Genomic DNA, 1,153,433 nt, shown 5'->3' with positions numbered 1-1,153,433 from the left:
GCTCGTCAATAAGCAAAACTGGCGCACCTGGGAGACTGAGAATCCGCATTTCACGATGTAAAAGACACTTCACCCTCAACCGGCGATTGTGTGATGTGCAATGTCCAGTCACAAAATAATAGGTGCGATATTCCTTGATAGCACGATGACTACCGAGCGGTACGTGAAGGTTTTGTAAGATGATTTCACCCCCATTATCCAAAGTGACCCTTACTTGGACAAGATGTTGTTCATGTAAAAGGAAGCTCGTCCACGTCCGGGGAGTGTTTGATATCCCGGAGGAACCCTTCGGGGACTGCAGTCTGGCCGGGGGCTACCCGGAGGCCACTAGCATTACCTCGATTGACCACCATATTCTCAGAAGTTTAACACTTACGACTCATTTTTGTGTGGCTATATCAAAGACGAGGTGCACAGCATTAACCCGAAAACCGTTGCTGAACTGAAAATAGCCACTCAGGAGGTCGTCGGCAGCAACAATGTTCCCTTCAGGACGTCATACAAAATTTCGCTATTTGTCTGAGCCACATCATCACCACTGATGGCATGCATATCGAATATGCCATAACCTAAATACGAATATCTGTGGTGACGTCTGTATGTTGAATAACGTGTGTGAACGTTGTAGTTTGTAACTAATTTACGTAATTTTCATATGGTTTAATAACTGTCACCCTGTAAATTCTGTTGGACTGTTACAAGTCGTTTCAGGCGTATGGACTGTGACCTACTAACGATAACCAATAAATGGGAAAGTAAAAGTCCGCTTTCTATGCAACCCTCGTACATTAATCAGGCAAGCAAGCAGGCAGTTACAGTAGCCTCGTTCGACGGCGTTCGATAAATGGTTGCCCCTACGGACGAATAAAGTGTAGTGTCATCACATAATCTAGCCTGAGGACATGCTGAGACGGAAGCCTTCGCAGAGACAGTTCTGGAAAAATGCATTGAAACGAGGCGCTTTTCGATTACGTCTCTTTCTCTGACTTGGCTACGTTTCACGCTTAGGGCGTATACGGGCAACTGAAGCCTCCCACCTCCCTCAGGTATTGGTACGATGCGAATGTGACCCTCCGAAAGTGAATGTGTGGTGTGAATTGTTGGAGAGCGGGGATGCAGTCCCATTCTTCTCCGTGGAGCCTCCAGTCAATGCAACAATGTACGTGGACACGTTGGCGCTGTATTCTGCGCTATAACTTCCCCGTGATTTGAACTCTTGACAAGATTGCGCAACATGTCATTTTGCTAACACTGTGGAGAATATCTTGAATCATGACTTTCCACACCGCTGGTGTGGGGGAGGTAGTCTATCGATGGCTTCACCCCCTAGAAACCCAGACTTACGCCACGTGATCTTTTTCTTTGGGGTTTATCAAGAATCGAGCCTACCAGCACTGTTTCGTGGAGAGAAGTAGGTAACGCCACTAACTGTGCGCATGTCGAAGTGTGTTTGGCGTACGTCCGGCCGTTGTGGTCGAGCGGTTCTAGGCGCTTCAGTCTACGGTCGCAGGTTTGAACCCTGCCTCGGGCATGGCTGTGTGTGATGTCCTTAGGTTAGTTAGTTTTAAGTACTTCTAAGCCAAGGGGACTGATGACCTCAGATGTTAAGTCCTATAGTGTTCAGAAGGAAGGAGGATGTTCCATCAGAGATGCTGGCAGACAGTATGGCGTACCACATACCACTGCAACGAGATGGTGGAGGATCTGCCTTGAAAGAGGCACCACCAACAGTGCTCCTGGCTCAGGCAGGAAGAGAGTGAGCTCACAGCAGGAAGACAGGGACCTAGTGTCTAGGAGCAGAGAAAATCCCTTTTTGAACGCGAAGCAGTTGAGGCGGGAGACCAACTTCTCCGGCTCCAGTAACACGATTCGCCGAAGGCTGAGGGACGCTGGACTGCATGCACGACGATCCGCTGTGAAACAGGAGCTCGACGAAGACAATGCTTTATACCGGCTAGCATTTGCGGAGCTCAATCTGAGGGCGTCGTGGGACAAAGTCATTTTCATTGATGAGTAGGTGTTTCCCACCAATAATCGTTTACAGGCTGCAAGGGACTCGCCATCGACGCGAATATGTAACCACGACGAGAAGATGTGGCCAGCTACCTGTTACCTGCTGGGGTTGGAATTCTGCGAGAGGGGCGGGAATTCTTCGTAGGACAGAAGGAACGCTGGACAGCTCGTAGTATGCCCACATATTGGAAAATGTGATGCTTCCGTCAGTGCGAATGCCGTACGCAGAAGGGGACGTCACATTGCAAAAGGCCTATTCTCCCATTCAGAAGCGGCTCTCCACGATTGGCGTCAAAGTCATGGACTGGGCACACGGGCGGCTGATATGAACCCCATGGAAAACATGTGGGCTGAGGTCGCCAGAACATTAACTGAGAACTGGTCACGAAACCAACCAACTACTGTGGACACTCTTTGAGACTGCGTCCTGGAAGCCTGGGAGGAAGTTGCTTCTTCAGGCTGTTACGTCCGACGGCTTATACATTCTCTGCGAAGACGCGTGATAGAAGTACAAAATAATGAAGGATTTTGGATAATATATTAGAGTTCTTAAAATGTTTTGTAATGTCTTGTTTTTCGTCATTTTTCCTCATTGGGAAAAATGACGGAAGATCACGTGGCTTCAGAAAACATACAATATATGGGTTAGCTGTCCTTTGAGTTGCCCTCTTAATTCAAGTGGGTTTCTTTTGAATATACAGTTTGTTAAGTATTCTATTTTGATTTAATTTATACCCTGTCGACATACTTACAAACTAATCAGCGTAGATGGAATCTGTCATAGTAGCTTTAGTTATTTCAAATACGTCTCTCTCTTCCCCTCCATCCATGAAAACACCCTCAGTCCTCCACACAATACGACAACGATTTCATATTATGTATACTCGCCGCGCGGAACTAGCCGAGCGGTCTTGGGCGCTGCAGTCATGGACTGTGAGGCTGGTCCCGGTGGAGGTTCGAAACCTCACTCGGGCATGGGTGTGTATGTTTGTCCTTAGGATAATTTAGGTTAAGTAGTGTCTAAGATTCGGGACTGATGACCTTAGCAGTTAAGTCCCATAAGATTTCACACACATTTGAACATTTATGTTTACTCGTTGTTAATATCTCTCCTATTCTCTCTCACACACTCTCTCTCTGACACTATCGCCGCAAGTGCCCTTCTATTACACCCCCCAATAATTTGTAAACAAATCTAGCGGTTTCCAATGACGCTTCATTTTCTCTTTTAATTGCTGCTGTCTTTACTCTCTATCATTCTTCTCATCACATATGAAACCGTATTCTTTGATCTCCCCTTCTCTATAAACCATTCTTCGTTCTGAGAACAGTCCTTCCTTATCTCTCGGACCTAAGGTAAAACGAACTGTGGCACACATCTAAGTATGAAGTATTTTGCAAGCATTTCACGCTTATATTTTTCACTTCTGCACTTCTATCCATTCCCAGATCCCGCCCTCCTTCCTGTTACGCGTCCCTTGACATCTGCATCTACATCTAAATGAATACTCTGCAATTCATAATTATGTGCTTGGCAGGGGGTTCTGTGGTCTGGTGGACTAATCTTGTACTGCTGTGTAAAACGTGTAGGTTCACGTCTCATGTCAGGCATAGATTTTTAACACACTCAAGTAGCTCTCCTTCACCCCTAGTAACGCCAAGTGCAGAACGCCAGTAAGCTCCGTAGTTCCATATTCGCAGTAAAGATAACATTCCTTCGCTGCCGACTAAGCATTCGTTTGAGCTGTGACAGATGGAGAAACTCCGTAAGGCAGAGACTGTCACCAGCAAGCCGTCTTAAACTAGAAAACATATTTCATTTAATGAACCAATGGTCTTGTAAATTCACAAGGCTCTTACTTTATTTGAAACTGAGACGTTGAAAATTGTGGTGCTGGACTGGGATTAGAATTCGATTTCACTGTGTTCCCGAAGATTGCAAACTCTTCTAGGCGTCCTCGAACGCCACCTGTCTGGTTTCGAATCCTGATCAGCACAAAATATTCATTATTTCATTTCAAGGCCTAGCATGTGCACTCCGAACTACTGGTGAAAAATAGTTTTCAACGTCTCTTCGTGCATTGTCAGCTGTAACGTGTTCGTTTCAACTCACAGCAACATGATGAGCTTTTTATCACAACATTGCAAGATCAAACGTTTCCTTACATCTTTTCAAGTTCAAACATTCCTCTCCATCCTACTGATGAAAATGGATTTGGGTTTGACGTTGTGTTCGTTGTAATCACCAACGACGACATACTGTGGATCCAACTTCTAGCCAGCAGAGTATTTTCCATCACACCATTGAAAACACGAACATGCCATTCCAAGCTATTATTGGAACAGAATTTGATAGTTAAAGTTTCTCCATGACCACGTGTGGGGGTTTGAATTCCATCCAGCACAGAACTTTTCGTCGCCTGATGTCTAGCCCATCTCGCTACTGGTTAACCAACAATAGCTATTTATCGTCTGTTTCTGGATAGAAAACGACGGTGCTAGATGCTGGGTTCGAATCCCAGTCAGGCAAAGACAATTCTATCGTCAATTAAGGTTCCAGCATTTCGCTATTGGTGAAACATTTGATATTTAACTTTTGATTTTATGTGCAGTCGTGCTCAAAAGTATCCGATCGACCTGAATTGCATTTCACCTGAAAATCACCACTAGAAACACTGGTCTGTGTCGCAATAACTCAAGATGTACAGTAATAATACGATACTAAAAATATCAGGGGACACCTCATCACAAATAAGACTATCCGTAAGGCTTGTAAGCGCTCATTTATTGCAATAAATGACATACCTGAAATGTTAGCAATCTCATTATTACGTCAGATAGGTAATGCAAGTAGTAAGTTCGTCGTATTCATGATTTCCTTTTCAAAGTAATATACCATACTTGTTATTTAACACAAAATGTCGTTAAAATTTTACGTTATTCACGAGCAGCTAGTTGAGAATATGTGTGAACTTCAAATGACAAGACGAACCGCAACGTTGTGCATATGGATTCAAACCCAGGTCATGCAGGCTAGGCCGCGGAGGCCGTGCAGTTCTAGGCACTTCACTCCGGAACCGCGTGACTGCTACGGTCGCAGGTTCACATCCTGCCTCGGACATGGATGTGTGTCATGTCTTTAGGTTAGTTAGATTTAAGTACTTCTAGGTTCTAGAGGACTGATGACCTCAGATGTTGAGTCCCATAGTGCTGAGAGCCATTTGAACCAATCATGCAGGCTAAGATTTAATGGCGGACGGAAATTAAGTCGTTCAGGACTAGGTATCAAGAGAGTGATATATCTCATTTTTGGACAGTATCAGTTAGCAAATATCAGCTTTAAATTACAAACGTAACATTTTTAATGGACGCGAATTCCTACCCAGCATCTACTGTCCCTGTTAACGAGCTACGAGAGATGTTAAATATTGCTACTTCACAAGTAACTTACTTGAAATGCAATGAGGTAAAGCTTTATGTTCGTCAGGGATTCGAACCCAGAACCTAATCGGATTGTTATCGAAGCACAATCAAATTTGACACATCGGATTTTCTCGGCAGTAGCTAGATGTATTAAATGAAATGACGTGAAGAAACATTAATTTATCCTTCCCAGGACTCGAACATGGCACGTATCGCTGTTATATTCTAGAGAAAAGGAACGTTAAGTATAGGTTTGTTGCACCAGCAGTGACATGTGAGTTAGTTTCAACTAGAAATAATATGACAAAGAGTTCAGTGCTGACTAGGAATAGAACCCAACACATATCATTGTTGACTACACACAAAGAGACGTCAGCTAACGAATATTTCTCCACCACCAGCTCTGAATAACTTACTTGAACCTACAGTGATCTCGCAAATAGTTCTGTGTCTCACTGGGAGTCAAAAACGTCAGATATCGTTAGTGTTGACAATGAATGAAAAGCATTAAAAACAAAAATCATTACCCACAAGCAAATAGGTGTTCTCATGCTACAGCTTGATAATAGATAGTGAAACGTTTAGTGCTGGGAAAGGATTCCAACCCAATCATGCGCAATATGTGGAGATGTTGAGGAATCTGCAGCTTTGAACAAACAACAAGTTGTAGTCGAGTTGTATTGTCACGAAGGGATCACATTCCGCGTTAAGGGCGGTGTGAGTTGCATTCCACTTCAGTACCAATTTTCTCGACATTCAGAAGTTTAAGTAAAAGATGGAATCAGTGTCCTGTGACTGTACACAGGGTTTATTTCGTCACTAGAAATAAATAACTAGTATAAGAAACGTTGCGCCACTTCTTGCTTTACTGTGCCCTAACGTGTACTTGGTAGAGAAGGAATATCATGTTTAATGTGATTTTTAGACCACAATGCCATTATACCTTCTTCACTTGGCGTAGGCAGAAGAGAATATAATCTGCCTCTCCCTATCAAATAACATCGGCAGAAGTTGGAATCGAACCGAGACGAACATCATATGAAACTATCATCAGTCCAACAGACCACCAAACCCTCTTCTCTACGACTCATTTCTCTATCATAACACCGTTGCGGCACACAAGATGAGAATTTTGACACACAGGCTCCCTGTAATTGTTTGCAGGATGTTCAGTACATTCATTTACTTGGTTGACCGAATCGCCATGAACTCGCTGCCTTGGATACCCAGTGCATACATTCGACTCTATTTTGTAATCACCTACACAAAACTGCCAACAGTGTAGGATGCAGATATTTAAATAGGAAGTGTTCCTGACCATTTGAGCTACTCTATTGCGCTATCTGTTTGTTGAAACCATCGTGCAGTGCAAAAGAAATGCTGTAACTGTCTGCCTCTCAGAAGTCTATATCCGGCCATATGCATTATCTCACAGCACTGTGGAATGCCGAAGTTCTGGAGGAACTTTTTTTCACTTCCAGAGGTGCTGCCGCTACGTCATAGCTAGTAGTGTAACGGTAAGCGTCGCGCACTGTTGATAAAACGTCGCGTTTTCCATTACACTCGCTACTACATTTTTTTTAAAGCGCATTTCTGCTGCCTGCTGAAGTTATCAATTTAGTGGAACTATGAACATAATTCTCCTCACTTCTGAGCCCAAAATAGTCGCATGTGGAAAAAAGGCTAACTTCTGCGTCATTTTGTTCTTTTCAGGTTTAATAGACGGCCCGGCAGCAGATGACTCTCGATGCTTGTGTAGTATGTATGGGTAGAGTGCATTGTGCCAAAATAGTCACAAAAGTATTTTCTACATTAGTTGTCGTCTGGTAGTGGCATTTTATTCTTCTTCAAAACTTGTTTGACAGTTTTAACTCAGCACAAGTTTTCTACATGCATGTAATCAGTAAAATGCATGTGTATTGTCAGACTGTTATAGATAACATTAGAGAATTCGGATGTGTCGTTGATGATTAATTACTGACTCGTGTTTAGCATTGCTTTACAAAACTAAAAGAAACCTTACGAAAACTGTGTAGTGTATTGTAAGAAATGAAATAAAACTACCCACGACAACCTTACGACGAAAATAAGTCTGTTTTAACGAAACTTAGTATCTGTACAAAAGCGTGCCTCTATCTGCACGAATTAGTAAAATACTACTCACTTAGATTTCGATTGGTTCTGCGTTTAAATGGTATGCTCTGTCATACTCAACAAGTATGCAAATGTGGCATTTCATAAATAAAGTTACGTATTCTTAGAGACCCAAAATTTGCTTGTCAGCAGCGGAAAGAGGCGTTACCTGTTGTGCACCATTGCAAGTTTTTCACCATTGCACTTTGAGCTGAAACTATTTTCTTGCGATTTGCTAATCAATATATTTCCTTCATACTTATCACACTGGCATGGGAGTCTTAAGTGAAGAACATTATTGAAATCGTATCGTTGACGGTCAAATCGAATATCTTCAGAGACGCTTGTATTGTATAGCAGCTTGGAAGTCATAAAACCGAGATCTACGACAATTAACACAACTTACTGAGTCGAGCTGCCAAGAGTATTGATGTGTAAAGGTTTTCTTCTGATGCTGTAACAGAATTTTTTCTTGGGAATTCGCAGCTCCATGAAATAATACACAAAAGAAGCTCGCACGCGCTGCCACTACCACGGTTAGAACTGACGAATTTCCTAACCGTTTGAACACGAGACACGGACGGTACCACGGGGCTACGGACACACTGCTGCCAGCACGCCACTCTCGTCATGGTATTGGTCGCTCAGCCTCATAACGCATCGTGAAAGATGTTAAAAGTTGTCACTTATTTGAAGAATAGCATTTCTTTAGCCAAAAAATTGAAATTTCTGTCTCAGTATTTTAGTTTACGTGAGGATTATATACCCCCAGTCATTGAATTGGAAAGGGAATATCAAGTGAATTTAGCGAGTCAATTAAGTACCATACGCGGAAGTGATTGGACTGTCACAGTGTTGCCAAATGTTTGTGACGATGTTGCCAATTCTCAGCTGTGATAGGAACAGCACTGTCGCGTTATAGGAGGAAAAACCTGTGCTCGTGTCATAGGAGGATACGGTGAGAAGCAACGGGATTTGGTTAATATGCAGCGTTTTCTCCCACCAGCTGTGTCAAACATTCAGGTGTGTAATCTTCCATCATGATTACAGTTTCCCACAAAACGTATACGAATCAAACACTTACCTTGTTACTTTGCTACAAAAGATTATTTCAGTACAATAAAAAGTCTTTGGAAATCAACTTTGTCAACCTGTCACGAAAAGTAAGATAACAAACACTTTGCACCTCTTCTGATCATACAAGTAGAATTTCATGAATTGCACAAAAATGTAGAAAAATGTTGGTTCGAATGGAAGCTGTAAGAAACACAGTTACCTAATTATTCTGTATCACGTAATAATGAATTTATTTGATAATTCAGAAGAGAAGAAACTAAAAATTATGCCAATTAGAAAGAAACTAAAGTGCAGATGCGGTCACTGTGCAGATTTGCGCTTTTTCATCTTCAGATCTATACAAGTAATGTATACTAACCAGCGTATTCATTGCTTTTGTAATGTTTCCCTCTTGTTTAGTCTTCTTATGATGAACTGTATCCACACACATGAGTCTGATTTTTTCTTTGTATCCTTACATCTATTATCTTAGTGTGTTATTGTTCGGTGTTGAAAAAGCAAAATATTACGCCTGCTCCCACGAGGAATTAAAATGAGGTCGCACAAAGGCTAACGAATTATAATCGAAATAGAGTGAGACGCCAATTTGTCTGTAGTCACGGTGTTAAGTGGACAGATATAGTTGGGTATTATTGTCGTCTTTTCTTATTGAGACTTTCATATTACCCTGACACAAGACGCCGATATAAATGTGTATATTCTCCGTGACGAAACATCCCACATTCCATTCATCCTGATCCATTCGTTGCGTGCATCGGTGGAAATGAGTGATAGGAAAGCTGTTGTGGGGTGACGAATAACAATACCAATGGTAGTAATTACAAATCAATACTGCATTACAGACTATTAACAAAATAACCAAGAATGGCTGAGTGTTTAATTGGCGCAATGAGTAGGTGTTCTTACCACTTTGTTATTGAATTCTGTTCTAGTTGTTTGCACAGAGAAAACAAAGAACCTCGTAGCCATACATATCGCTAGTACAACGAGATATTACCTATCAACTATCGTTGCTCTACATCACGAGACGAACATTGCGTCACTGAGCTGATATTCGAAATACATTTCTGTTTTCTCTCTCTGTCTGTCTCTCTCTCTCTCTCTTTTTATTTTTATTTTAATTTTTTGAGGAAAGTATCGAGAAGCGCGATAATAAGCAAGTAGGCACGTAACCTGTTTAGAGTTATTTTCAACGGGATACATAATGCAAAAATATAACTTTTAAGTATGTTATTGCGTAATTCCAGTTATTGACAGTCTATTCGTGAGCTTGTTCGCATTCAGTGGGGTGAAACCTATCACAGAAGCAAGCAAAACACAAATATTTCTTGCACCTTGCGAAACACACAAACTAAATCTCGCTGCACTGACGTGTTGTCCGATATATTCACCCGAAAACATATCTGATTCGTGTTGCTAAATACAGCTCTACCAGATATCAATTTGGAAGCGTACCAATTGTGTAAAAGTATATCTTGAAATACGCAGAAAGGCCCATAGAGGTATTCGACTGAAACATAGCCATGACCAAAATTGTAACTGGGGTCGACAGCATCGTCATCTACTACAATGTTACTTAAAATCCGTCTTGATTGCTAATTTTTTATTCATATGAGCGGTTTCGGTTCATTCAGAACCATCTTCAGATCTGAATGAACCGAAACCGGTCATATGAATAAAAAAATTTGCAATCAAGGCGGATTTTAAGTAACATTATAGAATCACTGATTGCTGTTATCCCATAAGACATTATGTCTGTTTTTGGAAAACGTCGTCTACTACCTTGACAACTCGATCGGTGGCAGTGCTCGGCCGGTTACTTACGTTTACTGAAATCAAAGCTACAGCATGAAAACACAAAATGTTAATCACCCGAAGATCATTAGTTTTGGAACCCATAGAAAGTAAAGCAGTCATCAGTCGCAAGAGTGATTTAAATACCACAGTGCTTTAATAGGCACGGTCTTGTTGGAGGTGGTATGCTGTTGCTTTCATCCGACCTTTGAGTTGACTTACCTAGCCAGTTAATAGGGGAACCTATAGTTTTACGTGGCTTTCGAACCACAGTGAAACTCCGCATTTTTCACATCAACAAACACTGCCCCAGGGAAATATGTGTAAACCGACACATAAAAATCGTGGGACTGGTGAGGGATCGAACCTGAGACCTTCATATCCATAGTCTTGCTCTTTTTCACCTTGCCACCATGCAGCCAACACTGTGGTTTCTGCTTGCCATTAAAATTAATGATCTCTCGTTTGTGCCTGTGTTGGCACTTGCGTGTCCCTTAGGAGACCTCACCTTTGGGATTACCCTCGTATACGTGTGTGTAAACGCCTTCCAATGCCCACTCAAGGAAGACAAGGATATCTAGTCTAGATTCAATATCACAAATACGCCTCTGTGTGTGGATGAACGCAGACTTAGGTTGATAATCATTTTGAATATTTATCAGTACTGTACCCATTGGTGTGAAACTCGTTTTCTACCAATGATTCCCACAGGTACAGGAACACTACTTTAATAGCTCTTACAAAAAACACTTACGCAGTGCTATCAGACGAAAAGATCAACCTGACACAAAATGTGGGAAGTTTGTTTTACAACCCTCGTACCTGGATAAAGAGCTTTTCCTATTTGAGACACCTGTAAACGTTGCTGCATAAGACGACTTAAGAAGAAACTAAATTCCTTCAGCTACGCCAATGTTTAAAGAAATGGTGTTAACGGCACTAAATCGTGGTTTGTAAATCGTTTACCAGCCGTACTATGCCGCGTTTCGCTGGTTCGAAGGCAAAAAGCTTACTGACAAATTTCACAGAAGGAAAAGGGGACGAAATGTCTCCCACTCGAAGGTCATGTTGGTTTACTTAAATGATTACAAAATCGGGTAAAACGAACAATGAGGTTGTCAGTATAAGCACATTGCTGTTGTCAGTGTGATGTTGCACCGCCCAGGGCCTGTAATGATAAAGGGCCCGTTTAGGTCAGGCATGTTGTACACAGAAGTGGAAGAGAGAGCACCAGTAAATTCTATAATCCGCATGCATTCCATACACACAGAAACTACTGTTACAGTGTACTTACGGAGCCCAATGAGTGAACTGAGCTAGAATTTATGGCCAGCGACTAAGTGTAAGGACGGTGAGTCGGATGCTGGTTTTGCAACTGTGAAATACTTTCCTTACGTTATTGAAGCGATTATTAAATTTGAAGTAATATTGCGAAAATTTTGGACTTGTATAGCTTAGAATGAAAATCTTTCTGTTTATTGCAAAGGAAAACAATTGATTTTCTAAAAAATTCTGTGTCATACACAACTTGAAACAGGTCACGTCGACCAAATCATATGGAAGAACCGACAGGGACGTATATTGGAAGGCAGTAAGATCCCTTGGCTGTTGGTTTGGCAGTATTTGACAGCCATTTCTAGGCGCAAGTAAATCAAGAAAGGCAGCGCGTCTTCGTTATCAAGTAACGTCTTCATCAGTTACTTTAGTTTTAATGTCATCTACGAGTAATTGCTGATGTTTCACATTAACATGAAAAGGATTCTGTAGACAGGGAAATAACTTGTTCTTGGGCAACCACTTCTATAATGACCAAAAGGACTTAAATGACCTTCAAGCTCATGTGTTCCAGCAGCGATATGAAGAAAATGATAGTAATAATGATGGTGATAATCGAATTATTCGGTAACTTCACACTTCCCAGTGAATTTTCTGGAACTAAGAAATTTCCTGAATTAGTGAAAATTTCAAAATGGCTTCAAATCAAGGATATGACGCACAGAAGAGTCTTTACATCCTGGTGACATGAGAATAGCATAATCGCCACGTCAGAAGCTTGCTTCTACATAACCATTTAACAGACTCGCATTTTTTTCCACCGTGACTAGTTTAGTAAGCTAAGCACATCATCCATTACAGCACACTCCTGGGGCTGGGAAATGTTGCCACAATGTTCTGGTGGAACGAACTATCAAAAGTGCAATGCGTGGGTTCAGGCATTCACTTTTAAGAGGCATTAACGTATTTTTTGTACCTCTGGTAACTTCAAGAGAAAGCTGTTATAATGCAGAATTCGCATTAACCATCACTTTCCTTCATTCCAAACTGTTCAGAGCCGGTTTACGTTGGAAAATGACATAGGTGGAGGTCAGGATAGACAGAAATACTGTCACCAGTAAACTTACTTACATTAGAAAATTTTATTTTATTTGATGAACTGATAACCGTTTAAAGGAACAGGGCTCTTATTTTACTTGTACTTGATTGAACTAGAGACGATGAAAAATTTGGTGCTCAACTGTGATTCGAATTCGTATCTCCTCTTTCGAGGATCTGAATCTCTCAGAACAATATAGTTCAATCATTGCATTCCTTTTCCAAAGACTGCAGTCTTCTCTAGGTCTCCTCCAAAGGTAAATATGAGAGTCTGAATCCTGATCCAGTACAAAAACATTCATAATTTCATTTAAAGCCCTATCACGTGCACACCGGCATGCTAGTGAAAATTACTGTGCATTTTAATGTTTGTTCATGTTGCCAACAATTTCTGGATAAACACGCACACATCTTACTGTTTGTGAGTAAGCAATTGATAACTAAGCAATATTCATGGACAATAAAGAAGAACGATAGAAGTGCCGTTCGATTGTCGCTCAGGCACAAAAATATGTGTCCTTATTTCAGATTAAAGATCCAGAAGCCGGCAAGAAAAACCAATACGTAACATTGGATTTTACTTAGTTAACAATCCGATTACGTCTTGGGTTCGCATCTCCGTCGCAGATCTCCACATCATGCGCTTCATCTTAAAATTCATACACAGTTCGTTACTTATGAATTTAGATATATCAGACATCTTTCATGGTTAGTTAACAGGGATGATGTGGTTGGCAGGAGAGCCAACACAGGGTTACTAAAGGAGGCCGAAGTGCACGCGTTTTAGCTCACGCAGGCTGGCGTGAGGTCTGGAACATGACAAGGCAATTGGAATTGAGAAAAACGGACGTATCTGGTGGAATACTTAACTTTAATCCATTAATGACGAACGTCGCTCAGGACGCTACATGATGCACAGTATCAATAATAACATAATGGCGCCTTGCTAGGTCGTAGCAAATGACGTAGCTGAAGGCTATGCTAACTATCGTCTCGGCAAATGAGAGCGTAGAAGTCAGTGCACCATCGCTAGCAAAGTCGGCTGTAAAATTGGGGCGAGTGCTAGGAAGACTCTCTAGACTTGCCGTGTGGCGGAGCTCGATCTGCAATCATTGATATTGGTGACACGAGGGTCCGACGTATACTACCGGACCGCGGCCGATTTAAAGGCTACCACCTAGCAAGTGTCGTGTCTGGCGGTGACACCACAGATGAAAGGGTCTCGATAGAAGCCCCGGTTTATTAGAAAAGCTGTCGTCTTTTATTTTCAAGTTTAGATTTGGTTACTGATATAGGCGAAAATTTCTTCATGGATACTCAGCAATATGATATGATTAGATTACATTAGATTAATACTTGTCCCACAGATCATGAATACGATATTTCGTAATGATGTGGAACGAGTCATTTTAATAAAAGATTTCTTTACATACCACTATTAAATTTCTTTACAACAATTTTCTACCCTATCTCTCTCCCTTTGCCTCTTTCTCAACCCCCCCCCCCTCTCTCACTCTCTCTCTCTCTCTCTCTCTCTCTCTCTCTCTCTCTCTCTCTCTCTCTCTCTCTCTCTCTCTCTCTCTCTCACACACACATTCTCTTTTCATTTTTATTTGTTTATTGTGCTCGACTATCGGCGAGGCACGAAATCGTCCGTGATTGAGTTTCTCAGTTTTGAGCACAGTTACGAAAGAAATATAAAAACAACTATGAGAGTTACTGATTTATGATGCTTACTAGCAGTCAGTTCTGAGTATTATTAGAAACTAAGCTCCAGTCCCTAAATCTAGTTACAGAAATGTGAATCAGACGCATTACGTATTTCACGCCGTAGCAGCCACGTCTTTGAGGCGCCAGCTATAGTCACTTCCCAGCCCGCTGTAGGATCACATCGGTTCGTCTTCTTGCTGCTGGCAATGTAACTGAGATTTGGCAACAACGCGAGGTATGTTTGGCAGCTCTGTGATCGAAGAGTTACTTCCTGGTGTGCACGGAATTAAGCCTCAAAGTTCACTTGATTTCTCGTGTTATTTCCATTGAATCACCTAAGTTGTTATCGATTAAGGTATAGCAGAAGTTTGTAAATTTACGGTTTTTGGCCCAGGAAAGTCATTGAACGTGGCAATCGCAATTAATCTCTTCCTATAAATAGCGGTTTATGAGTTCAAGCCACTATTGGCCTCGTAAGAGGAAGGCGTAAACCGTATCTGTCCGCTAGCTCTGTGTCGACGCGCTGACCTGTAGAAACGCGACTATTATGCTTCGCGGTTCCAGCCTCGCTGAATGAAACGTTTTTATCCCCTGTGTTTAAGAGCTGCAAGCAGTGAGATACAAACATCGATAAGCAAATCGTAAGAAAATACTTTCAGCTCGTAGTGCAATGGTGAAAAACTTACAATGGTGCACAACAGGTAGCGCCTCTTTCCGCTGCTGACAAGCAAAGTTTGGATTTCTAGAAATACGTAACTTTACTTATGAAATGCCACGTTTGAATACCTGTTGAGTATGACACAGCATACCATTTAAACACAGAACCAATCGAAATCTAAGTGAGTAGTATTTTACTAATTCGTGCAGATAGAGGCACGCTTGTGTACAGATACTCAGTTTTGTTGAAACAGACTTATTTTCGTCGTAAGGTAATCGTGGGTAGTTTTATTTCATATCTTACAATACAGTGCACAGTTTTCGTAAGGTTTCTTCTAGTTTTGTAAAACAATACTAAACATGAGAGAGAAATTAATCATCAACGATATATGCGAATTCTCTAACTTTATCTATAACAGTCTGACAACGCACATGCAGTTTATTGATTACATGCATGTAGAAAACTTGTGCTGAGTTAAAACTGTCAAACAAGGTTTGAAGAAGAATAAAATGCCACTACCAAACGACAGCTAATGCAGAAAATACTTTTGTGACTATTTTGGCACCATGCACTCTACCCGTACATAATACAAAAGCTTCGAGACGCATCTGCTGCCTGGCCGTCTATTAAAACTGAAAAGAACAAAATGACGCAGAAGTTGGCCTTTTTTCCACATGCGACTATTTTGGGTTGAGAAGTGAAGATCATTATGTTCACAGTTCCATTAATTTGATAACTTCAGCAGACAACAGAATTGCGCTTTAAAAAAATGTAGTAGCGAATGTAATAGAACAGGCGACGTTTCATCAACAGTGCGCGACGCTTACCGTTACGCTACTAGCAATGACGTAGCAACAGCACCTCTGGAAGTGAACAAAAGTTCCTCCAGAACTTCGGCATTCCACAGTGCTGTGAGATAACGCATATGGCCGGATATAGACTTCTGTGAGACAGACAGTTACAGCATTTCTTTTGCACTGCACTATGGTTTCAACAAACAGATAGCGCAATAGAGTAGCTCAAATGGAAAGGAACACTTCCTATTTAAATTTCTGCATCCTACATTGTTGGCAGTTCTGTGTAGGTGGCAGTTACGTTATTTTATTTCGGTGATTACAAAATAGAGTCGAATGTATGCACTGGGTAACCAAGGCAGCTAGTTCATGGCGATTCGGTCAACCAAGTAAATGAATGTACTGAACATCCTGCACACCACTACAGTGACCCTGAATGTCAGAATTCTCATCTTGTGTGCCGCAACGGTGTTATGATAGAGAAATGAGTGGTAGAGAAGAGGGTCTGGTGGTCTGTTGGACTAATGATAGTTTGATATGATGTTCATCTCGGTTCTATTCCAACTTCTGCCGATGTTTTTTGATAGGGCGACGCAGATTATATTCTCTTCTGCCTACACCAAGAGAAGAAGGTATAATGGCTTTGTGGTCTGAAATTCACATTAAACATGATATTCCTTCACTACCAAGTACACATTAGGGCACAGTAAAGTAAGAAGTGGCGACATGTAGTAAGTCTATCACCCGTAATGTTTGTTATACTAGGTATTTATTTCTAGTAACGAAACAAAGCCTGTGTACAGTCACAGGACACTGATTCCATCTTTTACTTAAACTTCTGTATGTCGACAAAACTGGTTCTGAACTGGGAATGCAACTCAGACCCCCCTTAACGCGGAATTTGATCCCTTCGTGACAATTCAACTCGATTACAACTTGTTGTTTGTTCAAAACTGCAGATACCTCAATATCTCCACATATTGCGCATGAATGGGTTGGAATCCTTTCCCAGCACTAATATCTCCCTATGTATATCAAGTTCTAGCATGATGACACCTATTTGCTTGTGGGTAATAATTTTTATTTTTAATGCATTTTCATTTGCTGTCAACACTGACGATATGTGACGTGTTTGTTCTCCCAGAGAGACACAGAACTATTTGCGAGATCACTGTAAGTTGAAGGATGTTATTCCGAGCTGCTTATGGAGAAAAATTCGGTAAGTGTCGTCTCATTGTGTGTAGTCAACGACGATATGTATGGGGTTCGATTCCGTCAACACTGAACTCTTTGTCATATTGTTTCTAGTTCAAACATGCTCACATGTCGCAGCTGGTGTAACAAACCCATACTTAACGGTCCTTTTCTCTAGAATATAACAGCGATATGTGCAGGGTTGGAGTCCAGGGAAGGAAAAAATTAATGTTTCGTCTCGTCATTTCAGTTAATACATCTAGCTACTGCCGAGAATACCCGATATTTCCAAGCTGATTTTGCTTCGATAACAATCCGATTAAGTTCTGGGTTCGAATCCCTCTCCAACACAAAGCTTCACCTCACTGCATTTGAAGTAAGTTACTTTTGAAGAAGCAGTATTAAACATCTATCGTAGTTCGTTAACAGGAACGATAGATGCTGGGTAGGAATTCGCGACCGTTAAAAATGTTTACGTTATTTAATTTAAAGTTGATATTTTTTAACTGATACTGTCTAAAATCGAGGTATATCTCTCTCTTGTTGCCTATTTAGGAATGACTATTTAATCCCGTCAGTCACGCAGAACGACTCGGTTCGTCGCGTCATTTGAAGTTCATACATATTCTCAACTAGCTGCTCGTGGATAACGTAAATTTTTAATGACATTTTGTGTTAAATAACAAATATGGTATGTTACTTTGAAGAGGAAATCATGAATACGACGAACTTACAACGTACATTACCTATCTGACGTGATAATAAGAGTGCTAACATTTCAGGTATGTCAGTTATTGCAATAAATGCGAGCTTACAAGCCTTAAAGACTGTCTTTTCTCTGATGATGTATTCCCTGATATTTTTAGTATCGTGGTATTACTTTTCATCCTGAGTTATGGCGATACAGAGCTGTGTTTTCTAGTAGTGACTTGTTGGAACCATTTTCAATAGTCAAACGACTGTATCAAGGAGCGATTAGAGGACCTGCTAGACAGCTGCTTTATGTGGGTTGCATGGCAATCAGGCGAAATGCAATCCAGGTGGTTCGGATACGTTTGAGCACGACTGTTCTTCGTTAACAATCCTATTAGGTTCTGGATTCGCGTCCCTGTCACATGCTTTATATGGTGGCATTCCAATTTTAAAAATGAGCACACCTTGTTCCTTGTGGATGACACCATATTAAACGGCGTTGGGGATAGTTCACTGGACGCTAACTGTTACGATACGATCGCCAGTTCAGTACAAACATTTTCGTCATTTATTTTCAGGATCTGAATTTACAACTGATACTGGTGCAAACGTCTATACTTCACGTATCTTTATGCCTAGTGATCCGGTCCCCATAAGGCACAAAGCTTAGCATAGTTAGCAATGGCTATAGGTGCTGGGTGTGAATCCAGATCCAGAACGACGGCGTTGGTCATGTCATTTAAAGTTCAAATTCGTGTACACATAGCTTTTTTCCAATTTCCGTACAGCTTTGTAGCTCCATATATTGTCTCAAGTATTTAATTTTGACTAAGGATTACTGTACGATATGTGTAAAATAATCCGTTTTCTCAGAACTTTTGGAATGTCACTTGTTGTAATTAAGGTTATTTTATGAGTTTATGGGGTGTCTCATCGCTAAGAACGTTTTTTCTAATATGTTTTGTATGACGATATTTGTTGACGCTTAGACTGCCTGCCATAAAGACCTTTGGTCTCTTAGTAGTCTCTTGCGGTACCGATTGTGTATAGTCAAACGACTGTACCCCACGGGGTTTTGCAACACAGTTATGTTATGTTGGTTGTATTCGGCAGTGACCCACTTTTTTTGCTGTCAAGTGTACATATCTATCTGAACTACCATTGGTGGCGTTAGTTTGCTGTAGAATCTGGCGAGAAGAAAGCTGGCACTGAAATTTTCAATGTATGTCACGGTCTGCTCTACCTTCCTATTCGTAACGATTCCTGCTCCTGTTGCACCATGTTCTGCTCGTGTTGATATTACGTTATTGTCCAGAAATCATCAACTTTTTTTCCATTTCCTTTCACTAATATCCATTACATCTACATTCAGAATTAGCATTTACCTTTTCATATATTCTACCTTTCATTCTATGTGCAAACGTCTGATATTTCATGCTCCGAGTATGAGAATGTTATCCTTTCTTTGGTTACTTCTTCTTGTTCTCATGGTTGCAGCACCTATGGAAGTATACTCCAGAATACCCGAATGGAGGTCTTATCCGGAAATACATGTCCAAAAGAACACACACACACAATACATATATAATTTGTGAGCCCGTCGGCATATCGATGTCTCAGTGCACATCCATAATTTTGTCCGGCCTCTGGCGGGAATACAGTGGAATTGTGAGTGAACAGGAATACGAACATTTGTTGTTTGAAGATATGGGTCCCAAAGGTGATGTCCTCAAACAGTCATAGTGATTATAGCGACTCTTCACATAATGTGGGAAATCTGTTTAGAATTCCGGTCCGCGAGTGAGTTATTTCAGTGTCCCAATGTAGTAGAACACGGAAATTTCTTTTCTCAAGTATATACAGGCTGTTACGGGTATAAGTATAGATCAAGTGCACCCTTAAGTGTACTACAACTGTCGCTATAGACCAACCGTTTTGCATCCACGTGTCAACACATTAACAACTGACCTGCTGTCCAGGAGAAAATATGCGTTAACGGCTTGTTCTTGCCACATGTTCTTGGAGCTATCAACCAGCCTAAAACCTTACTACTCCCAATAGCTATAATTATTTATTTTCCAAGTGATGTAAATACTGATATAATGTTGTTCAATACAACATGTTTTATTCCACCAGTAACCGTTGTGCACAGTGGCTGTTGACTATAAAGGAGAAGCCCATAGCAGTCAGTCGCAATACCACTAGGTCCCTTTACGTCCTACTGCTTACACATCTGTAAGAGCATATGATGACATGAACTGTCGCGAGGCTCTTGAATTGCAACGAAAATGCACTGAAGATAGCTATTTGTAGCCGAAATCAAGATTTGCAAGAGCAATAAAGGCTGATGAGATAGCGACTGACTGCTGCGTGCCTCTGCTTCCTATGTTCAGAATATTGCTCTCACTCGCTAAGCTACACCTTCACACATGTCCGAAAGAGCAGACACCTTATCTGCATAAAACCATCTTTCTGTTTGGCAAGAGTCGACAAAATGCACATATCAGATTACGTGGCAGATCATCGCTAAAATTTAATTTCCCGCACTAATTATGTTTAGCATCAATGGACGAAGCTTACGAGCATCCTACAACACGCTCTAAACAAGCACCTGCCAAGCAAAATTATGAGGCATAGAAAAGACGCACCGTGGCTAGAAAACCGTGTTCGAAAGCGGCTACGAAAGCAAAGAAAGCCTCACTGTTAGTTTAATCGTAGCCAAAGCTACACAAACAAACAAAAACGAAGGCTACATTAGCGTAAGAAGGTCTATGCACGAAGGATTCAACGAATTCTAAACGAAAATGTTTTCCTCCGACTTGATAGAAAATTCTAAGAAGTTTCGGTCATACTTTAAATCAGTAAAAGGGTAGAAGTCATCTACCAAGACACTCTATGACTACAGTGGCACTGAAACAGAGGATGACACAGTAAAGTAGAAACAATAAACAAACTTTGGAATAACTATTTCATGTAGGAAGATTGAACTGTAGTCCCTCCATTAAATCATTGCACGAACAATGACAAGACACACACCGAAATAAGTGACGAAGATGTGGTATATGACAAGACACACACAGAAATAAGTGACGAAGATGTGGTATATCCTCAAATACTTTCGAGTGCTCGATGAGGCAGAGATAAAGATGATATCATCGTCCGCCGATTGGACGTAAAAAGGAAAGTTGTCATGCCGTTACAGATTTGAAGCCGATGACCGTCATGTTAGTCACCCAAAATTTAGCTTCTTGTTCAAGGGTTTACATCAAATATGCGAGCATGCTTTATCTGTGGGCATATTAATAATTCTGATGAAGTACAAAGTGTAAAGGAATTACAGTTGATTTTTTAGTGGACTCGTCCAATCGATACTTTCTTTTATGTACACTAATTTTTGTTACTCTCTTTAAATTTGCTATAGAGGTTTGTTTACGTCATTTGATTTTAGAATTCCATCAGTCTAACTCAAATAGTTCACTGGGTGAATGCAAGTAAGAAGGAGGGACTGGAAACCGACCAAGCATAGCGAAGTATATTCCGAACATTTTCCGGAAGAGGACATAGGTTGCACAAGAGTTTCGTCAGTGCGTTTTTAGGAAAATGTTGGTTCACGAAAGCTGGCTTTCTACATCACATACATCACTTCTTGGTTATTGGAAACGTTGGACAAAGGGAAAGTTATATTAACGAGGTAAAATGGGACATATTACTAGATCAAAGACACATTTAAGACCAGAACAACGTCTGAAGAAGCCTTTCTGACCCAGTGTTATTCACGAAAACACTCTAATATTAATAACAAGAAACAATCGTAAATAGTACTCTGCTAAACTTCTGGAGCTTTAAGATGGCGGCGCCGTCCTTAAAGCGATGTACAAAGTATGTCTGTAGCGCCATCACCTCTTAGTATACTCAATGGTCTGCTGTCTGCGAGCGCGCCCTGTGTTAGAAGTTCTGTACTGTGCGCAATTTTATGATGCGATGACTTTTAGAATGAAAAAAAAATGATCGGGGCCATTCGACTTACTAATCAGGAAAACATTAACTGCTTTAACACGAAAGAATGGTTAGATGTCAACTGTATCTAGTAGTTATACTGAATACATAATTATAATATTTTCAATTTGAAGACATTTATTCAAATGTAATGACCTAAAATGTATTATGACGAATTTCGACTGTTATCTCGCTACATTTGTCAATTGTTTTTAATTCTGAAGAACAAAATTTATATATGCTAGAAGCCAATAATTCATATATTTAAAACTAACTCTATGGTTAGCGATCTTCTATAACAAGTGTTCTATAACTGCTTGCTTGTTAAGCCGATAACATGGGTTGAACTTGTATAAAAGGTGTCAGAATTATGGACCAGACTAGATTCCTTCGTGAAAGATACAAGGCTGGGGAACGTGGTGTATTTTGTCCTTAATAAATGTGAGTTGAGGATATAATTCTGTCGAGTTCTTTCCTACAATTTTTCTTACCCATGTTAACGAGCAACGCAGCTTATGGGTCGGAGTACTTATTGGGAAGTGTCTAGCGACCAGAGCCTGTAGTTCTGATCGAACCATGTTAGTGGAAAATTTTGTTTCACTTCTACCATACGACGGATGCTGGCCATTAGCCGATAATATTACAGTGCTTTGCACTGCGTGCAGTCTTCCTCCCATCCGCAATTCTGTACGATCTGAGCTAACGGACGAACCTAATGTTCCTAACAAACTTCAAGCGATTTTCACTTGGAGAGGGGCAACAGAGTCGCCCAGTGCGTCGCGTAAGAATAAAAATTATATACATCATTATTGCAAAACCGCAGATTTAGGAATTTGTAATTGGGTTCTCTTATCATAAAGGACGAGATTTTTTAGTAGTCATTATTTCATTGGTATTTCGTAACATCAGTAAGACAGCTGTGTCGTTGAAGTTTCACAATTGAAACTCGGAAAATGAGTACAGACGTTCATTAAAACATTAATATTACATTTATCCAGTATTTTAACAAAATGATCATAACAAAGTCTTCATACATAAGATAAAGTGGTTAGGTTCAGGTGCAGGAACAGTTTATGTGCGATAATCCGTTACAGAAACACAAAGCCTATGGGGGCTTCAACTTCAGCTAAATTCGAAAGGAACGCCACACACGTTCTCTAACATTTATTTCCCGACATATATGTTATCTCACATTTCACAATGATAACAACCCCGTAATATTAATAGGACATATACGGTTCCAGAACGAGGGCACCTCAGAATTATTCAACACAACTTTTGGTGTGAAAGTGTCACTGACTTCCAGGAGTTCTACTGTATATTAACACATTATAAGGTATGTGACTGGTCAGTATGATGGCGGTTGGGCGTGAGGATCTTAGGGCGAGCCGGTGATCAGCATTTGAACACGGTCGAATAATTTACTTAAAATTTTATTGAAAACTCGTTACATACATACTCAGAAGCGGTCAGTGTCCTCACAGCCTACGGACCCGAACACGGCGCGGAAGCCCGGCCTGACGACGCAGCAGGATGTCTGATGACAACAGCCGCCCGGCCGACAGAAAGACCCTCATAAAAGAGGGTTGCTAGCTGACTCGCGCGGGCAGCGACCCGGCAATGCGGAATCAGCGGTGACGGAAATACGTCTACCACGCTGGAGGGTGAACGATCGCTTGCCTATTTCACCGTTCCCTTACAATATCTCTATAATACAATCATTTACAGAGAGTTCCTGCATTCTTATTTGAAAATTTCCTCTTAATATGAGCAACAGCATCACTAAAATCGAAAGCTACCATATAATTCATTCATTAATAAATTTATGAAGACGTTTATATGGGACACAAAGACCATCAAGACACAAAACAAACATTTACGAAACTGTCAAAAATCGACGTAATGGCTCTTGCAGCAGCGTCTTTTGTCACAGCGCGGTAAGTTTGCAACCATATAAACGTCGTCACTTATTCGGGCTTTTCTGTTTACTGCTGACACAAATAACAGGTTACCATGCCTAGGTTCATCTGATACAGATACACAATACGATACAGGTCCTACACCCCAGCCAGATACAGAAAAATCCATGTCAGGTCTGTCGACGTAGTTAGCACTCCACAGTTAGGCAAAATTGACTTGATACCAAAAATACATTAAACCCAGTTTCCTCCTCATCAAACAGTAGACTTTATACTCGCACGGCATATTACGCACGAAACTGTTCCGTTATGTGAGTTCAGTAAAGCTTAGGGTGCCACTAGAGAAAACCAACTACAACGCTCATGAACGTGCGACTTGATACAGTGACAACAAGGAACGAATGAATTCAGGTCACAGCAGCAAATTTCCTTTCATACGAAATTACTAGGAAGGTGTGACACATGACAGTCCCATTACTCGGCCCATACTAACAACAGAACAGTACATCCATCACGCTCCATGAAAAGAAGCATTCTATCATTTTCGTACTATACAGGCGTCGTTACTCTGTGTAGGTAGTGAGTCGAAGTGTCCACAGACTTAAACACAGTAATCACTGCAAATTTCTGCATTATTCACAGAATACCGACTGCTGTAACCCCACTTGTTACACTCACGTTCTATTACGTCCTGCCCCACATACAGCACATACTTGTAATATCTTTTTATATTCGATGAATTATTCTGATACAATTCTACCCTTGAATGACGTTTACGAATTTTCTATCTTCATACTCGTAGATTCCATGCAAAAAGTGGTTTCATACAATAGCTATGCCATGAGCGCATAGTTATTCTTTGTAGTACTCTCTCTGGTGGTTGTTGGAAAAAAAGCTTCCGAGATTGTCTTCGTGACGATTAGCCTGAGCTTGGTTTTAAGAACTGTAATCTGATTATTGAGATTTATGACAGAAGATAACTGATACCAACTGTAAGATTAAAACGGAAATATATATATATATATATATATATATATATATATATATATATATTGCTCCTTCATACAAAAGGTGTGTATTTGACATTTGAGCATTAATGATATTCATTGATATATTGCGTAGTTGTTAATCAGAAGGGAACTTCCGAAAGACTGGATACGAACCTGTATTTAATAATCCAAGAGCTCCATTACTTCTTAGGAAGGTTAAACTTCATCAAAGCCAAATATCCGCTTGGTATCCGCTTGGTCTGAGGTTTCCCGAATGATTATACAACGCTCCCAAAATTACTAGGCATTTTATTTGTACAAATTAACAGACGGCCGCAAAGCGAGAGCCTGCAGAGAAGAAGAATCATCGCCCGATTTAATTCTAACAAGTAAAATTTCTGAATCATTTTGAGTGACTGAACTATGACTGTGTTTCCTATTATGAATTGCTCGAACGAATTGAGAGCTACATAATTACGTAGATAGGAGGAAAAACTACGCACTTCCTAGTTATCGTACCACTGTCCTCCATTTAACAACCGTCCAATTCAGCCGCCGCCGTCCTCCCGACACGCAGCCCATCGATAGGCAACGCCGTGCCAACCGGCACAGAATATGTAATTACCTTTTGATGAAATATATTATCCTTCAATATATATTAGAAAGGAACAGAAAAGCGACTCACATTGTCCTACAGAATAAATGCCACGGGAGCTCACTGGATATTATTTCAATTCTACACAGAAGATGTGAAAGAATTTGCCCCTTTTCTAGATGCAGTGTACCGTAGGTGTTTGGAGGAGCGAAGTGTTTGGATTGGAAAAAAGCACTCATTCCCGTTTTCAAGAGGTGTGGTCGAGCGGACGCTGAATATCGTAGGCCTATAACTCCGACGTCTTTCAGTGATAGAATTGTGGAACATGTTTTATGCTCACATACTATGCTTTTGCTGGAGGCTGAAAATCTCTCCTGTAAGAACCAATATGAGTGCCGAAAACAATGATCATGTGAAATCCACCTATCTCTCTTCGTCCATGTGGCGCAGAAAGTGTAGATACAGGCGCGCTGGTAGATACTGTGTTCCTTGGCTTTCGGAAGGTGTCCAATGAACAAAATACGAGCGTACGAGATATCAGAGCAACTGTTTGACTGGAATGAAGAGTCTCTAACGAATAGAAAACAGCGTATCATTCTTCATAGAATTAACTTCAGGCATGGCAAAGTGTAATGTTGCATATTGTTTTCATAATATACGTATAAATGAACGGTGTAACGACGGACGATCCATGAGGCTTTTCGCGGATGATACTGTTGTATGCAGAAAGGCGGACACTAGAAAATTGTAGTGAAATAAAGTAAGACCTTCAGAGGAATGATGCTTCGTGCAGGGGACTCTTGTTCCCTGCCATAAACAAATAAATGTATCGCGAATACACAAAGACCCTTTACTGTATTAAGACACAATTGGAGGTAGTTACGTTCACAAAATACGAGACGTATTCCGAAAGTAAGGTCCGATCGGTTTCGAAATGGAAACCAATGTTAAAATCTGATAAAGCTTTGCATAGGTGTGTTGTACAGTGTCTTTGGTATACCCACTGATCGCATCTCGTCTGCCTTTTCAGTTCTGAGTGAACAGTGAGCTCGTAAAGCTGCCTAGAAAACAGTGTCTTCTGCCAAGTATGGGTGCCTGTGAGAGATTTCGCCTGATTCGATGCAGCCCACAAAGCATAAGTGTCATGCAATTCCTTCTCCATGACAGTTCTCAGCCCACTTGGCAGGGGCAATGAAGACGCCTCTGCAGCGTTTTCGATGGGAAGTATTTGATCGACCTCAGTATAGCCCGGACTTTGCTCCCTTTGATTTTCATCTCTGCTGACATCAACCGCTGGCTATGAAGCCAACGTTTTTAAACAGACAACGAACTGAAGATCAGCGTAGAGAGTCGGAGAAAAGTGCCTTCTATGGCGAGGGTATTGGAAATGTCTCAAACGGAGCTGCTACTACCTAGAGACGTTGCTGGAAGGAGTGGCTAACTATTTCAAACAAAACACTTTTGGTGTTCGCTGTGGTTTCCATTTCGCTATCGACTTTCGGAATACGCCTCGCATCTAGGAGTATGCGTACGGAGCGACATGAAGTGCTACGTGCACCTAAAATTAATCGTGGGTAGGGCAATATCACACTAAGATTCAGTGGAAGTATCCTCGGAAAATGTGGTCTATCACCAAAGGAGGCAACTTACAAAACCGTTCGACCACAATATTGCTTTTCAGTCTGGCGTCAGCGACAGATAGTGCTGGTAGATGAAATGGAGAAGATCCAAAAAAGAGCAACACGTCTCATTGTAGTTTCGTGCACTAAGCGCTTCAGAGTCACGGAGATGCTCAGTCAACTGCGTCGAGTGGCAGACGCTGCAAGAGAGGCGACCTGTATCGGTGTGGTCTACTGTTAAGATTCCGGTATGGTCGCGTTCCTACAATAGTAAACCAATATACTGCTTTCTCTTACGTTTATCCCGCGAAAGATCCCTGAAGATAAAGAGAGATTCGACCCCACATACAGGATTACCAGCAGTTGCTCATCCCGCGAGCCATACGCCATTGGAACATGACAATGACAGTGGCACACGGAATATTTCCCACCACCCAACGTAAGGTCGCTTATGGAATATAAATGAAGATGTAGAAACAAGACTCAGAATGTTCAATGTGAGGGTCTTACATATTTCGTTCTTGACTATGCGAAACAGTGTGAAAGTAATTAAGTAAATTGATGTTAAATACAGGGAATTCGGGAGAACGACGGTTCAATCCCGTCTGCGGCCATCCTGATTTAGGTTTCCCGTGATTTCCCTAAATCGCTTCAGGAAAATGCCGGGATGGATCCTTTGAAAGGGCACGGCCGATTTCCTTCCCCATCATTCCCTAACCCGAGCTTGCGCTCCGTCTCTAATGACGTCGTTGTCGACGGGACGTTAAACACTATATCTCCTCCTCCTCCTCCAAAATACAGGGACTGTATGTGGCTGAGTATTTCAACTACGGTGGAAACAATGAAACCATATCGGCATAAATATTATGGGACCACATCTGTAGGAAAGGAACCAAAAAGAAATAGAAAATGAAACGATAATACAGGACTGTGTAAAGAGAGGAAAACAGTGTTACGTGACTGCTGTCAGCGATGTTGATAATGACGTATCATACGATACAGCATTGGGTCCACTGCCCAACATGATTGTCCTCACTGCTGAGTGTCAATACCAGGTGGGCTCAGTCGGCACAAAAAACGATCTCTGCCGCTGTTTGCTAGTGATACGATGCGTCATATCGGAAAATGCTGCAGGCGCTGCGCTCGCTGGCTACCGACTGAATTCGGGTTGTTCTGTGGTCTTTATCGACACGACCTTTCAGCATATGCATTGGGGACCAGCAGCGGGAGAAAATATAGCTCGCTATAGTATCCCTGTTTCAGGTGTATGAGATATTAAGCGTCACAGTGCCGGAGGCTGTGACTACATGTCAAGCAAATAAATTTTAATCAAAATGCAGCAGTACGAATTACGCAAGTCATTGTCTGTAACTATAAGAAGTCATTCGCATTTGTCAGATCGAATGAATCACAGTCTCTCTTCGGTAAGAGGTTATGTTTTAAATGCTAGCTTTCACCAATACAACTGTAGTGTTGTCTCACTGTAGACATATATTCATCAGACCGTTCAGGACTCCGACAGGCAGTCTTAGACTACGCGTGTTACTTCCTGGAGTAACTGACAATATGGAAAATATGAGTTCTAAGCCATCACACAAATACATGCACTGTTTTCAATGGTTCCGAAAAATAGGTATACACAAGTCACTGACTTCAGTGAGATAGCAAATCGAATTCACAACTGCAGTGTGGCTCATTCTTTAAAAATCATCGAGTTGTGATATTCTTACTCCTGTTATATTAACTACATTTACGTGCATTGCATGTTAAAAATAGTGCAGAACGGAGAATAGGAGGATAAAACTATATTAAACTTCACGAACTAAGAAGGAATGTAATGTTGCTTCGGTGATTTCTTCAGTATTGGCCACCATCCTGTTCGGCGCACTTCGAAATACGCGCCAGTCAGGTCACCACGTGTCCTACAGCCACGAGGGCACTGCCACGAACGCTTCCATTGACTGAATCGTAAATATTTGTACCTGTATGTGCGCTGCAGAGACACTGGTGCCCCTGCCCAATATCGAGTAGAGCCTCCTGAGCAACCAGAAGTGCCACACCACGACGTGTCATGGACTCAACTATTGTCAAAAGTAGTTCTGAAGGCATATGACACCATGAATCCTGAAGGGTTGTCAAAAAATCCGTTAGAGTACGAGGAGTGTAGATCTCTTCTGAACAGCATGTTGCAGGGCATCCCAGGTACGCTTAATAACGTTCATGTCTATGGAGTTTGGTAACTAACGGAAGTATTTACTGGGAAAAGTGGTCCTGGAGCCACATTGTACATGTTCTGGACGTGTGGAGTGTCGCGTTGGCCTGCTAGAGCTGCCCGTCTGAATGCACATGGATGCAGGTGATCAGACATAATGCTTACGTACCTGTCACCTGCTACAGTCATATCTAGACGTATCAGGGATCCCATGTCACTCCAAATGCACACTCCCCACTCTATTACAGAGCCTCCGCTAGCTTGAACAGTGTCCTCCTGACATACAGGGTCCATGGATCCATGAGGTTGTCTCCATACCCGTGCACGTCCATGTGCTCGATACAATTCGAAACGAGACTCTCCGACCAGGCAACATGTTTCCAGTTATCAACAGTCATATATCAGTGTTGACGGGTCCAGGCAAGGCGTAAAACCTTGTGCCGTGCAGTCATCAAGGGTACACGTGTGTGCTCTCGGCTCCGAAAGTCCATATCGGTGATGTTTCCTTGAAGAGTTCGCATGCTGACACTTATTGATGGCCCAGAACTAAAATCTGAAGCAGTTTGCGGGAGGGTAGCACTTCTGTTGCGTTGATGCATTCTCGTCAGTCGTCGTTGGTCCAGTTCTTGCACGATCTTTTTCCGGTCGCAGTAATGTCGAATACTTGATGTTTTACCGGACTCCTGATATTCACAGTACACTCGTGAAATGGTCGCACGGGAAATCCCCACTTCATCGCTACCTCGGAGATGCTGGGCCCCACCGCTCATGTGCTAATTATAACGTCTCGTTCAAACTCAAACGTTGATAACCTGCCGTTGTAGCAGTAGTAACTGCGCCAGACATTGTCTTATATAGGCGTTGCCGACCGCAAGGCCACATTTACATATCTATGTATTTGAATAAGCATGCCTATACTAGTTTCTCTGGCCCTTCAGCGTATTTCAACATTCAAGTCTGTTTTCAGCAATTGACGCTGTAATTACAGCAAACAAAGATACGTTTTACTTTTACTGCTTGATACTGGATGTAGAATGAACTAATATCTGAATTCGCTGGACACAAACCGCATCTGTTCCTCGCTCCTGTATCGGCTAAAGAACTACAAAGCCTACAAAGAATGTTACAACAATTACAAAATGGAACCAAATTCCCCTCTGAACTTGTTTGCTTGCACTGAATTGATTGTGAAGTAGAGCCATTGTATCCTCTCCTGAAGCAGTATGGACCAGAACTATTGTAACTGGCCCTTGATATACCTGGTACTGGCACTGAGATAGAGTTGACGTCGTAGCTGGTGCCACACAAATTCTGTTATCGAGAGATCTTGTAGGTCACATGAATTTTGTAGACACACGGGTCCTGGGCCGTGGAAGAACACGGAAACTTTGAAAGTGGCATCACGATGCTGTGACCTAAGAGAAAACAAATGAGGTCACGCCATTGACCAGAAGTACCAGGCCGTTCCCTACGCCATGACACCAGGAGTAACAACAATGTGTCTCTCCAAAACATTCGAAGAACGGAATCCTGGCTAAAGTCGTCGCCATACTAGCTGACGATGAACACCTGGGTCAGTTCGGAGCCGCGATTCATCGTTGAACACAATGCATCCCTCACTTGAGCAATCCATACCTCCCGGTCCCACCAACATTCCAAGATCTGTTTGCGTGGTGGTGTTAACGACAGCTACGCATGGGTCGGTAATTGCCTAGTCTGGATGCTGCTAGTCTTCGACCAATGGTGAGGGATGACACAGAATACTGAAGGGAGTCCTTTACTTGTTCTCGCATGGCAGGCTGAAAAGTAATGGGGCTACGCACAATGCGGTGGTCCTCCCGTGTGGTAATTAGCCGTGGTTGACAGGAATCTTGACGACGTACCTGCTGCCCTCACGTTCCCAATCAATCCGCTGTCGGGCCACTGTCACACCAGAAAACCCCACAAAAGTGGATGTTGAACGATTCGTCCAGCTGGTTAAACGGAGACTCACACTGAGGTCCCTTTCAAACTCTGTCACGTACTGGGCTCTCTCACACGAGTACGCGGCACAGCCGTGTCCTTCACAGTAACCTCTCACTATCTGGTGATACCCACGCCCTCTTATATACCGAACAGACCTGCTATCAGCACTAAACACGAACAATGGCTCTGAGCACTATGGGACTTAACATCTATGGTCATCAGTCCCCTAGAACTTAGAACTACTTAAACCTAACTAACCTAAGAACATCACACAACACCCAGTGATCATGAGGCAGCGAAAATCTCTCACCCCAGCGGGAATCGAACCCGGGAATCCGGGCGTTGGAAGCAAGAACGCTACCGCACGACCACGAGATGCGAAACGCGAACAAAAAACTGCACCATGGTTGCCGTTCTACCTGCCACAACGAACTGAAACCATAATGAACTAAATAAATTTTTAGTTGCATTGAATGGCACCTTTTTCTTTTATATTTCTTGATGGTGGCTAGTTTCGGACACCTGTGACCATCGTAAGTGTGACAAATACGGGCGATACTCCATCTATTAGTCCTGCAGTGATCAGAGCGGTGCCATGACTTACTCAACAACAGTAAAATTCACCACATAGGACGGGAATTAGCGTTCTTCAAAGTCCGTCCTGTTCGGTATGTTTTACTGTTGTTGAGTCGGCTATAGTATCGCTTTAATCGCTGGGGGTCAGTAGATGGGCTGCCGCATGTGTTTGTCGCACTTAAGAATGGTTTGAATATGGACACACATGTCCTAAGCTAGTAGCCATCAAGAAATATAATAAAGTGCTTCTCAATGCTACTTACGACGAAGCTAAATCCATTTTGATCAATAATGAGAGAAATTTAGGACCTATTTTACATCTGGTGCATGCTGAAAAGTTCCTCTAACGATTTACACATCTTCCAGTAGTGTGAAACTGTACTAAGGTTGCAGTGACATCCGACCACATCTTTTGGATGCTTCACTTATTTGGTCAGACTGTATATATTCTATGCTCAACCAGTAAGTTCTACTAATGTCATGGTACACTACATGTGTGATGCCTTCCTCTACTTTCTACCTCAGGATCAAAACCAATTGTAAAATGTTTCCGACTGGATGTCTGTCTCGTGCGAAAAGTGGCAATTAACCCTACATAGTAAAAATGCGAGGTTATCCACACAGTAGGCTTTGTGACCGAGCGGTTCTAGGCGCTTCAGTCCGGAACTACGCTGCTGCTACGGTCGCAGATTCCAATCCTGCGTTGGGCATGGCTGTGTGTGTAAAAGTAGTTCGTTAAATATCGGTTACACGATAAAGTAAACAAATCTAAAGACTGACAGTTCAGCTAAATACCTAGGGACTACAATTACGAACAACTTAAAACGAAACGATAACACTGGTAATGGAGTGGGGAAGGCGAACCAAATGCTGCGTTTTAACACCTATAAGATGCAACAGGTCTGCAAAAGGGACTGCAGACACTTCTGTTATCCACTAATGCGAGAAACTTATTTTTTGTTAAGTAGGGCAGATCGTTTCAAACTATAGCGAAATAGGGGAGAAAGTATCACCGGTATGATATCCGAGTTTTCGGGGCAGGGGCAATCATTAAAACAAAAGCTTTCTTCGTGGCAGGGAGGTCTTTTCAAGTAGTTTCAATGACCAGCTTCCGCTTCCGAATGCGAAAACTTTCTGCTGACGCCCACCTAAATAAAAAGAAATGATCACTGCATGAAGGTGAGAGACATCAGAGCTCCCGTGCCACACGCGAACTATAACTAATTACAGCTACTTGCTCTCAAGAATGGAAAACGGGAAACTACGTGCAGGAAGAGGGCTGCACTAATAATCACGGTTATTCTAGATGCATCATGAAAATGCTTAGAAGGCTCAACTCATAGACGTTGGAAGACATGCATCAAATGCTCCGCGAAATCCTGTTTCAGAATTTCAAAATCAGTATGTAAGCGTATTGTCATATTGCTGGATGAGTATCTTTGAGGGCGGCGGGTTTGCAGACTAGAGCACGGGACAGGAAACTATTATGTTTTGTTGTGGGTAGCTCTGCATGAGAAAGGCATTGTTGTCATCGAAGTTGAATTGGTGCTGTAAGTGCTATTACAGTAAAGTGGTGAAATATGGAAGTGATTAAGAGGAAAGTGTGTAATGATGTAACTAAAAAGCAGTGCCTTCGATAACGTATTTGAGTACCCCTCATAGCGTGTCGCACCGTGCATCAGTCACCCGTTCCGTGTTCGGCCTCTCAGAATGAAATAATATCGATTAGCAATATAGTTGACCACGAAAGAGAGCATTCAAGTGCCAGCGTCTTATAGTGAGCGTGAGAACGTGCGTTCCGTCATCGCATTTCCGCAATCAGCAACGCCGCGACAGTTACGCGTACGCTCGCACAATTGCGAACTGTGAACTGTAATTTAACTTTATGAGCAGTGTCAAGAAGGACTGGTACCAAAAGAAATCTGTGTATGCGTGACTAGTCGAAGAACTTTCGTTCGATCATTCGGATTCAGCATCATTAACAATCATCCGCTCCGTAAAGGGTTACGCGTACGCTCGAAAAAAATGGCTCTGAGGACTATGGGACTTAACATCTCAGGCCATCAGTCCCCTAGAACTTAGAACTACTTAAACTTAACTAACCTAAGGACATCACACACATCCATGCCCGAGGCAGGATTCGAACCTGCGACCTTAGCGGTTGCGCGGTTCCAGACTGAAGCGCCTAGAACCGCTCGGTCACCAGTGGCCGGCACGCGTACGCTCGTCCAAGTGATAATTTGAACAGATAATTATCTAGAAGTTGGCATAAACTCTCGTGACCAGAGTTTAAACAGTGCCGCCTGTGTTTTCACATCGCCTAAGAATATAGATGTTCATACCAGGCATAGGGCAGTGTTGTGTTTCACATTGAATGGCTCCCCTGACCTGTTTGCATATTTACACACACAATTTCAGGCAAGTCAGCAGCAGTGCGGAGCGGAATAGTACGACCGCCGGTCGGCCATAGTGGCCGAGCGGTTCTAGGCGCCTCAGTCTGCATCCGCGCGACCGCTGCAGTTGCTGGTTCGACTCGTACCTCAAGCATGGATGTGTGTGATGTCATTAGGTTAGCTAGGTTTAAGTAGTTCTAAGTTCTAGGGACTAATGACCACAAATGTTAAGTCCCATAGTGCTCAGAGCCATTTGAACCATTTGAACAGCGATGTAACGTAGGTACAGAAGAGACATAAACATGTTCTAAGGGACTGATGAGGGACTGATGACCGATGTTAAGTCCCATAGTGCTCAGACCCATTTGAACCATTTAGTACGACCGCCGCGCGATTATCAGGTACGTGGTGTGGACAGGGCGCACGGTCAAGAAGCGGCAAGCGAAAACTATTAAAGGGTCCACTGCCATTTGTTCCCCTGGGATTGTTACAAGTACAATGTGAGATATCTAGAAATAATACACCGTCCTGCGTATGGCTCCCGTAGGGACAGCGAAGACAGGTTTAGGTCGTTACAGTGTGCACAAAGGCAATGAAGTAATCATGCTTCCAGCATAGGATAACCGAATAGAACGGGTCACTAAATTCTGTCACGTACTTCACAAGTTTTTGCAGTCTATGAGTGTAAATTTTATGTAGACAGCGATTCAAATGTATATGGAAGGATGCACTGAAACTGACATGTGTGTTAAGTTAGAAGATCGCGACCACTTCTTTTGATCCTAATCTGTTGGGGGCCTTCAGTTTCCTCGATCTGAACTGGAAGATGTTGGAGTATGAGAGTTTACGGTGATTTCATTATGGAATATGAGGAACATTTAAGAACATCTTAACTGAATGTATCGCTTTTAACTTCATAGACGGTTACGAATCACAATCCATCATGAATAGGCTGGGCGTGGTCATAAGATGTATTTGACGATTGAAGGTGAAACTTGTACGTCTACAGTCCTCTTTTTGGGGACTGACTTAAAGCTACGCGGAGAATTCGTCGTTCAGTTCCGGTACTCATCTCTATAATGTGTAAATACAAGTACTTTCACGAAACAAATTACACTAACAGCAAAGTAGATTTGGCCAGATATCCAAATGTGTACCCAAATTTATACATTGCTCGAAGTTTCCATCCAGCAGAGAAAACGTGATTTATTGAAAGCAAAAGATATTGTAACATTTTACTGTAACAAATATCCGTAATGGGATTGCAGTGTTATTTCAAATTACTCAAAGCAGTGAAATTACAATTTACAAATTTCACCTATGAAGTTCACTGTTGGTTGTAAGGTATCACCTGAGGAAGCAGAATGCCCATGACTGTCGTTGTGTCGTCAGAGGCCCCTCTGACATTGCCAGCTGTGATCTGAAGTCATAGCAGATGGCTCCCCATGCCACGACGCCTGGAGAAAATCCGTTGTATCTCTCCAAAATGTTGGAAATGGCACCTATCCCTAGGTCACCGTCATACTCACGTCGATTGTCAACGCAGGTGGTGTAGAACCGCTGTTATTAGCTGAGCACAATGCGATGCCAATAATCAGCAAACCATGCGTCCTGGTCACGCCACCTATCCGAACGGAGTCGTTTGTGTTGTGGTACTAACGGCAGCCAACGCGAGGGATGGTAAACTCCTAGTCCGCCTGCTGCTGGTCTCTGTCCATCGGTGTGGCGTAATGTAGACGGTTGGAGGATTCCATTACTTGTTCCCGTATTGCGACCAGTTGTGGAGTGGTTACGATGTACGTGATGCACAGAACATGTACTGTGGCTTGCGGTGGCCAAATGTGGTGGGTCGAAACCTTAACAACGACTACGCCTGACATCAGAATCCATGCCGTTAGACACTGTGCCATTGTTGCATGCAAATGGTCCACCAAAGTGGTTATTGCACGATTTGGCCATCAGACTAAACGGATGCTCGCTATGAAATTTTTTTCAAACTCCTTTAGGTGCTTATAACGCTATCACACACGAGTATCAGAAATCTCCGTGTCGTCCACAGTGATCATCAAAATCTAGCGCTTTAAACGCCCCTTATACAGAGTGAATCACTTCAAAATTGAACCGTAAATATTGTGAAAATGACAAGTGTTATTAATGTGGGATTACCACATTTTTCCTCCCCCCATGAACCATGGACATTGCCGTTGGTGGGAAGGCTTGCGTGCCTCAGCTATACAGATAGCCGTACTGTAGGTGCAACCACAACGGAGGGGTATCTGTTGAGAGGCGAGACAAACGTGTGGTTCCTGAAGAGGGGCAGCAGCCTTTTCAGTAGTTGCAGGGGCAACAGTCTGAATGATTCACTGATCTGGCCTTGTAACAATAACCAAAACGGCCTTGCTGTGCTGGTACTGCGAACGGCTGAAAGCAAGGGGAAACTACGGCCGTAATTTTTCCCGAGGGCATGCAGCTTCACTGTATGATTAAATGATGATTGCGTCCTCTTGGGTAAAATATTCCGAAGGTAAAACAGTCCCCCATTCGGATCTCCGGGCGGGGACTACTCAAGAGGATGTCGTTATCAGGAGAAAGAAAACTGGCGTTCTACGGATCGGAGCGTGGAATGTCAGATCCCTTAATCCGGCCGGTAGGTTAGAAAATTTAAAAAGGGAAATGGATAGGTTAAAGTTAGATGTAGTCGGAATTAGATAAGTTCGGTGGCAGGAGGAACAAGACTTCTGGTCAGGTGACTACAGGGTTATAAACACAAAATCAAATAGGTGTAATGCAGGATTAGGTTTAATAACGAATAGGAAAATAGGAATGCGGGTAAGCTACTGCAAACAGCATAGTTAACGCATTATTGTGGCCAAGATAGATACGAAGTCCACACCTAATACAGTAGTATAAGTTTATATGCCAACTAGCTCTGCAGATGACGAAGAAATTGAAGAAATGTTTGATGAAATAAAAGAAATTATTCAGATAGTGGAGGGAGATGAAAATTTAATAGTCATGGGTAACTGGAATTCGGTGGTAGCAAAAGGGATAGAAGGAAACGTAGTAGGTGAATATGGACTGGGGCAAAGAAATGAAAGAGGAAGCCGCCTGGTAGAATTTTGCACAGAGCACAACTTAATCATAGCTAACACGTGGTTCAAGAATCATAAAAGAAGGCTGTATACATGGAAGAAGCCTGGAGATACTAAAAGGTATCAGATAGATTATATAATGGTAAGACAGAGATTTAGGAACAAGGTTTTAAATTGTAAGACGTTTCCAGGGGCAGATGTGGACTCAGACCACAATCTGTTGGTTATGACCTGTGGATTAAAACTGAAGAAACTGCAAAAGGGTGGGAATTTAAGGAGATGGGACCTGGATAAACTGAAAGAACCAGAGGTTGTACACAGTTTCAGGGAGGGCATAAGGGAACAGTTGACAGGAATGGGGGAAAGAAATACAGTAGAAGAAGAATGGGTAGCTTTGAGGGATAGAGTAGTGAAGGCAGCAGAGGATCAAGTAGGTAAAAAGACGAGGGCTAGTAGAACTCCTTGGGTAACAGAAGAAATTTTGAACTCAATTGATGAAAGGAGAAAATATAAAAATGCAGTAAATGAAGCAGGCAAAAAGGAATACAGATATCTCAAAAATGAGATCCACACGAAGTGCAAAATGGCTAAGCAGGGATGGCTAGAGGACAAATGTAAGGATGTAGAGGCTTATCTCACTAGGGGTACGATAGATACTGCCTAGAGGAAAATTAAAGAGACGGTTGGAGATAAGAGAACCACTTGAATGATCATCAAGAGCTCAGATGAAAACCAAGTTCTAAGCAAAGAAGAGAAAGCAGGAAGTTGGAAGGAGTATATAGAAGGGTCTATACAAGGGCGAAGTACTTGAGGTCAATATTATGGAATTGGAAGAGGGTGTAGATGAAGATGAATATGGGAGATACGATACTGCGTGTAGAGTTTGACAGAGCACTGAAAGATCTGAGTCGGAACAAGGCCCTCGGAGTAGACAAAATTCCATTGGAACTACTGACGGCCTTGGGAGAGCCACTCCTGACAAAACTCTCCCATCTGGTGAGCAAGATGTATGAGACAGGCGAAATACCCTCAGACTTCAAGAAGGACATAATAATTCCAATCCCAAAGAAAGCAGGTGTTGACAGATGTGAAAATTACCGAACTATCAGTGTACTAAGTCACAGCTGCAAAATAGTAACGCGAATTCTTTACAGACGGATGGAAAAACTAGTAGAAGCCGATCTCGGGGAAGATCAGTTTGGATTCTGTAGAGATGTTGGAAGACGTGAGGCAATACTGACCCTACGACTTATCTTAGAAGCTAGATTAAGGAAGGGCAAACCTACGTTTCTAGCATTTGTAGACTTAGAGAAAGCTTTTGACAATGTTGACTGGAATACTCTCTTTCAAATTCTGAAGGTGGCCGGGGGTTAAATTCCGGGAGCGAAAGGCTATTTACAATCTGTACAGAAACCAGAAGGCAGTTATAAGAGTCGAGGGACATGAAAGGGAAGCAGTGGTTGGGAAGGGAGTGAGACAGTGTTGTAGTCTGTCCCCGATGTTATTCAGTCTGTGTATTGAGCAAGCAGTAAAGGAAACAAAAGAAAAATTTTGGAGTAGATATTAAAATCCATGGAGAAAAACAAAAACTCTGAGGTTCGCCGATGACATCGTAATTTTGTCAGAGATAGCAAAGGACTTGGGAAGGCAGTTGAACGGAATGGATAGTGTCTTGAAAGGAGGATATAAAAAGAACATCAACAAAAGCAAAACGAGGATAAAGGAATATAGTCGAATTAAGTCGGGTGATGCTGAAGGAATTAGATTGGGAAATCAGACACTTAAAGTAGTAAAGGAGGTTTGCTATTTGGGGAGAAAAATAACTGATGATGGTCGAAGTAGAGAGGATATAAAATGTAGACTGGCAACGGCAAGGAAAGCGTTTCTGAAGAAGAAAAATCTGTTAACATCGAGTATAGATTTAAGTGTCAGGAAGTCATTTCTGAAAATATTTGTATGGAGTGTTTCCATGTATGGAAGTGAAACATGGACGATAAATAGTTTGGACAAGAAGAGAATAGAAGCTTTTGAAATGTGGTGCTACAGAAGAATGCTGAAGATTAGATGGGTAGATCACATAACAAATGAGGGAGTATTGAATAGGATTGGGGAGAAGAGAAGTTTGTGACACAACTTGACCAGAAGAAGGGATCGGTTGGTAGGATATGTTCTGAGGCATCAAGGGATCACCAATTTAGTATTGGAGGGCAGCGTAGAGGATAAAAATCGTAGAGGGAGACCAAGAGATGACTACACTAATCAGATTCAGAAGGATGTGGGTTGCAGTGGGTACTGGGAGATGAAGAAGCTTGCACAGGATAGAGTAGCATGGAGAGCTGCATCAAACCAGTCTCAGGACTGAAGACCAGAACAACCACAACAACAGCTTGGAATTCGAGGGCTCGTACTGTCAGCCAGTCAACATATTGTTATAAAGCGTAGAAAGTGTATTTTTGGTGCAAACATACACTATTTAAATGTAACAGCGATTATTGTCATTAAAAAACTACACTAGTGTCCATTACAACAGCTACAACAAAAAGAAATGCAGATGATAAACGGGTATTCATTGGACAAATATATTATACTAGAACTGACATGTGATTACATTTTCACGCACTTTGGGTGCATAGATCCTGAGAAATCAGTACCCAGAACAACCACCTCTGGTCGTAATAACGGCCTTGATACGCCTTGGCGTTGAGTCAAACATTGCTTGGATGGCGTGTACAGGTACAGTTGCCCATGCAGCATCACCACGATACTACAGTTCATCAAGAGTAGTAACTGGCGTATTGTGACGAGAGAGTAGCTCGGCCACCACTGAACAGAAGTTTTCAGTTGGTGAGATATCTGTAGAATGTGCTGGCCAAAGCAGCAGTCGAACATTTTCTGTATCCAGAAAGGCCGCACAGGACCTGCAACATGCGGTCGTGCTTTATCCTGCTAAAATGTAGTGTTTCGCAGAGATCGAATGAAGGGTAGAGCCACGGATGGTAACACGTCTGAAATGTAACGTCCACTGTTCAAAGTTGACCGAGACGTGTAACCAATGGCAACCCATATCATCACGCCTGATGATACGCCAGTATGGCGATTGAGAATACACGTTTCCAATGTGCGTTCACCGCGAAGTCGCCAAACACGGATGCGACCATCATGGTGCTGTAATCAGAACCTGGATTCATCCGAAAATCATGATGTTTTGCGTTCGTGCACCCAGGTTCGTCGTTGAGTACATTATCGCAGGCGCTACTGTCTGTGATGAAGCATCGTGGGTAACCGCAGCAATGGTCTCCGAGCTGATAGTCCATGCTGCTGCAAACGTCGTCGAACTGATCGTGCAGATGGTTGTTGTGTTGCAAACGTCCCCATATGTTGATTGAGGGATCGAAACGTGGCTGAACGATCAGTTACAGCCATGCGGATAAGATGCCTGTCATCTCGACTGCTAGTAATACGAGGCCGTTGGGATCAAGCTATTACCCTCCTGAACCCACCGATTCCATATTCTGCTAACGGTCATTGGATCTTGAGCAAAGCGAGCAGCAATGTCGCGATACGATAAACCGCAATTTCGATAGGCTGCAATCCGACCTTTATCAAAGTCGGAAACGTGATGGTACATATTTCTCCTCCTTACACGAGGTATCACAACAACTTTTCGCCAGGCAACGCCGGTCAGCTGCTGTTTGCGTGTGAGAAATCGGTTGGAATCTTCCCTGATGTCTGCACGTTGTACGAGTCGCCACCGGCGCCAACCTTGTGTGAATGGTCCGAAAAGCTAATCATTAGCAAATCACAGAATCATCTTCCTGTCTGTTAAATCTTGCGTATGTAGCACGTCATCTTCGTGGTGTAGCAATTTTAATGGCCAGTAGTGTAAAAGCAGGGTATATTAAAATGTCAGTGGTTATTGTTGCAGGACTGCCGTCTGCTTCACTTTCTGCTCGCAGCCAGCTACGTTAATTTAAGTATTAATTGTATTTTTCGTACGTGTCAGTACTTCGTCCGTGTGTTTTTGCTATTAGGAAGCTTTAATTTTCGAGTGCTGGTAATAGTGTTCCATAGATTTCGTGTTTGTTTTGAATACAGTCCAGACACAGGTAGTGCTATTTTCATTGTTTTCAACAAGAAGTGTCTAGTAACCACAGTTTAATCAGGTATCAGATGCCTTCAGTGAATTAGCTGTCTAGTTAAAAGTTGATTAATTCTCTACAGTAAATTGATATCTTAGGATGGATAGGATGTGTGACTGCTTTGTATGGACGCAGGAGGAGCTGACCACTGGTAGCGAACAGCTGAACGTGTCGATGGGCACGGTCAGCCGTCATCGGGCTGCAGCCTCGGAGTGTAGCGGCAGTGGGGAGTCTGGTGCGTCGCATGGTACACCCCAGGTGTACCCACGCTACCTACTGTCGAGACATCTTCGCGGGTACCAGGCGCGGTTGGGCCACCCTCTTCCCAAGGGTAGTGTCGGGTTCAGTGGCGTTCGCGGCGTATGAGGCGGAGGGTCAATGTGGAGGCTGGCCGTGTGGCATCGCCCGCTCTGCCTGTGTGTGGACATGTGGCTGCTCCTTCAGCAAGGTCCGAGCAAGCACACGGGTGGAGGGGTTTATTAGTGATTGCGAGCTTCAACGCTAGGCGGGTGTTGGAGACCCTTAGGGAAATAGGGGAAAGGTCGGGGAAGAAGGCCAGTGTTCATTGTGTCTGCTTGACGGGGGGTTTCATCTGAGATGTGGAGGAGGCCCTGCCGACGGCGATAGAGAGCACTGGGTGCACCCGACTGCAGATTGTTGCTCATGTCGGCACCAATGACTCCTGCCGTCTGGATGCAGAGGTCGTCAGTTCATACAGGTGGTTGGCGGGGTTGCTGAAGGCGAAAAGCCTCGCTCGCGGGGTGGGATCTGAGCTAACTATCTGTAGTATCGTTCCCAGAACCGATCGCGGTCCGCTGTTGTGGATCCGAGTGGAAGGCTTAAACCAGAGGCTCAGACGATTCTGTGGAGATCTGGGGTGCAAATTTCTAGACTTCCGCTGTTGGGTGGAGAAATGTAGGGTCCCTTTGAAAAGGCCAGACGTATACTACCAACACCGACTCAAAGGAAGGCCTCGTCGCTTGTTGGTGACGTCAAGTCAGCTAGGCATGGCGAACGCCAGGTCTGTTGAGGCAGAAACGCCTGGACGTGCTTATCCACTATAAATCCCTTATTTTTGGACAACATGTTTGCTATTGTTTTGGATTCTGCAGTTTTATTTAGACGAAAGGTTTTCTTGCTATCAGTAAAGCTACAAATGAAGATCATAGTTCTGTATTACTGAATCCTGTCGAAACAAACGTAGGTCAGTATGAGAAGACTCTTTGCCCCGTTGCAAGCTTCGGAAATTTTATATTCAAGTAACTATATTTACTTGATCCATTTTGTTATCGAAACTTACCCCAAGCCCCTTACAATGATTTCGTTTCTTTTATTTACTTATTTATTTTCGTTTGACATCGTCACTGGAAATTTACATGTGTAAATGTGCAACTGTTGCCATTCATTAGATTACAGTCGCTTACAACGAAAGGAATTCTAAACAGGAAGCAAAATAGCTCTATACATCGGAAATACTGCTGAGCTTAAACGTTTTTAAACATGCACACTAGAAAATATAAATATTCCTCTCTAGCAACTGAAAGGAGAAACTTTATACGATAAAAAATTTTATTTTATAAAACAAGTATCTCTCTTTTGCCTCTTCTTCTGTCCCCCACCCCCTCCCCCAACGTGTACAATCGTAAGATATTTGGTTAAAATTCAGTGCTCCTCACCCCATAATAAACCAAGATACCTAAAGAAGAGCACTAATATGTTCACAGTTTCTTGTAAAAGCAACCCAGTACAAACTGAACTTCCTCAGATTTTCAAATAACGTAAAGAAGCACGAATTCTGTTGCTGCTGGACCATGAAGTTATTTTTGTATGTCAATCCTTAAAATAGGTGGAAATTTAAGTTCAGGAGTACACTTTTTCTTAAGAAGTGTAATGAATTGCACAATTAATTGATTGCAGAAATCTCTCAGAACAACGTGTGTCGGTCAACTACCGCCAATAGTTTCACATTTTCCTGTCTCAGGGAGGGAGACACCACCCTTATGAGTATGCCTGCAACAGACCTGGCGTTCGTCGTGCCTAGCTGACGTGACGTCACGAACAACCACCGAGGCCTTGCTTGAGTCGGTGTTGGTACTACACGCAGGAAGCGGCTACGAGGGTAGCAGAGTACGTGTGGAGTGCACATGGGGGTTTTATAGGTTAGAGGATTCCCTCTCTAGGTCCGACAAGACGCCTCCTGAGATGCGGCAAGGTAGTAGTAGGCAAAATACAACAGGGAATAACAATATTAATGTGCTAATAGTATAAACTGCAGGAGCATCTATAGAAATGTCCCAGAACTGCTCTCATTAATAAACGGTCACAATGTCCACATAGTACTAGGGACAGAAAGTTGGCTGAAACCAGACGTAAACAGTAATGAAATCCTAAACTCAGATTGGAATTTATACCGCAGAGACAGGCTGGACAGTGAAGGGGGAAGCGTGTTTATAGCGATAAGAAGTGCAATAGTATCGAAGGAAATTGACGGAGATCCGAATTGTGAAATAATTTGGGTGAAGGTCACGGTTAAAGCAGGCTCAAATATGGTAATTCGATGTCTCTATAGGCCCCCAGCCCAGTAGCTGTTATGGCAGAGCACCTGAAGGAAAATACGGAAAACATTTCGAGTAGATTTCCCCATAATGAGATTTTCACTCTGCAGCGGAGTGTGCGCTGATATGAAATTTCCTGGCAGATTAAAACTGTGTGCCCGACCGAGACTCGAACTCGGGACCTTTGCCTTTCGCGGGCAAGTGCTCTACCATTTTTTTTTTTTTTTGCACACGAATTGTACATATGTATATATACACAAAGCAACAGTTCTTCAAGGTACCAGTTAAACATATACAAATGAGTGTCAGGTAAACAAATTATTAGAATAACATTAAATACAACAAAATATAACATCCTTTTTTTGTTTCTTTTTTTTATAATAATTTGTATTGAAGAAACTAAAAGTACATATATATTCACTATGCAAGAGTTCTTCAAGCTACGATTCCATTTAAACATATACAAATGACTGTTAGTTAAGCAAATAAATAAATAAATACATTAAAAAGAAAAAAAAATTAAATACAACAAAGTATAACATATTCTGTCTTCTTGATTTTTTTAAATTTTTTTGTTTTTTTTTTTTCGATGCATGGGAACGTGGATAAGGGTGTTGCATCATGTGACAGGTATGCATGGTACACCCCAGCTTTGAGGGGGGTCAAGGAAGACGCTGCGGAGATAACCGGCAAAAGTTTGTCGGTAAGATGGTTTTCGGGTGAGGGTGCTATGCGAGGTCACAACTTTGTACCAGAAGTCAAGGACTGTATGCAGACCATTTTGAAAGAGGTATTCTAAAGCCAGTCCTCGAAACCAGATGAGAGTATGGTGCTTAGCAAGAGGGTAGTGAAATGTCTGGGGCAACAACAGGAAATCCGCGGTTACCGTCGTTGGCGGGGCACGGAGGTAAAAGCCCACGATTCGTTGGATGAGGAGCCATACGTTTTGTTTCAGGGGGCACATAAGACGGTGCTCGTCGGTGTCTTCGAGCTGACAGTCAGGGCAGAGTGGGGAGGTGGCCAGTCCTATGCGATAAAGTCGACTGTTAGTCGGGAACTTTCCATAAACTAAAACATACCAGAGTGAAGACACAGACAACGGTAAAAAGGGTGCATGCACACACCCCCAAACCGTGCGCCAGTTAATGTCAGGATGCTGTAGCACCATGGGGTCGCAAGGGTTGGACAGCATAAACAAACGATAATAATCTTTTGTACGGGGAGGACGGGCGACTGGAAGATCGGCCCGAACGTAGCTGAGTTCTATGAAACAATTGGCGACGTGGTACAATAATGGAGAAATAGGTGCCACATTGATCGGTGGATCGAGACAAGCTGGTCGGAGGATATCTAAGAGACTACGTGTTAAGGACGGAACCGTCCCCTGCCAGTGCCGCAACAGAGTGTGGACAAAGTGTGCAGAAGATCGTGCCCGCACGTTGACGAGTCCGAGGCCACCTTTTGCAGGAGGCAATGTTAAAGTGCTGTAGCGGACTTTGAAAAGTGCACCTTTAACACGAAATATCCAAAGGCTGATTGGATGCGGCGGCCAAGGAGTAACGGCATTGGGAGGATCTGGGCGACGTGTACCAGTTTAGGGGCTATATACATGTTGACATAGGACACACGTTGGAGTTGGTTTAAGTTACGGTGCACTTGACCGCGGACATGGTGCCGAATCGACTGCAAAAGTCGCCGGTATGCCAGGGCCACTGTGCGGTGTGTGGAGCTCGTAAATTCGATACCCAAGTAACGAAGGGTGGTACTGACTGGGAGTGGGTTCGGCACCATAGCCGGGAGGCCGCGCCCAATGTGCATCATAGTCGATTTGCGGACATTAAGAATGCTACCAGAAAGACGTCCATACTGGTGGATCCATTGGATGGCGTCATTGAGTTCCGTGGAGGAGCAGGTGAGAAAGAGGAGATCGTCCGCATAAGCCCTACAGTGAAAGGTGTAGTCACGCAAAGTGAGGCCCTGCAGTCTAGAGGTAAGTCCAGTGATGAGGGGCTCAAGTGCAATGGCATATAGTAAAGTAGACATAGGGCATCCTTGACGTACAGAGCGGCGTATAGGAATCGGTCCTACAAGCCTCCCATTGACTTGTACCATCGAGACGGCGGGAAGTAGTAACCGGCGAATGGCATCGACAAAAAGTAATGGGAACCCCATACGTGTCGCCACCATGAGGAGGAATGGGTGTCGAACGCGATCAAAGGCACTCGTGAAATCGACGGATACCAGTGCTGCACGAAGGCGACAAACCGACGCCAGTGCAATGAGGTCACGGCATTCTCCTAGGGCTGTTTGTAAGGTGGCCCCACAACCACGTGCAGTCTGCTCAGGTGAAAGGACCGTAGGTAAGACGGTGCGCATGCGCGCTGCTAAGAGGCGTGCATAGATTTTATAGTCTGCATTCAGTAGTGTAAGGGGGCGATATGCAGAGACATGAGGCCCTCCCTTCGGTTTAGGCACAGGTAGAAGAATGCCAGTGACGAATTCAGGTGGAATTGGGAAGGATGGAGTAAAGAGTTCCTGAATCATTTCCGTCCAGCGAGGAAGCATCAACGTGGTGAACGCCCGGTAAAACTCCACTGGGAGACCATCTGGTCCTGGTGATTTGTTCTTGGCCCCTCTGTTGATCGCATCTACTACCTCTTCTGCGGTGATTGCAGACATCATGGACGTTGACTCCGCTACGGTGAGGGTCCGGTCAGGGGAAGGACGGAGATCATCAGGAATGGGCGTCGCCATCTGTTCATCATCACAAAATTGGCGATAATGTTCAGCAAAGGCAGACACCACCTCCGCCTGTGTTGTGTGGTGAACACCATCGGAGGTCTTGATGTGGGAGACGAAGAGTCGACGTCGACGACTATGGTCGGATGCGGCATGGATTGTGGATGGAGTTTCGTCGTGGAGGAGGTCTTGTCGCCGGGAACGCACCACAACACCATGCAGTCGTGCACGTTGAAGAGAGAGGAGACGAGCTTTGGTACGTTGTCGTTCCCTATGGGTGTCAGGTGATGGAGGGAGCTCATCGAGCTCACGGAGGACGGTGTAGTAAAAATTTGTGGTGTCTCGATGCCATGCTGCTGCTTCCTTGCCACATTGTATGAAGGCCTTTCTGATCGCAGGTTTGGCACATTTGAGCCACCAATGGAACGTGGATGTGTACTGCGGAAGGCGTCGTTCGCAAGACGCCCACGTAGTGGCAATACATTGTCGGCAGTGTGGATCATTAAGGAGGGAGGTATTAAGCTTCCAGTAACCTCTGCTGCGCCACACTGACTGAGGTGGCAGAGCCAGGGAGCAAATGACGGCGCAGTGGTCCGAAAATGCAAGGGGCCACCGTTCAGCTTGGGCGACGTCATTGCCAAGGTGGGCAGAGACATATAACCGGTCCAGTCTGCTCGCAGAATATGCTGTATAATGGGTGAAACCGGGGGTATTGCCATGAATTTTCTCCCAAACGTCCACTAGGTGAAAATCTTCGATTAAGGTGAGAAGCGCCGGGCATGGCGAATAACCAGGCATTTGGTCCTGAGGATGGAGGACACAGTTGAAATCGCCTCCCATGATAAGGCGATCATAGCGTCCAGAAAACAGGGGCGCCACGTCATGTCCGAAGAAAGTGGACCGCTGCCGACGGTTCGAGGAGCCAGACGGAGCGTAGATATTGATGACGCGCGTGTCGAAGATGGTAACAGCCATGCCTCTTCCACAGGCAAGGATTGTCGTGTCCTGGAGTGGGATTCCTTCGCGTATGTAGAAAGCCACTCCACGCCCTGATTGATCACATGTGGACGTGTATGAGTCGTAGCCGTAGACTGGTGGTAGTGTGGCAACGCGTACTTCCTGATGAAGGGCGACGTCGACGTCAGATGCCCGAAGCATGTCACATAGGAGTTTCAGCTTGGGTACAGTGCCGATCATGTTGATGTTCATCGTGGCAAACCGATACGTTTGTTTCAGTGGTGGTGGACGCGCATCTACCATCACCAAGGGAAGTAAGAGGAGGAGACAGGAAGTCCCGTCCCATCAGCTGCAGGGCCTCGCTTTTGATGTTAACAGGCAGCCTTGTCCGGCAGAGGCAACTCATCCGGAGGAGGGGGCGTATCTTCCTCAATCTCGTCGGCCCATGCTCCTGTGCCATGGGTCCGTCCAATGTCCATGGGAATTGCATCGTGGTGAGAGAGATCTGGAGTTGTCGGCGGGGAGACAGGCGTCTCAACCGGCGCACCGATCGTTACATTGTGCGTGGCGACCTCCATAGTGGTCCCGTCCTGCGAAATGTCTTGATCATCGTGAAAGTTGTCTGCCGACCTCTGCATGGAAATGTCGGTTGGTTGGGTGTCATCTTCGTCGTCGCGGGTGGCGACGCTTTGAGAGCCCGTGGGTGAACGGCGACGGCGTTTGCGCCTACGTGGCGAGCGTTGTTTGCGCACGTGTTCCTCAGTGTCGGACGACGGCAAGGAAGAGCGTCGACCTGGTTCGAATGCGTCGGTGGGTACAATGAAATTGTCAAACAGGTGTTGTGAAGAAGTACTGTTCTCCTCAGCGTCCGGTGCGGGAGCCTGTTCGGCGACAAGGTTGTCAGGTGGGACGTCCGCACCGTCCATAGGTGACTGGGACGGTGGGACGTGCCGATCGGAAGGACCGGGCGACGGACTGGACGAAACTGTAGACGTGGCAAGAGCCGCTGCGTAAGTGACCGGTAGGGTGGTCATCGTGGGTGTGACGGACGCTTCCGACAACGGAAGCTGCGCGACACGTCGTTGAATGCATTCAGACCGTAGGTGACCTTCTTTCCCGCAACCGGAACAGGTTCGAGGTTGGCCGTCGTACATTATAATGGCACGGCAGCCTCCGATACGTAGATAGGAAGGCACGTGTTTCTGCAACTCGATGCGGACCTGTCTAACACCGTTTAAAACGGGATAGATCTGAAATTGTACCCATCGTTCGGCAACATGTTCCAGAACGTTGCCATAGGGACGGAGCGCCTCGATGACGACGTCTGCAGGTAGTTCCAACGGCAGTTCGAAGATCCTTATCGTCCGTGTGCCGAGACCTGCGTGATCGACGGTAACGGGTCCGACGTTGCCGTCGGAATGGCAGAAGCGCAGTCCACGTTTTGCCTCTTGAAGCACCTTGTCGCACGCCGCATCGTTGATCATTTTGACGTAGACGGTACTGCTAACTATCGACAAGTGGATACCAATTAGAAACGTTGGTGGTATCTTAACTTCATCGCGAATAAATCGTTCTACCTCCAGGGCCTTGGGTCGGGCGAAGTCGGAACAAAAGTTGAAACGTAATGTCTTCTTCCGATAGTTGTGCGCCATGGTGGTCTAGAAGGGAAAACGGCACTTACAGCGGCCGAAGTAAACACAAACACACCGCGCGCGCCTCGCCCGCAGCGCTCTGGCGCGTGACCGCCTCACAGCACTGCCGGCGGCAGACTGCCATCTGAGCTACCGAAGCACGACTCACGCCCGGTACTCACAGCTTTACTTCTACCAGTATCTCGCCTCCTACCTTCCAAACTTTACAAATGCTCGGATTAAAAAGGGTGTAAAACAGGGTGTAGTCTTCGGCCTCTACTTTTCAATCTGTACATCGAAGAAGCAATGATGAAAATAAAATACAGGTCCAGGAGTGAAATTATAATTCAAGATGAAAGGTTATCATAGATACGATCCGCTGATGACATTGCTGTTCTGATTGAAAGTGAAGAATAATTACATGATCTGCTGAATGGAATGGACTGTGTAATATGTACAGAGCATGGATTGAGAGTAAATCGAAGAAAGACGGAAATAAGGTAAAATGGCAGAAATGAAAACAGTGAGAAACTTAATATCAGGACTGATGGTCACGAAGTACGTGAAGTTAAGGAATTCTGCTACTTAGAGAGCAAAATAACCAATGGCGGACGGGGGAAGGATGACATGAAAAGCAGACTAGCACTGGAAAAAAGGGCATTCCTGGCCAAGAGAAGTCTACGAGTATCAAACATGGACATTACTTTGAGGAAGAAATTTCTGAGAATATACTTTTGGAGCACTGTGTTATAAGGTAGTGGAACATGGACTTTGGGAAACCAGGAACAGAAGAGAATTGAAGCATTTAAGATATGGTGCTAGAGACGAATATAGATATGACTAATATGGTAAGGAATGCGGTGGTTCTTCCCAGAATAGGAAATTTTTATGTGGAATACACTTACAAGGAGAAGGGACAGGATGATAGGACATCTGTTGCGACACCAGGGACTGACGCCCATGGTACTAGAAGGAGCTGTAGAGAGTAAAAACTGTAGGGCAAGGGAGAGACAGGAATACATCCAGCAGATAACTGAGAACGTAAGTCGCAAATGCTACCCTAAGACGAAGAGGTTGGCACAGAGGAGAAATTCGTGGCGGGCCGCATCAAACCTGTCAGGAGAATGACGACTTACAAAGAAAAAAAAAAATAAATCACATCGTCCTCTCATGACCTACTGCTTCGACTGTCACACGATACCTGACTAGTAAGTCGAAATCCACTCAAGGAACACGCAATCACGCTATAAGCAAACATAACAACATCGTACCTAGGAACTATGCAGGGCAGCACGGTTTGGCCGCTGTGTTTGAGGCGTCATGTGACGGATTGCTAGGCCCCTCCAGGAGGAGGTTCGGATTGTCCATCGGGCATGGGTGTATGTGTTGTTCTTACCATAAGTTAGTTTAAGTAGTACGTAAGTTCTGGAACCGATTTCCTCAGTAGTTTGGTAGCTTAGGAATTCACACACATTTGAACTACGCAGATTGAATGGCGCAAACAAATTTCGATGTTCCAACTTTTCAAAACACTGTAACTCGTAAACGACTCACACTAGACTCTTGTAAGAAACACCACTGACGTTCTCCAATTTATGCTACTTGCAGTCTGTTAATGTTAATTGCAATGGTTCCATTTAAAAAAAAAGTGTAAGTTTCCACAACAGATACAATGTCTAAGTGTTATTTGCAATGTCTTGATTGGCTAATAATACATGCCCATGACTGCCAATCCATTCTGTAAAAACCGCACGTCAATAGCCTACAGCCCTTACGGAAAATACAGCAATCTATAATCCTTACAGAAATTAGTAGAGTCTACCTGATAATGAAAATGAAAACACTTCTAGGATGTGTCACAATATATATTTTCGCTTGACTACAAACGAAAAATCCACATGACCTGTGAAACAAGTAGGGGATGACATAATGAATTTCAGACTACGTATAATCCAAGGTAAGTGAGAAGATTCTTTGAAACCTGTTATGAAAATTTTACTATTCTCTTCAGAGCGAAATGAGAAGATACCAACTGTACGTTAAATATATTTTTGGAAACAATGAACATGAACGAACAATACAGTCTGCGCTTTTGACATAGTCTGCAGTGACCACAGTCGCGCATGTTGGCTATACCCAGTGCGCTACCACGCAACTTAACAGTCATTAACGTAAAACAAAAGGCGCGTCGTCCAAACAATGAAAATAGCAAAATAAGAGTAACTTGTGCAAAGGAAATACTATGAATAAACCGCATTTGATAAAGGGCTGGCCAATTCTTAAGTCCAATTTACAGGAAATTGACCACGTTAAGTAGCCTCGAGTATTCTTACCGCAGCCTTTGTGTTTTCTACATAGATCTTTTCTGGTAAGAAATATTTTAGCTAATGGCAAGTCCATTTTGCCATGTCACTATGCGACAAACTTCAAAACCAATCTAACAATTACGACCGTTTGTAGATTATGTACAAGTTGAAAGATATATCAGAGTAAGAAGCTATATATAGAACCAATTATTTACATGGAAACAGCTATGGTCATGCGCGAGAAAAGAACTATTTACAGATAGTTTACGATTATACTAAAGTAATAAACAAAACAAATGTTAACTAATTGGCTAATGAATATAGTGACGGTACTAAGAGTCACCTAGCATTACCACTGAAAACACCTCCCAAACCACAAAAAACATTGAATACCAATTCCACAGACCGAAAGTGAGGAGAGGTGCTGGTGGAATTGGTTAACACAATCCAATGAGAAATGCACGGATATGCTATTTTCAACACATACTCATGTGTTTTTAAATGGAAAGCTGTTATTATTTTTAGCACAACTGAAAGTAGAAACAAACACTTAGTAAATGCCGTACGTTACATTGTAAAATGTTAAACACATCCGGACTAATTTGTAACGTGAAGTTGACGTTCAGACGGTCAGTCGCGTTTACGAGTTTGGCTGTCTCAGTGTCTGCATGTACCGCTTGCTGAATTAGTCCTTATTCTCAGAATAAATGTAGTACGCTGTGTTACCGGACGTCTGCGACAGTGTACTGTACACAAATAAGAAGTACGCACAGTAGGAACGTGACGAGGTCGCAAGTACAACAGTGTGTACAGTGTTATATGAACTGTGAAAATGGTTTATGCTAACTATGAAAAAGCAGAGATGATACTCATCTATGGCGAGTGTAGACAAAACTCAGCTGCAGCCTGAAGGTTCTATGCAGAAATGTACCCAGACAGAGATCATCCAACGGGCCACACTTTTGAAAACATCTACAAATAATTGTAAGCAACTGGTATGGTCGTAACATACTCATCACTGCAGAAGCATGTGCAGTTGGTCAGTTGGTGTGTTAGCTGCTGTTGCCACGAACCCACACATAAGTTCACGTGACATCGAAAGAGGCAATGCAATGAGTCGAAGTAGCGTAAGGCGCATACTTCATCGTCACAAATTTCACCAGTATCACGTGTCGCTGCATCAGCAATTACAAGGAGATGAGGTTAATAATAGAATGAATTTCTGTCAATGGGCATTAAGAGAGAATGTGTTGCCGTTCTACCTGTTTACCGATGAAGTAGGTCCACTGAATTTACGAAACATGCATTACTGGTCCGTGGACAATCCTCGCTGGTTTCGACAGGTAGAGCGACAGTGACCCTGGAATGTGAATGTACGGTGCGGAGTAATTGGCGACAGTCTCATCTGTCCTCACTTCATTGAAGGTCCCCAGACAGCGGCAAAATACACTCCTGGAAATTGAAATAAGAACACCGTGAATTCATTGTCCCAGGAAGGGGAAACTTTATTGACACATTCCTGGGGTCAGATACATCACATGATCACACTGACAGAACCACAGGCACATAGACACAGGCAACAGAGCATGCACAATGTCGGATCTAGTACAGTGTATATCCACCTTTCGCAGCAATGCAGGCTGCTATTCTCCTATGGAGACGATCGTAGAGATGCTGGATGTAGTGCTGTGGAACGACTTGCCATGCCATTTCCACCTGGCGCCTCAGTTGGACCAGCGTTCATGCTGGACGTGCAGACCGCGTGAGACGACGCTTCATCCAGTCCCAAACCTGCTCAATGGGGGACAGATCCGGAGATCTTGCTGGCCAGGGTAGTTGACTTACACCTTCTAGAGCACGTTGGATGGCACGGCATACATGCGGTCGTGCATTGTCTTGTTGGAACAGCAAGTTCCTGTGCCGGTCTAGGAATGGTAGAACGATGGGTTCGATGACGGTTTGTATGTACCGTGCACTATTCAGTGTCCCCTCGACGATCACCAGAGGTGTACGGCCAGTGTAGGAGATCGCTCCCCACACCATGATGCCGGGTGTTGGCCCTGTGTGCCTCGGTTGTATGCAGTCCTGATTGTGGCGCTCACCTGCACGGCGCCAAACACGCATACGACCATCATTGGCACCAAGGCAGAAGCTACTCTCATCGCTGAAGACGAAACATCTCCATTCGTCCCTCCATTCACGCCTGTCGCGACACCACTAGAGGCGGGCTGCACGATGTTGGGGCGTGAGCGGAAGACGGCCTAACGGTGTGCGGGACCGTAGCCCATCTTCATGGAGACGGTTGCGAATGGTCCTCGCCGATACCCCAGGAGCAACAGTGTCCCTAATTTGCTGGGAAGTGGCGGTGCGGTCCCATACGGCACTGCGTAGGATCCTACGGTCTTGGCGTGCATCCGTGTGTCGCTGCGGTGCGGTCCCAGGTCGACGGGCACGTGCACCTTCCGCCGACCACTGGCGGCAACATCGATGTACTGTGGAGACCTCACGCCCCACGTGTTGAGCAATTCGGCGGTACGTCCACCCGGCCTCCCGCATACCCACTATACGCCCTTGCTCAAAGTTCGTCACCTGCACATACGGTTCACGTCCTCGCTGTCGCGGCATGCTACCAGTGTTAAAGACTGCGATGGAGCTCCGTATGCCACGGCAAACTGGCTGACACTGACGGCGGCGGTGCACAAATGCTGCACAGCTAGCGCCATTCGACGGCCAACACCACGGTTTCTGGTGTGTCCGCTGTGCCGTGCGTGTGATCATTGCTTGTGCAGCCCTCTCGCAGTGTCCGGAGCAAGTATGGTGGGTCTGACACACCGGTGTCAATGTGTTCTTTTTTCCATTTCCAGAAGTGTACATCGAGTTTCTACAAAATGATATGCCAACACTGCTAGAAAATGTTCAGCTGGAAATGAGGGGACGTATGTGGTATCAGCATGATGGTGCTCCTGCACATTCACCAAAGAACACTAGGCTGACCCTTGACAGAATGGTCTACAGGCGTTTCGTAGTACGGGCCGGACGCATAAATTGACCACCTCGTACTCCTGATCTTACATCTTTAGACTTCCTTCTGTGAGGTACGTTAAAGGAGAGCGTGTACCGTGATGTGCCTGCCAGGGAATATGAAACATCGTACTGAGGCAGCCTCTTGCAAGTGTGTACCAGATGTACGGCGTCGTGTAAGCCATTGAATACGTGGTAGATAGAAAATGTATGGAGCAAATGATGGACACCGCTTTGAACGTTTATTGGCCTGAAATGTCAGGGGACACTATTTTACATTCTGTAATTGAAAACAAAATACAAAATTGTAAGTTTAACTACATTCTCATTCTAATGTAAATTTTCTTCTAGCAGATCAGTGCCGCACAGTATACTTCAGAGAAAAAGACTAACAAAAATGTTAGCATGTGAACGTAATGTGCTGTTTATGTCTCTCCTGTACCGACGTTACATCGCTGTTCAAATGGTTCAAAGGCTCTGAGCACTATGGGACGTAACATTTGTGGTCATCAGTCCCCTAGAACTTAGAACTACTTAAACCTAACTAACCTAAGGACATCACACACATCCATGCCTGAGGCAGGATTCGAACCTGCGACCGTAGCGGTCACGCGGTTCCAGACTGAAGCGCCTAGAGCCGCACGGCCACACCGGCCGGCTACATCGGCCGGCTACATCGCTGTTGCCGGCCAGCGTGGCCGAGCAGTTCTAGACGCTACAGTCTGGAAACGCGCGATCGCTACGGTCGCAGGTTCGAATCCTGCCTCATGCATGGATGTGTGTGATGTCCTTAGGTTAGTTAGGTTTAAGTAGTTCTAAGTTCTAGGGGACTGAAGACCTCTGACGTTAGGTCCCATAGGGCTCAGAGGCATTTGAACCGTCACTGTTCTTTTTGTATCCCTAATTAATTCGGTTCTCTTCTAACACAGGATTGAGGAGTTACTCAAGCGTCAACTTTACGTTACAAATTACTATGGATGTAATTAACGTTTTATAGTGTAAGAAACAACAGTGATTAAGTTTTTTTCTCCAATTCGAGTTGTGCTAAAAATAATAACAGCTTTCCATTTAAAAACGCATGAGTATGTGTTGAAAATCATACTTCCATGCATTTCTCAGTGGTTTGTATTAATCAATTCCACCGGCCCCTTTCCTCACTGCGGAATTAGTTATTCAGTGCTTGTTGTGGTTTGGGAGGTGCTTCCAATGGTAATGTTAGGTGACTCAGCCTGTAATATGCTATCTAAAGCTACGGTGGTTACACAGAAAGTAATGCACCGCTTTTATGTTCCTCAGCGGAAGACAATGTTACGAATGGGAATTGTTACGCATGTATTATCTGAAGTTTCCTGAATTTGTGCGCCAAGCTCCAGTCACTTCCGACGGATGGCGTAGCTGTAGGACAGTTTCAAAATGGCGTCTGTAGATGACGTACGTTACAACCAATGTGCCATTATTGAATTTATCACTGCAGATAAATAAACTGTGGGGAATATTCACAAATGCTTGTGCAAAGCCCATGGATCATCTGCTGTCTACATAAGTAGAGTTAGTCGCTGGGAACGGAGGGTGAGGTCGGTTCAGCGGAACTCCATGGTTTGCAGAGGTCGCGGAGACCATTTATGGCTGTCACAGCTGACATGCTGCAGCGAGCTGATGTTGCAATTCGCGAGGCTTGTGGAGCTGCATCTGTCAGTCAGCAAAGGAAGTTCGCAGAGTGAAGCACTGGTTCAGCACTAGGACAGGGATTGATTGGTACCGGCAGGGCATACACGCCCTTGTTCCGTGCTGGAGGAAGGACATAGAACGTGATGGGGTGGAAAAATAGAGTGTGTAGTTAAAAAACCATTCTTTCGTTTATGTAGTTCTCATTATTTTGAATAAAAAATTAATGAAGAAAGAAACGCGGTGTTTTACTTTCTGGGCTATCCTCGTGCATGCAATTGTAAGGAACTATGCTATTTATATAATATTACAACAGATTAAGATATGACGATTATACAATACTTTACTTTATTATTTTTAAAACTAAATCTACATTAAAGCGAACACGGAAAGCTAATGTAGGGTATAGAAGAAAATTAAGAAGAAAATGAAATTGGGCACACATTATTGAAATGGCGGGCCTTTGCATAGCTAGCAACTACAAGCCTGAAGTTAAATTAAATTTCATTACGTTAAATAAACGTTATTTGCTCGAACACCGTGCTACAGGCAATGTCAAAGAGTGCATAATGAAGTATGAAATATTGATAAACATATATTCTAAGAGTGTGAAGACGAAACGTTGTTAGCGAAAATATTAAATGTACAGAGCTGTAGTTTATGTGTGTATGCATGCGTGAATGAGCACGTTGACTGGCATACGGTCCGTTATGCATGATTAAAAAGTCGTGTAATAATAAGAATGTTGTAGAGAATGATGCAAAGTAGGATGCCCCGTTTGGCGGAAGGATTGAAATGGAGGTGAAAAGTACCCAAAAATAGAACCCCCTCATATTAGTTTATAAGTTGTATATAATTGAGATAGTGCGTGAATGTATGCATAAGTAGGTAAGTTTATGTTCAGTATATTTAAACAGCTAAACACGAGTGTAGCTTCGCCAACTGAAAAGAAATAACAAATACAGTGGATCTTATATTATGTTAGCCCGCCTGTTAAGTCACTATGTAAACCATTGAGTGCTATGTGCAACAAAAAGCATACATGGTTGTGCCAGGGTAAATTAACACTTATGCTCAAGTTATTCAAGTCATGCAAGGAGTAACAGAACACTGGCCTTCTAGAAACACTTGAACACTATATTCAAACGCAGAGTTAACAGTGAAGCTGAGCATAAAATACAGCTGTAGCATAAAAAGACAATTTCAACAGTGAGTAGCTGAGTCAAAAATACAAATATTAAACAATGGACACTGAGACGTAGATAGGGTTATAAAAAACTATGCTTTGACCAGATAATGGACTTACAACCCGTATTTCACCTGTCCTCGTAGCACGTAGCATAAATTGTTTGTAAAAACAAATACTAATGCAAGACGTTGCATGATGTTTATGTTAAACGGAGGTTGATGAAATTCCTATGCTCTCACACTCCTCGTGTAGTAATGAAATTACTCTTGATTTTGTTGAAGATAATACCAGTTTTTAGGTTGTTACTGGAGGTGTAATAGTTTTGAGAAGTAAGGTCTTGACTCGCTGGAAAAAATAAAAAAGAGAAAATTTTCTTGGAGCTAAAAATAAAGGTATCAGCTATAATTAATTACGAGAAACTTCTAACTGCAATATAGATAACATTTTCTTGTAAGTGCGCTTGTATGACTTTTATCTATTTCATGTCCTTGGAAATACATTGATGCATATTTTGTAAACCTGTGAAAACCAATCTTACACTCGATCAGACCTAGTAGCATACGTGTGAAAGTGTGCTACGTGAGTTGTGCAACGTACCTCAGATATGTGGGGTTGCCACCTAATGGTTAAAAAACAGTGCTGTGCGATGATTCGATTTCGTAATCTCCAAGTAATCCATTATCCACAATGCAGAACGTTTGATGAATGTACAGTTCCGCGTTGAATAAACAGAATAGTGACACCTATGTGCTAATGGAAAGGTGAATACTCATCAAAATGTCGACAAAGACTTCATCCGGACGGAGATAGTCCAGCACAGTCCTTCGGCCTGATTATGCAGTGGAGACCGTCGTAGATTACGGAATCCGTAGGCAGCTGTAAACAGTTAACCTGAATAGACGCTACGAAATCTTCACACTCCATCACGCGTGCGAATAATGCTCTACGTAGTGCGGAAAACAATAGCGAGGAACTTCAAACAATGGATCCAGTGACGCAAACTACGATAATAGAAAAACAGAGGGCAGGTAAGACGCAAATTTTTGTTGCAAAGTAAAGGAGAGAGACGCCGTTGTCACACTAGTAAATAGAAAAAAGATAAAAATAATTTTTTTTATATTTTCTTCGTATGTGTAAAGTAATTGAGTCATTTGTAATTTTAATATAGTGTAACAAAATTTTGGTAAAATATAGGACATATAAAAAACGAGATTCCCACATAGATGACACACGATAGTCAAGCAGTGTATTAAAGAATAATAAACAAATATGACAATAGTTGAATGGCCGAAATAAAGGTTTCTGACCCTTCGGTCATGAAAATACTCCTCGGGGTAAAAAACGTCAGCTATATAAATATGTATAAATTAATAAGAAAAAGAAATTTTTTGCTTTGCTATGTGCATGAATCCACAGACCACAGAGACCACAGTGTGTGTGTGAGGGGGGGGGGGGGGGGAGGGGGAGTGAGGCAGGTGTAAAGGCATTTGGTAAATGTTTCCAAAGTCGTATCTGTAAGTTAAAAAGGAAGCGATGAGCTGCAGCAGAGGTGCTATTAGATCAGAGAGATATGACTGTAATTGTTTTTAAGTAGGCAGAGAGAGAGAGGAATTTTTTGTGTGTCTTGATGGAGAAACGTGAGCATTTTTCCGCTCTTCCAGTTGTAAGATTGTATTTTTGGGGTAATATATAAGAGAAGTATAACACAGCACCGGCCTGTTTACTTGATAAACAGTTCAACTCACCGCATCGCAATAGTTATTTCATTACGCGACACGGTCAATAATCAGTAACTTCTACGGTGGATGTACTCGAGACGACCATCGCAGAAAAAAAAAAAAACGGTAAAGTTTTCCTGTGAGAAGAAAATACAACTTGGAACATTAGCTTATTTCAGATTTGTTTGACGGTGGCTGTTCGGCAGCCGGCCGTAAAACCATTTCATTAACTTCAATTCATAACTTCACGGTTAAAACACATAAAATATTTCCAGTTCAAAAACTCTGATTCACTTTCTAGCCAGTAAGCAGTAAAGTAGTATGGTATAGAATACTGTGTCAAGCACTGTGTGCATCAGGTGAGACGTATTGAATAGAGTAATAGTCAAGATCTGTAGATCTTCACTTGGCAGACTAGCCCTGGATGCAAATGTAGAATAAAAAAGGCTGCCAGACGAGTGTAGACGTCATTTTGTCCAAACTCTGTAGGCTGACAGTGGTTACGGAGGTCAGAGAGACGACGGTCCTCCGAGGCCCTCAGTGTTTGCAACGCGGCCAGGCTGGCAGGCGCCGTTGACGTCCGCGAGGCCGATTAGGCGCTGCGCCACGTCGAGCCGAATGCCGGCGTTACGTCGTTACGCTGGTAATTGCCGGCGAGATCATTAAGATAAGTGGCAGTTAACGTCGCTGCTGTAATTAAACGAAGCGAGTCCTCGAATGACGGCTGCAGGCGAGTGTCATTAACAGTTTAGCCGTGTTGTCGCTCACTATTGCAAGGTTAAAACTGCTGGACAACAAGAGATGCCAAAGACCACCGAGGATGCGCAGATTCATGAAACGAAATAGTTGTCGTGAGGACACAGTTTTTCAGTCTTAGCTAAGCTTAAACAGTTAAAAATGCGACAGACGCACAAATGTGTTTCTCAGGATAAGTAGTGAGCGATGTGCATGATTTTGGTGGACTGGCCTTTGGGTTAGGAGTTATGTAGGCGTGCTTCATTGTAGCATAAAAATATTTATCAAACACAGAAAAGTTCTTCAACTGTTTACAAAATTGACAATAGCGAACTCAAGTACCTTGCCCAGATATAGTCTTTGACAAAATGCGCATCATACGAGCGTAAATAAATTACAAGTTCTTTCAGATATCGAAATCAGTCTACCATAAAACCACTGCAATTACATTCTTTAGAAATACGTTCACTCATAATCTTAATGACTCTCGCTGCATGCCAGTTTCAACAAAATTTACAGAGCTCTTCTGACGTGAGATATTTAGGACATCCATTCGGTGCAAGAAAAATAGAAGAAGCCAAATATAGGATACTGTGATGAAGCCCCACTGTGTTAACCACAACTGCCAATATCCGTTACAAGCAAAGCGCAAAGCTTGCTTTGTTCACAGTATCCTGTACTCAGCTCACACAACTCAGAATTCCATCAGGTGACCAAAACTGCGCCGGCAACCAAAACACATTCGATGTGTGATTATCTCCTAGAGAACCCTCTAGACGTTAGTGGGAAAGACATCGAATATCGTCCAGACTTGATGTACCCGCACCACGCTTACATGCCCTGCATCGACCATTACTGATTTCCCATGTTCCGGTATCACGACCCCTCTATCTGGCTCTCGTGCCACGATGTTGTTCCTCTTGGTCGTCACACCTCCGCGCCGGTGGCACGATGCATGTAAAATTTGCCAATCTTGCGTCAGAAAAGTGATGAGTTGCCCACACACAACCCGTGCAGATCAATGCGCTCTCCAAGACGAGCATCAACTTCTCTGGGCAGAACGATCTTCGAACTTGTCTCCAGTTGAGCACGTGTGGGGTATGATTTGATAAGAAGTGACTCGCGCAACTTGTCAACGAACATCTCCTACCGAACTTCATGAACAGGTCGAACACTCATGGAATAACGTATCCCAGGACAGTATTCGCCATCTGTACGATCGACTCGATACCAGAGTGAGTGCCCGCATTGCCGCCCTTGGAGGCACATTTTCACCTATTCCACAGCTCTCTAGGACATCCCCTTTCACGATTGACTGGAGTAAAACTGGCTTCAGTGAGAGTCCCACTTCAAAATGATCTCCGCTGGCGAGCGAAGACGTGTCTGGAGACGCCCTGGACAGCAGTAGGATACCGTGTAACCTGCCATGTGGCCCGACAACCAAGAGTGATATCCCGGGGTGCCATTTCACGTATTGATATGGGTGGTCGAGTTTTGTCGATACCTGATACCACAGAAACGATTGTACTACTGATTTGCAAATGCTATCTTTTCATGTAATCCACTAGCACTTTTGCAACAATAATTCTTGAGTAAAATGAAAACCTCTAAACGAGTAAACTATTCTTTCGGTGGTGTATAAAAAACATGTGCAAACTTAACCAAGCCACATAATGTTTCACATAGCACAAAGGCTGAGATTTAAGAGCGGCCTACCTTCCTAAAGACCGAGTACTCGGATATCTTTGGAATTATATAGCGAGAAGGTAAGAAACTGCAATGTGGGTAGCAAAGGTGTTAGAGATGCGGTATAGTAGATTTTACTACTGATGTCTCAAACTTATTGCACAGTGCATAGTAAGTAGTAGACATAATAAATAGGAAAGTATAATTAAATAACGACGTGAAAATATATGACAATCAAACTTGTATGAGGCTGTGAATCATAAACAGAGCCATACTGAATGTTTCATACCCCTGCCCTGGTGTTTCCTCCGTTCTATATAATCTAAAAGATTCAAAAGCCATATCAGTTAAAAATGTGGTGGATTGCGAGCTACAATTACTGAATATGTGCTGAGAGAGATGTGACTCGTTTTCTAGATGGATAAATTCAGTTTTAAGTCATCGATACAGCGCGTACGAAAACGTGCAACCACTGAGGTATCTATACTCTAAAGAAGAAAATCAGAGGGCCGCGAAGGAACTGTCGGAATGGGACGTAAATCGGTAGATCTGATGAACATGCGCCGGCAAACAAATGATTACAATTTCAGAAGAAAATGGATGATTTATTCAAGAGAAAGAGATTCACAAACTGAGAAAGTCAATAATGCGTTGGTCCCGTTCTGGTTCTTATGGAAGCCGTTATTCGGCTTGGTATTGAGGAAAAAGGTTGTGGGATGTCGTGAGCGATATCGTGCCAAAAGATAGTGTCCAAATGGTGCCTCAGACCCTCATAGTCCCGAGCTGGTTGCAAGACCCTGCCCATAATCCTCCAGATTTTCTCATTTGAGAAAAGATACGAAGTGGAGGTTGGCAAGCAAGAAGGCACGCAGTAGAAACGCCATTTACGTGCGGCCATTATCTTTCCGAAATGAGAGCCCAGGATGGTTTACCTTGAAGGAAATCAAAATTGGGCGTAGAATATCGTCGATGTACCGCTTTATTGTAAGGATGCCACGGATGACAACTGAATGGCTCCTGCGATGAAACTAAATGCCACCCCAGATCATGACACCTAGCTGTCGGGACGTATGGCGGGCGACAACCTATTCCACAGTTCCCTTGGACGTCCTCATACACGATTGACTGGAGTAAAACTGGCTTCATTGAGAGTCCCACTTCAAAATGATCCCCGATGACTAGCGAAGACGTGTGTGGAGACGCCTTGGACAAGAGTAGGATACCGTGTAACCTGTCATGTGGCCCGAAACCAGGAGTGATATCCTGGGGTGCCATTTCTTTTAATAGCAGGATTCATCCTGGGCTTACAGTTCAGCAAAATAATACCCACCTACGCACGGCGAGCCCTTCTACAGTTTGTCTTCTTGTTTACCAAACCCTACCAGCAACATCACCGCATCTCTTCACTGCTGAGAATGTTAGGAGCATTGTGGGCAAAGCACTCCAACCAGCTCGGTATTATGATGATCTAAAACGACATTTACACAGAATTTAGCACGATATTGCTCAGGAGAACATCCAACATCCATCAGTGCCAAGTCGTATAACATCTTGCCTGACGTGGTCAATTTGTGGCACTGCTTTTCTTGGATGCATCATCCAAGCTTTCTCAAAATGCAATAATGTGTTTGTCTGTACACGTGCATCACGTCAACTGCTTTCCGCCCCATTCGGATAAGTCCTTTGTGGTGCGGTTTGTACTTGAGTAATTTTGAAGGTATAGTAAATCTCTATATTTTTGAAGGTGTTGGAATTTTTTTGCAGATGGGTGTTATGTAATTGAATGTTACTGTATTGACATCACTGTTCTACACATGACCTGATGTCACATATAACATTTTATATAGGCTGAAATAGATCGTACTTTACACCTCCTAAATACTTTTAACGGCACACTTAAAACATCCAGTAATAGAGAATGTGGCACAATGCACTTCAGCCCGAGTCAGTAAATGAAGATGTTTCGAAAAAGTGCATCCGATCTCAAAAGAATCTGCTAGAAGAATAAATTTAGAAAATTGGAAATGTGTGGTAAGCCCTTATGGGACCAAACTGCTCCCTAGGCTTACACACAAATAAATCTAATTAAAACTAACTTACACTAACGACAACACACACACCAATGCCCCAGGGAGGACTCCAAACTCCGACGGGGGAGCCGCGCGAACCGTGGCAAGGCAAGTGATTGTAGTTTCTGCGCACGTTGTAGGCCTAGTGAGAGCCATCTCGTATGTACGTTCATTCAAGACACATTGGCCCCAAACCCAGCTCTTTTGGTTTTTGATGTGATAAGCTGCTGGTCTTGCACAGCTTTGGTGTTTCTGGAGGGGACGCTAACCAGCGCTCGGTAGGTACACAATATTGTTAGACTTGCCATTTTGGGATTCTTGTACCATGAAGGGGATGTGTTGTTTCGACAAGGTAATGATCGCCCACACACTGTCTGCGTAACTCATCGTGCTCTGTAAGACGTTCAGCAAATTCTCTGGCACCACGATGTTCAAACTTTCCTCCAATCGACCGGCATTGAGATATGATAGGACGAGAAGTGACTTGTGCTTACAGAAATACGTAACTAAACAGGTTGAGCAGGCGTTACATAATGAGTCCCAGTTACGTATTTGCTCCCTTTATGATAGACTCGAATTCAGAGTCAGCGCCTGCATTGCCGCTCGTGGAGGCTACCAGACATAGAGATGTGGATGTGGCAGTATAGATTGGTACCTGGTATCTCAAAACCGCTGATTCTATTGATCAGCAAATGTAATCACTTAATGTACTCCATATTCACTGTTACAAAAATAAATCTTCAGTGGATTGGTGACCTCTAAAAGGTGACGTGATGTTACAAAACTAAATCTTGTTTGAATTGGTCACCTCTAAAAGAGTGTTCTAATTTTTTCAGGCAGTGTACTTCATTATGTCTTTCATATTTCGATTCCGAACGAGTTTAAGTACACTATTGGTTGGTAAAGTAGGAGGCTGCGTTACCCCATAATTTCATGTAAATCCTGCTTCTCTAATTTAATATTGACGATGGTTTTGACAAACGAAGGGATCTCATATTGATCACTATTCAACATTCGCTGCATGTTTCCTCACCTGACCGTATTTTTGATACGGTCCGTAGCACACTTCATAGTATAGTCTAATGCAGTATAATCTCTCGCTTCGTTTGGTGTGTTTTATGCTCCCTGACACGAAAGAGCGGGACTTGTGAACGACACGTGAACATGGGAAAATTAAAGTAACCTAGTAAGAGCAGCGCCTCATATGCTAAGTACATTTAAATGTAATTAGTGCTTTTTAGGGGAATTGACTAACAACGATGTGCAAATTGATGGTACAGTGAGTATGGGCAACTTTCGCTTTCGTTCATTACACTTGTTGCTGAAGAAAAGCCCCTGCATCCAGCGGTTGTTTCGTTCAGCTTATATGCAGAGTACGATATTTGAAGAGTTTCCTAAAAGCCGCTCTGCTTAATGCCTCGTGCTTTTGGGCAGTCAGGAAGGCGATAACTGGCTCCCAGACCCCGCCGCCACCGCCGCCGCCACCACCGCTGCAGAACTCTCGGCCGTTCCCCGCCTCCAGATATAAACGTCGTTACAGCGTCCTTTCGGAGTCGTTAGAACTTTACGATTCCCTGCGGAGACCCAGCAGAGCCGGCTCCCAGTACAAAGCACTTGTAAAGTTTATTGCCGCCCATAGGAATCCTATTCTTGCGAAATTACTTATATTTTACGAGTTCTCTCACCAACAAGTAATAACGGAAACTGGAGATGGAAGCGAGTCTTGCAAGAGAAGCGACACATCTGTCAGCATTCCTTCCAAGTTTTGTTGTTGTTATACTAATGCCCGGCTCAATTTCTCTCATGTGTGTAATGCTCCAATTGTATCTCTTTTAAGGGGTGACTGCACATTTTGCAGCGTTCTCTAAAATTTGAATACATAATGTGTGCAGATTTAAAATCTAAATTCCGTAAAAAGAATCCTCATTCTTAACATATTTTCACATTAGCAAAACGTCTTGTTCATGTGATGTAAGTCTATGTAATCTGCTATATTTTTCATTACAATATTGTTCCAAAAATCGATTTTTTTTGCAGATGGATGCTTACCCCCTATACATATATTAGCGTTTCATTTACCCTGCAATTGTGTTGACGTTTTGGTAACAATTCAGTGTAGGTGCACTTTCTATCAAAATACTTGAAGAACTACCAAAGTTGGGCTTCAGACAGTGAATACTGGTGCGTGTGTATGACACGTGTAATGTACATTATATATTATCTTGCTGAGTATTTAAGTGTTAAGCATTTTGTATTATATTGTATTGTATGGAACTGGGTACCTAGAAACGACGGAGAGCTTCGTCCCCGCCGTAGCCCTCACAACCCCACAACAGGCTACAGCAGTCCACTCACCCCACCGCCGCCCCACGCCGAACCCAGGGTTATTGTTCTGTGAGGCCCCAAGTGGAAACCCAGTGAACGTTTCACAACAGACGAGTGTAGCCCCAATGTTTGCGTGGTACAGTAATTATGGTGTACGCTGACGTGGAGACTGTGCTTGCAGAGCAATCGCCGACATAGTGTAACTGCGGTGGAATAAGGGGAACCAGTGCGCATTCGCCGAGGCAGATGGAAAACTGCCGTAAAAACCATCCACCAACTGGAGGCACACTGGACCTCCACACTAATCCCTCCCGGAAAGCGGTGTGCTAGACCGCACGGCTAACCGGGCGGGCCGTTGAGCATTTTACATTTTTGTTCAGGTATTTGTGTGTGCTCTTTTCATACCATAATTATTCACGTTCAAACCAAACTACCCCAGACTGTTGACGTGACCAAAAATTTAATGCATTCTCTCGCTTTTAACGTGAAATATTATTTTGCTAGAGATTTTCTTTTTTAAATTTTGGATGACTATATGGTTCATTTTATAGGTATCTCTAAAGATGACCTAAACCGCCTCCCGAAAAAACTGACACATCTAGACGATGCTGTTGGACGTCAACGCAAGTCTGTACACATACACACCAACGGCATGTACGTGAATGACTGCAACTGTAATTCCGTGTGACAGAAGGCCGTCAGATTGCATTAGCACTTTTCTATACAGTGCTGTTAGAAGTCCTTCCCGGTAGGGTATATTTGGATCATGAACAACATGAGATGGTGAGCGAACAATACAAAGGCCACGAAGATTTGGAGTACTTGTCTGAGAAAGTGTTATCAGCACATTATTGAGAATGAAATGGGCTTCATAGCAGGCCGCCATTCGGCTGGTTGGTCGAACCATGCAACATTCAGATTAATTGCACATTCGGATGTTAAAGTGGCCGGGTGTTGACCTTCGCGGGAAAGCAAGGACAGGCCTCGGCTCCACCATGTGAAACCACGACAAGAGAGGCCCGCCATATTGTGCACCAAGCACATAGTACCCCTTCACGTCTGCGCTTGCTATCCGAGAATAGGTAATGGCCTCCCGGAAACCACAGCTGTCTTGCTGCACAATTTATCGGAGACTAACACCAGCCGGACTGGAGAATTACTATCCGGATGCGTTTAAACGGGTGCACTGGCTAGAAATGATGCTGTTGATGAATAGCGCACATTCTGTTCAGTGATAAATCTTGGTTCTACACTCCCCTAGATGACCACCATAGGAGAGTATGGAAAGTCTTGCTAGAGGTCTTATCTTACAATGACTTGGAAAGGCATGGCGATTTATTCCTGGCTTCGTATTATAGGGAGCCTTCGAGAAATTAAACGGGTGCACTGGCTACAAATGATGCTGTTGATGAATAGCGCACATTATGTTCAGTGATAAATCATGGTTCTACACTGCCCCAGATGACCACCATAGGAGAGTATGGAAAGTCTTGCTGGAGGTCTCATTCTTACAATGACTCGGAAAGGCATGGAGATTTATTCCTGGCTTCGTATTATAGGGAGCCTTCGAGAAATTGAACGGGTGCACTGGCTAGAAATGATGCTGTTGATGAATAGCGCACATTCTGTTCAGTGATAAATCATGGTTCTACACTGCCCCAGATGACCACCATAGGAGAGTATGGAAAGTCTTGCTAGAGGTCTCATTCTTACAATGACTCGGAAAGGCATGGCGATTTATTCCTGGCTTCGTATTATAGGGAGCCTTCGAGAATTACGCTTCACTGCTGGTACTGTTTGAGAGAACTTTGATGGCACAACGATACGTCAAGAGCATTTTCCGTCCTCATGTGTTACCTCAAAAAGGAAGTATTCTGATCTCAGTTTTCAAACAGATAATTCTCGTCTGAACACTGCACTCTTCTCTATGGCCAGTCTGTATGACGTTGAGGTACTTCAATAACCAGCAAGATTGATAACAGTTCTCTTCGTGATAGAACATTTGGTGATTCAAGCCAGATGTCAGCTCTGTAACCGATTCATTTTAATCACAAGGGAATTGATGATACTAGTCATCTTACAGTTTGGAAATTTGTGGTAAGGTCTTAGGGTACCAAACTGCTGAGGTCATCAGTCCCTAACCTTACACACTACTTAATCTAACTTAAACTAACTTACGCTAAGGACAACACACTACACACTCCCATGCCTTAGGGAGGACCCGAACCTCCAACGGTGGGAGGGGAAGGGTGGGGCGAACCTTGCAAGACGCCCTAGACCATGCGGCTACCCCGTGCAGCCACACCTTTTAGTATTTGTGGACTGGATGACAGATTTACTCAAATATAACTGATTAAAAGCATTACTATCAGTGTTTCGCATTCCTTCTTCCATTATGGTGTCATTCACAAGGAGACACAGTACCACGCCAGTACACCGCACCACTAGACATTGATTTCTGGCCACCCACTGACAGCACCCTCCCCCTAATACTACAATAGCCACTCCAGAAGCTTCCCCTTTTGCGTTAAAAGAAGATGGAATCGACGTTGAGCAGTATACATTCGCTAGTTTCACTTACAACGGAATTTTGAGCCTCCATTTTCTGTCATAGCTTCCTGCATAGGACTGATTTTAAACTTCATATTATTCTTAGTCTGTGAAGTCTCCCTGTGGATATTACGTTTTTCAGTCGATGTGGTGTTGTTGTCTGTGTGCTATTCTTGAACCATTTCACAATTGGGACTAAACCTTTCGTACTGAGAAGACAGATATACTCGTAATAGTTACGTAATTCAACTGCAGTTTTTGATACACTTAAATTATTGTGATGAAATATACCCTTCAAAGATTCTGAGCAGTTTTCTCAAAAGAAGTTGGCACTTCAGTAACTTGGCCATCACTACGTTGAATTTTTATCGTACATACATTAGAAACTATTAAGTTCTCACTCTCTCCCAAACACTGTACCTCCAAAATAAGCAGATCTGATATGACTTACCAGAACACCTACTGTGTTACTTCCAGTTAGCTTACGTTCTTCGTAACTCCGTTCATTGAATTCAAAGTGAAATGGATTGTCTGCATTTCCGACGTAAACGCACTAGGCATTTTTCACTCAGTATATCATTTCTTTTTCATAGAAAATGTGTGACGTCTTAAACCATGCCATACTGTTTCGTAAGAACAGTATTTCTGATTCGTTGAATGGCGCAGTGGTTAATGTGGTCAATGTCTAACCAGGGAGAGCGGCTTTCAAATCTAGCCACTTCCATTAATTATAATTCGTGGTAAAAGTTATTAGTTCTAGAGGAGAACGAGAATTATTAAATATCATGATTTTAGAGTATTCATAAGTATATAACTGAGGATGTAGTAGATACAAACGATCGACTTTACGTCTACATTACCGGATTTGCTCCATTTTTCCCCTTATGTTTTCTGATTTCTATTCGCCCTTAAAAGAAAATGAGATCTCCTTCGTCTTTAGTGGAGTCACCTGGCATGTAAATGAAGAGAACATGAAATAATATCATGCTTTTTATCGACGTTAAAAACCAAAGACTTTTCCTTTGATCAGCATTAACATCATATGCCAAGTGACAAAAAAGTTGATATTATGTTTGTCTCTGTCTTTTTGATCAGTGATCGTAAAATATTTAAAGCAGAGAGAGTATCGAACAACTCAAACCTGTGAAATAGACGGAATATTAGGTATGTATAATCTTCTGGAAATTTATGATAATGACTATGGGACCAAACTGCTGAGGTCGTCGGTCTCTGGGCTCACGCACTAATTAATCTAACATAAACTAGATTACACTAAGGACAATACACACACTCATGCCCGAGAGAGGACTCGAACGTCCCACGGGATGAGCCGCGCGAACCGTGAGAAGATCCCCAAGATCGCAAGGCTACCCCGAGCGGCCGTATAATCTTCTTTTCTTATTTTTTTTAAGTAAAGGTAAGGCAAACGAAATTTCCTCTTCTTCGAGGGAAAACCAAATTTTCATTTGTCGTAAAGTTTCCTCACTAAGGATACAACAACTGAGTATTCTGTTTAGTTTCATTTCTCCTCTTCATCATTGCAGTGGAGATTCGCCGTGGTAGTCCGTGGACGTTCAGGGCGGCGATGACGGCTGTGTGGCCTTCTTCTGCCATCCTCTTCACTCAGACATGTATCGTAGATTTGCTGTATCATAAGCGTCAGATATGGTGCTGATACAGTATCCGTTTTCATAAAGCACAAGTGTGCGACCTTTATCAAACTGCTAGAGCTGTGAAATTTCGCAAGTAAGAACCTGGTGACAACACATTAGGAAACGAGGAGCAATACAAGGTGCAGAGTACTTCCTTCTCCTCACAAGCCAAATTCATTCCAGCCTAAATGCTTTGATAAGGTATTTAATAAATTAGTTCCTGATGAGTATTATTTGGAGTACCTTGCCTCTGAACATCTTCCGTAGTAATAATAATGTCACCTTTTCCAAAGGTTGGAGGTCAAATTGAGATTCACGTTGTGATGCAGGTCATGTTACACCGGCTGTCAACTGCGTTTCCTCTCATATTACACCAGAGCAGTCTACAACAGCGCTTATTGTTGCAGGTTACCGTTATTGTGTACCGGCAGAAGTGTTGAGTGGCCCAGTTTGATTTTACTGTGGAGGATGCTGTCTTGAGATGGAACTAACATTAACAGATACATACAGTTGTTAAAGAAAAAAGGCACAAATGGTAGAGTAGTGGAATAGGGTTAAGCGATGAGTTTGTAATCTCTTGTTATCGGATTAGAATCCTGCCGCTTCTGCAAATTTTAATTCATCATTAATTTAGGAGGACTGCTTCAATTGTGACGTCCTACGTACTGGTAGTTTGTAAAAAATTGTGTATATGGCTTCCAATGATCGTTTGAGGAAGGCAAGGACAAAAAATCTCCCCTTCTTTCGTTGTTATGAATATATCTCAGTTTGAAGGTGAACTCAGCCTTAGTTTGTTAATCGTTTTGTATTTGTAGCAGTACCATACCTTTAGATGTTCAACTTTGTTTCAGCTAATGATTTCCACAGGTATAGGAACACAACGTGTGATACCTCTTAGGAAAACTATAACGCAGTCTGTCAGACGAAAAGATCGTCCTGTTGCAAACTGTGCCGGGTTTTCCTACTTGCACGGTAAGTATTTATTACATGGTTAATATGTGAACGTTTCTGCTTAAGATTTTTTAAGATTAAACTACATTCCTTCACCCATGACAACGTTAAGAGAAGCCTTCTTAACACTACTAAATAGCGGTTTATGAAGCGATCATTAGATACATTCAGCTGGTTACCAGTGAAAAAAACTTTCTCTCCAGGGAATTCATGTCCCACAAAGAAAACAGGAACGAAAGCAAGCCTCTCATTTTTGGGAGGTCATGTGACACTTATTTCAATGATAACAAAATGAAATGAAGCGAACAAAGAATTCGACAGTACCAGCACGCTGGTGTCAGTATTATGTGGCAGTACCGGGCGCCAGAAATGGTGCAGCGACAGTTTATGTCAGGAATATACAGAATTGGAGGCCACGGCACTATTAAATTCTGCAACTCGTATGTATTGCTTGCACACGAAATTAATGTTGCGGCATGAAGCCTAATAAGCCAACTGCGTATTTTCCGGTGAGAAAGAGCAGAGTCAAAGAGTCCGCTAAATCAGCTTTCTGAAACTGGTGTTCCACAGAGTTAGAATTTCTTGTTTAGGACTATTTGTAAGCCCTTTGAGTCGGTTGTCAGTTTGGCAACGTTGAAATATTTTAGTACATTGTTGTGTATATTACAGTTAGAGTACTTTCCCATACGAGTAATAGGAGATGTCTGTTATTAACTTAAATGGATCTAAGAAATTTCTGAAAATAGTGTAAATTTCAGAATAGCTTCGAATCGAGGTTATGAGGGATAAAATCGTCTTCACATACCGCTGAACGAACACAATTTCCGTTTCAGAAGTATGCTGATAATTAAACAGTTAACAGGGAACTGATTTTTTATCACCGTGTGCAGTTTTTAAACTAAGCGTGATTTACATTACATCACAATCATGAATGTGGGAAAATAAGAGCTTCATTGGCCAGGTAGATTGACCCTAGTTTCTTAGTTGCGAGGTATGAGTTTGATTCCAACTTTCGACATGTATTTTATGCAGAGAAGAACAGACCTCCTTCACCTCCAGTATTGCAAAGTGAATAACGTCAATTGCACCGTAGTTCTAAATCAGCTTTATGAGCATTATATACCTTCACTGGGGGGGAGGGAGTGGGGGGGGGGGGGGGGGAGAGCCGATTTAGTTTGGACCATAGTGGAAGCGGAAGTCTCGACAAACAGAAATTCCGTCGCCATCGTGATTCTCTAAATTAGAAACTTTATTTTATTTAAGGGGCCGAAGGCCGTTTAATGTCACAAGGCTCTTATTGTATTTGGACCGGCGAAGTTGAAAAATTTGGTGCTGGTCTGGGATTATAATTCGGATCTCTTCTTTAATGGTTTCTGACCCGTACGCAACGCTAGAATCTTATCATTTCATTTTTTTTTGCCATTGATTGCAAATTCCTCTATGTCTCCCCAAAAGGCACATTTGTGGGTTCGAATCCTGGTTTAGCTCGAATATATTTATGGTTCCATTTCAAGCCCTACTAGTGATAAATATTTTTCTTTTTTTAATGTCTACCCATGTATTGTCAACAGTAACGGTAGGTCGCATAATTTCCCGTCAAACAAGCATTTAATTACTAGTCTGCAAACAAGTGGTCGATAGAAAACGACGGCGGTAGATGCTGAGTACGATTACCGGTCATTAAGAAAAAAAATTACCCTCATTCCAAATTCAAACATCTTACTGCTAGTGAAAAAATCGATATGGAACATTTGATTACCCTCATTCCAAATTCAAACATCTTACTGCTGGTGAAAAAATCGATATGGAACATTTGATTTCCAACATGCTTAGCTGCTGGGTTAGAGACCCCGTCAACAAACTTTATATCACGGAACTTCGTTTTAAACACTTGCAAAATTTGTTACTTGAAATTATGTTAAACATGTTTCGTGGTTAGTCAACAGCGAGTATTCAAGTCCAGATTTAATAACTGACGCTGGTGAAAACTTCCATATTTCACGACTCATTACTTCTAGTCAACAATGGTGAACGATGCTCTGATCAATGCTCGGTCAGGCACGACACATCGAGGTGGGGCAGTGATTAGCACACTATACTCGCATTTGGGAGGACGTCGGTTCAAACCAGCGTCCGGCCATCCTGATTTAGGTTTTCCTCGATTTCTCTAAATTGCTTCAGGCAAATGCCGCGATGTTTCCTTTGATGGGGCATAGCCGATTTCCTTCCCCAACCTTCCTTCATCCGATGGGACCGATACCTCTGTGTTTGATCCCCTCTTCCAAAACAACCAATTTGTCAGGCACTCAAGCTTTGATTAGTTACAGTGGCTTCAGGTGATTCGGTCAATCCAGAACAAAAATGTTGTCATGTTGTTTAAAGTTCAAATATGTGCACAAACATTTGCTCAGCTACAAGTGCTGTAAAATTAGTGATTATATTGCAACACCTCACCCGTCACTTATATGGTATGGTGTTTGATCACCCCTGGTAACTGCGTAACAGATCAACAGAGAGTGCAAAACTGCCGAAACGTCGGATAACCATAAGAAAGTAATAAAGATCTGTGTCCCTGACTGAAATGCAGTGGCAGTGTCTTCTAATTAAAAAGGGGTGCTCATTGATGTTATAATCAGCTATTGAACACCAGATGCAAATGTTGAACATTAAAATAATTAAGAAAGCGTTTTGTGAATTGAACTACCTGACTGAAAACAGATGCAGTCGATTAGCACAGATTTATTTTAATTCACGACTTTCAATCATCACATTACATGACTCTCCTAACGGACAGTGGTAATTAATTGCGTTTGCGTGGTGTAAAACGTGACAACTCAAAAGTAATTCCTATCGACTGACCCAGACGTAATGCGAAGTGCGAGAAGAATTCTACAATACACGGCCCATGAAATCCTCGGGGAAACTTTGCCGATGTGATCCAAGAAATTAATCAGTGGCTGGAGTGGGCGCAATATCACCGAATACAGCGTGAAGCAGCGGCGTCGTTGTGTGGACGTAGGCCGACCTCGTGGTGCTGCAAAGCTGCGCTCGTCTATTCACTCCTAGCTTTCTTGGTCAGTACATAACTGAACCAAAACTTACTATCTCCAAGCTCAATCTTTCTATTTGCTAAGTCCTAAACTGCAGAGATGCTCACTCTTTCTCAGGCAAGCTGAGTAAAGAATGCCATGTCCGCACTCTAGGCAAGCTGGGAACGGAAGACCTCTATGGGGAATTCTCCCGGTCAGCTCTTCGCCACGGTTTCCTCTCCAGCAAAATCACTTACGCCAGTTGCAGCGCTAGTCGCGTTAATTATGCGTCGCTTCCCAGCGCCGACCAATGCCTGCTCTTGGAAGTGAACAAATTCCCACAAAATTTCTCTTCCTCTTAACTTCCTCTGTTTTGCTTCTCCCACGACAGCATCTGCACATACACCAATTTTTCCAGAATTCTGACTCCGAGGAGAATACTTCAAATTCCTCGGTCCTATGTTCCCATCGGAGGCTGGCGTATTTCATTCTGTCGCTGTTCACCTGACTTACTTCTGACTTTGTGGACCGTAAATTTAGCATGAAGTTGCTATATTCACGAGCATGCATACTTTGACCTCTGTTGACAGCTCCACCGTAGCTTTGGACGACTTTCTCGCATGTTTCCCAGAAAACGTGATGACGGACATTTAATCAACAGGAGTACAAGATCTCCGTCTGCTTCCCGGTACACCAGCATGGGGTCGGGGTCAACCACCGATGCTGTCACTCATCTTAAGGCGGCTGGAGGCAGCGTTGCGTTACCGCTTTCCCAGAGCTTGAGCCACCCTAATCTGCCTATTGCCGCTTCCCTTCGCCGTTCCCCAGCCAACCACGTTCAACTCTAAATACTTCCCTGGGGTAAACTAGCGACCAGTAAATCGACTCGTTTCCACAAAGTTTTCATTTCATGTGAATTATTTGAAAACCATCATCCGACATTAATTATTCCAATACATCCATACTATACCCTCTACAAGATGCATTGTGCCTTGTCAGTCATTTTGTTCAGCCCGACTGTTCGCCCAACGTGAGTTAGGTGATCTTTAATGACTTCATGTAAGAGGCATAGTTCTTGCCATCTTACATAGCCCCTCTCTTCAAATCAATATTGTAGTAGAGGTGATGAGTCCTATGTTTTTAGCACCATCGGTTCAAAATGAATATCTCCATAACTGGTATTTTTAATCCTTTCACATGAGTAGTTACGGGCGATTGGTTACCACTGCCTCCTCCCTTATTCACAATCCCACTCATTCCTAGGGTATCTGCCTTCAGTGACTGGATTTACTGTTAAAGATGTGGTCATTATTTAGTCTAAATTTATTTTAATCTCTGATGATTATTGAGACAATTATTGATCAGAGTACTCAAAAGAAAACTACAATATACATACGTCGCAAAGGGCAAATACACATGTTTATGCACCTCTGTGCTCGTCATTTGAATGACAAGACCCGCAATTATAACTTAAAATCCATTCACTCTCAGTTATCTATCCCTACTCGACTAAAAATTACTAAAAACATACATGAACAATATTCGTGTAACATTTTGTGAAGTTGATAGTAGTTGCTCTCATTAAATTATATGTGAACCCCCCCCCCTTTGACATGTTATAAATAAAGGTTTTTTTGTGTCTTTCTCTGGACGTTTATATTGTGCATGGTGTAAGTGTCATCTTTACACAATTCAACAAGGTCTGGCCCAGTCCAGTGTCTGGATTGTGTACACACATGTACCTATATATAAAACACACACAGCCAAAATGACAAGAATCATTGAGTATTGAGCAACCACTGTTGTGTATTTGTAGCAAGCTATAAGTATGAAATCTTATTCTAACACAGAAAGACGTGGCATGACAAATATATGACGTTTTAACAAATGGCACATTTATAAAATCGTAACCTTCTTATATCATATTCATAAACAGAACAAATGAGTACATCCGTTGAGGTGCATGTTACTCATTTGAATCCACACTCACACACGCGGCACAAGTTTCTTGCAGGAACGGAAGTGACATTAGTTCTGACTAGCAAGTTGAGGATTGGCTGACGGCTGAGAAGAGAGCAACGTCGATTACGGAGATGGCACCACAGGCGCCCGCATCTTCTTGAGGCAGGATGGCTCTCACCTAAGAGCTCGTTGTTGACATCTTGTCCGACAGGCACAAGACCCCATCGGTGCATTTATGATCGGTGACCTCTCGCGGCTCAGCCACAGTTCATTGCTCCTTCTATAGACGTTTTAGGGCAAGGGAGAGACCGTGATAAGACAAGAGTCTATTTTTTGCTCAGGCCCTCAAAGTTGGTGTCAGCTGGGCTTTCGCTCCACCTGACGTGGCGAGCAACAAATATAGAAACCTTCTTGGACCTCTTCGTTGCTGCCCCCTATCCGCAAAGTGTACAGAGACCAGGATCGACCTCTTTGTCGTACGCAGAGGTGCTGGATGTCACCTCACCTTGGCTGCTGAGTTGAACACCGTCCCAGCCGATTCAGGGCGTGGTCTGCATGACATCACTATCGTCAGCTGTGTGCTCCCCTCATTGCTGTCGTCCTCATTCCTTGTCAGCTCGTGTGTGGTGTGCCAGGTGTCGTAGGTTCGACTCCCTCTTGCTCAGTTACGCCACCTTAACACACTAAGACAACTAAGTTTAGTACAGGGAAAGTGCTCATGTTTTACCATCACTACCATCCTTTTTTTGCTTTAAGATAATGAACTTGTTTCCTTACAAAAGGAATAATTTATGTGTTTGTAAATCAAGTGCAGGATCAATTAAAATAGAAATGTAACAGAACTTTTTTTTTATATGTAAACATAAAAATTGTACAACTTGCTTCACAGTCGTTCACACACATACGCAATCAAGGGATAGGGAATCAAGATTATCTGGACAGGATTCCATCACCATTTCTAACTACCCATTCCTACGACTAACGCGGTGTTGGCCAACCCGACTACATATTTACTATTTACTACTTTTTATCTCTAATCTTGTATTTTCTTCTGAGTTCCCTATGTGGCAGACGTTCCTCTTATTGTGCCTGCGAACATGTATAAAACACAACAAACTTAGACATGTGTCAGTCTTACCAAGAGTTTTGTTGGAAGTTTGGATAGCGTCCTTTATCGTGTGCGACACTTCTTCTCTCCTCTATTTTCTTCCCGTTCTCTCCTATTGCCACGAATGGTTTCATAAGGCTTGTGAACATGTTTCGGAATAGCAATGTCACAATGGCACAACACAAATATAGCTAACTGCTCACACTCGCAGTTGTTACACTATCATGGTATCAAGAATTATTTCTGGCGTATCAACGCTGCTGTTCACTGCATCAGGTTCTTTTTAACATGCACTGGGTGCGCTAATTCACGCAACTACGCATAGCTGTCCAGCTCCTACGTATTCAGGGGCATACGAGATGCGTCGGTGCGTCCTCGTAACGACCTACGGGACTGGCCAACTTAAATATGTTCTCCAATGACGGAGATACTACTGCGGAGAACTTTTCTGTAATTTACAAAGTTCCTAATCTATCTTTTTTTAGGGGTACGCCCCGAAATACTTGTTTTCCATTCTTTAATCAAGTGCTTTTACAAAATACTCTAGTGCACTTTACTTTCACAACATCGAGAGGCGAGATATCATTATTAATAAAGAAAACGCAAAACATCGGCACATTTAAACGAGACTTCTACCACTAAGATCAGTATATACACAAACAAACAAGACACTTCAAAAAAATCCTTATTCTAAGCCTATATTTACTACAATTCCATTTACAAAGTCGGCAGTTCATCATTCCACAAATGCCTTTACATATGCTATCGGATGCACTCCCAGCCATTTTCCTGTTTTTTGTGGATTCTACTTCCAATGCGTTGGCATGCGCTATTCTCCGCACGCGCACAGGCCAACTATATGCGGCGAAGAATCTGTGGCACAGCTTCCTTTGCTTGTTTGACAGCCGGTGTGCCTTAACGAGTACCTTTTCCCCAACCACAAGTTGTCGTACTCGCGCCCTTTTATCCGCTCGTGCTTTGCGTTTGTCGCCTGCAAGTCGGACATTTGGTAGGGCTTTCTCCACGACGGTCCCATGTCGCTGCCGTGTTCTTAAACTCTACTAACTGACGGAGCTTGTCCGGCGGGTGCCGGTTCTTTAGTACCGTGATTGAAGCTAACAGTGTGGTGTCGTGCGGTATCTCATTAATTACTTCCTGGAAATCTTTGATAAAGATGTCTCATGTAGCGTGCTTTTTACTGTGGTACCATCTGCAAAGGTTTCATAAATCCATCATTGTTCTTTCAGAGGGATTAGAAATGGAGTGGAAGCGGGATATAAAAACTGGTTTAATTCCATGACTTTCAAGTGTTCTATTCCATACCTCCGACCTGTACTGTGGCCCATTGTCTGACAAAATATACTTTAACGGCCCTACCTGTGCCAGGAAATCTCTACGGAGCGCCCTGCTCACCGTTGTCCCGGTTGATCTTTTCAATGGTGTCAGGGTGACATACTTAGACGTTAATTCTAAGACCACTATAATGTATCTATAACCCCTTTGTGTGGTTGGTAACGGACCCATCAAGTCCGTCGCCACTGTTTGTCTTAATTTCTCCGGAATAATGGGGTACAGAGGCGGCTTCATGGCTACAGTACTTGTTTTCGCCTTCTGACACTTCTTACATACCGCGAGAAACCTGCGTATTCATCTCTCCATGTTTTTGAAATGACAGATTTAGTTTCAAGAAGCACTTCCTGGGTCCGAAGTGAGCATAAATGAGATGTGTGTACCAGATGAGTTTGTTTATTACTTCCTCTGGCGCACACACACGACCCACAACGTCTCACCCGGATTTATTCTGTAAAACAGGACCCCCTTTCTAAACAGATAATCCTGCCTAAGCCAGGCTTGCGTTCTATCTTTCCACTTTTCTTTTATTCCTCTCAGCACAGTATATTTGTATTGTTCTCGCCCAATATCACGCATTGTTACTTTGATATAATTTTCAAATGCCACTTTTCGTAGATAGAACAAGGAGTAAAGTTCTTGTTCCAGTTCTTGAGCCTGATAATCGCTTATCTCCAGAGGGTAACGGGATAGCGCATCCACAATTACATTTGTGGGTCACGGTACGTAGACTATTATGAAATTGAATTCCTGGAGGACAGCAAGCCATCTCGCAAGCCTCCTATGCGTTAACTTGGCCGTAAGTAAGAACTCCAGAGCTGTATGATCGGTATAGACATGTGTCTTACGTCCGAATAAAAAGTACTTGAACTTCTGGAAACCCCACACCATCGCGAGGGCCTCCAGTTCGGTTATTAAGTAGTTCCTTTCACTTTTACTCAGCACCCGACTCCCGAACGCGATCGTTTTGTGTATCTTTACTCCATCTTCTTCACATTCTTGGTAGACCATTACGCCTAGGTCGGTTTTCGCGCTATCCGTGGCCATATAGAAGTCATGCGCCAGATCAGGATGTAACAGATTCGGAGCCTTTACCAGAGCTGATTGTAGCATACTGAATTCGCTTTCTGCCTCATTGTCCCACACCCACGTCGCATTCATTCCGTTCGATTGACACAGTCGTGGTGTCGCCAATGCCTCTATATGTATGAATATTCTGTAAAAATTCACGACACTGAGAAAGCCTCTCAGCTATTTTCTTGTGGTAGGTGTTGCAAATTCTGAGATTGCTTTCATCTGCTCTGGGTCTGGCATAATTCTTTCCTCTGAGATGACATGACCCAAAAACTGTACTTGTCTTCCTCCAAAACAGGACTTTTTTTATATTTACCGTCACCCCATGTTTTCTTAATTAGGAGGTCACTTCTCCTAGAAGATTGTTGTGAGATTCCCATGTCTTTTCGGAATGAGGATATCATCAACGTAACATGGTATTCTGTCCCTTAACCCGTCATCCAAAATTGTTCCTAATCCTCTTATAAATGCTGCAGACGAAATATTCAGGCCAAAGGGAATCTCTTAAATTGATAGCATCTACAAAATGCAATGAACGCCGTGTATCTTCTACATTCTGGATCCAACTGGATTTGCCAGAAGCTGGATTTCAAATCCAGAGTCGGAAACACCGAAGCTCCATGGAATTTCTGCAGCAACTCATAGAGCCTCTCGGGTCTGTCGGTTTGCGTAACTATGATCGTATTGATCTGCCGGGAATCTAACACGAGTCGAATTTGCCCCTTTCTTTTGTCTACGATCCTGAGGGGGCTGTGGTATTGTGACTTTGCTGGCTCTATCACATCCTCCCTCTGCATCCGCTGGAGTACGATAAAAATTTATATTGATAGCCCTTTATGGAGCTCGTATTGGGGAGAAAAACTTCAATATTCCATCTTAGGACGTTGCCTAACCGTTCTTTGTCTGCGTCTTTTATGACCTTTATGCCCTGCAATTTCTCGCGTATTTCCTTATGCATTTCTACTAACTGTGCTTGTGTCGAAGTACTAGCTCGACTGTCGTGTACTCCGTCGGCCTTACCTCTTGACTCCTCCTGGTTTGGAAACTGTAGTCTGAGACAGCTCTTTTGTACCTGCCTGGGATTGCCTGTTCATCGAAATGAAGATGGGTTTTGTCACCCTCTCCTAATGTGACTTCTCCTTGACTCAAATCGATTATGGCTTTGTTTGTTGATAGGAAATCCATACCAGTGATAATATCGTTGAACAGTTTAGGAATGACAAAAAGATTAGCAGTCAACTCATGTCCCTGACATTCGAATTCTAAACGTGTCTGTTGAGATATTTCTATACTCTTTCCTAGTAATGCACCTCTGACCTCCGTCTTTTGTGTGGCAAGAGTCTGTGTCTTAAATACGTCTTCTGAGTTCGCTGAAAGCTCGCTTCCACTATCATTTATAGTGGCCACCGTTAAGTCACCTATTTTGATTTTGACTATTTCTTTATTTTGTTGCCCTTCCTTTTCTTCGAGTAGTAACTCGGTGACATCCTCGTATTCGATAATGTTTATGTTACTGACTAGTTCCGAGGTTACGGACGTTTTGCAACTCCTGTCCGCGCTCTGGTCCAGTCATTCGTAATCCTGCCCGTTAAGGTGGGATGGATCAGGCTTCGGAGGGCAAACTTCGACCTCTTCTTGATTGTTATTTAGGTAACAATTTTTCCTGTTGCTTCCCGACTGCTGATTATCGCCCCGAGTCCTTTGTAATTTATTATGTTACACCGGAGAGTGTCGCTCATCTTCTGTGTACCTTCTTTTCGAGTTGCCATTACTCTTATCTTGATTGTGACAGTTGTAGTTCGGCACTGGCCAACTACCCCACTGAGGTCCTTTATTGCGACGGTTGTTAGTTTGTTCACGCTGTCGGCTTTTCTCCACCGCCTGTTCCTATTGAAATGCGAATTTCAGTCCGCGCAAAATGCCCTTCAATCCCTCAGTATCGCTACCCAAACGACCGACAAGTGATTGTTGATACGAAATGGGAAGTTTCATGTAGCATTATCTGATGATTTCCGCACGGCTACATGGGTTGTCTAGGTACTGGTTCCTTTTTGTCATATTTTCAAAAAATTTGACCGGCCTCCGGTACCCTGCCCCTTAAACATCTCTGGGCATCATAATTTTTTGTTTGATCCTTTCTTGGGTTTCTTTAGACCAATAATTGCCCAAGAAGGCATTTTTGAATTCTTTGAACGAGACGCTCGTCTTCGCTACATTTCTCATGTACTCAGCGGTCGCGCCCTCCATATGGGAGCACACAAAATCCAGCTGGTACATCAATGGCCATTGTAGGGGCAAAGATAACTCGAATTGTCCCATAAAAGTTTTTGGATGCAAGCTATTACCTTCGTCCTTGTAGTGATGGAACTTTCGGACTGATACAAAATGCATGTAGTCAAACCGATCATCATTCCAGTTATCATTTAGACCGTTCTCACGATTCGTATGAACTTCGGGACGTGGACTAATTCGTTCCGACACGCTATCGTCATCTCTCCCCCTATGTATTTTCGACAGTTGTTCAGTACAGCTGACAGAAATTGTGCTCACTTTGCTGCTGCGCGCAGTCCGTGTTTACCTCGGTCGTTGCCTCAGAGCTGTGAATGAAGGCGTGGCTCCCGTTGCTTATAGTGTCAACTTTGTCATCCCGTGAAGCGGTTATCTGTGTTCCGGCAAGTGACGGTTCAGTCGACACAGTAATTACACCCTTCTCCTTTCCTGATGTCTCTGTAATGAGACGTTTTACCTCGTCCTCTAAATTTCTTTTTAATATAACCACTTCCTCTTTCAACATCTCGTTAGGCCCTATGTCCGGATTCTCTTGTTGCTTTTCTTCAACACGTTTTATCCGGTTTTGTAGCATTGATAACATGACCTTTCCTACTTTTGCCGTGCTTTGCGTGGAGTCCCGAGTTTCTCTCGCTATTTTCCTTGCACCTTTCGCAATTAATGTGGCTTCAATTGCGGTTCGTTTGATGATGGCAATCTCTTTCTCTATTTTGATGCCGAGATTCCTTACCTCCTCTTTTACTTCTCTATGAACTTCTGTGAGCCTATAGTTCAGCTCCGAATTCGCCTATATAATTTCTGCATTAAGGTCGTCTTTCAGCTCCGAACTCGCCTTTTTAATTTCGGCATTAAGATTGGCGCTCTGCTCTTAGTTCACCGTTTGCAGAAGTTGCAACAGGTCGGTAATGATTTTAAGTGTAGCCGCATTTTGATCCTCGTCCTTTTGTGGTTCAAAATGCTACTCTTCTCCTCTGTTCTGAGGAACCCTTCTATATCTGTAGAAGTACCGTCTCCGCGCACCCATCGGATCACTTGTGAATGAATCGTCTAATAATCGTCGGACATCGTTTCGTTCCAACATACTCTGGCTTCTTAGGCTGGATGTTCCATACCTATGGATTAAACCCGTGCTCCCTGCGTCCCCCGAACGCTCAGTATCACTGCCTGAATCAACGTCCTAGCTATTCAGCGGACGAAACCAGTCATGAGACGCAGTTTCAGGAAGTTGCAACTTGCGTTCGTCACGCTCATCGGTAGTGCTTTCCATACTATCACCCATGTTCTCCCGAGTACCAGTCTGATTATATTTTGCCGTTGTCTTGGCTTTCGCCTCGTTATCATTTGCACTTTTATGTTACACGATAACTCAAAACCCAGGTACCCCTTACACTCATAATTAGATAACAAAAAACATATATCTGGACACAAATTGATACACTGGGTGTGAGCAATGACCAAACAGAAAGTTCATAAAGAATTCCCCCATACAGGCTAGTACCAATGATTGTGTTCTGTGTGCTCAGCATCGGCTGATTACGGCACTGCACATCATAAGTACTCCAAAAACTCACAAATACAATGCAGAGGCACATATAAATGTCAATTGGAAAGGACAGCACATGAAGAAGAAAATGTAACTTATTGTAACTAAGGCCACCCGTTTTACCTTTTTCAAGACTACTTCCTAGCAAATCCCGAAATATCGTATCCTGACATGTGTGAGCCATATGTAACACCCCACAAGTCACTTATCTGGTTTTGGTGTGTGTTCACCTCAGGTAACTGAGTAACAGATCAACAGAGAGTGCAAAACTGCCGCAATGTCGGATAACGCAAAGAAAGTAATAAAGATCTGTGTCCCTGATTGAACTCCAGTGGCAGTGTCTTTTAATTAAAAAGGGGTGCTCATTGATGTTATATTCTGCTACTGAACACCAGATGCAAATGTTGAACCTAAAAGTAATTAAGAAAGTGTCTTGGTAATTGAACTACTTGATTGAAATCAGATGCAGTCGATTAGCACAGATTTATTTTAACTCACGACCTTCAATCATCACATTACATGACTCTCCTAACGGGCAGTGGTAATAAATTGTGTTTGCGTGGAGTAAAACGTGACAGCTCAAAATTAATTCCTATCGACTGACCCAGGCGTAATGTGAAGTGCGAGAAGAATTCTACAATACACGGCCCATGAAATCCTCAGGGAAACATTGCCGACGTGATCCAAGAAATTAATCAGTGGCTGGAATGGGCGCAATATCACCGAATACAGCGTGAAGGAGCGGAGTCGCTGTGTGGACGTCGGCCGACCTCGTGGCGCTGCAAGGCTGCGCTCGTCTATTCGCTCCTAGCTATCTTGCTCAGTACATAGCTGAACCAAAACTTTCTATCTCCAAGCTCAATCGTTCCGTTTACTAAGTCCTAAATTGCAGAGATGCTCACTCTTTCTAAGGCAAGCTGACTAAAGAACGGCACGTCCGCATTCTAGGCAAGCTGGGAACGGAAGACCTCTACGTAACTTCTCCCAGTCCGCTCTTCGCCTCGGTTTCTCCTCCAGCAAAATCACTTACGCCAATTGCAGCGCAAGTCGCGTTAATTATGCGTCACTTCACAGCGCTGACCAATGTCTGCTCTGGGTAGTAAACAAAATCCCACAAAATTTCCCTTCCTCTCAACTTCTTCTATTTAGCTACTCCCAGGCCACCCATCAAGATTAGCGTCTGCACAAACACCAATTTTTCTCAAATTCTGACTCCCAGGAGATTACTTCAAATTCCTTGTCCTACCTTCCCATAGGAGACTGGCGTATTTCACTCTGTCGCTCTTCTCTTGATTTACTTCAGACTCTGTGGACCCTGAATTCAGTGTGAAGTTGCTATAGTCATGAACACACATATTTTGATCTCTGTTGACCGATCCACTGTAGCTTTTCTTGGCTTTCTCGCATGATTCCCTGCAAAAGTGGCGACGGACATTTGTCAACAGGTGTACAAGTTTTCCGTCTGTTTCCCGGGACACCAAATGGGGTCGGGGTCAAGCACCAATGCTGTCACTCTCTTAAGGCGGATGGAGGCCGCACCACGCTACCGCTTTCTCAGAGCTTGAGCAAAGACACAGAGTAACATATCTTTGTCTGTTGCTTGAGCCACCCTAATCTGCCTATTGTCGCTTCCCTTAGCCGTTTCCCAGCCAGCCACGGTCAACTCTAAATACTTCCTCGGGGTAAACCAACGTCCAGTAAATCGACTCGTTTCCACAAAATTTTCATGTCGTGTGAATCACTTTAAAACCATCACCCAGCATTAACCATTCCAATACGTCCAAACTATACCCTCTACAAAATGCATTGTGCCTTGTCAGTCAATTTGTTCAGCCCTACTGTTCACTAAACGTGAGTTACGTGATCCTTAATGAATTCATGTAAGAGGCATACTTCTTGCCATCTTACAATATGGTGTTAATTGTTGACTTTCCCATACATCGCTTGGAGCTGTTTATCACACTGATTTGAATTGGTTATCTCAACGTCCAGTTTACGACGAACCACTTACATGAAGAATGACGTTTCACAGGTGTGGAAAACGTTTTAAGTATACTTCAAATAGTCATGGAATTTTAGGAATCCAGATATTATCGCTAAATAAAGATATTTCATTTCGCCTAAAGATCGGTGGAATGAATTACGTGACGGAGTTAGGTAACCGGAATTCTAATGTGTGCGGTAGTGACGTTGTAATACCTCTCACTGCAGTAAAATTTGGTTTACAAGCCTTGAGGACTGTGTCATTTCTAATGATGCGTACTATTTAAAATATTACCAGTGTAGTGATTACTTTAAAGAACAGTGTTCTCTTGTGATGTCTTGTGTTACACGTTTAGTGCAGTCACATGACTCAACTGAAAAGTGATTAGAGAACCTGCATCACAGCTACGTTATGTGCGCTCCATGTAAATAAGGCAAAATTAAATTCAGATCTTTTGGATACTTTTTGGTACAATAGTACATTTCAGTACCGGTGTACTACGTTAGATGGTTCATTACTTGCCTTTCGCAGACATGAATTACACAGTTTATTCATTGAAACAACAGTTTGAATAAAATACCATATTCTAGCGTTTTGTAATAGATTTGATATGCTGCCCTTGTATTGAAAGCATGTTTCTAAACTCGTAACCGTCCATGGTGATGAAAAAATAAACAGTAATCGATGTCTCTTTTACAGAACTGTGTTAGAGATTAAAAATTGTTTCACGGATAATCACATCACACATTTTGCTATTAGCATATTTATTCCTTTTACGAAACAACAGTATTTGCGTAATTGTGGAACAACGTGTTGCATTTTATTGGCAACCAAATAGTTTTATAGCACGAAATACACGTTTTCTCTTTGGGAAGTTTCATGTGTCAGTAGACGACCACTACAAGTTAAGTGACATTACACTTTAGTGGAAGACAAAAATGGTGGAACACCTGCTCAGCCCAAAAGAGACCGTGGAAGTGGTTAACGGAAATATCTAAGGACTCAGACGGCTGTTACAGGACGTAACTGACCCTAAGCTCTCCGGAATAATATTACTCACACCATCAAACCTCCTACTTGTTGATCTCGAGCGCTATTGGCAAGAACTTCGCAGTTAATGAATAAAGGTCCATCTCAACCACTTTCCGAACAGGTATTTCGAGGGAAAGTGCGAGCAGTGCTTTCCAGGAAATCACGTATGTAGCAAAAACACTTAGCTGCAAAGGCTCATAAGTGCGCACATTTTAAAAGGATAGGAAAAAGGTAACAGCTTTCTAGGAGAGTGCAATTTTGTGCAACAAGTCCTATGTTTCCTCTTTTGATATAAACGCAAAGCTTCAATGGTATGGATGCAACAGTGAGACATTTAACATGCAGTGTGTGTAGGGTATGGTTAAAAGGATAAGGGGGTATGTGCTCTTTTGGGGCTGCTTCCCGTATCATGACTGGCCCTAGTAAGAACGAAGGTGTTTGCAGAGTGAGATTATCACTCAGCAGCGGAGTTTGCGCTGATGTGAAACTTCCTGGCAGATCAAAATTGTGTGCCGGGCCGAGACTCGGCCTGCCACACAGTTTTGATCTTCCAGGAAATTTCATATCAGCGCACACTCCGTTGCAGAGTGAAAATCTCATTCTGGAAACATCCCCCAGGCTGTGGCTAAGCATGTTTCCGCAATATCTTTTCTTTGAGGAGTGCTAGATCTTCAGGGTTCGCAAGAGAACTTCTGTAAAGTTTGGAAGGTAGGAGACGAGATACTGGCAGAAGTAAGGCTGTGAGGACCGGGCGTGAGTCGTGCTTGGGTAGCTCGTTGATAGAGCACTTGCCCCCGAAAAGCAAAGGTCCGGAGTTCGACTTTCGGCCGGGCGCTCAGTTTTGATCATCCAGGAAGTTTCACAAGGTGTTTACTTTCACAATATCGGTGAGCAAGCATGTCCGTATACCATACTTCGTGTCTGCTACACTGCGGACTTTCACTTCTTTCAAAATGACAACAACCGTTTTAATGGGGCAGCACGCTAAATGCTTCTGATTTGAGAATACTCAAATATTAAACTCCTTAAATTAACCCTTCATCATCCCATGGAGACTGTATGAGATCATTTGGCATGGTGAACGTAACATTCAGCCCAGTGTGGTAGTCTTGTGAGATCTAATCATCAATGATTGACCTGAGCAAAATACGGCACACTTGGAAAAAATTGTTGACTGTCTGCACCACCGAATTTGAGTGATTATCGCGCGTAGATGCGGTTGCTACATTGCACTGGAAAGATATTTTCTGGATTACTTAATTATTTTTCTGTGGTTACTAGTTGACAGCTACAGATATTATCGCACAGAAGCAGACACTCAAAGCCCCCATCGAGCATTTGGGCGCTGTGATGTCATTGTATCGTGGATTGTTTAATCAATATAGAGTAGCTCTTCGGGAATGTGAACTGATGGCTATTGACATCGGTGTGGTGTAAAAATTGGAAACCATTGCGTGTAGTCTGCATGACTTTTCCTAACAGTTTGACTGGAGGTATTTAATTCTGTCAATTACAAATGCTCACAGTGTAAAATAGACTGTGTCCCAAAACTTTAGAATCAGAAATGTTGTGCCAGTACAGAGCCTTAAACTGAGTAGTTTAAAACCCTTTTATTAGAAAATATATCTAGCGCAATGAGATTCCAAATCTCCAAGACTCTCGGGCAGTGTTGTTTCATTAAAAAATTACTTGTAGTTTGACGTTAGTGATAAAATTCGATAATAATACCCAAGCCGGCCGTGGTGGTCTTGCGGTTCTAGGCACTGCAGTCCGGAACCACGGGACTGCTATGGTCGCTGGTTCGAATCCTGCCTCGGGCATGGATGTGTGTGATGTCATTAGGTTAGTTTGGTTTAAGTAGTTCTAAGTTCTAGGGGACTAATGAGCCAAGATGTTAAGTCCCATAGTGCTCAGAGCCATTTGAGCCACTTTGAATAATACACAAGGGTTTAAGAAGTTTCCGCTCTGGGTCTCACTACTATTCACTACTCATGAATATTGGCTGCTGTTACAGGAACTAGCAAAATGTTCAAATGTGTGTGAAATCTTATGAGACTTAACTACTAATGTCATCAGTCCGTAAGCTTACACTCTACTTTACCTAAATTATCCTAAGGACAAACACACACACCCATGCCCGAGGGAGGACTCGAACCTCCGCCGGGATCAGCCGCATTGTCCATGACCGCAGCGCCTTAAACCGCTCAGCTAATCCCGCGTGGAGGAACTATCAGGCAGGCGTTTTATGTATGGCGCAGCAAGAAGTGACGGAAACTTGAACGGATTCACTGATGGATGTATTGCAAATGGGATCATATTAACTGGAAAAAATATGTCCCATAGGCGTAGAAATTACAAGAAAACTTCCTCCATAATACATGAAGCATGTCAACGCTTTCGATATTGAATAGTTCGAACTGCGCAGTGTGCGTTGGTGGTGTTGGATCGTTTACAGAAGATATACATGTGTAGGCAGCCATTCACTTGTCTCGAAATTAACACTTTGAAGAAAGTAGTGTAGCTGCAATTACACCGCTTTCAAAAGCGTTCACTCAAAGTGGAGTCTAATTCGGCTAATGGATTATACAGCGCACCGCGAACAGTGCCCTGCTTCCTTTTGTGCTGTTCACAAAGATAGTCTCTTTCAACCGTGACTGTGTTTTCAATTGATGCAGTATCCAGGTCTGAACTGATGAAAACCGATATGTCCGGCTCCTCTCCCATGACAACGGGGAAACCTAATTAGATCATACATAATTTACTGTCAATAATCTATTTGTAAACGATAAACCTTCATGAAATTTTGAGTCATCAGATGTCATGAGAATTTGGGCTAACAACACATCTCTGTTTCTACGATATTTTCAAGTAGTGTAACTATGTGACGGTAAATTTAAATGAATTACGTAAATGGATAGTATCCACTAAGTACAATCTCCTTGGTGAAAAGTTCTGGAGTATTTTACTTGTTATTTCTGTAAACTATAATTAATAGTAGCAACAGCTAGTTAGTTATGTGTTCCATTGATAAATATCACGGTAACCATTATGATGTGGAACGTGTAAAGTGTATAAGTTTTTTTTAACTTAAAATTTTTAGTTCCTACCCCATCCCCTTTTATGGCACGAAATGCATGTATTATGCCTATAGATTTATTTATTCCTTTTCAAGAATTCATCTGAGGTATAGAAGGAGTTATCAATGAGATATAATTTCAGTTTATTTTTAAAAATGTTACTTCTGTCTGTCTGAGATTTCATTTCATATGATAATTTATCGAAAAGTTTTACAGCAGCTTATTTTATCCTTTTCTGCGACAAAGCAATGTTAAGTAGAGGATAGTGTAAGTCTTTATTTCTACTAATATTATAATCATGAACGTCACTGTTTTTTTTTAACTGGTCCATGTTGTTGAGAACATATTTCATTGGTGTGTAAATGTACTGTTATGAAATTTTAAGAATTTCTCATCTTTTAATAAGATGCCTACACAATGTGCGACTATGAGCCCCACACATTATTCTAACCACTTTGTTTTGAGCACTTAATACTTTTTGTCTAAATGTTGAGTTTGCTTCACCCTGGGTACTGACTTTTCTTGATGTTTTATATTTATTGAAGAAATGTAGTCCTTGCAGTTGAAAATTTGATGTACTGTGTTTTTTAAAGTTTAGAGCAAGCTCATTCGCAGAAAACGAGTCAGCAACTTTTCCGAAGACTTTATTTGTATAATTTTCTAATGGAATTTCTTTTACTGGATTAATAATGATGCTTGAGTGATCAGCAAACAGTGTCAGTCTAGCTTCTTGTTTCAGATAAGGAGGGGTGTCATTCACACATATCAGGAACAGAGGGTGACCTATGATCTATGATCTAATCCTAAGGAATGCAATGTCGCCCCAGTTAGATGAGGTGGGAAACATATTGCTTTCTTTTCTGTAGGTTTGACTTAAACCACTCATGTGCTGTTTCATTGATACCACAGATTTGTATTTTCTGTAACGTTATGTCGTGGTTGACACAGTCAAATGCTCTGTTTAAGTCACAGAAATTTCCTATTGGTGACATCTTACTATTTAAAAACTATTACATGCCAGTGAAATTGTACACTCCTGGAAATGGAAAAAAGAACACATTGACACCGGTGTGTCAGACCCACCATACTTGCTCCGGACACTGCGAGAGGGCTGCACAAGCAATGATCACACGCACGGCACAGCGGACACACCAGGAACCACGGTGTGGACGTGAACCGTATGTGCAGTTGACGGACTTTGAGCGAGGGCGTATAGTGGGCATGCGGGAGGCCGGGTGGACGTACCGCCGAATTGCTCAACACGTGGGGCGTGAGGTCTCCACAGTACATCGATGTTGTCGCCAGTGGTCGGCGGAAGGTGCACGTGCTCGTCGACCTGGGACCCGACCGCAGCGACGCACGGATGCACGCCAAGACCGTAGGATCCTACGCAGTGCCGTAGGGGACCGCACCGCCACTTCCCAGCAAATTAGGGACACTGTTGCTCCTGGGGTATCGGCGAGGACCATTCGCGACTGTCTCCATGAAGCTAGGCTACGGTCCCGCACACCGTTAGACCGTCTTCCGCTCACGCCCCAACATCGTGCAGCCCGCCTCCAGTGGTGTCGCGACAGGCGTGAATGGAGGGACGAATGGAGACGTGTCGTCTTCAGCGATGAGAGTCGCTTCTGCCTTGGTGCCAATGATGGTCGTATGCGTGTTTGGCGCCGTGCAGGTGAGCGCCACAATCAGGACTGCATACGACCGAGGCACACAGGGAAAACACCCGGCATCATGGTTTGGGGAGCGATCTTCTACACTGGCCGTACACCTATGGTGATCGTCGAGGGGACACTGAATAGTGAACGGTACATCCAAACCGTCATCGAACCCATCGTTCTACCATTCCTAGACCGGCAAGGAAACTTGCTGTTCCAACAGGACAATGCACGTCCGCATGTATCCCGTGCCACCCAACGTGCTCTAGAAGGTGTAAGTCAACTACCCTGGCCAGCAATATCTCCGGATCTGTCCCCCATTGAGCATGTTTGGGACTGGATGAAGCGTCGTCTCACGCGGTCTGCACGTCCAGCACGAACGCTAGTCCAACTGAGCCGCCAGGTGAAAATGGCATGGCAAGCCGTTGCACAGGACTACATCCAGCATCTCCACGATCGTCTCCATGGGAGAATAGCAGCCTGCATAGCTGCGAAAGGTGGATATACACTGTACTAGTGCCGACATTGTGCATGCTCTGTTGCCTGTGTCTATGTGCCTGTGGTTGCCTGTGGTTCTGTCAGTGTGATCATGTGATGTATCTGACCCCAGGAATGTGTCAATAAAGTTTCCCCTTCCTGGGACAATGAATTCACTGTGTTCTTATTTCAATTTCCAGGAGTGTATATTGCTCTCTCGGTGGAAAAGCATTTTAGAATTCCAAACTGTGGTTTACTATGCATCCCATTATTGTTGAGATAGCTAAACTCTCTTGAGTAAATTACCTTCTCTACAATTTTTGAAAATTCTGTGAGCAAGGGTACTGGCCAGTAATTATTGATGCGTGTTGTGTCCCCTCTTTTGTAGTGTGGTTTGACAATGGCATTTTTAACCGCTTTCCTCTTTTTCCCTGTATTTTCTTCCGACCGAGCCGTGGAAGGCCTAACGGTACTGACCGGCCGCCGTGTCATCCTCAGCCGACAGGCGTCACAGGATGCGGATATGGGGGGGCATGTGGTCAGCACACCGCTCTCCTGGCCGTATGAGACTTTACGATACCGGAGCCGCTACTTCTCAGTCAAGTAGCTCCTCAGTTGGCCTCACAAGGGCTGAGTGCACCCCGCCTGCCCACAGCACAGACCGGATGGTCACCCATCCAAACGCTAGCCCAGCCCCACGGCGCTTAACTTCGGTGATCTGACGGGAACCAGTGGTACTACTGCAGCAAGGCCGTTGGCCATATTTTAACTTGTCTGGTAAAATACCTTGAGATAGTGATGCATTACAGATGTGGCACAGAACATCAGCTGTAACATCTCCACATTGTTTTAAAATCTTCCTAGAGAAGTGTCTACTCCAATAGAACATATATTTTTCTAAGATTTAATAATTTTCCTTATTTTACAAGAGGTTGTTAGACAAACATTCATCTGACTAGGATTTCTCAAACTTCACTCTTCCATGTACTGCTTGGCTTCTGTCTCTTTACTTGTTCTTGCTGCCTCATAAGATTTTCTTTTCCTTTCTGAAGACATTTTATTGCCTGTAGTTATCCTAAATTTCTTTGAAAACTGTTTGGTGTTACATTTAATAATTTTTTGGGTTCAACAGTGTTCGAAAAGGGATATAATTATGATGCATTTATCATTGGCATTTGGCTCATTATATTCATCTTCCCAATTAACATTTCTTAAACTTTCTCTGAAGTACTTTATAGATTCCAACTCGACCAGCCTTACACTTTTACTTAATGGTTTCTGAACCTACACACTGTTTCCAATATCCACACTACAGTATCTAGCTGTAATTCACATGCACAATCTTCAAAGTGATTACCGACACAAAATTTGCTTACTTCTACAGTTTTGTACTTATACTCTTGTTTTGTGTAGATGGCAACTCCTCCTTTGTCCATGGTAGATCTGCAAGTGTTAAGGTGCTACATTATACCCGTTTATACTGACACATTCCATCCCCACAATCAAGACTGACAAAGTATATAAAGCTCATACTTATTTTTGATATCTTCTGAACACACTAACAGCTCATCTACTTTAGTTTTTATTTCCCTGATATTTTGACAAAGTAATTTGATACTACCCTTGGCTTTATCCCTATTTGCTGTACATGAAGCTTCTTTCATTCTATTTTTCTTGATTATTGGCTATCTGGAGACTGGCTTTAATCTAAAAAACCTGTCTGCCTGGTACCATTAACCACACGGATCGTCCCTTGTGTGACTGTGGCGTCCATTACAGTATCTGCTAATAGGGAAGCTCACTTACCTTTCGCCTTCATATTTATGTGCAGACCATGAATAGTGTATCCCACCTACGAATAGTCCGCAGCTCGTGGTCGTGCGGTAGCTTTCTCGCGTCCCGCATCCAGGTTCCCGGGTTCGATTCCCGGCGGGGTCAGGGATATTCTCTGCCTCGTGATGACTGGGTGTTGTGTGACGTCCTTAGGTTAGTTAGGTTTAAGTAATTCTAAGTTCTAGGGGACTGATGACCATAGCTGTTGAGTCCCATAGTGCTCAGAGCCACCTACGAATAGCTTCAACTGGAACAACACTAAAGTGAGATTTTGCTGTTATCTGGAGTGCTCATATGCCATACAGCAGTGTTTACCCACTGCCGATCTTGGCGCTGAAAGACCTTCACATAATCCAGATTTGTGTGTCTAGTTCTGTTCCTGTTTGACCCAGGTCACTCCTTGTACTAGATCTTGGATTTATAGCCAGGCTGCTTCCTTCTCGCCCAAAAATAATTACCTGATGTTCCTTCTACAAGTCCCTGTATATCTGACCTATGTTTTCTGTCACCTGGCTAAGGCTAGCGTTGCTTTCACAAAACTTGTGACCTAATACCATTCCCATTTCTCTTCGAGCTGCTGCCCTACACCCCTCCCATGACTGACACCTAGAAGCAGTCTCTTTCTATTCTGATTTGATCCTGACCTGTCTTTTCTGCTTAACATAACGAAATCTGTAAAGTTTTATCAACGGAGTCCATTTTTAGCCGTTTGCTTGCTACCTTTTCCCAGCATCCCATGTTTTTTTCCGCCCTAAGCCTACACAATTCCAATTCGCGTTTTCTAATTCAACTTTAAGGGCTCAAATCTTTGACTCCTGTTTATTCGAGTTACATCTATAATAAGGGAAAACAAAAAATTGCTAGTTCTCAGAACAAAACGTTTCTATTTTACGAGAAAATCTGGTAAGGCATAGAGAAGTACTGAAAATGAAACTTCAGAAATCAAGCGGCCGACTCTACCACCTACTGTTCTGTTACCTGAATGCGTGTTAATTCACCGTAGCAGCCGAAAAAATTACAATCTTTATGTGGACATGCATTTCAGTGACTCACGTGCATGGAGGGGTCTGATGCGATGCACCCCTTTGTACCGGTACCATTAAGCTGAAGCAACATTGTCTTCTACAGGCCGTTGAACACGGCGAGCCTGAACACTCACAGTTGATTAGTGAAGGACAAAATGTCAAGATCTGATGGAAACTGTGAAAAACGGCAACGGTGACCCATGTTCGAGGACGTGAATGGAACATGTTTTCAACTGACAGTCATTTCTACCCTTCCGGAGATTCGAGTGAGGGGAAGTCTTAATTCCAGAGTCTTTTAGGTGGAGAGGCATGCTGAGTGCTGATAGGGAAATTAATGTGGTAGTATCGTGTTACTTTCCACAAAGGTAGTAAGTTGCCCAGCATAAAATCAGCTGACACTGTCTGTAGCCGTCACTCCAGGGGCAGGCGTTATTTATACTCTGTATGCTCCCATAGAGAAAAAGTTTGGCAAGTGCGATTAGGACTCGCACACTGAGGGTTCTGTAAGAAGTGAATTATGAATATGCGCAATTCGTTCATCCAGGAAATCAAGAATCTCAACGAGGGCTGGCTGTAATCGATATCGATATTGACGTGGTATTTGTCCCAGGAATTCCAAGTCTGTATCAAAATCTCTACAGTAGTTCCTGAGATTGCAGACTAACAGAAAGAACGGAGCCGATGGCTTCAGTTTATATGTATGGAGATAGAGTATTTAATAAAATATCTTTTTATTTACTTGATAAAACGTGACTACAACTTACATTTTATGTTTGCATGCGGTAACGTTCGTCTATTATGCAGACACGTGAAGTATGGAATCTGTGCTCTAATGGCAAAAAGATGTTTTTTACTTCATACAATTACAACTAAACAGTTTTCTGGCTTTTTCCTTTACCTGTGTTGTGAATCCTGGCTTCTTGTTAAATTTTATGATTCCAGATCAACGGGATGTACCATATAGGTCTTGATGAATGGGGTTTCCAGTATCAAGACGTGTGACATAAATGACACTATCTTGTGCCAGCCTTAACTTAGAAGCTTAAAATTTGTACACCACCAAGGGGCTATAGATCTCAGTAGATAATATAAATTTCATTTTGATACTTCCAGCTGTTTCTCAGAAAAAGTATTCTTAACAGTCCGAGAGACCGACACACAGACAGACAGACAGACAGACGAAAAAGTGATGATATAAAAATTCCGTTTTCACAGATCAAGAAACGGAATCAACGAAATCCTAAAAAGAGTTCCCTCCGCCACCAACTTTATCGTTCCCGAAGACTTTCTACGCTGTCGCTGTCGTTACCCTGGTCACAAACTCGGTGCTATCAACCTGAGTGAGTTGAATTTTTTTAACGAGGTATTACTCCTCCGACTTCACCTTCCACAATAATTTTGAAACAGGGCCCTGGACTTGCCATCAACTTAGCGGAGTGAAAACGAGAGACAACGTTACGTCATGTTCACGTCTACAGTCACAAATGAAGAAAAAACAACAACAATTTGCAGTTATCTTCATTTTGTTCTGTTTTCCTTAGTTCCTTATTTGCTTCAAAAATTAAATGAAAGACAATTTGTTTATTGCCATACGCGTGTCGCTTTTTTTATTTGTGAAGCATCTTTAGTGGCCTTGAATACATGTTTCTTTTCATACATACAACAACTGTAATGTGTAGTAGTTACAATATGTTACTAAGTTACATTTTGTCATGTGTTTCTCTTGTTTTCCAGATTAGAATGGACTTTAGCACCACAAATTTCGTGATGTGAAATTATCGTCCAGTGTTACGATTTCCAGAGCTGTTAGCCCATGTGTGTGGTGCCGGAGATGTGTTCATTAGCCTCATGCTCGAGCTGTCCGATTTCCGGAGTCTCTTCACACCCATTTCTTACATCACTTGCACTTGCCATTTTCAGATCAACATGTGGCTGTTTACAGTGTGTAGTGTTGCCAACTGTCTCTGAGTGTCTTTCGTCTTTTGTTTGAATTGTGTGTATAGTTGTGAGATTTTTCATTTGGTTTGTGTGGGTGTGATGTGTGTGTGTTTGTGTGTTGTGTGTGTGTGTGTGTGTGTGTGTGTGTGTGTGTGTGTGTGTGTGTGAGAGAGAGAGAGAGACAGAGAGAGAGAGAGAGAGAGAGAGAGAGAGAGAGAGAGAGAGAGAGAGAGAGAAGGGGAGAGAGAGGGAGAGAGAGAAGGGGGAGGGAGGGGAAAATTAATTATTATTTATTCTGGTTATCTTTCAGGTCTCCGTTATTGTTTTGGTGGGTAACATGATCAGAGAGTTATTGCTTGGATTTGCTCATTAATTACTTTATTTTCCAATGCAATGGCACTTTGTATCTGTTTTCTTGTAATGTCAGGAGCTTTTTGTTGTGATTATTCACTCTAAACTTTCAAGTGTTGTTCCACGTTGGATGTTTCATGTTCATTTTTTATCAGGTATCCAGCGAAACTAGAATGGCAATTTTGAATAGTTCCAGCTTCTTGTAACTTCTTTATACTTACTTTTGAAGTTCCTACCTTTCATTCCCAGATATAGGGATTCACAGTGCTGGTACTCTAACTGGTGTATACCTGCCCCTTGACATTTTATGCTTGTTTGTTTGTAAATGTTACTGGATTGGGTTGCTTGTTCTGTAGACAGTGTGCTACAAAAGTTGATTCAAATCCGAAAACCAAGAGAAAAGCACGACAAAATATACCATAGTAATATATTTTAACTACTAGATAATACAATCAATATATGCGTAAAAAGAAACACGTATTACAGGCCACTGAAGATGATTCATAAATACAAGAGGCGAAAAGCGTATGGAAATAAACAAACTGCATTTCATTTAGTTGCATAGTTGGAACATAGCTCCATGAATATTGCAGTTGTCTTAGCGCTGGAAAGACTGAGACAGAAAGAACTGAGGAAGAACTTAAGCCGTGTTCGAGCAACAGTCGAAACCTATTGTCGCAGAACGTATTGACTAACTAGCGGAAGTCAATATGAACGGTAACTGCTGAATTTTAATTTACTTGTGTGAGCTGAATCAGTTATTTGTGCAAATAATTATTTGAAGCATGCTAGTTTAAGAAATTCGATACAGAGTAAGCCAAATAATCGTCACTGGACAAGGCACTCTGCAACATATTTGAAGAAGAATTAAAGTACGTTCGACATCAGTTTCGATAACTTCCAGAAGATAACGCTTATAATAGCTCCCAGGTGCCCTACAAACGTTATCAGAATTATAAGTTAAACAATTTGGCTACGTCGACGGGCAGTAAAGGTACTTCGTTGGTCTCTGATATTTCCCTTGTGGCGATTTAAAATTCATTGCTTGCTCCAGCTCCGATTTCCGCATAGGTAAAGCTCTGTTAATCATAAGGTGGGATGAGTGTCATGTTCTTCCCTGTCTCAATACACTTGTTCTGAAGTAGCGTGAGACGTGTTGTTCGCTTTGTATCCAGGTGCACGACACGGTGGCGCTGGCGTGCGTGTCATCCCCTTTAAGCGGCGCACCACCGCCACGTTCGGATGCAGCCTTCAGGGTCCGATAGCATCGCCGGCTGGCGGAGTCATGGAGCCGGCGCCGTCCCCCCGTAATCCTCTTACATGCGACACAGGCCGCTTCCTTCTGAGGTAATTGCCCACAGGGGTCAAACTGCGGGGGCTGGTCCGAGTTGAGCAGCGGTGGGAATTGCTGCGTAATACGCAGCTTACTCTGCAATGAACTGAGGGCGTCGTCACTCATATCGTAGAATACTCAGAACTCAAACGACATCCTTTCTTCTTGTTTTATGTACGAAATCTAACAAATTTTGTTCTCCCGTTTCGCATTCTCGACAGAGAGGCTTCTTTAAGGACCCTATGGGGAACTTAATGCCGAAGCGTCCTTCCTTTCGTGGGCGTGAAGCAATTTTCTACGGAAGTTATCGGTGTACATTCTTTGCTGTGAAGCTTATTTGTCACGTGATAGAACAGCAGTTCTGACAGTTTGAATGTCCTGAATTTAGTGAGAACTGTTTTTGAACAGAATCGTATAAAACCCAGCGCGACTGAGAAGAATCGGCTCATGTCTCGTAAACTGACACACGGCGGAGAGTGGTGTGCTGACCCTTGTCTCTCCATACCTGCATCCAGAGACGCCTGTGGGATGAGGATGACAGGGCGGCCGGTCGGTACCACTGAGCCGTCATGGCCTGTTCGGGCGAAATTCAGCTTTTTTAGCAGAGGTTCAAACTGCACAGAGTTCGTACTCGAGCGAACAACCTGCGGCAGGTCACATCAGTAATAAAAGTATATTCTGCGGGCATATTTCCATTTCTGGCTACGAGTAATTCCGATCCGTACTCTGCTTCTATTTCTGAAGTACGAAATTTAGTGCAAAGCAGGTCAGATTCTCTCTCTATCTCTCTCTCTCTCTCTCTCTCTCTCTCTCTCTCTGTCTTTAACACACACACACACACACACCACACCGCGCGCGCGCTAATACACACAACTCAAAAAAAAAAAAAAAAAAAAGGATTCACCTTTCAGTGATAGACGTTTCCGCATAGAGACAGACCACAAATATTATCGCAGTTACAGGTTATTCGGGTTATTAACATATTAAGATTCTCATAGAGATTTAATACACCAGATTTGACGGTACAGCGTTCAATTTCTTGAAACTTCGTACTTGAACATTACCTTCGGACAAAAACAAAGAAACATCAAAACCAAAATACGTTATAAACACAGGAAACTGCAAACAGTCACTTTTTCGAAACTTTTCAGGCTCATTTTCTTTTGGTCCACAGTAGGTTACATGCCTATTTCAAACCATAATGGTGGGTGCTGGCTCTGTGACAACGGAACATTGTGCTTACTGTGACAATGTGGGCTGCTTTGTTGTTAAGGCTCACCTGTCAGAGCCCATTGTGGTGGACAGTTGGTAACACTTCACTAATTTTTCACACGATATGTATCCATAAACACCGTAGTTACGTAACTTGGTCATTATCCAGCATACGGTGTACAATTGTAACTTGTTACAAAGACACAATTCGGTGTACGAAAGAGGTTGGCATTCGAAGCACCATCCTGTCCTCATGCAACGGACATGTATGGGTTTCAACAGAAATTCATACTATTCTTCCTGCAAAATGTACCAAGTTCATATAACGACATTGGAGGAAGATGGTGATCACGCGCCCTTCTCTTCGAAGTATTTACAAAGCATCGGTAATATTGAGATCTGGTGACTGTCGAAGAGAGATGAGTCAATTCATTCTCGTGCTCATAACAAGTTAAATTTTTGTCATGTATACTCGGCTAGAAGGTTGAACCATTGTGAAACAAAGCTCATCCGACCAGCTGACTTTCTTCCACTGCTCAGTAGTCCAGGTTTTTCTGGCTCCGTCGCCACGTTCTGCTCTTACGTGCGTTTACTTCACTGATGTGTGGTTTTGGCATTCCATGTCGCGCTACAGTTCCCAGCTTGTTGTTTTGATGGTGACAGGGTTCTTGAGAGTGATGTTCAGCTGTGCAGAAACTTTTGCAGGTGTCGTCCTCTTTATTCGTCACAGTCCGCTTCAATGACTGTCCGTCACGATTACTCAACTCATAGTTTCGTCCGCGTTTTGACTCAGCGGATGATGTTTACTTCCTTTTTCCTGTACGCGTAATAAATCTTCGATACGGTGCCACTTGAAATACGAAACAGTTCAGCTTCCTTTGGTACGGAAACACCCACCATACCAGAGTGAACAAACTGCCGATGTTTGAATTGAATTAGCTGAGACGTAAAGCACGCACAGGTAAACGGAATACTGTTCTGGCCCCGACAGAGACTTGCAACGTTTTGAGGACTTTCAAACTTTCTTGGTCAAATGATGCAGCCCAAGCTGCGGACTTAACAAACATCTTAATTTACGTTCAGACGTCCATTTATCTCGTTGTTTCCATGTTTATGTCTAACCTCTGAATGCCATGCAGGTTCCACTGTGGTCTGGAAACTGCGACGGTTTTGACATAGGAGATAAATTAAAGCCATAATTGCATAATAAAGAATTCACTTCAGTTGTCTGAAATTTTTTATTCATTAGACGACCGGTTTCGAGCCGAAAGCTTTATCTGCAAGTGCCTCCAAGTAATTATGGAAACGTAAAAGTTTGTTGGTGGAGCTACTCAGATGGGGGTGTCATACGCACATCAAACCAGCTCATGGGAGCGTGGGACCAGTAGCCACAGCTCACACCTGGACAACAGGCTAATACCACATTAGCTGCATTTTTACCTGAACATATCCATTTTGAGAATTTCGTAAGTGGCATGCATAAGGAAAAAGAAATTAGCATTACATATCTAAACAAAATGAATAATCTTCGTTTTACTCTTCATTTCGTAGATCATTTCTGAAGCAATCTCAAAGAGGCTAAATAAATCAAAATGTAAAATTATATTTTCAACTGAAGATTAATATAATATGAATTTACAGTTTGATATAGTACTTATTCCCACACTGAACTGTATAGATAAACAGTTGGTAAGTTACAGTAGTCAACTATGTTGAAAAAAAATACGGTGTTCGCTTTTAGTAACTGTAGCTTGTCTTGTTGACATGTACTATGTACCATATGACATTAAATGACAGAGAATTTTGGTGATATAACTAACAGTTTGTAAATCAATTATTTCACTAATAGAACCGAAGGAATTCACCAGCAGTAAGTTCAAATGGCGCTGAGCACTATGGGACTTAACATCTTAGGTCACCAGTCCCCTAGAATTTAGAACTACTTAAACCTAACTAACCTAATGACATCACACAACACCCAGCAATCACGAGGCAGAGAAAATCCCTGACCCCGCCGGGAATCGAACCCGGAAACCGGGGTGTGGGAAGCGAGAACGCTACCGCACGACCACGAGATTTGGGTACACCACTAAGTTCTTACAATCCTCATGACTTATAAGTATACAACTGGATCGTATTACATCGGGGAACTAGATAATAGAGCATTATATACACTCCTGGAAATGGAAAAAAGAACACATTGACACCGGTGTGTCAGACCCACCATACTTTCTCCGGACACTGCGAGAGGGCTGTACAAGCAATGATCACACGCACGGCACAGAGGACACACCAGGAACCGCGGTGTTGGCCGTCGAATGGCGCTAGCTGCGCAGCATTTGTGCACCGCCGCCGTCAGTGTCAGCCAGTTTGCCGTGGCATACGGAGCTCCATCGCCGTCTTTAACACTGGTAGCATGGCACGACAGCGTGGACGTGAACCGTATGTGCAGTTGACGGACTTTGAGCGAGGGCATATAGTGGGCATGCGGGAGGCCGGGTGGACGTACCGCCGAATTGCTCAACACGTGGGGCGTGATGTCTCCACAGTACATCGATGTTGTCGCCAGTGGTCGGCGAAAGGTGCACGTGCCCGTCGACCTGGGACCGGACCGCAGCGACGCACGGATGCTCGTCAAGACCGTAGGATCCTACGCAGAGCCGTAGGGGATCGCACCGCCACTTCCCAGCAAATTAGGGACACTTTTGCTCCTGGGGTATCGGCGAGGACCATTCGCAACCGTCTCCATGAAGCTGGGCTACGGTCCCGCACACCGTTAGGCCGTCTTCGGCTCACGCCCCAACATCGTGCAGCCCGCCTCCAGTGGTGTCGCGACAGGCAAGAATGGAGGGACGAATGGAGACGTGTCGTCTTCAGCGATGAGAGTCGCTTCTTCCTTGGTACCAATGATGGTCGTATGCGTGTTTGGCGCCGTGTAGGTGAGCGCCACAATCAGGACTGCATACTACCGAGGCACACAGGGCCAACACCCGGCATCATAGTGTGGGGAGCGATCTCCTACACTGGTGATCGTCGAGGGGACACTGAATAGTTCACGGTACATCCAAACCGTCATCGAACCCATCGTTCTACCATTCCTAGACCGGCAAGGGAACTTGCTGTTCTAACAGGACAATGCACGTCCGCATGTATCCCGTGCCACCCAACGTGCTCTAGAAGGTGTAAGTCAACTACCCTGGCCAGCAAGATCTCCGGATCTGTCCCCCATTGAGCATGTTTGGGACTGGATGAAGCGTCGTCTCACGCGGTCTGCTCGTCCAGCACGAACGCTGGTCCAACTGAGGCGCCAGGTGGAAAAGGCATGGCAAGCCGTTCCACAGGACTACATCCAGCATCTCTACGATCGTCTCCATGGGAGAATAGCAGCCTGCATTGCTGCGAAAGGTGGATATACACTGTACTAGTGCCGACATTGTGTATGCTCTGTTGCCTGTGTCTATGTGCCTGTGGTTCTGTCAGTGTGATCATGTGATGTATCTGACCCCAGGAATGTGTCAATAATGTTTCCCCTTCCTGGGACAATGAATTCACGGTGTTCTTATTTTATTTTCCAGGAGTGTATGATGAATTTTGCGTGTACATCATCAAGCCAAGCTTAAATTTTCTGACTCTAAAGTCATATAATACGAATCGTCCTTGGTATGAAATTAAGAATGTCACGCAACACTAGTACACAAATATATTTCATTGCAAGCACATTTGCCTGGGCCGGCAGGTGTGACCGAGGGGTTCTAGGTGCTTCAGTCTGGAACTGAGCGACCGCTACGGCCTCAGGTTCTAATCCTGCCTCGGGCATGGATGTGTGTGATGTCCTTAGGTTAGTTAGGTTTAAGTAGTTCTACGTTCTAGGGGACTTATGATTTCAGATGTTAAGTCCCATAGTGCTCAGAGCCATTTGACCCATTTGAACCTTTGGCTAGAAGATATTTCCCATTTTCCTTACATTTGGGTGGTGAGGTGATCTTCAGAATTGATGTCACAATTACGAAGTTGTGATCGCTGTAATCTCTGTTGCCTTGCCTTTTCACTATAAATGTTCTGTATTTCTTTGTGAAATTTTTACATTGTGCCTTTACATCCTTTACTTCCTGACCGAAACTACATTTTTTTCGTCGCGAACAACGGCTTGATATTCTGATTGTTGCTCCTCACATGTCTCTAACTACTGTAGAATATGAAGATCAGACATTTCTCACTAACAGTAAATTAAAATTATTTGACAAGCTGAAGTCAGTATGGTCCGAATGAAATTGACTCTATAGTGTGTCAACATGGTTCTGCAGGATGGTTCACCAGACAGCAGGTACGAGGAACTAGTTCTCCTGCCGTCGTGGAGCCATAAAATCAGGGTTTTTACCACTGTTTTTATACGAGGGCTATTTGGGAAGTAAGGTCCTATCGCAGGCGAAATGGGAACCCACATTGAAAATCCAATGAAACTTTTCCCAGATGTGTCTATAGTGTGCCCATCGATTACGACACGTCGCTCTCTTCAATTCTGAGGCGTGAGCATTTAAAGATGCCTATAAAATAGTGTCTCCGCCAAGATTGAAGGCCTCTTGAGATATTTCTTCTGATGCAGCCCACATAACATAAATTTCATGTCAGTATTGTCGGCTGCACTTTGCAGGGGCAGTGACGATGCTCCTTCGGCGTTTTGGATTGAATGTGTTTGATCACCCACAACACAGCCCGCAATTGGCTTGCCGTAAGTTTCATCGCTCTCACATGAATTGCAGTCTATGAAGACAACATTTTCGTATAGACAATGAACTGCAGACCAGCGCAGAGAATTGGTAGAAAGCAAAGGAACTGCATTCTGTGAGGAGTGTACTGGAAAGTTGGTACAACGCTGTGACAAATGCCTAAGTCGGATCGGCGACTATAGAGAGAAGTAGCTGGAAGGTGCGGCTAAATATTGCAAACACTTTCTTTTTCAATTTCACAGTGGTTTCCATTTATCGACTGTTCGGACCTTCCGAATTGCTCTTTTCAGTGACAGTGCCAGAACAGAGCCACTGGGACAGCAAGATAAGCTATACAGCTCCTGTTGTCTTATTGACGAATATGTGGGCCATAGTGAATAACAGGTTTATTTAGCAAAATTCGTACAGTCAACAAAATATAGTATACAGCAGCACAGTGGCGTGTGCTGACTTGGATGGCAACGTAGACCGCACCAAAACAAAGCGGTGTGTGGCTGGAGGGGGGGTGGGGGGGGGGGGGGTAGGTACTTCGCTCAGAATGGCACGGTAGAAGGCACCCCTGTATTCTAACCTTGACCACATGGCAGTGCAGGTACAGCACAATCGAACAGCAGTGGTCGCACAACTAGCAGAGTCCATCACTAACAGACACGGACCGTGGTACCTTGTAGCAGCATGGGCACATGGAAAGCTGTGCTGGGCCGGAGAACCCGGCAGAAATAGCACCGTCATCAGCCTGCAAACGTGCAGGGAGGGTAGAGGCACGGCATTAAGTCTGGTGCAGGTGGCACCAGAGTGCGGACTGCCAACCAATAACCCCCGCAAGGGGTGCTGGGGACGGTTGATGTCAAGAGCGGAAGACCCCAGCTGGAAAGCACCCAACCAGTTCCTGGCGGCATCAGTGTTAGGTGCGGCTCACGGAGCAGCACTTAATGAAGGCAGCGATTAGGTGCAGTTGACTCTGGATAACGTGAATGAGATTTTCGCTCTGCAGCGAAGAGGACGCCGGTATGAAACTCCAGTCAGATTAAAACTGTGTCGCGGACCAAGCCTCGAAATTGGGACCTTTGCCTTTCGCGAACAATTGGCTGTACCAACTGAGCTACCCAAGAACGACTCACGACCAACCCTCACAGCTACAATTCTGTCAGTATCTGGTCTCCTACCCTCCAAACTTCACATAAGCTCTTCTACTAACGTTGCAGAACTAGCACTCTTGGAAAAAAGGATATTGCGGAGACATGGCTTAGCCACTGTTTGAAAGGTAGGTACTGGCAGAATTTAAGGTGTTAGGGCGTGTCGTGAGTCGTGCTTGGGTAGCTCTGTTGGTAGCGCACTTGCGGGCAAAAGGCTAAGGTCCCGAGTTCGAGTCTCGGCCCGGGATGATCACTGGATAACCCGATAAGTACGTCGTGTCGAAGGCTGGCGTGAAGTACTTCTCGGTGCAAGCAGTGGTAGTCCAAAGATACTGTTGGGTCTAGACATCCAGTAACACTTCAGACCTCCGATTTATTATGAGAAAGGAGTCGCTTCCCAGCGGGTCTGAGGCCAAGGCAACGTTTGCTGGTGCGGATAGGAGGCTTTCGTCAGGCCCCCTTGGCACCTTTCCAGCTCTGCAGTGGCATCTGGCAGAAAGTCCGCCTACTTACTGGCTACAGGCAGTGGAGCGGGTTGGGACGGTCGTGATGTAACACTTGGATTTAGGAAATGTGCTTCACTGGACTGAAGACTGGCATTACCTCCGTAAACACTCGAATATCGATCCATAAAATTTCGGGCGCACAGCTTCTTCTAATATTTCGGCCGAATTCCGTCCAGTCATCATCAGAGTGCGCCGAGTTGACTGACGCTCCAGCACTTACTCCGTCGTTTTAAACCCGCGGACCGAACCACTGCGCTAGCGGCCGCTGATACACTAGGCGCCAGAGACGATGATCGGCGGCAAAGGTGTATGACATATGCATGGAATTAGATCTATGGCTGCGCAGTCGACCCACACTGTGATTTCGATGTATCAGTGCGAGCTGCACCGTCGCGACGTGTTTGTCTTTTAATTACAGAAATTGTCGGATTCCATGTTTTGTACAAGCTGAAGCCGCTATCTCTGTTAATTAAATTAGTCGCTAAACGAATTTCAATGCTTCTTTCACTACTGAGTCCCCCAAAGATGAAGTAGAAGCAAAAATTTCGACGTAAGCGTAGACCATAGAGTGTGCAGTGTCTATACAGTGCTCCGACACTGCAGATTTATTTGGTAGTAAGAGGCGGGTGTAATTGCGGTGCTCGGCGCATCTCTCCTGGACTACACGTGTCTTCTGTCCGATCTATGAACGGCTGCACTCACAGGGGATATTGTAAACCCCAGGCATCTGAAGGACTAAATCATCTCTAACGGAACCCTGGAGTGCTGCTGTCTTTGTTGGAGGGCGAAAAATCACTTTAACGTTTTGTTTACTGAGGATACGTCGTATTTTTGACGAAAGACTTCCCACGTATGGTAGGAAAGCAATGGATTTAAAACTTTCCGTGTCTTCTTCCGCTTTTCTTGTGCCACTGTTGATTTTGCTTGTAATGCCTTACGTATCTGCTGTGGAGAGTACCCGTTGGCTTCAAAAACTCTTCTTAGGTGTAGAAGCTCGTTCTACAGACCGCCTTTGTCAGCAATGACGTGTGCTCTGTGTACCAGAGTTCTTAGTACACTCATCGTCAGCAAAGGATTGTGGCAGATATTTACACGGAAATATAAATCCATATGGGTCCGTTTTCGATACACTGAATGTCGCAAATAGCCATCATCTTTGCGCCGCACCAACACACCCAAAAAACGAAGGCATCCATCTTCCTCGATTTCCATCGTGAACTGAATTTGACTGTGGACAGAATTCAGATGATTTAAATATTCTTTCAGCCTGTTCCACCATGAGGAACACTACAAACGTGTCATCAACATACCTTCAAAACGCTGTGGGCTTTGCTAACTTGAACAATAAAGAATAATAAAGACATGTTCGTAGGATTTGTCGACCTGGAAAACGCTTTCGACAGTTGTAAAATGGTGCAAGATGTACGAAATTCTGAGAAAAAGCTTTCGACAGTGTAAAATGGAGCAAGATGTTCAAAATTTAGACAAAAATAAGGTCAGGCTACAGGGAGAGACGGTTAACATACAATATGTACAAGAACCGAGCAGAATAATAAGAGTGGATGACAGAAAATCAAGAGCACAGATTGAGGAAGGTATAAGACAGGGATGTAGTCTTTCACCCCTACTGTTCAACCTGTACATTTTAGAAGCAGTGTTGGAAATAAAAGAAAGGTACAAGAGTGGACTTAAAATTCAGTGGCAAAGGATATCAATGATATGATTCGCTGATGACATTGCTGTCCTGAGTGAAAGCGAAGAATGATCTACATGTAATGAACAGTCTAATGAGTACAGAATATGGATTAAGAGTAAAACGAAGAAAGACGAACGTGATGAGAAGTAGAAGAAATGAGATCAGGGAGGAACTTAACATCAGGACTGATGTTCACGATGTAGATGATGTTAAGGAATTCTACTAGCTAGGTAGCAAAATGACCAAGGATGGAGCAAGGAAGACATCAAAGATAGCATATCACTGGCAGAATTGTACTCCTCGCAAAGAGACGTCTACTAGTATCAAACATAGGCCAATATTTGAGAAAGAAATTTCTGAGACTGTGGGTTTGAAGCACAGAATTGTATGGATGTGAAGCATGGACTGTAGGGAAATGGGAAATGAAGAGCATAGAAGTATAGGAGATATGGTGCTACAGACAAATGTTGAAAATTAGGTATCCAGCAAATAACTGAGGTGGTTGCAGGTGTTGCTCAGTGATGAAGAGGTTGTTACAGGTGAGGAATTCGTGGTGGGTATAATCAAAAGAGTCAGAAGCACGATGAATTAAAAAAAAAAGTGTCAGCTCGTCAATAGAGATAAAGAATTTGTGATCCAAGGTATTGTTCAGAATCCTCAGGCTTTGGGCAGGTGGGTCACCAGCGGTTGTGCTGGAAAGTACAAGAGTGCTCACGTCATATTCTTAACCGCGGGCCCTGTTGTGGCTGCTGAAAGCCGAAAACTTTTGCACCGAAATGTTACAAATTGTATCGTTTATAAATGTACACCTGCTGTGCAGCTCGAACCATTCTGTATAAAAATGTCTTATTCTATTGCGTTGTGTGAGTGTTCTTTTATTGTGATTAGAGTGATGAAGGAGAGATTTTGATAACAACATTACCCACTCGAGTGACAACGTAACTGGTATAGGCATGCGTATTCACATACAGAGATATGTGAGCAGACAGAATACGGCGCTGCGCTCGGCAACGTCTATGTAAGACAAGTGTTACGTCGGTTACTGCTGCTACAGTGGCAGGTTATCAAGGTCTGAGTGAGTTTTAACGTGGTATTATATCCGGCGCACGAGCGATGGGCCAGAGCATCTCCGATATACCGATGAAGTGGGAATTACCACGTACGACCATTTCACGAGTGTAGCGTGAATATCAGGAGTCCTGTAAAACATCTTTTCCCCGACATCGCTGCGGTCGGAGAATGATCCTGCAAGAACTGGAGCTTTCGGAGTCGAAGACTCACTCGTGTACCGTTGATGACTGCATAACACAAAGCTTTACGCCTCGCCCGAGTTCGACAACCCCACACTGGACTGTTGGTGACTAGAAACATGTTGTCTGGTCTGACGAGTCACGCTACAAATTGTGTCGAGCGGATGGACGTGTACGCGTATGGAGACAACCTCATGAATCCATTGAACCTGCTATCACCAGCGGACTATGGAAAGAGGTGGAGGCTCTGTAGTTGCGTGTTCAGTTGGAGTGGTATGGGACCCCTGATACTGAAACATCCCTTTAGAAAAATTATAAATGACTGTGCTTAAACCTCGTATATTATTTGATTTTCAAACAGCTGAGCGGAACTGAACGTACTCAGGCGTTTCGCGCTTTACTTATTCTGATCAACACCAAACTGACACACAATATTTTTAGCGCAACGCAATCTGACTTTCAAAAATCCCTACAAAAGAATGGCCCTGACTAGCATCAACCGTGGTATGGACCCGTGGTCTAGGGGTAGCGTCTTTGATTTATAATCAAAAAGTCTTCGGTTCCGGGTTCGATACCCGCCAATGCCTAAATTTTGATAAATAATCACCAATGGCGGCCGAAGACTTCCGGCATAAGAAGTCAGCCTCATTCTGCCAACGGTCTTATCAAAGAGGGCGGAGGAGCCGATAGAGGTTCAGGGCACTCTCTTGTCCTAGGGGTGGGAAATTGCCCCTAAAGGCGGAAGAATCAGCAATGATCAACGACATGAGGATGCAGAAGGCAATGGAAACCACTGCAATAAAGACACGCAACATGTATCCACGGGACATGTGGCCTGTAGTTGAAGAAGTGTCATGATGATCTCTCCATTGTCAAAAGATTCCGGAATAGTCCCCCATTCGGATCTCCGGGAGGGGACTGCCAAGGGGGAGGTTACCGTGAGAAAAAGATTGAATAATCAACGAAAGGATAATGTTCTACGCGTCGGGGCGTGGAATGTCAGAGGCTTGAACGTGGTAGAGAAACTAGAAAATCTGAAAAGGGAAATGCAAAGGTTCAATATAGATATAGTTGGGGTCAGTAAAGTGAAGTGGAAGGAAGACAAGGATTTCTGGTCAAATGAGTATCGGGTAATATCAACAGCAGCAGAAAATGGTATAACAGGTGTAGGATTCGTTATGAATAGGAAGGTAGGACAGAGGGTGTGTTACTGTGAACAGTTCAGTGACCAGGTTGTTATAATCAGAATCGACAGCCGACCAACGCCGACAACGGTAGTTCAGGTATACATGCCGAAGTCGCAAGCTGAAGATGAACAGATAGAGAAAGTGTATGAGGATATTGAAAGGGTAATGCAGTATGTAAAGGGAGACGAAAATCTAATAGTCATGGGCGACTGGAATGCAGTTGTAGGGGAAGGTGTAGTAGAAAAGTTTACAGAAGAATATGTGCTTGGGACAAGGAATGAAAGAGGAGAAAGGCTAATTGAGTTCTATAACAAGTTTCAGATAGTAATAGCGAATACCCTGTTCAAGAATCACAAGAGGAAGAGGTATACTTGGAAAAGGCCGGGAGATACGGCAAGATTTCAATTAGATTGCATCATGGTCATACAGAGATTCCGAAATCAGATACTGGATTGTAAGGCGTACCCAGGAGCAGACATAGACTCAGATCACAATATAGTAGTGATGAAGAGTAGGCTGAAGTTCAAGACATTAGTCAGGAAGAATGAATACGCTAAGAAGTTGGATACGGAAGTTCTAAGGAATGACGAGATAGGTTTGAAGTTCTGTAACGCTATAGATACAGCAATAAAGAATAGCGCAGAAGGCAACACAGTTGAAGACGAATGGACGTCTCTAAAAAGGGCCATCACTGAAGTTGGGAAGGCAAACATAGGTACAAAGAAGGTAGCTGCGAAGAAACCATGGGTAACAGAAGAAATACTTCAGTTGATTGATGAAAGGAGGAAGTACAAATATGTTCCGAGAAAATCAGGAAACAGAAATACAAGTCGCTGAGGAATGAAATAAATAGGAAGTGCCGGGAAGCTAAGACGAAATGGCTGCAGGAAAAATGTGAAGACATCGAAAAAGGTATGATTGTCGGAAGGACAGACTCAGCATACAGGAAAGTCAAAACAACCTTTGGTTACATTAAAAGCAACGGTGGTAACATTAAGACTGCAACGGGAATTCCACTGTTAAATGCAGAGGAGAGAGCAGATAGGTGGAAAGAATACATTGAAAGCCTCTATGAGGGTGAAGATTAGTCTGATGTGATAGAAGAAGAAACAGGAGTGATTTAGAAGAGATAGGGGATCCAGTATTAGAATCGGAATTTAAAAGAGCTTTGCAGGACTTACGGTCAAATAAGGCAGAAGGGATAGATAACATTGCATCAGAATTTCTAAAATCATTAGGGGAAGTGGCAACAAAACGACTATTCACGTTGGTGTGTAGATTACATGAGTCTGGCGACATACCATATGACTTTCGGAAAAGCATTATCCACACAATTCCAAAGACGGAAAGAGCTGACAAGTGCGAGAATTATCGCACAGTCAGCTTAACAGCTCATGCATCGAAGCTGCTTACAAGAATAATATACAGAAGAATGGAAAAGAAACTTGATAATGCGCTAGGTGACGATCAGTTTGGCTTTGGGAAAAGTAAAGGCACGAGAGAGGCAATTCCGACGTTATGTCTAATAATGGAAGCAAGGCTAAAGAAAAATCAAGACACTTTCATAGGATTTGTCGACCTAGAAAAAGCGTTCGACAATATAAAATGGTGCAAGCTGTTCGAGATTCTGAAAAAAGTAAGGGTAAGCTATAGAGAGAGACTTGTCATATACAGTATGTAGAACAAACAAGCGGGAATAATAAGAGTGGACGATCAAGAACGAAGTGATCGTATTAAGAAGGGTGTAAGACAAGGTTGTAGCCTTTCGACCCTACTCTTCAATCTGTACATCGAGGAAGCAATGATGGAAATAAAAGAAAGGTTAAGGAGTGGAATTAAAATACAAGGTGAAAGGATAACAATGATACGATTCGCTGATGACATTGCTATCCTGAGTGAAAGTGAAGAAGAATTAAATGATCTGCTGAACGGAATGACCAGTCTAATGAGTACACATTATTGTTTAACAGTAAATAGGAGAAAGACGAAGGTAATGAGAAGTAGTGGAAATGAGAACGGCGAGAAACTTAACATCAGGATTGATGGTCACGAAGTCAGTGAAGTTAAGGAATTGTGGTACCTAGGCAGTAAAATAACTAATGACGGACGGAGCAAGGAGGATATCAAAAGCAGAGTCGCTATGGAAAAAAAGCCATTTATGGCCAAGAGAAATATACTAACATCAAATACCGGCCTTAATTTGACGAAGAAATTTCTGAGGATGTAAGTCTGGATTACAGCATTGTATGGTAGTGAAACATGGACTGTGGGAAAACCGGAACAGAAGAGAATCTAAGCATTTGAGATGTGGTGCTATAGACGAATGTTGAAAATTAGGTGGACTGATAAGGTAAGGAATGAGGTGGTTCTACGCAGAATCGGAGAGGAAAGGAATATGTGGAAAACACTGATAAGGAGAAGGGACAGGATGGTAGGACATCTGTTGAGACATGAGGGAATGAGTTCCATGGTACTAGAGGGAGCTGTAGAGGGCAAAAGCTGTAGAGGAAGACAGAGATTGGAATACGTCAAGCAAATAATTGAGGACGTAGGTTGCAAATGCTACTCTGAGATGATGAGGTTAGCACAGGAATGGAATTCGTGGCGTTCCGCATCAAATCAGTCAGTAGACTGATTACCAAAAAAAACATTAACCTATACCTTTCGCAAATCACTTACCTCACAAAAATCTTCGTTACTCGAACTACTGCAATACAGCGAGCGCCACTACTGCCAGCTAAATAAAGATTCAAACTACTGAAGACACTAACTACTGATGGCCATAGTTATGAAATGAAAGGTTTTGATGGAGAACAAGCAATGTATTTGCCTTGATAGTGTTCAAAAGTCATAATATATGTAGCAGTTCATGACATCCATTCTTACAAATAAACTGTTTCTGATGGACACACGTCCAGATCATCTGCTCTCAAAAATCCGCCATCTCACTTCCCCACATCCACCACTGCTGGCGGCTCACCTCCAACTGCGCAATGCTACATGCTGTTAACAGCCAACAACGAAACACTACAATGACAGACAACAATGCAAGCTAGCCACAGACTGCGCACAGCACAGCCAGTGATTTTCATACAGAGCGCTACATGTCGTTACCAATATAAAAACCTAAACAGCCTACTTACATAGCCCCCATGCCCCCCACAAAAAAAATGTACAAATTGTTTTGGGCAGTGGGCAATACAGACTTGACAAAATCCAATAAACATCATTACAAAGAAAATATCAGATTATTATTGCAAATTATATTTGAGGATAATAGTATTCCTCCTCATAGTGAATGTAACTGAGTATTAGAAAAATTCTACAACATAATTATTATCAGATAAACATATAAAGACAGGAAGAACATAAATACACAAGGGTAGACAAACTCATAGCTGAATGATACAAAAGGACAGGACAGGGTTTGTTTTCAGTGTGACATTTATTACTGCAGTCCCACCCAAAACTTCATTCCATGGATCAATCCTCTTATTTCTACATTTGTTTCCACCAAAAAAATCCTATCCAAGCATGCTTTCTGAATTTATAAGTTCATATTTTTCTTACCTCATTACTTATTATCCGTTATCGTACATCATCATGTATTTCCAAGAAAATGCTACCTAAACCTGTTGGCAAACAGCAGCAGCAAATACTTTAACTTATACCTAAACATGAGAAAGCTCAAGCAGAAAAAATATCAAAGTAAAGGTAGGAAATGTCTAATAACTATATCAGATCTTAACACTAGAGTGATGTATCACCTTAACTTACACTACTAAAAAGTTACCAGTCATTGACGAAATTATGTATGCAATTCGTTTGAGGGGAAATGTCTTTTTGGGCTCCCTCGGTTTTTTCTTAATTAGATTGTAAAGTTATTATTTACTGGATCTGTAGGCATAAAATATCTGTATTAGTACATCTATAAAATTTTATTTTAACCAATGGTGCAGTGCAGCTAGAAACTAGATATTAAACTAAATGAGCAAATGTATACAAAGCAATGTGTGAAACGTCATTCAGTAGGAAAATAGCGTCTCCAAAAGTTGTAAAAAATCTTTTAACTAGAAAGCCAATGCATGTATATATGTTTCTCATAATTTCATTATGCAATTTAGTAAATATCATAAATTAAGAGCTTCACAGTGTAATCATATGTTTTCAAGTTTGGGCGGGGCATATTTGCGATGCTTTCTAAAAAGAAAAGTCAATAATGAGGATGTTGTTGTTGTTGTGGTCTTCAGTCCTGAGACTGGTTTGATGCCGCTCTCCATGCTACTCTATCTTGTACAAGCCTTTTCATCTCCAAGTACGTACTGCAACCTACATCCTTCTGAATCTGCTTAGTGTATTCATCTCTTGGTCTCCCTCTACGACTTTTACCATCCACGCTGCCCTCCAATGCTAAATTGGTGATCCCTTGATGCCTCAAAACATGTCCTACCAACCGATCCCTTCTTCTAGTCAACTTGTGCCTCAAACTTCTTTTCTCCCCAATCCTATTCAATACTTCCTCATTAGTTATGTGATCTTTAGCATTCTTTTGTAGCACCACATTTCGAAAGCTTCTATTCTCTTCTTGTCCAAACTAGTTATTGCCCATGTTTCACTTCCATACATGGCTACACTCCATACCAATACTTTCAGAAATGACTTCCTGACACTTAAATCTATACTTTATGTTAACAAATTCCTCTTCTTCAGAAACGCTTTCCTTGCCATTGCCAGTCTACATTTTATATCCTCTCTACTTCGACCATGATCAGTTATTTTGCCCCCCAAATAGCAAAACTCCTTTACTACCTTAAGTGTCTCATTCCCTAATCTAATTTCCTCAGCATCAGCTGACTTAATTCGACTACATTCCATTATCGTCGTTTTGCTTTGGTTGATTTTCATATCATATCCTCCTTTCAAGACACTGTCCATTCCGTTCAACTGCTCTTCCAAGTCCTTTGCCGTCTCTGACAGAATTACAATGTCATCGGCGAACCTCAAAGTTTTTACTTCGTCTCCATGAATTTTAATACCTACTCCAAATTTTTCTTTTGTTTCCTTTACTGCTTGCTCAATATACAGATTGAATAACATCGGGGAGAGGCTACAACCCAGTCTCACTCCTTTCCCAACCACTGCTTCCCTTTCATGCCCCTCGACTCTTATAACTGCCAACTGGTTTCTCTACTAATTGTAAATAGCTTTTCGCTCCCTATATTTTGCCCCTGCCACCCTCGGAATTTGAAAGAGAGTATTCCAGTCAATATTGTCAAAAGCTTTATCTAACTCTGCAATTGCTAGAAACGTAGGTTTTCCCTTCCTTAATCTAGCTTCTAAGATGAGTCGTAGGGTCAGTATTGCCTCACGTGTTCCAACATTTCTACGGAACCCAAACTGATCTTCTCTGAGGTCGGCTTCTACTAGTTTCTCCAATCGTTATGAAGGAATTCGTGTTAGTATTTTGCAGCTGTGACATATTAAACTAATAGTTCGGTAATTTTAACATCTGTCAACACCTGCTTTCTTTGGGATGGGAATTACTATATTCTTCTTGAAGTCTGAGGGTATTTCTTCTGTTTCATACATCTTGCTCACCAGATGGTAGAGTTTTGTCAGGACTGGCTCTCCCAAGGCCGTCAGTGGTTCCAAAGGAGTGTTGTCTACTCCGGGGGCCTTGTTTCGACACAGGTCTTTCAGTGCTCTGTCAAACTCTTCACGCATTATCGTATCTCCCATTCCATCTTCATCTACACCCTTTTCCATTTCCATAATATTGTCCTCAAGTACATCGCCCTTGTATAGACCCTATATATACTCCGTCCAGCTTTCTGCTTTCTCTTCTTTGCTTAGAACTAGGTTTCCATTTGAGCTCTTGATGTTCATGCAAGTGGTCCTCTTATCTCCTCAGGTCTCTTTAATTTTCCTGTAGGCAGTATCTATCTTACCCCTACTTATATTAGCCTCTACGTCCTTACATTTGTCCTCTAGCCATCCCTGCTTAGCCATTCTGCTCTTCCTGTCGACCTCATTTTTGAGACGTTTGTATTCCTTTTTGCCTGCTTCATTTACTGCATTTTTATATTTTCTCCTTTCATCAATTAAATTCAATATACTGTTACCCAAGGATTTCTACTAGCCCTCGTCTCTTCACCAAGTTTACCCACTGCTGCCTTCACTATTTCATCCCTCAAAGATACCCATTCTTCTTCTACTTTATTTCCTTCCCCCATTCATGTCAGTTGCTCCCTTATGCTCTCCCTGAATCTCTGTACAACCTCTGGTTTAGTCTGATTATCCAGGGCCCATCTTCTTGAATTTCCACCTTTTTGGCGTTTCTTCAGTTTTAATCTACAGTTCATAACCAATAGATTGTTGTCAGAGTCCACATCTGCCCCTGGAAATGTCTTACAATTTAAAACCTGGTTCCTAAATCTCTGTCTTACCATTATCTATCTGAAACCTGTCAGTATCTCCAGGCTGCTTCCATGTAAACAGCCTTCTTTTTTTGATTCTTGAACCAAATGTTAGCTATGATTAAGTTGTGCCCTGTGCAAAATTCTACCAGGCGGGTTCCTCTTTCATTTCTTCCTCCCAATCCATATTCACCTACTACCGTTCCTTCTCTCCATTCTGCTACTACCGAATTCCAGTCACCTATGACTATTAAATTTTCGTCACCCTTCAATATCTGAATAATTTCTCTTATTGCATCATACATTTCTTCAATTTCTTCGTCAACTGCAGAGCTAGTCGGCATATAAACTTGTACTACTGTAGTAGGCATGGACTTCGTATCTATCTTGGCCACAATAATGCGTTCACTATGCTGTTTGTAGTAGCTTACCCGCATTCCAATTTTCCTATTCATTATTAAACCTTTTCCTGCATTACCCCAATTGGATTTTGTGTTTATAATCCTGTAGTCCCCTGACCAGAAGTCTTGTTTCTCCTGACGCCGAACTTCACTAATTCCCACTATATCTAACTTTAACCTATCCATTTCCCTTTTTAGATTTTCTAACCTACCTGCCCAATTAAGGGATCTGACATTCCACACTCCGATCTGTAGCACGCCAGTTATCTTTCTCCTGATAACGACGTCCTCCTGAGTAGTCTCCGCCCAAAGATCCGAATGGGAGAGTATTTTACCTCCGGAATATTTTACCCAAGAGGACGCCATCATCATTTTACCATACAGGAAAGCTGTATGCCCACAGGAAAAATTACGGCCATAGTTTCCCCTTGCTTTCAGCCGTTTGCAGTACCAGCACAACAAGGCCGTTTTGGTTAATGTTACAAGGCCAGATCAGTCAATCATCCAGACCATAGCTCTTGCAACAGCTGGAAAGGCTGCAGCCCCTCATCAGGAATCACACATTTGTCTGGCCTCTCAACAGATACCCCTCTGTTTTGGTTGCACCTACGATACGGCTATCTGTACCGCTGAGGCACGCAAGCCTCCCCACCAACGGCAAGGTGCATGGTTGATTGGGGGGGGGGGGGGGGGGGGGGCGATAGCAAGGATATCGAGGATAATGGCCTCTTCTTTCTCCAGCTGTGCCTCAGAAAGGGACACACTAATGGCTTTTTTCCAGGAGACTATCGCGCAGCTGGGTGCTTACAGTGACCTACCTTCCTTACCAAAATATGTGCGACGTCACTTTCCGCTACAGTGAGAGTTTGGTACAAATAAAATTTCACAGGTCGAAATATTTGCGTTATAAATCTGTAGAAACAAAATCCTATAAAAATAACAGTGTACAAAAAGTTTCGTCAGCATTGTCATACATTCACAAATTTACACACATTTCATAAGTCTTAAAGTACGAATCTTGGTTTCCAACATCCTTTTTCACAAGTCTGAGTCCCTAACCACTACTCATTATTCAATACCTTATTACACATATACATATTCTTGGACACTTCTTCAATATTTCATAATAATAAATACATAGCATAATCAAATTCCTCATATAGCATCAACTTATTGTTCGTAAACATAACTCAACAGCATAACACACATTGTCATCGTAATAATAACATCATAAAAGCTGAGCCAAATCTCAAAAACGTCGTAGCTTTCTGCATTAATTTCAAAACCTAAAAAAATTCTCTACTCATTTCAATAGTGCCATGTACCTTAAACATACTTTAAAATCATGATCCTATACCAAATACATCATTCAGAGCTCTCATAGTATCACAATGGTTCCGAGAAAATATGAACAGTTCAGAAAGTACAGACGAAATACAATTTTATAAGTGTGAAGTTATCCAACTGTGTGATTGCGTAAATATCGGTCACTGACGTAGTTAAAAAAAAAAAAAAAAATCTTTCTCTATTAAATAATCAGATATCTGTGTAATTCTGTGTTAGAGGAATATAGTACCGATGTGTAAAGTTGTATAAGCAAATACGATATTAGCTAGGGCTCCTTTTGCTTGCCAAACACAGGGTACACAAAGTAAGCGTGTACCCCCTGAGCATTAATGCAATTATATCCTCATGCGTTACAAATTTCAGCAATGGAATTAAATGTATCACTGAAAACCTTTGTATCATTGTAATTCAAAAATCTTTAAAAATGAATGTTTTATGTACAAAATTAATCGCTTAAATACGCGTCCTTCAGCGCTAAATGTGCGTCTTGCTGTGGAAGTGTCATAGTTATCCTCCTCCGAAAGCTAAGTTCTGCAGAAGTCAATGTACTTACCTCATGATAAACAAAAGTGAAATGCAATGCGTATAGATACCGTAGTTTCTATGTACATTACCGTGATCAAGAAAGTACTATACTGTAACGTATTGTTGCGCTACGAAAAAGGCTGTCACATTTTAGCTATACTACAAAATTTACTACTAAAACGTGTTTTACTTGCCAGAAGAATTCAGAAAAACAGATACACTGCAAAAGCAATAATGTAAATAGTGTCACACATTAGTAGCGTCGTGATATATTCGTGTAGCTGTCAAAGAAACCAAATGCTAAATCATCTTCAATCCCACAGAAAGTACTTCCAATAAAGAATGTAGCTTCAAGTAAACCAAAATGTTGCATTAAAATCTCATTAGCAGTACCTGTATATGTTTTAAGTATGTAAGTCTTATAGTCGTTACGTAATCGTGCAACTAACAAGCAAGAAAGTACACACACAATAACACTGTGTCGTCTGTTCACTATAACAATGCATTCGTAATTATTGTCTAAATATGCTCCCTAGGTTCTAGACTAGATAGTTACATTTAAAATATTGTTGCACGTTGATCATACAATGTAAGCTTTACGGCCGGTATTGTCTTCACTTAAAACTTCCGGGCTGATAGGCCCTGGTCGAAGTATAAAACTCTCTCCTGACGTTTCGTCTCCGACTGCGGGAGACATCCTCGGAGGTAAAGCGGCGAACTGCGAAGAGAACTCGAGGAAGCGCTGATTATATAGGCAGTACAGAGGGCGCCACTGTTGATCACGTGGCGTCGGCTATGAGATTGTCTCTGGTAACGCCAACGTTCTCCATTGAAAGTAATCGATCGTCACTCTTGCGGTGCAACGCTGACATCCAAATTTTATCCAGTTTAACACCTTCGTCTTGCCTGTTAAAATTATTACGATGTTTATCAATCTCGATAGCCTCTCTATACAAGCGTCCATAATAATGCGAGGTTTTTGGTATGACGCTCGTCTCGCTGAATTTTATTTCATATCACCTTCCTGGTAAACATGTTCCGCTACGGCCGATATATCCGTGTGACCCAGGCGGCAATTCCTCTTATGTTCAACATAACGTATGTTCACTCTTCTCTTTGTGGTACCGATGTAAACCTGTCCACAACTACAAGGAATTTTATATACCCCCGGTGTAGCCAAAGGGTGTCGTGCATCTTTTGCTGATCTTAAAAATTCTTTTATTTTCCTCGTGGGTCTGAAAATAGTTTCCACCCCATACTTGCCTAAAACTTTCCCAATGCGGTCTGTGACCTTACTAATGAACGGAAGGAAAACTTTGCCCTTGGACCACTGTTGTTCGTCGTTACTCCTTATTCTCTGCCTAGAGCGCAGTGCTCGATTTATATCCTTGTTAGAATAGCCATTCGTCACGAAAGTTGAGCGTAGATGTTCAATCTCATCTTTTAAATAAACAGGTTCACAAAGTTTGTACGCGCTGTTTACCAAAGTTTTCATTACACCTCTTTTTTATCTAGGGTGGTGGTTTGATTCTTTGTGTAGATAACGATCAGTATGTGAGGACTTTCTATGCACCTTATGGCCCAACGTTCCGTCCCGTCGTTTAACCACAGACACATCCAGGAAGTTCAATTGCCCATTCTTTTCCGTCTCCATGGTGAATTGGATTTTCGGATTAATGCTGTTTAAATGTGTCAGGATGGCATTCAACTCCTCTGCTCCGTGTGTCCATACTACGAACGTATCATCGACATAGCGATACCATCTGGCTGGTCTCTTACTGGCAGTCTGCAACGCCAGTTGTTCAAAAGTCTCCATAAATAAGTTAGTCACAGCAGGACTGAGAGGCTGAGCAATGAGTCCCACGCTGGCGCGCTGCCAAGATTGCGTAAGATGTTCGGCGGGTTGCATTGATAGCCTTTCTAGGCGTAACATGCTGTTGAATTCTTGAGCCCCCGGTTCTAGATGAACCCTTGTATGGTTCTCAGCTACGCTACAAATCAGTTTGACAATAAAAGAATTTATCTATGAAAATATACAATTCAGTCACCAACAAACTTTACATATTAACATACACCTTTACCTTCTGTACAGAAGACACCGTCGCCGTTCTAAACAGACAGTGTATAAAACCATCGAGAACATCGAATTTGCTACAACAGCTGGAGACAAGAAGAACCGTATACCAGTCAAGTCTGTTGCTGCGCAAACTTTGCTGGACTGACCTTCTGTTTTCTGTGGGTGTCGTCTTAATTTTAGTTTAGATATTAATGATTCTTTTAGTCTTGGTAACGGATGGTTTACTGTAGCCATTGTACGAGGAGGTACAGGAGTACCAAATGTTCCAGAACTTGAAAGTTTTGTTGACGGAGACATTATTTCATTTCGCACCTACCATATGGCCGAACTAGCTAATAAAGACTTTGGTAAATCAGTATATATGTCTACTTCAGCTTTGTCGTTGTATACTCGCAATAGGAGGCAAATATCTGTCAATGAGTCCGTGTTCATTTGGGTAAAAGGTAAAGGTGTATGTGAATATATAAAGTTTGTTGGTGACTGTACTGTATATTTTCATAAAGAAATCGACTTATTTTCAAACTAATCTGTAGCGTAGCTGAGAACCGCACAAGGGTACATCTAGAACCGGGGGCTCAAGGATGCAACAGCATGTTACGCCTACATAGGCGGCCAATGCAACCCGCCGAACATCTTACGCAATCTTGGCAGCGCGCCAACGGTTGTACACGTGAAATGACGTGCGATCCTTTACTCTTTCTACTACGCAGCGTTACAACTTCAACGCATTTATCATGTTGTATACGTCGGTAAGGAATGCTAAAATTTTTCTCAAGGTTATCATCTATGTTATTTTCGCTGAGCCAGCCGGTGCACGTGGCTGCCTGCGGTGCGAGTCATTGCCTGTCTCTTTGTTGGCGCGCATAGTTATTTGGATTAGGAGACCAAACTTCTACAAATTCAATTTGTCGAGAGGGCCCTGCCCTGTTTGAACCCCGCCAGTTCTGATGCAATTCAGGTCTGTCGTTATGATTATATCATCTGTCGTCTTGTCGGTAGCTCCTGTAGTATCTTTCTTGTCGGTTATGTGGTGGAGAACTTCTCCCTGAATTATCACTGCACGGTGGACCGTTGCGTCTGAAGTTATTCTGTCTCCCGTGATAATAATAGTTCTGTTGCCATTTTGTCTGTTTCTATGATTGTCTCTGTCATGTTCATTACTACGGAAATACGATCTTTCTCTGTAACAATTACTCTGCCAGTGGTTGTCATACGGGTAGTGCCTGTCTTGGTCACGATTTACGTTGTAAGAATAGCCTTGTCGTGTCCATTTATTATTTCTGTCATCGCGGAATTGTGACGGATGTGACCTGTAATTGTTGTGCTCCAGTTTTCACGTTCTGCGATTGTCAGTGTCAATTTCCAATTCTTGTAACAGTCTCTGAAAAGCTTCAATGTCGTCTTTACAACGTCCTGCCAAAATAATGTGTCGTAAATATGCAGGCAATTTGATTAAGCAAGTACGGATGAGTTCTGAGGGGCTATACGGGTTTGACAGGTACTGATTCTTGTGCAACATGTCTTCAAAATATTTCACAAGACTGGAAAATTCAGGTTGTTCGAAATATTTCATCATTATAATGCTACGTTTTACTCGGTATTGTGTAGCTTGACACCAATATGCTGAGAAGAAGGCATGATAAAATTCTCCTTCACTGTGGCAATCGTGAATTACCGATCGCATTCTTACTGCTGGTTCATTTTCTAAATAGCCACACATAAATTCTAATCTGTGCTCTAATGACCAGTTGGGAGGAAAACAATGAGAGAATTGATGAAGCCATGCTTGTGGATGAATGTCGTTGTCAGAATTCTTAAATGTTTGGAATTTACGTGTAGTAATGAACAGCTTATAGTCAAAATCATCATTTCGGCGAGTCGCATGTCGGTCATTGTTACGTCGTTGCGGCGGTTCCATATCCAAATTCGCTGTACCTTGCCAATTTCTTTCATAATTTCCGAAATGCCCTGTGTTATTATTTTGTGGCTTTTCCGCATTTCTAAGTTCCACTTCCCATGTTGGAGCGCGAGTGTCCTCTGAAATATGTAATTTTTGTATTACCTGCGTCAACAGATCTTGTACTTCCCGGATTTCTCTTTTGTATTGCGTATTAATTTGATTCTGATTTTGTTTGAATTTCCTAATTTGTTCATACTCTTCAGTGTCAGTGAAGGGTACAGGTTTTGTGTCATTCAGATCATCATCTACCTTTGTAGATAAGTTAGTGAACTGATCCGAAAGTTCGGCTACTTTCTCCGATAGTGAAATTATTTCCTCAGTGTGTTTTTCTGAACCAAGTTCCAGAGTGACCATTTGTGTTGAAATCGTATCTACTGTGTCCTTTAAGTTTTCCTGAGTTTTTGCAAGTTGCGTAACCGAATCGGTAGATGCAACTGAGTCAATTTTAGCTTGCAAGGTGGCGTGATTTTCATGAACTATAGCTTGCAGTTCCATTATCGCTGCTTCGTGAGTCTGTAATGCATTTTTATGACGCGAAAAAATAGTTAGGAAATGCTCACAAACTTGTGTTTTTTCGTCATTACAGACTTTTTGACTTTTCGATTCGATTTTATATAACTCAGTAGTTAAATCTTCACTTGTTTGTGCAAGTGTGGTGACTAAATTTTGAAAATTTTGTTCCATTGCGTATGACTGTTGCTGTTTTTGTCTCTGATTTTGTTTCATTTGTTGCATTAATTGCAATAATAATGTATTAGTGTCAAGAATCTGTTCCTCTATGCTTTACGGCAGTGCATTTGCACCAGCAACATTCACATTTTGACGAGCAGAAAATGTGTGTTGACTTATTTGAGAAAACGATGAAGACGCAAAACCTGAATCTACAGTATTTGCAAGATTGTGTCCTGTCATTTCGGATTCCTGAGGCGAACTGTCACCGACCAATGGATCGATAATGTTTCCCTGTTCACTACTTGTTTCACTGTCTACGCCATTATTTGCAGCCCGCTCCATTTCCACATGCACAATTACCAAATTACTAGTTTGAACATTAGTTACTTCATTACACGGTGGCGCTAATTCACTGCTTTCGTCTTCACTGTCATTTCATAGTTTACTTTGGAGCCTAGTATTACGTCTTTCACATGCCATTATTATCACAATATTTCACACGACAACACAGAAAAGCACAATTTGAAGAGCAAAATAAGAAAACACATTAACACAGCACTGAAAATAATATGTAGGTAATTGCAAGCGCAGCTGCGAAATAGTTGGTGCAAATCTACATGCATGTCACAACTGTTTTACTGTACAATAATGAAAAACTACAACTACAAAGGAAATTCTCCCTATAATTACATGCTAGCAATAAACAATAGCTACATTAATTACACAAACTACAAGAAAAGTATCAGAAGATTCCAGGTTCGAATCCTGGCAGGTCGCCATATGAAACGTACCCTTCGAAACATTTGTGAATTACTGTGCTGGTAAACCCCTTACGTTCTTTGATTTTCAAACAGCTGAGCAGAACTGAACGTATTTAGACATTTCGCTCTTTACTTATTGTGATCAACACTAAACCGACACAATATTTTTAGCGCAACGCAATCTGACTTTCAAAAATCTCTACAAAAGAATGGCCCTCACTAACATTAACCTATACATTTCACAAATCACTTACCTCACAAAACTCTTCGTTAGTCACACTACTGCAATTCAGCGAGCGCCACAACTGCCAGCTAAATAAAGATTAAAACTACTGAAGACACTAACTACTGATAGGCTTAGTTAGCAAATGAATGATTTTGATGGAGAACAAGCAATGTATTTACCTTAATAGTACTAAAAAGTCATAATATATACAGCAGTTCATGACATCCTTTCTTACAAATGTACTGTTTCAGATGGACACACGTCCAGATCATCCGCTCTCAAAAATCCGCCATCTCACTTCCCCACATCCACCACTGCTGGCGGCTGACCACCAATTGCGCAAGGCTACGCGCTGTTAACAGCCAACAGCGAAACACTACAATGGCAGACAACAATGCAAACTAGCACTAAACTGCGCATAGCACAGCCAGTGTTTTTCACACAGAGCGCTACGTGGCGTTACCAATATAAAAACCTAAACAGCCTACTTACAATACGTCTAGATACGCCTCTGACAGGTGACACGTACTAAAGCATCCTATCTGATCACCTGTATCCACTGATGACCATCGTGCATTCGGATGGACTTGGGAAACTCCATCAGAACAATGTGGCATCCCGACGTCCATAATTGGTCCAGGGCGGTTTCAGGAGCCCTTCCGCTGGCTACCAAACTCCCCAGACATTAACGTTATTGAGCATATCTGATATGCCTTACAACGTTCTATTCAGAAGAGATCTCCACCCCTCGTACTCTTGTGGATTTATGGACAGCCCTGAATGATTCTTGGTGTAAGTTCCCTCCAGCACTACCTCAGATATTAGTCGAGACCATGCCACCTCGTGTCACGGGAGCGCTGCATGATACAAGGCAGATGTAATTGTATATTGTAAATGTAACAAACTGTAACTGATTGACCAGTCACCACAAATTATTGAGCCTTGGCATTGCAGAAGAAATATGCCTACTGATTGTATACTGAAATATTGTCTGTCCGACGTTTTCATACTCCAATGGTACAAGCAGCAACAGACATTCATGAGAAACTCTTCGATCCCACAAGATGGCTTTGGTATTATTAATGAATCTACAGTCTACTTCAAGTAGACACTACGGCATTTTAAGGTTTATGCGTGTGTGGGTTTATCAGCTGAGAACTGTGCGTAGTCACACTGAGTCTGCTTCTAAATAACATCCCACAACAGTGACATTACTGCAACAGGACGTTTGTGGCAAGGACACTCATCTACCTACTGCAGTCATGTACCTAATTTCATTGTTCAAATTACTGTTGCCAATATGTGATTGTGCTTGAGAAGTATAGGCCTGTGTGTTATAGACACTCTAACCTACGTCCTTGGTGCTAAAAAAGTAAAAAAAAAAAGATTTCACCAATACTACTTCAAAACAAAACGCGACATCTAAACTTTCGAAACCGCAGTACGGGAACGTCTCATAGAAATCATAAAAAAATTGATAACCTACCAGAGGTGAATTCTATTGATTAATTATTCAAGTGTTTTGTAAGTGATTTTACTTATAGTTCTTTAACTCATATTCTTCTAAGGATATTTTACTCTTTGTATTTGTAAAAGGTTTGTTTATTCCTAAGCATATGTTCAGATTTGTGTCCTTGTACCGTACCTACCCTAAATGATCCTCTTACTAAGTTGGACTGTCGGTAGGCTAGGAAATGTAAGTTGGCCACGTCATTTTTGTTTTTGTATGTGATCGATATGCACGCCAGAGAGAGAGACAGAGAACAATTTACGTTACTGTTAAGGAATCTTTGTTCTTGTCAAGGCATGGTCTTTGCTTTTGCTCTGATACATTCTTAGTTGAAGTGTGGTAGGTGATAAACATATTCTGTACTGGTGCTTAGGCTTGTGATTATATCTGTTAGATGAAGGAAGATAGTTTTTAAAGGACAGCAAAGATGAACAAGAGAAGTTTGGGGTACGACTGCGGCACTGTCTGAATAATTATTGTCAGCTAGTTACTTGTTCAGAACTGAGAGAAAGACCAGTCCACTTCCCTGAGCCATGCCTTAACATATTTACTGATTAACCTGTTTGATTTAAGAGAAATTCTTTATCACTGTACGTCTTTAAACCATTGTTCGTAGCATTGTTGAGATGTATGTTGTGTGTGAAGGTTACCCCAAAGTTTTTTACTGTGTCCTTTTGATTGTATATTTCATCATAGAACCATTGTCTAGGAATATCATTTCATAGGAATAGTTAGTCACCCAATTCCACTGTTTAACACTATTGATAGTCACATCTCACAGTTTGAACGTAGATGCTGCTGTGTTTCCGAGGAACCCGCAACAATGTTGTAAGCAGAAAGTTTTGTTTGGGGCCAGATAAGAGTTTTACCAGTACTTCCGTTGCCCATTTAATACGAAAACAAGTTGCATCGGATCAGTAGCAGCTCCGTTCAAATTATGTTTTCTTTCGTCAAATGTCAGCATACGAGTTGAAGCTGGATAACAATTTGTGAGGACATAGTTTTGGTAATACGCAGTCTTTTATAAAGTGGGAAGTAAAGTTCTGCTAAATTTCAAACAGGAACAAATACAGTGTGGATGATACAACATCCTGTGCGAGGCATTTACTTGGTTAACCATTTCTTGCTTTTTTTTTCCCTTGTGCCCTGGTCCCGTAGCAGTGTAGAGCCGGAATGGTTATTAATGGATTTGACATTGTTAATTTAAGGTGTGGTAAGCAGTCCCCTTTGTCGCTGCCCATTTATCCCTGCCGCGACGTAATATGTGTAAGAGAATCCCCTAGGTGCCGTATTATTCATGTGAAAGTGAGTGAATGTTTACGAATAGTATATCTGAGGCAGGACTTGAGCATACCCGTGGGAAACCGGCTAAAACCCATACCCAGATTGCCCGGCACACCGACCCTCGTAGTTAATACGCCGTGCGATTGGATAGTGCGGCACCGGTAAATCCACATACCGGAAGCGGCTCCTAAACACGCATTCCTATCTTGGCTGGTTTGGTATGTATCGCTTACGACTGAAATATAATTCGTACGGTTACAAGCGGTATCTAACAGTTTCATATCAGCGCACACTCCGCTGCAGAGTGAAAATCTTATTCTGGAAACATCCCGCAGGCTGTCGCTAAGCCATGTCTCCGCTATATCCTTTCTTTCAGGAGTGCTAGTTCTGCAAGGTTCGCAGGAGAGCTTCTGAAAAGTTTGGAAGGTAGGAGACGATATACTAGCAGAAGTAAGGCTGTGAGGACCGGACGTGTGCTTCGGTAGCTCAGATGGTAGAGCACTTGTCCGTGAAAGACAAAGGTCCCGAGTTCGAGTCTCGGTCGGGCACACAGTTTTAGTCTGCCAGGAAGTTTCATATCAGCGCACACTCCGCTGCAGATTGAAAATGTCATTGTAGATATTGAGTATTTCATAATAACATTGTCCATACGTAGAATGTTACTTGAAAACCCCAGTAATTAGGTTTCACTGTATTATTAAAACTGATTTCGCAAATTTCCCATTGGTATGTAGTTTGCGTGCTTGCTTCTCTGCTCTTGGGAACATCTAATCGATTCCAGTTTTTTCTGTAACTGAAAACCTAGTATACTGTAAAGTCTTGTTCATTTAAAACAGCATCGGGTAAATAATCTAAGACGTGGTAAGCTCACTATTGAGCAGACAATAGTGTTATTCCTCAACTAATTTCCATAACTTACAAAACTAGTCACTGATGCATCTCTAAGCGTAATTACCTCTCCCTTAATTACTCACTGGCTCCAACAAGGCTGAACATTATTATTTAGTGTTAGATACGTTATAATCCCGTTCTTCATTAACTCTGCCTCCTGATTTTGTAATTCGTTCTTTCGTCTCTCGCTTTTAAGACTCAGTATTGTCTTGTAATCATTAAAATAGAAATATTACAATCACGACGTTATAAATCGTTGTTACGCGCCTCTATACCGCCTTCAACATTTACGCAAAATAAATGTCACAAGTGAACAAGCTTCCAGATCCGGCTGACTGTTAACGTAAAAAAGTGAAAAGGTGAGCTTATCTGGTCTGTCATGCCTGCATGTGGACAGCTTCCACTGCGCCGCCGTATCAAGTCGCTGTGTACACCTCGGTGAGCGCTTATCGAACCGGAACGAGCTGCCACAGGACAGTACACCGAATGGTCCGCAGTTTCAGTGATGTCTCTAGCCGTTCATTTCACACTGTCAAATTCACAGCTACAAATTCAGCGAAGCGCTGACTCATGTCTACAGCCTACCGTTGCCAACACAGATGTTCAGAAATACAACACTTTGCCTTATTGACAGTTGCTATTCTCTAGAATCAAAATTCGGAGAAATAACACACGTTTACAGAGTACTTCTTGTTGTTGTTGTTGTTGAAGTTGTGGTCTTTAGTCCTGAGACTGATTTGATGCAGCTCTCCATGCTGCTCTATCCTGTGCAAGCTTCTTCACCTCCCAATACTCACTGCAACCTACATCCTTCTGAATCTGATTAGTGTATTCATCCTCGTCTCCCCAATTCTATTCAATACCTCCTCATTAGTTATGTGATCTACCCATCTAATCTTCAGCATTGTTCTGTACCACCACTACTATTTATCGTCCATGTTACACCTCCATACATGGGTACACTCCATACAAATACTTTTAGAAACGACTTCCTGACACTTAAATCTATACTCGAGGTTAACAAATTTCTCTTCTTCAGAAATGCTTTCCTTGCCATTGCCAGTCTACATTTTATATCCTCTCTATTTCGACCATCATCAGTTATTTTTCTCCCCAAGTAGCAAAACTCCTTTTCTACTTGAAGTGTCTCATTTCCTAATCTAGTTCCCTCAGCATCACTAGACTTCATTCGACTACATTCTATTATTCTCGTTTAGCTTTTGTTGATGTTCACCATATATCCTCCTTTCAAGACACTGTCCATTCCCTTCTACTGCTCTTCCAAGTCCTTTGCTGTCTCTGGCAAAATTAAAATGTCATCGGCAAACCTCAAAGTTTCTATTTCTTCTCCATGGATTTTATCACGAACACCAAATTTTCGTTGCTAAATTAAAAAGCATATTATCATGACATTCACTATTACGAAAATGACTATGGCTGCAGTAAATCGGAGGAACAGAAATGGTTCAAAAGGCCATGAGCCATTGCGACTTAACGTCTGAGGTCATCAGTTCCCCAGAACGTAGAACTACTTCAACCTAACTAACCTAAGGACATCACACACATCCATGCCCGAGGCAGGATTCGAACCTGCGTCCGTAGTGGTCGCACGTTTCCAGACTGGAGCGCCTAGAACCGCTCGGCCACACCGGCCGTCTCGAAGGAACAGACTTAGAGATTCCATACCACAGCTCTCAGTCTGAAAATAGACATTCGTGACCCGGAACTATTATGTTTTGTTGTTAAAGATTCTAAAATAATCGAAAAAAATCTCATGTATCTGGTCATTTTTTTAAAGCACTTCCATAAACACTGTAAAACAAGTTACATAGTGAGAGAATGTGTGTGTGTGTGTGTGTGTGTGTGTGTGTGTGTGTGTGTGTGTGTGTGTGATATTTTATGGGACTTAACTTCTAAGGTCATCAGTCCCTAAGCTTACACACATCCTAAATTATCCTAAGAACAAACACACACACCCATGCCCGAGGGAGGATTTTAATCTCCGCCGGGACCGGCCGCACAGTCCACGACTGTAGCGCCTAGTGAGGGAATGTTGTTTAAAAAAGAACACATCCCTATACACTGTAAAAGTATTCGAGTCAAAGACGTTACATACTGCGGGAAAGAGAATGGAGGACTAGATGCAGGAATCCTATATCAACATTCTAGGGAACGTCGTAGTGAAGGAGGTTGGCCTCTTGCCATAGGCTTCTTCCGACAAATTATGAGGTCCCATGTACGTATCGTGTCGAGTGGATGACTGTGATAAGTTACAGATGAAAGAAAACGAGACGGTGAATCAAGTGCCGGCATATAGCCTACTCTTCTCGAATGCCACCATCATATGCTATAATTTGATGGGACTCTGTGGAGACGTTTGGAACATAATCCATGACGTAGTCGCAAAGTCTGCTGATTATGAGCTTTATAGAGCGGAGCGACAGCAAACAACAGAACATTGCTTACACAGGCGGTTGCCCTTCCAAATGTTGGCCACGCCTTATGTTGTTTAACAAACTTAATCTCACGAGAAGTAGAATGTTCTACGAGACAATATTATTAGCTAACAGCTGGTGAGAATGTTTTCGGAATGGAGCTTCCGTATCTAACAAAACAATAGTCGGGACATTAAGTGAGCTATCTGAAGACACATATAGCTAACATAAATACAGAAGACCGCATTCATTTTCTGCCACCTAAATTTGTTTTTATGGGTGCACCGGTGATAATGACAAGTTGCATTATTCATTGACACGCAAAAGTTCTAAACACATTAACCTGCCTCTGCAGGATCGCATACCGTCACAGTGTAATTACACCTGTCAATTCCGCTCCATATCAATGCCACAGGTGCTGTTCAAATCAGTGACTTCCATTCTGTGGAGTGGTGACTGTATTTCAGTTTCCAGAAGCTTGTAAGCGGGTAGCTGTGTTTCTCCAATGACAGTAAAATCGGAGCAGCTGTGCAACACACGCAACAACATTTAATTATGTAATCGAAGTTTTCGGTCTTGGACAGGCAGTTAGATATAAAAAAAACGAGAGGAAAATCGGGTCAGTCACTTAAAATCTAGTCATTTAAAGACATGCAACCATCAAAAAATTTTCGTTTCATAATACCTTTGGTTACAAATGGTTTAAGATTTAATGAAATTTTAGGTTAGTATCAATCCCGTTGTGCAATGGCAACAATTCATGACAGATGTCGCCTTTTGGCCCACATATATTGGAACTGTCAACGAAAAGTGTGACAATAGTTTCGAGAGTAGTAACTAAATTTAACCTTTTCTGTGTTGTACTTTCCTTATGCATATAATACTCGAACATAAAAAATTAATATTTGTTAATAAATCGTTCACAGTGATAACAATACGGTTTCGAATAACCGTGCATGTAGCATAAAGATAATTACACGTCTTGTTATATTATCCAAAGGCGAACGTCTATGCGTACATATTAGGCAGAAGCAAGGGATTGGAGAAACAAGGACAATATCACGCTTCCGTGCTGCGGCAGAAAAAAAAGTGTACGTTGTCATTCGACTGTGTCTTGTAGAAACTGATGTCACCCACATTTACCAATACTATTTGTGGCTCTGCGAATTTTACTAAGGTATACGCTTTCACTAACTTCTCAGTAACAGTAAGTATAAGTGTCTTTGGAAAAGTGTAAGGTCTCAGAGACTAGGTCAAGATTAAACATTTCAACGACGAAAGGGCCTTAAATTCCTTTCAGGGTATTTTTATGGTATACGCATTTCTATTTTCCTGCCCCGTCGCTGTGTAAAGAGAGCTAATGTGTCCGTCTAATGAGCTCGTCCCCGATATGACTGAACGCTACAATCTTATATTCTGTGACATCCAGGAACCAGCGTTCTGTTTGCCTACTGCAAGTATATTAGATTAGATTATATTAGATTAGATTAGATTAATACTTGTTCCATAGATCATGACTACGACACTTCGTAATGATGTGGAACGTGTCAGGTTAATGAAAGATGTCTGTACAAGATATTACATTACACAAAATATTGCATGACACTAATGCTTAAGTTAGTTTTTTTCCCTCCCTTAATTTATATCTAAAAATTCAGCCATTGAGTAGAAGGTGTTGTCATCTAGAAATTCTTTTAATTTATATTTAAATATTGGTTGACTATCTGTCAGGCTTTCGATGCTGTTTGGTAGGTGACCAAAGACTTTTGTGGCAGCATAATTTACATCCTTCTGTGCCAAAGTCAGATTTAACCCTGCATAGTGAAGATCATCCTTTCTCCTAGTGTTATAGCTATGCACACTGCTATTACTTTTGAACTGGGCTGGATTATTAACAACAAATTTCATAAGTGAATATATATACTATGAGGTTACTGTGAGGATCCTTAGATACTTAAATAGATGTCTGCAAGATGACCGTGGGTAGGCTCCAGCAATTATTCTGATTACACGTTTTTGAGCAATGAATACTTTTCTACTCAACGATGAATTACCCCAGAATATGATACCATACGAAAGCAGTGAATGAAAGTAAGCATAGTAATCTAATTTACTGAGATGCTTATCAACAAAATTTGTAATAACCCTAATAGCATACGTAGCCGAACTCAGCCGTTTCAGAAGACCATCAATGTGTTGCTTCCAGTTTAACCTCTCATCAATGGACACATCTAAAAATTTTGAAAATTCTGCCTTAGCTACAGACTTCTATTCAAAGTCTATATTTATTACTAGAGTTATGCCATTTACTGTACGGAACTGTATATACTGTGTTTTATCAAAATTTAAAGATAGTCCGTTTGCTGAGAACCACTTAACAATTTTGTGAAAAACATCATTTACAATTACATCACTTAGTTCTTGGTTTATGGATGTTATTACTATACTTGTACCATCAGCAAAAAGAACTAACTTTGCATCTTCATAAATATGGAATGGTAAGTCATTAATGTATATAAAGAACAGTAAAGGACCTAATAATTTTGTAGCGAGAACTCTTTTTTACAACGCTGTCAATGATATTCCATTAAAATAGCGCCACTCGTCACGTAATGTCGGTTCTTCAAGATCACTTCCAATGTCATAAAATACAAGGAGGGTGTCACCAGCTGAGCATTAGATGTCTGCAAATTGAAAAACTGTACCATGATAAACGCTTATACCCAACGACGATTAAGTGTAGCTTGTACTGTGGAACAGACTATAAGCTTGTATAGTATCTTCGTTTATCAACTACAACTCTAAATTATTGAAAAGGTATACAAGTAGTTCACCAGTCTGACCCCTTCTGAGCTGACCTTATAGCCTCATGGTTAACTGCACTAGGAGGAAGGGCGGTTGTGGTTTTCCGTCCTGTCGGGGACGAGGTAATTACAAATAGAACTGAATTAGCTGTAGCTACGTAGTTGTGCTTAGCACTATGTCTTCTGGTAATGAAGGCGACCAATTGTTAAGGTCATCTGGAACCAAGGCCAGTCAATCGACAACCACTACTCCCAGACATAATGCTGCATGGCATCTCAATTGTACTCATACTGAGAGCTTGAAAGCAGGTGACCTCGAATGTTGCAAACGAATTCTCTCCATGGAGTATTTTAAATTTATTGTATCTATATTCTGCAGAGATGACGTATCCATTGGCTTGTTAAAATACTAGTATCCTTACGGACGCTTAAGAAAACAAGAGCCTGCAAACTGCAGAACACTCTGCTCAGTAACGGACGCCAGAAAAACCTATATTCGATATATAGGAGGCTGCCCTATTCCTAACCATGAGAAGTTGTGGAATACTCTGTCGCCCCCTCCTCTTTTTCCACGGCAGTACACCCAGCAACTGACTGAACAACGCGCTGTTGGATAGCGGTATGTAATCCGCGTTTTCTACGACCCACATAGAGACGTCTGCAGCTATCAAGTAGACTGTACAGATGGTCCATGCTTCGAGTACACACTATTATACACTGAAAAAAAAAGTTCGGAACACCAGATAATTATTACTATAGAGAATAGAGTCTGATGATGTCCCCTATGTACTCAATTTTGGGTCAATCTGGTGGTTAAGCAGGCCAAGGTTACATGTCGCCACTCTGTAGAGTCTGTCGGTTTAGAACAATGGTATTTGTGCGAGCGTTATTCTGTTGGAAAACACCGTGTGGAATGCGGTAAACGGATGGCAGAACAACAGGTTAACTTATCAGATTAACATACAACTGCGCACAAGTTTAAGTGAACCCACCAAGACATGTGGCTGGTAAGCGAATTTAGAATGATGATCTCTATGATCTCTGGTAGGGGACTGCGAAAGGGGAGACAGTCATAAAAAAAAGATTAAGTAACCAGTGAATGGGTAACTGCCAATGACTCGAACTTAGATTATCATAAGCTTAATCGTGGCAGGGAAGCTGTAAAATCTCAGAAAGGAAATGCAAAGTCCCAATCTAGGTACAGGGAGACAGATGAAGTGAAATGGAAGAAAAACAAGGTCAGACGAATGTAGCTTGATATCAACAGCAGTGTAAAACAACAAAATGGGAGAAGAATTTGTTATGAGTAGGAAAGTAAGACAGAGAGAGAGGCAGAGAGAGAATTAAACTGAAGAGTTCAATGACAGAGCATTTCTCATCTGTGTAGACAGCACAAAAATGTCCACAATAATAGTTCATCTACACAAGCCGACGTCACAATCAGAAAACAATGAGATAGTATATGAGGATACTGAACAGGTTATGCAGCATGTAAGGGCAGATGGATTTCTTGTAATTATAGACGACTGAAACACAGTAGTAGAGAACGGAACAGAATATAGACTTACTAGAGAATATGAAGGAAGGGAGATTAGAGTGTAGCGTTGCACGGAAATCGTGACAGATGGAGCTCAAGGATGGGGAAGAAAAATGGTCATACCCTTTCAAGAATTCCTCGCAAAACATGTCTGGAGTTATTTTGGTAAGTCATGTAAAATCTAAATATGGATGGCCAGATTCGGATTTGAACTACCGTCCTCGGCAGTGTGGAGTACTGCGTGCTAATAAGTACACCATCTCACTAGTAGCGGACTGTGGCTAGTCCAAGCACAGCTGACATTCTTGCCTGATCGTCCACAGCCACCTCCCACTGGCATTATCGTTTATGCCATTTACCATTGCCATGTTCCCTTGCCTATATCCCCTATGATAACATTACCAACCCACCTACGTATAAAATGGTGGCTATTGAAAATAGTACAACGTGCTACAGAAATTTTCTCCACACCAATAACGTCACAGCTCAGAGCCCAACTCTCTTATGTTTGAACTGAAAGCAAATCCGAATTTAGAAATTATTCTTTTGTTGGTTATCAAAATTATTGGCCTGTAAATAAGAGCACATGCTCTGACCCCACAGACCAAGACGACTGACTTGAAAATACAAGTATGACTATGACACATATTAATCCAAGATCGGAATCGAAGATGGTAGATGTGGGAATATGAGTAGAGCACTATGACTTCACAATTCAAAATAGCTGAGATCAGAGTACGAGCACAACCTCAATGACGTCACCTGGAAAAAGGAACAGAGCCTGTGTGGTTGTTAGGTTACTTGTACTATGTGAAAAATCAATGTGGTAATTCTGAACATGCTCATACGAGCACACTCTGCTTTACTGCTAGATTAGATTGGTTTGAAGTTTAGAACCTGGCCATTAGAATCTGTTCCTAAGTTTAAAATGACAGGAAATTCAAACACGCGGGTTTATATGATATGTACATCCAGACTCTTTATACCACGACATGCCACGTCGAGGAGCTTACATATCTAAAGCTTAAGTCAGGAGGTAAAATAGTCCCCCATTCGGATCTCCGGGCGGGGACTACTCAGGAGGATGTCGTTATCAGGAGAAAGAAAACTGGCGTTCTACGGATCGGAGCGTGGAATGTCAGATCCCTTAATCGGGCAGGTAGGTTAGAAAATTTAAAAAGAGAAATGGATAGATTAAAGTTAGATATAGTGGGAATTAGTGAAGTTCGGTGGCAGGAGGAACAAGACTTCTGGTCAGGTGACTACAGGGTTATAAACACAAAATGAAATAGGGGTAATGCAGGAGTAGGTTTAATAATGAATAGGAAAATAGGAATGCGGGCAAGCTACTACAAACAGCATAGTGAACGCATTGTTGTGGCCAAGATAGAAACGAAGCCCACACCTACCACAGTAGTACAAGTTTATATGCCAACTAGCTCTGCAGATGATGAAGAAATTGAAGAAATGTACGATGAAATAAAAGAAATTATTCAGATAGTGAAGGGAGACGAAAATTTGATAGTAATGGGTGACTGGAATTCGAGTGTAGGAAAAGGGAGAGAAGGAAACATAGTAGGTTAATATGGATTGGGGCTAAGAAATGAAAGAGGAAGCCGCCTAGTAGAATTTTGCACAGAGCACAACTTAATCATAGCTCACACTTGGTTTAAGAATCATGAAAGAAGGTTGTATACGTGGAAGAACCCTGGAGATACTAAAAGGTATCAGATAGATTATATAATGGTAAGAAAGAGATTTAGGAACCAGGTTTTAAGTTGTAAGACATTTCCATGGGCAGATGTGGACTCTGACCACAATCTATTGGTTATGACCTGTAGATTAAAACTGAAGAAACTGCAAAAATGTGGGAAATTAAGGAGATGGGACCTGGATAAACTGAAAGAACCAGAGGTTGTACAGAGTTTCAGGGAGAGCATAAGGGAACAATTGCCAGGAATAGGGGAAAGAAATACAGTAGAAGAAGAATGGGTAGCTCTGAGGGATGTAGTAGTGAAGGCAGCAGAGGATAAAGTAGGTACAAAGACGAGGGCTGCTAGAAATCCTTGGGTAACAGAAGAAATATTGAATTTAATTGATGAAAGGAGAAAATATAAAAATGCAGTAAATGAAGCAGGCAAGAAGGAATACAAACGTCTCAAAAATGAGATCGACAGGAAGTGCAAAATGGCTAAACAGGGATGGCTAGAGGACAAATGTAAGGATGTAGAAGCTTATCTCACTAGGGGTAAGATAGATACTGCCTACAGGAAAATTAAAGAGACCTTTGGAGAGAAGATAACCACGTGTATGAATATCAAGAGCTCAGATGGCAGCCCAGTTCTAAGTAAAGAAGGGAAGGCAGAAAGGTGGAAGGAGTATATAGAAGGTTTATACAAGGGCGATGTACTTGAGGACAATATTATGGAAATGGAAGAGGATGTAGATGAAGACGAAATGGGAGATACGATACTGCGTGAAGAGTTTGACAGAGCACTGAAAGACCTGAGTCGAAACAAGGCCCCCGGAGTAGACAACATTCCATTAGAACTACTGACGGTCTTGGGACAACCAGTCCTGACAAAACTCTACCAGCTGGTGAGCAAGATGTATGAGACAGGCGAAATACCCTCAGACTTCAAGAATAATATAATAATTCCAATCCCAAAGAAAGCAGGTGCTGACAGATGTGAAAATTACCGAACTATCAGTTTAATAAGCCACTGCTGCAAAATACTAACGCGAATTCTTTACAGACGAATGGAAAAACTGGTAGATGCAGACCTCGGGGAGGATCAGTTTGGATTCCGTCGAAATGTTGGAACACGTGAGGCAATACTGACCTTACGACTTATCTTAGAAGAAAGATTAAGAAAAGGCAAACCTAGGTTTCTAGCATTTGTAGACTTAGAGAAAGATTTTGACAATGTTGACTGGAATACTCTTTTTCAAATTCTAAAGGTGGCAGGGGTAAAATACAGGGAGCGAAAGGCTATTTATAATTTGTACAGAAACCAGATGGCAGTCATAAGAGTCGAGGGGCATGAAAGGGAAGCAGTGGTTGGGAAAGGAGTGAGACTGGGTTGTAGCCTCTCCCCGATGTTATTCAATCTGTATATTGAGCAAGCAGTAAAGGAAACAAAAGAAAAATTTGGAGTAGGTATTAAAATTCATGGAGACGAAGTAAAAACTTTGAGGTTCGCCGATGACATTGTAATTCTGTCAGAGACGGCAAAGGACTTGGAAGAGCAGTTGAACGGAATGGACAGTGTCTTGAAAGGAGGATATAAGATGAACATTAACAATAGCAAAACGAGGATAATGGAATGTAGTCAAATTAAATCGGGTGATGCTGAGGGAATTAGATTAGGAAATGAGACACTTAAAGTAGTAAAGGAGTTTTGCTATTTAGGAAGTAAAATAACTGATGATGGTCGAAGTAGAGAGGATATAAAATGTAGACTGGCAATGGCAAGGAAAGAGTTTCTGAAGAAGAGAAATTTGTTAACATCGAATATAGATTTATGTATCAGGAAGTCGTTTCTGAAAGTATTTGTTTGGAGTGTAGCCATGTATGAAAGTGAAACATGGACGATAACTAGTTTGGACAAGAAGAGAATAGAAGCTTTCGAAATGTGGTGCTACAGAAGAATACTGAAGATAAGGTGGATAGAGCACGTAACTAATGAGGAGGTATTGAATAGGATTGGGGAGAAGAGAAGTCTGTGGCACAACTTGACTAGAAGAAGGGATCGGTTGGTAGGACATGTTTTGAGGCATCAAGGGATCACAAATTTAGCATTGGAGGGCAGCGTGGAGGGTAAAAATCGTAGAGGGAGATCGAGAGATGAGTACACTAAGCAGATTCAGAAGGATGTAGGTTGCAGTAGGTACTGGGAGATGAAGCAGCTTGCACAGGATAGAGTAGCATGGAGAGCTGCATCAAACCAGTCTCAGGACTGAAGACAACAACAACAACAACAAGTCCACTTACACTATATCCATATTTCACGCTTAAACACTCATAGTAGGATGGAGACAATTGTGTATTTACGTCAACAATAAAGAAGTGTGAGGAAAGTGTCTTCTGTTGTCCACATGCCAAATGCTCTCTAGTGACGTATTTGTATGTGCGAGTGCCATTCAGTCAGTAGCCCCATTGTACCAATTCACTGGATCACAATGTGCCATGCTGGGATGGGCCAGGTCAGGTAGTTGCCACTAATGCAGCCTGGTTCACATACAGTATTTATGGTGATACAATGTACGTTCCAGAGCCTGCACAGCTTGACATACTCTCCCTGTGCTGTGTCGCAAACTTCCAGTATAAATGCACCTGTCTTGTAGAATACACACATGCAGTGCAGATGCAATTCAACGTTGTGAACAAGTATATATGGTAGCATTGAGGTAGAAGCAAACGAGACATGATACTTTAAAAAAGTATAATTATTTGTAACAGCTTTTTACATTTCTTTCAAATAGATTTTTTTTTCATTACAAATCATCTGTCTCGCATTCAGTAGCTCATATATTTTCCTAAGTAGAACGAGGTACAAAAACTGTGTACACAGTAATTACAAAAATACTTAAGAGAGTAATGAAAATAAGAAACGTACAAAATAAATCTCACAGTTAGGCTCCTTTAAACAAGTTTTGGGAATACACTTCATTGTCGACACTGATATGCTAATATGGTTTCCATCAGCTTGGAATAGCCACAGCACAGTTTACGATGTTATATGTTTCAATCAAACGATACACTTCATCCATCTCCAAGACATAAATAAATCTCACTCAGTAATGAATTTTAAGGGTAGAAGCAGTGAAACTTAACCTAGAGTGCAGACAGTATATACAATCCAATTTTCATTCGAAGTGTGCAAACTATAGACACAACCTTACTCACAAACGTAATATGCTCTCTTATAAGACACATAAAATGTAACTTACATTCGTAGTGCGAACAATGTGCACTCTTTCTCTCATTTCCTCTCATATGCACACTCACACACACACACACACACACACACACACACACACACACACACACACGCACACACACACACGTGGGCCCACATGTATCCAGACACATATGCATTTATACACCTATACACACATTATTATCAGCAGGCCATGCTATTTCACCTGCATTTCTAATATACGTAAAACACAAACCTATATACGATTTATCACTCATCTGCATATTGTTTTTAGGGAAGAGTTCTGAAGTTCTGATACCTTTATAACAAATGGCATTACTTACTATCATGTCACGACAGACTGATTCTCAGTTGTGTTCAGTATGATCTCATGTCTTGGCAAAGAATACTGATCTGGAGAAACTTACACAGGGCGGGAGCAACGGTTGCTCTTCCTGGGAAGTTGGTTTTTTTTGCATTGATGTCTTTCTTCAAACATGAACACTAAGTCAGCGTCCCTTATGCTGTACTGGAGATGGCGGTGGTGTCAAGTAGTCTTCCCAGAGAGGGGAGGTACAGCGCTTGATTTGCATATAGTGACACGCTAAGCCATCCATCGATTTTTTTTTTAAATTTGTGGTAAGGTCTTATGGGGCCAAACTGCTGAGGTCATCGGTCCCTAAGCTTACGCACTACGTAATCTAACTTAAACTAAGTTATGCTAAGGACGACACACACACATCCACGCTAGAGGGAGGACTCGAACCTCCGACGGGCGAGTGGTGTGGACCGTGACAAGACCACCAGAACGCGAGGCTACCCCGCATGACGCCACCCCTCAGGATCTGCAGATGCTAACATTTGCACTGGCAGGCTTTTTATCTTACAATGACCCTGCACGTTGTCTGAACGTAACTGTCCAGGTGACCCTACCCAGCATGAACCACAACGTGAGAGGTTGGCAGAGATTTCGATAAAGTTTGATATCCTCGTTTTCCCTGCAGCTCTGTCAACAGCTTGTGGTAGGACATAACGGTTAGCCATTGTGATTGTCATGAACACTATTAGGATACATTAAACCTACATCCAAATCGTACCCCATTTTAGAGTGTGCTGCCATTGGCGATATCATCATGAGGCAGTCACTGAAACCCTCCAACATGCAGAGATTGTTGCGTAGCATGCCTGTTAAGTTGATTACAGCCACGTACAAGTTGTAACTTGAATATGTTTTAATAATACGTTGATGCATTCGCTTGTTATCAGTCTTGGCACTCCTATGGACACACATACAAACTCCCCCACGAATCCCTCACTCAAAAACCAGTAAGCTTTTCGTAGAGGACATGAAGACCTAATGGATGCCGATCGGCTTCCGTGTCATCGTCCCATGCAGCATTATGCTCCTGCACTGTCAAGCCCCGTGGTCAGCGCACGGCTCTCCTGGCCGTGGCCGTTTTGCCGACTTCCCAGACCATGGAGGTACCACTCCGCAGTTGTTGTGATGCTGAATAAACACCATGCCAGTCCACCCACCAAAGAAAAGTCATTGGCAGCACCAGGAATGGAACCTCGACCCTCTGCACAGCAGCCATTCTCAGTGTTCTCAAAAAAACACGGAACAGCAATATTGGTCAGGAGTTCAAGGTGACCTTCTATTTAAATACGTACTAGATCACCTACGTTCTGTGGCGGTCAACGACGTTAACGCAACAGTATACAGTATTTAACTGCTGTTTATTGTGAGCATCAATTGGTTTAATTTTTATGGTCTGGCGCATTGCCTTGTTATTAAACTCAGTGATTCTTGGGCAAACATCAGTCCATTTATTATGAGAACAATCAAGGTTATTCGGTATCCACAATTCTGCTTTTACCATTTGGTTCAATGATTGCACAAAACTTGTCTGCATCTGAGTCAAGTAGAGGTGTATTCCATAATGATATGTTATTCTCTTAAATTATATAAAAAATCGCTGCCACGACCCATTTGAAGAAGCAATTCTTTACTTTCTACGACGATTATTCACACACCTTTGCAACTGCCTTTCCCATCTCTGTTTTCACAGGTAACATCTAGGCAAATTTTGTGTTTCATCAATGACCACTAAAATATATTTGAAACTTTGTCATCTATTGAGTAACTGTTCAATAATATGTCTTTCTTGAAGCTCTGAAATTACTGAAATGATTTAATTCGTAGGAGGTCTGGTCAATGTTGCAAGCAGTCATAACTCTTCAACTATTTGGTTGGGATTGTCGTAGTAAATGCTTTGTGGATAACTGTTGCTTATTGTCTTATTGAGATGGTCTATAATTCCACTCTTTTGCACCTATGTAAACATTTTTTTCTATTTCTAACTTTTACATTTTTGTTCTTACTCCATTGGCTACCTTATATATTTCGTTTACGTATAAGAATTCACCATATATTTTTTTACCTATCAGTGAGCAGTTGTCTCGTTTTGTAGTTTTAAAAATGTTTGTGTCAGTAAATCAAGTGTATTTCAAAGTCTGTCACCAACATGTTTTCATGTATTGCATTAATCGTTAAACTTACGTGCAGTGTACCCAGCATATGTGGTTTCTCGTGTTTAGTCTGTACTTCTTATCTATCTGACAATCATCGTAATGTTTAAAGGAATGGCGAATATAGTGTCCTTCTTCCTCTTCTTCTTCTTCTTCTTCTTCCTCTTTGTCCTTAAAGAGGCGTTTTAAAGATTCACTAACAGGCCCAAACACTTCTCAGCGTGAGTGGTCTTTTCCAAGTGCCGTAGCAATCGCATTTTTTCTTGGATAGCGCTGTGAGATTGAACAAATTTTACGTTTTATTATATTACTCAATGCTCTCATTTTTCAGTAACCACAGTATGTTAAATTACATGAATGCTTGGTGTCTGTTTCTTCAGACATGTCCACATGTGTGGATGCACAATTACGTTGAACCGAATCTCAAAGTAATGAGCATCGAGGACACGGATCCGGACTGCAGATAGGTGATGCTAGGTAGGAATGTGGGGCGTCTTAGAGGCGTCCCGAGGTAGTCCACCCAACTGTGATAAACACTGTATCCAAACAGCGAAGTGATTAAAACAATTTCCTATTAAGCAGGAGATCTGGGGCTCGAATCCTGTTCCTGCACACATTTCCACTCACCTCCACAGATTCCATATGAAGTCCTGAAACAGTTGACATCAGTAGTTCCTTTCCTTCCGTATTCTTTGTCCCCCAGAACCTTCAATTTACATACATGTAGTATATAGTTCAAAACAAAATTGAGTCGTCAGCTGTAAATATGTTTTCATCATACTTTATCAGTTTCGACAAATTGTCTTCTGAAGCCTACAAAACTATGCACATTTTAAATCTCTATACTTTAGCTACACATTTATCTTAAGTATTAGAAGTGTATTACAGGAACTTATTTTATATTGTTTTGGTAGATGTCAGTATTTTTTTACAGATACTTAATGACATATGTTCAAAAATGTACATGTTGAGATTATTGAAAACACCTACTGGCAGACTGATAATTTACAGCCACTGAAGCACATCGACCTACATGTCAAGCTGTAGTACCAGACAAGGTATAACATTTACGACATTCCTATTATTGTAGGCCTCTGAAGACGACAAATCAATTTGCCGAAACCGAAGAAAAATATATTTGCACCTGGTGAATGAGTTTTATTCCGAATTTTCTGTTGTGTCGACATGATGATAAACGCTAAGCAGGCTTTTAGACAGCTGTATACACTCTCATTTGCTTTATTTAACTTGTTGATTAACATCAAAATGACCTAAAAATAACCTAATGGTTTTGATGAGGTCCTCAATGCTTGTAGTATGACATTCAGTACTATCATTAAGCGTCCGACTTTTTGCGTCAAAATAAAGCGAGATATGATATATCAGTCCTTATGTTGCTCAGAAATACTGTGCGAAGTTCCTTCAGACATTCATTCATATCCGAGGGAACAAGAACTGTAGCGACTACAGCCATTATGAAACACATGAAATGTATTTGCAGTTGCGAATGTAGACAACTCACATCTGTGTAATGGAATGACGGCAGTGAATGTTTGTACCGAACTGGGCCTCGAAACCGGATTTCCGGCTTATCGCGAGCGACGACGGCCTTACTATTTCTTTTTTGTTTTTTTTTGTTTTACTATTGTCTGATTGATTTGTACTTACATGAACATTGAGATGACCATAGTCAAAATCACCGTGTATATCAGCTACAAACTGAGAAAACAAAGAATTAACAAAACAAGATAAAAAAATCTGAGTAAGCAGAAAATTAACTCACAACCTATCTCCCTTTTCATTGTATTCATTTAAATTATTTGTATTTTTTCTAATTATATTTTATGCGTAGAGGGAAGAAAAGTGACCAGATCACGACTTCGCTTGACTGGGCAGCAGAAGCAGGGAGAAATCAGAGACCAAAACAAGAAAATGCATATTTGCAAAAACCGCTTGATAACATGGGAGCCGCTGCGACTCATAATGTACAGTCTCTAGATAGTAGTGAAAGACGGTGACGCAGACGTAGTGACCGAAAAGACAAACGATTGTACTCGTTTTCGTAGGGGAAAAAAAGGATACGTCCGGACGAATAAGATATTCATCCGAAAAAACGGATTAAAACCCTCGGGAAACATAAGCCAAATGTCGACGAATCCGGAGTCAATGATCCAGTCCACAAGAGACCAGCCTATGAAGTAAGATAACAGAGTGACGACATTCGTCACACTGATCAGACGGGAGAATGCCTCTGCGTCAAAGATGGTCGCCAGCCGGTATAAAACGCTGAACGACCCTATTCCACGACGATGTAATCTCTTTCAACAATACAGAAGGACTTATACGAGACCAGAAAGTTTTCTACGACGTTGACGGGGTAGTTACTTCATAGGGAAGAGAAAATATGCTTGATCCCAACAGGATAATATCTCCAGTGGGGAAGTGCGCCTCTGAAAAATATTAGTAACTAAGAAAACGACCAAAATAAAATACTCCTAGACATGCTGGAATTTAGGGTTAATGCGTCTGACAGCAACGCAAGGAATCAGACTGACCTGCTGGAGACTGGGAAACAAACGAGAGCCAATGGAATATGGAACCTGTGTCCTTGTTAAGACATTACGTCTTAGAATCAAGAAGGCCACGTTCACGTTAATATCGGAGTACCTGACCGTCAGAGCTCACGGGGCCTCTCCACCACATCGTACTGAAGTCGAAGGAAGTGTCTTGGCCACCAGAATCGAGCCGATAGTTGTTTCACTCTGCAGCCATCATCGCTGCAAAGAGAAATGTCTTTGCAATGTAATATATTTTACTAGAAATATAAATTTCTTAGCTCCGCACTTAGTGAAGAAGGCTAAGAAAGCGGCGTTCTATTCAAGAATTGCTCCCTGAACATGAATTGTAACATCTCACCACTTAAGTGCCGCCATATTGGTCGGGTTGCGCGATTTGCGTTGGGAGGGGGTGGTGTAGGCTACGCACCACACCATGTGGCAATTCTGAGTCCTGACAGAGTGATGGTGACGCATGGTGCAAAAGTTGTTTTTCAGTTTTTTTCATGGCAGAAACCACGATAAACTGAGCGTTTGCTGGAAAAGAGCTAAGCGATTAACTTTTGCCTTCACCTCTTCAGACTTCCTCCAAGACTCTTGCTTCGTTTAAGGAGGCCAACAGAGATGACATCCAGTCAACGGCCAAGGTTTCCAGTTGTTCAGTGAGTTTAAGAACTGATGGGAGATCACGGAAGACATGGAGTGAGCTGGGCACACTTCAACGAGTGGTTTGAACGAAAATGTGACCAAAGTGAAAAATTCCCGGGACTCTGACCGTAGTTTAAGTGTGAGATAAATCGTCAAATATTTCTGCATCTGCAAATAAAGATTCACAAAATTTGTACGTTCAGAGGGCTGGCGGTGCTTACCAGTTCCCAGTTCAGAAAACCCTTGGTCGCCAAGTCCATACTCAGCAAAAGAATGCTGAGCCCCTGAGGGGACCTTGAATTGGAATGTGATGTACTGTAGCTGTCCCAATATTTCCTGATCTGCCTTCATGAACTGGGAAATCATTGGGCTCGCTTGTATTCCCAGTTCCACCTTTTTGGATTTTCAACCAGTGGAGTAATTGCTCATCTTGGATTATCCTCCTACTGGGTTATGAGCTGCGATGGCATACGACTGAGGAAAAACCCACAAGCACAATTCGACTGTTTTGAATTTTCCAACATTCTTTGAATTTCCTTCCATTTTAAACATAGTGCAATGGGCTGTGACATTCTGGGAGTGAAGGGAAACTCTGAATCACTACTGAAATATTTTAAATTTCCCAGCATTTATTAAAAGTCCCGCCATTTTATACCTAGTGCAATTGGTCTTCAACATGAGGGGGTTGGGGAAGAAGTTAAAAGGGAAAGCGAAATCTGGCATCAGTGCTGGCTGTGCTCAACCCAGCCCAGCCTCACTGCTCACTCGCTCAGTGGGAGTGTGGAGTCTTGGTATTAGAGAGAAAAGAACAGGAAGAAGACTAATTGAGTTCTGCAATAAATTTCACTTAGTAACACGGTGTTAACACATAACATGAAGAGGATTTATACTTGCTAAATACTGTGTGCTAATGCAAGACTCAAACTGAATTATACCAAGGTCAGAGATTTCAAATCAGAAATTGAATTCAAATCAGAAATTGAATTTCAACCGTCTCTGGAAGCAGATGTAAACCCTGATCACAGTTTAGTAGTGTTCAAGAGTACAGAGAAATTCAAGATACAATTGAAAAGGAAATAAGTCTTACACCGAAGAGCTGAGGAATGATGTGATGGGACAGAAGATATGTAAAGCTGTAGATACTGCAACAATGAATACCACAATCGTCAGTTCACTGAAGAGGAATAGAAACCGTTCAAAGGGGGAATCGCTGAAACTGGACAGCCGAATAGATGTACATGAAGAGTATCTTTGCTGAAACCTTGGGTAACAGAAGACATACTTCAGCCGACCGTCCAAAGTCAGAAATGCAAAAACCTTCAGTGAAAGACAGTAATACATCAATATGTATGATACATCAGAACGAAATACATAGGAAGAGAAGGCGTTACAGAATGATTCCAAGAAAAATAGAAAGAATTCTAAAAATAACTGGCAGATTCATCGTGCAGAAAAATCAAAACGGCGTTTAGCGAAAGTAAAATTGACGGCGTCAACATTAATAAAAATGCAGCGAGAATTTCGCTATCGAACGCAGTGCATAAAGAAGTTCGGAGGAAATTTTAGAATGAAGGCCTACACGAGCGAGAGGACTTGACTGAGGACATTATAGAAAAGGAAATGAAAATTTGTCTTGAAGACATAAATAAACCAGTATTCCGGTATTAGTGTCAGACTTTAACAGAGTTTTGGAAGTCTTGAGATCAAATACGGCAGAACGGATGGATAATAATTGGGGGAATGGGAAATTAGACCAATATTCAAGTTTTTATGGAGAATCCATAAGAATGGAGACGTAGCAACGAACATTAGAAAAAAATTCACCTACACAGTGTCGACGATAGCAAGTGCAGACAGATGAGAGACCTATAATACCGTCAGGTTAACAGCTCACGCATAAAAGTTGAATAATGGGAAAAAATTTGATGATTTTTTATATGACGATCAATTTAGGTTTTAGAAGAGCAAAGGTACCTGAGTGGAATTCCTGATATTGTGATTGACAGTGAAAGCAATACTTAAGGCGAAACACGTTCATAGGATTTGTTAACCTGGAAAAAGAGTACCACGGCGTAAAGTGGGGTAAGGTGTTCGAAATTATGGAGAAATAGGAGTAAACTATAAGGATGACGGGTATTATGCAGCGTGTACAAGAGACAAGAGGAACGAGTAAGGATGGAAATCCAAGGACAAAGTAATCGAACAAACAAACATCTGGGACAGGGTTGGAGTCCTTCGCCTCTACTATTCAATACATATTTCAATGAGGGAAATAAAAGAAAGTGTAAGGTCTCGCATTAAAAGGATGCAAACATTTCAATGATAATAATCGATGATGAAATCGCTATCCTCAGCGAAATTATGGAAATTTTACAGAACCCATTGAATGGAATGAACAGCGTAAAGAATACAGAATGCGGATTAAAGGCAAACCAAGGCAGTCGAAAGTAATGGCGTATAGCAGCAATGGGATTAACAAAGAACACAATAAACATCACACTGATGACCACGAAATAGACTAAAAAAATTCTGCTAGTGTCAAGCCGTGGTGCTACAGAAATGAAAGGAATAACTCTCCGCAAAAGCAGTGAAAACAGAAGCACATGGAAAACACCGACGAGAAGAAGGAACAGGATGATAGGACTTTAGGACAAAAAAAAGTCGTGGTTGCACGTTCACATGTGACGTGTTTCACCTGTTCTAGGCAACATCAGATAATCTGATGAAATTACGAAATGGTATAAATACAAACTGCTATTAAAAGCAATAATAAATAAATTAAAAAGAACAGTAGAAAGATATAAACCGTTCTGACTATGGAACAAAGGACCACATTTGAGTTTCAGGGGGTGATGAGGGGTTTAAATCTCAACTCATAAAATATTGCACCACAAATGAACTTACCGATAAAAATACTTGCTGAAGATAACCTAGAGGTCGAAAGTAAATAAGAGCTCAACGGAAATGGGAGGTAACAGACAAATAACCACTATTAGTGCTTCATTACGTCACCTAGAATAATGAGCAAAGGTAATGACATTAGGAAAAAGAAAGCTACTAAAGCGTGCAAGGGTTACCTAACTTAGGCAATACGCATGTTAAGTGAGCAGAAGAAACTCACGAGTTATCAAAAAATGTTTTATCTTTTTAAAAGACTTGTCCATCGTTAGATTCGGAAATTTGGAAAAGACGCTTAGAAAAATCAAACTCTTCCAATACATTCATGCTTTGCCTTTGTTGAACACGTGAAGGATTTTAAGGTTTTCTAAATCTGGGGGCCGACTGACAGAAAATTTGAGGTGCTCGCGATAGGAGGAAGATTTTTTCTGACCTCGCTAATCCTAGCCGCGGAAGATCCCCCTGTTTGACCGATATGCTCGGTGGAACATTCTGTACACCTAATTTTGCAGACACGTGACTGAAAGAGTAAATTCCAATAAGTTGCTAGTTACAGGGAAGCGTGTATTGCATGGGAGATCCCCTTTTTTTTAAAAAAAAAACCAACTTCAACATTAGTATGCCGAAATACCTTAGCCAGATTGTATCAAAACGATCCAAGAAATAGGATAGAAAGACGTGTGCTTTCGCAGACGGCGTTCGTAATCGAAGAATTAATAGTGGGGACTTCATCGTTTTTCCATTCATCATATAACTGTTCCGAGGTTTTTGTGTGATGTAAAACGCAGATTAACTAATTCCTTATTGAAATCCGCTTCAGAGGGAGGGAGATCACACATTCGGGTTATAGCAACTTTAAAGTAGTGGAGTTTATAGCTCCTCTGATGATTAAAAGAGGCGTGTTCTGTTGAAACAATGGTAGAGGGCTTTTTAAAAATATCAAAGGTAAATTTATCGTCATTCATGTGTTGAGAGAGGTCAAGATAATTTAAGATTCCATCTTGGTCCAATATCGCACGATTGAGGATTAGCTTCTGGTGCAACTAATTAAACTTCTCAATTAGTTACTCAATCTCTTCGAGAAAACATTTTTAAATGATCAAAATATCATCCGCATATCTCTTGTACAGGATGACGTTTCCAGTAAGGGGTGATTTTCGTAGAAAATATTCAGATTCGTCGTCACTGACAAACGTATCTGCCAATAAAACGAAGAGGCAGCCGCCCATCCCGAGGCCGTCGTGGTATTTGTAAACGAAATTGTTAAAAGAAAAGTAATTATTTGAAATAAATGTTTCCGAAAGGAGAGTGGTCCCGTTGACTTCCTCTATTAAGAAGGAGTCTTTTGCAATCAAGGATTTATATGTATAATACAATGATTTCGGCCATAGGTACGTTTGTGTAAGGGTTTGTGATATCTATGGAGATCTCAAAAAATGCTCTAAGCACTATAGGACTTAACATCTGAGGTCGTCAATCCCATAGACTTAGAACTACTTAGACCTAACTAACCTAAGGACAGCACACACATCCATGCCCGAGGCAGGTTTCGAAGTTGCTACCGGAGCAGCAGCGCGGTTCCGGACTGAAGCACCTAGAACCGCTCGGGCACAGCAGCCGGATAGGGAGAGTAGATTACAGTTTTCGGGTAGAGAAGTGCCTTGTAGGCGGGTAACTAACTGTTTCCTATTGCGTATTGAATAATCAACCTCAAAGGTGTGTAATATTATTTGGATTTCCGCCGTATGAAAGCTGTGAGTACCCTTGGAAAGGCATTCACCTAGACGAATATTAAATGGTCAATTATGAGATGAGACCTATTCTTTTAAAAACATTTGTTTTATATAATTTACGTAACTGTAAATATGAACATCTAGCGCGGTCGCTAATACATCGATTTCGCAGTCAAAGAAACATTTTAACAGAAGCTGAACTGAAAGTTCTGCTTCGATCCAAGTAAAAGATGACAGCAAAAACCGTTGTAGATCTTCAGATTTTATCGTACTTCATCTTGTAATGTGAAAGCGTAAGAAGGTCGTCTTTAAGCCACATAAGTGAGCGGTTTTGCCAGCGTGCAGATAACAGTTATTAGTTAATAAAATTCAAGTAATTTATGTTCGATACTGTAAACCGGCAAGTTATTGTTATGAAGGTGTTGAACGGTGCAAGAACTGTCTCGAAGGAAGGAGAAAAGTAATGACTGTAATTTGCGACAAAAACTTGAACCAAGAAGCTAGCACCGGATTGGCTGAAATCTGATCGCACCACACAATCAGAAAATTGCTTATGTAAATACACTGTCTATAAATAAGCCCTAATTGCCAACCAAACAACTCGCGCACGCGCGCTCTGACCGTGACATCGCTGGACACAGTTCCTGTCGCGGCCGTCGGCGTCTCAGGGCGTTACCGCCGACGGAAGAGGCCGCGCCATGGCTGAGCTCGGGTCCGCAGCGCCCTTTGCCTTTTGTATTTGAGGAGGAGCGCTTGCCCCAAGACGGACAGTCTATTGTCGATTGTCTATTGCTAGCCTTTCGTGGAGTTTATAGCAGAGCCATTGCAGTGTGATATTTGCTATTGTATTCGACTAGTCTTGTCAAAGAGGGCGGAGGAGAGGATAGAGGTTCAGCGCACACTCTTGTCCTAGGGGTGGGAAATTGCCCCTAAGGGCGGAAGAATCAGGAATGATCAACGACATGAGGATGCAGAAGGCAATGGAAACCACTGCATTAAAGACACGTAACGTCTATCCACAGGACAAGTGGCCTGTAGTTGAAAAAGTGTCATGATGATCTCTCCATTGGCAAAAGATTCCGGAATAGTCCCCCATTCGGATCTCCGGGAGGGGACTGCCAAGGGGGAGGTTACAATGAGAAAAAGATTGAATAATCAACGAGAGGATAATGTTCTACGAGTCGGGGCGTGAAATGTCAGAAGCTTGAACGTGGTAGAGAAACTAGAAAATCTGAAAAGGGAAATGCTATGGCTCAATCTAAATATACTAGGGGTAAGTGAAGTGAAGTGGAAGGAAGACAAGGATTTCTGGTCAGATGTGTATCGGGTAATATCAACAGCAGCAGAAAATGGTATAACAGGTGTAGGATTCGTTATGAATAGGAAGGTAGGGCAGAGGGTGTGTTACTGTGAACAGTTCAGTGACCGGGTTGTTCTAATCAGAATCGACAGCAGACCAACACCGACAACGATAGTTCAGGTATACATGCCGACGTCGCAAGCAGAAGATGTACAGATAGAGAAAGTGTGTGAGGATTTTGAAAGGGGGACGAAAATCTAATAGCCATGGGCAACTGGAATGCAGTTGTAGGGGAAGGTGTAGAAGAAAAGGTTACAGGAGAATATGGGCTTGGTGCAAGGAATGAAAGAGGAGAAAGACTATTTGGGTTCTGTAACAAGTTTCAGCGAGTAATAGCGAATACCCTGTTCAAGAATCACAAGAGAAGGAGGTATACTTGGACAAGGCCGGGAGATACGGGAAGATTTCAATTAGACATGGTCAGACAGAGATTCCGAAATCAGATACTGGATTGTAAGGCGTACCCAGGAGCAGATATAGACGCAGATCCCAATATAGTAGTGATGAAGAGTAGGCTGAAGTTCAAGACATTAGTCAGGAAGAATCAATACGCTAATTGTGGGATACGGAAGCTCTAAGGAATGACGAGAGGGGTTTGAAGTTCTCTAACGCTATAGATACAGCAATAAAGAATAGCGCAGTAGGCTACACAGTTGAAGAGGAATGGACGTCTCTAAAAAGGGCCATCACAGAAGTTGGGAAGGAAAATATAGGTACAATGAAGGTAGCTGCGAAGAAACCATGGGTAACAGAAGAAATATTTCAGTTGATTGATGAAAGGAGGAAGTACAAACATTTTCCGAGAAAATCAGGAATACAGAAATACAAGTCGTTGAGGAATGAAATAAATAGGAAGTGCAGGGAAGCTAAGACGAAATGGAAAAATGTGAAGACATCGAAACTGATATGATTGTCGGAAGGACAGACTCAGCATACAGGAAAGTCAGAACAACCTTTGGTGACATTAAAAGCAACGGTGGTAACATTAACAGTGCTACGGGAATTTCACTGTTAAATGCAGGTGAGAGAGCAGATAGGTGGAAAGAATACATTGAAAGCCTCTATGAGGGTGAAGATTTGTCTGATATGATAGAAGAAAAAACAGGAGTCGATTTAGAAGACATAGGGGTTCCAGTATTGGAATCGGAATTTAAAAGAGCTTTGCAGGACTTACGGTCAAATAAGGCAGAAGAGATAGATAACATTCCATCAGAATTTCTAAAATCATTAGGGGAAGTGGCAACAAAACGACTATTCACGTTGGTGTGTAGAATATATGAGTCTGCCGACATACCATCTGACTTTCGGAAAAGCATCATCCACACAATTCCGAAGAAGGCAACAGCTGACAAGTGCAAGAATTATCGCACAATCTGCTTAACAGCTCATGCATCGAAGCTGCAGAAGAATGGAAAAGAAAATTGAGAATGCGCTAGGTAACGGTCAGTTTGGCTTTAGGAAAAGTAAAGGCACGAGAGAGCCAATTCTGACGTTACGGCTAATAATGGAAGCAAGGCTAAAGAAAAATCAAGACACGTTTATAGGATTTGTCGACCTGGAAAAAGCGTTCGACAATATAAAATGGTTCAAGCTGTTCGAGATACTGAAAAAAGTTGGGGTAAGCTATATGGAGAGACGGGTCATATACAATATGTAGAACAACCGAGAGGGAATAATAAGAGTGGACGATCAAGAACGAAGTGCTCGTATTAAGAAGGGTGTAAGACAAGGCTGTAGCCTTTCGCCCCTACTCTTGAATCTGTACATCGAGGAAGCAATGATGGAAATAAAAGAAAGGTTCAGGAGTGGAATTAAAATACAAGGTGAAAGGATATCAATGATACGATTCGCTGATGACATTGCTATCCTGAGTGAAAGTGAAGAAGAATTAAATGATCTGCTGAACGGAATGAACCGTTTAATGAGTACACAGTATGGTTTGAGAGTAAATCGGAGAAAGATGAAGGTGATGAGAAGTAGTAGAAATGAGAACAGCGAGAAACTTAACATCAGGATTGATGGTCATGAAGTCAATGAAGTTAAGGAATTCTGCTACCTAGGCAGTAAAACAACCAATGACGGACGGAGCAAGGAGGACATCAAAAGCAGACTCGCTATGGCAAAAAAGGCATTTATGGACAAGAGAAGTCTACTAATATCAAATATCGGCCTTAATTTGAGGAAGAAATTTCTGAGGATGTACGTCTGGAGTACAGCATTGTATGGTAGTGAAACATGGACTGTGGGAAAACCGGAACAGAAGAGAATCGAAGCATTTGAGATGTGGTGCTATAGACGAATGTTGAAAATTAGGTGGACTGATAAGGTAAGGAATGAGGAGGTTCTACGCAGAAACGGAGAGGAAAGGAATATGTGGAAAACACTGATAAGGAGAAGGGACAGGATGATAGGACATCTGCTAAGACATGAGGGAATGACTTCCATGGTACTAGAGGGAGCTGTAGATGGCAAAAACTGTAGAGGAAGACAGAGATTGGAATACGTCAAGCAAATAATTGAGGACGTAGGTTGCAAGTGCTACTCTGAGATGAAGAGGTTGGCACAGGAAAGGAATTCGTGGCGGGCCGCATCAAACCAGTCAGTAGACTGATAAAAAAAAAAAAAAAAAAAAAAAAAAAAAAGGCTCAGTACACGGATTATTCTTGGATATTACTTGGACTTGTATTGCTGGTGCACGTTTCGTCAGAAATAAATATAGTTATCTCTTGATCCTGCCTGGCGCAGTTTTTGTCATTAATTATTTTTCGGCCGACAGACATAGCTGTATCCTGGTCACTACCCACGCTATATACAATTTGTGGTGGCTGCCCCAAATGTACCACCGAGGACCTCGGGTTAGTGAGCCGTCACAAAACTAGCCTCCTTATGGCAACGACCAGGAGCCGACCACAAGACGGACGTCTTCGACAGCTTTCGTCTTTGCTGTGGCAAAGGTGTGCCAGAATGGGAACACGATATTCTAGTATGAAACACTAAATATTAGGGGTGATACTGTCTTTGAAAACCTGAAGATCATATTTAGAGGCCATTTGGGAAAGGATATCTATACAATTGACATTTATCTCCACGGATGGTCAATTTTGTGAGTTTTTATTTGCACACTTTGCGTAGAGGCGCGATGGTTTCTGATTTCCTAACTGTTCAGTTTCTGCGGCGGAATTTTGAACAAAGAACTGTCAAGATAATTTCTTGAAAGGCCTCTGTTGGATCCGAAACAATACGGTAAAGATCACTTCCAGCAAAAAGATTTTCGACGTTACTATTGTAATCATACAAGTAAATAATTTTCACGTAGGTACCTTTATCAGCCCTAATTAGAACAGAATCGTCAACTGGGAAAATTACAAACTGGCATAAGTATAAAATCCTGTTCATGGCAACAGTAACTAAATAAATAAAAATCAACGAGAGGATGACATACACCGATTGGACTACGGAGCACAGGGGCACTTTTGTCTTTCACGCAGTGGTGAGGAGTGTTGTCAGAAATGTTTTCCTCTCCAGAGCGACTATTTTTAGAAATAAATGTGTCGAAGAATAAAGGTGTAGAATGTTAATTAAGTTTGTGTTATTTAAAAAGCCGTAATAGTGCTTCCACTAAATACATCTGTGGCATAATTTTTCAGCAGACCTCCGTAAATAATAATTTTCAGTAACGCTTGGTTTTCATTAAACCCACCTAATAAATTTCAGCACTCAGTTTTCTCTGGTGGGGTGGGGCTGGGTGCGGATGGAGCACTGCAGTGAACAGCTCCGTCCGCGGCACAGCATCAGCATCGGGCAGCCCTGTAGAGGACTGCAGAGTGAGCGGCGAGTGCGTGAACACTGCCGTGTGCTGCTCCACGGTTGGCAGCTGTATATTAATGACGTTGCTGATCCAGTTTCGTCCAACGAATTGCGGTCTGCGAGTGTTCGTGTGGGTTTGGTTCTGCTGACCTGAGCCCATGGCTTAGGACTGCGAGGGAGGCGTCGCGAACCACTGCCGGCCACGCGCATGCGCAGACGATGCGCCGAGACGGTTTCCGGGTCCCCGGCCTGTGGCGGGACCAGATGCGCTGCCTTTGTTGGCCGGCGGGCAAACCGTGTAAGCCCGGCCCCGCCGTCCGCCCCCTAAGAGGCTTAGGGCGGCCATGTCCGGCGCCTCCCTCCACCCCCACCCCCACCACCCTCCCCTAACCCCTTGCCAACTGCGTCTTCTCCGCAGACCGCTCGCCGTTGTGGGTCTCATGCCCTCCTAACCTTCCGTGGACTCCGGCTCGTAACGGAACGCTCTACCGTAAACACGGGTTTATTCATTCGCCGGGCAGAAAATGGAAAGCAACGACTTTTTTTTTTGGAACTAAATGTAGATGGTGAAGTTCTTTCTCTCATTCACTCCAGCGCTCACCGTTTGTAGGGATTAATGTAGTAATTACCAAAAGTGTAAAATGTTACAGTAACACAACAACAAATTCTCATCGTCTTTTACTTAACTTTACAATGTTATCACGGGTGTAACTCGTTTCAGCATAGTGTTTCAAGATGCATGGTATCGGTCTTATTATCGTAAAGAGATACTGGTTGCATCCATAATGATTTACGGCACGTGGAGTATCAGCCCGTTCGTTAGTCATTTTCGAGATGGTACGTACTGCATAATACATAAGCGAATATAGTCACATCATTGCAGGGCAGTTCGGTAATAACGTTTTATTTCAATGAAATATTAATTGTTGTACACCGACAGAGGAAATTTCTGGGACGCACTTGTTTAGGTAACATATTTAAGTGCTTAAAGTGTGAAATGAGAACGGTTGTGGGCGCTACAGTGTGGAACCGCGCGACCGTTACGGTCGCAGGTTCGAATCCTGCTTCGGGCATAGATGTGTGTGATGTCCTTAAGTTACTTAGGTTTAAGTAGTTCTAAGTTCTAGAGGACTGATGACCTCAGAAGTTAAGTTCCAAAGTGCTCAGAGCCATTTGAAACATTTTTTTTTTTTTTTTTTTTTTTTTTTTTTTTTTTTTTTTTTTTGTAAAATGACAGGTTAATGAGAGCGCGAAACTGCAAATGTGAAATACTGATACATTCAGTAACCGGTGTAACCGCCAAAATTTTAAATGAAAGCATGCAAATAGCCGTGCTGTAAGACAGTTTGAGGAATAGAGTTCTATGCCTACAGTGCTTGGTCATTCAAGAAAGGATGGTTCATGCTGTTTGAGGATGGCACTGCAATTGTCGTCCTTTGATGTCCCAGATGTGCTCGATTGGAGACAGATATGACTATCTATCATGCCAAAGCAACATGTCGACACTTTATAGAGCAAACTGGGTGACAAGAGCGGTATGTGGGGCGGCGTCATCCTGTTGGAAAATGCTCGTGAAATGCTGTTCATGAATGAAAGCACAACAGGTTGAAACACCAGAGTGACGTAAAAATTTGCAGTGAGAATGCACGAGATAACCACGTGAGTATGCTAGTTGTCATACGAAAGCGAACAATAGACCATAACACCATGTGTAGGTCCAGCGCGTCTAGCACGCAGACAGGTTGGTTGCGAGCCCTCAGCTTCATTTCTTCTAATCGACACACGGCCGTTACTGGCACAGTGGCAAAAACAGCGTTCAACAGAAAACACAATATCACCCCTGACCTCCAATGAGCTCTCGCTTAACGTAAGTCACAAGTAGCGGTGGTCTGGGGCCATTATTATATAGGATGGGTCCCCTACACGCCCGCACCAACGTGGTGACCAAACCAAAAGTTCTACTGTCACCTCCGTAAGCATGTTAGTTTTGAATCAGGTGTCACAGGATGCCGGCTGTGATGTTGTCCATGCGTCTGGGTAAGACTACTCATTAACATGGTCCATCAGGAGATAGAAGTGGTCGAAAGCGATCGAAGGGTAGCGGTTGTAAGGGCAGAGGGAAAAAAGTGCCAAGGCCAGCGCCAAGGGGAATAAACCTCTGCGACAGTACGACGGGTAGTAAGGTCAGTAGAGGCTTGCTAGCTGCGATAGAGCATGCAAGGTGAGGTCGGTTAGCGTGAGGTATCGTGCATCGTTACCTATGTGTTGCGTGTCCGTTAGCTGGGTCAGTCCGGGTGCTGCGGCTGGGCTCGCTTGTAGACTCCTGGCCGCAGTGGCCGCAGTGGCTTCCTCCCTGTAATATGAGAGTTCGGCGCGGCAACTCATGCGTCTCTGTTAGGCCCTCTGCTGCGCCTTGTCGTCGTCGTCGGTGACTTGGTGCAGCTTCATCAGACTGGTGCAGAACGGCGGCGATCGGCTACCGTTCAGCGTCCTCCTCTATTGCACGCCGGCGCCCTTCCGCAATGTAGCTTCCACGAGCTCCGTTTGTTCGAAGAGCTGCGTCAGTTCAGCGTCCGAGGAAGTTCTGCCGTTCGCTCGCTATTGGGCGATAAAGACTGCCCTTTTGGCTTCTCGATCCCTTGCGGGACCCGCTCCCGTAGCGGGCGGCGTTGCCACCGGTTCAGCTGGGGCGGCGGTTTTCTTCTTAGCACCTTCCACCTGCGGTGCTGCTGGGGCAACCGCTGGCTCAGGCGCGCGGACGTCCTTCTGCGAGGTCGCAGGAGTGTTCGCAGGTACTACTGCTCTGGGGCCTCTGGCGAAGACTGCTCGCAGCTGCCTCAAGGCCTCTTCTTTCTCTGCAGCCACGGCGGCTGCGAAGGCAGCCCTCTCTGCCGCAATGACGGCTTTGAGGGCTGCAGTGGCCTCCTTCACGGCGGTGCCGAGTTCGAGGTCACGTATCTTCTCGGGAGCGCGGGCTGCGTCTGGGCCGCCCGTTTCCAAGCAGTCTTCCCTGCTCCTGGCAGGTGGAGCTGCTGCTGCGCCGTCCCTCTGCTGCGCCGGGCTGTTCTGCGCCGGGCTGTTCTGCGCCCTACGCCGTTTCCGACGGCGCCTTCGCTTCTGCCGCTGCGTCGGTGCGGCCGCGGCCGCCTCGCCGCCACCGGCACAGCTGCTGCTTGCGAAAGCCGCACAACCGCGCCAACTGGCGACGTGCGGGCCGCCACACCGGACACAGGTCGGCAGAACGTTGCTGGCGCGGTCGCAGGCGCGGCTGTCGTGCTCGCCTGAGCACTTGACGTACCGCACCGCGTTGCGGCAATACTTCGCAACATGGCCCTCGCCCTGGCATCTGGAGGTCCATGGCGGTCGGGAGAGCCTCTGACGTCACCGGGAAGCCCAGCAGCTTCCGCAAGTCGAAGATGTCGCTCCCGCCGTCGACCGTTTGCACGGTCACGGCATAGAGCGGCGCCCTCTTCTAGTTGGTCCGGACCGCTGCCTCGTCACAGCACCAAGGTAGCCCCCTGAGGAGTGCCTTGGTCGTCTTCATCCTTCCTGCGGAAGGTGCCTTCTCACGCGCCGGCGGCGCGTCGACGATGTGGTCGGCCACTGCGACCTTGATCGCCCTGTGGTCGGCCACGTTTGCTGCTCGAACGCAGATCAGCGAGTCTGTATCGACAGACTCGTAGACCACTTCGTTCCGAGCGCAGTTCGTCATGGTGTCGAACAGCGCTGTCCACCCGCCTTTACACTTGATGTACAAAGGGGGGACAGGCCGCGACTCGTCTTCTCGGGAGTTTCTTGCATGGTCGGCAGACTCAGTGAGTTGCACAACCGAAGGACCCTTCGTAGCGGCAGGTTTCCTCTGCGCACCCTTCTTTCCCATTCTGCGAGGCGCGGAACACGACAATCTGCACGCGTTGTGAAAACAACGCACGACAATTTGCTCTCCGCGGCTCCCACAGCAGAGAAACCTCTTCACGAGCTCTCAACGGCGGAGTTAGCGTAGCGCGCAACGGCAGCGATGCGCTCGCCTCGCCAGCTCAGGCCGCTCTGGTCGCGGTCTGGGGTCAGTGGAATGCGCACTACAGGAGGTCTGGCTCGGAGGTCTGCTTGAGGTAACCGATTTGTTGTTAGTTGTTTCACTTTGGTGTCAAGTACTGCTTACATTGCTGCTGCAGATTCAGTACGGTGAGCCACAAAAATTCGCCGATCACCCTCGTTGTCTTCCCTCTCGGCATGACACGTGCCTGTCCGGAGCCCGGTCTTTTTGTGACCGTACATTCTCGTGACCACCGCTGCCAACAGTCATTTACTGCTTGCTACATTTCTGCCAAGTCTTTATGCAGATGGATCTTCTAGCTTCTTGTAGTCCTATTACACGACCTCAATGCGGTGTTTATAATGGCGTTAAAGGTAATCTTGCCTATCATCAACACACCGATCTTAAAGCTAACTAACGCTCATGACCCTTACACCGTATATTTAACTCAAAGCTGATTTTCATCGTCGTAGTGGCGCCACTAGCACCACGCTTATGTACTGGCGCGAAGTTTGCATAGAGATATGTTTCAGATGTAGAAACAAGTCTGTCAATTTTCGTTCATGTCACACAATTCCTTGTTGGTGATTTGGATTTATATTATTTACGTTTGTGTATTTGTTTCATAAATACTGTGTACTGGATAAACTTTTTAGTTTTCTCGTATCAGCTACCTATTATGAATTCTTGTACTTACTGCTGTAATGTTGTTGCATTAATTTGAGGTGTAAGCGGTGCTGCTATTCAAGACCATAAAAGTGTGTTAAAAGCTGTGAGCTGTCTGGGGAAGTTAACGTTGCATTACTGAGCAACTGTTTCACCAGGTATCCAGTCTAGCTTACCAAATTCCCAACCAGACTAACGTTAATTATAATCTTTTAATAGTCGTACGACAACCGGTGATATATAAAAGAGAATTTAAATAAAAAGAAATAAATCAGTTTATACACTCCTGGAAATGGAAAAAAGAACACATTGACACCGGTGTGTCACACCCACCATACTTGCTCCGGACACTGCGAGAGGGCTGTACAAGCAATGATCACACGCACGGCACAGCGGACACACCAGGAACCGCGGTGTTGGCAGTCGAATGGCGCTAGCTGCGCAGCATTTGTGCACCGCCGCCGTCAGTGTCAGCCATTTTGCCGTGGCATACGGAGCTCCATCGCAGTCTTTAACACTGGTAGCATGCCGCGACAGCGTGGACGTGAACCGTATGTGCAGTTGACGGACTTTGGGCGAGGGCATATAGTGGGCATGCGGGAGGCCGGGTGGACGTACCGCCGAATTGCTCAACACGTGGGGCGTGAGGTCTCCACGGTACATAGACGTTGTTGCCAGTGGTCGGCGGAAGGTGCACGTGCCCGTCGACATGGAACCGGACCGCAGCGACGCACGGATGCACGCCAAGACCGTAGGATCCTACGCAGTGCCATAGGGGACCGCACCGCCACTTCCAAGCAAATTAGGGACACTGTTGCTCCTGGGGTATCGGCGAGGACCATTCGCAACCGTCTCCACGAAGCTGGGCTACGGTCCCGCACACTGTTAGGCCGTCTTCCGCTCACGCCCCAACATCGTGCAGCCCGCCTCCAGTGGTGTCACGACAGGCGTGAATGGAGGGACGAATGGAGAAGTGTCGTCTTCAGCGATGAGAGTCGCTTCTGCCTTGGTGCCAATGATGGTCGTATGCGTGTTTGGCGCCGTACAGGTGAGCGCCACAAACAGGACTGCATACGACCGAGGCACACAGGGCCAACACCCGGCATCATGGTGTGGGGAGCGATCTCCTACACTGGCCGTACACCTCTGGTGATCGTCGAGGGGACACTGAATATTGCACAGTACATCCAAACCTTCATCGAACCCATCGTTCTGCCATTCCTTGACCGGCAAGGGAACTTGCTGTTCCAACAGGACAATGCACGTCCGCATGTATCCCGATCCACCCAACGTACTCTAGGAGGTGTACGTCAACTACCCTGGCCAGCAAGATCTCCGGATCTGTTCCCCATTGAGCATGTTAGGGACTGGATGAAGCGTCGTCTCACGCGGTCTGCACGTCCAGCACGAACGCTGGTCCAATTGAGGCGCCAGGTGGAAATGGCATGGCAAGCCGTTCCACAGGACTACATCCAGCATCTCTACGATAGTTTCCATGGGAGAATAGCAGCCTGCATTGCTGCGAAAGGTGGATATACACTGTACTAGTGCCGACATTGTGCAAGCTCTGTTGCCTGTGTCGATGTGCCTGTGGTTCTGTCAGTGTGATCATGTGATGTATCTGACCCCAGGAATGTGTCAATAAAGTTTCCCCTTCCTGGGACAATGAATTCACGGTGTTCTTATTTCAATTTCCAGGAGTGTATTTGGAAATTTATTTTAACATTGATCATTGAAATTTCAGCATATGAAACTTGAGTCATAACTAAGCTGGTGCCTTATTTAGGACTGTGAAAATCTGGAGCCAAGATTGGGAGACTGCCTACAACATTGCATTCATAAAATAACACACGAATAAAGTTGAAACATATGCAAGAGGAAATTAACCACAACTAACCGATTCAATTTTCACCCAAAGAAGTTAATTTCGAAGCGCAATCCTGACCGTCCTGTAATTACCACACACTTTTATGCTAAATTCATACTAACTCTCTATGAAATCTTTCCGAAAAGAATAGCTGAGGGCTACTTTGATGATTACACCACATGCTTCACGTGGTCAACTTGGTTTACACAAAGAGTGTAACTCCACAATAATTTTGATAATTAAAGTAAATTAGATCGAAAAGCAATTTACAAAAGAAGAACCTCGAACTGGTTACTATCGTCTTTCTATTAACGTGATGGGTCAAACAATTGTATAAGCATGTGGTACTGGTCTGACAAATTGCACCCCACGTGGGTTGAACATAAAGAAAAGTTGCTATATTGAAAATATTGTTAAGACGAGACGTTATAATCTCACGCACATTCGCATTGAAGATTGATGATCTTAGTTAGAGTTACTGATAAACACGTGGTTCCACTTCACTCACATAGTAGTGACAAAGCAACAACCGGAATATATTCTGAACTTCACACTCGAATTACACTGCGATTCAATTTTAGATAACATTAGATATTTTAGAGCTAAACCTGAAATAAAGGTAATTAAATTTTCAGTTAGGCTGAACTTAAGAAATCCATTGTCCTACGGACTTAGCAGACACGCGCTTAGCCGGAGATCTTACCACTTCAGACGCTCGCCGCGGACCGACTGACCTGCGCTCCTACCGAGCGTGCTTCCCGATACAAAACGGAAGTGACCAGAGGGGCAGCTTCCTATACCAACATGACAAAGGACGGACAGAACCATACTAAGGATAGAAACCTCTTTGCTTTTATAAAGCATAGCTACCTGTTCCGACGTTGGTCCTACTGTTCTCTAGCAGGCAGGCCTGTCTGCTACCCTCAAGCATGCAACTAGAAATACATTTGCTCATTCATCCTCTCACACAGAAGGGAAGGGGGATGACAGTATCTTATCATAAACAGTTTATAAAATAAAGCGGATGTAGGTTCCGTATGAGACTGTGTGACATGAATTACATATAAACTGTGTTTTAAAGTGTAGTAGTGTGACAGATAGTTCTTGTTTATGTGTAAAAGTAACACGTTTCACTGTCAGTCTACTCCCAGATAGTCAGAAACACCACAGTAAATGTAGAAGAGGAATTTATGCCGTAAATGACAACAGATTTCAGAAATTAACGTGAAAGAAATCCAACAGGGACCTTTCACTGCTTAAATATTGACAATTACAATGTACTTTCTAAGTCATCTGTGTCGTTACATTAGATTAATAATTGTTTCATCTATTATGAATACGACACTTTGTAATTATGTGGAACGTGTCACTTTAACATACTTTTAATTTACGCCTTCTTTCTTTCTCTCTCTCTCTCTTTTTTTTCAGTTACTGCTTCGTATCTAAAAATTCATCTATTGAGTACATCTACATCTACATCTACATCTACATCTATCTACATGACCACTCTGCAATTCACATTTAAGTGTTTGGCAGAGGGTTCATCGAACCACAATCATACTATCTCTCTACAATTCCACTCCCGAACAGCGAGCGGGAAAAACGAACACCTAAACCTTTCTGTTCGAGCTCTGATTTCTCTTATTTTATTTTGATGATCATTCCTACCTATGTAGGTTGGGCTCAACAAAATATTTTCGCATTCGGAAGAGAAAGTTGGTGACTGAAATTTCGTAAAAAGGTCTCACCGCGACGAAAAACGTCTATGCTGTAATGACTTCCATCCCAACTCGTGTATCATATCTGCCACACTCTCTCCCCTATAACGCGATAATACAAAACGAGCTGCCCTTTTTTGCACCCTTTCGATGTCTTCCGTCAATCCCACCTGGTAAGGATCCCACACCGCGCAGCAATATTCTAACAGAGGACGAACGAGTGTAGTGTAAGCTGTCTCTTTAGTGGACTTGTTGCATCTTCTAAGTGTCCTGCCAATGAAACGCAACCTTTGGCTCGCCTTCCCGACAATATTATCTATGTGGTCCTTCCAACTGAAGTTGTTCGTAATTTTAACACCCAGGTACTTAGTTGAATTGACAGCCTTGAGAATTGTACTATTTATCGAGTAATCGAATTCCAACGGATTTCTTTTGGAACTCATGTGGATCATCTCACACTTTTCGTTATTTAGCGTCAACTGCCACCTGACACACCATACAGCAATCTTTTCTGAATCGCTTTGCCGCTTCGGATGACCTTACTAGACGGTAAATTACAGCATCATCTGCGAACAGTCTAAGAGAACTTTTCAGATTGGCACCCAGGTCATTTATATAGATCAGGAACAGTAGAGGTCTCAGGACGCTTCCCTGGGGAACACCTGATATCACTTCAGTTTTACTCGATGATTTGCCGTCTATTACTACGAACTGCGACCTTCCTGACAGGAAATCACGAATCCAGTCGCACAACTGAGACGATACCCCATAGCTCCGCGGCTTGATTAGAAGTCGCTTGTGAGGAACGGTGTCAAAAGCTTTCCGGAAATCTAGAAATACGGAATCAACTTGAGATCCCCTGTCGATAGCGGCCATTACTTCGTGCGAATAAAGAGCTAGCTGCGTTGCACAAGAGCGATGTTTTCTGAAGCCATGCTGATTACGTGTCAATAGATCGTTCCCTTCGAGGTGATTCATAATGTTTGAATACAGTATATGCTCAAAAACCCTACTGCAAACCGACGTCAATGATATAGGTCTGTAGTTAAATGGATTACTCCTACTACCCTTCTTGAACACTGGTGCGACCTGCGCAATTTTCCAATCTGTAGGTACAGATCTATCGGTGAGCGAGCGGTTGTATATGAGTGCTAAGTAGGGAGCTATTGTATCAGCGTAATCTGAAAGGAACCTAATCGGTATACAATCTGGACCTGAAGACTTGCCCGCATCAAGCGATTTGAGTTGCTTCGCAACCCCTAAGGTATCTACTTCTAAGAAACTCATGCTAGCAGATGTTCGTGTTTCAAATTCTGGAATATTCCATTCGTCTTCCCTGGTGAAGGAATTTCGGAAAACTGCGTTCAATAACTCCGCTTTAGCGGCACAGTCGTCGATAACAGTACCATCGGCACTGCGCAGCGAAGGTATTGACTGCGTCTTGCCGCTTGTGTACTTTTCATACGACCAGAATTTCTTCGGATTTTCTACCAAATTTCGAGACAATGTTTCGTTGTGGAACCTATTAAAGGCATCTCGCATCGAAGTACGTGCCAAACTTCGCGCGTCTGTAAATTTTAGCCCATCTTCGGGATTTCGCGTTCTTCTGAACTTTCAGAAATTCTTTTAATTCATTTTTAAATGTTGGCTGACTATGTGTCAGACTTGTAATGCTGTTCGTCAAATGACAAAACATTTTTGTCACAGCATAATTCGCCCCAAAAGTCAGATTTAATCCAAAGTAGTGATTACCATACTTTCTTCCATTGTTGAGGCCATGCACTTCGCTATTATTTTTGAAATGGAATGGGTTATTCATAAAAAAGTTTCATAAGTGTATATATGTACTGCGAAGGTACTGTGCGTATTCTGGGTTCCTCAAATAAATGCCTGAAAGGTAATCTTGTGTGGGTTCCAGCTATTATTCTGATTACATGCTTTTACGTAATGAATATCTCTTAATGATGAATTACCCCATTATATGATGCCATGTGAAAGCCATGAATGAAAATAAGCATAGCAGGCTAATTTACCAATATGTTCATCACCTAAATTAGCAATACCCCTAATAGTATAAGTAGCTGAACTTAACGGTTTCAGTAGATCATCAATGTGTTCCTTCCAATTAAATTTCTGATCGATGCACACACCCAGAAATTTGAATATGCTGCCTTAGCAGACGACTTCTGTTCAAAGCTACATTTATCAATAGTGTTATGCCGTTTACCGTACAGAATTGTATGTACTATGTTTTCTAAAAAAATTGTGAGAGCCCATTTGAAGAGAACCACTTAATTTTCTGAAAGAAATATTTTACGATTTCTTCAGCTGAAGCTGGTTTGTTGGGTGTCATTACTGTCACCATTCTTGTATCATCAGGAAAAAGAACAAGGTTTGCATCTTTATGAATATAAAGTGGCAAGGTATTAATATGTATTAAGAGCAATTACGGACTTTTGACTGATCCCTATGAATAACATTCTTCATACCTCCCCCATTAGTGGGCTCTGATGATTTTTGCAGTCTGTCTGTGTTGCTAATTTCAACCTTCTGCTTTCATCCATTTAAATGTGAATTGAATCATTTGCGCACTGTGCCACTCAACCACAATACGCGAGCTTATATAGTAGATTTTCGTGATTCATACCGTGAAAGTCCTATGAGAAATCACAAAATGTCTCAATGGGTAATATTGAGTTATTCAGAACATTAAATATTTGGTCAGTGAAAGCACATACGGTATTTTCTGTTGGAAAGCCTTTCTCAAAAGAAAACCTGACTATTTTGTTAGTACCTCATTTTTACAAATATATGATGCTATTCTAGAACAAATTTCTTTTTCAAGAATTTTGGATAAAGCTGTCAAAAATGAGATTGGGCAGTAGTTGTTAGCATCAGACCTGTCCCCTATTTTATGCAATGGTTAAAAATGAACATATTACAGTTTATTTCGAATAATGCCCTTTTTCTGTAAGCCATTACATAGGTGGGTGAGATTCCTACTTATGTATTGGGAATAAGCTTTTAGTATTCCGTTGGAAATGTCATCAGTTCCATGTGAGCTTTAACTTTTGAGTGAATTAAATACTTTCCTAATTTCAGTAGGAGATGTAAGTTGAATTTCAATTTTTGTCAAATTGCATAGGTACTGCCTCTTCCATATACTTCCCTGCATTATCTAATGCAATAGTTGGATCCTATTTTCTCTACAACACTTGAAAATGATTATTAAAATTACCTCTACTTCTGATTTTTGGTAACAAACGTTTCATTTTGTTTCTTCCCATGCTCTTGACTACTCTGCCTCCTTTTTAACAGTATTATAAATTGTTTTCATTTGATAGTCAGAAGTGCCAATCTCAGGCGTAATTTCATACTTCTGGACTTTTAATAACTTCTATTAATACAATGGTTTAGTTTTTATAATGTTTCACCTTTTCTGTATCATTATGCCTTCTAGCTACAAGATATTTTTCCATTTTAAATTAGCATCAGGTTCCCTGCACACCTCTTCACAGTCTATCGGTTGCAAGCTTTCCCTAAAGCTTGTAGCTGTTACATCGTCAATTGAATGCACTCTTTTGGATGAGTGTTTTGCACTAAAGTATGGAGCTATATCATATACTGTAACTAGCTGTGCAACATGATCATACAGACCATGCTTAACAGGAAACGTTTTTATTTGATTAAATTTATGTAGATGTATAAAAACATTATCTAAGAGTGCGCTGCTTTCCTGTGCCACCCGAGTAGGAAAATCAATAAATGACGTCAGATTGAAAGAACCAAGTAAGATTCGTTTTTTCAGAGAATCTACATTAAAATCCACAAAAACAGTAATTTATTTCCCTCTGACTGACAGATAGCACAACAATTTTTTTCAAAAATAGCAGAAAATTTCCCAGTGTGAACCTATACACAGATACAGTTATGAAAGTACCATTATTTAGTTTAAGCACACATGCACATGCTTCTATATGTAGCGCTACACAAAATTTTTAGTTTCTAAATTTTACACACTATGATAATTTTTTACATATGTGGCAACCCTTCCTCTCTCCATAGTGTCTCTACTTATATGGGCTGAAAGCTTATACCCACCTACATTTACGTTTTCAATATCTGTGATTGTATGATGTTCAGACAGGCATGGTTCATCTATTCCACCCTCAGTTCCTAAATCTTCTAAGCAAACAAAGATGTCATCTATTTTATTTGATCCCCTGAAATTCTGTAGCAATATACTAACACCATTTTTCAATGTGCTTTTATGAGAATCTTGTGACATAACAACATTACTTTTCGCTGTACTTCTATGAGAATCTAGTGATATTTTAATATCTCCACTGCCTGAAACCTTCAATAGATAATATGAAATGGGCTGTAATTAACTTCCTTACTGCGTAATATTAACTTCATTGTCAGTTATTATGGAATAAACTACTTATCTTCACGAGCTCAACATTCAAGCGCGTGCGGTCTGCACTATGGCTGCCAATTCATACTATGGTAGGATGCAGCGTTATATTAGGCAGGCGAATGACTTGCACAGACCTCAGTTACGTTTTAAAAGTTCATAGGTGGGACATATACAAAGAATCGCGTGCACGTGTATCGTGCTCTGAGGACAAAGTTTTTACAGCAGTATCAGTAGACTGATTAAAATTACTTGAGACTTGATGTGTTGTCACTTTCCGGTAAAGCGTTTCCACATTCGCTGCCTGCAGTTAGTTCGGTATAGGTGACAGCGAAACACGGTGGATAACTTCATAAATTCCGTAATGTGCAATGCAGACCGATGTAGAAAGAGGCCGCCGCGAGGTATAACAAAGTGGGAGATACTCTGTTGACATCTGATTTCTCGAGTGACCGACAGCCGAATTGCTGCAGAAAGCGGTTATTATGGCGCTAAATCTAAACTCTCGTCCTAACCTAACTTTACGAGCAAACCCAAGACAGAAAAATTTCCTGACATTTTTTTTTTTGCATGACCCTCTTTCACAGCGAAATGCCGGCCGGTGGCGCCGAGCGGTTGTAGGCGCTTCAGTCTGGAACCACGCGACAGCTACGGTCGCAGGTTCAAAGCCTGTCTAGGGGAATGATGTGTGTGATGTCCTTAGGTTAGTTAGGCTTGAGTAGTTCTAAGTTATAGGGGATTGATGACCTCAGATGTTGAGTCCCATAGTGCTCAGAGCCATTTGAACCATTTGAACCAAAGCGAAATGTCAGTTTTATTGGTTCAAGCAAACTGCAATTTCTCGGTGTCATTGGTTACCTGAAAACATCCTCACACTAGCTATATGCAATGCCGAATTAAGAACCGATGAGCAGTGCTGGCTGGTCCTCGGCAGCATATTGTAGGCGACACAAGCAGATTCCAAATGAAACAACGATGATAGCAGGTAAAATAAGTGCAAATAAGAAGGTCAATACGATGTTTGAAAAGATGAGCCAAAGGATAAGAAGATAAGAAAATTACATTTAAACCAGTTAACTGATTAAAAATGATATTCAAATTATTGATTACACAAGATGTTTGCGCTTCTATATTTCTGAAACTAATAAAGATATACAACGAAATTTTTTTTGATAAACAGGAAACTCAATGAGCTTTCATCATACCTGTTTCATGGGTGTTGATTATGCCCCCCTCGAAACGCATGGAATATGCCAATATGGTATTCAAATTCTTCCCACGCTGCAGAGAGCATATCTTGAGTTACAGCTTCCACAACTGCTGTTATGCGATGTCTCAGGTCATTCATCGTTGTTGGTAACCATTTGATAAAACTCCAAATAAATAATCACATACTACCGGGCCCATTGACCTTGGAGACCAGTAATATAAGGTTGAATCATTTGGTTCAGTGCGACCGGTTCATAGTTCAGTAATCCTTCGATTTAAAAAGTCCCCCACTTCCAGATACCATCGTGGCGGTGCCCCATCCTGTTAGTAAATGATGTCATTCAAATCAGCCTCCAACTGTGGGAAAAGAAAGTTTTCAAGCTTATCGGGATAGTGGCTTGCTGGAACAGTGTTCTAGGCAAAGAAAAGTAGACCAGGTACCTTTTTCTGTGAAACTGCACAAAACACATTTAATTTCTGAGAATCCCTCTCATGTTGTACTACCTCATGTGGTTATTTGCTATCCCATATTCTGACATTAAGGTGGTTCACCTCTCCATTTAAATGGAATGTTACCTCGTCGCTAAGTAATTACTGTCATCGCCCTCCATGCCAAGAACGAAATTATAGTTTCCCACATGTTGTTGTTTGTCAACTTCACAATTGCAGTAGCTGAATTTTGTATGGTTTCGTGCGTAAACGTCGACGCAGTACACGCCAGACCGACATTGGGGGCACGTTGAGCTGTTGAGTTGCACAGCGACTGGATGTCTGCAGACTCCTTGGGAAACGATGGCGGATGCGTTCGGCGCCTGTGTCAGACACTCGGGGACGATCCGGCGATTTGCCTGTACACAAAGAACCTGATTCTCTGAATTGTTTATGCCATCATCTAATGCTCTGTACTGTAGCAGGTTCAACACCATACCTAGTACGAAAGTCACACTGAACAGTTATTACTGACCTGCACTGCGCAAAACGTAGAACAGAAAACGTTTTTATTCTCCCGACACCACATTTACTAGGACTGAAGTGGGCGCGCAGTGCTCCTACCTAGCGGGAAACGTGTAAAACTCGAGATTTTGTCTTTCACGCACATACCACAAATAACATAACAGTCACGATTCTTTGAAATCGGATGATTGTTTTTGTTTTTAAAAATTTCTCTGCATTGTAACCTACAGGTGAAGATTATACGCTAGCCACTATTCTATGCCAATAAAATGCTACAAGCAGTTCAATTTAGGAATCTAAAGTCCTAGTCGCAAAGATTAATTGACTGCCTTCCGTAATTCAGCTTCATGCAGTACAAGCTGATCTAGTAATTGTGTAAATGACGCTGGATCGATTCTTGTGCGGAAGGATCCAGTAGTGTTTGGTTAGTGTTGTATATGAAACGTGTGCATTTCGTTTGGATTGTTGTTGTTGTTGTGTATGTGTGTGTGTGTGATGAAACACGAAATAGAAGGGCCAGACAAAAGATTCTGGATTCACATACATTAAGAGGGCAAGCCGGACTAAGCATCGGAAGTGAACCAATTTTTGGGGCAGTTTGGCAAAGGTAAACGGTCCGGGCGTGATGCTGAGTGCTCTTATTGGAGGAAACCGCAGCTACAACGCGTGACGTGTTAACTATCGAGTAATTTCCACCAGCCTGCCCTAGCTGTACTTTAGTCTCCAAGCAGAGTGAGTAATGTTCAGCTGCCTCTGGGTGTGGTCTATTGCAGGACACCAGTGCAGCCTAGAGTGCAGTCGATAGGCTGCATTGAGCAAAATTGCTCACATTCCAGTGAAGAGATTATTTGAGAGGGTTCTGTAGCCATGGGAATAGCGGACGGATTTACCTCGACAGGGGTGTGCCTCGGAAGGAGCCGCTGCGAGTACAGTTGCATTCGGTCACGCTATCGTTCCTCGTAGGGTGTATCACCAGCTTACTTCGAGCACATTACGCTGGTGTCAGAATTGTGGGCATCTGTCATACTCCGTACCTTTCTAGAAGTTATCCGTTTTGTACTAGAAAGCCTGCCAATCTGTTTCATACCGGTTTCCAATCTGTTACATTGTGGTTTACTAAGGGTGCAGCGCAGTGCAAGCCGTATTTACAATACTGAGTAATATTAAATAATACGTGTTCGACTGCCCTACAGGTAAGAAATTGTCATCATTCATCAAGACGTGCTACTAATGTTAAAACATTCACTTATAATAACAGTTAATCATTTCTCCTTGTCTGTGTACAGTAAATTTCCTGCACCATTGGAAATTTATTTGGAGCAAAGTACTTTAAAACGTGTGGTATATTGAGTTGTTTATGTCATGAAGTAGGTCCTCCTCCAGTTAAAGGTTGTCTCAAGTACCATCGGCTGTTGAATTCAGGTAAGGTAATTGTACGTAGGTGTGTGTTAACCATATTTGTGCTTGGATTTAATTCAAGTGCCCCTGACGATGTCGTTCTTCGCTACCCGCAACGCCTAACCACATGTGACACGCTACTGTCCTGGGGCCATGGTTGTATTACAAACAGATAAGTACATACTCCGTCGACTCGGGGTTAGTATATTATTTACCTCTGTTACCTATTTTTAAAAATTCATTTCACTGTTTCTTATACCCGGTCACTTGTCACGTCATGGTTACAGAGCTAAGTGGTAGACGATCAAGGGTAAGTGATTTACAGGATTTTAGTTTTGCGAAGGGGCAATACCGTATCATTTGCAAGATGAGTTTACTGGACATCAGTACCATAAGTAAGCGGCAGGGCAGTATCCTCCATATCATTACTTCATACTCGTACGTCTGTTTGGCCGCACCAGACAATTTCAGTGGGGGCAGCTGAGTCACACTGTATAAATGAGAATCAAGGAGTTACAAGTTACAGTCTACAAGTACGGGCTTATAGCTGTGATGTAGACGTAAACATATAGGCTGAATTAGTTGTACTTACAGAAATCGTTTGATGCAGCCCAAAACATGTGCGAAACTGTTCAATAAACTCATGTTCCAAACGATTCAGGACACACCTATCTGGTAATATAGTGCGTTTACTCAATATCAAACCTTTAAATCATTCAATCTTCTTCTGCCTACCCTTAACTACGTTAATATGTTTTACCAAGTAACTGGGTATAAGAAAGAGCGAAATTAATACTTAGAAATGGTAACATTCAAGTACATAATGCACAAAACAATGAATTGATGGAGTGTCTACTCCAGTCTATTTATAATACAAGCGAGTTCTTTGAAGTATAGCGTTGCATATGTACTTACGGGTTGCGGATTACATATAACATCAGTAGAGGCAGCTGAATCACTCTGTATATACTCATATCTTTGATGTGTTACAGGAAGCTTGTTGACTGTAATGTAAAAAAAAAAAAAATTGGTTCAAATGGTTCTGAGCACTATGGGACTTAACATCTGAGGTCATCAGTCCCCTAGAACTTAGAACTACTTATACCTAACTAACCTAAGGACATCACACACATCCATGTCCGAAGCAGGATTCGAACCTGCGACCGTAGGAGTCGCGCGGTTCCGGACTGAGCGCCTTAAGATTGTATTGTAAAGACCTTGAAAATAGAAGCAGTTACATGGAAGCTGTGCTGTGTAAGCTATAGAAAACGAAAGTGATTTGTTGTGACCATATTCCGTCTGGGTATGGTCATGGCTTCTGGAAATTACAGCAATAAATTGTAATTCTTTTTTTTTTAATTAATAACATCTTTTAAACATTGAAGATTTTTTTAAAGTTCCTGCGCCAAAATTTCTAGGAGAACGTGTTTAAATAGATTAAAGTCTTTCTAGAGATTTTAATAAATGCTTTCAATTAGAGTTTCTTTAATTAAATTATTCTGGTCAAGATTAATGTTTTCTACTCTCCACAGCAGACGTGTTTTATTATGAAACGAAAGATGATATGTTTTACTACCCTTTGGTTTCTTTCAACTAGTTTAAATAAATTTGTTAAAAGCATTGCGGTTTTTACCAGTGTCCAGCACCTTATCACTTCACCACCTAGATCCCTACCATTTTAGAAGTTGTGTGTGAGGGGTGAAAGATAGCAAATGTAAGGCTATACTGTTAAATATTCTCAAATGAAATGAAGTCAGTCATGCGAAGTATCTTTCTTCTTCTTCTTTTTCTTCTTCTTTCGCTTTGCTCACCAGACGTTATTCCTTTTGTCCGTCTAGTAGCCTTGGTTACTCCATTCGAAAGCTGTTAACTGTTTCTCATCCACCGCTTGGTGAATATTCCCATGAGAAAGGTGGCAGTCCCTTTTTAGTTCTTCTCGGAACCCACATTAATACTTTCTTCATCCTACGTGCCACAGCTCATTGTCTTAACATGCCTAAGCCATTGAAGACTTTTATTCGTTATGGACTTTGCCACTTCCATTTTCCATACCGCAATCGGTAAAAACCTAACCATTGTAGGGTCACTTTGTTGTCCTTCCGTCTGTCTGTCCAGCTCTTAAGCCTCTCAGGGACAGAATAAGTAAAGGAAAAATCAGAAAATCGTCAATTATTAACGATTTAAAAAAAAAAATGGTTTCTTTTGTCACTTCTTATCCGCCTGTCTTCTGTCTGTGCGTTAAGACCCTTTTTCTCAAGAACGGGTAGTGGCACCAACTTGAAATTCATGTCAAATACCAAGGTCTACTGTTCCTTGGCAGTATAAGAATAGGGAGGCACAAGTCGCTGAAGTCGCGTCCGGTAAAGACTTGCACCAGACCATTAAGCGGCACGAAATTATTATTATCTACGCACATAATTAAGCTTACTGAGAATCCTCAGAGTGCGAGCTCTACTCCCAATTGTCCGTTTTTTTAACCATATTTCAAATGTTTTAATCAAACTAAAAGTTTGTTTTAAGGGAGGAAATTTACTGAAATTCCATTGAGCACTGATTAAACGGAAAAGTGTATATTACTGGTCCGGCACTACGTTTTATAATGTGTATCTAACAATGGATGTTGCACTGATTGCCTACACACAATAAATAAACAAATATATTGCAGCACTTCCTCTTTACTTAGTTAATTTGTCCTCTACAGCATGCTAAACTCCAGGGCACATGTTAAAAGTCGGCCGGTGTGGCCATGCAGTTCTGGGCGCGACCGCTACGGTCGCAGGTTCGAATCCTGCCTCGGACTTGGATGTGTGTGATGTCCTTAGGTGAGTTAGGTTTAAGTAGTTTTAAGTTCTAGGGGGCTGATGACCAAAGAAGTTAAGTCCAATAGTGCTCAGAGCCATTTGAACCATTTTTTTGAACAGATAAAAATCTCAATACCGAGCTCTTAATTGAAAATTTGGATGTTAAAAGGCTTTGTAAATGCAACCGAATTCCTTTCAGTCCCTAATAAACTTCTATCTAAATCCCCTTCCCATCGTTTTTTTTTTTCTTTTCTTCATTTCAATATCCTGTTAATTATCTCTTATCGCCACCTACTTCTGGGATTTGTCAACCAGCCCTTCATGAAGGAAGCTGTGTAACTGAAACAGAAAAACTAACTCACTTAGAAAGAGATGGACCTAACAGCTCTTTAACAATCATGATATTTTATAAATGATTCCCTTTAAGACATCTAAGAAGAAATTCAGCTCTCGCACTGTGTCTTCACTTTATCATCAACAGAGCGAGGTGGACAAGAAACTGGAATCTATTTGGAATGACCAGTGTTCAAATTCACGACAAGAAATCAAGATTTGCGTTTTCTTCAGTTACTACTTATTATTTGAAATGGTATTGGAATTTAAATTATCTTTCTTCGTCCTCTTCCTCTTGTTTTGAAAATAGGAAAAGGCGGCGACCTGTTTCGGTATAATCCTTCAAGAACGCTCTTTTTTCTAATGAGTGGGATGTCAACAAAACATTATTTTGTCATATGTCATACTGAAGGGAGAAACAAAACTTTACTCGAACCGTTACTCACCTTTTGGCAAAAGCAAGAACAACAACAAGGTTTTTGTATTGGTGAGCCTGGAAGTTAGGGAAAACATGTATAGTAAGAACACACGTCTTTTACCAATGGAAACAGATACTGTGGGCATGTAATTCTACGTGAAATGCGTATAAGTAACGGGATAAGAAGAATTTATTGAGCAAACTAGGAGTCTATCTTTCAAAAGGACACAAATACTCGATGAATGTTAGCACAATTTTATCACTGTTAAAAGTGCTGAAACGGAGGCTTGTAAATGAATAAGGCATGGGGGTCAAATGCAAGCCTCCAACCCTGCGTCACCCTGCAACGCTGAAGCGGTTGCAATTTTTATAGTAAATTACACATCAGTATAGTACTGACACAGCACTTTGGAGCAGACTATTAATAACACCTAGTTGCAAATAAAATTTATTCACTGCCCTCTGAAAATCCAGTGACATTATCAGTTAATATATAAAGAGCACAGAAGCAGCAGGGTATAGTACCCAAGGAGGTAAGCTGAGGGTACCCATAGCAGGGGGCAAGAAAGGGGTCGCCACACCTTCCACCCTAACCGACCCCCACCCCTCCCCCTTACCTCACAGGTAAACAAAAAATTGTATGGCAGTTGGGTGTTTTCCTTCAAAAAAATGCAGGCATTTAAAATGTGTGAACTTGACCTTTTAAACGGCTACTTGCAAGTCTCCATTCGTCTTCCAAAATATTACAAATACTCCATGCTCAAGGTCTTCCTCCCTCGACCGCCGCAAACTAACGTAGGCTAAACACGTTGCAGGACGCATGCCGCCAGAAAAAATACCAGCAGGTAGTAGCCCTGAGCCCTTTGTGTCTCCTGGGAGGGAAAGTTTGTAGGCTCAGATTTGAGTCCACATAATACCGCTTCATAGCGAAGGTGTCCTCCGACGCTGATGCCGTTACTATGATTAGAGCGGGAAACCAAAAGCAATTTGAATAAAAGTTGCCCTTTCGGGTTCCAAAAGGTACTAAAACCTGGCGTAGTGAAATGGACGTTTTACATCAGCAATTGCAGAAGTTTTATTTAAACTGTCTCCATTGAATGCACATGTGCACTTGAGAGTCATGACGCCCATAACTGCCCTTAAATAGCGGAGGCAGAAAATAGTTTGTGATCTGTAGAGCATAACTACATAATAAATAAGTGAGAGGCCATAAAAACATACACATTGTCACTGAAAGGGAGACACACAGAAGAGATAACCATTACAGATGTCGCAACATTCTTAAATCCATGTACAAGGCTAGGCGAAAAATTTTACCTGAATTATCTACAAATATGCAGGGCATTCATATTGTTCTGAAACATTAAAAAAATGATAATTATTATTTACTATTCTTTCGGTCAACTGTGGGATTTTGTTTAAAATTCAGAAAATTTCCTTTTTATCAAATTTTTTATTAGTCTTGTATATTAAGCAGATCTCATTTTGTTTAGTTTGTGCCCAGTTAATTATTCGATGTTGTAGTAAGTTCAGAAAGTCTGTTGAAGATCTCACAACGTTCTACGTAATGGCTGCTCTGGTTTCCGAAGATCTCGTCGGTCATCTGCAACTCCGTTAAGTGATATTCTGTAGCCCTAAAAATTGATCTCGTGTTTACATTTAAAAAAATGTCTCGGAGCACTATAGGACTTAGCTGCTGAGGTCATCAGTCCCCTAGAACTTAGAACTACTTAAACCTAACTAACCTAAGGACATCACACACAACCATGTTCGAGAAAGGATTCGAACCTGCAACCGTACCGGCAGCGCGGTTCCAGATAGCAGCGCCTAGAACCGCTCGACAACTCCGGCCGGCGTTTACATTCACACATAGAATCATTTCAGTCTGTCCAAATTGAATTACGTCACTGAGCTCAGTCGTGGATGTCCTTTCCGTATACGTAGATTTTCACAAAGATAACAACGGATTAATTAATCTCTCGAGGAACTAACCGTGATAGGAGATTCACCAGGCAACATCCAGAAATCAATGTCTGAAAACCCTGGCAATATCCAACAAGCATAAAATCTGATCAGTGACCTTTGGATAAATAAAAATTTTATCTATTTTGATATTCAAAAATTCTGCTCTGATGAAGTCACAACACGCAAAAGAAATCCAATAACATGATCTTACACAGTAGTATGTATTGCGGAAATGACTTTAAATTACTACAGGCCCTGATAGCAAAGGTATTTAAGAAAACTGATACTAATTCCTGTATCTCCAAATAAAAGCAAACTTTAATCGCTGGATTATTTTGTCGAGATTCGACTCAAAGGAGAATACCTACAGTCATAGAGCATCTAGAAGGCTCTCAGAGTTAACAAATACTTTTCACACTATATTTAATAAAGTTCCTTATACTGTTGGAAAATTTCGTACACCACGCGCATTTGTTATGCAGGAATATTGAACCTTGTCTCAGAATCAAGAGTGTACACAACGAAACACAATATTATACTATTGTCCTGAACACATTAAGTCTGAACCAGTGTGACACAATTTATATTTAGGTAACTTTCAAGTATCGTATAAAAGATATTTGTCAGGTACTTGCGAACCATGAGATTGTTAATCTATATTATATTTCAATGAATTTTTGTTTGTATAACGTTAAGAAAACCATCTTATCAAAATGGTTTTTGAATAGTTGTTGATAAATGTGTAATCTAGGTCTAAAATTAACCCCATCAACAATGTTTTCAGACACTGAACAAAGCATTATAAATGCTGAACCATTAGAACAGAATAAGTTTATAAATTATATTAGAACGCAGAGCTATTTGGGAAATATATAAACGTTGAGATCTGGAAATGACTATTATTCCAAAAACGAAATCAGGAAGTTTCTTGCATCTACATTTGGTTTGCCAGTGCTAGAGCATGGTTGGTAACTGGCTTAGAACTTAATGACAGCAATTTCTGTGTTTGGGGAACTACAGACATTCTGCGGCTACTTAGTTAATACAATACTTACACAGAGTGTTAAAAAAATGTAGATTAATTTGAGACGTGGTGGAACTCACAAATTGTTCAAATGGCTCTGAGCACTATGGGACTTAGGTGCTGTGGTCATCAGTCCCCTAGAACTTAGAACTATTTAAACCTAACTAACCTAAGGACATCACAAACATCCATGCCTGAGGGTAGTACTCACAGAAACAAGAAAAATAAGTCCAATAAAGATGGGTTAGGAAATTCATACTTTCTGCATTAAACACATGATTACAGCAGGTGTTCAACGTGGCAACCATTCATTACAAGGCACCCCTCAGCACTCCGGGGTAAGTAGTGATGTATCCTTTGAATGCAACCGATTGGTGCTGTACCTGCTGGAGCGATTCTGTACATCGTACATTGTTGATTGGCGTCCCTTCAACCAGTTCCTTCAGTGTTCCCCAGAAGTTCAGGGGATTGAGGTCTAGGGAACGAGGAGGCCAATGTGTGCACGCAACCCCCCCCCCCCCCGGCCACCTCTAGGCCACGCTCCTCCGCTTAGCGTATCGTTTCGGCAGGGGTATAAAACTGAACAAGCTCAGCTAGCTTCTTTCATTTCGAAAAGAAATTAAATAAGTCTCTGTAGCCTTTGATGAAGATTAAAATATGAAACAGAAAAATGCCTTAGACCACACCCTAGTGCCATATAACGCAAGTCGACGCAAATACTAACTCAGATTCTCCTGATTTTATGGGCTGACATTGCCGTAGCAGTTTTGAGTGTTTCCCGATGCAAATATTTATTACGTGTATATTCGTACTCTGCAAGCCACCACACTATGCTTGGCCGAGGGATACTTGCACCACTACCGTCATTACGTTTTCTTTTCCACTCGCAAACTGAGCGAGGGAAAAGTGACTGCCTGTACGTTTTCGAGTATGCCCTAAGTTCTCTTATCTAGTCGTCGTGGTCCTTTCGCGAAATCTACGCATCAGATGCGTTCTGCAGACAGTTCCAAATGGCGGTTTCTGAAGTTTCTCAATTATATTCCGTAAAAACAACATCTAATCATTTGACATCACGGAACATTTTCGTACCACTTGTGTGTTTGTCTTAATACACACATAAAAAGAAACATGCATCAGCCCGGTTCCCAGAACTCCTGAAGATAGACATTGACTGTGGACATTGTATCACAGACACAGTATGATTGTTCAGAGATGTCACTAAACCAGTCCAAAGACGTAAAAAAACGTGCATGAGCAGCATCTATCTGACGGAGGGGGTCCGACAGCCGATCAGTTCCAGTCATTCCACCAGGAAAAAGACACACGGCTCGTCTGTAGTTCAATTGTGCCTAGACGTTCAATACCGCGGTTCGATCGCATCGGCATTGTTACTTTGTGCCAGGAAGGGCTCTCAGCAAGGGAAGTGTCCAGGCGCCTCGGAGTGAACCAAAGCGATGTTTCTCTGACATGGAGGAGATACAGGGAGACAGGAACTGTCGATGATATGCCTCGCTCAGGCCGCCCAAGCGCTATCACTGCAGTGGATGACTGCTGCCTACGGATTTTGGCCCGGAGGTACCGTGACAGCAACGCCACCATGTTGAATAATGTTTTTTGTGCAGCCAGAGGACGTCATGTTACGACTCAAACTGTGCGCAATAGGCTACATGATGACGTCCATTGCGAGGTCAACTTTTGCAACCACGGCACATGCAGCGCAGTACAGATGGGTCCAACTGCATGCCGAATGGACCGCACAGGATTGGCATCACGTTCTCTTCACCGATGAGAGTCGCATGTGCCTTCAACCAGACAATCGTCGGAGACGTGTTTGAAAGCAACTCATTCAGGCTGAATGCCTTAGACACACTGTACAGCGAGTGCAGCAAGGAGGAGGTTCCCCGATTTATTGGGGTGGCCGACGGACGCCGCTGGTGGTCACGGGAGGCGCCGTATCGGTTGTACGATGCGTGAATGCCACCCTCCGACCGATAGTGCAAATCATATCGGCAGGATATCGGCGAGGCATTTGTCTTCATGGACGACAATTCGCGCTCCCATCGTGCACATCTTGTGAATAACTTCCTTCAGGATGACGACATCTCTGGACTACAGTGGCCAACATGTTCTTCTGACATGAACCCTATAGAACCTGCATAGTATAGATGGGAAAAGGCTGTTTGTGGACGACGTGACCCACCAACCACTCTGAGGGATCAACGCCGAATCGTAGTTGAGGAATGGGACAATCTTGTTCAATTGTGTCTTGATGAACTTGTGGATAGTATGCCACGACGATACAGGCATGCATCAACGGAAGAGGACGTGCTACTTGGTACTGGAGATAACGGTGAGTACAGAATGTGGACCATCACCTCTGAAGGTCTCGCTGTATCGTGATGCAACATTCAATATATGGTTTTCATGCACAATAAAAGGGTGCTTATGTTGATCTGTATTCCAATTTTCTGTAGAGGTTCCGAAACTCTTTCAACCGACGTGATGCAAAACTTTTCTGCAGTGTGTAGTATCAGTGCTGAACGAGTTAGAAATAGAGAAAAACAGAACCGAGTCTACCTTTGTGTAAACTTACACCTATAAAGACACAGAATGAAGGCAAAATGAAATAAAACAGTATTACCACTACCTGATGATCACTACAAGAAACTAAAGAGTTTCCATGGATATAGAGCCTAAACACTGTAATCATGGTGAAGAGAAAGAGAGAAAGGAGACAGGAATTTATATTCACTACGTCAGAAAGCAAGTAAGCACCGCCGTTCAGGCCACAGACAGGCCAATCGCGATCGAAGGAAAGCCGTTTCGTCATCTGTCAATATTCTCATTTAGACGCAATGGAGAAAGGTGGGGGTAAGCACATCCCTCTCCAGGCCGTAGCCATTTTAGCTTCCTGACCAGTAAGTCAAGAAGCTCGTTGACTGGTATCACAAAACCACGTGCTCTCCAATCGGGTCTTCTCATCAAGAAGGGATCCCTGGAAACACCGCGAGTAGAAGACAGGTCCATTGTATAGCAGACACCCTGACCACCAAGCTAAAGAGACGGACCATAACTAAAGCAATTACATCTAACATATATTATGGCAGACACTTACTAAATGCTAATGCCTCGCACGGTACGAATACAAAAGTAAAACTTTATTTTTCACTTGGGATGGGGAAAAAACATGAGTGACGAGTTAAGTCGCACAGTGCCCACAGTATCTTGCATTTCTAAAATCCATATCCGTTGTTTCATCGATATCTGCGTAAGTATCCTGAAATTTGCAATTAAGTTGCCTGTAAAAGACTTAATGGAAGCATTTACCGGTTATTCTGCTATCTTTCCAATCTCTAACAGCGCGTGAGTAAGACAAGCACTTACATCTTTCCATTCGAGCTCTGAATTCTCTTATTTTATAACGATAATCATTTCTCCCTCAGTAGCTGAGAGTTAACAAAGTACACTCCTGGAAATGGAAAAAAGAACACATTGACACCGGTGTGTCAGACCTACCATACTTGCTCCGGACACTGCGAGAGGGCTGTACAAGCAATGATCACACGCACGGCGCAGTGGACACACCAGGAACCGCGGTGTTGGCCGTCGAATGGCGCTAGCTGCGCAGCATTTGTGCACCGCCGCCGTCAGTGTCAGCCAGTTTGCCGTGGCATACGGAGCTCCGTCGCAGTCTTTAACACTGGTAGCATGCCGCGACAGCGTGGACGTGAACCGTATGTGCAGTTGACGGACTTTGAGCGAGGGCGTATAGTGGGCATACGGGAGGACGGGTGGACGTACCGCGGAATTGCTCAACACGTGGGGCGTGATGTCTCCACAGTACATCGATGTTGTCGCCAGTGGTTGGCGGAAGGTGCACGTGCCCGTCGACCTGGGACCGGACCGCAGCGACGCACGGATGCACGCCAATACCGTAGGATCCTACGCAGTGCCGTAGGGGACCGCACCGCCACTTCCCAGTAAATTAGGGACACTGTTGCTCCTGGGGTATCGGCGAGGACCATTCGCAACCGTCTCCATGAAGCTAGGCTACGGTCCCGCACACCGTTAGGCCGTCTTCCGCTCACGCCCCAACATCGTGCAGCCCGCCTCCAGTGGTGTCGCGACAGGCGTGAATGGAGGGACGAATGGAGACGTGTCATCTTCAGCGATGAGAGTCGCTTCTGCCTTGGTGCCAATGATGGTCGTATGCGTGTTTGGCGCCGTGCAGGTGAGCGCCACAATCAGGACTGCATACGACCGAGCCACACAGGGCCAATACCCGGCATCATGGTGTGGGGAGCGATCTCCTACACTGGCCGTACACCTCTGGTGATCGTCGAGGGGACACTGAATAGTGCACGGTACATCCAAACCGTCATCGAACCCATCGTTCTACCATTCCTAGACCGGAAAGGGAAGTTGCTGTTCCAACAGCACGTCCGCATGTATCCCGTGCCACCCAACGTTCTCTAGAAGGTGTAAGTCAACTACCCTGGCCAGCAAGATCTCCGGATCTGTCCCCCATTGAACATGTTTGGGACTGGATGAAGCGTCGTCTCACGCGGTCTGCACGTCCAGCACGAACGCTGGTCCAACTGAAGCGCCAGGTGGAAATGGCGTGGCAAGCCGTTCCACAGGACTACATCCAGCATCCCTACGATCGTCTCCATGGGAGAATAGCAGCCTGCATTGCTGCGAAAGGTGGATATATACTGTACTAGTGCCGACATTGTGCATGCTCTGTTGCCTGTGTCTATGTGCCTGTGGTTCTGTCAGTGTGATCATGTGATGTATCGGACCCCAGGAATGTGTCAATAAAGTTTCCCCTTCCTGGGACAATGAATTCACGGTGTTCTTATTTCAATTTCCAGGAGTGTACTTTCTCATGCGGATGAGTTGGTGACTAAAATTTCGTGAAAAGATCATGCCGCCAATGAATGCCACCCAAACTCCCGTATCATACCCGTGGCACACTTTTCTCTATGTCGGATGATGCGAAAAGAGCTGTCTTTCTTTGAATTTTTTTGATGTTCTTCGTTAATCCCGTCTGCTGCAGATCCACACCGCGCAGCTGTATTCCGGAAGAAGACGGACGAGCTTGGTGTAGACACACCCTTTAGCAATCCTGTTGCATCTTCTAAGTATTCCGGTAATCAATTGTAGTCTTTGGTTAGCTTTCTCTGCAACATTATCTGTGTAACGGTTTTGGTTTAAGTTTATTGGTAACTGTAACCACGGAGTAAATAGCTGAATACACAGCTTCAGATTTGTGTGATTTATCGTGTAACAGAAATTTACCTGATCTTTTAAGCAAACATCTGAATGACCTAGAGCATTTCATTGTCTAGAGAAAGAACACTTCAATGCAAATCAATGCATTGAATTAATATCCATATCTGTTCCAGAGAACTTCCGTCAGGTGAGGTTTGTTTGATATCGTTGTGAAGCCTCGAAGGCAGTCTTCAAGAGAGAGTAAATCAAGTTAAGATAGAACGAGGGTTTATTGTCTGGCATGATATACATTATTTCACAAAATGCAGAACCAGTACGTTGTGCTTCCTAATGGAAAAGCCTGTTAGAGGGATCCTGTTAAAAGTTCATAGCATTCAGTTACAATCCTTGAAAAACGGTCTGGTTTGCAGAAATTTGTTGCAGAGCTCCCACGAAATTTGAATTTGCTGAAAATTAGTTTAGTTCAGTGCAACTTTAGAAATTCCATTCGACTGAAATTAATGTATGTTTCTCAAACTAACCGTGCGTTACGCACTTCGAAACTGTGGCTGGGAAGCGCCTCTCTCTCTCCCTCTCTCTCTCTCTCTCTCTCCCTCTCTCTTTGCTCTCTCTCTCTCTCTGTGTGTGTGTGTGTGTGTGTGTGTGTGTGTGTGTGTCTGTGTGTCTGCCCACGCACAGGTGTGTGTATGTGAGAGAGATAGAAAGGGAGAGGGAGAGAGAGGGGGGAATGGAGGTGTGGAAAGAGAGAGGGAGAGAGAGGGGGGGATGGAGGTGTGGAAAGAGAGAGGGAGAGAGAGGGAGTGCTTCGAGCAAATAGGGAACGTGGACGGCGGAGCGTGAACACGAAAGCACTGTTAACAGTGAAGTACATTTAATTTCTCTCGTGCAGTGCCAGTAGAACTGCTGAAACAATAGGGGCTACTTCCACGGGCAATTGCGTCATTCTCTTTGTGTGCCTACCGTCAAGTCATAAAGGTAGCAAGAATTTTATGTTAATGTCTACTTTCCTTTTGCGTAATGCGATCCTATCAGCCCCTGTGTTCGATATCTTGAGAGGAACTGAAGATAAATACTCCTTATTTTCTACATTTTACGTGCAACGATCTCCTATTTCTGAGTTTACAATAAGAGATCTACATTAGTATTTGCGACGATAGTTAGAATAATGAAAATGGAGAGGGGTAATAATTACACTGATCCCGATTACAACATCAGCATCAACTACAGTGCTTGTTGGTTGTTGCTAAAGTTACGTGCAATAAAGATATATCTAAATACGCCGACGGAAAGCAATTACGCAGAAGGGGATGTTGAGTCATCAATTAAATGAGAGCTAAAGGAAAAAAAAAGATTTTCTGCTTGTGATCCTTATGAAAAGACAGAGGAGGGGGGGGGGGGGGGGGAGAGGGTGGAAGTGGTGGTGTATCAACTCCATTCTTGCTTTAGCTGTTAACATGAATGTAAAGGCAGGTAATTGATGTAGCACACACTAGAGTAAATTATCACCCTAAACAACAACTTCTTAAAAATTGAAATATATTAATATATTGACAAAGATAAAACTATTATAAGACTCAGAAAGTGGAGAGGTAGGCTATAACGTATATTTCTTACAACATAGCAGTGAAAGTTCACTGTATCTAGCTTGTCTCAATTTACTAGCGGAAGGAAAAGAGACACATTCAGATATTAATACAAAATAGGACAGGGCATACTGCAGCGGAAATGGCAGTCTTTGCGACCACCGAGAAATGAAGGTCTGTAGGGAAAGGAATAGGCAGTATGGACAGAAGCAATTGCTGAGGCACTTCATTCTCAGAAGTAGACATTATCTGAATGGGTCAGCGGGGGAACTAAAACACGTACATAAAGAAGTGACTATCTTCTCCGAAAGAAAGAAGAAAAATGTAGTGAACTGTTCCAACATACGTCGTGGTTTGATGTACCAGATAGCTAAAGTGAAGTTAATCGTCATATGATAATTAGTTGTTACCTCTCCACCAGAAGCGGGCATACAACCATAAAAGGGTTACATGGTTCGTTTATTAAATAGGCCTTCCGACGTGCAATGTGCTCTGTTGAAAGCTTTGAAATAACGAAAGCTCAGCCTAATGAACCATTAGCGAACTAATTGTAAATCACAAATAAGCGTTATTAAATAAAGAAGATCTGAGAAAAGTTTCTTAGTACAAAACTGAACATGATAACGATATTAAAATTCACCCTAATTTGTATTTAGCTCAAGGAAAATAGTAAAATTTATGATTGCATTACACATGCCAATATTATATACAGACAAGATTTGGCGTAGTAGGCCAAGCACAGCGTATTCAGGCAACGTGTAATGTATGCCAAAGGTATTTAGTATTGCACTAAAGCGTTAATCTGAACAATTTACTAACATTTACTCAATTCTCTCAAGTCTGTTTGTAAGAAATAGTTCCTTGAAGCACAGTTCGGTAACCAATGCCGAAACTGGAACTCAGTTCGCATTCTCAAAGATGCGAATTGCTGTACTGAAAAAATTCTAATCCATACTAACTGGGCACCATACTATCACTTAAACACATGTATCACTGGCCGCACAAGAATTTACCAACGTTACCCCACCAGATTCGAAATCTAAACGCATCTACCACAGGCCTGCTAACTTATTTGAAATATCTATCAGATGACCGACTACCATGGTCAAGTGAGTATCGGCACGTCTGACCGCAATTTCCCTGAAAACGATTCTCTGCAAGTTAAATTAGCTTAACCATGAGCCCTATACAAATTTGATCAATTATAAATATTTATGATTTAATTTTACTTAGACATTAGTACATAACTAACATTAAGTAATGCATTTATTATTTGCTTGAATCGGAACGGCTTTAGCTAGTGAAATGAGCAACTCCATTCCTGTCATCGGTTCCTAACTGCAATACCAAAGGGATACTTTATAAACAAGGATTCGATAGCTCCTTACTAATTAAATATAGGCAATTTCAGACGGTAATAAAAATCTTTGTTACATGTCTTTACATGTAGCTGTGGGAAACTCTACTTCGGCACATACAAGGGGAGATCTGAAACACTGCCAAGCTATTCGACTCATCTTTTGCAGTCTGATGGTGTTTGATATAAAATATTTTATGTGAATGTGTGGTGTCTTTTCTTTCGGAGTCGTTATTAAGAACTGACACCACACGGAGTCCGCAACTGTCATAAATATTATGTAAATTCAAAATAGAGAGGGAACAATGAAATGAAAGAGGAGGATCTATTGATCTCAGCTTTATCGGAACTTTACTCAGAATCAATATGTGCGCTCGACCGATATTCGAATTCACGATCGTTTTCTCATAAGGCACTTGTGTCAACCACAACGTCATAAGAACACAGTGTTTATAGCGAATGCGGGGACTACCTCCGTAGGCTCCTCGGCTGCCCTCCTCCCCCCCCCCCCCCCCCCCCCCACAGTGGCACATATCCGTAGTTCGATACATGTTTTCCATGCTCGCTGCTTTGAGATTTGCATGAAGTCAAACGTAATTGTGTTTCCGCACTAAGGATGTTGGATTCATTGCTCACCGAGGTGGATCAGTTATATGAGTGCGTGGTATCTGTTCATTCGGACATAGCTGCAAAATTACCGATCATGGAGGACATCGATGGGGTCGGCGGACAGGTGGCGCTATGTGGGAATGTGGGTAGGCCGACAGATGTGTTGAGATAGGCCGCACAGACACGACAAATCGTATGTTCGGAAGGCTCACTGGTTAACGCAACTGACTGGTAAGCAAGAGATCACTGGTTCGAATCACAGTCCGGCACACATTTCGACTCGTCGCTGCTTATTCTGCATAAAGTGCCGATGCAGCTGACTCGAGGAACTTAAGCAAAGGGAGTTCCGGGGGAGGGGGGGGGGGGTAGGGTCCAGACCCACCCCTTTCACTTAGGTGAAATTACACAAGACCCAATTTCAGTGTACTGAAATTGGACGAAATTTTGATTTTCAATCGTAAGGGAAAAACGAATTAGCACTGTCGATAGTCAACAACGCCTATAGATTTAACTTATCGATAGCACTATCGGCTACCGGCCATACTTACTTTAACCAAGACCAACATTGTACATTGTTGACCTTACTTGAGTTGTTCTGTTAATCATTTTAATTCTTAATTGCAACTGAAGTTAACGTAAGTGCTGCCGTTTATTGTTTTTGTGCTGTGTGCTGACGTGATACGAGGAGAATTCGGAAAGTAAGGTCCGATCGGCCGCGCATTCGAAACCACTGCGAAAATCAAATAAGTTTTATTTGCAGCAGTTAGCTACACCCTCCCAGCTACTTCTTTGAGTAATCCCCGCTCCGAATTAAGACATATGTGTTCGTATCGTACCAAATTTACAAAACACTGGTCATAGAAAACAGCCACCTGTGTTTACCACTCGATGTCTGCGCCAGAATGATGTCCTCATAGTCAGCGGTTCATGTGAGCAGAGATGAAACTCTGGGGGGGGTCTCAATTATGGGCTCCATGGTGCATAATCAGACAGTTCCCACCGAAAACGCTGCAGGGGTATCTTCACTGTTCCTGTAGAGTGTGGCAGAGAATTGTCATGTAGAAGGGAAAGCATGACGCTACACGGGTTGCATGCAGTCAAGCAAATCTCATTTAGCGGGAGACACTATATTCAGTGTTTAACGTGCTCACTGTGCACTGTGAACTGAAAAGTGCGAGGTGAAACAAACGACGGGTATACTAGAGACACAGTGGTTTCGGTTTCGCGCTCGATCGGGTCTAACTTTCCGAAGAGCTCTCAAAGGTTGTAGCTATGGATAAGTCTGTAACAAGAAGGATAAGGTAATCCGGTTTTGATTCTTCCACCAGCGTACGTTAAAAATACACCCAAAGAAAACACGAGATGGACACATCACGAAGGGATTATCCGAACGAGACTGAGATCGGTGGATATGATGTATGTAACGCGCAAGTACAGACGAACAAATCATTACGATTTCAGAAAATTTGCATGATTTCTTCCAGAGAAAGAGGTTCACAAATTGAGCAAGTCAGTTTACGTGTTGATGCACCTCTGGCCCTTTTCCGGCGTGGCATTGTTGATAGGCATTTTGGTTCTTCTCCTGATCGTGCTAAATTCTCTCCAATTGGAGTGTTAGAGCGTCAATATCCCGAGATGGTTGGTGATCTTTCCAGTGGTCTAAACGTTCTCAATTGCGAGGAGCTCTGGCGACCTTTCTAGCCAAGGTAGTGTTTGGCAAGCAATAAGATAAGCAGTAGAATTCCTCTCTGTGTGTTTGTGTGTGTGTGGGGGGGGAGGGGGGGTGGGGGGAGGGGGAGGGGGGGTGGGGGGAGGGGGAGGGGGGGGTGGGGGGAGGGTGAGGGGGGGGGGGGGGAAGACCCGAAGACTCGACATCACAATACTACCAAAATCACCATCCAACGGACCTCCGGAAACTAAGAACCTATCCGAGACATCTATTAGAATTTAAATATTATACGAGGTCGCATGTAAGGATTGATTGCCATCAACATCACTCATCGGAGGAAAATTCCCCATCCCAAAACCAAAAACCGACCATCTTCGGAATGGAAGATATCTGAGCAGAAGACAGACAGGGACGATAGATCATCTAGAACAAAATTTTGTAAACCCAAGCAATTTGACTAAACTGAGCTTAACATTCCTTTTCACGATAAATTTAAACAATGCAGATATAAACACTTGTAACCTCCCTTATTCTTTCCAGCACGACCATTTCGCTTTTTGCCTTCCATTCTTACTTTTCCCTCATTACTGTTGTTACATGCATTTCCCTCTAAGTTACCCCTGTTATTCTCATGATTTGAAAAAAAAAATCCAAAGGTTTTGATCTGTCGGAAAATACTATGACTATTCTTTCATATATCTTAAGCCTAGCATTTATTATCGCATCGTCAGAGCTGCCTCTATGGTGTCTTGGCTTTGTCTTCCCTGAAAACAATCTATTCGTTATCTGACGAGTCCTATCGTTTACATTTTTCTGCGAATTATTCTCGTAAGAATTTGGCTAAATGAGCTGTTATGCTGATTCTACGCTAGTTGTCGCAATTCTCTGTCCTTCAGGATTTCGGAATTGTGTGAATGATGTGTTTCCGATGTTGTCTTCTAGCTTATGAATTCCACAAACCAATTACAGCAAATTTGGGGTCACTTCCCACAGGGGTTTTTAAAATTCCGAGGTAATGTTATAAACGTCTTCCACCTTATTTGATTTGAAGCCTTCCACAAGTCTATTGAACTCCGACTAATGCTGAATACCCAATGCCTTCCATAGCAACTGCCAGTTTTCTTTCTATCATGTCATTAGACAATGCCTCCCTCTCGCAGAAGGACGCTTTTGCTTTTAATTTCACCGAAGGTGTTTGACGTTTCTGTATGCATATGCCTTTTTTACGAACATACCATTTTCGACTGATTCACATTTTTCCTGCGTATGTTTCGTCTTTTCTTTCCTGCATTATTTCACTCATAAGTTACTTGTGCTGCTGTAGTCGTGTGACACTCTAAACTTCGCAGTTTCCTTGAACACACTAAACGAGATATACATTTCGTACCGAATTCAACTAGAAAAACAACTGTAGTACTTTGAGTCCGTTGTAGAGCCTGTGAGAATTATCTTGGATTAACTCCGTGAGACGAACTCACTGCAGATGACACTCGTAGGCTGAATACGGTCGGAATGCGGGGAAATTCAATGCATCATGTGCATAGTACAAGTTGTTAGGAGCTAATGATCAGCATCTCAGTACATTATCATGAACACCTTCAGTACATCAAGAGTTAGATAATTCATAACTGAAATGACTCCTCTTCCACAATCGAGATGGAAATATGGAGAGTAAGGAGAGCGAATGAAGAAAATAATTTTTTTTCATGTTTCATGGAACTGAGGTACTATTTCACTTTGACAGAAAGAGAAAGTAGTAAAAAACTACCTATCACTTTAGAAGTTTCCTTATTCTTCCTTATATCTCTAGAATTAAACGTTCTTCTCAGTGTTACAGAATACAGAAAAAAGGTGAAACTGCGAAATACGATTCACTGAACGTCGAGCCTACGGGAACATACATGGTAACTCAGGTTGGAATACCCCTCCAGTACCCCCCCCCCCCCCCCCCCAGTTCGATGATGCAAGTGTCTGAGTGTCGTCAGCGAGCAATCACCCAGTGTCTTCCCAGCGCTGGTTTCCAGCTCAAACCTGCAGCTGTCTAACACCGGACTCGCTAGGTCACTAGCTCGTCAACACCGATGGAGCCATATGCGACTGTTTTGATACTCGGTGCTCGCTCTGAGTAAGTGAAAAAGCACTTCTAACCCAGCGAGCGAAATTACTCCACAGTCTACTTGACCTAAAAACGTTGGTACTACTCATAGGGAGATACCTGAAAAAATGAACTCGTGAAACTTTCGTAATGATTTACAGCCACGAATTGGCCATGACGAGCTTCCCTGTCAGTTGTTATGACCTCCGCCGAGAGTTTGGAAAGTTCTTATAACAAACGTAGAGTGTATGTATGTTCGGACAATCCACTTTAAACTATATTTTCTTTTTTTCGAGGGAGAGGAAAACCATGGGTACTTTCTCCCCCCCCCCCCCCCCCCCCCACCCCTCCTCTCCCATTCACAGTTGGTAAGGGACTATCACAATTGGATTCTGTGAATTTCCTTAATTTCACTGTCAAGCCTAGTGTGTTGGATATCTGAAGATATCTTGTGTTTCTTGTTCCGTATGTGAAAATGCTCTCTGTGGATTTTCCGTGTAAGGCTGTCCATGTTCATCATTTTCATACAGCATTTCTCGGAGTTTGTTAAGATTTTCTGTGAAGCTCTCTCGCTGACTGGAAAGTGACTAACCATCTGGGTCTACTCTGAAAAAGGTCGCAGGCTAACAAGAGCTGTGCAAGGGGTGATACAATATGGACTTTTTCATAGAACTCTTGTGTTGCTCGCTTTAACTTGTTTATAAACCTTCAGATAAATACTAGTCGGTACACGTCCTTTTACATTTTCATTTGCTGAGAACTATAAATTCACAGTATGAAATATTTCGGCCATTATTGTTTCCAGCACAAGTAGTAGGTATTCCTCGTAATGAACTGCGTAAGATAGAGTTAAAGAACTTTCTTGTCGTAAACTCGAAATGGTTCTTTTATGAGACGGTATTTGCTTTATTATTAATGAATATTTTTTAAATCCGTCGATAATACTACAGATTACAAACACCGATTTAAAATACCTCCAGTAGAACACGAAATGGTATAAAGTTCCATGGATTATAAAATACTCGACTACGTGTCTGTTATGTAATTATTAATGACGTTTTAAGCTGTAAACTGGTTTTAAATGAGACGACTGGAAAGAACTATTTGCAAATATTATTTTCCAGACTGTTATCCTTGCTCCTTCTGAACAAAAATGTTGGGAAGTGTTTCTTGTCGTGGCACATTGTAGAATGTTTTCAGTTTTGTTTAGGAGTAGGATTAACTAGTTTCCTAAATTACACTTTAGATTTCTGAGTATTCTTTGATTATATGTGTGACATTAACTTTAAGCTCCTAGAGCTATTGCGGTCCCGTAAAAGTCACTATCGAATTAAAATGATTGAAGTTAAAGCACCATTAAAATGAAATATCTCGCACCCCTACCGATCAATACTAGTCATAGATTTTGCGCTAGGAAGCACAAATCAGTTGCATATGTATTCATTACTTATAATAGTAGATTTTTGATAGACCTTTCGGAGTTTCCTACACGAATGAAACTGATGTGGCAAAAATTTCTGAATTGTTAAAACATGCTAGTTAACTCATTTAACGCTCCTTAACACTAAACGATATATTTACTGATGGAACATCACACTCTTGTCCGTGGTCCATACGCTCCCCAACACCGTTGGTTTGGTATCCCAGGCAAATTAAGCCCATAGCTTGCTTGCACGGGCGAGCAAAGCCCCGACTGTAGGTACGCTGGTGGGGACATGATCTCCGTAATGGAAGCTCTGCGCCATGTATAATCAATGAGCTCGGTGCGGTCTCCCATGTCCGAGCCAGCCTGTCTGTTGCTGCATCAGCGGAAATCGAAGCCAGATTCCTGGCGCCCAGCGGTCCTGAAATTCAAGCGCTGGGCGACATTTTTGTGGTACGCTCCTACATACCACAATAATTTTCATGACGACAAAAAATGTAACATGTGGCACTGTGTATACAGGGTGTCTCAGGAGTAATAGTCACTACTCAGGGATATGACAGGACCGACCATTCAAAGCAAAGAAGTCTCTTAACCATGGGATCTAAACTGCATTTCTTAACAGCTATGAGCAAAAAAATCTTTTTTATGCAAGCGCTTTTCTTTCCATGTTTCACAGCTAGCCGTATAGACCAAAACACAACAAAGGGTCAGTATAGATGGCCTCGAAATTACATATGATAAGAGCGGTGAGCAATTGTTCATCTTCGCTACTTTTAAGCAAACGTTTTCCCCTGAACTAATGCTCATAAATGTTCAAGAAATTTCTTCTGGTTAAAGCTCTTTGCTATCCATATTTTGAGACGTAGTAGTACGTACCAAAATACGAAGAAGGTTCAGTACAAATTGACAGTTAAGTGCCTATCTTCGCTTTGTGTCATTAAAACAGCGTCATCAGTTTATATTCTCAGGCACCTTCCCTTTTCTCGTACCTTCGTTTGAAGTTGTAAAACCATTGCTTAGACATTACATACTTTTTTAACTCATTTACCTTTCTTTTTTGTTCAACATCCCATCGTTGGATTTCTGTAATTAGTGTACGATTAATTCGATTCTGTAATGAAGTATGATTTCTGTAATGATCTTTTGTCATCCTCATATTATCTCTTTGGTTATCTTTAAAGTTAAATAATTGTTTAAATATTTTTTATAGAAATTTTTATGTGTGCAAAGGTTCTGTTTTGTTTAAAATATTTGTTTGCTGTTACGTAAACTGCTGACCTTCACTTAGGGTTCTTAGGTATTTTGTATGTAAAAGGTGTTGTGGTGCCCCTCGGGAACGAAAGTGTGTGAAAAGGCGGAACAAAGAGTCAGTCGGCGACGAGCTACCAAACTGTGAACTGCCCATGTAAAAGCTGTATATTGTGCTGGTTCCGAGAGACGCTTTTCCAGACGCTTTCCAATGCCTCGGATGGATGGGTAAAGAGCTGGAACTATTCTGAAATTGGTATCTATCTTCGCCACCAAGAAAGAGTCCAGCAATTCTACCTGAAAATCAACCTACCAACATGCAATCGCCACCATATTGGGCAATCACTGTAATGCAACACTAAAATAATGTACAGTGAAGGATCACCTTATTGGACTTGTTACTGTGGTCAAATATAAGGTAATTTATAACTGAATTTATGTATCTACCTTGATTTTTTTTCCTTATCATAATTCCTCTCAGGTTCCTCTCCATTTGAACCAATGTGATTACCGAGTGTCCTTACCGAAAGAACATTAAAGCTCAGTGTTTTATTAATTAAAACCTCTTGAACATAGTAAAAAGAAAGTTAAAGTTAATGTGGCAAGAGAGTGAGTCAAAGTAAATGATGCTTGCAGAAAATAATTTTCCTACTAAAACTGCTTATTAATATGTTGTTGCCAACTTCAAAATTAAAAGTTCTTATGAGTGAGGGTGATAAAGTTTGCCTAGTAGATGATCACATTGCTGCCTTTTGTAAATCACAGATGGTGAGTCATTAGCTTATAAATATGTTAATTTTGTGTCTCACTGTAGTAAAAGTGGAAGACTGCAGTTGTGGAGAGTTATATACTCATGCTTGCTAAGCACTTGTTTCTTTTGGGTATTGAAAGTATATATGAATAGTGTAATAGAATCCACAGGTTATCACTTATGCTCATGATAAATAACATTTAATAAAAAGACCACTATTTATGAAAACAATAATTTCTTTATTCAAAAAAGTACAGTGAGAAGTAACCTGTTAGTAAATTCTATTTATCTTTCATTCTAAATAGAAAAGTATTTAGCTGAGAGAGACTAAACCTGTGACCAGTTCATAATTTCGCAATGAACTACATTTACAATTTTATGTCAGCTAGTAAAATGTTTGAAAAGTAATACTGAACCTATGTCGAGTTTATGATTCTACAGTGAATATTAATAGTAATTTTAGAAAAAGACAATTCAGTTTGAATAATCCATGAAAGTAATAGTGTGTATAGTTATCTGTTATATTTATGCCAGTAGTTTGTTCTGACTTGTTAACTCCAACCTCAACCTGAACACACTGTATTCAGGTGCCAGAGTTCATTGCACTTGCCTGTGTGTTTGTCCGTTGAAGTTACTCATACCTATTTTCTTAAACAAGAATGTTAATCATTCTCTTGTTAATTAGACTGGCGACCGTTATCATTAATCTTTAAACAGTGTACCTAGTTAAAATATTATTTGTTACTGTTTGAATATTTACGTAATTCTGACTTTCACTTTTGATAAGCCACTTCCGTGAGGTACAACACGGTCAATATAACAATATTCCTCTCAGAGGGTAACACTGGTCTGCTTCTTCATAATATAATTATTTGAATAAGAATAATTTCATTATACGAACTGCCTTCAGCTTTGAAGTTATGGTATTATAGTGGCAGACGGTAGTGTTATAAAGTAGCTTATGCTGTGATTTCGCTCCCCGGTTCAAGTCCTCTCCTCCCGGCAGGTGGTACACAGGTTGTAAATGCTTTCTCGCCATGGCATACCGTAACTGCTGTGAGCAATTTTACGTCTTCGCTACTGTTACACACATCTCTTCCGTTGAAGAAGGGCTCTTATCTCTTAAGGTATGTATTTTTGATCCCATGTTCATTAGATAATTTTCTAGTCTTTTGGTCCATACTACCTCAATATGGCAAACAAAGAACCTTCAGAAGAAGAGAGTTGTCCCACAGTGTCGAATATGAAGAAGTCGTCACACTCGCTTTCGTATGAACACGTGGTGTCTATTCTTCTGGACTTGTCCGAAAGAACAAACACCACACATTCATATTATTGGTTAGCCTAGAATGGCAAAGGATGCACCTTCTGCAGATGCCCAAATTCGTCCGGCCTGCTGCGGTAGTATAAGAGCAGCGAGCATGAAGGAAATGGACAGGGACGGCAGATACACCCCCAAAATCATACATTTTTCATATTAGGTTCGTTGTGCTGCCACACACTGCCAGGTACGTGGTATCAGCGACCTCAGTAGCTATTAGATATCGTGAGAGTGCAGAATGGAGCGCTCCGTGAAACTCACGGACTTCGAACGTGGGCTGGTGATTGGGTGTCACTTGTGTCATACGTCTGTACGCGACATTTTCACAATCCTAAACATCCCCAGGTCCACTGTTTCTGATGTGATAGTGAAGTGGAAACGTGAAAGGACATGTACAGCACAAAAGCTTATAGGCTGACCTTGTCTGTTGACTGGTAGAGGCCGCCGCCATTTGAAGCGGGCCGTAATGTGTAATAGGCAGACACATATCCAGACCATCACTGCATCAGGATCCACTGCAAGTACTATGGCGGTTAGGCGGGAGGAGAGAAAACTTCGATTTCATGATTTCATGGCCGAGTGGTTGTTCACAAGCCATACATCACGCCGTAAAGGCCAAATGACGCCTCGATTTATGTAAGGAGCTGAAACATTGGACTATTGAACAGTGGAAAAACGTTGTGTGAAGTGACGAAACACGGTACACAGTGTGCCGATCCGATGACAGGGTGGGGGTATGGCCAATGCCGGTGAACGTCATCTAACAGCGTTAGTAGTACCTACAGTAAAATTCGGATGCGTTAGTGTTAACGGTGTGATCGTGTATTTCATGGAGGGGGCTATACCCCTTGTCGTTTTGATTGGCACTATCACGGCAAAGGCCTACGATGATGTTTTAAGTACCTTATTGCTTTCCACTGCTGAAGAGCATTTCGGGGATATCGATTGCATCTTTCAATACGATCGAGCATCTGTTCATAACACATGACATGTGGCGGAGTGGTTACACGACAATAACAATCCTTTTAGTGGACTGGCCTGCACGGAGTCCTCACCTGAATCCCATAGGACACCTTTGGGATGGTTTGGAATGCCGACTTCGTGCCAAGCCTCACCGACCGACATTGATACCTCTCCTCAGTTCAGCACTCCGTGAAGAATGGGCTGCCATTCCCGAAGAAATCCTCCAGCACCTGATTGAATGTATGCCTGCGAGAGCGGAAATCGTCATCAGGGCTAGGGGTGGGGCTAGCACCATACTGAATTCTAGCATTACCGATGGAGGGCGCCACGAACTTGTAATTGATTTTCGGCCAGGTGTCCGGATACTTCTCATCACTTAGTGTGGGTGGCTCTCGCTAGGAATGTGAGACGGCCGTGAGGCGTGCCGAGATAACGTGAGCATTTGCGATAACACTGTTTCCCGGATGGTGCAGTGTCCATCGCACCTGTCTGTTAAGCAGGAGATCCTGGCTTCTAATCCAGTTCCGGTTCACATTTTCACACTTCGCCGCTAATTTCGCGTAATGTCCCGATGGGTCTAACATCAGCAATCGCTTTCCTTTCCTTTCTCCCCTTTTGCCACTTAATTTTGCAATAAATGCTCTTAAGCGTGCTAGCTGTCTGGAGATTACGCAAGCTGTAAGGCAGATGAGCAGTACGCCATTAGCGGTACGCCGATATCACGACCGCGGTAGCTTTCCTTGCGTTTTCTTGATCGCTAAACGTGCATGACTTACACCTCTTCCACTCTAACAGATCAAATAACTACTGATGCTAAAATGAATGCTGGATCAGATGTCTGGCTGAAGTTAGTGTACCCGATACCTTCTGTTGTAAATGTGATAATCACTACGTTCCCTTGTTTCCCAACACATCAGCCATCTAGTTGAGTACGTTTCTAGAACAGTGAACCTATCTTTTACTTCGTACTAAATTTATGTTGCGATTAATGTGAAATTGGAATGATTGTTTCGAAACAAAATGTGGAAAGTGGCACACATTGTGAAATTCCTTGTAGGGTACAGATGTAGCTGTTGATGTAGCTATACATGTTGTGTGAATTATGGTCCTACATGTGTCACATATACATATCATCTTGGTGCATAGATTGATTACGAAAAAGATTTATCTGTGTAACTTGAGAACCTAATATTCAGATCTTGTTAAAGTCCGTATAGGAAAGCTGTATAGTTCGACTAGCATCTATACTGCTGGCTTCCTGACTGTTTGTCTTAAGCCACGTTCTTGGTCATCGTTGCTTCTGATCAAAAACTGCATTTTCGTAAATCTAGTAGAAGGGAATTCCTGTCATACTCTAATGAACCAATGTTTCGACAGAGGCCTAGTTAAGTCATCAAGCAGGCGATTATTTTACGTGTGTCCAGACGTTCATAGCAGAGCCATAAACACGTAGCTCCTTTATGTTCATAGTGACTGTTATGCTTAAGTCAAACAGTCCAACTTCTTCAAAATTTTAATGGTGTAAAAGTGTTGTCTTCCATTGATCTCAGATCCAGCTTTTATCAGATCTAACTTCATCCAGAATGTAGAAAATACACAGCTTTCCTTTGTTTCGGCGTTTGTTATCAGTTTCGGAAACTTCCTTTTGGCTTGAACATTTCTTCGGCAGCATTCATTCGCGGGCTAAATTCCATATTACCTGAGTTCTTAAAACGTCACATCACCTGATATGTGGACGATATTCTGATAGCAGAAGCGTCATGGGAACAACATAATCGCATCCTCAACAGCGTGTTACGTATTTTTGCAGAATCTGGAATTACAGTTAACTTGGAAAAGTCTGAATTCGGTAGGACAAAGGTGAAGTTTTTGGGACATATTATTTCTTCTGAAGGCATTCAGCCGGATCCTGAAAAGTTAGAAGCAATCAGAGCCATTCCAGTTCCATCCACAAAATAACAAGTCCGCAGTTTTCTAGGTCTCGTAAACTTTTACCATCGTTTTCTGAATATGCAAATTCTAGTTACACCAAAACTTTGTTCTCTCACTGGAAAAAATACTATTTGGAACTAGGACGAACAAGCACAGTTGGAATTCAATTCTTTGAAAGAATCGCTACTTAACGCGTCAATACTAGCACATCCAGATCTCTCACAAGATTTCTGCCTTAGCACGGATTCTTCTAAAGTCAGTCTTGGTGCCCATTTATTTCAAGAAGCCATAGAAAATGACACTACCATTCAGAAAACCGTTGCTTTTGCTAGCCGAGTGCTAACAAAATCGGAAAAAAAATTATTCCGTTACTGAATTAGAAGCTTTAGCTACCGTTTGCGCATTTAACAAACTCCATTTCTTTCTTTATGGTAAGCACGTAAAAGTATACAGTGATCATCGTGCATTACAATTTCTTATGTCTTCAAAATTATATCATGACAGTTTAAAACGTTGGGCATTGCTTCTGCAAGAATTCCACTTCACAATAGTCTATATTCCCGGCAAGGAGAACATTGTTGCGGACGCACTGTCCCGTGCACCGGCTGGGCTTGAGAAAAGTACACAGAAAGCAACCTCGAGAAAATTTCAGTATTCTTTACATTCAGGAAGTGGCCTTTGAAAACTTCATCAGCACATCTTTAAAGGACATTGCTCATGAACAAGATAAAGATCCGATTTGGAAAGACATCAAAAGTAAATGGCATGAAAAGACACACACACAGATTCGGCATTATTATCTGGTTAGAAACAACATACTGTTCAAACGCTGCACTGTTGATGACAAGCTATGGGTACTTTGCATTCCAGACGATTTCGTAAATAAGCTCATTCGGTACATTCATTTCAGCTATGCACATTTTGGTCCACGAAAATGTTCTCATATTCTTCGAACGACTTGTTATTATAACAATATGGAAAAGAGAATTCGAAGAGTTTTGCCTATTTGTAAACTTTGTCAAAAGGCGAAACCATCTACTGTCTCGCATCGTGCTCCATTGTTTCCTATCATTCCTTCTAAATTAAAAGAATTTGCTGCTGTTGATCTCTTGGGACCGCTTGTCAGAACATCTAATGGATTTTCGTACGTTCTAGTCGCTGTTGAACTTACTTCAAAATTTGTTTCTTTCACTCCGTTACGTAAAGCCACTGGACGGTCTGTATCCGACGCCTTTGTTAAAAATTTCTTACGTGAAGTTGGACACGTTAGTAAAGTCATTTCAGTTAACGGACCGCAATTCAGATCTGCTGTTTGGTCTCGCATGCTTCGTAACCATAAAATCAAATATGTTTTTATTTCATTGTACTCACCACATTGTAACCCATCTGAACGGATTATGAAAGAAATCAATAAGCTTTGCAGACTTTATTGTCACAAAAAGCATCAGCATTGGGACAGATATTTACACTTATTTCAAAACATGCTGAATGAAATGCCTCATGACTCCACTGCTTTACCACCTGTTCTTGTACTGAAGAATAAAGAACCACCAAACAGAACCAGAGAGCTTGTACCTTTTCCGAATACATGTAAACTTCGACACAAAGACTTAATTGATTTGGCTATTAAAAATATCAATTCTGCTGCAGACAAAAGGAGAAAATTACACGGCAAAGCAAATGCAAAGAAATTATATACTGGTCAGAAAGTTCTCATTAAAGCTCATTCATTGTCACATAAGAAGAAACACTTGAGTCACAAATTCTTCCTAGTTTACAATGGACCTTACAGATTCCGACGTATGCCACATGATAATTGCGTTGAAGTTGAAACTCTTCATACTAGGAAGAGTAAAGGTTTACACCACATTTCTCATGTAAAACCATTTATTTAAAAATAATCTGCTTTTTAACTTTGTCTTTGCATAAAACTGTTCACATCACGTCACCAGTATACTTTGTCAGACTAAGAATCTGTTAACATGCAACATTGTTATGAAGTTAACTATCCAGTGTAGAGCTTAGAGAACTTATTTAGGCAGTATTTACGAGTGCATTGTTATAGTGAACAGACGTCACAGTGTTATTGTGTGTGTACATTCTTCCTTGTTAGTTGTACGATTACGTAACGACTATAAGGCTTATATATTTAGAACATTTACCGGTACAGCTAATGAGATTTTAATGCAACATTTTGGTTTACTTGAAAATACATTCTTTATTTGAAGTACATTCGGCGAGATTAAAGATGACTTAGCATTTGGTTTCTCTAATAGCTACACGATTATATCACGATGCTACTAATATGTGACACGATTTACATTGTAGCTTTTGCGGTGTATCTGTTTTATATCTGCAAAGATTTTCTGTATTATTCTGGAAAGTAAAATATGTTTTGCCGGCCGCGGTGGTCTCGCGGTTCTAGGCGCGCAGTCCGGAACCGTGCGACTGCTACGGTCGCAGGTTCGAATCCTGCCTCGGGCATGGATGTGTGTGATGTCCTTAGGTTAGTTAGGTTTAAGTAGTTCTAAGTTCTAGGGGACTAATGACCACAGCAGTTGAGTCCCATAGTGCTCAGAGCCATTTGAACCATTTTTTTTGTAAAATATGTTTTAGTAGTAACTTTTGTGGTATAGCTGCAATGAGACAGCCTTTATCGCAGCACAACAATACGTTACATTATAGTACTTTCTAATCACGGTAAGGTACATAATAACTATGATATCTATACGGAAAGCATTTCACCTTCGTTTATGATGAGGTAAGTACATTGACTTCAGCACAACTTTGCTTACAGAGGACGATAACTACGACAGTTCCACAGAACTATCTTACAGCAAAACGCACATTTCGCACAACAGGGCACACATTTGAGTGATTAATTTGGTACTTAAACCATTTATTTATCAAGATTGTTGAATTAAAAAGAAAGTTTTTCGTGATACATTTCATTCCATTGCTGTAATCTGTAACACCTGAGTGTATAATTACATTAATCCTCAGGGGGGTACACGCCTACTTTGTGTACCATGTGTCTGGAAAGCACAAGGAGCCCTAGCTAATATGGTATTTGCTTATACAACTTTACACATCGGTACCATATTTCTCTAACACATAAATTACACAGCTATCTGATCATTTAACTGAGAGAAACAAACATTTATTATACTACATCAGTGACAGATGTTTACGTAATTACACAGTTGGATAACTTCACACTTACGAAATTGTATTTTGTCTGTACTTTGTGAACTGTTCATACTTTTTCGGAACCGTTGTGATACTATGAGAGCTTTGAATGACATCTTTGGTATGAGATCATGATTTTGAAAGTACGTTTGAGGTAGATGACACTTCTGACATGAGCAGAGAATTTTTTTAGCTTATGAAATTATTGGAGGAAGCTACGACGATTTTGAGATTTGGCTGAGGTTTTATGATGTTATGATGACGATGTGTATTACGCTGTTGCGGTATGTTTATGATCAATAAGCTGATGCTATATGAGTTATTTGATTATGCTATGTATCTGTTATGATGAAATATTGAAGAAGTGTCTATGATTATGTATATGTATAATAAGGTAAGGAATAATGAGTAGTGGTTAGGGACTCTGGTTTGTGACAAAGGTTGTTGGAAACCGAGAATCGTACTTTAAGAGTTATGAAATATGTGTATATGTGTGAATGTATCACAATGTCGGCGAAAATTTTTTGGACACTATTATATTTAAAGGATTTTGTTTCTACACATTTGTAACGCAAATTCTCAACCTGTGAAATTTTTTTATATGAGACTGTCACTGTTGCGGAAACTGCTGTCGTAAATATTTCAGTAAGAAAGGTAAGTGACCTTGACGTAATGCGTTGTGGGCACCCAGCTGGGTGACAGCCACCTGGAAACAAGCTATTGGTGTGTGGCTTTCAGAGGCACAGGTGGAGAAAAAAAAGGAGGCCATCATTCTCGCTATTGACATTCCTTTGTAGAAAGCACCGCAAATACGACACACTCATTACTTGGAAACATTCTTACATCTGCACACCTGATAATGCAAGTGTCTTTCTACAGGTGTTGAGAGAACTTCTACTGACTTATGAAATGCCACATAGCTATTGAATGATGTTTTTATTCTTTACTTTGCATAATTGCTTATTTCATTTGATATGTGTTTTGCAGCTGTATTACAGCATTGGTTTTATAAAATAAAATTAAATGCATTTGCTAATGTGAAAACTTTCTGTCAACAGATCTGTTAAATAATAATTTTATGATCCACATTCTTAAAAAAAGGAGCACTTGGAAAGGAAAGAACAAGAAGAAGGGACTAGTAACAGTAACTGCACACATAATTTTCTTTTCAAGTACTTTGTAATTTCTTTTGTAGCATAAGTTGTGGTGCACCACTTTAATTATATAGACATTAAGATGTGAATATACATTTCCCTTATCTGCATTGTTGTCTTTAGTAAACTATTTTTTTCTGCTTGTGGGTTTGTCATGTTTAGATATAAGTTATTACATTTACTGCTGCTTGCTTTGCAAATGTGCACTTTTTTGGGTCATTGATGTTTGTGTTAATTTGTTTTGTGCTGCTGCATTGCCTCGTCCCTTAGTTTAGCATCTGAGCTCAGTAGGTTTAAGTTAGCTTAAGATAGGGTAGAATATATAAGAAACTAACTATGATGACTTGGAAGAAATGGATTGAGAAGCTATAAGAAAATGGTTTGGCCAAAAAAAAGTAATGTACAGTGAAGAAAAACTATTTTTGAAAGAGGATGTGAACAGCATACAGAAAGCAGGTTTAGATAGGACTTTTTGGGAATAATGATGAACTAAAGGAGATCTCTATGCAAAATACTGCAGTAAAACAACCCCTGTCCTTTCCCTTTTGTGTTATCCCACTAAGTGTTTGTGTACCCTTGTGTAATTATTTTCTTCCTGTCTCTGTGTACTGTTTCATAGAATTTTTTCTCTTATAATACTAAGCTACATTCACTATGATGAGAAATACTGTTATCCCCAAATATAATTTGCATTAATAACATGTTATTTACTTCATAAAGATGTTTACACATTATTTATTCTGTTTTGTTCTAACGCTCATCTGTGAAGTTGAAGTTTCAAAAGTAATTCTGATCTTTTATGTATGTACTTATGTCATAATTTTTGTAACACTGATGTATTTGTTATTTCGATTCTTTTGTAAAGCCTGTATTACTGCAAATGTTATCTGTACTATTATGTTCTTTAATGATATATTTTGTGCCTTTGTTACTGTATTCTCATGTTATAAAAATGTAATTGACACCAGTCCATCAAATTAAGTAACTTGCAAATTACATTTCACTGCACACATTTCTGTTGGTCATAGTATATGGACAATATGTGAGAAGTAGGGACTGATAGTGTTTGCACGTATGTTAATAATTCAGCAAGGGACTGGATAACAGCATTGCTGGTTCTAAGGCATTTCAAACAAATTCTTTGTGATTGGACAGGTGGTGGTTTATGGACTTGCTATATTCTCCGCAAGACTCTTCGAGGGTGATTGTGCACCTGCACAGTCGCAACAGATGGCTGTTGGCCATCTCTACAAGGACTACAGTGGGTCTACACCTTTGATGACCCAGCAATACCATTATTTCTACAAGGACTGCAGTGAGTCTGCACCTCTGGTGGCCCACCAGTAGTAATCTCTACCAGGACTACAGTTGGTCTGCTCTGTGATGACCTACCTACCGATAGTCTTCAACGTCGACTGACTCTGCTGTGGCCCATTACGCGTCTGCATGTCAAGAGTCAGCACTGTCTTTCGTTGGAAGGACAACACTACTTCCTCAAGACTGCTTAGAAATCTGCTACTTCCAAGTGCAATTTCTTTTATTGCTCAGACTTTGAAAAAAAAACATGCAATTTTACTGTGATGAACGATAAGGACTGTCTTTATGGACTGTGAGAAAATTTTAGCTTCTGACCAACATTGTGTCAATAATTGTGTGCATTTGATATCTTTGTTATAGTAATTATGAAAAATTTTGTCAATTCATTATTGGCCACTGCCCAAAACTATTTGTAAATTTTTTTTGTGGGGAGCATGGGGGATATGTATGCAGGCTGTTTAGGTTTTCTTGTTGGTAACGCCACATAGCGCTCTCTATGAAAAATCACTGGCTGTGCTGTGCGCAGTCTGTTGCTAATTTGCATTGTTGTCTGCCATTGTAGTGTTGGCAGCGGCAGCTGGATGCTAACACCGCGTAGCGTTGCACAGTTGGACTTAAGCTGCCAGCAGTGGTGGACGTGGGGAGAGAGATGGAGGAGTTTTGAAATTTGTAAGACCGGATATCATAAACTGCTACATATATTATGACTATTAAGGTAAATACAGTGTTTGTTCTGTATTAAAATCTTTCATTTGCTAACTATGCCTATCAGTAGTTAGTGCCTTCAGTAGTTTGAATCTTTTATTCAGCTGGCAGTAGTGGCGCTCGCTATATTGCAGTAGCTTGAGTAACGAAGTTTTTCGTTAGGTAAGTGATTTGTGAAACGTATAGGTTAATGTTAGTTAGGGCCATTCTTTTGTAGGCATTTTTGGAATCAGATTGAGTTGCGCTAAAAAATATTGTGTTTCAGTTTAAGCACAGTCTTGTATAATTGTTCAAAGGGGACGTTTCAATTTTATATATATATATATATATATATATATATATATATATATATATATATATACTCTTGGAAATTGAAATAAGAACACCGTGAATTCATTGTCCCAGGAAGGGGAAACTTTATTGACACATTCCTGGGGTCAGATACATCACATGATCACACTGACAGAACCACAGGCACATAGACACAGGCAACAGAGCATGCACAATGTCGGCACTAGTACAGTATATATCCACCTTTCGCAGCAATGCAGGCTGCTATTCTCCCATGGAGACGATCGTAGAGATGCTGGATGTAGTCCTGTGGAACGGCTTGCCACGCCATTTCCACGTGGCGCTTCAGTTGGACCAGCGTTCGTGCTGGACGTGCAGACCGCGTGAGACGACGCTTCATCCAGTCCCAAACATGCTCAATGGGGGACAGATCCGGAGATCTTGCTGGCCAGGGTAGTTGACTTACACCTTCTAGAGCACGTTGGGTGGCTCGGGATACATGCGGACGTGCATTGTCCTGTTGGAACAGCAAGTTCCGTTGCCGGTCTAGGAATGGTAGAACGATGGGTTCGATGACGCTTTGGATGTACCGTGCACTATTCAGTGTCCCCTCGACGATCACCAGAGGTGTACGGCCAGTGTAGGAGATCGCTCCCCACACCATGATGCCGAGTGTTGGCCCTGTGTGCCTTGGTCGTATGCAGTCCTGATTGTGGCGCTCACCTGCACGGCGCCAAACACGCATACGACCATCATTGGCACCAAGGCAGAAATGACTCTAATCGCTGAGGACGACATGTCTCCATTCGTCCCTCCATTCACGCCTGTCGCGACACCACTGGAGGTGGCTTGCACGATGTTGGGGCGTGAGCGGAAGACGGCCTAACGGTGTGCGGGATCGTAGCCGAGCTTCATGGAGACGGTTGCGAATGGTCCTCGCCGATACCCCAGGAGCAACAGTGTCCCTAATTTGCTGAGAAGTGGCGGTGCGGTCCCCTACGGCACTGCGTAGGATCCTACGGTCTTGGCGTGCATCCGTGCGTCGCTGCGGTCCGGTCCCAGGTCGGCGGGCACGTGCACCTTCCGCCGACCACTGGCGACAACATCGATGTATTGTGGAGACCTCACGCCTCACGTGTTGAGCAATTCGGCGGTACGTCCACCCGGCCTCCCGCATGCCCACTATACGCCCTCGCTCAAAATCCGTCAACTGCACATACGGTTCACGTCCACGCTGTAGCGGCATGCTACCAGTGTTAAAGACTGCGATGGAGCTCCGTATGCCACGGCAAACTGGCTGACACTGACGGCGGCGGTGCACAAATGCTGCGCAGCTAGCGCCATTCGACGCCAACACCGCGGTTCCTGGTGTGTCCGCTGTGCCGTGCGTGTGATCATTGCTTGTACAGCCCTCTCGCAGTGTCCGGAGCAAGTATGGTGGGTCTGACACAGCGGTGTCAATGTGTTCTTTTTTCCATTTCCAGGAGTGTATATATATGCGGTTCTAGGCGCTACAGTCAGGAACCGTGCGACCGCTACGGCCGCAGGTTCGAACCCTGCCTCGGGCATGGATGTGTGTGATGTCCTTAGGTTAGTTGGGTTCAATTAGTTCTAAGTTCTAGACGACTGATGACCTCAGAAGCTAAGTCGCATAGTGCTCAGAGCAATTTGAACCATTTTGCTAGTGAATATCTGGAGTTAAAGTACTTAAATGAAAGCTGTTGACATTGCAAGAGATGATGTAGGTAAAGTGTTAGTTTAGTATGCTCAGAGGTAATATTGTTAATAAAAGCTAATAGTTGCAATTTTGTAATTTTCCTACGCACTGTCACGTACCAAACTCCTGACCTTTGACGTCCTAAACAATGCAGAAGCTTGTTCAGTTTGCTTCATTCTGGTCGCGGTGATACCTCTCTATGGTGTTCCATCTCTTTAATGCGTGCTACAGTCACACTGGAGAATGGGGCATCTGAAAGCTACAAAAAATCGTGTCGAGTAGGACTGGACATCGGAGAGGAAAACAAAAGTCGCGATGTCGAGCGCCACTCGCCGTTGGAGTGAAAAGGGTTAAGCTGCTCTGATCGTCACTTGTAAAGCTGCGAGTACACAAGGATGCGGCCGTAAAAGCCGCCTACCGTCAGTGAGCGATCGCGTGACGCAGCGCCAGGGCACCTGCGGGTCGACATGTTGCGCCGAACCCACATCGACCCTACATACGTCTTCATGCTCCAAGTGGCGAGATTATTTTGAGTCCTCTGTATTCCGATTGGATGGATGTCAACCACCTCGGACTCCTCTCCTGTGCCAGTATATTTATTTCAGAGTATCGTTTGCTTCGTCTGTCATCGTTTGTGTTACTTCACATTACTGTACTCTCCGATTTACTCTCAACTACAGTGTGTGCTCATTAGACTACTCATTCAATTAAATAGAGAGACGGTAGAGAGCTGGTATGGGTGGGGAAAGGTCCTGGGGTCACAAAATACAGTGTGCTATAACAGGAATTTACTAACGAAAACACAAAACAATGAGAAATTGCGCAGTTAAATACAGTCCTTGAAAACTGTGACCATGAGAGAAAAGGAAAAAAAAAACCATATGTGAGTAGCACTGAGGGTTCAGCACGAACTTGGATATGTAGAAAGTTCATCCAGTTGTGGACGAGCGGTTCTAGCTCTTCAGTCCGAAACCGCGTTGCTGCTACGGTCGCAGGTTCGAATCCTGCTTCGGGCATGGATGTGTGTGATGTCCTTAGGTTAGTTAGGTGTAAGTAGATTCTACAGATGTTAAGTCTGTATGCCTAGGGGACTGATTACCTCAGATGTTAAGTCTCATCGTGCTGAGAGCCATTTGAACCCAAGTTCATCCATCTAGCGAATTGGAATCTCGACTATTTTTGCCCGTTGTCAACATTAATATTCGGTATCGGAAATTCAAAGGCTTTCACGAATGTTTTAATTTAAATTTTTAAGTCGAGTGAGAAATGATAAAATAAATATTTTATCGATGTGTAGTTACAAATGAACCATTTTCAGATATTTTTCCTTAATTTGTGCTGTGGATCTTTCTTTTTGCCAAATGTCATGATTCCAGGGCAGCGGAAAGTACGCTATAGGTTTTGATGAGTAGCTTTGCGAGTATCAAAATATGTGACATAAATAGCCGTGTCTCTTGACAGAATTGACTAACAAGCTCACATTTATCACACTAATATATGGCGTTTCAGTCTTCGATCGCTGAAACGCCATATTTTATTTGCTGAACGATCGCGGAATTCCCATTGAGACAATCATGTCTAGTTTTGATAAATTTAATACACTGCCAGGAGACAACAGATATTAGTATGCGACACAAATTTCAACTTGATACGTCTACTCGTTGCTGAGAAATAGGTTTTTAACAATCGGACTAACAGACGGACAGCAAAGTCATCTTAACAGGTTTCAATTTTTACCGACTGAGATAAAGAACCTACAAAAAACAAAGATCGAGCACACGTTTGAGGGCCGAAACGAAATCATAAAGTAATTCAAGTCCTAAGCAGTTGCAACCTAATGTTTAATCGGCCACGGCGTTGCTGTTTAACAGACAACTCAAGAGCATGAATTAACTATACTTAGCATAAATGCACAAGCAGCGTTAGGTATCTTCCATAGAGAGGTCAAAAATAATTTGAAATTTTAAATAACTGCAGTGCAACTGGTAAACAAAGAGAAGACCAATGAAATAATTAATTTTAGCTACGGCGAAAACGGGCCCAATGTGTCTTGCACGACGAATTTAAAATAATTTAAAATTTTCAGCAGTTGCAGTACAAGTGGTTAACGAAAAGTTAAACGTCTAGACAAGGCAAATAATTATTATAAGCAACTGCAGAACAGCTTTAAGGCGTAATGATAACAGTCTTTCTCCGTGAAATCAAAAATCATTTAAAGTTTGTTTTAAGCACTTCCAGTACAAATTGTCAACAAAGAGATACAGGTAAAGACTAATCTAACAATTTCTTTTACAACTACACGAACGGCTTAGGGCTCAATGGTAAATACTAGACACCTCAAGTACTAAAATTTTCAATACAGTTTTCGTTTAGCAACGCGCTACCTCTTACATAAGGGATAGTCTACAGGTAAGAATTACTTAACTTCAGAGGACAGAATTTCGCTAAAGGGATCTTAGTAGCATTTACAACAGACATACGGTACCAGAATTACCTTTTGGCACCAGTGCAAATGTTTTACAGTTCGTGGAGGTGCTTCAGAATTAATAGAAATTAGTAACTATTTTAGAGAATCTTAAGCTGAAACATACATAACCTTACACAGCAATAGAGGACCAAAACATGAGGTTACTCTTACGCTAAAGGCCATCTCTAGATGGCGTCACTAAGATATACTGGAACGGGATTTAGAAGAAATCAGTTGCATAAAATCATACACATCGGACTTATAAAACACCAAAGCAAGGCAACCGCTTGATTTCACAGATTTCATTCTGTTTGTATACTACTGTTAGGAACGTGATTATTGTTTGTAAAATTTTGAAGCGACGGCAAACTTTAATCCTGACAGATGACGAGAAAATAGTGGTTCCTTGTGTGAAGAAAGCTGGTGCCTTCAGAATGTACGAATATTATGACAAAGTATTACACCACCAAGGTCAGATAGAAACCATAGAACAAGAGGAATTACACGTGACAGTAGAAGAAATTCTCGAGCCGAGATCAGGTGAGACACAAATCATTATGGAGAGTCTTAAAAACAATAAGGTTCCAGGCTGTAGTGGCATCAATGCGGAGCTGTTTCGCTACGGTTGCGAACTCTAACAGGAGATCTGAGACAAATTACGGAAGAAATATGGTCAGCTGAGGAGGTCTTCGCGAAATGGCGAATGGTAATTGTGTGCCTGACTTTTGAAAAGGGCGATTTCATGAAAGTATGAAAGTTAAAGGGTTTTTACAAAGGCGATGTACTTGAGGACAATATAATGGAAATGGAAGAGGATGTAGATGAAAATGAAATGGAAGATACGATACTGAGTGAAGAGTTTGACAGAGCACTGAAAAATCTGAGTCGAAACAAGGCCCCCGGAGTAGACAACATTCCATTGGAACTACTGACGGCCTTGGGAGAGCCAGTCCTGACAAAACTCTACCATCTGGTGAGCAAGATGTATGAGACAGGCGAAATAACCTCAGACTTCAAGAAGAATATAATAATTCCAATCCCAAAGAAAGCAGGCGTTGACAGATGTGAAAATTACCGAACTATCAGTTTAATAAGTCAGAGCTGCAAAATATTAACGCCAATTCTGTACAGACGAATGGAAAAACTAGTAGAGGCCGACCTCGGGGAAGATCAGTTTGGATTCCACAGAAATGTTGGAACACGTGAGGCAATACTGACCCTAAGGCTTATCTTAGAAGCTAGATTAAAGAAGGGCTAATCTACGTTTCTAGTATTTCTAGACTTAGAGAAAGCTTTTGACAATGTTGACTGGAATACTGTCTTTCAAATTCTGAAGATGGCAGGGGTAAAATACAGGGAGCGACAGGCTATTTACAATTTGTACAGAAACCAGATGGCAGTTATTAGAGTCGAGGGACATGAAAGGGAGGCAGTGGTTGGGAAGCGAGTGAGACAGGGTTGTAGTCTCTCCCCGATGTTATTCAATCTGTATACTGAGCAAGCAGTGAAGGTGACAAAAGAAAAATTCGGAGTAGGTATTAAAATCCATGGAGAAGAAATAAAAACCTTGAGGTTCGCAAATGACATCGTAATTCTGTCAGAGACAGCAAAGGACTTGGGAGAGCAGTTAAACGGAATGGATAGTGTCTTGAAAGGAGGATATATGATGAACATCAACGAAAGCAAAACTAGGATAATGGAATGTAGTAGAATTAAGTCTGGTGATGCTGAGAGAATTAGTTTAGGAAATGAGACACTTAAAGTAGTAAAGGAGTTTTGCTATTTGGGGAGCAAAATAACTGATGATGGTCAAAGTAGAGAGGATATGGAATGTAGACTGGCAATGGCAAGGAAAGTGTTTCTGAAGAAGAGAAATTTGTTAACATTTAGTATAGATTTAAGTGTCACGAAGTCATTTCTGAAAGTATTTGTATAGAGTGTAGCCATGTATGGAAGTGAATCATGGACGGTAGATAGTTTGGACAAGAAGAGAACAGAAGATTTCGAGATGTGGTGCTACAGAAGAATGCTGAAGATTAGACGCGTAGACCACATAACTAATGAGGAAGTATTTAATCGGATTGGGGAGAAGAGAAGTTTGTGACACAACTTGACCAGAAGAAGGGATCGGATGGTAGGACATGTTCTGAGGCATCAAGGGATCACGAATTTACTATTGGAGGGCAGCGTGGAGGGTAAAAATCTTAGAGAGAGACCAAGAGATGACTACACTAAGCAGATTCAGAAGGATGTAGGTTGCAGTAGGAGGTACTGGGAGATGAAGAAGCTTTCACAGGATAGAGTAGTATGGAGAGCTGCATCAAGCCAGCCTCAGGACTGAAGACCACAACAACAACAACATAATTATCGAGGGCTCTTCTCGAGATAGGATATAAACTTTACACCACTTTGATACTAAGTCGACAGAAACCATTGTTCTGGAGGAGCGAAGACAACAACGATAGCATTAACTGTCCAGATCTCTGTAAGTAACCTGAGGAGTTTAGCATACCAATGAAGTCAGTTTAGCATACCAATGAAGTACTTTAGCACGATTGCTTCTGGTTACAACGGACCAAGTTGCCAAGCTGTCTTTGTAAATCAGTTGTCCAAAGCGAAGTTTCGTTGAGATAAGGCAGGCCTCAGTCGCCAGTTCTGTTCAACATTGCGGTGGGAAAGGTAATGCGTGCAGTTGGTTCTGCAGATCATGTGGTAACTGTGGGCGGGACTCTGAAATGGTGATAGCATTTACATCTCTATGTATGCTAGAAGCGAACAAATTAGAGCTACTGGTCAGCAAAGTATATACTAGTATCTCGTCGACGAAATGATATGGACGGCATCAGTATAGACGGTCACAATTTCGAAAGAGTCGAAACTCTCAAGTACCAGGGGTCAGTAATGTCGAACAAAAGTGAAATAAAATGGAGACAGAGAAGTAAGTTCGACAAAGAATAATAAACGCGGACGGGTGCGCTATAGTTTATACCACCTATGGATATCACGCATTGTCTCTCGGGAAAGCAAGGTACTGCTACACATGTAACTAGTCTGACCAGTTGTATTGTGTGGTAGCGAGACATGTGCTAGTACACAGACAATGGAAGACCGCTTCCGAGCATTTAACAAAAAGATTTTTAAAGTTATGGTCCGGTATAAAATATAGGAGCTAAAAGATGGGAAAGAAGGAACAATTAAAATACCCTCCTGGAAATTGAAATAAGAACACCGTGAATTCATTGTCCCAGGAGAGGGAAACTTTATTGACACATTCCTGGGGTCAGATACATGACATGATCACACTGACAGAACCACAGGCACATAGACACAGGCAACAGAGCATGCACAATGTCGGCACTAGTACAGTGTATATCCACCTTTCGCAGCAATGCAGGCCGCTATTCTCCCATGGAGACGGTCGTAAAGATGCTGGACGTAGTCCTGTGGAACGGCTTGCCGTGTCATTTCCACCTGGCGCCTCAGTTGGACCAGCGTTCGTGCTGGACGTGCAGACCGCGTGAGACGACGCTTCATCCAGTCCCAAACATGCTCAATGGGGGACAGATCCGGAGATCTTGCTGGCCAGGGTACTTGACTTACACCTTCTAGAGAACGTTGGGTGCCCCGGGATACATGCGGACGTGCATTGTCCTGTTGGAACAGCAAGTTCCCTTTCCGGTCTAGGAATGGTAGAACGATGGGTTCGATGACGGTTTGGATGTACCGTGCACTATTCAGTGTCCCCTCGACGATCACCAGAGGTGTACGGCCAGTGTAGGAGATCGCTCCCCACACCATGATGCCGGGTATTGGCCCTGTGTGCCTCGGTCGTATGCAGTCCTGATTGTGGCGCTCACCTGCACGGCGCCAAACACGCATACGACCATCATTGGCACCAAGGCAGAAGCGACTCTCATCGCTGAAGATGACACGTCTCCATTCGTCCCTCCATTCACGCCTGTCGCGACACCACTGGAGGCGGGCTGCACGATGTTGGGGCGTGAGCGGAAGACAGCCTAACGGTGTGCGGGACCGTAGCCTAGCTTCATGGAGACGGTTGCGAATGGTCCTCGCCGATACCCCAGGAGCAACAGTGTCCCTAATTTGCTGGGAAGTGGCGGTGCGGTCCCCTACGGCACTGCGTAGGATCCTACGGTCTTGGCGTGCATCCGTGCGTCGCTGCGGTCCGGTCCCAGGTCGACGGGCACTTGCACCTTCCGCCGACCACTAGCGACAACATCGATGTACTGTGGAGACCTCACGCCCCACGTGTTGAGCAATTCGGCGGTACGTCCACCCGGCCTCCCGCATGCCCACTATACGGCCCCGCTCAAAGTCCGTCAACTGCACATACGGTTCACGTCCACGCTGTCGCGGCATGCTACCAGTGTTAAAGACTGCGACGGAGCTCCGTATGCCACGGCAAACTGGCTGACACTGACGGCGGCGGTGCACAAATGCTGCGCAGCTAGCGCCATTCGACGGCCAACACCGCGGTTCCTGGTGTGTCCACTGTGCCGTGCGTGTGATCATTGCTTGTACAGCCCTCTCGCAGTGTCCGGAGCAAGTATGGTGGGTCTGACACACCGGTGTCAATGTGTTCTTTTTTCCATTTCCAGGAGTGTATTTACCAGCGGCTTCAAGAAGGGTGATACTGGGAGAATGATAACACTACAATATCTCTTTGTCAAATCATACTAACAAGAGATACCTTTGACCTTCAAAGCTCGAATTCACGCGAAACTATGCTCAAAGCAACAATTGATAATAAAGTCTTTGGTGTGACGTTATAAATGCATGACTGCGTGTGAGATCGCTCTCTAAGATTTTATATATACTACATATTTTAACGGTTTTTGTGATAATAATTACTATATAAGTGACTTATTAGTGGTTTCTTCATTCACCTCTGCCTTTCTTGTGTTGTGACCTGATATTTGCGAGTGTTTCGTATCGAGCAACTTAAACACATAGCTGTGTTTACATTCCGCTCTGACCAGTTACAGAAGTAGCGGCGCATCGAAAGCTATTTACTAATTAATTGATGTATATAGTGGTTAATTTAGGAACGTTATTAGTCTTCAACCGGTGTTCTTTGTGTTTTCTGGTGAAACAATATCAGAAGAACTTCTCGGGAACTGCTTTCAGTTTCGATACTGTGTCATTAGACGTTTCATTTTCTTTCTGTGTTAGTCTTTTGTTATATTCTCATTTGTTGTTCATTAATACTGTTAATAACAGTAGTTACTTCCCTTGTAGAGTACGTTTGTGATTATTGTAGTCAGTTTCTTAACATATTCTTATTGTAGTAGGGGAACATCGATAAAGTAGTTTTCGTGTTTCAATTAATGTAAAATTTTACCATGAGTGAGAAGTGTGGTCTTTGCCGTAGGTTCGGGAATAGTGGATTGCGGTATGAGACTTGTTCGAAGTATTTTCACTAGGGGGAATGCAATGGGGAAGCCAGTGGGCATTCTGGTGAGATCCTCTCCTGGAATTGCCGGTTATGTAGCAAGAGTAAGTTGATAGAGGAGCAGGAGCGTAAGATCAGGGCCCTTCAGGTGCAGTTGAAAAACGCACAGAAGAAGCTAGATAGGATGAGGATGGAGAAGTGGGTTGGGGAATGGGAGATGGCTGTTGGCAAGAGATGTGCTAGGAGGAGGAGATTTTCAGACAGTTTTACTATTGGTGTTTGCAAAAGATATGACCAACTGTCAGAGTCTAGTGGAGAAGAATCTCTAGTAGCTGTAGATGTAGGAAGTGTGCAGCAATACCTCAGTAGTTACGGTGGCTAGGACAGTTGCAAAGTCGAAGAGAAAGAAGAAGGTTCTGCTGTTAGGTAGTTCTCATGGCAGAGGTGTAGGCCAGGACTTGCAGGAAGTGTTGGAGAGTGAGTGCCAGGACACCAGCATTGTAAAGCCTAATGCAGGATTGGCTCAGGTGACTGTTAACATAGGGGGTTACGTAGGGATTTTAGTAAAGAGGATCAGGTAGTGATTGTGGGTGGGGCTGTTCAAAATGGCTCTGAGCACTATGGGACTTAACTTTAGTCCCCTAGAACTTAGAACTACTTAAACCTAACTAACATTATGACGTCACATACATCGATGCCCGAAGCAGGATTCGATCCAGCGACCGTAGCGGTCGCGTGGTTCCAGACTGTAGCGCCTAGAACCGCTCGGCTACTCCGGCCGGCTGTGGGGCTGTTAATAGTATTGATAGGGATGGGGAGTATGAGAAAGATGGTGACCTGGAAAAGATAGCCACTCAGACTGGCAACACGAAAGAGCATTTCGTGGGACTGTTTCAGCGTCACGATCGGCCTCATCTTAATGCAGCCGTCCGGCGTAATGACATGAGACTTGGGGGTATGCTAATGACAGGAGGCATGGGTCACATTTCTGTGGTGTCGGTGGAGTCCATCAACAGGACGGGTTTCACTAGACATGGCCTCCATCTCAAGAGGTATGGGAAAGGGAAGTTGGTAAAGCTTATAGGTGACAGCACAGGTCGGGATGGTGGGATTTCAGGTGGGATAATTCCGCTAGTAGTGGGTGTTAGAGCTGCACCTTTTTTAGATTGAAGTCAGCTGATAGGTATATCTGCTTAAGGGAAGTCTAACAAAGGAACCACTTTCGACTAAACTTAGGTATTCGAGTAATGAGGGAATTAGTATATTTCATCAAAATATGCAAGGTACTAGAGATAAAGTTAGTGAACTGCTTATAGATGTTGACTCTGAAATTACTGGTATGTCTGAACACTTCTTAAATAAGGAGATAATTCAGAGGATTCCTTCACCAGGATACCAGTTGGCTGGCAACTTTTCTAGGAGCTCTTTGCGGTATGTGGGAGTAGCCATATATGTGAAAAACAGCATCCCAAATGAGTCAATTGATGTTTCAAACTACTGAAGTGAAAAGGTGTTTGAATTTTGTGCAGGTGTGGTTAAATTTAGTGGAGCTAAAGTTCTAACTATTGTTATTTATAGATCCCCAGATCCCGATTTCACAACATTTTTGCTAAAGCTAGATGAGGTTCTTGGTTCACTTTATAGGAAATACAAAAAGTTAGTTATATGGGGTGACTTCAATATTAATTGTATAAGTGATTGTGCAACGAAAAGGATGCTAGTAGAACTCCTTAATTCATATTATCTTACGCAAACCGTATTCTTTCCAACGAGAGTGCAAGGGAACAGTAGAACAACCATAGACAACATTTTTGTTCATACCTCATTACTAGAAGGGCATTCTGTTAGCAAAAAGGTGAATAGCCTTTCAGATCATGATGCACAAAATTTAACTCTAAAGGATTTTTTTGCTGCAACACATGTTAAATATAATATCAACTTTTTGGTAAATCTGATCCAGTTGCTATAGAGACCTTTGTAAGTCTTATCAAGGAACAATGGCAAGATATTTATAGTGCTGATACAGTAGACGATAAATGTAATGCTTTCCTCAAGACTTTTCTCGTGCTCTTTGAAAGTTGCTTTCCGTTAGAACGTTCAAAACAAGGTACTTGCACAAACAGGCAGCCTGGGTGGCTGACTAGAGGGAGAAGAATATCTTTTAGAACAAAGCGGCAATTACATCAAAACGTGAGACGGTGGTGGTGGTTAGTGTTTAACGTCCCGTCGACAACGAGGTCGTTAGAGACCGAGCGCAAGCTCGGGTTAAGGAAGGATTGGGAAGGAAAGCGGCCGTGACCTGTCAAAGCAACCATCCCGACATTTGCCTGAAACGATTTAGGGAAATCACGAGAAACCTAAATCAGGATGGCCGGAGACGGGATTGAACCGTCGTCCTCCCGAATGCGAGTCCAGTGTGCTAACCACTGCGCCACCTCGCTTGGTCAAAATGTTAGAAACAGTCAAAATGTAAATGCAGCAGCCCATTACAAACAGTATTGTAAGGTTCTTAAAAATGTTATTAGGAAGGCAAAAAGTATGTGGTATGCAGATAGAATAGCTAATTATCAGGATAAAATTAAAACCATTTGGTCAATCGTAAAGGAAGGGGCTGGTCTGCAGAGACAGGTCGAGGATATAGAATCAGTGCGTAGCGGGAATGTCTGTGTTACTGATAAGTCGCATATATATACAGTATTTAATAATCAATTTCTGAATATGGCAGGTGAACTAAATAGAAACCTAGACCCAAAAGGGAATCATACAGCGCTTTTAGCAAAAATGTTCCGGGACTGTTACCTGAAATGCTCCTCAATGATACTGACAAGACGGAGATTGAGTTAATAATGAAATCACTAAAGACCAAGAATTCTTTTGGATATGACGGGGTATCTAGTAGAATACTGTAGTGTGGTTCTATGTATGTTAGCCCAGTACTTAGCCATATCTGTAACTTTTCCTTTAGGAGGGTTCGGTTTCCTGAGCCATTAAAGTAGTCAGTAGTGAAGACACTCTATAAAAAGGGAGTCAGGGATAATGTTGACAATCTTAGACCTATTTCTACGCCATCGGTATTCGCTAAAGTTATCGAGAAGGTTGTATACAGAGTGTTACAAAAATGTGCGGCCAAACTTTCAGGAAACATTTCTCACACACAAAGAAAGAATATATGTTATGTGGACATGTTTCCGGAACGCTTACTTTCCATGTTAGAGCTCATTTTATTACTTCTCTTCAAATCACATTAATCATCTAATGGAAACACACACCAACAGAACGTACCAGCGTGACTTCAAACACTTTGTTACAGGAAATGTTCTAAATGTACTCCTTTAGCGAGGATAGATGCATCCACCCTCCGTCGCATGGAATCCCTGATGCGCTGATGCAGCCCTGGAGAATGGCTTATGGTATCACAGCCGTCTACAATACGAGTACGATGAGTCTCTACATTTGGTACCAGGGTTGCGTACACAAGAGCTTTCAAATTGCCCTCATAAATGAAAGTCAAGAGGGTTGAGGTCAGGAGAGCGTGGAGGCCATGGAATTGGTCCGCTTCTACCAATCCATCGGTCACCGAATCTGTTGTTGAGAAGCGTACGAACACTTCGACTGAAATGTGCAGGAGCTCCATCGTGCATGAACCATACGTTGTGTCGTACTTGTAAAAGCACATGTTCTAGAAGCACAGGTAGAGTATCCCGTATGAAATCGTGATAACGTGCTCCATTGAGCGTAGGTGGAATAACATGGGACCCAATTAAGACATCACGAACAATGCCTGCCAATGAGTCGCATGTCAACACAAGCACGGAAGTCAACATTACCTTCCTTCAATTGGGCCAACTGGCGCTGAATCGAGGAAGTACAGTACAAACTGACGAAACTAAAATGAGTAACATGGAAATTAAGCGTTTCCGGACACATGTCCACATGACATATTATCTTTATTTGTGTGTGAGGAATGTTTCCTGAAAGTTGGGCCGTAGCTTTTTGTAACACCCTGTATACAAGGTTACTTGAGCATTTAAATTCACATAATGTGCTGTCAAATGTACAGTTTGGTTTTAGAAATGGTTTAACAACTGAAAATGATATATTCTCTTTTCTCTGTGAGGTTTTGGACGGACTAAATAAAAGGTTGCTAACGCTAGGTGTTTTATTTGATTTAATGAAGGCTTTTGACTGTGTTGACCACAAAATATTACTGCAGAAGTTGGACAATTATGGAGTACGGTGAGTTGCTTATTTTAAGAACAGAAAGCAGAAGATAATTCTCCGCAATATTGAGAGTGGTAGTGATGTTCAGTCTCAATGAAGCACTGTTAAGTGGGGCATTCCCAAAGGGTCGGTGCTGGGGCCACTGCTGTTTCTTATTTATATAAATGATATGCTTTCTAGTATTACAAGTGATTAAAAAATATTTCTTTTTTGCTGATGACACCACCTAGGTAATGAAGTATCTTGTGTGTAATATTGAAACAGTGTCAAATAATGTAGTTCATGAAATAAGTGTGTGCCTTGTGGAAATTAATTTGATGCTAAATCACAGTAAGACTCAGTTTTTACAATTTCTAACTCACAATTCAACAATAACCGATATTTTGATGAGACAGAATGGGCATATTATAAGCCAGAAGGAACAATTCAAGTTCCTATGCGTTTGGAGAGATAGTAAGCTGTTGTGGAAAGACCATGTTTATGACCTTGTTCAGAAACTAAATGCTGCTTTATTTACCATTAGATCAGTATCAGAAATAAGTGACAGTTCAACACGAAAAGTAGTCTCCTTCGCATATTTTTATACGCTTATGTCGTATGGTATTATTTTCGGGAGTAATTGTTCTGATTCAAAAAGGGTATTTTTGGCTCAAAGAGGGGCTGTTCGAGCTACATGTGATGTATGTTCGAGAACCTCTTGTCGACCTGTATCCAATAGTCTGGGAATTCTGACATTGCCCTCACAGTATATATTTTCTTTAACGTCGTTTCTTGTTAGCAATGTTAGCTTATTCCCAAAGGTTAGCAGCTTTCACTCAGTTAATACTAGGCACAAATCAGATCTGCATGTGGAATGCACATCCTTGACTCTTGTGCAGAAACTAGTGCAGTATTCTGCAGCATCCATTTTCAATAAGCTGCCATAAGAACTCAAAAATCTTAGCAGTAGCCTAAACACTTTTAAGCCTAAACTGAAGAGTTTCCTCATGGCTCACTCCTATTCTGTCGAGGAGCTCCTGGAAGAGCTGAAAAATTAAGCAGATTCCAGTGTTACATTGCTGATTTTCCTTATTTAAACTTACGACTTGTCACCTGAATATGTTTCTTATATGAGGTGCTATATGAACATTGAAAGTAATACAGGTTGCAAATTAATCGTAAATTAGGCGTCTAGAAAAACGCTAGCAGGGGCTCGTTTCAAGGGAAACAGAACGACGCAATTACAATCTATTAAAGAGCAAATAAAGAAAAATTTGACAGAGAAAGGATCTATAGATCTACAGTTCGCAACTGGCTTCTGCAAATGTGGGCACTAGAAGCATCTAAAATGGCAAAAGAGCCTGTAATATCAAAATTAGATAGAGCAAAATCGTGTGGATCTACAGTTAAATATATTCACATCCGCAAGTGTGGGCACTAGAAGCTTCTAGAAAGGTTAACTGGGAGAATTTTAAAGCGTCGATTTCTTTTACCGACAATCTTAAGGTTAATATGGCAATTCATCCAGGCACATTATTACATTTGTCATATGTAAAGCCACAGAATACGATAATAGTATCCGTCAGTCTACACAACAGTTTGTGAAGGCAGTGGATATGTTTAAGACAGAGCGGGGTGTGGCGAAAGGAAATGTTTGGTACAGTGACCAGAGTGAATTCCACTATGAAATATCTTTATCATCAACACTGTCTCACAGACGAGAGAAAACTACAGCTAGTGTGTATTAGTCTGTACATCGCTCTGACCACAACTACACAAGTGATGTAGCTTTGTCAATGACAGAAAGACAGAAAGTTTTTAATAAATATAAGACACTTCCGACCCAAATATTTCAAAGGAACTTGAAACAACCTGCCTAATATACATTCATGTGGAGACAAGGAAAACTGTAAAACTGACTAAATAATAGATGCCACATCCACTGGCCAATATGTAAAAAGTGGAAATGATGAATGATTCGTGGTCAAGTCATACAGGTCGTAGCCTTCTATATGCGTTTCCCAAACGTGGATATTGAGGTGGCCATATTGTATTGAAAACAAGAAAATATTGTCAATCCCTTGATGCTACTGCTTTCGACTCTATAAGCTCTTTATCAGAAAGATCGCTATTTTCAAGACTACAGTGCGTCAAACCTCTACATCTACATGTATACCTTCGTGATTATTCTGATATTCACAATAAAGTGCATAGCAGAGGGTTCAACGAACCACCTTCAAGCTGTCTCTCTACCGTTCTCTAACGGCGCGAGGGAAAAATGATTTCTCTTATTTTATTGTGATGATTATTTCTCCATATGTAGGTGGGTGCCAAGAGAATGTTTTCGCAATCGGAGGAGAAAACTCGTGATTGAAATTTCATGAGAAAATCCCGTCTCAACGAAAACCGCTTTTGTTTTAATGATTGCCACTCTACGTATCTTGTCAGTGGTGCTATCTCCCACATTTGGCGATAATACAAAACGAGCTGCCCTTCTTTGTACTTTTTCGATGTCATCCGTCAGTCCCACTTGATGCGGATCCCACACTGCAGAGCAGTACTTCAGAACACGGCGGACAAGCGTGGTATAAGCAGTCTGTTTTGTAGACCAGTTGCATGTCCTAAGTGTTCTTCCAATGAATCACAGTCTTTGGTTTGCTCTACGCACAACACTGTGAGATCGTTCTAGTTTAGTTTATTTGTAAATGTAATCCCTAAGTATTTAGTTGAATTGACAGCCTTCAGATTTGTGTGACTTATCGTGTAATCGAAATTTAGCGGATTTCGTTCAGTACTCATGTGAAAAACTTCGCACTTTTCTTTATTCAGGGTCAATAACCACTTTTCGTACCATACAGATATCTTATCTATATCATTTTTCAAATATTTTTGGTCATCTGATGACTCTTCAAGGCGTGAAAGACAACATCATCTGCAAACAATCTTAGACGGTTAGAACAGGTACAATAGAGGGCGGCCGACCGGAGTAGCCTAGCGGCTCTAGGAACTACAGTCTGGAACCGCGCGACGGCTATGGTCGTAGGTTCGAATCCTGCCTCGGGCATGGATCTGTGTCATGTCCTTAGGTTAGTTAGGTTTAAGTAGTTGTAAGTTTTAGGGGACTGATGACCTCAGAAGTTAAGTCCCATAGTGCTCAGAGCCATTTGTAGCATTTGAACCAATAGAGGGCCTACAACACTTACTTGGGGAACGCCGGATATTACTTCTGTTTTATTCTATGACTTTCCGTCTGTTACTGCGGTGACCTTTCCGACAGGAAATCACGAATCCATTCGCACCACTGAGGCGCAGTTTAGTTAGAAGACGCTTGTGAGGAACGGTGTCGAAAGCCTTTTGGAAATCTAAAAACATGGAATCAATTTGACATCCCCCCACATGAAGATATGCGATCTTTATTTGAGAATCAAACATCATTTTGTGATTTACAGTCAATTTTCTGACATATTGCTTTTAAACTGCGATACACAGGTACGCTGCGCCGCCAGCGACGACGCCATGCACGTCGCAGAGGCATTGCTGTGGCACGTTAACACAAGTGAACGTAGCAAGCCAACGCCCAGCGGGACACCCAGAGCTATGCGTCCGCACTCATCGATGTTCGCAGAGCGAATAACGCTCCGTGCTGCGGCGCAGCTGGACCCCAGTAGAACTCTTTCCTCTGTTCCTCAACGTGCCACAGCAATGCCTCTGCGACGTGCGTGGCGTCGTCGCTGGCGGCGCAGCGTACCTGTGTATCGCAGTTTCAAAGCGATTGATATTGACTTGGCTGGCCAATTTAATAAGCAGCAATTGATTGGAGGTCCAAATGTTTTTCGTGGACTCCATCTGAAGTTTGCCTGTGACGTACAAGCATTGTTTGGAGGTAGTACTTGGCTCACACTTGCTGTTGTATGGGGGAATCAAGCAGATTATGGTGGCCTTGAAGCATTTCCAGGTGCAAATATTTTAGCTTGGAAGACTTGGAGTATTGCTGAGACTACGGGGATCAAAGGTTACGTATATCTTGCAATATGTTTCGCGGTAGACAGGTTATGACACTGAGATAACAATAACTACATTTGAAAATGTAATTAGTGCGGCGTTTGATTTTGAACTCGTTGAAGGCGAAAGTGATTTTTAATGTTAAAACGTTTCTTTAGTGAGGTGTGGACATTATTCCCTTTTATTTTGTTTTACCTTCTTCAAAATTCCACACCTGCACTACGAGGACTAATGTAAGCTCTATTGGATGTGCAGGATATAAACGTTTTGCGCTGTTATAATTATTTCAAACAGACGGTTTTCGACGCTGTTGATTGAAGGTAATAAATAATACATTGACGTCACTGAACTACTTACGCTATTGACAGTGTCTTTTTTTTTTAAGATCAAATATTTTTAAGAGTGGATGCATGCGACTGCGAGCATTCGAGATCGAAGGTGTAACTTGTTTGGTTAAATATATCTGTATTACATGCCTAAACAAGGCAGTGGTAGAACCAACAAAACTTTGGAAACACTAGAAAGTAACGACAGCACGATGTGCACCTTGGTCGAGTTTTCTCATTTTGAGAAGACAGAAGGAGCAAATTTATGTACTAGCCAAAAACTTTGTAAAGCCAAAATCGCGTAAGTACTTCTTTATCCAAAACCACCATTTTAGACAGACTTTGCTTTCATCTTTAGGTCATGAAAGATCTTTTCGCAATGAAAAGTGTTGTAGTGAGGTCCAGCTTAAAATGAACACGTTTCATAACGGAACGATTTCTTAAGACTTGAAGACAACAGCAAAGTCTGTCGACACCGTCGAAGGTGTCCATAAACAAAAGACATATATATCAGTATTACATACAAGTACACGTAAACAATGCACCGCTAGAAGCAACAAAGCCTTGGAAAAACTACGAAGTAACTACCACGCAGTGTCCACGTTGGTCGAACTTTCACATTTTGGGAAGACGGATGGAGATACCTGTTTATCTTCCTAAAATCTTCGTAAAGCCAAGATCGCATGAACATTTCTTTATTTAGAACAGACGCTTTCGACAGACTTTGGTGTCATCTTCAGGTCTTTATGTTTTAAATATCTGTTGCAGTGAGGTCCAACTTATAACGAACACGTTTCATAACAAAGAGGTTTTTTAAGACCTGAAGATGGCAGCAAAGTCTGTTGAAACCGGTTGTTTTAAATATACGATTATTTATGCGATCTTGAATTTAGAATAGTTGCAGAAGGCCTCGCTACATGGGCGGTTGCTCTCGGTAGTGGCCACGAGGCGCCCTCATCTGGTAATTGCACGCAGGCGCCGGCGGGGTGGGCTCTGCCTACACCTGCCTGCGGGCAGCCCACTGCTTCTGCGACCGCGGAAATTGCTGTGCAACTGAATCACGGCAGCGGCCGGAGCCGGGTCAGCCGACGCCACACTAATCTCACTCCGCCAAGCGTATGCCTGGTCACTCGTTCTGTTCCCATTCCCGCACTCGCGTTTCTTCCACCACTTTGGCCGACTTTTTGTGTTAACCAGCCTTCAACGACCAGATGGAAGAATTTATTTACTTTTTTGTTTCAATTATACGCGTAATCTACTTGTAATACCAGACATTATTAGCGGAATTTTGAGAGTCGTGGAAATACTTTCCTCCAATGTAACCGGGCGCAGACGAAACTTGGCCAGACAACATGGAAGTACGAGACGTATATGAAGTATCACCGCAAGACGAAAACACCTGTTGATGTCTTCAGTCCGAAAATGGTTTTCATGCAGTTCTCCACGGTAGTGTATCTAGAGCATACCTGCATAAATAATGCAATCTATATCGATTTGAAACTTCTCGCTTTCCTCAAGTCTTCCTCTTTAATTGCACCCCTCCGCTCTTCCATCACGCACAAACACATTAGTTGAATAATGGTGACTTCGGTCCAAGGAAGGGAATGTGTAAATTGCGAATTTGCGTCGTGGGAGGAGGACAGTAGCGCCTTTCGGTCAAATTTAACCTTTGACCATCGGTTTGTCTACCAGTTTTCTCAACGACGATATCGTTCGCGTCACTTGAATGATGCTATATATGTTTAATAGACAACTTCTCAGAGAAGTAAAGAATTGCTGACATCTTCGACTTGCTTAGGTCTTACTTCTCGTATTACAAAGATGTAAGCTCCACACTTAAGTTTAAGGAATCGAATTATCTCGTAGTTTTTTTCATTGATAAGTTTTCATGACCGTCCACATGAAATAATCTTCGTGGAAAGCAACTATTCTCTTTCTTTTGTTTTTATGCCATAAAATTTCCATGGTTAGTTCATTTGATTAAATGATCTGCATAATATATTGAATGGGTAAATTCACTCTTTAATTCCCTTACATGTTTTTTAGGTGACATTACAATTAACTGCAATCATCTCAATACATTTAGAAATGCTGTTATACAGTGTACTTCATATACTATTCCCTACCATCAAAGTGATGTGGTTGTGGTATGTTATAATGTATCGACATGTCTTTGTGTTGAGGGTAGGTTTTCTGGTGTGAGTACGCATTGTATTCTGCAGTTGTGCCCTAGTGCATCTGGATTCTTGTTATATTTCCTATCTTTTATGACTATCTTATTTTTATAGCGTTGTGTAGCTGGTGTATACCTAGTTGTATCCATCCTTTTGTGCTGTGTACACGATCTTAATTGGCTCCACTTATTTACTCTTGGATATGTCCTGTGCTGTCTATATACTGTATGTCAGATAGCAACTATAAACAGTGAATGGGTGGTTCGTTTTCTTGAGTACTAAACTTTATGTAGCTGCTTCTTTTCGGAAAACAATGAAGCTGAGTGTGCAGTTGCATTTTGTAATTTTGAGGTAAGGTAGTCTGTTGCCTGTTTACTGCTGTTTGCATTATAAACTGGAAGATGTGGTGTAAGTCACATATCTGAAACTGTGAACTGTTCATACATTGTTGTCATTGGTCTGTAAATGCACAGCCAGCCGGGGAGGCCGAGCGGTTCTAGGCACTACAGTCTGGAACCGCGCGACCGCTACGGTCGTACGTTCGAATCTTGCCTTGGGCATGGTTGAGTGTGATGTCCTTATGTTAGTTGGGTTTAAGTAGTTCTAAGTTCTGGGTGACTTATGACATCAGAACTTAAGTCCCATAGTGCTCAGAGCCATTTGAACCATTTTTTTTTTTTTTTGTAAATGAACATGATATAATTCATACCCATGTCCAGCATAAGACTGTTGTTGTTTATCTTACTACCGTAAAAACTGTTTTTCAGTACTGATTAATAGAGATATCTTCTAGTACATACGACGGTTGTTCCCTTTTGTGAAGCCTTTCTTTCTCAATACAATTAATAGTGTTTAGTCTCGTGAATGATTTGTATCAGTTCTCCTAAGTGGAAGTTGGGAGAATTACTGGGTCTCCTATCAGCTGTTGTTTAATGACGCTGCTTGTGTCAGTGAGTGGGACTGAAATGTATATGTCTTTGGCATCAGGGAAATCAGAGTTTTATTTGATGGGATGCATGTAGTTCTTTTTAATTTTATTAATTCTAAGGACGTATATCCATCTGTTGTTCTCTACTTCGAATCAGTTTTACACTTTAAACTTTCCAATGTTGTATGTAGCAGCTCTTTGAAATTGATAACTGATCTATTGTAGAGATTGTTTTTATGAATTCTGGTTTATCTTCTCAGGGTTTGTACTGCATATATTTTTGTTCTTTTTTTTATTTCTCCCTTTCTGTGAGAAACATTTTGACATACATAATGCGTTTTTCAGTTAAATTTAGAATGTAATTGATGCACCAGATACTTAGTTTTCAACATTTTTTTTTAAATAGGTTTTCGTTTTGTGGATACATTCCTCTTCATACATGAAATTACTCTTTTTTTTCGTAGTTATTGTCCCTTCCGCACTTAATAGTTAATGCTTCTTTATTATCCTCCTGTTTGCTTTCATGAGTTTTCGTGTTTCTGACGAAGTAACTGACTTTTTGTTGCTGTAAACTGCCTGATTAGTCCTGCTTTTATGACAATGTTTCATTTTTTCAAATTGTTCTACAAAATATTTTGTTGTGTTATTATGTTACTTATTTTGTACTTGTCAATTTAAAGTCTTTCTCTCACTGTTACGTTACCACTTCACGCAGTTGTTTGATAGTGAGATTCGTTACTCTTGGGTAAAATTTGTGCGTTCGAAATCTTAACTCTTTGTTTGTGTGTGTGATTGTAGGTTGTCCTGGAGCTTTCATTCATTATTTTTCGTTTTTCTGCTTTTCTGTCATGTTTTATTAGCTATATATCCTACTTCATCAACCACGTGCAATAGGCTCGTAGGAGTGTTCAGGTGAGTTACAATCTACTTGATTAAACTGTGTACATTTTGTTTATCACAATTGCCTATTTTATTAATTTAAACACAGTATTTGTGCTCCTAACAGCCTTCTGTGTGTTTCAAAGTCACTACATATCTCAATATAAATTCAATTAGGATTCAAGGGATGTTGATTACACTGTTTGTAGAATTTCAAATTTGTTGCGCGATGCTCTTGTTCGGCGACTGAACTGTCTGGCGACAATAAAACAAAAGAATGTCAGAGCTAGAGAGGGGCTGTCAGTTTGGTGACAAGGTGCTCTGAAGTAAAGTATACAGAGTCCAAAAGCACTCGTTGAAGAAGCTGGTGAAGTGGGGAAGTGGGGACGAGTGAAATGGGGCAGTATTAGAGTACCAGATAGGTTCCTTCAGGAGCTGACTAAGCAAGAAGAAACTCAACTGCTTTCGCCCATTTTGTTTTTCAGAATGTGGATAATGCCGTTGCAGAGGTAATGGTCAGTAGATACTCGTAAATATCTGTCCATTTCATATCCTTATTCTAAGTTGTGTTCAGATGCTTAGGAACATACCATATTGACTAGACCATATAGGAGTGTGTACGTGATATCAACCGCTGCTGTCCCCATTAGCTGCTGGCTTTGAGGTGGAGAAAACTGCACAGCCACATGAAGTATGTAGTCACTTAACAAGAACTTAGTCACCAGTAGTCAGTGCTGGGGACTGTATGCAAGCAGCTTATCACCTTCGTGCTGCTGTGTGTCTCCTTGGGTGTCTACATACATCTTGTGGCCACTTCCCTAGTGCGACATCTGTTCAAGCATGAGATAGTGTGAACCCAATCTCTATGAGCACTGATTCCCAATTGTTTCTATTGATACTGACCATTGTCCAGGACGGTCACATGCCTATGACATCGATCATACTGGGGGCTGTGGTTTATGTACCATCCTTCTGTGGGCCAAAGCTGGCCAGCAGCTTGGAAGGGGCTGTCATCCATCGGCCATGGCGCCAGCTATGGGTGCATTGGTGATTCAGAGACGCCTTAATAATGGTCCGCCAGTCGCTTCCAATCACCATCGCTACTTTCAACCCGTGTCCCGGGGAAGGACGTGACTTTATTTCCTGGCCATCTCAGAGCCGTTCCCTCCACCATAGTACTGGTCTCTGTATATGGTAACAGTACTACGTACTGCAAAATCAGCTGCCATTCTTCGAGTGGACACTCTGTGACATCATTCGCCTAATACTTGTCTCTATCTGGTAACAGTAGTACCCACTGTAGAATCACCTGCTGTTATTCTTCGATTGGACGCTCTAACTCTGACATCATCGACGCTAGCATTAGTGCAGATATAAATGGGTCAGAGCCTGTTGTCTTTGATATGTAACCAAAACATCCTTTGGGTTCGAAAAAGGTGACCGCTTAAATTTTGAATAAAAATCATCAGCAACGTCGACCGAACAATTTTGCATATGAAGTCTCAATCATACAGCCAACACCCGTGTCAACAAAGGGTCCCTAAAGGCGGAAAAATCAGCTTTGACTACCGGCATTAGTATACAGATGACAATGGGAACCACAGCAATAAAGACATTTAATATGTGTGCACAGGACATGTAACCTGTAATTAAAAGCAAATGTCATGAGGAGGACATCGGTTTCACCTATGATATTCATATGGAAAATAATACGTCTGACTGGTTGACAGATAGGCGTTAAAGAACTGTTATACACTCCTGGAAATTGAAATAAGAACACCGTGAATTCATTGTCCCAGGAAGGGGAAACTTTATTGACACATTCCTGGGGTCAGATACATCACATGATCACACTGACAGAACCACAGGCACATGGACACAGGCAACAGAGCATGCACAATGTCGGCACTAGTACAGTGTATATCCACCTTTCGCAGCAATGCAGGCTGCTATTCTCCCATGGAGACGATCGTAGAGGTGCTGGATGTAGTCCTGTGGAACGGCTTGCGATGCCATTTCCACCTGGCGCCTCAGTTGGACCAACGTTCGTGCTGGACGTGCAGACCGCATGAGACGATGCTTCATCCAGTCCCAAACATGCTCAATGGGGGACAGATCCGGAGATCTTGCTGGCCAGGGTAGTTGACTTACACCTTCTAGAGCACGTTGGGTGGCACGGGATACATGCGGACGTGCATTGTCCTGTTGGAACAGCAAGTTCCCTTGCCGGTCTAGGAATGGTAGAACGATGGGTTCGATGACGGTTTGGATGTACCATGCACTATTCAGTGTCCCCTCGACGATCATCAGAGGTGTACGGCCAGTGTAGGAGATCGCTCCCCACACCATGATGCCGGATGTTGGCCCTGTGTGCCTCGGTCGTATGCAGTCCTGATTGTGGCGCTCACCTGCACGGCGCCAAACACGCATATGACCATCATTGGCACCAAGGCAGAAGCGACTCTCATCGCTGAAGACGACACGTCTCCATTCGTACCTCCATTCACGCCTGTCGCGACACCACGGCACTGCGTAGGATCCTACTGTCTTGGCGTGTATCCGTGCGTCGCTGCGGTCCGGTCCCATGTCGACGGGCACGTGCACCTTCCGCCGACCACTGGCGACAACATCGAGTACTGTGGAGACCTCACGCCCCACGTGTTGAGCAATTCGGTGGTACGTCCACCCGGCCTACCGCATGCCCACTATACGCCCTCGCTCAAAGTCCGTCAACTGCACATACGGTTCACGTCCACGCTGTCGCGGCATGCTACCAGTGTTAAAGACTGCGACGGAGCTCCGTATGCCACGGCAAATTGGCTGACACTGACGGCGGCGGTGCACAAATGCTGCGCAACTGGCGCCATTCGACGGCCAACACCGCGGTTCCTGGTGTGTCCGCTGTGCCATGCGTGTGATCATTGCTTGTACAGCCCTCTCGCAGTGTCCGGAGCAAGTATGGTGGGTCTGGCACACCGGTGTCAATGTGTTCTTTTTTCCATTTCCAGGAGTGTATTTGTGTTCGGGTTTATTCAATAACGCCATTTTGTTCCCTTAAAAACATTTATATATACATAAGAATCAACGAATTTTGGTAATATTGTACGAGAGCGAGATTTCATTAACCTACGGATAGGTTGCAGTGTAACTGAAAAGTGGTGTCACCAGCTGTTGATGATGGGGAATTGTTTGTAGCAGTTGATTTATAGACTTTTTCGGAATGTAGTATGGACTGTGAACAAAATGGAGATTTGTATGAAAGGCATTCTTATTATAAACTATCATCTAAAAAAATACCTGAAAGTTACGGCATTGAACACATAGAGAGACAGGTTTACTACGTGATTTCCCTCCAATCATGGCACAGATTGAGGTTTTAAAGTTTAAAGGTATTGAAGTAATTCCTGCCTCAAATGAATACCAACGAAAGTCGTATTAGAACACCAACGCTCTAACAGTAATGATAAATGTTCATTAAGCACTCTTGTGTCGCTAAGAGAATTTCGATGTTGAGCAGATTTATTCCATGTTGCTGAGTACAGTTAGCTCGATCCACGAAAAGGCTGCTGATACCAAGTTCTGTTCACCAGCAGCGGCAGTTCTTAATAAAGGCCGGCAGGGGAGGCCGCGCGGTTCTAGGCGCTACAGTTTGGAACCGCAGGACCGCTACGGTCGCAGGTTTGAATCCTGCCTCGGGCATGGACGTGTGTGATGTCCTTAGGTTAGTTAGGTTTAAGTAGTTCTAAGTTCTAGGGGACTGATGACCTCAGAAGTTAAGTCACATAGTGCTCAGAGGCATTTGAACCATCTTAATAAAGATTGGACTGTTGTGCCTGCATGGGGTCACGACACGCCATTTATCGCAGCTAAGTGTTCCTGCATCGCATATTTTTGCTGTTCTGAATGTGTCCTCTCTTAATTCCGTTGTGAACAAATGTAATATTTTTCCAAGTTTCCTAGATTATTCTTTTACGAAAAACCGAAGATTTAACTTAAACTAAATTTTTGGTTAAATGCTACTCTACTGTATTGTAAGTTCATGGGTGTTCAAATTCTCTGGCATAACTTAAATTCTTTTAGAATATCTGTGTCTCGTATAGTTGAAATTTTTGCAATGAAACCAAATTTACCATTTTTATTTTATGTTTCTCTCTCTCTCTCTATGTGTGTGTGTGTGTGTGTGTGTGTGTGTGTGTGTGTGTCTGTTGTTTTATTACAATATCTATAAACACTTTTTAAGATCGTATATACATCGTTTTCAAACAACAGAATGACTATGTATTACACATTGTAATTTTAGGTGCAATTTTGATTTTGATGTAATGCTAATGGTAATATAGCTGTTTCCACTTTTAGGCCCCTATGATGTCTAGGTCTATCGTCTAAACCGGTTGCTAAGAAATTGATAATGATATTACAGCCGATGGTAGGGTTGAAAATTTAAAGCACTTGTGTTTAGCCAGGAGATTACATCCTTACGAGACCTTCAGTTCTTTTAAAAACTGTAGGATAAGGCTGCGTCATTTAGCAGTCATTACGAAGCTCATGTCTTACATTCACTACTGTGAAAGATATGGTTCCTTTCGCATAAATTGATTAATTTTTCAGATTATTACCTATCACAATATCTGAAACTGAAGGATTCACTCCAAAAGCGATAGAGAAGGGGAGTAGAACTTCTCGCATTTGTAATTGGAATTATTATGAATGGTATTTATTCTTATTTCAAAGGAAGTCACATTCATTGATTTTTAATGCACAAAAGGAAATTAGCTTCATGCGAAAAAGTCTTTTATAGTTTACGGCGCTATTGGTGAGGAATGACTGTGTAAGCAGTTACTGTCCAAACAAAAGAAATTATTTTTAAAGTTAATCGGAGTTGGAATTAAGGCGTAGGCTTGGCCTCCTAATAATGAAATAAGTAATAATATAGCGCTTAAGGCAATACATTCGTTGTATCATCATACAATCAGCTTCCTGTTTAAATTAAATGGCCAGAGATTGTGTCTTTAATTAAAACCGGGGAACAGTGTGTTTTGAGGTTTCACAAAATAAAACAAGCTCCAAAACAACATTTTATCGTTGATAAAATACAGATCCAGTCCAACGTGTCGACGCCAGAACAAGAAGAAAAGGCAATCCAGTACTGCATATTACTCAGATAGATAAACTACCAGAGAACAAAGATTGGTATAGCATTAGTATGTTATCGATTATACCCGTACCATATTTCTATGCACCAGGAAATGCGATGAAGCGTCATTCACCTACAGCGGTAACGTAAACCGGCATAATATACACTATTGGGAAACGGAAAATCCACGATGGCAGAAACAAGTGGAACATCAACGACCTTGGCACGTTAATGTATGGTGCGGCATTATAGGGGGAAGGATAATTTGCCCCCATTTTATCGATGGCAAACCAAATGGTGCAAATATATGCTGATTTCCTACGTAATGTTCAATCTATGTAACTACAAGATGTTTCACTGCATGACAGAATGGCGATGTACTTCCAACATGATCAATGTTAGGCACATAGCTCGCGTGCGGTTGAAGCGGTATTGTATAGCATATTTCATTACAGGTGGATTGGTAGTCGAAGCACCATACCATAGCCCACACGTTCATGGGATCAGATGTCCCCGTATTTCTTTCTGTGAGGAAGTTGAAGGATATTTGCTATCGTGATCCACCGAAAATGCCTGACAACACGCGTCAACGCATTGTCAATGCATCTGCGAACATAACGGAAAGCGAACCACGTGCTGTTGAAAGGAATCTCCTTACATGTATTGCCAAATGCATTGAGGTTGACGGACATCGTTTTGAGCATTTATTTCATTAATGTGGTAGTTACAGGTAATCACGCTGTAACAGCATACGTTCTCAGAATGATAAGTTCACAATGGTACATATGTCACATTGGAACAACCGAAATAAAATGTTCAAACGTACCTATGTTCTGTAATTTAATTTAGGAAACCTACCTATTACCAACTGTTCGTCTAAAATTGTGAGCCATGTGTTTGTGACTACTACAGCGCTATCCGTGACAAAGCGAGAAAAGTGGTCCAACTAAAACATTCATATTTCATCACGTACTACACGAATATGCCATAAAAATGGTGGACGCTATTTAAAAAAACGCAGTTGACATCTGTTTTGACTTGTGGCAACGCCAGCTAGTGGGCCAACCATAGCACCTTCTGGTTCCCCCGCCCCCCGCCCCCCCCAACTGGTCCCCCCCCCCCCCCGCCCCCCCCCCCTCCAAGCTAGACAAGTTTTCGCGTTCTTGACGCTTGACGCTTATTTCGTGAGATATTTGGCCCGGGCACGATCAATGGACCACTCTGTATAGTGGTAACAAAAGTTACGTTCAGGAACGGCTCTCTTACGAATACCGGAGACCTAAAGTTAAATTTCCTCCCCAAAATTCCCGAAATGACGTCCTAGACCAGACCCGCTTGGCTGGTAGTGCCGTGTCAGAAGAGCGGCGGTGAACGGGGGAATGGGCGGCGACAGTTGCAGTGGCTGCGGCTCCAGCGATAACCATTAATCCCGGGCAAGCCATGTCACTGTTTTCTGCTGCTCCAGTGAGAACTGAAATCCTCGCTTCGTGGAGGAATACTCACTTCTCCACAGAACATAGTGCCGATATGCGCACTCAGATTCTAGCTGCTCGCAACGACTGCGGTGTCAGCGTTACCGCCGGCGTCGCCCTCTGCTGGCTTCCCTGCTGACTCACTCTCTTCGCCGCGCTATGAGCAGAGCCGTGGCCGTTTGAATATTTTGTCCAGTAGACAATCGGCCGCTGGCGCTCCTTGGTAGATGCGCAGAGCACCATGATGGTAAAAATTTATCCTAGTCATTGTAAGCATTTTACCTATTATTTGATACATATGTTCAGTTCTTTCATTAGTCAGGGGATGTAATGAGCCTATTCTCAGTCCTAAAATAAGTAACAACTAGCATAACTGCTTGTTCTATTCTGGCACAAACGAGCAATGAAAAACCCGATATGGAATTCAATAATGTCATGAAAAGTGTAATAGATTTTCACAATGTAGCGAAGACGATGAGTCACATATAGGCACAACAAAATGACTCACTCATATTGTTCTTTGGGTCAACCAGTCTTTGCCGAGAAAAGATAAAACACACACACACACACACACACACACACACACACACACACAAAAAAAAAAAATTTCACACATTCAAGATCACACAGTCTCTGACAGCTAAAGCTGGAGTACGATCAGCAGCGTATGATAATGTGCCTCAAGTAACACTACCTTTTACACACGGTTTCGCCTGTGGACGCAAACAGTCCATACATTTACCACATATTTTGTTGCCCCTGCCCCGTAGCCCATCTCCATCCCTCTTTTTCCTTTTCCACCCGCCCACTACCCTCTACATCTTCCAGGAGCCTCCTACCCCTCCTCCTTGTCCCCCTCTCACAGACACTGTCCTATATCCCCTCTCAATTCCTCCTACAACCTGTTTCTTCCCCTATCCTATTCCATCATCTCCCTGTCCATCTCTCCCTCCTCACCTCTTTCTACCCATTTCATCTTCCACCCTCTCTGTTCATCTCCTCCTCCCCCATTTCTCTCTCCATCCAATCCTCCCCTTCCTCACTGGGCACCTTCTTCTCCGCTATCTCTTTGTTCAATGATGTCCATCCCCGCATATGTTTCCTAGAACACATTTCGCAACTATAAACATAATGCGTCTCTCAGGGAACCTTGGATGTAAAAGACAACCAACAATTTTCGCTCCCACATCCACCCCTACGACAGCTACGTGGTTCTTACCTACGTGGTTTTTACCTCTGTAGTACTTCAAATAGTTCAAATGACTCTAAGCACTATGGGACATAATATCTGAGGTCATCAGTCTCCTAGCCTTAGAACTACTTAAACCTAGCTAACCTAAGAGCACCACACATATCCGTGCCCGAGGCAGGATTCTAACTTGCGACCGTAACAGCAGCGCGGTTCCGGACTCTGTAATACTTCCTCCAGTACTATGTACACGAAATTTGTTTGATATCGATCCAATGTATTAGGAGGAGACTTGCAGCCTACAATGACACATACATACATTCCTTTCTACATACGTATAGAATAAGTGCGGGAGAGTTGGACCACTGGGTGAGATGGACCAGTGACGTATTTCACAAATATTCCACTGTGTGTTATTTGTGAAAAAAAAATCACAGTCTACGTTCTGGTATGCCGAAAAGTTTAATCGAGTAGTTACATAACTTCAGTATTTAGCCTTAGTGTGCACAATATTGATGCAGTTTTTGTATTGCGAGTTCACAAATTTGTAACCATGAAACAAAAATAAAATATCGAGCGAGTTTGCTACTTACAGATAGATATCAGGATCGCCCGAGACGGACCAGCGCTATTTCGGGCACATTAACAATTTGTTTTAATGTGAGAGAGATGTAGCACAATTACATTTACCTTCAACGCAGAAGATATGTGTCAACAAATGGAAGATCATAAACTATCACACGCGCATACACACACACACACACACACACACACACACACACACACACACACACACACAAAGTCTTGTTCAAATGTATGTCAATTTCTAATGGACCAAACTGCTGACGTCATCGGTCCCTAGTCTTACATACTACCGAAACTAACTTATGCTAAGAACAACACACACACCCATGCCCGTGTTCCTTTTATCGATGAAACCATGAATTTTTGCTGGAAATATGGAAACGGCAAAGATAAAGAGGAACAAGAAACCAAAGGAAACATAAAAAAGCACGACAGTTCACCTAAGGGAAAAACTAGTGAAGAGAAAAAACGTGAACATTGAAACATACTGGCATATTCTTCAATAGAAGGACAGACTGAAGAAGCTGGGAAAAGTACGGCAAATAGTTCGCCATTTTCATCAGATGCAGGCGTTACAGAGTATTACGAAAATAAGTTTGATGAATGGAATGAAGCTGAATGTGTCAGTGTCGTGAAAGCTATTACGTTCCACTTCACGAATGTTGTTCAACAGGTAGTGGTAAGTGAAATTGCTGTGGTAAGAGAAATAGCGATCAATTTATTACAAAAGCCAAAGTTCATTCAAGATTTATAATAAACTGATAAATACTGTATTGGACTAATTCAGTATTAATTACACCATATTCCAAAGAATAATATGAAATTTTAAAAGATTCCTTTACTTGTCTATAGCCATTTTAATACGGTTCATCTCTCTCAGTACACTGGTCTACTGGTCCATTTGACCCATACACCTTTGGGTAAGATGGGCCACTTGTGTACATTTTCATTTTACTGCGTACCTTGAAATTTAAGCGGCAGCGCGTCAATGACATACTGCTGCTAATTTTATATGATATCGTGTGATCAAAAAGTCAGTATAAAAATGAAAACTTAATACACCACGGAATAATGTAGATAGAGAGGTAAAAATTGACATACATTCTTGGAATGACATGGGGTTTTATTAGAACAAAAAAAAAAATCGAATTTCACAAAATATCCGACACATGGCACAGGAATAGAAAACGCCAGTGACTGCGCATGGCAATCGTGTATAAAAGGAGCTGTAATGAGAGAATGAATCAGATGCGCCAGCACTTGCAGCTTGCACTTTACCTGAAAAGGCGCTTTTAGTGAAGCTGTATTATCAGAATGTGGAATGTGCTAGTTCAGCGTTACGATCCTATAGCCATAGGAAGGGGATTCGAACAGGTAAAGGTCCGTTGACAAATGCAGTTGTGTCGAGAATGATTTCGAAGTTCGAAGCCACGGGTTGTTTAGACGATGGACCCCGTAGTGACCGACCGAGCACAAGGTGTAATGCTGCTGAGACAGTTCAGGAATAAATGGAGACTGTAGCGGATTCGTCTATTCACGGGGGCGTCAGTGCTCATACAGTCGCACGTCGCACCGGCTTTCCATACACCACTGTTTGGTTGGCACTTAGGCGTACCCTCCGATGCTATCCGTACAAAATCCATCGGCGTCACCAACTGTTACCTGCCAATTTAGTGAAGCGGAGGGCATTTTCGGTGTGGGAATTCCAAAAGATGGCGGAAGATGACGATTGCTTGAGTAACGTGCTGTGGACCGACGAACCTCATTTCACGCGCCGAGGGTCTGTCAACGCCCACAACTGCAGAATTTGAGCTACCGGAAATCCTAGGACAGTCGTGGAAACTCCATTTCACGACGAGAAAGTCACGGTATGGGTTGGATTTACCACATCTACCGTTATGGGGCCTTTTTTCTTCGAGGAAATGCGTGATTCTGGTTTTGTAACTGCTACCGTGACGGGTGAGAGGTACGCCGATATGTTACAGAATCGTATCATCTCCAGCCTGGCTGATAAACACCTGCTGTAACGTACGACGTTTATGCAGGATGGCGCTCCATCCCATATTGCTAGACGCGTGAAAGATCTCTTGCGCGCGTCGCTTGGTGATGATCGTGTGCTCAACCGCCACTTTCGGCATGTTTGGCGTCCCAGATCCCCAGACCTCAGACCGTGCGATTATTGGCTTTGGGGTTACCTGAAGTCGCAAGTGTATCGTGATCGACCGACATCTCTAGGGATGCTTTACAGTGCTGCTCCCAACATTATTCCACGACTATAGCTATTGTTGAGGAATGATGGTGGACATATTGAGCTTTTCCAATAACGAACATCATCTTTGCTTTGTCTTACTTTGTTATGCTAATTATTGCAATTCTGAACAGATGAAGCTCCATCTGTCGTAAAATTTTTGAACTTTTTTTTTTTTTTTGGTTCTAATTCCAAGCGTGTGTGTCAATTTTTACCTCCCTATCTACAGTATTTCATGATTTATTCAGTTTTCAAATTTAGACTGACTTTTTGATCAACCGGTACTTTACAATAGCATGTTGCCAGAAATAAAGAAGTTAAAAAACACAAATTTTGTGCTGGAAAAAAGTAGTCCAACTCTCCCTGAATTATTCTATGATAACACCATTGCTGGCACACTGAAGGCCACACACCGAAATAGGAGATCCGCCTTTGGTTCATGCTGGAAACACCACTCCCATCCATTCACATCTTACAGCACTGACAAAAAATACAATATGCGTTGTGATATGAGTGCGTAAGCAGACGAAACTAGCGATCAAAGTCAGAAACAATTTATCGGGCAGAGCAATTAACCAAAACAAATTCTCCATGTATAACACCAACACAAAACAGTGATCTGTCTTCGAATCACAATTACATACAAGAATAAGGTAGAAAACAACTGAAAGAATTTCCTACTAGTCTCAGCCAGAGACTTCTCCGATATACCAAGCGTAATCCAGAGATCAGCTAGAAAATCCATGCCGGGCTGTCGCGTCGGCAGCTATCCAAGTCTGCTGGCGGTCGATGAACTGCCGATATTCGGCCGAGCGAGGGCCTTTATAGCGCTTTGGCGGATGAGTACCTCGAAACTATTTTCCATCACGTGGTCGGCGTGTGAAAATAGTTCTGGGATCTGCAGCGACCTCTTCCTTATGTTTATGTGGGCCGATAGTGGCCCCTGTTGGCCGCTGGTGTCTTTGCTGTGTTGTTGTTGTTGGGGTTGTTGCTGTTGCCGTTCATCAATATTGACTGTCGGTTGTGTAGTGCTTCGGTGTGAATGCGAATGTGGGCAACCCGCGGATGCAGGCTGTCAGTTTGGTTGCTGATAATGTAGGCGCCGTGATGTCTGGTGGAGAAGGACACAGCACGTTGATCAAACAATAAATAGCCATTAGAATTACGTCTCACTGTGTAAGATTACAGACATAGCGTTACTCCTTCCTAAGGTAATTATAAGTATTTCATCATATTCAGGGACTGTCGCCGCTAGCGGTTCAACTATAGCTGCGTAGTTGAATTTTAGCAATTAGCAACGAAATGGAATGTACCGCTGTTGCTGGCGTCATGCTGCGGCAGTGGACGGTGGGGTCAGGGAAACACAAATAGCGGAAAGCAATTAAACGGAGGCAGGAGTTGGTGCTCGCAGCGGCAGCGAGGTGGGCAAGCAGTGCAGCGCGGCGTCCCCGGCGATTGCCCTCGCGGCCACTTGCCGGCGCGCCTGCGGTCTGCGCTTCAGATGCGCGCCGCGCCCTGCTGGGCCTGGCTCAGTGAATGAGCGGCCGGCGCCCGGTTTAATCTCGCGGCCAACGCCACGCAGAATTCCGGGCGCGCCTCCAGCACACAGACCGGCGGCGGTCAGCGCTGAAAGCTCCGTACCCCGTCCTCCACCTCTGCCCTCGTCTCCTAACGTCGCGTTCACTGCCTACAACAATCCCACACATGGCCTCGCAGATCAGGTCATACGTTATTTGAGCGCTGTTAATGGGGGTAGGACGTCAAACGGGTCGACTTGGAGCAGGAGAGGCACCACTGAACATTTTAATTTGCACTGTCTACACTTCTACAAATAAATTCATAAAACTTTGTTAGCAGGACCAGGAAGGATTCAGAATTTCCACTCTTAGCAGTGGAAGATCGAAAACATACGAAATAATTTTTTTTACATGTGAAATTTCTTCATTTTTTTCACTTACAAATGGCAGCATTTGTTGCTGTAGGTACACTTTTCTTCATAAGTAAGAGAGATTATTCGATGAATTTTGCACAATATACAAACCAAACTTAAAGGTGTATGAAACTCTAGAATGTTCCAAATCTATTACAAACTGTGGTAAAAATTGAGGTACTTAACTATAAAATTTGTGTTTTTTCTAAACATGAAGTTTAAAATATAGCAGTTCATTCGTTTTTTTCATAAATTAAATAAATTCTAGAGTTACATACACCTGTCAGTGTGGTATGTATGCTGTGCAAAATTCATCGAAGAATCTCTCTAACTTATGAAGAAAAGTATACCTGTAGCAACAAATGCAGCCATTACTAAGTGAAAAAATGATGAAATTTCGCATGGAAAAAATTATTTTGTCATATTTTCGAACTTGCACTGCAATGGGTGTGAATCCTGAATCCTTCCTGGTGATGCTGACAAACTTTGATAAAATTATTTGTAAAAGTATGGACACTGTAAATTAAAATGTCCTGTGATGCCTCTCCTGCCCCAAATAAGCCAGTTTGACGTCCTAACTCCTTAATCGTATCTCAGTAGAGTTTGGGAGTGGTTACAGTGTGATATTGCTCTGGCGTGGCAGTCACCCTTTGATACCGGCTGCCACATGTCCCATCACCCCATTCAACGCATCACATTAATCCCTAACACACTAAGAAAGTCTAATAGCTCAATAACAAAAATTGAAGTTATAGATAAATAATTTATTTTACTGCAATAGTGTTAATTTGCTTAACTGAATGCGCAATTCATTGACTCAATATAATTTCCAAAACCTGCAATCCAGAGAAGTATATAACTTCAAAATCGCTCATTAGAATAACTTACGAAACGTCGTGCAACTGATGTAAGAGGTACATTAGCAACAAAAGCTCATGAGCTTTTTGCTGTTTTTAAGAGTGCGCCGCAGGGCGTTTTGTGAAGCAGACCTCCTCCGTTTCTGACGGTGGCGCCGCTGTGGCAATCGCAACTTTGGTGTCTCCCTTTGGTGGGAAAGCGGAAACATTGCCTCTTCACGTGCATCTAAGGGGCGCTATCAGCTCGGCAGCTGGTCATTCGGGGAGAGGCTTTGTAAGTATCGCGTCACCAGTTGTTGGTCTGTCTCTTGTTCGCATTTGTGCGGCAGCTAGCGTCTGTCTCTCGTCGGGGTGCGAGTATGTATGTCATTTGGATCAAACTTTAAGACAGAATATGAGAGTCTTGCCACTCCGCCAGTAACAGAATTCAGCTAGTGATTGCCCGGTCGGGGCGGAGTTCTGCGTGTTAGGCCGCCAGTCTGCTCGAGTTGCTCGGGCAACGGTCATTGGTCATTGGGGGTTGGATCGGTCGGTTGGTCGGTCGCGCACGGAGACACGAGATGACTTGTTCGCCTTGAGCGTCGGCGCAGTGAGGTCCCCACGTGAGTCCAGTGGGCCGTGCCGTATAGAAAGGGGTAGTGGCCTCGCGGTTGACACGACAGCAACAGCAGTGAAACCACGACATCGGGCTGGCCGGGGCGAGCGACACCGTGTGAGACGGGAGATCGGCGCGCCCTTCTGCGTCCGTTGAATCGGCTGGCAGCGGACGGTTCGAAAGAGCGTTTTGGGGGTGCCAGGTCTTCGCTAGAAATCGCAGTTTATTAGATGTTAAGTGATTGGAGATATGTTGTTTCATTTAATTGTTAAATTCTACTCGTTTTCTTGGTGAGGTCACCAGCCGCGTTGTTTTTGGGTCGTCCCACCATTCTTCTCCGTTTGTCCACCCGCGGGAAGGTGGTTATTTGTGAATTGGGTGGTCCATTTTTCCCTTGTGGAGTTGGGGAGGGTTAAAACAGTCTGCGTTCCGGGTTGTTCAGTAATCCCCCTGTCAATCTGCCATACGTTAATAGCTGCCTCTGTCATGTTTGTCGGATTCGGTGTTAACGAATTTATTGAATTAAGGTGTAAAGGCCGAATTCCTGAAATATGTTTTTATCTTGCCTATCATCTTGCGTCTCGGTATATGTGCAATGTAGAGCAAGTTATACATTTTATGTAAGTCTGAATTTCATGGGTTTTATTTAAATAGACATTTTTATAAAGTTGCCACCCTTCCACTGTAAAAGTCATTTTAAAAACAAATTGCACTTTCTGTAGCAAATTTTTTCTCAGTGTGAGTGTTTGTACCATTTCCATCCCTCTTACGAAGTGCATAGTTAATGTGTTTCCGTGAGTTGTTAAAATTTTTAGTTTAAAGTAATCTGGTGTGTTGCAGATTTGCACCAGTGTAGTCTTTTAGAGATTGTTGTCAGCGATCGTGACTACGGCGGTGTTGAAAGGGAGCGGCAAGCTCCTCAGCCCGAAGGCTCATACTCCAATATTGCTCTTTCTGCCTCTACATAAAATTGTAACTTGATATTTCGAGGGTTCTTTTCTGCTTATAAATTTTTAATCTGTTTTTGAAAAGGCTTTTCGGGCATGGATGTGTGTGCTGTCCTTAGGTTAGTTAGGTTTAAGTAGTTCTGGATCTAGGGGACTTACGACCTAAGATGTTAATTCCTATGGTGCTCAGAGCCTTTAGAAAAGGCTTTTATGAATAAAATTCCCATTTCTTAAATGTAATTCCATTTTCATCAGTTATTCCTTGGCATATACTTCTACGCTCACCTAGTGTGATTAAATGTGTTAATGTTCTTGATTAATCACTAGTAAATAGAGTAATTTATTTAAGAAAAGATTTTGAAAGTAAATCCACGGTTCAGCTCAAAATTTTGCCAACGTCGTAATGATTCTAGACAAAACTGAGCTTAAGTACAGCCAGAAGCTCCTCCAAAACCACTGGATCGATTTCGGCCAAATTTGGTACACATACTTCTTGCTATCCGGGAATCAGCGTAGTAGGGGTGCTCCTCTAGTTTCTGAAATATGGACGAGATGGGTTTCTTTTTCACCCTTGATATGTAGGCTGTATTGTGCAGGTAATATTTTTTGGTATGCCTTCAGGGACTACACGTGTGGATGTGCACAGTTGTGCAGGGGGAGTGGTAAGGAGGACTGGGGTTGTGAGATATGACGGAGGATATGGTGTGCAAGGAAATTGAGGAGGAGGAGACGACAGAGAGGGGAAAGACATAATGTACAGACAGAGGGGGAAGAGGGGATGGACATGGCGACAGGGACAGGATCACCTGGACATGGATAGAGGGGAAAGGAGGAGGTTGATGGATACAAAAGGGATAGGGAGAAATGAACTGGGATAGGTGAGAGAAGAAGTAGAGTTTGGGGAAGGGTAGTTTTCCTAAGAGACGAGGGAGGAGGAAATTGGCTGACAGAGGGGGAGAGGGGACGCTCAGAGATAGTGGGAGATGGAGACAGAGAGATAGGAAAATGGGTAAGGAGGCTTTGGAGAAGGTTGGAGCAGTTCGTATGGGGTTGGAGCAGTTCGTATAGACATGGAGGAGAGGAATAAGATGGACAGAGATAGGATGCAGAAGAGGTGGACAGGTAGACAGATGGGTCGAGTGTGTATATGGCCGAAGGTGAGGAGAAAAAGGCAAATTAATAGATAAAAGATAAGCACCACTTGCCGAGGATGCCTTTTCTCATTTTCTGCCTTGTTGGCAGCACCACGACTGAGCTGTGATCGCGCCATACATAATTAGCGTGCCACCTTTTTCTCCAGCTGTTACATTCAGTTTGTGGAACTAGATGATGCTGACTTGCCGAGGATGCCTTTTCTCATTTTCTGCCTTGTTGGCAGCACCACGACTGAGCTGTGATCGCGCCATACATAATTAGCGTGCCACCTTTTTCTCCAGCTGTTACATTCAGTTTGTGGAACTAGATGATGCTGCTGGTTCTTTATTCAGGCAGCACCTCCACTGGTCTCACGAGTTTGATGGGACCTCATTCTTTAACCCCCCAACTCATACGTACGAGGGGGCATTTGCAATTAAACCCAGGTCCTTCTGCACAGAAGGCAGTGACGCTAACCTTTCGGCATATAGAACCGGAATGTGCTTTCACCTTTACCGGTATTTCACTAAGCCCTATACTAGTGGACATAGGTCTCCAGACTATGGCTAAGCGAGCATGAAATAACGGAAACGCAGCATTAGAAGGCCCTCAGTTAACCAAATGGAAAATATTTTTCGGGGACGGGGGCAAAAACTTCAGGCTCCCTAACTACTTTGATACACCCTTCGTGGAAAGGTCCTTTCAGTCGTTATACAGCATTCTTTAATTGTTGTAATAAGCAGACATACTTATTCTTAATTTTTTTTTCCTTCATGTCTTAATACCTATTTCTCAGCATTCTCATCGTGGCGATGAACAAATTTCTCCCAACGAGAAACCAGTTTGTTGAGGGCGTCACTGTATTGATAGTGATAAAATCCCGCAGATCTCGGCAGAGATCTCCTCGGCCATTGTGAGGTTGTGACTGTCGAATGGCTGCTGCTGCCGTCCTTATATAGCCGCTCTGTCTTCAGTGACATCCTTGGTGCTCGCTCCTGCGCCATTTATGGTAGTGTTTTCATTGCGCCCTTGTCGCTGCCGCTTCAATTTTCTGATGGCCGGGTTTCAAGCTTTGCTTAGCTGCAGGCCACCATCTTTACTGTGAGGGTTGTCAAAAATTTTTAACTCGATCGCTTCTTTTATAGCACTGTCCCAAAAGTATTAGTCCATGTCATAATAGATGTCTCGGTATCCGTTTTCTAAAGCATGTTCCGCCACCGCTGATTTCTCACAATACCGTAGGCGAAAACATCTCCATGTTCTATAGTACGTGCAGGCTGTCCGGTATAGAACTTCCACACCCACACGGTATTTTATATACTACTTGCTTTCATTACCTTTCACCGGCCTCATTACCTGTCGAACTTTAGCCGGTGTCCCAAAAACCATATCGAGTTAATGCTTCTTCAGAAGCAGGGTAATCCTCCATCTTATTGAGCCACAGAGCTGCAAGAACTCCAGCTTCTTCGTGCCTTCCTAGGAGGTCTTCTGCTTATATTTCTTGACAAGATGGCTTGCGAAATCCGGCGGTTGTCGTTGCCGGTTACTTTGAAGACTTTGCGTAAGTAGCTCAGTTCCTTCGGAAGGGTTTCAGTGTCTGAACCGGTTTTCCGCTCTTTGAACCAATGCCCTCAGAACAGAATTTTTTGTGAAGGGTGATGATAGCTGGTAGCAAGCAGATGTCGCTCCATGAGGCTGAGAGACCCATTTTCTTTCCGGCGGACAAGGACGTTGAGAAAAGGCAAAGCACCATCTTTCTCTACTTCCATCGTGAATCTCATGTTACCATGGTTGCTGCTGATGCGTTTGAAAAATTGTCACAGCTTTTCACCCCCATGAGACCGGACGACGAATGTCATCGACATAGCGATAAAAGCAGATAGGCTTCGCAGGAGCCGTGTCCAGGGCAATGTTATCTAAGTATTCCATGGAAATAAACTCCATCATATAAAAAGTACTATGACATCAGAGTGTGCTTAAATAAATACACATGAGTATCGTCAAATAACTGGAAGAGTAAATCTAATGAGTCTTTGATGGGAACCCGCGTGAACAGTGACACCACATCAAAACTAACCATCATTTCTCCTACTCCGAGAGGCAAGCATTTAATTAGAGTGATGAAGTCAGTGGCATTCTTGATGTGGTGCTCACAATGGACAACGTGCGGAGTAAGGAGGCTGGCCAGATGTTTAGTTAGTCAGTACGTTGGTGATCCAAAGACGCCTATGATTGGGCGTAGAGGAGTATGCTCCTTATGAACCTTGGAGTGCCTGAGGGATGAGCTTTTTAACGGCGTTCTCTTCCAGTGAAGACGCTTCAGAAGCTCCGGCGTCTTCCTCCTCATTATTCTAGGTGCTGGGTCCCTTGAAAGTTTTTGATACGTCTCCTCCTCCAGCATCAACCGGATCTTTGCATCATAGTCAGATCGCTACACAATGATCGTTGCATTTCCCTTACCTACTCATAAAATTACGGCAAGGGGATCGTTGTGGAGCTTGTGAAGACCACTACGCTCTGCTCTTCTCAAGTTCGAGGTAGGTGGCTTAGATTTTGAAAGAATGCAGTTCGTTTCCTGACGGACTTCTTCTTTAGTTTCACTGTTACATCTACATCTACCTGACTACACTGCAATTCACATTTAAGTGCTTGGCAGAGGGTTCATCGAACCACAATCATACTATCTCTCTACCATTCCACTCCCGAACAGCGCGCGGGAAAAACGAACGCCTAAACCTTTCTGTTCGAGCGCTGATATCTCTTATTTTATTTTGATGATCATTCCTACCTATGTAGGTTGGGCTCAACAAAATATTTTCGCATTCGGAAGAGAAAGTTGGTGACTGAAATTTCGTAAATAGATCTCGCCGCGACGAAAAACGTCTTTGCTTTAATGACTTCCATCCCAATTTGCGTATCATATCTGCCACGCTCTCTCCCCTATTACGTGATAATACTAAACGAGCTGCCCTTTTTTGCATCTTTTCGGTGTCCTCAGTCAATCCCACCTGATAAGCATGCCACACCGCGCAGCAATATTCTAACAGAATACGAACGAATGTAGTGTAAGCTGTCTCTTTAGTGGACTTGTTGCTTCTTCTAAGTGTCTTCCCAATGAAACGCAACCTTTGGCTCGCCTTCCCCACAATATCTTCTCTGTGGTCTTTCCAAATGAAGTTGTTCGTAATTTTAACACCCAGGTACTTAGTTGAATTGACAGCCTTGAGAATTGTACTATTTATCGAGTAATCGAATTCCAACGGATTTCTTTTGGAACTCATGTGGATCATCTCACACTTTTCGTTATTTAGCGTCAACTGCCACCTGACACACCATACAGCAATCTTTTCTGAATCGCTTTGCAACTGATACTGGTCTTCGGATGACCTTACTAGACGGTAAATTACAGCATCATCTGCGAATAATCTAATAGAACTGCTCAGATTGTCACCCAGGTCATTTATATAGATCAGGAACATCAGAGGTCCCAGGATGCTTCCCTGGGGAACACCTGATATCACTTCAGTTTTACTCGATGATTTGCCGTGTATTACTACGAACTGCGACCTTCCTGACAGGAAATCACGAATCCAGTCGCACAACTGAGACGATACCCCATAGCTTGTGAGGAACGGTGTCAAAAGCTTTCCGGAAATCTAGAAATACGGAATCAACTTGAGATCCCCTGTCGATAGCGGCCATTACTTCGTGCGAATAAAGAGCTAGCTGCGTTGCACATGAGCGATGTTTTCAGAAGCCATGCTGATTACGTGTCAATAGATCGTTGCCTTGGAGGTGATTCATAAGGTTTGAATACAGTATATGCTCCAAAACCCTACTGCAAACCGACGTCAATGATATAGGTCTGTAGTTAAATGGATTACTCCTACTACCCTTCTTGAACACTGGTGCGACCTGCGCAATTTTCCAATCTGTAGGTACAGATCTATCCGTGAGCGAGCGGTTGTATATGAGTGCTAAGTAGGGAGCTATTGTATCAGCGTAATCTGAAGGGAACCTAATCGGTATACAATCTGGACCTGAAGACTAGCCTGTAACAAGCGATTTGAGTTGCTTCGCAACCCCTAAGGTATCTACTTCTAAGAAACTCATGCTAGTGTTTCAAATTCTGGAATATTCCATTCGTCTTCCCTGGTGAAGGAATTTCGAAAAACTTTGTTCAATAACTCCGCTTTAGCGGCTCAGTCGTCGGTAACACTACCATCGGCACTACGCAGCGAAGGTATTGGCTGCGTCTTGCCGCTTGTGTTCTTTATATACGACCATAATTTCTTGGGATTTTCTACCAAATTTCGAGACAATGTTTCGTTGTGGAACCTATTAAAGGCATCTCGCACTGAAGTCGGTGCCAAATTTCGCGCGTCTGTAAATTTTAGCCAATCTTCGGGGTTTTGCGTTCTTCTGAACTTCGCATGCTTTTTCCGTTGCCTCTGCAACAGCATTCGGACTTGTTTTGTGTACCACGGGTGATCAGTTCCATCTCTTACCAATTTATGAGGTATGAATCTCACAATTGCTGTTGCTACCATATCTTTGAATTTGAGTCACATCTCGTCTAAATTTGCATAGTCAGTTCGGAAGGAATGGAAATTGTCTTTTAGGAAGGCTTCTAGTGACACTTTATCCGCTTTTTTAAATGAAATTATTTTGCGTTTGTTTCTGGTGGATTTGGAGGAAACGGTATTTAGCCTAGCTACAACGACCTTGTGATCAGTAATCCCTGTATCAGTCATGATGCTCTCTATCAGCTCTGGATTGTTTCTTCATAGCCGACATGGTACCCCCGTCGATGTTTCTCGTCGTCATGTTTATAACGGTACATTCTGCTCCAGGTTGTTCCTGTGAAAGCCGACTGAACTTCACTTTCTACCTTCCTGTTCCGCTAGCTCGAGAAAATTTGATCACTATGTATCGCCGCGAAACTATGCATTATTATACTGTCACTGTATAGTATCTGACTTCGTTGACTGAGCCATTATCTCATCTCTGCTAGCACCGCTTCATCACTGTCAAAGTCATGACCTCGAAAGTCTTCAAGTTTTGGAAATAGATGAAACTCGGAGGGGCCAAGTTGAATCTGTATGGAGGATGATCGATGACAGTAAAAACAAGGCGCCGGATTGTTGCAGATGTCGCAACTCTCCACTGTGGTTGGCTCTGCATTTCTGTAGGAGAGGTTGCTCCACGTGTGTACGAACTCTTAGAATTCGAAACTCGATTACAGTAGGCTGTTTCTCACACACCGATGTAGTTACACTGCTTCCCGATATGTTAAACGCTACAGTTCTGAGCACTCTGGCGGCAAAAGGGCAGAGAATACATAGAAGTGTTGAGTAATTTTTTATTTCTTTAAAAGCTTTAAAAGTTTTCGGTTAATTAGTTAAGAGCAATTACTTTTTAACACACCCCCGTATGATATGCAATCAATAAGTTGCACGAATACATCAATTACTATTTTTTAGGATACAATCCCGATAAAAGATTTTTGTTCGTTTTCTGTGATTGAAAGGAAACGGTAATGGAGTCGATAATCGTTGCTACCGTCATTTCGAAATGTGTGCTGAAACTTGAGTGTTATGCGTAAAGAGATTATTACGGCTTTATTTTTCCTTACTAAGATATAATAAATCAGCCCTCGTCAGGGACTGTGGCCTTACCGTTGACGAGGAGGTTTGTCCGCTCTGCTGTGACCCTGAGAGCCTTGCTGGCGGGAGCTTAAGCTCCTGGGTGGCCCACTCAAGCCAGACAGATCTCTTGGACAGGAGCCAGACGAAGAGGAGGAGAGGAGGAGAGGGGAGGTTCCTAAGCGTAGGAAGCTAGTTCTCGTAAGGAAAACAACTCCAATGAAAGGCAGGGATGAACACTCAACCAAACATGGAGAGATGGATTCATAGTTGCAGTGAGAGCAACAATCTAAAGGAGACAATCCCAAAAGGAAAACTACCCAATTACCCTCCCTGCAGGCCGGTATGAGGTAACAAAGCAATCATAATATTAGTCAGAATCTCCAGAGGAAAGCTAGCCCGACAGATAAATATACTTACATTGTCAGTAGGATAAAAAATAAAAAGAACCAGAAAATAAACTAAATTCAAAATATACTGACATGGCCGTCGTAAAACAAACCAAAAGAAATCAAGAAGCTCAACAGTAATTAACACGTATGATTCAACAACTGCGACATAATCGCGTATACTAATAGTGATCCAATACTGTAAAATGTTTTTTTTTTTTATTCCAGTCTCTGATCACAATATCAATTCTTTAGACGATGACCGGTTTCAGTCCATAATGACCATCCACAGATCTTTTTTTACACCATGTCCTAAAGTGATAAGGCCATAATGGCATTGTCAAAACATATAAATAAAATCAGCACAACATCGTCACATAGATCTAAAATAAGGTGTAGAATATGCCACATCGTCCACATAGTGATTTGAGTAGCCAATTGCAATAATTACTATGTGGACGATGTGGTCTATTGTACGCCTTAGTTTAGATCTATGTGACGATGTTGTGCTGATTATATATATGTATGTTTTGACGATGCCATTATGGCCGTATCACTTTAGAAAACGGTGTAAAAAAGATCTGAGGAAGGTAATTACGGACTGAAATCGGTCATCGTCTAAAGAATTGATATTATGATCAGAGACTGGAATAAAAAAGCATTAAACAGTTATGACATGATCTACAGTGGAGACTCTCAAAAGGAAAGAGACGCCGCTGAAGTTGCTGCCCTGCTGCAGAAGACTTTAACAAACAAAATATACTGTTACACCTTCATCAGAATAAAGGTAACGAGACGTCAGTAACAGGAGTACATGCCCCAGAAGAGGGCATCATGGAAGGAATCTTATATACACATATCAAAAACTTTTGCATCGCCTCGGTTCCGAGAGTTCCGGAACCCGTAGAGATAATTGAAATAGATACCAACATTATCACTTCCTCCCTTTATATTACACATCAAAATCACACATTTCATGTTGTACCACCATACCGCGAGGCCTTCAGAGGTGCTGGTCCAGATTACTGTACACGCCGGCACCTCTAATATCCAGTAGCATGTCCTCTAGCATTGCACGCCTGCATTCGTTGTGGCATACTATCGACAAGTTCATCAAAGCACTGTTGGTCCAGGTGCCCCCCCTCCCAATCGGCGATTCGACGTAGAGCCCTCAGAGTAGTTGGTGGATCACGTCGTCCATAAACAACTCTTTTCAATCTATCCAAGGCATGTTCGATAGGGTTCATGTATGGAGAACATGCTGCTCACACTAGTCGAGCGATGTTATTATCCTGAGGGAAGTCATTGAGAAGATGTACACGATAGGAGAGCTAATTGACGTCCATGAAGACAAATGTCTCACCAATATGCTGCCGATATGGTTGCACTATCGGTCGGACGATGGCATTCACGTATCGTACAACCGTTACGGCGCCTTCCATGACGACCAGCGGCGTACGTCGGCCCTACATAATGCCACCCCGAAACTGCAGGATATCACCACCTTGCTGCACACTCTGAACAGTGTCTCTAAGGCGTTCAGCCTGACTGGGCTGCCTCCAAACACCCCTCCGCCGATTTTCTGGTTGAAGGCATATGCGGCACTCATCGGTGAAGATAAAGTGATGGTAATCCTGAGGAGTCCATTCGGCATGTTGTTGGACCCATCTCCACCACGCTGCATGGTGTAGTGGTTGCAAAGATGGACCTCGCCAAGAACGTCGGGAGTAAACTTGCGCATCATAAGGCCTATTGCGCTCTGTTTGAGTCGTAACACGACGTCCTGTGGCTGCACGAAAAGCATTATTCAATATGGTGGCGTTTCTGTCAGTGTTCCTCCGAGCCATAATCCGTAGGTAGTGGTCATACACTGCAGTAGTAGCACGTGAGGGGCCTGAGCGAGGCATGTCATCGACAGTTCCTGTCTCTCTGTGTCTCCTCAATGTCCAAATAACATTGCATTATTGGCTGGCGACTCCATGGAGTGTTCTGCGCACCACGACCAAATAGTGGATAGCATTGGAAGAGAATCAGCGTTGGTCGTATTTTTTTGTTTTATTATCCGCAAAATCGATTTCAGGCCACTTAGTGACCATCCTCAGTGCTGTAATATACAATTAAAATTGGTAGGCACTGGTAGCAACAAGCTTAGACCGATCACATAAACTCTATTTATGTGATCGCTCTAAGCTTGTTGATACCAGTCCCTACCAATATTAATTGTATATTACAGCACTGAGTATGGTCACTAAATGACCGAAAATCGATTTTGCGGATAATAAAACAAAGGCAAAATACGACCAATGCTGATTTTCCTTCCAACATTGCTTTAATTCACTCCGAGACGTCTGGACACTTCCCCTGTTGAGAGCCCTTCCTGGCACATAGTAAAATGCGGACGTGTTAGAACCGCGGTACTGACCGTCTAGGCATGGTTGAACTACAGACGACACGAATTGTGTATGTCTTTCCTGGATGAATGTCTGTAACTAATCGGCTGCCGGACCACCTCCGTCTAATAGGCGCTGCTCGTGCATGGTTGTCTATATCTTTGAGCGGATGCAGTGACATCTCGCTGCAGTCAAAGGGACTGTGTCTGTAATACAATATCCGAAGTTAACATCTATCTTCAGGAAATCTGGGAACAGGGGTGATACAAACCTTTTTTGGGTGTGTGTAAGATAAACGAAAATGACTATCCGATAATAGGACAATGTAATGCAAAGGTGAGTAACACCACCTGGCTAATGTTATTGGTTCGGAAGGAGAAAATGTAATAAATAATAATGGATATAGATTCAAGACGTTATCATTACACAAAATAATCTGTTAATTGTATCACTCATGTTTTTCGGGCATAAACAGATCCACAAACATATCTGGTCAGCTAAAGGGTATCCCACAATTTAAGACTAAATAAATGCAAATAAAAAAAAACTTGGTCTCTAGTGCAGAACAGAATGGTCTCCAGAAGTCCATATGTCTCTTCAGCTCATTTCTTACTAGTCTCAAAAATAAAACTTCTTAAAAGAGGGGAGACATCTCCCAAACAGGAAAAAAAGTAATGCTGATACAGCATTTCAAGTAAATTTAATTCCAGAAGGCCATAACCTCTTACTATGTCAGAAAAGGCTTGAAGAATACATAAGTTTAAATGTAAAAGTGCTTAACATGAACTCGGAATGCAGTAACATAATGAAACACTAACTGAAGCATCAACAGAAGCAGTTGGCACAAGGATGAAAAGTTTTTTTTTCCTAAAGGTCCTCCGATATTGGAATGATTAAATGCATAGTCTAATTGGAAATAAGAGACATACCTACGTAAAAACGTTGAATTTTCCACACGATCAATATCTGAGATAAATTATGAAAGGAAATCAGCTCCAGTCAAAAGAATAGTCTGGCAAATTACAAACCTTAGCTTTGAAATATATATTGCAAATATTGAATATGATACAAGAGGAAGCCAAGACGAACCGTAAAAAAAAAAAAATAAAAAAAAAAATGCTGAAACATTTGAACAAAAGAGATAAGGACAATCTGCAACTAATCACAATATCTGAACCTAATTGGTTACGCTATAATGCACATCTGAATGAGAAAGGAGCATAGACGTAAAACCGTACGAGGAGCTACAGTAACATCCATCAAAAACAGGAAGACCTCAGTATGCGTTAAAATCAATATAGAACTGGTAAAATATGCCAAAAATATTGAAATAAGAACATTCGATTTTATGAATATATGCAAGCAAAGTGGCCATATAGCTGAGGAATGGAATGTATCACGGATATGCCAAACTTGAAAGAAAGGGAACAGACAATACCAGAACTACAGATGTATTTCTCTTCTGGATTCATGTTAAAATTGTATGTTTGTGTTTTATAACAAAACGACGATCTGCAATCGCTGAAACTGTATCAAGTAATGCCCATCATGGTTTTCGCAAACGCACATCATGCTCGGACTGTGTCTTCATCATGAAACAGCTAATAGAAAAATAACGTTAATTAAATTGACCATCGCCGACTACGAAAAGCCGTTTGATAAAGTAAATCGAAAGAAATTATGTTAAAGTTAAGAAACTGAGGGTTTCCACCTCATCTATAACAGCTGTACAGGGTTTGTATAAGAATAACAAAATTCAGATAAAAATAGCAGATAGAAGACATGTTGTTGTTGTTGTTGTTGTCTTCAGTCCTGAGACTGGTTTGACGCAGCTCTCCATGCTACTCTATCCTGTGCAAGCTGCTTCATCTCCCAGTACCTACTGCAACCTACATCCTTCTGAATCTGCTTAGTGTACTCATCTCTCGGTCTCCCTCTACGATTTTTACCCTCCACGCTGCCCTCCAATGCTAAATTTGTGATCCCTTGATGCCTCAAAACATGTCCTACCAACCGATCCCTTCTCCTAGTCAAGTTGTGCCACAAACTTCTCTTCTCCCCAATCCTATTCAATACCTCCTCATTAGATATGTGATCTATCCACCTTATCTTCAGTATTCTTCTGTAGCACCACATTTCGAAAGCTTCTATTCTCTTCTTGTCCAAACTAGTTATCGTCCATGTTTCACTTCCATACATGGCTACACTCCAAACAAATACTTCCAGAAACGACTTCCTGATACATAAATCTATATTCGATGTTAACAAATTTCTCTTCTTCAGAAACGCTTTCCTTGCCATTGCCAGTCTACATTTTATATCCTCTCTACTTCGACCATCATCAGTTATTTTACTTCCTAAATAGCAAAACTCCTTTACTACTTTAAGTGTCTCATTTCCTAATCTAATTCCCTCAGCATCACCCGATTTAATTTGACTACATTCCATTATCCTCGTTTTGCTTTTGTTTAAGTTCATCTTATATCCTCCTTTCAAGACACTGTCCATCCCGTTCAACTTCTCTTCTAAGTCCTTTGCCGTCTCTGACAGAATTACAATGTCATCGGCGAACCTCAAAGTTTTTACTTCGTCTCCATGAATTTTAATACCTACTCCAAATTTTTCTTTTGTTTCCTTTACTGCTTGCTCAATATACAGATTGAATAACATCGGGGAGAGGCTACAACCCTGTCTCACTCCTTTCCCAACCACTGCTTCCCTTTCATGCCCCTCGACTCTTATGACTGCCATCTGGTTTCTGTACAAATAGTAAATAGCCTTTCGCTCCCTGTATTTTACCCCTGCCACCTTTAGAATTTAAAAAAGAGTATTCCAGTCAACATTGTCAAAAGCTTTCTCTAAGTCTACAAATGCTAGAAACGTAGGTTTGCCTTTTCTTAATCTTTCTTGTAAGATAAGTCGTAAGGTAAGTATTGCCTCACGTGTTCCATCATTTCGACGGAATCCAAACTGATCCTCCCCGACGTCCGCATCTACCAGTTTTTGCGTTAGTATTTTGCAGCTGTGACTTATTAAACTGATAGTTCGGCAATTTTCACATTTGTTAGCACCTGCTTTCTTTGCGATTGGAATTATTATATTCTTCTTGAAGTCTGAGGGTATTTCGCCTGTCTCATACATCTTGCTCACCAGCTGGTAGAGTTTTGTCATGACTGGCTCTCCCCAGGCCGTCAGTAGTTCTAATGGAATGTTGTCTACTCCGGGGGCCTTGTTTCGACTCAGGTCTTTCTGTGCTCTGTCAAACTCTTCACGCAGTATCGTATCTCCCATTTCGTCTTCATCTACAACCTCTTCCATTTCCATAATATTGTCCTCAAGTACATCGCCCTTGTATAAACCTTCTATATACTCCTTCCACCTTTCTGCCTTCCCTTCTTTGCTTAGAACTGGGTTGCCACCTGAGCTCTTGATATTCATACACGTGGTTCTCTTCTCTCCAAGGGTCTCCTTAATTTTCCTGTAGGCAGTATCTATCTTACCCCTAGTGAGATAAGCTTCTACATCCTTACATTTGTCCTCTTGCCATCCCTGTTTAGCCATTTTGCACTTCCTGTCGATCTCATTTTTGAGACGTTTGTATTCCTTTTTGCCTGCTTCATTTACTGCATTTATATATTTTCTCCTTTCATCAATTAAATTCAATATTTCTTCTGTTACCCAAGGATTTCTAGCAGCCCTCGTCTTTTTACCTACTTTATCTTCTGCTGCCTTTACTACTTCATCTCTCAGAGCTACCCATTCTTCTTCTACCGTATTTCTTTCCCCTATTCCTGTCAATTGTTCCCTTATGCTCTCCCTGAAACTCTGTACAACCTCTGGTTCTTTCAGTTTATCCAGGTCCCATCTCCTTAATTTCCCACATTTTTGCATTTCTTCAGTTTTAATCTACAGGTCATAACCAATAGATTGTGGTCAGAGTCCACATCTACCCCTGGAAATGTCTTACAACTTAAAACCTGGTTCCTAAATCTCTGTCTTACCATTATATAATCTATCTGATACCTTTTAGAATCTCCAGGGTTCTTCCACGTATACAACCTTCTTTCATGATTCTTAAACCAAGTGTTAGCTAGAAGACATAATATTGTTAAAATCAACCAAGGAGTTAGGCAAGAGTATCCCCCCTCACGACGATGTAACCAAATTTGGGTACAGACACTAAAACAATTTAAAATTAAGGATGTGGATGTTAGTACACCACGTTTTCTGAAGAACAAGTAGTTGTTAGAATAAGAATGACATACAAGGTGCTGCTTCTAATTTAAATAAAATAGTTGGAGATGACAGTCTGAATGTGTCTGTCACAATGACAAAATAAGTGCAATTATAGGATATCAGCCGATGCGAGTTAAGATTGAAATTGACAAGAGGTTCACACAGAAATTTAGCACATTGAAATATTTAGTGAGCAGTATTACATACAGTGTAAACAATGAAATACAAAATCAGTTAGACCTATTCAACTATATCTGTGAACCTTTTCGCATAACATTTGGAAAGAAAGTCCACAGAGATATTCTACTTAGGTTCTACAAGCTTATGACTATACCAGCACTGTTCTAAGGATGCGAAAACTGGGCACTTTAGGAAAGATGAAAAGAGAATAGAAGCAAGTGAGGCGAATTTTCTTAGATACGTGGCTGGATATTCTGAGATGGATAACAAAAGGAAAGATTATATCTCAGATGAACTGAATATGCGAAACAACTGACAGAATAAACCAACATCAGTTAAGATGGGAGACACAATAATCACCAAAGTCAAACAATAATATAAACAAAGACGTGAAACGTATTTAGAAAGACCATTGACGAGATGGCATGACACATTTCGAATTAAACGGAACGGATGAAAAGGTTCTATTCTATTCTTGATGTCGATCAAGATGACGATACAAATCACCCTTGGTGTAGGGTAGAGTTTTTGGGTAGTAAGTGAAACGTCCTCTGTCACGGGTTCCAACCAGAGTCACTGCTTAAATTTTGAATAATAGTAGTCAGCAATGGCGGCCGAAGACTTCCGCCATAAGAAGTCACCTTCATTCTTCCAATGGCCTTGTCAAAGAGGGCGGAGGAACGGACAGTGTTTCAGGGCACTTTCATGCCCTTGGGTTGAGAAACTGCCCCTAAAAGGAGGAAGAATCACAAGCGATCAGCGGAATAATAATGCACAAGGCAATGGAGATCACTACATTAAAGACACGTTATGTGTACCGACAGGACACGTCGCCTGTAACTGAAGTAGTGTCATGAAGATCGCTCCACTGGCAAAATATTTCGGACTAATTCTCTGCTCGGATCTCCGTGAGTGGACTACGAAGGGGGAGGTGCCCATGAGACAAAAGGTCGAATAACCAACGAAAAAGTCAGAGCTTTCAATGTCAAAAGTTTTAACGTGGTAGGAAATTTCGAATCCTTGAAAGGTGAAGTCCTAAGGCTCAATCTAACGGGTGTCAATGAAGTGAAATGGAAAGAAGACAAGATAAAGATATGGTTACATCAACGGCAGCAGAAAATGGCATAACGGGGATAGGATTCGTTATGAAGATGAACTTGGAGCAGAGAGTTACTGTGAACTGCTCTGTGGCAGCGTTATTCTCGTCAGAATCGACAGCAAACTAACACCGACAACATGTCAGGTATGCACCCCGACGTCACAAGCAGATAAAGAGAGAGGGAAAGTATATGAGCATACTGAACGGGTAATTCTGTTCATTAAATGAGATGAAAATCTAACAGTAATGGGGGACAGGAATGCAGCTGTAGGGGAAGAAGAACGGTTATGGGAGAATGCGGGCTTGGTGCTAGGAATGAGAGAGGAGAAAGACTCATTGAGCCCTGCAATAAATTTCAATTAGTAATGGTGAATAATTTGTTAATGGATAACAAGAGGAGGTGGTACACTAGGAAAAGGCTGGGAGATAGGGGAATGTTTCAGTTAGATTAGGTCACGGTGAGGCAGGGATGCTGAAATCAGAAATTGTGTTGTAAGAGGAGTGGATATGGACTCAGATCATAATGAAGCAATGAGGAAGCGTAGTCTGAAACTCAAGAAGCTTATCGGTAAGAAACAATGTACAAAGAAGATGGATACGAAACGCTAAGGAATAAAGAGATACGCTTGAAGTTCTCCGAAGCTATAGATTCTCCGATAATCAATAACCAATTAGACAGTTCTGTTGAAGAAGAATCGATTTATTTAACAGTTACAATGTAGGTACAATGAGGATAATTGCTAGGAGACCATGAGTAACGGAAGAAGTACTTCAGCCACTCGACGAAAGAAGGAAGTACAAAAATGTCCAGCGTATTTCACAAGTTCAGAAATATGAGTCGCTTGGGAATGAAATGAATAGGAAGTGCAGGGATGCTAAGCCGAAATGGCTGTATGGGAAGTGTGGAGACACCAAAAAATAATTGATTATTGGAAGGTCTAAGCATAAAGTAAAAGCAACCTTCGGTGAAATTAAAAGCAAATGTGGTAATTAAGATGGCAAGGGGAACTCCACTGTTAATTAGAGAGGAAAGAGTAGATAAGTGCTAAAAGTGTATTGAAGAGGGAAGACTTGTCTGATGAAAAGAAGAAACAGGAGCCGATATAGAAGAGATAGGGAATCCAACATTAGAATCAGAACGTAAAAGGGCTGTGGAAGACTTAAGATCAAATGAGGGCGAAGGGATGGACAACATTCCATTAGAAGTTCTAAAATCATTTAGAGAAATGGCTTTTTATTTTTTTTATGTTGTACTAGATTAGGTGTTTATACTGTTATAATAACTTTGCATACTGGTGAAAAGAATGAATGAGACTAGCCATATACGATCAGACGTCCGGAAAAACAGTCCTGAAGATAGCAATGCCTTACAAGTGTGAGAATCATCGCACAATCAACTTATGAGCTCATGCATTCAACTTGTTGACAAGAACGGAAGAAATAAAACTAAGGTTGCTTTAGATGACGATCAGATGGACTTTAGGAAAGGTAACGGCACAAGGCAGGCAGTTCTGGTGTTGCGCTTGATAATGGAAGCAAGACTGAAGGACAATCAAGATACGTTCGTACGATTTATGGACCTGACAAAAGCGTAAATGGTGGAATATGTTTGAAATTATGAGAAAAGTAGGTGTAAGTATAGGGAAAAACGGGTAATATGTAAAACAACCAAGAGGGAAAAATAAGAGTAGGGGCCAAGAACAAAGTGCTCGGAATAAAAATGGTATGAAATTGGGACGTAGTCTTTCGTCCGAACTGCTCAGTCTGTTCATCTAAGAAGCAGTGACAGAATTAAAAGAGAGATTCAACTGCGGGGCTGAAATTCATGGTGAATGATATCAATGATAAGATTCGCTGATGACATGGCTATCCTCAGTGAAAATGAAGAAGAATTACTGGATCTTTGGAATGGAATCTACAGTTTTGTGGATATAGAATATGGACTGAGAGTAAATCGAAGACAGATGAAAGTGATTAGAAGTAAAGAAATGAGAACAGCGTGAAACCTTACACCAGACTCGGGGATCGCGAAGGAATTCATTGAATTCTGCTATCTAGGCAGCAAAATAACTTACAACGGACGGAGCAAGAAGAATATAAGAGGCACCCCAACACTTCCAAAAGGGCCATTCCTGGTCAAGAGAAGGCTGTTAGTATCAAACGTAGACCTCTAATTGTGAAAGAAATTTCTGGGTATGTGTGGTATGAGCATTGCACTGTTTGATAGTAAAACATGGGGTCTGGGAAAACCAGAACAGGAGAGAATCCAAGTGTTGAGATGTGGTGCTACGGTATAATGTTGAAAATTCGGCGAACTGATAAGGTAAGAAAAGGGGAAGGCGGTGCGCAGAATCAGTGAGGACACGAATATATGGAAAATTCCGGCAAGAAGAAGGACATGTCTTAAGACATCAGGGAAGAACTTTTATGGTACTACATGGAGCGGTAGAGGTTGAAAACTGCAGGGGAAGTGACTCACTGGAATACTTCCGGCAAATAACTAAGGATGAAGATTGCAATAACTGATTTGAGGAGAAGAGACTAACACATAAGAAGAACTCATGGTGTGCTACTCGTAAGACCAATCAGAAGACTGATAAAAAAAAACACCCGTAAGGGAACGACGTGAAAGAAGTAGATACAACTGGAACATTCCGGGAAATAATAATGGCACGTCATAAATTTTTCACTGTTACGGAATGTTTCATGCTCTTCAAGTGATTACAATTAGGAGTGTGATTAAAGAGTTAATAAGGTTGTCAACTGCACTGGAAACGTCTAACTGTAGTACATATCCAACAGAGGTACATACGTTTTCTGAGAGTTTATTTGATAGTAACTGTCAGCCGGAAAAAAATTCAACCCTTTAACGAAAGTTTGTGTTATTGACAAATGATACGACAGGTAGTTCGTCATTTTAAGGGTACCTCATAACAAGTTTAGAAATAATTAAACAGGCCTGATACACCGAAGGCTGCCCTAACTGTCTCTTCAATACACAATGTATCCCCTCACCTCCTCCCCTCTTACTGTGGCTGCCACGTGGGCATGTATTCTCGCATACAAGTAGTCATTAAGGTGCCGAATGGCACGCTACGACAGATTTCCCAAACACGCTGCACATTATGTTACAATTGGGTAAAAATATTTGAAGGGCCTGGAGAACCTCTTACCCCATACGTCTTCAATTGGCCGAAGATGTTGGCCAGGAATAAAGCTGTATACCACAAAGAGCACTTTGCGTCGCTTTAACCCGTATGTGTATCCGCAGGGTGAATTAGAACTCCACCAAAACCCTTTAAGCCATTGTTCAGGGGTACTGTCTATTTTGGTACGAGGGACCCATGGTCCCCGGCCGCTCGATATAGCGTTTCGTTTGGATTCTTGCCTCAGTTAGATATTTATAGTGCAGAACAGACCGTATGTGAGTGTTTCTAGTTTGTAAACAAACTCTTTCCATTCACTCACTGTAACTGCTAACGACAACAGTAACGCCCTTTTATTTATACCCTCGAGCCTGCATCCACTACTGTTGGCTTCTGCGTCGGGCTTGATTTTTGGTCGTGTTAGTTGTCCGTTAACGGTAATATACAGCAGCAGTACTATGGATAGATTTACTGATGCGGAGTTGACCGATATGTAAATCGTGTAAAGGTTCAATGAATGCATTGAAAGAGCGGTACAGCGACGCAATGCTAAGCAGCTCCCGCAGTGGCGGCAACAACATTATATAAATTTGGCGTATATCTGCGTGTTGTAGCATTACCCTCTGTATTTGTTGTACATTTTGGTGATTGTCTATTACAGGATTTTCTCTGTGCAGGGGATATCTTCAAAGAAACAGGCACGGTTACGTCAGCAACATAAATAACTCGTCATTACATTATTACTCTGTAAAGAGCCGCCAGAGACTGTCGGTCATTCTTAGACGAGAATAGTAAGACGATGTCCCTGTACAACCTTGGGAAGTTTTCCATTGGAGTTCTGGTTCACAGGTGGTCAGAAACAGTCTGAAAAGCTTGTAAAGACATTTCAGGGTAGACTGTGCTCAGAAAAAATCGTTATGAAATTAATTCTGAAATTTTCGCCCCTTCCGAGTTCATTAGGGATTAGGCCATAGCTTACGTAAAATCAAGTCTTCCAGCTGGATTCACCAAGTTTAAGGGGTCCCGTTGCATTCCTCCTTCCAATGGAAAGTTCTGGCGGTGATCGAAACTGAATCGGGGTCCAGCATGTGTCAGTCAGGCTGACCGATGAGTGGACATTCCGGGAGAGGAAGAAAACTGGGGAAACATTTGTTCGACATGTTTGAGCAAGTCATTTTAGAGTAGCTAGAACGGTGAAAGAAACGATTTCCAATATATAGGTCGAGCGTCATTTCCAAATGAACGTCTTGTAACTATGCAACTACAGTGTTCATTGCTCAATATTCTCTGTAGAGCATTTGCTGCATGCTGCAGAATAGTAGTGTTGGTGTACAGAACATAATTTCGTCGGCTACTTTTGTTGTGTTCGACAGTTTTCATGTGTGTTATAAGACACCTTTCTAGAAAAAATTCGCATCAGGATTAACTACGATCAACATGAAGATTTCGAAATAGAATTGAGTGTCATGTAAATTAACTCATACAGCTGCCTTTAGGGGTCACACTCAGTAGGTGCCTAGTGAAAGTAACGCAGTTTCGTTGTAAATAATTATTTGCACTCTCTGATTAATAGAAAAATAATTGCACTTATTTCTCAGAGTTCCAGTTTTGTAGTTAGCACTACTTTCAAATTACAGATAGCGGCAAGCGCTCGTGAACATGCATCAGTGTCTAAGAGATCCACGAATAAGGAATTTATTGCCAGCCCACTCGAGCAGATGTAATTTCGATGGGTTGCTCACGCGCTGCGTGCGATATGTAAGCTACAATAGAATCGCAGACCAGAGAGTAGTAGTAGTTGTAGCTCCAGCAGTAGGAGTGAGTTGTAGCTAGCAGTCGTATGTATGGAGTTGGCGGGTCGGTCGTTAGGAGTGATGGCGGTGCCTGAGCGATGTAGTATAAGGTAAAACCAGCCGCGCGCATATTTAGTTTGTTACAACTAAATTTGTACTATTGTTATATCAAGTCACTTGTAAATGTTTCCACAAATCTTTTAATTATAATCTTTTTTATAAAATTAACTTTTTGACAATCATTCATCTGAATTTAAAGAATTTACTAATTTCTGCAATCCATGGTCATCCCGATTATCGTAAAGAAAAATCAGTTGTTTCTTTCTGGCCATGACAAGTCTAGCGGCCAGCATTGCACTAGGCTGTGCCGGAAAAATTTCTTATAGGAGCAGACATTTACGCGTTATCCGGCGAATTCACTGATGTAAGAATTTTTAATTTATTCAGTATGTGGTGTCACCCCCAGACACCACACTTGCAAGGTTGTAGCCTTTAAACCGGCCGCGGTCCGTTAGTATACGTCGGACCCGCGTGTCGCCACTATCAGTGATTGCAGACCGAGAGCCGCCACACGGCAGGTCTAGTCTAGAAAGACTCCCTAGCACTCGCGCCAGTTGTACAGCCGGCTTTGCTAGCGATGGTTCACTGTCTACATACGCTCTCATTTGCAGAGACGACAGTTTAGCATAGCCTTCAGCTACGTCATTTGCTAAGACCTAGCAGGGCGCCATATTAAGTTACTATAAGTGCGTCAAGAATGTATTCTGAAGAGATATTATTGGGAATCCCGTACCATTAAGAGCGTCGTTGATCATTAATGGATTAAAGTTAAGTATCAAACTAATTATGTCCTCTTTCTGAATTCTCATTCCTTGTCATGTCAGTATAATTCTTCCCTCCTCACGCCAGCCTGCGTGAGCTAAAACGCGTGCATTTCGGCCTCCATTAGTAACACGGTGTTGGCTCTTCTGCTAACACAAAGCAGTATGATCTTTCAGGACTACGACGCAGCACTGTTGACGTCCAAAATTAACAGTTTAGATTCACAGTCAGTTAATTATTGAGGCTACATATGAGTCACATTTTTAATTGGGAGGTTAGTCACGTTATTATTGCGAGGTTACGGAATAATAAACTGTTGGGAGGTTGCACTGAATGTGAATGTTATACATATTTTTACTGTTGGGAGGTTACAAGTGGTGCGAGCTGCTTCACATTGACACCCCGTTAGCTACTGTCAGTGACACTCTCAGATGCAGAGCCACGTTGAGCTGCTTGAGCTTGATAGCGTGCCTCCGACGGAACCACGGCGCGAGAGTTTCCTGCGGGGTGGCGACGCGGTCACGTGGGCGCGGCAGCGCAGCCACAAATCGTGGGTAGCGGCCAGGAGACCACCGGGCGGAAATTATACTCTCACGCCTGGTGGCGCTGCTGCGACCAGTGTCGAACCCCCATGCCGGTAGCCTACTTCAGGTCACCGATGCTCGTAAAGCTCCTCCCGGCATGTCACTGTGTGGCACTCTCTCAACACTTCAGTCCTTGGACGTCACAAGGAAGACAGGCTAACACACATACGTCATTAATTTGCAAGGAGCTTTACTGTGCCTTGTTGAGAGAACGTAGTGCTAATGTTGACCAGTGACTGATTTCGTTTATTCACGTATGGTGTGGTTAGGTTAGGTTAGTGTTGTTTAACGTCCCGTCGACAACGAGGTCATTAGAGATGGAGCGCAAGCTCGGGTTAGGGAAGGATGGGGAAGGGAATCGGCCGTGCCCTTTCAAAGGAACCATCCCGGCATTTGCCTGAAACGGAAAACCTAAATCAAGATGGCTGGAGACGGGATTGAACCGTCGTCCTCCCGAATGCGAGTCCAGTGTGCTAACCTCTGCGCCACCTCGCTCGGTCGCGTATGGTGTGAGGGAAGATGTAAGGGTCGGCATCCCTTCATACACTATGTAATGAAAAATATCCGAACAGCCCCAAAAACGTACTATTTTCATATTGGGTGCACTGAGTTGCCACCTACTGCCAGGTACTCGGTATCAGCGACCTCAGTAGTCATTAGACATCGTGAGAGAGCAGAATGGGACGCTTCGTAGAACTCACGGACTTCGAATGTGGACAGGTATTTGAGTGTCACTTGTGTCATACGTCTGTAAGCGAGATTACCTCACTCCTAAATATCCCTATTTTCTTTGTTTCCGATGTGACAGTGAAGAGGAAACGAGAAGGGGCATGTACAGCACAAAATCGTACAGGCCGACCTCGTCTGTTGACTGACAGAGGCCGCAGACATTTGAAGAGGGTCGTTATGTGTAAGAGGGAGACATTTATCAATACCATCACACAGGAATTACATACTGCATCAAGATCCACTGCAAGTACTATGTGGGTGTCTCTTGTGTCATACGTCTGTACGCGAGACTTACTCAGCCCTAAACATCTCTAGGTTCACTGTTTCCGGTGTAATACTGACGTAAAAACGAGAAGGAACATGTACAGCACAAAAGCGTACTGTTGAGACAATGACCGCCGACAGTTGACGAAGGTAGTAATGTGTAATATGCAGACATCTATACAGACCACCACACAGGAGTTCCAAACTGCATCAGTATCAACTGCAAGTACTATGACAGATAAGCGAGAAGTGAGAAAACTTTCATTTCATGGTCGAGCGGCTGCTCATAAGCCCCACATCACCCAGTTAAATGCCAGGCGACGCCTCACTTGGTGTAAGGAGGTAAATCTTGGACGACTGAACAGTGGAAAAACGTCGTGTGAAGTGACGAATCACGGTACACAATGTGGCGTTCCGATGTCAGTGTGTGGGTGCGATGAATGCCAGGTGAACGTCATCTGCGAGAGTGTGTAGTGCCAACAGTAAAATCCGCTGGCCGTGGTGTTATAGTGTGGTCGTGTTTTTCATGGAGGAGGCTTGCACTCCTTGTTGTTTTGCATGAAACTATTCTAGCACAACCATACCTTGATGTTTTAAACTCCCTCTTGCTTCCCGCTGATGAAGAGCTACTCGGGGATGGCGATTAGATCTTTCAATACGATCGAGCTCCTATTCATAATGCACGGTCTGTGGCGGAGTGGTTACTCGACAATAACATCCCTGTAATAGACTGGCCTGCATAGAGTCCTTACTTGAATCCCATAGATCACCTTTGGGATGTTTTGGAACGCCGACTTCGAGCCAGGCCTCACTGACCGACATCGATACCTCTCCTCAGTGCAGCACTCTACATCTACATCTACATCTACATCCACATCTACATCTACATCCATACTCCGCAAGCCACCTGACAGTGTGTGTCGGAGGGTACCCTCAGTACCTCTACCGATTCTCCCTTCTATTCCAGTCTCGTATTGTTCGTGGAAAGAAGGATTGTCGGTATGCCTCTGTGTGGGCTCTAATCTCTCTCATTTTATCCTCATGGTCTCTTCGCGAGATGTACGTAGGAGGGCGCAATATACTTCTTGACACTTCGGTGAAGGTAGGTTCTAAAAATTTTAACAAAAGGCCGTACCGAGATACTGAGCGTCTCTCCTGCAGAGTCTTCCACTGGAGTTTATCTATCATCTCCGTAACGCTTTCGCGATTATTAAATGATCCTGTAACTAAGCGCGCTGCTCTCCGTTGGATCTTCTCTATCTCTTCTATCAACCCTATCTGGTACGGATCCCACACTGCTGAGCAGTATTCAAGCAGTGGGCGAACAAGCGTACTGTAACCTACTTTCTTTGTTTAAGGATTGCATTTCCTTAGGATTCTTCAAATGAATCTCTGTCTGGTATCTGCTTTACCGACGATCAACTTTATATGATCATTCCATTTTAAATCACTCCTAATGCGTACTCCCAGACAATTTATTCAATTAACTTCTTGCAGTTGCTGAGCTGCTATTTTGTAGCTAAATGACAAGGGATCTATCTTTCTATGTATTTGCAGCACATTACACTTGTCTACATTGAGATTAAATTGCCATTCCCTGCACCATGCGTCAATTCGCTGCAGATCCTCCTGTGTTTCAGTACACTTTTCCATTGTTACAACCTCTTGATACACCACAGCATCATCTGCAAAAGCCTCAGTGAACATCCGATCTCATCCACCAGATCATTTATGTATATTGTGAATAGCAACGGTCCTATGACGCTCCCCTGAGGCACACCTGAAATCACTCTTACTTCGGAAGACTTCTCTCCATTGAGAATGACATGCTGCGTTCTGTTATCTAGGAACTCCTAAATCCAATCATACAATTGGTCTGATAGTCCATATGCTCTTACTTTGTTCATTAAACGACTGTGGGGAACTGTATCGAACGCTTTGCGGAAGTCAAGAAACACGGCATCTCTCTGTGAACCCGTGTCTATAGCCCTCTGAGTCACGTGGACGAATAGCGCTAGCTGGGTTTCACACGACCGTCATTATGCTCGAACATAATACGTGTTCCAAAGTTCTAAAACTGATCGACGTTAGAGATGTAAGTCTATAGTTCTGCACATCTGTTCGACGTTCCTTCTTGAAAACGGGGATGACCTGTGCCCTTTTCCAATCCTTTGGAACGCTACGCTCTTCTACAGACCTACGGTACACCGCTACTAGAAGAGGGGCAAGTTCCTTCCCGTACTCTATGTAAAATCGAACTGGTATCCCATCAGGTCCAGCGGCCTTTCCTCTTTTGAGTGATTTTAATTGTTTCTCTATATCTCTGTCGTCTATTTAGACATCTACAATTTTGTCATCTGTGCGACAATCTGGAGAAGGAAGTACAGTGCAGTCTTCGTCTGTGAAACAGCTTTGGAAAAAGACATTTATTATTTCAGCCGTTAGTCTGTCATCCTCTGTTTCAGTACCATTTTGGTCACAGAGTGTCAGAACATTTTGTTTTGATCCAGCTACCGCTTTGACATAAGGCCAAAATTTCTTAGGATTTTCTGCCAAGTCAGTACATAGAACTTTACTTTCGAATTCATTGAAGGCCTCTCGCATCGCCCTCCTCACACTACATTTCGCTTCGCGTAATTTTTGTTTGTCTGCAAGGCTTTGGCTACGTTTATGTTTGCTGTGAAGTTCCCTTTGCTTCCGCAGAAGTTTTCTAACTCTGTTGTTTTACCACGGTGGCTCTTTTCCATCTCTTACGATCTTGCTTGGCACATACTCATCTAACCCATATTGTACGATGGTTTTGAACTTTGTCCACTGATCCTCAACACTATCTGTACTTGAGACAAAACTTTTGTGTTGAGCCGTCATTCACTCTGTAATCTGCTTTTTGTCACTTTTGCTAAACAGAAAAATCTTCCTACCTTTTTTTAATATTTCTATTTACGGCTGAAATCATCAGTGCCGTAACTGGTTTATGATAGCTGACTCCCTGTTCTGCGTTAACTGTTTCAAATAGTTCTGGTCTGTTTGTGACCAGAAGTTCTAATATGTTATCGCCACGAGTCGGTTCTCTGTTTAACTGCTCAAAGTAGGTTTCAGATAAAGCACTTAAAAAAAATTCACTGGGTGTTCTGTCCCTGCCACCCGTTATGAACTTTTGAGTCTCCCAGTCTATATCCGGCAAATTAAAATCTCCACCCAGAACTATAACATGGTGAGGTTAATCTACTCGAAATATTTTCCAAATTATCCTCCAGGTGCTCAGCCACAATAGCTGCTGAGCCCTGTGGCCTTTAGAGACATCCGATTACCATGTCTGAGCCTGCTTTAACCGTCACCTTCACTCAAATAATTTCACATTTCGGATGTCCCTCAATTTCCTTCGATACTACTGCACTTCTTATCGCGATAAACACGCCTCCCCCTTCACTGTCCAGCCTGTCTCTGCGGTATACATTTGATTCTGAGTTTAGGACTTCATTACTGTTTACGTCTGGTTTCAGCCAACTTTCTGGCCCTAGTACTATATGGGCGTTGTGGCCGTTTATTAATGAGATCGGTTCTGCGACCTTTCTATAGACGCTCCTGCAATTTACTATTAGCACATTAATATTGTTCCCTGCTGCATTTTGCCTACTCCTGCCTTGCCGCATATCAGGAGGCGTCTTGTCGGGCCTAGGGGGTGGGGGGGGTGGGGGGAATTCTCTAACCTAAAAGAAGAATGGGCTGCCATTTCCTAAGAAACCTTCCAATACCTGATTGAGTTTATGCCTGCGAGAGTGAAAGCTGTCATCAAGGCTAAGGGTGGGCCAAAACCATACTGAATTTCAGCATTACCGAAGGAGGGCACCACGAACATGGTGAGGGTAATTTTCACCCAGGTGTCCTGATACTTTTGATCACATAGTGTATGTTCCATAGATTCTATAGTTCTCCAGACAATGACGCTGTAGATTTATTGCATGCTCAACCACTGTGTGTCTACATCCACGTAAATACTCTGCAAACCGTTGTGTGATATACTGTGGAAGATACATCTTACTAATACCGTCATTCTTCGATTCCATTCCAGTATCGATCGAGGGAAATGTCTACATGACACCGCTCGCCCCCTGGTACCTCAACTTTGTGTTATTGTCTCTTACAATGTATCTTTTCCGGCGTAAAAGTGAAGCGCCCGCAAGACGGCCAAGGACATTAGAAAAGAGAGGGCTGTGACACGACAGTACGCTGACCGACCCCTCTCTTGGACGACATAGAGAGAGTAGCGGCATCTACACGAATAGTACATAAGTGCCTCTCCGCCTGGCGGTAGCCAGTTGAAGTATAGCCGTTCTACGAACGCTAAACCAGCGACTTAGGAAATATTTTGTTTTCTCTTGTATTAGGAATTGTATATACCGAAGAGACTTCTTAATTATCTGTCACCATTTGCTAGCGACACTTCTGTAAACTCAAAAAAATGAATATTGTTAATTATCGTACTGTAATAAAAATACATTAATACAATTTGCTTGAATTGTTCTCTAGCGATCCTAGAAAGCATGTTTCCTAAGCACCCAATATTAGACCAATGAAAGAGAGACAACAATATCGTTGTTCTCCATTTGTAATTTTGAAATGCGAGGAACGATGTTAGCAACCTCTGCTTAGAATTCACTAACAAATTTATCTCACACAGTGGGAAACAAAGTCAAAAAGAAACGCGTGTGAATAAGCTTGACGTTCTTAGGCTCGCAGTACTATAATGTAAAACTACACGCAGGAATGCAGGGTTCTCATGGATTCTACTTGTTAAAGAAAGCAATCGCTCTATGACAGGAAGAATCTTTGTCAATGTGTCTTACTGTTAAGAGACATCATTACGAAAATTTGGATGTAGCTTAAGTTTAATTCATTTAATACTCAGCAATTAACATTAATGATGGTTGAGAGTTTGTAGAGAAAGTATTACTCGCGAAATACAATCATAACGTACGTGTTGGTGCTTAGCTTTTGGTAAAAACTGGCCTAGGTATTATGAACCATTACCCCATTACAACGCCATGTAGACCGTTCCGATTTATACTGAGAGGATATCTGGGAGGACCCTGTACACACACACACACACACACACACACACACACACACGGTGAAGTTCATTTGAAGGAAGCTTATTACTTTTTTAAAAAGTATTTTATGAAATCCTTCTTACGGACCTGGACCTAGCACCTATTTAGAATATTGTCATAGAACATCGACGGATTCCAGCAAATCTGTAGCGCGAATAATTATCTGGTGTCAGAGTTCATATTTCGTCGAGAATTTACAGCTTCATCGGCAGGCAGCCAATGATATTCTCCAGCGAGCTGCAACTCCACTGCATCACTCAAAGGAAATATAAATTCTTGTCAGACAAATTCAGTTACCGCGCTACATTGTTACGCCCTTAAATATCACTAGATATTTCAAAATGAATAACATTGTGTAAGGTCAGAAGCCACGAATAATTAAGTTAACTAACACGATTAATTAACTGTCTGTGGATGATAGCTTACCTTAGACGGGATGTGTGTTGGTGGAAACATAAGGGTCGACCTATAAATACGGGCGCTCTAAATTTACCTAACAGAATTTCTGAAGTGCTATGTTGTCCTTTCTCTAAGGATTTCCGTTTACTTTTACCAAGCTATTTTGTTACACTTTCATATTGGTTATACAGACATCTCACGATCCTGCCAGTGTGTCTCTGAATTAGTTTGACGTCTGTTGTTCAGCCTAATTTTCAACGACTTAAAACATTGGAACATTACTCTGGAGTTAATCGCACTGGCTTTTTTAAGTGATTTATTTACATATGCTTAGTATGTGAGCAGAATTCTACCAACAAACCTGCCTTCCATTCGCTTTCCTTAATATTGATTTTAAGTGATCGTGCCATCTCTTATCTCGTCATAGTGTTACTCATGTATAGTTCCATGGTGTGGTCAAGCTGTTCACCACGAGATAAATTTTAAGACATAGAAGTTTATTCGGCAGTAGGGCACTGGTATGAACTAGAAATAGGCGGTCCTGTCACATCAATTTGACCGCTGTCTAAGTTAGACGTGAACGTACCCACCAACCCCCCCCCCCCCCCCCCCAATCTCGGCGGGGATTAGAATAGGCCCGCGGTATTCCTGCCTGTCTTAAGAGGCGACTAGGAGGAACCCGTGGTCTAGGGGTTGCGTCTTTGATTCGTAATTAAAGCATTTTGGGACCCGGGTTCGATCCCCGCCACTGCATATATTTTAATAAATAATCAGCATTGGCGGCCGAAGACTTCCGGGATAAGAAGTCAGCCTCATTCTGCCAACGGCCTTGTCAAAGAGGGCGGAGGAGCCGATAGAGGTTCAGGGCACTCTCTTGTCCTACGGGTGGGAAATTGCCCCTAAAGGCGGAAGAATCAGCAATGATCAACGACATGAGGATGCAGAAGGCAATGGAAACCACTGCATTAAAGACACCTAACGTGTATCCACAGGACATGTGGCTTGTAGTTGAAGAAGTGTCATGATGATCTCTCCATTGGCAAAAGAATCCCGAATAGTCCCCCATTCGGATCTCCGGGAGGGGACTGCCAAGGGGGAGGTTACTATGAGAAAAAGATTGAATAATCAACGAAAGGATAACGTTCTACGAGTCGGGGCGTGGAATGTCACAAGCTTGAACGTGGTAGGGAAACTAGAAAATCTGAAAAGGGAAATGCAAAGGCTCAATCTAGATATAGTAGGGGTCAGTGAAGTGAGGTGGAAGGAGTACAAGGATTTCTGGTCAGATGAGTATCGGGTAATATCCACAGCAGCAGAAAATGGTATAAAAGGTGTAGGATTCGTTATGAATAGGAAGGTAGGGCAGAGGGTGTGTTACTGTGAACAGTTCAGTGACCGGGTTGTTCTAATCAGAATCGACAGCAGACCAACACCGACAACGATAGTTCAGATATACGTGCCGAGGTCGCAAGCTCAAGATGAACAGATAGAGAAAGTGTATGAGGATATTGAAAGGGTAATGCAGTATGTAAAGGGGGACGAAAATCTAATATTCATCGGTGACTTGAATGCAGTTGTAGGGGAAGGAGTAGAAGAAAAGGTTACAGGAGAATTTGGGCTTGGGACAAGGAATGACAGAGCAGAAAGACTAATTGAGTTCTGTAACAAGTTTCAGCTAGTAATATCGAATACGCTGTTCAAGAATCACAAGAGGAGGAGGTATACTTGGAGAAGGCAGAGAGATACGGGAAGATTTCAATTAGATTACATCATGGTCAGACAGAGATTCTGAAATCAGATACTGGATTATAAGGTGTACCCAGGAGCAGATATAGACTCAGATCACAATACTGATGAAGAGTAGGCTGAAGTTCAAGACATTAGTCAGGAAGAATCAATACGCAAGGAAGTGGGATATGGAAGTTCTAAGGAATGACGAGATACGTTTGAAGTTCTCTAACTCTATAGATACAGCAATAATTAATAGCGCAGTAGGCAGTACAGTGAAGAGGAATGGACATCTCTAAAAAGGGCCATCACAGAAGTTGGGAAGGAAAACATAGGTACAAAGAAGGTAGCTCCGAAGAAACCATGGGTAACAGAAGAAATAGTTCAGTTGATTGATGAAAGGAGGAAGTACAAACATGTTCCGAGAAAATCAGGAATACAGAAATACAAGTCGCTGAGGAACGAAATAAATAGGAAGTGCAGGGAAGCTAAGACAAAATGGCTGCAGGAAAAATGTGAAGACATCGAAAAAGATATGATTGTAGAAAGGACAGACTCAGCATACAGGAAAGTCATAATAACATTAGGTGACATTAAAAGTAACGGTGGTAACATTAAGAGTGCAACGGGAATTGCACTGTTAAATGCAGAGGAGAGAGCGGATAGGTGGAAAGAATACATTGAAAGCCTCTATGAGGGTGAAGATTCGTCTGATGTGATAGAAGAAGAAACAGGAGTCCATTTAGAAGAGATAGGGGATCCAGTATTAAAATCGGAATTTAAAAGAGCTTTGGAGGACTTACGGTCAAATAAGGCGGAAGGGATACATAACATTCCATCAGAATTTCTAAAATCATTAGGGGAAGTGGCAACAAAATGACTATTCACGTTGGTGTGTAGAATATATTTGTCTGGCAAAATATCATCTGACTTTCGGAAATACATCATCCACACAATTCCGAAGACGGCAAGAGCCGACAAGTGTGAGAATTATCGCACAATCAGTTTAACAGCTCATGCATCGAAGCTGCTTACAAGAATAATATACGGAAGAATGGAAAAGAAAATTGAGAATTCGCTAGGTGACGATCAGTTTGGCTTTAGGAAAAGTAAAGGCACGAGAGAGGCAATTCTGACGTTACGGCTAATAATGGAAGCAAGGCTAAAGAAAAATCAAGACACGTTCATAGGATTTGTCGACCTGGAAAAAGCGTTCGACAATATAAAATGGTGCAAGCTTTTCGAGATACTGAAAAAAGTAGGGGTAAGTTATAGGGAGAGACGGGTCATATACAATATGTACAACAACCAAGAGGGAATAATAGGAGTGGACGATCAAGAACGAAGTGATCGTATTAAGAAGGGTGTAAGACAAGATTGTAGCCTTTCGCCCCTACTCTTCAATCTGTACATCGAGGAAGCAATGATGGAAATAAAAGAAAGGTTAAGAAGTGGAATTAAGATACAAGGTGAAAGGATAAGAATGATACGATTCGCTGATGCCATTGCTATCCTGAGTGAAAGTGAAGAAGAATTAAATGATCTGCTGAACGGAATGAACAGCCTAATGAGTACACATTATGATTTGAGAGTAAATCGGAGAAAGACGAAGGTAATGAGAAGTAGTAGAAATGAGAACAGCGAGAAACTTAACATCAGGATTGATGGTCCCTAAGTCAATGAAGTTAAGGAATTCTCCTACCTAGGCAGTAAAATAACCAATGACGGAAGGAGCAAGGAGGACATCAAAAGCAGACTCGCTATGGCAAAAAGGCATTTCTGGCCAAGAGAAGTCTACTAATACCAAATACCCGCCTTAATTTGAGGAAGAAATTTCTGAATATGTACGTGTGGAGCAGAGCTTTGTATGGTAGTGAAACATGGACTGTGGGAAAACCGGAACAGAAGAGAATCGAAGCATTTGAGATGTGGTGCTATAGACGAATGCTGAAAATTAGGTGGACTGATAAGGTAAGGAATGAGGAGGTTCTACGCAGAGTCAGAGAGGAAAGGAATATGTGGAAAACACTGATAACGAGAAGGAACAGGATGATAGGACATCTGCTAAGACACGAGGGAATGATTTCAATGGTACTAGAGGGAGCTGTAGAGGGCAAAAACTGTAGAGGAAGACAGAGATTGGAACACGTGAAGCAAATAATTGAGGACATAGGTTGCAAGTGCTACTCTCAGATGAAGAGGTTATCACAGGAAAGGAATTCGTGGCCGGCCACATCAAACCATTCAGTAGACTGATGACCAAAAAAAAAAAGAAAAAGAAATCAGAACTGTTTAGGCCTTACATGTGTTGGGCCCCATTAGCGTGTAACCGCCATTCTTCCAAATTCAACAGAATTATAAGCCTTTTGGGGAAGGACACCTTATGTGGTGCACCATCAGTCCTCTGTGCCCTGGGACCTTGGCACTCTTCTTCGTCTTGGCATCGTAACTGCACCCTCCATCCCTCATTTTGGGCCTACACACCTGATGGGTTGCGTAAGTTACACCCTTACTGTGTCACCATCTGCACCCATGATAACTATGGACTTCCCACAGCACCCAAAATCCAGCATGGTAGCCAGCCCATTGTGGTGGGGTCGTCATGTACCCTCTAGGGATCGTACTGCCGATGCCTGAGCTGACACCTCCTCACGTAAGCCAAGGAATAGATCCCCATCTCTCTGGGGCATCGAGATTCCTGGCAATGGCCCTACCAGGTGGCCTTTCCTGCCTCTGGGTGGCGCCCATGGGGAGAGCCCCTGGTCAGAGTTGGTGGCATCGGGGCGGATGCCCCGCAATGAAGCAGGTGAAATCTCAATCCGGTGGTCGCACGACCGCCAACGTCTCTAAGCGTGGTAAGGTGGAATTTAACGCTGTGACATATAACCCCAAATCGTTCCCTTCAGTAGCCACACCATGGAAGGGACGTAGGTCTGCGGACAGTTAGGAGCCATATTCAACGCAATACCTTGTGTGCAGCAGAACTGTTGGGGATTCGGTTTTGGGGACTAAGCCTCTCTTCTTCGTGAACAATCTCGAAGATAAGTTTGGGGAAGTGGCGTCTCTTTCCATAATGAGTGAGGCCATCCTGATAAAAGCAGCTTCGTCTGCACAGTTATGGGCATTACTCACCTGTGAGAAGCTTGGTGACATCTCCGTTAACGTCACTCCCCATAAGACCTTAAATTTGGTCCAGGGGATTATCTTTCATAAAGACCTTCTGCTACAGTCTGATGACGAGCTACGGGAGAACCTGGCTCTACGGGGTGTATACTTTGTCCATAGTGTCTTTAGGGGGCTCAAGGTTAATATGGTCTCTACCGGTGTTTTCATCCTGGCTTTTGAGGGCGACTGCTTGCCTGAGAAGGTCAAGGTCATGGTCTAATCGGTTCGATGTCAAGCCCTATGTCCCACCCCCTATGTGATGCTTACAGTGCTGGAAATTCGGACACATGTCCTCCAGGTGCACTGCCAGCCTAACGTGTCGAAATTGTGGACGACTTTCGCATCCCAATGCTCCATGTGCTCCGCCTCCCACCTGCGTTAACTGTGGGGAGCATCATTCTCTCTGCTCACCAGACTGTGCAGTCTACCAACGAGAGCGGAAGATAAAATAAATTAAGAATCTGGACCGTTTAACTAACCACGAGGCAAAGAAAAAGGTAAAACGACTCAACCCCACACCTATGTTGAGGAGTTATGCTACCATAACACGGCCACCACAAGTTTCTGCGAGGACTCCCTTCTCAGTTGGCCCACAGAGCAATAAAATTACGCCTGTTAAGGGCCACTCTCTCTTCCACTATTAGTCCCCCTTAAACATCCCAACAACCACCACCACCATCTCTTCCACTACTCCCGAAACACCCAATTTGGGAGCAGTCCGCCCTGAACAACCGGGGACGTCAGTCCCCACCTCTCAGCCGGAGAAGTGACAGCCTTCTCCAGCTACTCAGCCAGCAAAGCGACAGCCCTCTTTGGCTACTCAGCCGGAGAAGCAACAGCCTCCTCCGGCCTCACTTGTTCAGAAGGGGTGCCATGCGGGAGTCCCTTCCAAGGACTTTACCAACGTCTCACAAGCCACTAGCTAGTGGCTGAAGAAGCCACCACCTGCTGGTCGAAGGGCTTCACGCTCTTCTTCTGTCCCTGACAATGCATCAGGAAAGGCCCTCCCAGCATGCGGACCCTCCTCCCAAAGTCAAGAGAGAGAAAAGGAATCTCTCTAAGAAGAATAAGTACCCAGTGGTTTCCGCACCACCGCTTCCTGTCAGCTCAGCCTCTGCGGATGAGGTCGAGCTCTTTGTGTCTCCTGATGACCTGGATCTCGCCGTCTCCTCAGAAGCTATGGAAGTTGCGACTTTATTCACTCAATCGGTGGCAGCAAGTGACCGTGTGAAGTAATTTGCCTTTTCAGTGCCTTCATGCCCCAACAGGACACGCTTGTACAATCGTTCAGTGGAATTGTGGCGGTTATTTTAGCCATCTACCTGAGCTACACCAGCTTGTAAGCAAGACACCTGCTTTTTACATTGGCTTCCAGGATACCTGGTTATGGGCAATGTGGAGTCCTGTCTGTCGTGGATACAGGGGCTATTACTGTAACCACAGCACTTACAATAGCGCGTCAGGTGGAGCCAGCGTGTATGTCCTTACCTATGTATACAGTGCTCCTGTGCCCCCTCAAACATCATTGGAAGCTGTGGCTGTCCGCATAAGGACTACCCAGGACATAACCGTCTGCAGTGTTTATCTCCTTCCAGGTGGTAAGGGCCCATTGACCGAACTGGCTGCACTTGTCACCCAACTCCCCACGTCTTTTCTTCTCCTGGGGATTTTAACGCCCACAGTCCCCTGTGGAATGGAACGAAGATTCCTAGCCAAGGCAGAGATGTCGTGAATCTCATCTCCAACTCGACCTCTGCTTCTTAAAACCCGTGCGGCCACACATTTCAGTTGGCGCATGGCACGTTCTCGGGCATAGATCTGTCGTTGAGCAGCCCAGGGCTTGTAACATCGGTCTACTGGAGATTCCATGACGACTTGTAGTGACCATTTTCCCATCTTCCTTTCACCACCCCAGCGTCGCTCCCCTGAAAGCTTGCCCACGTGAGTATCTGGCAAGGCAAACTGGGAAGTGTTCTCATCTGCTGCCACTGTTGAATCTCTCCCCCACGGTACCATCGATGTGGCGGTTGAGACACTGACTGCAGCGATTGTTTCCGCTGCAGAACGTACCATTCCTCCTTCGTTAGGGTGCCTCCGGCACCGGTAAGTGCATTGTTGGTGGCCAGAGATCGCTGAAGCGTCGGCGGGCTCTTCAGCGACATAAACGGCACCCGTCTTTGGAGAACCTCATTTTCTTAAAACGTCTCCGTGCTCATGTCCGGATGCTCGTCAAATGGCGGAAACAGGAGTGCTGAGAGATGTACGTTTCCACCACTGGTTCCCGTACTTCACGCTCCCAGGTGTGGATGAAGATTCGGCGCGTCTTTGGATTGCAGCACTCCACAGGTGTCCCAGGACTTCCCAGCAACGGGGCGCTATGCACCGATGCCGACGCAATCGCCGAGCATTTCGCTCAGCACTATGTTCGGCCTTGGCGCGGTGGGAATTACCCGCCCGCGTTTCGTGCGCTAAAACGCTGGGAGGAACGCAAACGACCTTCTTTTGCTTCTCGTCACCCTGAGGCGTATAACGCCCCATTTAGTTCATGGGAACTCCAAAGCGCCCTGGCTCAGTGCCCCAACACAGCCTCTGGGCCAGATGGCATCCACAATCAGCTGCTCAAACACCTGTCCCCGGACTGTCCGCGATGTGTTCTTGCCATCTTCAACCGCATATTGGGCGAAGATGTTTTTCAGTCGTAGTGGGAGAAAGTACAATCGTTCCAGGGCTGAAGCCTGATAAGGACCCACTTCATGTGGATAGCTATCGGCCCATCAGCTTAACCAACGCTGTGTGCAAGCTGCCCGAACGTGTGGTGAGTCGACAGCTGAATTGGCTGCTCAAGTCTTGGGGTCTCCTGGCTCCATGCCAGAGAGGCTTTCGTCAGGGCCGTTCCACCACCAATACTCTGGTTTTCCTTGAGTCTGCAGTGCGCACTGCTTTTTGCAGGCGCCAACACCTCGTCTCCGTCTTTTTCGACCTCTCCAGAGCATATGACACGACGTGGCGGCACCATATTCTCGCCACGTTGCACTAGTGGGGTCTCTGGGGCTGTCTCCCCATTTTTATTCAGAATTTTATATCTGTTCGGTCATTCTGCGTTTTATTTGGCACATACCATAATTCACTTCATGTCCAGGAAAACGGCATACCACAGGGCTCTGTACTGAGCGTGCCACTTTTCCTTGTGGCCATTAATGGACTTCCAGCAGCAGTGGCTCGTCTGTCTCACCCACGTTATATGCTGACGATTTCTGCATCTTTTTCAGCTCCTCCACCATTAGTGTAGCAGAACGTAGGTTGCAGGGAGCCATACACAAGGCGCCGGCGTGGGCCCTCGCTCATGGGTTTCACTTTTCTCCTGCGAAGACTTGTGTTATGCACTTCTGTCGGCGTCGAACTGTCCATTCCCACACTGAGCTCTATGTTCAGGATGCCATGCTCAGGGTTGTTCACACTTACTGTTTTCTGGGACTGCTGTTCGATGCCCAGCTTACATGGCTTCCACATATTCGTAAGCTCAAGCGTCACTGTTGGCAGCATATGAATGTCTTCCGCGGCCTGAGCAACATAACTTGGGGTGCTGATTGTAATACGCTGCTGAGGCTCTACAAAGCCCTCGTGCTCTCCTGACCCGATAACGGGAGAGTATGGCTCAGCGTCGCCCTCAGCGTTGCAACTACTGGACCCCGTTCAACACTGCGGGGTTCGACAGGCGACAGGAGCATTCCGCACCAGCCCTGTTAATAGCCTCCTTGCTGAGGCTGGGTTTCCTCCCTTCGCGTCCGGCATCAACAGCTCTTAGCTCACTATGCTGCACATGTCCGTTGTTTCCCCCGTCACCCTATTTACCGTCTACTTGTAGCTAATGCGGCAGTCCGTATCCCACACTGGCGGCCGGGATCAGGCCATACAATGGGGATCCGTGTTTGGTCACTCCTTAGTGATTCTCTGCTTTCCAGGTCCACCCACATACACCACCTTGGTGTATTCGTCGGCCGCAGCTTCGGCTGGAACTTTCACTATGGCAAAAAGATTCAGTTCCTCCTGCATTCTGGCGCCGCCAATTTCTGGCTCTCCTAGGCGCATACCATGACTCGGAGGTTATCTATACCGATGGCTCGATGGTTGATGGCTTATGCTGATGCGGACTACGTCGAGCAGCGCTCCTTGGTGGAAGGCTGCAATGTTTACACTGCAGAGCTCACAGCCATTTATCGTGCCCTTGAGCGTATTCGTACCAGCACTGGAGAGGTCGTCATTTGCAGTGACTCTCTCAGTAGTCTGCAAGGCTTGACCCGTGCTACCCACACCATCCCTTCCTTGTTGCCATCCAGGAGTCCGTACACGCTCTTGAACAGCGAGGATTTTCGGTGGTGTTCATATGGACCCCGGGACACGTTGGGATAACGGGAAACGAACTCGCCAACAAGTTAGCCAAAGAGGCTACCCGCAAACTGACGCTGGAGATCGGCCTCCCGGGAACTGATCTCCGATCGGTGTTGCGCCGTCGGGTCTTTGGGACATAGGGCGACGAATGGCGCATTCTGTCTGCACCCAACAAACTGCGGTGAGGAAAGGGGACACGACTGTGTGGGGTTCCTCCATGCGGGCTCTTGCAGGGATTCTGTTGTTCTCTGTAGGCTCCGCATAGGTCACTCTTGGCTGACGCATAGTCATCTGCTGCGTCGAGAGGACCCCCCCCCCCTCCCCCTAATTGTCGCTGTGGTGCAGCCCTGACGGTGGCCAATATGTTGTTGGAATGTCCTTTTTTAACCTCCCTCAGGCGAACTTTTAATCTCCTAGGTGATCTATCATCTGGTTTAGGTGACAATGTCTCTATGGCAGATCGGGTGTTAAGTTTTATTTGTACAACCGGCTTTTATGGATCCATCTAATTTTATTGCGTCGCCCTCTTTTGTGGTGTATATTTTACTTACTTTTGTGTTGTAATTCGACTCCACCCTAATCTTTTAGGCTGGAGGTTTTAACGTGTTGCAGAGTGGCTGGCTCATCCTTCTATTTTCGTCATCAGCCAACCACGGTTCTCTGCTGTACAGTACTCCCTCTCTTCTATACGTTGTTTTTGTCGCTGTGCTCCATTTTCCATGTTGCCTTACCGTTGACCTTGGGGCTTTTCTTCCCCGGAATCTTTTTTAGTGCTCAGCCTGACTGGTGGACGGTTGAAATATGCTCTGTGTGTTTATGCAACAAGGGACAGATGACCTTAGTAGTTTGGTCACTTTAATCGTTAAACTAACCGACCAACCAACGTACACCACCACTCATCAGACTGTAGGTGGCAGCACTAGCTTTTCGTGGTTACCAGGATTACATTGTTGTCGTTGTCGTAATGTGATTTGTCTGACGTCCATAATGGCATCATGATTGGCTTTTTGGCCAAGGCTGCAATCATTTCCGAAACGACTAAGACGTTAATTGTTCATATGCCTCCGTTGTTCAGGTATACCGTTCATTACAAAACGGCGCTGTCCGAAACAAGTGACAACTGTGGCGGACAAAGAGCCATAAATGACCGGCGTGAACGACGACTACGAAGATTTGTACAGGCGAATACACCTGAAACTTCTGAGCATTTGACCGGCCAGATGAACCAAGAGTCTACGAACAGTGTCGCCCCAATGACCGGTATGATAACTTTGCTGCGCATCGACCACGGTAGCACGTGCTTGATGCACACCTCCTCGCTGCCTGATGTTCACCGGCAACGAAGTTGGAATTCCCATGGCAGTACCGCAGACGGACGTCCACTGAACGCCAACAGATGGCTTTCCAGATCAATCACGCTTTAAGCTGCATCGGACAGATGACCGTTGGCGTGTACGGCGTGAAAGCGGACTGTGGAAATTCTCTTGGCACTCCCTAGGAGAGCTCGCCTTTCTGGACGTCGCAATGGATCATCACAAGTATGCACATATCCTTGAAAACAGTGCCCACCACGACATGCAGTTTATAATTTCTTCGGCACAGTGGCATCTACCGACACGGCAATGCAATGTGTCACACCTTGCAGAGTGCCTGCTTTGCTGGATGAGCACCAGGAAGAGTTCACATTAGTCCTGTGGCCACCGAACTCACGTGATCCAAACACAACCGAGAATCCCAGGGACTTCTACGGTCGAGCCCTTGGTCAGCTGTCCGCGGCACTGGAGTCAACATGGCTCCACATCCCCGTCGAAATCTTCCAGGACCTCACTGACGGTCTTCCTGCACATCTCCCTGAGGTTTGCGCTGAAAACGGTGATCATTCAGTCTTTTGCCTGATGGTCACATTAATGCGACTGGACTGTGAAATAACAAACTGCTTATTTATCTACCTTATAATTAATAGGCACTCAAAAGGAAACGAGGCAGGTGGAGAAAAGGTAATTAAACTACTTATTATTTCAAAGGTAATCACCATAACTGTTAATACATTAATCTCCATGTAAGACAATAAAATACATTTCTTCATGGCATGACTGTAGCCAGGAATGCATGTCTGACAAGCAAACCTGTGGCTACAACTGTCTTGCTGCAAGGCTCTAAAAATGTGGAAATCACATGGGGGAGATGTCGGGACCGTATGTTCGATTTCTAAAGACTTCCAGCGAAACGATTGTAGCATATCCGAAACAACCTCGAAAACATGTGGGCCGGCACTATCCTGCAACAGAACTGAGCGGTCGATAAACGTGGCTGAGCTTTTGGATTTTATGGCGTGCTTCGGTTTTGCAGAGTGTCCAACTACCTCTGTGAGCTAATTTCCCTTATGTATGTTAATAAGCTGTGAACCCTCGCAGTGAAAAATAAAATTTAATAAAAAGGGCACTACGGCTTTCCCGGAGCTCGCGTGCAGGGCTTTGGATTATTCAAGAGGGGATGACTCCGCGTGTTTCTATTATTGGGTCTGACGCTTGCTATTCGGTTTAAAACGATGATACGGTGTCAATACGAGACAGGAAATGATATTCTCCATCGCGATACTGTAGTGTACTTCATCGCACTGCAGTGACGTCGATATTCTGTTCGACTTCTGATCCTCCGTTACGTTGCGGCCTAACCACTGCGCAGAGGTTTTCTGGAACTTCAGATGCTTTGTCATAATAGCGCGACCGGTCCCGTGACTGATGCTCACCATGAGCCGAATGTCTTCCACCGTTCGTTGGTGGTCATTTCTGACGACAGCATCCACCGCCTGCCCTGGCCGACTGATGTCTGTCAGTGATACCTGACATTCTCAAAATCGTTTAGTCCTCGCAAATAGACGTGCGTATGACATACTGTGTTCTTCATACACTACAGACGTTCGGGCATGAACTTTACTTTCTGACACTCCTTCCAAAGTCAGAAACGTACAACACGTCGCTGTTCGTATTTTCCCGGCCTCCACAGTCACCTCAGGTCGACCAGAGAACGTCTAACACACAAACTGCACAGTCGTGAAATGTTCACGCTCTTCGCTGCTGATTCCCAATAGAAGTCACTCCTATACACACACGTAGCAGCGTTACATACGTTCGCGCCATGATCGTTATATAGTCTGTTAATTTTCTTTTGAGTCCCTGTTAAAAGTCTAGATCGTCTCTCTGACTCTCTGATCGTTTCTTGGTACGGAAACAGCAGTCAGAGGAAAATACAGACCTGTTGCCGCTCTGTATCTCATCCAAGAGGTAGAGTATCGGCAAGAGGTTAACTGCTAACGCAAATGCTGGAGCAAGGACTTGGGTCAGAGATACAATGTCTCTGTCATGTCCTGGAACAGTATGCAGATAAAATAGGTCGTTAATTAAGCAAATGTAGTATTTCAATAAAAATTCCATGAACTTAAATCAAAACTAAAATAGATACTACACTGTCTGGAAAGGCGACAGGAATCATCCAAAGGATTATTACTGAAATCATTTCATACTTGTCGTATAATCCTGCGTTATTGCAGGATTCGTAGATAAATGTCTGTGTGGTAAACTTCATCACATTTACCTATTTTTAAAATTTGTATAGCCATTCAAAATATACATTTGTTTAAGTCGTATCCTGGTAGGAAGGTGCTTGACAAAGTACAGAGTCCAACTTAAAACCAATTTTACATCACCAGTATAATAGCATTTACGTAATACCTATCTGATGGAAAGAAATTAACATCAATCACAGTGAAGGATTCGTTTCGCATTGCACTAAATGCCCTACAGGCAACTCTATGGCATTACACAAGGCGTAAATAATGTTGTAGTCAAGTATGCAGTTCTAATATGCAGTTATACTGAGCTTAACTGAATAAACAGTTCAAAAAGAGTTTATTATCTACGTTAGGTTCACAGGAACACAATAGCTTATACAAGTTTACTCCAAATCTCCAAACACTGTTTCTTGGCAACATTTAAAAAAAGCCAAACGTTCGGGGAGAACCTCCCGTGGAAAAAGAGGTCATTATGACATCATAAAAAGACGGAGAAGTTAACCGGCTGTGCCTTTCAAAGGAGCGATATGGAAAGATCTCGGAAAACTTAAATCGGTATGGTCGGACGCGAATTTGAACAGTCATCCTCCCGAATGCGAATCCAATGTGGTAACCACATAACAGCCTTATACCTACAAGGTTTCATTAGACACGTAACATTGCAGCTTCCTATTAGCAGTACTACCACCCTCTCTGAAGGTAGACATTTTGAGGGACGAGAGGCTTCTTCTGAAACAGGCAAGCCACTGTCTCTGCTTCTGGATGCTAGACAATGCCTTAAAGCTATTTGACGGACAATCTGCGGAATCCAATTAAAAGACGAGTCCTGATGGAACTGAGAATTACAAGTCAAGAATTCGAACATAATTTTCTGGTCATTCCAGATTTGAACGACGAAGTAATTTGGGAGATCGACTGGTGGGATAAAAAAGTGATTATTGGCTGTGGCAATTAAGTGGTCAAAATTGCGTTTGAAGTAACTTAAATTACTTAGAACACTAATTTCGAGTCACTGCAATCAGAAATTGGCAATGAGAATTATATTTTGCTAGTATTTTCGAAAGTTGTCATGATAAAAGCTTGAAACTCTAAGGGATAAAGTCAGAATATTCCGGAATACCCCACAGCAAATTACACATTCTATAACCGAAACTGGTCGAAGAGAAATATGTTTTATTACTTATTGAACCCTACTCGTATACGCTGTAATACAATATTTTTTGAAGGAATGTATAGTTTTCTGTCTACCAAGTCGACCGATTATCAGCAGTATTGTAATTTCTCTTTCAATTGCGTTTGAGCAGGTCCGTTGGATTTAATTCTGCTGCCATGCGAGGATATGTATACATACAATACTTCTACCACGGTAACAGCGGTCGCCCGTAAACTATTATCTCGACAGCACAAGAGACATTTTAATGCATATGAATGAGACACGTTAATGAACTCCAAACTATCAGTATATCTTCTTCACATTATACATATAGTCACCGGATGTTCTGAATTCCATGCATATGAGTATATTTCAGTGTCACGTCGTGAGTCGAGAATCCAAACATTTCGCCATACAATTATAGCAATCACTGGATTAGCCGGAATTCGTACTTCTCTCTAGATTATATACCTAAGAAGGAAATGAAAATAGGTATAATAACTCCGAAAACAGACTCAGGGATATGGATTCGCGTCAGCGATATTATGTCTTGGTCGAAATGAACAATAACAGTCTATACATAAATAAAAATTGATGATAAAGAAGAAAGGTGATTTCACAATTAAAATATCATAGACTTAAGCAAAGCTGGTATGGATACTACATTTTCCGACTACCATTTTTTCTACTCCTTCGCTTATTCTGCAGCCATATTGATTTACCGTTGCTGTAATTACCATTTATTTCATTTCTATTAGACTTATGCCATCGCCTTCCTCACTTTTCATCATTGTTATTGGACTTCCCTTCTTTCTTCCTCAGCTATTTCTTATGTTATCCAAAGATTCTCTGCAGTTACCTCATCTGATCCTGTGTTTGTCCCATATCTATGACGGCCCTTTTTAGAAACGTCTATCTCTCTTCAGCTGAAGTGTATACTGTAATATTCATTACCGTTGTATCTACAGCCTCAGGAAACTTTAAACATCATCGTTCCCCTAGTACTTCCATATCCCACTAGTTTCCGCATTGAATCTTACTCACAGTTTTCTTAAAGTTCAACATAACCTTCATCAATACTAAATTGTGGTCTGAATCCATATCCCGATACTCTCTCGATACTCCTTATAATACAGCCCTATATTTGAATCTCTGACCATCAAGTAATACAACTGATATGTTCCCGTGTCTCCAAGGTTTTCCCGTGTACATCGCCTCCTCCTGTGATTTATGAACACCATGATAGCTATTACTATCTGAAATTCACTGAAGAACTTATTGTTCATTCTCTCTGATTCTCACTACCGCGCCTATATTTTCCCTGAACACCATCTTCAGCTCTTTCCTCTACAACTCTTAACCAATGTCTTTTGAAAATTGCTATCGGGTTCTTGTACATATGTGGGATTATTTTCCTGTCTCGGTGATATAATATTTACGTCATTTTATGCCTGTCTATATTGTCGATGATCAGTTTTAAATCAATGAAGCCTCCAAACAGTGGTGTATTAATTCTACACAGTGTTCCTTGTTACTGTTTCTCCAGCTCTTGTATTTTTACTAAGTTTAATTGAATTTCAGTGAGAATTTGGTTAAGTTTGTTTAATGTTCTTTTCCTTATAATCTTTGTCTGTATCTTGGACGACTGAGTCTGCAAGATAAGTGTTGATAGTCTGGATATTTGTCTGATGATGTGATATTCTTAGATATTGGTAAAAGGACTTTTCTTTGGAAACGTCCAAAGTTTTCTCCTTCCTCACAAATCTCATTCATGAATTCATGTAGAACCTTTAAGTCTGGGTGTATATTTCATGAGGCATTTCTCCTGATGTTGCACCGTACCCCAGGCAAATTGCTGGCTTTAGGGGAGAATGCTACACTAATCAGCCCTTAGCCACGAACCCTGTAATAGAATATTAATGTATTTTTTGTGTCATTGTTAAATGACCGTAGTCACTTTATATGTGCTGCTGTTTTTTCTAAAGTTACATAAATTATTCCGCAAAATTACAGTATTTACAAACGCGGAAACGTGTTCTAAGGTACAACATGATAATCTACCTGTGAACGAATATTGGACTGAAATTTAAAAGTGTCGCAATCGAGACTGACCTTGTCAGTATTGTATTTAATAGGCTATGTGTTACATTATTATTCCACCAAAGAACGTTAATCAGTAAGTAAAATCAATTTAAGCGGAACTATTATTAAAATTCAGTTACAAGTGATACTCAATTTGAAACAGAAGCTATTGTAAACTAACACAAAATTCCACTATCGACGCATGCAAAATTTATTATGTTTTAGAGAAACTCACTTCATTTTCCAAGTACTAGGTGTTCAAAGGTAAAAGGCCTTCTGCTTCATGGTACAAGATGGTGGACGACTGACAAGATATGATTTAACCGTCCACATAATATGTAAATAGCTCTAAAAGTTATAGAATTTACTCATCAGAAAATTCCGTACCTGAATAATTGACAATATATTCCCAATACTTAAATACATTATAGAACACTTAAACGTGTAGAAGGTGAAAGATTTACAAATGCTAAAAAAAGACAATCTCATGGCTGAGAACAACAAAAGTTGTAGAAAATGGCGGAATCTGCTTATGGGGTTCTCTAGAGTGCATTACATAATGTGATTCTAAGATCAGTCACTAGACCAAAGTACCGAACACACTATACTACACAATCATCTAGGTGCAACACTCTTCTGTACTTCTTTAAGGGTTTTAACCAATGTTGCAGTGATAATTGTTTACCATAGCTCATTCTGTAATAGCTCTATTCCATTATATCATAAACTCATCATTCATCCTGACTCTGTCACGTATGTTCTCTATGGATTCCTTCCATCTTTTCGCTATATCTTTGCTCTCCGTGATAAAACTCCATTCTAATTTTCGACTGCTGCTGCTTGTGATTTCTGCTCCACAAATTGTTCGTTGAGTGATTGGTAGGTTTATATTATACATTCCTTCTCTTCAAGCTTTCTATAATTTTAGTACATTCTTACTCAACAATAGCTCTTCAGCTCTCTTTGATTCTCAGATTACAAATTTGTTTAGTCTTTTATAATTTGCTTTACATACTTCACTTCCATAATTATTTATTGCCCTCCTTCCTCGAACAGACTACTTACTGCCGAGAATTCTTGGTGGTGATAGCTGTAAATATTAGTTGTTTCTCTTGTATATCTGTAAATGTATTTTTAAGTACCTCCACTTGGCGTTTGCTATGGTGATTGCCTCTGATACAAACCTCCTTGTGCAGGGTTCTGTACGAAAATTTCATACGCTTATCAGATTTAGAAGAAAAAAATCACATAAAAGTTTAATTACAATGTATTCAATCGTGAAATATTCACAGTCATGTACATGAGTTACTTCGTAGAATGTAGAGTGACTTAAAATAAACGTGTATCCACCAGAAAATATGTTCGCTCTATTACGACTATGGACCTGTTAAAGCTTTTGTGGCCACGTGTTGAGAAACGTCCCTGATGGCTTCTGTCTCGAGTTCTTCGGCCGAAGAACCGAGACAGAAGCCAACAGGCGGTTTGTGTATCACGACCGTCCTATAATTGTCATTCACACTGATTGCACTTTGAGTTATGCCGTTGAAATTTTGAATACAGACAGGTGGGAGCCAAAGTAAAGTACAAGTTCAGTGCACTAGTAGAGTTGCATGGTCCTCCCCTTGGCTCAAACGTAGAAGTATCTCTCTTATCACACCATTACCAGAAAGTCAATAGCGACTTCCACCAAAGGGCAATTTTATAACTTATTCAGTGGAATTTGAGGTTAAACAGACATACCTCTGACGCCCGTTTGAGGTATGGACTGTTAAATGAAGGGTAGAACTTTGTGAAACCATGTAAGTAGGCCTCGTTACAATTGTATTATCCGTACAAGCAGAAATGCAGAAATGCAAAATGTTGATAAGAAAAGTCTTGTTTGAAAAGAAAGTATTCTATAAAAGTATCTATCACGTTAGTGTCTGAGATGAGTGATAAGGTCTATATAAATTTAGAGAAGAATAAATTACAGAAATTAGAAGCATAGGGCAGAAATATCAACAAAGTAGCGATGAAAATCGTCTATTACGTGACGAAAAGAAACGAAAATCTACGTCGGGGCAAAGGTACAGTGAAATGTGGAGAGCCCACAACATAGTCAAGTTTTCCATTATTTGGCGGAGGGACACGATAAATTTAGCGGAAACACGCATATAACACAGAGTGAAGTAGCAACTCTGTTCTCTTCGGGTATGACAATAAAACCTGCTTGCTGTTGGTATTACTCTCTCCTGTCCCACTTGCATGAATTATACTTGCTGTCCGTGTCCTGCGCTGCACTGTTTATTCGGTGCAATAACGTCCGAAAGTGATGGGACCAAATAATGCGTAGCTGGATTAATTCATTATCGTGACGAGCAACTGTTATTTCATTAATGACACCAGGTATGTAACATGGTACGAAATTACATTCACCTATTGGAGGTGTAAATGTCGTAAATGTATATTCACTACGTGGCCTAAAATTTGGCACAGAGATAAATTGATATAAAGAGTAGTTGATGTGAATGGCTTTACAATTGTCCTATATATGAGTGTTTCGGAGAGGAAGGCTTAACACCTGCACAGAAAGCCCGTACACATTTGACATCAAATATCGGAAAAGACACTGTGTGAGTAACAAAGGGTACTTATAAATATATAATACAGACGTTATGTTCCAAAACTATTCGCGGATGGTGCATTGCTATAATAATATTTTATTTACTTTTATTTGAATATATCACACTCAATATGACCGGAAAAATCCCTTCAAGTCATTACAATTCGTGACAACAGTACAAACAGAGTCGCTTAGCATCCAAAGCCAGAATCCGACAGCCTACGATTTTCCTTGAAGTAGAACACAGGTAAATGGGAAAAACTTCTTGAATCAACTAAAACTAGCAGAAAGGAATGTTGATCACGGTCCCATATGGCTCTTAGGATATAAGATTTTAAACTTATTACATGGGTGTTTGACTACGGTAGGTCGAGGACTCCGTCTCAAAGGAGATTATTGTGCCGTAATGAAACATGATATGTAGGACGAATATTTCTGATAAAGACTAAAATCGTGAAGATAGAGCTTGTAGAATACGAGCCTCTTAAAATGCTTAGCGCTTTCAGGAGCCATGAACAATACCTTATGAAAGCTGCGTCCATGGTCTGAGAGTAATCATTGTTCTGTTACTACTACCAATGCTGAACAGTGTTGCTTTCTTCGTCAATAGCACATTATATTGTTTCATCAAACGTTTCTCTTTCTCAGCCCTCGTCACATTGTTTGTTTTAAGATTTCGATTAAACCAAAGAAGATGTGGAAAAACCCGACTCTCCAACATGTCCATAGTTGCCTCTCTGTCCACAAATACTGGCTGCAGCTAACTGCATTTTACCAAGCTATTTCCTGTGCCCATCGAATATCGGTGGCATTCTCCAACGGCAAATGAGGCACCTATTGTCTATGAATGCATTTCAGAAGAAGGAAATTCTTCGAAATTTTCTGAGAACAACTGTTATATGTCTTCTTTGCATCCAGACATTCGGCAACATGCTACTGCTAGTTCAAAATTTTATTTGCGGTTGTGTTCGATACTCGCCACCTTGTTTAGTCTCCATTCCACAGATAAAATAAAATCAAGAAAAAAATGTCTCGATTGCACAGTCATTAATTGAAATATGAGCAGCTTCGACCTCTATCCCACAAAGTACATAAAGTCTATTTTTTTAAACAGTGCTTGACAGAATGATTAAGCTTCCTTTATGCGACGCTCAAATACAGAAGGAATTATGAACTTTAAAACAAATTACGTCTGTCAATGACTCATCCAGGAATTATTCATGATACGCTCAAAGCAACAGCAAATACGAGTAAAACAGGTCTTTTCTAAAATGATATGTATGGGAGCTGTATACGATAGAAAAAATAGACCTTTTATAGATTCTGGTATAACCGTTGCTTTTTCAACCACCAGTAAGCTTCCCAATAAATTTAAGCATATTATTATCAAAAGTACTAAAAGTTACTCTAGATCAGGAGTATATTAATTAACTTGCCATGCCTGTAAGAAAATATGTATTGGCCACACTGGTCGATATTTCAAAACACGCTTCAAGAAACATGTCTCAGGTGTGTAACGCAATAAATAAGTTTTCGGAGAAGACCTTACTAATAGCAAACATTCAGAAGGTGATATGAAGAAGAAATTTGAGATTTTGCCGGCCGGAGTGGCCGAGCGGTTGTAGGCGCTACAGTCTGGAGCCATACGGCCGCTACGGTCGCATGTTCGAATCCTGCCTCGGGCATGGATGTGTGATGTCCCTACGTTAGTTAGGTTTAAATAGTTCTAAGTTCTAAGGGACTAAGGACCTCACCAGTTAAGTCCCATTGTTCTCAGAGCCATTTTGTTTTCCTTGTGATTTTGCACGTGACATTTTAAGGTTAACATTTCAGTTCCTTAGAAGAATTTAACATTCTTAGCGTTACAAGAATAATCGGTCACTTTTCTTGGATGAACTGTTAGATTTCCGCCAAAAGACTTTTTTGACTTATTCGAAGATGTTATTTTAGCAAAAGGACAGCTGCTTTTATACTTGTACTTCGTCTCACGTTCTTAGTTTGTCCTTTATGGAATTTCTGTATCATAGCTAGTTTCCAATTTTTAACCGTAATGTGACAACGAGTGTTAGAAAAGTAACTGGTTATTTTAAAGGTAATTATCTCTTCTGTGTAAAAGACGCAGATTTCATAAAATTTATCACCATCTCAGTGATTTTAGCCTTTCATTCAATTTGTGTAATTTATAGACCTTTTTCAATGAAATTTCATTTGCCGACTTTACTCCTCGAGATAAAAGAATTTTCTGACTTCCAGTTGAGGTTTAAGGTTATTTTTAATCAATTGGTTTTGTTGTTGCAAACATTGACCAACGTCTTACTGTTGATTATAAAATTTAAGGCCACTGATTCCACTTCCGTTAGCGTCGCTTTTCTCTTTCATCTTTGGCGGTGAGTATCAACCGTTGTTATCAAGGGAGCACACGGCATCCGTCGAATACATCTCTGACAACCGACAGCCATTTTATCGACAATATCTCTGCGGATATAGCGTCCTTAGGTATTCCAATTGATACCACACGACGGCGCTCATGTACCATGAAGATTCTAATTTTCTGTACTACGCTCAATTATTGTTAACAAACCAATTATACTAATAAAAAAGTTGGTGTGTTTAATCGTTACTTAGATGCTGTTATACCTTATTTTACTACGAATATGTAACTCATGACTTAATAGCTGTTGCTATGGAAAGAGCGTGTTCGTAATGTTAGCCATTGCCTACAGACGGTGTCCTGGGATACAGTTTAACCTATCACTTTGGCTGCATATTTAAAGTTTATAAAACTAGTTTTAACGTGTATGGTGTCCATACGGTTTTGAAATACGTATTTTTAGCGGTTTTCAGTTAAATCTAAGTATATCTTCCAAAACAGATGTTGAAATCTTAACGTACGACACGTAAGTCGCTTCCCATTGGCTGGCATGGACGTCATGTGGCTCTTGCGTGACCTGTGTGGCTCTATTTAACCCGTGGCTGTTCAGCCATCAGCAGCAGTTTGGCGACTGAGATCAGCAGATCTGTCTCAAGTGTCATAATTGTCAGCCAGATGGGTAACGACACGTAATTTTAATCTATACTCATTTGAATGTTGTCTGACTTTTGTATGTCAATCAGATTTTTTTTATCTTTACAGTGCATTATCTAAAGATGTCCCATTACTAGTGGCTGAAATCGGACATATTTTTATTGGATTATTGTGCAATAGAGGCTGTTTTCTACTACTTTTACTTAACTGAAAGACTGCTGTTAAATAAGGTCTAAAATTATATACTGCGTTGGCCGACTAGCTAACCCTCCCTAACTGGTACTGTCAACGAAGGCGAAGAACTGTCTACTTGGAAAAAAAGTACTCTAGTCAAAAATTTCTGTAGAGTGGTAAGCTGGAGTGCTACGATCAACATAGTAAAGATCGTGACCGATGGGATGTAAGTGTGGTGTGGCGGAGGGGGGTGGGGGGGGGGGGGTAGAGGGGGGCGACTGGAGATAACTTACGTTTCTCTTGAATGTCTTGAAAATCGCGTCTTCTGACGATAGTGTCTCCCTGTGCAAAATTAAACTACATTAAATTTGACACGAAAACTATCATATTCGGTTATTTTTCATACGACTAAGACTTCCTGTGTTGGAAGGGATAGAAAAATTGTAGATTATGGAAAGCACTGTTTTAATGGTATAAAATTGGTGTTTACTGTCAAATGAAGTGGATTACGAACAAATATTAAATGTGTGTACCACATCTAAGCGCAGCAGGACAGTAATAACGCATAAATTTGTGTTCTGAGCATATAACAGGGTGAAATGGCGGAAGTAGACGTAATAAATTTGGGGGAAAGTAGTCTACCCAATTGTGAGCATGCACTTACACTATGTGATCAGAAGCACCCGGACAGCTGGCTTAAAATGACTTACCTCGTAAAGTAATACGGATGAAGTTATACTTACGTTCTGCAGCTCACAATGAGCTGACACTTCCGGGATGGTGAGTATGGCGGGGGGAGAAAGGGGGGATGAGTGTTAACACTATACTGAATACAAATATGAGTTCTTAGAAACACAAACGCAAGAAAAAGCAGCTAGTCAGATTCTACGTAAAGGCATTCCTAGTTATTCTATGCGACACATGAGGAAATCTTCCGGGAAAGGTGGACTGCTCGCTTTTCAGGTTACAGGCTAACAGACTATATCTTCCCAGCTTTTCCCGTCCCATTCTCTTATGTAAGTAGACAAATAACTTCACTGACGTCATGTGCATAGGGGGTTATTTTCGGTTTATCAAGTGAGTACTTATTTTCAGATGTTATGTCAGCTATTTTGTAAAATACTATATAACCAAAGGCTCAAAAGTGCTTAGCTTGTGTGATATTGTAAGATACCGATTTATTGCGGAGAAATGGTTAGACTGGTAAATGTGGATTTTTGCTGCTGCCTGACGTTGACAGGATATTGTAACGCTACGTAACCCTGTTGCTGCTGGTCAGTCACGAATGAGCAGGAAGATACTTGAGTTCTTTCACCACCAACTGTGTTACTGGTAGAATCTATAAATTTATTCTATTAGGGATTGTCTGGCACTTGCCGGATGTGCTGCTCCTATCTTGCAAGGCGGGTGTCAAGACGACCGTTAGAATTTGGCTGATCATGTTTCAAACCAACAACAGTTATCTGCTGTAATGCAATGCTTGACTTGTCTTGAAGTATCTGAAGTTCTACATCACGTAGGTGACAAGCTTCTGTTACAGTGGGAGCTAATTTAAGCCTCAGGGTCTCGTCGGATTTTTGTGGGAGGTGACGCTGGGGTGACAAGTTGGTTACCCTCAAACAGGCAACAGTATTCCAGAGAGTGAGAGCAGAAACAACATTGTCGAAAACGTCATAACAGCATCTTACACCTGGTGCAGACTGTTCCGTGTGACAGATAGTTGATATGTCGTGCTGTGGAGATTTCAAACAGTCATTGAAAAGTTAACTGATTTAACAATTGCAAATAAGTGTTCATTTACTGAACTGAAAGTAAATCCACTATATAGATACGAACTCACTGAAGTTATTATGTCTAGTAACATGAGGGAACTGGACTGCTGCGGGCTATACAGTGAGATACCAAAAGTGGTGCAACAGCCATATGCACATGCACAGATAGCAGTAGTTCCGTGTACAGAAGGAATACAAGGGCAGTGAACGGGCGGGACAGTCACTTGCAGTCAGGTGATTCATGTGAAAAGGTTTCCGATGTGATTATGACTGCACGAAGCGAATTAACAGAATCTGAACGTGGAATGGTAGTAGGGTCTAGGCACACTCCTAAAATAATTAGGGAATTTAATATTCAGCAGTCTACAGTGTAAAAGTGTGCCGAGAGTAACACATTTCAGTTCACTTAACTTTTTACATTTACATCGACATGAATACTCTTCAGATCATATACAAGTACCTGGAAGAGGGTTCATCGAAGCACCTTCAAAATTCTCTATTGTTCCAATCTCGTATAGCGCTCGGGAAAAACCAATTTTCCGTACGAGTTCTGGTTTCCCCATATTTTATCATTGTGACCGTTTCGCCCTGTGTAGATCGGTGGCAACGAAATACACTCCTGGAAATTGAAATAAGAACACCGTGAATTCATTGTCCCAGGAAGGGGAAACTATTGACACATTCCTGGAGTCAGATACATCACATGATCACACTGACAGAACCACAGGCACATAGACACAGGCAACAGAGCATGCACAATGTCGGCACTAGTACAGTGTATATCCACCTTTCGCTCCCCACACCAAGATGCCGGGTGTTGGCCCTGTGTGCCTCGGTCGTATGCAGTCCTGATTGTGGCGCTCACCTGCACGCGCCAAACAGGCATACGACCATCATTGGCACCAAGGCAGAAGCGACTCTCATCGCTGAAGACGACACGTCTCCATTCGTCCCTCCATTCACGCCTGTCGCGACACCACTGGAGGCGGGCTGCACGATGTTGGGGCGTGAGTGGAAGACGGCCTAATGGTGTGCGGGACCGTAGCCCAGCTTCATGGAGACGGTTGCGAATGGTCCTCGCCGATACCCCAGGAGCAACAGTGACCCTAATTTGCTGTGAAGTGGCGGTGCGGTCCCCTACGGCACCGCGTAGGATCCTACGGTCTTGGCGTGCATCCGTGCGTCGCTGCGGTCCGGTCCCAGGTCGACGGGCACGTGCACCTTCCGCCGACCACTGGCGACAACATCAATGTACTGTGGAGACCTCACGCCCCACGTGTTGAGAACATCGGCGGTACGTCCACCCGGCCTCCCACATGCCCACTATACGCCCTCGCTCAAAGTCCGTCAACTGCACATACGGTTCACGTCCACGCTGTCGCGGCATGCTACCAGTGTTAAAGACTGCGATGGAGCTCCGTATGCCACGGCAAACTGGCTGACACTGACGGCGGCGGTGCACAAATGCTGCGCAGCTGGCGCCATTCGACGGCCAACACCGCGGTTCCTGGTGTGTCCGCTGTGCCGTGCGTGTGATCATTGCTTGTACAGCCCTCTCGCAGTTTCGGGAGCAAGTATGGTGGTTCTGACACACCGGTCTCAATGTGTTCTTTTTTCTATTTCCAGGAGTTTATTTTCGCATTCGGAGGAGAAAGTTGGTGATTGGAATTTCGTGAGAAGATTCGGCCACACCGAAGAACGTGTTCGTTTTAACTATATGCACCCCAAATCCTGTATCATCTCATTGGCACCCTTTCCCCTATTTCGCGATAATACAAGACGTGCTCCCCATCCCTGAACTTTTTCGACTTACTCCGTCAATTCTATCTGGTAAGGATTCCACACCGCGCAGTGATATTCTAAAAGGAGAAGGACAAGATTAGTGCAGGCAGCCTCCTTAGTTGGCCTCTTACGTTTTCCAAGTGAACTGCCAATTACAACGCAGTCTTTGGTTAGCCTTCCCCACAATATTTTCTGTGTTCCTTCCACTTTAAGTTGTTCGCATTTGTAATTCCTAGGTATTCAGTTGAATTTACGGCCTTTAGAGTTTACTGATTTATTGTGTAACCGTAGTTTTACGGATTCCTTTTAGCAGTCATGTGGATGACCTCACACTTTTCGTTATTGTGAATCAACTGCTAATTTTCGCACCCTAAAGATATCTTTTCTAAATCGTTTTGCTATTTTTTTTATCTCCTGATGACTTTATTAGTCGATAAACGACAGCGCCATCTGCGAACAACCTAAGAGAGCTCGTCGGGTTCTCCCAAATCGTTTATACAAATAAGGAACAGCAAAGGGTCTACAACACTACCTTGCGGAACTCCAAAAGTCACTTCTGCTTTACTCAATGACTTTCCGTCGGTTACTACGAACTGTGACCTCTCTCACAGGCAATCACGAATCGAGTCACATAACTGAGACCACATTCCATAAGCACAGAATTTCTCTACAAGCCGCTTGTGTGGTACAGTGTCAAAAGCCTTCCGGAAATCCAGAAATAAGGAATCAATCTGAAATCTCTTGTCAATATCACTCATCACTTCACGCGAATAAAGAGCTAGTTGCGTTTCACAAGAAGGATGTTTTCTAAACCCATGTTGACTGTGTGTCACTAGACCGTTTTCTTCGAGGTAATTCATGTTCGAACACAATTCCAGAATCCTGCTGCGTATTGACGTTAATCATATGGCCCTGTAATTTAGTAGATTCGTCCTACTACGTTTCTTGAATATTGGTGTGACCTGTGCGACCTTCCAGTCTTTGGGTACGGATCTCTCGTGGAGCGAACGGTTGTACATGAGTGTTAAGTATGGAGCTACTGCACCAGCAAGCTCTGAAAGGAACCAAACTTATATACAGTCTGGACCAGAAGACTTACTTTTATTAAGTTGCTTCACTACTTCGAGGGTATTTACTTCTACGTCACTGATGTTGGTAGCTCTTCTTGATGCAAATTCTGGAATATTTATTTGTCTTCTTTTTTGACAGTAGTGGTGTTTGTGTAGAGCTGTCAGTGATAACAGATAAGCAACACTACGTGAAATAACCACAGAAATCAATTTGGAACGTGCAAGAAACTTATATGTTAGCATAATGTGGCGGAATCTGGCGTTAATAGGCTATGGCAGCGGTTGGCCGATGCGAGTGCCACTGCTAACTTCACTGCACTGCCTCTCCTGGGCTCTAGACTACATCGGTTAAACCCCAGACGACTGGATTAACCACGGCGTGTCACGACTTTAGTTGGTAAGACCTGATCGTAGGGTGTTGGTGTGGCGCAGACCCCGCGGAGCCATAGACCAAAGTTCTCAACAAGGCACTGTGCAAACTGATGGTGGCAATGGGTCTTCTGATAAAAGTGTTGAGCCACTTGGACATCATTTGAAGCCGTTCACGATGTCCCCAAACAACGACGGTATTTATAATGGATCACGTTACACAATGTTATCGGGCCACAATTATGCGCCACCGGTTTGAAGAATATTCAGGACAATTCGAGCGAATGATTTGGCCATTCTGGTCGCATGACGTGTATGCCATCGCACAATTATGGGACATAATCGAGAAGTCAGTTCTTGCACAAAATGCTGCACCGGCAACACTGTCGCAATTATTGACTGTTATAGAGGCAGCGTGGTTCATAATTTCTCCAGAGGACTTCTGAAACGTCCCCTTAGAAAAATTTAAAGAAGACTGAATGGCCCTGACTAACATTAAACTATACCTTTCACATATCACTTACCTCACCTAAAATCTTCGTTACTCGAACTACTGCAATACAGCGAGCGCCACTACTGCCACCTAAATAAAAGATTCAAACTACGGAAGTCACTAACTACTGATTGGCACAGTTAGCAAATGAAAGATTTTAATAGAGAACAAACAATGTATTTACCTTTATAGTCATAATATATATATATCAGTTCATGACACCAATTCTTACAAATTTCAAAACTCCGCCATCTCTCTCCTCACGTCCACCACTGCTGGCGGCTCACCTCCAACTGTGCAACGCTATGCGCTGTTAGCATCCAGCTGCCGCTGCCCAACACTACAATGGCAGACAATAATGCAAACCAGGCACAGACTGCACACGGCACAGCCAGTGATTTTCATACAGAGCGCTACGTGGCGGCGGCGTTAGCAATAAAAAAACCTAAACAGCCTACTTACACTTCCAACGAGATACTGAGTCCATGCCACGTCGAGTTGCTGAACTCTACCTGGAAAAAGGAGGTACTGAAGCAAAGCAAGCGCTGTATCATGTATAAGATACAGAGGCGAGCGAGTGCACGGGACTTACCCTAGTTCACTGCTAGTAGCGTCACGTCATCGTAACGCGCCTGCATATAGTATTGCACCACATTTAACATAGAAGTAAAAATTAAGATTTGTGTGTAAAACTTTGTTAAAGTATAGTTCTATGTAATAATGTTTCAGGTAACAAATCTTAATGTTATAAAATTAGTAGTTTACGTAAAATTCACGTTTTGAAAGAAAAATAGGAGGCGCTAAATAATGACGCTAGGACGCCAAAATTTGGTGAGAAGGTGCGGTAAGAAGTCATTAATGAGTGGTGCTGGTTTCCAAAACCATAAAACTAAAATTGATTCCAGAATCCGCGTTTTTCGGAAAAATCAGAGGCGCGAAATAATAGAGCTACAATATTGAAAATTGGTAGGATGCTTCAGTTCACCCTAATAATAATAATGGAAATACCACAATCAGTTACCTCTTCTAGTTTTTTAGTAATTTAGTAAAAACTACTTTTGTGAGTAAAATGTACATAAGCATTATAGATTAAGTACTTTAACTTTTAATGATATAACAAATTCTTTAAGACCAATGATCAGATAGGACAATTAACAAAGCTACACCAAGTTTTAGTCTTGTAGCATAATTAACAGCTGATACAAGTCTTGATAAAGCTATGGTTCAGAGGTAACAATCTACCGTTAGTTCCATTGTAAAAATTCTAGAGAGTAAAGTTTTAATTTTAGCGGGCTGAGATTTTCTACGTGCTTCTGTACTGCTCAGATGTATGTATACAAAAATTGAGAAGTTTGTAAAGCTATTATTAAATGTGATATTTAAGATTATGTGCCTGAGATAGCGGTCATTTGGAGGCCGCAGGCATCTGCATATGAACGGAAAGAACAGATGCTCTCTTGGCGGTACGCGCCGGAGCTATATAAAAAGAGCGGCAGAGGCAGTAGTAAGCTCACTCCGCATTAGACCAACGCCTAGTCCACGCGAGCTTAACGTCCGATCGCGCCTCGCCTCGGGTGACGTCATAGCGGGCTGTGACATGCGCGTACTTAGCAATGTAAACGGACATTGAAAATCGCGAGGACTGTACACCGTCCTGGATCGTTTAGACTTCGGTAACAAACTGTTATTGTGCCGTCCGTGTGAAGTATAATTCCGCGTGGCAAGTGGTGACTAACTCCACTTTTAAGGCGAGCATTAATCTTTTTTTTTTTTAACATTATTGCGAACTATTAATAGAGCACCGTTAGTTAGAGTAATGAACTATTCGGGAGGAACTTGCTGTAGAAGTCGCCTCTGAACTATTAAACGATTGGCTGAATTAACAATATTTAATGTCTTTAGCATTTTCAGAAGTTTCGAGTAATTTCTGTGAGCCTTTAAGATAATAAAATCTTGTTTGGAACTTTAAATTTTATTGAAGCAGCCCTAATCCCGTGAAGAACTATGGATATTTTTCGTTTAGCTGGGCTGTACAGGAATGTGGCCGTGCAGACTGGGAACTAAGGTCAGTAAGTTTCCCTTCGCTTTCTGACTGGCCACCAAATTAGTTGCCAGGCTCGCGTGATTTAAGGTGGCAATGTTCAACTTTCATTCAACATTAAACAACGACTTCTTCGCCGTCCCACATATGTTGCATCGGCAATAGTCTGTTACGTGAAATGAACATTCAAACAACTCATTCGACAACTTCTTCGCCGCCCCACATATGGTGCTTATCGGCCGGGAAAACTGAATTAAAAGCAAATAAAAGTGCTCGATGTGTGAAAGCGATTGGTATAAATTAACGAACTCGGTAGGCAATAACAGGACACTGAATTGAACTAGTGTGGGAACAGTGTTACCAGTAAAGGCAGGTGTAGTGTATAAACAATAAGTGTCTACCGCTGTACGTTGGTTAGTGACGATGGTGAGGAAGGCGACGATGCTGGATCGCGGCTGCCGACGGCGCTGAGACTAAAGGAAGACGGTGCGTCATCGCGGAGCTGCGCTGATCTGCGAGACAGCTGCCGGCTGCGCCGAGCGGTCAACGGTGCCTTGCTGCCCCCCCCCTGGAGCTATTGCAGTAGACGATTCCTGTGGCGGTACTCGACGCTACGGCTGCTGCTGCTGCCTTCAATACGTCGCGACGCGTCGCATCACGATTGCTGGTACACCGCGACGACATCATTCGTCGAAATCAAGCATTTAAGTTAAGTCAAAGACTTTTAAAATATTTATTAACTGCTGCTAACAAACTAAAAGATATGGAAAGTAGTGTACATTTCAGAAGGGAACCGGTCTCTGACCAAGAATCCTCACGACCAGGAATTGAGTTTAATGAGGATGGTTCCATTAATCCCTCAAATATTGAACTAGAACGTAATTTGTCACCAGTAAATTATGACTTTAATTTAAATGAGAGTGCAGGGATGCAATCAATAAGTGAAATAGAAGTCAAAAGGGAGCCAGTAGAGTTGCTAACTTTGTCAGGTAGTGAAACTGAGCTCAATATATCTCCAGCTCAGTCAAGTCAAGAGATACAAAGTATCAAGGTAGAAGCTCCGGATTGGATGCAAATACTGTTTGCCAAACTCGAATCAAACCAAAATAAAATTGAGGCTAAAATTGAAAATAGTAATAAAGAGTTGGAGAATAAAATTGAGGTTAGTAATAAAGGGTTGGAAAATAAAATTGAGGATAGTAATAAAGAACTAAAAGAAGAACTGCAATCAAAATGGAATAGTTTGAATTATAAGATAGATGCTATTCATCATGACATTCAAGTAAAAGTAGGGCAACAGTTAACTAAAATGCATAGTACTATCAAATGTGAAATAGATCAAATTCAAAAAAATTATCAAGAGGCAGATGAACTTTTGGAAGTGAGGTTGTCCGAAAGATTGAGCAACGAGTCCAAACTTTGCTCTGACAAAGTTAAAGAGGTACAAATTAAAGTAGATACTTGTCAGAAAAACATTGAGAAAGTAAAAGAAACCTGTACCGAAATTCGTGGTGCAGTGGAACAAAGATGTTCTGCCAGGATAGGAGCAGTAGAGTCACAAGTAGAGGAATTAAATACTAACATTGCTAACCCAGAAAATAGAGTAACCTCTGTTAATTCTAGTCATTCTACTGTACAGCATGTGACTTCAGTTGACGCCGCTTTTATAGGGTGTCGACAGTTTTTGCGCTTTGATCCTGATAAGTACATTCACCCTCTTGAATTTTGGAATGACTTTGAGGATGTTCTCCCCAACACTTGGTCAGAAAGAGAAAAAATTTCATTTATAAGAAGTCATTTGTCAGGTGATGCTTTGCGATGGTCAGCGGATGTAATGATCAAATGTAAAACTTTATCTGAATTCAAGTCTGCATTTCTCAACGAATACTGGTCACATAACAAACAAAATGATGTGTTAAGGGAATTCTGGAGTGGTAAGAAGTTTTTCCCAGGGCGTGAATCAGTAAAGGATTTCGCTAGGAAGTGGGTTTCAAGACTGTCACATTTGACAGAAAAGATGAAGCCAGATATGATCATTATGGGTTTAGAAGGTAAGCTGCCGTGGTACTGGCAGAAGAGGATCATTTCCGCCCCTAGAGATAATATAGACAAATTTATTGAATATCTGGAAAGAGTGGAAAGAGTAGCTGCTGCTGAGGAGCAGGTGCAGCAGAATAACAAATCTTCTAACAATCACGTACAAAATAATGGAAACGTGAACGTTAGAAATATGGAAGTTAGGCACACCAAAACAAACTATCGAAACCAAAGCCGTGGCAGAGGAAGAGGGGGTAGATACTCACCACGCTTTCGTAACAACTACTATGACGAAAGTGGAGAAGTAAATCCTATGCCATTAAGACAAGAAGGGAGTCATGATGCTACTATATCTAGTGGTGTCACAGATGAACACAACAGGCCGCGTGTGGGAAACTAAATCCCGTCTATGAGGAAACTGGCGCTCACCAGGCGGTAACAGTAACACAGCCAGTAACGGAAACACAGACAATCAGCCAACATACACAGACAGACAACATGGATGACGAAATAAATACAGATAATACCAGTGATGTGTTAAGCCACTCTCACAAAATAGTGGATAGTATTTTGGATACACTAGAAAAATGGGTCAAGGAAGAACAGGAACTCAAGGTAGATAATGGGGAAGAAATAGATAATGGGTTTGAGTCTGATGGGAATAATGATGAAGTAAAAGCTTACATCTTCGATGAAAATGGCAATCTAAAAGCTGAAGTAGAAGTAGCAGAAGTAGAATCAGTACTGCAAAACTTTAGAGAGGAGGAAATGATGAATGAAGGGGGTAGAAATAGTAACGAGGTGAAAGAATCTAGTAGCTGTGTAAACGTGCCACAAATGGTTGAAGGTGACGACATTCTTATGAACAGCAATATTGCGCAGGGACGCAGTTGCTCAGAGGTAGAGGATAGTTTGGCTGATGTGCAGCAAACAAAAGTAGAAAAAGTCGTCAGATGCTTCGATTTAAAGTTAGTGGACAGATTAGAGAAAGCAGCTAAGATTATAGAGCATGATGAGCCCCAGGATGTAAATGTAAATGTAATTGCAACTGATCAGAATTACTTTAGCTGGAAGAACATAGAACGAGATTTATTAGACGAGGTGTGTGAGCAACCTGTTCAATGTAAAATAACTCACCCTGTTATCAAAGTAAACATATCAGGAGTCACTGTGCGTTGTCTGCTTGACAGTGGCAGTGAAGCAAGTGCTTTATCACAAACATTTTTTGACACCATACCCAATAAAGAGAAGTTAACAGTTATGAAAGTAAGTGGCTTAAAGATTATAGGTGCTACTGGAAAAGTCTCTAGACCAGTTCAACACGAAGCTTTGATACCCATTGGTATAAATGACGTAGTAATAGATCATCCTTGTTTGATTGTGCTAGGCTTAAGTATTGATATGTTGATTGGTACTGATTTCTTATCAAAGTACCAGGGAAAGATCAATTTTGATCAGAACAACTTAATTTTAACTTTACCTGACTCTAAAGTGATAAGAGAGTCTTTTATAGGAAGTCATATAGGCGGTAGTAATGAAACTTGGGAACTGCCTATTAGAGTAATAAAGAATAAAGAATACTTGCAGGAAAATTTGGTTTTCAGTGAGAATGAGGAAAGTGCTAAGGTTGAAGAGAGACACATCCTAAAGGAAATAGAGGAAAAGGTACAATCAACAAAGCAAATTGCTGACGAACAAAGATCAGAGTTAAAGAGTGTGTTAACTAAGCATAGTAATGTATTCTCAAACGCACCTGGTGAAGTTAAAGGTTATGAATGCCATTTGAATATCAAGCCTGGGAAGGTATTTTTTAAGAAGCCTTATCCAATACATGTTGCAAGAAAACAAGCAGTGCGAAATGAAATTAAACGTATGTTGGCATGGGGTGTCATAGAGCAAGCAATTAGTGAATACAATAGTCCTCTTGTTGTAGTGCCTAAGCGTGATGGAAGTGTTAGATTAGTATTGGATGCACGCTGGTTAAATGAAATTGTCATCAGAGAAAGTGATCGTCCTCAAAATATGGATGAGTTAATTCAAAAGTTCCGAGGGGTTAAGTACTTTACTTCCATGGACATAACATGTGGTTACTGGAATTTGCCGCTGGCTAAGGAATCACGTAAGTATACAGCATTTTTGTATGAAGGAGTATGCTACCAGTCTAAAGTAGTTCCGTTCGGATTGAATATTTCAGTGTGTGCCTTTGTAAGAGTTATGGCTCATGTATTAGGACAGGAATTATTAGATCAAGTAACCATTTACGTAGACGATATTCTGTTGGCAACTCCCACATGGGAAGAACATATCAGTCTGTTGGACAGGGTACTAGAAGCTCTTGAAAATGGAGGTATGAAATTAAAGTTAGAAAAGACTGAATGTGTAAAGGACAGAATAAAATTCCTGGGCCATGAAATTAGCAGAGAGGGTATATTACCTGATCCATCCAAATTATCATGTATTGAAAAGTTTGAAGCGCCCCGAAATAAAAAGCAACTCAGGTCAATGTTCGGTTTGTTTGGATTCTACCGACGTTTTGTTAAAGATCATTTATTTAATGATCCATGTTTACTCAACCTGCTAAAAAAGAATACCCCATGGGTTTGGACTCCAGAATGCCAGTCTGCTTTTGAGGGATTAAAAGATTGTTTGATTAATAGTCCGCTCTTGCACCATCCCGATTTTACAAGACCCTTTTGCATGTCAGTGGATGCAAGTGGTTATGGGATTGCTGTAGAATTGTTTCAGCTAGAAACAGAAGGCGACCAGGAGGTTCATAAAACTATTGCTTTTGCAAGTCGTTCATTACAATCTGCTGAGCGAAATTATGCTATCTCAGAATTAGAGGCACTAGCCATAGTATTTGGTATGCAGAAGTTTGAGCACTATTTGTTAGGACAGAAGGTAATTATCTATAGTGATCACAAAGCACTCACATTTTTGAAGACTTGTAAACTAAGGCATCCAAGGTTGACAAGGTGGGCCATGTACCTTCAGCAGTTTGATCTTGAAATTAATTATATACAGGGAAAGAGCAATTTGGTAGCAGATGGGCTATCAAGAAGTGCTGAATTATGGAATGAATCAGAACTTCCTTTGGCAGAAAGGAATGAGGTAAGTATGTTGACAGTACATGAGCTCAGAGAGGAGAGTGCCTTAAAGAAAGTATTTAAGAATTTAAGACGAGAACAGAATGAGGATGATCAATTGAAGCTAGTTAAAAGCTATTTAGGGGACCCTAATTATCCAAAGGTAGCACAATATTACTGTCTACACAAAGGAATTTTGTTCCGTAGGAGGAAGGTAACTTTAGCAGAATGGAAAGTGTGTTTTCCTTCACAACACGTAGATCTGCTAATAGATTATGTACATCTAAGGTATGGTCATTATGGTACAAAAAAGTGCATTGCTAAACTAAATGAGAAAGTCATCTTTGATAACATGCATCGTAGAGTTGCAGAAAGGTTAGCATCCTATGTTATTTGTCAAAAGGTAAGAGCAGTAAATAAAATAGTGCAAGGGGATATGCATCACGTAGACCCAAGTGAACCCTTAGAGTTATGTGCAGTTGATCTTTTTGGACCTCTCCCGACATCTAAAGGAGGATGTACGCATGTTTTTGTGGTGATTGATGGGTTTAGTAAATATGTTAAACTGTATCCGATTAAGAGAGCCAATGCCAAAACACTTGTAGATAAATTGGAGAAAGATTATTTTGTGAAAATTGGCAAGCCAAAGAACATATTGTCAGATAATGGTCCTCAATTTGTATCAGAAAAATTTAAGTTGTGTCTTGAAAGGAGCGGAACTCGGCATATAAGGATTTCAGCATACTTTCCGCAAGGAAATATGAGTGAAAGGGTTATGCGAGAACTGAATAGACTATGTAGAACCTACTGTGCTAGGAAGCATTCAACATGGGCTGATCATATTAAGTATTTTGAAGAGATAATTAATAATCTGAAACATGATGCCACAGGTTTTGCTCCATGTGAGCTGATGTTCAATCAGGAACCACATAATATCATTCCGAGTATGATTGACTTTCCAGTTCTAAGTCAGAGTACATTGGATGAGAAGAAAGCACAGGCCAGGGCAAATATACGCAAAAGAGCTTTAGATAGGAAAAAGAGGCATGATGCAAGGGCTTCCCCCACTAGTTTTAAAATTGGTGAGCTAGTGCTGGTCAAAACAAAAGAAAAATCAAAGAAAATTTCTGCAGAAACTAAAAAGTTTATGCATGTATATCATGGACCATTTAGAATAGTAAGTAAACCTCATGCAAATGCCTATCGTTTGGAATATCCAAAGAGTAAGAGAGAACTAGGTCTAAGAAATATTGTGGATCTAAAGGAATTTAAAATTAACAGTAATTAATTACTGTAGGGAGTCTGCCACTCTTTGGCGGATACACGGTTTGGCGTACCGTGCAGTCCCAGCTGGGTGAAACTTTATTTCCTTTTCAAGTTTCATTCCCTTCTTCTGGTCTATCATAACAGGTAAGAATCACATATGTCTTCATGTTGTATATATGCTATTAGGTTTTAAGTATTCTTAGTAAGGATCTACCTAGTGAATGGCAAAACAAAAGTCTGAGTACCAATAAGAGGCAAACATGGCTAAAATAAATAAATTAAAATATTTCATGTAATTGTAAAGGGTTAGAAACTACAACTAAGAGAGACACTTTGCAGTATACGAAGTACGGTATGAATATGAATAATCCATGAGATTATGCAGAAGGTAGTATGTTGCTAGAAATAAGGTTGTCTGAAGGAAAACAGCGTAAGAAGGTAATGCTCATAGAGGCAAGCAATGGCGTTTTAGAATTAAATAAATGGAGATGTGTGGAAGTGGTGTGAGGATCGCACCAAATATATAGAAACAGGACGTCAATAGGCTGACAAAAGGAAAAGGGAGAAAGAAGTGGAGAAATGAAGTATTTTGAATCTGGAAGAAAAGGGAGAAAATGAATAAGGTGAAGAAGTGAAGTAAGTAAATTGAAGTAAATGATGTAGGATTAAAGAATAATTCCCTCACGTCTCGTGAAATGGTGAAAAACGCTAAATCTTGCTTGAGGCAAATAAATAGTTAAACAGACAACAGAAACACGCAAATATTGGAAAATGCAGAAATTTGGAATCGGTATACTGAAAATAACTAATTTCTTTAGTAATTCATACAATAAAGCAAAGTGCTGGTCAGCAAATGACTTCTTTGATGAACTAATCCATACGATAATTAAGCCAGAGTACATTAAAACTAAAAGGTTACTCAATTTTCTAAGTTGAAGCAAGATCTTAATATATTAATTTGCTAAAAGAATTTTCACTATTTAGGAACCTAAAAGATTATTTATGAAAGAAGAAAGTAGGAGCTATTGTATCAGATACGACTTAGTGCTAAATGTCTTTCTGACAACTTCACAATTAGTAAAATAGTGCCAGAATATAAACTATAAAATGTACTTTGTCCTACCTTAGGTATAAGTTGAAAACAGAAACTTAGACTGTATTGTCTGTTTCTCAGGGACATGCAGGCTGCATGAATGACTGACAACAAGCGGTAGGGAGATTGGAAGTAGAGACGCAAACCACAGTGAATACAATTTCCTCCCACAATTTTGTCAATCAGTGAAATTAAATGAGTGTTACAATAGGACACCCACCACAGTGCCAAGTATTATAGTAAAAGAAAAATGTGAGTGCGTTGCAGTGATAAAAGTCGTGTGTATTTTCTTTTTCAGGAAGAGACTGATTTTAAAGAAAAAAAATAACTATTTTGTAACCATTGAAAAATTTATATTTCCATGTAAATGTATGTAAATAATTTGTGAATGTCTTCTGTACTAGGTTTTCTATGTGTATATGAGTATGGTTATTTTGTGTATGTAGTAATAAGGAATTTCCTAAGAAGAAGCAACTTAAGTTGAAAGAGGTATAATAAAGTAATCCATCGCTTGTTTGTTCTTTTAGAAATTTAATTTTGTTCAAAAATAGATTTTCACGAAAATTAAAAAGGGGGTGATGAAGCAAAGCAAGCGCTGTATCATGTATAAGATACAGAGGCGAGCGAGTGCACGGGACTTACCCTAGTTCACTGCTAGTAGCGTCACGTCATCGTAACGCGCCTGCATATAGTATTGCACCACATTTAACATAGAAGTAAAAATTAAGATTAGTGTGTAAAACTTTGTTAAAGTATAGTTCTATGTAATAATGTTTCAGGTAACAAATCTTAATGTTATAAAATTAGTAGTTTACGTAAAATTCACGTTTTGAAAGAAAAATAGGAGGCGCTAAATAATGACGCTAGGAAGCCAAAATTTGGTGAGAAGGTGCGGTAAGAAGTCATTAATGAGTGGTGCTGGTTTCCAAAACCATAAAACTAAAATTGATTCCAGAATCCGCGTTTTTCGGAAAAATCAGAGGCGCGAAATAATAGAGCTACAATATTGAAAATTGGTAGGATGCTTCAGTTCACCCTAATAATAATAATGGAAATACCACAATCAGTTACCTCTTCTAGTTTTTTAGTAATTTAGTAAAAACTACTTTTGTGAGTAAAATGTACATAAGCATTATAGATTAAGTACTTTAAATTTTAATGATATAACAAATTCTTTAAGACCAATGATCAGATAGGACAATTAACAAAGCTACACCAAGTTTTAGTCTTGTAGCATAATTAACAGCTGATACAAGTCTTGATAAAGCTATGGTTCAGAGGTAACAATCTACCGTTAGTTCCATTGTAAAAATTCTAGAGAGTAAAGTTTTAATTTTAGCGGGCTGAGATTTTCTACGTGCTTCTGTACTGCTCAGATGTATGTATACAAAAATTGAGAAGTTTGTAAAGCTATTATTAAATGTGATATTTAAGATTATGTGCCTGAGATAGCGGTCATTTGGAGGCCGCAGGCATCTGCATATGAACGGAAAGAACAGATGCTCTCTTGGCGGTACGCGCCGGAGCTATATAAAAAGAGCGGCAGAGGCAGTAGTAAGCTCACTCCGCATTAGACCAACGCCTAGTCCACGCGAGCTTAACGTCCGATCGCGCCTCGCCTCGGGTGACGTCATAGCGGGCTGTGACATGCGCGTACTTAGCAATGTAAACGGACATTGAAAATCGCGAGGACTGTACACCGTCCTGGATCGTTTAGACTTCGGTAACAAACTGTTATTGTGCCGTCCGTGTGAAGTATAATTCCGCGTGGCAAGTGGTGACTAACTCCACTTTTAAGGCGAGCATTAATCTTTTTTTTTTTTTAACATTATTGCGAACTATTAATAGAGCACCGTTAGTTAGAGTAATGAACTATTCGGGAGGAACTTGCTGTAGAAGTCGCCTCTGAACTATTAAACGATTGGCTGAATTAACAATATTTAATGTCTTTAGCATTTTCAGAAGTTTCGAGTAATTTCTGTGAGACTTTAAGATAATAAAATCTTGTTTGGAACTTTAAATTTTATTGAAGCAGCCCTAATCCCGTGAAGAACTATGGATATTTTTCGTTTAGCTGGGCTGTACAGGAATGTGGCCGTGCAGACTGGGAACTAAGGTCAGTAAGTTTCCCTTCGCTTTCTGACTGGCCACCAAATTAGTTGCCAGGCTCGCGTGATTTAAGGTGGCAATGTTCAACTTTCATTCAACATTAAACAACGACTTCTTCGCCGTCCCACATATGTTGCATCGGCAATAGTCTGTTACGTGAAATGAACATTCAAACAACTCATTCGACAACTTCTTCGCCGCCCCACAGTACGACGCGATGTTGAGAGGTATCTCATCACTTTTGTCACTTCAGAGTAAACTGAGAGCTGCACTCTTTGCGGATGAATTTGCCTTTCCCACAGGAGTCCTACAGACACTGGTAAACTGCAGCAGCATCCAAGCGAGGGTCCCAGACTCGTGAGGGGCGTTCCATAAGTAATGCAAACATTTTTCTGGGCTAGTTTCGGTTAAAAAGATGAGGGGTTTGCTGTAGAACATCGTAAATATTCCATCTTCAGTCCCTATAGTTTCATGAAGCTGCAATATATCTGTACGCAGCCTTCAGAATGGCGTCTGTAACGGGGATGCCTTTCAACCAGTGAGCTGGCATTGAGTATCTTTTGGCGAAAAACCAAAGCATCGCAGACATTCATAGGTGCCTCAGAATGTCTACGGAGACCTGGCACTGGCCAAAAGAGTGGTAAGTTGTTGGGGGAGGCGTCTGTCATCATTGCAAACAGGTCGCTCGAACCTCTCTGATCTCACGCTTACCGGCCGGCGGTACACATCTTTGACTCCTGCAATGTTGGAAACACTCGTCCGTGCTCAGAGGTGCGCGCTGCCGGAGTCCACATCCATCCTACAGAACGAATTTCGAACCTTCCGACTTCAATCTGTCTGCCTCAAAGAAGGATGCATTTCGTGGGACGCAGTACGTGGTTAACGGGGAGGTTACTGGTGCTGCAATGCGTTGGCTCCGTCGCCGACTAGTACTGTGGTATCACTGGGTCACACATGCCTTCCCAATTAGAAGGCCTGAGGTCTTCGCACTGGGCAGAAATTAAGCTGAAAAATAGGATTATATAGTCAAAGGAATAGAGAACAATCTGTTGTATTGGAAACCTTTATAAAACCAACCAGCACTAAAAAAAAAGGTTATAATGATGAGATAGAGCTAGGAACAGAAAGCTCGTTGAAACCTGAATTGAATATCAACGAAATTGTTACTTCAGACTCAAATACACTCCTGGAAATTGAAATAAGAGCACCGTGAATTCATTGTCCCTGGAAGGGGAAACTTTATTGACACATTCCTGGGGTCAGATACATCACATGATCACACTGACAGAACCACAGGCACATAGACACAGGCAACAGAGCAGGCACAATGTCGGCACTAGTACAGTGTATATCCACCGTTCGCAGCAATGCAGACTGCTATTCTCTCATCGAGACGATCTTAGAGATGCTCGATGTAGTCCTGTGGAACGGCTTGAAATGCCATTTCCACCTGGCGCCTCAGTTGGACCAGCGTTCGTGCTGGACGTGCAGACCACGTGAGACGACGCTTCATCCAGTCCCAAACATGCCCAATGGGGGACAGATCCGGAGATCTTGCTGGCCAGGGTAGTTGACTTACATCTTCTAGAGCACGTTGGGTGGCACGCGATACATGCGGACGTGCATTGTCCTGTTGGAACAGCAAGTTCCCTTGCCGGTCTAGGAATGGTAGAACGATGGGTTCGATGACGGTTTGGATGTACCGTGCACTATTCAGTGTCCCCTCGACGATCACCAGAGGTGTACAGCCAGTGTAGGAGATCGCTCCCCACACCATGATGCCGGGTGTTGGCCCTGTGTGCCCCGGTCGTATGCAGTCCTGATTGTGGCGCTCACCTGCACGGCGCCAAACACGCATACGACCATCATTGGCACCAAGGCAGAAGCCACTCTCATCGCTGAAGACGACACGTCTCCATTCGTCCCTCCATTCACGCCTGTCGCGACAACACTGGAGGCGGGCTGTACGATGATGGGGCGTGAGCGGAAGACGGCCTAACGGTGTGCGGGACCGTAGCCCAGCTTCATGGAGACGGTTGCGAATGGTCCTCGCCGATACCCCAGGAGCAACAGTGTCCCTAATATGCTGGGAAGTGGCGGTGCGGTCCCCTACGGCACTGCGTAGGATCCTACGGTCTTGGCGTGCATCCGTGCGTCGCTGCGGTCCGGTCCGGTCCCAGGTCGACGGGCACTTGCACCTTCCGCCGACTACTGGCGACAACATCCATGTAGTGTGGAGACCTCACGCCCCACGTGTTGAGCAATTCGGTGGTACGTCCACCCGGCCTCCCGCATGCCCACTATACGCCCTCGCTCAAAGTCCGTCAACTGCACATACGGTTCACGTACACGCTGTCGCGGCATGCTACCATTGTTAAAGACTGCGATGGAGCTCCGTATGCCATGGCAAACTGGCTGACACTGACGGCGGCGGTGCACAAATGCTGCGCAGCTAGCGCCATTCGACGGCCAACACCGCGGTTCCTGGTGTGTCCGCTGTGCCGTGCGTGTGATCATTGCTTGTACAGCCCTCTCGCAGTGTCCGGAGCAAGTATGGTGGGTCTGACACACCGGTGTCAATGTGTTCTTTTTTCCATTTCCAGGAGTGTATTTAAATAGGGGACAGGTTGGTCGCCAGTGTTAAAAAATGGCTCCAAGCACAATGGGACTTAACATCTGAGGTTATCAGACCCCTACACTTGGTACTTAAACCTAACTAACCTAAGGACATCTCACATATCCATACCCGAAGCAACATTCGAAACTACGACCGTAGCAGCAGCGCGGTTTTGGACCGAAGCGCCTAGAACCGCTCTGCCACAGGGGCCGGCAGCAATGTTTGCGGCGAATGATTTGCCGTAAAGAATACGGTAATATCTAGCTAGATTATCATGGATTCAGAATGCGAATTAGTCTGGGTGATGGTAAGCAACAAATGTCGGTTAAAAATGGGTTCAAATGGTTCAAATATCTCTGAGCACTATGGGATTTAACATCTATGGTCATCAGTCCCCTAGAACTTAGAACTACTTGAACTGAACTAACTTAAGGACAGCACACAACACCCAGTCATCACGAGACAGAGAAAATCTCTGTTTGCGGCGTATGTATTGCCGTAAAGAATACGATAATATCTAGCTAGATTATCATGGATTCAGAATGCGAATTAGTCTGGGTGATGGTAAGCAACAAATGTCGGTTAAAGATGGGTTCAAATGGTTCAAATGGCTCTGAGCACTATGGGACTTAACATCTATGGTCATCAGTCCCCTAGAACTTAGAACTACTTAAACTGAACTAACTTAAGGACAGCACACAACACCCAGGCTTTACGAGACAGAGAAAATCTCTGATCCTTAAAAATCCGAATGAAATATTTTTGATAGGTATTCACGAGCTATAGTGGTAGAACGCTTCAGAGAGAACTTGCAGAATATCATCAATAATTTCCCTGATGATCCTGTTGTAACGAACTGTGACTTCAACTTCCAAGGAACAGTTTGGGAAAGTCATACATCCGAAACTGGTACCGGAGACAGGGTTTCGCATGGCGTTATTTAGAACTCCTTGTCCGCAAAATGCTTCGAGCGGACTTAGAGAACCAACACCAGTAGCTAACATTGTAGACCTCCTACCAACAGACGGACGACAAGTTACCGAACAGTTAACGCAAGGGAAACCCATAAGGCTGTGACAGCTGATTTGACTACGAGTTTCAAAGAAATTTTAAAAGAGGAGGAAGAAGGTTTTGCTCAGAATGAGTGACAGGATACAGGTCGAAAAATATGTAAGTAAACAGCACAACGTATTGAGTGATTAGGACGAAGATTTGGAGCACAAATGGAAAAAATTCTGAAGCGTCGTTCGATACGCCACACTCAAGTAAATTCCGAGAAAGGTCTTTCTACCCTGTTATAAAACTGCTATGTACATAAGGAGAGCCCCATCACAGATCCAAGAGAAGACGAAATGTAGCTACATACAAAAGCCAAACGAAGCGGAAACGAGCATAAAGGAGAATAGTGAGAGAAGCATTCAAAGGAAGTTCGTTCTTAAGCAGAATGAATAACTGATTCGAAACCCACTATTCATACCCTTAGTGAAAATCCTGGAACGAAACGGAAGATAACAGAAAGAAGGCCGAAATAATTCGGTCTCACGAAATTGATTCACAGTGGAAGATCGTAACTCAGTACCTCCTTTCAATAGTCGTGCGAACGCCGAAACGGCAGATATTGAGATAATAGACGGAGGAGCAGAAAAACAACCACAATCGCTTGGTATTGGAAAGGAATCAGGACCAGATGAGATACATGTAAGGTTCTACAAACAGTATGCGAAAGCTCCTTCTAGAAACGCTTTATCGTAGGTCGTTTGAGCAAAGATGGGTATGTAGCGATTGGAAAATATGGCAGGTTAATCTCGTTTTCAGGATGTGCTGTAGGACAAATGCACATAACAATACCCATATGCCGTTGACGTCAGTCTGTTGTAGATTTATGGAACTTGTTTTATCCGAAACTCAACATGCTGTGTTCCTCATTGAGACCTACAGTGCTGTAGACAGCGGTGCTCAGACTGATGCCGAGTTTCTTGACTTTAGGAAGGCTTTTGTCACCATCCTCCACTGTCCGTTAGTGAAAAAAATAAATACGGGCATATCGAGTACCAGGAATTGCGAATGGGTTCAAAACTTCGTTGCAGATAGAACTCCACACGTCGCTATTAACGGAATTAAGTGAACAGTTGTACAGATAATTACCGGCGTACACCAAGAAAGTGTGATAGGACAGTTACTGTTTAAAATGTATACAGGGTGTTAAAAAAAGGTACGGCCAAACTTTCAGGAGACATTCCTCACACAAAAGAAAGAAAATATATAGACATGTGTCCTGAAACGCTTACTTTCCATGTTAGAGCTCATTTCATTACTTCTCTTCAAATCACATTAATCATGGAATGGAAACACACAGCAACAGAACGTACCAGCGTGACTTCAAACACTTTGTTACAGGAAATGTTCAAAATGTAGTCCATTAGGGAGGATACATGCATCCACCCTCCGTCCCATGGAAACCCTGATGCGCTGATGCAGCCCTGGAGAATGACGTTTTGCATCACAGCCGTCCACAATACTAGCACAGAAGAGTCTCTACATTTGGTACCAGGGTTGCTTGAACAAGGGCCTCCAAATGCCCCCATAAATTAAAGCCAAGAGCGTTGAGGTCAGGAGATCGCGGAGGCAATGGAATTGGTCCGCCTGTACCAATCCATCGGTCACCTAATCTGTTGTTGAGAAGCGTACGAACACTTCGACTGAAATGTGCAGGAGCTCCATCGTGCATGAACTACATGTTGTGTCGTACTTGTAAAGGCACATGTTCTAGCAGCACAGGTAGAGTATCCCGTATGAAATCATGATAACGTGCTCCATTGAGCGTAGGTGGTAGAACATGGGACCCAATTAAGACATCACCAACAATGCCTGCCCAAACGTTCACAGAAAATCTGTGGTGAAGACGTGATTGCACAATTGCGTGCGGATTCTCGTCAACCAACACAGGTTGATTGAGCATATTTACAATCTGATCATCCGTAAAGAGAACATTTGCACTGAAATGAGGATTGACACATTGTTGGATGAACCATTCGCAGAAGTGTACCCGTGGAGGCCACTCAGCTCCTGATAGTGCCTGCACACGCTGTACATGGTACGGAAACAACTGGTTCTCCCGCAGCAGTCTCCATACAGTGCCATGGTCAACGTTACCTTGTACAGCAGCAACTTTTCTGACGCTGACATTAGGGTTACGTCAACTGCACGAAGAATTGCCTCGTCCATTGCAGGTGTCCTCGTCGTTCTAGGTCTTCCCCAGTCGCGAGTCATAGGCTGGAATGTTCCGTGCTCCCTATGACGCCGATCAATTGTTTCGAATGTCTTCCTGTCCGGACACCTTCGTTCTGGAAATCTGTCTCGATACAAACGTACCGCGCCACGGCTAATCCATACATCAAATGGGTATCTGCCAACTCCGCTTTTGTAAACATTGCTCTGATTGCAAAACCACGTTCGTGATGAACACCAACCTGTTGATGCTACGTACTGATGTGCTTGATGCTAGTACTGTAGAGCAATGAGTCGCATGTCAACACAAGCACCGAAGTCAACATTACCTTCCTTAAATTGGGCCAACTAGCCGTGAATCGAGGAAGTACAGTACATACTGATGAAACTAAAATGAGCTCTAACATGGAAATTAAGCGTTCCCGGACACATGTCCACATAACATCTTTTCTTTATTTGTGTATGAGGAATGTTTTCTTAAAGTTTGGCCGTACCTTTTTGTGACACCCTGTATAGACGCTACAGTAGAAAACGTCGGAAGCTCTTCGAAACTTTATAGATGATGGAGTTGCAGGCCGTTGTGGACGAGCGGTTCTAGGCGCTTCAGTCCGGAACAACGCTGTTGCTACGGTCGCAGGTTGGAATCCTGCCTCGGGCATGGATGTGTGTGATGTCCTTAGGTTAGTTAGGTTTACGTAGATCTAAGTTCTAGGGGACTGATGACCTCAGATGTTTAGTTCCAGTGTGCTCAGGGCCATTTGAACCCTATGATGATGGAGTTGTCTATAGGAAAGTAACAATGCCAGAAGATCGATTTGAAGAAAGACCTGCACAGGACTGATGAATCTTGCAGGCTCTAGTAGTTGACCTTGAGCGTGACTAAATGTAATATATTGCGCATAAATAGGAAAAGAAATCCACTACTGCCCATCTACACAATTTATGAAAAACTGATGGGAGCAGTATCTGCCTTGAATTATCTAGGATCAGCTGTCCAAAGCGGCCTTAAGAGGAATGATCACTTAAAACAAATAGTAGGAAACGTAGATGCCAAACTGATACTCATGGGAGAAAGCTTCAGGAAATTTAGCGTATCTACGAAGGAAGTAGCATATAAAGCGATTTTGGACGGTTTCTTGAATAATGTTCATCAATATGGGATCCTTACTAGTCAAGTGTGATATAGAAGAGTCAGTGAACAGCGACGCATTCCCTCACGTTATCGTTTAGTCGGCGCGAAAGCGTAACTCGAGTGACAGACGTTACAAGAGGCGTGTTGCGCATCACAGAGAGGTGTACTATTGACGTTTCTAGAGATCTCTTTCCCGGAAGAGTCTAAAAACGTATCACTTCCTCCCACGTAGGTCTCACGTAATGACGTTGGAGAGAAAATTCGAGACGGTGGAACTAATTCCAAATCTTACAGACATTCTTCTCAAGCTCAATTCGCTAGTGGAACAGGGAACGGGGGATCAGTGTTAGCAGTAGCACCCTCCGCCGCAAACCGTTAGGTGACTTGTGCAGTGTGACGTAGATACTGATGCAGACAGCTGTAGTACAGGATGACTAGCAATCGATTTACCTCTAGCATTCTAGAAAACTGTGCAGGCGTTGGCACTGGTGTTATTATAAATGGTATCTGTGTGCCATACAGTGTTAACGCAAAATTGACATCCCAGGATATGTTAAACACTTCGCTCCACTGATACATCAAGCGAGCTGCGAAAGAGTCCGCATAAATTAGTGAATTTGCAGTTGGTTTTTGTGACATTGTGCGGAGGAGAGAATGTGGAGATGCCTGCTCCATCTTCATTTTGCAGACCTGTCAAAGCAGGAAGTGAATGACCATAATTCGACCATCAACTTTCCCTTATGTTTCTGACCTCCATCCCGTCTTTTCACCCTGTTACTACTACCAGAACACAATTTATTGCTTACTACGGCTCTACTGTACAAAGATATGGAGGGTATAGTTAATATTTCTTGATGCAATAATTTACCAAGAGCGGTATGTACTGCAGAAATTGATTTTACTTTATGAACTTCTATGTGCTACCGGTTTCGGAATCACACTGATACCATCTTCAGGCCCCTGTACAATGAGTAGCAGAAATGTACTGTTATAAAAAATATAGAACATACGTTAACAATTGACAGGTATCATGTTAACTATGTAAGTGGCTCAAAGAGATATATTGTATATTATTCAAACTATATGTAACATTAGGACACATATTTGTTCTTAATCAACTTCAATTGACGATAAATATCAACTTCATACTATAAAACTCTATTTTAATAATCTCTGATTTTTTTCATCCGGTGTTTCACTTAGTCCTAGTAGAAAAACGTTATGATCTTTTCATTAGGAAATTTGATTTAGTTCAGTTTCATATCAGGAAATTACTTCACCCAAAGCAGGCTTTCTCGAGCTGGTCAAGAAAAATGAGTAACCGTAAGTTTCAAACTCCACCCACCTCACACTCACATACCACCGGTCAGGATTTTTAGTACGTTATTTATTACACCGTACATTTTGCAATTACACGAACCTATTCCGCTAATTTTCTTTCTTTGACTTCACTAATCGTTTTGTAAGTAACCAGATCATTACCTATATTCTTTTCTTACATGTTATTAGGCAAATCCAGATGTCGGCTAGTGGCTAGCCATTCTCAATACACTGTTTTCTATTCTCAATGCATGTAAGTCCCTGTTGTTCGGGAGTCAGTCTCAGGGAATTTCATGTATCGATAATAGAAAACAGTGAGAATAGCTAGCCATCGGCCGAAATCTGGATTTGCGTAATAAAATCTAAAAAAATGACGACTGATTGCTGCACTTCATAATTTATAAGCCACATAGCATTCGCTGAGTGCACTCACTTTCTGAATGGAAGGTAACCTGATATATTCTTTTCATTAGTCAACGTCCCAGTTTGATTTACGTTCACTCGGTTGTAGTTCATAGCCTACGAAAAACTGATAATGAGGCAAGTGTGAGTTTAGTAATCGTGGATTAGGTGTATGGTTAATAAGTTTTCTCACATTTTTCCTTTTTGCAAAACGCCATTCTTTACTTGTCTATACATCAGAACTTCTCACTAAATTTTTTGTGTATTACTCATATTATTTCAAGATCTAATTTGATCACAGCTAATATGCAATGGCATAATAAATCCTGTAAGTATACACAAGCATTAAAATATTTCCAAATGACATTTCCTCTTGTTCCATAAAACCACGGGAGAACTGCCGTAAGTCAGTAACATCTTGCCACCATATTTCGGCACAAAGTCTTTTGGCCACCTTCAGGTGAGTACAGCTGGAAAAGTACTGGCGAATACGCGCTGAGCTCTGCTATGTAAAGCCAAAGGGGGCTGCATTGCGCATGCGCTGCGCATGTACTGTTAGGCTTGCTGGTCATCCCGGACGTGGTTTCTCTCTTTACCAAGGGGCCTCTTGTAGATTCATTACACCTGATCGGTAATATGTTTGATGCAGATATTACAACGTTGTTCGAACATACTCTCTCTTCCACATATTTTACATTCAACAATGAATTTTATGAATAATCTGACGGTGTCGCCATGGGGAGTCCTTTGTCTCCCCTGGTGGAAAATATTTCTATGGAAGATTTTGAAGAGAGAGCTCTCAACTCTGTCACTTTTAAACCGACAGTGTTTTGGCGTTACGTGGATGACATGTTTATAGTATGGCCTCATGGCGTCGACCGTCTCCAGGAATTTTTACATCATATGAATTCCATACCTGAAAATATAAAGTTCACAATGGAAACTGAAAAAGATGGTTGTTTGACATTTTTAGATGTTTTGGTACGGCACAAGAATGATGGCACACTTGGTCACTCGGTGTATAGGAACCCGATCCATACAGATTTGTACCTGCAAGCTACCAGTTGCCACCATCCGGCATAAACAATGGGTGTCCTTAAAACTTAAATCTACTGTGCCCATACTATTTCTGACGTCGACAGTCTTCAATCGGAACTGAAACACCTGCGAAAAGTATTCCTGATGAATGGCTTTTCAGTTAAGCAAGTGAATAGAGCTATGCAGTCCTACAAACGACGCAACAGGGAAGAAGAAGAGGTCTTCAGGTTAACGGCTTATCTACCTTTTATTGGGAACATCTCGTCACAGATAGGTAGAATATTGAGGAAGCATCAAGTTAGAGTTATCTTTCGCCCTCCTCCTAAAACATTATCACTGGAGGGATCCGTTAAGGATGACCTGGGCCTACGTAAATCAGGTGTCTACAAGATTCCGTGTGATAGCGGCAAGTCATATATAGGGCAGACAACAAGAACGGTGCAGGAACGTATTGTGGAACACCTGCGGCAGACTCGCCTTCTACAACCCACCAAGTCCACAATCGCTGAACATTGCATTTCTACTGGCCATTCAATGAATTACAATGATACAAAAATTATGGCTCAGACATCAAATTTCTGGAGTTCAATTATAAATCAATCCATAGAAATAAAATTGTCAGACAGCGAGACTCTTATCAATCGAGATAGCGGTTACCAGTTAAATTCCGCTTGGAATCCCGTTGTAGAGAAACTTCGAGGTCAACGTAGTTATCGGTATAAAGATGAAAATCGATCTGATATCGAAATGCCAAGTTTTTACCGCGGTGGGCGCCAGGCGCAGCGCACGGAGTTGTGAACGCGCACGCCTAACATTACATGCGCAGCGCATGCGCAGTGCAGCCCCCTTTGGCTTTAAATAGCAGAGCTCAGCGCGTATACGCCAGCGAACGCCGTCCCAGCAGACTGAAAGGACATAAACACAACGAAAGGACAACCCACACACACCGCCAGCTTGGAGGAATAGCCAACCAGCTTAGACTCCACCGAACAACAGAGACCAATCTGTCTCTGTCAGGCTGAAGCAAGTATACGCCAGTACTTCTTCAGCTGTGCTCAGTGGAAGATGGCCAAAAGACTTTGTGCCGAAATATCGTGGCAAGATGATACTGACTTACGGCAGTTCTCCCGTGTTTTTATGGAACAAACAGTACGCCGGGAAAATTTATAACGTGACACATTTTCTCTTTTCACTTAATTATGATTTGTTGTTGTTGTTGTCTTCAGTCCTGAGACTGGTTTGATTTAGTGTGTCCATATTCCCACTTTAAATTTACTTGATTAGGTTTATTAGGGCATACTATGGCACTTTGGTTTGTTGACGTTTGTACAAGACTTGACGGAACGATATCAAACGCAGTAAGTTTGATCACGATGTACATACGAAAATCTGTGCGCTACATGTTTGACATGTGCTGAGGGATGATGTACTCGGATCCGATACGGAAACGGCAAGAGAAGACATAATACACAAAACTGCAGACAAATAACGAGAATACAGTCATTTGGAAATATCTTCGTAAGTTTCTTCATGATAGCTAACACAGTTTTCCAAGTCACTGTTATATACTTCTATGTAGATACATCTATCGCTAAATATATCATACAAAATTTGTTTCCAGTGGTTAGTTGTGGTTATGGATAAATACCCTTGGTTAATTTGGTATCATACGTGAAGAGCAAGAATGGTGCTATATACAGACGATAGTGGTGCTGACTACCAGGGATGATTTAGTGTTCCAGGTTGGCCACGAATAATTTCTAGAACCCGTTTCTGTTGAAACTAATATACTGTAGCTCTGAAGAACTCTTTTTCTGTATTTCTGTCATGTGCCTATAACCTAGGATCTCTTCTAATACCTTAAGGCAGTTTGATACTCAGATTAAGTTGCCGTTACGAGTAGAACTTAGTCCCAAGTCGATTCCGCATTATACCAAACGACGAAACGTCGCACGCTGCTGATCTTGAAGGATTCAGAGAGATAATTGGTGTTCGAATACACGTAGTTCTCATCTTTTCATTGGCGTGACAGTTTAATGGTGACTGCACTTATGCTCTTATGACGGAACATTTCATGAGAGAAAGTATATCTTGGTTTCAGTCTCAGATTCGTATGTAAGCCGTTGATACGAGAAGGAAAGTAAGAAAATTGATACATGTTTTCCCTAGAAAGTCATCTGTATATCAGCTCTGATATTTTGGGAATGTTTTGGGTAGTCGTTACAATTTAATGAACTTTCCAAAGATAAATATGAATGCGACACTCTGTAAAGGATCGCGTTAAGTACTTTAAATGTCTGTCGTTCTCACCGACGGAATGTTACCACGTAATTTGGGACTCAAGGAATTAGACTGGCTTTGTTGGAGACGTGCGATGATTCAAGGGAATTCAGTCGCGAAATTAATTGTAATAGACTATTGCTGGAATACATTTTTGGTCTCACCCCATCAAGAGGCCACGGGCAGAATATGAAAATGTATAAATCGTCGTTGTTGTTGTTGTGGTGGTCTTCAGTCCAGGGACTGGTTAGATGCAGCTCTCCTTCCTACTCTATCCTGTGCAAGCTTCTTCATTTCACAGTACTTACAGCAACCTACATCCTTCTGAATCTGTTTAGTGTATTCACCTCTTGGTCTCCCACTACGATTTTTACCCTCCACGCTGCCCTCCAATACTAAACTGGTGATCCCTTGATGCCTCAGAATATGCCCTAGGAACCGATCCCTTCTTCTAGTCAAGTTGTGCCACAAATTTCTCTTCTCTCCAATTCTACTCTATAACTCCTCATTAGTTATGTGAACTACCTATCTGATCTTCAGCATTCTTCTGTAGCACCACATTTCGAAGGCTTCTATTCTCTTCTTGTGAAAACTATTTATTGTCCACGTTTCACTTCCATACAAGGCTTCACTCCATAAAATCTTTCAGAAACGACTTTCTGACACATAAATCTATACTTGAAGTTAACAAATTTTTCTTCTTCAGAAACGCTTTCCTTGCCATTGCACGTCTGCATTTTATATTCTCACTACTTCGACCATCATCAGTTATTTTGCTCCCCAAATAGCAAAACTCATTTACTACGTTAAACCTCTGATTTCGTAATGTAATTCCCTCAGCATCACCCGATTTCATTCGACTACATTCCATTATCCTCGTTTTGATTCTGTTGATGTTCATCATATACCCTCCTTTCAAGGCACTCTTGATTCCTTTCAGCTGCTCTTCCAGGCCCTTTACTGTCTCTGACAATTACGATGTCATCGGCGAATCTCAAAGTTTTAAGTCCTTCTCCATGGACCTTAATTCCTAATCCGAATTTTTCTTCTGTTTCCTTTACTGCTTGCTCAATATACAGATTACGTAACATGGGGGATAGGGTACAACCCTGTCTCACTCCCCTCCCAACCACTGCTTCCCTTTCATGCCCCTCGACTCATAACTGCCATCTGGTTTCTATACAAATTGTAAATAGCCTTTCGCTCCCTGTATTTTACCCCTGCCACCTTCACAATTTGAAAGAGAGTATTCCAGTCAATATTATCAAAAGCTCACTATAAGTCTACAAACGCTAGAAACTTAGGTTTGCCTTTCCTTATTCTATTTGCTAAAATAAGTCGTAAGGTCATTATTGCCCCACGTGTTCCAACATTTCTACGGAATCCAAACTGATCTTCCCTGAGGTCGGCTTCTACCAGTGTTTCCATTCGTCTGTAAAGAATTTGCTTTAGTATTTAGCACCCGTGGCTTAATAAACTGATACTTCGGTAATTTTCACACCTGTCAACACTTGCTTTCTTTGGGATTCGAATTATTATATTCTTCTTCAAGTCTGAGGGTATTTCGCCTGTCTCATACATCTTGCTCACAAGATGGTAGAGTTTTGTCAGGACTGGCTCTCCCAAGGCCGTCAGTAGTTCTAATGGAATGTTGTCTACTCTCGGGACCTTGTTTCGGCTCAGGTCTTTCAGTGCTCTGTCAAACTCTTCACGCAGTATCCTATCTCCTATTTCATCTTCATCTACATCCTCTTCCATTTCCATAATATTGTCCTCAAGTACATCGCCCTTGTATAGACCCTCTATATGTTCCTTCCACCTTTCTGCTTTCCCTTCTTTGCGTATTACTGCATTTCCATCTGAGCTCTTGATATTCATGCAAGTTGTTCTCTTTTCTCCATAGATCTCTTTACTTTTCCTGTAGGCAGTATCTATCTTACCCCTAGTGATATGCGCCCCTATATCTTTACATTTGTCCTCTAGCCATCCCTGCTTAGCCATTTTACACTTCCTGTGTATCTCATTGTCGCAACGTTTGTAGCCTATACTTTTTTTTCCTGCTTCATTTACTGCATTTTTGTGTTTTCCCCTTTCATCAATTAAATTCAATGTCTCTTCTGTTTCCCAAGGATTTCTATTAGCCCTCGTCTTTTTACCTACTTGCTCCTCTGCTACCTTCACTATTTCGTCTGCGAAAGCTACCTAATCTTCTTCTACTGTATTTCATTCTCCCATTCTTGTCAATCGTTCCGTAATGCTCTCCCTGAAGCTCTCTACAACCTGTGGTTCTTTAAGTTTATCCAGGTCCCAACTCCTTAAATTTCCACCTTTTTGCAGTTTCCTCAGTTTTAATCTACAGTTCATAACCAATAGAATGTGGTCAGAGTCCATATCTGCCCCTGGAAATGTCTTGCAATTTAAAACCTGGTTCCTGAATCTCTGCGGGCCGGAGTGGCCGAGCGGTTTTATGCGCTTCGGTCTGGAACCGTGCGACCGCTCCGGCGTAGGTTCGAATCCTACTTCGGGCATGTATGTGTGTGATGTCCTTAGGTTAGTTCGGTTTAAGTAGTTCTAAGTTCTAGCGGACTGATGACCTCAGATAATAAGTCCTATAGTGCTCAGGGCCAGTTTTCCCTGAATCTCTGTCTTACAATTATATAATCTACCTGACACCTTCCAGTATCTGCAGGCTTCTTCCATGTGTACAACCTCCTTTCATGATTCTTGAAACAAGTGTTAGCTATGATTCAGTTATGCTCTGTACAAAATTCTACCAGGCGGCTTCCTCTTTCGGTCCTTACTCCCATTCCATATTACCCTACTACGTTCCCTTCTCTTCCTTTTCCTACTGTCGAGTTCCAGTCACCCATGACTATTAAATTTTCGTCTCCCTTCACTATCTGAATAATTTCTTTTATTTCATCATACATTTCATCAATCTCTTCGTCATTTGCGGAGCTTGTTGGTATATAAATTTGTACTACTGTCATAGGCGTGGGCTTCGTATCTATCTTGGCCACAATAATGCGTTCACTATGCTGTTTGTAGTACCTTATCCGCATTCCTATTTTTTTATTCATTATTAAACCTATTCCTGCATTACCCCTATTTGATTTTGTATTTATAACCCTGTATTCACCTGACCAGTAGTCTTGTTCCTCCTGCCACCGAACTTCACTAATCCCCACTATATCTAACTTTAACCTATCCATTTCCCTTTTTAAATTATCTAGCCTACCTTCCCGATTAAAGGACCTGACATTCCACGCTCCGATTCGTAGAACGCCAGTTTTCTCTCCTGATAACAACGTCCTCCTGAGTTGTCCCCGCCCGGAGATCCGAATGGGGGGACTATTTTACCTCCGGAATATTTTATCCAAGAGGACGCCATCATCATTTATCCATACAGTAAAGCTCCATGCCCTCGGGAAAAATTACGGCTGTAGTTTCCCTCCTTGCTTTCAGCCGTTCGCAGTACCAGCACAGCTAGGCCGTTTTGGTTAATGTTGCAAGGCCAGATCTGTCAATCAACCAGAGTGTTGCCCCTGCAACTTCTGAAAAGGCTGCTGCCCCTTTTCAGGAACCACACGTTTGTCTGGCCTCTCATCAGATACCCCTCCGTTGTGGTTGCACCTACGGTACGGCTATCTGTATCGCTGAGGCACGCAAGCCTCCCCGCAAACGGCAAGGTCCATGGTTAATGTTATTATAATGTTACAGCAGCGATACGCCTGTTAACTTGTTTTACTAACGAGTTAGCTAATTAGAAGATGTTCATATTGTTTTACATGTTAACGTCCAATGTTATCTGTTTCAACAGCAGAACTGTACAGCCAGATAACATGTATCTATAGTTCATGGAAGAGTTTATCAATATTTCTAGTATCACCGAAAGCGAAACTAGTTTAGTATATCTTCCCTTCTACAAACGTATATTTAGAACAAATTGAAGATAACGTCCTTCAGGAAAATGAAACGAAGCTAACTTCACCAATTCAACCAACTGCATATATAGGGCTGTGATCTTCGATTAAATCGCTTCAACACACCTCAGTGGCGACTCAGAGCCTCAATGTCTCGCTAGCTTCAAATGGTTCAAATGGCTCTGAGCACAATGGGACCTAACTTCTGAGGTCATCAGTCCCCTAGAACTCAGAACTACTTAAACCTAACTAACCTAAGGACATCACACACACCCTTGCCCGAGGCAGGATTCGAAACTGCGACCGTAGCGGTCGTGCGGCTCCAGACTGTAGTGCCTAGAACTGCTCGGTCACCCCGGTCGGCTTCTCGCTAGCTCCTCTCTTGTTCTCCACTTCCACTAAGTCCCTCCCAGCATAGCGTAAAGGGTGTCTACTGTTGATTTCCTATGCGGACATCACGGCGTTTAAGCGATATTCATTGTAGCTCAGTCCTGATGGAGTAACCGTTATGGTAATCATTAGGTCATGTTCAACAGAGAGCAGTAGCAAATTTCTACGGCGACATTTAGTAGCGAAAGACACCCCTAGAGGATTTATAAAAGGTTTTTGTGAAGATTTAATGTGTATACGTGTGTGAGTGTATGCGTGTGTGTGTGTGTGTAGCGGACGTACGCGTTTGTGTGTGTGTATTTTTGTGTACTATATCGGCAGAATTGCAAGGAAAATTTCCGATTTATAGGGGGCTTTTTTATGTTGAAGTTGTGTATAAAGCGAATAAAAGTTTATGAAAAAAGTTACAAAATTTCGCTGAAGTATTTGGACAGAAACATTTTCTCTTACTACAGAGTGAATGTGCCTATATTGGAAATTGATACAAAAATAACACTGGAATCCAACGAAATTTCAGTAGCAAGTTTCTGTTTTTAGATGACGGAGGGGGTAATCATGTAAGAAGCAGATGTAACTGAATTAGAACCTGCTTCTTCCCTGCCACTTGGTCTCATAACCCAAACGAAAAGAAAGAGAGGATTTATGTAGCAGCTGGCAGCGGATGACCGCTTGTTGTGGCAGCTCTTGGCTCTGTACGTTCGGCGGCCGATGAAAAATGTTACTTCTGAAGACTAATGGTCACGCTGTGGGAGCGAAGCTGTTACGCAGCGCCTACCGAGGTCATTTCGGTAATTACGCGCCTGCGAAACAAGAAATCGCAATAAAGGCGAGCGTAGCGGCGCTGCCTCGAACAGCTGCCCGGCCATTTTGGCTCCGCTGTGACCATCAGGCGTACCGAGGCGCTACGCAGTAGGGAGCTAGCGTACTGACGCGAGAGGAATGGCCTCAACTCTGGGGAGCTGTATAAGGCACCACGTAGCCCTGCAGGCGTAGCTATACAGACCCTTATCCATTTGATAACCCCACAATGCTTCAGTCGTAGGAAATGCTGAATACAGGGACTGTGTTCTAATAAATAATATATATCGATGATTCTTCTGTAAATAGACGACTTAGTAAGAATTTATTGCCAGCAACATTGAAAATAGATATATGAGGGGTTGTCATGGAGCATCAATGAATTATTGTCTCAAAGAAATCTAACAACTACCATGGAACTTCTTATCCACCCTTCTATGCGACACAAGTATCTTACGTTGTGTTATGACAGATGGCCACTTGTTACCACTTCTGCACCGCTATTTATGGCCATTTGCTACTTGTTAGCTGCAGACACAGTGGCTGCGCCAAAGACTGAAACGGCGTGGAGTTTTACCATTATTTTTGACTTTTCTTTACAATTTCTCCCTCGTCGTCACTGTCCAGCCCTGTGGATCCCTCCGCCTGGCTGCTGCTGTGTGGATTCTCCGAAGATGCGCGCAACGCACGCCGCTGATCGCAGTCGGTAGCCTCAGGTCATTAGTGCTCCGCTGAAGTCGGGATGCCCTGTGGTTGAGATGAACTCGTCGCCGCTCGGTAGCCACGTGTCTGTGAGGTCAGCTGCCGCGAGGTCCCGTCATGGACGGACCACGTGGGGTGGCCGGGTTGCCGTGAAGTCTGGGCGTCAGTCCCCGGCGGCGCCTGTCACCAAGACCGCGCTATGGCCGGTCCTGCTGGAAACTCTCGCTGTAGTTAGTCAGCTATGGTGCCGAACGAACTCGAGCCGACCCCCAGAGCAGCAGTTGACATCTGGCATACTGGTACAAGCCATCGGCCCGAGACTGTACGTCGCACCACATTGAGACTCTGGTGCTTTACCACGGGCGTCATTAACACACATATGACCAAGGTATCAACGGCAAAACTTTAACAAGACTCTAAAATGTCGCAGGGAGCCGATCTCGGTATGTCTCCAACGCCAAAAAATGGTATCCTGGCAAATGCTAAGAGAACCAGCGGCCAGGTTCTGCTTACTGGGATATAGAACATCACACCTCTATAATTCTGTATTCTGCCTAGCGTCAGCCAACAAAATGCAGGGTGATTTACGAATAAATTTGCTCCCTTGAATACGGAGGGAGTCTAAGCCCTCTAATGTTGGCCGTATCTACGAGGGCGTGACGGAAAGTAATACCTCCGAATTTTTTTATGAGAAAACTCTACTTGTTTATAGAACAAAAAAGTATTATCAATATTCCATATATTTACTCTTCACGTCTAATATTTGCAGTGGTATGCCACTAAAGGGCTGCGAATTGTAGTGTCCTACATCGCGGTCAGTAACGTAACTATGTTAGTCCGAGAGATACGAAATGGTTCGAATGGCCCTAAGCACTAAGGGATTTAAGATCTGAGGTCATCAGTCCCCTAGACTTAGGACTACTTAAACCTAACTAACCTAAGGACATCACACACATCCATGCACGAGGCAGGATTCGAACCTGAATATTGACTTTTCAGACTCTAACGCCTAGAACCGCTCGGCCACTCCGGCCGGCTACATCTGCAACAATCCGACACCTTGGATTCACTGTCATCGATCATGCTCACCACAGTATCAAGTTTTTACCAACCGAGTTTCATCTGCTTCCAAAACTTAAAAAAACACCTATTACTTCACTTTCACAGTGACGAAGCGGTGCAAGCAAAAGTGAGGTTGTAGCCCCGTCAACACAGGCAAACTGTGCGGATGGTCCCGGCGGAGGTTCGAGTCTTCCCTCGGGCATGGGTGTGTGTGTGTGTGTGTGTGTGTGTGTGTGTGTGTGTGTGTTTGTCTTGAGAATAATTTAGGTTGAGTAGTGTGTAAGCTTAGGAACTGATGACCGTATCAGTTAAGTCCCATAAGATTTCACACACATTTGAGCATTTTTTTTAACAGTGGCTAACATTTTTTAGTGGCAGTATCAACAAACCTGTCTTTGGCGGAGTGAAATGTTTTCGTTGCCAAGGAGATTAAGTTGAAAAATAAATAGAAACCTGAAGAATAAAGAAGCAGAATGTTAAATATCTTTGTTTATTTTAAAAAGCCTTAAGAGGTTTCACGTAAAAAAATCATATGCACTTACTTTCACTTCTCACAACATTGACTAGTTTCTAGGATACTACATTTACATCTACATATATACTCCGTTAGCCAGCAAGCAGTGTGTGGCGGAGGGCACAATTCGCGCCAAAGTCATATTTCACCCCCTCTGTTCGACTCACGGATTGCGCGATGGAAAAACGACTGTCTGAACGTACGAGCTCTAATTTCCCTTATCTTTGAATGGTGATCATTGCGCGATTTGAAAGTCGGTGGTAACATTATAAGCTCTATATCCTCGGTGAAGATCGGTTTATAGAATTCAGTGTTCAGTGAGTAGACCATCCCGTTAAGCGCGCCGTCTATCTGCAAGTGTGTCCCACTTCAAACGTTCAATGAAATTTGTAACGCTCTCGCGATGGCTAAATGAACCAGTCATTCTTGCCACTATTCTTTGGACCTTCTCAATCTCTTGAATCAGACCCAACTGGTAAGGTTCCCATACAGACGAGCATAACTCTGAGACTGGACAACTAACGCATTGTAAGCTATTTCCTTTGTTGAAGGTCTGCTTCGCTTCAGGATTCTACCAATCTAGAGTTTGCCTTACCCATTACTTGTGTAATCTGATCATTCCATTTGAAATCATTTCGAACAGTCACACCCAGATACTTGACGGATTTTGCCACTTCCAAAGACTGGGCATTTATTTTGTACTCGCACATTAATGGGAATTTTCGCTTTGTTATGAGCAGTAGGTTACATTCAGTAATATTGATAGATAACTAACAGTCATTACACCACGCATTTATTTTCTGTAAATCCTCGTTGATTTGCTCACAACTTTTCTGTGATACTACTTTGCTGTAGACTACAGCTCTATCGGCAAAATGTCTAAAGCAGCTGTCAATACCATAGACCAGATCGTTTATGTAAATCGTAAAAAGCAGAGGACCTATTACGCTGTCCTGGGGCACACCTGAAGTTACGCTTGTTTCTGTTGAAATTACCTCGTTCAGCACGACATAATGCTCCCTGTCTGTTAGAAAACTTTCTATTCAACCGCATATGTCATCGGATAGGCCGTAATCGCGCACTTTTTGGAGCAAACGACAGTAATGAACTGAGTCGAACACCTTTCGAAAGTCGAGAAATATGGTATCAGTCTGGGAGCCGGTATCTAGAGCCTATTGCATATCATGCACAAAGAGAGCCAGCTACTCTGAGACCTGTAAGCTATAATGCCTGTGTGGAGGCAGAGAGGGCGAGGATTTCTGCATACAGCGTTATGTAAACATCCTAATAAAATTAATATTAGAAAATTAAACACATAAGAATATTATGAGGGCTGAATGAAAAGTAATGCCTCTGAATCCTTTATGTAAAAACTATTAAGGGTTTTTGAATAAGAGAAAGCTTTGAACATTGTAGATCATTACGTTTCGCGTCTACACATTAATTTATCTACATATTCATTCAAATCAGAGATCAGTTTGTTGATACCATCACCGTAGAACATTTGATTTTGTTGGCTGTGCCAAGACCTAACCTATACTTGCACCGCTTCATCACTATAAAAGTGATGTCCTCGAAGGTGTTCTTTCAATTGCGTAAACAGACGAAAGTCGGGTAGAACCAATTTGGGACGGTATGGAGGATGGTCGATGACAGAGGACTTAAGGCATTGATTTGTTGCAGATGTCGCAGCGCTCGTTCGTATGGTGACGTTGTCACGCTAAAAAAGAGGTTACTCCACCAGTGGACGAAGATTTCTGTGGTGGGAAACTCAATTGCAGCGTCCTGTTTCTTAGGCACCCACAAATTTACGTTACGCACTGGCACGTTGCGCGCCATAGCTGCTGAGGACTGAGGAAAAATATTAATAAAGCTGGTTTTTGTCAATATCTTTAAAAGTTTTTATGTATCAGATTCGGAGGTTTTATTTCTCAAACTATTCTCGTAGTTTGATGAAGTGAATCAACGTTCTGTGTGAATATAAATCAGATTTAAATTCATTGGGGCTCTTCCTTTGTTATGTGACCTCGCCTGAGCTCTCTTGTACACGTCTTGGCGCGTGGCTAAGCGGGTGCGAGCTGTGCTGGAGTCAAGACATTCTTTAATGAATCACCACGTCGGCATTCTGTAAATGCTCGTCCAAATGGTTCAAATGACTCTCAGCAGTGTGGGACTTAACATCTGAGGTCATTAGTCTTGTTGACTTATAACCACTTTAATCTAATTAAGCTAAGCACATGTCAAACATCCATGCCCGAGGCAGGACTCGAACCTGCGACCGCATCAGTACCTCGGTTCCGGACTGAAGCGCCTAGAACCGCTCGGTCACAGCGGCCTACCAAATGCTGGTCACGCAGTATTTACCTCACTGAGGAAAGAGATATTCGTAATGTGGTTTAACTTTAATAGAATGTATGTGTGAGGCAAAATTAGTTACCCAAAGGAGCAGCATTCATAATTGGGTGCTGTGCAGCACTCGTCATATAAATCTCTAATGGTTTGTCCCTTATAAGCACAGTTTGCTGGCTACATAGCCTGGCAGTCACTAAGTACTCATAATCAGCTTTCCCGGTTATGGTTAAGTTTTAGTCTTTGTCGTCGGAAGTCATTCAACATACTGCTTTTCTGGAAGTTTTCCCGGTTAAAGAGTATTGCATATAACTTCGGGATTGCAGCGGGATAATGCCGACATCGCGCCACAATAAATCGGTTGACAACCATTCAACCATCTTCTGGTGAGTGGTTGTCAGTCGACGTACTGTGGTAGGAGGTCGACGCTATTTGGCTGTAATCCCGAAACTTCATGGAGTATTCTACATATTCCTACTGGTTGTTTTGTCCCTCGGCTTCGTAGCCACATTGATAAGCCCAGCATTCGCCATGGTTATCAGGTGGCAAAAGAAATTAAAGCGTGTCTCCTATAAACTGTACGATAAAAATATTGATGCCTTATCCAAAAGAAGGGGCTTCACAAATTGAGCAAGTCAATGACGTGTTGGTACACCACTGATTGATAGATTTACTGGATACTCTCCTGAGGGAATCGTGCCAAATTCTGCCCATTTGAATCGTTAGATCACGAAAACACCGAGCTGCTTGGGGGGTCCTGCCCATAATACGTCAGTCATTCTGAATTGGGAAGTGATCCGGAGATCCTGTTGCCGAGGTAGGGTTTGGCAAGCACGAAGACAAGAAGTAAAAATTATCGTCGTGCACGGACAGGCATCATCTTGCTGAAATGTAAGCCCAGGATGCTTGCCATGACGTTAAATGGGGCGTAGAATATCGTCGACGTACTGTTTCACGCGGTAGCCGAGTGGTTCTAGGCGCTTCAGCCTGGAACCGCGCTACTGCTACGGTCGCAGGTTCGAATCCTGCCTCGGGTATGGGTGTGTGTGTTGTCCTTAGCTTAGTTAAGTTTAAGTAGTTCTAAGTCCAGGGGACTGATGATCTCAGACGTGAAATCCCAACGGGCTCAGATCCATTTGAACCATACTGCTGTACTGTGAGTGGGCCGCGGATGACCACCAAAGAGATCCTGCGTGGAAGACCATCAATCCTGACTGTTGTACCGCATGATCGATGACAGTCGGGTTGGCATCCCAGTGCTGTACGAGGCGTCTCCAGTCACTTGTTCGCTGACCATCGGAGCTTAGTTCGAATGAGGACTCATCACTGAAGACGATTCTACTCTGGCAATGCCACGGACAGCGGTGAAATACCGCCCTGACTGTTGTACGCCTTGCATGGCGACAACCATGAGTGGTGGTCTTGGATGGCGTTGATATTTCATAGCAGGACCGCTTTGGTTGACTTTCGCGACACTCCTAGCACAGCACACTTTGACGATAGTCTGCGCCCGTTTCGTTGTTCTTGATGAGTAAGCTTCCTGGCGTTACATTTCAGAAAAAAATATGGTCTGCCCACGCACGGCGAGACTTCCTACTGCTTGTCGTCGTGCTTGCCACTTCCTACATCACGGAAAATTCGCCATTTCTCTTACCAGTTGAAAATATTTCGAACAACCATGTTAGAACCCTCCAGCCAGGTCGATATTATGACTATCTAACGCGCTAGTTGGATAGAATTTAGCACGACACCCCTCAGGACATCCGACACTTCTACTAATCAAAGCGAACACGTTGTTGACTTATCAAATTTGTGAAGCTTCTTCTATTGAGTAAATCGTTCAACTTTTCTGATACTGTAATTAGTTTGTGTGTACTTGTACGTCACATATACCAATTTCAGTTCACTTCGGAAATTCTTTTGTGGTGTGCCGTTTCTCTTTTTTTTAAAGTGTAGTTGGACAAAATATTTCTTTCTGAATATTCAATTTATTTAGTTTACTGTAATTTTATTATGCCCATAGCCTATCGACTGCTTTTACCGCATTGGCGGGTAGCCTTACCCGGAGGTACACATATCCCAGTAACTTAGTTCTGAACCATTCGTCTACTAAATTACGTCTTTCAAACTCGTATTCTCGGTACACGTCACAACCAGTTGCAGTCCATACACATTAAAAATTCGCGACGAAGCTTTCTTCAAATCACAAACGATTTTTATTAGACACTGAATACAGAGAAAAATATTCCTACGATTCCTAACGGTGATCCACATCACGTTCACAATCACACAGTGTCGGAGTTCCACATAAGTTCGTGACAGCCTCTCAGTTTCACCACGTTTGCGGTAAAATATTACCTGTTCTCTGATGTCATACTAAAAGCCACCCTAACCGCCAACTTTCCATACGCATGCTTCGGCGCGCGGATATGCCACAACGCGCTCTTTCGCGACCAGTGCATTAGGTACCCAGAGACCACACTGACTCATTTACGCGTGTTCCTTTGGCAGGCGTCGCAAGCACACTTCTGTACGAATCTGTCCGTCGAAATGAGTAACAGCAGAATCGATACGTGGGAACAGGATCGATATTTGTACCCTTACACACTGACGCCGCTTCAAGTTTACCGCTGTTGCGTCGGTTAGACGTACTTTTCGAATCCATTTGACCATTTGCAAACTCCCACAGCTGCGAACATTGTCAAGTTCACAACGTCACTCACAATGTAGGAAACTGACCAATGGTAGATTTTCACTTTTTTCACAATCGTATAAACTGTAATGCGCCTGCATTGCAGCTTCTAGGCCTGTAATTCGCTTGCGATTAGATGAAATACGTCATAAAGAGTGTTTCGAGGACATCAGAAGTGTCGGCCACATGTGAGCACTACTTCACATAATCGTAAATCGCTGGCTCACGTTTCCAACATTCCATTATACTCTTAGTGCTGTGGGAGATCATAACGTATTAAATCGCGTGCCTGTCTCGCTCCACTGGAAGAGAGCTCAGTGGGTAGTGAAAAGAAATTCTCCAACAAATAGGCGTCTGCAAAACTTTTTCCAGAGTGGTAGGAGGGAGACATTCAAAACTTTCTACATTATTACATAACTGACCCAATGAGTTTGGAAACATGTTGTGCCCCAGGGACTAAATTTCACAAGAAGTACACAATAATAAAGAATATGGCAGCCGGATGTTCGATTCAACGATCTGAAAACGAATGGCTCAGAATCTATTATATGAGCACTCTTATAGATTTTTAAATGGTTCAAATGGCTATGAGCACTATGGGACATAACTTCCGCGGTCCACTATAACGTAGAACTACTTAAACCTAACTAACCTAAGGACATCACACACACACCCATCCCCGAGGCAGGATTCGGACCTGCGACAGTAGCGGTGGCTCGGTTCCAGACTGTAGCGCTTAGAAGCGCTTGGCCACTCCGGCCGGCTAGCTTTTTAAATAAAACAAACTTTACTAAAACTTTACATCTTTATTTATAATATCCATATAATTGTTTCTAGAATTTTAATCGTACCGACGAACACATTTCTCCCAACGGGTGACCAGTTTTCTGATTCTGTTACTGCAAAGTGTCTGAATTCGTTAACGGTGACACAACCTTCCCTGTGCTAGCACTGCTACACGTCTATCAAAGTGAAGACTTCGAAGATGTTCTTTAAGTTCCGGAAAAAGACGAAAATTAGATCAGGTCAGATTGGTACTGTGTGGAGGATGACCGATGATCGTAGGATTTCTGCACATGTCACTGCCCTCGTGTTTGGTCTGGAATTGAGAATCTTCCGTGTGTGGAGGAACATTTCGAATTCGAAATTTGAGTACAGCACGCTGTTTCTCACGCATCTAGATACTTAGGTTACACTTCGGTATAGCACACGTTACAGCTCAGAGCCCTCCAGCGGCAAAGGCCTGCAGGTATGTAGACATGAAAAATCAATGTGCTGGCTATTAGTAATGTTTGTTTTATTTAGAAAGCGCAAAGAGTTTTTCACGTCAGAAATTCGGAGGCAATACGTTTCAGCCTTTCCAGCACCCACAGGTATTCAGATTATCCAATGAGCTATGAAATAAAGCAAGTAAGTATTCAAAAAACGTTTTTTCATACAACCTTAATGTTCTGTAGAAACTGAAAATTAAAAATCTATAAACAAAAAAAATCAGAATGACTGAGAAAATGGTGCTGGTTGTCAACGAAACTGTGATATTAATACTCCTTTAAGTGGAAAAACAGGAAATAAAGACTGAAAAGTCTTATTCCACTAGTATGCTGTCTCTAACACACTGTTCTCTTATGAAACTTCGTACCTCTTTCTATTAATGGATCTTTTTCGCTGCTTTCTAGAATTATATTATTTAATGTAGGCGGAAATGGAGTTGAAGAAAATGTGTTCTGAAAGCCGCATTTCGGTTTAGGTTGGTTAGGTAAATATTAGCTCAGGGACACTACACAGACAAAGAGTTAAATGAATGTGGGAAACCTATCAAAACCATCCTCAAATTGGCTCGTAGATTCGTCTTTTAGAAGCCTGGGTCTGTACCAAGATAATCCTCGTCTTTGCCGTTTGTCGAATTATTTTTCAGCCATGCTAACTTGGAATGCTGAATCCGAAGGTCTGTGAGTGAATGTGGTGTTTTGTTGCACCTACAGGCTTTGAGAAGTTATCAGTCCTGGAGAGTACACTTCTTCGACCTCTAAACACCACACTGTTTTCCCTCTCTCTAAAGCAGAAAATGGTATTTTCTTTTTTTCTACCGATGTGTCTGGGATTAAGTATAGGTGCAAAAAATGGTTCAAATGGCTCTGAGCACTATGGGACTCAACTACTGTGGTCATTAGTCCCCTAGAACTTAGAACTACTTAAACCTAACTAACCTAAGGACATGACACACATCCATGCCCGAGGCAGGATTCGAACCTGCGACCGTAGCAGTCGCACGGTTCCGGACTGCGCGCCTAGAACCGCGAGACCACCGCGGCCGGCAAGTATAGGTGCACTCAGACACAATACGGCATCACTGTGTTCTCCCGAATGTAGTACAACAGCTCTGTCGCGTGAAACTAAATGTACAATTGAAAAACCATCATGGATATTCTTTTTCCAAGAGAACTAGTAAACTACTGTAGTGGTTCCCTTACGTGTAAAGGGGAAAAGGCGTCCATATGAGAATTGGAAACGAATATTTGACACATGTACTGCTTCAGGTTTTATAGTGTTTGGAATCGACAACGGAACAAGGGATGGACGAGAAAGTGTCAGGGAACAGAGCGAGAACAGTACTTCGACCGTGTTTTGTAAAGGATCATATCCATCTTGACCGCAACCACAGCAAGGAATTGACATGATTTCGCTGAATAGAGTGACAACTAATAACGGAATGGTCTAATCCGATATGTCGAAACAGATCATGATATCTTTTGTATAGGGAGAATGCGTGGCAGAATGATCGTGAAAAAATTCTTGCCTGCTAAGATGCATTGCAAGTATCTTTTTTAAAAAATGTTGAACATTGCTAAATCGGCATCTCGCCAGGGTGAGGTGGGGGAGGTGGAGGTGGAGTAATATAGGTCACTACTGGATCTCTAGCTTCCTGCGCACGGGCAACGTGGATGTTGGTTGACAGTGCATTGGTAAACAGATAAAACGATTCGGCGCGATCGTAATTTGTAAGGCTCATTTCAGCTTTTGTTAATAATTTCTCTGAAACAGTTGTCTGCAGTTATTCTTCACTTTAATTTACAACTCATTTAATGTAATGAACACCAGTTGCTTTTGCAGTAGTGTGTTAACAACTGATATAATACTGAATTAAATTTTTTTGTGTTTAATGCTTAATGTTAAGTACTGGCCAAACCCGGTTTTGCTTCGTAAAATCTATCGTAAACGGTATACATGGAAGTAACAGTAACACGATGTAATAAATACGCTCCAAAATGAAATTCACATAGCTATCAAAGGAAAACTATACCAAAGGTTTTCTGTACAGGGTGGCTACAATGTCCCATTACCATCATAGATAACCAACATAAACGTCCTAAGGCTGAATAAATAAAATGAACTACAGTTATTTTGAAGAGTGGTCTTGAGATGTGAACCATGCAGGGCTGCTTTTAAAAGGCAGTGCACCGTTACCGACGGAGATCTACCACAGTGACGCTGCCAATCGCAGTTGAGATGAACATTGTTGACTTCAAGTCTTCTTCGACTTACTTAAGCAGATTCAAGAAATCGTACAGTACGGGAAGTCGCACAGGAACGAAGTTTACTTCAAGTAAAGAGTGTAGAAGATATGCCATTTATCCGTACCTCATGTTAAGATGAAGTTTGCGGTTATCCCAGCATCTACTTTATCTAACGCCGATCAATGAGGTTTCGTGAAAGAACAGTGAGACAACTGGTGTTTAAAATTTGAGTTGTTAAACGACAGACTGTTGTGCAGTCGATTAATGCTGTGACACATCCACACACAACAACGTCAGTGCTTCGTAGCAGTATGAGCGGCTTACTGTTTCCAGAAATTTATAAATATCTCTGGCGCTCTTAAGACGTTTTAGGGACAAAAATAAGAAATTCATTCGGTATTATGTCTAACCAGTTGCAAAATTAATTCATTACCTTCGTCGGACTCTTGGCCTGGACATAACTATACCTCTCTCTTTCAGGGGTACGACGAAAAGACTAAACGATGTAATTTACATTCCACCTGGAACAATGAATGTCACTCTGAATAAATAATTTTCGACTGCGGAAGGTATTTTTAAGAACTTTGTCGGACAATACTATTTCCGATATCTCAGTCACTTGTGTATAATCAGTTTACCTCGGCACATTTTACGAATTCCTACAAATATTCCAGGTATGCAGCACAAGAAGCAGAGCAGTGGCCAAGACCATCTCTATCTCCTTCGCGATTCTGTCTAAATACAGATGGTAATTACTGTGATGCGGCTGACAGTCAAGTGTGCCTGGGTAGAGGAAAATATTCGTTTTCGGTATCGAAATGCCACTTTGTGACGACTGTGCAGAATAAACAAAGAACGATATCGTTGTTAATAAAATCTACATTATTCAAAAATTTTCATAAGAACTCTGCTACGGGAATTGTTATAAAATTATATATGTGTAAGAAATATTTCATTTCCATGTACACTCCTGGAAATTGAAATAAGAACACCGTGAATTCATTGTCCCAGGAAGGGGAAACTTTATTGACACATTCCTGGGGTCAGATACATCACATGATTACACTGACAGAACCACAGGCACATAGACACAGGCAACAGAGCATGCACAATGTCGGCACTAGTACAGTGTATATCCACCTTTCGCAGCAATGCAGGCTGCTATTCTCCCATGGAGACGATCGTAGAGATGCTGGATGTAGTCCTGTGGAACGGCTTGCCACGCCATTTCCACCTGGCGCTTCAGTTGGACCAGCGTTCGTGCTGGACGTGCAGACCGCGTGAGACGACGCTTCATCCAGTCCCAAACATGCTCAATGGGGGACAGATCCGGAGATCTTGTTGGCCAGGGTAGTTGACTTACACCTTCTAGAGCACGTTGGGTGGCACGGGATAAATGCGGACGTGCATTGTCCTGTTGGAACAGCAAGTTCCCTTTCTGGTCTAGGAATGGTAGAACGATGGGTTCGATGACGGTTTGGATGTACCGTGCACTATTCAGTGTCCCCTCGACGATCACCAGAGGTGTACGGCCAGTGTAGGAGATCGCTCCCCACACCATGATGCCGGGTGTTGGCTCTGTGTGCCTCGGTCGTATGCAGTCCTGATTGTGGCGCTCACCTGCACGGCGCCAAACACGCATACGACTATCATTGACAACAAGGCAGAAGCGACTCTCATCGCTGAAGACGACACGTCTCCATTCGTCCCTCCATTCACGCCTGTCGCGACACCACTGGAGGCGGGCTGCACGATGTTGGGGCGTGAGCGGAAGACGGCTAACGGTGTGCGGGACCGTAGCCCAGATTAAATGGAGACGGTTGCGAATGGTCCTCGCCGATACCCCAGGAGCAACAGTGTCCCTTATTTGCTGGGAAGTGGCGGTGCGGTCCCCTACGGCACTGCGTAGGATCCTACGGTCGTGGCGTGCATCCGTGCGTCGCTGCGGTCCGGTCCTAGGTCGACGGGCACGTGCACCTTCCGGTGACCACTGGCGACAACATCCATGTACTGTGGAGACCTCACGCCCCACGTGTTGAGCAATTCGGCGGTACGTCCACCCGGCCTCCCGCATGCCCACTATACGCCCTCGCTCAAAGTCCGTCAACTGCACATACGGTTCACGTCCACGCTGTCGCGGCATGCTACCAGTGTTAAAGACGGCGATGGAGCTCCGTATGCCGCGGCAAACTGGCTGACACTGACGGTGGCGGTGCACAAATGCTGCGCAGCTAGCGCCATTCGACGGCCAACACCGCGGTTCCTGGTGTGTCCGCTGTGCCGTGCGTGTGATCATTGCTTGTACAGCCCTCTCGCAGTGTCCGGAGCAAGTATGGTGGGTCTGACACACCGGTGTCAATGTGTTCTTTTTTCCATTTCCAGGAGTGTATTAATGTCACGACTGAATCCTTCATTCATTTTCCTCTGCTAGTTACCTATGTATGAATTACATATGCATCGGTTTAGCTGTCGATACGAACTGCCTCTTACTCATAACATTAACAATACGTGACTTTTATGCATGATTGGTTTTTTTATTTCGTATGTTAGCACTACTCGGCGTTACGTTCTCTTGCGACAACCGATCGCGCACTAGACAGTAAGGGCTGTACAAACCACAGTAATAACGGGTTCTTCGTGCAATAAGAACGAGTAACTTCAACAATTTTTAAAAAATACTTACAGGTAAAATTTCGACAGTGGTTTCCTTTGTTTGTTCGTGCATAAAAAGTTTCAGGATGGGTTAAACACGTCGAATTTGAACATTATATGTAGTGACTGTTATAGTTCCAGTATTTCCCCTGAGGATTAGCAACGGTTTACATATACTTAAGAGGATATACAGACAACTCACTGCTAGAAATTCGAGAGAATAATCTAACGAATAAAAGGCCGTCCTCAGATTTCAGGCACCCTTCTTAGACCCCCCCTCCCCCCCCCCCCCCAATAGGATGTGGACACGTAAGACGTCATTACGGATAATCATACAAATGATGTATGATACTTGGAACTAACTAAAAACTTGGGTAACTCTACGTCTTCGGCATTCTGACGGGTCAGCGAAATAATTGTGAGATAGAGGGTCCAAGATGATTTGTCATTCAAAATGGCGAATATTCATAGACAGAAATTATTACACCGCCTTGACCTAATAGTGCCAAATGGAAATGTATAACAACTCGTGAAATTCCCAGTTACTTTAGGTATGTAGCTCCTACTAACCGAGCATGAGCCAAAGGGAAGAATAATACTTTTAATCAGTGACATTAAGCAACATTGAAGTTGGTAAATGAAGAAGATACGCAGAACATACCATAATTATTTTGACATACCGAGCGTGTGTCAGTATAGAAATTGTGATTTGGCTGTGCTGATCAGAAGGACTCTGAAACTTCCTGGCGGATTAAAACTGTGTGCCAAACCGAGATTCGAACTCGGGACCTCTGTCTTTCGCGAGGAAGTTCTCTCTGACGGAAAATATCTTCTTCTAAGGTTTTGTGATAGATTCATAAATATTTTCTAGATATTTAGAAATGAGGAAACAGTAAGTGGAAGAAATTAGAGCAAAGTTAACATGAAATATCTCTCACGCAGAAGTAGAAATTAATCCGCTATGAACAAAATACTGTGAAGATTAATAATAGCTAAAAAAAGAAGAAATAAGTGTTTAGGAGGATTAGAGGAATACGCTAACCAGGAGAAGATAAAAATATAATAAATAAAAAGACGAGAGGAACAAAATAAAGCACCATGGAAGGAAAGTAGTTTAAAGAAGAAGAGAAATGTTTGAAGACGGGAAAAATTAAGACGAGAAATAAGGAGGAACACAGAACAAGGCTTGAAATAGTGAAAAAGAGGAAGAGAAATAAAGTCAGCTACTCAGTAGTTCTGTTACTAACATATCGGGGAATTCTATTAGACCACCAGTGGCTATTATTTCAAAAGACAGTGTTTTCAATGTGTGCGAAAAAACGAGCCACATATAAATGAAGGTGAAATCGGCTGAGAAGTTACGCACCGTTTCTCATGTAATTGAGTATGTACAGAGCTGTGGCCCCAAATCTCAGTTTGTTTTTAGCTCTGCAGACGAATTTTTCTACGGAATGAAAAATCTTTCCATTTTTTTAACAGTCTTGAGTGCATTTCTTAAGATGAACATGCATATTCATAGACAGCAATTGTTACACCTTGACGTAATACTACCAAACTGATACTCTAGTGTAATCTATACCTGTAAGATATAGATGTAAATGTTCTAATACGAATCATCTTTTTATTATTTTCATTGCAGGAACAACACATTCCCACATATAATCTAGTTCTTGTTTGTGTGTGACGTTACTAGGACTTTTCAGGTGTAAATCTCAAACATTATGTCCAGAACAGGTGCACTTTGAACATGGTCGAACGATTGGAACGAGCTACTTGGCGGCATCACACTGTCAGATCGCACAGAGAGTTGGTTATACCAGAGCGCCTTTACATCTATTCGTCACGTCTCCAATCGCCGTGAGACCTCGCTTGTCCCACATGCAAGAAGAACCACCCATGTAGGTGCACGCCTCTTTCTCGCCAGGTGTTCCAGTTCACATCTTAGTGGAATAAAGTGAGCTGATTCAGTGATCAAAATGTCCTCTTTGGTGGCAGCAGCTGCATCCACAGCCAGAATTATTCTGAGACAAAGACGATATCCTAGGTAGAAACACATATATGGGAATAAATAATAAATTTTTAGATTGATGAAAAAGTTAAAGATGGCAAAGTGCTTTAGGTTTAAAACTTTGCTTGTGATTTCAGTGTAATACTTCATGCTGCTGGGAAACTGATAGAGAAAAAAATGCAAAATGTAGAGACATACAGACGGCGACAGTGTCAGCTCTGATACTCCGAAGTCATGCACCCAACTTACGTGCGGCTTAATTAAGTATAGGCGCAGACAATGAGATGTTCTTTAGCACAAATAAATTTTTCAAGTGCCAACACAGTTTTGTTAACCTTAAGCCTCCTTCGATGTTAACTCCTCAAATTTGAAACCTTTATCTATTATTTGATTTCAGTATCAGAGCAGATCTTTTGTACCTGGTGGCTAGGCCAGTACCGAGCACGGTGTTACGCTCGAACTTTTGCACAGCTCATGTTCAGCGCTCAGTAAGTGTTTATTTTTATTTCTTATTTTATACTGAAAAAAAGTCAAAACAAGGCCAAACACGGCAGATGCTAATACACAAGACCATGAGCCATCATAAAACTCAGAAACGAATAGCTATATAGAATATCACGAAGCGATTGCTTTCGTAAATAAATATTGAGGAAAGTTCAATGACAGGAGAAAAACACCTCACTAACATACTGTAGTCTATCAGTAGTGGAAAACACGGTACATTCAGCGTGAGAATCGAAATCGAATGTTCCTTCCACTTCATGACTGTTACCGGAACGTAAAATGTTTCCTCCTTTCAGAAGATAGCATGGAAGCAGCTTTATTTCTTTCGTTTTAGTTTCGGCCGTGCGGAAGAAAAGAGTGGTTATAAAATCAGAGATGCAAATACGCGCTCTAAGCTCTTACTATATCCGCTAACTCAGCATCTACTGTGACCCAAGAAATGTGGGATTGTATACCCCACATTACAGTTTTATTGTAATGTATCTTATGCACTGAAATCATCAACACAGACCTTTTCCAGGCTCTGGAAAATCCCTGGAACACTACATTAATCAGAGTTGACGATAGTTTAAAGAAGATCGTACCTGTAGATTGATTTTTCTTGAATCACTAATTGCAGTTCACGTGAACCGTTCTAAAGTCCATTTGAATTTAATATAAGAGTAATCCGTCGAACGTATCATCATAATGTACATGTTACGTTACAGGACGTAGCATGTGAATTTTTCTGGTAAGTTTGACGGATTAATCTTGTAACCTATAGTCAGACTGAGGATAGTTCAAGTGAAACGAAACCGGTAGTTATAATAACAGCAAAACTGTCTAGGAGGAGAATAATGAATCTGGATTACAACAAGTGGCTGTCGGACTCATCCAGTCTATCTACCGATGAAACCTAACTTTTATTTTTTTGGAAAACACTCACTTGATTCTTAACTGTGCATGTGCACAAGCGTGATCACGTGACCAAGAAAGCGTGCAGATAGTTATTTGTTTACGTCTCACTGATTATCAATTGAAGTGGAATTTCCCACGCTGTTTTTTACTTTGGACTGCAAACATTTGAATCTGCAACGCTCACTCAACACTGTAAGCACTATTTTAATTATAAACACAACTTCACTGCCTTTTTATTCGCTCTCTTCGGCGCGAACTATTTGTCAAAGCGACTTGTAGAGGAACCGGACGGCATCAGCACATCGATGTTTCCCGAATCACTCTGCCGCTAAATGTATCCCTCGGAAGTCCTAAGAGCTTTCATTTTGTTAAAGTTTACTTTTCTTTTTTCCAGGCTGTGCTCCCTGACGTGGACAGTAAAATCGTTTAAATGCGTCCTCGATTAGAATTGGGAGACTCAGGTGGCAAGCGTGACTTGAAACCGTTTCTTACGCTACCTTAGCTCTTCGTACTATGGCCGCATGCATCTAGTACACACAGGAAGTTACACAGGAGTAAATAATGACTACAGAACAACGGGTGAAGATTTGGATTCAGGAAAATAGAGTGGCAAGGTGGAAAACATTGCTAAAGGTAGGAGAATGACAACGGCTGAAATGGATTGTTCATGAATCGAAATCGCTTGCAAATCTGAGATAAATTGCTGCAGGCAGTTAATAAACGTCTATCACAATCTGTCAGCGATAGCATGCAATGGACGTTTGGACACGGTAACGTCTCACAAGTTCATTAGTCTCAGACTCAGGAAGACTACAACACCGAAGCTCATCCGTCTACAAGAATGTGTGGTCAGTGTGTTGAAAACTCTGTTGGCCTGCTAAATCATACGATTTTAAACTCACAGAAAATCTGTGGGATATTTTGGAACAGCTGGAAAAAAACAGGCATGTGCTTTCCCGCAGTTTAGTGAAACTGCACGATCAAATCCCCAGCGAGTAGCTTAACCTTCATGCGACCCACCTGCACAACTTTCTGGACTCGCCTCTTAACCGAATCCAGGAATTTATCAGTCCAAGGGCGGAATTACAAGGTATTAGATGATTCGCGTAATAATTTCTCTATGGTTCACTAATATTTTGTCTGATAAGCTTATAACACTCTTTGACAATATTAATCTCATAGAATGTAGTGTTGTACTTTCACATAATTTGTGGTACCGATCCTGAAACTAATGGATTTTAAGGAATATTGAGAATATTGGTTTCATCTAAAAAAAACAACATCTTATGCAGGAGGCTAAAAGGCAGTACCTGAACAAGGATTTCCGTAGCATTTATAGTTATTTGTAGCCAGGTACAAACACGGTGACCAGTACATCTAGAATTTGGAAACTATTTAATAAATTGGAACTTCAGGGCTTCGTAGATAGAATGCAATCTTATATAAATTATCTCTCGTGTTCTTAAATTTGCAAAGTCATTCGGTATCAAAAGAATCTATATAACTCTCTGCAATGAGAAAGTGAACAGTCGAACTATGAGTGAATGTCATGAATAGCAAGCTATGAGCGAATGCCATGGACATTCACTCAACATAGCAAACATACTTCCAGATTGTGGTGCCCCTCTCAATGAATAATATGTTACAGCATTTGTTTGGGTACTCTTAAAGTAGAAGTATATAAAAGCGTATTCAACTTTTGTATCAATTACTTGTTCATGTATGGTTTCAAAAGAGAATGGAATTGAATGTTATATAGACTGAAGCGTCAAAGAAATTGGTATACGCGTGCGTATTCAAATACAGACATACGTAAACAGGCAGAATACGGCGCTGCGGTCGGCAACACCTATGCAAGACATGTGTCTAGCGTAGTTGTTGGATCGGTTACAGCCGCTACAACGGCAGGTTATCAAAAATTAGGTGAGTTTTAACGTGGTGTTGTATTGGGCGCACGAGCGACGGGACACAGGATCTCCGAGGCAGGGATGAAGTGGGGATTTTTCCATATCACCATATCTCTAATATCTGGAATCCGGTAAAACATGAAATCTCCGTCGTCACTAGAGTCGGACAAAGATCCTGGAAGAACAGCATCAACTAAGACTGAAGAGAGTAGTTCAACGTGGCAGAAGTGCAACCCTTCCGCAAATCGCTGCAGATTTCAAAGCTGGACCATCCGCGATGTAAATAACGGTTGAGTCATTCGAACTTTACACGCAACTGGAGCAACTATATTTTGTATTTGCACTTACCTACAAAATTAAGTGTCAGCGTGCGAACCAACCAACGAAAAATAATTGATATGGAAATTTTTGAGCCAAAGGAAACTCGTGTACCTTTCATGACTGCACGACACAAACTTTACCCCTAGCCGGGACTCGTCATCACAGACATTGGACTGACTGATGACTGCAAACGTGTTGCCTGGTCGGACGAGTCTCGTTTCGAATTGTATGGAGCTGATGAACGTGTACATGCATGGAGACAGCCTCATGAATTCGTAGGCCCTGGACGTCAATAGGGGACAGTTCATACTGGCGGAGGTTTTGTAATGGTGTGGGAAGTCTGAACTTGGAATGATAGGGGACAACTGTTACCTCTAGATACGACTCTGACAGGTGATACGTACATAAGCATCCAGCCTGATCACCTCGATCCAGTCATTTCCATTGTGCATTCCGACGGACTTGATAAATTCCAGCAGGACAATGTTATACCCCACACGCTCTGAATTGCTACACAGTGACTCCAGGCACATTCTTAAACGCTTACTCTGGTCACCAAAGTACCCAGACATGAACATTATTGAGCATATCTATGGCTTGCAACGTGCTGTTCAGATGAGATCTGAAATCCCTGGTACTCTTACAGATTTATGGACAGCCCTGCAGGATTGGTGGTGTAGGTTCCCTCCAGCGCTACTTCAGAAATTAGTCGAGTCCATATTACGTCGTGTTGCGGCACTTCTGCGTGATCGTGTGGGCCCTACACGATGTTATTCAGTGTATTTTCTTCAACAAGCAAACCTTCTGTTCTGATTTCGCAGTCTAGGAAGTGAAGTGTTCCCCAACTTAAGTATAGACTTTATTGGCCATTTTAGCACTACTCTTATTAATAATAACAAAACAATCTGATATTTTATAGTTACGAATGGATTCATCATTTCTACCACTAAGATAACTGCGACAGTTAGGAATAGCATAGTAGCACAGGTTACACGCTTACGTTCAACAACTGTCTTAGAAAATTCGAAGATAAAATTGCACAAAAGGATTGCTGCACAGCATAGGGGATATAGATCCATACACTTTTGCAGATCCATTGAGACGATGTGTTTCGCTATGAGAGTTGACTACAATTTCTCAAGTGTAGTTTAGCTGGCAAACAGCTGTAATCTAATTCATCCTTTCATATCCAAACACCATAAAGCATTGCGCAAACACTCCACGGTGGAGTAAACTCGTTATGCGTGCATCAGAGGCCTATTTTCAGTGAAACTGCAGATAATTTAGCGTCGTTTCCTCTCCCAGCTGTTGACAGTGTAAACGCTAGAGATCGACTGATGGCCGTTTCTCCCCTGGCGCACTCACTACGCCCCCTCGTCATTTACTTTTACGCAGGAGAGGGGGAAGGACTTCCCTCTAGTTTTTCCCACCCTGACAATACTTATGCCTATGCATGAATCAGTAATAAAATCAGATTTTTTCACCCGTAAACAACACAGGTAAATTATCACTTTTATTACCAACAGTGAAAAAAATATACATTTATTAAGAACCAAAAATAATAACACAACAGTTATATTAATGGAAAAAGTCTTTGTGTTACTCCTGCTCCATATTTCAATTATGTATTCTGCCAAGGATTTCAGTGAAATGCGATAAAATTTACAAGATTACCTCATGAATATGTATACGTGTGTTAAAAGTATTAATACAGTCTTCACAAAATTTTTGAAACATTTGATATTTTACATAAATTTTTATCTCAAACAGCAGAGTCTATCACATTTTACGTATATTATTTTCAGAAGTCAATACTTTTGCAGGTATATGTAAATTACTCGTATAATATGTTATTGTTTCTAAGTGCTGTACTTCTCTGTCAACAAGACTACATCACAGTGACAGGTGAAAAAATGACAATTGTCCTTACACTTATTTTTGTTACACTATAGAAAAAGGCTGCTTATCAGAACTTAAAGCCGGCTGGAGAGGCCGTGTGGTTCTAGGCGCTACAGTCGCTACGGTCGCCGGTTCGAATCCTGCCTCGGACATGGATGTGTGTGATGTCCTTAGGATACTTAGGATTAATTAGTTCTAAATTCTAGGTGACTGATGACCTCAGAAGTTAAGTTGTATAGTGCTCAGAACCATTTGAACCATTTGAACCATAACTTAAAGTAGTTAATTGAAAAAATTACTTTTGTAAGCAGATTTTATCACTGACATTGACTTACGGTAGCAAATCATAATGATATGCAATCCATAGTATATTCTTCAAATACTTTTGTTTTCTCGTTCATCTACATGTTTCTAGTTATTGTAAATCTGTAATGTTACTAATTTGCTGCTCACTCATTTTAGAGTAACATCAGCATTCATGAGCAATTTTTCCATCTAAGAACAGTCTGTAGGGGTAAGAACAACTTAACTCTCGATGTGAATGTGGTCACACATGAGGTGTGGTAGATGGAAGCAGAGGAGGAGATGGGAGAGCATAGCAGGATATGATAAAGGGGAGACGAGGAGTACGAAAAGGACACATTGATTGGAAGACGCCGGTGGATAGAGAAGTGGGGAGTACGAATTGAACAGATACAGGGGGATTAGATGCATATAGAGAGAAGGGAGAAGGAGATGGAAAAAGAGCAGGGCAAAATACGTGGACAGAGAGAGATGGGAGTAAATGTGAAAGTGCAGTGAATATGACAAATGAATAAAGTTACATATAAAAAGCTAGCTATTCACAGAACCTCGAGAATGAATGACAAATTTAAATACTCAGATAATGAGAACTTGACATACTTTTAAAAAGTGTTAATTCAGTAAAAAGATATAATATATCTTTCAAACATCACAGTATTGTATCGATTATTCTATATTATGAGTCTCATCAAATCCTTACAAATCCTTACAACTCTGAAGCAGGAATTTCTTTCTATTCAAAGCAGCGAGGTTCCACGAAAACAGTAATTTTGATACCTTAAATTGTTACGGAATATGTGTAAGTCAGGTGGTATGCCTTAGCGTCAGAAGTGTATTGAATTTTAAATGGCATGTTACACACGTATTTAAATCCTTTAATTTATCGTTGATTTCGTTTGACTCCTTGCTTTTCACTAAAACAAAGACCCTTAAATTCTATTTTATCACGCCATTAGATCGTGCCTTCGACTCGTTTACCGATTCATTCTCTCAGAAAACCCATATTTTTCTTCAGTTCAGTCTCGTTATTAGATGTAAAATCAAGAAAATTTTTACCACTGAAATCCGACGGACTTGTGCATTAGAGAATTCATGATGTATTCAAAGTCGCCTATTTGGTCCATAAATGATTATGATGGAAATATGTTCTGGACGCACTGCCGCATTCAGGCATACAGCTTTCGGAAGAATTACTCGGTAGATGTTTTGCAGCTATATGAATCATTTGGAAGCCATTCTTTTCCATTTTTTCTTTCATAAGTTTCATTTGAACTGGTGCGTATTGTTGGATGAAGCAGTACTTGCTTCACACCAATTTTGAAAGGCATTCAATCATTTTACTGAACACCGTTGTAGATGTGCCTTTACTTGGACGACATAATTTGTCAAATTTAGACAAACATTCCAAAACTACTAGTAAGACTTGCTAGCACAGTGGGTAAAAATTCCATAAACGATAATGACTACAAATTTCAAAATATCAGTTGGTTTTACGATTTGCATTGGTCCCTGTTTGTATTGTTAATCACTTTAGTCTTTCGCAATATTATAGATATTCTGTCAGCATGTTATTACATGAAGCTATAATGATAATTTTCTCAGAGCATTTTTCTGTTCAAAAGTGGCCTTACGACTAATGAAAACAATCTATAGTTTCTACTCCATCCTGGAATCGCCAGCACACTCTCCACTCTTCCCTATCAACATCCTGGGACCTGTACAGCATGTCATCGAAATTTTGTGATATTCTCAAGCTGTCAGGCAATACTTACTATTATAAATAGTTTTACTTGATTTCCAACAACTGTTATTACTTTGATGGTGTCTCATTTTATATATATATATATATATATATATATATATATATATATATATATATATATATATATATGGACTCAGGTTTCTTTTGCCATTTACCACTTTTAAATAATGATTCTGTTAGCTTGCATCGATACAAAAATTCTTAGACAACTTTCTTACATTTTCTCTCGATCTCGATGATGTTTTACGCTCATAATTAAATGTGCTGTTAATATAAAGAATGTCAAATTAATTTGTTGTAGGAGCAAAGCCCAAAAAATTTCCACCCATTCAAAAAATTACAGTGTTTCATGTCACTGCACTCTGATCTGTATGTATCGTCATGTTACGTCCCCACAAATACTCCCTGAATAACTCAAAACCGGATATAATTACTGAAGTTTCTTTTTATAGGATCGTATCCTGATCAAATGGTTCAAATTGATCTGAGCACTGTGGGACTTAACATCTGAGGTCATCAGTCCCCTAGAACATAGAACTACTTAAACCTAACTACCCTAAAGACATCACACACATCCATGCCCGAGGCCGGATCCGAACCAGCGACCGTAGAAGTTGCGCGGCGCTCTGCCACCGCGTCCGGCTCGAATCCTGGTAATTGCTCCAGGTCTTACTTAAAATGCTACAAACACCTGAGGGCATCAATACGCCATATAAATTGTGGATTGATTTGTCATGCAAGTACATACGTTTTTCGATTCAGAATTTACGCTTACAAGAAATTAATGTAAACTCCTGGTTCTGGCAGCCGTTCACTTCACAAACTCCACCTTCACCGACTACAGGACCCACCTGCTTATTCCATAGGTCTGGATATCACTGCCGATGTGAGTGGTCGGTGTTATATACACATCAAGTAGGACAGGAAAGTGTGAGTGAGGACTCTCTCACCGTGCTATTATTCACCGTGAATGTGTCTCTGTGGCAGCAATAGTTGCAGCTGCAAGCAGGAACATAAGCAACAGCAACACCAACAACAACAGCACCAAGATAACACCATTAACAATAGCGGTGGAGATTCCAGCAACAGGAAGTATTGTGAAAATTTTGTATGTTTGGTTCAAATGGTTCAGATGGCTCTGAGCATTACGGGACTTAACATCTGAGGTCATCAGTCTGCTGCACTCAGGAAAACTTAAAGCTAACTAACCTATGGACATCACACACACCCATTCTCGAAGCAGGTTTCAAACCTGCTACTGTAGCAGCAGCGCGGTTCCGGAGTGAAGCGCGTAGAAGCGCTCGGCCACAACGGCCGGCTGTATTTTTAGTGCTACAAAGCTAGTAAGTATTTGACAAAGGCATCTTTTTGTACACCATCGACCACATGCCTTATTATAGCAAGATGTCTTAACAAAACAGGAATAACTGTTACACATATTACAAAATTAACAAAAGTCTGCAGCTGCCACACCATCACATTCTTAACCATTTCCATACATCGACAAGGCAAAAGAAAGCTGGGAGGTCTATTGACGTCGTTCTATTCTATACTGCAAGGCTACTCAAGAAGATACCTTGATTTGGAGATACGATTGATCTTTTATTGACTTCTATTGACAAACTGTACGAAGTTCTTAATAACTATGTCCACTCTAGGACCAAGGTAACTTGAGATTATCTAATGTTTGTAATTTTTTCACTGGTTACTACGGTAAACAAACTGACTTAGGTACAGCGAAGCTAAAATTTGATAAGTGTATTAAGAACATAAGTAAAGACATGCAGCAAGGGTTGACCTGCAAGACCTAGCACATAAGTGTGAATTTTCTTGTAAACAATGTTCACGTCATATGCAGAATCACTAACCCGTGATGTTGTTATATGTGTAGGACCTGAAAGTGAAGTTAGTGCGAAGGTATCTGAATAATCTGTTCCTAACCTGAGCGATATACTAAAAACTGACGATCCTTGCGAAGTAATAGCAAACAGCGCGACTTACATTTAACAATACGTCTGGTGTATAATTTCTCTATAACTGTAATCGTAGTCGTGTTCTACAGTCACTTCGTGACAACCAGACTTCGCGATTTAATGGCAATCTTATGATCCAGTATTCTAGTAAAGCAGGATACAATAGATAGAGCCGTAGTTAACGCTCAACGGCTCTCACTGTTGGCAGGCGCGTACAAACGGAAGCTCTCTGGTCGACATCCGCATATCTCAAAGTTAATGGCAGCTCATACAAAAGATTCTTACAGACCGTTCTCGAAGAGTCCGAAAAGTGTTAGCGCATTTGCAGTCCTGTACATCAACAACATCACTGTGTGTTGGGCGAAGTCACCTCTTTTGCATCCCGCAAACTGGAGCACATAGCAGGTGTTTGTCAGCTGCCAATGCAATGCACGTTGCACTGCCATTGCCAACAACAGCAGTAGAGGGGATGCATAAGGTCATACTGCAGCGGGAACTTTATATAATAGCAGTGTTTCACTTAGAAATAGGCACGGCCGACTCTCTGATTAGTATAGACACCAGTTCTCCAAAGCTGCGATGCTCTCAGTGCATTCTGGTGATGACCAATTCACAGTTCATCTTGTAGTGGGGTCGGATCGTAGCCGAAAGCAAGTACAAAAACTTATGTCGGCAGATGATCCTGCTGTTAGTAAACCCTTGGACATTTTTGGCTCAGACGCTTTTGCGATTTTTGGTTTCCTAATTCAAGATCAAATGCATCTGGGTTCAATTGTGATTCCATTCAACGAACTTCGTCAGTTATGTGACCTACGTAAGCAACAGCTTCAACCAACATTAGTGTTGTGCAATAGTTTCCAAGACCACGCAGTTGTAAAGAATCGGGAGCGCCTAAGTTTTGCAGAGCACTTCCACTGACTTTTCCATGCGCCAGGTATTATACCAAGTATTATGTCGACAGTGGGCAACGACCATGGTAGTAGTTAAAAACAGATCATCTAGAATTTGTGATGATTTACGTCTATCATTAATCCTCAAGTCACTGTAGGTCTGTACTCATTCCTAGGCCAGAGAAGATCTTTACCAGTATGTTTTGCAACCAATGTTAGGTAAACGAGGAACCGTGAGCTCCTTAATTTCACATAATCCCTTAGATGGTCATATACGGTCCGTTTTGGTCACTGTTTTGGTATACGGGGTCTCGTTATTTCATCACATACTGTTATTCACTGTGAGTGGAATTTATTTGTATTTTACCTACCAGGTAGTCAAGTCTTGGTCTCATTACATTTCGTCGGTTCTAGATATCACGCGAGTGTTCTGCGTTACTTTATGATGTTTTATGTTTGACGCTCGCTACTTAGCGAAAAAGTGCTGACAATGAACGCCGCGTAACCCCTTCTACGAATATAATTCGATTTGGTGAGTATGTTCTTCCTGCATATCTTTTCGCTTTAATTATGTCTTCTTGCCTTACCTGAGGTTTTCCGTGATTTCCCTAAATCGCTCCAGGCAAATGCCGGGATGGTTCCTTTGAAAGGGCACGGCCGACTTCCTTCCCTGTCCTTGTCTAATCCGATGAGACTGATGACCTCGCTGCTAGGTCTCTTCACCCAAAATAATCCAATCCAATCCTCACATGAGTTTGTGTCTGTCAGATCATGTAATTAAAATGCAGCGAAATTGGTCGTTCCTCTAAGTAAAGGATTTACAGCCGAAGCGTCTAATCTTTTCAGCCGCGCGGGGTAGCCATGCTTTCTGAGTCACCTTGTCACGATTCGCGGCTCCTCCCCCCCCCCCCCCCCCCGTCCCCCTCCCCGTCGGTGATGAGAAACCTAGGGACCGATGACCTCACAGCATGGTTACCCCATAGTCCCTACCAAAAAATTTCCAATTTCCTCTTACATTTTCAAAATGGTTTACCCATGTTTGGACTGCCCTGACTGTAATTTGTCCTGCGTGTAATTACGAGATCCATTATCAGACCAAGTGAATCTGCTGAATGCAATGAACAGTCTAATAAGTACAGATTATGGACTGAGAAAAAATTGAAGAAAGACGAAAGTAATGAGAATAGTGGAAATGAGAACAGCGAGAAACCTAACATCATGATTGATGGTCACAAAGTAGATGAAGTTAGGGAAATCTGCTATGTGGGCAGCAAATAATGACGGATGGAGCAAGAAGGACAACAAAAGCACACTAGCAGTGGCTGGCAAGAGAAGTCCCCTGTTATGAAACATTGGCCTTAATTTGAGATAGAAATGCCTGAGGATGTAAGTTTGGAGCACAGCATTGTATGTTAGTGGAACATATACAGTGGAAAACCGGAACAGAAGAGAATCGAAGCATTTGCGATGTGGTGCTACAGACTAAAGTTGAAAATTAGGTGGACCGATCAGGTAAGGAGTAAGGAGTTGTGCGCAGAATCGGCTGGGAAAGGAATACGTTGAAAACACTGACAACAAATAGGGACAATATGGTTCAAATAGCTCTAACCACTATGGGTTTTAACTTCTGAGATCATCAGTCCCCTTGACTTAGAACTACTTAAACCTAACTAAGCTAAGGACACCACACACACCCACGCCCGAGGCAGGATTCTAACCTGCGACCGTAGCAGCAGCGCGGTTCCGGAAGTAGGGACGGACACACTTTGTAAGCTCCCGCTTCCTAATCAGCGTACTGGATTGCGGTATAACTGACAATGTTCGCATATGCCTAATGACGTTTTACAGTGATAAAGACTATCTTTACCGAAGGAAAATAACACTGCTTAGTTGGAGGAAAGTGTACAACAGACCTTCTGAAGGAAGAATCTATTCTAACATAATCAAAATACTGATGATAATTTTGAAATGGGTGGAATATAATGCAATCGCTCACGAACCTCAGGGGAGGGGGGGGGGGGAGTAGGGGACACGTAATATCTACTACAGATATTACTGACAATAAAAAGAAAACACACTCATTAGCCAAAAGGGGGGTAAGGAAATGGTCGCCAGACCGCTAGGACCATGAATCTCCAGAATCTTAAGAAAGCTAACGGCAAAGAAATTTAAACACTAACCACTGGCTTGGCAAAAGAAGGTTGTCACGCTTTTCCATAACAAACAGTTTCGAGAAAATGAATGAATCAGAAAGCAGCGAGTTTGCTGTAACTTATACTAAATTTTAAAGTAAAATTAAATGGAGTTACCGGTTAAATAAATGTAACTAAGACTTTGTTATGTAAATAAAATTACTTTCAGTAACCTCAGTGTACCGTAATCCAAGACTCATAAAAAGGCCAGCAATTTACTTTTCATTATTCAAAGCTTAAATTAAGTTTACGTTAAGCAAATGAGCAATTGGTTTTGCTTTTAATTTAACAACAGTAAGAAACATACAGTGCCAGAAGAAGTTACTAGCTGAGCTAAATACTGAATAAATGAAATGCGCACTTTTAATTAGGGCTGTATCTTTAATTATTAATGTTGTCAGTGAAATTTTACCTTACTTTCAGTGAATGAAGTTAATACTCAAAATGGCAATTTAGTGAAGCCACTGTTAGGAAATACAAGAACGAACAGTTACTAAAGCAAAAAATTTAGACTGAAACTGGTCATTAGCAAACACACAAAACTTGCTGCAAGTAGTTAATCAATCTTTATGTTCTTACGGCACTCGGTAATTGCATGGAAAAGGAGGGGACCCTGCTTGTTAATAATATCTGAGAACAATGGCAACTTGGAAGCCTTCCAAGTTTTGACTATTGCAGGCTATTATTCAAGTTAGTCATACATAGTGAAAGAAATGTCTCTCGGTAATGCATACGTAAGTTTGTAATTTTTCAATCAACAGTCGTATGATGTAGCTGTGCGGACGATGAAGAATGTAGCCGACGACAATGTTGAGCTGCCTTTGTTGCCACTGGATGAGAACCCCTAGCCGTCTCCAAAGCCACGGACAATTATGGGAGAGGCAGTAGTTAGAATGGCAGCTTCCACCGTCTGACCACTACCACCGTGGTCTCAGTTATGGTGGATTAACGAATTAGGCGCCCCTACACTGGCACGATCATAGTTTCTCTCCGCGTCTGCGGGAGCGCCCATCAAACGTTACAGCACTCTTTCAAGGCCCAAGCTGCTCTGCCTCTGCCCTGCTCGCAACACGATAGACACTCTCCATACGCAAACGTAAAGCAACGGCGCAGCTATTACCATTTAAATGAAGTTCCCTTGGCTATTACCCAGCAATTTAAAAGGTTTTCATTATAATTACAATCAATTATTCACAGTCAAAAATAAATACACTAATACATCGATTACGTATTACAGATTCAGAATCAGAGGTAAAGTAAAAGTTATCAAAGGATATTAAACGGCGAAAAATTTTGAGTGCTGCAGAAGATATTTTATCTGCATTTTCGGTGTTACAACTTTCCTGCTTTCCATGTGGTCCAGATACAGAGTTTGACAGGCAACATGTGACCAGCAACTCCAGTGCACCCACTCCTGTACAGTGGAGTCACCTGGAGCAACTGTCTAAGGGGGGCAGTGTCGACATTCAGCGCATAGTCTTCGTTACAACACCGTCTTACGGCAGCTGATGGTGTTAGCACGGACGAACCTGAACGCCCTATGGTAATACCTCCCACGGACCAGTCCCGTAGTCTCGTCCAACACACTGCAGACCGGGTAACTTGCAGAATGTAGGCAACAGTGTGGCTTCGTGTGTACTGGCCTACTGTTGACACCTCCATAGTAAATACAATTTGGAAATTCCAGGTGTGCTGCCTTAATCAGTCATTTCTGTCACACGACTTCATACATCTGCTACGCCCTGATCACCCCTCGCAATCGGTTCATGTTTATTTTGCCGGATCATTACTTGGAGCAATGTGATTAGCAGACGTTGGCACCCTTTCTGACTTATCACCACTTATACAGCATTTACCATCCGTGAACATTCCATAGTATTTGCGATAAAGAAAGCACATCCCACCCTGGATTCCGATAACAGGCGCCAATTATTTATGGCCACTGTGTTTCTTCTCAAACATGAGCTCGAACTTTGGGCCGGAGCACCGAATTCCAAGGCGTCGTCGTCGGCCATAGAAGATAGGAAGTATTTGATGTTGTGTCCAATCAGAAGTATGTAGTCGGGCCAGATTGATATGTAGAAGAGTTGGCCGCTGTGACAGAGTGGTTCTAGGCGCTTCAATCCGAAACCGCGCTGCTGCTCCGGTCGCAGGTTCGAATCGTGCCTCGGTAATGGCTGTGTGTGGTGTCCTTAGGTTAGTTAGTTTTAAGTAGTTTTAGGGGTTTGATGACCTCAGATGTTAAGTCCCATAGTGCTTAGAGCAACGTGAACAATTTTGAGCAGGTATCAACCAACCACGCCTGGGCAAAGCAAGCCTACCACTGCTAAAACTTCTCTGTCACGTTAGGTGACAACCATGTCGACAATGACCATCGATGAGAACTGATGGACGTAGAAACACTTCCAACCCATAAGCCACCAAAGCCAGAGATCCCTTCACCACAGGAGCTCGATCATTTTCGAACTGAAACGGAGACTGAATTGCTCTCCTCATGTGAACCGCTTCCACTCCACGCAGGCAGGCTCAATGGCTCACAAGAAAGCCAGGAAATACACAGACAGGACCGACATCCTAACCGGCCGATTGTGACGAGGAAATAGCGCGTTAGCCTTTGGCAGTGACTCCAGCACGTCTCTCTCCTCTTCCTCGACACAGGTCACGCTATTTAAGGCCCTAAACTGCAAAGTAAGTGGGAAGATTTAGTTTCCGACAGCGATTCGGATTCCCGTCCCACTCCGAGTTCTAATATGCTGGAAAGCTCAGTGATAAGTTGCATACTAAGGCAGCAGCTTGCCTCTGTAGAGGGCGTTCTCACTGGCTCTGTCAACTGAGCCGAGCCACTGACATGACACTACACTTGTGCAGGTGTACTCGCTATTCGATTTTTGGAACTTCTTTTTTATACACTGCTTTTGTCATCACTGGAGAAAAACATTTTATTGATACTGAACATCAAGTGGCTACAACTTTCCTCCAGTGACCATGTCAGTAGTGCATAAAATAACTCCAAATCTAAAAAATAATTGCATGTTGCTTACATGACTATGTGTCACACCTGAAAAATTATTTACTTTTTCCATTCAGATCACTGCCTGCACCCTTAGCGCACGCATACGACGACTTGTGCTATGTTCTGGACTTTGCTTGTAGTTCGCACTGTATATTCTGGTATCATCGATTACAGGAATCGCCTGTCTGTCCCTCCGGTGTTTGTATCGCTGCCACTGCAAGTGATCATAAAACCTCCAGGCAGAAACCTTCAAGATCGTCGCGTGTGTTACAAAAACGGCTAGAAATTTCTCACAATGACCTACGGAGGCGGTTTGGTTCCAAGACATACCGAGTAAAAGATTGCGAGAGTGTACTCCTACCCGTTGACGGACATAAGTAACGAGTGAAATAAAAGTTAAACTATTTAGTATCATTTACGCGATGGAAATCAATACAGAGTTAGATCAATATTGGACTCGTGCTTCAAGGACCAACACATTCCACTTTCATCGCATTTTAGTAACTGACGGTTATATTTTAATACGAGATGGAGCTCTTTTCAGAGCTAAAACAATGAATGAGTAGGAGGACGTTAACTGTCTATATATAGAGACTGCATTATTCGTTCCCCATTCCACCATCCGCTTTGCTGAGGAGAGAGGGAACTGTGTTTCAGAAACTGTGCTCCAGCAGTTGCTACACCGCATTTACCGAACTTCTCCGGCGCGCTGCAAACTTGTGCCGTGCTGCGCCGCCCGGCAACGCCTCTTTCGCTGCATAATCGAGGGAAGGCGCACCTGTGCCGTGCGCGTAGGAAACAAACAGGCAGGCGCCGCGGCGCTTACACTCGTGTGCCTCACACGCGTCACAGGATAATAAACCGGCTGCTTCACGCAACAGCCTGCCGACTCATAGCGAGGGGGAGGAGTCGCAGCGCTACAAGATTACTGGTGCCATAACGCCACGTTAAGCATATTAATATCGTGCCTCAGTAAACTATGGAGGTAAACACTAAACAGATACTTCTATTTCTTTGGCTCTATGACTATGAACAGCAGAGTATCAGATGAAAATATTTGAGCTTATATTTATGATTGCCACAATATCTCTTATGGAACCGCCACAACAAAAGTGGTTCAAATGGCTCTGAGCACTATGGGACGTAACTCCTGAGGTCACCAGTCCCCTAGAACTTAAACCTAACTAATCTAAAGACACACATCTATGCCCGAGGCAGGATTCGAACCTGCGACCGTAGCGGACGCGCCACAACAGAATTTGATTTTAGGATATATAACAGGTTAGTGTCCAGAAGTTCATAGCATTTTTCTATAGGTTTAATAGCAACAGATAAACACAATCGAGACTTCAGTCGTCAATAATAAATTCTCCTTTGTTTTTTACAATAGCCTGTCAACGTTAGGGTACATTTTACATTCCGCGACTGTGGAAATCACGGGTTTTTAGGCGAAGAACTCGTCGTTCTACATTCGGATGGCACTTGCAAGCCGAAAGGAAGTTCTATGAATGTTGTTCGACAGACAGATGAAGAGATGAAAATCTGAGGGAGCAATATCAGCTGAATATGGTGGGTACGAAATGTCTTCTACACTACATCTAGCCGTTCGGGGTAACCATGGCGCATGGGCACGGTCTGCACCACCCTCCCCGTCGGAGGGTCGAGTTCTCCCTCGGACGAGGATGTGTGTGTTATCCTTAGTGTAAGTTAGATTAAATAGTATGTAAGCTTAGGGACCGATGACCTCAGCAGTGGTTCCCATAGGATTTTACCACAAATTTCAAAAAACTTTACCTACTTCTACATCAACATCTACGTGATTGCTCTGTGCCTGGCCAGGGATTAACTTAATAACCTTTAAGCTACTTCTCTACCGTTCCACTCTCGAACTGCGTGAGGGAAAAACGAACACTTAGCTGTGATTTATTTTATTACGATCACAAGTTCTCCCTTTGTAGGTGGGCACCAACAAAATATTTCACACTCCGAGACAAGGCATAGTGATTGAAATTTCTTGAGAAGGTCTTGCCCAGCGAAAGTGCCTCCATTTTAATGACTCACTCCCCAATTCGTGTGTCACATCCGTGACAATATTTCCTATTTCACAATAATGCCGAACGAGTTGCCTTTCTTTGCACTCCTTCAATCCTATGTGATACGGGTCCCACACCACCCAGCAAAACTCCAGATGATGATGGACTAGTGTATGCCTTTAGGCTTGTTTGATTTGTCGTACTACTGAAATATAACGGATTCTGTGCTCCTGTAGATGACTTCACGCTTTTCATAATTTACGATCAATTTCCACTATTTTCAACGTACATATATCTTGTCTAAATCATTCTGGAATTCGTTTTGATCATCTAATGACTTTACATCACGGTAAATGACAGCATCATTGCAATCAGTCCAAGAGGTTTGCTCAGATAGTCTCCTACATCGTTTTTGTAGATCAGGAGACTATAACACTTTATTTGGGAGCGCCAGATATTAGACTTCTGTTTTACACGTTGACTTTCCGTCAATTACGAATGTAACCTTTATGACACAAAATCACGATTCTAGTCACAAAACTGTGACGGTACTTCATACGCACGCAAATTATTTAGAAGTCGCTTGAGAGAAACGGTGTCAAAAGCCTTCTACAAATCTACAAATATGGAATGAATTTGACGTTCCCTGTAGATAATACTCATTATTTCGTGATAATAATTAGTTGTGTTTCACAAGAAAGATATTTATTTGTGATGGCTGTTTGACAAAGAATCGTCTTCCTCGGGGTGATTCATAATGTTTGAACACAGTAGATATTCCACAAACCTACTGCAAATTGACGTCAATGATATTGGTCTGTAATTCAACAGATTACTCCTATTTCCATTCTTGGGTGTTCGTGTGCTTGTACAACTTTCCAGTCTTTGGATACAGACTTTTCTAAAAGCAAGCGGTTATATATGATTGCTAAGTATGGACTTCTATATCACAGACTCTGCAAGGAACCTGACTGGTATACAGTCTGGACCGGAAACGTTGCCTGTAGTGTTTTAAGCTCCTTAGCTACACTTATGATATCCAATTGTAAGTTATTCGAGTTGGCAGTTGTTCTTTATTCCAATTCCGGAATATTTACTTCGTCTTCTTCTTCCTTGTCACTCCAGCAGAATGGAGGGTGGCGTTCTCGTGTAGTAGATTGACTTCAAGCAGTCTTCTTGGTCGTTTTTAGATGTCTCAGTTGTTGACAGTAAATGTTAGCAGTGATGGTTACAAATAGGTGAATCAATTGGCAGTACACCACACCTTCGCTGTTCCTCCAGATGCATAACATTATATGTTGCAAAAACGCGTATGCCTTTGTACAGCAAGTTCCTGCTTTGTTTTGACTCAGTCAGTCATTTGTTTTCCTTCTGTTAGCATAAAGACATGAACCGAAACTCCATTTTCTAGCGTCCGGCGCTGAACTCACTATTTCAAAATGACTAAATGATAATATATATATTCAAACAGGACGATAGTGAAATAAAAATATGATAGTCGTTAAATATACCCACAGCAGCTGCAATATCAACTGCAAAACAAAAACGCTACGAACTTATGCATCAATATAATATGGACGAGAAAACGTTCGAATTCCTTAACACAACAAATGTCACCGTATTGCATGTTTAGGAAATCAGTATCACTCCACTGAGACCACATGCATCTCGCTTTGGTTCAACACTTTTATTAGTTTTATGTTTAATAATTAGTTTTCGTTTTTCATTCGATTGGAAAAGATCATAAACTGCAGTGATTAATTTATTGTCGTCTGATCGTCACATTAGCAACTTGTGCCCAGCCATTATCTGATTATAAGTATTTCGTTACAAGAGCTGTACAGAATTTAATTAAGTGACAGTCCCAAGTACTCGTGACCCACGAGAAAGAGACGCCATGCCGGATACGTCAGAGCACGTGACAGTGCAGCAGACGACTCCGGCGGCCAGTGACTGACTGTTTCAAAGGAGTTTAATCATTCTTGACTGCGCATTTAAGTGCATGCAAGCTCTCGCTAGCACAAGACAAAATAAGACTTTCAGTTCGTTTCTTTCCAGTTAGATACTCATTTCCAGTCAGCCCTAGAATGAAGTGAGCATTCACGAAGCGTGACTGACATGCCAACTACTAGTGCGATTTCAGAGTTTACCTTTGGGGTCCCTATTTCTCGTGGGCTCCGCAGTTACTTCTAAGTGTATGATATTCGCAACTGCTGTTTTTTGTGTTACTTGTTTGACATGTGATTGTTTTCTCTTCTGTTAACTACTTTAGTTTTAACTGATTTCTACGTTTTCGTCACTATACTCTGATATACGTTGTTTCTTGGTACTCCCATATAAAACATTTTACGCACTTCATCTTCCACAGACATTGCAGTAGTTTATTACCAGCATGACGAATCTGAAGGCTGTGTGTGTATAACATGTGGCAGTCACCGCTCTCAGTTTGTTGGACTCGTGCACAGTTTCTATTGCGTAACAGATTCCACTGAAATTTCCTGCACCAGGAGAAAAATGGTTATCAATATATGTAACTCTGGTCAGTTTCGTTACTGAATGCCGGGACTAGAATATAAATTACTTTTCAAGTATAGGAGGAAGTTCATTGCATATTTTAATAAGACCATGTCTTCTAAGTTACCACCAATGAAGCAGAGTAGAATGGAGTGAAGCAGCAGCTGTTAATGGCCGGAATGCTCCTTCTAGAAGGTTTGAGAATGTTGTGGAAGGTTCCAAACTGTTATTGAATTTTACAAAAGATTCGAGACTATTCTAGATCTCCGAGCTAATTCGGAGTAATGCATACAGTCTGGATAGTTTTGGCAAACGCTTCCTTTTTTTCGAAAAACAACTCCAGAAGATGAAATCGGTGCATATTTTGAAGAACCATTTCTTTGGTCTCGAGTGAGGAAAGTACTATCAAGAAAAAATGTGACAATTGAACTTTGCATTGATGAAGATACTGAACACTTTGTCGACAAACTCTTAAGAATTAGTGAAGGCACACATGAAGTTAATTGTGTAACTGGCCTAATTGAACTTAAAGATTCTTTGTGTAACATTCTCAAGAGCCCTAATGAATTAATAGCTAATGTTTTCCCTGCTGTTCAAAACATGTCAAGCTGCTGATTTCACTGATCCAATTTAGTGGTAAAAAATGAAGTGGTTAATGATATAAATTGAAAAATTTAAAACAAGAAATGGTCATGATTGGTTATTAAACAATTTGAGCAAAAACAGCATCAGAAGAAACAGCTTTTATTCCCAGTATTCCACTCTTATCTACTGAACTTCTGTTTCAACTCAAATGACTGCGATTTCAAGTAAGATTACGCGTTTAGTATCACTATAACTAAGGCACAATGACAACTGTTAAGATGTCATATTAATTTTTAAGAATCGGCTCTAGGGAGTAGAAAACCAAAGAGTTATGCACCAGCTTAACGAATAAGAAAATGAAAAATGTAGTCCATAAGCAAGTAGTATGACAGAATAAAAACATTAACCCATACCACCCACTGGCTTTGTAAGGTGTCAGGCAAATCCCACACCTTACATGACAACCCTAACATGATAAGCAAATACAGTAGTATGTCACATAGCTCCGAATAAATCGTAAGAGCAAATTAACGAAAGTATTACGAGTAACAAGTGAGCAAATGGAATACCACAGACTAACACAAGAATGCCTAAATGCATGTCATACCTTTCCACCGTGAGAAAGACGCAGTTCCGAGGGGAGAAACGTGAATAAAAGCCGAGAGCAGAACCGTGTTAAAAGCTAGAGCCTTCCAGAAGAACAGTATAGATCTTACAATAACACTAAAAGGGCCACACCAGCCGCAAATTTTAGCGTGAGACTTTTTCGCGTCTCTGTTACGTTTCAAACGTTAAAAACATTGCCCCACCACGAAAGGTAACAGCCAGGACCACCCCCCCCCAGCCCATGTTAAAAGATAGAGCCTTCAGAAGAACAGTATAGATCTTACGATAACACTAAAAGGGCCACACCAGCTGCAAATTTTAGCGTGAGACTTTTTCGCGTCTCTATTACGTTGCAAACTTTAAGAACATTGCCCCACCATGAAAAGTATAACGTTTCTCATTGGATAGACAGAATTTTTGTAGGTGGAGCTTAAGGTTAACATTGAGACTCTGATTGGTCAGATGAAAACACAGCCAGGTAGTTTTCTGTTAAACCAACTTCGGGAAAATGTAGTAGGGAGAAGTTAGGACACAGTTGCTTCTGAGACGGCGAACTGTATGGAGCTGCGTCGTCCGCCACCCTCTGACGCTGCATAACCAATGACACGGTAAGAACGCATGCGATGCCGAATTTTTGAGTGCATATGGCTTCACTCAAAAACTGCAGAAGTCTCATCTATAACACCCACGTTTTGAATAATACTAGTGTCGATCGTCCGTTAAAGCTCATGGTATTCACATTTGCTACGTAAGTTAAAATCTGAAACGCGATGATTTTTCTGTTATATAATTATTGAGAAGCCACATCATCCACTGTAAGTTATGACAAGTTAGATATGCAATTAAAGATAATTGAGGGTCACAGTAGACCATTTTGATAGTTATCTCTTTTGTGAAACTTAATTTAAACCTAGATTATAGAAGTGATATGGCATAGGTCATCATTCGATCCATTGTAGAAGTTGGAAACCCATTCAGGGAATATTCGTTCACATTTGTGTTGAAAGCAGTTGGTTTTTATCATCCTGTATTAAAACATTTACTTTTATCAATAGTGCAATTTATAAACAATGTTTTGTGAATAGAATAAAATATCCAATGGTAAACTTAACTGCTTTTTCGACGTTATTTTACCATCTAACTAAAAATAGGAAAGCCTTGAACCCTTCCACTAAATTTAGTCAGTATTAAGATTCTTTTACAGGGAGTACAGTGGAGCTCACGTTGAAATCATTAAGAATTTGGTTATATCATCGCTAGTCTCACTGAACTCTTCTGAACTCTACGTGTCCAGTGTGGTCTGGCGTCTCCCTCCCAGCAACAGGTCCCTAAAAACAGGCTCAGAGCGTCGTTGCGGGAAAGTGGTAGGGAGACACGACATAGAACATCAGACCCCACGCAGAATGTTAGAGCTTTAGTCTTGTTGTGTTGTCGCCCGTACGGGTTGTCCACAGATTTGAATTTGCATAGCTTGTGTTCCATTATAAAGGTCAGTATTCCACCATTGTTTGAATGTAACTATTCTTATGGAATATAAAATTTATTTTACATACATTGTGTGCTCTGGTTGACAATTGTCATCCACAAGACTCTTATTGTTACCATTTCCGTTTCTATTTTGAAAGGTAAGTTATTTATTTTTCATTGTTTAGTGTCTATACTATTACGTTTATACTACATATTGTATAATATGCTTCCCATTGCATTTATGTTTCTATGCATTTTTATGGTTTCTTTCTGTCTTTACAGTCACGATAACTATCAATATTCGCATGTCTGTACCAAATAAAAAGGGGATTATTGAGAAAATTAGAATCCAACCACGTTTTTGGCTTGGTTTCACAAACTTCTAGAGAAGGATCTCACCCTCTCTGATGATTATGAATGTCAAAGAGACAATGTAGTGTTTCGCGACAACCATTCAGCTTACAAACCAGAGTTGTGAGATGATGAAGAAGAAAATATTTTTATTGAGAATGAAATGAGAGGTGTTTCTTGGGTAAAGATCAAAAAAGGACTGAAACAGAAGCCCCCAACCAACAAACATACTCAGCGCATTCACCGTAATCACACGTCTGCCGGGACCACGAAACGGAGCTAGAGAAATAAATTCTGAGGCTTGCCTGTCACTAGAAGAACAACTGGCTGTACAAATGAATACATAGAAACGGCCAGGTCCCTTTTTTGGCTGGGACGGAGATGCCTGTAAACGCGAATGAACAAGAAATCAAAACATCGTTGGGTTTACTCCATCTTACGGGAAAAATAAGATCATATAGGAGAAACACACACCAAATATTGGACAGTTCCAAAGGCAATGGCCTAGAATAATGTTACTTGTCAGTTAGGTCACAAGTATTTCTTTTTCTCTTAATATCCTTACGTTTTGGTGATGTAAGAGACGGGAACTTGAGAAAGGAAACTGGTAGTTTAGCTTCCATAAGAGAAGTGTCTGAAGTATTTTCATAAATGCTTCTTGCCAAGTTGATACCTTATTGTAGATAAAAACCTGTAAGTGTTTAGGGTTAGTTGTCATTTCTTGCAGTTCATGCCTGGCAAAAGTACCAATTATGGGCTGAAAACATTAGCTTTAACTGATGCTAAGACAACATATACAGTACATTTAGAAACTTATGTTGGTTAGCAGCCCCATGGACCTTATAAATGAAGCAATCCCACATGGTGTAGTAATAAGAATGGTAGAGCCCCTAGCGGCCATTAACAGAAATTTAACCGCCGATAACTGGTTTTACGACTATTCTCTAACTGAAAGTCACAGAGATAATAGTCTAACTTACGTGGGAACACTTCGCCGAAATAAATGCGATGTACCTTAGGAATTTCTTCCAAATTGAGACAGAACTGAAAATTCTTCAATTTCTGGCTCTCAAAAGAACAAGACATTTGTGTCGCACTGTCGCAAGGAGGATGAAGCTGTCCTTAAAATCTTAACAATTCACAATGACAATGTTATCGACAGCCTTACATAGGATGCATGAGAAAGCTAGAGTGGACTTGGTTGACCAGCTGTTCCAAAGTCCACACTCTTGTATAACTCAATTCGTTGTAAATAAAAAGTTTATTACCTTTTTAGTTTATCGGACGTACTAAAAGTACTGACTATATTCGTATAGTTACTTTTAAATTACAATAACTGCAGTTTTTCACATCTAGAACCGTAAGACGCTGTCTCAACAATACGCAGGATCCTCAAAAACATACGTCTCTTCTCTCTCAAGCCTACATGCCGAAAGATAATAATATAATAACGCACACAATGAACTCATGGCATTCCCTTAGTCGCTTCTTTGATGACGAAGACATGGTCGGTGTATTACGTCCTGTACATCGTCGGCCATCGTGGGTGTAATCAATGGTCACCAACCAAGCCATCGATGCGACTGGCACATCGCCTGCCATAGTAGGAGCATTGAATGGGTACTAAGCAAGTCGTCTATAATCCTGCATGGTATGAAACGCAAATACCATAAAGGTTACACTACCGCAGTGCTATATTACACCAGTGCAAGTGTACCAACCGATTCTTCTTCAATGGAACACAAATACGATGAAGACTACGCTTCACCAGATCGATGGTCGAATCTTGGCCGTTTACACTGTCCGAAATATGCATCCCGCCACGGACCGATGCTGGTGGGGCAATACTGTATTATTGGCGATATTAACCAGGCCTTCTATACGACACTCGATGAGAACTGTGAACTACATGGTAGGTTGGTTGATTAGGGAGAGGGGACCAAAGTGCGAGGTCATCGAACTCGTCGGATTAGGTAAGGTTGGAAAAGGAAGTCGGCTGTGCACTTTCAAACGAACCCACCCGGCATTTGCCTCAAGCGACTTAGGGAAATCACGGAAAAACAAAATCAGGATGTCCAGACGCGGGTCTGAACCGCCTTCCTCCCGAATGCGACTCCATTGTGTTTACCACTGAGCCACATTGTTCGATGAACTACGTGAATATTATTTCGGAACACCTCCCTCCCTCCATGTTTGATACCTTCTCCGATGGCAATTGCGTCTATCAACAAGATGTGTTTATGTGTCGCAAAACTAGTAGTTTAGGGAACATGACACTGACCTTATGTCGATATTTTCGCCTAATATCGAACACATCTGCAACGCTACCGAGTGCCAGTTACGCTCTCACATACTACTGGCTAATAGTTTACATGAACTGGGAGACTCGTATGTAAATATATGATTGCAAACACCTCTGAAAACTTACCAAAGATTTCTCAAATTCATGCCACTTACAATGTCTGTTTCATTACTTACCCAACATAGATCAACAGATGATGATAATAAATTCCTGGAAATGGAAAAAAGAACACATTGACACCGGTGTGTCAGACCCACGATACTTGCTCCGGACACTGCGAGAGGGCTGTACAAGCAATGATCACACGCACGGCACAGCGGACACACCAGGAACCGCGGTGTTGGCCGTCGAATGGCGCCCGCTGCGCAGCATTTGTGCACCGCCGCCGTCAGAGTCAGCCAGTTTGCCGTGGCATACGGAGCTCCATCGCAGTTTTTAACACTGGTAGCATGCCACGACAGCGTGGACGTGAACCGTATGTGCAGTTGACGGACTTTGAGCGAGGGCGTATAGTGGGCATGCGGGAGGCCGGGTGGACGTACCGCCGAATTGCTCAACACGTGGGGCGTGAGGTCTCCACAGTACATCGATGTTGTAGCCAGTGGTCGGCGGAAGGTGCACGTGCCCGTCGACCTGGGACCGGACCGCAGCGACGCACGGATGCACGCCAAGACCGTAGGATCCTACGCAGTGCCGTAGGGGACCGCACCGCCACTTCCCAGCAAATTAGGGACACTGTTTCTCCTGGGGTATCGGCGCGGACCATTCGCAACCGTCTCCATGAAGCTGGGCTACGGTCCCGCACACCGTTAGGCCGTCTTCCGCTCACGCCCCAACATCGTGCAGCCCGCCTCCAGTGGTGTCGCGACAGGCGTGAATGGAGGGACGAATGGAGACGTGTCGTCTTCAGCGATGAGAGTCGCTTCTGCCTTGGTGCCAATGGTGGTCGTATGCGTGTTTGGCGCCGTGCAGGTGAGCCCCACAATCAGGACTGCATACGACCGAGGCACACAGGGCCAACACCCGGCATCATGGTGTGGGGAGCGAACTCCTACACCAGCCGTACACCTCTGGTGATCGTCGAGGGGACACTGAATAGTGCACGGTACATCCAAACCGTCATCGAACCCATCTTCTACCATTCCTAGACCGGCAAGGGAACTTGCTGTTCCAACAGGACAATGCACGTCCGCATGTATCCCGTGCCACCCAACGTGCTCCAGAAGGTGTAAGTCAACTACCCTGGCCAGCAAGATCTCCGGATCTGTCCCCCATTGAGCATGTTTGGGACTGGATGAAGCGTCGTCTCGCGCGGTCTGCACGTCCAGCACGAACGCTGGTCCAACTGAGGCGCCAGGTGGAAATGGCATGGCAAGCCGTTCCACAGGACTACATCCAGCATCTCTACGATCGTCTCCATGGGATAATAGCAGCCTGCATTGCTGCGAAATGTGGATATACACTGTACTAGTGCCGACTTTGTGCATGGTCTGTTGCCTGTGTGTATGTGCCTGTGGATCTGTCAGTGTGATCATGTGATGTATCTGACCCCAGGAATGTGTCAATAAAGTTTCCCCTTCCTGGAACAATGAATTCACGGTGTTCTTATTTCAATTTCCAGGAGTGTATTTTGGCTCTAGGTGACGTATATGTCCAGAAGTGGATTGTTAGCCTAGCATAAATAGACTAGTGCTAGGTAAGCTAAACGATGGTGTTCTGTATCTGCATAAGAACCGATACTATACTTACCATGCACAACGTGTGCGGGGACTGTCAGTGGTGAAATGGCTTCCCAGACAGTTATTTAGAATGTCTTCCCAGAGAAATGTTTTAACCTTTCTTTGTTGCAACACACCACCCTGGTTGTGGTATTTCTGTCGGTGGCACTCTCCAGTGGTGAAGGACCTTTGGTAGAGGTGACGTCATTGACCTGCACAGTAGCCATCTGTAAGCCTCAGAATGCCGTACGGGTACTACTTGTTTAGTTACAAGTAGGGGAATTACTTGTTTAGTTACAAGTAATTACCCACGGCGTTCTGAAGTCTACAGATGACTACTGTGTAGATCAATGACGTCACCTCTACCAAAGGTCCTTCACCACTGGAGAATACAACCTACAGAAATACCACAACCAGCCGTAGGAGAATATTTGAATCGTCGCATAAGCAAACGGTTAGCATTGTGCTTACACAGGCACTATTACTGACCACCATTTGCTGGAGAATATTGCTTTCGTAATACGAGGTCTAATGTGCGTGATGTATTATGGAGCACTAGCGTACTTCTATATCATAGCCCGTAAGTACTTCAGAAACATATTTCGCTGATGGATGAGATAAGGGGGCCCTTTTATTTTAGACTCACCTCGCCCTTCACAATATTAAAAAGCTTCGATTTTTACTTGATGGGGGCTACTGACATTTGTTGTGTATACTGAAGAATTTGGTGATAGGAAGACGAGCAGCTTGTCCATTGTTTCAGTGACACTTTTCAGATCAAGACTTAAACGTTATAAGATATTGCAACCTACATTTTACAGTTACAGTATTGGCCGTCAGACATTTAACGTAACTTTAATCACCGGATCATTGTGCTTGGAAAAATGTTAATAGAAGAAACTTACTCTTGAATTTTATGACGTTCAGAATCTATCCAACTTGAGGACCTTGCGTGACGTGGCATAGTTACTGCCGCTTGTGGCGTACCTGTTCTACTTGTTTATGAGTCTTGCCAGCGTTTCATCATTGTCGATGGGGCCTTTAGGTACAGAAGACGGAACGAGGCAGCACAAGTAACGACACGCGAACGCTTGCCTTGTGTCCCAAGACGGCTACTTTAAACATACGGGGTGTAACATTTATGACTGCAGATATTTGTGTCGCTGGTTGAGGACAGCGTACTGAACAACATAGCATCAGTATTTTCGTCATATGCAGAGTAATAATTATAGCTAAGGCGAATCGCGTGTTATTAGGTTCGTTAGTACCTTCATGTATGAGTGGCAAGAGGAAGCCATCAATCCGTTAACCTACAACAGCCTGTAAGACCCTTTGTCTGGTACAGAGTCGTGCAAAGCCTCCCGTGTAACGATAGGGCGCCGCATTGCTCCACACTGGGCATCAGCTATCATGGACGAAACGAGCCCTTGACGTCACCGCACGGGTCAGGGTGAGCACCTGTCTGTGGTCGAACTGTGGCAGGCCGGCATCGCCCTCTCACCCCTTCAAATCAGGGTAATAGACCAAGCAAAACGGTGACGTCACTGCGCAAGCCTTTATTTCCAGGATTCAAAACATAGGAAATAAAATGGGAAATACCGCATGAAATGTCAAACAAAGATAATGTCGCAGCAATTCGATAGAGAAAGTTGGCCTTTGATGTTGGTAAAGGAAGTCGAATCAATACAAGTCGAAAAATTCTTGTTATAAAAGTAGAGTCCAATACCATCGACCAGGAAAATATGTAGAGGAATTCACTACTGGAGACCAAGCGAGGGGGCGCAGTGGTCAGCACATTGGACTCGCATTTGGGAGGACGACGGTTCAATCCCGTCTCCGGCCATACTGGTTTAGGTTTTCCGTGATTTCCCTAAATCGTTTCAGGCAAATGCCGGAATGGTTCCTTTAAAAGGGCACGGCCGATTTCCTTCCCAATCCTTCCTTAACCCGAGCTTGTGCTCCGTCTCTAATGACCTCGTTGTCGACGGGACGTTAAACACTAACCACCACCACCACCACCACTACTGGAGACAAACAGTAAATAGCGTTATTTAGACTTTAGTTGTGAACGAGGATGCTTGCATGAGATCTGTGTCGGTGTTTATCAAAGGAAATTACTTTCACTAACGACTCCGCGTCAAAACATCGACAAACACATCCGGATGTGTGTTCACTTATCTTCCTACTATAGCGTAGAACTATTATTAACTTTCTTAGTAGCATTTGCAGCCGTCATTCAGTTATGAATTAACTGCTTTTATTGCTTCGATGTGCGTGGTCATAGAATATATGTTCCTTCTCTATCTTCGATTTTCGTTATCTATTTCTGGGGCTGTTTCCTCCCACACATAGGCCTATCCATATTATTTCACTTACAGTTTAGATCGTTATCAGACAACATATTGTGATTTTTGTGTTCTTATTCACAAACATAAGTAGTATGTCTGAAATCCTGGAGTCTCACTTCGGGGTTTAATCCAAAGGAGCATACGACTTTGCGGAAAAACTGCAAGAGACACTGGCATTCTGAATTTTTCGACAAGTTGCTTCTTAGTTCGTTGCGGTGTTTCCTCACATCGGACAACTAACAAATGACCCTAACCACAAAGGCCATTTTCATTTCCAAGGTTTAAGCTGCTTTATTGTTTATTATCAGGAAGGCGGCAGTTCTACGACACTGTGTGGTCTTCATACTCTAAAAATAAATGCTTTGGTACACAGCTGCTCCAACACATATGGTATAATCCTGTTGCGGTAGACACACTTAAGTGAGGTGCGAATCGTTAATAAACTCTAGTAAATTGTTTAAAAAAGTACGTATTTAATCTTTTGCCAAGATACTTTGTCTTATTACCTCTAAAACAGAAATGATGCTAAAAGAGACTTTTATGTTTTTCTTACTGTGTAGAATATGAGAGCGCAAATCTTAAGTGCTTCGAAAAGAAAGGAAAATATATTAAGAAAATGGGATATTAACCTGGTGAGTAGAGAACGATAGAGCGTGATACAAATCACTGAAGTTCAATTTGGTCAGAGTTTAAGCCTGTAGCAGATAGTGAACGCAACACTGTTAACTTTACTTCGTGTGTGGAGTGCAATGAACTTTACTTGCATGATTAAAGGTCTGCTGGCACTCCGCATATTTAACGGTATTCGTGTGTGTCTAATAAACAAGTGTGTTGATCAAAAACGCCTTCCCGAAAACTGCACAGGGTAAGATTACTGACAAACGCGTAGCCGTTTTTTAACGAGATTTCAGACCTTATGAAGCTATTAGAGGTGAAGGATTTTAGGATCTGGCTCAGAGCCGGCCGCTGTGGCCGAGTAGTCCTAGCAGCTTCAGTCTGGAACCCTCGAGACCGCTACGGTCGCCGGTTAGAATCATCTCTCGGGCATGGATGTGCCTGGCTACAGATATGTAGCGCAAAGAGGATTTAGTTCCTGGAACCTACAGTTCGGTATTTTGTTAATGGGGACCTAAGATGACGCTTCTTTTTTATGACCCAGGTTTCAGACGAGTCTAAAAAATTAAAATATTAGAAAGGAGTATTTGAGATGATTTGCAACAAAGATATCCCTTTTACGACTGACCAAAGTGCCAACACTAAGTTACCCTGAACTAGTTACTTTCCTGTTGCACAGTTCTGCCATCTGAAACCGATGTTTTAACCTCAGAGGCGACAAATTCTGAGGGAGGTAACGCATACAACCAAGGTCTTTAGTGCCATGGAAGTAGTTCCCTCGTGTCTTAACAGATGTCCTAACATTCTGTCCCTTCTCCATATCAGTGTTTTCCACATATTCCTTTTGTCTCCGCGTCTGCGCTGAACCCCCTCATTCCTTACATTATAGACCATATAATTTTCAAATGCTTCTGTAGAACCACATCGCAAATGCTTCGATTCTCTTCTATTTCGGTTTTCCCACAGTCCATGTTTCACTATCATACAATGATGTACTCTAGACGTACATTCCGAGAAATTTATTCCTGAAATTAATAACTATGTTTGAAACCAGTAGACTTCTATTGGCCAGGAATGCCCTTCCTACAATTGCTAGTCTTCTTTCAATGTACTCGTTCCTTCATCCGTCGTTGGTTATTTTACCGCTTAGGTAGCGGGTTTCCGTAACTTTGTAACGGCTCCATGTAAGCCGCTCCATGGCTCGACTCCACAACTAAAGACACCTGATTGCCCTTCCGACACTCAGGTAAGAGCCTGATGATAATTAGTAAGATGGGGTTATTTCAATATAGACGACCATTTTAATATTAGATATGGTAATTGTCTGCAAAGTGTGAATGCGAACGTATGATGAGGTATGCGTGAGATGTCGGCGGTGGGTGTGCTATAGGCATAGTGGAAGTGTAGCAAACCTCGAATCTGTTAGAGCGCGACTGCACTGGACCAGAGAGGCATAAGCTCCACGCGCGTCATTAGCGCTCGTTAGGTTGGCATATAACCATGTGCGGTATCTCTGATTCCTTGCGGCCACAATGTGTGGACTCGGACGAGGGAGACCGTATCGGGGTTGTTGCTGGGAAGACCTGGGTGAGTAAGCACGCTCTGCGCTATCGCTCCGATAGTTAGCGAAGATTTAGAATTCCATGTTCACTTTGAACTTGGAAGCAGCTTCCCTGCTGAGGAAAGCCACTATGGTATTTTCTAGAATCATCTCGGTTACAAGAGATAGGGAGATGATTTCTTTTGCCAAGTAATTTCATGGGAATTTGTGTTCACTGCACTTGGGAGTGAACAGGCGCTCATTGCCGAGTAATACTCAGAATTGCTCAATTTGCATTTCAGTGTGAGTGTGAAGTATATATGCAAAGTGTATTTTATGTAAATGTGTTTATTGACTACTGATTGCGAAGAGATTGTTAACACGTGGTCCGCAGACCCCGTGCATTTCTTGGTGAGAAGCTTCAGCTCGACGTAATCACATTTCGTGATCGAGCTGGATCTTCTACATAAATTCACGCGTGTGATTTAATTGTTCCTTCACAATATCCAGTAAAACTCGCGGAGTTAGTTAAACGTGAAAACGGGACTTGACCGAATTAAAGTTACAGTTGGAACCATGTGCTCTCTCCCAATGTTGTCCCACGTGGTATATGGGAACCTTCCTCTTATATCTGTTAGATAAAATGAATAGAGTGAATGTTAGTGTGTGTGTGTGTGTGTGTGTGTGTGTGTGTGTGTGTGTGTGTGTGTGTGTGTGTGTGTGGGTGGGTGGGTGGGTGGCTAAATGATGATAGAAGTGTGCAGGCGGTAGCCATTGTCGATTCACGGCACGTGTTAGCCGGATGTTTATATAAGTTGACTTAGATATTATACTATTTGTATCACGCCAGCATTCCGTGATAAGTGAGGGGGAATATTTGAGATGGTAATGTTTATCGAATAAATGTGATTGTGTAATTATATAAATATGTTACAGTGACTTCTCCCAGCCACACCATATTCCCTTATCATTTCACAGAATATTTGGTATGCGTATCTCAGTTAATCGCCTATGTCCCACTCATGGGCATCTTGAATTTAATAAACTCTGTAAGGTGGTATTCTAACTTCATTATAATAATATTCTAATTCTAACTTGATCAAAACCACCGAATAAAACTTTAAGTATTGATGCTTGTTGCTGCAAATGGCCGCCGGCGTCTTCTATAGCACAGGTGCCATTTATAAAATTGAGGATGCCTGCCGAGGGTGCGGAAAGCAAGTATCATGGAACTTTACATACTTCGTGATCACCAATCCTGATGTTAAGTTTCTCGCCGTTCCCATTTCTGCTACGTCTCATTACCTCCATGTTTCTTCGGTTTACTCTCAATCTATATTCTGTACTCATTAGATTGTTCATTCCATTCAACACCATTCCTCACATTCACTAAGGATAGCAACGTTATCAGGGAATCGTGTAGTTGATATCCTTCCACCTTGAATTTCAATTCCCCTCCTAAAGCTTTTCCTTTTTTTCCCATCATTCCTTCTTCGATATACAGATTGTACAGTAGGGGTAACAGACTAGATCCCTGTCTTGTATCCTTTTTGAGCTGAACACTTAGTTCTTGGTAGTGCACTCTTATAAACCCTCTTGGCTCTTGCACATATTGTATGTTACCCGTCTGTCCCTATAGATTACCCCTATTTTTCTCAGAATTTCCACCATTTTACACTGTCGAACGCTTTTTCAGGTTGATAAATCCTTTGAACGTGTACTGATTTTTCTTTAGTCTATCTTCCATTATCAACAGCAACGTCAGAATTGCCTCTCTCGTCCCTTCAACTTTTCTAAAGCCAAACTGATCGTCATCTAGCACATCCTAACTTTTCTTTTCCATTCGTTTATATATTATTCTTATCAGGAACTTGGGCGCATGAGCTGTTAAGCTGATTATGCGATAAGTTTCGCATTTGTCAGCTCTTACAGTCTTCGGAATAGCGTCGATGATATTTTTTCGGACGTCAAATGGTATGTTGCTCGTATATTCTACACACCAGTATGAATATGCGACCTTCTGCCACTTCCCCATTGATTTTAGAAATTCTGGTGGAATGTTATCTACCCCTTCTGTCTTATTTGATCTTCTCCAAAACACTTTTAAATTCTGATTCTAATACTGGATCCCCTAACTCTTCTAAATTGACCCTAATTTCTTTGTCTATATTTTCAGACAGATCCCATCCCACCCCCACCCCTTGCCACCCATTAGAGGCTTTCAGTGTATTCTTTCCAAATATTCGCCCTCTTCTCTGCATTTGACAGTGGATTTCCCTTTGTACTCTTAATGCTAGCTCCATTGCTTTTAATGTCACTGAAGGTTGTTTTGACTTTCCTGTATGGTGAGTCTATTGTTCCGACAATCATTTCTTTTCGAATTCTTCACATTTTTCGTACGGCCATTTCGTCTTTCCCTAACTGCACTTTCTATTTATTTAGTTTCTCAGCGACTTATATTTATGTATTCCTGAGTTTCCCGGGAAAATAAATGAAAAGAGAAGTGTTAATAAAGAAACTACATTTCTATTTTCTCCACGTTTTTGGCTTCATTACGTAGTCTTGACTACATGATAAACCGTATCTGTGGAAGTTGTGTGCAATGTATCGTCATAATATTTAACCCACCAATATTGTGGGACACCAAAAATGTAAATGCGTGAAATTGATCTTACAGCGGATGTATAATGTGTGAGTGCGACGAACTCTATTGAGAAACTGAACATCCCTTACGTACTTGCATGTCTATCTGCGAAAATGGTCCTTGTCGGTACATCAGCATAGATTTCGAATAGAATCGCTGGAACATTGCAAACCATTCAGATTAATCGAACATCTAAATACGCATGATGCTGGTACCACCAGGATGTGTTCTTTCTCCTCACCCCCGTGGCAGCAATTGAATTAAGAGTCAGCCGGGAAATACATTTAAATCAATTGACGACCATTGAGCTAGTGTCACGAATTTTCAAACGTCCACTGCCATGTATGAAGGCGAGTGACACCACGAGTGTTAACGTCGATCGAGGGGTGTCGTCGTGATCGTATTGAATGACATTGATCGGTTACAAACACAGCACCACAAGTGATAAGCTGTGCTTAAAACACTCGTAGAGCAGCAGCTTTATGGGTTCGCAGTACGAAAGCTACGCTACGGGCAACTTTTGTCAACCTATGAGCGTCCTGTGTGTGGCTTGCGATTGGCTGATGCCTCGTTTAATACGGGAGCATTGAGCTACTGCAGTCAGTTCTCTTCATTGCACCGAGTCGCATACAGTCACCAGTTGCCGACAGCCTACAAGCTGCAGTGTTCATCCATTGTCCGGGAGACTGAGGCTCCGTTGGCCATTACATGATCAACTGAATGAAATAACAGAGTAATGAGAACAGAATATGGACTGAGAGTAAATCGAAGAAAGACGTAAGTAATGAGAAGTAGCAGAAGTGAGAACAGCAAGCGATGCCCACGAACTACATGAAATTAAGGAATTCTGCTACCTACACAACAAAATAATCGATGATGGACAACCAATGAGGACATAAAAAGCAGACTAGCACTGGTAAAAGCGCCTTCCTGGCCAAGAGATGTCTACGAGTGTCAAACACAAGCCTTAAATGGAGGAAGAAATTTATGAGAATGTACGTTTGAGCAGAGCATTGTATGTCAGTGAAGCACAGACAGTGGGGAAACTGGAACAGAAGAGAGTCTAAGCATTTGAGATGAGGTACTACACACGAATGTTGGAAATTAGGTGGAATGATAAAGTAAGGAATGAAGAGGTTCTTCGCAGAATAGTGGAGGAAAAGAATAGGTGGAAAACACTGACATGAAGAACACACAGGATGATAGGAAATCTGTTAAGATATGAAGGAAGGACTTCCATGGTACTACAGGGAGATGTAGAGGGCATAAACTATAGAGGAAGACAGAGATATTAATACATCCAGGAAGTAATTGAGAACGTAGGTTGCAAGTGCTACTCTGAGATGAAGATGTTGCCCAGGAGAGGAATTCGCGACGGGCCCCATCAAACCAGTCAGAAAGCTGATGACTCAAAAAATAAAAAAAACAAAAAAATAAAACTAACGGCATCGTGGTTCTCTGGACTCTACGTAGGCATCACTGAGAGGCATAGTGATAAGACTTTAATACTTCGGAGGATTTGTAATAAGCTTAAACGTCTAATTTCCTGGATATTTCACAAAATGAAGTGTCGTGTAAATTAAGTATTTCTTCATATTTAATAAACGTCATTTTATTGATAATTGTTAATCTTCCTGATTGTAGATAACTTTCGCCGCCCTCTTGGATTCCCAACAATTATTACAATGAGGCTGTAATCACTTATCAAATATTTCACAATTTAAAGCAGTTGGATGTTATACATTTACTTGCATTTCGTAAGTCCGGAGCGATTGGTATAACTTCGAACTGATTTAAAGACTGGTGGAATTGTACTTTGCCTGTAAGGTCGTGTTTACATTTTGGGCACATGCCACTGGAATCTAAATCGTAGATTAAGGTGTTAATGCTTATTTTTCTCTTCGGAGCAGGTCAGATGTTTAAATATGGACGTGTGATCTCCAAACGCTTAGTGTATAATGACAGGCGTAGTACACTTAATAGTGCACTTACGACAGTGCAGAAAACATCAGGTCATAAAGTTAGTGAGAAACAGTTTGACGCAGAGAGAAACGAACCAACACACTGATGCGTATTTTTTTGAGAACATTTCTCTTAGACAATAGTGGCCTGGGTAGAAATACTTTAAAAATGAACACAAAAGGTCTAGACTGCAAGAAACCTTTATTTTGTGGCAGCCGGTTCCAGTCAGTTTTTCACTATCTTCAGACCCCATACCACGTTGATAGGCGGTGGCGGTGAATTGAGTTTGTGTTATGAATGTACTAACGTCTACTGCTGATGTTTGCTCTTATTAAGGTACCACACATAAAAATATCTCTTCTCATACCATCACAGAATAAATAAAACAATGCAAAATGTGAAATAATGTACCATTATCCCTTTGACGTCTTCCAGTCCGTTTGCGGACATATGTTGACATGAACTTCTTTATTTCCTCCCTGCCAGGAATCACTTCATGACTGGTTATTCCGTTACGTGATATTCAACACGTGGTTTTGGTGAAACGGCCGGCTCCTTAATTTCTTCCCTCGCGTTTGTCACGAGAGATCTTCTGCGACTGCTTGCACGGCAACTGCCAAAGTGCAGAGCAGTGTCTCGCTGTCGCGGTAACACAAGTAAGAGCGGCGGCGACAGCCGTTAGTCGGCCGGGTGCGTCGATACCGGCCGCAGCGCGCCGCGGCGCTGTGGTGCTCGGGCAGCGGCCGCGACCGCCAAGCCGCCGACCGTGACGTCAGACGCGTGACGGCAGCAGCCACGCCCCGCGCGAGCGCTGTGCTGCAAGGCTGCCTACCGTTAGGCGCTACCGCCCAGGAAGTCGCTACTGCAGGAGGGTAATCTTACTTAGTGCCGCGTAACATATGTAAACTAAAGGAACACCAATAAATACCACTGGGGTGTAAGGGCTGCTTGTATTTATTCAGACTTTTTATAAAAAATTATTTTATACCAGTGGTACCACGCGTGTCATTTTTTACCCATACGCTTTTTAACGAAATTTGATGTCAGGAGCACCGATTTTCAGACAACAAATAGTTTCTGGACGTGCGTAGACGTTATTCACAAGATGTTGAAGTATATTACGACACTTTTGAGCAAAAAGAATGCGAAATACGAAGAATTCGGAGATCAGGCGATACTTCACTCCAGGACAACTTTCCGTTTTATACGGACAGGTACATGCAGACCTACGGAGTGATACTGGCAGCTACAGGGTAGCATATTATACAGTGCAAAAGCTCCCTTCCCCTCCCCCGTCCCCCCCTCCCCATCGCCTACATTGCTGCTGTCTGGGGAGCAGCTAATAGTTCTCTTACACGACAGCAGATGTCAAGCTCTTCGCCCTTATGGAACATCGCGACTGACAACATCTTCACCTCCGTGAAACTGGCAGGTGAGCTGAAACAAAAAGGAACAAGTTCAACTGGCACTCTTCGGAGATCACTCAAATAGGTCCCTTCTGCGGCGCGAAGTGGAGACGACGCATTGTACGCAACACGTTTACAAATCAGGCGACAATCTTCTCACAGCATACGAACCAAAATATCATTATTCTGAGTCACAAGCGTGTTGGATGTAAGCTGACTGAGGATACTGAGATGAATCTTCCAGAAACTGATTTATAGTGAAACTAAAGATGGAGTCGACATAGTTGACCAAATGGCTAGAAGTTACAGCGTGCGAGCTGGCACCCACCGATGACCTGTACGTGTCTCCTACAACATTCTTGACCTTACCATGATCAACGTTCACACAGTTTTTGAGTTATATCTGTCTAAGATTTCTCGCCCTAGCATTATTCTTAGAGTAGCAGGTAAGCTAGCTGCCCTCTTCATACTGCGAAGAGGGGCCAATCTCCCTTTACAGGAACTCGATACCGGTGCTGGCCAATATGGAAATAGGTGTTGTCAAAATCAAGTTTCCTGCAAACAACAAAAGAGGAATAAATCATCGAACGTAAGTTCCAAGTGCAACAAATGTGTGCGCAAAAACTGCCATGCAGAAAATTTTGACGAATGTCTGTACTATGAGTCTATCCCAGCTTAGGCAATTCTGTCAAGTCTTCGTTCCTGTAGCTTTACAATTATTTATAATTATTATTTGTTCTTATGTTTTACTTCCTCGATTACAGTAAGCAACGGCCCCTCCCGCTGGAGGTTTGAGTCCTCCCTCAGGCATGGGTGTGTGTGTGTGTGTGTGTGTGTGTGTGTGTGTGTGTGTGTGTGTGTGTGTGTGTGTGTTTTGTTCTTAGCGCAAGTTAGTTAGTTTCAGTAGTGTGTAAGTCTAAGGGCCGATAGCCTCAGCAGTTTGGTCCCTTAGGAATTCACACACATCTGAACATTTGAATAAGCAAGTTAACATACAGAGTTTTTCAGTCACCTGCTGCGTTTTAGAATCTTTCACAAATAGTCGGTAATTAATTTGTTTGTAAGAGTAAAATTAATATTAGTACTCACATAAAGAAAATGTTTTCATTCTGTTTCAACTCTTTTATACGGAAAAACATTGGAATATTGTTTTAATTACTTATTTTAATGATGATTGATGGAAGACTGGAATTTCTTCTGTAAAATTTAAAGTAAAAAAATAAGTTTTTATCTGAAAATTTTTGTTCGCAGTGGGTTATTCATTTTAGAGACCAAATTAACCTTTGGTTAGACTTTATTGTATTACTGAACATATTGTCAACAAAGTGGCACTTAAAATACCACCCAAGTACGAATAAAACTATGGGTGAAAAATGGCCCACATGGTACAACTAGGGGTATGGCAAAGTGCGGTACTTCTAGTGTCAAACTGTGGACATTTATCGTATATAGTACATGAAATGTATTCAAAGTATCTAATATGAACAGCCATCAACTGCATAAAGGAGCGGCGATAGCAAAAATATGTGCCGCATTGGTAATCGAACCCGGATTTACCGCTTTGCGAGAGGGCTCACCTTAACTGCTGTGGTTGTCCGTGCACAAATCATGGCCAGACCCAAACTTCCATATGTCGTCGTTGCTGCGTGACGGCGTGTACTGGTTCACACAATATATATTTGCCGTACAAGGGACGACATTTCTAACAGGAAATGGCTGTCTGAATCGGAGGATAAATACGGATTTTGTTAAGAAAAAGTGTTTCTTTCTAAACGCATGGATGTCCGTAGGATCATTACATCGTTCATCTTAACAACACACAAACACTGCAATATCATATAGTGTTGGTTTAGTATTTGTTGTAGGAGTCGTTTTATGACACTTATATCTCAAATGTTTGGCCTTATCATAGATAATTATCAGTGTCCAGCATCATGTCTCTAGAACTATAACCAATCCCTATTCTCGGTGTTTGTTCAAAATCTGGGCTACTAAGCGAACTTCAAGTATCACGGATGATACCTACATCCAATCCCAAGTTAGGTAACGTGTCGCCCGTCGCCAGTGTATTGTACTCACTTTTTTTTTTTTAAGAAATGATGCGTAATCTTACTCTAATGCCTGTCTATAAACATTGACGAAACTTGATAAATAGCCTGTTGGCTCCGTAGTTGCAAATTTTTCGCTAAATATTGAGTCGCAAGTGCACTGATTGAGTGATCCATACCATTGAGACTAGGAGAGGATCTTCAATTTATTTTCAGATGTGGAATTGTGGTACTGTCATGGTACATGTGGTACTGTCATGAGAATTATGAGTTACTTCCTGCTGCGAAACTACCATTATTTAGAGATACAACAAAAGTGGCTCAAATGGCTCTTAGCGCTATGGGACTTAACATCTGAGGTCATCAGTCCCCTACAACTTAGAATTACTTACACCTAACTAAGCTAAGGACATCACAAACATCCATGCCCTAGGCAGGATTCGACCTGCGACCGTAGCAGTCTCTCGGTTCTGGACTGAAGTGCCTAGAACCGATCGGCCACCAAGGCCGGCTAGAGATACAGCACCTAACACGTCGTAACCTAACCGCCACTTCACCTCTTCTTTGTATGGTAAACATCGGACAGCTTTATTGTACGCGCAGTATTCTATCCTCCCGGCCGTTAAACACTAATACCAGAGAAATTGTCAATTCCCGTAGCACCTTAGCGGTCATAAGTAGGCGCATAGTCCCTACTGTCGCAGAAATTAAAAATAATGATAAGTGCAAGGAACTGAGTGCAGTGGCTTTATTTATCACGTAGATGCTACTGATTGGCAATCTGCTGAAACTGACCAACTTTACAAAGTGATAATGTTCACTGTTCTGACGTTGCTGTTGGTAACGAATGCAAGACTGAAGAAAAATTTATACACGTTCATTAGGTTTATCGACCTGTAAAAAGAGTTCAACAATGTTAAAGAGTGCAAGACATTCTAAATCCTTAGGAAAATACGGTAAAGCTATAGATATGATGGCCAATACACAAAATGCACAAGAACCCAGAAGGAGCATAGAGAAAGCAAGACCGTGAACCAAGTACACGAATTAAAAAGGAAGTGAGACACAGATATATTCTTTCATTCCTACTGCTCAATCTAAACGTCGAAGAAGGAATAACGGAGGTAAGACAAAGATTCTAGAGCGAGATTAAAATCCAAAACTAAACCTTATCAATGATAATCTCCGCTGATGGCAATAGCGCCCTGAGTGAAACTGAAGAAGAATTGCAGGATCTGCTTAGTGAAATGAACACTCTAAACAGTTGAGAATGGCGCTGATGACCTCGACGTTGAGCGCCCATAAGCCCCAAAACACACACACACAGTTGAGAACATGGACTCAAAGTAAATCTAAGGAAGACAAAAGTAATGAGAAGTAGCAGAAATGAGTACAGCGAGAAACTTAACATCATAATCCGTGTTCATGATGTAGATGAAGTTAAGGAATTCGGATACCTAGGAATCAGACTATCTCATGGCGGACGAAGTAACTAGGACATGGAAAGCAGACTAGAACTGGATAAAAATGGTTCAAATGGCTCTGAGCACTATGGGACTCAACTGCTGTGGTCATTAGTCCCCTAGAACTTAGAACTACTTAAACCTAACTAACCTAAGGACATCACACACATCCATGCCCGAGGCAGGATTCGAACCTGCGACCGTAGCAGTCCCACGGTTCCGGACTGCGCGCCTAGAACCGCGAGACCACCGCGGCCGGCGAACTGGATAAAACTGAATTCCTGGACAAGAGAAGTTTACTAGAATCAGGCATAACTTAATCTAAGGAAGAATTTTCTGAGTAAGTACGTCTAGAGCACAGCGTCTTGTAGTAGTGAAGCACACTGTAGCAAAACCGTAACAGAAGAGAATTAGGTGGACTGATAAGGTAAGGTATGAGGAAATGCTGAACGGACTCGGAGAGGAAATGAATATGCCCAAAATACTCCTAAAACGTCAGAAAATAACTTCCGTGGTACTAGAGGATGCTGCAGAGGGTAAACGTTGTAGAGGAAGACAAAGACTGGCATGTATGTATCAATGGTTACAATCGCTACTCTGAGATAAAGATTATGACAGGAGAGGAATTCATGGCAGTCCACATCAAACAACTCAGAAGACCGATGACTCAGAAAAACAAAATAGTTGACTCCATCTCCACTGGCTTTCCCACATCAGCCATAACTATAACACAGAAATCAGTATACAGAAGTGGAGAGTTTACTGTAATCATATGCATCACTCAGCCCATGATGGGCAGGTAGCGCCTACGAGCAGTAATCAAAGCATCTTAAGCAATGGCACCCAAAGACTTACGGTATACGAAGTCACTCTCGACCTACAACACCTTTGTGTGCAGACGTGGGAATCCAGCTGGATTGCATCATGATCAGACATAGAGTCTTGAATCAGATATTTATAAGGCGTACCCAAGAGTAGATACAGTTGAGATCACAATTTGGTAAAGACCAAGAGTAGCCTGAAACTCAAGAGAATCGCATAGGAGAACCATTCTCGAATGAAATCTGCAGTGCTGAGATAGCATGAGAATTTGAAGTTCTCTTAAGGCTGTCGATATTAGGATACCACAATATGGAGGTCAGTTGAAGAGAAGCAAGTCTTAAGAAAAATGGATCAAGAATGGAAAATAGTGCAAGATATAAAAAATTCAGAAAAATAGTTATAGGCTATAGGGAAAGACGGGTACTTACAATATTTATAAGGACAAAGAGGAACAAAAATTAATCGAAAACCAAGAACGAAGTGCTCGGATAAGAAAAGGTGTACAATTGTAATGCAGTTATTTGCCTGTACTGTTCAATGTACACATCGAAAAAGCAATAACGAGTTTCATTAAAATTTAGAATATAAAAGATTGCAACAAAGTACAGTGTTAACATTTGGTTAAACAGACAAGAAATAAGTCGCTTTACGTGGGAGAGATGTGGAGACAATGGGAAGACTACAAGCGGTGGGTCTTAGCGTATATAAACTTGTCAAACAAGGGAAGCGATAGCTTTCTCTCAAGTTGCAGGTAGTGGCTAGGCCAGGCACGTAAAGAGGAGCTGTCCAGAACTTCGAGGAGCCCCAGGAACACAAGAGAGCAAGTGGGTGTGTTTTTAGCGAGCCGCTAAGTGTAAGGCACGTCTATTTCCCCTCAGGCGGCAAGGGGCAAGACACAGTGGCCGCGTGGTTATGGGTGCTATGCAGCGTGAAGAGAAAGTGTGTGTCGAAACCTAAATCTCATATATTCACTCAAGCACAGAAATCAGTCCCAATAATGCTACAGAAAATCTGATGACAGCACTGAAACCGCAATAAAGAGACGACGCTGATAAAATAGGTATCATTTTTTAAAAAGCAAACAGTGAGAAAGTTACTGACATATATGTGCAAAATTGTTTACTATGAAAGAAACAACTGAAAACAACTGTATCACATACGCATGTGCGCTGCTGTGGTCTTCATTCTGAGTACTGGCTTGATGTCGATCTCCATGCTACTCTATTCTGTGAAAGCCTATTCAGCTTTTTTAATAACTACTACAACCAACATCCTTTTGAACCTGGATGCTGTACTCATGTTGGGTCAAACACACACACAAGTGCGCGCGCGCACACGCACACGAACTTCCTTCCAGTGCTGAATCTGTAATCCCTTGATGTCTCAAAATGAGCCCTGTCAACCAACCCTTTTTTTAGTTAAGTTACGCTATAAATTTCTATTCTCCACAGCTGTATACACTAGCTTCTCATGTTTACGTGATGTACCCATCTAATCTTCTGTATTCTTCTATAATATCACATTCGAAAAGCTTCCATTCTCTTCTTGTCTGAATTGTTTATTGTCCACATTTCACTTTCATACAAGGCTACACCCAAGACAAACAGCTTTAGAAATGACAACTAAATATTGAAATCTACATTCGATGTTGGCAAATCTGTCTACTTCAGAAACGTTATGATTGACATCATCAGTCTACATTTTATATTCTCCCTACGTCGGCAATCATCAGTTACTTTTATGACAGAATATCTTATTTCATTTACTACTTCATGTGTCTCATTATTTAGAGTAATTCGCTCAGCATCGCCTAATTTAATGGGAGTAAATTCCATTACCCTTGTTTTTCTTCTGTTGATGTTCATTTTACTTTGATGCACTTTAGAAAGTCTACTGATATCAGCTACGCAAGATTGTATCAGGCATACTGACAAAGAGATAAAAAATATCTTATAAATAATGCTTCAATGCTACTGATGAATACGAAAGAGAATTGTCAACAGGTATACGAAAAGATTAGACTCTGCCTGAGTCGTTTGTACGAGTAGTATTTCTTTCTAATTGTTTGTGTGTATTTAACAAGAACTTTGCGAAAAATATATATAAGGAAGTTACTTGGGCAGTGCCATGCGAAACTGGCAAGAGGGAATAAAGCAGCAACTTTGTTTCACTAGAGACTGCCGTTCTGGTTATGCGATGTAAGAAATATAACTAAATTTACTGAATGGTAATATATGACTCTAATGAAATGACATTTCTGTGCAGTTGTTGAAAAACATGTACTGTACATATCTGGAATACTTAACATCTGTAATAGAAAGTTCGAATGAGGACACTATACCCTCACATATACTCGAATCTCAAAGATTAATTTCGCCTGGAAATTTGTGGTGGCATAAAGTTTCAGCGTGAAACTGATCACGTAAGAGAGGCCCCAGAAACAGGAAAGAACAGAGGAGAATAAAATATAACCGTAATTAAACAAATACTGAAGTTACTGACACTGAAAGAGAGTTACTACACCTCTACATTACTAAGAGAAAATATTTTTAACACCATCAAAACAACCCACTTGGAGTCCATGACAGATCGATAAGGAAAGATAAAAACATTAGGTCATAAATTCTCAGTTTCTGTAATGCATGAGATACAGTAATTTAACTATCACTCTTGTGCAACTTAACATTCGTCTGTAACTAATTCCTACGTGAATTCGTGAATTTTAAAACTAATCATTGAAATAGCTAATGAATTAATCAACTTTTCAGTTACTCAATGAAATAATCAGTTTCATACTATCAATCAAAAAAGCACTGATAAACTGGGCAGTAACAATCATTAGGACAATCACAGACTTTATAAAGCACACACACAGACGTATAAGTAATCATAGTGACTTCATTGTCGTTAGTAACTAACGGAGTCAGAAAGAAAAGTTAGAAATGGGCAAACGTTATTTCATGGCATGCTGCGCATGAAACAAATACGTGAATACATAAATACCATACATTTTTGTAATATCCAAAAACCCTTTTCTTCGTTGCGCTTTTGTATCACTTTTAATAACTACACTCATGGCTATTCTGCTTTTTTGGTAGTGCCTAACCAATACAGTAAATACTTGACATACGAGGAATTCACAACGGTGTCGCCGCTCTGCATCATGTGGATTTACTAATAAACATCCTGTCGTCCAAGGCCTGTTCGGTAATGCGGCTGTACGCAGAGGTGCTCCAGTGGATTGGGGGAGGGGAGTTATGATGATTGCTCCACTCGCCGCAGTACAGCGGTGGCTCTAATTAAGCATGACTGGATGTCGTATGCGCCGATCGGCAGAGAATTCGTAAACAGTTGGATATCACGTTTTGCGATGTTGGTTACTTCCCATGAGCCAGCAGCTTCCATACAGTGATGTAGAGATGACGTAGTGTACCCACGTTAGGGTACCGTCTAAACACAGAAAGAAAACTTGCAGCAAGTACACTTTACTTTGACACATCAAGCTGCAGCAAGAAATAAACACAATCATCACACGCACACAGTACATTTAACAATGGTGCAGTGACGAACTTGAAGTGCATAGACATTGTAATAATTTCTAAGCAAATTAAGTATAAAAACCATGACATATCGCCTCATAGCACATGATAAAGACCAAACCATTCATAAATCTACTGTTATTAAAGTCTTACACAAGGAAAAAACTCAATGAACTTACTATCCTAACCAGATGGGAAAAATCATCAACCAATCTGTCTTTATCTTAAAAGGTACAATAGGAGTCTCTATCATTGTCACAATATTCCTCTTCATTTCTCTCCATCCTCTTTTGATATCTTTAATGTTTTCGACAAATGATGAGATACAAAATATTTTACACAATTTTTAGTAATACGGCAGCACCGGGTACTCTCTGACTTCTGAATGGTCCCTAACAGTAATGTAAAAATCTAGTAAGTTCTTCCTTTGCTACTGGCGATTTAATGTGGGATCGTATTACTAAGTAATCTCCTATCTTATACACAACAGAGTTCACTAAATGGTCAGGATATTCCTTTCTGCCAGTACTACCTTCTCCATTTGCAACGGGACTATCTGTTACTTTTCTTCAGCGATCAATTCGCTTAGTGATGGAAAATCAATAGATTCATCGAAGATACTGTCAGGTGCATTTCCCTGCAAAGTGGTACAAAGTGGCACACCAAACTGTCATGGACTAAGCTATTCGTTACCTCTTCAAACCCAGACAACTTATAGATCCAGTTCTTCTGTTTCATTTCGCAATATGCTTCTAACAGTTGTCCAAGTTCGCGTGTCGTATCTTTTCTACGGTTAGAAGCAGGTCTATGCGTTGACGTAATAACGTGGCGAATGCTTACCTCTTCAAAAAATGATTCCCATACCTAAAAAAGAAATTTCGATCCGTGGTCTGTCAAAATACTACTGTCGAATGGTGTCCAGAAAGTAATTTTTAAATTTATTAATATAATTTGATATAAATGAACACCAAGTCCTAACTCACTGCCATTCCAAAGAAAGTGGTTCATTAAGGCAGGGTGGTTGTAACAAGGGAGCTACCAAAACTCATTTAATTATCTCAGCAAATGATTCTCGCAGTTCGGTCCACCAGTTCCAAACAGAGTTCTTGTTGATTAGTGACAGTAGCGCCGGCGATGATAGACAAAGTTATTTCAGAAATCGACCCAAGAAAAGACTGAAGTTGTCTCTTGCATGTTGGCGAGGGAAAATTACATTCAGCTTCTAATTTCTCCTTATCTGGCGAAGTCCCTGCTGACGAGATAACATGCCCAAGAAAAGGATTATTTTCCGACCAAATTCAGACTTTTGCAAACTGACTATAGCTGCAGATGGTTCAGATGAATCCAGAACTTGACCGAGGACATACGTGTACTCTTCACAAGACAGAGACGCAATTACAACGTCATCAACGGACACTATTATGTCCTATAAGAGTACGCCAAATACATTGCTATATGAGTACACTGTAACCTCACTAGACCAACTGGTCAAGAGTACAACAGTCAGTCGCGAGTTTATTGAAAATTCAGATTTCGGCCACTGTGCGGCCATTTTCGTCAATCTGGATTTGCAAGAAATGTTATTTGCGACTGATTGCGGTACTTATTATCACATGGCAGATCTGTTGTCCCACGTGACAGAGTTCAGGAAACAGCAAGCGGAATAGCTTTCTGTGCAGTTAGTTTTGGCACAAACATATCAGAACAACAGTTAGCAGCTTGGTAATGTTTGCTCATTGTGCGGTAACATAGACTTTTTGTTGATTCCGAACTTATTTGTTGGTGAATTAGTTATGCAGACAGACTTGAGTGAAATGTTAAATGTGCGGAATTAATGGAGGTTCACGGTCTGGTGCACCAGACAACGCCGTTGGCACAAATCAAACATTGCCTGTGTACGCTCTGCTGACTTTTGTAGCACTGCTCTTTCAACTGTATTTTCTCACAGTGTATTATGTTCGCCTCTATGAGGCCAGCAGTCAGTATAACTTGCTTCTTGTACTAAATAAAACTGAGAATGAATTTTAATACTGGTATCAGCAAACATGCTTGCCCTGATGGACTATTGGTTTGGCAGCTAATTTCATATTTCATGTTTAATTTTCCTTTGAAATTTATTCATTAACTGTACCTGAGGCTGAGCTTCCAAGTTTGAAGGAATTTAATTAGGGTAAAACGCAACAGCCGAGAAACACATCCTGGGTTATCAGTCGAACTGTTACATCATCGTATAGTTTTATGCCACCCTTCTAGTGGTTAGGCAGCAACAAAGTGATTTCCCCTGAACTTTAATTGAACATTACTTATTTCTTAATTAAACCACCCGGTATGCAGCAATAGGCTGGTCCCGTCCACTAGTAATCAATTGTAGCTTGTCACGTTGTAACTGATATTCAGAAATGGTGTACCTATAAAGAAACCTTTCGGTTAAAAATAATAAGGAGAAAACACAATTGATACAAGAAAGCAATTTACATAATTGTGTAAGGTTGCCGTCATTAGATATAGGAAATATGTATACATCTGTACCAATCGAGGGAACGGTAGACATTATAGAAAACAACTTACGTTAACAAGGTAAAACGTCTGACATAGAAATAGATGAATTTGTAAGGTAACTACAGTTTGTTTTATCGTTCAACTTCTTGAAGTTTAATGATCACTTTCTATGTTCAGGATAAATGTTCGCAACGGGATGTTCATTATCAGGGCAGATGGCAAACGTCTTCTTGGCTTTTGTAAAGGGTGATGTTAACTACAGTGAGAAAATACAGATGTACACAAAATATGTTGATCGTATTTCCATTTTGCATCGGGGGTCCAAGAAAGTAAGAAATGAGTTGGTGAATTACTTCAGTAAGATGCACAAGCACATCGGTTTTACACTAGAGAGTAAGCAACATGGAGTCTTTAAATACTTGAAACTGAGGATAGAGAAAAGGAATAACGAGTTCGAGACAGGAATTTTTAGGAAACGTACGTTCATAGGGGCGGTTACTGGTAAGTCCTCACTCCCATAAACATAAATCACATTTTTTTAAAAAAATGCGGTCCAGATGGTTAATGCTATATCTCTAAGAGATGAGAATGAGGAAATGAGAACCCTTACACAAAACAGTTTTAATGCGAGTTTGATACATTGGTTGGATATAGCAGTTAGGCATGGTAACCAGCAAAATGATAAAAATCCGGACAAATATAGTGATGCTGCGTTTAGGGACCATCTCATATAAAGTTGTGCTATGAACGTTCGATACCACACTTGTTAGGGGTTGCAGTTATCGACCGTGGCCCGTATTAGTATCGTTGAACCCACGAGTCGCGACCAGCGCCGCTAGCGCCGCTCCGCGTCTTGTATCGAGTTTCTAGCGAGCTCTTGTCCACTCCTGCTCGGGACGTCAAGTAGTGAAGTAGCATAGCCTTCAGCTGATAGAAAGCAACCTATAACAAGGCGCTTAGTAACGTATGGCCTAAGTGAGGGTCAATAGCTATCTCTTTAAAGTTATATGTATGCAGCCAAGAATAATCCTGTACAATCAGTTAAGAACAATATATATATTTTTACCATCAACTTCTAATTATTTTGGTCATTGCATATCAGTCCATGCAGCCAGCACCTGTCGACGTTACTGACAAACCTGCTGTGATTTATATGTTTCTTTTTAGCATTGGCCACCAGTCAACATTGGCGACGGCTCGTATGTCGTCATTACAACAAAATTAGCGAGATTGTTTTACAAGAAAGAGGTTAGAATTGCTTCCAAGACGGAGAATAAATAGAGACAGAGGCTGAGACATAAGATCGACACACATGAGAATTGCGTGTTGAAATCGGGTGTGTGTGAAGTAAGATGTCAAGACTGTGAAGCGAGATATGTGGGGCAGATGGGACGGAGTTTGAAAGTAAAAGAACGTAATAACGGAAGAAAAGGCACGTCAGCTGTAGTAAAGCATCTCAAGAATGAACAGCAGTCGTTGGTGGATATAACGGAAATCGTGAGGGTGTTGCAAATAGAAGAGAAATGGTGGTTCCTATCAAATTTGGAGTAGATGGAGATTTATTGTGGCTTGAAAGAGGAGTGCTTCAGCGTTTCAAATAAGAGGAGAGTTGTCTCTAAAGGGCATTTCTGGGCACACTTTAGCGACATCCCCCTTAAGAACCAGCTACCAACACATTTTAGCTATTGAAATAGGTTTCATACATGCAATTTCCAAAGGAAGCAGTGGTTGAGAAAGGAGTGAGACAGGGTTGTAGCCTCTCCCAGATGTTATTCAATCTGTATATTGAGCAAGCAGTAAAGGAAACAAAAGAAAAATTTGGAGTAGGTATTAAAATTCATGGAGAAGAAGTAAAAACTTTGAGGTTCACCGATGACATTGTAATTCTGTCAGAGACGGCAAAGGACATGGAAGAGCAGTTGAACAGAATGGACAATGTCTGGAAAGGAGGATATAAGATGAACATCAACAAAAGCAAAACGAGGATAATGGAATGTAGTCAAATTAAATCGGGTGATGTTGAGGGAATTAGATTAGGAAATGAGACACTTAAAGTAGTAAAGGAGTTTTGCTATTTAGGAAGTAAAATAACTGATGATGGTCGAAGTAGAGAGGATATAAAATGTAGACTGGCAATGGCAAGGAAAGCGTTTCTGAAGAAGAGAAATTTGTTAACATCGAATATAGATTATTGTATCAGGAAGTCGTTTCTCAAAGTATTTGTTTGGAGTGTAGCCATGTATGGAAGTGAAACATGGACGATAACTAGTTTGGACAAGAAGAGAATAGAAGCTTTCGAAATGTGGTGCTACAGAAGAATGCTGAAGATAAGGTGGATAGATCACGTAACTAATGAGGAGGTATTGAATAGGATTGGGGAGAAGAGAAGTTTGTGGCACAACTTGACTAGAAGAAGAGATCAGTTGGTAGGACATGTTTTGAGGCATCAAGGGATCACAAATTTAGCATTGGAGGGCAGCGTGGAGCTTAAAAATCGTAGAGGGAGACCAAGAGATGAATACACTAAGCAGATTCAGAAGGATGTAGGTTACAGTAGGTACTGGGAGATGAAGAAGTTTGCACAGGATAGAGTAGCATGGAGAGCTGCATCAAACCAGTCTCAGGACTGAAGACAACAACAACAACAACAACATGCAATTTCCGTTCAGATTGCAGCATAGAGGTAGTTTTATGTTAGAATGTTCTCTGATGAGGCAGGATTATATGACAGATAGTAGTGTAGTTTGTGCTGAGCATTAGGCCTTAAGTAAATATTAGTGTTAGTAGTGATGCAGTGGCTTTAAGTTCGCCACTATACTCGGGGACGATGGATGCACCAGCGTGTGATGTTATGCGTATTATAGTTTGAGTTGACAATGCACGTGCGCAGCTTTTTTTTAAGCTGTGGCGAGGCCTAATGTGATAAAAATCTTAGGTTATACCTCGGGAGCTCTGTAGTCCTTATATTTTGGTCGGTGTATGAGGTTTGTTTTATCTGATTTCCTTGTTCTTAGCACTTGAAAATGGGATAATGTTGTTCCGAAATACGTTGTGGCAATAATCGTACGATTTGCAACTGGCTGAATACCCTCAACATCTCCTCAGGCCTTGGTGTCAGTTATGCCTAAAGATGCCGTATAAAATTACCGAAACTGTTCGTAGTACAATTGAAATAATATCAAACCGACGGCTGCAGGTGTTTGATTTTATTGACTGACTTTGTAATTGGTGTGACTATGTGTAGCTTGCTGTATTGGTGTAAATGTAAGTTAATTGCTTTGTATGCACTCACATGGTAGACTGTTGTGGTATTTGGAAGGTAACACTCCAGGGACTCCAGCTGTAAAGCCACACTGAGATCTTATCTGCCGCCCACTATATGACACTCATAATCGGGAACCAATTCACGTTTTCACAACGAGACCTTCAAAAATTCAGATGAATTCGGCACTAGTGATGAAGCCACCACAGAGAGCACTGATAACTGGAACTCCATTTCTCGTCCGCAAAATAGAGGGCAGATGAAAGTTAATCCTACGGTCGAGGATAAATGGAGTCTGTGCCGCCACATTCAGCCAGTTGCGGATTCATTTGCCGTTGCTGACGCAGCTCGCCCAGCAACAGTTTCAGTTCTCAGTTTTTATCCACCGATGCATATGAACGGCTGAGCCGTAATATCACGCAGGTATTTAAGGGTAATCGTCGGGTAGATAAACGCAGAATATCTATTGAATTCAGATTCAAAGACCACAGAATAACTGTCACAGCAGAACTAAAAGAACGATATAGATTAGGTGGTTTGTTCCAGTGTCGTGGATTAGTTAGTGTACCTGACTTCAGTGGCACGGTCCCGGCGACACTCAAAGAAGTGTATTCTGAACAGATTCCTTCACTAAATATTGGTTACGGGTTTGATATTCTGTTGCCCGCAGTAATTCATTTACACAGGGCGATTCAGAAAGAAGGAATAGATTTCAGTTCTCTGTTACAGAGTAACTACGAAATACAGCAACACACTGCGCATATCACTAGATGCAGGAGTGTCCCGAGCATTATGTTGGCACACACTTAACATCAACACCAGGCGTTTCTCGAGAAACATCGAAATTGTAGTCCACTTCATTGCAAACGCAAATCAACAGGTCCGTATTAGCTGAACTGACAGCTCCAACAACTCGATTTCTCACCTCTTGGGACAAAGACTATCTTTTACATACCGCCACAGAAAAGTGTGAGGTCTGGTGATCTGTAAGGCCAAATCCACTTCTCCCAATACTATATTCTCAGATGGTGTTGCTAAGATAACGCCGCACCTCAAGGTGAAAGTGAGACTTCATTCCCATAAAATCAGTAGAATCTTCGTGAAGTTGAGGAAAGAACCATTTTTATAGCATGTAGAGGTCTGACATTCCTGTCACAGTTTCCTCTACAGTAAAGAAAGGTCCACAAACTTTGTGAGAAGAAACGGCACAAATCACATTCAATTTCGGGGCGTCTCTTTCATATTGGACGACAGCGCTAGGATTTTGTGAACCACAAATTCCTACATTATGCTAGTTTTCTTCGCCTGACAAATGAACGTCGATTCGTCCGAAAAGATATCTCGTTTTGAAAACGTGTCCTCTACCATGTCCTGGAGAAATGCAAAATTCGTGCCTTGTATTATAGTTGCCGGGATGCAGTTGCTGACGTAACTGCAACTTCTAAGGCTTCATATACCGGCGTCATTTCAGAACAAGCCACACTGTTGTTTGAGGGAGCTGAAGTTCCTGTCCTGCCCGTCTTCTTAACTTCCGAAGTTCACCGTGTGAACACGTGGCGGATACTCTCGACCCTTTAATCAGAAGTGCGAGACCGCTCAGTGCCCTCCCATTTGCATACGCAAATAACTTCCAAGAATTTCGTATGTCAGTCGGCTTGTGCAAAGACGTATTCTTGCTAAATCGACGGGGGAATGCACGCCGTACTTGAACATCGGACTGACTGCGCGAATTCCAACACGCAAAACGATTTCTCTTGCTGTGTAATCGTCATGTTCCTACAAAGAAACAACAGCGAAGCTGTGTTAAAACTATGAACCTTTCTCTATGCAGTGACATGCGCAGCGTGTTTGTGTCTTTCATAGTTTGTCTTTAATACACAACTTTAATGTGTTTTTTTCTTTTTGAATCTTCTTGGCATAAACGTTGAAAGGCTGCTACTTCGAGCAACAAATATATAGTTTTGTGGCTAGGATTACTCCGTGCTACCTTGGATGTTGGGAGCTAGAATTGCTTCGGTGAATACAAAATTACTAAGACATGACTGGGAAAAACATTTGTACTATGTTTGAATATAATATTAGTGGTGTGCGGCTTGACATAAAGTCAGTCACATATCTGTGCCTAACGTTGCTAAGCGGAAAGAAATGCAGCGAGCCCGTAGGGTCGTCGGCAACGAAGGTTAGCAGTCGATGGTGGGGTTTTTGGGAGAGTTCTAGAAGCTTGTAGCTCATCCATAATGGATGTAGTACTCATTTCTCCCATGCGGCCTATTCTTGAGGTGGTATCATAGGAAGACAAGGAAGGAAATGTGAGAACAGCTTCTAGATACAATATCAGTAGGTCCGATAACACTTATGCTCGATTACATAGTGGAACCGGAAGGGGAATGACTGCGAGTGGTTCAATGGGAGTTAGAATGGAAAAAAAATCCTTTTTTCACATTTTCGGAATTCTATCTCATTATATAATTTGCCATTTTCTGAATAAAAATATTTATATACATCACTTATAAACACATATGGGAAGTATTAAGTTTTATTTTATTACATATGATCTACACTGATTGAAAACGTTACAGTTTTTACGTGCATTACTTCAAGATCAAGTAAAATCGGTAATTTTTTATATAGAAGGCTGTGGATTGCTGTTATAACGATCATGTCCAGAAGCGGATTAGCACCAGGTTGGAGAAGCTGAAACAAAGTTTGAGAGACAAGAAACTTTCCTAAGAAAGCTGACGGACAACATGATTGATGATCTACAGCAGTACTATGGGATGGCCATTAGAAATAACACTGAGGATTTATTGAAAATGGAACAGGCAGCATGGGCTACCTTCTTCTACAGACTGTCAGCTGATGAAAAACCAGTACGCCACCGTTGTCCTCCTGGACCTGATTCATGGTGCTGTTACCGCAATGCCCAGTACTCAAACAGTTCATACAGCCATAAACATTCCATCCCAACAGTAGTCATGGATATCATAAAACTTATTTACAGAGAGCTGGCAAATCCTGATTTATTGAAGAAGTGTCTGGGTGGTCAGACCCAATCTTCCTACTTCAATAATCTTATATGGACTCGCTTACCAAAAAATACTTTTCTTGGGATGAAGATACTAAAGTGGTGGATCAGTGATGCTGTTATTGCTTTTAATCATGGCAACATTTGTCGGGTGGAAGTGCTACATCATATCTGAATTAATCTTGGAGAAAACTGGATCAGAGAACTTGAACGAATGGAGAAGGTTCTTATTGATAAAGCAGAGCATGCAGAACAATTGCCCACTAAGGAGTCCAGAAAAAATAAAAAAAGAGAAAACTTGGAAAAGGTAAAGATGATGATGTAAAGTATGGTGCTGGATACTTCTGAGTGATAAAAAATAAAAAAATTAAGCATATATTTATTCAATTTCAGTCTTATGAAACTTAAGAAGCCGTTTCTGAAAATTTACATTTTCTGTGGCATTTTTGCCTAAATCTCAGAAACCACTTCGAGTAGAGTATTCCAATTTTAAGGGAGTAATAACAAACATATCCTGGGTGTACTGAACTAAAAGTAGAACATAAAGTTATGTATAATTAAAATTATCTAGGATAGTTTACAGAAAAGTGTACAAAGTTTTAATCGGGTAAATAAAGAATTGTGTTGCCGAAAGCAGTGGCTGTAATGCAATTAATGTAGTTCAGTAGTCAGAACATACAGTTGAATGTCCTGTAAAAGGTTCATGTAAATTGTCTACATTGGTTCCTGAAATACAGGGAAACCAAATCACTAGGTTGGGATAGGTCGTTCCAACTCGTCTCAAGGTACCTTCCCCCATTTATCGCCTGCTAGCTTGTGGAGTGAGTGTGCAGATGTAGGGACGATTACAATACACAACGGATGAGTAGCTTCAGAGAGACAGGTAGCGGAGAATCAAGTAGGATCAGCAAACACTATGTAAATATATGAGGTAGTATTTTCAAAAGACAAAACGACAAAACGTAAAAACTGAAACAGTCATATATAGATTCAGGCTTTAAGAAAAAAAGGGGGAGCAGGTTGAGCCTCTTACTTCCTGTTGGTCAGAATGTAAAGAAAACAGCGTCAGCGTCGTAAGTATTTAAAAATATCGAAATTAGGCAAAAACACTGTTGTAATGGTAGGGAAAGATCATATGAATGCGTGTGTCTTATTTCGGAGATGTCCTATAAAGAACAGTCACCACCTAGTTAGATATAATTGATTGGCCTCGACTGGCAATGAATCCAACACCTTCAGTGCAGATGCACAATTACGTCCGACCTCCTGCGGGAATTTAATAGTAGCGAGCATGGAAGAAAAGAACGGAGACTGCCTGATAGTTGGTGGCAGGTGACAACTGGGTTGGTTGAGGGGCGTGCCGAGATAGCGCCGTTGTGATGATATACACTGTGCCCGGGTGGCGCAGTGGTTAACGCAACCACCTAGGAAGCAGAAGATCATGGGTTGAAATCTCAGTCGGCACACATTTTCATTCCTTTCCACTAGTTCTGCAAAACTGTCGTAATGCAGCTGGCGTCAATAGTCCGTTTCCTTTCATTTCTTCCGCCTAAAACTTCAATTTGCATGGTAGGGAAAGATCAGTCTAACTGACTGTGATGAGAGTGTCACAAGGCTGAAAACAAAAGATGAAAAGTGGCCGTATAAGAAGCAACTCACAGTGGATCGTCCTTCGAAAGATTCTGTTCGTCGTCATATATTTAGTGTGGTCAGAAACATTGTGAAAAGCTTTAAAGGATGTTGCAAGGTCGATCGTGATGAAGCAATTGTTACGAAAAAAATCGAGTCGTTGTGCCGTTTCCAAATTAATTACTACCTGCTAGGAACGGTGTCGCCAAAATAATTCATCAGAGCGATACAAAATTAGATCATGGGAGTGTAGTAAGGATCGAACCAAAGACTGAGCAGTCTCGTGCGTTGTCATCCATGCTTTGAGAGGTGCTGACTACACTTCTGTCTGCAGCGTCATTTGGGTATGCGCGCGTATATGCCTGACTGGCTAACTTCAGTGCGAATTAACTCCGAAAGAGTGCAGCGTATCGATATTTTTAACAATTATTTCTCAGCTCAACCTACCCTGCAACATACTTAGAACCTCTTCTCGTTGTTTCTGAACACCTTGTATACAAATCTGTGAAGAGCATGTCCAATACATAGAAATTGCTCGTATCGCATGGGAATGACGATCTTTTTAAGGGAAGCAAATCGTCATTGCTCTGAATGGACGTAAAATATTGATGAGTTTGCAGATGTTGTGCATGGTGGTGCAGATTTCTGCACAGGATTTATGCATGTGACATTCGAAAGTATCCAGTGTGGCTTGAAGAAACTTTATTGCCAGCGAATCGTTACATAGGGGCTGTAAAAATGGAAAATGGAAAGAAGATTAATTTTTAAATTGTTAACCTCCCGTCGACACAGTGGCCATTAGTTGTTTTATATGAAGATGCATAGGAGAGTTTTGTGCCAGCCTGTTAATGTCTCGTTCGTAACAGGCACACGATTATAATGAGGAGGTAAATAGTTTAGTTTTGACTTCTCGATACATTACTTACTATAAATCTGACAAGGCTGTTAATGATCGTGTGGAAAATGCCAAGCATCATTCAACAGTTGAAGATTGGAGCCCAACTCTGGCAATAACAAAAGACGACATTATTCAGTTGTTGTGAAGATGAAGTGGAGATCCTAGAAAAAATATGAACAAGCCTGACTTGCTCGAAATTTAATATCCAAAAGAAATCGCATTTTCCAACAACTGATAAGATTGCTAAAAGGGAGCGGGAATAATAGTTTTCGGCATCCTCTATGCCGACAATTTCTTGTCATTTAAGAGATACTGGCGAAAATACAGTATAGCGAAGATGAGAATCTCCCCACCCCCCACCCCCTATGTGGAAGCAGTTAGGTGACTAGTTAAGAGGTGGACGTAAGCTAGGAACATGACTGCGAATGCCATCATCCATACAGCGATAAGCGAAGGCGTTATGGAAGACTCTACAGAAAATTTAATTACGTATATGGGAGGGAGTAGTGTTTGCACCAGTACTGTAGAAGCATACAGTTCTGAATTTGATACTACTAGCACTGTGAATGGTGTTATTCCGTCAGCCTAAAGCGGGTATTTCATAGAAGGGAATTGCATTAACTGATCACATTGTGATCACTTTTCCATATTATAGCCGTCAATATAATCCATAATTATTCTGTCGCTCGTTTTCCAATTGGTTAACAACGCAATTATTTATTAACGAATTAGAACTCGAAACTTCGACAATGTTGCGATAATTGTTCGCATTTCTCTTGTGAAGTACAGCAAATAACTGCATGATGTTTCCGAATATTATATATTGAAGGGGTGTTTTCAACATACCTATTTTATATATGACAAATAGCAACTGTAAAAACGACCTGTATGTTGTCGTGTCTTATTTTTTTACCGCCTGAGAACGGGATTAGTAGCGACGGTGAGCAGTGTGCTGTATCCAGTGTCTGGCAGCATTGTCACTTGGTCGTGCGAACTGTTTGCACCAGTCATTCGTCCCATGTATTTTATTACCTTATTTCGGGGAAACACTGTGCATTAAGCTGATTCTAGAGAGTGCCAGACGAAAGTAACTGAAATTATTTACATAGTCTCATATTGTACCACTGTCACCTGTTAATGACAAACAAAAATTTTTCTCAGCGTGAAACTTGGTAGTCCGCTGTAAAGAGCAATAACATTTTCTCCATTACAAGCTTCGTTCCGAGTAACAGACTTTTCCACAATACGGCCAACTGCATTTACTATTTAAATGATTTTTGATGCAACCTCTCAGATTCAACCAATTATTCGTCTTCATTCTCGGTATTTATCTACAGAACGACAATTAAGTATTATCTTCTCCTGTCGTTTCCTTGTAGAACATTTGTAAAATTTCTTGCATGTTGCCATAAGAGAGGTGTAGGCTCTTATTGTTAAGTGTAAATTGGGGCAGTCTGTAGCGCTGTTTTCTCTTCTTCTGAAAGTCAGATACATAGCTCATTGAGGCATCAGAGTCCATTGGTGACACATCAGAAGGGTAGCAAGTTGGATACCTAGGATTCTGTCTGCTCTTATAATCTACTTCTTCAGTTACTCTTCCTTAGATGTGTAGGATGTGTGTGTACTGTGAGCGGACATATTAGGAGCTGGCCGTGGGTCATGAACTGCTGAATGCGCTTTTGGCTAAGGTCAATCACGTTCAGGCTGCTGCCTCGAGGTGTACCGGTGGCGGAGAATCAGAGCGCTGCAAGGAACACTAGCATGTTTCGTCCACAGGCTGTGCTAACGCGGCACCTCCTACTGTACCCGACGCGGAGGATTTGCCGCCACAGCAGGGTGAGTGGCGGGAGGCAATGCGTTCGCGTCGCTGGCTTCATCCATTCACGCTATGAGTGGACAGGTGGCCGATCCTTCAACAGGATCCGAGCCCTGCTGCTCAAACGGGATGAGACGTTTACTAGCTATCGAGAGTTCAACGTCAGGCGAGCTATGGAGCCCCTTAGGCAGACAGGTATCAGGTCTGGAAACGCAGCCATTTCGCACGCGATGTGTCCACCGGTTAGGCGAGTGTGAACACTTCTTTTCATTGTTCCAATACAAACTTTACCACAGCTGCACTGAAATTTACACCCTCCATGGGTTGCAAAATGTTGTCTTGCGTCTCTCACCAATCTTAAACATTCACTGACCATTCTGGTAGGTCAAGAGATTGTATCAACTCGAAGCTTGTCCACTATGTTCCCAGGACGGTCCATAATATTGTGGATAAGAGGAAGGAAAACTGTCACAGCCGGCGGTTGTCGTTGTTGCTTATTTTCGGACACTTTTGTTCAGGGATGGAGTGCTCGATTTATCTCATTATCAGAGTGTACATTTTTCTTAACAGCTGGTCACAAATGGTTTAGTTCCTGGTGCAAATAAACGGTCACACAGATTTTATTATCCCTAGCCACCAGTGTTTCAATAACACCTATATTCGGTCTGGGATGATGGTTCGAATCCTTATGGAGCTGACGATCGGTATCTGAATCTTTCCTATATACCTCTTGACCTAAAGTCCCATGTGCCCGTTCATTTACTGAGACATCCAAAACATTAAGCTGTCCATTACTCTCTATCTCCATAGTAAATTGTCTCATTTCATTAATGTTAGCTAAATGCACCAGCAATGCATTAAATTCTCCTTCACCGTGATTACATATCACAAACGTGTTGTCCACATACCGATACCACTTCAGAGGACTTCTATTGGCTGACTGCAACACCCGCTGTTCAAAAAATTTTATAAAATTATTACTAACAGCTGCAATTAGAGGGACCTCCATTGTCACTCGTTAAATTTGTTTTATCGTAAAACTCATTATTGTACTGAAATAAGTCGTGCATAGTCACTGGAAAACATATCTACTGTGTAAGAAAGAGCTTCGTTCATCGGAACAATGATGAACAGGGGTACCACATCAAAACCGACAAGGATATCATTATGGCTGGCAGTAATTTGATTAAGCTTTTTGATAAAGTGCGTAGAATTATTTAATATGGTTATCAGTTTTACCGGTATACGGTTGTAATAATAAGGCGAGATGTCTAGCGAAAACTTGAGTAGGGATGATATAGCACTCACTATCGATCTTAATGGGACAGTAGGCTAGGTGGCCCATATAATCTAAGAAGGTAAGGTTCCGATTGGCAAAGTTACTTTTATCGTCTGTAGGAATGGAAGACATTTTTATTAAACGACTTAACTGTTAACACTTTCGTTGTAGGATCCTTTTACAACTTTCTGTAAGTGGTGGGACCGAAGTGGTCGCTGATCTTCCTGTGGTATTGTTCACTCTTCAGCACAAACGGTAGCATTTCTACGGTTATCAGCAGTACGTACGATAATATTCCTTCTTTTCTGCTTGTAACCAATTACTTGTAGGTGACTTAGCTTTTCGTAGTATTTTGGTTGTTTACATCTTAATTTCATCAGCAGAATGTGATGGTAACATACGAATGCCCGTCTCCATATTCACTACAATATTCTCCATGGGAATCTTCAGAGGAGTGATTGCAAAATTTCCCCCTTTCGAGAGGCCAGAAATTTCTTCCTTAGAAACTTTATTTCTGGACAAATTAATAACCGTACGGAAATTGTCTGGAACTGGTGTTTCCTGTGTGCCCTTCCGTAAATTCTTCTTCTGTCTATTAGAAGACACCATTGTATTAAATTCCTTACATTTAAACGTTAGCGTATCCACCTTATTACAATCGCAAAACTGCATTATGTTACTAATAAATAAATGGAGATTTAACAGATGACTGCTACCTACCGCCAGTCCTTGACCTATCTGATGAATCCACTCTCGAAGCATCGCCACTTTCATACGTAAATATATACGGCTAGCTTGCACAGAAAGAAACAATCTTCTCCCCTTCAGATACCTCGAAACGCCCCGGTGTCACGACAAGGTAGCAGAAAAGTGAGCGTGCACAGCTGCCGAGCTTTTTTCTAACGTAGACTCTCCACTCGTCGTACCTCAACTGACATATCCTCCCCGTAAAGGGGTCTAATCATAGTGTGTAGTCTTTCACGGCCGCACCTTCATTAGCCCAGAAGTTTCAACTAATGAAGGCACCAGCCATGAAATCCAACACCAGTTCGAGATATTTGTGCATTAGAAAGAGACAGGCTGTAAGATATTTTTTTAGGATAATGTGGTTTTATCACCAAATCTTTCATCGGTAAAGAACTTTCATTGTAGGTTTAAGGTGAAGAAATGTGCAAACGTTTGTGCAGCTTCAAGAGTTCCGTCTGTCATATAAGTAAAATGTCTTTGAACCGATCTGGGTGATGACCGATCAAAGCATGATTGGATCCACAATGTCATCCTATAATAATGATCCTATAACAATGCGTGGCTCGTAGTGCTAGAAAAATATGGCACAATCCGCCTTTCACGTGATTTTCTCCGATGTGATACCTCCAGAAGTCGACAGAATAAAAGACCCTGAAACAGTTGTTACGAAAATGTCATTGCACAAGGGTTTTCTGATCAATCTGTCGGTGGTCGAGATACTGACATAATGAGCGCGATTCTTCCAGCCGACAGCTCACTCCTGCACTTGATTCAGGCCAGTGTTACCGTTTCAAGCGTTCTCCATACATTCATGAGCAGTTTGGATAGTATTCTAGATTAGCGCCTTTATTTTACATGTGTGACTCATTGGACAGCCCTCCACACTGAGTAGCACTGCCCCGCAAGTGAATTTGCTTCTTTCTATTTACATAAACAGTGTGGCTCTTACTTGTAATTAATCAAATAAAGAAGCATTTTCTCATCTCACGAAGCTATTTGGACTGGTTCACAGTACTTCGTAACCCTGTGCAAGCACGTTCACTTTTCTCAATTTGCGAAATACAAGCTGCAGACTACTAAAAATGAAAATGGACAATAAGTCCCCTTTCCTCCATCCACGACACCAATGACTCTGTATCAACGTGAACGCTCAGTAACAACGTGTTTGGCCAGCTATGTTCACAGTTACTTGCCCAAGATATGGAAATAACAATCTCGAATCACTGACACTGCGGAAGTCGAGGCCCCTCTGAACGGAACCATGTTTTTTACCCTTGTTCGTGTGTCTGTGTTTGTGAACAACTGCGTTTATCAGAATGGAGTATACTCCATTAGGAAATAATAAGTACTCCTTTGCATAACAGAAATGTAATTTCTCTACTGGCAACGGGCACTTACTGCCCTTCTTCAGAAGGTAGTACCTATCGAACTACACTCCTGGAAATTGAAAAAAGAACACATTGACACCGGTGTGTCAGACCCACCATACTTGCTCCGGACACTGCGAGAGGGCTGTACAAGCAATGATCACACGCACGGCACAGCGGACACACCAGCAACCGCCGTGTTGGCCGTCGAATGGCGCTAGCTGCGCAGCATTTGTGCACCGCCGCCGTCAGTGTCAGCCAGTTTGCCGTGGCATACGGAGCTCCATCGCAGTCTTTAACACTGGTAGCATGCCGCCACAGCGTGGACGTGAACCGTATGTGCAGCTGACGGACTTTGAGCGAGGGCGTATAGTGGGCATGCGGGAGGCCGGGTGGACGTACCGCCGAATTGCTCAACACGTAGGGCGTGAGGTCTCCACAGTACATCGATGTTGTCGCCAGTGGTCAGCGGAAGGTGCACGTGCCCGTCGACCTGGGACCGGACCGCAGCGACGCACGGATGCACGCCAAGACCGTAGGATCCTACGCAGTGCCGTAGGGGACCGCACTGCCCCTTCCAAGCAAATTAGGGACACTGTTGCTCCTGGGGTATCGGCGAGGACCATTCACAACCGTCTCCATGAAGCTGGGCTACGGTCCCGGACACCGTTAGGCCGTCTTCCGCTCACGCCCCAACATCGTGCAGCCCGCCTCCAGTGGTGTCTTGACAGGCGTGAATGGAGGGACGAATGGAGTGTAGTCTTCAGCGATGAGAGTCGCTTCTGCCTTGGTGCCAATGATGGTCGTATGGGTGTTTGGCGCCGTGCAGGTGAGCGCCACAATCAGGACTGCATATGACCGAGACACACAGGGCCAACACCCGGCATCATGGTGTGGGGAGCGATCTCCTACACTGGCCGTAGACCTCTGGTGATCGTCGAGGGGACACTGAATAGTGCACGGTACATCCAAACCGTCATCGAACCCATCGTTCTATTATTCCTATACCGGCAAGGGAACTTGCTGTCCCAACAGGACAATGCACGTCCACATGTATCCCGTGCCACCCAACGTGCTCTAGAAGTAGTAAGTCAACTACCCTGGCCAGCAAGATCTCCGGATCTGTCCGCCATTGAGCATGTTTGGGACTGGATGAAGCGTCGTCTCACGCAGTCTTCACGTCCAGCACGAACGCTGGTCCAACTGAGGCGCCAGGTGGAAATGGCATGGCAAGCCGTTCCACAGGACTACATCCAGCATCTCTACGATCGTCGCCATGGGAGAATAGCAGCCTGCATTGCTGCGAAAGGTGGATATACACTGTACTAGTGCCGACATTGTGTATGCTCTGTTGCCTGTGTCTATGTGCCTGTGGTTCTGACAGTGTGATCATGTGATGTATCTGACCCCAGGAATGTGTCAATAATGTTTCCCCTTCCTGGGACAATGAATTCACGGTGTTCTTATTTCAATTTCCAGGAGTGTATTTGTGAGTGCTATGAATAAGACTGATGCAGTAAAATGTCATGGTCATGTCTTTCATAGTGTATGTACAAAATTAATATAAAGAAGTGAAACAAGTGCAGACACCATGACAGAGAAGGAGGTAATCAGCTAATCAGCTAATCAGCTCCTTCTCCGGCATGATGGTGTATGCATCTTATTGTTGGTACCCTCAAGTAATATGGTAGGTACAACCTACTAAATAAGGGCAGATAGTTCCCGAAACCGGTAAACAAATTAAAATACTTTTCTGAAACTGATTGCTTATTATTTAGTTATATACGACTACAGTTTCTTAGGCTGAAAAAAATACTGAATATTTAATTAGAGACATATCGAAATAGTGTTAAGTGGGTGTATTGTTTTCTTTTCAGCATGACTGTAACAAAATAAGTGGAAATAAATCTATTTATATGCAGTACTACTCCCTGTGAGTTAACTTTGTTTAGACTTAAAGTATGACATCCTTTTCATTCGTAACCTTACTAATGAGTAATGTTGCATTATAGATACTGTAAATAAAGAAAACCCTTACGAATAGTAGTAAAAAATAAAATAAGTAAATTAATAAATAAGTAAATAAAACCCACCGCTCTCACCACTAGAAGTTCCACCCACATGATATAATGGTTTTGAAAATGATCTGTGTAGTGCTTAGTAATAAAAATAAGTATTTGTTTACTATACAACGAAGGGTAGGTGATTTATAATTGCCTACAAAGTCAAGATGTGCTTATTATTCTTTATGGTTACCCATTGTAAGTGTGAATTATTTGGTACATTGTTCAAAAATTGATTGTCTGCGTTTAGCTTAAGACTAATGATTTATCTTGTGCAAGGGCGGAGTTTTCTGATTTTAGTTAAGTGTGGTTGTCTGATTGTTCGATGACAAAGATAAAATTGTACAACAAGGGGTTGAATGTGACCTATCTGTTGTTAAGGGAATAAATGGAATATACCTAGGACTTAGAACTACCAGTAGCAAGATGAGAGAGGTAGTAATTATGGAATGCATGTATGAAATTGTGAAGTATAAAAGTACAAATGAGTGTTAAACAACTATTGTAAAGGTTTTCATTTAAACGAGTGAATGGGATACGCAGGCTGTTTTTTTATTTACCTTTTCTTTAACTTTGTGTAAACTGAAATAAAGCTTTGGGGACAGGAAACACCTATGTATCAGTGAGTAGCGATTGCTCTCGACTCGAGTGAATGGAAACTGGTTGATTCGGAGGAGGGCACAAAACAGCGAGGTCATCGGTCCCGAGTGGTAGTTAAACCTAGCAAAGGTTGCCATGACAAAGACAAATTTTCCCACTTCCTAACCATCCTATTCAATTACGGTACGGAGACTCTCTACATACAGTTTCTTAATATGTCACACTATAATCTTATTGAGTGCGATATCACTCCATAGACTTGACAAAACACATCAGTCAAGTGACACACAGACACTTATCGTATTAATTTCGTCGAAATTTGTATCATTTTTCTTCCAGTCGATGATATCTGGTGTTGACGAAATGGCTGATATTAGTGACTGCAAAGATTGATTCGCTTACAGATCTCTTAATTTCCCTGTATCTCCGTAGTTAGTTGCACGTCTTACTTGAGCCTGACAGAGTCTTGGAAGGGTTCTCAAAGGAGGTAATAGGAGTAACTGCCAGCCAACCCGCAGGAGACCCTAGGGATAGTGGTCAGATTCTTAGAACTGGGCTCAACGAACATGTGAGTAGGATGTGACTGCTTAAATTTTCCCGGCGTATTTGTTCTTCTAATAATTTCGACATTCTGCCACGATATTTCGGTCCAGAGACGTCCGGCCATCATCAGGTGAGTACACAACTACTGAAGAGCCCAGGTGCAGTCGCACCGAGCGCAAGCCTCCGAGCAACACAACCACAAAACGTCAAAGGTATCAACATGCATGATACCCACTACTAACAAAGCCTACTCTTGCACAACCTATCGCAGGCAGCAAGACATCCGCTACTGCTTTAACCACCCGACCTAACTATCGCAGAGGTTTCTTTCCCTTGCCTCTTGCCTTGGCACTTTTTTCCTCTGCCCTTCAAACCGCTACCCTTCGTTTGACTTCAACCCAATGTATCTCCAGATGAGCGGGTATTAATGGTTAACCTTAAGCAGACGTACGCAAACATCGCAGTACCCACATCCTGCGACACCTCACTTTAATGAATACTAAACCTTATGTAGAGATGACAGTAGACCTATTGAGTTGGCCATCATGCCGGTGTGGGCGTGGAGGGGCTCCACCTCTATTTTTTTTAAAGCGCCTTTCTGGATAACAGACACGACCAAAAAATTCAGTTGGGCGATATTCTATGTCTCCATAGTAAATTATATTCCTGGATGACACTGTTGAGATGTATCACGAAGGCACCCATTCCATTGCTACGTGTGACCATACCGTGAACGTCTTTTCTAGCAGTCTTCAACGCCCGTTGTTCAAAGATCCCCATAAATAAATTAGCCCCAGGTACTGATGTTTCCAGAAGATTCTAACGAAAGCTTTTTTTTTAGCTGGTTGCCAATTTAAATGTCCAAAAGTTCTCATAATTATTGACTTTTATATATCAAAGTTTGACAAAAAGTAACAGATACTGAACGTAGTGTGATGAACGCTTCTGCAGCCAACTAGTTTGAGATTCTCGTCAACACAAAACCCTTGTGTGAATTCACATACTTCTCAACAGACGGATATCTTCTAAAAGCAATGTACGGTTTTGTTTGAAACGCTCAAGTGGAAGTGACTCTGAGCCACTGCGAAGCTCTCTCCCTCGCTGAGTTCCCCTGACAAGTAATGATTTTAGACTGCTGCCCGTGACAGTTGCCCCCCTGCGCGAGGGCGCGGTTTCCCTTGGCCCGTAAATGCGCAGTGTCAGTAGCGAAGTGAGCGCGCGCAAATTGTGGGCGCGGGCGGCCCTTTCAGGCTGGCGCGGCTGCGGAATGAGGGCCACAGGGCGGCCCGGCCCTTCTTTGATCAGCCGGCGGCGCCCTTTGAGGCGGGTAATTGACACGGCGCCCAGGGGGCCAAGCCCTGCCTCCGCTCCTCAAAGCGCTCCCGCAGATTCCGATTGAAAAATTTCCGCAACTTACAGTCTGACAAGCACGTGTTCCTATTTAGTCAGGCGCTGTGTTCACCCTGCTCCCGCCGGGAAGTAGTATGAAAGTGGTTGCAACCTAGACGGCATAATAACGGGCCGATGTAGCGATACCTCAAATGTGCTTGCACTACGCTGGTGACATAAGAATACAGACGGAAAAAAATCGCGAGACGAAGAAGGAGGTGTGCAACATAAACTATGTTGGTAGGCGTGTTTTCACATTTGAGTGATGATGTCTTTTCAGATTTCAATCCAGTCGCATAATATTGGCACTACTTGCGCCACTATGTGGATGCAAACAAGGATTTCTTTAAATATACGCTGTAATGGTCATGAACATTGGTTACCTTTGATACTCGGGATAAGCCGAGCGGTCTGGGGCGCTCCAGTCAGGAACTGTGTGAATGGCAGAGGTTCGAGTTCCCCTCGGGCATGAGTGTGTGTGTTTGTCCGTAGGATAATTTAAGTTAAGTAGTGTGTAAGCTTCGGGACTGCGGACGTTAGCAGTTAAGTCCCATAAGATTCCCCACACTTTTTTTTATACTGGACTCCACTATGAACCCCTCACTGAGTTGGAAGGAGGTAGTGTAATAAGGCTGCGAGAAGATGGATGTTCGTTATGCGATACTGCAGAGGACTTAGCAGGAGAACAGATACTGTGCATGAATGTTGTCAGCGATGGTCACCAGAGGAATGGGCTCCGGATGGCAACATGGAGCTACCGTGTTCCGGGTATTTCTCTGGTGCAAGGTACTGCAACTGGAGCAGCTATTTCAGCAGTAGTTGACACCACATTAATACATCGAACTTTTACGAAAGGGTTACTTCAAGGACAGCTACGAGACAGACGCCATGCAGACGGCATTCCGCTGAACCCAAACCAAAGCCATTTTCTACTTAGCCTTTCAAGCGAGAACTCATTGGAGGGCAGAGTGGACGTTGTTTTTTCTGCTGAAAGCTTGTTCTGCTTCGATGCGAGTATTGGGCGTATGATGGTTAGGGGAAGACCATTTGAGGGCCTGTAACAAACCTGCCTGCTATACTCACTGGGCATACACCTCGAGTTTTGATCTGGGATGCGACTTTTTACGGCAGCATCAGCACTCTTGTGGTTATCCCTTGCAGCCTCACTGCAGATTTCTGGTGACTCCACATGTGCAACCATTCATGAACAGCACTCCAGGGATTTTTCCATCAGGATAACGCTCGCCAACATACCGCTTTTGTAGCCCTTATGGGACAACATCGGACGACAACTCCAACGTCATCCACAAACAGCAATAACGCTTCCTGTAGTGACCACCACAAACTGATATCAGTTACTTGTTCAACACAATGCATGTACGTTTGCGTGCTCGCATTCAACATTCTGACGCCTACACTGTTTCCTTATTTATCAGCATTTCACATTTGAGATATCTCTCACTCTTACATTAACGTATGATTATGCAGTATTAATTTTTTTTTTTTTACTCGAGTTATTTTCCGTCAGTGTATTTCATTGAACTGTCATGTGAACAAGCTATCTTCACAAAAATGTTTATCTAAGATCGTTAATAACCACAATGCGTTGACATTAGCTGTTTCGACACGATTATCATTGACAGGGTTGGTATGAAAATTGACAAAAAATGTATCGTCTAACTCTAAACGGAATAGTCGCTGTGTACTGACGTCAACAAATATCAAAGAAGTTTCACCCACATAATTACAACATAATCCGAATTGCTTTATTCTTTTATTTTATTTATTGATATATTTACTTTTTTGTAGGGTGCGCTGAGATTTGTTTGATATTTGTCCTCAGTACGGTACGACAATGTACGAGTTATTCACAACCGATACAAAAGAATGACATGTTTGCACATGTTAAAAATAATTCAAACGGCTCTGTGCACTATGGGACTTAACATCTGAGATCATCAGTCCCCTAGAAGTTAGAACTACTTAAACCTCGCTAACACATCCATGCCCGAGGCAGGATTCGAACCTGCGACCGTAGCAGTCGCGTGGCTCCGGACTGAAACGCCTAGAACTGGTCGGTCACCGCGGCCGGCTGAACCTGTCACTGTCCTTCAGAGTAGTAACCAGCGTTGTGTGCAACCCGTTGCCAGCGATGTGGAAGGAGTAGTATATCGTTAACAGAACATGTTCTGCTGATGCTGCAAAGTGAGCGGTCTACTGCCTGTCGAATCTCTGGAGCAGTTCTGAAGCGAATGGCACGAAGTGGATACTTCATCTTCAGAATCAAATCAAAGTCACAAGGACATAACTCCTGGGAGTATGGTGGATGGTACAGTACTTTCCAGTCCCATAGACTGCGACCAGCTCTGCGAAAGAAGCGGCAACACTTTCTGCGCAACCCACCCATCATTTTGCGCGACAATGCGAGGGCGCATACAGCACGTACTGGGGCTACTCTGTTAGGTCGTTGGGACAGGGAAGTACTCTACTATCCACCACACTCCCATGACTTAAGTTCTTGTGACTTTGATTTGATTCCGAAGATGAAGGAACCACTTCGTGGCATTCGCTTCAGAACTGTTCCCGAGATCCGACTGGAAGCCTTCCACATCGCTGGCAACGGATTCTACATCTACATCTACATCTACATCTACATCTACATGACTACTCTGCAATTCACATTTAAGTGCTTGGCAGAGGGTTCATCGAACCACAATCATACTATCACTCTACTATTCCACTCCCGAACAGCGAGCGGGAAAAACGAACACCTAAACCTTTCTGTTCGAGCTCTGATTTCTCTTATTTTAGTTTGATGATCATTCCTACCTATGTAGGTTGGGCTCAACAAAATATTTTCGCATTCGGAAGAGAAAGTTGGTGACTGAAATTTCGTAAAAAGGTCTCGCCGCGACGAAAAACGTCTATGCTGTAATGACTTCCATCCCAACTCGTGTATCATATCTGCCACACTCTCTCCCCTATAACGCGATAATACAAAACGAGCTGCCCTTCTTTGCACCCTTTCGATGTCCTCCGTCAATCCCACCTGGTAAGGATCCCACACCGCGCAGCAATATTCTAAAAGAGGACGAATGAGTGTAGTGTAAGCTGTCTCTTTAGTGGACTTGTTGCATCTGCTAAGTGTCCTGCCAATGAAACGCAACCTTTGGCTCGCCTTCCCGACAATATTATCTATGTGGTCCTTCCAACTGAAGTTATTCGTAATTTTAACACCCAGGTACTTAGTTGAATTGACAGACTTGAGAATTGTACTATTTATCGAGTAATCGAATTCTTTTGGAACTCATGTGGATCATCTCACACTTTTCGTTATTTAGCGTCAACTGCCACCTGACACACCATACAGCAATCTTTTCTAAATCGCTTTGCAGCTGATACTGGTCTTCGGATGACCTTACTAGACGGTAAATTACAGCATCATCTGCGAACAGTCTAAGAGAACTGCTCAGATTGTCACCCAAGTCATTTATATAGATCAGGAACAGTAGAGGTCCCAGGACGCTTCCCTGGGGAACACCTGCTATCACTTCAGTTTTACTCGATGATTTGCCGTCTATTACTACGAACTGCGACATTCCTGACAGGAAATCACGAATCCAGTCGCACAACTGAGACGATTCCCCATAGCTCCGCAGCTTGATTAGAAGTCGCTTGTGAGGAACGGTGTCAAAAGCTTTCCGGAAATCTAGAAATACGGAATCAACTTGAGATCCCCTGTCGATAGCGGCCATTACTTCGTGCGAATAAAGAGCTAGCTGCGTTGCACAAGAGCGATGTTTTCTGAAGCCATGCTGATTACGTGTCAATAGATCGTTCCCTTCGAGGTGGTTCATAATGTTTGAATACAGTATATGCTCCAAAACCCTACTGCAAACCGACGTCAATGATATAGGTCTGTAGTTAAATGGATTACTCCTACTACCCTTCTTAAACACTGGTGCGACCTGCGCAATTTTCCAATCTGTAGGTACAGATCTATCGGTGAGCGAGCGGTTGTATATGAGTGCTAAGTAGGGAGCTATAGTATCAGCGTAATCTGAAAGGAACCTAATCGGTATACAATCTGGACCTGAAGACTTGCCCGTATTAAGCGATTTGAGTTGCTTCGCAACCCCTAAGGTATCTACTTCTAAGAAACTCATGCTAGCAGATGTTCGTGTTTCAAATTCTGGAATATTCCATTCGTCTTCCCTGGTGAAGGAATTTCGGAAAACTGCGTTCAATAACTCCGCTTTAGCGGCACAGTCGTCGATAACAGTACCATCGGCACTGCGCAGCGAAGGTATTGACTGCGTCTTGCCGCTTGTGTATTTTACATACGACCAGAATTTCTTCGGATTTTCTACCAAATTTCGAGACAATGTTTCGTTGTGGAACCTATTAAAGGCATCTCGCATCGAAGTACGTGCCAAATTTCGCGCGTCTGTAAATTTTAGCCCATCTTCGGGATTTCGCGTTCTTCTGAACTTCGCATGCTTTTTCCGTTGCCTCTGCAACAGCGTTCGGACCTTTTTTGTGTACCACGGGGGATCCGTTCCATCTCTTACCAATTTATGAGGTATGAATCTCTCAATTGCTGCTGCTACTATATCTTTGAATTTGAGCCACATCTCGTCTACATTCGCATAGTCAGTTCGGAAGGAATGGAAATTGTCTTTTAGGAAGGCTTCTAGTGGTACTTTATCCGCTTTTTTAAATAAAATTATTTTGCGTTTGTTTCTGATGGGTTTGGAAGAAATGGTATTGAGCCTAGCTACAATCTACATAATGTTGAGAATTGCTTTGAAGGACAGTAACAGGTGCAAATATGTAACTCTTTTGTATCGGTTGTGAATAAATAGTTGCCATTATTTAAGTTCCAAGCGTTGTGTTTGGCTTGCTCTTTATTTTAGATCCATTTAGGTGTACTTTCGTCTTTTAGTTTACTTTTATTTGTTTTGTTAATTTTAGAACGAACCTTGTCAGTCACTATATTTATTGTTTTGTGCTATAATTTTTGGGGTGGCAGTTTTTAAACGAATATCGTGTCGCTTCGGTAGCTGTTTGTGTATTGTGCCAGTGCACGGCCGGAAACACGCTTCTTAATGGCATCTGTGACGGCAATAGGTTTTGTGGGTCATAGTGTACGTATTTGTAGGTTTTCTGAAAATGTTCAAGATATGTGCAGAATTTTCATGATTTTCAAAATTTCAGAAAACTTACAACCACAGAAACAGTGATCCACAACAACTCTTCCCATCATAAAAACCGCAAAGAAAGCTATTTTCTATCTCTCATTAACATAATATACATACACTTACAGGTAATATTGAACCACAAATTCTCATACTTAATGCTATGGCACAGAACAACGGAATTAATCTTATAGTTCACGAAGCTATGTTGCGACCCTCGAATTAAATGAAAGGTCGTTAGCTGTTTGCTCAACGCAGCAAAAGTTATTTATAATCTGTAAAACAAGGGAAAAGTATCATACTTGTAACTACTACGTAATGCATTTGTCAGACATATAAAAACAAACATGTTTTACCGGCTACTGAAGAAGCTACAGAAACAGAAAGAGCTAAACGCATATGCGAAAAAACAAACTACCTTTCATTTAGTTGCCAAGACGGAATATACCTCTACAAATTTTGAAGCGACGAAGGAACGACAGAAAGAGGAAAAAAATTATAATAATACTACAGTTATTGATAACATTACTTCTAAAAATAAACGGAATGAATAAAACTAAAATAAGTAAGGAAGGAACGGACAGACGAATGCAAATTGCAGATAGAGCCACATACATTGTTTACCACATTGGGGACCTAGAGAAAACTAATCTATCAATTGGATTCAAATCAGAGAAGAAAGTAACAACATGAATATACCATTCACTAGAACAATCAACATAATTTGCCACATTTGGAGTTTATAAATTAAAACGTAAAGTCTTCGTAATTGAAACTTATGTTACAGTAGTAAAAAATATTTATCACCGATGTCCTACATAAGCCAGTTTTGGGGTCCCACCCCATATTCACGTGGAATTAAAATCCGTAGAATGTGTACTTGTCCAAGGAAAATTGAAAGGTAGCTCTATTGCCGCGCTGGGCTCGTCAGAGGTAGTATGGAAATCGACCCTCATAAAGGTGGTTTTAGGGCAGTCGCTTTTCAATACTCCCTCTGATGCGTCATGCACAGCCCATGTGCATCACTTTAGAGAGGTCATTTATGGATTCTCCCTCAAGTGATCTATGTACTGTCAACGTGCTGCCTTTCGACTTAACTTGGAGACGTACGCTTTGTATTGAACTTAGTTGCACCAGAAGATGGGAATGGCACCACGATTCCGGGTAATAAAAATTTTGTACAACTGAAGCAGGAGGTTTAACTATGGGCAGTTTACATAACAGTTGTGGATGACCCACTAAGAGAAATTTACGTTCAGTGTAAATACTGTGAGATAATATATATGTAAACCAAACAGGAAGAAATTTTCAAACAATGTGCCGAGAGTATGTGGTCAAGAGTGAAAACAATCCATCAATATTTAGTACGAAAATGAGAGAACTAAGTCACGAATCGACATACATTGCACAATAGTTGTCAGTTGTACATACGGCTGAAGAAGCAAATACCTAAACATTCCTGAGGAACTAGAAATTTTTACTCACATGAAACAAGGTCATGAATGGTACCGTAAACGAACAAAGCGACCTATAAAATCAAACATTGTACCGATAATTTTACTAGTATCCTCATTAAAGGTGAAGCAAACGTTTAAATGTAATATAATATGCTTTGAACTACATGCATTTACACATTTTAATTTTTAATTAATTATATTTACATTTTTATTACCAACAGGAGAACGCATTAATTAAATCAGACATAAACCATGTCTTTCACATATTAGACGTTTTTGGCAACACAATATGTAACTGATACTAATAAAGCCCCAATTATCCTGTTTTATACCGTACTCTTTAGTAATAAGGTGTTCTAGAAACGGTGCAATATTAACTGAACATGTACCAAGATGTCTGTGGCGGCTTGAATGTAAAATATAAGCATGTACTAGTCTAACACAAAATACACCAAACGTATATATTACAGACATTATAAGCAGGGTGCGATCTGCAGATTGTAATGGTGGAAGAAATACTTCAGACGCAAGATCGCATTTAAATATATATAAATATTTTAAATTGATGACCGGTTTCAGCAGTACTTCGAGATCCGGGAATGACAGGAAAGTACAGTTAAAACCGATTATCTACTGACAATCAATATTTAGATACGATCTTGGCTCTGAAGTATTTCTTCATATAATTTAGAGAATTGTAAACACATTCCTAATCCAGTACAGTGTAGTTTATAACAGGTATTATGTTTTATTTTTTATGTCTTGTAGAGGACAGCTGATTATCAGTATCTGCTCGATACTTGTCCAGCAAATTAAGAAGAAAGGGAAAAAGGCTTATCTTTATGTACAAATAAAAATGTCGTTTTTGAACTGTAAGAAGGCTGAGAAAGACCTTGTTTACAAAATCAGTCTACGAAAAAGAGTGATTTCCCACAAGATTTTTCTGAAAAAAAGTAGCTCTGAGCGCTATGGGACTTAACTTATACGCCAGCCGGTGTGGCCGTGAAGTTCTAGGTGCTTCAGTCTGGAACCGCGCGACCGCTACGGTCGCAGGTCCGAATCCTGCCTCGGGCATGGATGAGTGTGATGTCCTTAGGTTAGTTTGGTTTAAGCAGTTCTAAGTTCTAGGGGAGTGATGACCACAGATGTTAAGTCCCATAGTGCTCAGAGCCATTTGAACCATTTTGAACTTAACTTCTGAGGTCATCAGTCCCCTAGAACTCAGAACTACTCAAACCTAACTTAAGGACATCACACACATCCATGCCCGAGGCAAGCTTCGAACCTGCGACCGTAGCGGTCGTGCGGTTCCAGACTGTAGCGCCTAAAACCGCTCGGCCAACTCGGCCGGCGATGTTTTCAGTGGCTATGGACCAATGTACGGAAAACTATACTGAAGCTTTTGGCCCAAGACGTAAACTGTGATGTCCGGATATGTAGCTGTGTTACACCCTAGATAGAACTTTTTTTTTCCAAATTTTTGCAACCTACGTAACCCACTTTCTGACACTTTTGAGTGGGTGTTTCAAGACTAACTATCTCTGGTATTAGCGCTACAGAAGTGGTTTATACATGCATGGAAACAATCTGTTTATTCTTCTACTTTGCAAACTATATATGAAAAGTCGGCCTCTTAGCCTCTCTGGTTTTTCCCAGAGAGTTGCCCGTCCCTAGCCACGTGGAGGCGGGCCGCTACTACTAGAAGAAACCACTCCATTGTGCTACTCTTTTATTCCCCCCACCACCATACTGAGCTAACTACAACTACTGGCTACTAAAACGCATGACTTAAAAACGTAGTATTTACATATTTACAATTGCGCATTAGATCTGAAGCGCGTTACACTCTCCCAAGGTAGGCTCGCTGGGCCTCCTTTGAGATTTTATTCACTAACTTTGCGAAATTTCAAAATAATTCGCCATTCGTTAGTATAACATTTATGTCTCTTGTCTGGAGAAGCTGTCTCTCAACCTAGACAGTGTGTTCATATATTGGACACAAACACTGTGTGTTCTGGCGATCCTATGTGGGCACCACAGTCACAGTCTGGTGTTAGCCTTTTACCTATTCTATGCAGGTACGTGGGGTAGGGGCCGTGGCCTGTGAGGAAGTGGACTAGGCCCTGTGAGTCCCTAGATAGAACTCGCATCCGAGCCTCGAAGACTGAAGAAAGACGTTGCTTCGCTGCTACAATGCCGTACCACACGGGAGTGATATTGTCAGTCTTCGCCTGAGCGATACCTATGTCCGGGTACAGAACATGCGTAATATGCCCTCCGTGTGACGCTGCTCTGACAGCAGTAATGGAGGGAGGAATGCTCGGTCGTTCCGCGCGCGTCGCCACGCTCCCTCGAGCAGAACGGCGAGGCGGCGAACAAAGTTGGCAGAGGAATCCGCGAGCGTATGGCAGGGAAGCCGCGCCTCGCCGCGCCGCGCTGCGCCCCCTGTCCCCGAGTCGAGTCCTCGTACGAGGCGCGGGACTCTGCCCCGGCAGAGCTGCGAGGTGTGAATTTACGACACTCCGCGCAGCTCCGCGCTGCGCGGGGCTCCTCGCTTTTAAGTCCCGTTGGGGAGTTTGTTGACTCGCGAGCTCCCTTTCGCATTGTGATCCCCAGGTGATGGATCGTTATTGCAGCGCCTGCTTGTCCCGCCCCGCCGAAGGCCCGCTCCAAACTTCGCCAGTTTAATGGCGACCGGGCCGGCGCCAGCTGCCGCGCAGCGTCGCGTGCGCGCATCACACACACATCCTCTCTACGGCGCCCGGGAATTTCTCTCGCTGCTGCCAAGTTATTAGAGATGTGCTCGGAGGTATTGAAGTCCTCAGTTATCTGCTCAATGGAACGAAAGTAGCTCTGAATGAACAGAGAAATACGGAAAAGCTTTAGTTCCTAACATTAATATACATGGTGGTCCATTGATAGTGACCGGACCAAATATCACACGAAATAAACATCAAACGAAAAAACTACAAACAACGAAACTTGTCTAGCTTGAACGGGGAAACCAGATGGTGCCATGGTTGGCGCTGATAGCAACTACGTCTTTTTAAATACGAACCCCAATTTTAATGTTACATATTTGTGTAGTACGTAAAGTTACATGACTGTTTTAATTGGACCACCATCTTTGCTTTGTGATAGATGGCGCTGAAATAGTCACAATCGTATAAGTGCCAGTGCGGACTGTATTTGCTTCGTGATACATTACCCGTGTTAAAATGGACAGTTTACCAATTGCGGAAAAGGTCGATATCGTATTGATATATAGCTATTGTGATGAAAATACCCAACGGTCGTGTCCTATGTATGCTGCACGGTATCCTGGACGACAACATCCAAGTGTGTGGACCGTTCGCCGGATAGTTACGTTATTTAAGGAAACAGGAAGCGTTCAGCCACATGTGAAACGTCAACCACGACCTGCAACAAATGATTATGCCCAAATAGGTATTTTAGCTGCTGTTGCGGCTAATCCGCATATCACTAGGAGACAAACTGCGCAAGAATCGGGATTCTCAAAAACGTCGGTGTTGAGAATGCTACAACAACATCGATTGCACCCGTGCCATATTTCTATGTACCAAGAATTGCATGTCGACGACTTTGAACGTAGTGTACGGTTATGCCACTGGGCACAAGAGAAATTACGAGACGATGACAGATTTTTTGCACGCGTTCTATTTAGCGACGAAGCGTCATTCACCAACAGCGGAAAGGTAAACCGGCACAATATGCACTATTGGGCAACGGAAAATTCACGATGGCTGCGACAAGTGGAACATCAGCGACCTTGATGGGTTAATGTATTGTACGGCATTACGGGATGAGGGATAATTGGCCCGCATTTTATCGAGGACTATCTAAATGGTACAATGTATGCTAATTTCCTGTGTAATGTTCTACCGATGTTACTACAAGATGTTTCACTGCATGACAGAATGGCGATGTACTTCCAACATAATCAATGTCCGACACATAGCTCGCGTGCGGTTGAAGCGGTATTGTATAGCGTATTTCATGACAGGTGGATTGGTCGTCAAAGCACCATACCATGGCCCGCACTTTCACGGGTTCTGACCTCCCCGGATTTCTTTCTCTGAGGAAAGGTGAAGGATATTTGCTATTGTCATCCACCGACAATGCCTGACAACATCCGTCAGCACAATGTCAATGCATCTGCGAACATTACGTAAAGCGAACTACTCGCTGTTGATAGGAATCTCCTTCACGTATTGCCAAATGCATTGAGGTTGACGGACATCGTTTAGAGCATTTATTTCATTGATGTGGTAGTTACAGCTAATAACGCTGTAACAGCATACGTTCTTAGAAATGATAAGTTCACAATGGTACATGTATCACATTGGAACAACTGAAATAAAATGTCGAAACGTACTTACGTTCTGTTATTTAATTTAAAAACCAACCTGTTACTAACCGTTCGTCGACAGTGGTGAGCCATATGTTTGTGACTATTACAGCGGCATCTATCACAAAGCAGAAAAAGTGGTCCAACTAAAACTTTCATAATGCTTTGCGTACTACACGAATATGCAATGAAAATGGGGGTTCCTATTTAAAAAGACGCAGTTGCTATCCGTTTGAAAATCTGGTTTCTCACTTCTAGCTAGACTAGTTTCGTTCTTTGTAGTTTTTTGATTGACGCTTTTCGTGGGCTTTTATATTGATATTTCATGCGGATACGTTGAACCACTTGACAGTATACGCACAGTTGTTCTGAAAGCACAGTGCGATGCATTTTCCATAGTCCCCGCTGTAGGTGTCCCACATAATGGCCACGGGAACTCAAGTGCAGTAGCATAGTGGTCGGGTAGTAGTAGCTTGTATATGTTTGCAAGGGAACCTCCCCATTGCACCCCTCTCAGAATTAAGTTATAAGTTGTCAAAGTGGATAGGCCTTGAAAAACTGAACACATATCAATAGAGAAAACAGGAAGACGTTTTATGGAACTATGAAAAAATAAGCAAAATATACAAACTGAGTAGTCCATGTGCATGATAAGCAACATCAAGAATTGAGTGAGCTCAGGAGCGCCCTGATCCCGTGGTTAGCGTGAGTAGCTGCGGAACGAGAGGTCCTTGGTTCAAGTCTTTCTTTGAGTGAAGAGTTTACTTTCTTTAATTTCGCAAAGTTATGATCTGTCCGTTCTTTCATGGACGTCTCTATTCACTGTAATAAGTTTAGTGTCTGTGTTTTGCAACCGCACCGTAAAATCGTGCGATAAGTAGACGAAAGGACGTGCCTCTCCAATAGGAACCGAAAACATTTGATCGCAAGGTCATAGGTCAAACGATTCCTCCACAGAAGAACACGTCTGATATATTCTATACTACACTGGTGACGGTATGTGCGTCACATGATAGGAATATGTTGTTGGCCTACCTAACTTCACTTGGCGAATGGGTAAAAAGATTCTTCTGCTTTGCCCGATTTAGGTTTCCTTGTGGACGTGATAACCACTCCCAAAAAACTGCAACAAATGAATGCAACAGTTTCACAGTCGCACAGTTTTCCCTGTGCTCTGTCAAAAAATGTGTTTTTTTTTTTAATTTTTCTCAATTTTCCGTGTGTAGACCGTCAGTTTCTGCATATGTCCAAGAAAATCTGAACATGTCCTGGAATTTACGAATGGACAGATAATAATTGTCTGAAAATAAAAAATTAAACTTTTCACTCGAGGGAAGACTTGAAACAAGAACCTCTCATTCCGCAGTTGCTCACGCTAACTACGGGACCACAGCGCCCCCGAGGTAGGATTATCATTGATGCTGCTTATCATGCACATGGACTACTCAGTTTGTAAATTTTGCTTATTTTTTTCATACTTCCATACAACTTCTTCCTGTTTTCTCTGTTGACCTGTGTTCAGTTTTTCAAGGCTTATCCACTGTGTCAACTTATAACTAAACCTGAGGGGGGTGCGATGCTTAGGTTCCCTTGTTAGCTTGCAAACCAGAGCATGGTATATCGCTCGGTAAATACACTGCATGGGTGTAGTGGAATATTACCGGGCTATGCAAACGCTTACCGTCCCTGACTTGCCGTGTTGGTTATGTCATCACTCCACTGGAAACACTTCTCTGCTGACCCTTGATCTGTTATGACCTTTTAGCAGCAACTGCACCTTCTATTTCACCAGGATGCCTGATGCACTCCTTATGACACATGTTCTCCTGTTTTGCAAGTTCTGTAATTTTGTTGACATATATTTTACTTGAAATTTTAAACATTTTAATTGGCTGAGATCCAGCAACAGCACGCTAACTTAATTACAGGATGTATGTATAGCCATCTCGGTTACACAGAATTATTGTAAAATTTACCATGGTTTCGACACCACAAAGGCAGTCTTCGTCAGAATAAAAATTACGTAGGATTACATGTAATCAAACCATGGATGAAAAACACCTATGGCTTGTACACAGTGTGAATATTAATAAAAACGACAAACTATAGGGACGGATTCCTGCCTAGAAATGGAGGAGGAAGGGTCCTATGAACAAGTGTCCGGAAATGCACCGATGTCGTTGTAGATGGCTCTCACGAATGAAAGTTCCTCTGACCACGTGCCATGCTTTCCATGTGTGATTCCTGCTGTGTGATCGACGCATCGTACTATAAGCAGGAGCATGGTCCGGCATTCATGTCGGGAGGAAGCCGAGATGATTTTTGCATACGACCAAGCATATGTAAACGATCGAGAGGCAGAACCCTGCCATCCAAATCTAGTGCATTCACATCGCACCCACTCCCTGCAAGGTCGTCTGTCTGAAAGTAACCAGATCATACAAACGCCCAAAAAGAGCATGATGCATTGTGAGATGTGAGTGGTGTCTGTGAGGATAGTCGTTTTGGTACAGTCGTGCTGCCTCTCGACCGTTTCCATCTGCTTGCCCGTACATAGACTTCATCTCGGCTTGTTCCCTCACGAATACCTAACAATTGTGCTGCTTACAGCACGCTGCGTTAATCACACGGTCTGCAACCCACAAAGAAGGCACGGCATGTCGTGAGAGGAGCTTTCATTCATCAGCACAGTCGACCTTGGCAACGATGAATTTCCGGAGACACATTCATAGGAAATTTTTTTCTCCATTTCCAGTCAGGAATTCGTCCCTGCAGTTTCTTGGGTTTATTGATGTTCACGCTATGTACACTGATCAGCCAGAACATTATGACCGCCCACCTAATTGGCGGGGTGTCCACCTTCTGCACGGATAACAGCCGCCACGGGTCGTGACATGAAGCTGTGGTCGATGGCACATCTGTACACATAAGTAACCCAATTCCACCAAATTCTTGGGAGGGGGACGATGAGCTCTCATGCCAAGTTCAATCACATCAAGTATGTGATCTATGGGATTCAGATATGGCCGGTAGGAAGCCAGCACATCAACTTGAACTCGTCACTGTGTTCCGCGAACCACTACTTCAAACTACTGGCCTTTTGACAAGGCGCTTTATCTTGTGGTAAAATGCCACTGCCTTCAGGAAACTTGATCCTCATGAAGTGATGTACATAGTCTCCAACCAATGTACGATACTCCTTGGCCGTCACGATGCACTGAACGAGTTCCACTGGACCCATCGATGCCCACGTGAATGTTTCCCAGAGCATAGTGGAGTCGCCGCCAGCTTGTCTCCGTCCTGCAGTACCGGTGCCATGGAGCTGTTACCCTGGAAGACTATGAATTCGCGCCCTCCTAGATGGTATCGGTATTCATCAACCCATGCGACGCTCTGAAATTGCGCCAACGTCGAGTGCCGAGGGTGACGTGCCCATTCCAGCCGTAGTTGACGATGCCGTGTTAATATTGGCACATGCATGGCTCGTCGACAGTGGGATTTTTAGAAACACTTGTAGTCTGCCCAGTTGAGTCGTGCATGCCTCATGTTCTTACCATTTATTGTTTGTCATCTTCTATTATGGGTCTGCCTCCTCGTCTTCTTACTCCATTTACTGGCGTCACTAGCTTCCTTCCTCACTGGCCTGTTAGTGGCAACAGCAGCGCGTATCGATAGAGCAATGTAGTACCATCTCTGGAGCGCCCGATAGTATTTCCGGGCCGTCGTCTCTCTGGAAGGGGTTGGAGACGGACCAGCAGTGCAGTCGGGGACGGAGCAGCGATCGGTTACGAAGGAGCGTCGCGGACGGAGCACCAGTGAGGTGCGGACAGCCAGTACTTGCCGACCGCTGGCAACATGCATGCACTGTCCAACTGAAGGAGACTGGAGCAGGAAAGACCGTTGGTGGTCGTTCGGTCGGTCGTCCCGTCACCCGACGTCTGTTTCGTCTTTTGACCGTTTCTGTATGTGTGGCAGGCGGTCAGTTGGGGGAGGGTAGCGAGGAAGTCTCCTGGGCGTATGCTCATGCCAGACGTTTCGTCTTTTGACCGTTTCTGTATATGTGGCAGGCGGTCAGTTGGGGGAGGGTAGCGAGGAAGTCTCCTGGGCGTATGGTGATGCCAGAGCCGCTGGTGGTGTGCACACGCAGTTGGAGTGGTGAGGCGCTTCTTGCGAGTGTTACCACCGATCCTGGTCACTAAATTTGACTGCTCACTTAACCGACTATCAAGCTTAAACCGCTATCACATCTCTTCGTTTGATCCGGGTTGTTGCATTCTGGGAGATTCCCGTGAGCGACCCAGTGTATGCATTGAAGTCGGCTAGAATTGCAACCGTCTTCCTGTGTGGTGTTTAAGTTCATTTCATTGATTCCTTCATTAATGAAGTCTGTCTTGTAGCCGTTGCCGTGACGTTCCGGTTACCTGCCCAGCTCGTTGAAGTAGTTTTCATCAACGTATTTTTCCTCGATGGGTAGCCTGCTGTCCCGCACGGCGTGTAGTTTGAGGTGTTGTTGGTAGCTTTGAGCGTTTATTCTGGCTTGGCTGGATTGGGCACCAATACCCAGAACGTTGTCCTATTGACCACTTGTTGTTGTTTTCCTGGTCGAGGGGAGCAGAACTGATTTTTTTGTTGGTCCGTCGGCTGGCTTACAGTTGGGTTGCCTTCCTATTAAGAAATTGTCGGTCTGGCTGCCTGTCTCGCCAAAACGTGCGTTATTGTTACCTTCCCAGGCCGACCCTTGGAACATTCTGAGAGCCACTCCTTGTGTTTTACATAGTGATTTCCTTTTTATTGTTAAGTATTCTGTGTGGCCTTAAGCTGAGTTTTAGCTTATGAACATTGCAATGCTTTTCTTCTTAGGCCTTAAGCCGTAAAAAAAAAAAAAAAAAAAAAACCTGTTTCTTGTTTGGTATATGGCTTTCAGCCGAGTTTCAGCCTTTAAAAATTAAAATTGAAAATTCCTTATGCCTAGGTTTGAAACCGTAAATTGGTTTCAAGTTGGTATGTGTCCTTCAGCCAAGTTTTCAGCCTTTTCAGATCAAAAGTTGAAAAATTTTGTCAGCGCCTTAAGCTGTAAGAAATATTTTCTAGTTTTTAAATGGCCTTCGGCTGAGTTTTCCAGCTTAAATTAAAGACTGGAAGTATCCTTGTCTGGGCTTCAAGCCATAATATTGTTGGGGTTTCGTATGTGGCCTTCAGCCGAAAGTTATGTGAAGCATTTTACGACAAAGCGTTTAGCCTATTTTAGTTGAAATTTAGAAGCTCTTCCCTTTAGGCTTTAATCAGAAATATTATTTTCTGCATGGTGTGTGGCCTTCAGCCGAGATTTAATCTGTCTTAAATTAAAAATCCAAAATGCTTGTCTTGCCCTTCAGTCATAAGATTGAGTTTTACACGAAATATTTTAAGATAAGGCCTTTAGCGTTTTCAATTTGAAAGCTCTTCTTCCTAGGGCTTAAACCGTTAAATTGTTTTGTTGATATGCTGCTTTCTGCAGAATTTTCAGCCTATTTAGATTAAACTTAGAAAATCTTTGTCTCGGCCTTAAGCCGTAACACTGTTCTTGAGTAATGTGAGGCCTTCAGCCGAGCTCCAGAGAAAAAATTTAAGCTAAGGTTTTCAGCCTGTTTGCACATGTACCTCAATTCTTTGCTTAGGCCTTGGGCCTTGGATTTTCGATGTGGCCTTCAGCCGATCTAAATTAAATCAAAGGAGGTTCTCCGTTAAGACCTTGAGAGTTTGATTCTTGCTTGTGTTTTAAAAAATTAAGTTTATATGTAGAGAGCAACTGACAGTGACTTATTTTGGCCCCTTTCTAAAAATATAACCGGATCCGCTCAGTACTGTTAGCCCAGGGATCTCACCAGCATTAAAGTCGAACGTTAAAAAATTTTTCCAAACGGCTCTGAGCACTATGGGACTTAACATCTTAGGTCATCAGTCCCCTAGAACTGAGAACTACTTAAACCTAATTAACCTAAGGACATCACACACATCCAAGCCCGAGGCAGGATTCGAACCTGCGACCGTAGCAGTCGCACGGTTCTGGACTGCAGCGCCTGGAACCGCACGGCCAGAGGGGCCGGCCGTCTAACGTTAGTTCGGCCACAGTTCGCCGCCTGTCCTGTGTAACCAGTCTTCCCAGCCTTTTGCGTCCGACAGTTGTAATGCAGACTGGCAACCCAACCCCAAGAAGTGTGGTTCCGCCACGTGTTGAAGACACTCACCACAGCATTCCACAGCATTCCTTCCGAAATGCTCATGCCGAACCTCCGAGCCATCACAATTTGCACTCGGTAAAATTCATATTAATAGCGCACTTTCCCCATTCTACAGACGGACATTTCACTTACTGATACTATATGCACCATGTGTGTGTCTGGCTAGCAGTCATTCCTCACCAGGTGAAGCTGCTATCGCCTGGACGGGTTTCTATCGATAGCAGGTCGGTGATCACAATGTTGTGGTTGATGACTGTATGTTTCACGTATAACGAGTTATTATGCGACATTATTCATGACTACAGTACGTGTCTTATCAGCGAGGGTACTTTAGGCTCAACTGGTGCTGCTGTGCATTAAAAATGTTGCAGAAGTTTACTCTGAGCAACGACAGAATCGAAAAAGCATTATTCGTGACAAAAGTTGTATCACTAACTTAAAAAGAGTACGATATGTTACAAATATAAAACGAAGGCACTAGTGAGAAAATGGTTCGAATACGCAGGGCACGCATGTGGTACCAAGGCTCCCATACGTGGAGGTAGGAGGAACCGCCACCCTCCCATATCTGTCAGGGAACGGAAAAAATATGGTGCAGTCACTTTCAAGAAAATGATTTATAACTCGATATTAAGCACATTATTAACAAGGTCGGAATAAGAACGCTTTTATGATTATTTGCAAATCGTCATTGGTTTTCTAGGATGTAAAAAATATCATATTGGCACCCATGAGTGGTATATTGATGTGGTTCGATCCCTCAGTGGTAAAGTGATCGACTAGTGATTCTATGCTCTTGGTTTCCATTCCTGATCAGTGTCAGTAATTTTTATTATTTGTCACATCTTTCACCTCGGGCAATTATTATTACGAAAATTGACGCTTGGCTCCGTGGTTTGGAGTTCAAGTGAGCTTTGTGTCTCCCAGCAACTTCCTGGATAAGTCAGTTTGGAGGCAAACGAAAGCATACCGCACACAACAGTAAACCCTGCCGGTCTTTAAACCGATCTTCAGGATGAGGATAGGTTTAATTTTTTACCGCGTCCTGTAACACTGTAATTGGTAAAGCACTGTGTGGTTAATCTTCGGGTTAATGACAGCGTTACCATTACAGGTTACGGATAAATTTAACATTACATCCAGGACTAGTGTCGGATATCTTTGCGTTGTATGAATATTACGTTACACTTCTGCATAGTGTGTTGGAGACTCTGGAGTATCTCACACTAAATGACGCATGAGTCTAGAACATATTTCTTCCTCATATACTTCACACCATGTGCTCAGCTATTTCTCTCTGTACGCCGAAGCAGATGGAAGCCTGCAGGTATTTAACTCAGTTTGAACTCTTGGTGGTACTTGCTACATTCATGTTTTCTCTCTTTCATGACTTGTATCAAATTCTTCATCGAGAATTTCTACATCACTATTTACTGCTTGTTATCTTTACTGTAGTCTATCATATTTATCAGCTGTAATTACACAGGTAGAATAGCAAACAGGTATCGCTGCGGTACAGAATGTACTTATGAGTAATGTGAATGTTAAAAATTCTGTAACTCCAGACATTTCTCTGGTATACAAGAGGTATAGAAGCCACTAATGCAGCCCTTTCTACTCTCATGACAATGAGAGATTTAGTAAATAAATTAACGTTCCCGATCGCAGATTCGGATTGGTTGTAAAACTGGTTGTCTTACAATGTCAGCGATTTTCTTAATTCGAAAGTCAATAAAATTTTTGGTGAATAAAGTATACCAAATAAATTTTACATGGAAATCTGAGACCACCGATGACCTGCCTGAAGCGGAAAGCGGAAATTGCCTGCTGGGGCGAGGAGAAAGTTTCAGAAAGCCGGATTAATTATTGCTAATAGTCTAGAAGATAACGAAATCCTGTGGACGTCCTGCGCTGATATTTGAATTTCAAATGCCGCTATCCTGGTGCGAAAAATTTCAAGGATTTCTCCCCTTCACAGAGCTGGTGCTGCTTCAGTCTCCCTAATTTCGGAGCTGAGAGGCCATGCCGTCAATGGTCGCAACAGATCGTAACTGCCACCTCATTTAGGATGGCTACGGGACCCTCTTTCTGCCGGCGGATGTCTATTGTGGCGAGCCGTCGGATTCCACAAAAATGTCGACAGCCGTTCTCAGCACCCCCTTTCATTGCAGTTCTTTGTCAAATCCACACTGATATAGCACCGGCGTGGTTGTTGCCGACATCTTACAGTATCTTCTCGCTTGCTTCCGTTACTTGGCAGCAGCCGTGTACAGAGTAGTTCGGTTTAGTACTACTGTTTCTCATCAGAACTCCTGCTTTAATTTTAATTGGGACTTACAAGGGCTACAACCGTTCACATTGCGATCGCTGACCTTGACGACAATTATGTGATAAGCTAGTTGATGCAGCTCGTCTCTGGGCAATCGTTGACGCTCAAGTCTCATAGCTACTAACCATTTTCATTTTGATTAGAAGGTGAAGACGGTTTCACGTTTATATGTTGGCACAATCTCTCAAATTAGCTGGACGAGTTGTTCATGTTTCGTTTCTAATGTTCCGTTCATCTTGACCTGCAGCAAGATTTTCTTGAGCCATGTCATGTAATTAATTCTTAGTGGATCGCACTCTTACATAACATAACGGGCTACCTCACATTTCATGTGCACAATGAACACGTCAGAATTGTTTGCTTGTTGTAGCTTTCCTCTGTTGCCACCTATCAAAAAATTTTATCAATAAATTTTAATCTAGTAATAGAAACGCCTGCTGGACAAGAAGAAGCCCGACGTCACTGCGTCAGAGGGAGCAAAAATTGGCAGGTGAGGTTAATATTTTCTCCGTTTCACATTACGCTTCGTCCAGTTTCAATATTCAGAGATCCTATTTGGGAAATTGACTAACACCTATATTGAATGAGGTGTTACATCTGAGTGAGAACACATACGTGGTGAACATGATAAGACAAAGCTCTTTTGTTTCCTTCTGTAAACTACGGACGCCGTCTCAGTCTTTTGTACAATACGCCGACACGTATGCATGAAGTATCATTTCGTATTGCAGAAACGTATGGAAAGTGCATGAGAATTGATACGGAGCATGTTTGGGCGCAAGAAATTTTTGTTTCGAAAGCATTCAGGATTGAAAGCAAACATCTGAGTATGTGTCGCATTCCGATCAGTTACCAAAAAATAAAGCGACAGATAACAGCCTCCAAACTCAATGGTTGTCGGGAAAAATTCGGTTACTATGTCTTAAGGAAACTGAGAGACCTGTATTTCTTCGAAGATGAGTCCATAGGGAGCAAATGCCACCGGCGATTACCCGTCTACGGTTCGGTACTTCAGTGGTGGTTACGGTGTGCCCAACCCACCTTCTGCCGAACATTAGCCAGCTGAGGACGAGATAGAGAGCGCTGATATACGGCGACCACAAATTTCTTCTAAACTGTCCACCACCAACTGTCTGTGCAACCGTCGACGGAACGACAATCGGCAGAACACCATGTCAAACCATAGATGCTGCCTGTCACCGCCGTACATCTCGCGGGTGTGCAGATGCGAGCGAGGACAACTGATGGTGTTAGTGGTGAACGGCCTTTCATCCACAGCCGGCTGGTGGGGCCGAAAGGTTCTAGGCGCTTCAGCCTGGAACCGCGCGACCGCTACGTTAGCAGGTTCGAATTCTGCCTCGGGCATGGATGTGTGTGATGTCCTTTAAGTAGTTCTAAATTCCAGGGGACTGATGACCTCATATGTTAAGTCCCATAGTGCTCGGAGCCACTTGAACCATTTGAACCCTCCACTACATCGTTCAAGAGAGGAAAAGACGCAAGAGGCAGCTCATTGCGGAGGTCGGGACGATGAGCTGAAAAGCAAATGGACATCGTCCGAGCGTTCAAATAGTCTAGTACACTTCTCTACGAGCGAAAGTGCAACATGGATGTAGAAGTCAGGAAGTTCTATCTGACCTACCCGTCTCTCTGAACCCACAGGATGATGCTACGCTCTTGTCGGGGGTGACTTTAGAAGAACAACGACAGGCTACGTTGAGCGGTGCTCCCAACAAAACGGTAGGCCCTGACGGACTCCCTCTTGAATTTTACAAAAGGTTATTTGATTTTATGGGCCCAATGTAGGTCACGATGTACGCAGAACCCCTGAATCCTGATGTTGAAGTACCGTCTGAATTCACTGAGGGTCTCATTATTCCGATGCCCAAATCGGGAGGAGGCGGTCGCCAACTTGATTTTTCGGCCATTGACAGTAATTACGAGCTGTTGATACGCATCATCCGTGAGAGGCTCAAACCTACGATAATGACAGGAATTAACTCTGATCAAACCTGCTTCGCAGGTGGTACTAATGTGTTTACGACTTTAAGCACCTATAGAGACGTGGTGGAGCTAATGCAAACGTGCCGCCTCCGCGGCGCTCTTGTTCCACTGTATTTTGACCATACTTTCGATCACGTCGAATATGGTTTCCTGCGTGCAGTTACGGTACACATCGGTATCCCGCGCATGACGACATCTGTTGTGCTTCGTTTGTTCCATGGAGCGGTCACGAAGTTTATGATAAACGGCTGTCGGTCCGCACCTGTCCGTGTCAACAGATGCATCAAACAGGGTTATCCTCTATCTGCCATGTTATTCACTATTGCCCTCGAACCAGCTGTTACGGACTTCGGAGACGCTTCGAAGCATTTAGCCTCCACTCAGTGACCTTTATATGTGCTACATATGCCGATGATGTGATGTTCATTGCACGGACTGGTGACGAAATACAAACGGGGCTTCCCTCACTCCAACACTACGGAGCGGTGACAGGCAGTGCGATCAGCCTCCGGAAATCACGCTACATAGAGGTAAGAGAAGACCTGCCTGCAGAAGGTCGCAGTGATCAAATGTTTAGGGATATCGCTCCATCGACAAATGCAACGTAACGCGGCCTTTACGTATCGTAAGGTCGTACGAATAATCCGCATAGAGGCTCGCCTCAAAAAATTCATACCTTTGGACATTTTGCAAAGCGCTCAATACGTCAGTGTGTTTACGGCTTCTCACCTTAACCATTACGCCCATGTATTACCGATAACAGACATGATGGCTTCCAGGATACATACAGTTTTTGGACATACGTGGTAAGCGCTGGTCCCGTTTTTAAGATCTGTTCTGTAACTGTTACTATACCCTTCCACAAAGGAGGCGTTGGACTCACTCGCATCAAGCACAGAGCGTTGGAGCTGTACCTTCGCTCAATGCTGCGACTCTGGCTTTCACCAAATTATAGTCTTCCTGCCATCCTGATAGCAGAGGTGACCCCCACACTGTGCCCACCGGTACCTGTTGGACAGTTATCACCGTCACTATCACAGATTACAACGTTTTTCGTGGAGCACAGCTATATTTTCGGTGTTATACCGGAGACACTGAACCCTATAGGAAACATTTATTGCAGTGTTTTCCAGTGCTGTAATCTGGCTAACGATATTGTAGGACCCCCCCCCCCCCCTTCCCCACGGTTGATTGGACGCGGGTTTGGCGAGCGATCCACTCGCCCTGCGGTTGACGTGGCATGTGGTCACTAACGAGAAAATTCCCACCCGATCTAGTTTACATGCTATTCACATAACTGACGACCATATGTGCCCCCGTTGCAAGACGGTAGACACGGACGAACAAAGACTGAACTGTGGCCCCGCATGCTGCGAGTGCTGGAAACTGATCCGCCAGATACTGGCTTTCCTGCTACTCCGCCCCTGTGTTTTGATTGTGCCCCTGAACCTGTTTCATTCAGACGCCGTCTATCTCCCGATGACCCGGATGAATGTGGTAAAAATGTAAAAGTCGTGTAACTAGGACTTTCCGTCGGATAGCTGGTTCGCCGGGTGCAAGTCTTTCGACGCCACTTCGGCGAGCTGCGCGTCGGTGAGGATGAAAGGATGATAATTAGAACAACACAACACCCAGTCCGTAAGCGAAGAAAATCTCCGACCCATCCGGGAATCGAACCCACGCCCTTAGCCTCGACACTCTGTCGCGTTGACCACTTTTTTTTAATTTTAATTTTTCATTTTTTTAATTGTAAATTATTTTCTCTGCAAACATTTTTTATATATATGGAAAACGGCGTCTTTCAGTTACGACAAACAAAATTAGAATGTACATCCGTAGCAACAACAGAACAAGAGTTCCTTCTAAGCTATGCAATAGGATTTGAAACTAATAGTGTGATGATAGATAAGAAAGAAAGAAAATATAACCAAATCCCGCACGCCATTCCATGTGCATGCCCCATCTGCGTACAGATTCCACGTTCCAAATTGGTACAGCATTTCGCAGCGTGTGGAGCTCAATGATGGCGGCCATTATCTGCCCGATACTCCGCAACTGTGAGGGGGGTTTATCGAAGACACTGCGCAAATAGTTCGCAAATAGTTGTCGATATCGAGGTGTACACTCCAGTGTGCTGTGACTCTCCTGGAGAAATTTTCAGTAATCAAGCACCATTTTCTCATCATCTCGAAAGAGGTAGTAAATGGACATGCCTTTAAACCACGTGAGAGCATGTGTCTTCGCAGGTGGGAAATAAGTATGCTCTGGTCAAAGGAGGAGTCGTGGCTCAATTATGCGAGGCGCGATACGTAGGTAGCAGGCGAGGATCTTCTGCACTAGCAACCATACCTCTAAGGCCGATCCACATGTTAAATGGTGTTCGTCAGTATCCACGAGGTGGCAACATAGGCAAAGGGGGGAATCCGTCATCCCAATAGCCTGCAGCCTTTGTCGTGTTACAACCTTTCCGTTCACCAACTGGTACCACGTGACTCGGACCAGCGTGGGGAGGAACGGCTTCTGGACCGCTCTCCACACTGCTGGCCATAGGGTCATAGGGCTCTTCCTCTCAATCACATTGCGAGGGCTGGACCGCAGCAGCAGCCTGTAAACGTCTCTCACCTTGGAAGAGATCTGGTTGCACGAACTATACTCAAGAATAAATACTGAGAGGTGTGAGAGTGAGGATGTAATGTGCGCAACCGTGACAGGTGGCAGAAGAGACGCCGGCAGCAATTCCTCTAACAGACGTCCCGTAAGGGAAGCATCTTTGTGGGTCCACAATGTCATCATTGTGCACAAGTATAACGGTGTAGCTCTCGCTCGTACATTTATAAGTCCCAGTCCGCCATCACACGGAGGGAGGGTGAGTGTTTCGTAGCGGGCTTTGAATAGGTATCCTGCGGTAAGGTAATATCCAAATGCTGCTTGCAGTCTGTGTGCCATCGCCTTCGATATCGGTAAGACCTGGGCCATGTGGATCATCTTAGTCGCCAAGTAAAGGTTGAGGTATTCCAGTCGCTGTAGGAGGTCCATCCGTCGAAGTAAGTTCCGTCGAACTTCTGTGCGTATTGTCTGTAGTAATCGTGCTTAGTTAATGGCAGCCGTGCGGGGCACATCCTGTGTAAATGTTGTGCCCAAGAACCGGATCTTGTTAACCAGTGGGAATGGGGCTAAAACGTCCTCCTGTAGACCTCTCCCAATGGGCATCGCTGCCGACTTGGCCACATTAATGGGGCTGCCCGCTGCCAATCCATAGCGATTGATACATTGTATCACCGAGCGTACCTCGTCACCAGGTCGGACAAGTAATAGAAGGTCATCAGCATATATCCTGCAGTGAAAGGTGTGATTCCTCTATGACATGCCCGAGAGCCTGTTTTTCAACCCTCCGACAAGTGGTTCGAGTGCGATCGCGTAAAGGACCATGGAGAGTGGGCATCCTTGGCGAACTGACCGTCGGATCGGAAAGGGAAACGCAATTCGTCCAGTCACCAGTACACGTGATGTAGCTCCACGGAAAAGGCGCTGAAAGATGTCGAGAAAGTCATTCGGGGATCCCACGCGGACCATAACGGACAGAAGGAACTTGTGGTGAACTCTGTTGAAGGTCGAAATCAATGGAGATCAGAGCAGCTCGAAGGCGACAGGATGTGGCGATGGCTATTAAATCCCTGCATTCGCTGGTTGCCGTTTGCATGTTGGTCAGTCCGCCCTGTGTCGTTTGCTCCATTGAGAGGAGTAGGGGCAGAACCTTCTTTATGCGACTGGCGAGTAGTCGGACGAAGATTTTATAGTCCGAGTTGAGCATTGTAATGGGCCTGTAGTCCTCGACCGTCCGACCTCTGGAAGGCTTGTGTATAAGGAGACCTTCCACGAATGCAGGTGGCACGTGGGAACCGGGGGTCATCAGGTCTTGGTACATGATGATCCATCGAGGCAGCATTAGATCGCGGAAAGTCGGATAAAACTCGAGCGGCAGTCTGTCTGGCCCGGGAGATTTGTTGAGTGCTCCCTTGTTACGCGCGTCATCGTTGTCGCCCCGTGTAATTCCACCTAACAGCGTCACCGCTGCTGCATTGTCGAGGGTGTGCGACACGCGCTGCTGTATATCGTGGTCGTCCGTTTCCTCGTCCTGTGTGTTCACCCCGTCGTAAAACCGACGATAGTGATCTGCGAAGGCTTCTGTAACCGCCGCCTGAGACATTACGACCCTACTACCTGACGGTACGAGGTCCGTGATCAGTTACTGTCGGCGTCGGCGGCTATCGAGCACGATGTGATGCATAGATGGGTTTTCTCCTTCCGCTCGGTCTTGACGTTACGATCGCACTTCGACCCCCTCCAAACGTTTCCTCGTAAGAGACAATATTTTACCTTTAATTCGGCAGCTTTCCATTTGTCGGTTTGGAGATGGTGGTTGGCTGTCGAGTTCGCGAAGCATCGTGTAATAGTAGTCCAATGTGTGACGATGTCAAGCTTCGATATCTTTTCCGAATTGTGTTAGCACACTTCGAAACGCTGGTTCTGCACAGTCCACCCACCATGTTAGAGTCGAAGGGTATCGGGGAAGACGACGTTCGCAATCCAGCCACGTGTTGGCGATAATCTGACGGCATTCCGGGGCTTGAAGATGTGAAACATTCAGCTTCCAGGGTCCTCGACGGCGCCATATCCGCTGCTGTTGTAGAGTGAGTGTGCATATGAAAGCGCTATGATCGGAGAATGTAAGCGGCCAACGTTCGGCGTCCAATACTCCCGGAGCTAGAGCTCGTGAGACATAAATGCGGTCTAGGCGACTGGCTGAGTGACTAGTAAGGTATGTCGGCCCGGGACGGTCACCGTGCACTGTCTCCCACGTGTCGGTGAGAAGCAAATCTCGAACCAGAAGCCGAAGTTCTTGTCGATAAATGTGGGACTTGGTCTTCGGGGTGGAGCACACAATTAAAGTCGCCGCCGAAGATATATTGATCGAAGCGGCTGATAAAGAGGGGGGGGGGGGGGGTGATATCCTCCGAGTAGAACAGCGATCGTTCGGGTAGTCGGTCAGTTCCTGATGGAGCATAAATGTTAACGATGCGCGTGCCCAGTGCTGTGATCGCCAGCCCCCTTCCTGACGGAAGGTAAGTCACTTCTTCGATGGAAATTTCGTCACGCACTAGTATTGTCGTACCGCTGCCATTCCGGTGCGCCGGTGAAATATATGTCACATAACCGTAGAAAACGGGAAGGGCCGCTATATACATATCCAGCAACAGGGCAATGTCAACATCCGAAGAACGAAGCATCTCATGCAACAACTGAATCTTCACTGACGTTCGTATCGTGTTGAGGTTAAGCGTGGTGATACGATAAGCTTGTTGCCGAACTGCAGGTGTTAAGTTATCCATTAAGACTGGAATTACCTATGACTGTATTGACACCTCCGCATCCCCCCGAACCTCACCTGCAGTCCTTTCTAGAGAGCCGGCGCTTATGGCGTGGGCCCTGTTGGCGTAACTTGCATGGTTCTGTCGTCGTCGTGGTCATCCGCCCACGTCGAGGAACTCAAGGCAAGATCGGATTCCCTAGGTTCCTCAGGACACGGCATGGGCGCTTGCACTCCAGAAGGTGGTAGGCAGCATCTGTCCTGCATATCGGAATCGGATTTTGCCACTGTAGGTAGATGTGGTATGTCCTCAGTTCCGTTCGGTTGTGCCACACTGCAGCAAATGGCGGCTGCCTCTGTGGTAGCGTCGTCATTGAAGGTGGAGTCGTCGTCCTCTGGAGGCTGTGTCGCATCCCGTTCGGAAGTTGCTCTAAGCCTCCGCTTCCGTCGCTTAGGAGAGCGTTGCTTCCTGGTGTGTCCTTCAGTGTCAGACAATGGCAAAGATTCACGACGTTCCGGCACAAAGGCAGCCGTAGGCACAATAAGCGAGTCTATGTCCATGCTATCGTCATGTATGTTGTTATCCGTCGACGGGGTCGGCGCCATCGGAGTTGAATCTGTAGCTTGTGGAACGGGTGTGTCATCATCGCCCTGTATTGGAGGATGGAGCCGCGACCCAACAGAGGATGTCAGCTGTCGTGGTGAAGTGGTAGCTGTCGTGAGGGCTGCTGCATAAGTCATGGGAAGCAGCGTCGGCTGCGATGGCGTGTCCGCGTCAGCCGGCGGCAGTTGAGTGATTCGACGTTGGATACATTCGGATCTGAGGTGTCCCTCCTTCCCACAACCAGAGCAGATCTTCGGTTGCCCGTCGTAGATGACGATAGCATGGCAGCCACCGATATTCATATACGAAGGTACATGTCTTTTAAGTTCTACTCGGACCTCGCGGACTCCGTTCAGCACAGGACATGTCTGGAATTGCGTCCATTTCACCGCAGCATGGTCATGGACCGTGCCGTAGGGGCGCAGCGCTGTCACGACGTCCTCCGCCGGTATTTCGAAAGGAAGTTCAAAAATTCTGATGGTGCGAAGTCCCATGCCAGAATAATCTACGTGCACAGTCCCCAAATTGCCATCAGCATGGCAGAAACGGAGGCCCTGTTTCGTGTCCCGAAGGATCCGTTAACATTTTGCGTCGTTGATGAACTTGACATATAAGATACTACCCACAATGGACACGTGAATGCCGAGAATGTCGGTCGCTGGGATTTTAACGTCTTCTCGTAGAAATCGTTCGACTTCGAGTGCTTTGGGCCGTGCAAATTCGTTGCGGAACGTAGATTTGAGCGTCGATTTTCTGTATTGGTGCGCCATAGTGATCCATATGCTAAGTACGGCACGCGCGAATCGGCCGAGTACGATGTAAACAACACAAGTGCTCTCTCCGCGGCAGGAATAGAAACAGCACTTCCTCTTCGCAGCACAGCCAAGGGCCTTCGCTTCGATAAGGCAATCCCAGCGGGCTAGATGGCTCTTTTTATATCACGTTATAAGCTTAACATTCGGCGTATGGCTCTCTTGTTTTTGTTGCTCCTTATATATAAAAATAGATAAAAATAAAAAAAATCGTAAGGTGGTCGCTCAACATATGAGGGAAGCCAGGTTCGAGTCCAGGTCCGGTACTAATTTTCATTGTTGTCATTCAATTTTACAGCTGATGGTTATCCAAATTCGCAACTGCGAATGCATCTCATGTCTCATGACGTTGTTAGTACTTCTCTACGGACAAAACATTGCTCCCGACGTACTTTTATATTACTCGGTCCACATCTTCTATGTAGTGTTCGTTTCACATTACGCATAGATGTCCCTATGTTTTGATTAAATGCTGCATTTACTTATTTACTATGTTCCAATTACACTGTCATTTTGTAGTGCTTACGTAAGCAATGTGTTTTATTTATTTTGGCACCAGCACAACTTTTTACAAGATGTGCAATAGCCGGTTAATAAAAAACACTTTCATTTGGATTTCCATATGTTTCACATTCGTTACTAGAATAAATGTCTTTCAATTACACATTAAAAGAGAAGTGAGAGATGCCTAACAGTCACCAAGTTGAAATGAACTACAAGATACAGGAAGGACATCTCTAACAAAAGTGAAAACTATCAGTAGAAACAAAATACTTGATATAAGGGGCTATCAAGAAGTTCCAGTTAGAAGGCCGTACAGTCCAGAAACGGTATGCCAAACAGGCGAAATCGAAGAGAACCAAATCACCGTTCAAAAATGATTCAAATGGCTCTGAGCACAATGGGACTTAACATTCATGGTCATCAGTCCCCTAGAACTTAGAACTACTTAAACCTAACTAACCTAAGGAAAACACACAACACCCAGTTATCACGGGACAGAGAAAATACCTGACCCCGCCGGGAATCGAACCCGGGAACCCAGGCGTAAATCGCCGTGAGCATTGAGTCAATCATCCCACAGACACATCGGGTTGATGATATCTGTATGGTACCGTGTCCCACAACGAGAAGTCCGTAGTTGCCTGCTGGAGTCGTACATCTTTCAAGGCCTTATTTTAAAGAACCGAAGGCATGGGGAGAGATCAGGACTATAGGGTAAGTGTTCGTGCGTCTCCGAATCGGTGTAACTTCTACGTTACGGCATTTTCGACATGGGGACATACGCTTCCATGAAACAGCAGCGTTCCTTGCCGCAGTTTTCCCGTAGGGTCGGCAAACGTGCTGCCCCATAGGCATCCTTCCTTCTCCGATAATGGTCTAACGTTGGTCCTGTTTGGATGCATTTGGTGATAATGTCACTATTGTCCACGTTACCGCATTTACCACACGCACGTCAGAAAGGCACGATTACCATACTGATCCCTTGTCAACCTGTCAGTGCCTGGATACCCACATCGAAGTGGCGCTACGTTGCATATACACCGCAGTGACGCCCTCAAACGGAACCTTTTCCATACCGCCTTATAGACAGTTTGAAACATCAAGTCTCTGCATGACACTTTACTGCAGGTTTGTGTTTATTTTTTGTCAGAATAGTAAAAGGAAAATACTTCGACATATAACTACTTATCAGTCAGTCGTTTTGCCATTTTGCGAAGTACATTTGGAATCATAGAAACATTTTTAATGTAAAACAAATAATAATATTATTTCCCATGATACAATAAGAAACCTAGAAAAATTAAAAAGAATCTCCGGAAAAACATATGAATAGAGTAATTACGAACAGGTTTTCTTCTCATTCATTGTCATATTCTTTTGCGTATGTTGTGCATCATTCGGAAACTTTCTCTTAAAACTCGATGTATCCTAAGAAAGTTTTTACAGGTCCTCCATTTCTTTATCATCAGTGGATCACTACCAGAGACGCATGCTTTCTCCTGAAGAAGACCCGGAAGCTACTGCGACAATTAATGGAAAACGTGTGCTTGGCTAGTTTATCAATATACACTAGGTGATTCAAAGTAACCGGATACCGCCCAAAATATACGTTTGAGGTGCATTGTGTTGCCATCTACTGCCAGGTACTCCACATCAGCGTCGTTGATCGTCATTAGACATTGTGAGAGAGCAGAATGGAGCGCTCCGTAGAACTCACGGACTTCGAACGTGGTCTTCCGATTGGGTGTCACTTGTGTCATACGTCTGTACGCGATATTTCCACACTCCTAAATTTCCATAGGTCCACTGTTTCCGATGTGATAGTGAAGTGAAACCGTGAAGGGACACGTACAGCACAAAAGCGTATAGGCTGACCTCGTCAGTTGACTGACAGAGACTGCCGACTGTAGAAGAGGGTCGTAATGTGTAACAGGCAGACATGTGTCCAGAACATCACACAGGAATCCCAAACTGCACCGGGACCCACTGCAGGTACTGTGACAGTTAGGTGGGCGATGAGAAAACTTGCATTTGTTTTGGTCGAGCGACTGCTCATAAGCCACACATCACGCCGGTAAATGCCAAACAACGCCTCGCTTGGTGTAAGTGGAGTAAAAATTGGATGACTGAATAGTGAAAAAACGTTGTGTGGAGTGACGAATCACGGTACTCAATGTCGCGATCCGATGGCAGGGTGTGGGTATGGCGAATGCTCAGTGAACGACATCAGCCAGCGTGTGTACTGCCAACAGTAAAATTCGGAGGCGGTGGTGATATGGTGTTGTCATGTTTTTCATGGAGGAGGCTTGCACCCCTTGTTGTTTTGCATAGCACTATCACAGCACTGGCCTACATTGATGTTTTAAGCACATTATTGCTTCCCATTGTTGAATAGCAATTCGGGGATGGTGATGGAATCTTCCAGTACGATCGAGCACCTGTTCATCATGCACGGCCTGTGGTGGACTGGTTACACGAGAATAACATCCCTTTAATGGACTGGCCTGCACAGACTCCTGACCTGAATCCCAGAGAATACGTTCCGTATGTTTTGGAACGAAGACTTCGTGCCAGGCCACACTTACCGACATCGATACCTCTCCTGAGTGCAGTACTCCGTGAAGAATGGGCTGCCATTCCCCATGAAACCTTCCAGTACCTGATTGAAAGTATGACCGAGAGAGTGGCTCTGAGCACTATGGGACGTAATATCTGAGGTCATAAGTCCCCTAAAACTTAGAACTATTTACACCTAACTAACCTAAGGACATCACACACATCCATGGCCGAGGCAGGATTCGAACCTGCGACCGTAGCAGTCTCGCGGTTCTGGGCTGAAGCGCCTAGAACCGCTCGGCCACCGTGGCCGGACTCGAAAGTGGAAGCTGTTATCAAGGCTAAGGGTGGGCCAACACCATACTGAATTCCAGCAATACCAATGGAGGACGCCACGAACTTGTAAGTCATTTACAGCCAGGTGTCCGGAAAGTTTTGATCACATAGTGTACCTAAAAGCAACACTGTTGATTAGCATATCTGATTTATATTAAGTATGCTTCAACGGACAATTAAAAAGTAATTTTATTTGCATTAGGACAATCTCTTCCTGCTGTCTCATCTGACAGGCCCACCATTTTATGTTGATGCAAAAGAAAAGAAGGAGAGAAAGGAACGAAAATTTCAAACTCATTTAGCTATGTCCTTTTTGCATTTAGTAGTTCAAATATTTTTTATAATTACAACGAGAGGATATTACTACATAATAAAAGGCGGTTTCTAATGCGCAAGTATAGTTATCATTGTCTGAGAACAACCAAAGAGAAAGAAAAATAATATACATGACAAGTATTGCTTTGGAAGACGAAAGCCACCAGTGTAACTATTTATATATTACTGCATATTGAACTAGAGCCGTTTAGGGCCTTCAAGCTTAGTCTAACATCTGACCAGAAACAACAAGTACCAGATATACTGGGACGGTTAAATGTGATGAGGGTAATGAATTTTCTCGTTTCGTTTGTTTCATATTCTGACAGAGGATAGATGGGAGACTCACCATGGAAAAATTCAGCACCGTTATACGAAACAAAAAAGAATCTAATGATAAATAACAACTTTTTTCCTAATTTTGATCCCTTCGTGAATTTGGCCCACCCTGAATTACGGAACATTTACTTTAACAATAATATCCTAAATAACTGGGTGATAATGACAGCAGCAAGGGCAGTAAGAATGATGCAGAACAGTTTAGCAGAACTGAAGGCGTGTTTGGTTTTATCAGAAGCAAAAGTGATAACGAAAGACGAAAAGACTGAAACTATAGTGACAACGGTTGTTATGAAAGAAAAGAATTTAGTCAGAGAACCCTGGGGTAGTGGATTTGGCAAGAATAATCCGCAACTAGTGTATGGGAGAGAGAGACACTTATTATGATAGACGGTGAATCATTAGCTCCTTTTGAATTTGCAAAGAAAATTATTTGTAGAAATGGCAGTGTTGTTTATTGTTGCAAAGAGGTTTACACTTCTTTCGAGTACGACAATATGTATTGTGCTGTTAGCATTGTAGTGTAAGAGCTGAAGATGAATAGGAAAAAGTGCAAAGATTGAAGAGACGATAAAGCTCTCTCTGCCTGTGGGGCACTTAGCCATGACAACTATTTGTAGGAAAAAAAAAATTGGGAAAAGTTTGGAAATTTAGGCTAAGTTCTAAGGACCAAACTACTGCGGTCATCGGTACCTAAGCTTACTACAACTTAAACTAACTTACGCTAAGGACGACACACACACTCATGCCTGAGGGAGGACTCGAATCTCCGTCGGGGGGAGCCGCGCGAACAGGCACAAGACGCCTTAGACCGCGCGGCTAAATTGTTTGTAGGCTTGAGTGATGTGGTCGATACAGCGCAAGTTACGAATGTGTCATTGGGTCCTACGAGAAATCCGGGCCCCACAACTAACTTGTGAATTCACACTAAATGCCTTTTCTGCCATAGTTCTCGAATGCTAGGGTCCGTGCAGGGCAAATGCGAAATTAACATGTCAATAAAAATTACCCACTAAAGGTCTCAGCTTCGTCGTGTGCTATCGAGAGTTTGTCTACATTTCTACGTACAGCTAAAAATTATTAATCTGATATGAAATTATTACTGGCTCCCTGCCGGATACGGTTACTGGTATTCTTAATACCTGATCTATCACGCGCCTTGACGTGTACGCCGCAGTCTGTCTTTCTCATGGGCCTCGAGTACAGAACACAAGCATGCATCTTCAGTTCCAACTGGCATGAATTCTCGTACGCAATTCCTTGGAAAACACTGACACCTTCTAGTGCTTAGCGAGCGAACAGCGCTCCATACTGCTCGATAGTTGAAAGTGTTCTTTAGCAGTTTCTCTCTTGTGAATCTTGATGAGGTATTGAGTGCTTCTAAGTTGTGCTCTACTCGATTCTTTTGCACTCTTTTGTGTGTATGGTTCAAATAATGGTAATACGACGAGGAGCGAGCAGGTATTCCACTATTAGTGACTCAGCAGAGTGGAAGCTTGGCTGGCACCTGCTGCTTGAGAACAAATCATTGAGTGATCATATGGCACTGAACAGTACAAAAGATGTAATAATGTCAGTGTCCGGTGTCCCGGTACAACATGGTGAAAACACTGTTGATGTACTTTTTCAAGCCGCCCGAGAAATATTAGGCGTTGACATTTCAGAATTTCATATTATTAGGAGCCGTAGAACGGGTCGCAGAAAGAGAAGCACTAAACAGCCCAAGCCTGCTGTAATAAAATCCGAGTCCTCCTGGAACGCTTTAAACTCTTTGGCGCAAAGAAGAAACCAGCAAAATCAGGAGTTAAGAAGGAAGGAATACTAAACAGTGCAGTCTCACTATTTGGAGGATGTGCGGATCAGGGATGACAGGATAATTTTAGTACTCTCGGAGTTCACAAAGTCTAATTTTGCTATTACTTCAGTATCCTCACAGAGTTTAAATCCGTACATTTGATTTGCTGTAAATTATCGCCTGCTGTCAAATTAGTATCATAGTCTTAGATGTAATGTTTCTATTGCTCTAACTGTTTCTTTTTTACGTTATTATCGTCTAGTTCCTGTTGTGTAAAGAGAGCTTCGGAATAGAAATCAAACCTAAACTCGGCCATCCTGGTTTAGGTTTTCCGTAATTTCCTTAAATCGCTTCAGACAGATTCTGGGATGGTTCCATTGAAAGAGTACGGCCGACTTGCTTCCCCATCCTTCCGTAATCCTGTGGGACCGATGAGATCGTTTTTTGGTCCCTTCCTCCAAATCAACCAGCCAAAAGGAATCAGTGGGTAGCAAGACGCATCTTAGGAGCATAAGCTGCGTTAGCCCAAAATTATCTGGTTTTATAAAGAAACGTATTATTTTGTATAGCTATTATTGCAATTAGTTTCCTGTTACTATTGTCAGTCCGTTTACAGTTAAATGTTCTTATTTCCAGTACTAACACTGTCTTTATTTTACTTTTACTTCCCTATTCTCATAGAGTTTTAATCCGTGGCGTTAATTTTCTTCCAGTTATTGCCAACTGTCAAATTAGTAACATAAATTTAAGTGTGTTGTTTCACTCTTGCTGTAACTGATACTTTTCATGCTGTTACTTTCTAGTTCCTATTGATGGAAATAAAGCTAACACGGAACTTTTTGGCGTCTTCCTGAAAGTCGGATTACGACGTAAATTGTCTCTTTTTGTCATTCGTGGAAGAGAGCTCTGAGGGGCGTGGGTTAAGATCCAGTGCAGTTAGGGGATTGACATCTTTGATTTAGCATAGTAACTAAGTATCATGAATGACATGTCTGGCATGTGCTTTGGACAGCGAATCGCTTCGTTTGGTGAACACAGACTGTGTTCTAGTACGTGAGTGATTTTTCCGGGACACTGCAGCAGAGAGATATATTTACTGTGAGCATTCCACGCCTGCCAGGACCGAACTGCGTTACCGCTGTATACATTTGCACCAGTGCTGTTTTTGTGACTTTTTGCTTAGTAGCTGGATACTGTGAACTTACTTGTATTTCTGTTTACTTTTTCAGTATAATTTCAGGTTTCTTTACATTGACACTAACTTAAATTATTTTGGTGGATATGTTATTTTCTCTGTTTTAATGCTTCAGCTGGAGCTGCAGTGGGTGACAGCGTAATTTACACTGCTCAACCACAACATTATAACCCTCTTACCTAATACCCAGTGTGTCCACCTTTGACACGGATAACAGTGGCGATACGTCGTGGCATGGAAGCAATGAGGCCTTGGTAGATCGCTGGAGGGATTTTTCATCAGACCTGCGCTCACACGTCACGTAATTCGCATAACTTTCGGGGAGTGGGGTGATGAACTCTGACCCTAGTTTCAATCACATTCCACATGTGTTCGATCGAGTTCAGATTGGCCAGCAAATTAGTTGCAACTCGCCACTGTGTCCCTTGAACCACTCCATCACATTCCTTGGCTTGTGCCATGGCGCATTACCTTGGTGAAAAATGCCACTGCTATCGGGAGATATCACCGTTATGAAGGAGTGTACGTGATCTGCAATAAATATGCGATACACCTTGGCCGTGATGGTGCCTTCCATGAGCTCCACTGGATCTATGTATGCCAATATGAATGTTCACCAGAGCATAATGGAGCCACCGGTAGCTTGTCTCCGTATCGCAGTACTGGTGTCAAGGAGGTGTTACCCTGGAAAAAGACGTAACCGCGCCCTCCCATCGCCATGATGGAAGAGTTATTGGGATTCATCAGACCAAGTAACGCTCTGCCACTGTGCCAACCACCAGTGTTCAGTTCAGTCGTAGTTTCCGATGCTGTGGTGTGCATGGGTCGCCGGCTGTCATCGTTAGGAGCGTTGACTTGGTGCACTGTGTGTTCAGACACTCTTTTACTCTGCCCGGCATTGAAGTCTGATGTTAATTCCGCCGCAATTCGCCGTCCGTCCTATTTCACCAGTCTGCTCAGCCTATGGCGCCCGACGTCTGTAATGAGGTGTGGCGGTCCCATTCCACGATATCTGGACATGATTTCACTTTGGTGTCGCCATTGTTGGAAACAACAGCCACAGCTCTCCTGGAACACCCGACAAGTGGTATAGTTTAAGAAATTCTCAAGCCAAGGCCCCGGGCCATTACAGTCTGCCCTCGGCTAAGCTCAGATAGATCGTGCGCCTTCCTCATTGTTCATATGGACAATGGCCTCACCAATACTACATGCACCGTACGTGTGTCTGACTGGCAGTCACTCTTCGCCAAGTGACGCTGCTATCGCCTGGATGGGTTGTATCGATAGTAGGTCGGTTTTCATAATGTTCTGGTTGATCAGTGTATGGTTTGGTAGAATTAGTTGCGCTGCTCTCTTTAATCTTTCGTGCTTCCCATTTGAATACTGGTATGGTTATGTAGCTGAGACTAGATGTGATTACGTGCACCTGGACGTTTCGTTACAGGCCAAATAAAGCATCCTTGTTTCCACACCACAGTACATTTGAATGTATTTCCGAATTATTACCTATGCACGAGCATTTAATTTCACGTTGTGACTATCAGGGACTTACATGCCAGTCCGTGATTTTGAAATGGGCTACGTACTTCATAGCCAGAGGGGATCGTAATATTCTGTGTTCTGAACAAATAGTTTTTAAATTCAGAACGCCACACTTCCTCTATCACAACGACCCCCCTATCCCGCCTCTGTCTTTGATTTCGACCCTTGTTACTTACAACATGATGCACATAATGTTTGTACAACAGGTGAGATTACACACAGCGTATTCATGTCGCTGCGGACGTATGAGCAATAAAGAAGACCGAGGTCATTTTCCAAGTATGTGCCCTTTCATTTCCATTGCGCAGAGTATGCATAAACATCAAAAGAGTATGCATAAACATCAAAAGACTTGCTAAAAATCAGACGACCCTTTTTACACACGAAGGAATTGTAATAAAACGTAACCGTGGATCACTCCTTCCGCATTACCGAACAATATCAGAATAAAAGTTTCAGAATGTAACCTGCCCACTAAAAGAAGTAGCCTAAAAGTTGCTTAAGACTTATTTCGTTGAATCATCAAACGTCCTACGCCACGAGTGTTATTGCTAAACTATTTTCACACATAATGCAGTTTTCCTCTGCCCACAAATCTAGTAATTTTTAACGGACTTCGGCACATCGTGCAGTTCATCCACAGCATCCAGTTGTTTCTGTGTCCCACCGCGGCCACCGTTTCAGCGTATGTCGAAGGCGTTCGATTTTCTTTTCTCCTAACACTCGTTATTTACATGTACTTATATTCTAAGCAAATACAGGACGATCAAAAAGTTTCCATTTTGAGGGCGTTGCTGCAGCGTATACGAAACGCAGCACGACTACGATGCGGCTGTATAAGTATCAACATAAAGGCTTGGGATTAGTATGGCATTTGTGTCTTCCCTACATGCGTACGATAGAAGGGTGAACATGAACTATGGGGACATTATTACTAATTTCTTTTCTTGGCTGCCGAAGACCTAACAGATGTTACCGCAACTGAAGTGAGAGGCACTCGGACGCCCACCCTATAGTCCTGATCTCTCCTCAAGCCACTACGGCGGCTTTGCTCCTTAAAAAGGGCTTTGAAGTGTCGACGGTTTCTATAGGACGAGGATACGCTGCAGGCAGTTACGACCTTCTTCATCCAGCCAATCGGGTTCCTTAAATGTGGTTAGTCAGTGGGATAATTGCCTCAAAATTCACGGCGATTTTAGCTGAGTGTCATACACATTCCGGACTGCATTTCCTTAGAACGAAAACGTTTTATTGCTCATTAATGGTTGTCCCATTTATCCTTTTTCCTTAAGCGTTAAATGAAAAATTTTTTCAACTAATTTTGTTTAGTTCTTGCTGTAGGTATACATTTTAAGTATCCTCATGTATGTAAGAGGTACGGGGTAGAGGTTAAATTTTTTAAATGGTATCTTGTAAATTTTGTTCAAGATTACAATTGCACTGCCGGCCGGGGTGGCCATGTGGTTCTAGGAGCCACAGTCTAGAACGGAGTGGCCTCAACGGTCGCAGGTTCGAATCCTGCCTCGGGCATGGATGTGTGTGATGTCCTTAGGTTAGTTCGGTTTAAGTAGTTCTAAGTTCTAGGGGACTGATGACGAAGTTAAGTCCCATAATGCTCAGAACCATTTGAACCATTTCACAATTACATTCTCCAAGCGTTCTACAAAAATGATCACACTCTACCATGTTCGTCAATAAAACGTAGATGTCTATTGCCTCTATCGTGCACGCTACGTAGCAGATTTTGTGTTGTAGTAGCCTTGTCTGTTCTGTTTGTGATTTATGACTCATGTAAACACAGGTACTCCTCTCGCCTCGCCCTACTCCCGCTCCTCGCGCACCTCATTAGTTGTTGTTTTAGCGTACAGTACACTGCATATCAGTGTAGTCGTACATTACAGTAACTAAGTAACTGCATGGCGGTAGTACACACTGTGGATACAATTTTCGTTTTCTATTGGTGCATGATAAGCGCACCTGAGGATAAGGTAGAAGTGCTGCTGATCTACGGAGAAAATACATTGACAGGAAATAATTTACAATCTTGTATTTTATGATTTCTTATTATGTTTTATGATTATTTCGTTATTATGTCTATCTCATACTCTACTGTACAAACCTGTACTGTAATTTGTTGTAGGTGGGTGAAATTCTGTTCAGGCACAACTATGTACAGCAGACAATTGTAAGATAAGTCATCGCCTTCTCGCTGGATGTTTGGTCGTCCCATTTCTCTTCTACGTATAACGGGAAGTTTAAATGCAAGACCTCGAAATAGTCGTAGTACATGAACAGACGAAGGTGCTGAGGTCACTGCTCTCGCTACCGTAACCGTGAATCCTCAAGACAGCACAAGAGTAATTCAACATGAAGTTTGCACAACCCATTTTTCAACGCCATATATTCCATGTTTATCATATTCGTTTACAATAAGAAATTTAAGGAAATAACTTCAACAACAAGGTTCAATTTTGTCAGTGGTTCAGCAAAACCTTCTAACTAATCCTAATTTCTTCACAGATGTGCTTTTTAACGACGAGGCGTCATTCTGCAACAAAGTAATTATCAATATGAGAAACGTACTTCATTGGTCCATCAACAATCCGTGATGACTCCGACAGGTAGAGCTCACCGTCCGTGGAACGTTAATGTTTGACGCGGAGTTACTGGAGATCCCATTATCGAAACTTTCTTTGTAAATGACAGCTAAAATGGCAGAAAATGTGCCAGATTTTTAAGAAAAAAGTCTTCCTGGTCTCTTCGACGCTGTACGTCTGAATGAGTGGATGGTCATATGGTATCAGCATGAAGGATAGCCTGCACTTAAGGCCTTACCAGTACGACGAAATCCGGACCGTCAATACCCTGGTAGGTGGATTGGACGTGTTACGTCAGTCAGTTTGTCAGCCCGATCTCAGGATCTTACGCCGCTGGATTTTTTTTTTCGGTACGTAGCAGTCAAGGATGAAGTCTAACAAAACATTCCAACAACATCAGATCACATGCAGCAATGTATCATTGATGCTTGTACAGCGATTACATGGGAGGTAGTATCACGACGAAGGGCTTCGTTCATCCACAGAATGTCAATGGTTACCATTTTGAGCATGTGATGTAAATTCTCTGCTGTTCATGCAGTGATAGCATCACAGTAAAAGTTCCTACAAAGAGACATGTTATTTTTGCATTGTCATAAATACCGTAATATGGTACTGTACAATAACAACGTCCAATTGCTGTACAACGCAGCACTGTTGCATTCAGTGTATATTGGTAATTTGTAAAAATTTCTAACGCACTTAGGAGAGGTTAAATGATTTAGTTAATGAAATGCACTCAAGTGATATTTAAATTAGAGAAGTTATGTATTATTTATCATTTCCATAGCTACAACTTTCGTGGATAAATTAGTACACAGTGATACATTTTTGACAAGGTCTTGGACCCCGTGCCTCCTACATCTGTGAGGATACATTAAGCGTATACTTTCAATAAGAACTATATAATAATGTTAAACAACAGTGCTTGAAACAATTTTTCATTCAACGATTTAGAAAAGATAATTGTGGGAGCGCCAAATAAGTGCGACACCCGTATATACAAGTAAAGTACCCTGTTCACAGATATGTCTGTTGGCTTAACTATGATGAATCAAAATCCCTGGCAGCAGCGAAACCGATTCCATTGCCATCTATCAGTGAAAGGCAGAACTCTTGGAATCACAGTATCACCGGCAGTTTAAGCGCCGCAACAGGGTGGCCTTACGTATTACCTCCTATGCCTGTAGAGGACTCGATCTTACAAACTTCCTGTGGCGGATGGTGGTGCAGATAGTACTGATATCGTGTGGCAGAGGTGGCTTTGTAATAATGTACGGTGTTGGAAGGTGCCTCGTACTGGTGTTGATAGGCAGGATGCTTCGTACCACTTTTATGTGACAGAAGGGCTTCATATTGATGCTGCGTGGTAGTAAAAGTTTTGTATTAGTATTGTGTGCCAGGGGGTGCGTCGCACCGATTTTGTGTGACAAGAGGGTGCTCAATAACGATATCTAGTCGCAGACACTGCTTAGTATCAGTGTTGTATGGCTGTGCGGTCTTTGTACAGATCTTGTGCCACAGGTTACTGCCTACCGAGATATGTGGCGGATGTTGCTACATGTCAGTGATGTGTGACAGAGGGTCTACTCCAACGGCGTTACGTCATGGAGGGTATTTCGTAGCGATATTACTTTCGTTAATGCTGGAACAGGTCACACAGAAAATGTAGCTCGCACTAGACTAGCAGAGGACTCCCGTGGTTTGGAAGTGGCCAAAGCTCACGCTAGACTGGTGACATGATCAGGTGGGCTGGGCAGTGCGGTACCTCACAGCTGACATCACTGCCATGAAGTGTCACTCAAATGGCTCTGAGAACTATGGGACTTAACATCTAAGGTCATCCGTGCCCTAGAACTTAGAACTACTTAAACCTAACTGTCATAAGGACAACACACACACTCATGCCCGAGGCAGGATTCGAACCTGCGACCATAGCAGCCGCGTGGTAGTGTCACTCAAAACACCAGTTAAATATGGAGGAGATAACGCTTCTACCACCTTACAGCTTTCCCCTATAGTGCAGTGCTCAAACGGTTTAAATAATTTGAAAACGACGCTATTCAGCTACCGAAAGTTGTTCTCTGATTTTTAATCGTAACTCTATGCAGTGGTCGAGGCTAGTCGTCCGGCTGTAGATATTTAGTGCTACCTGTGAGTTGCAAGCAGATTGTAAATTAAAGTCCCCACCGATGTTTTTCTGTCTATATGTAAAGTCAAATCTCAGGAACTACCTTAGCGATTTGGATACGGTTTACACCAATAGAAATGGTTGAAATGGCTCTGAGCGCTATGGGACATAACATCTCAGGTCATCAGTCCCCTGGAACTTAGAACTACTTAAACCTAACTAACCTAAGGATATCACAAACATCCGTGGCCGAGGCAGGATTCGAACCTGCGACCGTAGCGGTCGCGAGGTTCCAGACTCAAGCGCCCAGAACCGCTCGGACACAAGCGGCCTGCTACACCAATAGACTGATTCACGAGTAAGTCTTATGTATATAATTTGTTGCTGTTGTGCCAGATAAGTCATCTGCCCGCCCGCATCTCGTGGTCGCGCGGTAGCGTTCTCGCTTCCCACGCCCGGGTTCGATTCCCGGCGGGGTCAAGGATTTTCTCTGCCTCGTGATGGCTAGGTGTTGACTGATGACCATAGATGTTGAGTCCCATAGTGCTCATACCCATTTAGCCATCTGACCATAAATATTTAGTGCTGTACTAGCGAAGCCGGGACATGGCGCAAGTGAATTTATAAACTTGAACCAATGCAATTGCAGCCATATATTTGACTCCGATTTGAAACTAGGAATTCCATCTCATCACTTTTTCCGCATTCATGAAAATCAGTACATCAATGCTGGATAACGGATAGTCATTGTTGCAAGTGAAAACCTATAAAAGCTGCAAGTTATCGGGCATATAGTCACTGTCATTACATGAGAAGAACATAGTGATAATTATTTTCCATGCTGTGTTGCACGGATTTATTTTATTCCTTTACTTATTTCCTTTTCTTAAGTTTTTGTGTTTGGGTACGCTGCTTCGTTCCTCTGATAGCATTGTTTCTTCACTTTACGTTTACTGCTTTCAAAGTAATGTAATGTAATTGTGTTGAGCAAACTGAATGCATTGCTGTCCAGCGTCGTACTAATGTTCTTACTGCTTTATTAATGTTTTCCATTTTGTGCAAAACTGTTGTTAGTAGTATTGTGTGTCACATTCCAATTGTGGCATACATGCCTCGATTCGAGCAGTTTCGTCCCTGTTAGCTAAAGACGACTAATCTCAATCTGTTACGTAGTCACACTGACCGTTCTAGTACCTATCCATCGCTATATAGTACCCTGTTCTATCCACTAGTTTTACACCCTGTGTATCAGCGCAGATGCCAAGATATGACACATCCAATACCCAGTAACCGATCGTTATGTTCATTTTGAACACAGTCACAACGAGCGCGTTAATGTCGACGAGGAATACTAGATCTTACAAGGGGAGGCCGCCATATTCAGATTCGATTCATACTGCGCATAATAACAGATCATGGCCAGAGGTGTAATGTGGCAAAGCACCGGGATGCACTTCTCAGCCGCTGTCGAGAAAGTCGACAGTTAAAAGAAACCGTTGCGGTGAAATACTCTCTACGATTAATAATTTTCTACAGCATCGTGGCGCAGCGGTAAGCGGTGGGGTTCGTAATCCGAAGTTCGCTGGATAGAATCTCGCGCCATGCAAATTTTTTATTATTAGTTTTTTTGTAATTCATATATATATATATATATATATATATATATATATATATATATATATATATTAATGAATTGCTTATGCATGTTTGTGAGGCCGGATCGCTCTGCAATTGTACCGCCTACATTTTTCAGTTTTTTTATCAGGGTGTACCAAAGCTCTCCCGTCCGCATTGATTTTCGACGATGTTATAAGTTGCGCAAGAGACCTCATCTGCCTTCTTTTGAAGTTAGCAGGCAACTACAATGTTAAAATGCGGCAGCAAGTGTAACGAGCGAGTAAAGCAGTTTATATTTCATACCTGCCACAGCAAATTTGTGTTCGTGGGATCTCTATTCTAATTCGAACGTTTGACTTATGCTATAAGTATTCCTTTCGGAATATCGTTTCTACGTCTTCCATTAACTATAAGTGGTTAGCATTATGATAAAAATTAATAACATTTGTGAAAAACAACTTTGTTTGCGGAAAATATAATGATGTTCGAAGGCGCCAGTTTTTCCACGACAAACGTTTTTCAACACCTTATTATATGCATAATTGTTACAACTGATTGCCGGGAAGTGTATATATATATATACTCCTGGAAATGGAAAAAAGAACACATTGACACCGGTGTGTCAGACCCACCACACTTGCTCCGGACACTGTGAGAGGGCTGTACAAGCAATGATCACACGCACGGCACAGCGGACACACCAGGAACCGCGGTGTTGGCCGTCGAATGGCGCTAGCTGCGTAGCATTTGTGCACCGCCGCCGTCAGTGTGAGCCAGTTTGCCGTGGCATACGAAGCTCCATCGCAGTCTTTAACACTGGTAGCATGCCGCGACAGCGTGGACGTGAACCGTATGTGCAGTTGACGGACTTTGAGCGACGGCGTATAGTGGGCATGCGGGAGGCCGGGTGGACGTACCGCTGAATTGCTCAACACGTGGGGCGTGAGGTCTCCACAGTACATCGATGTTGTCGCCAGTGGTCGGCGGAAGGTGCACGTGCCCGTCGACCTGGGACCGGACCGCAGCGACGCACGGATGCACGCCAAGACCGTAGGATCCTACGCAGTACCGTAGGGGACCGTACCGCCACTTCCCAGCAAATTAGGGACACTGTTGCTCCTGGGGTATCGGCGAGGACCATTCGCAACCGTCTCCATGAAGCTGGGCTACGGTCCCGCACACCGTTAGACCGTCTTCCGCTCACGCCCCAACATCGTGCAGCCCGCCTCCAGTGGTGTCGCGACAGGCGTGAATGGAGGGACGAATGGAGACACGTCGTCTTCAGCGATGAGAGTCGCTTCTGCCTTGGTGCCAATGATGGTCGTATGCGTGTTTGGCGCCGTGCAGGTGAGCGCCACAATCAGGACTACATACGACCGAGGCACACAGGGCCAACACCCGGCATCATTGTGTGGGGAGCGATCTCATACACTGGCCGTACACCTCTGGTGATCGTCGAGGGGACACTGAATAGTGCATGGTACATCCAAACCGTCATCGAACCCATCGTTCTACCATTCCTAGACCGGCAAGGGAACTTGCTGTTCCAACAGGACAATGCACGTCCGCATGTATCCCGTGCCACCCAACGTGCTCTAGAAGGTGTAAGTCAACTACCCTGGCCAGAAAGATCTCCGGATCTGTCCCCCATTGAGCATGATTAGGACTGGATGAAGCGTCGTCTCACGCGGTCTGCACGTCCAGCACGAACGCTGGTCCAACTGAGGCGCCAGGTGGAAATGGCATGGCAAGCCGTTCCACAGGACTACATCCAGCATTTCTACGATCGTCTCCATGGGAGAGTAGCAGCCTGCATTGCTGCGAAAGGTGGATATACAATGTACTAGTGCCGACATTGTGCATGCTCTGTTGCCTGTGTCTATGTGCCTGTGGTTCTGTCAGTGTGATCATGTGATGTATCTGACCCCAGGAATGTGTCAATAAAGTTTCCCCTTCCTGGGACAATGAATTCACGGTGTTCTTATTTCAATTTCCAGGAGTGTATATATAAATTAAAAAATACAAATACTAAAAAAAGGTTGACTGCGGCGAGATTGGATCCGGTGACTTCGGATCACGAACCCGATCGCTTAGAGCTGCGCCAACACGCTGTAAAAAATCATTAATCATGAGAGTATTTCACCGCAACGGTTTCTTTTAACTGACGGTTTTCTCGACAACGGCTGAGATGTACATCTTGGTGCTTTGCCACATTACACCTCTGGCATTGAGCTTTTATTATGCGCAGTATGAATCGAATGTGAATTTCACAATTGGCGGCCTCCCCTTGTTAGTTTCATATTTCTATTGAACTTGATACACATAGTCCAACAGGAGGAGCCTGGTACTAGGACTGAGTGAACGACGTCGATATGTAATGTTGAGAAATTACTGATGCTACAATGTTCCGAGTATCTTTAAACCTTGTCTCCATTCAGACAGTACTCAAATTTTCAGTTGTTACTTCGCACTGGCGGCGATTACAACTGCAACAACAGGAAGGATATATAAAACAAGGGAAATTTACATACTGCGCATGTAAGATACACTAGCAAATATTATATCGTTAGATTTCTACATGACTACACAGGGGAGAGAATTATCTTCTCAGGGATGTCGAACACTGAAACGCATCTCCAGAATGAGGAGCAAACTACGTTATTTTTATTAGATAAAGACTACGTATAGCGTTACTCCTACTAATTTCATACGGTTGCACTTCAACAATAATCATTTGCACGTTCTAGTATGTACTGTCTTTTTCTTTACATATTATCGGTACAACATTGGAATTTTCGACTGCCAGCATCGTACGTGGCGAAAGAGTACTCATGAGAGCACGTCATCCGCTTGCCGAATGCTAGTGAGCATCGGTCGATCCCCGTCACTCTCAATCACATGGCAGAGGGATGGACGCTATCGAAGGAAGCAGGAAAGGTAAGGATGAAATTAATACGCAAATAAAATTTCGCTTGTACCATTTTGATTCTTGTATTACGCATAACTGTGTTATGTCCATTACTGTAGAGGTACTTTACTGTACAAAGATCAAAAACTCTCTCTTCCTAGCATATCATACAATCACTATTCTCAGATGGATGCCAACAATTCAGAAAAGCAGCCTTCAGAGTGGTGAAATCGTTTCACACCTGCGTCAGAGTGCATTCATTTATAAGTATAATGAAAACGTGCCATTAAATTACAATTTGTTGCGGTACCTGCTGTGCACCAGCTACCGACGCTACAAAATGTAATGTACTCACCTAAAATTACACTGTACTACTCTTAAGTAGTTCATGCAGTCGTCAGAAAGAGGAAGTCTGAGACTGAATGAGACCCGTATGACTGGAGTGTTGCACCTCGGAAATTTTTTCACTCATTTTGTGCGATTTCTTTTTCAAGAAATATATATTATTACGAATAATTTAAATTGGAAAGAGCACGTAGCAAATGTTGTGCAAAAGGCAAACCAAAGAGTGCGTTTTATTGGCAGAACACTAAAAAATGTATCTACAAAAGAGAATGCCTACACAACGATTGTCCATCCTCCGCTGGAGTACTGCTGCGCGGTCTGCGATCCTTAACACATAGGATTAACAGAGTTCATCGAAAAAGTTGAATGAATGGCAGGACGTTTTGCGTTATCGCGAAATAGGCGAGAGAGCGTCATGGATATTATACAGGATTTGGGACTGACACCATTAAAATGAAGGCATTTTTCGTTGTGGCGGAATCTTTTTACGAAATTTCAGTCACCATTTTTCTCCTACGAATGCGGAAAGATTTTTTTGTCGATGACGTACATAGGGAGAAATGATTCATCATACAAGATGTATAAGTGTTCGTTATTTTTTTTCTTTTTTTGCGGGCTATTCAAGTGTGGAATAATAGAACATTATTGTGAAGATGGTGCGATGAACCCTCTACCACGCAATTAAATGTAATTTGCAAAGTTTCCATGTAGATTTAGATGTAGATACGTACATGTGGTGAATACCACGCTTTTTATCCTGCTATTACCCATACTTATTTTCTCTCGAAAATGTAAATGAGTTTCAAAATCTGAAGTCCGGAAAAGTTCTGCATTACAAGATAGAACGCTGCACTATATAATGAACGTTCGGTGAGACACAGTGGCAGTTTCTGAAATCCATCATCTGTACCCTATGGCATATCAAACACGTTAAGCGGCTGTTGGCCCGCGAATAATTAAGGAAAATACGCCAATTTACCCATATACTAAGGCAATCGGTCTCTGGGCATATTATACCAACATATGAATATTTTTTTCCATTTTTTCTTACACTATTGAAATTACTGTACTAAATGTAGTTAATTACACTACTGGCCATTGAGATTGCCACACCACGAAGATGACGTGCTACAGACGCGAAATTTAACAGACAGGAAGAATATGCTGTGATATGCAAATGTGTAGCTTTTCAGAGCATTCACTCAAGGTTGGCGGCGGTGGCGATACCTAAAACGTGCTGACATGAGGGAAGTTTCCAACCGATTTCTCATACACAAACAGCAGTTGACCGACGTTACCTGGAGAAACGTTGTTGTGATGTCTCGTGTAAGGAGAAGAAATGCGTACCATCACGTTTCCGACTTTGATAATGGTCGGATTGTAGCCAATCGCGATTGCGGTTTGTCGTACCGTGACACTGCTGTTCGCGTTAGTCGAGATCTAATGGCTGTTAGCAGAATATGGAATCGGTGGGTTCAGGAGGGTAATACGGAACGCCGTGCTGGATCCCAATGGCCTCGTATCACTAGCAGTCGAGATGACAGGCATCTTATCCGCATGGCTGTAGCGGATAGTGCAACCACGTCTCGATCCATGAGTCAACAGATGGGAACATTTGCAAGACAACAACCATCTGCACGAACAGTTCGACGACGTTTGCAGCAGCGTGGACTATCAGCTTAGAAACGATGGCTGCGGTTACCCTTGACGCTGAATCACAGACAGGAGCGCCTGCGATGAGGTACTCAACGACGAACGTAGGTGCACGAATGGCAAAACGTCATTTTTTTGGATGGTTCTCTTTACAGCATCATGATGGTCGCATCCGTGTTTGGCGCCATCGCTGTGAACGCACTTAGGAAGGAAACGTGTATTCGTCATCGCCATACTGGCGTATCACCCGGCGTGATGGTATAGGGTACCATTGGTTACACGTCTCGGTCATCCTTTGTTCGCATGACGGCACTTCGAGCAGTGTACGTTACATATCAGATGTGTTACGATCCATGCTCCTACCTTCCATTCGATCCCTGCGAAACCCTACATTTCAGCACGATAACGCACGACCGCATTTTGTAGGTCCTTTACCCTCATTTCTGGATTCAGAAAATGTTCGACTGTTGCTCTGGCCATCACATTCTCCAGATCTCTCACCAATTGAAAACGTCTGGTCAATGAGTAACTGGCTCGTCACAATACGCCAGTCACTACTCTTGATGTACTGTGGTGTCGTGTTGAAGCTCCATGGGCAGCTGTACTTGTACGCGCCACCCAGGCTCTGTTTCACTATATGCCCAGGTGTATTAAGGCTGTTATTACAGCCAGAAGTGGTCGTTCTGGGTACTGATTTCTCAGGATCTATGGATACAAATTGCAGGAAAATGTAATCGCATGTCAGTTCTAGTATAATACATTTGTACAATGAATACCCGTGTATCATCTGCCTTTCTTCTTGGTGTAGCAATTTTAATGGGCAGTAGTGTATATTCTCTCGACTTTGATCACTGTCAGTAATTTTTCTGTTCAAATACCAGTGTTGCATTTCCTAATCTCATTTCCTCAGGACTTCCTGATTTAATTCGAGTCTGTTTCATTACTTTTGTTTTAATTGTGTCACTGCTCATCTTATAACCATTCTTCAAGTTATTATCCTTTCCATTCAATTGCTGTCTCACGTCATTTCCTGCCCCTCACACAATTACTCTGTCACCAGGGACAGTTTCTATCTCTTCTGGAAGGACTTAAATTAGCTTTGCATCTATCTCTTTGGTTTACTTAACTGCATACAATTGTGCATAGGGATTAGGCCAAAAACTGTCTTACTCCCTTCTCAGCTACTACTTCCGTTTCATTTACTTTCACACCTGTGACTGCAATCTGTTGTCTCGGCAATTTATTGATAACCTTTCGCTCTCTGTACTTCATCCCCACTTTTTTTTCTGAAATTCAGACTGCGTTTTCCACTTGCAGTCTTAATCTAAGTCTAAAACTGAATTAAAGCACATTTGCCCCTCTGCAGTCTAATACAATATATGTCGGAGAATCAGCATTTCTCAGCAAGCTACATCACATTCATACACTGGAGGCCTCTTAGTGACCATATGTTTGATTTCAAAATAATTTCGTAACTAGTGACTGTGGTATACGGTTGAGGTGATAGGTCTTCTACAGTTATGTTTGACCACAATACAGAATGCGTCTATGCTTATGGTTGCTGAATGCTCATTAGTCGACAGTCTGTTTAAGTAATATTCATCTGCCAGTAGCTGTCTTACAGATCAAGCAAGGTGGCACATGCTTCTACCGAGAGAGCGTTCGTTGCAGCTGATGTCATTCCTCTTAAGCGTATCCTGTGCATGTATACTGCAATTTTCCAACTTGTTTAAAATTGCATATATTGTATTGTAATACATGAAAGAAGCATTGTTGATTTTGGTTCTTAATAGCGCAATATAGGGTGGTTCATTAATAGTGAACGGGCCAAATGTCTCACGAAATAAGCATCAAACGAAAAAAACTACAAAGAACGAAACTCGTCCAGTTTGAATAGCTTGAAGAGGAAACTAGATGGCGTTGCCATAAGGCAAACGGATATCAACTGCGTTTTTAAAAAGGTGGGAAACCCCATTTTTATTACATATTCGTGTAGTACGTAAAGAAAGATGAATGTTTTACTTGTATCAGTTTTGTCACTTTGTCACAGATGGCGCTGTAATAGTCACAGACGTCTAAGTACTTGGTATCACGTAACATTCGTAAAGTGCAAACGGTATTTGCTTCGTGATACATTACCCGTGTTAAAATAGAGAGTTTACCAATTGCGGGAAAGGTAGATATATTATCCTAGACAACATCTTCCAAGTGTCCGGACCGTTCGCCGTATAGTTACGTTATTTAAGGAAACAGGAAGTGCTCAGCCACATGTGAAACGTTAACAACGACCTGCAACAAATGATGATGCCAAGTAGGTGTTTTAGCTGCTGTCGCGGCTATTCTGCACATCAGTAGCAGACAAATTGCGCGAGAATCTGGAATCTCAAAAATGTCGGTGTTGAGAATGCTACATCAACATCGATTGCACCCGTACCATATTTCTCTGCACCAGGAATTGCATGGTGACGACACTGAACGTCGTGTACAGTTCTGCCACTGGGATGATGACAGATTTTTAGCACGCGTTCTGTTTAGTGACGAAGCGTCACTCACCAACAACGGTAACGTAAACCGGCGTAATATGCACTATTGGGCAACGGAAAATCAGCTATGTCAGCGACAAGTGGAACATCAGCGACCTTGGCGGGTTAATGTACGGTACGGCATTATGGGAGGAAGGATAATTGGCCCCCATTTTATCGATGAGAATCTACATGGTGCAATGTATGAAGATTTCCTGCGTATTGCTCTACCGATGTTACTACAAGATGTTTCACTGCATGACAGAATGGCGATGTACTTCCAACACGATGGATGTCCGGCACATAGCTCGCGTGCGGTTGAAGCGGTACTGAATAGCATATTTCATGACAGGTAGATTGGTCGTCGAAGCATGGTACGCACGTTCACGGGATCCGATGTCCCCGGATTTGTTTTTGTGGGGAAAGTTGAATGATATTTGCTATCGTGATCCACCGATAACGCCTGACAACATACGTCAGTGCATTGTCAATGCATGTGCGAACATAACGGAAGGCGAACTGCTCGCTGTTGAGAGGAATGTCGTTACACGTATTGCGAAATGCATTGAGGTTGACGGACATCATTTTGAGCATTTATTGCACTAATGTGTTATTTACAGGTAATCACGCTGTAACAGCATGCCTTCCCAGAAATGATAAATTCACAAAGGTACATGTATCACATTGGAACAACTGGAATAAAATGTTCAAATGTACCTACGTTCTGTATTTTAATCTAAAAAAAACCTACCTGCTACCAAGAGCTCGTCTAAAATTGTGAGCCAAATGTTTGCGACTATTACAGCGCCATCTATCATAGTGCGAAGAAAGTGGTCCAACTAAAACATTCATCTTTCTTTACGTACTACACCAATATGTAACAAGAAATGGGGGCCCATATTAAAAAAAAAAAAAACGCTGTTGATATCCGTTTGACCTATGACAGCGCCATCTAGCGGGCTAACCATAGCGCCATCTTGTTTCCCCCTTCAAGCTAGACGAGTTTCGTTCTTTGTAGTTTTGATTATTATTTCGTGTGATATTCGGCCCGGTCACCATCAATAGACCACCCTGTATATATATGCTGAGTGCTATACTAGGTTTAACTACCCACCACACACCACATAGAGTTCTAATTATATTTACAGCTTGTACTGTACACAGTGATGCAAACAGAAACGCTGCAGATGATGTTTCACAATTGGCGCCTGGCTCTGCGACGTCACTTACGAGTACGCTGTTATTCCGTTACGTGTTGAACAATCACTTGCTTTTCAAACGAAGACTGTGCTGGATAGTGTCAATTCTTTACAATTAACGCGACACGTGCAGCAAGGACATTTAATATTAATAAACCATTGCAGTAAACATAAAGATATTAAACATGGTGCCACTACAGCTTATTTTACAGTAATCAGAAACCATAAGAAACGTAGCAGTACAGACCGTTTTGTTTGTATGATTAGTTTCTGCAGTATAGATCAACACACAGTGGAGTCAGCACGTGGGATGTGATATAGTAATGCGACGTCACAATTGAGTGAACTGGTCAATTTCGGTCTCACGTCATCAGTTCATTATAATGGACGTTTGCTCTTAGGTACCTCTGTAGCAATTTAGATAATGTATTAGCGTTTTACTAAATTACAATACTTTTAAGTGATTACGATTTGGAAGTGAAGTAAGTTATTCCTTTAGGTGGTGATCGTATATTGTGCTAACATAATACCTAGCTATCTCTTTCAGGAAACGGACATTAGACATATGTTTTAATATCCTTTTACCACATTGTAAAAAATAATTTCACGAAGAACTTTGCACACTTACCCAGCAACTTGTCACCATTAAACAGGTTGTCAAACTGTATGCAGACCTTTCCTACATCCATCTTGACTGTGAAGTTCTTGATATCCCAGTACACTTCGCCTTCTCGCTCCAAAGCTCTCCCCATATCTCCATATCAGCTTCCAAACCAACTGCAAGATAGTGATGTAGTTACATAGAGTCCGAAATCTCCATTTACATGAGCAGAAGTGTTGTCCTCTGTGACTGCTAACAGTGACCCATGAAGAGTTTTCACTATATCTTAGTCGTTTAATGCAGATCTGTAAGTATCTACATCGAGATAGTTTCCTACAGTTAATCATATCGTTAGTGTTCTTGATATGGCATGTACGAAGTCTTCCAACGTTAGTAAGTAGCTGAAGACATTTTTTTAAAAAATTTTCTTGAGAGAGAGACGGAATCATTAGATGCAGCTTATAAGGTATGAAAATGTTTCTCCAGGTTATATAAAATATAAGAAGTGAAGAGAGAAGCGGTCGATAGCATTAAATTAGTATTACATTTAGTCAGGCAAATGTGGCAGCAAATTCACCTGGGTGAAATATATCACAGACCTTCTCAAACAGTTAACGAAACATTTATTTGCAATGCAAAAATTATCGTGAACCAGTGATTTAAAAATTAAAAAGTGGGCATTCTGTGCTGATTAAAATTTTTTGTGATTAACCGTAGGGGAATTTGGGCAGCTCTTCAATCTAAAATAACGTTTTCTTAAGTCGAGTTCGAACTGTTGTAGTGTGAACTCGAAACGTGTTACACAAAAGCTGGTTATACCAATTGGCATAATACTACGCATATTCTTTAATGAAAATGTTCGTTAACAGTACTTTCCATTTCAAAACCGAGAACTCAGCAAGTAGAAACAATAATACTCGTAAGAATAAATTCAGTCTATATCAGGATATGAAGGAGGTTTACTAAGTAAAAGATGGTTTCCATGACTCAGGAGCACACATTTTTAGTAACTCGGTAGGACGACAGTAAATTACTATATCGTTGGGCACTGAAAGTTTTATTAGTGGCCAACTCCTTGTATTTCCAAAACGGAAGTCTAATGAAGAATAATTGTAGAGTAGATATTCCATAATGAAATTTCTGTGTAATATATCAGTCTTGAATGTTTTAATTGCAGTGATATCTAAGTACTGCGCGTTACATTTCTTTACCTGTTTTTCCCCTAATTTTCTTAACTGTTTTTCCTTCTTTCTGGCGACTATTTTATTCGGTCGTGGAGAACATTTACTTCGATCTTATTTAGTTCACATCCTTGAAAATCACTTCGCTGTGGACTTGTGGAATGAAAATCAAATCTAAGCACACACATTCTTTCATTTTCTGGTATATTCCACGTCCACGAAGCTCTCATTACTTTCGGATCTACGAACAACGTGACTGATGTAATCCATGAGAGAAGTGGACAAAATCAGTGTCCCTGATACAAATACACTGTCGTAAACGGTTTACCATACATCTAAAGGTCGTTAATTACTTCGTATCATCTATGTGAATGTCCAGTTCCTTAGCTGAATGGTCGGTCAGTGCGGCGCAAAGTCATGCAAGGTGCCCGGGTAGATTCCTAGCCGTGTCGGATATTTTCTTCGCACGGAGACTGGGTATTGTGTTGCCTTCGTAATCATATCATCCTCATCGACATGCCAGTCGCCTAAGTGACGTCAACTAAAAAGATATGCAACAGGCATCCCGGGTCCCCCCCCCCCCCCTCCCGTGGGTTTCCCAGCCTAGCCACATGCGTTACGATTTTATCTATGTGAATAATGTTCTTTGGGCACTAGGTTGTGTCATTATGAAACTAAATCTATTATGAAAACCGACGTTTCCACCAACTTTACAAAAGTAGTCTTCGCGGTGAGTAAATTTCACACATATCTGTTGCAAGAAGGTAAACTTAGAGGGATGCACTCCAAATAATATTGTGCATTCGATAAGATTTGTAAATTGAAATCTAGGGTGGTGGTGATCGTACTGTTCATCGATGGCTGCTGTGTGTTCCGGAAGCCACTTATTCGGGAGCAACATATACCTTTCGTCTTGCATAATCGCGTCCACATACCATCAAAAATTGTAGCCCACATGTCACCCATTTCCCGCATGTGCTTCTCATTCCGGAGCACCTTGGGACCCTAACCATAAAACAGAAGCTAAATATCTCTCACACTACTCCGCGGTCTACGAATCCTGTTGCATCGCTACGACTTTTATGCCACCAGCGATTCATCTCCACGCCTTATCCATTCATATGTTGAATCTTCAGCCAGCTCCCACTTAACAACCGCAAATCCACCCTGACATATCTTTTTGCTCACAGCCGTAGTCAAGTATGATTCGTCTTAGCCTTACGCCTTCATTTGTGGCCACATATGCTGCCTCTTTTCCTCCACAACCACTGTTACTTTGCTCTTGTGGACTCACTGAAAACGACATCGTTCCATTCTCGATTATGAACAACGTGGTTCTCAGCCATCGTTGAATCATAGAAGCACATAAAAAAACGCCGCTTGTATTTATAGTGGTCCTAGAGAGTCACTTTATATTAGAACGATTATTTTCAAAAACTAAATATCTACAAAACGTTTTTCGTTGTTACCACGTCCCATATGCAGATCCTATTACGTAGAACGTTATTATTCCTTGCTGTAAGCGCTAACTAAAAAAAGTCGAAATAAAAAAAAAGGAAAAAGAAAGTATCTGCTCATGTGATTTGACCCAGTTAGCACACCGGAAGAAAAGCAGGTGACTCGTTCCAATTTTTGCTAAACTCTAGGTATTACATCGCTTGACTGTCGCAAGACATACCACCTATTACGAATATACCCTCCTTTTTCAACGTATGTATACAGAACTCGAAATGCCGTTCTCGCTTATCATCTTCAACAGTTTACTGACTTCCCACTCTCTCTCTTGGAGACTCCTCAAGCCCATAGCTCCCTTGGCAACTCTCACCGTATTTTCCAGGTGACCATCCTCTTTAACTTCTTCTCTCTCGGATCAACATCCTTTTCTTCTTTGACAATCTGTTGTTATCTGTTTGCTATTGTCGTCTATTTTTACACACCATCTCATGATAGAAACATCCATTCAATTATAAACTGATCCTTTCAGTTATAATTAGTGCTTCTGTAGGATACATGTAAAACACCCATTTTGAAGTTTCCATTACGGTCTCATGCACTTTCACATTTTTTTCTGCTTTCTTCATTTCCGATCCGGTGTAATTCTAAGATCAATTCGTATCGAATAATCCATTTTTACTGAATACAGTTGATCTTTTCCACTTATCCCTTTTTCCCAAACTTCTCTCCTATTGCTCTGCCTGCAATCATTTTTAATTGTGATTTGGTTTATCTAAATTTTCGAGAGTTTCATTCTTGAATAACACTTTTCCCTTGATTTATTGTTTTATTTAAAAATTCCTACGCTATTTCTATCCACATGTACACTTACATTTAGATATTTAAATAACGTCTCAAAACCCTGTATTAAAACCATTAAATACAATTATGGAAGATGTACTAGCTCGGTGGACGTATTTATGTGTTATCAGGGGAATTCCAAACTAGCAGAGGGCTTCAGAGGTTTGTGTGCTAGCTCGAATTGTCTTTAAAACCAACCAGAATGAAGTATTACAGATTTCGAGAAGTAGATATAACCTAATCATCAGCGGGAGTTCGTAACAATTCTCTGTACTTTAAGTTGATAACTGGGTGATAATTGCCGAAGATATTGCCAACTGAGGGCTTAACTGTCCGAAAAGATGGAGGCGAGGACAAGAGAAGGCAGTTTGTCCCTCCTGGAATCTAGGTACTGCCATTAGATTCATTAATGTATTACTGTCATTGACTACATGTGGCTGGAGCGACACTAGTACTGGTACGCAAGGAACGTAGGAGCTACGGATGATTCACCAGTTAACTATCTTCTACAATTAAGATGGATGCGAGCCAGTGAAGAAGAGTGTTTAAACAGACCCCTCAGCCCCTGCCCCGTCTCTGTTTCGTTGAACAAGCCGTATCAAGCTGCAGAAGTGGATCGATCCAATATTCCTCCGCCCAGGTTTCTAACGCAAAATAAATGCAGCAGAACAAAGACGCCTCCATCAGCCGACTCCAGTTCCTTGGAGGTCAGTCCCCAGTCCCCAACTTGCTGCACAATGTAATTATTAGTTTACCATTTGAACTGTGAACAAGGAGGACAAGTACTATATTTAAAATATTCTACTTTCAAACTGCTATTCCGCTGCTTCAGTTGTGTCAATATTAAACACACATGCCGTAAATCCATAATGTCATACGGCGTGAAAATTTGTAAGCGAACGAAATGGGGCGGGTGGTATGAAAATTCAATAACACTTTTAAAGTTTATTTTAACTAACTCCAATTTCAGGGATATTAGTCTGGCTTATTTTTAGAGCGTCTCTGTTGCTCTTCAAAACGATTTTCTCAATCCTTTTCCCATATTTTTTTCTATTTCACAGTTTTAATTTTGATTTTCAATGTGTAGTAATTGAACTATGTCACCTTTTTTGTGAATATCGTTTCAGAGCTCATTGGATACCCTGTATTTACTAATTTTAGGTTATAATAGCCGAATGAAAAATGTGACATCCATATTAACAACACAAAATGTGGTTGCAGTTTAGGTGTCACGGTAATCTATCATTCATATAGCAAGTGGATATCTATGAATAATCGTTTGAGGTAGAATATGGTTAGTATACGCCTTTTCAAATCTACTCCTAGGACAAAACAAGTTTTAAAACTCATCAGATCAGTAGTAGCAATACTAGCCATTGGAGAATCTTTTGGAAAAAAATTCTGTTGACGCCAGTGATTGAGTATATATTAGAAGGTCGTAACGAATAACTTGATTCGATCCACAATACTGCATGTTAAATATTACTCCTTATATATTTACAAAATTAAACTGTCAGATTTGATCAGTTTAAAATTATGAAACAATTACGGGGCGAACATGTGATCATGGAAGTATTGCCGCTGCCTTAGAATTATCGTTTGTAAAGCAACGGAGCTTGGTAGACTTGAGATAATGGACAATTTCGTTTCACCCGTCAACAAGAAAGTGTGTGCATAACATTGCTGGCCGAATGCTGAATATTGCGATGAGCACGCTAAAAGCGTGTATTGGTCTGTTAACCTCGTCCAAGGTGAATACAAAAGTTATTCTGTATTATTTACATGGGTGACAGCTTGCTAGTAATTCCGAAAATAAGGTGCAAACTGCACTTACTTCATAACATTGTATTGTCTTGTAGAGCTTCAGATAGGGCCTTGCTTGTTTGTGAAAGTAATCCATCCAATATAATAAATACTTCTGAAGAAGTTGTGTTCGAACTTTCTACTTCGATGTTGCTTATAAAATGGTTAATAGTAATAATTAAGTAAAGACTATTGCTGTTGGTGACACAAGTAAGCGAATTTTGAAGTTTTCGAAATTGCTCATCAGCATTGATGTAATTTATATAAGCACTTCTTCCTAGTATTGAGCAGCTTATTGTTATTGTCAGTCGCTTCACACTAACAGAGACAGGGCTGAGCCATAACTGTGTGCTCAAATTGATTATTATGAATGTGTTGTATCACTTATATCCCTCTGTCTAAATACTGTGTGCTAAGCTGACACATTTCTGTAAACATATGTGTTTCTTCTCCTTCCATTCGCTGCTATCTAGGTGCAGTGATTGGAATGGGTTATGTGATCTGCTATGATGCTATTCATTGTCGTATTACAAAGCTCAGCAATACTTTATATGTGTCATTTGAGCCAGGATTTTTTAAAGTATTTATAGCAGTTTCATAAATATTTTGGAGGGAAATTTCTTAAGTAATTACTACACGAAATAAGTAAATTCTATATGAGACAAGTAACAAGGACATTCCATAATCCTGTCATTATTTCACGTGGACTGTCGACAAACCAAGAATCGTTATAGAGTCTGTAAAATGTATAACGCACTCCTAAAACGGAATGCCAAAGGCACTTGATGCAAGCTGTGATGTAATGTTTGCGTTGGGTTGTCGATGGTTACTTAGCAGATTTTAAAGATTCTAATATGATTTTTTTACCTTCTTCGTGTCTATTCACAGTGAGATAATGACCACGGGTGGATAAAAACCAGTTACGGAATTCTAAAATGTTTATTTGATGGAGTCGTATATCGCATAAAATGTTAATGCACATTATCAATCAGTCAGTATGCGATGGTATGCCACTTCTTTCCTACATTTTTTCTTGTTCCATTATCAACAGGCAAGGCAGCCTATTGTTAATCTCGAGCACGAGAAAAATAAGTGAGGTATGTGCTAGAGGCCTTCTAATCTCTGAGATAAATTTTGCGGCAATTCTTTTACCTGCAGGACTGATTTGGTAGAAACAATAGTAGTGAGGAGAGGTCAGTGTGTTCTACGTTGATTATTTATAGCCATCTGAAGTCATATTTGCCTAGCGTACTCGTATTTAACACATTACGAGCTAAACTACTGTAACCTTAGAGAACACCATCACACTATAATTTTAACGGATGAAGTTAGATGTTTGCCGTATACAACAATTCTGCGCGCGTGGCTGCAAACAAATGAACCTACCGGTGGTGATATTGAAGGCGCCACTACCCTTCATAAGCAGCACCAGAACCTTGCCGTCCCCCTTGTATGTACCGGCCATGTACATGGGATCGTCAACATCCAAGCGTGTCTTCATGTGATAGCTGCCGGGCACCATTCTGCAACGAAAGGAAAGCAGCTTTATTGTGCTCGGAGTACCACCTGATTGATCTACATGCGGGTTGTTATGACACATTCCTCTAATAAGGATGGAAAACAATTTTCGTACCGTTGTTAGTTCGACAGACTGCCATGAGTAATTTAATTAATTGCCTATGAGTAGTTAGGACCCAGGATCTTGTGAGCCAGCAGAAAATAGTGGTTGGGGGCGGGGGGGCAAGGGGTGTTAGTGGGGAGGGGAGGAAGGGGGTGATGCAATTGAAGATTGATTCGCTGCCACAGAGCGAACAGGTGTCACAATAAGTGGTTGTGTTTTCAGACTATTACTAAACTTGTTCCGTCTGTCCGATGATACTGGATACGAGTGAAGTTCACAGGAGCCGTTCCACCCTCCTGCCCATTGCTTGGTGACCCCATAGTCTTAGCTCGATATAGGTCAATGATGTGGAACGAGCCAATGTACAGGATTTTTAGGCAGTTAATATTGAAATGGGACAACATGTGACAATTTACATGTACGCTTATGTAACAGACAATATGGTTAAGTTTGCTGAAAGTAGTAAGTACGTAATTATTTGGATCAAAGTAAGTTGCACTCCTATAAAAATCCATTATTCTAGAGAATTTTTCCAGATTTATATCTGATTCAGCTGTTCTCTATATGTTGTATTTCAGATTATCCAGCAAAGTACTTGACTATTTTGGTAGTATAGTTAAGGCAGTTTTTCGAGCTAGTCATTTTTATGAACAATATTGCTTTGTGGAATTGTATTTCAGGGCGTCGTTAATTCTTCTGAGGTGCGATGAAATAACTGTGGGGCTACTCCTTCATCGTTTAAAAAATTATTCTTCGTTGTTAATCTTTACTTTAGTGGAAAAACTGCAGTCACAATTTATATGTTAAGCTACATGCACATATATAATCCTAGACATGTATAAAGCAAAAAACAAGCACGTTCCATTTCAAATAGTAAAACAGCATACCGCTAATTATTTTTCTTATTTGAAAGAAGGAATTCTTTAAACCCAATGTTGGTTCTTGCTATTTATTGGAGGCATTGTCGGTTTTGTTCATTGCTATTGCCAATGTTTCCAGGTGCCGAAAGGTAAATGCAAGTAACTTGCACGTTACTCGTGCTGCATATAGATGGGGAGTGATGCTGCAATCTCTAAAGTTTTATCCCACATGGAAACTTCTCATTCTAGAATATCAAGTAATTCATGATTTAAATAATTGATAGAATCAAATTAATTATGATCTTTTGAAAAACAGAAATGTAATGAAATTATAGAATGATGAGGACATCGAGATACTAGCTATTTGCTTTGACGTGACACAGTGAACATGCAACAAAGACTTACACAATGTGCTGACTATGCGGTCGTATCATTGTCAATATGTTGTAACTGAAACAACAGAGCCTGTTTCTATCAAAAGAATTTGCTACAACGGGAAGACTAGTTCGGATTGCAGCAATTACTGTCAATAAAATATAAATAAGAGAAATATTAGTAAGAAAGAAAACAAATAGAATATCATGGAGACAACTTCCACAGCTGTATTGGGCCTCACGATGCACAGCACGAACTAAGAAATTGTTTGTAGCAATCAGCTTATAACTAGTATAAGATAATACGTATTAGCTATACGGAACAAGTGAGATTACGATATGTAATTACAAGTGTAAGTATGTATACAGTGTAGGACTACATCGAAATGGTTATTATACTAAATCGGTAACAGTTTGCTGGGGTGAAAACTGAGTATCGAAAAAAAACGCCACAATTGTAGTTTCCTCCACACCATAAGTGACTGAAAAACAGCTTTAAAATAGTTAATATTCCCTCCGAAACAAGACAGACAATATTTTCTTTTTCATACACAACAGGGATACAAAATAAAATTTCCCTCGCGTCAGTCTTTATATGACAATGAGTGGTGCTGTAAAGGAAAGCAAATCAAAATAAGCATCTTAACTGTAATACAGTAGTTACTTGAAATTAAATATGTGATTAACAATATATCGTACAATGTTTGAGAGATAGGGACATTAAATGCTCACAGGCTTCTATTTATCGCCCACTTGGTTTATACACTAACATAAAGAAAAATCTTAACGTCAAGAAGTTAACTGTGCGACATAAACGAAAGTAGGTAGGCGTGATGCTGCTTCTAGAAGATGATGTACAATCTAATTTTTTGCCACTCGCGTAAGAGTGGCGTTTGAACGCCACTATGAGAACGCGAATGAGGCTTGCTTTAAATACACGCTATAATGATCGAGAGTGTTACGTACCTTCGATACTGGACGTGGTGAGGTGAAGGGGGCGGGGAGGGGGACATATTTGTTAAGAATACCTTTAAGGAGATAAAGGCGCCATTATCAGCACCTCAGTCACTTTGAAAGATGTCACGTAATAGGGCTACGACAAGCAGGACGTTCCTTCTGCGATATTGGAGAAAATTTGAAGGAATGTAGCCACTGTACATGATTGCTGGCAGCAGTGAGCTTGAGAATGTTCGGTCCTAAGAATATCAGCGTCATCCACAAGCAGCTTCAACTATCCATATATTCGTCGACCAATTCCAACAGGAATGGAGATCCAGCCCAAAAACTGACCACTACGACATAGCCGTAATACACACATCAAAAAAACGTTTTGCTTCCCCTCGGTTCCAAGAGTTCATGAACCTATACAGAAAATTGTAATATAGATCAACGTAAATGAAATCTGGTTTCGCAGGATAGAGCCGATCAGGTTATGGTTGTGGAGGTGGCTGTATTCACTTACTATTAGTTGCTCAAAAAACATGAACTTTAATTTTTCTAAGAACCACTTAATTACACATTGCCTTAAAAGGATCAAATTAAAATAGAGCTGAGGGCCTAGTTAAGAAAACTTGTGATACCTCCTGTGCTGAAGGCCCAAATCCACACCAAAAACAAGAACTGCTGAAGGCTTGAACACAAGTTATAAAAAAATTCCTTTAAAGAACACATGCAGCCTGAAGGACAGACTAAAAAAATATTTCACCTAAATACTTGGCTGAAGGTCACACTCGAGACATTGAACAAATCAGAGCTTAGGGCCTGAATAACAAGAATTTCAGATAGAGCAAAATTAAAAAAAAATTCTTTTAGAGAAATTAATCTTGAAATTTTAATTTAAGACGTCTGATTGTCTTGCATTAAAAATATTTCAAGCGAAAGCTCGGCAGAAGACCACACACTGGGCATTGAACAACTCAAGGTTTAAGGCTCGATAACAAGAATTTCAGATAAAACAAACATTCAAAATTTAATTTTTAGGCAAATAATCTTCAAATTTTAATATAAGTTGGCTGTAGGCCTTATTTTTAAATTAAAACAATGGATATTAATAGATGGCTGAAGGCCTCGCACAGTACTTCAGACTAAAATAAAAATCACAATCTAAAACAAACAGAACACTGCTGCTCAGAAGTGTTCCAAGGGTCGACCTGAGGACGTAGTTCTGAAGTAAGGTGAGTTGAGACAGGCAGCCAAAACTAAGCTTAAATAATCGTATGGCAACCCGACCTAGGAAGGCTAAAGGACCGACAAACAACCTAATCAATTCCCTTCCGCCTGAGCAACGACACGACAACAGCAAGTATCAGCCAAGGACGAAGAAAAAAATGGCTCTGAGCACTATGCGACTTAACATCTGTGGTCATTAGTCGCCTAGAACTTAGAACTAATTACACCTAACTAACCTAAAGACATCACACACATCCATGCCTTAGGCAGGATTCGAACCTGCGATCGTAGCAGTCTCGCGGTCCCGGACTGAGCGCCTAGAACCGCGAGACCACCACGGCCGGCGAGGACGAAGACACCAGCAGCACTAGTCTTCAAAATTGGCGTTTAAACACAGCCAAGGAACAATAACCACTCTAAGAAAAAAAACTAAAAGGCTGTCGAACTACACGCCGCGACGGACAGCATCAAGACGGCGAGGGAAAACACATTGCCAGAAAACTATGCTAACGACCAGGGCAGGTAACTAGGGCGTTAACGTCCACACGGCAGGAAATACCACTGGTGCACTTCACTGATAAGTAACCACCAATTTAATAGTTAAAGACCATACAGGAAGACAGCTGCAAAATTTCGCCGACTCCAACACATTATACATTGCTGCTAGGTGGTACGACCCAGGAAGCAACAACAGGCGATGAACGAAGAGACATCACAGCAGTTGTGATTTCATAACAGGTTAACTGATCACTCAACGTCAGTGTCCAGGTTCGGTGGGCAACGAAATTTGTAGCTCTCGCTGCTAGTGCCACACGATACGATAGCACGTGCAAGCCGCCAGTGGTCCTGGCGTGAACACGCGCCATGGAGGCTTCCTCGCTGCTCTGTCCCAAACCGACCGACCGCATCCATCATGCAGAGAGCGTTACAATAACTCGTCAGCCAGAACCACAAGCTACACACAGTTCCCCTGAAACACTGCCACAAACAAGTCGAACAATACTAAAACCAGTCATTGAGGAACAACAAGGCTGAATCACATGTCGACACACACAGTGAACCCAGAAGTGGTCGGCGACCAAATATACGTCCGCTAATGAGACGACCGACCGATCGACCAACCAAGGTCGTCCCCACCAAACTGTGTGTCGGCTACGATTGGGCGAGTCGAGGCTGTCCAGACTTCACTGCTGCTCCGCCCCGACTCAACTCCCGATACACGACGACCTGGAAATACCAGCGGCCGCTCCAAAGATAATACGACAGTACTCTTATCGATAAGCGCTGCTGCTGCCACTCACGGGCAAGCAATTCAAGAACTTAGTGACGCCAGTGACTCAAGTAAGAAAAGAGGTGGCAGTACCGTAAACACCAGATAACAAGCAATAAACGTCAGGAACACGAGCCGCGTACGGCTCAATACACATCGTTTCCTCCCTCTTTATTGCTGACAAAAACCCCATATTGCATGTTGTACCATCATAAGCAAGACATTCAGAGGTGAAGGTCCAGGTTGCTGTACACACCGATACCTCTAATATCCAGTAGCACGCCCTCTTGCATTGATGCATGCCTTATTCGTCGTGGCATACTATCCACAAGTTCAACAAGGCACTGTTGGCCCAGATTGTCCCACTCCTCGAAGGCGATTCAGCGTAGATCCCTCAGAGTGGTTGGTAGGTCACGTCGTCCATAAACAGACCCTTTCAATCTACCCCAGGCTTGTTCGATAGGGTTCATGCCTGGATAAAATGCTAACCACTCTAGTCGAGCGATGTCGTTATCCTGAAGGAAGTCATTTACAAGATGTGAACGATGGAGGTGAGAAATGTCGATTCTCGAAAATCTTGGAATTCGTGGTTCCCTTATCTTGCCTGTACCAATATCGATAACAGCAAAAATTACCAAATATGCATCAACCTGTCGCAAAATCATGTTTTATTTATTCACTTTTGCAAATCGATTTCAATTGATTAACAGCCATCTGCTCTTTCAACCAATAAGTGGCCTGAGTAGTAATACTGTCTTAAACAGAGGTCAAGCATAAGCCTCTGCTTAAGACAGTATTACTACTCAGGCCACATATTAGTTGAAAGAGCAGTTGAAATAGATTTGAAAAAGTGAGTAAATGAAACCTGATTTTGCGTCTAGTTGCTGCATATTTGGTAATTTTATGGGGTAATTTTATGGTTTAGGGTCACTGCACGACTTCGGAACCACATGGAGCCCAAAACAGAAAGAATGGTCGAGAATCTCAAATGACGAAACAGATGAAATGTCAACATACAACTTTACATTATTTCTTTTCTTATCTTGATGCTCTGTGCAATTTTCATAAGTATATTTGGAACAAATGTTGGGATATACACGTAATTTTTCGGCTCTAATTCCTCTGAGGTATTTTGCGGCTCCAGAGATTTGCAGGGCCCGCCTGCTTAGATTCACGGTTTGGCAAGAACGTTCAGGTGGAATTTACACTGTTAAGGACCAAGGCGTGTATTCCCTATTTCCCACCAGAACGATTTCATTTCGCACCTTTCACTCTCCGGCTCGACATCTGCTCCCTCACCAGTGATCTTTTTAATATGCAGTTGACATCGCACTACAACAAGCTGCCGCAACTGTAATTCACTCTGGTCCATCGGACTAAGTCGCTCATAACCACTCATGCCCACTTGCTCACTCTCACTCACTCATTATCTCCTCCTGTGTCTCTGTCACTGTCTCTTGTGTCACAACCACAATCTCCTTCCTTCGGTCCTACCACTACTGGCTGCTCTCACTGTCTCTGTCTCTTTCTTGTTCTGTCTTACTGCTAATTATTTCATTTATTCCTTCCCATTACTCCTGTTTCATCTCAGTGTTACTTTCCCTTTCATCCTCATTGTGATTGATTCTGTCTTCATTATCACTGCCTGTCACCCACTTCCACTTTTCCCTCCTCCTTATTCCTCTCCCACTGGCACTGTCTGCTTCATTCTTAGCATTGCTCTCTCACTGTCAACTGTGTTCCGGTGCCACTGCGACCCTTTCTTTATCTCACACTGCCACTGTCTCCTTCGCTCTTTTTATATCACAACCTCCACTTACTATCGTGCAGTATTTATTACTTCTCCCTCCCTTTCTCTCTCTCGCCGTCTTATTCCCTCTCATCAGAAAAAAACTGCGAATATGTTTTCATGTCAGTGCCTCAACGAAGAGTTCCTAAAACTCTTCTGATTATAACGGAATCACTTTACAGCATATCTATCCGCTCTGCGTCACTTCATAAACTATGCTTCTGACTCACATCGGATATAGCGTGCGTAATTTACGTGTACAGGTAGTGAAACCTTAAACCTCTATTTCATGGAAAAGCATAAAGATTTCAAGAAAATTTTCCACGCTCCTCGAGATCGAAATTTAGAAATACATCGTAAAAATTACACCCATTTGCTGTTATAGACATCTTGGACATCCGCAGTTCTGGGCTCCTTAAGCTCCGTAAGCTCCTTAAACCATAAGGTAGATCACATCTAAAGCATAAAGAACTAACCGATTTGCTCCATTTGCCTGAGCTGGAAGAAATGCATAATATTCTACATTTGAGCATCTAGTGTAGGATAGCAGGAGTATTGTGCAGGGTATACAAATCATCCTTAGCCCAAGGACTATCCAAATCACCTTATCCTATCTTTCTTCCACCGATAGAACGTGAGGCGCCTATAAGATCTTTTCTTCTAGTCTTGAGAAATACTGCTTCATCTAGGAACACGTCGTACTTTTCTTTAAACATCCTTTACGGTTCCTTAAACAGAGGTCCAGGCATGATCATTGATGAGAGTCGTATATATTTTTACTGCTAGTTTACTGTTTGAAGATGATTTCCTCGGGAGACATAATTAATCGAAATCAATGAAACACCGTTTTGTCATGTCGAGTTGCACGGGAAGGGTTTTCTGTAGAACAGTGTCCTTGTATAGCGTCTATAATCATCACTGTTTTAACATTCTTTTTAAATATTTAAAACTTATGAAAATTTTCTAAACATTTACCACTCTTTTTAAACATTAAAAACATATCAAATGTAGATCGATTTTAAATTTTTCTAAACATTTCTCCGTAAATATGACGGCAGAAAGGGCAACTGGCCACACTCTACAACAAAAAAGCCAAGTCTGATATTAACCATTACGACTACTTGTAGTTACGTGACAAAATCTAAGCAAAAGGAAGGTGGTTTCTCTTTAAATTGTTTTAGAGAAAGGAATAAATCGTGGAGCTGCCACACTAGACAACACGAGAATGGAAAAAGCAAGAAATTACAACAGTTAACAGAAACTGAGTAGTTGAAAATTGCCCACAACTTTGTAAAATTGTAATATTCTTGCAGAAATTCAGATAACAGCACAGCATGACAACGTATGTATATATACCACGAACATGAGATACAATAGAACAGTGATATCGAACTTCGGTGAAAATGTAATGCCTCGAGAACTGGCAAGGAAATACCTGTACGTGTGGATCGAGGTTGCTCTGTTGAGTTTCGCTCTTTAAACAAACTCTACAAGGAGAGCAATGGCGTATCGTGGAATTTGGGAAGTTTTAATTCCCTTATCACATTGAGACATGTCATGTACAATTCTGCGTAGAGATGTAACTAATTGCGAGCGATATTCGGAAAGTAAGGTCCAGTAGGTCGCGAAATGGAAACGACAGTGAAAATCCGATGAAGCTTTGCACACATGTGTTTCGTAGTATCTCTAGTATACCTGTCGATCGATTCATGTTGCGCTTTTCAGTTATGAGCTCACAGGGAGCTCCTGAAGATGCCTAGAACAATAGTGTCTCCCACCAAGTATCGGCGCCCGCTGTGAGGTTCCGCTTGATTTCATGCAGGCTCACATAAGGTACGTGTCACGCATTTCCTTCTTCATAACAATTCTCTGCCACGTACTGCAAGGACAATGAGGATGCCTCTGTAGCGTTTCCGGTGGGAAGTGTCTGCACACATAAGCCGCTGCCTGTGAAGACAACATTTTGTCCAAGACAACGAATTGCAGGCCAGCGTATAGAAATGGTGGAAAGCACTGTCGGCTGCTGTTTGTGACGAGGGTATTGAAAAGTCGGTATAAAGCTAATCGGAGCGGCGTATATGTATAGAAGTAGCTCAAAGTTGTAGCAAACTGCTGAAAAATAAACATTTTAGATTTTCGCAGTATTTTCCATTTTGAGACCTAATGGACTTAACTTTCCGAGTATCCTTCGTATTTCTCCATAAATAATGGTTTTGTCTTACAGAAATCGCGACCTATTCAGCATTACAGTGATGGCACTCCTCCAAGGGGTGGACGTCTAACAACTTGTCCAATCCATGTGGTTTCACGAACCTTCAGCCAGTTTTCATAGATGCTAACGACAGTAGAACAAGTATAGTCAAGCACCTCCGCCGCTCCTGGGATACTCGTTTCGAAGCAGCGGACCGTAAAATCTTGCGTTTGTCAACGTAGGATCCGTATCGCCTCTGAATCGCATTTATCTCAATTCCGTTTGTATGCTTGTCATACTACGTCATGTCCTCGCAAAGCCACTACGCAGCGTTATATCTCGTGGTTGGCAGTGGCCATACTGTCTTGGCTCTCAGTGTAGGTAGTGCTACTCCACAATTAACCAGGTTCATTCTACTCAAGCTCTGTGACTAATCTAATCATTCTACTCAAGCTCTGTGACTAATCTAATTGCATGACTGGCTTCCAGTCCTAGCAGAGCTCTACTACAGAATGTTAGAGACTGAATCGAAGAAATACTCACTCAACAGAGTCCACGAAGCCTTGCGACATCCCGTAGACGAGCATGTTGTCGAACTCGACGTCCACTGCTACTGGTCTTTGCTTGTTCCCTTTCTCGATCTTGATGGGCTCCAATGGCATGGGATCTATTGACGGCACACCCAAGCTGCGAATCCCTGTTAAAATCCGATTATTACTTCCTGCATCCCACATGAGAAAACAATGTCTACCAGAATAAACAAATGGCTACAAAATGTATGTTCCATACCTCGTGGAATATTGTGACAAAAAAGTTCCTAACGTGTTGTAAGAAATTTTAAAACTGTAACACCCACGTAACAAATATTAACATAGTATGAATAATATGACGGGTGTTCAGAAGGAGGGACACGAAACAACACTGTGGATACGTAGGTTGTAACTTAAATAGCGGAAAAACTGCTGTGAAGACACTATGCAATGGAATCTACTATTTTCGTTGATAGCACACTTTGTTGACGTACCTACCTCACCTCCGAACAAATGAACTTGCGAGTCCCACGTCACGGGTGAGCGCACAATGGAGAGAAACGCAGTAACATGTAAGCAAGCGGTCGAACGTAACGGTGTCACTATGTTTTCGAAACAGGAACAACGGAGTTGGATCAACATTGATTTTGCCAGAGGTCGTACAGAACGACAGTGTCATCACCTGCGACCAGCTTTCCGAAGGAAGTGACGACACTTTCTGCGCAACCCACCAATCATTTTGCACGACAATGCGCGGGCACATACAGCCCAAGCTGTGGGTGCTATGTTCGGTCGACGGGACTGGGAAGTGCTGTACCATCCACCATACTCCCCAGACATAAGTCCATGTGACTTTGATTTGATTTCGAAGATGAAAGAACCACATTGTGGCATTCTATTCAGAACTGTACCCGAGATTGGACCACAAGTAGACCGCCCCATTCGCACCATCAACGGAACAGGCTCTGCTAACGGTATACTACGCCTTCCACATCGCTGGCAACGGATTCTACACAACACTCGTGATTACTTTGAAGGACAGTAACAGGTGCAAACATGTAAATCTTCTGTATCGGTTGCGAATAAATGGTATAATTTACGTACTCCCGGTTTCATTATCAGAAATATTCCTTTTTTCTTCAGGATTCCTGTGGCTGTGGCAGGATCCAATCCTCTACAGTGTCGTTCAGTCCGTCTTCCGAGTAGAAGCGCTCAGTCTTTTTCTTTTTTAAGAAAAGAGGACCACACAACTAGAAGTCGCTGGACGATGTGTCCGAGCTCTAGAACGGATGCTCAAGCTGCTCCCACTAGAACTTGGCCGTCTTGGTTATTACACTTTTGTGCTACCTAGAAGACGTCTGGACACCAGTTATAGTGGAGGAGACACACCTTCTCGATGAGCAGCACAGGATGTTTACTCTTGCAGGACTTGCTTAGGTTACGGAGTTTCGATGAGTATCGAAACTCTGGCATTGATAAAGACGGTGAGCCTCACCTTGCCTACTGTGGTCATAGCTTTGAAATTTTAGGGAGGATGTGATGCATGCGCACAACCATGCCAGAAACTACATTAGCGTCACTAGATGTCTCGTTACGTTTTGCCAAAGGTGCCTTTGCAAATTTCAACGAGTTTCTTCGTTAGGACGCTTCGCGCCTTTTCTTTGGACGCTTATTACAGTAATATGACTACCAATGCCACGTTCTGATCGTACACAGCAGCTAAGGACACAGAGTGCATGTAACATAAAATACATTCAAACACTTTAAGTGGAACCCTTTTCAAAACCAAAACACATTAATACAGCTGTTCCTCGGGAGACATATCAGGATAAATACTGCTCCTGATTGAGAACAGCGATATGGTAGCTTCCGAGAAAACAAGAGAACTCAATGCGTGGAAAGCAATTGAAACAATCAACAATCAACAATGGGGCGGGTGGAGTAGCCGACCGGTTCTAGGCGCTAGAGTCTTGAACCACGCGACCACTACGGTCGCAGGTGATAATCCCGCCTCGGGCATGGATGTGAGTGGAGTCCTTAGGTTAGTTAGGTTTAAATAGTTCTAAGGTCTAGGGGTCTGATGACCTCAGAAGTTAAGTCCCATAGTGCTCAGAGCCTTTTTAATCAACAATGTTTGCAAGTTGTAATGTAAATGTGCTGTAAAGTTACACTGAACGAAAGAAAACCAATGACATGAATTTCAGTTTCAGCCAGGAAAATAACAAAGATGTTGCCTCTATGAAGACCGTAAGCGACCTGAGTATATGAAAAACTGACCATATGGCATTGTTGGCCGGGTGACCAACCCATGCGAGGTTGTTAGACCTCCTTTTTACCTGACGCTTCTTCGGCAACTTGCGAGTCAATGATGATGAAGGACACACAACACCCAGTCATCTCGAGGCAGAGAAAATCCCTGACCACGTCGTGAATCGCATCCGGGACCCCGTGCGCGAGAAGCAAGAACGCTACCGCAACATCACGAGCTGCAAACAGCTGAGGATATGTTTTGGCTACATTCTAACAGATGCATCTCTGTAACTTATATAGTGGATTCATGTGATATGGAATATTTCATTCTAATTACTCTACGCTGCATCCACAATATTTACTATTCCTGCTGAAACTATGTGTAAAGCATGTGAATACAAACAACATTTTTAAGGAAGCACTGGGCAGACACATTAGCACACGGTGTGCCGTTCTTGATCAGTGGAGCAGACGACTACATCTCCTCCTTGAGGCAGCCGCGCAAGTCCGGGTCGTTCTGCTTGCACGTCTTGTACGTCGAGGCTGCAAAGACAGACAGAGATGTGGTTACTTCACTATTGTTTCTAAATTAACTGATTTGGAGAATCTAAACCATTCAGAATGCTATTGTAGTAGCTCCAAGTGATTATTTCAAGTACTAAAGTTACCAAAGAACCAAAGGGAAGTAAAAGCATTATATTTTTAACCAGCAACATAATAATGAATAGTTTAGTATTCTAGAACTATTTCCATCTTGTGCCCATAATTAGGAACAATTAGAGGACTCCAAACTAGAACTCACAAAACACATCAAGATTTTAAGTTAACAGCTCTCATCCTACGATAATGCAGTGCTGATCTCTTAGCTTACTCAATGAATCTATTTACAGCCTTTCAGACCAGCTTTTAAACTAAAGCTCATAGGGTTTTCATAATATTGTGGCAAAGGGCTTGGAAAATTTCCCATAACGTCGGGATCTATTACATCAATAAAATAATAAATAATAGGGAACTACTGTCTGTAAATGATGATATCCTGATGTGTTGTTGTAACATCATCCTATTTATAGGTCCAACAATTCATTGAAATAAATAAATTTTGGAAAAGATTCTTGCTAGAACAAACATAGTTATCTTATTTTCCTCCATGTATGTTTAGATAAATTTTTAACATCATCAGTAGATTCCTTTCATTCTCTGTCGACTAGGGAGTGTAAGTTGCTTGATAACTTTTAAACTATTGGAATTATGGTGATTATGCTCCTAACATTTACGTATGAAAAAGAAGAAAATTTCGTTTTCTCAAGGTGAAGTACTCTTAAATACCTATTTATCTGAAAGCAAACATTGACAGAATCTGAGGTTCAGCATCAAGATAAATACTGTTTCGTCAGTAAACATTTACGGCAGGGATTTCATTATGTATATGAGCTTCTCAGAGATAACAATTAAGTACTTAAATTGCGGAAAAGTACCTCTTTCAGTGTGTGCTGTATAAGTCAGCTGAACGGAAGGAGATGGCTGCAGTCCAAGTGAAGGTTATGTAGGAATTTGGACCCTGATGTTCCGTATAACTAGAGTGTTATGAAATATAATAAAGACGACGGCTTGCAGTTGAATACAGCACGAAATCTGTCCAGCACGATGCCCAACGGGGCGCGGTAGACACCGATTGAAAGCATTATCCAATACGAAGATGGACAGTCATCTAAGAGATCACAGCCTGTGCCATGGATGTGTATGGACGAGACCAAGAAGCTCATGGCACTCAGATATCACCTGATAAAGACAGAGGAACCCGGGGCCGAAAGCTGATGCAAGTATGGACCCAGGGAACACGGGGGAAGCCAGAGACACTTTATTCAGTCATATCGCCAAAACAACGTCTCTTTACACAGTGATAGGGCAACCAAATATGACCGGCTGTGTAGTAGCATGGTTTCCCTCCTCGGGGATCCATATTCTTCATGGCGAAAATTCGAGGAGTCCTTGGCAGTTTTCCGAGGGTAAGCATAAGGACAGGTCACGCAGTTTTCGGAAATTACAAATCTGTCGTTAGTGGGCGTGCAGCTGGGGCCAAACGGCATCCCAGATTTGTTCTATCTGTTTCAAATAATACATCAGTTTGAGTCCACTATTATATACTTCAAACAACTGCAGTAAGATTCTGGCCCTGTAACAAGGACAGTTGTCGTGCTAGAAGATGTATTCATTGTCGGGGAAGAAACGAAACCTGTGGGATATAGGTGGTCCACAATAATGTTCATGTAGCCCGTAGTTGTCATGGTGCTTTTGTTACTGAAGTCCTATGGAATCCTTGTAGAAAGTCCCATTCACCATAACTGCCACCTTGAGCTTCACCCATGGCGCGGACCATATTTCGAGTACCCGTTCAGCTGTTTATGGGTGTATCCAACGACGATCATCGACCTGGTGTTTCGAACGTGACACGTTTCTACTGATCTAACGTCCAACCTCGATGATCCAGTGCCGACGTCATTTAAGTGGGTCAAAATGAGAACATGGAGGAGTCGTCTGCTGCTGAACTTCATGTTATACTATGTGCACTAAACGAAGTGTTGTGAAACACTTACGCCTGCAGCAGCATTTTACTCGACAGATGACACAGCTCCCAAAGATCGTCACCTACGTGGTTTTACGTAGCTGGCAGGTCCCTGACACCCGCGTTCTGTTTGCTAAGAAAATCCTCTACAGTCTAGACCGCATAAATTATTTCTATATTTAAAACAACCAGTTTTTACAGATATTGCTGTAATCTTCAGGTCTTACTAGTCATTTTGTTATGAAAAGTGTTCATTTTTCATTGCAAACTACGCCAATTTATCATGTGGATAAAATTCAGCTCATTATAAATTGTCTGCAATAATTAAAATACGCCAATGACAACTTGGCGTGAGGTGCAACATAAAGTGGACATGTTTCACAACAAAACGACTTTGAAGACCTGTAAAGACATCAAAGTATCTCGAAACTGGTTGTCTTAAATAAAGAATTATTTTGCGCGCTCTGGGTGCTTTTTGTACATAAAGGAAATCTCTCCTCCAGTACCCACAAAATGAGAACTTTCAACTCCCAATCTGTGCTGTTCATTGTAAATGATGACTGAGAGAAAGGAGTATGGGATTCGACTGAAAGAAACTGTGTTTTTAGTAATAAATAAATTTAAATAGACAAAACTAACGGCTCCATCTTAAATTTTAAAGAGGTAGATGAGTAATTAAGTATTTATTTTTATTTGTTTGTATATATTAAGCAGCAAAAATCCGGGGAAAACAACATCACTCCACAAGAACATTGTTGTTGTCGTCTTCAGTCCTGAGACTGGTTTGATGCAGCTCTCCATGCTACTCTATCTTGTGCAAGCTTCTTCATCTCTCAGTACCTAATGCAACCTACATCCTTCTGAATCGGTTTGGTGTATTCGTCTCTTGATCTCCCTCTACTATTTTTACCCTCCACGCTGCCATCCAATGCTAAATTGGTGATCCCTTGATGCCTCAGAACATGTCCTACCAATCGATCCCTTCTTCTAATCAAGTTGTGCCACAAACTTCTCTTCTGCCTAATCCTATTCAGTACCTCCTCATTAGTAATGTGATCTACCCATCTAATCTTAAGCATTCTTCTGTAGCACCAATTTCGAAAGCTTCTATTCTCTTCTTGTCCAAACTACTTATCGTCCATGTTTCACTTCCATACATGCCTACACTCCATACAAATACTTTCAGAAATGACTTCGTGACACTTAAATCTATACTCGATGTTAACAAATTTCTCTTCTTCAGAAACACTTTCCTTGCAATTCCCAGTCTACATTTTATATCCTCTCTACATCGGCCATCATCAGTTATTTTGCTCTCCAAATAGCAAAACTCCTTTACTACTTTAAGTGTCTCATTTCCTAATCGAATACCCTATGCATCTCCCGACTTAATTCGACTACATTCCATTATCCTCGTTTTGCTTTTGTTGATGTTTATCTTGTATCCTCCTCTCAAGACGCTATCCATTCCGCTCAATTGCTCTTCCAAGTCCTTGGCTGTCTCTGACAGAATTAGAATGTCATCGGCGAACCACAAGGTTTCTTGTTCTTCTCCATCGATTTTAATACCTACTTCGTATTTTTCTTTTGTTTCTTTCACTGCTTGCTCAATATACAGATTGAATAACATCGGGGAGAGGCTAGACCCTGTCTCACTCCCTTCCCAACCACTGCTTCCTTTTGATGCCCCTCAACTCTTATAACTGCCATTTGGTGCCTGTACAAATTGTAAATAGCCTTTCGTTCCCTGTATTTTACCCCTGACGCCCTCAGAAGAACATTATTTGTGAAAAAATGGTTGTGATTACAAGAACAATGGTCTTTGCATAGTTATTGGCCGAAAAATTTCCATATTTTTCAATACGTCACATGTGTTTTTGTATTTATTTTTAGAATATTAGTAATTTTTGTGTTCTGAGCCAGACAGTCGTTTCGAGGGTTGGATAGGGCGGCCATCTTTGAGGGCAGTGGGTTCTGTGAGAAACTAAGAGCCCGAAGTTCCACGCATCTGGGGGTATCACTGGTTTGGTAACCACATCCAGGGACAAGTATGTATGTAGCGACGTTCGAAAACGATCAAGTGAGCGCAATATAGTGGAACAGGACAGCAGACCACAGTGTATTTTATGAAATGTGAACACACTCTCGAGTGTCATGACCGTGACATATGAATTTTATAGTGAACTCTTGTAGCGTCAGTTACTAACAGCCGCCCTTACGTAAAGGACCCTCAGGCGTCATTTTTGGTGTTTAGTGAATCTATTGAACAAAAATAAACTACTTGTTCAAATTATACATCAACTTCAGTGACTCATTATTTTAAGTTTCACCGCAATACCTACCTGCATTGCTTTAATATATTTTATTTCAACTTAAAAATTACGTTTACGACAAGTATGAGCTGGCGCCCTATGACGAAAAAAGGTAGCCAGACATTGAGACCAGCCACATCTCGGGCCACTCAATTAAGCTGAGTGTAACAAATATATATAAACCTTGTAACTTCAATGTGTAGTGCCCAGTACTGTAGTAATACGACGTCCTGTGGCTGCACGAAAAGCATTATTCAACATGGCGGTTTTGCTGTCAGTGTTCCTTCGAGCCATAATCGTAGGTAGCCGTCATCCACTGCAGTAGCAGCCCTTGGGCAGCATGAGCGAGGCATGTCAGCGACAGTTCCTTTCTCTCTCTATCTCCTCCATGTCCGAACAATACCGGGTTGGTGCACTCCGGGACGCCTACACGCCCTTCTTTGCAGAATGTAACAATGCGGACGCAGTAGAACACCGGTTTTGACCGTCTAGGATTGGATGAACTACAGACAACACGAGCCGTGTACCTCCTTCCTAGTGGAATGACTGGAACCGATCGGCTGTCAGAACCCCTCTGTCTCATGCATGATTGTTTACATCTTTGGGGCAGGTTTGGTGACATCTGTGAACAGTCAAAGGGACTGTGTGTGTTTTACAATATCCACAGTCAACGTCTGTCTTCAGGAGTTCTACTAACTGAGTTAATTCAAAACTTCTTTTGATGTGTGTGAAGAACGTTCACAGTCTCGTGCAAGTTTGCATAAAAATAGACAATCTAGTGAGTGGAGAGACACATCTTGTTTTTGACTCGATGGGGATGCATTTAAAATGAAATTGGCATTGCAGAAGGGACAAATTCTAACACATTCCACTCCCTAAGGTGACCGCTATTTAAAAATACGCGAGGTTTTTAACATTCATTGTGGCCTTGAAATAACGAGAATGATAGTTTTCCAAAGGAATTGAGGACGCTGAAATTCTTATATGTTTTCCAGCTGCATTGACGACCGTAAGATGTCTGAGCTGATGTCTGTGCAAGTGCAGATGTAACTAACTTATCTCGGGTGTAGTTCCCATTTTAATGACAATTTTGCGTTGAAACTGTCCAGGAAGTGTCGCACATTGTTTCCCTCATGTGGAATTTCCACCCGTCCATAATGAGGTTGCAAAAGTGATACAATATTTCGATTAACAGGTGTATGTTTAAGAACATTTCTAGATTACTTTTCAACTTGAGTGCGAATCAATGTTCTCTGCGTCTGTCTGTATGCCGTCAGTTTGTACTACATGAAAATCATATTTGGCCTTCAGCGTGCCAGAATTAAATAATACTGAAAATTTTATTTGTTTGTGATGTGTATTGTGAGAAATGTGACATCCAGTCATATTCAGTGCGATGCATTGTCATTTAAATTCGGCGCCTCTGCAGTTTTCCTTTCTTTCCCCTCCTCATGCTCTGACAGGGTGCCTTCGTTGTGGGAAACTGTGCAACCAGGCTAAGTGCTATGGCACTCGCGCCTGGGAACAACTTGCTAGTTAAATTCTAGGCTACCAATGCCTAGAAACGTGTTCTATCAATCGATCCCTACAAGCTGGCCCATTTCCTCGTCTCTCCATTCGTCTCTGTTCCAAGTTTATATAATGGAGTAGAAAATTAAAGCATGAAACCGCTATTTCCCCGTTCGTGTGTCTAATTCATGATATAGTCATACAATCTATCAATCAGATGTCAGTACGATTGTGTCCTGCAAGGAAGATGGCATTCCAGTCTGCTGACGACGTCAGGGCACCTACGAAACGAGGTAATATTTTCCAGGTAGCCCTGTATCTGCAGTCAATGTGTACACAGTCACAGGCGGTGTAGAATGGCACACAGGAGATGCCTACCAGGCTCTCTGTGGTGGACGGCCATAGAAAGAAACGAAGCAGGACAGTCGCGAAACTGGTTTGTCCCCATGGCACAATGTGAATCGTCCTGTTGTTTCTCGGATATGGCGACATTTTATAGAGATCGAAACTGTATCCGGAAGAGCAGGGCAGAGCCGAGCACGTTTAATATATTGCTTCAGAATGGTGGCAACTGCAACTTCAGACAAAAGGATTTCTGCTCCGACTGGTGATTTCTCGCTAGGAAAGAGTTTTTGTTGATCGATAAGTGAGGAGATCAACCGACGTGTATGACCGAGCGTCCTCTAACCCGAAGTTGGAGACCTAGAACTTTGTTTACAATCTGTATGTGATAACCTATGTGAACATTCATCTCAAAAATGTGAGAAATCTTCTCGAAATATCGTTCGGAGGCATTCTGTTGATATGTTTCTCTTGACAGTAACTGATGAACGGCTTTATGTAAATTGATTGAAACAATTCAATACCTTAGCTGGATGAAACGTACAAATATGTTCAAACAGGATCCATGACAGTTCTTCCCACTTTGCGTGTGCCATATGGACTAGAGGCCCAAGTTACTTTGGAGACAGAAATTTGCTGGGCATTGTCGTGTGTCTGCCATGCGAGTTTCTCGAGCAAGTGTCTTTCATAATCAGCTCTTTGCAAATCTTAAGTGCCGAGTCAAAGGCGGAAGTGTGTTGCGAGGAAAGGTAGGCAGAACCGTGACTAAATTAATTTTAAATTGACTAGGGTGAATATTAAGAGGGAGATGGATGTCGAGGGGCGATAAAAACTGGGAGTGAGATAAAAGGAACCATATTAATTAAAGAATTCTGGAGCACGTGCAGCGGCGTGCGTCCAGCGTCAACATCCCCACCTAGCCACCAGCAGGCGGTTGGCCACCTGTTGCCTCAGCATTACCGAAATCGCGTTGTCAACACGTGACCGTTTCGGGTGTGTTGTGTGTGTTTGTGTGTGTGTGTGTGTGTGTGTGTGTGTGTGTGTGTGTGTGTGTGTGGGTAGGTGGGTGGGTGGGTGGTGGGTGGGTAGGTGGAGGGGAGAGGGGACTGGTACTACGTAGCTTGGATTCCAATAAAATGTGTAACTGTTACTGATGTTTGCTTCAGCCAGGACTGGACAACATCCCGAGCCTACCCACCGTATGAAACGAACCCTGGCACAGCAGAGGCCAACCGCCTTGGCCTCTATATTACTGTGAAACTGTAAGCACATTGCATGGGATACTAGACATTGAACCACATTCAGATCGCGTATTGAGTCTTAAATTCCTCTGTGCACACTTCAATTTACCTAATCTGGTCGTCGCGGTTCTTACAGAAGTGCTACGTAGGCGGAAGATGAATTTTTAGAAGCCTCACATACTGATACATTGTAAGTAGGTTTCCGCGAGGTGATTGACATCGAGTTTCAAGATTCGGAGGTTTTCCGGTTTTACACCATTTCCGTGACGCTCTTGTTGGAGTCAAACAAACCTGTGACCTTCAATGCTGCTCTTCTCTGTATGTGTGCTATGTCGTGTGGCAGGTCTGTTTGGCATGAGTCCCAAATACTTCAGCACTATTCTAGAATGGATCCAACGTGTCCTTAGCAGTATATCTCCTCTCTAGACTGATTGTCATGGTAGTCCATCAATAAATCGATATGTGCCACCTTCCTTATCCACGTCCGAGCGTACATGATTATATCTCCACAAAGTCTTACATCCGGGGTATTTTCTAGTTTTGAGTAGCTGCGGTTGTGGCTAACTGACGCTGTAGTCAAAGGGTATTGATCTAGTTTCAAAGTACTTTGTCTTACATTTGTGTGCATCAAAACCAGACTTTTAATCTTTGCACCTCTTTGAAATCTTTTGAAAATATGACCGGATGTTTACAGTTAATGTGTTCAATTATAATAAATATTGCCTGTCACGCCGTTAACATACAACACGGACAGCAGCGTTCACTTTACACTTTTCTGAAGAAAGATATAAGCTACTTTTTCTATAGCTCGCGATTCGTGATTATATGCTGCGTCTAACCTACCATCACATTCCTAACCCAGACACAAATTTTGTGTCATATCGTACTATTTTAATAAACATTCCTGTTTCACATATTGAAACGCTTTTCGGTTGTCAAAATATTTATACCTTGGACCGTTGATTCTAGAATGTAATGTGACAAAGACGCCAAGTAGGATTTCGCATGATCGGTGTTTTCGGAATCGAAGGTGGTCGCCATGGATGATGTCATTTTATTCACTGTGCGTGGACTTAGAATACACACATTTTGATAAAAGGAGCTGCACCCAGAAAGACAAGACGGGCGGCGTTCGTTGTTGGCGGGCAGGTAGATGACACCACATATACGAAATGATTACACTTTTAGCTTGGAAGGACCTAGGTTTATGGCCCTACATGGCCTCAAAATGTATGTATTGGCATGAAACTAGGCACCAATGGTTGCGAGTACAAGCGTCCATAAGACGCGGCATGGTTCGTGAAGATCTCTGATGTAGTTCTGTGATACGCCGTCCCATGCTGGTTACACCAGAGCTCTCAGTTGGTGCACGAGCTGCAGTCCTGATGACAAGCTTCATGGCACTCCACACGTCTTCGATTGTGGATGGATTGAGCAATGCGGCTGGCCTTTGAAGAGCATTCACAGGTGGAAGGCACGGTCGGGAGGTGAAATTGGTATGTGGACGAGCATTGTCCTGTTGGAAATGGGCTTGGACGTGAGACCGGTTGCAGGATCCCCTGCACGAGCCATGCGACTGTCACTGAACTCTTTACGAACGGTGAACGGACACCATAGGATATCGCTCGGCACACCATCACACCAATCTGGCACGATACGTGATGGATGTCCACAAACTGCTGTTTGTTGCGCTCTCTGCGGCGCCTGCAGACACGGACTCGGGGGTCGTCACCTCCAAGGCAGAAGCAGCACTTGTTCCTAAGGAAGATTCTCTGGCAGTCTGCAGAATACGATTCCTGTCGTTGAGGGCACCAGGCAAGTCGGATGCGGAGGAGTGAGTGGCAAGCGTCGAACCGGTCAGCATGCGGCTGCATACCAGCCTATGGACAGGCTTCATCTACGCTCCCCGAGCACGCGGCAGGCCGTACAAAGGTAATCATGGACATAGGTGATGGTGTGCAACAAACCCACCCAGTCTGCAGCGGTTCGGTCAGACACTTCTGCGTGCAGACCAGTGTATGTTGTATGATTCTACGACAGAGGGACATTAGAAACTGATTCCATCGTGCCCTTGAGTGTTGTTTAATAGAACACATAGAAGCAACGCAAAATGTCGCTATTGTTGTTTGGCGAGGGAACATGCTACGTTGAGCAAAATTCCTCTCTGATCCCTTATATCACCCCTACATCTTGTAGAGCACATCTGGAACGCCATCAGATGAGCCTCATTTAAGGCAGAGGGTTGTGGGCGTGGGTAAGTGGTCGTGGAGCAGGAGAACTTCCCAAAACTCTCAGTGTCTCGTAGGATATGTGCCGTGAACCGACGTCGTGTTCATCAGTATGAAACGGGTTCTACACTTTGGTACGTTAAAACCGCTAACCAGCAAGGATATCAACTAACAAAATTTATAATTGCCTAGACTTCCGCGGCGAGAGTTAGTTGACGTAAAAGTTTTCTTGGTATGATACCGCGTCATAATCTGTTGGTCACCAGTAGACCCAGAAGAAGGACGCTACAATCGTGGCCGAAACGCTGGTTCTTCTCCAGCAGCAGCACTTTTATACATTATGACGCTCTACCATACCCAGAAAACTCGTATGTCAACCAACAAAATTTATTTATTGCACGCATACTATTTCGGGTCGTACACGGCGCCAGTATGTTTCAAAAACCCGGGCACGAAAATGCGATTTTTCAGCGTTAGTTTCTCGGGTTCTATTGAATATAAAGATGAAGGGAAAATGTGTTGGATAGACCTTGGCCTAGGCCACATTTGTGTATCTGTCATAAGAGCGGTCATACTGTAGCTATCCCACAGTACAGTTTCAAAATTTAAACATTACTTAATTCCTCCAAGCCAGGCTAATTGAGCAATTTAGTTGGTTCTTTCCCGTTAGGTTTCGTTTAAAGTGGGCTCCGGCGGCTTATAAATGCACCATTTGTTAATGGTCGAATCCTGAGAAAAGTCAGAGCACGATTTTTGAGTTCCATAAGTAACAATTCTGTGGATGGCCACTTCTATAATCTATATTCATGGCACATTGACGAATGTTTCACCATACATTCTTCAGATGATGTTCTCGGGGAATCTTGAAACTTTTCTCGATATAATTGTCCATAGCCAAGATCGAGAGGTTCAAATGTTACCATACTTATGCACGTAAAATATGCGCCTAACATAGTGTGAGGCGTAAATGTAGCTTTTTGCGATATCATTATCTATTACCCAGATCCAGAGCTTCTACGTTACTGTAATAGTGCTTGTAAGACATGCACGTAATATCTGGCTGAGGTTTAAATGTAATTTTAAATGAGCCCGTGCCAAGGGATTTAGGTGCTTCGTAAGGGTTCTGAGTTTTACCAAACTATGTTCTCAGTCAGCAGTTTTTCACCAGTATCACTTTCCAATGCAGTCAGCAGTTTTTCACCAGTATCACTTTCCAATGCCTGTCGCTGTATAATGGGCACTTCACGTCTTTGCAAATATGCCTACGCTGCTACTGCAGTGACAAAAAAGTGGGCCAAATGGGTATAATATGCCTTAGAAGAACATAACGTTACTGCCAGAAATTTAATTAAAACTAGAAAGTCTGCTAATTCAGTAAACTATATTTAATAACATTTTTACAATTTTAAGATACAAATCATAGGCCAGGCATTTTAGACGAATTGCGTTCTATGAGCAAAGTATCCAGAAAGACGTGAAGCAAATTATTTTATACCACCAATTTGTTGTAATGTGGGTCGAAGTGTGTATATAAGAGTGTCGAATTTTATAAATAAACTGTCGAAACTTTCACAAACAATAGAATTAGTTTTGTAGGCGCGAACCAACCGAAAAGTGCTCGTGTCAGGGTACAAAATTGTTGAATTTGTCCCTTTTTAAAGCACTCTGACAGAGAAAAGGGGGGAACAGTAGCCTCAGTTCTTAGTCGGCCTTACTCAATAAAAACTTTTGCTTGCGAACATATTTGCGCTTTTTGCTATCGAACCTGAAATGCTGAGAGACGGGAAGTGATGGCGAGAGAGAGAGACAGAGAGAGGGAACAAGCGAGGGGGCGGGGGTGGGGGGGGGCGGAAAGGGATAGTGATGTGGGATATGCTGTAAGTCAATTACAGAGGAATGAGATCGTGAACTACGTACAAAGTGGTAGTGGGAGATTCTAAGTATGAAGGCTAAGAGGCCAAAGTACAGAGAGAGGCTGGGTAAAAGGATTTAGAATATTCTGTGGTAACAGAGCGTGAATATGTCTGCATGCCACAATTTCTGAGAAGGAAGGTGGAATTAGTATTGAGGCAGCTGCTTCCCCAGTTTCCAGTCAGCCTTCATTGTATTCCGAGAGGAGAAAGTAGAAAGAATGCATGACCAAAATTGACGGTACGCCGTTTGAGAACTCTCGCCTCCGGTAGAACTGAATCCTGATTGGGGTCGAGTCTAGCTGAGCTTGGACGACAAATATCTGTACGCCACTCCATGCTGCTGACACTGTAATCGTAGCGGCTGGGGATTGCGGCATGCAAGTCTCTGTTCTACTTACGACCACATGGTGGGACACCTATAGAATGTGTTATCCAGGGTACAAGCCGAATATCTTCTGTGTCGAGGCTGGTCAGAACAGAGTGGAAAATGTGCGTCCTTGCGTTATCCTGTTGAAAGATAACGTCCCAGACATCTCGACAACAGGTCACATCCACCGAGCGAGCGAACAAAACCCTAGACGTCTGATGCTATTCGCGAGCGATCTCTGAGATCCTGAAAGGCCCTCCTGCGTCAAACGATAGTCGTGCGATTCCGACCAACGTGAGGAATAACACTGTCTCAAGACAAACTGCAGCGTCCAGGATCCTGCCGCTATCCAATTAAACGTTTCTCCTTCCTACACGAGGCGTATAACTAGCTTCTCGCAAACAACCAATGTTAAAATGCGATTTTATGACCATGGAGATCCTGTGTAAAGTATATCCTTATTTACAGAAAGTGGATGCGTGGCTCCCATCTGTTCTGTTGCACTGAAATGCCAAGTTTCATTGCGTCCCTGCTGGCATTGCACTTCAAGCCATTTTATATCTTGTACTCCGCCATAATGATCAGTGGTATACGTGCTGCAAAATGATGTCTCTAGTTCAAGCGCTCATAAATGTACAAGTAGTGACACGATGTAAGTGCAGTAGCATTATTTTGTTGAGAGAAGTGTTTATAGGCGAGAGCGAAGTGAAGGCCGAGTTACGCAGCTGTGCAAATCAAGCGTTCTCTAAATGTTACGATTACAACTGTCTACTGAACTCCATCTTAATGACCTTGTTGTTGTTGTTGAGGTCCGATCTCCCGCCGCATGTTGTCACTAAAATTTCGTAAAATCTGTTCCCGCTAACAAGGAAATTACAAAGCCCTTGGCTTTACTCACTCGCTTCCGTCACTCGGCGTGACTGCCTTACGAAACGGGCGCGCCGTTGCCGTATGACTCTAAAAATGCTGCTTCTCGGAGGTTATGCATTACACAGGAGCCGGAGAAAAATATGGAAACACCAAATACACAACACATTGTCAGTACTGATACGGCGTAGGAAACCTGTTAGCATTCAAAACACCTTCCAGTCCTATCTGAAAGAATAAACACAGGCGCTGTATGGTTTTCAGCGTAATCTTATACCATCTTCCCTATAAAATGCTGGTAAGCTCAGATTTCGAAGATGCGAATATGGAGGTGTATAGTGATCGCGCATCCTTCTCTCTACTGCTAGCGAAGCCTGCTACGACGCGAGTTGTGCGACACGCATCACCACTGCGGAAAAACATTGTACCATTGGAGGGACCTGATAGGCCACAATCTTCAAATAATCCTTTGCAGCAAACTACCTTGCAGAATAGTTGTAGGATACATGGATAACCACGATATGAATATCGTCCCCGAACCACCAACATACTTTACTCCTGAGACGTAAACTCAGCCAGAAACTGCAAGCTGTGTGAAACACTATTCATCTAACCAAATTTTTTCCTTCCATTACTCTATAGTTCAGGTATTATGTCTTCGGCTCAACATTTTCCCGTAGCGAAATTTCATCAGTAATGAGATACTTTGGAATTCCAGATCTCTTCATCTCCCAGCTTATAGAGCTTCCGTCCTGTTGTTTTCATGCTGACAGGGTTTTCAAGTGCTATAAGAAGTCCTATAGCGACTTCTGCAGCTTTCTCTTATTTGGTCGCAATCCTCTACAATGACCGGATGTCATGATCACTCAACGGGCACTGTCGTCTGCGTTGTGACTTAGTGTAAGATGTTTCGACGGTTTCCTTGTATGCTGTATATGTTTGCGATGTGGTCCCTCTTCAAACACCAAATACGTCGGCTACCTTGTTGTTTGAAATACTCTCCACACGAGCGCCAACAATTCGTCCAAGTTAGAGTTCAATTAGGTCCGACATTATGCACTGGCAACCAAAAAGAAAAGTGTCCTGATCAATGCTGATACGTGCAGTATGTTGGGGACACTGCACACTTGCTCTTCGGGGACAAGGACAAATACAACAGCGTCGTAGCAGTCTTCGCTAGCATCTGCATTTATATATAAGCGTACATGTCTCTTGGGTTTCCCATACTTTTGTCCAATCCCTGTATATTAACTTCGTCAGTGAACGTTCTGCAATTTAATTTCTACTAACAGTCAACTTCGTCAATGAAAGACTATGAATACGGGCTCGTCGATATATTTGGTCTTCTTAACGACACCATCCCATAAACTTCAGATACACATTGACATTAGCTGCACTGTGCTACCACCTACTGCCAGGAACTCCATATCAGCGACTTCAGTAGTAAGTAGACGTCGTGAGAGAACAGAATGGGGCCCTCCGTGGAACTCACGGACTTCGAATGTGGTCAGGGGATATGGTGTCATTGTGTCATACGTCTGTTCGCAAGATTTCCACAAACTTAAACATCCCTAGGTCCACGGTTAGCGATGTGGTAGTGAAGTGGAAACGTGAAGGAACACGTAAAGCCCAAAAACCGTACAGGCCGACCTCGTGTGTTGACTGGCAGAGACCGCCGACAGTTGAAGAGGGCCTTAATGTGTAATAGGCAGAAATCTCTCCAGACCTTCACAACGGGTTTCCAAACTACAACAGGATCCATTGAAAGTAATTTGACAGATAGGACGGAGGTGAAAAAACTTGGATTTCATGGTCGAGCGGCTGCTCGTAAGCCACACATCTCACCGGTTAATACCAAACGACGCCTCGCTTGGTATAAGAAGCGTAAACACTGGACGATTCAAGAGCGGAAAAACGTTATGTGGGGTGAGGAATAGCGGTACACAATGTGTCGATCAGATGACAGGGTGTGGGTATGGCGAATGCCTGGTGAACGTCATCTTCCAGCGTGTGTAGTGCCAACTCTAAAATTCGGAGGTCGTGTTTTTCATGGAGCGGGCTTGCACCCTTCGTTGTTTTGCGTGGCACCTCGACAGTGCAGGCCTACATTAATGCTTTAACCACCTTCTTGCTTCCCACTGTTGAAGAGCAATTTGGGGATGGCGATTGCATCTTTCATCACCATCGAGCACCTGTTCATAATGCACGGCTTGTGGCTGAGTGGTTACACGACAATAACATCCCTGTAATGCACTAGCCTCCACAGAGTCCTGACTTGAATCCTATAAAACATCTTTGGGATGTTTTGCAACTCCGATATCGTGCCAGGTATCACCGACCGACATTGGTACCTCTCCTCAGTGTAACATTCCATGAAGAATGGCAGCCATTCCCCAAGAAACCTCCCAGCACCTGTTTGAAAAATGGTTCAAATTGGTCTAAGCACTATGGGACTTAAACATCTGAGGTCATCAGTCCAATAGATTTAGAACTACTTAAACGTAACTAACCTAAGTACATTATACACACCAATGCCCGAGGCAGGATTCAAACCTGCGACCGTAGTAGTCGCGCGGTTCCGGACCGAAGCGCCTAGAACCACTCGGGCAACGCGGCCGGCACTGTTGATCAAATAGCGTACTCATCAACTTTAGGATCTAGGGACAGTTTTAAAGACATCATAAAAATATTAGTTTATGTCATTCTTCGTGCATAGGTCGTGTTTTGAGGTTTACTGTGATCGCGTGTGGACCTGGATATAAAAATGGTTCACGGCAATTCATGACACTATCTTTCCATTCGAAGTATATACTGAATCACTGAACTTTCGCAGTTCCGTTCTGTCACCTGACGTTTGAGCAACAAGTTCGATTTCCGGTGCTGTTAACTTCCTTCGGCTCCGGAAGCCCAATTTCATGATGTTTTGTTGAATGTTTCGAACGCTGACACTTGTTGATGGCCCAGCATTGAAATCTGCTGCAATTTGCAGAATGGCTGCATTTCTGTTACAATGGACGAATCTCTTCAGTCGTCGTTGGTCCCGTTCTTGCAGTATCTTTTTCGGGCCGCGGCGATGTTGGAGTTTTGATGTTTTACCGCATTCCTGATATTGACGATACACTCGTGAAATAGTCATAAGGGAAAATCCACACTTCATGGCTACCTTGGAGATGCTGTGTCCCAAACCTGGTGCGCCAACTGTAAAACGACGTTCAAACTCACCTAGAACTTGATAACCTCCCACTGTATTCTGCCTGTTTACATATCTTTGTATGTGAATACACGTGCCCTTACCACTTTCTTTGACACTTCAGTGTAGAATTCAGAGTGGGACCCAGTAACTCGGCAGGTTGTGCCAGAACCACATCGCGCTGGACAGGCGCCGCCTCTCTCACCGGCAGCCACGGCGCCGCCGGGGTGGCTGGCATGGCCTTCTGGGCGTGCACACGATAACTTGACGGACGTCAGCTAGAATCCAACAATCAGCTGAGTTAGTTGCGAATAAATAAATGAACTCTAACAATGTTTGACTGGCGCCGTTGGCGCTCCACAGGTTACCAACAGCTATCCCTACTTCACGCACAGGTCTCTCCACTCGGCTCTCTGTACTAGGTACGGTGATCATTTCTTACCATCAACAATTATACAACTGTTTTCTGGTAATAGAAACCGGCTTCCAGCAAGGCAAAGCTTGGTAAAAAGAGCTCGCTGAAGCTTATTTGTGTTTCGGGGCAATTAAAGGCTAAGTATTGGCAAACTGTTCAAGAACGCTAACACAGTGATGGCTCATCGTGGCGCCGAAGAGCAAAACACTTTCTAGCATTTTAATATGGCTCATACCAAGCATAAACGTACGTGCCAGAATGAGATTTTCACTCTGCAGCGGAGTGTGCGTTGATATGAAAGTTCATGGCAGATTAAAACTGTGCGCCCGACCGAGACTCGAACTCGGGACCTTTGCCTTTCACGGGCAAGTTCTCTACTAGTAGAGCACTTGCCCGCGAAAGGTAAAGGTCCCGAGTTCGAGTCTCGGTCGGGCACAAAGTTTTAATCTGCCAGGAAGTTTCATAATCGTACGTGGTTTAAGATTTTCGTCGCATTAAACACCTTAAATTCCTTACCATTTACTATGAACTTTACAGCTGCCACAATTTAATTGGTCACTATGTAGTTGATAAAGAGTATGAGCTGTCATTTTCACTTATCGCCCTCAACACTTCAGGAGGAGGTTCATCTACAACCGTTTAAACTATGTGTTTATGTACCATGGTATCAAACATTTCCATGTAAAATAATGAAGGCATTATCTGAAGTCTGTCGATGACACGAAAATGAATTGAGGAAGGAGTAGAATACGAAATGTACAACCTGTAACAAGAGATGCAGGGTAAATTACTTAGTCCAAGGAGAGGACAGCAAATAGGATTAACTGCAAGTGACTGCAGTGGAATAAATACGCAGAGCAAGTCAAACGCCTTAACTGTGTCTACTTGGTAATCCCTTGTGATTAATACGCTGTTCTTAGTTTTGTACAGTCTATGGTACTAAACTTACTTTATTACTAGAGAGTGTTATTATTTTGTACATTTAATATATATGTTTTGAATATTGCACATGTTCATGTACTCAAAATAGCTGGAGTAGGTTTGTATATCTTTATATCACTGCACTCTCTGCTTGAGTATCGATAAATGCAAACCTCACAGCATTATATCAGGTACAGTTTTCGTAGAATAAATAAACCGAAATGTGTTGTTAATCTGCGCAGCCTGTAGACTTAGCTAAGGAAAAGAACCTGAAATAATTTTTCTTCTTGGGTCACCAGTTTCATGATCGCTTTTATTGACATAATTTTACCTTAGAGTCATATTTCGGTCTGCATTCCAAAAAGTCCAAGACATTTTCCATGGCATTCGGATAGTTAAACGAGCGAGACATCGCGTGATGTCCTGATATTCTTCACACTGGGAAAGTAAGCGTGCCGGTCTGTAAACACGATTGTTGTAATCTCGTAGGCACGCTCATCATAAAGACGTAGAATTATGGACAACACTCGCCCACCGAAAATTATACAATCTTACTTGGTCATGTCCGTAGTAACCACAGTACGAGGATTATTGCGGAAAAAATACCCATAAAATTTCAAAGGACCATTTGTTGATCTGCAGTACGTTCTACAAGCGCCACAGGCAAACTTCTCATTGGGTCTTCGGTGCCCTTCAGGCAAAATCGACGTTTTACGCATCCATGGAGCTACTGTCGTAGTTGTGTGTTGTCTGACGTACTGAAGACGCGGAGCTTTATGAACCGTAGCAAGCAACGACTTTTTGTGACACAGTCGCCTGCCAGATGCGCCACGCATGCAATTCCTTTCGCTGTGTTCGCTCGCAAACTGGCTGAAATTGCCCCACATCCACCGTTAGTAGCAAATCACGTCTGATTTGGAACCGACTGTGGTTGACAATGCGTGACACTTGTCTTAGTTCTGTATCGGTTAGGATCCTTACGCGACCAATGTTTTTAATTTGTGCTACATACCAGTGAGTTGTACAGCTTTCCTTGCAGGCACGTTGAATCGTCCAAGGTTATGCAGCAACAAGTGTACAGCTTAATTGACTGTACTGTCACAGACATGTCCGGACACGGTAGCCCCTCAGCTCCCTGCGCTGATACTATGCAACCGACTATCTCATACACAACAGACCCGTCTCCTGACTACCGTCAGCGCTGGAATGGCGCCTGGTACCAGCTGTGCGATGAAGGTCGTCCGATATGTGTCAAGACATTCTGCACATGTAGCTACACTGCACATATAGGGAGAAAATTGTTTAAACTTAAAAACTGCGGGACGTTTCACGGGACACCAAAACTATTTTTTTATTATTTTATAATTTACTGTGGGCAATATTTATTCTTTTGAAGGGCGTACTCGCTCTTCAGTTGTAATGACTGTATTGTTGTTGTAATGGTTCCTGTTGTACCGATAGAGAGCATATTTCGCTCTTCAGTTGTTAGAGTTGTTTCACATTTACTTTTAGTTGTACGTCTTGACACAAAACAATACTTGTTCTCTAACGGAGTGACAAATATACAGTGAGTAATATGGTTGGAGATTACTACAAAGCGAACCATGAAGGACGAGGAGCAAGACACAAGGCAGGTTTATCAACATCAGTATCCTAGTCGCTGTATGTCGCATCGTTCGACATTTACTGATGTGTATCAACGTGTGCGTCAGACCTGGTCATTCAGTATATCACCTAGACAGGGAAGAATTAGCCCTGTACGAACTGTGTCATTTGAGGAAGCTGTCCTGCAGGATCTTTCCATCAGCATTCGCGCAGTTGCACGTAGCATGGGGACGAATCAGATCAATGAAAAGAAGGTCCTTCATCTACAATTACATCCATTTCACTTACATCCTGCTCAGAGTACAGTTTTTGCTTTAGTACCAGGAACATTGACAAATGAATCAGACCTTTCGATCCTTTGTGCTGTTTACAGATGAACCAACATTTGAACATCTTCAACATCCACAGTTCCCTCATTTGGAGTGAGCTTAATCCGAATGCCGCTTTTACTCGCTCTGATCAAGTACATTTCTACGTGTACGGGCGGGTAGGCGTTTTTCGTGACCGTTTAATTGGGGCCTGTCTCTTACACAGGATATGCCACACGCTACAACACAGCGCATGAGTTTCCAGCACGACATGGCGCCGGCTGTTTACAGTCGTTCTGTGCGTCGGTTCTAGAAGCGACACCCCCCAGAAATGTCGTTCGACACTTGAGGCCCTGTATCATGACCTACCCGACCGCCTTATTTGATCACTCTGAGCATTTTGTGTGGCGAGAGATGCACAGCCTCATTTACAAAACCTGTGTTGAACCAGAAGAAGATCTTGTCGCCCGGATAGTAGCAGCAGCAAGACTCACCGAGGACACTCGTGCAAGATTTGACCATGTTAGATAGAAAACGACCTGTCTCAGTAATCAATATTTACAAATCAATGAAGGCGATTTTATTGGCTCCTTGTAATAAAGAGTTAAAACTTCTTTTTTTTACTTTTTGTGTGCTATAAGTAAGATATGATGTCCTTGTAAAACTGCGCATCACAGGTAAACACGTTAGAATAAGTGTTTTCAGAGCCCCACGCAACGTCGCAGACTTGTTGGCTTGATTAAATTTCGTCCACACAAAATTTCCTCTACCAGGTTGAAAAATCCTCTTAGAAAAGTATAACATTACAGAAAAGTATTTGTTTTTGCGTATCTTTCAGCTTCCTAGTGTTTAACTGTTTAAATATGTTTCACCCTATAGTTGGACAGGGAAAAGTATCAGGTGGTTTACCGTTGTAATTCAGGTAGGTAATGTGAGGACTATGTAGTAATCGTTTCGTACCTTCTGTTGCCTTTCTACGTCGTGCACAACATATTTATAAGTTATAGAACAGCGAACGTATTAAAAACAAACTGTGTATTTACAACTCAGTTTCTTTCTTACTTTCTTTTGCGCGATCAGTCACGCTTTCTTCCTCAAGTTTCTCTCTTCATCGTATTACGAGTATATCCATCGCTGCCATCTAGCATCGGGCCACATCTATCGCTGATTGTTGCATATCTTCCCTCCAGCATTTCGTTGGCCTTCTCCTACCTGTAACGATGAGATCAAGGACCTGCCGTGGCCACCTGCGTCCTCCATCCAAACTACATGTCTAGCCCACATTAGTCACTTGCTTCTGTTGATTTCTGCTCTACTAGCATCCGGTACAGTTTATCTACCTGATGATTATGTTTGATTCACCTTTTAACATCGGAACAAAGATCTTCCACAAGATAGATAGGTGTTAGATAGAAAACGACCTTTCTCTCAAATAGGAGAAGTTCATGTAAATACTGGTTTCAGCTACTTCACGTCTCACAACCATATATCGTTATGCGCAGACCATTGTTCCATACAGCCGAGTCTTGAACCACATGGAGAGACGTCTGGACCCGAGCAGGTGTGTTAGGCTACAGGAGGGCTGGTTGCCTACCTTGATCCTGACTTCAGTCTCTACCTCGCATGACAAGATTTCCGTAAAAAGTGCTTCCGCATAATTAAATCCGCCGACTCTCTCGTAGGATGAATCTCCCACCTGCACTGACTGTAATTTGCGGTATCTTGGGCTTGTGTCGTCTTGGTTTCGTTTATGAATAGTCCACATTTAGTGGCGGCCATCTCGAGTGTCCAAGCCATTTGTTTCATTTGAATTGTCAGAGATGATGATTAGGCAGATTCGACGCGCAAGTCACCGAAGTGGCGTCAAATCGAAAGACATGCACAAGGCGAGCGGTCTACTCGACGGGAGGCCCTCGTCATACGCCATTATTATTATTATTATTATTATTATTATTATTATTATTAGGCAGATATCATTTGGGTACGCTAGATATGACAGATTCGTATCTTTGACGGATCCCTTAGAAGTTCTCTTTACAGTTCTCACATATGATCTTCTCAAAGTCAAACAGAATATAATACTAGATTAACCGTCTCGTTACCTGAGACCTGTTACAATTTCAAAATCATCTTTTACAGTATGTTTTATCTTCACCTTACCACGTGTTTCACTCAGGCCAATTTTTACAGGGCTGATAAGTTTCTGTTACATCGAGAATCCTCTTAGATAAGTAACAGGCTCCTGAGAAGCATTTAGTCATAGCCCTTCTTGAAACCCACACACAAAATGTGTAGTTATTTACCGTGTTCTCTAAATTTTTTCAGTGACCTGACAGACAACGGAGGTGTGATCTACTGTCGACCAACTTCGCCGGAAACCTACCTAGTACTGACCGATTACTGATTCTGCTAAGAACTGAATTCTATGTAGGGAGCAGTGCGACAGAATCTTGTAGAATACACGAAGCAGGGCGTTTCCTCGATAATTGTCACGTTTCACTTTGTCACGATTATTATGGAACGGACAGTTCTAAGTGCTTTCCACTCTTTGGTAGCTCTTTCATCCACATTGTTTGTATCAGCCAATGTAGTCCTTCCTTGGATTATCTCGGCCTGTATTCCGTCCTTACGTGGGATGTTATTCTTCTTAAAGCATTTTACAACTGCCGTGCGTGGGGCAAAGACGTCGCTGAAAGTACATACTGTGGTAGTGCTTGCACCAGGTAATAATGCACGCATAATGTAACGAAATTGGAGCCTTGTAACAGTGAGGAAGAAATTTCAGATAAAGTATGTTGTTTGGACCACAGCATTGTAACGTAGTGAAAAACGGACTGTGGGAAAACCTGAACAGAAGAGAATCGAAGTATTTGAGATGTGGTGCTGCAGACCAATGCTGAAAATTATGTGGACTGATAAGGTAAGAAATGAGGTTCTACGCAGAATGGGAGTGGAAAGGTATTTATGAAAACATCAGGAAATGACTTCCATGGTAATAGAGGGAGCTGTGGAGGGCGAAAACTGCAGAGGAAAGCAGAGATTCGAATACATGCCTCAAGTAACTGTGGACGTAGGTTGCAAGTGCTACTCTGAGATGAAAAGGTTGGGACATGAGAGGAATTAATGGAGAGTCGCGACAAACCAGTCACCAGACTGATGATTAAAAAAGGAAGTGCATCTAAAGAACGCTGAGTCAACAAAATTTGTGGTGAAGGAGGTGTGTAAACAAAATATTCTTGGCAGGGTAGCTGCCAGAGTCTTGCGTTGCTATCACATGCTTTCATTCTCTTAATCTCTTACATACGACTTGCACAGCTACAAAGAATCATCTTTCATTGCGAAAGAATGTAGGTGTATGTCTAGCTGTGACGCATTGACATCGCTTGTTTGCAAGTGGGGTGTGACACTTAAGAGTGGAATTGTCACAAGTCTCTCAGACGTAACGGTGAATTTCGGTCAAGTGGCGTCATTTACAGTGTGCAATATTCTGGTCGTTGATGAGTAACACAGGATTTGGAACTAATTTAAGCACGTTGGCGAAGTCGCTAGGCTGCAGTCGTAACGATGAGCATCGCATGTGTCCGATATATCGGCATTTTACATTATAATTACAGGTTAATGCTTTACGACCCATATTCTACTAGATACAACTGCTTTAAGGTGTTTCTAAAGGCATTTCTCTTAGAAGTGGCCTTAAGGCAGTAACATTTTGGTAAATAGTGTATTGCATCATCAACAGCATTTACGCCACCTGTTGTTCTCCGTCTTGGACTACAGCAAAATAAATAATTTATAAATCAGTTCTGTAAGCTCATCTATCAGTTAATTTCACTAGTTTTATTGTAAGTAATTTAAATAGTTTTGCTAATTATCTAGAACGATTTTAATTCATTGACCTTTTGAGCTATTGCTTCCGAGTTTCCTTGTTAGTCACACACTAATTATTGCTTCGTCCTTAACTAATTAAGTTAGTGTCAGGATAGTTTTGCTCCATTTTATTTGCCTTAAGTGTAATATTGTGGTATTGAACGGTGTAATATGTTCTCTGTTTCAATTCTGTTATTCAACTGTAGATTACAGTTCATTCCCTTCAGCGGAAGCGAAGAACAAACTTCCGTGCCAACTACTATGACAAAATTGTTGTATTGGTTACGTTCAAGAGTATGTTAGAATCCAAATGAACTTCTTGAAATTCTTTTTTTTGCTATGTTTATTGGTTTCAAGTTTTCAAGGCAACTTAGTCAAGCTGGTTCATTTTCTGTAAATGATTAAACTGTTATGAATTTTGCCAATAGTTGTTAAGATTAGTAAATTACAACTTCAAATAAAGCTGGTACCTTCCGATCATCCTCTCTAGCAGTCTCCCGTTTGTTTATCGATACACTAGCTGACAAACACGACATTGTTCGCATACTCAATCTAGGAATTGTCTATCAGAAACTAAAGGAAAAAATTAGTTTGTGGTGTAACATAAGAAAAAATTTCATTTCCTTGTATTCGTGAAACACTTTTGAAATTATGAAGCTGTTTCTGCACGCTGGGCGCATGGTGCATCATTTTTGTCACGCTTCTCAGTGTTTACGACGTCATATCTCTTCAACTACTTGTCGTACTGTAATATATTTGTGGAGGTTTATTCAGTGGCATATGTGGACACTGTCTGAAATATGTGGCGACGAGCGTTTAACAGTCATTTTCGCAGCTGACGTCTCCTTATGTTCCTTTACGCTCCTCATCCACGACCATCTGTCACGGTCATAGCACACGTTTCCCTCCATGTTGTGGCTTAGCGGACGATGTTTGTCTGGTTTCTGTCCATCTCCATACGATCCCTCTTGGAACACCAAACACTTCGGCTCCCTTGGCTGCGGACGCTCCCACCATGCGTTCACCAACAACGTTTCCACGTTCTAGTTCACTGAGCTCCAATAAATTCCCTCACAACTGCACAGAACACCATTCTATCGGTGAAAGAAACTTGCAGCGTATTGAGGATGTTCCATTGGTGCCCTTGGTGGCCAGAAACAAGACCGCAACCTGCCAGCTTCGCTCCCATCTGCATTTATGTTCAGTATTGCATATCTTCCTGTGATTTCATATTCTTGTTCAACCCCTGTGCGAGGGATAGTAATAAATATCGAGTTATCTTCTCGAAAACGGGAGGTTACGAAATAAATCTGTTGTTGCTCCGAGGTACAGCGCCACTCAAAATTATTTTGTAGTTGACCTAATAGGTTGGTAGGCGTGTTTGTCTGTACGCCGAATGTAAAGAAAACGGTTATACAGACAGAAGACCTCTTGATCTCGCCGTGGTTACATACATAGATTCCTGAAAGTAGCCGTAAATAGTACGTCCAAGGGGTCTATAAATATTTTGTGGAATGGGGAAAGTATAACAAATCTACTTACATAAAGTAAATCTAATTCTAGTTCTAGTATAAATCATAAAAAGGCACGTGATGGCTAATCACAAAAAATTATCCCGAACAATTCGTAATTATCTATAGGTAAAACACGGGGTGAAGGTCGATGTTTCGACAGTTAAACGTTACGTAGCAGCTATGATTGACAGGACACCTTCTCGAACATCTATGATAGGTGTGAAAACCAGCAAGGCCAAACAAACTACAGGTTTCTACGAAAGTATGCGTCATGGACTGCTGAGGACTGGTCAAAAATTCTATATAGTGTCGAAGAGTCGAAAGCAAGTCTAAACGGTTCTCCTCAAGTGGGATACAGTACTTTCGACGTTCAAAATCAGGACGAATGACAAGAAGTGCCATGCAATCAACGCGAAGCACGGTTGATGAAATACCGTGGTGGAGCGCTGTTTCTCAAGGAGTGCTGTTGGTCCTCTCGTGAAAATTCATGGAGTAATGGATCAGCCTGACTTATATTGAAATGTTAACGGACCACGTGATTCCTCAGGGACAACGAAACATGCCACGCAGTTATCAATTCCACCATGACAACGATCGGAACCACACTTCCGGCCATGTGAAGACAGGTGTGAAGCAGCAGAAAGTAAAGGTACTTGAATGGCCAAGCCAATATCAGACCTAAACCCAGTGAACACCTTTGGGAAGAGATGGGTAGACGTCTTCGCAAACAAAACTGCACCCAAAAGATCGCTTCCTACAAAGGGTTGTTTGAGCAATGGAAGAAAATCGTTCAGCAGCGACTGGCGAAACTCTGGGATTCTATGCCATGCAGGTGGGCTGGAATAATGCACGCAAAGTTCTATGCAACCTAGTATTAAGCCAAGAACATTGTGGGTGAATACTTTATTATTGTTTTCCTTCCGGTTAGTTTTAACAGAATACTTTTGATCCTATTTAGCATGTTCATTTGTCTACGATAATGATGGAAGCTAAATAAATGAATTAAATTCTGGGTCACACCCAGGACTTCACCCATATTTTCTTACGAGCTGGGCTGGAATGCTGACCATTCCACCACCGCAGCAGTATGATCAATATTGCTGCACGGACTACTCAAGTCCAGTTTCCTCACCAAGACAAAATTCAGTTCATATTTCAGCTTATTTTCCCCCAAAATCGTAGATAAAGATGAGACTTAAATGTGCAGACGAAAATTTAGTTTATAAGTTCTATAAGATCACATGTGGTACAGGACTGCCCCATTTACATCCTCACTGGGGTGCTGTTCGAATGCCGAAGAGCTCCGGCAATAGTGACGATTTAGGGAGAAAATAGGCTGTAGGCATGAATTGAAGCTTTTCCTGGGGAGTGGGCATACGATTTTATTAATACGTGCAGCACTGTTGGTCCTAGTACTGCGGTGCTGCAGTGGTCAATATTAATGCCTAGAAAGCAAGGAGGCTGAGTCTCGAGTCCCGGCCCTAGCACAAACTTTAGTTCACTTATTTAGGAGGAGGTGGAGATTAGTGTTTAACGTCCCGTCGACAACGAGGTCATTAGAGACGGAGCGCAAGCTCGGGTGACGGAAGGATGGGGAAGGAAATCGGCCGTGCCCTTTCAAAGGAACCATCCCGGCATTTGCCTGAAGCGATTTAGGGAAATCACGGAAAACCTAAATCAGGATGGCCGGAGACGGGATTGAACCGTCATCCTCCCGAATGCGAGTCCAGTGTGATAACCACTGCGCCACCTCGCTCGGTCACTTATTTAATTTCCATCTTTATCGTAGATAAAGATGAGACTTGAATGTCTAGCGGTAAATTTAATTATAAAATCTATTGTTCATTTGTGTTTCATTATTGGCGCAAAGACTACAACATGGGTAAGAAGATAAAGCATTCATTAAAAGATTTGCTAATTTAATGATTTCATTTAAATTTTTCAATACAAAATTTATGTTCTGACTTTATTGTCTCTACAATATACGTTTGAGTGATACTGTACGAGAGTGTGGTCCTGGCGTATATTGTAATCCTCGCGTCAGACTACCATAGAGCCGAATGTTGCGACTTGTTAAAATGGAATATGGACGAGGGGGTAGTGATCAAGTTAGGGAAACACCAAAATGGTACCACCCAGACACATTTTGAATGGCTTGAGCGAATTCGTTCTCCCTCTGCTGACATGTCTATACGGTGTTGTGGTGCGGGGATTACAGCGTGCACCAAGAATGCAAACATGCACCTGGAAATAGAGTAACATGATTTAGGTAACAGTTTTGATTGGAGTTAATAATTAAAACATTGTGACTCTCTCGTATTCGAGAGCCCTGCAAGGGACCAATGTAGGTGATATTGGTGTGTAAGCATGTGTGTCTGTCCGTTTATGTTTTATGTCAACAGGAGTGACCTCTTTCCCAGTCGGGCCACTTTTCATTACACAAGAGGTTCTCTCTAGGTAGGATGATGATAACGATTTGTGGATTAGGACGCTAAAAAGCAAGGGCATAAGTACCATTTCTTGGCTTAAATACCAGACGACCGCGATGAAAATCTATTAAAAATAGCAATAAATCGGAAAATCGAGTGTTACCCACAATCAAGAATTAGAAAGACTGACATGACACTTTGAGCATCATAAAATATCATCAGGAAATTTCAGTCGAAACACAGCTGAGTGACAATGTAGAATCAGATATAAAATAGCAAGACAGACGCGTTTCAAATGGGACAGATGACTGTGGCTGGGTGACTACTTAGAAATATTGGGTTACCAAACCGTTCCTGTAATATTAAAATCTCACACCCATTATTTTGGGAAGAAGTCAGGACATCACACGGAACGTTAAAAAGCGAAACACACTCGTTCTATGATTCATTAAAATAGAGAGTAAGTGGTGTGTCAGGAACAGAAATTTCATGATATAAAACAAACTCAACTTACATACATAACATTGACAGCTATGTTCCACGTGTGTTACACAAAGGGGGCTCCCCCTCGCGATTTAAGAGGAAGCCATGTGCCAATAGCTTATTCTGAGTACAGTAGGGGCTACTTCTTCCACTTGTCGTGTACTGCTTTCTGGAGTGGCCGAGGGGCTCTAGGCGCTACGGTCTGGAGCTGCGCGACAGCTACGTTCGCATGTTCAAATCCTGCCTCGGGCATCGATGTGTGTGATGTCCTTAGGTTAGTTAGGTTTGTTGTTGTTGTGGTCTTCAGTCCTGAGACTAGTTTGTTGCAGTTCTCCATGCTACTCTATCCTGTGCAAGCCTCTTCATCTCCCAGTACCTACTGCAACCTACATCCTTCTGAATCTGCATAGTCATCTCTTGGTCTCCCTCTACGATTTTTACCCTCCACGCTTCCCTCCAATACTAAGTTGGTGATCCCTTGATGCCTCATAACGTGTCCTACCAACCGATCCCTTCTTCTGGTCAAGTTGTGCCACAAACTTCTCTTCTCCCCAATTCTATTCAATACCTCCTCATTAGTTATGTGATTTGCCCATCTAATCTTCAGCATTCTTCTGTGGCACCACATTTCGAAAGCTTCTATTCTCTTTTTGTCCAAACTATTTATCGTCCATGTTTCTCTTCCATACATGGCTACACTCCATACAAATACTTCCAGAAATGTCTTCCTGACACTTAAATCTATACTGCGATATTATCCAACAAGGCCTCTCTCAGGAAAATTCCCGACGTCTAGAACTGGTCATGAATGCCTGCGTCCGATATATCTGTGACGTTCGACTTTTTGATCACATTTCACCAGCATATGCAAAATTGTCCTGGCTGCGTGCAGACAAACGCAGAGATTTCCATACACTCTGTCTCATCTACTGCCTTATAAATGTAAACTGTCCCTCATATCTCTCCTCGTCCCTAACGCTCATGGCGGAACAACATGACAGAAACACACGTTCCCATTATAATTCAAGTCCTCTACAGTAGCGGGAACCCGACTCTGGAGTAACCTCCCTCGTTATGTTAGAGAACTTAAAAACATGTCCAGCTTCAAAAAACTGTTAATGACGTATCTACTTAAGCAACAGTAATGCCTTCCTCTGTACATGAATGCACTTCACCTCATTACTTCCCTCTTTCCCCCTCCTTAAATGCCCATTCCCCAAAACACGCTAAACTAGTAAACATCTACTTTACACGCCAAGATATTATGTACATCTGCACAAACCTTCGTTACTATTGCCAATCCTTCTCATGTTTGTCATTATTATTTGATTTTTTACTATTATTATTATTGCTTATTATTGCTTTTATCATAATCTGTATGTATAGCACCTGCTGTAAAAATACTGCCAGCATTTAAGTTATTAAGTCTTAGTCATGTTTATCATTACATTTTATTATTGCTTTTATTATACTCTGTATGTATAGCACCTGTTGTAAAAATACTGCCGCATTTACTTAATTAGGTCTTAGTCACTACTCTTTATTCATATTGTCACTAGAGTAAGCTAACATTCTCATTTAAACTATTGTCGTGATGTAACTCTGATGTGTGAAATGCTGCATGTGAGGAACACTGGTCCGATGTAAGAGAGGGCCTGATGGCCCTAATCTGATCAGGTTAAATAAATAAATAAATAAGTCCCATATTGCTCAGAGCCATTTGAACCATTTGTCGTGTACTGAAGGAGATAAACTTGCAGAAGTTTCTCACTGAACATAGCTTACTATTCCTCCCATGAGCATATAGTGACAAATGTAGATAACATCCTGCAGAGGGACCGAAGAACGATCTACGAGACGGACTGGAGTGCTCCTCCTTGGCGGCCGCGTCATAGAGCTCGTTTCCCCTGATTCCTGCGTTCCCTGGAACCCAGGAGAAAGTTATGTTCTTTTCCTGGCTTCGCAAGAGAAGCAGCGCGTCCTGATGGTGTGTCAGATCTGCCGTATACATCTAACCAACAGCAAGAAGGGCATTCTCAGAATCCGAGCAGATGAGGAATTCCTTGTAATGCTGCCTCATCCTCTCCTGAGCCCTTAGGGTAGCAAACAATTCTGTATTATAAACCAAAAATTAGTCTAGGAGACCTATGCTCAGGACACTGTTGGGGAGCACAACTGAGCATCGGATAAAATATCCCCTCTCAAATGGTTCAAATACTTCTGAGCACTATGGGACTTAACATCTACGGCCATCAGTCCACTAGAACGTAGAACTACTTAAACCTAACAAACCTAAGAACATCACACACATCCATGCCCGAGGCAGGATTCGAACCTGCGACAGTAGCAGTCACGCGGTTCGGGACTGAGCGCCTTAACCGCGAGACCACCGCGGCCGGCTATCCCCTCTTAGACCCACCCTTCTAAACACTAATAAAATCTGGTTTCCGATTTAAAATTTTGTTAAATTTAATTTAAAAAGTATAGCTTGGGGTAGAGCTCTAACTGTATTCGATCAGCATCATTAGTAGCCAGGGGAATCCTCTATTCCACGCCTCGCTTTGGACCTAAGAGCTCCCGATCTGCAGTAAATCAAGCTTCTTCCTCTCACGGATCCCAATGAGTCTTGCTGACAGCGTGCAGTGACGGAAAGGAAGTTGCACTGGCGGATGTGCAATGTGTAACAGTATTGTTAACTGCAATAGGTAAATGATTTCTTGTTTCCTTCCTTTTGCTTTATTTACTCTGTACACATATGTTTGATGGTCTAGAATGTTTTTTTGTTTTGTTCTACAACATGAAATGACGCTAAGTTCTGTTTTGTTTATATTGCGATATTGCTACATGAATGTTGCATTAATTCAATGTGCAAACGTACAATTAAATGTAATATTCAGCAATTTTTCTGAAATATGGGAGTCGATTTCCACAGTGGTAGTCGAATAGTGACAGTCAGTGCGTGTGCAATGAAGTGGCGTACGCGCGTCCACGATACGTGGTCGTGCAGGACCATCTCTCCGTTAGCTAACTCGTCAACATGTATAACTGCAATCCAGTGGAACAGGGTTCGATTCCCGGCGACGTCGGGGATTTTCTTTGCTCATTGACTGTATGTTGTGTTGTTCTCCTCATCATTTCATCATCATCCGTACGCGAGTCACCCAATAGGGCGTCAGCTGAAAAGACAATGAACTCGACCGGTGAACTTCACTAGCTGGCGAAGTAAGTAGGCTGTTTGCCAGATAAGAAGGCTGTTTAGGTTTTGATGTTGGTAAAGCCACGTAGCGCCCTGTATGAAAATCACTTGACTGTGACGTGTGCAGTTTGTGGCTGGTTTGCATTGTTGGAAGTTTTGCTATTGTAGTGTTTGGCAGTTGGATGTGAACAGCACGTAGCGTTGCTCAGTTGGAGGTGAGCTGCCAGCAGTGGTGGGTGTGGGGGGAGAGATGGTAGAAACGATCTGGATCTGTGTCCATCATATATATATATATATATATATATCCTGACTTTTGAACATTATTAATTTAAATACGTTGTTTGTTCTCTATAAAAATCTTTCATTTGCTAACTGTGCATATCAGTAGTTAGTGCCTTCAGTAGTTAGAATCTTTTACTTAGCTGGCAGTATTGGCGCCCGCTGTATTGCAGTAGTTCCAGTAACGAAGATGTTTGTGAGATAAGTGATTCATGAAAGGTATAGGTTATTGTTAGTCAGGGCCATTCTCTTATAGGGTTTATTCAAAGTCAGATTGCGATGCGCAAAAAATTTTCAGTGTCAGTTTAGTGATGATCAGAATAAGTAAAGAGAGAAATGTCTGAGTAGGTTCAGTTTTGCTCCGCTGTTTGATAATCAAATAACGTAAGAGGTTTATCAGCACAGTGATTCATAAATTTTTCTAAGGGGACTTTAGAGGGACTCACGACTATTAGTGGTATACAAACATTTCATGTCAATATGCGGGAAGAAAGACACGAAAATTTATGCCTGCGTTTTTATCTTTCGATCACGACTTCCTAAATTTGTGTCCTCCAGCCACAAGGATGGACATGGAAAAACTTAAACTGTACTTCGCCGTGGACATTTTGAACGAAAACGTTAGACCGCGCGATTACTGTTAGCTCCGTGGAGTACTGTCAACAGTATTTAGAATGCTGACACTAAAGGAGAGTGACTGTCAGTGTTACAGCCGAGCTGCATAAATTAAGGTACTTCAGATTTCGTATCCTGTGTGCAATCCTGTGAACTGTCGCACGTGTTAAAACATTAACCACCGACCGGTAAATATTTATACTTTTCAGCACGTGCGCGGCTGTTCTCGCCGGAACTGTGATCTCTCGATCGTGATACTCATGCTAAAAGCGGCAGGGCTGTAACTTTGTGAAAGGATAGTTAAAATGAATTAGCTAATTTTTGAAAACCTTGTACTTCATATTAATAACACCGCCGTGTGTGTCGATACAGCAGCGATTACGATTACGTTACGCTTGTGACGGAAGAATTGCAGCGGAGAGTAATATGATCGCCAGCAGAATAATATAGCAAGCAAGATGAGATATTTGCTGCAATTTCGTGAGTGATGGGGATACAATACATACCCAGCTGTCGACCTCACAACGCTCAGACCACACAAAAGTAATCTGCAGTGCATAGCGCTCTTCTTTTTAAATATTTCTCTGTATTTCATTCAGTTCCAAATATCATTTATTTTCTAATTGTGACAAAGTATTCTTAATATATGATTTCGTTATAATAAATGTAGTTTCATCTAAGAATATTTTAATGTTGTAGAAATAATTTAAATGCCAAGATCGCTTAAATGCTGTTTACTGGATAACCGGTTTCAACACACTAAAGGTGCCATCATCCGATCTGAATGTAGATTAACTGACCGTGTGATGCCGACCGTTGTCAGTCGAGCAGCGGGCATGTGCCATATAGTTTTATCTTGTGCCTTCGGTTTTATATATCTTATGGAAAAGATGATAAGGAGAGCAGTTGTTTCTTAATTTTTGTGACAATGATCTCATATCAGCTGGTCTGCCTTATGTATCGTCATATCCAAATGGTTTATAAATGTTAATCTACATTCAGATCCAATGGTGGTACCTTTAGTGTGTTAAACCGGTTATCCACTAAATAGTATTTAAGCGATCATGGGATTTAAACTATTTCTACAACAGAGTGATCGCCCCACTGTGTTCACTACAAAAAAGTTTCTATGTTGACTTGGCTGACCCACCATTAACAATATCAATACTATGTACTGTCAACGTATTTCTCTTATATTTTGTTGCAGTTGTTATTGGATGTGCTTTACGTGTCACTTGGAGGTCTGTGCTTTACGATGGGTACGCAGAGCTTTTAATCAGGTGCATTTGAGCTTTACTGTGGTATGTGGTAACTGTCTTATGTTTTGGTACCCCCCGCTAAATACCGACCACCGACTACCCATAGTAAGGTTGATCATTTGCTTTTGGAAAGCATGCTATCGGCAGTAACTTTGTATCTAATAGCTGTCCGACTACGCCAACTCTGTCTGCATTCAGGGAGAATTTTGGGGGAGTGTGGTTCCTCTATAGATGATGATGATGTCTGGAATTTGGGCCGCTGAACTGCGCCGTTATCAGCGCCTATACAAATTCCCAACCGTTTCTCAGTCCAGTCTTCCACTTGCATGAATGATGATGAAATGATGAGGACAACACAAACACCCAGCCATCTTGAGGCAGGTGAAAATCCCTGACCCCGCCAGGACTCGAACCCCGGACCCCGTGCTCGGGAAGCGAGAATGCGACCGCGAGACCGCGAGCTGCGGACTCCTTTGTAGAGGAGACTGAATGTTGGACGGTAGTGGAACCTGTTCTTGAGTACTGCTCGAGGGCGTTGGATACCCACCAGGTCGCATTAAACAAAGACATTCGAGTAATTAAGAGGTGGGCTTCTAGATTTGCTACCGCTATCTTTAGAAAAGGTGTAAGAATTACGGCGTTGTTTCTGGAGGTCAAATGGGAATCACTGGACGGAAGGCTGTGTTCTTTCTGAGGAAAGAATCGGCATCTAAAGGTGGCTGCAGGACGATTCTGTTGCATTTCGCGTAAAGACTACGAATATGCGAGAAATTAGGGCTCATAAGGAGATATTTAGACAGCCGTTTCCCCTCGCTCTGTTTGCTAGTGGGACAGGAACGTAAATGGCTGGTACTTGCACGGGGCACCCTCCACCACGCAACGTACGATGGCATGTGGATTATGTATCTTAATGTAGATGCATATGTAGAAAACGTCATATTCTTTTAGTCTCGGTTTAAATAATCAAAATTCACGGCAAAAATTACGCAGAGCTGATATTTTAGAACCACTTCCTTCACAAACGCAGATGGACGTTGGCGACTTAGGAACAGAAAGCGCCCTGCATGCTTGGCGGCAAGGTAGGATCTAATGAGATGTCAGTTAACTCACGCATTTTCGCGGGGGCTACCGAGGCGTAGGCGACGAGCAGCAGCAAGGGCAGCGAAGACTCGGCGGCGGCGACGGAGGCTGGTGACATGTTGCTTGGTGCTGGTGGGCCGAGCGGCTGACGTCTGGCTGCGCCGGGAGGCCACGGCAGCTCTGCGAATGTGGGTCGGACCACCCCAGACACTCAAGGTAATCCAGTCCACGGTGCCAGCTGCTGTCCGGTTTACGAAACACTCGGGTGGCACAATCCATAGCGTGTTTCCAAAACAAGATGGCATCGTAATTCGAAACAACGCAGGCTCTGCAACTGATATTTATCCGCGGACACCGGGCAAGTGGCTTACAATGAAAATGTTTCCCGTCAGTGGGAGTATACATAATGGACCTACGAGTACACGTTATGGACACTTGGTTGACGACATACGGAAGTTTGGCTCTTGCAGGGAGTCATGCTCGGATAGCCTAATGATGAGGCGACAGCTCGAAATAAGCGGGAATTACGGATTCGATTCCGGTTCGGCACAAATTTTCGCAGTCGTCATTCGATTAATCAGCTGATGGATGTCCTTATTCACAATTGCACATACATTCCACGTGTTTCATAATGGCTGTAGTGTCCGCCTGCATGCATGTCCGAAGGAATACAGCATCGTACTTTAGGACAACAATGGCGCTGCAGTACCGTATTTATGTTTGAAATGGATATTGTCCATAAACATGGGGAAAAGTAAGCACATATCGAACTGGCAAAAATGTGAAATCGTGTTTTCCCGAGATCAATGTGTGTGACAAAGTTGTATGGCGGCACTCTATTCAATGCGTTGACAAGCAGTGGTTTAACGGACACAGCCAAGGAAAGCTTATCAGAATTGTGCTCAGGAAATGATAATTATTGGGTGGCGCTGGAGACGAGTTCCACGGCTTGCGACACAAACTCTCTTCTAAACACAACAGTGAATGAAGATTCAACCACAACTGATGTAAGTAGGCTGTTCAACTCCTGGAAATTGAAATAAGAACACCGTGAATTCATTGTCCCATGAAGGGGAAACTTTATTGACACATTCCTGGGCTCATATACTTAGATATAAATGTTTATTTTCTGTATGTAGAAATTATAGGTGGTACATATTTTAACGGTGTAAAGATACACTGTTTCATGAACCCCTTCCATCAAAATTCAACAAGCATCCTATCCGAGTTTGGGAAGTGACAGCAGAAACTGATCCTCGGGCTGCAGCTTTGTACAAATAACCAGAACAATAAACCAAAAACTGCAAAACGTAAGAGTGCAAATACAAACGCTGCTGGCTGGTGGAAGACAAGACGTATATAAGCAGGGGCCAGGCAGTCTGCACAGTAAAATATTTTAAATTCGCAAAAAATTTTAGTGAATTTACATTTGAATATTTTTGCAGTGCAGTCAAAACGATTCATTTACTAAAAGCAGTGAATGATAGTGGTCAGTTTCAGTGTCTAACACAGATAGTCTAGTGCAGTGCATATTGCATACGAATTTGCTTGCCAGATATAGTGTAAAGTAATTTAAAGTAAAGTGTGCCCAAAGGTAACTTCAGAGCATAGATCATAAGATAGATTTGCAGTGTTTTTTATAATTAACAATTCTGTGTAGGTAACACTCGCACTGCAGTTGCAGAATATTCTGTATTGGTGTACTAGCTCAAATCTTGTACAGAATTTTTGTTGATGATAAGATTACCGAACTAAAAAGAAGTGAATTTAAGCAGAAATATGTAATTTTTGTGTGTTTCTTTTTTAGTATATTGTGTGACATTTTCTCTTCTGTGTGTCTATTGTATATTGTCACTGAATAACCATGGGTAGGCCACGTAGAGAGAAACATACAAAAAAACTGTAACAGCAACTTTCCTGTTATATACGCTGCGACGAGAAATGGCCTCCGAGACTCATTCACCCAGACTCCACCGACTTTTACGGCCATTGTTGGTGACGAGGATTCAGGCGCATTGCAAACCCTTGCCCAAGTTTTAAAAACGTTTTGCCTCTCATGGATATATGGGCAAAAGAATCAGTTTGTCATATGCTTTATAACAGGAGATGCCGTGCTGTGGGCACTAGAAATGGCCGAACAGTGCGCGTCGTTTCCTGATTCTGAAAACAAATTTCTTGCAGGGTTATGGTTCCAATCTGTACAAGAACGTTTAAGAACACCGGTCTATAACCCCGAATTTTTCAACCCCGGCAGGGGAATTTAAGAAAGTATTTTGAGAAATATCTTAAAGAGACGTGCTGTTGGGATGAACCGACGTTGGCAAGAGATAAAGTCAGAATTCTTGAAGGTTAACTACCCATTGCCATTCGAGAGAAACTGTTGTATAACACAAACAACAGTCGCTGATTGACAACGATGTTAAATACCTTAAGATTTTGCCTGCCCGGGTATCAACGGCTGCATCTAAATATAAAGACTTAAAGAAAAATTTGTTAAATACAAACATGTCCATCTGTTTTATTAAGCAATGTGAACGGTGGAAATTAGTCCCAAGTTACACTCCTGGAAATTTTAATAAGAACACCGTGAATTCATTGTCCCAGGAAGGGGAAACTTTATTGACACATTCCTGGGGTCAGATACATCACATGATCACACTGACAGAACCACAGGCACATAGACACAGGTAACAGAGCATGCACAATGTGGGCACTAGTACAGTGTATATCCACCTTTCACAGCAATGCAGGCTGCTATTCTCCCAAGGAGACGATCGTAGAGATGCTGGATGTAGTCCTGTGGAACGGCTTGCCATGCCATTTCCACCTGGCGCCTCAGTTGGACCAGCGTTCGTGCTGGACGTGCAGACCGCGTGAAACGACGCTTCATCCAGTCCCAAACATGCTCAATGGGGGACAGATCGGGAGATCTTGCTGGCCAGGGTAGTTGACTTACACCTTCTAGTGCACGTTGGGTGGCACGGGATACATGCGGACGTGCATTGTCCTGTTGGAACAGCAAGTTCCCTTGCCGGTCTAGGAATGGTAGAACGATGGGTTCGATGACGGTTTGGATGTACCGTGCACTTTTCAGTGTTCCCTCGACGATCACCAGAGGTGTACGGCCAGTGTAGGAGATCGCTCCCCACACCATGATGCCGGGTGTTGGCCCTGTGTGCCTCGGTCGTATGCAGTCCTGATTGTGGCGCTCACCTGCACGGCGCCAAACACGCATACGACCATCATTGGCACCAAGGCAGAAGCGACTCTCATGGCTGAAGACGACACGACTCCATTCGTCCCTCCATTGACGCCTGTCGCGACACCACTGGAGGCGGGCTGCACGATGTTGGGGCGTGAGCGGAAGACGGCCTAACGGTGTGCGGGACCGTAGCCCAGATTCATGGAGACGGTTGCGAATGGTCCTCGCCGATACCCCAGGAGCAACAGTGTCCCTAATTTGCTGGGAAGTGGCGGTCCGGTCCCCTACGGCACTGCGTAGAATCCTACGGTCTTGGCGTGCATCCGTGCGTCGCTGCGGTCCGGTCCCAGGTCGACGGGCACGTGCACCTTCCGCAGACCACTGGCGACAACATCGATGTACTGTGGAGACCTCACGCCCCACGTGTTGAGCAATTCGGCGGTACGTCCACCCGGCCTCCCGCATGCCCACTATAAGCCCTCGCTCGAAGTCCGTCAACTGCACATACGGTTCACGTCCACGCTGTCGCGGCATGCTACCAGTGTTAAAGACTGCGATGGAGCTCCGTATGCCACGGCAAACTGGCTGGCACTGACGGCGGCGGTGCACAAATGCTGCGCAGCTAGCGCCATTCGACGGCCAACAGCGCGGTTCCTGGTGTGTCCGCTGTGCCGTGCGTGTGATCATTGCTTGTACAGCCCTCTCGCAGTGTCCGGAGCAAGTATGGTGGGTCTGACACACCGGTGTCAATGTGTTCTATTTTCCATTTCCAGGGTATATATATATATATATATATATATATATATATATATATATATATATATATATGATGACTTTTCAATATTATTAAGGTAAATGCATTGTTTGTTCTCTATCAAAATCTTTCATTTGCTAACTATGCCTATCGGTAGTTGGAGCCTTCAATAATTAGAAACATTCATTTAGCTGGCATTTTTTCGCTCGCTGTATTGCAGTAGTTCATGTAACGAAGATTTTTGTGAGATACGTGATTAATGAATGGTATAGGTTATTGTTAGTCAGGGTCATTCTCTTGTAGGGATTATTGAAAGTCAGTCTGCGTTGCGCTGAAAATATTGTGTGTCAATTTAGTGTTGATCAGAATAAGTAAAGAGAGAAATGTCTGAGTACGTTCAGTTCTGATCAACTGTTTAAAAATCAAATAACGTAAGAGCTTTATCAGTACGGTCATTCATTAATTTTTCTAAGGAGATGTTTCACTGTCAGCGAGAGAATATTGAGAGGGGAACAGCATCTGATGTACATTTCGAATGAGTCAGCTTCCAAGATGCCATTGCTGGCACAATCTTATAGACCTGCATTCAAGCCGGATCTGTGTGTTTGATACTTCGGCGGTCTATTTCTTGTAATGAATACGACCCATTCACTGAGGTGGTCACTAATATAAGGAGCGTGGCTGTTGAAATATTCTGAATGATGAGGTGTTGACCTCCAGCCAACATCACAAAGATGAGTATGTTACTGATACCCCTACGTTTCAAGTTGACAACCGCAGATTTCATCGCCTTGGAAAAATATGTGACTGTATCTCTGAACACTGCCTCACAATATGACATCTAGAAAGGCTTGCAATACAACTTGACTAGAATCCTGCAGGAGAATCTGTCGGACATGGAGGCTCGGCGGGTAAAACATCGACGTCAGTCTGGTGCAATTGCACAATCAAATCCTTTGCGAATGGCCTAAACCGAGTGCGACTTATATGCAGAAGCTGTGGACTCACTCCTTAATCGAATCCAACTGTTTATCAAGTCCAGGGGAGGGACTACACTGCCGGCCGCGGTGGTCTCGCGGTTCTAGGCGCGCAGTCCGGAACCGTGCGACTGCTACGGTCGCAGGTTCGAATCCTGCCTCGGCCATGGATGTGTGTGATGTCCTTAGGTTAGTTAGGTTTAAGTAGTTCTAAGTTCTAGGGGACTAATGACCACAGCAGTTGAGTCCCATAGTGCTCAGAGCCATTTGAACCATTTTAACGATTCCTATGTCCGGTTAAGTTACTGTTACAAGAAAGTGGCTAAAACGTTGAAAATTACTTATCGTAACGTAAAGTATATAAATATGATTCAATGCTTACAATTCTCTCTCGCTGGCGATCACACCTTCTCACGTAAGCCCGAAGAAATGTTTTCTGACACTCAGCTCGATTGTGAGATCGGTAGTGCATTAGACGTCGGCAGCCAGGGTGATGTCATGTTACTTGGATTCAGGAGCGCCTTTTGTACGGCTTGTGGTGATTTACGACTAAACTGTCAGACAAAAGAGGAGAAGCAAGCACAAGAGAGAGAGAGAAAGATACGAAAGTTTCATGTGGAAGTCGTGCGTCATGTTATTTCAATGATACATTACCGAGTGAAATTTACAAAGAAATGGGCAGCATTAGCCTACTCATAAGTACAGAGTTGCATCCTATCTCCTTCCCTGGCCTCGATGCACGCACTGCTTCGGCTGGCCAGGATGCTATAAAGCTTTTGCGTCTTCTTGAGGCAAGGTGGCCCTCAATTATTACTCGTCCTAAGCTTTCCTAGACACTGGCGCTACGACAGAACTGGCGTCCTCAACATCACCCAGAGGTTTCTTAGAGATACGTACCATGGCACCACGATTCTGCTGAAGAAGAGGTAACACGCAGGGTGTCAGTCACGTACCGGGAGAGTTCCCTCGGTCACTACCTGTCGTGATCTGAAATCAAACCCGACGGCTCTCCACACCACGACGCCAGGACTAACAGAGGTATGACTCACCAAAGCAGTGGATGAACGGGGCCTCTTTCGAGGACACCGTCTTACTCGCTGACGATGGTCATTCGGGGTACTGGGGAACCGTGGTTCGTTGCTGAACATAACGGGACACCATTCATCTTCAATCTATGGTTACCGGCCTCTGGACGACTGCAAGTGGAGCCATATGTGATGTAGTCTTATCCACAGCCTACGCGTGAGACAGTAATTATACAGCCCGGTTGCTGCTAGTTTCTGTCATTCCGATTTAATCAGTCCTTCAATGTTCATAGCACGTGGATGCATTGGTTCCCGTCAGATCACTGAAGTTAAGCGCTGTCAGGCTGGCCGCCATTTGGATCGGTGACCGTCCGGGCCGCTATGCACTGTTGCCATTTTTCGGGGCGCACTCAGTCTCGTGATGCCATGATGCCAATTGAGGAGCTACTCGGTAAAATAGTAGCGCGTCAGGTCAAAGAAAACAATCATTACGACCGGGATAGCAGTGTGCTGACCACACGCTCCTCCTATCCGCATCCTCAGCCGAGGATGATACGGCGGTCGGATGGTCCCGAAAGGCGACACGTGAAATGAAAGCGGAGTGCTTTTTCATTGTGGCTGGCACTTCAGTCCAGTCGTTACTGTAGATTTTCTTAAGTTTTTTCTATTTTTTCTTTCTTGTTTCGTTCTAAGTAGTCACGGTCTGCTCTGAAAGTTTTGCTGGTTTCCTCGATTTGTTTATACGGTATAATCGTCGCTTGAACTTGGAGTAATGAGTGTACTCGAAAAATCGATTTCATGTTCTTACATTCATAATTTATCTGGTGTTCGTCGTGGATATCGCTATGTGATCCATATGGAATTCGCCTACGGCGTTGATGGGGGATTTACAGTTTTATAGTGTCTTATGTAATTTCAGGAACTACGTAGACATTATTTTGAGGTCGACATTACTACAGAAGCTATCAAGGAGACCCTGGTTCAAGACCTGGCCGTCACACAAATTTTAATTCATTACTTCAGCTTCCATCGTTATCTAGAATTTTGTCAGTTTCTCCTCATTCTCCAAATTCTGTTCTTAAGAATTTGGGATCGATTCCTGTAATGGTTACGGGTTTTCCCCGTTGGATAATAAGGTTTCAGATAGATTATATAACGGTAAGACAGAGATTTAGGAATCAGGTTTTAAATTATAAGACACTTCCAGGGGTAGATGTGGACTCTGACCACAATTTATTGGTTATGAACTGTAGATGAAAACTGAAGAAATTGCAAAAAGGTGGGGATTTAAGGAGATGGGACCTGGATAAGATGACTAAACCAGAGGTTGTACAGAGTTTCAGGGAGAGCATAAAGGAACAATTGACAGGAATGGGGGAAAGAAATAGAGCAGAAGAAGAATGGGTAGCTCTGAGGGATCTAGTAGTGAAGGCAGCAGAGGATCAAGTAGGTAAAAAGATGAGGGCTAGTAGAAATCCTTGAGTAACAGGAGAATAATTGAATTTAATTAATGAAAGGAGAAAATATAAAAACGCAGTAAATGAAACAGGCAAAAGGGAATACAAACGTCTCAAAAATGAGATCGACAGGAAGTGCAAAATTGCTAAACAGGGATGGCTAGAGGACAAATGTAAGGATGTATAAGCTTATCTCACTATGGGTAAGATAGATACTGCCTACAGGAAAATTAAAGAGACCTTTGGAGAAAAGAGAGCCACTTGTATGAATATCAAGAGTTCAGATGCAAACCCAATTCTAAGCAAAGAAGAGAAAGCAGAAAGGTGGAAGGAGTATATAGTTGGCCTATACAAGGGCTACGTACTTTAGGACAATTTTATGAAAATGGAAGGAGATGTAGATGAAGATTGGGAGATACGATACTGCGTGAAGAGTTTGACAGAGCACTGAAAGACGTGAGTCAAAACAAGGTCCCGGGAGTAGACAACATTCCATTAGAACAACTGACCGCCTTGGGAGAGCCTGTCCTGACAAAACTCTACCATCTTGTGAGCAAGTTGTATTAGACAGGCGAAATACTCTCAGACTTCAAGAAAAATATAATAATTCCAATCCCAAAGAAAGCAGTTGCTGACAGATGTGAAAATTACCGAACTATCAGATTAATAATTCACAGCTGAAAAAAACTAACGCGAATTCTTTACACACGAATGGAAAATCTCGTAGAAGCCGACCTCGGCGAAGATCAGTTTGAATTCCGCAGAAATGTTGGAACACGTGAGGCAATACTGACCCTATTACTTATCTTAGAAAATAGATTAAGGAAAGCCAAACCAAGATTTCTAGCATTTGTAGATTTAGAGAAAGCTTTTGACAATGTTGACTGGAATACTCTCTTTCAAATTCTGATGGTGGCAGGGTTAAAATATAGGGAGCGAAAGGCTATTTACAATTTCTATAGAAAGCAAATGGCGGTTATAAGAGCTGAGGGGCATGAAAGGGGAGCAGAGGTTGGGAAGGGAGTGAGACAGTTTTGTAGCCTCTCCCAGATGTTATTCAATCTGTATATTGAGCAACCAGTGAAGGAAACCAAAGAAAAATTCGGAGTAGGTATTAAAATCCATGGAGAAGAAATGAAAACTTTGAGTTCGTCGATGACATTGTAATTCTGTCAGAGACAGCAAAGGACTTGGAAGACCAGTTGAACGGAATGGATAATGTCTTGAAACGAGGATATCAGGTGAACATCAACAAAAGCAAAACGAGGATAATGGAATGTAGTCGAATTAAGTCGGGTGATGCTGAGGGAATTAGATTAGGAAATGAGACACTTAAAGTAGTAAAGGAGTTTTGCTATTTGGGGAGCAAAATAACTGATGATGGTCGAAGCAGAGAGTATAATTTGGACTGGCAATGGGAAGGAATGCGTTTCTGAAGAAGAGAAATTTGTTAACATCGAGTATAGATTTAAGTGTCAGGAAGTCGTTTCTGAAAGTATTTGAATGGAGTGTAGCCATTTACGGAAGTGAAACATGGACGATAAATAGTTTAGACGATAAATAGATCACATAACTAATGAGGAGGTGTTGAATAGGATTGGGGAGAAGAGAAGCTTGTGGCACAACTTGAATAGAAGGGATCGATTGGTAGGACATATTCTGAGGCAACAAGGGATCACCAATTTAGCATTGGAGGAAAGAGTGGAGCGTAAAAATCGTAGAGGAAGACCAAGAGATGAATACACCAAGCAGATTCAGAAGGATGTAGGTTGCAGTAGGTACTGGGAGACGAAGAAGGTTGCACAGGATAGAGTAGCATGGAGAGTTGCATCAAACCAGTCTCAGGACTGAAGACCACAACAACAAGAAGGTTCCGTATTGACTGTTAGGGAATAAAAGACAACTTACCCAGTATCGGAACAGATTTGTGACGAAATTCGGGACTTACATTCAGACAGAACTCAACATGCCACTCTTAACGGAACAAAACTGACAGATGTAATGTTAATTTCTAACGTATACCGCAGGCTGCTGTGGACGAGAGGGTCTGGGAGCTAGGTGCTACAGTCCGGAACCGCGCTGCTGCTACGGTCGCAGGTGTGTGATGTCCTTAGGTTAGTTAGGTTTAAGTAGTTCTAAGTTCTAGGGGACTGATGACCTCAGAAGTTAAGTCCCATAGTGCTTAGAGTCATTTGAACCATTTGAATTATACCAAGGAGTGTCATAATAACTAGTTGATAACGTCGGAAACTCCATAAGGCTGTTAACAGAGGATGCGGTTGTCCAAAATAAGGTAGCAATGCCAGAAGACTACAGTGATCTGCAGAATGAACCGTCCAGATGATGAAGATGCTTGGTTTATGGGGTTCTCGACTCCTCGTTCATTGTGGCCGTGCCAACTCCCAAATTTTACACAATCCAAGTTTTCACGCAATCAAATCGAGCCACATTTACGAATGATGGTGATGATGTTCAAACGATGAGGACAAAACAAACGTCCAGGCCCCGGGCAGAGAAAATCCCCAACCCGGTCGGGAATCGAACCAGAAAACCAGTGATCCATAGGCAGTAACGCTAGTCACTAGACCACGAGCTGCGGACCAGTCCTGTGCAGAATCGATAATTAGATAACTGATTCGGGACCTGGCAGTTTTCCTGAAACGAAACTAGGAGTAATATAATGACCATAAACAGACAATGAGATCCAATACTGTAAGGTTACAGTATTGGCAACAAGTTACTGGCAGCAGCATCACAACATACAAAGGAATAGCCACTCGGAGCTACGAGAGAGTGAAATGAACCCATCTAACAAATTGTAGTAAAGCAAATTTTACTCTTGTAGTGCAATTCATCTACAAATGAAATGGTTACTGAAACAGTAGTTCGAACGATTGTTATTGCTCATCAGTCTGGGACTCATGAGAGATTAATAAAGTAGATAGAGAGAAACCAACTAAGAGCAGCTATTTCGTCCTGGGATTTTATTCTTGGTCCGAGAACATTATACGGATCTCAATAAGCTAATCTAACGAACGCTACAATAGAGGAATTGTCCATCAGGGAGACGTTTACTATCGAAATTCCCAGACAGTACATCCCAGAAAGTGTCAGGCAACCTGTTAATTCCTGCCACATACCTCTTCCGAAGTGGCCATAACAACAAAATACGAAAAATTATTTTTAGTGAAATCATTCTTCTCATTCGCCAGTTGAGAATTGTTCAGGATCAGGGGAAACAAATAGTGGGTCTGGAAGCACACTTCACCTTAAACAGTAGGCTATATGGGGGAGTGCAGGTGTAGAAGTGGATAACACATACAATGGGACCGTGCCTACTCATCATCAATGATTTTGTCCAAATTAATGATACGGTGCATGCAGAGCTTGTCGAGGAATGAAAGTGACAGATGTAGTACCTCCAGATGAGCAAGCAATTAGAAAAAAAAAGAAAAAAAATAGCAATTTTCGAGTGGGTCAGGTAAAGTAAGATCCATTTATTTCCTCACTCTCTTTAGGTGTAATGGTAGTCACCATATAACAGCAGACCTACATTACTACATTTTTGTTCACGGAATGGGTAGCAACCATATATTAACTGATCTTTGTTGCTGACACTTGCATTTGGAATAATGGCATTCACCGTGTAAATTGACCCACTTTTCCTCACCCAACACTGTCTGCTGTAATAACAGTCACAATTTCAACCGAACATTATTGCCCCAGTTGCATCCAACATTCACTTGTGCCATATGCGGCAATTTTCTACAATTTATATGTAACAGTCGTTATGTATGAGGTCAGTTTATATTATTAAACAATTATCTCGAAATCGGGGGCATGATCCTTTTTGTCACTATCTAATAGCTTCCAAGAGTAACCAAATATAGATTTTTAGTACATCATGTTGTTATTGACCGAGTTTAAATAATTAAGACGTTATTGCAGCTTACTCATTAAGAAGTATGATCTTATGGTAAACATTTAACACAATTACACAAGTATTGCAGTTAGAAAGCCTGAGTTTGTATTGAAGCTGTATAACTGCTGCACAAACACTTCGATATTATTCATCTTGTATCTTAGAATGAGAGCAGAGAGGAACTTCGAATAAACGTCATACATAGTTTAAAGCCCTAAAAAAACTTTTTGCCGCTAACATCTCACATAACTTGACGGAAGATACAGGGCCTATTGTTTAAAATATTTCACTTTTCATGCAGTCACACTTCAGCCGCAGGGGTGATATTTTAGGATATTATATCTTTACTATCACTTCAACGCACAACACATTTTACAGACAGTCCCTAATATACAACTAAATGTGCCTGCAGAATCATATGATTTTACTATGTATAGTTCCAGTGATATTAACGTTTATACGTATGGGAAACTTTTTTTATTTAAATGGTATACAATACAACTTAAGCATCATGCTCGATGTTTCACTTTACTATTTCTGTACTACTAACTTTATTTCCAACGCACATTGCTGAGTGTAAATACACAACACAATAAATATCTCCTCAGAATGCTTCATTTTTGTATGGTTCATTGTCCTAAGGCGTCAGAAAATGTAACGTCAATGTATAGAACAACATTGGAACTTGTCTGTAGAGGAGTCTAGATATTAAAGTATAAAAGATAATGACGCAAGAACTGAAACTACAATTTTCTGGTGTAGAAACTAATGCATTACCTATTCACACCACAAATAGTGCTTGGTGAGGTTAAGCATTACTGAAAAATTTCTGAAAGCATTCGTTTATAGATGTTCGTTCTTTGTACCACTAATAACATAGCTTCGGATAGAAATGACAACTTCTGTAGTTAATCTGATAGTATTACAGATACTTAAGAGTCTTGCCACCATAGATAGGTAATTTTCGCATCCTCACTCGAAAATTCGTTTTTGAACGTAGCATCATTTGGGCCTTAAATAAAGCGTCTACTGGCTTCTCGGCATGGTGAATTTGTGTTGTATAGTCGTAAAACAATATGTTTGTGGGATTTGCATTGCGGCAATTAATCTGAGTTTTCACAATCATGTTTTACGTGCCAAATAAAAGTTATACGTTAACTACTTTCTCCCAGTGGTTAACGGTAATTCGGATTGCCTATCTTTTGGTGTTAGCTATCACTGCTTGTACTTTACAGGGAAGCTAACAAATCATTTGGAAAGAATAGATCATCCACAGAAGGTATGCAAAAATAGTGACACTAACGGTTTTGAGATAGGCCGAGAAATATCGAAAAAGCAATTCGGTTAGTAGAAGTTGGTCGTAGCTGGCTGCACAGCTCTGTTCACGATGCAAATAGCAAATAAAGAAAACTATGTTATTTTATCACTGACGGTCCCGTCATGCATATTACAGACTAGTAATTGCTGTAACATGGAACTATACATTTTATTTCTTTTGTGTGGAGATTAACCACAGCGCCGACAACAGTATTTGTATTAAGCCTCAAATAAAAAACTTAACTACGCTGAGTAACACACAGTTTCTCATCCTTCGTGGCTGTAAACAGTTGCAAAGTATCTTCATGCCATCTCTTGAGAAATGACTTCAGTAAACCAGTTCGCAAACCGGACCTTGAGAGTAACAATTTTGCATAGTTACACAATCTATACTCGTCCCTACGCCATGCGAAACTATTTTCACGAGTTTCAATGGTCAAGGCCAGTGACGATAAACAGCAGAAGATCGTTGCACCTGTTTGCCGGGTTAACAGTTTTTCCATATAGTGAAACAAATCTTAGAAAATGTGAAACGAAAATTTTCAGATATGAATTTTGAAACTGTGCTTCTGTGTAGTTCCTTTGGTTTCAAGCTGTTATGAATGATATCAGGCTACTCCTTGCAATAAATGACGGATTCTGGTGACTGCATTTTACGTAGGTGGTTTTCTCTTAGACTACAGGAAGAGGCTTCTTTGTGAAAGAGTGGATGATGCGTATTTACTCATGATCACTATTTATACGTTTGCACGCATATTGTTCTAGGCGTTACGGTCTGGAACGGCGCGACCGCTGCCCGGAACCGCGAGACTGCTACGGTTGCAGGTTCGAATCCTGCCTCGGGCATGGATGCGTGTGATGTCCTTAGGTTAGTTAGATTTAAGTAGTTCTAAGTTCTAGGAGACTGATGACCTCAGAAGTTAAGTGCCATAGTGCTCAGAGCCATATTAACCATGTGCATGCACATTACGCCGACCACTGTAAAATGCCTGCCTAAGGGTACTTCCCACTGGACCATGTATATGGGGTTTGTCTCCATTCCATTCTAATATGGAACACCAGATGTTCCTACTTGAGAAGTATGTAGTACCCTAGAGCGTAGATTCTCATTTAATAGTGGTTCCCGGAACTTTGTATGTAGGCTGTGGCGTGCCAGTTCGTCTTGATCACCAATCAGTTCATATAATTCAGCACTTCTGTGGCACTATTCCATGTCTCCAACGTATCGTTGCTGTCTCAATTTTTGAGCTGTCGGTATCCCACATTAGTCCTCTTTCGTATGGGTTCCATACAATTCTGCAGTATTTCCTGGATACCCCGCACGATTTTTCTGTACGTAGTCCCCCTTGTAGATGACCGAATTTCCCAGTATCCAGACAATGGACCATAGTCTGCTTGTGCAGAGGCACATTCTGATGATCCTGTTTTATAATTCCACCAACTTCACGCCTAGGTATTTATCTCAGTTGACTGATTCCACATATGACTCATTGATATTGCAGTCAGAGGACGCTAAAGGTTTGAATTCGATGAAGTGTACACTTTTACATTTCTGAACATTCAAAGCGCACGACCTACAAAACTATGTAAGCATCTCAAACAGTTTTGGGGATATTCAAGTCCGTTCAGAACAAGCTGAAGAGGAACATGAACCGTCTGTTTTAGGAGCAACAGTAAACACTGGCTGAACCTAAAGACATTGTACAAATATCAACATTTAATTTACAAGAACTATAGAACTTACAGTTTTGTCGTTTCTGCCAAATAAATGTCTTAATAGCCAATTTTTTGTCACAAAGCCTTGAACTTAAACATGTACGCTGTTTCTTGCGCGAGGAACGTCTCATCGATATTCGATGTCACGTTATGCGTTTGGCAACATTTCTTGTGTATCACAGGCAACAGCGTCTGTCATACTGAGTCTTAATGTATCTATATCAGGTAACTGTGTACCGTTTAACTTACCCCTTACGCAGCTCCACAAAAAAGTCAAAACGCGTTATATATGTTGATGGTGCACACGAGGATGTGAGACCATTATGCGCAATAAAACTGTCAGGAAACATTTCAAGAAGAAAATTTCTAACATGCAGTCCATACTGTACACCACCTTGTTGCAAATCACATCACGCCGCAAGGCTCTCAACTGCTCTTCCGCCAAACGTTATAACGTATTTCAACCGATTTTAGCCGTTATTGTGTTTTTCAACAAAAAGGAAAGGGATAATGACTTTTGCTTTAAGCCGCACCACACATTAATTTTAGCGGAATCGCTAACGTGCTCTGAGGCATCATGGGACATTCCCAAACCAGTATCTAACACTTGTTAACATTACGGGGTATGTACACAGTAGTCTCATCTGCAAAAGAAATTTGTGGCATATACTCATTGGCAGTGTCGTTTCGTGCCTATATCTCCCTCGCAAAATCTGCTCCTCAAGTTCCGTCATCTGGTTATAACGCTTGTCTTACACGTATCTTATATGCATGCAGATGTGGTCTGTTGTGTAGAATTCTTCACACTGTTTTCCAAGGAATCTCCTAGTCATGAGATGCACGTCGAGCAGAAATGCAAGGGATCCTGTGAACACCTGTTGACAGCTCGGACACTGTCCACTGAACGAAGGCCGCCCTATTCGTGGAAGATCCAATACGCTTTAAGGCATTTTAAACTCCATGTATCGTCCACACAACATTACTCCTTCTATCTGGTGTTTCGCTCCCTTACTATCTTTGCAAATTTCGCTGCAGAGTAATTAGAGATTTTGTTATGTATAAGTAATAACACGGAATCCACAATGCTTACTCATCGCGTGATGCCATTATACACGACTGTATTGCTCTCTACCAGCTTCTACCTGCTAAAAAAATAATGAAATAAAATAAAATAAAAAATTTGGTTATCTTTCATTGGCGAAAAACCACAAATTGGAGAGCTGTGTCGTTTTTGTGAAATAAATATTGATAACTTTACAAAGAGTTTCCGCATACTCTGTACAATGAGATGATAATTTTACAGAGAATTTTGGCACACTCTGTATAATGAGATGTGGTAGCATCGACGAAATCGAATAAAACGTTCCATATAACAAGTGTCAAATGCTTATCTATAACAGAGATGCAACTGGTTACTGAAACATGTTTTCGCCTTGCATGTTGGTTCCTTCATTTCCTACAGGTTTACTTATCGAAAGTTCTAGTTGCGAAGTTGCGTTTGAACTGTGATCGTGGACATGTTGGTTCCTCATTTCCTACAGGTTTACTTATCGAAAGTTCAAGTTGTGAAGTTGTGTTTGAACTGTGATCGTGGTTATTATTTGTTTGTCAATTCCACTACACCGTTTAAGCATGACTAACAGATTTACTAATGGTGAGTCAGCTGATATGGTTTTCGTTTAGGGATTTTGTAACAATCGCTGCTGCTTGTAGAAGATATGGTAGACAGTTTCCTAAACTCAGATAACCAGATTTAAAATTATTTACTCAAGTCTCACTATAACTGCGTGAGACTTATGTAGCATCCACCGATGATATTTCATCTGAACGTGCAAATAAACAGTGTGTAGATAAAGAAGACAATATTATTAATTTCACATGAAGTAGCCTTCACCAGGACCAGGCAGAATTTCTACACATATCGATGTATCACATACAACAATGTGGCGGATATTAGCCGCGCGAGATTAGCCGAGCGGTCTTAGGCGCTGCAGTCATGGACTGTGCAGCTGGTCCCGGCGGAGGTTCGAGTCCTCCCTCGCGCAAAGGTGTGTGTGTTTGTCCTCAGGATAATTTAGTTTAAGTAGTTTGTAAGCTTAGGGACTGATGACGTTAGCAGTTAAGAACCACAAGATATCACACACACATATTTTGGCGGATATTAAGTACGCTCAGCTTCAAGCATCACTTACAGTGGGTTAAAGATTTTCGAGAAGAGGAATGGAGGAAGATAACTTTAATTTTGTCGTTACTGTTTCAGACTGACGAATAACTACATTAAAATCAAGCCCCTTTCACTTGTATTTTAATAAACCTCATTACTCACGGCTGGTACGAAAAAACACATATACGGACATCAAAAAAAGTTTTGCTACACCTCGGTTCCTAGGGTTCAGGAACCTGTACAGAAAACTGCAATAAAGATCAACATAAACATTATTTCCGCCCTTTTTATAGCTTATGAATACCGAACATTGCAAGTTTTACCACCATACAGCGAGACAGATTGCTGTACATACCAGTACCTCTGATCCCCAGTAGCACGTCCTCTTTGATTGATGCATGCCTATATTCGTCGTGACATAAATGCACAAATATTCATCAACGCACTGTTGGTCTGTATTGTCCTACTCTGTGCCGCTACAACGCAGTCCTTGATATGAATTTTTTCGCTTACTAAAGTCATGAAACTGTTTGTATACGATGTATTGTCTAGTGTAAATACGTATTGTAAATATTATTATGTTTAAGTTATGTAATATTTAACTCTAGCAAGTCAGGGGATATTTAGTTAACGTTGATGTCACAAAGATTGTTTTGTCGTGCCCCTGGGCGTTGGAGCTCGACAGCGGACAGGAGTAGCAGAGACGCCGTGCTCGGAGTTAAGACGTACAGTCGAGTGCTGCTATTCCTAGCTGTGTTACATCTAACGGCTAGGATGTGGATCTAAGTACGACGGGAAAGTAATGTTCGGCATAACTGGAAGCATGGCCGGGATAGTTATTATAGATCAATGGGCGTAGTGCTGAAGAAACGAGGGCTTAAATGCGAAGCGCACTGTAGGCCCAAGTCGCTACAGTAAAAGCCTGCTGCCACATTGTGCCGCCGTGGACTTCTGTCGATCCATAGTCAGCGAGGGAAGTAAGATATACGTAATTTTCGTAAGATAAAATTTACAAGGCTTGCCAGTGTCTGTGCTTTTCTCAATGGGAGTAACCAGATGGCGTTAGTCCACTTAGGTAAGTTTTGAATGAAATTGTATTCGAAAATATAAATAAATGCCTAATGGTAACTCAATCCTCATTTAGTTTGGCTATACTCAGAACTTTCTGTTCAGTAAATCACTTTGAGTACCAGAATTGAAAGTTATATCAAACAGTTAAATAGAAGTAGTTAGTTCTCAGTGTTTGGTATTATCAGTAAATAACAGATGGAACTTTATAGTAATTTAAAATCTTATTGACTACAAATTGACTGTGACAGTTTCCAGTATTAAATGGTTCTTTAGATACCGTTATCAGTCACAAGGTTTATGATTTACTGAATTGATGGAATAAAGCAACATGTTTGTGTCACAGACTTGATCGTTAGGATCCAAAGGCTCCACAAAAACAATAACAAAATTTCTTGAATATTTTATGTTGTTGTTGTAGTCTTAAGATGAGGTACATGCCTCAGAACACGTTCCTGAATAAAATAATTTCAGTAAATCAACAAATAATTGTTAATGGTAGCCTTTACAGAACTTTTATCATTAATTTAATTATTATCTGCTTGTACAAAGTGCAGTCTGTTTAATAACTAGTGAAAAACAGGTTTACAATAAGACTTTTTCCTAAATTTCATATCAGCTACTGATTATAATCAGTACAGCACATTTTAAGTTTTTGTCGGACCTCCGGATAAAATTACGGTGTTTCACACCTGTGATTGTTATGACGAATGAGGAGCTGAAAATAAATATTTCCTATGACACACAGTTTTCCAGGAGTAGAAGTATTATTATTTGTGAGAGATACATAGTTGTGGGTATATATTTTACCCAAGGATAAGTTCGCAAGAGCATTTTTGGTCATTCTCTTTTGTATTAATCTTATGCAGTGTCTCTGACTAATTACCAACAAAACTCAGCCGAAGTTAGAATGCCTTATAAACGACTTTCCCATTACTGCAATTTATTTCCCGCTGTTAATCACCTATAATTCTCAGTAGTGATGAAAATGTTCTACAGACATTTGTAGTAGGCAAGTATGTCGTACGTTGGTGCACTATACAGACATTTATCTCTAATGAGCATTGTAACAGAAGTCTGATACTTTTTTACCAAAATTTTGTAAATGATGAAATTTTCCCTGAATTGCAGTATTTTTCAGAAATTAAAAATTGCGCTGGAAAACTCACAGCGTCTTCTTTTAGCTACATTAGCTCAACACTAGACTATAAGTTGGTTACTAACGTTACAAATGGGTTATCTGGCATATCCCATCTGGGGATATGTCAGAATAAACAACTTTGTTATAAAATTATATGTAAGAATAAACTTATGACGTTAATGTCAAGATGACAGTAAAGGAATCGTAACTTTGGTGACTTATGATACTTCATATTTCGGAAACCTCATGATATTCACAATCTGTTTATAGCCATGAGATTAATGGTTTGCTATATTGTGTCCACGCACTCACTTTAAGGTATTGCATACATCATTAGAGTAAAATATATTGAGTTTATTTACAAACTGCCTAGACCTTTTTCTCATAAGTTCCTGACTATATACTCATATATGACATACATCACATAAACACAGTATACAATATAGTAATAGCTGTAAATGCAGTGTAGCACTAATACTCATTCTTCGGAATTTCCCGCTGGGTGGAAGCACAAAACAGGACTGTGACTTCTGTTTCTGATAGCTAACACTAGATGGACAAACAAGGAGATAAAAAAAAGAGAAAAAGTTTCCCCGCTGCATATGAACTGAAACTAGCTTCAACTAAATTGATGCATACTTCTGTAACAGAGAAAAATCTGATATCCAGAAGAAAGTGTCAATGATCGAGAAAAACAAAAATCAGTAAAATCATATCTGAAATTTGACTTACGAAAATCAGTCCTAATCATTTATTTTCATGCAGAAGGCGAGAACTGTTTTGTGCACTGTTAATGATTTATAATAAAGTGATGATGTAACAGATAAATGACTAAATACAATACTGACAGAATTGACTTGACTGCATCGCTTGTACTAGATCACGTTGTATCTTGGAAAATGTATTCACATTTGGAAAAACTTTATAATTTTCCAGCGTAATTTTTAATTTCAGGAAAAGAGTGCACCACAGGAAAAAATCATCATTTGCAAAATATGTAAAAAAAAGAAGGGCCGGGCTTCTGTTACAATGCTCGTTAGAGGTAAAAGTCTGAATAGTGCACCAACCTACGACACTCTTCCTTCCTTTAAATTTCTCGGAAGCAAGGTACAGCACAGTGGTTAAAAACAATCTCTGTAAATAATTGTGGGGATTAATAATGGTGGAGTTGTGAGTGATATTCATTGGTACAAATGTCTTTAACATTCTGCCAGACCATAAGTTAAATTTCTCTCTGTCATTACAATGGGAATTCAAGGAGAGTTTTGAAAAAAGGAAAACATGTTCCATCTCCATCAATTCTCATAAGAGACTTATTGGTGTTGTTACAAGGCTGTAATACCACATAACTGGCGGTCACTGTGTCGTAAGCATGACAATAAAATACAGATTTTTGATAGTTGGGCAGACAGTTACGTTTTCGGGAAAGTTTGTAAATGTGATATTCTTTACAGATAGATATGTGAGCACTGACAATCCTGTCAAGTGGCTGTCGTATTTTAAACATCATTGGATTTGTGTGCTTTAGGAAATGGTGTAAATGTTTGACAATGTTCCCAATTTTAAACACGTATGTATTGTCATCCAACTCAAATCATAAAATGTTTAGATACACAGAAAATACAGAAAAATGTAAAAATATGTGTCTTTCAGGAGTTAACATAGTTATGTATTATGCTATGAGACCAAGACGCCGCTTTGTTTCATTATATAATCCCTGTCTTAGTTGCTGCCACTATTGTATAAGTTAGTTCCTCTTATGTTAGTGGAGATATACTTGGTGTTAAATTTTACCTGGAGCAGTTACGTCTGAAGTTGTTGAAATATGAAAAAATATTTCATAACAACTGTCAAGTAACATCACTGTGAAATAAAATTTCATAACGGAACAACTTCAGAAGCAAATGCTACAGATAATGCTCAACACCTACCATATTTCCACCAACACCAAGGGAGCAAACTTATAGTGTACTCACAGAAGCTAACACAAAGATGTCATATGAACATCAAGGCCTCCTGAAGTACAATAACCTGATGATGCCAGTCACGCCATTATAGGTCTATAGTAATAAAATTAAAACCTAATGCAGTAGGGTCTTGGCCTCTAGGACAATACGTAGCAAATTTTGCCTTGATTTAATATATGTTTGCCAACAGTCTTGCCCCAGTGGTAACAACGGTTCCCATCAGATCACCGAAGTTAAGCGTTGTAGGGCTCGGCTAGCACTTGGATGGGTGATCATCCGGTCCGCCGAGCGCTATTGGCAAGTGGGGTGCTCTTCGCTGTTGTAAGGCAAACTGAGGAGCTACATGTCTGAGAAGTAGCGGCTCTGGTCTCCGAAACTGACATATGGCCGAGAGAGCAGTGTGATGACCAAATGCCCCTCCATATCCGAATGTAGTGACGCCTGTGGGTTGAGGATGACACGACGACCGGTCGGTACTGTTGGGCCTCCCTAAGCCTATTCGGACGGAGGTAGTAGAAAGTGTTGTTTTTCAAATATTTGTGATGTTTTTGTGATGATTAAGCAAAGCAAGGTTCATGACAAAGTGACTAAAGTAGGGTTCAAAACCGCATTGGATTTTGTATATTTGGGGAGTGAGTTGCTTAGCAGCTGCTGGTCTGATCAAATAATACGTATGGTTCAGATTTCGTGTCACTATGAGTAATTGGGCGATTTCAATGATATGAATGTTGATGTCATGGTAAGTTAATGAAGGAAATTAAATGCTCTTTGTGAGATTATATGGAGAATTCGTATGTATAGCGTTAATAGAATATGGCGGAGTAAGTCAAGCACATGGATCCTTTCTTGATGGGAACAGTCCAGAGGTTGTCAGTCAAGTTTGATGAGATGAGATCGCAAGTGATCAAAATGTAGGAGCAGTTGGCTAATTTTATAAACTGCTATATGATTCTTGTTAGTGAGTGTAGACCGATACTGTAGCAAGACGGAATGCTTGCTCTTCAAGATTTAAGAGGGCGTGATAAAATATTGGCTACATTTCATGAAAATGATTTTGGCAAGCCAGTGTAAATGTGCAGGACTGATGTTAAGAGAATAGAGCAGAGGAAGTGACAGCATGGGTACTTAAGTGCTGTTATGTTGCTGTTGCCCTCTCCTTTAATGGGGAGCTACACCTTGACTTGGGGTTTCTATGAGCCGACGAGTGCAAATGTCAATTCGATATATGCCTTTGTCTTCATGTAGTAGCTGCCTGGCTACATTCTACCAACACAGTAAAGTTTACAAGAGTTGTCATTCTTCTGGTGTAACTACAGTCATGAAATAATGAGCTCTACAGATAACATTGCTATAAAGTGGGTTTCAATTTTATATGCCAAAGCTCATTGAGCCAGTTCATGGGGACAAAATGATAAGAGTGATAGGGGCTGTGGCAATAACTCAGACCTGAAAGTGTACCTGTAGCAGCAAGCGGGAGGGAGTGTGTTGCTGGGTTCCTGAGGGCTGGAGGGGGTGGGGGGAGAGGGAAAGGGGGGGGGGGCAACAGGTTAAAGACCTGTCAATCAAAGAGAAGTTTCGTTTTAGCAGAACAATAGATTAATTACCTGTCAGTCATCGAGAACAATAGGATAAAGACCTGTCAATCAAAGGAGAACAACAGGCTTGGTCCTGAGTCCATACTTCCCCTAATGTAGACAACCTGTGCTAACAAAATATGCCACAACATAGTTTTCCTGCCTACTTTCATAATGGTATGGGCTGTGTTTAAAATAAATAGTTTTTTTTCTCATCCAACTCAAACGATCATTAATAGAAATGCTTATGTTTGGCTACTTGCAGCCCATTTGCAGCCACTCATGGAATGCATGTACCCAAACAACGGTGGAATTCTTGTAGCTGACAATGCGCCGTGTTACTGGGCCACAGTTGTTCGCAATTTGTTTGAAGAACATTTTGGACACTTCGAGCGTCTGATTTGGCCACCTATACCGCCCGACATGAATCCCATCGAGCATTTATGTGACATAATAGAAAAGTCGGTTCGTGCACTGGCAACATTTTCGCAATTATAGTCGGCTATAGAGGCAGCGTGGGTCAGTATTTCTGCCTGGAATTTCCAACGATATGTTGAGTCAGTGGTTCGTCGAGTTGCTGCACTACACCAGGCCAAAGGAGATCCAACACGATATTTGGAGGCATCCCACGAATTTTGTTACCTCTCATAATTGTACACTTTTATTCCTAACCACGTGTGATTTAATGTGTCATTTCAGATAATGGCCTTGAATGTCATAAAGGATTATCCTACAAACGGAATGGGAGTCATAGCGTGAGTCGTCACAAGGAATACCGTGTATGTGCATCACGAAGTCAAAGATTTAGAGATTTAGAGATTAATCATAGCAAGAATCATTTGGCACACACTTGAATGTGGACCGGGAAGAATCATCACATCTGATGCCTCTCTTTAAGTATTAAGGCAGATAAAAGTAAACATATGAAAACTATTTACAGTGCCTCAGGTTTACGCCACCAACAGGATAACTAACTAATCACTAAAAGTCTATGTCCAGTAAAGTATTCCTCTATTACATTTGTATTAAATTGTATAAAAGTTTCGTTCTTTCCCTGTCAAGTAACACAGAGCTGTGGCTGTCACACATGCAAATGATTTCTATAGTCACATAAAGAATCAGATTTGCTTTTAATTAGTTTCTTCTCTAGATTTACCGTTTTTATGTTAACTCTTTCTGAATACGGGAAGCTGTTATCAGATTATTTTCAACAGATACAGGCAGGCAGTTTATCCTTTGACTAGACTGCTGTAAGCACCGGTACCTCTAATATCCAGTAGCACGTCCTTTTGCACGGATGCATGTCTGTATTTGTCGTGGCATACTATCCACAAGTTCATCAATTCACTATAGGTCCAGATTTTTCCTCTCCTTATGGGCAGTTCGGTGTAGATCCCTCAGAGTGGTTGGTGGTCATGTCGTCCATATAAACAACCCTTTTCAATCTATATCAGGCATGTGCGATAGGCTTTATGTCTGGAGAACATGCTGGCCACTCTAGTCGACAGATGTTGTTTCCCTGAAGGAAGTCATTCAAAAGATGTCCATGATGGGGGCGCGAAGTTTCGTCCATGAAGACGGATGCCTCGCTAATATGATGCCGATATGTTCTATGGGCCGTAGGATGGCATTCACGTATCGTACAACCGTTACCGCGTTTTCAATTACCACCGGCGACGTACGTCGGCCCCATATAACGTCACCTCAAAACACCATATAACCTCCACCTTGCGGCGCTCAGTGGACAGTGTGTTTAAGGCGTTCAGCCTGACCAGATAGCGTCCAAACACGTCTCTGGCGATTGTCTGGTTGAAGGCAAACGCGACACTCATCCGGGAAGAGAACGTGATGCCAACTCTGAGCGACCTGTTCGGCATGCTGTTGGGCCTATCTGTACTGCGCTGCATGGTGTCGCGCTAGCAAACATGGACCTCGCCATGGACATTGTTAATGATGTTGCGCGTCATGCAACCTACTGCGCAGAGTTTGAATCGTAACATGAGGTCCTGTGGCTGCAAGAAAAGCATTATTCAACATTGTGGCGTTGCTGCCAGCGTTCCTTCGAGCCGTAATTCGTAGGTAGCGGTCATCCAAGGCAGCAGTAGTCCTTCGGCGGTCTGAGCGTGGCATGTCATCCCCTGTGCCTCTCTGTATCTCCCCCACTTCCGAACAACTTCGGTTTGGTTCACTCCGAAGCCCCTGGACACTTTACTTGTTGAGAGCTCTTCCTGGCACAAAGTAGCAATGCAGACGCGATCGAACCGCGGTATTGACGGTCTAGACATGGCTGAACTACGGACAACACGAGCCGCGTACCACATTCCGGTAGAATTACTGGAACTGAAATGCTGTCAGAACCCCTCCGTCTAGGTTGTTTACATCTTTGGGCCGGTATAGTGACATTTCTGAAAAGTCAAAGGGACTGTGTCTGTGGTACAATATCCACAGTCAATGTCTATCTTCATGAGTTGTGGGAAGCGGTATGATGCAATTTTTTTTATGTATGTAATTGGACTATGTCGTTAACAGATATTACCTTGAACACAATAGATGTTGTTTATTTTGTAATCCATTCAGATACCTTACGGCATAACTAATAAAACAGTTAAGAAGGGTACGTTACTCAGAAGATCGTATATTGATGAGCTTTCGTAATTTGTTTAGGAAAACATGTTGCAGCCAGATTATTCAAATAAGACATATATTTTTTTTTTACAGTGCAGCACTCATCATTACATTAAACACGCTTTTGTATGACAAAAAGATGGAAAATATCTCACCTAACAACAAAATGAAACATTGTAATTTATTTGGTCAATGATAGTATCAGATGATTCATGATTAGGTCCTTTCTGATAAACAAGAAGTCTTATACCATGTACTCAGAACAGTATGTTTGAACACAACAGTTATCTGATCGTTTAGTACCTCGCTCCTCTAGCGACGTGGATACAGACGTGCAGAATGGCGATGATGATATTTGCGCCCAGGAAGCAGCACACTCGTCACACGTAGATGAGCGTTTGTCCACTATAACAAATATACCGTCCACGTTGGAATTCTGTACACCGATTCGAAAACTATCAGTTTACCTCCCGTTCTGAATCTGGAATTTTGTTTTAGAACACTGATTGTTGTGTATTGTTGTTTGCTACTATTAAAGCGTAGCTGAACCAACGTAATTTAGACTTGATATACTTGGAACGTTCGCCATCTACACTGAAAAGACAAAGACACTGGTACACCTCCATAATATCGTGTAAGGCTCCCGCGAGCACGCAGGAATGGCGCAACACGACGTAGCATGGACTGGACTAATGTCTAAAGTAATGCTGGAGGGAAATGACACCATGAACCCCACAGGGCAGACTATAAATTCTTTTGCGTACGAGAGGTTGGATATCCCTTCTGAATTACATGTTGCATGGTATCCCATTTATTCTCAATAATGTTCATGTCTGATGAGTTTGGTGTCCAGTATAAGTGTTTAAATTCAGAAGATTGTTCCCGGAGCCACTTTGTGGCATTTCGGGAAGTATAGGGTGTGGAATTGTCCTGCTGGAGTTGTCCAAGTCCGTCGGAATGCACAAAATGGACATGAATGGATGCAGATGATCAGACAGGATGCTTACGTTCGTCTCACCTGTCAGAGACGTATCTAGACGTATCAGGGGTCCCATATCTATCCAACTGCACACGAACCACACTATTTCGGAGTCTCCACCATTTTGAACAGTGCTCTGCTGACATGCTGGGTCCACGCATTCATGAGGTTCTTTCCATACCCGTACTCGCCCATCCGCTCGATAAAGTTTGAAACGAGACTCGTCCAACCAGGCAACTTGTTTCCGATCATCAACAGTTGACAGGCCCAGGAGAATCGTAAAGCTGTGTGTCGTGCAGTTATCAGGCGTACAAGAGCCAGCCTTCGTCTCCGAGAGCCTATTTCCATGATGTTTCATTGAATGGTTCACATGCTGACACTTATTGATCGCCCAGGATTGAAATCTGCAGCAATTTGGGGAAGGATTGCACTTCTGTCACGTCGAACTTTTATTTTCAGTCGTTGCTGGTCTCTTACGTGCACGATCTTTTTCCTGCCGCAACGATTTCGGAGATTTGATGTTTCAGCGGATTCCTGGTATACACAGTACACCGTAATGCGGCTATATGCAAATATCCCCACTTCATCGGTACCTAGAAGATGCTGTGTCTCATTACTCTTGCGCCGACTACAACGACACGTTCAAACTCATTTAAATCTTGATAACCTGCGATTGTAGCAGCAGTAACCGATCTAACAATTGCGCCAGACTTGTCGTCTTATATTGGCTTTGCCCACCTCAGCTACATTTTAGGCCCATATATAACAGTTTCTTTGGCGCTTCAGTGTACAATGTTTTCATGTTTCCGACCCTAGACTTGGCGTCGCCATTGACATCCACTAGCGAATTTATTCCCGGAAATGACGTGCTTAGTTTACGTTAGACTAGGGTGCACGTAATTCTCCTTCCCTATCATATGATCTTTCTTAAGCGCTGACATATGACAATTACTTTAATTTCAGTTTTTGTTGCCCATAATGCATCGTTATAAGATTATGATGATATCCAAATCATTTGTTATGAGAAGATCTTATACATGAACACAAGCAATGATAAGTATTCATGCACGATAAGAGCGAATTGTGTTGTCTCAGCAGTAGCTTTACTAGCGTACTGTCGATGTTGTAGCCATGAGTACGAAGGTTAAATTTTTCCAACTCTCGACGCTGGTTTATGTTCTGCAAGTCATTTCACACTTTCAGACTTCAACATTCTTCTCAAACGGAATAATTTAGCACAGCCTACGCTGTAGCCAATCACATGGCCCTCTATTACAACGGTTCCCAAACTGTATGTTATTAGCCACTAAGAGGAAAAATTAAAATTCCTAAGTGGTAAAAACCGGGGATTTTTCTGTCATGAAACTACATTATTTTTGAAAGATCGTTCCTGTATTATTTCCAATTCTATTACTGCTCACATAAATGACCAATAACTACTTTCTTCAAATCCTGTCAGTAAATCATGACACGATACGGTGAAATCCACGCTTGTGGAAAATATCTTCATCACATAGATCAACAACTACAGATGAAATTTGTTTTGTATCATGAATGTATGACAGTGAAAGTGAGACATACGTATAACTTATGCTAAATATCTTACGAAAATTTCCTTTCCTTACTGTATGTATTTTCTGCAATGGAGAAGAAATTGCTTCTGTTCTCACTCTGAAACAAGTAACAGAATTATTAGACAGTATAACACAACAGTTACTACATAATGGCTATTATGGTTCAGTAAACAGTGTTATTATTATTATTATTATTATTATTATTATTATTATTAGTGTATGATGAAACACAGTGTTATCATTATTATTATTGTAAGGCAGCACTATTTTACCTCCAAACATATAATATTATACTAGTTTGTTGCCATCTTTTATTCGATATGAGATCACGATTTATGATGGGTGATCGAATAACTGATTATTTCTTTGGTTGATACTGTGTAGTAAAGTTTTCTGTAGTGCTGCATGCCTAGCAATTAGTTAGATCTGGAACACTGACAGCAGGGAGTGGTGACCATGACGCGTTCCTGTGAAGGCTGCGATAGGTGGAAGTATAGAAAGATGCCAAGATGGATGTTTTACTGCTCTAAAGAGAACAGAGTAGTGACAGAGTCTTTACAGTTCTGCTGGCGGCTTCCCCGTGGTGTCACAAACGGCGGACTGGAGTTGACTCATCGCCGTTTCCCATGGCACACAGCGAGCCGTGTTTCCCCCGAAAATGCTGAGAAGTGAATTTGACTGTCAGAGTTCTTAGTGGTGGGACGAGTTTTACTATGATCTACAAGTGTTTTGTACGGAGTATGAACTGCAGTTGACTGTCTGGCAGCTTCGTGACTTCTTTAGTGCGAGGCACTGCTCTTGTAACAGGCGTGGGGGTTCACTGCAAGGAGTCAACACGCAGATGCCACGAACCCTGCTGGAAACTGGGGTACGGCATGAAAGGTGACTCTCCTGTGGCTGTTAGAGGACACGCCGCACGGGGAGCTACTTAGAGACTTTGTTGACAAGAGCTTCAGTGAAGAGTCTCACTGTCAAAACTTGCAAGTATCGATTTCGTTTGCACCTAGATAATTTAAGGATTTAGTTAAAATTACTAGGAGCTAACTCGGTCCTAGAGACGGAAACGTTTCTCTGTAAGCAGAGTGATGGTTATTTGCTCCTCTGTGGAGCCTGAAGCCTACTGAAGTGCTTCTGTACGCACGAATACTTCAGTTGACATTTCGTTCCCAACTCATAAGTAAATAGAGACATTGACACATGTTCTGTGTTGCGCTGAAGTAGTTGCGGATCTAGGTCTTAGCGGATTGTATAATACGACCAGAGAGTAGACAGAATTTATAGGTACGCAAAGTACATAGCTCTGCACAGCGACCACTGACCTGTTCGATGCTGCATCGTAGCACGTCACAGCACTGTAATTATATGCAACAAACCACGGGAGATAGGGAAACAATGGAAGTAAATCCTTTAAGTTCCTCTTCCTCGTTCTCTGAGCCCTTTACTGTCAGTGGCAGTCAAGATGGAGGTCTTCTGTTTGGCGGATCTAATCAGCATCAACGAAATTACTGTATCCGTCTATTAAACGGGGCCGCGAGGAATGGCCACGTGGTTTGAGGCGCAATGTCAAGGATTGCGCGGCCCCTCTCACCGGAAGTTCGACTCCTCCCTGGGCCATGGGTGTGTGTGTTGTTCTTAGTATAAGATAGTTTATGTTAGTTTAAGTAGACTGTAAGTCTAGGGACCGATGACCTAAGCAGTTTCGTCCCTAAGGAATTCACACACATTTGAATACTTTTTTAATAAACGGGGGCCGCGATTTTGAGAAAATTTATCGCTGTTCTCCAAATTTTAAAGTTATATAAAGAGAATGATTTATCGTTCTGTACAGATACAGTTTTGCATTTTTCTGTTATTTGAAAATAAATTCTTTTACGGTGTTTAGTTGTATTCATCCTGGTAGGATTTCTATTCAACATACATATACACAGCTACTTTGCAAACTAAACGTAAGTGCCTGGCAGAGACTTAATCGAGCCCCTTTCACAATAAATCCCCGCTTTTCCAATCTCGAACAGAGAACGGAAAAAACGAACACCAATATCATTCCGTGCGATCTCATTTCTCTTATGTTTTCAAGATTAGAGTTACTCGCTATGGAGGTTGGCTTCAACAAAATATTTTTGTTTCCGGACGAGAAAGTTAGTGATCGAAATTTCGTGAGAAGATCCAGCAGCAACAGGAAACGCCCCTCTTGTAATGCCGTCTACCCAAAATCCTGGCCGGCCGCTGTGACCGAGCGGTTCTAGGCGGTTCCGTCCGGAACAATGCAACTGCTACGTTCGCAGGTTTTCATCCTGCCTCGGCCATGGATGTGTGTGATGTCCTTAGGTTAGTTAGGTTTACGTAGCTCTAAGTGTAGGGGACTGATGACCTCATATGTTAAGTCCCATTGTGCTTAGAGCCATTTGAATCAAAATCCTTTATAACGCTCATCACACTCTCTTCCCTATTTCTCGATAATACTAAAGGTGCAGGCCTTCTTTGAACTATCTCGAGGCACTCCCTTATTAGTATCTGGTAAGAATCCCTACTGCGTCGCAGCAATCCCAAAGAGGGCGGGCGAGCGTAATGTAAACAGCCAATTTTAATCGAACTGTTGTATCTTCTGTGTGTTCTGCCAATAAATGCAGTGTTTGTTGATTCACGTTCCCCCACAAAATTTTCTGGGTATTCTTCCAATTTATTGAGTTTGTAATTGTAATTCCTACGTATATTGTTGAATTTACGACCTTTGGAATTGATTGGTTTATCGTGTAACCGAAGTTTAGGATTCCTTCTACACTCACACTTTTCATTATTCAGTCTCATTTGCCAATTTCTGTATCCTATCTCAATCGTTTTGTAATTTGTTTCGATCTTTTGATGACTTTATTAAACGCTAAACGACAATATCTTCTGTATGCTCAGATTATCTCTTAAATCTTTTATATGATGAGGACCCTCCTCCCCCCCGCCTTCCCATAACCTTGGACCATGCCGCTTTCAGCGAGGCTTGCGTGCCTCAGCGATACACATAGCCGTACCGTAGGTGCAACCACAATGGAAGGGTATCTGTTGAGAGGACAGCCAAACTTGTGGGTCGCAAACAGGGGCAGCAGCCTTTTCAGTAATTGCAGAGGCAACAGTCTGGATAATTGAGTGATGTGGCATTGTAACACATACCAAAACGGCCTTTCCGTGCTGGTACTGCGAACGGCTGAAAGCAAGGGGAAACTACAGCCGTAATTTTTCCCCAGGGCATGCGGCTTTACTGTATCGTTAAATGATGATGGCGTCCTCTTGGGTAAAATATTCCGGAAGTAAAATAGTCCCCCATTCAGATCTCCGAGCGGTGACAACTCAGGAGGACATCGTTATCAGGAGAAAAAAAGTGGCCTTCTACGGGTAGGACCATGGAATGTCAGATCTCTTAATCAGGCAGGTAGGCGAGAAAATTTAAAAAGGCAAATGGGTGAGTTAAAGTTAGATATAGTGGGCATTAGTGGAGTTCGGTGGCAGGAGGAACAAGACTTCTGGTCAAGTGAATACAGGGTTATAAATGCAAAATCAAATAGAGGTAATGCAGGAGCAGGTATAATAATGAACAAAAAATAGGAGAGCGGGTAAGCTACTACAAACAGCACAATGAACGCATTGTTGTGGCCAAGATAGATACGACTCCACGAATACCACAATAGTACAAGTTCATATGACAACTAGATCCGCAGATGACGACGAGATTTGTGAAATGTATGATGAGATAAAATATGTTATTTAGATAGTGAAGGAAGACGAAAATTTAATAGTCATTGGTGACTGAAATTCGACAGTAGGAAAAAGAAAAGAAAGAAACGTAGTAGGGGAAAATGGAAAGGGGGCAATAAATTAAAAAAGAGGAAGCCGCCTGCTAGAATTTTGCACAGAGCATAATTTAATCAATGCTAACACGTGGTTCAAGAACCATGAAAGAAGGTTGTATACATGGAAGAACCCTGGCGATACTAGAAGTTTTCTGATAGATTATATAATGGTAAGACAGAGATTTAGGAAACAAGTTTTAAATTGTAAGACATTTCGAGGGGCAGATGTGGACTCTGACCACAACAATTTATTGGTTATGAACTGTAGCTTAAAACTGAAGAAACTGCAAAAAAGGTGGGAATTTAGGGAGTTGGGACCAGGATAAACTGAGAGAACCATAGGTTGTACAGAGTTTCAGGGAGGGAATAAGGGAACAATTGACAGTAATGGGGGAAATAGATACAGTAGAAGAAGAATGGGTAGCTTTGAGGGATGAAATAGTGAAGGCAGCAGAGGATCAAGTTGGTAAAAAGACGAAGGCTAGTAGAAATCCTTGGGTAACAGAAGAGATACTGAATTTAATTGATGAAAGGAGAAAATATAAAAATGCAGTAAATGAAGAAGGCAGTCAGGAATATAAACATCTCAAAAATGAGCTCCACAGAAAGTGCAACTGGCAAAGCAGGGATGGCTAGAGGACAAATGTAAGGATGTAGAGGCTTATCTCACGAGGGGTAAGATAGATACTGCGTACAGGGAAATTAGAGAGACCTTTGGAGAAAAGAGAACCACTTGCATGAATATCAAGAGCCAGTCCTGACAGAACTCTACCATCTTGTGAGGAAGAATATAATAATTCCAATCCCAAAGAAAGCAGGTGTTGACAAATGTGAAAATTACCGAACTATCAGTTTAATAAGTCACAGCTGCAAAATACTAACACGAATTCTTTACAGACGAATGGAAAAAGTGGTAGAAGCCGACCTCAGAGAAGATCAGTTTGGATTCCGCAGAAATGTTGGAACACATGAGGCAATACTGACCCTACGACTTATCTTAGAAGAAAGATCAGGGAAAGGCAAACCTACTTTTCTAGCATTTGTAGACTTAGAGAAAGTTTTTTACAATGTTGACTGTAATCCTCTGTTTCAAATTCTGAAGGTGGCAGGGATAAAATACTTGAAGCGAATGACTATTAACAATATGTATCGTAATCAGATAGCAGTTATAAGAGTCGAGGGGCATGAAAGGGTAGCAGTGTTGGGAAGGGACTGAGACAGTGTTGTAGCACATCCCTGATGTTATTTAATCTGTATTTTTAGCAAGCAGTGAAGGAAGCAAAAGAAATATTTGGAGTTGGAGTTAAAATCCATGGTGAAGAAATAAAAAATTTCAGCTTTGCTAATGACTTAGTATGAGACAGCAAAGGACCTGGAAGAGGAGCTGAGCGGAAAGGACAGTGTCTTGAATGGAAGATATAAGATGAACATAAACAAAAGCAAAACGAGGATAATGGAATGTAGTCGAATTAAATCGGATGATGCTGACGGTATTAGGTTAGGAAATGAGACGCTTAAAGTAGTTAATGAGTTTTTCTATTTGAAGAGAAAATAACTGATGATGGTCGAAGTAGAGAGGATATAAAATGTAGACTGGCATTGGCAAGGGAAGCGTTTCTGAGAAAGAGTAATTTTTTAGCATCGAGTATTGATTTAAGTGTAAGGAACTCGTTTCTGAAAGTATTTCTATGGAGTTTAGCCATGCATCGAACTGAAACATGGACGATAAATAGTTTAGACTAGATGGGAATAGAAGCTTTCGAAATGTGATGCTACAGAAGAGTGCTGATGATTAGACGGGTAGATCACATTACTAATAAGGATGTACTGAAGAGAATTAGGGAGAAGAGAAATTTGTGGCTCACCTTGTCTAGAAGAAGGGATCGATTGGTAGGACATGTTCTGAGGCATCAAGGGATCACCAATTTAGCAATGGAGGGCAGCGTGGAGGGTAAAAATCGTAGAGGGAGACCAAGAGATTAATACACTAAGCAGTTGCAGAAGGATGTAGGTCGCACTAGGTACTGGGTGCTGAAGAAGCTTGCACATGACAGAGTTAATGGAGAACTGCATCAAACCAATCTCTGATGACTATAACAACAATGTTCAAAAAAAGGTTCAAATGTGTGTGAAATCTTATGAGAGTTAAATCTTAAGGTCATCAGTCCCTAAGCTCAGATATTACATAACCTAAACTATCCTAAGGACAAACACACACACCCATGCCAAAGGGATGACTCGAACCTCCATTGGGACCAACCGCACCGTAGCAATAACGATGATAAAGCCAACCGAGAGCCTTTAACAGTACCTTGGGGGAACGACAGATGTCACTTGTGTTTTACAGGATGAGCTTCCGTCAATTACTGTGATTCATCTGACAGGAAGCCAGGAATTCAGTCGCATGGGAGAGTCGATATTCCATAAGCACGCGTTTTGATTAAAAGTAGCTTGTGTGGTACGATGTCAAAAGCCTCCTGGAAATCTGGGAACACGGAATCAATTTGAGATCTCCTGTCAGTGACACTCAGCACTTAGTGTGAGTAAAAAACTAGTTGTGTTTCACAACAACGTCGTTTTCTATATCTGTGTTGACTATGTGTCAATATGCCTTTCTCTTCAAGGCAATTAATAATGTCTGACCACAATACAAGTCTGAAAATCCTGCTGTATAACGACGTGATGATATGGACCTTTAATTTAGTCGATTACCCCTAATGTCTTTCTTCAATATTTATGTGAACTCTGCAACTTTCCAGTCTTTGAGTACGAATCTTTCGTCGAGAGAGCGGTTGTATATTATTATTAAGTATGGATCCATGGTCACAGAGTACTCTCAAAGGAAATTAATTGGCAATCACTCTGGACCGGAAGACTTGCTTTTATTAAGTGATTTAAGTTGCTTCGCTGGTGCGAGGATATCTGCTTCTGTTTCGTATTACCGATCTGTATTCATGCAAGAGTAGAATATCATCACGACTGGATACCTCAGTAATGAATCCCTCTAGGTGTGGGCTGTCAGTGGCAAGGCTGTTTTTAAATCATTTATAGGCGCGACATTAGGGAACAACATGTACAAACCTGAGGGCTTATATTGTTATTATTATATTATTATCATTATTAATATTATTATGACTGGCTGTGGCCAGACACAAAACATTAGCAATTTGAAGTCTTTTAAATGTTCAGTTCATAAGTGAGGAATCCAGTACTCTAGGAATTTACAAATACTTACTATACAAGTAGTCCACACTTTTAAAATTAGTTGATGTTAAATGCGGATACAAGGTGGGGGTAAAGCAAGAATCGCGAGGGAGGTGAGGAGTGCAGCTTTCTGTTATGTACATATACGTACTGCAACGGTACTTTTCTATGTGATGGTACAGAATCGTCACTCATAAATCATGCAATGGTTGAAATAAGCTCTAGGAATTCGTGTTCACAGCGAGCTTTATTTTGTACGCTAGATGTTCGGCAGCGATTTACAGGTTTTGTGACAATTATAGAACTAAATTAAAAAATGTCCTTAATGTACCTAGGGAATGACTTATTACGTGCACTGACTGCAAAAAACCAAATATAGAAAGAGGTTGTTAGAAATAAGCTGTACCAATATCTAATTGATTCCTTAATTCTTGGTTTAATAAAATATATGTAAAATATTGGTATTATTTATCCTACATAATTTTAAATATTAAAATACTCTAAGACACTTCTTTTGCATTGCAATGATTAGTTAAGCATTAATGTTGGTGATGACGGGGTGTAACATAACGTGGGGATAAAAATTTTTGTGTGTTGACATTTAGGATGTGTATCGTTGCTTAATACAAGAAAACAGAATACCACGCCACATTACGGAGATCCTCCTCCAAATAAATAATACTTATCTTTTGCAATCCAGGGAGCTGCTTCTTAATGCTGCCGTAGGTTCATCTTGATGTTACTGCATCGCCACTCAGAAATCATACAATGGTTAAATAAGTTCCAGAAATTCGTGTTCACAACGACTTTTGTTTCGAAAGCTACATGCTAGGCAGCAAACTGTATGTAAAATTGACTTATACCCTGTCTCATGACTGATGTCAAAACTGAAATCCAACTGAGATATGGCGACGTACAAATCACTTCTGTTTATGTGATTTTGAACAATTACTGAGATTGTTACATATTAATTTTTTAGGTTTAACAATTAAAAATTTTATATGCATCTTCCCAAATTACATAGAAATTTACATGAAATAAAAGTGAATAATTTTCCTACAAAGACAGGAAAGTATCTGTTTCTATTAAGACTATAAATTACACGTTTTATCATTACAACAATGTATTTCGTTAATTTGCATATATCATTTTACTTACTTAAAGAATAATTATCCTATCATTTTTAGGTGAACAGAGGGATTAGTTTTATTTAATGAAAGGCCGAGGTTGAATTTACTAATTTTTGTACGAGTAAAATTTTTCATTTCGATGTAGTCTTAATAACAGTTCCGTTAACTAACACCAATTAAAACATTAGTACGCTTAATTATGACTTAAAAATTAAGTTATTTTCCTATTACGGATACAATTTGTTTTTTAATTTCAAAACATAAAAATAGCTGTCTTCTCGATAACTAAAAACATCAGAACGTTAATCTTTAATTACTTCATAATTAAAGTAGAAATTTTATTCCTACCGTGTGCCTGAAGTTTGTATAATGTACAAATTGTGATAGTACATTAGCTTTTAACCCAACATGTTTCTTTCATTCTGCAAATTGATGTCGCCCAACGAAAACAATGACAAAACAATAGCTTAAATTAATGCAAGTTACAAATTTGCAGCAAAAGAAAGTCTTCAGTGTATTTGAATCCAGCTAACCAGATAAGACATGCTCAATGCAGCATACTTATAATACATATATGCCCTCTTCGGGAGAGTGGGGATGGAAGTGATAAAAGAATATACGATCTCTAAGGGTTGTGGTATTACATTTGGAACAAGGGACGGGGTTTATGAACTATCTGATTATAACCGCGATAATGATTTCCGAAAGGTTGGCAACCACTTCTCTATTGCAAAATTAACTACTCCTTGGTGTCGCAGGACATTCCTTCTGTCATTAAGCTCTTTTCTTGTTCTCTATTCGATACAGTTCCACTTCATTAGATGGTCTACCCACTATTCACCATACTGAATATGTATTTCAAAAACTATTCTCTCCTTGTCTCATTCTCCCCCTTTTCACATCCATGTGAAACTGCAGTAAAATATTTCCGAAAAAGACTGCATAACACCTAACATTCTATTCGAAATTAGTGCACATCTCTTTTCCATAATTACCTTTCTTGCTGTTAAGAGTCAAGATTTTCATTGCCCTTGGGCCAAACGTGATCCTCTATTTTCTAGCAAAACTCATTTACTAACATGCGACGTATGTGGATTTTACTTACTGCTGCCGATGTTTTACACTTTTTGGTGTCCATCCTGAGATGTCATTTCAAGTCAGTGTCCTCGCCTTTTAACTGACCTCCTAAATCCTTTGCCGGCTCTCGCTGTACTGCAATTGCTTTGTTAAAAGTTAAAGTTAACATAGTACACGTACTATGTGAGTAAAATGTAATTACATACGACGTATTGGAGATTTATAAATGATTTGTAACTGCCATAAAATTCATGTGGATCTGGCATAAAACTGTTTCGTTTTGGAGCTGGCAGACTAAAACAGCTAGGTACAATGCAGTTTTGTCGGGGTAGAAACTCTGCCACTGTGGCCTGTGTCTATCAGTCTTCGCTGGCTGCCGCACGAGGAGCTGCCCCGCGGATTGAGACCGGGACGAGGCAAATCCCGCAGCCGTGATTGAAGATTTTCCCGTGGCCTGAGGCTGCCCCAGCCGCCCCGCCGGCTGGTTCCGGCCGCCTCCGACGCCGGTCCCCTCCCCCTAGCCAGCTCTCGCCACCGACAACCCCTCCAGACCCCCTGGCGCCGCAGCCCTTGATTTCACCTAACGCGACCCCGCTGCCCGCGTGCCGGCGTGTTAATTGAATTCTTATCAGCAGTCGCCGCGGAACTCGATCCCAGCCTCTCACCAAGAATCCTCAGAGCAAGTTTCGTCCGGAAATTTGGAGCAGAGGCGATGCAGGCAGTACCAGCATTTGCTCGGAACCTTGTTTGCTCGCAGTTCTCCTTCCTCTCCGGGCACTTTTAGCAATCAGCTCAAAACGTACGGTCTACAGCAGACGGCTCTGAGAGTCTGTCCCGTTGTACAGTATTTTGAACTGGGCCTTGACTGCTTGAAGAACACCGTTGTGTGTAACGAGTTCAGGCTATCACCGGATGGCTCCAATTGCTGTCCCGAGCCTAGCGTAATTAAACTCGTCTACGTGTTCCCTTAGAGCCACACACTAGTCCAAACTCACGTGTTTTCTTATAACTTTGTATAAGGATACAAAGACACTGTAGCTGACACTATCAAGTCACATGTGATAAACACCTGCTGCTGTTACTAAACTGATACTCAGAAGGAGTTTGGTTGTCATTCAAAACAACACTGTGTTGTGACTGCCAGATGCTACAATTCATGAAACCGATATCATGAAAAGAACTTCAAGAAAACTGTACACATAGCAAACATAGGAAATGGTCTCCTCTCACTTTTGTGATGTATTACGATGACGATGAGGTTGGCCCTTTATGTGGTTTTGTATTCCACCTTTTGTCAACAAAACAGCACTTACGTTGCAGTTCGTGAACTTAGCAGTGCAACATTCAAAATTAAGATTCTTCTTCAGAATGACAAGGTTCGGTTGTTTCTGGAGCTAACTAGCCCAAAAATAACAAAGATGGACACAAAATTAAGGTTAGCTTTGAGTAGTGACGAAAAATTAACAATAACACAGAGGTAAGTAAAGACCATCTTATTACTTCCAAAGGTTATTAAATTCTACAAAAAGTAAGAACCAAAATCAAAGAAAAATGTTCCAGAAAATACAGAGGATAGTTGAAAGATGAAGGAATTTACGTAAAACTTGTGCAAGAGAATTATGTTAGGGATTCTTTGTAAGAATGGGTGACAGCTCCGTGTAGAGTAGATCACATTCTGGCATACTGAAGCCTTCTCGGAGCGGATGCGGCCGGCAGTAGCTGATGCTGTTGACGATGAAGACTCCTCCGTAATTCACAGCTATTTCATCAGTCTGAGGTGACTGGATACCCCTCTGTTGCTCATTTTTATTTACAGGAGGTCCCATTGCCCCAGTTTCCTTACTTTCTTTTGTCAGAGCACCATCTGCTTCTGAACGCGGTTTTATTGTTTCATTTATGACCTTGTCAGGATCCTCGTCTCACTGGGTTTCATTGATAACTGATAAGTCATCGGTCTTTAATGACATAGAAGTTGGAGATGAAAGATACCCAGGTAGATTGTTTCTTTTGACAGTCACATATGGTTTCAAGAACATCATGGTTAGAACCAGAGGCCATGACTTCTTTTTGGCCTCGGAACCAGACGGTGGTTTTTCAATCTTCCTCGCAAATACGACTCTCATATTCCTCCAAGTCTCTTCAGGTTCTTTCATTGAAACAGATAATTGAATTAATAAAAAAAACTGGTTATTTATTTTAGTCACTGAAAAAGTATTACCTACATTATTTATTTCGCGTTAACTTAATTATAAAATTTATGAAATTTATAGTTTGCCACATATTTGAAAATTGATATTTTTTCAGACTTCCGCTCAGTATTTCGCTTCACGGGAGATAATTATTGGAACTATTAGCAATCATTGTACGTGATATTTCGTGATGAGAATGTGTGAAAGCAGAACTCATAGCGCCTTCAATCACTTCGGAGTTCAATGAATAGCAAGCATGAAAAAAAAAACAACTTATTGTTCAACTTATGGCCTGTGCTGATGTAGATGGCTCTTTTACAACCAATGACTGCGGAGATCATGGAAGAAATAGCGGTGAGGGTGTTTTCCATTCAGCAAGCTTATTTCGCTGTTTGGATCGTGGGGGCATTGAATTTACGACAACCAAAGCTGCTACCATTAGACAAAAATCAGGTTCCTATCCCGTATTTCTTCGTTGTTGAAGAGGCCTGCCCTCTGAAAATCTAGCTCATGTGGCTATTTCGGCGAGCTACTGTGACAGAAGCGAAACTAAGATTCAATCAAGACTGCAGATTGCGCATTAGGAATGCTCACGTCAAAATTCAGCGCTTTTGAGGTCTCTGTTGTTTATTCAAAACAAAAAGAGTTACATCCATAGTCGCAAGGGCCAGGGTGCTGTAAAATTAAGATTCGAAAGATGCTGCATATTCACCTAAAACCCACTGCAGCCAGTTATGACAGTTAAGATTCGCGGACAGATATGGGCACAAATTTGAACTAAGCAAAGGCTATTAGGGAATGTCTTACAAAATGTTTTACGACTCATGGCAGATCAATTCCTTCAGAATGGTAGAAGTATACTTATAACAGCAAGTAGGTACTTCGGTCTATTTTTATGCATTCACTCTTTTTTGATGCCTTGGGAGGTGCAAATGAAAACATAATTATTAAACACTAACATATAATGTGCATCGGCTTTAATATTGTACTCGAATTCATGTTATGTTTTTACAAGTCCTTATAAATCATATCATGTTCATCACCTTTATTTATATGCTAAATATTTCAACTTCGTAACTACTTATACATGCAATTTTTAATTCTTGAACCGAATCTCAATTTTCTGCTTGTGGTACCACTGCTTCGCACGTACTTTGTCCCTGTTGCTGTATTTCTTCAGGGCGAAAATAATATTAACGTGGATGTTTTGCCACAGCTTCTGCCAGCCTGAAAAGGAATGGTATGGTTGAGTTTTTTTCTCCTGGAAACACAGCTCTGGCAAATGCAAACAATGTTGAAATGACGCTTGACACTTGAAACTGAAGCCACAGGAAAGTAGTTTTTCAAGTTTCACGAAACTGATGAAACCAGTGTTTCATGAAACGCAGTGCTGTATTATCCGTCTGCTGCAACCTCACTTTTACGTTTCATGACTTCTCTGTCATGAAAGTGGTTATTCCAGGTTGCACCGTCCCTAATATGATGGTTCCCAGTGAAGTTATAGCCGGATAGTACTCAGTTCTGAGGTTAATTGGTGTATTTACGCGAGAATGGAAGACTGAATATATTAATTAAGCTAGAAGTTACCACAGAATGTTCATTTCTAAAAATCAATTGCCAAGTCTGAATCGTAGATCATTGTGACACAACTTGGACTATGCGAAGAAGAGTAACATAGCTTTATTGTCTCAATCCACAGTAGCTTACTCCGAGGAAACGAACTGCGTGCCACTGCCGAAAAAAACATACATTTGACACCAGTGAGTCAAAAGGAATTACTGATGAAAAAATCGAGCGTTGTTTGCCCTGAATCTACCCTTTTTACGCAATTGGACGTAACGAAGCACCGACGATATTTTTATGCTATCTGTGCCTGTACATCTCGGAAGAGTAAATTATCCCATGGCTGCGAAACTTCCGGTGTTTCCGTAACTTTTCTGTCAAGTTACAAAGCCTGGAGGGAGAATTCATTTCACGTAATTGAAAAGGTGCTACACTGAATTCCGAGAATACAAACATGTACTGCGTGAACACAGTTTACTCTTCTGTTTGGTTAATCAACCGTTCTCCACATAAAACTAATGCAGCGGCTTTTAACCTGTGCTTACGGAATCAAAAGAGAAACGTAACATCGGACAACATTTTTTTTATTTTGCCTGGTAGTAAATTTATCTGCATACTCTTTAAAGTTGTAATGTTAATGTTTCACGTCTTCTTCTTAAATCAGCACATGTTTATTCCTTTCTATTAAGTCACTGAGAATGAAATTCAATTACACTCCTTCCTCTGGTATTATTCAGATGAAAGGTACGTAAAAGGTAGTGTCGTCAAAAGTAGCAGAAGCAAATTAATAAAATTTACCTATTAAACATAATAGACTCATGTTCAGAAAAAAAGCAGAGCATCTTGAACGACTATATATAGGACGTTCATATACACAGGACCTGTTCGTTAGTAGTTCATGGCCGACATTGGTGTCGCGGCGCAGCACCACCTACTGCTAATATGACATGATTCCGGGTCTCGTCGCGATACCGAAGATGATGGTTCAAATGGCTCTAAGCACTATGAGACTTAACATCGGAGGTCATCAGTCCCCTAGACTTAGAACTACTTAAACCTGACTAAGCTAATGACATCACACACATCCATGCCCTAGGAAGGATTCGAATTTGCGAGCGTAGCAGCAGCGCGGTTCCGGACTGAAGCGCGTAGATCCGCACGGTCACAGCAGCCGCCTGAAGATGACGGATCAGTCTGGCGTGACAAGACGAGAACAATTCCTCGCTAACGACAAATCGGTAAGTCTGAAAGAGGGCACAATATTGGAATGAGAAAATGTGATGCATCTACCTGGGAAATTGCTTCTCGCGTGCGACGAAGTGTTTCAGCAGCGCAACGGGTGTCCGCAGAATGCTTCACAGAAGGCCGTAGAACACGACTAAATGGTTCATGACGCACAGCCAGATCACCCCCCGAAAAGATCGACACGTCGTCTGAATGGCATTGCAGGGCAGATCGGCGTCCTCCTAGGCTCTGACGCAACAGTGGAACAGTGTCACACATCACACACCATCAGGGTGACAGTCCGTCGCAGTTTATTACGACATGGGTTACGTGCTCGTCGTCCACTTCTCCGCCTACCTTTAACGTTTTTCACTGGGGTGGAGGAATAGCATAAGGTACTGTTTACGGACGAATCCAGTTGCTGTTTGTTTGAAAACTGAAGCCGTTTGGTTCTCCGCGGACAGGGGGGCTGGCATCACAGTGACTGCATTCGAACAATAAATGCAACGCCAACTCAATGCCTTATGGTTGTGGGATGCTATTGTGTGCAACCACAGATCAGAGTTGGTGCCTGTGACCAGTGTGACCTACGTCAATGTAATCCTGCAACTCGTAGAAATCCCTTTCCGCACAGCACCTTACACGCCATTCTTTAGCAACGCAATGCACTACTACCTGTTGCTGCACGAACAAGGGCCTTGTTGTTGACACTGGATGTCAGTCTTTTGCCCTGGCCCGCCAGGTCACCAAACGTGTCCCCAATCGAAAATGTGTGGATTGTGGTGAAACAGCGGGTGCAGTGCTACGACGAAATGCCGACCGTCACAAATGAACTTTGGAACCAGGTGAATGCAGCATGGATGGCTTTACCATAGGACGCGATTAGTGCCTTATATGCGTCGATGCCATCACGCTTGAAACAAGTTACTATGGTCCTTGGCGGATCCTGTGCCTGCTGGGCAACAGGACACGTGCTGAACCGTGCTGTCTGAAATGTTAATCATTGGTTTTTGTTGTTGTTCTTGTGAAGAGAGTGTAATTCAGGTATGAGCATAAATAAAACAGTCAGAAAAATTTCGGTCCCTCTCATGGTATGTTGTTTATACCAAGTTCATCTGGCATCTTGCAGCATGTCATTAATATTTTCCTACTTCATTAAAAACCTCTTTCAAGTAGCCTAGTTTCTCTTTAGTCAGGTTCACTTAAAGCATGTATTATCCTGAAATAAACATGTCTCCGACATATGTGAATGTGTTTATCAACAGGTACCGTTTCAAATTTATCGTCCAAAACATCTATTCGCAGAATATTTCAGTAACGGCAGCCAACTGAAGTGTTCATTATAGCTATTTCATCTTAATGTTTATTCGATGATGCCAAATTTCTATCACTTTCACAAAACAGCGAATATTATGCAATTTGATTCATTCAGAAATGATCTTTATGTTTAGTACGGAAATCATAGATTTTGCTTCTGTCGTAATAAGTTAACATTAAGTTTTCTTCTTTAAGAGGTAAGTAATTTCTCACGTCTCAGCCAAGGTGCGCTCAACCTGTAACACCTACATGAGCAGTGTCCCACGACCACGTGAATACAGCAGCAATCCAATGCAAAGTGGTCCGATGTGATTACTCTGACCTACGTGTGCAGCCAAGCCAAGCGACGGCTGATGCCAGTACGTGAGAAATTTTTGTTTCCCGGTTTTGTTGCCGTAAAAACATATTGTATCTGAATGAAACATTGCTACATGAACTCCTGTAGCTTTTCCATAAGAGAGCCTTCTTTTCCTAGCCAAAATTTAAAACTATCTGTTTCGAGTCTGTGCGTTTTCTTTACTATGTATTGCTTCCCATTCGATTCCGGGAACAATGACTGGAAAAAATTCATTTATGCGTATCTTATTGTTCCACATCACATCACTTAATGATGTTTATTTTTAGGATATTGGTGCTACTTATTGTGATATTTAGTTTAAAACTAACCAATTGCAAGAACGTGTGACGGGTTTACAGTAAAAATGAGGTCTCTATCTTCTTTACTTTTGGCATGCATCGTTTCGAGGACGCGCTAGGATCAGATGAAGGTTAGTAATTCCAAGGAGTTTGAACAACAGAAATAGGGTAGAATGAGATTTTCACTATGCAGCGAAGTGTGCGCTGATATGAAACTTCCTGGTAGATTAAAACTGTGTGCTCGACCGAGACTCAAACTCGGGACCTTTGCCTTTCGCGGGCAAGTGCTCTACCATCTGAGCTACCGAAGCACGACTCATGCCCGGTACTCACAGCTTTACTTCTGCCAGTAACCCGTCTCCTACTTTCCAAACTTTACAGAAGCTCTCCTGCGAACCTTGCAGAACTAGCACTCCTGAAAGAAAGGATATTGCGGAGACATGGCTTAACCAGAGCCTGGGGGTGTTTCCAGAATGACATTTCCACTCTGAGTGTGCGCTGATATGAAACTTCCTGGCAGATTAGAAGTGTGTGTGCTAAACCATATTCCGCAATACGATCAGATGGATGTTTTCTCTCTAAATCAAAACGAAATAGTCAACAGAGCATCTAGCATATTAAGTAATAATATTAAAACGACCTTTATGTAATAAACTCCATTGGTTTGATAGCATGTTTCAATTGACTGTTCGCTTATAAGTCTGCATGTAGTTGTACACCTATACCCACTTTCGGTAAAGAATCTTACAATGTGTGGCGGATGATATCTAGTTCTTTGTGGACCACTGTATTTTCCGCCTTTCCTGTTCAAATTGCGAATGTTTCGCAGGAAAAACGACTGCTGGTAATCCTCCGTGTGTGCTCGTTTCTGTCGAATTTCTTTTCCCCCCTCCAGCAAGATATGAGTAGGAGAATGTAAATATGTCACCTGACTGTTCCAAGAACGTACGTTAGCCCACACGGTCGGTATTTATTCTGCGGATTTGACAGGGACAAACATACTTTGAAAGTTCCTGGCAGAATGAAATTATGTGCCGGACGGAGACTCGAACTCAGTAACTTTGTCTTTAGCAGGCAGGTGCTCTACCATCTGAAACATACTTTGTTAGAATTTCACAGCACATGAGACACGTATTTTTCACTGCATTTCGATTCACTTGTAGTTTATACTGGCCTTATATAACTGAAGAAAGCTAGTTTCAATATTAATTGCCTTCCGTTTACGTGGCATATACGTCAGAATGGGGAGCAGTTAGCTGGAAGGTATTCGTTGGTTAAGGTCACGAAAGTCACCAGTTTGGCATCTTGTGGTTGAAGCTCTTAGGTTCTGTCTTGAGCAAACGCAGTTTTTCTCCTTTCGGTATCCAGAAATGTTTGGGAGAAGCATTTTCATCATCAGTGGGTTGATTTACCGTCTGTTAAGTAACATATAAAAATTTAAGCATTATAATAAATAACCGGTTTTGAGGCTATAGTATTTACATTCATAAAAGTACTGACAGAAATTTCGCAGGAATAATAAATATAAATTTATCCTATGGTGTGAAATCGAGACATCCAGAACAATAAAATACACACATTTACGTACACAGTCGCCTCCATCCTCCATCCTCCCCAAACACCATTTCACAGACTTATTAACAATCAACATTTATTTCAGCACATTTATTTGCAAACTAGTACTGCAACCTAAAAGACGCTACTCAAAGAACACAACTGCGATTTTTTGCTTACAAGACGACATAATATAATAATAGTAGAGTTATAAGAAGCATTGGAAAAAAAATAATTTCGTATTAGGCCAAAAGGTTTGGAAAATGCTTATCATCTGTAAATTACCTTTTGGAGGGTAATAATTATAGCTAGGTTGCAAAAATCAGACAGCCAATGAACGCCAATATGTATTACCAAGATAGATACTTATTTTTCCTGTTAAAATTTGTGACAGTACTTTTATTAATGTAAATACTATAACCACAAAAGCGTTAGTATTACAATGTATAAATTTTTATATGTTATCTAAGAGAGAGTAAACAAACCCACTGAAGTTTTTCCGAAAGATGTTTATGTACTACACCAAGAGATACAGTGTTTGCTCAGGGCAGAATCATCAGTACTACAGATAAATATTGTACCTCACTGCCAATAATATTCCGATTTTAGCCAGAAAAAGACGTCTTTGAATGTCCTATAAAGAGTTAGATACGTTAAACTTTCAAAACTTCAGAATAATAACTTAGAGATGTTGTCCAGCGTTTGAGCAACCTGATGCAATGAGGAAGATACAGGGAATGACTGAATGTTAAACGCTCAATAAATCTTTAAAGCAGAAGATACAGGGAAATGAAATTTTGATACCAGATGCTACAATAAACATATCTGTTGAAAACTGAACGTTAACCTCGCGAAATTTCTACAATTTGGTAAGTGAGTATATTTTATACATTAAACGTAAAGGATAAAATCTACAGATTACTTTCCCATTTGTTCTAGTGAAGCTTTTCTGTCTTTTCATACGGACATTTACAGACCTTCTTTTATTTCAAACTTTATTTCAGAAATACCGTAGATACAGGTATCTGAACAAAAGAGGAGTTCTTATTACATTGTTTCCTCCTGCTCCTACATTTCAGTATTCATTATTTCGTATTCCCTCATTGTTTTTTCTCAGCTCTAATAATTAGCCCTGTAATTTACTGAAAACGTCGCTAAATAGGTAAGGAAGAATTTTCTGCCAATGTTCCGCTCCCTTCGAATTACAGAGAGAGAGAGAGTGAGTGAGAGAGAAAGAAGTAGAGAGCGGTCCCTTATTCGTCTACTGTTTTCATTCCATAACCTTGGAAATACTCAGAAGCTGGTGAAAAATAACATTCGCATCGGACGTGGCACAAACGGGTTACGTAACTGCTTGATTCTTATACGTTTTGTAATGGAGATAGGAATTGTCAAAGCATTTAAAGGGGGACGGTAGAACAAAGCCGACGTATATTTCAAAGTGATGAATCTTAAGTTAGAAAAATTTATTGGTGGAAAAGTTATTACCTTCTAAATCACATATGTGTATTGCTAATGGACACACAGTAATATTAAACAACCTCTTGCTTAATTAAGCGTGCGCAGACACGTTACTCTCATGCTGCATTCAATAAGTTCGTAAGAAGGAAAAGTACTCTTAATGTTGCACCTTGAATTACTTCAACTACATGCTTCAGAGTATCACACAAATTACGAATGCACAGATTGCCACATATCCTTCAACACGCTGCTACATAGTGACTGATACTACTGAGTCAAAGAATATGGCAGTTCCATCAGGCTTTGTGTTTTATTCACATGTGTTTTTACTTATATTTATAGGCTTTTGTTAACTGAGTCCATACAACCACGCAGAATGTTTACTGCTGCTGTTGTTAATACTTCTAAGTGCATTCCAGCGGTTACTTTTCATTTATACGTTATTATCAATCGAATCTATATTGCCACTCAGACTGTTTAGATTGTAATTATTGATATTCTTAAAAAATCACACACTTCATATGTCCACGTCTGCCAATTTGAAATTGTATGTTAGTTCCATTAGGTAGATTGCTTGCTTTACAATATACCGTATATATTCCATAGAATGACCATTATCATACGTCAATGCCAGTGTAACTTATTTGATTACTCATCTGCGTGTATAGCTTTACATCTCCGAAAGTAAATACTTTGCAAAGATAAGAACTATCTTATGAGGTTGTTAATTTCCGATGTCAAATTTTTTAGACCTAGACAAGAAGCTGTGTGTATCATATTTCGCTGTACGAGCAACTTCGAGTATCCACAATGGTTGTCAAAAGCTAATGCTTCTTTTATCATTCGTGGGGGTTATAGCTACGAAATAGTTATGGAGGATTGTATAGGCATATGACTGACTAATTTTCTTGTAACATGAATCATTTTGTTACTTACAATGTTAGAATTTATTACACTGTATCTCATTTATGACACTGCAGATATCAGTGGAGTGACTGGGCTCAGCTGGCATCACAGTGCAAGGTATTGCGATCCTTGGTACAGGTACAGAGATGGTGGTGAAATGTGAAAGGGTCACGTGTCTCGGTAGATGCCAAGACAATAAGAAATTGCCACTCGAAGCTAACAGACACAGGCTCTGTATCAGGTGTTAGGAGAAACCATCGACCTTCAACATAAAGGACGGAGGAAAATGTGTAAGTGGTTCACGAAATGTTCACTCGAGAGTCCACAGAAATCACAAAGTCACATATATCGGGAAGGGGGCTTAACTCGACACAAAATTCCATCTCTTGTGGAGGAAGATTAGAGTTTTCGTCCATGAAAAGCTCATTGCTACCACGAATTATTGCCGAGCCGCAGGATTTTATGATCATCGATCGGAATATGGGGAGACGGTGCCTGCTTCGTTTGATAGCTGGTCTGCTATTTTCAGCAATATTCTGTGGTCAGCTGAAGCAACGTTTTATCTCGACGTGTTTGTCAACCGACACAGTGCTTGCTATTGGCCAGTAGAGGATCCGAGGAAGCAGTGATATACTGTATCTGGATGTCTAAACTAGCCTGAGTAGCATGTTGGTTGGTAATGGCCTATTTCCACCTATTTCAGGTGAGAAGGTCTCGGTAGAACCTCGAGCTATTCTCATCTGAAATGATTTACTGTGTTTCTGCGCATTGGTACATTACAGGGTCCCTGTGTCATTCTGGGCTCAATGAATCCAGGGCAATACCTCGCCATGTTTGAAAATTATGTTCATGGTATTGTATCCACGTGGGACAATTACAATGATCTTACCTTTATGCAAGATGGAGCTCCTCCGTAGCTCGCATATCCTGTACTCGCGCAGCTCGACACACACTTTCCAGGACGCTGATTGGGACGTTCTGGTTCCCTTTAATGGCCAACATGAATTCCTAACTTAACCCCTGCGATTTCTTATTTTGAGGGTGGGAGAAGGAGAAAGTTTTTCGATGAAACCAAAAACTCTTAATGTAGTGGAGGAGTGGTTTCCCCATGTTCTTGGATCTGTACGGCTAGATTATCTGCAGAAGTCTCTTGCAAATATCATGTGGATGGTGGTATTGATGTTTAATTGTAGAAAGGCAAAACAATTACACCATTGTCAGGAACAAACGTTATTTCTTTACAAAAATTATTTAAGTATCAAAAAACTTACAAACAGTTTTAATAGGGAGTTAATTCTCGTGCACCCTATAGTTATCTAGATTTCTTCCCATTACTATTTATCTGCTGTATCGTTTCAGTGGTTAGGTATTTAACTAATTTGTAAATGGAAATGAAAATATTATATAAATAATTAATATTTATCATCGTTTTCACTGTTTTTTCATACGTCGAATAGATAACGTTTATAACTGTTAGAGGCATAATTTCCTCCCGTCGCGCTGTAGCTAAAATATATCTCGTTAGTTATCTGCATTCCTATCCATTATGATGTTGTCTCCTTTCCAAAGTAACTGCAATCATATTCGAGTTCGTTAAAATTTTCTGAAGTTGTACACAGCAGGTCCATTTTACTGTGTATGTGCGTAGATGGTAATCGAGACTTTCTATGCATTTCGTTCTGTAATGAAGGAAAAGCTTTCCGCGTTTAATACAAAACTTTTATTTTTCATTAAAAACTGTATATATTTTTTTGAGTTAGTCTCCTTCTACTCCTGATCACTTTGTCTAACATTGTTTCAGTGGATAGATTCCAATACTAAATTTAATACGTGAGGACTTAAAACACAGCCATTCAAGACCCTCATTGGACTCATATTTTTCAGCTACCAATGTCTTTGCATGTATTAGTAAGCAGAATATAGGAAACTCCTAATCTCGTAAAAAGTGAGGGTGGTTAAACCATTCGCTGACAACGTAGATCAGTTTTGTCGTTCTCGAAAGGTCTCTGAGTGTGGTTTTTCAGTCGACCAGAGAGACGAAATTTTTCTTGACAGTCCCATGCTTTTCTTTTATATCTTTTCATCATGTTCGTACAGATATTGTGTAAAATTTGTAAGTTATTCATTTCCTCTTTTCCGTATAATCCATTATAATCATAGGCTTTTAACACCAGAAAACACTGGATAAAATTATTCTGCGAGATGAAATTTACATCGCTTCTGTTGACGTAAGGCCACATTTTTCAAGGCAGAGAACTGGATAACGTTTTGAAATGAATTTTAGGTTCACGATAACTACTTAACTTACCTAAACCGTAACGTTACGCAGTACCTGTAAGAATTTTCGCAAAATTTTTAGCATTCGAAGATATGCGTCCTCAATATAATATACAACTAACAAACACCTCATTCTCACAAATTCCCATAACTTTAACTCTCTCACACCCACTAGCCCCTCCCACTTCCCCATTCTCACTCACTCACTCCACTCATTGCATTGTATCTAGGTGTCTCTCTGTCGTTGTCTCCTGTGCCACAGCCACAATCTCCTTCGTTATGTCACATTACTAAAGTCTCCTCCCACTGTTACTATTTACTTCTTAGTCTCTCTTACTGCTACTGTCTTATCTATTCCTTCCGACTGCTACTGCCTCTCCTTACTTTCTCTATCTCTCTCGTCCTCAGTGTCATTGTAACGGACTGTGCCTCTCACCGGCTGCCACACATTTCTACTTTTCCCTCCTTTTTATTCTTCTCCCACGGGCACTCGCTCTTTTCCTTGCAGTGTTATTTCAATGTCAACCATGTTCCAGTCCCACTGTGTCCCTCTCTTTCTGTCAAACAGCCATCGTCTCCTTCGGTCTTTCTGTACCATAGCCACTGTCCACTATCTTCCAGTATTTCTTACTTTTCCGTCTCTATCACACTGGCAACTGTCTCCATCTCTCTGAGCATAAAAATGCGTAAGCATATTGGCGTGTCAAAATGTTTGGAATTTTTTTTTTTAAATTTGCTGAGGAACGCAGAATGAGGCATCTGGTAGCCCACTTTTCAGACAATCATTTCTTACAGGAGCTAATTAGCGGTCTCTGTGCTCGGATACGAGTATTTTCCCTCATTTCCCTTCTTTACTTGTTACAGCATGGCACACAACTCATATGAAAAGAAGTTTATTGGTCAGAAAACCTTTGATAGTTTATTTATGCGAAATTGAAGTAAAGGAAAACAAATTTTACAAAGCAGGCTGGATTTTACGTGCACACAGATTTTATTAAGTACTTTGGTATTACTAAACGGTGTTCGCAGCACCTTTCTGATGATAATGGAGATACTTTGAGGGTAATTTATTTACGCGACCAGTAACGGCTTTTCACTACGCCTTCTTCAGGTCCCTTGCCCGACGTATAGGAGTAGGGGGAACCCAGGCTCTTGTGCAGTAGCTATAGTAACATAATGCTGCTTCTTATTTCGATTGCACATGAGGTTCGATTCCTCCTGTCTCCTGAAGGAGGCGTAGTGAAACTCCGAAAATGGTCGCATAAATAAATGACATTCAAATAATAGACCGCTAAGGGTGCTCATAATTATGCATTTTCTATGGAACAGCAGAAATCCGTCAACCACCATATACACAGGTGCCCTCACAGAGACTTTACAGGATGATTTAGGTACTGAAAAACCATGTTTCTCTGGTTTCTCAGAAGCCGCGAATGAACTAAATGGTTCCTCCACGAGCCACTTAAGGCGCACCATATAACGCAAATAATACGAACGGGACCAACCTATATGCTCCGTTTGCCTAAGCAGCAGGGAATGTGTCGTTTTTATACTGTACTTTGAAATTGCAGTCTTCTGCCATTAGCATCTTGTTCAACGTTGATCCTTCAATTCCCAATTATAACGATGCAGAAGAAAAATATGTTTAAATCTTGCTTTAGAAAATCCATGTTAGCTTTGCTTTATTTTAGGATGTCAGTCACCATCCAGTCACCATGCAGGCTACGATTCGCTCGCAGCATTTTGCAGGATCTATGAAATTCCAGTCGCACTGTCGTATCTATTGTGTAATTCTAATCTACCTCCTCTCCTGAAGTTCGTTTCTCTTGTATTAACCCTTGTACACATTTCTTCCACCTTTGAACCTTCACTTAGATCGTTAGTACTGGATTTCTACCAGCGTTTCTACTTTCCGATGAATATTTTGAGTTACGTAAAGGAGGCATCTGTCTTTTGTATGGCAATGCATGCTTCTAAAGATTCGCATCTCCCCTATTATCCATCTCGGCTTTGGAGTTATTGACTACCCGTCAGTATCGTTTTTTACATGTTTATATTGTCTTTTAAATGTTTCTTACGCTGTACTTTCATATATCTTGTGGCGGTGTGCCACATACCGTGATGAAAAATATATTGAATAAATTCGCAAATATACCAAAACTGATGTCATAACGAAATAAATATTATCGTAGAAAAATCACAAGGACTATTATCAATTAATATGATCTACGAATGTAATTGTAATTTCTGTTCCTTTTCAGAAAGGATTGCTCTCTCATCTCTTTTGTTTCTTGGTAGTGTAAAAAGCCATTTAGTGACGAGGTACGAAAACGTGTAACTTTCATGTAATATTTAGCCTAAATATAATCAAATATTACTTAAAAGTGTCGCTAATGTTTTTCTGTAACAACTCCTATATTCATGAAGTGATATGTTTCAGTATCGTATGCAGACTTTATAGGGGAACATTGACGCAGTGGTCAGCGCCATTCTTGTAAGTGAGAACGGCCCAGGGTCGTACTAAGTATCTTAGTATTCTCTAATTACGACAAGTAAAAATAAATGTAAATGCAGTGAACTCTCTTGATTAGCAATTCTTCCTTTGAAACAGTGAAAGTAATCAGTTTTTCCAATAACGAATTTGTTTTAAATAAAGTCAGTTCAAAAACTTTTTTCAATCCCCACTTAATGGATATTGCGAGAATCTCCTTAGTGTTGCACGTTCATAAATGTAAATAAATAATTAATTAAAGTCAAATGCAATAAATAGTAGAGGCGGTATAATATATAGAAATTTGTTTGTTGGTGGTCGCTTTTAATATAAAAACGTCGTGCCGTGCAAACTAACTCCGAAAAGTACCACAACTGTGTCACTGACGTAAATAATTTTTCAGTTGTGAAGCACCCAAACTGACACTAACTCCAACTTTTCATAACATATAAAAACCAATATATAAAAAGAACCACTACTATGGCGGCTAAAACGTGGGGCATGAACCACTGATTTGCAGAAATATACCAGTTCTGGAGGTACAGAAAACAACACCACAACTGGAGCCCAAAGCGTGCAACTCGAAACACTTACATATATATATGCGAGCAAATGTGCAGATACGAGGGTTGGAACTTTAATGATCCAATTATTTATTTACAGCTCGTACAAAATAGATACGTGTTTTAAAGTTTTACTGACCTTCAAAGAAGTCACGAGCATTGTGTATAACGCGTTGTCAGCGAAGTTGAAGTCGTAGGATACTCTTAGCAGTGCCAGTCGTGTTGAACGTTTCGACGGTGCGGTCTATTGCCCGACAAATTTTTAGCAGTTTTGAAGCGAATGAAGTGAAGTGTTTCCTTTAGTTTAGAAATTCGAGTTGAGCTCACGAGGACTTACGTTAGGGTAGTGCATTAGGTGGTAAAGCACTTAGAGGCCCCATCAGTCCAAAAAGGCAGTAACTGTACGTGCTTGAGCACTGTCCCGCAAAATGATGGTCAGTCGTGCAGAAAGTGTCATCACTTCTGTCTCTATGCTGGTCGTAGGTTGTGTTCCAAAAATGAACATCAGAGAGACAGAAGTGATGACACTTTCTGCAGGAACTGACCATCATTTTGCAGGATAATGTTCAAACACGTACAGTGCAAGCTGTTACTGATCTATTTGACTAATGGCTCTGCTAATTGCCATACCATCTTCTGCACTCAATTGACTTAAGCCCTCTCAACTCGATTGCTAAATTGAAGGAAACATTTCAAGGCATTGACTTCAGAACTGCTACAGATTGGTCGCGTAATAAACCAAGTCGCTAGAACTGTCAACACAACTGGCACTACTAAGAGTATCCTACGACTTCCACATCGCTGGCAACGGGTTATACCGAATGCTGGTGACTACTTTGAAGGTCAGTAAAACTTTGAAACACGTATCTATTTTGTACGAGCTGTAAATAAATAGTTGCCACTATTAAATTTTCTAGGACCTTGCCGTTGGTGGGGAGGCTTGCGTGCCTCAGCGATACAGATAGCCGTACCGTAGGTGCAACCACAACGGAGGGGTATCTGTTGAGAGGCCAGACAAACGTGTGGTTCCTGAAGAGGGGCAGCAGCCTCTTCAGTAGTTGCAAGGGCAACAGTCTGGATGATTGACTGATCTGGCCTTGTAACAATAACCAAAACGGCCTTGCTGTGCTGGTACTGTGAACGGCTGAAAGCAAGGGGAAACTACGGCCGTAATTTTTCCCGAGGGCGTGCAGCTTTACTGTATGATTAAATGATGATGGCGTCCTCTTGGGTAAAATATTCCGGAGGTAAAATAGTCCCCCATTCGGATCTCCGGGCGGGGACTACTCAAGAGGATGTCGTTATCAGCAGAAAGAAAACTGGCGTTCTACGGATCGGAGCGTGGAATGTCAGATCCCTTAATCGGGCAGGTAGGTTAGAAAATTTAAAAAGGGAAATGGATAGGTTAAAGTTAGATATAGTGAAAATTAGTGAAGTTCGGTGGCAGGAGGAACAAGACTTCTGGTCAGGTGACTACAGGGTTATAAACACAAAATCAAATAGGGGTAATGCAGGAGTAGGTTTAATAATGAATAGGAAAATAGGAATGCAGGTAAGCTACTACAAACAGCATAGTGAACGCATTATTGTGGCCAAGATAGATACGAAGCCCACACCTACTACAGTAGTACAAGTTTATATGCCAACTAGCTCTGCAGGTGACGAAGAAATTGAAGAAATGTATGATGAAATAAAAGAAATTATTCAGATAGTAAAGGGTGATGAAAATTTAATAGTCATGGGTGACTGTAATAAGGCAGTAGGAAACGGGAGAGAAGGAAATGTAGTAGGTGAATATGGATTGGGGCTAAGAAATGAAAGAGGAACCCGCCTGGTAGAATTTTGCATAGAGCACAACTTAATAATAGCTAATACTTGGTTTAAGAATCATGAAAGAAGGTTGTATTCATGGAAGAACCCTGGAGATACTAAAGGGTATCTGACAGATTACATAATGGTAAGACAGACATTTAGGAACCAGGTTTTAAATTGTAAGACATTTCCAGAGGCAGATGGGGACTCTGACCACAATCTATTGGTTATGACCAGTAGATTAAAACTGAAGAAACTGCAAAAAGGAGGGAACTGAAGGCGATATGACCTGGATAAACTGAAAGAACCAGAGGTTGTACAGAGTTTCAGGGAGAGCGTAAGGGAACCATTGACAGGAATGGAGGAAACAAATACAGTAGAAGAAGAATGGGTAGCTTTGAGGGATGAGGTAGTGAAGGCAGTAGATAATCAAGTAGGTGAAAAGACGAGGGCTAATAGAAATCCTTGGGTAACAGAAGAAATATTGAATTTAATTGATGAAAGGAGAAAATATAAAAATGCAGTAAATGAAGCAGGCAAAAAGGAATACAAACGTCTCAAAAATGAGGTCGACAGGAATTGCAAAATGGCTAAGCAGGGATGGCTAGAGGACAAATGTAAGGATGTAGAGGCTTATCTCACTAGGGGTAAGATAGATACTGCCTACAGGAAAATTAAAGAGACCTTTGGAGAAAAGAGAACCACTTGTATGAACATCAAGAGCTCAGATGGAAACCCAGTTCTAAGCAAAGAAGGGAAAGCAGAAAGGTGGAAGGAGTATATAGAGGATCTATACAAGGGCGATGTACTTGAGGACAATATGATGGAAATGGAAGAGGATGTGGATGAAGATGAAATGAGAGATGCGATACTGCGTGAAGAGTTTGACAGAGCACCGAAAGACCTGAGCCGAAACAAGGCCCCCGGAGTAGACAACGTTCCATTGGAACTACTGACGGCCTTGGGACAGCCAGTCTTGACAAAGCTCTACCATCTGGTGAAGAAGATGTATGAAACAGGCGAAATACCCGCAGTCTTCAAGAAGGATATAATAATTCCAATCCCAAAGAAAGCAGGTGTTGACAGATGTGAAAATTACCGAACAATCAGTTTAATAACCCACAGCTCCAAAATACTAACACGAATTCTTTACAGACGAATGGAAAAACTAGTAGAAGCCGACCTCGGGGAAGATCAGTTTGGATTCCATAGAAATGTTGGAACCCGTGAGGCAATACTGACCTTACGACTTATCGTAGAAGAAAGATTAAGGAAAGGCAAACTTACGTTTCTAGCATTCGTAGACTTAGAGAGAGCTTTTGCCAATGTTGACTGGAATATTTTCTTCCAAATTCTAAAAGTGGCTGGGGTAAAATCCAGGGAAGGAAAGGCTATTTACAATTTGTACAGAAACCAGATGACAGTTATAAGAATCTAGGGACATGAAAGGGAAGCAGTTGTTGGGAAGGGAGTAAGACAGGGTTGTAGCCTCTCCCCGATGTTATTCAATCTCTATATAGAGCAAGCAGCAGAGGAAACAAAAGAAAAATTCGGGGTAGGCATTAAAATCAATGGAGAAGAAATAAAAACTTTGAGGTTCGCCGATGACATCGTAATCCTGTCAGAGACAGCAAAGAACTTGGAAGAGCAGTTGAATGGAATGGATAGTGTCTTGAAAGGAGGATATAGGATGAACATCAACAAAAGCAAAACGAGGATAATGGAATGTAGTCGAATTAAGTCGGGTGCTGCTGAGGGAATTAGATTAGGAAATGAGACACTTAAAGTAGTGAAGGAGTTTTGCTAGTTGGGGAGCAAAATAACTTATGATGGTCGAAGTAGAGAGGATATAAAATGTAGACTGGCAATGGCAAGGAAAGCGTTTCTGAAGAAGAGAAATTTGTTAACATCGAGTATAGATTTAAGTGTCAGGAAGCCATTTTTGAAAGTATTTGTATGGAGTGTAGCCATGTATGGAAGTGAAACATGGACGATAAATAGTTTGGACAAGAAGAGAATAGAAGCTTTCGAAATGTGGTGCTACAGAAGAATGCTGAAGATTAGATGGGTAGATCACATAACTAATGAGGAAGTATTGAATAGGATGGGAGAGAAGAGAAGTTTGTGGCACAACTTGACCAGAAGAAGGGATCGGTTGGTAGGACATGTTCTGAGGCATCAAGGGATCACCAATTTAGTATTGGAGGGCAGTGTGGAGGGTAAAAACCGTAGAGGGAGACCAAGTGATGAATACACTAAGCAGATTCAGAAGGATGTAGGTTGCACTAGGTACTGCGAGATGAAGAAGCTTGCACAGGATAGAGTAGCATGGAGAGCTGCGTCAAACCAGTCTCAGGACTGAAGACCACAACAATAACACCCTCGTATATAGCTGTATTTAGTGTTGGTTGAAGTCAGAATCTCAGATAAAACTTAGATATAAATGTTTATTTTCTGTATGTAGAAATTCTAGGTGGTACATATTTTAACGGTGTAAAGATACACTGTTTCATGAACCACTTCCATCAAAATTCTACAAGCATCCTATCTGAGTGTGAGAGATGACAGCAGTAACTGATCCTCGGGCTGCAGCTTTGTACAAATAACCAGAACAATAAACCAAAAACTGCAAAATGTGAGAGTGCAAATACAAACGCTGCTGGCTGCTGGAAGACAAGACATATATAAGCAGCGGCCAGGAAGTTGCACAGTAAAAAAATTTAAATTCGCAAAAAATTTTAGTGAATTTACATTTGAATATTTTTGCAGTGCAGTCAAAACGATTCATTTACTAAAATCAGTGAATGATAGTGGTCAGTTTGAGTATCTAACACAGATAGTCTAGTGCAGTGCATATTTCATACGAATTTGCTTGCCAGATTTAGTGTAAAGTAATTTAAAGTAAAGTGTGCACAAAGGTAACCTCTGAGCATAGATCAAAAGATAGATTTGAAGTGTTTTTTATAATTAACAATTCTGTGTAGGTAACACTCGCACTGCAGTTGCAGAACATTCTGTATTGGTGTACTAGCTCAAATCTTGTACGTAATTTTTCTTGATGATAAGATTACCGAACTAAAAAGAAGTGAATGTAAGCAGAAATTTCTAATTTTTGTGTGTTTCTTTTTTAGTATATTGTGTGACAATTTCTCTTCTGTGTGTCTATTGTATATTGTCACTGAATAACCATGGTTAGGCCACGTAGAGAGAAACATACAAAAAAAAACTATAACAGCAACTTTCCTGTTAATATACGCTGCGACGAGAAATTACCTCCGAGAGTCAGGCACCCAGACTCCACCGACTTTTACGACCATTGTTGGTGCCGAGGATTCAGGCGCATTGCAAACCCTTGCCCAAGTTTTAAAAACGTTTTGCCTCTCATGGGTATATGGTCAAAAGAATCAGTTTGTTATATGCTTTATAACAGGAGATGCCGTGCTGTGGGCACTAGAAATGCCGACCAGTGCGCGTCGTTTTCTGATTCTGAAAACAAATTTCTTGCAGGGTTATGGTCCCAATCTGTACAAGAACGTTTAAGAAAACCGGTCTATAACCCCGAATTTTTGAACCATGGCAGGGGAATTTAAGAAAGTATTTTGAGAAATACACTCCTGGGAATTGAAATAAGAACACCGTGAATTCATTGTCCCAGGAATGGGAAACTTTATTGACACATTCCTGGGCTCAGATACATCACATGATCACACTGACAGAACCACAGGCACATAGACACAGGCAACAGAGCATGCACAATGTCGGCACTAGTACAGTGTATATCCACCTTTCGCAGCAATGCAGGCTGCTATTCTCCCATGGAGACGATCGTAGAGATGCTGGATGTAGTCCTGTGGAACGGCTTGCCATGCCATTTCCACCTGGCGCCTCTGTTGGACCAGCGTTCGTGCTGGACGTGCAGACCGCCTGAGATGACGCTTCATCCAGTCCCAAACATGCTCAATGGGGGACAGATCCGGAGATCTTGATGGACAGGGTAGTTGACTTACACCTTCTAGAGCACGTTGGGTGGCACGGGATACATGCGGACGTGCATTGTCCTGTTGGAACAGCAAGTTCCCTTGCCGGTCTAGGAATGGTAGAACGATGGGATCGATGATGGTTTGGATGTACCGTGCAGTATTCAGTGTCCCCTCGACGATCACCAGAGGTGTACGGAAAGTGTAGGAGATCGCTCCCCACACCATGACTCCGGGAGTTGGCCCTGTGTGCATCGGTCGTATGCAGTCCTGATTGTGGCGCTCACCTGCACGGCGCCAAACACGCATACGACCATCTTTGGCACCAAGGCAGAAGCGACTCTCATCGCTGAAGACGAAACGTCTCCATTCGTCCCTCCATTCACGCCTGTCGCGACACCACTGGAGGCGGGCTGCACGATGTTGGGGCGTGAGCGGAAGACGGCCTAACGGTGTGCCGGACCGTAGTCCAGCTTCATGGAGACGGTTGCGAATGGTCCTCGCCGATGCCCCAGGAGCAACAGTGTCCATAATTTGCTGGGAAGTGGCGGTGCGGTCCCCTACGGCACTGCGTAGGATCCTACGGTCTTGGTGTGCATCCGTGCGTCGCTGCGGTCCGGTCCCAGGTCGACGGGCACGTGCACCTTCCGCCGACCACTGACGACAACATCGATGTACTGTGGAGACCTCACGCCCCACGTGTTGAGCAATTCGGCGGTACGTCCACCCTGCCTCCCTCATGCCCACTATACGCCCTCGCTCAAAGTCCGTCAACTGCACATACGGTTCACGTCCACGCTGTCGCGGCATGCTACCAGTGTTAAAGACTGCGATGGAGCTCCGTATGCCACGGCAAACTGGCTGACACTGACGACGGCGGTGCACAAATGCTGCGCAGCTAGCGCCATTCGACGGCCAACACGGTTGTTTCTGGTGTGTCCGCTGTGCCGTGCGTGTGATCATTGCTTGTACAGCCGTCTCGCAGTGTCCGGAGCAAGTATGGTGGGTCTGACACACCGGTGTCATTGTGTTCTTTCTTCCATTTCCAGGAGTGTATCTTAAAGAGACGCGCTGTTGGGATGAACCAATGTTGGCAAGAGATATACTCAGAAATCTTGAAGGTTAACTACCCATTGCCATTCGAGAGAAACTGTTGTATAACACAAACAACAGTCGCTGATTGACAGCCATGTTAAATACCTTAAGATTTTGCCTGCCCAGGTATCAACGGCTGTATCTAAATATAAAGACTTAAAAAAAATGTTAAATACAAACATGTCCATCTGTTTTAATAAGCAATGTGAACGGTGGGAATTAGTCCCAAGTTATTTAAATGCTTTTATTAACTTCATAAATTGTAAAAAAAAATCCCTTTGCTTCAGGGCTATTGTAAAAAAAATTAAATTCTGATAACATACAATCGTTTTACGCCAAAATAAAGGCTCTTAATGCAGTGGCTTACAACCTGTACCTTGGAATTACAAATTCCTGCCATGATTTGTTTAATGGTAATATCGAAGTTGTATGGTCACAAATTAATGACTATTTAGAGAATTATAAACAAGGTGTTATGTACAGGAATGAAAAACAATCAGTAACCTTTTCTGACTGTTTCCACCTGAGAAATTTTCCGAAAAATATAAGAAAAGTGACCATGTCTTTTGTCACAGAGTTTTAAATAAGACTAATATTAATTTTACAGAAGCAGAAACTCGTCTGATAGAAAGAAAGTCTTAAGTATAATGTTAAACCAGATCTGACTAACAAGCAGGTCATGCAGAATGTCATTGTAGACCTGAAAACTGGTTTAGACAGCATAAAAATGGAGTGCTGTGCAAACTAGGATTGCTTATGATGTAACAAATTTTTTTAGTAGATAATGACGCACTTATAATGAATGCTGATAAAGGCTCTTCACTAGTAATTGCAAATAATTAAGAATATATTTCTAAAACCATGTCTTTTTTCGAAGAAAATGGTATTTCTGAACTGCAAGTCGATCCTACTCACTCCGTCCAGAAAGAAATCAGATCAGCTGTTAAAAATGCCAATTTCTGGTTTAAGCCATTTCACAAAAAGTCCCTTATTGATATGAATCCATAACCTCCCAAATTAAGAGCGCCTTTTAAGATACATAGGTTTGGCCATCCCATTATTCCGATTTGGAACAGTCAGAACAGTTTTTATCATGAACTTGCTAAATTTTTACATGATCGGCTGAAAAAGTATTTTGTCTTCACTCATTGCTATTCTGTCTTAAACAGTGCTGCTGTAGTTCGCAAAGTAGAGGATATAGACTGTGACCAGGCTACTGGATTGTTTTCGTTAGACATAAAAATCTTTACACCAATGTTCCCGTGCAAGAAACCCTTATGATTGTCGAGGTAAATCTGTGTAGGTTTAAGAAATATATCTGTGATGAAGAAATTACAGATTTCATGAATTTGATCACCGTTGTATCTATGTACAATTACTTTCAATTCAATGGGCAACTGTTCCAAAAAAATGACGGGATAGCCATGGGGAACCCGCTAGCTGGAATTCTTGCCGATATTTTTATCAATTCGTTAGAGGCGAAATTCTTTACGTTGTTTTCAGCTACAGATCTGGTAATTTTGTCCGACTGTAGATACGTTGACAATATGTTAGTAATCTACTAAGGTCCTCCTGATGGGATCAACAACATTTTCAATCTGTTTAATGATCTTCAAGATAACATTAAATTCACTTGTGAACCAGAAAATGAAAATCGTCAATTAAATTTCCTCCATTTTACGTTGTCATTAATTGAACACAGGATTTCCTCCACCAATTTCCGCAAAGAGACCCAAACTGATCAAATCGTTCCAGCTTCTTCTACGCATCCAGCCTCTCACAAAAATGCTTTCTTTTTCTGGGCTATTCACAGAGCACTTTCCATTCGCCTTTCGAAAGAAATCTTTAATAATGAAATTAATCTTAATAAAACTGCAACGGTCAGTAATGTTTACGAAGCTCGGTTGGTAGATGATATCCTCAGAAAGAAGATTGACAAGAATGGTACTACACTTGGTTCTTTCATCAGTATCCCAGAAGAGCCGGAGAAAAGTTCTTCTCAATTCCATTTTTAGGTCCAGTGTCATACCAAATTTAAACGCTGCTTCAGATTAAATATAAATGTAATATTGCCTTTTCTACAAATAACAACTTGAGAAAAAATGTCATCCATAATTTAAAGTCAACTGCTAGCCCTCTGCAGAATTCTGCTGTCTATAAGATTTCATGTGACCTTGCGGTGCCCATTATATTGGTCAAACAGGACGTGCCTTTTCAATTCGCTGTAAAGAACATTTTCTGAGGAAAAACGGTTCGTGTGCCCCTAATTCTTCTTTTGTAGATCACCTCTTAATCACAGGGCACTCTACTAAAAGTGTTGAGAAGTTGGAAATTTTGCATATTGAAAAAAAAAGAGGCCGTAAACTTGATATTTTGGAGGAGCTGGAAATTTTCAAGCAATTACTTTCGAATGACGGACTTTTTCTCAACGAGCAGATACAGTTGCGTGGAAGAAGTTATTTCAATGGTATAAAGCCGCTGCTTGACAAGATCTAACACTTTGATGTACCAACTCCTTCTGGCCGATTCAGAGATACCTTTTCTTTCAAATTTTTACGGCTCATTTACGTAAATTAAAGAAAACTTTTTGGGCTTTATAACATATCTATAATAGCAAGCAGTAATGTCATTTAATGGATTATTTCGTAAATGTCTTCTTTATGCATTTATTATGGAAGTTTTGTACTAAAGCCAGTAATTCATTAGTTGTATTTTATAACATGCAGTATCCCACTATTGTAATTACTTCACGTACACCGTTCAGATGTTTGTCTGTTTCCCTCTCTGCACTTACGAGAGATGGTCACAAAATGGCTTGTTTTACCAATTAACCACCAGATGGTGGTATTGTCTTGAAGTTGCCGTGGTGCACAAGTCACATGGTGTCTCAGTTTCGTGTTGAGTGTGGCAGAGGACACACGGCCGCCCCTAGTCGCTTGCACCTCTGTTACATTCTATTTTAATTCTGACTATCTGACGCTGTCAGCTGTGACCGAAGCTTTCGTATTTTTTGGTAATTTATGCTGTAACATTTAGTTTTAGTTTTGTCCAAAGAAGGTGTCCCTTGTGACACCGAAACCTAGGACACAAATTAATTGCGTTCGGGACTGAGGGCTGCGTTTTTCAAAATTTTGTATTGTACAAAAGTCACTGATTGACAGCCATGTTAAAAACCTTAACATTTAAATGTCCTTTGAATAATATGTCATACCATATCCAGTTTGCCCGATTTATTTATTTGGCACTTACAAGAAATTTTGTGCATCTCTCTGGCTTTGTACTTGTTAAATTGTGAGTATTCTTTATGTCTGTATTGAGCCCCTACATTTTTCGGAATGACATGTGCCTAAGTAATGCCTCTTCCTCCCAATCGTTCAGAAATTTTTCCGAAGTTCAGGAAGCGGCGGTAACTTCTTTTCTTGTTATCCATGTGTGTTGGTAGCAGGGTAGTGAAGAAGGAGCTAGATTTTATCGTCGCGGCTTTATTCAGACTGCATTACTGATCCCACTGACAAAATTAACATCACATCCATTAGTTCAAACGATAAATGGTGTACCTTTGTATTTTCGATTAAAATATTCGCGGGAAAATAGTATACTATGAAGTCTATGTTTATGAATGAACATAGCGCCGTTTTTTATTCTTTCGTGGATGATTTCAAGTCCCCGCATCACTTACTGATTTTCGGAATATATCAAAATGAAATAGAGATTCATTTAAATTTGTACGTAAATTTAATTATTGGAGGTCTTTGTTTACACATCGTTCGGTTGCGATGTGGATATTTTTATTATAGCAATTAAGCTGATTCACATATTGCATTCCATATTAGGGCCTTTGTACAACAGAAACACATCATCGACCTAGCGATTGCTTGTCATAACCTTATCCTCAATTAAAGGGAACGCTTTGTTTACTCATATAGCATTTGCCATATACACATTATCTGATTAATATGTGAGTGGGGAATCTATAGCCAATCTTTGTGTGTAATTGAAATTATCGAACTTAAAATAGTTGTCATTGTGAACAAGTTATGTAACTGTAGCGTTTTATCGACTTCGTCAGTGGGGTGCTCACAATGAGCACGTAGGATGTTAGATACTGTTTCCCTAACCTTATCAGTCGGTTTATAAGAATACACATTCTTTAAGTCGACGGATACCAAGTTAGTCCCAAATGGAACAACCAAAGTAGCTAAGCAAGAAATTAATTGTTCCCTTAATCATATACCCTATGTGAGCAGAAGTATCCCGACACGTCCAAAAACATTCGTTTTTCATATTCGGTGCATTGTGCTGCCACCTACTGCCTAGTACTCCATGTCAGCCACCTCGGTTGTCATTAGACATCGTAAGAGCAGAATGGGGCCCACCACAGGACTGATTGTCATCGAACATGGTCACACGATTGGATGTCATTTGTGTCATACGTCTGTACGCGAGATTTCCACGGTCCTAAACATAACTAGGTCCACTGTTACCGATGTGATAGTTAAATGGAAACGTGAGGGGACACGTACAGCACAAAAGCGTACAGGCCGACTTCGTCTGTTGATGGACAGAGACCGCCGGCAGTTGAAGAGGGTGGTAATGTGTAATAGGCAGACATCTATCCAGATCATCACACAGGAATTCCAAACTGCATCAGGATCCGCTACAAGTACTATTGAAGCAAGGCAGGAGGTGAGAAAACTTGGATTTCATGGTCGAGCGGCTGCTCATAAGCCACACATCACACATGTAAATGCCAAACGATGTCTCGCTTGGTGTAAGGAGCGTAAAGATTAGACGATTGAATAGTGGAAAATGTGTGGAGTGACGAGTCACGATATACAATGCGGCAATCCGATGGCATGGTGTGGATATGGCGAATGTCCGGTGAGTGTCATATGCCAGCTTGTGTAGTGCCAACAGTAAAATTCAGAGGCGGTGGTGTTATGGTGTGGTCGTATTTTTCATGGAGGACGTTTGCATCCCTTGTTGTTTCGTGTGGCACTATCACAGCGCAGACCTACTTTTTTATGTTTTAAGCAACTTCTTGCTTCCCACTGTTGAAGAGAAATTCTGGGATGGCGGCTGCATCTTTCAACACGATCGGGCACCTCTTCATAATGCACGTGCTGTGGCGCAGTAGTTACACGACAATATCATCCCTGTAATGGACTGGCCTGCACAGAGTCCTGACCTGAATCCTATATAACACCTTTAGGATGGTTTGGAACACCGACTTCGTGCCAGGTATCGCCAACCGACATCGATACCTCTCCTCAGTGTAGCACTCCGTGAAGAATGGGCTACATACCATTCCCCAAGAAACCTTGCAGCACCTGCTTGAACGTCTGCCTGCGAGAATGGAAGCTGTCATCAAGGCTAAGGGTGGGCCAACACCATATCGAAATCCTGCATTGCCAATGTGGGGAGCCACGAACTTGTAAGTAATTTTCATCCACGTGTTCGGATACTTCTGATCACATAGTGTAGTATGCTGTACTGGGTGTTTGTGATGCTTATTTAAATACGTTGCCAGAATTTTTGATAAGTGACACCATTTCTGGCCACGAGAATTGCACCCACTTGTGAATCGTTTTTATAAAACTTTGTCACTGCTCTCAATCTAGACGCCTCAGAACTAGGAAGTAATTTAGTCTATTCAAGTGGTTTTTAAACTTACTATAGAATTTAGCAGATGGATCATAATTACACTGTTCCGATTGCAGATGTGGCCGAGCGGTTCTAGGCGCTACAGTCTGGAACCGCGCGACCGCTACGATCGCAGGTTCGAATCCTGCCTCGGGCATGGATGTGTGTCATGTCCTTAGGTTAGTTAGGTTTAAGTAGTTTTCAGTTTTGGAGACTGATGACTTCAGAAGTTAAGTCCCATTGTGCTCACAGCCATTTGAACCATTACACTGTTCCACTTTATTCCCCTAAAAGAACGCAGTTAAGGAATATCCTGCTCCTCTTTGATGACAATCGTCGTTTTTCGGTTATCGACACGAACAATAATTGACCTATTTTCCTTCATTTTATTATCTATATTGTTCCGAATTTCAGTTTCATTAGATGCTCTTGAATTATTTATTCCAGACAGTTTTTACACAAAGATAGGTCAAAATAGCAGGCGACATTTTTAATGCTTTTTAGACGTTTACGTAGCAACAAATTGTTTTCTCTTATTCCAAGAGTTTATTAAAGTTGGATTCCTCTAGAGTTTCCCTCCGTGTCTGTGCACTGTTACCACAACATAGTAATAAGACGCCCATATTTCAGCTGTTGCTGAATTACAGGTATACAGGGCCTCTAAAATTCTGAACTTGCGCTGTTCGTCATTGTCAATAAGCAAGCCCAATTCTTGTTTTGTTGCTCTACTGCTCCCAGCGTACAACAGGTGCGCCGCAGACGTTTCCCGTGCTAGTTCTACGTCTGCAGGAGTTAGCACGTTTTTTAGGATGCTTTTGCTTATTATATGCCTTTCATTAAGGCGTATCTGCCAAAAAGTGATGTTAAAATACATTACTTTCACTTTTACGGTACTTGACGTTGGGTTCCCGTAACGTTCGGCCAGATATAATGCAAGCAGTCCTTGCTGTAGGTTCATTCATTTTTTTTTTCGTCACCATGAATCACATGACTGATGGAATCAAAATAGGAATGTTGGTTTGCCAATATGAATATCTAGTTCTATGTAAGATTCTTGAGTACTAACAATGTACTTTTTTGCTGTGGCTGCTTTATATAGAAAGTAGTATGTAGTATAGAGTATGTTTACTTTTGTTTCCTTAAACTGTATAAGGCAAATGCCGGGATGTTCCCTTAGAAAGGGGCAGTGTTAATGTCCTTCTACGTCTTATCTGAATTTGTGCTGTCTCTGATTATCCTAATTTTACTTATAATATCTGTAAAACATGCATAATGAGGACAGTTCGTCCGTTAACCAAAAAACATGGACAACAAGAAAATAGTTCGTGCCCTTTCTCCACACGCACAAGCACGCAAACCACACACACACACACACACACACACACACACACACACACACACACACACAGCCACACATTCACACACAGAGGGACCCCAGAGCGATCATTCAGTGTATTGTATTTCACTCGAGTATACTGGTAAATAGGCATAATATTGTAAAAAAAAATGTACTGTAAGAAAAGTATTATTAAACGTGTTGCAGTATGAAATAGTTCTCAATATTTCCCACAACCAGAATCTTCCCATATGGAACCGACACGCTCTTACACATGCGAACTATTTTAAATAACCAATACATTAGAATTACATGCTCTTTGTTCCTCTGCTTCTTCATCAACTGGTGATCTCTCCACATGAGTTCCCCGTTCCGTAGGAGATAAGAGCTGTTTCGAAAGCACATCGGGTCGGGCTCTGCTCATACAACTATCGAATGACGACGGGTCTCTATCATAAAATCGTGTCTTTATTACAGCATGATTGTCTATTTAGTGTTGCTCTCTTATAGAACATGGCCATTTACGTTTACCAGTAGTACGAATACTTTCGTTCTGCAATTAGTTGCTGTTCATTAGCGAAATGAAAGGTTTTTTCCTGGTGACCGGATGTGTTCTCATATATCCTGGTGCAACAATAAACATTATGAAAACCGCAGACGGATTAAAATCGCATTAAGGGTGCTTGTTTCTACTGGAAATGGGCATTTCAACAATGTGAAATTGTGTGCAAACGCTGTAACGCACTCATTACGCTCTCATGCCAGACATGATGATGATCACGGCTATTTGGCGCCTGCCCATAACGCGTGCTGAGGTCATTCCTGCGTTCACTACAAAAGTTCAATAATCGATTTCGAAACAATGCAGTTAAAAGGTATGTATGACTGTGTTTCGGGTATTCAGAGACATGGTGTTAGTGTTCAGTAATGACAATGGAAACGCTGTCATCAGTTTTTACAGTTTTTAAGGCTGCTTAAGCTTTCCATTTATGATCACCAGTCGACTAAATTAATGCCAACCCCTATCTCATGTAGCGTTCTATTTTAATCGTGCTTGCCGTATCTCACATTTGCGAGAATTCTGATTGCTATACCAAAGAATATCGAGTCTATGAGGGAAAGTTAGGATCCTTACGCGATACAATTTTTCAGTCGGATGACGATACTCTGTATTACTACGCTTTGTTTCCTGTGACCGAATTGTTGAGGGGAAGCAGGCAGGAGAAAAATACTTTTTATCAAAAATCTGGCAATGATGGGGCAGGGCATGTGCAGTTCTCAAGTTCTCGCAGTTCTCTTCCTGTCTGCACTAGCTGGTCATGTTATATCTAGCGGCACACTAACGCAAGATTGCCACTCTACTTGGTGACACTTACTGTTGGAGACGGCATGTGAAATGCGTCCCCACATGATCTCCTTTTTTAGGCTCAGTTTAGGTGTCTTGCCTGGAGAGACCCCGTCACAACTCTGTCCTGAAAGTTCTGTAAAAGGAATTATAAAATGCTATCTACAAAATGTTCTGACAACTCATTTTAATTAACCTAGATATATCATGGAAGTCATTCCCGAAAAGTCCTAGTAGGTACTTCAAGTGTAGTTCCATATAAACAATATAACCCATATGACCCAATAATTAACTTTTTGCCAGCCGGTGTGGCCGTGCGGTTCTAGGCGCTTCAGTCTGGAACCGCGTGAACGCTAAGGTGGCAGGTTCGAATCCTGCCTCGGGCATGGATGTGTGTGATGTCCTTAGTTAGGTTTAAGTAGTTCTAAGTTCTAGGGGACTGATGACCTCAGATGTTGAGTCCAATAGTGCTCCGAGCCATTTGTACCATTTTTTAATTAATTTTCAGAACTTGCTAGAGTCACTGGTAACGAAGTTAGAAGCAGTTTCCTAGTAAATTGCCGTCAATATATACTTTGGTATTCTGTATGGTCTGTGGTAGACTAATGATTCTTTTCCCGTTCATATACAGTGCGTGTAATGTGTGTAGGTAGTAAAAGCCGTTTTGGAGAAAATAAATACTTAAATTCCTAAAGTAATTCTTTCATACGTTCCCTATTGCTCTATTCTAGGTGATTCAATTTTCCTTGTTATGCGGTTTCAATGGCGTTCGGCGATTTTCTGTGGCTGACGACTTTCGTGTCTCATTCTTCTTGCCCCTGTATATTCATACTGGCGATTAACAACCTCTTTGTTAATACCATATCCTTTGTACTAAAATTATCCATAGAAACACGTACCTCCTTTTTAACCTTTATTTCTTGTATGTGTACAATAGGTTTTTCAAATAAACAATCCGATTGGTCTAATACTTCATTCTCTTCTATCGGTTCCACCACACACAATTCCTACTGGCAAGCCAGACTCAACAGTTGTATCCAAAGTGATTTCCCAGTACCCTTCGATACACAATCGTGTACTTTAAGGTAGTGATGCGTGTTTTGATAGGACCATGACAATGAACTTGAGAGACTGGAAAGAGTTAAAGAATTTGCTCCAATTTAAGGAAATTTAGGCGATTTCAACATTGGAAACTCAGAGATGCTAGTAGAATCATTCGAGGAGAGAGAACATAAAATTGGTTCAGGGAATACTATGAGTATAAGAGAATCATCAATGGATGAAGAAAGGAGACTTAGAGAAGAAGTTACGTAGGTTAATTGACGTAACTTCTTTTCTTCCCTCCACCTCTTTCCTTTTTCAGTTAACTGACAAGGTCTGCCGTGAACCTGACGATCCAGTACAATCATATGCGAATATACAGCCAGCAGTAACTGCAGGGATTGGTTACCAAGGAGTAAAAGAGTATGGAATTTAGAAGCATTTTGTATCGGTACAGAGACACGCACTATTCCTGTCCCAAAAGTTTATATCCAAAGATTTGTATCTAATAGTTCCAAGACGGATTACCGCCATCGTTGTCTTCAAGGTATTAAACAAATTTCATACGCACACATTTCCGGGAAGAAGCAGCGGCTACAATGCGAGTAATTGTGGCAAAATACAGAACAACCTAAATGTAAATGGGCATTTTATATGAATTCTAAGTTCAAGACAAGCAGGAGCACATGGTAACTATGATAATGGATTGTTATGCTGAATCACAGGTTCATAGCTCAGTTCAGTATTTCAAAGAGATGGTGAAAAGAAATCAGTTCCGAGACACACCATTTGACGAGAAAGAATTTATAAATGTCTGCCAATCTATGTTGCTGAATAAAATACAGTAAGATATTTTGATTGCAGGTAGAGGCATGATATACACACGTTCATACATTTAATGGATGAACATATGTACGACCATGGAGTAGACGTTAGAGAAACAATGCGCTCTGTGTAAATCCAATACATGCCGAATATAGACTGGATTGTCTATGGTTTCATTGGGGGGGAAGGGGGTGGAGGAGTTGAGTGAATGAGTGAAACTGTGTTACAACTTGTAGCTACAAATAGGCCGGACCTTATCGACAATGTCATTGTAGCAATTATGATTACGAAAGTTAATATATCAGTCAAGGAGGCTAGGACAGTGTTTCTGCTAGATAGAGCAGATAAGCAGTTATTAAACATCTTACTTAGACAGGGAATTGGTTTGACCTGCTACCAGTAAGATGGATGCAGACGAATTATGGGCAGAGTGGAAGCAGATTGTAAATCATGGTCTGGAGATTTACGTACCTAGTAAGCGGATAAGGATGGAAAAGTTCCATCACGGTTTAATAACGAAATTCGTAAGGTGCTGAGGAAGCAGAAGCTGTTGCACATTTGGTTGAAAAGGGGACGCTGAAATGACGATAAGTGAAGGTTCTTAGAGATTCGTGCGTGTGTGAAACGATCAATGCTCGAAGCATACAACTAGTACCACCGTCACACCTCAGCAACAGATATGACAGAGAACACGAGAAAATTCTTGTCTATGTAAAACCGCCAATTGGGTCTAAGGCTTCCATTCAGTCCCTTCTTGATCACTGTGGTGTGGCAGTTTAAGACAGCAAAACGAAAGCCGCGGTTTTAAATTTTACTTTCAAAAAATCGTCCACGCAGGAGAACCGTATAGACATACCGTTATTTGACCATAAGACAGACTCCCGTATGGACGACACAGAAGTTAGCATACCTGGTGTAGAGAGGCAACTTAAAGATTTGAAAATAAATAAATCACCAGATCCAGATGGAATCCAAGTCCGATTTTCCAAACAGTAGGCCATTGGCCCCTTACCTAGCTTGCATTTATCATGAATCTCCCACCCAGCACCAAGTTCCAAGAATTTGGAAAAAAGCGAGATGATTCGGATGAATGGTAAGAGGCAGATTTCCAGAAAGCATTTAACCCAGTGGTCCATTGCAGTCTGTTAACGAAGGTACGAGCATATGGAGCAAGTTCACAGATATGTGAGTGGCTCGAAGACTTCTTAAGTAATAGAATCCAGTATGTTCTCCTAGACGGCGAGCGTTCAACAGAGACAAGGTTATCGTCAGGAGCGTCCCAGGGAAGTGTGGTAGGAGCGCTGTTGTTCTGCATACATGTAAATGATTTGGCGGACCGGGTGGGCAGCGGTCGGCGGTCGTTTGCTAATGATGCCGTGGCGCACGGTAAGGTGTCAAAGTTCAGTGACTGTAGGAAGATACAAGACGACTTGGACAAAATTTCCAGTTGGTGTGATGAATGACAGCTAGCCCTAAATGTGAAAAATGTAATTTGATGCAGATGAATAAGCAGAACAAACCCGTAATGTTTGGGTACACTATTACTTGTGTCCAGATTGACACAGCTAAGTCGTTTAAACATCTGGGCGTAACGTTGCAAAGCGATATGAGTTGGAAGGAGCATATGAAAACTGAGGTAGGGAAGGAGAATGGTCGACTTCTGTTTACTGGGAGAATTTTAGGAAGGAGTGGTTCACCTGTGAAGGAGGACTTCATATTCTTGAGTACTGATCGAGTGTTTGGCATGCGTACAAGGTCGGGTTGAAGGAAGACATTACATCAATACATAAGAGGGCTGCTAGATTTTATAGAGGTGGGTTCGGCCAAAACTTTAAGTATTACGGAGATGCTTCGGGAACTCAAATGGAAATCCCTGTAATGAAGGCGGCGTACTTTTCAGGAAACACTATTGAGAAAAATTTACAGAACCAGCATTTGAAGCTGACTGTCGAGCGATTCTACTCCCGCCAACATACATCCCGCGTAAGGACCACGAAGACCATATAAGATAAATTAGGGCTCTTACGGAGGCGTGAGGATAGTCCTTTTTCCCTTGCTCTACTTCCAAGTGGAACGGGAGGGGAAATGTGGTGCAGCATACACTCCGCCACGCACCTCACGGTCGCTTGCGGAGTATCTATACAGATGTAGACACAGATGTACTAAATGTACCACTCAACGCGAACTGGCGAGTAATGAGCCACAGCGCAAGTACGGGAACAGGTTGTACCAAGACAATTCCGAAGGAAAACAGACGCCACCGCATCGCACTAGTTATAGATGCGATCACCGAGGATTATATGAATAGTGAAGAGCCTGCGCAGAAATTATAGAGGTAGTCGATCTAGACCCATGAAGAAACCAGCGAGAAAATGGTGCAGATTGACCAGAGGTCGGATAATATGGGTGACGAGTTTCTTAATGACGGTAATTTCGTCTTGTGTATGTGCAGCACAAGTTAAATGTAGGCACTATGATGAGTAAAAAGACTCAAGAAAGATACAGGAAGACAGATGTTATACTATAGAGAAAGCACAGATGACCCTCAGAAGGTGAAATTCAAAAGTATGGGAACATATTGCCCTCTGCAATACATATATTAAGCAACGATAGAGACCAATTAACAAGCCTAACAAATGTGGGCACGTCTATGGTGAGAAATCAGGAAGTTTCAATCAGGGGGTATGAACGAGTTTTTGTTGAAGTTTACATTCGGGCGACTTTCTGGTATGGTAAAAACAGATGAAGTACTACAGAAGATGACTTAGGTGATAGCATCGGGCGGGTAATTGGATAGATATACGCTATGAGGATGATTTAAGTGTTGCAGCTTGATTAGTAGGAGCACTAGATGAAACCAGTGAGCAATAATTCCTAGTAGCACAGAAGCAACGAGTCTTTGATGTTCAGCCGGACGTGGACACCTTCCGAGTGTATTACTGTGCTTAAGAAAACCAATACCGTGAAACACAGAGAAACGAAATACAAAAGACACGACGCTTCATGTAAAGGTGCGGGAGTCAGATCAACTAATGATGCAGGATTATTTTGTATGTTTCTGTGTATACTGCTTGCGGGGAATACTACTGCCATTAGTTAATTGGAAAATTCAATATCATAGGAAATGAGAGGTAGTAATTTCGTAAAATATAATGTAAGTAGAGGATAGAGGGGCGATAAGGTGCGAATCAGGTACAGAAACAAAATACGCAGATGTACAATTGTTTTATTGAATATCATAATTGTGTGTTACGTGTTCCCTTGCTTTTTCTCTGTTATGCTTTTGTTACTTTTATTCGTTTCGGAATAGCCAACTGAGAATTAGTCACCAACTCATACTGAAGGGACAAACCTCATTGGATACCTCCTAATATAGTGTTGGACCTCCTTTTGCAAGGTGTAGTGCAGCTACTCGACGTCACATGGATTCAACAAGTAGATGGAACCCCCCCCCCCCCCCCCCCCCCCAGAAATACTGAACTAAGTTGCCTCTGTAGCCGTCCATAATTGCGAAAGTGTTGCCGGTGCATGATTTTGTGTCCGAACTGGATTCATATTTATGTCCTATAAATGTTCGATGGGTCGCCAAATCATTCGTTCGAATGGTCTGAAACTTCTATTTCAGACAAATCGCGAACAAGTGTGGTCCGGTGAGATGAACATTGTTATCCACAAAAATTGCCATATAACTTGGGGACGTGTTGTCCATGAATTACTGCAAATGATCTCCAAGTGGAAGAAAAATAATTCATTTCTAGCAAATGAAAGATTCAGTTGGACGAAGGACTCAGTCTATTCCATGTAAACACATCCTACATTATTATGGAACCACTGCAAACTTGCTCAGTGCCTTGTTGGCAACTTGGGCCCATGGCTTCATGGGGTCGCCACCATACTCGAACCCTACAGTCAGCTCTTACCAACTGAAATTGGGACTCTATGTGGCCACGAACACAAGACAGGCGCTACAGCTGCTGCACTGCTGTTAATGAAGGCACTAGCGTCGGTCATCTGCTGCCATTGCTCATTAACGAGAAATTTCATCGCACTAACGGAGCCGTTCGTTATACTTCCGCTACCGATTTCTGCGATTTTTCCGCTCAGTTTTACTTGTTTGTTAGCACTTACAACTACGCAAACGCCGGCCGCGGTTGCCGTGCGGTTGTAGGCTCTGCAGTCCGGAACCGTGGGGCTGCTACGGTCGCAGGTTCGAATCCTGCCTCGGGCATGGATGTGTGTTACGTCCTTAGGTTACTTAGGTTTAAGTAGTTCTAAGTTCTAGGGGACTGATGAGTTAAGGTGTTAAGTCCCATAGTGCTCAGAGCCATTTGAACCAACTACGCAAACCCAGCTGCTCTCGGTAGTTAAGGGAATGCCGTCGGCTGCAACGTTGTCCGTGTTGGGAGATTATAATTGAAAAATGCTATTCTCAGCACACTTGAAGTAGCAGGTTGCGAAATAATGAATTCTATAACGATATCCTCATTGGAATGCCCCACACGTTTAGCTCAAACTACCATTCCGTGTTCAAAATCTGTTCCGTCGTGCGGCCATAATCACGACGGATACCTTTTCACCTCAGTACAAATGACAGCTTCGTCCATGCACTGCCATTTCATAACTAGTGTACGCGATATTACTGCCATCTGTACATGTGGATACCGCTAACCGATGACCTGCCACCTTAGTTTATTTTCAAAACTCCAGAAACCAAAGGTGTTATAGTATTTGTAGAAGAAAAGAAAATCTGAGACCAAATAAGGCAGTATATTTGCGCTCATGGCCTGCGCAGTAGTAAGTCGTATGGTGAGCCACTAGCTGTTATAATTCCCATGCTCTACAAGTCGGAGAGGAATTCACAAAGCAGCGGTGAACACCTCAAGCAGGGGTGGCATTTTCGTGCACTGTGTATTAACTGCATATTGTTATCTTCCAGTGTTACGAATAAGTAAAGAGATAAGAACGCAATTTTCTGCACTAAGCTCACCAGAGATATCCACATTACTTGTTATTTATTGATTTCATTCAGGAAATGGCCATGCCGGAATGTTCACACTGGTCCTTGCACGATCACCGAAGCTATGTGCTGTCGGGTTTGCCTAGCCCTTCGGTGGTGTACCATCTGAGGCTGCCAGGCGGTGTTCGCAAGCGGGATGTACTTTGCTCTTGTGAGGCCAATTGAGGAGCTACTTGCCTGAGAAGTAGCAGATCCGATCTCGAAAGCTAACGTAGACTGGGAAAGCGGTGTACTGACCATATGGTCTTCACATCTGCGTCGTGTGGCAGCTGTAAGCTGAGGAGGAAATGACGGTTAGTCGATGTCACAGGGCCTCCTGAGGACAGTTTGACGGAGTTTAGGTTCAGTTTAGTGCAGTTAAGTGACTTATGTGGTCATTTTGGATAGATCAAGAAGCCTGAATAATTACTTAATTTTTTGAGACGCCGAGGTTCCATCTATACTTGTAATACGTTTACCTTTAGTCATTAATTATCAATATTTTCTAGAGGCCAAGGAGTCATGTTATTCAGCTTGTTCATATTCGAGGGGTCAAGAAGTCGGTATGCACTTAGAATCATTTTCTGCCAGTTAGTAGGTTTTATAGGCACTGACTTTAAGTGTCAGGTAAACTTCAAATTTTGGATTTCTAGTGAACGTGTGTAACACTGGGAACAATACAGTCGACACGGCTGATATTAAGGAAATGAGAAGACCGGACGGCTGGTCGGGAAGTTAGCTGCCACGTGGTAACGAGCCGACCTCCACATCCTGTTGCCGAGTGTGAACGGGTTTACCCCTTAAGCCATTCCTGCTGACGGGTACCGCCACCTTCGAGTCAGCTGGGGGCATCTCTCCAGGATGATTACCTGTTTGGCTCTTGGCCCCTCATACGTGGGGCAAGCGTGGGACGTCACGAGCGGCAAAGGATCGGTTTCTACAATCGCCTGACCCACAGTCATTCACCGATCCCGACCCCGACGCAACAAGCGATTATGTTCTACTAATCCGGCATGGAGCCACCACGCTAATGGATGAAGGACTGGTCTGGAAGTTGCGCTTCAAAAGTCAACATATCCGTATCCACAGCATGAAACGTCAGGGTGCTTCTAAGTCGTCTTGAGACATTACCTAAACTGTATGTGGAGTTCGTTTAGAAACTGCTGCTGAACTTGTCTTTTCCAAAGAAGATCTTGCTACACCAAAGAACAATATTCATCTGATACTTGATGGCCATTCTCAACTGGCAATGATTCAATGGATGACATTGAATTGTTTTCGTTACTTATATGACACGAATATTACCATGCCACTTACCACTGTATGGAAACATATATGAATTTAGCACATAAACTCTTACAGCTCACTAGAAGTATTGGATGAATGGTCAAGAGCAGCAAGTAATCTGTGGATGTGAGCGTTGATGTTCGCCAGCCCATTGATTGTGACTGATATGTGTCACTTGTAATTTGAAATTAGAAATGCCTCAAGTAATTTGAAATTATAAACCGTATTACGCTTTGTTGAGAAGCACATGGAAATCTATGTAATCATTAACTCTTCTACTAACGTGTCGGTTCGTGATAGGAGCTGTCGGTCAAGACAATTTGCGTGGCATGCAGTGTGTGTGCCAGAGATCAGCAGAGGCTATTAATTTCGATTGTGTATCTTTATTCGCACATTTTTCAGGAACTTTATTATTGCTTTCATCTGTTGTCAGAAACTAGCCTGTGGGCTCGTTTGTAGGTACCATTTAATAAAACGATGTTGACGTGCATCATCAGCCGTATTGTAACCTGAGCATGTTTGAACTTTACAGTATTTTATTATGAGTGATATGAAAATTAAATAATCTTATTTTGTGTGAGACTATCAGTGTCGCCTGTTGTTAAGTTTAATGCCACATGTACGACATTAATTTACTCTGCTCTGCACTCGCTGGTAGCACACTGCGTCTTGTACTCGTCCTCCGTGACGCTTTGGATCACAGCTCAAAGTTACGTCACCTGAAGATGGGCGTATAAAAGCACGAAACTGGTCGTGTTGTAAATGAAATAACCTTACAACTGCAGCGGTATTTTCCACCTCTGATACAGAAATGTACTTTAATCTGTTCGCACAGTGACACAGGTGTTATTATATCAATATTCGTAGAATAATTTTAATTTTCATAATGTTATCTTGTGTATACATATTCAATTGGCTGTATGTTCTTGATGATTTACCAATTTGTACTTCCTTCTGCTTATACAGTAACACAAAACTTCTACGGGTTTAGCTTCTAATGCATTTGTATCAATTATACATGCCTTTCTATACTGTCCAGCCACATTAAGATGACCACCGACTATCTCTGACGTCACCGTGCAGCTGTTACTCACAGCAGGTGACTGGCAACACTAGCAGAGGAGAGTTAAAGCATAGCATCGGGGGGTGCGGGAACTGTGTAGTTAATGTCGTAATGCGGAAACGGTGCGATTAATCTGATGTCCGGAAGGGCATGATCATTGGCTATCAGGCATTGGGTGCAGGCGTTTTCGATAAGGGTAGGTTAGTAAATTACTCACCTTCAGCCATGATTAAAGATTATCGTCCGTAGCAAAATGGAGCTATCATATACCGACACAGAGGCGACTGTGGTGCACCAAGGGCCACAGAAGACAGCGGTGAACGACGGCTGCGGAGACGTGTACGGGCGAATAGGCATGTAATCATTAAGAAACTGACCACTCAGATTAACGAAGGGGTTACCAAACGTGTCTCCTCGAAGGCCGTTCAGCGAACATTCTTACACTACTGGCCGTTAAAATCGCTACACCAAGAAGAAATGCAGATGATACACGGGTATTCCTTGGACAAATATATTATAGTAGAACTGACATATGATTACATTTTCACGCAATTTGGGTGCATAGAGCCTGAGGAATCCGTACCCAGAACAAACAGCTATGGCAATAATAACGGCCTTGATACGCTTGGGCATTGAGTCAAACACAGCTTGGATGGCGTGTACAAGTAAAGCTGCCCATTCAGCTTCAACACGATGCCAAAATTCATCAAGAGTAGTGACTCGAGTATTGTGACGAGACAGTTGCTCGGCCACCATTGACCAGACGTTTTCAATTGGTGCGAGATCTTGTGAATGTGCTGGCCAGGGCAACATCGAACAATTTCGGTATCATGAAAGGCCTGTACAGGACCTGCAACATGCGGTCGTGCATTATCCTGCTGAAATGTACGGTTTCGCAGGGATCGAATGAAGGCTAGAGAAACGGGTCGTAACACATTTGAAATGTAACGTCCACTGTTCACAGTGCCGTCCATGCGAACAAGAGGTGACCGAGAAGTGTACCCAATGGCACCCCATAACATCAGGCCGGGTGATACGCCAGTATGGAGGTGACGAATACACGCTTCAATGTGCGTTCACCACGATGTGGCCAATCACGGATGCGACCATCATGATGCTGTAAACAGAACCTGGATTCGTCCGAAAAAAATGAATTCTCGTCATTCGTGCACCCAGGTTCGTCGTTGAGTACACCATCGCAGGGGCTCCTGTCTGTGATGTAGCGTGAAGGGTAACCGCAGCCATGGTCTCCGAACTGGTAGTCCATGCTGCTGCAAACGTCGTCGAACTGTTCGTGCAGATGGTTGTTGTCTTGCAAACGTCCCCATCTTTTGACTCAGGGATTGAGACGTCGCTGCGCGATTCGCTACAGCCATACGGATAAGATGCCTGTCTTCTAGACTGCTAGCGATACGCGGCCATTGGGATCCAGCACGGCGTTCCGTATTACTCTCCTGAACCCACCGATTCCATATTCTGCTAACAGTCATTGGATCTCTACCAATGCGAGCAATAGCGATGGGCTTCAATCCGACCTTTATCAAAGTCGGAAGCTGTATGGTACGCATTTCTCCTCCTTACACGAGTAATCACATCAACGTTTCACCAGTCAACGCCAGTAAACTGCTGTTTGTGTATGAGAAATCGGTTGAAAACTTTCCTCGCGTCAGCACGTTGTAGGTGTCGCATACCAGAGCATCTTCTTACTGTCGGTTAATTTTCGCGTTTGTAGCACGCCATCTTCGTGGTGCAGCAATTTTAATGCCCCGTAGTGTATGTATTGGCCTCCACTTGATTCATGCACCCTTGCTGACTGCTGTTCATTGCCGAAGATGGCTGGAATTTCACCGCCAGTACCGCAACTAAACGTCACTGACTGACGACAAGCGGCCTTTTCAGATGAACCGCGTTTCAGGCTCTGTTGGACGGATGTCCTGGCCGTATACGTCTTGAAATCTTTGAAAGCAAACTCCCTACAACAATGGCCGGAGGCGTTGTGGGAGGAGCAATGTTATCGTGGCTTTCCTTGTGTGATCTCTTCATCCTGGAAAGCACAAATGATCAACATAAGTATGCATGTAGGAGGACCATGTCCTCCCATAGATGCAGTCTTTCGCACGGTGGCATCTATCAGTAGGACAATGCAGCACGTCATACAGCTCGTAGCGTACATGCGTCATTCGAAGAGCACCGGGATGAGTGAACCGAAGTACCTTCGCCGCCAGAACGTTAATTGAGAACATGAATGTGACTGGACAGTGATTATGTATTCTTTGTGTCTATATGTACCATGACCTTTTTGATGTGCCCTGTTTAACCCGCAGAAGAGGACGGATAGACTAGATTGTGGAAACGGGCCAAAATAACAAGCTGTCAGCTACACTCAAACTTACAACTTTATTATTTGATCAAACTTTACAAGAGCCGGAAATTTTTTAAAACACACAGACTTAATCTTTGGGACTTAATTATCGGCTGAAAGCCACTTTACCTTAAAAACAGCTGAAAACCAGTAACTTAAAACGCAAGTATAATCAGAAATTTCAAAATCAAGCCTTATCTTAAAACCGTTCTTTAGTTAGGCTGAAGTAAACAAGTTAAATTCAAATCTTCTGAAGGCAGAAAACTTAAAAATTGAATTTTCTTTTAAATAGTAATTAGTTTACGTGAGACAGTACTTTAACCTAGGCTGAAGGCATTAAGAGTAAAGAAACTCTAATTTAAAATAAAAACCGGCTACAAGCCATACTAGTACCAACAACAAGAACAAATTAAAAAAAATGGCAGTCCACACAAGGGCGCACAGATATTCGAAGGTCGGCCTGCAATTCAAACACTAACGCTCGCGTAAGTCAGACAAGCAGTCGGGCCAACCATTCACGATCCGACGACAACCCAGCAGACTGACAATCAGCGGACCCACCGACGAGATAACTTCCACTTCACCCTACCAGGGCACAAGGAGTAGTTCAATGAAACAACGTAGAAGATATTGGCGCCCACAACCAGTCACTCACAGAGCTGTCAAACTACACACCGTGCTCGGCAGCAACAACACGAGGAAGAAACTACACAGTCTGAAATACACGTCAACGCCCAGGGCAGATAACTGGAACGTTAACGGCCACAAGGCAGAAGATTCCACTGGTGCACGTCAATTCAGATAACCATACACAGTGAAACTCAACCGGAGGGTGGCCAGAATTTTCGAACCGGAAAACAACGTTGTTGCTCGCTGGAATATCCCAACAGCCGACAACGAACTCCAAACGACACAATGTGAACAATCTTGACTTGCTGATAGGTTAAATCAAAACTAAACTTTCATGTCCAGGTCCGTGAGCCACGGACCTCGTAGCAATGGGAACAGCGCCACACTCTCCGACACAGCGTACAGACCGCCAGCGGCCCCCGGCTTAACTATGCCCCACCGAGAATTCCTCACTGCTCCACGCCAACCGACCGACTGCTCAGACCCAGTGCGCCGACCACATTTAAAATAACTTGTCAGTCAACATCGCACAACTACACAGAGTTTCATTAACACTTGCACGAAGAACTAGACAGTGCTAACGGCAGTGACTGTACAATAACAGGAACGAATCACGAGTCGGCACACAGAGCCAGTTCATAAGAGGTCACCGGCCAAATGCATGTCTACCGGCAAGACGACCGACCGACGACCAACCAAAGTCGTCCCCACTCCAATCACGTGTGTCGGCAACCGTCGGGCGAGTCATGGTTCTCCCGACCTCACTGCTGCCGCGCCACGACTTAATTTGTGCCGCGTGCACACTCAAACATGGCCAGGTCCGAACTAACAGCTGGCACGTTCCAACTCACTGGGACGACACACAACGACCAAGAAGTAATAGTAGTCCAGCAAAGATAATACGGCAGGGCCTATATCGATAAGCGCTGTTGCTGCCACTCACGGGCAGGCAAGGCAGCGACTCAGTGACACCAATCATTGAAAATTAAAGTAACGAGGCGGCAGTACACTAATCACAGGATGTTAAATAAGAGATGGGACGAATACGAGCCACGCACGTCTCACTTGTCGTATCCTGTTGTTAGGATATCTTTCTAAGAGGATGAGTGATTTGCAGCTGTGATAACGTAAGTGAGTATGTGATAAGTAACACAAATTAATTTCAAATATGTGTGTATCTGAACACAAGCCATCCACATTTGTGTGTGTGTGTGTGTGTGTGTGTGTGTGTGTGTGTGTGTGTGTATTGTCAAGGCATCGCGTTCACTTATATATACTTATGGTAAGTATATGTGGTAGTTTCTTAGGTAGTGTTCCTCTTTACTAGTGCAAATAAATTTATTCTCAGACGAGCATACATGAAAGAGTGTGAGGGCACTTGCGATTAAATGTGTATGTGTTTTCTACGTTTGATGCCTTAGAACCTGATGAATCTTTTCCTCCAACCATAGGTTGGCATGAAGCACATCAGTCGGTGATCATGCCTAATTGGATGCCCCAAGTAATTGTTACTTATCCGATGCTCGACCTTGTTTCCTTTAAATAACCGTGATGTCGTGATGAGATTTCCATGACTGCAAGTCACCGGTGATACTATCTATAGGTATCGTCACACTGTAAATTTGCCAATATATTTAATTCGGTGGAGTCATTACACAGGCAACATGTGAATGCAAATTAGTTATTAGAATTAAATATAATCCTTGTTGTAAATGCAAGTTAACTAAGTATGAGTTACAGTAGTAATTCTATAAACTTATAATTTTTTCCTGATATGATCTGTCAGTCTATTCGAAAGAGTAAAGCAACTAGGATTTCTGATCTACTAGATAAATCCAAGACACGGAATAGATATTGCAAAAATAGGTCCGTACGTGGGTTTGGGAACATCATATATGATTTCCTGCTACACGCCTTCTTGGTAGAGAGAGCTAGACGTTTGTTATAAAACGCTATCGTAAATTGTTGGATATTATAACGTGAACTGCATTTGCTGAAACCATCATATTTATAGCAGTTGATGAAAACGATTCATTACAAAGTGCTTTAAATTGCGCACAGATATCGAGTTCGTGTCGTCATGTATGTTGCAATTTCCAGAGTGCGCAGATAACATGAAAATCTGATTTGTTCATCAGAATGGGCAAATATGAATGGATTCTGCTTTACCAAATATCTGTCCGCTACGTGAGTGCCTCAGTTTGTATCATTATGTGCAGTATTTGAAACACATACGAAATTTTATGAACGCTGCAATATGGATCCATTTTTCGTATAGCATTTTTCCGATCGCAGTCCTCGTTTATGTCGTAGTTATTTTCTGAATAAAATACCGAAGTATTGCGGATATATGAGTATCCACATTATCATCATATCGCTGAGTCTGTACGAATCACACTGGCTCCACGTAATAAAACAGAAGACCGCTTCATAACACAGGTCTTCAGAACAATGACGTGGTCCTCCCATTCCTGAAACACTTGTAAATGACCTCTTTGTCTCAGAGCAATACTTGCAACCTACGACCTCAATTATTTGCTGTATGTATTTCAGTCTTTCTTTCTAAACAGTTTTTAACCTCTTGAGTTCACTTTACCACCATGGAAGTTATTCCGTGAGATCTTAACATAGCTCTTATCATCCTGTCTCTTCTTGTCCCTTTATTTCCTCACAGATTCCGTGCAATGCAACTTTATGGCTGTTAAAATTTCTTTTTGATGAAGACATCCTCAGAGGTGTCGAAACCCAGCCTTATGGCAGTGTGATATCTCCACTGAAACTTACATACGGTTACTGAGAGACAGTCAAGTTACAAGCTGTTTTATTTCCGTCATTGTTTGTTCCATGAATTTAGTTCAAACACTAGGGCAGAAAGCTAAATGGTTGAAAGGCCTCTGAGCACTATGGGACTTAAACTCTGAGGTCATCAGTCCCTTAGAACCTAGAACTACTTAAACCTAACTGGCCTAAGGACATCACACATATCCATGCCTGAAGCAGGATTCGAACCTGCGACCGTAGCGGTCGCGCGGTTCCAGACTGAAGCGCCTAGAACCGCTCGGCTACACCGGCCGGCCGCAGAAAGCTACATCCCTGTCTAAGACCATCTTTAATCCGTGCACTTCGCTCTTGATCTTCTAGTGTGATTGTTGGCTCTTGGTTCTTGTATGTATTGTTTAATGGTCGTCTTTCCCTGTTACTTAAATCCATTTCTCTCAGAATTTCTAACATCTTGCACTATTTGACATAATCGAACGCTTTCTCCAGGTCGACAAATCCAATGAATGGTCTTGTTTTTCCTCTATAGTTTTGCTTCCAGTATCAGCAGCTCGTTAGAACTGTCTCTCTTTTGTGTTTACCTTTTAAGGCGAAACTAATCCTCATTACACAAATTGTCAGTTTTCTTCTCCATTCTTGAGTATACTATTCTTGTTAATAACTTGAATGCATGGGCTGTTAAAGTGACTGTGGAATAATTCTCGCATCTGTCATCTCTTGCATTCTTGGGGTAGATACGTATATTTTTCCCAAAGTCGGATGGTATATCGCCAGCCTCATATATTCCACACACGAACGTGAACAGTCATTTTTCTGCCGCAGTTCCTGAAAGTAAGCCTTATCTCAAAAGCTCTTTTAAATTCTGATTCTACATGTACGTTACACTACGCAAGCCACCTAACGGTATGAGGCGGAGAGTACTTTCGGTACCAATATTAGATCCCTCAAACTTTGTTCCACTCGCGGATAGTGCGTGGGAAGAATGATTGTAGGTAAACCTTTGTATTGGCTCTAATTTCTCGAATTTTCTCCTCCTGGTCAACACGCGAGATGTATATGGGGGATAAGTGCTGTCCCGAAATTTCAATAGTAAATTTATCTGTGGTGGACAAAGCCTCTCCTTAACGCCTGCCAGTGGAGCTTGTTTAGCAGCTCCGTAGCGCTCTCTCGCCAGCTAAGCGATCCCGTGACGAAACGCGCCGCTCATCGTTGGACCTTCTCTATCTCTATCAGTGCTACCTGATCGGGATCTCATATAGATGAACAATACTCAAGAATTGGGCGAACAGTCGCCTTATGAGGCGCAACGTTCGTGGATGAGTTACATTTCCTTAAGATTCTCCCGATAAACCTGAGTCTGGTGTCTATTTTTCCCACTATCTGTTTTATATGGTAATTCCACTTAGGGTCACTCAGGATAGTTATGCGTACATAGTTTACGGCAGACGCTGTCTCCAGATGTTTGTCATCAATAGCGTAGTTGTACAGTAGTGGATTTCTTTTCTTGTGTATGCGCATTATGTTACATTTATTTACGTTCAGGGTCAACCGACAAAGCCTGCACCATTCCTCAATTATCTGCAGGTCGTTCTGCAAATTCTTACTATCTTCTGGCGTTGCTACTTTGCTATAGACAACTGCATTATCTGCGAATAACCTTAAAAAGCGTCCGACGCTTTTTACTATATCATTCATTTATATCGTAAACAGCAACGGTCCTCTCAAACTTCCACGTTTTACTTCGGATATCACCTTTACATCTATCGATTTAGTTCCATTAAGAGCGACGTATTGAGCTCTATCTGCAAGAAAGTCATGGACCCGATCGCACGGCTGCTCCAGTATTCCGTAAGAACGTATTTCTTTCATTAAACAGCAATGCAATTCTTGATCCCTAATCTCTTGTAAATATAGTTTTGTTTCTTCTTCTATCACATCAGATGAGTCCTCCACCTAACAGAGGCCCTCAGTGCTCCCCTATCCGCTCTAAATTTAACAGCGGAATTCCCATTGCACTCTTAATGTTACCGCCCTTGGTTTTAATTTCACCGAAGGTAGTTTTGACTTTTCTGTTTGCTAGATCAGTCCTGCCAACAATCATTCCTTTTTCGATTTCTTTACATTTTTCATGTAGCCATTTCGTCTTAGCTTCCTTGCACTTTCTATTTATTTCATTCCTCAGCGACTTGTACCTCTCTATTCTTGAGTTTCCCTGAACATATTTGTACTTCCTCCTATCATCGATCAACTTACATACTCACATCAAAAAAAGTTTTGCGTCACCTCGTTCTGAGAGTTCCAGAACCTGTACAAAAAATTGAAATAGAGATCAACATTCCGCCCTTTTTATTGCCCACGATGCCCGCCTCCGTAACGCAGCTGTAGCGCTACCGCCTAGCACGCAACGGGGCCCGGGTTCGATTCCCGGAAGCGGAGTGAGTGTTACGTGTCCTTCATCAGCATTGACGCGCAAGTCACCGAAGTGGCGTCAACTAAAAGGACTTGCAGTACGGCGGCCGAACCCGGAAGGGAATGTCTCGGCCAAAAATTCCATACGATCATTTCATTTTTTCTTAATTGCTGACGAAAACCGCACATTCAATGTTGTACCACCCGACAGCAAGACCTTCAGAGGTGGTGGTCCGGATTTCTGTACACACCGGTACCTCTAATACCCAGTAGTACGTCCTCTTGCATTGATGCATGCCTGTATTCGAAGTGGCATACTATCCACAGGTTCATCAAGACGCTGTTGGTCCAGATTGTCCCACTACCTCCTTACTGGTCGAATGACTGGAACTGATCGGCTGTCGGATCCCCTACGTCTAATTGGCGTAACTCATACATGGTTGTGTATATCATTGGGAGGATTTTGTGACATCTCTGAACAGTCAAGGGGTCTGTGTCTGTGATACAGTGTCCACAGTCAACGTCTATCTTTAGTTCTGGGAACCGGGGTGTTGAAAAACTTTTTTTGATGTGTGTGTTTCTTCTGTTACTCATGGTTTATTCGCAGTCACCTTCTTTGTACCTATGTTTTCCTTTCAACTTCTGTGACAGCTATTTTTAGATATGTCCGTACCTCTTCAACTGTAATGCTCACTGAGCTATTTATTATTTCAATACCTATAGAATTAGAGAGCTTCTAGTGCACCTCGTCATTCCTTAGTACACCTGTAACCCACTTCCTTACATTTTGATTAATCCTGACTAATCTCTTCGTCTTCAGGCTACTCCTCATCACTACTAAATTGTGAATTCAGTCTACATCTGTTCTTGAGTATGCCTTACAATACAGTATCGGGTTTCGGAGTCTCTGCGTGATCATGACGCAATCTAACTGAAATCATGATTCTTGAAAGGAATGTTAATTATCACCAGCTGAAATTTATTACAGAGCTCAGTTAGTCTTTCTCCTTTGTCATTCTCTAGCCCGTAGTCTTCTGTAACCTTTTCTTCGACTACTTTCCCTTCCATCGCGTTCTAGCCGCTCTTGAGTATTAGATTTTCATCTCCCTCTACATACTGTATTACCATTTCAATATCCTCATACACTTACTTTATCTCTTCATCTTTCGTCGCCGTCGTGTATACCTACACTATCGTTGCCAGTGTAAGTTAGCTGTCGATTCTGATAAGAACAACCGAATCGCAAGAGCTGTTTACAGTAACAATCTCTCTGCCCTACCTTCCTGTTCATAATGGATCTTTCTCCCGTTATGGCATTTTCTGCTGCTGTAGATATTACCCTATACTTATCTGGCCATAAATCTTAATATTCTTTTCATTTCACTTCACTGATCCCCACTATATATAAACCGAGTCTTTGCATTTCCATTTTCTGATTTGTCAGCTTCCCTATTACATTCAAGTGTTTGGAATTCCACGCCTCGACTCCTAGAACGTTATTCTTTCGTTCATTACTTTTTGTTATTAGGTTATGAACGTTACATTCTTCTTCTTCCCGGTTGGCTCTACAGTCCTTGAAGAACCTTGGCCTCCTGTTTCCCCTGCCTCCTTCCTTCTCTGTCCATCGCCTTCCTTCTCCAATTTCTTATTCCCATCGCCTTTAGATTTTCTTTCATATCGTAATGCCACCTTTTCCAGGATCTACCTCTTCTCCTTCTCCCGTCAGCTTTTACTGTTAAAACTTTCTTGACAGTCCGAGTTTCTGGAATTCTCTGTACATGTCCTGCCCATCTTATTCTTCCCTGCTTAATTTTAAGTACAATATCCATCTGCCCAAAAAGTGTTTGTAGTTCTACATTTGTCCTTACTCTTCAGCCATCTTCCTCTCTCACTGCTCCAAAAATCCTTCTCTGTATCTGTCCTCCCCATGTCAATAACCAGTTCTCCTCCTTTAATGTCAATACACAGCCTTCTGATCCATATATTACTATAGGTCTTAATATGACAGTGTATATTTAGATTTTTTTATTCCTACTAACATTCCTGGAATTAAATACACTCTGCAAGGCAAAATAGGAACTGTTTCCACTCGCTATCCTTTCTTGAATTGATAGTGATACTTTGTTGTCCTCCGTTATTACAGAACCTAAATATTTAAATGATTTCACTCTTTCATATTGTTTCCCATTCATTACTATTGAATTCTTTTGTCCGTTTGTATTGGGCTCCCCATCACCATATGCTTCTAAATATACTTTTCTTTTTGCTTCCTCTAATGTATCGTAGTTTTCCTTAAGTGCCCTTACATTCCTTGCATTAATGCTATGTCATCCGCATATGCTACCACTTGAACTTGCTGATTAAGTATTGTTCCTCCTGGGTTTATCGGTATTTGCCGCAGCACCTTTTCTAAATATAAATTAAATAGCATTGTAGAGATGACATCTCCCTGTCGTAGTCCCCTCTGGACTTTGAGTTCACCACAGTTCTAGCTCTACAGACTGTTGCTTTCATTGTCATTTCTGTTAAATTGACCAGTTTTAGTGTGATTCTAAAGTCTTTCACGATCGGTATGATTTTCTTCCTGTGTAGGCTGTCGGACGCTTGCTTAAAAACAATGTAAAACTGCTGCAGTTGCTTTTCATACTCATGAGACTTCTCTAGCACCTGCCTTAATAAAAATATCTGATCCATGGTGGATCGGTTCCTCCTAGATCCAGCCTGATAGTCCCTCAATGTCCCTTCTATCATCCCTTCAAGTCTGAAGGCTAAATGTTTAGTATATATCTTGTATGTTACGTCCAAGAGAGTGATTCCACGATAATTGCTACATTCTGACTTGTCGCCTTTTTATGTAACAGGCAGATAATTCCCATGTTCCAACCCTTGAGAATTACCTCCTTTATCCATATTTCATTTATCAGTTCATGGACTGCCCCCTCCATTTTCTTTCCCCCATATCTTAATAATTCGGCCTCTACGCCGTCTTCTCCTGCTGTTTTATTATTTTTTAGGCTTTTGATAGCATTGTTCACTTCAACTAGCTCTGGCTGTGGTACTACTTCCTCTTCCCGAGCCTCTACATCTAACTCTGATTCCAATTCTGAGTCCTGTCCCCTTTCATTCTAAATCACAGTTCCTTCTTCCTTATCCCCTTCTTTACCATCAAGCAGTTCGGTAAAATACTTCTGCCCCTTTCTATGAATTTGCATTTATCTCCAATTAGATTATCCGTATAGAAAACTGCTCGTGGTTGGAAACCTTTCTTCAAGTCTCTTGTTCTTTCATAGAACCTTCGGATCTCTTTATTGTCTCCCATTTCGTCCAGCTGCTCTATCCTTCTCCTTTCATGGTGCCTTTTCTTTACCCTACAAAGCTTATCCGCTCTTCACCTCCTTTCTCTGGATTCTTCTGCCGCTAAACTAGAGTTCATGTGCAATATTCTCCGTCTCGCTTCATTTCTCTCGTGTATTCCTCATCCAACCATTTAACTACCCTTTTGCGTTGTTCTCTGCCCAGTATCTCTTCTGCAGCTACGCTAATAGAAAGTTTTAAAAAATGGTTCAAATGGCTCTAAGCACTATGGGACTTAACATCTGAGATCATCGTTCCCCTAGACTTAGAACTACTTAAACCTAACTAATCTACCAAATCTATCATCTACCTACATCTAATTCGTACTAAGAAGTGGTCTGTGTCTCCATCTGCCCCTGTGCAGCTGTTAACTTCCATAACATCTGCTGCATGCCTTTTGTCTAGAAGTACGTGATGTATTTGCTTTCTTGTCTTTCCACCTGGTGCTACCCATGCACATTTCTTAATATCTTTCTTTGGGTGATAGGTGCTTTTTATTATCATGTTCTTTCCACTGGCGAAGTCTATCAGTCTGAGCTCATTATCATTAATGTCATTGTGTAGGCCTTCCTTTCTTATTATTCTTTTATATACCTCTTCTTTCAATATTTTGCATTTAAGTCTCCAATTATTTTTTTCACATCGTGCTTTTGAATTTTACCTATTTGCTCTTCCAATTTGGCATAAAATATATCTTTTGCATCTTCATCTGACTCCTCCTTAGGGACGTAGGCATTCACTATTTTAACGTTATAAAACTTTGCCCTTATCCTTAGAGAACACATTCTGACACTTCTGTCTTCATAGACCTATGTGGAAGGAAACCAGTGACATAAAGGCCAGTAACTCCTGCGCTATACATCATTAAATGTTCCGCGACGCTATTATTCCTTGCCCTTTCGAACTAGTTTAGAGCCGCTATTTTCACTCGATACTTATCTAGTTCACTCCCAAATTCTTTCAGCTTGCCAGACCTTTTGAGTGTCCTCACATTCCAGGTGGCTACCCGAATATCCGTGTTCCGTCTCTATAACCGTTTTTCTAGCCGGGTCGTCAACAGGCAATCCTTTCCGTTTCGAGGCTTGTGTATAGTATCCGCAACAGCAATTTTTTCTGTGTTGGGGTTGTTAGCCTCACAGGCCAACCCTCGACTTGGAGGACCTGCATTTTTTGGGGGTTGGCTCCCGTAGTAGGGTTGGCTTCCCTACAGCTAAGGAGCCCCCCTCCCCACCACATCCCTACATCATGCGACACACTTTTTCTGACTCCTCCATCGAGACCAAATCCGGCTTGGGTGACCCTGCCAGTAGCTACGCTACCGCCGGCATAGCTCCTGACCTCGTCAGAGGGATCAAACCCTCACACCCGGCACTGAAGGTGCGTACGATATGTCGGGGTCTCCTGGGAGGGAACGTTACATTACAAACTGTATATTATTCTACTGTTCCACAGTAAAAAATCAATATAGTAAGAAGAAATGAGTGCAAGAGATGTTAGATGAATTATAGCTTCTTTTTTTAACTAGCTGTTTCTGTGTATTAGATTATTAGATACTGAATGGTTATCACAGTAATGAGACCTAACTACAAAATCTGAAGGTAAGACGCACACGTACAACTATTCTAGGCATGTCCTATAATGCTTTTCTCGGCCTTGGCCATTGAAAGATGCCAATCAAGAACATTCCACTGATATGAAGGTGGGACGGTGCTTTCAAATACATTGAAGAGCCAAATAATCTGGTACACCTGGGTAATATCTTGTAAGGCCCCAAGAGAGCTTGCAGAACTGCCACAATATGACGAGGCATGGACTCGAATAATGTCTAAAGTAGTGTTGGAGAGAACTAACACCATGAACCCTGGAGGGCTGTGCATAAATCCGTAAGAGTACGAAGGGCGGAGATTGATCTGAAATGCACATTGCAAGGCATCCCGGATATGCTCAGTAATGTTAGTGTCTGGTGGCCAGCGGAAGTGTTGAAACTCATAACAGTGTTCCTGGAGCCACTCTCTAGAAATTCTGGACGTGTGAAGTGTCGCATTGTCCTGCTGTAATTGTCCAAGTCGGTCGGAATACACAATGAGCATGAATGGGTGCAGGTGATAAGACAGGATGCTTACGTACGTCTCACCCGTCAGGAGCCGTGTCTAGACGAATCACGCCAACAGCTCACTTTCCACACCATTGCAGAGCCTCCACCAGCTTGACCAGTCTCTTGCTGGCATGCAGGGTCCATAGACTCATGAGGTTCTCTCCGTACCTGTACACGTCCATACGCTATATACAATCTGAAACGAGACTCATCCGACCAGGCAACATGATTCTAGTGTCCAACAGTCAAATGTCGGTGTTAACAGGCCCAGGTGAGGCATAAAGCTTAGTGTCGTGCATTCACCAAGGGTACACGAGTGGCCCTTCGGTTCCGTATCGGTGATGTTTCGATGAATGGTTCGCTCACTGACACGTGCTGACTTGGAAGCTGCAGTAATTTGCGGCAGTGTTGCACGTCTGAGACGTTGAACGATTCTCTTCAGTCACCGTTTGTCCCGTTCCTACTGGATCTTTTCCCAGCCTCAGCGATGTCAGAGATTCGATGTTTTACCGGATTCCGGATATACTGGTACGTGAAATGGTCGTACGGGAAAATTCCCCCTTCATGTCTACCTCGGAGATGCTGTATCCCATCGCTCGTTCGCCGACTCTAACATTACGTTCAGACTTACTCAAATCTTGATAACCTGCAAGTGTAGCACTAGTAACCGGACTAACAACTGCGCCAGACACTTTGTCTTACATAGGCGTTGCTGACCGCAGTGCCGTATTCTGCGTGTTTACATATTTCAGTAGTTGAATACGCATACCTATACCAGTTTCTTTGGCACATCAGTGTATAATTGTGTGTTCATTGGATAACTGGAAACTGCTATAAACATAATAAATGGTCGCAAAGCCATCCGAAAAGTTAAGAACGACACATACATTTTCACCACATGAATCACAAATTGCCAAGAGAAAGTACAATTAAGAAAGTTCTCTATTGGGGTAAGGGGCGTTCAACAAGGAACCAGCCAGAGGCATAATTACACAAAAAGACTCTAAGCACCATAGGAATTAACATTGAAAGTCATCAGTCCCCTAGACTTAGAACTACTTATATATATCTAACCTAAGGACATCACACACATCCATGCCCGAGGCAGGATTCGAACTTGTGACCGTAGTAGCAGCGCGGTTTCGGACTGAAAAGCCTAGAACCGCTCAGTCACAGCAGCCAGCTGCATAATTACAGAAACTTTTACCCGTATGTTAGAAGTATTGACCCTGACTGTTGAGACACTTGTCCCACTTCGACACAAGGTGGTGGTGGTGAATGGCTGTCTCATAACATTCCCAGGGCTGCGATGTTAACCGGTTCTGCACGCACAGCTGAACGTCGTCGTTCGAGGTGAATCGTTTGCCCCTCAGAGCCTTGTTGAGGGCTCAAAAAATGGCTTAATCACAGGGAGAGACATACAAACTGTATGGAGGGTGGCCGAGGACCTTTCATTTGAATTTCTGCAGGAGTGCCACGACTGTGCTGGCTGTATGAGGCTTTACATTGTCGTGGAGCAAAATGACCCCATCGGGTGCGATTGCCTGCTCGTTTTGATTCGATCGCTTGATGAAGGGGGATCAAGGCTTGCGAGTAACACAGGGCATTCACTGTTGTCGCATGCTGCTGGAAGTAAATCAGAAGGGGGCATGTTGGTCAAAGAAGAACGTCACCATAGCCTTTCCTGCACTCGTGTTGATGGCATTGGCTTTTTTTGGTGATAGTGACCCTGGATGCTTCCACTGGAGACTTCGTCGTTATGATTCTGGTTCGAAGTGATGACACCATGACTCATCTCCACCCACCACTCGTACCAGGAATGCATTTCCTTCCCGTGCATAGCGCTACAGATGAGCAAGACAGTGGGCCATTCGACATGCTGCCTGGTGTGATTATAGACTGAGGCTCTCATGGGGCATGCACTTTGCGCATGTGCAGTCGTTCTTTCATGATGATGTGAACACTTCCGACTCTCAATCCGACCATGGCGGCTATGGCTTTCACTGTCGCAATCGGTCCAGGTTAATGAGTGCATCCACCAGCTCGACGATATCATCGGTAATGCAGTGTGGTACTGCAGACCGTGCATCATCGGCTAACGACACCCGCCCTTCCCTGAAGCGCTTGTCACACCTTGACCCTTGAAAGAACATGCAGCATTCGCCTTACTCTTGTAACATTCGTCGATGAATATCCGTTTCTCCTACTCCTTCCTCTGTCAGAAAACGAACAACACCACTTTGCTCATCTTTTGACGCCTCCATGTCACTGTTTGAAATGCGGCTGGCAGCGTTGGGCGATTGATGCTTGCTGTTGATACAGGGTGTTTCAAAAATGACCAGTATATTTGAAACGGCAATAAAAACTAAAAGAGCAGCGATAGAAATACACCGTTTGTTGCAATTTGCTTGGGACAACAGTACATTTTCAGGCGGACAAACTTTCGAAATTACAGTAGTTACAATTTTCAACAACAGATGACGCTGCAATTGATGTGAAAGATATACAAGACAACACAGTCTGTGGGTGCGCCATTCTGTACGTCGTCTTTCTGCTGTAAGCGTGTGCTGTTCACAATGTGCAAGTGTGCTGTGGACAACATGGTTTATTCCTTAGAACAGAGGATTTTTCAAGTGTTGGAACTCCACCACCTAGAAAACAGTGTCGTTGCAAAACGACGAAGTTTTCAACGGAGGTTTAATGTAACCAAAGGACCGAAAAGCGATACAATAAAGGATCTGTTTGAAAACTTTCAGTGGACTGGGAACTTGACGGATGAACGTGCTGGAAAGGTAGGGCGACCACGTACGGCAACCACAGAGGGCAACGCGCAACTAGTGCAGCAGGTGCTCCAACAGCGGCCTCGGGTTTCCGTTCGCCGTGTTGCAGCTACGGTCCAAATGACGCCAACGTCCACGTATCGTCTCATGCGCCAGAGTTTACACCTCCATCTATACAAAATTCAAACACGGCAAACCCTCAGCGCCGCTACCATTGCTGCACGACAGACATTCGCTAACGGTATAGTGCACAGGATTGATGACGGCGATATGCATGTGGGCAGCATTTGGTTTTCTGACGAAGCTTATATTTACCTGGACGGCTTCGTCAATAAACAGAACTGGCGCATATGGGGAACCGAAAAGCCCAATGTTGCAGTCCCATCGTCCCTGCATCCTCAAAAAGTACTGGTCTGGGCCGCCATGTCTTCCAAAGCAATCATTGGCCCATTTTTCAGATCAGAAACGATTACTGCATCACGGTATCTGGACATTCTTCGTGAGTTTGTGGCGGTACAAATTGCCTTAGACGACACTGCGAACACCTCGTGGTTTATGCAAGATGCTACCCGGCCACATCGCACGGCCGACGTTTTTAATTTCCTGAATGAATATTTCGATGATGGTGTGATTGCTTTGGGCTATCCGAAACATACAGGAGGCGGCGTGGATAGGCCTCCATATTCGCCAGACATGAACCCCTGTGACTTCTTTCTGTGGGGACACTTGAAAGACCAGGTGTACCGCCAGAATCCAGAAACAATTGAACCGCTGAAGCAGTACATCTCATCTGCATGTGAAGCCATTCTGCCAGACACGTTGTCAAAGGTTTCGGGTGATTTCATTTAGAGACTACGCCATATTATTGCTACGCATGGTGGATATGTGGAAAATATCGTACTATCGAGTTTCCCAGACGGCAGCGTCAACTGTTGTTGACAATTGTAACTATTGTAATTTCGAAAGTTTGTCTGCCTCAAAATGTACTGTTGTCCCAAGCATGTTGCAACAAACGGTGTATTTCTATCGCTGCTCGTTTAGTTTGTATTGCCGTTTCAAATATACCGGTCATTTTTGAAACACCCTGTACCTCTGTATAGTCACATGACGTGCACGCGTGCCCTCTAGCGACGGGCTGTGAACTTCTACGCTCTGGTCGGAACCACATCTCATTACACACGCGACGATGTTGTCCTCCTGCCGCCGGTTTGCGCAATTCAGATTCCAAAAACACACGCATTACTTCATTTTATAGCAAAAGTTGTAGATCCTACAAAAACCATTACTGGCCGAAGCACAGCCAAAAACATTGGTGTCCAATCAACGTACTGTCAGACTAAAGTAATACGTAACAACTGGAAGAATAAAGTGAGTTAAGTATGCACTTAAAGAAAAGTGTCACTCGAAATAAGAAACTCCTCTTGGTTATAGGAATACTAAAAAGACATAAACAAAAATTACACCTAAAGATATGTGTCTTTCATAGTAAGAGCCCGGAAGTCGTGAGTGTGCATGAACTTATCTCTGTTTGTCTCCCTCTCTCTTCCTCTCTCCGCTTCCTCCAGTCTCTCTCTCTCTGTCTCTCTCTCTCTCTCTCTCTCTCTCTCTCTCTCTAAACTCTGTGGTCCTGAACATTCCGAATTTAACATATATATAAAATTTATGACACTATTCCTATTTACAAAATTTGACTCTATCAAAATTGTATTGCAATAGGAAAGATAGAAAAGAAAAAAATTTCTATCTATCTACGCTGTGTTGTAATAAGACTGATTGGAAACAAGGCCACGACCAAAGTGTTTCGGCTGTGTCTGAACTGGCTGTATGTCCACAGCTTTCGGAAGCTGTGTTTTAGATATTAATGACCAGACCAAACTCCAAAAAATAGATCGCGACAAGCAATTAGAATTGACTTGTTTCACTACAACAAACCTCTCTCGCCAAGAATATGTTTTACACAAGTTGAAAGGGCTGACAATTTATGGAACTCTATATAATTGTGGAACAGTGTGAGTGATAGTGAAGGAACAAATAATCGTTAGATAATCACAATTTATGTAATTACATCCCTTGAGGACTTGTAAGTACCGTTTAATAGAGAATTGGTAACACAAAACCAGGACAGGGATCTAGAAAATTATCGTAGTTTCACTTCAAAAATTTTTTTTCTATGCAGTTGAAATTTATAATATTATTTGTAGTTTTCTGTTGCGAGACTTTTCGTAAATGAGTGTTACACCTACTGGATGGCATTACAAATACTCTCTCTTTTAACACATACAAAAGGCCTAAGCCCCAAATTCTTACGTTATTATTCCTAATGACAAAGTATTTTGAATGCTGCTTGTCGTAGTTGTGGTCACAAGTACAGTTTGTGTTGCTGGAAGACTATATACTGGAAAAATATCTGTTGATTTACAAGTTCCTGTTTGATGTCAGAACCTGTTACTAGCCAGGATGTAAAACTCCATTCTGAATGACAGGTATAGACACTTTGGCTTATAGGGAAATTATTTTCACTCAGTTACTGGGTTCATTCTTAATTCACTGTTGTAATTTTTGACAAATTACTTTACAACTTTTATATATTGGCATGTGAATGTGAGATTCATTGAAATCCAGTTGTGAATCATACACAATATTACTCCTGCTTGCTTCTATGCAATTCATACTGTTCTTACCGTGACTTCCTTGTATTTCTTTGCCTTTATATCGAGACAGTAAGGCAGGTTTTTAAATACAAAGCAGGAAGAGATTAATATTTTTTCTAACGCAGTGACGTCCTACTACTACCTTCTGGATGCACAGTAACATCACACATGTGTGGCCTTTTATATTTTCTTCTCAAAATTTTCAGCGTCTTTTCTATGTCTTTCAAACTTAGTAACGTAAGTATAAGATCAGGGTTAAATAAGTCTGATCAAGTTGCAAATCTGTCCAAACATATTCCTAGCTGTGTCTATCAGACATAAATTTGAGGCTCTGCATCAGTGAATAGATATCAACGGCAATGTCAGTCTTTGACGACCCCGTGAATGTCCTAGGAAGTTTTCAACTTGACGAAACCATGTGCGACACCGTAATTATTATTTCACTATTTCGAATTTTTCTTCTTCCTGCTGAACCAATTGTGGATGCAACCTTGTGTCTTCTATAGATGTTGTTCCCTCCGGGAAAGGGAAATGACAGTAAAGCCATAATGTTATAGTTTGCCTAGTGGAATCTTTAAGTGTACACGGTGAAGGGTCTTGTCGCCATTACATATTATGACGACAGTGACTTTTATTCTTATTTAGTTCAAGCTGTGCTAAGATCCTGAGATTGCTTACTTTACTCATAGGGCAGCCTGCGTGGAAACTAATTTAGCTCTTGTAAAAACATTTTGTTCAATTATGTGGTTCAATACGTTGTGGTGAGCTATCCTACTAAAACCTTTTGACGATATGGAAAGCAGAATACTGCGTGTATAATAATTAGTCACTTGTTTATCTTCGACTTTATAAATGTCTAGTCTATCACTTAACATTTAATATAAATCTCACTGCTACTGTCGTCTGGAAATTGAATACTGTGTGCTCCGCCGAATTTGTTAGCTTCGTGCCTAATAATGCACGTAACTGTATTTCCTTTCTTCTTGAAGTTTTGACCCTTTTGTACTTACTACATGTTCTTTCCTCTTTGACGATAAAATGAGGAATTTCTCAACAGTTCCCTTAGCTCATTTTTAAATCTCGATTTAGAGCTGGTCCTTTGCATTACAAGAAGTTCTCACTTTCGAACACAAGATGGTTTGTATGCAGATGTTCCTCACGCTTCATCTCGGCTTTCGCTATAGTGGTCTAAGGCAATTTAGAAGTATCATAATAACCAGACGGCAGTTACGAGTCGAGGGGGACGAAAAGGCAGTAGAGGTTGAGAAGGGAGTGAAACAGGGTTGTAGTGTATCCCGATCTTATTCAAACTTTACACCACGCAGGCAGTAATGGAAACCAAAGAAAAATTTGGATCAGGAATTAAAATTCATGCAAAAGACATAAAAATTTTGACATTAGTCGACGAGATTGTAATTCTACCAGAGACAGCAAAGGACTGGAAAGAGCAGTTGAACGAATTGACATTGTCTTGAAAGGGGGACATAACATGAACATGAAGGAAAGCAAAACAAGTGTAATGTAGGGTAGTCGGATTAAATCAGTTGACGGTGAGAAAATCCGATTAAGAAACGAGACTTTAAAAGTAGAAGATGACTTTTATTACTTGAGCAGAAAAATTACGGCCGAAGAAAGGGGATTTAAACTGTGGACTGGAAATGACAAGGAAAGCATTTCTGAAGACGAAAAATTTGTTAACATCAAATACAGAATTAAGATTCTAGGAGTCTTTTCTGAAGATATTTTATCTGGAGTGTACCCATGTACCGATGCGAAACATGGAGAATAGAGGCTTTTGTAATGTAGTGCTAAAGAAGAATGTTGAAGATTGGATGGGTAGATCACGTAACTAAGGAGGCGGTACTGAATGGAATTGGGGAGAAAAGAAACGGTTTTTACAACTAGACTAAAGGAATCGATCTGTAGGTAAGACACATTCTGGGACATCAAGGGATCACCGATTTAGTATTTGAGGGAAGTGTGATGGATAAACATCACAGAGGGAAACCAAGTGATGAATACAGTAAGCGGATTAAAAAGGATGTAGGTTATTTTGAGTTATTTGGAGATGTAGAGGCTTGCACAGGATAGAACAGCATGGAGAGTTACATCTAACCAGTCCTCGAACTAAAGACCACAGTTTCAACAGTCAGGTAAATCATAAGCAGACACTTGTACGAGCTCTTCTTCCGACGATGGTACAGTGGGGCAGTCGATTGCAAAGTATTTGATCCAAGTTGTGCCGTGGTGGATTCTGATTTAGGGGTGGCCTTACTGAAAGCGAGAGGACAAGCGACGTCCACACCACGGAGCAGCGACGACATGATCACTACTAAACTAACCTTTAAAGAAGCGTTACGCCCCGCCGTTTTGAATCCCCTCAACCCCACACAGCAATGAGTAACGGCCGCTGGGTATCGCGCTTTTCAATTAAGGAAGTTCCCGCTCCAGACCCCGTACTTCCTTTAATATTAGTTGTTAAGAACAACTCAATTAATCAACCAGACCAGGCTTTCTAGTTTCCCTGTTACAAAGTTTCACAAATGTTAAACAGCTGTGCACTTCGAAAACTGTCCTAATTCCCCAAAGAAGGTACAACCTGTTTCAAGAAGATTCATCCTATTTCACAACAATATAACTTCGATGTAAGTTAAGACAGAACTAGGCAGTACTTTTTAAGTTACTTTTGCGACTGAAAAGTTTTTATTTTGAAATAACCATTCTTTTTTTCAAGTGTAGTGAAACTCTCTCCTTATCGATGTCAGGAAAGCGCAGGCAGTATACAGTCTACCTTCCTATTGTAGAAAGATTAGCATTCACTCGTCAGAAATATACAGTCCACTATCCGAACTGTCGGCTATGTGAAACTGATCTGATCCTATTGTGTACTCAATGGTCCCCTATACCGCCACGTAGGATTCTTATGACGATGACGAATAAAATATGGAAACGTTCCCTCACCCTCGGGCCCGCAAATACGTCCATTGTGATGATGTATGCAGATCCCGGACTCGTTTCAAAAGACAACGTGATGATTTCCAAGCGTCTAATGTCGCCCTAAAGCGCACCACTTCCACCGCACCCCTTCGTTCTTCTTTGTCAACGGAAGGCTCAACTAACGTCATAGCGTTTGGAGTCAGCGGTAGTCGAAACATCAGTGGTGTGTCCGTGTGGGTACTTGTCTCTCTTTGCTCTAATCCATTTCCAGGCAAATGTCAAGGCTGTACAGTCGCGCACGGCCGAGCGAACAGTGTGCATCTGGGGTTTCAGTAGCAAGTCAAATGGGGCCATTGTATCCTACAAGGGGTTGGCTGTGGCACTGCTGAATTAATAGATTCACTGTTCGCATAAGAGCACGCCATTTTCTTGCTGTTATCAGTGCAAAAATGGTTCAAATGGCTCTGAGCACTATAGGACATAACATCTTAGGTCATCAGTCCCCTAGAACTTAGAACTAATTAAACCTAACTAACCTAAGGACATCACACAACACTCAGCCATCACGAGGCAGAGAAAATCCCTGACCCCGCCGGGAATCGAACCCGTGAACCCGGGCGTGGGAAGCGAGAACGCTACCGCACGACCACGAGATGCGGGCGTTATCATTGCAAGTGGCACGAGCAGGAATATCGCGGAACGACAATCATCAATCTGGAAAGCCGACGATGCTGTCGCTATAGAATTCTGACACTTGCTGGCAGACATTTCTCCGTCTCACAGGGTGCCCAGAAATGTTACACTTCAGGAGGTTGTAGAGGGAGTCTTGAGGAACAAATAGGGGGTAGGAACCGGCGTCCAGAAACGGCATCTAACGACGTTATAGAGCTTCGAAGTTACAGGCACCTGCGCCTGCTACTAGGTCACAACTTCTGCTGGAAAAGGGACATTCTACGTGAGCTGACTGTCCATAGGTGGAACGTTTTGCAAAAGTTGTTTCTTTGTTAGTCATAGCGACTAGTTTCCATGATCGTCATCTTATTTTTCTCCTGGACCCCTCTAAAGTCTCTATTATTTCTCGGTTTATAGAAAAATAAACTGCACATGGGAACCCGTGTCCGTAACGATCATCCATCAAGACAACAGATCATCGTATTCATTGTAGACAATGCCTAAATCTGCCTACTCCACTGGTGATCGTGGCAATCAGTCGCAATCGCTGAATAGCAAATAACGATGCGAGACGTTCCGCCTACGATCCGTCAACGTACAAAGTGTCATTTACGGACGAAGTAGCGATTCTGTGACGGGCACCCGCGCCTATAACTTCGACGCTCCGAAACGTCGTTGGATGTAGTTTCCGGACACAGGTTCCTGTACTCGATTTGTTCCTCAAGACACCCTCTACAACGTCTTGAAGTTTGTCGTGACATTTCTTGTCCACCCTATATACAGAACACGCGGGATTAACCCTAGCTCGCCGGCCGCAGTAGCCGGGCGTTACTAGGTGCTTCAGTCTGGAAACGCTTGACCGCTACGGTCATAGGTTAGAATCCTGCCTCGCGCATGGATGTGTGTGATGTCCTAAGGTTAGTTAGGTTTAAGTAGTTCCAAGTTCTATAGGACTGATGACTTGTGTGAAGAGCCGCCGGATATGGTCAGTCCCTTAGACCAAACCATTCAGAAGGCATCCCTGAACAATCTCTGAAAGTTAGTCTGTGGAGTCCACTACTGATGCCATATTTGCGCGGTTTCGCGGGATTTCCATGCATATGGTACACTTTATTCCAGTTTGACGTTTCTGACATGCCCTCCTCATGTTGTTGTGCTTTTAATAGTGAACAATATGTTTACTTTTACGGACCGTACGATATTAGAAAACCTGGAAATGGGACGTGTATATTAAATTCAAATTCCACTGAAGCGGTTCGTATTAAAACTGCTTTAATTTCATGGCACTCAGAATTAAGCAACTAATTAAATTACCACTGAGTGTACTCTGCTAATGACATTGATGTACGCCCAGAAGTGTGCATTAAACAGAATACAAGAGAAAACAAACTCGCACGCTTCAGGTCAGCAGAGAACTTTCAATATTAGGTACCATCTCTTTCCCTGGGTCTTTGAGAGTGAATATTTCGATTTTGTCTGTCATCTATCAAGGCTCACGACGTTTAAACTGTCCCTCGTCTTGTAATTACGTATATAAAGATTTAGATCTATACACTCTTTATCATCAACTAAGACAGAAGAAAAGCTAGTTTCACATAATACTACAAAATAACTGCTAATAATTACTGTTGCCTCCAGTGGTTAGACAACTACTGTATGAAACAGCCTGCATCCAACTTAGGTGTCCTTTCTACCCTGTATATTCCACTTGTTCTCTACTAGTTTCCTGCACCATTAGTCCTCTTTACTTTCATATTACTAGAGTACTACAGTCAAGTGCTCCCACGCTTTCCGAATATTTCTGTTCGAACAAGGTCAAAGATTCCACTGCATGGATTTCCGTATACCGTGGGGTTTACTTTGTGCAACGTGTTACTCCATATAAGCCGCGCGGGATTATCCGAGTGGTCTTGGGCGCTGCAGTCATGGGCTGAACGGCTGGCACCGGCGGAGGCTTGAGTCCTCCCTTGGGTATGGGTGTGTGTTTTTGTCCTTAGCATAATTTAGGTTAAGTAGTGTGTAAGCTTAGGGACTGATGACCATAGCAGGTAAGTCCCATAACATTTTCACACACATTTGAACATTTTTACTCCATAAAAACCCGAAACCTTGAACATGTTACTATTTGCATGTTGCCTGTCTAACGTCTTTCAAAATCAATAACAATTTGCTTTTCAATATTCGGCGTACTATTTCACCAAATTTAACAATTTAAAATAATGTCATAATGTACTCATTAGGAGATGCAATTTCCTGTTAAAGGTGTACCACTATTAGAGACATTACATTCCGAAAGTGTGTTCTTATTTTTTAAAAAATACAGCTGTTTCATTATTACAGTATTTGAGAATGAGAGCACTTTCAAAGACTTAACACATAATTTCAAACTTTTCTTGCCCTCGCCGACCACAAAGTGATGAAAGGAGAAGGTTTGTGGTTTATTACATTTTCGCTGTTTATGCACTGAAATTGCATCTGCAAAATTATATCATTGTACCATCAATAATCCGAGAACTGTGACCTCATAAACATTCAAATGCGTCGAAAACCTACTTTTCTTCAAAGTGAAGCGCAAATTCCCCAGACTACATTCATCCAGTGTTTTGTAACGAGAGAACTTAGCGACTTCCTCCAAATCTTAAGCGTAATTTGAAACCTTTCCTAAGCTTTTTCTTGCTTACATACTTAACCCCAAAGAGTAAGCAAATCAAAAGTTTTGTAAAGTAATTAGACTGTCGAAGCTGTTTTATACACGGGAGCTCTTCCTTCAAAGGACCGGGCAGTTTATTGAAGTGAGTTACTTCTGCCTGTTGCATTGTATCAGCTAAATATTATTTCTTTCTGTTATTGTGTGTAAACATTCGTAAGTAGAATAATTTTTTCAGTACAGACACATCTTATTTCTTTCTGTTATTGTGTGTAAACATTCGTAAGTAGAAGAATTTTTTCAGTACAGACACACTTTACTCTGATCGTATATGTGAAGGAAGTCGCTCTTCTGAATTTTACTACTCCTCATAACTAGAATCTTTGCGTTTTTAATCCTTGTCACATACTATATTGCGTTCAGCAGGTATAAGCAATTATTCCACTTGTTCAGAAGGGTTGTATCGTAAGTCATTATCATTTGTGACTGTTCAGAGATCGCACTTTGTTAAAATATCCTTGTCCTATAGTTCCTTTTCCTTCCTTGGTTCAGCTTTCGAATATAAATGTTTTATTGGCAAGACATTTCTACTCCCTCCCCCCCTCCCCCTTCCATCTCTATCCTGTCATAAATCTGTGTTTCACTATTTACACTTTGTAAGCTACACATAATGTTTGTAGACATCTCTGATTAATCATCTGTCTCAGTTTTTTATATCTGTTGAACTGGAACATCATATTTTCAAGGTCTCCTGTATCAGCACGAAAGGTTTTCCTGTTTTTGGCCTTCATTATTAAGCTCAAACTCAGAATTTTTTCTCTGGGAACTAATATTTGTCAAGAAAGTAATAAATATACTTTTTTATTCATCGTATGTATACTAATTACCATTTAACTGCAAGTTGAGTTGGATGAATTGACAGAAAGCGCCCACACTGTCTTCTAGTCATCAGAGATACTTCTTAATTTTATGCTGTGGAGGAAGCAAAGGACCCAAATTTACAATGACGGATGTTGCCATGTCACCGACTATGCAGAAAGGATTCCTTACCGAAAATACATCAGATCACAAAATAATCTACTTACTTACAATAATTGGCAAACTCATACAATTTTGACGATTCAGAAACACACCAACAGTAATTGTAATATGTCGAAAACCGAATTATGTTTGTTTCAAAAATACTGCGCTACAAAGATATCCGCTCCTTCTTACTTCATGATACAACAACATCTCACAAAACCGGTGTGTGTGTTCTTTTCTTTATTGGATTTCAATATCCACTTCCCCGCCCCCTGCTAGAGAGAGAAAATAAAAAAAACAGGCGATAAAACGGTGACATTGTAAAAAAAACTGTAAAGTGCTAAAAGTTGTGGAATTTAAAACATAAAAAAATACTGCGGTGACGATGCGGATGAAGATACACAAGAAGCAGCCAGGAACAATTAAAAAACACGGCGACAGTCTGCTTTCTGTTCACACGAGATAAAAGACACAACTAGCGACAGTATGGTTGCTGTTTGCAACACTGACAGGGTACGCACAACACTGAACGCTCACTCATAACAACACTATACAGGTGGCACGGCAGCAGATGGGTGGGGGGGAGGACCCCACCTGTGAGGGAGAAAGAGGGGAGGGGAGGAAAAGAAAAGATGGAGGGAGACGACATAGAAAAGGGGGGAAACTGGGCAGACGTGACAAGTGAGAAAGGAAGTGGAGGGAGAGCAAAAGGACTCGGGGGAGAGAAGGGAGGCAGATAGAAGGTAGGCGGGGAAAAACAGGATGGAAATGGGGGAAGGGGAAGCCTGGGGAAAGGATAGAGGAAGGGAGGGGGAGGTGAGGATCAGAGTTGATAGGAGGGGCACCATCGGGGAAGGGGAGTCGGTGGAAGCCATCTTGGGAAAGGAGATGAAGGGTGTAGAAGTGAAGAGTTGGGGGTGCACAATGCTGAAGGTGCAGCAGAGGGCGGGGGTTGGAGAGGAGAAGAGCAACTAGGGGATGAGGGGGATCAAGGTGGCGGGAGATCAAGGTGGTGGAATAAGGTCGTAGAGGATCTGCAGGGGGAATGGGAGGCATATATGGAAGGTGAGGCAGAGTGCATGGTGCTCTAGGATCTGGAGGCACTTATAGAATTTGGGGGGGGGAGGGGTGGATATCTAGGCGGGACTGGCATAACAGAGAATGGGACAGATAAGGATTTGTAGGTGTGTAGGATGGTAGAGGGGTTCAACCCACATGTCCGGCCACAGAGGAGTTTCAGGAGTCGGAGGTGGTTGAGGTCTTTGGATTGGATAGAGCGGAGATGTGGGAGCAACTATATGCATTATCCTTTCCTACGTAAAGGAGTTAAGGCCGGTGTTGATCGTTGCTTTCAGTAGGAAAAATGTCCTTTCCTCGTATGTAGCTATTTCGTGTACTGATGACTTCTCGCCATATGTTTGTCTTTCCTTTTCATTATACTGCAAAAATAATCAGTCTAGTTTTAAAAAAAATCATAGCTATTGTGTCACTTTAGATATGTGCATGCATAACATACTGTTGGAAACAGCAACTATCGAGTTTTACATGGCTCCCACTTGGTGACAGCAGTGTGCGCCCACTCCAGTTCTAGTAAGAATGGTTTCAGGACAACAGGAAGCGTTTTGTGTTCTACGTTTTTGTGCAGTGCTGATCAGTAATAACTGTTCAGCGTGGCTTTCATGCTAGGTATGGTGTGGATCCCTCTACAGCACAGGCGTTAGAGGATAGCGTGAACAATTCCGAAAAACAGGCAAGTCACAGGACAGTCCCCTAGAGTCTGATACAGACGTCGAACGCATCTGCACAAGGAGTCCACATAAATCCGTTCGCCTTGCATCTCAACAGCCATCTGGGGTGTTTTGCGATGACGTTTGCACGTGAAACCATACAAAATTCAGCTAGTGGAAGCTCTTCGTTAGGGTGACAAACAACAACGTATGGAGTTCTGTAATTTCGTTCTTGGACTGATGGTTGATGACAGTTTTGTTCCAAGTTTAGTGTCTATTGAGAGGCAACATTCCACTTAAATTGAAAGGTGAATCGTCATAATATGAGAATATGGGGTATGAACCAACCACTTGAAGCTGTACAACATGAGAAGGACTCACCAGAATTTAATGTGTTTCGTACAGTTTCATGGGAAATGCTGTATGGTCCATTTTTCTTTACCAATAATACTGTTACAAGAAGCATATATACTGATATGCTCGATAACTTTCTTTACTTACAGTCGAAGAGAGATTCGAACGACTTTATTTACTAACAGGATGGGGCATCGCCACACTTGCATCTGCAAGTGCGGGAATTTCTAAATCAAAAGAGTACTGAACGATGGATGATCGCATTGGACCAAGTGAATCAGCCTTACATTACAGGCTCCTAGGTAACCAGACCTGACTGCATGTGATTATTATTTCTTGTGGGAGAGTCTGTTTATATGCCTCCGTTACCAACATTAATGAACTGAGACAACGCGTAACAGGAGCCAGGCAGCTATGGAAGCTGTTTCAGAAAGATAGATTTGCTAAATCGGATGATTCTTTTTGGTGCTAAATCGGATGATTCTTTTTGAAACACTCTGTATTTATTAGGCTTCTAGCTCTTCCGGATATTTTACATATTACAACATTTTTACACATATTCAGAGTTACTCAAGAACATACTGTCACACCGATAAATGTATGTGCTAATAAAAGATCTGCAATGCCGTCGTGTCTGTTTGTCTCAGAACACGCTGGTCCTAAAACCTACCACAAAGAATTTTATGGATTTCACTGCTGATTTCAAGTACTTAGGGGGCGCATTGTAGGCTATATTTCTTTTAAATTGGACCAGGGAAAAATATTCATACACATTATGAAAAAATGTATGTATGTTTGAATGTATGCTCCAGATCTTCACAAGCACCACAGGATCGATTGCTACCAAACTTGTTACACGTATCCCTTGTCAGGAAAAAATCTCTGTGTAGATAACAACCACCTACCTGTTAAACGGGTGGGGATGAGGGGTCAAAAAGAAGTGTAGAACAGGACGCTGGAAATGTAGAATTTTCTTCATTCAGTATTTGAGAGCGTGAGCACTTAGTGACTTGCAAAAAACCCTAAACATAACTCTAAACACCCTCCATGTAATGATGAAAGGAGAAACGTTTATCGCTTACTACAATTTTGCTGTTCATTTTCACATAAGCCATGACTTCCAATTTATTACTTCTTTACTTGTAATTCTATTAGCGACACATTTTGCAGATAGTGTTCACACATACAACTGAATTTAGCTCCAAAATTATATCTGCGTACGACAAATAGTTCGGGATTTGTCACGTCATAAGCACTGGGATACGTGAAAAATTGCCTCATCATTAATAACGTTTAAATGTATTATTATTATTATCTGACTTCTGAATTTTATCATGTTTGTGAAAAAACTTTACTCGTTTGATTCAGTGTAGTGAATATAAAGCTTCCAGAATTTCATTTTTAATCCAATCTTCCACACTATTTGTTGCATAATGTACACGATGCATAACGTATCGCTGCTATGTGAACTACCTAGTATTTGAGAAGGAGAGTTCTTAGTGGCTTGTTTCAATTTTGCATATAATTTCAAACCTTCTCGCTGACAAACCCCATGAAATGATGAAAGGAAGAAACTACGTACCTTAGTACATTTTCGCTGTTCATTCAGGAAAACTGTCGCAGCAGGCACGCCATCTAGTTGTGTTGCTTCTTTGCTACTATCTCTATTCACATTTAGCGAACACTATCCACATAGCTGGCCAGGTGGCCGAGCCGCTCTAGGCGCTACAGTCTGGAACTGCGCGACCGCTACGGTTGCAGGTTCGAATCCTGCCACGGGCATGGATGTGTCTGATGTACTTAGGTAAGTTAGGTTGAAGTAGATCTAAGTTCTAGGGGACTGATGACCTCATAAGTTAAGTCCCGTTGTGCTCAGAGCCATTTGAACCATTTTGAACTATCCACATATGTTGTTGAATGTACTTACAAAATTGTATTATTGTACGACTCATACTTCTGGCGATATGAGAGAAGTGGGAGATGGACAGACAGAGAGGGGGGGGGAGGAGGAGGAGGAGGAGGAGGTATGACAGAGAAAAAGGAAGTGATAGACAGGGAGAAGGTGAAGAGGAGTTAGATATATACTACTGGCCATTAAAATTGCTACACCAAAAAAAAAAAAATTGCAGATGATAAACGCGTATTCATTGGACAAATACATTATACTAGAAGTGACATGTGATTACATTTTTCACGCAATTTGGGTGCATAGATCGTGAGAAATCAGTACTCAGAACATCCACCTCAGGCCGTAATAATGGCCTTGATGTGCCTGGTCTTTGAGTCAAACAGAGCTTGGATAGCGTGTACAAGTACAGTTGCCCATGCAGCTTCAACACGATACCACAGTTCATCAAGAGTAATGACTGGCGTATTGTGACGAGCCAGTTGCTCGGCCACCATTGACCAGACGTTATCAATTGGTGCGAAATCTGGAGAATGTGCTGCCCAGGGCAGCAGTCGAACATTTTCTGTATCCAGAAAGGCCAGTACGTGACCTGCACCATGCGGTCGTGCATTATCCTGCTGAATTGTAGGGTCTCGCAGGGTTCGAATGAAGGGTAGAGCCACACATCTGAAATGTAACGTTCACTGTTCAAAGTGCCGTCAATGCGAACAAGAGGTGACCGAGACGTGTAACCAATGGCATCCCATACAATCACGCCTGATGATACGCCTGTATGGCGATGACGAATACACGCTTCGAATGTGCATTCACCGCGATGGCACCAAACACTGATGTGATCATCACGATGCTGTAAGCAGAACCTGGATTCATCCGAAAAAATGACGTTTTGCCATCCGTGCACCCACGTCAGTCGTTGAGTATACCATCGCAGGCGCTCCTATCTGTGATGCAGCGTCAAGGGTAACCGCAGCCATGGTCTCCGAGCTGATAGTCCATGCTGCTGCAAACGTCGTCGAACTGTTCGCGCAGATGGTTGTTGTCTTGCAAACGTACCCATCTGTTGACTGAGGGATCGAGACGTGGCTGCACGATCCTTTACAGCCATGCTGATAAGATGCCTGTCACCTCGACTGCTAGTGATACGAAGCCGTTGGGATCCAGCACGGCGTTCGGCATTACCCTCCCCAACCCACAGATTCCATATCCTGCTAAATTTCATTGGATCTCGACCAACGAGAGCAGCAATGCCACGATACGATAAACCGCAATCGCTATAGGTTACAATCCGTTCTTTATCAAAATCGGAAACGTGATGGTACGTATCTCTCCTCCTTACACGACGCATCACAACAACGTTCCACCAGTCAACGCCGGTTAACTGGTGTGTGTGTATGAGAAATCGGTTGGAAACTTTCTTCATGTCAGCACGTTGTAGGTGCCGCCATCGGCTCCGGCCTTGTGTAAATGCTCTGAAAGCTAATCATTTGCATATCACAGCATCTTCTTCCTGTCGAGTAAATTTCGCATCTGTTGCACGTAATCTTCGTGGTGTAGTAATTTTAATGGCCAGTAGTGTAAAAAAGAAAGAGGTAGTGATGGACGACTGGGAGAGGGGGAAGAGGTGACGAATGTAGAAAGGAAAGAGGAGGAGATGGACTGGGAGAGGAAGAGACGGGCATAGAGAGGAGCAAGGAGAAGATTGACTTATAGAATTAAAATAAATGCGTACCAGATGAATTCTGTATATCTAGTACTAACATAAACACCCTTATTATTAACAGCCTCGGGGGTATAACTATATTCCTTACATTTACAGATGAACATAAGTTCCTTGAAAATATTTTGAAATCAGGGCACATTTACCTGTCGGAGAAGATTCGTGACATCTGAGGGCAGGAGAGCTCTCAGGTTGGCGATTGCGTTGTGGAGCTGGACCAGCTAAGCAGCGGATTGGCAACAGTTTAGCAGGAAAAGGTTTAGGTCTGAAAGGTCTGAAGGTTGAGATATATACAATTTTATGATGATGTGCAATAAAACGTATCTTTCTCTCTGATGTTATATGAGGTCGCGCAAGTGTGAACTCTGAATGTCAGTTTATTTGAAGAACAAATTATTGAATCATTGCAATGTTACGTCCTCTCGTCGTTCCCAAAATCGGCACCGTTCCTTAAATGCCTCTTGCGTTACAGTAACTACAAAGCTTGTATAATGTAAACATGCAAATAAAGGTAACTATTCCGTGACACCACTTCCACTATTTCGTAATAATTCAAAAAATGGCTCTGAGCACTATGGGACTTAACATCTTAGGTCATCAGTCCCCTAGAACTTAGAACTACTTAAACCTAACTAACCTGAGGATATCACACACATCCATGTCCGAGGCAGGATTCGAACCTGCGACCGTAGCAGTTCCGCGGTGCCGGACTGAAGCGCCCACAACCGCACGGCCACCGCGGCCGGCGTAATAACTCCGTTATGCTCTTTGACACAGAGTAATTGAATTCTTTTATATTGTTTCGTACTCTGATAAATTAGTTTCACTCTATTAGAGACACAACACATCGTTTTCATGTTTCATGATGGTCACTCTATTTTACTAGGTTACTCCGTGTATCTGTAGCTTTCAGAAAAGCATTTATATTATGAAATGCGTAAGTGAATGCCTCTCTTATTTCTAGAACTTTGGGCTAAGATTGTTCCTTCCATGGGAATATAACGCTGTTTCCATAGTGGGAGAGACGTATTAGTTTGGGTTGTTACACGTTATTATCTCTCCTTGAATAACATTCAACATTTCTTCCCAAACACACTATTTTGTCTACCTATAAAAATATTTTGAAGTAAATTATCCGAAACGTTAGTTGCATGTATAGTACGAACACAAACTATTCGCAGTCACGGGCGAGATTTCACAGTGGGTTCTTAACGACCGCGAAACAAACCAAAACCAATGCAGTTACCCAATCGAAAGCAGGAGCTGTGGCACCAAAAAGCCGCATATAATATAGTCTCATCATCGCTTTTAGCAAACCAACTATAAGCTTATTCTGTGGAAACCATTTGTCCGAGCGTCTGATCCAATGTCTCCAGACTGGTAGATTCCACAGACAAACGTACTTTTTCTGCGCCTTCCACCGTAAGTCATCGTTCAGCCTTACAAAGCTCTGTTAATTACTTGAATCTGGATCTGCTGTGTCTTCCATGTGGGCTCTCAGTCCATCTACCACGTCTTTTGTCAGTTTCTCTCGTTCATAGAGGCGCTACATAAATCCGCTCTCCTCTTCAACTTTAATAGTGGAATTCCTACTTCACTTTAAACACTTTTAATTTCATCAAACTTTCTTTTGACTTCTATGGGCAGAATAATTTCATCCGGCGATTATTTCTTTCTAGATTTCCTCACATCGGTCTGGCTTTCCTTCTCCGCACTTTATGTTTATTACATATCTGTCTTGTACCTGTCTCTTCTTGAACGTGTTCGCACTTCGTTGACCGTCTATAAGTTGGATTATTTCTTCGGTTAGCCATGGACGTTTTAAGAATGTTACTATCACATATTTGTTTCAGCACAAAAACTCTATTCTTTGTCGTTTCTACCGCCGAGCTCCCATTCTTGTTTCCACTGGGACATCGCTATAAGGGAAAAACTTAAGGGAAAATGGACTCAAGATATGTTGGCAGACTACTGTTGGACACTCAGATGTTCCTCAAGCAAAGCATAGTCGAATTTCTACTAAATATGGGGTTTAGGTACGTATAATGTATTCCAGTTAATTTATACATTTACTTAAATATATAATTACCACAAATGTTTCTAACGTGATTACTTGCTAACTGTTTATTATGGAAATATTCTGTAAAAAAATGAAATCGTCACAAAAATTTCTGTATGAACCATTCGTTGCTCTTATTTTAAAAATTAAAAAAATTCAGTTCCGTTGGCCAGTGAATTGTGAAGGTAATTAATGATAAGGGGTCAGCTCTCTTCTTTTACCGACTGCGTGATAGCCCAGAAACGTACACTCGTGTTTCTAAACTAGACTTTACACAAGCACTATGTCTCATTCTTATTCAGACTGAAATGGCAGGTTTTGAGTAGGTATCGGAAAATAAATCAGAGGCAGCATTAAGTTGTAGAGCTATATGCGGCTATAAACGAGACTATGATGAACTTCTCAAATAATGTTTTACTGGGAACATCAGGCATAATGTCGAGATTTAATCTTGTGGTGCTCTATGGCGCACATCGGGAGCATGCAGTTATTCCATTCGTAAATCAATAATGCGGAATGAGTGATTAGTGCTTCGAACGCCCCAACGCCTATATCTCTCTGAAAACGAGATCATTTTCCGTCGATGGTGTCAACAGTGAGTTTTGTGTTGTAAGAACAACGTTTACGGCTTTCGTTCAGTCGTGTTTCCCTGAGCGCTGCTCTGCTGAAAGTCAAAATCGTCAACATAAGTGTCTTCACCGTTCGTCAGGTAACATGACACCTATCTCTAGCAACTAGCAGATTAGCCTGAAATAACACAGAATGTGAACAGCACACTCGTTTCAAATCTTCAGTGAGGTACATGAATGACAGACATCTTCTCGAATATCCCCTTGGAGATCTCGTATGACAGTCTCTTTTCATTTCATTATTCATACCTTTATTCCTTTACTTCTCTACAGGTTCCCCAGTAGGAATTTTTAGCATTTTGCGATATGACAGAAATGTTCTTTCCAAAAAAAAATACAGTGACTATGAACTCTAAAATGCGTACCTTAAGTGCTATGAGCAGTTCTGGGCTGCTAATGAAAAAAATGAGGAGTCCTCTGCAGAGCTCGAAACGACAAGAAAAGAAAAATCCTTTTCAAGAAGAAAGGATGGGGTAATAGCATATGTGTTAAGGAGGGGAGGACGTCAAACGGGCCGACTTGCAGCAGGAGAGGCACCACAGGACACTTTGATTACTACTGTCTATACTTTTACAAATAAATTCATAAAACTCTGTCAGCATGACCAGGAAGGATTCAGAATTCACACTCATAGCAGTGGACGTTCGGAAACAAAACAAAATTATTTTTTTTACATGTGAAATTTCATTTCTTTGTGACTTACTAATGGCAGTATTTGTTGCTATAGGTAAGAGAGACCCTTCGATGAATTTTGCTCAGCATACAAACCATACCAAAAGGTGTCTGAAACTCTAGAAGATTACAAATCTATTAAACACTGTGGTAAAATTTGAGTTAATTAAGTATAAAATTTGGGTTTTACTAATCATGAAGTTTAAATTATAACAGCTCATTCGTTTTCTCATACATTAAATAAATTCTAGAGTTTCATACACCTGTGAGTATGGTATGTATGCTGTGCAAAATTCATTGAAGATTGTCTCTAACTTATGCAGTCATTAGTAAGTGAAAAAATGATGACATTTCGTACCTGAAAAAAAAAATTATTTTGTTTGATTTTCGAACTTCCACTACAATGAGTGTGAATCCTGAACCCTTCCCGGTGATGCTGACAAAGTTTTATGCATTTATTTGTAGAAGTATAGACACTGGAAATTAAAATGTCCTGTGATGCCTCTCCTGCCCCAAGTTGGCCCGTTTGACGTCCTTCCCCCCTTAAGTAATTAGAGAATAATTTTCGCAATAGTGGAGTAAGCCTTTGAGATTAGAAATTGCAGGTGAAGATCAACCTAACTTAACTGCATGTGCTACTGTGAGATAAAAAGATTGTTAAAAGAGAGGAATCCGAGGCGAGTCGCATGAAATTAGTCAGAAGACCGACAGCTGAAAACAACAAAAGGGTAGGTTTAGAGAATTCTAACAAAGCAGAGACAGATGGTGAAGTGTTTCGCGCCTGGCGGTGGGTTGACGTCTTCGCGTGGCTCAGCAGTGCTTTCGCCGCCTCGAGAAGAGATCCAGGAGAAAATCCCCGGTAGCTGCCGACTTAGCAGAGCCGTGCGAAGGCAGGCTGCGGGCCCCCAGTGACGAGGTGGAGACCCAGTCCAGCTCAGGCGACAGCCATTGGCAGACGGCGTCCAGAGAGAGAACCAGCGGGGCAGAAGCGCGATAAGACGCCCCAGGGGCGGCAGCACGAGGCCACCAGCCGATAGGGCCGCCCGGCTCCAGGAGCTGCCTCAGGCAGCTTGCCGGCGCCGTGGCGAACTCCCAACCAGTCCAGTCTCCGCGTGTACGTTCAGTAGCACCGGTCACACCATCTACAAAATCTAATAGGCGAAGGTGTGTTTATCTTCTGCTTTTTGCTGAATTCTAGTACATCTACACTTATTGTGCGATGTGACATTTGGAGTGGAAGTTCAACATACTCATTATTTCTTATGAAACTTTTTCATTGGACCTTTTTATGTGCAACCACCATAAACAGACCGAAAGGTCCGGGGTTCTGCCGCTAGTTTAGAAAGTACATCTTCAATAGAAACACTTGAGAATTTCGAAAATATTGATACTATACTCAAGTAATTTAAAATTTTCTTATATATCAACTATCTGTGCACCTAGCATTTCCCCAGCATTTATGACAATCATCTGTCAGTCTACCAGTTCCTCCCATCTATTTGCCCTCATCTCTCTACCCGTCTCATTCTACATCCTCTCTCCATCTCGTCCATCCACATTACACCTTCCACCTGCCACCCCTCACCTAAGTCCCACATGCCTCTGACACCTCCACTCCATCTTTCTCTATCAACTGCCTTCGTCCCTTCACTCTGACCATGACCTCCTTCCCCCTCACACTCTACATGAACTCCTCCCCTTCTCTTCCCATCCCCTCTTTCTCCACCGCGCTCTCCCCTTCTTCTTCCCCCTCCACTCTGATTATCAGTCTCCTCCTTCCCCTTCTTAGCCTGCCACTCACATCCCACCTCTATGTGTCCTTCTTCTTCGGCCCCATTTCTCGTTTCTTTGTCCATGTCATCCTGCCCCCACTCGCCATCCATCTCCTCCTCTCCCCTCTCTCTGCTCAGCCGTGACAATCCAACTTGCCTTGGAAAGTATTCCAATACCACTCATCCAACATGCCTGTCCTGCAGGGCAGCATAGTTGTAAGAGGTTAGCAACAGTTTTCACGCCTGTTTGAGTAAATATGGGAGGTAGATAGTTCTTACTCCTGCAGTACTTCTATTCAGATAATAAACAGTATGTTTAGCAAATTTGATAGAAAGAGACACAGTGGTTTAGGATATCTGGAAAACACGCACACGCCCATGCACACGCACACGCACACGCACACGCACATACATACACGGTTGGTGCTCCAAAGGTAAGTTGGCATGAATGCTCTCACCACGCTACCAAGAATACAACACTGTTACTAAAACACAGCTACTACGAGTAAAATTGGGATTATCGGTATACTTAATGAATGATTTCACCACTTGGATGTCTTACAGTCTGGAGAATTTGCCGGCTTATACAGTTGTCGTGCATGATACTTTTTCACCCTAGCATTTCATCCAAACTTGCGTTGAATTCTTCGGATACGCTAGGCCTTCCTTTGAAAATTTTGTTGTTTGCTGTTTTTTTCGGTTTGATGCGGCACGCCACTAATTCCTCTCCTGTGCCAAACAGTTCATCTCCGAGTAGCAGTTGCAACTTACATCGTCAATCATTTTGTGGATGTATTCCAATCTCTACTGTTTTTTGCCCTCTACAGTTCCCTCTAGTACCATGGAAGTCATTCCCTGATATCTTAGCACATGTCCTACCATACTGTCCCTACTCCTTGTCAATGTTATCCACATAATCCTTTCCTCTCCGATTCGATGCAGAACATTCTCATTCCATACCTTATCACTCCACCAAATTTTCAATATTCGTTTGTTGCAGCACATCTCAAATGCTTCGATTTCTTATTGTTCTCGTTTTCCCACAGTCCATGTACGTATCACTGTCATTGAATGTTGTACTCCAGACGTACTTTCTCAGAATTTTCTTCCTCAAACTAAGGCCTATGTTTGATATTAATAGATTTCTCTGGGCCTTTTTGCCACTGCTAGTTTGCTTTCGATGTCCTCCTTGCTCTGTCCGTCATTAGTCATTTTGCTACCTAGGTAGCAAAATACCCTAACTTCATCCACTTCGTGATCACCAGTCCTAATGTTAAGCTGCTTTTCATTTCTTTCGTCTTTCTTCTATATACTCTGAATCCATACTCTGTAATCATCATGCTGTTCGTTTTATTCAGACGATCATGCAATTCTTCACTTTCACGCAGGACAGCAATGTTGTCAGCGAATACTATCATTCATATCATTTCACCTTCATCAGTGCTTCTACAACGTACAGACTGACCAGCCGGTTTAAAAAAATGGTTCAAATGGCTCTGAGCACTATGCGACTTAACATCTGTGGTCATCAGTCGCCTAGAACTTAGAACTAATTAAACATAACTAACCTAAGGACATCACACACATCCGTGCCCGAGGCAGGATTCGAACCTGCAACCGTAGCAGTCGCGCGGTTCCCGACTGAGTGCCTAGAACCGCGAGACCACCGCGGCCGGCTCCGGTTTAAAAGACTAGATCTCTGTCTTACACCCTTTTTAATCGTAGCACTTCGTTCTTGGTAGTATACTATTATTATATCCTCTTGGCAGTTGTACATATTGTATATTAGTCGTTTTTCCCTATAGCTCACCCATATTTTTCTCAGAATTTCGAACATTTCCGTCATTTTGATCTGTCCAACACTTGTGCCAGGTCGACAAATCCTATGAATGTGTCTTGAATTTTTTTTTAGCCTTGCTTCCATTATCAACCATCTTTACCTTTTCTGGTACCTTTACCTGTTCTAGAGCCAAAGTGGTCGTTATCTAATACAACCTCAGAATTCTTTTCCAGTCTTGTCCATATTATTCTTGTCACTAACTTGGATGCGTGGGCTGTTAAGCTCATTGTGCGATAATTCTCACACTTGTTAGTTCTTGCAATCTTCAGAATTGTGTGGCCGATACTTTTCCGAAAGTGAGGTGATATGTCTCGAGGCTCATACATTCTACACAACAACGTGAATGAACAGTTTCTAGCCACATTCCCAATTATTTTAGAAATTCTGCTGGAATGTCATCCGTCCCTTCTGCCTAATTTGATCTTAATCACCTAAAGCTCTTTTAAAACATTATTCAAAGATTGGATCCTCCACATCTTCTAAATCGACTCCTGTTTCTTCATCTGTCATATTAGACAAATCCTTCACATCACAGAGGCTTCCAATGTATTCTTTCCAGCTATCCGCTGTCTCCTCTGCATTTAACCGTGGAATTCTTGTTGGACTCTTACTGTTAACACCCTTACTTTTAAAGCCACAGAAAGTTCTATTGACTTCCCCGTATGTCAATCTGTCCTTTCGGCAATCATTTCGTTTTCGATATCTTCACATTTTTGATCCAGCCATTTCGTCTTAGATTCACTGAATTTCACTGAATTTATTCCATTCCTCATCGACGTGTATTTCTGTATTCCTGAACTTCCCGGAAGATTTTTACTTTCTTCTTTTATCGATCAACTAAAGTGTTTCTTCTGTCACCCGTGGTTTCTTCGCTTTACTTTCTTTGTACCAATTTTTTTCTTTACACGTTCTGTGATGGTCGTTTTTAGAAATGTTCATTTCTCTTCAACTGTACTGCCTACTGAGCTAATACTTATTGCTGTAGCTATAGCCTTAGAGAGCTTCAACAGTATCTCGTCCTTCCTCAGTACTTCCGTATCCTACTTCTTTCTTTATTGATTCTTCCTGACACATCTCTTAAGCTTCAGCCTAATCTTCATTACTACTAAATTGTGATCAGAGCTCTTATCTGCTTCTCATCCAGTATCTCATTTAGGAATCTCTGTCCGACCATGATGTAATATAACTGAAATCCTCCCGTAGCATTCAAGTGTACCTCCTCCTCTTGTGATTCTTTAGCAGAGTATTCTCTACTACTACCTGAAATTTATTACGAAACTCAATTAGTTTTTCTCCTCTCTTACTTCTTGCCCCAAGCGCATATTATCCTGCAACCTATCCTTATACTCCTTCTCTTACAACTGCATTGCAGTCCCCCATGACTATTAGATTTTCATCTCCCTTTACGTACTGTACTACCCTTTGAATATCCTTATACACATTCTATTGTCAGTGTTGTCTGCTATCGAATCTGATGAGTACAATCCTATCACTAAACTGTTCACAGTAACACTCTCTGTGCCACACCTTCCTGTTCATAATTAATCCTACACCCGTTATATCACTTTCTGCTGCTCGTCTTCTTTCGATTTCACTTCATTGACCCCTATTGTATTTAGATTGAGGCTTTGCATTTCTCCTTTCAGATTTTCTAGTTACCCTACCACGTTCCGACATTTCACCCCCCCCCCCCTCCCGGCTGGTAGAACGTTACCCTTTCGATGATTATTCAATTTTTCTCTCATGGTCATCTTCCCCTTGCCAATCCTCTCCCGGAGACCCAAATGGGGTACTATTATGGGATCTTTTGCAGTGGAGAGAACCTGAAACTCATTCAATTACAGGCCACATATTCTGTGGATATCCGTCACATGTCTATAATGCAGTGGTTTCCAATGCCTTCCGAATCCTCGAACCTCATTCTTCCGCCTTTTAGGGGCAGTTTCCCACCCATAGGACAAGAGTGTGCCCTGAACATTTATCCTCCCCTCCCCCTTCTTTAACAAGGCCGTTGGCAGAATGAGGATAACTTCTTATGCCTGAAGTGTTCGCCTGCAAATACTTATTATTAATCAAAATTTAAAAAGTGGCTTTTTTAGAATCTGGGACAAAGGACATTTTGATTATTAATCATAGACGCTACCCCTAGATCATGGCCGCTTTTCTAGAGATCCCCAAAACCTTAAGAGACTAGAAGAACCACTGCAGATGTCCAACGCTGCTCTTGCTGAAACATTAGGAAGAAAAGTATTTCATGGACCACGACCTTACAGTATGGAAGATTCACCAGTTTTAAAACTAGAAAACATACAAAGGGTGAAGCGAAGAAGATTTGTTACCTCGAAGGTAAACTAAAACATGACAGACACGGCAAAGACTACACAAGGATCTATTTGCCACAAGGCAAAGGCAAAACTATTAGCTACAAATATCTTCTACTATAAAACATAGCGTTTCGTGTGAATATGAAATATCTGTGAATGTGTATCTAGAGCACAACGGTCTATAGAAGTTGATCTTGGACTGCTAGAAAGCTAGAGAAGAATAGGGTTACAATATAACGTATATAGTCTTACAGAATGATAAGATAACGAATAAATTGGTTTCCTTCAGAATCGTCGACTATAGGAATATGAGTCAACTTCGTTAATATGACACGAGCTAAACTGTTACTTCGTTGCTCGAACAGTCCACGGGTATACTGCCGGTTCAAAGTGTCCATCAGGCACAATATTTCGGCGATCAGACACGTCGCCATCGTCAGGTGCGCCCTCGCGCCGGCGGTCGCGAAGACGTGGGCGTCGGAATCTGTCGTAGCGTCGATGAGCTGGCTACGTCTGCCCTGGTCGCCAGTTCGAACTTCTTGCTGAGAGTCTTCTTAATTACATTAAATGCCGGGTCCCAAGCCTTGCTGAGACTGTAGCCGCAATCTCGGTTGATAAGATCTTCCCTGGTGCGAATTTCGATAGCCTTCCTTATAACACTGTCCCAATATTTGGAGATCTGAGCCAAGATCTTGATACGCTCATAATCCATCTCGTGTTTCTCGAGCAAACAGTGCTCTACTACCTCCGACTTATTTGTATATTTCAGTGGAGTGTGCCTTTGATGTTCTCGGCAACGATCTTCGATGGTGCGTAGTGTTTGTCGAATGTAAGTCTCCCCACACTCACAGGGAGTTGGTACATTCAGGCCTTCCTCAAACCGAGTTCATCTTTCACACTTCCCACTAATGCCCGTGTTTTATTGGGCGGATAAAAGACGGTTTTAACTCGGAGTTTCTTTACTATACGGCCGATTTTTCCCGATAGTGCATCATTGTATGGAATAAAGGCAGTGGCTACCTCTTCTTCAGTGACTTCGTTGCTGCAGGAGAAAGCTGTGAGCGAATGTGGGCAGGGTTGATGGGAGGTAAAAATATGCATGGACGCATTTTTTTTTGTTTGCCATCTGTCTTCTTAATAGTCTGATGCGTCCAGACACAAATTCTTCTCTTGTGCCAAGCCTTTCATCTCAGGATAGGACTTACAACCTACGTCCTCAGTTATCTGGTGGATGTATTCGAATCATTGTCTTCTTGTTTTTATCTTCTGCAGCTCCATCTAGTACCGTGGACGTTATTTCACGATGTCTTAACAGATGTCCTATCATCGTTTCCCTTCTTCTTGTCAGTGTTTTCCATATATTTCTTCACTGGTAGATTCTGAAGAGAACCTCCTCATACTTTACCTTACCGATCCACCTAATTTTCAACATTCCTCTGTAGCGCAACATCTCAAATGCTTCGATTCTCTTCTGTTCCGTTTTTCCCACAGTCCACGTCTCACTACCATATAATACTTTGCGCCAGGCCTCACAAATTTCTTCCCAAAATTAGGACTTACGTTTCATACTAACAAAGCTCTCTTGATTAGGAATTGGCTTTTTGTCAGTGCTAGTCTGCTTTGGATGTCATCCTTGCTCCGTACGTTATAGGTAGCGGAATTCGTTATCTTCATCTACTTCGTGATCACCAATAATGATGCTATGTTCCTTGCTTTTCTCATTTCGGCTACTTCTCAATCGGTTTACTCTCAATCCATATTCTGTACCATATTCTATTCTCAACAGACTGCTGAAACCTTTCAGCACATCCTGTAATTCTTCTTCATTTCTCACTGAAGATAGAATCAGCGAATCTTATCATTCATATCCTTTCACACTGAAATTTAATCCTACAGGTTTTTTTTTATTTCCGTGATTTCTTCTTCAATGTATAAATTGAACAGTATGGGCGATAGATTAGATTCATGTCTTACATCCTTTTTTTTCCGAGCTCTTAGTTCTCGGTCCTCCAGTCTTATTGTTCTCTCTTGGCTCTTGTACATACTATATATTACCGGTCCTTCTTATAGCTTACTTCTCCTTTTCTCATTATTTCCTAAATCTTACACCGTCTTACTTCGTGGAATGCCTTATCAGGGCGTCAGATCCCATGAACGTGTCTTGATTATTCTTCAGTCTTGCTTCCATGATCAATCGCGACTTCAGCACAGCATCTCTGGTGCCTTTGTGTTTCCTAATGTCAAACTCTACGTCATCTGACAGATTCTTATTCCCCATTGTTCTATATATTATTCTTGTCAGCAACTTGTATGCAGCAGCTGTTAAGCTGATTGTGCGATAATCCTCACAGTTCATGCCTATTTCTATCTTCAGAATTATGTTGATGTTGGTTTACAAAAAGTTTGTTGTTATGTCAGCAGTCTCACTCTACGTATCAACGTTATTAGTCGTTTTGTTTCCACTTACCCCAATTGTTTTAGAAATTCCGATGAAATCTTATCTATCCCTTCTACCTTATTTAATCTTATGTCGTCCAGGGCTCTTTTAAATTCTGGTGGTAATACTGGATTTCTTATATCTCCCCTGTCGACCCCTGTTTCTTCTTCCATCACGTCATCACACAAGCTTTCCTCATCGTAGAGGCACTCAATGTAATCTTACCATCTATCCGCTTTCTCCTCTGCGTATAGCAGTGGAATTCCCACTTCCGGTTTCACGTTACCGTCCTTTCTTTTAACTTCACCGCCAACTGTTCTACCTTTTCTGTATAATGAATCGATCCTTCAGACGTTCATTTCTTTTTCGAATTCGCCACATTTTTCATGCTACTATTTTGCCTTAGATTCCCAGTAGCTCCTATTTATTTCACTGCTCAGTGGCTTTTTCTTTTCTATTCCTGACTATAGTTGAAAATGTTTGTACTACCTTCTTTCACCTTTTTTCATCGACCAATTAAACTATATCTTATTAAATTCACTGCTTCCTAGCAGTTACGTTCCTTATCCCTACGACTTTCTTTCCAACTTCCGTGACCGTCCTTATTGGAGAAGCCCATACCTCTTAAACTGAACTGCCAACTGAGCTATTCATCATCGCCGTTTCTGTAGCCTCAGGGAACTTCAAGTATGTCTTCTGAGTCCTTAGTACCTCCAAATCCCACTTCCTTGTGAAGTGATACTTCCTGGCCAGCCTACTCTTAATAATTTTTAAACTGTGATTTGAGGCTATAGCTGCTCTGGGTAAGCCTTACAATCCTACACGCGATTTCGAAATTTCTTCATGACCATGATGTAACAGAACTGAAATCTCGCCATATCACCTGGATTTTCCAACATTCCTCCATCTCTCTTAATTCTTGAACGGAGTATTCACAATTACAAGCTGATATTTGTTGCAGAACTCAATTAGTCTCTCCTCCCTCGTTCTTACTACCAAGTCCCTTTTGTCCCGCCCCCTTTTGTCTACTCCCTCCCCTAAAATATCATTCCAATCCCCCATCTACATCTACATCTACATCTACATGGATACTCTGTAAATCACATTTAAGTGCCTGGCAGAGGGTTCATCGAACCACCTTCACAACTCTCTATTATTTCAGTCTCGTACAGGGGCTCGGAGAGAATAAAAACCTATAGCGCTCCTTACGAGCTCTGATTTCCCCTATTTTATCGTGATGATCGTTCCGCCCTATGTAGGTCGCTGTCAACATAATATTTTATCATTCGGAAGAGAAATTTGGTGATTGGAATTTCGTGAGAAGATTCCGTCGCAACGAAAAACGCCTTTCTTTTAATGATTTCCAGCCAAAATCCGGTATCATTTCTACATTTTCACCCATATTTCGCGATAATACAAAACGTGCTGCCTTTCTATGAACTTTTTCGATGTACTCCGTCAGTATACCTGGTAAGGATCCCACACCGCGCAGCAATATTCTAAAAGAGTACGCACAAGCGTAGTGTAGGCAGTAGGTCTGTTACATTTTCTAAATGTCCTGCCAATAAAACTCAGCCTTTGGTTAGCATTCCGCACAACATTTCCTTTGGTTATTAACTCCCCCTTTACCCAATGAATGTCCACATATACTGCCACCACCTTTTCAGCCTCTGTTTGCGGCGACGGCTGAAATGTGCCGGCGCCGCGTCATGTTCGAACCACATGCGTTGTGTTGTAGGGAGCGGGACGTCTTCCAGAAATTCTGGGAATGCTCTGGCGAGAAAATAGTAATAGTGCCTGCCATTTAATGGCCTAGGTAGCAGATACGGCCCAATTAAACAGTCTCCAGCAACACCGACCCACACATTAACGAAGAGCCGCACTTGATGCGCGCTAGCAACTGCGGCATGTGGGTTCCAAACATGCGAATTGTGAACGTTGAAGACTTCATCACGCCCAAACGTTGCTTCATCGATAAACAACACAGAGGATTGAAATGTAGGATCCATTTCACACTGTTCCAGGTACCACTGCGAAAACTGTGCTCTGAAGGATAATCTACTGGTTCCAGGTTGTGGGCCTGCTGTAAGTGAAATGGACGTAACAATTGCTCTCAAAGGACTGTTCTTACATTCATCTGATTCGTCCCTATGTTATGTCCAATTTTACGAATGATGATTGGAAGCTCCCGCTCCACGTTTTGCAAGGCAGCTTCCTCAATTTGCAGCGTTCTTACCATGCGACGGCGTCTCGGTCCAGGTAATCTGCTAAATGACCCGGTCACACGAAGACGTTGGTACACCGTAGCAAATGTCGTATGATGCGGGATACGGCGATCAGGATATTGTTGTCGATAAACCCGCAGTGCAGCTCGTCCATTGTGGTGCGCTACGTAGTACTACCAAACATATCAGTGTACTCACTCCATGTGTATCGCTGCTTTAGTCAACAGAGACAATGCACTACTACACTGGTGGACAGCAGCTGCCTACAACTAAAGAGCGTAATAAGTCCTCTTTAAACTGAAGATAGCAATACGACATCTTACAACGGAAGAGCATAATACGGCATCCACCATTTTAAATGATCCTCATAGGAAAAAAGACATTAGAGAAAAATATTTGTTTTGATGTCCCCTACAACCTCCTAGAGTTTGTCGGTTTAAATACTTTTCACCCTGGATAAAACAAGAAGTGTCTGAACGATGTTTCTATAAGCTGCTTCTTTAGCTGTCGTATTTCTCAGAGGTATTGAGAGGTATAACAGCTTGAAATCTAACTTTCTTACTGTTGCATTTAAGTAACTGATACAGCTGACATCGATCTGGAGAGACAAGATATAGCTTGGTGCCTGCACTTTCTAGTCACTGAGTGGCGATCGTTTGGTAAAGCCGCTTCGAATATTTTCATCGATGTACGTGCAATATATTTAATCACTTACGTAGTATGTCTGCGGCTGATGTTCATATCAGGGGCCAAACATCCACGTTTTGTAATAGGTGATTCGCAGCCCACCTTCCCTCACAATACTGCGTCTTCTGCCGGCGTACCCTCAAGAACCAAAAACGTAATCTGCCAGACCATTGACACAAGTAAACGATAGTTATTATACGTATCTTGCCAACCTGAGGTACGTCTAACGCTAATTAGCCTTGAAATTACATCTCCTTATTAAAACCGCTGTAGTGTTGGCTGCGATAACTTCTGGTAAACTGCGTACCTTTTTCAATTTTCCCTAAGAAACTACTTACTCTCCTGTAGTATGCGAATGTGCGAAAACTGCATCATAGGCCATCGAGATATTAAGGGGTAGTGTTTCTACGGCTTTCTGAATCTCATGAATGTTGGCAAATTATGATAAATGATCTAGGGCGTTATTACGTAAATTTTCTGAATCTTCTACAGTACCTCGCCAGTACAATAGTCTTTCACTGCGTGCTACGAAAGATTGTGCTCCATTTTAATTGATTTATTCCATGTCCAAAATACTGCTCGACACGTTGATCACTGACACGCCTGAGATTTAGAAAGAACAAATACAGTAAAAGTAAAAAGTTAAGGAAATGTAATTTTAGACATACTACATCAGACACTGAAATACACCTTTGAAATGTCGAATAGAAAGCCCTCGTAGCTTTAATTGTAATGAGGACCTGTGAAACTGAAATAAATGTACTCAAAAAAACCGGTCGCAAATTTAATAAAAATCTCTCACACAGCCAGTGCGGAATTTTCTTTGAAAAAATGTCAAAGTTTTGCTGTGGTTGCCCGCCCTACAAAATAACATGTTCTAAAAAGTCTGCTGAGAATCTGACACTTGAATTCAGTGAGTGGTCTTAATTCTCAAGCGTAAATTGCATGAGAAGTTTGTGAGACGTCACGCTGATGCTGTGCAATTAAAACTCCCGTTGTGACCTCAAAATAATTAATTTGTTACTTACACGTTTCTCCATTGCACTGAATGTAAAAAAGGGAACAACACAGTGAGAATCGTATGTACATCCTAAACTGAATACAGTAACATAGAAAAGAGAATCCGCACATACCAGAGCGCAGTTGATCCAAAGTATCGCGTCCAGTTTACTCTTATTATGGCACTTTGCACTTACGCTTGGTAAGAACCAGCATACAGAAATTTTTGGCTCTGATGTTTGCAGTTTGTTCAAATTAATCGAGTACAGAACGTCACTAGATAGGAGAATGTCATAAGAATGCCGAGCTGGTGATAACATGATATTATCGCGTGGTAGCAAGTCCTTCATGGTACCATACAGATAATATCTACACTTAGACCGATTGAAGCAAGTGTAAAATCAAAGGCCCATAAAATAGTAACAACCTAAAATAATTGTTCAGATTTAATTAAAGAGTTTGAGAGTCTACTTGTACTCTACAAAATAGTCCAGTATACAGATTAATAGGCATTACTATCTGTTGTCCGAAACAACAAATAGATATACTTTACATTTATCTAGGAAAACAGAAAGAAACTCAACAGGGAAACTGCCTGAGGAATAAACTGCCAAAGGAGGCTGAAGAATATTCTAGAAGCAATATCCTTAAAATCATTGTCAAGCCACACCCCTTAAGTGAATCTTAGTATCATGTTGAGTGTTATTTACATAGTGCAAAGTGTGTGCTGGTACAACTCTGTGTTTAGAGGATAACTGAATATCCGTGTCATTTTAGAACGTCAGGGGAATCTCAACTTGAAAAGCTCTGTTACATGTCTTTTTAGCCTACTTTTATGTTTGTGGTCGCAGCTTGTCTTTTATTATGCCAGTTCAAGGTTTCAGACCACTGGAAAAAAAATAATGGTAAGCTTAATAAATTCGTGTGTGCAGACACTGGAAGTGTACTACGTGTCCAGAGGGATTCAGAGACTGAAATAGTTCACGACCGAAGAAACAATAGCTCTTTGTAATCTGCAAAGTTTCTTGCTTCTGTTTGTTTGTAAACTGTTATTGTACAGAACGGACAGGTCATGTCAAACTACGTTTTTTTTCTTTTCTTTGTTTCTTTTATTGTTATCAGTCTTCTGTATTTTTTGATGCCACCAACCACGAATTCCTCTCTTGTGCTAGCCTCTTCATCTCAGAGTAGCACTTGCAACCTACGTCCTCAATTATTTGCTGGAGGTATTCAGCACTCTGTCTTCCTCTGCAGTTTATGCCCTCTAGAGCTCTCTCTAGAACCATGGAAGTAATTCACTCATGTCTTAACAGATGTTCTGTCATCCTGTCCCTTCTCCTTATCAGCGATTTCCACATTTCCCATGCCTCTCATATTCCTTATCTTATCAGTCCATCTAATTTTCAACATTCGTTTGCAGCACCACATCTCAAATGCTTCGATTCTCAACTGTTCCGGTTTTCCCATAGATTGTGTTTCACTATCATACAATACTGTACTCTAGACGTACATACTCAGCAATTTCTTCCTCAGATTAAGGCCGGTATATGATATTAGTAGATATCTCTTGACCAGGAATGCCCTTTCTGCCATTGCTAGTTCTTTTGATGTCTTTCTTGGTCCGTCCGTCATTGGCTATTTTACTGCCTAGGTAGCAGAACTCATTAATTTCATCTGCTTCGTGACCATCAATCCTGATGTTAGTTTCTCGCTGTTCTCATTTTTAGTAGTTCTCATTACCTTCGTCTTTCTTCCATTTACTCTCAGTCCAATCTCTATAATCATTAGACTGTTCATTCCTTTCAGCAGATCACGTAACTCTTTTTCCCTTTCACTCAGGATAGCAATGCCATCAGCGAATCGTATTATTGACATCCTTCCACCAGGAATTTTAATTCCACAAATTAACCTTCCTTCATAAATGTACGGACTGAGCAGTAGAGGCGAAAAGCTACATCCTCGTCTTTCACCCTTTTTAATACAAGCCCTTCGTTCTTGATCGTACACTCTTATTATTCGCTCTTGGTTGTTGCACATAATATATATAACCCGTCTCTCCCTATAGTTTTCTCTACTTTTTTCAGACTTTCGAACATCTGTCACCATTTTACACCATCGAGCGCTTTTTCCAGGTCGATAAATCCTATGAACGGGTCTTGATTTATCTTTGGTCTTCCTTCCAAAATTAACCGCAACACCAGAATTGCCTCTCTCGTGCCTTTTAACTTTTGTAAAGCCAAACTGATCGTTCTCTTTTCCAATCTTCTTTATTTGGTTCTTGATAGCATCTTGAATGCAGGAGCTGTTAAGCTGATTGAGGGATAATTCTCGCACTTTTCAGCTCTTGCCGTCTTCGGAATTGTGTGACTGAAGTATTTCAGAAAGTCACATAGTGTGTCGCTAGACTCATACATTCATACTCTCTACACGCAAACGTGAGTAGTCGTTTTGTTGCCACTACCCCCAACGATTTTAGAAATTCTGATTGAATGTTATCTATCCCGTCTGCCTTATTGATCTTAAGTCCTCGAAAGCTCTTTTGAATCTGATTCTAATACCGGGTCCCCTGTCTCTTCTAAATCGACTCCTGTTTCTTCTTCTATCACATCAGACAAATCTTCCCCCTCATAGAGGCTTTCAATGTGTTCTTTCAACCTATCTGCTCTCTCGTCTGCATTTAACAGTGGATTTCCCGTTGCACTCTTAATGTTATCACCGCTGTTGAAGGTTGTTTCGACTTTCCTGTATGCTGAGTCAATCCTACCGACAATCATTTCCTTTTCGATTTATTCACGTTTTTAATGCAGCCTTTACGACTTAGCTTCCCTGCACCGTCTACTTATTGCACTCCTCAACGACTTGTATTTCTGTATTCCTGAGTTTCCCCGAACATTTTTGTACTTCCTCCTTTCACCGAGCAATTGAAGTATTTCTTATGTTACCCATGGTTTCGTCGCAATTACCTTCTTTGTATCTATGTTTTTCTCTCCAGCTTCTGTGATTGCCCCTTTTTAGAGATGCCCATTCCTCTTCAACTGTACTGCCTACTAAGCTATTCCTTATTGCTGTACCTATAGCCTAAGAGAGCTTAAACAGTATCTCGTCATTCCTTAGTACTTCAGTATCCAACTTCTTTGCGTATTGTTTCTTCATGACTAATTTCATAAACTTCAGCCTACTTTTCATCACTACCATATTCTGATCTCAGTTTATATCTGCTCCTGGGTACTACTTACAATCCAGTATCTGATCTCGGAATCTCTGTCTGAACACGATGCAATCTAACTAAAATCTTATATTATCAGCCGGCCTTTTCCAAGTATACCTCCTCCTCTCGTGATTCTTAAACCGACTGTTCGCTATTACTAGGTGAAACTTGCTACAGAACTCAATTAGTTTTTCCTGGTCCAAAGTCCATATTCTCCTGTAATCTTTTCTTCTGCTCCTTCCCCTACAACTGCATTCCAGTCCCCGTGACTATTAGATTTTCATCCCCCTTCACGTACTGTATTATCCTTCAATATCTTCATACACTTTCTCTATCTCTTCATCTTGGGTATGCATACCTGAACTATCGTTGTCAGTATTGATTTGCTGTCGATTCTGATAAGAACAGCCGTATCACGGAACTGTTCACAGTAACACACTCTCTCCCTATCTCCCTATTCACAACGAATCCTACTCCCGTTATACTATTTTCTTCTTCTGTAGATATTGCCCTATACTCATCTGAGCCGAAATCCTTGTCGTATTTCCACTTCACTTCACTGACCCCTTGTATATCTACATTGAGCCTTTGCATTTCCCTTTTCATATTTTCTATTTTCCCTTCTGACATTCCACGCCCCGACTCGTAGAACGTTATTCTTTCCTTGATTATTCAATCTTTTTCTCATGGTAACCTCCCAATATGGGTGACTATTCCGGAATCTTTTGCCAATGGGGAGATCATCATGACACTTCTTCAATTACAGGCCACATATCCTGTCTCTTTCATGCATTGGTTTCCATTGCCTTCTGCGTCCTCATGCTGCTGAGAATCGCTGATTCTTCCGCCTTTAGGGTCACTTTCTCACCCCTAGGCCTAGAGAGTGCCTTCAGCATCTGTGCGCTCCACTGCCCTCTCTGACAAGGCCATTGACAGAATGAGGGTGACTTCTTTTGCCGGAAGTCTTAGGCCACCAATGCTGCTTATTAATCAAAAGTTAAGCAGTGGTGGGATCCGAATCAGGGACCGACGACGTTTTGGTTATGAATCAAAGACGTTACCTCAAGACCGTGCTGAGAAGATACAAACCGCGGGGGTGCACATCGCCCCAAGGATTAATACATACATTTGTTGACAGATTTTGTTTTCCAGAATGACGGAATCACCCAGTGAATGCCTTGAAAACATTCCCTATAACATAACGCTCTCTCCTATCACCTGGGCCTAACGAGGTTTCTTGCACGGTGTTTGCTTTCAGACGTTTCCCGCTGTAAACCCAACTGCCATCTACCCGACGGAGCATAAAAAGAGATTCATCTGAAAAGGGCACTTGTTGTCACTGATTAATTTGTTCATGTCTGTTTATGTTTTGTTGTATTATCCCCCCGTGTATGAAATCACTGTACGTAATTTGTGGAGTAGCTAATATAGGAAACTTTTAGCGAACGTATCATACGAGATTCTCTCCATTGAATGTAAAACTTTGGAAAGGTCATCAAATGTTCAAATGTATGTAAAATCTTATGGAACTTAACTGCTAAGGTCATCAGTCCCGAAGCTTTTTTTTTGTCATCAGTCTACTGACTGGTTTCATGCGGCCCGCCACGAATTCCTTTCCTGTGCTAACCTATTCATCTCAGAGTAGCACTTGCAACGTACGTCCTCAATTGTTTGCTGGACGTATTCCAATCTCTGTCTTCTCTGCAGTTTTTGCCCTCTACAGCTCCCTTTAGTACCATGGAAGTCATTCCCTCAGGTCTTAGCAGATGTCCTATCATCCTGTCTCTTCTCCTTATCAGTGTTTTCCACATATTCCTTTCCTCTCCGATTCTGCGTAGAACTTCATCATTCCTTATCTTATCAGTCCACCTAATTTTCAACATTCGTCTATAGCACCACATCTCAAATGCTTCGATTCTCTTCTGTTCCGGTTTTCCCACAGTCCATGTTTCACTACCATACAATGCTGTACTCCAGACGTACATCCTCAGAAATTTCTTCCTCAAATTAAGGCCGGTATTTGATATTAGTAGACTTCTCTTGGGCAGAAATGCCTTTTCGCCATGGCGAGTCTGCTTTTGCTGTCCTCCTTGCTCCGTCCGTCATTGGTTATTTTACTGCCTAGGTAGCAGAATTCGTTAACTTCATTGACTTCGTGACCATCAATCCTGATGTTAAGTTTCTCGCTGTTCTCATTTCTAATACTTCTGATTACCTTCGACTTTCTCCAATTTACTCCCAAAGCTTACACACTACTTAACCTAAATTATGCGAAGGACAAACACACATACCCATGCCGGAGGAAGGACTCGAACCTCCGCCGGGACCAGCCGCACAGTGCATGACTGCTGCGCCCTATACCGCTTGTCTCATCCCGCGCGGAAGGAAAGGTCATTATTCATACGTTGTTAAAAGACATTTAGCTCCAGAAAAATTAAGACATATTATGAAAACCATCACGTATGAGACAATATCTCCCTAAACGCTGCATATGCTCTTGCATGCTGTCCCAGTTTGTCAGATTTATTACTCGAATGCGTAATCCTGCAGTGCATATCCTCAGTGTCGCATAACATCCATCAAGAGAGTTACCGACTAAGAAACTATTCCTATGCTTTATGCTCTAGAACGCTTCACTGTTACCACAAAACGGAAAACTCACAGTACTTAGAGATTCTTGATCAGTTAGTTTGAAATGCCTCACTGTCTCAAGTGTAAGACTATAAGAAAAAGTTGCAGTAGTTGACAACCACGTACAAAATGTCCTAGGTCTTCGTCGCAAATATAAACCTCCACCTTCAACGGTGTACGATATACACCACCTGGAATTCATGGCTGAAAATGAAAAGTTCATCAAATATAGAATGTCGGGAAATTAAGTATAGATTTTGTAAAAAACGTTATTGCAGGGGTGGGACGTACTGGGTGACAATTATTGAACCATATGAAAAAAAGACGTAAGTTAGTTACGAACTATGGCGTGCATACAGTTTATTATCCAACATGTAAATGTCATTACAGATATTCAGATATAGGTTAAGACATGTTTAATATACCTGTCATCATTGGCGAAATTCTGCATGACCGGTTGAAATGTCGGAACATCGGTGCTGTCGATGACCTCCTGGAAGTCTGCTTTCAGATCAGCAATGGTTTTTGGGGTCATTGTTGTACCCCTTGTCTTTAATACAGCCCCACAAAAAGGATCCGCATGAGTTGAGATCCGGGGAATATGACGGCCAATCGACGCCCGTTGAGTGGCCTCTGGGTAGCCCAGAGTCATAATGTGCTCTCCAGAGCGCCCCTCGACGACATCTAACACACTTCTGCTTCGATTGGGTCGATCTCCGTTTTGTATGAATTGTGGAAATCAGGGCCACTTCGCATAATTGTGTGTAATCATCGTCCAAAACCTTCACGTACCGTTCGGTAGTCACGGTGCCTCAATGAATGTGGCACCGATTATTTCTTGACTGGACAGTGTACACCACACAGTCACCAGTCTCGATCGCGAATTGCGGATTCTCAGTCCCGCACATTCCCCAATTTTGCATATTGACGAACCCATCCAAATGAAAGTGAAATTAGAGCATCGATTTAGGTCAGTCCCAATTCGATGTGGTGATTGTTGGTGGAATTAGACATTACAAGCTCAATTGTACGTTAATTGTTGCACTGTACGCTGAAAACAAAAAAAAGTCGTACCATCTACAGGTCTTCCAGTAACTGCAGGACGAGGATTTGTCAGCGTGTATGAACACGCGCGGAGAATTGATTGAAGTAGATGCAATTTGCAATATCCACAAACAGAGCCTATTCAACCACGGGGCAATTTTCCCAACTTGTGGAAGGATTAGCCACTGAAGTTCTTGGAATTCTAGCGAGGCTCCCCCAAAGTTAATATCTGCATGAGAATATTCATTGCAAAATTCTACGGCCCGTTCTCCTCTGCAGAAAATTTCCATCACTGCGGTAACGTACTTGGATATACAACTTGTTGGTAATGTGCATGATGAAAGTGTGCTTAAGATGTACTTCCAACAGGACGAGACACCATGTCATAGATGATCATAAGTATTTCGCGCAGGATGTATTTGGCATCCATAATTTGGGCGATGTGTTCTCCCGAATTCGCACCCAAGGATTTTTTCGTCTTGGGATTTATCAAGGGACGACCGTTTCGCTGACACCATATTAGTGCAATGGAGAAGCTCAGAGACCGAATTAGAGAGACTGCTGCAGCTATAACACAGAAAGTGCTCCGAAATGGTTTTCATGCCAGCCGGTACATGCGAGTTCCGTGGGAATGTGAATGGCGTTCATGCTGAATATAGCACCTAAAAATGTATGCCAATATAAATAAGAATACACTGACTATTTCAGCAAAGTGGCCTCTGCTACATCGCCCTGTCCGTCTGGTTCAATTGCAATGGAAAACTGGCTCTCGACAACGAACGGCGGCTGGCGGCGTTGCCGACCTCAGTGACCAACTCCGGCGCATAAAGGCAAGGCGACTGACATGCACGGTCCGCGCCCTTTGTAGCTGCCACGAACGTGCCAGCGCACGGTGGGCCAAAATCCTGAAAAATGGCCGTAAATAAAGAAATACTCACAGTTGAGAAGTTAACAGGATTGCTGGAGTGATGCTGGTAATACTGCATCCAGGTCTTAGCAGCGGCGGGCTGTTTCTTCCGAAGCTGAATATCAGGTTCAACGTACACTACTGGCCATTAAAATTGTTACTCCAAGAAAAAATGAAAATGATAAACGGGCTTTCATTGGACAAATTTATTATACTAGAACTGACATGTGATTACATTTTCACGCAATTTGGGTGCATAGATCCTGACGAATCAGTACAAAGAACAACCACCTCTGGCCTATAATAACGGCCTTGATAGCCTGCACATTGAGTCAAACAGAGCTTGGATGGAGTGTACAGGTATAGCTGTCCATGCAGCTTCGACACGATACCACAGTTCACCAAGAGTAGTGACTGGCGTATTGTGACGAGCCAGTTGCCCGGCCATCATTGACCAGACGTTTTCAATTGGTGAGAGATCTGAAGAATGTGCTGTCCAGGGCAGCAGTCTATCATTTTCTGTATCCAGAAAGGCCCGTGAAGGACTTGCAACACGCGGTCGTGCAGCATCTTGCTGAAATTTAGGGTTTCGCAGGGATCCGATGAAGGGTAGAGCAACGGATCTTAACACATCTGAAATGTAACGTCGACTGTTCAAAGTGCCGTCAGTGCGGAAAAGAGGTGAACAAGACGTGTAACCAGTCGCACCCCATTCCTTCACGCCGGGAGATACGACAGTGCGGCGATGACGAATAGACGCTTCCAATGTCGCCTAACACGGATGCGATCATCATGATGCTGTAAACAGAACCTGGATTCATCCGAAAAAAATACGTTTTGCCATTCATGCTCCCAGGTTCGTGTTTGAGTACACCATCGTAGCCGCTCCTGTCTGTGAGGCAGCGTCAAGGGTAACCGCTGATAGGCTATGCTGCTGCAAAGGTCTTCGAACTGTTCGTGCAGATGGTCTTTATCTTGCAAACGTCCCCACCTGCTGACTCAGGGATCGAGACGTGGCTGCACGATCCTTTACAGTCATGCGGATAAGATGCCTGTCATCTCGACTGGTAGTAATACGAGGGCGTTGGGAGCCAGCACGGCGTTCCGTATTACCCTCCTGAACCCACCGATTCCTTATTCTACTAACAGTCATTTGATCGCGACCAACGCGAGTAGCGATGTCGCGATACGATAAACCGCAATTGCAATAGGCTACAATCCGACCTTTATCAAAGTCGGATACGTGATGGTATGCATTTCTTCTCCTCACACGAGGTATCACAACTACGTTTCACCAGGCAACGCCGGTCAACTGCTGTTTGTGTGTGACAAATCGACTGAAAGCTTTTCTCATGAAAGCACGTTGTGTGAATGCCCTGAAATGCAAATTATTTGCATACCATAGCATCTTCTTCCTGTTTGTGTTAGCGTCTGTAGCACGTCATCTTCGTGGTGTAGCAATTTTAATGGCCAGCAGTGAATGTGCTATTACCTTCGTGAATCAGCCTTAAATTCCAGCTACATGCCGCAGCTCCGGTTTGAGTTCTTTTTTCTAAGCGACAGTTGCAAATTCTCTTATTTCCCATGTGAAAATAGAACCGAAAGTTTTACTAAAATACTAATGAACCAACAATGCATGCATATTCATACAACAGTGATTTCCGGTCAGATATCAGAATACGCGCAAAAATCAAGAAACAAGTTAATAAGGTAATATCGCCATAGCTTTGTCTGAAAGTCTGCTCGCGTGAAAAACAAGGGGGATTTCTGGCAACGTCCGCCCCCTATATTTCTTCATTCCGGAACCAGCTCCGAGAAAAGTGAAAACTTTGTCGTCGGAAGCCGGTTCTCTCTTGGTAGCTGCTGCAAAGGACTACAAGGAAGCATATGCCGAGTACGAATAAGTGGATACAAATGTCTTCAAAGTTGAAGAAGGAAATGAAAGTGAGGAACAAGAAGCATAAGAAGAAGATGATTAACAAGACTCACAACTTCCAATTTTTATTACTTATACATATTTTCTTTAACAGAGATAGTAACAGAGGCAATTTTGCAAAAACGTTTACCATTAAAATTTTAAATATTCACCGAAAACAATTTTTATTAACTTCATAAGTTTTTCGATATCCTTTTCACCGTACTAGATCCACTACTTCAATTTTTCAAATTTTGGTTTATAAATCGTTAGCAGAAGGGTCAGAAACATTGTTGCGTATGTGGGTGTGTACCCACGTAAATACAGAAATCGGAAACTAACGGATTCTAAACTCAAGTTTTTTTTTTTATTTCTTTCACATATAAGAGGTTGTCAAGCAAGAGAATACATAAAAGAGAATCAACAACGAAGAGCAAAAAGGTATTATGAGAATCACAGTCTACGGTTCTCTTCTCTCTGACTCGCGTGCGCACTGTGGGAAATGATCTCTGTGGTTGGCGCAAATTTTACGCGTCGGCTGCGATCGACATGCGAGGTAGTCGCCACAACATCCTAATACCCATTTTTGGACATAGAGGAGCATATTCAGATCTTCTTGCTAGGTTTATACGATTATGGCCCACAGTATAGCGTTACAAGCAGAACCAAAAGGTATCGGAGTATGTCTGGTGAGTCAAGCGATGGCAGCCGAGGAACAGCCTTGTTAATCGGTTCCCGGAAGCGTTAGCGCAGATTGAGAGCTTGTACATGAATGACACTACTAAATGACACCACCGGGTGAAGGGTCAAGTGACCTAGCAATACATTTGTCGGGCGAACAGCCATGAGACTACGGTGTTCGAATGCCGTTTACAGAACCATTTTTCAGACTTGTCACAAAGAGACGAACTCCCGTCATTCACTCGACTGCAGAAACGCTGCACCATATAGCAAGGCGGCGCTCCGCCAACGCCAAAACGCGGCGTCGCTGAATTCTGGCGAGATGACAACTGGCGCCAGTGCTGTTGAACTGCGCGGCTGGAGAATTGAACTGCAGCTGACCTGCATGATACTTACAGCTTCGGCTGCTTCATCCCCTACCCCCATTTAGAGAATAAGGCATTCGAAATTTCGTGCAGGATTTCAAGGTCATCATTCTTCATTTATGTGTCAAGATAAAAATACGGTTTTAAGGGTAAAAAAAGAGGGAGGAAATCATAAAGGAAAAGGCCAACGGCTGTGGTTTTCCAGCTACCCGTTTTACACTGCTGCATGCCAGTTGATAATCGTTGTTGTGAGCGACATATTAAAGCTTTTCATGACTCATTATTTTATGATTTAAATTTTTAATACAACATAATGTTATATATCACGTGAATACTTTTCCAGTTTTTACGTTTCCTTAGGCTGTTAGTAGTTACGGAAACTTACATTTCAGATCTGTATATGTCTAGCTGCATACCTCATGTTGTGTCTCTTTGTGTTCTCGTCCACCATGTTTCATGTTTGATGACACGCTATGGCCATCTCGCCCCGACGATTCAAAGACATAGCAGTACCAATTTTCCCGAGTGTTAGCCGCGCTGTAAAACATAATTTATTTTCTAATTTCGACGAGATTTTTTTTTCTTTACAGATGCAATGTGAGTACGTTTCCAAGGTTGGTTCTGTCAACGTGGATGGAGAAACGAAGACTTCAAAATGGTATTAATAAAGCAAAAAAGAAATAGTTATTCAGCCAGAAAAGGTTCTATAGTGTTTAATGTTCCAAGGAGAGCCCTAGAGCTCAATATAAAAACCTTTAAGATTAAAAACTGCAGCGGGTGCAGATTCCTGTTTGGGCATAGACAATGAAAAACGTCTTATACGATTCCTTTTTTTCTACAAAACTTTCCTTTAACAGGTAGCTGAATGAAAATGTGTTAAGATTAAACCCTGATCCAGGGGTGAGAAGGCCAAGTGTTTTACAATTTAAAAAAAAAATGGTAATTTATTTGAAATGTGGTCTCAGTTCATGAACGAAGTACTAGTTTGCTTTTCATGAAAATATAGAGTAATATATGAATTCACCAGTGTTTTGTATATTAACGTTTATATCGGCATCTGGGAAAATCATGGTCGTACATTCCTGTTTTACCCTGTAAAGTTGTGACGTATGGTAGTAATCCACAGTAATGATTATAAATATGAAAAATTAAATTCGAGGACATCATCACACTGGGGTGCATTTTAGAAATTATATTCAATTGGTTCAAATGGCTCTACGCACTATGGGACTTATCATCTGAGGTCATCAGTCCCCCAGAACTTAGAACTACTTAAACCAAACTAACGTAAGGACATCACACACGTCCATTCCTGAGGCAGGATTGGAACCTGATACCGTAGGAACAGCGCGGTTCCAGACTGAAGCACCTAGAACCGCTCGGCCACAACGGCCGGCAAAAATTATGTTATTCGGTACTATCCGTTTTGGGTATGGCCCGTTTTCAAGAGCATCTATAGCAGTTGTAGATTCACCGTGCTAGGCACAGTTAGTGCTCGTGATTTTGGTAGGGTGAGATAAGCACGATGTCTCCATAGCTGCTAAAAATGCACTTGAAACTATTAATGCTGAATAAAGTCCATTTCCAAAATACAGACCGTGCAATAACACTTTTCATTAAAGTTGTCGAGGCCATGGTACCCATCCAGGTGAAAATAAAAGGTCAAGACCGACCTGTCTGGCCGAGGGGTTCTAGGCGCTTCAGTCTGGAACCGCTCGACCGCTACGGTCGCAGGTTCGAATCCTGCCTCGGCCATGGATGTGTGTAATGTCCTTAGCTTAGTTAGGTTTAAGTAGTTCTATGTTCTAGGGGACTGATGACCTTAGTGTTAAGTCCTATAGTGCTCAGAGCCTTTTAAACTAAAAGGTGAAGGTTTACAAAATTCCTTTGGCTTGTTTCCAGAGTCACGTCTGCAGTATATACTGAAAAAATCTTTGTACCACGGGGATTTAGTAGGCTGTTAACCGAGAAAAACTAAATTGACACCGCCAAGAGATAAATTAGCACAGCATATATTTTAGTTATAGCAGACAGATCTAGACGGCTAAGGAAGTCATCTGGAGTAGTGTGACCATTGCAAGGTTTCCTTTGCTGCTGAAAGTTTCGCTTTGTCCATGGGCTGCATCGTTTGGTTTTGCTCCAACAGCGGTTTGGTATAGTGCCACTGGGGTTCTTTGCAAGATAAATACCTGCAAACAAACAAGGGAATAATTACGTAAAACATGCATGCTATATGACGTTCATGTCGAATGGACCTCCTACTCCATCGTGAAATATTTGAAAAGGGTTTGTTAAATGAAATACAACCAATAATACCTACTTAAACTGTACCTCGATCTTGACAGATAAATACGATACATGATTTCTATCTTCTAGATAAAATTGTAAGGGCCGTATTCTCCTCAAAAGTAAGGAATTAAGTAGCCTGAGGAATGAATCAGCCTAAGCTGCGTATCAGAAGCTTTGAACGAACAATCAACTACGTAACTTAATATTCGTAGTAGTAATAAATTGTAGCTTCTGACTACGCCTCGTAGTACTACATACGACATGGTTCCTGAACTGATGTACTACTATCTTAGTGAAAGATCTGCTATTCGGCATAAAAAGAAAAAGAGTGCGGGCTTGCCATTGAGGAAAAGTAGGGTGAAGATCGAAAAAATTTCAAATATTTTTTATTACGGAATTCAAATGTAGGTACATTGAATAATTATTTCCCAAAGTATTATGCGCTGAGCTCCAAAAAGTTACGATTCTGTGAGGGTTTGAAGCTGAGCGCGCACGTACACCTCGACGTTAGCAACCGGTTCTGCGCTCATACTCCCTTAGTTGAGTACGTGAGATGTTTAGGGCTAATTCTGATAGTGCAAAATTTGAATAGACCTTACCTGCTGGGGTGTTGTTTGCGTGGTTTTACTCAAAATGTGAACCGTAGACTCATTTGGTGATACGCTCCAAAATTAACGTCCAACCGAAGCGAAATTGTCCGCATTGCTTCAAATTTGGCCGTATGTCTATTCAGTGTAGGCAATACTGCATTAACTCAAGTGACAAATGCCCTTCAAACCAAAATCGGCGATCAAATGCGTCGATTCTGTGAAGACAGAGTTGCCAACTGCGATGGGCTCAGCGACGAAAAGGGCTTTGAGGACGAGAACAAGGGTGAAACTAACAGAAAGCGGTTATCCACTTGCCGGGAGTATAGTTTTTAGGGACCAGGCGTCGATGATATCCCAAAGTCTCAACCTTTTGTTTCCTTTTTATATGATAAGTAGTCATCAAACTTCAAACGCATTTTTTGCAATACCGTGTTTTTCGGCATGGCTGTCGTTGCCCACGCCTTAATTATTTTTGGTCTCTCTTGAAGCAAACTAAATTCTCTTCAGTTCATAGTAGCCCATTTTTGTATGATGATATTTAGTATTTCTTTCAGGCAAAAAGGTGGCTCCAAAAAATTAAAATTTTTTCAGATGTCTTTAATTTCGGCAAACCTTTTCTTTTTTCAAATCCCTACGATGAACTAAAATGTCATCTCAAAGGATCAGGGTAATAATTTAAGTTCTTGTTTCAGATAACCACAACCGGAGCGACAACGACGACGTCGATGTGACTCCTTTCAGAGTAGTCACGGGAAAATTACACCGTAAATATGTTAATATTTTACAATAAATTATCAGTAAAAGATCAGTATATGCTTTATTCATTGCAGCAAACTGTATTTCTACACTACGTTCCTGTACAAAAAACAAAAAATGGCTCTGAGCACTATGGGACTTAACAGCTATGGTCATCAGTCCCCTAGAACCTAGAACTACTTAAACCTAACGAACCTAAGGACATCACACAACACCCAGCCATCACGAGGCAGAGAAAATCCCTGACCCCGCCGGGAATCGAACCCGCGAACCAGGGCGTGGGAAGCGAGAACGCTACCGCACCGTTCCGGTACGGAGAAAAAAAAAAAAAAGAACACTGAGTTAGAGCAATATTTTCGTCCATCAATCTGTGTTTCCCCCTTAAGAAGGACAAAAAAAATAGTTTATCGTTGTACTCAGTCATTTTCTGACATTAGTACAAACTGTTTGTCCCTCCGTAGCTCCCCAAACTGCCTCCGAATCTTAAACACTGTTCACACTAATCACATATCCTGTCACCATCGGCCCCTACGATCATTACCCGGCTTTAGACACGCCATATGCAGTCCCAGAGCATACGAGATGTGACTATAATATCACGGGACTATTGGTGTAAAAAATGTCATTGTAGTAACATAGTTACCCAGTTACTGTCACCCTCAATATACGCCCCTCTCCTCCATACCTGCAACGTCCCCCGTCCCCCCACGCTCCCCAGCGAATTTTCCGTTGATGGAAACAGTGCTGGAAGCCTTCCTCGGTGAACTCCTTAATGACGTGTGCCGTTTCTACTTCCAGTAATACAACGGACTGACACCTTGTACCTTTTAGTGCAGATTAGACTTTCTGGAATAGATAAAAATCACATGGTGCTACGTCAGCAGAATAAGTTGGATGGATACCACTGGGACGCTGCAATTCGTTAGAAAGCTCTGAAGAGACAGTGCAGTATGAGTCAGTGCGTTGTCTTGATGCAGTACCAGTGAACTGTTCTACCGCAGTTCGGGTCTTCTTCACGGAGTTGAGCAACAGCCTTAACGTAGTAATTTTGACTAATCGTCTGGTCTCCAGAAACACAGTGAAAATACACAATTCCATAAATATCGAAAGAAAAACAACCATTATCGGTTTGAATCATGATTTGGTCATTCTAGCTTTTCCTCACTCTCGTTGAAGGTGAGTCCTTCCAATGGATGGACTGGCGCTTAGTTTCTGGATGATAAGTAAAAAACCAAGAAGAGTGACAAGTTATCACTGTTACCAAGAAATTAGGATCATTTACAGTGATATTCAAACTGTTGGTACAAACATTTTTACGAGCTTCTTATTATTCAAGTGTGAGATTTTTCGGCACCAAGCAAAATAACACCTGTTAAACAACCGAAGGCCATGGCCAGACTGGTTTATCTACAAACATCAGACAAGCTGCATTCGACTGAGAATGCTTCACACTTCACAGTTATTGGAAGCTCATCTTTGCGGCATGCTATAATTGGCCTCTAACATTATTTCGAAAGAAGAAAATTATGAAATCCTTTTTTTTCTAGGGAGGACTAATGTTTCATGAGTGTCAGATATAAATTCGCCTCGGCAGAGAGAAACGTGATCCAGTGTTAAGTGATATCTCTGGGCTTCTTTGAATCTGTGCAAAGGGAGCACATAATAACTTGCTTTACATTCGTATTTATAATTAATTTCTCTCTTAAGGAGAACACACAAAAATTCTGCTCAAGCTAAAGTTATTGAATAGCTTCTGCTTGTGTGGTTGCGTTTAAAATATATTTACTGAACAAATTATCTACACCGCGTGACCTAATAAAATATCGGACTTCGTAAGCAAATAAGATTTGTAACTTTTAAGAACATGAATTTATTATTTAAAATTGAATACAGACAATCACAACCACAATAAACTTATTTTAATTTTCGGTGTAAGATTATCGGCTTCGGTATGTCTTAGACCACCTTCAGACCCATACCATGATGTAGATGGCGGTTGTGAACGGAGCAGGCACTACACATCCACTGAGAAAACGTTTATTGCGTTTGTGACTACCTTAAAATTGAAGCTCTATGAATGTTCTATTAAACGGAAGATACAAGTCTTGATTATTAATACTGGAAATAATTATCAGTCAGCAAAACCCACACTAGCTTCAGCTAGTACAATTACAATACATCTACATCTATACTCCGCAAGCCAACTGACGTTGTGGCCGAGGGTACCTTGAGTACCTCTTCCGGTTCTCCCTACTATTCCTGTCTCGTATTGTTCGTGGAAGGAAAGATTGTTGGTATGCCTCTGTGTGGGCTCTAATCTCTCTGATTTAATCCTTATGGTCTCTTAGCGAGATATACGTAGGAGGGAGCAATACACTGCTTGACTCCTCGGTGAAGGTGTGTTCTCGAAACTTCAACAAAAGCCCGTACCGAGCTACTGAGCGTCTCTCCTGCAGAGTATTCCACTGGAGTTTATCTACCATCTCCGTAACGCTTTCGCGATTCCTAAATGATCATTGAACGAAGCGCGCTGCCCCCCGTTGGATCTTCTCTATCTCGTCTATCAGCCCTATCTGGTACAGATCACACACTGGTGAGCAGTATTCAAGCAGTGGGTGAACAAGCGTACTGTAACCTACTTCCTTTGTTTTCGGATTGCATTTCCTTAGGATTCTTCCAATGAATCTGTCTGGCATCTGCTGTACCGACGATCAAATTTATATGATCATTCCATTTTAAATCACTCCTAATGCCTACTCCCAGCTAATTTATGGAATTAACGGCTACCAGTTGTTGACCTGCTATATTGTAGCTAAATGATAAGAGATCTTTCTTTCTGTCTATTCGCAGCACATTACACTTGTCTAAATTCAGATTCAATGGCCATTCCCTGCACCATGCGTCAGTAGCCACACACTTATTACGTACTTACTCTACGACATCAGTCCCTTTATTTTACAGCCACATAAAGTAACATCACGTGCTCTGATTACAGCACTATCTGTCCCGTCAAATGGAGCATGAAACCGTTGCGAATACGCCACAACCCATTCTCTCGTATCCGTGTGTAGTGGCTTGACAAGTGCCGCACCTCGGTAGGAGCGACGTGTCAGTCGTCGCGTGAGGCGGCACGAGGCGGTGGGCCGTCCCGCTCGCCAGAAGACAGGGGCGGGGTCCAGCAGGTCCATTACGGCGTGGGAGGCGCTCCGCGCTGTCCGCAGCATTTATCAGCGGTGATAGCGTCACGCACAGCCGCCGGGCCGGCCGCCGCCCGCCGCAGCGTAATCCCGGCGCGACGGCCGCCGTCTTGCGCCGCGCGTGCATTTCTCATCGGCGGGCGGCGCCGCGGCGCTATTAATCATGGCGTGGACGGCGCCTGACGAGGCCTCCGGGCTTCGGCGCGCCGGGCTGGGCCGGTATCGCCACTGGCCAGGCGGAGCCCCCGCTGTGAAAAATGTGCGCCGGGCCTGCAGGACGCACGCTCGACGAGTCTATCAGGCCCTCCGGTGCCCTCGGGTCGGCTGCGGCCACTCAGAACCGCAGCGAGGGTCACTGCTCCATCCCAGGCGCACACCGTGCTTGTTACGAAAACGATGCTATACTTTTAGCACAGATTATTAGTAGATACGGCAGTGCATCACACAACTCCAGGCAGCAGCTGTTTAGGTTTTATGACTTGTTTCCATGTCCGATGCAGAGTGAATGGTTAACATAATTGTTATTACTGCTGTAGCAGTACATCTACACTGAAGCTCCAAAGAAGTTGATATAGGCACGTGTATACAAATACAGATGTGTAAACAGGCAGAATTCGTCGCTGCGATCGACAACGCCTATACAGGGTGTTACAAAAAGGTACGGCCAAACTTTCAGGAAACATTCCTCACACACAAAGAAAGAAAATATGTTATGTGGACATGCGTCCGGAAACGCTTACTTTCCATGTTAGAGCTCATTTTATTACTTCCCTTCAAATCACATTAATCATGGAATGGAAACACACAGCAACAGAACGTACCAGCGTGACTTCAAACACTTTGTTACAGGAAATGTTCAAAATGTCTTCCGTTAGGGAGGATACATGCATCCACCCTCCGTCTCATGGAATCCCTGATGCGCTGATGCATCCCTGGAGAATGGCGTATTGTATCAAAGCCGTCAACAATACGAGCACGAAGAGTCTCTACATTTGGCACCGGGGTTGCGTAGACAAGAGCTTTCAAATGCCCGCATAAATGAAAGTCAAGAGGGTTGAGGTCAGCAGAGCGTGGAGGCCATGAAATTGGTCGGCCTCTACCTATCCATCGGTCACGGAATCTGCTGTTGAGCAGCGTTCGAACACTTCGACTGAAATGTGCAAGAGCTCCATCGTGCATGTACCACACGTTGTGTCGTAATTGTAAAGGCACATGTTCTAGCAGCACAGGTAGAGTATCCCGTATGAAATCATGGTAACGTGCTTCATTGAGCGTAGGTGGAAGAACAAACTAAAATGAGCTCTAACATGGAAATTAAGCGTTTCCGGACACATGTCCACATAACATCTTTTCCTTATTTGTGTGTGAGGAATGTTTCCTGAAAGTTTGGCCGTACCTTTTTGTAACACCCTGTATAAGACAGCAAGTGTCTGACACAGTTGTTAAATCGGTTACTGTTGCTACAATGGCAGGTTATAAAGATTTAAGTGTGTTTCAGAGTGATGTTATACTCTGCTCACGAACTATGGGACACAGCATCTTCGAGGTATCGATGAAGTGGGGATTTTCCCGTACGATCATTTCATTATTGTACCGTGAAGTCATGAATCCGATGAAACATCAGACCTCCGACATCGCTGCGGCCGGAAAAAGATCCAACAAGAACAGGACCAACGACGACTGAAGAGAGTCGTTCAACGTCACAGAAGTGCAACCCTTCCGTAAATTGCTGCTGATTTCAGTGCTGAGCCATCAACAAGTGCCCGGGTGGGAATCATTCAACGAAACATAATCGATATGGGCTTTCGGAGCCGCAGCCCCACTCGTGTACCCTTGATGACTCCACGACACAAGGCTTTACGCTTCACCTGGGCCCTAGAACACTGACATTGGACTGTTGAAGACAGAAACATGTTGCCTGGTCGGACGAGTCTCGTTTAAAATTGTATCGAGAGGATGGACGTGTATGGGTATGGGGAAATCCTCTTGAAACCGTGGACCTTCTGCATATCAGCAGGGGACTGTTCAAGCTGGTGAAGGATCTGTAATTGTGTGGGGCGTGTGCAGTTGGAGTGATATGGGATTCCTGATACGTCTGCATACAACTCTGACGTCACAAGTACCTAAACTCCCTGTTTGATTACCTGCATCCACCGTGCATTCCGACGGACTTGAGCTACTCCAGCAGGACAACGTGACACCCCACACATTCAGAAATGCTACAAAATGGCTTTAGGAATACTCTTCGGATTTTAAACACTTCTGCTGGCTACCAGACTCCCCAGGCATGAAATTTATTTAGCATATTCGGGATGCCTTGCAACGTGCTGTTCAGAAGAGATCTCCACCCCTTCGTATTCTTACGGATTTATGAACAGCCCTCTACGATTCATGGTGCCACTTCCCGCCACCACTACTTCAGTCATTAGTCGAGTTACTGGGGTGATGTGTGGCAGCAGCCCGACCATGGAATCCAGGTTTCTCACCTCCCGCCTACCTCTCATAGTACTTGCAGTGGATCTTGATGCAGTATGTAATTCCAGTGTGATGGTATGGATAAATGTCTGCCTCTTACACATAACGATCCTCTTCAAATGTCTGCGGCCTCTGTCAGTCAACAGACGAGGTCGGCCTGTACGATTTTGTGCTGTACATGCCCCTTCACGTTTCCACTTCACTGTTACATCGGAAACAAAGAACATAGGGATATTATGGAGTGAGGTAATCTCCCTTACAGACGTATGACACAAGTGACACTCAAATACCTGTCCACATTCGAAGTCCATGAGTTCTACGAAGCGCCCCATTCTGCACTCTCACGATTCCAGGGGACTATTGAGGTAGCTGATATAGAGTACCTGGCAGTAGGTGGCAGGCACAATGTACCTAACATGAAAAACGTATATTCTTTTGGTTGTCGGGATACTTTAATCACGTAGTTTATGCAAGTTTACATTCTATTCCATCGCTGTGGCATTGGTAATCATAAAATCATTCCCACTGCTTTTGTAGCATCGTAGCTCTTTTAAAAGTCTGATAGATCCTTTCAGTGCACCACAGTCACAACTCGGAGACGCAACAATATCTCACAGGTAGAGTGAGTCATAGCACCCTTCCATATCCAGTATGGATTCTGTGTAATGTGACTCTTGGTTTCCTTTCATATTGGAGGTCCACAGTATCACATTTGTATCTCTTGAACCACTCCAGTTCTTGGTAATTTGAAATGTTTTGGCAGTTCTTCTTCCACAGATCTCTTACTTTGTGTGTTACATTTAGGTAGCTGTTCAGCGTACAGTAGTGAACGATTTCTTGTACGAAGCCTGTTCTTCGTAAGACAGGTACGTAGTGACAGACGGGTAGTTTGTTATTGTCTTGTGTACCGTGGTGATCTCTAAGCTTTGTCTCAGTTTTACGAATTTGTGGTGAGGTTGACACTACTTAGAAGAGGAAGCTAGTAGACAGGTGTTGATCTGACTGTCCAAGTAATCTCGTACATCGTGCTGATGAGCTGGACGTCGATGAGGCTGGTGTGACAACTAGTACGCCTCACTGAAACGCAATATTTTGCGGCTGAAAAAACCAGTGCAGGAGCCGATGTACACAAAGTCTGCTTTCAAACCCCCAGGTTCTGCCACAAAGACGGTTAATGATGTTTAAGTGGGTTTTTATCTTGGCTAATGTGTTTTCCAGATTTTTTTTTAAGACAGAAGGCCGTCGAGCGTGTTGCCAAGATACTTGGGATACTTGTTGTGACGGAGGATATTGACATCAAATTGCACCTTGAGCTCAGCGTTTCTTTAATTATGCATTAAGGGCTACTAGGTTCTCTGTTTGTGTTCTCTCAGACTGACGACGTTCTGTCGACTGACAGGCCAGAGAGATGTAGTCGTCATAACAGAATTTCCTAGGATATGGTTCTAGGTCAGAAACATAATGGCTGAACAGAGAGGTGTGAGAACTGAGCCTTGTGCCAGGCCATTATATAGTTTCCTTACTGAGCTTCTATTTTCACCCATGCAAACTTGAAAGTATCGATTACTTATCATGTTAGTAATAAGAGAGGTTCTTGTTCGGCATTTACTTCTTTTAAGAGATTTGTAACTGAACCCTTCCTTCCAGACGGTGTCATATGCTGCTGTAAAGCCTATAAAAGACAAAGATTTTTCAATTTTCTCCAGCAAATCGGTTTCTATGAAAGTTTTCAGAGCTACTGCCTGGTCGTTGTAGATTCGGTAAGGCATAAATCCCGCTAATTCTACTGGAACGTGCTATATAATACACCCACCAATTCTGTTGTAAGCAAGCCTCTCAAAGAGCTTCTATGTGCAACTGAGTAAGGAAATTGGCCGAACGTTTTGACGAAGATCTGATGATTTGTTAGGTTTTAATAGTGACAATTTTTTTTCAGTTCCTTGGAAAATGTTCCTGTCATCAAAATACAGAGAAGAAGCGAATCAGCCAGTTTATGGCATTTTCAGCAAGATGGTATAAAAACTCTGAACGTATAGCATCATTCTCTGAAGCCTCACCACTCTTGGCCTCCATTAAAACTACCTCTGTTCCATCTAGGGCGAATGGGGAAGAGGACGTTGAATAATTTGATGCCTGTGCATTTAGATATGTAAGTACTTTTTGACACTTGAAGTGTCCTGCTCATCCCTGATCTGAATATTTATATTATGTGGTTAACAACATGATTAGCTGAAATACCAGGCTTCTGATCAGGAGCTAGTTACGTACCTAGGACCCAGCTGTCCTACTTGAATATTTGAAATACAATTTTTCTATCGTTTCAGACCAGCGCACGTTCCTTTCATCATCATGACTTTGAAAAGGTTCATCTGCAATGTCACTCAACACATTTCTGTTAAACTGTTCATAAAGGTGTTCACATATCATATCTCATCCTGGGATGTATTCTCTCCTATACCCACAAGGCATATGTTTCTTATCAAACGCAAGAACAGCTCCAGCAAAATGGCTGTTGCTCTGTGGTTCTGGTGAAACAAATATATTTTTCCAAGGGGTTGGAGAAACCCTGCCTGTTTGCCTTTCTAAAATTCCTTCTAGGTCGTGCCACTGACTTAACCAGTGGGTTGGATAAGGCAGTATTGAGAATAAGAAATTTTTCTTGGCTATGTGGGACGTCTAACAAGACTTTTCTTGATGTAGAAATTGGCGGGTCCTTGTGATCATGGCAGAAAAGACTTGTTTATTGCCCCTCTGCAAGGCAGCTGATCCTTGGCATCGAAGACTAGGTAAAGGTAGTTACTATCACCCCAATCAGCAAGTGCATTACCAAGTCATTGCTGCACGCATACTTCCACTACTCATGGTGATCTCTAGACAGATGGATGGAACTACTGTCCCACGCATATGCTCAATGAACGTTACAACACAAATGGCGACTTATGGCGAAGTACTATTCTTCCCATATACACTCCTGGAAACTGAAACAAGAACACCGTGAATTCATTGTCCCAGGAAGGGGAAACTTTATTGACACATTCCTGGGCTCAGATACATCACATGATCACTCTGACAGAACCACAGGCACATAGACACAGGCAACAGAGCATGCACAATGTCGGCACTAGTACAGTGTATATCGACCTTTCGCACCAATGTAGGCTGCTATTTTGCCATGGAGACGATCGTAGAGATGCTGGATGTAGTCCTGTGGAACGGCTTGCCTTGCCATTTCCACCTGGCGCTTCAGTTGGACCAGCGTTCGTGCTGGACGTGCAGACCGCGTGAGACGACGCTTCATCCAGTCCCAAACATGCTCAATGGGGGACAGATCCGGAGATCTTGCTGGCCAGGGTAGTTGACTTACACCTTCTAGAGCACGTTGGGTGGCACGGGATACATGCGGACGTGCGTTGTCCTGTTGGAACAGCAACTTCCCTTGCCGGTCTAGGAATGGTAGAACGATGGGTTCGATGACGGTTTGGATGTACCGTGCACAATTCACTGTCCCCTCGACGATCACCAGAGGTGTACGGCCAGTGTAGGAGATCGCTCCCCACACCATGATGCCGGGTGTTGGCCCTGTGTGCCTCGGTCGTATGCAGTCCTGATTGTGGCGCTCACCTGCACGGCGCCAAACACGAATACGACCATCATTGGCACCAAGGCAGAAGCGACTCTCATCGCTGAAGACGACACGTCTCCATTCGTCCCTCCATTCACGCCTGTCGCGACACCACTGGAGGCGGGCTGCACGATGTTGGGGCGTGAGCGGAAGATGGCCTAACGGTGTGCGGGACCGTAGCCCAGCTTCATGGAGACGGTTGCCCCAGGAGCAACAGTGTCCCTAATTTGCTGGGAAGTGGCGGTGCGGTCCCCTACGGCACTGCGTAGGATCCTACGGTCTTGGCGTGTATCCGTGCGTCGGTGCGGTCCGGTCCCAGGTGGACGGGCACGTGCACCTTCTGCCGACCACTGGCGACAACATCGATGTACTGTGGAGACCTCACGCCCCACGTGTTGAGCAATTCGGCGGTACGTCCACCCGGCCTCCCGCATGCCCACTATACGCCCTCGCTCAAAGTCCGTCAACTGCACATACGGTTCACGTCCACGCTGTCGCGGAATGCTACCAGTGTTAAAGACTGCGATGGAGCTCCGTATGCCACGGCAAACTGGCTTACACTGACGGCGGCGGTGCACAAATGCTGCGCAGCTAGCGCCATTTGACGGCCATCACCGCAGTTCCTGGTGTGTCCGCTGTGCCGTGCGTGTGATCATTGCTTGTACAGCCCTCTCGCAGTGTCCGGAGCAAGTATGGTGGATCTGACACACCGGTGTCAATGTGTTCTTTTTTCCATTTCCAGGAGTGTATGACAGAGGTATAGCGGTGTTATTCCTGGTACCACATCGGAGGGTCATCGTGTATTACTTCAGGTCACAGCTGTTAGTTATTGACCTAACTCTGATGAAACACAAGTACATCACCCATATACTGCATTCTCATGCAATACATCTCATTCGACTGTAGCTAGGTACTATGTTTCAACACTACAATATCTGTCCACTCATGACACAGCATCCAAGCGCGTAAGGGTGCAATGCCCTGTGGAAAAGTGAACTCATACTGCGAAGTTCTTCGTATATGCTTGATATCGTATTACTAAAATAACACGACTTCCGCTGTGAGCCTTTAAAGTTTAATTTAGCTCCCTCCTCATTTTCTGGAAGCTTCAGTTTCTGTGTCAGGAAGTGTAAGTAAAAGGCATTGTGGATAACACGGCAAGCTCCGTGAACTATTCGTAGTCGATGCCACTGTAGAGAAGTCACGTCCACAGATAACAGTAGCAAAATGCAGAGGCTCGACGCTCCTTCTGTAAATTGGCAGTTTAACCAAATCATAATTAATTGTAACTTTATGCAGGTAAATGGTCGGAAATCACCATTAAAGATGGATATCTGTCGAACAGTCACCGCAAGGAACGCTCAGAAATACCTTGAGTGTAATTACTTAAGTCTAGTTTTTCAGTCCTTATAGTCCGTAACAGTCAGTATCGGGAAGTGAAATAGAGATGATCTAACGACAAGCAGCACGTTTCACTACAGGTTAGTCAATAAACGCGAAAATATTTCCGAGAGTGTCATAGAACTCCATTTGAAGAGGCTATAAGACGGGAATTTACTATCACGATATTATATTAAAATTTCCAAGGTGTAAGTTCCTGATTGAATCAAGTGAGATAGCGTCCTTTCTCAGTACCATTTGAGGAATGAAGGAAGATACAGTGGTTCGCAACGTACTTTCTGGCAGACTCTGTAAGGTTTCTTCTGAAGTGCAGATGTGGTATATAATATGACAGTTGTTTTCAGGTAAATTTAACTAATCACTCATGGCAGCAGGAACACAAGCAGCATGTCATTTATCATGTGACGATCATTATATTTTACATATGTGAGTCCGAGGCATCATTACTTACATCATCTCCTAAGAATCAGTGTACTGTATTTACTAATTATTGGTGGCTCGCTTGGATATGTTTGTTATGTATTTGTTCAATGACAGTTACCTATTAGGGCAACCTTCATTATGGGACATTTTGGGTTGGTACATTCAAGGGCAAACCTGATTGATTTATGACCCCATCCACCACCCCCCCCCCCCCTTAACCTGTTGTTCTGGTAAGTGGTTTTCCATATAACCACCCTCCCTTCCCGTCCCCCTAACTTACTGTTCTGTTAGTTGTTTTATGACCCCTTGTGGATAATCTCTCCTTCCGAGAAACTTCACAATCCCCTCCCCATCACCTCCCAAACCCCTGTGGGTAATCCCCTCACCTATATAAGTACACCTTTTATACCTAATTAATTCCATCGATGAATTATTAACCCCTTCCCGTGTTTCACATCCCACAGCCTCCTCCCAATGCTACCTGGAGATTGGGGGAAAAAGATTTAGAATGCGCTGTTACATATCAAAGGGTATAATGTTAATTATAAAATCAAAGGGTTGAATGTATACTTTATCTTGTGAGGTAATCGCAACATTCTGTACTGTTCTGGAAGAAGCAAATCTTCTAAAATACACCAAAAGTAATAATTAAATTGATTTCTTTCTCCCGATCTCTCAATAAATACCATCACGAAATCGACATACAAATACCACACGTAATTAAACTGTTAAGTATCTTCATGTCTTCAATCCCATCATAGAGAATCGTGTCGGAAACCACGCTGGCCAGGACACCGCGTCTTCGTGTGCCCATGCGCCAGCCGCTTCGCTTGGATGCGGCACGCGCCGCTCTCTGAGCCGGTCAAGAGGCCACCCTACACCAGCTCAGGCCTGAGACGCTGCCGGCTGCTGCAGCGCCTCGTGAAGGACCGCCGGCCAAGTCGTAGTGTCAGCACACCTTAAGAGCCCACTTCCTGTCGTGTGCCACTGCCGGGGGCAATTCCGACCTACCAGGCCAAGTCAGCAGACTACGGTGTCTCAGAATACTGCGTTCATTTTCTTGTAACAATCTGGTAGCCAGATTACACCACACTCTTTTGATCCCGGCGGCGTCCTTCGACACCTCAAATGGCTACTTCCTGTTTGTAGATGTGTGAACCAACGGTTTGAAACGTCTCAACCAAGATATCCCAGATTACTGCAATCTCATTGGTTCCCGCCAAATTAGTGAGCAGAGCTTGAGTCTACATCAAACCTACCCCTCTGTCACCGCTCTCATTCTGCTAAAGCAATCTACAGTGGCATTAGGCAGTAGCAGCGGGAGTGGGAATTACCAAGTAAGTAAATATTCAAATCACAAATGTAACCGTTCTGGAGAAGTGATAGTATTGGTTAAAATTTATATGGCTCCCATTTGTGGTCCATAGTCATAGGCTAATATTTGCGCTCTATCCAGAGGAAGGGGAGTTGTTTGCTAGTCTCCTGTGGAAACCATTGGCGGCCTACTGTCATTGGATATAAAAGCACTATTCTACACATACAGTGGAAAATAAGTATTGATTGAAATTCCTGCTACTGCTATTGGTTGTTCGTCATGATTTGCTGGATTCGAAACGGACAGAGAAAGAGAGGGGGGAATATTTACCTACAATATTATTGTCCGCCGAGGTGACTTGCAGCTCGTTGTTTATGTCGCTCGCACACCGCACGTCCTTGATGGCGGGAAGCCACGATGCCAGAAGCCTGCAGCCATCCTCTCTATTGAAATTACATGCATTCTTGAAAACTTCAACTGCTTCTCGGACTTTCCTTCTACAAAATAAATGGTTGTTTCCTTAGCAGGTACACGTACGTTATTAAAATAGATGTCAGACCCACAGTTCTCATGATGTTCCCCTACTGCCGATTTTGCGCTTTGTCTTAGCCGCATGTGCCGTTCGTGTTCCTTAATACGTTCCTTAACAGTTCTTCCCGTTTCGCCTATATACACTTTGCCGCAGCCACATGTCACTTTATAGACGCCTGCATTGTGGAGGCAGTCAGGTGTATCCGTTTTCCGTTGGAAAAAATCTTTTATTTTGTTTTGACAAAAGAAAAATATCTGAATACAATTTTTATTTAGAATTCTGCTTATGCGGTTAGTGACTCCAGAAACGAACGGTAACGTAACGGAGTGAGAAGGCGGTTCCTCGTTCTTCTTGTTACCGTTATAAATATTTCACCTAAAAGTCCTGTCCATTGAATAACTATCATACCCATTTGCTTTCAATGCCCTCTTTAAAAGATTGAACTCCAAGTTGTCGTCATCACTTATACGGAAGGCAGAGTGTTGAGCACTGCTTGCATCGAGGCTATGTGGTGGTGTGAAGTGGATTGTAATTATCTGTTTGTGTTGGTCGGCGTTCTGTTCACTCTATGACCTAGAGTGTTATCAGACCTTCTGTATACCAAAACATCTAGGAACGGGAGACCGACCTCACTCTCAATCTCCAAGGTGAATTTGATTTTGGGGTGAATTCCATTTAAGAAGTTGTGGAACGCATGAAGTTCTTCTTCACTGAATGGCCCCATAACAAATATATCGTCCACGTAGCGCAACCAGCAAGAAGGCTTCAAAAAGCAGTAATTAATGCCTGTTTCTCAAAATGTTCCATAAAAAAGTCCTCTGCAACTGGCAAAATGGGTGAGCCCATAGCAAAGCCGTCAGCCTGTTCGTGGAACTCGCCATTGTATTTAAAATAGCTCGAACTAAGACTTAATTCAATTATGTCGCAAGCATTAGGAACAACATTCTCTCTTATGATCTCCATTGTATCTGATACTGGGACGTTAGTAAATAACGATGTCACATCGAAGCTAACAAGAATGCCACCTGCAGATATCTTCAGTGTGCGTATAATTTCTAAAAAATGTTTCCAATCTTTTTAAAAGTGTTTTTTTTACCAACCAGATGTCTCAGTTTGTCAGATAAATGACGTACAAAAAAATAAGTCGGCGAAGTAATCCCACAGACGGTAGACCTCAAAGGAATTTTTGGTACTCCATTCATTCTGGCTGAGACAGGTATTAGTGGTGTTAGATTCTTAGTAATAGAGCTGTCCATTCTGGAGTCTGATATCAGGTTTTTCATTTCCGAACGATTCTATTCGTCGGATTAACTTGCAATACACAGAATAAGCTAGTAGTTGTTCCATATTCCTGTGATAATCTACAGCAACCAAAACAACAGTAGCATTCTCCTTATTCGATTTTGTTACAACGATGCTTTCGTTTCACATGAGTTCAATAAGAGGTTTCCTTTCCTGCACCGATATGTTGCTTTCCGGAGGTTTCGATTTCCGTGAATTCTCGACACATCTTGTCTTACTTCTTCGGCCTCCATCTTCGAAAGACGAAACAAGGATGCTTCGACGACACTTATGATTTCTTCAACCGATATTCTCTTCGGTGTAATTACGAAATTCAGACTTTTGCCCAGAAATGAAACAGCTGCTTCGTCGAGTACTTCTGACAAGAGACTCACCACCACTCGTTTCGGATCCACAGTAGCGCCTTCCTTCTGAACTTTCTCCGCTAGCTTCTCGAAATTCTCTTTTTGTTTCATAGTACTGAAACCCGAAAACCTTGTTTAATGATCGAACGTTGTTGTGTCCACTTTATCCCAGTTCTGGGGTGAGAGAGTTGCCACCAGTGAAAAATGCACAATACTTAAAACGCAGCTGACATAATTCAAGTCTTTGTGTATTTGCTGGATAGTTTCACGGAGAAGTCCGTACCTGACCCTTTAGTAGATCCTCCTGGCTTTCATTGTCTGCACATGGTGCCTAAATCTGGTGAATCTGGGAATAATATCATAATCATGGCACCGGGAGAGAAAGGCCAAATCGCTGAGTAAATTACCTCTTCTTCTGCGAAGGTTCTCCAGTCTTCTGATGGTGGTATAAATCTCTTGCCCGTAGAAGCGTTTTATGTAATTCTGAAGGTTTTCGTCGACGTTGTCACTGAAATTAAAAACTTCTGTGTTATTAGGTCGCGGCATATTTGTACTAAAATGATAGACGTTCCAACCCCTCCACTTGGATCTTCCTGAGGATCTTATGGTGTCCACTATTGCTAGAACATTGCAAGTGTCGCGTCCTCTTATAAAGGGGACCAGATGAGTCGGGAGCTCTACGGAAATCGAAACCTCCGAAAAACAATATATCAGCGCAAGAAAAGAAATCTCTTTTTGAATTCATGAGAAACGAAAGCATCGTTGTAACAAATCGAATAAGGGGAATGTTATTGTTGTTCTGGAGGCAGTGAATTACCACAGGAAGATGGAATAACTATTAGCTGAGCCTTTGTATCGCAAGTTAAAAAGCGATCCGAGAAAAAGAATCGTTCGGAAAGTGAAAAACCTGATATCATACTCCAGACTGGACAGCTCTACCACAAAAAATCTAACACCACGAATACCTGACTCATCCAGAATGTATGGACTAGCCAAAATACAAAAGGCCTATCGTCATTGGGATTAACTCGCCGACTTATTTTTTGGCAAAGACTGTCAGCTGATAAAAACCAGTACAACACCATTACAATCCTGAATCTGATTCATTGTGCAGTTACCGCAATGCCCTGTACTCAAACAGTTCATACAGCTATAAACATTCCATCCCAGCAGCAGTCATTGATGTCATAAAATCTACTTACAGAGACCTGGCAAATCCTGAATTACTGAATAAGTGTCTGCACGTTCAGACTGAAAATCCCTATGAGTCGTTCAGTAATCTTATACCGACTCGTTTACCAAAAATTTTTTGTCGGAATTCAGACACTAACGTCGGGGGTCAGTGATGATGTTATTGCTAACCCGTGCCAGCCTCTTTCATCTCCGAGTAACTACAGCAACCTATATGCCACTGAATCTGCTTACTGTATTCATCTCTTGATCTCTCTCTAGTCTGCCGTACTAAATTGGTATCCCTTGATGCCTCAGAACGTGTCTTGCAAACCGATCCCTTATTTTAATCAGGCTGTACCACAAATTTCTCTTCTCTCCAACTCTGTTCATTATCTGTACATGAGTTACATGATCCACCCATCTAATCTTCAGCGTTCTTCTATAGTACATTATTTCAAAAGCTTCTATTCTCTTCTTGTCTAAACTGTTTATCATCCATTTTTCGCATCCATACATGGCCACACTCCTTACAAATGCTTTCAGAAAGGACTTTCTGACACTTAAATCTATACTCGATGTTAACAAATTTCTATTCTTCAGAAACGATTTGCCAGTCTACATTTTAAATCTTCCCTACTACAACCATCACCAGTTATTTTGCTGCTCAAAGAGCAAAATTCATTTACTCATTTAACTATCTCATTTCATAATCTAATTTTCTCAGCATCAAATGATTTCATTCGACTACATTCCATTATCCTCGCTATGCTTTTGTTGATATGCATCTTACATCCTCTTTTCAAGTTATTATTCATTGCGTTCAACTGCCCCTCCAACTCCTCTGCTGTCTCTGGCAGAATTACAGTATCGCCGGCCAATCTCCAGTTTTTGTTTCTTCCATTGGGCTTTAATTCCTACTCCAAATTTTTCTTTGGCTTCTTTTACTGGTTGCTCAGTACACAGACTGTATAACATCAGGAATAGACTACAAACCTGTCTCACTCCCTTCTCAGCCTCAGCTTCCCTATCGTGCCCCTCGACTCTTATAACTGCCATCTGGTTTCGGTGCAAATTGTAAATACCCATTCGCTACCTGTATTTTACCCCTGACACCTTTAGAGTATTCCAGTAAATATTATCAAAAGTTGAGGTCTCTTTCCACAAATGCTATAAACGATGTCTTGCCTTTCCTTAACATCCCTCCTATAAGAAATCTTAGGGTCAGTTCTGCTCCAAGTCTTCCTATATTTCTACAAAAAGAAGAAATGCAGATGATAAACGGGTATTCATTGGACAAACATACTATACTAGAACTGACATTTCGACGCAATTTGAGTGCATAGATCCTGAGAAATCAGTACTTAGAACAACACCTCTGGCCGTAATAACGGCCTTGATACGCCTGGCCATTGAGTCAAACAGAACTTGGATGGCGTGTACAGGTACAGCTGCCCATGCAGCGATACCACAGTTGATCAAGAGTAGTAACTGGAGTATTGTAACAAGCCAGTTGCTCGGCCACCATTGACCAGACGTTTTCAGTTGCTGAGAGATGTGGAGAATGTGCTGGCCAGGGCAGCAGTCTAACATTTTCTGTATCCAAGAAGGCACGTACAGGACCTGCAACATGCGGTCGTGCATTATCCTGCTGAAATGTAGGCTTTCGCAGGGATCGAATGAAGGGTGGAGCGACGGGACGTTACAAATCTAAATGTAACGTCCACTGTTCAAGGGGTCGTCAATGCGAACAAAATGTGACCGAGACGTGTAATCAATGGCACCCCATACCATCGCGCCAGGTGATACGCCAGTATGGCGACGACGAACACACGCTTCCAATGTGCGTTCACAGCGATATCGCCTAACACGGATGCGACCATCATGATGCTGTAAAAAAAAATCTGGAGTGATACAAAAATATGACGTTTTGCCATTCGTGCACCCAGGTTCGTCGTTGAATACACCATCGCAGGAACTCCTGTCTGTGATGCAGCATCAAGGGTAACCGCTGCCATGGTCTCCGCGCTGATAGGCCATGCTGCTGCGAACGTCGTCGAACTGTTCGTGAAGGTAGTTGTTGTCTTGCAAACGTCCCCATTTGTTGACACAGGGATCGAGACGTAGCTGCACGATCCATTACAGCCATGCGGATATGATGCCTGTCATCTCGACTGCTAGTGATACGAGACCGTTGGGATCCAGCACGGCGTTCCGTATTACCATCCCGAACGCACTGATTCCATATTCTGCTAACAGTCGTTGGATCTCGACCAACGCGATCATCAATGTTGCGATACGATAAACCGCAATCGCTATAGGCTACATTCCGACCTTTATTAAAGTCGAAAATGTGATGCTACGCATTTGGTCTCCTTACACGGCGTATCACAACGACGTTTGACTAGGTAACGATGGTCAACTGCTGTTTGTGTACGAGAAATCGGTTGGAAGCGTTCCTCATGTCAGCATGTTGTAGGTGTCGCCACCGGCGCCAACTTTGTGTGAATGCTCTTAAAAACTAATCGTTTGCATATCACAGCATCTTCTTCCTGTCGATTAAATTTCGCGTCTATAGAACGTCTTCTTGGTGGTGTAGCAATTTTAATGGCCAGTAGTGTATAATGAAATTTAAAACCTTCTGGAGCCGCCAGGTCTCTTCCATGTATACAGCCTTCTCCCATAATTCTTAAAGCAAGTATTAGCAATGATTGAAGTATGATCTGAGCAAAATTCTAGCAGGTGGCGTTTTCTTTCATTATTTTCCTCCAGTCCATATTCACTTGTTATTTTTCCCGCTCCTTGTATTCCTACTATCGAATTGCATTCTCCCATGATTATTGAACTTCCTGCTCCCTTAACTGTCTGAATAATTTCCTTTATCTCATTATACATTTCCTCAATCTCCTTCTTATCGGCTGAGATAGTTAGCATATAAACTTGTAGTACAGTTGTGGGTGTGGATTCGAGTCTATCTTCGCTACAATAATACGTTTTCTATGCTGTACATAGTAGCTTATCTGCGTTCGTATTTTCTACTCGTTATTAAACGTACTCCTATTTGCTTTTGTATTTATAACCCTGTATTCGCCTAACCAGAAGTCCTGCTCCTCCTGCCACAGATCTTCTCTAATTCCTACTACATCTAACTTTAACCTATCCATTTTCATTTTTAAATTTTCTACCCTTCCTGTCCTTTTAAGGGATCTGACATTCCTCGTGCCGATCCGTAAAACGCCAGTCTTGTTTCTTGTGATAAGGACGTCCTCCTGAGTAATCCCCGCCTGGAGATCCGAATATTCTACCTCCAGAATATTTACGCGAAGAGGAGACTGTCAACAATTAATCATATATTAGAGCTTCATTCCCCTGGGCTAAAATTAGGGCTGTAGTTTCCTCTGGGTTTCAGCCATTCGTAATACCAGCATAGCGAGGCCGTTTTGATTGATGTTACAAGGCCAGATCAGTCAATCGTCCAGCTGTTGTCCCTGCAACTATTATAGAGGCTTCTAACTATCCCTCTTCAGGAAACACAAGTTTATCTGGCCTCTTAACAGACACCTCTTCGTTGCGGTTGCACCTACGGTACGGCTATCTGTATAGCTGAGGAAAGCAAGCCTCCCCACAACAACAAGCTGTATGGTTGATCTTATATCAGTGATCATCCTTAGGTTTGGCTTTCCACTAAGCCCGAAAATCTTCCATGGGAGGCTGATAATCTTTACGGCGATGAAGTTACTATGACCAAGATGAAGGAGAATAATGATTTACACAATATTACGGTTGACTACAATATTTGTGGGCTGCCATTAGACAGAAAAGTGTAAACTCCTCGTAGGCACCACTGCCATCATACGGGGAAATTCCGTGACGTAGCCCCCAATACACGCAGTGTCAAGTATCAATTTCCAGGGAACATATCCGCTTTCTTCCACAATTGAAGCGGATATAACGCTCACTTTCTTGTTGAACACTGGGTGATTTCGGTATGGAGAAAAATCAGGTGAGTGTCCTGTCCGAGACTGTCGAAAAATACATTTCATTCTCAAACGAATGATGGCAAGAATTACGTTCTGCGTCCTTGACTCGCTACTAGTTGAAACTCTACGTTGGAAGTCGAAATATGTATTTCATTCTCCAAACAAATGACTCGCTAGTCGTTGAAATTCTACCTTGAAAGTATTTTCACGTCAGTAGAGTGGCATTTCCTGACGAGGAAAAGATTCAGTTGTAAGTAGGAAGAGGGTTTTCCCATACGAGTATCTGGATAGTACGGCAAAACTCAAAAACCCAGACTACACTACATAACTGCATTCTCCAGCAACCTTACAGTCGACGCCATAACGGATACAGAGTAAGAGCATGCTGTGAACGTCTGGCGAGAATTCAGCATTTCCACTCTAGATGGGTATGTACGGCTTTACATGGACGCAGACGTGCACTTTGTTGCGAACGTTTTCTAGAAATTTCGGAGTCTATGCATGATCACATATTGTCTGGATCCTGCCTTTTATTACGCAGCACATATGTTGTCCTGGGACGCTATGCTTAAGGCAACGGAACACAGCTTTGAACTATTGACCAACGTGATTCTTTCCTTTCAGTGAGTGATCTCTGGGGGACTTTGCCAATGTGCCCATACGCAAATAACCCAGGGATGGGTGACAGATTCAACGCTTGATGTACTTGGACGTAAATGACTTATACGGCAAGCAATGCAACAATCACTGCCGATTGTTGAATTTCGATGGGTGCTCAAACAGAAATGCAAGGGATTAGGCTGAAAAATCAGGGTGGGAGGTATGGCGGCTGATATGTTGTGGGGTGTGTGGTGTAAGCGTGATGCAAACGCCGATTTGCCACTGTGTTCAGAGCAGCTAGTTCCACGAGGAAGCGTCAACTCGAAACTCACAACAATGCTGTGGGAAAAGCGGATATGGGTTAGTCACTATAACAATGTCCAACAATGTCTCAGGTTTGGGATGGAGCCCTCTAGAATCAGGCTATTTGCATCAAGCATTTCCCCTGGTTGAAGGGGTGTATTGACAGGAATACGAGACAGAGCGCTTGTGCGATGTGTAACTGTGAGAAAGAGTTTCATAAGTTAGTGAATAAGTCAATTTTCAGGAAACAGTGGAGAAGTTGAGGGAATGGCGTGAAATTTCTATTATAACGAAATGGGATGCACGTAATGCCGTAAGGAAATGCATCGCCATACCAAATTTTAGGTGGCTATATTCAATGAGAATTTTGTTGCTATGGGGATGGCGGAGACTGCAGAAGAGTTTAGAAAGCCTATTAACGTGGGGAAGTACGAGGGTTGTCCAGAAAGTAAGTCCTGATCAGTCGCGAAATGGAAACCTCTGGGAAAATCCGGTAGAGCTTTGCACATATGTGTGGGGCAGTGTCTCCAGTATACCCGCCGATCGTATCGCGTCGCTCGTTTCAGTTTTGAGTGAACAGTGAGCAGGTGAAGATGCATAGGGAATAGCGTCTCCCGCCAAATATGAGGACCAGGTTAGAGATTTCGCCTGTGTCAGTCCACATAACACAACGGTCAAGCAGTTCATTCTTCATGCCAATTCTCGGCAGCACAGTGCAAGAGCAATGAAGACACTCCTGCCACGTTTCCAATGAGAAGCGTTTGATCACCTACAGTACAGTCCGTAATTGGCTCTCCCTGAGTCACATCTCTGTTCACAAGAACCGCTGGCTATGAAGATAAAATTTTTCCACAGACAACGAGCTGCAGACCAGTGCAGATAAATGTCCGAAAACTAAGGCGGCTGCTTTCTATGACGAGGATATAGGAAAGTTGATACAAACACTAATAGAAAACTCGACGTTGCAGTGGCGACTATGTAGAGAAGTAGATGGAAGGTGTACCTAACTTCTTCTTCTTCTTCTTCTTGCGTTACGGTCTCTGTAGGATCACGGGTAGACCTTTGTGGACTGCATTTTCCTCTTCTTCTCCCAGAACCTCTTCATTCTTTCTCTTCTCCTCTCCCGCTCTTCTTACGAGATCTTCAATTTCCGTTTCTCCTGGCGGCTCCACTGGTGACATTCTAAGCTTTTCCTGTATTCTTCTGTCATTGATCTCCGGCATATTTGTGGGTGTATATTTGTTCCTCCAATTTTCCTTTCCTTCGACCTTGATCCCCAATTCCGACCAGTCCTTCCGAAGTTCAACAACCCACTTGGGTCCTGTCTTTCCCCTTGTCCTCCGTGTTGTTTCCCACACTCTCTTCGTCATTCTGTCCATACTCATCCTAACTACATGCCTAGCAAACCTTGCCCTTTTGAGTCTGATTTCCCCGGATATTGTTCTCATGTTCCGGGACAATTTTTCCCAATGTCTTCGCATCCACCTCTCTCTACGTCTTTTGGGACCTAGTATTTTTCTCAGTATTTTCCTCTCATCTTTCTCTAGTTTCTCTGCCCCATTTCTTCCTAGTGTCATCGTCTCAGCAGCATATAATACTGCATTCTTCACTGTTGCCTTATCTTTGCCTCTGTTGATATATTCTTTTTATTGTATACCTGTCTCGTCATGCTGAAGGCTGACCTCATCTTCTTTATCCTCTCTGTCATTCCCTCCTTTCTCCTGTTCCTTCCTGTTATAAATTCTCCCAGGTATTTAAATTTGTCCACCATTTGCACAGTGCCTCCCGGTGTTTCCCAGTCTGCAGTGGTGTTTAATGTCTTTGTCTTGCTATAGGCGATCCTCAGTCCCACCTCTCTGGCTAGCTTACTTAAGTTGTCGAGTTGTGTCTTTGCGTCTTCTTCCGTCTCACTTACTATTCCTATGTCATCTGCATAGGCTAGGAAGTCCACTTGAGACCTGTTAACCTTTTTGTCCCCCACATGGGTCTTTGGTATTCCCATTTCCTCCTTTATTGCTCTCCAGTGCTATATTGAACAACAATGGTGACAATCCATCTCCCTGTTTACCACCAGTCTTGATCTAAAATTCTTCTGACAGTGCTCCTCTGAATCTCACCCTTGCTTTTGTGTCTGTCAGAATTTCTTTTATGAGTTCTTGTGTAGTTCCATAAAGCCCTCTGTTCTTCAGGATCCTAACAAGAGTCTGTTTGTCGATGAATTCATATATCTTTGTGAAGTCCACGAAGGTTATTACTGTCTTTTTGTTTTTTAAGGCCCTATGTTCTATCTGTTGCTTCAGGATAAATATTTGCTCTGCATAACCTCTTCCCTTCCTAAATCCCGCTTGATAGTCGCCAACTGTACTTTCTACCCTGTTCTTCTACTCTCTTGAGCAATAGTTCTGACTGCGCCTGGTATCCGACTTCTAGTAGCGATATTCCTCTGTAGTTGTTTGCATCTCTCTTGTCCCCCTTCTTGTGTATTGGTACTGCGATTCCATTCTTCCATCCTTCTGGCAACTTCGTTGAACTCCAGATCTGGCAAATTATGTTGGTCATGTTGTCTATTGCTTTGTTGCCTTCCCACTTTATTATCTCGGCTGCTATACCATCTATTCCAGTTGCCTTATTATTCTTCAGATCGCTTATGGCATATGCGACTTCATCCCTGCTCGGAGCGCATGGCTCTCTCTCTTCTGTGGTAGTCCCCAGTTCCAGCTCTTCTTCAGGCGGTTCACAATTCAGCAGGTCGTGAAAGCGCTCTGCAAAAATCCTTCGCACTGACCTCCAGCTTCCTCTTACCTCTTATAAACAGTTATCTACCCTTGTATCCAAGCAGACTCTTTTTGAAATTCCAGAGAAAGAGTCTGCTGTTGCTTTTCGTGAAGTTGGTCTCAACCTCGGCCAGGTCCTGCTTCATCTTTTGTCTTCTGGTCCATCTTATCGTTCGGGCTGCTTCCTTTCTTACTCCTAAGAAAACTTCCCATTTTTCTGGGTCCTTCTTGCTGCTCCAGTCTCTGCAGGCTTTCCTGCGAGTCTCTGCCGCTTCCTCACATTCCTTGTTCCATAACCAGAGCTTCCGTTTCTTTTCTTCCTTTCCCCACAGTTCAGCCTGTTTCGCCATATTTCGCTTCATGTCTTACCATTCAATGAAGGATTCAATTCCTTCCACATATCTGGATCGATTGTGTCTTAATTTGTCTCTGCTACCTTTATGGTTTCTGTTCTTCTCTTCGTCTGTTGCAGTCTGTCCCTGTTTGGAATCCAAAGGCACTCAACTTCTGTAAGATAGTGATCCGACTCTATTCTTGTGCTCTTCCTGACCTTTGTGTTCATAATCTCTTTAGCATCTGTCCAACTGATTGCTATGTGGTCAATTGGGAATTCCCCAAGGCGGGTGCATGCGCTTGTCCATGTCTTTTTCTTACACGGTTTGGCCCTGAAGTGTGTTGTCATCTATCTCATTTTGTTTTCTCGACACAGTGTAATTAGCCTTTCTTCATTTTTGTTTGTCCACTGGTGTACAGGATACTCACCCACTTCTCCTTTATGTTACTTCTCTCTTCCAATCTCTGCATTATAATCTCCTACTAGTATCTTTACATGTCTGCATGCTATGTTTTTCAGTATATCATCTAGCCCTTCCCAGAAACTATCAGCAACTTTCTTGTCTTTCCTGTTCTTGTCATTTGTAGGTGCATGTCCATTTATTATTGTATACTTTTTGTTCCAGCTTGAAAAGTTAGTGTTCATATCCTTTCTGACCTGCTCTTCATTTCAGTTATACCATCCTCGTATCTCTTGTCTACTATGAACTCTGTACCAAATCATCTAGATGCATTTCTTTCCTTTCCCACTTTAACTCCTGGTTTACCCTTCAGTATTATGAAGCCTTCTGACTCCACTGTGTCTTCGTCAGTGTACCTTGCTTCTTGCATCGCTAATATTCCAATGATGGCCAGGCTTCGCCTGTAACCATAGGTAGGGGCCCTAACTGGGTGGTACCATCCGGAGCCAGATGGACCCAGTTTTTTTTACGAGAATGTTACTCCTCCCGCTCCTCCTTCCCCATGACTTGCGAGATGGGGTCCCGGGCTTGGGACCGGCATTGGCGGAATTAAGGTGTACCTAACTGTGGCCAAGAAAACGTTTCTGGTTGTTACTGTGGTTTCCGTTTCACGACCGATCGGAACTAACTTTTAAGACAACCCTGATACATACTAGATTTATGGAAACACCACATGTACCGCGTTCACTATGAGTTTGCGAAAACTCAGGTTACACATCTAAAGTTACTTTTTGTAGATACATATAGCTTCATCTACTGGATGACGAACTGCGATTCGCATGCAGTAATGAATTCGACACGTGTTAATACACAGCCGATAATCTTTATGCTATTAATCCGTAAAACAAGAAGGTTCTATGACGAGGTGAATGTATTGCGACTGTAGAGTTTTTAGTTCTGCGATCAGAAATATGTGTCTATCACACACTGGTAGGTACCACCCAGAGGCTCACTGGGGCGAGGTTGTGTCATATGGCACCGAGAGCCATCTGTATCGAAAAATATTTCTAGTGCCTCTACAGTGGTTTCCACAGCGCTGCACTGCAGCGGCAGACTAGTATTCCATCTAAAGGACACGAGGTGTACTGTGTGCAGCAGTCTCAAATCAACGGGTCGCTTGATGACGATAGGAGGGTCATTTGGGATGACGAGGTTGATCTGCTTGGATTCGGACCTAAGAGGACGTTCTTGTTCTTACACTACTCACTTGTAACGAGAGAGAGAGAGAGAGAGAGAGAGAGAGCGAGAGCGAGAGCGAGAGCGAGAGCGTGTGTGCGTGTGTGTGTGTGTGTGTGTGTGTGTGTGTGTGTGTGTGTGTGTGTGTGTCTGTGTGTGTGTGTGTGTGTGAGAGAGAGAAAGAGAGAGAGAGAGAGAGAGAGAGAGAGAGAGAGAGAGAGTGAGAGCTGTGGAAAAATGTGGAAAAAAGAGTATAAGACAAGTAAAGAAAGGTTTAGAAAATGTAGAAAAGCAAAAACAAATATGTCTAAATACACACCTGGAAATGGAAAAGGAACACATTGACACCGGTGTGTCAGACCCTCCATACTTGCTCCGGACACTGCGAGAGGGCTGTACAAGCAATGATCACACGCACGGCACAGCGGACACACCAGGAACCGCGGTGTTGGCCGTCGAATGGCGCTAGCTGCGCAGCATTTGTGCACCGCCGCCGTCAGTGTCAGCCAGTTTGCCGTGGCATACGGAGCTCCATCGCAGTCTTTAACACTGGTAGCATGCCGCGACAGCGTGGACGTGAACCGTATGTGCAGTTGACGGACTTTGAGCGAGGGCGTATAGTGCGCATACGGGTGGCCCGGTGGACGTACCGCCGAATTGCTCAACACGTGGGGCGTGAGGTCTCCACAGTACATCGATGTTGTCGCCAGTGGTCGGCGGAAGGTGCACGTGCCCGTCGACCTGGGACCGGACCGCAGCGACGTACCGATGCACGCCAAGACCGTAGGATCCTACGCAGTGCCGTAGGGGACCGCACCTCCACTTCCAAGCAAATTAGGGACACTGTTGCTCCTGGGGTATCGGCGAGGACCATTCGCAACCGTCTCCAAGAAGCTGGGCTACGGTCCCGCACGCCGTTAGGCCGTCTTCCGCTCACGTCCCAACATCGTGCAGCCCGCCTCCAGTGGTGTCGCGACAGGAGTGAATGGAGGGACGAATGGAGACGTGTCGTCTTCAGCGATGAGAGTCGCTTCTGCCTTGGTGCCAATGGTGGTCGTATGCGTGTTTGGCGCCGTGCAGGTGAGCGCCACAATCAGGACTGCATACGACCGATGCACACAGGACCAACACCCGGCATCATGGTGTGGGGAGCGATCTCCTACACTGACCGAACATCTCTAGTGATCGTCGAGGGGACACTGAATAGTGCACGGTACATCCAAACCGTCATCGAACCCATCGTTCTACCATTCCTAGACCGGCAACGGAACTTGCTGTTCCAACAGGACAATGCACGTCCGCATGTATCCCGTGCCACCCAACGTGCTCTAGAAGGTGTAAGTCAACTACCCTGGCCAGCAAGATCTCCGGATCTGTTCCCCATTGAGCATGTTTGGGACTGGATGAAGCGTCGTCTCACTCGGTCTGCACGTCCAGCACGAACGCTGGTCCAACCGAGGCGCCAGGTGGAAATGGCATGGCAAGCCGTTCCACAGGACTACATCCAGCATCTCTACAATCGTCTCCATGGGAGAATAGCAGCCTGCATTGCTGCGAAAGGTGGATATACACTGTACTAGTGCCGACATTGTGCATGCTCTGTTGTCTGTGTCTATGTGCCTGTGGTTTTGTCAGTGTGATCATGTGATGTATCTGACCCCAGGAATGTGTCATTAAAGTTTCCCCTTCCTGGGACAATGAATTCACGGTGTTCTTATTTCAATTTCCAGGAGCGTATTTATATATTCATAGACAGCGTATGTGTAGTGGGTACCGACATGCACTATTTGCATCATGTAAATCAAATAGCTGTCCAAGACTGATAGTTTTTAAGGGCATACAATTCACAGACAATCAGAATTGTTGTGAAACCTATTGTACTGTTTCTCCTGGGTGGACTTAGGTTTAAAAAAATGTGAACTAAATATTACGATAAATTTTAAAAATAAATGATAAGTACGCCAAAGAATAAGAGATAGAACTACAATGGTCACGTTATTCCATTGCCCTTGCGATTATATGCATGAACTATCTGTCTTTCACTTATCTGCTTGGATTCGGACCTAAGAGGACGTTCTTGTGTAAAGCTCATCTTGCTGTACCAACTGATAATGTAAGTTCTACTTGAAACCCGAAAAATATAATGGTTATTTTGTCAACAGAATTTGTGTATGTGGTGAGCCAGTTGGTAGTCTGATACCTGGATTGTCTTAAGTAGATATGGGCCTTAACAAGGGATTTTCATTGTTAGGCGCCATCTTAGAAAAATCTTTAACATTTTTCTTTTAGCTGATCTACGAGACGTGCCGTCGGTTAGGACAATAAACTTGATTTCAGATTCCAGGAGACCAGAGGCAGCTACTAATAATTTAACAATTTTACGTACAGGTTACCTTTATATATCGAGATAACATCCCAGGCAGAAAAGGTCTGCTCAGTCGTTTCCAGTTCCATTATAGGATTTCATTTGTAGATGCTACTCTTGTTATATTATACTGGGGAATCGAGAGGAAACCACGATGTTAAGTTACGTATTGTAATAGTGTACATCAAACAGACTTGGCAAATATTCTCTGGTGCAGTAAGCACGCGAAATCTCACGAGCCAGGAATAATATCTGAAGTGATGGGGTTCGCAGCTCGTGGTCGTGCGGTAGCGTTCTCGCTTCCCACGGCCAGGTTCCCGGGTTCAATTCCTGGCGGGGGCAGGGATTTTCTCTGCATCGCGATGAGTGGGTGTTGTGTGATGTCCTTAGGTTAGTTAGGTATAAGTAGTTCTAAGTTCTGGTTGACTGAGGACCACCGATGCTAAGTCCCATAGTACTCAGAGCCATTTAAACCATTTTGTAGTGTTGGGTAAATAAGAAAAGGACAATTAACTGTCGACGATTACGTAACTACCCTGAGAACTGAATCAAACAACATATTACACTGTTAATAATATTCCTACATTAGTTATTTCTCTTTTATGCTGAGTCATTGCATTAATGTGCATTTTCTTTTATATACGTCACGGATCATATTCATTCTATTACATTACGCTGATAGCAAAGCAAAAGAATCACAAATAATTTTTATTTTATTACATTAAATTATGCTATTGGGACTGTGGAATTCAGCTGTAAAACAAAAAGGTCTTTGCATTACTTTTTAACATAGATTTATAAAAGTTGTAAATATTCTCATTCAGTGCTACTGGAAAATTGCAAAAATATCCTCAACCAGTTTTAAAAGTTGGGAAGTTCTTGTTTTTCCTTATTGTTAGTAGTAGCGTGTAAAATAAAAGTGTATCTGCATTGACATATCAGAGTTAAATTGTACCTCAAGAACTGAACTGTATATCTCAAGAACTGAACTGTACCTTAAAAATCAAATTATACCTATGTGAACTGAATAAGTAAAAAAAAAAAAATTCGTTTCCATATGTCTTTGTCGTTGTTATTTACAAAAAGGCTCTCCCCTATTCAATTTTGTATATAACGGCTGTGCATGTCACAAATGACATTAGTTTTTCTGAAGACAAGTGCTATTGAGAAGATGAAGTGTAAGATGGATTATAACAAATGTTATAGAATGCCTACCATGCAGCATGAATTGGCTTGTGGGATCAGGAGACACATAAGAGCGTCTGCTTTGAAAAACATGCAGCAAATATGTCTAAAATTAAACTTCCTGTGCTTGAAGGAAACCACAGTCATAGCATCTGAGCAAGATTGTATATTTTGAAATTAGGAACAGGGTGAAATCATTAAAACAATGTACTCATATTATGAGGCGAAAATCATTTATTTCTCATCTAACTTAAAAGTAATTTTATATTTTCATTAGACACCGCAATACTATTTTCACACATCTTTCTGAGACGATGGAGAGCAGGACACCAGTGGAATTACTACTCTTGAATAGCAGCAAACTTGAATTTTCGACATATACATGTGATCATCTCTTTCTCCTTCATTTAGGTAATAGTATCCGCACATGTTGGTAATAGTATCCGTCGAATAATCGAAGTAACGCCATCATATGTTTATAGAGCTTGCTAGGATCACCCCTGTGAATTCCGTTGTAGAATCCTGTTTGCTGCTTTCCTCTCTTCCGTGTTTTAACACACTTTACATCATTGAAAGACCTTAGACGTTGTTTGCTGATCACGTCTACATTATTTTTGCAGCTTCTCAGTATGTTACGGATGCAATGTCTTTATATATGTACTGTCTATGCTCATCATCATAGAATCTGTGAGCATCTGTAATGACATACGCCACTTGCCATACTGTTCTGGAAGTGTTTCGTGTAGAAACGATAAAGATTTCAGTCGCCATGGTTCAGCAAGCGTCCTGTTGCCTAATAGTCCCAGCGTCCACACTGGCAACAACTTTTTCCAAGCATGATGTCATAGACCCGTATAAGGCATGCTGCATTCACTTGGTTCCAAAGCTTATCTGTGGCAGTGGGCATTGGGTCACATTGCTGCAACTTTCCTTTACCATATCCTCCCCATTTTTGCTTGGCGAGGAGTCTGGTGATCTGTCGGATCTAGGCAAAAGGCTGACATCCTGTGACACTAAGAAGGCATGTGTTCTTGCAGCAACATGACGTCGTTCATTATTTTGCTGAAAAATGGCGTCTGGCACTTTGTGCAGAAAGGGAACGGCAACACGTCGCAGGATGTCATTCACGTATGCCACACTAGTCACAGTGCCCTGGACTTGCACCAACTGTGATTTCTGGTTGTAGCCAATTACACCTCTTACCATAAGGCCTCGGGCTGGTGCAGTACGTCTTGTGTGAAAACAATCACCGTGATGCAGCTCCCCATGTCCCTGATAGTGTATGATGTTTCTAGGAGTGCTAGTCCTGCTTGGTTCGCAGGAGAGCTTCTGTTAAGTTTGGAAGGTAGGAGACGAGGTACTGGCGGAAGTAAAGCTGTGAGAACGGGGCGTGAGTCGTGCTTGGGTGGCTCAGTTGGTAGAGCACTTGCCCGCGAAAGGCAAAGTTTCCGAGTTCGTGTCTCGGTCCGGAAGTTTCAGTGTATGATGTGTTGCACTGTTCCATTGTTGCGCAGAGCCTAAGACGACGCATGTGTGTCCTGTAATGTCATTGGGATGAGGTGTTGATCTTCGCAGTGGGTGGTGTGGGTGGTACGAACTGACTGAGCTTGTCGTTCTCTATGGCCATCTGTGAACCATTCTGCACACACTCGTTGCACTGATGAAACACTTCGTACCACACAAGCAGCAATTCCTGGACGGATGCATCACATTCTCTCATGCCAATAATGAGCCCTCTTTTTATCTACAGATCTGACAGTACGGTTAGCAAATACACCTACGTGGCGTCCTGCACGCCTGCCCAAGGCACACTGGTGCATTATCTTCAGTTGATAGCAACAACGATAGCGATCTACCGTTCTCTAAAGTGTTCAAATCTGAGATAGAAACAGAGAAATATGTTTTAAGCGTTGATGTTGTGCCTAGATTGCGTGTATGGTCAATCTCGACCACGTTAAGTTTATATCCTATCACATGAAACAGGAATGCTAAAGCATTACGAGCCTATAAACGACATCTATCAGAAATCAAAATAAAAGATTTTTCAAAAGAACTAGAAAAACAAAGCTGGGATGAAGTGTATAAGGAAACCAATGTGAATATGAAATTCTCCAAATTCTCCACATTGTTTAAATTGAACTTTGAAACAGCATTTCCAAAAGTATGCATGACTGTATCAACATCTCACAAAAACAGATGGATAACAGCAGGTATTAAGAAGTCCTCCCAAACACTTAAACACCTCAGTTCCATGAAAAAGATTCACAATGATCCAGAATTCTTAAATTTCTATCATAGATACAAAAAGATTTATAGGAAGGTGCTGATTTCTGCAAAAAAGTCATTTAATGACAAAATAATATATAATGCAGAGAATAAAAGCAAAGCAGTCTGGGATGTTATAAAAAAGGAAACGGGGAGAGGCAAACAAACGCAGAATAACATACTGCTAAGGTAGGGGGATAAGGTAATAAATGATCCACAACATTTAGCAAACTATGTAAACGAGCATTTTTCAAGTATTGCAGAGAAGTTACAGCAAAAATTCCCCAAAACAAATATAACACCTGCAAAAATTGTTGCACTAGATACAATGATGTTACTTCCAACCACAGAGAATGAAGTCAATAAAACTGTTCAAAAGCTAAAAAATAAAAAATCTGAAGGCTTAGATGATGTACCAGTGTGTGTACTGAAACAATGCATAGGGATTATACAAGGCCCATTAACAAATATAATAAATGAATCCTTCACATGAGGGACATTTCCAGAGCAGCTAAAACAGGTAAGAGTTGTACCTTTGCTTAAGAAAGGTAATGCAGAAGACATAGAAAATTACCGGCCCATTTCCCTGCTGTCAGCATTCTCAAAAATAATAGAAGCAATTATGAAAGACAGATTAATGAATTATCTGAATAAATACAATCTTTTAAGCAAATCACAGTTTGGTTTTCAAAGTGGCAAAAATACGGAGTCAGCCATAGTAGAATTCACAAAAGTTGTACTTAATGCTCTTGATAAAGATGAGTGTGTCACAGGCATATTTTTGGATCTTTCTAAGGCTTTTGATAAAGTCAACCACAAGATTCTATTAAATAAATTAGAAGCATTAGGAATAAGAGGGGTAGCTAATGACTGGTTTCGATCATACCTAACAGATAGGGTACAAAGAGTAGAGATAACACATACTTCAAATAGATCTAAACATTTAGTAAAATACTTATCAGAACCAAAACATATTAATATAGGGGTTCCACAAGGTAGCATATTAGGACCAATACTATTCCTGATATACATCAATGACTTTCCCAGTAGTGTTACTCATGGTGAGAAAATTCTCTTTGCTGATGACAGCAATATTATAGTCACTAAGAGAACAAGAGAACTCCTTACCGAGAAAGCAAATGAAACTCTCAAGGAAGTTTACGATTGGTCAATAAGCAACAAATTGACATTAAACATAAAGAAAACTAATGCCATGAACTTCAGTTTGAAGAGGAAAAATGACAATGTTAAATTAAATGTAGATGGCACCTCTATAGACTGTGTAACAAATGCAAAATTTCTAGGAATGAATATTGACTCTCAGCTGAAGTGGTGCGAACACACAAAGGTACTTGCAAACAGAATGTCATCAGCATGTTATGCCCTTAGAATTCTATCATCTGTGTGTAACATGCAGTGTCTTTTAGTTACATATTATTCATATGTACACTCAATTCTTAGCTATGGCATTCTTTTTTGGGGAACAAATCCACAAAGTATGAACACAATTTTCAAACTCCAGAAAAGAGCCATAAGAACAATAACCAGAAATAGTAGTCGAGCTCATTGTAAAGATCTGTTCAAAACACTGGGAATTTTAACTGCTCCATGTGAACACATTTACCAGTCAGTTGTACACATCAAAAGTAACATTGGCAATTACTGCACAAACAGCTCTGTCCATGACCATGCAACAAGAGATAGACTCAACTTACATTTACCAAGAAAAAATAAACATAAAACTCAAAACAGCATTTTCTACCAAGGAATAAAACTGTACAATAAATTACCAAAAGAGATTGAAGAAATTTCAAAAATACACTTATTTAAGAAGGCAGCTAAAAAGTATCTGTTATGCAATACATTTTATACATTGAAAGATTACTTAGATAAAGCAGAGTAGGGGTTTGATAAAAAAATATTATACAAACAAATAATAATAATAATGATGATTATAAAACATCCAATATTCCACATAACACCTTCACTTTATTATTTTTCTTCTTTTTTCCTTTCTAGAGACACTCTCCCCTCAAGCTATGCATAGCACAATACTAACACCTCTTCCTCTTTCTGAGCTCAACATCTCACTCATTATGAAGGGATGCTGACTCAGTTTTTCAGGATAGCAAATGGGAACTTGCAGTACAGAAAATGGCCCAAGGATCACCTGTGTGTGTGTGTGTGTGTGTGTGTGTGTGTGTGTGTGTGTGTGTGTATGTAGTGAGTGAAGTGTTATGAAACCATGTGTGTATAGTGTGTGCAGTGACTGATAGTGAAATATGAGTGAATAGTGTGACATTACATTATTTAATGAGTTATTTGTAAATAAATTATTGTATACCAGGAGTAAAATGTAATGATTGTCTCTAACTAGAAGTCTGTAAATATATGTGTATGCGAATTAGCTTATTGTAAATTGATCTAAGCTTGTAAATATTTGACACGTCCTATATCCTTGTAAAAAGAGATCTACGGATGAATAAAACTACTACTACTACTACTACTACTACTACTACTACTAAGGTTCGATGTCTCTGTGGCAATACCATACTCTTCGCATTAACGATACATCAAGGTATATGAAACCCTTCCTGGTATATAATAAACTCGACGTATTCCGCTGGGCTAGTTCCAACGAATAACGTCATTGCGCTGCTTCAGACTAATTGATGTAAGAAATTCGTACTTTGCAGGTGTTTTTCTTTTGCCTTATACCCATTCCTTCTTCATACGGGGACTCTCCGATCACTGGTTGACGGCCGCCACCGATGCTTCCGATCCGTCAGGTTGAAGGCCACAGCGGCTTCTGGGTCTCTCCACTTTCGAGGTCGCTGCTGGTTCTGCTTTAGGTGTAGCCGTACAATGATTCCCTCCACATGAAAGTCGAAGAGTTGATTATCCTTTTCCACAATGTGCATCTCCAGAAGATTGTTCAAAGCCTGAACTGTTACTTATCGGATGATAAAAAAGTAAGTATAAATTTGAAAACTTAATAAACCAAGGAATAATGTAGATAGAGAGGTAAAAATTGACACACATGCTTGGAATGACATGTGGTTTTATTAGAACTACCCCGTATTGCTGGGAGCGTGACAGATCTCTTGCGCGCGTCGTTTGGTGATGATCGTGTGCTCAGCCGCCACTTTCGTCATGCTTGGCCTCCCAGGTCCCCAGACCTCAGTCCGTGCGATTATTGGCTTTAGGGTTACCTGAATTCGCAAGTATATCGTGATCGACCGACATCTCTAGGGATGCTGAAAGACAACATCCGACGCCAATGCCGCACCATAACTCCGGACACGCTTTACAGTGCTGTTCGCAACGTTATTCCTCTACTACAGCTATTGTTGAGGAATGTTGGTGGACATATTCAGCATTTCTTGTAAAGAACATCGTCTTTGCTTTGTCTTACTTTGTTTTACTACTTATTGCTATTCTGATCAAATGAAGCGCCATCTGCCGGAAATTTTTTTCGGTTCTGATAAAACCCCATGTCATTCCAATCGTATGTGTCAATTTGTACCTCTCTATCTACATTATTTCGTGATTTATTTAGTTTCGAAATTTATACTGACTGTTTGGTTTCTCGGTATATCCACTGACTGGTCGGATCTGTAGAATTTATTAGGGTTCCGCTTCAAAATCTATTCTTTTGTGAAACGCTGTAGCAGTCGTATTGATCCCTTCTGGCTGAGTCAATCGTTGCACTCATTATTTTTATTACAGATTTAAATGTATTGATATTTGCACGTAGCACAATCCATTTTTGAGATCGTTTTAAAACTTCGTTTAAAGCGTCAGTATCATATGCACCAGGTTGTATTTCCACCACTCATCGACGTTTAAGTCAACTGCTGGGAGATAATTCGCTCATAATCCTGACGATCAATCAGTGAGAGAGCACTACATTACATCTGAACCTTAAAGTGACGGGCGGATGCTTATGCTAGCATGAATAGATACTTAAGATTTTGTAGCGATGAAAATGGTGCAGCACACGTCTTTTGTCGGTCAAGTATCGTTGTAACTCTTCTGACGGTTGCAAGTACCCAAATGAGTCGAAATACTAGACGTCATTGTATTTTTGTCAACAGACGCCACCTAGTGGTTTACTGGTCACCAGCAACAACTTAAGTCGCAAATCCACATTCTCGGGATTTCCACATAGTCTTCGATAACGTATCCTGCACATACACACCACAGGATCTTGAAATGCTGGTCTTTTTCCTGACAAATTTGAGCAGATATGCATTTGTAAGCGGTCCATCTGGTAGGATAGCTAACTGACTTTTTCTTTATTTATGGAGAGACCTAATCTTTTCTGCTATGGTTTCAGTTAAAGTAATTTCCCAATGGCAGCTGCTTCCATCATTCAGTTAAGTTTTCTTGATTCCTCTAGCTGCTCCAGGGAGTCCTGTGCACTCATGATTGTTCTGGCAATAGCTGCAGTACCATCAATCGGTGAATCCATCGCTGAAAGATCTATGAGTACAGGAATGAACAAGATGATAATTACACATGATGTCGTTGGTACCGGCAGGAGCATCGGTGCTTTAACCGGTCCTTTCTGCTTCACAGCACTTTTAGCTGAATTCATCGTTGCCATCATAAATAGTTTTAGACACTTCTTGTTCATCGTCCATAACTTGATTGAAATTCACACCCATACCCAACTCAATTTTGCCACTCACGGTTCTTTCTTATCTGAAACAAGTACTTCAGCTTGCTGCCCTATACCAATATCTTTTCTCGCACGTATTGGCCTGGATTTATAAGCTAAAAGTCGATCTGCAGAGTGTCAACCTGGAAGATCTTTATGTTTCGCGTATGGAACATCGTGTTTCAAACTTGCCTCGTCGCACAGATTAACCACCTTATCACCACAACGTTTTTGAATCTTTGTAGTAGATTAACATTAATTATACCACAGAATTTGTAGTTTGTCGAGAGTATCACCGCCTCCTATAATGTGTCTCCTGTCATGCATGTTATGCCACTGCGCTGGTTGTGGTCTGAGCACCTCATTATACAGTAAACTGTCAGCGTCATTCCAGCTGTTTGGTGTTGCACGGCAACCAAGCCGTCTAACAGGTGCTCTATTCCCTCGACGCCTTATGACACATTCAGTGATAAACAAGTATGGTTCTGAGCTCTTCTTGCATCTCCTCGGTGTAACAGCATCCTAAAATTTCAATGCCACTACTATCCTTTAAGTTCTGGGTCTTGTTCCCTGCACTTTGGAATCTGTGCGTATCTCACTCGACCAGTTTGGGAGGTACGACTTCTCAAATGCTGTCTTGTGTTTTGAGATAAGTAGCAAACCACCCACAGTAAATTTATGTTTACTTGAATAAAGCATTTAAATACAACAGTACACTGTACCCATGATTTCATTTTTACAAACATCGGCTGATCTAATTTTTGTTGTGCTATGTTTGGTTCGATTATACTCTGTAGTTATTTGTGGGAGGATATCTATCAATTTGCATGAGCAGCGAATATTAAAACGCATTCACATATGACCTTTTATTGTTCTTTCCATACGTTCCGCGATACTCTCCTTCAGGTGGGTGAATGTGGACGAGAGATATATGCCATACTACTACATCATAGCCTTGAAATAATTATTGAAAAATTCACCACCGCGATCGGTTAGGAAGTTGTCTGGGCATCAATTCGTTCCTATCTGCAACAAACGCTCAAACACCACTGCGACATTTTCCCCAGTTTTTGTTTAAACACGTAATGCCCAGGCAAATTTGGAGCATGTATCAATAACCACTAAAATATATTAGAATCCACTATTCTCATGTAAATAGTCTGTAATGTGTACAAGATCAGTCTACCATTAGTCATCCAAACCTTTAATCATAAAATACCTACGAGGCTATCTCTTTGTGCTGGTTTGTGCAGTTTTCGAACTATCGTCTCCATACCCATTGGATTAAATCTCTTTCTGTAAGTTCTGAAATAGTTGAGATAACCTCTTACGAATGAGCGGTAATGCCTGTAGTAGTCCATCTATTACCTCATTGTGGTCGTCGTAGTATATAGAGGGTGAGGCAACTAAGTCATAACGCGGTGGTCTCGCAGCTCTAGGCGCGCAGTCCGGAACCGTGCGACTGCTACGGTCGCAGGTTCGAATCCTGCCTCGGTCATGGATGTGTGTGATATACTTAGGTTAGTTAGGTTTAAGTAGTTCTAAGTACTAAGGGACTGATGACCACAGCAGTTGAGTCCCATAGTGCTCAGAGCCATTTGAACCAAAATGCTTCCCTTCTGCTGCAATGCACATTTGTAGTCGCCTTTAGAATGATTTGTAAACGGCTGCGAGGGTGTCACGTCAGATATAAGAGCACGCTTGGATGATACGTTGCTTCATATCGTCTGGCGTAGTTGGTATTTGAGCATTCACTTTATGTTTGATTGCGTCCCACAGAAAAAAATAAAGAGAGGTCAAATCAGTAGACCTGGTTGGTCACTTCACTAGAGCACGTCGTCCTATTCAACAATCCTGGAACTTTTCATTTAACAGCTCTGTAGCCACACGAGGAAGAGTGAGCAGAACAGCCGTCGTGTTGGACCAACATGCCAACATGCGCTGACGCGTAGTTAGCGGTACCTCTTCCAGCAAAATGGGCAGAACGTTTCGCAGGAACTGTGAATAGTTATTGCCATTTAGTATACCCGGAATTACATACGACCCACAATGAGATTTCCGACGATGCCGCACCCCACGTTAACACCTCACGGTTGTTGATACTGTATCTGTAGAAAACAATGAGCGTCCTCTATTAACCAGTAATGCATATTATGCGAATTCACATTACAGTGGTTGGTGAAGGTCGCTTAATCAGTAAAAAGCACCAGTTGAAAAAACGTTAGATCATCTTGTAGGCGCTGCGGAGCAAACCGGCAAAATACCTGGCGCCGTTCAAATTCCCCACCGGAGAGTGCTTGATGTAATTAGAGGTGAAACGAGTGAAATCTAAGAAGGTCCAATAAGCGTAGAACACTTTTCTGACTTATACTACATTCCGAGGTGATACGTTACGACGAAACAGTAGAGTCGTTATGCGCCAACGCTAGAACGCCCTCTTCATGTACCTCGCCAGTTTCAGTTTTCTGCTTGTCTTCTGTATGGCGTTCCATGATCCCTGTTCAAGTAGTTTCTAGCAAATACGTGCAAGAAGCTGGCGCGTAGGACGCTCACGATCAGGATACAGCTCCCCATATCGCTTTATTGCTCTAACAGCATTTCTTCTGCTGTCACCATACACCAGAAGCAATCTAACTTTTCTTCGTTGGTTTACGTATCTGCTCCAAGAAGCTGTGACGTAAATGAGATGTCTCATTACCACAGCAGCACATTTATACCCTTCTCTCCAGCTACCCCGTGCGTCAACTTGCGGCGTTATAGAGAAACAGGAGAACATCGACTTCCCTTTTAAGTTCCTCGGGGTAAACAGGAAAGGTCGCATTGGACAACGCCGCTTCGGCGGACGAATACGATACGGGAACAGATCAGTTCTCAAAAACTATTCTCCCAAACATTATGATATACACATATTTGAAACCGTCTTTTTAAGCCCATCGCCGGCCGCGGTGGCCGTGCGGTTCTAGGCGCTGCAGTTCGGAACCGCGTGACTGTTACGGTCGCAGGTTCGAATCCTGCCTCGGACATGGATGTGTGTGATGTCCTTACGTTAGTTAGGTTTAAGTAGTTCTAGGGGACTGACGACCTAAGATGTAAAGTCCCATAGCGCTCAGAGCCATTTGAACCATTTTCTTAAGTCCATCATCTAACGCTAAAATTTAACATACGGTTCCAATTTAAAAAACCACAGAGGGGCCTAGTATCTCTGTAATAAAAAATGTCACAAACATGAAATGTTATGTATTCAAGTAGCATCTGTCCCTGCAACTAACTGTCCAAGCAGCATGTTTGTATCTATTAAGGTTGGGGAGTACAAGGGTTCTTATGACCTAGGTGCCTCTCCCTGCTTAATGAGTGAGCTGATTAATGATACTTTGTGCAAAATTTTTTATGTTTTTGGGAGTTTTAGGAAAATAAGAATCAGTAAACCTGATGTTCTCAGAAATTCGCTATCCCCTCTCCATTTTTTTCTCATTTAAAATTATTGGCTGCGTACCAATGTACAGTTTTTCACGAATGTCCTGTCTATCCTAGTGTCACTCTGACAGATAAAAGAACTGCAATAGCATCATCGTCATCTTTGTGTAATTTCGTTGGCAGTTCATCGAGATATTCAGTAAATGGTTTAAACATTTCCCTCAGTATCTGCTCTCGATCCAGCCGTAATTACTCTCGAACAGCCTTCCGCGCAGAGATGACCTTATGCTTAGTCGACATCTTGCTGTATACTACGTTGAATGCTTCACACGTTGCACTTTATATACATTTTACTGAACCCCGTACAGTTAAGTCATGTACTTTATTTTCAATTCTATCAATCTATGCAGCCAAGTCGTCTACTTTCTTTTTCTGAATGATCTAAGTGTACGTCTCTGGTTTCTTAACCATAGAATCTAATTTGTTGATCAGTCACACAAGGGTCTGCGCATACCGCTCTAGCTCCGTAACTTCGAGAGCCTGAAATTTTCCATCTACACTCCTGGAAATTGAAATAAGAACACCGTGAATTCATTGTCCCAGGAAGGGGAAAATTTATTGACACATTCCTGGGGTCAGATACATCACATGATCACACTGACAGAACCACAGGCACATAGACACAGGCAACAGAGCATGCACAACGTCGGCACTAGTACAGTGTATATCCACCTTTCGCAGCAATGCAGGCCATGGAGACGATCGTAGAGATGCTGGATGTAGTCCTGTGGAACGGCTTGCCTTGCCATTTCCACCTGGCGCCTCAGTTGGACAAGCGTTCGTGCTGGACGTGCAGACCGAGTGAGACGACGCTTCATCCAGTCCCAAACATGCTAAATTGGGGACAGATCCGGAGATCTTGCTGACCAGCGTAGTTGACTTACGCCTTCTAGAGCACGTTGGGTGGCACGGGATACATGCGGACGTGCATTGTCCTGTTGGAACAGCAAGTTCCCTTGCCGGTCTAGGAATGGTAGAACGATGGTTTCGATGACGGTTTGGATGTACCGTGCACTATTCAGTGTCCCCTCGACGATCACCAGAGGTGTACGGCCAGTGTAGGAGATCGCTCCCCACACCATGATGCCGGGTGTTGGCCCTGTGTGCATCGGTCGTATGCAGTCCTGATTGTGGCGCTCACATGCACGGCGCCAAACACGCATACGACCATCATTGGCACCAAGGCAGAAGCGACTCTCATCGCTGAAGACGACACGTCTCCATTCGTCCCTCCATTCACTCCTGTCGCGACACCACTGGAGGCGGGCTGCACGATGTTGGGACGTGAGCGGAAGACGGCCTAACGGCGTGCGGGGCCGTAGCCCAGCTTCATGGTGACGGTTGCGAATGGTCCTCGCCGATACCCCAGGAGCAACAGTGTCCCTAATTTGCCTGGAAGTGGAGGTGCGGTTCCCTACGGCACTGCGTAGGATCCTACAGTCTTGGCGTGCATCGGTACGTCGCTGCGGTCCGGTCCCAGGTCGACGGGCACTTGCACCTTCCGCCGACCACTGGCGACAACATCGATGTACTGTGGAGACCTCACGCCCCACGTGTTGAGCAATTCGGCGGTACGTCCACCGGGCCTCCCGCATGCCCACTATACGCCCTCGCTCAAAGTCCGTCAACTGCACATACGGTTCACATCCACGCTGTCGCGGCATGCTACCAGTGTTAAAGACTGCGATGGAGCTCCGTATGCCACGGCAAACTGGCTGACACTGACGGCGGCGGTGCACAAATGCTGCGCAGCTAGCGCCATTCGACGGCCAACACCGCGGTTCCTGGTGTGTCCGCTGTGCCGTGCGTGTGATCATTGCTTGTACAGCCCTCTCGCAGTGTCCGGAGCAAGTATGGAGGGTGTGACACACCGGTGTCAATGTGTTCTTTTTTCCATTTCCAGGAGTGTAGGATCTCCTGGAAATTCAGTCTATACCTACAGTCATTCATTCAGTTTTCTTAAGTTATCACTAATGAGAAATCCATACCGTGTTTGTTTCCAGCAATCTGCGCATATCTTTACAGAATCATTGAGTGACACGTGCTTGGTAAACCTGTTTTGGATTCAAACTGTCAAGTATGAAAGCTATAATGAGATTTCCATTTTCCCCCTTCAACTCCTTCGGGATTCTGGAACTTGTCTGATTCAAAATATGTCAGCACACCGATGCGACGAGCAAACGTGCAAACCAGGCACATTGTAGAATTTAACAAAGGTTTCCCCAGCAACATCGTAAAATACGAACACAGTGTTTGGCTTTACTTTTTCTAGCGGGGGATTTGACTGCTTTGACTGAATGTCGTGTATGTTAGACCATCTACATTCTGAAGTATGTTTTACAGAAGCTGCCACGTGAGTTGCAACAGTTTTTTTTATAATACATACCAATGGTCAAAGCGGAGTCCAGAACCAACCACTTATAACAAATTCCTTTTGCTTCACACGCACCTGCCATGATACCCACGACATCAGACATTTGTGTAATGGGCTTTGGTAGACAAATGAAAGTTTATAATAATAATATGTATCAACTATCGAGCAATCTATTCATACAATCTTCTTCACTGTTCTACACTGAAGAGGTAAAGAAACTGTTATACATGCCTAATATCGTGTAGAATCCCCAAAAGCTCGCACAAGTGCCGCAAGACGGCGTGGAATGACCCAGACTAATGACTGAAGTAATGCTGGAGGGAACTGCTACTATGAATCCAGCAGGGCTGTCCCCAACTCCGTAAGACTACGAGAGGCGGAGACCTCTTCTGAACAGCACATTGCATGTCATCCCAGATTTGTTCAATAGTGTTCATGTCTGGGGAGTTTGGTGGCCAGCGGAAATTTTTAACCTCAGAAGAGTATTTCTGAAGCCACTCTGTAGCAATTCTGCACGTGTGGGATGACGCATCGTCCTGCTGGAATTGTCCAAGTCCGTCGGAATGTAGAATGGAGGTGAATGGATGCAGCTGATCTGACAGGATGCTTACGTACATGTCACCTGTCAGAGTCGTGTCTAGACGAATCAGTGTCCCTTATCACTCCAACTGCACACTCCAAACATCATTGTAGAGCCTCCGCCAGCTTGAACAGCACCTGCTACATGCAGGGTCCATGCATTCATGAGGCTGTCTCCATAAACGTACACGTCCATCCGCTCGATACAATCGACCAGGCAACATGTTTCCAGTCATCAACAGTCCAATATCGGTGTTGATTGGCTCAGGCGAGGCGTAAAGCTTTGTGTCGTGCAGTCATCAAGACTCCAAAAGCCCATGTCGATGATGTTTCGTTGAATGGTTCGCACGCCGACACTTGTTGGTGGCCCAGAACTGAAATCTGCAGCAATTTTGGGAAGGGTTGCACTCCTGCGACGTTGAATGATTCTCTTCAGTCGTCGTTGCTCCTGTTCCTGCTGGATCTTTTTCCGGCCGCAGCAATGTCGGCGATTTTTTATTGTTCCCAATTCCTGATATTCACGGCACACACGCGAAATGCTCCTACGGGAAAATCCCCACTTTATCGTTACCTCGGAGATGCTGTGTCCCATCGCTCGTGCACCGACTATAACAAAACGTTCGGACTCACTTCAATCTTGATAATCTGCCATTGTAGCAGTAGTGACCGATCTAACAACTGCGCCCGACCTTTGTTGTCTTATATAGGCCGACCGAAGCTCCATATTCTGCCTCTGTACATATCCTTGCAATTGAATACGCATGCCTATGCCAGTTTCTTTAGTGCTTCAGTGTATAGCAGTACGTTTCAGAACACATTATTCACTTCTTGTGAGAACTGTCTATCATTAACCCTTTCACTTCCATCAAAAGGCTACATTCCAGACAAATAACTACGGGAAAAGACTTCCTAACACTTTATTGTTCGTGGTACATGTCGACAAATTTCTCTAGTCCTGAAATTATTTTAATTTTATTGCCAGTCAGAATATTATATCATCTGTACTTATACTGTTATCTTTCATCTGTCATTCCAGACAAAAAATTTGTCTACTACATTAAGTGTCTCATTTCCTAATATAACTTCACGAAGCACTTTAGAGGGCAGACTGTTTCACGTATATAGTAATAACATGTTCAAGTTGCGTACGTACTTACGAAAATGGTTTAAATGACATACATAACGGAGTAACGTTTGGTAACTGACCGTTCAGTGACTTAGAATTTCACATTACTTGTTGGTAGGGCTTCTTCGTTTTCTTCCACATGGTATCGCCTTCTCCTTTTTAAGTTTCTTGGTTGCAGTGTTAGAAAAACGCCTCGAACAACTCAGCATCAATAAACGATAAGGAGTGCGGTGGGGAGCGCACAGCTGCGGCAGCTTCTGATCGGATATTTTCTTTGTTTCTCTCGACTGTCTGAGCAGCTGCTGTTCGTCTGCGGGAGTGAAAGCCTTGCGGGAGTGAGCCGCTGCCGGGGGCGAGGCTTCCTCCGGCACGTCTAAGAAAGACGTGCCGATATTCCGCTATTACCTCCTGGGGAGCATTTCGCCGGATCAGCGGTTTCGGAGGTGACCATTCGTATGTGGACGAGCGCCGTCAGAGCGTGCCCAGAGACGAGACGGAAGGCCGAGCCTCCGCTGACTGAAGGTTCCCTCACACCCCACCACTGTGCAGCCGAGCAGAGAGATAGCTGTCCGCAGGCGGCGTTCTGCATGCAGACGGCCGCGGCGCGGTGCGTGTCTGCGGGAATCACGCACACCACCTTCAGATTCAGAGACCACGTAGAAAAATTCCTTTGTGGATCTTTCTATCTCTATAAGGCAAACCACACGGCTGATCCAATGTCGTCATACACTACTAACAACAGTTAAGCATAATTTTAGAAAGGAGTAAAATGGGCACAGGAGCAGTCACTGGAAATGAACGTTAGGGTTTCCTCGTAAACAGGCCTTGTGCTAGAGACCGGAAAATATTACTGTATGTTTCAAGTAAATACGTGGTTTTAAAACTATTAAAAACAGTGAACTATAACAACTGCATCCCGTTTATGATTCAACTTTTGTTGCAACCTGTTGGTGAAGTTAATATAGTAACTTCAGAAAAAGGCCATTACGATGGTGTTCTGCAGAGCAGCATACTCATCCCCGACTGTATAAACCTCGCTGACTGGAGATAACTTTGACAGTTGAAAAAATGAAATGAGTTCACGAAAACGCTATGTTGTATATCACTAAACCTAGGTTAACTGCACATGTTTGGAACTAATTTAAGAGTATGGTTTTAGATCTTAATGTCATAATAATCATTAAAACCAATGTAGAACATATCGGTAACTGTTGATTCAGGGTCACTGACGTTGGCCGTTAGGTGTGGCGGCCAATTTAACTGAGAATATAGACATTAGATGATCGTACTGCCGTGTCAAGCTTTTGACAGGTTTGCTGAGCAAGACGAAAATACGCATATCACAGACCGCTGACCTTGTATTTAAGTGGATATATATGTGTCATCCAAAAGGTTTCGGTAGTATGCAAGTTTTAAATTGCTAAAGCAAATGTCGACATGAAGAACGGCACAGAAATGGAATGTCACCGTCTGCTGAAGTAGAGCTGTCATCAATACGAAGACTGTTTTGTTCACGAAAGTGATTTACACTACTGGCCATTAAAACTGCTACACCACGAACATAACGTGCTACAGACGCGAAATTTAACCGACAGTAAGAAGATGCTGCGATATGTAAATGAGTAGCTTTTCAGGGCATTCACACAAGGTTGGCGCCGGTGGCGACACCTACAACGTGCTGACATGAGGAAAGTTTCCAACCGATTTCTCATACACAAACAGCAGCTGACCGGCTTTGCCTGGTGAAACGTTGTTGTGATGACTATTGTCAGGGGAAGAAATGCGTACCATCACGTTTCCGACTTTGATAAAGGTCGAATTGTAGACTACCGCGATTGCAGTTTATCGTATCGCGTCATTGCTGCTCGTGTTGGTCGAGATCCAATGAGTGATAGCAGAATATGGAATCAGTGGGTTGAGGAGGGTAATACGGAACGCCGTGCTGGATCCCAACGCCCTGGGATCACTAAGTGTAGAGATGACAGGCATCTTAATAGGCATGGCTGTAACGGGTCGTGTTGCCATGTCTCGATCCCTGAGTCAACAGATGGGGACGTTTGCACGACAACAACCATCTGCACAAAGAAATCGACGTCGTTTGCAGCAGCATGGACTATCAGCTCGGGGACCATGGCTGCAGTTACCCTTGACGCTGCATCACAGACAGGAGCGCCTGCGATGGTGTACTCAACGGCGAACCTGGGTGCACGAATGGCAAAACGTCATTTTCTCGGATGAGTCCAGGTTAGTTTTAAAGCATCATGACGGTCGCATCCGCGTTTGGCGACATCGCGGTGAACGCACGTTGGAAGTGTGTGGCATATCACACGGGGTGATGGTATGGGATGCCATTGGTTACACGTCTCGGTCACTTCTTGTTCGCAATGACGGTACTTTGAACAGTGGACATTACATTTCAGATGTGTTACGACTCGTGGCTCTTCCCTTCATTCAATCCCTGCGAAACCCTACATTTCAGTAGGATAATGCCCAATCGCATGTTGCAGGTCCTATACGGGCATTTCTGGATACAGAACATGTTCGACTGCAGCCCTAGCTAGCACATTCTGCAGATCTCTCACCAACTGAAAACATCTGGCCAATGGTGGCCGAGAAACTAGCTAGTCACAATACGCCAGACACTACTCTTGATGAACTGTGGTATAGTGTTGAAGCTGCATGGGCAACTGTACCTGTACACGCCATCCAAGCTCTATTTGACTCATAGCCCAGGCGTATCAAGGCCGTTATTACGGCCAGAGGTGGGTGTTTGGGTACTGATTTCTCAGGATCTACGCACCCAAATTGCGTGAAAATGTCATCACATGTCAGTTCTAGTACAATATATTTGTCCAATGAATACCCGTTTATCATCTGCATTTCTTCTTAGTGTAGCCATTTTAATGGCCAGTAGTGTACTATACATGATTCTATTATAGGTGGTATACTGCCAGTTGTATGTGGTATACCTATCAAAAGTTTCACCCTTCCAGTACGCCGGTGTTGATCGTTTAATGTGGATTCCAAATCGCAGTGTAATAAGGCATTTTGGCAATAATAAGCATTATTAGAGGAATAAGAAGTGAAACAGGATTATGTCAGAGGACTGAAATCACATCGAACGCTACAACTTTAGATCCACAGTGCACAATTCCACACCACTACTCTTGGATGAAGTTTAAAGTTCATTATTCACCTTTAAGCGCTTACCACTTTTATTCACCAACGAGCGTGCTGTTCTCATTCAGATTTGTCTCTTCTGGGCATTCAGTAGTTACATCATCGCCCTCTGTGGCTACTTACTTCCCTAGAATGAGCTTTTGTAAGCTATGGTTCATCATTACTAGCTCTTGCTGTGTTCCGTAGATCAACGCTCAAAAGAATAGTACGAATTTCCTCTTTTTACAGTGCCGTTGATTGCAAACAGATGCCAAAGAGGGCCGTCATTTACGAAATCATCATTATCTATACCGGGGAATGAATGTATGAGGAATGTGCTCTTGACGAGGGAACTGAGTATGTTGGTTGACTCTTGCCACAAAAACGTCTCGAAGGACCTAAAAAAAATTGTTTGCTGACCAGTTCTAGTATGATAAATGTGTCATGTCAGAGTTACGCAAGGGATTCAGTAACTTGTTGGTCATCGAACGTGTCCCCAAAAAGATGACGCTGAGTTTCTGTCAAATGTGTGAGATGTTACAGGAGAGACTCTCCCAGATCTCCTAGTGATGTTGGTATGAATTGATCCGCTCTGATGTTTACAGGTGAATGGTGGTGGTGGTATGGGACCAAACTGCTGAGGTCATCGGTCACTAGGCTTACACACTACTTAATGTAACTGAAACTAACGTACGCACGCCAAGGACAACTCACAACCATTCTCGAGGGAGGACTCGAACCGCGGGTGGGCGGTGGGGGGGGGGGGGAGGGGGAGACCCGCGCGAACCGTGGCAATGCGCCTCAGGTCGCGCGGTGATGTATCAGAATATAGTTTTAAAAATTTGGGAGACTAAAGAGGATCAAATTTGGTAAGTTTTGATGTAAGGAATCTATAGCCGGTAGCGTGTAATAACGCTTCTACAGCACATTGCACTTTCTATGTACTCATTAGCCTAAACGAAACACCAGAATGCTGTAATAAGGAAACTTTCATCGATAAAACAATAGGGCACAATGATATACTGAAAAACGAATTCAGTGGGTTGTCTACTTTAGGGTAAATGATCAATGCGACTGCCACCAACTTCGTTACGTAATGTGCTACGACGAACCATGTTCTGACTGATTCACGCTTCCTTCTGATGCTATCAAGTGCTGAAAAGTTGCACTCAAAGAGCTCAGCTGGTGTTCCTATTGCTGTTGAGAAGACAAGAGACCTCACGTAGCCTGCCAGGGAAACATCAATAGGGATTAGGTCAAGGGAACGCGCTGACCAAGGGACTGGGTTTCTCTTTCCAATTACTCTCCATTTGATGTGTCTGTTTCATAAGCCCTGGCCCGACGATAAAAGTCGATTAGAGTATCATCGTTCTGAAACATAAAATTAGTGCTCTGTTGCACGGGAACATCCTGCAGAAGTTCAGGCAAGGCATTCTACTGAAAGTTCAGAGACCACCCAAAGTGCAAATGGCCTGGTAGGATGTGTGGTCCAATATGATGATCTCCAAGTATTACACCACAACCATGTACTGAGAGTCTCACATGGTAACTTCTCGTACAGGTAGTACTTGTATTTCCAACAGTCCACCGGTGGCTTTATTTAACATTCCCAGCTGTGGGTTCCTATCAGAACGTTCGAAATTTCGTCCTCCACACTTTTCCAATTTTTCATATTTATCTCAGTTTAATTTATGTTTGACATGGGTTGTCCAGTAACGTCTTCGAACCAGCATCCAGCTGAGTATGTGTGTGATGCAGTGTACGAATGACATTCTAATAATTATTCTGAAGACTTATGCACAGGTCATCCTTAGGAACGGATCGATGTCACATAGAGCTCGTGAACTACCTCGTAGATAACGTACCACTCCTTACCCAGACTTGTAGAACATCTATGGAAACCGTATAATGTGTTGCGTGATTAGTGGCGGAGGAGATATTATGGCTTGTTGAATTTATAAAACTCCTTCTTCAAAGTACCCCTGCACCGAACAGAGCGACTATATAGCACGCTTATTTTGCAGTATTTCATTTCAGGTGCATGTAAGTGTTCGTAGGTTTCCGCCCTCTGCTGGCAGCCAGACGGTATCGTTTATTTGGTATTGTTGCCGCTGTTCGTCTTTTTCTCGTGTTGACTGACGCCACTCGGTTTCGCAAACGTTGCCTGTCCGCTAGTGGCAGCAGCGGCGGTTATCGATATGTATAAAACTGTTGCCCAATCTTTGGGGTGACGTCGTTGTTTTTGCGGGTCGTGTGAGTAAGACACTTTGGTTGGGGACTCAGGAGGAGCCAGATCCGCGCAGTGCTAGAACATGCCGGGACTACTGGATGGAAGGGCTGTGGTCACGAGGGTGTACGACCTCGTCGTAAATCGAACCCAGCAAGCTTTAAGGTGAATGAATTTCAATCCAAGTAGAGAAACTTCCACATAATGGTATTTCGCGATTCTCCAGTGATTTGGGTTCGTGTTGCTGATCGTAGTGTCACCGAGGCGAAGACCAGCGACTGCTTGGGGAAGGCTGGTCTGATTAGCTTTCCTGGTCTTGTAAATACTACTTATTGAGTTCACTTTGTTACTATTTGTTAAGTTCAACCAGTGGTATTTTTCTTGCCTCATGGCCACTAACGCCCCAGTTACCTGCCCTAGGGGGTTACTGTATGTAACGGCAGTGTACGTTTCCTCGCCTTGCCTTTGCTGTCCGGTGAGGCATGTAGTTTTGTCAGCTGCCCTGAGTGTAAGTTGGTTGGCGGTTCTTCTACTCTCGTGGTAGTGATTCCTTTCTCGTTCCTGCGCTCTGAACACAGTATTCTGGGGACGTAGTGTAGACCGCCGGTACCGGCTTTGGCGTATTCTTGTGTCGTTGCATTTGGTTTATCGGACGTCAGGTAGCTTCATCAAGATTATCATTAGTCATTCGTTAGACTGCCACTAGTCTGAGTTACAATTATCTGAAGTGAATCAACTCTTGGCTCTTTACCTCATCGCTCGCAAAAGCATTCCTTGCCGGACCTTCTCAGAGATCGATTCCTGGAACACCGTCTGTGGCCCCTTGGTTCTTATAAGACACGTGTGTTCTCAAAGGAGATGTGATGGCCAGTAGTTCAGTGTACGCTCCTTTAGCACACTCCCTCTGCGGGTGTAATCTGCATAGTGCTCAGAGCCATTTGAACGGGTGTAATCTGCCTCAGTACCCTGTAAGGGACTTATGTACTGGTCCTTGTGTTTTATTATTGTATTATTTGTTACAATACCTTATGATGCCCACATTAAATGTCATATATGTCTAGCAAATAGTTCTGGTCGCCGTCTGGAAGAAATCTAGCAGTGTAGTGTTCAGTGAATGTTAAGGATTGTGTTACAAAGTTTACCTTCATCTTATTTCACCCGTTTGGTGATCAGTTGCTTATTATTTTAATTAACCTTTGCTATTGTATTTGATGTTTTACAGCAGGTTTCTATATTGTTTATATTATTGCCTTTCCTGGAATGTAAGGCCTTTAGCTGTGATTGTGGTCATTTTCCTTAAAATTCTAATTTGGTATTTGTATTTACGCAGTAAGCCTTTAAAACATTATTTACTGCCATTCCTGGCGTCTAATGGTTTCTCCTGTGTTTGTGGCCACATGCCTTTGATATTTAAATACCTGTACTTTGTAAGTGGCAGCGAGTTTTAAACAATTCTTAACTTATGGCCATTCCTGGCGTGTAAGGCCTTCTGCCCAGATAACACTGGCTTGCTTTTAAAACATTATCTGCTGTATCTGTATTTAATGGTCATTTGCTAAATAACTCACTGAAAACACGATTATTTACACAGTTGTTTATTCCTTCATTAATGACGTGTGGTATTTTTATTTATTGTTGAGTCTGGAATTAGTGGTTCAAAATAAATTGTATGTAACTGTAAAAGGCAATCAATAGTAACTGATTACGGCCCCGTCCACAATCGTAACGGAATCCAGCCTTTTCTTGACTGCTAGGTTTCAGAAACGGTGACGAATAAATTATATAAATGAAAGAAATTACGATCTAGGAAAATGACAGAACGACAGAAGCCTTTGCACGTCAGACACTTATTGGCACCTTTCAGACACGCGCGGGTCAGTTTTTCAGCACGGCAACGTGGCTTGCGCTACCTGCTTCAGAACAGTTCATCACTGCCTATCTTCTTGTGTTTTCTAGGCAACATAACTTGGCTTCTGTACTGACAATATAAAGGATTCGTCCCCCATCTGTAGTCAATTTTAGGAACTGTCTATATGCTTTGGTAATACACCGACGGAAAAATTCGCAGCACTAAAAATGTAATTCATGTAGAGTAATAATATTTCGCTGATACATTTGTCTAGGTAAAATATTAAAATGAGGCACATTGCATGATCGTAGGTCAATTTAAGCGCGTGATAAGCCATTACAGATGTGAAATGGTGGTGCACCAATAAACAGTGTAACTGCCAGAATTGAGTTGCAGAAGAGACGGATATCAGTTTGTGGGATGGAGTTCCATGCCTCTTGCACTTGGTCGATCAATGGAGTTAATGCTGGTTATCGTTGACACTGGAGCTATCGTCCTATGGTGTTTCGTATGTGCTCCATTGGAGACAGATCGGGTGGTCGAGCAGGCCAAGGCAACATGTCGACACTCTGTAGAACTCGTTGGGTTACAACAGCGGTATGTGGGCAAGGTTATCCTATCAGAAAACACTCACTGAAATGGTGTTGATAATTGGAATCAAAGCAGGTCGAATGACCAGACTGACATACGGTTTCGCATTGAGGGTTCATGGGATAACCACGAGAGTGCTCTTGCTGTTATGCGAAATTGCCCCCCAGACCATAATTCCAGATATAGGTCCAACGTGTTAAGCACGCAACCAAGTTGGTCGCAGGATCTCAGCTGGCCTTCTTCTCCTAACGAACACACGGCCCTCACTGACACCGAGGCAGTACCAGCTTTCATCAGAAAACAGACCTGCACTCTGCCATCCTGTGAGTTTCCACTTGACACCACTGAGTCGCAAGCGGTGGTAGTTTGGGGTCAGTGGAATGCACGTTACAGGGCGTCTAGCTAGGAGTTGCCCTTGAAGTAACCGATTGGTAACATTTCGTTGTGTCACTGTAGTGCCACTCATATTGCTACTCACATTGTTGTGCAGGGGCAGTGGGATGCGCCAGAGCAATACACCGAACATGACGGCGATCCCACTCGGTAGCGACACATGGCCGTCAAAACCACGATACGCTCTCGTGACCACCGCTGCGAACAGTCATGTACAGTGGCTCTTTGTCGCCTTAGAGGCATACTTCACTAACATAAACTCATCGTGGCTAATCACCAAGGTAACCAGCGTGTATTTAAATCAAACCTCATCTGCATCCTCATTGTGGCGCTACTAGCGCCACTCTTACGCGACTCTTGAGAAATTTTAACAGACATTATCCTTCGCACGTAGAAACACGGTTGCCAAATTTCGCTAATGTCGTTAACTTATTTTCACTGATGTGATTTTTTTTTTCGTCAGCGTACTCGCGCAGCAAGTTCAGACTCCAGATTCGAGAGTCCACAATGTCACCTTCATTTATATAGTATGTTAGGGTTTCTTTAAATTACTGCTACCAGTCATAAACCTTGTCAACTTTTCTTTTACTTATTTATTTAGCGACGTGTTTCGAGGGAATACCTAATTTTCAGGCTAAATGGCGTTACAAAAACAAGTCTGCAATAAGGTCGTACTGATGTTACATAGTCTCTTCGTAAATGCTGTCGTCATATTTGTTCTTCTGGCGCGGCAGATTAGTTCGGTGTCATGCACTTGAGCGATACGGACTCCCCTTCACCCATCGGTCGAAAGTGCAGCTCAGGTATTACAGCCTCTTCAGGCTGCGTTATAAAGTAAGTGAAGCGACCGATCTCATAGTTCCTGTCTTCAAGCAGGATCCGCTGGGACGAGGCATTCCAGATGGTCGTGACGTCTCCAAAGAGGCAGCGCGACTTTCATTAGGAAAGGCGTAGCCTGCCGCCAGCCACCACTATCTCAGCATACAGCTATTGGCGAAACGTGCAATCAGTAATCTTGATCGGTGCTTGGGATAGCTACTGTCAAATATTTGCTGTATGCGAGCCATCAAATAATAAAGAACGTACCTGCTCAGCAACCGTTCTCGACTAGTCGTCGTTAAAGTACTGGATAATTCCACTTTCCCCCACATGCAACTCAGAGCCAGGTCAGAGACAGCCATTCCATTGCAATGGCTACAGGTGTTGGTCAGTGGCTTCTGTACCCGTTAGGAAAAATGGTTCGGAATTGTGTGGTTTCTCACTCCTTACTATGAAACACTGAACTGCTGTATCATTTACTGCACAGTCACCTCTATATCCGTTGTTAGTGCCAGTCACAGCTACTACCACCTTGTGTTACACGGTATTTAGGAGGTAAAGAACTTCCTCTCATCAAAGTACTCAAATAAAAAAAAAACAGGTACGATGCTATGATAAACTCCCACTGCATAACTGGGTGATAAATTTCAAAGCCTTCAGTTTGGAGGTGTATAATCGAATGATAATCTATTCACATGGATTCTTAGGCAACTAGACAACAGACGACAACCATGTGGTCATGAGGGAACGGAATTGACCTCTGCTGCACATGAACTAGTACAAAAGTATGCTACGTGGCAGACTTAATACTTAAATGTACAAAAAGGAATGTACAAAAAAGTGCTAATGCTACTGTTGGTTGGCTGCATGCCAGGGGCAAACGTATGACGTCACAATCTAAGATAGTGGTAGCGGCAAAATTAAAAAGTGGAAGATAACAATGGTAAGAAATTTTAGAATAGTCTATTTCATATCAGTATTTTGCCATTGGGAGGGGGGAGGGGATGGCATAAAACAAAACAGAGAACCTGTGTATAGACTGACGTCTTCAAAGTATCAAATTACCTATCAAAGCTATCCACAGTTTTACAGCAATTCGAAAGGTCATTTACGCTTCTATTCACCTGGTGTAGTGTTCAAAGGTATTCGAGGCTGATAATGTGTTTTTAGACGAGCATGCGGTGGCGACGTTGACGAAAGACACGTCTACGAGACATAGTGCTTCAATGCTGTTGCAGATAGAAATCACAGCCAAATGATTTGGCTGGCGTGCACTGCCCGTCTATATACAGAGCGGATAACGTTGGTTACGTAAGGCACTGATAACGGACTTTGACTTTGCAAGCACTGGCCGGCGGAGGTAGCCACAATAGCAGCAGGCGTATTCTGCTGCGCCGGCCGGGCGCCGAGCCAGCCAAATCATTTGTCTGTTCTGCAACAGCATTGAAGCACTATGCCTCGTAGACATGTCTTTCGTCAACGTCGCCACCTCATGCCCGTCTACAAACACATTATCAGCCTCGAGAAAGATAGTGCCGCACTGCCCGCTGAGCGCCTAGCAAGTCGGTTATGCAACCCGTCCGACTTGCCTCAGCGTAGGCCGGCGCAGCATAGTACGTATGCTGCTGGTGTGGCTACAGCACACGTACGGGATAACCTACGCCGGCCAGTGCTTGCAGAGTGGAAGTCCGTTATCAGTGCCTTACGTAACCAAGGTCACCCCCTCTGTATATAGACGGGCAGTGCACGCCAAATCATTAGGCTGTGAGCCTAGTTATGTTTATAGTATAGTATTTACATTGTATACATGCTCTTTAAGAAAAGTTAGTATTGATGAAGAAATACATGTATGGATGAAAGGACTTGGTGTACTAGCAGAAACTGTAACTGTAACTGGAGACATTACCTTGTAATACAATTATTAATAAAGTGTGATCCCTGAACCTTGTAACCAGTGAGCGTACATCGCGAAATGGGAGGCTTAAGGATGCAACAGTTGGAAAAAATTCTAAAACATAGTGCCGCGCTGCCCGTATGTCGCACTCACACACACACACACACACACACACACACACTCTCTCTCTCTCTCTCTCTCTCTCTTCCTCTCTCACTCACACACACACACACACACACAAACACACACACACACACACACACACACACACACACACACATAATTTCTATATCATACACTTTCAGATGAAACAGTACTTGTGAACATTTAGATCTCTGTACCACGCTCGGTGAAAGACAGAGTGGAGCTACTAATTAGATACTTCCATATCTAAGACACGTGACGCTCATCAAGAGTCACAATCTTAATTCATCATCTAAGATGTGTATAAAAATACATCAACTTCATCGGCAGGACAAACTTATGTAAATGTTTCTTCACCTTTGAAAATGTCTTTCAAACGTAATGTCTAAAACATGACTGGAGACTAAGTAAGTGTCCTCACGCTACTTTCATGTCTGAATTGTAACAAGACATGTAAGACTAAATGAAGAACACACTTCAATAAGATCGCAGTATAGAAACTTCTATTGTTGTAGACAAAAACCACGTTGTGCTAAACTCACTCCAAGAGCCATCTAATTCAGATGCAAGCTTAGTGAGTGCTGAATGTCTATTACAGAGTGAAACAGAAATGATGTATACCGTAAAAAGTAAGGTGCACAACTACAATAAAAGTACAAGTATGAATGGGTCGTAACAGTGTGTATGTGAACAGGTCATGAGAAAACATGAAATCCTGTGTCAGCTCAGCTACTTGATTTTCGAATTTTGTATTTGCTTAAATGTAGATTATGAAACACAGCATGGGTTACAGGCATCTTTGACGCACTGTCGTGACCTATACGCTTAAATACCGTTACAACCTCTTCATAACTGTTTGCTGCTACCTCTGGATCACGGGGTGCCGGGTTCGGTTCCCGGTCGGGTTGGACATTTTCTCTTCTCGGGGACTGGGAATTTACGTTGTCATCATCATTCATGAAAGTGGCTAGATTCGACTGCATAGTGATTGAGCGCTGACGACCGCGCAGTTGAGAGTCCCACAAATTAGACACCATCATCACCGTTCATAACTTTAAGTTGATTGTTGTTATCTATAGACTTTTGACTCTGTAATAGACTCCTCGCACCTAATAGGCTTACATCTGAGTTAGATGTCTCTTGAATCAAGTTTAGCTCTATGTGGTTTTTTGCATATCTTACCTTTTCGTTAAAGATACTATGTGTGACCCTTCCAGGATCGGATTAGCATTTGCGCTCGGAATCTTGCGGTTCTCTCTTTACGTCTTGTTCCTAGAGTAATAAAAAATTTAGGTAATTTTTAATTTTTTGATTGTTACTGCAATTTCCTCACTGCAAATATGCCAACAGTATGGAACAAGAAAGGTTTCTATACTGCGTGGCTAACGAAGTGTGTTCATCATTGTAAACCATACAGATCGCCACACAGCACAAATGTGTACTTTAAAAATCACATGTGGCTGAAATATAACATGTTAAGTTGTAGGTCTAAATGTGGCTGCGTACAGAAAGACTCGTGACCAATACTGTTTCTGCACATAACCTAAGTTGGCTAAAATATTATGATAAGCAGACAATATCGGTAGCCACCACAAATAGGAAGTCTGAATACGTGTAACCTCCTGAAAGAATGCAATTAATGTTTAACTTATGGTTGATGGCTATAAATACATATTTTTGTAACGAACAAGGAGAAAAACATTATCCAGGGAACTAAAAATTTTTACATATGTCACAACGTGCTCAAAGACAATAATGGAACAAGTGTCTACACAGAGATAGGAGTTTGGCCTCTCGAGAATATGATCTTAAGAACAGACGTCACATTTTCCAAAACCTTATCTGCAAACTAAATTTATGAAAATACTTAAAAACTCATTCTATAACGTAAAACACACATGACTTTTACTGCCTGTCAGTTTGGCCGCTTAAAATTCAGCTGTCGATGAGAATAGTTTGATCTGTGTAAACAGGTCACCAGTTTATCACTGTGTCATAAGCCACGTCCCCTATACTGGGACTTCAGCATAATGTCACAATTAGTTCAGTATTTTACCTGTCATTAGAAGATTCTGACATTGCGTGACATCACAGTAAAGAGCATGTGGCTCGTGACATGATGGATAGGGTACTGATTTGTGCATGACATTTCACCAATCTGATCATGTAACTTCTTGAAACAACTCTTGAGTTACTGACATCGACAAATGTCACCTTGTTGTCTACTCTCGTTTGTTTTGCGAAACAAACTGCAACATGCAATCATTTTTCATTCTCAGATAATGAGCTGCTTTCGACGAAGAGTACTCCACGGAAAGATATGTTAGTCTCCATGGGTCAGTTGAAATGTGTCTCGAAAAGGAAGGAACCACAAAATAATCATTTCCTCATGTCAGACCGTTGAACCAGAACGGAGTGGAACAGAATAGCCTGGAATAAAAAAAAATTAACAGTGCATGCTTTCATACAGACTGTCGAAACAGAACGAACTCGAATGTACAGAAATGTCAGAATATTGGAAAATACATTTCATTGACCTAGGTTCTTACAACGAAATGAATGAGAACATTAAAAAAATTCGACAGTACATTTCATTCAGATAGGTTGTCAAAATATAGTGGTATGGGACAGCTGAACATCTTTCCTCAGGCGGTAATGTTTGTCTCCCTGTACACTGACGATCAATGCCTCACACAGCAAACATAAATCTATAAACTGAGCATCATTGTCGTAATCTATAAAATGATCATGATATAAACTAGTCATCATTGTCTCATCCTTTAACATTTATAGGGTAACTTGTTACAATTTTACTGTTACATGGAAATATATGGGTCAAAATGTTCCAATTTTATCTGTAAAGTGGCGCTTTGCTGGGCTACGTATCATGTAGTCTCCATTGTGAAATAGCAGACGCCAACAAAAGTTTGATACTGAAAAATAAAGTTAATGTTCTAATATGATGATCTCTATATTCTTTGTTTCATATGTTTTGACGAACTACTGGTTCAACTATTAAAATTTAATCAAAAAATTCATTTGTAATAGGCTTAGATGTACTATCCAAATCAATATATGAATATATGTCTCGATCCGGGACTCGAACCTGGATTTCCCCATTACCGCGAGCGCTTGCCTTAACACAGACGCTACCTGTGCACGCTCCCCGGATTGACTTTGCCCTTCACATATTTATGTTTACATTTGACTACAGTTTAAAGTAATGAAATTGGTTCCTGGAATTCAACTTAATTGTAATACGTATAGATTTGCTTCTTAAAGTGAAATTCAAATCGCTCTAAGCACTATGGGACTAAACATCTGAGGTCATCAGTCCCATAGACTTCGAACCACTTAAACCTAATTAGCCTAAGTACATCACACAGATGAATGCCCGAGTCAGGATTCAAACCTGCGGCCGTTGCAACACCGTGATTCCGAACTGAAGCGCCTAGAGCCCCTCGGCCACAGCGGCCGGCTCTTAAAGTGAACAACATCAATTTGTGGCAAATTTCCCGCTTATCACGAGCGATCATCTTACCACTCACTACTTGCGACTTAATTCTCACCTGTATCGCTTTGAGGTAGTATATCTATACCTATTACAGTTCACTTAAGATTTACTTCTTGGATGATGCTGAAGTAGATAGTCTAAAGCACAGAAACCTTGGTTTATTACATATGGCAGCGCGTAATACTACTGTCCAGTATGGCGTTGCATCGAGATACCATGTAGTTTCCACTTTGTGACACCACAGCTTAACATTGTCAGCAGAAATATGACAGATGTTATATACTGATAGATAAAGTAAAAACCCTATTGGGGAGAGAGATTGTAACATTATTGGGCTTTCCGTCGTATGAAAGCTGTGAGTACCCTTGGAAAGGCATTCACCTAGCTGAGTATTAAATGATCAACTTCAGAGATGAGACCTATTCTTTGAAACATGTTTTACGTAATTTACGTAACTGTAAAGATGTGCACCTAGCGGGAACGCAAATACATCGATTTCGCAGTCAAAGAAACATTTTAACAAAAATTGAACTTAGCTCTCTGCTTCGATCTATATAAAAAAGCTTCGTATATCTTCAGCTTTTATCGTACTTATGCTTGTAACGTGAAAGCGTAAAGAAGGTCGTCTTTAAGCCATAAAAGTTAGCGGCCATTCCAACGTACACGCAACAGTTATCAATTAATAAAATTCAAGTAATTTATGTTCGATACTGCAAATCGGCAATTTATTGTCATGAAGGTGTTGAACGGTGCTAGAATGGTCTCGAAGGAAGGAGAAAAGTAATGACTGTAATTTGTGACAAAAACGCGAACCAATAAGCTAGCACTGGACAGGCTGAAATCTGATGGCACAATTCAGTCAGAACATTACTCATGTAAGTTATACAGTTTATAAATAAGCCCTAATTGCTTGTGACAATTATTTGAATATATTTAGTGTTTGCCAGATTTCTTATTCTATTCCTTTATTTTTTTACCTCCAAGTCATACTATTTATATAAATTTCAAACAGCCTTTACTTCAGAATAGAATACTGCGGCATCCTGGTCGTAGACAGAAGGCCGCTCCTTGTATTCTATACAACTCATAGCTGTCCCATTCATTAATGATTTCATTTGCAAATGCAGCTTTTTATTGTTCATTGTTATAGGTCCTTTAGGTAACTATAAAATTCATACTGATTACGTAAAGGAACTCGGGTTGTTCTTTTCCAAATAATAGAAGCCTTTGCGTAAACAAAAACTAGCCTCCTTCTGACAACGATCAGGAGCCCAGCAGAAGACGGACGTCTTCGACCGCTTTCGTGTTTCCTGTGGCAAAGCTGTGCCTAACTGAGAGCACGACAGTCTAGTACGAAACACTGTATATATATAATTATCAGATCAAAATTGGAAAAATTGAATTACATTTTTTTTTTCTTTTATCATACTAGAGGGTGGGCAATCAGTACATTGTCTAGCTGACTTTGGTACCAGTTTTCATCAAAGTAACACAAGCGTTTGACAAATTTAAATTTAGTAATAACATTCATTACTCTGGTACAAAGAACAAACTACACTCATCGGTAACTGCAGTGCAAGGTGTAATTTAGATCATGTGTACCACCACCAAAGACTTTTCAATTCCATGCCAGGCAGAATCGCTGCGGTCCTGGATTACAAAAGTGCACCAGCCTGCTAGGAACAAACTTATCATATTGCTTTGGCTCAACAACGTACAACTGTAATGAAGACTGTATCAGCTACCGACAGACAGTTGATTACGATATCTGAAGTCAAATTATGAGCATTCAGTAAGACTGGAAAATGTCTCTCCGCAATCTCCAAAGATTGTCTTCTTACCAAAGTTTAGGACGACTGTTATTGCCGAGAAACAATGAAGGAAAATAATTTTTGATAATAATCCTATTATCGTTTCTAAAAATATACATATATAGCATTAATACGCTGATTCATTCATAAAAAGCAATATCGCAAACTCTGTATATCCATCATTCTATCACTGGTCGCGGGACTCGGCTGTTTGATTGATGATGTGAAATTAAACAACTTTCAGCCGTCAACTTTCAACCTTATTTTATTAGCGCCGAAACCGGTAGCCTAATAAAATAAGGTTGAATAATTACGGTTGAAAGGTGTTTAATTTGACATCATGAATACTGTAAACGTTTTCCACTCCGACGACAATAACATAAAAGCAACTGTTTCAAAAGATCCAACGGCTTCTTGTGAAGATAACTGTCTCTGTCAGGCAATTTTGTTGAAAGTAAAAATGTCTTCAGGTGATAGATCAAGGAAATGCAGACGCTGATATAGTAACTCGATGTTTTGAATGTCACAATGATCATAGCTGCCTGACAGTTGGAAAATTCATGATTAAGAATATCATTTTCAGTTGATTTTTCCGGATCTTATCGATGACTTACGGTGCACATATGATTGTATACCTATCAGAATTGGCTGTTCTTAGATAGTCTAAAGAATGGTCGCAAATAGTGCAGTAAGAAAGAATATGCAACATCAACAGTTAGAAGTCGAGTTAGGTTCAAATGGCTCTGAGCACTATGCGACTTAACTTCTGAGGTCATCAGTCGCCTAGAGCTTAGAACTAATTAAACCTAACTAACCTAAGGACATCACACACATCCAAGCCCGAGGCAGGATTCGAACCTGCAACCGTAGGAGTCGCACGGTTCCGCACTGCTAGACCACCGCTGCCAGCCACTGTGTTAGTCACACAATGTCTGTTAACAGGACATACGACTTCTAAGTCGAGTTTGAGCGTGTAGTGACAGAAGTGTGAACGTGGTAGGGAAGCCAGAAAACCTGAAAAGGAAGATTCAAAGGTTCAGTCTAGGTACAGTGGGGGTTAGTGAGTGGGAATGGAAAACAGATGAGCATTTCCGCTGAGACAAATATACGGTATCAGAAAAGTGTATAACGGAAGTAGGATGCGTGAGATTCTGAATTAAGATGTGAGTTGTAAGGAGTACTCTGAATCTGATACACACTCGCAGCACAATGCAGTGATGGTCAAAATTAGTCTGAATTTTAAAAGAAACGTCCTGAAGAAGCTATGTGCAAAGAAGTCGAATCTAATGCGTAACCAAATGAATCCAATATCCTCTAAGGCTGCAGGCACTTTCCTAACGAATACCGCAGTAGTCACTTCAGTTGAAGAGGAAGCGACATCTCTAAATAGAATTATCCCAGAGGCTAGAAAAACGACAACGGTAATTACGAAGAAACTTGGCTATCAGTGGAAATATTTCAATTGATCGAATGAAATAAATAGGAAGCTGAGGAAAATCAAGAAGAAATGGCTGCTGGATAAATGTTAATAAATCGAAAAAGATATTTTCCACGGAGTGACGAGAGCCATGGGAACACCACTGTGAAGCGCAGATGAGACAGCAGAAGAAATATATTTAGGGGTTCTGCGAGAGGGACGATTTGTCCGGAAACTGCTCTTGTATCCAAGTTCGTGACAAGAATCGTATACAGGGGAGTAGCAACTGAAATCGACTATCTACTACATGACGGTGCGTTCGGCTCACTGGAAGAAAAAGGGAGCACGAAAGTAGTTCTGACTTTGCCACTTATAAAGAAAACAAATCTCAATAAAAATGGACACACTTGCAAAGGGTCTGTCGAACTGGAAAAACATTTTTGAAATTCTGAGAATGACAGGCCTAAGCGACGGGAAATTAAAATATTAAAATATCCAGGATGTAGACAATCCAAATGAATAAGAATATAAGATGTAACACGAAGTGCTCGTATTAAAATAGATGTAAGACAGGGGCACAGTCGTTCGTCACTACTCTTCGATTTAGACATCGAAGAAGGAATGACGGAAAAAAATCAAAGAAATTTATGAGAAGAAATAAAATGCAGTGTGAAGATATGTCAATGACGAGATTCGGTGAAGACATTGCTGTCTTGAGTGAATGCGTAGAAGAACTGCAGGAGGTACAGAAGGGAATGAATGGTTTAATGAGTACAGTATGTTGGCTTACTGTATATCGAGGAAAGCTTAAAGTAACAGGAGTAGTATTAATGAAATTACTGATAACCGTAACATCAAAACTCAGGAACTCTAAGCTGAAGAAATTAAAGAATCCTAGTATCTTAGAAACAAAAAACGTGTGATGGACACCAATAGGATACAAAAAGTAAGCAGAAGCCAAGAGTGCATACCTCGTCGAAATATAGACTTCAGGAAATTTCCGAGAGTTTATGGAGTGCAGCATTGAATGGTAGCGGATCATGAACTGTGAGAAAGCTGGAACAGAAATGAATTGAAACATTCCATATTTGGTACTATAAAATTATGCTGAAAATCATGTGGACTGTTAAGGAGTGATGAGTTTCGGCGCAGAATCGACGAAAAAAAGAAAAGAAATGGTAGGTCAAAACTTGTTAGAACATTAGTCGCCGCGCGGGATTAGCCGAGCGGTCTAGGGCGCTGCAGTCATGGGCTGTGCGGCTGGCCCGTCGGAGGTTCGAGTCCTCCCTCGGGCATGGGTGTGTGTGCTTGTCCTTAAGATAATTTATATTAAATGTTGCGTAAGCTTAGGGTCTGATGACCTTAGCAGTTATGTCCCATAAGATTTCACACACATTTGAATATTTTTGGTATTAGTCAATAACTTATACTGTACGAGAAACTGTTGTAGGGGGATCAAATCTGTAGGAGAAGAAAGATATTCAATAAACTAAACGAATAATTTAGAATTCAAGGTGCAGGTACCAGTCTTAAATGAAGAGGTTGACACAAGTGCGGAATTCGTGAAGGACCGCATCAAACCGGTCAGAAGGCTGATGACTCCAAAATAAATTGTATTTCATGGCGTCCGAACCATCTACATTACTGTTCACTGTAGCACATCACAATGCGTCATTGTTCATCTCTGTAGGATGGGATGAAAAGTGACTGGATGTAAAATACTTGATTTCATTTCCCAGTTCTAAATATGATAGTGTTTACAATTTCATTCGCATCAAAGGTGCCTGTGGTTCTTTATTCATGAAAATTCGCGAGCTAGCATACGTGTTTATAGACGGTTATGAAGGAGAGTACATCAGTTCTTTCATGCATAAATGCTCCGGTATTGGGCAAAAGTATGGACGAAGTTGAACGCTGCATTGTTACGATACTTTAATCACATTGCACTGACGATTCGCGGTCGTTTCTTTGTACAGAGTCTTCAATCTACTATATTCAGAAGCACATCACTATCTTAACAGACCTCTACAACAAAACGAAAAGTCGTAAAATCGAAAATCAGTTTCCGGGAACCAATTTCTTTACTGTGATAGAACTGCTGACTAGTTTGTAAGTGCCCTTTGTTATTTCGATCTAGCATACAAAAATGCAATTAATGTTTACATTTTGACGTTTGTTGTCCGACAGCACGTGTTGTAATACGTAACTTTGTGATTATACTAGAGAGGTTGCTGCTAGGGTTTCGTGTACTCAGTGTCTCTGCATTTTGTATCTCATTCGTTGTACTGGGATACTCACTCAGTTCTTCAGGCAGCAAATGGGACTTTTCTGTTCACAAATTGAAACCGTACATTGTCCCTTTGGTCCTTTCATGAGCTGATCGTGTGTGTATTATTACATTATGAAACAATGTGTATGTAGTGTGTTCAATAACATGCAGTAAGGACTGAACGAACGCTGTCGCACTAGCTTTTTAGATTATTAAATAACTTCTTTGAAGCACAGTATTGTACATTAAGGTTAAAACGAATGAGGTAGTCCTGTTTTAAATAACTGACTGTACTTGCTACAATCTTCATTCGGTGATCGCGATTTAGATTTTCCTTGATTTCGGTAAATTACAGAATATAAACCGCAGGATGGCTTCCACTATAACATTACAGCCTTTTACCTGTACCATCGTTGACAAAAATTGACCTCTTATTTTTTATGTGGCTATATACATAAGTTACGTTATTTTTGTCGCTCTTTATTTGTACTGCCAACACATGTCCAACATCCTTTTAAAAGTAACTATAGATTAACAGATTTTCTATAATACCACGATTACCACTGCAGTTACTAGTACTGTCACGGCCACCTCCTTACTACCTTCAGCTGTGACGATTTTGAAGTGACGCAAAATACCATAGCAACGAAAACGCAGCTGAATAGCTCACAATGACACCCCTATAAAGACATAAAATAAATACCACATAGACAATGTCAAACAGATATTTTCTGCAATTAACATTACAGAAAAGGAAACACAATAACATGGTGGAAAAATGTGAGTACAGTTTGGGGGCTGAAGAGACAACTGTTTAGAGTATCCGAGGCAGAAAACAGATTCACCAGTACAAATACTTTTAACAAAGCAGAAATTGCATTTACTGTTTGAAAGATTACGAACCTCAAAATTGTTAATGAAACACTGTCAGTGTCTTATAACAAAACGTGCAATGTATCCAGAAAAACATCAACTACTCTTACATGCTGTATCAAAAGATGACATTATCTCATGTAGAATCATCTGATACTACTATTGTGCCATTGGCGTCAATGCTGCGAAGGAACATAGAAGTGGATGTTGTGTCTATATCATACTATCAATAATTTCCTCTCGCTGTGTAGTGAAATAATTAATGAAAATGTTAGGCATGTTAGAGGAAAATTATACGATGAGTTACAATCAGAAATAACACTAGACAAAAAAATTATCACTTTATGCACTGCGATTAGACTACGACTTTATGGAACCATACATTGTTTTCATAGTGTTAAACTAGGTTCGGCCACTGCGTACAAAACTGCACGTGCACACTATGTGCTGCCTACATATGGTTCAAGACTCTGCTTGCCTTGGCACTACTCGGTATATCTGGGCTACGTTCGGTGTGTATTTCATTTATCAGTGCGTTGCGGCACACTCTTCCAGCGTTCGGTGCGGCTTATTTTGATCGGCACGACCGTCTCGGTTAGGGTGAATCGTAGTGTAAAAGCAATAGATCCATCGCTATTTGTTCGTGGTACAAAGGATGTTCACAGGTCCAGTAGCTGTTTGCACGAAACGAGGTAGTCTAGCGATCTAGTGTCTCAATCTTTTACAAATTAGTGGGAATTGAGGAGGGTAAGTGTGAGAACTCTCAGTTTCTGTTATGTAATTGCTTAATCGATGAGCACATCAAAAATGCTATGAAACGGCATTCTTCTATGCAGGAGAATTAAAAATTTTATTTGAGAATGAAAGAGCTAAGATTTATAACGATCGACAGATAATTTGCACCAGATTTATTTTTCTCTGTGGTAAATAAGTAGGCATAGAACACAAGATAGAGTTGGTGTGCGAGTAGTAAACTCTCTGAAGTTGCGCGCATTATTAAATAGTCACTTGCAAAAGTTTCTGACATAACTGACAAAGCGTGTCGAGACGCTACGTATTAATGAAAAGTACTCTGGTTAAGTCAAAGACCATGCATGAGACACATTTACTATTTAAGCACCGCTATTGATGAATTCATGAAGGATATAGGAAGCCAAGAACGAGAACTGTACTATCAAGAATGGATTGCAGAACTTATATTTTACACAGAGTTGACGGGAGACCGCCCTCAGCAAGCCACTGCAAGGTGAGTTGCGACCAATTCCTAAATTCATGGTGAAACTAAATGCATTTAAAAAGAAAATGTCACTGCATTAAGGTCATCGTCTGACAAAGAACACCGTCCATTTCCCTAAACGCAATGGCGTTAAAGAAAATTCGCTTTTCGAACAATCCATTGTGAGGCTGAAAGAGTTACAGGAATAGCTTTCTAAACGTTTGAGGTGACTGCCTTTGAAGAGTTTCCAAGACCGATTTCCATTTCATTTGAAAGCGACAGTGTGCATATCGAGACGAACCTGTTCGATCTGCATTGTAATTCCCGTTCAAAAGACAATTTCTTTTACGTTAAAACTGTCCAAGAATTCTTCGCTGTTTTCCTCGGGAATGGTTTCCGAGTCTCCATAATATGTTTTCCAACGTGATGTCAGTGTTGCGATCAACATATGTGTGTGTGAAAAGCTTTTTTCGATTACGAAACTAAACAAGTCTCTCGTACGTGGCAACCTGTTTAAAATCCGCGTGACTGCGTCTGTGGCTATGCCGACTGTTTGTGCCAGATACGTATTTTATTACCTCTTTAGCGCTATAAAATTAATTAGTTTTGGTTGTGTTCTAAGTTACTAAGAAGTATAAAATATTAAACAATGATGCATGTGGCGCTTCCGCAGTTCCCTCAATACCCATCAGTCTTATTGCTTAGATAGCGTGACGTGGCAGAAAGTAAGAGTGCAGTTGGTCAAGAGAGATTGAAAACGTGCAGTTCTTTGTTGTGCCTGTGCTAAATCTTAATTGCGATTGCTGTCTACATACAAATTTTGTAAATTTCTTTTTACGTCTCTCACTTGGCTTTGAATTTTTGACTTTATTCTTGTGTATTTAGTTGTTAAATATTAGATACGTGAGTGGCATATCACTGAAGAAGATGGATCTAGAGTGGTATCACAGTGACTACATATATTGCACAGATTCTCCATCAAAAATGTGCACGGTAGCTCTTGTCTTAGAACGTTTATGTGTTTTGATCACAAAACATTGGTTTTATCTCTTGATGCTTCTATTTTATATAAATATTTCATGCCTTTTGTGACAGTCTGTGCGTATCAATGAAGACCTATGTAAAAATATTACTCTAACACAATCTGATTGTCTGAAAGCCGTTATGTTCCTCGATTTACTGATGTCAGTTTTGCAAAAGCCCTTGACGTAGCTGACTCTGCATAGACAGACGGAAAATGTAGAATCTCCTGTGCTGTGTGAGACGTACTGAGAAGTTGAGGAGACGATACGCCAACATAAACGTGATGAAATAACTGAAATAAGTATCCATAACCGCGTATCGGCTAAATTATGTCGTCAACCTATCGTAGGCAAAGATTGAGGAGTAGCGCTATCATGAACGCTGAGGCTTTAGAAACAAAAAAATAAAAAATCAAGGTAAACAAAATAGAACAATACCTTAAATTAAACAGATTGCGGGTGATTTGATAACAACATAGGACCATGATATCTCTCATGCACCGGCCGCTGTGGCCGAGTGGTTCTAGGCGCTTCAGTCCGGAAGAGTGCTGCTGCTGCGGTCGCAGGTTCAATGTGTGTGATGTCCTTAGGTTGGTTAGGTTTAAGCAGTTCTATATCTAGGGGACTGATGACCTCAGATGTTAAGTCCCATAGTGCTTAGAGCCATTTGAACCATTTTTTTGTCTCTCATGCCGTACAATCTTCGCGACATACACATGAGCAACACGACCATTGTCTAGTTACAAATAACCAATTCAATAGTTTTCTAGACATGGTCTAATTCCCAAAAAGGCAATGTCATTATAAATGTAAACACCAGCATAAAAATCCTGTATTGTATGACTTTTTTGCCTGGTCGTAATCATAAGCTGGCGCGCAATGTCCGCCGCCGTGCAGTGCGGCCGCCCTGCACGGCACCCACCCTTGCCTGGCCGGCCGGCGGTGACGTCTGCAAGACATACGAGACGCGGCTGGAACCGGAGCGCCCGCCTCATTTATCAACGGCCGCTGTGTCGCCGTGTCTCCGGCCGCCATGCTGCCCACTGTGCGCGGCCATTCGCTTCTGACGCCAGCGACGTGTCGCACCCTCCCCTACGACATGCCCGTTATGCCTCCTGTCACACACAGCCGGCCAGCAACAGTCTCTAGTTTCCTGCCTGTTGAACAAACTTTTGGAGCATACTCGGTTCCCGCTAGGTTTAGCTGTAACAAAGGATGTTTCAAACCATATGACCTGATCTTCGACGACAATCATTACGAAATATGGGATGCACCACAAGGAATCGTGTGCTATCTGAATGGGAATGGCCTGAAGTTCGAGAAAATCGCCATTAAATGTCAATCTGTTTGTTTGCAGTTAGTCAGATGGCGTCCCCACCACAGAAGAGGCTTTGTGTGCTGCAGTATGCTAGGAGTTAGTGAGATATTACAGTGAAGCGTGCTTTCCGTTACTATTTTGATATCGATCCGAAAGCATCCAAAACATTCGTCGTTGGTATCGCCATTGTGAAGAGACAGGATGCTTGTGCAAAGGGAAGAGTCGACGTTGACCTCTCACTTCTGATGACATAGTGGAAATAATTATTCAAACTTTTGAAAGGAGTCTACGGAAATCTACTCTCTATGCAAGCGGAGAACTAGCAAAGCCACATACGACTGTCTGGCGAGTGTTAAAGCGTCGTGTGATACAACGGTCGTCGGTTTCTTACTGACACCCTGACTCGACGCAGGTAAGGCGACACTGTTTTTCATTATTGGGCTCAAAGACCGCTATACATGACCCCAAGCGATTTTTCTAGTGGGGATATATGAAGAAAATTGTGCTCATCTTTCCTTCACCTAATGATGTAGTAGAAGAACAGAATAACAGACACCATAGCATATATAAAAGCAGACATATTCTGTAAAGATTATGACATGATTAACTACCAGCTAGATGTTGTTCGCGCTATTGCTTGTAGACACACCGAGCATTTGTAATAGCATGGCCAGAACTTTAAGATTTTGTGAGTGAATTTTTAACTCACTCTTGAAAACCAAAAATTTCGTTTGGCACTAGACGTAATTTGTCGGCTCATGTGGTAACCGTTGGAGATCTCCCCGGTGGAACTGGTTCTTAGGCTCATCTGTTCATTACCGTATGTGTGTCGAGTCTTGTCACAATAACGATAACATAGAGGGGCGGTTTATACTCTCACCTTCAACAGATTCAGTTCAGTGGCCAAGTTTATGAAATCATTCACCGATGGTTCCAGCAGTTTCAAAATAGTTGTTTATCATGCAAGTGGGACTCCACAGATTTCTGCAGTGTGCATTCAACGATTTTCTACCTGTTCTGGCTGCGTCCTCGTACCATCGGGGAATTAACTAATTGAACTTAATCTCTTACACAATATTTGTATTTACAACAGATCTAAAGGCTGGTCCCGACGGAGGTTCGAGTCCTCCCACGGGTATGGGTGTGTGTGTTTGTCCTTAGGATAATTTAGGTTAAGTAGTGTGTAAGCTTAGAGACTGATGACCTTAGCAGTTAAGTCCCATAAGATTTCACACACTTTTGAACAGTTTTTGAATAGATCTGAAGATATCGATAAGCCGAAACCAGTCATAGAGCGTAAATAAAGGTATGCGATGAAGACGGAGCTGTGCAAATAAAAGTGCTAAAAATAAAATTTTCGCGAACTCACATACAGATTTCATGTCTTCAATTGATAAGTTAACTATTCTTCAATCATCGTGTCTTGTGTGTTCATCAGTGCCGTTTGCTGCCGGTGTCTCTTCTGGTTGTATGGCCGCGGTCCATAAAGCTCTCCAGCTCCTAACTGGGTTTCTTCGGAGTCGCTCCTGGAGCTGACTGGCTCGGCAATACTCAGCGGATCAGAACCTGCTCTGTATATGCCCCACGCAGCTCTAGCAGAAACGTTAGTTGCTGAAGAGTTTCAGTACCACGGCCATAAAAACCAAAGGATTAGCAGCAACTAGTTGTGTTATGAGTGGCGTTTCTGGTTCCATCTGTTTCATATTATACAGGATCCATTGGCTGCAAAGTACATACTGAGTCTTCTGAAACTTTTCTGTGTTGGAGGACATAGAAAAAGAGAGAAGAAGGAGATGAAGGGAGAGCAGGAAGTGGATGGACAGAAAGAGAAAAGAGGAGGAGATAGGCAGAGAGGGAAGGAGGGGATGGATAGAAAGAGGGACGGAGGAGCAGATGGGCACGCAGGGTCAGGAGGGGAAGGAGGAAGTGGAGAGAGCATGAGATAGCAGAGGAGCCTTACAAGCAGAGGAAAGGGGACGAGACGGACAATGAGATGGTGGAGGTTGATTTAGGGAAGATGAGCTTGAAATGGATGGGGATTTTTTTTTTTTTTTGGGGGGGGGGGGGGAGGAGGTGGACGATAAGAGGGCAGGAGAAGGTTTACAGAAAGAAATGGAATGGATAATGGACAGAGACGGGGGAGGGGGGTAGGAAGGGTGAGACTGATTAATTTTACTGAAATAAATACGTACCTGGGCAAGAGCGGGTACTCAGTTACTATTTTTGTACAGACGAACCTTACTGTATTACTGGCTAGTGTCGGATAGCCATTTTAAAATTCAGTACCATCTGTGAAATATCAAACGTTTATAAACAATATTTCTCATTAAACCGACGAACAATATCTGAAAATTAACGTTTATATAATACATCTTCACTTACCTGAAAGCGAGTGTATGCATGTATGTTCCATATCACCTCCTAAACGACTGGATCGATATCAACAGACTTGGTACACATAATTCTCAGAACGAATAGAACTACTAAGGAGGTAAGAACGACCTTCCTCTCAAAATTTGGGTTGGAGGTGTAGCTCACGATACAGAAACAGTTCCACTATATTCATTCATTGTTTGAGAATGAGAGTACTTAGAGACTTTACTCACAGTTTCAAACCTATACGAGACTTATCTCCACCCATATAATGATGAAAGGTAGAAAGCTGATAGCTTATTATATTTTAGCTGCTCATGCAGCAAACCTTCATCTTTACTCAGTACCTTTGAATTTTCTACATCTCTACTCCCGTCTTCAGGCTGCTGCCTCGGAGTGTAGCTGCAGTGGTGAGTCTGGTGCGTTGCATGATACACCCCAGATATTACATGCTTCACCCACTGACCCTGCTGTCGTGACATCTTCGCGGGTACCGGGCGCGGTTGGGTCACCCTCTCCACAAGGGGAGTGGCGGGTTCATCTGCGTTCGCGGCGCACGAGGCGGAGGGTCAATGTATAGGATGGCCGTGTGGCATCGCCCGCTCTGCCTGTGAGTGGACATGTGGCCGCTCCTTCAGCATGGTCCGAATAGGCACACGGGGAGAGGGGTTTATTAGTTACTGGGAGCTCCAACGTTAGGCGGGTGATGGAGCCCCTTAGGGAAATAGCAGAAAGGTCGGGGAAGAAGGCCAGTGTTCACTCGGTCTGCTTGCAGGGGGGTCTCATCCGAGATGTGGAGGAGGCCCTGCCGGCGGCGATAGAGAGCACTGGGTGCACCCGACTGCAAATTGTTGCTCATGTCGGCACCAATGACTCCTGCCGTCTGGGTTCAGAGGTCATACTCAGTTCGTACAGGCGGTTGGCGGAATTGGTAAAGGCGGAAAGCCTCGCTCGCGGGTTGGTATCTGAGGTAACTATTTGTGGTATCGTTCCGAGAACCGATCGCGGGCCTCTGGTTTGGAGCCGAGTAGAAGGCTTAAACCAGAGGCTCAGACGATTCTGCAGAGATCTGGGGTTCAAATTTCGCGACCTCCACAATCGGGTGGAGAAATGTAGGGTCCCCCTGAATAGGTCAGGCGTGCACTAAACACCGGAAGCGGCTGCAAGGGTACCGGAGTACGTATGGAGTGCACATGTGGGGTTTTTAGGTTAGAGAATTCCCTTCCTAGGCCCAAAAAGACGCCTCCTGGGACGCGGCAAGGTAGGAGTAGCCAAATGCAACAGGGAGTAACAATATTAATGTGCTAATAGTAAACTGCAGGAGCGTCTATAGAAAGGTCCCAGAACTGCTCTCATTAATAAACGGTCACAATACCCATATAGTACTAGGGACAGAAAGTTGGCTGAAACCTGACGTAAACAGTAATGAAATCCTAAACTCAGATTGGAATGTATACCGCAGAGACAGGCTGGACAGTGAAGGGAGAGGCGTATTTATAGCGATAAGAAGTGCAATAGTATCGAAGGAAATTGAGGGAGATCCGAAATGTGGAATAATTTGAGTGAAGGTCACGGTTAAATCAGGCTCAGACATGGTAATTGGGTGTCTCTATAGGCCCGCTGGCTAAGCAGCTGTTGTAGCTGAGCACCTGAAGGATAATTTTGAAAATATTTGTAGTTGATTTCCCCACCATGTTATCGTTCTGGGTGAATATTTTGATTTGCCGGATATGGACTGGGAGACTCAAATGTTCATAACGTGTGGCAGGGACAAATAATCCAGTGAACTGTTTTTATGTGCTTTATCTGAAAACTACCTTGAGCAGTTAAACAGGGAACTGACTCGAGCGATAACATATTAGACCTTCTGGTGACAAACAGACCCAAACTATTTGAAACAGTTAACACAGAACCGGGAATCAATAATCATAAAGCGGTTACTGCAGCGATGATTTCAGCCGTAAATAGAAATATTAAAAAAAGGTAGGAAGATTTTTCTGTTTAGCAAAAGTGTCAAAAAGCAGATTACAGAGTACCGGACGGCTCAACACAAAAGTTTTGTCTCAAGTACAGATAGTGTTGAGGATCAGTGGACAAAGTTCAGAACCATCGTACAATATGCGTTAGATGAGTATGTGCGAAGCAAGATTGTAAAAGATGAAAAAGAGCCACCGTGGTACAACAACCGAGTTAGAAAACTGCTGCGGAAACAAAGGGAACTTCACAGCAAACATAAACATAGCCAAAGTCTTGCAGGCAAACAAAACTTACGGGAAGCGAAATGTAGTGTGAGGAGGGCTATGAGAGAGGCGTTCAATGAATTAGAAAGTATAGTTCTATGTACTGACTTGGCAGAAAATCGTAAGAGATTTTGGTCTTATGTCAAAGCGATAGGTGGATCAAAACAAAATGTCCAGACACTCTGTTAGCAAAATGGTACTGAAACAGAGGATGACAGACTAAAGACCAAAATACTAAATGTCTTTTTCCAAAGCTGTTTCACAGAGGAAGACAGCACTGTAGTTCTTTCTCAAGACTGTCGCACAAATGACAAAATGGTAGATATCGAAATAGACGACAGAGGGATAGAGAGACAATTGAAATCGCTCAATAAAGGAAAGGCCGCTGGACCTGATGGGATACCAGCTCGATTTACGCGATACAGTTCCCCACAGTCGTTTAATGAACAAAGTACGAGCTATGGACTATCAAACCAATTGTGTGATTCGATTGAAAAGTTCCTAGATAACAGAACGCAGCATGTCATTCTCAATACAGAGAAGTCTTCCGAAGTAAGAGTGATTTCAGGTGTGCCACAGGGTAGTGTCGTAGGACCGTTGCTATTCACAATATACTTAAATGACCTTGTGGATGACATCGGAACTTCACTGAGGCATTTTGCAGATGATGCTGTGGTGTATCGAGAGGTTGTAACAATGGAAAATTGTACTGAAATGCAGGAGGATCTGCAGCGAATTGACGCATGGTGCAGGTAATGACAATTGAGTCTCAATGTAGACAAGTGTAATGTGCTGCGAATACGTAGAAAGATAGATCCCTTAACATTTAGCTACAAAATAGAAGGTCAGAAACTGGAAGCAGTTAATTCCATAAATTGTCTGGGAGTATGCATTTTTTTATTTTTTTGTCATCAGTCTACTGACTGGTTTGATGCGGCCCGCCACGAATTCCTTTCCTGTGCTAACCTCTTCATCTCAGAGTAGCACTTGCAACCTACGTTTTGAAATCTCTGTCCTCCTCTACAGTTTTTACCCTCCACAACTCCCTCTAGTACCGTGGAAGTCATTCCCTCATGTCTTAGGAGATGTCCTATCATCCTGTCCCTTCTCCTTATCAGTGTTTTCCACATATTCCTTTCCTCTCCGATTCTGCGTAGAACCTCCTCATTCCTTACCTTATCAGTCCACCTAATTTTTAAAATTCGTCTATAGCACCACATCTCATATGCTTCGATTCTCTTCTGTTCCGGTTTTCCCACAGTCCATGTTTCACTACCATACAATGCTGTACTCCAGACGTACATCCTCAGAAATTTCTTCCTCAAATTAAGGCCAGTATTTGATATTAGTAGACTTCTCTTGGCCAGAAATGCCTTTTTTTGCCATAGCGAGTCTGCTTTTGATGTCCACCTTGCTCCGTCTGTCATTGGTTCCTTAACTTCATTTATTTCGTGACCATCAATCCTGATGTTAAGTTTCTCGCTCATTTCTACTACTTCACATTACCTTCGTCTTTCTCCGATTTACTCTCAAATCATACTGTGTACTCATTAGATTGTTCATTCCGTTCAGCAGATCATTTAATTTTTCTTCACTTTTACTCAGGATAGCAATGTCATCAGCGAATCGTATCATTGATATCCTTTCACCTTGTATTTTAATTCCACTCCTGAACCTTTCTTTTATTTCCACCATTGCTTCCTCGATGTACAGATTGAAGAGTAGTGGTGAAAGGCTACAGCGTTGTCTTACTCCCTTCTTCATACGAGCACTTCGTTCTTGATCGTCCACTCTTATTATTCCCTCTTGGTTGTTGTACATATTGTATATGACCCGTCTCTCCCTATAGCTTACCCCTACTTTTTTCAGAATCTTGAACAACTTGCACCATTTTATATTGTCGAACGCTTTTTCCAGGTCGACAAATCCTATGAACGGGTCTTGATTTTTCTTTAGGCTTGCTTCCATTGTTAGCCGTAACGTCAGAATTGCCTCTCTCGTGCCTTTACTTTTACTAAAGCCAAACTGATCGTCACCTAGCGAATTCTCAATTTTCTTTTCCATTCTTCTGTATATTATTCTTGTAAGCAGCTTCGATGCATGAACTGTTAAGCTGATTGTCGATAATTCTCGCACTTGTCAGCTCTTGCCGTCTTCGGAATTTTGTGGATGATGCTTTTCCGAAAGTCAGATGGTATGTCGCCAGACTCATATATTCTACACACCAAAGTGAATAGTCGTTTTGTTGCCACTTCCCCTAATGATTTTAGAAATTCTGATGGAATGTTATCTATCCCTTCTGCCTTATTTGACCGTAAGTCCTCGAAAGCTCTTTTAAATTCCGATTCTAATACTGGATCCCCTATCTCTTCTAAATCGACTCCTGTTTCTTCTTCTATCACATCAGACAAATCTTCACCCTCATAGAGGCTTTCAATGTATTCTTTCCCCCTATCTGCTCTCTCCTCTGCATTGAACAGTGGAATTCCCGTTTCACTCTTAATGTTACCACCGTTGCTTTTAATGTCACCGAAGGTTGTTTTGACTTTCCAGTATGTTGAGTCTGTCCTTCCGACAATCATATCTTTTTCGATGTCTTCACATTTTTCCTGCAGCCATTTTGTCTTAGCTTCCATGCACCTGCTATTTATTTCATTCCTCAGCGACTTGTATTTCTGTATTCCTGATTTTCCCGGAACATGTTTGTACTTCCTCTTTTCATCAATCAACTGAAGTATTTCTTCTGTTACCCATGGTTTCTTCGCAGCTAGTTTCCTTGTACCTATGTTTTCCTTCCCAACTTCTGTGATGGCCCTTTTTAGAGACGTCCATTCCTCTTCAACTGTGTTGCCTACTGCGCTATTCCTTATTGCTGTATCTATAGCGTTAGAGAACTTCAAACGGATCTCATCATTCCTTAGAACTTCCGTATCCCACTTCTTAGCGTATTGATTCTTCCTGACTAATGTCTTGAACTTCAGCCTACTCTTCATCACTACTATATTGTGATCTGAGTCTATATCTGCTCCTGTGCACATCTTACAATCCAATATCTGATTTCTGAATCTCTGCCTGACCATGATGTAATCTAATTGAAATCTTCTCGCATCTCCGGCCTTTTCCAAGTATACCTCCTCCTCCTGTGATTCTTGAACAGGGTATTAGCTATTACTAGCTGAAACTTGTTACAGAAGTCAATTAGTCTTTCTCCTCTTTCATTTCGTGACCCAAGCTCATATTCTCCTGTAACCTTTTCCTCTACTCCTTCCCCTACAACTGCATTCCAGTCGCCCATGACTATTAGATTTTCGTCCCCCTTTACATACTGCATTACCCTTTCAATATCCTCATACACTTTCTCTATCTGTTCATCTTCAGCTTGCGACGTCGGCATGTATACCTGAACTGTCGTTGTCGGTGTTGGTCTGCTGTCGATTCTGATTAGAACAACCCGATCACTGAACTGTTCACAGTAACACACCCTCTGCCCTACCTTCCTTTTCATAACGAATCCTACACCTGTTATACCATTTTCTGGTGCTGTTGATATTACCCGATACTGATCTGACCAGAAATCCTTGTATTCCTTCCACTTCACTTCACTGACCCCTACTATATCTAGATTGAGCCTTTGCATTTCCCTTTTCAGATTTTCTAGTTTCCCTACCACGTTCAAGCTTCTGACATTCCACGCCCAGACTCGTAGAACATTATCCATTCGTTGATTATTCAATCTTTTTCTCATGGTAACCTCCCCCTTGGCAGTCCCCTCTCGGAGATCCGAATGGGGGACTATTCTGGAATCTTTCGCCAATGGAGATATCATCATGGCACTTCTTCAACTACAGGCCACATGTCCTGTGGATACACGTTACGTGTCTTTAATGCCAGTGGTCTCCATTTCCTTCTGCATCCTCATGTCGTTGATCATTGCTGATTCTTCCGCCTTTAGGGGCAATTTCCCACCCCTAGGACAAGAGAGTGCCCTGAATCTCTATCCGCTCATCCGCCCTCTTTGACAAGGCCTTTGGCAGAATGAGGCTGACTTCTTATGCCGGAAGTCTTCTTCAGCCAATGCTGATTATTTATCAAAATTTAGGCAGTGGCGGGGATTGAACCCGGGACCGAAGACGTTTTGATTATGAATCAAAGACGCTACCCCTTTTCTTTAATTATTTATTACTCATGATATTTTTTATGAATCTCATTTTGTTCGTTATAGTTCGTTTCAATTGTTCGTTGCGGATGTGCCCTCACGCTCGTTGAAGTTCGTTATTGATCCCTTCACTCAGTTTTTTTGTATTACAGAGGGCAGCTAACCCTCTGACTGAACACGCTGAGCTACCGTGCACGGCTATCCATTAGGAGTGATTTAAAATGGAATAATCATATAAAGTTGATCGTTGGTAAAGCAGATACCAGACTGAGATTCATTGGAAGAATCCTAAGGAAATGCAATCCGAAAAAAAAATGAAGTAGGTTCCAGTAGGCTTGTTCGCCGACTGCATGAATACTTTTCGGCAGTGTGGGATCCGTACCGGATAGGGTTCCTAGAAGATATAGAGAAGATCCAACGGAGAGCAGCGCGCTTGGTTACAGGATCATTTAGTAATTGCAAAAGCGTTACGGAGATGATGGATAAACTCCAGTGGAAGACTCTGCAGGAGAGACGCTCAGTAGCTCGGTACGGGCTTTTGTTAAAGTTTCGAAAACATACCTTCACCGAAGAGTCAGGAAGTAAATTGCTCCCTCTTACGTATATCTCGCAAAGAGGCCACGAGGATAAAATCGGAGAGATTAGAGCCCACACAGAAGCATACCGACAATCCCTATTTCCACGAACAATACGAGACCGGAATAGAAGGGAGAACCGATAGAGGTACCTAAGGCACCCTCCGCCACACACCGTCAGGTGGCTTGCGGAGTATGGATGTAGATGTAGATGTAGATGTAAATATACGTTCTGCAGACAGCATTGACATGTACATTGTCTTAGTTCAGACGATATGACGTCATGAAGACTGAGATACACTAAAAACTCCTGTTCGTGCATAATGGCTTGTTACTTCTTTACTGAAAACTTTTCAACACACATATACTCGTACAACTGGTACAACTGGATGTACCAGCAAAAGTATAACGCTGTACGTCATATAGCTCAGGAGATATGATGTCATTAACAGTGAGCTGCGTGAAAGCGAAACCGCATGGCGCAAGTGGCCAGATACATAGGTGAAATGTGTATACACATTCGTGTGATATATGCCAAATATATATGAAATATACGTGGTACTGGGAAAAAGGTCCTCATACACTTCTGAAAATGTTATATATAGACTTGGCACCTATATTACTTACTATCTGGAAAGAATTACTGTGGGCAAGCTCCAGCAACCGCCTATTAGGGTGGTGAGGATAATGTGGAGAGAGGTGTGAAGTCGAGGAGAGGAGAGAGGAGAGGTAGGTTGGTTGGTTTGTTGGATTTAAGGGACCAGACTGCGACGGTCATCGGTCCCTTTTTCCAAAAAAGATTAAAACAACCTAAAGAGAATGAAAACGAACAGCAGGAAAGACGTCAGACGACACAGAACATGAAATACTCCGACAGAGATCAGGCAAAACAAAGTAAAATCACACAGAGTGTGGCGGTGGTTGGCCGACCATAGAGAAAAAAAGGAAAAGCCAACCACCGAGAACACATTAATAACTCAGTTTAAAAGCGGAGGCCAAAAGCCAGAATCAACACTAAAAAACGGAAACACTCAGATTAAATGATAAAAAAAACCTGCCCGAGTAAAACGCAAAACTAAGCCAGCCATAGCAGAGTCATCTGTTAAAAGGGCAGGGAGCGTGTCAGGCAGTGCGTACGACTGCCTGAGCACAGCTAAAAGCGAACACTCCAATAAAATGTGGACCACTGATAAAACGGAGCCGCAGCGACACAGAGGTGGGTCCTCACGGCGCAATAAGTGGCCGTGCGTCAGCCGATTGTGTGCCCAATGCACGGCCGGCAGAGGGCAACAGACTCCTGGCGGGAGACCCGCATGGACGACCGCCTCACAGTCGTCGTCACCTTGACTGGACGGGGTTCCTCGGACGTGGGCAAACTGCGCTAGTCAGTGTTCCAATGCCAAATAACTTCGCCGCGTAAGACTGCCCGCAAGTCAGTCACCGGGAGGCCAATCTCCTGAGATGGTTTACTGGTGGCCCCTTTCGCCAGGCGGTCAACATTCTCATTGTCGGGTATCCCAACATGGCCTGGGGTCCACACAAAGACCACAGAGCGGCCGCAACGGGCAAGAGTATGCAGGGACTCCTGGATAGCCATCACCAGACTAGAACGAGGGAAACACTGGTCGAGAGCTCGTAAACCGCCAAGGGAATCGCTACAGAGCACAAAGGACTCACCTGAGCAGTAGCGAATATACTCTAGGGTACGTAAGATGGCGACCAGGTGAGCACTGTAAACGCTGCAGCCAGCCGGCAATGAACGTTGTTCGGAATGGTCCCCTAGAGTTAGTGCATAACCGACACGACCAGCAACCATCGAGCCGTCAGTGTAAACAATGCCAGAGCCCTGATACGTGACCAGGATGGAATAAAAGCGGCGGCGGAAGGCCTCCGGAGGGACGGAGTCCTTCGGCCCTGTGCCAAATCGAGCCGAAGGCAAGGGCGAGGCACACATCATGGTGGTGTATGCAGAAGGAGGTGGAACAGGGAAAAACCCAAGCCCGGAGGGAAGCTCTTTGACACGTACGGCGATCGGACAACCCGACTGGGGCTGACGTTCTGACAGATGGACGACTGACTGCGGGAACAGGATTGAGAGACATGGGAGAAATGGTGATCCAGAGAGTGGGGTGGCAGAGGGGCAGAAGGCGAAAGTACTGTTGGTCAGAGAAGGGGAGGGCAGATTTACAAAAAGAGGTGGAAGGGACGGATGGGGTTAGCAATTAACTTTATCTTTATTAAAAGATTTGTGGGGACTACTACGGCCAGAAAGCAGTTTAAGCATTCATAAATTCGGTACTGTGGACACACACATCAAGAAACTAAGGAGGTTCACCAAAGATCGAAATTCCTTTCGCCACTTATAGAGAGAAACTTACGTCCCGTTCCGTTTTATGTAAAGGTTGTTTACAGGAACGACGTATCGATGTCTATTGAGGTTCTGGCTTTTCTCACACATGGAGTGAACACCATTGGCATATGCATGTAACAGTATTTCTTAAAAATAAGTTGCCTCAACAACAGATCGACCGTAAGAGGCGTTCGGATCTGACATTGAACCACAGCTTTCCAAGTTGGGCTGATCTCAAGATATCTGTTTCTGGACGTCTGTCAAAGATTCTATCGTTCTCCCCTGCCTACACCTCTGGATGTGCTAAGATATCCCATAGCACTTGAAGTTAATCTAGGAAATCTGAAAATGTTCACAAAATTGTCGGTTAAGTATGATCGTCGCCTGGATGTGTGGCGTACTTCCAGCGATTGGTGCATTGAATGTATGGGGAAAGTAAGGGGAAACGTTGCTGCAAAATGTTGTTGTAGAATGATGGAATGGGGATACTTGCAACAAGAATACGCTTTTAAAATCGGAGTGTTCTAATGAAAATTAGAAAAAAAAGATATGTGTACAAAGTACACGGGAAAACTGACCACAAATCTCTATCTTCATTCATGCTGCAGACAAAGTGTTACGAAAATGATTCTGTCTCAAATCACATTTTATGGCAAATAAAATACACAGTTTTACGCCACTCTGCTAAAAAGATAATTCCTGTCCCGTCCTTTGCCCCTTATGACGGAGTCACTACACTGACAAACTGTATTCTGTGAAAAGAACATAAAGTATACTATGGTACAATGATTACTATTATTCTCACCGGAATGTACTATCTTTGACAAGAACATAGTAGCTATGATACCTGAAAGCACGAGTTTTCCCATCTATCTTAGTTCACATGTAAACAATTTACAAGGACAGTGATTAATTGGGAGTCGTGTTAAGGGTGCAACGTTTCTAATTTTTTATGCACTTTATATCATATTCACGACGTACGCAGCTTGCCCCTTATTTGATACTGATGCTTCTTGCTGTTATAAGGTTCAGATACGACAATGGCACGTGTAGATGTCGGAGGGTTTTAATCTCTAACAAATGCGTAAGTTCGTATCGTTTTCATTTTACGTGTTGGTATACCAGCTGCCATGGGTTTGTTTACAGACTGTCATTTGTCGTTTTTATACCACTGTTGCTATTTGGGTTTACACATGGTCATTTTAATATCTGGGGATAATGAGTGGAGCTGTTAACTCTAGAAAACGGAGTGCCGAATTGAATTACCGACATATTCATTTGTGTGTAATAGAGGGGTGACAGCAGAGGAGGCAACGAGAAACATTTTCGCCAAGTATAGGTGTAATGCCACTGGACAGAAAATGGTAAGAAAATGGTTTTCTCATATTAAGGAGGATACATTAGCGATTCTCCACGTCCAGAAAGAACTTGGAGATTTGATGAAGATCGTTTAAACCCATTAATCCATAGTGATCCACGTCAGTGTACGCTAGAGCTGTCAAACTGAGACCATTCTGCCATCGTGTGACATTTGTCTCCAATGGGTAAGATTCAAAAATCTGTGGTACAGGTACCACCTGCTCTTAGTCAAAATCACAAAAATCTGTGGGTAGCCATATGGGCATCTCTGCTTGCTCGTCATCAATTAGTTCATGAACAATACTGACCACTTCTACACTGTATCATTCCTGTTGGTGAGAAATGGCGTCTTTATGTTAACATAAGGCAAAGAAAGGACTCGTTGTGCCCAGACAAAACAGCAACTAACCAGTATAAATATCTGCCGCCATTTAAATTTAAATAATTTAAATTTAAATAATTTAAATTTAAACAAATGACTGGATCGGGACTGGCAATGACTTAAAGCAAAATTATTCCTTCCTTTTTCTGACTGGTAAAAATTGTATTCTGAAAATCTTTTATATTATTGATAAAGATCTGCAATCCATTATACGAAAAGTTGAATATTAAAAATCTGGGTCAACAGGTGCTAATGAATCACAAAAAGATTAAAAAATGTAGACTTTCACGGCCGGAAATATCATGTCGATTATAATTATCCAGGCTGTTATGCCGTGGTCGGTTGATGATTTGGGAGTCGAGACAAAATTCATCAACCGACCACGGCATAACAGCCAGGATAATTATAATGGACACAAAAAGATTGAAAGAAATTCATTTTAACATTTCAGACAAGTGACTTAATACGCGCATTCCAATAAAAATAATAAAATTTACCTTACAATATATGGCTATGAACTGCGCTGTAGTGGCAACAGACTACAACTGCACTGTAGCAGTGAGCGACTGCAACAACAGCCGAGACTGCCCTGACCTGCGACTCTATTGCTGCAAAGATATTTTCTGTCGCAGGTAGCGCGTGAGGAATACATTGAAACTGCATTTGCTCCCGCAGGGTCGTGAACACATCACAACTGTATCATTAAGCTCCCACCAACGAAACTCCAATGGAAACAGCGTGCAGTACATTAGTGTGATAAAAATGTGTAAACATTGAACCAAATGATTTTCAAGGCAAGGGCCAGTTCTGTTAATCTATTATCTATATTGTAATGCATACGTTGAGGCTGACGGTGATAATTTCGAGGTGTTTCAGTGTACTCAAATTTCTCTAGTTGACGCTAGTTCCTTGAGTCAGAACCTCGGTTTAGTTTCATATCTCAAAATACTCGGTTTGGTGCCTTTTACCGTCTGTGCAATATTTAACCTGATGGCATAGGCCACCATAAAAGAATAATTAGTTGTATAACTACGTAACAATGAGAACAATAATTGAAAATAGCTTTATAGACATCCTCCACCAGTGTGACTGCTCGTGAAGAGTGGGGGGACGGCAGTCATACGTTAATTTGTAATTTGAGGAAAAATCCCATAAATAAATTTGGCATACCGGCAGTATGCCCGATGACAGGAGTTATAACTTAAATGGCATATCACTTGTAGAGTAGACGTTAGAGTAAATGGGAGGTGAAAGGCTCGCCAGTCCAAGAAAGCGCAGAATCGAGTCACATTAATATGACCACCTCGTACGTTCGACGTCAACGTGCAATACCACTGACACACGGCTGCAGGCAGAGCTAACTGTGGAAGGCAAATAAAGCATCTCGGAATAATGTGCGAAACAGTGCAGTCCTTCTCGTACTGTGAAAGTGGAGTGATTTATCTCACCTGCAAATGGACATCACGATTGGCTTTTACGACCAAGGGTACTATCATTTCTGAAACGACTAAGTTTGTAAAGCGTTTTGTTGCCATCGTGACTGAAATACACAGTGCTTGCAAAATGGCTGTATAGAGAACTAGCGCCGCGGCAACTGTGGTGCAGTACGGGCCATCGATGACAGGGCTGTACGACGGGTGCGGAGATGTGCATGGCCGTACAGAAGGTGAAACTGTTGAGCAAATGACCGCTCAAATATAAGAACAGTGTTTCCTCAACGATCTTCCAACGAACGTTGCAGATTATGGGCATCCACATCAGGAGCGTGTTCATGCACGAAAGCTGAGTGCTGCCTATCGGTAATGAGAGCTGGAATATGGGAGCAAATGCCGCAACGGGACTTCCATTGACTGGCGACAGGTGCCCTTTTCAGATGAATCGCTTTTTATGCTCCGTCGGACAGATAGTGCACTGTGCGAAATGTGTGAATGCTAACAGCCTGCAACTATGTTTGGAATATCCAGGTCGTAGGACAGAGCGTTATGTTATGGAATGTTTTCGAGGCAATCCCTGGGTGATTTCGTCATTCTGGAAGACACAGTCTATTAACACATGTATGCATTAATCCTTGGGCATCATGTCCACCTATGCAGTTTCTCTCTTCTCGGCACGATATCATCCAACTGCAAGACATTGCTATATGTCACACAGCTTTCTGTGTAGGTGCGTGATTCGAGGAGCACCAGTATTAGTTTACCGTACCATCGTACTCCCCAAGCCAGCAAACTACCCACATTTACAGTCCAGAATCTGTGGGACCATCAGTATCCGGCTGTGCACACCGTTCCACTGAGGAATCTAGTACAGATTTCCAGGGCACTGGATTCGGAGGGCTCCACATCCCTTCCAGAAGCTGACTAATTATTTTCATGCACATATCGCAGTGGTCCGTGCTGCAAGTGTCTTGTGACATGTGGTCACATTAATGAGGCTGGAACTATATTCTTTCCATAATGACGTATTTTTGGATTTTTTCCTACCCAGTTCTGCACAAGAAGAGTAAGACTGCACACGCAGATTGCCAAGAGGCTTAACAGTAAATGTAAAGAATTAATCATTCGCTAAACCAATACCTAAAGAATTAATAACAGTGTGAGTTTACACAGGCGAAACACAACATTCGCCTTCTGCTTGCAAAACTTTAGAATTTCACACAATAAGCTGGCAGCACACGTTAATTAAAACTTCAAAAAGCAGTTTTCATTGAACCTAAAACTGAATAAAGGATACACTGAGCTGTGTGCCGAATTCTATAGCTCGCTCCCGGCGACTTGCGCACCGTCATTGTCGGTTAGATGGTCTCTGATTTTCTCTCTGCTGGAAGACAGGAGGTGGTTTGTGCGAATAGGAGGCAGGCGGTCGGGACTGGATGGTTGTGGTGGGTGGTGTGTCCGGTGGAAAGTAGGGGGCTTCCTGGAGACCAATTAGTCAGCATTGCCGGTGCACAGTTTTTCTAGTCGGAGCGGTGGGCGGTTGGCGGTCGGCATTCTCGCCGCACAGTGCAGCTGTTGATGTGCCGTGCTGGACCACACTACCAGACTACATCTGCCCTGCCAGCACTTGTTCGTGCAGTACCCGCAGAGTCTGGATCGATTCCCCACCGGACTTTCCCATTCTGCATAAGAAGACCGAAACACATACACTACAAGATTTTGCCGGGCACAGAGCCAACGCCATCTTCGAATTCCTTCGTAAAGGGAAGAGCCCAGTTCTGCTTCCATGTGCTTATGGTAAAGGTAATTTGTCTGTTCTGCAGCGACTTGTATGCACATCCTACAGTTGGTAGCGTTTGTAGCAGATTGGAGCCGGCATTTCACTTGGATTCTCAAGCTTTTGTTGTGCTGCGCCGTCCCCCCCCCCCCCCCCTCCCCCCGCTCCTATCCCTTCCACAACATTTTCATTAATGCGATTTTGAAAGTGTTTGCTGCATGTGCTCAAGTCTCTCTAATGGCCTGTGCTTAGAGTAAATTTTTAAAAATGTTTGGGTGCACAATTTTAGGTAAAGTACAGACTGTTGTTCTGCCCCCTAAATTTCACATCCTGTCACTATGTTGGCTTATAGAAAAGAGATCTGCTTTATTTAGTTGTACTAACTTGTTTATTGCAGTCAGTAAGTTTATTTCTTTCCCCTAGATACCACGACAACCGTCAACAAAAATGAGTGGATTTACTTGTATGACGCTTAAATTATGCTTGATTCTGTTATATTACATGCAAACTGTGCTAAAACAATTCCACGAGGTCAACTGAAGCTCTTGAGAAACTGTCATCGATTAGTAAGCTAATAATAGGCTACTGATATATCTCGGGTTGTGGATGATAGTTTGAAGACTGCTTCTGCATTTGTTAAGGCGGTAGTGAATTTTTATCCTCAGTCGGATTCAATTCCGGCTCTAATTGTGTACCTCACCTATTAACTTTAATTAGCATAAAGAGGAGAGTTAACATTTGTAGGTAGACCGCCTAGGTTTTTATATTGGTAACGCCTCGTAGCGCTCTGTCTGAAAATCACTGGCTGTGCTGTGTGCACTCTTTGGCTGGTTTGCATTGTTGTTGGCCATTTTAGTGTTCGGCAGTTTGCTGTCAACAGCTCGTAGCGTTGCGCAGTTGGAGATGAGCCGCCAGCAGTGGTGCATGTGGGGAGAGAAATGGCGGAGTTTTGAAATTTGTAAGACTGGATGTCATGAACTGCTATATATATTATGACTTTTGAACACTATTAAGGTAAATACATTGTTTGTTCTCAATCAATATCTTTCATTTGCTAACGATGCCTGTCAGTAGTTAGTGCCTTCGGTAGTTTGAATCTTTTATTTAGTTGGCAGTAGTGGCGCTCTCTGTATTGCTGTAGTTCGAGTAATGAAGATTTTTGTGAGGTAAGTCTTTAGTGAAAGGTATAGGTTAGTGCTAGTCAGAGCCATTCTTTTGTAGGGATAATTGAAACTCAGATTGCGTTATGCTAAAAATATTGGGTATCAGTTCAAGCACAGTCATGTATAATTTTTCTAAGGGGACGTTTCATATGGTGACCCTGCAAGGATACCTCAGTGGAATCTTCTGACTTTTTCTAGTAGTTTGTGCAATTAGTGCAGCTTTTATTTATTGCTAGCGTATAATTGTAGAGAGAATTTCCTTTTTTGTTGTAGTTTTCAGTCTTGTACAGTGAAACAGTTGTGGCATGCATGTAGGTTTGCACCAAGTATTTCGCAGCTGTGCTTGCAATTAACTAGATATTATTTTCAGTACTGTGTTAATGTGCTCTCTTATTTTTGGTCTTCGGATTGTGCTTTTCTGTGTTATCATGTGAAATATTGTGACAATAATGGTGTGTGAGAAACGTAACACTAGGCTCCAAAGTAAACTGAGAAATAATAGTGACGACGAGCATAGCTTATCAGCACCACTGTGTAGAGAATTAACTGACAATCGAAGTAGTAATTTGGCAATTGTTCATAGGGAAATGGAGCTGACAGCAAATAATGTTGTAGACAATGAAACAAGTAGTGAACAGGGAAGCATTATCGATAGATCGGTCGGCAACAGCTCGCCTCAGGAATCCGAAATGACAGAACACATTATTGCAAATACTGTAGATTCAGGTTTTGCATCCTCACTGTTTTCTCAAATAAGTCAAGACACATTTTCTGCTTTTCAAAATGTGAATGTTGCTGGTGCAAATGCACTGCCGAAAAGCATAGAGTAACAGATTCCAGACAGTAATACATTATTTTTGCAATTAATGCAACAAACGAAACAAAATCATAGACAAACACAGCAAAAGCTTCTAAAGTTACACACAATGGAACAAAATCGTCAAAAGTTGGACACAATGGAACAAAATCTTCGGAAGTTAGACACCACGCTTGAACAAACACGTGAAGATTTAACTACTGAGTTACATAACATTGAATCGAAATGTCAAAGAGTCTGTAATGATGTAAAAATTCTAATTTGTGAGCATTTTCAACCTATTTTTCCGCGGCATGAAAATGCATTACAGAGTCACGAAGCAGCCATAAAAGAACTGCAAACTATTGTACATGAAAATCATGAGACCTTGCAAGCTAAAATTGACTCAGTTGCATCTACCGATTCAGTTACGCAACTTGCAAAACCTCAGGAAAACTTAAAGGGCACAGTAGATACAATTTCAACACAAATGGACACTCTGAAACTTGGTTCAGAAAAACCAACAGAGGAAATAATTTCACAATCAGATAAAGTAGCCGAACTTTCAGATCAGTTAAGTAACGTATCTACAGAGGTAGATAATGATCTGAATGACACAAGACCTGTAGCCTTCACTGATACTGAAGAGTATGAACAAATTAGAAAATTCAAACAAAATCAAATCAATACGCTGTACAAAAGAGAAATCCGGGAAGTACAAGATAAGTTGGCACAAGTAGTACAAGAATTACATATTTCAGAGGACACTCGCGTTCCAGTACAGGAACAGGGACATAGAAGTACGGAACAACCACAAAATAATAACACAGGATACTTCGGAAATTATGAAAGAAATAGGCTAGGCGCATTGAATTTTGAGATGGAATCGACGAAACGACGTAATAATGAGCTATGTGCGACTCGACGACACGATGATTTTCACTATAAGTAGTTCATTACTACAAGTAAATTCAAAACATTTAAGAATTCTGGCAACGACATTCATCCACGAGCATGGCTTCATCAGTTCTCTCATTGTTTTCTTCCCAAATGGTCACTGCAAAACAGCTTAGAATTTATGTGTGGCCACTTAGAGAATGAACCAGCTGTAAGAATGTGATCGGTCATTCACGATTGTCACAGTGAAGGAGAATTTCATCATGCCTTCCTCTCAGCATGTTGGTCTCAAGCTACACAAGACCGAGTAAAACAGAGCATCATAATGATGAAACATTTCGAACAATCTGAATTTTCCAGTCTTGTGAAATATTTTGAAGACATGTTTCACAGGAATCAGTACCTGTCTAACCCATACAGCCCCTCAGAACTCATCCGCATTTGCTTAATCAAATTACCTGAACATTTACGACATACTATTTTGGCAGGACGTTGCAAAGACGACATTGAAACTTTTCAGGGACTCTTACAAGAATTAGAAATTGACACTGACAATCACGGAACGCGAAAACAGGAACACAACTATTACAGGTCAAATGCGTCGCAATTCCGCGATGAAAGAAATAATAACTGGACAGGACAAGGTCATTCTCACAACACAAATCGTGACCAAAATAGACACCACCCGTACGACAACCGTTGGCAGAGTAGTAACAATTACAGGGAAAGATCACCTCTCTTCGGTAGTAACTATCACAGAGACAATCAGAGAAACAGACAATATGGGAATCAAAATAATTATTATCAATGGAGACAGAATAACGTTAGACGGAACGGTCCAGCGCGCAGTTACGATTCAGGGAGAAATTCTCCACCACGTGACCGACAAGAAAGAAACTATGGTATCTACCGACATGACGACCGACGATTTGATCGTAACGACAGACCTGAATTGCATCAGGACTGGTGGGATTTAAAAAGGGCAGGGCACTCTCGACAAGGTGGATTTGTAGAAGTTAGGTCTCCAAATCCCAATAATGACGCGCGCCAAAAAAGAGACAATAGGCAATGAGTCACACCGCTGGCAGCCACAAAACTTAGTTATGAAACTGAGGACGCAGCTGCCGTAGCTAGTAATTACGTAAAAATGGAAGACGTTAGGGACATCTTACTCCAGGAACACGACGTACAACATAACAACATTGCATATCTTGTGATTCACATTACTGTAAATGACGTAAAATTTACGGCAGTACTCGACCCTCGCAGTCCCATTTCAGTAATTAATGAAACAGCTTTTAGCAAATGCAACAAATCGAACGATTGCCCCACATTTCCCTTACGTAAGATTAAATTACAAGGTGCAATCTTTGGAAAAAGTTTACATGTACGCCAACAAACCAACTTAGAATTCTTTTGGCAAAGCCACAGCTTCTCTATGAACTTTCTTATTGTTCCATTATTGTCGACGAAAATTATATTGCGTGTAGACTTTTTGAATGAATAAAAACCATTCTTAAACTTTCACGATGCTGAAATAAGTTCAGAGAAGGAAGGTAAGTCAACAGCTTTCAAATTTGAAGATTGGCTCTCAAACCATGACAAAGAAATTAATCGGCTTTGCCTCCTATTAGACAACAGTTGGGAATTTTCTTTGAAACTTGACACCAACATTCACTCTGCAAGTACTGACAAGGATGATGTCGACGGCCCATTTGATGCTAATGAGTTAATTCAGAATAAAATTCAAACGATTGAGAATTGTAATGACATTAATAGGCAGGACCTTTTAGAGATTTTACAAACACATCCCACAGTTTTTACTCACAAAACAGGAAGTATCAAGGGATTTCAATACCACTTTCGTGTTCGTGAGCATACTTAATTTTGTGTTAGACCATACGTAATTCCGGCACATTATAGGGACCGTGTTAGAACAGAAATAGAATCTATGTTTGACGAGGGCATTACTGAGCCTGCAGTTTGCTCATACAACAATCCATTACATGTTGTTGAGAAGAAAAATGGATCGATCAGGCTTGTCTTAGATTCGAGACGAATCAGTACTATCATCATTCCTGAAACAGACAGGCCGCAAACGTTGGAAGAACTTCTTCAAAATTTTAATGGTGTAAAAGTGTTGTCTTCTGTTGATCACAGATACAGCTTTTATCACATCGAACTTCATCCAGAATGTAGAAAATACACAGCTTTCCTTTGTTTCAGCGTTTGTTATCAATTTCGGAAACTTCCTTTTGGTTTGAACATTTGTACGGCAGTGTTCATTCGCGGGCCAAATTCCATATTACCTGATTTCTTAAAACGTCACATCACCTTATATGTGGATGATATTCTAATAGCAGAAGCCTCATGGGAACAACATAATCGCATCCTCAACAGATTGTTAAGTATTTTTGCAGAATCTGGAATTATAGTTAACTTGGAAAAGTCTGAATTAGGTAGGACAAAGGTGAAGTTTTTGGAACATATTATTTATTCTGAAGGCATTCAGCAGGATCCTGAAAAGTTAGAAGCAATGAGAGCCATTCCAGTTCCATCCACAAAAAAACAAGTCCGCTGTTTTCAAGGTCTCGTAAATTTTTGCCGTCGTTTTCTGAATATGTACATTCTAGTTACAACAAAACTTTGTTCTCTTACTGGAAAAAATACTATTTGGAACTGAGGCGAACAAGCACAGTTGCAATTCAATTATTTGACAGAGTCGCTAGTTAACGCATCAATATTAGCTCATCCAGATCTATCACAAGATTTCTGTCTTAGCACGGAGTTTTCTAAAGTCGGTCTTGGTGCCCATTTATTTGAAGAAGCCACAGACAATAACACTACTCTTCAGGAAACCATTCCTTTTGCTAGACAAATGCTAACAAAATCTGAAAAAAATTATTCCGTTACTGAATTAGAAGCTTTAGCTAATGTTTGAGCATTTAACAAATTACGTTTCTTTCTTTCTGGTAAGCACGTAAAAGTATACAGTGATCATCGTGCATTACTATTTCTTATGTCTTCAAAATTAAATCATGACAGGTTAAAACATTGGGCATTGCTTCTGCAAGAAGTCTACTTCACAATAGTCTACACTCCCGGCAAGGAAAACATTGTTGCGGACGCACTGTCACACGCACCGGCTGGGTTTGAGAAAAGTAAAACAGAGGGCAACCTCGAGAAAAATTTCAGTATTGTTTACATTCAGAAAGTCACCTTTGAAAACTTCATCGCCACATCTTTAAAGGACATTGCTCATGAACAAGATAAAGATATGATTTGGAAAGACATCAAAAGTAAATGGCATGAAAAGACACACGCGCATATTCGGCATTATTATTTGGTTAGAAACAACATACTGTTCAAACGCTGCACTGTTGATGACAAGCTACGGGTACTTTGCATTCCTGACGATTTTGTTAATAAGCTCATTTGGTACATTCATTTCAGCTATGCACATTTTGGTCCACTAAAATGTTATCATATTCTTTGAACGACTTGTTCTTTTAACAATATGAAAAAGAGAATTAGAAGAGTCTTGTCTATTTGTAAACTTTGTCAAAAGGCGAAACCATCTACTATCTCACATCGTGCTCCCGTTGTTTCCTATCATTCCCTCTAAATTAAAAGAATTTGCTGCTGTTGATCTCTTGGGACCTCTTGTCAGAACATCGAATGGATTTTCGTACGTTCTAGTCGCTGTTGAACTTACTTCAATATTTGTTTCTTTCACTCCGTTACGTAAAGCCACTGGACTGTCTGTATCCAACGCATTTGTTAAAAATTTCTTACAGTTGGACACGTTAGTAAAGTCATTTTAGATAACGGACCGCAATTCAGATCTGCTGTTTGGTCACGCAAGCTTCGCAATCGTAAAATTAAACCTTTCTTTATTTAATTGTACTCACCAAATTGTAACCCCTCCGAACGGATTATGAAATAAATTAAAAAGCTTTGCAGACTTTATTGACACTAAAATCATCAGCATTGGGACAGATATTTACACTTATTTCAAAACGTGCTGAATGAAATGCCTCATGACTCCACTGCTTTACCACCTATTCTTGTACTAAAGAATGAAGACCCACCGAGGAGAAACCGAGAGTTAGTGCCTTTTCCGAATACACGTAAACTTTGACATAAAGACATAATTGATTTAGATATTAAAAATATAAAATCTGCAGAAGACAAAAGGAGAAAACTACACGATAAAGCAAATGCAAAGAAATTATATATTGGTCAGAAAGTTCTCATCAAGCTCATTCATTGTCACTTAAGAAGAAGCACTTGAATCACAAATTCTTTCTAGTTTGCAATGGACCTTACAGAATCCGACGTATACCACATGATAATTGCGTTGAAGTTGAAACCCTGCCTTCTAGAAAGAGTAAAGGATTGCACCACATTTCACATGTAAAACCGTTTATTGAAAGATAATCTGCTTTATAACTTAATCTTTGCCATAAAATTTTTCACTTCACGTTACTAGTACGCTTTCTCAGACATAGAAACTGTTAACATGCAACATTGTTTTGAAGTTCATTATCGAGTCTAGAACCTAGGGAACATATTTAGACAGTATTTACGAGTTCATTGTTATAGTGAGCAGATGACACAGTGTTATTGTGTGTGTATATTCTTGCTTGTTAGTTGCACGATTACGTAACGACTATAAGGCTGACATACTTAGAACATGTACCGGTGCTGCTAATGAGATTTTAATGCCACATTTTGGTTTACTTGAAAATACATTCTAAATTTAAAGGACTTTTTGAGAGATACCAGATGACACAGTCGTTAGTTTATTTGATAGCTACACGATTATATTGCGACACAATTTACATTGTTGGTTTTGCGGTGTATCTGTTTTATATCTACACAGTTTTTCTGTATTATTCTGGAAGGTAAAACATGTTTTAGTAGTAACTTTTGTGGTACAGTTACAATGAGATAGCCATTTCCGTAGCACAACAATATGTTACACCATAGTACTCTCTTGATCACGGTAAGGTACGTAATAACTACGATATCTATACGCAAAGCATTTCACTTTCGTTCGTGAAGATGTAAGTACATTGACTTCAGCAGAACTTTGCTTACAGAGAACGATAACTACGACACTTCCACAGAATTACCTTACAGCAATACGCATATTTAGCGCTACAGGACACGCATTTGAGTGATTAATTTTGTACATGAACCATATATTTTCCAAGATTTTCGAATTACAAAGAAAGTTTTCTATGATACATTTCATTCCATTGCTGTAATCTGTAACACCTGAGGGTATAATTACATTAATCCTCAGTGAGGTACACGCTTACTTTATGTACCATGTGTTTGGCAAGCACAAGGAGCCCTAGGTAATATGGTATATGCTCATCAACTTTACATATCGGTACCATATTTCTCTAGCACAGAATTACACTTCTATCTGATTATTTAACAGAGAAACATACATTATTTTTACTACGTCAGTGACAGATGTTTACGCAATTACACAGTTGGATAAGTTCACACTTATGAACTTGTATTAGATCTGCACTTTGTGAACTGTTCATATTTTTTCGGAACCATTGTGATACTGTGAGAGCTCTGAATGATGTATTTGGTATGGGATCATGATTTTAAAGTACGTTTGAGGTAGATGACACCTTTGAAACGAGTAGAGAATTTTTTTAGGTTTTGAAATTATTGGAGTAAACTACGACGATTTTGAGAATTGACTGAGATGTTATGATATTATTACGACGACGATTTGTATTATGATGTTGAGGTATGTTTATGATAAATAAGATGATGCTACCATACATGAGGAATTTGATTATGCTACGTATTTCTTATGATGAAATATTGAAGAAGTGTCGACGAATATGTATATATACAATAAGATAAGGAATAATTAGTTGTGGTTAGGGACTCTGATTTGTGGAGAAAGATGTTGCAAACCAAAAATCGTACTTTAGAATTATGAAATGTGTGTACATGTGTGAATGTATCACAATGCCATTGACAATTTTTTGAACACTATTGCATTTATAGGATTTTGTTTCTAAAGATTTGTAACGCAAATTCTCGACGTGTGATATTTTTTATATGAGACTGTCGCTTTAGCGCAAACTGCTGTCGTAAATATTTCGGTAGGAGAGATAAGTGACCTTCACGTAATATGTGGTGGGCAGCCAGCTCCACGATAGTCGCCTGGGAAAAAGCCATTAGTGTGTGCCTTTCAGGGACACAGGTGGAGAAAAAAAAGAGACCATTAACCTGTCTATTGACATTCTTTTGTAGAAAGCATCGCAAATATGACATGCTCATTACTTGAAATATGTGATAACTCGTACTTTGTGCTACTTACCGAAATGCTTACGAATTGATGGGAAATATTCGTACATCTGCACACCTGATTATGACAAGTGTCTTTCTACGAGAATTGAGAGAATTTCTACTAACTTATGAAATGCCTCATTACTACTGAAGGATTATTTTATACTTTTCTTTGTAGATAGTTGCTTATTTTATTTGATATCTGTTTTCCAGGTCTGTTGCATCATTGCTTTTATAGGATAAAATTATATGCATTTGCTAATGTGAACACTTTCTGTCAACAGATCTGTTGGATAATAATTTTAAGATCCACATTCTTCAAAAAAAAAAAAAAAAAAAAAAAAAAAAAAAAAAAAAAAAAAAAAAAAGGAGCATTTGGAAATGAAAGAACAGTAAGAAGGGACTAATAACAGTAACTGCATACATAATTGACTTTTCAAGAACTTGGTAATTTTTATGGAAAAGGAAGTTGTGGTGCACCACTTTCATTATATAGACTTTAAGATGTGAATAGACATTTCCCTTATCTGCATTGTTGTCTTTAGTGTACTATTTTTTCTGCCTGAGCTTTGTCATGTTTAGGTATATGTTATTGCACTTGCTGTTGCTGTGTGCCAGGCAAATTGCTACTGAATTTCACTTTGAATTACTTTGTTAAGCCAGTTTTACTATTGATTTATTTTTCTTGTTGCTGCACATTGGCTCATATTAGTTGTAATGTGGCATTTCCTTGGTAATTTAGATTTCCTGCTACTTGCTTTGCCAATATTCATTTTTTTGTCATTGCTGTTTGTGTTAATTGTTTTGTGTTGCTGCATTGCCACATCCCATAGTTTAGGATCTGAACTCATTAGATTTAAGTTAGCTTAAGATGGGGTAGACTATATGAGAGAAAGAGTCGTGATGAATTTGAAGAAATGCATTGAGAAGCTGTAAGAAAATGGTTTGAAAAAAATGAATTTTGAAAAAGGATATGAACAAAAAAGTAGGGTTTAGAGACAAAAGGTTTAGGTAGAATTTTTTTTAAATAAATGATGAGGTCAGATAATGGAAAGTAAATAATGAGGCAAGAAATATGTGAACATATAAATACAGAAAGCATGCTTGGATAGGATTTTTTTCGTGGAAACAAATGTTGAAATAACAGGAAGGATCTATGGAATGAAGTTTTGGGTTCGACTGCATTACCAAATGTTACACTGAAAACGAAACCTGTCATTCCTTTTGTATTATTCTGCTATGTGTTTGTGTAATCTTGTCTATTTGTGTTTTTCCTGTCTTTATGTGTTTAGCTAATACGAATTATGTTGGAGAATTTTTCTAGTACTAAGGTACAATTACTATGATGAGGAATTATGTTATCCTCAAATATAATTAGCATTAATATGTTATTCATTTTGTAAAGATGTTTAGACACTATTAATTCTGTTCTGTTTCAATGCTCAAGTGTGAAATAATGTTTCGAAAACTATTCTCATTATTCTGCATACTTACTTATGTCATAATTCCTGTAACACTGATGTATCTGTTTATTTCTATTCTTCTGTAAAGCCTGTTTAAATACAAATATTATCTGTGTTGTTACGTTCTTCAATGATGTATTTTGTACCTTTCTTATTGTATTCTTATGTTATTAAATTGTAATTGGGACCAGTTTATCAAATTAAGTAACTTGTAAATTACATTTCACTGCCCACATTTCTGTTGGTCATAGTATATGGACAATATGTGAGAAGTAGGTACCGATAGTGTTTGCACGTGTGTTAATAATTCAGCAAGGAACTGGATAACAGCATTGCTGGTTCTAAGTACAATAAAGTAAAAAACTTTGTGAGAGCACAAGTGGTGGTTTATGGACTTTCTATATAGTACAAGACTCTTCGATGGTGATTGTGCACCTGCACAGTCGCAACAGATGGCTGCTAGCCATCTCTACATGGACTAAAGTGGGTCTGCATCATTGGTGGCCCACCAGTACCATAATCTCTACCAAGACTACAGTGGGTCTCCTCTGTGATGACTTACCTATGACAGTATTCTTCAAAACTTCGAATGACTCTGCTGTGGGTTTGCTCTGTTGTGGCCCATTACCTGCCTGCATGTCAAGAGTCAGCACTGTCTTTCCGTTGGAAGGACAACACTACTTCTTCAAGACCGCATGGAAATCCACTACTACCGTGTGCATTTTCTTTTACTGCTCAGACTTTGAGAAAAAAAAAGCACTGAAACATCACTGTGATCAATGATCAGGACTGTCTTCATGGACTGTGAGAAAATTTTAGCTTTTGACTTACATTGTATTAATAAGTGTGTGCATTTGATTTCTTTGTTATTTTAAATATGAAAAAAAATTCAAATCTATATTGGCCACTGCCCAAAACTATTTGTAAATTTTTTAATGGGGAGCTTGGGGGCTATGTATGCAGGCTGTCTAGGTTTTTATATTGGTAACGCCACGTAGCGCTCTGTATGAAAATCACTGGCTGTGCTGTGCAGTCTGTGGCTGGTTTGCATTGTTGTTGGCCATTAGTGTTGGGCAGTTGGCTGTTAACAGCGCGTAGCGTTGCGCAGTTGGAAGTGAGCTGCCAGCAGTGGTGGATGTGGGGAGAGAAATGGCGTAGTTTTGAAATTTGTAAGACTGAATGTCATGAACTGCTATATATATTATGACATTTGAACACTATTAAGGTAAATACATTGTGTGTTCTCTATCAATATCTTTCATTTTCTAACTATGCCTATCAGTAGTTAGTGCCTTCAGTAGTTCGAATCTTTTATTTAGCTGGCAGTAGTGGCGTTCGCTGTATTGCAGTAGTTCGAGTAAAGAAGATTTTTATGAGGTAAGTGATTTTTGAAAGGTATAGGTTAATGTTAGTCACTGCCATTCTTTTGTAGGGGTTTTTGGAAGTCAGATTGCGTTGCGCTAAAAATATTGTGTGTCAGTTGAAGCACAGTCATGTTTAATTTTTCTAAGGGGACGTTTCACATTCAATGTCACTTTTACCTTAATATTAGACATTTGGTGTCTCTTAGGGTAAAGGCAAAAGCTTTAATTTAATTTAAACTGTTCATTCCTTCAATAGCTTTGCTATATTCGTTGCTTTCTTGGCTTTCTGTCACCCAGTGGCTGGGTTTCGAGGTCTCTGTCTGGGGTCCTTTACGCAGACCTGACATGGGGCCGCTCTATTACTTTATCTTGGTTCTCAGGTTGTGGTGTGCCTCGGTATGACCACCAATTTACATTGTTAAGATTTAATATTTTGATGAACTGTAATTTTAAAGAATTTTTAAATTATTTAACCTCGGGTGTTTCATATGTAATGCCTTTTTAAGGGAAAAAACTCAAGTTTATTGTGTTCTTTTTAGTTTACCCTCCTGTTGTTGGCTAATACGTTGTTTTAAATAGTAAAAGTGTAACAAAAGATGTTCAAGCTGATACAGTTCCTGGAGATGTGTGAAACTTAGCATTGCACCTGGTACCTTGAAGTTAATGACTGCAAGGAAACGAGAAGAGCCAGCTCCGCGAGCACGATCGACGCAGCTCGGGATGAGTGTAATACCGTCACCGTTGTTGACACTGCCCGACTGTGTGATTCTCGCGACAGATCCTGTGAGAATCAACTTCAACCTGCTTGTAAATGGCTGCTAGGCAAGAACAAATGCCGCTCTGGGCCTGAAACTCCCCGAGCAATAGCATGTGTGTTTTATCAAACGTATGATAATAAGGAAACCTGTGGCGCCAATGTAGATCAATATTTGTTGTACGGATACTTGCTTACCTATACATATTATGTTTAAACCATTAGCGCCAAGAACCATCATACGCTAAACCACTATGGCATGCCCCACCTATGAGATCTGTCATATGGTGCACCTCCGAATGTGTCTCTCTACTACGAGGCTCATCATAAAACTTACCAATGAAAGTGTTATGACTACGAAGCCTGTCATACGACAGATTAATGAATGTATTTTCTCACTACAGGGCCCATCATTTGATGGACTATTTAAAACTTGTCCTCCCTAGAAAGCTCATCATATGACGGACCAATGAAAAGGTACTGTCATTATAGGGCCTGCTATCAGACAGACTAATGAAAGTATTCCCTTACTCCAAGGACACCAAACAACAAACCAAGAAACAAATGCGTTCACAGTGAGGCCTGTTATACAACAGACCAAAGAGAATCTTCCATCACTACGATGCCCGTCTTTGAACCACTATCGTATGGAAGTATGTCCTCACTATAAGTGCTGTTAGATGACGAATCAAAGAAATCACGCGCTCACAGTGAGGAACGTTACACTACGGGCCAATGACAGTCTCCCTTCCTTACAAATTCAACAATACATTTTTCGCAATACAGTGTTATCAACACAGAGCCATAAAAGTAACCCATCAAATCAAATTCCTAATTAAAACATCTGACTTCTTCTTTTGAGAATGTGTTTTGATTGAAATAATGTATAAACACGAACTTAAACGATGAATTCTAGTAATTTTTGTGTTCATACTTCTGCTCCTCAACTGTCGACTGAGAGTGAAACGAAATAATAAAAATATATCTACAAAGTCGTAAGGGCAGTGCTGATACGAAATACGTGTCCAAACAACAGATCGGAGAAGTGTACCTAATGTCATCGCGTCCAATCTGGTGACGTTCTTCCGTTATCTCACATATTATTTTGTTCTCCAGCAGAGCTTCCTCACGCATATGACCCCGTAACATAGGAGGACAAGCCTTGCGGCTATTCCCTGAGTAATTAACATGTCTCCAGTAGATATCAGGTAGTACTTTGAAATACCGCAATTATTCAAAATAAACAAAACTACCGAATAGCAAATACCATCTATGATTTTTAAGATTACGTTGAATAAACAATGTAGAATTCACTTAGCTGGTTTTTCTACTACTTTCGTATGCATCGCATCCCTGATGGATACACTGTACTTCAACGTATTCAGTTTTAGACAGCCTTCTTCAGATATCCGCCTCCTGCGTCGTGTTACAAAAGTAACAATTCAGTCAACTATATGTGACCTCAGTGAAAGTTTGATGACCGCTTAACGTGCCATATACGTGACGAAGAACAAGGTTTGTAGTTCTGATGATGACTGTCTATAGTCGAAGTGCGTTAAGTGTAATTTATCTCTTGAATGCCAGAAGAACTATTTTATCAAGTCGAAAATTATGATATAGTAGAGTCTACTTATAGATAGAAAATCTTACTTGCGATTTCTGTCATTTAGTTTACACCAAATTTTATCAAACCTTGAAAAAAAATAAGGAAAATTATTAGGAATATACAACAAAATGAACTTAAATTATTAAAAAGAAATTTATTTTACTTCACATCTGCCCTTTGTCCATCCTGTCTCGTTGTCGTTATTGGCCCAGTTTTAATTTAGAAGGCATGCAATTCCTGCTTGCGACATTGATTGTCTGTTTTATAATTTTTTATTTACTATTCGTTATTAAACGAAATGTTACCTTCAGTACTACTCTTTTCACGAAACAACCAGTCGTTCCAATTCAAACTTAGGACATTTACATGCACATGTACGATGTAACACTTATCCCCACCTTCACATGATGCTAGAATTATTAATTCCAGCTGTTTCAGCGTTAACGTTTTAGCAAACGGATTGTTTTCTTCAATATATTGTTTCTATTCTTGCATAATATTACCACTAATAATAATAAATTTAGTAATACCTTGTAACCATGTATATACTTGTAACAATATGTGATGAAAGATCATGTAAATAATTTTCATATTAATATTTGGGTCTAAAGATATTGTTATATGAGAGGTTTTAATGAATCACGATGTTTATAAGCGCAGTATCTCGTGTTTTTGAATGGAAAGTAGAAGTCCATGAGTGATCCGTTACATTACAAATGAGATAAAGACATTTACGAATAAAAGAGTACACTGGAAATTGAACTCTATAGATGTAGCAGTCAGGTGAACAGGCGTTGATGGTGGGGTCATGTTACACGCATGGGAGAAGCAAGGTTACCCAAGAGACTCATGGGCTCAGCAGTAGAGGGTAGGAGGAGTCGGGGCACACCAAGGAGAAGGTACCTGGATTCGGTTAAGAAAGATTTTGAAGTAATAGGTTTAACATCAGAAGAGGCACCAATGTTAGCACTGAATAGGGGATCATGGAGGAATTTTATAAGGGGGCTATGCTCCAGACTGAACGATGAAAGGCATAATCAGTCTTAAATGATGATGATGATGATGATGACGATGATGATGACTGGAAATGGAAGGGCTGCTCCAGGTGATAAGGCCCAGTTTGTAAGAAATATTAAACAACTTCTGACTTAGTGTGCTTATAGTAGTCCGAATAAATGTACATAAATACTCTGAAGCTGTACGTAAATGTAGCAGAACAGTAGCTCTGTAATACATATGTTTGTGTCCATGAGTAATTTCTGTAATGATCAATGGAAGTAGAATAGCACTATTCGCAAAATGTTAGTATGTTAAAATAGCCTCGAGCCACTGCTTGTGCCACTTAATGTGAAGCGTTACACGATTATGTCGCTTACTGGCATGCTTCCTCGCGGCCTTTACGGGGAAAGAGGTAAGAATGAAAGAATTATCTGCACTATTGGCGATGAGCTTTATCAAAGGCTACCTTTGTGTAGCACATGAAACCTCGTACGCTGCTGCTGCTGCGGTACACTGAGTTCATATGCCGTTGGCTACGATTCTTCTCCATTCTGGTACTGTCACATTGCACGCACGCTCTATGGTAAATTTTTCTGTTTTCTTCCTCTTCTTTGGTTTGTGTTTGAACATTGTCACATAGCTGTCTCATTGATTCTCTGTATTCGTTTGCCCAGAAGGGGGTTCCCAGTGTACGTATATCTAGATGTCAATATGATCTAATGATTACAGTATTTATCATCGAATTCTTAGGACTATGGCAGTTTTACACAAGACTTAGAGATGAAAATGAAAGCTAAAAATCATACACTCTCAGCAGCAGACCACTTTACCCTGCCGTTTACTAACGAATGATATGCCATGCAAGTACTACGTATAGCTCGATGAATATGCACCCAGTTAAATATTCAGAACCTTAAGGCCGAACCAAAATTGGTCACTCTATTAGTTATATTTACATCATGACTCGATCACACATCTAAATTCCTCATTCTTATAAATTATTGTTATTTCATGATTTTACTTTTGTTTGGAGTCAGAGTCATTTAAAACTTTCTGAAAGATACAACAGCTTTTTGACTGTACAACATGTTTTATTTCCAACCTAGATTTCAGCCTTGGGCCATTATCAAGTGTTACAACTGCAACAGATTAAAACAGAATAAAGGTATCAGGCAAACTATCAGAAAAATTGCAGTGAAAGCAGGTAAATAATTGTATTGGCTGCATGATTTGTTCTCTTTGGTACGTGTTACAAATCATTATACTTGATTACAACCAAAGTCATCGTCAAATCATGTATCTTCGGTTATATAAACCAATTTTGTCGAAATTTTATTTGTTTAGTATGCTAATTTAATAGCAATTATAAATACTCAGTTGATGTGGTGGTGGAAAAATAGATGGCCAAATCACAGGTTTTAAATTTTGTTACTCTGTGTCTAAGCACCGACTGCCGTAAACAGAAGTGAAACGGTCGTCGAAGATCATCATGAAGGCATGCCAGTTCGCACCATGCGATCTGTGGTACAATAATGAGCCCCATCACATGACATGGGTTCTATTCAAGTCTAATGATTTATAATACGTAAGAGAGCAAATAGTGCAGCCCACGCATTGATTTAACGGTTTCCCCTGCTATTTCTTTGGTACATTGTCTAATACTCTTACTCTGCTTTAATCTGTTGCAGTTGTATCACTTGATAATGTTCTAAGGCTGAAATGTAGACTGTGGAATAACACCTGTTGTACAGTCAAATGGCGGTTATATATTTCAGAAAATTATTATTTCAATTCTGGAAATTACAGCTATAACACGAATGAATACAATACATTATGGGATAACACATGGTAAGAAGTTTGTTGCAAATATAGGAATTTAAAAATTGCTGACAAAAGATGTGAAGCACAAAGAAGGGCAGGAGGAAACGAAATGAAGTTCAGCGTTGAGAGGGTATGTAATGTTGTTTCATTTATTGAAGAACTTGGCATTAAGAATCCACTTCTCAGTACGACTGTGCTATCACTTCTCGGCTGGATGCACACACTGATTTGGCTGGGTATGGTGAGTATGGCTTTATACCGTTGTATCCTCTCACGATGCAAGTTGTTCCACAACTGTTGTAACTTGTCCTTGATATCCTGGACACTGTCACAGTGGGAGTGAACGTCCGAGAAGGTTCCACACACGCTCTGTTATGGACAGACCCAATGATCTTGCTAGACACGGACTACCTCAACATCACATGGCAACTGCCACGCGCGGACAAGCATTGTCTTGCGAAAAATGACACCGCGATATCGTCGCAAGATAGGTAAGACATGAGGACGCAGGTTGTCCCTGACGTATCTCTGTGCCGCCACATTTCCCTTTATCACTCTAGCCGTACCTGAGGTCATACCCATTGTCCCCTAAGGCACTGTACCTCTCCGTATCATCAGAAGAATGGGATCCCTCCCTAGGTGCTGCCGCACTTGCGGACGGTGGCTAATCCGGGTAGTGCAGAACCGTGGATCATCGCTGAACACAGTACATTGCCATTCATCATCATTCGATGCTTCCCGATCACAGAACCACGTCAAACACACCGTAAGTTGTGTTGTGATTTTAACGGCAGCCAACGTCCGGATGCTCCTAGTCTGCGACTAATGGAGTGGGATCACACAGAATGTCACAGGGAGTCCATCACTTGTTCTCACACAGCGGGTGCGGAAGTGAAGGGGCTACAGTGCGCTTGGTGTGCAGTTCAGCCACCGCCCCTAATGGTGGTCAGACGGGGTCGAGTGGAACCTTGCCGATTACTGTGGCACCCGCACGTTACTGTGCAGAACAGAACTGGGCTGCTGTCAAATCCGAATGCTCTACAGATCTGGATATTGCAGGATTCAACCAGACGTCGAAACTCACACCCACAAAACCCTTTGCCAGCAGACGTTGATAACGCTGTTGTCACACAAGTAGCCACATCTTCAAGTACTTCACAGTAATCACAGTCTCTGGTGATCGTTGTGTCTCAGAGAGTTACATTCCATTCCCTCCCTCCCCCCCCCCCTCTCCCCCTCCCCCGCCCAACAAGGTCTGCACAGTGTTTAGGCAGTGCTGTATATTACGTCAGGGAAACATATTGCAGTCTTTTACACTGCATAACCTTAATAGTACCCTTGATTAATTTGAGTCACAGTTGGTTATGGTTGTATTTGGGACTCTGCACATCGGATTTCATGAGGTGACAAATACACAATTAAAATTCCAAAACCACCGAAGATGAAAATGAAAGAAATTCCCTGTCTAATGAGTGCTATATAGTAGGCTGAATGCGTGATTAAATATATCGGCGATTGGCATGTAAACTTGTTGCAGAGGTACACAGATCTTCCACTTATAGTAGAGTATTGTAGCTAGCAACAAACTGGAAGTAGTGAGTTGTGAGCTAATTCGTAAAATGAGATTTGTACCAGAAAGCAATAGTTCGTTAATACCGTATATGCAATTCATTCCTTAGCGTCTCCTTAGCAAGTAGTAAAGTTTCATCACATCCCCTAAACAGATAACAAAAGCTTGCCATTTTAAATTATACAATTTACCATGAGTTGATTTTAAGCTTTCCGTTAACACCGTTTCCATCTGTATTGGGCAAGCACATATGAACTAAAACTAACCGGAAATCATCTTTGTCAGCATATTATCTACTAACAGAGTTCACTCAAAAGACATGTGATGGAAATGGAAATCCCGTGTGGCTCAGGCCTCCGGGAGGGTAGATCGTTAGCCTGGTGCAATTCTTCCGAGTTTCTGCCACTTCGGCAACTTGCGTGTCGATGGGGATGAAATGATGATGATACGGGCAACACAAAACTCAGTCTCTGAGCGGAGAAAATCTCCAACACAGGCGGGAATCGAACCCGGGCCGTTAGGCATGACATTACCTCGCGCGGACCACTCAGCTACCACGGGCGGGCTGACTTGGGATCACAGGCTCAGACCAGACAGTGAATCATATTTACAAACCATTATAAGAACAGTGGGCAACGAATAAACAGTGTACTAGTAAAATCAGCGTCACAAAGCCCAACGTTTTTCAATAATAACTCACTGACAGTTAAAGCAGAACACTCACATTATAAAAAAAGTGGGCCGTGAGAATCATATTTACAAGCGGGCGCTAATAATAAACCTCAACCAGAAGCCCCATACTAAAACTCAGCTAATTTTGAAAGTAAATAGTTAACAATAACAATTAATTTGAACTCTAACACCAAACAGTTCCAGTTAATTAAAAATTTTACTAATCAGATGGACAACGGTAAAAGACAATAAATAAAAATGGTGCCCATAATTATGACACATAAACATGAGAATACAGATAAACAGAGAATACTCTCTTTCAAATTCTAAAGGTGGCAGGGGTAAAATACAGGGAGCGAAAGGCTATTTACAATTTGTACAGAAACCAGATGACAGTTATAACAGTCGAGTGACATGAAAGGGAAGCTGTGGTTGGGAAGGGAGTGAGGCAGGGTTGTAGCCTCTCACCGATGTTATTCTATCTCTATATTGAGCAAGCACTACAGGAAACAAAAGAAAAATTCGGAGTAGGTACTAAAATTCATGAAGAAGAAATAAAAACTTTGAGGTACGCTGATGACATTGTAATTCTGTCAGACACAGCCAAGGGCTTGGAAAGGCAGTTGAATGGAATGGACAGTGTCTTGAGAGGAGTATATAGGATGAACATCAACAAACGCAAAAGGAGGATAATGGAATGTAGTCGAATTAAGTCGGGTGGTGCTGAAGGAATTAGATTAGGAAATGAGACACTTAATGTAGTAAAGGAGTTTTGCTATTTGTGGAACAAAGTAACTGATGATGGTCGAAGTAGAGAGGATATAAAATGTAGACTGGCAATGGCAAGCAAAGCGTTTCTGAAGAAGATAAATTTGTTAACATTGCCTGTCAGGAAGTCTTTTCTGAAAGTATTTGTATAGAGTGTAGCCATGTAAGGAAGTGAAACATGGACGATAAATAGTTTGGACATGAAGAGAATAGAAGCTTTCGAAATGTGGTGCTACAGAAGAATGCTGTAGATCAGATGGGTAGATCGCATAACTAATGAGGAAGCATTGAATAGGATTGGGGGGGAAGAGAAGTTTGTGGCACAACTTGACCAGAAGAAGGGATAGGTTGATAGGACATGTTCTGTGGCATGGAAGGATCACCAATTTAGTATTGGAGTGCAGCGTGGAGGGTAAAAATCGTAGAGGGAGACCAAGAGATGAATACACCAAGCAGATTTAGAAGGATGTAGGTTGCCGTAGGTACTGGGAGATGAAGAAGCTTGCACAGGATAGAGTAGTATGGAGAGCTGCATCAAACCAGTCTCTGGACTGAAGACCAAAACAACAACAACAACAGATAAACAATAAAGTACAGCACTTACGCTATATACAATTAGAAACCAGAAAACTGCAATGGCCTCAGTTTAGGCCAGAAAAATGTACTTGTCTTCACGCTGAACGCGTGCTACAAGGACCACCCACAATCTTCGCAAATTTTTATCAACCATTTACACAGCGCAAAGGCCACAGCCGCACGTAAGGGTAAGGTAAAACCAATTTACGAACAGTCGTTAAACACAGCAAGTGGGACAATTGGAAGGCAGAGTGCAAGCACCCTACACCACAGAAAAAGGTGCTCACCAAACAGTACACTTCCACTGCTTCACTCTGCCTGTGTTCTAGTATATGCACGTCAGAAACACCAGAGTAAAACTAAGGCAGTCTTGCATTTTGAGCCCTTTATCACCCGGTCAAGTGAATTTATTAACCGAGACTGCCGCTAAGAATATGACCCAACTCTGGCAGGTACTTGCAGCAACAAGTCCCATATAACCATCTGCTTGATGGCTCCACTCCTGCTAGCGGTAGGCAACACCTGACACCAAGCCGATCCAGAGATTGTATTTCTACCTATTTAGTTTGGTCAAGGATCCAGAAAATCGTGTTGCCGAACGCCGATACCGTTTTCGTAAATAGATTAAAAGCAGAATAGACGGCTGCAGCGTTTCTTCAGAAAGGCGCTAGTCAACGCAGCAGACAGTGCGGGCAGCACCTGGCGGGACGCCTAACGTAACGGTGCTTGGCGAGCGGCAGGGAGGCTACATTGCGCTTCCAGTTAAATACTGAATGCGCGCACGACTCACCTAACAGCATTACCGCGTGTACCTTGTCGGCTGTCTAATCGAACTCAGATGAGATGACAGGTTTGTGTGCGTCTTCTGTGTCGCCGGACCTCTATTTCAGAGCTACTGTCCAGAGCAGTGGGTATGTGAACCAGAGATGATCGTACTTAATGGCACCCCACACCTCAAAGTATGACGATAACGATATCAGTGTGCGCTGTTCGTCTTCCCCGCAGCCTCTATGTATGCATATGTACATCGCATTGCTGTCTGCAGACTCGAGAGTTGTCTGAAAAGAGGATTTGGTGTCACTCTTGTGTCGAGTATTGTCCCTGACGCCGCGCGAAGGGAAGGAATCTCCATCAGTTGTCAGACAGTAGTTATTCACTTAAAACGTCCGGGCTGATAAGCCGTGGTCGAAGTTTAAAATTCTCCCCTGACGTTTCGTCTCCGACTGCGGGAGATATCTTCGGAGGTACAACGAGGATTTCCCCCGCAGTCGGAGACGAAACGTCATGGGAGAGTTTCAAATTTCGACCACGGCTTATCAGCACGGAAGTTTTAAGTGAAGACAATACCGGCCGTGAAAACTTACATCGTACGATCAGTCAGTCATCGCACTGTCCGTAGCCGTGTCTTGTTGCAAACAATCCCAACATGAAATAAATGGCACCTCGAATCATCACTCCTGGTTGTTGGGAAGGCAACAGTCAGTTTTTTATCCCATTGCTGTTACGGACATCTCGAGACACTTCTTTTACCTGGAATATCTGTGACTGTAGTATAATTCTCTTCAGTGATGACTGCCGCATCGCAGTTAGCCACGATGACAGCGATGAAGTGTCTCTAGACGTCTCCGACAGTTGTGGGATACCAATCTGAGCCGGTTTGAGTAGATGAGCGGTTCTAGCCGTTACAGTCTGGAACCGTGCGACCGCTACTGTCGCAGGTTCGAATACTGCCTCGGGAATTGATGTGTATGATGTCCTTAGGTTAGTTAGGTTTAAGAAGTTTTAAGTTCTAGAGGACTGATGACCTCAAATGTTAAGTCTCATAGTGCTCAGTGACATTTTGAAACAATCTGACTGTAGTATGCCATATGGCCCAACAACCGGGAGTGATGGTCTGATGTGCCACTTCATTTCGTAGAAGGACTCCAGGGTTATCATCTGCAGCACCCCTACATGACATCGGTACGCTGACGATACTATACGCCCCGCTTTGTTGCCTTCCACGGAAAGCCATACTGCAAAAAATGCCCCCCACCCCTCCCGCATATATCGAGAGTTTCTACTGTTTGTCTTCCAATCCTTCTTTGGCCACAAACGTCGCCATATCCCTCCCGAATTGATAATGTTCGGTACATTATGGGCAGCACCCTCCAATCAGCTCGGAGTTTTGGAGATCTAACGCTTCAATTGGATAAAATTTCGCACTCAATCCCTCAGGGAAACATACAACATGTCAGTCAAAGCTGAGTTGAATAAGTCCTTGCGTGAGGTCCAGAGGTGGACCAAGGCGTTATTGACATGTGATGCTCTTTCTCTTGTATAAATCCTCAGATTTTTCTCAAACTGTAACATTTGTTTCTTCGTACAAGTAGACCAGTAATCCACATGTACCGCCGATATCCGTGCCATTCGGACAATTCCATCGAAGAGTACCCTCAAATATAGAGTGTATTTGTCCTCTCGCAAAACGTGTCTTCCATTTACTTCTTCCATGTTTGCTCGTCTTGAGCCTTCGGATACCTTATTCTCATGACGGCTGTGCAATTGCAACCACATCGAGCAGCAGTATCGCAGAAAGATAAACCGCTGCCACGATAGACATTGATACTGCCACCATCAAATACAGACAGCTGTCGATATACCTTTCTCCTTTTACCCGAAGCGTCTCAGAATCATCACTCTCCTATATATATTCAGCCACTATTTCTTAGCGTAAAACCAACAGTATAATCTTTCCGCACACACAGAAAGTACGTGTCAGTGCTCCTACCTGTTTTGGACGATTTTCCACATGTGCTAATCATCCGTATATCCAAGCATTCGTTGTGCAGCTGTTACAACGGCCAGGATGTGATCCTTGCAGACACGCCTTTCTCTAATGCACGTCGTCCCACAGACTCCTCTTGTTGGTCGACACGTATGTCAGAAGCGCTCACGAATACCCCCTATGCGCCCCCTGCCCCTGCATGCTACCTCTCAGTCTAAAGCGGGAGCAGACAGGAAGTCCGGTGTGAATATCGAGCTCCAGCTGCCGACGCTGCCCCGCGTCCGCGTTAGTAATTGGGATAATAGGAGAGGGGGCGGCGGAGCGGACTGCACGGAATAGCAAATCCAGCATTTGCGGGGGCGCTAAGTCAGGCGGAGCCGCGAGCGCAAATATTGACACGGCCCGGACGGAGGCAGGTGCTCGCTGCCTGCTGCTGCTGCCGGCTGCCCCCGCTACTTAGCGCCGGGGGCGGCGCGCAGGACGCCGCACCGATATATGCGTGCCGACGTGCTGGGCCGAGCCCAGCGTGTCTCCCCCGAATAAACAGATGGCGGCCGACCCTGCGCACTGCGGGACTCGCAAGCAAGCGGACCCGGCCGCAGATTAGTTTACTGTCTGGCTGAGAGAATTCATTACACCCCACTGCTGCACTTCTCTGCAACTTGACCGCTTCGGGGGTAAGCTCTGTAATATGCGCCCAGTTTTACCGACGCTGACTGAGCACGCTCATTTGACTCTGTTGATTTCTCTGGCTCCCTGTTAAGTTGTAAACTTTCCTGGTGACTTATCTACACTCCTGGAAATGGGAAAAAGAACACATTGACACCGGTGTGTCAGACCCACTCCGGACACTGCGAGAGGGCTGTACAAGCAATGATCACACGCGCGGCACAGCAGACACACCAGTAACCGTGGTGTTGGCCGTCGAATGGCGCTAGCTGCGCAGCATTTGTGCACCGCCGCCGTCAGTGTCAGCCAGTTTGCCGTGGCATACGAAGCTCCATCGCAGTCTTTAACACTGGTAGCATGCCGCGACAGCGTGGACGTGAACCGTATGTGCAGTTGACGGACTTTGAGCGAGGGCGTATAGTGGGCATGCGGGAGGCCGGGTGGACGTACCGCCGAATTGCTCAACACGTGGGGCGTGAGGTCGCCACAGTACATCGTTGTCGCCAGTGGTCGGCGGAAGGTGCACGTGCCCGTCGACCAGGGACCGGACCCCAGCGACGCACGGATGCACGCCAAGACCGTAGGATCCTACGCAGTGCCGTAGGGGACCGCACCGCCACTTCCCAGCAAATTAGGGACACTGTTGCTCCTGGGGTATCGGCGAGGACCATTCGCAACCGTCTCCATGAAGCTGGGCTACGGTCCCGCACACCGTTAGGCCGTTTTCCGCTCACGCCCCAACATCGTGCAGCCCGCCTCGAGTGGTGTCGTGACTGGCGTGAATGGAGGGACGAATGGAGACGTGTCGTCTTCAGCGATGAGAGTCGCTTCTGCGTTGGTGCCAATGATGGTCGTATGCGTGTTTGGCCCCGTGCAGGTAAGCGCCACAATCAGGACTGCATACGACCGAGGCACACAGGGCCAACACCCGGCATCATGGTGTGGGGAGCGATCTCCTACACTGGCCGTACACCTCTGGTGATCGTCGAGGGGACACTGAATATTGCACTGTACATCGAAACCGTCATCGAACCCATCGTTCTACCATTCCTAGACCGGCAAGGGAACTTGCTGTTCCAACAGGACAATGCACGTCCGCATGTATGCCGTGCCACCCAACGTGCTCTAGAAGATGTAAGTCAACTACCCTGGCCAGCAAGATCTCCCGATCTGTCCTCCATTGAGTATGTTTGTGACTGGATGAAGCGTCGTTTCACGCGTGTTCACGTCCAGCACGAACGCTGGTCCAACTGAGGCGTCAGGTGGAAATGGCATGGCAAGCCGTTCCACAGGACTACATCCAGCATCTCTACGATCGTCTCCAGGGGAGAAAAGCAGCCTGCATTGCTGCGAAAGGTGGATATACACTGTACTAGTGCCGACGTTTTGCATGCTCTGTTGCCTGTGTCTATGTGCCTGTGGTTCTGTCAGTGTGATCATGTGATGTATCTGACCCCAGGAATGTGTCAATAAAGTTTCCCCTTCCTGGGACAATGAATTCACGGTGTTCTTATTTCAATTTCCAGGAGTGTACATACAGAATACTGAATAGTCTTACAAAAAATTTTGCCGCGTGTAACGTACCCTTAAGACACCACATTCAGCTGCTGATAAATGCCAACTGTTGGTTGGCCTTGTGACCTATGTCGTGAAACAAAACATTAATCCTAGGGAAATGCTGAATTTGAAGTAATGAATCCTGAAGGAAATTAATTTTGTACTTATTGAAAGTCAATACCGAAGTAATTACGTAATACAAAGAGCGATGTCTCACTTTAAATATCTTCAAAACAAAATACTGTTCAAACGAAAATGATAGAATTCTTTAACATTGCCTTCACTACTCACTATGAATCAGTGTGCTTACTTAGCACAACATCTGAAAGTACTGTTTGCTCACAACAATGCAAAAAGAGACCTTTCCTGAAAGTAAAGTTACTTACCCCCTGCCGATGTGGCTTTTTTGTGTCTGACGTTTTCGAAAGCAAATTGATATCAAAAAATGCACCAGCTAATTAAAAAAAAATTTGCCTGTCACAAACAATTTGTGGCTGCACAACAGAAAATTTAAAACCTTCCTAAGAATAATGGAGAAGATTCTACTTTAAATAAAACCATTTTTGAAAATTAAACTCTGATCGTTGTCAAAAGACTGTACAACATTAGTAAAGTCTAATAATTACGAAGTTCACTCATTACGTCAATTACAGCTTTTACACCAGTCGCGTGTCTGTTAAACTGTCAAAAAAAGACAGGCCGAATCACCACTAATCATGAATATTGTTAGTTATCTAAGGGACAAGGACTTTCTTCAATTAATAATCTTAGCACACGAAAGTTTCGTTCTTGCGTGAGCTCTGGGTACCTTAAAATATTCCTCCAAACGTCTTTATCAGCCCATATAGTCAAGAAAATATCTTTACAAACAAGTTTTCAGCTCCATGATAAAATATTAGAGATAATTTCTCCCACATTCACAAATACCAGATTTCCTTCTCTAAAACTCAACTGCACGCTACAGTGCCTCTAATAAGAATGTCCTAACTCTGCACAACTGTTCGGCGACAAAGCACACCACATGTTACGTTAAACACTGACCCAAAAGATGTTATCCCCTAAACTTGTTCAGAGTGTTCACACGTCTTTGTCCTAATATACTACAGGCGAGACATTTACAATGGAAGAAAACATATGAAAACCTTACAAAGATTTATTCATTTTTTATATCAGCTTCAAACAAAAGTGTGGGAATGGTAATGGTTTATCAGTCCCATGTCTTCAAAAAACGCTTTCTCATTGTTACTGAGTTCTGAGTACACTGATGCGTGTCCCTAAACCTGATACATGTGCCAAACCATGGGAAAGACATCTTTAACATGTGTTAGTAGAATGCATATGCGTCATTTGTGCCAAGTTGTGCTTGCCTCTGTGCAATGAGCAGGTACTCGGTGAGTGACACCTCAATATGTTTCCACTGTATTGTGTGCATGACAGAGAAGGGAAATAAACTGGGGAACACAAACCGTCCTGCGTAACGCCCCTAGTGACATGACACTACATGAGCCCCGTAAGAAGCCGGCCATTTGTCGAACCCAGAAGACATCAAACATATAATGGGCCAAAAAACGGAGGACTCTGAATGGCCTAAAACAAACATCAGCAGTTCCGTACCCTCCGTCAAAGCAACAAAGCGACAGTTCAGTGGGAGCGGCGGAGATGAGCCGTTGCGTGTCAGGAGTAGACCACGTGGATCGCGTTAGAATATGCCTCATCTGTTAAGTTGTAGCAGTGTCTTAAATGTAACCGTGATTGTAATGGCGCTTTACGCGAGTGTAAGGCTGTTGTAATCTGCATATAGCACATTAGGATGGTAAGTGATTGTGTGAAAGTATTTTGTAAACAATCGCAAAGGATATTACTAAAATGAAAAGTGGCGTCCCTTGAAAAGGAGTGCGCACTCCTATTCGACCGCTAATTCCGGTAGGACTACACATCACTCTATAGCATTACAGCTACGCATCCAGATCCTGATTCCGGACTCGCATTGGGGAGGACGACGGTTCAATCCCGCATCCCGCCATCCTGATTTAGGTTTTCCGTGATTTCCCTAAATCTCTTCAGGCAATTCCTAGGATGGTTCCTTTGAAAGGGCACGGCCGACTTCCTTCCCCATCCTTCCCTAATCCAATGAGACCGATGACCTCGCTGTTTGGTCTCTTCCACCAAATAAACCCAACCTAACCTGATTCCGGCGAATCCACAACCAGCACTTCTACCGTCCAGAGGAGGCATTAAAATCTGAAAGATGGAAATAAGTGTATTTCAAGCTGTGGCGGTACGCCGCATCATGTGATAAAAATGATACTGAATAGCTTAACAAATATAAAAAAAAACTGACGTCGTAACGACGTAAATATTATCGCATAAAAATAACAAAGACAGTAATGAATTAATATGATCTGCAAATGTAATTGCAGTCTCTGTTCTTTTGCAAAAAGAATCGATCTCACTTCCCTTTTGTTCCTCCGTAGCGTAAGACACTATTTTGTGACGAAGCACGAAACGTGTAATGTAATATCTTGTAATATTTTAATAATGTATTATTTTGCCTAAATATAATCAAACATAACTTAAAAGTGTTGTAAAATTTTATATCTACCATCTCCTACATTCATGAAGCGCCAAAATAAATGTTTATCCAAATTTTATAGGGGAACATTGGTGCAGAGGTGAGCGCCATTGTTCTAACTGATAACGGCTCAGACTCGCAATAAATTTCTTAACATTTGCTAATTTTGACAAATGAAAGTAAATGTAAATGCAGGATAATTCTCTTGACTAGCGGTTCTTCCTTTTAAACAGTAGAATTAACCAGTTTCTCCGAATTGAACCATAATTGAATTAAGTAACATAACCAAATTTTTTTCGATCCCCGAGTAGCGTGAATTGCATGAACCAACTTAGTCTTCCTTACTTCAGAAAAGTAATAAGTAATTGTCTACATTAATCAAAACACAGCCATCAGTCAGCGAATGTTTTTTTATTATAAAAATATCGTGTCGGGAAAACAACTGCGAGAAATACCACACTGAGTCACGTAGCTAAATAATTTTCCAGTTATGAAACAGCCAGAATAACACTAACTCCAACTCTCAAAAACATATTTAAAAAAATACGTAAGAGAACCACCACAAAGTACCTACAGCGAGGTATGACGAAGGTGCGTATCTCCACCAGCAATCTCGCCGATCTCAGACCATACATTGCGAATAGTTTCAGTAACCGTTCTTGAAAACGCAGGGGCATTGTTGAAATATATGATAAATGTTCTTTTTGGCTGCAGTTCTACTAGTTGAAAACCTAAAACTGCATTTTGGCACCTCGTCACAAATAAAACTCAATACCTCAATATTAGTGTCACTTGCAACAAAAAATGTCTTCCTTCTAATTTGTCGAAAAGTGACGTTGGTGGAGCGCGGCTGGGTACAGTATACGAGATAATCCTTCTACGCTCTCCCGGCCGTATGTCAGTTTACGGAGACCGGAGCCGCAACTTCTCAGTCAAGTTATTCCTCAATTTGCCTCACAAGGGCTGAGTGCACCCCGCCTTGCCAACAGCACTCGACATACCGAATGGTCACCCATTCAAGTGCGAGCCCAGGCCCACAGCGCTTAACTTTGGTGATCTGAGAGGAGCCGGTGTTATAACCGCAGCAAGGCCATTGGCAGAACATGATCCTTGCGAAGAAGGAAACACGAAACAGCTACTGATAACAATCCTATTTATTTACACCAATGGCACCCATACCGGTTTCTAACAGGCAGCCTCACCTTCAGTGGTTCAAATGACTCTGAGCAATATGGAAGTTAACTTCTGAGGTCATCAGTCCCCTAGAACTTGGAACTACTTAAACCTAACTAACCTAAGGACATCACACACATCCATGCCCGATGCAGGAATCTAACCTGCGACCTTAGCGGTCTCGCGGTTCCAGACTGTAGCGCTTACAACCGCTCGGCCATCAATTTCAGTGGTGGTTCTATTACATTTGTTGTTCTTTTCATTAGTTTTTAACTGCTTCCTCTCTTCAAAAACTATATTGGTACCCAAATTTAAAGCAACAAAGGGAAATTTTGCAAGATTGTGTTTATTTTGCCTCAAATCAGTATAAACAGGAGGTCATAAAGAGTAGTACAGATTGTAAGCAACTGCAACATGCATAACGATAGACAAAATGTACTTGGTTTTCTCCAACTAACAGGTTTGCATACATATTCTGACAACTGGTTAATGTACTCAATATGGGATGTGACCACTACAGGCACCAATACAGGCCTGACAACTGTTGGTACTTTCATGATGGGCCGCATCAAACCAGGCAGATACAAAAAGGAGCTGATAGGACACATGCATCTGATTTGAGACTTACATCCATTATTCATTGAGTCTCATTAACAAACATTATGCTTGACTCCTTATTTCTGCGGTCAACGAGTTTCGATTCTGGGGAGTGGAATAAGACGCTTTTGTAAATATAGAACGATGAGAAGCCACAACACATTTTCTCGATAGATAAAATTACTGGATTTAGAGCCGTGTGAACTTGGGCCCTGTACCCGCTATGCTGTGTAATGCAGTGGCCACTGGAAACTATCGCCCCCTCGTGCATTGTGGAATGGCAGCAATGCAGAGCCGGTGCTGTGCTGGATACGCTAATAGATGCTGGTCTATTGACTGCAGGCTCTAGGTTTGCCGAGTTCCGATCACCGTTAACGTTGCCGGTTGTTGCTGCGGAATCTGGTGCCGTGTTTGATGCTGGATTTTCAACGCTACCTGCATCGTAATATCTGTGTAGGTTTGCTGTCGTAGTGACCATTGCGCCTATACCAAAATCTTAAATACGTCTTCTTCAGTTAAAACATGTATTAACAGGCACACGTAATTAAAAATGCTGACATTATTTTAGATACGAGTTGTAATCAGCGACACGTGAGTAAATTCTAAAACCTATTACGATCACGTCTGATGGCGCAGCACTTACTGGCAGTAGAAAACATCGCAATGACAACATATTTACTGACTTTAATTTTGTCTGTAGCGTGACATGGATCTGAGTACCAGTTGATTCAAAAGAATGCACCCGATGTAGCTCAGAGATAACTTACAGAGCTTCACAGTAACATGGGCATCGAAGCCAAGGTAGACCTATTGATCGTTGTTTTGAATCAAATATCTTTTTGTCGTGTGTCTGCAAAATTAAACAAATGGTGTCTGCTCTTTCAGACCCCTTGTTTATTGCCAGAAAAGCTACACAGATGTTACAATGCTGACAGCGCCGAAAATACGGCAGTCAATGCCGCCTGCAGGACGTACGTTCCCTTATAGGCCGAAAGGTTACCCGAATCGACTTTGGGCCAGTGTACAGTACCACCTTACAATGCTTTCGTTGGATTTTACACCTTATCATAGTTTTATTAAACCAAAATGGTTCAACCATGGTCTAGGGGTAGCGTCTTTGATTGATCATCAAAACGTCTTCGGTCCCGAGTTCGAATCACGCCGCTGCTTAAATTCTGATTACTAATCAGCATTGACGACCGAAGATTTCCGGCGTGAGAAGCCACCCCTCAGTCTGCCAACGGCTTTGTCAGAAGTGGAAAAGAGGACGGAGATTCAGGGCACTCTCTTGTCTCTTGTCCTAGGAGTAGGAAATTGCTCCTAAAGGCGGAAGAATCTGCAATGACCAACGACATGAGTATACAGAAGGTAATGGAACCCACTGCATTAAAGAGAGCTAACGTGTATCCACAGGATATTTGGTCCGTAATCGAGGAAGTGTCATGATCATCTCTCCACTGGAATTCCGGAATAGTCCCCAATTCGAATCTCTGGAGGGGACTGCCAAGGGGGAGGTTACCATGAGAAAAAGACTGAATAATCAACGGAAGGAAACGTTCTAGCCGGCCGCGGTGGTCTCGCGGAGACGCGCAGTCCGGAACCGTGCGACTGCTACGGTCGCAGGTTCGAATCCTGCCTCGGGCATGGATGTGTGTGATGTCCTTAGGTTAGTTAGGTTTAAGTAGTTCTAAGTTCTAGGGGACTGATGACCACAGCAGTTGAGTCCCATAGTGCTCAGAACCATTTTGATAACGTTCTACGAGTCGGGGCGTGGAATGTCAGAAGCCTGAACGTGGTACGGAAACTAGAAAATCTGAAAAGGGAAATGCAAATGCTCAATCTAGATCTAGTACGTGTCAGTGAAGTGAAGTGGATAGATGACAAGGATATCTGGTCAGATGAGTATAGGGGAATATCAACAGCAGTAGAAAATGGTATGACGGTAGTAGCGTTCGATATGAATAGGAAGGGAGGGCAGAGAGTATGTTGTTGCTGTGAACAGTACAGTGATAGGGTTGTTCCTATCACAATCGTCAGGAAAGCAACACCGATAATGTTTTTAAGGTATACACGCCGACGTCGCAAGCTGAAGATGAGGAGCTACAGAAAGTGTATGAGGATATTGAAAGGGTAATACGTTATGTAAAGGGATATGAAAATCTAATAGACATTGGAGACGGGAATACACTTGTAGGGGAAGAAGTAGAAGAAACGGTTACAGAAGAATATGGGCTTGGGACAAGGAATGATAAAGGAGAAAGACTAATTAAATTCTGTAACAAGTTTCAGCAAGTAATAAAAAATATTCTGTTCAATAATCCCAAGAGGAGGATGTATACTTGGGAAAGGCCTGGTGATACGACAAGATTTCAGTTAGATTACATCATGGTCAGACAGAGATTCAGAATACTGGATTATAAGGCGTACGCAGGAGCAGATATATACTCAGATGCAATATAGCAGTGATGAAGAGCAGGCTGAAGTTTAAGACATTAGTCAAGAAGAGTCAATACGCAAACAGGTGGGATACAGAAGTACCAAGGAATGACGAGATACGCTTGAAGTTCTCTAAGGCTATGGATACAGCAATAAGGAATAGCCCAGTAGGCAATACAGTTGAAGAGGAATTATCTGGTAGCTGGGTGGGTGTTACAAACTTATACTAAGTGGCATACAATAGCCTACAGGTACGTCGCTGAATGAATGGTGTTGGCCGTAGTTTTCGTGTTACTTTCTGATTCCTTCCACTGATTCGTTTCTCCTGATATGCTAGGTTTCGTGCACGTTTATGATAATTTAATCTGCGATAGGCAGAGCACACAATTCACCGCCTCTTACTGCACCGCCCGTGAGAAAATCAGCAATAATTAGCAGCAAAGGGTCCTCATTTGCTGACCACACTCAGTAATCTTTGCCTATATTCCATAAAGAGACACAAGATAATAGATCCGCCGACTGACACCCAAGGAAAAATTTTCGTGGTGTGTTTGATAACCTTCAAATAAGGTGCAGTCCACTCAGCCTTGGTAGTAATTTAGCAGTCTGTGGTAGAAAGATATTGCGAACAAGCAGCTCTCTCAAAGGCTCGTAGGCCACAGATATATTTCAGTCGCCAGAGTTCCATTGGTAACGCTGTAGTTTTATCTAGCTCTTCTTGTGGTAAAAGTTCTTCAACTTTAAAGCCGTTACTGGTCTTTAGATTTTTGTCGAATGTGTTTAATATTCAACTTCTATTCTTCTAGAATGTAATTCGGAGCTATTTTCATTACAACTATGATTCCGAAATTTTCCATGCCTGTGGAACACTACACTTTAGCGCACTGTTGTCGAGGAATTTTCTTTGTTCTTTCCAGACCGTAAATAATACATGCAACTCTATTTAAAAGTTGTGACAAATTTGGTTGAAACCAGTCAAGGGGTTTAGAAAGACCTTTTTACAACCAAACATAGGTCACACATTTTTTCCTGTATCTCTAGCGAATTTTGTCCAGGAGTTTCGTTTTCACGCAGCTCAATGTTTATAACGTCATATCTCCTGAACAATGCAATTTTGCAAGGCACCCAGTAGTATATGTGAACACTGTCTGCGAGATGTGCTGCGATACGTGTTATCCGTAAAGAAGTGAATGAAATGAGCGTATGGCGTTGCTGGCCGGGAGGCTCCGTCCAGGGAAGTTGGCCGCCTCATCGAGCGACTCGCGGGCCGGTGATGAAGATGAAATGATGAGGGCAACACGAGCGGAGAAATCTCAAACCCGGTCGGGAATCGAACCTGGACACGCTGCATGAGAGGCAAGCACGTTGCCACTCAGCCAAGCAGGCGGACAGTAAAGAAGTATTAAAGTAAATTTTCAAGCTTGATGTGGCAGTTTTCCACGTATTTCAGAGTTTTTGACGTCATATCTCTATGTGTTATATACAGGGTGTTGCGAAAAGGTACGGCAAAATTTTCAGGAAACATTCCTCACACACAAGAAAGAAAATATGTTATGTGGACATGTGTCCGGAAACGCTTACTTTCCTTGTTGGAGCACATTTTACACTCCTTGAAATTGAAATAAGAACACCGTGAATTCATTGTCCCAGGAAGGGGAAACTTTATTGACACATTCCTGGGGTCAGATACATCACATGATCACACTGCCAGAACCACAGGCACATACACACAGGCAACAGAGCATGCACAATGTCGGAACTAGTACAGTGTATATCCACCTTTCGCAGCAGTGCAGGCTGCTATTCTCCCATGGAGACGATCGTAGAGATGCTGGATGTAGTCCTGTGGAACGGCTTGCCATGCCATTTCCACCTGGCGCCTCAGTTGGACCAGCGTTCGTGCTGGACGTGCAGACCGCGTGAGACGACGCTTCATCCAGTCCCAAACATGCTCAATGGAGGACACATCCGGAGATCTTGCTGGCCAGGTTAGTTGACTTACACCTTCTAGAGCACGTTGGGTGGCACGGGATACATGCGGACGTGCATTGTCCTGTTGGAACAGCAAGTTCCCTTGCCAGTCTAGGAATGGTAGAACGATGGGTTCGATGACGGTTTGGATGTACCGTGCACTATTCAGTGTCCCCTCCACGATCACCAGACGTGTACGGCCAGTGTAGGAGATCGCTCCCCACACCATGATGCCCGGTGTTGGCCCTGTGTGCCTCGATCGTATGCAGTCCTGATTGTGGCGCTCACCTGCACGGCGCCAAACACGCATACGACCATCATTGGCACCAAGGCAGAAGCGACTCTCATCACTAAAGACGACAAGTCTCCATTCGTCCCTCCATTCACGCCTGTCGCGACACCACTGGAGGCGGGCTGCACGATGTTGGGGCGTGAGCGGAAGACGGCCTAACGGTGTGCGGGATCGTAGCCCAGCTTCATGGAGACGGTTGCGAATGGTCCTCGCCGATACCTCAGGAGCAACAGTGTCCCTGATGTGCTGGGAAGTGGCGGTGCGGTCCCCTACGGCACTGCGTAGGATCCTACGGTCTTGGCGTGCATCCGTGCGTCGCTGCGGTCCGGTCCCAGGTTGACGGGCACGTGCACCTTCCGCTGACCACTGGCGACAGCATCGATGTACTGTGGAGACCTCACGCCCCAGGTGTTGAGCAATTCGGCGGTACGTCCACCCGGCCTCCCGCATGCCCACTATACGCCTTCGCTCAAAGTCCGTCAACTGCACATACGGTTCACGTCCACGCTGTCGCGGCATGCTACCAGTGTTAAAGACTGCGATGGAGCGGCGGCGGTGCACAAATGCTGCGCAGGTAGCGCCATTCGACGGCCAACACCGCGGTTCCTGGTGTGTCCGGTGTGCCGTGCGTGTGATCATTGCTTGTACAGCCCTCTCGCAGTGTCCGGAGCAAGTATGGTGGGTCTGACACACCGGTGTCAATGTGTTCTTTTTTCCATTTCCAGGAGTGCCAGGAGTGTATTACTTCTCTTCAAATCAGATTAATCATGGAATGGAAACACACAACAACAGAACGTACCAGCGTGACTTCAAACACATTGTTACAGGAAATGTTCAAAATGTCCTCCGTTAGCGAGGATACATGCATCCACCCTCCGTCACATGGAATCCCAGATGCGCTGATGCAGCCCTGGAGAATGGCGTATTGTATCACAGCCGTCCACAGTATTAGCACGACGAAAAGAAATTTTATTTTAATAGTGAGCCATTCGTCAAGTAAGGTCGCAGGACAGCTATTTCTTCATTTCAAGATGTTGAATACATTGTTGACTTTTTTGCAGTGAACTCAAGGTGTGTCGTAGGTCGATTACTCTGTTTTTAAAATAATTGAAAAGCGACGATCGCTTCAATATCGTTTACTAGATGACCGGTTTCAGCACTCTGAAGGTACCATCATAGGATCTGAAACGTGGATTCCACTTATAAAACCATATGTGCCATGATGTCCATATGGTTTTATAAATGTTAATCCACGTTTCAGATCCGATGATGGCACCTTCAGAGTGCTGAAACCGGTCATCTAGTCAACGGTATTGAAGCGATCGTGGCTTTTCAATTATTTTAAAAACATTGGTGACTGACTGGGATTCGTAGTCTGTTAATCTATTTCAGCAGGTTTGTCCCCACTGGGACGTTATCATTCTACCGTGTTGTTGTTTCCCAAGATACTCAAATACTCAGTGTCGTCACGAAACGCGTGTGCCTGCGTTCGACCCCGTGGTCGGCATAAAAGATTTTCTTTGTATCAGTTCAAGTTGGAGTATGTGCAAACCGAACCATAGGCGAAAATAAACTATGATTTTTAACGTCTCTCTGTGAGTTGTAAAAAATAACGGTTGGTGCCTGTATTGACCCCCAATCACACACAGAACTTTTCATCCTGTCACTTCAGTTTTAAACATGGCATTCCTAGTTAATGGGGTACAAAGAAGGAGCCTCCTAGAAGATTGTGAGCCTAAAGACTGAAGACAGATACAATCGGGCGTACCTTGGAAACGATGAAATATTTCACCGGTTAATCCTTCTAACACCAGAACGAGTTAAAGTCCAAAATAAAATTAACATCAAGATGCAACAGCCTTCATCAAGACCACCCCTTGTGACGCTCTCGATCAATATTGAGGGATTCTCTAGTCACAAGAGTATTTTATTAGCAGACATGTGCTATAAGCATAAATGCGACGTGTTGTTGGTGCTGGAAATACACCGGGGAGCCACCAGCCACAGACCTAAAATAGCAGGAATGGATTTGGCAATTGAAAGACTCAGCCACAAGTGTGATAGTGCGATTTACATCAGACCCGGGCTCAACGTAACCATCAGCCGCAATGACAGAAGTAAATAACATTGCAGTACTTACAATTCGCGCCCAGAAGTTCTCTGTGACGTCTGTGTACAGACCATTAGATGTGGACTTTGTTTTCCATGAACCAAACAGTTTTACATATGACCATATTAATTTTGTCATGGGTGATTTTAACTGCCATGGTGAAGCATGGGAATATAATGAGACTGATGAGAATGGTGTACAGCTTGAATCCTGGGCGGACACTAATGACCTACAACTCGTTCAGCACCCAAAACAGCCAGTATCGTTCAACAGCAGAAGATGGAGAAGGGGATATAATCCTGACCACATCTTTGTGAGTAGGAAGTTGGCAGCACAGTGCATGAAGGTCGTTGAAGAACCTATCCCAAGCACACAACACAGACCTGTCATTTGTGTTGTGAATGCCATGGTTAAACTAGAGGAGGTGCGTTTCCGAAGACGGTTTAATTTCAAAAAGGCAGACTGGCAGAAATTTAAAGAACCATTTGACGAAGAGATTGAGAGAATCCCTCCTCGACCAGATGAGTATGGCAGATTTATCGATCTTGTTAAAGGGATCTCAAGGGAAAACATCCCAAGAGGTTGCCGTACCCAGTAAATCCAGGGTCTGACCGACGGCAGCAAGGTCTTACTTGACATGTACCTAAAGCTGTTCACTTAGAACCTCTTCAGCGAAGATACGATGGAGGCTAGGGAGGAACTTATGCAGGCTATTGCTGAGGATAAGAGATCACGTTGGTGCAAACTAGTCGAGAATCTTGACATGAAACGAAACAGCAGACGTGCATGGAAATTACTGAAAAACTTACATGGGGGCCCAACTGACCACCAGCAGAAGAATAGAGGGGTAACAGCAAATCAGATTGCTAGCCAACTTCTGAAGAATGGGAAAACCAAAGGGAAATGAGAAACGGAAAGAGTTATATCCCAAGACAAAAAGATTACGGACTCCTCAATGCTTCATTCACAGCAACCGAACTGGAAGACGCCATTCAGAGTGTGAAACTGAATAAGGCCTCTGGAACTGATGACCTTAGAACGGAGCAGATAAAACAGTTTGGGTCCAAAGCTCGAAACTGGTTACTACAAATGAAGAACAGCTGTATTAAAGAGCTGAATATTCCAAAACTACGGCGGCAGGCGAGAGTAGTGGCTTTACTAAAACCTGGCAAGGAGATGAAGGACCCCAAAAGTTACAGACCAGTGTCACTTCTATGCCACCTGTATACTGGTGCGGATGATTCTCAACCGGGTGGCAGAAACTATAGATGGAAAGCTCATAAAGAAACAATCCGGTTTAAGACCAGGAGGATCTTGTTGTGGTCAAATACTTAATCTGACGCAACATATAGAAGATGGGTTTGAAAAAAATTAATAACTGGAGCAGGTTTCATAGATCTTAGTGTTGCATACGACACGGGAATGCTCAGAAAGCTGTTGCGCAAATTATATCACCTCACAGGGGATTGTAGGTTGACGATGGTTATTGATAGTCTTCTGCAGAATCGAAGATTTTATGTCTCCGTAAATGGTAAGGACACTAGATGGCGACTGCAGAAGAATGGCTTACCACAAGGAAGTGTACTTTCTCCGATCCTTTATAATATGTACACACTAATGACCAACCTATACTTCAAGATGCAAGACTGTTCGTATATGCTGATGACACAGCTGTGGTAGTCCAGGGGTCCAATTTTGATGCAACATCTGGAAACCTCTCTAGAGCCCTTGAAGAACTGGCTCAATGCTACCACGCCAATCACCTCAAGCCAAACCCTGACAAAACCCGAGTATGTGCTTTCCATCTGCGCAATAGAGGTGCTGGAGTTGAGCTCGACGTTACATGGTATGATAAGAAGCTAAAGCACTGTCCAACACCTAAATACCTTGGGATTGTACTTGACAGAACGCTTTCCTTCAAGCAGCATTGCCAAAACACCAAGCCTAAAGTCTGCTCCAGGAATAACATCATCCGCAGGCTGACAAATTATGAATGGGGAGTTGAACCATCAGTATTGAGAAAGTCAGCACTTTCTCTGTGTGTTTCTGCAGCACTCTATACAGCGCCAGTATGGGAAGCATCTGCACATGCTAAACAGTTTGATCTAAGTGTAAATGAGACAATGCGAATTGTTACAGGCTGTCTCACACCCACAGCAACGGGTAATTTGTACCTACTTACTGGAATTGTCCCATCGAAGATCAGAAGGCAGGTGGCAGCAGACGCTGAGAGAACAAAGAAAGAAACAGATTCTTGAAACCCACTGAACGGGCACGTCACTGAGACTCGGAGGCTTTAGTCTAGAAATAGCTTTATTGCAAGAACCAAGATCCTTGACGGTTCACAGGAAGACAATAGAGTGAGTAAATGGGAGAATGAACAAACCGCACTGAAGATAATACCAAAAGAGCAAATGGCACCAGGAAACAAAATTCCTTATGCAGTGTGGAGAACACTAAATAGGCTGAGGGCTGATGTACCCAGATGAAAAACTAATCTGTGTAAGTACCCAGATGAAAAACTAATCTGTGTAATTGGGGACTGCTGACTAACGATGACGACGTTCTTTTCGGATGCGGAGAGGTACAAGACGAGGCACATCTGATTATGTGCCGACTACTGCCAGAACTCTGCATTTTTAGTGACATGCTACAAGCCAATGACAAAGTTGTAGCGGTGGCTAACTATTGGAAAAATAAAATTTGATCTGGACACGGAAAAGTAAAGTAAAAGTATTCCTAGTTAACAGTAAAAAAGATTTCGTGCGCAGGCACCAGCAATGGTATGTGAAGCGTTCTCTTCCAAGTCAGCAGAGAACTTTTTGTCAGGTTCTCCCAAATCAGAAAAGTGCATATCTCACTACTCGTGAGCTAAACCGCTTTTAAAGTCTGCTCGTGACTAGAAAACAACGGTGATAAGTTCTGGGTTCGAATCCAGTCTCTTAATTTCAATTTGTCACCTCAATTCCAGTGAAGAACTCCCCTAACTAACATTTGATCGTGCTCATTTAATAATCCAGTCAAGTGCTGCGTTCGAATCCTTTTCCCACACAAAAGTTAATGGCATGTGATTTCAAGTTTAAATAAGTGCACGCTTCTCTAGCAGATCTTTTGTGGTTAGTTAGTAGGGACTAAATTTTTACGTAATTTTAAGTTCAATCTTGGTTTTTGAAATATCCGTAATTGTGATTCGTTTGAGTTTACAAGTGTTAAAAGCTGTGTCATTTACAATAATGTGTTTCTGATATTTGAGGAAGTGCGATATTAATTTCCATTTTGACTTATAGCCGTACAGAGCAGTTATCTGTAGTGTTCTTTTACAGTCATGGGGCACCTATTAATATCGTGTCGGAACTCCTTTGGCACGGCTTAGTGCAGCAACTTGCCGTGACACTGACTCGACAAGTCGTTCGAATTCCCCTGCATTAACACTGACCCATGTTGCCTCCGTAACCGTCCATAATTCTGAAAGTATTGCTGGTACAGGATTTTGTGCACAACCTGACAGCTCGATCATGTCAAATAAATGTTCGATGGTATTAATGTTGGGCGATCTGTGTGGTCAAATCATTCTCTAGAATCGTCTAGACTGTTCTTCAAACAAATAGCGAACAACTGTAGTTCGGTGTCATAGAGCATTTTCATGGGAATGTGATTGTCCATTAATGACTGAAAATCATCTCTAAGTAGCCGAACAGGGCCACTTCTAGTCAATGATCCGTTCACGTGGACCAGAATACACAGTCCATTCTATCTAAACACAGCCCGCACCATTAATGGAGCCAACACTGGCTTCCACGATGCCTTGATGATATCTTGGATTCAGGGCTTCGCGGTGTCTGCGCTTCATCAAGCCCTGTCATCAGCTCTTACCAACTTAATTCAGAACTCATCTCATTAGGTCACTGATTTCCAGTCGCATACGATCCAACCACGAGCCCAGGATAGACGCTGCAGTTGATGTCGTGCTCTTATCAAAGGGTCTGGCATTGGTCGTTCGATCCCATGTCTCATTAAATACAAATTTCGTCGCACCACCCTGACGTATACTTTCATCGTACGTGCCACATTGCTTTCTGAGATTATTTCACGCAGTACTGCTGGTTTGGACTGAAAACTGTAAGAAGAACAACACTGCCCTAGGTCCTCAGGTGGAGGCCGTCGGTAGCTGCGTTGTTCGTAGTGAGAAGTAATGACAGAAATTTCGTTCTCTCGGCACACGCTTCACATTGTGGAACTCCGAATATTAAATTCCCTAACGATTTCCGAAATGGAATGTTCCGCGCATTACCATTCCGCGTTCAAAGTCTGTTAATTTCCGCCGTGCGGCCATAATCACGTGAGAAAGTTTTTTACGTGAGTCGCATGAATACAGTTAACAACTCTGCCAATTTACAGCCCTTTTATACTTTGTGTACGCGATACTACCTCCGTCTGTATATGGGCATCTCTCCGTCCTGCGACTTTTGTCAGCTCATCGTATAGTGAACATTTTGTGTAGTCGAACGACTTTACCGATAAGAGAGCACAGGATTTTCAATACAGCTATGTTTTATGGGAGGCATACAAAGTAGGCAGAACGCTATTGAGGCTTGGACTAGTTTTGAACATGATAGTGCACGTGACGTTTCTATTAATTTGTTTTACTTTATTTTAAACAAAATTCATTACTTGCCCTCAATCGAAGAACGAGCTGTAACAAATCGGATCAAAGTGGAGTGAGTGTTCACAACCAAATACCAAGAAAGCTGGAAACGACCAGCACTTGCCTTACAATCAAATTACAGCTCAAGAAGACGGTGCTCAGCACGGAAGAATGGGAAATATTTAACACTTCTGGTAAACCAAATGCGAACAAAGGATATGAAAGGCTAGTGTACATCTAGTACATTGTTTATGCGTACACAGAGCAAAGCCGAAAGCCAACGACCGTGTGTAGTGTACCAATGTAGCTGACGACTATAGCCAAACCGCTACAACCTCCGGTTACCGTGACTGTTTGTACTTGACTGATTACGTAGTCATCTGGCCACGCTTGTCGTACTGGTTACCGGGAATGGTGCCACGTGGCCACAAGCTTTACGATTCTCTGAAACGGAGGTAATTAAAAGTCGTAAAATATTAGGAGCAATTAATTAATCCGGCGGCCGGAATGCAGGAGATTTATACGAACAGAGTTAAGTGGCCTGTAACTCCCCGGTGCGGCGGCGCGTATTAACGCGGAAGCTGAAAAACGAGAATCTGAGGCGCCGGCCAGGCCGCGTGCGTGGCTCCATCTTGTTTCTTTTGCGGTACCCGCAACACAGCGCGGCCATCAGACTGGCGTCAGCAACGAGACATTTACCCATAGAGATTTATCACGAATCTTAAGTCACCTTAGGTTTGTTCTCTGGATCAATCTAATTTTGTCCATTAACTTATGTACACTCCTGGAAATTTAAATAAGAACACCGTGAATTCATTGTCCCAGGAAGGGGAAACTTTATTGCCACATTCCTGGAGTCAGATACATCACATGATCACACTGACAGAACCACAGGCACATACACACAGGCAACAGAGCATGCACAATGTCGGAACTAGTACAGTGTATATCCACCTTTCGCAGCAGTGCAGGCTGCTATTCTCCCATGGAGACGATCGTAGAGATGCTGGATGTAGTCCTGTGGAACGGCTTGCCATGCCATTTCCACCTGGCGCCTCAGTTGGACCAGCGTTCGTGCTGGACGTGCAGACCGCGTGAGACGACGCTTCATCCAGTCCCAAACATGCTCAATGGAGGACACATCCGGAGATCTTGCTGGCCAGGTTAGTTGACTTACACCTTCTAGAGCACGTTGGGTGGCACGGGATACATGCGGACGTGCATTGTCCTGTTGGAACAGCAAGTTCCCTTGCCAGTCTAGGAATGGTAGAACGATGGGTTCGATGACGGTTTGGATGTACCGTGCACTATTCAGTGTCCCCTCCACGATCACCAGACGTGTACGGCCAGTGTAGGAGATCGCTCCCCACACCATGATGCCGGGTGTTGGCCCTGTGTGCCTCGGTCGTATGCAGTCCTGATTGTGGCGCTCACCCGCACGGCGCCAAACACGCATACGACCATCATTGGCACCAAGGCAGAAGCGACTCTCATCGCTGAAGACGACACGTCTCCATTCGTCCCTCCATTCACACCTGTCGCGACACCACTGGAGGTGGGCTGCACGATGTTGGGGTGTGAGCGGAAGACGGCTTAACGGTGTGCGGGACCGTAGCCCAGCTTCATGGAGACGATTGCGAATGGTGCTCGCCGATACCCCAGGAGCAACAGTGTCCGTAATTTGTTGGGAAGTGGCGGTGCGGTCCCCTACGGCACTGCGTAGGATCCTACGGTCTTGGCGTGCATCCGTGCGTCGCTGCGGTCCGGTCCCAGGTCGACGGGCACGAGCACCTTCCGCCGACCACTGGCGACAACATCGATGTACTGTGGAGACCTCACGCCCCACGTGTTGAGCAATTCGGCGGTACGTCCACCCGGCCTCCCGCATTGCCCACTATACGCCCTCGCTCAAAGTCCGTCTACTGCACATACGGTTCACGTCCACGCTGTCACGGCATGCTACCAGTGTTAAAGACTGCGGTGGAGCTCCGTATGCCACAGCAAACTGGCTGACACTGACGGCGGCGGTTCACAAATGCTGCGCAGCTAGCGCCTTTCGACGGCCAACACCGCGGTTCCTGGTGTGTCCGCTGTCCCGTGCTTGTGATCATTGCTTGTACAGCCCTCTCGCAGTGTCCGGAGCAAGTATGGTGGGTCTGACACACCGGGGTCAATGTGTTCTTTTTTCCATTTCCAGGAGTGTATTTTCAACTCTGTAGCTTCGACAACACAAACCAAAGAAAGAATATGTCACCGTCGCAATAGATCCAACAGAGGTGGGCCACAAGCTCACTCATCAAGTACGAAGGTTGACAAAAATTCTCCATCAATATGGGGATCATTATCATTACATTATAGTGTAGACCACAGTTTCTCCCGGCGTATACGATATTCCAATGACGGGATTTTCAAATACAGGAATACAGTCGGGTGACGTCGTGTACAGTTGCTGAGAGGACTGCTTCACGTTCACTTAGAACTGACCTGGATATCATTAATTTAGCAACGGACAAGGGCAATGTTGCTTTTGTCTTGAACAAGCAGAATTACGTTCCAAAATGCATTGCTTACTGTCAGATTCATCGTATCGTAGGATCGGCGCTGAGCTCATAAAAAGTAATGAAAAACTAACAGCCTCCTGAAGGAAAGTTCCTTATATCAGGAGCCTTACTCTCAGTATGCTGTTCCCCTCAACTTAAATGGCATCCATAGGTTCCATAAGGAAGGTGTTCCTCTTCGACCGATTGCGAGTAACATTAGTACTCCGACATATCGTGTAGCTAAACACCTCGATACTCAGTTCAGTCCTATAGTACATCGGTATGAACACCACATTAAGAACTCGGCGGATATCTTACGCCGATTAGAAAAAAAAAGTTTCAATGGTATGAACACCACATTAAGAACCCGGCGGATATCTTACGCCGATTAGGAAAAAAAAGTTTCAGTGATTGTTACATTGTTGTAAGTTTCGATGTGGTCTCTCTCTTCAGTAGTACTCCTCTGTGTGATTAGCGGCAGTTTGGTGCTGAATTAATGAACCTATTTCGACATGTATTGACTTCCACTTACTTTTTATTCAATGACCAGTTCCACGACCAGACAGACGTAAGTGAGACTGGAAGTTCGTTGTCACCTTTTATTGCCTGTTTGTCTACGACAGATTCCGAGGAACGTGCCCTGGCGACTTTGAAACCTGCGTGATTACTTTTGTTGTTTGGCCGCATGGCAGTGATACTTTGAACGACTTTTTAAACCACCTGACTTCAACCCGCTAGAACATTCGTTTCACGATGGAGGTGGAAAAGGTCGGCTGTCGTCCTTACTTAGATGTCTTCATACATCCACATTTAAATTGGATGACGATGGGACGTCATCTGGTATAATTTTTATTAAAAATGCAACTCCTCCACCTGTACTTAATATTCTATATTTATTTGGGTACTAGTTTCGACGTTGCGTCAATCCCATCTTCAGGCCCGTACTTCGATGTGTTGCTCAAGAAGAAGCTGGATGATGGGAAATGCCGTTTATTTGAGGCCGGCTCACACTCACTTGTATCTGTAGGCAGACAGTTGTCATCATACGGATCAACGTGAAAAGGTATTTCATACCTTGGTTCACAGGTTCCATGTCATCTCGGACACCGAGAGTTTGTCAGCTGAGTTAGCCCATGTCGAAGTCATCTTTCATCATAATGGGTATAGTGAAAGAGAAATTAGACGTTTCTTGCGGTACCGACCAACTACACACAGGGCGAGTGATGATAACACCGTAGTGGCACCGAAATCTACGGCTTTTTTGCCTTACGTACGGAGCATCTCAAACAGGATGCGGAAATTTGTTGCATTTTTCGACCACCATCTAAGATCAGCGTCCTTTCGGCTTCCGTAAAGGATGATTTTGGTTTGTGTAAGGCGGGTGTCTAACGTTTTCCTTGTAGTTGTGGCATATATATTGGCCAGTTTATCAGGACTGTGGACAACCGGTGTACTGAGCATCAGCGGCATACACGTTACAACAGCTGACCATATCTTCCACTGCAGAACATTGTCTTGGCGCCTTTCTTCCTATAGCATATAACAACATCGATACACTACAATTCACTTAAAGCTATTGGGATATTGTTATTAAGGAAGCTGTTTAAATTAAATTGGCAAGTAACCGTGGTTTTTGTTTCAATTCTTCATTGGCTACTGTTCTCTCACTTGTAAAAAGAAAAGAAAAAAAACCAGAGGGACGTAAGTATGGTAGCTATGCTAACTCACCCGTTGATTATTAATTTCACTATCGATTACTTCTGAAATTGACCATCTTTGGGTTTTGATGGCACCAGTGTTTACAGTGTGTGTGTGTTTGTGTACGTGTGTTTTCTATATTTACGGAATTTCACTGAAAATCGAGGTATTACATTCGCTTGCACAGCACTCACTTCCTGCAGTTTTGCGTCGAGAATACTAGGGTGTGATCTAATCGAAACATCGGCAGTCGTAGGCGAGGTTACCCTGTTGCGTTCCCGGAAGTTATTAATCAATAGCTTACATTACACATGTAGTTGAAAATAAATGTACTTTAGCGTTGTACTAGGAAAGATTTATTAACAAAAAAATGCTCATATGTGTGTGTGAATTCCTAAGGGACCAAAGTGCTGTGGTCATTGGTCCGTAGACTTACACACTATTTAAACTATATTATGCTAAGAAAAACACACATACCTATGTTCTAGGGAGGACTCGAACCTCCGGCGGGAGGGGCCAAGCAGTCTGTACATGGTGCCTCAAACCACGCGACCACTCCCCGCCGCCTTTGATTAACCTGTAGCGGTTAGTGCAGTAGCATCAGGCGAATGAGAGAAGAATCGCTATTACTCTAAGTAGCATTCCGAGATATTAGTAATTCCCTTACATCTAAACAGAAAATGATACACTGAAAAGCGTATCAGCACATTGCAGTATCTCCCTCATAATCATATTGTGTAAAGTCTGTAGAATACTCGAGCACAACAACTAGAAATTCTGGAATACAACTTTAATTTCTATGTGACTGCATGGTCTGTTATTGTGGTTATAGAACATTAATTAGTCTCTAGAAATCGTGTTTGCTTTCTGGGACTCAGTTCCCAATAAAAGAAAGGCTGAGTTTTATTCTCGCAAGAGTAGAAAAAACCGTGAAGAAGTTTGTTACTTTCAGACAATGTAACATCTTTTACTAGTGACTATGTTTCCCCTTTTATGTAGTCGATGGAATGGAAAAAGACGAAAACAAACACTCGAGATAAACACTTTTACGTTAAGGACACTTTGCGTCTTCCAAATCGTTCGAGCAGCAGTAGGAGTAATTGAGCAAAGAACACAAAAAGGGATGTGCCCTTACATTTTTTCAGGTCCACATAGTAGTCCTAACTTAAAATTTTTAGTACCCATTAACCATGATTTTTATCCATCTTCTCATTACAGTTACCTGTACCCAGATGTTGTTGTTTTGTGAGAACTGCGAATAATGTAGATTTCTGATAATTTCTCCTTCTATTTTCTACTTTATTCATTTTCTTGTTATTATAGGTAATTTTGCAGACGTTCAATAATTGTTCTCACATCTATCGAACCACAGTTATGTGTGTGAGACTTAATTCTGGTGAACCGTTTCTGAAGGTGGACAGGAACAAGAATTCAAGTTAGTTAGCGCTTCGTTGATCTTAATTTGTTGATATTCGAAATTTCTTTGCTCGAACACGTAATCTAGCACTGTGTGACATTCATTTAAAACGTTTCATAGTTATTCTTCCAATCGCACCACCTTTGTTATTAACTGTATCTTTCTGTTTCGTCTACGACACATAAAATGTCCTCTCCGTAGGTATAAGTCGATCCTAGTGGATGTTCTTCAATACGCTAGGGGACCACAGAAACTACAAAATAGTCTCCATTCCCGACGTTGTTGCATTCCAAAAGCCTACATACGTGAGGCATTCATAGGGCGTGTGTGAATGAATATTTGTCAAATCAAAACGAACAGATTAGCTGCAACGCGAGAAAGGGTCATTCACACTACCGTGACCCCGGTACTGATACTTTGCGGCAACCGCCTGTTGTTGATTTAACGTATAAATCTTCATTGAGTAAGAGAAGTGGAAAATATGTAATTACAAGAATTACACCGAAAATAAGTAATACAGTGGAATTAAAGGGTAAGTATTCAACAAAAAGTTATCTAATTGAAAACAAAAACACAAGGTTTGAACTACTGTACGTTTTAATATAATTTCTATTCGTGTTGTAGGTGCTGTGATAAAATACCACAATAATCTTCATCCATATACCGATCACTGGTGCCTCCTGGAGTGATAACCAAATGATGAATTGATGACTGAGAACATCATAAGAGGAATTTCTCTTGACATGACTGGAAACTCTAGAGCAACAAAAAAATAATAACAATAGATTCACATGGGAAGACGTCATGTCAGCAGAGAAAGAATTTGCAGACATAGGTCTGTTGTGGGATGCATGAATCTTCCAGTTACTTGAAAAATTTTCAGTGGTAATTGGAATAATTATTTAGACTGAAAATATTTCTCAAAAATAGAGAACACCCGATGAACGCTAAGCTAAATCCGATACGTGAAAAGAAACGATTATGTTTCTCAGAATAATCTTACCCGATTGTTCCTAACATGTCTTTTGCAGGGTTTTATGTTTAGGATTGTGGAACAATTGTACTAGAAATTCAAGTCAAGAGTCAGTTATTAGCAAGTGTTTTTTCTGCCGAAACTTACGTGGAAGGTGTATTCACTCGTTCTATAACGGTAAAAAAGGGAGTTACCTGTTCACAGCATTTATTGAAATTTTACGCCAGAAGACAAAAAATATATAAAATCTCCTATTGGAGGTTTCACTAAAGATTTTACTGTACTTACTGTCTCACGTGTACGTCGAAAGGAATTTGAAACAGGACCGATGAATCTCTACCAGTAAGATATAACTTCGCAGTAGGACATAAATCAAGCCCTCTTGTTTCCGTGTACCCCTTCAGACAGATACTATGCAGCTTGATCTCGTCCACCAGAGTAAGATACAGCGAGGCAAACCGTTTTATGGTATGCAGTGCCCAAATCCTGGCCCGTACACGAGCTTCGGGATGAATAATTCGTTACCACGTGTGGGTGTGTGTGTGTGTGTGTGCGAAAGTAATGACCAGATTTTACAGTGCAGCCCAAGTTCTCGACAAAGGATATCCATTAGAGCGGCAGTGGTACGACGAGACGCGTGTGAAATTTATCGTTAATTGAAACCAGGACCGTATCAGTTTATTAATTTCCGTCGCGTCGTAAATACCGCTGCGTCGAAATGGGCAGCGAAAACAGCGCTGGCCGCCCCAGCGCTAAACTATGGCGTTTTTTACGACCAGGTCGTTAAACGCTGCTGAAGCTAGGGTCGGGACGTATCAGTTGGCCACGGAATGCGCTAGTCATCGATTTCGTTTAATGAAGCCAGCGCGACACCACAACACAAGTGGGAATAACAGAAACACGTTCCGAAAATTCCTTCTGAATTTTAGCATTTTACGCTTACGTTTATCACATTTCGTGGAGCAATAGCTGGACGAATTATACTTATAATCAAAGGTGTAACTACAAGACTGAAAGCAGACTACCGAGATGGATCACATAAAGTAAAGGTGATATAAAGCGTTTAGAGGAGAAATATTTACTGTTGAAAGAATGTGAAGACCAAAAGTTCAATAGATACCCAATCTGAGTCCACTGAAGATATTAGCAAAAATAGTTCGGGCAGTACACGCGAAAAGGAAACCATTTGTTACTTTACAAACTCTTTTTCATCTTTGTACTGACCTAGTGACATCACGTTAGAACTTCAAGAAACCTACTTTTCTTGAGAATACATATAATAGCAACATCTCACTCATTATGGAGGGATGCTGACTCAGTTTTCCTGGTTAGGCAACGGGAAGTTGCAGTGTGTGTGTGTGTGTGTGTGTGTGTGTGTGTGTGTGTGTGTGTATGTGTATGAGTGTGTTTGGGTGGGTATAGTGGGTGAAGTGTTACGAAACAATGTGTGTATAGTCTGTGCAGTGACTGATAGTGAGATACGAGTGAACAGTGTGGCATTACATTATTTAATAAGTTATTTGTAAAAAAAATTATTTTATACCAGAAGTAAAATCTAATAATTGTTTAAAATTAGAAGTCTGTAAATATATGTGTATACGAATTGGCTTATTTTAAATTGGTCTAAACTTGTAAATACTTTGACATGCCCTATGTCCTTGTACAAAGAGGTCTACAGATAAATAAAGTTAGTACCACCACTACTACTAAGAGCTAAAACACTGACCCCATCGCGAGATTGAGTGCAACCTGGTGGCATAACCTGTAGGCAACGCTGGTCTGCTACTCGTTGTCTGTTCTAAAATGCTATCCTTATTTCCGACGATTTATTTGAGAGAAGGAATGAAAATCAACGAGAATCACGTTAGGGCTATGTGATGTTCCTCTCTGTCAAAAACGTTGCAGGAGCAACATCGCCGCACCTACAGTCTGGCTGAAAATTGTTACGAAGAAGGATACGCGGGACAGTTACGTTATGTGGTCAAAATTGTTATGCTGTTTTCTATTAGTCATTGTATTATAATTGGCCAGCCGGGGTGGCCAAGCGGTTCTAGGCACTACAGTCTGGAACCGCGCGACGGCTACGGTCGCAGGTTCGAATCCTGCCTCGGGCATGGACGTGTGTGATGTCCTTAGGTTAGTTAGGTTTAAGTAGTTCTAAGTTCTAGGGGACTGATGACCCCAGTAGTTAATTCCCAGTGTGCTCAGAGCCATTTGAACCATTTTTTGAACCCTTTTTATTTCCACATAGTTAATTTTCTTGCCTTGATCGTTCTATGTTGGGTATCTTGGCCGAGACTGAGGGAAACCTCTAATTTTTTGTCTTATCAGTCCTAATTTTCAACATTCTTCTATGGGACCACATATTAAACACTTGGATTTAATTGTTTTCCCTTTTTCCACATTCCATGATTCACTATGATACAACGCCGTGATCCAAATGTAGTTTCACAGAAACGTATCTCTCAGAGTACGCACGAGTTTACTTACGGTATTAACTGATTTCTCATGGCCATGAGCCGCGCGAGATTAGCCGAGCGGCTTAAGGAGGTGCAGTCATGGGCTGTGTAGTTGGTCCCAGCGGAGGTTCGAGTCCTCACTCGGGCATGGGTGTGTGTGTTCGTCCTTAGGATAATTGAGATTATGTAGTGTTTAAGCTTAGGGACTGATGTCCTTAGCAGTTAAGTTCCATAAGATTTCACACACATTGCTATGATTTCTTTCTTTTCCTGCACTAATCAATAGCTTATGTCCTCCTTCCTGCGTCCGACAAGTGTTTTTCTTTTCTTTTTTTTTTTGCTTTTGAGGCACTGGAATTTCATTATTTCATCAACCTTTTGATCCCTAATTTGATATAAATTTCTTCATTTATCGATGAACTAACTGACAAACCCCGTTCGGCCTTTTATTTTGCATTCCCAAGTATTTATTTAGCCAAATGTCTATTAGGAATGTAAACAAACAATTAACTGTTTTTATAGAGTGATATCGACAAGATTTCCTTACTATGACTTCGTGAAATCGACTTTGATAACTATAAAACTTTCGCACAAAGAAATATGCGTAGTGTTCAAATTTGCTTGACGTGTCTACAACACGATTTTGTAAGCGTCTCCATCGCAATACCTTTTCATAACTCTACAGATGGGCATTGTTTTCTCCTGCAGCCGTTTGCGCTTCACCGTTGAAAGCTGTCAAAAACATTGGCAGGTGTCAGGGAATTAATTAACTCGACTGTAGAAGTGTCTTAAAAGTGAAAGATAACTGTATTGAAACTTGATGTATAATGTGGTATTTTTCTCACGCGTCTGGGTGTTTATGAAGTCATATCTCCTGTACTATGATGGTTGCTGTGATATAATTTTATAGGTGCATTTTGCAGCATATTCGGATGCTGGCAGCGGATATAGTAGCACAGAAGAAATAAATTTTAGCGTCATGCATGATGCAACAGTTTTTTCGCGCACTGCATTGTCTGTGACGTCACATCTCCTGAACTAAGAAGGTAGATGTTTCTTATCCGCACAGCTATTGTCGACTGACGGTAGCATATACGTGGACCAACTCTGATTGAAATCGGTGCAGTGGTTTAGGGGTAGATGTGGAAAACACACACACACACACACACACACACACACACACACACACACACACACACACACACACACACACTCACACACGTACACACACTTGCACCCACACATACATACATACATTTTTATAAAATACATGAATAACACCAGACAGTCATCTGTATTTACAATATTAGTGGCCCACGAAAAGTACATGAGTTTTCTTGGCAAAGGGCTTTATTGACTGACCAGAAAATATCTGATTGCTTATCCACTAACGTCTGTCACTGATTATTCCCTGAATGTTTCTCCTCCCAGAATGAATGCTCGAAGTTGAATGTTGTTGTATTGTTGTATGGTGGCAGCCACCAAAATTTATCTTTGTAACCAACTCCGGAGAAACCAAACATCCACGATCACTAGCAAATCTAAATACCAAGATCGGTTTCAGTAAGACTATGTCACCTTCTTCAGACCTTCAACTATGCAGTTCATACAATCTCCGCCATCTGCACTTTGCGTTGTGTCTTGTTACGAACGTATCTGTAATAAACACTGGTTGTCGACATGTCATAATTAACGTAAGGATATATACATAACGTTAGATTAAAGCGTCGACTGCCAGTGTTGTGCTCATGCCGCAGCTGAAAACCGGCGTCTGTACTACAGATTCCGCCATTCTGACAATGTCGGGAACACAATATATTTGTAAATATTTACATGAGTAGACATATTGTTTGTATTGACCAACAAACGTTTGACGTAAAATAACAATTATTTTCAATATACATCGCTGAAGAATATAGGGACGTATTATTTTAAATCAGGAAACAACTTGCGGATCGCAGGAAGTAAAATGTTATGCAGGTATGTAAAAAAGGGATTCTGAAATCGGTCAAAGTGTGTAGGAATCCTAATATTAAGATGGGAAGATACCCCATTCAGCCATATTAGACTGAGGATGCCACAGTAGCTATGTGCTATACAAGCATATCAACATGTATTTAAATATTGGTACAGTGAAAGACGTGAAGATAAAAACAGTAATTAATGAATACAATGACTTTTCGGAAGCAATATATAGTGAATGGTTCAAATAGAATTAACTGACCTAAAATTACAATATTGAAGAATATATCAGAGGTGAAAATTCGCATACACAAGGTATAATAGCACAATGATTTTTTTTGGGGGGGGGGGGGGAGGGAGGCTAAGTGGGGAGGCGGCGTTGTCATGGTACTCAGGTGATACATACGATATGATTTCCCATTTAATTACTACCGCACGACAGTCTTTGAACGCGGAATGGTAGTTGGAGATAGATGCATGGGAATTTCAGAAGTCATTAGGGAATTCAGTACTCCGAGATTCACAGTGTCAAGAATGTTCCCAGAATAGCAAATCTGAGGTATTATGTCTTAGCACTGACTGATCGAGAGCGGCGTCTTTGAGTGAAACAACCACAGATATCAACGTGGGACGAGCGACGTCTTACCACTGACCGACGAGAGCGGCGTCTTTGAGTGAAACAACCACAGATATCAATGTGGGACATGCGACAAACATATCCGTTAGAAGAGTGCTGCGAAATTTGGCGTTAACGTGCTATGGCACCAGACGACCGACACGAGTGCCTTCGCTAAAAGCACGGCATCGGCTGCAGCGACTCACCTGGGCTCGTGACCGTTTCGGATGGACCGAAAGCGACTGCAAAGCCTTGGACCAATCAGAAATGTCCCGGTTTCGATAGATAAGAGATGATGAGTGAGGCACAGACCCCACGAAGCCGTGGACCAAAGTTGTCAACAGGGCACTATGCAGGCTACATATCTGCGTGGTATGTGTTTACATCAAATTCACTAGATCCCTGTTTTAACTGGACGGATCATTCAGTGGAAATGGTTATATTCAGCTATCTGGTGGACAGTTGCAGCCATTCATGGCCTTCATGTTCGAAAACAACTGTTCGGAATGTCAACATGCCAAAATCGTACGCGATTGGTTTGAAGAACATTCTGGACAATTCGAGTGAAGTATGTGGCCACCCAGATGGGCCGGCGTGTATCCCTTCGAACTTGTATAGGACCTAATTGAGAGGTCAATTCGTGCACAAAATGTTGCTAGGACGCGCATTTTCATCTTAGCATTACACAGAAAGCAAAAGGGCCATCATACCAATCATACACAGCTTGTGTTGAACAGTTTTATTTACCTTACACAATTTAATACAGCAAGACAGACAAAATTTTAAACCTCTGCATCTCATACACAAGGCACAAATAACAATATTCTGAATGATAAAAAAGTCACTTAACCAAGCGGAGCCTTAATGAATCTGATTGGTCACTAATGGCAGAGTATCACTTAGCATTACAAGACCGGAATTATACTTTAAGCCCAAAGTACATTCGCCATAGTGGCGGAGGAACGGGCTATCAAGCTTCTGCCCTGTCGGAGCCAGAAACAAAGATCGAAGCGACACTCAACATAAAGACGGAATGAGGAGGCAGGCCTCTAAATGGAGCCGGTAAAACGAATCACAGTTCCGCTGGGAAAGGCCAAGTGGTCAAGCTCCGATGCCACGCCCCATCGTGCCGGGAGAAATGCACTGTGCTCCAAGTAACTGAAACGTAAATCAACTACAACTGCACACTTGCATTTATACATTCATACTACACAAGATATAAAACCATAACACCTAAAACAGTAAAGCTCGCCTCAGAAAGGTTTTTAAACTCAGCAGCTTAAGCATTCATTTAAACACTATAACACGACGCGATAGTAACAGCTGAGTTTATTTTAAAGACAAGGCTGAGCAGAACTATATTTTCATGAAAAATGAGGTTATTTTACGAGGCAGCATCGTCTTTCATTGCTCGTCACTAATGTGTAGATACTTGTATTTAAAAAGCTCTGTTAGCACCGACATAAACGTACAACCACTAAATAATGAGCAATAAAATTAGGATGAAGGTCAGCGTTGGCCATAGTTTTGATGATTTATTAACAGCAAAATCGAATTTCGGTCACATAATGATCATCTTCAGTGCTTTAGCAGACAAATTAAATCTCGTAGACACTGGTGTCTACACTCCTGGAAATGGAAAAAAGAACACATTGACACCGGTGTGTCAGACCCACCATACTTGCTCCGGACACTGCGAGAGGGCTGTACAAGCAATGATCACACGCACGGTACAGCGGACACACCAGGAACCGTGGTGTTGGCCGTCGAATGGCGCTAGCTGCGCAGCATTTGTGAACCGCCGCCGTCAGTGTCAGCCAGTTTGCCGTGGCATACGGAGCTCCATCGCAGTCTTTAACACTGGTAGCATGCCGTGACAGCGTGGACGTGAATCGTATGTGCTGTTGACGGACTTTGAGCGAGGGCGTATAGTGGGCATGCGGGAGGCCGGGTGGACGTACCGCCGAACTGCTCAACACGTGGGGCGTGAGGTCTCCACAGTACGTCGATGTTGTCGCCAGTGGTCGGCGGAAGATGCACGTGCCCGTCGACCTGGGACCGGACCGCAGCGACGCACGGATGCACGCCAAGACCTTAGGATCCTACGCAGTGCCGTAGGGGACAGCACCGCCACTTCCCAGCAAATTAGGGACACTGTTGCTCCTGGGGTATCGGCGAGGACCATTCGCAACCGTCTCCATGAAGCTGGGCTACGGTCCCGCACACCGTTAGGCCGTCTTCCGCTCACACCCCAACATCGTGCAGCCCGCCTCCAGTGGTGTTGCGACAGGCGTGAATGGAGGGACGAATGGAGACGTGTCGTCTTCAGCGATGAAAGTCGCTTCTGCCTTGGTGCCAATGATGGTCGTATGCGTGTTTGGCGCCGTGCAGGTGAGCGCCACAATCAGCACTGCATACGACCGAGGCACACAGGGCCAACACCCGGCATCATGGTGTGGGGAGCGATCTCCTACACTGGCCGTACACCTCTGGTGATCGTCGAGGGGACACTGAATAGTGCACGGTACATCCAAACCGTCATCGAACCCATCGTTCTACCATTCCTAGACCAGCAAGGGAACTTGCTGTTCCAACAGGACAATGCACGTCCGCATGTATCCCGTGCCACCTAACGTGCTCTAGAAGGTGTAAATCAACTACCCTGGCCAGCTAGATCTCCGGATCTGTCCCCCATTGAGCATGTTTGGGACTGGATGAAGCGTCGTCTCACGCGGTCTGCACGTCCAGCACGAACGCTGGTCCAACTGAGGCGCCAGGTGGAAATGGCATGGCAAGCCGTTCCACAGGACTACATCCAGCATCTCTACGATCGTCTCCATGGGAGAATAGCAGCCTGCATTGCTGCGAAAGGTGGATATACACTGTACTAGTTCCGACATTGGGCATGCTCTGTTGCTTGTGTCTATGTGCCTGTGGTTCTGTCAGTGTGATCATGTGATGTATCTGACCCCAGGAATGTGTCAATAAAGTTTCCCCTTCCTGGGACAATGAATTCACGGTGTTCTTATTTCAATTACCAGGAGTGTAGTTATTAGCAGTAACAGAAGCTGTGAAACGATAATGAGCGGCTCACCAGTCTTGCTTACATAAATCGGCTGATGCCGTATCAAGTAGTAAGAAATCAAGGTGGAATGACTAAGGCCCGTTATCATGAGATGTGCGGCTTAACTGCCATGGCACAGTCGTTACCAAACTCACACATACACTATAAGATCGAAAGTATCCACACCCCCACCCCCCCAAAAAAAAGAAAGATACCTTTTTTATATTAGATGCATTGCGCTGCCCCCTACTGCCAGGTACTCCATATCAGCGACCTCAGTAGTCACTAGGCATCGTGAGACAGCAGAATGGGGGGCATCGTGGAACTCACGGACTTCGAAAAGGGTCAGGTGATTGGATGTCACTTGTGGCATAGGTATGTATGCGAGATTTCCACACTCCTAAACATCCCTAGGTCCACTGTTTCCGATGTGATAGTGGAAATGCGAAGGTAGACGTACAGTGCAAAAAGCGTATAGGGTGCCCTCGACTGATGACTGGCAGAAACTGGCAGCAGTCGAAGAGGGTCGTAATGTGTAATAGGCAGACTTTTATTCAGACCATCACACAGGTACTCCGGATTCACTGCAAGTAATATGCCAGTTAGGGGGGAGGTAAGAGAACTTGGAATTCACTGTCTAGCGGTTGGTCATTAGCAACACATGACGCCGGTAGATACTAAACGACTACTCGTATGATGTAACGAGCGTAAACACTGAAAGAATATAGAGTGGAAAAACTTTGTGTGGCAGACGAATCACGGTAAACTATGTGGCGAGCCGATGTCATGGTGTAGGTATGGCGAATGCCCGGTGAACGTCACCTGCCAGCGCGTGTGGAAGACGAGTCACGGTGCACTATATGACGAGCCGATGTCATGGTGTGGGTATGGCGAATGCCCGGTGAACGTCACTTTCCAGCGCGTATGGAAGACGCGTCACGGTGCATTATATGACGAGCCGATGGCAGGGTGTTTGTATGGCGTATGCCCGGTGAACGTCACCTGCCAGCGTGTGTAGTGCCAACAGTAAAATTCGGAGGCGATGGTGTTATGGTGTGGTCCTATTTCTGGTGGAGAGGGCTTGCACTCCTTGTTGTTTTCCGCTGTACTATGGCAGCACAACCCTACATTGACGTTTTAAGCACCTTCCTACTTACCACTGTTGAAGAGCAATTAGGGTATGGCGATTGCATCTTTCAGCACGGTCGAGCACCTGTTCAAAATGAACGGCCTGTGGCAGAGTGGTAACACTACAATAACATCCTTGTAATGGACTGACCTGGACAGAGTCCTGACCTGAATCCTGTAGAACACCTCTGCAACGTTTTGGAATGTAGGCTTCGTAAACAGACCTCACCGATCTACATCGATACCTGTCTGCAGTGCAGCACTCCGTGAAGAATGGGCTGCCATTCCCCAAGAAACCTTCCAGCACTTGACTGGACGTATGCTTGCGAGAGTGGAAGCTGTCATCACGGCTAAGCGTGGGCCAAGACCATATTGAATACCAGCTTTACCGATGGAGGGTGCCACGAACTTTTAAGTAATTTTTAGCCAGGTGTCCGGTTTCTTTTGATCATATTGTGTATCAGAAGGCGGACTGGTAATCCAGGTATCGCTGCGGCAATCTCTTCTTCTCAACGTTTACTGTGTGGTGAGCACAAAACCGTACACCATGCGTCGTGCCAGGACCCATCTTCAGCGCCGCCTCCGGCCGCAGCAGCCCACTCGTAACAGCATAGTAAGGATGCGCACCAAGAAAGGGTCAACTTCCCGTTCCCGTAGTATCTCGCGATCGACAGACAACACACTAAGGCCGCTGCCTGGACGCTGCAGACTTAAACAGCCGGACCAATAATGACCAACTGACTCGCGGCTAGCCACAAGAAAATCGAAAGCAAAAGTGACACTAGTGGGACAGAAGTACTGGTGCCAGCCGCTCGACGTTTCAGCTGCACCGGCAACACTTCTGCAGTTATCGACGCCTATAGAGACAGTAGGGGTCAGTATATCTGTAGGGGACTTCCAACTCCTTGTGAGTCCAACCCATGTCGAGCTGCTGAATACACCGGGCATGAGAAGGTACCATACGATTTTTGTCACCTGATTGGTCAGTTCTAAAAGTTTAGAAAGGAGTTGTAGGGTGGGTTGTGCTGACAATAATTGTTAAGAATAGAATTCAAGTGCGATTTAATTAGCATTGACTCAAGGCAGTTAGGACATTTTGTGTACAATTCCAAGCAGCCGGTGAGAGACAATGTCATAAAAAATGTTCTTCGTTACGTTTTATCAAACGAACAAATTGTGCTTTTGATCACCTGGCTTACGTTTATGACTTCCGATAAAGGCAAATTGACCTTTTATGTTAAAAATGAATTAGTCCTGGCTACAAAGTTATTTTTATTTAAAAAGGACGAGTTTTGGCGTTGTTAGGCATCGCCATATTATGTTAAACTGTCAAATGAAGATCATTGCGCCGACTACCAAAGCTCCACGTCATCCACATAAAGATAAAGCCGTGTGACTGAAAATCCGGTTTTTAGAATAACTAAAAGGGACTATGGAAGATTTGAAATGTTACAGCAATAAGTAGATCACAGCCTAGAGCCGCGCGTACATGTTGGCCAGCGTGCCAAACAGCTGAACGGTCAACCTGGCAGCGACACTAGAATTAATAGACGGCGGATGGCCGCATATAGCAGCGCTAATACAAAAAAAGCACAGTAGTTAGTGGTATTATGACTGATATGGGAATGACTCGCCTATACAGAAATGCTTGCTGTACGTATTATATAAGCAGTACCGTGGTAAATGACAGTAATATTAGAAGTTAGACCCCATGTACGACGTAATTAAAGCATACAAAAGGAGCTTCCATTACCAGTCAACATATAAACCAACTGCAAAACTGCAATAAAACGTTTACATATCTCAGAATTGTTAAAAGTTTACAAGTCTGTGTCAGGAGCAGAATGGTGCGACCCTGCACTATTAAATGTATGCTCAAAACTTACACAATTATAATGAATGTCCATATAGGGCAATAAAACCACAATCCCGTTACCACCATATACGCCCACCTAAATTTTTAATTACCTACATGGTAGCCTTAGGGTTAAAACACATTACATAAAAAAAGAAAACTAGAAGGTCCACAACCAATGATGTTCACTGGGTAGGTCTTGGCTTAAAAAACAAGTACATAATGATAAAAAAACTATTGGAATAATAGTGCTTAGTCAAAGGAGGGACCTCATGACAGGTATCATGGAATCATAAACTGGCTGATTCTAACTAACCAACTAATAAATAAGAAGAATACCACTATGTTCGCGTGACTGTATAGCAATTTCCAACTCTTCTAATAAGTTCAAATTTTTTTCCCTTTTTGGAGTAATAGAGTACTGTTAAGTTGCTTTGTGCCGGCGGCTGATGTCCACTAGATTGTATGTGCTCTGAAAATGCCGAGTTCTGTTTAACCTGCCCATTTCTATTCAGTAAATTTTCCCAAATGTAGTCTTAAATATGCTGACCATTTGTCCTATTTATGATGCACCACAATCACTGGAATTGGTCTTTTAGGCATTTGTCTGTATGGCTCTGAGCACTATGGGACTTAACATCTGTGGTCATCAGTCCCCTTGAACTCAGAACTACTTAAACCTAACTAACCTAAGGACATTACACACAACCATGCCCGAGACAGGATTCGAACCTGCGACCGTAGCAGTCGCGCGCTTCAGGACTGAGCGCCTAGAACCGCTAGACCACCGCGGCCGGCGCATTTGTCTGTATACGGCTGTTCAATGTGTATATAACGGCTGTGTAGGCTGTTGGCCGAAACAAAAATTACGACTAAACTCTACTTTCTGAAAGCTTCAGCTACCTCGTACTAAAGATTTCCTACCAAGGGGATTCTCACGAAATTGGGAGTAGCAGCCGGTGAAGCCAGTGGGATTTGTACCCGTTTTGCGAGGTCTTTTTTCTGTATAGTTTGTCAACTATCGGTGCGTTATGACCGTTAGAAATAGCAATGTACTTAAACCAAATAAACAGTTTGTAGACGTTAGCTTCGGCCAACAGCCTACAGAACCGTTTTATCCCCAATGAACAGCAACAGGGAGACAAATTAGCCGACTCAGACGTGTACGAGGTTAATTTCAGTGAATTTGATGCTTCATAAATAAGAAAACCTTGGTTTCATGAGCATTAAAGGAATAGTAAAGGGCAGGTTAAACACCACTCAGTGCTTGCGGAGCACTTAAAATCTAATTTAAAATTACTCCATTCGGACAAAATATGAACAAAAAATCTCATCTTATGAGAAAAGATGGAAATTGCTATACACTCACGCGAACGAAGTGGTGTGTTTCTTCATGATCACTGGATTAACAAGAATAGGACATCTTATGATTTAATGATACCTAAGTGCCCTCGTTTGACTTAATTTTTTAATCAGTGTATTATGGTTTTTTACCTCCCCCCATGAACCATGGACCTTGCCGTTGGTGGGGAGGCTTGCGTGCCTCAGGGATACAGATAGCCGTACCGTAGGTGCAACCACAACGGAGGGGTATCTGTTGAGAAGCCAGACAAACGCGTGGTTCCTGAAGAGGGGCAGCAGCCTTTCAGTAGTTGCAGGGGCAACTGTCTGGATGATTGACTGATCTGGCCTTGTAACCATTACCAAAACGGCCTTGCTGTGCTGGTACTGCGAACGGCTGAAAGCAAGGGGAAACTACGGCCGTAATCTTCCCCGAGGGCATGCAGCTTTACTGTATGAGTAAATGATGATGACGTCCTCTTGGGTAAAATATTCCGGAAGTAAAATAGTCCCCCATTCGGATCTCCGGGCGGGGACTACTCAAAAGGATGTCGTTATCAGGAGAAAGAAAACTGGCGTTCTACGGATCGGAGCTTGGAATGTCAGATCCCTTAATCGGGCAGGTAGGTTAGAAAATTTAAAAAGGGAAATGGATAGGTTAAAGTTAGATATAGTGGGAATTAGTGAAGTTCGGTGGCAGGAGGAACAAGACCTCTGGTCAGGTGACTACAGGGTTATAAACACAAAATGAAATAGGGGTAATGCAGGAGAAGCTTTAATGATGAATAGGAGAATAGGAATGCGGGTAAGCTACTACAAACAGCATAGTGAACCCATTATTGTGGCAAAGATAGATACGAAGCCCACACCTACTACAGTAGTACAAGTTAATATGATAACTAGCTCTGCAGATGACGCAGAAATTGAAGAAATGTATGATGAAATAAAAGAAATTATTCAGATATTTATTTATTTATGCATTTATTTTACCTGGCAAGATTAGGGCCTTCAGGCCCTCTCTTACACCTAACCAGACATACTCAGATTGAACGAGTTACAGTTTCTACATAACATTCAGGACATATTACGTATTATGCACTATTGATGTTAAAGAAAAAAATAGAGATTATAAAAGTAGTACAATGATAATTATAACAATAAAAAATAATTATAACAATCAAGAATAATAGTGATGATAATAATAATAATTATTATTATTATTATAGTGACTATATATATGAAAGTAAACATACTTTTCTTTTGTGAATGTCAATTCCATTGTTAGTTGGGAATTTTCTCGTTATATTCTTGCAGCGAGCAGAGACATAAGACGATAGAATGGGGTGAAAGAGATATATAAGAGGTAGATAGGTTAGAGGAAGAGAAATAGAATGGTAAAATTCGAAGCTGTGATGGAGAGGAGAAAGAAAGAATTGGGAGGGGCACAACAATGGTGGCTATACCGTCCCTAATATGTAAGTTTTGAGTTCCCTCTTGAATGTTGAGTAGATCTGGATAAGACGCAGATCACAGGGGAGTGCATTCCATAGTCGTATGGCTGAGATGGAGAATGACACGGAAAAAGATTTTGTCTTATGTAAAGGTACATCTAAGATGCTAGACGTATCCGATGTGGTATTGCTATTGTAAAATGATGATAGGTGTTTAATGTGAGAAGATAAGTATTGGGGGCACCAGTGGCTAAGAAATTGATGAAGTAAGCACATCGTGTGGAGATCGCGTGCCTTATGTGGGCGTATCCAACGTAGCTGGGAGTATGAAGGACTGATATGATCATACAACCGAATATTGCACACGTATCCAACGCAAGCATTCATCACTAGCTCGAGGCATCTAGAATTTTCACTATTTGTGCCGTGTTGAACTACATCGCAGTAGCAAAGATTAGGCAAGACTAGTGTTTGGACTAATTTTTGTATAACATGGATTGGAAATATTTTTCTAAATTTTTGAATTGCATGGAGGGAGGAGAGCGATTTCCGGCAAGTTGTGACTGTTTGTTCTTCCCAGTTTAGGTGTTCATCCAAGATTATTCCAAGGTCTTTTACTGTTTTTTGGTATGGTAGTTGGGTACCATTCAGGAGTATTTTAGGGACTGTTTCGCGAAAGTACCGGCTGATTAACTTTCGTTGAGATATAAGTATGACCTGGGATTTCTTGGGGTTCAGTTTCAGACCTAGGTTCTGTGCCCATCGAGAAACAGAGCAAAGATCTGCGTTCATACTCGCTACTGCGCCAGCAATGTTTTTGGGGCTTGCTCTTATGTACAGTTGGATGTCGTCGGCATATAGATGGCAGGTGCAGGAGTGAATCACTGAAGAATTATCATTAATGTACAGTGAGAAGAGTAGTGGACCAATGACGGAGCCTTGGGGAACTCCAGAGCGCACACTTTTCCATGATGACTTTTCCGACCTACAAATGACTTGTTGACTTCTGTTTTTGAGGTAGCTGTCGAACCAGTGTATTGCGCTGATTGAGAAATTCAGCTGTTTCATTTTAATTAGTAATATATCGAAGTCAACTGTGTCAAAAGCCTTGCTAAAGTCAAGCAGTGTTAGGATAGTAGTTTCACGTCTGTCCATAGCATGTTTAATGTCATCAGTTACTTTGATTAATGCAGTTGCTGTACTATGGTGCTTTCGAAGGCCTGACTGATATTCGTCATGGATGTTATGAGTTTTGAGGTAATCCGTCAGCTGTTCATGGACGATGTATTCTAGGGCTTTAGATATTGCAGGTAGTATGCTGATCGGCCTGTAGTCACCTGGCGACTTAGGGTTGTCAGTCTTGGGTATTGGCTGAATTAAACTTTGCTTCCACTCAGTAGGATATGTACTACTGACAAGAGACAGGTTGAAGATGTCTGTGATAACTGGAATAATAGTGTCTACGACGTTCTTAATCATGCCAATGCTCACTCCATCATTTCCTAGTGCCTCGAAAGAGATACTCATAATTGCCTTGTGTACTGTGAAGGGAGATGAAAATTTAATAGTCATGGGTGACTGGAATTCGGTAGTAGGGAAAGGGAGAGAAGGAAACGTAGTAGGTAAATATGGACTATGGCAAAGAAATGAAAGAGGAAGCCGCCTGGTAGAATTTTGCACAGAGCACAACTTAATCATAGGTAACACTTGGTTCAAGAATCATAAAAGAAGGCTGTATACTTGGAAGAACCCTGGAGATACTAAAAGGTATCAGATAGATTATATAATGGTAAGACAGAGATTTAGGAACGAGGTTTTAAATTGTAAGACATTTTCAGGGGCAGATGTGGACTCTGACCACAAATCTATTGGTTATGACTGAAGAAACTGCAAAAAGGAGGGAATTTAAGGAGATGGGACCTGGATAGACTGAAAGAACCAGAGGTTGTACAGAGTTTCAGGGAGAGCATAAGGGAGCAATTGACAGGAATTGGGGAAAGAAATACAGTAGAAGAAGAATGGGTAGCTTTGAGGGATGAAGTAGTGAAGGCAGCAGAGGAATAAGTAAGTAAAAAAACGAGGGCTAGTAGAAATCCTTGGGTGACAGAAGAAATATTGAATTTAATTGATGAAAGGAGAAAATATAAGAATGCAGTAAATGAAGCAGGCATAAAGGAATACAGACGTCTCAAAAATGAGATCGACAGGAAGTGCAAAATGGCTAAGCAGGGATGGCTGGAGGACAAATGTAAGGATGTAGAGGCTTATCTCACTAGGGGTAAGACAGATACTGCCTACAGAAAAATTAAAGAGACCTTTGGAGATAAGAGAACCACTTGTATGAACATCAAGAGCTCAGATGGAGACCCAGCTCTAAGCAAAGAAGAGAAACCAGAAAGGTGGAAGGAGTATATAGAGAGCCTATACAGGGGCGATGTACTTGAGGACAATATTATGGAAATGGAAGAGGATGTAGATGAAGATGAAATGGGAGGTACGATACTGCGTGTAGAGTTTGACAGAGCACTGAAAGACCTGAGTCGAAACAAGGCCCCCGGAGTAGACAACATTCCATTGGAACTACTGACGGCCTCGGGAGAGCCAGTCCTTACAAAACTCTACCATCTGGTGAGCAAGATGTATGAGACAGGCGAAATACCCTCAGACTTCAAGAAGAATATAATAATTCCAATGCCAAAGAAAGCAGGTGTTGACAGATGTGAAAATTATCGAACTACCAGTTTAATAAGTCACAGCTGCAAAATACTAACACTTCTTTACAGACGAATGGAAAAACTAGTAGATGCCGACCTCGGGGAAGATCAGTTTGGTTTCAGTAGAAATGTTGGAACACGTGAGGCAATACTGACCCTACGACTTATCTTAGAAGAAAGATTATGGAAAGGCAAACCTACGTTTCTTGCATTTGTAGAGTTAGAGAAAGCTTTTGACAATGTTTACTGGAATACTCTCTTTCAAATTCTGAAGGTTGCACGGGTAAAATACAGGGTGCGAAAGGATATTTACAATTTGTACAGAAACCAGATGGCAGTTATAAGAGTCGAGGGGCATGAAAGGGAAGCAGTGGTTGGAAAGGGAGTGAGACAGGGTTGTAGTCTCTACCCGATGTTATTCAATCTGTATATTGAGCAAGCAGTAAAGGAAACAAATGAAAAATTTGGAGTAGGTATCAAAATCCATGGAGAAGAAATAAAAACTTTGAGGTTCGCTGATGACATCGTAATTCTGTCAGAGACAGCAAAGGACTTGGAAGAGCAGTTGAACGGAATGGATAGTGTCTTGAAAGGAGGATATAAAATGAACATCAACAAAAGCAAAACGAGGATACTGGAATGTAGTCGAATTAAGTCGGGTGATGCTGAAGGAATTAGATTAGGAAATGAGACACTTAAAGTAGTAAAGGAGTTTTGCTATTTGGGGAGCAAAATAACTGATGATGGTCGAAGTAGAGAGGATATAAATTGTAGACTGGCAATGGCAAGGAAAGCGTTTCTGAAAAAGAGAAATTTGTTAACATCGAGTATAGATCTAAGTGTCAGGAAGTCTTTTCTGAAAGTATTTGTATGAAGTGTAGCCATGTATGGAAGTGAATCATGGACGATAAATAGTTTGGACAAGAAGAGAATAGAAGCTTTCGAAATGTGGTGCTACAGAAGAATGCTGAAGATTAAATGGTAGATCACATAACTAATGAGGAAGTATTGAATAGGATTGGGGAGAAGAGAAGTTTGTGGCACAACTTGACCAGAAGAAGGGATCGGTTGGTAGGACATGTTCTGAGGCGTCAAGGAATCACCAATTTAGTATTGGAGGGCAGCGTGGAGGGTAAAAATCGTAGAGGGAGACCAAGAGATGAATACAGTAAGCAGATTCAGAAGGACGTAGGTTGCAGTAGGTACTGGTAGATGAAGAAGCTTGCACAGGATAGAGTAGCATGGAGAGCTGCATCAAACCAGTCTCAGGACTGAAAACCACAACAACATTATTGTTTTGTAGCCTACGACCTATTCAGTGTGTACCGTTGGTTCTGGACCTTCTGTTCTCCGTTTTCTTTGGTATGGTGTATAATGTGTTTTAATCCCACCATTTAGGCATTTAAGTGTTTAGGTTTCTATTTTCGTGTATTTTCACTTTAACTGTGTGGCTTTTGAGCCTGAATTTAACACTACAGTGACATGGGATTCTCCCCCTCACACAAACTTGTAACTGTTTTTTAACGTTTCTAACATCTGTAAAAGTTTTATTGTAATTGCACAGTTGGTTCACTTAGTTAATTGTTAACGGACGTTGCTTTTGTATGCATCACCCTTGTCGTACGTGCTGTCTGAGATTTAAGTTGACTTTGATTTACCACAGAACTGTTTACCTGGTATCTAAAGTAAACATCACTGCATTGCAAATGATTTGGATAGCCCATATTAGCTTTTACATAACTTTAATTTTCATTACATTTTAGTAATTCTAGTACTGCTGCCGGATAGACCGTTCAGCTATTTGGCATCCAGCCAACATGTACGCGAGGATCCACGCTGTGATCTCCAGCTGTTATTACAGTTCAAGTGTTCCTAAAGTTCCTTTTATTTATTCTGACTACCAGATTTTCATCCAGACGGTATTATGTGTATGTGGATGACACGGAGCTTTGGTAGCCGGCACAAACCACTTTATTTGACAGTTGTATGTAGCGTGATTATATCTGACAGCGGCAAAACGCTTTATGTATCAATTAAAATAACTTAGCCGCCGTGACTATTGTGTATGTACTATAACCATGACACCCAACGAGGTAATGGATTAAATAGTGCATTTTAACTGGTAATGATCATTTGAACAAGTGCTAACCCACGAACTCAACAGACGTCTATGCATTACCGCATTTTAGTGCTTGCAGCAATGAATTGTTAAGGAAAAAGTTCAATACGCTGTGAAGTAACTGTTAAGATAAAAATTCCATACAGTGCACCGTTTACGAATTAATTAACACTGAGGGCGTTGCGCACTCAGATTCAAGTACCTGCACGCGCTAAAATGTTTTAAGGCACAGACCGTCTGTCGGTCCTTGAGTTACCACTTGTTCAAATGCTCATTACCAGTTAAAATAGGCCTTTATCGTAAGAACGAGATTAAGCTGGTTCAGCAAAAGATATTTTTTGTTTTTTTGGTTTGAGGAAATCAAAATAATAACACATTTGGCGACACTGTCTCTGGCGGGCTGCCTGAATCTGCACACGCAAGTACCTTAGGGGCCAACTTCAATGCTAATTAAATCGAAAATAGCGTAAAGTATCGATTTATTTTCTTAAAAGTTACTTGTAAGTGTGACGAACTTTTTTCTTAACATTTACCTCACAGTACGACATACCCTGCAACACCCTTCCAAACTTTTGAGACTATTTCTGAGCACCCTGTGTACATCAGCGTTGCAGCTTCCATTAGGTTATAGGGTGATATTCTAAATTTCGAGTGGTATAAAGAAAAATGACTTTCCACGTATATCATTCGCCGCAGACTTAGTCGAAGTTTCTTATGCTGAATTAAAAACATGGTCGTTTAGCTTTTGACGTTACACTTTTTGGCTCTTGTGCAGAAAACGCCACCAATGAATGGAAGAAGTTAACAGAAGAAGGAAAATGTTGTTCAGAAAATCAGGATAGTATGTCACAGACGATGTGTAACACATATAAATGAAAATGATAAAGTTTTGAGAAGGTTTGGAAGCTGGAGAACGGGACGTATATACAACAGGAATTTCCTTGCGGGATTGTAAGATAGCGTACAGTAAAAGATTGAGGAGGCATTCTGCAGCCTACTCTAACGTGGTCTATCCAGATTTAGAAACTGTTACATATGCGATCACAACAATGGCGTCGTTGGTCAAACTGTCCACTTTCTGGGTGTTCCAACCTCTACCATACGAAACTATTATAATTGCCAGGACATCCACAGCAATAGTCAGCTAAGATAAAAGTTTTGGGGTATGATACCACCCCGCCCCCCACGAGTTCCTTTCCTGTGTCTTCATCTAAGACTAGTACTTGCAACCTGCGTCCTCAATCGTCTGCTAGATGTATTCCTATCTCTATCTTCCTGTACAGATTTGGCCCTTTACAGCGCCCTCTAGTGCCGTGGAGGTCATTCCCTGAAGTCTTATGTGGCGCTGTTCCCTCTCGCCTCGATGGTGATGGGTGTCGTAGTCGAGATGACGTGGAACGGCGTCCATCGGTGACGATAACGCCAATCTGTAAATATTAGAAAGAAACAGACTGCTCACGTGGTTTGGCTATTTTCAGATACTGTACCTCGAAAACTCTATCACTGTCTCGATTGAGCAGCACGCCGGAGTGTGTGCGCCGCCCTTGCTTGTAATGAAAGCAATTGTGTTCGTGGTCTGTCGATCTTCTTCACTTATAAATGTAGCGACTGCGCCACTCGATAACGCGACGCCTCCATTGACCTGAAATAACCGAAAGTTAATTCCATGTTCACGACAGATCTTTCAGTGTACGCGAACGTGCTCATTATAGTTCTTATGCCCGGTTTGAGAATGGTTATTCAAACGTGTCTTGAATCGTCACTCGATCACCCAAGCCGAGGCTACATCAAGAATTTTGCGAGGATGTTAATTAGTTAATTATTATTATTCCGTCGTCAATGCGTCGCTACGTCGCGTATTCAACAACTGCACTACGTAACTCCAGAGATAACATACCCCTGATCAATGTTCAGAATGCATCGTAATTTTTGTGTTAAGTTGTTGCTGCTCACATTTAAAGTATCACTAATTCACTTGGCACTTTTATATTATTAGAATAATCAATTAATTTCATGAATACGCTTTAAACATGCATGAAATGACGTAGGCGACGCGGAGAATTAACGTTGAATTATGGTTTATTGTTCTTCGTAATTATTGTCTGTCCCTACGCTGGGCACATACACCGATATGTCATTCAAGGAACTGCATATGTCAATATCAGTAATTCTGACCTTGATGTTAACTTCTGACAACACGGCGAAATTGTAATTTCTGCGTGAATGCGCTTAGTTGTGGCCTACTCAAGTGTAATAATCGAGTTTATGTCGGCGATCAGTCTCTTTCTGTGTGTGTCCTTTGATGTGCGTGACTATTAAGCACCACGAAAGCTAAGTTACATCAAAGATCAGTAATCACAAGATTGACTTTCTGTCACATCCATCAAAATCCCGTCATTTGTCTAACGGGAAACATGATCCTACTGTAGACCGACTTCTGACTAATATTTCCATGCTGTATCGTAAAACTTTAAACTTCAAATCAGATTTAAAACAATCTAGCAGCGCTTAACATGCGTACTACAGTTGCCCGAGTACAACGGAGAAGTCAAGTTTATATCTCCATTGCCGAGTTACATTGTACTCACAGCGAACTACAGCTCGATGCGGCTACAACTCTCTTCTGGGATAAATGTTATCTTTGGTCGATTTATGGTCTGGGCATTAACCTTCGTAAATAATACACTACTGGCCATTAAAATTGCTACAGCAAGGAGAAATGAAGATGATAAAAGGTATTCATTGGACAAATATATTATACTAGAACTGACATGTAATTACATTTTCACCGAATTTGGGTGCATAGATGCTGAGAAATCAGTACCCAGAACATCCACCTCTGGCCGTAATAACGGCTTGATACGCCTGGGCATTGAGTCAAATAGAGCTTGGATGTCGTGTAGAGGTACAGCTGCCTATGCAGCTTCAACACCATACCACAGTTCATCAAGAACAGTGACTGGCGTATTGTGGCGAGCCAGTTGCTCGACGACCATTGACAAAACGTTTTCAATTCGTGATAGATGAGGACAATGTGCTGGTCAGGGCCCCCGTCGAACGTTTTCTGTATCCGTAAAGGCCTATACCGGACCTGCAACATGCGGTCGTATATTATCCTGCTGAAATGTAGGGTTTCGCAGGGATCGAATGAGGGGTAGAGCTACGGGTCGTAACACATCTGAAATGTAACATGCCCTGTTCAAAGTGCCGTCAATGCGAACAAGAGGTGACCGAGACATGTAACCAACGGCACCCCGTACGATCAGGCTTGGTGATACGCCAGTATGGCGATGAGGAATACACGCTTCCTTTCAATGTGCGTTCACCGCGATGTCACCAAACACGGATGCGACCATCATGATGCTGTAAACAGAACCTGGATTCATCTGAAAAAATGACGTTTTGCCATTCGTGCACCCCGGTTCGTCATTGACTACACCATCACAGGCGGTCCTGTCTGTGATGCAGCGTCAAGGGTAACCGCAGCCATGGTCTCCGAGCTGATAGTGCACGCTACGGCAAACGTCGTCGAACTGTTCATGCAGATGGTTGATTTCTTGCAAACGTTCCCATCAGTTGACTCAGGGATCGAGACGTGGGTGCACGATCCGTTAGAGCCATGCGGATACGATGCCTGTCATCTCGACTGCTAGTGATACGAGGCCGTTGGGATCCAGCACGGCGTTCCGTACTACCCTCCCGAACCCACCGATTCCATAGTCTGCTGACAGTTACTGGATCTCGACCAACGCCAACAGCAATGTCGCGATACGATAAACCGCAATCGCTATAGGCTACAATCCCATCTTTATGAAGGTCGGAAACGTGATGATACGCATTTCTCCCCCTTACATGAGGCATCACAACAACGTTTCACCAGGCAACGCCGGTCAACTGCTAATTGTGTATGAGAATTCGGTTGGAAACTTCCCTCATGTCAGCACGTTGTAGGTGTCGCCAACGGCGCCAACCTTGTGTGAATGTTCTGAAAAGCTAATCATTTGTGTATTACAACAACTTCTTCCTGTCGGTTAAATTTCGCGTCTGTAGCACCTCATATTCGTGGTGTAGCAATTTAATGACCAGTAGTGTAATTTTTGAATTCTTTCTTTAAAGTTTCTGTTTTGTATCACATGGTATTTTTCATTCAGTCCTCTCTTTATGATAACCTAAAGTATTTATACAACATTCCTGTTAATCAAACTGAGAAAAGTGTAAATTTTGTTGCCAGTTGCTGCCATCACTGTCAGGATGACTAATTTTGCTGTATCTTTTGCTTCAAAAAGGGTGTTCATTATGGGTTCTATGTTTGAGCTGTTACACTTAGCAGATATTCTGTCATTCTGTCTCTTCTCCTTGTCAGTGATTTCCACATATTCCTTTCCTCTCCCATTCTGTGCAAAATCTCCTTTGGTCATATGTTATTCAGATATAATATTAGTCAGCCTTGTGAGAAATTTTGGATCACTCGAGGGATTCTTGTTGAAGCTAATGGAGTGGTATTTATTGGCAAGAATAAGATCCTGCAGCAGCTGCATAATAGAAAATGTATAGAAAATTACTAAGAATGGTTGTAATACATCAAATGACATACTCATTATGTCATAGATCAGGAAATCTGACGACATTCTTAAATGTATATGGAATGTAGTGAAAAGAGATACAGGGCAAGAGTCCACAGAATAGGTTAACGTCACTTTCGGTTGAAATGGAATGGATATGCATAATCTGCCACGGGTAGTAGTTATGGCTGGTAAAACCGGAGGCCACTTTCCGTAGTCGCAGTGAGTTGACATGTTTTGCGTACTTTTATCCAATAATTTCTTGTTGAATAATGTGGAATTATAACTCGTATGTAAGAAGAAAAAAGTCTTCATTCCTCAATAGCGTACCGTAAAAATGTGCTCGTCACCACGGTCTTGTAGTGATTTCTTCAAGGAGTTAGCCATTTAGACAAGTTCTAAACAGTGAGGAGTTAGTCACAACTGCTAAATAGTATATTTATTCCATCATGAAGTGTGCTGTAAATAAGCAACTGCAGTTAAAAACGAACAGCATAATACTCATTGCAATAGTAGAAGAAAAACTACATTCATTAGTGAAGTTGGTCTTTGGCACCATGATGCCACCGGAACTTTTATTCACTTACCCAGTGTCATAAAATGTCTGACAAGCAGCGCAGGTAAATCTGTAAACAAACTGAAACAGTTTCACTTCGATAACTCCTATTTCGTAGAAGAATTTCTGTCCTAGTAACCTGGAGTAGTTGGTGATTATGAGTAACTAATTCACCTCTTTACTTTAAGAAAAGCATTTTAAATGGTCAGCAGGTAGCCATAGTTACAAAGGAGTGCATAATGTGAATGTAAAATGAGTCGTTCCACATCATTATGATTAATCGTACAAATACGCTGTGGAATATGAAACTAACTAGCTTTGCTGATTCCACGTTGGGCATTGAATTACATGATAGCTACTTCTTCATGTCCTACAATGGATGTAGATTATGTAGAGTACATTCTGTCCTATCAGCCAGCTGAATGATGACAAGGCGACGGAACCAACCATGTAACAAATGTAACTAGATCAAATAATATTTAAAAAACAACAGGATATTAAACAAAAACAAATTGTAATTGATTCCTAACTTCACCAATACTTATCCTAATAACCTAAATAATGAATCATGGAGGGCATATGCTTACTTAAACATTACTCTGTAATATAGAATACATTTTCGAAATTCGTTGTTGATGAATTACTCGAGTAAAAAACTTAGGGGCTAGACGTTTCAGTTCTTTTTTTTTTTTTTTTTTTTTTTTTTAATACTAAAGGAAAAATGTAATACGAGATCCTACAAGTGGTGAGCAAAACTATATGGCAGATAATAATTTTAAATACGTATTCGGTCGTGTGTTACCGAAAAATTTTCATGAACCCTAATTTGTAGCCTGTAGCACATGTTATTGTACTAAGGTACATTAAATGTATTGGAGGACTTACAACAGACCATCTGTTTCAACGTGCAAACATTTTGGTTTGAAATATTTCTGTGAATAAATTGTTGTAACAGTTGAAGAAAATAGGTTGAACATTTCAGATCCACTGCAATTATACAAGAAAATTAAGCATCATAGCCAGTGATACTAACTAATCCGTATAAGGCGGGAAACCCGCTCTGGTAATTCACTTTCTTCAGTTACCTGCTAGGTCTTTGCACAGGACACTATTCCAAAATCTTTTATACGAATTAAGACAGAAAATGGAAGTTTATGTTTTGTTCCAATGTCCACCTTGCAGTAGGGAGAGCGCAACTTCTGTGACGACGTTCAGTCTATTAAATTCTTACGTATCAATGGGTGCATGAGCTACCAAATCTTTCTGCCTCAACAAAAATGGTCTGAGAATATCTTTAAAGAGAGTCGCAAAAACGCCAATGTGGCCGTAATCACAGATGGAATGTCTATCTTGTTCAACGTACGACCCAACAGTAAACGTTCCACTACAAAAACAATCTGAAGTAAGATGTGGTAGATATGAGTAGAGTCCATCGCCGGCGAATTAGCAACCGAAGTAATTAATCCAATCGAACAGAAGACTGCGACGAATGATCCAAAAATTATACGTGAAGGTACCATACTTGAAGGTATTAATAGATTTATTTATAATTTGTTTATTGCAGTGAATACGTGCAGAAAAGCAAGTACTAAATCAGTGACTGATGAAAGAGCAGTGAGCCATTGAAATGAATCTGCACTGACACTTCGCTTTCCCGTGCAAAAATGATAGAAATCTGTGGTTAAACATTGAACCCATAGTATTAATATGTATGTTTAAAATATATTAGGTTTCTTCTCCACAGAACCAAATTTACAGAGAAATATCGAGGTCAGGAAGTAATGGCCCGAATAATTTACACAGCCAGTTGGTTTGGTTTGAGGGCGACATAACTCAAACAACTGTCACAGCAAACGCTCCAGAAATATTCAGCACAGTTCCTGGTAATGGTCGCAATGGGAGGCACTCAGTGCAGTCAGACGGATTATGCGGTAACGAATCAGCAAACAAAACGAAGTGAAGCGAGCGCACCTACGATAGAGAGTTAAATGCCTGACCTCTCTGTTATTCTGTTTCCTCTGTGAGACCGGTTTTCGTTTGTTTTGCGCTAAATATCTGGAACAACATCATGCTCCGCTAATGGCGGTCATTGATTAGCTTCCTTCAAATTTCTTACCTCCTAATAAAACTTCGTTATGGCTCCAGCTTACAGGGCTCATCAGATATTATATCCCAATAAAACGTAGTGCATCTAGAACCGGTTATGATTGCGGCTTACAGGCGTCATCATTGTTGTTGCAAGAGACCAAAAGCAAATGTATTTGAAAATTAGCGAAAAATGTTTCTATATCAGTTTCGTGTTCACTCTTACAAACCGTGTAATACGTTCCTTATTTTCTTCTTCTGTACATAATGTTTGCGAAGCTGAAGCTCTTTTGAGTAAAAATAAAACAAAATATGAATTCTACCATTTATTTGAACATCTACCGCACTGGTCTCCTCCAAAGGCAAAAGTGATCTCATTTCAAGGTTTTATTTCCTCATAGTTTGTTGGTGATTCTATTTCGCCTTCACGCTTCATTAGATCTGACCAAGATTCCCTAAAAAAGACATAAACAACAAAGACATAAAAAACAAAGCCTCTGATATGATTCAGATAACACAGTAACGCCTACCACAGGCAGCATATATCGAACAAAAGAGCCAGCAGAACTTCTGTGGCTCCTCAATGAACCTAAAGCCTGATCATTTGCTCACAGAAGTAGTTTGAACACAAAAACTGCAAAACTAAAGATACAGTAACATAAGATATTAAATATTCCGTGAACGTGAATCAAACTGCGGGAGACCATTGCCACAACTTTTCGAGTGGTGTAAAGAAGGCATGAAGTCAAATGTCGTGAGGTCAGCGTGAGTGAAGCACCAAGTAGGCTGACTCCGTAACACGATGCGGTTGTAGGAACGAGAAAAGACACTGTGTGTAAACCAGCGAGCAGTTATGGTGCATTGTGGTGCACCTCTTCATTACAACATGGAACAGAGACATCTGAATGACATCACACGGAAAATAGCCATCGGGAAATGAAATATGAGGAGTAACACACGGCATTGTTCAGTGCGCATGGATTGCCTTCCGGACCACAGGCAGTGGAGCACGGACGAGAGGAAACGGTCGACCACGGTAAACTACGGTAGCAGATGACCGTTACATTATGCAGCTGGCTAGAAGACATCCATGTCAAACAGCGAGTGCAGTTACAACTACATTTAACGGGGGAGTAATGCACGCCGTCTTACGCACTACAGTGGAACCGTGACTTCATGGGGGTTCTCACTTTGCCCGACGACCACTAATCTGTGTTACGTTGAGACCCATTCATCGGTGGCAACATTCATGATGGTTCCAGGAGCATAAGGACTGGACGAACGAGGAGTGGGATATCGTGCTCGGGTGAGAGCCGATTCAATCCAAGCAGTGATTCTGGACATACCCTTATATGGCGACACGGAATACGTAATGCAACCAGCAACATTGTGGAACATGATCATTCTGTTGGTGCACTATGTTGCATGGGCGAACTGCCCTCCAAATCGTTGGACACCATACACTCTACGGTAAACATCATTATGACACCATACGCCTCTCCCATGGGGGTATTTACAGAGATGCATTTGGCACTGATTTCATTTTTTAAGGGTGCCAGTGCACGACCACATCGTGCGTGGCTGTAGGAGGTATTTTCATCCATAAATATGAAGTCATGACTGGATGAACCCCGCCCCCCCCCTCCCTCTGCTAACAGTTGTCTACCGCAAGTATCTAGAGGAACGGAAGGTTCCAAATGATTGGAAAAGAGCACAGGCCGTCCCAGTCTTCAAGAAAGGTCGTCGAGCAGATGCGCAAAACTATAGACCTATATCTCTGACATCGATCTGTTGTAAAAGTTTAGAACATGTTTTTTGCTCGCGTATCATATGGTACCTGAAGAGGGGCAGCAGCCTTTTCAGTAGTTGCAGGGTCAACGGTCTGGATGATTGACTGATCTGGCCTTGTAACATTAACCAAAATGGCCTTGCTGTTGTGGTACTGCGAACGGCTGAAAGCAAGGGGAAACTACAGCCGTAATTTTTCCCGAGTGCATGCAGCTCTACTGTATGGTTAAGTGATGATTGCGTCCTCTTGGGTAAAATATTCCGGAGGTAAGACAGTCCCCCATTCGGATCTCCGAGCGGGGACTACTCCAGAGGACGTCATTATCAGGGGAAATAAAACTGGCATTCTACGGATCGTAGCATGGAATGTGAGTTTCCTTAATCGAGCAGGTAGGTCAAGAAAAGTAAAAAAGGGAAGTGGATAGGTTAAAGTTAAATATAGTCGGACTTACTAAAGTTCGGTGGCAGGAAGAACAAGACTTTTGGTCAGTTGAATACAGGGCTATAAATACAAAATCAAATAGGGGTAATGCAGGGGTAGGTTTAATAATGAATAAAAAAATAGGAGTGCGGGTAAGCTACTACAAACAGCATAGGGCACGTATTATAGTGGCCAAGATAGACACGAAGCCCTTGCCTACCATAGTAGTACAAGTTTATACGCCAACTAGCTCTGCAGACGACGAAAAAATTGAAGAAATGTATGATGAGATAAAAGAAATTTTCCAGGTACTGAAGGGGGACGAAAATTTAATAGTCATGGTTGACTGGAATTCGACAATAGGAAAAGGGAGAGAAGGAAACATAGTAGGTGAACATGGATTGGGACTAAGAAATGAAAGAGGAAGATGTCTGTTAGAATTTTGCACAGAGCATAACTTAATCATAGCTAACACTTGGTTCAAGAATCATAAAAGAAGGTTGTATACATGGAAAAATCCTGGAGATACTAAAAGGTATCAGATAGATTATATAATGGTAAGACAGAGATTTAGGAACCAGGTTTTAAATTGTAGGACATTTCCAGAGGCAGATGTGGACTCTGACCACAATCTATTGGTTAAGAACTCTAGATTAAAACTGAAGAAATTGCAAAAAGATGGGAATTTAAGGAGATGGGACGTGGATAAACTGACTAAACCAGAGGTTGTACAGAGTTTCAGGAAGAGCATAAGGGAACAATTGACAGGAATGGGGGAATAAAATACATTAGAAGACGAATGGGTAGCTCTGAGGGATCAAGTAGTGAAGAAAGTGGAGGATCAAGTAGGTAAAAAGAAGAGGGATAGTAGAAATACTTGGATAACAGAAGAAATATTGAATTTAATTGATGAAAGGAGAAAATATAAAAATCCAATAAATGAAACAGGCAAAAAAGAATACAAACGTCTCAAAAATGACATGTAAATGAAGTGCAAAATGTCTAAGCAGGCATGGCTAGAGGACAAATGTAAGGATGTGGAGGCTTATCTCACTAGGGGTAAGATAGATACAGCCTACAGGAAATTAAAGAGATTTTTGGAGAAAAGAGAGCCACCTGTAATAATATCAAGAGCTCAGATGGAAACCCAGTTCTATGCAAAGAGGGGAAAGCGGAAAGGTGGGAGTATATAGAGGGTCTATACAAGGGCGATGTACTTGAGGACAATATTATGCAAATGGAAGAGAATGTAGATGAAGATAAAATGGGAGATTCGATACTACGTGAGGAGTTTGACAGAGCACTGAAAGACCTGAGTCAAAATAAGGCCCCGGGAGTAGACAACATTCCTTTAAAACTACTGACCGCCTTGGGATGAGCCTATCCTGACAAAACTCTACCATCTGGCGAGCAAGATGTAAGAGACAGGCGAAATACCCTCAGACTTCAAGAAGAATATAATAATTCCAATCCCAAAGAAAGCAAGTGTTGACAGATGTGACAAGTACCGAACTATCAGTTTAATAAATCACAGCTGCAAAATATTAACACGAATTATTTACAGACGAATGGAAAAACTGGTAGAAGCCAACCTGGGGGAAGGACAGTTTGGATTCCGCAGAAATGTTGGAACACGTGAGGCAATACTGACCTTACGACTTATCTTAGAAGAAAGATTAAGAAAAGGCCAACCTACGTTTCTGGTATTTGTAGACTTAGAGAAAGCTTTTGGCAATGTTCACTGGAAAACCCTTTTTCAAATTCTAACGGTGGCTGGGGTAAAATACAGTGAGCGAAAGGCTATTTACAATTTGTACAGAAACCAGATGGCAGCTATAAGAGTCAAGGGGCATGAAAGGGAAGCAGTGGTTGGGAAGGGAGTGAGACAGGGTTGTAGCCTCTCCCCGATGTTATTCAATTTGTATATTGAGCAAGCAGTAATGGAAACAATAGAAAAGTTTGGATTAGGTATTAAAATCCAGGGAGAAGAAATAAAAACTTTGAGGTTCGCCGATGACATTGTAATTCTGTCAGAGACAGCAGAGGACTTGGAAGAGCAGTTGAATGGAATAGACAGTGTCTTGAAAGGAGGATATAAGATGAACATCAACAAAAGCAAAACGAGGATACTGGAATGTAGTAGAATTAAGTCGGGTGATGCTGAGGGAATTAGATTAGGAAATGAGACACTTAAAGAAGTAAACGAGTTTTGCTATTTGTGGAGCAAAATAACTGATGATGGTCAAAGTAAAGAGGATATAAAATTTAGACTGTCAATGGCAAGGAAAGCGTTTCAGAAGAAGAGAAATTTGTTAACATGGAGTATAGATTTAAGTGTCAGGAAGTCGTTTCTGAAAGAATTTGTTTGGAGTGTAGCCATGCATGGAAGTGAAACATGGACAATAAATAATTTGGACAATTAGAGAATAGAAGCTTTCGAAATGTGGTGCTACAGAAGAATGTTGAAGATTAGGTAGGTAGATCACGTAACTAATGAGGCGATATTGAATAGGATTGGGGAGAAGGGAGGTTTGTGGCGCAACTTCACTAGAAGAAGGGATCGGTTGGTAGGACATGTTCTGAGACATCGAGGGATCACCATTTTGGAACTGTAGCGCATCGTGGAGGGTAAAAATCGTAGAGGGAGACCCAGAGATGAATACACTAAGCAGATTCAGAAGGATGTAGGTTGCATTAGGTACTGGGAGATGAAGGAGCTTGCACATGATAAATTAGCATGGAGAGCTGCATCAAACCAGTCTCAGAACTGAAGACCACAACAACATCATGTAATTTCTGGAAACCTAGAATCTACTCTGGAGGAATCATCATCGATTCCGAAAACAGCGATCGTGTGATGTCCAACGCGATTTATTTGTTCATGAGACCCAGAAAATATTAGATACCGGCTTCCAGGTAGCTGCCATTTTCCCTGACGTCCGGAAGGCGTTCGATACAGTCCCGCACTGTCGCCTGATAAACAAAGTAAGAGCCTACGGAATATTAGACCAGCTGTGTGGCTGGATTGGACAGTTTTTAGCAAACGGAACACAGCATGTTATTCTCAATGGAGAGACGTCCGTTAAAATAACCTCTGGCGTGCCACATGGGAGTGTTATGAGACCATTGCTTTTCACAATATATATAAATGACCTAGGAGACAGTGTCGGAAGTTCCATGTTGCTTTTCGCACATGATGCTGTAGTATACAGAGAAAATTGTAGCGAAATGCTGAAAGATCTGCAGCGGATAGGCACTTGGTGCAGGTAGTGGCAACTGCCCCTTAACAAAGACAAATGTAATGTATTGAGAATCCTTTATTGTATAATTATATGATTGCGGAACAAACACTGGTAGCAGTTACTTCTGTAAAATATCTGGGAGCATGCGTGCGCAACGATTAGAAGTGCAATGATCATATAAAATTAGTGGTGAGGCGGGTGCCAAGTTGGTATTCATTGGGAGGATCCTTAGAAAATGTAGTCCATCAACAAAGGAGGTGTCTCACAAAAAACTCGTTCGACCTATACTTGATATTGCTCATCAGTGTGGGATCAGCACCAGGCCAGGTTGACAGAGGAGACAGGGAAGATCCAAAGAAGAGCGGTGCCTTTCATCACATGGTTATTTGGTAAGCGTGATAACGTTACGGAGATGTTTAGCAAGCTCAAGTGACAGACTCTGCAGTCGTTCTTCTCGCGAACCATACGCGACTAGAACAGGAAAGGGAGGCAATGACAGTGGCACGTCCTACTTATACCTCCCAAAGAGATTACGAATGTAAAATTAGAGAGATCCGAGCGCGCACGGAGGCTTTCCGGCTGTCGTTCTTCCCGCGAACCATACGCGACTGGAACAGGAAAGGGAGGCAATGTCAGTGGCACGTTGTGCCCACCACCACACACCGTTGGGTGGCTTGCGGAGTATAAATGTAGATGTAGATGTAAGGACGGCCATAGGGAAAGAGTATAGTGTCACAATGACTTAGACTGGTGAGTGTACCGTGTTGAAAGATTTAGAGGTCATTAAATCCATGGAATATAATGGTTCCACACACCATAGTACCAGAACCACAGAATTGATCACGTTCCACAGTTTTCCGGGGTACATTCTGTGTTCTTAGAGGCATGATGTTTCACGTGTGTACTAACCTCCAAATCATTGAACATGATACACTAACAGGTCAACGTTGTAAAACCTTACTCCACTCCCACGTGCATCTTTTCAGGTCTGCAGTCAGCCCTGACGACATGCTTATAGATGGCAATAGTCGACTGCATTGAACAAGGAACGTGCATAGGCTTCCGGACTCGCCTTCACGTTCCCTCCGATTTAAATCCCGTCGAGCGCGCATGGGATGCATTGGGGAGACTTGTTGCAGCAGATTCTTCACTGACCATACATCAGTAGCCCATTGTGCTGGTAGTCAAATGGATCATCCTAGCAGAAGAACTCACTAGTAGCCTGGCTGCCGGCCTAACAGCACGATGCAAAGCACGCACTTCTCTTCGTGTTGATCACACACCCAATTACGAATCCTGTTCCTACATTTGTAATGTCCTGGGGACCATCATTAATCCTGGTAACTTCAGACTAATCACTGTCCTTGAATAATAGTATCATTCCTGTTCAAATCGCTTATTTATTTCTGCTACCTTCTAACCTGCAGCACTTCTTTCTGAGTAAGTTGTACGTTTTATCAATCCATTTTACTTGACAGTGACGCAAAATGCGAAAGTTACTTCCGTCCTTGCGTTTTGCACAGCAGTGAATACTGATACTCCGTTGCGTAAAATGTGATTCTGCAGCTATCGAGAAACCAACGTTTGCGGAGGATGAATTTATGTCCGGCGTATCGAATGACTTACAGGTAGGTATTTCAGTGTTCCTTCAAAACAAAGAAAAAAGTTTCACTAAACCAAGACACCACCACTTGTAGTATCCTATCTGTACAGTGAGATGACCAAAAATCATGGGATATTGTTAAAATGGCACTGAGCACTATGGTCATCAGTCCCCTAGAACTTAGAACAAATTAAACCTAACTAACCTAAGGACATAACACCCATCCATGCCTGAGACAGGATTCGAACCTGCGACCGTAGCGCTCGTTTGGTTCTAGACTGAACCGCTCGGCCATTCCGGCCAGCTTCAACTAATGAAATAAATCATCACGTAATCACAATGCAAACCTTTTCTGTTGAATTCAGTTTTTCAGTTGAATGTAACCATTTAGCGATTAGCCGGCCGCGGTGGTCTTGCGGTTCTAGGCGCGCAGTCCGGAACCGTGCGACTGCTACGGTCGCAGGTTCGAATCCTGCCTCGGGCATGGATGTGTGTGATGTCCTTAGGTTAGTTAGGTTTAAGTAGTTCTAAGTTCTAGGGGACTGATGACCACAGCAGTTGAGTCCCATAGTGCTCAGAGCCATTTGAACCATTTAGCGATTAATTAACATTTTCTTATATTGCAACTTCCATTTACTAAACTTCGCATAGCTCACTGGTTTCTAGATAAGCTATAGCTATTGACCTTTGAGTAAGTGTTGCCGGTGCAAGATATCGTGCGCACAAACTGACCTCTCTATTATGTTCCTCAAAATATGTTCTATGGGATTCATGTCAGTGATCTGGGTGGCCAAATCTTTCGTTCGAATTGCCTAGACAGCTCTTCAAACCATTGGCGTATATTTGTGGCTGAGTAACATAGAGAATCGTCCTCCATGAACATGGAATCAAAAATTTAGGACATCTAGTCTATGTACGGCTGCCAAGGTCACGTAGCCGAACATAAACATTTTCAGTTAATGATCGGTTTAGTCGGGACAGAGGACCCAGTAAGCAGCCCACACTATCTAGAGCCAATACTAACCTGCACAGTGCCTTGTTGACAACTTGCGTCCACTGCATTTTGGGGTCTTTGATACACTCCAACACTACGATAAGCTCGTATCGACTGAAATCGGGGTTCATCTAACTAAGTCACGAAATGATTACGAACCAAGGAGAGGTGCTGCGGGCAATGTCGTGCTGTTAGCGACGAAACTCACGTCGGTCCATCGCTGCTATAGCTCATTAGTTGCAAATGTTGCCACACTGTTTTAACGAATGATTTCGTCGTACGCTCGACATTGATTCTACGATTATTTCACGCAATATTGCTTATCATTAGGACTGACAACTCTAAAAAAAATATATATATAAAATAAAAAAAAAACGCCGTCTCTCGCTCGATAAGTGACATTCGTCAGCAACAGCGTCATTCGTGTTCTGATGTAATACCTGAGATTTGGTATTCTCGGCACATCCATGAGACGCGGTTCTCTGAATACTGAATTCACTAACGATTGCCTACATAGAATGTCCCATGCCCTTAGCTCCAACTAACACTGAACGTCTGAAAATCTGTTAATTCCCGTCGTGTGGCCACAGCTCCGACCAGCACTTCCTGCTGCAAGTTTATTAATTCCCGTCGTGTGGCGATATCATGTTGAAAAACATTACACATGAAGCACCAGGTGAAAATGACAATTCCGCCCAAGCACTGCCCTCTTGTGCCTTCTGTGCTAGACAATACGGCCTTCCCTATATTCGCAAAACGCTATCCTGCTATTTTTCTAACTTGAGTGAACAATTGTTGCCGATTTTCGAAACGCGTCAATATCAGTTTTAGCGGTTGTAACGAAGCTCCCTATCACTAGGACTACCTAAGATCGTGTGTTATCGAACGTTACTGGTAGTGTCGGTTACCAGTAATATAAACGTCCTCGGTCATAAGCTCTTAAATTTCGAATCAAATTGTCAGCAGTAGCGGTCAAAGACTTCCGGAATAAGAAGTCTCCCTCATTCTGCCAACTGCTTTGTCGAAGAGGGCGGATGAGCTGAGGGAGGTTTAGGGCATTCTGTTGCCCTTCGGTTGGAAAACTGTCCCTAGAGGAAGAAGAATCAGCTGTGGTCAACGATATGAGGATGCAAAACGCAATGGAAACCACAGCATTAAATACGCGTAGCGTGTATCCAGAGGACATGAGGCCTGTAATTGACAAAGTAGATCGTGGTTATTCCTATAAAAGTACAAAGTGTGTGTTACTATTTGTGAAGCTATACGATTATCAAGAATTGAAGTGATACTGATCGTTAACAAATATTGACCATTGTCCAAGGCAATGACAGAAGAGAAATGAATTTATACTGTAACTCAAAAGGAAAGCAACCGGATCAAATTTTGTAAGGTAGTGTAATTTTGTGTATTTAGTATTAAGCATGCAGCAACGCAATATGTGGATTAGGCTGAATTTTACAATACTGACCCTTGAATGTAAGAACCAAGGATTTTTCATAATATTTAATGTATAGTTTGATTAGGTACACTACATGACCAAAAATATCCAAACGGACACCTGGCTGAAAATAGCTTACCATTTCGTGGCGCCCTCCATCGGTAATACTGGAATCAATATAGTGTATGCCCACCCTTAGCCCTGATGACACCTTCCCCTTTCCCAGGCATACGTTCAGCCAGGTGCTGGAAAGTTTCTTGGGGAATGGTAGCCCATTCTTCACGGAAAGCTGCACTCAGAGAGGTATCGACATCGGTCGCTGAAGCCTAGCACAAAGTCGGCGATTCAAAACATTCCAAACGTGTTCTATAGGATTCATATCAGGGATCAGCGCAGGGCAGTCCATTACAGAGGTGTTATTGTTGTGTAACCAATCTACCACAGGCCGAGCATCACGAAAAGGTGCTCGATCGTGTTGAACGATGCAATCGACATTCCCGAATTGCCCTTCAACAGTGGAAATCACGAAGTTACTTAAAACATCAATGTAGGCTTGTTCTGTGATAGTTCCACGCAAAACAAGAAGGGGTGCAAGCCCAGTCGGTGAAAAACACGATTACACCATAAAACCACAGCCTCCGAATTTTGCTGTTGGCACTACATACGCTGGAGATGAAGTTCACGAGGCATTTGTCATACCCTCACCCTGCAGTCGGATCGCCCCAATGTGTACCGTGATTGCCACACGTTGTGGGCGAGCGGTTCTAGGCGAATCAGTCCGGAACGTCGCTGCTGCTGCGGCCTCAGGGTCGACTCCTGCCTCGGGCATAGATGTGTGTGATGTCCTTAGGCTAGTTAGGTTTAAGTAGTTCTAAGGCAATGATGACCTCTGATGTTAAGTCCCATAGTGCTTAGAATGATCTGAACCATTTTTCTTTGTACCATGATTCGTCACTCCACACAAAGCTTTTCCACTGTTCAATTGTCCAATGTTTACGCTCCTTACACCCAGCGGGGAGTCGTTTGGCATTTAACGGCGTGATGTGTGGCTTATGAGCAGCCGCTTGGAAGTTTTCTCACCTTGCGCCGAACTGTGATAGTACCTGCAGTATCCTGATGCAGTTGGCAATTCCTGTGTGACGGTCTGAATAGATGTCTGCTGATTACACATTACTACCCTCTTCAACTGTCGGTGGTCTCTGTGAGTCAACAAACGAGGTCGGCGTGTACGCCTTTGTACCGTACGTGTTCCTTTACGGTTCCACTTCACTATCACATCCGAAACAGTGGACCTAGGGATGTTTAGAATTGTGGAAACCTCGCATACAGACGTATGAAATAAGTAACACCCAATCTCCTGACCACATTCGAAGTCCGTTAATTCCGCGGAGCGTTCCATTATGCTCTTTCACGATGTCTAATGACTACTGAGATCGGTGATATGGAGTACGTGGCAGTAGGTGGCAGCACAATGCACCTAATACGAAAACGTATCTTTTTCGCGGTGTAACTATAGCTTTGATCTCATAGTGTATAACCGATTTGTAATATTTTATGTGATTTGTAATCTTGATTCAGTGATCTTAAATTTGGGAATCTATTTTTGTCAAAACGATGTCAGACTTTCTCTCAAGTAACAATCTAAGTGTCTTTAATTATGACAGTAAGAGAGAATTGTGGAACAGTTGAAAAGTTCAATGACTTTTTAATTAATGTAAAACGTTTCATATCACAGTTTCTGAAGATGAAACATTATTTTGAATACAATTTTCAAACTGAAGCACATCCCCTTTCAACAACCCACTAGTTGCTCAACAATACATCACACAGTAAATCTGCATAACACAAACACTACGCATTTCATGTTGTTGTTGTTGTGGTCTTCAATCCCGAGACTTGTTTGATGCAACTCTCCATGCTACTCTATCCTGTGCAAGATTCTTCATCTCCTAGTAACTGCTGCAACCTACATCCTTCTTAATCTGCTTATTCATCTCTTGGTCTCACTCTACGATTTTTACCCTCCACGCTGCCCTCCAATACTAAATTGGTGATCCCTTGATGCCTCAGAACATGTCGGACCAATTGATCCCTTCTTCTAGGCAAGTTGTGCCACAAACTTCTCTTCTCCCCCATCCTATTCAATACCTCCTCATTAGTTACGTGATATACCCATCTAATCTTCAGCATTTCTCTGTAGCACCACATTTCAAAAGCTTCTATTCTCTTCTTGTCTAAACTATTTATGGTCCATGTTTCACTTCCATACATGGCTACACTCCATACAAATACTTTCACAAGCCACTGTCTGTCACTTAAATCTATACTCGATGTTAACAAATTAATCTTCTTCAGAAACGTTTTACCTTGCCATTGCCAGTCCACATTTTATATCTTCTCTACTACAACCATCATCAGTTATTTTGCTCCCCAAATAGCAAAACTCAATTTCTACTTTAAGAGTCTCATTTCCCAATCTAATTCCCTCAGCATCACCCGACTTAACTCGACTACATTTCATTATCCTCGTTTTGCTTTTGTTGATGTTCATCTTATATCCTCCTGTCAAGAGACTGCCCATTCCGTTCAACAGCTCTTCCAAGTCCTTGGCTGTCTCTGACAGAATTACAATGTCATCGGCGAACGTCAAAGTTTTTATTTCTTGTGCTGTTTGAGGCTTTCCCGGTGCTGCATCTGCTTGATAGGTTCACGGGAATTACGCCGGATAATATTGTAGAAACTGCACAATATTTCAGCGAGACAACTGCCGGCCATCTTCAGGTGCTACTGTCGCGTCTGTGAGAAGCTCGCCAATTTATGTGCTGGCTTTCTACAACAGCGCAGGCCCCAGCGGGGCATAACGTCGTCGAAGACCAATCGTAGACAGCGTCGAATACAAGAGCCCTCTGCTGGAGAACGGGTCGCGGACTGCGAAGGCGCGCCGCGGCGCGGGAAAATGCAGTCGGGAGCGACGGACTCCGTTCGAGCGCGCGAGATGTTGGCGCGCGATTTAAGCATCTGCGCTAAGGCTTCCCATCTGCGTTAATTCGGTGCGGTTGCCACTCTGCGGCTGACTATTCCTTAGTGCCGCCAAGGCTGGCTCCCGGGCTTTGCTCAGGTGAAACCCCGTGTCTCTGTTTATTGGGTCACTGTTTATACGTATTTCGAACCCCTCTTTGATGATGGAGTCCCAGTATGTGGAAGCATGCGAGAGGATCTTGGTTTCTTCGTAATTCATGCCGTTTCCCCTTGTCAAGGCAGTGTTCAGCAACCACAGATTTCTCTGGCTACCCAACCTCGTGTGACGTTTATGTTCGTCGCATCTGTCTTTGGTCGTACGACACGTCTGGTCAATATAAGACTTCCCTCATTGGCACGGGATTTTATATATTCCTGATCTTCTCAGGCCGAGGTTGTCTTTAACAGAGCCCAGCATTGATTGCACTCGTGCTGGAGCCCGGAAAACACATTTAATCCGGTACTTCTTGAAAATTCTGCCCATCTGAAAAGACACGCCACTGACATACGATAGAAAAACCAACCTCGTGGTGCCTCTTCAGGCTCTTCTTGAGGTTTGGAGCGTCCTGGTCGAAATGCGTTCCGGATCTGCTTCTCGGAGTACCCGTTCTGGGCAAACACAGAGCGGAGATGGCTAACCTCTGCCGATAAACTGTCCTGATTTGAGATAGCCTTAGCCCTATGCACTAGCGTCCGTAGTACACCGCTGCGCTGTGAGGGATGATGACAGCTTGTAGCTTGTAAATACAAGTCTGTGTGCGTAGCCTTCCGGAACACACTGTGACCCAGGGAGCCATCTCCTTTCGTACGAATCAAAACATTCAGAAACGGGAGCTCATCATCTTTCTCTACCTCCATGGCAAAGCAGATGCTTGGATGGAGGGAGTTCAGATGTTGCAGGAAAGAAGGAAGCGTTGCTGTCCCATGCGGCCATACCACAAACGAATCGTCTACATATCTCCAAAAGCATTTGGGTTTCAAAACCGCCGTCTGAACTACTTTGTCCTCGAAATCTTCCATAAAAAGATTGCTACTATGGGAGGCAGAGGGCTGCCCATAGCAACACCGTCAGTCTGCTCAAAATACTGGTCGTTAAATAAAAAGTAAGTAGAGGTAAGCACGTGTTTGAAAAGGTGTAAGACGTTCTCTTCCAGCTTAGCTCTTGTGACTTGTAATGAGTCCATCAGAGGCACCCGTGTGAACAAAGAAACCACATCGAAACTCACTAGTAAGTCGGTAGATTCAAGGCGTAGGTTCTTCAGTCGCCGTATAAAATCTTCTGTGTTTCGATATGGTGTCCACATTTCCCCACCATGGGACTCAGAAGAGAAGCCAGATGTTCAGCTACGTGGTATGTTGGGGCACCTATATTACTGACGATAGGGTGAAGCGGAACATTCTCCTTATGTGTCCTTGGCAGGCCATAAAGTCGTGGCGGAACTGGTGCTCGTTCTCTTAAACTCTTCTTCAGATGGTCAGGAAGTTTGCTGAATTTGAGGAGAGCGAATGTCTTCCGTTGTACGGCATCCGTCGGATCTTACTGGAGATGACGATACACTGTAGTATGTCCATCATCTTACCAAAATAAGACGTAGCAGGCAGAAGAACAGTGGCGTTACCCTTGTCAGCAGGTAAAATTACTATATCATTGTCTTCTTTTAAAGAACGGAGCGCTCTTCTTTCTCAATGGTGACGTTCTGTTGGGTGCAGGCATCTTGGTTATTGATCTGGAAGCCTCTCGCCTTATTTCTTAAGCAGCATCATTAGGAAGTTTTAAAACTCCCTGTTCCCTCAGGTTTAGTCAGTTTATCCAGGTCCCATAACGAATAGATTATTTCTTCTCCGTGGATATCAATACCTACTCCGAACATTTCTTTTGTTTCCTTAACTGCTTGCTCAGTATACAGATTGAATAACATCGGGGAGTGTTGTCACGACTGGCCCTCCAAAGGCTGTCGGTAGTTCTAATGGAACGTTGTTTATTCCCGGGGCCTTGTTTCGACTTAGGTCTTTCAGTGTTCTGTCAAACTCTTCACGCAGTGTCATATCTCCCATTTCATCTTCATCTTCATCTTCTTCCATTCCCATAATATTGTCCTCAAGTACATCACCCTTGTATAGACCCTCTATATACTCCTTCCAAGTTTCTCCTTTCCCTTCTTTGATTAGAACTGGGTTTCTATCTGAGCTCTTTATATTCATACAAGTGGTTCTCTTTTCTCCAAAGGTCTCTTTAATTTTCCTGTAGGCTCTACCTATCTTACCCCTGGCGAGATAAGCATCTACATCATTACATTTGTCCTCCAACCATTCCTGCTTAGCCACTTTGCACTCCCTGTCGATCTCATTTTTGAGAAGTTCGTATTCCTTTATGCCTGCTTCATTTCCTGCATTTATATATTTTTTCCTTTCATCAATTAAGTTCAATATTTCTTCTGTTACCCAAGAATTTCAAGTAGCCCTCGTCTTTTTACTTACTTTATCCTATGCTGCCTTCACTACTTCATCCCTCAGAGCTATCCATTCCTCTTCTACTGCACTCCTTTCCCCCATTCCTGTCAATTGTTCCCTTATGGTCTCCCTGAAACTCTGTACAACCTCTGGTTTAGTCAGTTTATCCACGTCCCATCTCCTTAAATTCCCACCTTTTTGCAGTTTCTTCACTTTTAATCTACAGTTAATAACCAATAGATTGTAGTCAGAATCCACATGTCCCTGGAAATGTCTTACAATTTAAAACCTGCTTCCTAAATCTCTGTCTTACCACTATACAATCTATCTGAAACCTGTCAGTATCTCCAGGCTTCTTCCATGCATACAATCTTCTTCCATGATTCTTGAACCAAGTGTTAGCTATGATTAAGTTTTGTTCTGTGCTAAATTCTACCAGGCGTCTTCCTCTTTCATTTCTTCCCTCCAGTCCATATTCACCTACTACGTTTCCTTCTCTCCCTTTCCCCACTCTCGAATTCCAGTCACCCATGAGTATTAAATTTTCATCTCCCTTCACTATCTGAATAATTTCTTTTATTTCATCATACACCTCTTCAGTTTCTTGTTCATCTGCTGAGCTAGTTGGCATATAAACTTGAACTGCTGTAGTAGACGTGGGCTTCAATCCTATCTTGGCCACAACAAAGCGTTCACTTGGCTGTTTGTAGTAGCTTACCCGCACTCCTATTTTTTTATTCATTACTAAACCGACTCCTGCATTACCCCTATTCGATTTTGTATTTATAGCCCTGTATTCACCTGACCAAAGGTCTTGTTCCTCCTGACACCGAACTTCATTAATTCTCACTATATCTAACTTTAACCTATCCACTTCCCTTTTTAATTTTTCTTGACCTACCTGCCCGATTGAGGGATCTGACATTCCACACTCCGATCCGTAGAACGCCAATTATCTTTATCCTTATAACGTCGTCCTCTTGAGTAGTCCCCGCCCGGAGATCCGAATGGGGGACTATTTTACCTCCGGAATATTTTACCCAAGAGGACGGCATCATCATTTAACCTTACAGTAAAGCTGCATGCACTCGGGAAAAAAGACGGCTGTACTTTCCCCTTACTTTTAGCCGTTCGCAGTACCAGCACAGCAACGCCGTTTTGGTAACTGTTACAAGGCCAGATAAATCATCTTGACTGTAGCCCCTGCAACTACTGAAAAGGCTGCTGCTTCTCTTCAGGAACCACAAGTTTGTCTGACCTCTCAACACATACACTCCTGGAAATTGAAATAAGAACACCGTGAATTCATTGTTCCAGGAAGGGGAAACTTTATTGACACATTCCTGCGGTCAGATACATCACATGACCACACTGACAGAACCACAGGCACATAGACACAGGCAACAGAGCATGCACAATGTCGCCACTAGTACAGTGTATATCCACCTTTCGCAGCAATGCAGGCTGCTATTCTCCCATGGAGACGATCGTAGAGATGCTGGATGTAGTCCTGTGGAACGGCTTGCCATGCTATTTCCACCTGGCGCCTCAGTTGGACCAGCGTTCGTGCTGGACGTGCAGACATGCTCAATGGGGGACAGATCCGGAGATCTTGCTGGCCAGGGTAGTTGACTTACACCTTTTAGAGCACGTTGGGTGGCACGAGATACATGCGGACGTGCATTGTCCTGTTGGAACAGCAAGTTCCCTTGCCGGTCTAGGAATGGTAGAACGATGGGTTCGATGAAGGTTTGGATGTACCGTGCACTATTTAGTGTCCCCTCGACGATCACCAGAGGTGTACGGCCAGTGTAGGAGATCGCTCCCCACACCATGATGCCGGGTGTTGGCCCTGTGTGCCTCGGTCGTATGCAGTCATGATTGTGGCGCTCACCTGCACGACGCCAAACACGCATACGACCATCATTGGCACCAAGGCAGAAGCGACTCACATCGCTGAAGACGACACGTCTCCATTCGTCCCTCCATTCACGCCTGTCGCGACACCACTGGAGGCGGGCTGCACGATGTTGGGGCGTGAGCGGAAGACGGCCTAACGGTGTGCGCGACCGTAGCCCAGCTTCATGGAGACGGTTGCGAATGGTCCTCGCCGATACCCCTGGAGCAACAGTGTCCCTAATTTGCTGGGAAGTGGCGGTGCGGTCCCCTACGGCACTGTGTAGGATCCTACGGTCTTGGCGTGCATCCGTGCGTCGCTGCGGTCCGGTCCCAGGTCGACGGGCACGTGCACCTTCCGCCGACCACTGGCGACAACATCGATGTACTGTGGAGACCTCACGCCCCACGTGTTGAGCAATTCAGCGGTACGTCCACCCGGCCTCCCACATGCCCACTATACGCCCTCGCTCAAAGTCCGTCATCTGCACATACGGTTCACGTCCACGCTGTCGCGGCATGCTACCAGTGTTAAAGACTACGATGGAGCTCCGTATGCCACGGCAAACTGGCTGACACTGACGGCGGCGGTGCACAAATGCTGCGCAGCTAGCGCCATTCGACGGCCAACACCGTGGTTCCTGGTGTGTCCGCTGTGCCGTGCGTGTGATCATTGCTTGTACAGCCCTCTCGCAGTGTCCGGAGCAAGTATGGTGGGTCTGACACACCGGTGTCAATGTGTTCTTTTTTCCATTTCCAGGAGTGTACATTGTTCGTTCTCTATCAAAATCTTTCATTTGCTGACTATGCCTATCAGTAGTTAGTGCCTTCAGTAGCTAGAATCATTTATTTAGCTTGCTTTAGTGGCGCTTGTTGTATTGCAGTAGTTCTAATAATGAAGATTTTTGTGAGGTAAGTAACTCATAAAAGGTAGAGGTTATTGTTAGTCAGGGCGATTCTTTTGTAGGGATTTTTGAAAGTTAGATTGCGTTGCGCTAGAAATATTGTTTGTCAGTTTAGTGCTGATCAGAATAAGTAAAGAGGGAAATGTCTGAGTACGTTCAGTTTCGCTCAGATGTTTGAAAATCAAATAATATAAGAGGTTTACCAGCACAGTAATTCATAAATTTTTGAAGGGGACGTATCAGAATATGTTAACCTGCATATGTCGTTTGCAAAATGTTTGAATAAATCAGGCTGCGTTTCACTTAATTAATTACTTCTTCCCACATCTGTGTTAATTCTTGTTTTCGTCCTCGGACGTCATAACGATCGAGTTCAAAATTCTCTGTAGGATCATGCAATAGACAGATGTCACATACAACACACACACACACACACACACACACACACACACACACACACACATACATACACACATGCACCCGACTCGCTGCACACGCAAGCGCCTGCTTAGCGCACATGCCAGCGATTCTCCCGCGTCACGGCGCTTCGTAACCGACCGCCGCTACCGAGCTTAGCCCCGCCTAAATTTGTGTTTAGTGCCGTAGTGCTTAATTACCGATGCTGCGTAATTGTAGCCGCTCTTCAAACATCGGCGCAGCGGACCGGTCCCGCCCTGCACACTGCTGCGGCTAATCCTCTTACACGGAACGCGTCACTGGAATTAGGTCTCGGTGCCTCTTCGTGATCTCCGATATTTTCATTCTCCACGTCCTGTCGGCAGAACAGCAGTAACTGGTCATAGCTCACCTAACAGTCGATGGTTTTAACCGCACAAGACTGTCAGTAATTTGTTTCTGGTTGCTAATACTGTTCACTACACACACAGGGCGTTAATTACTCATGCTAGCAGAAACTACTGTATTATCTGTCTCATATGAGAAACCGCATCTGATATATTTTTGTAACCGAAGTGATATTAGTGTGCACATGTACCAGCTGATAAAGCGCTTGTGCGTAAAATACAGCAGTGGGATCGAAAGGCTCATCGAATACGATGCGCTTGACTGATTTATCAACGATGGAAGTTGGAGTTCTCTAGATGTAACGATTATAAATGAGACTTTACAATCTTTAACAAGGATTTTATGGTAAATATTTTCTGTTCTTCTTTTCAGGTCTTTGTACAGTTACTATAAATAGAGGAAATACACCGAAGTCCAAAGAAACTGCTACAAGTGCCTAATATTCTGTAAGCCGCCCGCGAGCACGCAGAAGTACCGTCACACGACGTGGCATGGACTCGACTAGTGTCTGAAGAGTGTGTGAGAACTGGAGAGAACTGACACCATGAATCCTGCAGGACTGTCCATTAATCCGTAAGTGTACAAGCAGATGGGGATCTCTCCTGAATACCACGATTGCAAGGCATCCCAGATATGCTCAACAATGTTCATGTCTGTGGATTTTGATGGCTAGCGGAAATCTTCTAACTCACAAGAGTGTTCCTGGAGCACCTCTGTAGCATTTCGGAAGATGTAGGGTGTCGCAATGTTCTCCCAGAATTGTCCAAGTCCATCGGAATGCACAGAGGGGAATGAATGGATGCAGGTGATCAGACAGGATGCTTACCTGCGTGTCACCAGTCCGAGTCGTACCTAGACGTATCAGAGGTCCCATATCACTCCAACTGCACACGCCTCCACACCGTCACAGAGAATCCACCAGTTTGAACTCTCCCCTGCTTACTTGCAGAGCCCATGGAGTCATTAGGTCGTCTCCCAGCCGCCCGATACAAATTGAAGCGAGGCTCTTCCGACCAAGCAACATGTTTCCAATCGTCAGCAGCTCAATGTCGGTTTTGACGGGCCCAGGCCAACCGTAAAGCTTTGTGTCGTGTAGTCATCAAGAGTACATGAGTCGACCTTCAGATCCGAAAGCTCATACCGACGATGTTTCGTTAAATGGTTCTCACGCTGACACTTGCTGAAGACCAGCATTGAAATGTGCAGTTATTTGCGGAAGGATTACACTTCCGTCACGTTGAACGATTATCTTCATTCGTCATTGGTTCCGTTCTTGCAGGATGTTTATGCGGCAGCAGCAGTGTCGGAGATTTGATATTGTACCGGATTTCTGATATTCGCGGAACACTCGTGATATGGTTGTAGGGAAAATCCCTACTTCATCGTAATCTCGGAGATGTTGTGTCCCATCGCTCGTGCGGTGACTGTAACAGTACGTTCAAATGCACTTAAATCTTGATAACCTGTCGTTATAGCAACAGTAACCGATATAGTAAATGCGACAGATGATTATTGTTTTATATACGCTTTGCCGACGACAGCGCCATATACCGCATGTTTACCTGTCCCTGTATTTGAATACACGTGTGTATACCAGTTTCTTTGGCGTTTCAGTGTATTAACGAGTGATATGCGATGAAGATAGGTATAGGTTTGAAGTGGATATTTATATGTTCTATAGTTTTAGAGTGGTCTAGCGGCAGACGTTAGTGCGGAGATAACTTACTTGTAAGTGAAAGTTCTGTTCTCAAGAATATCTAATGTTGTAATGTCCATAATCGGAAGTCAACATGCTTATTTGAATTTGGCAACATGTTGATCGTTTTTCGAAGTGTGGTAACTAGGTTGAAGGGAATAAGTGATAGGTCTTTAAGATTTACTGTTATAGCACAAGAGAAGGATTGAGTACGTAGTTTCGTGAAGTTTTTGAAGACATCGCGCTTACCTGTGCCTCTATCTCTACGGTATGATATAATATTGGTGTCGACATTGTGGGATGTGGAAGTTTTATGGATTAGCTTTACCTAGAGACACACAGGGGTAGCATAGGAATTACTATTTCAAGCAGTGAGTAGACAGTTCTCAGTGAACCTGTGTGTGAACGGTGTTGACAAAAGTAATCAGTTATCCTAGTGTCTGTTCGGCCAACGGCCTTGCCACAGTGGTAACACCGTTTCCCTTCAGATCACCGAAATTAAGCGCTGTCGGCGTGGGCTAGCACTTGGATGGGTGACCGTCCGGTCTGCCGAGCGCTGTGGGCAAGTGGGGTACACTTGTGAGACCACTGAGGAGCTACTTGACTGAGACGTAGCGGCTCCGATCACGAAAACTCACAACGGCCGGGAGAGCTGTGAGCTGACCACAGGTTCCTCCGTATGCCCATCCAGTGACGCCCATGGGCTGCGAGGGTGACACGGCGGCCGGTACTTTTGGACTTTCCAAGGCCTGCTCGGACGGAGTTTAGTTTAGTTTAGTGTCTGTTCACAGGAATGTTTTCAGAATCAGATAGTGTCTAGAACTGCACGAACTATGGAGAAGAAACAGTTGTAGGTTGCACGGTATTTTTTAATGACTGAAGAACGAATCGATTCAACCACATAGGAAACCATCAGGTTATGCGTTTTGGCAGAAAATTACAGATTTTTTAAACATACCTCATGATGTCCTATCCGGATGAACCGCGTCTTCAGTTAATAAGAAGCACTGCGCAACCGACGACTGTTTTCTAAATATCAGCAATATAAAGGTTGTCGTACCACCATGCCGATATGCAATGGAATATTTTTTGTTGAGAGGTCTGTCGTTCCCAAAGGTATATGTTAGTCCCCGCTGTCATTCGTCGGTGAAGCACCAAACTACGTTTGGGAGCTGAAATTCTCCGAAGAATGCGGATGTATTGAAGCCCACCATTAAGTCAAGGAATTTCGGGACAATGTATTCCAAAATTCGTAGTGTGGGTGTTGATCTAATGTCCTCCAGTTCAGAGACAAGGGCGCCCTCACCATCTTCCCCGGCCTCTGAGTCTCGGTTGTGACGTTCCATCGCCTGAGCTGCGCGTCACGCAGCTTCAACCGCATTTAGAAGAACAGATGAGTAACTCTTCAAGCCGAACGGGGCGGGAAGATGCAGTACTAGGACGCTTGCCTCTGTGCTACATCGAAGGAAGCGCTGATATCGGCTTCGAGGCGGTTCTGAACAGCTGTTAAAGAAGCATACCACTCTGTCACCTTTAGACATGTTGGATTAATTACCGCGAGACTCTAGTGGCGACCAAATTGACAGAGACAGACTTAAAACGTAGATATTACCTCTGGGTTGTTCAAATAAAACTCTAGTAATCATTTATGTATATAGATAGAAGCGGCGAGTACACGTTTGTACTGATTCAGCATGTGCTTTCGGTGATGTTGACACCAAGGGTAGTAACATTTATAGGTGCAATGGATCGGGTTCCATTCCCCCTTGTTACAAATTTCCAATCGCCGCTTCACTCAATATACATAAAATCAAATCTGGGTGAAACCAGTTCTGTTTCTGAAAAAGTGTCATTTCATTTGTTGTAATGATCTTCGTTATCGACAAATGTGATGCAGTGCTGTGTATGAATGGGGGAGGGGAAAGAAAGATTAGCTTAATTTTATGCCGAAGGCTCTACTCTAGACATATCTATACTTTGGCTTCAAACACACTGGTGAAACAAAACCTTACGATCACTGCTATTGATGGGTCCATATCGGAAACGAGAAACCACAGCGATACCTGTAGCATGTTTCAAGAAGTGACTTATAGGTTTCCAAAGGCGTACGGTACTAGATGAGTAAGCAGAAATTTCGGTAAAATACAGGGCGGTGGTATTTAAGGGCGAAATCGGGGAAAATCTGGTTCTTTCTGTTGTATATAAGTAGTATTTGCATTTATCCACATTTAACAGCTATCATTTACTAACATAAGAGTTTATTATATCCAATTCTTTCGGAATCCTTACCATCGTCCAAAGACAACGCGTTCACGCACACCAGCTGCTTCCTCTGTGAACAAATGGTTATTGCTTCCAAAATTCTCTCGTAAATTGTTTACATGAAGTGTACAGGCGCCATTGCTCTTCGTTGGGTCATACAATATGTTAGTGTCGCGTCGCAGCATTATCTGCCCACACTGGCGTACTGGGCTCTGTTCAAAGGTTTTTAATGACATTAGGCGAATTTGCACACTGAAATGAATCAATGGCGAGAGTTGAAAATTTGTACCATACCAGGACCGTTAGCCGGGACTCCTACTTAACAAGAGAGATCGCCTTAACCACCTGGGCCACCCGCTGTATAACGCAGTAAGTGATAGTGAAAGCATTTTTTGGTTGAGTGAATGTTCTCTTCGTATGTTCACTTGTGAGTTGTACCATGCTATGTGGCATTGGTTTGTGGAAGAATAATAACAGGATGCTTCTTCATATCGAAAAAAAGCGTTTCCCATGCTACCCACATTCCCAGCCAGTTTCACAACACTAGTGAGTGTCGCCTACCCATGGAACCCTGATTTGCGATTTCGTATTCCCGCGAGTGATCGGGTTAACAGAACGGATCACTGGTAATCGCACCCTGTTGGATATATCTACACATATTGTAAGAATGGATGGTCGAGGTGGTTAAGGCGACCGCCCACGGGAAGTACTAGTTGGTGAGAAACTTTTGGCTGTTGCCATTAATCCATTTTAATGTCCAAATATGGCTAATTTCATTGAAAACCTTTGAACAGTATTTGTTCGGCTGCTTAGCCACGTGATGTGTCTGTTCCAAACATGTCCGAAACGGATGTATCCACAAAGAACAGACACAGCAAACAGGAGCTCTCCTATACAGGCACACACACACACGCACACACACACACACACACACACACACACATATTATCTACGAAGATAATCTAAACGGTTATTTTCTGGCAGCCATCGATTACGCCATATCGTGTACAGGCCCTTTAGAATGTCTACGAAGGCAAAATTCAACGGTGCAACTGCTGAAAGATGTGTTTGAATGAAGCTAGTTAAGTTACACACTACTTGGTTTTCCTGCATGTGTGCAGATCATGGAACGTGATGATATCTGTCCCTAGAATAAGCTCTAGGATCGTACAACACACTAACATCAGCTGTACACTGGGCAAAGCACGTTAAAAGTAAATTCCTAATACCATTATTTCGACCTTCTCCTATCTCATTTGTGCTTATAATTAAAAACACCCACCACTACATCATGCTTACGCTCCTCAAGCTACCTAATAGTCTGTTGCCGAAGGTATTTCCGCCTACTCTTTTCCACTTGCGACTGGCGCTTGAGAAGAACGGCTCTAATTCCCCGAATTTCCTCATAGGGGTCATTACAAGAGAGTGTGCAGGAGAAAGTAACATGCTGCCCGACTCTTCCCCGAAAGTTCTCGCTCAAAATGTAATAGTAAACCTCCCACTGACGAAAGGTGCCTCTCTTCTAGCGTCTGCGATTTTTGAGCATCTTCATAACGCTCTCGCACTGACTAAACGATCCCCTCTTCGCCTCTTCGTTGAATCATCCTTCTCTCTCTCTCTCTGTCTCTCTCTCTCTCTCTCTCTCTCCTGGCCATTATAATGGCTACACCAGGAAGAAATGCAGATGATAAACAGGTATTTATTGGACTAATATATTATAATAGAACTGACATGTGAATACATTTTCACGCCATTTGTGTGCATAGATCCTGAGAAATCAGTACCCAGAACAACCATCTCTGGCCGTAATAACGGCCTTCATACGCCTTCGGCATTGAGTCAAACAGAGCTTCGATGGTGTGTACAGTTACAGCTGCCCATGCAGCTTCAACACGATACCACAGTTCATCTAGGGTAGTTACTGGCGTGTTGTGACGAGCCAGTTGATCGGCCACCATTTACCAGCCAATTGGTGAGAGATCTGGTGAATGTGCTGGCCAGGTCAGCAGTCGAACATTCTCTGTATCAAGGAGCTGCAATATGCGCTCGTACGTAAACCTGCTGAAATGAAGAGTTTCGCAGGGATCGAATAAAGGGTAGAGCCACGGGTCGTCACACATCTGAAATATAACGCCCACTGTTCAAACTGCCGTCAATGCGAACAAGAGGTGACCTAGACGTGTAACCAGTGGCACCCCATACCATCACGCCATGTGGTACGCCAGTATGGCGATGACAAATATACGCTTCCAACGAGCGTTCACAGCGATGTCGCCAAACACGGAAGCGACCATCTTGGTGCTGTAAACAGAATCTGTATTCATCGGAAAATATAACATTTGGCCATTCGTGCACCAAGGTTCGTCGTTGAGTACACCGTCGCAGGCGCTCATGTTTGTGATGCAGCGTCAGGAGTAACCGCAGCCATGGTTTCCGAGCTGATAGTCCATACTGCTGCAAACGTCGTCGAACTGCTCGTGAAGATGATTGTTGTCTTGCAAACTTCCTTATCTCTTGATTCAAGGATCGAGACGGGGCTCCACGATCCGTTACAGCCATGCGGATAAGATGCCTGTCATCTCGACTGCTAGTGATACGAGAAAGTTAGGATCCAGCATGGCGTTCCGTATCACCCTCTTGGACCCACCGATTCCATATTCTGCTAACAGTCATTGGATCTCGACCAACGTGATAGGGTACAATCCTACCGTTATCAAAGTAGGAAACGAGATGGTACGCATTTCTCCTCCTTACACGAGGCATCACAACAACGTTTCACCAAGCAACGCCGGTCAACTGCTGCTTGTGTATCAGAAATCGGCTGGAAACTTTCCTCCTGTCAGCACGTTGTAGATGTCGCTACTGGCGTCAACCTTGTTGAAATGCTCTGAAAAGCTAATCATTTGCATCTTCCTCCTGTAGGTTAAATTTCGCGTCTATATCACGTCATCTTCGTGGTGTAGCAATTTCAATAACCAGTGGTATATATATATCAGACCTACCTGGCAAGGATCCCAGCCTGATGAATAATACTCGTAATTGGTCCAACAAGAACCATGTAAGCCACGTCTTGCGTGGATGAGATGCATTTATTTAACATTCTTACAATAAATCTCAGTTTGGCATCTGCTTATCCTACTGTAGTTGGGAGCTCCAATGTTAAGCGCGTAATGGGGCCCCTTAGGGATATGGCGGCTAAGGAGGGGAAGAAATCCAGTGTGCACTCCGTGTGCATTCCGGGAGGAGTCATTCCTGATGTGGAAAGGGTCCTTCCGGATGCCATGAACAGCACAGGGTGCAGCCAGCTGCAGGTGGTGGCACATGTCGGCACTAATGACGTGTGTCGCTTTGGATCTGAGGAAATTCTCTCTGGATTCCAGCGGCTATCTGATTTGGTGAAGGCTGCCGGTCTTGCTTATGAGATGAAGGTAGAGCTCACCATCTGCAGCATCGTTGACAGAACCGACTGCGGACCTTTGGTGCAGAGCCGGGTGGAGGGTCTGAATCAGAGGCTCAGACGGTTTTGCGACCGTATTGGCTGCAGATTCCTTGACTTGCGCCATAGGGTGGTGGGGTTTCGGGTTCCGCTGAATAGGTCAGGAGTTCACTACACTCAGCTGGCGGCTACACGGGTAGCGGAGGCTGTGTGGCGTGGACTGGGCGGTTTTTTAGGTTAGAAGGCCTCGGGAAAGTGCGGGATGGGCTGCAATGTCAAAGGGTGCTTGGCAATTACAGGACGTGCTTGGATCAAGGAACAGTCGGAATTATAGTTGTAAACTGTTGTAGTTGCGCTGGAAAAGTCCCTGAGCTTCAAGCGCTAATAGAAAGCACAGAAGCGGATATCGTTATAGGTACAGAAAGCTGTCTAAAGCCTGAAATAAGTTCTGCAGAAATTTTTACGAAGTCTCAGACGGTGTTCAGGAAAGATAGATTAGGCAGAATTGGTGGTGGAGTGTTGGTGTCTGTCACTAGTGGTTTATCTTGTAGTGAAGTCGAAGTAGATACTCTGTGCGAATTGGTGTGGGTGGAGGTTATACTTAACAGCCGAATTAAGTTAATAATTGGCTCCTTCTACCGACCCCCAGACTCCGATGATACAGTTGCGGAACAGTTCAGAGAAAGTTTGAGTCTCGTAACAAATAAATACCCCACTCATACGGTTATAGTTGGTGGGGACTTCAACCTACCCTCGGTATGTTGGCAAAAATACTTGTTCAAAACCGGTGGTAGGCACAAAACGTCTTCCGAGATTGTCCTAAATGCATTCTCCGAAAATTATTTAGAGCAGTTAGTCCACGAACCCACGCGAATTGTAAATGGTTGCGAAAACACACTTGACCTCTTGGCCACAAACAATCCAGAGCTGATAGAGAGCATCATGACTGATACAGGGATTAGTGATCACAAGGTCATTGTAGCTAGGCTCAATACCATTTCTTCCAAATCCATCAGAAACAAACGCAAAATAATTTTATTTAAAAAAGCGGATAAAGTACCTCTAGAAGCCTTCCTAAAAGACAATTTCCATTCCTTCCGAACTGACTATGCGAATGTAGACGAGATGTGGCTCAAATTCAAAGATATAGTAGCAACAGCAATTGAGATATTCATACCTCATAAATTGGTAAGAGATGGAACGGATCCCCCGTGGTACACAAAAAAGGTCCGAACGCTGTTGCAGAGGCAACGGAAAAAGCATGCGAAGTTCAGAAGAACGCGAAATCCTGAAGATGGGCTAAAATTTACAGACGCGCGAAATTTGGCACGTACTTCGATGCGAGATGCCTTTAATAGGTTCCACAACGAAACATTGTCTCGAAATTTGGTAGAAAATCCGAAGAAATTCTGGTCGTATGTAAAGTACACAAGCGGCAAGACGCAGTCAATACCTTCGCTGCGCAGTGCCGATGGTACTGTTATCGACGACTGCGCCGCTAAAGCGGAGTTATTGAACGCAGTTTTCCGAAATTCCTTCACCAGGGAAGACGAATGGAATATTCCAGAATTTGAAACACGAATATCTGCTAGCATGAGTTTCTTAGAAGTAGATACCTTAGGGGTTGCGAAGCAACTCAAATCGCTTGATACGGGCAAGTCTTCAGGTCCAGATTGTATACCGATTAGGTTCCTTTCAGATTACGCTGATACTATAGCTCCCTACTTAGCACTCATATACAACCGCTCGCTCACCGATAGATCTGTACCTACAGATTGGAAAATTGCGCAGGTCGCACCAGTGTTCAAGAAGGGTAGTAGGAGTAATCCATTTAACTACAGACCTATATCATTGACGTCGGTTTGCAGTAGGGTTTTGGAGCATATACTGTATTCAAACATTATGAATCACCTCGAAGGGAACGATCTATTGACACGTAATCAGCATGGCTTCAGAAAACATCGCTCTTGTGCAACGCAGCTAGACCTTTATTCGCACGAAGTAATGGCCGCTATCGACAGGGGATCTCAAGTTGATTCCGTATTTCTAGATTTCCGGAAAGCTTTTGACACCGTTCCTCACAAGCGACTTCTAATCAAGCTGCGGAGCTATGGGGTATCGTCTCAGTTGTGCGACTGGATTCGTGATTTCCTGTCAGGAAGGTCGCAGTTCGTAGTAATAGACGGCAAATCATCGAGTAAAACTGAAGTGATATCAGGTGTTCCCCAGGGAAGCGTCCTGGGACCTCTACTGTTCCTGATCTATATAAATGACCTGGGTGACAATCTGAGCAGTTCTCTTAGGTTGTTCGCAGATGATGCTGTAATTTACCGTCTAGTAAGGTCATCCGAAGACCAGTATCAGCTGCAAAGCGATTTAGAAAAGATTGCTGTATGGTGTGTCAGGTGGCAGTTGACGCTAAATAACGAAAAGTGTGAGATGATCCACATGAGTTCCAAAAGAAATCCGTTGGAATTCGATTACTCGATAAATAGTACAATTCTCAAGTCTGTCAATTCAACTAAGTACCTGGGTGTTAAAATTACAAACAACTTCAGTTGGAAGGACCACATAGATAATACTGTCGGGAAGGCGAGCCAAAGGTTGCGTTTCATTGGCAGGACACTTAGAAGATGCAACAAGTCCACTAAAGAGACAGCTTACACTACACTCGTTCGTCCTCTGTTAGAATATTGCTGCGCGGTGTGGGATCCTTACCAGGTGGGATTGACGGAGGAAATCGAGAGGGTGCAAAGAAGGGCAGCTCGTTTTGTATTATCGCGTTATAGGGGAGAGAGTGTGGCAGATATGATACACGAGTTGGGATGGAAGTCATTACAGCATAGACGTTTTTCGTCGCGGCGAGACCTTTTTACGAAATTTCAGTCACCAACTTTCTCTTCCGAATGCGAAAATATTTTTTTGAGCCCAACCTACATAGGTAGGAATGATCATCAAAATAAAATAAGAGAAATCAGAGCTCGAACAGAAAGGTTTAGGTGTTCGTTTTTCCCGCTCGCTGTTCGGGAGTGGAATAGTAGAGAGATAGTATGATTGTGGTTCGATGAACCCTCTGCCAAGCACTTAAATGTGAATTGCAGAGTAGTCATGTAGATGTAGATGTATGCGGTCCTTCGACTTGAGGTCGCTCTGGGTGGTAACTCGTACATATTTTACGGTAGATACTGTTTCCAGTAGTTTGTTATGAATTTTGTTGTTGTACAGTACTGAACTTGTTTTCTTATGTATGTAGAATATATTACATATCCATATTGAGATTTTCACTCTGAAGCGGAGTGTACGCTGATACGAAACTTCCTGGCAGATTAAAACTGTGTGCCGGACCGAGACTCGAACTCGGGACCTTTGCCTTTCGGGTGCAAGTGCGCTACCAATTGAGCTACCCAATCACGACTCAGAGCACCTCCTAACAGCTTTAGTTCTGTCAGTTTCTCGTCTCCCACCTTCCAAAGGTTTTGCAGGAGAGCTTCTGTTACGTTTGGAAGGTAGGAGACGATATACTAGCATAACTAAAGCTGTGAGGACAGGGCGTGAGTCGTGCTTGGGTTTCTCAGTTGGTAGAGCACTTGCCCGCGAAAGGCGTAGGTCTGGAGTTCGACTCTCAGTCCGGCACACAGTTTTAATCTGCCAGGAAGTTTTGTGTTACATATGTTTATGTTCAGGGCTAACCCGTAGAGCTTGCAACAATCGTTAGTTCTCTGCAAGTCATCCTGCACATCGATACTGCTTCTGTAGTTGCAATTTTGCTATAGACAACTGCATCACATGCGAACAGTCTTAAAGAGAATCCGACACTAGCAAATCATTTATCATTTACGTTCACCGTGAATAGTAACGGTCCTATCATACTTCCTTTGGCTACTCCAGAAATTACCTACTCATCTGTCAATTTTGTGCGATTAAGAGCGACGCGTTCAGTTATGTCTGCTAGGAAGTCTTAAATCCAGTCGCACATCTGATCCAATATTCGATAAGGGCGTATTTTTATCCCTACACGGCAGTTCGGAACAGTTTCAAATACCTCCCTGAAGTTAGGGAACATGATATCAACGTGAGCGCGGTTGTCTACAGCTATTGATCTAAGGCATTAACGAAGCTTGCTGAGCTTCGCAAGAAATCTGTTTGCGGAATCTATGGCGATGTAGCATAAGACACGTTCCACAATTCTGCGATGGTTGACGTCAACATGTAGGTCAATATTTGTGTTCATCTGTCCGCGTTTTTATCCATTCAGCAGGTACACTTCGTTGCTCCTGTGATCAATGACCAACAGCTGCTAGAAGCGGAATAAGCTATCTCCCATAATTTTTATAAAATCTTTTAGGTATCTCATTTGGTCCTGATGGCTTTTCTGAGTAAGCGATTGCAGCTGCTTTTCAGTTCCTCGATCAGTTATCTCAATACCTTCCGTTTCGACGCACGATGATTAAAAGGTGGGATTGTGTTACGATCTTCCACGGTGAAACAATTTCGTGACAACGAGTTCAGTATTTTGGCCTTCTCTCAGTTATCTTCCGTTTTGGTGCCAGTGTGGTCTCTGAGTGAATGAATACATAATATCGAACGACTTTACATAAGACAAAAACCTCTGAGTTTTTGATCAGACCTATTGACAAAATTTTGCTTTTAAAGTCATCGAATACTACTGGATCAGCTTTTGTTTATTGACTGGGTTTGACTTCTCTTGAATCTGAGATGAATGTCTCTTTCTAATACAGCTATTAAACCACGGCAGGTCTTGCAGACCTTTAAGACCTTCCTCGGAACATACTATCCTAAGGCATGCTGAACGATGCTTTCGACTTTTTTTTCAATTTGTGCTTCACATCACAGCCCTCATCATTGAATATTGGATGCTTACTACTCAAATATTTCGTAATTTTTATCCTGTCACACTTACCAATCAAAATTATCTTCCTCTTTTAACATTCTTTGTCAAACCCTTCTTTATAATTGCTATCGGTACCTTACGATCACTGATACTTTCCTCTGTGATAAATATTTTGATAAATTCAATAATACTTTATATGTTGCTATAAGATATAAATCATCATCCTCACTAATTGATTCTCTTACAATCTGCTCAACGTAATTTTAGGAGAATGCAGATAAGAACGATGTCACCGAATCCCTGTCTATCGCTACGGCTTTTGTTGTTGTTCTGGTCTTCAGTCCAGAGACTGGGTTGATGCAGCCCTCCATGCTACTCTATCCTGTGCAAGCTTCTTCATCTATTGGTCCCCCTCCATGGCTGGCCACGGTGGCCGAGCTGTTGTAGGCGCTTCAGTGCAGGTTCAAATCCTGCCTCGGGCATGGATGTGTGTGATGTCCTTAGGTTAGTTAGGTTTAAGTAGTTCTAGGGGCTGATGACCTCCGTTGTTAAGTGCCATAGTGCTCAGAGCTATTTGTCCATCCGCCTCTACGATTTTTATCCTCCACGCTGCCCTTCAATACTAAATTGGTGATCCCTTGATGCCTCAGAACATACCGATCCCATCTTCTAGTCAAGTTGTGCCACAAATTTCTCTTCCCCCCAATTCTAGTCAATACCTCCTCGTTAGTTATGTGATCTACCCATATAACCTTCAGCATTCTTCCGTAGCACTACATTTCGAAAGCTTCTATTCTCCTCTTGAAGTAAAGCTGTGAAGCCGAGCGTGAGTCGTGCTTCGATATCTCAGGTGGTAGAGCACTTGCCCGCGAAAGGCAAAGGTCCCGAGTTCGAGTCTCGGTCGGGAGCACTGTTTTAATCTGCCAGGAAGTTTCATATCAGCGCACACTCCGCTGCAGAGTGAAAATCTCATTCTGGAAACATCCCCCAGGATATGGCTAAGCCATGTCTCCGCATTATGCTTTCTTTCTGGAGTGCTAGTTCTGCAAGGTTCGCAGGCGAGCTTCTGTAAAGTTTGGAAGGTAGAGAGGGATACTGGCAGAAGCTGTGAGTACCAGCCGTGAGTCATGCTCAGTTGGTGGATGGAGCCCATTACGCGTGACGAAATCCACGATGCAATCAAAAAAGGTGCTCTGAATAAGTCACCTGGTGTCGACGGATTGCCGATAGAATTTTATCGCGCTTTCTTCACACTAATGGCGTCACGGTGGACAACGATGTTTCATGAACTGCTGACGATGGGGAACGCCGTACCGTCGTCCTTCGTCACGGGAATTATTATACCCATCCACACACCGACACCAGGTGTGACGACAGCACATTACCGTCCCCTGACTCTGCTTAACGCAGACTGTAAAATTTTTACACGCCTCCTGGCAACGCGATGCCGCAAGGTCCTGCCTAGCATTCTATCCCCGGAACAGACAACTCCGGGCGGCTCAGTTAATATACAAACGGCCACAGGAGAATGTCGCGATTTAATTGCACTGGCAGCGGCGTGCAGACTCCGCGCCGCAGTGGTTGCCATTGATTTTGACAGCGCATTCGACAAAGTGCGGCATCCTTTTCTGTTCTCCGTGATGAACCGCATGGGTTTTCCACCAGCCTTTATCGACGTCATCCGGCGCCTGTACGGCACCGCCGAATCGCTGATTCAGGTTAATGGCTGTGTGGCGGGACCAGTGGCGGTCCGACGTTCCGTACGCCAAGGCTGTCCACTTTCGACCCTACTCTATGCCATCAGCCTGGAGCCACTCATCGGGAGTCTGCCACTCATCGGGAGTCTGACGAGCCACCTTTCTGGTCTCACTTTGCGACAGCACAGTATTCGATGTCGTGCGTATGCGGACGACCTCCTTCTCTTGATCCGCTCACGGAGTGAAACACACACGATACTTGATTTGATAACAACGTACGGCACTGCAGCGGGCAGTAACATGAATGTGACTAAATCCGCGGCGATGCCCATTGGACGCGGCCTCTCACACGACGACTTAGCACCTCTCCCGTGTGTACAGAAACTACGATACCTTGGTATCATTTTCACCTCCACCGTGCGCCGCTCCGCTGCCATCAATTTTCGGCGTGCGCTCCAAACCATCCGCACGACGGTGCGACAAAATCTTCTCCGACGACTCGATTCCTTACAACGTGTCCAATACCTCAATCAACATGTGGCGTCCAGAGTGGTCCACATTGCATAGGTCCTCCCGCTGCCATCAACTATTGGACGCAGCCTCCAGGCTGCCTTCGGATACTTCCTTACGGCCGGTACGCTCTTTAAGGTCCGCTACGACGCGCTCACCCTTCCCCCGCGAGCTTGTGGCCTCGGTCTCGTCAATGTGCGACTCCGCGCGGCGTCCTTGTACATGTCCACCATGCATAATCAGTGGCACGGGGGCACCTCCCTTACGCGCAGCTTGCTGGAAATTCTTGTGCCCGCGACCATAACACCACCAGTACCAGTCGGACACATCAAGCACCATCTGACGCACATTTCTGATTTCATCGTCGACTTCAGTTATGCTCACACACACTTACCGACTACGCGTTCTCCTCGACCTAAAGATTTTTACACCCCACTCCTTCGTTCCATATCCAGCAACAATATCGAACTGCGAGGTCCGTCCACGCCGTGGCCCACGGTTTGGCGTCACATCCACCAGCCTTTTCTTCCCTCCAACGTCCGGGCAACATGGTACCAGCTCGCAAATGAAAAATTCGCCACAAATCATCGCCTTCACGCCATCGGACTAAAGGACTCTCCACTCTACTCCATCTGCCACCTCACGGATGACGATGTCCATCAACTGACTTGTGCTGCCACCAGTGACGTCTGGAAACTTGCCCAACAGTTCGTTGCCTGTTACCTCCGTGTTCCACCAGACTCGATTGACCCATGGACTTTTATCCATCCTGAGAATACTTATTTCCCCGCCACCAAAAACCATGCGATTTTATGGGTCAAGGGATGGACCATCACCTATATGTATAATGATGGCGACAAATCACGCCTTGATTTCTGGCAGTACTTACAAACCGCCCACAGTGAAGTCGAACAGCGACCGCGCTACCGCGCCTTCTTCGCTAATTACCTACACGCGATCTTTACGTCACCCCCGCTCACTTGGATGGTACCACACGCCGATAGCACTCTAGCCCCGCCTGCTGACATCTGAGACCCCTCGCGCTGCTTTCTACATTGTAACCCATAGTGGAGTAGGCGCATGGACACGCGCCTCCTTTCTTTTATGCACTACACCAGATAAACACTGGTTTTTTCCCTCACTCCACTGTAAATTGCTTTACACCTCTTAGCTTCCATCAGTATTATTAGTTTTTTTTTCTACGCCTTGTTCATACTAAAAAACTTGCTCACCTTGTACGAGTACCATGTCTTGTGTTACTTTCGCCGGAAGGATGGCATTTTTCTTGTATTAAATTTTGTACCAATAAAGATCTTTTGTTCATTTTCCCTGTTCCTGGTGAAAAAAACATAATAAAAATAATAAAATAAAACAAATAACAAAGCTTGTTTGAGCGAGTGGTTCAGGAACGGGACGGGGGAGGCATTGCGGCCAGGCCTCGGGTTCCGTCCCCTGTCCGCCTTGTCTCCACCTACTCATAACTGAACACTCTTTAATTAAAAAAAAACAAATAAAAAATACAAAAAATAAAAAAAAGTAGGTAGAGCACTTGCCCGCGAAAGGCAAAGGTCCCGAGTTCGAGTCTCGGTCGGGCACACAGTTTTAATCTGCCAGGAAGTTTCTCCCAAGGCTGTCAGCAGTTCTAATGGAATGTTGTCTACTGCAGCGGCCGTGTTTCGACATCAGTGCTGTGTCAAACTCTTTGTGCAGTATCATATCTCCCATTTAATCTTCATCTACATACTCCTCCATTTCCATAATATTGTCCTCAACTACATCCCCTTTGTATAAAACTTCTATATACTCCTTCCACCTTTCTGCTTTTCCTTCTTTGCTTAGAACCAGGTTTCCATCTGAGCTCTTGATATTCAGGCAAGTGGTTCTCTTTTCTCCAATGGCCTCTTAAGTTTTCCTGTAGGCAGTATACATCTTACCCCTAGTGATGTAGGCCTCTACATCCTTACATTTGTCGTCGAGCCATCCCTGCTTAGCCTTTTTGCATTTCCTGTCGATCTCATTTTTGAGACTTTTGTAGTCCTTCTTGGCTGCTTCATTTACTGCATTTTTGTATTTTCTCCTTTCTTGAATTATATTCAGTATCTCTTCTGTTACGTAAGGATTTGTATTATCCCTCGTCTTTGTACCTACTTGATCCTCTGTTGCCATCACTACTTCATCCCTCAAAGCTACCCATTCTTCTTCTACTGTATTTCTTCCCCCCATTCCTGTAAACCATTCCCTAATCCTCTCCCTGAAAGTCTCTACAACCTCTGGTTTACTCAGATTATCCAGCTCCCATCTCCTTAAATTCCCATCTTTTTGCAGATTCTTCAATTTTATTCTAGAGTTCATAACAAATAGTTTGTGCTCAGAGTCCACTTCTGGCACTGGAAATGTTTTACGATTTAAAACCTGGTTCCTAAATCTCTGTCTTACCATTATACAATCTGTCGGACACCTTCCAGTATCTCTAGGTTTCTTACATGTACAAAAATTTCTTTTATGTTCTTAAACCAAGTGTTAGCTATGATTAAGATATGCTCTGTGCAAAATTCTACCCGGTGGCTTCCTCTTTCATTTCTGTCACCCCGATCAAAATTCACCTACTACGTTTCCTTCTCTCCCTTTTCCTACTGCGAATTCCAGTCACCTATGACTATTAAATTTTCGTGTCCCTTTACTGTCTGAGTAATTTCCTTTATATTATCAAATATTTCATCAATCTCTTCGTCATCTGCAGAGCTAGTTTGCATATAAACTTGTACTACTTTAGTAGGCGTGGGCTTCGTGTCTGTCTTGGCTGCAATAATGCGTTCACTATGGTGTTTGTAGTTGCTTACCAGCATTGCTATTTTTTATTCATTATTAAACCTACTCCAGCATTTCCTCTATTTTATTTTGTATTTATAACCCTGTATTCACCTGACCAGAAGTCTTGCTCCTCCTGCCACTGAACTTCACTAATGTCCACTATATCTAACTTTAACCTATCCATTCCCCTTTGTAAATTAAGTGATCTGACATTCCACGCTCCGATCCATAGATCGCCAGTCTTGTTTCTCTTGATAAGTAGTCCCTGTCCGGGGATCCGAATGGGGGACTATTTTACCTCCAGAATATTTTACCCAAAAGGATCCCATCATCATTTAACCATACAGTTTAGATAGCTTAAGTCTCACAATGTATACCCGGTACGTTGAAATCGCCTCCGACTAAATGGCATCACAAAGGAATTCACTAACGATATTCCGTAAGTTCCCTCTGAAGTGCTGTACCATTACACCTCCTAACCAACGCAATCAATAAAGGCGTCTGATTACCAATTTTTATCTACTTTTCATCCTTAACATTACATAGATTAGCTCACAATCACAATCCTTGATAACCTCACTAGATATTATCGTAGTCTTCGCTGGAAGAAATATGCTGCCACCAATGAAGACTTTCCAACGTTTACGATAAATATTTGAATCGGAAGTTAGTATGTCGTTGCTATTTATTTCCGGTTTGAATTAGCTTTCTGTACCTAATAGTATGTGGGCATGATATAACTTAATAAGTGACACTACCTCTGGGAAATTTTCTTAGATGCGCCTATCTATTAACGTTGTCTATATCCGTTGTGTGCGGATGAGTATTCTCTAAGAATATTGTGACTGATGATTCTTCGGCTTTGGCAGGCAGTTCGCGTTGATCCCAAGGAGGTTTCTCAGACCTAACATTGCTTCATGTATATGCCATACGTACTTAGCTACCATAGTAGCCGCTTCCTATGTCTATAACACGCCCGATTTACTCTTGAGTTCTACACGGATTAGCGGAGAATATAAAGGAAGACAGAGCTTGGAGTACATCAAGCTACTCTTAGATGAAGAGATTGCCAGGGGGAAGGGGGGGGGGGGGGATTCGTGTGGCGGGGCTGGGCTGCATCAAACCAGTCAGAAGACCGATGATCCAAAAAAATAAAGAAAATCGTTGTTAGTGTTACTTCGAGATTGGCACAGAAGACGAATTCGTGGCAGGCCACGTCAGACCAGTCGGAAGACTGATGGCTCAAAGAAAAAAAATGTTCCTAGAATGTTGGATGAAACATAGATAAATTTTGCAAAGAGGCTGTAGCAAGGGCAGGGTTGCAGTGGGTGTGGGTAATGCTGGATTAAGAGGAGAATACGTGTTCAAACAACTTCAATTTAATTTGTTTTCACAGTCTTGTCTTCCAGAAAGGCGTGAGATGCAAATAGAATCAGCTACTACTACCATAAAATTTGAAATATTTACCGTAATTAAAAAATAAGAAATAATGTACATAAAGTCAAAGAACATCCAGGATAGCACTTAATATCAGTCTTTTGTCTTCCTTCTTAGAATTTCAAACTTGAAAAGTGGCAATAATTTAAAAATTAGAAACGAAATACATACTGTCAGTGAATATCCAGAATATCAATAAATTTTAGTCACTTGTTTTGTTCTTTGAAACCAATAAGTACAAAAATATAGCAACATAAGGAATCAATTGCAAAAGCATTACGATACGTGTCACACAGTCACAGTTCAACGCCTGTGTCATGGTATTTGGTACCAACAACTTTCCTTAGAACAATTTCAACGTATCTTGATAACTCTACTCTCCACATTTTTCCGAAGCCGGTCACAAATGGTTGCTAATGCCAAAACAAGTCATTACAAAAACGCATTCGCCGGTTGAGATGTTCAGCTCTTGCGCACGTTGCAAAACTAGCAGCAATAAACCTTAAAAATGACAAGCCAACGTTAGTGATTTTGACCGAATTTTATTCGTCGCCAACACAGTGACCTGAGCCAAAATTTTTAATTACCAGCATCCGCTGATCGGCCGAACTACGAACACATTACGTAAGCCCTAACCACCCAAGCCACGTCATGCGTTAGGAGCAAGCGAAATCACAATTTACTTGCTCAGACTCCTGCTGGGGAAACTCTCCAACCCAGGTTAACGTGTGTAACTGCTCCCAACCACCAAGAACTAAAAATATGTAGAAGCATAACTTGTTATGCACCATACGCCCAGTGACAAACACCTATAAGTAGTCATGAATAACACATGAACAGACTGCAATAGCTCGATAACCTAACAAGAAGTCTCATATAGAATAACAATCTAACCAGTTAACATATTACTTCCGTCTATCAATTCACTGCTTCGGCGCAAGTGACAAGTATCGTAATGCCTTCACTGTTATTTTAAGTGCAATAAAGTTTCCTTTTTCCAGAGGAAACAGAGCTACTGCCCAACACCAGCATCAAGAAAGCTCTACAAATTCAGAACACTTGAACTGTCGCAGCCGGTAAGTTCATCAATATACAACGAGTTGACAAAACCCTTAGCGCCTAGGACAAGATGTTCCGACACAGTACCCAAGGCAGAGTGCCTACAGCAGACAATATTTCAACCCAAGTGAGCAGAACACTTTTTGCAACAAATGATACTTTTCACTCCAACTAACTCCATCGCCCTTCTGCCCTATCCTCGGCAGCGACCATTTGTCATGTACACGGGCCAGACCGTTATAGCATATGTCGGTATACGTCCTGCGTTCGCCTCAAGTCAGTGCGCAGGGACCGTTTATTCTTTCCTGGAGGACGACCGGAATCTCAATCAGCTCATCCATGTCGAGGGCCGAACTGCCTCACGTCATCCACTATGGGGCCCTCTTTCGTGACTGGCGGACAATCACTGCTCCCTGGTAGCGTGCCCATCACAGCTGCCGGCCGCGGTGGGAAGTTCAAACACCGGCGCTTGGTGTGACGCCGTAACGTCACAGAGACATCTGCGTTTGGTGCTCGGTCCACGACAAGTTTGAGCAGATATTGCTCATGACTAACGATGTATTTGAGAAATTTTTTCTGAACAAATTTTGGAATGCAGCAAAGCAAATGTGAGTAAAGAATGAACAATTAAACTGACCATATTACTGCAACTGCTGTGTTTCAGTGCAGGAGTTTCGTGTACATGAACTATCATAATTAATGCACATAAACTAAGCACTGGGCGTATTAGCGGAAATGACGATGCTTAAAAGAACCATTTTGATAGACGAGTTTTTAGATTTCATTCCGAAACTGGAGCAGGCACTAAAATTCAAACCACAAAGTTTTAACAACCGACAAGGAAGTGGGAATCATAATATAAAACACAGCAAGTACCAAATTATGGTCATCATTACAATAACATTATCAGAAGGAATAAGAATAAATCTCAGAGTGAAAATAAAAAGTAATGGGAATTTTCAGAATGGAGGTCATGATATGGATCGAAGGTTTGAGGACAGGGTGGTTCACGATCTGCAAAACCAGGATTGGAGGCTACGAAACAGATCTGTGTCACATCTCATGCTCGGACATGGGGAAATAAAACGTTAAAGAAGGTACGCAGAATGTTGACAGTATTCAGACAGTGGCTAGCTCTGTAACGTGCAGTTCTATTTGAGGCCTGCCAGTATATTTATGTATGTTGACGACTCCCAAGGATGGTGTGTCTTTTAACTTTTTGTTTCCAGCAGTGGATTTTGACGACAGTTTCATCCTACCATATGTGGATTGTCATGTGCTGTCCGTGCTCGTCTTTTGACAGAGTTTTGTAGATGTTTCACTGATCATGCATCGATCGAATCGGATGCCCATCTGCCGTTTTGTCCAAGGTTTTACCGGAGTGTGGCGTGTTTTTATGTGCACTTACACCTTGCAAGCCGTGGCACATGGAGTATTAGTTTTATATGACCTGAAAACATACATGTCCCGGCGGAGGTTCGAGTCCTCCCTCGGGCATGGGTGTGTGTGTTTGTCCTTAGGATAATTTAGGTTAAGCAGTGCGTAAGTTTAGGGACTGATGACCTTAACAGTTGTAGGTAGGCTGTTTAGGTTTTTATATTGGTAACGCCACGTAGCGCTCTATATGAAAATCACTAGTTGTGCTGTGTGCAGTCTGTGGCTGGGTGGCATTGTTGTAATATTCGCCATTGTAGCGTTGAGCTGTTGGGTGTTAACAGCGCATAGCGTTGCGCAGTTGGAGGTGAGCCGTCAGCAGTGGTGGATGTGGGGAGAGAGATGGCGGAGTTTTGAACTGCTATATACGTTATGACATTTGAAAACTGTTGAGGTAAATAAATTGTTTGTTCTGTATCAAAATCTTTCATTTGCTAACTATGCCTATCAGCAGTTAGTGCCTTCAGTTGTTTGAATCTTTTATTTAGCTGGCAGTAGTGGCGCTCGCTGTATTGCAGTAGTTCGAGTAACGAAGATTTTTGTGAGGTAAGTGATTTCTGAAAGGTATAGGTTAATCTTTGTCAGGGCAATTCTTTTGTGGGGATTATTGAAAGTCATATTCTGTTGCGCTAAAAAATATTGTGGGTCAGTTTAAGCACAGTCATGTATAATTTTTCTAATGTGACGTTTCATACGTCGACCCTTACCGGGATACCTCACTGGAATCTTCTGAATTTTTCTTGTAGTTTGTGTAATTAGTGTATTTTTTGTTTATTGCTAGCGCGTAATTGTAGAGAGAATCTCCTTTGGAGCACAGGTTAGAATTTATGTGTGGCTACTAGGAGAATGAAGCAGATGTAAGAATGCGATCGGTCATTCACGATTGTCACAGTTAAGGAGAATTTTATCATGCCTTCCTCTCAGCCTATTGGTCTCAAGCTACACAAGACCGAGTAAAACATAGCTTCATAATGATGAAACGTTTCGAACAATCTGAATTTTCCAGTCTTATGAAATATTTTGAAGACATGTTGCATAAAATCAGTATCTTTCAAACCCATACAGCCCCTCGGAACTCATCCGCATTTACTTAATCAAATTGCCTGAACATTTACGACATATTATTTTAGCAGGACGTTGGAAAGACGACATTGAAGCTTTTCAGAGACTGTTACAAGAACTGGAAATTGACACTGACAATCGCGGAACGCGAAAACAATAGCACAACAATTACAGGTCAAATCTGTCACAATTCCGCGATGACAGAAATAATATGCGACAAGGCTATTCTTACAACGTAAATCGTGTCCAAAACAGACACCACCCGTACGACAACCGTTGGCAAAGTATTAATAATTACAGGGAAAGGTCACCTCTCCGCGTTAATGGCTATCACAGTGACAATCAGAGAAAGAGACAATATGAGAACCAAAATAATTATTATTAAGGGAGACAGAATAAATTTAGATGCAACGGCCCAGCGCGCAGTTACGATTCAAGGAGAAATTCTCCACCCCGTGACCGAGAAGAAAGGAACTGTGGAATATACCGACACGACGACAGACGATATGATCGTAACGACAGACCTGAATTGCAGCAGAACTGGCGGGATTCAAACAGAGCAGGGCCCTCTCGACAAGGTGAATTTGTTGAAGTTACGTCTCCAATTCCCAACAAAGACACAATAGGCAATGACTCATACCGCTGGCAGCCACAAAACGAACTTATGAAACTGACGATGCAGCTGCCGTAGCTAGTAATTACGTAAAAATGGAAGACATCGGGGACATCTTACTCCAGGAAGACGACGTAAAAAATTAACAACATTGCATGTCCTGAGATTCTCTTTACTGTAAATGACGTACAACTTACGGCAGTACTTGACTCTGGCAGTCCCATTTCAGTAATTAGTGAAACAGCTTTTAGCAAATGCAATAAATCGAACGATTGCCCCACAATTCCGTTACGTAAGATTAAATTCCAACGTGCAATCATTGGAAAAAGTGTAGATGTACGCCAACAAACCAGCTTAGAATTCTTTTGTCAAAGCCACAGCTTCTCTATGAACTTTCTTATTGTTCCATTATTGTCGACAGAAATTATACTGGGAGTAGACTTTTTGAATGAATACAAAGCAATGTTAAACTTTCGCGATGCTGAAATAATCTTAGAGAAAGAAGGTAAGCTTTCAAATTTGAAGATTGGCTTTCAAACGATGACGAGGAAATTAATCGGCTTGACCTTCTGTTAGATAACAGTTTGGAATTTTCTACGGAACTTGACACTAACAATCATTCTGCAAGTACTGACAGGGATGATATCACAGCATACACTCCTGGAAATTGAAATAAGAACACCGTGAATTCATTGTCCCAGGAAGGGGAAACTTTATTGACACATTCCTGGGGTCAGATACATCACATGATCACACTGACAGAACCACAGGCACATAGACACAGGCAACAGAGCATGCACAATGTCGGCACTAGTACAGTGTATATCCACCTTTCGCAGCAATGCAGGCTGCTATTCTCCCATGGAGACGATCGTAGAGATGCTGGATGTAGTCTTGTGGAACGGCTTGCCATGCTATTTCCACCTGGCGCCTCAGTTGGACCAGCGTTCGTGCTGGACGTGCAGACCGCGTGAGACGACGCTTCATCCAGTCCCAAACATGCTCAATGGGGGACAGATCCGGAGATCTTGCTGGCCAGGGTAGTTGACTTACACCTTCTAGAGCACATTGGGTGGCACGGGATACATGCTGACGTGCATTGTCCTGTTGGAACAGCAAGTTCCCTTGCCGCTCTAGGAATGGTACAACGATGGGTTCGATGACGGTTTGGATGTACCGTGCTCTTTTCAGTGTCCCCTCGACGATCACCAGAGGTGTACGGCCAGTGTAGGAGATCGCTCCCCACACCATGATGCCGGGTGTTGTCCCTGTGTGCCTCGGTCGTATGCAGTTCATATTGTGGCGCTCACCTGCACGGCGCCAAACACGCATACGACCATCATTGGCACCAAGGCAGAAGCGACTCTCATCGCTGAAGACGACACGTCTCCATTCGTCCCTCCAATCACGCTTGTCGCGACACCACTGGAGGCGGGCTGCACGATGTTGGGGCGTGAGCGGAAGACGGTCTAACGGTGTGAGGGACCGTAGCCCAGCTTCATGGAGACGGTTGCGAATGGTCCTCGCCGATACGCCAGGAGCAGCAGTGTCCCTAATTTGCTGGGAAGTGGCGGTGCGGTCCCCTACGGCACTGCGTAGGATCCTACGGTCTTGGCGTGCATCCGTGCGTCGCTGCGGTCCGGTACCAGGTCGACGAGCAGGTGCACCTTCCGCCGACCACTGGCGACGACAACGATGTACTGTGGAGACCTCACGCCCCACGTGTTGAGCAATTCGGCGGTACGTCCACCCGGCCCCCTGCCAGCCCACTATACGCCCTCGCTCAAAGTCCGTCAGCTGCACATACGGTTCACGTCCACGCTGTCGTGGCATGCTACCAGTGTTAATGACTGCGATGGAGCTCCGTATGCCACGGCAAACTGGCAGACACTGAAGGCGGCGGTGCACAAATTCTGCGCAGCTAGCGCCATTCGACGGCCAACACCGCGGTTCCTGGTGTGTCCGCTGTGACGTGCGTGTGATCATTGCTTGTACAGCCCTCTCGCAGTGTCCGGAGCAAGTATGGTGCGTCTGACACACCGGTGTCAATGTGTTCTTTTTTCCATTTCCAGGAGTGTATTTGAAACTAATGAGTTAATTCAGAATAAAATCCTAACAATTGAGAATTGTAATGACACTGATAGGCAGGACCTTTTTGAGATTTTACAAGCACATTCCACAGTTTTTACTCACAAAACAGGAACAATTAAGGGATTTCAATACCAATTTCGTGTTCGTCAGTATGCTAAATTTTGTGTTAGATCATACGTAATTGCAGCACATTATAGGGACCGTGTTAGAATAGAAATACAAATTATGCTTGACGAGGGCATTATTGAGCATGCAGTAAGCTCATACAACAATCCATTACATGTTGTTGAGAAGAAAAATGGATTGATCAGGTTTGCCTTAGATTCGAGACAAATCAATACTATCATTATTCCTGAAACAGACAGCCACAAACGTTGGAAGAACTTCTTCAAAATTTTAATGGTGTAAAAGTATTGTCTTCCATTGATCTCAGATCCAGCTTTTATCACTTCTAACTTCATCCAGAATGTAGAAAATAGACAACTTTCCTTTGTTTCGACTTTTGTTATCAGTTTCGGAAACTTCATTTTGGTTTGAACATTTCTTCGGCAGCATTCATTCGCGGGCTAAATTCCATATTACCTGCGTTCTTAAAACGTCGCATCACCTCATATGTAGATGATATTCTAATAGCAGAAGCTTCATGGGAACAACATCATCGCATCCTCAACAGTTTGTACGAATTTTTTCAGAATCTGGAATTACAGTTAACTTGGAAAAGGCTGATTTCGGTAGGTCAAAGGTGAGACTTTTGGGACATATTATTTCTTATGAAGGCATTCAGCCGGATCCTGAAAAGTTAGATGCATTCAGAGCAATTCCAGTTCCAACTACAAAAAAACAATTCCGTGGTTTTCTAGGTCTCGTAAATTTTTACCGTTGTTTTCTGAATATGCAAATTCTTGTTACACCAAAACTTTGTTCTCTCGCTGGAAAAAATACTATTTGGAACTGGGACGAACAACCACAGTTGGAATTCAATTCTTTGAAAGAATTGCTACTCAACGCGCCAATACTGGCTCATCCAGATCTGTAACAAGATTTCTGCCCTAGCCGGATTCTTCTAATGTCGGTCTTGGTGGCCATTTATTTCAAGAAGCCATGGAAAATGACACAACCGTTCAGAAAACCATTGCTTTTGCTAGCCGACTGCTAGCAAAATCTGAAAAAAAATATTTCGTTACTGAATTAGAAGCTTTAGCTATCGGTGGGGCAATTAACAAATTCCGTTTCTTTCCTTCTGGTAAGCTCGTAAAAGTATACAGCGATCATCGTGCATTACAATTTCTTATGTCTTCAAAATTAAATCATGACCGGTTAAAACGTTGGGCATTGTTTCTGCAAGAATTCCACTTCACAATAGTCTACATTCCCGGCAATGAGAACTTTGTTGCGGATGCAGTGACACGCGCACCGGCTGGGCTTGAGAAAAATAACACAGAAGGCAACGTCGAGAAAAATTTCAGTATTCTTTACATTCAGAAAGTCGCCTTTGAAAATTTTATCACCACATCTTTAAAGAACATTGCTGATGAACAAGATAAAGATCCGATTTGGGAAGACATCTAAAGCAAATGGCATGAAAAGACACACACACAGATTCGGCATTATTATCTGGTTAGAAGCAACATACTCTTCAATCGCTGCACTGTTGATGACAAGCTAAGGGGACTTTGCATTCCTGACGATTTTGTTAATAAGCTCATTTGGTACATTCATTTCAGCTACGCACATTTTGGCCCACGAATATGTTATCATATTCTTCGAACAACTTGTTTTTTTAGCAATATGGAAAAGAGAATTCGAAGAGTCTTGTCTATTTGTAAACTTTGTCAAAAGACGAAACCATCTACTACCTCCCATCGTGCTCCGCTGTTTCCTATCATTCCTTCTAAATTAAAAGAATTTGCTACTGTTGATCTCTTGGGACCTCTTGTCAGAACATCGAATGGATTTTCGTACGTTCTAGTCGCTGTTGAACTTACTTCAAAATTTGTTTCTTTCACACCGTTACACAAAGCCACTGGACGGTCTGTATCCAATGCCTTTGATAAAAATTTCTTACCTGAAGTTGGAAACGTTAGTAAAGTCATTTCAGATAACGGACCGCAATTCAGATCTGTTGTTTGGTCACGCATGCTTTGGAATCTTAAAATCAAACCTGTTTTTATTTCATTGTACTCACCACATTGTAACCCCTCTGAACGGATTATGAAAGAAATCAATAAGCTTTGTAGACTTTATTGTCACAGAAAGCATCAGCCTGGGTTCAGATATTTACACTTATTTCAAAACGTGCTGAATGAAATTCCTCATGACTCCACTGCTTTACCACCTACTCTTGTAGTGAAGAATGAAGAACCACCGAACAGAATCAGAGAGCTCGTTCCTTTCCCGAATACACATAAACTTCGACACAAAGACATAATTGATGTGGTTATTTTAATACAAAATCTGCAGCAGACAAAAGGAGAAAACTACAGGGTAAAGTAAATGGAAAGAAACTATATATTGGTCAGAAAGTTCTCATTAAACCTCATTCATTGTCTCATAAGAAGAAACAATTGAGTCACAAATTGTTTCTAGTTTACAATGGACCTTACAGAATCCGACGAATGCCACATGATAATTGCGTTCAAGTTGGTACTCTGAGTACTATGAAGAGTAAAAGATTGCACCACATTTCACATGTAAAGCCTTTTATTGAAAGATAATCTGCTTTTTAACTTAGTCTTTGCTATAAAATTTTTCACTTCACGCTACTAGTTTGCTTTGTCAGACTTAGAATCTGTTAACATGCAACAATGTTTGAAGTTAAATATCCAGTCAAGAACCAAGAGAATTTATTTAAACAGAAATTACGAATGCATTGTTCCTGTGAACAGACGACACAGTGTTATTGTGTGTGTACATTCTTGCTTGTTAGTTGCACGATTACGTAACGACTATAGGGCTCACATACCTAAAACATTTACCAGTACTGCTAATGAGATTTTAATGCAACGTTTTGGTTTACTTGAAAACACATTCTGGATTTAAAGTACTTTCAATGAGATACCAGATGACACAGTGGTTAGTTTATGTGGCAGCTACACGATTTTATCACGACGCTACTAATGAGTGAAAATTTACAATGTTGCTTTTGCGTTGTATCTGTTTTATATCTGCACAGTTTTTATGAATTCTTCTGGAAAGTAAAACATGCTTTAGTAGTAACTTTTGTGGTATAGCTGCAAGGAGACAGCCTTTTCCGTAGCACAACAATACATTACAGCACAGTACTTTCTTCATCACAGAAATAAGCGTAATAACTAAGATACTATAAGCAAAGCATTTCACTTTTGTTTATCTTGAGGTAAGTACATTGACCTTTGCAGAACTTAGCTTTCGGAGGACGATAACTATAACACTTCCACAGAGATTATCTTACATCAAGACGCACAGTTTAGCGCTACAGTACACGTATTTGAGTGATTAATTTTGTACTTAAAACATTTATTTTTAAAGATATTTTAAGTACAATGATACAATGGCTTTCCGTGATACATTTCATTCCATTGCTGTAATCTGTAACACCTGAGGGTATAATTACATTAACCCTCAGTGGGGTACACGCTTACTTTGTGTACCATGTGTTTGGCAAGCACAAGGAGCCCTAGCTAATATTGTATTGGCTTATACAACTTTACACGTCGGTACCATTTTTCTCTAACACATAAATTACACAGCTATCAGATCATTTAACTGGAAGAGGCAACCATTTATTTTACTACATCAGTGACAGATGTTTACGTAATTACACAGTTGAATAACTTCACACTTAGAAACTGTATTTTGTCTGTACTTTGTGATTTGTTCATATTTTTTCGGAACCACTGTGATGCTATGAGAGCTTTGAATTATGTATTTGGTACGAGATAATGATTTTTAAAGTACATTTGAGGTGGATGACACTACTGAAATGAGCAGAGAATTCTTTTTAGGTTTTGAAATTATTGCAGAAAGCTACGAAGATTTTGAGATTTGAGTGAGGTGTTATGATGTTATAATTACGATAACTATGTGTATTATGCTGTTGCGGTATGTTTATGATCGATAAGCTGATGCCATATCAGTTATTTGGTTATACTATGTATCTGTTATGATGAAATATTGAAGAAGTGTCGACGAATAAGGTAAGGAATAATGAGTAGTGGTTAGGGACTCTGGTTTGTGAAAAAGGTTGTTCGAAACCAAGAATCGTACTTTAAGAGTTATGAAATGTATGCAAATGTGTGAATGTATTACAATGCCAATGAAAATTTTTTGGACACTGTTATATCAATAGGATTTTGTTTCTGCAGATTTGTAACGCAAATTCTAGACCTGTGAAATTTTTTATATAAGACTGCCACTGTAGCGGAAACTGCTGTCATAAATATTTCAGTAAGAAAGGTAAGTGACCTTGACGTAATGCGTTTTGGGCGCCCAGCTGAGATGCTGACAAAAGAAAGCCATTAGGTGGAGAAAAAAAGTGGCCATTATCCTCAATGTTGACATTCCTTTGTATAAAGCATCGCAAATACAACACGCTCATTACTCGGAAAGATACTTACATCTGCACACCTGTTTATAACAATCGTCTTTCTACAAGAATTGAGAGAATTTCTACGAACTTATGAAATGCCACATGACTATTGAATGATATTTTTATGTTTGGTACATAGTTGCTTATTTCATTTGATATCTGTTTTCCAGCTGTGTTGCAGCATTGGTTTTATAAAATAAAATTAAATTCATTTGGTACTGTGAGAACTTTCGGTCAACAGATCTATTAAATAATATTTTTATGATTCACGTTCTTTGAAAAAGGAGCACTTGGAAAGGAAAAAATAGTAAGAAGGGATTATTAACAGTAACTGCATGCATAACTTACTTTCCAAGTACCTGGTAATTTTTTTGGTAGACTAAGTTATTATGATGTATCACTCTAGTTTTAAGTTGTGGCATAGGTATTAAACATGGCCATTTTTGCTGTAATATTTTTTCTGCTTGAGCTTTGTCATGTTTAGATTTAAATTATTGCATTTGCTGCTGCTTGCTTTGCCAATTTCCATTTTTTTTCATTGTTGTTTGTGTTAATTGTTTTGTGCTGCTGCATTGTCTCGTCCCTTAATTTAGCATCTGAGCTCAGAAGATTTAAGTTAGCTTAAGAGGGGGTAGACTATATAAGAGAATGAATTGCGATGAATTGGAAGAAATGCATTGAGAAGTTAATGATAAAAAGACAGAAAGCAGGTATAGGTAGGACTTTCTTGGAAATAAATGATGAGGTAAGATACTGGAAAATAAATAATGAGGTAAGAAATATGTGAACATATAAATACAGAAAGCATGCTTGGATACGATTTTCTTTTGTGGAAACAAATGTTGAAATAAGACGAAAGATCTATGGAATGAAGATTTGGGTTGGACAGCAGTAACAAATGTCACACTGAAAACAAACCCTGTCCTTTATTTTTGTGTTATTACACTATGTGAATTTGTGTTTTTCCTGTCTGTATGTGTTTAGCTAATAAGATTTATGTTGTAGAATTTTTCTGATAATATGTTGTTTACCTTGTAAAGTTGCATAGACATTATTTATTCTGTTTCATTTTAATGCTCATGGGTGAAGTTGATGTTTCAAAAGTTATTCTGATGTTTTATGTATTTACTTATGTCAAAATTCCTGCAACACTGATGTATATGTTAGTTCGATTCTTTTGTAAAGCCTGTATTACTACAAATATCTGTATTATTATGTTTTTAATGATGTACTTTGTACATTTGTTATTGTATTCTCGTGTTATAAAATTGTAAGTGACACCAGTTCATCAAATTAAGTAACTTGTAAGCATTCATTTGACTGCACCTATTTCTGTTGGTCATAGTATATGCAGAATATGTGAAAAAATAAGGACTGTTAGTGTTTGGACGTGTGTTAATAATTCATCGAGGGACTGATTAACAGCATTGCTGGTTGTAAGGATATTACAAAAACTTTGTGACTGCACAAGTGGTGGTTCATGATCATGTTACATACTACACAAGAATCTTCTATGGTGATTGTGCACCTTCACAGTAGCAACGGATGGCTGCTATCCATCTCTACAAGGACTAGAGTGGGTCGGCACACTTGATGATCCGCCAAAAGCATTATTTTTACAAGGACTGCAGTGGGTCTGCACCTCTGGTGGCCCACCAATACCATACTCACTACCAGGACTACAGTGGGTCTCCTCTGTGATGATCTACCAAACCATATTCTTCAAAACTTCGACTGACTCATCTGTGAGTTTGCTCTGTTGTGGCCCGTTACCTGTCTGCATGCCAGGAGTCAGCACTGTCTTTCCGTTGGAAGGACAACACAACTTTTCCAAGACTGCTTAGAAATCCACTACTCCCAAGTGCATTTTCTTTTATTGCTCAGACTTTGAGAAAAACACTGCTATTTTACTGTGTTGAATGATCAGGACTGTCTTTATGGACTGTGAGAAAATTTTTGCTTTTCACCAACACTGTATCAATAAGAGTGTGCATTTGATTTCTTTGTTATTGTAATTATAACTATGAATTGTTTATCAAAGCTGAATTGGCCAGTGCCCAAAACAATTTTTAAATTTTTTTTGGGGAGCATGGGGGCTATGTAAGTAGGGCGTTTAGGTTTTTATATTGGTAACGCCACGTAGCGCTCTGTATGAAAATCACTGGGTGTGCTGTATGCAGTCTGTGGCTGGGTGGCATTGTTGTAATTTTCGCCACTGTAGTGTTGGGCTGTTGGCTGTTAACAGCGCATAGCGTTGCGCAGTTGGAGGTGAGCCGCCAGCAGTGGTGGATGTGGGGAGAGAGATGGCGGAGTTTTCAAATTTGTAAGACTGGATGTTATGAACTGCTATATACATTATGACTTTTGAACACTATTGAGGTAGATACATTGTTTGTTCTCTATCAAAATCTTTCATTTGCTAACTATACCTGTCAGTAGTTAGTGCCTTCAGTAGTTTGAATCTTCTATTTAGCTGGCAGTAGTGGTGCTCGCTGTATTGCAGTAGTTCGAGTAACGAAGATTTTTGTGAGGTAAGTGATTTGTGAAAGGTATAGGTTAATGTTAGTCAGCGCCGTTCTTTTGTAGGGATTATTGATAGTCAGATTGCGTTGCGCTAAAAAAAAATTGTGTGTCAGTTTAAGCACAGTCATGTATAATTTTCCTAAGGAGACGTTTCATAGTTAAGTCACATAAGATTTCACACACATTTGAACATTTGAAAACATACCTCCAGCATTTGGAATTTCTCTCAGTTTAATAAAAACTATTATTAGTTTGCCGTCTTTTCTGCGTGGTAATGTTCAAGTAAATTGTGATAATGTGAAGAACAACCAAACAATTTTCACCATTTACTTGTACATGGCTACACAGGAAAGAAGGCAAACATGGCTCAAACATTGAAAATAGGAGTAGTTTATGAGTGTGATAAAATTTGTACTGAATTGTTGTGCCACAGTAGGAAAGAGAACTCACTAAATTAGGAAGGGCAGTAGTTATTAAGATGGTGAGGTATGTGGGTGAAGGATAACGTTTTATTATGTCTCTTTTAATGTTTTACGCTTAAGCGTGTCGTTTAAGTACACTTTCGAGCAGGTGCACCACACATTAGTGATGTTCTGGCGTCTACTTTAAATGTCATTCGCTCTGAAATGCCTCTACCAACTTTCATGGGGCCATCCACAATGCACTGCGCACACTTCCCTTCGATGTAGAGCAGTCTGAATCAAGGAATAGTATAAGCCATCAAAATAAGATCATGGTATATTTCCAAGTAATTATATACCATAGCGAATCGCTCATAGAACTAAGCTAAAAAAAAATTGTCGTTATTGTGTCGCTACTCATCAGTGTTCACAATACATTCAATTGCCACCAAGTTCGGAAATTGAGAGAAATTGAATTGGAAGTAACACATCGATGGTCTGCTCAAACGCTTAGGTTCAGCTATTTATGCTATTAGGGTTATTGCAAATTTTGGTGACAAACATATCAATAAATTAGCCTACTATTCCTACTTTCATTCGGTGCTTTCATATAGCATCATATTTTGGGGCAATTCGTCACTAAGCGAGAAAATATTCATTACACAAAAGCGTGTAATCAAAATAATAGCTCGAGCCCACCCAAGATCACCTTGCATACATTTAGTCAACGAACTCGGGATGCACTGTACCTTCACAATACATATATACACTTATAAAATTTGTCATTAATAACCCATCCCAGTTCAAAACTAATAGTGAAGTGCATAGCTACAACATTAGAAGAAAGGATGATATTCACTATTCTGGATTAAATCTCACTTTGGCACAAAAAGGGGTGAATTATGCTACCAAAAAAGCCTTCGGTCATTTGCCAAATAGTATCATAAGTCCGACAGATAGCCAACCAACATTTAAAATAAAATTAAAAGAATTTCTGAATGACCACTCCTTCTACTCACTAGATGAATTATTAGATATGAAGTAGTAACTGTAAAAAAAAGAAATTGATTAATTAATTAATTGTTTTGTTTGAAGAAAACTTATTTTAGAGTGACACGTTCCACATCATTACGAAATGTCGTATTCATGATCTATAGAACAAGGACTAATGCATGTGTGTATGTATGTTCAATCTAGATTTTCAAATGGAGGTGCTGCCAGTACTAAGGAAAATCAGGCAGCAGAAGCATCCCCTTCCGTCTACATCCGGTACACCATATGCCTCTCCTTCTAGTACTCCACTGATGGCCTCTACGTCTGCTACCCCACAGATGGTCCCTAATCAGTGAGCACTCAGAAAACCTGGGCCTGAACTCTCGTCACAGTTCTCCTTCTGATGACAGCTCAGAATATGCTTTTCACAATTTGTAAAACATAATTTAACTTCGCTTTTCCTTGTATCTACTCTGATGTATTGTTTGTAAACTTATGTTAATTCAGTTTTTAATTGAAATCTAAATATAAAAAAGAATCTTTCAAAAAATTGGTATTAATTGTACTGTCTTATCTCAAAGTTATGCCCAGCATTTGAATTGGTTGAATACATTTCCTCATAAATGTATGTTACAGCTGAAGCCGGTCCTTTAGTTTCCCTTGGAATTCATCAAATGATTTCATTGACATCATGAAGTAACTAAAAAATTAGTCTTCATCTTCTCGCAGCTTCGGGAAAATGCAGTACAATGCTCCAAATTCCTGCCATAAAGTAATGAGAGGGTGATCCTAGTGAATAATACCATTCGTTCTTTGTTTTTTTATTCTTTTATAGAGAAACAACACGGCAACAACTTCGCTTCTCACCATGATCACTCTTGAGCCTGTTTAGGAAGAAAACACAAAACCTAATACGAACCGTCTGAGAATCGTGTGTGTGTGTGTGTGTGTGTGTGTGTGTGTGTGTGTGTGAAAGGTTTTCATTCGTTTTCGGTTGCAACTGAAAACGAATCGAACCGAACCGAACCGAATGGAACCGCATACGTGTGAAACAGGCCTATGGCCGCGCACCGCATTCGGCGCGTGGTCGGCAGACCCGCATCGATGGATTGTTTACACAGATGGTCGGATGCACGCAATTTTGTAGTCAAGCGAAGGCAGACTTTAGTGCACTGTTCCCTGTGATCTGTACTCTAGCACATCGTACTGTCTGAGCGTTTGTATAGAGATGAGGTCGAAGGAACTGAAAGTCATTTCAGCATGTGTGATATACAAAAAGAGAAATCCCATCCTCGAGAGAAGGTTATGCCTACATCACATGGTGGATCAAAGATGTACGAAAGGAGCATTCGTCAAGCTGAATTCCGATCTGCACAACGACCAGAGCCCGCTCGTAGGTATACATTCAGGGTGTTCACAAGTTTTTAAATTCAGATAAATATGAGAGTTCGAAATTAATGGGATCTGCTGTATAACAGCTATGCTTATCAAGGTATTTATACAACCTCAGCCGTTGTCAATAACAATAATAATACAGTAATAATAATAATATGCATAACATTTCTGAAACAAAAGAAGAATTGTTTTTGTTGAATTTTGTTATTTTGTACATAATTAAGTAAAGTTTATAACAAGGACTAAGTAATGTTTAAGCTTTCGCTATTCTCCGTTTCGAATTTTTTTTGTAAACGAGGGTTTTCGTACTTTCCACCCACACAAAAACTCACACTTATACGCTTCATCGTTAAATGTTCGCTCGTAGTCACGCTTATTTGATTTCCTCACTTTCTCAAACAAGGATCTGGTCCGGAATGCCCTAGTTTCTTTGCAGCTAAATTTTACTTATAATTTTCTTTTGTGTTGGTGCTTAATACAGGTTTAACAGAGTTCATGTTCACACTCCATAGGAAAGCCGATTCCTGCAGAGTAGACTACCAACTCCAAACACAAATTAACGTTTGCGAAAAAGATTAAATTCGAGTAGTACTATCTACCAAGGTCACTTGACTAGAGTACAAATGAGGCGCTAAGAGCCATAAGAGTCAAAACCACTCTGCCTTCGACGCCTCATATATAAGTAAATATCAGAGAATCCAACGAGACAGCGTTTCACGCATGTTAAGATATACGTACAACGTGTATGTACAGTACAGTGATACTTGATTCATCATATGCTCAACAGATGCCAGAAGCATGAATAAATACTACAGTCTGACGATCGACGATGTGCTTCATGCTTCTCGGCGCCTCAAGTAGATTCTTCTATGATACAATCTAGATTCTTCTATGATACAATCCAAAACTTAATGTGCCACATCTACATCTACTACATCTACATCTACATCCGTACTCCGCAAGCCACCTGACGGTGTGTGGCGGAGGGTACCCTGAGTACCTCTATCGGTTCTCCCTTCTATTCCAGTCTCGTATTGTACGTGGAAAGAAGGATTGTCGGTATGCTTCTGTGTGGGCTCTAATCTCTCTGATTTTATCCTCATGGTCTCTTCGCGAGATATACGTAGGAGGGAGCAATATACTGCTTGACTCTTCGGTGAAGGTATGTTCTCGAAACTTCAACAAAAGCCCGTACCGAGCTACTGAGCGTCTCTCCTGCAGAGTCTTCCACTGGAGTTTATCTATCATCTCCGTAACGCTTTCGCAATTACTAAATGATCCTGTAACGAAGCGCGCTGCTCTCCGTTGGATCTTCTCTATCTCTTCTATCAACCCTACCTGGTGCGGATCCCACACTGCTGAGCAGTATTCAAGCATTGGGTGAACAAGCGTACTGTAACCTACTTCCTTTCTTGTCGGATTGCGTTTCCTTAGGATTCTTCCAATGAATCTCAGTCTGGCATCTGCTTTACCGACGATCAACTTTATATGATCATTCCATTTTAAATCACTCCTAATGCGTACTCCCAGATAATTTATGGAATTAACTGCTTCCAGTTGCTGACCTGCTATTTTGTAGCTAAATGATAAGGGACCTATCTTTCTATGTATTCGCATCACATTACACTTGTCTACATTGAGATTCAATTGCCATTCCGTGCACCATGCGTCAATTCGCTGCAGATCCTCCTGCATTTCAGTACAATTTTCCATTGTTGCAACCTCTCGATACATCACAGCATCATCTGCAAAAAGCCTCAGTGAACTTCCGATGTCATCCACCAGGTCATTTATGTATATTGTGAATAGCAACGGTCCTATGACACTCCCCTGCGGCACACCTGAAATCACTCTTACTTCGGAAGACTTCTCTCCATTGAGAATGACGTGCTGCGTTCTGTTATCTAGGAATCCCACAAAATGGGCTTTTCTGTCAGTGTAACTATAACACACACTGACGTCCGATATAATTTTACAACATAGTGAATGAATTCGCATATCCGTGCAGTGTGCTACCACCTAGCGGGTTTTATGTTACGCGAACGTAGATAAACGTCTGCTGCAGTGTGTTACCACCTCGTGGCATTGACATAAATTTGTAGTTGAGCGGTAAGGAGGCAGCACTGCACACCATGGCCGATGCACATTCTTTATCAGATCCCTATCCGTCGAAGTGGCGTCAGCTAAAAAGGACTTGCAATAAGGCGGCCGAACTTCCCCGCAAGGGGTGGGGGCTCCCGGCCAACAATGCCATACGATCATTTCATTTAAGATCCCTCTGTATTTTACCTGTAATGCAATTACGTCAAGCCAGTTGCGCATGTGCAGAAGATCCTTAAAATGAGCGCAAGTGAAGGTGTGCTTGTGACCCTGGTGCCAAGTTTCACCCAGTCTAGAGGAGCAACATGTAGCACAGTGCGGTAGATTTAATGTTTCGTATTTTATACTAACACATCTACATTACGTTTAACAGCATTCAAAGAAATTTAAATAATAGATCTACAAGGTGTCAAAAGTTAGGGTGTTCAAGTGCTCTTGTGCCCTTACACAGCAGTCGCCTCTGGGAACAACGAAGACAAAATGTTATTTACATTTTCGTGTGTCTATTACTTCCTTTTACGAGCTGGATGGTATAATACGAGATAGCCCGACATTTTAACACCTCGGAAGCATACGGTACCTATTGCTATGGCAGAATGAGTAGCAGTAATCATAAGGTGAAAATGTGAATAAAAATATGAAAGGCTATTAATTTAAATAATACATTTAGTTATTCAATGATGTGCTACAACAATGTATTACATCTGGTAGTACAGAATTTTATACTTGTATTACAATTGAATTCTTATGATTATTATAACGTATCCTAAGAAGATGTCAACGTTGATGGGGCTCGAGAGCGATCGGGCTGTACGGACGGATGTTCGTGACACGACATAGATCGGAGAGGATGCTGGTGGTATATTGAAGATGAGCGTACGTGAGAGAGGCCAGTGGATAGTGGGAACAGCTGGATGAAGCTGGGGGAGAGGGTGTGTGTGTTGCTGGTTTAAGCAGCCTGATTAGTTTGATTAATTGACAGAAGCAGTTGAAGTATCTGACTACGAAATAATGTGTTCTGATTTAAAGTCTTCAGAGAGGAGTACAGGGACGCAAAAAAATGATCGGTTGTCGTCTTCCTCTATTTCCTTTCTATCTTTTAACGGCGAATTATATTCAAATTTGGTGTTCCTGGTAGGCCTTTTTCTCTTGAAAGACGGTTTACAGTTGTCTACAATCGGTCCGATATCATCGATTCGTTCTTCAGAGGTTTCGTATAGACTGTCTTCTGCGAGCGCATCGTTGTTAGAATATATAACATGCACGACAGACTGCAAGTCGAAGCTGTTCTTGCTTCAAGGAGACGGTGAAGAAAAATGAAGCCGACCATGACGTGTATGTTGGTCTCTTACTAGTTGCTGATTCAAACCGCGTATTGTATATTTTACTAGAGCTTTTGAAACAGGCATCCCATGCGTCTGGACCTTATCAAATAAAATAACAAGCACCCTGGCGATAAGTCTTTTATTACTGGGGACATATACATCTGTTATTTTATGGATAATTACATTTTAGGTTTTGTGTCAGTTTAGCCGACTTAACATCTAAAATTAAGTCTACTTTCCTCTGAGAACTTACGTAACTATCAAAGAAATGCTTTAGAAATTGTAGGTATTTTGGGAGCGAGAACACTTTTACGGATCTGCATTATATTATTTAATGGGTGCATCATCAACTATATAGATGACGAGGCAAGTGTGTGTGCCTATTTGAACTGTGCTAAGAGAAGAATTCATGCCATAGCACGCAATAGAAAAATGGAACGAACTTAGTAATGGTTTACTAACTGTGGCCAATTTTCCTCATTACATTGGAGCTCTTGATGGAAAAGATAACCGTCTAGTAAAAACTAGCAAAAATGTTACACTGTTCTTCAATTATAACAAATATTTCTCCGTTGTTCACATTCTCATCTGTAACACTAACCACTGTTTCGCATTAATTGATGTCAGAGGATATGGAAGGAACTGTGATTCATTCAAAAACAGCGTATTTCGGGGGTAAATGGAACAGGGTACATTTCCTAACAGGAAGGTCGCAGTTCGTAGTAATAGACGGCAAATCATCGAGTAAAACTGAAGTGATATCAGGTGTTCCCCAGGGAAGCGTCCTGGGACCTCTACTGTTCCTGATCTATATAAATGACCTGGGTGACAATCTGAGCAGTTCTCTTAGACCGTTCGCAGATGATGCTGTAATTTACCGTCTAGTAAGGTCATCCGAAGACCAGTATCAGTTGCAAAGCAATTTAGAAAAGATTGCTGTATGGTGTGTCAGGTGGCAGTTGACGCTAAATAACGAAAAGTGTGAGATGATCCACATGAGTTCCAAAAGAAATCCGTTGGAATTCGATTACTCGATAAATAGTACAATTCTCAAAGCTGTCAATTCAACTAAGTACCTGGGTGTTAAAATAACGAACAACTTCAGTTGGAAGGACCACATAGATAATACTGTCGGGAAGGCGAGACAAAGGTTGCGTTTCATTGGCAGGACACTTAGAAGATGCAACAAGTCCACTAAAGAGACAGCTTACACTACACTCGTTCGTCCTCTGTTAGAATATTGCTGCGCGGTGTGGGATCCTTACCAGGTGGGATTGACGGAGGACATCGAAAGGGTGCAAAAAAGGGCAGCTCGTTTTGTATTATCACGTTATAGGGGAGAGAGTGTGACAGATATGATACACGAGTTGGGATGGAAGTCATTACAGCATAGACGTTTTTCGTCGCGGCGAGACCTTTTTACGAAATTTCAGTCACCAACTTTCTCTTCGGAATGCGAAAATATTTTGTTGAGCCCAACCTACATAGGTAGGAATGATCATCAAAATAAAATAAGAGAAATCAGAGCTCGAACAGAAAGGTTTAGGTGTTCGTTTTTCCCGCTCGCTGTTCGGGAGTGGAATAGTAGAGAGATAGCACGATTGTGGTTCGATGAACCCTCTGCCAAGCACTTAAATGTGACTTGCAGAGTAGTCATGTAGATGTAGATGTAGATGTAGATTTGTACCCACCACCAAAGCCACTGCACGTTCTTTTGGCAGATGAAGGCTTCGCAGTAACACGTGTTGAGGCGGCTAGCGTGAGAAAACATGACTCACAAAAAGGATGTTTCTAATTAACGACTTACCCGAGCCCGGAGGTTTATTGAATGCACCTTCGGAATGCTAAGTTAAAACTGTAGGATTTTTAACCGAGCCCTGAATGTCTGTCTTGACCTATCGGTATCTATTATCAAAATATTTTGCATTTTGCGTTATTTTGTACGAGTAAGAGATGGACGAACTTTGAAGACACATTGTATGTCACCTGTTTGGAAGATGTGACAGAAACTGCACGTGCCAGTAGATGGGGCAATACTGTCCCACATCAGTTTGGGGATATTTTTTGGTGCAGGAGCTACGTCCTGGCAGGACCTATCTCAAATACAGACATTTGCTGTTGTGTGCAACTTTTCTACGTAATTATCGATTGCGGTGTTCATGGACTGAACGTGTGAATGTAGTTCTTTAATTGTAATGATTTGCATTTCTTATAGGAAGACAATAAAAGCACCAGAAAGATGTGCGTCTACTTACCACATTTCTTCTGATTTCCTTCGCTTAAGGCCTCAGAGTAGTGTATTACATTTGCACAGTCTTTTTGCCACGCCTTCAAACGCATTTCACGGTGCTTGAGGTTCCTACGCGATGGATCCCATATGTGCGGTCTTCTTTCAACTTCACTAAGTAACACGTCGGTATTGCTGCCACGAGACAATGTGGAAACGTCTGCAGTGACACTCGTATTGCCACTCGAGTGGAATGCTTCGGCTGAAATGAGTTTCTCTGCTTCTGGTGATCGCGATATCCGCAGGACTGTGCGTGCACCAACGTGTTTGTACGTATTTAACTGACGCGTACAGTCCTCGGCGCGGTAGGGCTGCGCGGACGGCTCCGATGCGTGTGCACGTCGCCACAACTGTGTTACGGGCCATTCGAATATGCGACTACCAACCGCATGCGAAACGCAAAGCGCGGACCATGCACGTAACTGTGTATCTGGTCAAACACAGCGGTCAAATTTGGGAAATGGAAGTATGCTTTACCAGGGCCTCAAGCACGTGAGGAGAATGTTGGCTTAAGTATCAGCATTTAGCAGAAGGTGCTAGCACTAAAGATGGTGGCTGTCACTATATGGCAGACTGGGGTTACTTATAAATACTTCAAAATTAAATAATAATTCAGTCTCGACGTGCAGGAATACTGTGCACATCAGGGTGGCCTGATATGCAGGCTCTGCAACGAACTTGGGACGTCACACTAGACGGTTTGTCCGCCACATTCCGAGAACCCTTGGATTCGTGTAGTAGCCACGGAAAATCGATATTTTATTCAGAAGATTTCAAATAGAGGTCTTAATTTTTCCGTGTGCATGCATTTAAAACGCAGTCAAGAACTATTTAACTCGTCTGTCGGAGACGGTTGCTGGCACTCGTAAGAAGTGCAGTGTCACGTGTTGTGACGTACGCGGCATGGACTGTCTTTCTCGTGGGCCTCGCGTCATACGGCGCGAGCGGTCTGTACCACATTTGAAACTGCCGTTCCCGCGCCTACATACTTTCTTTAGCTCTATGTCCAAAGCCGGCACCCATGCCCTTGTAAGATTTTACCACTGGCTTCTGTTAAAATTGTTGACACTTATTCTAATTTTGGCCGCTTCTTTGACTGCAGAATTTCTGTTCGACGGTGTTTCAGCCTTAACTCTCGGGATTTGTTATTTATTTACTTATTTTCAGGCTGTAGTTTATGTCAGTTTTTAGACAGCGTTCAGCCACTGCCGACGTTTCAAGTTCCCTTTCTCTGACATATGTTTTGCATAACTCTTGGCAACAGTGCGTATAGTTTGGCCTAAGAAGATGCTACCACATTCACAGGTCACACCATACACTGCAGGAACTTGAAGACCCATTTTGTCTCTAACGGGGCGTAACATATTTCTTATCTTGGAGACGGGCCGGAACTTTCGGCTTCAGCAGACGTCATATATTGCTAGTAGTTGCCAACAGTATGGAAGAAACGCACTTGGCTTAGCCTCTACCGCCGATTCACGAGGCGTCTTTCGCCGGCTGCAATTGAAACCTTTAACCATTTGCCTGTACGGGCTTCTTAATGCTGAAATTGAGACTCTAGATGGCCGTCGTCAGAAATAATCTTTGCCCTTTGTAGTAACGTGTTCAGAACTGGTTTCATGTGTACAGGGTGGTGGAAACTGTTGGCTTTCAAGTACAGGTCAGTGTGCTTAGATTTCCTGTACAACCGGCGTGGCCGAGCCGGCCTCTCATCTTCTGTCTACGTAAAACATCCAAGAACGGAAGCCTGCCAATCCTCTCCAGTTCGACAGTAAATATAATGTTGGGATGGGCACGGTTCATGTGGTCCACGACATGCTGCAGTGCAGTTTCACCGGGAGACCATATGAAGAAGGTGTCGTCAGCGTGCCGTAGGAAGCAAGATTGACGCTACCTCGCGGAGTTTAGAGCTTCCTCCTCAAAGTTCAACGTGAAACGGTTTTCGACTTTGTCGTTAGGGTATGGCGGAACAAGTTGACGATCTCAGGTGAAAACTGTTGGGGCGAAAGATCCAGTGTGGTCTTGTACCTGTACTCTCGTACAAACTGACACAAATTCCAGACTAACCATTATGTCTTTTCGGTCTATCTTTATTTTCCTGAGGGTCCCAAAGAATGGCTGCAGACTAACAACGTTATGTTCTCAGTGTGCCAGTTTGAGTGCTAATAACTCTTCCAGATGTTTGGCCAATCTGTAGGTAGGTGAACTAGCTACAGGCTTCAGCAATCCTGAAAGCCTCATAAGTGTGGCAGTACGTGGTATTATCTCTTCGTCACTTCCTCTGACATACCGTTGCCCTTTATTAACTTCCTTGTCTTTCAGAAAGTAGTATGTGTAGGATCGCGACTAATCTTCCGGTATGTATCATCTTGTAATAAATGCAGCACCTTGAGGTGGTACTCTTAGCGTTCGAGACCACAGTGGCATTTTCGTTATCCGCTGGCAAGACAACCAACTCCTCATTCAGACGTATAACCGTAAACCAGGTCGTTCCTCGCTGCTAATGTGGGATTTCGGTGGCTTAGCTTTCGCTGGGATACTACTGCTAGTTTATCTGACATCCTCAGCCACGTCGTGAGAGAGATGACTAATGCACTGCTCTATTCCACTAACAGTATCCAGTATTGCTAGACGTTGTGGTGCTGGAGAAAAATTAAGGCCCTTACTCAGCGCTGCAACAGAGCCGTCACCCAGTTCATGGCTGGGAAGAAAAACAACAGTTCTTAGGGGCTTATTGGACTTTAGGTCGGAAACTCCGAGAGTCAAACGGTCGAACTTGGAGAATTGCTTGGACGTCGTCTTGTAGAAACTTGCGCGCTTTCGCTGCCATGGGTACGTTTACTCACGTCCCTAATGAATGGCGGCAAGATTGATGGCAGAAGTAGATAACAGTCAAGTAGGTTTCTGACATTAACGTGAGGTTCGTACATTGTCTGTAGTATTCAATGTCTCACTGTGACGCCACTAGCCTTCTTCAAAATTCTGTCCACCGCAATAGTTCGAGTGTAGTGCTTCATTACATCAAAGGGAGGAACAACCTCCATGTCCCGGCAGCGTTTTAAAAATGCAAAAGAACTCAGCAGGTTTTATTTCTTATGATACGTTGACGACACCTTATTAATATGGCCTCATGGTGAAAATGCACAGCAGCATTTCGTTGACGACATAAACGATGTGCACCCCAACATTAAATTTGCTGTGGAGATGGAGAGGTATGCCGAGCTTCCGTTCTTGGATGTAATATTTCTACGGAAGACAGGAGGCCGGCTAGGTCACTAGGTGTACAAGAAATCTACGCTCACTGACAGCCACTTGAACACCAACAGTTTCCACCGCCCTGACCACATGATAGTTGTACTGAACACCTCACTACACAGTGCAAAGATTATTTCTGCCGACAGCCATCTAGAGTCTGAATTTCAACAGATCAAGCACGTGTTAAGAGAAAATGGTTACAGCAAGGAGAACTTGCTACAGCTTTCAAGCATCACAGACGAAATATACCTAGTGAATCGGCCGAACAGGCCAGGCCAGCTTCATTTCTTACGTATTGTTGGGAACTACTAGCAAGACAGGACGTATGCTGAAGATGCATGGACGAAGACCAAAGTTCCGGCCTGTCTCAGAGATAGGAGATACGTAACGTCCCGTCAAAAACAACACAGGGTTTTTAATTCCTGGCGTGAATGGTGTCCCCTGTGAATGTGGTAGTACATATCACAAACTGTTTGTATTGTTGCCGAGCGTTGTACAGCGTATTCAGGATATATCAGACGAAGGTAACTTGAGAAGTCCGCCGTCGCTGAACTTTGTCTAGAAGACGATCGTAAAATAAAATCTGAAAAAAAAAGTTTTCGTTCAAACACAATCCTTAGGATTCGGTTATCAAAGAAGTGGCCGAAATTAGAATAAACTGCAAAACTTTTAACAGAGACCAAGAGTACACACTTATTAAAGCGTGTGGGGCGGGCCTTGGATGTAGAGCGAAAGTAAAGGCATGAGACGCTTGTTGGGACGTGGGAGCAGCAGTTACAAATGTGGCGCCGGCCGCTCACGCCGACGCCCACGAGAACGACAGTCCGCAGCGCTTGTGTCACGAAGTTGAACTCGCTCGCTCACCTCAGCAGTCAAAATGCGGTTCTAAACGTGGCGTGTACTTACTAACGAGAACTGCATCTTCTACTGGAATCTGCCATTATAAAGTTTCAAACATTTTGGGTGGTGTCTGTTTGTTCTATATCGTGTCTCCTGCCACTTTCGCGCAACGACGCTCTGAGCGTGTTTTTTAGGGAATTGACTAGTTTGAACCTGGGACCTGTTGCTGGTAAGAAGACGCCAGACCACACATGACATGTAGAATTCAGAAGATTTCAGTGAGTCTAGCGATGATATAACGAAATACTTAATGGTTTCAGCGTCAGCTCCACTGCACTCCCTGTAAAAGAATCTTAATACTAACTAAATTTAGTGGAAAGGGTTCAAGGCTTTCCTGTTTTTAGTTAGCTGGTAAAATAACGTCGAAAAAGCAGTTAAGTTTACCTTTGGAAATTTTATTCTATTCACGAAACATTTTTTTATAATTTGCACTATTGTTAAATGGAAATGTTTTAATACAGGATGATAAAAACCAACTGCGTTCAACAAAATGGTTAACGAATATTCCCTGAATGGGTTTCCAAGTTCTACAAAGGATCGATGGATGACCTGTGCCATATCACATCTATAATCTAGGTTTAAATTAAGTTTCACAAAAGAGAAAACCATCAAAGTGGTCTAAAGTGACCCTCAATTATCTTTAATTACGTATCTAACTTGTCGTAAATTACAGTGGCTGATGTGGCTTCTCAATAATTATATAACAGAGAAATCATCGCGTTTCAGATTTTTACTTCAAGTGGCAAATGAGAACACCATGAGCTTTAATTTACGATCGACACTAGTATTACGCAAAAAGGGAGTGTAACAGATGAGACTTTTGCAGTTCTGAGTGAAGCTCTATGCGCTGTTATGCGGCATCGAGTGCGTTCATTACCTTGTCGTTGGTTAGGCAGCTTCAGGGAGGCCGCGGCCGGCGTAGCAGCGATCCAGCTTGCCGTCTCGGAACTAACTCACCTCTCCTAACTTGTACTTACTACCATTTATGGAAGTCGGTTTAAAAAAAAATCTGGCTGTGTTTTCATCTGACCAATCAGGGTCCCAATGTTAACCTTAAGCTCCACCTACAGAAATTTTGTCTATCCAATGAGAAACGTTATACTTTTCGTTGGGGGGGGGGGGGCAATGTTTTTAAGTTCGCACCGTAACAGAGACGAGAAAAAGTCTCACGCTAGAACTTGCAGCTGGTGTTGTCCTTTTTGTGTTATCGTAAGGTGTATACTGTTTATCTGGATGGCTCTAGCTTCTAACATGGGCTGGGGGGTGGTCCTTGACGTAACAGAGACGCGAGAAAGTCTCACACTAAAACGTGCAGCTGGCGTTGTAATAGTGGTTAGCTGGCGACGTGGGTGTCCAGTCTGTCCCTTATCGTAGGGCCTTCTAGCTTAACACGGTTCTGCTGTCGGCTTCTGTTCTCCTTTCTCTCCTCGGAACTGCGTCTGTCTCACGGTGGAAATGTATGACATACATTTAGGCATTCTTGTGTCAGTCTGTGGTATTCCATTTGCTCACTCGTTACTTTTTTTACTCTGGTTAATTTAATGTCATGATTTATTCGGACCTATGTGACATACTACTGGATTACTACTTATCATGTCAGGGTTTTCATGGAAGTTGTTGGTTTTGCCTGACACCTTACAAGTATTACTGATTAGCAGTACTACAACGAAATTTAATTTAAGGTCAATGCTCAATACAAATGGTATAACGGCTTATTTATAGCTATTACTGTCTTATGCTTAACAGTCCTCTTTTCATACAAGAAATGGTGCCTTATGCTATGATAATTATTCTGGCATGATTTTAATTTCATTTTCCCCAATACAGCAGTAACAAATTATGAGCAGGCCTTTGGACTTCCGGTCGTTGTAGGACTAATAACAGTAAGACTCCATAATAGCGGCTACCAGTAGACGACGCAATTCTCGTATGTACGAACCAGGTGAAGAAACGTAGTTTCTCTGCTGAATTGAGCGAACTCGCAAAAGCATGCCCATCTTCGTGACATGCGTGCTGCTGCCTGTCTTTCTGGTAGGTCTCGTGTTGCTTGAGGCCCTCGTGAAAGACAGGCCGTGCACTTACGTCATAGTACGTGACGATGCTGCTACTACGAGTACTTGGAGAAAGTCGTGGCTAACACTGGGCTGTCTTACACTTTATTTATTCACAATCGGTTCCGATCATTGATTACCTTCACAGTGGACAATACTGTCAAAACTTCACACGTCGTACTTGCTATTTTCCCATAAAGGATGAAACAGCTGACATGAAAACATCATGAATAGGTACTTTACACCACAATACCGGCTTAAGCAAACACATAACATTGAATAATGAAACCCTGTAACAATAGTAAGCGCAGAGCACCATTCCGAGTGCCAGAAGCCCTCTCCGGCCTGGAGTGGGTAAGTATTTCAGATTAGTTTAATAGTTCTTGAGTGCGTGTTTAAATGCGTGCTAGTTCTCGAAAGCACGCTGGAAACTGAGGACCGTTAGAGGATTTCTTTTCAAATTAATATTGATTTACCGTAGGCCCTGCACGGAGCCGAGCTTCGCGAAGTGTGGCGGACAATCCGACTAATGCGAGAAATATTTTGCAGGGTACGTATATCTCGTTGAGTCCGGTCCCGCAGCGGGACGCTGCAGCTAGAGATTCTGCACTTGACTTTAGGGCAAGTGCCACTCCGCGACCCTCTGGAAGGTTGGAGACGCTGTCATAACATTTTTATACGCAGATCATCATGCCAGCCTTCGGAGTCAGTGATTTCAACACGTGGTAACGATGATGGAGACAGCCATCGAAAGCTCGAAAGTTTTATTCGAAATGAATCAAAGCGAAAAGATTTTATTTAAGCTTGCTACCGCCAAGGACACCACATTAATACTCTGAAGAAAATCATTAACAAGTGATAACAGTTGAACGCTTCACACAGTGTTTACCAGCAAGGTGTTAAATGGTAAGGGAGTATACTAGCTCTCATCGCTAGAAGAAATTATCTGCACATATTTTATTTATTAATTATTAATTGTTGGATACGGTTTTAACTATGTAAATGTGTGAAACCATCACCAATGTCCACACGTAACACACAACATGAATGCAGCATAGCATTCTTTATATTACGCTACGATCAAAATATATCCATTTTAGGTCGTAGTTGCAGCGTATATGCAACGCAGTGCGACTTCGAAGCGCGTATATAAACACCTTCATATAGGCAGGGGATTAGTGTGACATTTGTGTATTCCCGATCTGGTTGCAATAAATGTGGAAACATAAACTACGGCGACGTTATCATCAAATGCATCCAAACAGGATCAGCGTGCTCTCCGACGGGGAATGAAGTATGTGTATCGAACAATATTCATCGAGAGACACCACTGTGGAATGGTGCGGCTAGGGATGCTGTTCCTTATTATAATGCATGTCCCATATCGCAAATGTCGTAACACAGAAGTTATGCCAGATCATGTGGGTGACACTCGAGCACCAACCCTACAGTCCTCATCTCTGCCGGCTTGTGGCCGAGCGGTTCTAGGCGCTTCAGTCTGGAACCGCGCGACCGCTACGGCCGCAGGTTCGAATCCTGCCTCGGGCATGGATGTGTGTGATGTCCTTAGCCTAGTTAGATTTAAGTAGTTCTAAGCTCTAGGGGACTGATGACCTCAGATGTTATGTACCATAGTGCTCAGAGCCATTTGAACCATTTTCCTCATCTTTCTCCTTGGAACTATAATGCGTTCGGTCCCTCAACGACGGCCTTGAAGGGTCGACGATTCCAGTCGGACGAGGATGTACAGCAGACAGATCCCGACGCAGTGCGTGCAAGGACGCAGTGTTTTACCAGATGGGTAGCTTCAACCTGGTACGTCGGTGGAATGAGTGCCTCAATGATCACAGTTACTCTATCTGACTGGCATAGACTAACGTTCCCGGTCTGTACAACGTTCGAACGGAAGCTTTCTTTTTATCGTCCCTTATACCTTACCATTTGTATCTATATATCATGCATATAACCTATCATTTAATTTCTACTTTACTTATAATGACTAAACCAATCGGAAGTTTAACATTTCACGAATCATGGCCGATGTGGAGTGTTGACCGTTAAATAGAACCGTGTGCAAATCTGTATTTGTTGCCGAATACACTACGACAATTTGCCCATGATTAAGCTATTTCCGAAATATTGATCTCCGTAACAAACTTTATTTATTTAAGAGCTGGCGAATATTTTATATCTACTGTAACGGAATGCGACTCTCCCTTTCTTCGAGCAGTATTATTAAAATACCGTACCATTTTAAATATTCAGTCATGCTATCTTTGCAGCAGTTTATGTTTTCTGTAATTTTCTTTTGTCGGAAAACAAGATTTATAGGACCACTAGTTTAATTTATGTGTGCCCCAACTAATGAAATAAATAATCAGGTAATTACAACGCAAACATTTTCTGTTGAATTACGTTATTCAGTTGAATGTAACCATTTACAGATTAATTAATATTTTCTTTTATGGAAACTTGCGTTTATTAAATTTCGCAAAGCTTACTGGTTTCTAGATAAGAAAGGAGCGTGAAACGAGACAATATCGGGGCAGTATTCCAAATAGAATCATGCATCTCCCTACTGTCTAAAATTCTTAATCTCGTCATGTGGATTTTTTTAGGAAGCAGCATTATGGGAAGTAAGACCAATTTATCTACTCCGAACGAAGTACTTTCCAACTGAAATACCTAGTCAAGCCTCGACAGCCTTGTACACTGTTGGCATGTTTCATACTTCGCATCATTCTGGGGCTAACCACACGCTTTGACTGAGCCATCGTTGCGCTGTGCTAAGGGAACAATGTAAAAAAAAAAAAATGCGAAGTAGATCCAAAAATTATAGATTTTTAATTATATCGCATGAAAAAAATATTATCATTTGTTATTTGACTGTCCGTCGTTTATCTTTCTCTCAGGAATGGGTATGTATGTCACGTTGGGATTCTCAGTTTCCGTGATGGATGAACTATCTATAAAAATAAAATTAACATAACTAAGTTTGTGCGCAATCTCCATGACTATAAGAATCAGTGATCAGAAGGTACTACTGAATCATGTGACATCTACGTACTTTAAGATCTCGATCGTACTGTATCTAACATTGCTGTCAAATAATTTAGCTTTATATGCAGTTAGGAAGATTTGATGCTAGAGGAATTTGAGGTGGAATTTAATTTTAATTCGTTTTTTAAAAGACTGAAGAGATGGTTGTGCAGAAAAGGAGGCGATCTGTCGCACATTTTGGGAAATAAAATAAATATTCAGTTATATTAATAAGAAAGTTAAGTGTGAAAAATCTTTGACGATTTTGTATACTTTAAGGCGTAATAACTGCATAAGTTGCATCCTATTGAAGGAAGAATTTTGGCTAGTTTGCAATAGCAGACGTTCTATGTTTCCTCACTCACCTAAAGATAATTTTTACCACGTTTAAGACTATCACAGTTACCTTTTAAATACGCGAGGGAAAATACACACGCAAGTCTCATTCTGCACAATCTCACTATCAGTACAGGTATACCTCGAACACTGTTTGATGGAAGCAGAATTTACCAGTTATACTAGTTAAATACGAGTAACTAAAACATTTTCAGGTACACTTCAATCTAATATGTTCTCCGAAACAAGAGTAAATAGAATAAATTACTCTGTTATTACCAGTTGAACGGCATTAATTAGACAAATCTGCATGTATTGTTTGTTCTCATTGTTTATCATTGATTTCGCTTTACTGGGAGTGATCGTAGTAAAAACCGACTGTTATATACACACTATAAATGAAAATAGGTACCGCACAGCCACGTTAATCGTTTGTAATGTAAATCAAGAGGCTTTGCTGTCGTCATTAGTCTGCTAACAATCAACAAATATGGGTAAATCAGTGAAATTATAACAACATATTTCAGCAGTTGGGGAAATAAAATGAAACGCCGCTAATATGTTGGAAGAGCTACAGTGTTTTATCCTGATTTGTTGATCGCTAAAATCCTTATGACGAGAGCTCTGCCTCTCTAAATGCATTGTTGATTTGCGTTGAATACAATGAAAGTTGTTGATCTGTACCAATAACTGGGAAATAAATATAGCGACCGTTCCCTCGTGAAACAAAAAGTAGATAACACTGAATTGCGCATTATATATTTAGAAATATTTAATAGTAATAGAAAAGTGATTTTTCGTCTGCTTATTAGATATTACAGTAATATTTTCATATGAAGACTGTAGGTTCTGTAATCCTGAAACAATACCAGCCATCTAATCCGAAGTAGTCTTTCGGCGACAGTTGGTGCCATAGAGGCAACCTGACAGAAATGGGTGTGGAGAGAAGCGGCAACAGCGCCTGGGTGGTGCAATAAAAGGCTGACTGGAGGGGGGAAAGGAGGTCGTCGCCAGCGACTCAAAGCCCCGGCCGTCGCATGACAGTCTCCAATAATGGTCTCACCGCCGCTCTTAACACTCGGTTGGGGCCGCAGGGGGCGGCGGCGTGCCACCACCCTACCCCCTCACTGCTGCCAGCCTCACAGGCGATCCGAAGACGCTGAGCGCACTATGCCAGCGCGGGCTATGGTTATCGGTGCAGTGAGCGAGCGCTTTATGTTCTTTCCAACAGCCTGGCCATGGGTCCTGTTTAACGCAGCTGATTCTTACTCATCTTACTGCAAAAATTCACGTCTACTGCATGTAGCTCTGATCATTCGTTCATTATTCTGACGTTACCTGCGTTGTACCGTCGGTTTTCTTTCATGGTCTTCAAGTGGCACTTTTATACAAACATTTTACCTTCAGAATGATTTTGAAGAAGCTGTTTTGTCTATACACCTAGGACCAAAATCCTATTTTTTTATCTCTGAGCAATAGTCATTTTATATGCTTTATTACTTTCTTACAATTTTTCATTGATCACATTACAAACACATTTCAATCACGTTTATGCGCGTAATGTCTTGTACGTTGCTAACAGCGTATAAAGTCTACAGACAGAAAGTACGGTAGCCCACAGGAAAGTGTGGACAAATGTTTAGCGAATTTGCAAGCAGTGCAACTTTGTCGTAATAGTAGTAGTACCATCAAGGAATTTTGTATTAGTATTTGAAGTAGTGACATTGTAATCAGTGATGTAGGCAGTTTCATTTGAATGTTATTTTCTATTCATCATTGTTTTATATCTTAATCATTTACTTTACATGGTCTACGATAAATTTGGACACAGGATAATGAATTACACTTAATAAACAAAGTTTGTTGGAAGGTGGTATGTGCAGTTTCGACTTCAAATTAATCGGTAAGTATGTGAACGTTTGTGCGTTGTTTTCCAACACAGTGTTTCTGACTGTGTCTTCGCCCCAGTGTGTTCGCTTACCTCATTAGAGTCAAAGCCGCTACTTCCACTTCATCCAAGAAGTGTTGCTTAACGTTATCTTTGAGTAAGAAGCACGATTCATTAAACCAATTCCTTCTAGTCTGAACATTACGAATTACGTCCTTACAGCAAATAATATTAGAGCCTAATCGAAATCTGCTTTCTTTAGAAGTAATGTCCTGCTTTCTTATTGAGACCAGTAGGGCTTTATGTAATGACAGTTTCTCGGTTCTCAGGCTAGATCTCACAGTGTACCTGATCCCAGCACTAAGGTTTCAATAGCCTATCTGCAACTGTTGACTTCGTAACAGCGATATTTTTCTTTTTTATCTGTAGGCTTCTGTTCACATTGATTTGTCTCACAACGATTTCCTATGTGCACCAATCTCTTCATTTCAAAACAGCACCTACATTTATCGTCCTCAATTATTTTAATGTGCCCAGAATGTGATTTTCACTCTGCAGCGGAGTGTGCGCTATTATGGAACTTCCTGGCAGGTTAAAACTGTATGCAAGGTTCGCAAAAGACCTTCTGTGAAGATTGGAAGATAGGAGACGAGGTATTGTCAGAATTGAAGGTCTTGCTGTCCTTTATAATATAGCTAGAAAGCTAAAAAGAAGTCACTCTTGCACTTGTACAAAGAAAACTGACTCTTATAATTTCATCGCTCTGGGGTTAATGGTTCGCATTATGCTAGAAAAAACGAAAGTTGCGGGAGATTGAGTTTAATGTTTTATTGCACTAGCAGACCCTTTAACGCATTGCAGCTGTACACATTTAAATTCACAGCTTATTTCTTTGCATCTGTTATGGATTTCTCTGTCACTGATTTACGAGCAGCATGCAGTAAGGAATTATATTTAAGAATTTTTGTATTAGAAGTTCGTAATGGCAGTTAATATTTTTCCTACTGTTAATCGATTTCCAATAGGATGAATGCCATACGAAATTGTAATTTTTTACATTATATTTAATGTTTTCTTTCCGCCAGGGCCTCCAGACCTTTTATTGGCCATATTGGAGGACGATCTTGCCATTTCTTCGTCCTGAAACAAAAAAACACACGTGTTGCGTTACTACTGTAGGAAACAATTGAATGCAAGACACTAAACAGTGTAGCTAATAGCTAAAAGCTCATATCAACAGGAAAAATGTCCCTATGCTTATGAATTCAGAGAAGTCACACAGCAACAAGTGGGCATGTTTCGCTCTGCCAGCTGTCATTTAATGGGATTTGGGAGCTTTATATATGGATGGTGTATTCCTTTCCTGGACGATCCAGAGAAGAGTATCCTCATTTGTTATAAGTGTATTTAATTTTCAGCCGGCCGGTGCGGCCAAGCGGTTCTAGGCGCTTCAGTCTGGAACCGACCGACCACTACGGTTGCAGGTTCAAATCCTGCCTCGGCCATGGATGTGTGTGATGTTCTTAGGTTAGTTAGTTTTAAGTAGTTATACGTTCCAGGGGACTGATGGCCTCAGATGTTGAGTCCCATAGTGCTCAGAGCCATTTGAACCAATTTTGAATCATTTAATTCTCAGTGTCCTTCCGTATTACCACATTCCTAATGTTTTGATTTATTGTTTCACAGAGAGGCAGAGCGGATGACGGCTCTGCACGTTGTCAGGAATCGTCTTGAAGCGCTGGCGGCGCTAACAAAACATGATTACTCAGTGAATCATTTATTGCAACAACTTTACAAAGGGTGGTGTACTGTTGGCCGTAGTTGCCTCCTGCCCTGGTCACCGACAGACTCTCGGTGTCGGACGCTGAAACAGTATTTGCTCCTGGATCCTAGCGAGACGTAGTACCTCTTACGTCGATACGGATGCTTAGTCCATCCTGGTACAGTTGAGAGACTGTACTCGATCCCACTACACGCCTCTTCTTCCCTGGACCACCCCATTCGCTGTGTGGTGTAGGGGGCAAGCTTTAAACCCAGGACTGCCAGCCTGATATGCCCCACATCCGTAGGCGCTTTGGCTTACCGGACGGTGGTCCACCAGGAACCCTGGTCGTCGTCTTCCGTACCACATTAAGAGAGTACAGCATCTGGTACTGCACTGCTGCTGGTAGCTCATCAGCTCTACCATCAGTAGTGGTTGGTATGACACGGCATTAAGTTCATCAGTGGAGTTCATCTCCGCGGCAATCCACGGCACGTTGGAACTCTGCTGGTTAACCTGAGACAGAACTTGCTAAAACAACATGGTCGTGCAACGGAACGTCGGCGTCATGGACTCCGTCATTCCCATGGGGCCTAAACCACTCTATTTCGTGCTGGGGCTCCTGTATTTAAAGAGCTCTCCCGACTCTGTGACGTGCGGTTACTTGCGTTGACCGCATGTCGGTTCGTTATTCTGCTACCCTTGTTTAAATTCCCTCTTAGCAGCTAGTTAAATTGGCCTGTGAGTGTTTTCCCTAGACTTGCCTATCGATTCTTGCGGCATCCCACCGCGCGTATGAGCGTACGCGTACTTTTGGTCAGTCGTTGTCCTTCTCTGTTTTCCCGCTGCGTGTGCTCTCTCTTCCACTCACTCTGCTAGGGGAGAGCCGAGCTACAAGTTGCCAAGGTAAGTTGTTCCGTTGGAAATAACTACGCGAGGGAAAGAGAAATGAACATGAAGTAGACACGTCGTGAAACGAAACGCCACAGTGCACCGACGGCAGGCATCGGAAACAGGCTAGTGGTCACCAAAACATCGGAACAACTGAGCGTGTGTCGCTGGTTCACGCAAGTAAATATTTTCGTATTTGGTATTTTTTATATATCTCACGAATTTTAGTTACTACCCTTTATTGTTCCAGTGTTTTATTTTAAGGATGTATCTATTGTTTTGGTATACAATGCTTAAATTATCTATGCTTCGTAACGTAACCAATGTCCTGCTTTCATTTCAACATGTGTGATTGGAGCTCGATGTTCCGGTTTTGGGGGCACGTTGTGACCTCGGAACAATTTGCGTCAATTCATTTGTAGCAACAATGGAATATAAATATCGTTAGACTATTTATTTCTTCTTAGTATGATGACTTATACCCGAAAAACTACACGAGGCTGTTTGCCATAGGAGCTAATGCAAAAAGCAGCAGATGCAGTTCTCAACGAAGGTAGGAAAATAAAAACTGTGGCAAAGAATTTGATATTTGTCGTATGACTTGAAACAGATCTGTCAAAAAGCTAGAATGTGGGGCAGAAAATATCGCGATTGGTTACAAAAAAGTAATATTGGTTGTAACCTCCCCACAAAATAAAATAATATGAATAATACTCTCATTTAGCGTAACTACCCAACAGTTAAAATATAATACAATGTGACAAACCTATAACCTTCCAATAATTGACAGTCAATTTAACCTGGTAAATTTTGGACGTCAGCAATGCTGCGTCATGGCCCTAATACATCATTCTGAATAAACTGAAATATCTTACCTTAATTAGATCGCCGGATAACGCGTATATATCTGCTCCTATAAGAAATTTTGCTGGCGCAGCTAAGTGCAATGCTGGCCGATATATTTGTCTTAAATAAAAGGAAAGAACTGATTTTTCTTTAAAATAATCGGGATGGTCCAGGATTGGAGATATTAGTGAATTCTTTAAATTGAGATAAATGTCAAAAGTTACTTTTTATGAGAAAGATTATTATTAACAGATTTTTTTTTTAAAAGATTTACATGGGACTTGATGTAACAATACTATATATGCGCGAGGCTGCTTTTACCTTATCCCACAACGCTCAGGCTCCGCCATTGCTGCACACGAACGGCCCAGCCAACACGATACACCAGACCAGACTGCTCGCTAGCAACAACATACTCCTACAGCCACACAGTTCCTAATGCAGTCAATACTACTCTTTGGTCTGAGATTTTCTTCTAGCTTACATATCACAGGCAGCGCGTGAGCAATACATCGAAATTACATCAGCTCGAGTGCGCTAGCAACAAATTCTTTAATTATGGACCTCTTACATAACCTTCCACTGGGGGGCAAAAGTTTGGTAGCGATGGTGAGTCAATTGGACTTCCCATGAGCAACAAATTTTTCTATAATCTATTTAGTTTACTAAGGCTACTATCACAGAGTATATACATCATTGATCAGTGCAGAACATATTAAGAAATTAAATAAAGTACACACACACTGAGTACAAAACATATTCAGATATGGCAAAGTATATAAGCAATGAGTACAAAATATATTAACAAATGACAAAGTGCACACGCACTGTACACATGTTTAGCATTTTTACATGAACTGATCACATTAACAAATGAAATAAAGTGCACACGCACCATAAAAAGTTTTAAACATTTTGTAAGTGCTGAATTCTTTAAGAAAAGAAGTAAAGTCCACACGCACTATATATATGTCTTTATAATTTTACAAGAATTTAAATGCACTGTATAAGCCTTTACTATTTTACAGGATCTAGGAAAGGAATGGGAAGGATTGCATTATGGTTGTAGCACAGTAGGTTGCACGTAGCTGCACTGAAAGTCCATATCTTTCTACAGAAGCACAACACCAAGTGAGACAATTTGAAGTTTTCTTCCCTGAAGTATTTATCAGTGTAGCCAAGACACTGAAATGTTGTATTAATATTCATTGTTATCATTTTGGTAGTACATTAGGTACACCAAACAGTGGGACCATAATAACATCTCCATCGTTCAAGGTTGTGGACAGCTTGATATGTCAACACCATATTCTTGTAGAATCCATACTCTTACAGCAATGTAGAATTAGTGCAAAAACCAATATAGTGCTCCATGATCATGAGGATGGACAGGATAAACGGATATTGCAGTAATTAGGTCAGAAGGTGAAGGACACATTAAGTCTTACGCTAGTCATCATAGAATTACACTAGTGTATCAACCGATTTGAACAATATTGAGTATTACGAAACACTATTCAAAACTCATCTGACTGAATCAGTGGCATTCATTGGCCAGTTATAAAGTATTCATATAGTGTTACGAAACATTATTTAAGTGTTGTTCACAAGTCATTATTTAAAATAGGAGCTATTGAGTGTAGCATCAAGCTACTGGTGTTTATATATGATATCATGTAAGTGACATAAGACATATTTAAAATGTAAGACATTGAAACTATTACTCAAGGTCGGTAGTCCAATAATGCATAGACATAATGGAATCAATACACAGAAAATTTGCATTATCTTTAGGACAAAAAATATATCTTAATCTGGTAGCGTTATTCAGTTGTATACTGGTAAATAGTTGGTACCTTTAATATTTTTTTTTGGCAGTGCATTGCACTGGGAGCGATAATTAATTGCTGGGACATGAAAATATTTGCTTTTGACTTATTGCTGGAAATAAGGATTATTAACGTCATTCGTCATGAGTCAGCTGTAGCAAGGTTATGAAACAAGTACAGTATATGTGATCACATTCATAAATGATAGACACAACTGGGTAAAAAAATGCAAGTACTAGAACAGGTTTAATATTTAACTACTTATAGCATATTATGTCACGAAAAGCTTCTCCTGGAAAAAATACAAAATGGATTATTGAGCTAATAGAAGAAATGCTTATTATTTAGAAAAATAGTGAACTTCGAATTAACAGGTAATGAAACGTGTACTTAATATGCGTGTACTCTAGCTGTCTTTTCCAAAACATTCAGTCATTATATTATGGGACATAACACATACTGTCAAAAGGAACTGCAACAAACACTTAAATAACTACATAGCATTTCTTAACTAACAGTAAATATTATCATCATCTGTAAAGAAAAACTTCATTATTCATATTACCATATTCTTCATATAACTATTCATCATCATTTATCATCATCTGCAAAAAATAGACAATTCATTATTCATAATAATATTCCCATTTATTTCATACAGCTATTCATAGTTTTCATTACTTCATATAGTTTAGAGTTTCTTACTTCTAGCATATCTCATCACTAAAATTAACATCTGTAGTTCTGTCTCACAGTCTGTATCAATCGCCTTGTATTCTGAAAGAAAAATAATTAGTCAAGACTGCTATCATACGATGTGTACAGTATATTCTGGTTAATGCTTGTTAATTCTGATCCATTTACTCTTCATGACAAGATATTGCATTTTCTTTCCTTCATTCTGATGTTGAAATTTCCAATTCATAGTAAACCACTATGGTTGTATTATTTATTTCCTTTACATGGTATTGCTTTCTGAAAAATATACTCATTAAATAAAAACTTGTTTCTAGTGATATAATTAAGCATACAGCACAGCATGACAGAAAACGTATTAGGTCAAAAACATAGTCAGTTTCCAAGTGCAAAAATGTACACACAGTATCATAATGTAGTAGCAAAAATTGTAGAATAGTCAAGATATTGAGATATCATCAGTAAAAACGTCAAAGTCAACTGGTGTTTGTTACATCTTCAATATTTGATAGTGCATTCAGACAAAATTCTACTTTCAATAGGAAACAATCATACATACACAAAAAATCGAAAATGTGCACGCTCTGATATATAACGACAAGAAAAGCGACCTGCTAACCTACCTTGCCGGGTACTTGCCAGGAAAAATATGATAATCATCAGTAAGTGTTTATATCAATAACCGGAAAAGGCATTAAATGTGATAAATCATGAAGTATGTTCATTCAATAAAGGGTTTAGTATTGGAAATATGGTGATTGCCCTTGCTTTTTCTGGTTCTCAAAGTTTCAACATCTACCACATTGGGATGAGGAATGCTGCGAATTCTGTATGGACCTGCGTATAGAAGTTCAAATTTACTGCATCTACTCTTTCCTCTGTTGGATAAATAGTGTGTGCGTACTAAAATCTTCTGTCCAATGTGAAACTCACGGCGTGTACAAACCTGTTTTTGCTGTCTTCTCCGGCGCTCTGCGGCACGTTTGATGTTGTTGAGCGCAATGTCAATTATTTCATGGTGACGTAGTCGACGAGATGTAGGAAAAGATACTAATTCTTTAATTTTGTTAGGTGGTTCAACATTTTTCAATATAACAGTCGGACATAGCATAGTAGATTCATTTGGTATGGAGTTAATTACATGTCTTTTATGGCAGTACATTCTACATAATTTACCAATTTCTTTCATCAGTCGTTCACAGGGGTTCGAAGAAGCGTGATACTTGGATATATAGATCGGAGAAATGTTTCTAGCTCGTAACATACGTGTCCATATCGCAGATCGAAATTGTGGTCCATTGTCGGAAATTACTTTCAATACATGCCCTACATGAAATAAAAAATGTTTTACAAATGCATTCGAAATAGATTTAGCAGTAGCTTTGCGCAACGGAGTGAAGGTAACAAATTTCGAAGTGAGTTCAACAGCGACAAAGACGTAGCAAAAACCTCTATTAGTTCTGGGAATCGGTCCAAAAATGTCTACAGCGGCCATGTGTCTCAATTTAACAGGTACAATGGGATATAACGGAGGAATATGTGAAGTCGTGTCTGATTTAGCTTTCTGGCAGATTTTACATGACGCTAAAACTCGTAGAAGACGTTTCTCCATGTTGGCAAAATAACAGTTCTGTGTCAGTATAAGAATACATTTTCTGGCTCCATAATGTGCGTAACTTAAATGAGTATACCAAATTAATTTGTTAACACGTTCGTCAGGAAAGCATAATAACCAGTTGATGCCGTCAGGGTGAGAGCGGCGAAACAGAATGTTATTGCATACCGTGTAATGGTTTCTAATGGTAACGTTATTCTTATCTTGCCAAAGGTGTTTAATTTCTTTCCATACGTTGTCTTTACTCTGCTCTGGTGCTATGTATCGTAATGACAATGAAATGAAGTTTTCAAATGCGACTTGTTGAATATACATGAGGCTAGAATTCGCTTGGCAGAAGTTGGTTGCGATATCTTGCTGATTGTTGCAGAGAGAACGGGATAGTGCGTCTGCTACAATATTTTGTGTACCGGGAATGTGAACAATTGTAAAATTAAATTCCTGTAAATACAGTTTCCATCTGCTTAATCTGTCAAGTGAAAATTTAGCGGAAAGTAAAAACTGGATAGCTCTATGGTCGGTGTAAACGATAGTATGTCTTCCATAAAGAAAATGCCTAAATCGGGTAAATGCCCATACAACACATAATGTTTCAAGTTCTGTAACAGAATAATTGCGTTCAGCAGGTGACAGAATGCGACTTGCAAAGGCGATGTTTTTAATTACTGTTGTACCGTCTTCTTCAATTTCCTGATAAATGTGTACGCCTAAAGCTGTGTTAGAACTGTCGGTGGCAATGGAAAAATTTCTAGTAAGAACTGGGTGCGATAAAAGTGGTGCATTCAACAAAGCTTGTTTCAAATTAACAAACTCAGACTGCGCTTGGCTATCCCAGGACCAAATAGTGCTTTTACCTGTCAGTTGGCATAATCTAGGGGTGTCTAAAGCAGAGTAATGAATAAATTTACGGAAAAAGGTAATTAATCCCAGAAAGCTGCGTAATTGTTTCTTCGTCGTTGGAACAGTAATGTCGCGTAAAGCTTGAAGTTTTTCCGGCTCAGACGCTATGCCTTCTGCTGAAATAACATGTCCAAGAAATTTTATGGAAGTTCTGCCAAAGTGCGATTTGTTAAGATTAACTGTGAGTCCTTGTGCATGAAAGTTTGCAACAGTTGTTCCAGAATCAAATTGTGTTCAGACCAGTTAGCTTCTGCAATAAGGATGTCGTCTACAAACGTTGTGATTCTTTCTTTAAGTTCTCTAGGAAGTATAGTATTCAAACCGCGAATAAACGCTGCTGAAGAAATTGTGAAACCGAACGGTAATTTGCAAAATTGATAACAGTCACCTAAACAGAGAAATGCTGTGTACTTTCTGCAGTTCGGATGGAGCTGAATTTGCCAAAATCCCGATCTCAAATCTAACGTGGAATAAATAGCAGTACCATGAAATTTCTGTAGAAGTTCTTCTAGTGTTTGTGGGCGATCTGTTTCATTAATAATAATGTCGTTGATGTGACGTGAATCAAGTACGAGGCGAAGTGAGCCATCCTTTCTCTTAACAATGTGGAGCGGGTTTATGTACGGACTAACTGCTGGTTCAATAATACCTTGGTCAAGCATAGCTTGCAATTCTTTCTTAACCTGTTCTCTGTGAATATACGGAATGTGATAATGTTTGGCTTTAAATGTGTCGTGCTGTTTAACTTAAATTCATACATGAAACCGGAAATAGTACCAGGGATGTTGTCAAAAACTGGACCATGCTGAAAAAGAATTTTGCGTAGTTGCGTACGTTCGTCGTCTGTACTTGCACTGCTCTGTTTAACCTTACCCGAAATCATTTGTATAACGTCATAGTCGGCTTCGTCTGGTATATTATAGTTGTGTACGAACGTATCTGTGGACAATGTGGATTGACAGTCTATGTTGCGTGATGCAGAAATGACCTCTGTCCGATTAATTGTTTGTTCTTCTACAGATAAAGAGTCCTGAAAATCTAATGCCAGTTGTACATTTACATCCTTTAACATTAAATAGGAATTTTGAAAGTCAATAATTGCGACGTGTTGTACCAAAAAATTCTTACCTAAAATAACGTCTGTTGTCAATAAGGGAACAATCCAAAAATTTGAGTGGAACGTATGACCTGCAATACAAAATGATAAGTGTGTCTGTAATTTTACATCTACTCCTTTACCAGATACTGCTCCGTTTACTTTAGTTTTGCCTAATGGTAATGTAGGATAAGTATTCTGTTTGTTACAAGCGTTGAAAGTTTCCTCATTTATAACTGACATAGGTGATCCAGAGTCGATTACTGCCGAAAATGTGGATGATCCAATCTTTACTTCAATGACAGGGTGGGCTGGCTCTGAGCATTATGGGACTTAACATCTATGGTCATCAGTCCCCTAGAACTTAGAAATACTTAAACCCAACTAACCTAAGGACAACACACAACACCCAGCCATCACGAGGCAGAGAAAATCCCTGACCCCGCCGGGATTCGAACCCGGGTACCCGGGCGCGGGAAGCGAGAACGCTACCGCATGACCACGAGATGCGGGTGACAGGGTGGGAAATGTTTTTTTTTGAATAACTGGATTTCCATGCAAAAGAGTGTCTCGGATGTCGTCAAAAGTAATAAAATTCTCGTGAGTAACATTCTGTGTGTCAAAAGTAGTGCTTACGTTGTTGGAAGATGCAACCTGTACGGTATCTAGTCAAATTCTTTCTGACGTGCTGTTATTTGCGGTAGGATGCTGTGGCATTTCGACTATTTGTGCTGTTCTGATATTTCGTCCTGACGTAGTAGGTTCGGGATGATACCGATTGTCTGGTTCCTTCATAATAATCTGTTGTTGCGGATGATTCTGCTGCTGGTAAGATCGACTGTTACGCTGAAAACTGTGCTCATTACTTTTACGTCTGTTATAATAATCATTGCTATACGGCCCGTTGCGATAGGAGTTGAAATGATGTGTTTTCTGTACGTAGTGATTTCCTTGTTGCTGTGCGTTACTATTTGGTGGAGCCGACGCTATATGTGTACGCGGCGAAACATTAAAGCTTGGTTGACCTTGCAGACTACATTGTTGGTTTGGTATGCTAACCGGCTGCTTTTGATGCTTTTGCGGTGAAAACCCTCTATTGTTCCCAAAATGTGTTTGCGATTGTTGGAAATTTTGTACATACTGATGATTAAAATTTTGTTTGTCATTAAAATTCTGGTGGTTATCATTTTGGAGCGTATAATTAAAACTGTCACTTTCGGTAAAACTTGCCATAAAAGATTTTCTTTGCTCATTCCTAATTCAAGATAGATGGATAGTTGAAGAGCTGTTTGTATAGATATAAAGGATAGTAAAAGAGAAGGCAGCAGTGCAGAAAACTAAAGATGAAATAGCACTACTACGGCTCGGGGCCGTGTGCACGCTACGGCACATGTTCATCGAAGCGTAATGAATCCCCTGAGGTCTCTTACGCGCTGCAAATAAATTTTAGTTTCTGCAGGCAATGCCGGTGAAAATTCAATTGCAAATTGTTGTATCCAGGCCAATTCTAGTTTCTGCATTACACCCCAAGCTGATGAAACTGCAAAAGCAAATTGTCGTATCCAGTCCAAAGGATTTATTTGTGTTCTGTCATTTTTAGATACCTTAGATTTTAGCACGGATAAAAATTGCTTATAATCAACGTTATCTTCTCTCAATGTGTGAAGTGGTTCATGATTGTATGATAATTTGTTTGTCTCTGACTGTTCGGAATCTAAGTCAAGTACTCTCTGTAAATAACCTAAATTGTACTGGCTGTGTGAGTGTGAGAAATGTTCGGAAAGTGGCGTATGGTGTCTCGTGTTACAGGCTGAGACATTTTTCATCTCCGTCACTTCTTGCTGTAAAGACGACACTTTTCTACGCAATGTATTATTGGACGAACCTATCTCACTGACTGTCTGCTGTAAATTTTTGAATTCGGGTGTTTGATTAAACGAAACTGGTGAAGTATCGTCTGATTTGAGGTCATTGTTATTTTCGATAACGTCAATACGACTGACCAATTCATCAAATTTTTCAGTCAATGCTTTAACCTGATCATCACAAGCATTAATTTGTATTTGGATTTTACGGGTAGTTTTGTTCAATTTCTTAACGTCTGCTTTAATGGCATCGGGATCCTGTATTAATTCTAATTGTTCAAGTCTGTTGGTCACTGTCTGAAAGTCTACTGTGTGTGTGTCTGTTTTTGTTTTAAGATCGGATATTTCATCATGCAGTTCGGTGTTCAACAGTTTAATAGTATTGATTTCGTCTGATACTGTAGCAATGTTATTGTCTACCTATGTTTTTGCTTTCGTAAATAATTTACGCTTATCTTCCTGTCTCTGTGCAGTAATTGTTTCCATGACTTGTTTCTTTACTTTGTTCTGTTCCTGTATAAATTTACGGAAACGCGTTTCACTGTTTTGTAGGTGGTGATTAAAACGTTCGTCAATGAGGCTGTTCTGTTGTTCGAATTTCTTGTCTACTTTCGCATCCAATGTGCGGGAAAGATCTGCTGACGTTAATTTAAACTCGTCGCGTAACTGTGTTGGGTTTTCAGAACATTGTTTAGCGACTGCACTAATTTCAGCTCTAAGCAATTTAGTTGTGGCTGCATATGTATTACTTAATTCTTGTGCAACGGATCTAATTTCTTCACTACTGTTCCTAGCACAACCCTTAATTTCGTCACGTAATTGTTCTTTAGTATCATGACATTGCACGGCAACGGCTGTAATCAGTTCACTAAGTTGTTTGGAATTGTTGTCTAGTTTTTCATTAAGTTGTTTGTAATTGCTGTCTTGTTTTTCATTCGACTGTTTGGAATTGTTGTCTAGTTTTTCATTAAGTTGTTTGTAATTGTTGTCTTGTTTTTCATTCGACTGTCTGAGTTTTTCATCAAGTTGTAGCAATACTGGCATAACTTGATCCATGCCAAAAGTAGCGACTCTGTTTTCTATGATGTGTGATGGTGTATCTGCATGTGACAAGTTTTGAATAACCATTTGCTCATTGCCTGATTCACAAAAAGGTTTGCTAATTGGACGTGCACTGTGGGTCACTACCTCGGAATCAAATAAATCTGACGTATTTTGACTACATTGTTCATCTTCGTGTGAAAAATTTATCTGTTCACTGTGTAAATTTTGCAAATCAGGTGTGTAAAACTGGGCAGCGTTCATTTTAACGGAACGTGCCGCCTCATCAATTGTCGTTAAATTAACAGAGGACACAATTGAATTTCTTTGCTCATCATTAGCATTAAAATCATTACTAGTGATCGGTATGCACTGATTGTCTGTAACGGGAGGATTATTATCAAGACACTGAGTGTCGCTAGTATTATCAGTCAAATTATTAAAGTCGGCTTTTTCACTCATTACGACTCGCGATGTACTGTTAGCAGTTTTTCGCGGCATTTTCACAACTCAAAGTTAAGCACAAAATCAAACAAAGACAAAGTAAAAATGGAACAAGTACAGTTACAACAAAGAGCAATGAATTGCCGATGATCTGTGAAAGAAAAAGTGACAAATTCGTAAATGCGTTGCGCCAGGTGCAAACTACTTTTATTGTTAAGGAAATAAGAGCAGATATCTAGCTGGCCACTTCTCACATACTCACAAAAATACGATCCTGGCCGGTTGTCGCTAAGTGTAACCTCCCCACAAAATAAAATAATATGAATAATACTCTCATTTAGAGTAACTACCCAACAGTTAAAATATAATACAATGTGACAAACCTATAACCTTTCAATAATTGACAGTCAATTTAAGCTGGTAAATTTTGGACGTCAGCAATGCTGCGTCATGGCCCTGATACATCATTCTGAACAAACTGAAAAATCTTACCTTAATTAGATGGCCGGATAACTCGTATATATCTGCTCCTATAAGAAATTTTCCTGGCGTAGCTAAGTGCAATGCTGGACGATATATTTGTCTGAAATAAAAGGAAAGAACTGATTTTTCTTTTCAATAATCGGGATGGCCAAGGATTGGAGAAATTAGTGAATTCTTTAAATTGAGATAAATGTCAAAAGTTACTTTTTATGAGAAAGATTATTATTAACAGATTTTTTTTAAAAACATTTACATGGGACTTGATGTAACAATACTATATATGCGCGAGGCTGCTTTTACATTATCCTACAACGCTCAGGCTCCGCCATCGCTGCACACGACCGGCCCAGCCAACACGATATACCAGACCAGACTGCTCGCTAGCAACAACTTACTCCTACAGCCACACAGTTGCTACTGCAGTCAATACTACTCTTTGGTCTCATATTCTCTTCTAGCTTACATATCCCAGGCAGCGCGTGAGCAATACATCGAAATTACATCAGCTCGAGTGCGCTAGCAACAAATTCTTTAATTATGGACCTCTTACATGGTCTCTCCTGAAGGACTGGAAGATAAGTTAGCAGAATATCTATTGAAATGTTCTTCGATTTTCTTTGGTCCTCTACCAGAAGGAGTAGAAACGTTAGCGTACGAATGTGCTCTGGTATTCAATGCTCGCAAAATTCCACCTACATGGCACGAAAATAAAAAAAAAGCTGTTCCAGACAGGCAGTCTGGTTTTTCAAAAAGACATCCTCTTCTTTGAATAACCACACCGAAGTGAACGAGTGCCAGCAAGGCGACATCATTTAACAAACGCAATGTTACAGAATTTTTTACAGAGCTGAGCACAGTGTTGGGTAAATATAAATTTCCACTATCAAGAATGTATAATTTAGATGAAACAAGTGTTACCACAGTACTAAGGCCGAGGAAAAATATTGCCAATAAGGGAATGAAAGCCGGCCGCGGTGGTCTAGCGGTTCTAGGCGCTCAGTCCGGAGCCGAGCAACTGCTACGGTCGCAACTTCGTATCCTGCCTCGGGCATGGATGTGTGGGATGTCCTTAGATTAGTTAGGTTTAAGTAGTTCTACGTTCTAGGGGACTGATGACCATAGATTTTAAGTCCCATAGTGCTCAGAGCCATTTTTGAAGGGAATGAAACAAGCTGGATGCCATAGTATCTGCTGAATGAAGAACATTAGTTATTGTGGAACTGGCTTTAAATGCGTTAGGTCATGTAGTTCCTCTCATGTTCATTTTCCAAACGCTTAAATACAAAGCTTTGCTTATAAAAGGAGGACCGCTGGAATCTGTCGGCGCAGGAAACAGTTCAGGAAGGATGACAGCTGCGGAATTCGTGAAATATACGGATCACTTCATCAAACATACCAAATCTTCACCTGCAGATCCGTTTTGTAGTTGCTCGATGATCATCAAGCTCATACTGATATCATTGTGGTGGAGAAAGTGAAGTATAACTACATTATAACGTTGTTATTCCCGCCTCACTGTACACACCGCCTATAGCCATTGGATGTTTGAGTAAATGCACCTTTCAAAAGCTATTGTGTAAAGGCTCAGGACAATTGGCTACGCAGTAATCTTGGAAGACAATGTCGATATACGAGATCCCATGAATGTATAGATGCGCACTACCACGTGCAATGAGTCCCATAAATGTAAAGAGCGCCTTCGGAAAAGCTGGCATTTGCCCTTATGTCCCCAACAACTACGCTCCGTCGTATGTCACAGATCGCCCTTTCGCTTTAGCAAACGCATCGGATGTGGCTTTAGGCATTTCCCATTACATCATCTCCAATAGTTCGGAAGCAGTATCAGAGACTGTTACTAGCATAGAGGCTAATGCATATGACATTGTAAACATTATTACAGATAAAACACAAATCGTTGATGGGCGAGGGCCATCACGGGTTGTTAATCTGCCTGCTTCTTCTAGTGTCACAGAAGAAAAACTCGGACATCACGTCCCTTTCTCTCCAGTGGTAGTGTATCCTTTTCCGAAGGCATCGCCAAGAATTGGAACAAAATCCGCTGTTTCAGCCGATATTCCAGTAAAACAAATCTTAGCAGAATAGCAAACCAAGAAAAGGAAAGTGAGCATTAACAATGAAAAAGTGATGAAAATAAAGGAAAATGGGAAAATACAACAACACAAGGAAATGGAAAAGGCAAAGGGAAGGGAAAGTCTGTTAAATGACAGTTTTTGCAATCGAGTAGAGTGAGGTCTGAGAGTGAAGATGACAGTTTACATTATTATTATCTAGTGGGCTGTGACAGTTACACTAATTCACGTTCTGGGGAAGAATGGGTTCAGTGTCCAGAATGTAAGAACAGGGCCCTCTGCAGATGTAGGCAGAATCAAACCTTATTAGCCTACCTATGCCCCCACTGTGTTTGTGATATAACTTCTGATGATTAATTAATTGAAAGTATATGTTTTCTGCCTATGACGGCAATATGATATTTTCTGCCTAAGACAAGGCCATTATGATTAAATACTGGATTATAAAGGCTGAGTAGTTACAAGGTATCTAAATGGCTCTGCGCACTATGGGACTTAACTTCTAAGGTCATCAGTCCCCTATAACGTAGAACTACTTAAACGTAGAACTACTTAAACCTAACTAAACTAAGGACATCACACACATCCATGCCCGAGGCAGAATTCGAACCTGCGACCGTAGCAGTCGCACGGTTCCGGACTGTAGCGCCTAGAACCGCTCGGCCATCCCGGCCGGCTACTAGGTATCTGATAAGCTGTTTATTACTAAAGACTTGCTAACTGTTTAAGTACAAATTATAGTTACTTGTTGTATAAGATACAAATGTTTACCTGATGATTCTTACGTCATTTTAATTATTACTAATATATACGGACATGGTTTAATCATTTACTGTTTTTTATTTCACAAGCAATAGCTTTAACAAATATGGTATCAACTTACACCGGCTTGTTAACAATTGGTCCAAGTCGCGATAAGTTGCTATTTTACGACTTTAGTCATTATTACTAAAAGAAATATCACAGCAAATGATCCAAATAACTGTCTTAATATCAACGCTACATGTGTGAGTTAATTGTGATAGCATCGCATGAATACTAAAGTCAAGTATTATTAACGAATTTTGAGGTTAACTAAAAATTGGATCTTGTAGCCCCGCTCTCTCCTACTGCAGAGATGCGGGCTGTGTTGCCCATCTGTCTCGCATCATCGTGCTCCCTCGTCCGCCGCTAAACTCAGTTAAAAATTTTATAACTTGGAACCCACATTACTCTGTGCCGTAACAGTTTTGCAGTTTTTCAATAATCCGCACGTGTTGTGTAAATAGCGTCCTGTGTGTTCATTAAGTGACGCAATGGTCGACTGCACAGCTCAATCTTATGTCTTCATACCATGAACAATTTTTTTCGCATTCATGAACTTCTTTCGTTATGTGAGTGCCACACTCGAGGCCTTTCTCTGTGCCGGCTTTGGTGGCCGAGCGGTTCTAGGCGCTATAGTGCGGGACCACGCGAGCGCTACGGTCGCAGGTTCGAACTCTGCCTCGGGCATGGATGTGCGTGATGTCCCTATATTAGTTAGGTTTAAGTAGTTCTAAGTTCTAGCTGACTGATGACCTCAGAGGCTAAGTCCCATAGTGCTCAGAGGCATTTGAGCCTTTCTCCGTCCACAGGCTGAGCTACTTCATTTTAATGTTGTGAGGCGTAAGCCACTTTCCTGCAAATTCTGGCTTCTTTTAAACATATAGGGGCACAAGAAATATATGGAGAACCGTGAGAAATGTTTGCTTGATTGTAATTGCAAATGGTAGCCAAGCCTTCAAAATTGCTCTGTCTTATTTGAACACGAACGGAACCTGTGTAATGTCTTCAATACGTCCTCAGTACGACCTCAGTCGTGAGAACAGCGGTGTTGAATTGTAGATAGTTGTGATAGCTTTCAAACGTCGGCAAGTTATGGACACTTCCGAAAGCAAATTATCCGAAATGTTTGGTGTTTCAAGAAGCACCGCATTGAAGATTTATAGCGTCTAAAGGCAAAGCGGAAAAACATCCTCCGCAATGTCAGAGCGGGGAAAAAAGGTGTACTGAATGGTCGCAACAAATGGTCATTGGAGATGATTGTGGCTAGAAACAACAGGACGACAGTTGTAAAAGTCACTGCAAAACTGGATTTCGCACTCGCGAACCCTGTCATCACGATAACACAGGCAGGAAACTGGGATGCAGGGAATTCCGAACCCTCTCATCAGTGAAGCAAATGCCCTTAACAGGTAAACGTGGTGCCAAAGCCATAAAATCTGGACTCTATATCAGTGGAAGAATGTCGTTTAGTTGGGTGAGAATTGTTTCACACTGGCCGAGTCTATGTCCCATAACTGCAACATGGCGGGGGTTAGGTAACGATTTGGGCAGTCTAATCATGGTATTCCCATGGGCCCCATGATTGCTTTGCAAGGTCGCACTACTGACATGGATTATGTGACCATTTTTACTGATCAAGTACATTCCATGGAACAATACATGTTCCCCAATTGTGATTCTCTAGCTTCGGCAAGGACTGATTTTGTGAGCACAGGAAGAGTTGTCGCATCTCCCTTGGGCATCAGTATTATTGACCATTTTTCGTCTACTTTGGAGATAAGGGTGCATCTCTGTGAAACTCCCTCATATTTACCTGCGCTTACCAATAGTTTGCAGGAAGAACAGCACAAAGGTTTTTCATTGCCAACGGGTTTCCTACGCGGAATTAGGTATGGTGGCGTGTTTTCTTTGTAATATTTCCATATTTTTCTTCACCGCTAGATATAGGGCGACCGGATGGCCAACAGCGACATTTTAAGAGTTTTGTGGTATCAGGTCCCATGCTCTTCGAGGTCTCCTCAGAGGGTAATGCTGTAATTAATTATGTATGTTGAAGAAATTAAGTTTCAGTGCAAAAGCTAAGATACAGTTTTAATATAAAATCACCGAACCAAGTATAATCAGCAGGTACCATACGACACACGTACACTACCCGGTGGTTGCTGTCGCCGCGGAAACATCTCAGTATAGCTTCACTCTTCCTCCCTTCAGTGACTGTCAGTAAATCCACACACGGCGTACATATCGACTTACTCTTCATCAAGATGCCAATCCACACTTGGTTGTATCACTAGCATATTAATGTATACCTTAATATTCTCGGAGAAGTAAATTCTTACCACAGAAAAGGCAACACTGAATGCAAGCTTGCGGGCGAAGAGTGAGTAAGCACTACTGTAGTACGGAAAGAACCGTACCGCGAGAAAAATTTAAAAAATGGTTTCTAAGCAAAGTATACGGAGAATACCTTCAACATTACCATTGTAGTGCATATATTTTCAGTGTAATTCCGATTTAAAGATAAGTAGGGTTAATAAATCAAACGTCGCGCGGAGTGGCCACGCGGTTTGAGGCGTCACGCCACGGACTGTGCGGCCGCTCCCGCCAGAGGTTCGAGTCCTCCCTCGGGCATGGGTGTGTGTGTAGTTCTTAGCATAAGTTAGTTTAAGTAGTGTTTACGTGTAGGGACCGATGACCTCAGTTTGGTCCCTTAGGAATTCACTCACATTTTAACATTTGAATAAATGAAACGAAAATCCTGTGACAAACTAAAGGATATCCTACACCAAAACACTCAAATATTAAGTGTGACATACTTCCGACAGTTCTGTTCTCAATATTGGTTGACGTATGCGCACATAGAGTATCCTATCCTTCAGCATGTTAGTGCCAGACCACACGCGAAAGTTGCGACGTCTGCAGCCATCAAAGGCCTTGGGTTCTCTGTCAGCGATCATGTCCCATACAGTCCTGACTTGGCCCCATCCAATTTCCATCCGTTTCCAAACCGTACAGATCATCGTCTAGGACTTAATTTTGATACTTATGAAGCGGTACAAAGAAAGCAGAGGTTTTTGATGTATCAACAATGTTAAACGTTAAATGTTTTCGTCAGTACGGTGACTATATCGAGAAATAAATACATAGACATGGGGAATAAAGACGTAGAATGTTAATACAGTTAATTTTATTTATAAAGCATTATCAGCTCATATACAAACTGTTCAGCATGGTAGCGTATAATATTTTGGAGGGCACACCAGCGTAATGCAGTATGGTTGTATGCGTTAATACAGATGATCGAGGTTTATATAAGAAGCTGTTGGCTATATGTCGTGGCCAGCTGCTACCGTCTATAGGCCAATTACTGAATTCGATTCACTGAACAGAATTGTAAATTTAATCATTGAAGGTCCGGGAAATATTTTCACTCTTCAGTATCTATGTTTGTTTTTGTACAGAAACATTATCATGTTCCTTGTTTGCTGACCAACATTTCTTATGAAACATTTTTTTTATCCATCACTAACTTTACCAGAATTTCCTGATTTCCACGTCTTTCATACAACCCTTGTGTGAGCGCACTGTGTTTCTCAGTTTACTATTAACGTCAGTGTTTTACAGCTCGTTTTAAACCAGCATCCGGACCATGTACCTGTATTCACAGATGGCTCTAAACAGGGGGACACTGTTGGTTGTGCTGTTGTTTTCCCTGATCGAGTCGTCAAGTTACGGCTTCCTGCGGTGTTTACCATCCTCGATGCCGAATTGTTTGCAATACTGCGGGCATTGGAGCAGATGAGATGTGTTCCCATTATTAAGTTCCTCATCTGTTCTGACTCCCTGAATGCCCTTCAGACCATTCAACACTTGTACCCAGCGGATACGGTCGTCCAGAACATCCATGATGCCCTACTCCACCTGCAACGGCAGGGGAAGGAGGTTTCTTTCTGCTGGGTGCCGGGGCACGTGGGTATTAGGGGAAACTAACTGGCGGATGTGGCTGCCAAAGATGCATGTTCCCTCCCTCACGTTGTTGAATGTGCCGTCCCCCTCCATGTTGTAACCTCCCTTTTGCGTTTTCGTGTTATGCATCAATGGGAAGAGGAGTGGTTGGCAGTTTCTGACAATAAGCTGCGTCTGGTAAAGGCCACTACGCGACCATGGCGTACGTCCTACCAGTCATACAGGCGGGATGAGGTTCTCCTCACTCGCCTCCGCATTGGACACAGTCCCTTCACGCATGGTTTTTTACTCCGGCGGGAGGACCCCCCAATCTGCAGTGCTTGTGGCGTCCAGATTACTGTCCGCCACATTTTACTTGACTGTCTTTTATTCTCTGACCAGAGGGCGGTGGTTTCCTTGCCACCGGATTTGCCCTCTATTTTGCAAGACGACGCAGCGACTGTGGTTAAGGTTTTACGGTTTTGTGTCCTGTCCAATCTGTTGCCTCGGATTTTAGGGAGAAGGTTTTAATGTGCTGCTGGGTGACTGGCTCACCCAGTTTTTAGGTAAGAGGTCCGCCAGTCACGATTACCTCCTTGTTTCACTTCGGTATCTGTTCTCTTTTCCTTGTGATTCCTTTCCTTTTTTAGTGTGTTTCTTCTCCTCTTGTTTTGCCTCTGTATGTGCGCATTTGGAACTGCGTCAGGCCTGTGTCTTTTAGCCGTTCTCCTTGTTCGGCGTCCGTCTTCGTCCCTTCACCGCCTGTGTTCCTGTTTCTATGCGCTTGGGCGCTGATGACCACGCTGTTTAGCGCCCGTAAACCTCAAACACACACACACAAACACTCGTTTGAAAATCTCTCAACATACGAGTGCAAACAGGCAACCGGATACGATTGATTTATTGGTTTCTACGGAGTCATATCATCCTAATGCAATCTTCATTTTAGTCCAGAAGAGAGCTGTTTTTACAGATTAAGAATTTTATGAGTTCATGATGGGTACTGAGTGTTAGGTGTATGTGCACCTTAACGCCATCTTATGGTACCCCCTTTGCCTTACAGTTACAATATGGGAGCTCCTGATTTCATTTCTTTATAAATGTCTTGCTTTTATTTTTGGACCAATCGTACGCAAATTTTACAATCAAATTAGAAATTCAAAGCATTTTAATGGATGCGTGAAGACGCTTAAGCTGTAACTGTCGGATCTTTTGGTTATATTTGATGTTGTATCCCGATTTCCAAAGTCGCTTTACAGGACTAATTAGAACTTACTAGCAGCAGATCTGAAAATGTATTATGATGTTGTTTAAACTTGTGGTTACCGTAACGTCGTTCTTTAATAACCAGTGCTTTGAACTAATGAACGGGGTATCCATGAATAGTCACCTGTATCTCTTGATGGCCAACAATTTTGTGGATGATTGAGGAAAAAGTGCTGCTGTCGGCATCCATCCTGTTTGTAGTTTTATGCTGAGAACAAATTTGTGGTATGACCCCCCGCGGTAGACACTCTAGCTAAGTTTCTCCAGAATTTGAGCACGCCCCACTCAAATATACATATGAATGTGTAGAAGCACGACAGCTTACCATTTCTGGATGTCACGGTTAGAGGAAAAGCGGACGGATCGCTGGAACAAATTGTAATTGGAAACCGACTCATACATAATAATATTTTAAGGCCAAATCTGTCGTCATCCTACACATCCTGGTATATAACGCACATGTGGTCTCGGATATCTACAGCCTGCTAGATTTGTTGCAGGATCTAAAAACGATCCTCAAACCACACAGTTCTTCTGATAAACAAATATGTAAGGATTTGTGATGAGAGAGGCGGAACTTTACAGTGTCAAATAATTGTGAAACTTTATTGTAGATGAACATCAGCTGTTTATTTTTATGCTCAGTGCCTGGTTCCTACCCAATGTAGGTAGAAAAACATAGTTCCTATTCCAATAAATAATCTCCATAAGACGCAGATATGTAGGAGACGCATGCAAGAAGATCATGCATTTAGAAATGGTGCCGCTAGTAGTTAAGCTGCGTTACGAACTAGAGTAGAATCAAAGCGACGTTAAAGTAGTCAATGGCTAACACTTCACTTGATACGGTACTAACTCTGTTTGTGCAACATGAATGTTTACAACAGTAGTACACACACGAATATTGCGTTCACACGCTGCACGTGTCCGAGAACATGCCTTGTGCTCACTTTCGGAAGGTCATCGATCTCTGTTTATTCAAGGAGTGTCAGTGGAACATTAGAGCCTTGCTGTTGCGTCAATACGTCTATGGGTCTGTAGATAGCTGAGTCCAGAAACAGTCGCTGCCTTTAGTGGTTCGCCTCACGTCAGATACAGGGAAAACAAGCCACAGTGAATACCTCGCCACAACTAGAGAAATATGCAAACGGAGTTACCTTATTTCCTGAATAGTTGGCTCCACAGCACCACAGAATTTATCAGTAAGTGTGCATCACACTTCATAGAACACTAAAATCAACAACTAAGAGTAACACAATTGCAAGTTGAAACACTGTTTTTCGAGATTATGCGAACATTACGCACCACCAAGAGGTCTTCCGAGGAGGTATTGATACCGGTGGTAGGGCGATTCAAAACATCATCAGACAAGATTTCGTATCGAATTTTTGGCATGGAATTTGCGAAGGGATGATGGTGTAACAATTTTATTATCATTGTGTTAATGTCCTACTCTTTTGGGTCATTAGTCTCCTGACTGGTTCGATGCAATCCGCTACTAATTTCTCCCCTGTGCGAATCTGTTCACCTGTGCCGAACTCCTCAACTAATCCTTGCCTTCCCCTACCGATTTTGCCTCCTACATCTTCCTTATAACTGTGGAAGCCTCAAAAGGCGCCACCAGGCCAAGAGAACGAGTAATTTTTATCAAGTAAATTTAATTTTCGTCCCTACCCTTTCACCAGAATGGTAATAATGGACAACACCGTAATAGATCGCCCTGATAGTCAAAGCAGGCTGCAAATTCAACTCAGAGTCTCTATCGAAAGACGCGCTTCCTTCTGTTTGCCGTGCGGGGTAGCAGCACGGCCTGAGCCGCCTTGTCACGGCCAGCGCGGCTCCCCCCGTCGTAGGTTCGAGTCCTCCCTCGGGCATGGGCGTGTGTATTGTCATTAGCGAAAGTTAGTTCCAGTTAGATTAAGTAGTGTGTAGGCTTAGGGACCGATGGCCTCAGTAGTTTGGTCCCGTAAGAGTTTACCACAATTTTCCAAAATATTCGCACCTGTTTCGAGCCGCCACCTACATCAGACTATTTACGCTGTAAGTTTCCTTTAACCTTGGAGGTGCATCTGGGGCAATCTGGGTTATCTTTTCTCAATCACCTGGCAGTTCTCGCCATATAATCCCAATGACCAACAAATCTATAAGGTACCGTACATTAATTACTTGCCTAAATCGCTTTCCGATATTGACTACATTCCCAAGGTGGTGAAAAGTAAATATTCCTTCACCTCATAACACATGTCTTTCATCACCCTCTCTCTTTCTTGTCACTGTATTCCACATCTTCCTCTCCTTGCCAGTTGAGCGGACAGTCTAATTTTTTATCTTATCAGTTCACCAAGGTTTCGATGTCCTTTGAGGAACGACATCTCAAACGCTCTCGTGTCATTAATTTAAAATAAAACTTACATAGGATGTGTCGACATTTAAGCAATGAAAAACGTAACCACCTCACGGGGGCCGCAGAGCGTATAAAACGTGTATGTTGATCTAATTGTAAGCAGTTATTTCGTTTCCCTTCCGCTCTTTCTTATCTTGGAACAGCAAAGAATACAGAAAACGTCTCTCAGATTTTAACTAAATAGTGCAGCCTGTCTCTATAAGAGAGTTGGAGTGTGTTCTTTCACCGTATACTATTGAACGACAAATGTGTTCGATTATATGGGTTCTATGGAAAAACAGTTGGTGAGCGTAGATCATTGTGATGAATGTGCATAATTGTGTTGTTGATAACGAAGAATCCTTTGCACTGCACTCACATCTAACCGGAAGCAGAGCTAAGAATAACATTCCTTAGTCCTAAATAAGAAAAAAAGTCCTGTAGAACTAGGTTGTACGATGCCTAAATTAATGTGCTATGAGGACCTGTTCACCTTATATACTGTTAAACTCATCTCTACTACTAAGGCTCTTTGCTTTCAATGTTTTGGGAGGAACTAGCATGGACTAAAACAAGAAAAAGTAAGTGCAGTAAACATGGCCTCTAGAACAAAACGAGCAACAGTGCCCTAATAATTTCAAATTCTTACAAGGTGCGAGAGGTTTATAAATCTACCTCAGACACAGCAGCATCTTATAAGAAAGTAATTTCTCCGAACAATTGCCCCTATACAGTCCAAACCTCGATGATGAAAAAATTGTAGCTATCAGAAGTGATGTAATAACTTACGTAGTTTCATGCTTCTTAAATCATTTTAACAGTTTCAACCGTCTAAATTACGTGGAACGAGTCAGTTAACAGGGTATGTATGCGCCAGAGAATTAGTTTCAGTGGATGAATGGTTGGTTCAAATGGCTCTGAGCACTGTGGGACTTAACAGCTGAGGCCATCAGTCCTTACAACTTAGAAATACTTAAACCTAACTAACCTAAGAACGTCAGTGGATGAATAAACGCTGGCAAGTTATAAATTTGTAAATAACATTGTTCATTAAATTTAATATGTACGAACACATTAACATTCAGTCTTACTCATGCAACTACATTTAAGAATAGTTTTGTATGTTTTACCAGTTTTTAAACAAAAGTATGTTTGTTCAAATGACTCTGAGCGCTATGGGACTCAACATCTTAGGTCGTAAGTCCCCTAGAACTTATAAATACTTAAACCTAACTACCTAAGGACATCACACACACCAATGCCCGAGGCAGGATTCGAACCTGCGACCGTAGCAGTCCCGCGCTTCCGGACTGCAGCGCCTAGAACCACTCGGCCACCACGACCGGCAAAAGTATGTTATTATAATAGAAGATGTTGTGTTAATCTGTGAAACGCACTTTTATGCCTGACAGAATATTTGTCGACGTGTATTGAAGTTTCTTTTCTGCCACTAACACCTTTAGTAATGTGTATTAAAGGTAATTTTATTTTATTGTTTCAGTCAAGGACATCACTATTCTTTTGAAACGGTGAAGAATTGTTAGTGGCGAACTTTTTAGCGAATAAATTAGCTAAATTCCCTTGACAGACCTTTAGAACTGTTTCCTTACACCAAAATAAGAAAAATAAGTCTTGTAGAACTAGGTTGTACGATGTCTAACTTAATGTGCTATGAGGACTTGTTCACCTTATATACTGTTAAACGCATCTCTACTACTAAGGCTCTTTGCTTTCAGTGTTTTGGGAGGAACTAGCATGGACTAAAACAAGAAAAAGTAAGTGCAGTAAACATGGCCTCTAGAACAAAACCTTTAAGAGCTATGAGCACTTCCTCGTCATTACTACTGAGAAACACATCTTCTACTGAACAACTGCTCATAGCACTTCAGCTATGCATTTTAGGGCCCATTTTTATTCGACACGTATTTCTTGTTTTATCATACTACCATCTCTCAAACAATGGAAGGGAAAGGACCTGCAGTGGAAGAGATTTCGTTCACAGTATGACATGAAAAAGCGCTGATAGCTCGTCAGTTATGTATTATAGAGCCCATGTGTAGTAGACATTTTTCCATGTAAGGAACCTTTCCTTAAAGTTTGTAGAGAGCATTTAATTACATCCATTAAAAACAGGACGGTCAGAAACAGTCTGAAAAGCTTGAAAGAGTGTTTCAGGATTGTTTGTGGTGATAAATAATAGTTAAGACACAAATTCGAGACTTTACGTAGTTTTCGAGTTAATTAGCATTGAAGTTAGGCAGTCGGGCTGGTGCGCACGCAGATTCAACCACCGCGACAAAAATTGATCACCAACTGTGTTCTTCGTTTTCTTTCCTAAAATCTAACAACTCAACACTACAAAAATTGGCCGCGCCACGGTACTACGGTTCGAAACGAGCCAAAGGCTGAGGAACCTACTACGCCATCATATACGCTATGGCAACAACTGCCGCTAATTGTAACTGGCGGGCCGCTTGGATTTACGGTCACAACGGTCTCTTGGCTAACTTCAGTAACGTATCGACATTTTTCTCTAACCATTATTTCTCAGCACAACATCCTGCAACACCCTTACATGGTTTTCAGACTCTTTCTGACCGATCTCTACGGGGTGAAAGTATAAGGTTCCTAACGGCATAAAGAGAACTGCGTTCGAACAGAACACATTTTCGGTATGTTAGCTATCATACAACCAGTTCTTCCTTTGTTAGTCATGAGTCACCGCAGAAATACAATTCTAGTAGGCTGTTTAGGTTTTAATGTTGGTAACGCCACATAGTGCTCTGTATGAAAATCACTTACTCTGCTGTGTGCAATCTGTGGCTGGTTGGCATTGCTGTAATATTTCCTATTGTAGTGTTGGGCAGTGGGATGTGAACAGCGCGTAGCGTTGTGCAGTTGGAGGTGAGCCGCCAGCAGTGGTGGATGTGGGGAGAGAGATGGCGGAGTTTTGAGATCAGAGGTTCTGGATGTGTGTCCGTCAGAAAAGAAATTTTTAAGACAGGATGTCATGAACTTATTAAACTTTTGAAAACTGTTAAGGTAAATACATTGTTCCTTCTCCATTAAAATCTTACATTTGCTAGCTATGCCTATCAGTAGTTGGTGTTTTCAGTAGTTAGAATCTTTTATTTAGCTGGCAGTATTGGCGCTCGCTGTATTGCAGTAATTTGAGTAACGAAGATTTTTGTGAGATAAGTGATTCATGTAGGGTATAGGTTATCGTTAGTCAGGGCGCAGTGGTAGGCTCACTGGACTCCTATTTGGGTGGTCAACGGTTCAAACCCGCGTTATGTCATACTGCCTTAGGTTTTCCGTGATTTCTCTAAATCGCTTCAGGTAAATGCCTGGATCGTTCCTGTGAAAGTACAGGGCCTTCAGCATCCTTCCCTGATCCGATGGGACCGAGGAGCTCCCTGTTTGGTCCTCTTCACCGAATGAACCAGTCAACCAAATACAACCAGGAAGATTAACACGGCAGCAGCAAGCGGCAACTACTTCGTCTTCAAAGGCAGGTGATCATTCACGAGAAATCAGACCCCAAAGCGCGCCACCTTAATCAGTTACCCCCTAATTCAGCGATCAGCAGAATTCCGTTATCGATAGATCCCAGACGATCCAACTCAAACGCTTAACACCGCTTAATAGGTACACTCAAGCACGGAACCTCACGGCCTTGAGGTGGAAGCAGTCGGAACCGGTTTTGCGAGCAGGAGACAGAGAGGCGTGCGCCGCGACACAAAGTGAAGATTATTTGCAGAACGAAATGGCGTGGCATGCCTGCCGGTCTCTCGTCGCCCCCGCCGCCCCACACAAAGGGCAGGCCAGCACCGAGTGCCGCCCTGGCGCACAACTCTTTGACCGTTCGGGCGCTGCTAACGCGGTTGTCGCAATCGCTGCTGCTGCCGCCGCCGCTGCTGGCGCTGCTGCTACCACCGCACCGGGCGTTAGGCGTTTCCGGGGAGTGATAAAGCGGCCAATCAGTCGGCACCGAAACCGGCGGCAGCAGCGGCTATCAGTTCAGGACCGCCTCGCGTCACTTGCCTTCACTCAGCAGTGGTGTCCAACGATTTTATACTCGAAGCACACTCATCGTTTCCATTATCATCAATATTGGCGCACAGCCCTCTGTAATCATTGGCCTTCTGCAGAAGGTTATTCCATTCTTCCCAGTGTAGTACCGAACTACTCAACTTTCGAATCCTGTTTGAGCCGTGCATGACTTGGCGTCCCATAATTATATATTTTTACACCCTGTCTTAACGTATTTCCATCTCACCACGTTGATTTAAATTACTGGCGTTACTGAGTTGCTGTTTTGCCTGCCGTCATCGGCGCTAGTGGCGCATATCGCTATATCCGCTCTGAGAGGATCTTTGCTCTGCTGCTATTACTTCCCGGTTGTCATCTGTCCGGGAGTGAGTCGGAACGTGCGAGGAGGAGAGTTCACGGCGGCAGTTCGGGTCGTGAGTTGGGTCCTGGCAGTCAGCTGCAACGCGTCTGGAGTTCAGCCCGGGCCAGCCAGTTTCCGGTTTGCTGCAGTAATGAGCCCTGCGTGGACGTCGCCCGCCCGACAGTTGCCGCCACGCATCACCTACGCCGGGCTTGACTTTTGGTGGATTGTTGGTCGGTCGGTTGGTCCGAGGACATCTCCGTGCGGAGTAGTCGACTGGGCCGCTGGCGGTCTCTGCACAGCGTCGGAGGCTGTCTGGAGCTGTCCGATCGGTACGAGCATCGTCGCTCGCCGACCCAGGACGTGAAGGTTGACTGGTTTTGAATTTACGTTGCTGTTGTGGAAGTTTTCCTGTGAGCAACACGAGTGAAGTGTTAGAGATAGCCGCCGTCAGGTGGAATTGATTAAATTAATTTATCCATCGTCAAGTGCACCAGCGGAATTTTCTGCCTTGTGGCCATTAGTGTTCTGGTTACCTGCCCTGGCCGCTAACGTAGTTTGTAGGCAGTGTATTTTCCTCACCTCTTATTGCTGTCCAACATGGTGTGTAATTGTGGCAGCTCAGTTCACATACGCGTTTGTTTGGAGATAGTGATATATGTAATTTTTTCTGTTTTTTTTTTTTTTTTGGGGGGGGGGGTGCTCTTGAATTCCTGTGTACTCCGTCGTGGCAAGCAAGCGGTTGTTCGGTCGGTCCGTGACTGTCCCTTGGTTGGGTTCGTACGAATTAAGTATAATTGGACTCACCACCTATCTCACCTAAGTGAACTACTGCTGACCGATCCACTGGAGAACCCTGAGTGCTGTTCTCTTGATTATCGTTTTGGCAGTGTTAATGTTGTTGTACTTTATTTTTATATTATTAATTTGGCAAGGTTAGATGTAGAACTTCAGCCCTGGAAACATGTTCTCAGAGTTTCCTTCAAGTGCAAACATTATCGCCTTCTGCTCTTGAAAGGTTATTATAATTTCCTCTGGAAGATTTTACCACCTATTTTAAGCTTTCCGCCGTTGGTGTTGCAAACAGGAAATTTTAAAGTTAACTTATTCTTTCATCGATGGTTGCAATATGGATTTCCTCAATTTGCAGAATTTAACAGTGTGACCTTCGGCCATGTTATTGTGTTTGTTTATCTCTTTCTGTGCACCTTATGGGCCATCAGCCCTGTTAGCGTCTTAAGACATCGTGGCCTTCTACCTTCAGTAATCATCGTTGTATATTTGGAATTCTGATGATTTAATCCGGCGGCCTTCTGCCGCTCCGCATGCTGATCTCATATATGTATACGATTTATCCTATTCATGAGTTTAACTGTGTATCATGTCTTTTCAAAATTGAACTTATTGTTTGGAGGTCTTCAACCGCGAAGCAAATTTAATTCTTTCAAACGTATATTTGTGAAATGAATAATAATATATTACAATTGTGAAATGAATCTGACCGAAACTCCCTTGGCCCTTTCCACAATCCTAATTACCTGTTAGCCCTGAGTGATTCAGCGGGCATTTCACTGTTTTCTGTATGTCGTCTATGGAAACTTCCTCCCAATGTAGCTTTTCTCTTCCAAATGTCCTGGTTCCTTCGGGCATTCTGCTGAATACATTCTTAATCAGTCTGTCGTTTACTCTCCGTACATGTAATACCCTTTCTAGACTTTTCATCTTAATGTAGCTAACAATGTCTGATTCATTAGCAGATTCCTAATTCATAGCTGAATCTCTGAAGTACTGATTCAGTATACAGAAATGTCAAAACAGTTTTGTGTGATATTAAAAGCAAGGGTGGAAACATTGAGAGCACAATGCGAATTCCACTGTTAAACGCAGAGGAGCGACAATTAGGAAAAGAAAAGGCTTTAATAGGGGGAAGAGTTGTCTGATGACGTGACAGAAGAAAAAACGTAAGTCGATAGAGAAGAGATACGGGATCTACTGTTAGAATCAAAATTTATAAGAGCTTTGGAGGACGTAAGACCAATTAAGGCAGAAGGGATAGTTAATATTCTATCACAGTTTCTAAAATCATTGGTGGAAGTCACAACAAAATGAGTATTCACGTTGCTGTGTCTAATGTGTGATTCTGGTGAATTATCATCTGATTTTCAGAAAACTATCATCTACACCATTTCGAAGACTGCAATAGCTGGCAAGTGAGGGAATTATCGCACCATTAGCTTAACAGCTCCAGCATCCAAGTTGCGGACAAGAATAATACACAGAAGAACTTAAAAGAAAACTGAAGATTTGTTAGATGATGAAAAGTTTGGCTTCAGGAAAAGTAAAGGCAGCAGAGATAAAATTCTAACGTAACGGCTAAATAATGGAAGCAAGACTTAAGAAAAATCAAGACACATTCAACCGACCTGTCTATCTGTAAACCACGATTGACCATGTAAAATGGTGTTCGAAATTGTGAGAAAAATAGGGGTAACCTATAGGAAAAGACGAGTAATATACTATATGTACAAGATGCAAGTGCTCGGATTAAAAAGGATATGAGACCGGAATGTTGACTTTAGCCCCTACTTTCGGCTTATACATAGGAAAAGAAATGATGAAAGTTCAAGAGTGCAACTAAAATTCAAGCTAAAAGGATATCAGCGACAAAATTCGCTGATATTACTACCCTCAGTAAAAGTAAAGAAAAATTTCAAGATCTGTTAAATGGAGTCAACAGTACAAGGAAACGGAATATGGATTGAGAGTAAATCGAGATATAAGAAAGTAATGAGAAGTAGACATATGAGAACAGCGAAAACTTCACATCAGTGCTTGGAATCGAGAAGTAAACGGTGATATGGAGTTCTGCTACCTAGACCAAAAAAAACCTATGACGGACGATGCAACAAGGACATAAAAAGTAGACTACCGCTGGGAAAAGGGTAATTTTCGGGGAAGGTAAGATACTACTATCAAACATAGGTCCTAATTTTAGGAGGAAATCTCTGGAAATGTACGTTTGGAACACAGCGTCATCTGACAGGGAAGTCATCTTGTAGTGATCACGAAGTAGATGAAGTCAAGGAATTCTCACACTTAGAGAGCAAGATAATCTATGAGGCACGGAACGAGATGGACATGAAAAGCAGTGTAGAATTTGCTGAAAGGGCATTCCTGGCCAAGATGAATCTGCTACTAACAAGCACAGGCTTTAATTTGAGGAAGGATTTTTTGAGAATATACGTTTCCAGAACAGCACTGTACGGTAGTGAAGCATGGACTGTGGAAAACCGGAAAAGAAGATAATCGAAGGAGCATTTGAGAAGGGGTACTACAGAAAAATTTCGAAAATTAGTTTGATTGGTAAGGTAAGAAATAAGGAGGTTCTCCACAGAATCGGCAAGGAAACAATTGGCAAACACTGACAATAAAAAGGAAAGAGACTGATAGGATTAACTTCCATGGCGCTGGAGGTAGCTGTAGAACGTAAAAACAGTAAAGGAAGACAAAGATTGGAATACACCCAGCAAATAACTAATGACGTAAGTTCCAAGTGCTACTCTTAGGTGAAGATGAAGAGGTTGGCACAGGAGAGGAAATAGAGGCGGGTTAGGAGAGTAACGACAAAGAAGAAGAAGAAGAAGAAGAAGAAGAAGAAGAAGAAATAGTTGAATCTCCTCCTGCAGACACTATTTTCTCACAATGGCCCTAGAATTTGTTTTAAGATCTTTGTTTCATATATGTCCATTGGTTTTACATCCAATTTTTTACAGCAAGGCATGTTACCACTCGCTTTACTAAAACTTTATACATCATAACTTTAGTTTTTGTGAAAAGTAGCTTAGGTTTGATATGTTTTCTGAGGCCATGGTAGCACTTGTTGGAGGGCAATATTTACTGTACTTTTGATTTTCAGACTGGCACTGTTGTTACACTTTGCTTCTGATCGAAGGTAAATGATACTATGCACAACGTCAGACTTACATGAATCAATTTCTATAGATGGGAGGTCATCTGGATACTCTTTGTTAGTTGCAGGCCTATACTTAGTTTTCCCTTTTATCTTTCTTACGGCTGTTCGAGAACTTGTTAAGACTTCATTCGTTGCTCTTGGCTTTCTTGCAACTAAATTGATTTCTTCTGCATATAGTAGCACCTGACCTGATTTATACAGGGTATTCCCTTTTGTATTGATGCCTTTTCCAAAGCTATATTAAACGGAAGGCAGGATAATGCGTGTCTACCTGCCTTACTCCACTGTTTGTGATCGCAGCACATATTCAGTATTTTAATTTGACTCTGGATGTTTTTGACAGTAGCTTCCACTACGGCAATCAATGTACAGCTCCCTTCCGTCAATACCGTCTGAAGGTGATCTGAAGTATACAAAGCTGTGATGTGTATCAATTACAGACTCTTTTCATTTGCCGTGTTGTGAAGATCTAATCAACAGCAGATCTTCCTTGCCGAAACCCACATTGATAGTCAACAACAGCATTTCTAGATAGGGTATAAGGGTCTTCAGCAGCTTGGTCGAAAATGTTTTTCGTGCTGTGTGTCATAGGTAAATTCCCTTGTAGTTCGAACACACCATAGTGTCACCTTTCTAGTGTATTGGGCATAAAACACCTCTCATCCAGTCATCGGGGAACTTTCACCTATCTAAATCGTAACTACTGCATTGTGGAAATGTGAGAAAAATCCCTTTCCTTTGCATTTAATGAAATCTATTGTTTTAGATCCATTTTTGGGGCTTCAGTATCCTTCATCTTTTTCATGGTTGCCGCCACTTCCTCATCAATTTGTGATGGTTCCTCTGTTTCAGAGTTACTTGTATTTATGAAGGTTAACATTCCTTGGTTCTTGCCAATATTCAACAGTTCTTCAGAGTGTTGAGATCATATTCTACATAATGATTCATCACCACCCAAAACTGAAGCCTTCGTGTTTCTAGAAAACTTTGTCCTTGGCTAGAAAACCACTTGGCTCTTATTTTACTTCTGATAAAAGCCTCTCACTTCATTCATCACTTCCATCTCTTAAGTTTCTTCCAGTTCTTTTCTTTCATGTTTTTTTTTGTTTTCTGGTTCTTGCTTCACTATAACCTTATGCATATCTTCGGGTATGGTTTACCTGTGGCGTTCTCTCGTAGGCTTCATTTTTAATTGCTGTTACTAGTGTACTCTCTTCATCAAGCCAGTCATTGTGTATGACGGTCCCTAGATCTTCATCAGTAGTTACTGGAAGGGTTTCTTTTAGATTCTTCCATGTTTCTTACTCTCACTGTCGAGAATGTGTACCAGTTCTCCGTTGAATCTTTCTGCAGAATCGGGCTCCCTGAGCTTACGAACATGGAACTGAATTACGCTATCTGATCAAAGTAATCCGGGCGCTTTGTAGTGGACATTGATATGGGGTATGTCGACCATTCGACTTTATGATGAACTCTTCTTGGGATACCTTGAATGAAGAGTCTGAATGACTGTGGATGAATGACAGTCCATGCCCCATAAAGAGTCGAAACCAGAGCAGGTAGCGGGACCTTAGAGTGTGAAGGGCAGTCAACGTTCTACGTCATGTCTAGGATGTTTCATTAAGTAGACTGGAAGGTAGTCAGTTCCTTAGAGAAATGTAGTATCTATAGTTAATTATTTAAAGCAACAATCAGACCAGAAATTCAACAGTTGTGAGCTGAGCACAGACAGGAGAGATATGAAACAGACGAATGGCAGTCCAGGCCCTGTCCAGTAACAAATAATGTTCGTCTCCGAATTGTCGCAGTCGGTGAGCAGAACCTTCAGGAAGCACTCCTCAAGTAAAAGAGAAACGAGGCCACGCTATGACGTGTTGCCGGTACACAACAGGCGGTTTCGACCTGCAGTCGGCGGCGCCGCGTATGAATTCCGTGGTCACAGTGGTGGCGCCTGTTGGCGCCCTCCCACAGGGATTGTTGCTGTCAGCGAACCGTTGCCTCACGATTGTTGCTTTATGACGAGGCGCGTAACTGATACAATCATCGGCTGGGAACTGACCCTCTACCGTACAAAGCACATAATGCGATAACATTTGCTCATATCTCTCAATATTTAGCGTTTCTTTCAGCGCACTAGGGGATAATACCCTAAGAACGAAATAAAGCCGCATACCCTAATAACACCAATTTCTTACTTCACTGTTGACACTACACGTGATGGCAGGTAATGTTCTCTAGGTCTTGGGAAGACTCAAATCCTTCTACCGGATTGCTACGGGACACAGCATGATTCACCACTCCAAACTGTTCGTTTCCAATCTCCACTGTCTAGTAGCGGTGATGTTTACACGATATCAAGCGCCGCTGAGCATTGAATATAGATATGTGTGACTGATGACCATTGTACCCTACTCTTTTTAACTACTACTGAGTCATGAGTGGTTTAATGAGATTTTTACAACCACCTTTCGCAGTGTTCGGCAGTGCCTGTCCGACAATACATGGGGTTTTCTCGGTCTTGGTTTAGCTGTGGTTTTTTCTTCGTTTTTTTCACTTAACGCCCAAATCACCAACAGTCGACTTCGGAACTTTTAGAAGAGTTGAAATGTCATAAACGGATTTCTTGCTGAGGTGACATCCGATAACTTCTCCAAGTCCTGACCGTCCTATTCTGCTGCTACTTCTTCTCAATGGAATAAAGTGCCCCCCGCCACCCTTTGTAATGTCACTCGTGACATCTAGTGGTCAATGGACCCTTACGTATGGGAGGTCTGATACATTTTCTCCGGTGGTGTATGCACACAAGTGGATCGAAAGGGTGGAGGGCTTCGGAGTCGTGAAGACCGCGGCCCACAACGAAAATTTTAGTAGGTAGCCCTCAAAGAAAATTTTACTAGAAGTATTTAGATTCTTATATATCAGTGTCCAAACTTCACAGTCCATCAGCAGCTGGAAAACTAATAAATCGTAAATGTCGCTTATTCTACAAAATTACAAGTTTCACACGCATCTTCACCATTATTTTTAACAAAAAATAATTGCTTTTTCCAATTGGTGTTTCCCTTCTAAATGCGTGTACTGACACGCGTGGCGTCACTTTGAACAGTTGCCATGTCCTTTTTGTTGTAAAAGTTTCATACAGAAGTAAGTAATAATTTATTTTTTGCTTATCTCAGTAATCATAGAATACTGTCTTGTCTCTTCAGATTGCAAACAAAACTTCGACTCCATGTATATGGATGTAATTTGTGTATTTATTACAACCGGGGGGGGGGGGGGGGGGGAGGGGTGGTAAGTGGGAGAAGTAGCTGGCGTAGGTGGACTATGAGCGAGTGTGTGTGTGTGTGTGTGTGTGTGTGTGTGTGTGTGTGAGAGAGAGAGAGAGAGAGAGAGAGAGAGAGAGAGAACGAGAGAGAGAGAGAAAGAGAGAGAGAGAGAGAGAGAGAGAGAGAGAGAGAGAGAGAGAGAAGGAGGGAGAAAGGGAATGAATAAGTAATTCAGTACTGTTTACTTCGAAGTACATCCTCCTGTTGAGTGGTCAATCAAAACTCTGCCTGGAAAGTACAGTCCAAAAAAAGACACAAATAAATGTGGTTACCACCTTCCACTGACAACGACGTTTGGAAGGAATTTATTTGGGAGCATGATAGATGCGGAAACTATACACGCTCTTAAAAGTATTTCCAGCGGAAAACGCTTCATCCATTCACCCAACATACTAGGATTTTAATTAATAAAATTAGTTGTGTCCCATCGCACACAGCTCGTCCAATCCTAAAGGCTCGAGAACGGAACATAATTAATTTATTTTCTAGCTTGATTGGTTCTTTTGCGACGTGAAACACGATAAATACACTCTGGGAGTGATAGTACACGTTTGCACATAGGATCGGTAATATGTAAGTAATATAATTCTGAGTTAGTGGTAGCTATTTTGTTTTGTTTTAAAGTTGCCAAGGAAGTAGGTCATTCCAGCATGCACGTTATTGATGTAACAATTTTAGTCACAATGTACTTTCAAAATATTCCGTAGCTCGGTTTAGAGAGCAGTTTCTGGGTAAAAGTAAAAATTACATGAGTCAGAAGAAGGCCCCTGCAACCGTGCCCGAAACATTGGATTTTCTCCAGCGTCAGTAATTTCATACATTATGACGCGGTACCATACCCAGAAAACTTTTACGTTGACTTATATTACATTGTCTATAACGATGCACCAGGAAAGCAATTCTGACGTTACGGTTGATAATGGAAGCGGGTAAAAACAAAAATCAACACACGTGACACGTTCATAGTATTTGTCGACCTGGAGAAAGGGTTCGACGATGTAAAATGATGCAAGATGTTCGAAATTGTAAGAAAAACAGGGCTAAGCTCTAGGGAGAGACGCAAAATATACAATATGTAAAACAGCCAAGACGGAATAATAAGAGTCGACCACCAAGGAGGATGTGGTCGGATTAAAAAGAATGTAAGATAGGGATGTAGTCTTTCATACCTAATGTTCAATCTGTATATGGAAGAAACAGTGATGGAAATAAAGGAAAGGGTCAAGAGTGGGATAAGAATTTAATTTGAAACGATATAAATGATACGATTCGCTGATGAGATTGCTATCCTGAGTGGAAATGAAGAAGAATAATGGTGTCTGCTAAATGAAATGGGCAGTCTAATGAGTACTGGATATGGATTGAGAATAAATCGAAGAATGACGAAAGTAATGAGAAGTATCAGAAATGAGTACAGCGTGAAATTTAACTTCAGGACTGATAGTGTCGAAGTAGATGAAGTTAAGAAATTCTACTACCTAGGCAATAAAAATAACCAATTATGGATGGAGCAAGGGGGACATCAAAAGTAGGCTACCGCTATCAGTAAGGACATTCCTCGCCAAGAGAAGTCTAGTAGTATCAAACATAGGCCTCAAGAAATTTGGAAGAAATTTCTGAGGATGTATATTTTGAGCTGAGCATTGTGTGATAGCGAAAAATGGACTGCCGGAAACCCGGAACAAAAGAGAATGGAAGCATTTGAGATATCGTGCTACCGACGAATGTTGAAAATTAGGAGTGACAAGGTAAGGAATAAGCAGGTTCTGTGCAGAGTAGAAGAAGTAGGGAATATGTGGATAATACTGGGAAGAACAAGGGACCGCTTGATAAGACATCTGTTAAGACATGAGCGAATGACTTTCATGTACTAGATTTCCGGCCGCTTTGGATATTTTCTCTGTCCGAGGACTGGGTGTTGTCCTCATCATTTAATCATCATCATTTGTGACAGTTGCTATGTTGGCTTGTGTAAAAGTCGGACTGTGTCAAAATTGGGAATTTTTATAAGCGCCGATTCAGAGCAATTGAGCGCCTCACAAACAAAAAATCATCATCTTCATCATCCACGGTACTAGAGGGATCCGCAAAAACTGTAGTGGAAGACAGAGACTGAAATTCATCCAGGAAATAATTGAGGATGCATGTTGCAAATGCTGCTCTGAGATGAAGAGATTGGCACGAGCGGACCGCATCAAGTCAGTCAGAGCTCTGACGGCTCAAAAAAAAAAAAAAAAAAAAAAAAAAAAAAAAAAAAAAAAAAAAAAAGGGGGGGGGGGGAACAAAAAGTAACTGAATCATACGAGAAATCTTTTGAGTGAGAGCTCGCAAAAAGCCACTGATGTTTACAGCATTCGACGCGCCACATATTATCTACCATACAAACACAGTATTGGCCGCTAATCGCAATAGAACGAGGTACAGCAAATATCCAATGGCGGACAAATAATAAGCATACGGAGCGTAGCTGACCTGTTCCTGTTTAGTCAACGAATAACTCACAACAGTGAAACAGTGCTGGAGATGTTCATGCAGATCAGAGCAATGGCCACCATAAATAAAGCAACCATACATTATATCTACAACAACAGTTGCCGAAGTCACCAGAAAGGAACGCAAGGAATTTCGCAGAGTGAGAAAGAAGCGGCAGCTGAAGTATTAGCGTTTCTGCAAAGAGAGCCAGTGGGATGTGTGATGTTGTATTCGCTCGACTACGCAGACAATTTACGTGAGGAGTACATACATGACGATTTGTGCTTAACAAGTGGAGGAGGTACTGAAGCAGGTGTCCGTCAATGCAGTTCACCATCCTTGTCAGACACGGAGACACAAATCCCGTCTCCATTGAAATGTAGTTAAGGATAATCTTTGTCCAAGCAGGCAGTACCAAACATAATTTCGCCCATGTAATACCTTCCGCAACACAGTAAGGAAACAGTTATGAACAGTCAGCAGCAAGTAGGAGTTGATATGCCCCGCAGCAATACGACCGTGTAGCGCATAGGAAAACTACGGGTACTTGTGACAGGAACTGGTTTTCGGGATGCTCGACGCAGTGATACCAACCTACTTCGTTATGCACATCAAACTGAGGGCAACACAGGTTACAGTGATGTCAAGCGTAACAGTGGATTTTTGCTACAGCTCTACAGAACTGGAAGGAATAATATAACAAACTTTCAAACGAAGTGTCAGCAAACTGCGGAATCAACGCGAAAATTTGTAGATGAGATAAACAAAATTATCGCATCTTTAGTAAGGTATTTTTTTTTTCAATTCCGACCAGTCGGGATTTGAAGATGAAATGCATATCAAAGTAACCCTGAAAATTAAAAGTACCAGGAGGGTTGTATCAAGTTCGACGAACATCAGTGCGTTAACGCGTTCATATTAAGGGTTTATTTCAATAGTGGTACAAGTCCATTTTTGTTCATTGTGAGACAAAAAGAAGGACTTGTGCCACTCTTGAAATAAGCCCTTCATATGCAATTCCGTCTACCATTAATCTGGATGTAAACTGCTTGGAAAGATAATTCCTGTGCTGTAAGAAGTTGGAGGTGCTCGGTCCCCTACTATTTATGAAACAACAGTAGCAAGCAAGAGTGTGAAAATCCGCTAAAGAGAACTCTGGTATGAATATTGCTTTTGGTCTATAGCCGATCAAAAACTTGTGTTCTTGATTCCTGGTCTGCGTACGAAAATCTTACTCCTTTAGAGGAAACTGTCCCTCCTGAAAAGTATATGTAATTTCAGTTAGTATGACCTGGAACCAGTGAACAAATTCAGGCTGCTGAGGCTTGTTTTTCCGTGCCTCTAAAACGTATTATCGCACTGTCTACAACTACTCCGCAAAGGGTAGCCAATTTCATGATAAACTTCACACGGAATATTTTTCATTCGGTTCCATGCGTTCATATTCCATCAGTTCTCATCACTCTGTTCACAGCTTGTGGTCTCAAGGTAACGTTCTCGCTTCCCGAGCACGGGACCCGGGTTCAATTCCCGGCGGGGTCAGGGACTTTCACCAACCTCGAGATGACTAGGTGTTGTTGTATCGTATTCATCATCATCGTTCATCCCCATTACGGTCGGAGGTAGGCAATGGCAAACCACCTCCACTAGGACCTTGCCTAGTATGGCGGTACTTGTCTCCTGCGTCGTTCCCCTACGCATTTATAGGAGTATAGGACTTCATCATCATCATCATCATCATCATCATCCTGTTACACGAATGAGATTCTATTTGCATCCTTGAAGAGTGGCCACCTAGCTGTAGGTCCTGCATGTTTGTACCTCCCAAGAAAATAGCCTTCGATCTTCAGGATGCGAAACTTTATTATCACTTTGGTCCTCCATTTTTCATCCCGTGTTCATGGTCCGGCCATTTTTCACTCGGTGGCACCATAAAGTTGTAGTGGAGACAGGAAAATCAGTCGTCCCTCAGGGTTCGGAAGTAGGTCACATACTCGTTGCTTGGAGACTGATCAGCTGACTCACTGTGAATACCACATGCATGGTGATGAGCTTCTCTCGACGTTACAGCATGGCCGAGAGGGGTGTACCCATGTCCACACAGTGTATGAAATAGCCTGATTTGTTGGTGTATCAACACGGTTTGTGGATCGTGGCTCCAATGAATGAACCACTGGCGTAAAACAAGTGGTCAATGAAAGTTTCTGCTGAGAAGGACCGGAGTCGAATGTCATGCCTTGCAAATGAGATTGTGTTTCAAACCTGACAGGAGTTTCTTTGCAGACTACATTCAGAGATAGGTATTCCGCATAAGGTCGTTGCTTTCGGAGGCTAGATGTGGACCAGTTAATACAGAAAGTCGAAAGAAGTTCACTAGAGGTGTGCAGTATGGTCGGATGAGTCAGACTATGCCTTTTTTCAATTTATGCAGTGCGTTAAGTGTTCTTACACCTAATGAGGCGTTTAACCTGCCGTTTGTGCAAGTAGTTTTGACTACCATGGCTTGGGTCCACTCATTCAGGTTCCCGTGACCATGAATCAAGATGTTTATTTTCACATGTCTTGGGGAGCTCGTGATCATATTTGTCATATATTTCCTTGAGAAACACAAAATTACAACAGCTGTGTTCGCAGGGTTGAACGAGGGAGTTCCTAATTTGATGAACACTCAAGCACCCCATCGAATCCCGTCTGGTTCACTAAATCATCTCATCTGTATTCTGCAGAAAATGTCTACAGTCTAACGGTTCATGTGCTGAAACTTGATGTTCCATAGGATAACAAGCTTGTAGTCTCTTTTCTTCGCTGATCTGAGATCGTTTATCAAGGCTAGTGTCGGTGTCACTAGCTATTAGCGTAGTTTTACGCCCAGAGAGCTTGTCTGAAATATAGCGAATATACTAAAAGAGTCATAACTTATAGTTTTGCGATATATTGGGCGACACAAGAGTTTGTTAACATTGCTTATTGTATAATTCACGGAATAATGTAGGTATAGAGATAAAACTTGACACACGTACCTCAAATCATGTTGTCGTTCTTGTGGTCTTCAGTCCTGAGACTGGAATGATGCAGCTCTCCATGCTACTCTATCCTGTCCAAGCTTCTTCCTCTCCCAGTATCCACTGCAACCCACATCCTTCTGAATCTGCTTAGTGTAGTCATCTCTTAGTCTCCCTCCACGATTTTTTCCCTCTACGCAACCCTCCAATACTAAATTGGGGATTCCTTGATGCCTTAGAACATGTCCTACCAACCGATCCCTTCTTCTGGTCAAGTTGTGACACAAACTTCTCTTCTCCCCAATCCTATTCAATACTTACTCATTAGTTATGTGATCTACTCCTCTAATCTTCAACATTCTTCTGTAGCACCACAAATCGAAAGCCTTTATTCTCTTCTTGTCATAACTATTTATCGTCCATGTTTCACTTCCATACATGGCTACGCTCCATACAAATACTTTCACAAATGACTTCACTTAAATCTATACTCGATGTTAACAAATCTCTTCAGAAATGCTTTTCTTGCCATTCCCAGTCCACATATTATATCTTCTCTACTTCGACCATCATCAGTTATTTTGCTCCTCAAATAGCAAAACTCCTTTACTACCATAAGTGTCTCATATCCTAATCTAATTCCCTCAGCATCACCCGACTTAATATGACTACATTCCATTATCCTCGTTTTGCTTTTGTTGATGTTCTTCTTATAACCTCTTTTCAAGACACTATCCATGCCGTTCAACTGCTCTTCAATGTCCTTTGTGTCTCTGACAGAATTACGATGTCATCAGCGAACCTCAAAGTTTTTATTTCTTCTCCATGGATTTTAATACCTACTCCAAATTTTTCTTTTGTTTCCTTCACTGCTTGCTCAATATACAGATTGAATAACATCGGGGAGAGACTACAACCCTGTCTCACTCCCTTCCCAACCACTGCTTCCATTTAATGTCCCTCGACTCTTATAACTGCCATCTGGTTTCTGTACAAATTGTAAAAAATCTTTCGCTCGCCTGGCTCCTTCAGAATTTGAAAGAGAGTATTCCAGACAACATTTTCAAAAGCTTTCTCTAAGTCTACAAATGCTAGAAACGTAGGTTTGCCTTTCCTTAATCTTTCTTCTAAGATAAGTCGTAAGGTCTGTATTGCCTCACGTGTTCCAACATTTCTACGGAATGCAAACTGATCTTCCCGGAGGTCGGCTTTCTTTGGGATTGGAATTATTATATTCTTCTTGAAGTCTGAGGGTATTTCGCCTGTCTCATACATCTTGCTCACCAGGTGGTAGTGTTTTGTCAGGACGGGCTCTCCCAAATCTGTCAGTAGTTCCAATGGAATGTTGTGTACTCCGGGGGCCTTGTTTCGAATCAGGTCTTTCAGAGCACTGTCAAACTCTACACGCAGTATCGTATCTCCCATTTCATCTTCATCTACAATCTCTTCCATTTCCATAATATTGTCTTCAAGTACTTCGCCCTTGTATAGACCCTCTATATACTCTTTCCACCTTTCTGCTTTCCCTTCTTTGCTTAGAACTGGGTTTCCATCTGAGCTCTTGATGTTCATACAAGTGGTTCTCTTCTCTCCAAAGGTCTCTTTAATTTTCCTATAGGCAGTATCTATATCACCCCTAGTGAGATAAGCCTCCACATCCTTACATTAGTACTCTAGCCATACCTACTTAGCCATTTTGCACTTCCTGTCGATCTAATTTTTGAGGCGTTTGTATTTCTTTTTGCCTGCATCATTTACAGCATTTTTATATTTTCTCCTTTTATCAATTAAATTCAGTATTTCTTCTGTTACCTAAGGATTTCTACGAGCCCTCGACTTTTTACGTACTTGAGCCTCTGCTGCCTTCACTACTTCATCCCTCAAAGCTACCCATTCTTCTTCTACTGTATTTCTTTCCCCCATTCCTGTCAATTGCTTCCTTATGCTCTCCCTGAAACTCTCTACAACCTCTGGTTCTTTTAGTTTATCCATGTCCCATCTCCTTAAATTCTCACCTTTCTGCAGTTTCTTCAGTTTTAATCTACAGGTCATAACCAATAGATTGTGGTCAGAGTCCACATCCGCCCCTGAAAATGTCTTACAATTTAAAACCTCGTTCCTAAATCTCTGTCTTACCATTATATAATCTATCTGATACCTTTTAGTATCTCCAGGCTGCTTTCATGTATACAGCCTTCTTTTATGATTCTTGAACAAAGTGTTAGCTATGATTAAGTTGTGCTCTGTGCAAAATTCTACCAGGCGGCTTCCTCTTTCATTTCTTTGCCCCAGACCATATTCACCTACTACGTTTCCTTCTCTCCCTTTTCCTACTACCGAATTCCAGTCACCCATGACTATTAAATTTTCATCTCCCTTCACTATCCGATTAATGTCTTTTATTTGATCATACATTTCTTCAATTTCTTCGTCATCTGCAGAGCTAATTGTCACATAAACTTGTACTACTGTAGTAGGTGTGGGCTTCGTATCTATCGTGGCCTCAACAATGCGTTCACTATGCTCTTTGTAGTAGCTTACCTGCATTCCTATTTTCCTATTCATTATTAAACATACAATGTATTACCCCTATTTGATGTTGTGTTTATAGCCCTGTAGTCACTTGACCAGAAGTTTGTTCCTCCTGCCACCGAACTTCACTAACTCCCACTACATCTAACTTTAACCTATCCATTTCCCTTTTTAAATTCTCTAACCTACCGCCCGATTAAGGGATCTGACATTCCACGCTCCGATCCGTAGTACGCCAGTTTTCTTTCTCCTGATAACGACATCCTCTTGAGTAGTCCCCGCCCGGAGATCCGAATGGGGGACTATTTTACCTCCGGAATATTTTACCCAAGAGGACGCAATCATCATTTAATCATACAGTAAAGCTGCATGCCCTCGGGAAAAACTACGGCTGTAGTTTTCCTTGCTTTCAGCCGTTCGCAATACCTGCACAGCAAGGCCGTTTGGGTTATTGTTACAAGGCCAGATCAGTCAATCATCCAGACTGTTGCCCGTGCAACAACTGAAAAGGCTGTTGCCCCTCTTCAGGAACCACACATTTGTCTGGCCTCTCAACAGATACCCCTCCGTTGTGGTTGCACCTACGCTACGGCTATCTGTATCGCTGAGGCACGCAAACCTCCCCACCAACGGCAAGTTTCATTGTTCATGGGGGGAGGCCTCAAATCATACGAGGCTTCATTGAAACCGAAAACGAGTGAATAAATCGACCAGCAAATTGCGCCGTACCGCGACGTGGCAATGACGGCGGATGCGAGGTACGACAATATGTCAGAGAATCGCATCGTCCCAAGACTGGCTGATAAACACCTGCTGGAAGGTACGACTTCCGTGCAGGATGCGGTTCCATACTGTGGTGTCACCGCCAGACACCACACTTGCTAGGTGGTAGCCTTTAAATCCGCCGCCACACGGCAGGTCTAGAGAGACTTCCTAGCGCTCAGCCCAGTTGTACAACCGACATTGCTAGCGATGGTTCACTGACTTCTACGGTCTCATTTGCCGAGACGATAGTTAGCATAGCCTTCGGCTACGTTATTTGCTGCGACTAGCCAGGCGCCATTATCCGTTACTATTGATAGTGTGAAACATGTACCGTCCAGAGCGACGTTAACCATTAATGGATTAAAGTTAAGTATTCCACCAGCTACGTCCGTTTTTCTCTTCTACCTTACTACTTAATCATCTAATATTTTCTAATTCCCTTGTCATGTTCCAGACCTCACGCCAGCCTGCGTGAGCTAAAACGCGTGCATTTCGGCCTCCTTTATCAAAACGGTTTTGGCTCTCCTGCCAACCACAACATTGGCGACGAGAGTAAAGGTGTTCTTATCGATATTGCCCTGATTTACTTGTGTACTGGCTTCGCCACACTCTCCAGATGTACTGTCCGAATTTTATCGCTTACAAAATCAGCAGACGCAGGCCTTACTGGATGCCCTTCGACAGCTTGCCCAGGGTCAACGTGCGATGCAAAACGATGCGGCGGCAGCCGCTTCACCGCTAACGTAGCCACAACACGCTGTTTCACCAACTTTTAGACCTTTTGATGAAGCACTGGAAAGCTGGACGGAGTGGTCACTCCAATTTGGATTCCATCTCGCCGCCTACAGATTTCAAGGTAACGAGCGGCAGCCTTTTCTCCTTTCGTCCGTCGGCGTCCAAACGTACCGTGTGATGGTCAAATTATTTCCCCGACGCGGCGTAGCAACTCTGTCCTACGTTGATATTTTGTCTCTATTAGATGCATATTTCAAAGAATCAGTCAACGTAGTTGCGAAAAGGTATACCTTCTTTCGTACAAAACGTACGGCAGCTCAGACTAATAGGGAGTGTGTTGCAACCTTACAAGGCCTTACTAGGGATTGTGTTTTTGAGTGTCAATGTGGACTCCCTTATTCAGATACTATGGTACGTGATGCAATTGCACAGAACGTTTCTGATGTTCGTATAAGGGAACAGATTTTGAAACTAGTCAATCCCTCCCTTCAACAAGTGATGGACATCTTAGATCGGCAGGACACACTTGACTTTGCTCAGGAATCATTTGAAACTTCGCCAGCAGTGTGTCAGGGTAACCGGCCGCCGGGCGAGCTGCACGGAGCAGTAAACAGCCCTCGCGCCCGGCCGCGCCGCTGCCGCCAGGCTTTCAGCCACGTGTGCCGCGCAGGCAAGCAAATGCAGTGATCAAATCATCCCCGCGGTGTGCTACTAAACATTCGCGTGAGAACTGCCCGTCACGCCAAGCTATTTGCTTTTATTGTAATAAAAAACGACATGTTCAGAGTGTTTGCCAAAAAAAGCTCAGATCGGAAGCTCAAAACTGTTCCAGGCCCTTGGCTTCGAGCCGGAATCGGAATCGAACTAAGGATACTCAAGCTCGCGAAACTTCGCCCATGGAAATTCATGTAGTTCACTCCACTCCGCCCAGTGCCACTATCTCTATGAGTGACTGTGTTCGTCTCAAAAATAGTGTGCGTCGACATCGCCGGAACTCCCGTCAAGTCGCAAGTGATTATGTCGCTCTTGTCGTCAGCAGAATGAACTTTTTCTAGACTTGGACATTAACGGAAAAGTTATACCATTCCAGTTCGATACCGGAGCTGCAGTTTCACTGATCAATCAAGACACTTACAAACTGCTGGGAACACCTCCGTTGCGTGCCGCAAATGTTAAGTAAACTAGCTATTCAAGACAAAAGATCCCTGTGTTAGGACAGTACAGCCTTCTTGCAACACACACAGGACAAACAAAACTTGTGTCATTTTACGTCCTTCGTTATTCTTCTCCAGTGAACTTGTTTGGTTTCGATTTATTTCAGTTGTTTAACTTGTCTATGGTACATCAGGTCCTATCAGTGAACCTGACTGTCCCTTCAGACAGTGTTTCTCGTCTATGTGAAGAATTTGCAGACAATTTTGCACAGGGCCTCGGTTGCGCTAAGAACTATAAAGCACATTTGGAACTGAAAGTAAACGCTCAACCGAATTTTTTCAGAGCGCGCAATGTTCCCCACGCATTGCTTGATGAGGTCACAAAAACACTACACGATTTGGAATCACAAGGTGTAATTGAACGTGTACAGGCATCTCTCTGGGCATCACTCTTCGTAATTTTGCCAAAACCTTCCGGAAAGTTGAGACTTGGTGTGGACTTCAAGGCAACAGTGAATCCACAACAAGTGATTTCAACTTTTCCTTTAGCCCGAACGGAAGATCTTTTTGACAAACTGTGTCCGGGTAAATATTTTTCGAAGTTGGACCTCGTAGATGCGTACTTTCAAATACCGGTGCACGAAGAGTCCGAGCGCGTTTTGGTGGTTAACACGCATCTTCGTTTGTATCGATTCCAACGACAGCCATTCGGGTGTGCATCCGCCCCTTTATTGTTTCAGCAATATCTACAAACCGTATGTAGGTCGGTCCCTACAGCAGGTAATTATCTGGACGATATTGTGATCTCCGGAAAGACAAAAGAAGAGCAATTGGCCAGTCACAGAAAATTATTTCAGGTCTTGCGACAAAATTGTCTTCGCTTGCGGAAGGACAAATGTGTGTTTTTTGCTCGGAACTTGCCATACTGTGGACATGTATTCAATGCCCAAGGCATACATACCATGCCCACGTGCCATCCAAGACTTGCCGTCGCCGCAGAATTTGAAGCAGCTACAGAGAGTGTTGGTAAAAATTAATTATCATCACCGTTATATACCATACGCCTCTTCCATTTCAGCTACGTTTCATCGCTTACGCCGTAAATGTGTTCCGTTCGTCTGGACGACGGAATGCGAACGCGCCTTTCGCCAGTTGAAATCAGCGTTGCTTTCCTATACTTGCCTTACGCCATTCGATCCCCAGAAGCCACTTATGTTGATGGTGGATGCATCGGATTTCGGGATCGGAGCTGTGCTTGCGCACAAAGATGGATCGCACGATCGCCCTATTGCCTTTGCGTCCTAATTGCTCCCGTCTGCGCAAAGAAATTGTTCACAGATCGAGAAAGAAGCATTGGCTCTCTTATTTGGTGTTACAAAGTTTCATGATTTATTGTATGGTCATCACTTCACCATAATCACAGACCAGAAACCTATGACATTGCTTTTTCATCCGTCCAAGCCTGTGTACCTCCACGTACAGCGCAGAAATTCATTCGCTGGTCTATTTTCCTCTCGCTGTACCGCTACAATATCTTGTATCGGTCCAATGCTAAGCACGGAAACGCCGATGCGTTGTCCCGCTTGCCTGTTGCTGAGGATAGTTCATTCGATTCCTCCGAACTTGCTTGCATGTTCATTGATGCGGAAACCGATGACGTGGTCGAATCGTTTCCGATTGATTTTCGTCGTGTAGCTACAGCCACAGCTGCCGACCCTGTCCTTGCTCCCGTTCTGCGTTTTGTTGCTACGCAATGGCTCTTGTCAAAGTCACGGATCGGGGACCCGTTGGTTCGCCGGTTTTTTGCTCACTAGGAGAGACTTTTTGTACGGTGCGGTGTTTTGTGTTGCGTTCTGATAATGATCAGTCTAGGGTCATGGTACCACGTTCGTTACAGTCCTCTGTCTTACAGCTACTCCACCAAAGACATAGGGGTATAGTGAGAACGAAACAAATTGCTCGTCAGCACTGTACTTAGTTCGGAATCGATGCCGCGATTACGAATATGTGCTCTTCTTGCATGGTGTGTGCCGAACAACAATCAGCACCACCGCGGAAGATCTTTGCATGGCCGAAAGCCACTTCCCCTTGGAAACGCTTACACATCGATTTTACTGGTCCATTCTGGAATGCTCGATGGTTGGTTGTGGAAGATTCATTCAGTAATTTTCCTTTTCTTGTCCGGATGTCTTCCACACAGTCATCTGCCACCATCCAATCGTTATCCACTATTTTGCATTGAAGGTCTTCCTCAGACTATTGTTTCCGACAATGGCCCACAATTCATGTCCGCAGAATTTCAGTCATTCTGAAAGGCCAATGGTATTCAACATCTGACGTCCGCTCCGTTTTCGCCACAGTCAAATGGTGCCGCTGAACGATTGGTCAGGACTTTCAAGTCACAGATGTTGAAGTTAAAAGGGTCACATACTCGGGAGGACGCGTTATTGCTCTTTTCTCCTCGCATCGCTTTCAGCCCCGAGATGGTCGCTCGCCGGCTGAGTTGCTCCACGGTCGTCATCATCGAACCTTGATGTCTTTGCTACATCCGCCGCATCAGGTTCCTGTGCAGCGGTATACACCTGCTTTTGCTCCAGGCGTCGTTGTCTACTATCGCCACTACCGAGGTTCACGGCGTTGGCTCGAAGGGCGCATTCTTCGCTGCCTCAGCCGCGCTATGTATCTGGTTTTGGGGGCCTCTGGTGAGGTGCGTCGGCATCTCAATTAGCTGCGTCTCTGTCGTCGCACGGGATCTGCCGCTCGCCGTCTGCTTTCAGCGACGGTGCCGTCCGGTCAGCGCCCTGGGGACCCATCTACCGGCTCGCCTCAGCCCCAGGTGTTACCGACGCTGTCTTCCATTTTGCCGCATGGCGACGCGCCACCGCCATTGCCAACGACGCCGCCTGATCTCTCGCCGGCGACGCCCGCAGTCGACGCGTCGCTGCAACAGCTGAGCGCCTCCCTGGGTTACGCGCCGCCGATCGCTTCCCGTGACCAGTTGTCCTCCGACATGGAACTATTGCCCGCTCCGGACTATATGTCGTCTTCGCCCGTCGGGTGCCCCGGCCCGATGGAGATCGACCTTCGGCCCCTCCTGTCTGTCTACGGGCGCATACACCGCATGTTGGCGTGCACCCTGGAGCAGGTTTAAAGGCGTTTCCTGGCTCCCCGCGGTCCGAATGACAAGGTGCGGGTGGCACAGCCTCGCCTGTTGTTAGGCTCCCCACCTCGTCGCATACGCCAACATGGGGTCCTCTCCACGGCGGGTGGAAGCCTTATGCCACAACCGTAAGCCGATTTGCAGGGGAGGAATGTGGTGTCACCGCCAGACACCACACTTGCTAGGTGGTAGCCTTTAAATCCGCCGCGGTCCGGTAGTATACGTAGGACCCGCGTGTCGCCACTATCAGTGATTGCAGACCGGGCGCAGCCACACGACAGGTCTAGAGAGGCTTCCTAGCACTCAGCCCAGTTGTACAACCGACTTTGCTAGCGATGGTTCACTGACTTCTACGCTCTAATTTGCCGAGACGATAGTTAGCATTGCCTTCAGCTACGTTATTTGCTACGACCTAGCAAGGCGCCATTATCCGTTACTATTGATATTGTGAAACATGTACCGTCCAGAGCGACGTTAATCATTAATAGATTAAAGTTAAGTATTCCACCAGCTACGTCCGTTTTTCTCAATTCTAATTCCCTTGTCATGTTCCAGACCTCACGCCAGCGTGCGTGAGCTAAAACGCGTGCATTTCGGCCTCCGTTAGCAATACGGTGTTGGCTCCCCTGCCAACCACAACACATACTATATTACTACGCGTGTGAAAGAGCTTTAGGGGCCATAGTTTGGTGTGGATTGTGTGTTGAGCCGCCACTTGGCCTCCCAAGGTCCCCACAAGCGTCATTATTGGTGGTGGGGTAGCGAAGTATTGCATTTTGAAACGTTAACGGTTTTTTGGACGACCCTGTATTTCATTCAAATGCTGCTCCATAGATTATAAGTATTGGAAACCGGGGGACTGTGCTCTGGGAAATTCCGGTATGACTTTACATTATTAAACGATTTGTATCTATAGCTTTACCATCACGCTAACAGAGAAATTGAGTCGTTGGATAACGTATAGACAGACTACAGTTTTCAGTTGTATGTGTCTGCCTTTTTTAATTATGTCTTTCGCATTTACTAGTTCAAACTATTGCACCATTTGGAAATAAAATGTCATTTAGGCAACGGTTATGAGCTGCTCTTAAATTAAGTTTCTAATTTGCCCACTGACAGAGCAGTGTTCTATTGTGTACAGCTAAATTGTATATCTGTTGTTATCTGTATTCTGGGGAACAATGTTTTGAAGTTAATTTCTATCTTCAATTAAGGAAAGATATCAAAATCGCTTAGCGGCGGCACACTGTTGCCAAAATAATGACAGGAAATTAATTGCATCTACCTGTTCAGTCGAACACGCGTATTGCCTTTGGCGAACCAGTGCTTTTTCAGCTATTTGAATATTCGATTCAGTGCTACGTTGTTGGTCTGCAGTTTCCGTTAACTAATGCGAGTTAGCCAAGCGTGAGCAATATACACTTTGTTGATAGAGAAATCCATGTTTCAGAATTGTGAGTGGTGGAAAATCAGCTTCAAGTTTCATAGTAAGGAAGGTTAAATAATATTGCCACTAGAGGTATTAAATGAGAACAGCTGAAAAAGAAATTTATGAGTCAGTTTATACTACTATGGTATTGAAGAGCACAGTAAAAAATTATATCAGTTTTAAACTGTCATCATAGGAATTAATGTCCTTCTGAAAGATGAATTTACATTACTGGCGTCAACTATTGCAGTAACAGCAAGTGTATTCCTTTTAGTTGAAATTCGTTGTGTTGCGTAAACGCCGCCAATAGTAACTAAAACAAAACCACCAGCATCCACAACTGTACACAACAGATGAGGAAAGAAACATGTCCTTAAATTATTTAAACGAGGGAACAAACAATAGTGTATCAACCTTTTCTTGTCAGAGTAGCACTTTCATCTTATGTACTCAATTATTTACTGCAAGTATTACAATCTCTTACATTCCCTGCAGTAATCACCTTCTAAAACTCCGTCGAGAGCAATGGCAGTTATTATCTCATGTCTTAAGACATGTGCAATCATCGTGCCCCTTCTTCTTTCTCCTGTCTTTCATATTTTCCTTACTACATATTCTACGGACAGGCTTTTCAACTCATATCAGTCCACCTAATTTCCGAATCTATCGGTTGCACGCCATTTGAAAATTCATTTCTGTTTAATTTCGGTTCAGCCATAGTCAACGATTCACTACCGTACGACTCATAATAATATCGTCCCCAAACCTAGCCCAATGTTTGAAAGTAGACTTCGTTATACGAGGAATATCCCCCTTACCTGTGCCAGCATTTATTTTAAGTTTTCCTTGAATGGTCACTCAAAATACACTCCTGGAAATGGAAAAAAGAACACATTGACACCGGTGTGTCAGACCCACCATACTTGCTCCGGACACTGCGAGAGGGCTGTACAAGAAATGATCACACACACGGCACAGCGGACACACCAGGAACTGCGGTGTTGGCCATCGAATGGCGCTAGCTGCGCAGCATTTGTGCACCGCCGCCGTCAGTGTCAGCCAGTTTGCCGTGGCATACGGAGCTCCATCGCAGTCTTTAACACTGGTAGCATGCCGCGACAGCGTAGACGTGAACCGTATGTGCAGTTGACGGACTTTGAGCGAGGGCGTATAATGGGCATGCGGGAGGCCGGGTGGACGTACCGCCGAATTGCTCAACACGTGGGGCGTGAGGTCTCCACAGTACATCGATGTTGTCGCCAGTGGTAGGCGGAAGTGCACGAGCCCGTCGACCTGGGACCGGACCGCAGCGACGCACGGATGCACGCCAAGACCGTTGGATCCTACGCAGTGCCGTAGGGGAACGCACCGCCACTTCCCAGCAAATTAGGGACACTGTTGCTCCTGGGGTATCGGCGAGGACCATTCGCAACCGTCTCCATGAAGCTGGGCTACGGTCCCGCACACCGTTAGGCCGTCTTCCGCTCACGCCCCAACATCGTGCAGCCGCCTCCAGTAGTGTCGCGACAGGCGTGAATGGAGGGACGAATGGAGACGTGTCGTCTTCAGCGATGAGAGTCGCTTCTGCCTTGGTGCCAATGATGGTCGTATGCGTGTTTGGCGCGGTGCTGGTGAGCGCCACAATCAAGAATGCATACGACCGAGGCACACAGGGCCAACACCCGGCATCATGGTGTGGGGAGCGATCCCCTACACTGGCCGTACACCTCTGGTGATCGTCGAGGGGACACTGAATAGTGCACGTTACATCCAAACCGTCATCGAACCCATCGTTCTACCATTCCTAGACCGGCAAGGGAACTTGCTGTTCCAATAGGACAATACACGTCCGCATGTATCCCGTGCCACCCAACGTGTTCTAAAAGGTGTAAGTCAACTACCCTGGCCAGCAAGATCTCCGGATGTGTCCCCCATTGAGCATGTTTGGGACTGGATGAAGCGTCGTCTCACGCGGTCTGCACGTCCAGCACGAACGCTGGTCCAGCTGAGGCGCCAGGTGGAAATGGCATGGCAAGCAGTTCCACAGGACTAGATAGAGCATCTCTATGATCGTCTCCATGGGAGAATAGCAGCCTGCATTGTTGCGAAAGGTGGATATACTTTGTACTAGTGCCGACATTGTGCATGCTCTGTTGCCTGTGTGTATGTGGCTGTGGTTCTGTCTGTGTGATCATGTGATGTATCTGACCCTAGGAATGTGTCAATAAAGTTTCCCCTTCCTGGGACAATGAATTCACGGTGTTCTTATTTCAATTTCCAGGAGTGTATTATTATTTTTCTTCACTTTCACTGAGGGTCTAAATGTCAGCGACAAATTTTATCACTGACATCCTTTCACCCTGAGTTTTAGAATCTTAAGCATGGCTGCAGCAGCAACTGTGCAAGCGTAATAATGTGGAATAAAAACAGCCACCAGCTAAGGAAGATAGTTGTCAAGAGCTCTTGACCGAGGTTTAAACCCATATGAATGGGTTATCTTAAAAAGTCTCATTACGTTTTACTTGTTGATCATGATATGCCGCCATTAGGCTTAGTCATAATTAAAATAAGAATCGTAAAATCAGCCATCTGGCTAGATACCGAAAGCTGGTTGAAACCTGATATAAAAAGCAATGAAATTTTGAACTCGAATTCGACAATGTTTAGGAAGGATAGGACTAATGCTGTGGGAGGTGGTGAAGTTAAAAGCTGTTTAAACGCAGCTGATATCGATAGTGGGTCGGACTGTGAAATAACCCGGATAAAGCTGTCAATCAGATAAGGACTGACCATTGTATTAAGATGTTCATCAGCAACGAAGTCGCAGAACGTTTCAGGGAAAGTCTTGAGTACATAGGAAGTAAATATCCACATTATCCATATGTTGCAGGTGGAGACTTTAATCTAGCATCCATTGACTGGGAAAATTACACAATTATCACAGGGGACGGAAGCAAAGATTCGTGTGAAGTTATTCTAGGTGCGCTCTCAACATACAATCTTGAGCAATTCGTTAGAAACCTAAGTTGAGATTGGAACATATTAGATATCCTTGGGACAAATAGATCTAATCATTTTTAGGAAGTTAATTTAGAAGAAGGTATTACCTACTGTAATGTCGTTGTGGCTTCTAGGTCAGTGGAAGTTGCAAAAAAACTACAGAAACATCTTAGAGTTTTCTTGTTTGGTAAAGTCAGTAAAAGTGTCATTATTGAATATCTTCATAGTCAATTCCAAGCATTCACCGCGGGACGCAAAGATATTGAGCATCTTTGCTCGGAATTTAAAGGTATTGTCCACCATGTGCTAGAGAAGTATGTACCTAGCAAAAGTATTAGGGAGGGAAAGGATGCCCCTTGGTACAACAAACATATTAGGAAGTTGCTGAGAAAGCAGAGCATTTTGCTGAGTCGTTTTAAACGCTGCCCCTCTGACAAATTGAAATTATGCGAAATGAAAGTAGCTGTCAGAAGGACAATGAGACATTCTTTCAACGAATTTGAAATCAATATTATATCTGCAGATTCTAAAAATAGCCCCAAATAATTTTGATCGAACGTGAAATCTATGAACGCTACAAATTATTAAATACGTTCTCTTGCTGACAGTACGTGTGAACCAAGCTTTAAAAAACTCGTTTGCAATAGAGGACTGCAGCACCGTGCCCCCTTTCAATTATCGAACAAACGAAAGGATGACTGACATAGGGTTTAGTGTATCTGGGATTGTAAAACAGCTAAGATCCTTAGACGCCAGGAAGCCATCTGGCCCAGGCGGTATCCCCGTAAGATTTTATGTTGGCTATGCTACAAATATAGCACCATTCTTATCCGTCATCTATCATTGATCACTGGAACAGCGGAAAGCTCCACCGGGCTGGAAGAAGGTCCAGGTCATAGCAATCTATAAAAAGGGTAGAAAATCGGATGCACATAATTACCGGCCAATTTCACTGGCATCGAATTGTTGTAAAATCATGGAACATATTCTGTGTTCAGACATAAAGACCTTTCTAGACTCTGAAAGCTCATATGCAGAAACCAGCACGATTTTTGGATACAAAGTCATGCGAGACACAGCTGTCCCTCTTTGTGCATGATATACAACAGGCTCTAGATACCGGCTCCCAGGTTAATGAAATATTTCTCGATATTCGAAAGGCGTTCGACTCAGCTCCTCACTGTCGCTTGCCACAAAAAGTGCGAGCTTACCATCTATCCGATGACATATGCGGTTCGGTAGAAAATTTTCTAACAAACAGGGAGCACTATGTCATCCTAAACGGTGTGACTTCAACAGAAACAAGTATAACTTCAGGTATGCCCCAGGGCAACGTAATAGGTCCTCTGCTTTTTACGATTTACATAAACTATCTGGTTGATGGTATTGACAGCGGCCTTAGACTGTTTGCCGATGGTGCTGTAGTGTACAGGGAAGTAGTATCACACGAAAGTTTTGAACAAGTCAATGAGGATCTGTAGAAAATAAATGCGTGGTGTAATGACTGGCAGTTACCTCTCAGTATTAGTAAGGGTAACCTACTGCGTATAACAAGGCGAAAATCCCCAATAATGTACGAGTACAAAATAAATGCCCAGTATTTGGAAGCGGTAATGTCCGTCAGATATCTCGGTGTGACTATTCGAAATGATCTCAAATGGAATGATCAGATAACACAAGTAACGGGTAAGGCGATCTCTACACTGTGGTTTATTGGTAGAATCCTGAAGCGATGCAGTCCTTCAACAAAGGAAATAGCATACAATACGTACGTTCGCCCGGTCTTGGAGTACTGTTCGTCTGTATGGGACCCTTTCCATTTGGGTCTGATTCAAGAGAATGAGAAGGTACAAAGAAGAGCGACATGATTCGTGACTAGTACATTTAGGCATCGCGAGAGAGTTACAAATCTCATAGAAAGTTGGAGGCGGGACGCACTTGCAGTTAGACGGCGCGCTAAACAGAAGGGACTGCTCACTAAATTCCGAAATCCGATTTTCACCGAGGATGTAGAGCATATATTATTACCACCAACTTTCAAATCGCGCAATGATCACGATTCAAAGATAAGAGAAATAAGAGCTCGTACTGAGGCGTTCAGACAGTCGTTTTTCCCTCTCGCACTTCACGAGTGGAACAAAGGGGGAGGGGAATATGGCGTGCTGTGTCCTCCTCCACACACCGTTTGGTGGCTAGCGAAATATATATGTAGATGTAGATGTCATACATAAAACAATACACATATTACCTGAGGCCTTTTTAACTAGTAATCGATCTACTCTACATCTACATCTACATCTATAATCCGCAAGCCACCTGACGGTGTGTGGCGGAGGGTACCCAGAGTCGGTTCTCCCTTCTATTCCAGTCTCGTTCGTGGAAACAAGGATTGTCGGTATGCTTCTGTGTGGGCTCTAATCTCTCTGATTTTATCCTCATGGCCTCTTCGCGAGATATACGTAGGCCGGAGCAATGTACTGCTTGCCTCCTAGGTAAAGGTATGTTCTCGAAACTTTAATAAAAGCCCGTACCGAGAAAGCCCGTACCGAGCTACTGAGCGTCTCTCCTGCAGAGTCTTCCACTGGAGGTTATCTATCATCTCCGTAACGCTTTCGCGATTACTAAATGATCCTGGTACGAGGCGCGCTGCACTCCGTTGGATCTTCTCTATCTCTTCTATCAACCCTATCTGGTACGTATCCAACATGCACCTGAATTTTAATCTCACTCCTGACACTTTACTTACGTCAACACTTCCTCGATTAACATATTGAACAGTAGGGACAGTTGACTGCAGTCCTGTCGTGCACATGTGTTATTCCAAGCACTTCGTTCTTGCCCCTCTTCTATTACTGATCCCTCTTGTTCTTTGTACATTCTGTATATTAGGTCTTTCAGTGTAGGTTATTCCTAATTTTCCCAGAGTTTCTACCATCTTGCACTGCTTCAAATTATCCAACTCTTTTTGTAAGTTAACAAGTTCGATGGGCGTGTCTCGATTTCTCTCAGTCTCGATGAAAATCAGGAATAACGTCAGAACTGCCTGGCAGGTGGATTAAACGTTCCCAAAGCCAACTGTAGCTATCCTCTGGACAGTGAGTACATTCTTTTCTTTGGCAAAGTTTTGTGGTATTTATCCGATTTCACAGATTCCACACGTCGGCTTCAATAGTCGCCTGGTTGCCGTTAGCCCCAGTGATTTTACAAGTTGCAGACGAGTGTTATCTCTCGACGTTTTCTTAAGCTCTGATGAATTTTGGCTCCAGCAGTGGATCCCATACGTTCTTCTTATCGAATCTCATTTCTTGTTCTATGTCACCCAAGTCCTCCCTCTCACTGAGACCTTCAGTATACTCCTACTAATCTTCTCTTTCTCACCTGCGTCTAACACAGCAATTCCTCTTAGATTGTTGTAGCTCTAACTTTTTAATTCACTTAAGGTTCTTTTCACTTTTTATATGCAAAGCCAGTTCTTACGATTACCTTTCTGTTTTCGGTTTCGTCCATTTTTCGTACAGCCATTTTGCTTTGGCTTTACGAAGAGGCCTAAGTTATTGCATTCTTGCCGTTCCCAGAAAATGTTTGTACTTCCCTCTTTCGTGGAGTAGTTCATTTATTCTTTGACCCAATGTTTCTTCGTCGTTACTCTCGCCATACCTATGTTTGTCTGTCCAACTTATATGACTGCTGTTTTTAGAGATATATACTCCTCTCCAATTGAACTGCCGCATGTGGTGTTAATAATCGCTGTATTCATCGTATTTATGGAACTACTAACGCGTCTCATCCTTTCTCAGTGCTTCACTAAACCACTTCCAGCCACAGTGCCTATTCCGTACGATTGTCTTAAACCTTCGACTCTTCCTCATAGTTAATAAATTGTAATCTGAGCCTGTGTTTACTGCTGAGTTTCCCTACAATCCAATATATGACTGCAGAACTTCGGTTTGACCCTGATGTAATCCCGTGGGAATCATGATGTGTCTGCTAGCTATCTCCAATCTTACATTATTGTCTTGGGATTTTTGAACTGTTTATTTGCTATTGCTAACTGAAATTTATTGCAGAATTCTGTAAATCTTTCTCCTCTCTGATATCTACTACCGACCCTATATTCTCCTTTCATGTAGTTTATTGAAAGTATTGGTGCCCTTCAGGTTTTTTCCTTCTTTTTTTTTTTTTACTACATCAGGGCTTTACTATGTCTATGTAATTTTTACAAGGAGCTAGTTACAGCCAACGTGCAATAATGTGGTGAAAATACTGGTGTTATTCATGCTTCTTAGGGACTCTTTCTTTGTATCATTAACCTCTTCTGCTCTGACAGGCTGTGTCTATGACATAATTTCATATTGTGCTTTTATGTATTCACCTGCATATCCTAAGCCAGTACTTCATATCTGAAAGCAGTTGTCCATTTTTTAAAATATTTATATTGTTGGTTCCGAGGATAAATGATTTTCTTTGATGTCTTGTGGATATTAACCACATTATGGTTACCACTAGCTTCATGGATCTGTTAATTAAATTGATACTTGCATTCTTAGTTGGATCACGCCTATTAATGTTCATTAATACGATTTTATACATTGAGTGACATTGTTTCTTTCAAATTTGCGTGATCTTGTGGGGAGCTTCCCTTACCAGTAGGTAACTGAGGGTCTAATCTGTAACGTCTTATGGGTATGCCAAATAGCTCAAGTGATACCTCACAATGTCGTGCACATGAAAATCACTTTACGTTACAGCTGACTGTAAATTGTGTACACCCAAGATTGCAAAATATCTGTGTGAATAGTTACACTGGATGACCAGTACATCACCTATCAACCAACACGGATGCAAAATCGGTAGTATATCATCCAAAACAGCCAATAATACAGATCATCAGACCACTTAGGGTCGTTTCCATAATGCACTGTGCAATGCAACGCCAAACTCAGACCTACAAGGCCTTTAATCCCCCAACAACCACCAACGTTTTTCATTGACTGAAGGCCCCAGGAACGCACAATAAATGCAAAAATTGTGTTACAAACAGGTACGTGAAAAAGTTTGCAAGAGAGATCTGGGAGGGCCATTGCAGGTCCTTGCAGAATATTGCAAAGAATACTTAGCAGTTATAAAAATTACAACAACAAAAATTGAAGGCGAAGACGAAAATTAAGTTAAAAAGCAAAATTTTTATTTAAACCCGACTGAAATAATCTCTACAGTTCCACAGTCCACATTACATGAGAACTGCAGTAATTACATTACATCAGCCCAATAGGGAGGACTTTCTAGAATGAGGATAAAGTCGATTAAATAAATTAAATAAGTTAATGTAAAACATTTGTATTGAATATCAGTACCAATCTGAAGTATAAAGCAACCGAAATCATTATTTATAAAGTCTCAGTCAAAGTAAGAAGGTGTTGCCCTGAGAGAATATTTAAGTCACCCACAAATTTCTTTGCGTTACCTGTCGGTCATTTAGTTTGCTACAGTAGGTTGTAGAACATAAGTATACCCAAGAGTAAGACTTCTTTCTCGCCTTATGTCAGGTCAGGTAAGTCTTAATTTAAGCTGACCTAGGTCCTGGTATTTAAGGTTTTCAGATTTATGTGGGAGAGATAGGAGAAATGGCTTATACACAGGGCAATAAAGGGAATATATAATAAGTAATCCATACCCTAATATGAAAATATTTTAACAGATTTGCTAACAGAATTCATGGAATACACCAATGCACAAATACTTCCTTGAACTACACTAGTATACAAAAATCAAAAACGAAAGTAACTTTTGCAGTTGTGTCATTGCCAAATAACACAGTTCCACTGAAGTTGGATATTACATAGGCAAAAACTGCTTCATGCGTAAAACACAAGGTAAGAGAAAGGATTACACAACAAGACAAATAGAAATGACACCTTTATTGAAAATCACAGAGGTCACAGTGATTTATGATGGCCACCTGGATATTACAATAGGAGACACATGGAACTTACAATCGTTTGTGACGACCGAGGAGAGCAGTGCATGCTGTGCAATTTGCTCCCATGCCGGCAACAACACTGATATGGAGTTACAGTGATATGGCGTTCCATTCCTCCAACAGTGTCACTGACACTTGTTGCGTGTTCGTTAGTGCATGTTTATGTGATGCAGTTAGCCCCATCAGCCACCCCACCGACAACCACAACCATTCCATATTTTCTAGGTGGGATTGAATTCGGGTCATTTTCGACAGTGTTACTATGTGCATTACGTGCTCCCAGCTTTCGCCATGTGTTGATACGTCACTGGTTCACACACGCTGATCCTTCCTTCAGATGCCTCATGTTGAGGAACCAACCCTATTTGGCGGTGGGACCAACCCTGTTTGGTGCTACAGCCACGCTGACCTCACGCCATGTAATGTTCAGCTTGTTGTGTACGACTGGGAGAGCCGTCAACATAGCTTCGCACTTTCATTCATTTCGACCTAGCTGTTAATATGTGAGGTTAATTTACCTATGTGGTCAATAAATTTTGCAGTTCTTTGTATATTAATAACTTGGTTATTTTTATTGAACGTAAAATTATTTGTGTGGATGTTAACAATTCACGACCGACGGAAATAAATTCGTTATGTCTAATATTTGCGATGATTCCGGAAGCAAAGGAAAAAGGATTGTGTTCAGAGGGAACAGCGAGAAGGAGAACACGTATTAGAGGTATGCAACAGTCATATTGGTGTCCTGTGTATTTTTGTGGGTTTTATAATATTCTTACAGTTGAAATTGTAACAGATATATCTTTAATCACTTATCAAGAGAGAGAATTGCAGACGTATTGTTTGCTGCAGTGAAATTGAGACCTGAGTTACCAGAAAAGGAGTGCAAAGTCATGCTGAGTGAGTGAAAGATAATTACATTTGGTACCAATCAAGATGTGGTGCGAACATCAATTATTGTAAAACATGTGGGTTTTGCTGTTTGCAATAGCGTCAAGTGAAATTAATAAGCTGACAAGTTATAAGAGTTGTGAATCTATCATTGTGTGAAACTCTTAACTATATAAAGAGAAATGCACGTAACAATCTGAAATATATTCTGTCAGCCAACTTTTCAGTTTATATAAAGCATCAATGAAAGAAATCATGCTGACTGAACAAGTCCCCACATTCGTAAATGACTCGTTGTAGTAAGAAAAAAAAATGCTAATGTAATTCATACGAGGCAGTAGTTTTCATATTAAGTTTGCAGTCCGTATGAATCCCCCTACTCAAAACAAAATAATAATCTTACTACTTACTGTATTTCATTATTTGAGTAAAGAATTTTTATAGTTTGTTGAATTCTGTGATAAATCTGTGCTGGAAGTTATCAAAATTTATTGAGAATCAATTTGCCTTAAAGCATCTATCGATGATTTCCGTTATGACATTTCTGTAAAAATACTAGCAGTATCCTCTATGCTGGTATCACCTGAAAAAAGAACAACACTGTCATCCTGTTACAGGACAAGCAGTGGCAGATAATGTCTGTGCTTCAGAAAGAACACAGGGCTCAAATGGAACTCCATAGGCCACACTTGATTCCCGGGTTGTGGGAAACGATGTGCGCTTCATAGAACGCAGTCTTTATTGGCAAGTTTTTGGTTTGGTGAAACCGGGTTTCTTGAACTGGGGGCCAGTGCGCGCCACCAGTCCTAGTTGTAAGGTTTTCGGTTTCGGCGTCCACGTACGGCGTGACTGTGAAATGATGTTTGCCACAGGCCACGGAGATCTTCTCTTAACGGCCCGGATCGCGAGGATGGTGCAGTCCTGTATAAAGGAACATCAGCCTCAAGTAGTGCTACGAACCAGTGGCGTGGACGGGTGTTGAAACCGTCACCAGTGGGCAACTTCTGGGAAATCTGCTGCTCCGCAGATACGTATTGCTTACCAACGAAATCGAGGCCCTGGATGGACCCTTATATTCCCACATGTTCGCAGGACGGATGCATCACACGATAATACAGATTCTTGCAGTGGGTTGGGTGGACCACATCCTCTATCTTGCATTCAACCAATAAGGAGAACTCGGCAAGATGGCCCTCCAGATAAGTAAACAATCTCTGTGACAGCAATGATTGCAACTTAGTACCGGTATCTAAAAATTTATTTATAATATGGCCCCCATTCTTAGTTTTCGTGTGTGTATGTGGTGTAAAGTGAACGTTCTTTCAACTAAACAATAAAAGTGGTAAGCTTATTTAAATGGTATTTGATAAGATGAGTCGCCAACCCGTCTGAAAATGGGTAACTATATTCCAATTATCTTTTTAAAATAATTAGAAAACGTATAACTGGGTACAAAAGCAGCTATCATTTGAAACGCTGTAGTGTGTAGTGCAGTGAACAGTGCTAAAAAACTCTATGTCACAGTATATTGCCTTTCATTCTAACACGGACAAACAACACACATTAAGAGTTACAATTTCTGGCTACAGAACTGATCCTGGCGATAATTTGAAATACAACTCTTGACTAAATAATCGTACGGTATATTAACAGTGATGTTAAACCGGCCCTAACAAACTTTCAAAACTTAACTTATGGAATCAGAAATTGGGTACTGCCCTAAAATGGGGAATATTAGATTCAGCGAAGCAGGGAATCACATCAAGAACACCTTGCCCTACTGAAATGTATAGAAAGGTAGCAATGTGTCTTCATTTAAGCTCTAAGTAACTGTGTTCCGTTATGTCTAATGTGGTGACACGCGATTAGATAGTAAACTTTATTAAGTAGTTGGTGAGAGAAACTGAAACTACTGAAGGATATAGAAGGGACTAGTACTTAAAAAAACTTTATAACGAAACTGACTTTAACGTTTACAAAATTCACTTCTGTAAAAAAAAAAGGAACTCTGACATGTAACTCGTTAATGAAATGTCAAAGGAATGGTGAATCTATCACTCTGAGTTCAAGTCATGTGAGCTGATCATCTTGTTTAATCTCGTCTTTACAATTTAACTCACCGACCCGAATCAATAAAGAAAAATCATACCGAAAATTTATCGCTGTCAAAGTAATCATAAATTAAATGCGGACAAGCATTGTTGTAGCCAAAGTAACTCAATATTTCCACACTTCTAAAATCAGTCATTACGAAACCACATTTCGTAAAACCAATATCTTTCGCGTCTTCGTCTCTATATTTTTCCAGTTATTTTCCCAAACTGCTTATCAGCGTGACCGACACCAAACTCTGTGACTCAATACAAGACTGGCAACGACAGTGCTGCAGACAAGAAAAGATCACATGAACGCAGAACCTCGGTGGGGTAACATGTCGACTGTTAAAGACCTCTGTCTGAAACATCCAGTTTACAAGTATGAAGTACGACTCACCGAATAAAAAGGGAGCTTATATTACTCTTATCGATTACAAAAAGTGAATTAGAGATCCTACAATATGGAACTATGGCCGTCTCATTGATATACTCATTAAGCACAAGAATGTATCAGTACAGCTGCTAAATTAGTCTACAGGCTTAAGAATTAGACGTTGTTATGAGAAAGAAACAAGCAGTCCAGCTACTACAATGTTTTTTTTTTTTTTAAATCGAAATGCTTTATTGTGGCAGTAAAACGTAATTCTCTCAACTCAAACAGTGGCGTCGTTCTCATATCATAAATATGGAGACTATTCCATCATCTACAGATGGTAACATGTCCCTGCCGAAATCCTAAATAGTGAGTCATTTACTCCAATTACTGATATTCACAACCCCCTAGTGCAAATTTAATCAGGGTTCCTAAGTATGTAGCCATATATCGGAAACCCCTCTGCTCTTTTAAGAGTCAGTGATATGACACGCATCTCTGGCACGCAATGGGCAGTCATTACGTGGCAGATGTGGCAATACAGCCCCTAAAGTAGTTGTTATTTATTCCATGCTAGGATTCTGTGTTCATTGTGTTGGTGACCACTTAACGTGCAATAAGTGGTGGTAAATTTTACAAGAGGAACATCAGATGCAAGAGATTGAAGTAGCGGGTACAGTACACTGAGGCGGAAAAAAGAAGTAAAAGTGGATACAAACGCTCAGGTTCGCGATCTCTTTTGCCTCGCTGATTTAGGTAACTGATTCAGTCATGACCACTTGACCGTTTGTTTTTAAAAGGGTGATGATAGTGAGAACCTACACTCCTGGAAATTGAAATAAGAACACCGAGAATTCATTGCCCCAGGAAGGGGAAACTTTATTGACACATTCCTGGGGTCAGATACATCACATGATCACACTGACAGAACCACAGGCACATAGACACAGGCAACAGAGCATGCACAATGTCGGCACTAGTACAGTGTATATCCACCTTTCGCAGAAATGCAGGCTGCTATTCTCCCATGGAGACGATCGTAGAGATGCTGGATGTAGTCCTGTGGAACGGCTTGCCATGCCATTTCCACCTGGCGCCTCAGTTGGACCAGCGTTCGTGCTGGACGTGCAGACCGCGTGAGACGACGCTTCATCCAGTCCCAAACATGCTCAATGGGGGACACATCCGGAGATCTTGCTGGCCAGGGTAGTTGACTTACAACTTTTAGAGCACGTTGGGTGGCACGGGATACATGCGGACGTGCATTGTCCTGTTGGAACAGCAAGTTCCCTTGTCGGTCTAGGAACGGTAGAACGATGGGTTCGATGACGGTTTGGATGTACCGTGCACTATTCAGTGTCCCCTCGACGATCACCAGAGGTGTACGGCCAGTGTAGGAGATCGCTCCCCACACCATGATGCCGGGTGTTGGCCCTGTGTGACTCGGTCGTATGCAGTCCTGATTGTGGCGCTCACCTGCACGGTGCCAAACACGCATACGATCATCATTGGCACCAAGGCAGAAATGACTCTCATCGCTGAAGACGACATGTCTCCATTCGTGCCTCCATTCACGACTGTCGCGACACCACTGGAGGCGGGCTGCACGATGTTGGGGCGTGAGCGGAAGACGGCCTAACGGTGTGCGGGACCGTAGCCCAGCTTCATGGTGACGGTTGCGAATGGTCCTCGCCGATACCCCAGGAGCAACAGTGTCCCTAATTTGCTGGGAAGTGGCGGTGCGGTCCCCTACGGCACTGCGTGGGATCCTACGGTCTTGGCGTGCATCCGTGCGTCGCTGCGGTCCGGTCCCAGGTCGACGGGCTCGTGCACTTCCGCCTACCACTGGCGACAACATCGATGTACTGTGGAGACCTCACGCCCCACGTGTTGAGCAATTCGGCGGTACGTCCACCCGGCCTCCCGCATGCCCACTATACGCCATCGCTCATAGTCCGTCAACTGCACATACGGTTCACGTCCACGCTGTCGTGGCATGCTACCAGTGTTAGTCTGCGATGCAGCTCCGTATGCCACGGCAAACTGGCTGACACTGACGGCGGCGGTGCACAAATATTGCGCAGCTAGCGCCATTCGACGGCCAACACCGCGGTTCCTGGTGTGTCCGCTGTGCCGTGCATGTGATCATTGCTTGTACAGCCCTCTCGCAGTGTCCGGAGCAAGTATGGTGGGTCTGACACACCGGTGTCAATGTGTTCTTTTTTCCATTTCCAGGAGTGTATTTTGATTACGAAGCTTGTTAATTTTTTGGAATTGCTCTTAGATACTGCAGGATGTATGAAATAATGTGTTCAGACGTAAACTGTATGCTACCTGGTGAGACTGTCTAAGGACCGTGCGGTACTAGCTGAGACAATACAGCTGGCATTCGTCTCCTAATTTCTTCCAAGTGTTTCAGTCAATATTATATTATTACAGTAGAAATTATCCTTGCTTCTATGCACTGTAGCTGAAGTGCTGCTTAACATTGTTGGGATACTGGGTGAACACATATAGCGTTTTGTGTCGTTCCACACATTGTAGCTTTCATTGTAACAGATACATACACTTTTCTCGCAGAGTAACCCAGCCCTCTTGTATGTATTTATCACCGTTTGGTGTGGCTAAAGCCAGAATAAAGCATAATCACTGCAATCTCATGCAATAATACATAATTTAGTTACAACATATTTGTGTTGCAACACAATTAATTCTTCATCCAAAGAAACTTTTAGATCCGTTTGGACCGCTTTTCGTTTGGGAAGTGTAGGGAATGCGTAGACGTAATATGTAAAATAAACAAATTTGAACTGACAGATAAAGAGATAAAACCGATTACTTTTCTCTTCTACATATTGTATGTGCGCCTATTCTCAAGGGTCCTTCAGGTTTACCTTCCAGCTCCTTCTCGGTGGTTATGCTACCATACGTAACGATGCGCAATCGTTGCTTTATTTTCAGCGTTTGTACTGTTATTTTAGCTGTTGCTATCTAACAGTCTCCTGAAACATTTTATTTTCCTAAAACTCCATTTTGTAACCTTCACGCAAAACATTACGTAGGACATATCTTGAAATCATTTGTGCTGTTAAGATAAGTGCATTATTGAGGAAGTAAATCATATCTTCAGACAGAATGACAACTAGATCATCTGTTCTCACCGACTATTCATAGTACTAACGAAGACTAAATCACTGTCATTAGTAGCAGAGGCAATAAAATAGCATTTGTAAATTTATCAAAGAAATTTCAACAACGAATTTGGAGACAAATTTAATTCGCTCAGTTCCAACTTCTAATATCGATTGTTCACCTAAACATGATAAAATGATGCATTCTACGTGAGTACTTAGGACCCCTTTCTTATCTATATGCTAACTGATTTAGATGATTTGGTTATAGAATCAGATTGTGCTTCCGAAATTAATATTTTAGCCGCAACAGAACATCATAATTATGAACTAAAGCGTACGCTACAGGGAATGTTTTCTAATTACTGATACACGGCCTCTAGCTCAAACGCGTTACAAAGTGCTTATGACGGATCATTGGCAAGGTCCGAGCAGGCACACGGGGGGAGGGGTTAATTAGTTATTGGGAGCTCCAGCGTTAGGCGGGTGATGGAGCCCCTTAGGGAAATAGCGGAAAGGTCGGGGAAGAAGGCCAGTGTTCACTCTGTATGCTTGCCGGGGGGTCTCATCCGAGTTGTGGAGGAGGCCCTACCGGCGGCGATAGAGAGCACTGGGTGCACCCGACTGCAAATTGTTGCTCATGTCGGCACCAGTGACTTCTGCCGTCCGGATTGAGAGGTCATCCTCAGTTCGTACAGGTGGTTGGCGGAATTGGTAAAGGCGGAGAGCCTCGCTCGCGGGGTGGAATCAGAGCTAACTATTTGTAGTATCGTTCCCAGAACCGATCGCAGTCCTTTGGTTTGGAGCCGAGTGGAAGGCTTAAACCAGAGGCTCAGACGATTCTGCGGAGATCTGGGGTGCAAATTTCTCGACCTCCGCTAACGGGTGGAGAAATGTAGGGTCCCCCTGAATAGGTCAGGCGTGCACTACACGCCGGAAGCGGCTACAAGGGTAGCGGAGTACGTGTGGAGTGCAACATGGGTTTTTTTTTAGATCAGAGAATTCCCTCCCTAGGCCCGACAAGACGCCTCCTGAGACGCGGCAAGGCAGGAGTAGGCAAAATGCAACAAGGAATAACAATATTAATGTGCTAATAGTAAACTGCAGGAGCGTCTATAGAAAGGTCCCAGAACTGCTCTCATGAATAAACGGTCACAACGCCCATATAGTACTAGGGACAGAAAGTTGGCTGAAACCAGACGTAAACAGTAATGAAGTCCTAAACACAGATTGGAATGTATACCGCAGAGACAGGCTGGACACTGAAGGGGGAGGCGTGTTTATAGCGATAAGAAGTGCAATAGTGTCGAAGGAAATTGTCGGAGATCCGAAATGTGAAATGATTTGGGTGAAGGTCACGGTTAAAGCAGGCTCAGACATGGTACTTGGATGACTCTATAGGCCCCCTGACTCAGCAGCTGTTGTGGCTGAGCACCTGAAGGGTAATTTGGAAAATATTTCGAGTCGATTTCCCCACCATGTTATAGTTCTGGGTGGAGATTTTAATTTGCCGGATATAGACTGGGAGACTCAAATGTTCATAAAGGGTGGCAGGGACAAAGATTACTGTGAAATTTTTTTAAGTGTTTTATCGGAAAACTACCTTGAGCAGGTAAACAGAGAACCGACTCGTGGCGATAACATATCAAACATTCTGGTGACAAACAGACCCGAACTATTTGAAACTGTTAACGCAGAACAGGGAATCAGCGATCATAAAGAGGTTACGGCATCGATGATTTATGCCGTAAGTAGAAATATTAAAAACGGTAGGAAGATTTTTCTGTTTAGCAAAAGTGACAAAAAGCAGATTAAAGAGTACCTGAAGGCTCAACACGAAAGTATTGTCTCAGGTACACATGGTGTTGGGGATCAGTGGACAAAGTTCAAAACCATCGTACAATATGGGTTGGATGAGTGTGTACCAAGCAAGATCGTAAAAAATGGAAAAGAGCCACCGTGGTACAACAACCGAGTTAGAAAACTGCTACGTAAGCAAAGGAAACTTCAGAGCAAACATAAACATAGCCAAAGCCTTGCGGACAAACAAAAATTACGCGAAGCGAAATGTAGTGTGAGGAGGGCTATGCGAGAGGCGTTCAATGAATTCGAAAGTAATGTTCTATGTACTGACTTGGCAGAAAATCCTAAGAAATTTAGGTCTTATGTCAAAGCAGCAGGTGGGTCAAAACAAAATGTCCGGACACTCTATGACCAAAATGGTACTGAAAAAGAAGATGACAGACTGAGGCTGAAATACTAAATGTCTTTTTCCAAAGCTATTTCACAGAGGAAGATTGCACTGTAGTTCCTTCTCTAGATTGTCGCACAAATGACAAAATGGTAGATATCGAAATAGACGACAGAGGGATAGAGAAACAATTAAAATGGCTCAAAAGAGGAAAGGACGCAGGACCTGATGCAATACCATTCTATTTTACACAGAGTACATGAAGGAACTTGCCCCCCTTCTTCCAGCGGTGTACCGTAGGTCTCTAGAAGAGCGTAGCGTTCCAAAGGATGGGAAAAGATCACCGGTCATTCTCGTTTTCAAGAAGGGACGTCGAACAGATGTGCAGAACTACAGACCTATATATCTAACGTCGATCAGTTGTACAATTTTGGAACACGTATTATGTTCGAGTATAATGTCTTTTCTGGAGACTAGAAATGTACTCTGTAGGAATCGGCATGGGTTTCGAAACAGACGATCGTATGAATCCCATCTCGCGCTGTTCGTCCACGACACTCAGATGGCCATAGACACGGGTTCACAGGTAGATGCCGTGTTTCTTGACTTCCGCTGGGCTTACGATACAGTTCACCACAGTCGTTTAATGAACAAAGTAAGAGCAGACTAATTGTGTGATTGGATTGAAGAGTTCCTAGATAACAGAACGCAGCATGTCATTCTCAATACAGAGAAGTCTTCCGAAATAAGAGTGATTTCAGGTTTCCCGCAGGGGAGTGTCAAAGGACCGTTGATATTAACAATATACAAAAATGATCTTGTGGATGACACTGAGATTTTTTGCAGATGCTGCTGTGGTGTATCGAGAGGTTGTAACAATGGAAAATTGTACTGAAATGCAGGAGGATCTGCAGCGAATTGGCGCATGGTGCAGGGAATGGCAATTGAATCTCAATATAGACAAGTGTAATGTGCTGCGAATACATAGAAAGATAGATCCCTTATCATTTAGCTACAAAATAGGAGGTCAGCAACTGGAAGCAGTTAATTCCATAAATTATCTGGGAGTACGCATTAGGAGTGATTTAAAATGGAATGATCATATGAAGCTGATCGTCGGTAAAGCAAATGCCAGACTGAGATTTATTGGTAGAATCCTAAGAAAATGCAATCCGAAAACAAAGGAAGTAGGTTACAGTACGCTTGTTCGCCCACTGCTTGAATACTGCACAGCAGTGTGGGATCCGTACCAGATAGGTTGATAGAAGAGATAGAGAAGATCCAACGGAGAGCAGCGTTCTTCGTTACTGGATCATTTAGTAATCGCGAAAGAGTTACGGAGACGATAGATAAACTCCAGTGGAAGACCCTGCAGGAGAGACGCTCAGTAGCTCGGTACGGGCTTTTGTTAAAGTTTCGAAAACATACCTTCACCGAAGAGTCAAGCAGTATATTGCTCCCTCCTACGTATATCTCGCGAAGAGATCATGAGGATAAAATCAGAGAGATTAGAGCCCACACAGAAGCCTACCGACAATCCTTCTTTCACGAACAATACGAGACTGGAATAGAAGGGAGAACCGATAGAGGTACTCAGGGTACCCTCCGCCACACACCGTCAGGTGGCTTGCGGAGTATGGATGTAGATGTAGCTGTAGACGGATAGGATGAAAATGTACGGATTATAGAGTAATAGGCTGCTCATGTGAATAATGAATTTCTGACGGAAAAGGACATCAATATAACTCCATGAACGGAACAAGAAAATTAATCTTAATAATCATATACAGTTAGAGTTATTTAACCTACTCATCCAGTACGTCCGGCAGGTGTACTTCCACTTACCGATTCAGTACAGGACCTGTGGTTTCCGACAGCGACTCACTACCGAATTATTTACGGTGATCCTGACGCTTTGTTTGCGTTAAATTCGTATATAGCTGCCACTTTAGTTAGCAAGTTAAGTATGCAGTTATCGCCTACTGAGATTATGAAGTATACGTATATGGAGGGGCTGATAGTACAAGATGTACAAGAGCTTGCTAAAATCAACTGAGTAAATAACTGCCAATCCTAAGTGGCTATTTACAAATTACGCGAGTTACTATCGAAAGAATATATTTTTTACTTATGGTCAGTTACTCTATGTATAACTGTAGGTATGGTTAGAGATTGTAGTGCTTTCGTAACATTTTAATGTCATATTAAAAATACTTACGTTCCTTGAGTCTTACAAAATTTTGGAGTGGAATTGCCAGATGTTCAAAAACATTTTATTTATTGTGCTATATTTGGAAGATTTCATGGTATAAAACTTGTGGTATAATAGTAAAATTCATGCCTGTTATAACGTAAGAACACTCGAGTAATTAAGGCGAAATTAATACAATAAGGTGAAAAACAATTAGGAAATAGAAAATACTGTTATACTTGTAAACTTTTGAAGAAGTTTCAGCATAATGGTCTACTTTTAAAGACAATAATGTGCTGAAAAAGAAAAACCATGGTCATTTCTACTGAAATGTAGTTTTAATATCATTACGTATGTGATATAAGGTTTGTGAAAATATACCTAGGTGCAACGTTTCCTGACCACCCCCCCCCCCCCCCCCCCCCCGCACACTCCTTCATTGTACTTCTCCTTCCCTTACTACATGCCAAGTCTAGATGGTCACGAACCTTACGAATGGAACATCAAATTGAAGAAACAAATTTAAAAAACCAAAATGAAATTATATTGGTGTGGTTCCAACACATACGAAAGATTGGTCATAGCCACTTTCTATAATCTCCTCACAGTCAATGTAGAATCTAAATCATGTCTTTCAGTGACATTTCTTGAAGAATGCACTTTTTTTGGAAATCAGTGTTGTTGGTCTGCCATTGTTTTGTATAGTCTTCATCTGCTAAAGGTTTATCCATACCACAAATTTCATTTCAAACTCATGTTGATGCAAAAGCTGCTGAAGAGGTATTAATGGGGAATTAATATTGGGCCACACACAATCCGGCACGGTTTAGTGAATACTAGAACTGCCGTGTCAGAGGATCTTCTTTGCTGATTCCGTTCCACCTGGTTTTCATCCGTGGTGCTTTGTTTCCCTGCTGCCCCCGTCGGAGGTTCGAGTCCTTCCTCGGGCATGGGCGTGTGTGTTGTCTTTAGTATAACTTTAAGTTATATTAAGTAGTGTACAGCCCTAGGGACCGATGATCTCTGCAGTTTGCTCCCATAGGAACTTACGACGAAATTCCAAATTGGAAAATTACGTTCTGTGCTTTTAGCAACTTTGTTCTTTAGCAGGACATTCATGGTTATAATTGAAATAAAGTTCATTGTTTTAATTTCCACTACGGCAAACCTTCTGTTGACCTGTTCCGCTGCCACCATCCTGTTAAAAATACATGTTTGAATTGCTTCTTTGCCTATTCAGGGGGACGTAAATCTTTATCACATTTGAAATATGTCTGCCCAGTTGCAAGGATCTTATGATCTGTTGTGTCAATATGCTGATTTTCCTTCAAGATGTACAAACGGTATTTCAAAACTGGACCTTCTTAAACATGCATTAAAATGTTACAAAAAAAAAAAGACTTCAGATTATCCACGTTATACTACTGCTATACATGAAAAAAAAAAACCAACATGCATTAAAATGTTACAAAAAGAGGCTTCAAAGTATTCACATTAGACTACTGCTGCTCTATCAAGAAATAAAATATAAATAAATAAAAAAATTGTCACCAATTGTCCTGTGCTAGCCACATCACTTATGCAAGATGTATTCCAAATGCAGTCAAGGCATTGGCACAGAGCTTAAACTTTATTTGGTTCTGTGCAATGAACTGCTTATAATTCTTTTACTAAGAAGAGGAACTCCCCATCGTAGCCCCTCAGATATATTGGTAAGGTGGCCCAGTGGTTAGGCCCTCAAAAACTGAACACAGATCAAATAAGAAAACAAGAAGAAGGTGTACTGAACCGTGAAAAAAGAAGCAAAATAGCAACAGTGAACGATCCGAGTTCGAGTCTCGGTCCGGCACACAGTTTTAATCTGCCAGGAAGTTTCATATCAGCGCACACTCCGCTGTAGAGTGAAAATTTCATACTAGAGACATCCCTCAGGCTGTGGCTAAGCCATGACTCTGCAACATCATTTCTTCCAGGAGTGCTAGATCTGCAAGGTTCGCAGGAGACCTTCTGTGAAATTTGGAAGGTAGGAGACGAGGTACTGGCGGAGTTACAGCTGTGAGGACGGGGCGTGAGTCGTGCTTGGATAGTTCAGTTGATAGAGCACTTGCCCGCGAAAGGCAAAGGTCCCGAGTTCGAGTCTCGGTTCGGCACACAGTTTTAATCTGCCAGGAAGTTTCAAACTGAGAACTGTCAGTCCGGTAATTGACGTCTCTTCTCGCTGTATTCAAATTTACGTCTCTGTCGTGGTGTAACGTCCGTTTGCAACTTCGAGATGCAAGAATGGGACTTCCAGACATACGTACCTCCTACTTCTGCACACAGTAACACATGTTATCATTGTTGCGTCTCTTTATCGAACATTTGACTCCTGAGTCCCTTTTTTGTAACCTGGTTCACACCCCTTTATTTCTTGTTTTAATTTTTATTACAGGTCAATGGAGCATCGCGCCTGCTCCCACTATTCATCATATTTACTTGTTTAGTGATATATTCTTACCACGTGACTCCTATTCAATAACCAAAACATAGCTTGCCAATTGCCTGGACGACAGAAGAACAGGTACGTCAACGACCGGACGGATAGTTCATAATTTTGTGACAAAAAAAAAACCACATGGTGGACGAGAGAAATTTGAACCCGAAACTGACAATGTTGAGTCCAACAGCGCGCCCACCAAACCAGCTGTTCTTCCAGCTCCCTCGATGTTTCACATCTTGAGCTAGGACAGTTCACTGTTTCTATTTTGCTTCTTTCTTCACAGTTCAGTACACCTTATTCCTATTTTCATGCTTGATCTGTGTTCAGCATTTGACGTGCTACCCACTGGGCAGTTTTACCATTAAATCTGAAGGGGATGCGATTTGTAAGATGAGATCCACACTTGAGCTTACCACATATGCAGTTAGACCACTTTCCTGTGAAATGTCAGTTGTTCCATTTGTACTCCCAGCCCTCAATTTTTTTGTTTGTCTTTAGAGCGCCTTTATTCCCTACAAGTTTCCCCCTCACTGTGAAATACCTGTCTGATCACGACTACGGTGCATATTCGTCTCAATGTGACTGACAGAAGTGCGTAGTACTCACGTTCTCAAAAAGTGCGAGCATTCTTTGCGAGAGACAGAAATGTGCGATGCGTATCTGGCGGGACGGCTACGCAGCTCGTGCCCGCTCCGGCAACCTCGCAGTGGGAATACGAATGGCTTTCCTCTCAGCCACCTCTCATAGCAGACCATAAGTGAGTTTCAGCACGTCCTACGGAAATTGGAGGAAGGGATAAAGATAGAATTAAACTTTGTCTCGTATCAGGCGGAACAGAAGGCTTGCGGAATAAGAAAGGGTGAGAAACATAAATTTAATCTTTATCGTTCGCGAAATCCTCCGGCGAAACTGCGTTTCTCCTTCCTCCATTACATAAACGTGTATTTTAGTAGCCCCGTCGCTGAAATACTCGCAATAACAGTAAAACATTTCTGGATTTATATGTGCAGTGTTGTCAATATTTAAATGGAGACGGACTTTTACGCTACATTAAGCTGTAAAGAACTCCTTTGGAGCTTTCTGTAGCGCCAGATGTTCCTCCAGCAGCACGAGCACATCGTTTCAATAATGTATTTTATGTTCGTGCTTAAATCATTGCTGTATTTTTCAGCTAAAATTTCGCATAAATATTAAGATGGGCGGATGTGACTTACAGAAATTTCTGTCTCTAAATTTCTGTCTCTTTGGAATGGATAGATCCTATTGATATATCATCATGGCTTGTGTCTAACAATTTGTCATCAAGAATGAAATGTTTAGAACATGGCTTAGTCGAAGCCGACGTGTATAACTTATTGGTATGAACTGAGAATATTTTTCCTGCAAAATATTAAATAAGGAACTCTGGTGTACCCAGTTTTGGTGAATGATGGAGCAAGATTTCTTGACAGAGCGATATGGCGCAGTGGTTAGCACATTGGACTCGCAGTTGGAAGGACGGCAGTTCAAAACCACGTTCGGCTATCCTGATTTAGGTTTTCCGTGATTTCCCTAGATCGGTGAAGGCAAATGCCGGATGGGCACGGCCGACTTCCTTCCCCATACTTAATGGGACCGATATCCTCGAAGTTTGGTCCCCTCCTCCCAAATCAAACTACCAATCAAGAAGTCCTTTAATAAGTACATCAAACTGTGTTGTATCAAAGACATATAAAGTCCGTTTCGAGAAAGAAGGAACTGAGACACTGAAAGCTTTTTGAATTTAACGCTACATAATTGTGTTACACATTAAATAGGGACTGAAGAAGAAGAAAGGGCAATAATCTGATTAAACAGAAGACAGCTGAAGTGTGTAATGAGTAGCAACTGGTCATGAATCTTCTTACTAGTATGATGCGACCCGCTACGAATTCTCTCGCGTGCCGAGCTCTTCATCTCATACAGGTGGTTCCAACATACGTCATGAATTATTTGCTGGATGTATTCCAATCTCGGTCTTCCTCTACAGTTTTTGTCCTTACTGCTCCCTCTAGTACTAAGGAAGTCATTCCCTGATGTGTTAATATATGCCCTTTCATCCTGACCCTTCAGTGTTTTCCACATACAGTGAAGCGCCATAGAAACTGGTACAGGCATGCGTATTCAAATACGGAGGTATGTAAATAGGCAGAATAAGGCGCTGAGGTAGGTAACACCTATATGACAAGTGTCTGGCGCAGTTGTTAGATCGGTTACTGCTGTTACAGAGACTAGTTACCCAGATTTAAGTGGGTTTGAACGTCGTGTTATAATCGGCGCACGAGGGGTGCTACAAAGAAACTCGGAGGTAGCACTGAAGTGGAGATTTTCCCGTATGACCATTTCACGACTTTACCGTGAGTATCAGGAAGCTGGTAAAACATCAAATCTCAAAATTGCTGCGGCATGAAAGAGATCCTGTAAGATCGGAACCAACGACCACTGAAGAGAATCTTTCAACGTGACAGAAGCACGTTTCGCACATTGCTGTAGATTTCAAAGATGGGCCCGTCGACACCGTCATTGGACTGTTGGTGTCTGAAAATACGTTGACTGGTCGAACGAGTCTCGTTTCAAATTGTATCGAGTGGTTGGACGTATATGTGTATGGAGACAACATCATGAATCCAGGGATCCCGTATACCAGCAGGGGACTGTTCAAGCTGGTGGAGGCTCTCTAATGTTGTGGAGCGTGTGCAGTTGGAGTGATATGGAAACCTTGATACGTCTGGATGCTGCTCAGACGTGTGTAAGCATCCTGTGTGATCTGCTGTAGTCATTGATGTCCATTGTGCATTCCGACGGACTTGGGCAATTCCAGCTGGACAATGCGACACCCCTCACGTCCAGAACTGTTACAGAGTGGCACTAGGAACACTCTTCTGAGTTTAAACTGTTCCGATGGCAACCAAACTCTCCAAACATGAACATTATTAAACATATCTGGGATGCCTTGCAACGTGCTGTTCAGAAGAGTTCTCTAACCCATATACTCTTATGGGTTGATGTCCAGCCTGCAGGATTCATGGTATCAATTCCCTTCAGCACTACTTCGGACGTTAGTTGAGTCCACGCCACGTCGTGTTGTGGCACTTCAGCGTGCTCGCAGTGACCCTACACGATATTGCTCCGGTGTAATAATTTCTTTGGCTCCTCAGTGCATTTCTTCCTTGTCCGATTCTGCACAGAACCTCCTCATTCCTTATCATATCAGTCCACCTGATTTTCAACATTCTTCTGTTACACTACGTCTCAAATGCTTCGATTCCCTTCTTTTCCGATTTTTATACAGTTCATGTTTCACTATCCCACAGTGTTGATGTCCAAACCTATATTCTCTACGTTTGATTTCCTTCTTCGACGGTCCGTCACTGCATACTTTGATACCTATGTGGCGAGTTCCTTGACTTCATCTACTTCCTGACCGTCAGTCCTAATGTTAAGTTTCTCCAAGTTTACATTTCTGCTGCCTCTAATTACTTTCGCCTTTCATCGATTAACTCTCAGTTTATGATCTATACTCATTAGACTGTTCATTCCACGCGGCATGTCCTGTGATTCTTCTTCACTTTCAGTGACGCCAGCAATGTCAACGCCGAAACTTATCATTGATATCCTTTTACCCTGAATTTCAATTTCACTTTTTGACTTCCTTTTGTTTCCATCATTGCTCTTGGATGCAGAAGCTGAACAGACTGTTCTTGGTCTTCCACTCTTATTATTCCCTCTTGGTTCTTGTACACGTATATTGCTCGTCTCTTATCCCTATTTTCCCCAAAATTTCGCACATCTTGCCGAGTCGAGAAGGGCATTAGCTGCGGAGGACTTGGATATTGAGGCTTAAGCACAGTGGGAATAGGGAGTTTTGCCTAGGCTTGCATACCGTGTGGAGGAGAATTGCAGTGCTTTGGACGGGATGCAGCGCTCCAGATATCGGCTGAGCAGCGTCGTAAGGAAGCGGCAGATACTGGAATAGGCGGTTGTATTACCGTGGTAGCCACGTTGGACAGCCGTTTAATATTGCACAAGCGGCGGCTGAACGTAAACTTGCCCTTCATGTTAAAGCATGGACTTTGCGGTGAGCATCATTAAGCACATTTTCATATATTTGTCACCGAGGCACTTATGTTGTGTTCGTTTGGATGTTAGAGTCAGGAGGGCATTTAGGCCGTTGGCCGTACCTGTTAGATTACTACAAGCTTTCTGAACATTTTGTACAGAGTGATCCGAATTAATGTGTTGGCAGGCCGCTGGTGTTGTAATTCTATCCGACGAGCGTTCGCGTTTGTGTTTTTTAATTACTGTGATAAATAAATTTCCTGTAAACTGGAGCGATTTCTATTTTATAATTACTGTGATACATAATTTCTGTTAACTAGCGAGAGCAGTTATGCATGAAAAATGTGTTTTTGTTTTGCGGCGATGTTACTTCGAAATCATGTGGGCTGATTTATGGCAGCGGCTGTTCATACAGACTTCTTTTCATCGTGTGCATTCGGATTTATATACTGCACTACGGATATTTAATTTTCTATTTCTGGTGTGGGATGATTATTTGCCGGTCAGGGTTTCAATATAATATTGTGTAGCGACGCGTGGATTACGTCCTGTGTTATGTCTGTTACTCAAAAGTTTTGGTACTGATTATCATCAAATAAGGCAGCGAGTTAAAGAGTTGTTAAGTTCCTCGACTTAGGTGTTAGACAGTTGAGTTAAAATCTTCCTTTTGATTATACAAATGTATGCCCTTGATTTTGGAAGGTTCGGTAATTGCTGTGGTATATGTTTCCGTTATGGCCAAGACGTTTAAAGTACACTAAGGTAGATCGCTGCCTTGGTGTCGATGTTTAGTTACCTAAGTGGCGTGAATCCGAGAGAACGTAAAAATTAGTTGCTCAGCGTACTGACCTGTGTGTGGAAAACTATATTTTTTGTCCGACTATTCTAATCTCTGTATCAGCAAACTGTCGTCGTGTTCTGGCTGCAAATATGATTAAAGTTGAGACTTTGCGTTTTTCTTAAGTGCCCGCCTGATACGTTTTTGTGAAGTCTTCACCTGGATAAGCAACTGTCTGCAATTAATAGTAAATTTAGCCGTTAACTCACCGTCAACAATAGAGCGGCTTGTCATGATTTTGAGTACTAAATTTTGAGATGAAATTATAATGTTTAACTGATTTCACATTCTGTGAATAACTGTCTTGGCTAAGTTACCTGAAAAACCTGATAAGTATAAGTTCATGGTGTGAGCTGACGGGCCTGAAACAGCTGTTGCTGCCAAAATTTGTCTGTATAGAGCGTCTCCATATTGTTCATTGAAACTTTTTGATTTTGTTATTTGTCCAACAAGTAGGTATTTTGCTACTGGTTGCTGTGTTATGAACTTCTTTGAGTACGAGCCTGATGAAAATTTTGGAGCAGCCGTCAAGTGTGTGATTCTGAATCCTTTTGAATTTTCTTAGCGTGGTTTAATTTCATTTAATGATTTTTTTATTTGTTTGACAATTTCATTGAATGCTTGTCATTGTGTAAGATTTAAAGCAGCAGGCAGTTAGTGGTACTATTGACTCAGCAACTGAAGTTCTTAGCAATAAATGGTAACATATCAACGCTGACTATACGACGGTTCAGCAGAGAAAACCATTAGAACTTAAATGAAGAAGTCTGGCAGAAACAAGTCGTTGTTAACCTGCTGAAAGATCAATGCTATGAGAAGCTGGCACAGTAATAGTGTAAAATTAGATTTTTATGCGATAATTGTCGTGCGCCCGTTTCTCGCAACAAAAGTTAAAGAAGAGCCTTTGCATATCGTCGTTCTTAGGGTTCTACACATCGATAGATAAAAACAGAACCTTTATTTGACGAATGTGTATTTGCAAACAAACGGTAACAGCGCTTAATTCTGTCAGTGATGTAAATTTTCAAAAATACTTCTGTTGCTACTTACAAAAAAGGGACTAACAGCACCATCTGCTGCTTAATTTGTGGGCTACGAACCTAAGAATTCCATATATTGGATCTGTAGTCCACTAAGGTCTCATTAGAGGTATGCTGAAGATTAGAAGGGTACATTACGTAACTAACGAGGATGCACCGAATAGAACAGGAGGGACAAGAAATTTGATGCCCGTCTTGTCTAAAAGAAGGGATCAGTTGACTGGATCCGTTATGTGACATCAAGGGACCACCAGTTTATTTTTGGAGGGAAGTGTGGCGAGTAATAACCATAGAGAGAAACCAAGAGATAAATACAGTGTGCAGATTCAGAAGGACGTAGGTTGCAGCAATATTTCGTTGATGAAGAGGCTTGCACAGAATTGACTAGCACAGAGATCTGCATCAAATCAGTCTTCTGAGTGAGGTCCACAACAGCAACATGTTGTTACTAGGCTAAACTTCCGGATTACTCATCTGAGCACACTCTTAATCTTTTAAAGTACGATTTAGTTCTATTCGTCATCCGATTTTAATGAAATAAATCCTCTATTTTGCCTTGAGCTACTCTGTGGAACCCGATGGAAGTTCGTCTGTAGTTTTGGAGGTATGTTCAGACAAACAGACAGATAGTCACGGAAGTTTTACAGCTTTATTATTAGTATTGGTTTTTGTTTACTTACGCGTTATAATTCAAGTCACAAATATATTTGGCATGTGTGAGTGCAGAGAGATCTTTCCGTGTACCTTAAGCAGTCAATTGTTTCTCGTGCATATTCTGTCTTCCGTATCGGTGAAAGACATGACGATACTTAGTGAGACAATATACTACCAGTGATTAGATGGACTACCTTAGACTCAGACCTAGAGATTAGCCGGGGCATACGACAGGCTCGTGCAATTAAGTCGGGTGAAGCTGAGGGAATTAGATTAGGAAATGAGACACTTAAAGTACAAAGGAGTTTTGCTATTTGGGGAGCAAAATAACTGATGATGGTCGAAGTAGAGAGGATATAAAATGTAGACTGGCAATGGCAAGGAAAGCGTTTCTCAAGAAGAGAAATTTGTTAACATCGAGTATAGATTTAAGTGTCAGGAAGTAATTTCTGAAAGTATTTGTACGGAGTGTAGCCATGTATGGAAGTGAAACATGAACAATAAATAGTTTGGACACGAAGAGAATAGAAGCTTTCGAAATGTGGTGCTACAGAAGAATGCTGAAGATTAGATGGGTAGATCACATAACTAACGAGGAGGTATTGAGTAGGATTGGGGAGAAGAGAAGTTTGTGCCACAACTTGACGAGAAGAAAGGATCGGTTGGTAGGGCATGTTCTGAGGCATCAAGTGACCACCAATTTAGTATTGGAGGTCAGCGTGGAAGTTAAAATTCGTAGAGGGAGACCAAGAGATAAATACATTAAGCAGATTCAGAAGGATGTAGGTTGCAGTAGGTACTGGGAGATGAAGAGGCTTGCACTAGATAGAGTGGCATGGAGAGCTGCATCAAACCAGTCTCAGGACTGAAGACCACAACAACAACAATGAAGGTGGCACGAGAAAGTGACATTTAACTTTTTATCGTCTTTTAGCAGCACCCGTATCAATTTACGTATGGGAATCTGTTCCATAATGATTTCATAACCTTTATAATTAAAATCTTTATCAGTGATAATTCTTCAAAGCTCTCATTGTATTCCGCGGCAAGTAGATTTTAATGTAGCCTTGCTAATTCGCTTTATACAGTCTTTGTTTTGTACGGTTTCAGTTGGTGTTTGTGATAAACTGGTGGGAATAGTTTAACTGAATATTTTTGTATGACATCCACATCTACATCTACATCGATACTCTGCAAATGACATGCAGAGCCTGGCAGAGGGTTCATCGAACCACCTTCACAATTAATTCTCTATTATTCCAATCTCTTATAGCGCGCGATAAGGATGAAGACCTATATCTTTCCGTACTAGCTCTCATTTCCCTTATTTTATCGTGGTGATCGTTTCTCCCTATGTACGTCGGTGTCAACAAAATATATTCGCATTCGGAGGCGAGAGTTGTTGATTGGAATTTAGTGAGAAGCTTCGTCTCAACGAACGATGGCTTTGTTTTAATGATTTCCAGCCCAAATCCTGTATCATTTCAGTGACACTCTCTCCCATATTTAGCGATAATACAAAACGTGCTGCCTTTCGTTGAACTCCGTCAGTCCTATCTGGTAAGGATCCCACACCACGCAGCAGTATTCTGAAAGTGGACGGACAAGTGTATTGTAGGCAGTCTCCTTATTAGGTCTGTTACATTTTCTAAGTGCCTGCCAATGAAACGCAGCCTTTGGTTAGCCTTCCCCACAACATTTTCTATGTGTTCTTTCAGATTTAAGTTGTTCATAATTGTAAAATCTAGGTATTTAGTTGAATTTACGGGTTTTAGATTAGACTAATTTATCGTGTAACTGCAGTTTAACGAGTTCCTTTTAGCACTCATGTGGATGACCGCATACTTTTCGATACTTAGGGTCAACTGCCACTTTTCACACCACTCAGATATTTTTTCTAAATCGTTTTGCAGTCTTTTTTTGATCTTCTGATGACATTATTAGACGTCTGTAGCACAACACCAGCAATGCTTTAAATCTCTCATGTTCCGGTGTTCCCACAGCCCATGTTTCACTACCATACAATGTTGTTGTACCCCAGGCGTACATTCTCAGAAATTTCTTCCCCACGCTAAAGGTGATATTTGATATTAGTAGACTTCTCTTGGCCCCAGAACGCCATTTTTGCCACTGATAGTCTCCTTTTTATGTGCTCCTTGCTGCGTCCGTCATTGGTTATTTTTCTGCCTAAGTAGCAGACCTGCTTAACTTCATCTACTTCATGACCATCAATCCTGATGTTAAGTTCCTCGCTGTTCTCATTTCGACTACTTCTCATTACCTTCGTCTCTCTTCGTTTTACTCTCAATCCATACTCTGTACTTATGAGACTGTTCATTCCGTTCAGGACGTTCAGGAGATCATGTAATACATCTTCACTTTCACTCAGGATAGCAATGTCATCAGCGAATCTTATCACTGATATTGTTTCACCTTGAATTTTAATTCCACTCATAAGCCTTTCTTTTATTTCCATCATTGCTTCCTCGATGTACAGGTTGACTAGTATGGGCGAAATGTAACATCCTTGTCTTACACCCTTTTTAATACGAGCACTTCGTTCTTGGTGGTCTACTCTTATCATTCCCTCTTGGCTGTTGTACGTATTAAATATGCCTTGTCTCTCCCTATAGCTTACCCCAACTTTTTTCAGAAATTGGAACATCTTGCATCATTTTACATTGTTGAACGCTGTTTTCACGTCGTCAGATCGTATGAAGGTGTCTTGATTTTTCTGTAGACTTGCTTCCACTATTAACCGCAACGTCAGAATTGCCTCTCTCGTGCCTTTCCCTTTCCTAAAGCAAGCTCATCTTCATTTAGCGCATCCTCAATTTTCTTTTCCAATCTTCTGTTTATTATTCTTGTAACCAACTTGGAAGCATGAGCTGTTAAGCTGATTGTGCGACAATTCTCGCACTTTTCAACTCTTGCCGTCTTCGGAATTGTGTGGATGATGCTTTTCCGAAAGTCAGATGGTATGTCGCCAGACTCATATATTCTACACACCAACGTGAATAGTCGTTTTTTTGTCACTTCTCCCAATGATTTTAGAAAATCTGATCGAATGTTATCCAACCCTTCTACCTTAATTGATCCTAAGTCCTCCAATGCTCATTTACATTCTGATCCTAATACTTTATCCCCTATCTCTTTTAAATCGACTCCTCTTTTTTCTTCTAACATATCAGACAAATCTGCTCGCTCATAGAGACTTTCAATGTATTATTTTCACTCATTGGCTCTCTCCTCTGCATTTAATAGAGGAAGTCCCGTTTCACTCTTAATGTTGTCACCCCTGCTTTAAATGTCACCGAAGGTTTTTTGACTTTCCTGTAAGCTGAGCCTGTCCTTCCGACAACCCTTCCTTTTTCGCTGTTTTCATATTTTTCCAGCAGCCATTTCGTCATAGCTTCCCTGGACCTCCTATTAATTTCATTCCTCAGCGACTTGTATATCTGCATTCCTGAGTTTCCCGGAACACTTTCGTACTTCCTCTTTTCTTCGATCATTTCAAGTATTTCTTCTGTGACCCATGGTTTCTTCGCAGTTACCTTCTTTGTACCTATGTTTTCCTTCCCATCTTCTGAGATGGCCCTTTCTAAAGATGTCCATTCCTCTACAACTGCACTGCCTACAGAGCTATTCCTTATTTGTGTATCTATAGCCTTAGAGAACTTCATCCGTATCTAGTGATTCCTTAGTACTTCCGTATCCCACTTCCTTGCGAATTGATTCTTCGTGACTAGTGTCTTAAACTTCAGTCTACTCTTTATCACTACTATATTGTGATCTGAGTCTATATTTGCTCCTGGGTACACATATCTTTTCTGTGTGTGACGTCTGGCCGCGCTGCTAGTAAACTCAGCGTACAGAGCACTCGCAGGAGTGCCGCTCTGCGACTTCCCGCAGGTGGCATTTTAATACGACACCATCTATCGACAGATCATTGCTGCAATCCAGTAGCTGATTTCATAATCTCCGTCAGGCCATGTTGTAATCCATCTTAAATTTTCCCGTATAGCCCGGCCTTTTCGACGTATACCGCCTCATCTTGTGAATCTTGAGCAGGTTATTCACAATTACCTGTTACAGAATTGGTATTCCTCCTCCTCATTCCTTGTCCAAAGCTCATATTCTCCTATAACATTTTCTTCTACTCCTTCCCCTACAACTGCATCGCAGTCCCCTGTGACTATTAGATTTTCATCCCCCTTTTCATACTGTATTACCCTTTCAATATCCTCATACACTTTCTCTATATCGTCATCTTCAGCTTGCGAGGTCGGCGTGTATACCTGAACTATCGTTATCGGTGTTGGTTTGCTATCGATTGTGATAAGAACAACCCTGTCACTGAACTGTTCACATTAACACACTCTCTGCCCTACCTGCCTTCTATCTATCTACATTCCTGGAAATGGAAAACAGAACACATTGATACCGGTGTGTCAGACCCACCATACTTGCTTCGGACACCGCGAGAGGGCTGTACAAGCAATGTTCACACGCACGGCACAGCGGACACACCAGGAACCGCGGTGTTGGACGTCAAATGGCGCTAGCTGCGCAGCATTTGTGCACCGCCGCCGTCAGTGTCAGCCAGTTTGCCGTGGAATACGGAGCTCCATCGCAGTCTTTAACACTGGTAGCATGCCGCGGCAGCGTGGACGTGAACAGTATGTGCAGTTGACGGACTTCGAGCGATGGCGTATAGTGGGGATGCGGGAGGCCGGGTGGACGTACCGCCGAATTGCTCAACACGTGGGGCGTGAGGTCTCCACAGTTGTCGCCAGTGGTCGGCGGTAGGTGCACGTGCCCGTCGACATGGGACCGGACCGCAGCGACGCACGGATGCACGCCAAAACCGTAGGATCCTACGCAGTGCCGTATGGGACCGCACCGCCGCTTCCCAGCAAATTAGTGACACTGTTGCTCCTGGGGTATCGGCGAGGACCATTCGCAACCGTCTCCATGAGGCTGGGCTACGGTCCCGCACACCGTTAGGCCGTCTTCCGCTCACGCCCCAACATCGTGCAGCCCGCCTCCAGTGGTGTCGCGACAGGCGTGAATGGAGGGACGAAAGGAGACGTGTCGTCTTCAGCGATGAGAGTCGCTTCTGCCTTGGTGCCAATGATCGTCGTATGCGTGTTTGGCGCCGTGCAGGTGAGCGCCACAATCAGGACTGCATACGACCGAGGCACACAGGGCCAACACCCGGCATCATGGTGTGGGGAGCGATCTCCTACACTGGCCGTACACCTCTGGTGATCGTCGAGGTGACACTGAATAGTGCACGGTACATCCAAACCGTCATCGAACCCATCGTTCTACCATTCCTAGACCGACAAGGGAACTTGCTGTTCCAACAGGACAATGCACGTCCGCATGTATCCCGTGCCACCCAACGCGCTCTAGAATGTGTAAGTCAACTACCCTGGCCAGCAAGATCTCCGGATCTGTCCCCCATTGAGCGTGTTTGGGACTGGATGATGCGTCGTCTTACGCGGTCTGCACGTTCAGCACGAACGCTGGTCCAACTGAGGCGCCAGGTGGAAATGGCATGGCAAGCCGTTCCACAGGACTACATCCAGCATCTCTACGATCGTCTCCATGGGAGAACAGCAGCCTGCATTGCTGCGAAAGGTGGATATACACTGTAATAGTGCTGACATTGTGCATGCTCTGTTGCCTGTGTGTATGTGCCTGTGGTTCTGTCAGTGTGATCATGTGATGTATCTGACCTCAGGAATGTGTCAATTAAGTTTCCCCTCCCTGGGACAATGAATTCACTCTGATCTTATTTCAATTTCCAGGAGTGTATCACATTTGTCCCTCAGTTAGGCAGGATCGTCCATGGTTAATCGGATTTGGCATGTTAATGTTAAAGGGTGGCAGGATGCCCTTCCTGCCGCCACCCCAGGACGAAATCTGTGTAACCCAACTGTCTGTGCCTAGTGTAAATCGTGAAATATTGCGGAATTGTTTCAAATGTCTGCGACGCGTTTAACCGAGGCGGAATGTGGTGACCAGCTCGGTATTCACCTATAGATCTGTGGAAAACCGCCTAAAAGCCACATCCAGGCTAGCCAGCATACCAGCCCTCGTCATTAATCCGCCGAGCGGATTCGATCCACGGCCGGTACGCCTACCCGAGTCCAGGAAGCAGGGCGTTAGAGCTCTCGGTTACCCAGGCGTAACGAATCCTACTCCCGTTATATCAGTGCTGACATTACCCTGTACTTATCTCACCAGAAACTGTAAGGCCTAGAGTATTAATGAATGTAAAATTAGAGAAGGTATAGAGCTAAAAGAATACAAAATGTGAAACTGGAAATAGGTAATTAACAGCTATACATTAAAGAATAAAATTTGTAGCTGATGAGATAAAGTACGAACATATAAGAATAACAATCCAGTGGACTTGAGGATAAAATCTTTAGGTGCACCCCTGGAAAGAGTGATACACCGTTGTCAACTACTTCTCAAGAATAGTGATCTCATAGTATCAAAAAGGTGCTCATTGAAGGAGATGGGACCTGGATAAACTGAAAGAACCAGAGGTTGTAGAGAGTTTCACGGAGAGCATAAGGGAACAATTGACAGGAATGGGGGAAAGAAACACAGTAGAAGTAGAATGGGTAGCTCTTAGGAATGGAGTAGTGAAGTCAGCAGAAAAACAAGTAGGTAAAAAGAAGAGGGCTAATAGAAATCGGTGGGTACCAAAATAAATATTGAATTTAATTGATGGAAGGAGGAAATATAAAAATGCAGTAAATGAAGCAGGCAAAAACGAATACGAACGTCTCAAAAATGAGATCGACATGAAGTGCAAAATGGCTAAGAAGGGATGGCTAGAGGACAAATGTAAGGATATAGAGGCTTATCTCACTAGAGGTAAGATAGATACTGCTTACAGGAAAATGAAAGAGACCTTTGGAGAAAAGAGAGCCACTTGTATGAATATCAAGAGCTCAGATGGAAACCCAGTTCTAAGCAAAGAAGGGAAGGCGGAAAGGTGGAAGGACTATATGGAGGGTTTATACAAATGGCGATGTACTTGAGGACAATATTATGGAAATGGAAGAGGATGCAGATGAAGACGAAATGTGAGATAAGATACTGCAGGAAGAGTTTGACGGAGCACTGAAAGACCTGAGTCGAAACAAGGCCCCGGGAGTAGACTACATTCCATTAGAACTACTGACGGCATTGGGAGAGCCAGTCATGACAAAACTGTACCATCTGGTGAGCAAGCTGTATGAGACAGGCGAAATACCCTCAGACTTCAAGAAGAATATAATAATTCCAATCACAAAGAAAGCAGGTGTTGACAGATGTGAAAATTACCGAGCTATCAGTTTAATAAGTCACAGCTGCAAAATACTAACGCGAATTCTTTACAGACGAATGGAAAAACTGGTAGAAGCGGACCTTGTGGAAGATCAGTTTAGATTCCGCAGAAATGTGGGAACACATGAGGCAATACTGACCCAACAACTTAGCTTAGCAGAAAGGTTAAGAAAAGGCAAACCTACGTTTCTAGCATTTGTAGACTTAGAGAAAGCTTTTGACAATGTTAACTGGAATACTCTCTTTCAAATTCTGAAGGTGGCAGGGGTAAAATACAGGGAGCGTAAGGCTATTCAATTTGTACAGAAACCAGATGGCAGTTATAAGAGTCGAGGGGCATGAAAGGGAAGCAGTGGTTGAGAAGGGAGTGAGAAGGGTTGTAGCCTCTCCCCGATGTTATTCAATCTGTATATTGAGCAAGCAGTAAATGAAACAATAGAGAAATTCGGAGTAGGTATTAAAATTCTTGGAGAAGGAATAAAAACTTTGAGGTTCGCCGACGACATTGTAATTCTGTCAGAGACAGCAAAGGACTTGGAAGAGCAGTTAAACGTTATGGACATTGTCTTGAAAGGAGGATATAAGATGAACATCAATAAAAGCAACACGAGGATAATGGAATGTAGTCAAATTAAATCGGGTGACGCTAAGGGAATTAGATTAGGAAATGAGACACTTAAAGTAGTAAAGGAGTTTTGCTATTTAGGGAGCAAAACAACTAGTGATGGTCCAAGTAGAGAGGATATAAAATGTAGACTGGCAATGGTAAGGAAAGCGTTCCTGAAGAAGAGAAATTTGTTAACATCGGGTATAGATTTAAGTGTCAGGAAGTCGTTTCTGAAAGTATTTGTATGGAGTGTAGCCATGTATGGAAGTGAAACATGGATGATAAATAGTTTGGGCAAGAAGAGAATAGAATCTTTCGAAATGTGGTGTTACAGAAGAATGCTGAAGATTAGATGGGTAGATCACATAACTAATGATGAGGTATTGAATAGAATTGGGGAGAAGAGGAGTTTGTGGCACAAGATGTCAAAAAGAAGGGACCGGTTGGTAGGACATGTTTTGAGGCATCAAGGGATCACAAATTTAGCATTGGAGGGTAGCGTGGAGGGTAAAAATCGTAGAGGGAGATCAAGAGATGAATACACTCAGCAGATTCAGAAGGATGTAGGTTGCAGTAAGTACTGGGAGATGAAGAAGCTTGCACAGGATAGAGTAGCATGGAGAGCTGCATCAAACCAGTCTCAGGACTGAAGACCACAACAACAACAATATCGAAGTATATTCTATTGTTTTCGGCCGCCTGATCGCTTTAGTAGATCTCTGTCTGTTTTCTCTATGTCTTAGACCATTTAAGTTTGTTGTAAAGTATTCAGTTTCTTCTTTTTTTTGGGGGGGGGGGCTGATGCAAAGAATCTAAAATTCTGTGGCGTATGGACGTAGTGTTAAGGTGTTCTGCAAAGGCGGATTTGTTTCACTTGGCCTTTCTTGTTCAGCAGATTTTCATGAAGCATAGCATTAAAAGTCCTACAGTTTTGGCAATGTATTCAGTTTGTAACGCCGGAAATGCGTCTCCTCTTATTTCCATCTATTGTACTATAAATTCTTTTCTTTCATTTGTTTCCTGAAGTTATGAAATTTGTGTCATATATATGTCGATGTACAATTGGTTTGTTTTGTAAATACGATTTGTATTTTGACGCTGGGTCTTGCCTAGGGAAAACTATGCTATCGAACGATTACATAGATAAGTTCTTTGGAGAACCAAAGTGTTTAGGATCTTTGGTAGTGTAAACTCGGCCGCTGGCTGGAGTAGGGCGCTGGAACAAGTGTGTTGTGTGACGCAACCTCGAGTTGCCACGTTTCCGTGGTTTGGCAGCATGTAATTACGCTCGACTTGCTATGATAGTTTCTGACAAAGTGGCGCGGACGGAAAACATTAGGTGGCGCACATCAAGAGCCCGTTTCGCCTTGTGACCGCGGCAAAATTCAGTTTCTGCAACAGCGACGGCCGACGATGAATGACTGTCGCCACCTCCCCGATCGACGACCGCAAACCTTTAATCAACCAAAAAGGAAGACTAAAAGCAGGTGAAGTTTTAGAACTGTATGGCAGGCCTCAGCTTTACAAACTGTTGCATCACAAAAATCCAGCAACGTAACGTGAACCTTTGTTGTTCATTGTTCCAATTGCATTACCAAGCAGGGGCCCTTCTTTTTCTGGAATGAACCCGAATGTCGTTGAAATACATACGCCAGCATTAAAGTAATATCATTCCATTTCACTGCTTTAATTTCAAAGTTCAGTTAAAGTATTCATAGCTGGCTGCCATATTTAGATAACACAATTAGAAATTAAGAGCGCGAGTTTTTTACTATTGTTCATTGCTCAGAATCATTTAAACCAAGTTCAAAGTGAAATCTCTTATTTCTAAATTGCATAGATTCAAGTAGCTTTTGAAATGATTGTGGAGGTAACCCAAGACCTTATTTTAGTGAATTTCGTAGTACTTGAGAAACAACGTACACTATTAATTTCAGTCACTAAATTAACCTTCAATTTTCCGGGTTCAGTAACTGTTTTGCTAGATTAAGCCTGAGTGTAGCGAAATTTATTACTTCTGAGAAACATTCAGTTTTCACACAACACGTGTCAACCTTCAGCTGCCAAGCTTTTAGTGCTAGATATATGTGCATTAATCCTTCATTTTCAGTTATTGTAGTAGTAGTCCATGGGACTGACGACCGTAAGTTTCCCCAAATCTCAAGTATCTAATTAACGCCGATTAATTGTTAACGTAACGACCGCACATATACTTTCTTTATTAACTTCATCCATTTTCAAAAATTAATTTCCACCTATTTCGTATGCATTTTTCCATTCATTTAGAAATAACCCTCTCCTCCCTCTTTACCGACAGATTAAATTCTGTGGCGATTGCTTTTCCCAAATTTCTATTAGGTACACGCGGTTTAATTTTTCTCTGTCATTAAGTCAATAAGTGAGGGGGAGGCTAAAAGCTCGAGCAAGTAAATACCGGATTTTAGACACTTATCCTTGTTCGGCCGCTCATTTTTCATGTAATGGTTCTGAATACTCGTACTTGCAGAAAAAAGTACTCCCACGTACGTCCCCCGGAAGGGTCTAGCCAGATCGTAGAAGAAGTTATCTACGAAGGGCACTCGTACATGATTATTTTTGGAATCAGACAAGCTACTCTAAATGTTAATACGCTTTCTATACTATTTAGCCTTCTCAAGAGTGTGTATAATGGTAGCACTATAGCTATTCTTAACAGCAATGTAATTTAGTTTGGCAAGTTATGCACTGATAGCTGCCTCACGAAGTGTGAACTTCACATCCGAGGGAAGTCCGTGCATAGATTTTAATGTCCAATGGCAACAGACAGCATCCTTGTGGAAATGCCTGGTCCTGCAGTAGCGTATCCATTAATTATTGGACGAATCAGTAAACCCTTCCTTTCTGTCCTGAACTGTGCCCTAAGCGAAAGGGTTTTTGAGTTCGTAAACCGTAATATCGTTAGTTGATCGGACGTAATGATGTATAAACAATCACCTAATCACCTAAGCAATCCCTCGGCTCTCTTCTGTAAGCGGACGAGGTGTTAAATTCCAGCCTTTCTCTACCATTTTCATGGAAGATGGAATAGTACTTTCTCAACATAGTGATAACGGTATAAAATAACGACTGTATTTTCCTTATCACTCGCCTGATTAAGGCTCCTTTTTCTTCCAAATTCTGTTTTGTGGACTTTAACATTACATAATCACTGCTATGTGGTAGTTTAAGGGCAGATTTAGCAATAATATCGTTTACTCTACACGTGAATTTCGAGACTTTCTTCATTATAAACGCCAGATATGTCTATTGCGATCTTTATGTCGGCAAATAGGTTCGGTTGAATGTCTCACTTTAATCTCTTCTCGAGTTTGCTAGATCCGTTTGTTTGTTATTAAAGGAAAGCTCAGTGAGATTAATCACTCTTTTTGCAAACGGAAAAAAACCATCATAAGAGGGACAAACGACCTATTACACTGGGGATACCGATTTCTGAGTCATTCATGCCTGTGGTTACGTCCCTGTTCGATCTCTAAAATATGCAAATTGATAATTTTCATCATTACTTCGAAAGAAGAAGCATCAAACAAAGGAAATACATTAAAATATCCGACTTACGTTAAGGCTTTTAAGTTGTCTCTTTTCACATACCATTGTCTAATTTTACTGTCTGTCACTGCCTTAGCACATTTGAACAAAATATGACTTGGGATTTGGTTATTCTTTACTTTGAAGAACTTATACTCGTATGTAGAAATTAGCTTATCATTCAAACATTGTTCGTTAAATACAATAATAGTCAATACTTTCATGGATTTGTATTTTAAACTCCGCAGTGATGACACCGCCTTTTCCTCTGCCCAACAAGATAAACAATTATACAGCTTTTTCCAATGCATGGCGGAACGATACAGCAACCAGATTTGAGCAGATAAACAGTGTTGGTTGCAAAACAGGGTTTAGTATTTTATGCAACGAGTCTCGTCTTCTTGAGGACATTTTCAGACTAGCCTACCAAGAAAATAACATCTTTTCTAAAAAATGACGAGACCACAGTGTAGTAAGACTCTACGAAGGAAATATCTACAACCAATACAACACGTGTTATACACATTATCTCCTGCACAGGAAAACGTCGTTTTAATAGGGCACTGAGCGGAGATTCTTAAAACTCGACAAGGGCGACTACTTACTGAAATCTGTTTACACACTTGAAACGTGACATCCCTAATACTCAGATTATTTTACATAGAACAATCAGTTACTGGCTTCGGCCATTATATTCCATTTGTTTTTAATTTAAAGGGACACCGCGGAATGTTCTTAGAATATGGACAACGGTGTTTGCTGAGTCTTTTGCATGGATGGCAGCCTATGTCTTTAACACCTGTAGTGCCAGTAAGTTGATTTTAGTACTTCCCTTGGCAGTCCAAAGTTTTACTACATCAGATTGATTACATTTTTAAGAAAAGTTTTTTCTTATAAGGCCAAAATGAGGATGCCTTAAACAAAGCAAAACGTATAGCGGTCGTGAAGATTTTCATAGAAATACGAATACATAAGTTTTCCATGTGTGTGAATTGCTGATTGCTTGAAGGCAAGAGTGATATTCTCTTGTGGCGCTAAGCCTTACGAGACAGACACGACAAAACATTAGCCACAGAAATAACTGTTATAAATTTCCAACACTTTTTCTACACTTATTGTCTCGATTAACATTTTAGCTCCATGAGTGGTAACCATAGCGCAAATTTCCATAAGAATAACGATCATCATTATACGTTACAGGTTTACCGCGAAACTGAAAAAACCTTTCCTCTACAATCGTATGTTATTTTCTAATTTGGAAGAAGAATCTGTCCTGTAAACCTTAAAGTATGTAAGCAAAATAATTTGACGTTTGCGGTGAGTACAGGTTTTAGAGCATTCACCTTGTTCGCCATTACCTCCACATCTGAATATGGAGTGGCAGTCACTAGGCCTTCTCTCTCAATGTCTGTCTATAGCGTTTCAATGCTAATTCAATAGATTGTTGGTACTAGCGAACCCTACAATGCTTTCAATTACTAAAATTGTATAGTAATTTGATATATATCCTAATCTGCTTCTATCCCTATCTCCGCTCATATCCGCCTATTATCTCTGCCCATCTGCTACTCCTACCACTCTCTCAGTTCATCACCTCTTACCCCCTCTGACTATCCATTACTGTCTCCCACTCCATATTTTCCTCTCTCTCTCTCTCTCTCTTTGGCAATCTCCCCCCCCCCCCCCCCACTCTCACCACACACACACTACTCTAACATTGACCCTTGTTTATTGTTAGTGCAATATGAATCTTGATTGGGAATTCGCTTAGAATCAAACGGTAAATCGGTTCAGATCACTGGGTACAGGATAGGACAGAGACGTCTCCAATGCTGGGTTTCCTTTCCTCATATATTTTCCCCTGTCCACACTAATTTCAGTTTGTAGAAATTATCAAGTTCATACCGTATGTTACAGACAGCGCCGTAATGTGAGAACCTATAGGATCACAGTGCAGTATTTTGTAGAAAATTTCTATTTAAAATTTATATGTGTAAAAACAATATACAATGAAATGAACAATTAGTGTAACTGTTTAAATGCCCAGCTGTTGTAGTTAAAACTGACTTTCGGAAAGAAAATGAAACCGCACATTTTCACAACAAAGCATTTTCTTTCTTGGAGTTGGTTTTAAGATAAATACAGTACATTGTTTATTAAAACGTAGATTCTCTATGTCCGTCTGGTTGTTTATTAGTGAGTGTTGTAAAAGATTGAAGTAGGTTAGTCAAAACAATTTCGAGCCTTCTGCTACAAATGTTTAATATTAGTTTATTATGTATATATATATAAGTACAACATAAGAATTATGCATCATGTTTTCGTCGAGAAGTTTATTAGGGTATCGTCTAAATGTTAGAAACAAATCGCTCAAGATATTTCGAGAGACTTCTTAATTACATTTCTCCTTTATATAACGTATTATAGACATTTATATATTGTAGAGTTACACCTGTGAACGACCAACGTTTTTTAGACTATGACGTAAAAATTTGAGGTAAATCAGTCGAGAAGTATTCGAGACTTTTGGTAACATTGTTTCTCCTGTATGCAGCCTGTATCCGTTTGAATGTTTATTATACACCTATAGGGGGAAAGAGGGAGTTGCATGAATATATATTCACGGACATTATTTACTGTCAAATTAAGAATAATCTATCTTAAGACTTGGTAACACACATATTGATAAAATTAAGCTCGTCTGATAAAACTGTGTTAGAGTGGAGGGATGATCGAACTTAGATTGGCAGCAAGAGGTGATTTAATGGTTACGTCTGAGATCAGTTAAGTGTACTTAGGATTGGCCATCTTCTGTATGATTGAATCTTCTTACCTTTCGTGCGCTAATACTCCTCCGACTGTGGATACCTAATGGGAATACGAAACATGTTCTCGTCATCTAGGAAGTTGCAGGTCGGCGCACACTTCACACTAGCGTGAAACGTCGTGCTGGAAACGCTGTGGCTAAATTATTACGCTGTCTTCCATGAGCACTAGTTCCGCAAAGAATATAGGAAAACTTCTGTAAAATTGGCTGCAAAAATCAGAGCTCCGAAGTCGAGTTCGAGAGCAGTATACGGTTTTATTCCGGAATGATGTTTAAAATCATCTCATACTCCGCTGCCGACTTAAAATACATTACGTATCTGTACGATTACTCACGTTTTCCTTTTGCATATCTGACCTACGTTTCGCGAAGTTCAAGCCTCATATACGTAAACTGAGCCATATATTTCAGAACAGATACAGCATTTAATGGGTCCTGTCCTCCAATTAATGTAACCTAGGCCCTCCATTGGAGTCTCCAGTTAGTATCGCAAGGGTCGTAGTACGCACGTGTGAGAGAGTGTGCCGTGAAATATGTGAACAGTACATCCCGTGCCTGCTTCTACAGCCCTACGGAATCGGCCGGGAACGAGACTGCCTCGCCTTATAGCAAACGATATACGCGCGGCAGTTAGGCTGAGAATGCAATGCCGCAGGCCAATAGCTGGAAGCAGGCAGCAGCCCCGACACGCCGCTATACTTCCTGCCTCTGCGCCTGTGATCCACGCCAGCCCGCGCTACATGGGCTTCCGGCTCTGATCGATGGATTTGTATGCAGCTCCGCTCTGCTCTACCCCACCCTCTCCTGTTACACGCTCTCCTTCGCATCCGCCTCAATACGGTTTCCCCTTTCCTACAGTTTGTGTCGAAATCTGAGAGATTTTCACTGTTTACTCACCACTCTGCATTGTAATAGAATTCGGTAGTAGCTGATGAAGGAGACGCACACTTATTTCCTCACGTTCCATCTAGATAGCTTCGGCACGCACCGACGTACCGTATTTCGTAACTATTCTGGCAATGAGGACGATTTAAGGTGATGTCACTACCGAATTAATGCGTCTGAGGCTTGATAGCAATTTTACTCTTTCATTATTCGGATCCACGTATCTTTCAAACAGTACGGGAGTTGAAATGTGTTTCCTTTATACAGTCTCTCCCAACTTTCTGATCAAAACCATAAGTAGTCTGTGTTACACTGAGCAACAATGAAAATGTAAATAGAATGAAAATAGCCCATTCCTGTCAGTTCTAATGTGCTGATCGCGAATATCACAAAGACAATTCAAAATTAACTCCCGTTTTCATTTTACACTGTTTTATTAAGGTGAGATAATTATATACGGAATTTGATGCTAAGTTTAAAATCAAATATTATAATGGTTCGTCAGAGTCATAGTAACTAGTAACAATGGATTAAATTATTTTTCCTTGGTCTAGCTTGTGTGCAAAGTTTAGGACATAAACATGTTGATACCAATTTTACTGATCCTTTTGTCTCTCTCCTCTTCAACCTCAGTCACTTTATTAAAGCACGTAATAATTTCTCCACATTTGTTTTCAGATTAACTACCAGATGTTCAAGTTGACTGCTATTGAAGTGAAGAAAAATGCCACGACGTTGTGTTAACAGTGCTGATATGTTTCGCTATGTGTGAAGAGAAATGACATTTGCTTCACAAAAAAAAACAGCAAAAAACGCCATTGATTAAAAAAGCATGCAGTAGTTATTTTGGGTGCAGAATAGGTGGTCAAGATAAACCCTGGGGTTCACATGTGATCTAAAACACTTGTGCCAGCAACCTCAGGGATTGGATGCACAGGAACGGACGTTGTATGCCCTCTGCAGTGCCAATGATCTGGCGTGAACTAACCAAAACTATGTCAGTGACTTCTACTTTCGTATGGTTCCTCCTATCAAGAAAGGAATATCTAAGAAGAAGAAGCGGACAATGATCTATCCTAACAACCCATCTGTACCGCATTACATGAACGGCCCACCATAAAATCACTTCGATCAAGTACAAAGAACACTGAGAGTGAGCTTCTAGTAGACTCTAAAAAGATTCTGCTCCCGCCCTTGGACACCAACTTGGGTCTCATGAAAAACTTTGTTAAGGGAATGAACAAAGATGATGACTAGTTAAATAACTTAAAGATAAAATTCCCTTACTTAAGCGATGCCAATGTAAAGGAGAGCATCTCTGTAGGCCCACAGACTCAAGAGTTTTTTGGAGAGCAAACTTCCGATGGAATCATACAAGGTGATGGAAAACGTCCATGGGAATGTTTTAAAACAGTCTATTTAGTGTTATTAGGGAACTAACGAGCAATAAATTTTGTATATAACATACTGTCATCTTATGAAAAACTTGTTTGCAACATTTCATTGGAAATGTATTTCTTATATAGACATCTTGACTTCTTCCCCAAAGTTTGTGGTGCAGTATGTGATGAAATTGGGGAGCGATTTCATCAAGGTATTACCACATTTGAGAAGAGGTATGCCGGAAAGTGGAGCCCTACTATTTTAGCAGATTACTGCTAAGTATGGGTATAAACGTCAAGCCAAGCGAAAACGCTCATCTTCTGAATTTATCTCGGAACAAAATAAGTAATTGTATATACTGCACATATGGACATTTAACATTTGTAATCCTTTATATACATTTGTGATCAGTTAATTTATATATTTTCTTTCGTGCTTAACATAATTCTGGTACAATGTAGACTTACAAAGTATTTCCGTTCATGTAATATTATCTTCATTTATTCTTATAATTTACTTTTGTACTTCCAGAATGGCACAATTTATCAATGCATATCATATAATATAACTCAAGTAATTATTCACTTAAAATTTGTTATGCTGAGTCTTGGAACATGAATGCTTATTTAATTGGTGAGTTATGTATACAAAAATTGTGATTACTGTTTTAAAAAAACTAGAGCTAAATATTCATGAAGATGATGATTTTGTATCATTTTATACTGAAATTAACATAACTACCTGAAAATGATGCAATTTACACACTTTCACTTCAAATTTGTTGTTCACTGTTATTAATGTCTTATAGAGCTGATGTTCATAGCAGCGCGATTCCAATACTTGCTCCAATTATCTAAACAAATACTTTCTCTGTTAAAAAAGAGTTATTTAATCACTGTAAATAAAGGAACAGAGGGGAATGGAGCCACCATTAGATCCTGTAACTGATCATTCCAAAATGCGGCAAGCGGCAATATATTTCATTATACTTGTAATTTCAAACCTGTAGGGTACATGTGTGTCACACAAATAGATTACCCAGTGAACACCATAACAGTTTGTACATATCACCTACATACACACATTGTATGTCAGTATTTAATGGTAAAATGTGAGTGGCAGAAATTATCAAGTTAATAAAAGCATGTAAAAGGCAAAAAGAGAAACAAAGGTGATCTATGTCCACATACAGTACATAAAAAAAGATTTCACCATATGGAAATAAGCAGGTTACTGCTTAAGTATTAAGTCTAGTCTAGTTAACAATGAATTCCATTAGGGTGTTTCTTTATTCCTAACGTTTTTTCATTAGTTCACTCTGCTGTTCTCTGTCTTCCTTAATGAAAAATTTTCTGAACTTTCTGTAACCTTTCTCTATAACACACTCACTGTTATTAATTTGGTGTTCAAGGTATTTGTGTATTGCATATATGGTTCAGAAACATTCAGTAATCAAAATCTTTTGTTGTTTAGGTGATGGAATGTTTCGTTGGTATGCTCTGTTCCATTCTTATTATATTTCCCGAAACTTTTATATTTTTGGAATTTTTGTAGAATTCTTTGTTACTCTTTGATACATATTTTCCGCTTTAATCGGTTTTGAAGTCTACGATCTTTTACCTCTCATTTCTTTGATTCCTCAACCTCTTTAATTTGAGAAATGCGACGAATTCTGATGCATAGAGCGCATAAGATCTTACTAGTATTGCATAATTGCTGAGTTTTGCGTGAATGGTCGTAGACTGTATATGGACAGCTGGTATGTAGTTATCAGTGTGCATCATTCCATTTGTTTCTTCATTTAATCCACTGATTTGAATACTTTATCAGATATTCTCAGTTATTCAAATTTTGCTTATCCTTCTGGCTAATGTTCCTAGTGTTTTAGGAGCATCGAAGATGGAAGTCACGTAATTTATTTTTGCTATGGAACTGTTGTCACAGAACATTTTCGAGGAGCTTCATCTGAATCATGGCTAAACGTACGACTATGCATACTCGTACACTACTGGGTTATTGCGTAAATAAAGCAGCTGATCTTGGCCAATTTATTTTCTCCATAGTTCTATCTCTAGATAATTCCCAGATTTTTCCTTTTATTGCAGATGACGTCTTGATGTTGTTAAAGTGCGTGGGTGATAACCGAAATCACTTCCTGACTCTTTTACTTGTTTCCAATACTGCCAAAATTTCACTGAAAATTTCACCTGTCATTTAATGTTTGTGAGCTATACTATGACTGGATTTGTTTATTTAACATCAAAACTGAATTAACTGAACGTGCAAAACCGTCCTGATATGTCAAGGTCATCATTTATTTTAGTAAATGCACAACGTTGGTGACAGATGTCTATTTTTATCAGTGTGTAGCATTGGATTAATGATTTGCAAATTCTTTCCAGAAACGTGCGTAATGTATCCCTACCTTCTTACCGAGATGTTCTTTTCTTTTAGTGTAGTTAATATTTCATGACCAAACATTTTCTTAATATCTTCGAAGGAGATATTTCTTTAGTGATTTCGGTTTGTCTTGCTTCCTTTATCGCTTCGATAGAATACTGCGCGTTTTCAGCACTCTGACACTTGCTCTATTTCCCAAATACTTGTAATTAGATTTTCAGAATAATTTTTGAGTTTCGAACAGTAAAATTGCACATTTTAGCAGACTGCATGTGGTTTTTTAAATTTTGAATTATCCTATGTCAGAGTGTAAGGTTATATTTTTGTTTTTAAGATTGTTGAAAAATTTAAGATTTCCTTGCTTCTTCGTTCTTAAAAATATTTTTAAAGGAATTCCTTTATTTTGAACTGTTCTTCGTGTTGTTGACTGTGACGTCTCCAGTTTGTATTCAATTGCACAGGACTTGTGACTGATATGTCTGTACTTCTTTCATGTACGTTGTGCAGAGCGTTGTATTATTTTTTAAATATGTCTTTGATACAATGTAATTGTTATTTGTCACATTTTTGTACACCATTTCATAATCATATGGAATTTCAGTTTGCGATATACGTTCGGTGATTCTCTTGGTTTTATAAAATGGACATTTTAACCATAGTCGAATTTTATCCTCAACTATGTCGTAAGTTATGTTCCACCATCTATCTCATATATCTAGTTAGAGGAGCTACATCTTCGACTTCTTCTGTAATGTTTTTGCGATTTCATACCACTTTTTGCTGTTGAATTGCTGTAATATTTGGGTGAAACTGAAGTGATTTTCCAAAAGCGTTTTTGTTTTCACATTATCAGAGTAAGCGACTGCTAATTTTCGATGGATACTGACATGTTTCTAAACTGACACCATAAGTAAGTTTGAAATTCATTACTTCACTTCGGTAGTGTCTACCTTTTCCATCGTATTTATCTTAAGTTCTGCAATTTTCGTGTTTGGAAAATTGCAAGTATTTAATATTCGAAAACGTACTTTAAAGATTAATTCAAGGTTGGTATCTTTCCAGATTTCTGTCTTCATCCCTTTTTACTAGATACTAGCTATACCTGGCGAACTTCGTTCCACCTCTGAAAATTTTTATACACTACTGGCCATTAAAATTACTACAACAAGAAGAAATGCAGATGATAAACAGGTATTCATTGGACAAATATATGATACTAGAACCGATATGTGATTACATTTTGCCGGCCGGAGTGGTCGAGCGTTCTAGTCGGGAACCGTGAGACCGCTACGGTCGCAGGTTCGAATCCTGCCTCGGGCATGGATGTGTGATGTCCTTAGGTTAGTTACGTTTAAGTAGTTCTAAGTTCTAGGGGACTGATGACCTCAGATGTTAAGTCCCAAACTGCTCAGAGCCATTTGAACCATTTTCAGTACATTATCAAGCAATTTGGGTGCATAGATCCTGAGAAATGAATACCCAGATCAACCACCTCTGGCCGTAATAACGGCCTGGACACGCCTGGTCATTGAGTCAAACAGAGCTTGGAATGCGTGTACAGATACACCTGCCCATGCAGCTTCTACACGATACCACAGTTCATCAAGAGTAGTGATTGGCGTATTGTGACGAGCCAGTTGCACGGCCACCATTGACCAGACGTTTTTAATTGGTGAGAGATCTGGAGAATGTGCTGGCTAGGGCAGCAGTCCAAAAAGTCCCGTACATACCATCGTGCATTATCCTGCTGAATTGTAGGGTATCGCAGGGCTCGAATGTAGGGTAGAGCCACAGTTCGTAACACATGTGAAATGTAATGTCCACTGTTCAAAGTGCCGTCAATGCGAACAAGAGGTGACCTAAACGTGTAACCAATGGCACCCCATACCATCACGCCGGGTGATACCAGTATGTCGATGACGAATAGACGCTTCTAATGTGCATTCATCGCTATGCGACCACCATTATTCTGTACAAAGTACCAGGATTAAAAAACGTCGTCGAACTGTTCGTGCAGATGGTTGTTGTCTTGAAAACATCCCCATTCGTTGACTCAGCGATCGATCCGTGACAGCCATGCGTATAAGATGCCTGTCATCTCGACTGCTAGTGATACGAGGGCGTTGGGATCCTGCACGGCGTTCCGTATTGCCCTCCTAAGCCCACCGTTCCTTATTCTGCTAACAGTAATTCGATCTCAAACAACGCGAGCAGCAATGTTGCGATACAATAAACCGCAATCGCAATGTTGTTGTTGTCTTCAGTCCTGAGACTGGTTTGATGCAGCTCTCCATGCTACTCTATCCTGTGCAAGCTGCTTCATCTCCCAGTACCTACTGCAACCTACATCCTTCTGAATCTGCTTAGTGTACTCATCTCTCGGTCTCCCTCTACGATTTTTACCCTCCACGCTGCCCTCCAATGCTAAATTTGTGATCCCTTGATGCCTCAAAACATGTCCTACCAACCGATCCCTTCTTCAAGTCAAGTTGTGCCACAAACTTCTCTTCTCCCCAATCCTATTCAATACCTCCTCATTAGTTACGTGATCTATCCACCTTATCTTCAGTATTCTTCTGTAGCACCACATTTCGAAAGCTTCTATTCTCTTCTTGTCCAAACTAGTTATCGTCCATGTTTCACTTCCATACATGGCTACACTCCAAACAAATACTTTCAGAAACGACTTCCTGATACATAAATCTATATTCGATGTTAACAAATTTCTCTTCTTCAGAAACGCTTTCCTTGCCATTGCCAGTCTACATTTTATATCCTCTCTACTTCGACCATCATCAGTTATTTTACTTCCTAAATAGCAAAACTCCTTTACTACTTTAAGTGTCTCATTTCCTAATCTAATTCCCTCAGCATCACGCGATTTAATTTGACTACATTCCATTATCCTCGTTTTGCTTTTGTTAATGTTCATCTTATATCCTCCTTTCAAGACACTGTCCATTCCGTTCAACTGCTCTTCCAAGTCCTTTGCCGTCTCTGACAGAATTACAATGTCATCGGCGAACCTCAAAGTTTTTACTTCGTCTCCATGAATTTTAATACCTACTCCAAATTTTTCTTTTATTTCCTTTACTGCTTGCTCAATATACAGATTGAATAACATCGGGGAGAGGCTACAACCCTGTCTCACTCCTTTCCCAACCACTGCTTCCCTTTCATGCCCCTCCACTCTTATTACTGCCATCTGGTTTCTGTACAAATTATAAATAGCCTTTCGCTCCCTGTATTTTACCCCTGCCACCTTTAGAATTTGAAAAAGAGTATTCCAGTCAACATTGTCAAAAGCTTTCTCTAAGTCTACAAATGCTAGAAACGTAGGTTTGCCTTTTCTTAATCTTTCTTCTAAGATAAGTCGTAAGGTCAGTATTGCCTCACGTGTTCCAACATTTCGACGGAATCCAAACTGATCCTCCCCGAGGTCTGCATCTACCAGTTTTTCCATTCGTCTGTAAAGAATTCGCGTTAGTATTTTGCAGCCGTGGCTTATTAAACTGATAGTTCGGTAATTTTCACATCTGTCAGCACCTGCTTTCTTTGGGATTGGAATTATTATATTCTTCTTGAAGTCTGAGGGTATTTCGCCTGTCTCATACATCTTGTTCACCAGCTGGTAGAGTTTTGTCATGACTGGCTCTCCCAAGGCCGTCAGTAGTTCTAATGGAATGTTGTCTACTCCGGGGGCCTTGTTTCGACTCAGGTCTTTCAGTGCTCTGTCAAACTCTTCACGCCGTATCGTATCTCCCATTTCGTCTTCATCTACATCCTCTTCTATTTCCATAATATTGTCCTCAAGTACATCGCCCTTGTATAAACCTTCTATATACTCCTTCCACCTTTCTGCCTTCCCTTCTTTGCTTAGAACTGGGCTGCCATCTGAGCTCTTGATATTCATACACGTGGTCCTCTTCTCTCCAAAGGTCTCTTTAATTTTCCTGTAGGCAGTATCTATCTTACCCCTAGTGAGATAAGCTTCTACATCCTTACATTTGTCCTCTAGCCATCCCTGTTTAGCCATTTTGCACTTCCTGTCGATCTCATTTTTGAGACGTTTGTATTCCTTTTTGGCTGCTTCATTTACTGCATTTTTATATTTTCTCCTTTCATCAATTAGATTCAATATTTCTTCTGTTACCCAAGGATTTCTAGCAGCCCTCGTCTTTGTACCTACTTTATCCTCTGCTGCCTTCACTACTACATCCCTCAGAGCTCCCCATTCTTCTTCTACTGTTTTTCTTTCCTCCATTCCTGTCAATTGTTCCCTTATGCTCTCCCTGAAACTCTCTACAACCTCTGGTTCTTTCAGTTTATCCAGGTCCCATCTCCTTAATTTCCCACATTTTTGCAGTTTCTTCAGTTTTAATCTACAGGTCATAACCAATAGATTGTGGTCAGAGTCCACATCTGCCCCTGGAAATGTCTTACAACTTAAAACCTGGTTCCTAAATCTCTGTCTTACCATTATATAATCTATCTGATACCTTTTAGTATCTCCAGGGTTCTTCCACGTATACAACCTTCTTTCATGATTCTTAAACCAAGTGTTAGCTATGATTAAGTTGTGCTCTGTGCAAAATTCTACTAGGCGGCTTCCTCTTTCATTTCTTAGCCCCAATCCATATTCACCTACTATGTTTCCTTCTCTCCCTTTTCCTACACTCGAGTTCCAGTCACCCATTACTATTAAATTTTCGTCTCCCTTCACTATCTGAATAATTTCTTTTATTTCATCGTACATTTCTTCAATTTCTTCATCATCTGCAGAGCTAGTTGGCATATAAACTTGTACTACTGTAGTAGGTGTGGGCTTCGTATCTATCTTGGCCACAATAATGCGTTCACTATGCTGTTTGTAGTAGCTTACCCGCATTCCTATTTTCCTATTCATTATTAAACCTACTCCTGCATTACCCCTATTTGATTTTGTGTTTATAACCCTGTATTCACCTGACCAGAAGTCTTGTTCCTCCTGCCACCGAACTTCACTAATTCCCACTATATCTATCGCAATAGGCTAACGCATTTCTCCTCCTTACATGAGGCATCACAGCAACATTTCTCCATGCAACGCCCGTCAAATGCTGTTTGTGTTTGAGAAATCAGTTGGAAACTTTCCTCATGTCAGCAAGTTGTATGTGTCGCCACAGGCGCCAACCTTGTGTGAATGTTCTGAAAAGCTAATCATTTCATATCATAGCATCTTCTTCCTGACGGTTAAATTTCGCGTCTGTAGCACGTCATCTTCGTGGTGTAGCAGTTTTAATGGTCAGTACTGTATATTATAGCAGTTGTTGATTTGCCATATAAATTATCTCTAGTCTACAGGAATAATGTATACGCGTAACACAATAGCCGTTGTTGGCGGGAGCTCGTGACACAAATAATAATAATGGCCGTAAACTGTGTAGGAAGTGAGAAAAGGCTTAGGGGGAAGTCCAGCAGTATCGGTCACTGTTAGTTCTAGCGTTTCTACGGTAGATCGAGCTGATTTATCAATTGCAGCCGATACACTGCTCCTACATGAGCATACAATCATAGCAGCAATTTCTTGTCGAAACGTGTTCTCCAGCATTATAAATAAGGCTAAGGGCACACACATCGATTTTTATCATACATAAAATTATTGTACGATTAAATTCTTCTAGAGGACCAAAGAAGAGCATAGGAACTTCTTTATTCCACTTAAAGTATTTAATCGTACGATATATTTCCGTGCGATGAAAATCGATGCTTGTGCGCCAGGCCTAAATTTCGGTTTGACGAATAACGCGTGCTCAGTCTAATTACGTCGATTCAAAGAGGGAATACTTGTAATATGTCAGAAAAAGCTGTTTTAGTTCGTCTAAGCATGAGTAAAGCCCTTTGATAATATGTGAAATAATGTAGCTACTGTAAATCTGTGACTTCCCGTCAATCGTTTATAATAACCTTATACTGAAATTTACGTATTTATAAGCATTTTTGTGTGCTATATACGCTCGTTACTGATTGTGGAAAGCCAAGTGTATAGAACCGGAAAAAATGTCGTATTCTAAGAGACTGGTTTTGCATTTTCAATCAATGAGACGAAAATCCCTACTCGAACGTTTTGAACAAAATGGTTCTAATGGCTCTGAGCACTATGGGACTTAACTTCGGAGGTCATCAGTCCCCTGGAACTTAGAACTACTTAAACCTAACAGACCTAAGGACGCCACACACATCCATGCCCGAGGCAGGATTCGAACCTGTGACCATAGCAGCAGCGCGGTTCCAGACTGTAGTGCCTATAACCGCTCGATCACTCCGGCCGGTATATTTTGAGTGTATTTTCACGTGAAGCTTTATGATGATTCAATCCAGTGGGCTGCTTCTGATTTCATATTGCATCCATCACCAACTGGAAACAACTTCCTTCTTTACGGGACACTAAAGATCCCTCCATCAGTTTCAAATATTTTACGAACACTTTTTTCGGCAAGATCAGAGTACTTACCGCCACACCTCATTAATGCGTGGTGCTCGGACTATTAAGCAACCACACTCAGGCTTCTAAGAACATAAGCGGACATTTGGCTAAAGATGGACGACGAGACGAGATGTCTGTTGGGAGTTTATCCTTTGCTATAAAGTATGTAGCACACTCCTACACACATTTTCATAGGCCTCTAGAAGAGCTAATATTTTTAAGTGAGAAAATGGATGTTTCAAAACCACTTGCACCCAGTGCATTGACATTTGTGATCCACATATTCCCAATGTTGGGCTGCACTTTCCTTTCAGTTTGTCAGTAAAAATATTTAACTCATAATTGGAACCTCCACGATTTTGTTTCGTAATGTGACGCAAAAAATCAGTCCAGATCAGAGATGCCGCTTCTTTTGTACGCCAGCTGGTTGCAGTCGTACATATACCATCACCGGACCATAAATATATCTGAAACTGACAAAGTTGGACAGGAGTAATACAGTTGTTCACCTTAAATAACGTTAAATAAGCAAAATAGTTTCAAAACGAATATGATGAGCAGTGTATATGTCAACTATTAACGCTTGGACTCGACGCGTGCAGCTTTTTCAAGTGAAAAAAATCAACTGTCTTCAACTGGTGGCTACCAAGCTAACGGATTATACAGAGAGTGCTCCGCCCATTTATTCGAGTGTCGATTTGCCAGTAACGTTAACACACACTAGTTGGAGAGGCCAATAAGCGGATACGAAAACACTATGAACTATCCTATGATCGAAACAGATAAAATTGTTTGATGTCGCATATGTTGACAAACGTTATGGGATAAGCAATGCACACATTACGCAAAGGTCTGTAATGCATGATGCTGTCGGTTACCAAGGGAACGGACGCTCGCTAGGACCGCAGCTTCAGCCATATTTTGGTCTCACTGGCAATGGGTACACGAAGAGAGTTCCACTGCACGCACCTTGCGTTCTTGTAACATTTATACGTGCAGAAGGAGAGAGAAATATTTACATTAAGGAAGTCAAAACTTTTATGGCTTTCTTTAAACGAACTGAAATAAACGCCAGTCAAGAGGTTCCTTGGGCTAATGGGTTATTAGCTGTTCAAAATGATAGGTCAAAACTAAGTGTTACGAAGTGAAGAATCATATCAATGTCACTTCTTTTAGACTATATAGGGGTGTCGTATTTTTGAAAGAAAAAGAATACGACATATGAAGCCCTGTAGACAAATGAAATTGTATGCAAAAAGCCTACTCAGAATTAAATTAGGTTGTTAAAGGCATAAAAGCACAAGGATCAATCCGAAAGTTAAAAACTTAAGAGCAGTACGAAGATGAAAAGGCATTCAAAGAGCGTCCTCAGAATTAAATTATGTTACTGAAAGTCATAAAAGCACAAGGATAAACAGAAAACTTAATAACCTAGGGGATGTACGAACGTAATATATCTCGTCCAAACAATATTAAAAATATTTCTTCTTAAAACCCATTTGCTCTTTCACAAGTCTTTGGGACAAATTTTTATTCTGATCGTAATCGCGGATTCCCCCAGGGCAAGTAATGAAAGACAGTGAGAAGCATTACGTTAAGCCTTTACGTTGAAATTGATTGAGCCCGCTCAGGGTTTATCTTGTAAAAGATGTTGTCCAAATACGGATTTACGGCACGCAATTCTGGTAGTACGTTTCTTAAAACGAATACTGAAATTACATGTTGCCTGTCCTGTGCACTATACAGCACATCCACCACACATAGCTTAGCAACCACAGAAGTACCAGAATCTGTTACGACGACGGCCTACAGTATATTACATTTATTTCTGATGAAAATCCCTAGTAATATATGTTAATTTTTTGTTCTAAAATCCCTATTATTTAATATAGTGCGTGACACGCGTACGTCATATTGGAAAAAGACCGTTTTTATGTGTGTAATATATTCGGAGGTCCTAACTTCATTTTATTCAATATTTGCAGACAAACTTGTAGGTTGGGCAACTACAGCTATGAGTTTTCATTTTGGGTGTTAATAACCCCTTCAGCTGTATTTCGTCCTTAGTTACTGTACTACTACCACGTCTTCAGGTTACACATGATTGAAACATTAGAGCTCGGAATATTTTTTCGAACTACCGTTGTTCGCTAAAAGACGGTATGTAGCGGATTAAAAACTTTCAGATTCTAGTATAGGGGATGGGTCCAAAACAAATCGTACCATAGTGATCGATTCTCCGATCAACATGTAATCGTGTACAAAGGTCGCACCCGCGTGCTCTGTCATACCCAAAATGCTAAAAATACTAAAAATTGCCTCAACTTCACAAGTACTGTAATCGTTAGGTCTTTCTGTTTGCTGATAGACGGAAATGCCTTCTTCACTCTCATTACACTCTGCGGGTAGCTTTGACATTCTGTGAATCATAGTAATGAAAACTAGTTTCATTATATTTACGCGGGCGGCAAGCTAGGGCATTAATTAAAACACGAACTGCAGTAGCATTTCTAAAAATTCTGATATAGTTCCTTCCGCCTCTATTAGTAGTAATCAATTCAAGGAAACTAATTTCCTTTTCATACTAGTTCGACTGTGAATTGTAATTTTGGGTGCATTACAGTTAAGGTGAGTGCCAAATTAACAATTGCGTCTTCTCTACCCTGTACAGCATAAAGGTGTCGTCAACGTACTTCTCATAGCAGATAATTCCATATATTCCATTAAAAACTGTGATTCACTATGATTCACAAACAGATCAGCTACCGTTCCTGCAAGCGAAGGTGTTAGCACCCCGATGCCTGCCGGCAACTGACGAGTGATTCTTGCACTTACAACCAGTCGACGCATCGGCTCCACATGTCACCAATTGGTATGTACACATGTTTTAACTCATGTTCTAAGTTGGTTATCTAGTGTTATTTAAGGTGAACTGCTGTAAATTCATAGCGTACTTTATTAATTGTAGAGAATAAACGCCATTTACAATCTCGACTGTCTGTCTTTTTTTTATTATTTTTGAATAGTTTTGCTTATTATGACAGTGTTATTACATTAGTATGCTTGTGAAAGCTGTTTACGTGAAGAGCATACACACCCGTTTTCTTGATACCGTGATTCCGGGTCGATACCATTATCGTTCTCATAATTTGGCACAGGGAACATACTGCACTTCCCCACAACTAAGATTCCGAATATGAGGTAAGCGTACATTCAGTATTGTTAATTTATAGTTTTATTATAGATCATAAACGTTTCATTCTCCCATATTTTATTGTTCTGTTCCCCTTAGTCAGTTCTGTGTACGATGTGAAATTCTATATGACTCAGTCCCACTAACAAATATCTCCAAGTTAATAGAGTGTAAATGAAAAATATTGAATTTCATTTTGATACTTAGCTAATGTTAATTTACGGCAATCACATGCTTGCGGTGCCCGACGCATACATGCGAAGCACGATGTGATAGGTCACCGGTTTCTATATAGAGAGTAAGACTCCATAAATTACTGGAATTACATGTTTTGTATATTCTATGTTCTACCAGTGATTGTAGATTAATACGTCTGAGGTACGCGAGGTAGTCAGTAAGTTATAAGTATCACGATCAAGGATTTGCATTACGTAATAATTGGTTAGTTTTTAGCCACAAATACGAAGTATGGTGCAGATTCAACAAAACTTGCCGAGCACTGCAAGCTGGCCGGCCGGAGTGGCCGTGCGGTTCTAGGCGCTACAGTCTGGAGCCGCGTGACCGCTACGGTCGCAGGTTCGAATCCTGCCTCGGGAATGAATGTGTGTGATTTCTCTAGGTTAGTTAGGTTTAAGTAGTTCTAAGTTCTATGGGACTGATGATCTCAGAAGTTGAGTCCCATAGTGCTCAGAGCCATTTGAGCCATTTTTGACCTGCAGGCTGTGGAAACATGTCGAATAGGGAAAAGTACCAGGCATTATCGGAGAAGGTGTTGGATGTTCTTCGTGACTGCCATTGTGTGGTGCTAACAGATCATGCTCATGTTGCACAAACCGCCGCAGCAGTGTACTACCGAAATTTCCTGACATGCTCACAAGGATATCGTAAACACGAAGTTTATTCTTCTGCCACAGGACCCATTAACATAGCTTTCCTCCACTTTCCTCGGGTGAAGAAAGCAGTGCATGGCAGACTTTTTTTATAATGACGGCTATGTCATTATCGACACACAACCTTACCTGAGCAGCGAAAATGCATATTTCTATAGCCAAGGCCACTGGAATGTTTGCCACTGTTGTGCTTAGAGAATGACCAGCACTATCGCCGGCTGTGACTGTCGCAGCATGATTTTTTCGAGGTGGTAAATAACATCTCGTATGCAGTAACCGACCACAATCACAGGAAACACACGTAGTGAGTCACCTCCCTGCAGATAGCCCTGAAGACTCAAGAACAATCTGAATTTAGTGCTACTGCCACACCCATTAATTTTCCATTATAAATGATGAAACATTGCTTCCAAGTTCCGTCCTCTTCCACAGAGATTTCTTTTTATTTTCCTTTCGTTTCTACTCCCTTTGCCTATTTGCGGAATGTGCTAGAATCCTACTACATTTAAATGGTAGTATGTTAATAACGTCTGAATCCAGTTCCACTCTTGTCGCCCCGCGACTGTAAAAGCGCGTTCAGAATTATATAACATATTGCAGTATTTCTGACACTCTGGACGCTGGCTAATTTAGTTTTCATTCGGCGCATCCAATTCTCCGCGTCCCGTTCCCTAACTAATACGAGTCGCGTCACCGAGTTTGCATCAAGTTAATTAGTGACTGAAATAAAACCAATACATGGCTGGCATTTACATTTATTACTAACATGTTATGAGATCGTATTGGATTCTTATCGTCTGTTAAAATAACGTGGGGCATCGGGAAGCATGATATGCGTGCAACGTCGGCTCATAAATACTTCGTATGATGTGACTCTGTACGCTGGGTAAATTGTTAATATTTTAATATATTTCAGAAATTCTGTACATCTCCAGGAAGAAGTTGGATCTCTCAAATATGCAAGCGAAGTTGTTAATCCCTAAAATTTCAGTAAGCGTAAAGATATCGTGAGTTCCTTTTGGCCAGTACACATTTTAAGAACGTCCTCCATAACCAATTCGATATTACTTGTCATATTCTTTTTAATTGTTAACAGTCTTCAGTTTTAAGTACCACTGTTTTATTTGTGCGTGCTACATTCTAAACAGCTGCCGAATAGTACTCGAATAGTTCATATTTTTCTTACTGAACGCTGAAAACTGTATTACACAAATTGTAGAACGTTACCTCTCATTGACTGAAAGGTCCATATGTCATAATATAACAGGGTATTAAGATTCCAAAAAAATTTTGTATACTAATTTACCGTAGATCCTAGTAACAAAGAAACTGTATGCAAATTAAAGTATGACATCCCATAGGCCTTTTACTGTCAATGAGTGAGACAGAATTAAATGCCTGGAAATTTTTCAAATCTGTTATGTATAATTTGGCCCATGACATTCGTATTGCACCCGTAGACCTTAAGCTGTGAGGAAACAGAATCGACTACTATATTCCATCTCTGCTATTCTGAGGACAGTCAATTCAGAAACAGAAAGGTTTCCAAAGTATCATTAGGACTACCAATTTCATTACACAAAATTTTCCTTCCCTACTTTCGCTGAAACGGAAGAAGAATGAATTGTATTTTACTTCCCAAACCGTGGAGTTAAGTGCTACTGAGTGACGTTTTATAGCAATAAATTAAGAATATATTGAGACTGCAGCAATAGAGCACTGAGCGCACGGTCTTCACGTTAAAATGATTGATTATGCACAACAAAGGGTGGCATTGCCGGCTCTTGCAGCAAGCTAGTATCTGTATGTGTTATCTTCTGAAAAAACCATGTTATTCAAAGTTATGCTAAAATGTGTACCTGGAGGACAAAATTCGTCCCCAGGGATGCAATTTTACGTATTTCTGTAGTTAACTTTTTCGTTGAAAAGGAAGTCAAATCAGCTGAATTTAGACTAGTTTCTTATACAGACATTTAGTGGACAGTCATCATTACCATTACTTTATAATGACTAAAATACACCCAGTAGGCAACAGAAAATGATATGTAGTGATTATTTGTTTAAAGAAATACGAAAATGACTTCGTTCACGTTAAACAGTGCTTTCAAATCAGTAAACAACGACGTCGTTGTCGAAGGTAAAAAATGAAGCAGCTCAAAAGCGAGGAACAAAAAGATTTCTCTTACGGTGGGTATCATTACTGTTTAACATAGCAGACTCTCATCTGTCATTTAAACAAAAAGATTTCTCTTACGGTGGGTATCATTACTGTTTAACATAGCAGACTCTCATCTGTCATTTACTTTTAATTTGACACCTGCTGATTTATTCAATAAATTTTCAACAAAAGCACGCATTCCTATGGCCCATCTTTGATGTCATTCCGATTGCTTTTTAGAAAGTATTTATTATTTCTCCGTACCATGTCTTCATCTATCTATGTCTATCTATATTCTCCCAATGTTATCAACGATAGCATTTTGAAAGAGTTGCAAATGTATAAGTTTGACCACCGAGCTCCGTTTGTGTCAGAAAATCAATTCGTAGCTTTTGTTCGCCTTTATCAGAAAGATGGATCGTCCAATAAGGATGTCGCTGAGAGAGCACGTAAGAGCTAGAATAAGGGACCCGGAGGCCGCATTTCATCGCGAGCCGTCCGGCCGTGCATCTTAGCCGTCAGATAATCGGCGTTTTATATGCAGGGCCCGCCAAAGCCGGCGTATCGATTACCTTCCTACCACACACACCACGGGCTTAGGAGAGAACGGCCGTATCTAGCTTGCTCCAGGTGCACACACTGCTACTGGTTGTGCTGGGCATGGACTGGAAAGTACCGCTCATTCACATATATTGACGTTAGCCTCAGAACAAACCTTCCGACTGCTGTGAACGATAAAGTTATTTAAAAATTCGTAATCATTCGGTATAGCTATCACTTCTCATCGTAAAAGTACGGCTGTTTATGTATGATGCCATAATGGTCAAGTGGGTGTCTAGTCCTAATATATTATCATGGTCTGTCCCCACTGTGCAGGGTGATTGTCTTTTGGTTTCTGAAGCGTCTTTTGCCTCTTATGACGCTATTGGCGATATAGAATTGCATTATGTTCGATAAGACCATTGGGATTGGAGTTTACACCGACCTCATTGTGAATAATCCCTTTATGCCTCTTTTTTCCATTGTATGGCTCCCAGCAGACCTCGTATCTATATGACCAACTAAAGGTTCTTGTCAAATAATTATAAAAAATTATCAAAAATAATTATCAAATAATTATCAAAAATTATCAAAAATTATCAATATTATCAAAATTGTGAATATTCTTCATCTCGCACTATATCATAATCAAGTAAGTGTGTATCCTTGTTACCATATCCCATGTTCATAAACATGTTTAAGATGTACGGGACAGATGGTGTATCACAAGGGGAGTCGGTGCAGAATTTCACTTGTTCCGTTTTTGTTTAAACTACAAAGAAAATTTGAGCTGGTATGGAATACTGATTTTGGCGGCTGATTCCAATTAAAAGAGTCGTGCACCACGTATTTAAAACTGGCAAATATCAAAACGTGAAGCTTAAGGACAAACGCACTGATGGCTTGGAGACAAGGCCCTCTACTAATAGATGAGTTTCTGGGAGTTCCATTCCACGTCTGAAGACTATAGCTTCTAGAATGAAATGTTCGCACTGCAGCGGAGTATGCAGTATTATGAGCCTTCGTGGCAGATTAAAACTGTGTGCCGCACCGATACCTCAACTCAGCACCTTTTCCTTCCGCGGGTAAGTGCTCTACCGACTGAGTTATCCAGCTACGACTCACGACACGTCCTCATAGCTTTACGTTCGCCATTACCTCGTTTCCTACGTTCCAAATTTAGCAGAAGTTTTCCTGCCAAACTTGGAAGACGAAGTACTGGCAGAAGTTAAGGTCTGAGGAAGAATCGTGAGTCGTGCTTGACTGGCTCAGTCGGTGGGGCACTTGTTGCAAAAGACAAATGTCCCGTTTTCGAGTCGCGGTCCGGAACACAACGCTAATCTGCCCGGGTACTTCATAATAACTTTTACCTAAATGAAAATAGAAAGCCTCAAATTTAACTTACCCAATGGACTACTAAATTGTTATTTTCAAAAGCAGGAGACAGTTTTGAAAGGCTACACCTTTTACATGCAGGCACCTTCAGTAATAACTTATTCTTTACAATTATATTCAAAATGAAAGTTCTCATTTACCTTCAAAATCTTTAATGTGCTATAAAATTGATCTTTACCGGCATTGGATTGGAGGAGACTCGAATTTCACAACTGATGGCCAAGTTATGTGAGGGTTATTCGGAAAGTAAGGAACGATTGGTCGCGAAATGGAGACCAGAGTGAAAATCCGGTGAAGTGTTGCTCAGGTGAGCTGACCAGTATCTCTTTTAAATTCTGAGCACACAAGGAGCACGTAAACATACCTAGAAAAATAGTGTCTCGCACCATGTACGAGGGCCTGAAGCTATACAGCCAACATTACATAACTGGCATGCGTTTTCTTCTTCAAGGGCAGAACAGATCCATAACATGAGAATTTCTAAAATCAGTGGGGGAAGTGACAACAAAACGACTGTTAACGTTCCTGTGTAAAATGTATGAGCCGGGGAATATACAGTCAGACTTTCGGAAAAGCATCACCCACCTACTTCCGAACACTACTAAGCTGAGAAGTTCTAAAACTGTCACCCAATCAGCTTAAAGCTCACGCATCCTAGTTGCCAAGTTGCTGACACGAATAATATACAGAAGAATAGAAAAGAAAATAGAGGATGTGTTAGATGTCGATCAGCCTGGCTTTAGTAAAAGTAAAGCCATCAGAGAGGCAATTCTGACTTTGCGGTTGATAATCGAAGCAAGGCTAAAGAAAAATCAAGACTCGTTCACAGGATTTGTCGAACTAGAAAAAGAGTTCGACAGTTTAAAATGATGCTAAATGTTCGTACACGGGTAAGCTACAGGGGGACGGGTACTGTACAAAATGAACAAGAACCAAGAGGGGCCGGTCGCAGTGACCGAGCGGTTCTAGGCGCTTCAGTACGGAACTGCGCTGTTGCTACGGTCGCAGGTTCGAATCCGGCCTCGGGCATTGATGTGGGCGATGTTCTTAGCTTAGTTAGGTTTAAGGAGTTTTAAGTCTAGGGGACTGATGAAATGGTTCAAATGGCTCTGAGCACTATGGGACTTAACACCTGTGGTCATCAGTCCCCTAGAACTTAGAACTACTTAAACCTAACTAACCTAAGGACGTCACACACATCCATGCCCGAGACAGGATTCGAACCTGCGACCGTAGCAGTCTCACGGTTCCGGACTGAGCGCCTAGAACCGCTAGACCACCGCGGCCGGCCGGGACTTATGACCTCAGATGTTAAGTCCCATAGAGCTTAGAGCCATTTGAACCATTTTTTTGAACCAGAAGGGAATAATAAGAGTAGATGACCAAGAACGGTTGAAAATGGGTGTAAGATAGGGATGTAGTCTTTTGTCCCTACTGTTCAGTCTGTACATCTAAGAAGAAATGATGGAAATAAAACAAAGGCTCAAGAGTGCAATTAAAATTCAATGTGAAAGGATATCAATGATACGATTCGCTGATGACATAGCTATCCTGTATGAAAGTAAAGAAGAACTACATGATCTGCTGCATTGACTCGATAACCTGATGAGTAAAGAATATGGACTGAGAATAAATCGAAGAACAACGAAAGTAATGAGAAGTAGCAAAAATGAGAACAGGACTGATGGTCACGATGCAGATGAAGTTAAGGAATTATGCATCCTTGACAGAAAAATAGCCATTTACGGGCAAGCAAGAAGGACATCAAAAGCATGCCAGTACTGACAAGAAGGGCATTCCTGGCCAAGAGAAGTCTACTAATATCAAATATAGGCCTTTAGGAATAAATTTATGAGAATGTACGTCTGGACTACAGCATTCTATGGTAGTGATACATGGACTGTGTGAAAACCCCAACAGAAGAGAATCGAAGCATTTGAGATATGGTGCTACAAACAAATGTTGAAATTAGGTTGACTGATAAGTTAAGGAATGAGGAAGTTCTACAGAGGGTCGGAGTGGAAAGGAATTTGTCGAAAACACTGACAAGGAGAAGGGACAGGACTGTAGGACGAATGTTAAAACATAAGGGAATGGCTTCCATGGTACTAGAGGGAGCTCTAGAGGGCAAAAACTGTGGAGGAAGACAGAGACTGGGATACATCCAATAAATTGTTGAGGACGCTGGTTACAAGTGCTACTCTGAGATTAATAGGATGACACGGAGAGGAATTCGTGACGTATCGCATTAAATCATAGCGCACCGGAAAAACAGAGTCTCACCAGTTAAACACCCAACATCGTATGTCCGGCGACCGCTACAGCCCGCGGAATCTCAACCGCGTCAGAACCCCGCAAATGCAATAACCGATATTTCCGGTAGTTAATCTGTTCTCCAGCAAGACTAAAAAATGCATGAGTATGAAAAAATGCTGTAACGTCGTCGGCATGTTGGCGGACTAGCAACCTTTCTCCCAATAACGACCACACACTCAATCTATGTACCGCAATGAGATTTCCAGAAATACCACAAATAAGGGATGCTAATAAGGGACTCCCCTGCACAACATCTCGACAAGCTTTTGTCGAGGGGAATATGGCGATCCGTCTCGTCAATGGACACCTGAAAATCAGTAATTAGAGAAGTGAATATCCGTCGTGCAGTATCAATAAGATCAACAGTTCTCAACACTTACAACAGAAAATCTTATCTAACACGGTCAAACCTATGATAAAAATCAGTAGAAGGTGAAGCTCCGACACAGGAACAGTGAAACCAATATCGAGAAGAGACAGCGAAATTCAGCTACTTGAGTCGGGAGAGACATGTTCGATGACGCATAACAATTTCAGCAAGCAAAACCGACAGACGGTATTTATCACCTGCGCTGCGATTTTATAAGATCATTTTATAACAGAATAATATAATACAGCTGCCCGTACCTTAGCGGCAGCAGGGGCTGTATCTGAACGTGCTAATAACGGCGGAACGTCACGCGGAGTGGGGGTAATGTCTCTCCAAAAGCCTCTATAGCGGGAAAAGTACTTACAGCAGATTGCGAAGACGCTAATTCCGCTAATGTCAACGGACAACATTTCTCATAGGACGATCTGAAAACCGTAACACCACGCAGTCATTTGGATCTGAGATGGCCACTTTCATTACAAAGGAATAATGAATTTGGTAACCACAAATATTCGAGTGTGAAGGAATATTGTTTTGATCACCCGATTTCATTTGTGCAGACCAGATTTCCCGCTGGATACGCTGACCGATTCCGGAACGTAGCAACGCACCCTTATGATACGGATAGTCCACTTCAGATGGAAGATAGTAAACTTCAACGACAATGTACTCGATCAAGACATCTGCAAGAAAGTCTGGTCTAACGGAACCATCACGATGAGTAAACATCATCTGAAGAAAAACTCGAATGAAAAACTGGCCTGCTTGCCAGAGAGCTTGGAAATTCCCAAAAAAGAAACAGAATATATCATATCCAGCTTCTCAGATATGACCCGAATCATATCAACAAACCAATCGTGAATTCCTAGAGAGCGCGGCTGCACAAGATGCATACTCTTGTGAAAACTGAAATGAACGGTAACCCGGCTAGGAGTGTTTCTGGGAAGCTCGACAGACTCCGCTAGGCAATAACGATGCGGCGTCGGCCAATGGACACATAAGACTGAGTACACGCAAGTTCGACACACACGGTGCTGCTGAGATGGTGTAAGTAAGAATAACTTGATCACTCGACGTGCACAGCGGAAGTATCTAGAAGATGGGCTAATGTCATAAATAGGTAAATCTTACTCTTGCACATTTTTTCATGCTTAACCTATAGCGGTTTAGCATGGGTGGAAGGCAGAAAATCAGTTCCGGTCCACGCCAGGTTTCTAACCCCAATCACCCAAAGGGCTCACATGTAGAAAGACACGGAAAAACGTGTAAACTAATCAGAGAGTCCGTTACTAGGAACTAAAAGAATATCCTTTTGTGGCGCGGCAACAGAAAACTAGCACATTTCACGCTTCCCCTCTCTGAGAGCTACGCCTGCCTTTCAAATTTTACCTATCCAAAGAAGACGTCTATTGCTTCCACGTGACAAACAGTAAAAGCTGGCCAGTGTATTGGTGACTTGACTGCAACAAATAACAGAAAAATTCTGCTTATCGATACTGTCTGGACGCTTGTTGCTAATCCCTTTCAGAAATATAACTGCGGACAGGTATCAGTGGTACCATAACTGTACATTAAAGAAGGATGTAATTTTTAATGAAATTCAAATCTGCTACGAGTATTTATGTTTCATGTTCGTGGAAAGTCTGAGGAGGAACAGGAACCACACTTTGGCAAGTTTTAGCAGTAGGAGGGAAAGCGGTAGCTCTGTCGGGTAGACACCAGTTTTGGTTCAATGCTGATAATGAGAAAAAATTCCATTCACCTTCCCCACCGCTCGCTTACGATCTCAGTGGCTGGAATGTGATATCCGAGGGTGCATGCATGCATCGTGCCAAGCACATGGTAGCTGGTCGCCATTTACGAACGTGCCTGTAGACTTCAGTGGGGAGGTTTACACCTATTTCCCAATAATTTTCTGTCACTGAGATGGAGAAAAGGATTATTTTAATTTGAAATTTTATGAATAGTAAAATTTTCTCAGACGCAAATATTTCTGTAGGATATCTTTGCTTTGTTTAATAAGCCACGGCTGCAAAATACTAACGCGAATTCTTTACAGACGAATGGAAAAACTGGTAGAAGCCGACCTCGGGGGAGATCACCTTTGGATTCCATAGCAATGTTGGAACACGTAAGGCAATACTGACCCTACGACTTATCTTAGAAAATAGATTAAGGATAGGCAAACCTACGTCTCTAGCATTTGTAGACTTAGAGAAAGCTGTTGACAATGTTGACTGGAATACTCTCTTTCTAATTCTGAAGGTGGCTGGGGTGAAATACATGGAGCGAAAGGCTATTTACAATTGGTACAGAAACCAGATGGCAGGTATAAGAGTCGAGGGGTATGAAAGGGAAGCAGTGGTTGGGAAGGGAGTGAGACGGGGTTGTGGACTCTCCACGATGTTATTCAATCTGAATTTTGAGCAAGCAGCAAAGGAAGCAAAAGAAAAATTCGGAGTAATTATTAACATCCATGGGGAAGAAACAAATACTTTGAGGTTCGCCGATGATATTGTAATTCTGTCAGAGACCGCAAATGATTTGGAAGAGCAGCGGAAGGGAATCGACGGTGTCTTGATAGGAGGATATCAGATGAACATCAACAAAAGCAAAACGAGGATAATGGAAAGTAGTCGAATAAAGTCAGGTGATGCTGAGGTAATTAGATTAGTAAATGAGACATTGAAAGTAGTAAAGGAGTTTTGCTATTTGGGGAGCAAAATAACTGATGATGGTCAAAGTAGAGAGGATATAAAATTTAGACTGGCAATGGCAAGGCAAGCTTTTCTTAAGAAGAGAAATTTGTTAACATAGAGTATAGATTTAAGTGTCAGGAAGTCGTTTCTGAAAGTATTTCTATGGATTATAGCCATGTATGGAAGTGAAACATGGACGATAAATAATTCGGACAAGAAGAGAATAGAAGCTTTCGAAATGTGGTGCTACAGAAGAATGCTGAAGATTAGATGGGTAGATTACGTAACTAATGAGGAGGTATTGAATAGAATTGGGGAGAAGAGGAGTTTGTGGCACAACTTGACAAGAAGAAGGGACTGGATGGTAGGACATGTTCTGAGGCATCAATGGATCACAAATTTAGCATTGAAGGGCAGCGTGGAGGGCAAAAATCGTAGAGGGAGATCAAGAGATGAATACACTAAGCAGATTCAGATGGATCTATGTTGCAGTAAGTACTGGGAGATGAAGAAGCTTGCATACGATAGAGTACCCTGGAGAGCTGCATCAAACCAGTCTCAGGACTGAAGACCACAACAACAACAACAACAACATGTTTACTCCGCAGCGCCTTAGGAAGAAGCGACAGTCATCCTTATCATGCTCATTCGTTGTAGATTAAAATATGATGGAAGTAAAAATCATTCCATCAGACAAATTACTAACTAGAGATGTGATTTCACGTTTGCCGGAGAGGGGTATATGTCTGTTACTGTTCGTTTACCCACGCCTTAAAACAGATTATACCATTCCAGTTACACATAAAACTACAGAAGGTAAGTATTTGTTGACCAATATTAGTCATCGTGACACTGAAGAAATTCACCTGCACGAAGACTGCAAACTTAAAGTGACTACTTACACACAGCCAATAGACTTTTACCTAAACTTGTCATGATCGAATAAAGTTCGAAAGCCGAGTGTCGTTCTGAAGTTTAAGAGGGACGCAGCTAAACACGCATTAAGTCTTCCACACTTCTGTTGATTAGATTGTGGTCCACAATTTCAGCAGTACGAGATAAGTTTGTAGGCACTAGCTATCATCTCTGGGCACGGGAACTCGGAGTCAGTTACGGACGCGCCACTAAGAACTTCCCCTCTGGTGGTTGCCGCCTCACTCTCTTTGGAAGGGAAGTCGCAGTGCGGTGAGGGGTGGCTGATCTGCCACGCCGCGAAGATATCCGCCTCCGGCTGTCAACAGCATCCTTCCGCCTGCACCGCTACGCGGTGCGCTTCTATCGGCGACTGCCGTTAGGAGTTGCTGTGATTCTGTCTCGTCGGCTTCCAACGAGCCGTATCGCCATCCCGTTTGTCGTTAAACCGTAAGGACATAAGCTGCGATAAAATTTTAACGCGAAATGTTTTAAGGATAGCGCATAAAGCGGTAATTGCCTTACAACACTACCCCTGTATAGAGGACAATTTTACAGTCAGAACGTAAATTTCTTAACACGATATGAGACGAGAAGTCTTTCTGAAATTACAATCGGAAGTAGTAATAAAAATATGTAAATGTGAATGTCGAAGTGCACCTGTAATCGCACAATAGCATCCCTAAACTATGCTGAATGATCAGTACAGACGTCTTTCTGACTCCGAACTATTGAAACTAGTGTTCCGAACATGATATGTTAAGAAAAAGCTAGAGAAAACAAGCGGACACATGCTCTTATCGCAGAACGAAAAAGGCAGGTCTGTAAAATGGGGTACCAGCTGCCTCAATCTACTTTCCCCGGCACCTATAAAAATTTTCCGAAACATTTTGAAATGCGGTCTTTGTAACATGCAGCCCACAAGTTTCCCTGACTGTAACTCACAAACTGCAACTCATCGCTGTAAGCCGCTCATATGCATGCACTCCCATTTGTCCATTATAATTCACTTATTCAGCCCAAGTGGTTCTCTTTTATTCTTTGGTTCCCTCTTACCGTTATTGTCTCCTGTCTCATAGCGAAAGTCTTCTTCGTTCTGTCCTGCTACTACTGTCTCCTCTCTTTGTTACTGTCTCCCTCTTAGTCTCTCTTACTACTACTATCTCATTAATCCCTTTCCACTGCTGCTATGTCTTCTAACTGTCACTATCTATCTCTTCTTCGTTGTCAATTCATACACTATGCCTTTCGTCATCACTTCCACTTTCTCCTTTTCCACATTCCTCTCCCACTGGCAACGTTTCCTTCGTTATTTTTCTGGCGCTGTTCTGCCGCTGTCAAATACGTTCCACTGCCACAGTTTTCTTCTCTTTCTCTCACATTCCTTCGCCTTTCTATACTACAACCAGTGCCTATTCCAGTAATTATTAGTTTCCTGTCTCTCTCCCAATGACATTGTTTTCTTTATACTCAGCACAGAAAAGCGCTAATACGTTGATATGCTATAATATTAGGAACATTTTAAAAATGCTGAAGAAGGTAGACTAAGGCAACTGGTACTTCACTTTTCAGTCAGAGTCTTTTAAACAGGACAATAATAGCTTCGCTACTGGTTCGATAGGAACATTTTCCTCTGCCATCTTCTTTCCCCTGCCATAGCAGTGCATGTACCTCATATTAAAAGAACTGTATGGGTCAGTAAAATTTTGATTGATTACTTATGTGAAACTGAAACAATGCAAAACAAGTTTTGCATCTGAAACTGGATTTTACCTGCCAAAACTTTAGCATGATCTTCAGAACTAGAGTATGTGGTTCTTAGAGCCCATCTGGTAGTAACGGAGAATCTTTTCGCAGCATATGTTGAGAAATAAATATGTAGAATAAAGATGTATAACATTAAAAACATGTGGTTTATTTAAAAAGCTTCAAGTCTTTTCACATAAAAGATTCGGATATATTACTTTTCAACACGCCCTCGTACTTTGCCGTGCTACGAATGGTGTTTCTACGCCAATCCTTTCTCTATTAATGCTCTGTGATCAGTAAAAATAATTATGGCATACACTACTGGAATTAAACATTTAATCCAACATAATTTCAGCTTTGTTGGAGGCGTAGTAGCCTTTAAATAAGAGCAGGGTAGTATGCTGAAGGGAACCACAGGCTGAAACTCTTAATTTTTATGCCCGTAGAAGACAAACCATCCAGTTACTTCCAGAAACTCAAATTTCGATTCTCTCCGTAATATGTGTGGGAAAAACACGAATCTAATTTAGTAATATCCAAACACTTTAAAGTTCTCTATTAGAGTTTCCTATAATATACCCTTTCCTACCATTAGCATAAATTCATATACTGTGTTAAATTCTCCGTTAAATTCACAGAAAATTTATATGTCTCTCTTACGTTTAGCAAGAACTACGTTTCTAAATACTGACTGAAATATTTTTTTGCGCTTGACTTTATCTTGTTATGAGAGACCTGAATCAAACAACGGGTATGATATAAAAACAGCAAACAGTTAATGCTCAATTTCGAACTTTTCACGTAGTCGAGGTAACAGAATTCAAATTGATATGTAACGGTTAGGGATAAATCGGTCACGATTAAGATCGCGGTGTGTTGCAAAGAAACTAAGGAATAATCATGGATCAACATTGAAGAACTTTTTCCGTTGATGGTCAAAATGATAACTTCCCCGGTGCGAAATGAAAACAGTCCCTGTTTGCTAAACGAGATAGTCTCGGAGGGTGAGAGAAGGAAGTGGAAAATGAAGGCAGGCGAGGAAAGATCGGCAGTCGGTAGGAGAGCCAGGGATGATTAATTAAGTCACGAGACGGGATAAGATGCTAATTTGAAGGGCCAGTCGATTTGGCGGGCGCCTTTTAAATAAGGCCAGGAACGCCGCCAACCCCGCAGCGCGGGCCTGCGTTCAGATTAACGAGCGGCTGGCGACGCGACACGGCGAGCACAGCAACTCATTTAGCGGCTCTGCGATTACCGCCTCCAAGACCGGCGGCGGTTGCCAGACATCGCTGGTAGTTGGCAGCAAGCTGCGTACCGCCTGGTTCACTCCAGCGTCGTGAGTGTCTTTAATCTCTCCAAAACAATAGTACACTTTTTCCGCAACGTTTGTATCGTACAGGTTCAATATTTAGAAAAACGACAAACGTTAACGATATGAGAGTAAATTTTCCAGTGGTTTTATTTCTTGTATTCTCTAGTTTGGGTACCATAGGGATTGCAGCTTTCTTAAATCAACAAGTAAGATATTTATGAGGAGTCTCTCGACTAGCTGGCTGCGTGGTATTAATTTTCACTTCTTTTACTTTTAATAGATATCCATTTCGGCTAACATTGCCATAATGGAGTATCTTCTGGTACAATGCGATCTTGTGTTATGGTAAAGCTCTAATTATGTGTATTGGGTAGTTGGATCGTCGTACATATAATTTCACGTAAACACAGGACACACCATAATGGAATCACCACCAACCTGCACAATTCTTTGATGACAACTTAGGCCCATGGCTTCGTCGTGTTTGCGAAACACTTTGACCCTACCATCAATTTTACCCAACTGATTTCCTGATTTATCTGATCAGGCCACGGATTTCCAGTCGTCTAAGGCTCAACTGATATGGTCACCAGACCAAAAGAGTTTGTTATAAAAGAGTCTTGCGTCGATTGTCTCTTGCCCTAACCCATCAACGTCAAATTTCACCGCACTTTCCTAACGGATGCGTTTTTGCCCTACGTATCACTCTGAATTCTGCGGTTATATCACACCGTGTGTGTTATCACTGACATCTCTATGCATACGCCGCTTCTCTTGGTCGGCGAGGTGACCGCATTGAGAGATAATGCCTGAATTTTGGTATTCTCTGAATACTCTCCACACTGCGAATCTCGGAATTCTGAATTCCCTAACGATTCACGAAATGGAATGTCCCACGCGTCTAGTGGCAACTACCTATCCGTGTTCAGAGTCTACTAATTTTCGGCCAGGGGCCATAAGCACATCGGAAATCTTTTCACATGAAACACCATAGTGCAAGTCAGAGCTCCGCCAATACACTGCCCTATTATACCTTGTCTTCGCTATGCTACGACTATCCTAAGATGTAATTAATACAATACCATGACTTTTGTTAAGTCAATGTAAAACGAACCTCACCCAATAAACGTCTGTAAGTCAGTAACGCATAACGTCGCTATACACAGAGACAACTGCAAACATACAGCCACCTTAGTTATATGGGCAACAAAATAAAGTGTATAATATACGTATAAAGTGCTTAAGCTTTGTGAACGGATAACAACGTAAGTTAAAAACCGTCATTACAAATTAACTCCTAACTTAAAGCAACTAATGTAGAATGGTAGTCAATATACAATTGTCAACATTGTTGTAGGTGTGTCGATCCGTATAGATGGTATATACCTAACTATCAATCCATGCTCTTGTCCTCAAATGGTTCAAATGGCTCTGAGCACTATGAGACTTAACTTCTGAAATCATCAGTCCTCTATAGCTTAGAACTACTTAAACCTAACTAACCTAAGGGCATCACACACATCCATGTCCGAGGCAGGATTAGAACCTGCGACTGTAGCGGTCGCTCGGTTCTAGTCTGTAGACCCTAGAACAGCTCGGCTACTCCGGCCGGCCACAGTGTCCTACAGCATATAACAATGTATGTTGTTGTTATGGTATTCAGTCCTGAGACAGGTTTGATGCAGCTCTCCATGCTACTCTATCCTGTCAAGCTTCTTCACCCCCCTCTACCTATTGCAGCCGACATCCATCTGAATCTGCTTATTGTATTCATCTCTTGCTCTCCCTCTACGATTTTTACCCTCCACGCTGCCCTTCAGTACTAAGTTGGAGATCCCCTGATGCCTCAGAACATGTCCTACCAACTGATCCCTTCTTATAGTCAATGAGTGCCACAAACTCCTCTTCTCCCCACTTCTATTCAATATCTCCTCATTAGTTATGTGATCTATCCATCTAATCTTCAGCATTCTTCTGTAGCACCACATTTCGAAACCTTCTATTCTCTTCTTGTCTAAACTATTTATCGTCACATCCATACATGGCTACAGTCCATAGAAATACTTTCAGAAACAACTTCCTGACACTTAAATCTATACTCGATGTTAATAAATTTCTCTTCTTCTGAAACGCTTTGCCAGTCTACATTTTATATCCTCTCTACTTCTACCTTCATCAGTTATTTTGCTCCCCTAATAGCAAAGCTCCTTTACAACTTTAAGTGTCTCATTTCCTAATCTAATTCCCTCAGCATCACCCAACTTATCCGACTACATTCCATAATCATAGATTTGCTTATGTTCATCTTATACACTCCTTTCAAGACAATGTCCATTTCGTTCAACTGCTCTTACTAGTCCTTTGCTGTCTCTGACAGAATTACAATGTCATCGGCGAACCTCAAAGTTTTTATTTCTTCTCCTTGGATTGTGATGTCTACTCCAAACTTTCTTTTGTTTCCTTTACTGCTTGTTCAATATACAGATTGAATAGCATCGGGGAGAGGCTACAGCCCTGTCTCACTCCCTTCCCAACCACTGCTTTCATTTCATGCCTCTCGACTCTTATAACTGTCATCTGGTTTCTGTACAAATTGTAAATAGCCTTTCGCTCCCTGTATTTTACCCCTGCCATCTTTAGAATTTGAAAGAGAGTATTCCAGTCAACATTGTCAAAAGCTTTCTCCAAGTCTTCAAATGCTAGAAACGTAGGTTTGCCTTTCCTTAATCTTTCTTCTAAGATAAGTCGTAGGTTCAGTGTTGCCTCACGTGTTCCAACATTTCTACGGAATCCAAACTGACCTTTCACGAGGTCGGCTTCTACCAGTTTTTCCATTCGTCTGTAAATAATTCGCGTAGTATTTTGCACCTGTGACTTATTAAATTGATAGTTCGGTAATTTTCACATCAGTCAACACGTGCTTTCTTTGGGATTGGAATTGTTATATTCTTCTTGAAGTCTGGGGGAATTTCGCCTGTCTGATACATCTTGCTCACCAGATGGTAGAGTTTTATCAGGACTGGCTCTCCCAAGGCCGTCAGTAGCTCCAATGGAATGTTGTCTACTCCTTGTTTCGACTCAGGTCTTTCAGTGCTCTGTCAAACTCTTCACGCAGTATCATATCACCCATTTCTGCCTTATCTACATCCTCTTCCATTTCCATAATATTGTCCTCAAGTACATAATCCTTGTATAGACCCTCTATATACTCATTCCACATTTCTGCTTTCCCTTCTTTCCTTAGAACTGGGTTTGTATCTGAGCGCTTGAGATTCATACAAATCGTTCTCTTTTCTTCAAAGGTCATTTTAATATTCCTGTAGGCAGTACCTATCTTACCTCTAGTGAGATAAGCCTCCAAATCCTTACATTTGTCGTCTAGCCATACCTGCTTAGCCATTTTGCTCTTGCAGTCGATCTCATTTCTCAGACGTTTGTATTCGTTTTTGCCTGCTTCATTTACTGCATTTTTGTATGTTCTCCTTTCATCAATTAAATTCCGTATCCCTTTTGTTACCCAAGGATTTCTACTAGCAATCGTCTTTTTATCTAGTCGATCCTCTGCTGTCTTCACTATTTCATCCCTCAAAGCTACCCAATCTTCTTCTAATGTATTTCGTTCCTCCATTCCTGTCAATTGTTCCCTTTTGCTCTCCTTGAAATTCTGTACAGCCTCTGGTTCTTTCAGGTCATGAAAGGTCCCATCTCCTTAAAGTCCCACCATTTTGCAGTTTCTTCAGTTTTAATCTGCACTTCATGATCAACAGATTGTGGTCAGAGAACAAATCTGCCCCTGGAAAAGTCTTACAATTTAAAACTTCGTTCCAAAATCTCTGTCTTACCATTATATAATCTATCTGAAACGTTCTAATATCTCCAGGGTTCATCCATGTATACATTATTTTTGAACCAAGTGTTAGCTTTGTATAAGGTATGCTCTGTGCAAAATTCCTCTTTCATTTCTTAGCCCTAATCGATATTCTCCTACAACTTCTCTACCCTTTCCTACTGCTGAATTTCAGTCATTCATGACGATTAAATATTCGTCTCCCTTCACTACCTGAATAATTTCTTTTATCTCATCATACATTTCATCAATTACTTCATCATCTGCAAAGCTAGTTGGCGTATAAACTTGTACTACTGTAGTAGGCGTGGGCGTCGTGTCTATCTTGGCCACAATAATGCGTTCACTATGCTGTTTGTAGTAGCTCACCTGCACTCGTATTTTTGTTATTGATTATTAAACCTACTCCTGGAATACACCTATTTGATTATGTATTTATAACCCTGTATTCAACTGACCAAAAGTTTTTTTCCTCCTGACACCGAACTTCATTAATTCCCACTATATCTAACTTTAACCTATCCATTTCCCTTTTTAAATTTTCTAACCTCCCTGCCCGATTAAGGGATCTGACAATCCACGCTCCGATCCGTAGAACGCTAGTTCTCTTTATCCTGATAACGACGTCCTCATGAGTAGTCCCCGCCCGGAAATCCGAATGGGGTACTATTTTAGCTCCGGAATATTTTACCCAAGACAATGCCATCATCATTTAATCGTACAGTAAAGCTGCATGCCCTCGGGAAAAATGACGGCTGCTGTTTCCCCTTGCTTTCAGCCGATCACAGTACCACAACAGCAAGGCTGTTTCTGTTAGTGTTGCAAGGCCAGATCAGTCAATCATGCAGATTGTTTCCCCTGCAACTACTGAAAAGTCTGCTGCCCCTCATCAGGAATCACACGTTTGTTTGGCCTCTCAACGGATACCTCTCCCTTGTGGTTTCACCATAAGTACAACTATAAGTATCGTTGAGACACGCAAGCCTCCCAATAAACGGCAAAGTCCGTGGTTCACGGCGGGGCGGGGAAGGGGGGGGGGGTTCAGGGATAAATATGCGTAATAAAGATAATGTCGTCCACGAAGCACCGTAGATCACTCGATAATGGCAATGTTAGTCGAAACGTGTATGATGATGTTTTGTTTGCGGGGTTATCAAATTTGTGGTCTTCAGCGGCCACACAAAGTCCCAGTTTGTTCACAGTCTGATTTTTTTACAGTCCAGTCTGGTCAGTGTCACTAATGATGTGGATGATGATGATGATGCAATGATGAGTACAATAAAAACACTCAGTCCCCGGGCAGACGTAATTCCCATCCTTGCGGAACTCTGTATTCCAGAGATAGCTATGCTAGGCATTAGACCGCGAACAGCGGACCAAAACGTATATGAAGTGTAATTAAAAGAAACAAAACTTAACATCACGCAGCAGCGAGCCTGGATTCTTCTTGTAAACTCTATAGCAATTATTTATAATTGATTTTGTTATCTGACAGGCCATACAATCTGTTTTTTTTTATTTTATAAGTCTTCTGACTACTTTGATGCGGCCCGCGGCGAATTCCTCTCCTGTGCTTACCTCCTCATCTACGAGTAGCCCTTCCGACCTACGTCCTCAATTATTTGATGGATATATTCCAATCTCTGCCTTCCTCTGCACTTTTTGCTCTCCACAGCACCCTCTAGTACCACGGAAGTCATTCCTTAACCTCTCAACAGATGTCCTATCATTCTGTCCCTTATCTTTATCAGTGTTTTCCACATAGTCCTTTCCTGTTCGACTATTCGTTGAACTTCCTCATTACTTACCTTATCAGTCCACCTTCGTATTTCTTCGATTTACTCTCAATTCACACTGTGTACTCGTCAGACTGTTCATTCAGTTCAGCAAATCATGTAATTCTTCTTCACTTTCACTCAGGATACCAATGTCATCAGCGAATCGTATCACTGATATACTTTCACCTATAATTTTAATTCCACTCCTGAACATTTTTTATATGCGTCCTTGCTTCCTCGATGTACAGGTTGAACAGTAGGGGAGAAATGCTACATCCTTCTCTTACCTCCTTTTTAATACGAGCACTTCGCTCTTGGTCGTCCACTCTTATTATTCCCTATTGGCTGTAGTAAATATTTTTATGACTCGTCTCTCCCTACAGCTTATCGCTATTATTTTCAGGATTTAGAACATCTTGGACCATTTTACATTGTCGAACGATTTTTCCTGGTTGGCAAATACTATGAACGTGTCTTGACTTTTCTTTAGTCTTGCTTCCATTATTAACTGCAACGTCAGAATTGACTCTTTTGTGCTTTATATTTCCTAAAGTCAAACTGATTGTGATCTAGCGCGTCCTCAATTTTCTTTTCCATTCATCTGTATTTTATTCTTTTAAGCAACTTGTATGCATGAGCTGTTGAGTTGATTGTGCGATAATTCTTGCACTTGTCAGCTCTTGCCGTCTTCGGAATTGTGTGGATGATTCATTTCCGAAAGTCAGATGGTATGTCGCCAGATTTATGCATTCTACACACCAACGTAAATAGTCGTTTTGTTGCCACTTCCCCAAACTATTTTAGAAATTCTGATAGAATGTTATCTTCTGCCTTATTCGACCTTCTGTCCTCTCAAGTTGTTTTATATTATGATTCCAATACTGGATTCCCCATCTCTTCTGAATCGACTCCTGTTTCTTCATCTATCAGATCAGACAAATATTCCTCCTCATAATGGCTGACAATATATTCTTTCCACCTATCCGCTCTCTCCTCTGCATTTAACAGTGGGATTACCGTTGCACTCTTAATGTTATCACCCTTGCTATGAATGTCACCGAAGGTTGTTTAGACTTTGCTGTATGCTGAGTCAGTCCATCCGACAGTCATTTCTATTTCAATGTGTTCACAATTTTCCTGCATCCATTTCATCTTAGCTTCCCTGCACTTCCTATTTATTTCATTCCTCAGTGACTTCTACTTCTTTATTCTTGATTTCCCTGGAACATTTTTGAATTTCCTCCTTTCGTCAGGCAACTGAAATATTTCTCCTGCTACCCATGGTTTCTTTGCGGTTACCTTCTCTGTACCTATGTTTTCCTTCCAAACATCTGTGATTGCTCTTTTTAAAGATGTCTATACCTTTCCCACTGTACTGCTTTCTGGACTATTCCTTATTGCTGTATCTGCCTTAAACAACTTAAAGCGAATCTCGTTATTCTTTAGTACTTCCATATCCCACTTCTAGCATATTGATTCTCCCTGACTAATGTCTTAAACTTCGGCCCACTCTTCATCAGTTTTATACTGTGATCTGAGTCTACATCTGCTCCTGGGAACGATTTACGCTCCACTATCTAATTTGGGAATATCTGTCTGACAACGATTTTATGTAACTTAAATCTTCCCGTATCTCCCATCTTTTTTCCACGTATACCTCCCCCTCTTATGATTCTCGAACAGGGTATTCGCTATTAATATCTGAAACTCGTTACAGAACGTAATTAGTCTTTCTCCTCTGTCATTCCTTGTCCCAAGACCATACTCTCCTGTAACCTTTTGTTTTTCCCCTACAACTGCATTCCAGTCCACCATGACTATTAGAATTTTCATCCCCCATTACGTACTGTATTACCCTTTCAATATGCTCATACACTTTCTCTGTCTATTCATCTTCAGGTTGCGACGTCGGCATGTATACCTGAACTACCACTGTCGGTGTTGGTCTGCTGTCGATTCTGATAAGAACGACGCTGTCAATGAGCTGTTAACAGAAACATACTCTCTGCCCATCCTTCCTATTCATAAAGAATCTTAGTTGCGTTATACGACTTGCTGCTGTTGATATTACTCTATACTCATCTGATCAGAAATCCTTGTATACTTTCCATTTCACTTCACTGACTCAAACTATATCTAGATTAGGCTTTTGCATTTCCCTTTTCAGATTTTCTATTTTCCCTACTACTTCTGACATTCCTCGCCCCGATACGTAGAACCTAATCCTTCCGTTGATTATTCAATATTTTTCACATTGTAACCTCCCCATTTGCAGTCCCCTCCAGGAGATCCGAATGAGGGACTCTTCCGGAATCTTTTGCCCAATAAGAGATCATCATGACACTTCTTCTACTACTGGACACTTGTCCTGTGGATACACGTTACATGTCTTTAATGTAGTGGTTTCCATTGCCTTCTACATCCTCATGCCGTTGACAATAACTGATTCTGGCACCTTTAGGGTCAGATTCCCACCCCTAGGACAAGAGAGTGGCCTGAACCTCTGTCTACTCCTCCCCCTTTGAAAAGGCCGTTGGCAGAGTTAGGCTGACTTCTTACGCCGGAAGTCTTCAACCACCAATGCCGATTATTAACGAAACTTTAAGCATCGGCGGGGTTCGATCCCGGGGCTGTAGAAAACTCCATTATGAATTTAAGACACTATCCCTAGACCAAGTTTTCAATTCGTGACGTATGACACACTATACGCTTAGGCGAGGCTACACATCTGGCAAGAGAGGATTTTCACATTCTTCCATCGTGCAGCATTCGGTTACTAGCAACGACAAAAAACACAATGAATAGGAAACGTATCCACACGTACATATATTTTTGGACAGACATTCTCGAAACAGTTGTCTGTCACCCCTCCCATTAGCAGATTTAATGAAAAGTTCATGAGAAAATATTATAAGTAGTAATTAAATAGAATTTTTGTGTTTTCACTCGAATTGTTATTATTATTGTTAATTTTAAGTAACGCCAAGCGGAGCGGCTGCACAGTTTGTGGCGTCATGTCATGGACTGCGCGGCCCCTCAAGCCGGAGGTTCGGGTGCTCGCTCGGTTATGGGTGTATGTTGGTCTTAGCACAAGTTACTTTAAGTTAGTTTAGGTAGTGTGTAAGTCTAGGTACCGATGACCTTAGCAGTATGATCCCTTAGGAATTCACACACATTTGAAAAATAAGTAAAATTTCTAATATTTGTTAGTAGTAACAGCAATGATAATGTTTTCGGACATCTGTCCAGTATATCAGTCATAGGTACCTCCGGAGTTTCAAAAGATGACTGCGCAAAAACTCAACCCTTATATGATAGATACATATCAGTCAACATACCATATCTGCAGTTTCATGTGGTGCACTCTGCAATGTGATACGACATATTATGCAGAAAATCTTCATAAGATGTGTCAAGGGAATGTGTAACTTTTCTAAATTTCTTGTTGTCTTCCTACAGTCGTCTTCAGAAATCCCATAGATACGCCGGACAGGCATCAGGTCTGTTTGCTGCGCTAGTAGCGTAATCATGTGAAGCGGTTTTTCAGCATACTGCTATAACAGCTGTGTGTTGCAGTGTGTATGTAAATAAACTAGGTTTATTGATGTATGGAGAGCTGTCCATCCTCCCACTGAAGCAGTTGTGTGAGATGAATGGCTTTACGGCCAGAAGATGCTAAGCAAAGGCGAAAGCCATAATGAGTAAGGGCACTTGTTTCAGAACTACAAGGAATTTCTCTCAGTCACATGTTTTCCTCGAGTATTCAGCTCAATAGGAAATCAGTCGACTGTTATGGTGATTAGGTTCAATATTCGATAACAGTGTGAATACCGTGCGTGTGTCTGACTTCAGACATTCCTCGCCAGGTGACTCTGCTACCACCTGGACTGACTTATATCGATAGTAGATTGGTGGTCACATTGTTCTGACTGATCAGTATATACACTGCCAATAGAGAATTAGTTTAATGTTTTAAGATTTCCAATTTACACAAGCTTTATAGATGCTACAATTTACATGGAATACATCAAATGATCACATTTATACATCGTTAGCAATAGCGCTTCTGAGATAGTAGGTGCCGACCCACGCTGAAAAACCTATATTGGTACGTGATGTAGCGTACAACGGCCGCAATGCAGGCGCTGACTGTGGAATCGAAACGATTGTACAGATGGAGAGTACTGTCCTGCGAGATTTTATTCAACGCATCTTCGACCTGCTCATCTAGTTCTGTAAGAGTTGTTGGTCGATGAGTCGCATTAATCACCTCTCCTCCCATCACATCGCACACGTGAATGATTGGAGACAAGTCCGAAGACCGAAGATCGTGCTGGTCAGGGAAGTTGCTACACGTCTTGCAAGGCAAGTTGAAATTCATGGGCAGTGTGTGAGCGAGCATTGTCCTCTTGGAAAAAAACTCACAAATTGCAAGAAAATTGAAAGAACGCATCTAACAACATTCTGCACATACCAAATGTTGGTTAGCGTCCCCTCCAGAAACTCCAAAGGTGAAGGAGACTTCTAACGTATCGAACACCAGACCATGAGGCCTTGGGTGGAGCCAGTGCGTCTTGGCTGAATGCAGGTCTACGTCGCATTTGCAAACGACAACCACTTGCACGCAGACAAAATCTTCTTGCATCGCTGGTGACCACGGCGTTTATACCATCTTACGAGTGATCATCTGAAGGCACCAGACAAGCCATGCAAGTCAATGCTGTTGCTTGAGTGGTAGATGGTTTATAAATGTGATTGCCCGCAGTTCCACTGCTAATAACTAGGTCTCAAAAATTTGGGTTGACACGTCTGGGCTCATAGACCCACTTATATGTGCTGCAATAGCTGTACGATCCGCTACGGCCGTCCTTACAGTACGACGAATCTCAAATACGGGTAAGGAAATGTTTACGTGACCACTGATACCAGTATCGTTGAAGACCACCCCACCATTCGAAAGGCCACAATTTCACACTTTCAAATTCGCACAGTTGACTGTAATAATTAGGGGTGCATCTCTGTGGCATCGTTGCCTGCTTTCTTCAGACGTCTACACCACACAGTCTTTTAGATGTGAGATGTCCTTATTAGGGTGAGGACACTGGTGGCGCTCTGGTAGCTACACTACTACGCTGAATATTGGTTGAGACACGTGGAACTGTTATCATTACGTTCACTCTTTCCCAGGTTGCAAACGACGCCACTGGATCAAAACATACACCGTATTTCTAGGTGTACTGTTTTCTTCCGGTATATATATTGGACAGTTATTATGTAAGCTGACTAAGAGGTAGAATTTTACCTTTGCATTTCATGTGTCCCATATTAATTCAGTTATCACAGAGCTAATATGATAACCTCGTGTGTAAAGTGACTGTTGACCTAAAACATCGCTAATAATTAATAATTGAATACTTTTAACAATCTTAATCCTACACTCCTGGAAATTGAAATATGAAAACCGTGAATTTATTGTCCCAGGAAGGGGAAACTTTATTGACACATTCCTGGGGTCAGATACATCACATGATCACACTGACAGAACCACAGGCACATAGCCACAGGCAACAGAGCATGCACAATGTCGGCACTAGTACAGTGTATATCCAACTTTCGCAGCAATGCAAGCTGCTATTCTCCCATGGAGACGATCGTAGAGATGCTGGATGTAGTCCTGTGGAACGGCTTGCCATGCCATTTCCACCTGGCGACTCAGTTGGACCAGCGTTCGTGCTGGACATGCAGACCGCGTGAGACGACGCTTCATCCAGTACCAAACATGCTCAATGGGGGACAGATCCGGAGATCTTGCTGGCCAGGGTAGTTGACTTACACCTTCTAGAGCACGTTGGGTAGCACGGGATACATGCGGACGTGCATTGTCCTGTTGGAACAGCAAGTTCCCTTGCCGGTCTAGGAATGGTAGAACGATGGGTTCGATGACGGTTTGGATGTACCGTGCACTATTCAGTGTCCCCTCGACGATCACCAGAGGTGTACGGCCAGTGTAGAAGATCGCTCCCCACACCATGATGCCGGGTGTTGGCCCTGTGTGCCTCGGTCGTATGCAGTCCTCATTGTGGCGCTCACCTGCACGGCGCCAAACACGCTTACGGCCATCATTGGCACCAAGGCAGAAGCGACTCTCATCGCTGAAGACGACACGTCTCCATTTGTCCCTCCATTCACGCCTGTCGCGACACCACTGGAGGCGGGCTGTACGATGTTGGGGCGTGAGCGGAAGACGGCCTAACGGTGTGCGGGACCGTAGCCCAGCTTCATGGAGACGGTTGCGAATGGTCCTCACCGATACCCCAGGAGCAACAGTGTCCCTAATTTGCTGGAAAGTGGCGGTGCGGTCCCCTACGGCACTGCGTAGGATCCTACGGTCTTGGCGTGCATCCGTGCGTCGCTGCGGTCCGGTCCCAGGTCGACGGGCACGTGCACCTTCCGCCGGCCACTGGCGACAACATCGATGTACTGTGGAGAACTCACGCGCGACGTGTTGAGCAATTCGGCGGTACGTCCACCCGGCCTCCCGCATGCCCACTATACGCCCTCGCTCAAAGTCCGTCAACTGCACATACGGTTTACGTCCACGCTGTCGCAGCATGCTACCAGTGTTAAAGACTGCGATGGAGCTCCGTATGCCACGGCAAACTGGCTGACACTGACGGCGGCGGTGCACAAATGCTGCGCAGCTAGCGCCATTCGACGGCCAACACCGCGGTTCCTGGTGTGTCCGCTGGGCCGTGCGTGTGATCATTGCTTGTACAGCCCTATCGCAGTGTCCGGAGCAAGTATAGTGGATCTGACACATCGGTGTCAATGTGTTCTTTTTTCCATTTCCAGGAGTGTTTTACAGATTGTAGGTATAGCTACCTCCGCTGCATAAATGTACTTTGAGTCGGGCTTTCCGCGTCGCAGTTTCCCTTTTACGTCTGAGCTTTTTCTTCCGGGCCCTTTATAAAGAGAAATGACTTCCATCTTAATTCTTATGCTTCACGTAGATCTATCTTAAACAGCAATCTAACACTTGCATCTCATGATACACCCAACATTCACATATAGTGTAACCGAAGTTTGTAAGCTTATTAGCTCAAAAGTCTAGGTAAGGATCGTCCGTTAGTTGATAGCAATGAGATATGAGCACATAAAATTGTTTTTATGTAATACGGTAAAATTAAAAATAAAAATAACTTTATTAAACTTCTTATTTTATTCTAATATTGATGCACTTTTGTGTTGAGTGCTAAATAGACTTTCAAAATTTAAGATGTCGCTTCATTTAAGGAATGAAAAAAGTAGCAAGATTAGGGTTTGGCGCCCTGTCAACCCTGGGATCGTTAGAGACAGAGTAGAACCTCATAATATTTCAAGGATTGGTAAGAATGATACTGGTTTTCGCTTGGAATAACTTAAGGAAATCGAGGTGTATCACAACCAGGCTGGAAGACGTGGATTTCACCCATCTTTCTCCTGAATGCGAGTCCATTGTGCTGGCCACTGCGGCACCTCGCTTGTGGCAGTCCATATTGTTGCGGGGTATGATGTGGGGAAGTGATGGAATTTTTCAGTATTGTAAGCAAAATAACACATGGCGAACACAGATGAAGCTAGGAGAACGTGAAAAGCAGACAAGTACAGGTAAGGAGGGTATTCGTGACTGAAATACGTCAGTCTGCTAATATCAAACATCAAAGCTATCTCGAGGAAGAAATTTATGCGAAGTAAGTTTGTAGGAATTGAATCACGGACTGTAAGGAACGGAAAAGAAGAAGCTAATTGAAGTGTTTAAAATGTTTTGGCTATAGAGAGCAGGGCTGGGCAAATACCGTTTCGAGAACACGGGCTCCCACACATGACCGCAAGGCCTGCTCGCGGCTCTCCCCCACTCACCAGCCAGCAGCACCCCCACCATTTACCCGTCTAGCCACGCACGTCACTGCACCGCGCGGAGCCACTCGGTCCGTTTACTTCCCATCGTCTCTATTGTCTGTGTAGACATCGCGTTCGGTGTTTGTGATAAAAACAGAAAAGTTGGTGGAAAATGGCTGAGGAGACGTTAAAATCGTTGAAACGAAAGTCCTTTGAACCCGTACTCATTAATCCACAGTGGGAAGATGAGTATCATTTTGTTGGAACGCAGAGCGGAGTTTAGTGTTTGATTTGCAATGCAACGTTGTCTTCAAGCAGAATGTGAGGCGACATTACCAACTGCTTAACGAGAAGGATATAGTCGGTTTGTACAATGAAGAAAGAAAAGCCTAACTTTTCGAACTGAAGCAGAAAAAGGAGAAAGACGTACGTATGCATGTTGATAATTATGGCATTGATTGAAAATATTAATAATATGTTATGTGCATTTCCCGTCACTTTTACCTTCTCCTATTCGCATTTAAAGGTCATCCACGACGATGCAGTGATGATAGTAAGCTATCATGTAGCTCTTAAAACAACTAAAACAGCACAGCCCATCAGCGATGGAGAATTTGTGAAAGAATGTTTTGTGGCTGCGGCTACAATTTTGTGCCCAGCAAGTATTCCTGTTTTTGAAACCGTCCTTCTTTCAAGGAGAATGGTTTGCAGGCGAATTGAAGAAATGGCACACGATGTGGAAATCCAATTGAGAAACAGGATCAACGATTTGGTTTTCTTTTCATTGGTTGGCATTGGACGAAAGCACAGATGTATGTGATGATGCTCAACTTGTGGTCATTATCAGATCGCACGGTTTGTGACACAGACATTTCAAATCGTTCCTGGTCAATCTCGAGTGTGAATACGACCATGTTCAACATATTTTTGAAGTACGCTGGTTGAATCGAGGCGTCGTTTTAGAACTTTTTTTTAAATTTACATAAAGATATAGCGTTGTTCATGGATGCGAAAGGAAAGAACCTTACGACCCCAGTGGAGTTTAGACCTATCGTTTTTAACTGACCTAACCAAGCATCTGAATAGCTCGAATTTAACTTTGCAAGGTAGAAATAAAGTAATTAGCGAGGTGTTGGACACTAGTTTTGCATTCAAGAGAAAATTGCTTTTGTGGGGAAAGGAATGGTCAGAAATGTCATGTGTACACTTCCCGAGCGTTGCACTAGTTGTTAGTGAAAACAATTTGGAATAGGAGAAACTCAAAGATCATTTTGATTGGTTTGCTACAGTCTCTCGAAGGCATTTTTGATAGTGTAGTATGAGACTTGTTTCGATTGTAATGCGATGTCAAGCTTCTTGCGACTCCTTTTGCAATTAACTTTGAAAATGTGCTTTCTGATATTCAGTTGAAACCCATTGGCTTTCAATGCAATCGTGTGCTGAAGGAGAAGTTTCGCACGGCAGAAACTTTGGAAAGCTTCTACAAAGATTTCGCATTTGAACAGTTTCCATCATTACTTAAAAAAGCTGCTCGTGTTTATAGTTTTTATGGAACAACATACCTGTGCGAAATTGTTTTCTAAATAATGAAACTAACAAAATCGAAGCTTAGGAGTAGTCTTACTGATGTTCGTCGGACTCGCACAGTGCGCCTAATGAACAGTAATTACTCACCAAATATTGAGAAGCTAGTTCTAAATCATTGTAAAAACGCCAAGGATGATGTGAACTATTGCCCATGCCCTATTGGTTCAAATGTCTCTGAGCACTATGGGACTTAACATCTATGGTCATCAGTCCCCTAGAACTTAGAACGTTATTTTATTATTTTTTTTTTTTTTTTGGTCATCAGTCTACTGACTGGTTTGATGCGGCCCGCCACGCATTCCTTTCCTGTGTTAACCTCTTCATCTCAGAGTAGCACTTGCAACCTACGTCCTCATTTATTTGCTTTACGTATTCCAATCTCTGTCTTCCTTTAGAGTTTTTGCCCTCTGCAGCTCCCTCTAGTACCATGGAGGTCATTCCCTCATGTCTTAGCAGATGTCCTATCATCCTGTCCCTTCTCCTTATCAGTGTTTTCCACATATTCCTTTCCTCTCCGATTCTGCGTAGAACCTCCTCATTCCTTACCTTATCAGTCCACCTAATTTTCAGCATTCGTCTATAGCACCACATCTCAAATGCTTCGATTCTCTTCTGTTCCGGTTTTCCCACAGTCCATGTTTCACTACCATACAATACTGTACTCCAGACGTACATCCTCAAATTAAGGCCAGTATTTGATATCAGTAGACTTCTCTTGGCCAGAAATGTCTTTTTTGCCATAGCAAGTCTGCTTTTGATGTCTTCCTTGCTCCGTCCGTCATTGGTTATTTTACTGCCTACGTAGCAGAATTCCTTAACTTCATTGACTTCGTGACCATTAATCCTGATGTTAAGTTTCTAGCTGTTCTCATTTCTACTACTTCTCACTACCTTCGTCTTTATCCGATTTACTCTCAAACCATACTGTGTACTCATTAGACTGTTCATTCCGTTCAGCAGATCATTTAATTCTTCTTCACTTTCACTCAGGACAGCAATGTCATCAGTGAATCGTATCATTGATATCCTTTCACCTTGTATTTTAATTCCACTCCTGAACCTTTCTTTTATTTCCATCATTGCTTCTTCGATGTACTGATTGAAGAGTAGGGGCAAAAGGCTAAATTCTTGTCTTACACCCTTCTTAATGCGAGCACTTCGTTGTTGATGGTCCACTCTTATTCCCTCTTGGTTGTTGTACATATTGTATAACACCCGTCTCTCCCTATTGCTTATCCATACTTTTTTCAGTATCTCGAACAGCTTACACCACTTTATATTGTCGAACGCTTTTTCCAGGTCGACAAATCCTATGAACGTGTCTTGATTTTTCTTTAGCCTTGCTTCCATCATTATCCCTACCGTCAGAATTTCGTCTCTCGTGACTTTACTTTTCCTAAAGCCAAATGATCGTCACCTACCGCATTCTCAATTTTCTTTTCCATTCTTCTGTATATTATTCTTGTAAGCAACTTCGATGTATGAGCTGTTAAGCTGATTGTGAGATAATTTTCGCACTTGTCAGCTCTTGTCTTCGGAATTGTGTGGATGATGCTTTTCCGCAAGTCAGATGGTATGTCGCCAGACTCATATCCTACACACCAACGAGAGTAGTCGTTTTGTTGTCACTTCCCCTAATGATTTTAGAAATTCTGATGGAATGTTATCTATCCCTTCTGCCTTATTTGACTGTAAGTCTTACAAAGCTCTTTTAAATTCCGATTCTAATACTGGATCCCCTATCTCTTCTAAATCGACTCCTGTTTCTTCTTCTATCACATCAGACAAATCTTCAGCCTCATAGAGTCTTTCAATGTATTCTTTCCACCTATCTGCTCTCTCCTCTGCATTTACCAGTGGAATTCCCGTTGCACTCTTAATGTTACCACCGTTGCTTTTAATGCAACCAAAGGTTTTTTTGACTTTCCTGTGTGCTGAGTCTGTCCTTCCGACCATCATATCTTTTTCGATGTCTTCACATTTTTCCTGCAGCCATTCCGTCTTAGCTTCCCTGCACTTCCTATTTATTTCATTCCTCAGCAACTTGTATTTCTGTATTCCTGATTTTCCCGGAACATGTTTGTACTTCCTCCTTTCATCAATCAACTGAAGTATTTCTTCTGTTAAGCATGGTTTCTTCGCAGCTACCTTTTATGTACCTATGTTTTCCTTCCCAACTTCTGTGATAGCCCTTTTTAGAGATGTCCATTCCTCTACTACTGTACTGCCTACTGCGCTATTCCTTATTGCTGTATCTATAGCGTTAGAGAACTTCAAACGTATCTCGTCATTCCTTAGAACTTCCGTATCCCACTTCTTTGCGTATCGATTTTTCCTGACTAATGTCTTGAACTTCAGCCTACTCTTCATCACTTCTATATTGTCATCTGAGTCTATATCTGCTCCTGGGTACGCCTCACAATCCAATATCTGTTTTCGGAATCTATGTCTGACCATGATGTAATCTAATTGATATCTTCCCGTATCTCCCGGCCTTTTCCAAGTACACCTCTTCCTCTTGAGATTCTTGAACAAGGGTATTCGCTATTACTAGCTGAAACTTGTTACAGAACTCAATTAGTCTTTCTCCTCTTTCATTCCTTGTCCCAAGCCCATGTTCTCCTGTAACCTCTTCTTCTACTCCTTCCCCTACAACTGCATTCCAGTCGCCCATGATTATTAGATTTTCGTCGCCCTTTACATACTGCATTACCCTTTCAATATCCTCATAGACTTTCTCTATCTGTTCATATTCAGCTTGCGACGTAGGCATGTATACCTGTTGGTATTGGTCTGCTGTTGATTCTGACTAGAAGAAACCGGTCACTTAAACTGTTCACAGTAACACACCCTCTGCCCTACCTTCCTATTCATAACGAATCCCACACCTGTTATATCATTTTCTGCAGCTGTTGATATTACCCAATACTCATCTGACCAGAAATAGTTGTCTTCTTTCCACTTCACTTCACTTACCCCTACTATATCTAGATTGAGCCTTTGCATTTCCCTTTTCGGATTTTCTAGTTTCCCTACCACGTTCAAGCTTCTGACGTTCCACGATCCGACTCGTAGAACGTTATCCTTTCATTGATTATTCAATCTTTTTCTCATGGTGACCTCCTTCTTGGCAGTCCCCTCCCGGAGATCCGAATGGGGGACTATTCCAGAATCTTTTGCCAATGGAGAGATCATCATGACACTTCATCAACTACAGCCCACATGTCCTGTGGATACAGGTTACGTGTCTTTAATGCCAACGTTTCCATTGCCTTCTGCATCCTCGTGTCGTTGATCATTGCTGATTCTTCCGCCTTGAGGGGCAATTTCCCACCCCTAGGACCAGAGAGTGCCCTGAAACTCTTTCCGCTCCTCCGCCCTCTTTGACAAGGCCGTTGGCAGAATGAGGCTGACTTCTTACGCCGGAAGTCTTCGGGCGCCAATGCTGATTATTTATCAAAATTTAGGCAGTGGCGAGGATCGAACCCGGGACCGAAGATGTCTTGATTATGAATCATAGACGCTACCCCTAGACGACGGTACTTACCAACTTAGAACTAGTTAAACCTAACTAACCTAAGGACATCACATAAATCCATGCCCCAGGCAATATTCGAACCTGCGACCGTAGCAGTCGCGCAGTTACTGACTGAGCGCCTAGATCCGTTTGGCCACCGCGGCCGGCTCCATGTCCTAGTCTTACGTAGTATCCCTCCTCTGAACTACACTCTTCTGTGTAAATATAATGTAACATTTACAATACAAAGGTGTCGTTTAATAATCCTTTACGTGGCCATTAAAGTAGAATGTGTTACAATTGTTCGAAACCGTCTTTCATCCGTACATGGCCCACCGTTGGATGGCACAAGATACACAAACTTTGGGTAAGCACGTTTTATGCTTACATCTCACAAACGCTTGTTGTGTCACATATGATTGGCGTTCCGATAACCGTGAATTGGTGCCGTGTTCACAGAAGCCGCATACGCGTGAAACGACCTCGGACATACGTGTGTTCCACCTGCACTACTAACGTTAGCTTGGCCGTACTCAGCTGCTTGCGAGAAGCGCTCTTCTAGCGGCACGGTTGCCCCCGAGCAGTGTGCGAACCCAAGCGGCCACACACATCGCACAGCTCTGCTACCCGCACTACGTGCCCTCACAGCTCCTTATTGTTGCCCTCGCGGCACACGGTGCCCACGGGCAACCATGCGGACAGCTGTCGTGCTCACCCCTGCTATACAGCGATGTTGACAATTAATAAATACGATATTAAATGTGGTTTATCCTCACAGAACAAACAAGGGAAGGAACACGTGGGAAATGTATGAAAAGGATACATGTTGACTGGTCGCTTGTTAAAAAATTAAGGAATAACTTCTCTAGTTCTCGGAGGTACTTACGGGGAAAAATAATTAAGTAATCAGAGACTTTCCTGCGGCACAGTGTCATAGATCATACTTTATTAGCAAAAGCGAAATGACGTCGGTCATTGATAATGTGGAATTTCGGACACTACTTCGTTCCATGCATTAGAAGGGAAAATATTGCAATAATCTATTGTGACTTTGGTGGCAGGGTGGCGGGGTAGTGGAGAGAAAATACCCACTGTCAGTGCTAACATGACGCACACGCTTCTACTGCTGCGATCAAACGAATGATAAAAAATGTAGTTCCAAGGCCCAGGAATTGCCACAGACGTGGAAAATTTAGTGCCAGAAAAGTGGCATAACACAGTCGAGGCGACAGTGAATAATGCATTAGGATATGAAGGATTTTCTTTTCTTTGACGCTATTAAAGCAATTTTAAAGCTAGATCTACGAAAATTGGTGTTTGGTTTCTCGCGAACTAGAGGGCGAAAGCTGCTTTTGAATGTATGTCACAATTGAAGAAGTACTGAAGAATGTTTAAAACTACATCTATGAACCCCTAAGGGTAGAGAACGGATGAGATATTTTATCAAAATGTTTTAATATGAAAGAGTATTTAAAACTAAGTCTACCTCTTTTATGAACATTTAAATTTGGCTTCTCATTTAGAAATTATAAAAATATATATGTTTTACTGCTTTTGGAAATTTGATCCTATGAGGGTGAAATGGGGTATGAAAGTTTTTTTATGGAAATATTCCACAGTAGAAGCACATTTTGAAGCTAAATCCATGACATTTTTTATTTGCCTTCTCAATTAGAAATGAAGCATACGCCACTGTTTCTTGAAATTCTACACCGAAGGTGGTGAAACAGAGAGGTGAAACGTTTTAGGAGAACATTGAATTGCGAAAGCATAGTTGAAAACCGATGTCTGGCTTCTCGATTAGAGATGAAAAAATACTTGTTTCACTGTTCTAGAAAATTCAACCCTTACGGGTGTGAAACAAGGAGAGAGTGATTCACTGACCCATCATCGGCCAGCCCGAACCGCTGAGGACTATAAGTTCAGAGAGGGATCTTATACCGTAGGCATCTTTTACGAAAGGATTGTCCTAAATTCCACTCCTAAGGTGGTAAAATAAGAGATAAAAAACGTTTTGATAGAGTGTCGCTATTAAGAAATTTTGAAGCTAGAACTATGAATAGTAGTATTTTCTTTCTCAATCAGAAAAAAAATATGCGTGTGAGCGTTTTTGGGAATTCAACCATTAAGGGGGTCAAGTATGTGGCAAAAATTTTTGGAAAATAAACAATTACTAAAGAACTACTAAATGACTTCTGAACCTACATCTGTGGCAATTGATGTTTGACTTCTCGGATAGAAATTAAAAACATGTGTCTCTATGTTTCTGGAAATCCAATCACAGAAAACATTTCTTTACATTAAAAAATTTACAGATAATTTTCGAAAATTGGTGTTCTACTTCTCGGTTAAATATAAAGAGATATTTGCTGGAGATGCCAGTGTTTATGGGAATGTCTTCACAAGAACGCAAAAGGCTTGATTAACTAAAACTTTGGACTTCAGCTAACAGAATCGCTTTTTGTTCAGAAGCACATTCGGCAAAGAGCATGCTTATACGGTCTTAATTAGCGTGAAAGGCTTAGGAGGTGTATCAGTTTTCGAATAACATAGAAATTAGATTAAATAAAAACAAAAACAGTCTCTGCAGTCAATACAGTATTCGTGAGTGGAGCAGCGGGTGCTAAGCTAGGATGTCCTTGTAAACACACACACACACACACACACACACACTATATATCAATGTCCCTGATCAGTCATGCCCAGATGTTTCGTTTTTAGCGGCTATGCCGTGAATCCTCGCATGAGCTTAAAAACTCGTGTACTCTCTCTCACTCCCTCTTCTTTTCTGCGCACCACGAATCAACTTTCAACATACAACAGACTAAAATTACGAGTTATCATAATAAACTGGCTGCGCCGGAGACTCGCAAGTCGAGTATGCCATCACAAGATGACGGCGCATTCGAAGGTGAAGTCTTAGGGCTCGCTGGCGAGTTTAAAGCGAGTACACGGAGCTCATTTCTGATCTCAGTTACCGTCAACCACTGAAAAAGTCTAATACTCTATGGCAGCATAGGCAATGTTCCAGCTGTCAAGATAGATTCCACAGGTGCTCAAGCACCATGGAGGACCATGTAAGTGTGTTGGAAAAATATCACAGTGACACCAAGACATAGGAACTACGTAGTTAAATAGACGAAGCAGTCGGATCACACCACCGCTACAAAAATGCAAAGCCGAATCATAAGAGAGCAAAGTGATGATGAAAGTGTTTAAGGACTATGTATCGCTTTCGCCTTTGTCCGCAATGTGCACGGGATTGGCGTGGTTAATTCGGATTTGGCACGTTGATTGGAATGACTGCCTGGATGCCCTTCTTTCCGCGACCCCATAACCCCCACCCCCTCCCCCAGGACAGAATCAGAGCACCCCATCAGTCTGCATCTAGAGTAAATCATGGAAAAGTGCGGATGTGTGTCAAATGTTGTGTTACTGAGGCGGGACGTGGGGACCAGACTGGTATTCACATAGAGGGATGTGGAAAACCGCCTAAAAACCACATCCTGGCCATCTTCATTAATCTGGTAAGTGGACTCGATGCGGGGCTCACGCGCCTACCCCAGTCCAGAAAAAGTGCATTAGCGCTCTCGGCTAACCTGGCGGTGAATGTGTTTAATGACTATTCACACCTTATATCCAGATACTTAGCTCTTTCACTACATCAGTTAGTACACTCCTGGAAATTGAAATAAGAACACCGTGAATATATTGTCCCAGGAAGGGGAAACTTTACTCACACATTCCTGGGGTCAGATACATCACATGATCACACTGACAGAACCACAGGCACATAGGCAACAGAGCATGCACAATGTCGGCACTAGTACAGTGTATATCCACCTTTTGCAGCAATGCAGGCTGCTATTCTCCCATGGAGACGATCGTAGAGATGCTGGATGTAATCCTGTGGAACGGCTTGCCATGCCATTTCCACCTGTCGCCTCAGTTGGACGAGCGTTCGTCCTGGACCTGCTGACCGCGTGAGACGACGCTTCATCCAGTCCCAAACATGCTCAATGGGGGACAGATCCGGAGATCTTGCTGGCCAGGGTAGTTGACTTACACCTTCTAGAGCACGTTGGGTGGCACGGGATACATGCGGACGTGCATTGTTCTGTTGGAACAGCAAGTTCCCTTGCCGGTCTAGGAATGGTAGAACGATGGGTTCGATGACGGTTTGGATGTAGCGTGCACAATTCAGTGTCCCCTCGACGATCACCAGCGGTGTACGGCCAGTGTAGGAGATCGCTCCCCACACCATGATGCCGGGTGTTGGCCCTGTGTGCCTCGGTCGTATGCAGTCCTGATTGTGGCGCTCACCTGCACGGCGCCAAACACGCATACGACCATCATTGGCACCAAGGCAGAAGCGACTCTCATCGCTGAAGACGACATGTTTCCATTCGTCCCTCTATTCACGCCTGTCGCGACACCACTGGAGGCGGGCTGCATGATGTTGGGCGTGACCGGTAGACGGCTTAACGGTGTTCGGGACAGTAGCCCAGCTTCATGGAGACGGTTGCGAATGGTCCTCGCCGATACCACAGGAGCAACAGTGTCCCTTATTTGCTGGGAAGTGGCGGTGCGGTCCCCTACTGCACTGCGTAGGATCCTACGGTCTTGGCGTGCATCCGTGCGTCGCTGCGGTCCGGTCCCAGGTCGACGGGCACGTGCACCTTCCTCCGACCACTGGCGACAACATCGATGTACTGTGGAGACCTCACGCTCCACGTGTTGAGCAATTCGGCGGTACGTCCACCCGGCCTCCCGCATGCCCACTATACGCCCTCGCTCAAAGTCCGTCAACTGCACATACGGTTCACGTCCACGCTGTCGCGGCATGCTACCAGTGTTAAAGACTGCGATGGAGCTCCGTATGCCACGGCAAACTGGCTGAAACTGACGGCGGCGGTGCACAAATGCTGCGCAGCTAGCGCCATTCGACGGCCAACACCGCGGTTCCTGGTGTGTCCGCTGTGCCGTGCGTGTGATCATTGCTTGTACAGCCCTCTCGCAGTGTCCAGAGCAAGTATGGTGGGTCTGACACACCGGTGTCAATGTGTTCTTTTTTTCCATTTCCAGGAGTGTATATGGATATATGTTAATGAAAACCGCCATTTTTACTATATCATGTATTCCAGTAAAAACTAAATTAATAATTCTCATTTGCGTGAATTTTATTCATCAAATAAAATTGTAATTGACAGTGAATCATCAAATAATATAAGTGCCTAGAAGGACTTTCCATTAAGTTACTTGTGCAGAATTCTTCTATCTCTCACCGATTGCTCATCATATATTAACATTATAATTTTAATAAATAATGAAATCAAACACATTGTAAGACTCTCTTCATGTGTGAGCTCTCTTAATGAATGGGCAATTAACGTCAGGGATACTTGTCAGTTACAAGTTGTGGCTACGCCCTGCCGTTCAATATGACCCACGAGCCCTCTTTCCCGTCTTGTAAGTCCACTGACAAGATTGTAATTGAGGGGTCTTGCCCACTCGTTGCTTATAATGTGCCTAGAGGATGTGGCGTTCTCGGAATGCTGAGCAACAATTCAAATAAATAACATTAGTAGCCTTTTTTCCAGAAAGCAAATTGACAATACTTAATTTTACTACAGCAAATGTCGCTAGCGATAGGCGACATGAAAACAGTACAGTTCCGGTTATACATCGAGGCCAAGGCAACACCTGATACGGATCACGACAATCTGACAGCCTAGCGCTAATCACGCTGCAGACTCAGACCGATATGAGAGGAAGAGGCCAGCAGGAGCTGCGTTTATATGCTCTTGTTGCAGGCGGCACGATTCCGCGTAACTTTGGTCGTCGTTTACTCACCGCCTTCTCTGATCTCACGTTCTGCCTCTTCGTTGCGGCATTTGCGGTTACGCCAGAACAGTAATGTTTAACATAACACTAATAGGCGAGAAAAGACTATAACTGAAACTCCACAGCGTAACGTGTAACAAATGCAGGACCTGAGTGAATTCACAATAGATTTACAACCTCAGTTGCAAGATAGCATAGTGGACAGTTGCAAGTCATGATTACAAGGTTGCGATGAGTCTTCGTCTGCTACTCTCCAGTTCATGTGATTTTTATTATTTTCTTTCGATATCCTATTAAAAGTTCTCTGAAAAACAAGGAATGACGGATAACTTAAAACTCATGCAACAGTCAGGAGGGTACAAGAAAAATGGAAAACCAGCGATGGTGGGATTGGTAGAAAAGGTTCTAAGACAGTGACGTAGTGTTGTACCACTACTGTTAAAGCTGTACTTCTATGAAGTTATTACAGAAATAGAAGAAAGTTTCAAGAGTTTTACGTGGCCTGAGTAGAACATTTAAATTATTATACCCGAAATTGTGTAGCGTGACGAACAACACGATAGGCATATAAGCTCATCTGGAAGATAACATAGTGAGCGGTTGCAGTTAACGACTACTAGGTGGAGGGTGTGTCCTCCTATACTTCTCAATTAGTAACGAGCTCGTGGTTATTATTATTCTCTTTCTGTACCTGATTACAGATGTTTACCACAAAGAAATAACAAAGAATCGCAGGTTTACTCATTTTCGAGCTGTTTGATTAAGCTTTTCTGTTCACAGATACGAGAAAAATATGTCTCTTTGCACACTGATATAATTAAAAACGAAATATCTACATCTACATCTACAACGATACTCCGCAAGCCTCCTGACGGTGTGTCGCGCAGGGTACCTTGAGTACCTCTACTGGTTCTCCCTTATATTCCAGTCTCGTATCGTTCGTGAAAAGATGGATTGTCAGTATGCCTCTGTGTGGGCTCTAATCTCTCTGATTTTATCCTCATGGTCTCTTCGCGAGATATACGTAGGAGGGAGCAATATACTGATTGACTCCTCGGTGAAGGTATGTTCTCGAAACTTCAACAAAAGCCCGTACCTAGCTACTGAGCGTCTCTCCTTCAGAGTGTTCCAGTGGAGTTTATCTATCATCTCCGTATTGCTGTCGTGATTGCTAAATAATCCGTAACGAAGCGCACTGCTCTCCGTTGGATATTCTGCATCTCTTCTATCAGCCTTATCTGGTACGGATCCCATACCGGTGAGCAGTATTCAAGCTGTGGGCGAACAAATAACCTATTTCCTATGTTTTCCTTAGGATTCTTCCAATGAATCTCAATGCAAAAGCAATGAATCTCAATTACCAAAGAATAATTTTATACTGTCATCCCATTTTAAATCACTCCTAATGCCTACTGCCAGATAATTTGTGGAATTAATTACTTACAGTTGCTGAACTGCTATATTGTAGCTAAATGATAAATGATCTTCCTTTCTCTTTATTCGCAGTACATTACACTTGTCTACATTGAGATTCAGTTGGCATTCCCTGCACCATTCGTCAATTCGTTGCAGATCCTCCTGCATTTCAGTAAAATTTTCCATTGTTACAACCTCTCGATATACTACAGCATCATCCGCAAAAAGCCTCAGTTAAATTTCGATGTTATCCACAAGGTCATTTATATATATTGTGAATAGCAACTGTCCTACGACACTTCCCTGCGACATACCTGAAATCACTCTTACTTCGGAAACTTCTCTCCGTTGAGAATGACATGCTGCGTTCTGTTACCTAGTAACTCTTTAATCCAATCACACAATTGGTCTGATAGTCCATATGCTCTTACTTTGTTCATTAAACGACTGTGGGGAACTGTATCAAACGCCTTGCGGAACTCAAGAACCACAGCATTTCCCAGTGAACCCGTGTCTATGGCCCTCTGAGTATCGTGGACGAATAGCGCGAGCTGGGTTTCACACGATCGTCTTTTCCTAAGCCCATGCTGATTCATACAGAGTACATTTCTAGTCTACAGGAAAGTCATAATACTCGAACATAATACGTGTTTCAAAATTCTACAACTGATCGACGTTACAGTTATAGGTCTATAGTTCTGCACATCTGTTCGACGTCCCTTCTTGAAAACGAGGATGACCGGTGATCTTTTCCTATCCTTTGGAACGCTACGCTCTTCTAGAGACCTACGGTACACCGCTGCAAGAAGGGGGGCAAGTTCCTTCGCGTACTCTGTGTAAAATAGAACTGGTATCGCATCAGGTCCTGCGGTCTTTCCTCTTTTGAGCCATTTTAATTGTTTCTCTATCCCTCTGTCGTCTATTTCGATATCTACCATTTTGTCATCTGTGCGACAATCTAGAGAAGGGCTACAGTGCAGTCTTCTTCTGTGAAACAACTTTGGAAAAAGACATTTAGTATTTCGGCCTTTAGTCTGTCATCCTTTGTTTCAGTACCATTTTGGTCACAGAGTGTCTGGATATTTTGTTTTGTTCGACTTACCTCTTTGACATAAGACAAAAATTTCTTAGGATTTTCTGCCAAGTCAGTACATAGAACATTACTTTAGAATTCGTTGAACGCCTCTCGCATAGCTGTCCTCAGACTACACTTCGCTTCGTATAATTTTTGTTTGTCTGCAAGGTTTTGGATATGTTTATATTTGCTGTGAAGTTCCCTTTGCTTCCGTAGCAGTTTTCTATCTCGGTTGTTGTACAACGGTGGCTGTTTTCCAGCTCTTACAATCTTGCTTTTCACATACGCATCTAATGCATATTGTACGACGGTTTTGAACTTTGTCCACTCTTCCTTTTTTAGGTTAGAGGATCTCGGGAAAACAGAAGGTGGGCTTCAGTCACAAAGGGTGCAGGCTGAACGCAGGAAGAAAATAGATACAGGAACCATTGGTATAACAGTTGTAAATTGTCGTAGCTGTGTTGGGAAAGTACCTGAGCTGCAAGCGCTAATAGAAAGCACTGATGCTCAAATCATTATAGGCACTAAAAGCTGGCTAAAGCCAGATATAAGCTCAGCTGAAATGTTTGCGAAAAACCGAACGGTGTTCCGAAAAGATTGGCTACACACGGTTGGCGTTGGCGTGGTTGTTGCTGTTAGAAGTAGTTTAACTTCTCACGAAATTGAAGTAGATACTTCCTGTCAGTTAGTATGGGTAGAGGTCATTTTTGGCAACCGGAATAAAATTATAACTGGATCCTTTTACCGACCTCCCAGTTCAGATGATATGTTGCAAGGTCCAAAGAAAACTTGAGTTTGGTTGATACAGGTACCCTACTCATACGATGATAGTTGGTGGTGACTTTAATTTATATTCGATATGCTGGCGAAAATACATATTTAATTCCGGAGGTACGCATAAAATATCATCCGAAATTGTGCTTAACACATTCTTTGGAAATTGTTTTGATCAGTTAGTTCATGAGCCCACGCGAATAGTGAACGGTTGTGAAAACACAGTTGACCTCTTAGCAAAAAATAATCTTGAGTGAATAACCAGCATCAAAACTGAAATAGGGAGTAGTGAACACAGGGTTGTCGTAGCGAGATTGAATATTGTATTCCCCAAATCCTCGAAAATTAAGTGACAAATATACCTATTCAACAATCCTGATAAAAATTCGTTTGGGGCCTTCCTGATAGGCAATCTCCACTCATTTCAAATAAATAATATAAGTGTCCGCCAGATGTGGCTTAAATTCAAAGAAATAGTATCGGCAGCAATTGAGAGGTATATACCAAATCAACTAACAAACGACGGAGCTGATCCTCCTTGGTAAACAAAACACTGTTGCAGAAACAACAAAACAAACATGCCAAATTTAAACAGACGCAAAATCCCCCAAGATTGGCGGTCGTTTACGGAAGCTCGAAACTTAGTGCGGAGTTCAATGCGAGACGCCTATAATAGATTCCACGAGGAAACTTTGTCTTGAAACCTGGCAGAAAATCAAGAGAGATTCTGGTCGTATGTGAAATATATTAGCGGCAAGAAACAATCAATGCCTTCTCTAATCGATAACAATGGAGATACTCCCGAAGACAGTACTGCTAAAGCAGATTTACTAAACACAGCCTTCCGAATTGCCGTCACAAAAGAAGACGAAGTATATTCCAGAATTCGAATCGAGAACAGCTGCCAACATTAGTAACGTGGATGTAAATTTCCTTGGAGTAGTGAAGCAACCCAAGTCACTTAATGAAAGAAAGTCTTCTGGTCCAGACTTTATACGATTTAGATTCCTTTCAGAACATTCTGATGCATTTGCTCCATACTTAACAATTATAAACAACCGTTCGCTCGACGATAGGTTTAAATGGCTCCGAGCATGGGACTCAACTACTTTGGTCGTTAGTCCCCTAGAACTTAGAACTACTTAAACGTAACTAACCTAAGGACATCACACACATCCATGCCCGAGTCAGGATTCGAACCTACGACCGTAGCAGTCGCACAGTTCCGGACTACTCGCTTAGAAACGCGAGACCACCGCGGCCGGCGCTCGACGGAAGATCCGTACCCAAAGACAGGAAAGTTGCAAAGGTCACACAAATATTCAAGAAGGTAGTAGAAATAATCCACTAAACTACAGGCCCATATCGTTAACGTCGATATACAGTAGGATTTTAGAACATATATTGTGTTCAAACATTATGAATTACCTCGAAGGAAACGGTACATTGACACACAATCAATATGGGTTTAGAAAACATCTTTCCTGTGAAACACAGCTAGCTCTTTATTGACATGAAGTGCTGAGTGCTACTGACAAGGGATTCAGATCGATCCCGTATTCCTGGATTTGCAGAAGGCTTTTGACTCTGTACCATTGAAGCGGCTCGTCGTAAAATTGCGTGCTTAAGGAATATCGTCTCAGTTATGTGATTAGATTTGTGATTTCCTGTCAGAGAGGTCACAGTTCGTAGTAACTGACGGAAAGTCATTGAGTAAAACAGAAGTGATTTCAGGCGTTCCCCCAAGGTAGTGTTGTAGGCCCTTTGCTGTTCCTTAGCTATATAAACTATTTGGGAGACAATGTGAGCAGCCGTTTTTTGTTGTTTGCAAATGACGCTGTCGTTTGTCGACTAATAAAGTCATCAGAAGATCAGAACAAACAGCTAAGCGATTTAGAAAAAATATCTGAATGGTGCGAAAAGTGGCAGTTGACCCTAAATAACGAACAGTGTGAGGTCATCCACATGACTGCTAAAAGGAACTCGTTAAACTTCAGGAATACGATAAATTCAACTAAATACCTAGGTCTTTCAAATACGAACAACTTAAATTGGAAAGAACACATCACCAATGTTGTGGGGAAGGCTAACCAAAAGCTGTGTTTTATTGGCAGGACACTTAGAAAATGTAACTGACCTACTGAGGAGACCACCTACACTACGCTTGTCCGTCGTCTTTTAGAATACTGCTGCGCGGTGTCGGATCCTTACCACGGAGGACTCACGGAGTACATCGAGAAAGTTCAAAGAAAGGCAGCACGTTTTGTACTATCGCGAAATATGGTCTTTAGCCGAGAATATATTATAATTTTAAATAAGTATGGCCTTCAGTCGCTACTCTAAATCCTTGTGTTTTAAAAGCAGTCGTTTAAATTTATTCTCGAGAAGTTGCTTGGGCCCCCGGCCGTGAATTTTTCTTAACATGGCCTTTAGCCAAAATTTGTAAATGCTTGGCTTTTAAAGAATTTCCTTAGCTTATCTGGTATATACCACGCCCTTTCAAGAATTCAAGATAATTAAAGAGGAACCTTACAGGCAATGATTTACACATTAAAGCCACAGATTCTGAAATAAACGTGGCTGAAGGCCTAAATACAGAGCAACAAGAATTTTAAAGAAAACGCGACTGAAGGCCTATTCTTAAATAGTTGACATGAAGTTCGGCTTAAGGACATATGTTACACATAAAACAGACAATATTAATACAAGGCAGAAGCCCTGGCACAGAACCTGCGACCAAATAAAATGACAGTCACAAACAGCAGACCGTGGGGCCCAGAGGTGTTCCAAGGGTCGGCCTGGGGAGGAAACTCTAACAACAGTTTAGATGAGACAGACAGCCAAGCGTAGCACTAAACTATCCGGTGCCAACACGACCTAGGGACGGCTGAAGAAGCCTAATCAGTTCCCATCCACACGAGACACTCGCTGTTCTATTTCAACCGACCGACTGACTACTACAGTACGCAGACATCATTCAGCTGCTCAGTGGAAATCACAGATAAAATGGTTCAAATGGCTCTGAGCACTTTGGGACTTAACTTCTCAGGTCATCAGACCCCTATAACTTAGAACTACTTAAACCTAACTAACCTAAGGACATCACACACATCCATGCCCGCGGCAGGATTCAAACCTGAGACCATAGCGGTCCCCGCGGTTCCATACTGTAGCGCCTAGAACCGCTCGGCCACCCCTGCCGGCAAATCACAGATGCTACACACTGTTCCACGTATACAATTCTGCACAAGAAGAACAATCGTAAAAGCAATCACTGTGGAACAACAAGGACCAATCGGTTCGAAGCACAGAGAGATTCCACAAAGGGTCGGCGACCAAATACACGTCGTCCGACGAGACGACCGACCTAACGACCAACTGAGGTTACGTGTGTCGGCAACGGTCGGACGAGTCGTGGCTGTCTGAAGCTGACTGCATCTCCAACCGAACTCGATGTCCGTTCGGAATTCGGAGACACGACGACCCGGGCACACTGGCTCAGACCCAACCATGCAGGGGTAACTGGTGAGGCCCAGAAACGGCCAAACGCCAAATACACGTCGCCCGGTGAGACGACCAACCGAACGACCAACCAACGGTCGTCCCATTCAAATCTCCTTGCGTCGGACAGCTCATGTGTGTCGCCAGCGGTCGCCGAGCACTGGCTGTCCGCACCTCACTGGCGCGCCGTCCCTGACTTCACTGCCGCTGCATCCCGACTCGGTTCCCGACAGACGACGACCCAGAAACACTACAGGTCTCCCCAGAGATAGTACGACAGTGCCCTTTTCTGTAAGCGCTGCTGCTGCCACTCATGGACCAGCAAACCAGCAACTTAGTGACGCAAATAAATAGAATAACAGAAACGAGGCGACAGAACCACCAAAACAAGCTGACGAGAAATAAACGGCATGATCGCGTGCCGCGCATGGCTCATCACTGAAACAAACACGCTTGAGGAATCCTACATCCTCCGAAAGGCGTTCTAGCATGCTGAGTGCAAACTCTGTCCGTCGGCAGTAGTGCTGATGGACTTCGTAGGTGAACGAGTGAAGACGTTTAAAACGCGATTCATGTTTTCCTCGGATGTTCTTGGCCGCCCGCCCCTTCCTTAATCCAACACTCTCCTTGCCTGCATAAATTTTTTTGTTCCATGCATGGATTGAAGGGCGCGATGGTGGACCTCTTCGCTACACCATCCTGAAGTTTCGTTGAATCTGAACATCCGATTTTGTCTCAATAAACCAGGAGACACATTGTGCCTTCTCTTGAGGAGTTGCTATTTTATTGAGGTTCACTTCCTTCCATCAACAGAGTATGTGAATCACAAATTTTAGTATATATAAAAATTTTAGTAAACAGTGATTACAATAAAAAAATTCTTGTTAAAATATTTCTACAACTGCCGTTGTAATAAGATTTTGAAGTTGTGAAGGTACTGTATCGACACGCTGTATTTGTTGAAAACATGGTAAACAAACAATCGATGTAAGACCACAAAAAATCATTCTGCCAACCTTTGTTGACATCAGTATATGTAGCCCAGTGAGACTCGAATATATTATAAGTACTAGAATTTTTTGTTTTGTTTCCAGCTTAACATAAACTTTTTTAGAATGTTTACACTAATCATTACTGTCTGGACTGTAAATTATATTCTGAAGTTATGAAAGGTATATAAATAATTTGGGAGCAATATCTTAACATATGACCTGTACCGAGTCTCATTACCATCTAGCGACACGTCTGTAAGAGTATCATCTCAGTGAAGTAGCCTGTTTTGTGATTTAATCTCACATGCACCTTTTTCAGCCTTTAACGTAAACGGCTGGATAAACTCGGAAATAACTATACGTCACAATTTTCCCATTGGCGAGACACTCATTATGTTACACTGTGAGTTCCAACTATCATGTGTCATTACTTTCCATAGCGACATTTCGTTACCGGCATTCGTGGCTCCACTTTCATATTGATTAACCCACTTTATTCACTACTGATTTTTGTACCGAGTGCAATCTTTGATCCATGTGACGTATATAACTGTATAAACACCCTACACGATTATCAGATCACAGATCACGTTTGGTCACCAAGTTGGCATTCCTCGATGACTTTTCGTCTCGTCTAAAGAAGTAAGGCATTCATTTCGCACACAAGTTGCCTGTAGTCTAAAAATATTTCAAGAGACTGTCGTGTTAGCGTTACATCTGTTATCACTTATTCATCAGGAATCTCAGATCACGTCAACTTTCCGCAGGTGAAAATCAAAGCTGCAGTTGACTTATCCTGTAATAAATGATCATCAACTCTTCTGCAGTTATTCTGCAAAATTAATGCTCTTTTCTGTTTCTGCTGCAAATAAATATATTTTTTCGTTGAGTAATGGTTAAAAATTGTACTTAAGACAACTGCAAACAACATTTTGCGACTTATCTGCTTGAAAGAGTGGACGAAACAGATAGAAAAATCCCGCTTCTCAGTAGTGGTAGCAGTTAACAGGTTTGTTCAAATTTACCCGAAGCCCTACCCCGGTCTAGTAGGAAGTCGTTCACTAATCTGTATTAGTGTTTTATATTTATCACTTTAAGATGATAATGAATTTTATGAAACTAGGATGTGATAGTATTAGTTAAAGGATATGAAACACTAACTTGGTTAGGAAAGAAGAACTGTAGGATGGCACAGTATCACGCTTTCACATTGTGGCGAAGTTCTCCGCAATTAAACGAAATACTGAGGCGGGATAAAGTCGCCTGCTAAAAAAGTCTGACATATAAAATGAAACTTAACACACCTTTGAAACATATGTTCAACTCAAAAGAATGAACCTCGTGAAATTAGCCCCTTGTTAGAGGCGAGTCCTTTTTCGTGCTGCGAGAGGAGAGCCATTAGGCGAGACAATCAGTTTCCCCCGCTGACAGGTGCGACGTCCGCTGGATGAGGCGCTCCGCGCTACACGTGGCCATCAAGCGGCGTTCCCCATTCCCCGCAACGTGTAAATTCCGACTTGTCGCACCGCTGAAATATTAACGTTCGGCCGCAGCAATTAGCATATGGCGTCGCGCGGCCCACACCGGCAATTGTCTGCCGTGCCGTTTCCCCGCCGCAGCCAGCCGTGCAAATTAAGCGACGCTGCTGCCTACCTCTGCTATCATTTCTCCCGATTCCTCTGTTTCCGACAGTCATACGTCTCTCCCACGTGACTCTCGCTGAGGGAAATCCACGGTAGTGACGTTTATGCGAAGGAAGGAAGATACCTGATGCTGCAGACGATGAAGCTTATTACGGAACAGATAGTGCTTTGCTGAGGGAAGCCGGCCGGGGTGGCCGAGCGGTTCTAGGCGCTACAGTCTTGAACCGCCTGACCGCTAAAGTCGCAGGTTCGAATCCTGCCTCGGGCACGAGTGTGTGTTTTGTCCTTAGTTAGGTTTATGCACTTCTAAGTTATAGGGGACTGATGACCTCAAAAGTTAAGTCCCATAGTGTTCAGAGGCATTTGAAACATTTTTTGTTATGAGAATGACGGAAATGGAAAGTGTTAGAAAATAAACATTTAGACTTAAAAGCAGCCAAACCATTTTTCCAGTATTTATGTGTATATGGAATATATAGATTTAATTTTCTTTCAAGTGTGAATGGTTCAAAAGTAAGCTATTCACAACATTACACCACTACATCCCAAGTTGTCTCCTGTAACTGGCGGCCAAGCAAGCAAAAGGCTGTCACCATATTCTTCTCTAGAAGATGGAGGAGGGCCTACCGTGACATGATAGAAGTCACCGTCGTGCTCCAAGGTAAGTTTCTTAGCCACAAGTCTGGCCCTGCTGTATTTTCCCCAGGCTGGAATATTACTGATGCGGTACAGTAAGAGCAACAGGCGATCACAGTCTACTTCGTTTCTCCCTACAACTTTTGCGCAACGGCGTTCTGAGCGTGTTTTTTAGGGAATTGACTAGATGGAATCTGGGACCTGTTACTAGTAAGGAGACGCCAGACCACACATGGCATATAGAATTCCGAAGAGTTCAGCGAGACTAGCGATGATATAACCAAATACTTAATGATTTCAGCTTCATCTCCACTGTACTCCCTGTAAAAGAATCTTAATACTAACTAAATTTAGTAGAAGCGGTTCAAGGTTTTCCTATTTTTAGTTAGCATTTAAAATAATATCGAAAAAATAGTTAAGTTTACCATTGGAAATTTAATTCTACTCAGAAAACATTGTTTATAAATTGCACTATTGGTAGAAGGAAATGGTTTAATACAGGATGATAAAAACCAACTGCGTTCAACAAAAATTTGAACGAATATTCCCTGAATGGGTTTCCAAGTTCTACAAGGATCGAAGGATGATCTATGCCATATCACATCTATAATATAGGCATAAATTAAGTTTTACAAAAGAGAAAACTATCAAAATGATATTCAGTGACCCTCAGTTATCCTTAATTTCTTAAGTAACTTGTCGTAAATTACAGTGGCTGATGTGGCTTCTCAATAACTATATAGCAGAAAAATCATCACGATTCAGATTTTAACTTACATAGCAAATGTGAATACCATGAGCTTTAATTGACGATCGACACTAGTATTAAGCAAAATGGGGGTGTAACAGATGAGACTTGTGCAGTTCTGAGTGAAGCTTTATGCGCTGTTATGTGGCATCGCGTGCGTTGATTACGTTGCCGGTATTTGTCAGGGGGCGGCGGCCGGCGCAGCTCCATGCATCTCGCCGTCTCGTAAGCAACTCTTCTAACTTCCCGTTACTACAATTTACCAAAGTTGGTTTAAAAAAAAAACTGTCTGGCTATGTTTTCATCTGACCTATCAGGGTCTCAATGTTAACCTTAAGTTCCGCCTGCAAGAATTCTGTCCATCCAATGAGAAATGTTATACTTTTCATGGTGGGGCAATGTTTTAAAAGTTTGCAACGTAACAGAGAAGCGAAAAAGTCCCACGCTAAAAGTTGCAGCTGGTGTGGCCCTTTTAGTGTTGTTGTAAGATCTATACTGTTCTTCTGGAGAGCTCTAGCTTTTAACATGGGTTGGGTGGTGGTCCTGGTGGTTAGCTGGCGACGTGGGTGTCCGTCCCTTATCGTAGGGCCTTCTAGCTTAACATGGTTCTGCTCTCGGCTTCTGTTCTCGTTTCTCCTCTCGGAACTGCGTCTGTCTCACAGTGGGAAGGTATGACATGCATTTAGGCATTCTTGTGTTAGTCCGTGGTATTCCATTTGCTCACTTGTTACTCGTATTACTTTGGTTAATTTAATGTAACGATTTATTCGGACCTCCGTGACATACAGCTGGATTTGCTTATCATGTCATGGTTTTCATGGAAGGTGCTGGATTTGCCTGACGCCTTACCTATCACCACCCTTCGAACTTAATATTTGCACTGAATTTAGGCAATGATTGAATCGTTGTATACGTAAGTCAAAAATTATTCCCTTATCTAAATTTTGTAGCCTACTTTTCAGCCACATTATTCTGGTTCTATGCTAGTTTGCATTACTAATATATATTTTTATATTATTCCACATTATTATCAAAAAATTGTATATATTGACAAGAGAAGAATATTTTTATGTTATTATTATTATTAATTTTTAATTATTTTCTTTCTTTATATAAGTGTGAAGTTTGTTTTTTAAGAAGTTTGTTATCGAAAGTGAGGAGTCTTTCACCTCGATTTTGTTATAAACATATATATATATATATATATATATTAATGAAGTAAAATCTATTCCTAACACATTTTCTAAATATCATGTGCAACTAAAATTTTTTTGTTTCTAGACACTCATTTCAACATTGCTACACTAACAAATAAGATATTATCCTAACAAATGGTACAAATGTTAAAAAAAGGGAAAACATTCACCATGATAATTTTTGTTCGTTGTTTTTATAAGGTGAAAATAAGTAAAATATAGTTATTTTCCTTTTTATGAGGAGAAAATAAGTGGCATGTAGTTCTAGTGTTTATTATGCCTTACTTTTGTTCTTTATATACTGTCCATTTCAGAAGTTATGACTTATTTTTATCGGCAGACTATTTTTTATTTAAGTACATAGTCGATGACTGTTATTTTGTAGTTTATTAACTGACTGGTGAGCTTAACTTATTTAGTTTTTCACACGTTTCTTTTGCACAATTCCTACATCACATAATTTGTTTTCACATATTCACACAATCCTATGAATATTTAAGCATGAGGCTGGTGAATGTTTTTGCACTATAATGATGAACTTGAGCGAGATGGATGTGGTCAAGTATTTGATGTATAGCTTTGTTCGTCATTCCTTGTTGGCTTTGTAACTGTGTGTTGCTGTTGCAGAGGTCCCATAATGGAATGGAGCTGTGAGTGCAGAAGCTCGTGGTTTTATTGCCTTTGTATGCGTGTAAGGCATCATTATGTGTCTCTGAAAACGGTAGTTTTTCGTTGTAATACTTCACAGACGACTAGTTTACAATAGGATAGGGATTTGGGAAGGTATGTCGTCTATTCTTCACCCATCCTCTCTCTTGGTCTCAATCTTGCGAATCTTAAACTTCTGTTCTTCCTGCTTTTTCTCTGCTTCCTTCTTGCTTCTTGGTTCTTCTTTGGGCAGGATATGGATATATTTATTGATAACTAGTCACTTTGAAGTTCTCCTCTTAGTAACAGTTTCATAAATTGTTTGTGCGTGTCTTTTTTACTTTGTGGAAGTTTTCTTCAGTTTCGTGCATCAGTGTGCTGTTTAATAGCAGTAGTGTAACTTTTACACATATTTTTAGCCAGTGCTGGCTTGACCAAGTGGTCTTCTCGCTGTCCGTTTTTTGCTTTCTCTTCTGAGTCGGGGCATTCTGAGACCCTTCTGGCGTTCGGTGTCCTGTCGTGTCTCGGCAGTGTTCCGCCACCCTGTTGTTCCATGTTCTGTCCCAACAGGGTTCCGCTTAGCGGCCAGATTCACTGCCCACATCAGATACAAGGGCCTTCTGTTGGTCCCACTGTCCTTTTCCTTCTCTCGTTGCTTCTGCCTTGTAGGAATCGTGTCTTGTTAATTACGTCCTTTTGTTTGTTGATGCTTCTCGCGTTGCATCTTGTGGGTCTGTTCATCTGGTCTTAGCTGGAGTTTTTACAATGGTTCTTACTAAAAGTTTTACTTGTAATCATCAAACATATGTCTAGTACCTACATTGTTTTATGCCTTCTTAAAAAGCTTTACAAATTTCGGCGCCCTTTCCATGTTACAATTGTAAGATATTTTGAGTCTTAAATTCTACTAGAATTCTCAAATTCGTTTATTTTTTATTTTTTGTGTAGTGTCGTGGTGTATAGCATTTTAGTATTTCATGCTGTTAGACTCTCTACGATTTATCCCTTCAACTTAATCTTTGGCACTATTGGTGTTATTTTTGTTTGTGTTTTTAATGAAACTACTTTTTTCCCACCCTCCTTAACCAGTAATAGAATTAATCTTCAAACTTGTACTAAAAGTGTTTAATACTGCCAGTCTTAGGTAAAAATACCTCTGCTTTACCTCGTAAAATACCCTCTAATTTTCTTTTACTGTGTTCTGAAATACCTGGAACTTCTTGCAATTTTTTGTCGATTTCTTTATGGACTTCTAACATGAGTTGAGGCGATTCCCCCTTTTATCTTCTGTCATTCTTAATTGTTTGTTTATAACTGGTATTTATTCTAATTTTAGCTTTTGCTCAAAGAGAAGTGTGACATTCCTGAATGTTACGCTACCTTTCCCCATATCTATTATTGCTCGTATCTCATTTAAAAAATCTGCACCTATAATCAAATCTACAGTTAGTTTAGGTATAATCGAAGTTGGCTTCGATCTTTCGACCTTGGCACGAGAGAGTTAACGTTGTTTGTCTCATAACGTCCTCAGAATTGCGTCTAATAGGACCTCTTACATTAATCTGTTTTCAGAGCTGACAATTCCTCATTGGCATTACATTGCATGAATAAATTTTCTGAGATCGCAGTCAGTTCACTTCCTCTATCAATTACAATATAGACTAATACTGACTGGGATATGCTTTACCCTGGCCTTCACAATTGGGTTAATTTGAAAGGATTGGTTCTGTTCTTCTTCTTCTTGCATCAACGAATCCTCCACTGAATCAGACATGAGTCTTGTCAGGAAATTCCCATTGTGAATTCGAACTTTCTGTAGGATAAGCTTCGAATGCTACTTCTCTCTCTTTTATTTCCTCTTCGTTATTTCTTCCTTCATTTATCTTTCTTCAACATCCTCTACTTATTCCTCATCCTCGTCTATCTTCTCCTCCTTCGTCACTACTTCCACATAATGGCATCTAAATGGTCTAATTATCGCTTCATACCCTCCTTCATTATTTACGCTGGGTTGTGTGCCCACTAGTAACTTATTTTCAACTTCTGTCGACTGCGCATTATCCTCATTGAATTCGATTTCCCTGGTTTCCATCTCAAATAGCTCTGCAATACTCATTACTTCGTTCTTTCCTCCTACATTCGTTGTGCATGCCTCTGGTAATACATCTTACTCGTCAGTATTCTCCCACTTAATTTCGTCCCCACACGATATTGTTATTTTCCTGTCTTCGTTTTCATCAGGTCCCTGCGGATTTGTTTCTTCCCTCTTCTCTTCTCGTGATAAGGTATTTACTTCTCTGTTCAAGGTGCTGCAATTGTCCTGGATCGGTGCGTCATTCCCTTTGGCATGGGTGCTTAGCTGTCAATTCGAACCTTTTTCGGGGTTTGGTAGTCTTACCTCCACCTCTTCTATATGTATTCTCTTTTCTTGCTCCGCTTGTTGATATTGGTTTCTTTTCGGATAATTTGTCCATCTATTGGCGCTCCAATACCCGTTCCGATTGTCGTTATTCTCTCTGTAATAGTTGTTGCCGTTCCTGGGTAAATTATAGCTATTGCCGTATTCCTTTCTAAATCCATAACCGATTCTTTGTTGAGATCTATTGTCGTTTCTTGGTCCAAAGTTATCACGTGGTTCGTAATGGTTTCTTCGTACTGTGTCTTGCGGATTCCACTGCTCTTTTGCTTTCGTTTGCATTTTCTTGCGTCGTCTTCCTAAAATATGAACTCTAGTTCCCTTAGAATACCTTTAAATGCTTCGACGTCATTTCCTCCGCGACATACTAATGACTGCTGGTATTTCAATGGTAACTTCATCGCGCATAACTTAATAAACTCTCCGTCACCGTATGGTACATCTAAGCATTGATTATTGTTTGCCATTGCTTCGAAAAATTTCACGGGACTCTTCTCTCCTGAATTTTCAAAATATGAGTTCTGTAATAATTCGTACTTCACTCTGTTCTGTGCTTCGCTGGACCAATATCGTGAGAGAAACAACTCTCTGAAATCTTCGTACGATCGGCAAGTCGCTGCAACATTCTGCAAGGTTTCTGCGACTGTTCCCGACATGTGTGCACATATAAAGTCTAATTTGTGTGCTAGCGTCCAGTGTTCTGGTAATCCTACCCTTAATTGATCAATAAAAGTTCGTGGCTGTAATGAGGTTCCCTCTCGAAAGTGTTGAAATTTTGTGACTCTGAGGAAATGATCGTAGTACTTCGTCATAGTTCCATATCAAATTCGCGATTCTTCGCCACTTTTGTTTCTGATCATTTCTCCCGTAGTTCTTTCCGGTTGTGGTAGATCCACTGGATATTGCCCATTGTAACGTTCACGTACCCACGGCGCAGGCTGTCTGATTTCCCGTATGTTACTTTCTGCCTGTGATTGGAGTCGAAAATGCATGATTTCTTCGTTAATTGCTTATTTTTCCCGTGCTGTGACAGATACGGATGTGGTTGCAGACTCAGTGCTTGTTCGATCCTGTTCACTATGCTCTCCCATGGTTTTAAACTACTCGGTTCACAATTTCTGAAATTCTCGCTTTGTTTGCGCTTTTGTTTTGACTATGCGGTTATCATATCTTTTCAGAGCTGTTTTCGTGATACGTTTGTTTAACACACTGTTTTCAACTGTTTCACGCGCTGTACCTGCTGCTTGTCTAGCACTCTCATTTATCTATTTCTCTAGTTTCTTGAGTTCTCCCTGGGTGTTGTTACATAATGTTTTAATCTCGTCCTGAATGTCATTACGCAATGTTTGTAAATCGACTTGTAACTTGTCAATATCTGTTCTCATTTGATTGTGACCTGTTATTAGGTTTCCTATCACTTCTCGAGATTCTTTTGCCTCGTCTTCAATAAGACTTAGGTGTAACTGATTTTTTTGGTTTTGTCTTTAATCTCACGCATTTGTCTCGTGGTTTCTGCATTCTGAATTTGAATTTGGTCTTTATTTTGCTTTGTCATGGTTCCCGTAATTTGTTGTAATAATTCTGCCAGATTGGTCGATCCTATTGCGTTTTCTTTCGACGTCCTACACGTTGTGTTTTCGCCCAATTGTTGGTTTGCAACCGATTGCATTGAAATGTGCGGTGACACGTTTCTGCACGCATTCCTTGTACTCTGTAGCGAGGGAGATCTGATTACTTGTACTATGGGTTCTACGTATTCAAGACGCAAGTTAGAATCCTCATCGACTGTCTCTCTACATTCCTGCTCCTCTGTCGTATGCTGATTTACGTTTCCTATGCCTTGATGTACATTATCCTCGTTATGGTGCGTTTTATGTCCTATTTCTCGCGATACTGCATCGTCTGTTGTACTGTCCGTCTTCATGTTGGGTCGCCACCTGACTTCGGTCAAGGTCTCGATCTTCCATAGCTAATATTTCCGAATCCCTTATTTTCTGTTTTAAAAGCAATTCATGCGCCCTACGTCGCGTCAACATGGGCTCATACGATCTCACACGTTTCATAAACTTAATGTTTACACGACTGGACACTTATTATACCCATGACTGACAATCCATTCACTTACTTGTTGGGTCAAAACCAACTTGTCCAAGATTTATCAGTCACCTGTGTGCTTGCATTGTGGAGAAACCTTAGTTCTATCAATATTAAAATTCATAACTTAATTATGCTATTGTCTCTGCTGGAATGTCTCATTTTCTATTGAATACTTTATTACCATCTATCGCTGCAACTACTGTTTTCAACAATTTATGACTTACAAAAAAATGATTACGAAAATTTCTTAACAGGTTATTTTTCTGACCTAGTTACGCATTTTGTCGATCTTCAGTCATGTTATTTTACCGTGTTGTTTAGGGAATTGACTAGTTGGAACATGGGACCTGTTGCTGGTAAGGAGACGCCAGACCGCATATGACATGTAGAGTTCAGAAGAGTTCAGTGAGACATTGGAAATTTTTTTCTACTCACAAAACATTGTTTATAAATTGCACTATTGATAAAAGGAAATGTTTTAATACAGGATGATAAAAACCAACTGCGTTCAACAAAAATTTGAACGAATATTCTCTGAATGGGTTTCCAAGTTCTACAAGGATCGAAGGATGATCTATGCCAAATTACATCTATAATATAGGCTTAACTTAAGTTTCACAAAAGAGAAAACTATCAAAATGGTCTACAGTGACCCTCAATTATCTTTAATTACTTATCTAACTTGTCGTAAATTACAGTGGCTGATGTGGCTTCTCAATAATCATGTAACAGAAAAATCATCGCCTTTCAGATTTTAGATTATGTAGCAAATGTGAATAACATGAGTTTTAATTGACGATCGACACTAGTATTACGCAAAATGGGAGTGTCACAGATGAGACTCCTGCAGTTCTGAGTGAAGCTTTATGCGCTGTTATGTGGGATTGCGTGCGTTGATTACCTTGTCGAGGTTCGTCAGGGGGCGGCGGCCGGCGCAGCTCCATGCATCTCACCTCCTCGTAAGCAACTCTTCTAACTTCCCCTTACTGCAATGTAACCAAGATGCGAAAAAGTCTCACACTAAAACTTGCAGCTGGTATGCCCCTTTTAGTGCTATCGTAAGATCTATACTGTTCTTCTGGAGGAATCTATCTCTTAACATGAGCTGGGTGGTGGTCTTGTCAGTTAGCTGGAGACGTGGGTGTCTGTCCCTTATCGTAGGGCCTTCTAGATTAACATGGTTCTGCTCTCGGCTTCTGTTCTCGTCTCTCCCCTCGGAACTGCGTCTGTCTCACAGTGGGAAGGTATGACATGCATTTAGGCATTCTTGTAATAGCGTGTGGAATTCCATTTGCTCACTCGTTACTCGTATTACTTTGGTTAATTTAATGTCACGATTTATTCGGCACTATGTGACATACTGCTGGACTTGCTTATCATGTCAGGGTTTTCATGGAAGGTGTTGGATTTGCCTGACAACTTACAACAGTGACATGGATTTCACCTTGCTTGTGTCTGGTACTACGCCGTATACAGGATCGGCTCGCTCAAATATAATACTACAACAGGGCAAACTGGAGTGGCTACAAATATCACCTGCTGGGGCTATGTATGATCTTCATCTGCAACCAGTTCTGAGAGGCACTCTACATGGTATCGTGCACTATAGATAACACGCCGCGACACTATATCTAGAAGTTGGCAGTAACCCAGATGCCTGCACCACCAAGCTGGGTCCGGCTCTGGGACCCACTCTCTGCAGCCAGCACAGCGAGCGGAGCCACGGAGCCGACGCCGCACAGCAGTCCAGTCTGCCTGTTAGTTCTGTCCCTACAGTCGAAGTGTGATCACTCATCCTCTGTCGTCCATGTGGATACTGAACCAGCCTGTCTTTGGACTTATTGTTATCAACGTTAAGTTGAAGATTTTTATGAAACACTACCTGCTTCTAATTATTTTGCTCTCTGTCTTAGAACCCAACAACTCCTTCGCATCCATCACCAGTACGAAAAAACCCATGTCGACCTGATGTGAGTCATCGAGCCTCAAACACTACCACACACTGTCTCCACTAGGTATGTAACTATGGATTCCACCTAGGACTGACGCCACCAGGAGTCGAACTCTTACCTTCCAGCTGCAGGCCGACTGCTAGATGACTTCAAGCGACTTAAAGGCCTTCTCCCAGGGGTCCGAAGTTCGCAGTCTGTGCAGGGTGCTCTTACAATGGGCCCAACCCAGGCCGCTGCCAAGTTGCGCATTTGTGGTAAATAATGTGAGTGGCTTAGGTCGAAATTAGTGGCTATGTTTTATCGGCTGTCTGATCATAAAGTAAATCTCTGCTCCCACTTATGCCTAACTTCATTGCAGCCATCGGTCTGGCTAGACGAACGACTGCCTCCACAGACCTTCTGCAGCCAAGTGATGAACTAAATAAACACTGTTGCTCAGGACCAGTGTGCGTCTCTAGGGTGCTGACTGCAGAGAGGCAGTGCCTTTGATTTCTTTTTTGTGTCATTAATCTTCTGACTAGTTTGATGTGGCGGGCCATGAATTTCTCTCCTGTGCAAATCTCTTCTTCTCAAACGAATGTTATTGGGAGTGTACAATGCTACTGGGACGTTTCAGATACGGATCCCTTCAGAGCACACCCTGAATATGTGAACACGCCACTCTTCACAATCGACCTTTGAGGAACGTCGAATCATTGCCAATAATATGGCGCCATACAGCATATAGACTGTTGGCTGCGTTTCAGTTAATGTCGAACCGGTAGTCTACAGATAGACTCAAGAATTGGGGTAAGAATGGAAAGCACGGATCTTTCCAGAAGGTGTATTGTAAGAGGCAATCGTAGGATTGATGAAGTGGATTTGGTGAACAGGTGAATGACAAAAGCTGAATCTGGAACAGAAGTTGCAGGCAGAGTATCACCACGAGCTGTAAGGAATAGATTACTGGATCCCGATCTAGAAATCCCAGCTCTCACTTACCACTAACTCCGTAATGGAGGTCTGCACAGTGTAGAGCCAATGGGACAAATTGGGACAATGCATGGCATTCTGTGGTGTCCACTGTGTTCAGAGAGGCACTATCCTGTTCATAAATAGCGGTTCTCAGGACTTATACCTCCACCACTCCTGGAATTGAGGTCTGTGGAGGTTTTGGTAATGACATCGGGGCCAATAAAGATTTTCTTAAAGGGAGGCGGAATGATTACCACGTAAATCTTCTAGTTTTATCCCTTACGACTAGAATTTGAAGTAGCATATTTCAGAAGGGTAACGCAGAGAGCCACCCTGTAGTTCACACAATAAAGACTCGAGAGATCTGCGAATCTTATACTGGCGTCCCAGTCCCCAGTTTTGTCACCCGTGGAGCCTGCTTGGGGTACAATTAGAATATTTATAAGTTCAGACCAGCTCTCAAGCAGCTGTCTTTATAAAGTGCAAAAGTAGATGTTACTAGCATGAAAAGAAATTCGTCAAGACAACATTCACACGCTGTTTGCTTCCAATTCCCAACTTATACAAAAGTATACCTGTGCCTGTGGGCTCACGGCTCATACTGATTTTGGAGATACATCAGATTCGAAAGAAGCTGAATCCCTTAACTGCCTTTATGTAGTGAACGTGTCAGCACAGTGTTTGACATGTATCAGTCCTAATATTACACAGTCTGTTCTGCATTGCACTGAGTTGCAGAGAAATGCATTTATGTACTTGGATTTCCAGAACCAGTGGATTTAATTTACAAATTTAGTTATCCTTTTTTAATATCAGTAGCAGTTACTTGCTTGCATATTCAAAGTAGCCTTGACTGAATCACCAGGCAGTCAGGCAGTCAGTTAAGCTGTAAGAGATGTAGTCGCACTGCACCTATATAATCCGGCGTAATATAATGTCCTTTCAGCTGTAACGGCTGAAGTCCCACTTCTTTTGGCTGGTAACTACTATCTATTCATTATGTTACAGAATACATATATATAATTTTGCATGTGGGTATGATTCTGTGGCTGGTGTTGCTGCTACCGGAATAGTCGTGAGGACCTCCATGCTATTGGAAGGCACTCTGTGAGGCATGGACCACGAAAAAATCTATAGTATTTTATTGGTATTTCTTTACTCGTGATTTCTTTTATAATTGTAAAGATACTTTGTTGGTTTGTCTTATAAATTATCAAACGCGTTTTCTCTGGCCGGATTGGGTGCAATAGCTAAAATTCAAAAGGAAGTGTTCTCTGAGGAACTTAAATTAAACCTGGTGAATTATTAAGGTAATCTACATTCCTGTGATAAATGTCTCTTGTTTACTAATATATTTGAAACATATTAGCAACTGGTGGTCCTTACGGTAGACTCTTTTAATTAAATTAAAGATTTTTTATGCATTAGCTTGCCGCAATTAATTTGACTAAGTCAAATAAAAGATTTTTCTGCGGCACCTTACTCACAGTTTAGGTGACAATCTTTCAACCATCTATCCAACATTTCTCCACACTGTAAATTTTCGGTATATTGATCTCAATGTCAAATTCTTGAGGTCACTGTCCTTGAGTAAGTGCCGGTTACAATAAATTTATTTTAATGAAATTTTCACATGTTATCACCAGCGTATGTGTTCAGTGCGGTGACTTTACAAATATAATTTTGAAATACATTTTGTATCCTCGACTGGACCTGCTCCTATCACTCCAGCAGCTTGTGTTCCCTGTAGTCAAACAATGGTACAAATAGCTCTAAGCACTATGGGACTTAACATCTGAGGCCATCATTCCTCTAGACTTAGAACTACTTAAAACCTAACTAATCTAATGACAACAGTTACACCCTTGGTTAAGGCAGGATTCAAACGTGCGACCGTAGCAGCAGCGCGGTTCCTGACTTAAGCGCCTAGAGCCGCTCGGCCACGGAGGGCGGCTCTCTGCAGTCACCTTTCACTAACTTTTTCCTGTTTGTTATCATGGGCTGCCCCCATGCTTATCTCACATACTTCATGACTCTCCTAGCCGCAGCTTGTGGTTTAGTGGCTAGCGCTGCTGCATCTGGATCACGGGGCCCTGGGCTCGATTCTCGGCTGGGTTGGGGATTTTCTCTGCCTGGGGACTGGGTGTTCGTGTTGTCCCTATTATTTCATTATCATTCGTGAAAGTACCGAGTTTGGACTGTGCAATGATTGAGTCTTTGTAGGGCGCTGATACTAGCACAGTTGAGCGCCCCACAAACTAAACATCACCTTCATGCTAGTTTACAACCCATATACATGACATTAAATCGTCTTAAAGCACATCAAAACCCTTATGTACATAAAGAGGCCTTCCCTGTGATATTTTTTGTCTGCTTAACCCCCCTCCTTTCTCATGTTTGTGTTAAGGTTTTTTGTTTCATATTAAACTGTAAATTAACTCCATGAAAGACAATCAGTCTTAAGAAGCATTAGTGTCACTGAAGGTCAGTCCCTCTCCTTATAAGACACTCATACTATTTCAGTAATTCGAAAAATGTGCACTGAGCGAGGATAAATCCATTCTGTATTGCATGATCGTGTGAGATCTCCTTGTATGTCCATTGCCTTACCTTTTATTGTATTTTATTGTATAACTCATAGAAACCAGAGGTTCAATGTTATTTATTAAATCTTGAATCAGTACCACCCTGACACGAAGGGTGGGCGTCAGCTCTTCTCGTGTAAAACTGTGAGCTAGCCTTACCAAGAACCCCTTTAAAAATGCTCACAAAAGACAAAGGACAAGCAAGCTGCCTCCCATTTTAACTCTTTTTGTTACGTCTCAGTATTCTGTACAGCTGTGCCCACCTTACTGCTGTCAGTGCAAGATGCCTTAGGCAGGCGAGGACTTCTGCTGCTCAGTGACTGGACACAAAGCTGAGAACGGAGTACTGTGTATGTGAAGGGGCGTATCTCAGTCCTGAATCACCCCACAGCAGGTAGCGAAGCAGCGGCAAAGGAGGGATAACTGCGCGACGGCAGTAGAACTGGCTGTATCTCGCATTCAGCCACCTGGGTGCGCCGAGCCGAGCCAGGTGCATGCAGTATTCATGGCAGACCCGGTCCCGCAGCTCTTCCCAGCCAGTCGGATGGCACTTTCTCTATCCCTCACGCAAACTTCGGATTTACGCTTAACAGCGGTAAATGAGTAATGCAGCCCCGTGTTCGTGTCCTCCAGGATCTGCAGAATTCAGGTGATTTCATTTGTGAGACCCCAGGATGTTAATATGAACGATCCGTTATTTTGCCCAACATCTTTTTCCTTGGACACAATGCATCCGGAAATGTAGGTACTAGCTTGCTTGTCATGTCTAGATGCCCTAAAACATTTTACACGATCAGTTTAGCTGTTCTTAAGTTTTCGTAACTGATAATGAAACCCAGACACCAAATATCTTCAAACGAAGGGGTATTACGACCCCCTCCCCTTTTCAGCCAATTTATATTCTTTTCATCTGATTTTGGTACTGCCTCGAGCCCAAAGTTCGTGAATGTTTTTAAACAATTAATTGGCCGTGTCTAAGATTTTCATCGGAGGGAGAAACAAATATAAAAAGTTATTCTCACAGGTGATCTTCCGTTGAATGACGAAAACGCCAAATTCGTAATGCGTTATTGACACATCAATATTTTCACTTTCTTACACTATTTCACCTTCTTACTATAATCTGTTGTATGTGCTCCATGTTTTCCTTTTTAAATATTAAAAGTGTTTCGACAATTACAAACTTTCAGGACAAATCCGTGGGCGGCTATGATTATTTTATACCTTTCAGTCTGTCTTAAAAACACAGTATATTAAAAATTTCTTTTCTTCTAAAATATTTATTTTATTTACAGTGCGTAATAAATGTAACTACTTTATTCCGTTGCTCCAGGACTACATACAAAAACTGAGAATTTCTAACGCTCCTTTAAATGGTAATATCACAAAACATAACATTTATTAAAACTTTATGATACCTACAGTCTGCCTGTTTATATATACAGAATTGTAGGTGCTACTTTCCTTTCCTCCATGTTGTCTTTAGAGCAAATAGACCGTAACAACTTTCAATAAAATATTGTACAACTGCAAGTATCTTAATGAAAGTAGAGTAAATGAAATTTTTCCAAAATTTTCGCTTTAATTCTGAGTCACAAGGAAGGGATGTGAAAGCTTCGTGTGACCCTATACAGTGTTATTCAGCTGTCCTTACCACTGGGTTTTATGCAACCCGCAATGCATTCAAATTCCATTTGAAACATTTTCATTTCTCTAACTCTCTGTGTACAAACAATTTATCCCACAGAAAAATTGAACAGGACCTCTTTCTAGTTAAGTTGAGTAGGAGAACAGTTTTTTTGGAGGCGGTACGTTTCGAACTATTGAAAAACAACGTACAAAAGTGACCTTCAAATATGTTATTGTCGAATAACTCGAAAACCGTGGCGTCCAAGGGAAAAGTATCTCAATTCAGGATTTAACTACATTTACCTTCCTACAAAAAAAAATCAGTTTTTTTCTTTTTTTGGGGTCTGGTAGTTTGCGTGTAGTGAGAGAAAGAATTGCTCATGCATGGTTTATGAAGGTGTTTCACTTACGCAGAACCCAGTGTTAGGGGCAGCTAAATCACCCTTTTAGTCCTAGTGTGGTCCCTTTTGGATACCGATCTACCAACCATCTGCTCGCTGCTATTTCTGTACTGGTAACACATTCATCCCTGCTTCCACGTCCTTTGTTGTTTGCCGGCTGCATCTCTCGTCCGCAAGAGCCGTTAGTGTGCTTTCTGTGTACTCAGAACGTGAGACGTTAATTTGTGCCGGGGATCCCGTCATTACGGAAAACAAGCTTGCTCACTTCTGTCACAGCGAGGCTATGAGCTGACACAGACCACTGCACTACCAGTCTCTACCGTTGTCAGTGAAAACAGACCGAAACAGAACAGCACTAGAGTCGCAACTATAGTCTGTGGGATCGCTGTAGCGTAATAGTTTGGCGACAATCCCTTTGTGGGTAAACTTACCTCTTGGAATGAAATAGTACGTACTGTTTGCTGCACAATGATAATCATGGATTGTCTGACGGATCAGCGTTCGTTGTCTGTCAATATTAGACGTCAGTACGTCAAACTACAGTAGTAGCTGACCTCTGCCGTAGTTCAACTGAGGAATATGGAAAAATGTTGTAAATCGTTTCAGAAAATTTCAAAATACATTTGAAATATCAGATTTTTATTAATACTATTGGTCACTGAAAATGGCTACATGTGAATACTTGAAAGTCATGAAACTTAGCTCACCAAACATTGTGAATAAACGTCACAGATATTAATGTCCATTTCTTCGAAAATGAAAAGCACGCAGATAAATATTCTGCTAATCCAAAATACCCGTCAGATCCCGCTACATCGTGGAAACTTCAACTGGATTTTGACGTTACGGCTGAAATTCGTTATAACGCAGTTAGTGAAACGCTGTATAGTTCAGTAATAGAATTCTGAAAGAACAGCGCTAAGTGTAGTTAATATTTTACAATAATAACAGTTTTGTTTACAACGCGTTTCAAGGTACGATTCTTGAATTCATAATAATATAGAATCTTAACTGTTGAGGACGATTGCCTAAGTCGAAGTACGATCTGTTAGGTAGAAATCAATCTCAGATCTGTAAATGTTCCTAAACTCTATTTGTGATTAACTGTAAGGAATAATTCCAAAAAAAAATAAAGAAAAATAAAACACACACATTTTCCCCACAGAGGCCTTTTGTACCTCTTAATTCATTGGGTCTGTTAGCCTTGTACGTGTTAGTTTAGTAGGTAGATGGCATTGAAATGTTAGCATCAATAGCCGCGTGAGTCTTAACAGATGTACCATTAAAGACAGCTACTGAAAGCATCTGCATCATTATATTCGTGAAACGTGTACTAAGTAAGTTATAAATAATTAACATGTTTTGCTTTTTGGCAATCAGTACAATTTACTGATATCCAGGGTGGAAAATAGGCCAGCAAGGTGTAAAACTGGTAGCGAAATATAGGTATAGCAACTTTTTTTAGATTCGTTAATAAACGCTTTAAGAAATATAGTAAAGTTCTGGTTCACTGTCAGCAAAATGTTGAAAGTGAAATAAGTGCTCCTACTTGTTTCTTTCACGTTGTGTTTTGTTTTACGTTGTGTGCCGTCAGTAATGGTAAAGGCAAGGGTGAAATAATGAAAAATTGCAACCGTTACTTCCAACTAAATTCAGTGTTTCTAAGCGATCTTAACGTCTCAGTTTCTTATCTTTTCGTTCAATGACAGTAGGCATTGACTAAAATTATAGCCTTAAGCATTCATTCTCTGGTCTACATGGACTTCCGCAAACTCTACGTGATGCAATTGCTGATCCCCCTTCGCTCCGGGTTCCCGCATCGTACGCCTGGTAGGTAGGCAGCCGAGCGCGACTGGCCTCCCGCAGTACGCCACCCGGCGCCTCGCGGTCGGATCTGGGGCGCGTGTTCAGTGGGCTGGACGGTTACGAGCGAGTGCTCCAGCCGCGAAACCACAGTGGCCGCAAGCGACGCCTAATAAAGCAGGTGTCCGCTGCACCGCCTCACACCCAGCCGCCGCTACCGCCGACCACGCCGTCGGCTGCAATCGACCGCCGAAATTTGTGAAAGCCGTTAAACATGAGAGCCGGCCACACGATGGTCGAAAACAACCTCTGCCGAATCTGCGTTTAGCTGCAGGGTCCGCTGGCAATTGCTTTAGCCCCCTTATCAGCAAATCCCAATAGTATCGACGCAATGTAAACTACAGTTACCGTCAACTTAAATAATGAGCGACAGGTCGTAAGTTCTCAGAATCGCCCAAGATGAAATCTTATTCATGATGTAATGGTACATGTACCTCAGCTATGCAGTTCACGAGTCAAATGGAGTGTGACATTGTTGTGCCCGCTCCTGATGGAGGCAGCACCGACGCAAACTATAAAGGAGAGAAGCTATGATTCCCCGCGGCAGGAATCCGAAATGATCTTCTGTACATACAATTGCAGGTTAACAGAAATATACATTTCTAAAAAGGAAAGAAAGATGAGTATTCTTTATGAGGCGGCTTGATATGCATCTTGTGCCTCATACATGCATTTGCTGTCTGTTACTAATTGCAGAACGCAGGCTGAGTATCGTCTTTCTGTTACTCAGTAGTGATACGCTCGAAGTCTGCGATCGAAATGGAGTCAACCAACGATGGGTGGCTGGTTAGGTCAGCGTTGACAGGGGGTGCTGAGCTCTGTCTTCCTTGAGGTGTGGTGCTCCCCGCTCTTCCCACTGGTCGGTGTGCAGTCAGTGCTTTAGGACTGCACAGATGTGTTTCCTTATAGCATCGGGGACGTGATATATTTTTTCCATGTCGGAGTATTACGCGAGGTATAGCTCATCCAACAAAAAGCGACACCTTGCGTCACGGAATGGCTGGTCGCTGGGAAATCACTCCTGAGGTGCTCAACCAGCTCGAGTAGCAAACGTTGGATGAGAGCCTGTGCATCGGTAGTATTTTATTGTTGAAATTCGAAGTGCGTACGTTCCGGTGTAGACAAGTAACACAAAATTTACATCCACGTATGTGAAACGAAGTGAGAACATTGACAAACTCAGTGTTGAAGTCCCCGACAATTGTTCACTCCTCACACCATTCGCGAATGGAATAGAAAAAATGTAGTGGAACTAGAAGTCCTTCTGTAACAAACTTTACGTGGCTTTGCATAGTATAGATGGAGAAAGATCTCACATAAATTATACCGCTGTCACCAACTCCTACTCACAGACAGGGGAAAATTATTGGCGTTTATAAACTTCAAGTAGTATCCCATAACAGTGACGCGGGGTTACTGGTTTCTGATTAGTGTTCAAAACGCCACGGATCCAAGGTTCAAAAGCTACCACTGCTGTTTGAAGAATAATCATCACCAATGATGGACGAAATTTTCCTGTGTATGTAGATACGGTCTTGTCAAAGTAGGCTGAGGTGTTTGAGGGAACCGTCATAACTTTGGATGGGGGACTGCACACCATTAGCGAGAGAGTTAGGACTCACAAACGGCTTTAATTTGAAGATAAAATCGAAACCACGCCATGAAACATATGTAAGGAGTAGTAGCGACAGGAATTGTGGCACGTAACTAAAAATGTGTGATGACGGTATTTTCATAAGCAAAATAGGAGGTCGTGCTAAAAATAAATCGTTTAAATGTTGTATGTAAAAGTTCTTAAAACATTTTGAATTAAACAAATATTATCTACGTCTATATTGTTCATGCCTACATATTCGCAACTGTAAATTTTAACCACTGCTATTATGGTTGCTGGAGAAAATCCTTTTATCATTTGATGTTCCGCAATTAAATTTTATTTACAATTTTCGAGTAAATTGATTTTAAGAATATGTGTGGAAAGGATATAAAAGTTACGAGGAACCGCAACAAACTTAAAACAAACAGTAATGAAATTCACAACAGTCGAAAAACCTGCATTAAAATGCACTTACCAGACCAGATAATGTTGTTCATATACTCTGCATGCCGTCATATGTAAGTCAATTTTCGTGTTACAATTAGGTAATATTTTCTGACGTTACGTGCAAAGCAACAAACACGGACATCAGGTGACGCCCACAGTAGCGCAACGTGACGCTGAACGCATGTGACAAGTCAGATATAGATGTACAAAGATTTACCCTCAACACGTATTAAACAGAAAGCTATACAGGTAACATACCAAGTACATCAATATAATATTCTAAATCAGTAGAATAACAAAGTATAAAAGTCGGATATAAGGTAAAAGATAAGGCAAAATACTGATGAAAGCTAGGCAGTCTAGCAATATACAACGTTATTAATAGTTGTTGCATCTGTATATGGCTTGCCACATGTGTCCAGCGCCACAATGCGCTAGTAGTCGCATCACCTAGTCACTTGTGACCGGCTTAATTAGTTGGTAAATAACGTCAAAATGTACTCATGTGAAATACAAAATTGGTGAATCCCACATGACACCGTACCGGATGTACGAAGCACGTTACCTTCTCTGGCACGTTCATTTCTTCTCCAGCAGCCATGACGACATGGTATAAAATTTATAATTTCCCTAAACTCTTAAAGTCCTCTTATGTGACTCAATGTCACACTTTGAATATGTATATTTGTAGCTGTCTGCCGTTATGAGCCTCTGAATTGCAGCGTGTAACAATCCAGTGTGTAACGTAACTATGTCGTTGCTTGAAAAACAGCGTGTTGTAATCGAGTTTCGAATGCAAAGATTTCGTCAACACATGGAGCATCGTCTCTTTATCATGGTAACGCCAGAAAACTCATGAATTCTGAGACATCAGCAACAATCTGACAGCTTGGCTTTACTGTGATCGATAGTCGTCCATAGAGTCCCGACTTGGTCCTATCCGGTTTCATCTGTTTCCAAAACTTTATGAATATGTTCAAGGTCCTCACGTTGATAGTGATGAAGCGATGCAAGCAGAGGTGAGGTTGTGGCTCCGTGAACACGGTCGAAAATTCTAGTCGCTTTATCAACAAACCAGTCTCTCGTCTAAAGGAATATGTATGTCGCCAAGGTGAGTATTGTTGAGAATTAAACAAGTGTGCATTAAATAAAGATTGAGTAAGCAACGAAAAAGTAATGTTCATCGAGTCGGAACGTGGAATATCAAAAGTTGGAAAGTCGAAGGCAACCTAGAAAATCTGAAGAGTATAATATAATAAGAAATTAAATGTAGGAATGCGGAAGTAATGAAATTAATTAATGGCAGATGATAATATAATAAAGAGGTGATCTGAAATTGTAATTTTGATTACGGTCTCTCATGAAATTATCCTGCTGTCGGACAAGCACAAAAAGCTGAACTATGCCTGTAAATGGGTTAAAAATCTTTTCATATTAGTTCCACATATACGGAATAGTCTTTCTCTTGTTGTAGATTTAGGCTTACCAATTATTAATACCAAGTCCGATCGCCGTATCCACCTACAAAAACTTGACCGTGACCTTTATATTGTTGTAATCGGATGTTCGTGGTAACTTCGAAGTACAAAGGTGGATTTCTCGGTGTTCTATATACTGCAGTACTACTTTGAATAGTATCTCATACAACATTTCAATGATAAAATAGAACTATATTCTTCCTTCGACGCACATAAAAAATACTTATTCTCACAACCAAAATGGCTACCGGCAATTACCCTGTAAGCTAACATGCGTCTACCTCCGTCCATTAACAGAGAGCGAGTCCTCCCTCTGCCGACGAACAGGGAAAATATCTTCTGTTATTTTAACATTTGAAAATAAAAAATACATGACGGTAGGCGCAGGTTCTACGATGGGCTATCGCTTCACATTGTCTCTCTGCCTCTGAAGGAAACGATGATATAAAAGCAAGAAATGCAAAATTGAAATTCGAAGGCTTCATCTACAAATAGTGTGGGTCAGTAGGTTGAAAAGGAATGAAGACAGGGTTTCTGTTCGGATGAGTATTAGGTAATATGAACTGCAGCAGGAAGTGGTATAACTGGAGTAGGAGTCGATACGAATAGGAAAATGTAGAACAGAGAGTCAGTTTCAGCTACAGGCTTATTCTCATCAGATTCGGCAAGGAATAAACTCTGACAGTGTTAGTAATGGTATGGGCCTATATGCCGACGTCTCAAGTCAAATATGAAGTATGTGAGGATACAGAGAGGGTATTTCAGTACGGAAAAGGAGATGAAGATCTAGAAAGGGAATCTGGATGCGGGTGTCGGGGAAGGAGTAGAAGAAAAGCTTACGGGAATATTGAGCTTGGTACTACCAATGACAGAGGAGAATGAGTGATCGAGTTCTGCAATACATTTGCTAGTAATAGAAAATACCCTGTTCAAGAATCACGACAGGAGGAAGTATACTTGGAAAGGGCTAAGAGATAAAGGAGGATTTCAGTTAGATTACATTATGGTCAGACAGAGATTCCGAATTCAGATACTGGATTGTATGAAACAATTTAGTAGTAGAAGTTCAAGAGAGTAGTTCGGAACAACCAGTGCGCAAATAAGAAGTATAGGGAAGTACTAAGGAATGAAGAGGTATGCTTGAAGCTTTTTGAGGATGTAGATACAGCGATAAGAAACAGTCCAGTAGAAACTTTACTAGAAGTGGAATGGACATCTCTACACAGGGCATCCAAAAATGTTAGAAAGAAAACGCACACAAAAGAATGTAATAGCAAAAAAACTAGGGATAACAAAAGAAATACCCAGGAAGTGCAAGAAAGAAAGGGCAAAATGACTACCTAAAAAATGTGAAAGAATCTTAAAAGAGATTATTGTCAAAAGCACTGCCTCTGCACATGTACGTGTGAAAACACCTATCAGAGAAATTAAAATTAGTGGTGGTTACGATAAGAGTGCATTGGGAATTCCACTGTTGAATACAGAGGAGAGAGCGGACAGGTGGAAATAGTACAATCGAGACCTCTATGAAAGGAAGACTTGTCTGTTGACGTAATACAAGGAGAAACAGGAATGTACAGCGAAGGCCAGGGCATCCTGTATCAGTGCAGAATTTAAAAGCGCTTTGGACGATTTGAGATCAGATAAGGCAGCAGGAATATATAACATCCCCGCAGAACTTATAAAATTATTCCAGAAAGTGGCAACAGAACTACTTCTTTTGTAGAATGTCTGAGTATGGCGGTATACCATCTGACTTTCAAAGAAATATCAGCCACACAATTCGGATAATATCAAGAGGCAACAAGTGCGAGAATTATCGCTCAGTCAGGTTAACAGCTCTTGCATCTAAGTTCCTGAGAAGAAAAATAGGCAAAATAATGGAAAATTGAGGATGTGCTATATGAGGTTCAGTCTGGCTGTAGGAAAGGTAAAGCCACCAGAGAAGCAGTTCTGACGTTGCAGCTGATAAAGGGGGCAAGACTACAGAAAAATAAAGACACGTCCATAGAATTTGTAGACCTGGAAAGAGGGTTCGACAGTGTTAAATGGTACAATATATTCTAAATCTTGAGAAAAGTAGAACTAAGCTCTGTGGAAAGACATTCTATACTGAGAAGTACATGGCTCGCCGTCCCAACATTTGATATTTTACACCCGGTTTTACGGCATTTCCATCTCTCCACGTTGATTTAAGTTCCTGGCGTTACCGAGTTGCTGTTTTGCCTGACCGTCATCGGCGCCAGTAGGGCGTATCATTATATCCACGGTGATATGATCTTTGCTAGGCTGCTAGGACTTCCCTGTTGTCATCTGTCGTGGAGTGAGTCGGAACGTACGAGGAGGAGAGTTCACGGCGGCAGTTTGGGTCGTGAGTTGGGGCGTGCCAGCGAGTTGTAACGCGTCGGGAGCGTAGCCTGGGCCAGCCAGTCTCCAGTTTGCTGCAGTAATGAGCCGTGCGTGGACATCGCCGGCCCGACTGTTGCCGCCACGCATCCCTTAACCCGGGCCTGGCCTTTGGTGGATTGTAGGTCTGTCGGTTGGTCCGAGAACATATCCGTATGGCTTAGTCGACTCGGCCACTGGCGGTCTCCGCGCAGAGTGAGTCTGTTTGGAGCTGTCTGATCTGTACGAGCGTTGTCGCTCACCGACCCAGGAAGTTCCTGTAAGCAACAACGAGTGAGTTGTTTGAGACATCCGCCATCAAGTGGAATTGATTAAATTAATTTACCCATAGTTATGTGCACCATCGGAATTTTCTCCTTGTGGCCGTTAGTTTTCTGGTTACCTGCTCTGGCCGCTAACGTAAATTCAGGCAGGGTTCATTCTGCGTGAAGTTGATCGTACTATCTTCTTTTGTAGTTATGCGAACCAGTGGAATTATCTTCCTAGTGGCCGTTAATGTTCTAGTTTACTGCCCGGGCCGCTAACGTAGTTTTTAGGCAGTGTCTTTCCCTCACTGGGTGTTGATGCCCAACATGGTGTGTAGTTTTGGCAGCTCAGTTCACATACGCGTCTGTTAGTTGGTAGTGATACTTGTAACTTTTGAGGGGCCTTGACGTCTCGTGTAGTCCGCCGTGGCAAGCAAGCGATTGGTCGGTCAGTCCGTGACTGTCCCTTGGTTGGGTTCGGACGAATCGAGTGTAGTTGGGCTCACCACCTGTCTCGCCTAAGTGAAGGAGGCAGTTCACTTGCAGACGCGGAAGTGTTAAGACGTGCTACGCGGTCGCTCTTCGATGTGACGCATGTGTTTACCTACTAGTGCACGCGCGTAACAGCTTTCGTTTGTTACGGTTTTCTGTTAGGCACATTAACACCTGACATTACTATCGGTGACGGCAAGCCACGCCATGTATAATGGGGTGTATGGAGAAGGGGTTTGGTGCCTTCGACGCCCCTATTCGACAACAACAACAACAACAACAACAACAAACAACTGCCCAGCGGCTACATCCAGATGCAGAACCTTTACCAGCTCCTCCAGAAACTACATTGGACCACACGACGGTTGTGATCAGCCACTCGTTAGCAGTTGTTCGGGGAGAATCTGGAATACAGCCGGCAGAAGACCATATGGATTTATCGGAACAGGATTCCTCCAGCTTCTCCGCTGCGAGAAACAAGCGACAAAGTGAGGTCAGTCTGGATTTAAGAAATTCCAAAACCTTCACAGCAGACGCTAATCCACTCTTACCTGTAACTGACGTTTCAAATGTAGCTGACCCCTCTGTAGCAACTGCTTCTGGGCTCGCTCCTAACCAACATGCTGCAACTAACACCCCTACTGTGAGTCCTGCACCTTCTCCGAGGTCTCTTAACTTTTACAAACGTACATATACGGGACAATTCGTAGTTTAAATGGAATGTTTGGACAAAAACTTAGGCCGCTTGCACCCTATGGCACTAGGGAAATTGTTGCATATTTTCTTGCCAGAAGTGAAGAATTCTATACTTAACATCTCTTCAGCAGGAAAAACAAAAGTTAAGGTGGAACTGAAAACCCCAGACAAGGCTAATTTCCTAGTTATCAGTGAGGTATTAAAGTTAAAAAAATGTAGAAACTTACATTCCTTCCTTTGCTGCCCATAAGCTGGGAGTAATCAGGAAAGTAGACACCAGCCTTGAAGAAGCGGATACTTTGGACGTCGTACAATCTCCCTTCCCTGGTGCAGGCGTTCGGAGGTTTACGAAGAGATATGGTAAAGACCAAATCGTCAAATTGCAGACCTATTTGTTAACCTTCGACTCTCAAACCTTACCGGAAGCCGTGTCTATTCACGGAACAAGATGTCCCGTAGACCTTTATGTACCAAGTGTCAGGCAGTGCTTTAATTGTCTTCGTTACGGGCACATCGGCAAACAATGTCGATCTCAGATGAGATGCATTAAATGTAGTGGTCCACACAATGTTGAATCCTGTGTTGCACCTATCAGTATATCCGCTCATTGCGAGGGACAACACGCATCCACGGACCGTTCGTGCCCAGAATACCATATACGGCGACGAACTCAAGAATTAGCTACGTTCAACAACATTGACTGAAGGGATACGCTGTCTATTGCTCGTATGCCAACCTATTCATCCGTCACCGTCTAAACATTCATTGTGGTGTCTGTTTGTTCTATATCGTGTTTTTCTCAGAAAAAGGAGAATATTAATAACGTTTGTTTCGGAGGCATTAGTGTTCTGAGCGCCCTCAGGAAGACAAAAGAAAATGGCTCTGCGCTTTATGCGACTTAACTGAAGAGGTCATCAGTCACCTAGAACTTAGAACTAATTAAACCTAACTAACTTAAGGACACCACACACACCCATTCCCGAGGCTGGTTTCGAACGTGCGACCGTCGCGGTTGCTAGGTTCCAGACTGTAGCGTCTAGAAGACAAAAGAAAACGAGAAAAATAAAGTAACTTTTTTGAATGATGCTGTTACCATTTTACTGTAATAATTTTTATAATTTTTGGCTGCAGCATGATCCAAAAATTTTTTCTCATGATTTTGGTTTCACCCAAAACAAATATTATCAAAATAACGAAAGTAAACTGTTATTTCAAAAGGAATCGCCGTCACTGTTAATACACGTAGTCCACTGTGAGACAAGACGGTCAATGCCTTCATGGAAAAAATGTTTCCAGTGACCTGCGGAAGTGTGATCGTACCCAGACATGCACCTCTTCATCCGCTGCAAAGTGACTCCCAGCAATGTCTTTGTTCAGGGCACCAAAAATATGCAAATCACTTAGCGAGAGATATGGACTACATAGAACATATTAAAGGATTCCAGTGAAACGTCTGCACCGTATTTGAAACATCTATTGAAACATACGGACCCACCCAAATGTTGGCAAGTTTGGCAACAGAAGTTGGATTCGTTATAAAAAGAAGATGGCGTAGTCAGTGAGTTAATGTGAACAGGACGCTGATAAGGTTGTTTTCATCAGGTAGCAAACCAAAACCAACAATATTATTTCTGGCATACACATAGATATCACCACCAGATAAAGAGACAGAGAATGTAGATGAATATATTGAACGAGTAGTTATATATATATATATATATATATATATATATATATATATGAAGGGGGATGAGAAAGTAATAATTATGAGGAAATGTATTGTGGAAGATGGGAAGGAACACAAGACTAAATTTGGAGAGAATAAGGGCTTTATAATAGAAAGAATTTAGTTTTTCATTATATTTCACCTATTGTAAGCATATGGACTGTTAAGAAATCACAGAAAGAGGCTAGATATTTGAAAAGGACACGAGATACGGGAATGAAATAGCAGAATTACATCATAGAGGTACAGAGAGTCTAAAATTATTTTTTGGATTATATGGCATACCCTGAAACAAATACAGACTCGGATCACAATTTAGTATTGATAAAGAGCAGACTGAAAAATATTCCAGAAGTTCCTTAGCAATTGTGAGTTTGAAGTCCTTTAAGGTTGTAGATACTGTATCACAGTAAGCAGGTCGGATGTGAAGGAATGGACATCTGTGAAAATGGCAGTCACAGTAGTAGTAGGGACGTAGGTAATGTCAAGGAAGGCAACTGCGACGAATCCTTAGGCGACAGTAGAAATATTTCAATTAATGGAAGAAATAATGAATACAAAAATACTTGGGAAAGATAGCAACATAACAATAGAAGTCATCTAGAAATGAAGTCACTAAGTACAGGGAAGCAGTGGGAAATTTGAAGAATTTTCAAAAGAAATGGTCGTTGGAAGGACTGTCTCAGCTTGTAGAAAAGAGAAAGCAACCTTTGGTGAAACAAAAACAAGGGCGGAAACATTAAGAATACATTGCGAATTCTCCTATTACACAAAGTAGGGAGCAGGTAGGCGGAAAGAATACACTGAAGGACTCTGCAGGAGAGGAATACATAGAGGATTCAGTTCTAGATAAGAGTTTAATTAAGTTTCGGAAGGGCGTAAGATGAGAACGCAGCCGTTCATCGCGGCTCTGTTATTTATACATAGAAGAAGGTATGATGTAAATTAAAGAAAGGTAGAAGAGCGGGGTCAAAATTTTGTGGAAGGATACGATTCGCTTAGGACGTTGCTGTTCTCAATAAGAATTACAGGACCTGCTGATTGGAATAAACTTCCAAATTAAAAGAGAATATAGACTGAGAGTAAACGAAAGAAAGGTGAAAGCAATGAGGAGTAGCGGAAATAGCATTAACAATATAACAAATATCAAAATCGGTGACCAAGTTAAGGAGTTCAGCTAGCTTGGAAGAAAATAGTGCATGACGGAAAGGGTAAAGAGGACATAAAGAGCTGAGTAGTACATAAAAAGAGTAGCAGCAAACGGATTGGTCACACAACTGGCTGCTCTCCTGAGCCCGTTACGTGATGAAATGGCAACATCACATCCGGGTTGACAATCTTTTGCAGATCTGCAAGAAATCCGTCTCAGTGATGGTGACATATTGATGAGTGTTGTTGTAGTGTTCTTCTTTATCAGGGTACCAAGAAAGGACTCCTTTGATCTGATATATAAAAGATTAGAGATCAATCTTACGAGATTATTCGAGTCAATGCTCATTTCAACTTATTTCCTATTCGACGGAAATTATTATGAATAAATGGAAGGCGTCACCCTGAGTTTCGGTTGTGATGAATTAGTTCACGGAACATATCGTGGGCCATGCTCTGGAGCAAGAGCAGCTAAAACTAGTCTGTGTTACTGCAACTAGGAACACACATTCGTAGTTTGGGCCATGGACGGGACAGCTCAGGCATTTTACGTTTTCTCGGCAAACTGACGAAACGGAAGGCAACAGAGAAAGACTGCGTACACACACTGATCATTATTTACCGTCTTCCAAGAGTCAAGGCGTCTTACACTCATTTGTTCAAAGGGCTTGATTCATCTGCGACCAAGATAGACTTTCAAATGAGGCGAATCAAGTCGTGACAACATTCTCAAGAGGGGGGGGGGGGGATGGGAGAGGGGGACTACCACAGTAAGCAGATATGCCGTGGATCCAGGCAGGTTGCAACTGGGCAACATATGTTAGATGTGAAAACAGTACGTCAAGCACTATTTAGCAATACATTTGATGCCGCGGTGAAGCTTTGCAATCGAACACACAAGAATAAACCACCGTTGTTTATTCTGGCAGTATGTCTGTAGGAAGATGCAAGTTTGAGAAGGTGGGTGGAAGAAATCTTCGAGGTGAAAAACCTTTTGGGATTCGATGTCGACAAAGAGCCTCTCTCAGCAGCATCTGACGTTAAACCACATTGTTTTAAATGTCAAAAACAAAGATACGTGGCAAAATGTTACTATATCTGCAGAAACTTTTTTGCGTCTCCTTTAAATCTGACAGAAGGATTTCTAAGATTCTTGCTTAAGAATTGTATTTGCATTTTTATCTCACACATTTATTGTGACAAGTACCACTCGTGTAACACACACTCCCTCCTCCGTTTTTTAGAATATTGTCATAGAATTTTTGGTGCAGATTACTAGAGCTTAATGTTCTTGTGTAATGGCATTCCAAATGTGATAGGGCAAGTAAGACAATAAACATGAAAAATCAGTTTACCTCTGTCGTAACATCCCTACCGTAACATTGTAACAACGGAGTTGACAGGATTTTTGTAACCTGAGTGGAACGCTATGAAGAAGATAGGCCTCACGCTTCGCTTATCGTAAAAATCTTTAGCAAAAGCATGTCTTTGATAATGTACAGTTTCACATTTGAACTCTTACCCTCATATGATGTTGTCGATTTTGCTTTATCAAGTTCAGCAAAGTACCTTTTCTCTGCACATATTTGCTCGTAGTTTCCATACCAGACGGGAAGGACATCCTTGGAACCTGCACTATGCGTCTAAATTATCATCTCAGTTGTGGTCAGCCCATCATGTAACTGTAATCACCAGTACTGAACATGGATGAACGCTAGTTTTGAATGACTTTGGGTGTAATAATAAATGCACTGAACTAGGCAAATTCACATCGGAGCTCTTGGCTTAGCTTTGCAGTAGCAGCCTGGGAAGGCAGTTGAATATTATTTTCAGAGCCATTTCCATTTTGTCGAGAGAGCTTACTGGGGCGCGGCCGATTTAAGCCGCAGCAAGCAGACCCTGCTACGTGAGCAATTAGAAGTTACTTTTGGATGAGAGTTAATTATAATTTCGAGTGAGGTTATTCTGTAACGATGAAAGTCCATAGTTACGAGCAGTGAGGAATTCTCGCGAGTGATGTTTTCAGGTTAGTTTTACGTAAATACGCTGTTTTAATCGGCAACGGCGCACTTCGTTTGAACCTGTCCTTTGTTCTTATTATTAGGGAAGTATTTTTGGGTATTAGATTTTGGGCGTTTGGCTGCAGAAACACTATTTCGCGAACTGATAATCCGTTGGCAGACTAAAGCTACATCACTCTGAGCTTTTGTTTAAAGCACGAGAACCACGCCAATGCGCCTGCTGCTACAGATTGCGCAAGATGCAAGGACGTTCAGGGCAAAATAGGAAAAATTACTTGGTACTAATTACATCGCCGGTTATATCCTTGATCCATGTTGCATCATCGATGCATGAAAGGGGCACCACTGTAATCCTGTCTTTGCGAAAGGATCAAAGAAAGCGTTTAATTCCTTGTTTCGTCTCTTATCTGTGTGAAATACTCTGATAAAAGAATTATCACTGTTTTCTAGCCACCTCGCAGGAGACGACCGAGAGGTAGACGACCAAAAATCAGTTGATAATATAGATTTTCTGTGACTGCCTTCATGAAATGTAGTGCATAACTCAATGCACCGTCAGAATATTGAATTTAAGATCAAAGTTCTCTTCTCTTGGTTGCTTTTAGACTTCAAGGTCATATGATCATGCAAAATGCCACGTTTGCTATACCTGGTGACGACATATGTACAAATAGACCCTTTTTGCTGGACGTTCCCGGCTGCCGAAAGCCGGCTGTAAGACCCTGTATCCTTTCCGGCTTCTTCCACTGTATGAGCAACAACTTTGGTTAAGATGGGAGCATTGGCTGTATACTAGGAAAGTCCCTAATTTATGAAACAATAGAAGTGGAATTAACTGTGACTTTCTTATATGTGCATTTTTATTATGTGAAACTGTGCATTTGGTCCTGTTACTCCTATTGTGAAACATGTATGTGTGTTTGAACAGACTTTCTGTAAGCATAACGTTCATGTAAGAATCTGATCCTCACAGACTAGAAATTTATAAAATATTTCCAGAAGTGAATATCAGGTCTCGTCCGCATCTGAAGTAAAACGAATTTCTAACACTGTACTTTTGAACGAAGTAAAGTGAATTGTGTTGAGCCAGTTTTGCGAATGTGGGTATCATGTTTGGGACGCGCATTCAGACGACGTAGTTCAAACAGCTGTAGACATGGCACAGACGTGGATTCTACCCAGTGGAACAGTACCGTCAATGCTGAGAAATACATCGATATTCTCACGTGGACGCCTTCATAGTGAAACTATTAAGGTACGAACGGGTGGTGTCAAGACTAAGCACAGATATTTAATGTCAAAGAATGTTACAAATACAACAAGCATTGGATAAATTATGCAATACATGCTTTTCTTTAGCATTTCAGGTCGTAAAAGTACGAAATTTGCTGTTGGAATATTCCTGCTTCAGCCCTTATAATTTCATGAAATACTGATAGGTGGTGGCGCAGCGGCGCTTTACGAAGGCTTCAGAATTGTGTCTGTAACAGAGATACGTACGTAACAGAGAGCTCTCACGTGTTTCTTCCCCCCCCCCCCTCTTTCTCTCTCTCTCTCTCTCTCTCTCTCTCCTCTCTCTCCTCTCTCTCCTCTCTCTCTCTCTCTTACACACACAAACACACACACACACACTTTTTAGGAAAAAGCAGACGATCGCAGATATTCAGAGGCATTTGTGGAGTGTCCACGCAGAGCTGACAGTGAACAAAACCACGTCGTTAGGGATGGCGTCGATCTTCGCAATGTGGAAGCGTAAACCTATCCGATCTCTTTGGTGCCGGCCGGTCCCACACAGTTGTGACTCCTGTAATGTTGGAAGCGCACCCGGTAGTACCTCACAAAACTTCATTGGACTGTTCTTCCTCAACCACCCTACAATCCGGATCTGGCACCATCAGATTTGGCCCACTGAAATATCCACTCGGCGGGAGGAAACACTTGGATGATGGGAAGATTATTGATCCAGCAAGACGTTGGCTGCAATGGCGGCCACCATGCGGAAATACATCTGAGTAAGGTGGCTAATGTTGAAAAATAGTGTTTTGTACCCAAAAGAATGGGAAATAATGTAGTGTACTGGAATCCCGAATAAAATCAAACTGCTTTCATAAACCAAATTTGTTGTACCTGTATAATTTACTGAGCCCCCACATATTTAAATAAATCGTACGCAGAAACCGTTAATAACCGCAGGGAAAGAGGATGAAGCACGAACATCTGTCTCCGCTCGCACGGGTGACACATTGTCTCTACTTAATCACAAACGAAGCATGTCAATAAGATTAGAGTGTGTATTTCCTCGTCAGACTTATTACATTTATAATATATCGAGTACGTGGGAGCCGTTCCCTATAGTTATACTGCTATTGACGCATTCTTTCGATAAGAAGCGGTAGGTGCGAATCCTGTGATTCTGAAGGTACGAGCCCGCTATAAAATTAACACATCAGATTATAAACGAACCTGGTCTTATTATGAGTCTACTGCACCTCGCTATACGAGCAAAAGTGCTTATACTGCTTACAATCGTTACCACATTCGACGCGTGTTGATCGACGGCACAAAGCCGCTTCGGCGTCATGTGTGGCTTATGAGCAGCCTGTCACAGTACTTGTAGTGGATCCTGATGCAGTTTGCAATTCTTGTGTGACGGTCTGGATAGATGTCTGCCAATTACACAATACGACCCTCTTCAAATGCTGGCCGTCGCTGTCAGTCAGTAGACGTGTCCGGCCTGCACGCTTTTGTGTTGTACCTGTCCCTTCACGTTAGCACTTCACTATCAAGTCGGAAACAGTGCACCTAGGGATGTTTCGGAGTGTGAAAATCTCTCGTACAGAAACCCAACCACCTGACCCCGTTCGAACTCCGTGAGTTCCGCGGAGCTCGCCATTATGGTTTCTCAAGATGTCTATTGAGTAGTGAGGTCGCTGATATGGAGTACCTGTCAGTAGATAGTTTTAGGGGTGCCTGAATAATTTTGATCGAATATTACATGTCTGTAAGACAAGGAGCAGAGTGAATGTGGTGTTTAATTCCTCAGAAGTAAATTCATTATTTTGTAGCTAAACGACGACTTAATTTTGAAATGTAAAGGTAAGTCAGATTCAGTGTAATATAATACGTGGTATTTGTGACATGAATTGCCCATGAAAGTGTAATGAGAGTAAACGAGACAGTAAACGCATTGCAGACTAGAATAAGTATCTCAACAAGGTTGATACTCAACACTATAGATGCCAAGTAGATTCGACTTTTTTGTCTTCGAAGTAGTTGCTTTCGTGTATATGCATGCCAGATTGTTCACTCGTATAATTATACCCTGCCCGTCACAGTAAACGATGCGATCTTTACCTCTATCCGTAATATTAGCTGCGTAGAGACAACTGCATTGTGTAATTACTTCTTCCTGCGAGAAGTAAATCGTTTTACTAGATTTTTATTATAGAAACAAAAACTTAAAAATGGCAGTACAATCGTAAGATTAAGAAATAATGATTGGTAGTTTTTTTAGGAAGGTCGGCGTTTTATAATTACTTGTAATGGGACATTAAGAAGTTACTTTTTAATAACTGAAATGGAACAGTTGTAACTGTAGAATTATCGATGAACGAGTTTGCGAAGAGTAAGTTCTATCTCTTTGTCAATTACCACTGCGTCAGCTTAATTTTGCAGCACCGCGGAAGTCGAAGAACGTAATTTGCCGGCGCTACAGCTTTCCTGCTGGGGCAGAAGCGGCCGCGGTCGGGACGCAGAGTAGTTGCGGTCTAGCCCCGCCTCGCCACCCCCTCCCCTCTCCCACCCTGCTGCGCGTCGCAGTACGCTGGAGACCTTGTTGGTGTCTGCGCTGCATTGTCCCGGCGCAGAGCGTGCGTCGCGGACAGCCGGCCGGCGAATGTGCTGCACTATTAGTCACCGCCGGGCCAGCAGCACCCAAGGGACCTGCCCTGCACGTCCTTGTGGTTGCCCACCAACTCTGCCGCACTCACCTCCTCCGCCTGCATGCGCTGTTCTGCTAATAGTTTTCTCTGCGCCACTTCAGTTTTACCGGCTACACCTGTCGTCTGTCTCATTATTATACACGTTTCTTTGTGCCATCCACAGTTTTTTTTTAACTGGATCCTGTTTCTCTCAGTCGAGGCTCGCTTCAAACCACGTTCAACACAGATGATGAATTCTGGACGCATCATAACTTCCAATCAACATGTCCGCAACCCACATTACAAATTTTGTTAGTCTTCTCTCTTCCAATACTTCAGTCCTTCAACTGTCGCTATCTCTCTCTCTGACATTACATGGACATTACCTTCGCTGCCCGTAATGCTTGAAGTACAAAACATATAAAAAGCACGACATTTACATATATATAAAATTTACACATCTTAGATAAAATGTGGTTATTGTGATCTTCAAATCTATAACTATTCTGACGCAGCTCTCCATGTTTACTATCGGCAACCCTCTTCATCTCATCAAAACTCTTCTAATCTACACCGATTTCATTCTGCTCTATAAGGCGCTACAGTCAAGGACTGTGCGACTGGTCCTGGCGGAGGTTCGAGTCCTCCCTCGGTCATAGGTGTGTGTGTTTGTCCTTCGGATAAATTAGGTTAAGTAGTGTGTAATCTTAGGGACTGCTGACCTTAACAGTTAAGTCCCATAAGATTTCACACACATTTGAACATCAATCTGCTCACAGTATTTCACACATTGGTGCCTCGCTGCAACAGTTGTCCTCTATACTTCATTACACAATTAAAATGACAGTGCCTTGATGCTCAGGATATTTCCTGTTAACTGCCTCCTTCATTTAGTCAAGTCGTTTCATATACTTCTCTTCTCCCTACTTCGTTTCAGTATCCTCAAATTAGTTACTCGATACACCAATCCAATTTTCAACATTTCTCTGTAACACCAAATTTCGAAAGCTTATAACCTCTTCTTGTCTGAACTTCTTAACGTTCATGTTTCTCTTCTGTAGAAGACTGTAATCCAGATAAATAGTTTCGGTAAAGACTACCTAAAATTTACATTTGTATTTAATGTTAACAAATTTTTCCTTCTCAGTAATGCTTTACTCGCTACTGCCACTTTGTATTTTATCTTCTCTCTAATTTGGCTATCACCTGTTATCTTGCTAACGAAATATAAAAAACTTCTACTTTTACTGTCTCATTTCTTAATCTACGTAGTTTCCTGAGCATCGTCTCATTATTTTCAGTACATTCCTTTATTGTTCTCTTACTTTTGTTGCTGTATATTTCATATCCTCTTCTTAAGACAATGGCATAACCAAAATTGAAATTTTTAATTATGACACAATTTTAATTTCCTTACCACATATTTCATTAGCATTCCTTACTGCTTCTTCAGCGTACAGATTTTATAATATCCAGGGTAGCATTTATCGCTCTCACCTCCTGCTTGAACGTCCTTCGACTCATAAAACCGCAGCTTGATTTCTGTTTGTAGATAACCTTTCGCTCCCTGTATTTTATCACTGCTATCTTCACATTTTCAAAGACTGTATGTTCATCAAATTGCCATTTTTTTCCTCTAAATCTAGTAAGGGCATAGGTATTAATACGACAATGGTGTACAGAATGTTTATCTTTATCCTTCCTGCTGGACCCAAGAATGTATGGTGCTTGGGAGTGCATCAACGGCTAGAGGGTGGGGTGAGCTTGAGGCAGACGCTTACAGGAAAGGCTGTAAGGAATTCAGTCCGCGGGGTGTTTGCACATTGGGTAAATAAGTACAACTCGGGTTGGGGCAAAGTTTGGAGCGAAAATTGGTACCACGTATGTACTCTGTGACTGAAACAGTACATTACGCAACAGTCAATTTTTCTTAATAACGGCCGAGGGAGGCGGTGTTGGTCACATCGCATCATAATAAAGACGTTGGCAGAGAATCACATACCGGCAAGTCGGCACTGAATGGCGTAACGTGGTCAGTAGATGCAGGTTTAGATTTCACATTTTTCTTAATGGTAAGCGAACGGAATCGTAAAGGCCAAAGGATAAAATGGAAAACGTGTGTGGCTAGGGCCTCCCGTCAGGTAGAAAGTTTTCCTGGTGCAACTCTTTCAAGTCGACACCACTTCGATGACTTGCGTGTCGATGGAAATGAAAGGATGACGATAAGGACACCACAACAGCCAGTCTCTGTGCGGAGAACATCTTCACCCCAGTCGGGAATCGAACCCTGGTCGTTAGGTATGACATTGCGTCACGCTGACCACTCAGCTACCAGGGACGGACAGGACGAAAAGATATTCTCCATATTTTGTGTTTTCATATATTATAAAAGAGTTTTAGATCGAAATAGGGACGTCTACGTGAACTCATTATATAATATACGAAATGCTCAGTCAAATTATTTAACTTCGAGATCTCTTCGCATCACTGCATTTTGACTGAGTCAGTCATACTGAAAAGTGCTAGCAATAGATGAGAGAACACGTGTTGCATAGACATGTGCTTAGGGAAATTGTTACTCCTGCCACGATACGTATATCTCTGAGGTAGTTTGTCCGGTAAAGCTTTCTACAAATAGTCCGATGACGAATCTACACGACTTCAAGAATATGTGAGAAGTTATACCGAGTCGATGAGCGATCTTAAAGTAGCCACACCACCGAGTAACTTTCAACAAATGGTCTAAGCGTCAGTTTCCCTTGGTTAAACCTATGTTTTAAGGTAACATAGATAACATCAGTTAGAGGAAAACAATGTACACACAGAGAGAGGTTGGGCCACAGTAGACGTAGGCATACTTAGGTTGCTTGCTCTTTGTCTGCCACCAGCAGCAACCTCCGAGCCACCTCGTCCCGCTGACACGCCGCATCAGTCTGACCCTCAGCTGAGTCCGTCCAGTGGATGCGACGGGAAGCGGTGAGAGTGAGCTCGTTCCGCAGCGTGACGTTGATTGGCTCTGCAGCCGACATCCGTGTCAGTTGTAATTTCGTCACCGACGGCAGTGGCGACTGCGCTGGATGCACACCGGCTTCCACCTCTCTGAACCGATGGCAGATAGAATTCAAGCGCGATATTACTTTCACTTGTAGTCACCATTGGCCAGGAACCTCAAACAAAATTCTTGCAAGGCTTCATTCGTTTTCTTTTCTGCATTGACAGAGGCATTTGTTACTGACATTAATTATATGATAACGCGATAACCGTAAGCTGTTTACTGTCGTGATTCGTGTGAGAAACCACTGGGTGAGACGGACCAGTAGTCTGTTTGACACATTCGCCGCTGGAGAGAAGCTCCCAATAATAGCGAGAATGCTCTTTTCTGGACGAATGTCCTGCAAAAATGTTGCTGTCGTTTTCGTGTTACTTCTGCCGAAAGGTCTTATTGTGTAGTTGCATAATTTTCGCACTAAAAATTAGTTTGCACAATATTGAGGCAGATTGTTACAGAGATCTCGACAAATGTGTAAGCATGGCAGTAACTTAAAATGATCCCCGAGTTCGCTACCTACAGACAGAAGTTGCGATGGTACATTTCTCCCTGACAATCATGAGAGATGGACCATTCGTTTATATGTGAGAGAGATGGAGCACAATTTATTTGGCTTAAAGGCACGTGGAATAATCCCGCGGAAGATGTCAGCACTCCTACCATATGTTTATTTTTCGGAAGGGATGTTTTTGCGAAGAAATGAAAGAGCAGGATCTCATACAATATTCAGCCAGACACTTCAAAACAGATCAAAAATTTTAATGAATGGGATGAAGATAAATGTGTTGGATGTGGTGAAACACACTACGAAACTACACTAGAAGCACCAAAGAAATTGATATAGGCATGCGTACTGAAATACAGAGATACGTAAACAGGCAAAATACTGAGCTGCGCTCGGGAACACCTTTATAAGACAAGTATCTGGCACAATTGTTAGATCAGTTACTGCTGCTACAATGGCAGGTTATCAAGTTTTAAGTGAGTTTCAACGTGGTATTTTAGTGGGCCTACGAGAGATGGGACACAGCGTCTCCGAGGTAGCGTTGAAGTGGGCATTTCGGTGTACCGCCATCTCACGAGTGCCCCCTAAATATGAGGAATCCGGTAAAACATCGCTAAGGCTGGAAAAAGATCCTGCAACCATTCCGAAAATTGCTGCAGATTTAACAGCTGGGCCATCAACATGTGGAAAAGTGCGAATCATTAAACGAAACATTATCGACATGGATTTTAGGAGGAGAAAGGCCCATTCGTGTACCCTTGATCACGGCACGATGTAAAGATTTGAACCTCGCCTGGGCCCGTCAACATCGACAATGGACTTTTTATATCAACATCTACATCTACATCCATACTCCGCAAGCCACGCTGACGGTGTGTGGCGGAGGGTACCCTGAGTACCTCTATCGGTTCTCGCTTCTATTCCAGTCTCGTATTGTACGTGGAAAGAAGGATTGTCGGTATGCTTCTGTGTGGGCTCTAATCTCTCTGATTTTATCCTCATGGTCTCTTCACGAGATATACGTAGGAGGGAGCAATATACTGCTTGACTCTTCGGTGAAGGTATGTTCTCGAAACTTTAACAAAAGCCCGTGCCGAGCTACTGAGCGTCTCTCCTGCAGAGTCTTCCACTGGAGTTTATCTATCATCTCCGTAACGCTTTCGCAATTCCTAAATGATCCTGTAACGAAGCGCGCTGCTCTCCGTTGGATCTTCTGTATCTCTTCTATCAACCCTATCTGGTGCGGATCCCACACTGCTGAGCAGTATTCAAGCATTGGGCGAACAAACTTACTGTAACCAACTTCCTTTGTTATCGGATTGCATTTCCTTAGGATTCTTCCAATGAATCTCAGTCTGGCATCTGCTTTACCGACGATCAACTTTATATGATCATTCCATTTTAAATCACTCCTAATCCGTACTCCCAGATAATTTATGGAATTAACTGCTTCCAGTTGCTGACCTGCTATTTTGTAGCTTAATGGTAAGGGACCTATCTTTCTATGTATTCGCATCACATTACACTTGTCTACATTGAGATTCAATTGCCATTCCGTGCACCATGCGTCAATTCGCTGCAGATCCTCCTGCATTTCAGTACAATTTTCCAGTGTTGCAACCTCTCGATACACCACAGCATCATCCGCAAAAAGCCTCAGTGAACTTCCGATGTCATCCACCAGGTCATTTATGTATATTGTGAATAGCAACGGTCCTATGACACTCCCCTGCGCCACACCTGAAATCACTCTTACTTGGGAAGACTTCTCTCCATTGAGAATGACATGCTGCGTTCTGTTATCTAGGAACTCCTCAATCCAATCACACAATTGATCTGTAAATATGTTGCCCGGTCGTACGAGACCTGTTTCAAATTGTATCGGGCGGGTGAACGACTACGGGTATGGAGACAATGTCGTGAATCCATGGACCGTGTATGTCAGCAGTGGACTGTTCGAGCTCTGTAATGGTGTGGGGCGTATGCAGTTGGAGTGATACGTCTGGATACGACTCTGACATGTAACACGTACCTAATCTTCCTGTCTGATCACCTGCATCCATTCATGTCGATTGTGCATTCCGACGAACTCGGGCAATTCCAGCAGGATGATGCGACACCCCAGACGTCCAAAATATGCTACACAGTGGCTCCAGGAGCACTCTTCTTACTTCAAACACTTCCGTCGACCACCATTCTCCCCAGACACGAACATAGTTGACCTTATCTGGGATCTCTTGCGACGTGCTATTCAGAAGAGATCTCCACCCCCTCGTAATCTTACGGATTTATGGACAGCCCTTCAGGATTCATGGTGTCAGTTGCCTCCGGCCCTAGTTTAGACATAGCGACGCTTCTGCGTGCTCGCGGGGGCGCACCACGATATTAGGCATGTGTAGTGTAATAAAATGACGATTTTATTCACTATTTTTCCCGACCCATAGTCACATGAATGTTGCTCAACCTCTAGTAATAAATATAATTCCCTTGACAACAGTGAAACAAAAAAACGCTTGAATACAATCTATGGCTCATAGGAAAAGCCAGGGTCAATCAAGGCTTATGATAAACTAGTGATATTGTATTAATATGAAGGACGATCAAACTTTTTAAAATGAGCGCTCGTAAAATAGTCTATCAAATAGAGTGAATGTCCAAATCCGCAACACCTGTTGCGGATTTGGAATTTCTCTCAGCTGAATATAGACTATTTTATCTTCTCTGATTTTAAATTGTTTCATTGTCCTTTATATTATATAAAAAATTTTAAGTTTTCTGTCCGACCTGTTAGATTATTGGTTCCGATAAAATTGTTTAGGACTGTAGCATTTCATAGTGTAATTTGGTACTCAAAATAAAATTTTTGCAACTGCGCTCGCTGTTTCACGTGGATCCCGTTTGCGCAAATTAGTGGTTATCTTGACCGTGGTCTACCACCTCCTCTCTTTCGGGCAGCACTGATTCTCGTACGGGACACTCCCCAAGCAAGTGAAACAACGCTTCTGGCAAACTCTTCACGCTTCGCTCTTCTCCGCGTTTCCTGATGAATCTTTCCTGTATTAAGTGATCCCAGGCCAAGCTGTAATATAGAACACCACAGTGCACCGTAAGTGCTCGCTGAGTGATACTCATTGTCTTCTCCCCTTTAACTGCCTTTAGTTACAGGACGAGCCCCATTTGGTGCTATAGTCATGCTGGCCTTGAGCAATGGCCTGTCAAACATTCTCTGTACGACAGGGAGACGTCTGGCAAAAAGTTCCCTCACTCACATACAGTTACACCGAGTTCTTAATATATTACTTTATGTACAGTCGTTGGAAACAGTCTCGAATGCTTGTTAGCAAGCTGAAGGTTAAGTTGTGCAAAGAGATAACTGTTTAGAAAAAAATATGCGATACCTGGAGCTGTTTTTGAGATAACTAGCACTTTCGCTAGACCATCAGGCTGTTACAAGCTCAAATTCAAGTGGCCCATTAATTAATATTAATGTTAGCTCTTCTCACAGCGCAGATGATGGCTCAAAAGACCACTCAGTCTTTTGCTCCGATTCCATTCTCACTACAATCACAAATCCAATTTTTGTAAAGCTCTCTTGTTCGATTTCATGAAACTAAACGAAGAATACGTTTGGCGGTACAGTCTGTGTCGCGCGACTTGAATCTGCACTCAATTCCTCGATTGGCTTACTTCAATGCGAATCGTTTCGAAAACAACACGAAGTATCGATTTTTCTCTTAACAATTATTTCTCAGCTCAGCCGACCTGGCAAATCCCTTACGAGATTTGCAGACTGTACATGATCACCCTGTACATTAAGTCTTTAAGTTTTGCAGAGTATAGGGCTTTACTGTATGATTATATTATGATGGCGTCCTCTTGGGTAAAATATCCCGGAGTTAAAATAGTCCCTAATTCGGATCTCCGACCGGGGACTACTCAAGAGTACGTCGTTATCAGGAGAAAGAAAACTGGCTTTCTACGGATCGGAGCGTGGAATGTCAGATCCCTTAGTCGGGCAGATAGGTTAGAAAATTTAAAAAGGGATAGGTTAAAGTTAGATATAGTGGGAATTAGTCACGTACGGTGGCAGGAGGAAGAAGACTTTTGGTCACATGAATACAGGGATATAATACAAAATCCATTAGGGGTAGTGCAGGTCTAGGTTTAAAAATGAACTAAAAAATAGGACTGCGGGTACGCTACTACAAACAGCATAGTGAACGCATAATTGTGGCCAAGATAGACACGAAGCCCACTCCTACTACAGTAGCAGAAGTTGATATGCCAACTATGAAGATGGTGAAGAAATTGATGAAATGTATGATGAGATAAAAGAAATTATTCAGGTAGCGAATGGAGACAAAAATTCAATAGTCATTGATGACTGGAATTCGACAGTAGGAAAAGGAAGAGAAGGAAACGTAGTAGGTGAATATGGATTGGGGCCAGAAAATGAAAGAGGAGGCCGCCTGGTAGAATTTTGCACAGAGCATAACTTAATAAAAGCTAACACTTCGTTCAGCAATCATTAAAGAAGGTTGTAAACATGAAAGAACCCTGGAGATACTAGGTTTCAGACAGAGATTCAGGAACCAGATTTTTAATTGTAAGACATTTCCAGAGGCAGATGTGGACTCGGACCATAATCTATTGGTTATGAACTGTACATTAAAACTGAAGAAACTGCAAAACGGTGGGAATTTAAGGAGATGAGACCTGAAAAAACTGAAAGAACCAGAGGTAGTATAGAGTTTCAGAGAGAGCGTAAGGGAACAATTGAGAAGAATGGGAGCAAGAAATACAGTAGAGGAAGAATGGGTAGTTTTGGGGAATCGAATAGTGAAGGCAGCAGAGGATCAAGTAGGTATAAAGACGGGGGCTAGTAGAAATCTTTGGGTAACAGATGAGATACTGAATTTAATTGATGAAAGGAGAAAATACAAAAATGCAGTAAGTGAAGCGGGCAAAAAAGAATACAAACGCCTCAAAAATGGCTAAGCAGGGATGGCTAGAGGACAAAGGTAACGATGTAGAGACTCATCTCTCGACGGGTAAGATAGATACTGCCTACAGGAAAATTAAAGACACTTTTGGAGAAAAGAGAACCACTTGCATGAATATTAAGAGCTCAGAAGGAAACCCAGTTCTAAGCAAAGAAGGGAAAGCAGAAAGGTGGAAGGCGTATATAGCGGGTCTATACATGGGCGATGTTCTTGAGGACAATATTATGGAAATGGAAGAGGTGGTAGATGAAGATGAAATGGGAGATATGATACTGCGTGAAGAGTTTGACAGAGCACTGAAAGACCTAATTCGTAAGAAGGCCCCGCCAGTAGACAACATTCCATTATAACTACTGACAGCCTGTCCTGACAAAACTTTGCCATATGGTCAGCAAGATGTATGAGACAGGCGAAACTCCCTCAGACTTCAAGAATGATATAATAACGGCAATCCCAAAGAAAACAGGTGGTGTTAGATGTGAAAATTACCGAACTATCAGTTTACTAATACACAGCTGCAATATAATAACGTGAATTCTTTACAGACGAATGAAAAAATTGATAGAAGCCGACCTCGGGGAAGATCAGTTTGGTTTCCGTAGAAATATTGTAACACGTGAGGCAATACTCACCCTACGACTTATCTTAGAAGAAATATTAAGTAAAGGGAAACCTACGTTTCTAGCATTTGTTGAGTTAGAGAAAGCTTTTGACAATGTTGACTGGAATACTCTCAAATTCTGAAGGTGGGGGGGGGCAAAAAAAAGGAATGAAAGGCTATTTATTATTTGTACAGAAATCAGATGGCAGCTGTAAGAGTCGAGGGACATGAAAGGGAAGCAGTGGTTGGGAAGGGTGTGAGACAGGGGTTTAGCCTCTCCCTGAAGCTATTCAGTCTGTATGCTGAGCAAGAAAAAAGGAAACAAAAGAAAAGTTCGGAGTAGGTATTAAAATCCCTGGAGAAGTAATAAAAACTTTGAGGTTCGCCGATGACATTGTAATTCTGTCAGTCAGCAAAGAACTCGGACTAGCTGTTGAACGGAATGGACGTATCTTGAAAGGAGAGTGTAAGATGAACACCAAGCCAAAGGAGGATAATGGAATGTAGTCGAATTAAGGAGGGTGATGCTGAGGGAATTAGATTAGGAAATGAGTACTTAAAGTAGTAAACGAGTTTTGCTACTTGGGGAGCAAAATAACTGATGATGGTCAAAGTAGAGAGGATATAAAATTTAGACTGTCAATGGCAAGGAAAGCGTTTCAGAAGAAGAGAAATTTGTTAACATCGAGTATAGATTCAAGAATCAGGAAGTCGTTTCTGAAAGTATTTGTATGGAATGTAGCCATGTATGGAAGTGAAACATGGACGATAAATAGTCCAAACAAGAAGCAAATAGGTTTCGTAATGTGGTGCTACAGAGAAATGCTGAAGGTTAGATGGGTAGATCACATAACTAATGAGCAGGTATTGAATAGAAGTGGAGAGATGAGGAGAATGTGGCACAACTTGACTAGAAGAAGGGATCTATTGGTAAGACATGTTCTGAGGCGTCAAGGGATCACCAGGGAGATGAAGCAGCTTGCACAGGATAGAGTATAATGGAGAACTGCATCAAACCTGTCTCAGGACTGAAGACCACAACAGCAACAACAGAGTACCCAGAATGAGATTTTCACTCTGCAGCGGAATGTGCGCTGTTATGAAACTTCCTGGCAGATTAAAACTGTGTGCCCGACCGAGACTCGAACTCGGGACCCTTGCCTTTCGCGGGCAAGTGCTCTACCAACTGAGCTACCGAAGCACGACTCACGTCCGGTACTCACAGCTTTACTTCTGCCAGCTTTAACAACAGAGTAGCTTCATCCGAAGTAAACGAGTTAGAAATGGCGTTACAGCAAAGGAGTAGCGTGGATATGTTCTCTAAAGCCTCGGATGCCAGCAGCTAGAGTCGTAATAAAGAGTTTGAGCTTAGGTGACATTTCATGGGAGAGAAAGAATGAACTGGACTGATAATAGATAGTTTAATATAGAAATCTAGCCTTTCGACCATAATTTTAAATCCCCTTGTCGAAGAAGGAATGATGCAAATGAAAAAGGTCGGAATTGGGAGTAAGAATCATCATTAAAGGACATCAGCGATAAGATGCGCTCATGACATTGCTAACCTCAGAGGAATTCAGGAGGAAATGCTTGACTTTTGAATATGGCGAACAGTCTAATGGTACACACCGTGATTTGATCTTCCTCTCATTCATGAGGAGACAAGTGATAAACTTGTAGTCCCAATATGGAACCACGAGGTAGACGAAGTTAAGGAATTATGCGACATTGGAAACAAAATATGAAATGACAGACAATGGAAGTAGGACATAGAAAGCAAACGATTACAAGGAAAAAAGGCATTTCTGACCAAGGGAATCTCTTAGTATCTACTACCGGTTTTCGTCTGAGGAAGATATATTTGAATATGCAATTTTGGAGCAAAACACTGGAAGTATTTTTAAAGAGGAATATGGGATTATCGGAAAAGTCGAGAATCGAAGCGTTAAAGATATGATGCTGTAGAAGAATGTTGAAACGCTGACTTACAAGGTAAAAAATGACGAAGTTCTTAGCAGAATCGGCAAGGAGAGATACGTACGGAAAGCATTGCCGAAAAGAAACTACGAGACAATTGGCTATGTGTAAAGGCATAAAGGAATAACTGCGGCGCTACTTGAGGTAGAGGTAGAGGATAAAATCTGTCGGGACACACAGAAATACTACTTGAGCGAGGTTTAGGGGGTATACTGTTCGGGGCACGCAGAGACTGGAAATATAATAAAGAAATGAGGACGTTTGGTGTACGTCTACTCTGGTAACACACGGCGGGCCGCTTCAAACCAGTCACTAATAACGATTTCCAGGAGAAACAGAAATAAATATTGGCAAGCACTCTGAATTTCAAATAGAGCACATTTCTCTTGAGTCTTAGAAGTTCGGAACTCCTCCAGAATCCACTTTTCTAGTCGAATAGCGCGATTCCCAGCGACCGCCGACGACGCCTCCACCTCATTACCACACACCAAGAATTATCTGGCCGCTAGGGTGACGCGAGGGCGGCCCGCGGACAGCCAATATCCCTGGCCGCCTCCGTGATGGATGGCGCCTCGGCGCATTCAATCTCCGCCAGGCACCGCTGGCCTCTCGGCTTCTTTCTAATCGCTCATCCCAGTACTCCAGCCCTCCATATCCCGTCCCCAGCCGAGACTGATGTCAGCGCTGCGAGCAGAGGCAGGACCTGACACTAAGGCTTCGCTGGTCGATGACACGTAAATTATTTGGCAACCTTTAGCTTACATACCCTTTGATTTGTGGTACGCAGCAAAGTGTGCAATGGCAGTTCCGCTTTCAAGTGCAGAGGAGAGACCGGATAGGTGGAAAGAGTACATTGAACGCCTCGTTGTGGCGTAAGACTTGTGACAGAAGAAGAAACACCTGTTCAGGTAGCTAAAATAGTGCAAGGTGTCCGTAATAATCCGAAATAAATAAAAAATTGCGTTATCTTATAGGAAAAGACGGGTAATATACTATCAGTACAAGAGCCAAGAGCAAACAATAAAAGTGGAAGACCAAGAACAAGGTGCTGTAATTAAAATGCGTGTAATACAGGGATGTAGTCTTTCTTCCTTACTGTTCTGCTTATACATCGGAGTAGCAACGACAGAAGTAAAAGTAAGGTTCAAGAGTGGGATTAAAATTCGGGATGAAAGTATATACTGAAAATTTCGTCCTGGAAACATCCCCCAGGCTGCGGCTAAGCCATGTCTCATCAAAATCCATCCTTGCAGAAGTGTTAATTGTGTAAGTTTCGCAGGAGAGCTTGTAACCCTACCACTGCCACTGCAATTTAGTATGCATTCACCTAAATAACAGAAAACACTGTGTCTATGTTGCCACGTATAACCCTCTTACGAAATTTTATTTAGTTTCGAAATGAAGCACACTATTGAACGATAGTCTTGTTAATAGGAAAAGCTAATCAATAGAGTTACCCTTTTTACGGGATTTGACCGTGTGTTGTGTCTAATGGATAAGTATATCAGACTATTTAATTCTTTTCCTAATATCATTCCCAGAGGATAGAAAGAAACGTAGTATGGATAGTAACATAGTGAAAGTAGGGCAACTCAGTTCCAAGATCATTTAGCGGCTTAAAATACGTACTAACTGTCGCCAGCTTATCCAGGCAATGAAACACTGAAGTACTGGGAAAGCGAAAGTATGAATTTTGCCTACTTTCCTGCTACTATTTCAGTTGTTTCTTCCCGCGCTTGTTCTAGGTACCTCACCATTTCGCCCTTTCCACCTTTTCCACTCCCAGAGTCACTTTCGTTTCAAACAAAAGCACATTGGCTTTTACATACACCTATTCCTTACATTGTTCTAAAGCGTAACCATTTCTTAAAATTTTCAAATTTATATTAACGTGGTTTATACTCATAATTATTTTCAAAAACGAAATGTCATAGGAAAATTATTTAATGTAAGAGACAATTTACATAGTATTTTAGACGCGTTACTCACATACAGTGTAAAAAACTTCAACCTCCAATAAAACACACTTTACTTTACATATACAGAAAATATAGTACCATTATGTAGTCGGCTTAAAGTTAAAAATTAAAAAAATAGATGAACGATAAAACAATAGTGTTACAATCTTTTGTTAAATTAGGAAGATAAGAGACGAGGTACTGACAGAATTGAAGCTGAGAGGATAGATCGTCCGTTGTGCTTGTGTAGCTCAGTTGGTAGAGCACTTGCCCGCGAGAGGCAAAAGTCCTGCACACAGGTTTTACCTCCCAGGAAGCTTCGTATCAGCGCACACTCCGCTGCAGAATGAAAATTTCATTCCGAAATTGCAGTATCTGCTGAATAGAATGAACATTCTGATGTGTACAGAGTATGGATTGAGAGTATATCGAAGGAAGACGAAACTAATGAGAAGTAGCAGAAATGGGAGCAGCGAGATACTCAACATCATGATTGGTAATGAGGAAGTGGATGAGGGAAGTCAGCTACCAATGCAGCAAAACAGCCTATAACGGACGCACCAAGGAGGGCATAAAAATCAGAGTAGCACTGGCAGAAGGGCATTCCTGGCCAAGAAATGTTTCAAACGCTGAAATGTATCAAACTTATGCTTCACTTTGAGGAAGAAATTTCTGAGAATGTGCGTTTGGATCACAGCACTGTATGGTAGTGACACTAGAATAGTGGGAAAACCGAATGGTAGCGTTTGAAATGTGGTCCTACAGAAGAATTTTTAAAATTAGGTGGACTGTTAAGGTAAAGAATTGGGACGTTGGCTGGAGAGTCGGTGAGGCAAGAAGTATATGGAGAACATCGAGAATAAGAAGAGGCAGGATGATAGGATGTCTGATAAGGCACCAAGGAATAGCATCAGTGGTGCAAGAGGGAGCTTTATAGGGTACAAGCTTTAGAGGAGGTCAGACATTGGAATACATCCACCAAATAATTGAGAACATAGGCTGCAAGTGCTGATGAAGAAGTTGGCACTAGAGAGAATTTCGTAGCAGGTCGCCTGAATCCAGTCAGTAGATCGATAACAAAAAAAAGTGACAACATGACAGTATGTTAAGACATTGGTGTGGCCTCATTACATAATAAGTTGAAAAGGCAAAGAACTTGGTACGCCTGACGAATATCGTGTAGGGCCCTCGAGAACACGATGAACTGCCGCAACGCGACGTGGCATCGACTTAACTGATGTAGTGCTGGAGGTACCTGACGTCATAAATCCTGCAGGACTGTTCATAAGTCGGTAAGAGTACGAGCAGGTGGAGATCTCTTCAGAACAGTACGTTGCGAGGAATTCTGGGTATGCTCTGTCTGGGGGAGTTTGGTGGCCAGCGGAAGTGTTTAAACTCGGAAGAGCATTCTGTAATAATCCTGGACGTGTTGTGTTTTGAATTAACCCTCTGGAATTGCCCAAGTCCGTCGGAAGGCACGATTGGATGCTTACATACGTGTCACATGTCGCAGTCGTATCTAGACATATCAAGGGTCCCATGTCACTCCAACTGCATACGCCCCACACAATTACAGAGTCTTCCCCATCTTGAAGAATGCCCTGCTGACAAGCAGGGTAAATGGATTCACGAGGTAGTTTCCATACCTGTACACGTCCATCGGCTCGATACAATTTGAAACGAGTCTCGTCCGATCAGGTAACATGTTTCCAGCCCAAGGTCGGTGTTGACGGGCCCAGGCGAAGCGTGAAGCTTTGTGTCGTGCAGTCAAGGGTATACGAGTGGGTCTTCGGCTCCGAAACATCGTATCGATACGTTTCGTTGAATAGTTCGCACGCCGACACTTGCTGATGGATTAGCATTGAAATCTGCAGCAATTTGCAGAAGGATTACACTTTTGTAACGCTGAAAGATTCTCTTCAGTAATAATTGGCCTCGTTCTTGTAGGATTTTTTTCCGGCGGCAGTGACGTCTCAGACTTGATGTTTTACCAAATTCCTAATATTCAAGCTACACTCGTGAAATGGTCGTACGGGAAAGTCCCCGCTTCACCGCTGCCCCGGAGATGCTGTACCCCATCGCTCGCGCGCTGACAATAACACCACGTTCTAGCTCACTGAAATCTTGATAACCTCCCGTTGTAGCAGCAATAACCGATCAAACAACTGCACCAGACCCTTGTCTTCTATAGGCGTTGCCGACCGCAGCGCCGTACTCCGCCTCTTTTACATTTATCTGAATATGCATGCCTATACCAGTTTCTTTGGCGCTTCAGTGTGTATGGACACAGGCTGTTCCTAAAGGTTTATCCGACATCACACGTCCATATATTTTACACGAATGAGGAGTAAAAATATAGGTATCACAACAAAAAGTTCACTTTGGTGTCAGCTGTAAGCTCCCGCTAGATTTGGGTCTTCTCGCGGAACAACCATAATAGCTCGCCCGCGCGATAGTTCATCCGCGTCGAATTGAGACGGCAGTAATGGAATAAGAAAAGGTTCTCCGTTTCAACATGTATAATTCATGTATAACTTGGTGATATAAATTTCGTCGAGAGCACGGCATCATACTCTCTGAAACGTATTGGATGTTTGGATCTCACATACCTTCAATAGCGATAAAGTGAATATATTTATTTATTTGTTTACATAGGCTTACGACTATTGTCACAGTTAGTTAACTTCTTCAGGGTCTGTGACTGCTCTGTCAGCGTGTAAATTATTGCATGTGGACTTCCTTTTGAAGGAAGGAGAGGAAAGCCAGCTTGAGGAAGGCCACTTCTTAAGTTTTACACACACTCAAAATGCGGTCACAGTCCCAGTAGAATTTTATTCATTTCATTTATTTGTTATATTTATTAACTCTTTATAGCGTTCCTGAACGTCTATATGTGCCTCCCCTTCTAAGAGAAGCAATAGGTAAACTGCTCCACTGCTTGGCAACCACAGTGATTACAGTCACAGCAGAGGCTCTCGCAAGAGATTAGTATTTGTTTCACTCTAGTCCAGATGTTTGCCGTAAGTCCGAATTGAGGCACATTCAACATCTGTCAAAAATCTATGACAAAATTAATTATAAAGGTAATGCAAACCTAATTTGTTTAGGTCGGTGCCAGAAGCATCTCTTCATTTCGGAAACGTCGATAAACGCTATAATTCGTGCCATATTACTGCGTCCATAATCTACACCAAGCACACTGATGCTCCTTCCAGGGTTCCTCTTCAAAAGCAAACAGGCTTCAGTGTGAATACCTCCACCAGACGTTCGGTTCATAAGGCTCTTTTCATTCATGATCTTCGGTGCCGTGCGCTGGTTCTCCTGTGGCTGTTGTTCTTGTGGTCACCCAAGGTTGGTTTGATTCTGCTCTCCACGCTAATCTATACTGTGTAAGGTTCTTTTTCTCTTAACAACTACAGCAATTTACATTCATTTTAACATTCTTATTTTACTCAAACCTTGGTCCCCGGCCTCAATTTTACTGCCCGCAATTTCTTCCATTACAAAGCTAACAACTTCCTGTCACCTTACGATATGTGCTATTAAACGGAATGTAATTCTAGACATGCTATGAGATACAATACATCCTCATCTGTTACTCAATCTATCACTTCAAACTTCAGCATTTTTCTCTAGCGTCACAGTTCAAAAGCTTCTTTTCTCTTTTTGTCTCACCGCTGGTTGTCCACTTTCCACTTCCATACATGCTAGACTGCAGAAACATACATTGAGACATCCTAAGGCTTAAATTTATTTTCGACGTAAAAATATTCCATAACTGGTCTTCTTGCTATTTTCAATGATCATTTGATACAATCTCTTCTGTGGCCATTATAAAAAAAATTGCAACCGGTTTTAGTACGTATCTCATTTTCTAGCTTAATTTCCCCAGCATCACCTGATTGGATAGTTACAGTGTTACAACCGAAGAACCATCAACAATTCGTAAGTCATAACAAAAATATAGAAATTTATCAATGAGACGATGGTACAGATCCATTTGCCCGGTAATTTTAATGCAGTAGAGGAATCATCAAGTTACGGAAAAAGAATGAAATTTCAAATTGTTTGAAATATTGTCGTGGCAGTAACAGTTATAATAGTGTTATAGTGATACAAAAGTCTCTCTTATGTAAAACAACAGTTAGATTACCCATAGGGATATAGCGCACTGAGCCATCCTGATACATGTACGTATCAAAAGTAAAGGAGCATTAAACTCATTTATATTGATAAGCAAAATCCGCATCTGGCAATGAAGAATTAGGTTTTCGGTGATTTCCCTAAATCGCTACAGGCAAATCTCATATTGTGCTCCGTCCCTAATGACCTCAATACCAATGGGACGTTAAACCGGTCACTTCACTCCTTCCTTCGTTCCTTGGTAAGAAAAATATGTACACATGATTGTATTCGTACAGATAATTTGATTTTTTCAATTAAAATATGAGAAAATTAATTTTGAAGTCCATATCAAGATAGAAATTATCTTATAGTACGAAAATAGTGAAATGTCCCTTAGAAAAATTATACATGACTCTGCTTAAAATGAAACACAATTTTTTTAGCGCAACGCAATCAGACTTTTAAAAATCCCTACGAAATAATGGCCCTGACTAACATTAACCTATACCTTTCACAAATCACTTACCTCACCACAAACCTTCGTTACTCGAACTACTGCAATACAGCGAGCGCCCCTACTGCCAGCTAAATAAAAGATTCAAACTACTGAAGGCACTAACTACTGATAGGCATAGTTAACAAATGAAAGATTTTAATAGAGAATAAACAATGTATTTACCTTAATAGTCATAATATATATATCAGATCACGACATCCATTCTTACAAATTTCAAAACTCCGCCATCTCTCTTCCCACATCCACCACTGCTGGCGGCTCACCTCGACCTGCGCAACGCTACGCGCTGTTAACATCCAGCTGCCCAACACTACAGTGACAGACAACAATGCAAACTAGCCACAGACTGCACACAGCACAGCCAGTGATTTTCAGAGCGCTACGTGGCGTTACCAATAAGAAAACCTAAACAGCCTACTTACATAGCCCCCATGCTCCCCACAAAAATTTAACAAATTGTTTTGGGCAGTGGCCAATAATGATTTAATAAAATGTTTAATAATTACAATAACAAAGATATCAAATGCACACACTTATTGATACAATGTTGGTCAAAAGCTAAAATTTTCTCACAGTCCATAAAGACAGTCCTGATCATCCATCACAGTAAAATTGCAGTGTTCCTCTCAAAGACTGAGGAATAAAAGAAAATGCACTCGGAAGTTGTGGATTTGTAAGCGGTCTTGAAGAAGTAGTGTTGTCCTTCAAATGGAAAGACAGTGCTGATGCTTGACATGCAGACAGGTAATGGGCCACAACAGAGCAAACTCACACCAGAGTCAGTCGAACTTGAAGAATATTGGTAGGTAGGTCATCACAGAGCAGACCTACAGTAGTCCTGGTAGAGATTATGTTATTGGTGGGCCACTACAAGTGCCGACCCACTGCAGTCCTTGTAGAAATAATGGGATTAGTGAGTCATCAAAGGTGTAGACCCACTGTAGTCCTTGTAGAGATGGCCACCAGCCATCTGTTGCGACTGTTCAGGTGCACAGTCACCATCAAAGAGTCTTGCGTAGAATACAGCAAGTCCATAAACCACCACTTGTCCACTTTCAAAGTTTTTTTTTAAATTATCCTTAGAACCAGCAATGCTGTTATCCAGTCCCTTGCTGAATTATTAACACACATGCAAACAGTAACAGTCCCTACTTCTCACATATTGTCCATATATTATGACCAACAGAAACGTGTGCAGTGAAATGTAATTTACAAGTTACTTAAATAGATGAACTGGTTTCAATTACAATTTTATAACATGAGAATACAATAACAAAGGTACAAAATATATCATTAAAGAACATAATAGTACAGATAACATTTGCAGTAATACAGGCATTACAAAAGAATCGAAATAACAAATACATCAGAGTTACAAAAATCGCGACATAAGTACATACATAAAAGATCAGAATAACTTTTGAAACATCAACTTCACACATGAGCATTAGAACAAAACCGAATAAATAATGTCTAACAATCTTTACGAAGTAAATAACATATTATTATTGGAAATTATATTCGAGCATAACAGTATTCCTCATCATAGTGAATGTAGCTTAGTATTAGAAAAGAAAAAAATTCTATGAAACAGTACACACAGACAGGAAGAAAACAAATACACAAGGGTGGACAAATAAATAGTGGGATAACACAAAAGGAAAGGACAGGGTTTGTTTTCAGTGTAACATTTGGTACTGCAGTCCAACCCCAAACTTCATTCCATAGATCGTCCCTCTTATTTCAACATTTGCTCCAGCCAACAACAAATCCTATCCAAGCATGCTTTCTGTATTCTGTTCACATCCTCTTTAAAAAATAGTTTTTCTCCACTGTACACTACTTTTTTGGCCAAACCATTTTCTTATAGCTTCTCGATGCTTTTCTCCCAATTCATCATAGTTTGTTTCTTATATAGTCTACCCCCTCTTAAGCTAACTTAAACCTACTAAGCTCAGATGCTAAACTAAGGGACGACGCAGTGCAGCAGCACAAAACAATTAACCTAAACAGCAATGACAAAAAAATGGAAATTGGCAAAGCTAGCTACAGTAAATATAATTACCAAGCAATGCAACACTACAACTAATATGAGCCAATGTGCAGCAACAAGAAAAATAAATTAGTAGTAAAACTGGCTTAACATAGTAATTCAAATTGAAATTTAGTAACACTATGCCTGGCAAACAGCAGCAACAAATGCAATAACATATATCTAAACATGACAAAGCTCAAGCAGAAAAAATATTACACTAAAGACAACAATGCAGAGAAGGGAATTGTATATTCACATCATAAAGTGTATATCATTAAAGTGGTGCACCACAACTTATTCTACGAAATAAGTTACCAAGTACTTGAAAAGAAAAGTATGTATACAATTCCTGTGAAGGGAAATCTCATCATGCTCCCTCATTTTTTGGAAGTATATCACGTTATTATTATATACTGGATCTGTAGACAGAAAATATTTATACACTTCTGGAAATGGAAAAAAGAACACATTGACACCGGTGTGTCAGACCCACCATACTTGCTCCGGACACTGCGAGAGGGCTGTACAAGCAATGATCACACGCACGGCACAGCGGACACACCAGGAACCGCGGTGTTGGCCGTCGAATGGCGCTAGCTGCGCAGCGTTTATGCACCGCCGCCGTCAGTGTCAGCCAGTTTGCCGTGGCATACGGAGCTCCATCGCAGTCTTTGACACTGGTAGCATGCCGCGACAGCGTGGACGTGACCCGTATGTGCAGTTGACGGACTTTGAGCGAGGGCGTATAGTGGGCATGCGGGAGGCCGGGTTGACGTACCGCAGATTTGCTCAACACGTGGGGCGTGAGGTCTCCACAGTACATCGATGTTGTTGCCAGTGGTCGGCGGAAGGTGCACGCGCCCGTCGACCTGGGACCGGACCGCAGCGACGTACGGATGCACGCCAAGACCGTAGGATCCTACGCAGTGCCGTAGGGGACCGCACCGCCACTTCCCAGCAAATTAGCGACACTGTTGCTCCTGGGGTATCGGCGAGGACCATTCGCAACCGTCTCCATGAAGCTGGGCTACGGTCCCGCACACCGTTAGGCCGTCTTCCGCTCACGCCCCAACATCGTGCAGCCCGCCTCCAGTGGTGTCGCGACAGGCGTGAATGGAGGGACGAATGGAGACGTGTCGTCTTCAGCGATGAGAGTCGCTTCTGCCTTGGTGCCAATGATGGTCGTATGCGTGTTTGGCGCCGTGCAGGTGAGAGCCACAATCAGGACTGCATACGACCGAGGCACACAGGGCCAACACCCGGCATCATGGTGTGGGGTGCGATCTCCTACACTGGCCGTACACCTCTGGTGATCGTCGAGGGGACACTGAATAGTGCATGGTACATCCAAACCGTCATCGAGCAGATCGTTCTACCATTCCTAGACTGGCAAGGGAACTTGTTGTTCCAACAGGACAATGCACGTCCTCATGTATCCCGTGCCACCCAACGTGCTCTAGAAGGTGTAAGTCAACTACCCTGGCCAGCAAGATCTCCGGATCTGTCCCTCATTGAGCATGTTTGGGACTGGATGAAGCGTCGTCTCACGCGGTCTGCACGTCCAGCACGAACGCTGGTCCAACTGAGGCGCCAGGTGGAAATGGCATGGCAAGCCGTTCCACAAGACTACATCCAGCATCTCTACGATCGTCTCCATGGGAGAATAGCAGCCTGCATTGCTGCGAAAGGTGGATATACACTGTACTAGTGCCGACATTGTGCATGCTCTGTTGCCTGTGTCTATGTGCCTGTGGTTCTGTCAGTGTGATCATGTGATGTATCGGACCCCAGGCATGTGTGAATAAAGTTTCCCCTTCCTGGGACAATGAATTCACGGTGTTCTTATTTCAATTTCCAGGAGTGTATTAGTACATCGATAAAATTTTATTTTAACCAGTGCTGCACTGCAGCTAGAAACTAGATATTAAACAAAATAGGCAAAGCAAGGCGTGATACGTCTTTCGCTAGCCAAAAGGCATTTCATAATGCAGTAAACAACATCCAACTAGCAAGACAATAGACATGAAACGTTTCTCATCATTTCATTCCAGTAAATATCATAAATTAAGAACTCAACAGTGTAATCATGTTTTCAAGTTTGAGGGTGTCGTATTTACGATTCTTTCTATAAAGGAATGTCAATAGCGAGGATAATGGCCTCTTTTTTTTTCTCTCCACTTGTGCCTCTGACAGGCACACACTAATGGCTTTTTTAAGGCGTATATCTCGCAGCTGTGTACCCATGACGCATTAGTTAGCAAATGAAAGATTTTAATAGAGAACAAACAATGTATTTACCTTAATAGTCATAATATATATATCAGATCATGACATCCATTCTTACAAATTTCAAAACTCCGCCATCTCTCTCCCCACATCCACCATTGCTGGTGGTGCACCTCCAACTGCGCGACGCTACGCGCTGTTAGCATCCAGCTGCCGCTGCCCAACACTACAATGGCGGACAACAATGCAAAGTAGCCACAGACTGCACACAGCACAGCCAGTGATTTTCAGAGCGCTATGTGGCGTTACCAATATAAAGAACCTGAACGGCCTACTTACAATATATACAATAAACATAAACTACAAGGTATACGTTCTTCTGTATATATTTTAATAAAGTACTAAGGCATAAGAATTACAACATGGATACTAAAAGAATTTCTTTTTTGTGAAGGTATTAAGGAAATATATTTTAACACATGAGTTGAAAGAAGTGTAAGAAACATCTTCACAGTTACGGTCACATGTTGTTTCTTATGGACCGAACTTTAAATTTCGTGACACAATCTCCCGAAATATCTTTAGCTTTCGTGACATTGTAGACCCCGGGCGCAATTTCTAAGTCACCGGTAGAGGAGAAACATTATTGCAATAAAATTCGTCAAATGCCATTGGCATACATAACCTTTAAAAAAAAATAAAAAAGAAACTTTGAGCTTTGAAGTAACAGAATTTGCGTCAGGCAAAAGGAGCGATAATGCAGGTTCAGATATTGGACAAAAATGCGGAAATATGGCAAAAAATGCTGGTTTTAACGTGAATGGAGATTCTAGCGAAGCCTGCACATTTCGTTATTGCACTGGTCCACGAACGGCATGTCCTCAGTACGTTGCAAATATCAATCGTGGTCAGTACGATGTTCTTGTAGTTGTGAGTGCGTTATGTCAGAGCTAAGTGAATTCGAACGTGATAAAATTGTTGGTGTTCGTATGGTGAGTTTTCTCAAGAATTTGGTGTTTCAAGAGACGTCATATCGAAGATTCACACCGCCTTCGAGATAAACAAATAAATATCAACCGCTAAATCACAACGCGGGCGAAACTTTTTCTTGAGTGATCGTGGCACTCACTGAAGAGGATAGTGATGTAATATAGGCGGACACCTCTGAAAATCACTGCAGAACTGAGTATCTCACTCGCGAATCCTGTCAGCACCAGAACAACACGAAGGGAACGCCATAAGCAGGTGAAAACGTCGCGAGGTGGGCAAATCCAAACTGACTCATCACTGATGCCCGTAACTGTGAAATGTTCTACCGAAGCCTTGAAACCTCTACTGTGTAGAGATGGACGAAAGTTATTTGGTAAGATGAGTCTTATTTTCAGGCTATCTACAAACTTCTATCCGAATTTACTGTCATGGAGTGAGACGTTACCGAGGTTCAGTGATGATTTGGGCACCGATGTCGTGGTATTCCGTGTGCCCTTTGGCTACCCTATGAGCTCACATTACTGCTAAGGAATATGTAAGGAGTTTAGCTGGTTTATCCCTTGGCTCTATATCTGTTTTCCAATGCTGAAGCGGTGTTCCACGACGAATGGGTCAATGTAGAGGACTGATTTTATCCACAATAGGTTGTATTGTCACTAGAATGAGATTTGCACTCTGCAGCTGAGTGTGGGCTGATATGAAAGTTCCCGAGAGTTTAAAACTGTGTGCCGGACCGAGACTCGAACTCAGGTCCTATGTATTGTCACTTCTCCCGGGCCCACCACAGTGACCGTGCCTCAACACCGTTAAACCTTAGTAGTCTACTTTGGAGAGATGGGTGAGTGATCGTCATCATTACCTTAACTTGCCACTGTTTTGCAGAAAAATCATACAAGACTCCTTTGAACCTATACTTACCCAATTCGAAAGGAATGGAAGCCTATTTAATGTAAACGGGCTTCCCGCGCTGTATTAGCCATGGTAACATGGTGTGTGTTTGTATGTTGATATTGTGGTCCAAACTCTGTACATCACAAAGGGCAAAAATTGAAGCTCTAAAGACTGTAACTCATTACATTGTAGAGGCTTGGAGTGATATGGCCGCTACAGATGGGTGAGAAGCCTTCCTTCTTGTCTCTCATGATGGCGTTCTGCTCTCCCACCCGGGTGCTGTGGGTTTTATTGACAATTCATCGGAGTTGACGGCAAATGTAGCTGTATAGAAGAATGTGTTTCGGACGGTAAGGGGCCTCAAGGTATTCCACCATCACTGCAATAAGACAGTGACCGTCTGCAACGTGATGTTTGTAACTGAAAACAATATACAGTACAGTGAGATGTCCAATGTTGCAGTGTGCTATTCGTAGAAAATATTAAATAAACTTGCATTTATAATTTGTTTGACCATTAGTCAAAAAAGGAGACGTCCCGTCAACATTGATGTGCTTAGAAACGGAGCACAGGCTCGAATTGTTTCAAGAATTTGGAAGGAAATCGGCAGTATCTACACCAAGAAACGATCACAACATTTTCTGGAATGACATGATGGTCGGATGAGGAGGTTTTTAACGGTCGAATGCGTTTCCATTGTGCTAACCACTGCGTCAATTCATTGGTACAAAAAGAGCAGATATGTTAAATACAGTTGACTCGTAACGAGGCCATTTCCTTTACATGAGGGTATATATTCTAGGTTCTTGTTCGGAAAAGCTTGTGTGATAGTCTATTAAACTTAATAATAATAACAATAATGATAATAAAAATAATAATAATGACAATAATTTCCAAGTCAGGAAACTGGTTTCCGTAAATATATCTCGCGACTTCACCAAGCAATAGCTAAAACGGTTTATTAATGCTACAATAGAAAAGTGCCGAAACTTCCCAAGGATAATCGATTATCCATAATGCTATTAGCCACGATCTTCTTCTCATGCAATTGCAGTCAGTCATTACTCGACCTACATACCATTACTTCCTGTTCCACCAAGCACAAAATTACAAACTTAGAATGTGAATGAATAATATACCTCATAATCTTCGATTTATAATCAAAAACGTCTTCGGTCCCGGGTTCGATCCACGCCACTGCCTAAATTTTGATAAATAATCAGCATTCGCGTCCGATGACTTCCGGCATAAGAAGTCAGCCTCATTCTGCCAACGGCCTTGTCAAAAAGGGCGGAGGAGCGGATAGAGATTCAGGGCACTCTCTTGTCTTAGGGGTGGCAAATTGCCCCTAAAGGCGGAAGAATCAGCAATGATCAATGACATGAGGATGCAGAAGGCAATGGAAACCACTGCATTAAAGACACGTAACGTGTATCTACAGGACATGTGGCCTGTAGTTAAAGAAGTGTCATGATCATGTCTCCATTGGCAAAAGATTCCGGAATAGTACCCCATTCGGATCTCCGGGAGGGGACTGCCAAGGGGGAGGTTACCATGAGAAAAGATGTAATAATCAATGAAACGATAACGTTCTACGAGTCGGGGCGTGAACCCTCTGCCAAGCACTTAAATGTGAATTGCAGAGTAGTCATGTAGATGTAGATGTAGATGTATCAGAAGCTTGAACGTGGTAGGGAAACTAGAAAATCTGAAAAGGGAAATGCAAAGGCTCAATCTAGATATAGTAGGGGTCAGTGAAGTAAAGTGGAAGGAAGACAAGGATTTCTGGTCAGATGAGTATGGGGTAATATCAACAGCAGCAGAAAATAGTATAACAGGTGTAGGATTCGTTATGAACAGGAAGGTAGGGCAGAGGAAGTGTTACTGTGAACTGTTCAGTGACCAGGTTGTTCTAATCAGAATCGACAGCAGACCAACACCGACAACGATAGTTCAGGTATACATGCCGACGTCGCAAGCTGAAGATGAACAGATAGAGAAAGTGTATGAGGATATTGAAAGGGTAATGCGGTATGTAAAGGGGGACGAAAATCTAGTAGTCATGGGCGACTGGAATGCAGTTGTAGGGGAAGGAGTAGAAGAAAAGGTTACGGGAGAATATGTGCTTGGGACAAGGAATGAAAGAGGAGAAAGAATAATTGAGTTCTGTAACCAGTTTCAACTAGTAATAGCTAATACCCTGTTCGAGAATCACAAGAGTAGGAGGTATACTTGGAAAAGGCCGGGATATACGGGAAGATTTCAATTAGATTACATCATGGTCAGACAGAGATTCCGAAATCAGATACTGGATTGTAAGGCGTACCCAGGAGCAGAAATAGAATCAGATCACAATATAGTAGTGATGAAGAGTAGGCTGAAGTTCAAGACATTAGTCAGGAAGGATCAATACGCAAAGAAGTGGGATACGGAAGTTCTAAGGAATGACGAGATACGTTTGAAGTTCTCTAACTCTATAGATACAGCAATAAGGAATAGCGCAGTAGGCAACACAGTTGAAGAGGAATGGACGTCTCTAAAAAGAGCCATCACAGAAGTTGGGAAGGAAAACATACGTACAAGGAAACTAGCTGCGAAGAAACCATGGGTAACAGAAGAAATACTTCAGTTGATTGATGAAAGGAGGAAGTACAAACATGTTCCGGGAAAATTAGGAATACAGAAATACAAGTCTCTGAGGAATGAAATAAATAGGAAGTGCAGGGAAGCTATGACGAAATGGCTGCTGGAAAAATGTGGAAACATCGAGAAAGATAAGATTGTCGGAAGAACAGACTCAGCATACAGGAAAGTCAAAACAACCTTTGGTGACATTAAAAGCAACGGTGGTAACATTAAGAGTGCAACGGAATTCCACTGGTAAATGCAGAGGAGAGAGTAGATAGGTGGATAGAATACATTGAAATCCTCTATGAGGGTGAAGATTTGTCTGATGTGATAGAAGAAGAAACAGGAGTCGATTTAGAAGAGATAGGGGATCCAGTATTAGAATCGGAATTTAAAAGAGCTTTGGAAGACTTACGGTCAAATAAGGCAGAAGGGATAGATATCATTCCATCAGAATTTCTAAAATCATTAGGGGAAGTGACAAAAAATTGACTATTCTCGTTGGTGTGTAGGATATATGAGTCTGGCAACATACCATCTAACTTGCGGAAAAGCATCATCCACACAATTCCGAAGGCTAGAGCTGACACGTGCGAGAATTATCGCACAATCAGCTTAACAGCTCATACATCGAAGTTGATTACAAGAATAATATACAGAAGAATGGAAAAGAAAATTGAGAATGTGCTAGGTGACGATCAGTTTGGCTTTAGGAAAAGTAAAGTCACGAGAGACGAAATTCATATTGTAGGTCTAATGATGGAAGCAAGGCTAAAGAAAAATGAAGACACGTTCATAAGATTTGTCGACCTGGAGAAAGTGTTCGACAATATAAAATTGTGCAAGCTCTTCGAGATACTGAAAAAGTAGGGATAAGCTATAGGGAGAGACGGGTCTTATACAGTATGTACAACAACCAAGAGGGAATAAGAGTGGATCATCAACAACGAAGTGCTCGCATTAAGAAGGGTGTAAGACAAGGCTTTAGCCTTTCGCCCCTACTCTTCAATCTGTACATCGAGGAAGCAATGATGGAAATAAAAGAAAGGTTCAGGAATGGAATTAAAATACAAAGTGAAAGGATATAAATGATACGATTCGCTGATGACATTGCTATCCTGAGTGAAAGTGAAGAAGAATTAAATGATCTGCTGAACGGAATGAACAGTCTAATGAGTGCACAGTATGGTTTAAGAGTAAATCGGAGAAAGACGAAGGTAATGAGAAGAAGTAGAAATGAGAACAGCGAGAAACTTTAACATCAGGATTGATGGTCACGAAGTCAATGAAGTTAAGGAATTCTAGTACGTAGGCAGTAAAATAACCAGTGACGGACGGAGCAAGGAAGACATCAAAAGCAGACTCGCTATGGCAAAAAAGACATTTCTGGCCAAGAGAAGTCTACTAATATTAAATACCGGCCTTAATATGAGGAAGAAATTTCTGAGGATGTACGTCTGGAGTACAGCATTGTATGGTAGTGAAACGTGGACTGTGGGAAAACCGGAACAGAAGAGATTCGAAGCATTTCTGATGTGGTGCTATAGACGAATGTTGAAGGAATGAGGAGGTTCTACGCAGAATCGGAGAGGAAAGGAATATGTGGAAAACACTGATAAGGAGAAGAGACAGGATAATAGGACATCTGATAAGACATGAGGGAATGGCTTCCATGGTACTAGAGGGAAGTGTAGAGGGCAAAAACTGTAGAGGAAAACGGAGATTGGAACACCTCAAGCAAATAATTGAGGACGTAGATTGCAAGTGCTACTCTGAGATGAAGAAGTTAGCACAGGAAAAGAATTCATGGCGGGCCGCATCAAACCAGTCAGTAGACTGATGATCAAAACAAATAGAGCTATTATTTTGTTTGATTTTTGTGGTACTTACACACAAATCCTTGTCAGTATAAAAGTTGTAGATATCTCTTTGTTTGCTGTCTATAAAGATCGCACCAGATTAATTGCAAGAGAGATCGCCAGAAATAAAGGCTCAATGTAATAACAACGGCTAAATAGAAATTGATTTAAGGATGACTACACATCAGTTATGTATATTATGTCTACTGGCGCTAGGGAGTAATAGAGGTATTGCGTGACGAGAGTAACATCTCGACATATAAAAGTTTTCGCTATCTATATTTTTAAACCGTACTGCACAATATTCTTGAATTTTATCACGCATATTTGATACTTTTGTCTCCATTATGAAAGTTTCAAGTTGATGGCTCATATAGTCTCGTAACTTTGGCATTTTCTCTTCGTTTCTGTTGGTCTTTTATCCTACAAATGTAAATTCATTTAACTGTTTAACTGAATTTAAAAGTTCTTGACTGGTTATCTCAAAGGGATCTAGATATTAGGAATGCATGTGTACTAACATTTAACTCTGACGTTGAAATAACATGAAATTACGTAAATTTTATAATTACTTAAATCGTTGAGAAAGTCACTAGTTTTTCGAATATTGACATGGTGAGACTTTACGTATAAAATTAAGCAATCACTTTTACGGAATATAAGCAGCAATAACTTGTTTTTAATCACATTGTTTAATCAGAACGAATTGCGTCGCTAAAGATCTCAAACAAAAAAATTGATCGTTACACGAATTCTTACGATAATTCCTATGATCATCGTATGATGAAAATTTGATTTAGACTCTTTTTTTGTTTTTGTGCAACGTCCATGGTGTTACGGTGCACTGAGGCAAATATCTATGTTACATAGATATTTGCCTACTTTCTTGTAATTGTGCCAAGTAATTAACTAAAGCGACGTAAATATATTTCCAAGGCAGGAACAGGATTATTTTCACTGACGTCAAAAATTTGGTGGTACGGTTGACTGCTTGTGAAGTAGTTCATATTTCGCGGTTGTAGACATAGGGACTGGGAAATCACACACGCACACACACACCCACACCTAATATTTCTGTCACTCGGATATTTATTTAGAAATATTGAAATATCCAAAGACATAACAGTGTTAAAAAATTTGCTGTAAGAGATGTTGAACTATTGAAGTAAATTTTTTGTATGTAATATTCATTGAATGATCGTTCATGGTAAGTATTGACAAAAGACTGTGGAACGTTGTCTTTGAACAATTAACGAATTACTGTGCTTAAACTGACACACAGTATTTTTAGCGCAACGCAATCTGACTTTCAAAAATCCCTACAAAAGAATGGCCCTGACTAACATTAACCTATACGTTTCACATATCACTTACCTCACAAAAATCTTGGTTACTCGAACTACTGCAATACAGCGAGCACCACTACTGCCAGCTAAATAAAAGATTCAAACTACGGAAGGCACTAACTACTGATAGTTATAGTTAGCAAATGAAAGATTTTAATAGAGAACAAACAATGTATTTACCTAAATAGTCATATAAGTTCATGACATCCATTCTTACAAAATTCAGAACTCCGCCATCTCAGTCCCCACATCCACCACTGCTGGCGGCTCACCTCCAACTGCGCAACAATGCCAACCAGCCACTGACTGCACACAGCACAGCCAGTGATTTTTCATACAGAGCGCTACGTGGCGGCTCCGATACCAATATAAGGAACTAAACAGCCTACTTACAACAGTTCAGTATAAAAATATTACAGAAATGATTATTGTGTTAAACTTGTTCATCGAAAGACGAATATAAGTACAGATAATTATGAGAGACAACCCATTAATACGAATATTGAGATAGTATACATTACGACAGCTTACTGGAACTTGCATTACACAAAATTAGGCAGCTTACCGTACTCATGTGTTAACATACTGCCTGCTGCTTACGTCAACGTTTTTTTCACGATTTTTCTGTCGTTGCACCACCACGTGACGCTGGTATCTTTCAGAATGCCACTCGTCGCCCACGGTGATAAATGAGAAAAATTGTCATAAAAAAAGGGGCCGAAGATCGCGAGACGGAAGCCAATAGGCTACATTTCAATTTGCGTTAGCTTCATTATTGTACATAGTAAATTGTATTGTACAAATTTTTAAAAATAAATTTAAATTTCTGTAAATGCTTATCGTAATTAACTACTAATGTATTTATGTATTATTAATGTGTAAGTTCTTCATTTTCCGCTTGTACCGCAATGTGGCGAGGTCCACTGGTTTTATTCTCTGTCTTGATCTTATGCTAGGACAGGGTGGAGGCTCAGCTATTGAGGTCTATAGGGAGAGCTGTTGTGTAATACAATGTAAAATAAGTACCATAGTGCTACTTCGGATACCATTATCGTAACGTCTTCACAGAATAGATGAGGTATGAATGTTAAGATTTCCAAATAAAAATTGTACTCCTTATAACATGGTTTATATGAAAATGTTCTTCCTTGCAGATAAAATTATATTAGTTCAGTATGAAGAGCTACATTCTCCAGTGTGACATAGATTACCTTTGTGTTGAGAATCACACTAATTAGCCTAATTACCCATTGGTGTGTACTGACACTACTGTGGATATGAGCTTTCCTGTAACGTTGTCTTACAACGGAAAGAGGAGACACGAATTAATTGACTTTGGAGAACCGAATCTCAGTTCCAGCTCCACCTTCATTAACGTAATATGATTTTGTGTTATGAGGATAACATCTTAGTTTGTTCTTTCTCGGTATATCCCATATGGTATTACCTATTAGAGCTCATTAAGGAGGACTAACGAGTAGGCTATTTGTTATTATAACTAACAGCAGCAAGTGTTTATTCCAAATTATGAACTTTGCGCAACATCCGAATAACAGGACTCAAGTGAACACTTTTGAAATAATTGTACGTGGAATTGAGTGGACAATGTAATCGCTTGTGAAGGAATTGAGTCACGGTATTCTTTTGCAAAAATTTTTATTTACCTTTCAACAGCAAATGTGGTCATAGTGATAACAGCTTTTCGGAAGAGGAGTCTCCTTTTAAAAGAGCTAAAGATTTGTCCTAAGAAAATATTTTCCAAGAAACATTAATTTTTCACAAATGTCATTATTTTCACGGATAACAATTATTAATTTCTTAAAGCGGAATTACTGATCTCTCGATAATGAGTTTCAACTGTTATTCGAAAATTAATTTCTCAGTTCTTTAAATAATAGTTTGGGAATTCAGATTGTATTCTTACGTGTAAAAGTGGGAAGTATCACACCAACCTATCCGGTCCAATGGGAAAAACTGTTTGATACGAAAAAGTAGGTCTAATAACTTTGGCCAATGACAGACAATTCGTAGAAAATTTGGTGGAGATAACATGAAGGTAGCACTAGTGAAAAAAGCAACCGGTCTACGAGTCCACCGTTTGATCCCAACTATTGGTGATATTTTGAATCAAGACGTCCTGGTGAAAGAATCAATCTGTCTAAGGCCTTTTCAAACATGCGGATGACTGAACAGGGCATAAATGGACGAGAAATCAAAAGAATCCCGGGTGATCTTGAGGACGCAGAAGGCGATGAAGACGTCTGCTGACTTAAGGACTTCACCCACAACAGAAAAAAGGTGTTATGGAGATCATCCCAATGGCGAACGATTGCGGATTAAAGCGCAGTGGAATCTACAGGAAATGGCTGCCAAGGTGCTGGCGACTACGAATTAAACCTTGAAAAACCAATTGCCTTTTTTGACGGCATGGGGGATTCACTCACGTAAAAGACAATCCCCACTTTTAAGACGTTTTTAGGGAAAAATTTCTCACTAACTGCACCAACCGCAAAATAATGTACCACACAAGTGATCGTACATCAGATGTTTGTAGCAAAATGTGCTCACCTTTTAATCGTTGTCTTCAGTTCCGCTAAATTTATTCTCAAAGCAGAAGGAAGGAATGCGAGGAGCGTTCAATGGGTAATGCTACACTTTTTTCTCGACCATGTTCTGTTTAAACGCGGGACATTTGCTGTGGGACATCGTAGAATATCGTCGCTTCAGTCCCTCTAGATTCATAAAGTTTCCACATATGGCGACGCTACATGCAATCTTCAGAATATCGTCTGTTCGTAGGTGCGTTCCAAGCAGATGGCTATCAGTGAATATTATTCGACTGACAACCAGACCATCGCCGATATACATAGGCGCTTACGGAGTGTCAACGGAGAACGGAGACCTGGCTGTGAATAAAAGCACTGTGAGTCTCATTATTGGAACAAGGTCGCGCCAGCCTGTCTGATCTTCCACGTGACGGTCGGCCGCACACAGCTGCGATCACTGCACTGTTGGGACGTAAAGGACTCTCCTACTCAAGGAGAGGATCACAATCAAACACATCGCCGCCCAACTGGACGTCTCTGTTGATGGTGTTGACACTATCCTCCACTAGATTGGGTAAACTCTGTGTCCGCTGGGCTCCTCACCGACTAATAGGAAACGACAACGAAAGACCAGCTGTGCAAAATTGTTTGTGCTGATCGTGAAAAAAAATTTCGAACATCGTCTTTGGCGCCGAAACATGGGTACATCACTTCCAACTGGAAACAGAAGGGCAATCCGTGCATTGGTGCAACACCACTTCTCCTTCGAAGAAACAGTTCAAAGCAGCACCCTCAGACAGTAAAGACAAGGAGACCGTATTGAGGACTCTGAAGGGGTTATTCTGCTTGACCTTCTCACAAGTGCTGCAACGACCTACTCTGCAGTGTACTGGGCTACCATCAGGAAACTGAAGAAATGACTTCAGTTTGTTCGTCACCACAAAAACGAGAACGAATTTCTACTTCTTCATAAAAGCACAAAGCCTTACACAAGACTTTGCATCCTGAGAGGAGCTAAAAAAATTTCATTGGACTTCTTTCCTACCTACCCTACAGCTCGGATCTCGCACCTTCCAACTTTCATCTGTTTAACCCAATGAAGGATGGACTCCGCGGGAAGCATCACTTGGATGGTGAGGGCGGGGATTTGATGTGGTAAGACGTTGGCTCCGACGTCGACTGGCAGAGTGATACCATGTGGGCACACAGGTCCTCCCAGTAAGACAGCGCAAGGCTGTAGCATTGAACGGAGACTGTGTTGAAAAATAGGGTGTTTTAGCCAACAACGTGGCGAACAGTTCGGTATACTGGAATCATGAATAAAACCAACCTGGTTTCAGAAATAAATATGTTGCGTTAGTTACTCAATAACCCTCGTTCTTATACTACAAATTACTTTTGCAAGATTTAGTGGATCGGGCAACGGCATTTCCGCAGTGGATACGACCGTTCCCGTGAGTTAAGCGCTTTCGGGCGTGGTCGGCACTTGGATGGGTGACCATCCAGGCCTCAATGCGCTGTTGCCATTTTTCTGGGTGCACTCAGCCTCTTGATGCCAGTTGAGGAGCCAGTTGATCGAATAGTAGCGGCTTCGGTCAAGAATACCATGATAACCAACGGGAGAGCGGTGTGCTGATTCCACGCCGCTCCTAGCCGCATCCTCCGCTGAGGATGACACTGCGGTCGGATGGTCCCGGTAGGCCCCTCGGAGTGCTTTTTAAAATATTTACTGCATTATTGATTTCACACTATTTAAACGATTAAATCACAGTTTCGGTTTTTTTCTCTCATTAAACTTTGAATCATTCACAAACTTGAGAAACGCTACATCTTTTCCTTTTTCTTGCCGGTGCACTTTCAAAATCTGTAGATTTTACCTATTGTAAGTGGGCTGCTTCTGTACTGGCAGCGCTATGTAGCGCTATGCATTGGATCTCTGACGGCGCTTTCTTTGTAAGAGACTCTGTGGCTGGTTGGATTTGTTGTTGTAAGTTAATCAAAAATGGCTCTCAGCACTATGCGACGTAACTTCTGAGGTCATCAGTCGCCTAGAACTTAGAACTAATTAAACCTAACTAACCCAAGGACATCAGACACATCTATGCCCGAGGCAGGATTCGAACCTGCGACCGTAGCCGTCGCTCGGTTCCAGACTGTATCGCCTAAAACCGCACGGCCACTCCGGACGGCGGAAGTTAATCACGAGTAGTGTTGGACAGTTGGAAGTTTATCGCTAGCAGTGATGGTACTACTGTTGGGCAGTTGGATGTGAACAACCAGCAGCGATGGACGTTAAATGTGAGGGTAGAGGTCTGAAGTGTTAGCGTAGGCTAACGATCTGTACGTGTTCGACTTGGAGACTGAATATTATTCTTGATTAAATACCTTTGTACTAGATGTAAATGACGATTTATTTTCGCGTTTGAACTTGATGTCACATTATTAAGGTAAAAAATTCATTATTTCGTTTGCAACAAAATCTTTCCTTTGCTAACTACCTGCCTATTAGTAGTTAGTGGCTTTAATAGTGGATCGTTTATTTAGCTGGCAGTATTGACGCTCGCTGTATGTCAGTTATCCGTGTAATGAAGATTTTTGTGAATTAAATGCTTACTGAAATGTATTGGCTATAGGCGAAGAGTTCTCGGTCTAGCAGCCGGATGGCGGTGTCTTGAAACTGCAACGTTTCGACGAGTGACAAAATGATCTGAAGACTCAGTTAGCTTTAATTCCAGGACGGGTGAAGATGACGAGTATGTCCCTCGTCGAAACGTTGCAGTTTGATGACACCGTCACCCGGTGGAAGCCCGAGAACTCTTCGCCAGCTATGTAGGCCGGGAAAGAATACATTCACGTATAGGCTAGATTTCTTTTTAGTCAGGTCCATTCTTTTGAATTTGAAGTCAGGCTGTAATATTTTTGAGCCGGGCTTGTGCTAGAATATTATAAGTCAATGTTGGCATGATAAGAAAAAGTAAAGAGACAGTAGGCTGAGTATGTTCTGTTTTACTCAGCTGTTTCAGAATCAAATAACGTAGAAGCTTCATTTTCTCAGTCATTCTGCAGTTTAAGTACAGACACACTCATTTAAATAAAGAAGTTTCACTAAGTGTTGCACTCCTTCATAAGTCCTTTAAATTCCGTGTTGAAACATAAGTCTGATGGTTGAAGTAAACTAGTCAGCCGTCCTGGAATTAAAGCTAACTGAGTCTTCAGATCATTTTGTCTACCTTCAATGTCTTTGGATCTGTGAGAAAAGAACTGATCCCACACTAATAGTGCAGGCGTCTGCGGTAGGTCTTCACATCCCCCTAGACCAAATTTTATTTCTCCACAACCTCATCCCTCCTCCATCCATCCAACCTCTATTGGGTACAGGAACAAATATTCATTTTGGCAAATGTTTCCTTAGGAAGCGTCTTTCTTTTAAAAATCTTAAGTGTCAGCAGTTATGATGAGTATATGAACTCTGTTCTTATGTCGTTTGTTCTATTCTATAGAAAAGAGGATTAAAACGAATGTAGCTTCTACGGTGTTGCTCCGACATAAGGTGTTGTAACCAGCGTGGCTATTTCAGTTAAATGTATCAGATGTCCTTACGAAAAAACAAATAAGTGTCTTAGTACAGTTTCAGTTAGCTAGAGATTTAATCCTAGGACGCCATTCCGATCGGCAAGAAGTAGCTAAAGACTTAAATTAATGTAGAAATAACCCATTTCCATTAACTCATACTGAGTATTACGGCGTAACAAATGAGCTGCGAGGCAGTCATATAATGTATAAGAACTGAAACTAACTCAGTGGCATACAATTCTGTGACACCATTAAAATCAACTCACTAGTTATGCCTAGAGAGGCAACTGAGAACTAACAGGCTCTAAACCTACCTCTTAGATTCCTTTTTCGTACGGAGCCTCCCACATATCTTCCAGAAAACGGTTTGGTCGGCAACTGGAACAATTTCAACTACGTTCCATTCTGTGACACTTGGGCCTCACGCCAGTCGCCCTCGATCATTTATGGCATGTATGACTGCATTGCATATATCCATCCTCTTTTCGGTCTTTCACGTCATTTTAGTACAGGCTGTTCAACAATGGAACAATTTCAACTACGTTCCATTCTGTGACACTTGGGCCTCACGCCAGTCGCCCTCGATCATTTCTGGCATGTATGACTGCATTGCATATATCCATCCTCTTTTCGGTCTTTCACGTCATTTTAGTACAGGCTGTTCAACAATATGACAATTTCATGGCACACTACGTTTCTTTGAAGTTCTTAGGGATACTAAGAAGTGTACTGTGATCTGCTGCTTTCACAATATCCTGGAAATTTCAAACGCTGGTTTACCGTCAGAATGACCCTAGAGTCCCACCATGGAAAGTGTTCAAATGTCTATGAAATCTAATGGGACTGAACTGCTAAGGTCATCGGTCCCTAAGCTTACACACTACTTTAACCTAAAGTATCCTAAGGACAAACACACTCCCATGCCCGATGGGGGGCCCCGAACCTCTGCAGGGACTAGCCGCACAGTCTATGACTGCAGCGTTCCTAGACCGCTCGGCTAATTCCGCGCGGCCCCAACATGGAAATATAGACTCCATCGCGTTATTTAATGCACTAGTACGATACAAGAAGCAGTAAGAAGAGAACTTTCATAAGTTCTAAGAAATATAAGATGTATTTCTATACAGAGATTCTCTGTCGTGACGACTATTATATGTATTTCAGTCATCACGTTCATGCTTCAAGAATTTCTTTCTCATTGCTCTTTATATTTGATTACTGGGAATCGCAGGTGTCTACAGGTCGTCGGTAAATCACTATCGTTTTAGTCTCCGAGATTCATCCATCTAGATGCAACGTCCTCCAAGAACATCAATACTGAATTAAGTACTAGTGTCTTGATAATCCTGAAGTTTATTAGAGATATAATTCTAGTTACTGAATAAGTGGTTTGGGCACCACGGCTACCATTACACCTCATTGGAAAATATTCCAGTAATGCGTACAGCAGCGATTATGTATACCATATGCTTATTCTATTCAAACCTTCACCGCCTATGCACTACCGCAGTCATTAACACTTCTTCCTGTAGGGTGACAGCAGTGCCAGAAATTTGCAGAAAGTAATAGCAGAACTTTTAACGAGTTATTAATACTTATGCGTTTCATATTGATCAGAAATTTAATTGCACAATTAAAGCTGAAGCTTTGCTCTGGCTTTCGGTTTGACGCTCCGTCGTATCCAAAGAAACTTAATTTAAAGTTCTTTCGGCGCTTAAGGAAAATCTCTTGAAAAATATTTAATCTCGTAACTTGATCTAAATAAAGCAGAAACGTAATTTCCAGCACAAAAGAGTGAGAAAACGGAACACGCCGGAAGCACTGTAGAAATGCTGTAGGCGACTTCCTTTCATTATCCTTCGAGCAATGAACAACAAAGTGCGAAAGGCTCAGTCCCCTCCCATTCCCCTCTCCCCCCTCCCACGCTCTTTCTTACATTATGTTGAGTCTCTATCGGACCGCTGCATTTTCAATAACGAAGCCAGTAAACATTTCTTTTCAGAGTTTCCGAAGTATTTAACTCTGGCGGCGGAGTCTTTAAATTAATGGTTTTTCGGGCAGAAATCGTCTTGGTAATTGACAAGGGGAAATTAGAAGGTATGCTTCTTTTTCAGTAGACAGTTGGTAAACAATGAATGTATACTAACACTCTTAATTCTGCTGTGGGCATACGAAGAGTCCCATAGAGGAATGGATCGAATCATAAGTTAATCTGTTTCATTCACAGATCGTCAATTACTTACTAGCCATATACGAAATGTTACTGCATACTTTTCCTACTATTGTCGTCGAACACACCCCAATGAAACAATTATGGTAAGTAAAAGCTGTCTGCGGAAAATGAATCTTGTTAGTCTGCAGTAGTAGACAACCAATGAGGCCTTACTTTTCCTGCAGGCCACAATTACAGGCAATCTCTACGGGAGCTGTCGTGGTGAGCTCCTGATCTTATATCCCTTGCAGAAAGGGCAAAGCAGACAACTGAACATAACCGTGCACTTTGTGCTCATGTCAGTTCCTGACGCCTTAACTAAGCTGCAGGGTCTATCACATCCTTTCTGTCATTGCGAGAGATACGTAAAACTGGGTGAGTCTGCTTGCATCGGAGAACGTATGGATGGAGACATGTCTGTTAAGTGTTATCTGACTCTCGAAGTGTGTACTGGAAGCAGACACCTAAAGAGTACATGAATTTGAACCTTGAGTAATCCTTAACGATGGGTGGAGAGCTTATACATAACTGTCGTAATACAGAAGAAAATGTTTTAATTAGAAAGATACTTGTGTTTCCTTGGAAAAACTTCAGTTCTGAATTTGACAATCTTTGTCACATCGTCGTATCGCTTTACCCTGAAACCCCAAAAACTGGTATAGGCATGCTGTTCAAATGTAGAAATATGTAAACAGGCCGAATACACCACGGAGGTCGGCAACGCCTATGTGGGATAAGAGTCTAGCGCAGTTGTCAGATCGGTCACTGCTGCTATAGTGGCAAGTTATCCAGATTCAAGTTAGCTTGAACGTGGTGTTGTAGTCGTCGCACGAGGGTTGTGACACAGCATTTCCGAGGTGGCGATCATCTGCAGATTTTTCCGTACGACCATAACACGAGTGTGCCGTGAATATCAGGAATCCGCAAAACATCAAATCATGGACATAGCAGCGGCCGGGAAGACTTCCTGCAAGAACGAGAAAAGTGACGACTTGAGTGAATCGTCCAAAGTGACATAAGTACAACCCTTCCGCAAATTGCTGCAGATTTCAATGCTGGCCCGTCAACTAGTGTCAGCGTGCTAATCTTTCAGCGAGACATCATCGATATGGGCTTTCGGCACCGAAGGACCACTCGTGTGCCGTTGATGACTGCACGACACAAAGATTTAAGCTTCGTCTTTGCCCGTTGACACAAACATTGGACTGATTGTGATTGGAAACATGTTCCCTGGTCGGATGGGTCTCGTTTCAAATTCTATCGAGCAGATGGACGTGTACGGGTATGGAGACAACCTAATGAATCTATGGACCCTGCATATCAGGAGGCAACCTTACAAGAAGGTGGATGTTCTGTAATGATGTGGGTCGTGTGAAGCTGTAATGATATGGGGCCCCTGATACATCTACAGGGTGTTTCAAAAATGACCGGTATATTTGAAACGGCAATAAAAACTAAACGAGCAGCGATAGAAATACACCGTTTGTTGCAATATGCTTGGGACAACAGTACATTTTCAGGCGGACAAACTTTCGAAATTAGAGTAGTTACAATTTTCAACAACAGATGGCGCTGCAAGTGATGTGAAAGATATAGAAGACAACGCAGTCTGTGGGTGCGCCATTCTGTACGTCGTCTTTCTGCTGTAAGCGTGTGCTGTTCACAACGTGCAAGTGTGCTGTGGATAACATGGTTTATTCCTTAGAACAGAGGATTTTTCTGGTGTTGGAATTCCACCGCCTAGAACACAGTGTTGTTGCAACAAGACGAAGTTTTCAACGGGGGTTTAATGTAACCAAAGGATCTGTTTGAAAAATTTCAATGGACTGGGAACGTGACGGATGAACGTGCTGGAAAGGTAGGGCGACCGCGTACAGCAACCACAGAGGGAAACGCGCAGCTAGTGCAGCAGGTGATCCAACAGCGGCCTCGGGTTTCCGTTCGCCGTGTTGCAGCTGCGGTTCAAATGACGCCAACGTCCACGTATCGTCTCATGCGCCGGAGTTTACACCTCTATCCATACAAAATTCAAACGCGGCAACCCCTCAGCGCCGCTACCATTGCTGCACGAGAGACATTCGCTAACGATATAGCGCACAGGATTGATGACGGCGATATGCATGTGGGCAGTATTTGGTTTACTGACGAAGCTTGTTTTTACCTGGACGGCTTTGTCAATAAACAGAACTGGTGCATATGGGGAACGGAAAAGCGCCATGTTGCAGTCCCATCGTCCCTGCATCCTCAAAAAGTACTGCTCTGGGCCGCCATTTCTTCCAAAGGAATCATTGGCCCATTTTTCAGATCCGAAACGATTACTGCATCACGCTATCTGGACATTCTTCGTGACATTGTGGCGGTACAAACTGCCTTACACGACACTGCGAACACCTCGTGGTTTATGCAAGATGGTGCCCGGCCACATCGCACGGCCGACGTCTTTAATTTCCTGAATGAATATTTCGATGATCGTGTGATTGCTTTGGGCTATCCGAAACATACAGGAGGCGGCGAGGATTGGCCTCCCTATTCGCCAGACATGAACAGCTGTGACTTCTTTCTGTGTGGACACGTGAAAGACCAGGTGTACCGCCCGAATCCAGAAACAATTGAACAGCTGAAGCAGTACATCTCATCTGCATGTGAAGCCATTCCGCCAGACACGTTATCAAAGGTTTCGGGTAATTTCATTCAGAGACTACGCCATATTATTGCTACGCATGGTGGATATGTGGAAAATATCGTACTATAGAGTTTCCCAGACGTCAGCTCCATCTGTTGTTGACAATTGTAACTACTGTAATTTCGAAAGTTTGTTTGCCTGAAAATGTACTGTTGTCCCAAGCATATTGCAACGAACGGTGTATTTCTATCGCTGCTCGTTTAGTTTGTATTGCCATTTCAAATATACCGGTCATTTTTGAAACACCCTGTACATACGACTCTGACAGGTGACACGTAAACATCACGTGCATCTATTCATGTACATTGTGCATTCCGACGGACCAGCGCAATTGCAGCAGGACAGGCGGACACCACAAGCGTCCAAAATTGCTACAGAGTAGCTCCTTCAACACTCTTCTAAGATTTAAACACTTCAGTTATCACCAAACTCTCCAGACATGAACATTTTGATCATATTTGTGAGGCCTTGCAACGTGGTGTTCAGAAGAGATCTCTACACCATCGAGTTATGGGCAGCCTTGCAGTATTCATTGTATAAGTTCCCACCAGCACTACTGCAGACTTTAGCCGAGTCCATGCCACGTCGTGCTGCGGCACATCTGCATGCTCAGGGGCCCTACACGATATAAGGAAGGAGTGACAGTTTCTTTGGCTCTTCAGTGTAGTACTCTGTGTGGCCCGCTGCAGCCTACATATTCTTGTCAACTATCAGATAGAGGGCAATTTCCAGAATGTAGCGGAGTCAAGTGCTAAAGTGAAAACAGAAATTTAGGAGTAAATCGAATCACGAATCATCATCTACTACCCTCCTGCGAGTGTGTCAGACAGACACGATTCAAACCAAGAAAACACTGACGATTTCTCTTGAACCAATCACCATTCCTTACAAGTGCCACATCATTGCTACAGCGGTCAATTGGTTCACTTGCACCAAAGTGCTCACCGTATTGAACTGGATTTCAGAAGTGTTCGCCTTTACTACTCGACCGACACTACACAACACGGAAATTCAAGTTTCAGCTTCTCCTACTGTCGTATTTTCCAGTTTCGATTGATAATACTTATTTAGTGGAATTAAACCGTTAGGAAGTTTGGAGTACACCGGTGACATCTCTATCGGATTAAATATTATGAAAATTGATTACTGGTATCGGCTTTGCATACATACTAATACAGAAACGAGAAAATATAAAGAGAATCGTCAATAAATTTGCAAACCAAGAAGATGGCCTAATTAAATGTAAAAATGAAGTAAACGAGTTGCCTAAAAATTACAGCAGCAACTTTTAGGCATCGAGTTGGTATATAGAAGAGCAACAGCCGGACGTGCCTATATACATATTAAGTAAAATTTACAAAGATCGGCGATAGTGGCGATAGTATAATTCAAGTTACAGACAACTGAAAAGAAAAAAAATTTTCAAAAGTAATACAGTTGGGTTACTATTTATAAATTTCTAAAATATGGTACAATCCGTATGTTAAATAAATGTAGTGTGTTTAATATGCTAAAATCAGCACATTACAAAAATGATAGGAAAATGTGATGGGTAAAATACGATAAAAGTTAAATGCATAAAAACATTATATAACTTACTTAACTGTATGTGGAATTAGTTTTTCGACGGGAAAAGCAATTTCTGGTAAAATGCATTTTATAAATACTGAGTGCGCCATTTAAAATTGTGCATATTATATTGAGCTTACGTGCTAGAAGTACTTTAAATCGTTGCTTTAAAATTTGTTGCACACATCGTTCCGCACTACGTTTATGGGACATGAATAATGCCGGATACAGCCTGCCTTGCTAGAGACATAACTGAGCACGAGAGAGTTGTCTCCTCTGTCGGCTACACTGCAAGACAGTTGACAATCTATATAGCCCCGTTTGTCTTGTTACCTTGGTGAGTAAACCAATGTGTTTGTTGGGGAAGTAATATTTGGTTAAATAATTGCGTTTTATTCCCCTCAACATATCGAGACCTACTCTGAAGATAAATAGAAAGCTTGTACAAGGGCGTGAAAAAGTAAAGCTAATTCAGAATTTGTCTGATTCATTGCCTAAAGCGGTATAAGACAAACAACCAACTCAGAATGAATCAGGATCAGGGACAGTCATAAGCATTGCAAACTACAGACAAAGATATATTGTAAACCATAAAATAAAAAGCATCAGAGTTACTGGAAATAAAAAGGTAAAGTCACCTATGACAAAATAAGGTTATTAGTAAGGCCCCCTTGAAATATTAATCCTATAACTTTATTCACAGCAAACTACAAAGATATATTTTTAGTCATTAAAATAAAAAACAGCAGAGTTACTAAACATAAAAGGGTAAAATTACCTATGGCAAAATAAGGTTATCAAAAAGGTCCCCTCGAAATATTAATACCATAACGTGATTCACAGCAAAACGAACCAGTTAAAAATTAGGCTACCAAGAAAATAAGAAAGTGGGATTGTAGAAGGATTCAAGACTGGTAACACTGCTGCTTATCAGTTAAGCGTTCAGTAACTTTAACAACAAAAAGATGTTTAAAAATTTCAAACTCCTCGAATAGATTCAGCATTTTCCCATTCTGAGCGAAGCGTAGTATTCTCAAGTTTTACTTTGTGGGAGACTGCTGTCCGCTTAAGATGCTCAGGAAACGTGCAATACTGTTGAAATTAGTCTTTCTTAGGTAACATGTCCTCCCTGACCCTGGTTTTAAACATAACGTCAGTTTGGCCTATGTACATTTCACAATGACTACACTCTAATTTGAATACGCCCGGTCATGGATACTTATCCTTATGGGGGCATTCATTATGAACGTAATTATGCTGAAGCTTATGAACACTAGTGAAAACAACATACGAATCCTGGTGTATAAAAATCTTAGCGGAATGATACGAGAGATTCCCCGTGGACGAGATATTCACAGATTTAGACCTGGAAAAAGCGTGACGGGGGAGGGGGCTGTCTGTGCTTTCAGCCACTGATGTTTTTTCTTTATATATTTTATCAACGGTTGCAGGACTGTAGGCATTATTTACAGCGGTGCATTTCGAAATCGCTTAATCGTTTGCTGTCGAGGATTGGCTGAACGGTAACTCTATAATGCGGTACAACATCGATAAAAAAAAACCTCTACTTATACTCATGATGGTGGCAGGAGGATGCGTGAACTATAACGGCTAGTCGTGTATTGTAGTAGATGTCGAATCCGATAACACCTCCAAGAAGATGAAGTTGCAATATTTTCTAGTATCGTTTCGGGCAAAGAAAAGTGTAAATATTATGTTGTACAACTTAGCGGTGGCGATAAAATAACGTTTTGTGGAAATGGCATACCAAGCGAGAATGATTTTATTTTTCTTTGTTTAATGTTCCCGATGTGTTCCGTTTCGAGGAAGACGATATATGTAGGATTCTGCCTGAACCTGTGGTGAAATGCTTCATTTTGGGATTAAATTTGATGGCTATGACATCTCCTAGAATCAACACTACTTCCCAGTGACTTCTTCTGCTATAGAGTATTTACATCCATATTTCATTCAAATGTGGTATATGTTAGTCCATTAGCTTGATATAAGTAACATCGTTTTGAAAGGCCTGTTTTAAATAATTTTTCCATTTCATAAGTATGTTAGCAACTAACAGAATTAAGTCATAATCTTATGAAAACTTTCAGCTTATTAAAAGAAACTCGTGAATAATACTGAAATTTTGAAAATAACTTACTTTGAAAACTACATTTGTGCAAAAATATCATGCGTTTTCATATGACTTCCACAGAATAGGCTGGTGTTTCCATGTTCAAAGCAGCTCCAAACCATGCCATTAATGTGAAAAATGAAATAAGAAAAAACAAAGTCTGTGGACAAAAATATATAATTTGTTTTGCATATTCAGTAACGTTTCTTGGAACTTTGTAAAACTTTTATTTCATTGTCTTGAGAAGTTCTGGTTTCACTTACAGACGAGGAAAATGAGATGTTTCACTTAGAAAATACATACATGTATGACCTGCGTGTGATTTAGAGTTTATGTGCAACTTTTTTTACCATCCTCATATGTTACTGCAGATATAGGTAAACGTTTGACTGGTTTGTGGAGTATGGTCTGTAGGTAATGTCAGGGCTGCAATTGCGATATTATGATGCGTTGAACCTCTCCGCTCCATCCTCAAAATTTGACAAACACGCCATCGCAATAGTCTCTGCTGTTTCAGATGTAGTACAGGAAAATATGAAACATGCTATTGAGGAAGCTGTTGTTGAAAATAATAACACGGATTTGTCGACAGCTTTTGATTGACAGCCGCACATCTCTGAATGGTGTTGTAACAGCTACATGTGTATCCTGGCAAAGTAGCAGAGGTGGCAAAATTATCCTAGCATTGCAGATGTAAGAGTAAAAAATTAAAAAAAAAATTGTATGGTAAATTATTTTCGATCAAGTGACGAAATGGCAGATGGTCGAGCAAGAAATATTTATTAGTGCTCAGTAAAAGAGGTACAACGTTTTATAAATCAATTATCTTGACTCTAAGCCATTCGAAGAAACTGAGGAACTGCGTCCCTATGAAAAAAAATATCAACAGCTGCAAACTGTAGCCATATTCGTAAAACGATAGAATTGAGGCTTCGATGGCTCAGGACTAACATGAAAGGCAAGAATTGAAGGATGGAAAAACTTTGGATGGGAAAGAAGGACTGACAGATGCTAGAGTATGCTATATTCAGAAGTACTATGCTCCAGCAGTTACATAGAATACAGCTGATGCAAAATTAATGAGAAGAGCAGTCTGGGTTGAGTTTACTCATATAGCTTCAAGCAAAAGGGGTCGATAGTACAAAAGAGACAAGATGACTAAACAACAACAACACAATCACCCTCATAATATGCATCCACTATAATGAACGAAATAAAACTAATATTCCAAGATCTCGCAGATAGTAGTATGTTAAAGTATGGTGGTTGGACTATATGTGATATCGAAAAGACTACCAAAAACTGTGTTTTTGGCTATAAATGATTTTCAATTTGTCGTTTGTGATGCTGTTTCGTCATTCAGTGAGGACAGTATAAAAAAGTGCAAAGTTTTGCAAAAGATGGGTGTCTACTTAGGATTACAAACTGCTTCAGTTACGCTTTCTTTAGATAAGCAACGGCTTAGGTCTTTAAATATTCCAGTAAAAATCTATTCAAAGATAAACAGGTAACGTAGAAGAGCCATCAAGAGGAAGCTTTTGGTCATTTCCAATGATACTAGCTGTGGAGCAAGGATGCACTGAAGTAAAGTGTTTTAAGCTCGTTCCCTGCAACTTTAATTTTTGTTTTTAGGTACATTTTCTCAGAATCTGTTTATAGTAGAATGATGAATTTTTCATGTCTTTGTTCCTTAAGGTCTTCTGATTACCTGAATTTAAAAAAAATTGTAAGGTTATTATGTGTTATGAGATTTGTATCTTAAAATACTTGTTAAAATGCATAAAATTTTACAACATTTGGATAAAATTAAATACCTCAAGAAGTAAACTTTTTTTTCCAAAATGCTTAATTCAGACGAGAAACAGAACATATGTCCGAGATCTGTGTAAAAACGGAAACTCACGGGAAAATATTTTTGGCTCAGATTAAAAATGTGAGCATACTGTATTCCTTGTACTCATAAAAACTGTATCTATAATGGAGAGTTTTATAGCTGGAGAATAGTATACCTAGGAGCACATGACATTTTCTTGTCGGTGTTTTACTCAAGCGACAGATTTTAGAAATACATGACGGGACGCACAACAGAGACCACAATAAACTGTAATCGGAATTTTAAACTGTTTTTTTCTTTTGTGTTTGGTGCAGCGTTCCTAAATATTTCGCGTTATACATATGATAACGCTATGACATATATTAATGATGTTTTGAGGACTTTTTAAAAATTCTTTCCACCCATTGTATCGGCGTACGGTGATTAAAATTCTGTATTTTATTAATAACACATAGGAAGTGGGAGGTTATGCCACACTTCGTCGGTTGCTACCTCATTTGACCTTGAAATGAAGGTCTCTCTACAATGGAATACGTTTATATTAGCAAATGACCTGAGTTTCTTTAATCTATCAACAGTTTTTCCCGATTTCGATGAAAGAAACTCGTGTTGGTTGCCAATAGCTAATATTTCAAAATGTCTTTAGCTTGTAGCAGATATTTTGATAATACGAAGGTCACTGCAGAAGAAATGAACACTATTTTTATAAAAATACAGTTTTCATTCTGCTTGTCTGAATGTTTTACAGTGTGTAGACATATTCTTCCCGCTTGTTTTCAAACTAATTTCAACCTGTTCCCGTGAGTGGCGCACTCACAGCATATCTTCAAGATGACTGTTACACGTCTTTATGTTCGTCAGAAGCAACGTGCTGTCATAGAATTCCTGTTCTGTGAAAACGAGATAGTGGGAAACATTCACAAGAGGTAGAAAAAGGTATGTCGAGATGCTGCTGTCGATCGCAGTACAGTTAGTCAGTGGGCAAGCACGTTACGTGTTGAGCACGGGCACGGCAGTATTGAGAATTGTCCTCGCAGTGGCAGGCCTCGTACTGCACACACTCCAGGCAATATGTAGAGAGTCAACGAATTGGTGACTACTGACAGACGCATCACAGTGAACGAATTGTCACGCTACGTTGGGATAGGGGAAGAAAGTGTTTGCAGAATACTGAAAGTGTTGTTGTTGTTGTTGTTGTTGTTGTGGTCTTCAGTCCTGAGACTGGTTTGATGCAGCTCTCCATGCTACTCTGTCCTGTGCCAGCTTCTTCATCTCCCAGTACCTATTGCCACCTACATCCTTCTGAATCTGCTTAGTGTATTCATCTCTTGGTCTCCCTCTACGATTTTTACCGTCCACGCTGCCCTCCAATGCTAAATTTGTGACCCCTTCATGCCTCAAAACCTGCCCTACCAACCGATCCCTTCTTCTAGTCAAGTTGTGCCACAAACTTCTCTTCTCCCCAATCCTATTCAATACCTCCTCATTAGTTATGTGATCTATCCACCTTATCTTCAGCATTCTTCTGTAACACCACATTTCGAAAGCTTCTATTCTCTTCTTGTCCAAACTAGTTATCGTCCATGTTTCACTTCCATACATGGCTACACTCCATACAAATACTTTCAGAAACGACTTCCTGATACATAAATCTATACTCGATGTTAACAAATTTCTCTTCTTCAGAAACGCTTTCCGTGCTATTGCCAGTATACATGTTATATCCTCTCTACTTCCACCATCATCAGTTATTTTACTTCCTAAATAGCAAAACTCCTTTACTACTTGAAGTGTCTCATTTCCTAATCTAACTCCCTCAGCATCACCCGATTTAATTTGACTACATTCCATTATCCTCGTTTTGCTTTTGTTGATGTTCATCTTATAACGTCCTTTCAAGACACTGTCGATTCCGTTCAACTTCTCTTCCAGGTCCTTTGCTGTCTCTGACAGGATTACGATGTCATCGGTGAAACTCAAAGTTTTTACTTCTTCTCCATGAATTTTAATACCTATTTCCTTTACTGCTTGCTCAATATACAGATTGAATAGCATCTGGGAGAGGCTACAACCCTGTCTCACTCCCTTCCCAGCGACTGCTTCCCCTTCATGTCCCTCGACTCTTATAACTGCCATCTGGTTTCTGTACAAATAGTAAATAGCCTTTCGCTCCCTGTATTTTACCCCTGCCGCCTTCAGAATTTGAAAGAGAGTATTCTAGTCAACATTGTCAAAAGCTTTCTCCAAGTCTACAAATGCTAGAAACGTAGGTTTCCCGTTACTTAATCTTTCATCTAAGATAAGTCGTAAGGTCAGTATTGCCTCACGTGTTCCAATATTTCTACGGAATCCAAACTGATCCTCCCCGAGGTCCGCATCTGCCAGTTTTTCCATCCGTCTGTAAAGAATTAGCGTTAGTATTTTGCAGCTGTGACTTATTAAACTGATAGTTTGGTGATTTTCACATCTGTCAGCACCTGCTTTCTTTGGGATTGGAATTATTATATTTTTCTTGAAGTCTGAGGGTGTTTCGCCTGTCTCATACATCTTGCTCACCAGTTGGTAGAGTTTTGTCATGACTGGCTCTCCCAAGGCCGTCAATAGTAGTAACGGAATGTTGTCTACTCCCGGGGCCTTGTTCCGACTCAGGTCTTTCAGTGCTCTGTCAAACTCTTCACGCAGTATCTTATCTCCCATTTCGTCTTCATCTACACCCTCTTCTCTTTCAATAATATTGTCCTCAAGTACATCGCCCTTGTATAAACCCTCTATATACTCCTTCCACCTTTCTGCCTTCCCTTCTTTGCTTAGAACTGGGTAGCCATCTGAGCTCTTGATATTCATACAAGTGGTTCTCTTCTCTTCAAAGGTCTCTTTAATTTTCCTGTATTCAGTATCTATATTACCCCTAGTGAGATAAGCTTCTATATCCTCACATTTGCCCACTAGCCATCCCTGCTTAGCCATTTTGCAGTTGCTGTCGATCTCATTTTTGAGACCTTTGTATTCCTTTTAGCCTGCTTCATTTACTGCATTTTTATATTTTCTCCTTTCATCAATTAAATTCAATATTTCTTCTGTTACCCAAGTGTTTCTAGGAGCCCTTGTCTTTTTCCCTACTTTATCCTCTGCTGCCTTCACTACTTCATCCCTCAGAGCTACCCACTCTTCTTCTACTGTGTTCTTTCCCCCATTCCTGTCAATTGTTCCCTTATGCTCTCCTTGAAATTCTGTACAACCTCTGATTCTTTCAGCTTGTCCAGATCCCATGTCCCTAAATTCCCACCTTTTTGCAGTTTCTACAGTTTTAATCTACAGGTCATAACCAATAGATTGTGGTCAGAGTCCACATCTGCCCCTGGAAATGTCCTACAATTTAAAACCTGATCCCTAAATCTCTGTTTTACCATTATATAATCTATCTGATACCTTTTAGTATCTCCAGGATTCTTCCATGTATAAAACCTTCTTTTATGATTCTTGAACCAAGTGTTAGCTCTGATTAAGTTATGCTCTGTGCCAAATTCTATCAGACGGGTCCCTCTTTCATTTCTTAGTCCCAATCCATATTCACCCACTATGTTTCCTTCTCTCCCTTTTCCTACTGACGAATTCCAGTCACCCATGACTATTAAATTTCCGTCTCCCTTCACTACCTGAATAATTTCTTTCTCTCATCATACATTTCATCCATTTCTTCATCATCTGCAGAGCTAGTTGGCATATAAACTTGTACTACTGTAGTAGGCGTGGGCTTTGTGTCTATCTTTGCCACAATAATGCGTTCACTATGCTGTTTGTAGTAGCTTACACCAACTCCTGTTTTTTATTCATTATTAAACCTACTCCTGCATTATCCCTATTTGAGTTGCATTTATAACCCTGTATTCACCTGACCAAAAGTCTTGTTCCTCCTGCCACCGAACTTCACTAATTCCCACTATATCTAACTTTAACCTATCCATTTCCCTTTTTAAATTTTCTAACCTACCTGCCCTTTTAAGGGATCTGACATTCCACGCTCCGATCCGTAGAACGCCAGTTATCTTTCTCATGATAACGACGTCCTCTTGAGTAGTCCCCGCCCGGAGATCCGAATGGGGGACTATTTTACCTCCGGAATATTTTACCCAAAAGGAGGCCATCATTTATCCATACGGTAAAGCTGCATGCCCTCGGGAATAATTACGGCCGTAGTTTCCTCTTGCTTTCAGTCGGTCGCAGTACCAGCACAGCAAGGCCGTTTTGATTAATGTTGCAAGGCCAGATCAGTCAATGATTCAGACTGTTGCCCCTGCAACCACTGAAAAGGCTGCTGCCCCTCTTCACGAACTACATGTTTGTCTGGCCTCTCAACAGATACCCCTCCGTTGTGGTTGCACCTGCGGTACGGCCATCTGTATCGCTGAGAAACGCAAGCCTCTCCACCAACCGCAAGGTCCATAGTTCTTGGGGTTGCTTAAAAAACGTTTGTGCCAAGTGGGTTCCCAGGATCTTGACAGTGGCTCACAAAGAAACAAGAAGAATAGTATGGAGAGAACTTTTGTAACAGTACGAGAATGGCGGAGATGAATTTCTTGGAAGAAATGTGTCAGGTGATGAAACATGAATCCATCATTTTCACCACAGACAAAGAGGCAATCAATGGAATGGCATCATGCAAATTCACCTGAGAAAAAAAAGTTCAAAATCACACCTTCTGCTGGGAAAGTTATGGCTACGGTGTTTTTCGATTCCGAAGGACTCTTGCTTGTGGACATCATGCCAAGTGGAACCACCATAAATTCTGATGAATATGTGACGACACTGAAGAAACTTCAAGCTCGACTGACAAGGGGAGTGCCAGAGTTGAGAAATGAAGTTCGGAGTGGGACGGCGCTTGTTTTCAGCACTACCCTATAGTGTTACAATGCCCCAGCCATACGGCCAGATGGCCAGCCATTCACGAGTAAAACGCTCCGAAGCTTTCAGTCCTACAGTGTATAATACCCATGCGTTCGCTCACTGAACCGAATGGTGCGGCGGCCGATGCAATATTGGTAACAATTCGTGCTTCGTATTTTCAAAATATCTATTTGCTTTTCCTTATTTTAAAAAAATACAATGACGTTCTAATTGAAAACTTTTGTTCTTTCAACATTTTCAACTTTTCCTACAGATTTATTTCCTTCAACTATTATTTCGTATTGTATACTGACAATATTTCATTTCTGTCATGTATATTATACATAACATCCGTCGAACAGGAGCGTCCGGTATCTATCCGACTACTTGAGGTACACGATCGACTTTAATGTCATGAGACCGCTATAAGCGAGGGTCCCCACAAAGGGCATTTGACAAACTTGGAGAGCGAAAGGGTAGCCTCGATTCCACGCTCCCTGCACTACAAACAGGTAAGAATAACCTAGCGGTTGTTTTTGCGCCCTTGGAACGAATACACGTGCGTGTGGAAGTTTTTCCCGTTGCTAACGTTTTGTGGTTACAATGCTTCGAAGTGAACACATCGCGAGTTCTGAGGGACTTATAGAAGATATTACCGACGATTCTCTACACAGCGAGAAATCGAAGTTGCTAATTAAAGATGCAGTTACCCATTTCAATACTCTGCTGGTTGAAAACGATTTACTAGCGTCAGAAGGTTCGCCGTCAATTCCACACGAAGCTATGCTGATGGCACAGAAGTTGTACAACAATGTGATAGATTTCTTGAGTGAAAACACTATCGTGGTTGATGAAGAGTTACTTCACGAGAATGTAGGTGGTGAAGATGTAGAATTCGAAGGGGCCCCTCAGGGAAAAAATCCAAAGAGCCTTCGTATATTCCGCTGGAATACAAAAACAATGCGTCAACAATGCGAAAGCACATCCACGGTGGAGTCTGCAGACGCTGAAAAGTAAAGGATTTCATCGTTTTAATATAAGGAATATTTATCACGGTGGGAAGACGTATTTGAAAAGGGGTGGATCTGTATCTGACAAATACACAGCGATAGGTTCATGACTTTCGATCGTTTTGTCGAAGCTAGGCACAATTACGAGCAAGTTACCACTAGAAATGTGCAACAATGGGCTTTAGCCACAATATGAAAACTTTGAATTTAAAGCTTCTAGTCGATGGGTGGCGAGATTTAAACAACGGCACAGAATTCGTCAACGGGAAGAAAAAATTATTCGTATCACGAAAGGAAACAGTGACATTGGATGAAACCTTGGTTGTGCAGAAACTTTCCGGCTACCAACTCGAGATTTAATACCCACTTTTGACAAAGACTATATTATTAATACGGATCAGACTGGTATGCGACACAAAATGAACTCACATTCTATGAATGGTATTTCAAACAACGAATACCCATTTAAATAATTCTGTTATATAATCATGTAATTGTACAATCGTTTCGGTCATTAAATATCATGCTGTTTCATATGCTCCCAGGATGTCAATACCAGTCTACTTTCAACCGACCTATCACCCACAAAGGAAGCAAGACCGTACTTGTGAAGAGGGTGGACATGCAGAAAGTTACGCATTCATATACAGCACAATATGCTATTACTTTTTCTGGACGTGTCCTGCCGTGTGTTTTCGTATGCCTGCAGGAGACAACATGTGCATTTGGACCTCGAGCCTCGAGTCCAGAAGACGATCGATGAAATAGCCAAAACATACAAAAATGTCATTATGACGTCCTCAAAACCTGGAAAGCTGACTACAAACACGTACAACGATTTTCTTAAAACATCGTTGAAGCACTGTTTTGGGAACTAAAGGTTTCTCCTCATCGTCGACTCCTGGGAGGGCAAACAAAACCAGAACTGTAGGACGCGGTTTTCCAGGACGACGCACAAAGTCGCACCTGTACCCTCAAACTTATTCCACCTCGGTGTACACCGCTAGTGCAGCCCTGTGATGCTTATTTTTACAGTCAGGTGAAAAATTTCATTAAATGCCAGAAAAATAGCGCCACGGTAATTGAACAGGAACGACAGATTAATTCACGTGACGACTGTATTAAAATTCAACCTATCATTCACCATCAGTTATCATCTCCTGTTTTTCACAATATGATCCGGTACGCATCGTTCACGTCGAAACTAACCACAGAAAGTCACATCTTTAGAAATGTTAACGTGGTTTACTTTTCAACAGTTATCCTCAAAACTCGCTACTCGTGTAAAAAGTATTCATTTATTCGATGCGCAAATTGTTCAGACATCTTTTGTTTCGAGTGTTTTTATGTCAATTATCGTTCTGGCACTTGTGTAATTTCGGAATCCAGCGAATAAACATATCATTATTCATAGTCTTCACAATATGAATATTATTCTCCCATGCACACAGTTTTCAATATACAATACGAACGAATATTTGAAAGTAATAATTTGTTGGAAAAGTAGAAAATGTGGATAGAAGAACAGTTTTCAATTTGAACGTCACTGTATTTTTTTAATAAGGAAAAGCAAATAGACACTCTGAAAATACGAAGCACGAATTGTTACAAATATTGCATCTGCACCGCGCCATTCGGTTCAGTGAGCGGACACGTGTGTTTACATATTGTAGGACTGAAAGTTTCGGAGCATTTTCTCGTAAATTGCTGGCCATCTGACCATATGGCTGGGGCCGTGTATCTCTATGGGGTAGCGCTGCCAACAGGTGCCGACCTACTCTGAATATCATTTCCCAACTCTGGCACCTCCCTTGAGTCTTGTTAGACCACATGGGCAAAGGCAGGATCTTTTGCTGTTGCACGACAATGCACGGCCACATGTCAGTCAAAAAACGCGATCACGAAACTCGGATCGACAAACCATGAAACACACGCCTTACAACCCTGACCTGGCTCCATGTGACTATCATCGCTTTAGGAAACTGAAAGACTCTCTTCGTGGAATAAGGTTCGAAGATGATGACTCCCTTGTGCACGCTGCCCAACAGTGGCTTCAACAGGTGGGTCCAGAATTTTTTCGTGCGGGGAGACAGGTGCTGGTTCCAAGATGGCGTAAGGCAGTTGAGGGGGATGGAAATTATGTGGAGAAATGAAAATATTGTTCCTAAAGGATGTATCTACACACTGTAAAACTTTCAAACACGTATGATAAAAGGTGGATAAAAAAAATAGTGTGCATTTCTTTTGGAGTTACCCTCGTACTTCTTGTTCATTTGATTTCACATACTCATTTTTCGTGTGTAGTAGTGTAATACCGTATCACACGGAACAGGGACGGCGAAAATTTTGGCAAGAGTGCCGCTAGAGGCACGAGAACTAATAATTTGAGCACGGAGGTAAATGAGTAATATGGGTAGGCCTCCCTGACCGAAATAGTTTATTTCCTCCACTCCATTGGAAGTTGTAGTACAAAGGTGCATCGTGAGTTGGCTCTCGGAGTCACATAAGGTGTACATGACAGATCTTCGCTCATTCTCACCTATTGTTAGTCACGGTGTACTCATATGCTTTAGTAATAAGACCGTCATCCACTATCAGAGCCCTTCGGTGGGCAGCTGTTCCGAAAACGACGGCTTCCGACCTCGACCGACAAGTTCAGTACTGACCAGTTATCAAGGCGACACAGTGTCCACCTCTTTGTTTTTGGTTATTGCTTTCGTCCTGGGCCGCAATTGCATGTTGCTTGTACCATTTTAAATGTCGTATTATTCAACATGGCTAGTTTGGCAAACAAAATGCGAAAGATAATTGTAATAGAGAATTTCAAACTTCTTGAACTGAGAAATGTGGCATCATTAATGAAGGAAATGTGGCTGTGTATGAAACAGATCCCTTTCTTTAAAATAATAATTACAGATTGGTAATTATTGAAGTTGTCTGGCTAGTATGAGCGCCATTACCTTTTTGAAGATTCTAAAAACTAAGATAATTGATCACATCAAAGATGCTCTTTTATCTAGAATTACAGTACAAGACAGAATTCTAAAACTGACGGAAATTTGCAACAAAACCGCAAAATACTGACTCGAGTCCTCTCCTTAGATTCCGCTGGCTCTGGTCGGAAGTAAGGATTTAACTAAAGCTGCCCGTTTAGCTGGGTTTCGTCGATGTTGTGTAGTAAACTACAGAACAATTTATGACAAAATATCGTTGTCAGAAACTACTAAAGCCAAAGAAATTTCTATTACTGTTAAAAAGTTCAATTTTGGAGAAAGAAGTAAATTTAAGAAAAATTGTTTACTTAACAACTAGTGGCGCTCTCAGTTCGGAAGGCAAAACCAATGGTTTCATTACTTTATTCCAAGCACACGGTAGACATTCTACTCTCGAATGGAGCCACATTATACATTAACATGCGTAGTTTGCCAAGCGTGGTTTCGCTACCCTATATAATAGAATAATCATAGTCATAAAAATAGTGAACCTTACATATCGCAAGCTTTTAGTTAGAGGAAGTTCGAAGGGTTGTTAGATGAAGTCGCCTCCGAGTATCATGGCTTACTAATGTGCAACAATCTTTTCTGGTTGCGCCGTGGCAACGTAGTTCAGTGATCTGTAGATTGTGTGGAAAAACCGTGCTCCTTTTTTACAAAATGAGGATAAGATTGAGCACTTTCTTATGTAGTTTCCAAAACTGATATTCCCTAGGGGCATCTGCCAGCATTTCCACGATTTCAACATCACAAACAAAACAGTTGTTATACAGGGTGTTACAAAAAGGTACGGCCAAACTCTCAGTAAACATTCCTCACACACAAAGAAAGAAAATATGTTATGTGGACATGTGTCCGGAAACGCTTACTTTCCATGTTAGAGCTCATTTTATTACTTGTCTTTAAATCACATTAATCATGGAATGGAAACACACAGCCGGCTGCGGTGGTCTAGCGGTTCTAGGCGCTCAGTCCGGAACCGCGCGACTGCTCTGGTCGCAGGTTCGAATCCTGCCTCGGGCATGGATGTGTGTGATGTCCTTAGTTTAGTTAGGTTTAAGTAGTTCTAAGTTCTAGGGGACTGATGACCACAGATGTTAAGTCTCATAGTGCTCAGAGCCATTTGAATGGAAACACACAGCAACAGAACGTACCAGCGTGACTTCAAACACATTGTTACACAATATGTTCAAAATGTCCTCAGTTAGCAAGGATATATTCATCCACCCTCCGGCGTATGGAATCCCTGATGCGCTGATGCAGCCCTGGAAGATGACGTATTGTATCACAGCCGTCCACATTATGAGCACGAAGAGTCTCTACATTTGGTACCGGGATTGCGTAGATAAGAGCTTTCAAATGCCCGCATAAATGAATGTCAAGAGGGTTGAGGTCAGGAGAGGGTGGAGGCCATGGAATTGGTCCGCCTCTACCAATCCATCGGTCGCCGAATCTGTTGTTGAGAAGCATACGAATGTGCAGGAGCTCCATCGTGCATGAACCACATGTTGTGTCGTACTTGTAAAGGCACATGTTCTAGCAGCACAGGTAAAGTATCCCGTATGAGATCATGATAACGTGCTCCATTGAGCGTAGGTGGACGAAACTAAAATGAGCTCTAACATGGAAATGAATCGTTTCCGGACACATGTCCACATAACATCTTTTCTTTATTTGTGTGTGAGGAATGATTCCTGAAAGTTTGGCCGTATCTTTTTGTAACACCCTGTATATCTGTGGTGTCTGTTTTTAAGACATATCCTAAATAAAAGACGCCGTTTTGATCAGGTACTCATTATGAATTTAGACACAAAGGAATCACGGACATTGAATACGATTGGGCATTGATCTAAAATTTTTTGCCACATCGGGATCTGAACCCACATTTTCTTACTACATACATGAGCTGACGATTACGCCATCTCAACACAGTGGCCACCGGTACTGCACAGGCTATCCCAGCACGCCTCCCATCACATGCAAACTCTCAACTTTCCCACACACTACAAGTGAAGGGTCGCTTTCTCATTGCCCACAGTACTCCGGTATATCACCAATTCTCTTGGGAGTTAGAGCCTCGTGTGTGACCACACTGAAGAAATGATTGTTTATAGGAGCTGTCTATTCTTTCGTACATGTCCGGTTGCATAAATAGCGTTATGTGCGTAATACACTCTTCATATAATCACACTAAGTTCTTTGAGTATATCAAACGACTTAAAATTTTGTTTTAGACATTTTCCATTCTGTCTGCAGAAAAAGTATAAAATATGTACAGGGTGATTTATGTTATTTATTCTTTAATTACAGGTTACAAACGAGCGGTGGGATTTCAGATTGGTAAGAGGAGGACAGTAGCAACGATTAATGTGCCATTAAGGAGTCCTCAAGAATGCTCTATATTATATTTGTTGTAAGGCCGGAATTACACTGAGATTGTGACATTGCCGTGTAAATGCGAGACTGACATTTAGGAGGATGTGGAAACAATCCGCTCTAAATGAAGATTTACCTAGACTGCATGGACGAAACAGTTCTGTTCAGGTGATGGAGATGAGAATCTGGCTAGAATTCAGGAAAACAAGCTGCTTCCCATATCATCGTAAAACTTAATTATAAGAAAGGAAATATCGTGACAAAGTAAAAAGCGAGCAGAGATAAATTCGAGACAGAATACAAAATGCCCAGAACCAAATCCCCCTTTTTGTAGAGCGCCTTTAGAGTTGTTATAATAATGTGACCTCAGACGAAGCGAAGAGAACGAAGCGTATGCTTAACATGTTAAACGTACAAATATAGAATATATATTTTACACAAGGGCTGATATGTTTAGATTTAGTTTTTATTCCATGCACTCTAAATTAATTGGATGTGTAACTTGTAAATGAGACGGAATAGATTTTCCTTGACAGATACTTTTTTATGTGCGTGTAAAGAGTAAAAGCAAAGTAACTGAGTAACAGAAAATGTCTTTTTGAATTAACACTACAACTAACTGATATTGAATCCTCATGGTCCTGAAAAACTTTTTCCTCCAAAATCTTATAGTGTAGGAGAATGTTATATGAATGATATTGTGTGGCATTTGACTGGTAAAACCTTCCGGGGTGGCCGAGCAGTTCGAGACGCTACAGTCAGGAACCGCGCGACCGCTACGGTCGCAGGTTCGAATCCTGCCTCTGCCATGGATGTGTGTGATGCCCTTATGTTAGGTTTAAGTCGTTCTAAGGGACTGATGACCTCAGAAGGTAAGTCCCATAGTGCTCAGAGCCACTTGAACCATTTTTGTCTGCTAAAATTCGCATGCAAAATAAAAAACTGCTTTGCCTTTGGGTACTTTTGTGGAATTTTCCCCTCTACCGGCATTTTGGGTGAAGTTGTGGCAAACATGGATATTTATAAAAGTACCTTGCTTAAATCATTCATTAATTGTTGGTATTTGCAGAATGTGCATCATCTGCAAATGGGGAAATATGGAATGCGGAATTAAAAAGTCATTAACACACACATACACAACCGAAAGAGCCCTGTAGTCAAACAGTGAGAAACAGTACTACGCTTATTACCTGTCAGACAACGACTCATGATTTACGTAAAATATTTCTTGAATAGAAACTTTTTATCTCTTGCATTATTTTTATTAGTGTGGGACACTACAAGAAAATAACTAAAACTGTCAAATGTAGTACTGTTAAACAGTAAGTGTTTGCTTGAAACCGTTGTTTTCCTTACAAGTCGTCAGGTCCTCGCGTCTGTGCTTCGAAACACCTTCAGCTTCCAACTCTGTGCTAATTCTGGAGTAAACTCAAACATGAATTATTCATGCTCATCTCACAGAGAACTTCGCACCATGCAGGTACTTAAAGAACACCGCACAGCCGGAAGGGAACTTCGGCACGAGAAGTGCAGTAAACAAATGCTGACTTTATTCACAGTGCCGCGATTCGAATATAGCCTTGATAGCACGAGTTAAGTGCTTTCAGCTCTGCAGTTAAATGCGATTTAAAAGTTTTCTTTTCCCTATTCGCTCCACAAGAATATTGCTTCGTAGAATTACACCAATGTCGTGAAAAAAGTTGAACTGGCGTCCACTCCCATTTTACGTGTGGACCAGATGTACATTGTTGTTGCAGTAATAATTTAATTCACTTTAACATTCTATCTGCAGTTAAAAGCAAGGAACTGAGGACACAGATGCATGAAAAACGTTCTACGAGTACCATGCTCCATGTTCCATGAATACGTATTTCACAGTTAACACGTATAATTAGATATTACAGATTTATTGAAATTCGGTTTCACCTCTGTGGTATGTAATGACTGATGATTCGGTTTCATGATCCATAATGCGTAAGCAAATGGCAGATATGGCTAAGAATGGGTAACTAAAAAAAATTAAAATTTAAGCTTACAAGTAGTAGAGCAATTTTAAATAGCAAAATTTTCAAAATATACATTATTTCGTTTCTATACGATAGAACCAAGAACTTTAAAACTGTTTACATACATCACAAAATGATATTTTCACCGCAGTAAAACGTTTGTACTTTTTGCACCAGATACACAATTAAGGCTGAACTACTTAAAGTAGCTGGATTATAGGAATATTTTTATCAATGACGAGTGTCTAATGTGTTTAATGATGAACATACGATTTTAATATTCTTTGGGAACAATATGCAGGTGATAAATCAGTGCCAGCTACAGTTTACGGAGAAGAGCATTATAAAAGTGGGAAAAGATTATGAAATTAGCATCAAAGAAGGAAGGACCAGTGATGAGAACCATCAAGCATGTTGGTCTCCTGAGAAGTCACTGGAAGGCAAAACCCTTTGAACAGTTTTCGGTAACCAAGCAATTTGATTATAGGATAGGGAAATGGTGTCGATTAAATAAAAATTGGGATCTGTATAGGCAAAGTAGCTTTTAGTGAGGTAAGACTTTTGTTGACAGTAAATTATTTAGATTTACCAAAGAGATACGCCAAGGTTTTGGTCTGAAGTGTATTATTACATGGCAGCGAATAAAAGTTGCTCAAAAAGGTCCAGCGGAACTACATAGACCTGATACACGGATGAAGAAAATTCTTAACGTGAAATGGCCAGACGAACTGACGACTGAAGGAGTTCTCTTTAGAAAAAATTGAACAAAACAAAGAGGAATAATAGGTTAGGGAAGAATTTTTGCAGGACATATACTTCGAAGAAATTGCTTTCAACGAAGAAAGGTTTTGCGGTAGAGTGGGTAAAGAAGACGATTCTGTAGAGTTCGAAAGATTAAAAATGGACGAAGTTATCAGCGTGAAGTGTTAATCTAGGACACACAGCAAAACATGACAAAATATTATTAATTTTTCAGTTTTTCAAGGTAATGTAGCTAAACCCTACACAAATGTTAAGAAATGTTACGTGCACATACAAATACGCTCTCATGTTTATTGACCTTTCTGTCTTTAATAACAAATGATTGAAATTTTTTTAGCCGTTTGAGTACAGAGCTTTGGAAACACTATCACAATGAATTCTATTTTTGGACACAGTGTGATATATCTTTCTTACAGAAGTTTATGGAACAGAGTTTTGATATGTTCTTTTCTGAATTTTTACAGCCCTCCGTACACATCGAAAAAATTATTCTTCTTTTACACCTTTCCTTTTCCATACGTTCCTTGCTACTGTATGAAGAGAGAATTTCTTGCATAGAATTTTACGCCATAGTACGGACTACCAGCATACCGACAATGCGCATCTTAGCTCTGTATCTGGATGAGCTACTGCAAACTAAATGTGAACCCCTTTTCGTCCTCTTAAGTAATTCTTCGTTCGCTTGTCTTCCATGCTTACTTACATCACCTGAAACAGATTACTATTTTATCCATGTCCCTCAGAAGTGACAATGTTAAAGTTCGATGAAATCCTACCCTCTGTAGGGTTCTTAGCCTAACGTGATTACCACAGTTAAAGATGAAGAAAGCAGCACTTTCGACAGCAATTGCAGAAACAAATGTGGCCTTAAGGCAACGCTTGAATATCAGGGAGTTGTGGCTTAAGTCCCTCCATGAACCATAGACCTTGCCGTTGGTGAGGAGGCTTGCGTGCCTCAGCGATACAGACAGCCGTACCGCAGGTGTAACCACAACGGAGGGGTATCTGTTGAGAGGCCAGACAAACGTGTGTTTCCTGAAGAGGGGCAGCAGCCTTTTCAGTAGTTACAGGGCCAACAGTCTGGATGATTGACTGATCTGGCCTTGTAACAATAACCAGAACGGCCTTGCTGTGCTGGTACTGCGACCGACTGAAAGCAAGGGGAAACTACGGCCGTAATTATTCCCGAGGGCATGCAGCTTTACCGTATGGATAAATGATGGCCTCCTTTTGGGTAAAATATTCCGGAGGTAAAATAGTCCCCCATTCGGATCTCCGGGCGGGGACTACTCAAGAGGACGTCATTATCAGGAGCAAGAAAACTGGCGTTCTGTGGATCGGAGCGTGGAATGTCGGGTCCCTAAATGAAGCAGTTAGGTTAAAAAATTTAAAAAGGGAAATGGATAGGTAAACTTAGATATAGTAGGAATTAGTGAAGTTTGGTGGCAGGAGGAACAAGACTTTTGGTCAGGTGAGAGCAGGGCTATAAATACAAAGTCAAATACGGATACTGCAGGAGTAGGTTTAATAATGAATAAAAAAATAGTAGTTGGTGTAAGCTACTACAAACAGCATAGTGAACGCATTATTGTGGCCAAGATAGACACGAAGCCCACGCCTATGACAGTAGTACAAGTTCATATGCCAACAAGCTCTACAGATAATGCATAAATTGAAAAAATGTATGAAGACATAAAGGAAATTATTCAGATAGTGAACTGAGACAAAAAATTTAATAGTCATGGGTGACTGGAATTCGGCAATAGGAAAAGGAAGAGATGGAAACGTAGTAGGTGAATATGGACTGGGGCTAAGAAATGCAAGAGGAAGCCGCCATGTAGAATTTTGCACAGAGCATAACTTAATCATAGCTGACACTTGGTTCAAGAATCATGAAAGAAGGTTGTATACATGGAAGAACCCTTGAGATACTAAAAGGTTTATGACAGATTATATAATGGCAAGACAGGGATTTAGGAACAAGATTTTAAATTGTAAGACATTTCCAGGGGCAGATGTGTACTCTAACCACAATCTATTGGTTATGAACTGTAGACGAAAACTGAAGAAACTCCAAAAAGATGGGAATTTAAGGAGACGGGACCTGGATAAACTGAAGGAACCAGAGGTTGTACAGAGTTTCAAGGAGAGCATAAGGGAACAATTGACAGGAATGGGGGGAAGAAATACAGTAGAAGAAGAATGGATACTTTGAGGAATGAAATAGTGATGGCAGCAGAGGATCAAGTAGGTAAGAAGACGAGGGCTTGTAGAAATCCTTGGGTAACAGAAGAAATATTGAATTTAATTGATGAAAGGAGAAAATACAAAAATGCAGTAAGTGAAGCAGGCAAAAAGGAATACGAACGTCTCAAAAATGAGTTCGACTGGAAATGCAAAATGGCTAAGAAGGGATGGCTAGAGGAGAAATGTAAGTATGTAGAGGCTTATCTCACGAGGGGTAAGATAGATACTGCCTACATGAAATTAAAGAGACCTTTGGAGAAAAGAGAACCACTTGCATGAATATCAAGAGCTCAGATGGAAACCCAGTTCTAAGCAAAGAAGGGAAAGCAGAAAGGTGGAAGGAGTATATAGAGGGGCTATACAGGGGCGACGTTCTTGAGTACAATATTATGGAAATGGAGGAGGAGGTAGATGAAGATGAAATGGGAGATACGATACTGCGTGAAGAGTTTGACAGCCGGCCGGTGTGGCCGTGCGATTCTAGGTGCTTCAGTGTGGAGCATCGTGACCTCTCCGGTCGCAGGTTCGAAACTTGCCTCGGGAATGGATGTGTGTGATGTCCTTGGGTTAATTAGGTTTAAGTAGTTCTAAGATCTAGGGGACTGATTACCACAGATATTAAGTCCCATAGCGCTCAGAGCCATTTGAACCATTTTTTGAAGAGTTTGTCACAGCACTGAAACAAGGCCCAAGGAATAGACAACATTCCATTAGAACTACTGACGGCCTTGGGAGAGCCAGCCCTGACAAACCCCTACCATTCGGTGTGCAAGATGTATGGGACAGGCGTAATTGCCTCGATCTTCAAGAAGAATATAATAATTACAATCCCAAAGAAATCAGGTTTGGACATATTTGAAAATTACCTAACTATCAGTTTAATAAGTCACAGCTCCAAAATACTAACGCAAATTATTTACAGACGAATGGAAAAACATGTAGAAGCCGACCTCGGGGAAGATCACTTTTGGATTCCATAGCAATGTTGGAAAACGTGAGGCGATACTGACCCTACGACTAATCTTAGAAAATAGATTAAGGAAAGGGAAAAAAAAGTTTCTAGCATTTGTAAACTTAGAGAAAACTTTTGACGATGTTGAGTGGAATACTCTCTTTCTAATTCTGAAGGTGCTAGGGGTAAAATACAGGGAGCGAAAGGCTATTTACAATTTGTGCAGAAATCAGATGGCACTTATAAGAGTCGAGGGACATGAAAGGGAAGCATTGGTTGGGACGGGAGTGACACAGGATTGTAACCTATCCGCAATGTTATTCAATCTGTATATTGAGCAAGCAGTAAATGAAACAAAATAAAAATTGGGAGTAGGTATTAAAATCCATGGAGAAGAAATAAAATTTTAAGGTTCGCCGGTGACAGTGTAATTCTGTCAAAGACAGCAAAGGAGTTTTAAGAGCAGTTGAACCGAATGAACAATGTCTTGAAAGGAGGATAAAACATGAACATTAACAAAAGCAAAACGAGGATAATGGAATGTAGTCGAACTAAGTTGCTGAGGGAATTAGATTAGGAAATGACACGCTAAAAATAGTAAAGGAGTTTTGCTGTTTGGGCAGCAAAATAACTGATGATGGTCGAAGTAGAGAGGATATAAAACGTAGACTGGCAATGGCAAGGAAAGCGTTTCTGTAAAAGAAAAAATTGTTAACATCAAGTATAGATTTAAATGTGAGGAAGTCGTTTCTGAAAGTATTTGTATGGAGTGTAGCCATGTATGGAAGTGAAACATGAACGATAAATAGTTAAGACAAGAAGAGAATAGAAGCTTTCGAAATGTGGTGCTACAGAAGAATGTTGAAGATTTGATGGGTATATCACATAACTAACGAGGAGGTATTGAATATGATTGGAGAGAAGAGGAGTTTGTGCCATAACTTGACTAGAAGAAGAGATCGGTTGGTGGGACATGTTCTGCGGGATCACCAATATCGTATTGGTGGTAGCGTGGAGGGTAAAAATTGTAGAGGGAGACCAAGAGATGTATATACTAAGCAGATTTAGAAGGACGTAGGCAGCAGTAGATAGTGGGAGATGAAGAAGCTTGCACAGGATAGAGTAGCATGGAGAGCTGCATCAAACCAGTCTCACGACTGAAGACCACTACAACAACAACATGACTTTAGTTGGAATTTTGAGTATTTGCATTCACACCATTTTTCAGAAAATATGGGTGAGCTACACACCTACCTGTAAATTTTACGGTATTTAATACTGTCTCAGGGGAACTCTACTTGTGAGAATTATTGGTGCTATCATACTCAGCTTCTTTAAATTCGAACGCAAATTATGTACAGATTTCACGTTAGTAGAGAGTTTATAAAAATAATTACACAACATAACTTTCTTCTTGTCATTCACATTAACACTTTTGTCCCTCTTGGCTTTGCCACAGCACACTTGTAAAAAAAAAGATTTCCTTGTCTGTGAGCAAGTTCAGGCCTCCTTGAGGTTTTGCATTTTCAAATTTCTTACCTTGGGGTTCATGCTTTAGATTAGAAATTCTACATGCTTTGTGTCTGCACAGATACCAGACCCACTCCAACTATTCTGTAGTACAACTAGATCTATGAGGTTCACTTCCATAATGAATTTTCAATGAGCTAGAGTTAGTCACCAAGGTTTTATATGTATCTAAAAATATAATTTTATAAACTTAAATGAAGCATAAACTTTATATGTGCAAAATCCACTCCAACACTAGAACCGAACATTATCCACACAACGTTTTTGTGTATTTAACATGCCACTATTTTACCTCTTCAGTCTTACATTTCGTCCTGAGTGCACAGTTGCGACAGTATTTACTTTTTACCAATACGTCCAGAATTTTATCGTTATCAGTACTTTACATGTATGTAAAAACCGTTGTTTTCACATTCTCTTGGGAAGAGGACAGAAATTTTCTTCCATTTCCTTTCGGAAAGCTCTTAGAAGTACTCATTTCCACTGCAGTTCCTAGAGCTGAGCTGGGGCATGTTAATGACCCCAGAAAAAAGCCTCATGCTTTCTCTGCTTGTCTAGTACCATACAGGAATTACAAATTTGACCCTTACCTAGAGTTACTAGAAACTGAAGATCAAAAGGGGTGTCAGAATGACAGTTGTCGCAATTGAGATGCCACACCTCCAATTCGGTCTTCTTCGTTCTAAAATCTGAAACTATATACACCGTTGTCAACACAGTGCACACACACACACACACACACACACACACACACACACACACACACACATAAATATATGTGCGCACCAAGCATACAAACAGCTGACGTATTATCGGACAATAAAGCCTGAAATCACTAATAGTTTTAGTGGATGAGCCATCAAGTGGTGTACCACCGTCAATGAACTTTTCCTGCATGAGGTCTTCATTCGTTATTATTCTGGCAGGTTTCTAGTTGTCTTGATGACATCGAGAAGCACGACTTTTCTAACAAACTAGAACGAGGCAAGTTGGAGTCTGAAATTACGAATATATACACCCCTTTTAGAAAAGCAACCGTGTTATTCCACAGACCTCTGGATGTAATACGTAAACATTGCCAGTATATTCACTGCTCGTAACTGAAAAAACAGCTTCGTAGGAATAAGTAAAGTTAGAAAATATGGAGCAAGGCAGGGACATGGTCCTGTGCAACCTGTTGCAACTCTAATCTCATCATAGGAAAGGAACTGGAAGTAACAAATGGGTATTTAAATTTCAATACCATACCAATAAAATACTTTTTCTCGATTTTGGTAACTTTCGCATGCGTCATTCTACAGACGGAGCTGATACGACTCGTAAGACAGATGTCCCCAGGAATACAAAGGCATTTTCCATCACGCGTGTCACTGTACCTAGGAGGGGTGTTTTACGCTCACTTGAAAAAAACTAAAACAAGATTAGATTTCGTTAATTGTTGCTGAATTAATTATCAGCATAGTTTTGAAAGAAGTACTGACGCGTAAATACGGTCTAGAAACTGAGAAAACCTCTAGCTCAATATTAACAATATCAATGCACTTTGAGTACCGTCTACGTCTGACGTCATATCCAACGCGGAAAAAAAGCATAATAATACTGCAAATTTCGCTCAGTTTTGTTCACTTTTAGTCTCAAGACACGTTTTAAGATGATACTGATGTATGAGTACGGCATTGAACCTGGAAATTTTCTGGGGAATGTGACATTAGCTACTGAGACTTGAACTTGTGGCTTGATTTTAACTGGAAAATTTAAAACACATATGGAGTGTTGGAGGAAAATTCATTATATATCAATATTTTCTTCGAAGATTTGAAATATAAATAAATTGACAGCATCATAATATATTGAAAATATGGACGAAACGTGCTCCCCACCCCCAAATCTTTTCTTATTGTGAGGTATATAGCAAAGAATTCTAGCAAGTGTTAGGAGACTAAAGAACAGAGTAGCGACGGGTGAAGACTGTACGCGGGCTTTCATATGGTCTATGGTACATGATGATTTCTTCAACAGAGATTGTAGCGACTGAAATATAAAGATAGTCAGTGTTTAAGAGAGTGTAACAAATGTTCAGAGAACCAAACAAATTTCACTCACGAGATATTTTTCGTTCATCATTTTCCAAAACATTAACAGCAAATCCGAAAGACGTCTTTACTTCGAAAAGTAATTGATGAATGGCATGGACTTTCCAGTCACGCTTCGAAGCGACGAAGGACGCTGTATGTGAGGTGAATTAGGAGATTTCATAGTCCGTACCATACTTGTCTCTTGCCTCAATGTTGCCGTGATTGTGCAGTCTACCTCATTTCCTGCGGGCCAGTTTGTGATAAGAATCATTCCGCAAACTTAATCGGTGTTCAGCCATGATCCAATATTGATGTTGCTGACTTCACAATAAACGGCCCAACCTCTACTCCGCCTTAGTGAGGCACACGCAGCCGAACGTCTAGCTTCACTCCCCACTCTCTCCCCCCCCCCCCCCCCCCAACCCAACTCCTTCCCTTCACCAAGAGTGTACAATATACAGTTTATCGAGAATCAGCATCTACAGTCGACACCTCTGCAGAAATTCCCTGGCACGTGTCTCAATCAGTTAAGTTCTGGAATCTTACTTCGTGCGAAAAGGTCTTTCACTCAGATAATTTCCTCTATCTATGGACCGCCGAAAACTTCTTTACTCAATATTTTTGGAGCATTTAACGAAGCTGAGACAGTGCCCTCTTAACTACAATATGGTGCTTGAGGATTCTATCCCGCAAAGCAAGGTGTTAATAGTCTTTATATGTCATGCTGAAGATTAGATGGGTTGATCATATAACTAATGAGGAGGTATTGAACAGAAATGGGGAGAAGAGGAGCTTGTGGCACAACTTGACTAGAAGAAGGCGTCGGTTGGCAGGACATGTTCTGAGACATCGAGGGATCATTAATTTAGTATTGGAGGGCAGCGTGGAGGGTAAAAATCGTAGAGGGACACTAAGAGATGAATACACTAAACAGATTCAGAAGGATGTAGGTTGCAGTAGGTACTGGTAGATGAAGAACCTTGCACAGGATAGAGTAGGATGGAGAGCTGAATCAAACCAGTCTCAAGACTGGAAACCACAACAACAACATGTCATTACAGTCAAACATTCACTAATAGATTACATAAAAAATGCCTCACATGACAGAAAAATACGTAGAATAACTCACAGATATTAAATATTTTTGGAGACAAAACTCTTCATAACAAAAACAGGTACTTCAAATTCGCCGTCCGGTGAAACTGCAATTGTAATGCTTAAATTTATGGCTCTGCTATTTACAAATAAGATATCGAGGCATAAGAAATAGTTACTGTTAGAAATAGTTACTGTGTCGACTGCCCTTCCGTTCAATGAAACTGTCAAATAAATAACAGTCACTTATTCCTTAACATGCCAACTGTCAGCAGAGTTTCATTATGTTCCTGGTAATCATTTTTTCCAGGCGTGACGGGTAAACGTGAACAAAACTCTAGGTGTGATATAAACAGGCGTAATTTGCCGTAAGCTGTCGATACGCAGTCATATCGACCATTAAGTAGTGCGAGACATTGAGAACCACATGCAGAGAACCATGAGATATATGAAACTGGCCTGCGTGCTCCATTAACCGGCGTAAAACCACCAGCCACGAATCGATATGCTATATGTGCTCGCCGGTTTCCATTAGCTGACCGCATGAACAAATCGAAGGCTCCGTGGGTGTTATATCTACCCAGAAAGTTTGTCATCTTTTGTTTTACCTAATTACCTGGGAGGCCGTATTTATCACCAACTGCGGTTCTCGTACACAAAATCAGATTCATAAGCGACATAATTCCATTTGCAAATATTAGCAGGTGAATCTGTAAATTAATTTACGACGTGGTAAAAGACAGTCATGCGTTTTACTGTACTGCACGTTATTACTCGTAACTATACAGCTTTATCAGCGCACTACTCAGAAAGTGGGTCCCACTAAAACAATGGCAGGATCATAATGTACGAAAATGACATGCTGGCGCATTTCCTATAAGGTGGCGAATGTGATATCATTTATGGAAAGCTCTTCGTTAGTGAAAGTAAAACGTAATCAGTAATTTGAATAGATTTTTATATAAGGTATCAGAAGTGTCACAGCACAAAGTAAATCTTAAATGTAAGGCATTTGACACAGTTTCACAAGAAATGTAATGAAAATCATTTGACATACTGTGAAAAACTTCTTCCGCAATGTGGTTAACCATTGCTGGTTTACATCTATGTTTCGTTTTATTCAGATATTTCGATGTATCTATTCGTAATAGATGCCGCTCCTACGAAATAGCTGCTGAAGCCAGAACGGATTGTTACTGGCTGATACATCGACTGTATTACAGATACAACGCAATTTCGGTGCGACTCCCTTCTCGGGCCTCGATATCCAGTCTTCGGTTTATGTGGAGATTTTCATCCACTATGAGAGATCGATACACATCGAGTACTTGTATCTAAAATCGGTAAATGTGGCTCAACGGTAGTCCTAATAAATTAGATTTGCTTGCAGTACCTGATCGTAGGACGTTAACCGTATTTCTCTGTACACCAGACAGAGTATTAATCGTTCTGAGCGCAGCGTATCAGACGGCTGTGATATTCCAAACCTCGCTTCCACCAAACTGTTGTCTCTATGAGAGAATTATTCTGCAGACTGAACTTAATTTAGTCAATGGACTTATGAAAAACACAGCCCAGTTGCGTAAATAGTTTTCCTATTTATTACAGACTGTCTGACTGATTGCAGGGCAGCTGCAGCATGTCATACAAGGCAGAGGACGTAAGGGTTTCTATATGAAGCCTCTTCATCTCGCTCCTTCAGTTCCTAGCTGGCCGGCGGGCTGCAGGCCCACCGGAAAGACGTCTCCGAAAAGCAAAATGGTTTGGTGTGTCAGACGATTGGTTCGCCATGGCACCGATTTATGTCCCATTTAGATGGTGGAAAATAGCAAAAAGGTGATGGGGACCAATGCCGAAGCCCAACAGAAACAGAAGAAGCAATCACCAACAAATCTTGGACAATCCTACAGTATATCACCACATTTGGGGTCACAAATTAGCCAAACGACGCACCGTCTTCGCCATTCGGAACAGAAGGTCGGTAAAGTTGGGTTATTTGGAAGTGAAGTGCGCGAGAGCAATGTCGGTGTGACCGGCACGTCAATAGAGAGTTCTAATTAAAATCCTTCTACTTACGTTAATAAAATACCCCAACGTTTCGGCCCAGTTGCAGTGGCCTTCCTCAGGAGAGTGTCACTAGAGGACTGATCTCACAAGTGCTATGGTTTATTATCCCTAAAACTATAGTAGTGAGTTTTCGTAAAGAAGAAGAAGAAGAAGATATTTGATAAGCAATTTTTTGCTGGCACGTCTTGCTAGCATGTGGTAGCCCACTACGAATCAGCGAAAAACTTCTGACGGCCATGTTTTCCTGATATTACCTATAGATAAATGGTGTCAGTTGCACATATACTGTTTATTTAGCCGGTCGCGGTGATGTTGCTGCGATCGCACGTGGCACATCGTATCGGAATTACTGGAAGTCCGGACGCCGGTAGCACATAACCTTCGCCCCTGCTGATGTAGTCAGGCTGCTTCAGGAATTTGATTGTCTCTCTTATTTTTCGTGTACCGGTTCACGGCTGTCTTGAAACTAATGGTGTTTATAAAACTCCGTGAGAGCCGATCTGTTGTGCTGGCTCTACTGGACGCAGCGCTCATGCTCAGCTATGAAGTTACTAACAGGTCTTCCGGTACCTCGAAGACAGGCGTCACCGTACTCACACTGTACCTCGTATACACCGACGGCATTGAGGGCTGTTACTGTGTAATTAGTAGACCCCACCAAGTCCTTGACCCCATGCCCACTTCGACAAACGAGTTTGACACCTTCTCGGTGAAGCACCTTGCCTATTCGATAACTGTTTCCTTTGACATCATGTAAGGGCGCCACCATAATCCTTTTATTTCATAATCTGTATCTCGTTTCTCACTGAATATAAAACTCTTTTCACTGTTTTATTGTCGTACCCACTGGCTGGGAAGGTAACACGCTACTACTCCAAATCGTGTTTGACGTTGTTTTCTTTTTCTCCAATGATATGGTACTTTTGAGAGGTCAAGTTGCGAAATAGATGGTGATAGGATTCGGATGGAGGCATCGGCTGGTGTGGATGAGTTTCCCATAGATCTTGTGTCCTACTTTCCGTTGGGAGTTCTGTAGACGTCAGCATCTCTACTTTCTTGCTTACGCGAAATAGGCGTTCTCATCAAGGCTTTTAATTTGATGGTAAAATATTTCAATGTGGCGAAACGAAGAATTTGCCGTCCACTTATCGTGGCCGATGGATTTTCAGGGAGCTTAAGGCAGCTTCCATTACCACTCTGTCTATATGTTCCTAATAGTTGCCACGATCAGGTGAAAGAGGAAGGTTATGACTGTAGCTGCACCAGAACCTAAATATAGTTTATACTCGTTCTTCATTGATTTGCATATTCTCTGCCATATGTATGTTGGTGAAGGGATACTGTATGCCACAGCCGATCATTATATCGATTTGCTGTACAGCTACCATTGTTTTTATAAGTTCAGTAAAGTCAGTCCAGTCCTTTACATACGATTCTGTGAGTCCCGTAAGAGGACAGTTTTCCATCTACATACTTAAACATAGGCGGCACACTTCCTGAAGCATTTGAAGTTCTCAGTAAGTTCTTGGTGTTACCGGGACTTTGGTAACGTATCCCCTGCCAGTGTCATTGTAAATTCTGGGTCTTGGATTAATGCTTGCGCCTGCTTAAAAACGTTTGCCTTTGGATCACTTCTAAGTTAGTTGTTGATCAGCAGTATTCTATTAAAACTGTGGTGTATCCATTACAATATATAGTGGAGTACCCACTACTCGGGTAATTAGTCTTTGAACTGATGTGATCTGGGCAAAATAGCGAAAGCCAGTAACTGTAACTTCTGCTCTGTCATTCCAGTTAACAGATTCTTAAGAAGCTTCTGTTATGACGCAGGTGTAAGCCTTACATGCAGTATTCTTCCGCACATCGACACATTTAGTTGTGAGAATTGACATATGTCTTTCTTAATCATGAAGCAAGCAACGGCGAAAATGTTCCTCATATGGATTCTCTGATGACTGGAAATGATACCTTGTGGTCCACCGAGTGTTGTAATAATACAATCTTTGCTCGATCTATTTATAAGTTCCCAAGTATTTTACTCTGGTACAAAAAAAACCATATTTGGTTGTAACTTCATTGCATGATATTTCGTGTGTGGGTGCGCTTTCCAGTGTTTTGCCTGTTGTTAATATCGAGGGAAATTCATTCACTAACTTACGAGTTAATAATATCATACAAACATAAAAATGCGACTACACTCAGCAAACTCTATGAAGGTGTGCATATTGGAAAGACTAAGGGTAGGAAGATAGTTGGAAGGATGCTTAGCACTTCATCCGTGAAAAAAATTAAAACACTTCTGTCTCATTTCTCATGGGTCCGTAACTGCAGTGAAGTAATATGAGAAATACGGTGTAAACATGTTTTCGCCATTTCACAGTTATCAGTTTATTGTAATGGATCGCGGAAGCCAGTATCAGAGATGACTGGTGGAGGAATCTAGAGACTGCATATGGTGTCCCTAGCTAAAGCGATAATTAGTTCGAAGAAGAAGAATGGGTACGTAATAATGGAGAATCATTTAAGAGGACTTTTGTGTCATCTTACGCACACTGCTGCAAACGACAATGAATGACTTTCTATAGTGATTAGAAATACAGATCGCTGTACTGATAGGTAAACGGAGAACAGAAACAATTCTCTTTCGTCTGTCAGTTGACTTGTTGCTGTCTGTAACAAGCTCGGGGGTACAAATGGGGGTGGGGGACACTTAAACTGGCATTTTCACTTCTGTACCGTGTGCCCTATCCACTCCACGTATCTGGTAATCCCGCGGGGGTCGTACTATTCTGTTCCACACTGCTGCTGGCTTGCCTGAAATTATCCATCGAAATATGCAGGTGAGTATGGGGAGCCACTCAACGTAAAGCGCAACACTGTTATACGTATGGTACGAACACCTACACTCTTGGAAATCGAAATAAGAACACCGTGAATTCATTTTCCTAGGAAGGGGAAACTTTATTGACACATTCATGGGGTCAGATACATCACATGATCACACTGACAGAACCACAGGCACATAGACACAGGCAACAGAGCATGCACAATGTCGGCACTAGTACAGTGTATGTCCACCTTTCGCAGCAATGCAGGCTGCTATTCTCCCATGGAGACGATCGTAGAGATGCTGGATGTAGTCATGTGGAACGGCTTGCCATGCCATTTCCACCTGGCGCCTCAGTTGGACCAGCGTTCGTGCTGGACGTGCAGACCGCTTGAGACGACGCTTCATCCAGTCCCAAACATGCTCAATGGGGGACAGATCCGGAGATCTTGCTGGCCAGGGTAGTTGACTTACACCTTCTAGAGCACGTGATACATGCGGACGTGCATTGTCCTGTTGGAACAGCAAGTTCCCTTGCCGGTCTAGGAATAGTAGAACGATGGGTTCGATGACGGTTCGGATGTACCGTGCACTATTCAGTGTCCCCTCGACGATCACCAGAGGTGTACGGCCAGTGTAGGAGATCGCTCCCCACACCATGATGCCGGGTGTTGGCCCTGTGTGCCTCGGTCGTATGCAGACCTGATTGTGGCGCTCACCTGAACGGCGCCAAACACGCATACGACCGTCATTGGCACCAAGGCAGAAGCGACTCTCATCGCTGAAGACGACACGTCTCCATTCGTCCCTCCATTCACGCCTGTCGCGACACCACTGGAGGCGGGCTGCACGATGTTGGCGCGTGAGTGGAAGACGGCCTAACGGTGTGCGGGACCGTAGCCCAGCTTCATGTAGACGGTTGCGAATGGTCCTCGCCGATACCCCAGGAGCAACAGTGTCCCTAATTTGCTGGGAAGTGGCGGTGCGGTCCCCTACGGCACTGCGTAGGATCCTACGGTCTTGGCGTGCTTCCGTGCGTCGCTGCGGTCCGGTGCGATGTCGACGGGCACGTGCACCTTCCGCCGACCACTGGCGACAACATCGATGTACTGTGGAGACCTCACGCCCCACGTGTTGAGCAATTCGGCGGTACGTCCACCCGGCCTCCCGCATACCCACTATACGCCCTCGCTCAAAGTCCGTCAACTGCACATACGGTTCACGTCCACGCTGTCGCGGCATTTTACCAGTGTTAAAGACTGCGATGGAGCTCCGTATGCCACGGCAAACTGGCTGACACTGACGGCGGCGGTGCACAAATGCTGCGCAGCTAGCGCCATTCGACGGCCAACACCGCGGTTCCTGGTGTGTCCGCTGTGCTGTGCGTGTGATCATTGCTTGCACTGCCGTCTCGGAGTGTCCGGAGCAAGTGTGGTGGGTCTGACACACCGGTGTCAATGTGTTCTTTTTTCCATTTCCAGGAGTGTATATTTTGAGACGATATGGAAATCACAGGTTGTACTGTTTACACTCTATGTCGTAAACGTTTATCCCAATTGACAGTCTTGATGATTATCTGTCCACAATATTACTTGGACGAGTGTACGCGTACCAAACACGGCGCGGATGATTGTTGATGATGCGAAATCCGAATAATCGAACGAAAGTTCTTACGCTCGCCACGCATACACAAATTTCTTTTGTTACCAGTCCTCCTTGACACTAGTAATGATATCAAACTGTTCATAAAGTTAATTTTTCAGTTTTCACTTCTCACTTGTAAGAGGGTGCGCGTAACCGTCGCTGCGCAGCTGATTGTTGATAATGCGGAAACGCGGTGATCGAACGCGCGTTCTATCGCTCACTACAATGCACTCGTTTATGGTAACTAATTTTTACTGATTCACCTCAGTTCATTGTGGGAGACCGAAAACGGCGCGGATGATTGATGCTGTGCAACAAACAACGAGAGGATATATAAATACATTATCAGCAGCACTGCTCATTTTTAAATTACTTCTTGACTCACTTTCGTCTGAATAATTTGCTTATTTTATCACTTTACTGTAATAGCACTTGTAGCAACACTACAACTTCCATACTAACAATGACTCTCACATGAAGAGCTACACACAACACAACATAACAGTTGCGTGGGCCGTGCTCGACTCTCTACAGACGTGGCTGCCCGCAAAGATATTCCACAACTAAGCCAGCGATATGACAATATGCTTACATCTCGAAGCACAATAAAACTTAATTTGATTAGGACAGCAGGATGTATGTGTGACAGCTGTATTACTCAATTTTTCAGAAAAATTCCAGGGCAGATTTTCCTCAATAAAGCTGTACTTATCAGGTAATGATCCTACGTTCTATCGAGGTAGTGCCTTTGAATGTCTCCAAACCGATCTCAACGTTTCTGGAGTCTGGAAAGCAAGCAGTGTAAATGTTTCAACTGGGATGCTTGCAAGCACATTTCTCGCAGCCCGTTGGATGTCGGCAAATTCCTTTCACTCTCCTTCTGACTCACGGAATCAAGAAAAAGTCGCAAGGCGAGATGTCGGGCGAATATGACGGATGTGGGATGGCATTAACAGATAGTCTGACCATATAATGGGTAACATCTTAAACAGTATGGGGTCTTGCATTGCCATGCTGTGACCACCTGTCCTGAGAATCCCACAGGTCAGGGCGGCGACGTCGAATTCCTTATCGCAAAGGTTTCAAGACTTCGATGTATAGAGTTTGGCTCACTCTAGGACTTAGAGGGACATACTCATGGTGAACTTATCTTTTGCTATCTAACATTCGATAACCATTGTCTTAGTTCTCTAAGGATGTCGTTTGACTTTCTCGAGCCTGGTGAACCAGGACTCCGCCGTTCAGAAATTTGACGTTTCGTGTGAGAGTCATACTGTTAGCGCCAACTTTCATCCTGGTGGCGATCTTTGACATAAATATGGAATCACTTCTGGCTCTATCAAGTAGTTCAGTAGAAATTCTTCGCCTTTCATCTTTCTGTTAGTCTGGTAGTGTGAGAGGGACGAGTTTTTCATTAAGTTTCCGTTTCCCTAAATCTTTGAGTAAAATCTTATGCCCAGTTTGATGGGTACCCTGATGTTATCTCTGGCGTGCTTGTAGTTTCTCCGGAATGCCATCTGTCGTACACAACACGATCGTACGTTCATCTGTTGACAGTTGGTATAATTATATGGTGACTTAGACACAGGACGGGGAAATGACGGTTTGTTGCTCTGATTTCGTCCAAAATTTTAAGACGTATTCCTGGTCTCAAATTGATGTTTGATCCAGCTATAGGACGGGTGCATTTCGCACTCCTCACTTGTTTGTTACAGAATAACGAAGAGCAGAAGCATGTATTATAAAACGCTGCTTATGTAATCCAGTATTATCGGACGGAAAAAATTGTTGCTCGGTCTACGCCCTCTTCCATTAAATGCTGATTTTTGCTATGGTTAGTGTGTTTCGACTCTGCCTTTCTTACGGCGTTCGCCCAGCTAGCGTATCGACTTCTATTGACAGAAAATCGAAAGTCACGTGACACAAATAAAATTACAGTGAAAGTAAATAGCACAACTGCAACTAAACAACTTTAGTCCTAAAGCTGACAGTGTGAACCACCGAAACATGTTGTGACAAAATGTAAGAAGATGAAACTGCTAGTTAATTCCCCAGTTAGTCACATGTTGCATTGCTAATTGCCTGAATATCTACTGAAATGATACGTAACGTATTTGTTTGGATGCAGCCTAATTTATTGTGCATGTGTAGTATAGTAGGAACAATACACTATTAAATTTGGATGTGATTTGAGGGCACACAGAATAAGAGATATACAGAGCCGGATCTCAGACGGTATCAGTGGCTCAAAGCCAGATGGACTTAAGAGAGAAACTTGACGTGTTGCGGATACATCATTCTTGGCTGCTTCAGGTCTGTCCCAGAGTCCATCAATAATAGTGGCTGCCGTGGGGTCAGATAGTGGTGCGCCTGTATCTCGACAACACATGATGAGATGGTTTCATCGGCTGCGAAACCTGGACAACATGGTGGTTACAGAAATAATCGAAAACCCTGCATGTTTAGGTAGGCCACAACAGCACAGGTGACAAGTAGTCTCGCATTATCTTGTTGTGGAATGACGTCATGGATAACTCTAAGGAAGGCGAACTCAATAGGCTCAACAAATCAGAATGTGGCAGATGCTAACCAATTACAGCCTATGCTCCACATATCATCATACTACGTGCTGAGCTCCTGTATGATGATGGTGATTGCTATCTGGAAACATTATTTCTTATCGAAGCCTCCGAACATGAATACGTCCATCTTGCTGCTGAACACAGAACCAGAACTCCACTGAACAGACACTGTGCTATTGCTATGCATCTACATAATGTCCTGCCAATGGAAGGCGCAAAACTGCCCATTGTGTTGGCAGTCCATGGTCCTCCATAGATACATGGTATGGGTTTACAATTGTCATTCTGGTAACAAGCTTACTTCCTAACTCAAGGTCAGAGACGTGGTCATTCTCTCTTGCAAGTCAAGTGAACAATATGCATGTCTATCCAGGCGATAGCTGCGCTGGGCCATGAAAATCCAAGGCAGTACCTATGGTTTGTCTGACATTTTTGATTCCTGTTTGGAATGACAACAGTGTGATCATGATCGACCAAAGCAGCACCATTATGGAACGTCGAACTCTAAATTGATAGGCTACGTTATTACCACTACCACATGCTCACACATGCTCATAGAGGTGTCCCCTACATACTTAAACCAAATGTACAATTTACAAACAAACAAGTCCAATATGCGATTTCTGAATTGGAGCTTGCTGTGTAGGCTCTCCTTATATACCCCCCGCAGTTTCACTGAAAAGTATATCAAATTATATGGTGTACTTCACACCAGTTTGGCGTTCTTCACATACCTCTTCGTGGTGCTTCAGTTTAATAACCAGCAGTGAAATTAAAATGAACATGTCAGTATTTGTAATTACTTGAGTCACGGGTGAAACTCACTCAAGAAGAAAGGAAGCATATATTCATGTTGGTTATTATAATTTTCTATCAATTTCCAATTTATTCTTCGTCAGTGTACCACAAGGAGTTCAGAAATTGTCTAAACCAATTGGTTACACTGTAAGTCTACTCTGTTGTAATTCCTGCAGTCAGCGTCTCTCCAATTCCTTCTACTGCTTCAACAAACATCTGTATTGCATTTGAGAGCTTATCAGTTTACTGTCTGCTGAGCAATTTCTTGTTCTGCACTAGCTGCAGTTATTCTCCGGACTTAACACCAAGTAAAAGCCATTTGGGGCATTGCTTTCCCTACTTTATGTCTCGGCTCCACCGAAAAGTACCCCAGGGAACAGATCATTGGCATCAAATACACTCAGTGTAACAGAGGCGGCATTTCGCTGCAACGAGCACCGACTCGTCAGGTGTCGGCATAATGAGGGGACTTGGGTGTGGGACAGAAGCCCTGCCGCAGGTCGACCACACTGCGAGTAACGTGGCGCCCCAGCCCTGCGCTCATTCGTCGCCGCCCACTCGCCCCCCCCCCTTTCACAGGACAGTGTTTACGCAGTGTCTCCGCCCCAAGGCCGGCCATTTTTCGGCGGTAATCCTGCCGGAGCCCGCTATGACCCCAGCAGCTTACGGCTGCTGGCCACCGCCTCTCTCGTTTCCTTCTGCCGCTCCTCTAAGCTTCACTTGTTCTCCAGTCAGCCTTTTTCTCTTTTAAGTGTGTCCTCCCTTGCTTTTCGACCTCGCTGCCTGTGTTTCCAGTTTAACATGGCCGTAAAAAGCATACCTGCGCAGATCTCGTTATGCCTGCCGCTAAATCCCGTATTTTTGAAACACTAAGCTTCTCTTACTCAGCGAGGTCATCATGTGTATTTCTGTCTTTGAGGACCATCACATTTGCGAGAGAGTCGTAAGAGGAGTGAGAGCTCATGACGTGTTTTCCACTATATGAACGAGGATGAGACGTATCGAAAGGATCAAAAAAAGTTTCGTCCAAAAGTCTTAGTTAAACTGTAGTGTTGCAGCTGTCCGTTAATATCATAATACTACAGCGTCTCACGAATTTCATTTATGCAATCTGTGCAATATGTAGTGATTCACAGGTAATCTGCCAGTGCAGACACTGAATATACACTTCTGGAAATTGAAATAAGAACACCGTGAACTCATTGTTCCAGGAAGGGGAAACTTTATTGACACATTCCTGGGGTCAGATACATCACATGATCACACTGTCAGAACCACAGGCACATACACACAGGCAACAGAGCATGCACAATGTCGGCACTAGTACAGTGTATATCCACCTTTCGCAGCAATGCAGGCTGCCATTCTGCCATGGAGACGATCGTAGAGATACTGGATGTAGTCCTGTGGAACGGCTTGCCATGCCATTTCCACCTGGCGCCTCATTTCGACCAGCGTTCGTGCTGGACGTGCAGACCGCGTGAGACGACGCTTCATCCAGTCCCAAACATGCTCAATGGGGGACAGATCCGGAGATCTTGCTGGCCAGGATAGTTGACTTACACCTTCTATAGCTCGTTGGGTGGCACGGGATACATGCGGACGTGCATTGTCCTGTTGGAACAGCAAGTTCCCTTGCCGGTCTAGGAATGGTAGAACGATGGGTTCGATGACGGTTTGGATGTATTGTGCACTATTCAGTGTCCCCTCGACGACCACCAGAGGTGTACGGCCAGTGTAGGAGATCGCTCCCCACACAATGATGCCGGGTGTTGGCCCTGTGTGCCTCGGTCGTATGCAGTCCTGATTGTGGCGCTCACCTGCACGGCGCCAATCACGCATACGACCATCAGTGGCCCCAAGGCAGAAGCGACTCTCATCGCTGAAGACGACACGTCTCCATTCGTCCCTCCTTTCACGCCTGTCGCGACACCACTGGAGGCGGGCTGCACGATGTTGGGGCGTGAGCGGAAGACGGCCTAACGGTGTGAGGGACCGTAGCCCAGATTCTTGGAGACGGTTGCGAATGGTCCTCGCCGATACACCAGGAGCAACAGTGTCCCTAATTTGCTGGGAAGTGGCGGTGCGGTCCCCTACGGCACTGCGTAGGATCCTACGGTCTTGGCGTGCATCCGTGCCTCACTGGCGTCCGGTCCCAGGTCGAGGGGCACGTGCAACTTCCGCCGACCACTGGCGACAACATCGATGTACTGTGGAGACCTCACGCCCCACGTGTTGAGCAATTCGGCGTTACGTCCACCCGGCCTCCCGCATGCCCACTATACGCCCTCGCTCAAAGTCCGTCAACTGCACATACGGTTCACGTCCACGCTGTCGCGGCATGCTACCAGTGTTAAAGACTGTGATGGAGCTCCGTATGCCACAGCAAACTGGCTGACACTGACGGCGGCGGTGCCCAAATGCTGCGCAGCTCGCGCCATTCGACGGCCAACACCGCGGTTCCAGGTGTGTCCACTGTGCCGTGCGTGTGATCATTGCTTGTACAGCCCTCTCGCAGTGTCAGGAGCAAGTATGGTGGGTCTGACACACCGGTGTCAATGTGTTCTTTTTTCCATTTCCAGAAGTGTATTTCTTCAAAAGCTGTTTGTGGTGTTCAACATTCGCCGTCAGAACAAAAAATTGAAGGCACTGTGACGGTGCGTACATAAATGGACATTTGGAGAAAGGGAAAAAGAAATTTTTGATATGCGACTTGTGAAACATAAATTATCTAAAGACCAAGTACGTCTGCGCGATGTATATGAAACAGTAATGATTGTACATTATTATTATAAAAACACAAATATCGATGTAATTAAAATGAACACAGTTTTTTGTGTAATCTCTGTGTAACATAGGCCGTGAAGACCAAGGACAATACTTGGATTGAACTCTCTCTCATGTTTTTGGTTCGTCTAGCGGTAAGCCGCAATTGTATAGCAGGACGGTATTTAATGTAAGTTTGGTTGTAATTTAGTAAAATATACTTATAATTGTCATTAGAAAGTATGTATTATTGACTTAGTTGTGACCTCTCATGTTAGTAATCATTAATTATAACTAACAAAATCTTTTACAGAACTTCGTAGTGCAGAGAGCTC

The sequence above is a fragment of the Schistocerca gregaria genome, chromosome 2 (genome assembly GCF_023897955.1).
Source record: "Schistocerca gregaria isolate iqSchGreg1 chromosome 2, iqSchGreg1.2, whole genome shotgun sequence".
NCBI classification, from domain to species: domain Eukaryota; kingdom Metazoa; phylum Arthropoda; class Insecta; order Orthoptera; family Acrididae; genus Schistocerca; species Schistocerca gregaria.
The sequence above is the reverse complement of the archived record's forward strand: the minus strand, read 5'-3'. Positions refer to the sequence as shown.